This window comes from Notamacropus eugenii, chromosome 6 (assembly GCF_028372415.1).
Source record: "Notamacropus eugenii isolate mMacEug1 chromosome 6, mMacEug1.pri_v2, whole genome shotgun sequence".
Taxonomy (NCBI): Eukaryota; Metazoa; Chordata; class Mammalia; order Diprotodontia; family Macropodidae; genus Notamacropus; species Notamacropus eugenii.
The window spans coordinates 175,366,065-176,519,497 of record NC_092877.1 but is presented as its reverse complement, the minus strand read 5'-3'; the positions used below and the strand labels follow the sequence as shown (position 1 = coordinate 176,519,497).

General features: G+C 35.0%; 1 protein-coding gene and 2 pseudogenes across 15 annotated transcripts; 1 reads left to right on the top strand and 2 right to left on the bottom strand.

The window, feature by feature from the left end:
* Positions 1-117,215: 117,215 nt before the first annotated feature.
* LOC140511034 (uncharacterized) lies at positions 117,216-117,826 on the bottom strand (annotated as a pseudogene).
* Positions 117,827-220,721: 102,895 nt separating this feature from the next.
* On the top strand, positions 220,722-230,266 carry LOC140512191 (SAFB-like transcription modulator pseudogene; annotated as a pseudogene).
* A 63,939-nt stretch (positions 230,267-294,205) lies between these two features.
* On the bottom strand, positions 294,206-1,114,672 carry ROBO2 (roundabout guidance receptor 2). 15 transcript variants are annotated; one of them, XM_072621616.1, is made up of 31 exons: positions 1,113,302-1,114,672; positions 1,034,178-1,034,504; positions 601,583-601,740; positions 600,049-600,169; positions 571,465-571,603; positions 542,161-542,288; positions 538,306-538,317; positions 514,386-514,510; positions 510,521-510,692; positions 504,485-504,690; positions 491,539-491,620; positions 486,868-487,030; positions 484,937-485,103; positions 482,414-482,535; positions 472,237-472,468; positions 465,703-465,827; positions 462,108-462,279; positions 454,878-455,060; positions 453,458-453,484; positions 451,289-451,348; positions 446,856-446,898; positions 445,424-445,551; positions 440,221-440,502; positions 424,351-424,507; positions 417,027-417,287; positions 413,391-413,620; positions 405,114-405,296; positions 401,984-402,154; positions 396,124-396,396; positions 394,133-394,333; positions 294,206-295,756 (listed from the first exon to the last, which is right to left on the bottom strand). In XM_072621616.1, coding segments are annotated over exons 1-31 (4,713 nt in total). In that variant the 5' UTR covers positions 1,113,363-1,114,672; the 3' UTR covers positions 294,206-295,754. The 15 variants fall into 15 exon arrangements, with proteins under 15 accessions (XP_072477717.1, XP_072477714.1, XP_072477716.1 ...); XM_072621613.1 differs by lacking the exon at positions 294,206-295,756 and adding an exon at positions 384,989-388,938; XM_072621615.1 differs by lacking the exon at positions 294,206-295,756 and adding an exon at positions 384,989-388,943 and having other exon boundaries at positions 1,113,302-1,114,671.
* Positions 1,114,673-1,153,433: the final 38,761 nt, after the last annotated feature.

The following is a 1,153,433-nucleotide window of genomic DNA, read 5'->3' as shown; positions in this document are numbered from 1 at the left end:
CTTCCATTTTTTCATTCTTTTGGTTTTGTTTTGTGATTTCTTGGTTTCTCATAAAGCCATTAGCCTCCATCTCTTCCATTCTAATTTTTAAAGAACTATTTTCTTCAGTGAGCTTTTGAAACTCCTTTTCCATTTGGCTAATTCTGCTTTTGAAAGCATTCTTCTCCTCATGGGCTTTTTGAACCTCTTTTGCCAATTGAGTTAGCCTATTTTTCAAGGTGTTATTTTCTTCAGCATTTTTTTGGGTCTCCTTTAGCAAGGTGTTGACCTGCTTTTCATGATTTTCTAGCATCTCTCTCATTTCTCTTCCCAGTTTTCCCTCCATCTCTCTAACTTGATTTTCAAAATCCTTTTTGAGCTCTTCCATGGCCTAAGCCCACTGAATATTTATTTTGGGTGTTTGGGATATGGAAGCCTTGACTTTCGTGTCTTTCCCCGATGGTAAGCATTGTTCTTCTTCACCCAAAAGGATGGGAGGAGATATCTGTTCACCAAGAAAGTAGCCTTCTGTGGTCTTACTTTTTTTCCCTTTTTTGGGCATTTTGCCATCCAGTTAGTTGACTTTTGGGTCCTTTGTCAGGAGTAGAGTATACTCTGGGAATCTGTGAGATCTCAGTTCCTCCAAGGTGGCACAATCAAGCATGTACTGGTCTGGATGCAGAGAGGGATTTTGGTGCCCAGTATCTTAGCAGATACCTCTCCACAGCTGCTTGGCCTCCAGTTCTGCTAAGTCATCACTGGGGACTGATTTTCAGATAAGCTGGATGGGCAGGGCTGCCATTCAGTGTGAGACAAAGGCCAACTCCCCCAGGGCCTCCATAGAGGACTGAGGCAACAGCTCTTCAATGCCCCCAGGAGTTTTTACGCTCTAACAATGGAGCTTCCCATAATGGCTGCTGTGCTGGCTCTGTGGCCACTGCCTGATGCAGGAGCTATGGGAAAACCCTTCTCCCTTCCTGGACTGCTGATTAAACCCCTTCACTGACCTTTGGGGCCTGTGGGCCAAGGGATCCGAGGACCTGCTACTGCGACTGGAGATTTTATCCCTGAGGTGTCCTCCTCCCAGAGTCTCGTCAGCCATGCTGCCACTTGGCAAAGGCTGGGCTGGGTTCCGCACTCATCTCTGTGTCCAGCGCAATTGATGTTTCCATGGGCTTTTCAGGTCACTGTGGGCTGCACATCTCCTCCACTCCGTTGTTCTCCACTTCTGCTGCTCCAAAATTTGTTGAGAGTCCCTCTCTACAGGTATTTTCTGGGTTGTGGGGAGGACCCTGCCTAAGTGTGTCTTACTAGTCTGCCCTCTTAGCTCCACCCCCCCGCCAGACTGTTTTAAAGCTTTCTAAGCAGTTTTTGTCAAATAGCGTGTTTCTGTGTCAGATATTGTACTCTTAACTATTGTCTTGTGTACCTAATCTATTCTACTGATCTATCACTTTTAGTCAGTACCAAATATTTTTTTAATGATTGTTGTTTTATAATGCGATTTTTGACCTAGTATGACCAGGCCACCTTCTTGTGAATTTTTTTTCTTTAATCCCCCTGATATTTTAGACCTTTTGTTCTTACAGGTGAATTCTGTATTATTTTATGAGCTCTAAATTCTTTGGTAATTTAAATTTCAAAATTTAAAATAAAGTGATAAAATTGGTAATATAAATTTGGTATTGGTAATACCAAATAATTTTGGTAGTTTGACGTGGAAATGAACAAATAAATTAATTCATGTAGAATTGTTATTTTTGTTATATTAGCTCAACCCATCCTTGAACAACTGATATTTTCCTGATTATTTATATGTGATATTATTTGTGGGAAAAAGTGCTTTTGTTTGTTTTCCTTGGTTTGTCTTGACAGGTAGACTCCAAAATATTTTATATTCTCTACAGTTCAAAAGGAATTTCTCTTTTTATTTCTTGCTTCTGGGCTTTGTTAGTGATTATATCTATCTATCTATCTATCTATCTATCTATCTATCTATCTATCTATTTCAATTTGTGGGTTTATTTTATATCATTCAACTTTGCTGAAGTTGTTAATTATTTCAAGTGGTTTTTAGCTGATTATCTAGAATTCTATAAGTATACCATCATATCATCTCCAAAAAGTGATAGTTTTCATTTTTCATTGTCTATTACAATGCCTTCAGTTTCTTGTTCTTTTATTTCTGAAGCTAACATTTCCAGTACAAAATTGAATAACAGTTGTGACAACAATGACATCCTTCTTTCAGCCTTGATCCTACTGGAAATGCTTCTAGATCATCCCCATTAAATACAGTGCATGCTGAAGTTTCTAGAAAGATGCTACTTATCATTTTAAGGAAAGCTCCATTTGTTCCTATGCTCTCTAGTGTTTTTAATAGGAATGGGTGTTGTATTTTATCAAAAGATTTTTTGTTTATCTATTGAGACAATCATACGATTTTCTGTTCACCACTGGTTTTTTCATATGGATTATTTGAAAGTTCCCTACTTCATTGAATGTGTACCTTCCCTCTGAAAGATTCTGCTGAATTTGGCTGGGTAGTTGATTCTTGGTTGTAAATTCAAACTCATTTGTCTTCCAGAATATTCCAAGCCCTCCTATCCTTTAATGTAGACACTTTTAAGTTCTCATACTCCTGACCCTGGTTTCACAATATTTAAAGTGCTTCTTTCTGGCTACTTTCATGATTTTCTTTTTGACCTGATAGTTCTGGATTGTGGCTACAATATTCCTTGGCATTTTCAATTTGGGATCTCTGTCAGGGGGTGACCAGGTAGATTCTTTCAGTGACTATTTTACTAGCTGATTTTAGGATGTCAGAGTAGTTTTCCTTGATAATTTCTTGAAAGATACTGTTCAACCTTTTTTTTTTTATTTTTTTGGGGGAAGAGGAATGGCGTTCAGGTAGAAAAATAATTCTTAAATTATCTCTCCATGATCTATTTTCAGGTGAGTTGTTTTTCAAATGAGGCTATTTACACATTCTTCCCTTTTATTCATTCTTCATATTTTTTGACTGATTCTTAATGTCTCATAGAGTCAATAGCTTCCACATGCCCAATTCTACTTTTTAAGGAGTTGTTTTCTTCAGTAGATTTTTTCCATTTGATCAATTGTATTTTTTAAGGAATTGTTTTCTTTACTCAATTTTTGTCCTTCCATATCCAAGCTGTTGACTCTCTCTAGCATACCTCTTATTTCTTTTACTAATTTTTCATGTATTGATTTTCTAAACTTTTCTGTAAGTCTTCTAAAGACTTTTGGGGCTTGAGAGCAATTCGTAATCTCTTTTGAAGTTTTGAATGTAGGTGTATTGACGGTTTTGTCCTCTTTTGAGTTTAGGTTTCAATCTTCCCTGTCCCTATAGAAACTGTGTGAGCTAAGTGATTGTTTTTGCTCATTTGATTTGCCCATTTCCTGAGTTTTAAAGTTGAGTTCTCCTGTTGGATCACAGGGAGCACTGTTCAACACTTTTTATGCTGGGGGTGAGGAGTTTGGTAACTGACTTAGTATGCTAGGGCTTCAGATGCTGGCAACTTGCCTGGTGCTGAGCTAGAGTCCTGGTTGTGGTATCTGGCACATGCTGAGGCCAGGTTGAGTTTTTTCTGTGTTCCCCAGTGCTTTCCTTGAAGTATATGGAGATCTGGCCACTAGAGGACACCTACCCTACTTAGACAGCACCAGCAGATTGGGCACATTGTGAATGCCTACCTGCCTGTGGCTGCCCTGAATCACATAGAATTCAGACAACTGGAGAATGACTACTTGTTTGGGGCTGTGCTGAATCATGTGCAGGTTTCCCAAGCTGGATTCTTTTAGTTGCCCTGGCTATGCTAAGGCTTGTGAGGGAGTCCTGGTGTTGACATTTGCATGGTGTATCTCAGGGCTCACTATCTCCCTGTGATTTGCTCAGGTGGGACTTGCTGGGATACTTCCTTGTTCTGGAACGTTCTTCCCTTTTACCCAAGTGAGATGAACTATTTTTGCTAATCATCCAACTTTCCTGGGCTAAAAGACCTCTCCATTCCATCATACAACTGGCTGTACCGTTCCAAGCTTTTTCATGGGTTACAACTTTATTGTTACTTCAGAAGTCTCTATGGAAGAATGGCAACGTTTTATTGGTTATTCTATCATCTTGGCACCTGGAAGTTTTGCCCATCATTTCTTATAGTACAATAACATCCCATCAGAATCATATGCCACAATTTGTTCAGCCATTCTCCAATGGATGGACATTCCCTGAATTTCCAATTCTTTGCAGACAGAAAAAAAAGCTGATATATACAAATGCACACATACATACAGACATGCACATACATACACATAAATATTCATATATACATACATATATGCATATATGTATGTATATATACATATATATGAATATAAATACATACAAAAATGTGTATATATATATATATGTGTGTATATATATATATATACACACACACACACACACACACACACACACACACACACACACACACACACACACACATATATCCTCTTCATTTTTGTTTTTCTTTCTTTTGAGACACATACATAGTAGTGGTGTTGCTAAGTCAAAGGATATGTATGGTTATATAGCCCTTTGTGCATAGTTCCAAAATAGTTTACAAATGGTCGAATCAGTTTGCAATCCCATTGAGGGTGTACTGATCTCTCATTCTTTCACACATCCCTCCACCATTTTTCATTTTCCTTTTCTGTTCTGTTAGCCAATCTAATAGGTACAAGTTAGCACCTCAGAATTGCTTTAATTTTCATTTCTCCAATCAATAGAGTCAGAGCATTATTTTCATATGGCTATAGACAGGTTTGGTTACTTAATCTGAACACTTAATATCTTGTGGTCATTTAGGAACTGGGGAATGGCTCTTATTTTTATAAACTTAATTCAGTTCTCCATATGGCTAAGAAATGAGACCTTTATGAGAGAAACTTTTTTTCAAAACTTTTTCCCAGTTACAATTGCTAACTATACTTCCCTCCATCCTACTCCCCATTTACTCTATTCTCTCCTTCTTTTCAACTTATCCCTCCTTGAAATACTTGTGATTCTTTCCTTCACACTCAGCTCAAACCTGTGATCTCTGTCTATATATGCTCCTTCAAAGTACCTTAATAATTAAAAGCTCTTACGAGTTACAATTATCATGCTTCTATTATCCTCCTTCTCCTATTCCCTTTCCCCCACCTTCCTTCACGGTAAAATAGATTTCCATACCCAATTGAGTGTTTGTTATTTCTTTCTTAAGTCAAATCCAATGAGAGTAAGGCTCACTTGTTACCTCTCACCTGCTCCCTCTTCTCCTCCTTGTAAAAGCTCTATCGTGCCTCTTTTGTTTGAGGTGATCTACTATATTCTACATCTCCCTTGATTATTCTCCAAGTACATTTCACTCAACACAATTTAATTTTTAGGTATCCTCCCTTCATATTCAGCTCACCCTGTGTCCTCTGTCTGTCTGTCTGTGTCTGTCTGTCTGTCTGTTTCTCTCTCTCTCTCTCTCTCTCTCTCTCTCTCTCTCTCTCTCTCTCTCTCTCTCTCTCTCTCTCTCTCTATATATATATATATATATATATATATATATACACACACATATATATATATGTATATATAGATACACACTATGTTTGTATATATATACATGCATATTTGTGTATGTATACACACACACATATACACACACATTCCCATTAACTACTCTAAAACTGAGAAAGGTCTCATGAGTTAAAAATATCATCATTTCGTGTAGAAATATAAAAATTTCAACTTTGATGGGTACCTTATGTAGAACCTGCTAAATCCTGTGTTATCCTGATTGTGTTTCCTGAATAGTTAAATTATTTCTTTCTGAAGCCTTGTAATATTTTCTCCTTGATCCAGGAACTCTGGAATTTGACTACAATAATCCTAAGAGATCCTTTTACTCTTTCTCTAACAAAATTAACTGGAGATCTACTCTAACTCCTTATAAATTAGCAATCACCTTTAGCTTCTTTAAATAACCTTTTGAATGTCCTTCATAAACTAGAAACCTTACTCTACAGCTTTATTTTTCATATAAAAAAGGGAAAGTACCTAGGACAAATTTTTATTTCTAAGATTCAAGTTTTGAGGCAATAATCCTCATGTTTCTGAAGAGGAAACAAAAATTAGAGTGGATGTAGAGATGTCACCTTAAAATTCATTTTTTTCTTCTAAAGCTGACTTTTGTTTTCAGGTGCTTTTCAGTTCAAAGGCCAAAGAGAGAAACATTTAATCAAGCTCCTTCTGTGGTCATGAAGGTGACATAAGCATCATTGGAGAATTTCTTTCATATTAGCAAGTTTAATAAATTAAAATTTCTTTAAAAGTAGTGAGTTAATGTTATCCTGAATCAAAAATTAATTTGTTTGATAGGACAATAATAACAGATCTATGTCTTGTCAAGAAAAAACTAATTAATAGAATTATTTATTTTAATGACAGCCTTACCAAAAAATGGCAACCTGAAATCAAATTAATAATTAAAAAGAGCCACCATCACTTCTGCCTGAACTGAGCATTTTAGCTCAGCATTAAGTGAAACTTTGTTTTACCTTGATGACTATTTCTTGCTACAGATACACTACAGATACCCTAAGATACCTTAAAATGATTTTAAAGAAATCAGAAATAAATAAATTAATGAATAAGTACTTTATGCAAGGAACTATGAAGGAATAATAAGGAAGAGGAGACAAAATGGAGCAGAGGATGAAGTCCGATTCTTTATTAAGCACTATCCATATTTCTGTTGCTGACTTGCCATTTGATTTTGAGTCATTGCTTAGCCAGTTTTTGAGATTCATATATGACCTCTCCTCATTTCAAGATCAGCAATTTCTTTTTGTTATAATAAAAATGTTCAAGAAAAATATAACTTGTATTAGGGAACACTGAAGAATAGTGTTGTATAGTCTATGTTTAACCTAATAATGTTCTTTTAGTACCTGATCTTCTTCCAACTTATCTCCAGTGTTTTAAAGAATGGCATCTATTTCTTCTAATAAGAACTTCAAATGTGAAGATTAATGTTCAATTAGGGGATGAGCACTGAATGATCAACTGCTAATTAAATTTTGTTTTGTTTTGTATTTTTTTTTCATCTTACATCTCTTGGCCCCAGGCAAGAATGCCTAATACTTCTATGTTGTTCCATTCAACAAAAATTAATAGCACAAAATGAAAACATTTTCTAAGGACAGAAAGCTACTCTAATGCTTAGTGGATTCTCAGAAAAGTGACAATCTACAGTAGAAATAATGAGGCATAAATGGAGCAGAAAGCAGACATGTCAGAAGGGTTCAACCATTGATCCATCCACTCTGTTTTCGTCTTTTACTCTTCCTTTTCCTCCGCTTCCTCTTCCTCCTCCTCCATCTTCTCTTCTTCTTCTTCTTCTTCTTCTTCTTCTTCTTCTTCTTCTTCTTCTTCTCTCTATCTCTACCTTTCCTCACCCCCCTCTTATCTTCCCATCATCCCTAACTCTCTTTCTGTTGAGTTGAGTAACCTCACTCCCACTTGGCTATGATTTGGATAAATGAATTTCTTTACTATTTGCCATATATGTTCATTGAAGAACTGGCATTTGGTGGGAAAGTAGCAAAGTCTTGGATAGAGATATAAATTTTGTAGTATCCTTTTCCCTAATAAATTAAAAACAGTGATCAGAAGTTGATTAAACTTTATTATAACCCTTAGATTCATAATATTTAAGGGAATAGATGAAATAATTCTAACCCAGTACCCAGTACCTCCCTCTGTCTAGCTTCAACTTCCTGCTCATTCTGCTGGCAAGGCAGGAATCAAAGTCTTTCTTGGAGAAGATTGGAAGAAGACATCAGAAATCTTTATTCTACCTCCTTATGAGCTATAAAATGACAGCCTATGATCATAGGTTGGTTTCACCACACATGGTAGCTTTCCCACTTTCACCATATCTGTCCCATCACTCAGATGGGGAAGAGTATGCATTTCCACAAGTGAGGAGAAAGTTCTATACCAATTGACTTTGGGGCAGGGATTATACACATATAAAAACTGCCCAGATCTATTAGAACTTGAGTGTAAAGTGAATATAAAGGAATTTTGCTACCATCTCAAGAAAGAACATTCTCCCACCTAATCCAAAAAAGAAAAGTCTCAGAGATGCCTTTTAAAATTCCTAAAATACCACATTAAAGAAAAAAATACTGTAAAAAATCAGAAAGAAGTAGTTCAATTACCAAAGAACCACATACACTATAATTCAAGAGTTAGGAATTTATATCTTAATTGAGCACACCTTGGAATACAATATTACAAAGGCAAAAGATATGGGTTAAACCAAAGACAACTTATCATGAAAAAATGAATATAACCACATAAGGAAAAAACATATCTGAATGGAATAGAGTGCTTCAAGTATTCTTGATGGAAAAATTAGAGCTGATTAAGAACACTGAAACACAAACAAAAGAGTCAAGATTAGTTAAGAAATGCAAACTTCTTGAACAACTGAAAAGTATTGCAGGATGACATGGCACTAATATTTTAATGGGGGAGGGAAGTAACATGTGTTTCTTTCAAAACCAATGGCATATTTGCCCTGATTCTGGATAATGGACAAAGCTCTTGTGCCTTTCTAGTCACCAAGGGAGTGAAACAGGGCTGTGTGTTTGCTCCCATGCTTTTTAGCATGATGTTATCAGCCATGTTGTCAAATGCTTTCATTGAGGATGAACATGGCATCAAGGTCAACTACTGTGCAGATGGTAAGTTCTTCAATTTTAAAAGGTTACAAGCCAAGACCAAAGTGGAGGGAGGATTGGTGCATGATTTTCTGTTTGCAGATGATTGTGCGCTCAATGCAGCCTCTGAAGTTGAGAGCAACAAAGGATGTATCAATTCTCTGCTGCCTGTGCTAATTTTGGCCTAAGAATTAACACCAAGAAAACACAGGTGCTCCGTCAGTCACCATCACACCATCCACACATGGAAACATCAGTTACAACAAATGGAGAAGTTTTGAATGCTGTGGAGAAGTTCATTTACCTTCGTAGTGTACTTACCAGGGATGTACACATTGACAATGAGGTTGATGCACATATTGTCAGAGCTAGCTCAGTGTTTGAGAGGAGCCAAAGAAAGGTTTGGGAGAGAAGAGGTATTAGACTGACCAGCAAACTGAAGGTCTACAGAGCCATTGTACTGACCTCATTGTTACATGCTTGTGAAACATGAACAGTCTACCAGTACCATGCCAGACAACTGAATCACTTCCACTTACACTATCTTAGGAAGATTCTGAGGATCACCGGGGAGGATAAGGCACCAAACACTGCAGTCGTTGCTCGAGCTGAACTGCCAAGTATTCAAAGTATGCTTCAGAGAGAGCAACTCTGATGGACTGGCCACATTGTTTGAATGCAAAATATACCCTTGCCAAAAAGACTATTTTATGGAGAACTTTCATGGGGCAAGTGATCACATGGTGGTCAGAAGAAGTGATACAAGGACACTCTCAAGGTCTCTCTCAAGAACTTTGGATTTGACTGTGCAACATGGGAGACACTGGCACAGGACTGCTCAGCATGCTGTGGCCACGTAAGAATAGGTGCTGTGCTCTTTGAGCAAAGCAGAATTGTGACAGCACAAAGTAAATGTAGGATGCTCAAATTTAGGATATCAGCCTCAAATATTCACATGAGCTATCTGTGCCCAACTTGTGGTAGAGCAATGTGAGCTCACGTTGGTCTGATCACCCACAGTTGGACACACTGAAATTTCACCGTATCATGGTGATATCATTTTGGTCCTCTTCAAAGATGAAGGACAACAACTAACTCACCAATCTTCAAATAATATTGAGAGAATTAAATAAGAACAAGAGAGGAGCTGGAAGTAGATGGGTTGTTTTGAGTGTTTAAAGAGGGGACAGAAAAGAGAGGACAAAAGTATTACATTACTGTAGAAGAAGGAAGGAGGAATTTGCTAATTCTCATAAGTGGAATATGTGGGAAGAGTCATAGAAATGTCACCGAAAAGAGAATGGGAGAAGAGGGCATGAGATGAACTCATTCTTATCTGAACCTAACAAAGGAGGGACACACACACACATCATTTATATACACACAGCTTGGTATAGAAATACTTAAAAAATCAGCAGGTAAACAGGTGAGGAACAGGTAAGATTAAGATGAAAGGTTATGCAGAGGAAAAAACTGTTATGAAATAAATACATTCCCTATCCTGAAAGAGGAACAAAAAAGTAAAGAAGAAAAGTAAAGTAAACTTAGTTTATACTATGATAAGCTCTAATTGAACACATCACATAAACAGACACAACATAAATCATAAGCATAAAGAACAAATTGCTTTTCAGATCTAAGAATAGGATAAGAGTTTGCAACTTTAAAAGGATAGAGAAGACCACAGAAGATAAAAACAAATACAATATTGTTTGCTAGAATTTAAAAAGGCTTTGCACACACAAAAAAATCAAATGTAGCTAAAGGAAGTAGTTGATTGAGAAAAGTACATTTTCAGCAACTTTTTTGATGTCTCCTTTTATTTATACATATATGCATGCACATACATACACATAAGTGTACATATGTAACTATTCATATTTATATTAAGAAGAACCCATCACAAATTGATAAATGTTTAAAGGATATAAACTGTCAGTTCTCAAGGAAATAAATCCAACCTCCTTAGAGCCAGATGAAAAAAAAATTGTCCAAATAATCATAGTTAAAGAAATGCAAATTAAAGAAATTCTGAGTTTCCACTTCACATCTATATGATTAGCAAAGTTACCAAAAAAAGAAAATTTAAAAAAATATTTGAAGGATTATGGGAAGTCAGACTAACTAATGCACTGTTTTGCTTAACTATGAATTTGTACAGTATCCTATAAAATAATTTACAACTATTCCCCTAAAGGTGGCACTGCAATAGATAGAGCACTGTGAATGTTTCATTATAGAGAATGACAACAATGAAAAAACACATCAAACTATATAGGATGTAGCCAAAAGAGTATTTATAGGAAAATTTATATCTTAAATGCTTACATCAATAAAATGGAAAAAAGAGTAGATACATGAATTGGGCATGCAATTTTTTTAAAAATGTAAAAAGAGGACAAATTTAAAATCTCCAATTCAACACTAAATTGGAAATCTTAAAAGCCAAAGGAAATATTAACAAAACTGAAAGTAAGAAAACTATTGGACTAATAAATAAAACTAGAAGCTAGCTTTATTTTAAAAAATAAGAGAAACTATTGGTTGATTTGATTTTTAAAAAAAGAATGAAGAAAGCCAAATCATGAGTATCAAAATTCAGGAATGATTCGATATCAGGAAAACTATCAGAATAATTGACAATATTAATAGCAAAAGCAAGGAAAATTATGTCATTATGTCAATAAATTTGAAAATAGCTTTTCTGAATATATAGCACTCATTCCTATTAAGAATATTAGAAAGCAGATGAATAAATGGAGCTTTGCTTCAAGTGATAGGTAATATTTATTTAAAACCAAGAGTAAGCATTATCTGTAATGGAGATAAGCTAGAAGCATTTCCCATAAGATCAGGGGTGAAGCAAAGATTGTCATTAACACCACTCTTATTCAATATTGTTCTAGAAATGGTAGATATTGCAGTAAGAGAAAGGAAATACATGTTAGGAGTTAGAATAAACAAGAAGGAAACAAAATGATCACCCTTTACAGATGACATGATGATATACTTGGAGAATCATAGGGAATCAACTAAAAAGCAGTCAAAATAATTAACAACTTCAGCAAAGTTATAACATACCAAAAATATAACCCCAACCCCACAAAAATCATCAGCATTTCTATGTGTGTACTACCTACAAAACCTAGAAGGAAAGTAATAGAAAGAGAAAAAACATTTAAAATAACTGCAGATAATAAGAGTATAACTACCAAGACAAACTCACAAAGTATAGGAACAAAGTTTTTAAAAACTTTCACACCAATAAAGATTTTCAGTACTTCTTAAAATGTGTGTCAAATATTCCACCAAAATTTAATTCTTCATGTAAAAATAAACAAGCACATCTATCTCATTAGTTTATAAATTTGCTTTCATCTTTACAAATGGTAAAATTATATGTATACCAAAGAATTCCTTTGAAATAAATTGCATTGTGACTTATTACCAGTAAATTCTTGGTTTGTACATCCATTTCATATACCTATTACCTGGAGACATACAAAAACTTAACAGGTGAAAAGAGGTCATAAATGGAAAAAGTTTAACAAGTCCTAATCTAAACAACTGGGGAAAATTTAATTCCTCATGTGTACACCAAGCCAATATAATAAAATAAAAATGTCAATTCTACGATCAAATTGGGAAGTATGAAATAGTATACCTGTCAGATCTATGGAGAAGGGAAGAATGTATTATAAAACAAGATCAAGAGAGAATATTATGGGATGTAAAATGTATAATTTTGATTAAATTAAATTTAAAAGATTTTGCATGAACAAAACCAATGCAAGAAAGATTAGAAGGAGAGCAGAAAGCTGGGAAATAATTTTTACAGCAAATATCTCACATAAAGACTTCCTTTCTCAGATATATAGAGAACTGAGTCAAATATATAAGACTGTGAGTCATCCTTCAATTAATAAAAGGTCAAAGGGTATGAACAGGCAGTTTTCAATAGTTACAATAGCTGTGTTGAAAAATACTCTAAATCACTGTTGATTAGAGAAATGCAAACTAAACACCTCCAAGGTATTACCTCACACCTATCAAATTGGCTAATCTGACAGAAAAGCAAAATGACAAATTTTTTAAGTGATATGGAAAAATTGAGATACTAACACATTGTTTGTGGAGTTGTGAACTGATACAACCCTTCTGGAGAACAATTTGCAATTATCCTCAGAGAGCTATGAACATGTACATATTTTTTGACACAGCAATACCACTGCTAGTTCTGTATTCCAAAGAGATTTTTAAAAAAGGAAAAGGACTTATATGTACAAAAATATGTATAGCATCTCTTTTTCTGGTGAAAAAGGTATTTAAAATTGAGGGGATGCCCAGCACATGGAGAATGACTGGGCAAATTGTGATTCATTATTGTGATGGAATATTATTGTTCTATAATAAATGAAGAGCAGCATAGTTTTAAAAACATTTCAGAAGACTTTGAACTAATGCAAAGTGAAGAACTAGGAAAATAATTACATAGTCACAGCAAAACTGTGAATGTTACCTATTCTGAACAACAGTATGATCAAAGACAATTCTGAAGGACTTATGATGAAAAATAGTATCCATCTCAAGAGAAAGAACTAATGGAGGTCTTAATGCAAATCAAAACACACTTGTAAAATTTACTTTTCTTTTTTGATCTGTGTTTTCTTTTCAAACATGGCTAATATGAAAATGTGTTTTGCAGGGAAGAGAGTAATGGAGAGAATTTGGAACTTTAAATATTCTTAAACTAATGTTAAAAATAACTGCCTCTAAAAATAAAATAATGTTAAGGTGGGCTTAAAGATCCACAAGTTCTCTTATAGTTTTGAAATCATAGTCATAAAAAGTACAGGAAAAAGCTCAGCTAGCCAGAGATTTTAAAGAACATTCCTGACTTCTACTAGGGAATGATTGAGTACACTGATAAGTTACCTGGGAAATCACCTGAAATTATTTGTATCAATATCATCCAGTAAAAATGTACTTGAGTGTGTTAATGGGAGTGGAGGAGGGGAAAAAAAGTGAACAGTGAAATGAAAAAATTGAACATTCTTATTCAGATTTGTTTCTGTTCTTATAAATATTTCAGCCCACAGTATGTTAAACTGGGTCAGGAAGTAGTTTCAAGGACAAGCTCTGATTGAGCAAACAGAAGTTTCATCTTGACTTCAATTTAATTAGTTTAATAATTAAAGATGTTATGCTAAGGGAGGTTGTAAATCATCTAATTATTTATTTTGTTTACATTTCCTATCAAATTATGCATATCAGCTGCTGTAGTAAATACAGTCTTTTTATGTCTATATTAGTCATGTTGTGAAAAAAAATGCAGACCCCCTCCCAATAAAATCTTTAAAAAATTGTGCTTTAATCACCATTGAGGTTCCATCAGTTCTTTATAAGGAAGAGAATTGTATTTTTTGTCACTGATCCTTCACAATTGTCAGAGATTTTACTGCTGAGTATAGCTAAATCATTCACAGTTTATCATTGTATATTATTTCTGATGCTAAATGTTCCCACAGATCTGTTCACTCCAATTTGCATCAGTTCATATATATCTTCCAAGGTTTTTCTGAAAGCATCCTGACAATTACTTCTTAGAGCACAATAGTATTTCAGTTGATGGGCATCCCCTCAATTGTCAGTTCTTTGCCACCAGGAAAAGAGATAGTATACTTACTTTTTTTTTTTTTTTTTTTTTTTTACATTTTGGCCTTTTCCTTTTTTCCTTTTATCTCTTTAGGATATAGACCTACTAGTGGTATAGCTTGGTCACAAAAGTATGTGAAGGTATGTAACCCTTTGGACTTAGTTCTAAATTGCACTCTAGAATGGTTGGATCAGTTCACATCTCCACCAACAGTGCACAAATTTGACTAACTTCTCTATACATTTGAGAGATGAGACCTTTATCTGAGAAACTTTGTAAAAAAAAGAAATTCCCCAGTTTTTTGTTTTCTTTCTTATCTACTTTGGTTTTGTTTGTGCAAAACCTTTTAAATTTTAAGCTAAAATAAAATTTAAACTTAATGAAATAAAAGTATTTTTTTCTTCCCACGATGTTCTCTATCTCTTCTTGGTTATAAATTCTTCCCCTATCTATAGATAAATTATTTCTTATTCCCCTAATTTGCTTATGGTATCATATTTTATATCTAAATCATTTATCCATTTTGACCTTATCTTCATATACACTATGAAGTGTTTGTCAATATCTAGTTTCTGCCAATCTGCTTCCCATTTTTCCCAGCAGTTTTTGTCAAATAGTGAGTTGTTGTTCCAACGATCTCTATCTTTGTTTGTATCAGACACAAAATTGCTTTGATTTCCTATTGTGCATTGTACGACTAATCTATTCTATTACATTATTTCTTAGTCAGTTTCAGATTGTTCTGTTGGTTACTGCCTTGTGATAAAATTTGAGATCTGGAACAGCTAAGGCACCTTTCTTCACATTTTTTTTATTAATTCCCTAGATATTCTTGATGTTTTTTGTTCCAGATATACTTTGTTATTTATATGGCATTGAATAATTAAATTATTTTAACTAGAATTTTCATTATTATCATATTGCCTCATCCTATCCATGAGAAATCAATATTTCTCAATGGTTTAGATCTGACTTTATTTGTGAGAATTTCTTTTTTTTTTTTATAATTTTCTTTATATTGTTCCTGGGGTTGTCTTGGGGATATACTGCCAAGTATTTTATATTTTGAATGAAATTTAAATATAATTTTTATTTCTATATTTTGCTGCTAGTTTTGTTGGTGATATATAGAAATGCTGATAATTTATTTCAGGTTTATTTTATATCCTGTGGCTTTGCTAAAGTTGTTAATTATTTCAGCTTGCTTTTTAGTTGTTTCTCTAGGATTCTCCAAATATAACATTATATCATCTGCAGAGAGTGAATTCTTCAATGCCTAGTAAAAATTGTTTAAGTTCTTTTCTTTCTCTTATTGTCATAGCTAATATGTCTAGTACTATATTAAAAATAGTGATGATAATGGTTATCCTTACTTCACCCCCATCTTATTGGAAAGGCTTCTACCTTATCACCATTATAGATAATGTCTACTTGTGGTGTTAGATAAATTCTACTTATCATTTTAAGGAAAACTTCATTTATTCCTTTAATTTCTAGAGTTTTTCATCGGAATGAGTGTTGTTTTGTCAAAAGCTTTTTCTGTATCTTTTGAGATAATAATGATTTTTGTTTTTTTAATTACTGATATGATCAATTATGTTGATATATTTCCTAATATTGAACCAGCCCTATATTTGTGGTGTTAAGTATCACCTTGTCATAGTGTACGATTCTTGTGATATATTGCTGTAATCTCCTTTCTGATATTATTTTTAATATTTTTGCATCACTATTCATTAGGGAATTGGTCTATAGTTTTCTTTCTCCACTTTTGTTCTTCCTGCTTTAGGTATCAGCACCATGTTTGTGTCTGTAAGGTTCAGAATTACCTTGGATGAGGAATTTTGTACCTGCCCTGTAAACATGGGGTTAGTTTGATACCAAAGGAAGAGGCTAAGAGTCTCCAGATTGATTATAGAAGTTTAATTAATCATTGTAAATACTTACAAACAAGGGTAATCTGAGATGGCTGCCAAATGATGTAGTGGATCCCCATGAGGACTCACTCAAAATTTCTATGGTCATTACTGAAATCAGACAAAGTAAGGAGGAGTCATAGGATGCTTCACTGTGAATTGGTAGATATATTGTATGGGTTATTTTTCTGCAGAGTTAATGTTTTGACTCATATTTTACTATATACTAATTATGAAATCTCATTCCCAAACATCCAGGTGTTTACCCCCACATTGTTGTGCAAAGATACAGACAATCAAGACTAAGTAATAGTCGTGAACTAGCCTTGTACCAGTCACAGTATCTAAGTAATGACTCAGTATTCAAGTTATGATTCAGTATTTAAGTCATGATTTTTTTAAACAGGTCATTTTGTCTGGGTTTCCACCTTTCACAGAGTTTAAGTTAATGGCTTTTAACTTCTTAAAGTATATTTTTCCCCCAATCAGAACCCCACAGTGTCATGAAAGGAATTCAGTTGGAATCCTTCCTTGTCTATTTTCCCAGATAGTCTATATCTTATTGATATTCTTTAATTGTTTGATAGAATTCTCTTGTGACTCCACTGGATCCTAGGGAGTTTTTCTTAGGGAGCTCATTAATGTCATGCTCAAATTCTCTTTTTAAACCAGGATGAGTATTCTATTTCCTATTCTGTTAATCTGAGAAATGTATACTTTTGAAAATGTTCATCTATTTCACTTAGATTGTCAGATTCATTGGCATATAATTGGGCAAAATAGCTGCTATAATTGTTTTCATTTCCTCTACATTGGTGGTAAATTCACCCTTTTTTATTTTTGATACTGGTAATTTGCTTTTCTTCTCCTTTTCTTGCCAAATTAATCAATAATTGATCAATTTTATTTTTTTTCATTAAACAAGTTCCTAAATTTATTAGTTCAATGGTTTTCTTACTTTCACTTTTATTAATCTCTCCTTTGATTTTCAAGATTTCCAATTTGCTTCTTAATCAGGGATATCCAGTTTGTTCTTTTTTCTATTTGCTTTTAGTTATATGCCAAATTCATTAATCTGTTCTTTTCTATTTTATTGATGTAAGCATTTAGAAATATAAATTTCGCCCTAAGTACTACTTTAGCAGAAACCCATAAATTTTGCTAATTTGTCTCGTCATTCTCATTAATGAAAATGTTATATGATTTGTTCTTTGACACACTAATTCATTAGGACTAGATTAGTGAATATCCAATCAAATTTCAATTTATGTTTCCATAGCCCTTTTATTCAATGTTTTTATTGCATTATGATCTGAAAAGGACATTTTTAATATTTCTACTTCTCTGTCTTTCCTTGTGAGATATTTTTGCCCTAATACATGATCAATTTTTGAGTAGGTGCTATGCACCACTGAGAAAATGGTATATTCCTTTCTATTCCTTTTCAGTTTTTTCAAAGGTCTATCAGAGCTAACTTTTCTTCATTTTTATCTGTTTCCTAAACTTTTTTTTCCTTTTTTGTTAGATTTATTTAATTCAGGAGGGAAAAATTGAGGTCCCCTACCAGTAAAATGTGTTTTTTTAAATTTCCACCTATAATTCATTCAACTTTTCCTTTAAGAATTAGGATGCTAGAGTGGAATGGAGCCAACATGGCAGAGTAGAGAGGCAGATCTGCAGAAACTCCTCCCTCTCATAGTCCATAAAATACCTGTAAAAATGACTCTAAACAAATTCTATAAAAGAAGAAAAAACAAAATGACAAAACAAAAGAGATTTCCAGCACAAGACAGCCTGGAAGGCTGAAAGGAAAGGTCTATCACACCAGGCTCAGATCAGAGAGCAGCAAAGCCTGGGCCACATGGCGCAGCAAGGGCAGAATCAAGCAGACTTCAGGGTGCCACTAGCAGCAGGAGTTCCCAGATTGCTCAACCTACAAATATCAAATACAGCTTCAAGGTCAGAGAGAAAGCTTTCTCACCTGGGTGAGAAGGGAAGGCATTCTGGTCCCACTGGCAGCAGCAACTGCAGTGGTAGTGCAACTTTTTAGAGCCCTCGCCCTAAAGACCCTGGGAAAGTTGACTCATGGGTCTGGATCTCAGCTTTGAGTGGTCACCCTGGAATAAGGAGGAGGAGCCCTGGCCTGTTGGAGTTGACGGAGGCTCTGGAGAGGGAACCCTATGGGCAGATGCTGGGCACAACAGAGTGCTTATGGTTGCTCCCAGACCAGAGCGCAGGCCAGGAGATGAGTAACTCCTCTCCCCTAATAATGCGACTTTGGAGGAACTGAGAACTTATGGGTCCCCAGAATATACTCTCCTCTTGCCAAAGGATTCAAAAGTCAAGAAACTGACTGGGAAAATGCCCACAAAGGGGAAAGAATAATACTATAGAAGACTACTTTCTTGGTGAATAGGGAATTTCTTCCATCCTTTCAGATGAGGAAGAACAATGCATACCATCAGAGGAAGATCTAAAAGTCAAGGCTTCTGCATCCAAAACCTCCAAAATAAATATGCAATGGTCTGAGGCTATGGAAGAGCTCAAAAAGGATTTTGAAAACCAAGTAAGAGAGGTGGAGGAAAAATTGGGGAAAGAAATGAGAGTGATGCAAGAAAATCATGAAAAGTGAGTCAACAGTTTGCTAAAGGAGACCCCAAAATGCTGAAGAAAATAACACCATTAAAAATATGCTAACTCAATTGGCAAAAGAGGTCCAAAAAGCTAATGAGGGGAAGCATACTTAAAAAAAGCAGAATTAGCCAAATGAAAAAGGAGGTTCAAGGGCTTACTGAAGAAAATAGTTCTTTAAAAATTAGAACGGAGCAGATGGAAACTACTGACTTTCTGAGAAACTAAGAAATTACAAAAAGAATGAAAAAAATAGAAGACAGTGTGAAATATATCATTGGAAAAATAACTGACCTGGAAAATGGATCCAGGAGAGACAATTTTAAAACTATGGGACTACTTGAAAATCATTATCAAAAAGAAGAGCCTAGATATCATCTTTCATGAAATTAACGAAGAAAACTGCCTTGATGTTCTAGAACAGAGGACAAAATAAATATTGATTCTATCACCTCCAGAAAGGGATCTGAAAAGAAAACCTCCTAGGAATATTGTAGCCAAATTCCAGAGTTCCCAGGTCAAGGAGAAAATACAGCAAGTGGTGAGACAGAAACAATTCCAGTATTATGGAAATATAACCAGAATAACACAAGATCTAGCAGCTTCTATGTTAAGGGATTGAAGGGCTTGGAATATGATATTCCAGAAGTCAAATGAACAAGGATTAAAAACAAGGATCACCTACCTAGGAAAACTGAGTATAACACTTCAGGAGAAAAAATGGTCATTCAATGAAATAAAGGACTTTCAAGCATTCTTGATGAAAAGACCAGAGCTAAATAGAAAATTTGACTTCCAAACACAAAAATCAAGAGAAGCATGAAAAGGTAAACAGTAAAGAGAAATCATTATGGACTTACTAAAGTTGAACTGTTTACATTCCTGCATGGAAAGATAATATTTGTAACTCTTGAAACTTTTCTCAGTATTTGGATAGTTAGAAGGATTATATACATATAGACAGAGGGTATAGGGTGAGTTGAATAGGAAGGGATGGTACCTAAAAATTAAAATTAAGGGGTGAGAGAGGAATATATTGGGAGGACAAAGGGAGAAATGGAATGAGGTAAATTATCTCTCACAAAAAAGGCAAGAAAAGGCTTTTACAATGGAGGGGATAAGGGAGGAGAAGAAAGGGAGAAAGTGAAGCTTACTCTCATCACATTTGCTTTAAGGAGGGAATAACATGCACACTCAATTTGGTATGAAAATCTATCTTACACTACAGGAAAGTAGGGGAAAGAGGGATAAGTGGGGTGGGGGTATGATAGAAGGGAGGGGAAATGAGAAGAGGCAGTAATTAGAAGTAAAAAGTTTTAGGGTGGGACAAGGTCAAAAGAGAGAATAGAATAAATGGGTGGCAGGATAGGATGAAGGGAAATATAGCATTAGTCTTACACAGCATGACTATTATGGAGTCTTTTGCAAAACTACACATATATAGCCTATATTGAATTGTTTGCCTTCTCAGTGGTGAGAGAGGAAGGGAGAAAAGTTGGAACTCAAATTTTTGGAACGAATGTTGAGAATTGTTTTTGCATACAATTGGGAAATAAGAAATATGGGTAATGGGGTATAGAAATCTACCTTGCCGTACAAGAAAAGAGAGAAGATGAGGATGATGGAAGGGAGGGGTGTGATAGAAGGGAGGGCAGATTCGGGGAGGGTTAATAAGAATGCGTGGCTTTTTGGAGTGAAAGGAGGGGAGAGATGGGGAGAAAATTTGGAACTCAAAATTTTGTGGAAATGAATAAAAAATAAATATACAAAAAAACAACAAAAAAAAATACATAACTGTCAGTTTATTTGGTGTCACTATACTTTTTGTGATTCCATTTGAAAGTGTGACTTCACAAATTGATTCTATTTTTTGTACCAAATTCTAGACGCTTAACTATAAAAGAAAAAAACAATAGAAATTTTATCTTCACAAAAAGAATTTGGATGCTACACCATTTGTCATATATATATATATATATATATATATATATATATATATATATATATATATATATATATATATATATATATATATATATATATATACTTTAGTGTTGATATTAATTCATTGTCTATGGTATCTTTTAGAAAAAATGAAGTTTCTTTGCTTATCTCTTTTAATTAGATCTTTCTTTTCCTTTTGTTTTGTCGTATCATGATCACTACATCTTCTTTTTCTTTAAACTTCAGCTGAAGCATAATGAATTTTATTTTATCCCCTCACCTTCACTCATTGTTTGTCTCTCCTCTTCAGGTGTGCTTCTTGTAAAAAAAAAAAAACAAACAAACAAACAAACATAAAAAAAAACCCAACATATTTTAGGATTATGACTTTTAATCCACTCTGCTCTCTGCTTCCATTTTATGGGTGTTTGTCTCATCCATATTCTCAGTTTTAATGAGTAACTGTGTCTTTCCTTCCACATTGTTCCCCCCCATTTCTCTCTCTCTCTCCTCTCTCTCTCTCTCTCTCTCTCTCTCTCTCTCTCTCTCTCTCTCTCTCTCTCTCTCTCTCTCTTCTTTCCTCCCTTCACCTTGTCCCTCCTCAAAAGTATTTTCCTTCTGACCGTCAGCTCTCATATTATACGTTTTTTTCTATCAGCCCCCTTTCCTTTTATTGCCATCCCATTCCACTTATTTATAGGGTAAGATAGATATCTAGATCCAACTGAGTGTGTGTGTTATTCCCTTTTGCAGCCGATTTCAATGAGAGAAATCTTGTAGAATTACCTGCCACTATCTCCTATTTTCTCTTCCATTGTAAAAGTACTTTTGTATCTGTTTTATGTAAAATAATTTACATCATTCTACCTCTCTCTTCCTTCTCCTTCCAGTGCATCCCTCTTTCTCACTGTTTAATTTTTTATATCATCCCATCATAATCACCTTACACCCATGCTCTCTTTTTATGCATACTTCTTTTATCTGCCCTAGTAATTATAAAGTTCTTAACAGTTACATGCATCATCTTTCCAGTAAGAAATGTAAGCAGTTTTAATTACTGAATCTCTTACAATTTCTCTTTCATGTTTATCTTTTTATGCTTTTTTGATTACTGAATTTTTTAAATAAAAACTTCTGTTTGGCTCTTACATTTTCATCAAGAATGTCTGAAAGTTCTCACTTCTTTAAACAAATTTAATCTTTAGGAAGAAAATATAAGCATTGGGCCTGACCTCAGGAAGACCTGAGTTCAAATCTTACCTCAGGTACTTACAACCTATGTGAACCTGGGCAAGTCACTTAACCTCAGGTAATAATAAAAAAAGTAAAAAAAAAAAAAAACAAACCAAAAAACCTGCCTTCTAGGATTGTTCAAATGAGATAATTATAAAGCACAGCACAGTTCCTTGCACTTTGTAAGCACTGTATGTTGTTGTTCAGTCATTTTTTCAGCAATGTCCTGCTCTTCATGGTCCCATTTGGGATTTTTTTGGCAAAAATACTGATTTGGTTTGCCATTTCCTTTTCCAGTTCGTTTTACAAATGAGCAACTGGGGCAGACAGGGTTAAGTTACTTGCCCAGGGTCACATAGCTAGTAAATTTCTGGGTGTATATGTGTACTCAGGAAGGTGAATATTCCTGACTTTAGGCTAGACATTCTATCCAGTGTGCCACTAAGCTACCAAATACTATAAAATGTTAAGATTATCATTGTTGACTCATTAGTTCCCCTACTAAATGTCTATTACAAAAAGATCAAAGAATAAGGAAAAGTTCCCATACATGCAAAAATGTTTATAACACCTGTGTGCTGTCAGAAAAGGTAGAAACTAAGAATTTGCCCATTAATTGAGGAATGGCTGGTATAGAGTGATGTGAGTAGAAGCAATAAGTACTAAAACATAACTTACAAAAATAAATAATTTTGAAAAACTTTAAAAGTGATAAAGCATCAATTGTAATTACAGATGATGATGAATGCTTCTAGGACAGACATTTATGAATACATCTAATAAGGTAATTTCTTTTTCTTGACTGTGTTCATTTGTTAGAAGTTGAGTTTTTTCATTGTTTTACTGTGAGTGTGTGTGCACACACTTGTGCATGTATGTCCATATACATGCACAGCAGGTAGGAGAGAGAAAAAACTAAATGCCTTCCAAATGAAAAAAATAAAATTATTTTTAATTAGAAAGAAGTATTTATGATGTACAGCCATGAAGCATCTGAGTATTTTGGCCCCTTTCATCCTTGATGCATTACCAAACTTACAAGATAATTTTTCTGACTACTAATGTGTGCATATTTATGCTGAAGTTGATACCAAAGTAAACACTGAATTTGGATAATACCTCATGCTATTTTTTAAAATTGAGCTTATCTTCATCCTCTTCAACACATATTAGGGAATAAACTTGAATTTTATTTTTTTTAAACTTTTTGTTAATAATTTTTTAAATCATCATTTTAGTTTCCTATTGCATCCTCCCTCATAAGAAATAAGTATAGACAAAGAAAATAAATCATCAATATACTGTCTGTGAAAATATATGCTTACACTTCATTCTTCCCTTTTAGTACATACTCTCTCTGACAAAAGGTGGGAGGTTTGTTTCACCATTAGTATTAAAATGTTATTTACTTGTCATACCTAATACTGATCAAAGAATTTTAAACTGTACAAACCTTCACAAACAATATATTAGCAAGTCTGACTTCTCATTTCACCCCAAGCTTTTTCCATTTTTATCTTATGTCATCTTTGTCAATCTTATTCAGGGATATGCCATCAAATCTCTCTCTGCCAGAGTAATCAAAGTCCGATGGCAAAACAAAAGTCAAAAGGACAGGTGATGACCCAGGATGCAGTGTCTGACCAAACTCTAATAGTTCCACAGCACCTGCTTCAGTAGGCCATTAGAACAAATTATTCTCACCTACTTACTCTACTGGGAGAAATCTTCCCATGCTTGGGGTAGACATCCTCCTAACTCACCAATAGATTTGAGGTCCGTGGTTACCTTCAACCTGGTTTAGCCAATCTGCCAAGACAATATCCTGGGGTATGACCACTGCACATTCCAGCAGCTTCTTGGAGTCACAGGTGAGAGCTGAGATTGAGCGAAGGCACTATGATTATATTGAAGAGTAAGGTTGAAGAGGAAAGGTATAGATGCCTTATAAACATGTAGAGAGGTAAAAAAAAAAAACAAAAAACTAGAGGACAGGATCAGAGAGGGACTTTCAGAGAGATGTATACATTGGGATTTGGGAGGGTGGGAAGAGTGAAGGAGGGAGGATTTTCAGAGGGTTGTGTGCATTGGAATGGGAGAGTAGGGGGAGAGAATGGGATAAGGAGTGGAAGAGTGGGGAAAGAAGAAAATGTAACAAGGATGAGTGAAAAGAGAGACTAAAAAAATAACAAGTAAAAATAAAATGGAGGGAAATTTGCAAATAGTAATTATAACTTTGAATGTTAATGCAATGTTTATAGTAGCTCTCTTTGTGGTGGCAAAGAACTGGAAATTACAGAGATCTTCATCAATTGGGGAATGGCTGGATAAGTTATAGTCTATGGTTATGATGAAATACAATTGTGCTATAAGAAATGATGACTTCAATGATCTTAGAAAGGTGTAGACAGACTTGCATAAAATAGAAAGAGTGAAGCAAGCCAAACCAAGAAAACATTGTAGTAACAACAATATTGTTCTAAGAACGACTTTGAGCAACTAAGTCATTTTGACTTTTATAAATTGACAAATTAAAAATAAAGGACATGTGAAGAAAAGAATTACATATTCTAAATCACTTTCAGATTAGTGAGGAAGTAGTTTGAAGTCAAATTGCAAAGAGTTGCAGAGTTGAGTGAGAAAAAGGAAAGGGAGATAAGGGGGAAAAAAAAGCTCTCTTTCTCTTTCCTCTCCTGCCTTTTCCTCCCTCTCTGTCTGTCTGTCTGTCTCTCGGTTTTGCTGAAGAAAAAATGTGTAAATATAAGAAAAAGAGTTTGAGGGGATAATTCAGCTTAGTAAATGTATGTTAATAATTATTAGACTGATATTTTTGAAGATAACAGGGAAAGAACCAATAGAGAAAATTTCTGTAATATTAGTGAGGAAGGAAGAACAATTAAGTGAACTATCTAATGAAGAAGATAGGAGGGAAAGGATGAAGCATTAATGTAGAAAGGTTTTCTTTGAAAATAAATCCAGAGGATGTTGTGGTAGACCAATTCAAAAATATTTTATAAAGTTTGTAGTTATTTTGAACGGAATTTCCTTTTACTTTCTCCTCCTGATGAATTTTGTAAGTCATTTACAGAAATGCTGATTATATTTTATGGGTCTATTTTCGATCCTTATACTTCTTGTTGTTAAGTCTTTTTGATTTTATAAGTAAATGAATATGATGCCTCCTCTTCTCCATTTGTTTCTCTTTTCCAGTTGAATTAATTTTTTTTCTAATTGTGATAGCTAACATTTGTAGTCCTATCCAATACTCATGCCAATGAAAATCATTGTATTACCCCTAATCTTATTTGAAAGATTTTTTAGTATTTCTCTATTAAAATAGTAATAGTAGTTTTAGGTTTTAGATTTTTTTATTGAAGTAAGCAAATGTGCATTTTATTCTTATGATCTTTTAGTGATCTGTGAGTGCTATCTTTTATCAAAGGTTGTTTTTTTTTTTTTTCATTAAAGTCCATAGTTTTCTATTTTCCCCCTTTGGAGTAGTTATTTGTGATTATTCAATTTTTGCTCTTAGATAGAGTTGCTTTCATTCTCTGTTTCTTGTTCTGTCCTTTTGGGTATTAAGTATTTTTAAAAAATAAATATTGAACCATTTCATTTGTGCAGCCAGTTTTGATGATACATAATTGAGCTAAACAGTTTTGGGAAATGTCCTTTATTTTCTCTTTATTTATAGTTAGTCCCTCTCCCCTTTCTCAATTTTGATTTTGATAGTCAAGTTTTATTTCTTTTCTCAAAAAATATGGATAGCTAATTGATTAATCTCCTCCCCCAGTTTTTCTTAAGTTTATTTATAAATTCAATAGAGATATTCCCCAATTTCATTTATTTTTTTTCCTTTTTTCTCAAAACTTCTATTTGTGCTTATTTAAGTACTGCATTTTTAAAATTTTCTGTTTAAGGGCAATGCTCAATTCATTTATTTCTCCTTTTTTATACATTGTTGAATTCCCCCCCCCCCCCCCATGAATTACTTTAGCTGTATCTTATAATTGAGATTGTGTGCTTTTGTCTAATATCATCTCTTCTATCTCATATATGCTTACAGTTTTCTTTATCCCTTTGTTGTCACAACTAACTTAATTTGTTCTGTTTAAATACTTTATTATACATGAGGTTTCAGGACTCCATTGACTGGTGTCACAAGTGGTTAGAAACTCAAAATGTTCATCCTTAACTTCGAATCATCTTACTAACTCATGGTAAGAGATTCAAGCTGACAAAAGTCTTGCTAATTTCTGTTTCTACCTGTCATTCTTATATATAATACCTCATCTTTCTTTTCCTCAACTTACATATTTTGTTTAAATTCTAATATAGTTTTAATATATGCATACATTTGAATGAAACTTGCCTTGTCTTCTACTCTAGATAGAATAGTAGTTTTCTAAGTGGCTTTCTAGGGAGTTGAATAAAAGAAGCATAACCTCCTCTGAAAATTACCAATTTATTTTTTTACATTTATACAATGAAATAATTTGTTTGCATATTTTTTTTCTTTTCCATTCAATATCAAAAAATATAACTTCCCAGTTTGTTTCCAAATGCTTTCAAAAAGCTTGCTTCAATCAATGAAATTTCCCCTCCATTTCCCATTGTAAGATCTTCTCTGACCCTGAAATATGTAGTTAGAGCACATCCCTATTTTGGCATCCACGAATATACCAGATGGGACTCATTCCTTAATAGTCTGTTGAAAGATGGGAATCACTCCTTCCTCTCTAGGAACTGAGCAATCTGCCTCCACAGGAAACCCAAACACTGTTGGCCAAGGACGTGAGGGGCCAATATTGATACTTTATATCAACTATAAGCCTCATACCTGGCAATAGAGAACTAAACATGACTGCTGTGCCAGTGAGTCAGTTTTGGAAAATAGTTATGTTGCTGGAAACATTGTGTTTGACTTTTAATTGTAGCTATCTGTTAGGGGATTTGTGCTGGATGCCTCTGTATTGCTTACAGTGGAAACGAAGGAGGTTTTGGCAATGTTCCCTCAGGCAGTTCCAGGGTTGTGTCACTATCAACTGGATCATAAGGTGTAAGGGGAAATATTATTGGAGCTACTTCGCAGATGGAGCTGGCTGGCTTGCCAGTTTTCAAGGCCATCTGAAGACAGAAGGGGACTAGGAAACACTTATGTACTATTGAAGCCAAACCCATTTTTGAGGGGTCTACCATAATGGTAATGTTAATCATAGTGGATTCTGATTATCCCAACAAAATTATAATAATAGAGCACACCTAAGGAGATGTGTTCATACTCCATTAGTTACCAAATGATATTTTACATTCATTTTTGTCCCCGACTTGGAAAACAAGGTAGGATCTTGAAAACGTAGAATGTATTCAATAAGTTCAACCTTCCCAGTGATTTTATATAATTTTCTCTTATCACATGAAGCCTTAAGTAATGTCTTTTGCTCAATAAAGAACCAGGATTCGTTCTTCTGAGGTTCACTTTCACTTCTGGACATACATTGTGTGTGTGTGTGTGTGTGTGTGTGTGTGTGTGTGTGTGTGTGTGTGTAATTTCCAAATCACTTAAATTGTTTTTTTCACTCAGATAAAAATATTCATTTAAAAGTATATTAATTTCACATACTATATACTCATTTAATAATATATGCTTTTCAATTAGTTTTTTTCACAAATTTCCATTTCTATAAAATGTTTATTTTATAAGATACATGGCTACGTTTAAAAATGTGTGTATGTGTGTGTGTTTATTCACACACACATGCACACAAACACAAATATGCCACAATTTCATTTCCTCTTTCTCAGTATGAGAGGCTATATTTCTTTCACATACTCCAACCCCAAATACCATACCACACTTGTATGATCTCTCATATACTCTCATTTCAGAGCATGGGAATCCCCCATAGACATTCTTTTCCTTCTCATCGTTACTGAGTTTTCACAATGACACTCTCCACCTCATCTTACTCCAACTGATGTTCATCAAAGAATAGAGTATATCTAGATTTTTTTGAGATCTTTATTGTCCAATTGCATTTACAATTAAAACATAAACTCCTCTGTTTAGCTTTTGGAGCCCTTTACAACTTATATTTCCAGACCATTACTCCTCCCACACTATGATCCAGTCAAGTTGGCCTTCACTCTGACCCTCATGACGGACATTTCATGTGACTAGTTATCTACGTTACTGGAATGCACTCCTTCCTTACCTCTGCCTCACAGAATTATCTTCTTCCTTCAAAATGCAGCTTGAGCATCACTTTCTACAGCAAGCCTTTCCTCTCTTCCCCTAATATCTAACGCCTGTCCTGCCAACTTGTATTTCACTAGTTTGTATGATTTATCTTTATGTTTATTCTGTGTATACATACATAAGCACTTATTCCCCATTGCAGTGTAAGCTCCTACTTAAACACTACTGTGTCTATTTCATTCACTATTTTATATCCCCTGCACCTAGAACAGTGTGTAGCATACAGTAGGCATTTATTAAATACTTATGTGCTTGTGTAATTGATTAATTGGTCAAGCAAACTTCCTTGTAACCCCTCATTTTTCATATCCATTGAAAGGAAACAGTATCTGGCAAGCCTCCTTTGTTCTAATGCCACTCTAATAAATACATATAATAAAAAGTTGCATAAATATTAAAACATAAGCAGGATAATCATTTATTATATATTTCCTATATACCAGGAATTGTGTGCCTGGTGCTCAGTATACAAAGACAAAAATAAAATGATCCCTGTATTCAGGGAGCTTAAATTCTGGTGGGAGAGAGGAAAGAGAAAATAACACATGCATTGATAGATACTCAGTGTTGAGGATACTTTGATCACGTCTACCAAGGAGAAAATTATACCAAACTAGAGAGTTCTGGTCTCCTGGCAACATACTGTGGAATTACAGATGATCTTTCAAAGGACTAAGTCTCACTGATTGGGATGAAGACACTAAAGAAAAACTCTCTATCTCCTTAAAACTACTTCTTGATATCTCTAACAATTTCCCTGCTGCTTTGTATAAGGCACAATGCCTTCATAAATAATAAAAAGAAAATCCTGTTCCATTACTCCCTTTTTCCTGACATTCATATTTATGAAAAATAGACTTGCTCAGACTTAAGCAATTTACATTAAATAAAACTAATTTTAAATTCTGGATGACACAGTTATTTTACTCCATAGTAGTTTTTAGTGGTGAACTGAAGTAACTTGCTCTTGAGAGTCTTTGTCCACATACAAAATTTCATTGAAAGTTATTCAGAACTTCCTAAAACAAGCTATCTGAGATTGATTGCCTGTTATTCTGCTCTGACATTGTGAACCTAGCCACATATCAAATTTACGTTATAATTTGTGATAATTTAGCAGCCTAGAAAAATTATCTGTCAACCCCTTCAGAAATTATCATGAAATAGAGGATTACAACATTCCCTTAAAAGAGAATCTCTTGTTTCAATTGACCAATTATGCAAAATTCCTTAATTTTCTATTTTTTCTTTATAATTTCACATGCATCTCAATTTTTCATGCCTATTTTACAGATGTAAAATTCACATTTTCACAATGTGACATTAAGGATTACAGCAGGGGTCTCCCTGGCTCAAGTTTTTTCTCACTCTACGCTATCCTCTACTTAGTAATCAAATCACTCTTCCCAAAGCATATATGCTATTCAATAAATTCCAGGGACTTCCCCTCACTTCCAAGATTAAATATAAAATTGTCTTTTTGGCATTCAAAGCCCTTCCCAATCTGACACCATCCTAATTTTTCAGTCTTTTAATATCTTGCCTCCTCCACCCTAAATACTCTCTGATCCAGTGATGCTGGACGTCTTGCTTTTCCAATCACAAGACATTTACACGAGGCATTTTCACTGACTATTCCCAAGATCTGGAAGATTTTCCCTTTGCATCTCTACTTTCCAGCTTCCCCAGCTTCTTGAAAGTTGCAGATAAAATTTCACCTTCTATGAGTAGTCTCCTGATTGTCATTAATGCTAATGTCTTCCACGTACTGATTATCTCCAATTCATTATCTGTATATCTTGTTTGTACATAGTTGTTTTAGTTGTAGTTGTTGTACATAGTTTTCATTTTGTTTTATTTCTTGGCTTTGTGCTTTTATGCCATTCTTTGTATCCCCAGTGTTTGGCAAAGTTCCTGGCTTATAGTAGGAGTTTAATCAATGCTTATTGACTGACTAAATGATTGACTGACTAAGAGTTTCCTTGATTCTTTGTTTAAAGATTGCCATTTTCAAAAATCTAGAATATTTTGCATCTAGGATTTAACATTTTCTTATCCCTTATTGGTAATATTTTTTGAATCCTAGAAGTTGTATTTTTTCTTCTTCAGAAACTATTTTTTTGTGCTATGATTTTAAGAGGAATCAGTTCTGCTCATACATAAATGGTGCATGCAATCAAGGTATATTTGTACAATTCTCAGATAACTATACTATGCTTCTATCTTCATGATTTAAAATAGAAACCATGGAACTGATGAAAATGTAAATGAAACAGGAGCCAGCTTCTTTTGAAATACATGATGGAAGTGTCCTCGCTACTGAATAAGTATTAGCTTCTGCTTCAAAATGCTGTTCATGGAGGTAATCAATGGAATATTGGAGTTGACTGGGAAAACTTTTAAAATATAACAAATGGTGTATGTATATTTTGTGTGCATTATATATATGTATTATGTATGTATATTTGTGTGTAATATATATGTGTTACATACATATAGATGCAACACATATACATATATATTACACACATATATATCTACATACATACATATGTATGTATATGTGCATATTAATAGACAGACAGATAGATATAGATATAGATGGTAGGGTCAGAAACATGGAGTAAAAGCTCTGTAATAACTGAGTAGTTCGTAAGATTTATAGCACAATCTTGTAGTAACTTAATTTTATACATCAGAGTCCTTGGTTGTGATAAAAAGATGCTTTACCTTATTGGGAAATGATGAGTACAATCCAGATAGAACATACCAAAGTGATGGCTTTCTATATTTTTCTATAGTTCTCTTTTTAACTGAATGACCAAAGTAATCCCATAATAGAAATTTTTAAATTTTGTGCTTAGTGCCTTGCTAAGCAAAGCAGACATTTTTCACTTAACATTTTCTAAAAGATTCTATTAATATTTCTAATTATGAATATTTTTACCTTTCTTTTTTATTTTCTTACCTCCATATCGTTTCCTGCTCAGAAAAAATAATTTGTTTTATATTTTGTGAATTAACTGCTTAAATATTTTAATATTATCCATTTTTTCTTCTGCTTGGAACATTTCAAGTATGCTTTTCTTTGTTTCTTCCCTTCCCTCCCTCTTTCATTCCTCCCCTCCTTTCATTTTTTTATAGATTTATAATTTTAATAGTCTTTAGAATCAATGTGGATTTATAAATTCTTCTCACATAACTGTACAAATGATCTGATTTGAAATTCTTTTTCAATTACTTGTACATTACTTTCTTCTATTAATATTACTATTTCAATATACACATTTTTGGGAGAGGTAGAACAGTGTAGTAGTACAGTGGAAAGTCACAGGACAAAATGATACGAGTTGAGGATACGCCTGCACTATTTATGACCTGTGTTATCATAAGAAAATAACTTCATTTCTCATAATTGGTTTACTCATTTGAAAAATGGGAATTATAATAAGTCTACTACCAGCTATTGTGGAGAAGAGGAGAGATTTCCTCTATGATAACAGGAATTATAACTATAAGACATCTCAAAGGCTTAAGAGTAAAGGGTACCCAAGCTGGGTTATAGGAACATCCATGGGATATGAGAAATTTTCCCAGGTGGCACAGTAAATATTTGGTAAATAACTATATTTCCTATTAGAATCACATAACATTTCATTTTGTGTGTGTGTGTGTGTGTGTGTGTGTGTGCAAGACAAACTGGAGAATATATTTCTTTCCATATTCATTAGGTTACATTGTTTTAATAACTGTCTAAATATTTTTCCCACCATTAGTCTATCCCTTTACAATACACATAGATTTACTGACTTGCCAAGAATCAGCAAGTCAATAAGCATTTATTAAGTGTTTGCTATGTGTCAAACACTGTGCTAAGTGCTGGGGATACAAAGAAAGTGAAAAGACAGCTTTCTCTCAAGGAGCTTGCAGTGTAATAATAACACAAGGTCACGTAACTAGTAAATATTAGTATTTACCAGTATTAGGCAGTATTAGAAACCTCCAGTTCCAATGTTTTATCCATTATGCCATGCTATCTTACAGAAATAATAAAAATAATATTTAATAAACTAGGAGGAGGTCTCAGAGATTAACCAATGAGAAAGAGTTTGCAATTTTATTAATTAATTTGATAATATCAGAACATCATGCACTTTGTCTTAAAACCTGGGATGAGAATAAATAAGTTAAGTTGAGAAGCAAGGAAAGGGTGAAGTTTTGGTATTGTCATCAAGTAAAGCATGTATTTAACACTTAAGAAGGCTACACGTAGAATGGTTACTATGATCTCTATTAATTCTGTGTTGTATCCAATTATATGTTCCAGAGGTTATTTAGATTTTTTTTTAATAATCTCTGCATCCTGGGTAACTAATACAGTGTCTGACACTTGGAAGATACTTAATACATGTTTATTGAATCATGAGAATGTATTTTTTAATCCCTGAACTCTTTGAAGTTCCCAATATCTTTCAATGATCAGGGTATTTGGCAGGTTCAATAAAGTGTCATTGTTATGTTATGTTGAGATTTCTACGTGCATCTCAATTATTACTATTTTACATAAACCTTAATGTTTAAAAATTATGTTGAAGCTTATTTTTCTTAACCGTTTTGAGGGCAGGTCAATATTATGTTTGAACTTTTTGAAAATTACAAAAATCAGTAACTCAGAAAACACCAAACACAATGAAGTTAATGTCCTACCAAAGAGTAGTCTAACTTCCTTCTTTCCCGTTCTCTCTTAAGATTAAAAAAGGCATATGAAAAGAATGCAAAGTACTAGCATCTCTCCAGATCATCCCTATTCCAAAGGATTGCAGAAGAATAAATCTGTGTTCCCTTGAGTATTTGGAAGGGTCTTTCTTCTGTGACTATCAATGGTGACCCAGGGGAAAATCTTAGTACTTCAGAATTAGAAAATCCAATTATGTGTCTAAATCAGATTTAGAATTTTATTGTTGTTGTTCTAAAAGTAGGCAGTAGCATTAAACGCTCTTTAAAATCTGTCTCTCACCCATATTCTTCATGCTCTGAAGTCACTACGTTTCAGTCTGTCTTATTAGCTCCTCTCCAAATTCAACATTCCAGATCCCAACTTAAGACTTTGCCTAAGATGCTCTCAAGTCTAAAAGAAACTCTTTTCTCTTCTCCACTTCTTGGAATCCTTAAATTTCTTTAAGGCTCAGTTCCTTTAAGCCTTTTACAATTTCTCTGGTTTTTAGAGTTTTCTCCTCTCTAAAATTATTCTAACCTTATCTTTATCTAGGTTATTCCCTCTTTGAGAACAGTATCTATCTTCTTTATCTTTCTTTTTTGCAATCTGAGCTTCAGATTCAATGTTTTCTACAAAAGTGCATAATACATGTTTGACAAATTTATTCCCTGAATTGAGAATGGACACAAACAAAGCATATGACATTTTCCTTACAGTGGACCATCTGATTAACTGAGGAAAATGGATATATTAAATCACTTATTCAGCATCACACCAGACATTAGTCATAGTCAAGCTCAGAATGAAAATATTTTACCTTTATTCTCTGGTTTAACAAGCAAATTCATCTGTCTTTAATAAAATACCCATGGTTTACCATTTCTGTTCTCATGGCAGTTTTGATATCTTGTCCTATAAAAACAGGCTTTTTAAATTTCTAGTTCATGTAGAGAGAGGAGAATAATAAACCTGATGTGACAAATAAATTAATTCTTGGGAGTAGACTACCCACCCTTGGGAGGTGAATAAGTTCTTTTAGGGTGTCATTCAGTGAATAACCTTTTCCACTTCACTAAATGGTTTTTCTGGCATCCATGAAAAGTTATTCACTGAATATGGATGGGTTATTTATTCTCAAGGAGGAGTTTAGTCATGATAGGACTGGTGGATCCATAAGGTCCTCTTATTTTAAATGAGATCAAATATCTGTAACATGCTTCATATGAGACCCTTCTGTACTAAGTATATGTTTGAGATATTTATTAAGTGTTTCAGAACAGAAAAAAAAAAGACAGCAGCAATGATTACCGTAGTGTAGGCATTTAAAATCAAGAGGCAGGGAGTGGGATTTAGACAGATTGACTATTCAGTAGCTGCACTGATGATTTAAAATTTATAGTACTTGATAGGAGCCCTCATTAACCACTCTAAGCTATTGGTAATAAATAAACTCTGGTAATTTTTGTTCCTGTTATGCTTCATCATACTGCCTTAATTCCTGGAAAATCCTTCTTGATTGTTTTGCTTAGCAAAGTATTTTTATTAATGTCCCTTTTTAACATTCTTCATGACCCCAGTAATAACCTAGACATTAAAAAGATTACATTTCCACTTTGAGCTCTTTATGCAACTAAGTATTTGGATTCTAATCAGATGTCTCTGAATCTGAATGTGAAACATTGGCACCTTACTCTAATCTCTCTTGTTGAAAAAAAAGTTATTTGAATTAAATTCCTCCTTGCAAGAAAAAAAAAATATGGTGAGATACCATTGCGTTATAAGAAATAAAGTATTTGTAGAGACTTTGACACATGGCAAATGCAAACAAAAATATTCAAGTTTTCTAGACCACTTACAATTGATACATAATTTAGAAAAAAATAATAATAGCATAATCACTTCACATCCTCCCCCTAGAAAAAGAACCCTCTCATTCAAAGAAGTAGTTCACCAAAACCAAGAGACTACAACTGACATAATCATCACTCACCACTTTTCTACTGAGAGAAGTGAATGTGTTTCATCATCAGTTCCTGGAATCAAAATTAGACCTTATGTAATATCTAAATAATGACCTCTTTAGTATTTGCATTTACTTAATTGTCATTTTTGCATATATAATTGTAGTAGTTCTACTATCACCTTGCTATCAGTACATAAAGTTTTCCACATCTCTCTGAATGCCATATATTCATAATTTTTGTCTAGATATAATTTGACATTTATAACATACTGCTTTATATTACTTTTCATTTGTGTATACTTTATTCCACTTACCCCCAACAAATTTATGAATTTATTGGAAGAAAAGACAATGCCATACATCTTCATATGAACTGAATCAGCTCATTACCTGAAATGAACCTACATTAAAGTATACCTAAAAAAGTAATCATCTAGCCTTTCTTGAAGACCTTCAAGGAAGGAGACTCCATTGCTTATGAGGGCTACCCTTTGTACTTGTATATAGTTCTAGAAAGTTTTCTTTTCTGTCATCTCCAAATTCTCCTCTTCATTTTGCATTGCTATGATTCTGCCCTTTGGGGCAAAACAGAACACACTTAATTCCTATTGCACATGACAACCCTCAAATATTTTGGAAAAAAAGCCCCCATGTTTCTCCCCAAGTCTTCTCTTCCCTAGGGTAAATAACTGGAGATGTATTAGAATAAGAATTCTATGAAAGACAGACATGTTCATTTGTTAAACCAAGTAATGGAGTTAAAATCCACTTCTTTCAACTGATCTTCGTATGACTCAAGGACCTTCATCATTTTGATTTCCTACTCACAACACTATCCACTTAATTAATATTCTTCTTAACTTGTAGCATCCCAAACTGACAAGATTGCAGATGTGATTTGATCAGCAAAGAACACAGAGGAACTATTACATTTTATTCATGTAAGACAGACTTGTCCTAATGCAGGCAAGGAGCATAACATCTTTTTGGCTTCTATGTCAAACTGCTAACTTATATTGACTTTTCATTTCATTAGAATCCCCTTCTTTTCATTCAGACAAATTGCTATCTGATCATGCCTCCCCTATCTGTACTTGAAAGGTTTCTTTTTGAACCCAGGTATAAGACTTTACATTTATCCCTATTAAATTTAATCTTTTCATATTTAGCCTTCTGTTTGTTCTCCCCTCCGCTTTTGTTTGATTACTTCTTGGATATTGATTTTGTTTTCTGGCACCCTAACCATCTTGCCCAGCTAAATAACTTCTGAATGTCATCTATAAACACACTGTCTATGATTTTGCCCAATTCACTGAAAAATTTTAAATACCATAGAGCAAAGTATAGATCCCTGGAACACTCCACTGGAGACCTGTTCTCATTTACATGAAACTAATGAAGAATTATCTTTTAATTCAGCTATTCAATTAGTTTAGAATTCCATGCTGTCTAATATAAATCTCTTCATATTCCCCATAAGAATAGTTTGAGCTTCTTTGTCAAATATTTTACTAAATGCCAGGTAAACTATCACTACAGCACTCTACTAATCTAAGTCTCACGTTATCAAAAAAAGTAATAAGGAGAGTCTGAAATATGCAATTACCTGTTCTTGTAGCTAAGATATCTATACAAATACCACAATCACCACCTTCTGTTCTACATATTCACTTAGCCATCTCTTTAATTATTTGTTCTAAAATTTTCCTTAACATTAAAGTCGAGTTCACTGACCCAGAGTTTGCACATTCTAATTTCTTGTTATTATTCTCTGTCACTCATGGCAAGCTCTTCATGATCCCATTTGGAGTTTTCTTGGCAAAACTATTGAAGTGGCATGCCATTTCTTTCTCCAGCTCATTTTACAGATGAGAAAACTGAGACAAAAGGAGCTAAGTGACTAGCACACAGCTAGTAAGTGTCCTAGACCAGATTTGAACTCGTGAAGATGAGTCATTTAGACTTCAGACCTTGCACTCTCTCTACTGTGCCACCTAGCTACAGGTTCTAAATTATTATATTTTACGAAAATTGTGGAATTACTTTCCCTTCTTCAGACTTACTGTGCTTCTTTATTCTCTATAATTTTTCCAATATTGATAATGGCTCAGTAATCATTGAAAGAAATGCTAATTCTCTTATTAGAGCCTTATTTATTCTGAGTGCACCTTTCAATTTTTGTTCCCTTTTCAAGTGCAAAGATTATTCTCCCTGATGGTAAATTGAAATTCATGTCTGCCTAACCCATGCAATTGTCTATGTCTATGTCCTCTAATAAATTCACAAATAAATGAAGTCCCCCTAATGTACTTGAAACCTTCATTTTCTCCTGCATAGTATGAGGTTATTGGTAGAGGATTCTGGCTCTACAAATTTTCTCTTCTTATCATACACTTCTTTGTTGACGTTTTTATTCCTTATTTTCTTCAAAACTCTTTCATGGTTTTATATTTTAGGTTGCTCACAACCTCCAAGTGCCTTTCCATTGTTTTCTATCTAATATTCATTTTTAAGTCTTCAGAGACAATTATATAACATTTCTCACTGTCATACAACAACACTGGTAGAATGCTGATATTAAAAAGATGAGCTTTTACTTTCAAAGAAAGCTTGGAAGTCATTAAAAATCCTTTCTATTTCCTAAAAGCAATCCTACCTGTTCTCCTCCTTTTGTCAATTCTGGACCCAAATTGTTAACAGTCCGTCTTTGTAGTTTGCACCAAACATACATACAGATGAACAAGTTTTCTAGATTGCCTGTCCAAATGAATGTCAGAATTTGGGCAACATTTCTTTCTCATCAAATTTGTGCTCCTGATCTGAATGATCAAGCCAAATTCCTCTAACAAAAATAAGTTTCTTCCGGGAGTCTCTGAAATATTCCAGGCCACTTACAAGAATACTATCCACAAATAGGAGTATCTCACCACCCACTGGACTTCACTCTACTCAAATTAAAATTCACTGAATTTCTTCCATCAAGTGGTGCCACATTTGTTGAACATGTATTTCCCTGTTTTTTATTTCATTTGATTTATCATTAAAGGATCATTGCATAGGGATGCTTTGTTTTGGTGTGGGTTTGTTTTGTTTTGTTTGCTTATCATATCTTCCAAAAAATCGTGAATGATTTTAACTAGTGCATGCAAGACACCTTGTTGGGAAAGACCCAAAAGACATCACTTGTTCCCACTCAAGTGCTTCATTATAATGAAGAAACAATAAACTCACTGGAGTCTTGTGTTCTTTATACTTTTCAGTTAATTATTAAAATGAAATTCCATGTTCTATTACTTATTATGACTTTTTTCCTATTCATGCCCTCAATCCATCAATATATAACTTTCATAAGGAATTTGTTTATGTGGAAGAATAGACCTATAGGTCACAGAGTAGCATTGTTTTCTTGGTCACTTTATTTCAATTTTTGGTTTTACAATGTCAGGATTTTTTTTCATGCCTTTGTTATCTTTCTCTGCTTCAGATGCCCCATATATTGGTCTCACAATCCCATAACAATTTTGTTCCAGCACAGACCTCCTTTAGATACATTTGGCTCAATCTAGAGTTTTGGCTCCCTTTCTTGTCTTTAGAGTTATTATATCTCTTACATGAAGGAGATGTTCTGGAGCCAGCTTGTTAAATTTTCAATGTGAATATTTACACCTCAGAAATAAACAAATGCTACAGATCAGAGCTTGTTATACTGTTTTGTTGACTGCCTAGACTTAAAAGATGGAGAAAATGTTACTAATTTACATTAAATTTACAAGTGTGTCTTATAGTATTTAATTTAGAGTAAATTGTTAAACATTTTCCAGCATAATCATGCCTATGTGTGCATCTCGTACTATTATAGTAGGATCTAAGCATGGTGGTTTCATTGTCTTTCATAGAAAAACAACAGCAGATTGTATAATTATGTTTACGAAGCTTCTTACATTTTTTCTTCTGTTTGCTATCCTTCCATTTTTGTCCTAAAAGGCTCTTTGTATGATTTTGTTTTGTTAGATTTTTAGCAAAGTTTTCTCCATATTGGTTTAACCCTAAAATCTATTTCATACCCCATCTTCTTGACAGCCTTACCATGTGGACCAGAAACCATTCCTTAAAGGTTTTAACCCTAGAAGTTCAGATATAGGACTTCATGTCCTAATTGGTGATTGTCTTATCTGGCCCATTATTTCAAAAACCCCGAGCCATGCTTCACTTCCCACGCTATTTTGCAGCCATATTCTTAATAGCTTTACTAAAAAGAAACAAACAACTCTCTATCTAGACCAGAAGTCATACCTTGAAGATTTTAATACTTTCACCTCTTCAGCTTCCACTCTGGGAATTGTTTTACTGATTGCATGTGTGAAGATATCTATCTATCTATCTATCTATCTATCTATCTATCTATCTATCTATCTACATATAGATATATATAGATATATAGATATACACACATAGATATATAGATATACACACATAGATATATAGACATATAGATATGTTTATACTGATATACTGTGTCACCTGATCATTAAATTCCCTTTCTTTCTGCATCCCCTTCCTTATGGCCACAGTAACTATTTTTGCAATACTAAGGAACAAACTGTTCATCTAACTATTCCCTATGAGAGAGGGAGCTTTATTATTATTTATTTATTCTTTTATTATTTATATGACCTCCTTGAAGTCAGGGATTATTTTTGTTTTAGCATTTTTATCACCAGTGCTTAGTCCAATTCTTGGCATATGTAAATGCTCACTTATTTTCTGTTTTATGAGATAATACTGGTCATAATCATCCATCATCTTTCTGCATAAGATTTTGCAAAAAAGTTTGTATTCTAACTCGACATTACCTTTGGCAGCCATCTCTCTACTTTTGGCAAGTAAGTCAAATGTTTTCTTACTAATGCAATTTCTGGGGTCTTTTGGACTTCTTGTTCTGCAATTACTTTACATTCATTAAATTTCAGTCTGAAATTATTTTAATCAGTATTGATGTTACTTCTGTTGTTTGTTTTCCATTTTTGAACATCAGTTACTTGTTCAAATAATTAAGCATACATGTTTTGATATAGTCCATATCATTTCTTCATTTTCTTGTTTTCTTCCTTCCTTCCTTCCTCTCTCTCTCTCTCTCTCTTTCTTTCTTTCTTTCTTTCTTTCTTTCTTTCTTTCTTTCGTTCTTTCTTTCTTCCTTTCTTTCTTTCCTTCCTTCCTTCCTTTTTTCTTTTCTTCTAATTCTGATCTCAGCTCAAATAGTTTAATAATATCTCTATACTGACTACAAATTTAAGGATGACTCAGACATCTATAATGTCTTTTTCTGTCTGCTAAAAATTATTTTCTTGGCAATGTTATTTGGTGATCTATGTAATAAGTGCCTACCAATTCTTTTCTGGAAGAAGGTTCCATGATAAAGATGGCTGCATCTTTGTGCAATCTAAAAGTCTCTGGACTTTCACATTCCTTCTCCTTAAACCACGATTTTCTATATATTTCCTCACTTCCCTATCTTTCCATATATATTGATTGAATTTGTAGAATCTGACCAAGTACATGGTGGTCCTATTTTTAAATACTTGAGATGAATGAAAAAAATGTGAGACAGAGTTTCTGGGTAATTCATAATCTGTTTATTAATTGGGCTAGCTGAAAACCAATAAATACATGGTCAGTGGCTTCTCTTGGAAAGACAGAACCATGGAGATCCCTGAATGCTTAAATACCTTTAGAAATGGAGGTGTCCTGAGAGGAGAAAAATCAACCCTGACTGATGAACAATTAAGTTGGATCTGGACTTTCTAATGAAAAGGTGGGCAGAAAGCCATCTGCTCCTTTTGCTGAGAACTTGATCTGATCATGAGACTCCTCCATTTCCAGAAATTTGGACAAGAGAATCCATCTCTACTCAGTCCACTCTGGTTGCTTTTCTCCTTTATGAGCTGAATTACCTTAAGCTACAATGGGTTGCTTCAAGGGCATCAACTTAATGCTTTAGGGCTGGAATTCACCTAGATTAGATTCTGTTAACTCTCTAAACAGAATTGAGGTCTTTTAGTTTGCTGGGATCTTGCCCCAAATCAAAGAACATTTGGAGGATTTGGGCAATCTCATCTATAAGGAATGTTCTTCAGAGACTGACTGATTGACTTATAGGGGTCTATCCCTGAATGAAGAAATAGAGAGAAAAAACCTGTATCTTAATTTAATAATTGGTTATTAATATGATAGAAAATAATTTCTCTCATACTTATCATAGTACTGTTATATATGATGATCAAATATCTCATGAAATACTATTCCTTTTGCCTTTGTCATACAAGAAAGTCCAGGGCAGCTAGGTGGTGCAGTGGATAGAGCACCAGTGCTGGAGTCAGGACAACTTCAGTTCAAATCTCACCTCAGACACTTGACACTCACTGTGACCTTGAGCAAGTCATTTAACCCCAATTGCCTCATCCTGGATCATCTCCAATCATCCTGATGAATATTTGGTCACTGGATTAAGATGGCTCTGGAGGAAAAGTGAGGTTGGTGACCTGCACAGCCCTCCCTCACTCAAAACAAAGTCAAGTGCAAGTCATCTCATCATTTCTCTGATGGCATGGTCTTCAGCAATGAAGGACAAATGCTCACAAGCAGATTTTGTTGACAAGAGTTTTCATCCTTTGTATCTCAAAGGAGAACCTGTGAGTCATATTCCCACTTAGTTGCAATTTTCTTCTTTTGTCTATTTTTGTTTATCAGAAAAAAGTCAAAATTAATGTGACTTAGTATACTTAGTAATATGTCCTCTCATTGGTTGATGGACAAAGATCCCATATTTAGAATAAAGTCAATTTAAAACTCATAGGTCACTTAAAAACTACAAGATTCTTAGTTCCTTTACCTCCCTTTCCAGACCATCAATAGAAAAGTGGAAGAATTGAGAATGTTTTTAAATTTTCCGTCTCATCACCGAGTGGTCAATCTACTAATGATGTGCCTTTCTGAAGTTCTGTGGACTGGTCGCCCAAAAACAGACCCAATCTATTGCTGAGATCATACTCAAATCTTTCTGGAATAGTCTAAATAGTCAAGTTGAAGAAAATGTAGCAACACCAACTCAAGTCAGTGGCTAAATGTGGAAATTTACTACATCTATCCATCAAAGAATGAGTCCAAGAGATAGTAAATTGTCACCTGTCTAGCAAAAATGTGATGCCACAAGAAGAGCCCAGGCCAGGACAGCAGCAGTTGCTGCAACAGAGGATTTTTACTATGTGAAATAAACTTCCTTTATTTCATCCTGATGTTGAACATGAATGAGTATGGTTCTGGCCTGACCTAAGTTTGTGCTTAAAAATCTAAGTTGATTGATGAGTTTCCTTCGCATCTATATTAGTTTTCATCTTCTCTGGAGCTGTTTCCCTTGTGTCTTCAGACTTTCATTTCATTAGAGGGTTTCCAATTCCTCCTGGGCTCACCTGTACTATAAAATTTATTCTCTGGAATCCTATGTGTCCTTCCTCTAAAATATTTAAAAGTCTGATTTCCCAAGAGTTAAGGAGAATGTCAGACTATGCCTGAAAGTCTTTTCTTTCTACATCATGAACCCTAGAAGAAGTGCATGGTCACTTCTCCCAGTTTTGTCATTTACACCCCATCAACCAATCCCTCCTTTCTCACTGTATGTTATTAGGTTTAATGCTTTTGGTAGAAGGAAAACCCCAGGAGTTGCCTGCATAACTGAAATTCCTAATCACCACAACAGCATGTGTCTCTTCCAAATTTGTGATTCATTTCCTAAACTCCTTGTCTATTTATTCTTTCTTCCAGGTAGTCTGTTATATAATGTGATAACAAAACCATGTACACACACACGCATACATATATACACATAAACATATGATATACACATGCATACACATACATTTATACATCTGCATGTATGTGTATATATGTGTATATATGTATTTTTGTTTATCTATATATATACATGTATATGTGTGCTGTATATGTATTGTATGTGTATGTACAATTTCTGGAATAAAATAAGCTTTTCCATAACATAGTACAATAAAAAAGATGATTATAATATATAATATATACAACCTACAATGCTAGCTATATCTGACAGACTATTATCAAGTAATCTTAAAACAACAGCTTGATCATCATTGTCTTGACTGCCATTGTTGGCATACCACTTCTAAGAAGCTGTGTTGTTCATTCTTTCAGTCACGTCTAACTCTTTATGACACCATGAACCATAGCAAGCTTGGTCCTTCTACCCTGTGGTGAATGTTTACTTACCTATAATAAAAAGAATCCCTTAGCTGATTTGGTGTCAATTCTGAATCTCTAGTTGGATATGTCAAGGCCCACACATCCTAAAATGAGAGAGCAACATCTCAGCTAATACCTCTAAAGGGCCAAAGACTAGGTGTCACACCTCCATTGGTTCTCCAGGGAAAGGGAATTCTTGTGCTGGTAGGCCAAGGAAACCTTAGAGAGCATTGGTAGGCTATAAATCTTGCCGTTGGCCTTAGCACTGGAATATGCTATATGATAGAAAATAAGTACTTTAGTTATCTTACTACTAATGAACTTGACTCATGATGAAGAGTGATGATGAAGGGGTTGGGGGGAGGGGAGGGGCAGTGATATCAGCATCTACTCCCTGGCTTGAGTTTTCCTGAATATGTTTCCACTATTTATCAACACTTTGCATGGGAAACTAACTGCAAACTTCAAGCATTTGTCATCATCTGCTACTTGGACAAACTTATTCTGATCCCTTTCTGCAGTAGGAGAAGCAAAGCTTGTAACGGCTAATCTTCATTCTCTTGCATACTTGGGCTTTCCTTCAGGGATTACTTCTTGTCTTTGGGGGTATTTCTTTGGTGTGGACTTTTTTTTCACCTCCACTATACTGCTCATTCCAGATGATTTTGATTCCTAAAGTCAGTGTTCTTCAGCTATGATCCTAAGATCATTTGAGTGGTGGAAAGCCCTTTAGAATAGTGTTCTTCAAATATTTTTGTTTATACCCTCCATCAGTAAAAGTTTTACTGTACTTTCAATTTGTGTTTTTATTATTAATTATATTAATGCACTACTGTGCTATAATAGGCACATTATGAAATTTACACAAAATATAAAAAAGATGAAAGTAGCTCCTTTGACCCTAGAGTAAATAGGCATCTACTAAAGTTTATTAACTAAAGAAATGCATGGTCAGAACAGCGTTTTAGAAAAATCTTCATCCTATGTTTCTGTTTATTTGAAAATATTACCATTTCTCCTTCCACAGCATTTTTTGAAACTCTCCCTTTCTCTCTATTGATATAGCCTAACTGTGTTTTTCATCACCTTTTTCCTGGACTATTACAATAGCTTCTTAATTGGCCTCCTTGCCTCATCACCTCCTCATTCCAATCAATCTTCTGTCTAGGTGCAGAAGTAATTCTCCTAAAGCTCAACTCTGACCATGTCACCCCCACTACTAAGTAAACCACAGTGGCTCCTTATTGAATTTAGAATTAAGTATTGCAAGATTTTTGTTTTATCCTTTTAAAATTTTATTTCCATGTTTCATAATATACATAATCATTAGAACAGTAGCATATTTGCAGTTCACATGTAAAACAATTCCAGCAAAATAGTTGTACAACCAAAAATACGCAGGGACCACTGTGTAAATAGTCAGAATATTTCTAAATCTTGCTCTTTGTGGAGTTCTCACTCCTCAAATTTCTGTAATAAAGTTTTTGATAAATCTAAACTATGTATTTTGTTCTTTGTGTTATTTTGACTCCTGGATTTTGATTTTCATTTGAAAAATAAGGGACTCTAAATTTCCTGGTATGATTTCATTTTCCAAATTCCTTTCAATATGTCTCAATGCATTGTTTTGCACTGTTAACTCTTGAGTGCTTTTATTTAGGATGTTGCCTTTGCTAGGTAATAAAAAATTCAATTTCTACTGCATGATATTTAAGCAACCTCCCAGTGCTTCTCTGTGCTTTTTCAATACCCCTCTCAAATCATTTCTGCTACCTCTATGGTGTTTAACTCCTGTTCTTAGGGATAATCTCTGAAACCTCTACCTTTTCTTTCTATCATTGTAGACACAATTACTTACTGTATGTTCCTTTGTGTAAAAACATAGATAAGTATAACAATATGATACTAATTTGTGATTATTCTATCTCATGATTATATTTTGCTTTACAACTTACAAAGCCTTTTCCTCATAGTAACCTTTTGAATTAGGTAGAGCAACAACTACCTTCACTATATACACAAGGAAAGTGAGGCTTAGAGATATGGAGTGATGAGTATTACACTGCTGTTAAATGTAAGTTAAAAGAGAGATCTAGTAATAATAACATAGTTATGAATAAATAAGGTACTGCAACAGTTATTGTTAATGATTTAGCGGCCATTCATCTACATTTTCAGCCACCTAGAGTGATTGGGCAGTCTATTTTTTCCATAACTATCGTAATGCATTTATGCCCTCAAGTGAAAGGATGGATGTATTTGCATTGTATTTTGGAATGCATAAAGATTGTAAATCTGATTATTCATTAGCATGCTAAATATGGAACTGCCTGGAATATAGAAAAGTTTATTCAAATTTGATGATCTTTGTCGTTTTTCAAAAAAAGTTCAGAAATCATCTTATCCAAACCCTTTTTTACTGTTAAATAATATAGACCCAGAACAGGTAAGTGACTTGTTCATGGCCATGGCCATGCATTGACTAAATAGTGGAGTTAAAATTTGAATCAGAGTTCAGTATTATTTCCATCAAAAGTTTTCTCAACAAAGATTCTATGTTCTATATCTGCTTATACTCGACTTTGCATTTTACAAAGTGAAGGTTTTTTCCCAATTATATCAACAATCTTTTACAAATAGAGAGAAAAATACTGTAAAATTTAAAACTAAATTACATCTTATCTTTGGTGGTTTACTTTGTTTTTAATATGTTTTCCATTTATTAACATTACTATGACTAGTAACTTCCAACATAGGAAATGTCCTAAGCTTTTTTAAATCACTGAAAGCTTTCCTTAACTTCCTATAATTACTATTCTGAGCTTAATGTGGAGCTCTTATGGTTCTCCACTCATGATTTTTGTAATATTTAGGAGTTGAGCAAGCCACATGAGGTTCATGCACTAGCATCCCTTTGCCCCATTCCTGCAATATTATGTTGAAAATTTAAAGATTTGCAGCTACAACTTTAAATTATTTTGAATCTATTAGTACATATAGCCCACAGTCTATCTACACTAATGGTCATCTTTGATACTAAATGTGTATACATCACATGAAAAAAGAGACCCTCTTATAGGAACTTAATGCTGCAAATAAGATTATTCCTTAACAAATAGAATCCAAGAAGGAAGAATAGGGGAGAGATGAGTGGGTTCCTTCCCTAAAGACTCAGTACTCCTTACACCAAGTTGTAAGTGCTAAAGCAAGCACAATATGCATTTCTCAAATGCTTCAAAATTCATCACATAATTAATAAAAAGTGACCATGAACTTAAAGAGAATTATAGAAAGAAACTTGTTTATAAAATTAAAAGGGAAGACAAGCCATCATCCTGAAAGACCTATTGTGTGAGGCCTAAAGCTATGAAGACTGATTTATTTAAAAAAAAAAAAAGAGAAGAAATTTTGATCTAGAGGTACTTTTTAAAACTTTATTTTGTCAATACATTTTGTTTTTATATCATCTCTGACGCCCAGAGTTTTCCTTTCTACTAAAGATTTTAACAGAAAACAGAAAAAAAAAATGTTTTAACAAAACCAATGAAGATACCAACCATGTTTGCAATTTATAAAATACTCTATGCCAACAATTCCCAATCCCATGTGAAGAGGGGGGGGGGCGCATTTTTAAAAAATCTCTGGGAATGATAAAATAATGCTTGGGTTCATTTTTTGTTATGTTTTCTTTTTATTGTTGTGGTCCTTCTGTATTTCTTTTGGTTCTCTTTACTTCATTATGCATCAAGTAATATTAGCCTTATGTTTCTTTAAGCTTTTAATATTCATCATTTGTCATATAACATTCATGTACCAAAATTTGTTTAGTTATTCATTTATTGATGGATATCTGTATATTTTATTTTCAGTTCTTTCTAACCACAAACAGTTCTGCAATGTATATTTTGGTGTACATGGAACCTTGGAGATGTGTTTTTGAGCTATGAAAATAGGAAGAGTGTTCTTCCCCTAATGTCAACTGGAAAATGGTTCCCAAAGAAGTTATGAGTCATGTAACCAATGAGGAGGACTAAAAATTTTCTACTCTCCTCATAAATTATCATAAACTCACAAAAGAGGTTATACATGCAGTAAAGCAATCATAATCTTGGGGCCAAAACCTCAAAAAGTCTAACAAGGTTAAAATAATCTGATGAAATAACACTCATCACTACCTTCCCAACAGTCCTCACACTGTGGCTGGGTGGCTCAACATAACCCATAGGTTTATGCTCTCAAATCCTCTAGAAATTTTGTTACTGTACTGAAGTCTTCAACACAAACCCTGTCCCTTACCTCACTTGAAATTTCTGTGACAATAAGAAGCAAACTTCAACTCTATCCAACCCCTTGTGGAGGTGGGGAGATACAGGAAAGCAGAAGCATGCTCTAGTTAGCTGTAGTTTATACAAAGTACTAATAAAGTGAACTGGAGTGGAGCAAAAGCTGGTCTACACTGAACCTAAAGGAAAGTGGACAGAAATTTAGTTAGAATCCAACCCTAAAGGTTTCTCCATCAAAGGATTAGAAGATAGAAGATAGAAAGTGAGTTAGAATGAAAAAAAAATCCTGAAATTATTGGATATTTCAGGGGGAAAAGAAATCAGTTAAAAATGCAAAGCAAAAGCAGATAAATCAATGGGGGAAATACCAAAGAAAAAGGGAAGATGAACACCAAGATACCTAAGGAAGTTGTTGTTAGTCCTTTGTTTTCAAAGACCAAAGACATCACAGGCAGTTGTCTAGACATATTCAATTTGGATTTAAATGAGGCAGTTACATAAGTCATCAGCTTGCTCTCTCTTCCAGAGTCATCCACTTCCAATGACCAGATAAAAGTCAAGATGACTGGTCGTGGACTGGGATGCAGTGGGTGGCCTTTCCTTTCTTGGTGCATGACCAAGTGCCACAGTGTTTGCTTCAGTCATCTTCATGGCTAGGAACAAATTGTTCTCATATTGTCATTCCACCAGGGAAAGTCTTCTCATACTTAGGGCAGACATCCTCCTAACTTGTTACTGTGTTTGAAGACTAGCAGTTGCCCTCAGTCTCATTTAGCCAATCTCCTGAGATAGTTTTACTGGGGAGCATGCTACAGTTCATTAGAGCCATAGGTATCTATTTCAAGGCAAAGGTCACTGACCATCAGAGGACCTTGTACATTCCCAAGATATCATGGAAGGATAGCACACATTCCCAAAAGTTCCTCTTAGCAGGATATTCTCAAATGGTTCAAGAGAAAAATAAAAATCTTAAAAGAAGTTAAAAAGGAAGAAATGGCAGAATTTATGGTCTACACAATAGAAATAATTAGCAAAAAGAAGAACTTAGATCCAATAGGATGATAACTCTCTCCAAAGAAGTTAATGAGAGAACAACAAATTATAAATACTAGTATACTAAAATAAAAAACCATATAGAAGAAGAGAATGACAATGCGATAACATTTATCACCACATGAATTCAATTTAAGTGAAATATGTTGATCTGAAAGATAAGATGCATAGAAACAACTTAAGGATCACAGTACCACAAAAGGATACAAGTAATAAATAAGCCTGAATACCATAATATAAGAAAACTGTCCAGAACGTTTGCATACAGAAAATAAAAGTATCAGTCAAAAAGAATCCACAGATTGTCTAGAGAAATGGGTAAAACAAACTATTCTGAAAACTATAAGCAGAGTAGATAAATTTAATGATTCCAATGATAAATGATAAGAAGTAACCATAAGAAACAGCTTCAAATATTTTTAAAAGGAGTCTTAAATAATGAAAGGCAAGACTATTCACCCTTGAGAAACTGCAAGAAAAACGGAATTATATATTTCAAAATGTTTAAGAGCTCAGTGCAACCTAAAATGACATAATCTTCAAAATTGAGTCTAATTATCAAAGGAAGATGGGTAGCAATAAAGAAAACATTTTAAGCATTCAAAAAAGAGAAGAGAAAGAGTAGAAAATTAAGCATATTTTTCCATTTACTTTTTTTTTATCTTTTATTTTTTTTTTATTAAACTTTTAACATTTATTTTCACACAATTTTGGGTTACAAATTTTCTGCCCTTTTTTCCCCCTCCCCCCCCAGACCCAAGTTTTCTAATTGCCCCTGTGACCTATCTGCTCTCTCCTCTATCCTCCCTCCCTGCCCTTGCCTGCGTCTTCTCTTTTGTCCTGTAGGGCCAGATAGCTTTCTTGACCCCTTAACCTGTGTTTCTTGTTACCCAGTGGTAAGAACATTACATTTGGTCCTAACACTTTGAGTTCCAACTTCTTTAGCTCCCTCCCTCTCTACCCCTTCCCCTTGGAAGACAGGCAGTTCAATATAGGCCATATCTGTTTAGTTTTGCAAATGATTTCCATACTAGTTGTGTTGTATAAGACTAACTATATTTCCCTCCATCCTGTCCTGTCCCTCATTATTTCTATTTTCTTATGGTCCTTTCCCTCCCCATGAGTGTCGACCTCGTATTGCATTCTCCTCCCCATGCCCTCCCCTCTATCCTTCCCCCCTTCCTGCTTGTGCCCCTGTCCCCCACTCTCCTGTATTATGAGATAGGTTTTCCTATCAGAATGAGTGTGCATTATATTCTTTCCTTTAGTGGAATGTGATGAGAGTAGATCTCATGTTTTTCTCTTGCCTCCCCTCTTTATCCCACCACTAATAAGTCTTTTGCTTGCCTCTTTTATGAGAGATAATTTGCCCCATATAACTTATCCCTTTCTCCTCCCAATATTTCTCTCTCACTGCTTGATTTCATTTTTTTTTTTAGTATATGATCCCATCCTCTTCAATTCACTCTGTGCACTCTGTCTCTATGTATGTGTGCGTGTGTGCATGTGTGTGTGTGTGTGTGTACTCCCACCCAGTGCTCAGATACTGAAATGTTTCAAGAGTTATAAATATTGTCTTTCCATGTAGGAATGTAAACAGTTCAACTTTAGTAAGTCCCTTATGATTTCTCTTTGCTGTTCGCCTTTTTATGGTTCTCTTCATTCTTGTGTTAGAAAGTCAAATTTTCTTTCCAGCTCTGGTCTTTTCATAAGGAAAATTTGAAAGTCTTCTATTTCATTGAAAGACCATTTTTTCTCCTGAAGTATTATACTCAGTTTTGCTGGGTAGGTGATTCTTGGCTTCAGTCCTAGTTCCTTTGACTTCTGGAATATCCTATTCCATTCCCTTCTATCCCTCAATGTAGAAGGTGCCAGATCTTGTACTATCCTGATTGTATTTCCACAATACTTGAATTGTTTCTTTCTAGCTGCTTGCAATATTTTCTCCTTCACCTGGGAATTCTGGAATTTGGCCACAATGCTCCTAGGAGTTTCTCTTTTTGGATGTCTTTCATGTGGTGTTCTGCGCATTCCTTGAATATTTATTTTGCCTTCTGGTTCTAGAATCTCAGGGCAGTTTTCCTTGATAATTTCGTGGAGGATGATGTCTAGGCTCTTCTTTTGATCATAGTTTTCAGGTAGTCCCAGAATTTTTACATTGTCTCTTCTGATTCTATTTTCCAGGTCAGTTGTTTTTCTAATAAGATATTTCACGTTATCTTCCATTTTTCGAATCTGCATGGTATGTTCTGAGATATCTGTCTTTCTCGAAAAGTCCAAAGCTTCCATCTGTACCATTCCAGATTTGAGAGATCTATTTTCTTCAGTAAGCTTTTGAATCTCCTTTTCCATTTGGTTAATTCTGCTTCTGAAAGCATTCTTCTCCTCATTGGCCCCTTGCACCTCCCTTGCAAGCTGAGTTAGGCTAGTTCTCAAGGTGCCAATTTCTTCAAGATTTTTTTGGTTCTCCTTTAGCAGGGAGCTGATCTGTTTTTCATGCTTCTCCCTTATCCCTCTCATTTCCCTTCCCAGTCTTTCCTCCATCTCTCTAACTTGATTTTCAAAATTCCTCTTGAGCTCTTCCATGGCCCGAGCCCATTGGGTGGGCTGGGACACAGGATCCTCGATTTCTGTGTCTTTGCCTGATGGCAAGCATTGTTCCTCCCCATCAGAAAGGAAGAGAGGAAGTTTTTTTTCTCCAATAAAGTACCCTTCAATAGTTTTATTTCTTTTCCCTTTTCTTGGCATTGTCTCCACCTAGTGGCCTGACCTCTGAATGTTCTCCTCACACCCACCTTGCCTCCTGGTCCTCCCAGCCAGCGTTTGGGGACTGAGATTCAAATGCTGCTTCCCGCCTTAGGATTTTTGGTGGGGGCAGGGCTGCTATTCAGTGTGAGAATTAAGTTCAGGTGCTGAGGTCAGGGGCAGGGCCGCCTCTCTGGCTCAATTCCCTCAGGAGGTTTATGCACAGACCTTCCACAATGGATCCAGGCTCCCATCCGTTTGGGGAGGCCCCGTCCGCAGCCGCCTCTCAGCCCCCACCTCCAGGGGGGCCCGAGCTATGGGGGCACCTCACTCCCCTCTCAACCCGCCAAAGAGGCTCTCTCACCTACCCCTGTCAGTCACCTGTTGGTGGGGGGCCCGTGCAGCTGCTGAAGATCCCGCCTCCGGATCCTTCTCAGAACTTTGTCTCTCGGAGCCACAGCCGCCGTCGCCGCCCGCAGGTCCGGGCTGGGCACCGTGTCTGCAGCGTGACGGACCTTTTGCGAGAGGTTTGCAGGTCCCTCTGTGGGTGTGGGGACCCGCGTGGCCGCTGGAGACTCCGTTCTGCAGCCCTCTCGGATCTCTTTCCCACGGTGTCGCTGCCGCAGCAGGGCTGCTCTCCTCTTCCCGCCCCTGCAGCCAGTCCCCAGCGCGAAGGTCCCCCCGTGAGAGGTTTGCAGGTCTCTCCGGAACAGAAATCTCCCTTGCTCAAATATTCCGTGGTCTCTGGGTGCAGAATTCGCCCTGGGTTAGTCCCCTCTGCCGTTCTGTGGTTTGTGGGTTCGGAGCTATGTGTATGTGCGTCTTTCTACTTCGCCATCTATATTATTCCATTTACAAACATTGAAGAAAGCAGAAAAACAAGAAAGGAAATTTGTTCCATTAAAGATCTAGCTACCAGAGCTGAATGATGAACTATAGAGTTCCAAAGTTTGAGGAGAGCTGCAGGGAGCAGAATCACAGAAGAGAGATGTGGAGCAACAATACATAGAAGGATTGTTTATAACAAAGAGAAATGAAAGACAGGAATATGGAGAAATACTCACTGCTACATAAACTGAGAGAAGGTCTACAGAGGTGAGCATAGATATAGAAGAGTAAAGCTTGTCCAACTCTTGGGTGACCTGCAAATTCAACATTTTAAGTCACTGAGGATCTTTAATTTATATTCATTTTACAGATAAAGAATCTGAAATTGAGATAGGGTGCATGATTTTGCCCAGGATCACACAGTTAATTAGTATCTGAGGTAGGATCCAGAATGAGTTCTTCCTGATTACAAGTCTGCTGCACTATTTCCTGTACCACCTGGCAGGTAATCATTCTCGGACCTCAAATTTCATTTAAAAATATTAGTTAAATACAGACCAGTATACTAAGTGCTAAGGGAATATAAATGTTTAACCTCCTCTCATGGAGCTACTACTCTAGTAGTTAGATATTACTCACATAGGGTAACTGAAAAATCATTGCCTTATGATGTTTTTTAAAATTTCTCTTTATTAAAGGAAAGTTGACCTAGATCAGTCAACCAGAGGCTACATCATTAAATAAGATAATGAAGCATTAAAATGCAATAAGAAAGGAAATAGCTGAAGATTTTCTTCAAAATCTGAATACATTCAGAGCAAGCCAGCTGATCATGCCACAGAGAATATTTTTAAAACTAGCAGATGTTATAGTAGAAGAATTTTAGAGAACTAGAGAGTGAGTAAAAATTACAAAAGAATGGCTGTACTTACAATATTTTTTTTAAAAAAGATAAAAAATAGCTTCACTGGAAACAATAGATGAATAGTTTACCTTTCATAAACTATTAGATGCTGGGATAAAATACCTTCAGATTATGATCCCTCAAGTGCTTCAGAAGCACAGGTTAATATGGTTTTATGAAAAATTAATCACACTAAACCAATTTAATTTTCTCTATGACAGTGACATGTTAAGTAAAGGTAAAATATTTAATATATTTGGTTTTTAGTAAGGCTTTTTACATCTGCCCTACAAGTCATTTTCATCAAGAAGTTTAAAATCTTCCCATAGGTCAATGTATAATTCGTTATGTAGTGTAAGGGTATGGTGGTCAAAATCAAAGGTGAATATCCATGACTCTGTGTCAACCAAGGATGTTACATTAAGTAGTGTCCCACTGGGGCCAGCAGCATGTAATACTGTTTTATTTTTTTAGTGACTTGGATGATATCCTCTTTCACAAGCTTAATGAGTATACTCTGAGATCCAAGTCTTAAAAGTTACCAGGAGCACAAAACATAGGAGCAAAATTCAAGTGACTTTGAGATATAGTTCCTCAAAACTAGGACACAGTTCAGGAAAAAGCCCCAAAATTTCCATTAAAACCCAAAGCATACCTGTATGACAAGCAGAAAAACGGATGAAGTAGGCAATCAGAGCAATGATTTTATTGTGTTCTGTAGCCATTCCGCATGCAGATGGTAAGTCCAATGAACATTAAAAGATGATTTTTGGGAGTTGCTGCAGAATAAAATTTAACAGCAGGCAAGCAATATGTTCAATCTCTAGAAGGATAACTATAATAAAGATATCTAACAGACAATTAAGAATGTTATGTGGGGCTACTATGAAATGAGTTAACTTAGTAACTCAAGTTATCAATGTCAAGACAGTCACCATATCTTCATTGCTACATTTTTTCACCTTTGGTTTCTCATACTTTTTAGTATTTATATCTAAAAAGTTATGGGATCATAAATCTGGAAATAGATAGGTATTTGTGGGATTATCTAATTCAACCTTCTCATTTTACAGATGAAGATGATGAGGCCAACCAGAATGGTTAAGGGACTTACCCAAAATCAATAAATATTTTTTGGACATGTAGGTCCCTTTCTATTTTTTTAATCACTTTTGACATATGGACCTAATAGTGATATTGCCAGGTAAAAGGTTTAATGATCTTTTGGGTATGGTTCCAATTTGCTCTACAGAATGATTGAATAGTTCACAACTCCACCAGCCATGCATTAATATCTCATTTTTTCCCCACCATTTTTCATTTTCCTTTTCCATCTTATTAGTCAGCCTAACAGGTGTGAAGTATTACTTTATTTTTTATACAATTAGAGCAAATAGCCTTCAGTTATATGGAAATAATTCAGACATAAATAAGAGCTTCCTGACAAAGTGATAAAACCATTAAAATAGACTAATTAAAATCACGAAATAAACATTCCTAAAGATAATTACAATAGCATTGTCTTAGAAGCATTTGTATGTACTTGATAACTTTTAGAAGCTCTTTTCAAATTAGAAATCATATATATCCTTTCCTATATAAGGTGATTTGTTAAGAATGTGACATTTCAATACGTGAGCTCCTTCAAGACGAGGATTGTTTTAATTTTTGTGCTTGTATTCCAGTTTCTCACAGACAACAAGTATTTGATCAATACTTGATGAATTCAATTGAAATTTACACAGTGGAGAGGGACTACTGAACATGTAAAGTTAAAAAAATTCAGTATTTAAGGGTTTTGTTTTTAAAGAGCAAAAGGTTCATTAAATTTTTGAGATCTTTTGTAGTGAGGATTCCTTTTTTCTCTTAATTTAGTGTTTTATTTTCCCCAATTATATGGGAAAATTTTTAATATTTTTATTTAGTCATTGAAAATATTTCATTTTTAATTTCATTTTTAATATTCATTTTTAAAACTTTAAGTAACAAATTCTCTCCTTTTCTTCTTCCCCAAACCTCATCAAGAAGGTAGGCAATGTGATAAAGGTAATACATGTATAGTTATGGAAAATATTTCCATAATAGTAATGTTGTGAAAGAAAACAGATTAAAAAAAAACTCAAGAAAAATAAAGTAAAAAAGTATGCCTCAAACCATATTCAGACAGCATCAATTATTGCTCTGGGGATGGATAACATAAGTTGTTTTGAATCATTATATTGCTGAGAATAGCTAAGGCATTCATAGCTGATCATCTTACCTTGCTCTTACCTTGTACACCATATATTTCACTTTGCATCAGTTCATACAAGTTTTCCAGGCTTTGGGGAGAGTTTCATATCATCTTTTCCCATACTACAGTAGTATTCCATCACAATAATATATCATATCTTGTTCAGCCACTCTCCAATTAATGAGCATCTGCTCAATTTCAAATTATTTTTTTAATTTATTTATTTAACTTTTAACATTCATTTTCACAAAATTTTGGGTTCCAAATTGTCTCCCCATTTGTCACCTCTCCCCACCCCGAAACACCAAGCACTCTAATTGCTCCTATCACCAATCTGCCCTCTCTTCTATCATCCCTCCCTTCCCTTGTCCCTATCTTCTCTTTTGTTCTGTAGGGCCAGATAACTTTCTCTACCACATTGCCTGTATTACTTATTTCCTAGTAGAAAGAACAGCATTCAACAGTTGTTCCTAAAACTTTGAGTTCCAACTTCTCTTCATCCCTCCCTCCCCACCCATTCCCTTTGGGAAGGCAAGCAATTCAATATAGGCCATATTTGTGTAGTTTTGCAAATGACTTCCATAATAGTTTTGTTGTATAAGACTAACTATATTTCCCTCCATCCTATCCTGCCCCCCATTGCTTCTCTTCTCTCTTTTGATCTTGTCCCTCCCCAAGCGTTGACTTCAAATTGCTCCCTCCTCTCATTGCCCTGACTTCCATCATTCCCCCCCACCCTGCTTATCCCCTTCTCCCCCACTTTCTTGTATTGTAATAGGTTTTCATACCAAAATGAGTGTGCATTTTATTCCTTCCTTTAGTTGAATGTGATGAGAGTAAGCTTCATGCTTTTTCTCTCACCTTCTCCCTTTTTCCCTCCACTGAAAAGTCTTTTACTTGCCTCTTTTATGAGATAATTTGCCCCATTATGTTTTCCCCTTTCTTCTCCCAATATATTTCTCTCTCACCCCTTAATTTCATTTTTTAAGATATTATCCCATCCTATTCAATTCACTCTGTGCTCTTTGTCTCTGTGTGTGCGTGTGCGGGTGCGTGTGCGGGTGCGTGTGCATGTGCATGTGTGTGGGTGTAATCCTGTCAACTACCCTGACATTGAAAAGTTTCAAGAGTTACAAATATTGTCTTTCCATGTAGGAATGTAAACACTTCAACTTTACTAAGTCCCTTATGACTTCTCTTTGCTGTTTACCTTTTCATGCTTCTCTTCATTCTTGTGTTTGAAAGTCAAATTTTCTTTTCAGCTCTGGTCTTTTCATCAAGAATGCTTGAAAGTCCTCTTTTTCATTGAAAGACCATTTTTTTCCCCTGAAGTATTATACTAAGTTTTGCTGGGTAGGTGATTCTTGGTTTTAGTCCTAGTTCCTTTGACTTCTGGAATATCCTATTCCATGCCCTTCGATCCCTTAATGTAGAGGCTGCTAGATCTTGTGTTATCCTGACTGTATTTCCACAATACTTGAATTGTTTCTTCCTAGCTGCTTGCAATATTTTCTCCTTGATCTGGGAACTCTGGAATTTGGCCACAATGTTCCTAGGAATTTCTTTTTTTGGATTTCTTTCAGGTGGTGATCTGTGGATTCCTTGAATACTTATTTTGCCTTCTGTTTCTAGAATCTCAGGGCAGTTTTCCTTGATAATTTCATGAAAGATGATGTCTAGGCTCTTTTTTTAATCATGGCTTTCAGGTAGGCCCATAATTTTTAAATTGTCTCTCCTGGATCTATTTTCCAGGTCAATTGTTTTTCCAGTGAGATATTTCATATTCTCTTACATTTTTTCATTCTTATGGTTTTGTTTTGTGATTTCTTGGTTTCTCATAAAGCCATTAGCCTCCATTTGTTCCATTCTAATTTTGAAAGAACTGTTTTCTTCAGTGAGCTTTTGAACCTCCTTTTCCAATTTGCTAATTCTGCTTTTTAAAGCCTTCTTCTCCTCATTGGCTTTTTGACCCTTTTTTGCCAATTGAGTTAGCCTATTTTTCAAGGTGTTATGTTCTTCAGCATTTTTTTGGATGTCCTTTAGCAAGGTTTTTCATGCTTTTTTTGCATCTTTCTCTTTTCTCTTCCCAGTTTTTCCTCCACCTCTCTAACTTGATTTTCAAAATTCTTTTTGAGCTCTTCCATGGCCTGGGCCCATTGAATATTTATTCTGGATGTTTGGGATACAGAAGCCTTGACTTCTGTGTCTTTCCCTGATGGTAAGCCTTGTTCTTCCTCATCTGAAAGGAAGGGAGGAGATATCTGCTCACCAAGAAAGTAACCTTCTATGGTCTTACTTTTTTTCCCTTTTCTAGGCATTTTCCCAGCCAGTGACTTGACTTCTGAGTGTCCTCTCCATACCCATCTCACCTCCAGATCCACCCAGCCAGCACTTGGTGTCTGAGATTTAAATGCTGCTTCCCAACCTCAGGGCTTTCAGCAGGGGAGGGGCTGCTATTCAGTGTGAGATTAGGTTCTGGTGCACAGTCGGGGGCAGGGCTGCCACACGGGGCTCAGTTCCCTCAAGGGTTTCATGCAGAGACCTTCAACAATGGATCCGGTCTCCTGTTGGACCCTTGTCCACTGCTGCCTCCTCTGCTGCCTCCTGGGGAGGCCCTAGCCATGGAGACACCCCGCTCCCCTCCTGGCAAGCCAAAAAGACTCTTTCACTCACCCCCAGTGCCTGTGGTTGGAGGGACCTGTGTGGCTGCTGGAGATTTCATCCCTGAAGCCTGCTCGGATCCGCTCCTCTCCATGCCGAGTGGCCAAGGCAGGGCTGAGCTCCACTCTGGGTCCGGTGTGTGACCGACCTTTGGTGTCTGTTTTCAGGGCTCTCTGGAACAGAAATCTCCTCCACTCCATTGTTCTGTGGCTTCTGCTGCTCCAGAATTTGTTGGGAGGTCTTTACAGATATTTTATGGGCTGGGGGTTTGGAACTAGCATATATGTATCTTTCTACTCCACCATCTTGGCTCCTCCCTCAATTTCAAATTCTTTGCCCCTAGAAAAGAGATATTATAAATATTTTGTACATGCGGGTCCTTTTCCTTTTTGGTTTTTTTAATCTCTTTTGGGATATATACCTAGTACAGGTATTGCTAGGTTAAAGGGTATGCATGGTTTTGTAGTCTTTTGGGCATAGTTTCAAATTGCTCTAAAGAATGGTTGAATCAATTCACAACTCCACCAACGGTGCACTAATGTCTCATTTTTCCCATTTTCTACCATTCATCATTTTCCTTTTCTGTCCTATTAGTCAATTTCAAAAGTATAAGGTAGTAAGCATCTCAGAATTGTTTTAATTTGCATTTCTCCAATCAATAGTGTGTTAAGTCATTTTCATGTATCTGTACATAGCTTTAATTACTTCATGTGGAAACTGTTCATATCTTTTGATCATTTGTCAGTTGAGCAATGACTCTATAAGACTTTTCTTGAAGAGTAGAGAGGCAGCTATGTGACACAGTGAATAGAACACTGGGCCTGGAGTGAGGAAGACTTGAGTTCAAATCTAACCTCAGACACTTGATAGCTGTGCAAATCACTTAACATTTGTTTGCCATGATCCACTGGAGAAGGAAATGGCAAACCACTTCAGTTTATTTTCCAAGAAACTCCCATGGATGGCACTGGTGGGCTAAGGTCTATTGGATTACAAGATGTCAGAAACCACTGAATGACTAAACACCAACAAAAGAGACCTAAAATCTTTGAGGATACACCCTGCTTGTACTCTATGTGGTTTCATAGATGAGAGATGATCCTGTAAGTACCAGAGAAAGACAAGACAATAAGTGATAACTAGTAACTTCCTATCTGATGGTACTGCTGAAATCCTCTCCCTATGAGGAACAATGACCTTCCAAAGTCTTCCACCCTGGAGGCTGATTTACATCTTTAGGATTCACCCTGGGATGAAGCTGCTTGCTAAAAAGGGTGAGTGAATGAATGCCCTATATCTTAATGCCCTATATCTAACCTTGGAACAATAACCCATGTTTCATTCCATTATGTCATTTACTGGAGCACCAGTATTTAGATAAGAGCATCTCACATCTTCCTTGTGTGCGGCTTCCATATTTTCCTCTTCTCCTTCCCCCTCAAGAATATTTCACTTTTGTATCTGTATATCCTTCACATCTCACACAGCTCCTGGCATATTGTAGAAGTTCAATAAATATTTATTTGTTGATTCATTACTGAAGTAGATATTTATTGGTCTAACATTAACAATGGGGAGTTCTGCTTTCTTCCTGGGACATGTATCCAGGCCATGCTTGAGAAACTACCAAGACTTGTCAAGCTACCACATCTGGTTACTTTTATAGACCTTAAAGTTTTGCTAGAGATTATAAAATCTTGGACAAGAAAATGAAGACATTTGAGGTGATTTTTTCATCACTATTATAAATAAAATGCATGAGTATCAAAAAAGAGAGGCAGATTTGCCAAGTGAGCAGCTAATTAAGAAGACAGAATCTATAAACAGGTTGCATATGTCTGGATCACAGTTTAAACTCTAAAAGTAGGTTCTAATTCAAGCTAGAAGTGCATGTTAGGAAAGCTTGTTTAAAAAAAAGTCTTACAATTCTGATTCAAAAGGCCAAAATATCTGAGAAAAACAACTCCTGAAGGCAAGGAATGAGACTAACTACACTTATTCACCAACACAGATATCGTAGAGAGTATGTAAAGTGTAGGAAGAAGAGCAGCACAGATGTCCAGAAATTCACAGAAAACAGAGTCTGACCTGAGAAGTCTCCAGGCAAATGCATAGAGAATGGGCCATAAGCCAAGGAAATTAGAGATTTAGGTTCAAAGAAGAAAACCTGACATAAAATCTATCAATGAGCCTGGGAGCAATGTGTATTATTGTAACATGACCAATAGGATAGGCCTTATTTAAAAGGAAAAGGATAAGGAAAAAGAGTAGAGTCATGACACCATATATTTAGAAAATATACCAACTTCTTTGGAAATCAAAGGAAAAAATTATGGCAGAGAGAATTTACATGAATATCAATTGGTGGAGAAATAAAATCATTTTTTTTCTTTGTGGAAGTTACCTAGAACTTAGAAGGAAATAGATGAGTTCAGAAAATATATAATAAGGCTCCCACAGAGTCATGATAAAGTGTTACTACTCTTTCCCTACCATTCTGCATAAAAATACTACAAAAAACTTCCAAACCATCTACTCATTATACTCTACGACCCCTGATTATAAGTTGTGAGAGAGACGGATCATCTCCCCATATTAGAATATAAAAAATTATCTCTGCATTATGATTATTCATTCTTGAATACTTTTTTACGGTTCTCTTGACTCATGCATTTCAAAGTTTCTATACAGATATGTTGTTTTTCATCTGAAACAATTTAAAGTCTTCTATTTCACTAAAGATCCATTTTCCCCCCCTAGGGTTATACTCATTTTTAGTAAGTAAGTTATTCTTGGTTGTAAGTATAGAACTATTGTCATCTGGAATATCAAATACCAATCTCAGCATTCCTTTGTTATGGCTGCTAAATTTTGTGTGATCATGACTGTGTCTTCTTGGTGCTTAAATACTTTGTGACTCCTTGCATTATTTTTTGTGTACCTGGAAGATCTGAACTTGTACTATAATGTTACTGGGAGTTTTTGTTTTAGGGTATCTTTCAGGTGATGGATTCTTTCTATTTTTGCTTTTCCTCTCTTATTCTGAGAGATCTGGGGGCTTTTCTTTTATGATTTCTTGAAATATGATGTCTAGAATCATTTTCCTCATCATGACTTTCAGGTAGTCAAATAATTCTTAAATTATCTTTCTTTGATCTATTTTCCAAGTTCATGGCATTTTCTTCTGAATTAATACAAATATTTGATTTACTCCTATAAGATTTATGTTAAAGTCAGTGAGCAGAGGATAGCAAATTTTATTAAAGACAGCAAAAAGGGCTTTTGTGGTTGCTTTTTTGTAGGGTGGAGAGGTATATGAATACAGCTTTTCCTGAAGTAAAAGAAAAGAATCAATGAAAGGATACAACTACGTTTCATGTGGATAAGACACACTATTAATCAGTGACATAGAAAAGAAAGTACAGTTCAACTCAGTTAAGTTCTCTGCCAGGGAAAATATTCTTTATATCAGAAAAAAATATTAACAATTATCATTAGAGAATTGATACCAAATATAAATTAGCAGAAACTAAGAGAGAACTTAGAATGCCATTAATAAATTTAAGTAACCAAACTAGAGCAACAATACCCCAGAAAAATAAAAGCATAGGTGGAAAAATTTGATGGGAGAGGTACTATGTGCCTAGAGAAAAATAGCAAGTTCTCAATTTTTTTAAAAAAATAGCAGGATATGAAGATCCTGATCCAGTGAGTCTGACTTTAATTTCTGATGAAATTTTAGAAATAATGTTAGCAAATGAACATTCAGTGAACATTTAGAGAAAGGAGCAGTAATCACAAAAAGACAACATGGCTTTGTCAGGAGCAAGTCATATCAATCATTTCCTTTCTTCACAAAGTTATTAAACTGGTGAATGCTATGGATATTATTTACTTAGACATTATTTTTTAAAAAATTGACAGAACATTTCATATTGCCCAAGAAGGAGAGGTCTATGTTAGAGAAGAGTACAATTACAAGAATTAAAACTAGTTGAATAGCTGAAGTCAAATTTATCGATGACATTATATCAGTTTGCCTTTAGTGGATGTTTCTAGGGATCTTTTTGGTCCTCTGTTCTTTAACATTAACAAGAACTTGAATAAAGGCATAAGTGTTCTTTTTATCAAATTTATTGATGATATGGAGCTAAGAAGGAGAAATAACATGTTGGATAACAGAATCCATGTTTAAAAGGTAAAGAGCTCAGCAAGTTAAAACATTGGATCAAATCTAATGAGATGAAATTTAATACAGATAACTAGTTTTGCAGTTAGTTTAAAAATCAATTCCAAAAGTATATGAAGCATGCCTAGAGAGCAGTTGATCTAAAAACAACCAGATATTTTAGTGGAGTATCAGTTTAATAGGAATCAGCTATGGGATATAGCAATCCAAAAAAAAAAAAAAAAAGAAGAAGTTTATATAGTGTCCAGGACAATAGATGTGCTCTCCTATGCCCTGTGAGGAACACTTTTGGAACATCATATGTAGCCTGGCTTTCTTATTTTAGGAAGGACATTTAAGTTTGAGAGCATCCAAGGAGGACAATTAGAATGATAAAATTCCTCAAGATCTTTAAGTATATGATTGAATATAGGTTTGAGGGTAAAGTAGGGGAGATAATTTTATTCGTCTATTTTGTGAATATTTTTGTATATACTTACACATGCATATAACATCTCTATCAATGGACAGTAAGGACCTTGAGACTAGGGAATATTTAACTTTTTTATTGTTATCCCCAGTGCTTGCCACATAGCGGACCTTTAACTACTTGATGATTGATTGGTTGGCATGGCCATTGTTCAAAAGGTTGTCATGTGAGAAAGAGATCATACTTGGTCTACTTTGTCCCAGAGAGCAGAACTAGAGACAGTGAGTGGAAATTTCAAAGAGGCAGATTTAGTTTTTCATGCAAGAGAAAACTTTGCAACCATTATAGTAATCTCTAATGGGCTGCCGCAAGTACTATCCTTTCCCATGATACATTGTGAAGAAAATTGTAATGATCATTTGTGGGATCCTTTGTAAGTATATAATCAATTCTTTGTGTTACTTTCAAAACTATCCCTAGTGATTCTCCTTTCTGATCCTTCTGCTGTCTTCTGTAGATTTAAAAAAATATATATTACAATTCAAGGCAAAGGCAAGCAAGTGTAATAACAAATACTCCAGAAGACCTTGTGTAGACAACTGTTTACAATCAAACTAGTCATACACATCCAGTATTATATATGCAAATCAGGTCCTAAGCAACTTCCTCCAATTGTAAGGTCATGTCTATTTAGATTTTCCACTTTCACTCAGTGGAAGGAGTCAGTTTGGTACAAGAGAATTCTGACCCCTATTAAATGAATAGGAAGCTACCTCCCCCAAACCAGTCTGTCTAATTCACTGAGGACCATAATCTTAAATTAAGAGAAATCTATTCCCATTTTATAATCAATACACATCTCTTCAATGCCATGACCCATCTGAGATATATTATATACTGACAGCAGTTGTAGAAAAGAGGAATGCTTCTGCCCCATTAAAATATCTGGATGGTACCAGCTACCAAATCATCACCATGAAATCGATGTAGAGCCAAAAAAGGCTCACAGGAAGATAGTACTCACATTAATGAGATCACCAAACCTATTAAAATATAGAATTATAATTTTGTGTCGTTTATTTACATTTAATCTTTACTCTTTAAAAAAATTCAAGTAGGTAAAATAAAATTAATTTTATAAGTTAATGTGTTTTAATACCACATATTCAGACCATGTGATTTTAGGCAAGTTGCTACCTAATTCTCTGAGTGCCCAAGTGACCTCTCTAAGACTGCAAGATGCAAAGAGGGACATGCTCATCAAGTAGATGATATTTTTCACTGAATGTCCCCTAAATTGATGAAATCATATTGTAGTCCAAAATAAATTAAAGTGGATTGACCAAGAGTTTGTTTCTGAGTGTTGGGTAGTCATCAGCAAGTTTCTCTATTATATTAACAGTACTAGTACTTTTATTGTACTGTTAGATAGTTTGGATAGGTTTCTTTCACAGAGTGTGATGGTGATGGAGGTTGGGTGAAGGAGAAGGAATGAAATGTGAATGTGAGGGGAGGGTAGTACCTTGAATAGTACAGGCCCTTTGTAAATCATTATGTGTTCCCTGACATTAGAACTAGCACAATAATTCAGATAAAATTGGATGGATATGAACAGCAACTATCTTTTTGGAAAACAGAAGAAAGGCAGGTGATTCCCCAAAGAGGTATATAATGCCATTACTTTCACATGTTATAATCTTACCCTCTCCTAACATGTTTACAAACAGCTAGGTAGTACAGTTGATAAGGATGCAGACCTGGAGTCAGGAAGATGAGTCTTCCTGAGTTCCAATATGGACTCACATACTTACTAGCTATGTGACCCTAGGTAAGTCACTTAGGTTTGTTTGTCTCAGTTACTATTCTGTAAATGACTAAAACATAGGTCTTATGATTAAAAACAATAATATTGCTACTACCATAGGAAGGGAAATGTGCATTGTGGTAGGAAAGCTGACTTTATTTTACCATCATTGGGCATAAATGAGTGTTTGATATATACATGTATACCTCATTTCTTTTATTTTTTTTTAGTCTCAAATAAAAATAAAAGACTGAGCCAGCAATAGCCCCTACTTTTCTCCTGACAAATGACTCCTGTGTTTGTGGTAGATCAAGACTCAAATGGTCCCCCTGGAAGAATAGGATATAGTCAATGCACATGACCTGGGGTGATTACTTATACTTGCTATACCTTTGGAGTGGTCTTAAAGAAGTAAGAAGTAAAAAGTAGGAGAGTAAAAGAGAGAAAAGAAATGAGGAATGGAAAATCTCATTTTTGATGACTTTTGAGAACAGTTTGTAACAACGTCTCTCTGGATGTAACAGCTCTAGGCAGGAGATGATTGACAAGTGTTACTGGTTCCCGTAGGGCATGGCACTTCAGGGGTGGCTTTTGTTGGAGAGCTGTTTCTTTATACCTGCCCAATTAGAAATGCCTCACATCAAGCCCTGCTTCTTGGCAGCTAGGAAGCCAATACAATTCTTTAAGTACAATATTATAAAGGAAAGGGAGAGAAGAGAGTGTTACTGAACTTGACAAAATACAATCCTTATTTACATTCTGAGGTTCAAATAAAAATTTCAAAATGGCCTGCTTCACCCTCTGTAAACTGCAAAATACATTGATTTTTATTTAGTAACAAAACTTCATCATTATCTTTTGAATGCAGATTATCTAAACTTCTTGAACTTTCAGATAAACCTTTAAACTTGGTGAAGATAAATGTAAGCTAGATTGTCGAGTATAATATGAACAAGCAGCATTTGATAAAATTAGACAACACATTTTTTCTCTCTTTTCACAAACCTAGAGTGCCTCCTTAATTAGAGGAAGTTTTGCAGATTGATTTATTTTGTACCAAATGCTTATTTTGCACACTCTCTGAATTTTTGTATTTTAGGTTTCCAAGTCCCAAAGTTAACCTAATGACACTAGGTTAATGTCTTTATTCATTTAGGGGGTGTAAAATATATATCAAATAACTCCTCTCTTTGAAACAATATACCATAGTGTCAGCATGCACTAGTTGGGAAACACTGCCCTGGATGAAAAATGAGTATGACATCAACTTGAAGCTTGAAAGGAAAGGAAATACTATGTGCTCTGGATGGCACAGCTGAAGATATATGAATAATTTGGGAAAACAAGCTAAAAGAAACCCCCTTTGACTTAATTATCTAAGTAATTGTATCAGGGAGGACCTGACCTAAGAAGTAACATCATTCCAGGAGGTAAGAGATAAACTACTGCTTTGCATCCTGCCTCCCACTTAGGGTAACCCTAAATCTGCCTTTGTTGGCCTTTGGTGTTTATCTAAACCTCAGTTTCCTGATTTATGAATATATGGTATGGCAATAATGGTGACTCACTTGTCAGAACAATTGCCATGAACTAATATGTGTGCAGGAAGAAAACTTCATATGTATTCCCTCATTTTGAGAGACCTCATTATGCATGTTAGACATGTGTAGAAAATGAGCCTTTTGAAGTTGGGACAGATTGTCACCTTTTACATGTGCAAAGGAAGGCCAGAGACCTTCTCCCAGTATATTTCACCTCTAAAATGAGTCAAATCCAACTAGAAAGCTCCTATATTTCTTAGACTGATTTTAGGCAATGTCATAGGAAATTGAAAGGACTTTAGTTTATAATGAAATTGTCTAAATTTATCCAGTTATTAATTTCTGTTATTTATTATAGTGCCTGTCACTGGAATGTATTGATTTTTATGCCAACCTCTGCACTTGTCATGATTTTTTCACACTTATTAGCTTTTTCTAAATGCAGTATCTTGTATATATTTCACAAAATATATTCCCTGAGCCATTAAATTTTGACCTTTACTTATCTTTTGATGAGTCAGGTCAATGCAGACCTGAAAGGAGTATTTTGAACTTCATTTTATCCCACTTATTTTAGATTCCCAGAGTGATCTCAAGGAAATGTGGCATGTTTTATATAAAACTTTCTTTGAAGTTAATGACTGAATTGAGTTGTTTAAAGCTTAATGAGTAGTAATATGGACTTTATTTGTCCTGAAAAGATGACAAAATGATCAATGTGTTGACTAATCCAAGAATATTTATTTGGAATAAAAAAAATGAGCTAAATTAGGAAAGATATCAATACTAGACTACAAGTTAAGCAAGTTTTCTGAAGAGATAATTCAGCCACTATCTCCTGAGATATATTGAACATACACACACACACGTACACATATGTGTGTGTGTGCAGTACCCAGCTCAGATAGTTGTTTTGATAGATATTTGATATTTTTTCTATAGTCTAGCTTGGGATTCTTTATTTATCCTAAAGGAAGATGAAATCAATTAACCAACTACATTTACCCAATGGCCACTCAAGTTTTTCATCGTGGGGTTTAAAAAGAATTTCACTGTGAACCTGCATAGCTTCTCAACCACTTTTTCTGTTCTCCCAAACAAGCTCAGACCTAGCATTCAATAAGGAAAAGGTTAGACCAACTTTTACTGGTAAACCTCTCTGAAGTACCTCCTTCTATTCTAGGAAGGGTGACTGAAAATTCATGGAAAATGCCTTTCATTCATAGTGAGAAGGAATAGGAATCTATTTCTAAAAGGGTTTCATCAGGGCATGTTGGCATAATCCAGTATTCCCTGCTCCTGAGGGAGGGTCCCTTGATGTAGGGGAGCTCTGAATTTCAGTAGAACCAAAGTTAATCAAATATTCACATTAAGTCTAGCACTAATGTCTTGAACTCCCAGGAGGCACTGACCACCAGGATGCCTAAAGAGGCAAAAACAAACCCAGGTCTGAAAAACTGAGCTAGTTAAAGCTTCCCTACGAATCATTACAGGAATTGGCCTACAAATATAGGTTGTACTTCTAGCCCTAGGGAAATGAGGATCCTGTTTCATAAAATAAGAGAAACCAAATTAAATTTTTAAAAAGCAAGGGAGCAGTAAGCAGGTAATTTGGGGAAAAAAAGATATTTGTTTCTATAGTAAAACTTTCTGGAGACCAGAATTAGTAAAGTATACTAATCAAAAGCATTTTGAATTAGGTTTTGGGAGTTGAGTTTAGTGGTACAATGTAGAAAATGCATTAGATTTTGAGTGAGCAATTAGGTTAAAATTCCAGTTCTGTTCCAGGGCAGCTAGATGGCCAAGGCTAGAGGGTGCAGAACTCATCTTCCTGAGTTCAAATCAGGCCTCACACACTTACTAGCTTTGCTGTTCTACTCTAGTCACTTAACTCCTTATTGCTTCAGTTTTGCAAACTACAAAATGGAAATAATAATAACACCTCCTTCACAAGGTTATTGGGAACATCAAACGTGATGCTATTTGAAAAAAGTCCTTAGCATCATTCCTGGAAAATAGTAGATGCTATATAAACAAGAAGGCTCTTCCCTTTCCTCTGAGTCAAAAGATAGAACATGTCCAAGAAATTCACATTTCTTCAGGTCCTCTCTCTCTGTATTACCTTCATTGATCTTTATGCCCAATGCTGCCATATTATTCTGATCCTAGTGCAAGTCATGGAGAGAGAGTGATAATGAGTTGATAGGGCAGATACAGTAGCATTGCCTAGTAGCAGTAAAGATTCCCTTTGTAACATAATTTGTAATGAACCCAGTTAGAACAGTTACATGATTTTTTATGTCTTTGTTCAGCAGCACGTTCATAGGAGTAAAAGTAACAAAAATTGACAACATGAAAATAAAGCTCGAGATTCAAGAGAGAAGGGTAGAATGGAGCTAAATTGGTTTACCAAGGGGTCAATATGAGGAGAAAAGAAAAAAGTGACTAGTACAGACCAGATGGCCAGGGAGAGAATTGAGAGGGTAAAGGACTAGAGGTGAATGAATATAATGTACGGGCCACATAAAGAGAGACAGAGGGAAAGATAAAAAGTCAATAAATTACAGTCAGATAAGGAGATTTTAGAATTCTTGAACACAAAGATATTATATTTATAGGTGATGGCAATATCAGAGACAAGACCATCTTTTTGTGTGGCTGAAATTGGATGAAGGAATGGGAGGTGAGTAGATTGAGGGATTGAGTGGTTAGGTTATTTAAAGGAGAATCAATATGTATATTGAAGTCCCCTAGTATGAGGGTAAAGAGGTAAATAGTTAAAGGGAGAAAAATTGTAAGCCAGGTAGAAAACTCTTTGAGGAAGGAAGAAGAGGGACCTGGGTGTTTATAGATAACAACTACCAGGAATTTTATGTAGTGGCAAATATGAATAGTATGAACCTTAAAGGAAGACAGCTTACTGATGGATGGAGGAAGAGGGAAAACCTGGAAGTGACAAAGGGGAACAAGAAGTATTCTATCTCCCCCACCTCAGTCTTTGAGCCAAGTAGAATGATTGAAGGTAAAGTTAGTGGTCAGAGTTGTCAGAGAGACTATGTTATTATGAAAGAGCTAGGTTTCAGTAAAAGCTGGTAGATAGAAGATATGCAAAAGGGATAGATTTAAGATAATGGAAATTTCATCATCTATGGAGAAGCCATTCCAGATGGCACAGTGGAAAGTACCAGTAAATGACAAAATCTGTACAAAGCAAAAAAAAGCTTAACATCCAGGAAAAGAGAAAGAACTTTCTAGAAAACAACAGTGACAGGTATTTATTTAGCACTTGCTGTGTCAGGCACTATGCTAAGCTCTAAGTTTACAAAGCAAAGCTAGCACATGGTCCATGACCTCAAGGAACTTACATTCTAAAAGGGGAGATAATGTGTAAATGACTATGCGCATACAAAATATATAGTGGAAATGAGTATTATTTGCAGAGGCAGTAGCATCTTATGCAAGGGTAGAAATACAATCAAAAAAGTAACTTCAAAACTCTTAAAAACGCTAGTCTTTTTAGTGGTCATGTCTCCTGAGACAATCATCTTCAATGCTGAAGAATATTAGCTACCTCTTGATAGGTAGGTAATGGACACAAGATACAAAGACATGCATTTCCACATGTGGCGAGTCTGTGAGTTTACTTTGCTTGGCTATTATTTTTAGCAAGGATCTTTTCCCTCTTTCTTTCTCTCAGTCTTTTAATTGAATGAAGGACAGTTCTTAAGGAGTGTCAAAAATATTTTAAATACACAAAAAGCTGAATGAAGTTCTGAAGGAATCTCAGACGAGTAGGACATTTTTGAAAGTAGTGTGTAGGGGAAAAAGCAGTGTATGATTTTTAAAAAGAAAATGTTAGGAAATAGAAACACGATTTCATATAAATTTTGGTTTTACATTGTGTGATGTGTATGAAAATTCTCTTTTGGAGGCATTTAAGTTTCACATCTTTTTTTTCTAAAAAAGAGGGGAAATAGTAAGAAGATTTGGAATTCATTACTAGGGTAAAAATAATCCTGTAGAATAGGGAATTGGACCACTCATAAATGAAGCAAGTTTTTGTATTTTAAAGAGTAATGACTTCACTTCACAGATGCCATTAGGTACTGATGGCCAGAGAAGACACATTCTCTTGAATTGTAGTGAAGTTAAAATTTATTAATATAACATAAACCAAAGAGATGCTTCTGTCTTCCTAATGCACAATGTATATAGCCTCCTGAGAATCATCAGATATTGCAAGCACAGACTTCTTCTGGTGTTTCCCTTGGGTCTAAATGATACCACCAAATGGTACTTAAAAGCATTACTAATTATTATGAAGTTCTTGACAATTTACTGAAATCTCTGAGTCACAGGTAACTCTTTCATCAATATTACTGAATGAAAATGAGGAATTTCAATGAGAATGGAAGATTTGGAAAGTGAAAAACTGTCAAAATATATGATTTCTGAAACTACATAAGGTTCTCAACCGTCACATAAAATATAAGAATGATCAATTTTGGAAAAGCATGGAATACATGCACAAGGGATCAGAAAAACCAACAGAGAAAGCTAAAAAATGAGTGGGATAGAGGCAATGATCCAACATAATCCTAGTACCAACATAGTGATGCCATATTGCCTAACACAGTAAGTGCTAATGCCTCATCAAGAGTAAAAGACAACAATGAACTGACCAACCAAACACAGAAAGTACTAAGTGTAAACTATGAGAAGCAAGAAAAGAACTTACAGGAAAGCTCATGAGCACAAATGCCTACACATAATGTCATAAAGTATAAGTAATAAACAATGTAAACCTGAGTCTTTAATGAAAAGAGGAAAATTTGAACTTATAGGAATCACAGAGACTGATGAAATGGAACTCATGATTAGAATTTGAATCTGTAAGCACATAACATATTCAAAGGAAAAAAAAAGAGGTTTTGGAAAGGAATGTGTATTTTCAAACGAAGTTTCTGTGGTATTGTGACTGGTATATTCTTTCCATTTTTACTTTGGCCATTATTCAAAAAGAACTTAGCAGTTTTCTTTTATGATATCCTGAAATATGACATCAAGTATTTTTGAGTGGTCATGTATTTTTTAGTCCAGTGATCCTCAAATTATCTCCCCTTGACTTTTTGTTCATATCTATTGTGACTGTATATTCTTTACATACTTTTGACTTGGTTCTAGTATTTCTTTTTATTCTATGGAATTATTGAGTTCTCTTTGCATCACTTTTTTTGTCCCAAGGATTGGTCTTTTTCAAGGTACTTTGTCTTCAGCCTTCTGTTCTTAGATATTTATTCTCCTATTCCCCCAGCATATACTGGTCATGGAGTTACTATCCTTTTCAGAATTTACTTCTTTGGCTTCCTTTAGTCTATACATCTTCACTGGATTCCGAGTTCCTTTTAGAGTAAGGGCCAGACTCTGCTTTATCTTGTATTCTTCACTGTGTTGGGAAAAGCCTTTTCTTTTTCTCCCCTCTATGATCTATGATGTTGGCACTACTGTTCTGGATGGAGACACTTGTTCTTTTCCCCTCCCTAACTTGTGCCTCAATCCCTGGCTTTTGTCTGTTTTCTAGTTTCCCAATGAAAATGCTAGTTTCAATTCATCTCTATCATCTCCTTGCAGAATCTCAAAATTGGAATTGGTTCCATTCTATTGCTATGATTCTAAGCAGGTCCCAGTTGGAGACTAACCTGATCCCAGAACACTTGCCATGTTCTTCGGTATACATCCTAAGTCACTGAGCGGTACCACGGGTATGCTGGAGTGACTTGAACTGGCTTTTAAAAGTCAATTGTTAAATTCTCGACATGAAGATTTACACTTCAGAAATCAGTAAATATTACAAATAATTGGAGGTGGAGCCAAGATGGTGGAGTAACAACACAGACTTTATAGAGCACTCCAAAGCCCAGTTAAATACCTGTAAAAAAATGGCTCTAAACAAATTCTGGAGCTGCAGAACCAACAGAATGATGGAAAAGCAAATCTCTAGTCCAAGATGGCCTAGAAGTTCAACAGGAAGTGACTATTGTGCCATGCTGGGAGCAGAACACAGCTCAGTGTGGGCCGTGAGTGCACAGAGGGGACATCAGAAGACCTTGGGGAGACTGAATCTCTCACGCCTGTGGTGGTTTCCAGATTTCAGCACCCCAAAATGCTGAGGATAAATTGGAAGGTCAGTGGGAAAAGCCTGTGGGACCAGTGCAGGAGAGTGAAGTGGTCTGGTCGCAATCCCAGGGTGGCAGAGGAAGGAGAGGGTGGAGGAACCTGCAGCAGCCATAGCACCAGCAGGGGCAGCTGCAGCCACTGTTTCTGGAGCTCTAGGCATACATATTGTGGGAGGATCAAGTGGCTGACAGTACATCCACCCACTCCCACTGGAAGCAGAAAACTATCTTGGCAAAGAGTTCAAAAGTCAAGAAAATTGCTGAGGAAATGAGAAAAAAAAACAGAAAAAGAATGAGACTATAGAATCTTACTTTGGGGACAAGGAAGACCAAAACGTGCAAAAAGGAGAAAACAAAATCAAAGCTCCTTCATCCAAAGCCTCCGAGAAAAATATAAATTGGTCTTAGACCATAGAAGAGCTCAAAAAGGATTTTCAAAATCAATTAAGAAAGTAGAGCAAAAATTGGGAGAGAAATGAGAGTGATGCAAAAAAATCATGAAAAACAAATCAACACCTTGCTAAAGGAGATCCAAAAAAATGTTGAAGAAAATAACACTTTAAAAATAGACAAATCCACATGGCAAAAAAATATCCAAAAAGCCAATGAGGAGAAGAATGCCCTAAAAAGGAGAACTGGCCAGATGGAAAAGAAGGTCCAAAGGCTCACCGATGAAAGTAATTCCTTAAATATTAAATAGAGTAGATGGAAGCTAATGACTTTACGAAAAATTCAGAAATTATAAAACAAAATCAAAGGAATGAAAAATAGCAGACAATGTGAAATAACTAATTGGAAAACCAACTAGCCTGGAAAATAGATGCAAGAGAGACAGTTTAAAAATTATTGGACTACCTGAAAGTCATGATCAAAAAAAGAGCCTAGACATCACCTTTCATGAAATTATCAAGGAAAATTGCCCTGATATTTTAGAACCAGAGAGTAAAATAAATATTGAAAGAATCTACTGATCACCTCCTGAAAGAGATCTGAAAATAAAAATTCCTAGGAAATATTGTAGCCAGGTGCCAGAGTTCCCAGGTCAAGGATAAAATATTACAAACAGCCAGAAAGAAACAATTTGAGTATTGTGGAAATACAATTAAGATAACACAAGATCTAGCAGCTTCTACAGTAAGGGATTGAAGGGCTTGGAATATGATATTCCAGGAGTCAAAGGAGCTAGGATTAAAACCAACAATCACCTACCCAGCAAAACTGAGTATAATACTACAGGAGAGAAATGGTCATTCAATGAAATAGAGGACTTTCAAGCATTCTTGATGAAAAGATCAAAGCTGCATATCAAATTTGAGTTTCAAGCACAAGAATCAAAAGAAACATGAAAAAGTAAACAGGAAAGAGAAATCATAAGGGACTTACTAAGGTTGAACTGTTTACATTCTTATATGGAAATATATTTGTAAATCTTGAGACTTTTCTCAGTATTTGGGTAGTTGGAGGGATTATATATATATAGACAGAGGGCGCAGGTTGAGTTGAATAGGAAGTGATGAAATCTAAAAAATGATATTAAGGGGTGAGAGATGAATATATTGGGAGGAAAAAGGGAGAAATGAAATGGGGGCAAATTATCACTCATAAAAGAGGCAAAAAAAACCTTTTTCAATGGAGGGGGGAGAAAGGTGAGAGGAAAAAAGTGAAGCTTACTCTCATCACATTTGGTTAAAGAAGGGAATAACATGCACAATCAATTTAATATGAAAATCTATCTTACACTACAGGAAAGTAGGGGTGAAGGGTAAAAGTGGGGTGAGGGATGATAGAAGGGAGGGCAAACTGGATGAGGGGGCGGACTTTTGGGGATGGACAATGTCGAAAGAGATTGGGGGGCAGGATAGGGAAATATAGTTAGTCTTTCACAATATGATTTCTATGGAAGTCTTTTGCATAACCAAAGATGTGTAACCTATATTGAATTGTTTTCCTTCTCAGTGGGGATGGGTTGAGGAAGGAGCAAGGGAGAAAAGTTGGAACTCACAGTTTTAGAAACGAATGTTAAATATTGTTTTTACATGCTTTTTTTTTTACATGTTTTTACAAATGAGAAATCAGAAATACAGGTAATGGGGTGTAGAAATTTATCTTGAATGACAAGAAAATAGAAGAGATGGAATTAAGGAAAGGGAGGGCCGATTGTGGGAAGGGGTAGGGGAAGGGAGAGATCAAGAGAAAATTTGGAGCTCAAAATCTTGTGGAAATGAAAGCTGAAAACTAGAAAAAAAAATAAAACAAATAAATAAGAAAACAAATATAAATAAATAAATAAGCAAATAAATAGCCAAATATAAATAAAAACAAATCATGGCCAGATTTATTTTTTTTTATTGTCCATACTTATGAAAGTGATGGAGAATATGTTAACAATGCTGATTAAATTTAAAATGTGCCATGTATCCTTTTTTTTTTTTTGACTGGTTGTTAAACATTTATCTACTTACTGCTGACCATATCTGTCTCCTGCAGTGGATCCCAGTGCTCCAAGGAACATAAAGCTAGGTTTTTTCTCTTTTTTCAATATACTTTGTGCATTTTTGTTTCTTGTCTGAAAAGTCAGGGCTATGTACTCTCTGGATTTAGGTTTCAATCACCTGGATTCTGACCCTTCCAGGAAATTCAGTGTTCAGATTTACTGTAGGTTTCAGTATCATTTATACTACTTTGGATTAGTCTCTGATTCCCCGGCATGATTGCATTCTGAGTACCTACAGGCTTTGAATCTACTTATTGAAACTCATTGTAGTTTCTACCTTTCCTGGTGTGAACCTTCCCCTAGTGCCTGAGGGCTTCTAGTCCAATTCTTGTATAGTCCTGGACTATATAGAGGAGTTTACTGTTATTTATCTTTAACCTCTTGATCATTTTTCTAGCTGGTTTCCTTTTAAAGATTTTTGCTATAATGCATATGGTAGAGCTAGGTTCCTCTATGGTCTTTCACATTGTAGTCCTAATTCGATGTTCACATAATTATTTTAATCCCATATTTCTCTATCTTGCACAAACTGGAAGTGCAATAACCACTTATGGACCTGATCCCTATTAGTGAGTGTCTCAGGAACTCTGACATCCTCCATTTCTGGTCAGTTTACTCATGCATAAAAATCAGTTCACCCCTCCTCAGATAGCCTGGTAGTCCCCCATTCCCAAGGGTTCACAGTATTTGTGTTGAATTTGAGGCAGACATGCAATCCACTTAAAACAGAGAATTTCAGAATTCTTGAATTTAAACCATCCTCCAGACTCAGTCTTCCCAGTAGAAAGGATTACAGGCATGTACCACAATACCTGATTATAGAATTATTTCTTAAAAAGAGATGGTCAATAGATTCCTCTCCTGGACCTCCTTTGACTTTCCAGGTCAAGTTGTCCTCTACTTCTTTCTCAAGGGAGAAAAATGTTTTATATCAAGATAATCTTGCTCTTTTAATAACAGAAAAGTAGCCCATTCAATCTTCTCAACATTGATCTATTTACATAGATCATACATGTACATAAATGAGGGAAAGTGGAGGTACTACTATTATATTCTCTATTTTAAACAACTTGAAGGTAACTCTAACGTTCTCAGCTGTTAATTACAGCTCTGAAAGCAGGCGGGTTCCTAGCAAATGTTCTGGTTTTCAAAAGGAAGGGAAGGGAGTGGGAAAAGCATGCATAATTCTAGAACACATTAATAGGGCTATAGTTTGTAAGCCTTTAGAAAAAGGCAATAGTGATTACTAAAAGTCATCAAGGCTTCATCAAAAGCAGGTCATCCTAAACTATGAATTTTCTCCCACAAAATAAATAGATCAGAAAAATCCTGTTGACATAGTAAATTCACATTTTAGCAAACTACCTGATGAAGTCTGTCATTCTATGCTTGACAGATAAAAAAATTGACCAAATGACCTATCTCAAAAAGCAGTTATCAAATGTTAATTTGGAGAAATTTTTCTAGTGGAATAATATCCCAGGGCACTGTCTTCATCATTATTCTATTCAGAATGATAAGAAAATTTAATTATTGTATTTATTTTCCTAGCAATATCAACAGTTCAATGTATCTAGATATTATCTTATGCATTTTTGCTTCCAATAAATTTTTTTTTCTTTTTTTTTTCTTTTTTTAATGTTTAACAATCACTGCCATACAATTGCGATTTTATCCCTCCCCACCCACCCCCCACTACCTCCTTCCCTCCCCACGACTGCATACAATTCTGTATAGATTCTACATATACTTTCCTATTGAGTATATTTTCACTATAGTCATGCTATGTAGTCAGACTAAGATAAATGAAAGAATCCGTATAACAAATCAGAACATGATACACAAACAGATACACATACACAAACATGATATGCTACATTATGCGAGTGACTTCCATATTTCTCTCTCTGAGTGTAGAAGGCATTTTGCCTTGAGGTCCACCATTGGGATTTTTTTTTTTCAGAAGTTCTTGTGTTATTACAAAAATCTAAGTCTACCAGAAAAAACTCTCACACACTGTGGTTGTTGCTGTGCATAAAGTTCTCCTGGTTCTGCTCCTTTCACTCAGCATCAGGTCATATAAGTCCTTCCAGGCCTCTCTGAAGTCTTCTTCTTCATCATTTCTTATGGCACAATAGTACTCCATTACATTCATATACCATAATTTATTCAGCCATTCCCCAATTGATGGACATCCCCCTGACTTCCAGTTTTTGGCAACTACATAGAGTGCTGCTATAAATATTTTTGTACATGTGGGACCCTTTCCCATTTTTATGATCTCTTGGGGATATAGTCCTAGTAGCGATATTGCTGGGTCAAAGGGTATGCACATTTTTGTAGCCCTTTGGGCATAGTTCCAAATTGCTCTCCAGAATGGTTGGATGCGCTCGCAGCTCCACCAACAATGAATTAGTGTTCCAACTCTCCCACATCCTCTCCAGCATTTATCATTTTCTTGTTCTGTCATGTTTGCCAATCTTATAGGTGTGATGTGGTACCTCAGAGTTGTTTTGATTTGCATCTCTCTAACCAATAGTGATTTAGAGCATTTTTTCATATGATTATAGATAGCTTTAATTTCTTCCTCTGAAAATTGCCTGTTCATATCCTTTGACCATTTATCAATTCGGGAATGACTTGTATGATTGTACATTTGGGTCAGTTCTCTATATATTCTAGAAATGAGGCCTTTATCCCCGAGCTTAGCTGTAAAAATTCTTTCCCAATTTACTACATCCCTCCGGATTTTGGTTGCATTGGGTTTGGTTGTGCAAAAACTTCTCAGTTTAATGTAATCAAAGTTATCCATTTTGCATTTCATAATGCATTCTATCTCTCCTTTAGTAAAGAATTCTTCCCTTCTCCATAGATCTGATAAATACACTATTCCTTGCTTCTCCAGTTTATTCATGGTATCAATCTTTATACCTAAATCATGTACCCATTTGGACTTTATTCTTGTGTACGGTGTCAGGTATGGGTCTATGCCTAATTTCCGCCACACTGTTATCCAGTTTTCCCAGCAATTTTTATCAAACAATGAGTTCTTATCCCAGAAGCTGGGGTCCTTGGGTTTATCAAACAGAAGGTTGCTATATTCCTTGCCTACTGCATCTTGAGTGCCAAGTCTATTCCACTTGTCTACCTCTCTGTTTCTTAGCCAATACCAAGTGGTTTTGATAATTGCTGCTTTATAGTACAGTTTAAGGTCTGGTAGCGCTAGGCCACCCTCCCAGGCATTTTTTTTCATTAGTCCCTTTGATATTCTGGACCTTTTGTTTTTCCAAATGAATTTTGATATTATTTTATCCAGCTCTAGAAAGTAATTGTCTGATAGTTTAATTGGTATGGCACTAAATAAGTATATTAATTTGGGTAGAATTGTCATTTTTATTATATTAGCACGGCCTACCCATGAGCAACTAATGTTTTTCCACTTACTTAAATCTGAGTTTATTTGTGCAAAAAGTGTCTTGTAATTGTGTTCATATAGTCCCTGGGTTTGTTTTGGCAGGTAGACTCCTAAGTATTTTATACTGTCTACCCTAACTTTAAATGGGATTTCTCTTTCTATCTCTTGCTGTTGAACTTTGTTGCTAATATATAGGAATGCAGAAGATTTGTGTGGGTTTATTTTGTACCCTGCAACTTTGCCAAAGTTGTTTATTAATTCAAGTAATTTTTTACTTGAATCTCTGGGATTCTCTAGGTAAATCATCATATCATCTGCAAAGAGTGATAACTTAGTTTCTTCTTTGGCTATTCTAATTCCTTGAATATCTTTATCTTGTCTAATTGCTACAGCTAATATTTCTAGTACCATATTGAATAATAGTGGTGATAATGGACAAACTTGTTTCACCCCTGATCTTATTGGGAATGCATCTAGCTTATCCCCATTGCATATAATGCTTGCTGAAGGTTTTAGATAGATACTGCTTATTATTTTATGGAAACTTCCCTTTATTCCTACATTCTCCAATGTTTTTAGTAGGAATGGATGTTGTATTTTTTCAAAAGCTTTTTCTGCATCTATTGAGATAATCATGTGGTTTTTGTTAGCTTTGTTGTTGATGTGATCGATAATGCTAATAGTTTTCCTAATATTGAACCAGCCCTGTAGTCCTGGTATGAATCCTACCTGATCATAATGTATTAATCTCGTGATAAGATGCTGTATTCGTTTTGCTAAAATCTTATTTAAAATTTTTGCATCTATATTCATTAGGGAAATTGGTCTATAATTTTCTTTCTCTGTTTTGTCTCTTCCTGGTTTGGGTATCAAAACCATATTTGTATCATAGAAAGAATTTGGGAGGACTCCTTCTTCCCCAATTTTCAAGAATAGTGTATGTAGTATTGGAATTAACTGTTCTTTAAACGTTTGATAGAATTCACTTGTGAATCCATCTGGCCCTGGAGATTTTTTCCTAGGGAGTTCATTGATGGCTTGTTCAATTTCTTTTTCTGAGATGGGGTTGTTTAAGTATTCAACTTCCTCTTCTGTTAATCTGGGCAATTTGTATTTTTTAAAATATTCATCCATCTCATTTAGATTGTAGAATTTGTGGGCATAAAGTTGGGCAAAGTAGTTTCTAATTATTGTTTTAATTTCCTCCTCATTGGAGGTGAGTTCACCCCTTTCATTTTTAATGTTAGTAATTTGGTTTTCTTCTTTCTTTTTTTTGATCAGATTAACCAAAGGTTTATCAATTTTATTAGTTTTTTTATAAAACCAACTATTGGTTTTATTTATTAATTCAATAGTTTTCTTTATTTCAATTTTATTAATCTCTCCTTTGGTTTTCAGTATTTCTAATTTGGTATTTACTTGGGGATTTTCAATTTGTTCTTTTTCTAGCTTTTTCAACTGCAAGCCTAAGTCATTGATCTCCTCTTTCTCTATTTTATTTATGTAAGCATTCAGAGATATAAAACTTCCCCTAATAACTGCTTTTGCAGTGTCCCATAAGTTTTGGTATGTTGTCTCACTATTGTCATTCTCTTGAATGAAGTTGTTGATTGTTTCTATGATTTCTTCTTTAACCCAATCCTTCTTTAGAATTAGATTATTTAGTTTCCAATTGATTTTTGGTTTCTCTTTCCATGGCCTTTTATTACATGTAATTTTTAATGCATTATGATCTGAAAAGGATGCATTGATTATCTCTACCTTTCTGCACTGGATTGTGAGATTTTTATGTCCTAGTACATGGTCAATTTTTGTAAATGTTCCATGTACCGCTGAGAAAAAGGTATATTCCTTTCTATTCCCATTTAATTTTCTCCAAAGATCTATCATATCTACCTTATCCAGAGTTTTATTTACCTCCTTAACCTCTTTCTTGTTTATTTTGAGGTTGGATTTATCGAGTTCAGAGAGGGGGAGGTTGAGGTCCCCCACTAGTATAGTTTTGCTATCAATTTCTTCCTTCAACTCCCCCAACCTCTCCTCTAAGAATCTGGATGCTATACCACTTGGAGCATACATGTTTAGTAATGATATTGCTTCATTGTCTATGGTGCCTTTTAGTAGGATATAGTTTCCATCCTTATCCCTTTTGATTAGATCTATTTCTGCTTTTGCTTTGTCTGAGATTAGGATTGCTACTCCTGCCTTTCTTACATGAGCTGAGGCACAATATATTCTGCTCCATCCTTTGACCTTTATCCTATGTGTATCCCCCCGTTTCAAATGTGTTTCTTGTAAGCAGCATATTGTTGGATTATGGCTTTTAATCCATTCTGCTATCCGTCTCCGTTTTATGGGAGAGTTCATCCCATTCACATTCACAGTTATGATTACAATCTGTGTATTTCCCTCCACCCTCTTTCCCACCATTTGTGCTTTTAACTTTCCCGTCTCCCTTCCCCTCCTCAATAGTATTCACTTTTCTCCCCCTCCTCCTGCAGCCTTCCCCTCCTTCTTTTGACCCCCCTCCCTTTTAGTCCCCTTTACTCTTATTGCTTCTTTCCTCCCTTTTAGCCACCCTCCCCTTTCTTCCCCCTTCCCCTCCTACTACCTATAGAGCTAGTTAGGATTATCTGCTTAAGATTATTGTTCCCTCCTTTGAACAAATCAGATGAGAGTACTTCTCAAACAATGCTCATCTTCCTCTCCTCCTTCCCTCTACTATAGTTTTGTACTTCTTCCTGTGATATAATTTGCCATTTTCTGCTTCCCCCTTTCCACACCTCCTATTACATTCCCTTCTCATCCTTAAATCATATTTTTGACATGACATCATTTACTTTATTCCCGTTCCCTCTACATATATCCCTTTTATCATAATAGCTGCACAGTTCTCAAGATTAACAGGTATCATCTTCCCTTATAGGGAGGTAAACAGATTGCCCTAATTGAGTTGCAAGTTTTTGTTTTTGTTTTTTCCCCTCTGTTTACCTTTTTATGATTCTCTGGAGACCTGCATTTGAAGATCAAATTGTCTATTGAGTTCTGGTGTTTTGGTCAGGAAGCTCTGGAAATCCCTTATTTCGTTGAATGACTTTCTCCTTGCCTGAAATGTTATGCTGAACTTTGCTGGGTAGTTGATCCTTGGTTGGAGTCCCAACTCCTTTGCCTTACGGAATATTGGGTTCCAATTCTTTCGATATTTTAATGTAGAAGCTGCAAGGTCCTGTGTGATCCTGACTGTGTGACCTTGATATTTAAATTGTTTCTTTCTGGCTTCTTGTAGTATTTTCTCCTTCACTTGATAGTTCTGGAATTTGGCAACTATATTTCTTGGGGTTTTGAGTTTGGGATCCCTTTCCGGTGGGGAACGGTGGATTCTTTCGATGGTTATTTTGCCCTCTGAGTCTAGTACTTCTGGGCAGTTTTCCTTGATGATTTCCTGGAAGATATTGTCCAGACTCTTTTCTTCATCATGGGTTTCTGGCAGGCCAATAATTCTTAGATTTTCTCTCCTGGATATTTTCCAGGTCAGTTGTTTTTCCAATTAAATATTTTACATTTTCTTCTATCTTTTCATTCTTTAGATTTTGTTTGACTGATTCTTGTTGCCTCATTGAGTCATTAGTTTCTACTTGCCCAATTCTAATCTTGATCGTATTGTTTTATTCAGTTAGCTTTCGCATCTCCTTTTCCATCTGGCCAATTTTTCCCTTTAAGGAGCTATTTTCTCCATTTAATTTTTGTACTTCTTTTTCCATTCGACCAATTTTCCCAGTTAGGTTTTGGGTTTCCTTTTCCATCTGATCAGTTTTCCTTATTAGGTTTTGAGTTTCCTTTTCCGTTTGATTAACTCTTCCTTTTAGGGAATTATTCTCTCCAATTAATTTTTGAACTTCCTTTTCCATTTCTTCAATTTTTTTTTTCAGATTGATGTTCTCATCAGTGAATTCTTTTTTTATAGTTTTAAAATCATTGGCCAGTTTTTCTTTTATATCCTTCTTCAGACGTTCCAGGTAATCTAGTTGTGCTTGCGAGAAATTCATAGTCCCATCTGAGGTTTCAGATGGAAGTACAGTCTCAGCTCTGACCTCTTTGGTGTTTGTGTTTTGGTCCTTATCCCCATAGAAAGATTCTATGATTTTTTTTACTTTACGTCTGCTTTTTCCGATTCATGATGTTGGCTGAGTGTTGTAGCTTTTGGTTCTTTCAGTCAGAAGATACAGATCTTTTAAGTTGAGTTGATGTTTGTCTAGGCTAAAAGCAGGCTTTTGTTGTTGTTGTTGTTGTTGTTGTTGTTGTTGTTGTTGTTGTTGTTTCCCAGATCAACCCTGGGGTTAGCTTGATAGGTGTGTGGGAGGTGTGGTCTGGTCTCAGGATATCTCCTCAGCTGGCCTGAGGCAAAGGCAAGGTCCGGGGATGGTGATCCCAGCTTCCCTATTGTCTTCCCTTTCCCCTGGAGGGCTGGGGCACGCCTAGAGGCTAATGCGTATTCCCGCCCCTCCTGGGGCTCGTCTCCTGGCTCTGAGGCTTGACTGGGTCTCAGTGTGAATTTTCTCTGCCCTGGGTCGTCTGTCCCTCCAGATAGCCTCCACCACGGTGGGAAGAATCCCCCTTTGCCACTTTTCCAGCCTCTGGTGTTATGAGACCACCCGCCCCCTTCTGCTGTTCCCACTGATCCAGGATTAATCTGGGGAAGAATTTTATGGTTCCCTCACGGTCATCGGGGGGGAGGGGAGAGCACTTACTGATCACTCCGGCATCCCAGCTCCTGGATGTTCAAGTAGTGACCCACTGAAGTCCCGTCTTTAGGCTGAAGATTTCAAAGGCTGTTGCGCTGATATCGTTGGCTCGGCCTGGCTTATCTCCTGCTCCGCTGGTCTCGCCCGCCACTCTTGGGCCCCTCGGGTCGCCTCTGCCCTGCCGCGCCGACCGCGCTGCGCTGTGCGCCAGGGTCTTACCCCCGCGGAACAGATCCCTCCCGTGGACCTTCCAGTCCAGCCTGGGCTCCGGATCTGTCAAAGTCCGTCTCCCACTGGATTCTACACCTCCAAAGTCTGGTCAGACTCTCCCCCCAGAGATATCCAAAGGAGTTTTTCCAGGAGCTTAGGCGAGTCGTTGCTTTCACTCCACCATCTTGGCTCCGCCTCCTTCCAATAAATTTTTAAAAAAAGATTGGATAAATTGAGATGGTATTAAGGTATGAAGTTCATGCTCATTCTAGTTTGATCATGTATCTTTGATACCTATTATTATAGAATATAACCCTAAAACACTGCATTTATCAGTCTAACATTAACCTAAATCTGATTTTATCATAGCTCCAAAATGATCATCTCTAATCTGATTCTCCCTGCACCAATCCATCCTCCACACAACTGTGAAACAGATATTTTTAAAAAGTCATTCTTCTGCTCAAGGTCTAGGGACTTCCTTTTGTCTTTATGATAAAATTTAAAAAACAAAACAAAACAAAACTTCCCTACTTAGGATTTGTACTCATCATATGTAGTTTTGGCATGTCTTTCCACGCTTATTATGCATTACTCTCTCTCAATTCTATGCCGTATCCAAAGCAGACTACTTGCTTTGCTCTACACATGACATTCTATTGTAATGCTCTCCTCCCTCACCTTTGTCTTTTGGAACCTTTAGTTCCTTTCAAGGCTCAGTTAAAGCAGTGAAGCACCTTCTTCAAGAGTCCTTTCATGATCCTCCTCAGTTGTACCTCCCACACCAGTTCCTAAGCATTTGTTGATAAATATGGATTATAGATCATGTATTTCCTTTTCTGTGAAGCCATTGCATTGTCCCAAGAGAATATAAGTTATGTAAGCACATTAATTCTCTCATTTTGGTATTTGTATCTGCAGTGCCTAGTAGAGTTTTTATAAATAGTATTTAATAAATGACTGATTATTGATTGGTGAAAATATAGTTTTATTTATATAAATTTTGTGGTTTCTATTTTTTCGTATTTCTATTCATGCATATTTGAATGGGGAATTCTGAAAATGGCATGATAACTTTTGCCCTTGGTTTGCTTTTTTGCCGATACGCCTATTATAGGATGTGAGAAATTATTTGAAGAACAACGTTTTATACAGCTTACAAAAAGAAAGAAAAAGTTACTGCAATTAATTTAGGTTTCTGAAAAGAAAATCAGTATAAATTCATTTAAAAAGATTGGAGACTGCAGTAATGGGGTTAATGGGGAGAGTTCTTTCTTTAAAAACTTAAAAGAAACAAATTTCTCAAAAGGCTATCATGTGGACTCTGAAGTAGCTGGTTGTCTTTCCTATCAAAATGTCCCCCAGTCCTACCACTAGCCTCCCAAAAGTCACAAATTTTTTTTAAATCAGATGTTTAATTTATCCTTAAAGCTGATTGGTTCCAAATGAAGTAATTTAGCATTTCAAAGAACACTCAAGGCACCATGTTTTGTGTTTCTTTTTCCCCAGCTAAACCGAAAGCATGCCAGGTTGTTTTAGCTCCAAATAGAACCAAACCAACAGAGTTCTAAGAAAAAAATAGAAATAATTGCTCAATTACCAGTACAAACTATAGTTTCAAGTTCCTGCTAAGAAATGAATATTCAAAATAAACTGCAGGGAAGAAGAATGAATATGCAGCAAACATGGCTTTCATACAGAAGCCTAGATTTCCACACTTCAGCTGAAGAAAGGGAGTTTTTATTTCCTTTAGAGTTCAAATATTTGTTAATTATTTTTTTCTTTTTGCATAATTGACAGGAAGTAAGGAAACAAATAATCTTGAACTATTTCTCTGTTCATTCCAGCATTTCTCCTCTTTGTATTTTTGCATCAAAAAATAATTTGAATTCTAGATTCTGATTTAGAAATCAAAAATTCAAAACTGGACAGTATCGTGTAAATCGAGATAAACACATCTGACCTGATCACACATTTTCTGGATGACATTTTTACATCGCTCTTTTGTAGCTCAGAACTTGAATTCAAGAGCATCACTAGTCTTAGCCACCTCAGTAGCGAAGATTATAGACGTGAAACAGTCAATCACTTCTCATGAGCAAGTCAACATAAGGAATGAACTCCCACTTACTTATGCTTAATTTATCACATGTTTTGGCTCACCTGCAGTTTTAATTCTTTGGAAAGTATATTTTTACATTACTTGTAGTTATATAACAACATCTAGAGAATATTGATTCCAAAAGATTTGTATGTGTGTGTGTGTGTGTGTGTGTGTGTGTGTGTGTGTGTGTGTGAATGAGAGAAAATCTCAAGAGGTGTGAGGTCAGGGAAAGAAAGAAAAGTGGTCTGATTAGAGTAGTGACTGTACATTAAGATTTTGTGAGAAAAGTAAATTAAACTGAATAAATATAGTGAAGCTTTGAAAATCAGTTGTATAGAGGGATGGAATCTGATGTAATAGACAGTCCCGGAGAGTCATTCTTGATTGTTCAAAAGGAAAACGCATAGATAAAGTAAAGATTTAGGGAGATTAAACTATGGTAGAAGATGAATTAAAGAAGAGAATCTGAAGGGAGTATCCTACTTATTTCATGCTATTATTATTTTTCCTATCTAAAGAAACTACCAAGACCTTTATATGAGACCACTAAGCCATTCTAAAAAAAACAGAAAGGAAAGAAAATGGTTACTCTCTAAGACTCACCACAGAGAAATTTTTATTTGCACATTTACATTTTTATGTTTATTTTTCTTTCCCTCCTCTTTCAGATTTTCTTCAGTCTATGTGGTCCATCCTACTTATATAAGGAGCAATATTCTACTATATTGATTTTCTTATTTATGGTCTGTTTTTTCCTTCAACTACAGTGATGGCGTTGACATGTAGGCTTCATGTAAATAACATAACAGCATGGTCACCTTTCAATTTTCCTCAGTCCTTGAGACCTCTGAGGATTTAGGATTTTTAGAATTAGAATTATCAAAGATCTTAGAGATAATCTACACAGGGATGTGGAATCTGTGGCTTCAGGGCCACATGTAGCCTTTTAGGTCCTTGAGTGTGACCTTTAGACTGAGTCCAAGTTTTACAGAATAAGTCTTTTTATTAAGGTGATGTGTATATGCAATATGTGTGCATGTATGTAAGTATATATGAATGCATGTATGTATATGTGTGTATGTACATGTATGTATACATGTATGTATGTGTACTAGATTCTCATATAAGGGCTGTAAATGAGGCCTGTAGGCTAAATCTTGTCTGCCCATTTTTGTATGGCCTATAAACTATGAATGGTTTCATTTTTAAAATGTAAAAAGTGTTCGTATCTCTGCTAGTACAAGAGTAGACAGTGAACCAAATGAGTGAAGTTTAATGATCTTTGACCTAGCCCAATCCCTTCATTTTAAAGATTACTTATGATTCAGCTTTTCATCTATAATCTTGTTGCGTATCTTTTTCCCATTTCTTTGTATCCACTGAACCTACTCTTTGCCCACATTAGGATCTCCCATCACTCAATTATTATTCACAGTTCACCAGGCATGTGTACCTTTATAGATAATGGGATTCTTAATTTGCACTTGTACTAGTAAATTGAATCCCCAGAGTCTGGCTAGTTACATCTTACTATCAGGGTTCTGGGATTATCTCTGAGGGAGCAGTGACATTCTTCTGATGTTATCAACTCAACTACCTGTTCCAGTATGCTTTTCCCAATAACTGTGCCAATTATAATTAATATTACTAAAATGTCATTGATTTACCCAGTGATTACTAATTCAATGTTTTCTTCTAGATTTCCTCAATAAGCATCTAGTATCAATTAGTTTTTACAAAGATATATGCATTGATAAGATATAGCAAGAATCAAAGTATGCCAATCCCTTATTAGTTTGCACAGTCTCCCCTCTACAATCTTGGTCCTTAGTGAGAGTGAACACTAATTTAAGCAGTTGCAATAATGCCCCATCATATTCACTTCTGACTGTTGGCATAATTGCTTCTGCCATAATTACTACCCTGCTCCAGGACGTGGCATTTACCTGGCTGAATGAAACATTTGGTTGTTGGATCCTGCAGGTCAGTCCTCAGGGTTGCACTGGCACCTCACCTAGATTGAGCGACAACAGACTCTAGTATGAACTTTTAAATTCTTTTAAAAGATATTTTAAATTTTCACAAAGCCCCATACCAAAGGAAAAGAACATACACACACAAATAGGAGGTATTCTTCCCAGACACTTACTTGCCTAGCTAGCTTCATGGTAGCCCAATGCCTTGTTCCCCATACTGGGGCCCAAAATAGTTCAATCTTACATGAGGAACAGCTCTCGATCCAGGACTATTTGAATTCTTGTTCAAAATTAGGATGAAATTATGTACTGTCAAGTACTTGAGCATTTATTTAATGTTTACTTGTCTCTGATACAGCAGGCACATGTAATGTAGAAGTAGCAGCACTTCCCTTCTCTATCTGCAGCCTAACTCACCTCCACAGGAAACACATCTGGTCATTAGGTCATCCTGGTATTTTTTACTTACATGATCTTATACATCCACAAAATCTAAAAGGCAGAGCTTCCTTGTGCCTAGGATTTTTAATTTCCCTAGATGACAAGGAAATTACCTGAGTACCAATCAGGTGTTAGGACAGCTCTGTCCTCTCTAATGGAAGGAAACCATGCTAGGGAAATGTTAACCATATCACAATCCTTCTCATTCTAATGAAACCAGTAAGGAAAAAGTAAGAAGTAAAGCCATTAGAGATTTGTATGCACATTTAGTTCTAACTCAAAGCCAATCAAAAGGCTTCTCTTCACTACACAGTGAGTAGGAAGGAAACATTCATAAAATATTTGCTCACGATCTGAAGTAGAGAGAGTGGGATCCCCCATTATTCTTTCAGAATAGGTTTACTAAACATCTACAAAGAGATTACATCAGGCAGATTATATGTGAATGCTACTAAGGACTGGGATCTCATTACTTAATCTTTAAGTGCACATATAGTAAAAAATGGAATAACTCGTATTTATATAGTGCTCTAAAGTTTGCAAGGTACATTCCTAACAACAACCCTGCAAGGTAATTAGCATTAAGTGTTATTATTCTCATGTTGCATGAATAAAATAAAAGTCTAAGAAAGACTGTGACTTTCTCATGATTATATTGCTAGTATGTATCTGAAGTAGGAAGTGAACTTACATCTCCTGACTTCAGGTTCATGATTCTTTACACTTTACACAGTGAAACTTACTTTAAGTCATTCCTCACCCCTGTGTTGTAAGGTCAGTTCTTCTCAGGCCACCCATACCATGACCATAGACTCCTGTGCACTTTAAAGTTTCTACCATACCAAGTTTTGTTCTCAGAACAATGAAAATATCTGTTTTCTCTGCTGCTTCTTCTGGATGACAATGTGCTGCTGAAGAAAGATGAATCTTGAATAGCTCTGACTGTATCTGGAAGACCTCATTACTAGATATTTTGGAAATCTTATGAAGTTTGTAAAACACTGTCATTGTTTCCAGACTTTTAAATAATTTCAAATGCTTACAAATTAAAGTGTAGTATTAGTTTCTGATTGTCCCATCTTTTGATAAGTCAAGCACCATATATCACCAAAGCATAACAGACTCTCCCTATAGAAGGCAGAAGAAAAACAATTATTTAGATACCAGAAAGCAAGATCCCAACACCAGAAAGCCAAATCCATCATAGTAACCAAGAAATCATACATATTAGCACTGCAGGGGACAAAGCCATTTGCAAGTCCTCCATTCTCTGCTGGGGCCTTCCCACAAACACTCATTAGCCTAACTGTCTGCATGCCTTTGTCCTCTCCTCCTTTTGCTCTAACTGCTCTCACCAACTACCTCCCAGTTCTGCTCTACCCTTCCAGTTCCATCCATTCAGCAAGTATAATGGCAAGCAAAGTAGGATATTTTGATATTTTCTTTTGGAAATCAAGAGCTTCTGATTGAATCTTGCCTTTGAATAATCAAAACTCTTTAACTAGAAACAGTGTGTTATATTGTGGAGAGAGTTTTCAACAATCAGATATGTGCAAGTGGGCTCTAGTCAATCAGATGCTTAGTAGAACTGTATATAAAGAGAGCCACAGCTGAAAGAAACAGACATGAAGAGAGCAAGTATTGAAGAAGTGAGCCATCATTGAAAAGAGGAAAGCTGAGGGAACTCTGATAGCTGAGAGGAAGACCTCTGATGGTGGAGAGGAAAACTTCTGATAGCTAGGAAAAAAGCCTTTTCTCTTGATCTGTGTTGATTTCTCAGACAGAAGTCCTGTCTGTTGCCCTTTATGAGTGAATTGATGCTAGTGGTGTGTGTTAGTATTGTTGTTGTCCTGCTGAGCTTTATTTTCTCAGAGACAGAAGCTTTGGAGTGGAGCAGTCCCCACTTCATAGCTGAGACATGGAACAGGAGCAGAGAACTGCCTAAGAGTCTAAAGTGGTCAAGTCACAGAGGAAGAGCCATGGCACTTGGAAGTCAACCTCCAGTTAAGATGAAAAAGGACTTTACTTGGACACTTAACATTGATTAATAAGATTGTTCTTACAGGGATTCAGAGGTAGATGGTGTGGTACTTTGGAAAAGGACTTTACTTGGACACTTGATATTGATTGAATGATATGTTTTAACATAAGCACATTGCTGTTGATATGAGATATATACTGATTGAATGATGTGTTTTACTTAAAGATGTTGCTATAAATGTCATGCTTTACTTTATTTAACAATGCTTAATTTGTTGCTGAATAGAGAGTTTATTATACTTTGTGATTAGACCCTTGAAATCATTCACAGCATCAGTCTTCAGATATTCTGCCTGTAATTAGTTTTAGAGCAAGGTCCTCCTACCACATGTGACTTAGGCTTTCATGTGATTTAAGCAGGTCACATGGGCCTATTAATGAATGTGAAAGATCTTCTCATTTAAATTACCATTACATTTGTCCCCAAGATCTTTTGTATTCATTACATAGGTCTGTGGGGCAACTAGCATCAACAGAATTATAACAGGGATAACAAAATACCAGCATATAAAACAACATCTTAGGCAACTGGTATCAACAGGATTTTACAGCAACATAACAAGGATCACACAAAATAAGTACATAAAACAATATTTTAGGGTGGGACTTGAGCACAACCACCCCAAAATTCCCCCCCTTGAATGAATGCAGCTTAAAATCTTGAGGTAAGAAACAGAAGTCTATTCTTCTATAGCTACTTCCTGCTTAATCTGGATGTAGAACTGTCCTTGCCCCAAGAAGTCCCATTCAAGAGGTTACTTCTTCAGTTAACATCTGGAGCTTAGTTGACACCAGGTTCAGGGGTGACACATCACCATTCAAGCACTCAAGTGTCTGCAGGTAGAGGGTACTAAACCTGCAGAAAACACATTTAGCAAACAAGTCTAACAGACAAAAAGCCAAAAAGAAACAAGGAGATAATAACTAGAAGCAGGGTATGTAGGGTCAGCCATAGTTCCAGAATCCATGAACCCACTATAATAGTGTCATTCACAGTAGAATATATGAGCTAAGATTACAATTTGATAATCATCTTCTCCTGAAAAAAACCCACAATAATTATGGTATTATATTTCCCATGTGATATAATTTCAACAGCCTTCAGAACATTGTCTGGCTTGTGTTTTACCCGTTCTTTAACTGCCAATTTCATCAGTAGAACCCAACCTTTCAGTTCATCTGCTAGTTATTACAGAAGGAAGGTCAATTTACCCTAGGGGTATTGTTTCACAAGGAATAGTAATCACTTATTCTATCATTTTTACAAAACTGTATGTTTCTTCATCTAAATTTTGAAATGCCATAAAAATTTCTCTTTATAATTAGAATCTATCACTCCAACCAATATTTATATTTCTTGAAGTACTAATCCTGATTTAGGTAATATCCATCCAAATTAATTTTTTAGGTATTCTAATTCTGGTAGAGACTTTTCTTATTTCTTTTCTGTCCAACCAAATATTCTCCAAACAATGCAAATCATGTACTGCTGAACCAGGTATCAGAAACTAGATACGATGTAGGGACATCTGGTCTCACAGTCCGATACTCAATATTTGGGATCTTATGTGTTTGTTGTTTTCTAATTTGCAGATTTGGAGTCATCATTCTGGCTAGAAGTGTACTTTCTTTAATCTTAGCTGGGGTCTGGCCAATTTCCTATTCTCCCTGCAGGTGTGATGAACTTGGATGCAATGTTTTAGGACGACCTATAAGGACAGAACTTATTTCCCTGACCAGTCTAATATCAAGCCCCTTTTCTCAGTACATTTTGTATAGTTCATTAGTTGGAACGCTATGTTTTTTTTCCAAAATCTACTCTTGCTCTCAATAGAGCACTAAACAATCTGTTTCTTGTCAACCTATCCTGACTTTGAATCCACTGATTATTTACTCTTCTCCCTAGAGGAAATTTATCTGTTTTACTGATTCACACTATCAAAGATACCCATGATTCTTCTATCCTTTCTGTAAACCAACTCAAAATATCTGTGACTTCCTCCTGAGTAACATCTTAAATTACCTCCCCCAAAATGGGGGATTCTCCTGCTTTCTTCTTAGTATTGGATGAACTGCAACTTCCTCATTTAACTTTTTTTTTGGTCTCCTCCCAGGCATACTGCTGACAGGATTTTGGGACCCAGTCAAGCTCAGCCTGTGTAAGGGCAGCATGCACCTTGTTCTTGTTACTTTTTTTGCTTCTTTTTATGAGCTAAACTAACAACAGCCTTTTCTCCTACCACCTGAAACTTTCTAGCTTACTCTTCTAAAGGATATTTTGAACATTACAGCATAAAAAGTTTCTCATGCAAACCAGTCAATGCCCTTTCCATCTGAGCTTTCTCTTCCAGCAGCTTGTCTCTGCTTTTACACGTAAGGTGATAACCTGATAATAAAATCAAGCCTCTCCTACACACCCCTGTCAGTTCTTTCCCTGGTTTTATTGGTATTCGTTGAAACATTTTTCCAAATCTCTAGGTTCCCCCTCCTGTAACCTAGCTTCCCAGTTTTAAGAGGGTACAGTTGTTTTAGCCCATTTTCTTGCTAGGGAGGAATATAGTAAATCCTCCCATCATGAGATATCCATTTCTTCCTCTAAAGTCTTTCTGCCTCCAAACAGAGATTTTATACCCTGTGATCCTGTGCATGATGCCAAATGTATATCCAAGCTAGTGTTCACAGCACCAAGGGCAACTATGAATAGACCAGTGTAGTTCAGAATCACAAAGTAGGCTCTCCATGTAGAAGGTAGAAGTAAAACAATTATTCAGGTATGGGAAAGCCAGATTCCAACACCAGAAATCCAAATCTATCACAGCAACCAAGAAATCAATATACTGCAGGGGACAAAGCCATTTCCAAATCTTCCTCTCCATGCAGGGGCCTTCCCACAATCACTGAGGAGCCTAGCAGTTTGCATGCCTGTGTCCTCTCCTCCCTCAGCTCTAACTGCTCTCATCAATTTCCTCTTAATTCTTCTCCTACCTTCCTATTCCACCCATTCAGTAAGCTCCTGCCACCACATGTAACTTAGACTTCCAGGTGACTTAAGCAGGTCACATGGGTCTATTAATGAATGGGAAAGATCTTCCCATTTAAATTACCATTACACACTGACACTGATTATACTGCTATGTTTTTGTTGCTTGGTCATTTTCAGTTATGTCTTACTCTGTGATTCTATTTGGGATTTTTTTGGCAGATATAGTGAAGTGGTTTGTCTTTACTTCTCCAGCTTATTTTACAGATAAGGGAACTGAGGAAAACAAGGTTAAAAGGCTTGTTAGCGTTACAAGAGTCTGAGGCCAGATTTAAATTCATAAAAATGAATTAAATGAAAATTTACATTCCTGACTTCAAGACTGGCATTCTATCCTTCGTGCCACCCAGCTGCCAAAACTGGTAAGCAGTTTTTATTGGGCTATCTCAGAAAATATTCCTCAGAGCCTCAACAGGTTAATCTCAGAGCCCTAAGTAATGTGCAGAACAGGTAATTCATAGTTGGTTATTTTTTAAAGTTAATTTGTTTATTTTTAGTTTTCAATATTCACTTCTGTAAGTTTTAATTATTTCTACTTCCTTCCCTTTCACCCCCCATCCCCATGATGTCATGCAATCTGATAAAGGCTCTACATATACATTCTTATTAAACATATTTTCACATGAACCATGTTGTATAGAAGAACTAGAACAAATAGTAGGAACCACAACAAAGAAAAAAAAACAAAAAAGAGAGAGCAAATACTATGCTTCAATCTGCATTCAGACTCCATAGTTCTTGCTATGGATATGGAAGGGATTTTCTGTCATGAGTCTTTTGGAGTTGTCTTGGTCCTTGCATTGCTGAGAAAAGCTAATCCTATCAAAGTCAGTCACTACACAATCTAGCTCTTACTGTGTACAATGTTCTCCTTTTTCTACTCACTTCACTCAGCATCAGTTCATATATGTCTTTCTAGGTTTTTCTGAAATTCATTTGCTCATCATTTCTTATAGCATAAGACCATTACATTCATATATCACAATTTGTTCAGCCATTCCCCAACTGATAGGCATCCCCTCAATTTCCAAATCTTGGCCACTACAAAAAGACGTGCTATAAATATTTTTGTACATGTGGATACTTTTCCAATGTTTATGATCCCTTTGGGATACAGCTGGGTCAAAAAGTATGCACATTTTTATAGGTCTTTGGGCATAGTTTCAAATTGTTCTCCAGTATGTTTGTATCAGTTCACAATTCCACCAACAATGCATTTGTGTTCCAATTTTCCTACATCTTCTCTAGCATTAATCATTTTCCTGTTTTTTTTTCCTATTACCCAATCTGATAGGTATATTGTGGTACCTTAGAGTTGTTTTGATTTGCATTTCTCTAATCACTAGAAATTTAGATGATTTTTTTTCATATTATTATAGACAGCTTTAATTTCTCCCTCTGAAAACTACTGGCTCATATCCTTTGACAGTTTATCAATTGGGGGAATAACTTGTATTCTCATGAATTTGACTTAGTTCTCTACATATTTGAGAAATTAGGCCTTTATTAGAGAAAATGGTTGCAAAAATTCTTTCCCAGTTTTCTGCTTTCCGCCTAATCTTGGTTGCATTGTCTACTTTGTGCAAAAGCTAGTGCTTCTCTCTCTGATAATGATGTATGTATTGGCTGTGGTCAGACAGTTGGAAGCCCTGTCTGTTGGTCCTACCTATATTTTCTCTTTTGATATATGTAATTGTAGTAAGATTGTTTACCCCTCTTAAATTTGCTTTCCTTTTAGAAAAGCAGATCTAAGAACCTGTGAGGCAAGCCCTCCTGCATATCAGGGTGATTGTTCATACAGTTATACAGTCTCATATATTGGTCTATGCCTAGTATCTGCCAGACTATTTTCCAGTTTTCCAAGAAGTTTTTGTCAAATAGTGAGGTCTTATCCCAGAAGCTGGGGTCTTTTAATTTATCAAATAGTAGATTAGTATAGTCATTGACTGCTGTGTCTTTTCTTAGCCAATACCAAGTAGTTTTGATGATTGCTGTTTTATAATACAATTTAAGTTGTGTCATGACTAGACCATCTTCCCTAGCACTTCTTTTCATTAATTTCTTGGATGTTCTAGATCTTTTGTTCTTTCAGAAGAATTTTGTTATTTTATTCTAATTCCATGAAATAAGTTTTTTGGTAATTTTATTGGTATGACACTGAATAACTAAATTAATTTAAGCAGGACTGTCATTTTTATCACATATACATATTTATAGGATCAACCTACCTATAAGCAACATATTTTTCCAGTTATTGAGATTTGACTTTATTTGTGTAAAAATGTTTTGTAATTGTCTTCATGTAGTTTCTGGATTTAGTTTGGCATGCAGACTCACTGATATAGTATAATGTCCACAGCTACTTTAAATGGAATTTCTCTATTTCTTGCTGTTGTGCTTTATTAGTAATATATCAAAATGCAATGATTTGTGTGGGTTTATTTTATATTCTGTAACTCTGCTAAAGTTGTTTATTATTTCAAGTAGTTTTTTTATTTGATTCTCTAGGATTGTCTAAGTATATCAACTATATCATCTGCAAAGAGTGACTTAGCTTTTCTTTGCCCATTCTACCTCCTTCATTTTCTTTTTCCTCTCTTATTGCTAAAGCTAATATTTCTAGTATCTTATTGACTAACGGTGGTGATAATGACATCCTTGTTTTACCCCTGATCTTACTGGAAATTGTTTTAGCTTATCTCCATTACATATAACGCTTACTAGTGATTTTAGGTAGATACTACTTAATCATTTTAAGGAAGGCTCCATTTATTCCTGTGCTCCGCGGTGTTTTTAATAGAAATGGGTGTTGTATTTATATTATCAAAAGCATTTTCTGCATCTATTGAGATAATTATATGGCTTCTCTTAATTAGTTTTTGAAATGACCTATTTTTCTGATAGCTTTCTTAATATTGAATCAACTATGCATTCCTGATACAAATCCTACCTGATTACACTATATTATTATCATGATAATTTGCTGTACTCTTTTTTTGCTAATATATTATTTATATTTTTTGCATTCATTATAGAAATTGGTCTGTATTTTTCTTCCTCTGTTTGACTCTTCCCAGTACAGGTATTAGTACCATGTTTTTATCATTAAAAAAAAAAAATTTGGCAAGACTTCTTCTCCTATTTTCCCAAATAGTCTGTGTAGTATTGGAATTAATTGTTTTTTCAATGTTTGATAGAATTCTCTTATAAATACATCTGATCCTAGAGATTTTTTCCTAGGGAGTCCATTGATGGTGTGTTGAATTTCTTTCTCTGAGATGGGATTGTTTAAGTATTTTATTTCCACTTTTGTTGATCTGGGCAATTTGCATTTTTGTAAACATTTATCCATTTTTCTTAGATTGTCAGATTTATTGGCATAGAGTTGGGCAAAATAGTTTTTAATTATTGTTTTAATTTCCTCTTTATTGGTGGTGATTTTACTCTTTTTATTTTTGATACCAGTAATTTGATTTTCTTCTTTCTTTTTTTAATCAAACTAAGCATAGGTTTACATATTTTACTATTTTTTTCATAAAACCACCTGTTGGTTTTATTTATTAATTCGGTAGTTTTCTTAATTTCAGTTTTATTAATCTCTTCTTTGGTTTTTAGTATTTCTAATTTGGTATTTAATTGGGGGGGTTTAAATTTGTTCTTTTTCTAGCTTTTTTAGGTGCATGCCCAACTCATTAATCTCCTCTTTCTCTATTTTATTCATGCAAGCATTTGGAGATATAAAAATCCCTGAGAACCACTTCACTGCATCCCATAAGTTTTGGTATGTTTTCTTATTATTGCCATTCTCCTGGATGAAGTTTTTGATTGCTTCTATGATTTGCTGTTTGAACCACTCATTCTTTAAGATTAGATTATTTAGTTTACAATTATTTTTGTCTATCTTTTCATGGCCCTTTCTTACATTAATTTTTTTTTGCATCACTATCCGAAAAGGATGCATTTCATATTTCTCCTTTTCTGCACTGGGTTGTGGAGTTTTATGTCCTAGTACATGGTCAATATTTGTGTATGTATCACGTACTGCTAATCAAAATGCATATTCCTTTTCATCCCCATTGAATTTTCTCCAGAGGTCTACCATATCTACCTTTTCTACAATTCTCTTTGTCTCCTTAACTTCTTTATCGCTTATTTTGTGGTTAACTTTATCAAGTTCAGAGAGGGGGAGACTGAGATCTCCCACTAGTATAGTTTTGTTGTCTATTTCTTCCTATAAATCCCTTAACTTCTCCAAGAATTTGGATGCTATACCATTTGGTGAATATACGTTTAGTAGGGATATTACTTCATTGCCTATGGTGTCTTTTAGCAGGATATTATTTCCTTCCTTTTCTCTTTTAAATAGGTCTATTTTTTTTTTTACTTTTGCTTTGTATGAGATTAAAATTGCTAGCTCTGCTTTTTTTTTATACTTTAGCTGAAGTTTAATATATTTTACTCCAGTCTTTTATCTTTACACTGTGGGTATCCCTCTGTTTTAAATGTGTTTCTTATCAATAACATTTTGTTGGATTATGGTTTTAATCCATTCTACTATCCATTTCCATTTTATGGGAGAGTTCACCCCATTCATTTTCACAGTTATGTCTTTCTCTCATGTTCCCCCTTGCCCCATTTATGCTTTTGTTTCTCATTTCTCCCTTTCCCTCATTTGTTTGCAACCACCACTTCCCTCAATCTTCCCTCCCTTCTGTCAGTCCTCTTTCTTTTCATTCCCCTTCTGGTTGGTTACTAAACTGATCTTGAGTTCCAAAACAGATATTTCATATTCCTATTCAAATCCTTTATCTAATAAAAAAATGATTTGAGCCACTGGGACATGAATATTTCTTACATATATGTTACTTGGCTCAAATTTCAACCACTGAAAGAATGTAAGCTCACTTGTTTTATTTGATCAAATTGACTGACACATTCAGGTCACCTCAGATTGATACATTCAGGCCACATCAAGGCTGAACAATGCTAAGAAGCACTGTTTAAGTAAGTTTCTATTAATCGTCTCTTTATGTTCTTTGGAACTCCCTATAGAAACTCTTTTAGACCTACAGAAATTCTCAGTCCTTCCTCTCTGTCCATTATTTACAAGGTCAGTACTAAAATCATACAAATAAATAAGATAATCATAGTAACAATACATAATTATTTTAATAACTGTTTCAGTATAAATAGAATAGAGCAGAGGAAAAAGCATGTGATTACTGGGTGCTAAATGCTAGAATATTTTTACAGTTTTGTCAAGAAAGCAAAATGTATATTTCAAACCAGATGTCTGAGAAGATTAAAATGAGTACCTAAGGAAAAGTATTTCAGTAAATATACTGAAAGGTAACCAAATAATTGCTTTGGGGAGACATATGTATGTGCGTATATATATATATATATATATATATATATATATATATATATATTACACACATACATACATATATACACACATGCATGCATATACACATACATGTCTATATACACATATATGCATGCATGTGTATGTGTGTAAATGTATGTGTGTGCATGCACATGTATGCATATATATCTACATGTATACAGACATACACTTATATTCACACATGTATGTGTTTCCATGTGTTTATATAATATATGAACATGTATGTCTGATTATATATACATACATATTGTTAAATAGACAGACAGATGGACGGACGGACGGACGGACGGACGGACGGACGGATGGATGGATGGATGGATGGATGGATATCTTATACAATTTACTGCATTTCCTCTTCAAAAAATGCAACTGTATTCCAGTATCTCTATACAACAAAAATATAATTACCTCTAAAATTAACTGTTTGTTAGTGTTTTTCAAATAGCCTTTATTTCATACTCTTATGCATACACAGGCTTCTAAAGTGAAAATACTTGAGAAATTCTTCTTGGGAGGGGAAGTGAATTACAAAGAATAAAAAGACAATTTTCTCCAGCTTTGAACTACTGAAAATTAGTGTAAAGCATAGAAAGCTTTGGTGCTATTTTTCTCTTAAAATTCATGATTTTTCAAAAATCTTAGACCCTCTCTCTCTCTCTCACACACACACACACACACACACACACACACACTCATACATACCTTATTTTTTTACAAGTCTGAATTCTTATAAAGGATGAAGTAAATGAGTTGATTTGCACATCAACAATCTAAATACATTTGAAATTAAAAGCAAAAAGAAACCTCACTTCCCCCTCCCCAAAATATTTTGGGTCATGGACTATTTCAATGGGCTATAGGTTTTCTGAGTCAATGTTAATGGCTTTTGGAATGATGAAATAAACCCTAGATGGTTCCTTGTTCACTACCAGTCATGGAGACAGAGAAGGTAATGTTCCCATCTATCAGGTCTGACTCTGTACTTTACTCTTTTAACATAAACTTTTGAATGAAAGAAAAGAAATTGGGATTCAACAAACATTCATCGGAAATGCTGAAAATAAGTAGAAAGGGTCAGCAGAGAAAGCACTCAGTTGAGCCCTCCCAATATTCATCTCCAAACAACTATAAATAAAACCTCAAATCTAATCCTAGAGTTGCAGAGCCAAAAAAGATAAGAATCATCCAGCCCAAAATTATTTAAATTAAGATAAATGGTTTAAGTAAAATAAATTTAAAATAAAAGAAATAAAAATTTATCTGAGAAAGAGAGCTATGACACAGAGGTAGAGGCTTGCCTAGAGCCCATATGCATGAACCACTAGTGGTAGGACTATATGATGACAGAAAGAACAAGAACTTTATGAACTCTCAACAAGAGATGATCACATCCACTTGGAAGCATGGAAAACTTCCAGATAACCCGGACTAATTCTGAAAACAGTGGTGCAAAGGACTAACATGTATAAAAAATATTTATAACAGTCCCTTTTGTGGTGGCAAAAAAATTGATAATTGAAGAGAGCCCCATCAATTAGGGAACTGCTGAACAAGCTGTGGTATATGAATGTAATACTATTGTGCAATAAGAAATGAAGAACAAGCAGACCAGAAAAACCTGGAAGACTTACATAAACTGAAGTAAAGTAAAATAAGCAGAACCAGTAAAACACTGTACACAGTATCAGCAACATCGTATGACTATCAGCTAATGAATGACTCAGCTCTTCTCATCAATGCAATGATAAACAAGTACAAAGCACTCAAGAAGGAAAATATCTATATTACATATTAGATATCTATAGTATATATTATATATCTACCTATTACCATATTACCATATCTAGAGTAAGTGCTTATCAGAGCACATTTATCACTTACTTTACTCTTTCTCATGGTTTTATTTTTTCTTTGGATCTTTTTCTTCTTTCACAGCTGTGACTAATATGGAAATATTTTTGCATGATCACAGGTCTACATATCAAACTGCCTACCATTTTCAGAAGATGGGAGGGGAGGGGAAAAATATTGAACTCAAAATATTATGAAAATGTGTAAGGGGCCCAGAGGGTCCCAGGGGGTGCAAGTCAGAGGCAAAGCCTGTTCCCGTGGGAACAGTGCTGATGCATACCCTGGCAGAAGCTCTGTGTGACCCTGGAACCTAATTTTCTGTACAGTAAAATTACAAGTGAGCCTGGGAACCCAGGAACTAGCTGCAGGAACAAGATAAGCTTCCTTCCTTACTGCGGGTGTAAGGATGTGGAATAGTCATGAGATGGTGAAGTAATGGGATGAGCTCAGCATGTATGTGATTGGTGAATACAGCCTTTATAAACCCTAACCCTCAGCTGAATAAAGTTGTTGTTGCCTGGATCATTTTGTCTCTGGTCTCCTTCCTTCAGGGACCACAGATTAGAGGCCCATGGGTCAGGGGGATCCAGGGGGCTCAGGCACTGACCCCAAGCAAAAATGAATGCTAAAAATTTTTTGACATGTAACCAGGGGAAAGAATAAAATGATATTTAATTATTTGCCAAAAACAAATAAAAGAAAACAAAATAGAAGTGGATAACAGAATGGATGAGGAATCAGAATCCAGAAATATGGTTTTTTTAATGAGGAACATGGTTAAAACAGAGAGACACATATGGAGTTAAAATAGGGAGTTAGTGTAGAATCTATTACACCTAATCTAAAATGGGGGTAGCAATCATGATCTCAGACAAAACAAATACAAAAATAACCTAATTAAAAAGGATAATCAGGGAAACTATATTCTGCTAAAAGGAACCATAGACAATGATATATTGTCAATAATAAACATATGTTCAAATTACTACATATATTGGTATTGGTGCCTATATATGCACCAAATGGCAAAGTATCCATTTCTTAAAGAAAAAATGAATTTCAGGAAGAAATAGACAGTAAATCTACTAGTGGGAGATCTTGATGTTCCCCACTAAGATACAGATAAGTCCAAAAGTAAAATAAATAACAAAGAAGTTAAGGAGATGAATAGAATCTCAGAATATTTTTCACCTCTGACGAAAATTGAATGGGAATAGAAAGGAGCATACTTGTTTTCAGCTCTTCACTAAAACACTCTTCATGAAAACCTCATAACCAAAAGTAGAAATGAGAAGTGTTAAATGCATCCTTTCAGGTAATAAAGCAATAAAATTACATGCAATAATTGGCCATAGAAGCATAAATTAGACATTAGTTGGACATTAAATTATCTAATCCTAAAGAATGGGTGACTTAAAGAACACATCAAGGAAGCAATACATTATGTCATTAAAAGTAATCACAACAGTGAAATATCACTCCAAAATTTGTGAAATGCATCCCTCAAAATACTGAGAAATGATTAGGGAAAACAATTTATATCACTTTAAAATACATATATATGTGTGTTTGTGTGTGTGTGTGTGTGTGTGTGTGTATAAATATATATAATGGGAATATATATATATTCCCATTTACATGTAAAGAAAATTTTAAACATTCATTTTTCAAAAAAAATCTGAGTTTTAAATTTTCTTTGTTTCTCCCTCACATACCCTCATCCCTGAAACAGTAAGAAATTAGATATAAATTACATAAGTTCAATGATGCAAAATACATTACCATAGTAATCATATTTGAAAAATGGCATAAACCTTGAAGAAAAAACAGCATAAAAATACAAAAAGTTAAAAATAGTATTATTTGACCTAGACTAAGACTCTATCACTTATTTTCTGAAGGTGGGTAGAATTTTCTTTATGAGTTCTTTGGAATTGTCTTGGACCATTGTCCTGCTGAAAATAGCTGAGTCATTGTACAGAGTTATTGTTACTACGTACAATATTCTCCTGGTTCTGTTCACTTCACTTTACATCAGTTCATATAGGTTTTTCCAGATTTTTTAAATCATAATTTGATCATAATATTGCACATCACCATTATATGTAACAATTTGTTTAATCACTCCCCTATCAGTGGGCATCCTCTCAATTTCTAATTCATTGCCACTACAAAAAGAACTTCTATATATTTTTTTTTAGATATTGCTTTTCCCCTCTTTTCATTAAAACGTCTTTGGAAGACTTCTGGGAGCCAGGATGACAGAGTAAGCAGTAAGTCACTCTCATTTTCCATTACTGAACTTGAAAAACCAGGAAATACCACCCCAGGAAAATTCATGGAACAGTGTAGCCAGCAGAAAGGGGGATTAACAAGAAAGGTCCTTCTTGTTGTGGCATAAGGGAAACAGTACAGGACAGGAGGCATCAAGGCAAGCCACAACAAGCCCCACCTCAGCAAACCAACAGAACATCCTAAGCCCCAGAGTGGTGGAGCCAGAAAGTACAAACATTGGGACCCCCATATGCCTTTGGATAGCCAAGAGAATTGACAGACACCAGTGCAGAGAACCACCACTTGCATGGCAGATAGGTGTCCATTAGAGGATGAGCCTAATCATGCTCTAGCAGAGGTGGGGAGGAGACCTCCAGTAACCACACTGCCCCTTTCCCACATCTCACTCTTCAAGCCTCAATGTGACCACAGGGAAATGAGAAAAGACTTCACTGAACAGCACATGCCAGGAAGCTCCAGTTCAGCATCAGGTAAGCTACGACATTATACAATTTCCAGCTGAAGAACCTGAGGCCCCAGCACACCAGCCAATAAGAAGTCCCCTGGTCCCCAGCAGAAGATGCATGAGATAGAAATAGAGCTCCCTGGGCTAAAGAAGCAGAGATGTTTTTTAAAAGGCAAACACAGTGAGCAAAAAAACAACTTTAAAAAAGAAAGATGATAGATGTTTGCCATGTGGACAGGAAAGATCAAAATACAAAATCAGAAAAGGACAGCATTGTCACTATACCCACATCTGAAATCTCAAAGAGAATATGAACTGATCTCAAGCCCAGAAAACCTTCTTGTTAGAGTTCAAGAAGGATTTTTAAAGTCAAATTAGAGAGGTAGAAGAAAAATTGAAGAATTTCTTTAACAATGCAATTAACAAAATGAAAAAATATCACTGAAGAAAACAACTCCTTAAAATGTAAAATTGGTCAAATACAAAAGGAGGTAGAAGAGCTAACTGAAGAAAATAATTTGTTAAAAATTAGAAGTGGGCAAGTAGAAGTTAATGTTTCTAGGAGACATCAAAAATCAGTCAAACAAAATCAAACTAATGAAAAAATAGGAGAAAATGTAATATACCTCAATTGAAAAGAAAGACTGACTTGGAAAATAAATCCAGGAGTGATAATTCAAGAATTATTGGTTTACCAAAAAGCCACAATGAAAAAGAGAGCCTGGATAGTATTGTCCAAAAAATCATCAAGGAAAACTGTCATAAGATCCTAGAACCAGAGGGTAAAATAGTCATCAAAAGAATCCACTTATCACCTCCTGGAAGAGATCTCAGATTGAAAATGTCAAGGAATATTTTAGCCAAATTCCAGAATTATCAGATCAAGAAGAAAATACTACAAGCAGTCAGAAAGAAACAATTTAAATATCATGGAACTACAGTAAGGATTATGCATCACCTTGCAGCTTCTACCTTAAATATCTAAAGTCTTGGAATATAATATTCTGTAAGGCAAATGACCTTGGATTACAACCAAGCATCAACTCCTCAGGAAAACTGAGTGTAATCTTTCAGGCAAGATGGGCATTCAATGAAATAGGGGACTTCCAGAACTTCCTGATGAATAGAGCAGAGCTCAATGAATAATTTGATCTTTATACAAACGACTCAAGAGAGGCATAGAAAGGTAAACAGGAAAAAAAACAAAAATATGTTATGCAGTAAGGATAAAGTTTTACATCCCTGCATGGGAAGATGACACTTGTAAATCTTGAGAATTGTAACTTTATTTAAAAAGTACATACATAAACAGAGGATGTGTATATAAATTAACTGACATGATGATAGAAACCTAATTAAGGTCTGAAATGGGATTGAAATGGGAGAAGATAAAAGGAGGAGGAAGAAAAACGTAAATTACATTACAGGAAGAGGCACAAAAACATGTTATAGTCCATGGAAAGAAGGGAGGGAGATGAGCATTGTTTGAACCTTACTTTCATTGGATTTGGCTCAAGGAGGGAATAACATACTTAGGTATAGAAATCTAACTTTCCATACAGGCAGCAGCAAGGGAAAAGGGAAAGAAAAGCAAGGAGGGCTGAGAGAAGTTAGGGAAGATTGAGGGAAGCAGTGGTCAAAAGCAAAACTTTTAAGAAGGGAAACAGAGAAAGGAGAAATAAAAGCACAAATGGTAGGCAGTATAGAATGGAGAGAAAGACACAGATAGCAATCATAACTTGGAATGCAAATGGAATAAACTTGCCCACAAAGTGGAAGTAGATATCAGAATGGATTAAAAACCATAATCCTACAATATGTTGTTCACAACAAGCACATTTGAAACAGGGGGATACACAGAGTGTAAAGATAAAAGACTGGAATAGAATACATTGTGTTTCAGATGAAATTTAAAAAAAAGTAGGGGTAGAAATCCTAATCTCAGAAAAAGCAAAAGCAAAAATAGATCTAATTAAAAGAGATAAGGAAGGAAATAATATCCTCCTAAAAGGCACCAGAGACAATGAAGTAATATCATTACTTAACACATGTGCACCAAGTACTGTAGCATCCAAATTCAGAATGGAATGAGATCCTTTTGAGATATCAAAAAATGGGAATCTGAGAACATATTCCAAAATTAAGGACTATCTGAAAAATTATGGTATAAATATTGGGTTATTGTGTTATAAGAAATGGTAATGGAGGTAGCTTCAAAACAAACCCTGGGGAGGCTTATATGAACTGATGCAGAGTGAAGTGAACAGAACCAGGAGAATAAATTGTCACTTTTTAAGACTCTCAAATTTTCCTAATTGCTTCTCTCTCTAACAAACGGTTTGGTAGAAAGCAGTCAACCCCTCTTTATCCTACTCAAGTTGTATGTCTGTCTCTTAATTTTTGCATGTAGTGATGGGAGACACCTGGAAGATTCAACCTTGTGTAATTTAAAGACATATGGTTCATAGAAATGATTTCTGTTATGGTACTTTGTTGTGAGCATTATTTGAAATTCATTAACAATAAAGTTTTGTTTTTAAAATATACAAAAACTTTGAAAATATTAGAAACTCTAACCAGTGAAATCACCAGTCACAATTGCAGAGGAGAAAAAATTGAGCATACTATCTACCCCTAGAGAGAGGAGAGGTGTGTGTGTGTGTGTGTGTGTGTGTGTGTGTGTGTGTGCATGTGTTTATTTGTGTGTGTTGGACATGACCAATGTGGAAGATTGTTTTGCTTACATAAACATATATGTAGGAAGTACATAGGAATAGATGGATAGATAGATAGGTAGATAGAAGGAAAGGTAGATAGATTATGTTCCTGGAGATCAGATGCCTGACACTACATTTCAAATATTCCATTCAGCCAAGGAATTCCAAAACCCTACCTCCCATAATCTAATTCAGTTGAGAAGGCTCAAACCTGCTTAGAGCTGTGAATCTTAGAAATGAAAAATATTTGGCTAGGAAGTCGGTGTGATATGTAAGGATAGATTTCTTGCCATGCCCATCGACTAACATCCTACCTGGAAATCCTTTGAGAATCTGCATACATGTAAAAAGGATTCACCTATGGGCTGGAAGCATAATCTTACAGGATGTGTGCTACAAGGTTCCCATTGACCCGACAAATATGTGTAGTTTATAAGTATCTGTCAAGGACAGCAGTTAGTAATCTGACATACTTAAAAGCCACAAACAGTAATGGAAGTCACCTCTCTCAGATCACAGCCAAATTATGATGCCATCACTTAGAACATGTCTCTTACAAATATGTTGAATGTCAGGTCTCTCTATTAATGCATCTTTGGTAGTTGATCTTTTATAATTATTCTATTTTATAAAGCTAGTAAAGGTAATAATGTTTGCCTTTCCTCCTTCCACTTCCCAAATTGAAGTAAGATTGCTGAATTTTTCATAGCGATCAGAGTTGTTTGTCCTTTGATCCCAAAGACGACCATGCAATCAGGAAGATGACATGCATGTGAATTGGATTTAAGTGAGCAAAGCTGTGTGAAGTCACTAGACTCACTTTCTCCCCTAGAGATCTCTGGTTCCAGTGGAAAGATACAGATCAGGACAAGTAGACATGGTCCTCAGTGACAAGAATGATTGGAGCTCAAAGGGGTGATGAATATGAGTGTCTTCCAGAAACTGTGCTGATGTAATAATTATTGCAACTCTGCTAAGATGAATCCCCCTTGGGGGACTTAAATCATGAAATCTCCTATTAGCCTATTTGAATATTCTCCAGTTATACCCTTTCATAGACCATCTCTTCCATACAGAGTGAAAGGATTAGTGTTGATTGGTGTTTTGAGTAATGAGATCCCAGTTACCTTATTTCATTTTTCTTCTAACTATTCAGATTTGACCGCAACTGTGTACTACTTAAATTTGTCAAATGTGAAATATTTTCTGTGCTGCTTGATACCAACTACAAAGAATAACATTTCATGGTTGTTGTTTTTCCCCATTAAATGGCATCATTAAAATTTTAATCAGTTAATCATACGAGAAATTAATGAACAATTTTTTTCAGTTACACCAAACCTTATAAAACAGCCTATCTGTTAACAAAAATTATGACTATAACCTAGCAAACACCAATATGTCAGACAACATAGAGTCTGTCCATTCTATACTTATCCATCTTGAAAAAACACCAGTATTACCCCCCTCAAACAGTGTGCACATTGTCATAGGTTTTTATACTTGCCTTTGCCATAATTAAATATTTGAAAAAATATACACATCCATGTCTACCCAAATCAAAATAGAATAAAGTGTTGAACAAACAAAATTCAGAAGGAAATAAAATTTAACGCTTTATTTTCATGTATCCACTTTTCTATGCAGCTTCCCTTATTCATTAATTAGCTTAGAAGGATCATAGTAATGATATTCCAAAAATATTTTGAGATGGAATTCTATAGTACGTTTTACAATGAGCCTAATTCTCTTCTAAACTCCTGAGGACAAGAAGTAAAAACAGAAGGGATTAAGTTAAAGAACAGGGAGGCAGAGTTAAGATGGCAGAGCAAAGGAAGGGACTCGCCTGAACTCTTCCTCAAACCCCACAAAATACCTTTACAAATGACTCTAAATAGAGCAGTAGAACCTACAAGAAGACAGAGTGAAACTCATTTCTAACCCAAGACAACTTAGAAAGCCTGCAGGAATGGTCTTTTGCACCAGATGGAGAGAGGGACACAGTTCAATGCAGCAAAACCAGAACAAGCTTCAGGGTGAGCAAATCACTGGCATCGATGGCAGATTCCAGATCTCAGACACCAAAGACAACTTAGAACAGGCCTGCCCAACGTGTAGTCCACTAAAGAATTTCAGAAACTGAAGAATTTCAGCACATAAAATGAAGAATTGGCAATGCACATTCTTTTGTTTGTCACATGACCCACGGCAACCAACCACCATTTCTACTCTAACATATCTTTGAACCAAATGAGTTTACAAGTTCTGCAGGTCAGCACAAAAGATTAGTTGCACCAAAAAGAGGGACGAGGGCAGTCCAGTGCAAGCTGGGCACCAGCAAATGAGAAACAGGCCTTGGGAGTGACTGAATCAGCCATGACAGTAGCGGCTTCCAGAGTTCTCAGTCTACATGGGGTAAGGGGGTCAAATAATTGGGCAGAAGGAGATTACAGTGATCTTTTAGCTATCATTGGGGCAGAACTCTATTGCTTTGCCCATACTTGGATCCAAGTCACAGACTTGGCTGCTAGTCTCAGGGTGAGAGGTAGCACTAGTATTACAGAGCTTGAAACCACAGTGGAGTGGGGATGTTTCTCACAGTTCCAGGACAGAAAAAAGTACCTGTAGTGCCTCAGATACCAGACCACAGGCCAGAAGAGTAGCAAACACCTCTCCTTAGATCAAACTACCTTCTTGTTGAGATTGGAAGCTCAATTCCGTGTGGACGGTCTCGGGCGGGTAAAAGTGGGACTTCTAAATCTTAGAGTCTTACGAGGCCCTCCATGAACAGCGCGGATTCGAGAAGGTCAGACTGAGCTAGCTCGGCTAGCTCGGGTATTTCCGCCTCTCCCCGGGAGATACGTGATGGGTGGAGTCTCCCTGCCCTCGAGATTGTCCCGGATTGGAGCACACCTAGTTACCTAACAGCACGGTATTGAGATGCAAACTGTGTGGCTGAAGGTTAAGTAGGATTGAGGAAGCCTGAAAGCTCTCTCTTAGCACATGTGGAGCCAAGAGGACAGTAGGCTCCGCTCCTCTTCTTTCCTCTCTCCCCTCCCCCTCTCTCCCCGCTTGTACTTCTACTTCCAATCCCTTAAGCTTAGCCTCCTTAGGAAATCTCCCCCTCTTCCTCCTAAGGAAGAACTCCCTGCACTTGTAACTAGACCCTGTAATAAAGCTCAACCCTTGTTCGACTCTGGAACGTCCTTTCTCTCATATGTGCATCCGGCTTGGCCAGCCGAAGACCTGGGACAGGTAAGAAAGACTCGGGTAGCCCAATACAGGCCTCTAGGCCTGGCACCTTCTGAGAACTGAAATTTACAGGTCCCTAAAAGTATCTCTGAAAACAAATGTGTAAAGCCACTGAAGCTTAAGACAGTGCATCCTCCACCCTGGAAGCAGAATCCTACTTTAAGAGAGTTAAAAGTCAAGTAATAGGCTGGGGAAATGAACAAACAATGGGGGAAAAGTAAATCTCTGACTAGAGAAAGTTACTATAGTGACAAGGAAGGTAAATACACACACTCAGAAAACAAGAACATCAAAGCTCCCACATATGTGAAAGAGCTCAAAAAGGAGTTTGAAAACAAAGTAAAACAGGAAAAACTGGGAAGAGAAATGAGAGAGCTGCAAGAAAATCATGAAAAGAAGTCAAAAGCTTGGTAAAGGAGATACAAACAAACTAAAGAAAATAACACCTTAAAAATAGATTAGGATAGGTGGTAAAATACATCCAAAAAGTCACCAGGGAGAGGAATGCCTTAAAAAGCAGGACTGGCCAAATGGAAAAAGAAGTATAAAAACTCACTGAATAAAGTAACCCTTTTAAAGTCAGAATTGAACAAATGGAAGCTACTGACTTTATAAGAAATCAAGAAACAATAAGACAAAACCAAAAGAATGAGAAAAATAAAATGTGAAATATATCATTGGAAAAACAACTGACCTGGAAAATAGATCCAGGAGAGATAACTTAAAAATTATTGGACCACCTAAAGGCCACGATAAAGAAAAGAACCTAGATATCATCTTTCAAGAAATTATCAAAGTAAACTGCCTTGATATCCTAGATTGAAAGGGTAAAAATGTCATTGAAAGAATCCACCAATTACCTCCTGAAAGAGATCCCAAAATGAAAACTCCCAGGGATATTATAGCCAAACTCCAGGTATCTCAGACAAGCGAGAAAATACTGCAAGCAGCCCAAAAGAAACAATTCAAGTATGGTGGAGCCACAGTCAGGATAACACATGATTTAGCAGCTTCTACACCAAAGTATCCAAGAAGTTGGAATACGATATTCCAGAGGGCAAAGAGCTAGAATTACAACCAAGAATCACCTGCTTAGCAAAACTGAGTGTGATCCTTGGAGGTGAGGGAGGGATGAATGGATATTCAATGTATACCTAATGAGAAAACCAGAGCCAAATAGAAAACTTGCTTTCACGTACAAGACACGTTAGAAACATTAAAAAGTAAACAGAAAGGTGAAATCATAAGAGATTTAATAAGGTTAAACTGTGTAATATATATGGCAATATATATATGTATATATATGTATGTATGGATGTATTTATGTATGTATGTATACAGAAGGTACATGTCTGAATTGAATATGAAGAGATGTTATCTAAAAAATAAAATTAAGAGGTGAGACATGAATTTACTAGGAGAAAGTGAAATGGAGAGGTAGAATGGGGTGAATTATTTCACATAAAGGAGACAACAAAAAGTTTTATAGTATAAGGGTAGAGGGGAAAGGTGATGGGGAGATAATGAACCATACTCTCATCAGAATTGGCTTAAAGAGGGAAAACCTTAAGCACTCAATTGGCTATAGAAATCAAAACATATCTTACCCTACAGGAACATGAGAGGAAGGGGTTAAGAGAAAGGGATGATAGAAGGGAGGGTAAATTAGGGGAGGGGGTAGTCAGAAGCAAAACACGTTTGAGGAGGGACAGAGTGAAAGAAGACAGAGAGAGCAGACTAAACAAGGGAGGGATATAGGTTGGAGGAAAGTACTATTAGCAATACTGATTATGAAAAACAGTTTTGATGCAAGTTTTTCTGATAAAGTCCTCATTTCTCAAACATATCAAGAAATGAGTCAAATTTTTAGAAATAAGTGTCATTCACCAATTGACAAATAATGAAAAGATATGATCAGTTTTCAGATGAAGTAATCAAACTATCTAGAGGTACATGAAATAATACAATAACTCACTATTGATTAGAGAAATGTAACTTATTAGAATGGCTAAAAGGATAGAAAAGAAAAATGACAAATGGTGGAGCCATTGTTGGGAAAATGAGACATTAATGCCCTTTTGGTAAAGTTGTGAATTGATTCAACCATTCTGTAGAACAATTTGGAACCATGCCCAAAGGACTGTAGAATCAGCAATGAATTAGCAATATCACTACTAGGTCTGTATGCCAAAAGAGATAAAAAAAAAAAAAAAAAAAAAAAAAAAAAGGAAAATGGTATATGTATAAAAATATTTATAGTAGCTCTTTTCTGAGGGCAAAAAAACCATAGAAATTGAGGGGATGCCTCTTAATTGGGGAATGGCTAAACCAATAGTGGTGTATTGATTATGATGGGGGGAGGAGCCAAGATGGCAGAGTAGAAAGATACACATATGCTAGCTCCTAACCCACAGCCCATAAAATACCTGTAAAGAAGAACTCCCAACAAATTCTGGAGCAGCAGAAGCCACAGAACAACAGAGTGGAGGAGATTTCTGTTCCAGAGAGACCTGAAAAACTGACACCAAAGGTCTATCACTCATCGGACCAGAGCAGAGCCCAGCCATGCTTTGGCCACGGGGCACCTGAGGGGAGCATATCTGAACAGGCTTCATGGACAGAATCTCCAGCTGCAGCTTAGGTCCCTCCACCCACAGGTGGCAAAGGTCAGTGAGAGGGTCTTTTCAGAGGCCAAGAGGGGTGCGGGGTGTCCCCATAACTCAGGCCCCCTCTGGAGGCAGAAGAGGAGGCAGCAGCAGACAGGAGCTCCCAAAGCAGGCAGTGGCCTTCATCCATTGTTGAAGGTGTCCACGTAAACCCCCAGAGGGAACTGAGCCCATCTCACACTGAATAGCAGCCCCAACCCCACTGAAAGCCCTGAGGCTGGAAAGCAGCATTTGAACCTTACCCCTCAAGCAGTAGCTGGGCAGATCTGGAGACAAGGTGAATGTGGAGAGGAAACTCAGAAAACAAGTAACTGGCTGGGAAAATGCCCAGAAAAGAGAAAAAAAATAAGACCATAGAAGGTTACTTTCTTGGGGAACAGGTGTCTCCCCCCATCCCTTCAGATGAGGAAGAACAAGGCATACTGTCAGAGGAAGTCAAGGCCCCTCCTTCCAAAGGGGACTTAAACTTGGGTCAGGAAATAGAAGACCTTAAAAAACAAGTTAGCAGCTTACTAAAGGAGAACCAAAAAAACTTTGAGGAAAATAGTAACTTTAAAAAGAGGCTAACTCAGTTGGAAAAAGAGGTCCAAAAAGCCAATGAGGAGAAGGAGGTTTTAAAAAGCAGAATTAGCCAAATGGAGGAGAAGGTTCAAAAGCTCACTGAACAAAATAATTCATTGAAAGAAAGAATTGAGTCCAGGGAAAAGAATGACTATGAGTTAAACCAAGAAGTTAGTAAACAAAACCAAAAATTTAAATAAAATAAAAGACTAGGTGAAAGAATTCATTGGATTATGATGAAATACATTTGCACTAGAAGAAATGATGAACAGAATGCTCTCAGAAAAACCTGGAAAGACTTGCATAAGCTGATGTAAAGTGAAATGCATCCTGTATAAAGTAACAGTAGTATTGTAAAATGATCAACTCTGAATAACTTAGGTATTCTCAACAATACAGTGATCCCAGACAACTCTGCAAAATTTATGAGAAAAAAATGTCATTCATCCCTAAAGAAAGAGCTGATAATGTCTGAATACAGATTTTAGCGTATATTTTTTAAAATTTGTTTTTCTTGAATTTTTGTCTATATTTTCTTTCACAAGGTGACTGTTGCAGATATATTTTCCACGACTACGCATATATAACCTATATCAAATTGCTTATGTTCTCAATGGGGTGTGCAGTAAGGCAGGAGGAGGGAAAAGTGGAGCTCAAAGTTTTAAAAACGTTAAAATTTGTTTTTACATGTAACTTGTGAAAAATAAAATATTAAATAAAAATCGTATATTATTGTTATATTTTAAAAAAAGTTATGGGACAGAAAGAAAAAATGCTTGCTTACACCATCATGGCAGTATTTAAAGCAAATATTTGTTTATAGGGTTAGCTTCCAGCCTTAAAAATTGGCTAAAGATGAGTTCTGGATGGGCAAACATATATTATTCATCTAGGATACTTTGGAGCCCATTCACCTATTCTCCATGGCCATAGTGAGAAACATGAACCATGTCAGTAATCAGGAGTATGATTCTCCTAGCAACTACTAGCTGGTTGATTTTCTTTATTTTCCAGAATTTCCATGTGGTGTGTGACATGACATATGGCAGAGGACAAGGGGTAGAGGAATTAGCATCTCATGAACCTCTAATTCATCTGAACCAGACAAAGGAAGGTTGATCGCACTCTTACACATTCTCAATGAGAGAAAAATGAAGTTTTATTTTTAAACACATTAAATTTGATAGAAAAATAAGGAGAGGGAGAGATGAAAAGGAGATTAAGAGGGTGGATGAATAGGTAAGATAATAATTATAAGGAACACAAACCTACCTTGGAGGGTAGAGTGTGAAAGAGGAAGAAAAGAAGGAGAAAAGGAGAGAAAGAAGGAAGTATGAAAGGAAGGAAATATGAAAGGAAGGAAGGAAGGAAAGGAAGAAAAGAAGGAAGGAAGGAAAGAAGAGAAGGAGGAAGAGAGGAAGGGAGGGAGGGAGGGAAGGAGGAAGGAAGGAAGGAAGAAAGGAAGGAAGGAAGAAAGGAAGGAAGGAAGGAAGGAAGGAAGGAAGGAAGGAAGGAAGGAAGGAAGGAAGGAAGGAAGGAAGGAAGGAAGGAAGGAAGGAAAGAAAAGAGGCAGAGAGGGAGGGAGGAAAAAAAACCTGTGATGTGATCAAGGCAAAGAAGAGAGGAAGTGCACTGGAACCCAAAACTAAACAAATCCTTCTTTCATGCTACTCTTTTTTGTAAAGAGGGAGGTTGGGAAGAGGGCAAAGAGAGAAAAATATAAGAGAATAGAAAAGGACAAAAGGGTGTAATTATGATTATTTTTTAATTTACATGAGATAAACTCAACCATAAAATAGAAGAGAATAGCAGAATACATTAAAAAATGGAATCCAGAGATTTATTAACTTGTTTTTAATCTGCTGGTTAATGCAATAAAAAACAAACAAAATGAATTAATAAATAGAACTAAGAGCTATTTCATTAACTCATTTTAAAAAAAAAATGAACATTTAGCCATTCTGGTTTGAAGACAGAAGAAAACCAAATTATCTCAAAAATGGAGAATTCACAATTGAAGATGAATGGAAACTATCAGAAACTATTTTGCTCAATTGTATACCAACAAAAATTTTTACTTACATGAAACTGATGAATATTTATAAATGTATAAATTATCTAAATTAACAGAATAGGAAATAGATTATTTGATTAAGTTAAAGAAAAGAAATTAAACAAACCATAAACAAACTCTCAATGAAAAGAAGGAAAATACCTCATGACCAAATGGATTCACAAGTTAATTCTATCAAACATTCAATAGAAAATTAATTCCAGTATTACATAAAGTATTTACAAGAATAGAAATATAAGATATCCTTCCAAACTCTTTCTGTGATACAAGTAGTGTGATGTTTAAACTAGACAGAAAGCTGAGAAAGAAGGCCATGGACATGTGCACAAAATTATTCAACAAAATATTATCTCAGATGCTACAAGAATACATTAAGATGGGGGAGGAGGAAGAAAACAAGAATTTATTAAATTTCTATCATGTGCCAGGAACTGTGTAAGTCATTTTACAAATATTGTGTAATTTTATCCTTATAACAACCCTGTGAGATATGTACTATCTCCACTTCACAGTTGAGGAAATTGAGGCAGATAATTTACCTCTCCTATGTCTCTACACACAGGTAATTTAGTATCTGAGGCAGGATCTACCTCAAATTTTTCTGACTCTGTGTCAAGAACTTTATCCCCAGCTCCACATAACTGTCAGGTTTGGATTTATAAAAGAAATACACAGATGGTTCACTGTAAGGAAAAGCATAAATATAATAAATAACATTAGTAACAGACAAAAATCATATGAGCTTTTCCACAGATACCAGAAATAAAAAACTTTTGACAAAATCCTATACCCATTTCCATGGAAAACACTAGAAATCATATGACTGCACTTTTCTTTCTGGTAAATCCTATCTATCTAAAAGAAAGAGTCAACATATGTTAAGAGAAATACCTTTGCTGATGAGATCAGGAATAAGGCAAAAAATTCCATTATCACCACTGCCATTTAACATAGTATTAGAAATGCTACCTATATCACTAACACTAAAAAAGAAATTGAGTAAATGTGTACAAGTCCTTCTTACTATGGCAAAGAATTGGGAACTAATGACATGCCCATCAATTAGTTAATTGCTGGACAAATTATGATATATTAATGAATTAGGAGCAATTAAGGACACAATAGAGGAACATCTGAATTCAAATCTAGCCTCAAACACTTTGCTGGCTTTATGACCCTAAGCAAGTCACTTACCACTGTTTCACTCACTTTACTCAACTGTAAATGGCTGCAGGGTTGTTGTGAGGATGAAGTAAGATATTTGCTTGACACATAGTAAATGCCATATAAATGCATTCTTTTCCTTATTCCCATACCAAACTACCAATCACTTCTTTTGTAGATCTAGATAAAATGGTAACAAAATATGTTCAGAGCAGGAGTGGAGAACCTATGGCCTCAAGGCCACCTGTGATCTTCTACATTCTTGGGTACAGTCTTTTGCCTGAGTCCATGTTCTACAGAATAAATCCTTTTATTAAGGTTTTCTACCAGAATGCTTGCATTACCCCACAAACCAGAATGCCTACATTACCCTACAAAACCAATACCTTGGTTTTCTTTAAAAGGTGACAAAGATGACCCTTAGACTTAGCTATCTAGGAGCATAAAAAGTACAACCACCTTGGATTCAAAGCCTTTATGACTTGTAGGTGTCTGAAAACCATAAAATTCTCTCTTTCCTGCTGACCAGATGCATCTCCATATGTAGGAAATTAATATGGAAACATTATGAGAGGGTATGACCAATGTCATCCCAGTCATGTTTGATAAGGTTTAAGGATAAAGTTTTTGTTGATGTCTTCATATTTGACATCTAAATATCCCCATTAGCATCACATTTGGAACTCATGTACTGCAAAGTACCCTAGCTCTAGTTTACCACTAGCCCAATGATTCCACGTTAAGAATGATTTATTGAGTGAAGGCATTTGAAAAAATCAATGTAATCTTTGGAAAAAAATTCTAGATAAGATCAAGTGGTCCCAGGAGAAGAAAAATCTACCATAGCAACCCATAGATGCCGATAGCAGTGGTAGGTGCATAAGTAGGAATTCTTGACAAGCCTCTTGGAGTAAAACAGATCAAGCCTGCTGAATGGAAGAAGAAAAATCTTGATAATGCCAAGCATGCAAACCAAAGAGAAGCAGAAAACAGCACTAGATAAGGCCACAAAGAGGAACACTACTATTGTGAATTGCATGGACTATAGAGCTAGGGGAAGAGGGATCTAACTTCTCCCCAGGCTCCACTGCTGGACTTTCTCCACCATGCTGCAAAAAGAAAAAAATCTTTATCCTGGAATTTCACTCCACCCGTGGAATTCATACTTTAAAAGTACTCTCTATTCTTTTACTCTCTGTCTCTGTCACTGTCTCTGTCTCTGTCTCTGTCTCTCTCTGTCTCTCTCTCTTTCTCTGTGTCTCTCTCTCTCCATCTCTCTCTCTGTCTCTCTCTCTCTGTTTCTCTATGTATATATATATATATATATATACATATATATATATGTATGTATGTATGTATGTATGTATGTATGTATGTATGTATGTATGTATGTGTATCCTTCCCTCTTTCTCTCTGATTGTATGGCTCATCCCAGAATCTCTGTTTAGGAAAGTCATGGCCAGTTAGTCATATCTCACACCTCTCCAGGTGATACTCAAGGACTTTATTTACCATTCTCCCCAATAACTCAATTGTTATCGTTTTTCATTTTACGAAATGAAATTTCTGTTTCTTTCATGTGTTACTTTTCCCCATGAGTAGGAAATATAAGCTACGCAAAGACAGGAACTCATTTTTCTGCTTACTTTTGTTATTTCCTGACCATAGTAGAGTGCCCAGCATATAGTAAGGGCATAATAAAGGTTTGTTGCCAGCGGTACCATCTAGTAAAGCTAGTACTTTATTCTTCCATGTGAGTATCAGTCACAGGATAGTCCAACAACATTGGTGGAGGCCAGGCTCCTAAGAGTCGAAAGGAGGGCTCATTTGACAGAGGGCATTGCTACAAGTACTTTATGTGTCTACTTTTTGTTGAGTGAGAAAAGTAAAGCAATTAGTCTTATGTCTGACATATTGCAAGTCCAAACACTTACAAGTTGGCTGAGAGATCTTTTTCACTTTACTTCAGAGACTTAACTGTCAGACAAGAGGTAAGTCTAAAAATTCATATTTACAATCCCATAATTTCTTCAAATGGTCAGTTTCTTTTTATTTTTGACTCACCATTTCCTTTCTTTGTACAAAATAGTGAATAATCATACCCCAGTTGGGAAAAACCAGTGGTTTAGGGTTTAAATAAGTCCTTCTGTCTGGAAGCATCTATTTTGAAAGTTTGGGACTAGCAGCTTTAGCCCCAGCATCTTTGGGTTTGGACTCCACAGGCTTGGCAGTCTTAGAATCACTGGGCTTTGTGACCTTGGCTGCCTTAGGATTGGACCTGGCAGCCTTGGGGCAAGGTTTGGTAACTTTGGGATCAGATTTACTGACCTTGACTGTAGACTTGGTGACCTTGGGGTCAGTAGGCTTGGAGGCCTTGGGGTCAGTGGTTCTGGCAACCTTAGAGTCAGGCTTTGTGATCCTGGGGCCTGGACGTTTGATGCTGACCCCAGAGCCTGGATGCTTTGTGGCCATCTTGTGGCCTGCACGCCAGGCACTGCCCTTGGAGATCTTGGGCCTGAGGAGTCTGGCCTTGGAGGCCTTGGTGTTCAGGGCCTTGATGGCCTCTGCTCGAGCCTTGATGGCTTTGGCCTTGTTGGCCTGCGTCTTCTTCAGCCTTTCTTGTTGTATTTCTTGGCAAAATGCATGTTTCTAGGAAACCTGAGGTCAACCCCTTTCAGAGACTCATATCTCTGGGACCTAGGTTTCTTGATGCCATTTCTGTGCCATTTCCGTGACTAGTTGTGGGTGGTATGGTTCCTAGACTTGGCCATCTTCACACTGCAGCCTGCACTACCAGGAGCTCCACCCAAATCATCAGTTTCAAAAAGGAATTATTAATATCTATGTTACTTGGAAAGAGGTTTCAGGCCAAGTGCTCCAGGAATGTGTACTTGGCATATTTCTGTAAAAGATTTTAATAAATGACTTGGATAAAAGTGTACAGAACATGCTTATTAAATTTTCAGATAATATCAAGCTAAGAAGGAGTAACTAACAAGCTGAATATCAGGTCTCAAAAACTTGCAAACATTGTAGAGAGCTAAGTGAGATCCAGCAGCTTGAAATTAAGCAGATATAAATGTAAAATCTTAAATGGGCTCAAAAAATCAATTTCACTAGTACTGTCTATATTTTTCCATCAAGATAGATACCACAGAGAATAAGTATAATGCGAAATGTGAAAGAGCAGCAAAATTGTCATTACACTATGATACAAACTGTAGGAAAAATAGGATGAAATGTATGAAAATCAAGAAAGAAACTAAAAGCCCAGACAGAGGCATTACAATATAGGTGAGCACATCACTTATCCAGGTATCTGATGAAACTTTCTCTTTGTCAAATGACCAAAAACCAATAATTCTTTGACTTTATTCAATGATGCTTTCCTCTTCCTAAAGGGAACAAAGAGGAACAAACAAGGAGACTCTATTCCGATTGCTCTCCTAAAATCAAAGGTCAATGCAAAAGTGTGCCTTATTCTTCTCTAACATGAATTCTGAGATGGAATTTTCACTGCTTCCCAAGTTCCCATTACTTTGTCCAAGTAACCACTTCATGCTTGTTTCAAGTACATGTCTTGGAGGTGGAGTCAAGATGGTGAAGTAAAAACAGAAATTTGCTTGAGCTCACCCTTACACTCCCAAATACCTTTAAAAATGACCCTGAACAAATTCTAGAGCTACAAAACCTACAAAATGATGGAATGAAACAAATCTACAGCCCAAGACAACCTGGAAGGTCACCAGGAAAGGGAGCAGAGCACAGTCTGGAATGGGTTGCACAGGAACATACAAGGCTAGAATAGGCAGGCCTCAGTGCCCTGAATCACTGAGAGTTATGGTAGTTTACAGATGTCTCAACCCACAAACTCCACAGACAACATAGAAGGTCAGTGAGAAAATTCTTTGGGACCTGGGTGAAAGAGGAGGGCAATTGGGTCCCTGTTCAAGGACAGTGGAGATGACAAGGGTGGCAGCAGTAGCAGCAGCAGCAGTTGCTTCTGGAATTCTGGGTTGGTAGATAAATGGACAGACAGACAGACAGACAGATAGATAGATAGATAGAGAGATAGAGAGATAGATAGATAGATGGCACAAGGTGAGTTGAATATGAAAGTATGATATCTAAAAAATAAAATTAAGAAGTAAGAGAGAAATATAGAGGGAGAAGGAGAAAGGGAGAAATAGAATGAGGTAAATCATCTCATAAAAGAAGTAAGAAAAAGGTTTCACAAAGGAAGGGAAGAGGGGGGAGGTGAGAGGGAATGAGTGAACATTATTCTCATTGGGTTTGACTTAAAAAGGGAATAGCATACATACTCAATTAGGTATTTTACCCTATAGGAAAGTAAGGAAGGTGATAAGGGAGTGGGAGATGATACAAGGGAGGGAACATTGGAGGAGGGGAATAGTCAGACGGAAACATTTTTGAATAAGGAAAGGGTCAAAGGAAAAAATAGAATTATTTGTCTTTCACAACATGACTGTCATGAAAGTGTTTTGCATAACTACACATATATAACCTATATTGAATTACTTGCATTCTCAATAGGGTGGGTGGAACAGAAAAAAGGGAGAGCATTTGGAACTCAAAATTTTAGAAACAAACGTCAGAAATTGTTTTTACACACAACTGGGAAATAAATATACAGGCAATGGGGTATTAAAATCTATCTTGTCCTACAAGAAAGTAAGGGGGAAGGGGATAAGGGGGTATAGTAGAAGGGAAGGGGTAATCAGAATGCATGCCATCTTGGGTTAGGGGACAGGGGAGACATGGGAAAAATAGGAACTCAAAATCTTGTGGAAATGAATGCGGAAAACTAAAAATGAATAAAGTAATAAAGCACCTATCTTGGTAGGTAAACATAAAGTTTTCAGTCTTCTTTAAAGTCCTTGAAGTTAATTTTTCAAGACTCCAAGAAGGTACATTTTCATCAACACACTTTGTTAGATAATGGCTGGAAATCTGTTATTCTTTTATTTTAAACAGTGCTCCAAAAATTAATATCTTGGACACAGACACTATCTTCTTAATCAAATGTTAACTTTCCAAGTCTACCTTTCTTTTTATGATCTTTGCTTTAATGAATAGCAGCACTGAAAACAAAATCAATACTTCAAAGGTCTTAAGTGTTATGCCCAAGAAATTTGATCTAATACCAGGGCTCTTAAACCTTTGACATGTCATGGCTCTGGATCACTTCAAAAAATGGTATTTATTGGCTACATTCACAATTAAAGGAAATACTAAATTTAAATTGGGGGCTAGTGAAATATGTGTATGTGTATGTACATATACATGTACATATACATGTATGTACATATACATGAATGTGTGTATGTACCTAAGTTCACAGACCTCCTGAAATCCATCCACACACCCTAGAGCCAACAGGTTAAAAACTACTTATCTAGTACAAAGTATTGTTAGTGCAACTGTAGAGAAAGAAGAAAAACCTCTTAGTCCTAGTAAAGTGGTAAATTATTTGTTCCTTGATATATTTTACTAAAAAATAATGTTTAATAAAATTAAAGTTGAAATTGTTATGAGAGTTCCCTCTTTAAAATTCCACTTGAAAAAAATTTTGAAGACAGAGTTAGGCTTTTAACTCCTCTCTTTCTTGGTTACTAGAGCATCTGGATTCCATTATTCCCATTATTCTATTAGAAATAAGTCAAATAAAGGACAGACAATAGAAAAGGAAATGATGAGCTACTGATTACTCAATTAATTATGCTTTATTATAATAAATAATTAAGGATTCAAACTTTTGTTAGGAGATGGATAATCAGGAGAAAATATGCTAAATCATAGCATTTTGTTCTTTACAAGACATAAATTTACCAGACCTTTGTCAAATCGTTAACTCTCCCTTTAACTTCATACTCTATAGACATTATCACAAAGAAAAGGACAGATCCAAGGAGCACATGTAATCAATTTAATTATTTCAAAAGCATACAGATCTTTAAGACTCATATTTAAATTGAGTTAAGACTGATACAGCATAAAATCTTACATGACATTTGGAAAATGTCATGAAAAAACTCACTACTAAGTGCATTTTTGTTAACTGATTTTTAAAATTTCAGCACATATCCAAAGGGGGCAAAAAATACTTTGTAGTTTTTACTTTGTCATTATACCAAACAAGAAAGGAAACAGTATAAAGAGCAGTAACTCTAAAATAGCTGCTTCTGCAAAAAAGGATCGCCCTGCTCATAGGTTCATAATTTACTCCCAGTCCATAAGGTCCTTAGTTCCAATGATTGGGATGATGGATGATCCTACTTCAACTACAGCAGAAAGGGATGCTGCAATGTATCACTCCACAGGAAATACAATAGAACAAATGAACCAACAGGATGGAATGGTGAGCAAGGGAGCCAAGGGAATTCTCTTCACTGAAAAAGTAGACAGTCATTCCTTGGAATTATGCAAAATATAGCTTGTAAATGTTGCTCCCATTGTGGACATATGCATAAGAAACCTGGCTGAGATGGGATATCCTGTCACATAAGAATGCAAAAAATATATATTTTTCTGCTCTGGTACCCATATTTTCACTTACTCTGAGTTTGCATTAAACACAGTCGTTTCTCTGTGCTCAATGAAGTGTGTAGTACACAAATATAAATATTTGAGGAGAAATGGGAACAGGTCCTGGAATTAGGGAGGCCTTCATTCTATTATGAGATTTTTTTGAACATTGATGAAACTATAAACTTTTTTCAAAAAAAATCATATTCCCCATAAGTTAATATTGAATTTGGACTGACTGCATCAGTAATAAATTTGTGAAATCTAACTTGGGTCTCACAACAAACAATGTGGGAAAGAAGCAGTTATTCAAACTGTTCTACTCCCTGCAGGAAGAAGGACTTCTCAGTTCTAGACTATATGAAACCATATGCATACCACTAAAATGCATATGTAGGTATACATATATACATGAGTATATATGCATGAATCCTTATCTGCCTTGTTGTCTTTTGAAAAAGAAAAATCTTGAGGTCTTTTCTCAAGAGAAAATAGTAAGGAAAATGATATTTTCCTTAAATATTTCAAGGTATTGTTTTTTTCTTATGAATTCTGAGGACATTTTAATTTGAGACTGCCCCTCCTTGGGGCAGTTACATGGCACATCAGGCCTGGAGTCAGAGAGACCTGAGTTCAAATCCAGTTTCAGACTCTTACTAGCTGTGTGACCCTTAACAAGTCACTTAACACTGCTTCCATTCCCTTATCTGTAAAATAAGCTGGAGAAGTTAGTAGCAAACCACTTCAATGTCTTTGCCAAGAAAACTCGAAATGGTATCATGAAGAGCCAGGCAATTGAAATGACTGAATGACAAACCATCTCTATTTCTTCTTATAATGGGGAGAGATTTATTGTTCTCTCCTTTGCACAAAATATAATGCCATATCTCACTCTTACCTAACTTAAGCAGACACTCCTTACCAGTTATTATACCACCTGGACTAGAAACCAGCTCTGCAATATTTTCATGTCTCAGAGACTTGCTATCCCAATTGATGGCTGCTTTTGTCACCTACTAAATCTAGACTTTGGATTTAGCCATTCTTCACTTCACACAGTGATCTTCTCCTCTCTCCTCCTCCGAATCCTGCCCCACCCCCCTGCTTTTTTGTTCTAGAGCCATAATCAAATCATTTCTTGCATTGTTCCTCCAAAACTGATGTCAATCATAAAGGTTGTTTCACTTATCATCCCCATTATTTTCTGAGCCAAAATATCCTTCCCTGGCCTCTATTATCCTATATGTAGTGTCCCTTCCTATGAAAACGTAAGTTTCTTGCAGGCAAGAAATGTAATCACTTTGGTATTTTTATCCCAAGTGTCTAGCACAGTATTTGATGTGCAGTAAATACTTAATAAATATTTTTTGTTCATTCAAATATGTTATGAAAAATGCCACTCCAATGATTTGTTGTGACATAGAGCTGAGTCCTGAATTCTTGAAGTCTTTGTCAAAGATAATACCAATCAGAAAAGTTCATAGTCCAACCTACTTACAAAGATCTGTCAGGAAAACAAAGAACTAGTCTAGGTAAAACTAATCACTAGAAGATTAGACATCAGGTGATTGTTTTGAGTCATAGTAATTCAGAAAAGGTCAAAAATACGTAAAACCCTCAGTTCTATGCAATTCCATATTTTTTCTATTGTTATGGTCATAAAGTATTAGAAAAGGAAAAAATGTTAAGAATGACACAGCCATGCATAAATATCAATTTAGCTGTTTTACTACTCATGTACTTTCTTTGTCCAAAAATAATGAGCCAGTATAAGTAGGAGGAGTAATTTATCTCCATGTGAACTTTCTTGCAACACATTAAACCAGAAGAAACAAGGATGTTTCAGATTAATGACAGATCTCAGAAGAGTAAAGGAGTTGGGAGTTTTGTTTTACCATGCACCCAAAACAACAAGGACACCCATTCATTTATTCATACATTTCAAGAGATACTTAGTCATTCCCATAAGGAACATGAATAAACTGTCTACCATGAAAATAATGTCAGTTAATGGGCTGATGAGCAAGTGGAATTCTATGAAGAACCAGACAAAATCTTCCAAATTAAATCGAGAGAGAGAGAGAGAGAGAGAGAGAGAGAGAGAGAGAGAGAGAGAGAGAGACATATAGATATTTTCATGTGAACATGGACATGAGGAAGATAGCAAAATTGGTGGAAATAGGGTTTGGAAACAAGAAAGGATAAAAGGACAAAGGCTTATCGATGACTCAGAAGCTTCATAAACACTTTTTTGAATAAAGGAGTCACCAAAACTTCATAAAACTCAACTTAAATACACTGATAGAAAACAGCTGGTCACAGATGGAATAGTTATTACAGAATTAGCTCTGTATGTATGTGTGTAGTTGAATGACTGATGACAGATTTTTTAACAGAAAGTTCCCCAAACCATCATCATAACCATTAGAAATTTGAATGATGGAAATTAAAATAAATCTGCTTTATTTTTTTCTTATGACAATAATTTACACGTTTGGGTTATTTAAAATGACAACGTTTTCCAGTTTGACAAAGTGTTTTTTTTTTTAAATCTAGTTCTTCATATTCTTATCTGGTATTGCTTCTTTGGAAAAGAAATTTTGAAGCCACATACAAAGTCAATATTTAGAGTACAGGGTGTATAGATCAACTATTTATCAAAGGCTTCCAGCTCAAAATAGAGAAGATAAAGAACTCTCCAAATATCCCCCATCATTGAAAAGCTTCATTTGACTCTACTATTCCTTCAAGCTTCCTGTATCATTCTTTGTTTTCTTAGCTCAACTCCTTGAAAAAAATTTATCTGCACTTGCTATTTTCAGTTCTTCTTTTCTCACTCTTTTCAAACCTTCGTAGTCTGGCTTCTTACCTCACCACTCAACAGAAACCACTCTGTCAAGTTATCAAAAATTCTTTAATTGGCAAATCCTATGGACTTTTCTCAGTATTTATCCTTCTCAACCCATCTGCCATATTTGACAGTGGATCCTTCCCCTCTGGGTTTTATAGTGTTTCTTTCTTCTGATTCTACTCCTAATTATTTGAACTCTCTACATCTTTTATCCATACCACAGATGTCAATTGTGGGTGTTCCCCAAAGTTCTGTTGTGGGACAATCAATCTATTGGCAATCTTAATAGTTACTGTTGGTTTAACTATCACCCCTATTCAAAATCACAGATTATATATAAAATGTACAAACATACACAGAGAGAAAGAAAAAGAGAGAGACCTTGCATCTCTTCTGAGTTTCAATTTTATATCAACAATTCCTTATTGTATATTTCAAAGTAGATGTTCTAGACTCAAATGTCCAAAATTGAACTCATCATCAATATAAATCCTGCCTTCTTCCAAAATTCCCCATTGATGATGAAGGCCTTTCCATCCTTCTAGTGCTTCAGATTCACAAATCAGTAGCTGCCTTTCACTTTCTACCTCATTAACAATTTTTAATCCTGAGTCTTTTCTCCATTCACATAGTTCACAGAACCTAATTCAAGACTAATTGTTGTATCCTGGATTATTGTAACAGCCCTCTAACTTGTCACCCTGTCTCAAGTCTCTTGCTGTTCCAGTCAATCTTATACCTTGTTGCTAGGATAATTTTCATTAAAGGCAGATCTGACTTTGTGATTCTCCCTACTCAATCAACTCCAGTAACTATTTATTGTCTTTATAATGAAATATAAACTCGTATATTTCACTTTTAAAGTCCTATAAATCCTTGCACCTATCTATCTTTCCTGACTCATTTCACATTATTCCACTTCCAACATTCTGCAACTCAGTCAAATTGGTTGTCTAACTCTTCATCACAGTCAACACTGTAACTCCTATCTCTGTACTTTTGCATTGAAAGTCCTGATATACCTGAATCCCTTCTTTCCTCTGTTTTAGAGAGTGTCTTTCTGTCCTTAAGACAAATTTCAAAAGTGAAATGGATGAATATTTTTTAAAAATGGATTGCCCTGATTAACAGAAGAGGAAATAGAATACTTAGATATTTCTTAGGAGTGTTTAGAATATTTAAAATACTTTCTTAGAAAAAGGCATTGAACAAGCCATCAGCAAACTCCTAAGAAAAAATCTCCAGGGCTAGATGGATTCATAAGTGAATTCTAGCAAACCTTTAAAGAATAATTAATGTCAATATTTTATAAATTATGTGGGAAAATAGTCAAAGGACAAATCCTAAAAATTCCTTTTATGGCACACATATGGTGCTGATACCTAAAACAGGAAGATCCAAAAATACATAAAAAGAACTATAGACAAAATTTCCTAATGAATATCAATGCAAAAAATTTTAAATAAAATACTAGCAAGGAGATTATGGCAATGTATCACAAAGAACATATAATCAGATCGGAATTATACCAGGAATCGAGGACTAGTTCAAAATTAGGGAAACTAATCAACATAATTATCCATATCAATAATGAAAACAACAAAAAATATGATTATCTCAATAGATGCAGAAAATACTTTTGATAAAACATAGCACTCATTCCTATCAAAGATGCTAGAAGGCATAAGAATAAATGTAACTTTTCTTGATATGAGAAGTAGCATCTATCAAAAGCTATCAGCAAGCATTGCCTGTAATAGAGATAAGCTGCATGCATTCCCAATAAGGTCAGAGTTCACCCCTGAGCAAGGATGCCCATTATCATCATCATTACTTAATATTATACTAGAAATGTTAGCTACAGCAATTAGAAAAGAAAAAGAATTTGAAGGACTGTGCATATCCTTTTATCCAGAAGTATCACTCCTAGATCTTTATTTTAAAGAGATTTTAAGATAAGGAAAAGACTTAAACCTACAAAATATTTATAGACATTCTCTTTTTGGTGGCAAAGAATGGGAAATTGAGGGCCTGCCTGTCAATTAGGGAATAACTCAACAATTTATGGTATATAATTGTGATAGAATACTATTGTGTTACAAGAAATGATGAGCAGGATGGTTTCAGAAAAAACATGCAAAATATTATATGAACTGAAGCAAAGTGAGGTAAGCAGAATGAGGAAAGCACTGCACTCAGTAACAGCAATCGTGTATGATGATCAAGTGTGAATAATGTGGATATTCTCAGCAATATAATGATCCAAGAGAAGTCCAAAAGACTTGTGATGAAAAATTCTATCCCCTGTATCAGTAAACACCCTGACATACAAAGTGGGGGCCTGGTATCACAGGTTGTTTGATCTGATTTTCTAAAAGGAAAGGCAACTTTTGAGGAGTCAACAATCACTTGAATAAAGCATATATATCATTCACTTATTTCGGGGGAAAAAGTCAGCATTCTGAACTTCAGAGAAAATACAAAGAAATAAAAATCAACAGACGGGCTTCCAACTGTCTGACATACATCACAGATTTACAGACATCTGTCCAATCATACATACATAGTTATCAGAGAGGGAAGCACCAACATTTGGGTTTTCAAAGCTGGTGGAGGCTGCTTAGCAAGTTCTAGTCTGGCCAAACAAAACACCAAAGTAAAACCTCACCCTCAGAGTATTTATACATTTTAACCCTTGAGAACTAGTGCCTCATTAGAAACTTAACAAAACGTGTGGGCCTTCCTACAAATCTTCCCAAATCAAACTCCCGTTAATGGGCAGGGCAGGTAATGGGTGAGAAAGATATTTAATCACATTAAAATAATTAATATAAATACATATACTGTTTTTAGTTAAAGAAACTCTTGGTTCTCTATTTTACTCACAGAAAAGACTTGGTTAATAAAGGCAAAATTCAGTCAGAGGCACTTGATTATACTAATACAAAAATGGCAAAAGACCCTATTTTGCTTGCCTACATTCCCCTCCAAGGGAAAAAAAAAATGTTGAGACTCTGAATGAAAATCAAAATATCTTTTTTCTTTTCACTTTCCTTATTTTTCTTTTTTTGGGGGGTGTTTTCTTTTGAAACATGGCTAATATGGAAATGTTTTACATGACTGCACATGTATAATTTAAAAACTTACTTACCTTTTCAAGGTGGGGCCAGAGGAAGAAGATAATTTGAAACTCAATTTTTTAAATGAATGCTCAAGTTATTTTTATATGTATTTAGAAAGCATTAAAATATAAAATATTTCAAAAAAGAGAAATATACATAGCCTAAGTATCACTGTCTTCTGCATTGTCTTTTCTAAAACCATCTGATTGCCAATGCCCTGCCATCCAACATATTATTGGTTTAACTATTTTGTATTCATTTGTGTTTATTCCATATTTACATTTATACTATTGCATATGTATAGATTTGGATGGCCCAAAGATGCCCAGTTGACTTGGGTTTTACTGGCTAGTCTCCCTCTCCTCCTTTTCTCTCCCCTGCACTCTGCTCCCCTCCCTTTCCCTGAACGTTGAGCCTACTTCACTCTGAAACTCAGACAGACACCATAAGGCCCTTCCCCCCTGCTTAAAGGCTCTCTTCTGAACCCTCCTGGCTTCAGAGTGATTATTAGTAGTAACTGTTGCTGTTTCCCTCTCAGTCTGAGGTCTTTCTTTTCTTTGCCTCATTGAAGGGGCCGTGCCCTGGCTACTTCTTAAACAGTTCAATGAATGGGTGTTACCGTACCCTAAGTGAATACCTGTCCAAATCTGGCTTAAAGGGGCTAAGGTCTCCCAGTGCATCCTGGGCAATCTCCAGTCATCCTGACAAATATCCAGTCACTGAATTTAGATGCCTCTGAAGGAGAAGTGAGGCTGATGACCTTGCACAGTTCTCCCTTACTCAAAATAAAATCAAGTGCAAGTCATGTCATTATTTCTCTGATGGCATAGTCTTCTTTGGCAATGAAGTATGAAAACAACAACAATGTATGTGTGTGTGTATACACATGTATACATATATGCATTTATATTATTTTGAAATTTCAAATGTACTTGTGTAAACTTATTGTAAGAATAATTTCATTCTTTCCTATTATATGTCTTTATCTTAGTATAATGTCTGTTACATAGTAGGTACTAAATAAATACTTGTAGGTTGATTGGTTGATTTACTGATTGATTGGACTAGATGCCTCCTGAGTTTCCTTTCAATTCTGAAACTATGATCCTATATACTACAGTTTTCATGAAGTTTTGAATCATCTCACCGTGTTTTGCATTGCCTGAGACATTGCATGAAAGTCCATTTTCCCTCAAATTAAAGTCTTCTCAGTTTCTTTATTGTGGCATGGAGTTGATCTTGGATTTTCTTATTCTTTGCAAAAGAACATAATCTCCAGCAAATTCTATTTTACTTACTCAGTATATGATCCCAACTGCAGACAACTTTCCATCTATCTGAGATGGAGAGGCTTATAACATAAAGACTGGTGACTAAATGATAAAGTCTTTGACCACTGACCATGAAACAAAGAATAATACAAAAAAAAAAATCCTCATTTCTGTGTAGATTCCTTCTACTCCTGTAGTGATGATGACAAATTGTTGGAAAAGTGAACAAAGAATATCATGCAGCTCCTAAATTATCTATAAACATTAACTTAGTTCCTATTCTAAGTGTAAGATCATATCAATATTGACATTCTCACTACAAATGAAGTAAAAGACAACATCAGACACTGGAAAGAACATTCATTCTGGAATCAAGTGTTTGTTATATTTTTGTGTTCTTGAGCTAGTAAGTTAATGTTCTTGAGTCTCTGTTTCTTATTTTGTAAAGTGAGAAGGTTGAACTTGATGACCTCTAAGTTCTCTTCAAACTCTAGATATATGCTTTTATTATAGATGGTCATTTGATCAAAAGTTTCAAATAAATGTAAAAATGGTTCACAAGTTTCCTTTGATGGGCAATTGATTGGGAGAATTGATATTCTTTCACTTCCAAAGAAAAAAAGAACTATCACATCTTGGGAAACAGTCATCTTGCATTGTGAAGCTAATGAACATAATAAGAAAACAAATTCCTCCATTAAGATAATTGCTATTCATATTCCAAAATCATTTGAAGAAATGGGTAGAAAATCTCTACAATTAACTAAATAAAATAATTAAATAAGTTACCATGTACTGTACTTGAGTAGTCAGTTACTATTGTAAAAGTGAACATAGGGAAGATCTGCATAAAGTATATTTGAAAGTAAGTTTCAAGTCTAAACAATTGAAAGCTACCAAAGACTATACACACACACACACACACACACACACATATATGTATATATGTATGTATATATATATATATACACATATACATATATATATATATGTCCTGACACTTTCTTTAAGAGGAGATTAGGGAGGTGTTGTACATGGAAAGCATAGAATAGCATCACAGAACAAAAGGTATTGATGATGTTCTAGCAGACATGAAACTACTATTTAATAATGAGGAAGTCATTTATAAATCAGTTGTCTGCATAGTCAGCTTTTTAGAACAAACATTCAAATCACCAAATTAGGAGAAAAAATAAAGATGACTTTGCCTTGCTTTTGAAAATAGCCCTAATCTGACTTACTTTTTAAAAAAACGAAGAAAAAGCAGAAAATAGGTAATCAGATATTAGCACAACCACAATCTCTAGGAGGGATCTAAGTAACATTAGGTAATTATGACAAAAGAACCTAGAAACTTCCTGAACCAGCCAACTCATAATTACTTTGCCAAATGGATTTATACAGAAACCATGAGAAATGCCAATTCATGATATAAATTTGTTGGTAAAATCTTACAAAGATTAGTAGAAGATTATTGGCAGTACCACCTAATAAAATATTGAGAGATGAAAATAAATTTCTAGAGAATCTGTCAACAAAGTCAATTAAATGATATCATCCTGAGAGAATTTAAGGACAAAATTGGAGTTAAACAAACAAAAAATGGCTTGTCAAAAATTTTCAAACAACTGATTTTCTTCAACAGTGAGAGTGGAGACATCTTTCCAGAACTCTTTTCATGGAACACTTTATATTCTGTTTTTAGGAAGTAGAGATTGTACTAAAGAAAAAAAAGGTGGAAAGAGCAGCTATACAGGACCAACACACACAGAGGACCATAGAACTAGACCCATGATAAAGTGGACCCAATTAGAGAACATTGAAGAAATTATTTTCTATAGAACTGAAAGACAATAAACTCCAGCTACCAAAATTCTAGACCACTCAAAGAACAATTGAGAGACTCACAGTTGATGTAAGAAAGCTGCAACATATGAACAATGACTCATACATAAATTAGTCCAAAAGATGTTATCAAAAACATGATTAAAAAAAGAATTAGGTGAAACAGATAGCAAGAGTGAAATAAAACAGGTGGACAGTGGATGCTGGCTCCACTGATACCAATGTCAAGATCAATTGAGGGATGACTAAACGAATTGTGGTATGGTTGTGATCAAATACTGCTGTTGTGTGAGAAATGATGAGCTCACAAATCATAGAAAAAACATGGAAAGTCTTGGACAAAATAATGAGGAGTGGAATGAGCAGAACCAAGAAAATGTTGTATATAGTAACAGCAATATTCTTTTAAGAATGATTTTGAGTGAATTAGTCTTTTTGACTATTATGAAAACCTGAATTAACTATAGAGGACCTAGAAGGAAAAATGCTGTCTACATCCAATGACATAACTGATAAATAGAAGTATAGATAGAATAATCTTATACACATACACACATACCTCCTATTTATATCTAGTAGTGGGCAACTTGGGGATGGTTAGAAAGAAAAAAGGTAAATTTCTATATAATATAATATATATATATATAATATAATATAAATTTATATAACCTTGGTGCATATCTAAAAGGAATAGTAAGTTGAACACAGCAGGTTTGCAGTTTCATGTACAAGCATTGTTTTTATTATACTCTGTTATGGAGACACTTGTTTTATTCTATAAATTTTTGTGTGTGTATGTGTATATATATATGTATATATGTATATACATATATATATATATTAAAAGAGACATAGGCCTTATAACTCTAAATTGCATCTCTGTGGAGCATTCATAAGAAAACATAGACAAGAATTACAAAGAATGAAAAGACATAGACGGAAGGCAATATGTATCATTGTAGAGACATATTTCATCCCACATCAATGAGATGAAAAAAATCATTGATATATTTATCCAGGTAAATAAGTTATTTTCAGAGAAAAAATCTAGAACGACACATTTTTGACAAACATAAATCACATTATAATTATTAGAGAATGCCCTCTTTTATTTTCCTACAGTCTCATTTTAATTAAGTTAAGAGGCCTCAAAGACTAGAAGTAATCCTGACCTCTCCCTTGAGTCCTGGGATATTGCATTGGGCCTTAATCTTTGTTGCATATCATAGTTGCCTTTAGGGGAGCAGGGGGGGCTGGTCATATCTCCTATGAACCCCTTATCAAAACTATGTTTTAAATGCATATAATATAATATGTAGAATAATAAAGGAAACTAATTACATTGAAATATTCAGCATTCTTTTTAAATCAAAGAACTAGACTGAGCATCAACATACTGAAATCTCCCATTTGCTATGCCACTAGTCAGTTGTGTGAACCTCCATAAGCTTTTCAATATCTTGGAGCTCTGTTCTCCTCACTTATAAAATAAAAAGTTTCACCTAGGCAATGTCTAAGGTCCCTTTCAGCTCTAAAATTTTGTGATTCTTAGCATGGGAAAACAAAACTATTTATTATAACTCCCCAAAGAGTAGAAATTTGAAACCATAATTATATTTCTCATTAAAAATTTGAATAATAAAGAGGTAACATGACATAGGTTATAGAGAACTGGCCACAAAACTAGGAACACCTGAATTCAACACTGGTGGACATTGACTTTGTGACCCTGAGCAAATCTCTTCACTTCTCGGATCTCTAGGCTATGAAGTTGATAATTTGCAGGGGTGTCAACATTGCTTCGAAACAGACAGGTACCTCATCTGGGATTTCTCTATGCCAATAAGAGCACAGGTCCACTCTCAATCCTGAGGCCCAGTCATAATGTTACAATCAGAATCTGTGCTAGAAATGAACAAAATTATAGTGAAGTGAGGTTGAAAGCAAAAATGACTGCTCCTTGGTCATCTAATCATATTGCCACATCATTGGTGTGGCAAAGATAAAAGAGAAAATGAAGTGGAGGATGAACAAAATGAACTAAAACATCTGATTCATTATCAATTGGTCAAGAAGACCAGAGGTCTTTTTTTTCTCTCTTGTATAGTCTTTGATTTCTTCCTTCTCAGAGTGTCAGATGAAGAATTGAATTGTATATCTTTAAAAACATCAGTCTACCAGCACAATGATTTTGTAGTGCTTCTCTGTTTAAAGAAGAATGTCTACCTACTTGTTAGAAATCTTGGCACTATCATTCTTAAGTATATAGAAGATATAATAGCTTGACATTAAAAGAATCTTAGCTTCTGCAAAATATACCTATTAAGTGTCATGGCTAAATTCTTTTTTTTAGCAAAGAAAAATGTATAATAAAGAAGAGTGAGTTCATAAGAATATAGACTGAATAACAGGAGCCTTTTTACATTCTCATTCTACTTAATGGCATGTTCTATTCCCCTGTACATTTTTTCCCTTTAAAATTTCTTTATGATTTATTTCCATAATTTTTATTTAAATAAATGTCTACTTTATCCTACTAGACACTGTATTCTATAATACTTTATTCTCTAAGACTAGATGAGAAGTAGAAGAGGAAGTAATGACCTTGAATTTATTTTATAGCAAATGGGAATGTGAGAAGAAAGCACTATTGCAGCCTCTCCAATATGACAAAAATAAAATAAAATAAAATTCCCCTGGAAATTCCATGTGCTCCAGGATTGTAGACCTGTCCTGGGACCTTGTTTACCATTTCACTTCATCATCTTCAAAGCACATTTACTAGGATTAGAGGCTACAATAAGGCTTTTCCAAGATGATAGGTATTTAGTTGTTGCTTTAGGGCACACAGATGGACTCCCATGAGACCTAGGACACTAAGCCTTGTGCTACCTGCAGGCACCAAGCAGGTGTGTGCTGCTGATGGTGTGATTCCAAATGGAACATACCACAGGTGATGCTAATTAAGGAAGCTAAGGGAATATGAAAGAGCGTACACTTTATTGCTGATGGGAGAGTGCCAAAGGTTAGTGAAAAGCTGGATTGTCTGCTGGCCCAGAGAAGATAAGGACAGAAAGGGCACAGAAATGAATTTGAATACAGGCACTTATCAGCATGCCTTTTAAACTGCATTATTCTGTATATAATGGTGTGCTTTTAGAACTAAAATTGGGAGCCCGTTTTATGAATGTACTCATTTATTAACAAGAATTTATGTTACCATTTGAGTAGTGCCTCTCATTGCTTCTGTCAAGAGGAGAACTCTAAAGGACAACATTAGCCTACCTTAAATAAAAGCTAGTACTTAAAAAAAAAAACAATAAAAATTTGCTAATATTTAAATATATAGTGTTATATATCAGTACACAAAACTCTTCCCCAGCAGTTCAAAAATATTCATATGATTTCAGTGGCATGTAAATTTTAATAAATTACCACCTAACTATGATTTACAAGTCATTTTTTAAATACAATTATTCAGAGGAATGAACATTATTCATCAGTATCACTGTATCTTTACTGATATTATTATCAAGTAGTTAAAACTAATACATATATGTTGTGAATGTTTTAAATTTGATAGGTTTGTTCCTAGAACATTCATTGCTATTCTTTTTTAAATTAATTCTTTTAGCTAGCAAGAAAGAACAATATTTCTTAAAGTAAAGAGGAAAAATAATTGACACATGGCATTCTAATTTTGTGACCCAAAATTTTAATCCTACAGATTTCAGCTGACTTTGCCATGCAGCCTCTCTTGATAAGAGCATGATAAAGTCACTAGAATTCCAGAAGTATGGTGGTTAGTGTGTAGTTCATTGTGAACAATCAAAATAGCATACAATGAAAATTATTTACTCCCCAAAACATGCTAGATATGTTATAGACAATAGAGTACTTTCAAAGACACTATTGAGAACTAAATAAATTACCTACAATGAGAAGACAAAGTTATTTCTGAATGACCTTTGCCTAAAATATCAGCTGGCTACTACCCTGGGAAAATAATTAAATGAGAAGTTAGATTCTGTCCATAGCTGCCTTCTCATTGCCCTGAAGCAGTCTAAGTGTGGGATCTTTGAAAGTAAAGCATATGGTCACCATAGCAAATTAAAACCTCGCTAGACATCTGGGCTCTCAATGGAAATCTAAACTGGAATGGATAAGATTATCTCAACCTTTATTATAAGTTTCACAAAGCTCATAAGAGTTGCAGTTATTTGAAAACAAATCTCTATCTTCAGACTAGGTTATGTTGATCCAGATTTTCTGTGTGAGAATAAGCTACCCTCTTTGTGACACTTTGCAAGATGTATTCATTTCTGGTCTTGACTGAGATACCATTTAATTCACAAGAGATATAGTTTTCTTAAACAGCAACCTAGGGAATTGTTTCCACACCCAAGGGATGTGAACCATTGTTCTTTTAATGAGAGACAATATGTTTGCCCAGGATAAGTTTGAAATGATGATCAAGGACTCGAACACGAGCTACATTTCACTATTTCTGGTTATCCTACTTGGTCTTAAACGATAGAATCCTAGAATTTTAGTACTGAAAGGAAGTCCTTTCCAATCCACTCATTTTCACAAATGAAAAAAACAAAGGAACAGAAAAACTAACTTGCTCCAGGTCAGAGTGCTAATTAGTTGTAAAACCACGATTAAAATCTATTTATTCAATATGATTTCCAGTAATATCACTTGGTCTCTTGTGTCTATAGCTGAGCTTATCAAGTAGGATTTCTGTTTCTATGCTCCTTTTTTTCAGCTGTTATTTGTCCCACCATTTATAAGTTGCTTAGCCTCTACTTTTATATGACTCCTTTTCCATATCTGTTGTCTCACATTTTCAGAATTTTTAGCCCATACTAGTCATTTCTATACTAGCACATTTCTATGCTCTCCTCGTATTATAAAGCCAAATAAGCTCTATGACACATACAGATCACAGCGTCATTTGTTTTTCCATAAGCCTGTTGCATATTTCATTTATGTGAATGTACAGATTAGCCCTTACCTAGAGAAATGTGTAATAATTCATAATACCATAGCTCCCTTAAACATATAAGCTTGAAGGAACACTAGCAATTTTCTAGTACAAACCCTCTATCAAAGAATGAAACCCTGAAGTCAAGAACATTTTAATGATATGAAAGCTTATTTGTGTGGAAACAGATTAAAAAACTCCTTTTAAATATTAACAATTTTTCATTTAAGGATTGAATATTTGCTGCTTTGTTTTTGTTTAGTTGTTTCAGTCATTTATGATTCTTCGGGATCCCATTTTGAGGTTATCTTGGCAGAGATAAAGGGGTGTTCACCCTTTTCTTCTCCAGCTTATTTTACAGATGGGGAACTGAGACCAACAGAATTGGGACTTGCCCAGGGACATATAGCTAGTAAATGTCTGAGGTTGGATTTGAACTTGGATCTTCCTGACTCCAGACCTGGTGCTCTATTCACTGTACCACCTAGCTGCCCTAGATTTTAGTATAAGAATATTTTAATATGGTAATGATATGTCTCTGATCATAAAGCCCTTTTCAGACTTTCCTCTGTTTAATTATGTTTCTCACTAATGAAACTCATATAATTTGAAATTGATACAGTTCTGTAACTAAAAAATGGTTTAACATACATGATGCTAGGCATTTGTTATATATTAGAATGTATCTTCAGATACGGTTTATATTGAGACAGAAATAAGATGGTCATGGACACATTGATCCTTTCTAAAAAATAAGCATTTTAATATTTTGTAAGGCTTGTTTTCAGGAATCTGTGATCTCAACTATGTGAATATTCTTGAAAACAGTGCAGATATTAACATTTTTAATAAATCTTCCTTAGTGTATCCTAATGTTCTAGAACCCAGTGTTCTAGGCCCTTCCTCAAAGTGTCTTGACATGAAATTATTACATGACATGAAATATTTTAAAGTCTCCTCTGATATTGATTTCCACCAATTGATTTTATTGGCTATTGAAGTACTTTCAAATATCTCTAGATATCCAAAATTTTCCCAAAAAATCTAAATTACCCAAAATAATCCCTCAGTCCTCTGCTAATATTGAATGGCACAATGTTGTGTGTAATGAGGATGTGGGAGCTGTGGAAGGCTGTTCTAAAATGATTTGAGAAAAGATTACTTTCCCCAAGGACATAACTCCTACCTATAGCACCAATCCTGGTTGGAAACTTTGTTGTCGGATAACTAGGCATTTAACATGAGCTTACTAAACTATTACAGTATTTTTCCTCAGTATTACAGAGAAAAGTAAAATGGATAATGTCTCACTGTAGTACATTAGCTTCTTATCAGCTATGTCTTGTTCTCATTTACATGATCCTGTTTTATCATGTATTTCTTTGATAAAAAAATATTTAATAATTATGATGACTATTGATGGAAACCTGATGTTACTAAGAATAAGTTAGCATAGCACAGTAGATAAGTTATTGGACTTAGAGTAAGGAAGACCTGAATTCAAATCCTCAGATCCTTGCTAGCTAAACGCCTTTACACCAAATCCTGACTTGACCCTTAGCAGGACCAGAGAATACTGAACATCTGCTTTGCTATCATATCTACTCTATTTTCACAAACATATATACCCTCCACCTCTTTCTTACAGATGATAATTACATAATGATATTACTACAGCTAATATAAAGAAATAAAAGCAATCTAGTGTCCCTTGCCTCCACTCAGAATCCCTGGTATCTGAATTATGGGATAACTAACCAAAGTTTCCTTCTTAACCACTTCTTCCTACATTCTCATATATCCATCCATTCCTTTCTAGAACCTCTGCTATATTGTTAACAAATAAATATTGATATTAGACCTGTTCTTTCCTTCAAGAAATTTATTTCTATACATTTCACTTATTTATGTGTTACATTGTTCTCCCCCTACTAGAATATAATGTCCTTGAGGACAGGCATGATAAGATCAATATCTACCAAGGATCCTCTCCTTCCATAGGAAAAACAATGGTTTAGGCTAGTTTTTCCCTAAAAAAGACCAATCTTCCCTACCCCTCCAAAAATAACTGAGACTTTATTGATCCAGAGTTGTAAGATTCAAGCATTGCCCTCTTGACACAGTTTCTTTTAAGCTCTGATCATATTGATATGACTTCTTGGTTACCTAGTGACATAAAAGGCCCACCAAGTCACCATAGCCTTCTTTGCTGACCAGGTGTGTGTGTATATTGAGATAAAGGGAGGGACACATATACCTGAGCTAATGTTGTCATATCATTATTGAACATTCTTTTTGATGTTAGGACAAATTAAACCTTCTTTTGTTAATTATTCAATAACTTCCATTTGCCTCATTTGATTGCAACATCAAAATCGAACTAATAATATGCCAGTCTAAGTGAGGTCTACCCTTGACTACAGGAACTGCATTATCGTGTCTCTTAACCATCAATTCCCATCACAGACTCTGAAATATAGTAGATACTGAATGAATCCTTGTTGAAATTAATTGAATTGATATCTTTTATTCTGATTTTCCCCATTCAAGTCATTATTGCTAAAAAAAAAAAAATTGTTGAAGCCTATTAGCACCAATCACAGCCACCACTTCCTAAAGGTCACTCTCCTTTATATCACCTTGGCCACTAGAGAGTCATTCACTTGTTATTCATTCATTTACAATCATCTCCACGTCTTCATGACCCCATTTTCTTGGCAAAAATATTGGAGTAGTTTGACATTTCCTTCATCAGTTCATTTTACAGATGATGGAACTGAGGCAAATAAGATTAAGTGATTTGCTGTCAGTCACATAGCTAATAAGCGTCTGAGGCCAGATTTGATCTCAAGATGAGTTTTCCTGACTCCAGGCTCAGCATTCTATACAATGCATTCTACTTGCCTGTTAAGAGTTAACTCAACCTTAATACAGAGGCTAAAAAGCATTGGTGCCCAGGTAGTTTACTTCTGAATTCAATATAGCCAATAAATGAATCTTTCTCTCTCTCTGTTGTCTGTCTTTGATCTACTTTTATGCTGGGCAAGCACATCACTCAAGACTTTGCTCCTCACAGGACTTGACTATCTGCAAAATCTGTCAGAGACTCTAGCTTCTGTAACGCCAGCAACTTGCTTTCTTAACTTGAATGAAGGTTAGGAAACCTTCATAAGGATCCAACTGTACCCAATATTTCTTCACATAATAGCAGGAAAGAGCAGACATAACAGAGAGTAACAGACACACAGCCATGTGCCAGTGTCTGGGGTGGGGAAATAAAAGTCTGAGGTTTCTCTCCCAACCCAGAGGCTTACAGAGGCTCATTCAAATGAATCCAGGAAACAGAGAGGGAGACAGAATGCCTTGGCCATTACTTTCTGAATCAGCCCACCCAATTCCGGTTCAGCAGCCCATCAAAAAGTCTATTCCTTTATAAGCTAATTATCAGGCTGGAAACAATTATAAAATAGATGGCATTTTCGAAAGCCCACATATGGATTGCATCAGCCAAACAAGCTGCTTGTGCTTATTAGGGCTAGATTTGGTCATTCTCCCATTAGAGAAGAGAAAAAAATATACAGTTGCATTGTTTCAGTGATTCTTCTGAATGGAGAAAACATTTTAAAGTCATGTGGGCTTTAAGACAAACAAAGCTTTTAAGTCCTAAATTTCAAATACCTGTACCAAGATTTCATGTTGCACATTCTTTGAATGTCCATCCACTTTTATTACATCTTAATTTGTGCAACTCTTTGTGACCATTTAGGGCATTCACAAATGCAATTAGTCACCTCAGAATGTGAGGTGAATGAATGATTTCACATGTAATTAAACAGTTACCAAGACAGCACCATTTAAAGTGCTTGAGCCCATGTGTTTTTTAAATTGACTGTAAAGCATCCAAATCAGCTAATGCAAGATCAGATAGTATTTTGTAAGGCCTAGTCAATGGGTGCTATGGCTCTTTGGGCTCTTTAGTCAAGTACTACAATTTTATTTCTGGAATGGGACCTGAGAATAAAATGAAAGAAGCTGAAAGTGCAGAAAATGGAAGCTCCCCCAAAAATCTCCAAATGATATAAATCATATTTCTTTGTGGCAAGGAAGAGACATGTGACTTTCCATTTTATTTTTAATCTGTGCTTAACACATGAGTACAGAGTAGCATAGCAAATACCACTTTGGACTCGGTAAGAAATCTTTGTTTTCTAGATCATTTGCTGTAGTGATTCTACATAGCCAGGATATGTTAAGAAATGAGTAAGAATGCTACAATTTATCTGTCTAAACAATCCTATTATTTTAATTATACATGCTAATCTAAAGATTGATGGTAATTTTATTCATTTTTCATTCCAGATTGTAAATGCATTAAGGTAAGTATTGATGATGTCTTAATTTTCTAGACCCTTCAGTGCCTAGCATAGTGCCTTGGACCTAATAGGCACTACACAAACTTGTTGAATTAAATTTCCAGAGTTAAATTGTCACTCTACTTCTACAGCCAAGTCATTCCACTTTTAAAATGATAAGATACTTCAGTTTTGTGCCAGAGCACCACAATTTACATATGAATAGGAAAAGTATGATTTGGTACCTACTCCATATTCACCCTAATGTATCTTATCTCACCTCCATTAATGATTTTCAACTATTTTAGTCTATTGGATTAGTGTAAGGAGGAGTGGCTATATGATGTGATTTATTATAAGGAGAGACAGAGCACATTATTAAATTTTTCTAATGTCAGGCTAAGCACAAGCACATCTAGTATTTGGACTAGATGCTTGGTAATATGCTTGACCTTTGGCAACGCTTGCAACTACTTAAAAGTATTTTAAAGAAAACACCTGAGATCTCCAAATCTGTAACTCTCAGGAATGTGCTAGACTTTGCCTATTTGAAGGGAAATCTGGCCATCAACTGTGCGTAAACCTTTAAAGACTGGTTAAATCTCACATTCTATGAAAAAAAATTAAAACTTTCATCAGCACTTTAAAAAATACAACTTATTAAAGATTAAGTAAAAAAAAAACCTCTGAGTGATATTGACTCATTTTCATGTTGTTGTTGTTGTTGTTTTTTAACGTGGGTATAAGAAGTTACAGAGATATTGTAGAAATGACTGGGTTCAAATCCTTCCTCTGACAATGGCTCTGAGACTCAGTTTTAGCCAATATTCTAAGGCTCAGGACTAAGACAATAATCTAAATTAATTCCACCAAGTTTATGTGAAGTTTAACTCTATCACATTAAAGATTTCTACCAATATCATATATCCCATATGTATTGAAAAGTTCCTCTAGTAAATATCAGAAGATTTGAATTCTAGTCTTAATTTCACTTGAGGAGATTGTGATTTGGGGTATTTCATTAATTTAGTCTGAATTCCCTTATCTACAAAATAGGGAAGTTGAAATGTAGGTCTCTAAAATTTATCTAACTCTACTAGCTTATCACTATGAATCTGTAGCAAAGGAATTGTAAACAGTCAGGATCACTCAGTATTACTGAGTTTAATTACTAAATCTGATAACTTTTTTTTTTCCAGTCTTCATCCTTTTTGAACTTTCTGCAATATTTAACACTTTTCCATCTAGTACTCCTATGTACTCTTCTTCCTTGGCTCCCATGACAGTGCTTTATCCTAGCTTCCCTCTACATATCTGACTATTCCTTCTCATGATCCTTGACAGATTCAATGACCTGGTTTCCTCAACATGCACAAAAGTGAATTCATTATCTTTCTTTCAGAGTCTACCATTCCTCTCAACTTCTAAATTTCTGTTGATTGCACCATTATCTCCGAGTCATCTAGGCAAAATACCAGCAACAGCTTTCATGTATAATCAAAACCTCAAAGGAAAAATAAAACAACTTGCCCACAAAATCAATTAGACTTCCTAGAAGAATGTATGTCTATTTCCTCCTGCAACTCATTTAACTTTTCCTTCAAGAAATTGGATGTTATATCATTTGAGGTAAACATTTTCAGCCTTGCTATTAATTTATTGTCTATGCTGCCTTTTCAGAAATATGTAGTTTCCTTCATTATAACTTGTAATTAGGTTTACATATGATTTTACTTTGAGATCATGCTTACTAATCCCACCCTTTTGAACTTCAGCTGAAATATAATAGATTTTTCTCCAGTCCCTTATTTGAATCTGTGTGGACCTTTCTGTTTCAAGTGTGCTTCTTGTAAACAACATATTGTTGCCTTCTGGTTTCTAATTCATTATTGCTATCCTCCTCTGTTTTATGCATGAATTCATCACATTCACATTCATATTTAGGATTGCTATTTCCCTCCATCCTATTCTTTTCTGTATATCCTTCTCTTTTTTTGCACTATCCCCTCCATTCGAGTTTGCTTTTGACCACTTACATAATCTATGCTCCCTTTTATCTCCCTACTTTCTTTTAACTCTTTCACCTCCTATTTCTATGAGTTAGTTGAATATTTGTACCTAACTCTGTGTGTGTGGGTGTGGGTGTGTGGATGTGGAGACAGAGAGAGAGAGAGAGAGAGAGAGAGAGAGAGAGAGAGAGAGAGAGAGAGAGAGAGAGAGAGAGAGAGAAATTCTTTGCTCCTTGAACCAGTTCAGATAAGAGTGAGGTTCAACTTTTCACTCCCATTCCATTTTCTTTTCTATTGTGTAAACTCCTCCTTGAATGCCTGTTTCTTAGATAATTTTCACCATTCTTCCTCTCTCTTTACTCTTCCCCCAGTTCATCTATCCATTTTCAATTCAGTTTTGAGGATCATGCCAATGTAATAAATTCACACCCACAGCCTCTTTTTAAATAGACTCCTTAGGGGGCAGAGCCAAGATGGCAGAGTGAGAGCAACAACTCACCTAAGCACCTGGACAAACTTCTTTGGATACCTCTGAAAGGAGAATTTGACTAAATTTTGCAGGTGCAGAATCCAGTGGCAGACAGACGGTGATGGATTCGGAGCCCAGGTTAGACTGGAAGGTCCACGGGAAGGATCTGTTCCGCGGGGGTGGGCCCCCGGCACACAGCGCAGCATAGTCAGCACAGCAGAGCGGAAGGGACCCGAGAAGCCTGAGAGCAGCGGGAGGAACCAGCGGAGTGGGAGACAAGCCAAACCGAGCCAGTGAGAGCCGCTGAGTGCCAGATATCAGCGCAGCAGCTCCTGAGACCTTCAGCCTGAAGATTAAACTTCAGTAAACCACCTACTTGAACTTCCAGGAGCCAGGATGGCGGAGTGATCAGTAAACACTCTCTCCTCCTCTCCTGATGACTGTGAAAGAACCATAAAATATTTCCCCAGAAAACATCCTGGATCAGAGGGAACAGCTGAAGGGGCAAATAGTCTCATAACACCTGAGGCTAGGAAAATAGCAAAGGGGGATTCTTCCTACTGTGGCAGAGGTGAACCAAAAGGACAGAAGAACCAGGGCAGAGAAAACTCGCACTAAGACCCAGGCAAGCCTCAGTGCCAGGAGAGGAGCCCCAGGAGGGGTGGGAATATGCATTAGCATCTAGGTGTGCCTCAGCCCTCCAGGGGAAAAGGGAAGACAATAGAGAAGCTGGGATCACCATCCCCTGAGTTTCCCTTAGCCTCAGTGCAGCAGAGGAGATATCCTGTGACCAGACCACTCCTCCCACACACTTAACAAGCTAACCCCAGGGTTGATCTGGGAAAGTAAAAAAACAAAAAAACAAAAAACCTGCTTTTAGCTCTTTCACACATCAGCTCAACACAAAGTTCTGTAGCTTCTGACTGAAAGAACCAGAAGCTACAACACTCAGTCAACATCATGAACAGGAAAAGGCAGACGAAAGGTGAAAAAACCATAGAATCTTTCTATGGGGATAAGGACCAAAACACAAACACCAAAGAGGTCAGAGCTGAGGCTGTACTTCCATATGAAACTTCAGAAGGGACTATGAACTTCTCACAAGCACAAGCAGCTCTCCTGGAACAGCTGAAGAAGGAAATAGAAGAAAAACTGGCCAATGATTTTAAAATCATCAAAAAAGAATTCACTGATGAGAACATCACTCTGAAAAGGAAAATTGAGCAAATGGAAAAGGAAGTTCAAAAATTAACTGGAGAAAATAATTCCCTAAAAGGAAGAGTTGATCCAACGGAAAAGGAATCCCAAAACCTAACTGAGAAAATTGGTCAAATGGAAAAGGAAACACAAAACCTAACTGGGAAAATTGGTCGAATGGAAAAGGAAGTACAAAAATTAACTGGAGAAAATAGCTACTTAAAGGGAAAAACTGGTCAGATGGAAAAGGAGACGCAAAAGGTCACTGAAGAAAACAATATGATAAAGATTAGAATTGAGTAAGTAGAAACTAATGACTCAACGAGGCAGCAAGAATCAGTCAAACAAAATCTAAAGAATGAAAAGATAGAAGAAAATGTAAAATATTTAATTGGAAAAACAACTGACCTGGAAAGTAGATCCAGGAGAGAAAATTTAAGAATTATTGGCCTGCCAGAAACCCATGATGAAGAAAAGAGCCTGGACAATATCTTCCAGGAAATCAGCAAGGAAAACTGCCCAGAAGTGCTAGATTCAGAGGGCAAAACAGTCATCGAAAGAATCCATCGTTCCCCTCCGAAAAGGGATCCCAAACTCAAAACCCCAAGAAATATCGTTGCCAAATTCCAGAGCTATCAAGTGAAGGAGAAAAAACTACAGGCAGCCAGAAAGAAACAATTCAAATATCAAGGACATACAGTGAGGATCACACAGGACCTTGCAGCTTCTACATTAAAAGATCGAAAGAATTGGAACCCAATATTCCATAAGGCAAAGGAGTTGGGACTTCAACCAAGGATCAACTACCCAGCAAAGTACAGCATAACATTTCAGGCAAGGAGAAAGTCATTCAACGAAATAAGGGATTTCCAGAGCTTCCTGACAAAAATGCCAGAACTCAATAGACAATTCCATCTTCAAATGCAGGTCTCAGGAGAATCATAAAAAGGTAAACAGGGGGGGGGGGAAACAAAAACAAAAACTTGTTACTCAATTAGGGCAAACTGTTTACCTCCCTATAAGGGAAGATGATACCTGTTAATCTTGAGAATTGTGCAGCTATTATGATAAAAGGGATATACATAGAGGGAACGGGTATAAAGTAAATGATAACATGTCAAAAATATGATTTAAGGATGAGAAGGGATTGTATTAGGAGGTGTGAAAAGGAGGAAGCAGAAAATGGCAAATTACATCACAGGAAGAAGTACAAAATTATAGTAGAGGGAAGGAGGGGAGGGAGATGAGCATTGTTTGAGAGGTATTTTCATCTGATTTGTTTAAAGGAGGGATCAATAAACTTAAGTAGATAATCTTAACTAGCTCTACAGGTAGTAGGAGGGGAAGAAAGGGGAGGGAGGCTAAAAGGGAGGGAAGAAGCAACAAGAGTAAAGGGGAGTAAAAGGGAGGGGGGCTATAAGAAGGAGGGGAAGGCTGCAGGAGGAGGGGGAGAAAAGTGAATACTATTGAGGAGGGGAAGGGAGAAAGGAGAGCTAAAAGCACAAATGGTGGGAAAGAGGATGGAGGGAAATAACACAGATTGTAATCATAACTGTGAATGTGAATGGAATGAATTCTCTCATAAAACGGAGATGGATAGCAGAATGGATTAAAAGCCATAATCCAACAATATGCTGCTTACAAGAAACACATTTGAAATGGGGGGATACACATAGGATAAAGGTCAAAGGATGGAGCAGAATATATTGTGCCTCAGCTCATGTAAGAAAGGCAGGAGTAGCAATCCTAATCTCAGACAAAGCAAAAGCAGAAATAGATCTAATCAAAAGGTGTAAGGATGGAAACTATATCCTGCTAAAAGGCACCATAGACAATGAATCAATATCATTACTAAACATGTATGCTCCAAGTGGTATAGCATCCAGATTCTTAGAGGAGAGGTTGGGGGAGTTGAAGGAAGAAATTGACAGCAAAACTATACTAGTGGGGGACCTCAACCTCCCCCTCTCTGAACTCAATAAATCTAACCTCAAAATAAACAAGAAAGAGGTTAAGGAGGTAAATAAAACTCTGGATAAGGCAGATATGATAGATCTTTGGAGAAAACTGAATGGGAATAGAAAGGAATATACCTTTTTCTCAGAAGTACATGGAACATTTACAAAAATTGACCATGTACTAGGACATAAAAATCTCACAGTCCAGTGCAGAAAGGTAGAGATAATCAATGCATCATTCTCAGATCATAATGTAAAAAAAATTACATATAATAAAAGGCCATGGAAAGATAAACCAAAAATCAATTGGAAATTAAATAATGTAATCCTAAAGAAGGAATGGGTTAAAGAAGAAATCATAGAAACAATCAACAATTTCATTCAAGAGAATGACAATAATGAGACAACATACCAAATCTTATGGGATATTGCAAAAGCAGTTCTTAGGGGAAGTTTTATATCTTTGAATGCCTACATAAATAAAATAGAGAAAGAGGAGATCAATGACTTGGCCTTGCAGTTGAAAAAGCTAGAAAAAGAACAAATTGAAAATCCCCAAGTAAACACCAAATTAGAAATACTGAAAACCAAAGGAGAGATTAATAAAATTGAAATTAAGAAAACTATTGAATTAATAAATAAAACTAGTAGTTGGTTTTATGAAAAAACTAATAAAATTGATAAACCTTTGGTCAATTTGATTTAGAAAAAGAAAGAAGAAAATCAAATTACTAATATTAAAAATGAAAGAGGGGAACTCACCTCCAATAAGGAGGAAATTAAAACAATAATTAGAAACTACTTTGCCCAACTTTATGCCCACAAATTCGATAATCTAAACGAGATGGAGGAATATTTTAAAAAATAAAAATTGCCCAGATTAACAGAAGAGGATGTTGAATACTTAAACAACCCCATCTCAGAAAAAGAAATTGAACAAGCCATCAATGAACTCCCTAGGAAAAAATCTCCAGGGCCAGATGGATTCACAAGTGAATTCTATCAAACATTTAAAGAAGAGTTAATTCCAATACTATAGAGACTATTTTTGAAAATTGGTGAAGAAGGAGTCCTCCCAAATTCTTTCTATGATACAAATATGGTTTTGATACCCAAACCAGGAAGAAACAAAACAGAGAAAGAAAATTATAGACCAATTTCTCTAATGAATATAGATGCAAAAATTTTAAATAAGATTTTAGCAAAACGAATACAGCATCTTATCATGAGATTAATACATTATGATCAGGTAGGATTCATACCAGGAATGCAGGGCTGGTTGAATATTAGGAAAACTATTAGCATTATCGATCACATCAACAACAAATCTAACAAAAACCACACGATTATCTCAATAGATGTAGAAAAAGCTTTTGACAAAATACAACACCCATTCCTATTAAAAACACTGGAGAACATAGAAATAAGGGGAACTTTCCATAAAATAATAAGCAGTATCTATCTAAAACCTTCAGCAAGCATTATATGTAATGGGGATAAGCTAGATGCATTCCCAGTAAGATCAGGGGTGAAACAAGGATGTCCATTATCACCTCTATTATTCAATATGGTACTAGAAATGTTAGCTGTAGCAATTAGACAAGATAAAGATATTCAAGGAATAAGAATAGCCAAAGAAGAAACTAAGTTATCACCCTTTGCAGATGATATGATGATTTACTTAAAGAATCCAAGAGATTCAAGTAAAAAACTACTTGAAATAATAAACAACTTTGGCAAAGTTGCAGGTTACAAAACAAACCCACACAAATCTTCTGCATTCCTATATATAAGCAACAAAGTCCAACAGCAAGAGATAGAAAGAGAAATCCCATTTAAAGCTAGGGTAGGCAGTATAAAATACTTAGGAGTTTACCTGCCAAAACAAACCCAGGGTTTATATGAACACGATTACAAGACACTTTTTGCACAAATAAAGTCAGATTTAAGTAAGTGGAAAATCATCAGTTGCTCATGGGTAGGCTGTGCTAATATAATAAAAATGACAATTCTACCTAAATTAACTTACTTATTTAATGCCATACCAATTAAACTATCAGATAATTACTTTCTAGAGCTGGATAAAATAATATCAAAATTCATTTGGAAGAACAAAAGGCCCAGAATATCAAAAGGACTAATGAAAAGAAATGGTCGGGAAGGTGGCCTAGTGCTACCAGACCTCAAATTGTACTATAAAGCAGCAATTATCAAAACCACTTGGTATTGGCTAAGAAACAGAGAGGTAAACAAGTGGAATAGACTTGGCATCCAAGACACAGTAGGCAAGGAATATAGCAACCTCCTGTTTGATAAACCCAAGGACCCCAGCTTCTGGGATAAGAACTCACTGTTTGACAAAAATTGCTGGGAAAACTGGATAACAGTGTGGCAGAAATTAGGCATAGACCCATACCTGACACAGTTCACAAGAATAAAGTCCAAATGGGTACATGATTTAGGTATAAAGATTGATACCATGAATAAACTGGAGAAGCAAGGAATAGTGTATTTGTCAGATTTATGGAGAAGGGAAGAATTTTTTACTAAAGAAGAGAGAGAAAGCATTATGAAATACAAAATGGATAATTTTGATTACATTAAACTGAGAAGTTTTTGCACAACCAACCCCAATGAAACCAAAATCCGGAGGGATGTAGTAAATTGGGAAAGAATTTTTACAGCTAAGCTCAGGGATAAAGGCCTCATTTCTAGAATATATAGAGAACTGACTCAAATGTATAATCATACAAGTCATTCCCCAACTGATAAATGGTCAAAGGATGTGAACAGGCAATTTCTGGAAGAAGAAATTAAAGATATCTATAATCATATGAAAAAATGCTCTAAATCACTTTTGATTAGAGAGATGCAAATCAAAACAACTCTGAGGTACCACATCACACCTATAAGATTGGCAAACATGACAGAACAAGAAAATGATAAATGCTGGAGAGGATGTGGGAGAGTTGGAACACTAATTCATTGTTGGTGGAGCTGTGAGCTCATCCAACCATTCTGGGGAGCAATTTGGAACTATACCCAAAGGGCTACAAAAATGTGCATACCCTTTGACCCAGCAATATCGCTCCTAGGACTATATCCCCAAGAGATCATAAAAATGGGAAAGGGTCCCACATGTACAAAAATATTTATAGCAGCACTCTTTGTGGTGGCCAAAAACTGGAAACCAAGGGGATGCCCATCAATTGGGGAATGGCTGAATAAACTATGGTATATGAATGTAATGGAGTACTATTGCGCCATAAGAAATGATGAACAAGAAGACTTCAGAGAAGCCTGGAAGGACTTATATGATCTGATGCTGAGTGAAATGAACAGAACCAGGAGAACTTTGTGCACAGCAACAACCAGAGTGTGCGAGAGTTTTTTCTGGTAGAATTGGAATTTCATAATAATGCAAGAACTTATTAAAAAAAAAATCCCAATGGTGAATTTCTAAGGCAAAATACCTTCCACACTCAGAGAAAGAAATATGGAAGTCATTTGCAGAATGTAGTAAATCATGTTTGTGTGTATGCATGTTTTTGTGTGTCATGTTTTGATTTGTTATATGATTTCTTCCATTTATTTTAGTTCGACTACATAACATGACTATAATGAAAATATACTCAGTAGGAAAGTATATATAGAACCTATACCGAATTGTATGTGGTCGTGGTGGGGGGAGGGGGGTAGTAGGGGGTAGGTGTGGGGTAGATAAAATCTTAATTTTATGGCAGCAATTGTAAACCATTAAAAATAATAAAAAAGAAATAAATAGACTCCTTATAACTTCCCTTATGATCATAAAGTTCTTAAAGCATGCATGTCTCATTCCTATACAAGAATATTAATAGCTTAACCTTGTTAAATATCTTATGATTTCTCACTCATGTTTACCTTTTGATGCTTCTCTTATGCTTAGACTTTCAATTTCAGATTTTCTATTCAGCTCTGGACTTTTCTTTAGGAATCATTTTTTATGATCAGGTTGTTTTGTTTTTTGCTCATTTTTACAATCCACTTTATGACTTTGGACTTCATACTAGAATATAGATCTACTCACTTCTGAGTGGGGAATGACTAATATAGACTTCTATCTTTTAAGTTCTGCCGTTTTCATAGCTCAGAGGTCAACCTATACATTTTTGGTGCCTTCAATGTAAGGTGGTCCCAGCAGGTGGCTGTTCACTGTCCTTCAGGTATATTGATAGGAACCCTTCTCCCTCATAGCCACTACCACTCCCATTTGTCCTGGAACTATGACCTGGAATTGGGTAATGTGCAATATATCTGCCAAAATGGTGCCAGATCCTGCATCTACTGTTAATACAGCAGTCCCTTTGGATCATTTTCTGGGTTGGTTTTCAGGACCCTAAACATCCCTGAGTGCTAGGTTGCTCCATGCCACTTTTTTCTGTCTTTTATTTTACTTAAAAGTATTTGATTTTTTCCAAAGAGAGTTTTCAACATTCATCTTTGTAAGAGTTTGAGTTCCAATTTTTTCTTCCTCACTCTATCCCACAACAACAAGCATTCTGATACTGATTATACATGTATTATCATGTTAAACATATTTTCACATAAGTAGTGTTATAAAAGGTGAATCAGAACAAAAGGGAAAACCCATGATAAAGAAAAAAATGGAAAATAAAATTTTTTGTTTTGCATGCATACTGGACCATTATTTATACAGATGTGGTCAACATTTTCCATCATGAATCCTTTGGAATTGTCTTTGACCATTGCATTGCTGAGAAGAGTTAAATTTGGGATAGTTAGTCATCACATAATGTTGTTACTATGTGTAATGTTCTCTTGGTTCCACTCACTTCACTCAGCATCAGTTCATGTAAGTTTTTCCAGGTTTTTCTGAAATCTGCCTAACCATCATATATTATGAAATAATAGTATACATTCATATACTACAAATTTTTCAGCCATCCCCCAACTGATGGGCATTCCCTCAATTTCCTATTTTTTTTCCACCAGAAAAAGAATTGCTATAAGTATTTTTATACATGTGGTTCTTTTTCCCTCTTTTTTATCATCTCTTTGGGATATAGACCTAGTAGTAGTAGCATTGTTGGATCAAATGGTATGCATAGTTTTATAGATGTTTGAGCAGAGTTGCAAATTGCTCTCCATAATGGTTCAATCAGTTCACAGCTCCAGCAAAAATGCAATCATATTCCAATTTTCTTACATCTTCTCGAACATTTATCATTTTCCTTTTCTGTCACATTAACCAGTCTCATAGGTGTGAGGTGGTACCTCAGAGTTGCTTCAGTCTTCATTTCTTTAGTCAATAGTGATTTGGAGCATTTTTCATAAAACTATAGATAGCTTCAATTTCTTCATCTGAAAACTGCTTATTCATACCCTTTGACCATTTATCAATTGGGAGATGACTTGAATTCCTGTGTATTTGACTCAGTTCTCCATATATTTTAAGAAATGATACCTTTATCAGAGACCACAGCTACAAAAAAATTTCCTTCCAACTTTCTGCTTTCCTTCTGATCTTGGTTGCGTTGGTTTTGTTTGTGCAAAACATTTTAATTTAACATAATCAAAATTTCATAATGTTCTTTATCTCATTTGGTCATAAATTTTCCCCTTCTTTATAGATCTGACAGGTAAACTATTCCTTGCCCTTCTAGTTTGCTTAAGTATCACTCTTTATGACTGAATCATGTATCTATTTTGATCTCATCTTGATATGGGGTGTGACATACTGGTGTATGCCTCATTTCTGCCATACTACTTTCCAGTTTCTCCAACAGCTTTGCCAAATAGTGACTTTTTATCCCAAAAGCTGGAGCCCCGAGGTTTAATCAAGGAGTAGAGCACTATAGTCATTGCCTATTGTGTCTTTTGCACCCTACCTATTCAACTGATTCATCATTCTATTTCTTAACTAGTACCATATGGTTTTGATGATTGATGCTTTCTAATGTAGTTTCAGAAATGGTACAACTAGGCCACCTTTCTTTGTATTTTTTTTTTCCATTGTTCCTCTGGATATTCTTGACTTTTTGGTCTTCTAGATGAATTTTTTAATTATTTTTTCTGGCTCGATTAAATAATTTTTGATAGTTTGATTGATATGGAACTGGATAAGTAAATTAATTTAGGTAGACTTCCCATTTTTATTATAATAGCTCTGTTTGCCCATGAGCAATTGATATTTCTCCAATTGCTTAGAACTGACTTTATTTGTGTGAAAAATATTTTGTGGTTCCTGGTCTGTCTTGGAAGATAAGTTGCCAAATATTTTATGTTGTTTACAGTTATTTTAAATGGAATTTCTCTTTCTATCTCTTGTTGCTGAGCTTTGTGGGTAATATAGAAATGCTGATGTTTTATGTGGGTTTATTTTATATCCTACAATTTTGATAAAATTATTAGTTGTTTCAAGTAGGTTTTTTAAGTTAATTAGTTAATAGGATTCTCTTTGTATATCATATCACCTGCAAAGAGTAATAGTTTTACTTCTTATATTCTATTTTAATAACTTTTATTTCTTTTTCTTCTCTTACTGTTAAAGCTAACATTTCTAGTACAAAATTGGGTAATGATGAAGATAATGGCATCCTTGTTTCACCATTGATCTTCTTGGAATGCTTCTAGCTTATCCCCATTACATATAATGCTTGATGATGGTTTTCGGTAGATACTGATTGTCATTCTAAGGAAAACTCCATTTATGCCTATGTTCTCTTGTGTTTTTAATAGCAATTGGTGTTTTATTTTGTCAAAAGTATTTTTCTGCATCTAATGAAATAATCATGTGATTTTTGTTAGTTTTCTTATTGATATAGTAAATTATTCTGATAATTTTTCTAATAATGAACAAGGCCTGCATTCCTGGTATAAATCCCACCTGATCATAGTTTACTATCATGGTGATAAATTGCTATAATCTCTTTGTTAATATTTTATTTAAATTTTTTTGCATCAACATTCATTAAGGAAGTTGGTCTTTAATTTGCTTTCTCTGTTTTGACTCTTTCTGGTTTAGGTATCAGCAACATATTTTTGTCATAAAAGGAGTTTGGTAGAACACCTTCATCTATTTTTCCAAATGTTTTATATAGTATTGGAATTAATTGTTTTTTAAATGTTTGGTACAATTCACTTGTAAATCTATCTGGCTCTGGAGATTTTTTTTTAGGGAGTTCATTGATGAAATGATCAATTTCTTTTTTTTTTTTTCTAAAATGGCATTATTTAAGTATTTTATTTCATATTATCTAAATCTGGGCAATTTACCTTTTTAAAATGCATATCCATTTCACAGAGTTGGTAAAATAGTCCCTAATTATTCCTTTAATTTCCCCTTCACTGGTGGTGAATTCACACTTTTTGATTTTTATATTGGTAATTTCGTTTTCTTCTTTCTTTTTTTTGTCTAATCAAGTTAACTAAAAGTTTATTTTACTGTGGAGTTTTTTTTCTTCCATAAAACCAGCTCTGTTTAATTTATTATTTTAGTAGTTTTCTTATTTTCAATTTTATCAATCTCTCCTTTCATCTTAAAAATTTCTAATTTGATATTTCATTGTGGATTTTTCATTTGGTCTTTCTCTAGATTTTTTTAGTTTAGAATTTAATTTAGAAATTACCCAATTCATTGACCTCCACGTTTTCTGTACTATTTATCTAAGCATTTTGAGACACAAAATTATCTTTAAGAACTGCTTTGGCTGCATCCCATAAGTTTTAGTATGTTGTCTCACTATTGTCAATTTCTTTGATGAAATTACTGTTCCTATGATTTGTTGCTTTATCCACTCATTCTTTAGAATTAGATTATTTAGTTTCCAGTAAGTTTTTAATCCATATTTCCATGGACCTTTACTACATTAAATTTTTATTGCATCATAATCTGGAAAGGATACATTTCATATTTCTACTTTTCTGCATTTGATTATGAAGCTTTTACCTGATAGTATACAGTCAATTTTTGTATAGGTGTCATGTAACACTGAGAAAAAAGTATATTTCTCTCTGTCTCGATTCAATTTTCTCTAGAAATTCTCCATCATATCTGACTTTTAAAAAATCTATTCACTTGTTTAACTTCTTTCTTGTTTACTTTGTAGTCAGATTTATATTGCTATGAGAAGGGAACATTGTGGTCCCCCATTCATACAGTTTTGCTATCTATTTCTTCCAGTGACTCACTTAACTTCTCTTCTAAGTATTTGGTGTGTATATGTTTAGCACTGATATTACTTCACTGACTGTGGTAGCTTTTAGCAAGATGTAGTTTTCTTCCTTATCACTTTTAATTAGAGCTACTTTGCTCTTGCTTTGTCTCTGATAAGGATTGGTATCCTTGCTTTTTTTTTTTTTTACTTCAGCTGAAACATAATATATTCTGTTTCAGCCTTTAACTTTAATTTTGTGTGTATAACTCTGCTTCAAATGTGTTTCCTGTAAACAATATATTGTAGGTTCTAGTTTTTAATTTATTCTGCAATCAAGAGTTCAGTCTATTCACATTCATCATTATGATGACAAACTCTGTATTTTGAGCCATCTGATTTTTCTTCCTGTCACCTATTTCTGTCTCCTTTCACCCTGCACCTCCTCTCCAGACTTTTGTTTCTGATCACCATCTCCTTCAATATTCCCTCCTACCTACTAATCTCCCCTTTTCTTTCTCCTTTCCTCTCCTACTTCCCTATAGGGTAAGATAAATTTCTGTTTCCAACTGAATGTATATATTATTCCCTCTTTGAGCCAAATCTGATGAGAGTAAGGTTCAAACAATGCTCACTCCCTCTCTTCTTTCCCTCTACTGTAATAGATCTTGGTGTTTCTTCATGTGGTGTAATTTATGCTCTTTTGCCTCCCTCTTTCCTCTTCTCCCAGCACAATCCTTTATTAACCCTTCAATTGCTTTTTATGTAACCTCATCAAAGTCCTCTTATACCCAGACCCACACTATTTATATTCTTTCCAACTACCCTAAGAGAGATATATTTCTGAAGAGTTACAAATATCATCTTTCCACATAGAGATATAAATGATTCAATCTTATTGAATAATGTATTTTTTTCCTTCCCGTTTACCTTTTCAATTCTTCTCCTGAGTCTTGTATTTGAAGATCAAATTTTCTGGTCAGGTCAGGTCTTTTCATCAGGAATGTTTCACATTCCCCTATTTCATTGAATGTCCACCTTTTCCCCTGAAAGACTATGCTCCATTTTGCTGGGTAGCTTATTCATGATTGTAATTCTGCATAACTCTCATTTCTTTTCCCAATTTTTCTTCCATGTCCATTACTTGATTTTTCAAAAATCTTTCTGGAGCTCTTCCAAGAGGATGCTTTTGACTTGATACCAATTAATATTCATTTTAAGGCTTCACATATAGACATTTTGATAGTATTGTCTTCTTTTGAGTTATGTTTTGATCTTCACTATCACCATAGTAGCTTTCTATGTTTGGGACTCTTCTGTTTCTTACTCATTTTTTAATCTTTTTCATGTCTTATAAAATTGAGCTATGCTCCGGGGACACAGGGAGCAGAAGATTCCATTTTGGGGGAGTCCAAGGATCTGGTCCCTGACTATCCATACCAGTTTTCAGGTACTTGTGGCTTTTGTACTTGTAGTTTACCCACTGCACTGAGGTGGCCTAGTGTAGTTGTGACTTTTTTGCCAATATTTTGAGGCTTGCTGTTTGATTTCTAGACTAGGGCTGGAGGCCTCATAGTTGGTTTGTTGTTGGTCTGCCTGATGAACCAGGATTAAGGGGTCTTACTGGCTGATCAGTGCTGTAGTTAAGGGCATCCCTCTTGCTAGTCTGGACACTATCTGCTCTTGACCTTGCTCACCCTTTACCCAAGTGAGACTGACCTTTCCTGAAGTCATTCTAAATTATCTTAAGCTGGAAAATTTTTTCACTCCATCTTTTTGTAGGTTATGTCACTCCAAAATCTGTTTAGAGGCTTGACTTAACATTGTTTCTGAGTGAAACTGGGGAAAGCTCAGGCAACTTTCTGGCTTCTCTCTGCCACCTTGGTACCACTCTTCCTGCCACTCTTGGTGACATGTGCTAATCCTTCATCTATTGTGCTGTACTACTGGTCAGTTCCCACCATGGTATCCATAGACATCTTGCTGTCTTCTGGTTCTATTCTATTCTAAGTTGCCCTGCACTGGAAAAATCACTCACTATAAATTTTTCCTGATCCTCCTTCTCAGAATTTGGTTTGGTGGGTATGCTGTGGTCATTTTAAAAGAGGTTTTCTGGGAGTTTTGGTAGTTGTGACTTTTCATCTGCCATCTTGGCCCTATCCCTATAGAAGAAATTATGGGAAAGTTTTTTTAAGACTTTAAAAGAAATAAAAAGAGACTTGGAAAAAGAATTAACAGCTTAACACAAAAGGTGCAAAAAATTATTCTCATAATAGACTCTAAAATAGATTGGAACAAATAAAATTTAATTGCTCTAGAAGACATTGAGAAATATTAAAACTAAGTCAAAAAATGAAAAGTAGAAAAAATGTAAGGTATCTCTTATCAAAAACAACTGATCTCAAAACAGATCAAGGAGAAATATGTTTACCATCACTGAGCTGCTTGAGAACTATAAGCAAAAAATGAACCTGGATGTCATATTAGCAATAAGAGAGCATGCAATTCCAATGCACTGGTCACATTATTGAAATGGCAAATGAATGTACGTGTAAAAGAGTGCTTTACAGAGAACTCAGACAAGGCAAGCATTCATGTGGAAATGAGAAGAAGCAATACAACGACTCTCTCAAAGTCTCTCTGGAGAAAATTTGAATTGATTGCATGACATGAGAGACACTGACAAAGGACCACCCATTATGGTATGCCCACATCTAAGAAGGTGCTATGCTCTATGAACAAAGCAAAATTGCAATAGTTCAAAAGAAACTAGAGATGCACAAATTTAAAGACATCTCCATTCCAAATGTTCATATGGACTCTTTATGCCAAACCTGTGATCGAGCCTTCCAAGTTTGTCTGATCAGACACAGTTGGTCACACTGTACCTTGACTCCAATATCGTGAGGTTAATTTGGTCCTCTTCAAGAATGAAGGGCAATAACCAATGAACTATCAATTATATAGTGAGTCAAGTGTTGTAAAATATTTTACATATGTTAACTCATTTTATTATCAAAACAACCTTATGAGGTAAGTGTTATTATTATCTCAACTTTACAGATTAGAAAACTATGGCATAGAGAAGTTAAGTGACTTACCCCAAGTCACAGAGCTAGTTAAGTGTCTGATTCAGGATTTAAATTCGTCTTCCTGTTTCCAAGTTCTGAACTCTATTTCCTGCACCATATAACTACACCTAATGATTATTAAGAACACATTCAAGAAAGCTTCCTGAACAGATTAGAACATGAGCAAAATTGAAAATAAAATATATGGATCAACTCCTGAATGAAACTCTCCAAAGAAAATTGAACAAGTTGTCATATATGATTGTGATGGGATACAACTGTGGTATAAGAAATGATGAGCTCAATGATCTTAGAAAAACATGGATAGACTTGCATGAAATAATGAAGAATGAAATAAGCAGAACCAAGTGCACATTGTGTAGAACAACAATATTGTTTTAAAAACAACTCTGAGTGACTAAGTCATTTTGACTATTATAAATTCCCAAATTAACTGCAAAGAACACTTTAAGGAAGACTATCACCATCCAAAAAAACCTGATAAATAGAAGTATGTGTAGAATAGTTTTATACACACACACACACACACACATACACATGCACTCACACATATATATGTATAAATATATTCATATGTGTATTCACACATATTTGTGTCTAATGTTAGCCATCTTTAGGGCAGGAGGGAGGGAAGAGAAGGGGAAAAAGGCAAATATAAAACTATACGATAACTTTCTTATATATTAAAAACAATAGCAAGTAAAATATAATAGGTCTGCAGTTTAATGTACAATATTTTTTCCCTCTTCTACTATGTGATAGGAAAGCTTGTTTTATTCCTTAACTTCAAAATAAAATAAATAAATTTTAAAATTCCCACATATGCCATTGCAAATAAAACATTACAGGCAGCCAGAAGAGATCATCTGAAAACTAAGGAATCACAGTCAGGATCTCACAAGATTTAGCAGGCACCATTGTAAACGAGTGGGAAACATAGAATACTATACCATAATAAGCAAAAGACAGGTCTACAGTTAAGGATAGTTTACTCTGAGAATCTGGTATAATCCTGCATGGGAAAAAATAGATGATTTTGAATGGAATAGAAGGCTTTCAAACATTCCTGATATAAAGATGAATAGGAACATTGAAATGTTGCCTCTACATTCATATACTATAACATTTTGTTTTATTTTCAACCATTTCCAAAAAGATAGATACTCACTTTGTTTCCAATATTTTACTAACGTGAAGTGTACTGTCATTAGGTAAGTTAAGATGTCTTTAGAAGTCACACAAGAAGCCAGTTCTCCCACTTTCACTCTGACAGCAATCTAAAAATAACAATCAAATTGAATACTGGTCCAAAATCTCCAGAGAGAGACTTGAGTAATCTTCATTTAGGTCAGAAATTTATTCAGCCACAAAACTAAACCTAGAAGTTGTAAACAGTGGAGAAAGAATCCCTCTAGAGAAGCCAAGACAATTCAGAGCAACGGAACAGTGAGATCTTCAGTACTCACCCGAATCAGGGAAACCTCAGGGAGTACAGAGACCATTAAATACCCTGATGACTGAAATCCCAAGCACAGGAGAATGAAAGGAGTAGCACCCTGTTGGGAAATTCCAGGGGAGAATGGAAATTACAACACAACATTCTGATCATACAAGTCCCAAAGTGCACAGAAAACCACATAAGACTCTCACTGAGGCAACTCCAGAGAAAAATGAGAAGGCAACACCCCAACTAGGTACATCTATAGACTGGGAAAGCCCCAGAAGGAAGAGAATACCCACTCAGCACAATGATTATTCAAGCACGAAGGGGAAAGAGAAGACCACCCAGAGATCTAATAAGGAAAAATCCAAGAAGCACAGAAACCACCCAACTGACTGATTGAAGAAACCTCAGGAGGATAAACATAAATTTTTCTGTTAAATTCATAATTAAAAATATAATGCATTTGTAATGATTAGATTCTTACCCATCATCCCAGAGTCAGGCAGCTATATCTACTCCCACAGGGTCCTAGGAGTACCTTGAGAGGGTATGAAGATATCCTTTATTTGATTCTATCAACTTGAATCTTTCTACTGCCTCTGTTCCACACACAAACACACATATATGCCTATGTCAGTGCAGATGTCAATGACTAATTCCAGTCCCATTTAGCCACTTAACAGCAATTTTTCAAAGACATATGTAATTAAATGATTTTCAAAAACCAAAGTATAAGTATTTCCTACCAATGTGTTAGACCAAAGGACATCCTTTCCCCTTAATCTCTAGGGAGAGTGGTCTTGAGTACAGTTTCTACATAGCATTGAATCTAAATGCAAGTCATACCCACTAATGAGGGGAATCCCAAGGGGTTATATCATGGACCATCTTTTTGATCCTTCTATATTATCTCACTCACCAGCTCCCATGGATTTAGTTATTTCTGTGTTGATGACTCTCAAACCTACTTATCTACCCCTAACTTCTCCAGTCTCACACTTCTAACTGCTTTTTAGACATGTTGAACTGGATATTTTATAGACATCATAAATTCAGTGTGTCCAAAACTAAGTTCACCATCTTTCCCCCAAAGGACCTTCCTTTTTATTATAGTAGAGGGCACCATCATCCTTCCAACACTGCAATTTTGCAACCTAGGAACCTTGACCTCTTGTTCTCCTTCATCCCCATAGCCAATAAGTTCACAGTCTATGAATTTCACCTTTGCTATATGTTGTAAGTACATTTTCTTCTCTTCTCTTACACTGTAGGCCCTCATCACTTAGACTATTGCAATAGCCTGGTTATGGGTCTGCCCGCCTCAAGTCTCTCCTCACGCTAGTCCATTTTCTACTCTGCTATCACAATGATCTTGTGAAGGTCTCATAATATCACACCCATCCATCCACCCACCCACCCATACACACACACACACACACACACACACACACACACACACACACACACTAAACTCTAGAGGTTCCTGGTTTCCTTCAGGATGAAATATAAAGTTCTCCATTTAATGTTCCAAGCCTGTCATAATTTCACTTCCACCAAATACACCTTTCCAGTCTTTTTACAGTTTACACCGACTCTTCCCTCCCCCACATACTCTGTAATGTGGCCAGCCTATTTTCTGTCATTCTCATAAGAACCCCCATCTTTTAATTCCAAGCATTTTCAGTGACTGTTCCCCATGCCTGGGATGCTCTCAACCTCCTGGCTTCTTTCGAGTCCAAAATAAAATCTCATCTTCTACAGGACACATTTTGTAGTCCTCAATTCTACTACCTTCCTTCTGTTTATTATTTTCTGTGTATCTTGTACATAGCTTGCTTGCACTTAGTTGTTTGCATTTTTCCTCCCCCATTAGACTGTGAAGTCCTTGAGAGTAGGGGTGTCTTTTGCCTTTCTTTGTATAGAGGGCACTTAGCAAGTGCAACAAGACACATAGTAAATAATAAATGCTTTTGACTGACTGAAAAGGGAGTCAAAGAATATCACCAGAATTGAGCAGTCAAAAAGAATAGCAGACAGAGAGATGACAAAAGACAGTTAAGGTCTTTTAATGTTCTGTTTATGTAGACAATCAAAAAGGCTTCTCTTAGCTACCTGCTTAGCAGACTGGAACTAGTTATAGAGTACTTATACTCCAATCTCTCTCCCTAAAGCACTTGCATTATATATCATCACAACTCTCCCAAAAGCTGATTCTCTATACTCTCCTACTTGAGTAACTTGTATCACTTCCCACCTTAATGTACTCTTTGTGCCTTCCCCTCAAATTATTTTTAAGTGTAAATTTAGAATTTAAATCTTCAGAAGGTCTAGAGTCTAAATTAACATCTTCTGGGTTACTAAGTCTTTTAATCACTAAAGTCTCTACTTAATTAGGGTATCTCCCCTCATCACATGATTTTACATACGATTAAAAGCAAACTTCCAAAAGTTTATCTTCATTTTAAAGGTTACCATTTTTTTCTTTTACTATGTTTGACAAAAAACAATTACCACAATCACTGAAGGAAGGTAAGATTTATAATAAATCATTAATTTTCATTTAAAGCAGCCTCAATTAAAAGAAATTGCTTCATTTCACAAGTAAAGATTCTATATTCTATGTTTTACTCTCATAGTTTCTATGTTAGTCCTCTTACAGTCATTTGGGGTTTCAATGGGAGAAGCAACCTCCAATGCTTTTCCAGCTCCTAACTGCATTTGGCTAAACATTTAGGACAGCCAAAGTCTATTGCTTGCTGAAGTCAGTGTCACACTTTATGTTTTTGGTACAAAGTTTAGTTGAAAGAAGGCAATTACAAAAGATTTTTGTGGTGATAAAAAGAGAAGTAGTCAAGAAGAAGAAGAATTAAATTTGGAATAAGTAACTATTTCATAAGGTTATTTAGTATTATAAACTGTACAACAATAAATGAGAAGGAATCATGACAATGGGATAAAACATTGTCTTTTAGGGACATACTTGAGTAATTGAGGAAGAGAACCCAATCTACAAGAGAAATTAGGATAGCATCTGGCTACTAAATATAAGGGGCAACTTAAAAGCTGGAATAAAATATCAATTGACTAAGCATTTAGAAGAGAATGATCTTATTGAGGAAAGGAACAAAATACAAAACTTGCACACATATACTGAGAAGAGCGTTGAGAAAAATAAAAATATGTTGGCTAGAGAGATTCAATAGTGTTAAATCCTAAGAAGAGTCAGGAGACAACATGATTTTCCTCCTTCATTCACAAGAGGGTCCCAACAACATCCTTTCCACGGTATAGATGAAAAGAAAAAGGCCATTTTGCCTTTATTCCCCTAATAAAGCTTATTTAAGCACCAAACTTCTCCCGACTACCCTAAGCCTACACTACGCACTTCACATTTGTAAGGAAGCATGCAGAAAATTGACTCTAGAGAAAGAATGCTCATCATCTACATGTGCAAGTTGAATTAAACAATGTCCTTTTTTCTCTCCCTGGGAACACTTCCCTTTTTCCCTTCAGGGCTACATGCACTTGTATCACATGTACAACAGAACTGAATTTGGAATCAGAAGTCCAGGGTTCAAATCCTAACTCTGTTTCTTATTATCTGTGGGACTGTGTGCACGTTGTTTAAGCCCTTTTAGTGTTCTAAACCATAAAAAGAAAAATTTGAACTTCATGGCCTCTAGAGTTCCTTCTAGCTTTATAATCATGGTTCTATGATTGGTTAGTCAGAATTGCTATGACACAAAATGCTATGCTTAGTTTAAAAGTTTTAAATTTTAATTAGCACTATTACCCTGTTAGAAAAGTGGAAAAATCCATCTTTAAAAGAAAAATAACAACAGAACCCTCAGATCTGCAAGGATGTTGAACAAAGAGTAACATGGAAAGGTACTATAATTAATTTTACCCTGGCATCTTTATCTAATGTTAGCAATGAAAATACAAATATTCAGTCAGTCACAAGTTCTGCCATTACTCTTGTGTTATATGTCATGCCCATTTATTTCTCTTTATTCCAAATGCAGTCACTCTAATATAGGCCCTAGTGTTCTCACTATTGTTTGAACCATTTCCATGTCCTTTTAACTAGTCTTCTTGTCTCCATCTTCTGGATCTTCCAATTTGTACATCCCTTGCAGGACAAATGTTTCATTTGTGTTAATCTATTCTTATCATTTCATTATTCAGAATTGATCAGATGTGGAGTTAAGATGATAGAATAAAAGAAGGAACTTGCTTGAGGTCTCCCCAAACCCCTCCAAATACTTATAAAATGACTAAATAAATTCTAGAGCAGCTGAATCCACAAAATGACTGAGTGAAACAAGTTTACATCCCAAGACAACCTGGAAGGTTAACAGGAAAGACCTGTTGTCCAGGGCCAGGAGGGAAGCACAGTCCAGCATGGGCTGCATGGGCATAGATAGGACCTGAGCAAGCCTCATGGTACTGAACCACTGTGGTTTCTGGACTTCTCAACCCCAAATGGTCAAAGATAACTTGCAAGGTCAGTAAGAAAAGCCTGTTGGGCTTGTGTGAAAGAGCAATGCTTTCGTGCCCTAGCCTCAGGGTGGTGGAGGGGGTGTTGGAGGTGGCAACAATCACAGCAGCAGCAGCAGCTGTTTTCAAAACTCTAGGTCCACAGATTGGGGGGTGCTGCTGCTGATCAGAGGGGGATTGTAGGGGATCATCTTGCTACTAATGAGGTGGGATTCTTTTACTTTACCATGCTTGGATCAGGATTGAAGTACTACCTGGTGGTCCTGGGGCAAGGAGGAGTGCTGATGTGGTAGTGTGTGAAGCAGAAGTGGAGATGGAATCCTCCCCACAGTTCCAAGGCAGCACAAGTTACTCACAGACCAGGAGATGAGTGAACATCACTCCTTTGATCATACAACCGGAGAAGAGGTGAATATTTGTAGGTCCCAAGAAACATGTTGGAAAACAGCTGCACAAAACTCCTGAAGCTTGAGAGAGTACACACCCTAACCTTCACTTGAAGCAGCAATCTACCTTGACAGATCTAAAAATTCAAGTAATTGACTGGGAAAATGAGCAAACAGCAGGAAAAATCAGACTACAGAAACTTCCTTTGAAGGAAGTACAAGGAAGATCAAAGCATACAAACAGAAGACAACAAAGTCAAAGCTCTTATATCCAAAGTTTGCATGAAAAATGTGAATTGGTAGCAGGCCATGGAAGAGCTCAAAAAGGATATTGAAAATCAAGTTAAGAGAAATAGAGGAAAAACTTCAAAAGAGAAATAAGAGTGATGTAAGAAAATCATGAGAATCAAATCAATAGCTTGCCAAAGGACAGCCAGAAAAATATTGAACAAAATAACACCTTTAAAAAATAGGCTAACCCAAATTGCAAAAGAAGTCCAAAAAGTTAATGAGGAAAATAACGCTTTAAAAAGCAGAACTGGGAAAATAGAAAAGGAAATCCAAAATCTCACTGAAGAAAATACTTCCTTCAAAACTAGAATGAAGAAAATGGAAGCTAACCACTTTATAAGAAATTATAAAACAAAGCCAAAAGAACAAAAAAATAGAAAACAATGTTAAATATCTCATTGGAAAAACAAGTGACATGGAAAATAGATCCAGGAGAGAGAATTTAGAAATTATTGGACTACCTGGAAGTCATGATAAAAAAAAAAAGAGCCTAGACATCATCTTTTAAGAAATTATCAAGAAAAACTGCCCTGACATTCTAGAACCAGAGGGTAAACTACAAATGGAAAGAATTCACCAATCACCTCCCAAAGAAATCCCTAAAGGAAAACTCCTAGGAATATTGTAGCCAAATCACAGAGTTCCCAGGTCAAGGAGAAAATATTGCAAGTAGCCAGAAACAATTAGAGTATTGTGGAAAAACAGTCAGGATAACACAAGATTTAGCAGTTTCTACAATAAAGGATCAGATGGTTTGGAATATGATATTCCAGAAGTCAGAGGGCTAGGATTAAAACCAAGAATCACCTACCCAGCAAAACTGAGTATAATAATTATGAGGAAAAAAATGGATATTCACTGAAATAGAGGGATTTCAAGCATTCTTGATGAAAAGAGCAGAGCTTAATAGAACATTTGATTTTCAAATATAAGAATCAAGAGAAGCATGAAAAAGTAAACAGGAAAGAGAAATCATAAGGGACTTGCTAAAGTTGAATTGTTTACATTCCTACATGGAAAGAAAACATTTGTAACTCTTGAGACTTTTTTCAGTATTTGGGTAGTTGGAGGGACTCCATATGCATACACACATGTAATTATATATGCATGTATACAAACATGCACATATATAAATATAGAGAGAGAGACAGAGGGCATAGAGTAAGTTGAATATAAAGGGATGATATCTAAAAAATAAAATTAGAGAGTGAGAGAGGAGTATATTGGGAGAAGGGGAAAGAGAGAAATAGAATGGGGTAAATTATCTCCCATAAAAGAGGCAAGAGAAAGATTTCGCAATGGAGGGAAGAGTGAGGAGGTGAGAGGAAATGAGTGAATCTTACTCTCATTGGATTTGGCTTAAGGAGAGAATAACATATACACTCATTTGGGTATTAAAATCCATCTTGCTCTACAGGAAAGTGTAAGGGAAGAAGTTAAGGGGGAATTATAGAAGGGAGGGCAAATGGTAAGAGGGGGTGATAGGAAGTAAACACTTTTGAGAAGGGACAGGGTCAAAGGAGAGAATACAATAAATTTAGGGGCAGGATAGGATGGAGGGAAATAAAGTTAGTCTTTCACAACATGACTATTATGGAAGTACTTTGAATGACCACACATGTATAGCATATATCAAGTTTGTTGCCTTCTCAGTGGGGGTGAGTGTGGAGGGAGGAAAGGAAAGTATTTGCAACTCAAAGTTTCAGAAACAAGTGTTAAAAATTGCTTTTACATGCAACTGGGAATAAGACATACAGGCAATGGGGTATAGAAGTCTATCTTGCTCAACAAGAAAACAGAAAGGAAGGGGATAAGAAAGGGAGAGGTTGTGATACAAGGGAGGACAGATTGCGGGGAAGGGGAAATCAGATTGCATGCTCTCTTGGGCAAGGGAGACATGGTGAAAAAAATCAGAACTCAAAATCTTGTGGAAGTGATTGTTGAAAACTAAAAATGAATTAACAATAAAAAATTATCATGGTTCTCTAACTGAAAAATTCAGTAATTTTTTTTTCACTGGAATTACCCTGTATTTGTAGCTCTAACTCATATTACTCTTCTCTATATAAAAATATAGATTACTCACAGTCTCTAAACATGCTCTTACTTTCATGTTGCCTTTTTCACACCTGTGCCTGGTATGTTTTTCCCCCTTCATCTCTTGTTCACTCAAATTAAACTTGCTTCATGAAGACTTCTTTAATGAGCCTTTAATGAGTAACAAATTTGTATTTTTTTTTCCCTCTGAAAATCATGTAAGATTTTGCCATTGAACTTTTCTACCCCTAGTATACCAGTAAAGTGTTAGATTTGGAGTCAGGAAGACCTAGATTCAAATCCTGCTTCAGATATTTGTTAGTTGTATCAAATCTGGACAAATTGCTTAACCTTTCATGGTCTCAATTTCCTCAAAGATAAAATGAAGGAACTGGATTTGATGGGCCCCTAGACCATTTCTATATCTAAATGTATGTTTCCATTAACATTAAAATATTACTGTGTTGTGCTATCTGTGTATACAGAATATCCTCCTTCCAAGAGGGAAGGAAATATATTTTATCTACACTTTATAGTTTTTCTGACCCTCAGAACAGTGCACCATTGACTTAAAAAATATTATCAGACATGACCACTTTTTGAAGATAATGATTCCACAATGCTTCAGGAAGGCTTTTCTATAGAGGACTGGGATTTAGCCATTTCCAAGTCTAAGTTTTATGATTCATTGCTCTTTCTCTCAATTGGAAATGAGACTCCTATATGTTCTACTCATAGCTGCTCTCATACATGCTGGGCCACCACCAGTTATCTTGACATATCTTGCCACTGGACTCTGATGATTCTGGAGGAAATAGTGAGGTTAATAACCTTGCACATCTCTGCCTCACTAAAATTCAAGAATGAAGCAATAACAACAATCTCTGAACAGTAGCAGCTGTCCCTGGGGATCCAATCAACCAGTTTGAGTTGGGCAATGCTGCAATTTCTTCTTCTCCTCCTCCTCCTCCTCCTCCTCCTCCTCCTCCTCCTCCTCCTCCTCCTCCTCCTCCTCCTCCTCCTTCTTCTTCTTCTTCTTCTTCTTCTTCTTCTTCTTCTTCTTCTTCTTCTTCTTCTTCTTCTTCTTCTTCTTCTTCTTCTTCATCTTCTTTCTTCTCCTTCTATTCTACTTCTGTTTATGTGCAGAATTATACCCTTACATGTGGGTGTTCTGTTCAAAGAAATATAAGCTTTGATTGCTTATACTTTGCAAGGTATCTCAGGGTTTGGGGCAGATTTTTTTCATGCTATTTATTTATTCAATTTTTCTTCAAAAACTTGGGACAATTAGCTATTTTGTGGAGTTTTCATTTATGATTTCTTGAAATAAAGCTGTCAAAAACAGGCCACCATAATTCAAGTGGAGCTACTTGACTATGCCTTTAAGGTTAAAGCATCCTGGCTTTCACTGATTGGCTAATAATAGGTCCCAGCTCAAGTCTCACTTGCTCATTGTTTGGATTTTGATGACTCAGAGTGAGGATAAATGGCAATTGTTTCTGTTCTGGGCAGAAATTCTAAGGATCTTCCCCTCCCATATTGATCATTTTAGAAAAGGTAAATTAGACTATCTTTTGTCTCAATTCTTACCTAGCCTTAATCACTGAATGAGTATTGCCTCAGACAAACTGAGACCTGGGAAAGAACTTAGCTTAAAAAGATTGAAGTCTCCCATTTCATCCTGGACCATAACTAATCATCTTGATTTATGTCTCGCCAACGATGACTCTGAAGGAAAGAGTGAAGTGATGACTTTACAAAGCTCTGCCTCACTTACACCAAAATCATTTGCAAGTCAAGATATCACCCTCCTGATATCATTGGCTCTCTTCAAGAATGAAGGGTATCCAAAAAAAAAAAAAGTTAACCTATGTAACACATTGGCAATATTTTCAATGTAAGTGAGTCTCTTCTATTTAAATATCTTTCACTATAACTTTCAGAAGTTTATCAGCTCTCCTCAAGCACTTTGCATGTTAATACAGAGACATCTCAGTTTCTTTCAGTAATTGCAGATCTTTCCCCAGAGTATTCAGCTAAAAGTTCTAAATCACAGAAATCTCGCCATCATAAAACCACCAACCATATAAATTGACCTTAACCAGCATATTTTAGGTTATTTCATGGAAGTATATACATCTCTCCTTTGAAGCTCCTTTTTTCCCTGACTTGATTGCCCATATGCCACTAACTAAATATTCAAATTGACTTATGCCTCACCTGATTTGAATGTTTTCAAATGCTTTTTAGAAGATAGTGCATTTCTGGGAGAAGAGTCAATATGGCAGAGTAGAGGAAGCACTCAGTCAAGTTCTCTTGATATAGATCTCCAAACAATTTTAAAATAATACCTGAAAACCATTTCTGGAGTTTCAGAGGCACCCAAAGATCACAGTGAGATATTCTTTCAGCCCAACACAACTTAGGAGATAAGAAAGACACGTTTTGACCAATACCTCCCATTATATTAACCAATGAACTTGTGTTCACTGTCATCCTTAAGAACATCTATTCTCTGAAGGGAATATAAACTGTGATTCCATGTCATTAGGGCTCTTTGGTCTAAGAAAGATGGTCAAATGTTTATACTTTTATTAACAACCTGCTCGTCAATAAAATGATTAAATTACCCAGGAAAAAAGAGAGATCTGTGACACAGGAGTAGAGACTGGTTTGGAAACCACATGGATGAAAAACTGGTAGTATTAGCTGGTGGTGCAAAAGCAGCAGCTTTTGGAACTCTTAAGCCAGAAATGATACTGTGGCCTAGCAACTGATCGGAAAGAGATTACAGGGGATCCTTGTGCTGGCACTGGAAACTGGACCAGATGTTATTTAGCAGCACCATTACTTTTAAACACTTCTGGGTTATAGTTCAAGGGCTAAGAGGAGCAATTTTCATCAAGAAGAAATGGAAGACACATGGAAAAATATCACTTTTAATCATAAAGGATCATAGACCCTGAGGAAGAGGATCCTTTCTGGTCACAAAGGAATAGGGGCTCTGAGGAACATTATCAATTGCAATCCCAAGGGATCAGGTTTCCTTCGATGGTAAGGACCAGAGTGCAAATGAGGATAGCAGAGACCACACCTGTCTCCAGATCACACCACCTCAGAAGCACTAAGAATTCCCAGACCCCCAAAACTAAGTCTAAAAACAAATGAGCAAAAGAGTCAAAAACTTGAGACATTCCCTCTTTTACCACCACACCTAGAACTGAGCCCAACTTTAACATAAGACTCAATATCAAGAGAAAGGGTGGAAAGGGGGAGTAAATGACAAAAAAAGAAAATAGCCATACTAAGTGCCAATGCAATACCCACAGCAGCTGCCATGGATATGTAGGCTTGTTTTCAGGGTAAATTCTCAAAATATAAATTCTATTTCTTAAAGATGAAACCAAAGGGCAGAGCCAAGACAGTGGAGCAAAAGCACTGACTTCCTAGAGATCTCCCCCAAAGCCCAATCAAATACCTGTGAAAAATTACTCTAAACAAATTCTGGAGTTGCCAAACTCACAGAATGATGGAATTAAGCAAATCTTCAGCCCAAGGCAGCCTGGAAGGTTAATGGGAATTGTCAATTGCACTGAGCTAGCATCAGAGCACAGTGCAGCATAGTCTGTGCCAGCACAGACAGGACCTGAGCAGGTCTCAGCAAACTGAATCTCTGTCACTTGTGGCAGTTTCTAGACTTCACAATCCCCAAAGGCAAAAGACAAATTGGAAGGTTATTGGAAAAACTCTGTCAGAGCTGTGTGAGAGAGTAGAGTGGTCCAGCTCCACACCCAGGGTGGTGGAGGGAGTGGAGAAGCCCATGATAGCTGCAGCAGCTGCAGTAATAGTAGAGTTAGTGACAGTTTCTGGAGCTCTACCCAGCCTGGAGTTAGAAAGACTCTCCCTGTTTTCAAATCTAGCCTCAGATTAGCTGTGTGACCCTGGGTAAGTCACTTAACCCTGTTTGCCTCAGTTTCTTCATCTGTAAAAATGAGCTAGAGAAGAAAATAGCACAGGATTTCAGTATCTTTGTGAAGAAAACCCCAAATGGAGTCACAGAGACAGACACAATTGAAATGGCTGAATAACAACAGAAAAAATAGACAACAAAAATCAAGGAAGAAAGTAGCACCTTAAAAAAAAAATGACCAAATGGAAAAAGAGGTACAAAAACTCATTGAAGAAAATAATTGCTTGAAAGTAAGAATTTGGCAAATGGAAGCTAAGGACTACATGAAATATTAAGAAACAATGAAACAAACCTAAAAGAATGGGGGAAACAGAAGAAAATAAGAACTATGCCATTAGAAAAAACTGACCTTTTTTAAGGTTGATAGATTGAGGAGAAATAATATAAGAATTATTGGATTATCTGAAAACTATGATAAATTAAAGAGCTCAAACATCATATTTCAAGAAATTATCAAGAGAAACTGCACCTATATGCTAGAACCATGGAGTCAATGAAAAATTAAAAGAATCCACTGATCACCAACTAAAAGAAATCTGAAAATAAAAATTCCCAGTTACAGTACAGGTAAAGCTCAAAGGTCAAAGAGAAAATATTCCAAGGAGATGGAATGAAATCATTTTAATACGATGGTGCCACAGTCAGGATCATATAAGATTTAGCAGCTGCTATGTTAAAATAGCAGAGGGCTTCAAATGTGATATTGCAGGACACAAAGAAACCAGGATTAAAACGAAGAATAAGCTACCCAGTAAAACTGAATATAACTCATCAAAGGAAAAAATAGATATTTAATCAAATAGAGCATTTTCAAGCATTCCCAATGAGCTGCATAGAAAATTTGACAAGTATAAGAGTCAAAAGAAACATAAAAAGATAAAAATGAAAGAGAAATGATTAAGAGACTCCATAAGATTATATTTCTATATTGGAAGGTGCTATAGGTAACTTCCAAAAACTTTATAATTATTATTGCAATTAGAAGTATTACACATAGAAAGAGAATATGGAAGTAAGTCAATTCTGTTGGGATGATGTTAAAAACATGAATAGAAAAGAATATGAGAAATGGGAGTACACTGGGAAAAGGAGGAAATAAGAGGAAGAATGGGTAAAATTATTTTACATTAAAAAGAGGCATGCAAAGAAGAGTTTTTTATCATGGAAAGGGAAATGCTGGAAGAAGACAGGCATTGCATGAACCTCACTCACTCACATCCAAATTAGTTCAAAGAGAGAAAAATGTTTATATATACTCACCTGTTATTAGAATATCTTACCAACAGGGAAGAGGGGAAGAAAGACAAGAAGGATAAAGGGAGCAATAAAACGGAAAGGTGAATTTAAAAAAAGAAAGGGTCAAAATAAAAAAAAATAGAATTTGGACAAGATTAAAAAGAGAAAGAGAGAAGGAAGACGATAGGAGGGAGGGAAATGTAAAGATAGTGATCATAACCATGAATGTGAATGGGTTGAATACACTCATAAAATGGAAGAGGAAAGCAAAATGGATTAGAAACCAATATTTTATTTACAAGATGTTATTCATTAGCATTATGTTATTTACATAAAAAATGTTTGAAATAGATACAGAAATATAGTTAAAAGTGGGATAACACTGCAGCTGAATTTGTCATGCCTTACCTGATGTAAAAAAATAAATGTGTGGACAGAAATCTTGATCTCAAAGCAAAAGCAAAAGACAAACCTAATTAAAAGGAATAAGTAGGGAAACTACATCTTATTAAAAGGAACCATAAAAAATGCAATAATATCATGCTAAACATATAGTCATAAAATGGCATAGCTTCCTAATTCTTAAAAGAAAAGTTAAATGAATTATAGAGGAAAATAGTAAAACTATACAAATGGAGGACTTCAACTTTCTAAATTTAACCAAAAAATAAATAAGAAAGAAGTTAAGGTGATGAATAGAGCCTTAGAAAAGTAAGATGTCCTGGACCACTGGAGAAAATTGAATATATAGGATAGAATATATATAATAGAATAGAAAATAGTATAACTTTTTCTCAGTTATATATGACACCTTTACAAGTGTTAACCACTTAATAGCACATAAGAAACTCACAATCAGAGGCAGAAAAGCAGAAATGTTAAACTATCATTTTCAAATGATAACTCAGTAAAAATTGCATTAAATGCATGGCCACTGAAGTATAGATTAAAAATTTACTGGAAAGTAAATCATCTAATCCTAAAAAATAGTGAGTGAAAGAATAAACCACAGAAACAAATGACAATTTCATTAAAGAAAATAACAACAATGAGACAATACAGCAGAATTTATAGGATGCAGCCAAAGCAGTACATATTTAAATGCTTACATTATATCTCTAAATGTATCCATAAGAGAGAAAAAGAGTAGATCAATGAATTAGGCACACAACTAAAAAAAAAAAAAAAACTAGAAAAAGAACAAATTAAAAAAACCCTATTTAAGCACCAAAATGGAAATCCTGAAACATCAATGGAGACATTAATGATATCGAAAATTTTAAAAATGAATGTAATAAATAAAATTAGGAGTTGATTTTATGAAAGATTCAATAGAATAGATAAACCAGTGATTAATTTAATTTATTTTTAAAAAGAAACAAACCAAATTACCACTATCAAAAACAGAAAGAGTGAATGTACCACAATGACGATGAAACTAAGGCAGCTATTAGGAGATATTTTACCCAATTACATGTCCATTAAACTAACAATCTAAGTGAAATAGATGATGTTTACAAAATATAAACTGCCCAGATTAACATAAGAGGAAATAGAATGCTTAACTCTCTTGTTAAAAAAGAAATCTAGCAACCTATCAATGAGTATAAATTGTAACAAACATTAAAGGAACACTAAATCCCAGTAGTATATAAACTATTCGGAAAAAAACAATTCACAAATAAGACCTACAAAATTACTTTTATGACACAGATATGGTTTTGATACTTAGGCCGCAAAGACAAAAGAGAAAGAAAGAAAATTATAGCCCAATTTCCTTAATGAATACTGATTCACAAATTGCTAATTATATACTAACAAGAAGATTTCAGCAATATATCGAAAGATATATACAATGACCAGGTGGGATTTAAACCAGGAAAGCAGGAATGGTTTAATATTAGAAAAAAAATGCCAATAAAATTGACCATATTAATAACAAAAGCAGCAAAAATTGTGTAATTATATTAACACTCACTGAAAAACCTTTTGACAAAATACAATGCTCATTCAAATTAAAAACACCAGGGGGGGGGGGGTGGAGCCAAGATGGCGGAGTGAAAGCAACGACTCACCTAAGCTCCTGGAAAAACTCCTCTGGATATATCTGGGGGGAGAGTCTGACCAGACTTTGGAAGTGTAGAATCCAGTGGGAGACGGACTTTGACAGATTCAGAGCCCAGGCTGGACTGGAAGGTCCACGGGAGGGATCTGTTCCGCGGGGGTAAGACCCCGGCGCACAGCTCAGCGCGGTCGGCGCGGCAGGGCGGAGGCGACCCGAGGGGCCCGAGAGTGGCGGGCGAGACCAGCGGAGCAGGAGATAAGCCAGGCCGAGCCAACGATATCAGCGCAACAGCCTTTGAAATCTTCAGCCTAAAGACGGGACTTCAGTGGGTCACTACTTGAACATCCAGGAGCTGGGATGCCGGAGTGATCAGTAAGTGCTCTCCCCTCCCCCCCGATGACCATGAGGGAACCATAAAATTCTTCCCCAGATTGATCCTGGATCAGTGGGAGCAGCAGAAGGGGGCGGGTGGTCTCATAACACCAGAGGCTGGAGAGGTGGCAAAGGGGGATTTTTCCTACCGTGGTGGAGGCTATCTGGAGGGACAGACGACCCAGGGCAGAGAAAAATTCGCACTGAGACCCAAGCAAGCCTCAGCCCGGGAGACGAGCCCCAGGAGGGGCGGGAACACGCATTAGCCTCTAGGCATGCCCCAGCCCTCCAGGGGAAAGGGAAGACAATAGGGAAGCTGGGATCACCATCCCCGGACCTTGCCTTTGCCTCAGGACAGCTGAGGAGATATCCTGAGACCAGACCACACCTCCCACACACCTATCAAGCTAAACCCAGGGTTGATCTGGGAAACAACAACAACAACAACAACAACAACAACAAAAAGCCTGCTTTTAGCCTAGACAAACATCAACTCAACTTAAAAGATCTGTATCTTCTGACTGAAAGAACCATAAGCTACAACACTCAGCCAACATCATGAATCGGAAAAAGCAGACGAAAAGTGAAAAAACCATAGAATCTTTCTATGGGGATAAGGACCAAAACACAAACACCAAAGAGGTCAGAGCTGAGACTGTACTTCCATCTGAAACCTCAGATGGGACTATGAATTTCTCGCAAGCACAACTAGATTACCTGGAACGTCTGAAGAAGGATATAAAAGAAAAACTGGCCAATGATTTTAAAACCATAAAAAAAGAATTCACTGATGAGAACATCAATCTGAAAAAGAAAATTGAAGAAATGGAAAAGGAAGTTCAAAAATTAACTGGAGAGAATAATTCCCTAAAAGGAAGAGTTAATCAAACGGAAAAGGAAACTCAAAACCTAATAGGGAAAATTGATCAGATGGAAAAGGAAACCCAAAACCTAACTGGGAAAATTGGTCGAATGGAAAAAGAAGTACAAAAATTAAATGGAGAAAATTGCTCCTTAAAGGGAAAAATTGGCCAGATGGAAAAGGAGATGCGAAAGCTAACTGAAGAAAACAATACGATCAAGATTAGAATTGGGCAAGAAGAAACTAATGACTCAATGAGGCAACAAGAATCAGTCAAACAAAATCTAAAGAATGAAAAGATAGAAGAAAATGTAAAATATTTAATTGGAAAAACAACTGACCTGGAAAATAGATCCAGGAGAGAAAATCTAAGAATTATTGGCCTGCCAGAAACCCATGATGAAGAAAAGAGTCTGGACAATATCTTCCAGGAAATCATCAAGGAAAACTGCTCAGAAGTACTAGACTCAGAGGGCAAAATAGTCATCGAAAGAATCCATCGTTCCCCACCAGAAAGGGATCCCAAACTCAAAACCCCAAGAAATATAGTTGCCAAATTCCAGAGCTATCAAGTGAAGGAGAAAATACTACAAGCAGCCAGAAAGAAACAATTTAAATATCAAGGTCACACAGTCAGGATCACACAGGACCTTGCAGCTTCTACATTAAAAGATCGAAAGAATTGGAACCCAATATTCCGTAAGGCAAAGGAGTTGGGACTTCAACCGAGGATCAACTACCCAGCAAAGTTCAGCATAACATTTCAGGCAAGGAGAAAGTCATTCAACGAAATAAGGGATTTCCAGAGCTTCCTGACCAAAACACCAGAACTCAATAGACAATTTGATCTTCAAATGCAGGTCTCCAGAGAATCATAAAAAGGTAAACAGAGGGGAAAAACCAAAAACAAAAACTTGCTACTCAATTAGGGCAAACTGTTTACCTCCCTATAAGGGAAGATGATACCTGTTAATCTTGAGAACTGTGCAGCTATTATGATAAAAGGGATATATGTAGAGGGAACGGGCATAAAGTAAATGATGTCATGTCAAAAATATGATTTAAGTATGAGAAGGGAATGTAATAGGAGGTGTGGAAAGGGGGAAGCAGAAAATGGCAAATTATATCACAGGAAGAAGTACAAAACTATAGTAGAGAGAAGGAGGGGAGGGAGATGAGCATTGTTTGAGAGGTACTCTCATCTGATTTGTTCAAAGGAGGGAACAATAATCTTAAGCAGATAATCCTAACTAGCTCTATAGGTAGTAGGAGGGGAAGGGGGAAGAAAGGGGAGGGTGGCTAAAAGGGAGGAAAGAAGCAATAAGAGTAAAGGGGACTAAAAGGGAGGGGGGCTAAAAGAAGGAGGGGAAGGCTGCAGGAGGAGGGGGAGAAAAGTGAATACTATTGAGGAGGGGAAGGGAGACGGGAGAGTTAAAAGCACAAATGGTGGGAAAGAGGGTGGAGGGAAATACACAGATTGTAATCATAACTGTGAATGTGAATGGGATGAACTCTCCCATAAAACGGAGACGGATAGCAGAATGGATTAAAAGCCATAATCCAACAATATGCTGCTTACAAGAAACACATTTGAAACGGGGGGATACACATAGGATAAAGGTCAAAGGATGGAGCAGAATATATTGTGCCTCAGCTCATGTAAGAAAGGCAGGAGTAGCAATCCTAATCTCAGACAAAGCAAAAGCAGAAATAGATCTAATCAAAAGGGATAAGGATGGAAACTATATTCTACTAAAAGGCACCATAGACAATGAAGCAATATCATTACTAAACATGTATGCTCCAAGTGGTATAGCATCCAGATTCTTAGAGGAGAGGTTAGGGGAGTTGAAGGAAGAAATTGACAGCAAAACTATACTAGTGGGGGACCTCAACCTCCCCCTCTCTGAACTCAATAAATCTAACCTCAAAATAAACAAGAAAGAGGTTAAGGAGGTAAATAAAACTCTGGATAAGGCAGATATGATAGATCTTTGGAGAAAACTGAATGGGAATAGAAAGGAATATACCTTTTTCTCAGAAGTACATGGAACATTTACAAAAATTGACCATGTACTAGGACATAAAAATCTCACAATCCAGTGCAGAAAGGTAGAGATAATCAATGCATCCTTTTCAGATCATAATGCATTAAAAATCACATGTAATAAAAGGCCATGGAAAGAGAAACCAAAAATCAATTGGAAACTAAATAATCTAATTCTAAAGAAGGATTGGGTTAAAGAAGAAATCATAGAAACAATCAACAACTTCATTCAAGAGAATGACAATAGTGAGACAACATACCAAAACTTATGGGACACTGCAAAAGCAGTTATTAGGGGAAGTTTTATATCTCTGAATGCTTACATAAATAAAATAGAGAAAGAGGAGATCAATGACTTAGGCTTGCAGTTGAAAAAGCTAGAAAAAGAACAAATTGAAAATCCCCAAGTAAATACCAAATTAGAAATACTGAAAACCAAAGGAGAGATTAATAAAATTGAAATAAAGAAAACTATTGAATTAATAAATAAAACCAATAGTTGGTTTTATGAAAAAACTAATAAAATTGATAAACCTTTGGTTAATCTGATCAAAAAAAAGAAAGAAGAAAACCAAATTACTAACATTAAAAATGAAAGGGGTGAACTCACCTCCAATGAGGAGGAAATTAAAACAATAATTAGAAACTACTTTGCCCAACTTTATGCCCACAAATTCGACAATCTAAATGAGATGGATGAATATTTTAAAAAATACAAATTGCCCAGATTAACAGAAGAGGAAGTTGAATACTTAAACAACCCCATCTCAGAAAAAGAAATTGAACAAGCCATCAATGAACTCCCTAGGAAAAAATCTCCAGGGCCAGATGGATTCACAAGTGAATTCTATCAAACATTTAAAGAACAGTTAATTCCAATACTACATACACTATTCTTGAAAATTGGGGAAGAAGGAGTCCTCCCAAATTCTTTCTATGATACAAATATGGTTTTGATACCCAAACCAGGAAGAGACAAAACAGAGAAAGAAAATTATAGACCAATTTCTCTAATGAATATAGATGCAAAAATTTTAAATAAGATTTTAGCAAAACGAATACAGCATCTTATCACGAGATTAATACATTATGATCATGTAGGATTCATACCAGGACTACAGGGCTGGTTCAATATTAGGAAAACTATTAGCATTATCGATCACATCAACAACAAAGCTAACAAAAACCACATGATTATCTCAATAGATGCAGAAAAAGCTTTTGACAAAATACAACATCCATTCCTACTAAAAACATTGGAGAACGTAGGAATAAAGGGAACTCTCCATAAAATAATAAGCAGTATCTATCTAAAACCTTCAGCAAGCATTATATGCAATGGGGATAAGCTAGATGCATTCCCAATAAGATCAGGGGTGAAACAAGGTTGTCCATTATCACCACTATTATTCAATATGGTACTAGAAATGTTAGCTGTAGCAATTAGACAAGATAAAGATATTCAAGGAATTAGAATAGCCAAAGAAGAAACTAAGTTATCACTCTTTGCAGATGATATGATGATTTACCTAGAGAATCCCAGAGATTCAAGTAAAAAATTACTTGAATTAATAAACAACTTTGGCAAAGTTGCAGGGTACAAAATAAACCCACACAAATCTTCTGCATTCCTATATATTAGCAACAAAGTTCAACAGCAAGAGATAGAAAGAGAAATCCCATTTAAAGTTAGGGTAGACAGTCTAAAATACTTAGGAGTCTACCTGCCAAAACAAACCCAGGGACTATATGAACACAATTACAAGACACTTTTTGCACAAATAAAGTCAGATTTAAGTAAGTGGAAAAACATTAGTTGCTCATGGGTAGGCCGTGCTAATATAATAAAAATGACAATTCTACCCAAATTAATATACTTATTTAGTGCCATACCAATTAAACTATCAGACAATTACTTTCTAGAGCTGGATAAAATAATATCAAAATTCATTTGGAAAAACAAAAGGTCCAGAATATCAAAGGGACTAATGAAAAGAAATGCCTGGGAAGGTGGCCTAGCGCTACCAGACCTTAAACTGTACTATAAAGCAGCAATTATCAAAACCACTTGGTATTGGCTAAGAAACAGAGAGGTAGAGAAATGGAATAGACTTGGCACTCAAGATGCAGTAGGCAAGGAATATAGCAACCTTCTGTTTGATAAACCCAAGGACCCCAGCTTCTGGGATAAGAACTCATTGTTTGATAAAAATTGCTGGGAAAACTGGATAACAGTGTGGCGGAAATTAGGCATAGACCCATACCTGACACCGTACACAAGAATAAAGTCCAAATGGGTACATGATTTAGGTATAAAGATTGATACCATGAATAAACTGGAGAAGCAAGGAATAGTGTATTTATCAGATCTATGGAGAAGGGAAGAATTCTTTACTAAAGGAGAGATAGAATGCATTATGAAATGCAAAATAGATAACTTTGAATACATTAAACTGAGAAGTTTTTGCACAACCAAACCCAATGCAACCAAAATCCGGAGGGATGTAGTAAATTGGGAAAAAATTTTTACAGCTAAGCTCGGGGATAAAGGCCTCATTTCTAGAATATATAGAGAACTGACCCAAATGTATAATCATACAAGTCATTCCCCAATTGATAAATGGTCAAAGGATATGAACAGGCAATTTTCAGAGGAAGAAATTAAAGCTATCTATAATCATATGAAAAAATGCTCTAAATCACTATTGGTTAGAGAGATGCAAATCAAAACAACTCTGAGGTACCACATCACACCTATAAGATTGGCAAACATGACAGAACAAGAAAATGATAAATGCTGGAGAGGATGTGGGAGAGTTGGAACACTAATTCATTGTTGGTGGAGCTGTGAGGGCATCCAACCATTCTGGAGAGCAATTTGGAACTATGCCCAAAGGGCTACAAAAATGTGCATACCTTTTGACCCAGCAATATCGCTACTAGGACTATATCCCCAAGAGATCATAAAAATGGGAAAGGGTCCCACATGTACAAAAATATTTATAGCAGCACTCTATGTAGTTGCCAAAAACTGGAAGTCAGGGGGATGTCCATCAATTGGGGAATGGCTGAATAAATTATGGTATATGAATGTAATGGAGTACTATTGTGCCATAAGAAATGATGAACAAGAAGACTTCAGAGAGGCCTGGAAGGACTTATATGACCTGATGCTGAGTGAAAGGAGCAGAACCAGGAGAACTTTATGCACAGCAACAACCACAGTGTGTGAGAGTTTTTTCTGGTAGACTTAGATTTTTGTAATAACACAAGAACTTCTGAAAAAAAAAAAAATCCCAATGGTGGACCTCAAGGCAAAATGCCTTCCACACTCAGAGAGAGAAATATGGAAGTCACTCACATAATGTAGCAGATCATGTTTGTGTATGTGTATCTGTTTGTGTATCATGTTCTGATTTGTTATACGGATTCTTTCATTTATCTTAGTCTGACTACATAGCATGACTATAGTGAAAATATACTCAATAGGAAAGTATATGTAGAATCTATACAGAATTGTATGCAGTCGTGGGGAGGGAGGGAGGTAGTGGGGGGGGTGGGGAGGGATAAAATCGCAATTGTATGGCAGTGATTGTTAAACATTAAAAAAATAAAAAAATTAATAAAAAAAAAACACTAGGGTTCACAGGAATAGATGGAATGTTTCTTAAAATGATAAGTAGTATTTATTTAAAATGAAGAGCAAACATTTTCTATAATATGAATAAACTTAAAGCCTTCCAAACAAGATCAGGGGTTAAGATGGTGGTCTAGTGTCACAACAATTATTTATTAATGTGCTAAAAAATGCTAGCTGTAGTAATAAGAATAAAAGAAACTGAAGTAATAAAAATTAGCAATGAGATAAAAGCTATCACTCTATGAGAACTCTTGAGAATCAACTAAAACACGAATTGAAACAATTAACAACTTTAGTAAAGTTGCAGGATGTAAAATAAGGTCAACCCAACAGCAAAGGATAGACAAATTCCAATTAAAGTAACTACAGACAATTAAAATACCTAGAAGTCTACCTGCTATGACAAACTGAGGGATTATAAGAATATGATTAGACAGCACTTTTCCAATAAATAAAGAGAAATCTAGATAATTGGAGAAATAATAATGCTCATGGGAAGGCCAAGCCAATATAATAAAAATACCAATTCTACCTGTGTCAATTTACTTATTCAGTGACATACCAAAGAAATTACCAAAGAATTATTTTATAGAGCTAGAAAAAAATAACAAAATTCATCTGGAAGAAAAAAAAAGATCAAGAATAATCAAGGCAGCCTCAAAGAGTATCAAAAAGAAGTAATCATCAAAATAATCTGGTACTGACTAAGAAATCAAATAGTGGGTCAGTGGAATGTATTACACAATATACAACAGTGAATAACCATAGAAATACAATGTTCAATAAATCCAAAGATCCAAACTTTAATGACAAAAGCTCATTTGACAAAAAATGCTGGGAAACTGAAAAATAGTTCAGCAGAAACTAGGTATAGACCAACATCTCATACTGTATACAGGGTCAAAATGGGCACATGTTTTAGATATAAAGGATTATATCATAAGTAACCTAGAGAATCATGGAAAACTATGCCTGTCAGATCTATGGACAAAAGAAGAGTTTGACCAAATAAAAAAGAAGACAATGTGTATTTAAATGGATAATTGTGATACCATAAAATTTTAAAAAAGCAACTTGTCAGAACAAAATTAATATAACCAAAATTAGAAGGAAAAAAGAAAACTGGGGAAGGGGGAGATTTTTTTACACCAAATTTATGACAAAAGCCTCTTTTCACAATTGTATAGAAAACTGAGTCAAATTTATTTAAAAAAAATAATAAAACAAGAGCCATTCCCCAATTGGCAAATCGTCAAGACATTTAAATATGTATTTTTCAGAAGAAGAAACCAAAAGTATCAACAGTCATGAAAAATAATCTAAATTACTACTGATTAGAGAAATACAAATTAAAGCAATTCTGAAGTATCATCTCATACCGATCAAATTGTCTAACAGGACAGAAATGGAAAATGACAAATATTGAAGGAGATATGCAATAATCAGGATGCTAAAGCAATATTGGTAGAGTTGTGAATTAGTTCAGCTATTTGGAAAAATTTGAAACAATGCCTAAATCAAATTTGGCATAGGTTTTTTTTTGTTTGTTTTTTTTAGTATTTTTGTTAGTTCTTTGGGCATACCATTTGACCTCCAACACCATTTATTACAAAGAGATCAAAGAAAAAGAATAAAAGGATCTAATAGGACAAAAATATTTATAGCAGCTCTATTTGTAATGGCAAAGATTTGGAAATTAAAGAGATGCACATCAACTCACGAATGGCTGAACAAATTTTGGTATATGACTGTGATGGGATATTATTCTTTCATAAAACACGATGAGCAGGATGATGTCAGAAAAACCTGAGGAGATGTAAGAAGAACTGATGCAAAAAGAAGTGAACAGAACAAGGAGAACATTGTACATAATAAAAGCAATATTGTACAATGAAAAATCCATTTGCTCCTGATCAAAACAATGATACAATTCAAAAGAATGCATGAAGAAACAACTAGAGAGAGAACTGGTGAACTCAGAATGCAGACTGAAACATACTTTTTTATTTATCTTACTTATTGTTCTGTTTTTTTCTTTTCCAACATGGCTAATATGGAAACATTTTGCATGACTTCACATATATAATTGATATCAAATTACTTGCCTCCTCAAGGAGAGGGGAAGGTGGGATGAATGAAAAGAAATTGGAAATCAAAAAAATTCAAATTAATGTTTAAAAAGTTTACATATAATTGGAAAAAATTTAATAAAAAAATATAAAAAGTAAAGAAAAATAAAGTGGGACCTTAAAAAAAGAATGCAGAGGAAACAATAGCCACCCCCAAATGACAATATAGTAGCTGTCCAGCAGCTACCTGCTCAAGCCAAGCATTCCTCACCTTATTCAGATTGAGCAAAGAAACAAATAAAAATTGCTTCTGTTACATGAATAATGCACAGGACAAATGATAACAAAGTTCAGGACAGAAAACCTTATTGGTTTTTTATGATGCTGAGTAATTAAAAAAATGATAGGTCATCCTTTATAAAAGAGATTTTAGACTATAGGAGAGAAAACATGACATAGGCACTCATTTGCTATCATTTTTCCTGCTCCTAATCAATGTTTGTGTGTGTGTGTGTGTGATATTTGTTTAAACTCAGAACTGATCTGCTCAAGCATCACACATCATCCTCTAGCCCAAAGCCTTTAAATCAAACACACATGCCTTGTAGGTTTGTAGGTCTGACCTCCCATAACAGGAGATTCCATCAGAACACTTTTATAGCCTCCTTTGCACAACTTTTGAAGAGAACCAAGACAACCTCTTTTCTGATAGTTCTATACGTGGGGGTCCTTCTAGGTCTAGAAAGAGAAAGAATCAGAAAGTTCTTCTGCTGTCCTTTGTTCTCTCTCTGAATCTACAGGGAAACTTACTAGCACTATTCTGGAAGGCAGTAGGCAGCCAAGCGGGTAGAATACTGGGTCTGGTATCAGGAAAACCAGAGTTCAAATGTGGCCTCAGCTGTGTGACCCTGGGCAAGTCACTTAACCTCTGTTTGCCTTAATCCACTGGAGAAGGGAATGAGAAACCTCTGCAGCTTCTTTGCCAAGAAAATCCCATAAATCACTAAGAGTCCAATATAATTGAAAAACTAACAATCCTGGAAGGAAGAGGGGAAATTACCAAGAAAATCACATATTCACTTTTAAAAATTAACTAATACTCAAAATATCATCGATGTTATTGAGGCCCTAAGATACCACTGATACACAGATTTCTTTTTTACATAATAAAAAGTGTTTTTCATTGCAAGGTCACCTATTCCATGTTTAGATTATTTATTCCATGTTTAGATATTTGTAATGGTGAATGACTTTTATAGACTCAATATAACATTAGCCATATGAATAAAATGCACCTGCCAAATATAAATACATATATTGTTACAGTGCCTAACATTTGGTAGGATCTAAAAATTGGATATGGTCTAAATTAAAATGGTGGGGAATCTCTTTTTTTTTCTTTTTTTTTAAATTTATTTATTTGACATTCATTTTAACAAAATGGGAATCTCTTAAAGAGTAAGAAAATAACTTAAGGGTATCAAAATTTGTTCTCTGGCCTAGAGATATTAAATACTAAAAAAACCCAAACAAACAAATCATAAGCAAGGGAATGCTATGAGATAGGAAAATGGTAGATTCATTTGATATAGTAGTTTAAAGATCATTGTAGCGAACTCAAGGGGTCTACCTAAATTAAACTATCAAACTAAAAGTTTATTGCATCAAATATTACTTGAAATAAATGAGATACTGACTGATTCAAATGTGGAACTTTTGTTATACTGAATTTGAAAATGGTTGAATTTAACATGTACTTTTGGCAGTGTCCCTACTTCTCTCCCCTCCAGAGAAAGAAATTTGAAAAACATAATCTGAAGTGATTGAAATTAAATAATTTGGTCACTTTAAAAAATAATCACCAGTGTAAACTTGCCAAGTTTGAACTGAAGGCTTATTTTCAAAATAATCCTGTTTGACAGAATTCCATTTTTTTTTTTTAAAATAAGTCTATATGCTTGTTAAGTGCTGTTGTGTAGGAAGCAACTCATAACATCTGAAAATCATATGCAAAAAGACCTATGATTACCAATTAATCTGCATGGAGAATTGAAAAGTATATATTACGTGTATCCAAATTTCTCTGGAATACTCATTCCCAGAGTACAAAAATAATACAATACAAATATACCAAATATTCTGAATTTTTCCAGTTTGGAAAAGTCAGAACTATTTCATGGCAGATGATCTGCTGAGTCTAAATCAATAAAAATAAGTGTTTGATTCTTTTGGTAATGCAATCATAAAGATGATATTTAATGTTTATATATAACTTCATCTCCAAATATTAATTCACCTTCGATTTCACAACATATGTATTACATATACTTCCATTTCACCACAACTCTAATCCTTTTAATTCATAAATAATGAAGACAGAGGAATGGGGGTACATATGGAATTAGTTGACTTTAAAACTCCTTTAAAAATATTTGGAAGTTTTCTAAAATCTAAAGCACATTTTGCCAAATGATGTTTTCCCTTAATTTTAAATTCATATGTATCTTAAAAGAAACAGTTCATATGCTACTTCATATGCACTTATATCAAAAAAAAAAATATATATATATATATATGCTTAAAAGCTACTTGACCTGTTAGAATCCTTTTTGATAAATCCCTTTAAATTTTTATAATTTAAAAGAAGTCATATTTCTTAGATGACTAAAATGGTCTGTCACTTAACAAAAAATTTGGTTTAACTTTGAAACTTTCATTATGACCAGGTATTAAATCAAGCAAAAAAAATTCTCTGCTTTTATGAGTTCATGAGATTTTAATCCTTAGAATTGATTTCTAGTATATATGCATGTGAAGTTAAGCAGAGTGTAACAAGTCCTGTGAGTAACAGAAATGAATGATCTACTATTCCCCATAAAGAAGCTAGCAGCTAATGAGGAAACTTTTTCCCCCTCAAGACTAAGGAGAAGATTCAGTGTTTCTAAGGTTGTATCTTAACCTATTCAATGTAGAAAGAGGGAGAGAAATCGGTTGTTTATTTTAAAATGTTATAGGATTTGTAGTGGGACACTAGATTTGGAGGCTGAGATCTTGAGTCAATTCTTGACACTGCTATCATGACTTTAAGAAAAGAATTGTCAAGATTTCCATTAACACTATTCTTCATTAGTGAAAATTGAACCAATAGATTTGGGCACTAAAATCGATCTCCCTTTTGTTGCATGAATGGGAACAGGACTGAACCTATACCCACCATGCAATAGCTACTAGGTGAGGAAACCCTCTCTGCCAATGTTGATCAACACATTCTCTTCAAATTACAGACATAGAAAGTTACCTAGAGTACTAAAAGATTAAATGATTTATTTGCCCAGGATTACACAACCAAAAAGTGTTAGAGGTGGGAACTGAGCGCAAGTCTTCCTGACTACATCATGCATACTTTTGATAATAGCAATGTTGAGAGGGAGGGGAATATGAGTACCTATAAATTCAATTTCCATTTATTATGACATTCAATGAAAATAATTTACACATACAATTAACATATTTTTAAATAATATTTAATTTTTCCCCCAATTGTATGTAAAAACATTTTTAACATTTATTTTTAAAAAATAGCTCCAAATTCTCTCTTCTCTCCTCTCAACCTTCCTGAGACAGTAAATAGTTTGATATAGGTTATACCTGTGTAATCATGTAAAACCTGTTACCATGATGTGAAAGAAAATGCAAACCTCCCCCAAAACTCACAAAAGACAAAGTGATAAATAATATGCTTCCATCTTCATTCAGTTCTTTCTTTGAAGCTATATAGCATTTTTTAACATGGGTCTTTTAAACTGTCTTAGTATTGCAGAGAATAGATAAGTCATTGGCAGGTGATCATTGTACAACATTGCTGTTACTATGTACTTCTCCTATTCTGCTCATTTCATTTTGCATCAGTTCATATAATATTTCCTAGGTTTTTCCTGAAACCATTTCATTAATCATTTCTTAAACATATTCCATCACAATCATATAACACTAGTTGTTCAACCCAGTTGATGGACATCCCCTCAACTTCCAGTTCTTTGCCACCACAAAAAGAGAGCTATAAATATTTTCTATACAAATAAGACCCATTCCCTTTCAAAAAACAATATCTTTGGGATACACAACTAGTACTGGTATTGTGATGTTAAAGGGTAAGCACAGTTTGATATCTCTTTGGGCATGGTTCCAGATTATTCTCCAGAATGGCCTGATGTAGGTCAAATTCAGCCAATAGCACATTAGTGTCCCAATTTTCACACCTTCTTCAATATCTGTTATTTTCTCTTTTTTGTGACATTAGCAAATCTGACAGGTATAAGACAATACCTCAGAATTGTTTTAGTTTTTATTTCTCTATTATATAGTGATTTAGGGCATTTTTCATATAACTATACATAATTTTAATTTCTTCATCTGAAAATTGGCTATTCATATCCTTCAATCACTTATCAATTAGGGAGTGACTTGTATTTTTATAAATTTGATTGAATTTTTTATATACTTGAGAATTAAGGCCTTTGTAAGAGATAGCTGATGTAAAATATTTCCCTCCCTCAAACTTTCTTCATTCCTTCTAATCCTAGCTGTACTGGTTTTATTCTTGCAAAAACTTTTTAATTTTATGTAATCAAAATTATCCATGTAACATATAGTACTGAAATCTATCTCTTGTTTGGTCATAAGTTCTTCTGCTCTCTATAGCTCTTACAGCTAAACCATTCCATGCTTGCCAAATTTGCTTATGGTATCACTTTATGTCTAAATCAGGAATGCATTTAGACCTTATCTTCGTTTGTGGTGTGAGATGCTGATCTATATATCTAGTTTCTGTCAAACTGCTTTCCAGTTTTCCCAGCAGTTTTTGTCAAATAGTGAGTTCTTATTCCAAAATTTTGGATTTTGGGATTTATCAAGCACAATATTATTATGGTTATTTACTACTGTGTACCTATCTATTCCTCTGCCATTCTGTTTCTTAGCCATTACCAGATTGTTTTGATAATTGTCACTTTACAATATATTTTGAGATCTAGTATGGAAGGAAACCTTCCTTTTGTCATTAATTCTCTTGAATTTTTAACCTATTGTTTCTCCAGATGAATTTTTTTTTGTTATTTTTCTAGATGCACAGTTTTTTGATACTTTGATTGGTATGGCACTAAAAAGTAAATTAATTAAGGTAGAATTTTCATTTTTATTATATTGTCTTGACCTATCCATGAGTAATTAATGTTTTTCTAGTTGTTTACATCTGACTCTACTTGTGTGAAAAGTGTTTTTTAATTGTCTTCATATGGCATCTGGGTGTGTCTTGGAAGATATGCTCCCAACCATCACTTTAAATGGAATTTCTCCTATCTCTTACTGCTGGGCTTTATTGATTATATATAGAAGTGATAATGATTTGTGATCTTTTGTTTATCTTGTATCCTGCAACTTTGTTAAAGTTGTTTATTTTTCTCCTCCTTTTACTTATTTATTTTCTTTTATGATTCCATTTATGATTTCTTGAAATATATCTCTAGAAAAAAACAGCTTTGTAAAAGACCACTGTATTCAAATGGAGCTCCTAGACTGTACCTTTAAGTCCAAATCACTCTGGCTTTCATTGAATGGCCAATAATAAGTCCCAGTAAATGCCCTTCTTCTTCATTATTTGAGTTTTGTTGGTTCTGAGTGTAAATAACAATTCTTTTCTGTTCTGTCCAGAAAATCTGAGGGTCTTCCCCTCCCAGACTGATTCTTTTGTGATGGTTATCTAGGCTTTTTTTTGCTCATTTATTACCAAGACCTTAATTATTGAATGCATGTTGCCTCAGACAACCTGACACCTGGGAAAAACCTTACTTTAAAAAGACCAAGGTCATCCATTGCATCCTGCGACACTGACAATACTCTTGGCTTTATCTTGCCACAGACTTCAATAGCTTTGAAGGAGAGAGTGAGTCAATGACTTTGCATAGTTCTGCCTCACTTAAATCCAATTCACTAGCAAGTTAAGACATCATTCTGGAGATGACATTGGTCCTATTTGAGAAGGAAAGACGAAAAACAGCAACATTGGGAAGGTTTCAAGGTTATCACTCTTATAAATAATGCTTGCTGATGGGTTTAGATAGATTCTCCTTCTAATTTTAAGGCAAGTTCCATTTATTCCTATGTTCTCTGGTTTGTTTGTGGGTTTAATAGGAATAGATGTCATGTTTCAACAAAAAATTTATCTTCATCTACTGAGATAATAATATGATCTCTGCTGCTTTTGTTAAGATGTGATCAATTACCTCGGTAGTTTTACTAATTGTGAATCTAAAATTTATTAGTATTGAAAAGTCTTGAATTCCTAGTATAAATCTTGCCTAGTCATAGTTCCTTATAATACATTGCTCTAATCTTCCTAGACTTTTAAGATTTTAACAATATTTACTAGGGAAGGTGGTCTATGACTTACTCTGTTTTTGCTCTTATTTATTTAGGTAGAGGACCATATTTGTGTCATAAAAGGTATTTGGCAGAACTCATTCTTTGCCTATTTTACCAAACAGTTCATATAGTATTGGAATTAATTGTTCTTTAAATTTTACGTAGAATTCTTTTGTCAATCCATCTGACACTGGGGACTTCTTGTAAAGAGTTAATTGACTGCTTTTTCAATTACTTTTTTTAAGATTTATTTTTTGGTTAAGCATCCTATTTTCCCTTCTATTAATTTGGCAATTTATATATTTGTCTCCATTCTCCCATTTTGCTTAGATTGTCTGATTTACTGGTATGTATTTAAGCAAAATAGCTCCCAATAATAGTCCTAATTAACTTTACATTTGTGATTCATTCATCTCTTTCATTTTTGATACTAGTATTTGGCTTCCTTCTTTATTTTTTAAAACAAATTAACTATTTTTTCTACTTTATTGGGGTTTTCCCCATGAAACCAGCTCTGAGGTTTTTTTATTTTTATTAAGGATTTTCTTACTTTTAATTTTTTTTAAAACCTCTCCATTGATTTTCAGAATTTCCAGTTCAATGTTTATTTTGGAATTTTTAATTTGTTCATTTTCTGTTTTGCTGTTTTGTGTGCTCAATTCATTCATCTGCTTTTTCTCTTATTTATTGCTGTTCTTTCTCTATTTTATTTTTGTTTTCTTCTGTGAATTTTAGTGAAATATCTCATTGGATCTGTAAAATAGATCAATGAGAGGTAATTTAACAATTATTGGACTACCTGAAAGCCCTGATTTAAAAACATCATAGACATCATATTTAAAGAAATTATCAAGGAAAACTCCACTGACATTCTAGGACTAGAGGAAAAAATAAAAATTGAAAAAAATTATGTCCTGAAGGAGATACCCAAGAATATTATGTCAAAATTCCAGAACTCTGACATCAAGGAGAAAATGCTTCATGCAGTCAGAAAGAAACAGTTTAAGTATTGTACAGCCATCGTCAGAATGACACAAGATCTATCTGCTTTTATATTAAAGGACTGGAGATCTTGGAATGCCATATTCTGGAAAGTAAAGGAGCTAAAATTACAATCAAGAATACCCTACCTAGTGAAGCTTTAGGAAAAAAATAGATTTTTGATGAGGTAGAGGACTTTAAATCATTCCTGATAAAAAGACAAAAGTTAAAAGAAAATTTGGTTTTTAAATACAAGACTGAAGAGAGACATGAAAAACTGAACAGAACAGAGAAAATATAAGGGACTCAATAAGTTTAAACTGTTTACATCCCTAAATGGAAAATTATAATTGAAATTCTTGAGAACTATATCCTTATTATGACAGTTTAAAGGAGTATACATAAAGAAAACAGATGTGAGTTGACTGTAATGGGATGTTTCCCAAAAATCAATACTAAGGGGTGAGGAAGAGGAAAGCATTGGAAAAAAAAGGGAAGAGAGAGGTAGAATGGCATATATTATCTCACATAAAAGAGGTATTAAAGATCTATTATAGTGGAGAAGATGTGGGAAAGGGGGGCAATTCTTGAACTTTACTCTCATTGGAATTGACTCAAAGAGGAAATAATAAAGACACTCAGTTGGGTAAACCCAAAGTAATTTTTTTTTCCTCAATCATGTCTGACTCTTTGTGAACCCATTTGGGGTTTTATTGGCAAAGATGCTGGTGCGGTTTGTCATTTCCTTCTCCAGATAATTTTACATATGAAGAAACTGGGGCAAGCAGAGTTAAGTGACTTGCCAGGGTCACACAGTTAGTGTGCTTTTGTAGACAAATTTGAACTCAGGAGCATGAGTCTGTCTGAATCCAGGTCAGGGAATCTAACTCATTTCACCACCAAGCTGCCATTGTGTTAATACAGTCATGAAATGCAAGTTCATGAAGAATTTAATTTGTGGTTTACCCAAGAGGGAGTGGAGAGGGTCATGTTAGAGTTGAGGAAGCTGTAACAAATTACTCCTGAATAATTTTCCAGAAATATGCTTTCATCAGAGATGCATATCCTAAAAAGGACCTGAAAAAACCATGTAGCAAGGTGATATAGTTAACTAACACAGCATCACTATACTGGGTTTTAGTCCTAACCAGGCAATGACAAGAAATTAAAAACAAAAAATCCTACTAAATCATACTCTATAGATCTCTAGATAAGATTTACGTAAAGAGATGAACAAGATATGCACAGGAAGAAAAGAAGTACATAACTTGTGATCTTCAACTGAAGATCTCAGTTTCAGAATTTATAAAATAAAAATGTTGGATTAGATGAACTCTTAAGTTCCTTTCCAGTTCCTTATCCCATAATCTTAGGCTGAAACCTTCAAATAATTGATTCTTTTGCTGTGTAATTAACATAAGAACGGGAGGCAAATCTAAGAGGGAAGACAGTCAACAATGAGCACTGTCTATATTTGTGCCTACTGAAATTTAAAAATGTAGGACACTTTCCCTTTCCTATATAAGTAGTTTGCTTGTTGAAAGGAGCCCAAAAATTTTTTAATGAATAAAAATAATTAAATCAAAATAAAATTTATGAAGGATGTGAAATGTTTCCCTTTTTATATGTAAACAGTTTGGTTGTGAAAGAGAGCAGAAAAAAAAAACTATTGTGTAAAGAAATAGCTTATTATTAAAATATGAAAGAATGAGATTATGAAAGGGACTGAATAGAGAACTGAAAAGATTTCTTTGAGGACAGAGAGATGAATGACCTTGCAAAGCACTGCATTCTTATAGCTCATTTGTACCTAACTGTTTTTAGAGGATGAGAATTTAAAATTCACAAAGCGGTTAATCAAATGGTTATTTGGAGACAATGGGATAGCTAAGCACTGATTGTTTAATATTTTTAAATAGATTTTTATGGGATTTAACATTACACCAGGGGAAGATGAGTCACTGAGAACTAGGAGGTTTTAATTTGAGCCAATGAGAGTCTCGCAGAATCCAGTAGGAGAAGAGTTAAGAAGAGAACATAGTAGTTATGAAGGCAGAAGGAGGTGATTGAGATGAACCAGTGGTAACAATCATCTTATGGGAAGTCTTCAGCTACTTTATTTGAAAGGGTGCTAATTATCAAAGAAGGGTCATTTAGTGAAGTGGCTGAAGTCTGAACATGTTACTACTGAAAGATTTATGTTCAACTATTTCTCATTTCAGTTATAGCTTAAAAGAGAGTAAATCTCTCAAAGGTGGTGCAGTGGATAAAGTGCTGAGCCTGGATTCAGGAAGAACTGAGTTTAAATTCACCCTCAGACACTAACTATATGAACCTGGGCAAGTCACCCTCTGTTGCCTCAGTTTCCCCAGCTGCAAAATTGGGAAAATAACAGCACCTACATCACAGAGCTGTCAGGATTAAATAAAATAATATGTATAAAGTGCTCAGAACAGAGTAAGTACTTCCCTCTATTTCTATCTAATTACCATTCTTAGCTTTATAGGCAGATTGTTGTTGTGTTTATCTTTCCTTTTCAAAGGGGACCATGACATCAGAGATATGATGATGTGACTTGCACTTGACTTTGTTCAGCCTCACTTTCTCCTCCTGAGTCATCTGGATCCAGTGACCAGATATTCATCGGGATGACTGGAAACAGCCCAGGATGCAATGAGAGATCGTGGTCTTTTAGACTAAGGCCTTTTCAGGTACTGAGGTGATGCCCATTCAGTGAAAAAGTCTCTTTAAAAGGTAGTCAGGGGGATGGCCCCTTTAATAGAAAAGAAAAAATAAATAGATAAATCACTAAGGTAGGGCAAGAGACTCAGGGTTGTTGTTTAGAAGAGAAACTGTTACTATTGACATTCACTCTAAGCCAGAAGGGTTGGGCTTTATAGGGAGAAACAAAAGGGGAGAAGCAGGCTTTGCAGCTACATTGCAAATCCTGAAACAAATAGATTGGATAATGCAGCATTCTGTTGAGTGAAGAGTCTCTGTATTGCCCAGACACAACCTTAAGGAGCTGTGCTATGGGTGCTCCTTTGGTGAAACAAAATATTAAAGACTGATTGGATGTCACAGAATCTATACAAATGAAGAATTAATTGAGGTTAACTTAATTGCCTTGAGGGTCAACATGAGGAAATTTACAGTTCCATCAGTTAGGAGAACTTTTTCATTACAATAGCAAAATATTTTTTGAGTATGCTTTTAAGGGAAAAAATACAAAACAAAACAAAACTTTCCACTTCCCTTTCAGAGTATAATAGAAGCAGATCAACTTTTGATACTCAACACCTCCCTCAGTTGCCTCTCGCCTCTGATAAGAAGGCTAGAGGGTGGAGCAATAAACTCCTCCCAAAGCCTTCCTTTGTAGATGACTTAGAATTTTTTCATACAAGTTTCTATTTTCTGAGTGCCTCTGCCAGATTTGTTCTTCATAGAACATCTTACCACCACTCAAGTTATCTGCTGCCCCACCCCAGTCTATATTTGTCAGTTTCTTTTTCTATACTGTCCTTCCCCCATAAGATTGTAAGTTCCTTCAAGGGGGAAACTGTCTTTCTTTTCTCATTTATATCCCCAGTGCTCAGCACAGTGCCTGGAATATAGCTGTCACTTAACAGAAGCTTAATGAATTGAAAACACCAAGGATATCAAGACCTTTAGTGTCAATAAACATCAGTTAAGTGCCTCTCTGTGTCAGGACTGCATTAAATGCTGGGGATGCAAATATGAAAAAGACAGAAAGTCTCTGTCCTCAAGCATCTTACACTCCATTGGAAGAAGACAATACCAAATAAAAAGCTGAAAAAAACAGGGGGGAAGTGGGTACCCAGCATGGAGACATGATAGAATCCAATCCAAGGAGTGGAAAACGTGAGATCCCTTGATCGTGTTTGCCTCACCTTTGTGTCTCCCTGCTACCATGTGTTCACTTGTTCCTGCTTTGCCTTATATTGAGTAATTGTGAAACACTGATTATTTTTACTTTTGTTTTTTCCTTCAGTAAATGTTTTGTGTTTGAGTTAATACTGTATGATTGTAACCAGCTGATTTTGTTCAGAAGGAATCACAAGAATCAAGACTCACTCCAATGGTGAGTACAGGGAGCATATTCCACACACAGCAAGATTATCGCTAGGACTTTAAGAAAATTTGGGTTCTTGCTGTGTGATGGTAGTCCTTTTCTGAGAACCAAATCTGACAATGTGAAGGCAGACCCTGTGGTCCATATGATTTATGGGGTTTTCTTGGCAAAGATAATGGAGTGGTTTGCCCTTTCCTTCTCCATTGGATAAAGCAAACAAAGGTTTGAAAGAACTATTTTCTTCAGTGAGCTTTTGAACCTCCTTTCCCATTTGGCTAATTCAAAGCATTCTTCTCCTCATTGGCTTTTTGAACCTCTTTTGCCAATTGAGTTAGCCTATTTTTCAAGGTGTTATTTTCTTCAGCATTTTTTGGGGTCTCCTTTAGCAGGGTGTTTACTTGTTTTTCATGCTTTACTTGCATGTCTCTCATTTCTCTTCCCAGTTTTTCCTCCACCTCTCTAGCTTGATTTTCAAAATCCTTTTTGAGCTCTTCCATGGCCTGAGCCCATTGCAGGGGTTGGGATACAGAAGGCTTGACTTCTGTGTCTTTCCCTGATGGTAAGCATTGTTCTTTCTCATCAGAAAGGAAGGGAGGAAATACCTGTTCACCAAGAAAGTAACCTTCTATAGTCTTATATTTTTTTCCCTTTTCTGGGCATTTTCCCGGTCAGTGACTTGACTTCTGAATATTCTCTTCACACCCACTTCGCCTCCAGATCTGCCCAGCCAGTGCTTGGGGCCTGAGATTCAAATGCTGCTTCCCAGCCTCAGGGCTTGGGCAGGGGTGGGGCTGCTATTCAGTGTGAGATTAAGTTCAGGTGCTCAGGTAGGGGCAGGGCCACCTCAGGGGCTCAGTTCCCTCAGGGGGTTTATGCAGAGACCTTCAACAATGGATCCAAACTCCTGTGTGCTTGGGGAGCCCCTGTCTGCTGCTGCCCCTGCTGCTGCCTCCCGAGGGGGCCTGAGTTATGGGGGCACACCACTCCCCTCTCAGCAAGCTGAGAAGACCCTCTCACCAACCTTTGGGGCCCGTGGGTGGAGGGACTGCGGCTGCTGGAGATTCTGTCCCTGAAGCCTGCTGGGATCTGCTCCTCTCGGTGTCACTCAGCCAAGGCAGGGCTGGGCTTGGCTCTGGGTCCAGGGCGCGACAGACCTTTCCTCAGTTTTTCAGGGCTCTCTGAAACAGAAATCTCATCTGATCCATTGTTCTGTGGCTTCTGCTGCTCCAGAATTTGTTGGGAGTTCTTTTTTACAGATATTTTATGGGCTGTGGGTTCGGAGCTAGCGTATGTGGGTCTTTCTACTCCGCCATCTTGGCTCCACCTCCCTAAAGCAAACAAAGGTTAAGTGACTTACCCAGGGTTACACAGCTAGTTAGTGTCTGAATTTAAATTTGAACTCAGGTCTTATATATCAGGTCTTCCCTCTGAACTTATTCTAGTAAGACTAATGTTCAAAAACTGCTTTCCACTCCATCACCCATTTCCCTCTCCACTGTAAAATTTCTTCCCTGTGTACCTGTTTTTATGTGAGATAATTTTCCCCATCCTACTGCTCCCTTCCTTTTTTCTGAGATCATTTAAACATAATTGACTCACACCTGTGCCCTCTTTCTATGTAGACTGTTTCTATTTACTCTAATAATTGTAAAGTTTTTATGAGTTACATGTACTACATTATGAGTTACATGTATTATATTCCCATAAAAGAATGTAAATAGTTTATTTAACTTTGATTCTCATGATTACTCTTTCATATTTATGTTTTTATGCTTCGCTTGAGTCTTATGTTTGTCAAACCTTCCATTCAGTTCTGGTCTTTTCATCAGGAATGCCTGAAAATCCTCTATTTCATTAAATTTCCATTTTCCCTTAAATATTATGCTTAGTTTTGCTGGATGTATTGTCCTTGGTTATTATCCAATTTCCTTTGCCTTTAGGAATATCATATTCCAAGCTCTCTACTCTTTTAATTTATAAACTGCTAAATATTGTATAAACCTCACTGTGGCTATATGGAATTTGAATTGCTTCTTTCTGGATGCTTGCAATATCTTCTCTTTGACACAGAGACTCTGGAACTTGACTATAATATTTCTGGGAGTTTTCATTTTCAAATCTCTTTCAGAAGGTAATTGGTGGATTCTTTCAATTTCTATTTTACTTTAAGATCTAAAATATCAGAGCAGTTTCCTTCATGATTTCCTGAAATATGTCTAGTCTTTTTTTTTTTTTTTTTGGATCATGGCTTTCAGGTAGTCTAGTAATTGTGAATTATCTCTCCTTGATCTATTTTCCAGGACAGTTAGTTTTCTGATGAGATAGTTCACATTTTCTTCTATTTTTTTATTGTTTTGGTTTTGTTTTATTATTTCTTGGTGTCTCATGTAGTCATTAGCTCCCACATGTCCAATTCCAATTTTTAATAAATTATTTTCTTCAGTGAGATTTTGTACCTCCTTTTCTATTTGACACACTTTGTTTTTTAAGCAGTCTTTTTCTTCAATAAATTTTTGACCTCTTTTATCTTTAAGGCAAATCTGTTTTTAAAGGTATTATTTACTTCAATATTTTTGTGCTTCTTTTCCCAAACTCTTAATTCTCTTTTTATAATTTTCTTGCATCAATTTCATTTCTTTTTCCAACTGTACCTCTACTACCTATCTCTTTCTTTAGTTCTTTCAAGAATTATTGTTGGACTTTTGTCCAATTAGTATTTTTTCTCTGAGGCTTTACTTGTAGCTCTTTTCACATTGTTTTCTTCTTCTGAATTTGTATCCTAATCTCCCCTGTAATCATAGCCTTTCTTCATCAAGTTCATTTTTGTTTGATTGCTCATTTTTCCAGTCTGTTTTTTGAGTTTGAACTTAATGTTAAAGTTCAACTCTGCTTACATGGGATTGAATAGGAATTGTCCCATGCTTAAGGACTGCCTTCAGAGATTCCAAGTTTTAGAGTTTTCAGAATTTCCATGCGTCCAAAGTAGTACAGTCTGAGGAGAGGTGTAGTCTCTACTCTCCTGGTCTTTGCTCTGATGTTTACCCAGGAAGGACCCTGGTTGTCCCGTACCTGCAAATGTTAACTGTATTCCTTATCCTGGAATTGCAAACAGGGTTCTTGTGAGCAACCACAAGCATTCCTTTCTATCCTAAAATTGTAACCTAGAACTGTTTATGGGCATTAAAGTTTCCAAACAGTGCCAGCCAATGGTCTTCTTTAATCTGTTTCTGAACAGATGTCTTACCCCCTTACCATCTCTTGGCTGAGAGCTTTTGAAAGTGCTGCTGATGTCACTGTTGCAGCTAACTCCAATGTCTGCAGCTGGTATTATCATTTTCTGAGCTCTAGCCTGGCCCCCACTCCAATGTCACAGACCTCTCCTGCCTACCTCCTAAGTTGTTTTAGGCTGGAAAACTGTCTCATCCCAATCTTTTGTTGGTTCTGTCACTCAAAAATTTGATTCAAAGTATTATTTTGAAGTTATTTGGAGAATGTTTGGAGAGTTCAGCTGAGTATATATACACATACACACACACACACACACACACACACACACACACACACACACACACCCCTGTTGAATAGCTTTTCCATGCTAGGACTAAGTAAACTTCTTTAGTTAACTGTTAGATAGCTTACAAGTGTGGCCTTTTATTTAAATCTCATATCTGAATGACTCAATTTGACCTACAGTACTTCCCTCATCCTAATTACTAGTCCTCAAATAGACTGAGATGGCCTTAGCTTTCTTGGCTGCCATATAACACTGTTGACTCATAATGAGCTTGTAGTCCAGGAAACTTCCCAGATCTTTTCTGGGTGAATACCTCTGGATTTTTTCATAAGAATTTACCATTACTCGAATTAAATGTCATCTTGTAAGACTTGCCTAATGTGGTAGCATAGCAAGGTTTTTATTTTAATCTAATCTCTATCATCAAATATGGTAGGTATTCCTCTCAGCTCTGTGTCATCTGACACAGACATTTCCTAGTTGTATTATTTTGCATATGTCATGAAGCTTCTCAACTTCAGTTTCCTAATCTGTAAAAAGGGGATAAAAATGAAAGTACATATATAAAAGTTTGTGCAAAATAAAAAGTTCAATGTAAATACTGGCTATTATTTTTCTGAGCTCAAAAATCATCCAGATTTTTTTCTTCTTTCAAGTTCTAACTCTTCTCTTTTTTCTCTAACATGAACATTAAATTGTGTATATTTTGTCATGACTAAAACAAGGTATAAATAAACATCTTTGTCTGAGACAAAAGTACAATCAGAACTCAACTTCAACTTTTTTCTTTGATGTAGATATTTGTAAATTGCTTGAACAAATTCTCTTGCAATATAGAAACAAAATAGATTCACACATTACTGAAGATCTTCTACAGAGAATACTTTTCTATTTTTCTCAGAGCTTTTAAAACTCTAAACATTTTTGAAATGGGGCCAGTAAAAGAAAACAGTGGTATGCAAGTTCAGTAATAAAGATATTTAAAAGATGTTTTCTGTCAAAATATAGTAGCTATATTTTAAAAAAAATAGACAAAGAAACTTAAAGTGTCTCTACTGCTTCCTACTCTCATGTTGCTAAGTAGACTTCAACGATAGTAAACCAAATGAACCTGAGTCACTTACGTGCTAAGAACATGGGTGGCAGCATCTGTAAAAGGAACTGATGGCAACTTAACTCACAGTGCTTAATGTGAGGCATCCTTGTTGCTGCTGTGTTTGTCCTTCGTTGTCAAAGAAGACCATGACATCAAGATGATGACATGACTTGCAGTTGACTTTCATTTGAGTGAGGGAGGTCTGTGCAAGGTCACCAACCTCACTTTCTCCTCCTGAGCCATGTGGGTCCAGTGGTCTCGTGTTCATCAGGATGACTGGAGATTGCCCAGGTTGCAAGGGAGATATTGGCCCTTTCAGGGTAAGGTCTTATCACATTCTCACTTTGAGTGAGATACACTCATTCAATGAACAGGCTTCTTGGAGTTATTCAAGCATCTGCAGCATCCCTAAGAAATGTCTGAAACCCATAAGTATCCACCATCTAACTCCCTCAGACTTTTTCCCAGGTACTACATTTTACTCCAAGTCTCAAAAGATAAAACCACCAATACTATATGAGTTTTCATTTTTTACCAAAATGTGTGTTATTGTTTCTGCAGTTTTTCCATAAACAAACATTAAAACAATGTTGCAGCTCAACTGTTAGATGATATATAAAAATAGCTCATTAGTACTTAGTTCAAATCTGTTCACACTACATTTCCTTACAATTATGCTTGGTTTCAAGAAACATTCCACTACTTTTCTTACATCAAGGGAAGAGAGGTAGACTTTAAATAATATTCCAAACAAGAAATTCCTGAAGGGAAAAAAAAAAAGCTTATAAATCTCTACATTTATGACTCCATCACCTAGATAGCACAATATCTCATGTCAAAAGCAGGGAACTGAAGCAGACTGTTCCTGTTCTCAGGGCCATGAATTTCCTGAGGCTAAACAGACATTATCATACCAAGCCTCATATGATTTTTTAAATGTCCTAAATTCTCTCCTCCAGGATTCCCAAGTTTTCTCAATGGACTTTCAATTGTTATGCAAAACAACTTAAAATATCTCAACCCTTTTGCACCTGCAGCCCCTCTCCCTCTGCTCATATACTTCAAATAAGATCCCTTGTTACCAGTCCCTTCTTATGCTACACAGAACTTGCTACTGTGTGCAACCTGAGTTGTTTCTTTTTCCTGACTAAAGATCATTATTTTTTGCTATATTGACTGCTTTCTCATTCATTCAGGTTGATATTTGCATATAGTAGGTATTTAATAAAATGTCTATTGATTGAGCAATTGTTTAATTATTTTGAATAGACACTGATCAAGTCACTTCACTCTGTCTGAGCTTCAGATTCCTCATCTAAAAAAGTAGTAATGAAATTTGCACTTATTAGGAAGAAAAGGAATATTGTACAAAGCACTTTTTTCCTAAAAATTATGTGTTCTTAATTTAGGAGCCAAACATTTCCACTTCTGAATACCTTAAAATTTTTAATTAATGAAAAATAAGGCACAAATGGGACAACAGAAAGCTTATAATGTTTGTAGAAATTTATTTAGGAAATTATCAGTCTATGGAAATGTGAACATATTTTAATTAGCTTTAAAGTGGTAGGGTGGGTATGTATTTCAAAGAGAAAATTTTCTAGTTTCAGGAATTAAGATCTTAATTCATAAACCTGAATGGAAATGAATATAAAATAGAGGTATTAAGAGGAAATGTGAGAAATACTGAGATAAGGGGAATATTTCATGAAAATATATAATAGCACAAATTCAAAGGAAAATCAGTTTACTGCTTGCAGGTGAAAATGTGTTCTGAGGTAAGAACATGGCATTTAAATCAATTTAAAATAAAATCAGTTTTTTCCACAATTATTATAGTAGACTGGTTGAATTAAAAGAGTTCGAAATGCAATATTCAATACTGAAACACAATCTACTTCATTAAAATGTATTCTGGAAAAGGAATTGGAAAGATTCTGTGTAGAAAGTTTTACTGTCTACTAATAAATAACAAAGTCTTTTCTTACAAACTAATTTGAAACCTATTTTTAAGGCCTATTAGGAAATACTAGAAATTTTAGTTTAAGTGGTATATATCTGACTACACAAAGCCTAACCATATGATCTCAAATATAAATGAAAATTAAAACATGGGTAACAAAGGATAAGAAGTTCATAGATTTAGAGAAAATACTTTTCTTCTACCCTCCCCCTATGTAGAATATATACACTTACTCTTCAGTTTATAATTAGTTGAAGTAACTAATAGTGGAATGCTAAATGGCCAATGAGATTGTTGTGTCTATGGGTGCTGGGAACACCAAACTTCAATGTCAAAAGTTACAGGTCTGCCTCAAAAAAGTTTGACTCCAACTTTCTTTCAGCCAGAGACAAGGTTTATTGTATTGTTAAAAGAAACAGGAAGATTTGAAGAATATGAGCATTTCGTAGACAATACTGAGCTTTTTTGTTGGCAAAAAAGAACATGTGAAGATTTGGATGAGATCCAGGAGTGGCTGATGTTCTGGGGTGACCCAGACATAGCAGAGAAGGAGTCTCAATGGAAGTAAGGATGGGAAATATCCTTGGGTATTCTGGAGGTAACAGACAATGTTGAGCTGGAGAATTGAAAGTTAGGCTGGGTCAGAATGGGAATGAAAGGACAGTTCAAAGGATTACTCTGGAAAGAGCCAAAGCTTCTGGTGAAGGCCAGGGGCTGGGCCCATGTGGGGCTATGTTGAAAGTTCCAAAAGGATGGGATTCCAGAGCCCATATCCCATCAGCATGGGCACAGAGCTCTCAAACTTCTAAGTCACTCCTTCAATTCTGAAATCACAAACAATACAGTAAGAAAACATTGCCATATTGTTGCCATGACTATTAGGTGACTTTTGTAGAATACTTTCAGTGGAACAGAGACAGCTGTCTCTATCATATTACCCACCATTATCAGTGCCTTTACTGATAATCTGAGCAATGAAAAGGGGAAAAGAAAACAATTCAAAAGAGGAAAATTCTGTTTTTCCAGAAGCTATTGAGAATAGATTTTGAATGAGTAGACATAAAAATATTCATTATTAAAACAATTAATACACAAATAAGAAAATACATGGATGCTTATATGTTTCAAAATTGGAAAGAAAACTTTGCAAAATTGCTTCTGGCATTGCACATTTTGCAACTTCATGGATTTCTGGACATTTTGAGGCACAGATGAACTGTGATGTAGTGTACAGAAAACTGACCTAGAAGTCAGGAATAGCTGTATTCAAAGTTACTTTTAACCTGCATTGACTGTGTGAGCCATTTTATTTCTCAGTACTTTAGACAACTCTGTAAGACTGGTTTCAGAGAAAGTGTCAACCTGCAGTGAGTAGACGAGAATTTTCTCATCCTGAATTTCCCTGTATTAATAAAATCATAGGTCCAGCTTCTATCCCTCTGAACTATTAATTAAAACATCTTCCTTTAAGAAGAAATAAATATTCAATAATAAATCTTTACGCTTGTTATCAAGAAGTAACATTGAAAAATTCACTTGGTAGAATTTGAAAAGGAGAAAATAACTTTTATGCCTCTCTACACACCTGGAAACTGACACTGTTTTTTGCTCATTTTGTTTGGGCCATAATCAATATGGAGACATAATGCCTTGAAGTCAATAATCTCTTTATCAAGTACAGCATTGATGATGCATGGAGAGGTTCCTTCCTCCTACCCACCCACCTCCAACATTTTAGAACAAAGGCAGATTAGGATTCTTTAAACTGGACTCTGTGTATATGCTTAAGTGTAATCTCAAATGCTCAGGCTTCTTCTTCCAGCTAACTTCAAGGTGTAATAACAATTGTTGAGATGTGAAGGTTAGAAGGTCAATGTCCTTTCTTCCATGAGACTGGGTCCCATGATCACATGCCTTCCTAAGCAAGGCTCTGTTTGGGATACAACTGCCTCCTGCTTGTGTCTTCTTTCCTTTACTAAAGGACCATTTGGAATATTGAAAAGCAGTTGGCATTTCCCCTACTCCTTAGCACCTTAGCATTAGGAAATCAGCTTCTGGAGCAGTTGCAGTAGAGACAACAGAGGCACACGTACTGAGAAGAAATATCATACTAGGGAGAGAGAAACTACCAAAAGAAAAACCCTTATTAATACTAATTGGATTGTACTTAATGGATGGGCAATTTATAACAGTGAATGAGTCCCTGTTGTAAATATCCCAGATGAGATTTGAATGCTAGATTATCAGCTGATTTTTATCTTCATGTTCTCCTTTCTATGAGAAAATAAAACTGCCACTTCATTACTTTACTTCTGTTTTTATTCTGGTACCTGTTTATTCTCTTTCCTCCTACTTGGGGACCCTTTAGACTATAGAGAAAAAATAAAATTGTTCTTCAAGAATCTGTAACGGGCATGAAATTCAGACACTGGAAAGCCTAGTTCCCCTGTGGAGGAGACAGGGAACCCCAGAGCAATGAATCCAGGGCAAATAAGTGAAGGACCAGAATTAGTGGAGGTCTCCAGCTCCTATGACTTCAGCCTACTGGTGTTTGACTAGCCTACATGCTAGACTAACATACTAATTTTAGCTGAGCTCTTCTTTGAAGAATATGCTTTAAAAAATAAAATCCTAACATATATATATATATATATATATATATATATACACACACACACACACACACACACACACATACATATGTGCATACACATGTACATCTTTTACATATATGTGTGTGCATACATATGGAGAAAAGGGGAGACTGTGGTTGATGGAAATGCAAATGAGGTTTTGCTCAGACAGCTGGCCGCTTTGGGATGACATGGGTGATAAATGGCTCTTAAAACATGAGCAGGCATCAGGCCCCAGATTCAGTGTCAGCCTGGCAAAAACAGCAGCATTACTAGATGCTTCCTTTAATTAATGCAACACTTCTGCATTAGTCCGGACACTGCCGATAAATGGGAAAGAACTGATATCAGCAGTAATATCAGAAATCTTTCAACCTTGAAGCTGGGACGTGTTGGCCAAAAGCTGCAGTATCGTAAAAGGTTTAATTGTATTTGTAATGTACCAGTGCACTATGACAAAAACTGGGAGATAGTGTAGAGTCAAAAACAGGAAAGCCTGTGATAAATGAGAGAGAGTGAGTGATTATACAGCCAGGAGGAGTGTGAGAACAGACAAAGGACAAGCACATGGAAAGACGATACCAGCAACTGCTGTAATATGAACAGTAAATACTAAGGGGCAACTGGATGTGGATTAATATAGGGAAATGGTGTAACATTGGATTCTTCTAGTTTACCAGGAGCAGAACACCCTCTAAGCACACTAAACAAAATAAATAGGAGATAAATCATTCATTTGGTTAAACGAAAAATAGCTGTGAAGCTATATACATGTAACCCACAAAAAACTATAAATTTAGAGTAATTTCTCATAAATTGATTTACATATAACATCTATTGTGGTTTTATTTTTTGGGGTGGTATTGTTGAATAGAAGAGGTAGATTAGCACACTTCCAGGGCGCTGTTTGGCTCCATGGGAAGAGTACTAATACAATTTCCCAAACAAGGTTTTGTTTTTTTAATAATCAACAAAATAACAGTGTTTAGCATTAGTTCTACATCTTCTAGTTAATTCACTCTCTTAAAAGCCATATCAGCTTGCTGGCATTTTCTGTCTCTGGAAAGTGCCAGACCCTGTAAAGAAAGTGATATTAGAGTCTGCAGGGCTGGGTTTCAAACCCAGTTCTACAATTTTCTACCCTCATGTCCTTCAGTAAGTCATTTAGTTTATCTGGGCCTCAGTTTCCTCATTTATAAAATGAAGAAATTGGCCTAAATAGTGCACTATGGGTACAGCTGTATTTGAGGATCTCACTGGGACACACATTTTGAATGACAACTGGACATGTGAGGAATTGTGATCCCACCCCACACCCCTTTTGCTTGAAAGATTATGGAAGGAATGTCACAAAAGTCTGGGGACAGAGGCATAAAATGTTGAAGTCCCCAAGTTGGAAGTGCAGGAGCTTAGAGCATGGCATAGTCTCTGGTAGCTGAGCCATTGTCCACAACAGGCCAACAGGATGGTAACAGCTAGAGGAACAGAGCAATACCCAGGGCAGCAGTGGACTTTCTGCCCCTCAGCTGTAAAGCCAAGTGTCTGAGTGCCATCTTCTTTCTATTCCTCTCACTAAAACTTCCAGACAGAGACTGATTTATGCTGATTTTTCACTGTTGCAATGGTTGTTCTTCATTAAACTCGATTCATTTAGAGAAAATGACTTCATTCTCCATTATTTTTGCTGAGTAGGATCTTAAATGTGATCAGAGCCCATACAGGGAGGGGAGAGAGGATTCTATTTCACAGACTGTGCTAGGACCTTCAGTTCTGACTTGGGACCTAAAAATATCTCCCTAGGGACTATAGAAATACAATTTAGATTTTAGATGATACAATAATGCTCTCAAGAAGAATTTTAAAATTTGAACTTGACATTCATTTAGATTTACTTTAGAAAAGTAACAGTCAGTTGGAACAAGGATGCTAGAGTGAGAACATCAGTCTGGAGGCTAACTTCTGCCCCTTTTACCTGAATGGGGGAGGGGAAGGAGGGACTACAGAAGAATCCCCACCTCCAAGGCAGTTCCCAAGAGTGGAGACAGTTTTCAGTTCTTCCTCTTTTTAGATGGGAAGGGGAAGTGAAGAGAGCACAAATCTGTCCTTCCAAACCAACACCAAGTGTTGCATCTAGAATCTAGACATTCTCCAAGGTTTCTTCCAGACTTCAACCTATGACCATCTAAGTCTGGAGTAAGGTGGTATAGGTTGAAGTTCTGAAGACTTAAGCTATCTTGCCATTTGGGAGAATGCTGTATTTCTCCTCATGTAATACAGAAATGCACATATAGAAGATGCCAGTGCAGGGGTAAAAGTGTGATGGTGGTGAGTACATCAAGTTACAAATATCCTCACTTGTAGGGAAGTAGTTATAGATGAGCAATATTTGTACACTGAAAAAAAGATTGTGTGTGTTTGTCCTTTTTTGCCAAAGAAGACCATGCCATCAGAGAAATGACGACATGATTTGCACTTGACTTTGTTTTGAGTGAGGGAGGGCTGTGCAGGTCACCAGCCTCACTTTTCCTCCAGAGCCATCTGAATTCAGTGACCAGATATTCATTAGGATGACTGAAGATGAGCCAGGATGAGGCAATTGGAGTTAAGTGACTTGCCCAAGGTCACACAGCTAGTGAATGTCAAGTGTCTGAGGTGAGATTTGAACTCAGATCCTCCTGACTCCTGCACTGGTGCTCTATCCACTACACTGACTAGCTGCCCCCTACTTGTATACTGAAAAAAAGATTAATGTGGCACACTCAGAATGAAGCCCCTTCTTCCCCCTATTGTTTCAGTGGTGGTAGAAGTGGTTGTGTGTGTGTGTGTGTGTGTGTGTGCGCGCGCGCGTGCATGCACGTGTGTGGGGGTGGGGGTGGGGGTGTCTGCCTCAAGGACTTATCTGCTCTAGTCAAGGGTATTTTTAAAATTATCTTTGGCTTTTTCATTTCTCTTTGTTCTCTCTCCTATAAAACAACTTGGATTGGGCTATTGAGGAGGACTGCAGTGTCTAGATAGCTACATGATGTCCTAGAAGGAGAAATCATTGTACTCCCATCTCCATGACTGTCAGCTTTCCTCAATGTCTATCAATGGTTCTAGTATTCATTATGCAATAGGGATTAGTGGCTGCAAATTCCCTTCACTAAAAGCTTGTTGTTGTATTTGTCCTCCAAAAAAGACCACAACCTCAAGATGATGACATGATTTGTAGTTGACTTTGAATTGAGGGAGGGAGGGCTGTGCAAGGTCACCAGCCTCACTTTCTTCTCCTGAGCCATCTGAGTCCAGTGGCCTGATATTCATCAGGATGACTGGAAGGGGCCCTGGGTGCAATGTGAGACCCTGGCCCTTTCAGACTAAGGTCTTATCACATTTTCACTTTAAGTGAGATACACCCATTCAATGAATATTCAATGAATTCAATGAATATTCAATGTAATTATTCAAGGGATGGCTCCTTTAATAAAAAAAAAAAAAATCAAACTGGGAGGGGAAGACCCTCAGGGTTCCTGGGTTAAAGAGAAACAATTACTGTTTAGTAATTGCAATCACTCTGTGCCATGTAGGTAGGGACTTGTTGTCTAGTCTATGGGTAAATTGAGTTTAAGGCTTGATCTTTGAGCAAGAAATGTAGCCAGTAAACCCAGAGGAAAAAAGGCAGCTTTTGGGCACGAAGTATACCTTCCCCTGGGTAGGATATGAGAGGAGAGGAGAAGAAGAAGGAAGAAGAGGAGAAGGAGGAGGAGGAGGAGGAGGAGAGGAGCTGCCATCACTCACAGGTTGTGTTTGTCCTTCCTTCTCAACGAGGACCATGACAAAGGCACTGGACAGCAGAATGGGGGAGGAGATGTGTGCCAAAAGGCTTAAGAAGCACAACACAGTGACAATTACCTGGACCAGGAACTTCTGACTGCAAGAGCACAAAGTTACTATTTTGCTTATTTTGCAAGTCCCTCACAGGAATGAAAGATAGAATTTAAAAGTTAATCAATTAACTGAGTAGCATGATTCCCATAATCAGAGGAAGAGATGAAAGATAATATCTATGAGGGCTCTGGGGTTAGTTTAGGAGTCATTGCCCTCACAGCACAGAAAAACATTCTCCTAAGCCTCAGTCATGGCAGTGTACCTGGTAATCATAGTGTCTTTGAATGGAAGGGTTTGAGGGAGAAGAGGAGAGAATACCCAGGTGTCCCACATCTTGTCACAGGACAGCAAACTAGAGGATAGCACATGAACTCCAAATTTGTTCTTCTTTCTGGTTGTTTTCTCCCAGAATTCATGGTAAAAACTCTTCCCACACTCTCCCAGTTTCAGAGTTTAGGTGAGAGTGAATTCCCCTGAAGGCAAGTGCATGACAATGCTGATCTCCTTGGACATGGTTAGACTAATTTTCACAAATTCACCTCAGTCAATAATTCCCCAGAGTTGATCCACTTCTTGTTTTCAGATCAGTCTCTAACTTTCTGTGAATCCAGAACCCAGAAGGATCTATTGGAGGGGGAGGGGTTAGATTTGGATTAGAATTGGGGAAGGAGAGAGGTAAGCAGGAGGTGGTATTGAAGGAAGGGTGTTAGAAAACCAAGACAGATACATGCAGCTACTTCATATGAAGAATTTTTTTTTTAAGAAGATGCCACAGACAAAAAGACAACATTTCAGATTTTCTTAGAGCTTTAAGGATTGCAAAGCACTTTGCTTAAAAAAATCCTGTGAAGGAAGTAGTATAAGTCTTGGTTTTGTTATCATCTTGGGGAAAGCGGAGTGAGAACTGTGACTGGAATTGTGATTTCTTCAGATCAGGGAACTCCTGGTATGGAAACTCTCCCCACGCATGCTGATGGACATCAGCAGCTCACCTACAATGAATAATCTTGGAGCATCTCCTATATGGTCTTGTAATCCTTTTGAGAGATGAGGAAATTGAAGTTATTTCTTGCCTACAGAGAGACAAAAAAATCATCAGAGGTAGTATTGGAACACAATACTTCAGAATGCACGAACGAACAGAGAAAAATCATAAGAACAACAAAAGGTGCCTTTTAATTGTTGTCTGGGTGAAAAGAATGTCAAAAAGGAATAAGACCACTGCTTTGGTATAGGATATAGGGCAATAATGAAAAGATTTCTTCCTTCAATTTTCTCTATCAAGGAGAAATGTCTTTGGATTGTGAGGGATAAAACCCAAATTTAAGTGAAGAGATGGTACAAAATAATATAGTTGCACCCAAAGAATTCAAGGTTTTCCCAGGCTAACTATTTTGTAGGATACTTAAAGAACTGACAGATGGGATTGCTGAATGTCATGGTCTTTGAAAAATTGTGGAGAAATACTAGAGAAGAGCAAATGGCTTTTGTTTTTAAGGAGAATAGTAGTATAGTTTTTACACTACAGACCAGTTAGTTTGACATCTGGAAAAGTCTAGAATATATATATTTTTAAAAGATGGAAAATAATGATCACTAAGGACCAATATGACCTTATGAAGAACAAGTTAGGTGAGATAAATTTAGTCCTTTCTTTGACAGTGATGGTTGGAATATCAGGGTAATTCTATGCCTACAGAATTCATTTGTCAAAGTCTCTCAACACATCCCTATGAATAGGATGGAGAGGAATGAGTGATCTAGATGATGATATAATTAAGAGGAGCCACAATTACATGAACACTAAGATCCAAAGAGTAGAAGTTATCAAATTGGAGAGAAGATACTGTGGAAACTTTTATTATGTTGCAGAAAAATTTATTAGTTATTATACTGTTTAACTAACTTTATGTGACTAGAGATTGTATCAACCCAGGACGTCTCTCTGACCTCAATAACTCCCAAAGAATGGCAGAGATGGCTACAAGGAATTTTGCATTTTCTCAGATCCTGGATCTACCCAAAATATTGGTGTTTGGGGTCTACATGCTCAGGTCTCATTTTACATCCACCCAAGCTTGTGTTTTGGGTTCCCAAAATGTACTGAATATTCATATGTACTGATTTCCATATCAATCTAGTTAAAATAAGTAAGATTCCAGTATGATGGAATTCAGTAATAGTGAAAATAAACTTTTACAATAGGGTTTAATAAAATATCTTTGCAAATACAGGATAGGGGAGGTTTGGTTGCATAATATTTCTTATGAAAAAGACATGGGAGTTTAGTGGCATTCTGGCTCTTTACAAGTCAATAGTATGGAGAGAGAGAGAGAGAGAGAGAGAGAGAGAGAGAGAGAGAGAGACAGAGACAGAGACAGAGACAGAGACAGAGACAGAGAGACAGAGAGAGACAGAGAGAGACAGAGAGAGACAGAGAGAGAGAGAGCAGCTCTCCCAAAGACCAATACTCCCATTAACTGAATTGAAAAAGGCCTGGTATCTTCCGGTTACTATATTTTAAGGATATAGGCAAGACAAAGGTTCCCAAATTTTCTTAACCTACCACCCCCTTTTCAAAAACAAATTACTCAGAGGCCCCCCCAAAATCTACTTTCTTCAACCCTTTAGCATTTTTTGAAATTTTTGTCATTTCAAAAAATATAAAATGTTTTTTAAAATGGCACCTCTTAGAGTTAATAGCTTATTGTAAAGCTGCAGGGATTTTTCTACATTGAAATTTTGATGATGCAATATTGTGTCATGAAACCATATAGCATCATATTATAAATAAGTCATTATGCATGTTCATGCATGCTGGACTTCCCGATCATGTGCAACATGCTTGCCAGCCAACACTTGCTTGTTAAGACCTGTCAGCAGACTTGACACCTGATTGATTATAACCTGCATTTTGCATGCAAATTTTGAACATAATGTAATCACTATGATTCTAACTCTGTTCTACAACAGATGAATATACCCCAATTGTTTTTCAAAATTTTTGTATCTTCTCTTCTTTCCTTATGCTTTCAGTGCCCCCTTATTTTTATTCAATGCTCCCCCTCAATTGGCCCCAAGGCCACTATACCCCAATTATTCCAGCACCCCCTGGGGGCAGTGTCATCTATTTTGGGAACCTTTGAACCACACCCAGAAGAAGGCAACTTAAATGTGGTTGGCAAAACTGATTACAGTTTATTGATTAATAAATAGGAAGCATGAAGTGATCAAGAGATCTATGTTCCAGTATTGTCTTAGACATTCCTTGTTGTGACTTTCCTCCTCTACTTGTGGCTGTGGTAAAGTAAGGTTGTAAAGGCAGATCTTTTCAGTCACTGGTATTCATCCTCACCCTTTTACTTTCTTTGCCTACTTGGGTTTGCCAATATAATCATTCTTTCTCTGCCTTGGAAAGTTGTGCCAACTGAATATGTAATTACCTTTTTCCAGTTATAAGAGTGCTCTTACCTTCATTATAGCTTTAAATTTCTCCCTTACTCCTCTCTCTGGAAGCTCTCCTTAATTCCTCCTAAATCATTCACCATTGGTTTGCATATCCAGAAAAGCAAACATCTGGAGAACACTATTTATATGAAATTGCCAGTTTATTGACAAAATAAATTTTAAAACATTGAAATTTAGGTCAACAGACTCTTAAGAAACAGACATCCATATTACAAGGAAAAGACTTTAAGATTTTTCTTTCTCTTTGGGATCTGAAGGGGGAAGAGAAAAGCATTTGATGATATAGAAATCATTCTGATGTGCCATGTGCCTCATAAGTTCACATGGACTCCTTTCTATCACTTGCTCCTAGTGATGGCTGCTCCTGTTTTTCTTTTTCCATCTCCATGTGGTTTTTCATGCTTTCTTCCAGCTCTCAGCATCTTCTATTCATGTCATCCACAGATGGGTTCCTCTTCAATTGAAATACAGGACTGGCAAGCTTGCTTTATTAATGTAACTTGGATCCAGGCCTAAGCAAGTCATACTTCCTTTCCAATTCAGTCAACAACATTTTTGTACACTTCATTAAAACAATAATAAAGTATAAATGCATCTTTTTCAGTTACTTTAACTGGAACATTTCTTTACTTTGATTATCCTCTTATATTTTGTAACTGCATAAATAACTGGGGTTAGGGTGGGGAGAGCAAATGTGAAAAAGGGATAATTTTTCAAGAACTGTTCTGAACAATTGTTTTCACTAGATACAAATTAAATTTATCGGGATAGGTTATCTGTAAGATCCCTTAAATCTCTAAAAAAAAATATAGTAGGGAAAAAGAATAATAATGAAAGAATAAATCTTTCTTTACAAAGGACTTAGAGAATTAAGGAATACTAAATAGAGTAGTCCCATATGGCATACAGTGTCTGAATCATGTTTTGATATAGATTAGATATTATTGATTCATTTTTTAGTATAGACATTATAGTGTAAGAATAGTGTAGTATTTTAACAAGGGAGGTAATAGATCTATTGTATTTTTTCTTGGTCAGTTCTGGATGTCATATTTTAGATAGGACACAGATAACCCTGAGAGAGAGAGAGAGACAGAGAGAGACAGAGAGAGAGAGAGAGAGACAGAGAGAGACAGAGAGAGACAAAGAGACAGGGAGAGAGAGAGAGAGACAGGGAGAGAGATAGAGAGGGCAAGTAAGTTGGGTTCACATCTTATCTCTGATACTTACTAGCTTTTTGATCATGGACAAGCCTCTAAACCCTCTCTGAGACTAAATTTCTTTATTTATAAGAAGCATCTCCATAGTATCTACCATATAGTAGTACTGTGGTTCTTAAATGAGATAATACATTAAAATTCTTTGCAAATATTAAAAGAATACATACATGACAACAAATCTGGGATAAAGTTCTAATTCTAGTTATTATTTATTGTGTGACTAAGGGAAAGCATAGCATTCAGTTTTACCATCAATCTTAGAAAATAGTAATACAGTATCTGTAAGACTGTTTTGTTTTTTTTTTACAATTGTATATACATGAAATAAAGTATTATTCAGCCTTGTGGTATTAAAATATTGTTACTAAACATAAACAAAACAAAGCATAGAATACATAATTTATATGTGTATATATGTATGTGTATGGATGTATATATTATATATATTTATACACACACACACACACACACACACACACACACACATATATATATATGTGTGTGTGTGTGTGTGTGTGATCTTTAGGGAATTAATTCTAGTGTTTCTGTTCAGGAAGGATTCTGTGATTTTTGTACTCTCAGGAAAAGGCTTAAAATGTTCATATACATTCAATGAAGGTAAAAGAGTTCATTAATTTTCTAGGCAGGTAATGGATTACCCTTAATTCTTTATACTTTTCTGTCACTTTCATTATTATTTATTAAATATATGAAAGAATTTCATTTACTTCTGTAGGATTGTCTCTTTTTTATCCACCAATGTCCCTTATTTTGAAATTTGCTGCATTAGTCTAGATATGTACATCATATGTAGATATTTCTCAAACAGCTTTCAATAAAGAAATAAGAGACTACACTTTTCCTTGAGAACTTCCCATCTGTCAATTTAAAATTTGTTTCAAGGAATTTGAGTGACTAAGAAATTCTTTCTATAAATGGGTCCTTAGCAGGATGGATTGGGCTGGCATGGGTTATAATTCTTTTTGCTACAATGTTCATGACATGCACTAATGAAAGTGTTCACCTTTATGCTAGCCTTTATTATAACTAAGGGATTTTTGGTGCTACATAGAAATAAATTTTTGTTTCTTGATTAGAATGGGACAAGATAATTGAGATTTCTAATTGCCAAAAGACAAAATCTAATAACTGAGGTAATATTGAAGCTATAATTCTAACTTAAAGACAAAGAAGCAAAATTCCATTTTGTAAAATTGGGGATAAGATTATTTTCTGGGATAGTATTCTGCACCGCTATTTTCAGAGCTATCCACCCACATGGAAAATGAGTGATGACTATTAGTAATAACATTAGTAGCAGGACGATGATATGCATAAACCGTAATTAAAGAACATTTGCTAATGTCTGTGGTCATGGATGATCAATTAGAAAAGTCATTGTTCAGGGGCTGGTCTGATTCAAGTCAGCCTGGTATTTCAGGCTTAGGACAGGAATAAAATAAGACATTCATAGACCATATAACATTTACCGAAAGAAATCTGTTTAACAAAAGCATGGAAAGAATATTCAACAGCACTACTGTATTTGAGCACTTCTCCTTTCACCTCCACATTGGCCACTGGGCCATTCCCATTCAGAAGGCTATGTCAAGCCTGAGGCATGAAAACTAGTTATTAACTGAAATTTTTACACCTCAGGTGACCAGAAAGATATATCAGCTTTTCCAGAACTAGTTTATTGAATCAGCTAAATCTCAAGGATAGTATTACTTCCTACCTTTAAGGGGGAGATAGCCAACATCTTAGAGACTTTCCAGGCATAATCAATATTGCCCCTGCCATATGCCATACTTTTTATCAATACTTTTTCATATTGATAACCATAAGAAAGATCTTCTATGCAACTTTACTAGACTTAATTGATCTTAGGGGCATTCTAGAAAATACTGACCTACCAGGGAAGTATAGAGGAAGAAGAAAAAAAACAGAAAAATATCAAAAAAAAAAAACCTAAGAATAACAGGTTTCTGATATAATCCAGCCTATGTGGTGAGGGCATTGTCAGTGGTGACTTATAATAGATCTCAGTGATGATGAGGACAGAGGAGCAACAGGAGCATCAGAGTCATAGTATATATGATGATAATTTCACTATTCTTACCAGTTCTCAGGATGAGTCAATGTTTTCCTCAATAAAGCTACTGAGAAGTCATTACCCTTTTTCATGAAACCTTTCCTAGGTTCTGAGCCAACAATGAAAGTACCCATACCATATTCTGTTGAGTGCTTCCTAGATGACCAGCCAGTATCTCCCCATCCCTGGGAGTCCCAAGATAGTGTGTGGGGATGTGTGACACCAAAGCATTTTTTTTAGAAGTTTCTCCTGAAACAAACACTTGTTTCTTCCATGTAGTCTAGATAGTTAATCGAAGATAAGTTCATCTTTTCTCTGTTGTTAGAATGCAAGACACCTCCAAACAAGTCTACCAATTGGTCCTTTGGTAGAGGACAATCATCAGGTTGACTACTAGCTACTGAAATGACAGCAATATAGAAACAACTTAGCTTCAGATTATAGAAAATAAAGGGCTGTGATGAACCTTCTTACACTGCTGCACTTACTGCTTGCCTAAATTGCTATTTCTCTTCGTACCCGAGAAGCTTATTGTTTTATCTGTGTGCCTGAACCACAATCTGCTGTTGTAGCACACTTCATAATGCTGCCCATTCTACTGGGTCTATACCTGAACTATTGATGGAACTCACACATCTACCCCTCTATACTGGAACCCAAGCTTCCATTCCCTTTCATGGCACAAATAACATTCACATTTGTTTCTACTTGTTGAATGGGAATAGATAGTTTATTTTCATTTTTCTCGTGCTAGCTGTAGGTCGTTGTTGTTGATGTTTTGTTTTTGTATTTTTAGGACAATCAAGTAGCTGACAAAAAATGCTAGAAGTGTCTTTCTTCCCTTTGAGAGGAGTCATGGTATTTAGAGAGTAGCATGGCCAGAAGCACAGTGACCATAGGATTCCAGTGTCAGTTTAGAACAACAATTGCTCCCTCTCCAACCCCTGTCAGCAGTCACTTGGGTATCCCCCTCTCTGAATCATCTAGATAAATCTAAGTGGACACATAACCCACATGGACAAAATATCAATAGTACCTCCACGTACCCTGGCGTATACTCTGGACTAATAAGTATATTTTATAAAAGGAGTATTAATATAATGCATTCAAAGTATGGATCATTGCTGCTTGTGTTAATTTTGGCCCAACAATTCACACCGAGAAAACACAAGTACTCTGTCAGCCAGCACCACACAACCCATACATGAAACCATGGGTTAGATGAAATGGAGAAGTTTTGAATGCTGTGGATAAGTTCACTTATCTTGGCAGTATACTTTTTAGGGATGTACACGATGATAATGAGGTTGACATATGCGTTGCCAGAGCTAGCTCAGTGTTTGATAGGCTCTGAAAAAAAGTGTGGAAAAAAGAGGTTTTAGACTGACTACCAAACTGAAGGTCTACAGAACCATTGTGCTGACCTCATTTTTATATGCCTGCAAAGTCTGGACAGTATACCAGCACCATGCCAGGAAACTGAATCACTTGCATTTGAATTGCCTTAGGAAGATTCTGAAGGTCACCTGGCAGGATAAGATACAAGACACTAAGATATTTTCTTAAACTAAACTGCCAAGCATTCAAACTCCATTGCAGAGAGCAAAATTATGATGGACTGGTCATGCTGTTCAAATGCCAAACATATGCTTGTCTAACATATTCTTTTATGCAGAACTAACACAGATCAAGTACTCACATGATGGTCAGAAGAAGTGATACAAGGGCACTCTAAAAGTCCCTCTTAAGAACTTTGGAATTGATTGTGTGACATGGCAGACAGAGTGTGGTGTGCCCTCATCAGATAAGTTACTGTGCTTCATGAACAAAGCAGAATTGAAACAGCTCAAAAGAAACACAAGATGAACAAGTTTAGAGAATTGACCCCAAATGTTCAGATAGACCATTGGTGGCTGTCCTGTGGTAGAGTATTCTGAGCTCATTTTGGTCTGACTGGTCACAGAGGGACACATTGTGACTTGACTCTAGTAGAGTGATGTCATTCTGATCCTCTTTGAGAATAAAAGACAACAACCACCGCATGTAAGGAATGCTCAAAAATATCACTTTCCTTTTACTTTACTTTCTCAAGGTAAAAATTGAATGCATTTCTTTAGAATCATTGTTATCATATGAAAGAGCTAGGCCCAGGTATAATAATTTATATTATTTTAAACAAAAAAAATATTAATTCTTTGTAAATTTGAATTGGTCATTGTCCACAATATTACTGTGAGAATAATAATTATTTTTTAAATTTTAGATGTGGAAATGAGAAAGAAAAGAATCAAATGACTTCTATAATTGAAGAGAATTAGCACATCTGAAAGCAAAATGTATTTTCTGACTCCCAGAACACCTAGAACTTTGATTGCCATTTTGACTTTTATTAAGGTAAGTTTATTCTAAAGTGCTATAATTTAAATTCAATCACACAATCAAGTTAGGAGGGACAGTCAGTCTATAGCTGAACAAGAATTCCTATTATAAGACCTTCAACAAATGGTCACTGCTTAAAGATCACAAGGAATAGTAAACTCTCTTCCATTCAAATCATTTCATTTCACTTTGGGGCAGCTCTAATTTTACAGCATTTTCTTTAAATTGAATTAATTATTAAAAAGAAGATTTTGTTCCAGGTGCACAAATCATTGAAGGAAGAAGGAAATTGTTCTGAAAACTGACTTGTACTAGTTCCAGAGTTGGAGCAATTTGGAGTTGACTTCAAATTCTGCTTCTAAACGTATCTGTGTCACTTTAGGCAAGTCTTACCTTCCTCAGCTCTCTCAATTTTTTTCAGTCATAAAATGAAGAAGTTGAACTAAATGGTCTCTCAAGTTCCTTCTAGGTATATATCTGTGATCATATGATCTGATCAATTGCATTGACCAAGAAAGAAAAGAAGAAATACATATATGGTATGAATTTCAAAGAAGAGACTGTTGAGTAGTGGTTGCAGAACAAAGGTCAAAAAGCATATATTGACTTTCCTGGTTGTTAGTGAGAGAGAATGATGGCATTGTCTTAACAACTAAAAAGGGTGGCAAAAGATATGATGTCATCAGGAAAGGGTTAAAAAAATAAACTTACCTTACTTGTCTTTTATTTTATTCCTTATATTGGAAACAAACCTTTACTAGTTGTTTACTTCGTAATCATAGAACTTTAGAGATAGAGGAGAAATTGAAGATAATCTAGCTCAGTGTCTTCATTTTGCAGATGTGATAACTGCATTACTATGTCCAAAAAACAAAACAAAACTTCAAATCTGTCTTCTGGTATCCATTTTTTTGCTAGGTCACTAACATCTCTTCACTGGAACACTGAAACACAGGTATTGTTATAATAAAACATTTTATAAGCACCATATTAGCATTTAGAACAATGCTTTTCATTCTTACTCTAACGTTTATTTTACTGTAATATGCCATTATCAGTCTCCTACTATGTGCAGAATGCTGTGCTAGCCATTGGATAAGATGCAAAGTTCAGACAACAGATTGCCTTCTCTTTTGAAACTTAGAATTTAGTAGTAAAACACATATAAATAAATTGAACACATAGCAATAAACGATAGTCATATGACTGATTTAGTTGTAAAATCTCATGTGAGAATCTTAGGAAGAAAGCTGATGAGGGAGGAAGAAGACTTTCTGGCAATGAAGAGTAAGAAGGATAGACTGTAGAAAATGGAAAGGTGTAGGGGAAGGGTAGGAAAAGATGATGAAACAAAAAAGGAGAGGAAAGGAGAAGCGGGGGGGAAAGAAAGAGTAGAGATGGGGAAGAGGAAAAGAGAAGGCAAAAAGTAGAACCTGGGGAACACTATAAAGAGGAAAGAGCAAGACATCAGCAAAGGAAACAAATGAGGGGAGGCTTAAAAGGGCAGTAAAGAGCTGTCCAAAAATATGGCCCTGGATAATGAGGTGTGTGTATGTGTATATATACAGCCTATTTTACCCCCCTGAAAGCTTTTTGTACTTGATAACAGATCAATGTCACATATAATTTCCCTTTATTTGTTTGGAGAGTTAATTTAGCTACCGAACTGGATTTTAAGTACACAATGACAGGAACTATATCTTATCTTTCTTTTGTATATTTTGAATTGATTATACAAAACTCCAAAATAAAATGTGGCTTGTGGAGGCAATAGATTATCACTATCATGAGAACTCAGACTCTGCTTATGGGACTTTGGATTCAAATAGATGAGTTTACACTTTGTCTTGCCCAAAACAAGGCACTATCCACTATCTGAACATTTCGAACCACTAACCTCTCTGTTCCCAGCCATTTTCAAAACCACTTCCCTTTTATGTGCTGTCTTTCCCTAGCAGAAGGTAAACTCCTTGCCACTAAAAACTATCTTGAAGGTTATTGCATCTCTAGAAACTAGCACACGATCAGGAACATAGTGTGCTATTATTAAATGATTTTTCATTCATTCATTCATTCATTCATTCATTCATTCATTTTTATCTTCCTACCATAGGAAGATAAATTAGGAGAAATGTTGACTGCTTCTATGTTGCATTGTGGATTTTTTATTATGAACTACAGTTTTAATCCATTCTTACCAATGAAGATTGAACATGATTTTTTAAAAATATCAATTTTAACAAAACCACAGTTTTAATAAAACCATAGAAATTCTTTTAAAAAATCATTAAAGAAAGCCTACATTAAGAACCTAATATAAGAAAGGTCTTTATGGGAGATACAAATGTAGAGACTATACAGATCTTCCACATTGCAATTTTCCTCATTGTGGTTTCGATATATCACAGATTGGCATAAGAAATTAAATGGTAAATTTGAGGGAGCTTTATTGAAGCCACAGACAATATGCAAAGGCCAGAAGATGACACAGGAAAAGTTTAGAAACTCAGAGAGGCATAAAATGTATATAGAATATTGAATAATATCATATATTTAACTTTTGATATCATAATAATTCACACTTCTTCTCTGGTATGAAGAGAAGGCCAAAAATTTTTTGTGTGAACTTTCCAGATTGTAAGGGCACAGTGTCCCTAACCCCCATGATGTGGAAAGGATAACTATACAGATCATGGTTTCAAAATCATTCAGCAAAGAAGAGTACACAAATAATTATACTACAAAATAGGAGTAAGATAAATAAAAAGAGAGACGTAGGAAAAGATAATAAATGTGGAAACTGGAGATGGGCTACATATGTATATAGAATATGTATTCAGTTTGTCTAGTTGTCTATGTATATGTACGTATATATGTGTTGTATATTATGTATTCGATTTGTTGACATATATATTATGCATATAGTTGGTGTGTATATATGTGTGCACACATGTATATGCATACATACATATAGGTATACCTCATTTTGTTCTTCTTCCCTTTATAATGCTTCATATATGTGTATGTGTGTATACACACACACACACACACACACACACATATATATATACATATATATGCTCATATGGTATTTTTTTTATTAATTGAAAGTTTTTGGCAACCCTGCATCAAGAAAGTCTATTGGCACCATTTTTCCAACAGCAGGTGCTCACATTATGCCTCACATTATGTCACGTTTTGGTAATTCTTGCAATATTTTAACTTTTCATTGTTATTAAAATATCTGTTATGGTGTTCTGTGTTCAGTGATGTTTGATGTTATTTACTGTAATTGTTGTAGGTCAACATGAACTAAGCACATGTAAGATGGAGAGCTTAATCAATAGATGTGTATTCTGATTTCTCCACTGACCAACCATTCCCCATCTCTCTCCCTCTCCCCAGGTCTCCTTGTTCACTGAGAAATGACTATATTAAAAATATTATCCAAACTTCATTGACAAAGCCTCAGAAGGGTTTCTGAGGATTGACTCCAATTTTGAAAGAAGTTCTACTGTGGGTAAAATTCTGTCAAACAGCATTGCGTGCTACAGAAATATCTTCCATGAAAGGAAAAGTCAATTGATTCAGGAAGCTTCATGCTTGTCTTATTTTAAGAAATCTCCATAGCTACCCCAGCTTTCATCAACCACCACCATGATTGATCAGCTTCCATCGACATTGGAAGAAGACTCTCCACTAACAATAGGATTATGACTTGTTGAAGTCTTAGGTGATGGTTAGTATTTTTAGTAATAAAGCATTTAATTAAGGTATATTCATTGGTTTTTAGAAATAATGCTACTGAACATTTAATGGGCTACAGTAGTATAAATATAACTTTTATATGCATTGGGAAATCGAAAAATTTGTGGGACTCACTTTCTTGTCATAGTTCCTTTATTTAATACTCTTAAACCAAACCTACAATATCTCTGAGATATGCCTGCATTCTTCAAGGACAAACTGAAAAGAAATCTTAACTGTTCCCCTATTCCTTTAAATATTTTTGTCCCTTAGATAAATGTTTTAACCACAATTAATAACTCACATTTTTATACTTCTTGAGTAAACAAAGCATTTCCCAAATGTAACAGGACATTGGAGACCACTCCAATGATCTTTAAGTCTCTTGAATCTCAGTGGAGCCATTAGCATCCTGAAACTGATGTCCTAGTTCCTCCTATTCCTAGACAATGAGGGAATTGAGGGGATTAGGACAACAAGTGGTTAACTGTGGGAATGCAGTGAACCACACTGACTCCATCTTATGACTCAGTTCTGGAGCTAGATTAGTTTCTATTCATTTATGAGTTTAGCCAATTTATGTCTTGTCAGAAAACTTTATTCAGTTAATGAAACTGAGAGAAAATCTTATTGTTTGAATCCAGATGTTAAAAAAAAGTGATGAATGAATTAAATGGTTAAATGACTGAGGAAACAAAAGTTTGAACTTCTGAGTACTTATTAGTCAATGCATGTCAATTACCTAATGAATCAGGAGCAGACCCCTTCCTCATCTTAAATCTAGACCCCAAATACAGGTAATCTATTTCTAATTAGAGGAAAGATTAGAGACTTTCCAAGTTGGAAGGGGCAAAGTTAACAGATACATTCTCCTGAAACCAGGGGGAAAAAGGTGTCTATCTCATTCTCTCCCACCCAAGTATTTATAAACAACCAAAAGAACATGGAAACAGGAACTGATTTATCAGTATGAGGCCAATTTTCAGATAAGACAAAAAGGTTTCTTAGGATATATAATTTTGAGAAAACTCCTTGCATCAGTCTTTCAATATGATTGCATTTTTGGTCAACATAACCTAGGTCCTTGGTTAAGGGTCTCTAAATGTCAGGGAGAGGTGGTCCACTTTCCCAGCCATGCAGGGCTGAGTTCAGATGATGTAATTAAATTTTCTCCCAGTTCCCACAACTGAATGAAGTTTTCTTACAAGACAGAAATTCCACTAGACCAATAATTGAATAGAAACTAAGCTACCTCCAGAATTGAGTCACAAGATGGAGTCTGTGTGGTTCATTCAATTTTCACAAATAATCATTTGCTGTCGTCAGCTCCACAGTTCCCACAGGAGAGTTTAGAGAAATAGAAGTCATGTGAATGGGTGTGGGAGAAGGGAGGTTAGGAGCCTGAAAGCGAAAATGTCACCAATGTCACTAGCATCAGGGCCCAAACTAGAAAAATATGTTGGGCGTCCAGGAACAGACAAGCAGACAGAGGTGGAATTAAAGCTGAAACACCAAGATAAAGACTATGAGTAGTCTAAGAAGGATCCACACGGAGTCAACTCAGAGTTACTAGAATTTTTCAGATTGATGAGAACAGAACTGACAGTCTCTTACTTCTTCACCCTTCACAGCACTCCCACTCCCTATGTTTAAAAGTCAATCTACTTTTCTAATTGTGGTTGTTAAGAATTTGATTTGTCTTCTTTTCTGCTTTTTTTTTGTTTTTGTAGTTTCACTAAGACAAAGCAATTAACCTTTGGACTACTGAACTATGCTGAGAGAAAAGCACACAGGTGATGAAGCAAACAGTAGAGAAAGGTTTTACAACTGCTGATATGTTTCCTGACACAGGAGCTCAGAGTTGAACAACAAAAGACATTGTCACCAATAATTTTATTGGGGTGTGTGTGTATGTGTGTGTGTGTGTGTGTGTGTGTGTGTGTGTGTGTGTGTGTGTGTATAACTAAGGGGGAAGAAAAGCATGAATCTAGATTATTCTTAGGCAAATGTGTTTAGCAGTCTTTGTTTCAGGGAAGGCTGTGAGAGAGTTGAGGTAGTAATATTAATGAGATGACTGTTTTGAGCTCTTTCTCTTTCACTTTTTTCCTACCATGAGATTGACAAGAAGACTATAACAACTAAAGGGAAAAGCCAAGAGAATGATTGGAGTTGTCCCTATAAAGACATTCTGTGTCTGTGACCAAATGCACTCATGTAAAGGTGAGGATTACATCTTAGCTTTGTATTACCCAATGTTCTCTTGGGAATTACATCCATCAGAATTTTGTGAAAATTCAGCAGGTGATGACATTACCCTGAAAGTTTCACAGAACGATGAGAATCAGGAGAGAGTCAAAGGATGAAAGGAAGAAAAAAGGAGAAGAAATGGTCGTAGATTCAGAGGTTTCTTTCACTTGTAGCTTTTCCTATTAAGGTGAACAGACACTGAAGCCTCCCCAGCTCATAGGCATGTTGGACTTTAGGACACTGAGCACTATAGTAGCTCCTTGAGGGATATTTCCCTCCTCTGGCCATGTAGACTTAGAATTTAGGATCTGTTGTAGTAGAATTTAGCAACCTTCTGAGTCTTGCCCCATTCATGCTAGAAAAAAACAACAGCTATAGAATCCTAAAGATTCACTGGTTCAGTGTCCTCAGGAATACTGGGAGAGGTGACAGAATTATGGGTGTTGAAGTTTAGTACCTTCAGTGTTCATTCATTCCAATATACCTTGTTATTTTTCCTCTAGACTTACTGATTTAAGATTACAGGGTTGGGACCATCTGAATTCATAGATATTTTTTTGTTCCTGGAAGTAGGGGAAAGGTATTGCTTGCTGATTATGATAATATTTGCATTACAAAGACTCTGCCCAGTACCATGAACACTTAGGAAAATGCAAGGCATGGGGGACGAGGAGGGCAAGACACAATAAATGCTTTATGAAATGTGTCCAACACAGTGGTACACTCTATCATTCTCAAAGAAATAATTACTGATATGATATGTAGAGACTGATTTTTTATACTTTTCACTGTGGTCTATGGATGAATAAAATGGCCATGATAAAAGAGAGGTGGTCCAAAAATAAAGTACAGAATATGCAGAGAGCAGTTAATGCCATGATACAACATATCAGTAGTTTACAATGTGGTGAAATCATCAATCAGCAATGCAGGAGACTGTAGTTATAATTAGGGGCAAAGTTCAGACTGTCATCCTGCCAAGAGACTAATCACTAAAAATAGAGTCCTTATCATGAGATTGCTCCTAGCCACCAAAGGAGAAATTCTTTGATTCCTACTGCAGACATATTCTGGGGCAAGTTCAATGTAGACTGGTTCAGTAGTTTAGGTTTGCAAGTGAAATTAAATAAGATAACCATCTAACATTTAATTAGAGAGGATTTTATTTGATAATACCATGAAAAGGATATTCAGCAATTATATATCATTAGTTCACATGGAAGCAGCCCCCCTCACCTATAAGTTCGCCATGTCATTTCATATAGTGTATAGAGTGTGTTGACTTGCAGAGTATCAGGGAATATGTCAAGGAGTTATCTTTCTTTGTTCAGATTTTTATGGCATAGGCATTTGGGAAAGTACATCAGTGGTTCAAGTTTTTGTCTCAATGAATTCTTAACAACAACCTTATTGTCTTTTTAGCAGGAAAAAAAATTAGGTAGACTATTTGGAGTATATATTAACAATCTCCTGGGGCAGCTAGGTGATGCAGTGGATAGAGCACCAGTGCAAGAGTCAGGAGGACCTGAGTTCAAATGTCACCTCAGACACTTGACACTCACCTACTGTGTGACCTTGGGCAAGTCACTTAACCCCAATTACCTCATCCTGGGTCATCTGCAGTGATCCCAATGAATATCTGATCACTGGATTCAGATGGCTCTGGAGGAGAAGTGAGACTGTTGACCTGCACAGCCCTCCCTCACTCAAAACAAAGTCACGTGCAAGTCATGTCATTATTTCACTGATGGCATGGTCTTCTTTGGCTGCAAAGGACGAACACACAACAAAGTCCTGTAGTAATAAATGGAGTGCCAAGGAACCAATGTGGAAAAATTTAGGATGCCAATGAAAATACAGATGGGATGCCTTTATTAGGTAATATGCTCTTGCTGATTAAAAAGTGAATCTATCCAGTCTTAAGTCTTAGATTATATACTCATGGCAATCTTTGCTTGAGGCAAGATCAACAGGCAGAGCAAAGTGCTGGCCACGAGAGAAATTGCTCCCAATTGGCTACAGAATGTTTCCTCAAGTATGAACCACCAAGACAAAATGAGAGTGGCAGTGCTGAAAGTTAAGAAAAATATTCCCTAGAATATTCAGTGCATTGGGCAGTTACTCATCCAAGATCATCTCCCAACTGTAGAAGGCCTAAATGCTTTAACTGCAAGTATCAGACTCCTATTTGTACCCACATTCATGAGATCTCATTTTCTTTCCAAAATTTAATCAACCAACTTCACAAAACATACATAATGCTTATTCACCCACACACATATCTTAGTAATGCAAAAAAAAATCATCAAAATGGAAATGCAAATTAATTAACAGGAAAATGATAGAAAAAATACTGTGATCATATAGTTCCCATAAAAATTTCACAAGCAATAAAGATGACATAATTAGTCCTATTGACCCCTACGCTACAACTTAAATCAGTTGGACTGAGAGAACAGCAAAATGTACATTAGCATACCTGGAGTCTTTTGTATTGAATCAATCCTGAGGGCTCAGAATTTCATAGTAGTTATTTTCTGGAATCAGAGGGTTAAAACCATCTAAGGAATGTCAAAGTGCTATCACACTAAAATTCTTAAGTCTGACTTTCCATGAGCTAAGGGGACTCCTCAATGAATCATCCGAATACCTGACAGTCCATCAACATGATCCAGGAACCACCTCCATGACTACCAGTACCAACAGGAGATGGAGCCCACAGTCTACCCCTCCTCCTAAGTCATTTCTAGTCCACTCACTTCAGAAAATCCCTATCACTAATTGGCTACCTGAGAGGGGGAACCTGTAGCTTTGAAGCCACATATAGCTCTCTAGGTCCTCAAGGGCAGCCTTTCAACTGAATACAAACTTCACAGAACAAATCCTCTTAATAAAAAGGATTTGTTCTATAAAATTCGGACTCAGTCAAAAAGCTATACCCAAGGACCTAAAAGGTATCATGTGGCATCAGGGTCACAGGTTTCCCACCCCTGTACCTAAGCCCTTGTGTGATTTCCTTTATTATCTGCTGAGCTTTTTTGCAGTATTCTATGGGATATAGTTCAAAAGAGAACATAGTTTCATCCCTATCCAAAGATATCCCTCCACCTTACACATAGAGAGGGAGCCAAGATGATACAAGAATGTGGGTGCCCTCAAGGAATTTATATAACATTGTAAATATATATATATATATATATATATATATATATATATATATATATATATATATATATATATATATATATATATATATATACAGAAAGGCACATAAAAAGGAAAATTTATGAAAAAAATACTATTTCCACTCTGACTTGCCCTAACTTTGCCCCTAATGCCTTTGGGTTTCTCACATCAAAGATATGGCACACTTGTATCACATACACACGGACCTCAGCCAAGAGTAGAGATAAGCCAGTTCCTCCACCATGTTCTCAATAGTAATTAATACTACTGTTGATGTTCAAAGATAAACCCAAATAATGATAATTATAAGCATTCTCTTAGGTGAGGTGGAAGGGCAAAGACACCATGCATATGAAGGATGGCAGCGAGCAAAGTCAATCCCTCCTCCCTCATCCTGCTCCATCTCTCTTCATTGAAAAACTTTTTATAGCAATACCAATCTCTCTCCTCTTCCCTCTTCTTGTTTTTAAAGAATGATACTAGAGGAGGTAGAGAGAGCCTCTCCAAGTTAAAAAAAGAAAAAAAACAGCCTCCCAATGCATTTCCTTGTCTAGTGCTTCTAGTACCCTCTTCACACTCTCAGGCTACACTTCTCAGAACTAAATGAATTAACATATGTAAAGTGCTTTACAAATGTTAGAGTACCATATAAATTCTAGGTATGATTAGCTATAATTAATTCCATGGCAGGGAGCAGGCCTCCATAGTCTTAAAGATCAGTACCAAGGTGGCAGCAGTTAGATATGCCTGTGACATGGATCTCATAGACCAAACAGCTTACATTGGTGTACTATCTGATTAAAATGCTTTCTCCTCAGCTCACTAGAAGGCAAATCAACAATGGCAGCTAGATGTTAATGTAGTGACCTGCTTAATTAAAAATATGAGCTATTCTGAAAAAAATCTTTATAATATATATGATCATTTATCAAATGAATAAAGTGATTCTATTGAAAATCTAAAACTGTTCAAGTTTACAATCCCTTTCTAACTGTGATAGGCGATGTATGATCATCATAATAATACCATGCATTTATTTGCATAGCAATTTACAATTTATAAAGCACTATAAATGTATGGAGCTTTATAAATTATAGATCACTATACAAATGTAAGCACTTTATAAGAGCACTCTGACTGAATGAATGAAAGCACTTTCACATACATTATCTCCTTTTATCATAATAACTTTGAGAGAGAGCTAGGGTAGGTATTATTATCCTCCTTTTACAGAGTTATTTCCCCTCTCTGAAGCTCAGAGATTGAGATTTGTTCAAGGTCATATAGTTAGTAAATCACTGAGCCAGAACTTAATGTCTAAAATAAAATTATCTCATAGAAATTCATAGATTGCTAGAGCTGGAAGGGACTTTAGGGATAATCTCATCTAACTACTTGATTTCAGAGATGAAGAAACTGAAGCCTAATGTGGATGATGTGTGGCACACATCATTATTACCAAGTGTGTGGCACAGCTAGTTTGTGGAACAGCTGGCACTTGAAGCCATGCCTGGTTCAATTAAGAATGAAGAGAGGATTCTGGGAAGATGCTGGAGTAGGTCAGAAAATCCCAACTTCTCCAGATTTCCCCCATAAATTAGACAAAATAGCACCTCAGGGCAAATGTAGAGCTGTGAAAATAGAGTTGGGGCAAAACAATGAGCCTCCTAAGAAAACCAGAGAAGATTCAAAGAAAAATTCCAGGACTGAGGTCTTATTACTATGAAGTCTAAACACTTTCAGGCTAGTTCATCTGAAACAGCAAGAGGCGAGCCTATCTCAGTTAAGAAGTAGCCTCAGCCCCAGTCACAGGAATTTTCACTTCCTAGACAGCATGGGCAGTTGGGTTTCTGAGCAGGGGAAAATTGAGGGAATCTCTGCTGATAAGGGCCTCCAGGACCAGCTGTACTGCTGAGGTGTGTCTCTGGGAGAAAAGGAACCAGCACACACCTGGGCAGTGCAGAAGCACTGGCCAGGGATGCTCTTGGCTGGGAACACTTACTGGAAAGTGAAGTTCCTGGTTTCAGTTCCAGATCAGAGGAGAGAACTGAAGGTGTATCTAAGCCTGAGTCACCATCTCCCATCCCCCATCCCCCAGGTGATTACAAGTTGCTACATATAAATATTTAATAAGCATGCAAAGGAGAAAAAACAACAACTGTAGAAAGTTATTATGGAAGTAGAGAAGACCAGAGTTCCTCTTCAGAGGAGGATGCTGAAGCAAAAAAATCCTCTCCTACCAAAGAATGATGTCAAGTGGCAATGTCAAAAAAGACTTTAGTTGGTTAAGTCGCAGAAGCCGCCCTCACCCAGCAGCAACTCCGCTGCCTTCTCCCTCTCTAAAACAGCTGCCACTGCCTCTGGTTCCTCCTCTGGCACCTCTGCAGCCTCGGGGCAGTCAGAGAGTAAGAAGATCAGCAACCTGTGGGTGATCGATCTCAAACTGGAGTTGAAGTGGAGGAACTTGGACATTAACGGGGTGAAAAATGTGCTCGTTTCTGGCTCAAGCAGGCAATTGAAGAGGAAGGAGGTGATCCGGATAACACTGACCTGTCTTCTTTGGGTGATACTTCCAATAAGAAAGGAGCAGCAAAAAGCAAAGGTGAAAAACAAGAAACAGACAAACTGAGTGGAGATGCTTCAGTGAAAGATGATACATTTGTCAAGGAAAGTGAATCAGAGAATCAAAACATCAGTGATCCAGATGGAAATGATGAATTGAAGGACTGAAGAATTTACTGAAAATGACAAAGAAAATAATAATTCCAAGGACTTGTCTGCTGCTGAATAGCATAAAAAAGATCAGGAATTAAAACAAGCAGAAGCAGCAAAAGGCAAAGAAAAAGACCTTGAAAATTAGGAAAATGAAGGCCAAGAAGATGAAGATGACCCCTTTCTTATAGTCCCAGATAGTGAAGAAGAAGAAAGGGAAAAAGATATAGCAGGTTCTGGTGATGGTACACAAGAAGTATCTAAACCTCTTCCTTCAGAAGAGAACCTAGCTGAGGCTGATCAGACAGCTCACAAAGAGATGGAAGGTAACATGTCTATGAAAGAAGCTGAGGATGACAACATTTTGGTCACAGTCCAGGCTGAAGATGCCACCCCTCTGGATTTTGATGGTGATGACGTCCTTAAAATAGGTAAAAATGTGAAAATTACCTATTCTGAAGCAAGTAAGCCAAAAGATGGGCAGGAAGCCATTGCACAGATCCTGGAGAAGGAAAGCAAAGATTATGAGATGAAGAAGAGCCATAAAGATAGTAAGAAGGAAGACAGTGTGAAGGGTGATACTGTTGAGAAGGAAGCCAGAGAAATTTCTAAGAAAGCAGAATCTGGAGACAAAGAAAAGGATATTTTGAAGAAAGGGCCCTCGTCTACTGAGGTCTCTGGTCAAGCAAAGAGTTCTTCAAAGGAATCTAAAGAAAGGATGACAAAGGAAGTACCAGTAGCACTAGTGGCAGCAGTGGAAGCTCAAATAGAAATCTCTGGGTTAGTAGACTTTCTTCTAATACCAAAGCAGCTGATTTGAAGAATCTCTTTGGTAAATATGGAAAGGTATTCAGTGCAAAAGTGGTTAAAAATGCCTGAAGTCATGGAGCAAAATGCTATGGTATTGTAACTATGTCTTCAAGTACTGAGGTAGCTAGATATATTGCACACCTTCATCTCACTGAACTTCATGGACAACAGATTTCTGTTGAGAAAGTAAAAGGAGATCCTTCTAAGAAAGAATTAAAGAAAGAAAGTGATGAAAAATCAAGTTCAGGCAGAAGTACAAGAGATAAAAAATCTACAACTGATAAAACTAGCAAGACTCAAGCATCTACCAAAAAAGAAGAAAAAAGTCTGAAAAATCTGAGAAAAAAGAAAGTAAGGATACTAAGAAAGCAGAAGGTAAAGATGAGAAAGGTGATAATGGATCAAGTGACCGAACTTCAGAGTCAATTTAAAAAAGCGAAGAAAGGAAACGAATAAGTGCAAAGAGTCCGGGTCATATGGTAATATCAGATCAAACAAAAGGAGATCACTCTAGATCCTCAAGAAGGGGGAGATATGATAAAGTGGCACAGAACAGGGAGAGAGTTAGCCAAGATAAGAAGAAGGATAAAGACTACAGAAGTCGCAAAGACATACTGCCTTTTGAGAAGATGAAAGAGCAGAGAATGCAAGAACATCTAGTACACCTAGAAAGAATATGACGAGCAGTGGAGCTTAGAAGACGAAGAGAATTTGCAGAAGAGAGAGCTTCGAGAACGGGAATGCATTAGAATGATTCGTGAACGGGAGGAACAGGAGCGCTTGCAGAGAGAAAGAGAGCGACTAGAAATTGAAAGGCAAAAACTAGAGAGAGAATGGAGAGTGAACGCTTGGAAAGGGAGCGCATTCGAATTGAACAGGAACGTTGAAAAGAAGCTGAACGTATTGCTCGGGAACGAGGACTGCGAAGGCAACAGCAACAGCTTCGTTATGAACAAGGAAAAAGGAATTCTTTGAAACGTCTACGTGATGTGGATCATAGGGGAGATGATCCTTACGAGAATGAGACTAAAAATCTGTCTCTAGACACAGATGCACGTTTCAGTCACGGATCTGAATACAATCGCCAACAGAACAGATTTAATGACTTTGATTATAGAGAGAGGACCCGATTTCCTGAGGGTACAGCAGTACAATCTTCATCTTTTGAAAGGCAGGAGCGCTTTGTTAGTCAAGGAGAAGGGAAAAACACACACACACACACACACACACACACACACACACATCCAACTGCAGGGAGAGAAGATCCAGGGTTTGCAAGGTATCCCAAAAATTTCAGTGATTCCAGAAGAAATGATCCACCACCACCAAGAAATGAACTTAGAGACACTTAATAGACGACAAGTGCATGGAGATAGAGATGAGAAGAGGACAGTGATCATTCACAACAGGCCTGATATAACACATGGTAGTCACCCAAGAGAGGGTGGTCCAAATCCTCCTAGGCAAACTAGTTGGAAGAATGAAGATAGCATGAGTACCAAAAAAAGGGACACAAGGGGTGAAAGACCAGAAAGATCAGGAAGAGAAGTGGCTGGACACAATGTGAGAGGTGCTCCCCCAGGGAATCAAAGCAGTGCTTTTGGTTATGGTAGCAGAGAGGGAGAAAGAGGAGTATTAGGAGAAAGAGGAAGAGGTGGACAGCATTATTCTGAAGATCAACATGTGGTTGAACGCCATGGTCGTGAAACAGGTGGACCAAGAAAAGAATGGCATGGTCCAAGTTCTCAAAGAAGTGGGTATCATGACACAAGGAGAATGGGTGATGGCTAGGGAAGAGCAGGCATGATACCCCAGAATACAAGTAACTCATCACCAATAAATAGAATTGTACTGATCACAGGCAATTCTATGCAAAGAGGAAGTGGCTCTGGATTTAAGCCATTTAAGGACAGATGTCCAAGAAGATTCTGAAATCAGCTACTTAACATGATTTCAAGATAATTTATTGAAATCTCTTGTAAATCTTTAACAGACAAGTCAGAGGACAGACGACTTATCCAGGAGTTTGTTGAAACTCCTTTTCCCCCCTTTTCTTTCTTTTTTAAAAACATGATTGCTTTCCTCAATTTGAGAAGGTATTTTAATAGTTTTGTTGTAATTTTAAATAGTTTTATGTATCTTTTGAACACTTTTTTCCTTGCAGCACTAGAGTCCCATTCAAGAAGCAAAGAATATTGGAATGAAACTGTTTTGTTTTAACACTGTGTGAACACGAAGAGTAGTTTGCAATTGTGTAATAGTCATTTAAGTTATCAGCATTAGCTCTGTGCTGTCAGGCTTTAGGGTTAGCTACTTTGTCACAAGATACATATTTATGAGCTCCATTTTGGAGGTTATACGAGCCAAGAAAAACATCTGCTGTCTAATTTGTAGAAAATAAAATTGTTTCTTCCATTTTTGAGTATTACATAACATTTTTGCAGAAGGTACTGTTACATTAAGTGCATCTGTGTATCCTGGCAAATAATATTCTTTTTTGAAATAAACCTTTATATTCTGTAAAAAAAAAAAAAAAAAAGACTTTAAAAATCAAATGAGAGAGATTGAGGAATTTTTTTTTAATTTTAATTTTTTTTAAAAGAAAGAACAATCCAAGAAAAACAAGTTCATGAAAAGAAAGTTAACCAACAGGAAAAGGAGATCCAGAATCTTAAGGAAAAAATGATAATTTGACAATTAGAATTGGACAAGGGGAAGCCACTGAAGTTATAAGATACCAAGAAATATATATATATATATATATATATATATATATATATATATATATATATATATATATATATATATATATATATACATATATATATATACATATATAAAGAATGAAAAAAATAGAAGAGAATATGAAACATCTCATAAGAAAAAGAACTGATCTGGGGAACAGATCAAGAATAGGAAACATAAAAATAATCAGATTACCTGAAAACTACAATAAAAAAAGAGAATCTTGATACAATATATAATACAGAATTAAAGAAAATTGTCCTGAAGTGTGTTAGAGCAAAAAGGGAAAGTAGAAGTAAAAAAAATCCATTGATCACGACCTGAAAGAGATCCTACATGGAAAACTTATAGCTATATTTCAAGCCCCCAGTTCAAGGAGAAAATATATAAAACAAGAAAAAAATTCAAATATAGTGGAGCCACAATTAGAATGACACAAGGCCTAGCAGTGAATACATTAAAAGACCACAGGTCTTGGAACATTAAGTATCAAAGAACTGTGGTTGGAGCTGAAAATATTCCCAGAAAATTAAGCATAATCCTGAACAAAAATAGATATTCAATAAATTGTCAGATTTTCAGGAATTTGTTGCAAAAAGACCTTTAGAAAGTCTGACATACAAGTTCCAAGAGAAATATAAGAAAAACAAAGATTAATTACAGGGGACTCAGCAAGGACAGCTTACTTTTTATACAAGGAAATGTAGACTGTATGTCTAAGATTGTAATTAGTAACTGGGTAGTTTGAGAGAAAAGTTGGGTTAGAGCTGAGTATGATGTGATTCTAAAACGTAATACCATCTAGGGAAAGGTAAAAAGAATAATTACCTAAATGAGGAAACAAGAAGAACTGACACATAATTAGATGAGGGAGAAGGGCTGATAGTTCTGGAGCCCTACTTTCATCAGGAATGGATTAAAGAGGGAACAGTACATAAATATCTAGAAAGATATAAAGATATTTTAAATTCAGAAAGAAACAAAAGGCTAAGAGGATAGGGAGAGGGGAGGGATTTTAGAGGGAACCCTACATAAATCATACCTGGGTTAAAGAGAGAATGTATACATTTAGGAGGGAATAAAAGTCTTCTCAACTTATAAAGAAACAAAAAGGTGAGGAAATAGGGTAAAGGAGGTATAGAAGGATGTCTAGACTAATGGGAATGTGATAAAGAGGGAACAACATATACATTTGGAAGTCTATAAAAGCCTTCAAAATTCAGATAGAAACAAGAGGACAGTGCGGAAAAGACGGGAGGGGGAGATGATAAGGGAGGGATCCTTGGAGGGGGGTAGGTTAAGTTTTAGGAGGGCAAGGTAGTAGGGAGAAGTACAATAGAGGATTCAGAAAGGATAGGAAATAAGAAATACATGCAAACAAATTAAAGTTCAAGAGTAGAGTTTACTAGGAGAAAAAAGCAGGGATAGCAATGATCTCAAAGAAAGTTAAAACTGAAATAGATTTAATCATATGAGAAAAATAGCGAAACTATACTATGTGCCAGCATATTAATCAGTATTGATTTAGACTCTTTAAAATAACTAGACAGTATCAGGTGATAGAAAATATTGATAATAATAATAATATTAATATTATAATTTCCTATATTGAGGTATAGTAAATGATGAATTGGTAGATTTAGAAAAATACGGGAAGACTTAGACTTATAAAGGAAGATGGCATCCACCTTCAGAGAAACAGAGCAAAACAAGTATAATACAGTCTTACATAGATGCATATGAATGTATCTGTGTATACATGTGTATGATTATAGATATCTATGTATACGTATTTATGCATTTCTATATATGGTGTTTGTACATATATTTTTGTGTGTATATGTATATATATATGGATGTGTGTGTGTGTGTGTGTGTGTGTGTGTGTGTGATGTGTACTTAATTGTAGCCTCCAGCTTAATTGTAGCCTTCTTGGGGGAGGGGAAGAGAAAGGGGGATAAAATAAAGAAAAAGGTACACAGCAGAGAACAAAAGAAAACTCACAAGAAAACAAAGGTGGAAAGCTCTAAACACATGAGGTAATATTTATTATACAGGCTTTCCTGAAATGGAAATTTATTGCTGTATATTTTGAATCCTCTCTTATGTTCTGCTGTGCATGCAGCAATTCTTTCTTTCCTTTTCTTATTTTGTATTTTTCTTAGTATTTAAGCTTACAATATGTTTATTTTTCTTTCTTATTGCATATTTAAGTTTAAAGTCATTTTATAAAAGAAAAAATAAGAATAGGAGCTATTCTTTAAGAAAAAATGGAAACAAAATCAAAATCCAGCAAACTGCATAATGCCTAATATATTTCTACTTCACTATGCTGCTCTTCTGTGCCCAAGGTTTCCACAATTGTTATTTTATTTACCAATTTATCCTTATTTGTAAGAATAAGCATTAGGGCCACATTTGGCAGAATATTGCTATGATGTCTTCCACTTGGGACGCTGAAGCTGTTGGATTGATGGAGCTAGAGAGTTCTGAGTAAGGCTAAAGGTAAAGGAATGACTATGCTGAATTTAGAAACAACAAGGTAATTCCCAGAAGCAGAGGACAGTCAATCTGAGGGAGGGGAAGGGAATAGGAGTGGAAATGGTGAATCAGCCCAGGTCAGAATTACGGAGCAAGTTAAAGCTTCTATGCCTATCAGTTTAGAAGACTGGGTCCAGGAGTGGTCATTGTACCTCTAACTTAATGAGGTAAGGGAACCCAGTCTTAAAAAAAATTGATCCAAAATGTCAGTTCCTGAATTCCCAAATCCAGTTCTAATTACTGTATGCATGACATTGCTCAGACTACATTCGGCTGTTATAATAAGTGCGAACACTTTAAGATTTGCAGAATCCTTTGCATACATCATGTAACCTGATCGTCACAGCCACTCAGGAAAGCAGGTGCCATTATTATCTTCATTTTATAGAATGAGAAACGTCTGTACCCTAGCCTTGCAGAACAATTCAGTTTTGCAGAGCCCTAACTTGTAGAAACCATTATGGGCTCAAATACTTAGTGTACAAAGAATTAAATATGGTACTTGCTTTCAAGAAAGTTAAAGTCAAGTAAGGGAAGGAAGATATACATAAATAATTACAATTCAAATCTGAATATGCTAAATGTATAAGAAAGTCTAAAAAAAACAAAGCTAGAGGTCCCTTCTCTTCCCCTTACTCACTTCTGTCTTCCATCCCTCAATTTTTTTTACTTTTCTTCTTCCCACTACTGTTTTTTCACCAAAACAGCGGGCATATGGAATGTCTGTCTGTTCTTCCTTCATTTACGAAGATCATGACATCAGATAAATGATGACATGACTTGTACTTGACTTTGTTTTGAGTGAGGGAGGGCTGTGCAAGGTCACCAGCCTCACTTTCCCCTCCTAAGTAATCTGGATGTAGTAATCAGATAATTCAGCAGGATGACTGGAGAAGGCCCAGGATGCACCAGGAGATCTTGGCTTATTCAGGTGCTCACTTAGAGTGAAGTAATGCCCATTCCATGAATAGGCCTCTTTAAGAAGCAATCAGGGAATGGCCCTTTTAATGAGGAAAAAAACAAACAAACAAAACCCCAAGTAAATCAAACTGAGAGGGAAAGAGCAACAGTTACTATTGATAATCATTCTGAAGCCAGGAGGGTCCAGAAAACAGCCATTAAGTGCGGTTTGGGCAGGGACCTATTGGTGTAGAAAGAAAGAAAGAGAAAAAAATCTAGCCAGTAAACCCCAAGTTAACTGGGCATCCTATAGCCATCCAAATTTACCTTCCTTTGGAGAGGAGAAAGAAGAGGGGGACAGAAGGGAGTGGATAAACTGAGTTACTCAGCTAGCTGGATCCCGCTTCAGGCAGCTCTGTTTACTCACAAATCTGTGTTCAGCCCTCGTTTTTGAAGAACACCATGACGTCAGAGAAATGATGACTTGCACTTGACTTTGTTTTGAGTGAGGGCAGGTTGTGTAGGGTCACCAGCCTCACTTTCACCTATGTGGGATATGGCAAGGAAGAGCCGGCAGAGAGTTTAGTTAGGATTTACACCCAAAGAACACTCTTGCTTCTTTATCTTTTCTTAGGACAAACTTTGAATGACAAACCTGAAAGGAACCTCACAAAACAATTAGTCTATCTCATCACTGTACAAAATCTTCTTTAATATATAGTCCCACTAGCTAAGCAGCTTACATTTGAAACAAGGGAGAACTCACCTCCTCTCAATGCAGCCCATTGTACTTTGGAATATATTTAATCATTATGAAGTGGGTTTTGTTTGTTTATTAGTAATAAAACTGTTGGGAAAACAGGAAAGCAGTCTGGGAGAAACTAGAGACAGATCAGCTTCTCAAGCTGTATACCAAGATAAGTTCCAAAACCAAAGATTATTTAGACATTAAGGATGATGTCATTAACGAATTAGATAATCAGGGAAGAAATTACCTGTCAGATCTATCAAAAGACGAATTTAGTTTCAGGATAAAAAAGTTAATACAGAGGGTCCCAAAAGGTAAAATGGACAATATTTATTACCTTATATAGTCAATTTAAAAGATTTTACACAAAAAAGTCAAAGCAGCTAAAATTAGAAGAAACATAGCTAAATGGGAAGATAAAGGAAATCTTTGCAGCAAGTTTCTCTGATAAAGGTCTGATTTATAAAATATGTAGGGAATTTATTGAAATTTTTAAGAATAAGTGCCATTCCTCGTTGGTAAGTCATCAAAGAATGTAAACAGATACTTTTTAGAGGAAGAAATCTAAACTCTTATTATTCATATAAAAATGTTTTAAGCTATGAATAGGAAAACAAAAATTAAAATGACTTCAAGCTGCCATCTCATACATTCAGATGTGATAAAAACAAAAAAAAGTAAATGACAAATTTTGGATGGGCTGTGGGAAAATAGGTATATTAAGGTACTGGTGGGAGAACAGTGATCTAAGCTTCCTAGAAAGCAATTTGTAACTGTAACCCCCAAATTATTAAACTTTGCTTAGCTTTTGACCCAGTGATACTCCTACTCAGTCTATACTCCAGAGTTGTGTTGTTGTTGTTGTTGTTGTTGTTGTTTTTAACAGAGGAAAGGAATCATTCATACAAAAAAATATTTATAGCAGCTTTTTTACCATAGCAAAGAATTAACAATTGAAAGGTGTAACAGATCAACCCATCAGTTAGGCAATGGCTGAACAAGTGAGTCTGTTATTTTTAAACTTTTTTCTGGGGTATTTGTTTTTTTTCTTTTAAATAAATGATCCTTGTCCATGGTGACAGCAATGAAATCTGATCTTCATCTGTTTTCCTTCAGAATTCATTCCTTTGGGGACATATTAATATTGACTTCTTAGGCAGTGATTTGTCCAAATAGAAAAATACATTCTATCAAGTATGAGTTCACACACATGTACACATACATACATATGTGTACATGTATATATGTATGTGTACATATGTATGTATATGTGTATAAATATACATATATTATTTAAATGCATGTGTATATATGTGCATTTATATATGTATATATGTGATTTTATTCCTTTAAATACTTTATCCTAGTAGAATGAAGCTCTTTATTGATAGTTCAGTTAGCATATCATAACCTCTGTTTTGTTTTGTTCTGTTTCATTGTCCATAGCACTATGATAAGATAATGTCCACTGTATCTATTCTCTTCATGACATTAAATGTTAGTTTTGCAAGTAGATTTGAAAAATGTAGATGTGATCCCTTTATATGGATGCAAGACTGGATATATTGAGCCAGCAGGAGGAAGATGTTATGGATAATTTTCAATATTTAATGAAGCACTTTGTCATCTGAGAATATGAGCCAAGAAATCTATAATCCAATTGCTTTAAAGTCCAAATTTTGTTGTGGCAGAATGAATTAACTTAATAATACCCAGAAGCTAAATTTGCTTCCATAAGAAATAATGATGAGAATGGAAGTTGTTATTGTGTCTTCTTTCTGCCTCAAGGTTTCTTTCAACAAGGATCTAAGAATTTTATTAATCAACAGCTCTTTAATATGTCTTTGAGAGAAACAACATCAACTTGTTCTCTGTCACTACAAAACATACATTTCCACTTTGAAATAACTGTGCTTCATCATAGATTATGACAGAGAAAAAAGATGAGCCCAAGCTCAATGATGCAGAATGGGTCATTGGATCATTTTGTAAAAGTTCAGATAACAATTTCAGACCAATTGTGTGGAACACCGTCCCTCCTCTTCTCTGACTCCACTCTGACTTAAGTCCCAGCTACAATACTACAGTTCAAACACAATTCCAACCACAAACCTTCTACAGAAAGCCTTCCCCCAAGCCTCTTAATTCCAGTGTTTTGCTTCCCTCTCTATACAGCTCTCTTTGCATATACTTGTTTGTATGCTGTTTCCCCCATGAGATTATAAGCTCCTTGAGGGCATGAACATTCTTTTGGCTGCTTTTTTGTATCTTTAGCGCTTAGCACAGTGTCTGGCTGTAGTGCCAATGTGATATTCACAATGTCTGTGGCAGCCATGAATATCTCATGCAATTCTGAATTGCAAAATGTAACAGACTCTCCAGACAGAATCAAAACATTTCTTCAGACACCAAAAAGTCAAAGCCATCATAATAACAGATACCTATACACAATAACAATGCAAAGCAAAGGGCAACACCAGCTCCAAGCCTTCCGTTTGTTAGGCTTCCCACAAGCCAGTTCCCTTAAACAAATCACAGATTCCATTAAATAAAATACCCTTCTCTGACTCACAACAAGCTGTCAGCTTGCCTGCATCCTTCAGTTCTAACTACACTCTCACTAATTTTCCCTCATGTCTGGTATACCTCTGCCTCTCCCTGCTCCACCCATTCAGCAAGCTGCTCCCACCACAGGCTCCATGTGACTCAGACTTCCATGTGACCCAGGCAGGTCACATGGGCCTATTCATGAATGAGAAAGATCTTGTCATTTAAATTACCATTACATGCAGCCTCAAGATCTTTCATATTCATTACATAGGTGGGTGGAGCAATTGGTGTCCACTGAACTGTAGCAGGGATAATAGAAAATAAGTACATAAACCAATAACTTAGGGTGGGGCTTGAGTACAAGCACCCCAGGATTCCCCCCACAAATGAATGGAGCCTAAAATCTTGGGGTAAGGGATGAAGGCCTCTTCTTCCATAGCTACTTCTTGCTGAGATCAGACATAGAGCTGTGCCTCCACAAAGACGTCCCATTTGAGGGGTCAGTTCTTTAGCTGGCATCCAGAGCTTGGTTGATGCCATGCCACACCATCACAGTCATGGACAGGGGGTGACATCTGGCTTAAATGATCAGGCATTTGCAAGTACAAGTCATATCATCATTTCTCTGATGTCATGGTCTTCTTTGAAAACAGGATGAACACAACCTGTGAGTAGACCCAGTTGCCTGAATGGGGTCCCTGCTAGCGGGGTAACTCAGCTCATCTTCTCTCTTCTGTCTTCCTCTCCCCTTCCTTCTCCTCTTCAAAGGAAGGTAAATTTGAATGGCCAGAGGCTGTAATTAACTTGGGGTTTAGTGGCTAGATTTCTTTCCTTCTTTTTTTCCTTCTTTCTTTCTTCCTTTCTTTTTTCTCTTTCTTTCTCTTTCTTTTTCTCTCCTTCATCCTTTCTCTTTTTCCTTTCTTTCTCTTTTCTTCCTTTACTTCTTCCTTCCTTTCTTTTTTTCTTCCTTTCTTCCTTGTCTTTCCTAAGATCTTAAACCCGGTGTACTCTGAAACCCATAGATTGGAAAACAGCAGGTCCTTTCCCAAGTTCCACTTAATGTCTGTTTTCTGGACCCTCCTGGTTTAGAGTAGTTATCAAGTGTAACTGTTTCTCTTTCCCTCCCAGCTTGATTGAGATGTTTTTTTTTTTTCTTTTTCTCATTAAAGGGGCCATTCCCTGACCACTTCTAACAGAGGTCTATTTACTGAATAGACATTATCTCACTCTAAGTGAGTACCTGCAAAGACATTAGCCTAAAAAGACCAAGGTCTCCCATTGCATCCTGGGCCATCTCCTCTTGGTCTGATTGATATCTGGTCACTGGATCCAGATGGCTCAGGTGGAGAAAGTGAGGCTAGTGATTTTGCACATCCCTCTCTCATGCAAAATAAAGTCAAGTGCAAGTCATGTCATTATTTCTCTGATGTCATGGTCTCCTTCAAAAATGAAGGACAAACACAAGCCTGCAGAAAACAAATCTTACAAACAAGGTGAATGGACAAAAAATCAAAAAGAAACAAAGAGACAATAACTAGAAGCAGAGTAGATATAGGGTCAGCCATGCTTCAGGAGTCCATATAAGCACTATCATAGCCTCATTCATTGTTGTGTACTGTCTTCTAATTTGCAGTTTGGGGTTCATTATTCTGGCTATAGGCATACTTTATTTAATCTGAGCTGGATCCCAGCCAATTCTTCATTCTCCCTGTGGGTGTGATCAACTTGGACACAATATTTCAAGAGGATTTGCAGGGGCAATTCTCACTGCCCCTCTCAGTCTCATATCAAGCATCTTTTCTTAATACATTTTATATAGTTCATTTGTTGGAATACTATCTATTCTTCCAAATTCTGCCCCTGCTTTCAATAAAGCAATAAACAATTATTACCTTTTCAATTTATTCTGACTTTGAATCTGCTAGATATTTACTCTTCTCTCAAGGAAATGTATGTTTTTCACTGATTCTCACCATGCAAGATACCAATGATTCTCTCATCCTTTTGGTGAACTGACTCAAAATATGTGATCCCCTGCTGAACCCCTAATCTTCCTAAGCACTCTGTTTCCTTCTTGGTTCTCTTGTTTTCACTTTAGTATGGGGCAAGCTTCTGCCTGAGAAGTCTCCCTCTGTAACGTTGTTTCATTTTCCAATTCACTCTCCTCACAGTCATTGTCATGGCACCTAGGCTGGATCTGTACGAAGGTTTATACACACTTCTTTTGCCAGATGTCTGCTTCTTCTTAGCTAAATGAACAGGCTTTTCTCCCACCTGGGGCCTCTCAGCTTGCTCTTTTAAAGAGAGCCCAAATGCTGAGAATTTCCATACAAACTAGCTAACTCTTTTTCCATCTTGAAGTTTTTCTTTAGCAGCTTACCTCTGCTTTCACACATAATGTGGTGTAAGGGGCGCTGACTGCCACATCATCTGGGACGCCACATTGACGGACATCAGGTAAACTGAGTCCAGAGCAAGAAAGGGTGAATAAGATGGTGCTGGGACGGCCCCCACCCCTGGTTTGTGTTCGTTACTATAGTTTCGGGTTTGTTTGTGTGTGTTACCATGGTTCATTTGGCTGACTGGCAGAGACTATATAATCAGAATGCTTGCTTGAATAAATCGGAGTTGCTCCATGACCCACTCTCAAGCCTCATTCTTTTACTTGCAAGCTCCACAGGAGGACGAGCAGCCTGCTGGCCAGACATAAGACTTGCTCCTTTCGGTGTGCTATGCCATTACCATAGCAATGTGGTAACCTGTTAATAAAATCCAGCCTTTACTACATGCCCCTGCTGGCTATATTCCTGGTCTTATTGGTATTCCTTGCAAACTCCTTTCCAAGTCTCTAGATTCCCTCTCCTGCAGCTTCAGTTCCCAGTTCTCACAGAGTCTGATACTTTTAGGGAGGAATGTGGTAAATCCTGCCATCCTGGGACATCCAAATCTTTTCTGCTTCCAAATAGAGATTTTATACCCTGTGATCCTGTTTGTGAAACCAAATGTATCTCCCAGGTAGTATTCAAAGCACCAAGGGCAACTATGAATATACTGGCATAGTTTTAATTGCCAAGCAGAACAGACTCTCCACGTAGAAGGCAGAAGGAAAGCATTTATTCAGACACCAGAAAGCCAAATCCATCATGATAGTCAAGGTCAATACCCATTATCACTGCAGGGGACAAAGTCCTCCAAGCCTCCACCTCGACACACACCTACTGCTGGGGCCTTCCCAGAAACAAGCATCCGTAAGCCTATCTGTTCCTGCTTGCCTGTGTCCTCTCTCTCCCTCTGCCTTCACTGCTCTCAATAACTTCCTCTAAGTTCTGCCCCATCCTTTCTGTTCCACCCATTCAGTAAGCTCCTCCCACCATATGTGACTTAGTCTTCCATATGATTTAAGTAGGTCACACAGGGCTATTAATAAATGGGAAAGATCTTTCCATTTAAATTATCATTACACTGGCACATAGTAGGCACCTAGTAAATATTAATTGATTTATTTGTTGATAGAGAGAGTTATGAATTCCTCTTTTGGGTGTATTTTATTTCCAAATAAATATATCATGAATATTCTTTGTCTTGTTGCTCAGTCATTTTTCAGTCATATCTGATTGTCTGAGACCCCATTTAAGGTTTCCTTGGTAAAGATACTAGAGTGGTTTGCCATTTCTTTCTCCAGTTCATTTTGCTATTGAAGAAACTAAGACAAACAGGGTCCCACAACTAGGAAGTTTATGAGATCAGATTTGAATTCAGGAATATGAGTTTTCAGCATTTCATCCACTGTGACACCTACTTGATCTATTAAAAATACAGAAATAGTCATAGTCCAACTTATATATCTTTTGCATTTGGAGGTGATATTTATCTCCAGGACCACTAACCTCCTCATTCACTAAAGGTTTGTATTTGGGCATTGTCTAAGAATTGTATTAAATGAGCTGCTTGGAAATTTTTATATAGTAGTCTATTAAGAACTGTGTTCTGTGGACTTTATTGGGACTGATACAAAGTATAGGAGGAGGCAGTTCAAAAGACAGTGACTGATCCTTTTCATGAGCACAGGTACATGTTCAGAATTGGAATGTGCTGGAGCCAGATCATGAAAGTTGATTGCTAAATTTTCAGTGTGAGTATTTATACCTCAGAAATCAGCAAAGACAACAAATCAGTTTTTGATTGATTTGTTGATTGTGTAGACTTAAGAAAGTGATGGAGAAATGTTAATCATGCAGTTTAAAGTTAAAATGGCATACATTTCTTTCCCCATGTAACTGCTTCTTAAACATTCATGAGTTACCTCTGGATATGGGCAAAGGTACTCAATGAATTCTAGTTGATTTGATGAAGACAGAGTGGAGCCATATCAATTTAAAAAGAGGAACAACTTCTACTCTCCCTTTTGAAAATTGCAATTCTCAATAAAAATCCACTCAGGGGAACCAAGATGGCAGAGTAGAAGCAGGAATCTGTTGAGCTCTCTCTCTCTCCCCCCACCAAGCCCCACCAAATACCTGTTAAAAATGACTCTAAACAAATTCTGGAGCTTCAGAACCCATGGAATGACAGTGTGAAACAAAATTTCCAGCCTAAGACAACCAGGAAGTCTATCATGCTGGTCTGGAGGCAGAACACAGTTCAGTACAGGCAGAGCCAGCACAGATGGGGCCTGACCAGGTCTGAGGGGGATTGAATCACTGGCAGCTGTGATGGTTTTCAGACATCTCAACCCCAAATTGCCAAGGACAACTTGAAAGGTCAGTGGAAAAAAGCCTGTCAGACGTGTGACAGAGTAGTGCATGAGGCTCCAATCCCAGGGTGGTGAAGGGGAGAGAGGAACAAATCACATCCACAGCAGTAGTACCAGGGGCTATTTCTGGAGCTCTAATCCTGCAGAATGTGGGTGGACTGACAGCACATCCCACCATCTTCACTGGAAACAGAGAACTATCTTGACAAACAGCTCAAAAGTCAAGTAAATGACTGGGGAAATAAGCAAAAATCAGAAAAAAATCAGACTATAGGATCCTACTTTGGTGACAAGATATAAAACCAGTATCAACACATAATCAACACATAAAACCAGAAGACAACAAAATCAAAGTTCCTATATCCAAAGCCTCCAAGAAAAATATGAATTGGTCACAGACCATGGACGAGCTCCAAAATGATTTTGAAAATCAAGTAAGAGTAGAGGAAAAATTGGGGGAAAAAAATGGAAGTGGGACAAGAAAATCATGAAAAATGAGTTAATTGTTTGCTAAAGGGGACCCCCAAAAATGCTGAAGAAAATAACACCTTAAAATGAATTGAATAACTCAAATGGCAAAAGAGCTCCAAAAAGCCAATGAGGGGAAGAATGCCTTAAAAAGCAGAATTGGTCAAATGGAAAAGAAGGTCCAAAAGTTCAATGAAGAAAATAATTCCTTAAAAATTAGAATGGAGTAGATGGAAGCTAATGACTTTATGAGAAATCAAGAAATTATAAAACAAAACCAAAAGGATGAAAAAATAGAAAACAATGTGAAATCTCATTAGAAAAAAACTGACCTGAAAAATAGATTGAGGAGAGATAATTTAAAACTTATTGGACTATCTGAAAACCATGACGAAGAAAAAAGAGCCTAGACATCATCTTTCAAGAAATTATCAAGGAAAACTGCACAGATATTCTAGAACCAAAGGGTAAAATACACATTGAAAGAATCCACTGATTGCCTCCTGAAAGAGATTCCAAAAGGAAAACTCCTAGGAGTATTGCAGCCAAATTCCACAGTTCCCAGGTCAAGGAGATAATATTACAAGCATCCTGAAAGAAATAATTCAAGTTTTGTGGAAATACAATCACAATGACATAAGATCTAGCAGCTTCTATATTAAAGTATCAGAGGGCTTGTAATATGATATTCCAGAGATCAAAGGAGCTAGAATTAAATCAAACAATCACCTACTCAGTAAAACTGAGTATAATATTTCAGGGGGAAAATGGTCATTCAATAAAATAAAGGATTTTTGAGCATTCTTGATGAAAAGAACAAAGCTGAACAGATAATGGTACTTACAAATACAAGAATCAAGAGAAGCTTGAAAAGGTAAATAGGAAAGACAAATTGTAAGGAACTTACTAAAGTTGAACTGTCTACATTCTTACATGTAAAGATAATATTTGTAGTCTTTGAGAGTTTTCTCAGTATTGGGGTAGTTGGAGGGATTATTTGTATATAGACAGAGTGCAGAGGATGAGTTGAATATGAAGGAAGATATCTAAAAAAACAGAATTAAAGGGTGAGACAAGAATATAGTGGGAGAATAAGAAAGAGTGAAACAGAATGGGACAAATTATCTCTCGTGTAAAAGAAGCAAGAAAAAGCTTTTACAGTGAAGAGGGGAAGGGGTAGGTGAGAAGGAAAGAGTGAATCTTACTCTCATCAAATTTGGCTTAAGGAGGGAATAATATGCTTACTCAACTGGGTATGAAAATCTATCAGAAAAGCAGAAGGAATAAGTGGAGGGGATGATAGAAGCATAGGCAAATGGGAGGAAGGGTTAATTAGAAGTAAACACTATTGAGGAGGGACAGGATTAAAAGAGAGAACAGAATAAATGGGGGGGCAGGATAAGATAGAGGGAAATATAGTTGGTCTTTCACAATATGACTGCTATGACTACACAATTATGACCTATATCAAATTGTTTACCTTCTTGGTGAGGTTGGGTGGGGAGGAAGAAAGGAAGAGAAGTTGAAACTCAAAGTTTTAAAAATGAATGTTAAAAATAGTTTTTACTTGCAACTGGGAAATAAGACATACAGGCAATGGTGTATAGAAATCTATCTTGTCCTACAAGAAAATAGAAAGGATGGGGATAAGAGAAGGGAGTGTGTTACAACAAAGAGGGCAGATTGGGGGAAGGGGTAATTAGAATGCAGTGGAGGGGAAGGATAGGGAGAAAATTTGGCACTCAAACTCTTGTGGAAGTGAATGCTGCAAATTAAAAGTTAATTATTTAATCTGTTTATTTGTTAGGGAAAAAAAAGAAAATTGTAATTCTCTTTCTCCCTGAACTTCTAGTGAGAGGTGAGGAGTCCACATTGATTGGGACTTAGTGTAGGGTCCTGTAGGTCCTCAAGTTCAGTCCTTTGACTTTCAGTCAAGTGAAGACCTATTGGGCCACATGTGGACTCAAGGCTGCAGGTTCCCCACCCCTAGGAGGGCCTGGGCACCATTTCCCACTGTAGCAGAAATGATGGAGATTTTTCCTAGCCTAGGGGAATGTGGCTGATTCTTTCTTTTGTCTTTTTCTATCACATAAGTGAACAATCCTTAATGGATATTTCTGGCCTTGGTAGCAGTCTTCAGAGTTTTAGATGTCAGGAATTCCTGAGAGCTTCAGTCAGAGATTACTGGCAGTGGAAAGATTTTTTTTTCCATCAGAGACAATGACCACTGACAAGACAGTAAGCCCTGTCCTGATGGTCTAGGAATCCCTGGAGTGGCCTGAACTATCTCATATGGCCTATAACCTCATCAACATAGGAGAAAATCCAGTACAAGAGGCAGTACTCAGATCAACCCAAGGGAACATTGCTAGGCCCTGGTCTGGGGAACAGCTTTCAAACAACCGTTCATCTGCCCCTTTGTGCTAGACTGAGTGCTTCCATTGCTAGGCCAGGATAGATGCGGAAATCCTCAGCTCTGGTAAGGTTAGGGAGAGGCCAGGTCCTACCATAATGGAACATCGCTAGGAACTGGTAGAGGGTTCTAGTCCCCATTATAGCACCTGAGGCAATTTCTCAGGGGGACAGAGCATGGTACTGACATAAAGGGAACACTATTTTGGCACTAAAATGTGATCAGGTCCTAGGTTCAGGGGGCAGTATTCCAGTGTAATCCCCAGGCCCTGACATAGCAGCAGCTCCCACAGAAAATTTTGTACAACAGAGCAACAATTAGCTCTGAATGTAGTGTCATGGGGAGCAATAGGCAACAGACTGGACAATGGCTGTGGTCCCATTAGCTGCTGAGTGAGCAACATCAACTAGCTACAGTAGGAGCAGATTGAGAAGCTATGCTGGCACTAAAAGCCTGGGCACTGCCATAGCTAGGCACATCAGAGCCCTTTGCTTGCTACAGAGGTCCTTCTACTTTGCAGCTGGTATCTCTGTGATCAACAAACAATTTATTTTGAGGAAACGTTTAGAGGACTGAGAGATAGTTGTTAGGACATTTCTTGCTTTCTGAAGAGCATAGTGGGCAGGGGGAGGATGGGAGGAGGCAGTCAAACTGTTTACCTAGGCCCCAGAGAAGAAGTAGGGCAACAGTTTTAAATATAGGCTCCTGGACTCCCAGGGTGAGGGAGGTCCTGGCTGATAGGCTGGGGAATGTTGAATATGAGAGAGTAGTATACAGAGAAGTTAAGTGCTGAATCTTTTGACAAGACTGTACAACAGGGCAATAACTCCTTAGCTTCCTTATTGTCAATGACCTTGGCCTGTGATGAGTTTATGGCTTTGAAATTTCTAGTCTAGTTTATACTCATTTTTAACCAATTTTCTTTGGAATACCTTTGTGAAATGCAAAGTTTCATCCATCATACAGTTCATAATGGGACTTGGTCCTTCCAAAAGGATCACAGCATTATAGAATCAAAACTGAATGGAAACTTAGAGGATATTTATTCTACCTTCCCCATTTTACAGATGAAGAAATTAAGGCTAAGTGATTTGCCCAGGGTCACGCAGCTAGCAAGAATCTGAGGATGGATTTAAATTTAGGTGTTCTTGACTCTAACCCTAGTGGGAGTTGAAATCTGGGAGTTATTGACCTACATAAGCAAATGACTACAGTCTTTTTCCCTTTTTCAAAGACACATAAGATGATCAGGAAGGATTAAAATCTCAAAAAAATATTCTTTGAGGTAAAGAAGGATTACTTCAATATTCTGTCATTTGTGACACACAATGGAGAAAATCTGCCCTGAGTTCTTATGTTTCCATCTCCTAGCAACTATCCGTATCCCTTCTCTGTTTCCTGAGGTTTTTTCATGGCCCAGAAGCTCCTTTGCCACTGGCTACTCTGACTCTATAACTAAAGCTTCACCTTTTGCCATGGCTCTCTGCCCATCAAGGTATGGTCTTTTATTCTTTGCTCTATTACTGATTTTTTAACCTCCACACTTCTCCCATCCTGTGAGACTATCCAGGACACATGCCTGCAGCTAGTCACACAACTTTGGTTCAATTTTTAAACCACCTAACAGCTGCAGCCTAATTGGTCACTTAAGCATTTGCTCCTCAGATAGTTGTAAGGTTTCTCTCACTTGCTCTTCTTATAAAAAGTTCCTCTATTCTTACTGTTAGCTGTTAGAGTTACTATATACTATTTGTGTCTTCCCTATTCCAGGACATGAGTAGTGAGACTCTGTCCATATTCAATACCTCCCTCTGGTAATAAATACTTTTTGTTTACCTTTTTAACTCTTGGAATTCCATGTTCTTCTCTCCTTTAGCAGCCAGTTCTGCAAATTGACTCTAAACTCTGGCAAGCTTTAAGAAAGTGTGAGAAACACTAAATATCTGAGCTAATGACCTCTTTCCAAAATTCCTACAACCATGGCAAAAACAAACAAAAAGTGCTGTATTTTCCTTTCATGTAAGTTCTGAAATTTTGCTCATTAGCCTCTAGTTTCCAGGTTTTATTCACTCATTTTTTTTGAAAACTGGATAATATTTGTCCTCTACCAGGCCTGTGGCACATGTCCTAGACTCCATGATGTCTCAGATATCATTCAAAGTGATGCAATATCAAGATTCTCAGATGCTCTGGGAGTATAAGTGGTATGACTGGGACAAGACGAAAAGAAAAAAGGATGTTATGCTAGGAGGGCACCTTAGGTGTCAAGTCAAGGTGTTTTTATTGAAGTATTTGGGCAATATTGAGCCAATGAAGGATTTTGAGCAGGGGAGAGACAAACAAGCCCCTATGCACTGGGAAGACTATGTGAGGGGAGAGATGAGGCACAGGGTACTTTGGAACACGACATATTTATGTGAGGCATTGAAAATCTAAAGAACATCCAAAGGAGGGTGACAAGAATAGTGAAGGGTCTAGAGATTGTGTCATATGATTAGATGGTTGAAGTAGGGTAGAGAAAAGACTATTTAATTGGATGGAGTTGGGGGTGAGGCAGTCATCTTCAAATATCTGCAGGCTTTGTTTTCAGAAGATAGAGCTAGGAACAATGGGTGCAAGTTAAAAAGAAGCCAATTTAGATTTAATGTTTTTTTAAAAAAAACTTTCTAAGAATTAGAACTATCCCCAAAAGTGGAATAAGTTGCTTTCAGGTGATAATAGGGTTTTTGGGTTTTTTACTGTTAATTTTCAAGGAAAGACTTACTGAAGTGATTGTTGGAAGTGATTATTGTTCAACCAAATGTCCTCAGAAGTTCCTAAAATTCTGAGTTTTAGTGATACTAGAACAGTTAGGAGCTATAAAATTAGTTAGGAAAATATCCAAGATGAGTAGTAATGATTACCTGAGCTAAGAAGACAGAGATTAAATTATTTGCCCAGGGTCATACATCTAGAAAATGTCAACCTGGATTTGACTGCATGTCTCCAAATCCAGGACTCTATCCATTGTACCACCTTGCTTCCTCAATAACCACAGAAGGGAATGGATACTATATTTAAAAAAACAAAACAGAACAAAGGAGTTTAAAATGAAACACAAAATTAAATGGCCTGATAGCACAAGTCTAATAATCAATGAGGGATAAAAAAGAATATTCAACAAGAGAGAGGAACCTTTGACATTATTGAAGACAAAAACAAAAAGAAATAAAGATAAGCACAAAAGAGGAAATCTTGAATTTTAGAGGAGAAATAAGGAGCTAAGATGGCAGAGTAGAAGCAAGGATCAGCCTGAGCTTTCCCCCAAGTGCCTCAAAATATCTGTAAAAAATGATGTTAAACAAATTCTAGAGCAGCAGGAGCCAGAATATGACTGAGTGAAACATATTGTCAGCCCAAGATAACCTGGAAGGCAGACACAAAAGGTCTATTCCACGGGGCTCCAAGCAGAGTACAGCCTATCATGAGCCACATTGGCATAGACCCAACTGGAGAAGGCCTCAGGGTGCTGAATCACTGGCAGCTGTAGTGGTTTACGTACTTCTCCACCCATAAACATCAAAGATAGCTTCAAAGGTCAGTGGGAAATCTCTCTCACCTGGGTGAGAGAGGAACTTGGCCTGGCCCCAGCCTCAGCCCTGGTCCCAAGGCAGCAGCAGCCACTGCATCAGTGGTAGCTGCTTCTGGAGCTCTCGGCCTATAGACCCCATGGGAACTGAGCTGGTGATTTGTGTCTCAGTCCTGAGAAGCAATCCTGAGGTGAGGAGAAGTGATAGCTGGGCAGAGCTAGTGGCAGCTGTGGAGAGAGAATCCTACCCAGAGTTTCACAACAGAAAAGAGTGCATGTGGTTGCTCACAGACCAGAGTCTAGGCCAGGAGAGGAGTAAATACCTCTCCTTTGACCACAGCAATTTGGAGGATCTGGGCAGCTAGGTGGTGCAGTGGATAGAGCACCAGTGCAGGAGTCAGGAGGACCTGAGTTCAAATTTCACCTCAAATTTGATACTCTCTAGTTCTGTGACCTTGGGCAAGTCATTTAACCCCAATTGCTTCATCCTGGGTCATCTCCAGTCATCCTGATGAATATGTCGTCAGTGGATTCAGATGGCTCTGGAGGAAAAGTGAAGCTGGTGACCTGCACAGCCCTCCTTCACTCAAAACAAAGTCAAGTGCAAGTCATGTCATTATTTCTCTGATAGCATAGTCTTCTTTGGTAACAAAGGATGAATACACACCTTGGAGGACCTGAGAATTTACAGATTCCTAGAGATATCTCTGAAATAGCTGCACAAAACCTCTAAAACTTGGGGCAAGACTTAACAAACAGCTCAAAACTCAAATGATTGACTGAGAAAATGACCAAAATGGGGGAAAATAAGACTATAGAAGGTGAAATTTTTCTTGGTGAAAAATATTTTCTTACAGTGAAGAAGAACAAAGCATACAACTAGAGGAAGACAGGAAGGTCAAGACTCCCACATCCAAAGCCTCCAATAAAAATATGAAATGGTCTCAGTTCATGGAAAAACTCAAAACAGATTTTGAAAATCAAGTAAGAGAAGAAGAAAAAAATTGGGAAAAGAAATGAGAATGATGCAAGAAAATCATGAAAAATAAGTCTACAGCTTGCTAAAGGAGATCACCAAAATGTATGAAGAAAATAGCATCTTTAAAAATAGACTACCCCAAAGGACAAAAGAGATCCAAAAAGCCAATGAGGATAAGAATGCCTTAAAGAGCAGAATTGTCCAAATGGAAAAGGAGATCCAGAAGTTCACTGAGGAAAATAATTCCTGAAAAATTTGAATGGAACAAATGGAAGCTAATGACTTTATGAGAAATGAAGAAACTTTAAAATAAAACCAAAAGGATGAAAAAAATAGATGACATTATGAAACATCTCATTTGGAAAACAACTGACCTGGAAAATAGATCCAAGAGAAATAATGCCAGCAACTGGCAGATCAGAGGGGCAACTGTTACAGAAAAAAAGGGATAACAGCAGCGAGGGCTAGGTGAGTCTGTACCATCTGTACATGACTGGTACATGACTGGTTTATGGATCTGAAGGTCAAGTTTATATGCTCTCTTAAGCAAGCAAGTAAGGTTATTCCCATGAGAACATTTTTACTTTACATCTTTTACTTACATATCTTAGTTTCTTCTGAATAACAACCTCAGAGTACACAATCAGGTCAGGCCGATCTCATCCTTGCTTATCAAGAGTAAAATGGTGACCTAATTTCCTGAGAACGTCAGCCTCTACGCTAGTACAAGTCCCAAGTACATCCCTTTCCAGACTCCATCAGTGCTGTCTCTCTACAAGATAATCTAAAAATTATTGGTCTACCTGAAAACCATGATCAATAAGAGAACCTAGATATCTTTCAAGATATTATCAAGGAAAACTGCTCTCATATTCTAGAACCAGAGAGTAAAATACAAATGAAAGAAAGTACCAATCACCTCCTGAAAGTGATTCCCGAAGAAAAACTCCTAGGAATATTGTACCCAAATTCCAAAGTTCCCAGTGAAAATATTAAAAGCAGCCAGAAAGGAACAATTCAAATATTGTAAACACAAACAGGATAACACAAGATTTAGCAGCTTCTACACTAAGACATCTGAAGGTTTGAAATACAATATTCTAGAGTTCAAAGGAGCTAGAATGAAAACCAAAAATCAACTGCCCAGGAAAACTGAGTATCATACTTCAAGCAGGGAAATGAAATTTCAATGAAATAGAGGACTTCCAAGCATTCTTGTTGAAAAGACCAGAACTGAATAGAAAATTTGGCATTCAAATACAAGAATCACGAGAAGCCTGAAAATGTAAACAGGAAAGAGAAACTACAAGGGAATTATAAAAGTTGAACTGTTTATATTCCTACATGGGAAAATAACATTTGTAACTCATGATACCTTTCTCAATATTAGGATAGTTAGAGAGAATGTGTGTGTATGTGTGCATGTGTATGTACATACACACAAATACATATGCACGTATATATGTATATGTATGTATATATATTATATACATAATGTGTGTGTGTTTACATGTACGTGCATGTGTATGTATATGTACTTGTGCATGTATATGTGTATGCATGTATGTGTATATTATATATGTGTGGGTATATGTGTGTTTTATGCATGTGTACATATGTACATATATGTGTGTATATGTGTAGATAGAGGGCACAGGGTGAGCTGAATGTGAAGCAAAGATACTTAAAAAATAAAATTAAGAGTTGAGAGGAATGTACTGGGAGAAAGAGAAAGGGGAAGGTAGAATGTACTAAATCATCTCACATAAAAGAAACAAGAAAGCGCTTTTATAGTGGAGGGAAAGGGGGAGGGAGTTGTGAGGGAATAAGTAAGCTTTACTCTCATTGGATTTGACTTAAGGAGAAAATAACATACATTTAATTGATTATGGAAATCTGTCTTACCCTGCAGGAAGATATAGAGGAAGGGGATAGGAAAGAGAGGATAATAGAAGGGATGGCATATTGGGGTAAGGGGTAATCAAAAGCAAGCACTATTGTTGGGGGAAAAGTCAAGGGAGAGAATGGAATAAATGAAGGGCAAGAACAAATAGAGGGAAATGTGGTTAGTCTTTTCCAACATGGTTATTATGGAAGTGTTTTGCATGGCTACATATATATGACCTATGTCAAATTGCTTACTTTCTCAATGAGAGTGGGTGGGGAGAGAGGAAGGGAGAGAATGTGAGGCTCAAAACTTTAATAATTAATGTTAAAAAGTGTTTTTGCATGCAACTGGAAAATAAGATATACAGGCAATGGAGTATAGAAATCTATCTTACCCTACAGGAAAATAGCAGGAAGGGCAATGGGAGAAAGAAGGTGATAGAAGGGAGAGCAGATTGGGGGAAGAAGTAATCAGAATGCACACTGTCTTGGGGTGAGGGAGGAAAGAGATGGGGTGAAAATTTGGAATTCAAAATCTTGAGTCATGTATTAATGTGATTTTAAAAAATCTAGAACCAAAGAAAAGCAACATACGTAAAAATACAGCACTAAAATCTTTCCCAAGAATTGCATATTTAACTAAGTATATCCCCTTTCCCCACTATTAATAATAATAATATCATTTATATACTCCCTTAGGGTTTGAAAATGGGTGACTAGGAGAGAGTAGAAGCAGGGACCTGCTAGAGCTCTCCCCCCACACTTTTCAAAAAACCTTTAAAAATGACTTTAAACAATTCTATAGCAGCAGACACCACAAAAGGACAAATGAAGCAAATTTCCAGCCCAAGACAGTCTGGAAGATTGATAGAAAGGGTCTATCACACTGGACTTGGAGCAGAGTATCATTTAGTGTGGGTCATGCCAGGTATGGACAGAGCTAGAGAAGGCATTAGGAGACTGAATTGATGACAGCCTCTGAACCCACAAATGCCAAAGACAGGTTCGAAGGTTAGTGGGAAGGGTATTTCACCTGGCTGAGAGGGGAGTGTGGTCTGACCGTAGCTCCAGCCCTATCCACAACCACAGCTCTAGGACAGTGGTAGCCACTACTAAAACAAAGGCTGCTTCTGGAGCCCTTCACTTACCAAAGAACTCAAAAGCTGAGAAAATGATCAAAAAGGGGGAAAAAAGAAACAGACTGTAGAGTCTTACTTTCTTGGTGAAGAGGTATTTTCTTACATCATTGGTGATAAGGAAGATCAGTACAAACAAAAGACAACAAAGCCTAATCGCCTGCATCCAAAACCACCGAGAAAAATATGAAATGTCCATGGAAGAGCTCAAAAACATTTTGATTAAGTAAGAGAAGTAGAAGAAACATTGGGAAGAGAAATGAGAGTGATATAAGAAAATCATGAATAAAATGAATCTATAGCTTTATGGGAAAACCTCCAAAAATGCTGAAGAAAATAACAGCTTTAAAATTAGACTAAGTCAAATGGCAAAAGAGGTTCAAAAATCCAGTGAGGGGAAGAATGCCTTAAAAAGCAGAGTAGTCCTAATGGAAAAGGAGGTCCAGAAGCTCACTGAAGATAATTAGACTGAAGTGAGTGGAAGCTAATAACTTTATGATAAATCAAGAAATTATAAAATAACACCAAAAGAATGAAAAAAAAATAGAAGACACTGTGAAATATATCGTTGGGAAAACAAGTGACCTGGAAAATAGATCCAAGGAGAGATAATCTAAAAATTATTGGTCTACCTGAAAACCATGATCAATAAGAGCCTAGACATCTTTGAAGATATTATCAAGGAAAACTGTCCTGATATTCTAGAATCATAGGGTAAAATAGAAATGGAAATAATCCACCAATCACCTCCTGAAAGAGATCCCTAAAGGAAAACTCCTAGGAATATTGTAGCCAAATTCCAGAGTTCTCAGGTCAAGGAGAAAACATTACAAGCAGCCAGAAAGAAACAATTCAAGTATTTTGGAAACACAATTAGGATAACACAAGATTTAGCATCTTCTACACTAAGAGATCTGAGAGCTTGAAATATGATATTCCAGACATCAAAAGAGTTAGGATGAAAACCAAGAACCATCTACCCAGCAAAACTGAGTATCATACTTCAGGGGAGAAAAAAGAACTCCAATGAAATAGAGAACTTCAAAGCATTCTTGTTGAAAAGATCAGAGCTGAGTAGAAAATTTGACTTTCAAATACAAGAATCAAGAGAAGCATGAAAATGTAAACAGGAAAGAGAAACCCTAAGAGATTTATTAAAGTTGAACTGTTTACATTCGTACATGGAAAAATTATATTTATAACTCATGAGACCTTTCTCAGTATTAGGATAGTTGGAGAGAGAGAGACTCAGAGAGGGCACAGGGTAAGCTAAATATGAAGGGAGTATATCTAAAAGATAAAATGAAGTGTTGAGAGGAATGTATTAGCAGAGAGAAAGAGTGAGAAGTAGAATGTAGTAAATCATTTTGCATAAGAGGCAAGAAAGAGTTTTTACAATGGAAAGGAATAAAAGGATGATGAGAGGGAATAAGTGAGCCTTCCTTTCATCAGAATTGACTTCAGAAGGGAATAATACACACACACACACACACACACACACACACACACACACACACACTCAGTTGGGTATGGAAGTTTATCTTATTCTATAGGAAAGCAGGGGGGAAGGGGTTTAGATAATAGGAAGAATGGCAGATTGAGTGAAAGGGCAATTGGAAGCAAATACTTTGGTAAAAGGACAAGTCAAAGGAGAGAATAGTATAAATAAAGGGTGGGACAGGATAGAGGGAAATCTAGTTAGTCTTTCACAACATGACTGTTATGTAAGAGTTTTGCCTGTTTCCCATGTATAGCATATATAGAATTGCTTGCCTTCTCAATGAAAGTGAACGAAGAGGGGTGAAGGGAGAGAATGCAGAACTCAAAGCTTTAAAAATGAATGTTAAAAGCTGTTTTTATATTCAGTTAGGAAATAAGATATATAGGCAATGGGGTATAGAAATCTATCTTACCCTATGGGAAAATAGAAGGGAAGGAGATGGGAGGGGGGAATGATAGTAGGGAGGGCAGATTGGAGGAAAGGGTAATCAGTATATACACTATCCCAGTGTGGTGGGATGAGAGAGATGGGGAGAAATTTTGAAATTCAAAATTTTGTGCAAGTAAATGTTGAAAACTAGAAACAAATATATTTTTTAAAATGGGTGGTTAGGTGGCATAGTGGATGGAGTACTGGACCTGGAGTCAGGAACACTCACCTTTCTGAGTTCAAATATGGCCTCAGACCCTATGTTACCCTGGGCTAGTAACTTAACCCTGTTTGCCCTATTTCTCTCATCTTTAAAATCAGCTGGAGAAGGAAATAACAAACCACTCCAGTACCTAAATGCGGTCACAAAAAGTCAGACACAGCTGAAAAATGACTGAACAATGGTTTGAAAAGCACTTTAAAAATATTGTCTCATTTTATCTGCACAACAGCTCTGGGAGGTAGAAGCTATTATTATTCCCATTTCTTGCCCAGGGTCACACAACCAGAAAGTATCTGAAGCTAAATTTAAGCCCAGGTCTTCTTGACTTCAGGTCCAGAGTTCTATCACTGTGACACCTAGATGCCTCTATTATTGACCCAGTGCTAGAAATTCTTGCAATAACAATAAGAGAAAGAAATTAAAGATTTTTTTTTAATAAAAAGAAGAGACAGAATTATTCTTATTTGTTGACTGCATTAAAATTTACTTAGAAAATCAGCCAAGAAATTGAGACAATAACCCCAGCAAAGTTCCAGGTCACAAAGTTATTTCAAAAACATCAACGTTTCTCTACAATAATAACAAAATTTAAGCTGCAATAATAGAAAAGGAAGTGCATTTTGAAATAGCTACAAAATGCATAAAATATTTGGGAGTCAATCTACCAGATCACACTTAATTTTTGTATGGATTCAATTAACAAACCTTCCTTAAAGAAATATAGAACAACTTAAATTGCTGGAACAGTAGTCAGTGTTCAAGGTTGGGCTATGCCCTTATAATAAAAATAGCAATATTTCCAAAGTTAATTTACAGATGTAGTGGTAAGTCAAATAAATTTTAAAAAGAATATTTTGCAGTCTTAGGGGAAATAATAATAGAATTCATTCCGAGTAATGTAAGATCTAGAATATAAAGGTGGAAATGAAGAAAAAAAAATAAGACTGAACAGCTCCAGACACTGTAACATGTTATAAAATGCTACTAGTTAATAGAGTGGGTAGAGTGCTACACCTAGAATTAAAAAGACCTGAGTCAATCATAGTCTCAGACACTATTTGTGTCTCCTTGGACAAGTTATTTAACCTTTGTCTCATTTCCTCATTTATGAAATTTAGAGAAAAAATAATAGCTAACTCCCAGAGTTAGGAAGATAAAATGAAACAATATTTACAAAGTGCTTAGCATAGTGCCAGACACATAGTAGTTACTGTATAAATGCTAACTACTACTACTACTACTACTACTACTACTATTAGTACTACTACTTCTACTACTATAGTGACTATCATCATAAACCAATGCATACTAATTTTAAAAATAGGTAAACTAAAGAGACTAGGCAAAGAAGAATCAGAAATATTGGAACCATTAAGTAGCGCTTGTGCTGGGACCTATTGTTGTCGAATACATGAGATCTGGAGTGAATTGGAATTAAGGTTAGATCTTTGAGAAAGAAACCTAGCCAGTAAGCCCCAAGTTACCTAGGCGGCTTTCAGCCATCAAAATTTAAGGAGAAGAGAAGAAAGGAGAGAGGAGGAGCTAAGGAGAGGAGGAGCTGAGGAAGGGATGAATTGAGTTTCCTAACTGGATCTGACCAGCTAGTATTGGAGATATACAAAAAATTTGGGGGTGGAAACTTGGATTTGGAATATATCTGCATAGAAGTGATCATTAAAGACATAAGAATTAATGAGCTTAAGGAGAGAGTAGGGCTAAGAAGAAAATGTTCAATGACAAAACTTTAAAAGCTATCCACATTTAGAAGGCAAAAGGAATAAAAGAAACCTGTGATAGATACTGAAGGAAAGCAGTAAGGCAGGGAGAATCAGCAGAACCAAAGGAGGTTTTGATTATGTAAAATGCTACAGAAAGATTATGGAGTTTAAAAACTGCAAAGGGGTTATTGCATTTAGCTTATCTTTTGTCAATTATTACTACTGAGAAAGCAGTTTCAGTTAGGTTTGGAGGAAAGAAATTAGAGTACAAAGAGTTGAGGAATGGGATGTGAATAAAAGTTGGTCAGGCTACTCTTTCCAGAAGTTCAGTAGTAAAGGTAAGATGACAAAAAAAGGTGTGATTGTGTGTGTGTGTGTGTGTGTGTGTGTGTGTGTGTTTCATTAGGAGACACTTGTGCATGTTTGTAGGTAAAGAGGAAGAAATCAATGGAAGATAGGAGTTGATTGAAGGTGTGGAGATCAGGGCAGAAGAGACAGATGATCAGTCACACAAGCACCCATAAGTGACAGATTATGAAATCAAAGGTGCAAATATTAGGTTTAGTCTTCATTAGGAACAAAGAAGAGTAAAGGATGGAATACTTTAATGAGTATACATGTGAGTTTAGGCAGCTACCTGAAACCCTTTACTATACCAATTGAATGTTTGGCAGGACTTTTTGGTAAAGTTTAAAACATATTGATTAACCGGAAGCCCAATGACATGGTTGACATTAATAAGAGATAAATAAAAACCTGCCAGGGAAGAAATAACTACAGCAATATATAATACCTCTGTCCAAAAGTCACAGGAGCTCAGCAAGTAAGCTGAGAATGGAAGCACTGGAAGACAGCGATGGCGAAAAGGGAAACTTCAGTAGACTGGAGGAAATCAGATCACCAGCAGCAGCCCCAGGCTTAGGTCTAGAACCTCTCCAAAAGAACGTGTGAAGTGTGGAGTTAAGCAGGAAGACACTCCCTGAGGGAATCTTTTGATAAGAGATGGACACCTAAGACGCCTTTCAGGCCTTGGAAGGTTCGTTTTCTAGCCAATTAACGCTTCTCCTTATGCCATAGGCATCTGTTATTGTGTCCCTTCACAGCACGAGGTACAAAGGGCTGACTTTCTTCTGCTATTTGATCTTGTTATCCAAGTTCAATTAATACTTTATCAATGATTTGTGGTTCTTACCTGGTCTATCCTTAGTAAAAACACACAATGGAGGCAATGCTTAAAGTGAAATAAGCAATGAATTTGGAGTCAAAGGACACAAGTTCAAATTCGTCCACTGCCATTTATTAATCTGTGATGTTTAGCATGTCTCTTAGCCTCTCTGAGCCTTAGAGTCATCATCTCAAAAGTGGGGGAGGGGGAAATGTGAAGGAAACTAGATGGCTTTTGTGGTTTCTTCCAGCCTTAAATCAATAATCCTATGAGGTTACACAGTCATAACCACCCCATAGTAGTAAAAGGTTGAAGAGACTAAATTGCAGTCAGGACCAGAACACACTATTCATTTCCCAGTGCTCTTTCTTACATACCACCCATGTAATTAATTTATGTGTTAACACGCATTCAAGTCTTCCTATAATCTACAGTCAAGAAACAAATTCTGCAATAATGTTGTAGCCTCTAAAATTCCTTTTGACTTTGTAAATATCTACTTTCTTTCTTCATAAGCACTTGCATCTCCTGTATATGGGAGATATATTGTATCTCCTAAAAAAAGCTTCTGTATCGGTTAAATTAGCAGAAAATCTAGCTGGGATAAAAATGGGCTGGTCTTTTTTTTTTTTTTCAGCTGTAATGGGGTTTTAGTGCATGCCAAACAAGCTAAAATGGCATCGTTTATATATGAGTATTAGAGATTGCCTGGGCATTCTTTATCGACCTACCATTCTGCATTCACCTACTTTGGGAAGCAGCTTTTTTTCCATTGTCTTACCTGAACTATGTTTGTTTTTAAAGTGGCATAACTAAGCAATGGGCAGGGCTTTTGTTCCTTTTAAAGGTTGAAGAATTCTTTCACTTATATCTTGATTTAAGGTGGGAGAGTCTGAAGGCTGCCACCTCTCCTTGAAAGGACTTTTGTCTTTGACCTTTGGGTTCATTCTTTTCCATTCTAGGTTCAAGGAGTGGATTTTCCTGTGAGGAGGATTTGGGGAAGGATGAGGTATAGTTGGGATTTGTGATAATCATTATTAGAAACCTCCTTTCACACAAACAAACCAATAATGAGTCTTAGGAAGTTGCCAAGGGTGCAGAGAGGTTAAGTGACTTGCCCATGATGGGCATAATTAACATAAAAAGATAAATAACTAAATAGGTAAAGATAATATTTTCAGACTAATTTTTTTTCTTCTTTTCAACGAAGTATTATTTCTGATAGGTAATACTTTCAAAGGAAATATGTAAATCATCTTTAAAATAATGTTTTCATATGTTCCCCATCATAAAACACTATGTTAACATAATATTATATCATCCTTTTAAAACTGTGTCCACCTGCATTGTATTATCATCACATTTTATGCTTCATTACATAGCAATGGTAAAAGAAAATTATGGAATTAATTGTACTAGGGACAAAAAAGGAAGATAGAAACAAAGGATAGAAAAGACCAACCAAAAGGAATATTTTTGTGTTTTAACAATTTTCATGATTATTTTGCTCAAATTTTTTGACTTCATAATTGTTTTATGGATTTTAATTTTATAGATTTTTATTTTAATGGGGGAAAGGAGGCTGTCAATATCTTTCTGAGTTGCTCTTTTTTTCCTACACAGTTCAATGAAAGAACTTGGTCATGACATATCATGTATTAGTTAATTCATTCATTGATTAAACACATTTATTATTTACTTGTATTACTGTAGTACACTGTGCTAGACATTGGAAAGATTGACATTGCTAATTCCTTGTTATTGCTGTGTTTTAAAAACATTTTACTCTAACCTAGCAGTCTTTAGGAAAATAGCATGATTGACATCAGGGGAGAACAGAAGAAGGTCATTTGTTTAGATATAAACCTTACTGATTTGTTTCTGCCAGTTCTATTTATAGACCTCTCAAAATTATTTTAAAATATGACATAAATTCTCTTCTAAATTTTATTTTATTCTAAATTTAAGAAATAAAACAAGAATTTCCATAACATAGTAGAATAAGGAAAAAAACATAACTGTATATGAAACCGAAAATCTTTTATGTACAACTAGCCCTTCCTTTTAGATATATAATAAAACTATCATGTAATTGTCTTTGTTTTCCCTTTTTTCTTTCCTTTTTCTCCCCATTCCTGCCCTAAAGATGACTATCAGAGTTAAAATTACTTTATTTTGTGTGGTTTTGAATAATTATGACTATAATTGCCAATGTATTTCGCCTTAAGAAAACCCTGTATATAAACTGCCAAATATGCAAAACATATTAGGGAGATCTCATTCACTTACAAAATAAATCACTACAGGATTCCTAGCCTACAATACCACAGGATTATAAGATTAAAAATTAATGTATCTGCATTTTATATTTTAAATAACCCTATAGTATTAAGGGATATTCTTGAGAAGCAAAATATATTAACATACATACACATTTTTGTTGATTTAAAAATACTTACATCATGTACACACTGCTGTATTTAGCTTTTACTGAATATTCACAAGAACATGTGATAACAATTTTAGAGTTGTTTGATTTTACAGTTCTTAAGCTTTTTCTATTAGGGACTTTAAAATGCAAATGTATTTTGGCAGAATGTTTCCCTTCAAAAAAAAAAACTGCATTTCATTTTTTTTTTAGAAAGTATTGAGTATTTAGTAGGAATCAAAGGATTACTTTGTGTCTTTTTCTTAATAAGATACTTATTCAAGTATCTTACTGTAAAGCAATTTTTCTCTAGTACCATCAGATCCATAAAACCATTTGAATTCTAAAAAGTATCACCAATGTCAAAGTTTTCAGAAGCAAATATGTTGCTTCATGTGCTCAATCCTTTTTCTAAAATGTTTTGAACTTCTTAACAATGAAATCAAGTGGTAGCCTGACAGAGTGAACCAAAAGTTGGCCTTGGACCTGGATGCAGAAAGAACTGGATACAAACTCCACCTCTCACACATGTTGAATTGTGTAACCCTGAGCAAGTCAATGAACCTCTCACTGCCTACTGCCAACTCACTAAAATTATGCTACTGAGAAGGTGCTAATCTGCATTTGTAGAAGGGATTTCCTCACAAGGAATTCCCTATATCAATTAAATCACAGATCTAGTACAAAACAAACAAACAAACAAAAGAAAAGAGATAAAAAACAAGAACAATGATTACCTAAAAGAAAATCAGAGTTTAGATTCCTAAAACTCAGCCACCCCTTGATTTTAGTTTATTTATAAAATCACAATTTAATGTGTTCTCATCCTAACCATTTCAGGCCTTCATCTGTGTTTGATTAATGAAATGGACTCTCATCAGCTACCAACTGGAATTTCAGATTTTTAACCTTAAGTCACCCCAGCCAAAAATAACTACTGGAGCTAATAAATCTTTCAACCATCATGAACATCTCTGCAAAAATAATCTTCTTCCCAAGTTTATGGAGTCCATGGAGCCCATCACTTCAAATTAAGCATAGAACCACTTAAAATTCTCATGGAAAACCACTATAAGCCCATTGACAGTATGGTCAACTCAATTTTATTTTATTTTTCCTGCCTAGAAGTCCCTTTATACCCTCCCAATCCCCCACAAAGAAGTGATTGTTAACAGCTAATGAAGTTCTTCCTAATTTATTTCAGAACTAGCTTAACACCAGAGTGATCTTTGTCATGCAATTGAGACAACTTCAGCGTGTGTATGAGTGACAAAGACAAATCCAAGAGAAGTAGGGAGGGAGAGAGAAAGAGGAAGGAAGGAAACTATGGAGAGAGAGAAAGAGAGAGAGAGAGAGAGAGAGAGAGAGAGAGAGAGAGAGAGAGAGAGAGAGAGAGAGAGAGAGAGAGAATTAAAGAGAAGTAGAAATTTATTTGGTCTTTTTGAGAAGATATAATGATGTGAATCAATAAAATCTCTTTTATTTGAGTCAGATTGCCAACTAGGGAAAATCCTGGCTGTTACAAAATATGTGTGTATATGGGATGAGATGAAAATGGGTCCCATTCAACTGCTTTTAATGGCCCTTAAAACACACAAGGACCACATTCACACACGCGCACACACACACACACACACACACACACACACACACACAGAATCTCAGAGAAACCAGTTTCTCCGAGAACACAGAACAAATGTAAAAAGTTAACAGCCTTATAAAGAAATGAAGGTCAATATGAGAAGCCAACCAAGTAAGAGATGGGAAGATTGGAGTTTTCACCAGTTTCATTCTTGTCATAGTGATAGTCACCACTGTCAAACTCAGTTGACTGCATCTGATACTGTCCCTATTACCAGAACCAAGAATTGCCTGTATTAGGCAATATCACTCCCAGCCTAGGAGTAATTGCGTAAATGTGCCAAACTCTCCCCTCCAGAGATTCCTAAGCTTCTCTAAGGACTTTTGCTTATTATGCAAAACAACTTACTTTGGGAAATTGTGCAACACCCCAACCCTCCCACCTACAGTATGGCCATTCCCTCTGCATAAAGCTCTCCCACTTGAAGCTTAGTACCCTATATAAATCCAGTTCCCAGTCCCTTTCTGTGGTACCCAGCACTCACTGTGTGGCTCCTCAAACTGCAACTCCATTTCCCTAATTAAGACTTCAGTTTTTCTATACTGATTGTTTTCTCTTGAATTCCAGTTGATGCCACCATTATCTATTAGTCCTGGTTGTCCCAGGATAATTCAGCTGTGTCTTTTCCTTAGCCTCAGTGTCTCACTCCTGACTGGGGCAGTGGGAGAAGTAACAGTAACGCTGGCCGTGGTGACCCTGAATAACCATCCAGCATATTGATCTCCCATCATTTCTTTCTGTTTACATCACTTTCAAACTCCTAGACTGATTTCAGTCTGTGAGATTGTTCACCTTTCTCTTATGAAATATCGTCTACCTTTTCCCTTAGGAAGAGAGAAGAATATTATCCTTTCAAGCATGGTCTAGCCCGTAGCGTGGGGATCAGAATTATGAGGGTTTCAGTTCTATCTTTTCTAGCCACTCATATCAAAGACACTGCAACTCCTTGGATAAGAGGGCACTACATAATCACTATTCCAACATTTTATGTAACAGGTATTTTTAAACTCACATTTACATTTGGATTTCCATGTATAGTCTTTTCTAGAAATCAAATGTTTCACCAAAATGTTTTAAGTTAGGTTGTAATAGGGCTTAAGACACATTCAAACTATTGATCCATTTAATATCATAAAAACCTATAGAAAATACATCTTAGAAAATTGAAAAGATTAAGGAATTTTGAATATAAGTTCCATAGGATGCATCATTAGGATTCCCAAGGCAGTGGAATAGGATGTGCTAGATAAAGATCATCAAAAAATGGACTTCTCTCTGCTTTTCCTGAGTATCTGTCCTCTTGGTTAATTCTCCTAAACTATTCCCATTCTAAAACTTTTTTTCTTCCCTTATTCTGCTACTAACAAAATAGAAAATTGCCTTTAAACCTCCACCTTCTCCTTCCCTACTTCCCATTTCTGGTAAACATGTGAGAGGGAAAGAGGTTCCATCCACATTTTCAAAGTCTTATTTTCACTAGAAAAAAAAAAGCATGCCTTAGCTACCACAATGACAGTTCATTTCTCCTGAAATGGTGAAAATTACCAATCCACAGTTACTTGAAGAAATGAGGAGCTGTTACCTTTAGAGTAGAATAAAAAAAAATGAATATTTGGCTTATTAGTTAATGTCACCAACCTTTTTTCTATGTGGCAGAGGTTTTTTATGATCAGATTATACCCACTCTGATTTATTAGTTTCTCTTATTTTCATTAGGTCTTTATAAGACAAAAGTAATTAACCTGGGATATTTGAAATTGTATTCAATATTTTGTTAACTGTGTTTCAATATAGTTGATTTCCTTTATAATTCTAAATGTTTGTTTTTATGAATTTAAAAAACTTATTTTAAGAAAGGTTCCACAGGCTTCCCCAGACTGCCAAAGAGGTTCATGACAAAAAAAGAGAACACTTTATTGATTTACTCTGTCACCTTATCTCATGAGCTCCCTGTAAGAAGACCAAAAGAAACATTAAGAATTATTAGGAAAATTAACTAACTTATATAAAGTGAAAAGGAAAAAAAATGACTAATTTTCCTGGATATTTCCAGAATCACAGTCTCCAGTGATTGCCTAAACTACTATAACACACCAAACCAATGGTTATCCAGTATCCATTTTGAAGATCTCTCTAAACTGGTACTGCCCAGATATTCTATTCTAAGTTCATCAAGTATCATTATCTTAGAAAAATATTCTTGCTCAAGGGAGTTCTCTGGTTCTTTAATTATGAAAATTACTTTTCCCCAATGGTGTTAATTCTCAGGCTTTGCCAAAATATATTTTGCAAAAAAATAAGAAAATACAGGATAAAATTTTCACATCCAAAGAAAATGTGCTTTCACTCTATCATTTTAATTCCTCCCTTAGATCGAGCTTTATACAAAAACATACAATGGAAAAAGAGAGAAAACATATATTACATGTACATTGACATGTAATCAAATTTTCTACAACATAAATTATCTGTTTATCTTTACTTCTTATATGCTCACTTTTGAGCTTTATAATTCATTATCATCAAATGAAATAGAAGCCTCATATTGTTTTAAACAGAACTGGTTTGTGTTTTCTCTAAGAAACTTGTCACATCATTAACTTGGCCCACAACATGGGAGAGATGCTTTATCATCTGAAGAGACTGTCATTAAACCATTGATTCTCAGAAAAACCATGATAAAATAAATAAACACCATTTTTCCTCTATATCCCATGAAGTGAAGACAGTAGGTGAGGGCATTGTGGGTGTATCTTTCTGGCAATGGAGTGAGGAAATAGCAAGTTTTTCCTCTGTAGGTCTCTTAATGTCAGAGGCTGATGGGAACTTTTTCACATTTGGAAGGAGTGAATAAAGTATAATTAAGGTAGAGGAGAAGAATAAAACAGAGATTGGGGACTCCTAAGAGAAGAATAAAGAGGTGAGAGAAGAGGATTTCAGGAATACCAGCTGATTATAAATCAGAGTGAAACTGCCTACTATGCTTGCTGACCCACTTACAGAGTGAGCTGCCAAGACAGAATTCTGTGATTTCCCTGTCACCATAACTCATTAATTTATCTCTTTTTCTTTCCTTATCACTGTCATATCACATACACTTAATTTTTATTTATTTGATGCCTGTATTTTTGTAATGTGTTTTGTTTCCAGATAATAGCTAATGTTTATATAGTGTGCTTTATGGTTTTACAAAGTACTTCGTAATTGCTATCTCATTTTATCTTCACAACAACCCTAGGAAGTAGGTGTTATTATTATTCCCATTTTTACAGATGAAGCAACTGAGGCACCCAAAGGTTAATTGATTTGCCCAGAGTCATTCAACTAGGAAGAATCAAACAGTATTTGAACTCTGGTCTCCCTGAAGGACAAGTACTCCATGTACAGTGCCACCTAGCTGACTAAGGAAAGACTTTTTACAGCATTCTGAGTTTTTATTGTAGAGGTGTTAGATGCATAGCCCTAAACTTAACAGAAAGTCTATATTGAAGTTTTCTTTTTTCTCTATCTCTATCTTCTGTCTTTCTGTTTCTCTCCGTAAATGAGGGAAGAAATGATCATTTATTGAGCACCTGCTTTAAGCTTTTGTGTTCATCCTTCGTTGCCAAAGAAGACCATGCCATCAAAGAAATGATGACATGACTTGAACTTGACTTTATTTTGAGTGAAGGAAGGTTGTGCAAGGTCACCAGCTTCACTTCTCTGGATCCATGTGAATCCAGTGACCAGATATTAAAACATTCATCAAATGACTGGTGATGTAAATAGAAAAGTAAAATAGTCTCTACTTTCAAGGAGCTCACATTCTAATGTGTGAATTAACACATATGGAAAGTTTCAAAAGGAAAGGTTCCATCGTTCTTCTGGTGCAGCAGCAAAGATATTCACTTTTCTTCTTTCATGTCATTTCCACAGGTAAAATTATGTTTCTCATGGTAACATATTTGACAATGCAAAAGCTTTTTATTTTCTGGGTCTTCAGTAATTATTGCTAGTGTAGGAGCATTTGCCAGGCTGCATCTCCACAAGGGTTGCTTCCCTGGGTCCTGTTTGGGAGAAGTGGGCTAGAAGTAGGAATGGTGATCTAGGAGGTTCTGCCACTCCCAGGGCTTCTGTGACTATCTGATTGTTGGTGGCAGTTGTCACTGGTGGTAATGAGGAAGGTGACCTCTCTACATATATCCACTGGATGATAACTGGGGAGGGGAGGGATTGATGACTTTGGGAATATTGCTAGTCCCAAGACTCTTGGGCTTATGGTCCAGGGCTGCCTCCATCAGGGTCTGAGGGAAAATGGCTGCATTGATGATGGTGGTTTGAATTGACTCTGGTCTTTCATGCTGCCTTTTCTTTCCTCCAGTGTGCCTTGGTGCATTGTCTAGTCTGACTTTCCTGCCTAGTCAATTCCCTTGGCACTTAGTCAGTCTGTCCATTCTCTCTGTCTCTCTCTGTATCACACCACACACACACACACACACACACACACACACACACACACACACACAGAGAGAGAAAGAGAGAGAGAGAGAGAGAGAGAGTACACACCCCAACACCCCATATATACAAAGAGGGGCTTCATTTCTGAACCTTCCCAGTATCCATGGGAGGAGAAACCTGTGAGGTTTTTAAATTCACCTAAATAAAACTTGGCGTCCTGAAGAGATTAACTATTTAATGTCTAATGTCTTTAAACTGTAATGTCAGTGATCTCTCACAACAGAGACCTTTATAAGCTAACACTGAATTCTCTTGATTAAATCATTCTAATGCTGTACATACCAACTCATTTCAATTGTTAACCAGAGAACATTTTTGAGAAGTGAAACATTGTTATTCAGGTGCAGTTGTAAGGGACCATGAATCAGAAGAAAGAAGAGTTACAGGGAAGAATTGCATTTATGAAAACTCTCTAGTTTAGGCAGTGAAATAATAAATGGCAGTGGTATGCAAATGCAGGATGTCTTACATCTAGTGGTAGAATCCTGGCTGTTAAAATGATCTGTCAATAGAACTAAGGAAAGTTTAGGTGATGAATAGCTAGCAGCTGCACCTTTGCTGCATAGTCAGGAATTTATAATGAGACTGTAGGTAATTCTGGTTTGCTTGCTTCCCATCCTCTTTGCCCCCTCCTTTTTTGGCAAATAAGCAGTCTTAGGGAAATCTTGTAGACTACATTCTATAGGTAGATTCCTTATATTCTAGTTCTCATTTGTGCTTCATAATGAAATTTTTTGGGTAAAGCAATGTATCATTTTAGTTTGGCCTGTCTGCAAACAGCTTTGCAAATTCTATTTTTAAAAAATAAGATAAAAAAGATATACTGAACAAGAATACTCAAAAAAGCATAAATACTTTGAACTGATGATAAAATGAAATGAACTTTATTCCCTTAAATAATATTACTTTTCCAAAACATCGTTAGTAAGAAAAAAGAGTGGGATGTTTTCCAGTATACTTGTCACAAAAATTGACAATTAGGTTAAACTAATCATACCACAATATATCTATTGTTTAGCTTCAAAATATGCCTGAAATACCACCCCAGACCAAGAATCTCAGTTATATCCCAAGATAAGCAGAATGTGGCTAAGTGATTTTATAGAAAAGTATTTATAGTTTCTTGACCTCTAACTATATCTATTCAATGTCAAATATCAAAATGAAAGCTAAAAGTTCTAGCTACTTGTTCTATTGTCAAAAATTTCTTGATGTGTGTAATGTATATGTGTATGTACATACGTACATACACAAACACAAATTCAGTCTCTCAAATAAAGGACTAAGGCAAGCTATAGCACGGAAGACCTATATTTGTAAGTACAAAACTTCTTTCACTTCAAAGTGATAATAGGAAAGAAGATGTTTCTTTTTGTTTGAAACGATCAAATGTTTCCCTAAATCTCTGCTTCATTTTATATATGTAACAGAGGTAATGAGAAGAAGTTCCCCCTACCCTCTTCTTTCTGTTGGATTGGAGAACTTACCCTAGACTACCTTCTCTCTTCTGGTGAGCAGGCTGCATTCCTAAAGGACATGCCTAACCAGATGTTTCACTGTATGCCAAACCTGCCTCACCCACCTCCAGTGAGAGGCTATGTTGATGATTGAGTCCTAATCAGGAAAACCACTGGTAGACTTTAAAAGGAGAGTCAACTTCTACTATCACTTTCTCTTCCTGAGTATATCAGAACTCATTATCTTCTATTCTAGAATTCCATGAAGGGGGAAGGGAGAGAGGGAAACTTTCTTTTCTATTTCCAGAAGATGTGGTACAAATAAGCACATGGAAGCAAGTTCATGTTTGTCTAGGTGAGCCTGTGACTTAGTTTCAATTGCTTGGCTCACCCTTCTGTGTTGGGATTGGAAGCTCAATTCCGTGTGGACGGTCTCGGGCGGGTAAAAGTGGGACTTCTAAATCTTAGAGTCTTACGAGGCCCTCCATGAACAGCGCGGATTCGAGAAGGTCAGACTGAGCTAGCTCGGCTAGCTCGGGTATTTCCGCCTCTCCCCGGGAGATAAGTGATGGGTGGAGTCTCCCTGCCCTCGAGATTGTCCCGGATTGGAGCACACCTAGTTACCTAACAGCACGGTATTGAGATGCAAACTGTGCGGCTGAAGGTTAAGTAGGATTGAGGAAGCCTGAAAGCTCTCTCTTAGCACGTGTGGAGCCAAAGAGGACAGTAGGGCTCCGCTTCTTTTCTTTCCTCTCTCCCCTCCCCCTCTCTCCCCGCTTGTACTTCTACTTCCAATCCCTTAAGCTTAGCCTCCTTAGGAAATCTCCCCCTCTTCCTCCTAAGGAAGACCACCCTGCACTTGTAACCGAAACCCTGTAATAAAGCTCAACCCCTGTTCGACTCTGGAACGTCCTTTCTCTCATACGTTTATCCGGTTTGGCCAACCGAAGACCTGGGACAGGTAAGAAAGACTCGGGTAGCCCAATACAGGCCTCTAGGCCTGGCACTTCTGCTTTGTGTTTCATTCTCTGAACACTAGTGACTGAGAAGAATATCTTTAGCCTTAATGACAACTTCCCAAGCTTGAGAGAGTGGGGGCTAAGTTGAAATACTAGCTGTCTAGGAGGTGATCTCTATAACCATTTCTCAGAGGAGATGATGATCACCAGCAGACAGAAAAGGAGTCCTGTCTCCCTGACTGACCCTATATGGACCTTAAATGAACTCTTCACACTGAACTCTGAGATGAAAATGTAAAGTAAAAGACCTCTTCAACAGTTCCACAAAATTTTACTTGGTTTCATATTTTAATGCTTGACCTCTCCTCTATAATAGGAATGGTGAATAATTTGGCATGTTTTAAGTTTATACCAATGGGGCTCTAGAATATGGAATTTATGAGGCTCAGGGGCTCTAGAATATGGAGTTTATGAAAGCCCAGAGATCATCTTGATTAAAGGAATACTAATAGCCTTGTGTTTTTCACATAATACAATCTAATATTAAATGATCATAGTTGATAACTTTCAAATAAAAAGAACATGTATTTACTATTGGGGTTTTCTTTTTATTTTGTTTTTTTTTTTTGCTTTTTAATAACCTTCTAGTTTAATGGTATATCTCCTTAATGTAGCAGATGTGTGTGTGTGTGTGTGTGTGTGTGTGAGAGAGAGAGAGAGAGAGAGAGAGAGAGACAGAGACAGAGACAGAGAGAGACAGAGAGAGAGAGAGAGAGAGAGAGAGAGAGAGAGAGAGAGAGAGAGAGAGTGAGAGAGAGAATTCCTGTATTTGGGAATCCAATAACTTATGATTTCAAAAACCTTGTGTTTACAGGAGAATGATAGTATATGTGCTCAAAATATTGGGGTGAAGGGCACTGGCATGTAAAGCATGACATGAATGTAATTACATGAATTCAGTGAGCCCCATTTAACCAATTCTCAGCATGACTGAAGTGCTTCATCATTCCCTCCATGTGTACATCATTCCCTTTTCTTATCAAACAAGTCAGTACAGCCATAGTACCACAGTAGTTGAACAGAAGCATTCTAGAAGCATTATCTTGTACTCCTTACCTTTATCAAACTCCCACAAGCATTCTTTATGAAAACAATCTTTAAAACTCACTTGCAGTCTTTGCCAGAGGGGATTTTTTCCCACCTTCCAATTTTCCACTTCTGTACCCTTCTCTTTGCTTCAACATTTCTGAAACGTGTGCAGTTGATAGGAACATATTTTCAAAAGTGAAACGAAGGAGCCCATCTCTCCTCGGCTTTTCCAGGTGGTTGCCCTAGTTTCATACAATGTGTGGTCTGTGGCTGTAGAGTTTGCCTAACAAAGAGGTTTCAGCTGCCTAATTTTTTTGGTATCTTAGTTCAATCATCTTGTACCTTCATTTGTATGTGTGTGTGTGTGTGTGTGTGTTTGTGTGTGTGTGCGTGTGCTTTAACTGCACAGACAGATTGTCAGGGAAATGAAATTTAAAAAACAGTCACAAAAACTCTCCAATATAGATAACATAAAAGGCACTTACTGAAGTAAATCATACTCTGGCAACTTAATGTCTTGCAGTAATGAGAAAATTTGAAGTCATTCCTAGCAACAATAGATCATATTGCTCCATCAATAAGAGCACGAGATAAAATGAAAAGAAAAATGCAATGCTCATTAATAGAGGAAACAGCTATGAGCATTTTTTAAAATACAGGAAGATATTACCTTTAAAATAGTGGAGTTAGAGAACAAGGGAAAATCTAATTTAAACAGATCAGAAATATTTTAGAACTGCACTTCACATTTAGCTTCTATAGTTCCCACAGCATAATTGGTCAGGGCCTGTGAGATTGAAAAAACATATATAATTGCTTCTAAGAATCATGAGGCTAGAAATACAATAATAGCTTTTGAGAATTCTTAGAGTCAGGATGGCTAGGAAGGGCCAGCTGTTTCATGCTGGGTCTCTAACCTCAGAGGGGAGTGTTCAGTCTGATGTTCAACCCTGCTGTTCAGAAATTTGTTTTTTTTCTGCTTAAGCAGAGGAGGTCTAGATCTCAGAGACTGATTTGTGCAAACTGGTACCAGGAAATCAATTTGAAAGCAAAATGCCAGTATTAAGTACGCCATGGGAGATATCTGCCCTGAGATTTTGAACCAATCATGTTATACTCCCTCTTGGTACATAGTATCACTTAAGAGATCAAATTAGAGAATGTTATTTCAGAATATTTTTTTCCTATGAATAGAATTAAAACATTGGAAAGTGTGTGTTAATGGACATTTTCAGCAAATTTTAGTGTTTTAGTGAGTTGCTTTTCTCTAGTCTTGTAAAAAGGAGAGCCAGTTATCTAGCACCCAAATATCCTAGTGCCTAAGTAGTTTTAGAAATATTGGCAAATCTTTTATAAATCAAATTCTTTTTTTAAAATATCCCTTATCAGTCACCAATAGCTTCTTCATTACAATATTGCCTCATAAAAGAAATGCTTCAATTAATTAGAAGACAGCTTAATTTATATTCCTTACATTTTAAACTGGTGAGCTATTTCTGTCTACTCAGTTCAGTTCAATCATTTTTCAGTTGTGTCTGACTCTGCATGACTCCATTTGGGGTTTTCTTGGCAAATATGCTGGAGTAGTTTGCCATTTCCTTCTCCACTCGTTTTACAGATGAAAAACTGAGGCAAAAGGAGTTCAATGACTTGCCCAGGGTCACACAGCTAGTAAAAATCTGAGGCCAGGTTTGAACTTATGAAGATGAGTCTTCCTAATTTGAGACCCAGCACAATTTGCACTGCACTTCTAGGGTGCTAGCTGCCTTCTATCTTCGAGATTCCTTAATAAATTTAGAAAACAGAAAACATGTTTGTGTCATACACAGAAAACAGCACAAATCAGCACCTCAATTCCTCTGTAGCCTAAAGTCCTGGACAGTTGCAAAGAACACCAAGAAATGTCTTGTCCATGACTGGTATGTTTCAGATGTAGAACTTCATCAAGTTTTCCTCATCCTAAATCTGGCTCTCTAATCATATGCAATGCTACCTTTCTGAGTCAGGTTATGCTTTAAAAATATTTTCATAGATTAATAATATTTTTCACTTACTGAATATTGAATTTAAAGAATTTGACAGTGTTTTGTATTGTAACTGTGCTTGCCATGTCAACACTTGGCTCATTAATACAGGAAGAAGCATGGAACAATGGAAATAACAGTGGATTAGGAGTCAGAGAATCTAGGTGTGAATTCTAGTTCTGCCACTAGCTACTTATGTGGCCTCCGGAAGATCACTTCATCTCTTTGGGCCTCAGTTTCCTTTCCTGTAAAATGAAGGGGTTGTTCTAGATGACTTCTAAGTAACTTCCATCCCTAACTCTACAATTCTATGAATATATACTGACTTCATCCAGATTTTAAGGTTTGAATACAAATACTTCAGCCTGGAAAAATCAGACTCACAAAATCTCATGGTTGGACAGACCCCAGAGACTATTTAGTCAAACTCCTAATCAAACACGGATCTTTTTTTTTTTTTAACAAAGAAGACAAGCAAAATGTTTCCAAGTCTTTTGTTTGATAATTGTATTAATTCAGAACGTTATTTCTGTGACATCTTGTTCTACTTTAGGATATCTCTAATTGTTAGAGACTTTTCCTTTGCATCAACCTAAAGCTGCCCTTTCATAATGTCTAATCTTCCTTGAGGAGTCAAACAGAATAAGGTTTATCCTTCTTCCAAATAACAGTGATGAAGATACATAAAGATACCTATCATACCTATCATTTACCCCACAGAGCTACCTTCCTTCAATCCAAATATCTACTACACATCCTGTTTAAGAGCCCCATCACTGCCTTGGCTGCTCTTTTCTGAACACTTCAGTTCATCAATGTCCTTATAAAGTGGTGTCTAGAGCTAAACACAATATTCTATTTATGGCATGGCCACAGAAATGTCTAGATGAAATATCATCTGCCTAGATATTATCTCCAGAGATACCATGTCTCTCAATGCAATCTAAATTTGCATTATTTCTTTTTAGCTATAGTATTGTATTGTTAAATTGTTGATTCAAATTGAGCCTGTAGTTCATTAAAATGTAAAACTTTTTCTTCCAAAATGGACTACTATTTATCTACACCTTAACCATCCTATGGCATTTTTCTATAAGTTGCCAAAAAGGCTGTTTTATAGAGAACTCACATGGGACAGGTGATCACATGGTGATCAGAAGAAGCGATACAAGGACATTCTCAAAGTCTCTCTCATGAACTTTGGATTTGATTGTGCAACATGGGAGACCCTGGCACAGGACCACTCAGCATGGTGTGCCAACATCAGAAGAGGTGCTGTGCTGTATGAGCAAAGCAGAATTGAGACAGCACAAAGGAATCATAGGATGCACAAATTTGAAGTAGCCACACCAAATGTTCACATGAACTATCTGTGCCCAACTTGGGCAGAGCATTCTGAGCTCATATTGGTCTGATCAGCCACAGTGGGACACACTGAAACTTTACTTTATCATGATGATGTCATTTTGGTCCTCTTCGATGATGAAGGACAACAACCAAGCAATGAACCATCCTATACTTACAAAGTTGATGTTTTAACTCAAGCTTCACATAACGTTATTAAATTTCCTCCTTTATGTGTGCGTGTGTGTGTGTGTGTGTGTGTGTGTGTTATAGAAGGTGAGAAGGGAGAAACAGAGAGATATACCCATTGTTCTAGCCTGTAATGTGGCAACTATGGCATGTGGGGTCCTCAGAACAGTACTCTTTTTGAACATACTCTTTTGTCCTATATTCACTCAAAATGACAGCTGAAGATTCTTCTTCTCCTCCTCCTTTCTTTTCATCTGTCACTTAAAATGCACAATTACTTCAAAACAAACACATTTAAAGAAAAAGTAAGAAGTTTGAAATGGAAAATATTCCCCATCCTACCACCACCAGGTTATGGACTACTCTTCAACAGCAACAAAAATACATACCATATAGGAGGGAAGAGGGAGAATACACATGACAACTGTGTATGGAGAATAACTGGTTATACTGCTCCTCTGATCTGTGACTATGAGAATACTATCCAAAAGAAGAAACCAGGTTAGTCTGGTATGTGTGTTTTGATGAAGTCATGTTGACATTTCACAATCACTGACTTTTTCATTAGCCATTCCTTTAATAATATAAATAAGAAGTTTTTCAGGAATCAGCAGTAATCTCACTGGACTATTATTTGCAAACTCTACTTTTTTTATCTTTAGATTTGGTGATTAGGTTGTCATTGGTGATCTTTTAGAGGATATTTTCACTAGTTTCTGTTAAAAATATTTTATAAAGTATAGGAAGCAATGGATTTTTCCTTTCTATGATAAATAATATTTCCCAAAATCCAAAAATCAGAATTGTCAGTAATGGAAAATACTAATGGACCTTATGAAAAGATTAGGGGCAAAGCAAGGATTTCTAATATCATTGTTTATTTGATAGTTCTAGAAATATTACCAATAATATTAATATTAACAATGATAATTAGCAATAAGACAAGAAGAAGTGATTGAAGAAATAAGTACAAAGAGGAAACAAAATTATAACTTTTCAATTTCTCTTTTTTTACCCTCCTCAATACTAAATTTCTTGAATTGCTTTTGGCATTTTCTTTTTTCTACTTTCCTTTCCCAGCTTAGATAAACTTAGAATTCTCTTTGTACCCCTACTATCTCATCCATTCTTCTGGATCAGTGATGTCAAATTAGAACGCCCTTTTGCACAAAATGTTTTAATCTCCCACTAAACATTTTCTTCTCCTTTCCTTGTGGAAGATATTCTAGAATCTATTCATAGGAATGTTAATTCTTAGTGGAGGCAGTGGGGTACATTGCTCTATAATTCAAGCGTTTATAGGTCTAGACCTATTTTTACCTTTTCTCTTATGATATACCTTCTTGGTCTTTGAAATTTCATAGCCCTTCTCCCCCTTTCTGAGCTGTGTCCCTCTCTCCCCAAATTCCCAACAATTTCCTCCTCTGAACCTCTGCAATGGATTTGGCACTAAGGTGTATGATTCTTTTTCAAGAAGCTGATATCCCAAAATCCCTAATTCTCATGTGGAATTTGTTGACACCCCTTGCTCATGCCCTACCTTTTCTGTGTCATTATTTCACAACACAGCCAGCGTATTTTGTTTCCCTTAGTAGGAGTTAATAATCATGCCTTTCTCTGTCATCCATCATCCCAATTTTCTGTACTTACTTTCACTCCACCTAAGAAGGAGAACTTGAAATACTCTCATTTCTATTTCTTCTTCCAGTCTTCACCAAACTTTTCCTGTACCATTCTCTCTTTTCCCCATCCATTGATAATTCTGATTCTATAATTTTATAAATGACATTTTCCTCTGATATATTAAATCACTTCTTCTTTCTAGTCTCTTCCTGTATATATTTTGCTCCTAATCTAAATTACTTATCTTTGCTTTCTTAATATGTTTCAAACAATGTTGGATTTTTCAAAAGGAAATAAAATAAAATGACTCTTACCCCAATTTTATGATCTTGCCTAACTTTGGTCTCATGAAAACAAGCATTTCCTTTCTTAGGCATAAGATCACAGATTTAGAAGTGGACAGGATCTTAAAGGCCATTTAGAAGCAACTAAGTGACAGAATGGATAAAGCAATGGGTCTAGAATCAGGAAGACTTGAGTCCAAATCAAACCCCTCAAGATACTTACTAGCTGTGTGACCATAGGCCAATCATTTAACCTCTGTTTGCCTCAATTTCCTTAACTATAAAATGAGGATTGTAATAGCACCTACCTCATAGAGCTGTTGTGAGGAGATAATAATTTTATGAGATAATAATTTTAAAGAGCTTAGCACAATGCCTGGCATGAGGTATTTAATAAATGCTTATTGCCAATCTAGTCAAATCTCATCATTTTACAAATGATGAAGCTAAGAACCAAGGAAATTAACCAAGGACAGATTTATGTTTCTAAGTTCCTTCAAAGAGCAAAGCAGGAAGAGGAAGAATTTACTCATAAAGCAAAAAAGAAGTAGAATCTAGGTTGTCTTCCTTTGAATCCTGTGCTTTTTCCAATTCCTCACCCATGCCTCCTTAGTACTCTTGAAATATTGATTTTTTTTTTATTGTGGTCAATTTTCTTGTTAAATGTAGTATTCACTTTTGGGTTCTGTAAAAGGAATAAGCTTCTATTTTTTTCCTTTGATCCATAGGTCTAGTTTTGTAAGATATATTATTTTTAGATATCAACTAATCTTTCCTTTTTTAGAATATTATATTATAATTTTCCTTTAATATCTTATAAATATAGAATAATCCTATGTTATTCTGTCTGATTCTCTTTGAAATTTAAAGGAACCCTTTTTTTCCCCTTCTGTAAAGTTTTATTCTTTAATGTTGTAATTCTAATGTGTGGTACATATAACTGAACAAAATAAAAATCTAACTGTAATCATAAGTATTAATATATTAAGTTCCTCAAATTAAAAGAAAGGAGGAATTGTTTTTTTAAGCCCATACTTCCCTCTAAACAAGAAACATACCAAATACCAAGTACTATAAATTCAAAACCGGAAGGGAACTTAAAAGGCCCTCTGGGACAGTCCCATCATTTTACAAATGAAGAAACTGAGCCTGAGAGAGTTTAAGAAACTCACTATATAGCTGACAAGTGTCTGAGGCAGGATTCGAACTCAATACTTCTTGACTCCAAATCCAGTATTCTATCTGTTGTATCAAGTAACTGTAATAAAAAAAAATAATATATAAACCATAGTCCAACAAATTAGGAATCTCTGAAACAAACAAAAAAAAATGCAAGAGTTGCAAATATAATCTAATATAATGACAGCAATTAAGATTAATGTCAGGAGGAAAAGTACATTAAGCTTAAACAGTGAAACATAAAGAGTGAAAAAATAACATTATTATGTATATACACAACAAATGGGATAACATCTTAATTCCTTAAATAATTTATGTGAATTGCAAAAAGACATGAACACTACCGCAATAATTGGATACTTTAATATTTCTCCCTCAGACCTGGATAAATCCAATAAGAAGATAAATAAAATGGAAAATATACATTTGAAGAGATGGTTGGAAAAAATAAATTGACTGATACAGCAGCTTCTGAATAGGATTATAAAATATACAATTTTTTTTAGCATTGTATGATACCTTACCTAAAAATAGTCATGTGCTAGTGAATGAAGTGAATAAATAAATGCAAAATGCCTGAAATAATAAATGCATACATTATATGCCTAGCACATTAAAATAGAAAGTAACAAATGAATGAGCAAAAGAGATAGATAAGAATGGATATTAAATAATGACATTCTAAATCATGAGGAAGGCAAAGATGAAATTACAGATGTAGTATATAACAAAGCATTCATTTAGCATTGTGCTAAGAACTAGAAAAAACACATGTATCCAATGATTATGGAGATGACTAAAAAAACTGTGATATATTAATTTAATGGGATATTATTGTACAATAAGTGATATATATGAGGAATTCAGAGAAACATAGGATGGTCTGCAGAAGCAAATGCAGAGTAAATAAAAACAAAAGACCAATGTATTCAGTGACTGCTATACATTGAAATTACGATGATCTGTTAACACAAATGTGAAATCTAAATAATTTTTTAAAAATTAGAAAAAAAAAATGGAGAACTGATAATGAAACTTATCTTTCTCTTCATGGCAGAGAAATCAGCAAAGTGTTGAATAAATTGTCATGTGTGATAACTGTATCCTATGTTTTTGCTTTATTGTTTTTCTTTGCCACAAGGAAAGTTCAACCTGATTGGGTTGACAGGCATGGTTTGCTTGTTTTTCTCAAGAAGTGACTATGATGTAAAGAAAAAATAAATAAAACTTTAATTGATACTATGTTTATATATTTTGGAAAATTTCATACTGGAAGTGATTAGAGAAAGCTTTTAAATTATGTGCATACTCTGTGCCCAGCTGGTACCATTTTGAGATGTGGAAGAACAAAGGTTCTTTTTATTCTCAGGGGCACTTTGGAATCCCCAACTTTCTTTCCCACAGACCCCACGGATTTCACCAAACTGCTTACTCCTGCAGCTACCACTTGACCTTCAACTTAGATGCCTTCTTGTTTAGATCCCCTCTAGAAGTGGTTATAGATTCATAGCTTCTCTATAAAACTATTGTCTCTGAAACAGATACACAATCCTTTGGGTTTTTCTGGATTTCAAATATGAGTAGCTACTGGGAAAGGGGCTACGAGTTCAAAATAAAAAAAAGCATAAAGGTGAAGTTTCTTTTAAAGTTAAATAAATGGAGCTGGACCTAACAATTCCGTTAGTCATCTCCTGGTTCTTGTCCTAGGAGTCAACTTAGCATGGCAGTTTCCATTCATCTGATTTTCTCCACCCTTGTATTCATTAATTTTTGCCTTTGTACTTGGTAAAGGTAGGAATCTTCTAGTTTTAAAATTTGACTCCAAAGTCAAAGTATCTACCACAAAACGTAAGGTAAGATGCATTATCAAAATCTCAGTGTTTTTTAAATTTAAGTTTAGGTCATTCCCTGACAATTTCCTACTTCAATTTCAAAATAAAACAAGAATATTACCTTTCCCCCAAGAACCAAGAAGCAAAGATTTTTTTAATAGGAGATCACCTACAAATCATATTAGGGATACTAAATTCTCATTAGGAAGTAGATGACTTAAGTAGGCAGTTAGCAAGAGAAATCTTAACATAGTTCAGTTAAACAGCTTGTGCATGAGAGTAACTCCAAACATTGGTGTTTCAGGCTAACTAGTAATATTATATAGAAAAGGTAAAACAGTAAGGGTAGTGTTAAAAAAGTTTTGGAAAAATACTGCAAAGAATTTCCTCTCTAGGAATAAGCTTTATGGGAACAATTAGAAGTATGGACTGATTACTTATTAAGAATAGGAATTTGTTATTTTTTTTTAAAGTTCAATTCAATTTATCAAATCAATTTGATAAGCATTTATGAAGACAGGTACTTTGTGGTAGGCCTTGGTGACATAATGACAAATTGAGATTAATATTATCTGTTGAAGCCCTTGTTGTACCTTCAGAGTCCATGTCCTTTTCTCTCTTGCCCCTCCCAACTAGAAAGAGGCAGAGTCAAAAAAAAAAAAAAAAAAAAGAACCTCACCAACTGCCCAGTCTCTGACTACAGTGGGATAAGACTTTCTCTAGTTCTTGCCCCTTTGTTTCTAGGCTCTGTGTCTCCTAAAGACCCCTACTGGAGGAATACAACCAACAGATTGAGAGGTTCATGAGCTGAAGTTCAAAGAAAAAGAAAGCCCCAAGTTCAGTTTCAATTTTGCCCTGTTGAGTTTAGTTATGAAATATAGGATAAATGGTTCATAAAACATTCCCTTTGGTAGTCCTCAGCAAACTAGGAGATGAATCCTTTCTTAAATGTTCTATGAAGCTACCCTGTCCTTCTCCCGTTTGGCATTTGAGTGGCATTTATAATCATACTCAGTACAACAATGGAGAACTAACTTTTTATCTAAGTGAAATAAGCTTAACAAAAAAAGAACAAAACCCACCTATGTTTAGTGAAAGATTCAAGTAAAGAGAGTAGAAAGCTGGGTGGGGGAAGAGAATCCTTTCAGTCTTAGCAGATGAAGGGGAGATTAACAGAGAAAAGAGAAGAGACCCTCAACTTCTTGCCTTCATTGTCAATGAGGGATAAGTCCACTATGAGTTGGACTTGGCTTTGAGGTGTCCTATTTGCATTCTGTGGACATCTTGTCTCATTCAGCAAGTCCTTGTCCCTCCTCTCCCCCATATCTTAGTGATCTCAAACTTCATGTACCCACAAGTTTCATGATCTTTTATTCTAAAACTCCATGAAGCCACCATCACTAATTCCTTTTCCCCATGAAATGATGTCTTTAGTCCCTAGAAGCTTGGGAGAGGAGCTGTAGCGTTAACAAATAACACTATCATTTTAAAAATAAATGAGCGTCTTCAAACGTCAAAAAACAGACACTTAAAAATGTTTGCTCAGCTGAATTGAATTGAATTGCACAGGACAGGAATAAACCTCAAAACTCGTATAGTCCACTGCAGAAATAGAAACTGGGTTCCAAAGACAAGGAGAGATTTGTTCGACATCACTACCACCACCCCATTCAATTGCCAAGAGATTTAAACCTATGTCTACTGTAATTCACACCCACATGTTTCTAGCGTTTTAATGTAATTCACTGATTTTCAGTTTTCAACATTCACTTCCACAAAATTTTGAATTTCAAATTTTCCCCCATTTCCCCTCCTCCCATCCCAGGACAGCATGCACCCCAACCACCCCTTTCCCCAATCTTCTCTCCCTTCTACCACCCCCTCTTCTCCCAATCCCGTCCCCTCTATTTTCCTGTAGGGTGAGATAGATTTCTATACTCTTTTGCCTATAAACTTACTTCCAAGTTGCATGCAAAAACAATTTTTAAGCTTCATTTTTAAAGCTGTGAATTCCACATTCTCTCCCTTCCTCCCTCCCCACCCACCTTTACTGAGAAAGCAAGCAATTCTATATGGATCATGCATGTGCAGCCATTCAAAACACTTCCATAACAGTCACATTGCAAAAGACTAACCACATTTCCCTCTATCCTTTCCTGCCCTCCATTTATTCCACTCTCTCCCTTGACCTGTTCCCCCACTATAGTGTTTGCTTCTCATTATCCCTTCTCTCAATCTGCCATCCTACTATCCTCCCTCTCCCAACCTGTTCCCCCTCTGCCTTCCTGCAGGTTAAGATAGATTTCCATACTCAATTGAATGTGCATTATTCCCTCCTTAAGCTAAGTCCAATGAGAGTAAGGCTTATTTATTCCCTCTCACCTTCCCCCTCTTTTACCACTGTAAAAGCTCTTTCTTGCCCCTTTTATGTAGGATAATTTACTAGATTCTACCTCTCCTTTTCTTTTTCTCTCACTATATTCCTTTTAATACTTAATTTTATTTTTTAGGTATCCTACCTTCATATTGAGGTCACTCTGCGCCCTCTGTCTATATATGTATATGTGTATGCATGTATATTTGTATGCATATATATATACACATATATATCAGTACAAGTGTGTATGTGTATATATGTGTATGTGTATATATTTATGTTTATATATATTCATGTATATATGTATATGTATTTGAATACAAATATAGTCATGTACATAACTACAGATACTTAATATACACATATACACATATATTTGTGTGTATGTATGCATGCATGCATACATATATACACACACATGCATATATACATCATTATATATATATATGTATGTGTGTGTTTGTGGTCCTATCTATGAGCTCCAGGTGAAATGAGTTTAAGGTTTGATCTTGGAAAAAAAGAGAAAGAAAGGAAGGGAGGAAGGAAGGAAGGAAGGAAGGAAGGAAGGAAGGAAGGAAGGAAGGAAGGAAGGAAGGAAGAAATCTAGCCAGGAAACCCAAAGTTAACTGCGCAGCTTCTAATCACCAAATTTACCTTTCTTTGGAGAGAAAAGAGAGAGGGAGAGGGCAAGCTGAGTTACTCATCTGGCTAGGTCCTCATTCAGACAACTCAGACTATTCCCAGGTTGTTTTTCCTTCATATTCAGAAAGGACCATGGGAAATAATGACATGACTTGCAATTGACTTTTTCTTTCTCTCTCTCTTTCTTTGTCTCCGTTTTTTCTCTCCCTTTCTTTCATTCTTTTTCCTTCCTTCTTTCCTTCCTTCCTTCCTTCCTTCCTTCCCTCCTTCCTTCCTTCCTTCCTTCCTTCCTTCCTTCCTTCCTTCCTTCCTTCCTTCCTTCCTTCCTTCCTTCCTTCCTTCCTTCCAGGTCACCAGTGAGGCTGATGATGCTTGTATGACCCTCCCTCACTCAAATAAATGTCTTTTGTTGCAGTTATAAAATGAAAGCACTATAGGTTGAGTCTCAAAAAACTCAACATTTTTTATTCTGTCAATTTCACAAAAGTGTTGCAGTTAGTAATAGATCATAGTAAATTGTTTCACTGTTAATAACAAGTTAACTGAAATGTGCTTTGCTTTCATAACACACACACATATATACATATACATACATATACATGTATACATATACATATATATGAAATATATATTGTGTATATACATACATGTATACACTTATATGTACATACATATACATATATACATATGCAGTATTTAATCATATCTATGGATAGATGGGATATCAAATCAGATATTTTTAAATATTTGTTGATATATTTATTTTTACATGCACATTTGCTTCTCACCCTCAGAACATATGTTGAATACTTTGATTTGTCTTCCCTGTCACTGCTACAGCCCTGTGCAGGCCCTCATCACCTCACACATGTACTATTGCATTAGCCTGCTGGTTGTACTCCTTGCCTCATCTCTCCCAACTCTAGTCTTTCTTCCATTCAGCTATTAAAGTGATCTTCCTAAGGTACAGATCTAACAATAACAGATACACATGTACACACTGAAACACACAGAGACATCCACACACACATTGTAGTGTCAACACTCTGTTCACAGCATCTACGGCAGCCATGGATATACCAGTGCACTGAATTGCAAAATATAACAGACTCTCCACATGGAACACAGAACCAAAAATCTATTTAAATACCAGAAAGCCAAATATCATCACTGGAAAGCAAATTCATCATAGAAACAAATAAATCTATACAGAATAGCAATTCAGGGGGCACCACCATCTCCAAGCCTACCCCCTGCTAGGACCTTCCCTTAAACAACATTAACAGCTCTCTGCCTGCTTCCTTTTTCTCCCTCAGGTCTAACTTTCTCTCAGCTCTGCTCCACCCTTCCTGCTGCACCCATTCAGCCAGCTGCTCCCACCACAGACTCCAGTAACTCAGGCTTCCATTTGACTCAAGTAGATCACATGGTCCTATTAATGGATAGGAGAGATCTTCTCATTATGCAAAAATACGTGCAAAAACACATTAACAGTGCACACACACATTCATACACACACATGCACACCATATTCAAGCATTATTATATAGAATGTCCCAAAAGTCCTAGTGTAGTTTTCAAATTTTAGTATCTTAAAACTTCATTATGACTTTTAAAATACCCTGTATAGTTAAGGGGTTATAGAATCTGATTTTCTGTTGGAAAGGAGTTCCAGTGGTTCTCTATTTCCTTTAGATCTCTAAGGTCAAATATAAAGACCTCTATATGTTATTTAATGTTCTTCATAATATGACTTTCATATATTTCTAGTTTTCTTATATCCTCTCCATACAAATGCTTGAAAATCCAACAAAACTGACCTTTTATTCCTCACACATAACATTCTATCTCCTGGCTGCCTGCATTTTCATTGGTGTATTTCACATGCTTATAATGTTCTTTGCCCCTCATCTCTGCCTTATGTTTTTTCCTGGCTTCCTTTAAGATTCGCTTCAAATTTTACTTTCTTGAACCACCCTCTCCATGACTATCTCCTCTCCCTCTCAAGTTGGATTTAGTGTCTATGCATCCTATGTTCACCTTGTTATTGACCTTTCATCTTTCCAATTAGAATTGGAGCTCCTTGAGGTCAAGAACTATTTTTGCCTTTTTTTAATTTCTAACTCCAAGCTACTGAAATGTAGTAAGTACTTAATGAATTCTAACTTAATAAATTTATGATAGAACTTTTAATTCATTTTAATTAATAGAATACTTTTAATTAATCTTTGTTTTAATTATTTAATTATATTCTTTTTTAATTAATAAATTTATTGTGAAATTGCAGAGATGTTATACCTATGTTATGTATTTAGTATAATCTAGTTGATCTTTGCTTTGCGCATAATGACTGGTTTGATACTGAAATCTAAGTTGATTTTGGCACACAATGAGAACTGAGCTTAAAGTTGCACAAAAACAAAGTATTTGCATGTATTTTTTGCATGGTTGAAAATTTAAAAAGAAATCATTCTATAGACAATTTTCACACAAAGCCTACCTACTTATAGATATGAAAAGAGCACTGAATTGGGTATACTTCCTATTCTGGCACCAACTAACTCTGTGACTTTGAACAAGTCACAATGTCTCCGTACCTCAATTTCCTCATCTTTAAAATAAGAGATTGAGGAATGCCTCAGATAGCCTCTAAGATCTCTTCTAGCTCTGTGTGTTGCTATGATCTAGTTATCCTAAGTCATTTTCATCTGGTAAGGTAGGTAGCATCATCACTTGTCTTCTAAGGCGGTGTCTTGAGAAACCAATCTGTATTCAAGCCTTTCCTTTTACAAAAACTGTTCGAATAGCTCAGGGCTCTTGGCAATTCTCTAAGAGTATATACAAATTGAGCACCAAGTACAGAACTGCATTATTAAGTTAGTTGCCTTATAAGTTTCCCATGCCAATGAAATCACAGTTATGGACTAAATTTTAAAAAATCATTTCTCTATACTATTCACAGCACAATGAATGAAGCCTAGTAGCAGAAAGCTGAAAACATCTTTAGTTATCATACGTCTTAACTCCTCACTCACAAGGAAATTCAGACCAAAAGTGCCTGAATATCTGAGTTCCTGTGTTAGAGGCAATGAGGATTAGAACAGGGGTCTATTAACTCTTAAACAAGTGCTTTTCATGCTATATTACCACTTCCTCTGATGAGAATGAAGAGGATAATGTATATGAGTTCTCTTCAATAAGCTACTGCATATTGGCTGAGTGTACAACACTAGACCATAAACCAAGAGCACTACTTGGCACCAGTCGTAAGTATTCATTTGCTCCTTCAGCATCTGATTTCTACATGCTTGCTTTTTCTGCCCCACCCTTCTCTAAGAATGCCAGCATATTATTATCAAGTGTTTCTAGTTCATTGTCAGTTGGACAAAATTATCCTTGCTAGTCATTATTTTGTTTTCATTTTTTAAGATTGGATGTATTTACGTAGCTGGTGTACTTGAAAATAGAAAAAAATAAAGTTAGACATTGCTTTGGAACTTTCACTCCAACCCTCTCAACTTCTCAAAGTCCTCTGGCTTAAGATGATCCCAGAACTGAGTGGAATGGGTTTGAGGGTTGTTAACATTCTTTTATTTAATATTATTAATGATATCAAATATCTTGACAGGGAAGGTGGATTAGATTTTTTTAAGAACTAAGTTTTTAAGGTTCAAATTTACTAAAAGAAGTACTGGACAAGGGGGTAACTAAAATATGTGAAAAAATATGTTGTAAGGAAAATAATAAAACTGATTTTCTTGTGTCTCCACCCACTTCTGAAAGGACAAAATTTTAGCATTGAAAAAAGGTCCTCACAGGGAACCTAGTCTAGTCTGTGCATGAAAAGAGTTTTGAAATTTTTTGAGTAATCGCAATATTGTTGCAATAAAGTTGCCTCTTCCCAGGATGGTGGCTTGTAATAAACAGAGGAGTGGATCTGGAATCAAAGAATTTGAGTTCAAATCATTCTGTAATGATGGGTAAACTACATAAGCTTTCTGAGTCTCAGTTAATTCATTTTTTATTATATTCAAGTTTTTGGATATACAAGTCATCTAAAGTGGAGAGTCTACATTTTTAGTTATATTAAATTGGCGTAGTTTGGTTGGAGGAATATCCTACCCCAGGCAATTCAACTTAGGTTTTCCTTAAAAGATATTTAATTCCATCCCATCCCACTCCCAAAGAAGTCATTGAAAATAAGAAAGTCTCCATTTACACCAAAATACTTGTAGTACACTTTTTTCATTGCAAAGAATTGGAAACAAAGTAGATGCCCATCAACCAGGGAATGGCTAAACAAAATATGTACATGAATGTAATGGCATTATTATTGTATGGTAAGAAATGGTAAATGTGATACCAACCATATATAAAATGACTGGAATGTAAATGGAAAAAAACAAATGTACACATAAAATACCAAAAATGTAGTAAAATTAAAAAGATCAAGCATGACTCAAAGAGATTTGATGGCATACTCCCAACCTACCCCTTTACTAAGATGAGAAATCTACAGATATTTCCCATTGCATGTTTTTGGATTTTTTTTCAATGTTTTAGTCAATTGTGTCCATATTTTCTTCCTTTTCTTGTCTTTAAAAAATATTATTGGGGGGTGGGGTTTGTAGCTAAGATAGTGGAGCAAAAGCAGGGATTTCCCTGAGCTCTCCCTCAAAGCCCTCAAAATACCTGTAAAAATGACTCTAAACAAATTCTAGAGCTACAGAATCCACAAAATAACAAAGTGAAAGCAGTCCCCAGGCCAAGAAAACCTGAAGAGTTGACAGGAAGGATCTTTCACACCAGGTAGAAAACAGAGAGCAGGGAACAGAGTGCTGTCTGACATAGGACACACCAGCATAGACAAGCTGGAGCAAGCCTCAGGAGACAGAATCATTGGCAGCTGTGGTACTTTCCAGACTTCTCAACCCACAAATACCATAATAGTTAGTGGGAAAACTCTGTGGGACCTAGATAACAGAGGAGTTCTCAGTCTGTCCAGTCAGGCCCTAGCCCTAGGGTAGTAGGGGTGGTGGACATGGCAGCAGCAGTAGCAGCAGTAGTAGTAGCTGCAGCAGTGGCAGAGACTGCTTCCAGGGATCTGGGCCCACAGACAGTGGGGGATCAAGCAGCTAATATAAAATCCCTGAAGCCTGGGACAGTATACCCACCCCCAACACCACTCTAACTGGAAGCAGAGTCTTATCTTGGCAAAGAGTTAGAAAGTCAAGTATTTGATGGAGAACTCAGATTATAGAATTTTACTTTGGTGACAAAGAACATTAAAACATGCGGCTAGAAAATAAGAAAGTCAAAGCTCCTACATCAAAAGCCTCCAAGAAAAAAAAATTGAAATGGTTGCAGGCCATGGAAGAGCTCAAAAAGGATTTTGAAAATCAAGTAAGAGAAGTAGAAGAAAAATTGAGAGGAGAAATGAGAGTGATGCAAGAAAATCATGACAAGCAAGGCAACAACTTGTTAAAGGAGACCCAAAAAATACTGAAGAAAATAACACCTTGAAAAATAGATTAATCCAAATGGCAAAAGAAATCCAAAAAGTCTATGAGAAGAAGAATTCCTTAAAAAGCAGAATTGGTTAAAGGAAAAAGGATGTCCAGAAGCACATTGAAGAAAATAATTTCTTCAAAATTAGAATGGAGCAAATGGAAGTTAATGACTTCATGAGAAATCAAGGAATTACAAAACAGAACCAAAAGAATGAAAAAAAAAATACAAGACAATGTGATATATTTCATTGCAAAAACAACTGAACTGGAAAATACATCCAGAAGAGAACATTTAAAAATTATTGGACTACCTGAAAGCCATGATAAAAAAGAAGAGCCTAGACATCACCTTTCCAGAAATTAACAAGGAAAACAGCACTAGTGTTCTAGAAACAGAGGATAAAATAGAAATGAAAAGAATCTCCCAAGTATCTCTGGATAGAGATCCCTGAAGGAAAATTCTTAGGAATATTGGAGCCAAATTCCAGAGTTCCTAGGTGAAAGAGAAAATATTGCAAGCAGGCAGAAAGAAACAATTCAATTATTGTGGAAATACAATCAGAATAACACAAGATCTGGCAACTTCCACATTAAGGGATCGAAGGGCTTAGAATATGATATTCTGTAGGTCAGAGGATCTAGGATTAAAACCAAGGATCACCTTGTAATGGCAATTTAAATGGAAAGATCTTTTCCATCATTAATAGGCCCATGTGACCTGCTTAGATCAAATGGAAGCTTAAGTTATATATTGTGGGAGGAACTTGCTTAATAGATGTAACAGGAAGGGTGGAGCAGAACTGAGAGGAAGTTATTGAGATGAGTTAGAGCAGTGGAAGAAAGAGGACACAGACAAGTAGGTGCAACTACGCTCATGAGGGTTTGCTCATGGGAAGGCCCCAGAACTGGGAGAAGGCTTGGGAATTTCTTTGTACCCTGTACTGATAATACATATTGACTTCTTTGGCTACTGTGATAGATTTGACTTTCTGGTTGGGGATTTGGCTTTCTTGTGTCTGAATAAATGTTTTTCTTCTGCCTTTCATATGGAGAGTCGATATACTTTGAGATTCCAAACTACACCAGCATATTCATAGTTAACCTCAGGACTGTGACTATTGCCTGAGCGATATATTTGGTGTCTCAAAGAGATTTGCAGGGTATGAAATCTCTGTTTGTAGGAAGAAAGGATTTAGAGGAAGAAATAGATATCCCAGGATGAGAGGATTTACCACATTCCTCCCTAGCAAATGAATGGGCTAAAAGCACTGGACCCTGTGAAAACTGGGAACTGAAGTTACAAGAGGGAAAACCTAGAGACTAGGAAATTAATTGTAAGGAATACCAATAAAACCAGGGAAAGAGCTGGCAGGGGTAAAAGAGGCTGAATTTTATTAACAGCTAAGCTTTTATGTGTGAAAGCAGAGACAAGCTGCTGAAGGAAAAAAATCAGGTAGAAAAAGAATTAGCTAGATTGCATGAGAATTCTCAGTGCAAGGGCTTTCCTTTAAAGGAAAGAGAAAGAGAAAGCTGGGGGGTCTCAGGTAGAAGAAAAGGCTATTCATTTAGCTAAGAAGAAGCAGAAGCTAGCAAAAGAAGTGTGCATATGACCTTTGTATAGACACAGACTAGTTTTCATGGTGATAACTACTAAAAGAGTGCACAGGCAGAAAATGTATTGAAGTCAGAGTTGGAAAATGAAACAATGTTGCAGGGGGAGACTTTGAAGGCTGAAGGTCACCCCATGCTAAGGCAAAGAAGAGAGTTAAGCAGAGTTGGTGTCTGTAATGATGTTTGGGGAGATTACTGAGGATTTTACTCAGCAGGAGGTCACAGATATTTTGAGTCAGTTCACCCAAAGGATGGCAGAATTGTTAATGCCTTAGATGGTGAGAATCAGTGATAACGGAGCTGAAGGAGTATTGATAGATGTTTCATATTGCTAGAATTTACAAGTCTCAGTCAGAATCCTTTTGTATAGCAAGCCTTTGGAGATTACAATATGACTAATCTGTTAACTTTGGCTGCAGAAGGATGCAGTAAACAGTATCCTACTGACTCTATGTGGCCTACTGGGAATGGGCCCTGGTATTCACTTGAGGGACCATATGAGAAAGTTAAAGAAGGAGGTGATGAAAACTGCCATGATGAACAGAAATGCATAAGCATACTATAATAACACCTTAACGTTTCTCATAGGAATATAATAGTGAAGATGTCTCCTTCTGCTTACAAACATGTAGTTTTGATTCTACTAATTGAGGAAATAGAGCACCCATTTTTGAAGGTATTGGACAATATTTCACAGTTAGGCGATTTAGGGGGACAGGGGAAAAGATAAATTTCCTCAAGAGAGAAGAGTAAATAGCCAGAGGATTCAAAGTCAGAATAGATTGTCAAGGAAAGAATTGTTTGTTGCTTTATTGAGAACAAGGGTAGATTTTGGAAGCATAGATGGTATTCCAACTAATGAACTATATAGAATGAGACAAGAAAAGGGGCTTGATAGTAGACAGAATAGAGAAGAACTGCCCCTACAGATCCTTCTGAAATATTGTGTCCAAGTTCATGGTAACTTCAGGGAGAATAGGAAATTAGTTGAACCCCAGCTCAGATTAAAGAAATACACAGAGGGATTACAGACCCCATATCAATTCGACCATATATTGAAAAAATGGATCAAATATTGTAACTAGGGCATCAACAGACACTCTGTCAGAGATCTTCCTCATAAATGGAAACGCTGATAATTTATTCATGGAACTCCTATCACCATCACAGGACTGGGAGGGGCTGAAATATCAGCCAGACATGTGAAACTCATGACAAAAATAGGACCGTAAACTAAGAAAGAATATACCGTGATAATTGTACCCATTCCTGAATACATCAGTCACACAGATACATTGAGAGGAATGACATTAAATTTACCTGAGGGGAGATGCCAATTTGCAGTAAGGAACATAGGAATTAATGTAGTTTTAGTGGGTTAAATAAAAATTAACCCAATCACTTTACTTGAATCTTCCAAACTATTTACTTTAACACAGTATCTTTCAAAGGTGTCATGATGAAATTACCAATACTATAAAGGAATATGTTTAGGCAAGAGTTTTAGTCCCTACAACCATTCAATGAAATAACCCTGTTTGGCCAATATGGAAGTCAGATGGGACATGAAGGACGACACAATTGAATAAGGTGACTCCTCATTTATATGCTACTTTCTTTGATACCAATACTTTAATAGAATCCAGAAATATAATGGGACTTGGTACATGCTACTGATTTAGCCAATGCTTTTTTTTACTACCCCAATAGATTCTAAACAATGGGACCAATTTGCTTTCCCTTGGCAGGGCCAATTATATACTTTTACACACTTACCTAAAGGATACCTGCCACTCTTTGTCATATGATAGGGGTTGAATATTTAGATTAATTAGAACTCCTGGGGTACAGTTTATCCAGTACATACATGACATTATGATACAGGGAAAAAATGTAAAAGAAGAGGACAAGAGTTTGACACTTTTAATTGAATACATGAAAAGCAAAGGGTGGGAAATTAACCCTGCAAAGATTCAAGGGCCAGTTCAAACCACAAAATTTGGGGGTATGTAATGGAATAAGGGACTACACAAGATTCTCCTGCAAGCCCAACAAAAGATGAAGGATTTTCCTATCCCCACCAATAAGAAAGGAGCCCCAAAGGTTATAGGATTATTTAGATATTGGTGACATCACATATCATATCTAGAACAAATTTTGAAACTCATATAAAATTACTATGAAAAAGTATGAATTTGATTAAGGACTTGAGCAGAGTATAGCTTTCGAAGAAGCAAAGGCAGCTATACAATTGGCCTTATATTTATGGTCTATGCAAAGTTTCCCAGTGGAATTTCAAGTGAATGTACAAGATGAATATGCAAAGTGGAGTTTATGGCTAAAACAACAAAGCCAAAATGTACCATTAGGATTTTAGTCTAGGAAACTCTCTTCATCTGGAACTCAGTATACCCCCTTTTGAAAAGCAGTTGTTAGCTGCATATTGGCCTTTGGCAGAGACTGAACAACTGACTTTGAACCATGAGATAATATTGAGACCTGGAATCTGATTATGACCTCTGTAATGAGTACCCCAGCTTCTCACAGAATTGGACATGCCCGAGAGGCTAACATAATTAAATGGAAATGATAGATTCAAAGGATCCAAAGCAGGCAAAGGTGGAGGGTCTCCTTTACACAAATTTATAGCAAGTGTAGATATTGAGGGAAGTAATACACTCCTTGAACCAAAGCAACAGTTGGTACAATGGAATGAGGGATATGATGGATCAACGGAAGAACAAAAGAGACATGTATGGTTTACCGATGGGACAGCAAAAGGGACAGTTTACTGATGGGGCCACAAAAGACACTAGAAAGCAATAGCCTATAACCCATGTACTAGGAATACTTTGGAAAGTACTGGGATAGGTGGAAGTAGTCAATATGGTGAACTTAAGGCAGTACATCAAACCAGAACAAGGAGGACAATGTCATGTATTTATTGATTCAAGGGCAGTAGCTAACCCTAGCTACATGGATGCTCATGTGGAAAAATCAAAATTGGAAAATTCATGACAAACAAGTCTGGGGCAAAGAATTATGGGAAGATATATGAGACATGACATTGCTTACTAATTTTTTCAGTTTTTCATGTAGATGTTCATCTGACCTTCACCATGCTAGAACATGAGTATAATGCACATGCTGGTCAACTAACAAACATTGCTACACAACATATTGCTCCTACTCTTGTATCAACTGATTATATGGTACTAGCCAAAATGGGAACATCAAACGGCCAGCCATTTAGGGGTCTAGGCCACACAAAAAGGTATTAGTATCTCTCATTTGTTGTTAAAACAAGTAGCAGAGGAGTGTTATATATGTCATTTCAAAAAGGAGCAAACTATTCCTCAGGTAGTAACTGGAGAGATAGCAAGGGGGAAAGTCCTAGCCCAAATTTGGCAGATAGGTTATATTAGACCCCTACCCCAAGATAAAGGAAGTAAATTTATATGTATGTGTGTTGATACCTATTCAAATGTACTAGTGGTTTGTCCCTATAAGAATGTGACCCAGAAAAAACACCTGTGAAGTTCTAGATAATATAAGTCTATATTATGGAAATCCAATGCAGATTCAAAGTGACAGTGCATCACATTTCATAGGTAATGAAGTGAAGAGATATCATGTCAAACAGTATGGAATGGATATATCATATTCCTTATTACCCACAAATGTCTGGGTTAATTGAAAGAATGAATGGATTATTGAAGTAACAGTTAAGGAAGTTAAGTTTTAATAATTCTCATCAACACTGGAAAGATAATTTGTTCACCACTTTACACAATTTGAATAATAGACCAATGTGAGGAAGTACACTTCTAACCAGAATGATGACCCCTAATCTGCAAATTGGAAAGCAGTAAACACATTAAGATCCCAAATATTGAATATTGGGCTGTGAGGCCAGAACTGTATCCAGAGACACTTGGTTCAGCACGATATAATTTACATTGTTTAGAGGATTTTAGGTTGGACAGAAAAGAAATAAGAAAAATATCTACTGGAATATGTATGAGAATCCCTAAAATTTCTTTTGGACTGATATTGTCCAAATCAGGATTAGTAGTTTGAAGAATACATGCTGTAGTGATAGATTTTAATTATCAAGGAGAAATTATTGTGACATTCCAAAATTCAAGTGAAGTACACATACAATTTTGTAAAAATGATAGAAAATTTTAAGTGATTATTATTCCTTGTGAAACAATACCTCATGTGGAAACTGACCCTCCTTCCAAAATAACCAGCAGAGGAGGTAAAGTTTTGGATTCTACTGACAGAATAAAATTGGGAGCTAGTGTATGGGTAAAACAGAAGGCAGATGATATTCCCAAGGCTGTGGAAATTATAGCACATGGGAAAGATAATAAGGTAACTGTTGTTCATTCAGGAGAAGATGATTATCAAATTGTACCCTTAACTCATATACTCTACCATGAATGAAGCTAGTATAGTAGATTTGTGGACTCTAGAAGCACACCTGACTCTATATCTATGCAGCTTCTCGTTATTGTCTACTTGTTTCTTTTTGGCTTTTTGTCTGTTAAACTTGTTTGTTAGATTTGTTTTCTGCAGACTTAGTACACTCCAACTATAGATGCATGATTTCTTAACCCAAATGCCACCCTTTGTCCATAACTATGATGTGTCAAACAAGAACCTGGTTCCTACCAAGCTCTGGATGTCAGATAAATAAGTGACCTCTCAAATGGGACCTTTTAGGTCAGAGATAACTGTACGTTCAATTTCAGCAAGAAGCAGCTATAGAAGAAGAGTCCTTCGCTCCTTACCCTAAGTTTTAGACCTCATTCTTTCAAAAGGAAAATGATGGGGTGCTTTTGTTCAAGACTTACCCCAAAATATTGTTTTATGTGCCTATTGTGTGTGATCCCTGTTATATTGTTGTAAAGTTCCATTGACATCAGTTACCTTAGATATTTTTATATGCTTATTTTCTATGATCCTTGTTACAATTCTTTTGCTAACAGTTGCCCCACAGACCTATGTAATGCATATGAAAGATTTTGGGACCAAATGTAATGATAATTTAAATGGGAAGGTCTTTTCCATCATTAATAGGCCCAGGTGATCTGCTTAAATCACCTGCAAGCTTAAGTCATGTGTGGTGGGATGAGCTTGCTGAAGGGGTGGAGCAGAAGTGAGAATAAGCTATTGAGACTAGTTAGGGTGGAGATAGACAGAGGACACAGGCAAGCAGGCACAGCTGGGCTGGTGAGTGTTTGTTTATGGGAACGCCCCAGGAGTAGGGGGAGGATTGGAAATGGCTTTGTACCCTCCAATGATAATGCATCTTGATTTCTTGGTTACTATGACAGATTTGGCTTGCTGGTTTGGGAATTTGGCTCTCTGGTAACCAAATGAATGTTTTTCTTCTGCGTTCTATATGCAGAGTCTGTTATATTTTGCAATTTCAAACTATACCAGAATATTCATAGTTGCCCATAATGCTATGCACATTGCCTGGGTGATGCACACCTACCCAACAAAACTGAATATAATCCTTCAGGTGAAAAAATGTACATTTAATGAAACAGATGACTTTCAAGCATTCTTGATAAAAAAAAAAACAACCCAGATTTGAATAGAAAATTTGACTTTCAAATACAAAAATCAAGAAAAGCATGAAAAGAACACTGCAGAAATTGCTGTACAAGAGGATGGAGCCTTGTTTGGGTATTTGAGCTTGGTGACCTGGTACCTGGCAACCCTGACCAAATTGCATTGGAAAAAAAAAAAGTGAAAATATATTCTAAGAGAAAATAGTCCATCTTGTTCTATCATTATACAGTCAAAAAAAAATGTAGAAAACTTTAAAGGCAAAAAACTTCAATCAAAAAGACTGTATGGCTTTTATTGGACTTAGACACTTAAATCTTTTATTGCTCTTTTCTCTTAGAACATATTTGACTCAAGTTTCCTGAAGGAAGCTTAGTTTAGAAGAGCACTGGACACTAAATGGGTCAAATTCAGCATGGTCCAAATGAGAGAAAGTATTTGATACAGTCTCTAGGCTGGTTGCCAGGCCTCATTGGTGGGAGGAAAGGGTTTTGTAAATTTGAAAGTACTATACAAATGTGAACTGCTTTTACTTTCCTTCTGCAGGACCAAAAAGCCAGTGAATTCAATGAAATAGATTAAACAATTATCTTTGGGTGAAATTCTTTATGGTACAGAGAAAGCCAAAATTCTTTCTCTTGAAATTACATTATATACATGTACACCAGGCCTAACCCCCACCTCTCTCGCAATCTTCTGGGAATAGATTCCCCAAAAGTTTTATAACCCTAGTGAAGAATTTACTAAGCCCTAAAAATTCATTACCAGAAAGAAATCTCAGATTTGCAATGAATGTGGAAAGGGCTTTCACAATAGTTCAGGACTTTCTTAGTACCAAAGAATTCATCCTGGAAATAATTCATCTGGAACTGTAGAGGGGTAACTTTTCTTTCTTTCTTTCTTTTTTTTTATGAAAGAAGAGATGCTTTATTTCCTTTCTTTTTTAAAACATATTTTAGTTTACAAGCATTTGCTTTTGCTCTCTCCCACTATGCCACCCACTTGAAAAAAAAGAAAATCCAGACCTTTATGACTAACATATAAAGACAAGCAAATAAATTCCCGCATTGAGCATGTCCAAAAACATATTACCTTCTTCATGTTAAGTCTATCACTTCTCTGTAAGGAAGGGGGTAATACTCTTCCTCATCAATCTTGGCAGAGGTGTCTTAAAGTAATGATTTATCAATATTTAAGAGATGACTAAGGTCCTTCCTAGCTGTAAGAGTCTATGATTTTATGAACCTTTCAAATTAGAGTTGGAAGTTGAACATTGACAACAATTAACTTATGTGTCTCTCTATAACCAGATGTTACCATGCCTTACCTGAGTATAATTTAGTGTACTATTATAATGGAACATTACAGAATTTAAAAAATATATTTTTCATCTTTGAGACCTTAAAACAATCAGAGGAAGGACTCCATTTTTTCTGGCTGAATCCTGTATGGAGGATTGATGGAAAGACATGGAAAGGAACAGCATTCTTCTTTTCCTTAGAAGAGAAAAGAGAAAAAAACATAAGAGTTTTCAGGCTGCCTGTATCATTAAGCACTCCAACATATATAGAGGGGCCTGCTATCACAGGTTCTTAGACCTGTATTCATGAAAGGAAAGCACCTTTCAAGGAGTTAACAATCATTTTAATTAAGCACATATATCATTCCTTTAACCAAGAACATATATCATTCACCAAGTTCAGGGGAGTCAGCACCCTGAACTTCAAAGAAAATACAGAGAAAGCAAAAATCAACAGACTTGGCTTCCTCTGCCTGAATTCAACAGACAGGTCCAACTGTCTGACCATAGTTACCAGAGAGGGAAGTACCAACATCTGGATTTTCAAAGCCAGAAGGCTACTTTAGCAGCTTCCCAGAGTCCTTGTTGGGCCAAACAAATACTTCCAGTCAGTAAGCCCTAAGGTAAAACCTCAACTCAGAGTATTTATACCTTTTTTAGAGTCAGAAGGCATCATAAACCTTGAGAACTAGTGCCTCACTGACAAAAGGCATAGGCCTTCCCACAAATCATCTCTAACCAAACTCCCCCTAATGGGCATGGCCACTAATGGGTGGGCAAGATCTTTAATCACACTGAAATAATTAACAATACAAACACATATAATGTTTCTGGTTAAAGAAACTGTGATTTCTGCACTTTACTCCTAATAAAGACTCTGGCTGATAAAGCAAGATTCAGTCAGAGTGACTTGATTATACTAAAACAAACAAAAAAAAAACAGCAAAAGATCCTATTTTGCTTGCCATCACATTGCCTTAGTTCTTTGTTGTCCTTTATCATGAACGACAAAAGTGGTTTTGCCCCATTAAAGAATTACCATTACCATTACCATTACCATTAAAGAATCCTCTCCTTTCTGCCCTTAAAAAGCAAGGGGTAACTTTTCTCAGAATCACTACTTCCAAATGGTCTGCTTACATCCCCATTCAAAGTCTTTTTAATTAAAATAATAAATATACTTATTCAATAAATATTATTTATTCCAAAATAAAATACTATTTGGAATATAGGGTAGCTTTCCAGGAAGGCAAAAGGTTGAGATACTGGTAAAACTATAATTCTATAAAAAAAAAAAAATGACAGGGGGCAGAGCCAAGATGGTGGAGTAGAAAGACGCACTACACATAGCTCCGAACCCACAACCCACAGAACGGCTAGAGGGGACCAACCCAAGGTGAATTCTGCACCCAGAGGCCACGGAATATTGGAGCGAGGGAGATTTCTGTTCCGGAGAGACCTGCAAACCCTCGCGGGGGGTCCTTCACACTGTGGACTGGGCACTGGGACTGGGAGCTGAGTGCAGCCCTGCAGCGGCCTCGACACTGTGAGGAGGAGATCCGAACGGGCTACGGGGACGAGATATCCTGCGGCCACGAGGGTCTCTCCACCCGCAGAGGGACCTGCAAACCTCTCGCAAAAGGTCCATCGCGCTGCAGACGCGGAGCTCAGCCCGGACCTGTGGCAGCCGCGGCTCCGAGGGGTACAGATCCGAGCAGGCTTTAGGGACGGGATCTCCAGCGGTGGCACAAGCCCCCCCACCCACAGGTGACGAGAGTCGGTGAGAGAGTCTCTTTGGTGGGTCGAGAGGGGAGTGGGGTGCCCCCATGGCTCGGGCCCCCCGGGAGATAGAAGCTGAGAGGTGGCTGCAGACAGGGGCTCCCCAAGTGGGCGGGAGCTTGGATCCATTGTGGAAGGTCTGTGCATAAACCCCCTGAGGGAACTGTGCCTGAGAGGCAGCCCTGCCCCGACCTGACCATCTGAATTTAATTCTCACACTGAATAGCAGCCCTGCCCCCGCCAAAAGCCCTAAGGCGGGAAGCAGCATTTGAATCTCAGTCCCCAAATGCTGGCTGGGAGGACCAGGAGGCGAGGTGGGTGTGAGGAGAATATTCAGAGGTCAAGTCACTGGCTGGGGAGAATGCCCAGAAAAGGGAAAAGAAATAAAACTATTGAAGGGTACTTTCTCGGAGAAAAGACACCTCCTCCCTTCCTTTCTGACGAGGAAGAACAATGCTTACCATCAGGCAAAGACACAGAAATCAAGGATTCTGTGTCCCAGCCCACCCAATGGGCTCACGCCATGGAAGAACTCAAAAAGAATTTTGAAAGTCAAGTTGGAGAGGTGGAGGAAAAACTGGGAAGAGAAATGAGAGGGATGAAAGAGAAGCATGAAAAGCAGATCAGCTCCCTGCTAAAGGAGAACCACAAAAATGTTGAAGAAATTAACACCTTGAAAACTAGCCTAACTCAATTGGCAAAAGAGGTTCAAAAGGCCAATGAGGAGAAGAATGCTTTCAAAAGCAGAATTAGCCAAATGGAAAAGGAGATTCAAAAGCTCACTGAAGAAAATAGATCTTTCAAAAAAAAAATGACATCTATCTCTCTCTCTCTCTCTGTCTCTCTCTCTCTGTCTCTGTCTCTCTGTCTCTGTCTCTCTCTCTCTCTCTCTCTCTCTCTCTATATATATATATATATATATATATATACATATATATGTATATATATATATATATATGTATATATATGTATAATAGGACAATATAGTGAAACCATCCTTGAGTCTTGGTTGGTTGAGGGAACTAAAAATTCAACCTCTTGACATAACTTCTGAGATTTTTGAGTACAAAGTAACTGTGAGGAATTCCAGGAGCTCTTTGATTCTTGACTAATGGATGACAATGGGCAATGCAGGCAAGGAATCTGAATCACCTTAAGAGGTTCCCAATGTTTATTCCTGTTGAAAGCCTCATCCCATAGCAAGTAAAGCACCTCTCCCATTGCATCCTGGGTCATCTCTATTCATTCTGATGAATGTCTGGTCACTGGATCCATATGGCACAGAAGGAGAAAATGAGGCTGGCGACCTTGTACAGCCCTCCCTCCCTCAAAACAAAGTCAAATGCAAGTCATGTCATCATTTCTCTGATGTCATCGTTTTCTATGGCAATGAAGGATGAGCACAAAGCACTTTTTTAAACTGTTAAATAAGCCACAAAGGTCTCATTTTTCTTTCCAAAACCTAAAGTTCCAAAAGGACTAGTGAGACACTCCCAGATTAGAACAAGCAGCTATTTTCAGTTCTCACTCTTAGAACTCTATGATTTCGAAATTGAACAGCAGTTCATCAGAAAGCAGAATCCAAAAATTTACTGCTTTCAGGATTTTGGTTGTTTGTTTTCGTTTTGCTTTGTTTTGGATATTTGTGAAAGTTCTAGAAACAGGAATAAGCACTAGATCAATGATTTCATTATCAAAAGACTTCCCAGAAGAGGTAACTTCCTCTACTGATGTAGGTCAGCATTTTTTTTTTTTTTACATTTTTGTAGTATCCTATTTATTTGCATATAGGTCAAAATCATTAATTCCCCAGGATGGCTAAAGGACTTCATCATTTAACTGGCACTCTCATGTTTCTCTCCCTCCTCATTTTTTTAAATTTAAATTTACTTATTTAAGTTTTCAACATTCATTTCCACAAAATTTTGGATTCCAAATTTTCTCCCCATTTCTTCCCTTCACCCACCCTTAAAGCCAAACATTTTAATTATCACTAGTCTGTCCTCCCTTCTAACATCCCTCCCTTCCCTTATCCCCATCTTCTCTTTTGTCTTGTAGGGCAAGATAAATTTCTATACCCCATTACCTGTATTTCTTATTTCCTAGTCGCAAAAACAATACTCAAGAGTTGTTCCTAAAACTTTTGAGTTCCAACTTCTCTTCATCCCTCCCTCCTCACCCATTCCCTTTGGGAAGGCAAGAAATTCAATATAGGCCATATCTGTGTAATTTTGTAAATGACTTCCATAATAGTCATGTTCTGTAAGACTAACTATATTTCGCTCCATCTTATCCTGCCCCCTGTTTCTTCTATTCTCTCTTTTGATCCTGTCCCTCCCAAAGAGTGCTCCCTCCTCCCACTGCCCTCCCTTCCATTATCCCCCCACCCTGCTTATCCCTTTCTCCCCCGCTATCCTGTATTATAAGATAGGTTTTCATGCCAAAATGAGTGTGCATTTTCCTCCTTCCTTTAGTTGATTGTGATGAGAGTAAGCTTCATGGTTTTTCTCTCACCTCCTCCCTTTTTCCCTCCACTGAAAAGTCTTTTACTTGCTTCTTTTATAAGAGATAATTTGCCCCATTCCATTTCTCCCTTTCTCCTCCCAGTATATTTCTCTCTCACTGCTTAATTTCATTATTTAAAGATACGATCCCATCCTATTCAATTCACCCTGTGCTCTGTGTGTGTGTGTGCGTGTGTGTGTGTGTGTAATCCCACCAACTACCCAGATACTGAAAAAAGTTTCAAGAGTTACAAATATTGTCTTTTCCTGTAGAAATGTAAAAAGTTCAACTTTAGTAAGTCCCTTATGACTTCTCTTTGCTGTTTACCTTTTCACGTTTCTCTTCATTCTTGTGTTTGAAAGTCAAATTTTCTTTTCAACTCTGGTCTTTTCATCAAGAATGCTTGAAAGTCCTCTATTTAATTAAAAAACCATTTTTTCCCCTGAAGTATTCTACTCAGTTTTGCTGGGAAGGTGATTCTTGGTTTTATTCCTAGTTTCTTTGACTTCTGGAATATCATATTCCATGCCCTTTGATCCCTTCATGTAGAAGCTGCTAGATCTTGTGTTATCCTGATTGTATTTCCACAATACTTGAATTGTTTCTTTCTAACTGCTTGTAATATTTTCTCCTTGACCTGGGAACTCTGGAATTTGGCCACAATGTTCCTAGGAGTCTCTCTTTTTGGATCTCTTTCAGGAGGTGATTGGTGAATTCTTTCAATATTTATTTTGCCCCCTTGTTCTAGAATATCAGGGCAGTTTTTCTTGATAATTTCATGAAAGATGATGCCTAGGCTCTTTTTTTGATCAAGGCTTTCAGGTAGTCCTATAATTTTTAAATTGTCTCTCCTGGATCTATTTTCCAGGTCAGTTGTTTTTCCAATGGGATATTTCACATTATCTTCCATTTTTTCATTCTTTTGGTTTTGTTTTGTGATTTCTTGTTTTCTCACAAAGCCATTAGCCTCCATCTGTTCCATTCTAATTTTGAAAGAACTATTTTCTTCAGTGAGCTTTTGAAACTCCTTTTCCATTTGGCTAATTCTGCTTTTGAAAGCATTCTTCTCCTCATGGGCTTTTTGAACCTCTTTTGTCAATTGAGTTAGCCTATTTTTCAAGGTGTTATTTTCTTCAGCATTTTTTTTGGTCCCCTTTAGCAAGGTGTTGACCTGCTTTTCATGCTTTTCTTGCATCTCTCTCATTTCTCTTCCCAATTTTTCCTCCACCTCTCTTACTTGATTTTCAAAATCCTTTTTTAGCTCTTCCATGGCCTGAGCTCATTAAATATTTATTTTTGATGTTTGGGATACAGAAGCCTTGACTTTTGTGTCTTTCCCTGACGGTAAGCATCATTCTTCCTCATCTGAAAGGATGGAAGAAGATATCTGTTCACCAAGAGAGTAACCTTCAATAGTCTTATTTTTTTTCCCCTTTTGTGGGCATTTTTCCCAGCCAGTTACTTGACTTTTTGGTCCTTTAGGGTATACTCTGGGAATCTGTAAGATCTCAGTTCCTCCAAGATGGCACAATCAAGTGTGTACTGGTCTGGGTGCAGAGAGGAATTTTTGTGCCCAGAATCTTAGCAGAGTTTTCTCTCCAGAGCCATCTGGCCTCCAGTTCAGCCAAGTCAGCTGTGGGGGCTGATTTTCAGATAAGCTGGATGGACAGGGTTGCCATTCAGTGTGAGACAAAGACCAGCTGTCTTAGGGCTTCTACTCAGGGCTGAGGTAAGACTCAGCTTCTCAGTGCCCCGAGGGGTTTTTATGCTCCAACAATGGAACGGGTCATACAGGCTGCTATGCAGTCTCTGTGGCTGCTGCCTGCTGCTGAAGCTATGGGAAGGCCCTTCTCCCTTTCTGGCCAGCTGAAATAACCCCATCGCTGACCTTTGGCTCCTGTGGGTTTGAGGGATCTGGGAACCGCTGCTACTGGGACTGAGGATTCCGCAACTGGAGATTCTGCCTCCAAGGGCTGTTCAGGAGTCACTTGGTCAAAGCTGGGCTGGGCTCCGCTACATGTTCTGTGTAACAGACGCTTCCTGTGGGCCTTTCAGGTCACCCTGGGCTGGAAATCTCCACTCTGTTGTTCTCCACTTCTGCTGCTCCACAATTTGTTGAGAGTCCCTCTCTACAGGTTTTTTACGGGCTGTGTGGGGAGAGCCTCCATATCTATGTCTTTCTACTCTACCATTTTGGCTCCCCAGATCAGCAATTTTTATATATTATTGAGAAATATATTCCAATTCATTAGTTTATTTTTTCAATTAATAGGCCTTTCTTTTTCTCTCCCTCACTTCATCTCCCCATTGGAAAAAAAAAAAAAAAGAACAAACATGCATAGATAGGCAAAACAAATCCTCACATTCACCTTGTCCAAAAATGTATGTTTCCTTCTGCATCTTGAATCTACTTCTACTCTGCCAGCGGGGTAGGTAATAAGCTTCATCATCAGTGCTCTAGAATTGTGGTTGGTCACTACATTGAGGAGAGGTCTTACTAATGAAATGTTTAGAAAGATAATAATAAATTCTTAAATAAATATAAAACAAAATAATTGTTATTGTGTAAGAATATTAAAAAGATGTGCTTATGGGTTAAATCAAGAGTTTGTCTGATTAACATCCTGGTAATCTTTATATTTACATTTTGTTGGTTGTTTTTGCTACTTCTGGGAAACCTTCATTAAAAATTTCCTGAAATTAAGCATTCAAATTCTTTTGTGTTTTTCTAAATTCTCTGGGATATCTGCACCCCTCTGGTTGCTTTACCCAGCCACTAACCAGATTCTACTGATGACATTCAGCTTTCCTTAGCTCATTATCAAGCACCTTGATCCATCAACAAAATATTTCAATGGTATGTTACCTTTCCTCTCCACCCTACCCCAAAATGGCAAACAGTGCATGCAGAAGCATCAAGGTGTTTAGATTTTTTTCTCATTCATTCACTACTAGTGCCTAAATTTCCAATCTAATTCTTAAAGGCAATATTTTAACATATGTAAGTAAATAACCAAAACAGAAGTTCACATTTACCAAAAGTGACCTATGATGTGCTGAAGATAAGCCACCTTTGCTATTACATGGTATGTATTCATAGTATGTATCTGCAGATTTATCAGCATGCCACTCAAAGAGGTCAAAATCTTGTTACCATCTTTATTAGTGTCTCAAAATTAATCTTCTTTCTCTCTGAGCTCTCAACTCAGTATTCCTTAAAACTTCCTAGCTAACTGCAACACTGCTTTCCACCAGTTTATATACATTCTAATGCCATATCTGGACATCTAGAAATGCTAGAAGTCTATCATCAATCTTTTCATGATCATGCAATTTATTACCACCAGTACTGCCAATTTCTACACTCTGAACTGAGGCTAAATTATACTATGTTATTAGTATAAGAACTCTATTATTCTCCATTGATGATAGAGTTGCTCTGGATCTTCTCCTTGGTTTACACCCTAATCAATATTTTATGTTGTGCCTACACATACAGACTCTTCTGGTACTATAAAGATCAATATTGACACCATGTGAATCTCCTCTACTCTTTATGTAGTAAGTGCACTCTGAGGCTAGTATCTCAGAGTCAGGAATATACAACTACCCCTCCATATTTAGGGATACCCTGAAAGGAGGGTTAGTTTCTCTTCACTAATATCATTAGAGAAGCTCTCATTGGTTTTGTTTGCCTTGCTATTAGTCACTACTGAAGAATTTCAATTCCATTTGACCACTGAGAGAGATAAAACTTTATATGAGAAAATTGTGGCCTTCATAGAAATTATGCTCTACTAAGGGGACAAACCCCTTACGATCTGCAATAGTAAGTGGTACCTATTAAAAAGGCTTCTTGTGATTTATCATAAGTAGGTGTGAAAGGCTATGAGGGTTATGGTCTTTTTTCTGTTAGCCTCTCTAAACACACACAGCAGATTTCAATTTGTTTCACAGAGAAGAAAAATGAAAGGTAGAAGAAGGAAACAATTCTTCTCCTACTTTGTTTCCTACAAATCTATCTTTTGTCCTCTAATTTGACTTCCAATGTATATGTATGTAGTTTAAACATAATGTAGATAGCGGCAGTTTGATTTTCAAATAATGTTTATTTTTTTAAAAAAACAACTTTTGACTATCTCAGCATTCCCAAATTTTGGTTTCAGAAGTTTAGAACTGGAGACCATTGAGCCCAATACCTTGATTTTACAAATGATAAAATGAGATTACGTGACTTTTCTAATGGAAAATATTGAATAACCAATATAGAAGGCAGGACAATCAGTAATCAGAAACACTTCTGTGTGAGATGGCTCCTTGCACAATGGCAGACCTCCTACCTTTCACATATCTACTACAGCACCAACCAGAAATTCACTGTAGACTGAATAAAGTTCAACATGTGAGATGCAAAAAAAGTTAGTCAGAAGTCCAAAGACAATAAGAAATAAGACCACCAGTGAAGCCAAAGTCAACATGGACAAACAAGTTAGTAGTCTTCTGTTATGATGAGTCAGGCTAGAGAAGCATGTAGACTGCAGGGTTCTGTGTCTTGACATAGAAGAGTAAAGGTCTCTCTTGAGAAAACTCCAGCAGAAACAAATACTGGAATACAGAAGCACTAGAGAGTAGCAGTGACTGATGGAAATGTTCAGTATTAAGACAAGGACAGACCCAAAGACTGGGTGATCCTTACCTACCCGTCCTGAGATGGTATAGATGACCTTGAAGATCTAGTTATTTCAATTTCCAAAATAAGGGGAGGGGCACTATTGGAAAGAAGCAGATGTTAACACAAAAACCCAAGTGACCTATCCCAAGAGTAAATGGGAACAACTACCACAATCAAGGGCACAGTAGGAGATAGAATCTAGTCCTGACAAAAAACCTCAATTCAGAAGTTAAAGCTGGAGAGGTACATTAATCAAACAAGCCACTGGATCAATAAATAAATAAATTAATAAATTGTAGGCTTAAAGATGACAAAATCCACCCCCAAAGCAGAAGGTAAATTCAGAACAATTATAAGCAATCTTGAAGGGAAAAGAGACTTTTCCACAATGTGTCATAAAAGAAATAAAGCAAAAAAGACATTATTCTCAAATAAAGAGAATAAAAAATGAAATCAATACTTTGGAGAAAAGAAATGAAAGGAGAATAAACTTAGAACAGAAAGTGGTAAAACTTAGCTAAATAATGAAATCTCAGAAAGTAGAATAGACCAAGTAGAAATTAATTACTCCAAAAGAGAGCAATAAATATTAGAAAAAATAATTGAAAAAATAGAAACTGTCATATTACTCATATCAAAAACAACTAACATAAAATTGCTCAAGGAGAAATAATTTAAACATCATTGGACTTCTTTAAAACTATAATTAAGAAAACACTTAGACACTTTATTCAAGAAATTATAAATTAAAACTGCTTAGATCCATTAGAGCCAGAGAGCTAAGTGAAGAAAGAATTCACTGACCCTCTGGAAAACAAAAAACAAAACTCCAAAAGGGAAAGTTTTACAAATAGCATGGTCAAAAATAAATTTATCAACAAACAGCTTTCATAGGAAAAGATACTCTAAGCATCCAATAAGATGTAATCCAAGTCTTAGAGAACCATAGTCAGGATCACAGAAGACCTGGTGGCTTTTACAATAAAAGAGAGAAGATCTTGGAATGCAGAATTCCAAAAAAGAAAAAAAAGAGGGAGTGGTGATGGTGGTAATGAATACTAACTTACACTGGAATGAATGATCTTCAAGCATTTCTGAAGAAAAGACTGGAGCTGAGTTGGAATTATGAAAGATAAACACCAGAGAAACCTGGAATGGTTAATTTATTTGAGGGATTAGAAAGAGATATGTGAAGGTTAATGCTAACATTCTAATAAAAGAAGAGAAACAAGTTACCCTTCAGAATTTTAATGTTTTCAAAGTGTATAAGAAAAAATAGAAGCCCAGGAGGCAGAATGATTTTCTTCTGAGGTTTGCTTGTTTGTTTGTTTGTTTTTGAGGGGAAAGAGAAGGGATGAGGGAAAAAAATGCACTAATGTAGAAAGGAGGGATAAAGGAGTGGAATTTGCTATATATCATATTGGGATATACAAAAAGGAGGTGTACAAATAGGAAGGAAGGGGTAGGGAAAGCACACATCAGATGAACCTTATTAATCTGAAATCAAGGAAGAATAATTGAACATTTACACACAGTTTGGTTTAGAAACCTCAAATTCAACAGGGAAACAAGAGGGACTATGGAAAGCAATGGTAAGAAGAATCAAATAGTTGCAAGCAAAACAAATTTCCTTATGAAGGGAAAGAAAGGAAGGATAATTATGGCGTGATTTATTGGTGGAAAGACTGAACAAATTCTGGTTATAGGAATAAAATGAAATATTTCGGGGCCATCAGAAATGATGAAAGATAAGATTGCAGAGAATCCTGGGTATTATGAACTGATGCAGAATGAAAGGCTTAAGTCTTAAGAGCTTAACTACTTAAGTACTCTGGTCATTCAGTGACAACTCATGTCTCCTTCTTGACAGAGAGTTAACGGACTCAAAATGAAGAAAGAGACATACAACTTTGGCCATTAAAATTGTGAGGATTCGTTTTTGCTTGACTATACTTATAGGTTACAAGTTTTTTTTTCCCATCATTTTGTAATTTGGGATGGGTTTTGAAGGGGAGAAGAATGAGCAATGATGTCACCAAAAGACGATCATTACTTTAAAAAAATGCATAAAATAAAACAAGAAAATTCAGAAAGAAGTCTAGTAAAGCAGCCCAGTTTTAAAAGAGATGTGTTTCATATATACACACATAGGTGGATATACACACATATGTATAGTATGTATATATATGCATATACATGCAGGAATACCTAAATACATACCTGTATATTTTAATACAAATAGTATAAAATGAAGATTTATAATTTCATACAGAATCCACTTTTTTTTCATTCGGTTACATATGTGGAAATGCTTTTTGGTATTTTAGTTCAGAATAAAACTTTTGCATTAAAAAAAACAAACAAACAAACAGAGAATTTGAGTCAGTCTAGGCCAGAATACTTTGTGGAGACCTCTAGAGACTGTGGAGGAAAGAATATCTTTCTCTCCACTCTGAACCCCACTGGCCTTAGCATTTAGTAGCAAGGTTTCTAGACCAGCAAGAGACATAAATCTGTCAAGAAGTAGAGACATTCTCCAGACAAACATGTACATAGGAAAGCACGTTTGATTTGAGCAGTTTCTAAGAGCAGGATCTTTGACAGCAAAGGCTTTGTACAGTAGAATACTGCATTTGAAGGCAGAGGACCTGAACTCAAACCTTGGTTCTACTATTGACTACCTGAGTGATCTTTAGGCAACTCATTTAACTTCACTGGACTTAAATTTTCTCATCTGCAAAACACAGTGACTAATCCAGATGATTTGTAAGTTCCCTTTCAACTCAAAATATATGAAAAAAACTCATGGTAATAAATATTTTCTGTAATAGTAATTGAATTTGCAGTGGAGAGGGATAAAAATTTCTCCTGAAAAATTTCCACCCCTACCTCCCATCAAACGACTTAGAGTCATCTTTGGCAAGTCCATAGATGGCACATGTGAAATCTTTTTCAGTTAACCAACTAAGATATAGCTGCCATTTGTGGAGCACACTAATAGATGTACTTAAAATCCATCTTTCCCTCTATCTTCTTTATGCTTAAGTATGTGTCTTCAAATAAGCCTTGTTTCTTCTTGCTCTGTTTCCCTTGAACTTTGTGCTACATAAAAATGACATGTCTTTGACAATTTCTGAGTATACTAGGGAACAACTTTAATAGCTAAATGCATAATAATTAAAGGAATGAGCTAATAGCCCTGCAGTTATTAATAGTACTTGAAGATCATTTGCAGACTATGTCAGTTTCTGGAGGAAAGAAGCATATTTTTGTAGGAATCTAATTCAGATGACATATTTCCATTGCTGACCTATTCCAAAGCTGTGCAAAATTAATTTTTATCTTTTTGATTTTACATTTGCAGTTTTCCAAAGAAGATTGCAAGGTCACCACCACTATGTAAATGGAAATTGCTTCCAATATTATTAGTGCAGTCTAGAGTTTAAGATGAGAAAGAGCTGAGATAATGACTAAAAGTCCTTACTTAAAAAAAATGAGCATATTAAATAATTAGTATTCTAGTCCTAAAGTAGTTATAGAATATCTTTAATCTAGATATTGGTCCTGCCACCTTGATAGAAAGAAAATGCCACATGAAAGAATAATCTTGAATAAACCATTTCACAAGCTGTCAATTCAATAAATGTTTGTTGAATTAAATTGAATTGAAGCTGCCAATTAAGTGAGAGATGGAGAATCTGAGTTTTTCTATGCAAATTAGTTAGCACTTACATGAATAAGTGGGGACAGCCAGGTCACAATCAGATGTTTCAATTAAATTCTCCAATAAAAAAGAAAACTTCCTTTCAATTAGGACAGACAACACTCTTTATATTTACATACATACAAATATACATATGTATATACATACATATATGTGTATACACACATATATACCTATGTGTGTAAAATAATATATATATACAAACACACATACATATATCCCAAATATATTCAGCTACAGTCATCAGAAGATTAACTGATGTTCAAGTGGACTAATATCACCTGGCACTAGTACTTGACTTCTGAGTGCAACAAGTTGATCATTGCAGACATTCAGAGAGAGAAACAGACCTTGGACTGCTTAACTACAAATGGTGGTATTTGGAGGCCAGGGGGAAAGCTGAGAGCAATGACATTCTAGTTATGTAGCTGTCAGTAAAATGCTAAGACTGTCTGCATCTATCTATTTATTAAATAAGGATATTGGTTTTAGCTGATAATGCCTGACATGAATTGTTGCACCATTTTACGTGTCAATATTTCTGTTTCTATTTTACTTAAATTTGATTGAAAACAACTAAACCTTTAACAATGGATCTACACAGCATGTGAAAGTTTTAGGGTGGTGGTTGTTTTCATTTTGAGCCTGGACAAGTTAGATCACTTAGGATGTACCTATTTTACATGGCCATGTATTCAATTCTGTAATTACCTTTATGTGTGAGATAATCAAGCAGGAAAGTATAATGCAATTTTTCTTTTATGTTTCAAAGGTTTTCGAAGGGTTGTTTTATTTTTTATTCTTTACTCTTTCAACAATGCAGCTGGCAGCATGTTCTTAAATGGTATATTAGAGCACTAGAACACTTGATATCTATCTTACCTCAGCTGACTGACACTGTGTCAAAGAATGCAAAAATACTAATGGGAGGGAACATATGGGTTCAAGGAAAAGCTCTAAAAATGAATTTGAGCCTTCACTGAAAGACTGTACTGGAAAAATGCATTGATCTACAAAGGCATCTAAAAGGCAACCTTTTAGCTTTGTCTAACTGTGTTGATCCGTATAGCTTTACTATTGACTACATTAACACATGCCCATATACAAAATGCGATTGAAATCCCCTTAAGCTATGCAATCCACTTCATATTTTTCCTTCATATTAAGCAGTGTGCTTTGATTGAAGAAAACTATTCTCCAAATGAGTTTTTTGTTGTCAATTATAACATTGAATATCAATAATATTGCCTATATCAAACTAGCATAGGTGATAAATTTTAAAGATGAGAGATATTTTCTTCAACCCTCATATTTTACAGATCCAGCATTACCCATAAGTTATTTACTGCCCAGACACACATGACAAAAAGTGATGTCTCCAAATATATTTTGCTGGCTATTTGAGCTGAACCTGTAACTATACATAGGCTTGTAACAATGAATTCTTTCCAGGCTCCCATCCTTTTTTTTTTTTTTTCTTTCCTGCCTTCACAAAAGAAGGTGAGTTCTCTAGAGATTGGTAGACAACAATCACTAGAATTTTGATTATGTGATAAGTATGGATTGGATGAACCACAAAGGAGAAGGTTACTACTGAGTGAAGGTGGTCGATGGAGATCCTGGAAGCAGCAATGGAAAGTAAGGAGTATTCCAACTCCTCTTGCACAGTCAGAGATTCTGAAGGTATTAAAGGAAGTGAAACTAGTAGTAAAAAGTATTGGAAGGGAAATTGTGTCATCTGGAGGGAGTGAGGTCTCTGAATAGAAGTAAATGAAAGAATTAGAAAAGGAAAATGCATAACAAGAAAGTTAATTTGCTACCTATGGAGCAGGCTGACTGAAAGGGATTTGTGCCTTTAGAGTGGAATATTTGTGGGGTTGTGTTAAGGGAGTAAGGAATAAGGGAGTAGTCAATAAGGAACAGAAAACAGGCTTTGAACTATGGTGTTCTAGGGTTCAGAATCGCTATAGTGGGTAGGGAATAACAGATGGGGCATGTTAAACACTGAGGAATTGATTCAGTTAGGTTATCATTTCTGACAGCTGAAAATCATTTTTATTATATTTCCTAGGAGTTTGACTTTAGGGTATAATTGAAAGGAAAGGTGGAATTTGCGCTTGAGAGCAGGGTGACATGTGGAGTTGTAGGGAGCCAGACAGGGGACCAGAGTTTGATTATAAAATGGATGCTCAGGGAAGTTGGGAAGTCTTTCTGGGCAGGAAACAGCGATAACAAAGAGTCAACGTTCTTCATTAAGAACAGGTCATGCCAAACTTTATTCCTGTTAGTCACAAACATCAGGGAAATGCTATCTAGAGCATTACTGAGATTTTTTTTAGAAGTTTGAAAAACTCTCATGTTTAGTCTTGTTTAAAAAAAAACAAAAAACTATGCCACTGTGGTGGTTCATAGTTTTTACTAAGTCTGGCCTCCACTTGTCAGGAAGATAAAGAAAGCCTTAGCTAAGAGGGTAGAGTATTTCATCATCATGACTGGCAAGTGTTTTACTTTTAAGTCTTTTGATGCATTTTCTATTATCTCAAAGACCTCTGCATTTCAGGGTGGTTATTTTTATATGGCAGCAGTTGCTCATATGTCTGTAGCAGGTTGTAGATTTCAGAGGTCAAGACATAGTCAACTGGGAATGATAAACCAGTTTTCTATAAGGGGAAAACCACCTTTGTCTTTCTTCAAGTCTCAGCTAAAATCTCACCTTCTAGAAGAAGCTTTTCCAGGTCCCCCTTAGTGTAAATACCTTCCATCTGCAATTATAAGCCAGCTATATTGTATGTATTGTTAACAAATGGCCTCCAGACCTATGAATGGACCTGAAATGAAAGCCCAGTGCATTTTACTGTCTGAGAAAAGGCTTGAAGGGGGAGAGAAGATCCTACAAGGGAGTAGAGAATGAGAGAGTGTTGTTCAGCTGCTCAAAGAGGAGAGAAAAGGGTGAGATAGTAGAATTTCTTGAGGCTTTCAGAAGAGGGATGCTTGTCAGGGGTTAAGAGAAAAGACATCTTTAGATATGATAAGTCAGGAAGTAAGTTGTTTGGAAAGTCTCAAGTGTAGCTCCTGCTGAAGGCCTTCTTGAGACATTCAAGTTTGTTGTGGTCTCTGCAGCCATCTCCAAGTTCACCTAGAGTTCATTTTGCAAAGGATCAATGGTATATCAAGCAGCTCTGAGCCTCAGAAATCCTTCTAATTGTCTGGTTGGTGTGTAACTCCATTGTCCTGCTACCCTGTGAAGAAGGGAAGTTCTAGCATGGAGCACAGTCATTACTGAGCACATGTCCACAGTATTTTGTTTGCATATATTTCTTTGCCTGTTATCTCTTGCATTAAACTGTGAACTCCTTGAAAACAGACTATTTGTCATTTTTTATGCTTATTGACTTAATTTGACTTTGTCTTTTGAAGAGTCTTTTCAAACCTTACCAAAATGATCATTTTAAGTTGTTCATGAAGCCTTCTCTCACACATGCTCATAGCAGGGTAAGGCCAAGCAAGTAGTATCACTACAGTGCCTTGCCATAATGGAATTCAAATTATATAAATATATATATATGTATATACATACGTATATATATATATATATATATATACACATATTATTTATCATATATAAATAAATGTGTATTATTTATTTATATATGAATATAGATTATATATGTATATATATATAATATACGATTATACATATATTATAATATAGTGTTTCATATGTCTTACTTTCACCATATGTATTTATACTCACCAAGTAGAAGTAAGCTCCTGGAAGGCAGAGATGCAGTTCTAAAATGTATTTTTATCCTCTTTTGTACCAGAGTTGTAAATAATAATTTTGGCACATGGATTAGGAAACATAAAACATACCCTCAAACTGACTTGGTAATCTATAATGTGAGGATAAGATATAATTAAGACAATTCATTTGAGAAGCTTTATGCTTTAATTGTTTCTGCTTTTGCTAAACTTGTTTTCACACTGCTGAGGGAAAATATAAAATATGTGTACCCTCTCTATTTCAATGTCTTGAAGTAAAGCCTCAGTTACCTTCCCTTCATTGCAGTTCTGCCTATTAGCTTGGATGGTAAGATGGAAAACACTTTATAAATAATGACTACATGAATTAATAAATTGAATGACTACATTTACAGCTAGAAAATTGGAATAGGTCTGCTGTTAGCCCCATTGCTCCCCAACATCAAAGCGTTTCACTTTTCCTCACTGTCCTTACTAAGAACTATAAAAACACATTCAACCTGGCTTTAGTGTCATCTGGAGTTTGGCTGACACTTACTTTTTTTCCCATTATTACTTCAATATAATCATCTTTTTTCATGCAAAGATAAAGGAAACATTGATCATGTTTTAGATGACAAATACCTGGGAGGGTCTATGAGAAGAGAATTTTTTTTTAATACCCAAAAGTTCATACAAATTTTTCTAGGTACCACTATTACAATCTTGGAAAGCTTTAATAAAAATCATGCTTAAATTACTTGAAAATGAGAACATCAGTTATGTGGTAATTGTGAACAAAGCTCGTTCTCCAAATGGAAGGTCAGATTCCCCAAAGTTTGGAAGACAGTATCTATAACATCAACAAAGGGGGTCAGGTGGGTGGAGGAAGGGCCAGAGAAGTGAATTTTTATGAAGTAGTCAAGAAAATAGAAGGAAAAGCTTCAAATATGAGCACAGTGGGTAGCATAGCATCTGCGGGGTCCAGGCTTTTCTGAGAACCAAAATTTGGGCATTGTGGTTACTGAAGCAAAGGAGAATGACCAGGTAGCTTCTGAGGCAAGAACATTCACTTACGGTTCATTTATGGATCAGCAGCTGGTGTGTGTGTGTGTGTGTGTGTGTGTGTGTGTGTGTGTGTGTGTGTGTTTTAATGGAAGCTTGTTTCTACAGTCTCCCTCCTTTAGGACAATAACATAACTACCTCATTCCAGGGAATTAGTAAAGAATTTGAAATGGCCTTCTAAAGAGGAGAGTAGCTTTATCTAAAGAGACAGAACTGTGTTGTACGGTTTCTTTGCTAATAGGGCAGTTCTTGGGGAGAGATAGACACTGTTTTCTACCACACGAGGCTCAGTGAAGGAGTTCCTACTGTGGGGGTTCCCAAACTTACTTCTGGTCAGCAATTCATGGGCTAAAGAAAGAATTCCTTGATTCTGCAACAAAGGGTTGTGACTCACTGAACTTCCATTCATGACCTGAATCATAGTACCATGCTCATACTGGGGTAGTTGCCAAGAGTCCTATTCCTACCTCTGGATTGAAACTCATATTCTGGGAGAACTTCTCACCATTAGCCCAGACCTGGTTCTTTGGATGCCAGAAGCAAGAGAATTTGCAGATGGTTTTACTAACTACCTCCACTTGCTTGAACTCCCCAATTATCTAGGTAACCTTGAAGAGTTGTATGAGGATTGGTTGTATTAGCTAAAATACAGAATGGCTTCACATACCAATAATCCTTTGAGCTGACCTAAAGTAAACTCAGATGGAAATGCAGAAAATCAGCAACTTAGAAGCCAATTAAGCTCATATCAGCCTAGAAGCAGACTCTGAGACATTTGGTGGTTTATAGACCTTCAAGAGACATCTTTACCTTCAGAGATTTCCGTAACTGTTGGTTATGGGGTTCTCAGACACATCTTATTTTAGAGATTTGGGAGACATGCCCTTATCTCATTGTTTATGCAAAAACTTTGTACTGTCAGGACTGCTTATTACCAAGAATGTTTTCTGATTTGTCTATCAAAGGGCAACAAATCCAACACCTGTAATTCCTCATTACCCCTGTTTCCTGAATCTCTCCCTCCCCTTGGGAAAGGACCTTCTCAATTCCCAAATTTCTCTCCATTTCCCTTCCTTCCTTTGTTTGAAAAGTATGTATGTATTTATATATATATATATATATATATATATATATATACATATATATATACATATATATATGAGTGTATGCGTATATATGTATACATACACATATATGTATACATATACACACACACACACACACATATATATCCTCCATATCCATTACTGAGCTGAGGTGTGTAGCATTACGCTAACAGCTCCCAAGCTAAGTCTGACTCCAAGGCCACATGCATATTTTTCACTCTTGGCACATGGCAGAGGAAATTATCCCTCTTTCTATAGGTATTGCCTAGAGCTTTGCTGAGATGGGCCCCCAGATTCTCAAGCTCTTTTCCTCCCCTCCCTGACCCTTGCAGAGTTTGCCTCTGGACTTTGATGTCCCCACTGCTAAATGACAGCTGTGGTAAGTGTCAATGGGTTACCAATAAATCTCTCCTTGAGTGATTGAGGTGTTATAAACTGAGGCAGATGCTCTCTTTAGGGAATTTGGATCTCCTTATCCTCCAAAGGAGAAGAAATCTAGAGAACTTCACAGTGTCTATAAGATTTTTTTTTTTTTATTATACAGAGAAATAAAATGGAAGGAGACTGCAGGAGGATTTAAAAGGTTTACTATGGGTGGAGGTCAAGTCCTATTAGAAGTAACCGTTTAGGGTGTGGGATTGCAGTGGATAGTTACTGGGCTGATTAGACCAAGTGTTTTTTAACTGGGCCAGAGAGTGAGGTACTTTTCTGTACCCATTTTCCTCAACATCAGGTAGGTAAAGCACCTTCACCTTGCTGTCCACCAGAAAGGCTTATTACAGTCTCCCAAGAGAGCATAGTGGGAGTAGGACATTCCCCATCAGCTGCAAGAACAGACAAGCTACAGACTGAGTAAAAGGGAAAGTACAAGGAGACTGGGGATTTCCTGTGTCTTTGCGGATTCACACAATTCACAGAGTACTAGTATCAAAGGATCACAAAGCATTACATATACATGGACACACACACGTCTTTGTGTATGTAACATATCTCCATCACTCTCGTAGTTCAAGGACAATATTGTGACAATGAGGCACTCACAAATCATTGAACATTTAACAAAAGATTTACTTTTCCCTAACAAATTAAGAATAGTCAACAAGGATACAGAGATACTTAGCCTCTCTGGCAAGGCACCCATCTCCTTTCTATCCATAAACATGTCTGGACAGTAGGTCATCTGGGTAAGATTCATCTTATGCTCCTTGACATCTGCCAAGTCTGAGAGACATACACTCCATATGGCTTCAACTTTTTATGACCTTGACCAAGAAGTTGATAAGTGATTGTTTGCTTCTATTATTTTCAAAGCTGTTTAGCAGTCTTTCAATTTAAAAGTATAATTAAAGCATCTTAAATACAATATTCAAGATTTTTCCTCAAAGCCACATGTACATTTTGCAGTTTATTTTAAGAGAAATGAACTTTAGACAACAAAAGAAAAAAATTCCAAACCCCAGACATATCATAATCCAAAGGAAGGGGTTAACAGCTTCCAGTACCAGTAATAAATCATTTGGGGCATATTTTGCCTTCTAAAACAATAAGTACAGAAGAGTAAACCATAAACCCTTTCCAAAAATTCTGACAGTTTAAAATTTACTTTTTCCACTTAACTGAGAACATCACATGTATAGATATTTTTAAAGACACTAAACCCAACATTTTTTCTCTCAAAATAAGTCACTCAAAAAAACTTTTCTCTTTCTGAGTTCCATGCCAGGTTTTGAGATATTCCTTTTGGCTCTCTGAACTCTAGTCTGATTCTGGCATTTTTTTTCCCCTTTTGTCACAGAAAAGTCTCATTCCATTTATACTGGTTGGAGAAAATCTCCTTACTTTGGAGTCACAGATTATTTTAATTACCTCTGGAGAGTTAAAAGCTTCACATTAATTTGGAGGAGTAGACAAGTAGACAAAGAATTCAGTTTTACTTTTAGAAAGTTCTACATTAGGACATAAGGTTTTCCTTAAGGGAGACAGGAGCTTACATAAATACAGAGACACTAAGATTCTAGAATTTACTAAATCAGCAAAAGTTTTCTTTAAAAAAAAATTCTAAGGTATCTCTGTGGCAAATAATTTTATTCAGATTCAAAGTTTCTTACGTAACATCCTAGGAGTAAATTATATTTATCTCAAAACCTGAAGATTAATATAAACTTGAAAAAATGTACAATATTCTTAAGATATAAGGACAGATAAATAAGAAAAAACAACTTTCTTCTCATATTTATCATTTACCTAGGCCCTAATTTCTGAGTCTACTCTTCCCTGAAATCCTCTTGATTCCTCCTTAATACCAATTTTAGACCCAGATCAAATTACTAAGACTTCTTCAAGTCCTAAATTTATTTGGTCCTCTTGGTCAGCAAGGGTTTTTTAGCCATTTGCTTGCCCACAGAGCAATTGCGTGGGTTCAGTACCAAGTTGCTATGCCAGCTTTGGTTATCTTTTCTAGTCTAGCAATTAACCCTTAAAATTGTCAATTACAGAGACAATAAAGAGTTCCTACTTTCTAGGACACAAGATTCACTGAACACTCCTTATGGTTAGTCCATAACAATTATTCTGAGGGCTAATGTCGACAGTTATTTCAACTGTTCAGTGTAATGAAGGGTATAGGTGTAATGGGGCAACCAGTCTGTGGTCTAAGCTCCATGGTCCCATGACTTGATTACAACTAAATGATTGTGATCTAAGATCAATGAGAAAATCAGGTCAAGTGAGAAATCTACTAACCAAATTACCCAAATTCCTCAGAATAGTTTATTCATAAATCTGGGCAACCAATAACCAAGCGATTTTTAAAAGATCTAAATCATTTTAAATGATATAAATAAAGACTATTTAATGGCTTCATAACTCTAAGAGATATTTATACATCAATAAGGACCCCATAAAGCCTTCAGAAAAGGATGTGTGCGTGTGTGTGTGTGTGTTTGGGATGGGATAGGAGAGTGAGTGGCCTGCTCTTTTGAACAAAATAAGTAGAACTTCCAAACATTGCCATGGTATAGAAACAACTCTCAAGTTTAGCAGGTCAGATTGATCAAAGTTTTTAGTAGCAACCAATCAGTTGGGAACCAGTCTCTGAAAGACTGTCTTATGGAAACTATAGTGAGGGTGGATGGGAAGGGAGAATTAAATTGTTATAAAGCAACTAAAAAGTAGGAAAAAAAATTCTTTTATATATATACATACATGCATATATATATATATATATATATATATATATATATATATATATATATATATATATATATATATATATATCCAAGACCAGTGGACTTCCAGATACCAGCTGGAGTATAAGCTTTTTTAAGTGCCAAAACTGGGGGGAATTTGACTGTAAAGGGGAAAAAAATGTACATTTGCTGAGGCAAAGATAAGCATTTGAGGGTCACTTCTCACTTACAGGTCAACAGCAGTTTAATAAACATTTAAGCTTGCTCCTGCAATGATATCTGAGTTTTTATTTATTTTTGCTAAACCTGTGATTTGGCACTGAAGTTAAATGAATTGCCCTTATTTGTCAGAGGCAAGTCTTGAACTGACATCTATAACTCTAAGGCCATCTCTCTATCCACTTTACTACCTCTCCTGAGATCTCTAAAGTTATGGTAAAGCTTCAGACACTTTGTTTCTTTAAAATACTGTTACACTGATGTAATGGTAAGGAAATCTGAAGATCTTCCTTGCCCCTTAATAAGCTCACGTGACCTGCTTTGAGTTTCAGCCCAGACTACAGTCTGAGTCGCATGGAGCTGATGGTGGGAGGAGCTTGTTGAATGGGTGAAGCAGGAAGAATGGAGCTGAAAGAGAGAGTGAAGTGGAGCCGGGAAAAAGAGGAGGCAGAGCAGAGCAGGTAGCATGAGTGAGAGACGGAATGATTTTGTCTAAGGGAGCTTGTATGTGGGGAGGCCTATAGAGAAAAAGCTTGGGGATGGTCATGTTCCCTTTATTGGTAATGTGTACAAACTTTATTGTTATCATGGTGGAATTGGCTTTCTGGTGTCTAGATAAATATCTTGGTTTTGTCTTTGAGGAAGAAAGTTTACATTTTGTGAATTTACCCTGGAAATGCACATGCATATCTATAGCAGTTGCTGTGGGTATCATGTTGGTGCTACAACTGAACTCCCAGGCACTGTCCTATGCTTTGGGCTTGCAAAAACAGAAATGAAGCAGTTCTTGCTCTCCAAGATCTTACATTCTATCAGGGGGAAATGTAGATATGTAAAAACTTTAAAAAGAGTTATACAATACACGTACAAAGTAATGTGTTTGAGCAGCATAGCAGCTGGAATGATGAAGGAAGGTTTTGTATAGAATGTGACACATGTAGAAGGTGGAACCTAAGCCAGGCTTTGAAAGAAACTAGGAATCCTGAGATGTCAGGAGGGAATACAATTGAGGTATGGGGAATAACCAGGGTAATCACTTGAAGATGAACAATGGAATGTCAAAGGAAAGAATAGAAAGGAAGCCAATTTGGCTAGTCTATTGTGAATGCCAAGGAAATATATAGTTAATGAAGGATTTAAATGCTAAATAGCAGACTTTGTTTTATCAGGATGTGGCTACTGTTCATGCCACAGCTGCTTAGATGCACAGGTGATCATTGGGTAAAAGGTGGTCATCAAAGTTTAGATTAGCAGCCTTGAAAGAGGGTCAGCAAGCCCTCACAACAGAGATGTTAGTCCTCCCTGAACAGAAAAAAAAATTCTTTTGCTAACAGAAAATTCAGTTTCCCTTATTCTTTGTGGTATGTGCAGTGGCCACACCCTGGTTAAACTATCTCAGCAGGTGGGTTAAATTAAAGTAAAGGTAACAAGCAGGCCTCAAAGCCATCAGTGAGTCTCCCTCAGACATATGAAGACTTTCCCTAGAGGAATGGGTGGATGAGAACAAGTTGTTCCAACTGCCATAAAGATGGCTGAAGTAGGTGCTGTATAGCATGTAGAGTGGGTCAGACATTGAGGACACCAAGGTCATCTCCTGCTTCCCAGGCCACCATCAGTCATTCTGACTTTTGTCTTGCCACTGGACTTCAGTGAGAGAGAGAGTGAGGCTGATAACTTTGTACAACTGTCCCACTCAAATACAATTCATGCATAAGCCAAGACATTACCCAATAATGTCATTGGTCCTCTTCAAAAACAAAGGAGAAGCAACAACAATCAGAGATAATCTTAGATTCTAGGGTAAGAAGGTTCTCTGGAGTTCAAGGAGGAGAGTAACAAAGTTAAATATATGCCCTAGGAAAATCACTTCTGGAGCTGTCTGCAAGATGGATTTTCAAGAGGCAAGGAGACCAATAAAGGTGAACTTCAAAAGTTTAGATGAGAAATTATAAGGAGCTAACCAGGTCTGTTTTTAAATTACATATTTCTCCTTCTTTATTTGAAATTGCTGTTGTGTATGAATGATTGAAATTCAAGCCTCAGTTTCATTAACTGTCTCAACTCTGTCCTCCATCGAATGATTAACCTTTATTTTTACTCTTTAAGCCAACTGCCATTACACCTTGGAAGGTCTGGGCATTCTTTCATTATTTTGAGAAAATTGATTATTTCTCTCTTGTATTAATAGCTAATTATTTGATTAGGACCAATGTTTTCCCCCTTTTCTACTCTTTCATTCAGAAATCAACCAGTGTGGGAAACCTTGGACAAAGATTTACCCAGACTAAGATCTAATCAAAAACAGCAAAATATATTCTAAGTTTAGGTGAATGATGGGTAGATTCCTGCTCATTGTGATGGTTCATTGTGATGGTCAGGCAAGTCTGAGGTAGAAATGTAGAAATGGGTTCTCTGTCTGTCTGTCTGTCTGTCTCTCTTTCTCTCTCTCTCTCTGTCTCTCTCCCTCCCTCCCTCTGTCTGTCTCTCTCTCTGTCTCTTATATATTGATAAGTCTCTTTGACCAAGATTTAGATAACTAGATGATGCAAGCAATGTGCCCATAACACCCTCATTGGAATGAAATCGACAGTTCATTATAATATTCATTCTTTCATTAATTGTTAATCAATACAGTTGATTGTCACCCTCAGGAACACCCACTTTTCCAAGCACATATAAATTATGACCCTACCACCATGGGGCATCTTTGACATTCAAGAGGGTCACTGAGTTCTTTTACCAATAACATTCTAACATTATTAATAAAATGGTAAATTACCCAGAAACTATGTCTCTTGAACTTTTTAAACCTCACAATTTTGTATAAAATATAGCAGTCCTTCTGGGAAGTCTTGGACATTGTAAAGGAGATTAAATTGCTAAACATTCCGGAGTTGCAGTTCTCAACTTCCCAAATCAGGAAGAGAAAGAGCTAATAAAAATAAGGCTTGGAAGATGGAATTTCATTCTAGAAGAAGTAGAAACACTTCCTCCAGTGACTTCGAATAGCAGTTGTAGTGACATCAGCAGTTCTCCTTCTCAAACCCATACCTTCCCCTGAAAGATTGGAGAAAGAAACTTCAAGGTAGTAAATTGACTATGGTTTTAATAGCAGGTGCATATTCTACGAATCTTTAAGAAAAAGAAAAAAGCTATCTGGAAGGGATTGTGAAAGAACTGGCAATTTTTATCTCTTTCTTGTGCCTCACTTCAGCTAGGTGTACTTGGCACTCATTTCTAAGCATGTTCTTTTATTCTGCTAAAGACTTTATCTGGGGGGTGGAGTGGAGCCAAGATAGTGGAGTAGAAAGATGAATCTATTCTAACTCTCCCCACACAGCCCATAAAATACCTGTAAAAAATGGCTCTAAACAAATTCTAGAGCAGCAGAAACCACAAAACAACAGAGTGAAAGAGATTTCCAGCCCAAGGTAACTTGGAAGGCTGACAGGAAAGGTCTATTGCACTGGGTGCAGAGTGGAGCACAGTCCACAGAGTCCAGCCCAGCCTTGGCCTCAGGTCACAGGCAGAGACAGAACCTTAGCAGGCCTCAGGGGGTGGAATCCCTGGCAGCAGCTGCAATTGCCAGATTGCCCAACCCACAAATGCCAAAGACTGCTTCAAAGGTCACTGAGAAAGCTCTTTCACCTGGATAAGAAAGAAACGTGGTCTGGCCCCAGCAGTGGCAGCATCCATTATTGAAGCCCTCCACCTAAAGACCATGGGGGAATTGAGCCACTGTTCTGATTCTGAGCCCTGAGTGGTGATCCTGGGGTGAGGAAGAGTACTGATGTGGTGCAGCTGGAGGAGGCTCTGGACAGGGAATTTTATTCACAGATCCTGGGCAGAAAAGCTTGCAGTAACTCCCAGAGCAGAGCACAGGTTAGGAGAGGAGTAAACTCCCCTCCCTTCATTGTGTCACCTCAGAGGAACTGAGAACCTACAGGTCCCTAGAGTATACCCTCCTCTTGACAAAGAACTCAAAAGAAAAGTAACTGGCTGGGGAAATGCCCCAAAAAGGGGAAAAAAAATAAGACTATAGAAGGTTACTTTCTTGATGAACAGGTATTTTCTTCCACCTGTTTGGATGCAGAAGAAGAATGCATGCTATTAGAAGAAGACCTAAAAAACAAGGCTTCTGCATCCAAAACCTTCAAAATAAATATGCGATGATCTCAGACCATGGAAGAGCTCAAAAGGATTTTGAAAATCAAATAAGAGACGTGGAGGAAAAATTGGGAAGAGAAATGAGAGAGATGCAAGAAAATCAGGAAAAGTGAGTTAACAGCTTGCTAAACAAGACTCAAAAAATACTGAAGAAAATAACACCCTTAAAAATAGACTGACTCAAATGCAAAAGAGGTCCAAAAAGCCAGTGAGGAGAAGAATGCTTTAAAAAGCAGAATTAGTCAAATGGAAACAGGATCAAAAGCTCACTGAAGAAAATAGTTCTTTAAAAATAAGAATGGAGCAGATGGAAGCTAATGACTTTATGAGAAACTAAGAAATTGTAAAATAAGAGCAAAAGAATGAAAAAATAGAAGACAATGTGAAATATCTCATTGGAAAAACAACTGACCTGGAAAATAGATCCAGGAGTGACAATTTAATAATTATGGGACTACCTGAAAGCCATAATCAAAAAAAAAGAGCCTAGACATCATCTTTCACGAAATTATCAAGGAAAATTGCCCTTATATTCTAGAAGCAGGGGGTAAAATAAATTTTGAAAGAATCCACCAATCATCTCCTGAAAGAGACCCAAAAAGAAAATCTCCTAGGAATATTGTAGCCAAATTCCAGAGTTCTCAGGTCAAGGAGAAAATATTACAAGCAGCTACTAAGAAACTATTTGAGTATTAGGGAAATACAATCAGGATAACACAAGATCTAGAAGCTTCTACATTAAGGGATCAAAGGACTTGAAATATGATATTCTGGAAGTCAGGGGAATTAGGATTAAAATTAAGAATCACCTACCCAGCAAAACTGAGTGTAATAATTCAGGGGAAAAAACTGTTCATTCAATGAAATAGATGACTTTTCACCTTTCCTCATGAAAAGACCAGAGCTGAATATAAAATTTGATTTTCAAACACAAGAGTCAAGAGAAGCATGACAAGGTAAACAGGAAAGAGAAATTCTAAGGGACTTATTAGTTGAACTGTTTATATTCCCTCATGGAAAGATCATATTTGTGACTCTTGAAACTTTTCTCAGTATTTGAGTAGTATCTATATCTATATCTATATCTATATCTGTATCTATAATCTATCTATCTATCTATATCTATATCTATATCTATATCTATATATCTATATATCTATATATCTATATCTATCTATATCTATATCTATATATCTATATCTATATCTATCTATCTATCTATATCTATATCTATATCTATATCTATATCTATATATATATATATATGAAGGGGGGGGCAGAGAAGGCCCAGGGTGAGTTGAATAGAAAAGGATAATATCTAAAAAAAATAAAATTAAGGGGTGAGAGAAGAATATATTGGGAGGAGAAAGGGAGAAATGGAATGGGACAAACTATCTCTCGTAAAAGAGACAATAAAAATCTTTTCATTGGAGGAGAAAAGGGGGAAGGTGAAAGGGAAAAAGTGAAGCTTAGTCTCATTATATTTAGCTTAAGGAGGGAATAACATGTACATTCTATTTGGTATGAAAATCTATCTTACACTACAGGAAAGTAGGGGAGAAGGGGATAAGTGGGACGATGATAAAAGAGAGGGAAAATCAGAGGAGGGAGTAGTTAGAAGGAAACATTTTTGGGAAGGGACAAGGTCAAAAGAGAGAATGGAATAAATAGGGGGCAAGATAGAATAGAGGAAAATATAGTTAGTTTTACGCAACATGACTATTATGGAAGTCTTTTGCAAAGCTACACATATATAGCCTATATTGAATTGCTTGCCTTCTCAGTGGGGATGGATGAGGAGAGTGGAAGGGATAGAAGTTGGAACTCAAAGTTTTGGAACAAATGTTGAGAATTGTTTTTGCGTACAACTGAGAAATAAGAAAAACAGGTAATGGGGTATGGAAATCTATCTAGTCCTACAAGAAAAAAGAGAAGATGCTGATAAGGGAAGGGAGGGGTGTGGTAGAAGGGAGGGCAGACTAGGGGAAGGGGTAATCAGAATGCACAGTATTTTGCCATGGGGGAAGGGGAGAGATGGGAAGAAAATTTGAAACTCAAAATTTTGTGGAAGTGAATATTGAAAACTAAAAATAATAAATAAACATTCAAAAAAGACTTCATCTGACAGATTTAATTTCACTTCTCATAAACACCTGGGGTTGATCCTAACCTATACATTTCTTGTGTCCTTTTGTTTATGAGGGCATTTAGAGTTAGAATAGGAGTGCAAAAATGAGGACATAGAACACTAGAAACCACGTGACGGAGAATGATTCTTCCTGGGCCAGAGATGAGATTCCATTCCTCTCTCCTTTGTAGAGTATTTCTCTGTAGATAAAGATGTAATCATATTTTTCACCATTGTATTTATCAGGGCAAAATTAATGGATACATACCCAAATATTTTGAATGGGGCCCAAGGTCTCATGAAACCAAGAGCCTAATGTTTTGATCTTTAGGATTGCCGTCGCCTCTCTATTGGTTGTCCTCTTTATACTATCAGTGAAGTACATTCACTGGCACTTTAGCCTCCTGAGCATACCATATACCCCAACCCCAACTGATTTTCATTCCTTGTTATTTAAAAGGGTTCATTTGACATATTACAAAGCAATGAGGCCATGAGTCTTTAAAGGACCTTACATATCCATATTTGTGGAAGATTGAAAAATGACTTTCTCTTATATTAAGAGAAAATATCTGATGGCTGGTTCACTGAATTCTCTTGTATGAGGTCAAATCTTCTAAGCTAAAGAACTGTCAACAACAGTGGGAGGTATATTAGTTAATATCACAGTAGATTTTCTCACTTGTCTTACTCATCATTCTCATCCATACAACAATAACTTTTTTAAAATATACCTTCTAAAACTATCGGAACTAGAGGAAGAATATTTATTGAGATTGAGAAAAGATATGCCAGAAGAAGACAAATAGAAAAGAGAGAAAAGCATCAGACTAAAGGAAAAAGGAAGTGAATAGTTTAAGGAAGGGGAATATGCAGAAATAATACATAAATCTTTTTCTTCTTGTGTAATCACAATCAGTATTAGTTCAAAGTGGGCTCATATTGGGCTCCTCCTTTCCTCCTTGCTCTCCAAACCCCATCTCAATCAAGAAGACAGTAAAAGGGTATGTTCTAGGTCTAATTTATGTCAATTCACTTGTAGTTTATGTCTCATTTTGGAATGAAATGAGGCATTCTTAGATTATTCAATAGGTAACAAAATAAGACTTATTTAACTATAGCAGCAGAAGGAAATTCAAAAGGATATCTTGTGCTGATTAAGCTGAAGAAAAATCTTGAGTTTTTCATCATTGACTTTAGCCAAATATCAGAATGTACCTGAAGCTCCTCAGGCTACCAAAAAGTGGCAAGAGTCAGTATATGTATATGTGTACACCCATAGCTTGATACTCTGAGTCTGTAGTATATACACATACACATGAATAGATAGATAGACAGACAGACAGATAGACAGACAGATAGGTAGATAAATATGCTTACATATATATATATATATATATATATATATATATATATATATATATATATATATATATATATGTGTGTGTGTGTGTGTGTGTGTGTGTGTGTGTGTGTGTATGTGTGTGTATACATAATTGATATGTGTGTGTTTACATACATATGTATGTATGAGTGTGTGTGCCAACCTCAAATGTTTCTAGTTCTTTTGTAAAGAGGTATGTTTCCAAGGCATTCAGTATAAAAGCAACTATAACTGATCACTCTGAAGATCAAAGATGCCCTCACCTTGCCCTTGCCACTTTGTTCTCTTCCCCCAAAATATTAGTTACATAAAACACCATCATGAACAGCTATAAATGATTTTATCAAAGAAAACAGCAAACAGAAATTGGAGAAGTTATACAGATTAAAATGCAGCAAGGAATACTTTAGAGTAAATTAGTTTTTCATCTGGGGGAACAATTAATATCTCAGCTCAATTAAGGAAAAATGGGACCAGCAGTGTCTAAACTCTAGAGTTACAAGCAGTGGAAATGGGGGATGTGATGAGGGAGACTGAGGAGTTGATCTATGAATCTCTCACTTTGGGAATTCAGCTATCCATTTAAAAGTACACATCCTTCATCTCACGATCTATCTCTCCCACAAAATCCTTCAATATGTGCTTCTAATAAACTGAAAGCCTTCATTCACACAGCTCAGTTTTCTACCATTCCCTCCCACAAAATCCTTCAATATGTGCTTCTAATAAACTGAAAGCCTGCATTCACACAGCTCAGTTTTCTACCATTCCATCCAGAATCATATGCCTTATGTGAAGGGAAGGCCACAGGGATGTCTCTCAGAGAAATGACTCAAGTTGAGGGTAGAAGCAAGTGCTTTTATTGCCCAGGCAAAATTCACAGGAATGAAGGTGACTATGAATATGTTACCATAATTCTGAATTGCAAAGTATAACAGACTCTCCATATAGAAAAGAAAAGAAAAACATTTATGCAGACACAAAAAAGCCAAATCCCAAGATCAGAAAGACAAATCCATCCTAGTAACCAAGAAATCAATACACATTTTTACTGCAAGGGACAAAGCCATTTCCAAGCCCCCTTGTACTTCTGGGACCTTACCACAAACAAACAAGCACTCACAAAGCCTAACTGACTGCTTGCCAGCCCGCATCCTCTCTCCTCTGCCCCCTACTTCTCTCAACAACTTCCTCCCAATTCTGCTCCACCCTTCCTGTTCTAACCATTCAGCAAGCTTCTCCCACCTCATGTGACCTAAGCTTCCAGGTGATTTAAACAGGTCACATAGCTCTGTTAATGATGGGAAAGATCCTCTCATTTAAATCACCATTACATTTGGCCCAAAGAACTTTCATATTCATTACACAGGTCTGTGGGGCAACTGGTATGAGCGTAATTGTAACAGGGATAACAGAAAACAAAACATAAAATAATATCTTCAGCAACTGGTGTCAACAGAACTTTGCAACAATATACCAAGGATCATACAAAATAAGCACATAAAGCAGTATCATAGGGTGAGACTCGAGTACAAGCACCACATCATTCCCTTCTCGAATGAACGGGGCCTAAAATCTTAGAGTAAGAGGCAAAAGTCTCTTCTTCTATAGTTACTTCCTGCTGAAATTAGATGTAGAGCTGTCCCTACCCCAACAGTTCTCATTCTAGAGGTCAATTCTTTTTTTTTTTTTTTTTTTTTAAAAAAAAAAAATAGAGGTCAATTCTTTAGCTGACATCTGGAGCTTGCTAGACACCAAGTCCAGGGGCAACACATGACAATTGTGGACAAGGGGTGACCTCAGGCTTAAGAAATCATGTATCTACAGATGGAGGTTAATAAGCCTCCAAATAATAAATCTAGCAAACAAGTTTAATAGGCAAAAAGTGAAAAAGGAACAAGTAGATAATAACCAGAAGCAGGGTAGATATAGGATCAGCCATGCTTCTGGAGCTCATGAACCCATGAACTATCATAACCTCATTCATGGTAGAATATATGAGCTAAAAGTACAATTTGGTAATCATCTTCTCCTGAATAAACAAAAGTTACAGTATTACCCTTCCCATGTGCTATAATTTCCACAGCCTTTGCGACATCATCTGGCTTCTGTTTTGCCCATATTTTATCTCCTGATTTTATTGCATTAGTAGTACCCAATTCTTTAGTTCCTCTCTTAGATATTTTGGAAGGAGAGTCAATTTCCACAAGAGGTATTGTTTCAAAAAGGCATAATAATCACTTGAACTATTCTGTCACTTTTACAAAGGTGTATGGGTTCTTTACCTAAAATTTGGAACGTCACAATAATGTCTCCTTGATAATTAGAATCTGTCCCTCCAAACAATTCATGTATTCCTCAATTTGTTAATCCTGATTTAGGTAATATTGATCCAAAATGATTTTTAGGGATTGTCATACATATTTCAGTACATATTTTTCTTATTTCTTTTCTATCCAACCTAAATTCCTCTAAATAATTTAAGTCATATCCTGTTAAACCATGTGTCTCTGGATATGATGTTGGGACATCTGGCCTCATAGTCCAATATTCAGTATTTGGGATTTTATGTATTTGTTGTTTTCTAATGTCCAGATTTGGAGTCATCTTTCTGTCTAGAAGTGTACTTCCTCCCGTTGGTGTATTATTCAAATTATACAAAGCAGTGAAGAAATTATTTTTCCAGTGATGAGAATAATTAGAACTTAATTTCCTTAACTGTTCTTTCAATAATATATTTATTTTTTTCAATTAACCCAGATACTTGTGGATAATATGGAGTATGATATGTGCATTCTATATTGTTTAATACACAATATCTCTTCATTTCATTAACTTTGAAATGTGACCCATTACCATTTTGAATCTGCATTGGAGTTCCATAATATAGATTTATGATATCTAGAGTTTTACAGTTGTTTTTCTGGGTTTTTCTGGCATTATTATAGAGATAAACCACTAATACAACTTGAATAGGTGTTAACATAAGTACACATAAATTTGTGTACTTTATCTTGGGGAAGGGATACAATGTAATCTACTTGCCAGATTTGGACTGGGACTTTTCCCCTTGCTATCTCTCCAGTTATTACCCAAGAAACAGTTCTTTCCTTTTCCAATTGACATAAATAACATTCCTCTGTCACTGGATTTAACAATAGATGAGAGATACTAATGCCTTGGTCTTGTGACTATTGGTGTGTGGTATGGACCCTTAAATGACTGGCCAATTGATGGATACATTTTGCTAGTACTGTATCATCAGTTGGTGTCAGAGTAAGTATAATATGTTGAGGAGCAATATTTGCTAGTTGATCAGCACGTGCATTGTGCTCATGTTCTAGCATGGTTCTAGTATCTACATGAAAAAGTCACAAATTAGTAAGCAAAGCCATGTCCCATATATCTCCCCATAATTCTCTGCCTAAAATTTGTTTGCCATGAACTTCCTAATTTTGATTTTTCCACATGGGCATCCATGTAACTAACCCATTAGGTAACGACAATGAATCAGTAAATATATGACACTGTCCTCCTTGTTCTGTTTTGATAGCTTGATGTACTGCCATAAGTTCAGCATACTTCAGCAGTACCTATGCCAGTACTTTCCAAAGTCCACATAGTATATGGATTTTAGTATACTGCTTTCCAGCGTCTTTTTTGCCCAAATATTTTGCTGTCCCATCAGTAAACAATGCATGTCTCTTTTGGTCTTCAGTTAAGGCATCATATCCTTCATTCCATTTTACCAAGGACTGTATTAACTGTTGCTTTGGTTCAGGGGGTGTATCATTTCCCTAGCTATCTATGTTTGCTATTGATTTGTGTAAAGCAGAAATTCCACTTTTACCTGTTTTAGATCTATTTTGAATATACTATTTCCATTTATTTATGCTAGCCTCTTGCACATGTCCAATTCTGTGAGCAACTGGGGTACTCACTACTCAGGTCATAATCAGGATTCCAGGCCTTAAATTACCTCATGGTGTAAAGTCAGCTGTTCAATCTCTTCCAAAGCCCAATATTCTGAGCTCCAGATGAAGGGAGTTTCCTAGACCAAAATCCTAAGGGTACATTTCGGCTTTGTTGCTTTTGCCATAAACTGCACTTTGCACATTTATCTTGTACAGTGACTTGCAATTCTACCAGGCCACTTTGCATGGGCCATAAATCTAGAGCCAAAGCAGCCTTTGCTTTCTAAAGTTTTACTCTGCTCAAGTCCCCAATCAAATTCATATTTTTTTCTTGCAATTTTATATAAGGGTTTCAAAATTTGCCCTCAATGCAGTATATGATGTCATCAATATCCAAATAATCATAACTTTTGTGGCCTCTTTTTTAGTGGGGATAGAAAAATCCTACATCTTTTCTTAGGCTTATAGGAGAATCTTATGTAGCTCCTTATTCCATTGCATACTCTAAAATTTTACATTTTGAGCTGGAATGTGAATCTCTGCAGGGTGAATTTCCTACCCTTTCTTTTTCATATAGTCAAGTAAAAGGGTCAAATTCTTCTCCATTTCTTTTACATTTCCCCCCTGTATCATAATATCATCTATGTAGTGGGTAAGTTGTACAGCAGGTAGCTCTAATTCATCTAAATGTTCAGTCACATCCTACAACAAATAGTGGAGCTATGCAGATATCCCTGTAGCAAGCATGTAAAGGTATACTGTCAACCCTGCCAAGTGAAATCAAATTGGTCCCATTGTTTATAATCTATTGAGATAGTAAAAAAAAAAAAAAAAAAAAAAGCTTTGGCTAAATCAGTAAATGTGTACCAAGCCCCATCATACTTCTGGATCCTTTCTATTAAGGTAACAGTATGTGGAGCAGCCACATACAAGGGAGGAGTAACATTATTCAGTTGTCTGTAATCCACTGTCATCCTCCATGTCTGTAGTGCCAACACAACATTCACAGTGTCTATGCTGGTGCAATTCTGAATCCGGAAATGCAACAGACTCCTCACATTAAAGAGTAAACCAAAACAATTATTCAGATACCAGAAAGCCACACCCCAATACCAGAAAGCCAAATCCATCACAGAAACAAGAAATCTATACACAATAATAATACAGAGGGCAACATCATCCCCAAGCTATACCCTGCTAGGCTTCCCACAAACTAGATCCCTTAAGAACATCACAAACAAGCCCTCTCACTCATGCTAGCCAGCTGCCTGCTTTTAAAGGAGAGCCCAAATGCTGAGAATTCTCATGAAAACTAGATAACTCTTTTTCCATCTGATTTTTTTTCTTTAGCAGCTCATCTCTGCTTTTATACATAATATGGTAACCTGTCAATAAAATCAAGCCTCTCCTATACACTCCTACTAATTCTTTTCCTGGTCTTATTGATTATTCATGCAAACTTCTTTCCAAATCTCTAGATTCCCCTTCCTGTAACCTCAGTTCCCAGTTCTCACATGGTCCAGTGCTTTTAGCCCATTCCCTTGCCAGGGATGAATGTAGTAAATCCTCCCATCCTGGGATATCTGTTTCTTCCTCTAAATCATTTCTGCCTCCAGATAGAGATTTTAATGCCCTGTGATCCTATTCAAGATGCCAAATGTGTTACCCGGCAATATTCACAGCATGGAGGGCAACTACAATATATGCCAGTGTAATTCTGAATTGCAAAGTATAACAGACTCTCCATATAGAAGACAGATAAAAAACATTTATTCAGATACCAGGAAGCCAGATTCATCATAGTAAGCAAGAAGCCACTATACATTAGCATGGCAGGGTTTAAAGTCATTCAAAGCTTCCCCTTGCTCCCTAATGGGCCTTCCCATAAACAAACACTCACAAACCTAGCTGTCTACTTGCCTGCCTGCATCCTCTCTCCTCTGCCCCCAACCACTGTCACCAACTTCCTCCCACTTCTGCTCTACCCTTCCTGCTCCATTGGTTTAGCAAACTCCTCAGGCTACATGAGATTTAAGCTTCCATGTGATTTAAGCAGGTCACATGGGCCTATAGATGAATGGAAAAATCTTCCCATTTAAATCACCATTACAGTACTCTGACCTGTGACTGACTTAGGTCAATCCTCAGTTATTTTAGGTTCAATGTTAAAATACAGTGAGATAATTGTAAGTCATTCAATAGATAACAAAAGAGATTTACTTAGTCACAGTAAGAGAAAGATATTAAATAGGGACAGGCATTCAGTTTAACTCAAGTAGATTCAGCTAAACAGTCTTTTCTTTAAAAGGTCCATAGTTTTCTACCTGTCAAGTATCAGAGATGGTGCCTGCAGTTCCTTGTGACTGATTTGTACTCAGGTGACTAGGCAGTAAGTAATGTCAACATCCTGAGCCTTTAGTCTCTTGAGGCAACCAAATCTCCAGGATGGTTTCAACATCTTTTAAGGAAAAAAAAAATAGCCTAAATTATATGAGGTGAAGGATTAGAATATTGCTGCTCCCACAGCAGGGTTACATATAATATGTCAGGAAATAATATTTGTAGAGAGGGACAGGAGCAGGAGACAATATTCAATCAGTATCTTCTCCAAAGAATATAGGTATTATGGAAACTGTTGCTCTTCCCAAAAGTCTCTACGTCCTATAGAGATGCTGTGAATGACCCAGAAGAAGTGTGTAGTCTGCAGTGGGATTGCTTATAGAATTCCTGCTGCCTCTTTCTTCCCTTTCTCACAGGAGATGGGCAGGTTGCCAGCATTTCATTTTCAAGTGCTATTGTTCACTTAGAGTGTTAGGGAAACCTCCTGCTTCTTTATTAATAATCCCAAGCCTAAGTAATGATGTTTTTGTTTCTTTTAAATCCTGTAACATTTTAAAACAAATTTATTAAATGCTAACATCAGATACTATGTCACAAATGACTCTGGCACTTTTTTTTTTTTTTACTTAACAAGTAATTTGGTAATTTATATATGCTCAGAATTACTTTATTGGTAAGGAAATCTATTTTTATGAGTAATCCATGAGGGAAAATATAAATCTAAATCTATTTCTGCAATATCTTTTCAACACAATTACATTAACTTCAGTTTTGACAACCAATCTGCACAGTAATGTTTGTTATACAATTTAATCCTATTTAATGTGTATCTTACATGATTTCTGCATACACTAGGAAGGAAACGTTCACTGGATCAGTTGTCAGACCTGGGTTCTAGTCTACTTTAAGCATTTAATTTTCCCATTTTAGTAATTTGTAAACAATGTGAGTAATAATACACTCTCTTCATATCATAAATTTTATGGAACCACAGTAAATTTGTTCACTGAGGTAATGATTAAGTGAATGTTATTTGTCATCAAATATGGAGAGATATATGATTACTGTGACTACCCTGCAGCATTACAAACAAGAATTTATAAAGAGATGCAGAAGATGTTATCAAAGAAACTTAGAATGGAATATAGGACATGAGCTAACCACATAACAAGAAAAAAGATAAATACAAAAAACCCTCGTGCTCCATTGTTGCCCTTCTTGTGCAGTTGTTTTAGTCATGTCTCTTCATTGCCCCATTTGGGGTTTTCATGGCATATGCACTAGAGTGGTTTGTCATTTCCTTCTCCAGCTGATTTTCAAGATAAAGAAACTGAGGCAAATGGGATTAAGTGATGAACCCTGGGTCATATTAAGTATCTGAGTACAAATTTGGATGCAGGTCTTTATTCCAGGTCCAATACTCTTTTGTGCCATCCAGCTGCCCTTATATTCCATTGGCATCCTCTTAATATCAAAAGAAAGTAAGAAAAGTGAGCTCCTCTTCTACCAGACTTACAAGATGCTAAAAATAAGAGCTTCATGAAATAAGTAGGAGTATCCATGCCTTCTAATCTGCATCATCAGAGGGAATATTCACATTGGTGATATCACTCTGAAGTATTTGATTATTGAGCATTCCTATAAGTTTCATTCATTTTATAAATATATCAAATGTCGAATATAGTACTATGTCAAGTGCTGTGGGTATACAAAGAAGAACACATATACTTCCTGCCCTCATGAAACTTGTACTGTTGTAGGGGAGATAACAGATATGTGATAATATCCACTGTGTACATTTGAAAAACAAAAACCAAACGAATTACTAACTGCCTAACAAGCAGTCCAAGGCTTCTTGAATTATTTTCTTTAAAGTCTAGTAGTCCACATGGGTGTGTGTGTGTGTGTGTGTGTGTGTGTGTTTGTGTGTGTGTTAATCCTGTTATTACTATGAACCAGTTAGGTAGTACAGTAAAGTGCTGGATTTTTAGTCAGGAAGACCTGAGTTCAATTCTGGCCCCAGATACCTACTAGCTATATGATCCTAGGCAAGGCATCTAATCTCTATTCTCTCTCAGTTTCTTCATCTGTAAAGCAGTGGTAATAAAAGCATTTACCTCTCAGAACTATATTAAGGATAAATTCAATGGGTAAAACATTTTACCCTCAGTCATACAGACAACTAGCTTTTTCAAGAAGGTATTTTAATAATAGGTGACTCAAAACATTCCCCTAAAATCTGATACCCACTCTTCCAAATATATACACAATTTCCATAGTCCAAAGTAGGCTCAAACACAAAGTACAGTGGTAGTAAGACATAAGTGGAAAGAACTAATTATCTCAGAGGCAATGGATTGCCTCCCATTCCTATCCCTGAAAATCCTTTTCTCCCTTCACAGAGTCCTCAAGAAAGTCTCTTCATGCAGCTCTCTGCTGGGCTCTGAAGAATGGTTTCTTTCTGGATCCCATAATCATGCAGGGTAAAACTTTTTTTTTTTTTTTTAGAACAACTCAGCAAAATAAAATTCTGGTTTATTTTTGGACAACATGTTTCATACATACCTCAACTAGGTCAAATTTTTTTAAAACAAAACAATATAAACACAACAAAAAACTCCAGAATCACAACTTCATAAACAAAGAAAAAAAGAAGAAAAAGAAATACCTTTTATCTTTGACCTTTTAACCATCTCATGCACATTAACTAATTATTGTACAGCTAGGTACAGGCACATGAAAAAAAGTTATTGGAATGCTCAGAATAAAATTGTGTTTTTTGTCATTGTTTTTTCCTTTATTTTTTTAAACAAGGTGTTTTTCCTCTCCTTTGAGATCGTTAGGAACATGGTCACACCACAAGGAACAGGACAGAGAACACGTCAAAGGCTGTTTGGTAGTCCAAGACCAGGAAAAATGGCTGACCTCCCACCCCCTAACAATATGTACAAAAATATAAAATGTAAATAGAAATACAAAAAATAATTAAGTACTTTTCAGAAAAAAAGCAGGGCTTTGGAAATTTTGCTCTGTTCCCACCCCCACCCCACCCCCCCCCCCCGCGTTGGAAATTCTCATTGGTGGTTGATGGGGGTCTGTCAGGAGCTTGTTGTCCACATGGGTGGTGGTGTGCCTGGTGGACCAGGACTCTCTACTCAAAGGTGACCACGTTTAAATTCTGAGACAGGAAGCCGAGGGTGAATAGGTCACTGTGGCCTTTTCTTTACTTTCTCTCTCTCTTTTAATTTAATTCTTTTTTTCTTTCTTCCTTTTTTTTTTTTTTTTTTTTTGCTGTCCAGTCATCCTCATCTGTCTTTTGCTTCTTGGCATTGACATCCTCCTTCTCTTCTAACTCCCTCCTCTTCCAATTCCCTCCTCTTCCTCCTCCTCCTCCTCCTCCTCCTCCTCAGGTGGTCTTTTGTCTGTAGCTGTCTTGGTTTCATCATGCTCATCTCCAACTTCTTCCTCATCATCGCCTTCGTCCTTATCCTCCTCTTCATCTCCTTCACTGTCTGCCTTCTGTTCTCCATTCTCTTCATTAACGTTGCCATTAGCTGGTGCCCACTACTTCCTTCTTCTCTTTACAATTCTTGGTGGAGATCTAGGAGCTGGTGTCTAAGGAGGTGTCTGACGTGGTGGGACAGGGACAGCTGCCAGAGGATCGAGGGATGTTCAAGGAGTCGGTGGAGGGAGATCCCACACACAAGGGGCAGCCCATGCAGGCACGTGTCTGCTGAGGGAGTGGGAGAGGAAGGCTCCCATCAGAGCATGGAGCAGCAGAGCCAGAGATGGGCCAAGGAAGGAGACCAAGAAGACAGCGGCTGCAGTGGGGGAAAGGATGCCAAGAGACGGCCTGAGAACAATGCAAAGATGGTTTTTGAGAGCAGCCAGTGAGGGAGAAAACTCCTTTAAGCTGCAGTTGGCCTCAGTTTTCTATATCCATCACTGCCATCAGTCACTACAATGCTGGTGGTCACTACTATCACCACAATCCAATTCCAACTACTGATAATACTTCTTATGGGACATCCTCAATTCCTTTTCAGAATTCCATCTCAGAATGTGCATCCACCTAAGAAAAGGAAACAATGTACACAAAGAAAAAGAGGTAGCCATGTTCTCACAGCCTCTGTGGTCCCAATGAGAGACAAATCTGCCACTTCTCCTCCATTCCAATCTTGAATAGCCAGCTAAAAGTTGTCCTGTCTTCTCTTGGCTTCAAAAGAAAGAAATTGGTTTAGGAGTGACTTACCCCTTTTATATACTCACTCAATTCTGACTTAACAAACCCTGGATGATCATGTCTTCTTGCTCCATGGCCCAGTAGTTGAATTGTTGTCACCATAGAGTGCAAGCCCCTTAGTCATGTTTGATGCCTGAAAATTCCACTTGGTAGACTGAAGCTAAGCAGGGAATATCAGTGCATGCTCTGTGTAACTCACCAACAAGGGCAAATCCAAGCATGCTCCCTCTGTTACTTTAACATTTTGAATGTGTTGGAGATGGCCCCAACTGAGGCTGACATCTCATGGATGTTCTCTTAGACCAGATATAACAAAACCAAGGTATTTACTTCCTTAAAAATAAGACTAACAACCTCATCCTCTCTGTAATGTAGTCAAAGTATGGATAATTTGTCATTCAGCCCATTGCCCTTTATAGACTGCAATAGCATTTTAAAATGTTTCAAGAAAGACTTGAATATGGTGGTCATTTCGGACCCACACCACTGTATTTCACACTTCCTATCTTTACTATCCCTTTTGTGTGAGCTCCTATGAGTCCAGGGAGAATGAGCCACATGCACCTGGTCCTGAGATAAAGCTTAGTGTCTTCTCATCTCCATTTCCCAGTACTGGGGTCCTAGGAATTCCATAGTTTACACAACAATTTTGCATTCCTCCCTTGGATGCACAGAACCCTCATGTTCATCTAGACCACAACCATAGCAACTCTGTCCCTTCTTCTGTTGGTATCCCAACAGGTGCTGGTGTCCAGATGCTAGTTGGTTCTGGTCTTTGGTCCTCTAATTCTTGGCTACTCCAAGTCTTGTATAAGTTTACATCTCTTAGTAGATTTACTATAGGTTCCTTCAGTTGAGTTCAAGTGATTATAGGTAGTCTGTTGCCTTGCTTCTGTGACCCACACAAGAGAAGATGACATGAGAATAGAGAAAGATGAATTTTCCTAAGTGTTTTGCATTCTAACACACACACACACACACACACACACACACACACACACACTTATACTTATATATGCATGTGTATATGGGGGACTTATGGGAAATCATGTTAAATTAATTTACTCTTTCTAGAATTATTCAAAATCGAGCAATTTTCATTTATACGATGTGATGCAGCCAGCTCAAACAAGTGCATGAGAACCAATTGTTGTTTTCAATGTGAGCAATAATATTTTGGAAATCACCAAATGTTTCAAATCAGAACTTGGTTTATGATTTTATTGATTGTCAAGATTTAAGCAAGTACTGGAGAAAATACTGATAAGGCAGAGTAAACTTAAAAGAATGCTTTGAATTTTCAAAGAGCTACTTGTTAAATATTTACCAACACACTCCTGCCCTTTCCACTTTCTACTGAATTAAAGAGAGAAATTAACTTGGTATACCCTTTCTGTGATTTCCCACCACAACCAAACTGCTTTTCAAGTCTCTGTAAGCATACTTACCATGTCTTTTCAATATTCATACTCTGTATAATTTAAATAACAGTGCTTTTAATACTTTCTAACAATAGACCTCTATCTGCCACTTCAGTTACCTTGGTTATGTATTTAACATAAATATCCCATAATTATTCTTCAGGGGATACATGAGTCCTTTCCTAAGAAAAGTTCTAGTCTCAGTCTTTGGTTGCACTGTTACGATATTGTAGACTGTGAAATGTGGAAGCATATCAGTACTTGAAATTCATCTTGATATTTCAGATGGTTTTTCCTTCTAGGCTAATCTTGATCTGTCTGCATATACTCTTTCACTGATGAATAGAGTTTTAATCCTATGCAGCACTGTCTCACTCTCTATTAGAGTTACAATCATGTTACAAATAATTACTGAAATTTCTGTCTTATGAAGAATTTAAGAAGGGTTCAGATTCTCAGGTTCATTTTTTCTTTCTTATATTACTAAATCACTACTTCACATTTGTTTCAAGTGTTAGTGGCATCTGCCAAAATTATGTCACTACTTTAGTCTCAAGCAGACATTTTCATGCTACTGGGACTCAGCACACTCCAGATTCCAAGAACAGGACCCCAGATCGGCATTAGGGAAACTGTCAGATCACTACAGTCATCAGCCATTTCTTTATATGACCAATAAAGCTAAGCAGCAAGAGACAGAAATAAAAATTTCACTTAAAATAACTGTAAACAATATAAAATACTTTGCAGTCTACCTGCCAAGACAAACCCAGGAACACAATTAAAAAACATTTTTCACACAGAACTAATCATTTGAAAGTTATCAGTTTCTCATGGATAGGCCAAGCCAATATAATAAAAATGAAAATTCTGCCTAAGCTCATCTCTTTATTCTGTGCCAAATCAATGAGTCTAGCAAAAAATTATTTTATAGAGCTAGAAATTTCGCAACAAAATTCACCTGAAGAGCAAAAGGTCAAGAAATCATGGCTAATAAGGCTTCATTCTTAGAAATACCATTTATCAAATTATATTCTTAGTCAGTACCACATAGATTTGATGATTACTGATTTAACATAAATATAGCACATGCATAAATTATATCAAACTTCCTATTGTTTAAGAAGAGGAGGGAGGATGGAGGGAAGGAGATAAAATTGGAATTCAAGATCTCATAAAAATAAATGGCTAAAATTTTCTTGACATTTAATTGGGGAAAAAATAAAACGGTGTAACTTTTAAAAAGGGGTAGTAGGCATAAACATAAAGGCAGTGGTGTATTCATAAACATTTAATAACTAGCTCTCCAAAGGAAAAAAAAAGTACCCATCACACTTTTAAGTTTAATCTATAGAATTCAGCAAGAGCCAGTACGAGCTGGCACTATCACACCTGTGCAAGTTAAAACACAATAATATGAAAGACAGTTCTTGACCTTACTCACACCTAAGTTAGTTCAAAAGGGAAAATATCTATACATACTTAATTAGTAATCAAAATCTATCTTACTCAATAGGAAATTAGGAGGGGAAGGGGATAAGAGATAAGGGAGGGGTGACAAAAGTGTTCGTCCTTCCTTGCCAAAGAAGAAGGCCATGCCATCAGAGAAATGATGATATGACTTGCACTTGACTTTGTTTTGAGTGAGGGAGGGCTGTGCAGGTCACCAGCCTCACTTCTCCTCCAGAGTCATCTGAATCCAGTGACCAGATATTCATCAGGATGACTGAATATGACCCAGGATGATGCAATTGGGGTTAAGGGACTTGCCCAAGGTCACACAGCTAGTGAGTGTCAAGTGTCTGAGGTGAGATTTGAACTCAGCTTCTCCTTACTCCTGCACTGGTGCTCTATCCACTGCATCACCTATCGGTCCTTGGTGACAAAAGAGAGGGCAGATAAAAGAAGGCAGTGTTCAGAACCAAAATAGGCTTAGAGGAGGAACTTGGATAAAAAGAGTGAAAGATAAACAGAAGAAAATAGTATGAAGGGAAATGCAGAGTTAGTAATTACAACTGTGAACATGAATCAGATGAGTTCAGCCAACACAATGGAAGTGGATAGCAGAATGAATTTGAAACTAGAATCCAACAATGTTGTTTACAAGAAGCACATCATAGAGAAACTCAGGCAGAATTAAAATAAATGGCTATAGCAGAATCTATTTTTCTTCAACTGAAACAAAAACAGGAAAAGCAATCATGATCTCAAAGATAAAGGAAACTAGACCCACTTAAAGCAGATAATCAGAGAAATTACATCATGACAAAGAAGTAATATCAATATTAAACATATATGCACCAAAAGGCAGAGTATCCAAATTCTTAAATGAAAAGTTAAATAAATTATAGGAGGAAATAGACAGTGAAAGTATTCATTTTTTTTAAAGTCTCTTCAGGACATAGATCTAGTAACGTATTGCAGTATTAAAGGGTCTGCAAGCTTGATTGACCGTTGGACATAGTTCCAAATTGCTCTCCAGAATGGTTGGACCAGTTCACAACTCCACAAACAGTGCTTTAGTATCCTGATTTTTCCACTTTCCTTTCAACATTTATACTTTTCCTTTACTGTCATATTAGTCAGTCTGGTAAGTGCCAGGTAGTACCTCAGAGTTTTTTTAATTTGCATTTCTCTAGTGTCTTGGAGCAGTATTTCATATCACTATAATAGAGAGTTTTGATTTCTTTTTTTGAAACTGTCTGTTCATATCCTTAGACCATTTATTATTTGGGAAATGACTTGTATTCTCATAAACAAGACTTAGCTATCTATATATTTGAGAAAGGAGGCCTTTATCAGAGATATTTGGTATGAAAAATTGTTTCCTAGCTTTCCACTTTACATCTAATCTTGGTGGCATCAGTTTGGTTTGTGAAAAAAACTTTTAATTTAATATAATTAAAATTATCCATTTTTCATTTCATTATGTTTTCTATTTCTAGTTTGGTCATAAATTCTTCCCTTCTCTGAAGATCTGATAGGTAAACTATCCCTTGCTCTCCTAATTTTCTTATGGTATTATCCTTTATGACTAAATTATGAATCCATTCTGACCTTCTCATGGTGAACAGTGTAAGATGTTTATCTATACTAGTTTCTGCCATACTGTTTTCCAGTTTTCCCAGAAGTTTTTCTCAAATAGTGAATTTTTATCCAAGAAGTTTGGGTCTTTGGATTTATTCATAACTAGATTACCATGGTTATAAATTATGTCTTATGTACTTAATCTATTCCACTGATTCACCACTGTATTTCTTAGCCAATACCAGATAGCTTTAATTGTTACTTCTTTATAATATAGTTTGGGATTGGGTACAGCTTGTCCTTTCTTTCACACTTTTTTTTTTATTAATTCCCTTGATATTCTTAATCTTTTGTTCTTCAAGATAAATTTTTTTTCTAGCTCTAAAAATAATTTTTGGTTGTTTGATTGATATGGCACTGAATGAGTAAATTCATTTAGGCAGAATTATCATGCTATAATAATACAATACAATGTAATGTAATACAATACAATACAAATCAATACAGCACAATATAGCATGGTACTAAACAATAATATACAATGCAACATATGATACAATATGATATATGATGTGATGTAATGTAATATGATGTGATATGATACAATATATGATAAGATGCAATATGGTATGATATGACAAATATTGACTTAATCTATCCATGAACAATTTGTATTTTTCCAATTATTTAGATTTGACTTTATTTGTGTGGAAAGTATTTTGTAATTGTGTTCATATACTTCCTGGATTTGTCTTGGCAGATAGATTCCCAAGTATTTTATATTGTCTGCAGTTATTTTAAATGGAATTTCTCTTACTTTCTCATGCTGTTAGGCTTTGTTGGTTATATAAAGAACTGCTAATGATGTATGTGGGTTCATTTTATATCCTATAACTTTGCTAAAGCTGTCAATTGCTTCAAGGAGCTTTTCAGTTGATTCTCTGGTGTTCTTTAAGTGTCATCACATCATATACAAAGAGTGATTGTTTTGTTTCAGCATTGCCTTTTTCTAATTCCTTCTATTTCTTTTTCTTCCCATTGCTATAGCTAACATTTTTAGTACAATATTGAATAATAGTGGTGATAATGGCTATCCTTGCTTCACCCTTGATATTACTGGGAAAGCTTTATTCACATTACAGATAATTCTGCTGATGGTTTTAGATAGATACTATTTATAATTGTAAAGAAAACTACATTTATTTCTACACTCTCTGGTTGTTTTTTTTTAATGAATGGGTGTTGTATTTTGTCAAAACATTTTTATCTGCACCTATTGAGCTACTCTTATGATTTCTATTGGTTTTGTTATGGATGTGGTCAATTATACTGACAATTTTTCTGATATTAACCCAGCTTTGCATATGTAGTATTAATCCCTTCTGTTCATGTTGTGTGATCTTTGTGATATATTGCTGTAATCTCCTTGCTATTATATTATCTGAAATTTGTGCATCAGTATTCATTGGAGAAAATGGTCTGGAGCTTATTTCCCTCTATTTTAGCTCTTACTGCATTAGGCATACGAACCATTTTGTGTCATAAAAGGAATGTGGTAGGACTCCTTTGTCTATTTTTCCAAATAATTTATATAGTATTGGAGTTAATTGCTCTTTAAATGTTTTGTAGAATTCACTTGTGAACCCATCTGGTTCTGGGAATTTTTTCTTAGGGAGGTTATTGATAGCTTGTTTAATTTGCTTTCTAAAATGGAGTTATTTACATATATGGTTTTATCTTTTTCTAATCTGGGTAGATTATATTTTTGTATGTATTCATAAATTTTGTGAAGATTGTCAGATTTATTGGCATATAATTGGACAAAATAGTTCCTAATAATTGCTTTTATTTCCCCTTCATTGATGGTATATTCTCTTTTTTCATTTTTGATACTATTCAATTGATTTTCTTTCTTTTTTTAAATCAAAATAACCAGTGGTTTATCTATCTTTTTTTTTTTATAAAGCCAGCTGCCAATTTTATTTATTTGCTCAATAGTTTTCTTACTTTCAATTTTATTAACTTCATCTTTGGTTTCAGGATTTTCAATTTGGTGATTACTTGGGAATTTTTAATTTTTTTTTCTAGTTTCTTTTAGTCACCTGCCCACTTCATTGATCTTTTCTTTATTTTGTTGATGCACGAATTTTGAGATACAATTTCATTAATTACTGCTTTGGCTACATCACCTGAATTTTGTTATGTTGTTGCATTGTTCTCATTCTCTTTAATGAAATTATTGACTGTTTCTATGATTTGTTCTTTGACACACTCATTCTTTAGGACTTCATCATTTAGTTTTCAATTAATTTTAATCTATCTTTCCATGGCACTTTATTACATCTAATTTTTATTGCATCATGATCTGAAAAGGGTGTATTTAATATTTCTGCCTTTCTGCATTTGGTTGTTAGATTTTTATGCCCTAAAACCTGACCAATTTTTGTGTTGGTGCCATGTACCATTGATGAAAAGGCACATTCTTTTCTATTCTCTTTCAATTATCTCTAGAGGTCTATGATATCTAAATTTTCTAAAATCCCATTTACCTTTTAATTTCTTTCTTGTTTGTTTTGTGGTGAGATTTATCTAGTTCTGAGAGGGAAAAATTGAGGACCCCCACTTCCATTGTTTTACTGTCTATTTCCTACTGTAATTCACTTAACTTCTTTACAAATTTGGATGACATACCATTTGGTGCATATATGTTTAATATTGACATCACTTTCTTTTCTATGGTATTTTTTTTTAAACAAGATGTAGTTTCCCTGCTTATCTGTTTTAATTAGGTCTAACTTTGCTTCTGTGTTAAGATCATGATTGGTACTCCTGATTTTTGTTTGTTTGTTTGTTTTCTCTGAAGCGTAATAGATTCTGCTGCAGCCCCCTATCTTTACTCTGCATGTGTCTCTCTGCTTCAAGTGTGTTTCTTGTAAACAAACTATTAAAGGATTCTGGTTTTTAATCCGTTCTGCTATCCATTTCTATTTCTATTTTATGAGTGAGTTCACCTTTTTCGCACTCACAGTTATGATTACTGTGCATTTCCCTCCATCCTAGTTTTCTTACTGTTTATCCTTTTCTCTCCCCTTCAAACCTTTCTCCCTCACCAGGATTTTGCTTCTGACCACTTCCTCCCCCAATTTGCCCTTCTTCTGTCAGTCCCCTACTCTTTTCTTAACCCCCTCCCCTCCTACTTCCCTATAGGGTGTGAGATTTCTATATCCAAATAATTGTGTGTCTTATTTCTTCTTTGAGCCAATTCTGATGAGACTAAAGTTTAACCAATATCCACTGTCCCGGCTTCATCTTCCCTTCTACTGTAATAGGTCTTTTGTGCCTCTTCATGTGACAATTTACCCCTTCCTATTTTTCCCTTCTCTTCCCAGTGTAATCTGCCTTCTCACCCTTTAATTTTTTTGCATGTCATCTCATTAAAATCACCTTATACCTTTATGTATACTTGTTGTAACTGCATCAACAGCGATACAGTTCTTTAAGAGTTATGAATATCATCTTCTTGTGTAAGGATGCCAACAGTTTAGCCTTATTGAATCCTTTATATTTTCTCTTTCCTTTTTATGCTTCTTTTGAGTCTTGTATTTGAAGATTATTTTTTTGTTGTTGTTCAGCTTTGGTGTTTTCATTAAGAACCTCGAAATTCCTTTATTTCATCCAGTGACACCTTTCTCCCTGAAGGATTATGCTCAATTTTCACTGATTAAGTGATTCTTGGTTGAAGTTCTACCTTCTTTGTCTTCCAGAATATCTATACCTTCTGATACTTTAAGATAGAAGCTACCTGTGAAATTCTTACTGTAGCTTTACAATATTTGAATCATTTCTTTCTGGCTGCTTGCAATATTTTCTCTTTGATCTAGAATTTGGCTATAATATTCCTGGGAGTTTTAATTTTGGAATCTCTTTCAGAAGGTGATCATGGGATTCCTTCAATGTCCATTTTAACCTCTGATAAATGCCCCTGGTATCAGGGCAGTTATCTTTGATCATTTCTTGAAATATGATATCCAGGTCCTTTTTCAAACCATGATTTTCAGGTAGTCCAATAATTCTTAAATTATCCCTTCTGGATCTATTTTCCAAGTCTGTTTTATTTTTTCCAAATGAAATATTTTAAAATTTTCTTCTATTTTTTCATTATTCTTATTTTGTTTGATCATTTCTTGATGCCTCATGGAATTATTAACTTCAACTTGTGTAATTTTAATTTCAATGAGTTATCTTCTTCAGTTAGTTTTTTTGCCTCCCTTTCCATTTTGGCAATTCTACTTTGGAAAGGATTGTTCTCTTCAGCAAATTTTTGTGTATTTTTTTCCCATTTTTTGTGCTTCCTTTATCAAGGAACTGACTCTTTTTTCATGATTCTCTCGCATCATTCAGTTTTCCCCAATTTTTATTCTAACTCTCTCCTTGGACTTTTAAAATCTTTTTTGAGCTCTTCTAGGAGTTCCCTTTGGGCATGAGGCCAATTCATATTTTTCTTTAAGGCTTTGAATACAGGTGATTTAACATTGTTGTCCTCTACTGCATTTGTGCTTTGATTTTCCCCATCACCATAATAACATTTTATGGTCAGATTCACTTTTGTTTTTATTGCTCATTTTTCACAGTCTATTATATTATTTTTAAAGTGGATCTCTCCCCCTGAGTTGGAGGGGGCCCCACCCCAAGCTTTTTTTGATGGGGACTGCAGGCCCAGGCTGCTAGACTGGTGTTGTGCTGGGATCATAGGGGGCTTGATTATACGTTGGTGCTCTGCTGGGCTGGGGTGGGGGAATGGCTCACTGCTTGCCTGGTGATGCACTTGGGCCCAGAAGGAGGCCTAGTAATGTACTGTGACTGGTAAAGGAGGTGAGAGGGGATCTGAAGTTGTGCTGGTGCCATTGGGGTTTGGCCATTCTCTTGGTGCTCTGCAGAGGTGCGTGGGAGAGCCTGGGGATGCACAGGGATGCATGGGGAAGGTTCTGATTCTATTGAGGAAGGTGATCCAGAGTAGTAGGTAGATGGAGCTGGCTACTCATCTGCTTCTGGTTGGGGCCACTGAGGTCAGTCTTTTCACCTGCTGGTATAACTGGTTACAAGACCTCAATAGGTTACTGAGCTGTGCTGGGGCTGACTTGCTGAGGCAGAGCCTGCTTCTAGCCTGTTGGCACATTGCCTACCCTGAACTGCACTCATCTTTTACCTGTGTAAGATAGACCTTTCCTGCCTACCTTCCAGGTTATCTTGGGTTGGAAAATTATTTCACCCTGTGTTCATTATGCATTTCTAGAATGTATTTTGAGGTGCCTTTTTATACTTGTTAGAGGTGAATTTGAGAGTTCAAGTGATTTTCTTTTCTTTTTTTATTAATTTATTTAACTTTTAACATTCATTTTCACAAATTTTGGGTTCCAAATTTTCTCCCCATTTGTCCCCTACCCCCACCCCAAAACACCAAGCATTCTAATTGCCCCTATTACCAATCTGCCCTCTCTTCTATCATCCCTCCCTTCCCCTGTCCCCATCTTCTCTTTTGTCCTGTAGGGCCAGATAACTTTCTATACCCCTTTACTTGTATTTCTTATTTCCTGGTAGCAAGAACAGTACTCGACAGTTGATCCTAAAACTTTGAGTTCCAACTTCTCTTCATCCCTCCCTCCCCACCCATTCCTTTTGGAAGGCAAGCAATTCAATATAGGCCATATCTGTGTAGTTTTGCAAATGACGTCCATAATAGTCGTGTTGTGTAAGACTAAATATATTTCCCTCCATCCTATCCTGCCCCCCATTGCTTCTATTCTCTTTTGATCTTGTCCCTTCCCAAGAGTGCTGACTTCAAATTGCTCCCTCCTCCCCATGCCCTCCCTTCCATCATCCCCCCCACTCTGCTTACCCCTTCTCTCCCACTTTCCTGTATTGTAAGATAGGTTTTCTTACCAAAATGAGTGTGCATTTTATTCCTTCCTTTAGTGGAATGTGATGAGAGTAAACTTCATGTTTTTCTCTCACCTCCCTTCTTTTTCCCTCCACTAAAAAGTCTTTTGCTTGCCTCTTTTATGAGAGATAATTTGCCCCATTCCATTTCTCCCTTTCTCCTCCCAATATATTGCTCTCACCACTTAATTTCATTTTTTTAAGATATGATTCCATCCTATTCAATTCACTCTGTGCTCTCTGTCTCTGTGTGTGTGTGCATGTGTGTGTATGTGTGTGTGTAATCCCACCCACTACCCAGATACTGAAAAGTTTCAAGAGTTACAAATATTGTCTTTCCACGTAGGAAAGTAAACAGTTCAACTTTAGTAAGTCCCTTGTGACTTCTCTTTGCTGTTTACCTTTTCATGTTTCTCTTCATTCTTGTGTTTGAAAGTCAAATTTTCTTTTCAGCTCTGGTCTTTTCATCAAGAGTGCTTGAAAGTCCCCAACTTCATTGAAAGACCATTTTTTCCCCTGAAGTATTATACTCAATTTTGCTGGGTAGGTGATTCTTGGTTTTAGTCCTAGTTCCTTTGACTTCTGGAATATCCTATTCCATGCCCTTCGATCCCTTAATATAGAAGCTGCTAGATCTTGTGTTATCCTGATTGTATTTCCACCATACTTGAATTATTTCTTTCTAGCTGCTTGCAATATTTTCTCCTTGTCCAGGGACCTCTGGAATTTGGCCACAATGTTCCTAGGAGTTTCTCTTTTTGGATCTCTTTCAGGCAGTGTTCTGTGGATTCCTTGAATACTTATTTTGCCCTCTGGTTCTAGAATATCAGGGTAGTATTCCTTGATAATTTCATGAAAGATGATGTCTAGGCTCTTTTTTGATCATGGCTTTCAGGTAGGCCCATAATTTTTAAATTGTCTCTCCTGGATCTATTTTCCAGGTCAATTGTTTTTCCAATGAGATATTTCACATTATCTTCCATTTTTTCATTCTTTTGGTTTTGTTTTGTGATTTCTTGTTTTCTCACAAAGCCATTAGCCTCCATCTGTTCCATTCTAATTTTGAAAGAACTATTTTCTTCAGTGAGCTTTTGAACCTCCTTTTCCATTTGGCTAATTCTGCTTTTGAAAGCATTCTTCTCCTCATTGGCTTTTTGAACCTCTTTTGCCAATTGAGTTAGCCTATCTTTCAAGGTGTTATTTTCTTCAGCATTTTTTTGGGTCTCCTTTAGCAAGGTGTTGAACTGCTTCTCATACTTTTCTTTCATCTCTCTCATTTCTCTTCCCAGTTTTTCCTCCACCTCTCTTACTTGATTTGCAAAATCCTTTTTCAGCTCTTTCATGGCCTGAGCCCATGGTATATTTATTTTGGATGTATGGGATGCAGAAGCCTTGACTTCTATGCCTTACCCTGATGGTAAACACTGTTCTTCCTCATCAGAAAGGAAGGGAGGAATTATCTGTTCACTAAGAAAGTAACCTTCTGTAGTCTTATTTTTTTCCCCTTTTCTGGGCATTTTCCCAACCAGTGACTTGCCTTCTGAATTTTCTTTCCACCCCCACCACGCCTCCAGATCTGCTCAGCCAGCACTTGGGGTCTGAGATTCAAATGTTGCTTCCCAGCCTTAGGGCTTTGGGCGGGGGTAGGGCTGCTATTCAGTGTGAGATAAAGTTCAGGTGCTCACGTGGGGGCAAGGTCACCACTCAAGGCTCCGTTCCCTCAGGAGGTTTATGTGGAGACCTTCAACAATGAATCCATGCTCCTGCCTGCTTGGGGAGCCCCTGTCCACCGCTGCTCCTGCTGCTGCCTCCCTAGTGGGCCTGAGTTATGGGGACACCCCACTCCTCTCTCGACCAGCCAAAGAGACCCTCTCACTGACCCTTGTCACCTGTGGGTGGAAGGACCTGCGTGGCCACTGGAGATTCTGTCCCTGAAGCCTGCTCGGATCTTCTCCCCTCAGCGCTGTGCAGCCAAGGCAGGGCTGGGCTCGGCTCCAGGTCCAGGGCACCAGGGACCTTTCGTGTCAGGTTTTCAGGGCTCTCTGGAACAGAAATCTCCTCCACTCCACTGTTCTGTGGCTTCTGCTACTCCAGAACTTGTTGGGAATTTTTCTTTACACATATTTTATGGGCTGTGGGTTCAGAGCTAGCATATGTGTGTCTTTCTACTCTGCCATCTTGGCTCCTCCCCCTGAGTTCAAGTGATTTTCTACTTACTCTACCATCTTGGCTCCTGGAAATCTTCTACCTTTTATCATTATTATTTGTATAAGATTAAAACAAAATAATATATTTGGACCATTTTATAAGCATATGAACTGGAGGTGGAGCTAAGATGGCAAAGCAAAAGCAAGGACTTTCCTGAGCTCTTCCCCAAAGCCCTCCAAATACCTATAAAAATGACTAAACAAATTCTAGAGCTACAGAACTCACAAAATGACAGAAACAAATCCCCACCCCATGAAAACCTGAAAAGTTGACAAAAAGCATCTTTTGCATGATCCAGGGAGCAGAGCATAATCCAGCATGGGCTGCCCTGGCACAGAACAGCCAAAGCAGGCCTCAGGGGACAGAATCATTGGCAGCTGTGGCAGTCTCCAGACTTCTCAACCCACAAACACCAAAAAGGTTAGTGGGAAACTCTGTGGGATCTGGGTGGAAGAGAAATTCAAGGTCTGGCCAGATCTGTCCCCAGCCCCAGGGCAGTGGGGATGGTGGTGGCAGCAACAGCAGCAACATCAGTAGAAAGCAGGAGGAGAAGAGGCTGATTCAAGAGCTATGGGCCCTCAGAGGGTGGGGGATCAAGTGACTGATACAAAATCCCTGAAGCCTGGGACAGTATATTCACCTGCATCCCCATCCTCCCCCCTTACTGGAAGCCGAGTACTACCTTGATATAGAGCTAAAAAGTCACATGTTTGCTGGGAAGATGAGTAAGCATCACAAAACAACTCAGACTATAGAATCTTACTTTGGTGACAAGGAAGGTCAAGGCAAACAACCAGAGGAGTACAGCAGAATCAAAACTCCTACATCAAAAGCCTCCAAGAGGAATATGAATTTGTCACAGGCCATGGAAGAGCTCAAAAAGAATTTTGAAAATCAAGTAAGAGAAATAGTGGAAATATTGAGAAGAGAAATAGGAATGAGGCAAGAAAATGATGAAAAATGAATCAACAGCTTGCTAAAGGAGAACCCCCAAAATATTGAAGAAAATAACACCTTAAAAAATACACTAACCCAAATGGCAAAAGATGTCCAAAAAGCCAATGAGGACAAGAATGTCTTAAAAAGCAGAACTGGCCAAATGGAAAAGTAAACCAAAACTCACTGAAGAAAATAATTCCTTCAGAGTTAGAATGGAAACTAATGATTTTATGAGAAAACGAGAAATTATAAAACAGAACCAAAATGGTGAAAAAAAATACAAGACAATATGAAACATTTAATTGGCAAAACCATTGGCCTGGAAAATGGATCCAGGAGAGATAACTTGAAAAATATTGGACTACTTGAAAGCCATGATCAAAAAAAGAAGAACCTAAATATCATCCTTCAAGAAATTATCAAGGAAAAGTGCCCTGATATCCTAGAACCACAGGGGCAAATAGAAATTGAAAGAAGTCACTGATCACCACTGGAGATATTAAAAGGAAAAATTCCAGAGTTCCCAGGTCAAGAAGAAAATATTGCAAGCAGTTAGAAAGAAACAAATCAAGTACTGTGGAAACGTAATTAAGATAACACAGGTTCTAGCAGCTTCTACATTAAGGAATCAGAGAGCTTGGAAAATGATATTCCAGAGGTCACTAGAGCTAGGAGAAAGGAAGGGAATAAATATTTGTATAGTATCTTCTGTCATTATTATCTTATTTCATTCTCACAATAATCCTGTAAGCTAGATGCAATCATTATTATGAACTCCACTTTACATTTGAGGAAATTGAGACAAACAGAGGTTGTGATTTGTCTCAAGTTACACAGCGAGTAAATGACTTCTCTGTAATTACTCCCAGAACTGAGCCCTCATTTGTCAGTCTCCAATTACATAAATTCAGTTGTTTCAATTCAATCATAAATTAATTTGAAGCTCATCGAGAAGACAAAAGGGTAGGATATTATGATGTATTATTATATTATACTTTCATACCAATTACTATTTTTTTTTGGTTAGTAACAACTAAGTTATTACTAAATAATAAAATATTTGCTTTCTTTTTCTATTCTTATAATTTAAACTAGGTTCAAGTCCTACTTTTTACTAGATGTGTGTCTAATAGAGAGAATCAGCATCCCAAGTCTCTGATTTGGGGAATACTTGACTTCAAGCCCCACCTCAGACTCATTTTAGTTGTGTGACTCTGGGCAATTCACTTATCTTTTCAGTCATATTAAGTTAACAGGTAATTATTAAGCACTTACTATGTGTCAGGCCCTGTGCTGAGAGTTGAAAATACAATTAAAAACAAAGATTGTTCCTGGCTTCAAGGAGCTTACATTCTAATGGGGAATGTAATATGTGAAAGGGAGCAGTAAAGATGCAGGGTATGGCATAGAAAAGGGCATATGGTAGAGAAATTTGGAAAGTTATGAGAAAAGCTGGGAGAGGAATGGAGGGAAAATAGGTGGCTTGGGTAGATCTTTAAAAAGAAGGTTTTGAAAGGAACTCATCAAGGAGAGAGGAGGGCCACAGGGGACAGAGGGATCTTCCAGGCCAAAAAGGCCATTAAGACATGGTAAAAAAAATTCCAGAGAGTCAGGAAGGGGGCTGGGAAGGGAGTGAATTTCTTAAGCAGTGCAACACAGCTGTTGATCTGCACAATTGTCTCTTCAACATCATGGGAGGGGTAAAGGTTAGGGCCATGGCACCCCAGGAAGCTGAAAAATCCAGGTAAAAAAAAATTTTGCCCTCCTTCTAACTAGAGAATAAGTCTTCTGGTTTTGCAGATTTCTTTCTCTTTTTTCTTGATTTTAAGCAATGATTTAAATATATTTTATACATTTCTGAATTTCTAAACCTTTTCTGTGTCATCTGTTGGCCTTTGCATGTCATGCACAGCTTCTGTAAAACTCCCCCAAAATTCCCATTTCATTTCTTATGTGAACCTACAATATATCAAAACCAGGCTAGGGAGGTCAAGATGAGGAAGGGATAACTGTACTTGTAAAGAGAATTTCCTCAATGGGAGTACTCTAAAACAATGAAATTACAGGTGGGGGTGTGAGGACACAAATACCCTAACTATATTTTGAGTTGCAAAGGAATTACACAAACGAAAGGAAATTGTTCTCTGAGTGTAAAATAAAGGAACAAAATGATAATTATTTTCTCTTTCTTCAGTTGTGTGGTACATAAAACCATTTTAAAGTTACCTTTGTTAAGATAATGATATTTTAGAGATTCAGGAATTCTTTATTTCAAGTTCTTTATTTCAACCTGTGAAAATTAACAAGCTACTTGTCCCCTTCACATACACCCCCCCCTTACTGATTAACCTGTCATTTTTTTCTGAATAATAAAAGTACATGCAAAGTACCTTTTACAGAGTAGGTGCTTACTACATATTTGTTAAGCTGAATCTCACTTTCAAACAAAATGTGCCAAATGAAAACCGGGAAAATAAGAGGGTGGGAAATGCAATTCTTTGAAGAACGTGGGGATGAAGGTAGAAAGACAGGCATTCAAGCAATGAAAAAGTAATATTCAGCAGATCATAGTACTAAACTTAAAAGCTTATTAGTTCTCAGAGTAAAATGATTGTCAGAATTAACTGCATAATCTTTATGGAGACTGACCATACGTGATAGTCAGACAGCCATGGGGGCCTGTTATAAGCTGTTTAAGATCCTAGCTTAAATTAGCCATGCAAAACCTGATCATTAGTCATAAACTTTGAAGAATTAGACGTTATAACATGGGCATCTACAACAAGGTTTTGTGCCCTCTGTGTCAGTACTGACAGGTGGAGGATGTAGAGCATCTCGTCTTCACCTTCCTCAAGCTCAGTTGTAGACCCAAGATAAGAAAAAGTGAGGAAGGCTTTGGCAAAAGAAACTAATTTTTAAAATGTAAATAACCAGAACCTTACTCTGCTGTAGGATATTATATCTGTAAGTTGTTTATCTCCAGAAAACATTTTGAAAATTTATCCCATCATGTAAGCTGTTAAATATTATAAACATCCTTTATCCAGGATTTTTATGAGAATTCTGGTGGTTTTAGGCCAAGACCAATTAATCAATGCCAGAATTGCAGTGATTTATTACTATGGCAAAAGCAGGTGTCTGCCTGCCTGATATGCCCTTTCTGTATTGACCATGGTTTGATTTGGTTTTCCCCCTACCTTGGCATGAATTCAAACATCTTGCTAGCAAGAATAATGTATTTTTTGAGATAACAAAGTTGTTTATTGAGTTCATTTACATCAGGAATTCTTGCAAGTACAAGGAAAACTAGAACAGAAAAGCTTTGTGTAAATCTTTCTGCGTGGAGGATTCTTCTTCTCTTTCAGTATGTCACAGAATAAGCCTTGACCTTAAAATATTTTACATATACTTTTTTCAAAATATATGAGGTCATCTTTAAGTAAGTAAGCACTTCCTTCTACTGCGACCTTTAGTAATTAGGTAGTTTGATAGTTTGGTACAGAAGCATTGGTAGTTTGAGCAGCCAGAGTTTTACTTTCATTTTCTTATATCTTTCAGGTTATCTAGATCAAATGTTTGGCCAATTTATCTCAACTATTGTTTGAAAACAAGAAATGTTTAATGGTATTTATATGTTTTTATTTTAAAAGTTCTATTGTAGAATGAACATTTCCTGAATGAGTCATTTGCAAGCTAAGTTACTATTTATTTTAGGATTTTCCTGCAAAAAAAAAAAAAAAGGTAGAGTCAGGAAGCTGAATGATATTATGTATGCCTACCATGGCAGGATCCCAAATCACAGTACCAACCTTTCTTTTCCTACACTCTTCCTCAGTGAACCTCATCAGCTCCAAAGGGTTTGTTGCATTTGATGCAAATAGCAAACTACTCTTTCTATATATCCAACCCTGTTCTCTTTCTTGATCACTCAGTCCCACACACTGAATTATTAGATATTTGAAACAGGATGTCTTGTAGGCATATCAAACTCAACATATCAAGAAATGGAAAACTCCCTCCCTGACCTCAAATCTGTCCTTTGTACTGAGGACACTACTATCATTTTACTCAGTCAAATCCAAAACTTTTAGTTGTCCTTGATTTCTCCCTCTCCTTCAACTACATTTCCAATCAGGTTCCAAGTCTTTAAATGATGTTAAAAGAAAAAAAAAAACCTACCTCTTCATCAGTGGATAGAGTTTGAAACCTGAGATACAGAAGGCCTGAGTTCAAATCTGGCCTCAAACACTAGCTGTGTGATACTAGGCAAGTCATCTGACCTTTGTTTGCTTAACACCTACCTCAATGGGTTTTGTGATGATCAAATAAAATAATGTTTATTCAAAAGCACTTGGCACAGTGCCTAGCACATGTTTATTCCCTTTGTCTTCCATCTGAGACTAGAATAGAGGAGGCAGAACTTCTGAGTGATATGATATGATAACTAAAATATGAAATTATGATTGAAACAAAAAATTGGAACTGCAATTTTGTATATGAAATGGAATTTTTTTTCTCTTTTTTTGTTCCAAAAATTCTCTCACAATCCTATTCACCACAGGGGAATTCCATTCTACTCTAAATTGTGAGACCATTAGTTATCATTATATTTCTTTTTTTTTTTTTTTTATTTTGTAATGTTTAACAATCACTGCCATACAATTGTGATTTATCCCCCCCACCTGCCCCCCACTCTCCTGCTCCCTCCCCACGACTGCATACAATTCTGTATAGATTCTACATATACTTTCCTATTGAGTATATTTTCACTATAGTCATGCTATGTAGTCAGACTAAGATAAATGAAAGAAATCGTATAACAAATCAGAACATGATACACAAACACATACACATACACAAACATGATCTGCTACAATATGTGAGTGACTTCCATATTTCTCTCTCTTGAGTGTGGCAGGCATTTTGCCTTGAGATCCTCCATTGGGATTTTTTTTTTGGTAGGAAGTTCTTGTGTTATTACAAAAATCTAAGTCTACCAGAAAAAACTCTCACACACTGTGGTTGTTGCTGTGCATAAAGTTCTCCTGGTTCTGCTCCTTTCACTCAGCATCAGGTCATATAAGTCCTTCCAGGCCTCTCTGAAGTCTTCTTGTTCATCATTTCTTATGGCACAATAGTACTCCATTACATTCATATACCATAATTTATTCAGCCATTCCCCAATTGATGGACATCCCCTTGACTTCCAGTTTTTGGCAACTACATAGAGTGCTGCTATAAATATTTTTGTACATGTGGGACCCTTTCCCATTTTTATGATCTCTTGGGGATATAGTCCTAGTAGCGATATTGCTGGGTCAAAGGGTATGCACATTTTTGTAGCCCTTTGGGCATAGTTCCAAATTGCTCTCCAGAATGGTTGGATGCGCTCGCAGCTCCACCAACAATGAATTAGTGTTCCAACTTTCCCACATCCTCTCCAGCATTTATCATTTTCTTGTTCTGTCATGTTTGCCAATCTTATAGGTGTGATGTGGTACCTCAGAGTTGTTTTGATTTGCATCTCTCTAACCAATAGTGATTTAGAGCATTTTTTCATATGATTATAGATAGCCTTAACCTCTTCCTCTGAAAATTGCCTATTCATATCCTTTGACCATTTATCAATTGGGGAATGACTTGTATGATTATATATTTGGATCAGTTCTCTATATATTCTAGAAATGAGGCCTTTATCCCCGAGCTTAGCTGTAAAAATTCTTTCCCAATTTACTACATCCCTCCGGATTTTGGTTGCATTGGGTTTGGTTGTGCAAAAACTTCTCAGTTTAATGTACTCAAAGTTATCCATTTTGCATTTCATAATGCATTCTATCTCTCCTTTAGTAAAGAATTCTTCCCTTCTCCATAGATCTGATAAATACACTATTCCTTGCTTCTCCAGTTTATTCATGGTATCAATCTTTACACCTAAATCATGTACCCATTTGGACTTTATTCTTGTGTCCGGTGTCAGGTATGGGTCTATGCCTAATTTCCGCCACACTGTTATCCATTTTTCCCAGCAATTTTTGTCAAACAATGAGTTCTTATCCCAGAAGCTGGGGTCCTTGGGTTTATCAAACAGAAGGTTGCTATATTCCTTGCCTACTGCATCTTGAGTGCCAAGTCTATTCCACTTGTCTACCTCTCTGTTTCTTAGCCAATACCAAGTGGTTTTGATAATTGCTGCTTTATAGTACAGTTTGAGGTCTGGTAGCGCTAGGCCACCTTCCCAAGCATTTCTTTTCATTAGTCCCTTTGATATTCTGGACCTTTTGTTTTTCCAAATGAATTTTGATATTATTTTGTCCAGCTCTAGAAAGTAATTGTCTGATAGTTTAATTGGTATGGCACTAAATAAGTATATTAATTTGGGTAGAATTGTCATTTTTATTATATTAGCACGGCCTACCCATGAGCAACTAATGTTTTTCCACTTACTTAAATCTGACTTTATTTGTGCAAAAAGTGTCTTGTAATTGTGTTCATATAATCCCTGGGTTTGTTTTGGCAGGTAGACTCCTAAGTATTTTATACTGTCTACCCTAACTTTAAATGGGATTTCTCTTTCTATCTCTTGCTGTTGGACTTTGTTGCTAATATATAGGAATGCAGAAGATTTGTGTGGGTTTATTTTGTACCCTGCAACTTTGCCAAAGTTGTTTATTAATTCTAGTAATTTTTTACTTGAATCTCTGGGATTCTCTAGGTAAATCATCATATCATCTGCAAAGAGTGATAACTTAGTTTCTTCTTTGGCTATTTTAATTCCGTGGATATCTTTATCTTGTCTAATTGCTACAGCTAACATTTCTAGTACCATATTAAATAATAGTGGTGATAATGGACAACCTTGTTTCACCCCTGATCTTATTGGGAATGCATCTAGCTTATCCCCATTGCATATAATGCTTGCTGAAGGTTTTAGATAGATACTGCTTATTATTTTATGGAAAGTTCCCTTTATTCCTACATTCTCCAATGTTTTTAGTAGGAATGGATGTTGTATTTTGTCAAAAGCTTTTTCTGCATCTATTGAGATAATCATGTGGTTTTTGTTAGCTTTGTTGTTGATGTGATCGATAATGCTAATAGTTTTCCTAATATTGAACCAGCCCTGTAGTCCTGGTATGAATCTTACCTGTTCATAATGTATTAATCTCGTGATAAGATGCTGTATTCGTTTTGCTAGAATCTTATTTAAAATTTTTGCATCTATATTCATTAGGGAAATTGGTCTATAATTTTCTTTCTCTGTTTTGTCTCTTCCTGGTTTGGGTATCAAAACCATATTTGTATCATAGAAAGAATTTGGGAGGACTCCTTCTTCCCCAATTTTCAAGAATAGTGTATGTAGTATTGGAATTAACTGTTCTTTAAATGTTTGATAGAATTCACTTGTGAATCCATCTTGCCCTGGAGATTTTTTCCTAGGGAGTTCATTGATGGCTTGTTCAATTTCTTTTTCTGAGATGGGGTTGTTTAGGTATTCAACTTCCTCTTCTGTTAATCTGGGCAATTTGTATTTTTTAAAATATTCATCCATCTAGTTTAGATTATCGAATTTGTGGGCATAAAGTTGGGCAAAGTAGTTTCTAATTATTGTTTCAATTTCCTCCTCATTGGAGGTGAGTTTACCCCTTTCATTTTTAATATTAGTAATTTGGTTTTCTTCTTTCTTTTTTTTAATCAGATTGACCAAAGGTTTATCAATTTTATTAGTTTTTTCATAAAACCAACTATTGGTTTTATTTATTAATTCAATAGTTTTCTTAATTTCAATTTTATTAATCTCTCCTTTAGTTTTCAGTATTTCTAATTTGGTATTTACTTGGGAATTTTCAATTTGTTCTTTTTCTAGCTTTTTCAACTGCAAGCCTAAGTCATTGATCTCCTCTTTCTCTATTTTATTTATGTAAGCATTCAGAGATATAAAACTTCCCCTAATAACTGCTTTTGCAGTATCCCATAAGTTTTGGTATGTTGTCTCACTATTGTCATTCTCTCTAATGAAATTGTTGATTGTTTCTGATTTCTTCTTTAACCCAACCCTTCTTTAGAATTAGATTATTTAGTTTCCGATTGATTTTTGGTTTCTCTTTCCATGGCCTTTTATTACATGTAATTTTTAATGCATTATGATCTGAAAAGGATGCATTGATTATCTCTACCTTTCTGCACTGGATTGTGAGATTTTTATGTCCTAGTACATGGTCAATTTTTGTAAATGTTCCATGTACCGCTGAGAAAAAAGTATATTCCTTTCTATTCCCATTTAATTTTCTCCAAAGATCTATCATATCTACCTTATCCAGAGTTTTATTTACCTCCTTAACCTCTTTCTTGTTTATTTTGAGGTTGGATTTATCGAGTTCAGAGAGGGGGAGGTTGAGGTCCCCCACTAGTATAGTTTTGCTATCAATTTCTTCCTTCAACTCCCCCAACCTCTCCTCTAAGAATCTGGATGCTATACCACTTGGAGCATACATGTTTAGTAATGATATTGCTTCATTGTCTATGGTGCCTTTTAGCAGGATATAGTTTCCATCCTTATCCCTTTTGATTAGATCTATTTCTGCTTTTGCTTTGTCTGAGATTAGGATTGCTACTCCTGCCTTTCTTACATGAGCTGAAGCACAATATATTCTGCTCCATCCTTTGACCTTTATCCTATGTGTATCCCCCCGTTTCAAATGTGTTTCTTGTAAGCAGCATATTGTTGGATTATGGCTTTTAATCCATTCTGCTATCCGTCTCCGTTTTATGGGAGAGTTCATTCCATTCACATTCACAGTTATGATTACAATCTGTGTATTTCCCTCCAACCTCTTTCCCACCATTTGTGCTTTTAGCTCTCCCGTCTCCCTTCCCTTCCTCAATAGTATTCACTTTTCTCCCCCTCCTCCTGCAGCCTTCCCCTCCTTCTTTTGACCCCCCTCCCTTTTGGTCTCCTTTACTCTTATTGCTTCTTTCCTCCCTTTTAGCCACCCTCCCCTTTCTTCCCCCTTCCCCTCCTACTACCTATAGAGCTAGTTAGGCTTATCTCCTTAAGATTATTGTTCCTTCCTTTGAACAAATCAGATGAGAGTACCTCTCAAACAATGCTCATCTCCCTCCCCTCCTTCCCTCTACTGTAGTTTTGTACTTCTTCCTGTGATATAATTTGCCATTTTCTGCTTCCCCCTTTCCACACCTCCTATTACATTCCCTTCTCATACTTAAATCATATTTTTGACATGACATCATTTACTTTATGCCCGTTCCCTCTACATATATCCCTTTTATCATAATAGCTGCACAGTTCTCAAGATTAACAGGTATCATCTTCCCTTATAGGGAGGTAAACAGTTTGCCCTAATTGAGTAGCAAGTTTTTGTTTTTGTTTTTTCCCCTCTGTTTACCTTTTTATGATTCTCTGGAGACCTGCATTTGAAGATCAAATTGTCTATTGAGTTCTGGTGTTTTGGTCAGGAAGCTCTGGAAATCCCTTATTTCGTTGAATGACTTTCTCCTTGCCTGAAATGTTATGCTGAACTTTGCTGGGTAGTTGATCCTTGGTTGAAGTCCCAACTCCTTTGCCTTACGGAATATTGGGTTCCAATTCTTTCGATCTTTTAATGTAGAAGCTGCAAGGTCCTGTGTGATCCTGACTCTGTGTCCTTGATATTTGAATTGTTTCTTTCTGGCTGCTTGTAGTATTTTCTCCTTCACTTGATAGCTCTGGAATTTGGCAACTATATTTCTTGGGGTTTTGAGTTTGGGATCCCTTTCGGGAGGGTAACGGTGGATTCTTTCGATGACTATTTTGCCCTCTGAGTCTAGTACTTCTGGACAGTTTTCCTTGATGATTTCCTGGAAGATATTGTCCAGACTCTTTTCTTCATCATGGGTTTCTGGCAGGCCAATAATTCTTAGATTTTCTCTCCTGGATCTATTTTCCAGGTCAGTTGTTTTTCCAATTAAATATTTTACATTTTCTTCTATCTTTTCATTCTTTAGATTTTGTTTGACTGATTCTTGTTGCCTCATTGAGTCATTAGTTTCTACTTGCCCAATTCTAATCTTCATCGTAGTGTTTTCTTCAGTTAGCTTTTCCATCTCCTTTTCCATCTGACCAATTTTTCCCTTTAAGGAGCTATTTTCTCCATTTAATTTTTGTACTTCTTTTTCCAATCGACCAATTTTCCCAGTTAGGTTTTGGGTTTCCTTTTCCATCTGATCAATTTTCCCAATTAGGTTTTGGGTTTCCTTTTCCATTTGATTAGCTCTTCCTTTTAGGGAATTATTCTCTCCAGTTAATTTTTGAACTTCCTTTTCCATTTCTTCAATTTTCTTTTTCAGGGTGATGTTCTCATCAGTGAATTCTTTTTTTATAGTTTTAAAATCATTGGCCAGTTTTTCTTTTATATCCTTCTTCAGACGTTCCAGGTAATCTAGTTGTGCTTGTGAGAAATTCATAGTCCCATCTGAGGTTTCAGATGGACGTACAGTCTCAGCTCTAACCTCTTTGGTGTTTGTGTTTTGGTCCTTATCCCCATAGAAAGATTCTATGGTTTTTTCACTTTTCGTCTGCTTTTTCCGATTCATGATGTTGGCTGAGTGTTGTAGCTTTTGGTTCTTTCAGTCAGAAGGTACAGATCTTTAAGTTGAGCTGATGTGTGTCTAGGCTAAAAGCAGGCTTTTGTTTTTTGTTTCCCAGATCAACCCTGGGGTTAGCTTGTTAGGTATGTGGGAGGGGTGGTCTGTCCTCAGGATATCTCCTCAGCTGACTTGAGGCAAAGGCAAGGTCAGGGGATGGGGATCCCAGCTTCCCTATTGTCTTCCCTTTTCCCCTGGAGGGGTGGGGCATGCCTAGAAGCTAACGCGTGTTCCCGCCCCTCCTTGGGCTCGTCTCCTGGCTCTGAGGCTTGACTGGGTCTCAGTGCGAATTTTCTCTGCCCTGGGTCATCTGTCCCTCCAGCCGTCTCCGCTACCGTAGGAAGAATTCCCCTTTGCCACTTTTCCAGCCTCTGGTGTTATGAGACCACCCGCCCCCTTCTGCTGTTCCTGCTGATCCAGGATTAATCTGGGGATGAATTTTATGGTTCCCTCACGGTCATCAGGGGGGAGGAGAGAGCACTTACTGATCACTCTGCCATCCCAGTTCCTGGAAGTTCAAGTAGTGACCCACCGAAGTCCGTCTTCAGGCTGAAGATTTCAAGGGCTGCTGCACTGATGTCTGGCACTCAGCGGCTCTCACCGGCTCGGCCTGGCTTATCTCCTGCTCCGCTGTTCTCACCCGCCACTCTCAGCCTCCTCTGGTCCCCTCCGCCCTGCCGCGCCGACCGCGCTGCGCTGTGCGCCGGGGTCTTACCCCCACGGAACAGATCCCTCCCGTGGACCCTCCAGTCCAGCCTGGGCTCCGAATCCGTCAAAGTCCATCACCCACTGGATTCTACACCTCCAAAGTCTGGTCAGACTCTCCCCCCTGAGATATCCAGAGGAGTTTTTCCAGGAGCTTAGGTGAGTCGTTGCTTTCACTCCGCCATCTTGGCTCCGCCCCCCTGGTTATCATTATATTTCAATCTCCAAAATGCTCATGGCCAAAATAACTTGGGAAATGCTGTTGTTACCATATTTATTTGGTAGTCCGTTAAAGTAAAATGACAGGTTTTAATATCAGTACTTCAATCACCAAAGTAGGTTTAATTGGATTAGTAAATCTTCTAAAGTGAAATCTAAATTCAAAGTAGTCAAACATACTGCAAAAATCTCAGGTTTCAGATATGAACTGTCTCCATAAGATTCTAATTGCTTCAACTCAGAAACACAGAAAATACCGGAATTTTGTAATAAGAATTCCACAGTTAATGTTTCTGACTGCAAATATAAACCTCTGAAAGAGATATTTATTAGGTAGAATGGGCTGCCTCATGAGGTAGTTTCTGTATTTAAATAAATGTTAAATAATCTTTTACAGGATGTTTGATGGAAGGGATCTTTCTGTTAATATGGTTTAAACTGAAGGGTCACTACTAGCCTTTCAATAGAAATTCTGTGATTTGTGTATCTCTTCTCCCAGTAGCATTCTGTCATATTGGGATTTAGTATATCTTTGTAAATTATTCTTAATAGCTTTCAACACATAGGCATAGAGTTTATTGTATTTTTCCTAATAATTCTTGCAGTACAAGGGGAATCTCTTGTACAGAGACACAAGTTTTAGCTTTTTAAAAATGACATGTTATATTTTGCATCTTAAAACAAAAGTACCATTGGTAACTTGACTAGTCAGAATGATGTTTTTTATTCACAGAAATCACATAACTGAAGCTCCTTCATTCAATTAAGATGCTTGCAAAGCATGGTAGTAGATTCTGGGAAATTATAAATTTAGAAAGGCATGGTTTCCAATGGAGCTAGAAGTATATTGGGCACAAATACGGATAGATATAAGAGAATAAGAACTAAACCTGTGATTTCATTGGTCCAGATGAGAAAACTTCTACCAATCAATTACTTCTATAAAGATTAAAGTTTTAGAGTTGTTTAACATAACAGGTTTGACATGCCCAGGGTCTTGCAACTGCCATATATCAGGCATGGGATTTGAATTCATGTCTCCTTAGCTCTGAAGCTCTCTATCTGCTATTCATATATATATATATATACATATATATCTATATATACATATATAGATATATATGTATATATATGTAGATATAGATATAGATATGTATATATGTCTATAGATATAGATATAGATAGATAGATAGATAGATAGATAGATAGATAGATAGATAGATAGATAGATAGATAGATATAATCCTGGAAAGGTAAATTGAAATCAGATTGTGAAGGGCCTTAAATACCAAACAAAAGAATTTATATCTAATCTTATAGCTACCCAAGAGCTGCTGGAACCTTGTAAGTAAAGGGAATAATGTAATTAGATCTGTGTTTCACGAATACCATTTTGGCAGTGGACTGGATTTAGAAAAGGGCAGAGGAGGCAAGGGTCACAATTAAGAAGTGATTGAGAGGTGATGCACGTCTGAACTAGGGCAGAACCTTTGCGAATAGAAAGAGATGAGATAAGGCAAACCATTACACCTGCCCTACTCTTCCCACACTACTTCTGGCTTTTCCAGCAAAATGACCCCATTTTCATGCCCATTTTCTTATCCTCAGTCATTCACTATGTACTGGCTCTTTCCATGCTGCCCATTAACATGCCAATGTCTTCCCACTTTTTAAAAAACCTTCACTTTATCCTACCATACCCCCTAGTTATCACTTTGTATCTTTCTTCTGTTTTACATCTATTTGATAAAGTTATCATTGCTTCCACTTCCTCTCTTCTCATTGTCTTCAATCTAAACCCTCTGTATTCTCTCCTCTGACTCCATCATTCAATGTAACTGCTGAATTTAATGACCTTTGGTAAATCCTGATCCATCTTGACCTCTCTCAATATTTTATATTGCTGAGTACCTTCTTGTTTTGGATATTCCCTCTTTTATTGGAGATTTGTGACACTACTCTTTCTCTGTCATGTGTCTGACTGCTCCTTTTCAGTCTTTGCTGGTTTCTCAGGCATGTTATGCTTACTATATATGAGTTGTCCCGAGGATTTATTCTTGGTTTTCTTCTTCTTTAACTCTATACGATGATATTTAGTGACATCATACCTGTTCATACAAGTTCTACTATTATCTCTACACAGTTGAGTCTCAGATCCATATACCCCAGTCTAATCTATTTGCTGAACTATCATCCTTTATCTTCAACTGCCTCTTGGACATCTCAAATTGGATATCTGGGCAATATTTCAAACTCAATATGTACAATTTATTGCCCCACCTCAAACTTTCCCCCTTAAGCATTCTCTCACTATTGTTGAAGTTACCACTATTCTCTCAGTCACTCAGGCCCACAACCTCTGTGTCATATTCAACTCCTCATTCTAACTCATTTCACATATCCAGTCTTATGCCTAATCCTATCATCTCTACCTTCCCAACAACTCTTATTGTCTACTCTCCCTTCTCCATTCATACAGTCAGAACCACAATTCAGGCCCTCACCACCTCTTGCCTGGACTACTGCAATAACCTAACTCAGAAGCTATTTGCTTAGGTTCTGCGTAATACTTCCTCTTTAATCCTACGTATTTTATGCATTTAAAACCTTATTCTGAGGAATCTGTAGACTTTTCCAAAGTGCCAAGGAGTTCATGGAGCACTGTTTTAACTGACCCCCTTACCTTGGGTGTCTCCCTACTGTAATCGATCCTCCTTGCAGCGTCTAAGTAATTTTTCTAAAATGTAGCTCTGACCATATCACCTGCTGATTAAATAACTTCATGGCTCCCTATTCCCTCCAGATCAAATATGAACTTTTTCTGTTTAACAGTTAACCTGTTCTCTTCTAATCTTTCAGTCTTCTCCTTTACATTCTATAAGAGACACAACAGACAGAATGCTGGGCCTGGAGTCAGGAAGACATCTTACTGAGTTATTTTCTGGCCTCATACATTTACTCAGAATCTGGGCAAGTCACTTAACCTTGTTTGCCTCAGTGTGCTCATATATAAAATAAAAAATGGCAAATATTTGTCGGTTAAATCCCAAATGGGGTTAGATATACACCCAACTAAACAATAAGCACACTCTTCAACTACTCAGCCTATTTGTAGTAATTTCAACACATCACTCTGTCTCCTGTCTCTGTGTCTTTGCTCTGCCTATCTCCTATGCCTGGAATGCTCCTACTTTGCCTAGCTTCCTTCAATACTCAGCTCAAATACCACCTTTTACAGTAGGTCTTTCTCATTGTCTGCAGCCACCAAGTCCTAGCCCTTTCTGATTATCTTCCTAATTTTATCTGTGTCTTGTATATATCTAGGTTTTTACATATAATCTCCCCGAAAAATGTATGTTCCTTGAGAGGAGGGAATGTGGGGAGATGAGGAGGGGTTGCTTTTGTTTTAATTATTCCTAATGGAAAATAATAAGAATTCAACAAATGCTTGTTAGCTAAGAGTTGCTACTTTATTCTGCAAACATTTCAGACTATAACATAATCTTGCAGACACAGGATATTAGATATATAAAGTATCTAACAATTAGCCAATGCAATCTCTTCATTTTACAGATGAAACTGAAGTCCAAGAAGGTTGTTTTACTAAAGGTCATACAGCTATTAAGGAACAGAACTGGGATATGAATCCAGAACCCAAATCTAGCACTTCCACTATATTACACTAACTCTTAAACTCCCAATTAGAAAAAATCTCTCTATTCATGCATATTGGCAAAAGTTCTGCAAGTTAAAGTCTTAGAGCATTGTCTGTTATTCTATTTTCCTCTACAAAGGTCACAGTTTACAAAATCAAGGTATATGCCTGAGTCAGGCTACTTTTTCTTTGACTCCTTAATCCTTTGTCATGCCACAGTTATCTCTCCAGTCATTCTGAAGCAGTTTTAAGTACATATATTAAAATGGAAAAGGTGTAGGGTGTGTTCAGGGAAGTTGAGCTGATGCACAGTTGGCAACAGTGGAGCAGAAAAGGAGTGGGCCATTTCTAGGAATTTGGTGTACAGCATTGTACTTGCTCATCTGGGTCAGAACACTAGCAAACACCAAGATAGGTTTGCTGAAAATGATGGGGAAATTCAGAAGCTGCTAAATGGAAAATGTGAACTCCACAGGATTTATCAGTAGGATAATTCATCCATCTCTAAGAAGGCAGAATTTAATTTCATAAAAAGTAAAGTACAAGCAAAGCTTAGAGAAATGCAGGATTCCCAGTTCAGTAAGAAGGCAGATGAAATTAAGTTTTATGCTGATAGCAACAATCCAAAGTGCTTTTATGATTCCCTGAAAGTTATTTATGGACCAGAATCCTATGGTGTATCACAACTATTCAGTGCTGATGGAGCCACATTGATTAGTGATAAGGACATGATCCTAGAGAGATGGGCTGAACACTTCCATTGTGTTCTCAACAGACCATCATCAATCAATGCTGAGGTCATTAACCTTTTACCTCAGGTTGAAGTCAATCCCTCCTTAGCTGAACTTCCAACTGAAGAAGAGGTTTTGAGGACCATTAGGCTCCCTTCTTGTGGCAAAGCACCTGGTGCTGATTCTATTCAAGCTGAGATTTACAAGGTAGGTGACCATTACACATACAAAAGCTGACTGAAATTTTCCAGGTTATATGGCAAGAGGTTATCCCCCAGAAGTTCAAGGGTGTCTCCAATGTCCATCTTTATAAAAGTAAAGGGAATAAGTTGTCCTGTGACAATCACAGGGGGATCTCTCTCTTAGTCATTGCTGGCAACATTTTTGCTAAAGTTATTTATAGGCTGATTCTTCACCTGGAAGATGTTCAGATGACCTGAGAACCAGTGTTGCTTCAAAAAGGGTCGAGGAGCAGTCGATATGGTGTTTGCTGCCCAACAGCTCTAGGAGAATGCCAGAAACAGAGAAGAGCAGAGGTCTGTACACAACATTTGCAGATCTGACCAAAGCCTTTGACACTGTTACTCATGAGGGCTTATGAAAAATTATGTCAAAATTTGGTTGCCCAGAGAAGTTCATCAATATTGTATATCAATTTCATGATAGCATGTTTGCCCAGGTTCTGGATAGTGCACAATGCTCTTGTGCCTTCCCAGTCACCAGTGGAGTGAAGCAGAGCTGTGTGCGCACTCTCATGCTTTTTAGCATGAGTCATATTGACAAATGCTTTCAATGAGGATAGTAAATTCTTCAATTTGAAAAAGCTACAAGCCAAGACCAAAATGGAGGGAATGTTGGTGCATGATTTTCTGTTTGCAGATGAGTGTGCTCTCAGTGCAGCCTCTGAAGCTGAGATGCAACAAAATATGGATCAATTCTTGTTACCTGGGCTAATTTTGGCCTAAAAATTGACATCAAGAAAACACAGTGCTCCATCAGCCACCACTACACCATTCTTATGTGGAACCATTGGTTACAACAAATGGAGAAGTTTAAAATGCTGTGGATAAGTTCACTTACCTTGGCAGTGCACTTTCCAGGCATGTACACTTTGACGATGAGGCTGTTGCACGCATTGCCAAAGCTAGCTCAGTGTTTGGGAGACTCAGAAGAAAAGTCTGGGAAACAAGAGGTATTTTACTGACTACCAAAGTGAAGGTATACAGAGCCATTGTGCTGACCTCACTGTTCTATGCCTATCAAATACGAACAGTCTACCAGTGCCATGCCAGGAAACTGAGTTACTTCCATTAGAACTGTCTTAGGAAGATTCTGAAGATCACCTGGCAGGATAAGGTACCAGACACTGAGGTCCTCATTTGAACTAAACTGCCAAGCATTCAAACTGTGCTTCAGAGAATACAACTCTAATGGACTGGCCATGTTGTTCTAATGCAAAATGTAAGCTTGCCAAAAAGACTATTTTATGGAGAACTCACATAGGGCAGGCGAGATGATACAAAGACACTCTCAAGGTCTCTCTCAAGAACTTAGGATTTGATTGTACAATATGGGAGACACTGGTACAAGACCACTCATCATGGCATGCCCACATTAGAAAGGGTGCTGTGCTGTATGAGCAAAGCAGAATTGATTTGGCACAAAAGAAACATAGGATACACAAATTTGGAGTATTCACCCCAAATGTTCATGTAGACTATCTCTGCCCAACCTGTGGTAGAGCCTTTCAAGTTCATATTGGTCTGTGCACTGAAATGAGTTTATCATAGTGATGTCATTTTGGTCCTCTTCAAGAATGAAGGACAACAACCATTAAAATGGAAGCTAGTCTGATAACTTAGTGTGTTATTCCTTTTCCACTTGCCCAGCCTTGATTTTTGTTGTACCACATTACAATGTCTTGGTCAGCTGTGAAGGATTTCTGAGCTTGTGCACAGTCAAAACCCAAATTAAATCTGACAGACAAATAGAATAGTTTGGGTTAATTTTTCCTCTATTGGTTCACATTATTGCACAAGGATCTATTCAGTTTTACAAAACACATATTTCTAAATTTATAGTTATTACTTCTTGATAGCTATCTTCAGTGACATACAACTGGCCTTGATATACCAATGTTGTTTATTTGTTGGTTTGGTTTGTTTTTTAAGTTGGGAAGCAAAGGCAATACATTTTTTGATACCAAAATGTGAAATATTATTCTAGCAACTTAACAAAAGTTCTAATAAAATACTATAGCTCTCTGGTCCCAAACCCTATTATCTTCAATGGTACTTTGCTTTACCAATCTTTAAGAAGTAAACTGGTAATCCAGTTAGGAAAACTCATCTTTCTTTTTCACAACATCATTCTTTAAATATACTACATCAAAAGGGGAAAGTTCTTGTTTTCCAATCCAAGTGTAGTTTATTTGTAAACTACTCTAATCTCATCTATTCTGTTTTAAAGAGTTTAGAGTGGATTTACTGGTGTGAATCTGTGGAACCCTTGGAGAGCCATGGGTCTGCCCCTTGAAGTTCAGTCCCTTTACTGCCTAAAGGAGAGGAAAAGTAAAGGCCCTCACACTGGAGTACTTGACATAAAAGAAAGTGAAAGCATGCTTTGAGTTAACCCTAAAAATGCCCTAAGAATGAGTTGCCACATCACTGGGGAGAGAGCACAGCCTTGATGGTAGAGTGCCTACAAGTTAATGAATAAAGAAATTGAAGAAGCAAGGTGCTGTCCATATGCTCAAGACTTCCACTGCAACTGCCCCAGTGATGACCAGTTTCTGGGAAAAGGATTATGAGCAGTACAAAACTACCTGGGCCTGTGGACAAAAAGACTATACATGCCCTTTGTTCATAAAAGCAATAATGACATGTATCCATTCCAAAGCTTATTTGGGTCTTTAAAGTTTATTTTGGCTCACCTAGTCTCTAGCTAATAATATGACAAAATAGTGATTAGCCCAATTCACTATTGATCTGTATGTATTATATATTTCATTTATTCAAAAGCAGCTAAACTTAGAAAGGGAGACTATTGAGAGAGGGACAGAGGGAGGCAAGAGACAGAGACTTAATTTTAATTTTCTGAGATTTTCAATAGCTGGAGAGCTTGGGATGAACCCAGGAAATGTTTATTATATTTATCAATAGCATGTTGTTCAATTTCCCAGAAGCAGAAATCAAAATTAATCTGGATCACCCTGGATTAATCTGGTTACAAAGCAACAAAATGGCCTTTGATAACTTCCTTCCCATTGTTCTTTCCAAAAAGGTTTAAGCACCTCATCTTCCTCCTCCACTGACAAAGAGGTAGAGAGGAGTGTGGTGACTAAGGGGAAAGTCCAGCCCAAAAGAGGCCAAATGGAAGAGTTGGGAAACAGCTGGCTCTGCTCACACAAGGGGTTGTGAGGGTACCACAAAGAGGATTCCTAAGCTAGTGTTCCTTTTCAGTCAAGCAACTCCATAGTATCATGACTGTTGAATATTCTTTAAGCTTAATAACTGCTCAATATGAGATAGCAGAAAACTTTGGAGAATAACTTTGAATAGGAATTCAAGGGACTTCTGCATGAATCTTCAGGGGGTGCACTAGACCTGTTGGATAAAGCCTAGCATACAATTCAATTGACTGTTATAGATAAGGAATGATTTTTTTGAAAGAAGGACCTATTACACTACTGGTCTCACTTTTCAAATCCACTTTATGAACATTTCCACTCTGTTTCCCTACTGCTAGAGTCTTTCCCTCTGAGAATATCCCCCACTTACACTGTCTATATCTTTCATGTACATGGCTTTTTTCTATGTAATCTTACTGACTAGAAAGTGAGCTCCTTGAAGGAAAGGATCATACTATTTCCTTTCTTTGCATCTCTAGCATTTAGCATAAAGTATGGTGACCAGGAAGTGCTTTATAATTGCTTCTTGACTGACATCTCCCTATATTTCTAGATAATGCTGTGCAGGTTGTCAGTCTCCCCTCTTCCAAGGTAAGTATAAGCACCTCAGATCTCCCAGACATCCAGAGCAGCAACTGTGCAAGTACAACTAGAAAAACTCCACCATCATTCTGAGCCCTCTAGATCACCTTGTAGCTGACACAATGGTAGTCTTTAGATTTTGGGCAATATTCATAGGAGGCAGGGATTATTGAATAACTGCCCTGCCTTCCCTCTTTTCATTTTGGGTGGGACAGAATATGAGAATTTTGGAAGAGAGGTAGAGTTGAGGAAAAGATATTGAAATGGTATTTGTGATCTGCAGCCTTCAGATCCACTTCTCTTCCAACCTTCACCGTTCTGTTGAGAGCAATGACAGTGCCACCATCCTTCTAGTTACCCAGGTTCTCATCACCTTACTTTCATCTTTAATTCATCACTTTCCTTTCATTCAAATATCCAGTCAGCTATTCATTATCGTCTTTTCTTTCTCCATATGTCTCATACTTACTCTCTTCTCTCTGTTTACCCAGTCATCAACAAAGTTCAGGCCCTTCTCACCTCTTCTAGATTACTGCAATAGCCTATTAATTAGTCTCCACCAATCACCCACCTTCTTTAATGTATCCTCTATACAGCTATCAAAGTAATTTTTCTGAAGTGCAGGAATGGCCATGCCATTCATATAAACTCAGTTAACAAAAGGGTTCCCTTTTGCCTCTAGGAAATAGTTGGTTACCTAGAACTAGTGGACCTACTGTAACCCTAGTTAGAAAGAACTGAGCTCCATTCTGGCCTCAAAGACGCTAGTTCTTCTGCCCTGGGCAAGTCACGTAACAGTGTCTACATTAGTATTCTCATCCGTAAAATGAAGACAATAATGGCACCTACCTTCCAGCGTTGTTGGGAGAATAAAATGGGAAACTATCTAAAACTTGTTTTACAAACCCTCCAGCACTATATAAATGCTAGCTATTATTATTATTATTATTATTATTATTATTATTATTATTATTATTATTATTATCAACTTCCCTAAACCATAAGCAACCCTATTTCACACTTTTACTCCATAAACTCCAATGTTTACCAATTGACTCTAGGATCACATATTTATTTCATTTTTAGCTCATCTTTTAAAATTTTATATTTTAGCATATATTTTATGATGCAAATAATAAGTAATACCATAGTATGTGTATATTATTTATAAGTGAATAAATATACACATATTGGGGTTTATGCTCCAATTTTCTATTGATGTGTGTGCAACCAAAACAAATTGGAGACTATCATTTTAGGTAACAGTTGATGACCCCATGTGCAACAAAGAAATGACATTTGCCATCTATTATATTTAGGTGAAAGTGAATGGTGATTTGAGTTTCTGGCTTAAAATACATTGCTGAGAAATTCTTGGGCAATGATGGTGTACACTGCCACAAGCTGGCAAAAGGGTATTTTCTAGGTGTCTGAAAACGTAATGAATAGGGGGCTTCCAATGAAAAACAATGTAGATCATTCAAATTAGATTCTATAGAGCACAATCAAAAAGAATAGTAGCTTAGAAACCCAGAAGTCCATGGGAAAAAAAAAAATCTGAGCCAGGGGTTCAGATGTCTGCATACAAATACTCAAAATTTAGGTTAAAAAATAAGCAGAACTAATGATCTTAACACAATGGAGCAATTCTAATTACCATAGGAATTGCAGATGTTTGATGGAACCATACCCAAAAGTAGACACTGGTTTCTTATGGGCATGTCTCATTTAGAAGAATTAGAACAGGTAAAGAGTTGAATATCATTATTTATTGAGAAAGTATACTCAAATGAAGAAATACAGAAATCAGAGGGGAGAAATATGACCAAGTTTATAAAATGGAGAATGTAAAAAGGATGTAGAAATAGAAGTCATTTTTTCATTGTAGTATTCTATAGGCTTGCTGGACATTATAAGGAAATAGATGACGATAATATAGTACTGAAGGGAAATTTCACTTATATAGATATTTGCAGGAGCTCTTTCTGCCAAAAGTAGAATAACTAATAACTTCTTGACATGTCTTAGTGAAAGTTTTATTAATCAAATGAGGAGGAACTAAGAAGGGAAAATATTATTCTAGATCTAATTCTCACTGAAAGGGAGGAATTAGTAGCAAGGATAGAAATGATGGGAACTCTGGGAGGAAGTGATCACTACATCCTAATGTTTGTGAAAAAGATGGAAAAGAAATCTGTGTATATGTTATGTATCTTCTAGGCTCAGGTAAAGCAAATTTCAAAGTGTTCAAAGGAAAGACAGATTGTATCCCATCCACTAAAATGCTTCATGAGGGAAGTCAGACCAAAGGGAATGGGAGATTCTTAAGGAAATACCATGGAAGTTCCAATAATGAGAAAGAAAAAGAGATTTGTCTGAAGAGACTGATGTCAATGTACAGAAAAATAATGAAACAACCTAGATTTTAAAAGAAAATACACAAAATATGGAAGCAAGGCCAGGTAAAAGCTGCTTTGAGAGAAAATTTGCTTTGAGACGTTATTAGTTTCCATTTTTGGAAGGTTTTAGCTATAGAATTGACAGTCACTTGGCTAGTATGTCTTGGGGGCAATTCCTTTGATGTATCATTTGGAATAGATGACTACTGAGATTGCTTCCAACTGTGAAAATATATATAGAGTAAATTAAAGTTTCTTTTTGAGAAGAACACTAGCAATTGGAAGAATCAAGAAAGAACTATGGAATCTGAATGCAGATTGAAACATACTACTTTCTTTTTTTCCCATATTTTTTATTTTTTCTTTTGCCAGGCCTAGAGGCCTGTGTGGGCTACCCGAGTCTTCTTACCTCACCTCCGAGGTCTTCGGTTGGCCAAAACCGGATGCTCATATGAGAGAAAGGACGTTCCAGAGTCGAACAAGGGTTGAGCTTTATTTCAGGGTCTAGTTACAAGTTCAGGGGAGTCTTCCTTAGGAGGAAGAGGGGGAGATTTCCTAAGGAGGCTAAGATCTTAAGGGATTGGAAGTAGAAGTACAAGCGGGGAGAGAGGGGGAGGGGAGAGAGAAGAGAAGAAAAGAGGAGCCTACTGTCCTCTTGGCTCCTCACGTGCTAAGAGAGCTTTCAGGCTTCCTCAATCCTACTTAACCTTCAGCCGCACAGTTTGCATCTGAATACCGTGCTGTTAGATAACAATAGTGTGCCCAGATCCGGGACGACCTCGAGGGCAGGGAGACTCCACCCATCACGTATCTCCCGGGGAGAGGCGGAAATACCCGAGCTAGCCGAGCTAGCTCAGTCTGACCTTCTTGAATCCCTGCTGTTCATGGAGGGCCTCGTAAGACTCTAAGATTTAGAAGTCCCACTTTTACCCGCCCGAGACCGTCCACATGGATTTGAACTTCCAATCCCAACATCCTTTCTCATGTTTTCTCTTTTGTTCTGATTCTTCTTTTACAACATGACTAAACTAGGGCAGTTGTCATAGGGAATGGAGACATGATGGAAGTAGATTCAACAGGAATTGGTCTTATTTACCAACTAGTCAGATTTAGAGGATAAGGGGGAATGAAAAAATCAAGGATATCACTGCATTTGTGACCCTAAGTGACTAGAAGTTTCTGTCCTCATTGAGAAGTAGAGGTTAGGAAAAGGAGCAGGTTGAGAAGGAGGGAGAGAGAAGATAATTAGTTCTATTTTAGACATGTGGAGTTTGAAATAGCTTTGGTTGTGGCCTTCTGATTAAGTTCAAGTTGTACAGAACAAATCCTAAGGTGATCTGTGCTGTGAGGTTTGGATTCAGTTAAACGGTTACACTTAAGGACCTAGAGGGCCACATGTCCTCAAGGTCACAGGTTCCCCACCACTGGAACTTGTAATTAGTGAGAGTTTAGAAACCTGTGGATAAAATACTGGGATACATCCATAACTAAAAAATATTACATGAATGATGATCTTGCAAAGGAAACCGTGCCTAATTTAGGCTTCACACTCAGATCTCTTAAAATCCTAATTCCCATTTCTATAGCGATTTACAATCATTAGCACTTCCTTTATAACTGCCCTCCTATTCCTCTACCTTTCTACCTAAATCAGGACCTCATTACCTCATCCTTGGATTGCTAATTCTTTCCCAATAGGCTTTTCCCTCTTTTGTTCATCCTAGTAAACTAAATGTTATCAAAGTAAACTTCTTAAAATATCAATTTAATACTATCACTTGCCTACTAAAAATACTCTGTGATTAACTGTTGCCTACAGGGAAGAAGATCAACTCCTAATTATAATATTGCTCATAACTACTCTTTCCAATTTTACCTGTTCTTTTATATGAACCTTCTTTTCCAACCAACTTTATTTGCCTAATGCTTTCCCAATGTACCTTGTTATTTCTCACCTTATATATCTTAGTTTTCACTTGTTTTTCCTACCTGTGATGCCCCTCTTGTATATTATAGACTCATGGATTTAGAGCAGTAAGAGAAGTTATGTGTCATCAAGTTCAATATCCTTGTTCTACAGATATGGAAACTGAGGATCCAAGGGACTAAGTGATTTGCCCAAAGGCATATTATTAGTAATTGACATTACTTAGATTAAGACCAGACCCTTTTATTCCAAACCTAGCACTTTTTCTACTTTTCTACTCTACAATTCCTCACTTTTAGAATCCTAGTCATTCTTTAAAACCTTACTCTTAGACTTGTAGAATTCTGAGGGATAATCTCATTTGATTTTTATTTAACCCCAAAGTAGTCACTAATTTGACCCAACTTAGCAGAAAGAGTAGTGCCTTTCCACTAAATTTCATGTAATCAAGGATTCCCCCTTCATAGCTCATGCAGTATGATGTTAGACCTTTCTCTTGAGCATTTGTCTTTGTCAGTTGCATCCAACTCTTTGTGACACCACTTAGGGTGTTCTTGGCAAAGACTGCAGTGGAAGTGCCACTTCCTTCTCTAGCTCATTTTACAGATGAGGAACATAGGCAAACAGAGTTAAGAGACTTATCCAGGGTCATACAACTAGTAAGTGTCTGAGGTCAGATTTCAACTCAGCTAAATGAGTCTTCTTGACTCCAGGACCAGCACTCTATCCACTGTGCCACCTAGCTATTCCTCTTGACCATCAGTTGTGTATAATCACAGCCTCTATCATTTGGAAGCAATAGGCTTTATGGAAATAGTAGTTGTAGTAACAATAATAATAATATTAATCTCAAATTTACATAGGGCTCTCTGATCGATAAAAATAATTTCCATGTGTTATTTTACTTTATCCTTACAACTACCTTGTAAGATTGGTGCTATTATTTATTATCTACATTTTTCAAATGAGGAAACTGAGGCAGAAGGAATGACTAGCCAGAGATCACAAAACAGTATCTGAAGCAAGATTAAAACTCAAGATTTTTTTTCATCAATCACCAAGTATTTATTAAGTAGCTTTCATCATCCAGGTCCTACGCTCAGTGCTGGGTATACAAAAAATAAACAACAAAAAAAGTATAAAACAAGGTCCTGGCCTTGAAGGATGGTTGCCAAATCTAATGGCCTTTGTTCAATGCCCTTCCTTCTTCACTTTCTGCAGCCATTGATGCTCTTGGATATTCTCCTCTCTCTTAAGTTTGATAACCTTGCTTTCTTATGGTTCTCCTCCTACTTGTTTGACAACTCTTCCAGTCTCAGGAAATGTCTGGATCTTTGTCCGGGTTATAGCCACTAACCATGACTATCTCCCAAGTCTCTCTTCTTAACCCTTTTTTTCCCTTTATACTATTTTATTGAGTGACTCCCAAAGCCCCCATGAAACTCAAGTCTTCTTGACCCCCAAGTTCAACACTATCTAACTTGAGATTGAATGTGTGAGTGCTCTCTCAAGGAAGAGTAAATACTGTTTTAACTGCTTCCTGACCAGTTTAGGCAGTTGTCCTGCCCAAACAATGAATGCATTAGTTGAACAACCACCCTCTCAATGGCACAAGCTGTTAGTCAGCTGGGAGGAAGGGTGAAGACATTCTAAATGAGTAAGGAGCAGAGGACTTATAAATAATGATTCAGCCAATATCCTTGCCTATCTCTGAATTACCTCCTCTTGTTTCATAGGATTTTTCCTAAAGTTGGAAACAAAAATTTGTTAGGGTTAGAGCGCATTTTAGGGTTGTGTCGGTACTCATTTTAATTCTCACATTTCCTGGCAAATGCCCCTACAAATGAGTGATTCTGTGGTAAATCAAAATATACATCATTACGTGCTAAGGAAGGAAGTTGAAAAAACTCATGAATAAAGCATATGTATGTAAATGAAATTTATTGAAATATTATTGTTTTACAATCTATCAAGGGATTCAGGAGGATTGGAGCTTAAGTAGGTCCATTCTTCAGAATTCATGCAGGAGTAGGCAGCAGCTCCAAAAATGGTATCCTAACTTTCTTTGGTATGTAAATATTCTCATTTCTCAGTTGTATAAATTTCCCTTGCTCTCCAGGAGCTTCATGTCAGTGATTGGGAGGTAGGGAAGAAAAGTATTATATGTTATGTTTATGCCCAAGCTATGGAATCTTTGAGCATTATAATTTGCTACATGGAATTGGAATGCTCATTTTTCCTATCATAGCCTCAAGTTCATTTTAACAAGGAAATGATGAAGTCTCTTGTTATAATCCTAAACATCATGGGGCCATTAGATTCAAATGGATACTTACCTATATAGGAGAGTTATAACTATAGATAAAGGTACCTACAGTTTTGGAATAGGAAAAAATACTTTTAGGACATAAAGTAAAAAATAAACAGTGGCAAGAAATAGCATAGAATAGTGAATAGTTTGTATAGGCATAAGAGTTCTCTCTTTCTTGAAAATACTAGGCTGTGTAGTGGTTAGACTGCTGATCTTGTAGTCAGGAAGATCTGAGTTCAAATTCTGTCTCAGACAATAGTTATGTTCCTGTGAGCAACTCATATAATCTCTCCAAGTCTTGGTTTCCCCAAAATAATAATAGTCCCTACTTCATAGGCTTGCTGAGAGGATCAAATTCAATAAAGTGTGAAGGACTTTGAAAACGCATTATAAAATATTAACTATTATTAACCATTATTTCATAACATGGAAAAACAAAGAACAAAGATTGCATTGTTTATTTATAGAATAAATTACTATTTTAAATGAAATCTCCTGAGCTAGTCTCCATATTTAAAAGTATGATAAAATTGTAATGAGTAGTCTAACATTCACTTAGCACTTTTAATTCACTACTACATATATTAAGGCATCTTGGACCTGTGAGATGGTCTATAGACAAATTTGAAGAAGCTAAAATAGTTCTTAATATAACCTGCATGCTAAAATGAGATCCAGAATTCATTGATACCCCTTTTGAGGGAGTGATAGAGCAGTAGGAATATATGTTTAGCAGAGGAGAAGAGGAAAGCCCAGAGAAATGCTGTCACATTGGTATAAAATGACAGATCACTGCCTTAGGGAGGTATCAAATGTAGAGTATGGAGTAAACTTAGTCTAGAAGTTCATGACATCATTGCCTTAGAAGAAGTCACTGACCCCAATATTGAGGGAGAGATTATAGTAATTCTACACAATATAGAGTATAATCCATTTGAGTTTCAGGCAGGATGCAAATCATTGAACTACTATGGCTATGATCCCCTTGAGTTTTGTCTTCCTGAGCAGGAAATCCTGAAAGCAGGTGGTAGAGACTATTGCATTTTTGCCTTCCACCTGGCATAGTGCTAAGAATACATATCAGTCCTCTAATAATATTTGCTGAATGGAAATTGAAAAAACTGGCCAAAAGGTCTACATTTCCTCTCTGGGACAAGACTCAGAGGTAGAGGAAATTGGGGGGAGGGCAGGCTCAGAACTGAATAATGGACAGAAAAAAACAAAGCAAAGAATTGCAGCCCATTTCCCACAACCATTATTTTAGAATAACGTTCTCCTCTGATACGTTGGAAAACTTGAGAGACTTCTAGTTTCTAAATTTTCTGTTATTAGACCATTCATCTTTACATTATGAAAATAGAAATATCTCTGCAACATATTTAATCACCTAGATGAAACATTCTTAATCATTTTTGTGTCATGTACCCTTTGAAGTCTATGGATCCTTTCTCAGGAAAATGTTCTTTTATGCATAAAATATAATACATATGATCAAAAGAAAGAAAGGGGAGGAAAGACAAAGAAATAAACATTTATATGGCACTCATTATGTACCAGGCACTGTGCTAAGTGCTTTACAAGTTATTTTCTCATTTCATCCTCACAATATTCCTTTAAGGTATGCTATTATCCCCATTTTATTGAAGAAGACAGATTAAGTGACTTGTTCAGGATCACATAGCTGGTAAATGATTGAGACTGAGGTCTATCCTGATTCCAGAATTAGTACTCTGTCAACTATGTCTTCCAGATGCCTGTAATCCAATTATATTGAAATAGTTACATAAATTTTTTTTCAATAAATTAATGGATCTTAGGTTAAGGACCCCTGCCCTACAAGAAAATATTATTTCTTTCTTGTTTTGGTTTCTTCTACTCCCTTTTCATTATCCCAGGACCCCACAGAAACATTTTGTGTTAATTAATTGAAATCTATGTATTGTTTTGCTCTTTCAGTATTTCTCTATAAACATACCAAAAAATCACTTCAGATAATTTTTTATTTAGATATAGCTTAGATATAGACTTAGATATAAATATAGCTTATTTAGATATAGACAAGCAATAGAAATTTGTGAGTTATAAGTAGCTTATTTCAATATATTCATAATTATATTTTTTTAAAGCATAAAATTCATGCAAAACTACTTCCAAAGATGGAATTTGGACCGGTGATTTGGTTGATATCAGGAACTCTAAGATAAGCAAGTTTTCTTTACCATGCAGGTCACCACCTTATTTGCAATTTGCAGTCTTAAAGAATTGCCTAGAGTGGAGAGATTAAATTACGTCTCATATTCACTATGTCAGAAGTGAAACTGGAACCCTTTTCCTGCCTGAGGCCACCTTTCTTTAAAAGAATATTTTCTTATGTACATCTCTTTGGATTTTAATAAAACCTGTATGTTACCTAAACAAGGGTAGGTGAAAATATGTTATTTTTAACCAGTGTTTTAGGGATGAGCATTTTTTTATGTTCTTTAATTGTTCATACCTTTCAGACTAAGAAACTGAATTTTTAATATTGAAAAAGTGAGTGGATTTAAGTAAACTTAAGAGAGCAAAAGAACAAAAGAGGGAAGGGAGAGACAGAGCCAAGATGGTGAAGTAGAGAAGCACTCAATTGAGCTTTCCCAACATTCCTCTCAAAATAACTTTAAAATAATGTCTCATATTCAATTATGGATTGATGGAGCTAACGAAATGTCAAAGTCAGACATTTTCCCAACCCAAGACAACATAGGAGGTCAAAAAGATAGATATGTGACATGAGGGAGGAGGCTTGCCCATATGGATAAAACACCAGTATTAGGTTATAGGGAAAATAGCAGCAGTTTCCGGAGTTGTCAAGCTAGGAATGGTAAGGGGATCTGAAAACTACTCTGAAGGAGATCATGGGGTATATCTGTGTATGCAGGATCAGATGCTGTTCGGCAAGTCCATTGCCTATACCCATTTCCTTGTCATAGTTCAAGGGCAGAGAGGATTACTTTCAGTCAAGAAAGAGTAAAAACCTTGAGGGACATCATCACTTCTGGCCCCAAGGGATTAGGGTCCCTGAGGAACAGTATAATTTCCTGAGAAGCAGTATCCATTGTAATCCCAAGGGTTCAGAGGCCCATCCTAGGTAAGAAACAGAATGCAGAACAAGAAAGTGACCACACTTCTCCCTAGATCAAATTCCTTTGGAATCACAGAAAGCTTCCAAATCCCCAGTACCAGCTCTGAAAACAGTAGTGTAAAAAACCCTGAAGTTTGAGACAGACCTTTCATCTCCAAATCACGATCAGGTATTAACATAAAATTCCAAATCAAGAAATAGGAAAGATGATCAAACAACAACAACAACAACAACAACAAAAACCTGACCATAAAAGGCCACTGTGATGACCAGGAAGAGCAAGACACAAACTCAGAAGAGGGCCATGAGATTAAAACAGCTACAAGGAATGCCTCAAAGGATAATTTGAATTGCACACAAACCCAACAAGAATTTCTGGAAGAGATTTTTAAAATTAGTTTCAAAATTTAGTAAGAGTAGTACAGGAAAAATTAGATAAAGAAATGAAAACAAAGAAGAAAATTATGAAAAAACAATTAATGGCTTGGGAAAAGAAGCAAAAGAATACTGAAGAAAATACCTTAAAAACAGAATTGGCCAAATAGAAAAAGGAGGCACAAAAATTCACTGATGAAAATAACTTCTTATAAAGCAGAATTTGCTAAATGGAAGAAAAGGTACAAAAGTTGACTGAAAAAAACAATTCCTTCAAAATTAGAATTGGGCAAGTGGAAGCTAGTAACTCCATGACATTCCAAGAAACAATAAAATTAAGAACAAAAGAATGGGAAAAATGGAAGGAAAATATGAAATTTATTTAATTTATCAGAAAAACAAATGACCTCAATAATAGACTGAGAGATAGTTTAAGAATGATTGTTCTATCTGAAAGCCATGATCAAAGAAAGAACCTAAACGTCACATTTTAAGAAATTATCAAGGAAAACTTCCTTGAAATCCTAGAACCAGAGGGTAAAATAGATCTTGAAAAAATTCACCAGTCACTTCCTGGAAGAGATCTCAAATAAAAGTTCCTAGGAATATTATAGCCAAATTTCAGAACTCCCAGGTCAAAGAGAAAATACTTCAAGCAATAAGAAAGAAACCATTCAAATACTATGGAGCCACAAACAGGATCACATAAGATTTAACAGCTACCACATCAAAGGAGTGAAAGTCTTAGAATAAGTTGTTCTAGAATGCAAATGATTTGGGATTACAACCAAGAATAACCAGCTCAGCAAAACTGAGTAAAATCATTCATGAATAGGGAAGGAGAGAATTTGAAACTCAAGCACTTTTTTAAATGATCGTTGAAACTGGAAGTTATTTAACAAAATAAATAAAATATTTTAAAAAGAGCGCAAAAGAACCGAAAAATTTAAAAAGGCAATTTTAATCCATAATCACTGGGAGGAAATGTAATTTAAGTCAGCCTTTAACATGAATAAAATTTCCTTTCTCTTTTAAAAAATAATATAAATTTATTTTTGACATTCATAACTTGGCAAATATCAACAATTATGAAGATTCCCATAAAGAATAGAAAAAGTGGACAATTCATGAAACTCCACATCTCTATTATATACACAATGCATTTCTTTTAATAATTATATAATAAATCACATAATTTCAAAGCATTATTGCTTGTCATTGTCTCTAACTTGATTTCCTTCTGTTTCTGTTCTTTTAGAAAAACAGTGCGACATGCTGAAGAAGGTTTTCTTTTTTTTTCTGGTATCGTTTCTATTCTTCCTGTCTCTCAACTACCCCTGCCCCAAATTAAAAGCAAACAAAACATCTCTTAATAAGCAAGCATGGTCAAACAAAACAAATTCACATATTGTCTAAGTCCAAAAAATATATGCTTCAGTTTATATTCAGTCTCCTACCTCTTTGTTAGGCAGTAGATATTTTATCATTGACTTTCTGGTGCTCTGGTAGGTCATCCCATTGATTAGAGTTCTTAAGAATTTCACATTTGTTTTACTACACAACGCTGTAATTGTTGTATTGTACAACTTCTATAGTTTCAAATTGTCTTCCAGATTGTCTGGATGAATATGTGCATTATTACACTTAGAATCCTCATCTAAGTAATCAGAATCTTTGATTTTCTCAATACTATGAAATGATGCATGCTTGCTTCTCTATGTTGCATTTGTTCTACTGCTTGACTTGTCTATTAAGTAGTACCAAATCATTTTACTTGATCCTTTGTAGTACAAGTCTGTCCATTTTTATTCCTTACTGTATTTCCTTTGAGATACTTAAACTTTTGTCCCTCTAAATGAATTCTATTTGTATTTTCCCCTGATTTTATAAAGTAATCTTTCACTAGTCTGATAGGTATGGTACTTAAAAGACAAATCAATATAGGTGACATGGTCATTATTATTCTGGTGAGGTTCAACTGTGAAAGTTAGCTTTTTTTCAATTATTAAATTCTTTTTCCCCCTAAAAAATAGTTTTATAATTATATTCATACAGCTGGTCTGTTTCTGGGTAGGTAGAATCTCAAATGCTATATGCATTGTGTAGTATTGTGTAAATGGATTTTTTTTCTATGTTCCTTCTGGATTTTGTGGATAATGTCATTACTGGCTAATACCACACCAACCATATGTGGAATAATCATTACAGCAGAGAGAAATTTTGAATGCTATGTAGAAGTTCACTTACCTCGACAATGTTTTTCCATGGATATATCCATAGATACTGAGGTTGATGCATACATTGCCAGAGCTGGTTCAGTGTTGGGGAGGCTCCCAAGGAAAGTGTGGGAGAGAAGATAAGCTAGGCTACCTACCAAACTGAAGGTCTATAGAGCTGCTGTGATGACCTTATTGTTGTATTCCTGTGATACCTGGGCAGTATAACATCACCATGCTAAGAAACTGAATAACTTCCATTTGAATTGTCTTAGGAAGACTCTGAAGACACTTGGCAAGAAAAGGTTCTAAACACTAAGGTACTCTCTCAAGCTGAACTGCCAAGCACTCATACTCTAATACAGAGTACAACTTGGCTGGGCTGGTCATGTTCCAATGCCAAACTTACATTTGCCTAAAGCAACATTTTATGGAGAATTCACATAAGGTAAGTGCTGACATGGAGGTCAGAAGAAGTGATACAAGGACACTTTCAAGGTACCTCTGAAGAACTTTGGAAGTCAGTCATAGGAGACACTGGTACAGGGCTACCTAGCATGGTGTGCCTGCAGCAAGGAAGGTGCTATGCTCTATAGGCAAAGCAGAATTATAGTAGCTCAAAAGAAACACAAAGTGAACAAATCTAAAGATATCTCTATTCCAAATTTCACGTGGACTATTTGTGCCTGATTTGTGGTGGGGCCTTCTGAGCATATATTCATCTGATTAGCCACAGTGGGACACACTGGACTCAACATAGTGAAGTCATTTTGAGTATGGGTAACAACCTCTGATGGTAGTATACAGAAGAGCTGGTGATATGTGTCGATTTATATTTTGCTACTCTTTTCGTTCCAATTAATTTTACTCAAATCTCAAGGGTTTCAAAAAGACCATCATATTGTTTGCAAAAAGCAATAATTTTGTTTCTTCTTCTTATTTTCTCAGTTACTCTTTTCTTATTTCAATAGCTCATATCTTAAAAATGCTATCAAATAATAGTGGTGATAATGGATTCCCTTGTTATACTTTTTATCTTATTGCAAAGCTTCCTAATTAATCCCCTTAAAATATACTGCTGGCTCTTTGCTTACAATAAATACTTAATCATATTAATGAAAAGACCATTTAAGAGAAATATGTGTAATAATTTTTCAAAAGATTTTTTTGGCATCTATTGATATTGGTATTTTTAATAATTTTTTTATGTAAGTGTATATTGTTTATAGTTTTCCTGATGCTTATTCAATCCTGCATTTCTGGTATAGTCTGAACATAGTGTATCATGTCTTGATATTTTGCTTTATCTTTTCTAATAATATTTTGTTTTTAAAATTTTGAGTTGAAACTCATTGGAGATATTATTTTGCCATTTTCTTCTCTGCCTAGTATCCCTTCTCTTCCTCATCTATGTATCAAGAACATATTTGATTCATGGAAGGAATTAGATGGAATATTTTTTTCTTATTTTTGTAAGCAATTTTAAAATTAATTTTTCTTTCAATGTTTCATAAAATTTGTTTGCAGTTGAATCTGTTTTTTTTTTCTTTGGGAATTAATTTTTGTCATATTTTCTTTTTCTAAAATTGAGTTATCTAAGCTATTTCTGTTTCTCTTAATTTGGTTGTTTTATATTTCTATAAATACTCAAAATTTCTTGTTTTATTGTCATGTCATCAGTCAAACTAGTTTTTAATTTCCTTTATTCATTTGTTATAAATTTTTCTTTTTTAATTTTTGTTACTGAAAATGAGTTCCTTCTTTTTCTTTCTTAGTCAGACTCACTAACAGTTTATCTATTTTTTTTATTATTTTTTTTCCCAAAAAACTAACTCCTAGTTTTATTTAGTTCAGTATATTTTTTTGCTTTCAATTTTATCTTTTTCTTAAATTTCAGAATTTCATTTTTGGTATTTCACTTTAAAAATCATGTGTGTGTGTGTGTGTGTGTGTGTGTGTGTGTGTGTGTGTGTATGTGTGTGTGTAATTATTTTTCCAGTTGTTTTAGATGCAATTTTACTTTGCTAATATCTTCTTTTTCACTTTTACTGATTAAAGTGCTTAGACATATACATTTTCCCTGAAAGGACTCTTTAATGTACCACCGAAGTCTGGTCATTTTGTGTATTATTGCAATATTCTTTGATGGAATTATCTATTGTTTCTAGAATTTGTCTTATCTATTAATTTTTCATTTTTTTATTTCTAATTAAGTTTGAATATTTCCTTGAAATTCTTTTTATTGGTTATACTTTTTTAATTCTTCATGGTCTGGAAAGTATGTCCTTAATATTTCAACTTTTCAATATTTATTTGTTAGGTTTTTGTGCCATAGTACATGACCAAGTGTTATAATGCTATCTTGTACAACTTAGAAATATGTGCGATCTTTTCAATTCCTATTTAGTAATCTCCATAGATCTATCAATTATTTTATTCTGAAATTCTCTACAGACACATTGTTTCTTTCTTGTTTATATTGCTTATATTTTTATTGATTCATCAGAGTCTTAAAGAGTATATAGAGAGGTACACAATGATCATGGTTTTGCATTATATTTAGCTGATAACTCTGTCTTCCTATTTCCTTTACATCATGATTGTTACCTCTGCTTTATTTTAAATTCACTGGAGGCTTAATCAGTTCCATTATAGCTCCCATTTTATCTCTGAAACTTTATATTTCAAGTGTACTTCTTATAAATACCATTACTAGATTCTAATTGCTAATGCATTCTGCTATCCTCTTCAGTTTCATGGGTGAGTTCAGGACATTTGTCTTCATGATTAGGATTACTAATTGTGTGTTGATCTCCATCTTATCCTCTTGTACTTTTTCCTCTCATTGCCCTGCTCTTGTTCCCTTCTTTAAAAAACTGAAGTTAATAGCAGGAAGATCATGTTAGACATTAGCGAGCTATAAACAGAGTAATCTGCTTGTTTTACTTTTCTCTCTTCTCCCTGGTCAGACTTTGATCACTAGTTCTTATATTTTCTTCTCTCCCTCCCCCCATTTATAATTCCTTACTTATGTCAATTCACTTCCCGAAACTATATTTCACTCAAATCCCCTTCTCTAATGTCCTTTCTGGCTATTTTCCTATTGAGTTTAAATATATCTAAACCAAACTCCTCCTCCTCCTCCTCCTCCTTCTCATCTTCTTCCTCTTGTTACAGTCAATGAGAGTTGTTATTATCATATTACATAATTTCATAGATAATTTGTTCTCAGTTGTATACGATAGTTGTTCTTTCTTCACAAATACTTCTCATCTAATTTCTACCACTAACAAAACTAATAATGAATCTAAATATTTGACAGAGCTTATGGCCTTTTGTTTACAAGTGGCAATATAGTAGTAGTCTCAAAGTGAAAGTACTCACACTGTGTTTATGATTGTGAATAGTTAAGATTATTTCACAGATTGCTTTTGACAGATTTGAAATGTGAATGTTTTATTTTTCCCCAGTAAATATACAATACACAATTTTTTGACAGTACTAGTAACCAACTTCTTATGCCAATTTAACTTTGCTGTACTAACAATACCAATGTAACACAGTAATAGTTGGAATCTTTTTGGTGACTTGAACAAACTACAGACAAAAATAAATCTAGAAAAACAAATATAAAAAAGTCTAAGTGCTGCCACAACATCCCCCATTTTAAAACATGATAAATTCACAATCAATGGCTTGGATCAAAATGAAATTTCCAAAAAAAAGAAATATTAAATCAAACCATATTGGAACTGTACTATGGTTTGTTTTAAGTACAAGTATTAGAAAATAAAATAGTACACTTCATGTAATGTTGTTATAACATGTTTCTATATATACCAAATTCTTGTCGTAATTTCAGAAGCAAAATACAGAGGCAGATGAACAAGTTAGTGAATACCATGGTCCTGTACAACTTCAATACCGACACACACAATCACTTCCCATTGGAGCAGATACATCACATCTGAAATTAACTGGGATGGTTATGATCATGTTGTCAAGGGAAATTAGCATAAATTTTTGACAGAAATTGTGAGTAAGGTGTTCCACCAAAGCTAAACATAAACTTTAACTCAACACCCATTGGAGACTAATTAAATTTCTCAATAATAAAATATGAAGACATATATTAATAAATTTCATAGCATCATACAGTTGGGAGGGACTGTAGAGGTCAACTGATCCAACTTCCCCCATACCAGAAGATTATTATAACATCTCTATGGGTGGATCTTAACCATATAATATGAAAGTGAATGAAAAGTCTAATGTTTTTATTTTTCCTGATCTGTTATTTAACATTTATCACACCAGTGTTGAACTCAATTACCTTTCTATGCTTTTTACTTTCATTCTCTTCTTGAGTTGGACTCATAACCAATGATTTCACATAGTTTATTGCGTTGGCACACAATGCTATTCTCTCTTTACTTTAAAATGGAATACAAAAGATTTAGAAGTACTGTATCTATAACATAAATACAGAGCCAGAGATGAGCATTTGCTCTGACAGTCACAGGCATTTAATAAAAAATAAAAGGAATTCTTCAAACTAAATAGTCTTGTGCTTATGCAGAAGTGGCCATGAGGTAGCATTATCCTTGACTGCAAAGTGGGATGATACTCCCTACATCCACATAAACCTGTGGAGGCCTTCAATTTATAGATTTACATGGACTTGCTCTGTGACTTATTGAATAGACAACTGGATAAAATGAAATTAAAACTATATTAATACAGTCAACAAACAAAAGTAGACTTTGCAGTTAGTAACGAATGTTTATACATTTGATTTGATGTCTTGGCTTACATCCTATTTGACTTCTTATAGTTAGCAAGATGAATAATGGTTTTTGATATTATTGCTGAATTGCATTAGATAGCTATATTATTATCGTATGTCAGTATGTAGGCCTTATCTTGGTAAAATGCACTCTTCATTTTGTAAGGAATTTAAGACCAATTAACCTAGATGTGGGGATAAGAAGGAACATAGACCATTCTGATAAGGTATTCAGCTAAGTATACTGTATAAACTTATACATCCAGTCATAATAGCCACTTCTTTCCTGCCCAAATCCTTAAATTTATTTCAGCTGAGCAGTTAAGAGTGTATTAGCAGCTACTGTCAAAAGGTTACATGCATTTGACTAAAATAACACACTACTCAGAGATATGAAGCAAACTCTGGGGCTGAAAAATTTCGAATTGAGTGATTGAAGACACTCACATTTGGCATTGCAAATGTCATGGTCTGAAATCCCTCTGCCTTAAGGTTTTTGGATGTTCTTATCATCATTTCCAACATAGTGCTCATGCTTTCATCAGATACTCTTTTATATCTGAAGGAAAACAAAGGTCATTAAAGTTGCAGACACTGATGTTAGAAAACAATCTGAGTCGGGTGATGTAGGCATGGCCAAAAGTGAGCCTGAACTCTATTATCCATTGTGGAATCACTGGTATGGAGTGAAGAACAGATATTTCTTCGACCCCCAAAACACAGCTTGGCTCCTAATGTTTGCCTCTATTGGTATGGGTTTAGGAAAAGTAAATGGAAGAAATAAATTTGACAATGCCAACTACTCTACTAATACAAGGAGAATCAGAAGTGGGGAATTCAAGCCAATAATATATTTAAATGTAGACTTAAAAGGCTCTCTTGTTGCAGATCTGGTGCCACACTGTTTATTGCAAGGAACAATAAATCCTCCTGGAGAGTAATGAGAAAGGCTAGACATAAGCATACTCTAAAAATGTGAATGTGCCATGTGGTCAAACTTTAAAACTAGGTATTTCAAGAGAGTTTTGCTTTGAATGTTTTTTAATATACGTATGACAACTAGTAGATATTTCAAAATTTTAATAATTTTCTTCATATTGAGTTGCAGAAAAATATTATTTTGAGTCATGAAAACAAATGATGAAGCAGAATGATGTTATTAATGTCCACTTGCAAGGCTTGGTTTTATTCAAAAAGCATATAAACATGCACACTTTTCTTGTTAATCTCTTTTTTTCAATTTATTCATGAAAGTGGATCAACTATATTTTTTGGTCAAAGCCAATTTTTGAAAATCTTTAGCTTTATTTCAACACATTTACCATGAAATGAACATACTCTTAGCACTGCTTTTCAAGCACTTGTAATTTAACTTCAAGTTTGGTGGAATAAATTTTACTTCTTAATTAAATGAAACATATTTTTATGTAAATTGCATTGTAAAAAAGTTATGAATCTCAGTGATGCAGCTCTATCCTCTAGTGTACTGTGCATGTACTATAAAGATGAAACAAGATATTATAACATATTTCATATTTGGAAGAAGCCTGAGTATGATCTAGTGGTAAATTATATCTACTTGTTAGATATTCTAGAGTTTATATTATTTGTATCCTTGGGGAATTTCATGTCATATTTTGACTTAATGGGTTGGAGAGATTAATTATGGCAATTCATAAAATGCTTTAAAAACTGTAATATAAATACAGCTTTAGTGAAACACCTTAATTTATTTTGATTATATTAAACCATATATTGTTCAATCATATTTGGGCAAGTTAAAGACGTATACTCCAGATAACCTTATTTTTTCATCAATTTTAGTATATCATAGATATTTGCATATTTTTACATATTCCTTTCTTTTTGAACACCTTTCTTTTGAACCCATACACTTTTTAAAACAATAAAAGCAGCCATCTTGCTTTTTTTAAAAAATTGAATTAGTCCCTGATGTTCAAATAAGCCTTTGTCAACATCAATTTTCCTTTTCATCTTCTACATATTCCTAAACCCCAATGGAAAACCATAAAACATAATCAGTTACATCCTGCATTACTCAACATAGCTTACAGTACAATAAACTCCCTTCACATTCAGTCTTTTTTCTTCATGTCATGAGGAGTAGAGATTTGTGCTTATCACCAAATAAAATTGCAGTGCAAACTTTAAACATAAAAGTTACACAATTAAAAGTTAATATATGGCACCACAGCCTATTAATTCACATATAGTACAACAGACTAATAGGAACAGACAGTAATATGAACATAGCTAAAAAGAGAGTGAACTTGCATAGCAATGCAAAAAAAGAAATTATGTACAGAGGAAAATCCTTTTCATCCTGGAGGGTGATTTTTTTTCTTTCTTTTCTATATACTCCTGACGAGAAATAGTTAAGGTGGATGGTGTCTTTAAGAGAATACAAGTAAAATATCTGTGGGATATGTGTGGCTGTGTGTCTTTACATTGCATTTACAGTTCTTTAATAGTACATAAATAAAGAAATTGTTCATTGCACTGTTTAGTGTCATCACTTCCATGAGTTCAGACCTGATGGTCCTTCAGAGCAGCTTTGCATTCCTCTTCTCAACTACTCTAATATGAGAGAGAGAGAGAGAGAGAGAGAGAGAGAGAGAGAGAGAGAGAGAGAGAGAGACAGAGACAGAGACAGAGAGACAGAGAGAGACAGAGACAGAGAGAGACAGAGACAGAGAGAGACAGAGACAGAGATAAAAAATTCATAAAAACATACAATTGCAAGAATTATGCTAAGCATATCACTTAAGCGGTCACTTCAATAACATAAGCTAGACACATTTTACAGTTAATGTTGGTTTCATGAAGGCAATTTCTTAAAATACACTTATTATGCCCCTATTTCCAGTACCATTCTTAGAAAGAAAGAAGAAAATCAGTTGAAAGCATGTTGATCATTAAGATGAAGAAACATTATAATCATTTAGTAATCATTTATAATCATTTCAATAAGAGTAGTCTCAAATCAGGTTTAGAGACATTTATGGATGACAACAGATTACTAAAAGCATTCCTTGACTTCTTTCTTAAACATCACCATGTTCTCCAAACAATGTTCCTCAGTGGAACATACAGAAAATATGGGTTGCTCCATAGAATCTGACAGTACAGACTTTTTAAAAAAGTTAGACAATACATTTTTCAATGTTTCAAGAAGTCAGATTGATACAGCTAGACTCACTAAAAATGTGAGATGGTGGGGAAATGGCATGAATCAGGTTAGGACAAGAGATTCACATAAAACTGGATCCCACATGTGAATCCTGTCCTCATTTTGAAATCATATTGGCCATTTAACAGTTTTCTAGTATGTAGAATGCCTTTAAGGCTGTGCCAGGCCCCATAGGATCAAAATTTGTATTTTGTATTGTAAAATTTGTAATATTTGTATTAGTACAATGTCCTGCACATAGTATTTAATAAACTTTTATTCTCTTTCTTTCCCATGATCTGCATGAACCATGATACTTTTTCCTTACATTAATCACCTCTTCCTGTGTTTTCTGTTCTGATTTAAAAGGTTCTGTAGTTTCAAAACAAGAAAAACCTATTCTCTCTCTCTCTCTCTCTCTCTCTCTCTCTCTCTCTCTCTCTCTCTGTATATATATATATACACATGTGAAACTGCACATGTCACATTGACTTGTCTCAGAGCATCTGTTTACTCATCTGTAAAACAGGTATAACAATATTTGCCTGGGTTCTTTTGAATATCAAAAATAATGATATTTCTCCTTAGACTTTGAGGATCTTTGAGGGAAGAGAGTGAGGTGTTTTATATCTGCACATTCCCTGCAATTAGCACAGTACCTTCAACATAGGAAGTATTCACTAAAGGTTTGTTAACTTGAATTGAAGCGTTAAATGTAAGGCTTCATTCACCTGAACAAAGTTTGGTATAGCAGACAGAGGACTGGTCTTCAAGTCAGGAAGAACTGGGTTCAATTATTGTCACTGATACATATTATATGTACAGTCAAGGATACACCACTTAACTTCTCAGTGTCCCAGGCAACATTCTGAGAATATGAACTGGAGATGTATTGCTAATATGCATTGGTGGAGAGAATTTTCACAGGGAAATTCCATCACTAATAAAATCACAAGTTTGAAAAATAAACATTTGCACTTTATTAAGAAAACAGATGCTTAGAGTTATGTATCCTATGGACACCAAATGTAGGACTAACTTTATGTTGAAGGAAGAAGAAACATTTTTAAACATTTTTAAGATCTCATAGAAGCTGGGAAATGAACCCTCTCTTAAGTTGTGATGAATTTCACTGCAGACTGTTGCCTATGAGAACAAATCAGGCAAGAATTTGGCTGAATTCTGCTTTGTCTTCTTGCCATCTTTGAGGTGGCTTTCTAGAAATAGTTTATCAGGCAGCATACATTGTATAATGGCTGCAAATTGGCAAGGAAAAAAACACAATACATAAAAAATACCCAACAAAATAAAACAAACAAAAAACCCCCCACCAAGACTATCCTTATATTTTTGTATGCTTTCAATAAACTCTAGTGGCTCACTAAGACTTCCAGAAACAAATACATAATCTTATTTTTAAAGTCCTTCATAACCTTGATTTCTTCCTACCTTTGTGGTATCCCTATCTCACATCCCCTAAGTAATCTGAGACTCAATGACATTGGCCTCCTTGTAGTTCCCAGAACAAGAAACTCTTACCTCCTAACTCAATGCATCTTCAAGGGCTATCCTCCATGCCTGAAACTCTGTCCTTTATCTATTGCTCCTGGTTTCCTTCAGCTCACTACTGAAACCATACTTTGCAAGAAGCCTTTCCTGATCCTCCTTAATGCTTCCTATATAAGATTATCTCCAATTTATTTTGTATATACTTGTCTGTATAGTTCTATTTGCATGTGACTTCCTCCTTTAGATTGTGAGCTCCTTGAGGAGAGAGAAAATGTTTATCTTTATCAAAGACTGAAAATTTCCTTGGTTTCTTTAAAGTAACCACTTCTTCTTTCTAAACCCCACTTGTTTTGCCAACAACCAATGACATTTAACCTATAACAGAAAAAAGGCAAAAACAGATTTGGCCATCACAACAGTCTCTTTGTAAAATAGTAATCTGCTCTATCAATATGGTGTTTTTCCCTCTTTACCAAATACTACAACCTGAGGTATAAATACTGTAAATGCTATAAATTCAGTAATTTTGAGACATTATGTCAGATAGGGTTTTTATATTTTAAACGAAGTTGAATAGAGTGTTCGAAAGCTGGGGATGGGGAGACAAATTCCTATTATCTGTATCACCAGTGGTTAACATTATGCTCAGAACAAAGTAAACATTTAATATTTTTTATGCATTTCTTTAGGCATCAAAGTAAATATGAAAATTAATCTAAAATAAATTTGAAACTGTAATATTTAACATTTATATAGCACTGTAAGTACTAAAAACACTTTAATGCACAGTAACTGTGCAAATAATTCTTTTATTTCCCTTTTACAAATGAAAAAATTAAGGTCATGACAGTTTAAATGATATTTCCATGATACATATCCAGCTAGTATATGAAGTCGGATTTAAACCCAGGTCTTCTGACTCCAAATTTGACACTTTTTTTTCTCTCTGAAGCAAACAAGTAAATTCTCAGAGAACTGAGTTTAATTAAATAAGAGAAGAATTGAGTCAAAATATTGCTTATATAAATATGCCCTAGGTTTCTACCCTTTCTACTAAGACTTTCTTCAATGTCTTGGTCCCAATGACAAGGTGCCCAATGTTTATGGAATTAGATTAGCTTTATCTATCATAAAGTCTGAGTCTGAAAATGATAAAAACTGCAAATCAACTGTTTCGAGGATAATTAAATATTTAATAAGTTCTACAGAAGCACATGAAACCAACACTCTTCTTCCTGCTCAACTTCTTCCCTCTTTAGATATAGATACAGATATATAAACACATATATAGTCATATGTGTGTGTTTATATATATAGATACAGATATATAAACACATACATAGTCATATGTGTGTGTTTACATATATTTGGTTTATATGTATGTATTGCTAATTATGTAATCTATATGAATAATACTTTAAAATTCTTGTTTTAATTAATATGAATGAGAATATTTAGTAGTATTTCTTTAACTGGGAATTATGAAACAATGTCCTACACTGAAATCTTTTGATATTATTCTTAACAAATAATTAATTTCTAAAGGGAAAAGTCAAATCAGCCCAGGAAAAGATCCTCCCTGAAATGTGGATAATAAGATGGAATTAGATCTTTGAGTAATTCAATCAATAGAAGTGTCTCATTTGTTGCTGTGTTGCTTCAGTTGTGTCTGATTCTTTGTGACCCCATTTGAGGTTCTCTTGGCAGAGATAATAGCATGGATTGCCATTTCTTTCTTCAGCTCATTTTACAAATGAGGAAAGTGAAACAAAGGGTTACAGTGACTTGCTCAGGGTCACACAGCTAGTATGCATCTGAGGTAGGATTTGAACTCTATCCATTGTGCCACCTAGCTGAGATGGAATTAGGTCTTTGATTAATTCAATTAATAGAAGTATCTCTTAACTTGACCTTTAGTCAGATAGAGAAAGTGGCTAAAGAGGGATCAAATGGTTTTAGGAAAATACTTCTCTGGGGAAAGTGGTGACTATTTTTCTTTTGATAAATGTAAACTGTTACCTAGACTTTCTTTAATCTTGATTATGGAATTGTGTCTTTTGTTTTGTGAAACACTATAAATGGTGAATGGACATTATGATGCCAAAAAGATTGTTTTAAAGAAGGTTTGGGTTTGTATTTCTTGAATTTTGTCCTTCTAATCTTTAGGAGAAATGCTTAGATTTGTTTATTTTGTATGTTTATCTCTGCCAGATATGTATTCTAATACACATGATACTAAGCATTTTTTTTCCCAGTACTAAAACCTCCAGGTTTTAATTTACAGGACTTATGACAATTAGTATTAGCTAGTTCAAAGTTGGCCTTAGACACTAGCTATGTTGGCCCTAGGCAAGTCACTTAACCCTGTTTACCTCAGTTTCTTCATCTATAAAATGAGCTAAAGGAGGAAATGGCAAACCACTCCAGTATCTGCCAAGAGAACCACAAACAGGGTCACAAAGATTTGGATATGACTGAAAAAAATGATTGAACAACAAAAAATGAAGAGCTGGTCATTTCTAAAACTCCTTTAAAGAAATCCAATTCTTTATAATTCAGTTGTAAAATGGGAAAAAAATTAAAAAGTAAATTATAATTTTTGCAGACTTCAAAGGATTCTTTTGGTTTGTTCCAGGAGGTGGTGGACCTTTAATTTCATCAATCCTGGAAACTCCTGGTGAGGAAAACTCTCTCTTTAAATGCAAATTGGTAGCTGTTTTATAATTTGAGTCTCTATTCACCGTGACTTGCCTACAGTCATAAGACCAGGAAGTGTCTGAAGCTGAACTTGAGCTCAGTTTGAACAGACACCATACTGTCTCTCATGCTTATAAAGAATAAGATTTTCTAAATCAAAACTGGCTTTTTTTGGAATTAATAAAAGTGGTAAAAATGTACATTTCATTTAGTGCTCTAAACAGCAATGATCTCGATTACTACCAGGACTCAATTCAAAAATAATAATCTGAATTTTCTCTGACAATCAAGATGAGTTTCTTCCATTCTCTAATACCATTCATATAAATTGTTACCTCTTTATTATTTGTCAACTATAACCACTTCAAAGCTGTAATTAGAAACTACTTACATAATTCACCTGTAAACTGTCCTTGACTATTGGATCCCATATAGCCTATGTCAAGAAGGTCGCTGGCATTGCGCTGGTGACTTCCTCGCAAGATCTCGCCTTTTCTAGGTCCAGTTGATCCTTTAGAAGAAGCTGTTCCTGATGAACTGTGTCCACCTGGTGATGGAAAGCTTGGCTTACTATAGGGTACCAGTGCCTCCTCTGAAAAAGAAGTAAAAGAAAAGGCTAAAAACACAGTTGCCAGAGGGTGGAAGAGGTATTTATTAACACTCTAAAATTAAAGTTTAGAATGATTTGCTTGATGGCTCAATATCTAGTAAAATTAACAAATAGATCCCCAATATTTCAGAAATTTCTACCCGTAAACAGAGGTCCTAGTGGTGTAAAAATGTTTTATATTACTTATGGAATTTGGATTTATTATAAAAGAAAATTGTACATAATGAATTATAATTTGCTTATCAAAAGTAGATCTTAAAATAACTCTGAGAGTTAAATAAAATTGATTAGATTTTCCATTAAGAATGGAGTCTTTTTTTTTAATTTAAATTATGAGAATTATTCTATAGATTCTAGTATTACCCTTTTGTTGTCACTACACTTATATTTTAAACATTCTTTAACTTGGAATTTTATTTTAAAAAAAAGATTCCAAAATTGAACCTGGATTCTGCTCTAGAAAAGGTGGGTTCCATTTGCATAAGAGGAATATATATTTTTAAAAAGATTACCTGAACTTCATGATTTCTGATTTCAGAAGAGTTGTTCCAGAAAGTGCATCCATATTTATGATATATTATTTTTGTAAGATGCTGAAGAAGTTAAATTGTACCCACAAAGATAAAGGTAACTTGGTCACTTTTCCAGATAACTTAAGGACTAAAGAGGTGGTCCAGTGGATAGTGTACTACACTAGAGACAGGAAGATCTGAGTTTAAGTCCTACTTCAAATACTTACTAGCTGTGTGACGCTGGAGAAGTTTCCTTATGAATAAAATAATGATAAAAATAGCACCTCCCTCCCAGAGTTGTCAGGATAAAATGAAATCTTATTTATAAAGCTCTTTCCAAACCTTAAATTAGAATATAAATGCTACCTATTAAACAAAAGGTGGTGCAAATTGGATGGTAGGCTAGGCCAGGAGTCAGGAGTAGTCAACTTTTTTAGTTCAAATTGGACCTCAGAGTCTGACTATATAACCCATGGCAAGTCACTTAACCCTGGTTGCCTCAATTTCCTCATCTGTAAAATGAGTTGGAGAAGGAAATATCAAACCACTTCAGAATCTTTGCCAAGAAAACCCTAGATGAGGTCAGAGTCAGACATGAAAAATAACTCAACAATCAAACCAAACTTTGCATTCTAGTAAAGATTTCAAATTCACTCATTAATTTAGATAACATTAAAAAGAACACTAAATTAGGAGTCAGAGAACCTGGGCTCAAATGCTGGCTCTGCTATTTTCTATGTGACCTTGAACAACTGACAATCACTTGGGCCCTCAATTTTCTCATCTATAAAATGAGAAAATAGGAAGAGCTGATCTCTAAGGTCTCTTCTAGGCTTAGATCCATTATTCCTGTTATAGGGCAAGTCCCAAGTAATGATGATTCTGAACCTTGTTTGTCTGAACCAATCAATTATTAAAATTATTATTATTATCAATTCAGTGAAAGTGGTTACAGTAATTGTAAATCTTTCCGTACACTTTGATTTATTTTCTGAGCTAAATATTACAGGCAAAATTTTATGAAATAAGTAGGTTGAGTAGGGTGTACAATGGCAGATAGTGGATGCAGGTAGCCTATGCTTAATTTCCCTTTTGGAGAGATGAGAAAAACAGCAAGATAATTTTCCTGATCTGCTTTGTAAAAGTATTCCAACCCATCAATTGTCTTGTACATGTCCTAATATAATTTTCATATTAAAACACCTGATAAAAAAAAAAATTAAATGTCTAAACTTTGTTTTGGACTATCTCACCACACACCTGATCCAAATGCTTGTTTGTGTGGGACTCTCCTTAAATCTTCTTGATGTTCTGTGGAGCTTATCCATTCCTGGGTTTCCCGCTGCCAGTCTAGTGAGGTTCTAGCTTGTAGATCCAATGAATTCTTTGTTTCATCTATGGGGGATGCATGTTGCCTCTCCAGAGAGCTTCCTTTTCTCTCTGTGAAATTTTCCATGTTACCACCATGTTGGCCAGGGCCTATTTGGTGCCTTAAACCCTGAACTGGTGGGGGATCTGGTGGTGGTGGAAGATCTAAAAATGTTGAATAGGGTTTAGAGTGAACTAAAGTGTAATGGAATAATAATTTTGCTTCAAGCTGAAGATAAACAATGACTCCATACAGGTAGAACTGGTACAAAATTAATTAGTGGAAAATAAAATCAATCATTAGAGTAATAAATGCATAATGTTAAGATTATTTATTGTTTTCTACCAGTATTCTGGCAATAGATTCTTTGAAATGGAAAAAATAAGAAGTGTTTCTTAGCAAATTCTGTTGCAAATTCTGTACCTACCAAAAATACAGATTCAGTTTGCTCACAAATCAGATTTATCTTCTACTACTTGCCCACACCTCAGATTATCTTCCAAAGCAGACATGCCATGACATACAAGAGCATTAACAAAATTGCAAAAGATGTGGGTTTCCAGCATCTCTTTATCAGAGGCCCAAGAAAGAACTAAAACTCCTCTGATGATCTCCACAGGAAATGATGCCCTTGGGATATTAAGAACTGTATGCTCAAGCCATATGTGGCAGTTGACTGTCTGCACCCATGTAGGTGGCACATTTAACAACAGTCCAGGGGTTAAGCTAACATTCATTAGAAGCAATTAACATTCTGCCTGACAAGCAATTCTGGCTATCTGTTTCATGAATTAGCTAATGAGCTACAACTAATACATTATATTTTTTCAATGTAGTTATATTTATAAGTAGTAACTTATTCTCTGAGTACATATTGGATGTTTCATAGGGTTATAATAAGACCATACATTTTGTGCAAAATATTACTGAATGCTACCTGGGATACATTATCTAATCTTGCCTCTACTGCCCTACTCTAATTTGATTCTCTATCACTTTCCCCATTGTACTTCTTCCAAACTTTCTCTTCTCCCTTCTGGCCTCCAACATCATCTCCTATCCCCTCCTTCTCAAGTGAAGTAACTCACTTCATATTCTACCAAGAAAATAGGAGGCCATGGGTCATGCTCCCTCTTCTCTCCTATTCTACATTTCAAATTATCTTGAAATAATTTTCCATCTTCTTCTTTACTGGGAGGTAGATATGGTACTTCTCCTAACTAAAATTAACCCCTTTCCTCACGATCCTATACCTCATGTCTCTAGTGGCAGTCTGTTCCTGTAACGGTGCCAACTCTAGTCTCCTAACCACAACTCATCTCTCTTCTTCAAACTCTTCAATATCTGCTGGCTTCTTCCTTGCTCAGGAAACCTCAACTATGTCCTCTTGTCCTCCTACACTATCAGACTATATCTTTTCTCCTTGAAAAAGCTGCATATCCCAGTTGTCTCCATTTCCTCTTTCCTTATTCTCTTCTTAACTTGCAACCCAGCTTCTATCCTCATCAATCAAATAAGCTGTTAATTTGAAAGTTTCCAATGATCTCTGAATAGATAAATCCAATGGTCCTTTCTCAGTTTTCATCCTTCTTAATGACCCATTTGACACCATAGACCCCCTGCTTTTCCTGGATACTCTCTCCTCTCTGGATTTGCATGACACAAATTTTCTCTATCTCCTCATATTTGCCAGCTTCTTCTGAAGTCTCTTCTTCTTGCTCATCAACCAAAGACTCCTTCTAAATTCTCTGTCTGTAATATAATCAGTTTCCATAGGTTAAACTGTCATCTCTATACAAATCAATCTCAAATCTATAGAATTTCTTTCTCTCCTAAGTTCTACTTCTGCATTACCAGTTACTTATTGGAAAGTTTCAACTGGAAGCTTCCACAAGCATCTCAAATCCGACATATCTAAAACAGATTTTTCTATCCCAAAATCACTCATCTTCTTAATCTCTCTTTTTCTATCAAGGATAACACCAATTTTCTATTCACCCAAGTTCATAATCTCTGATTAATTTTTGACTCTTCACTATCATTCACCATTACTCTCCACACTAACCATCTGCAAAATCTTGCTGATTCTATCTCTGTGACAACTCTGATATCTTCCCACTTCTCTCTATCATATGGTCCTCCTCCCCCCACCCCTAGTTCAGTTCCTTAGCATCTTTCATCTTGATTATTGTAAAAGCTTCTTAATTGGTTTCTCAGCCTCCAATTATCCTCCTCTCCAATCTATTCTTCACAGAGCTGCCGACAATATACTATACTTGTAAAGCACCATTCTGATGATACCATTCTCTTGCTCTATAAGCTCAATCTCCCTGTTGTCTTTAGGATCAAATATAGGTTCCTCTGTCTGACGTTTAAAACCCTTGACAATCTGAAACCAGTCTACTTTTCTGGATTTATTATGCATTGCTCTTTTTCATGAACTCTAATGCCTAGACAAACTTACTTGCTGTTTTTCACACAATACATTACATCTCCTGTGTCTCATTTCTGAAATTTACTCCCTCCTTTCTGCCACCTTTTGAAATTCCTAGCTTGCTTCTAGGCTAGGTTCAAGTGTCATTGCCTATATGAGATCTTTCCTTATCTACCCAGATACTCATCTCTCTCTCAATCCCCTTCCAAAATTACCTTTCCTGTATTACTTTCAATATATTTTGTGTTTACTTTTCTATATACAAATTATTTCCCTCAAAAGAATGCAAATTCGGAGAGAAGGGGCCATTTTTTTCTTCATATCTCTAGGTATGTATCTCTATGTATCTGGCACATAATAGAAATTTAAAAATAAAAAAAAAAACGTTTGCTACTTTTTCCAGATAGCATATTTATAATTCTAATAAAACATGGAGATGAAAACAGCAGTACTTAGTTCTAACATTCTTTCTTATTTTTTCCCCCTCTTAATGATTCTTGAAATGTGTAGATTCTTTATTAACTACACATTCATTCATGATGAAATCCTACTTTCCTTCCTTGGTGTTCATTCCATTAATTATTGTGTGGTTTTTCAATTTGTCCATATCAAAATATGTGATAGGCTCCTTTTTTTAAACTGATTCTGCTAGCATTAAAAATTCACTCAGGTCAAAATTTTACTTTTTATTTTGAAAACTTTTAAAGTTTATCTCAGAGTTTTTCCTCCATTTCCCCTTTTGCTCATTTTGTTATATCTTCTCTAGATTAATCTACAGAGCTTTTTATTAAAGTTGTGGAGACAGACCACTTCCAAAAGTTTCTAATATTTTGTACAGTGTACATTTTATGCAATGTACTTATTTTTCCCTTTTCTCTATATGTGTGTATGTGCATTTTTTATACTAATTTCTTCTTTTTGGAACTCATATGGTTATTTAAAAAATTTCAAATTTATTCAGCAAAACATATTTTCCTTAAGGTTCTGTAAGGAGTTTCTTTCAAATGACTTTTTAAAGAAAATTTATAGTTCTTTTAATTTATAGAGGAAGTATTAGGTCATGTTTATTTGGATGTGATATTATCCTTTAATTGAAGTGATGATAATTATACCTCCTGAGGATCTGTTTGGGGAGCTCCCTAAGCTGCAATGTTATTCCCACTTATCATGTAAGTCCTCTAGTTAAATTAGGAGTTACTAATTATTCAAGATAACAGGGTCAGTGTCTGGGGGAGGAAAGTTGCATCTGGAACATTTCTTTCAGAATAAAATGCTATTTCCAAATTGAGATGTCTGCTATACTACATGATTCAATTCATGCTGTACTACATGAATTTAGTGACTTTTTTTCTTGTTATTCAGTGCTGTCTTCAGTGATCTATTACAAATACAGATGTAATCTTTCCTGAGCATCTGAGTTGCTGAGAACTGAAGGAAGACCTAGAAATCTGACAAATAAAATTGTATTTCATAGTACTAGCTTTCTATTGGGAGGTTTTCCCTCCCACCACCCAAATACCCACTCCCCAGTAAAAATGCTTAACTGTTAGATGGACAATAATGGCAGCTGCTTAAGCCTGATGAGATCAGGATTGCAGATATTCTAACTTAACAATTAAGTTACATTATTTAGGCACTTAATATCTGCCAAAAAAGAATTCCATCACATACTTTGATATAACAAATTAAAAACCACACCATAATGAATGGGATGAAGAATGAGTGAATGGAGCAAAGATAAAAGTATAAAGTTATTGATTAAATTCATTTGAGTTAGCGGGTAAAAGGATGCTATATTTCAATTAAATCATTATTCCATTTGATGTTGATTTCATCTCACCATTTCACTGTATTTTCTTCTGATGAAGTCAATGTAGGAAGTACTCCACTATTGACATGGAAGTGTGAATAAGATCAATTATATGACCTGGATATGAGTAGTAGGAGAAAGCTTACAATTTAGGGGATGAGGGGGTAATAGAATTAGGTTTCCAATTCCCCATTTATAAGGTGTTGCAACTTCTAGAACTGGAGCATCTAATATTCTATTTAAGGTTGATTTATACTCTTGGAGAATACAACCAAATGAGTTTATTGATTTCTGTATATGTGTACATTATTTTGTGACTTGCCCTGTGATTTTATTGGTGAAGTGGAATTCCCAATGAAAATCTATCTCAAACCAATACGTATTGGCACCTGTAGTTGCCTACAACACTAAGAGGTAAAGTAATTTGCTCAGGGTACCACAACCAGTATGAATCAGAGGCCTTCCTTACTCTAACGTCAAATATTCCCTATCCGCTATGCCATGCTGCCTCTCACCTCATAAAATATTAATGCTAAATCCATAATGCCAGATTTATTGTGACACATTTTTTATCATTCAAAACTCAATGAAGCAAAATAATATCTATCTATTAAGTTTCATTACCGTGCAGCTAAACTCCACCAAAGGGAAAAATATTTTCCAAGTGGATGTTATGAAATGGGTTCTGATTGGCATATTTCAGCATACTACAGTTCTTACTGATGAATTTTCTTAACATTATTCTTTTGAATATTGGGTATCATTTTGTAAAATGAATGAAGTACAAAATTTTGTACTTGATTGAGAATGATAATAAATAGCATTCTTTATTTTGGGTTTCCTTGAATGTCACTGAATTACAATTAATACTTTCCTTTACAGCATACCTCAGGTAAAGTCTAAAATAACACTTGTCAGGAATTTAAGATGGACTAGAGAGACTGAACAAAGAATATCTATCTACTCTTGGGACACACAATTAATCTCTTTAACCTCTCCTAAAAGGCTTGAGAAGGTAATTAAATCCATTGGGTAAGTTAGCAATGTATACCTTCTTACTCCTTTGCTTAATTGTTATTTCAACGGTGAATTCCAAATGAGTGTAAGCAGGGAGTGAAGAGGGGCAAGTGTCCTAACAGTCTTGTTAGATAACTTCTGTTCTTCCTGGCTCATATTTACATACGGTATTTTACTGAAATAAGATTCAGAAACAGAATTTTTCTACGTAAATAGCACTTTGTCTGAATCCTTCTACTCCTAGCACATTTTAGGTTCTAAGATCCTTTTTTGTATTTACATTTTTTTATTTAGTAGTTATTGCAGTAGTTAACTACAAACTCTCTGAGGGCAAGGTCTGAGTCATCTTTTATCTTTGTGCTTAAGAAAGTGCCTTGAATTAATGGAGTATGATTTCTACCAACTTATCACATTCACTTATACTATTTGTTCTCATGTCCCAAAAAGGAGATAGCAATGAGGTAAAAGGAAATAAAACCAAAAAACCTACCATCTGTCATTCCCTCCCTGCGATGAGGCAATGGGGGTTGATCCAATTTGCCTCCCTTGTGTTTTTTAGTGGGCCTAGGCCTCTGACTCTGATTCAATGCTGTACTGGTGTTACTGTCAGTAGAAAAAGGACTGGTTGGTCGAGGTCTTTGAGAAGAAGAGAATGCTTTGCCTGAAAGGAAAGACAAAGGGAATGGAAAATGCAAAACATTATTATAACAAAGAGGACACTCCCTTTATACATCTATTCAGATTAAAGATGAACTAACAAGATTGTCTTTCAGGGACAATGTTTAGGTTTCTTTGTACTCTCCTGCTCAAACATAGCAAAAAATAATATGCTACACCCCCAAAAAAGGAGAAGAAAAAAACTGATTGTCCAAAACTTGGGCTCAATATGTTTAAGATTTTGAACAAACTAGGTCAATTATATTCATAAAGTATAGTTCACTACATTCAATTTTTTCTTCCTGACATTAAAGGAGAAAGTTCCAAAATTAATTAGATGTTAAGTTAATCAAATTATACCACTGAATTCTTAGAAAAAATGGAGAGCCTTTATATTCCATCAAAAGAAAACAAACTTCCCAGAAATCCTTACTCGGATATGTTCATTGGACTAGACCACAACACAATCATTTTGTTTCAGTTGTTTTTTGGTTGTGTCTGAATCTTTGTGACCTATTGGGGTTTTCTTGGCAAAGATACCAGAGTGGTTTGCCATTTCCTTTTCTAGCTCCTTTTACAGATAAAGTAAACAGGGTTAAATGACTTGCTCAGACTTAACATAGCCAGTTAAGTGTCTGAAGCTGGATTTGATCTTGCTTAAGATAAATCTTCTTGACTCCAGGCCTGGCACCTTTTGCATTACACCATCTAGCTGTCCCCTTCCCCCACAAATATACAACTTGTTTATCAGTCAGTTGTTTTCTACCTTTTCTCCATAGAATCTTTCACTTCTGTAATATGCTACACAACAGTTTAAAATTACATTATGTATCAGAATAGAGAACATAATGTACATTTACTCAAGAATTTCCACTTCTAACTTTTCAAACAATTGTATGCCTCTTTCTTTTGGCTTAATATATTATATTTATTCCAGGAAAGAGGGTAGGATTATGCTGACAGAAAAAAATGATGGCTAATATTTTTAACACTGTATGAATCTAGCATGCATACATTCTACATGACAGCATTTAGTATAGTGGAAAGAAAAATGGATTTAGAGTCTGAAGACCTGAGTTTCACCACTGACTCTGATATTCCAAGTTTTGTGAATGTGGATAAGTTACCAGGAATTTTATTTATAACATGGAGATAATACACTATCTATCTCATAGGATTCTTATTAAAAAAATGATGTAAATGACAGCTATCATTTACTGTCATAAAATATATTACTATGAGGAAAGTACTTTATAAAGCTGAAAGCACTACCCAAAATTCAGCTACCATTGTTATTATTGCTACAAATAGGTAATATTTATTCTAAACACATTTCTCTAGCTGCTTATCCTTAGGGCCATCTTATATGTTGCTTAATGTTTTATTAGTATTAGCACACATGAAACAAGTGAATTTATGCTACCTAATTGATTAATTTCTTTGACTTTTCAAATTGTTTCTGCATGTTGTATATACCACATAAATGGTATGAACATTCAATGTCTGACCTAAACTTTATCAAATAAAAAAAAAATTCAATTAGCCATTATCTTACATCACAAATATTGTTTAAATAAAAACAAACCTCTGCAATTCCTAGATACAGGAGTAAATTTGAAATTTCAGCGCTACAGTTTTTTCTTCTGTGAATGTAAATTTGACATATATAGGGCTTTCATTTCTGTCCCTTCCTTCCTTCCTTCCTTTCTTTTTTCTTTTTCTTTCTTTCTTTCTTTCTTTTCTTTCTTCTTTCCTTTTTTTTCCTTCCTTCCTTTTTCTCTCCTCTCTTCTCTGTATCTATCTATCTATCTATCTATCTAACTATCTGTCTGTCTGTCTGTCTGTCTATCTATTTCTTCTGCCCTTTCAGATCAGAAATTGTTCTGCAACTTATACTTTGATAGAGATACCTGGAACACTGAGAGTATAAATGACTTGCCTCAAGCCATAATCTATAAGTCACAGGTGGGACAAAGAACTCAGGTCTTCCTGATTATATATAAGAGGAACCTAGATGGTAAAGAGTCAATCTCTTCATCCTGGATTCAAGTTCTAGTTCTGAAACATAATGGCTATGTAATCCTGAGGAAGTTACTTAAACGTTCAGGGACCTAGCCAAATCTCTTAAGACTATAAGTAGCATAGCATTACTAATCTGCTTTGGTAGAGAGCATTTTCTCACTGGAAGTGAAGTTATATTGAGCACACACATACACAAAAGTGGGTAAGTGAAGCTATTTTGTTTCAAGAAAGATAAAAATGAAACTTAATGATAACTTCAAGCAAAAGACAAAGTGCTTTCTGGTGCAGTGAAAAATAAGTTACTTATTACGTTCAGAAGCAAAAACTGAGTTCTTAAATAATAGCAATTATGTATAAGCACCATTAAATTTAACTTGCAAATACAGTATCTTTTTAATTAGCATCCTGTAAAATAAAATTAAAAAATTGTATTAAATAACACATCCCAAACAATTAATAAGACTGTCTGACATATGCTTACACTGACAAACTTATATGCACTCACCCCATGCTTAGAAAGTCTTCCCAGAAAATGCATTTGCAAAAAAGATGGGCTAGAAGCACAGTAATAAAGATAAAAGATAAAAGCTGAGTGCTTTCTATCACTAGAAACTTGACTGATTGTGTGAAGTTTTTGCAAAGTATATATTATCAAACAATAGTGGCAAAGTTAGTAGTAGCTTTGCTGCAATATGAAAAAGAAGCATGTATTAATTAATTTCTCAAGTAGTGGAGAATAAAGGGAAAATTAGAAGACCAAATGATAGTCTGCATCACTTAAATTAGCTAGTTATGGTAAGTATTCATCCAAACTCATATTCATGCATGTTAATGCCTTACAACCAGATTCATTGAGGAGAAAGATTAAGAGGTTGAAAAAGCTCAGTGTGAATAGCATAAGGTTTCCTCATGCACAAATTGGCAACGTCAAATCTACCAACCTGTTTTTGTAAGGCTGGTTCCATCCAGCCTAAAACCAGCTTTATCTGCTGCTGCAACCAGTGCTTGTGCAAAACTGCTGCTGGTCAAGATGGAGTCATCTGAGGAGCTACCTACACTAGATCTATGACTAGAAAAGTTACGATCCTCATCAGATGCAGAACCCCATCCATTTATCATTGAACCTAAAAACAAATGTAGTTATCTAGTGAGTTGTAGATATTTCATATATGACCTGTTTCTATATTGTATAACATCTGTAAGGTGCAGAGAAGATGCCACATAAAACACTTTAGGGAAGGGAATCAATCATTGCTCTTGTGGCTTGATTTATATAAAGAACTCCAAAAGAGGAAAAACCCAATGCATGTTGGCATCTTCTCTGCAACTCACAGTCTTAGAGAATTGCCTACAAGACAACTGAGAAGTTAAGTGACTTGACCAGGGTCACAAAGTTGTTTATGTCAGAGGTGGGACCGGAACCCAAACCTTCCTTTCTCCATGCCAGCTCCTGATCCCGTGTTATGTTGCTTTATCAAAGCAAAATGGGCTCTTAAACTAAACCTAACAATATTAATTTCAAAGATTTTAAGTAATTTCAGTGATAAGGTGTCAATGAGACATGATAAAGACATAACACCATATTCGCCAAGTAAAAGAAATACTTGCCATGAAATAGTTCTAAATTCTAAAATTACTTGGAATTCCAGGAACACGCATAGATACATAAAGATAAAATGAAGCACTTTATTTTTCACTTTTTCCTCTCTACTATGTAGTACATAAGAATATCTTTGAGACTGTTATTCTAACCTAACCATAAGTTTCTTTCAATTGGCAGGCTTCCATAATATAGCTTCCAAGATTTAAAAAGAAAAGCTAAAAAAAAATTAATAAAAACAACAAACAGAAACTGAAGGAGTGAGAAGGATCTGTTAGCCTGAAAATATATTAAGTGTAGCAGAGTGCTGGTTTTGTTCGCCAAAATCACGCTTTTTTTTTGAACTTTCCAAACACAGTTCACTTGACAAACAGCTGCAAGGAAGCTAACAAAAAAAAATAGCTTCCTGAGAAAGAACAATATTTGATCCAATTATTGCAAGTCAAGGACCATCAGACAAAAATAAAAAAGGAAATAATGCAATGAACTTTGCCACATGACATTATAGTAGATAGGAGAAAATGAAATGTAGCATTTAGTGGTCATAAAAGATTTTAGAAGTGAATATACTTCTTGAAATACTGAAAGGATGTTAAAGCTTCTCCAAGATTTTTATTGTTCATTCATAAAACCTATGCTTTAAGAAAAATGTGAGTCCTTTAATACTTTCTACTTCCCTTTTATTTAAGCAATGACAAATTTTCATGATATAAAATATTTTATAAATAGAGAATGAAAATTACAGACAATTCTTTATTACCTGGATAGTTGAAGCAATTATGTAGGTGATAGAAAATGGTCAAGAATAAAATAATTATTTTGCCTGTATATAGAAAACAAGTAGCCTCCACCTGGCGCCATTAATTAGCTCCATAAAAACATTGTCTTAGTTGAAACTATATTACAAGGGACTGGGGAATCAAAATGATGGAAGTTTAAGCACTAGATCAGAATATCATATCCATCTGATTTTACGTTTGATAACATTTCTTCCAGAAACATCTTTTAAGTTTATACTCAGGTTGATATTAATGTCTTAATGACAATGTGAAAAAAACATAATTCAAGGAAACATACTTAAGAATTTTATTATGAATATGTCAATCTTTTGATAATTCACAGTATTTTAACCAAATCAATGATGCCATACTGCAAATAAGATTCCTGGTTAAACAAGAGGAGGAAAACTTCTAGCTTCCACATCCTCTTTTTTGCTTCTCAGGTTCAAACAAAATGAACTTCTTTTTTGCTTACCATCTAGTTCACATTTTTAGGGTAGAGAAAGGCATAGAGTTCAAAAAGGAAGAGTCAAAAATGTCTTTCTCTGCCAATCTGCCTTTTTCACTGATTCTCACACATGACACTCTATGCCATCCCCTCCTACAATACAGACTCAGCTACTGTTTTTTGTATGAAGCCATCCTTCTACCTTGAAAAACTGGGGACATTGTTCTAAACCCAGATAAAGGAATGGTACAAATCACTGGAACACAAGCAATAGGTATACAAGAAACATGGTTTGTAAGAAAACAATTTTCAAACGTGGGGGAAGGATACATGCAGTGTAGAATCTAACAAGTTGTCTGAATTCCTTCTCCTCTCCAGTCATGGCTAGTATATCCTCTGGAAGGGTAATCCTATAAGGTTCATGGAGGCTAATGTCATCTCCCTTGCCTAACCCCACTCCCAACTGTTTTTCTGTTTTTTGCTTTTTTTTAATGTTTGGTGGGATGCCAGGGGCTACATCACTGGTGCAAAAAAAGAAAAAAAAAACTTTTGGTTATGCATTTTTATGTTTTCATTCAGTTCTATGTATAACATAGCCAAAGGACTTAACTGCATTTTAGGGTCTACTCCATCCATTATGGTCTACCACAAACACCTCTTTCTCTCTCTACACACCATTACATTTGCTTAGTAATTATCTGATATATAGTTGTACTTGTATGTGTTACTTCCCTTAAAAGAATAAAAACTCGTAGAGAGCAGGGACACTTTTGTCTTTGTATCCTAAGGACCTAACACTGTTCTTGGGGCTATAGTGTTTGACAAATTCTTTTTGATTTTTTGATGGTGGTGCTAACTCTTAATGAACTTTAAATAGAGATTATGACAATAACAAAGAAACATGATTTAGCTAAAATAAAAGAATATGTGTATATACATAAATACGTATATGCATATTATATATGCCTACATAAATACATGTTCTTTCTACCATTAAAATGTAAGCTCCTTGAGGACAGGGCATATTTCACTATGATTTTTGTTTCCACTGTGCTTAGTGCAGTGTTTGGCAAATAATAAACATTGAACAAATATTTAGAGATAGATTAATTAATAAGGTTTACATAGATAAACAAAGAAAGCAGGAGAAATCAGAAGTCAATATCAAGCTGTAGTGTGTACTTTTCCCCAAAGGCATATAATAATATGAGCTCCTTAGTTATTCTAGAATTTCTAGTGTATCCCTCCCTTAAAGTCAGAGAGAAATTCATGGCTAAGAGACAAGAAAAGGAGAAAGCAACCTATAAATATAAGGTAGGGGGCATGCATACATTTTGGGACAAATGCTTTTAAATATCACTTTTGACAGGAAATGTGGCATAGTGAATAAACAGCGAATCTTGGAGTCAGGAAAGTTAGGTTTCGGGCCCTGCCTCTGGTGCACTGTGGTTTTGTTAAACTGCAAAAGTGATTTAAGCTCTCAGGATCACAGACAACTCCCTAAGATTACAAGTTAGAACAGTTATTGATGTGCATTGGTAGAGGGAATTTTGTCAATGGGAGTTCTCTAAACCAATGAAATTAAAGGTCTAGGGCCTTTAGAAACAAGGGAGGAAGAAAAAATTAGAAAAAGTTATGAATAAAACATTTCCCACAATATTATGATTTTTCCATACTGCAATGGCTTCAAGTACTGGCCCAGCAGCAGATATTATTCATCAACCTAGAATGGGACTTATAAGGAGTGGAAAAGGCTCATCACCAGAGGGTTGGTCAGTGGGCTGGCTTTTGGCAAAAGTACCTCACTACAAGGAAAGAAGTATTTCTGCCTCCATAAATGGAGAGGGTTTAGCCCTTTTGATGTAATAAAAAAAAGTCTTTAAAGTGCAATACCTTTCTTCTTTTCTGTTAAAAAGTTCATTTCCTTGTGGTTGCCTGTTTTCATTATGACTTTCCATCTTTCTCCTTTAAATCTTACATCCTAAGATCTTATATAAACTGTTAAAGGGCTTGGGAAGAGCAAATAATTGATTTATTAGAAGTATTTTTGCATGAAAATTTTGAATAAAAGTGTATGTGTGGTAAAAAAAAATGCACTACTAGAAAATAAAATATAGCAAGCAATATATGGGTGGTAAAATCTGCTCTATTAGAAAATATGAAATAAAAGATGGTAAGCAATCCATACCATTTTGACACTTTATAGCTGAATACATTATCAATATATACTTAAACATATAATGAAAATGAATTTATGTCACTTAGTCAAATTTATTTCTGTTTACATATTTAACCTTTCCAGATTTTTCAGTTTTCAAATTGCTGAAAAGCCAAAAATTTCTTAAATTTATTCTAACTGCTAAAGAAAAAAAATGCACATAGAACATTAAGTAGTTGCTCAAATGCTACTGAGCAGTAAAATACTATGATAAAGTGGCATCTTGCTGTGTCTCTATTACATCTTCAGCACTAAAATTAATTTATGATCAGTCATCAATTCATTTACATGTCATTTTATGCTAAATCCTTCCTTGCTGATGAATGCGTATCCCTAGATCCATTAAGCTTGAGTAAAGTCTGTGCTTTATAATATGACCTTGTTAATTGTGACATTACCATTTTTATGAGATACAAAAACTAGCAGGTCCCCATTTTCTGAGCATATATTTAATCTACAAACCACACTTACTATTAAATGCAATGTGCCTAACTGTCTGTAAAATAAAATCTAAGCAATATGTATCTCTGAGCAAATCAATCCAAATGTTGACCTCTGTCTTGGCAACAGATTACTTAGGTAACTGATCTTTTTCTAATCTATAGTTGTTCTATTCTCTTCAGCTACATTGCATAAGATCTCATTCTCTAATTATTATATGCAGAGGAAGGAATATATGTAGAATTAAAGATAAGCAAATTTTTTAAACTTTATTTACATAGGTAAAAACATATTCTAGATAGCCTTTATCTTTCTTTTAACTATGAAAATTAAAAATAAATGTACATAGAGTATTTAAAGCATTTCAAAACTACTGTCTCTTTGGAAAATTATTTAACTGATTTTGGCAATGATAGTAATAACATGGAATTTTTGGTATTTGAATTTTTCCCTAATCATTTTTGGTAGCAACTTCTGTTCTTTGGGTCTCAGCTTTTAGTAGCTAAGGCTCTAAGTACTTTAGCTTTAAAGAAAACTTCCAGATTTTATAAAAAAAATTTTTTGTGATTCATTTGGTAAAGCAGTTTTTACCTCTCAAAGTATTAAAACAAGGGCCAGTATCTCTTCAACTGTTATATTCATATGAACTCTAACACTTCAGTAAGAGAGTTTCTTTATCAATGGGTATTTCGAGTCTCCAGACCGCATTGCTCTAGTAAAATCCAATGGGATTTGAATTATGATGTAATAGTTTTAAGGAAAAAATCCAACTACTGAGAAGGGCTTAAGAAATGCTCATCAAAGTGTATTTCTTGAACTTGGGTCCCTATTGTTGAACCTGGGACTGAATCTGAGATCAGCAAAACTTCCTTTTGCCAGGGCAAGTAAAAACTATTATTGAAATAATTCTTTTTTGTTTCATAGATGAATGAGGTAGAGGTAAAATTATATACTTGATAATTTGAGGATATAAATTTGTGAGTTTTTTGGCTTTTCAATATTTGAAAATTGAAAAACCTGGAATGATAAAAAATGCAAAGAAAGAAATGTGACTAAGTGGCATAAATTCATTTTCATTATATGTTTAAATATATTTGATTAAGTAGCAAACTGGGTTTGATAATCTTGCAAATAAATGTGAAAGAATGATAACTGGAGGAAAGCACAAATGAGGAATCAGTAATTATTTGTTCAGTGGCATCACTTTAAAATGTAGTTTTTAAATGATTTCTGTGGCTACCATTCTCTCTTAGTGAGTTCATTAGAAATGGGACAGCTGACACTTTTCCCCATGATTTGCCTTTCTCTTGCTTCATGAACCACCATTTCAAAAAAGTGTCATTCTTGAATTACTTGTTTAAGAGACAAAAAACATTTATAATGACATGTGATTTTTGTGAAAACAGCCTAGATATCATGGATTTTCCCTAATATGGAAACTGTCTGAAAGCAATAAAAGCAAGCAAATCTTAACCTGACTGTCCTGTTTTAATAGTTACTCATTAAGTTAATAATAACTAAAATACAAAGGTAGCATACAATTTTAACTGAAATAAATTACTCAATTACCCCAAACCGTAAGCAAATTCAGAATCAAAGCAATCTTAGACTGAGATAAAAATCTTCCTTGTGGGCACTTAACATCTTAAAAGAACTAGAAAGCAAATGGAAATGGTGTGTTTTTATTGCCCAACTCATTTAGCACTGTCAAACCAAGCCCTAAGTGTCTAAAGGAAACAGGCAATTTAGCACATTACTCATTAGCACCTACTCTTTCTAACATTCAGATTTTATAGAATCTATGCACCCAGAAGCTCTGTTTCCTTTGTGAGAGGATACATTTACTAGCAAGGTTAATTCTAGGCTCAGCAATTAAGACTTTAAGCAGACCTTCCCCATAAACCTATTGTAGAAAAGGGTGGGAGGGGGTGTTTTATGTGAATACTTGAAATTGCAAAGCTCATTCCATTTTTCTAGCAAGACATAGCCTTACTTATAAGATTAAACAGATCACACTCTATTATACCAGAATGCCCCAATATTTATAAAGATGACAGTAATTAAGTTAAATTCATGTAGGAAAGCAGGTTTTGTTTTCTTAGCTATAAAAACTTCATTTGGATGAATACTAAGACAAATTAACTGTAGTAAAAGTACCATTTTTTTCCTTACCCTAGTCATATCTTGCATGATACTAATAAATGAACATGTAAATGTTCAAAATGACAGCACCCTGATGTATAGATATATCTATCATTTCCACCATTAATAATACGCCACAAAAGAGGGATATGGGCTAAGCTGATTTTTAAAATTTATTTATTCCTGTATTATCATTGTAAAAGCCTTTGCTACATTTCTAGTGGAAAGGCTTCAGAGCTATTAGTGAGATATGCAAAAATATGCAAAAATATAACCTGAAGGAGATTAGGCTAGACATTCAAAGTAGCTTAGCTGACTAGTGCACTAATAAGTCACCTTTCTGAATTCTAAGATTTAAACTTTAACTCTGCAACCTTCAGTTGGAGCTGGTTTTCAAATCACAGCAGTTGAGCTGCAGTTCTTAAATCTTAATTAGCTTGGCAAGCAGACTGGCCTGAGGGCAAGGAGACAAACGGAAAAGTGGAATAGTGCATTGCACACTGTTTAATTCAACAAGAGATGCCGAGGAAAATTATAGGTGCTGATGCTCCATCACTGTCACGTTCCAGCTTCCATCACTGGGAGCTTCAATGTATTTCCGGAGCTGCAATGCCCAGATAAGGGTGCAAAATCTTTAGAACTGAAAAATCATGTGACAGTAAAATAAAATTATGTGGGAGAACATTTAAATGCCCTCTTAGAGTAAAGACATACTAAAAGTAAATACAGAAATTAGTGGACTCTCATGAAGATTGAGTATTTGGAATGAATATTTGTTTCTTTCAGGGAACTAAATCATCACAGATATGCAGAGGGTATTTTTTGATACTAAATAGAGGATTCATTATTTAAGGTCAAAAGCAGTGTTTACTCACACATGTTCTCTATCTTTACCATATGCTCATCTGACTTAAAATCTGTTTCAAAAGTAACTTTAAATGCATAGCCTTTATGGCATTTAATTCTGGGTTCATATTTTGATGAAGTCTGTTGCACCCTCTTGCACTGTGGCTAGGATAAGATGCTAAGGAGATAATGGAATAAATAATTATCTTTCTCCAAGTATAAAATTATCGAATCCATGAATATCAAATGTATAAAAATATACTTTATATAATCACACATTTTTCTCCATTCTAAATATGTTGTGCAGTCCTTTAGAAGCTTATTCTGAAGTATTTTTTTCATTTTTATCAGTGAATACTTTTACAGAATAAAATATCAAGAGGCATTTTAAGATTCCATTCATTTTGTATGTTGCTCCTGATATACAAAATGTATCATTTCCAAAAGTCAATTTTTAAAAAACGTAATAGACTTGCTTCTTTGGTAGACTGAACTTTTCAAAAGCTCTGAATATAATTGAGTTTTCTTTCATGTCCTTAAAGCTTTTTAAAATTCATGAATTTTCTTATCATTTTCACAGCAAAGCAAAAATATTTCCAAATCCCTTTTTAACTTTGTGTTTAGTATTAACATATTTAGAATGTCATAGAAATAGAATGAAATAAACCTTGCTAAAACATATATGATTTGTGATATATTTAAATACATAAACAGGTCAGTTATTTCTGATAAATCAGTTGTTACCTGTCACAGAACTGTCTAGATTGTCCATACTGGATCCTGGAGTCTGCTCTTGACCTCTCAAGGGTCTAGTAATTTCTAATGCTTCTTCTTCCTCTTCTTCCTCCTCCTCCTCATCGTCATCATCATCATCATCTGGAATATCAGTCTCCAAATCTGAAATCAGGGTTCCAGAAACATAACCTAATGGTGGAACTGGGGGCTGAGGAGGTTGGGTATTGCTTTGCATGTGCCTAGAAGAGGAAAAAGAAGGCATCTTTTACATAGTACATATTTTAAATGGAAAAAAAAACCCCACAAAACGTTAGCCTTTCTAATTATCACAGCTTAGTTACAAAAGTGACTTATGTGTAAAGTCTCAATAACTATTTCTTCCATTTCCATTCAAACCCAAGTATTTTAAAAACTTTTGCTCCAATCATCAAAAAGTTAAGAACTCAGGTCTAGAACTTGTTTCCTTTGAATTTATTTACATCTTACCTTGTGCCATACTTATTTATGCATATAATTTACCCCCTCGCCATTAAGTTAGCTCACTGAGTCATGTTGCTAAGCATTTATAAAGCACCTACTATGCTCATGTTCTAAGAACTGGGGATACAAATAAAGGCAAAAAATAATAACAGCAAAAATACAGAACCTGCTTTCAAGAGGATCACATTCAAGTGGGAGAGGTACACTGTTTTTTACCTTCATATCTTCAGTGCCTAGTGAAGTACCCTGTGCATTATAGGCACTTAATAATTATTTGCTGAATTGAATGTAGATTTTAAAAAAGCCTATTTCCTTATATTGTGATGATAGATATAGAGTAAGAAAAGAAGCATTTCAGTTCAGTTTATTTGAACATAATTCACCTAAATGACAAATTGTGATTCATTCTAACCTGTTAAGAAGTTGATAACATCTATTTTTTCAACTAGACTGCAGTGTATTGGTCAGAGAAGAGAGCAAGTTATTTTCTTATTTTATACTATTTTGTAATGACATATTAGGTTTTGGTTTTTTTTTGGTAGAGATTGCTAATAAAAATTTGTTTTGTAAGTATTTGGAGTAGTTATCAAAACATCCTGCTTCTCTTTGGTAAGGAACTCCCAAATTGTTTAGCTAAAGATAGTTTACTACCAAAATCCTTAGCCATAGCTTAGTGAAAATTCTATCTTTTGTGACATGCAATTCAAAGTCTTGATGAATTTTGTCCTTTGATATCTGAAGCCTTTCTTTTCAAATCTTGACAGGATAGGGTCACCTGTTACTTAGGTGAGTTCCAAAAGAAATTGGCCTTTGCTTTTGCTCCTAGTCTTTTTAATTAGAATCAATATCCTTTTGTTTAATTAGGCTGATAATGTTACATTAGTTACTTCTTTGTACACTGGTTTCATATTTCTTTTCTAAATTTCAGTTTTAGTGTGCATGTAAGGTCATCTCTTGGATAAGTGGACAGGGGCATTTCAAATGTGGTTTCCAATGATTAATAGTTGATTTCATGCTGAGAAATGGCAAACTGAAGAATTGCATTCCTCAACAAATTATGGAAAGTTGAATTTTTCCTCAGGCACTGAGAATGGTTGATATTAGCAGTTTAAAAATTTTGAGACATATTTTCTCACATAATATGTTCACCTACTATCCAGTTCTTTTTCTGATTTTCCTGACATTTTAAGTGAAAAGGTAAGGAAATATTATTCAAGAATTTGGGTCTTGGTTTCCTATGATCTTTGACAGCCTTTGTTAATCTTTGATAGGATAACCCCAATTAACTAAATAATGATGCACTTAGAATAAAATAGCAATCAGTGATGATAATTGCATTGAAAATCTCTTAATTTGTTTTTCATTTTATCAGTCAAGAGTATTGGGAGTCAGAAGAAAAGAAAAGTTGATTCACCAGTGATTTAAATATCTCTCTCTCTTTCTCCCTCTCCCCCAAAAGATATGAAGATATTTTTCTATCTATTTCTCTCTATATGAACATATAGACATTTATATACATAAAGAGTTTTTCCTTTCTAGGTGTTTTTCTTTCAAGCATATTTTTTAAGTTTTATGCTATATTTGGTGTTGTGGGATAGGGAAAATATTCTTATTACGTTCTCAGGTCATAGTTTGTTTCTTCTAACAAGACTGGACATACAGTAAACAACATATAGTCTATAAAGAATAAACTCTTAGGTAAACAAGGGATTCTGCTAACTCTATGACATTGGAGAAGTGACTTTGTCCCTGTGGGCCTCAGTTTACTTATATGTAAAATAAAGGGGTCAATCCGTAAGGTCATTTCTAGCTTAAAATCCTATAAACAGAGGCAAGGGGGAATAGTAGAGAACTAAATGAAAAGTAGATTTTTACCTTCCTCAACTCCAGATCCAGACAATGAGAGGAAGTCAACTACTTTAATGGATTCATTATAGTTAGAGAATCCCCTACTGTCCTTATGATTTTCATTTTAAAGTATAATTATGAAAATAAAAATGATTTTCATTGTTTTCTTTCCAAAATGAAGGAAAATGGTGATGGAAATAGGGTTAGAGTGTGCAAAGGAGGAACATATAGGAATGTATATATACATATAGACATTTAACATATGTGATAGATCCATATCTATTTGCTTATTCACTTCCCTACCTTGATTTTTAAATTATATTTAAGAATTAAATTGTTCGTGAGTCATATATTCTTATGCTTGTTTTTGTACTCATCACACTAAATAATATTTAAATTTTGGTAATACCTGAGAAACCAATAATACAGCTATATTTTTGTAGTTTATTTCCTATGGCAATCTGGCTTTTGCCAGATTTGTTATTTGCAATTTGTTATGGTCTTTGGAGAAGCTGGACCTATAGCCCCAAAAGACACAAGATCACCATATAGTGGTATTTCTCTGAAACTGCAAGTGCCTGATCCCTAAAATCAAGAGATAATATGGGGATACACTTTATTAATATAAGATTTATCCAAAACAATACTGTCAAGGGTTTAAGTGTTGTCAGTTGGAAATGGAAAGATAGTATAGGAAGAAAACAATAAGAAATATGTATGAAGTGTCTGTAGCTATCATGATAAATTTAGTATTATTAAACATTACATTTTTCCTGCACAATATACATATATGCAGGTGTAAATGTACATGTGTAAGTTTGTGTGTGTGTGTGTAAATTAAACAAGCTTCTGTGGAAGAAACTATAGTTGAATGTCAATAATAGAAGCTAACCATACACACAAACTATCATAAACCTAATTTTGTGTGTGTATGCACACATACACATAATTTCAATTCAACGGGGAGCAGGGAAGTGGAAGGGAATAAATATGTATATAGCACCTATTGTAGGCCAGGTACTGTATTATGTTTTTACAAATGTTATCTCATTTTATCAGGCTTCTGAACACCAACTACATGTAAAAAAAATGTAAACTACAGTTTAATGGAACTGTCAGAAAAATTTGTGCTCTAATCCCATTTTAGAAATGAACTGTTAGTCAATCTGCTAATTAATTTATTATCTATGAAACGTGGAAGTTTGACTATATGAACTCTAAGGTACATTGTTGTTTTATTTTTTTATGTCCTTGAACTCAATATTGTATATACATGCTGATCTCTCTAGACATCTATTTGTTTTGCTTGATATTTACCATGCTTGTTTTGTTATATCAAACTGATAGGCTCTGGTCAGCTCATCAAGGTGAGCCTGCAGCATTGGTTGCATCTCTTCACGAGGAGAGGGTGTCAGAGTGGCAGTAGACTGTTGCCCAAATGAAATGGCAGGTGATGAGGCCACTCCTCGAACAGGAGGTGTTGGGACTCGGTCATCATCTTCCTCTAGCTCATCCTCCATGCCTTGATGTAAATATGTTTGAACTGGTAATGGTGGACACCAGCCATCACTGTCATAGCTGAAATTTTAAAATAAAACAAAAAAAAATTATCTTGACAGTTAAGCAATAACAAAACTTCATACCACCATGTCTAATTAATCTGTTGGCTCTTTATCATTGTGTTTAGGAAAACTAATATTCTAAAGTTCTAATGTTTTAATGCTGTAATGTGCTAATCTTCAATTGTTTAAGAAGTATAAGGAAAAGAAGAGAAACTGACTTTGGAGGTAGAAAGATCTCAGTTCAAAGACAGAAAGACCTAGTTTAAGTTTTGCCTCTAGTATAGACTGATTGCAGTACCCTAGGCAAGTCATTTAATTTCTAATTGCTCTGGACAACTTTCCAAGACTTTAAGTTTCAGAAAAGATGCTGATCTCTACTATGAGATGGAATGGCCACACTGGGAGAAGGCTATACCAAAGAAATCACAGGTCAGGTAAAAACAAATAAACCACTGATATATTTGGTATTGGATATAATAACTCTTCCGTGTGTTACTTTAATTGTCTATAATAATCATATTGTTTGTCTTATTGTATTAATCCACTTTTATAACACATTTTATAATACAACATGATGTTGTCTTACTGTATTAATCCATTTTTATAATACATTTTAATGTTTTCTCTCTAAAGACTTATTCATGACTTGTTGTGGGTACTAGTTGAATGTAAAATCCCTCAGCCTGGCAATCTTGTTTTTAAATCTTAGCATTACAACTATTTTGAAGTATTTCCTCACCAAATCAAAAAATCTAAAGGGAGAAATTCCTGAAGAGCTAATAAAATTATGGGGAAAGTTATTGTAATTTAACATTGGCTCTTCCAAACTAGAGATCATCTAGGAATTCTATAACATGATTTTTAGAATCTTGCACATTCTTAGAAAACACCTCAATTGATACCCTCAGACCTGGACTCCATCAATGTGTTAATTCTTCAGATATTTCCTCTGGAATCTCTTGCCTCAAACTTTATTTATAAAACATATTTTTTAATCAATTCCCATACAAAATCAGTTCTTTCTTCTTAATTACATTTTGCAAAATATTCATAAGAAAACTAAATACCAATAAACACAATTGTTATTTATCCCAACTTTCCAGTGTTTATATATTTAATATTATAATCCATTAATCTTCCTTTTTATGTTTAAAAATATATAATAATGAGTTCAATAAAGTAATTTTCTTTAATGTAATAAAACAAATCAGTTATCTCTTATGTAATTTTTTTAAAAGAGAGATTGAGTCATTCTGGTCATAAGGTTACCATGGTGGGAGCTTAGTATTTAGTATTTAGAGGGAAAGCTTACAATATCATTCATAAGGGTTTTTTTTTTTTTACTGTCATGATAATTTGATACCTTATAGAAAGTGTAATTAAATGAATATTGTTGTACTGTTTATTGATGTCACCTGTCTCTGAATTATAGACATGTCTGTGTGACATGATCGATTCACTTTGGTCAATCAATGTTGATTACACTGAATAATCAAAAGAAAAAATTTGTAATTAGTTATTTTGGAAAGGTTGAATCACTTGTCCAAACTAATTTATTTAAGTTTCCATTTTAAAAAATGGTGCAGGGTTTACCAAGCTCTAAATTCAACGAATCAATATGTCAACAATCCCCGGATGTATCTGGAACTCCATAGAATGCCACCTATAGCAATGAGCTAATTGGAATAACCTAAATCATAAGATTTTTTAATTGCAATGAACCAATAAGACCAATAAAAACAATAAGTTTTAGATAAATTAAATGACTTGGTGTGGCAGAAGCAAGATTTAAAACCAAACCTTCTCAGTTGTAGTCTAGCCCAACCTTATGTTGCCTTTTTATCTGATTATTGAAGGAAGACAGGAATATAAGACAACTCTTCTCAATATTAAATGCCTTGTAGCTCTTTTTCTTTAACTTCTTTTTAATTTTAATTTTTTATTTCTCTTTAATTTTAAATATTTTTCTTCTGGAATATATTCCTCCCCATCTCATCTACTCTAGTAGGGCCATGGACAGTCTTACCATGAAATAAGAGAGGGATAATCCCATGGCACAGAGAGAATTTCAAAAGGGAAAGGTCCCTAGGTTGTAGTCTAGCAAAAATTCTAATCATATGAGAACTAGGGAATTGCTGGATAGTTTTCTACCCTATTGGCACTCAAAATACAGAAGATTCTTTATCCAGATATGATGATGGTTCTGAATCAGTGATTTGGTTAACTGTCTACGCTACAGCCTCCAGCTGGCAAATTTCTGTTCTCAGGTACTCCTCACCTCTAAAGAGGCCACAAACATCACCAGACTTGGGCCTGTCTCCTTAAGGAAAAAAAAGAGGAAACTGTGCTTGACAGCACAAGCATCACATATTTCTGATCTGTGTTTGACAGCTATATACTTTGATGCTAAGTAACTAGCTTTTTAAAAGAACTTAATTGTGTGCCATCAGTCATTCAGATCATTCCATTAACAAATTTGGGGAGGGCTTTTAGCCTCTTAATACATTGCCTAGTTAACCTTTTCTGGTATCAAAAATTGTGGCCATTTCTTTTCAGAATTGTCTCCACTTTTAAAAGATTACACATTTTGAATGACAGAATTTTGTGTGTGTTTTTTTTCTTTTTGTTTACAAAAAGAAAAAAGTGACTATAAAAGTGCTCTTAGGTCAAAGAAAAGTTCTCTTGGCCCATCTTTGAAAATATTCTGTAGTTTAACCTGTTTGTCAGTTAAATAAGATGCATCATAGTATCTATCTTGTCTAGAGAATAATGAGGATGACAAGAAATCAATGTTGCATGTGAACTAACTTGTTAAAGGTCAAACATAAAGATCAAATTAGAAATAACAATACAATGAAGTGCAATAGTAGCCAAGGCATGTCAGTTTACATTTGCAGCAGAATGAAGGACTGCTTTTCAATTTAATTGCTACTGAGCTGTTCCTAGTGTCATATGGACATTCTAAAAATGCTCAGCATTATGAATGCTGGGAAATAAGAGTTTGGCATAGTTTTGCCAAGTGGCATGTTATCCAGAAAGATGTCTTAATGAGAACAATTATCACCCTGGGGTGCTGTGGGTTCAGAACAACCATCAAGTAATTTCCAATGGATCCATAATACAATAACAGATATTTTTGAACCGTGAAAAGTTTCACACGAATGGATTCTTAGGGATATCAATAATGATAGTTAGGTTCTTAGCAATTAAAGATCAATATGCAGCATTATAATTAAAAATTGAGTAGAAAAATCAGTAATTTAGAGTTCTGAGCAAGAAAGGTCTTATATTCTATATTATTACATATGTTAAGAGAGTGGCAAATAGTGATACTATCCTTAATGACATAAATATGTCACAACTAAAAAATGCTGATAAGGGAAATAAGTAGAGAATATAAAAATTTTGTGATTTGTGTCCATGTATTTTTGTATCTATGCATGTGTACGTATGTATTATATATATATATATATATATATGCACATGTATGTAAAGCTTTTTTAAAAGATTCAGTCCAATGTTGTTGTTTTTTTTTTTTAATGATGAAGACAAATATAAACCAGTTCTGTCACCTATGAAGTAACATTGTGACAAATATTAGGTCATTCCAAAATATAAGTGGTAATGGTATTTCTATCATCTATAACAATTTCCTTTTTATCTCCCTCCAGTAGTTTCTTCCATTTTAATCTATTCATGACTTTCTGGTGCATTCATTTTCTGTTTTGCCACAGACTATTAACTTTTTGTATTTAAAAATAAAACTCAATCCTGAGATTGAGAGATTCAAATTCTGTATTCTTCTATCATTTCAGGAATTTTTTTTGAGTGAAGGGGTACAGGGCTTTGCATATAATAGTGTTAAAATATTTATATAGTTTCAACTAACACAAATAAATGTACTTTACTGTTGAAGGATGTTTTCATGATGAAGGATGTTACAATGATAAAGACAAAACCTACTTCTATTTTTCACTTTGTTAGTCATGTTTACTTCTAGGACATGATTCTGAAAATTTGGTAACAATTCCTATCAACATGGCATGGACAAATACTGAAATGAGTAATATTTTAAAATATGGAAAAATCAGACATAGAATACTATGAAACTTCAAAGTCTCTTGAAAGTATCATTGATTGTATATATTCTAGAATGCATACACTGCCATATACTCATGTTCGTGTGTCTTCTGGAAGGAAATATATTATTCAAAGAGTTTTATCTATCCTTCCACCCATGCATATATATGAAGAAGTCAAGATCATGTCACAAGAACTACATCAATTTACTGTTCTTATATATTAAGTGGAATATAGAAAATGCAGGCTATAGGATAACCTATATTGCTTTAGCTATACTCTAGCTAAGTAACAGTGCAAGTAAAATGTTTTATATTTCCAGAATATACAGATAATATATCTTTAGACCTTAAATTCAATACTTTGCTTTATGTCAAAAAATACTATGCTAATGTGTTTTTTATATATAGGAAATACATTCATACATATAGGAAAACTCTCTAATTCTTTTAAATGTGACAAAGTCAAGTGAACAGATATCTTGAAGGAATTAGCTTTGATTTCAAAAAACCAAATACAATATTTTGCAAATATTAGTATATTCTATTGAATTTTCTGTGTTGACTAAAGTTGTGAGGAGAGTGACAAGAGAAAGAAATGAAAAACTTCAAACATTTCCACATTTCCCTGAACATGTTTAGTTTTATTTGGGTAACCGTTACCTTTTTTCCCTTTGTAAATCTGCATTTTCTAAATGTCCTATCTAATATATTTAAGATAAATTCTAGCTGACTCTAATCATTCTTACATTCAGAAATGTTCAAATTTTCTTTGCCAAAAAAACTGGATCACTGTCTCTGGCATTCTCCTCTCTAAGGACCTATCTAATACCTGACATTATTTATATCTTTAACATTTATCACAGAAGGTCACCCACTGTATTTTATCACAAAAAGAGAAGGATAGTCCTCTTAGCATCCAATTACAGATGTGAAACGTCTGGGGGAAATTACATCAATTAATTTAATATCTAGGCATTGGGGTATCTATGGTAGGTGACCTGAGAGGGAGGCAGTAGAGGCCATTTGTAAGAAGGAAAGGTCAACTTGGCATTGTACATAAATTTCTGGATTGGAAGGTTAATCTGCAGAACTCAGAGTAGGCATGCTATAGAGAAAGTGAGGAAGTTCTTTGTTTATTGAGATGAGTAGAAAGGGGAATGTAGGGTCAGGACTAGGCTATAAAACACTATAGGAAGTACAAAAACCACTTTTGCATTTATGAAGAAAACTAAAGCAATTACTCAAATAATTGGGGGCAATTTGAATTTTGGCAAAATAATTGGAATGCATATTTGTTGTCAATAAATTCTCTGTTTTATACACAGGGGAATTGGTGATTTGGAAATCATGAGAAGGGTTGACTCAGGCAACGAGATGGTGTAGCTAATAAAGTGATTAACTTGGAGTCAGGAAAACCTAAGCCAAAATCCTGCTTCATAACTTACTGGTTGTGTGAGCATGGCTATGTTACTTACATTTTCTCAGCCTCAGTTTCCTCATTTGAAAAATGAAGATAACAAAAGCATGTACCTCCTAGAGTTGTTGTGAGGATTAAATGGGATGGCATACGTAAAAAGTTTTGTAAACCTTAAAGCTCTTTATAAGTGTGAGCTATTATTATGATGATGGTTATTATTTAGTTTTGCAAACATTTTGGAATATGCAATGTGCTGTACAAACCTAGCAACATTTCATTGTATTGTGATGAAAACAAGTACAAATGTACTGTGTGCAGATGATTAAAATGAGTACAATTTTACTATTCTAAATAGAAATACATGTACATAAATATACATATGTAATCCAAGTCTCAAAGCCCACTGGTATGAGATGCCGTCCTCACACAATGCCCTGTCCCTGTGTGAGGGGTGGGACAGAATACATGTGTGTATGTATGTGTGCATATATATATATGCACACATATATGCACACACACACACACACACATATATATGGATGTATATTTGGCTTTTTTGGTAATTCATTAAAATATACCCCTCATTTTTTTAAGCGTTCTGGCTAAAACAAAAGATGATCAAAGAGAAATTTCTAATTTAAAAACTGTTTTTAACTTTTCTTACTGTTCCCGGATAAACAATGTATGATTACCTTACCCCATTGATCAAGTGAGGTTATTGGGTCAATTATCCTAATGTGATGATAGTTTGTGTCATTTCTAGATACCAAATCATTAGAAAATTACATGGGATGATGAAAGGAATTTATTCTCTTTTTGGCCTTTCTTAGGAGTGGCTTCTTAATGACAAATTCATAATTGATACTCGTGTGTGAAACCTTACATTTGTCAGATGAATAATATATAGTAAATATTTTTGAAAGTTTAAAAAGAGCCTAGACTAGCAGATAAAAAAATAAATATCTGAGTTGGAAAGATGTAACTTCAAGTACCAACTCTGACACGTAAAGGCTCTGTGACCCTAGATAAATCATCAACCTGTCATTGTTCCAGGTAGCTCTAAAATTATATGTTACAGAACAGCTTCCATTCAAGTCAACAAGAATTCACTGATGTGTCAGTCACTGTGATGAGAATTGAGTGTACAAAAAATAGCAAAATCAGACAGTTGTTAATCAATCAATATACATTTATTACTGTACCTATGAAGTGATCTTCATTGGTAGAGGGAATTTACTTTCTGAGAATTCCCTTCAATGATGAAATTATAGGTCTGAGCCAAATTAAACAAATAGGCTACCCAAAGCATAAATGGAGGATGGGGAAGGAACATGCAGGATAAGGACAAAATGCACAAGATGGTAGGTATAATGGTAGCTATTTCTAACAAGGAGTAGGGAAGGACAAAAAAGAAATTTATAAGATAACTTTATTATATTTTTAAAAGGAGTAGGAAGCTGTACATAATACATTTATAGCTTCATGTGCAACAGTATTTGCACTATGTATAGTATTTTATGAAAATGCTTGTTTTATTTCATAAATCAAAAATAAAATAAATATATAAAAGAGAATATTACCCAGCTTCTTGCTGATCTGCTGCATAGTGTTCTAGCTCTGTGCCAGGAAGGGGTTGGACTGGAGGGGGAGGTAGTGGGATATTAGCCCAGTTTGATCCATTGTTCTTCTGGGGTTTAGAAGAGTTTTTATTTTTCTTCTTTTTTCCACCTTTCCCACCTGGAAACAATAAATGTTTCAGAAATATTGAATATTAGTACATTAAAACAAAACATTATCTGACCCAATAAATTATGTGATTTACTCATGTATTCAAAACACCCTGGCTCATTGTGATACTGTTGTTAGTAGTATAAGCAATAAAAATAAGAGAAAAATAATTTATAAAATCACTCAAAATGATGCTTTTCTTTTCACAGTCATTACATCACTTCAACACTGAATAAGTTAAAATGTTTGCACTATCAAAGTACATTTATTGATATATTCATGTCTATATGTTCATATATTCATGACACATTCATTGTTCAAAGAAATAATGAGCCATAACAAATTCTTTCAAATGTCAGATTTTAGTGCATTTATGATGCTCTTTTGCATAAGCCCTCTGTGGAAAATGGAATGTCTAAGGACACAACCCCATGCTTTACCATCAAAGGCATGTTGATAAAATTAATCCAGAGTAGCAATACTTTTTAATCTTCAAAATGTTTTTACTTTTAGTAAACCTATGGTTTGAAAGGACTTGAGAAAATTTTAAGGTGCTATTTCAAAAAGTTTAAAAATTAATAATTTTTTTACAAATAATATGAACTGCTCACTGTTTGAGTAACATGATGTAGAAATGTAATAGGGCAAACATTTTGTATACTTTGGAATGCAAAATTTGCACATGCACAAAAGCACAAATTAAAAGTAATTCAGCAGCAGCTTAGCTCAAGTTAACAACTTAGGTTGGCTTTATTAATATAGACAATAGAGTATCTTAAATTATGAAGCATCATCCTTTTTGAACATCAAAATCAAGGTCAATGGAGGTAGAGAGCTTGGGATCACCATTTTTTTAATAGTGGGAACATTCATTCCATTTTAATATAGATAGTTATTCTCACAACAGACAAAAATGGCAGCGGCCATAATTAGTTCATGAACAGAATGACAGAGTATTATATGAGAACATCTATAGTCACCACCCAGTTTGCCTGGATTTCTGTTACCATTAAAAACAATATTGATCTTTGGTATCTTAGAAAAAGAAGTTCTAAGGATCAGGATAAAAAAAAAGTATCAGTATAATTTGGTAGGAAAGAGAACCTTTGTAGGGATCACAGAATGGTGGATAAAATCTTGCCTGACCTCTTTTCTACTCTCCAAGAAATTTTTACTTGACAGAGTAAGACATTACAATACGTTTTAGGAGATATCTTATTTGATTGATAGTGATATAATTATGACACTCAGTAATTTCTATTACCTGTCTATAGACATTTCATTAAACTAAAAGAAATCTAGAGCTATGGCCTTTAATGTTGATCGAATAGCTAGTTTCCATCTTGATAAAACTTTTAACTATGTACTAATACATATGTACTTATTCTTCTACTCTAAATGCTGACATGTTATGGAGATTCATGAAAATACTGATACAATTATAACAAAATATGAGTTATGAATGTAATCTTCCCTCCTAAGTATAATTTTCCTTTGAGACGTTCCCTTGAAAAATGGATATACTCAATTTGGCTACTGTTCATGTTTGTATGCTAGTTACAAGGACAGACCCCTCTGACCTTTCATGTTGCATATAATAATAGCCCTTATTTATAAAGCACTTTCCTTATTTTTGTGAGATAGGTAGTATAAGTAATTTTTTTTTTAGAAATCTCCATTTTAGAAATGATTAAAATCAGATTCCTAAGAACTGTGTTGACTTGCCTATGGCTAATCAGTGTCTGTGGCAGGAGTCAAACCTAGACTCCTTGATTCCAGGTTCAACATAATGTTCATATTCCATTGTGCATCTGTTATGGAAATATGTACAGGCCAAGAGCCTCTGGTGTTTCCTCTAGTTTGCACATAGTATTTTCTTTTACCCAGGAACCCTGAGGGTCTTCCCCTCCCACTTTAATTTTTTTTTTTTTTTATTCAAAGGGCCATCCCCTGAGTAACTACTTAAAGAAACCTATTCATTGAATAGGTGTGTCTCTCTCAAAGTGAGAATGTGATAAGACCTTAGCCTGAAAGGGTCAGGGTCTAACATTGCATACTGGGCCATCTCCAGTCCTCCAGATGAATATCAGGTCACTGGACCCAGATGGCTCAGGAGAAGAAAGTGAGATTGGTGACCTTGCACAGCCCTCCCTCACTCAAAGTCAACTACAAGTCATGTCATCATTTTGATGTCATGATCCTCTTTAAGAATTAAGGACAAACATAAGTATTTGAACCTAGAAACATTCCTATAATTGAATTTAGGGGTTGGAGGAGTGGGTTCTGAAACACTCTGATCCTTAAATACCACATAGAGGAGATCACGTATCAACCTGTAATGGTTAAAAAGAAGCCCTGAATCCTTACCCAGAGGAGTTCAAGCCAAGTTTCCTTTTCTCAAAATCTTTTGGCTAGAGGCCCTATTTAACCAGAAGGCCCCCAAAGAGGCTATATTCCTTAGTTCTAATTGGTAATTCAATCTGTATGGAGCAAATAGCTGGTACTGGGCATCACATTCTTGGGACTCAAAACACTCTAGGGTTGGGAGAGGGAGGAAATGTGGAAAGCATATACTGGTCACGGCTACTGTGGGACTGCTGACTTTCATAAATACTTAAATAAGGACAAGAAGATCCAGACCTGTCACAGGAAGGTAGCAGCAGGCCCCAGCAGAGGTAGTACCATAGCCCTCAGTCCCAGCATAAAGTAGAAGAGCTCTGGAATTAGAAGTAGTTGCCCACCACCGGAATATGGCTGGGACAAGGGGTGGGTGGGAGAAGCAGGTGACTGTGGCAGAGGAAGCAGTAAGTAGATATGCAAGGGCCAGCAGGCAAAACCATGGGCTCCAAGGGCAACAGAAGGCAGAAGACAACAAGTCAACAGATTGGGATGTGGGCCTCAGAGAAAACAGAAATAGATTTCCTAGGGTAGAGGACAACAGTAATCAGTAGGCAGAGATGTAAGTTCCAGAGGCAACACTATAGCAGAATAGTTCTCAGAGGTATTGGCAGCCCAGTAGCAGAAAAGTTGTTAATGGCATGTGCAAGGGCAACAGGCACTTCCATCACAGCTTTATAGTATAAACCACACTTTGCAGGCAGGACAACACCTGGTGATCATTGTTTAACTCCTTCTTAGGAAAGGCTTAGAGGAACAATGTGTAGTGTTGGGAAGGGGCTTGCTTTCTAGCAATAAGGGGAATGTTAAAGTGTCTAACTAGACCCAACAGAAGGGAACAGTCCCTCAGAGACCTCCCTCCACCAGCACTGTCTCTTAGAAAGGGGAAGGTCCTGAGGTCCTGGATAGTGGGAAAGGAAACATTAAGTGCATCATGGTTCAGGTCATTCTCCCTAACATCATGAGGATTGCAATTCACTGCTGATCTCTCAATATAAAAAGGTAGGAGCAGAATCACCAAAACCAACAAAATTACTATAGCAGAGATGATGAATGACACTTCCTACATAGTCACTTTTCATTAAAAAAAATCATGAAGAGAAAACATTATGTACCAACTTTCCTCCATTTGACTCTTGGTTAGTAGCCTTTTCAAGTTAAATAATTTACCATCACAGTGGTGGGTGACCTTGATGCCATTTTCATCCTCATTGAAGGTATCTGACAACTGACATCATGCAAAGAAAGCATGATGCTTCGCTTCACTTCATTGGTGACTAGAAGAGTTTGAGAGTGCCATCTATCACCCAGAAGCTAGGCAAGCATGCCATAGTGAAATTCACAGTCAATACTGATGAACTTTTCCAGGCAAGCACATTTTGACATCATTTTCCACAACATCTCAAAACTGTATCAAAGACCTTGGTCAGATTAAGAAATGTTGTGCATAGATTTCTGTTCTGGTCCTGGAATTTTTCCTGGAGTTGTCAGACAGCGAATACCATATTGAACCATATTCTCAGGTAGATGGCTCTCTCACGTAAAGGATCAGCTTATTAGGGAAGACTGACAAAAATCTTGCCAACAATGACTGAGAGATATTTCACAGGGCAATCTATTGCATTTATAGAGACAGACAATGGAGGCATCCCTTGACTCCTGGGGAATAATCTCCTTTTGCCATATAACCCAGAAAATTCCATCAGCTTTTATATGAGCAGTGTATGAGTCTTTTGTATGAGCCTGCCTTGCAAATCTCAGTTGGAATAGCATCAGTACTAGGTGCTCTGCCACATGAGTGGAGCCTAATGGCATTGTAAACCTCTTTTTCAGTTGGAAATTTGGCAAGAGAGGGATTGACTTCAACCTGAGGTATACAGTCAATGACTGCATCATTGATTAATGACAGTCTGTTGAGAACAGTATGGAAGTGTTCAGACTATCTCTCCAGGATCAGGTCCTTATCACTAATTCATGTGAGTATCAGCACTGAGTAGCTGAGATGCACCATATATCTTTGGCCCATAAATAGACTTCAGGGCATCATAAAAGCACTTTGGATTGTTACTATCAGCATAAAACTTAGTTCCACCTGCTTTCTTACTGAACCAAGAATCCTTCATTCCTCCAAGTTTCACTTGTGCTTTACTTTTGATGGAGTTAAATGCTGCCTTTGAAGATTATCTGGCAAGATAAGGTACTGGACACTGTAGTTCTTTCTACAGTTGACCTGTAAACCATTCAAATTCTGCTGCAGAGAGTGCAACTCCTATGGGCTGGCCATGTTTAAATACCAAACATACAATTGCCTAAAAGATTATTTTATGGAGAACTCACACAAGACAAGTACTCAAATAGAGGTCAGAAGATGTGACACAAGGATTCTCTCAAAGTCTCTCTGAAGAACTATGGAATCAACTGCATGATATGGGAGACATTGACAAAGGACTGCCTGGTAATGGTATGTCCACATCAAAGAAGGAGCTGTGCTCTAGTAGCAAAGCAGATTGTGGTAACTCAAAAGAAATATGAGATGCTCAAATTTAGAGACATCTCCACTCTAAAAGTTCATATGGACTATGTGTGCCCAACCCGTGGTAGAGCCTTTTGGGCTTGTATTGGTCTGATTAGCTAGTCGGACACACCGTACCTTGACCCCCATGTAGTGATATCATTTTGGTCCTCTTTGAGAATGAAGGACTACGACCATCGGGGTATGTTTCCATAAAAGGTACTGAGACCATCCTTGAGGCTTGGTTGATTCAGGAAACTAAAAGTTCAGGCTGGTGTCATGATTTTCTGGTCACATGAATACAGAAGAGTCAATAGGAGCTCCAGGCATTCCCTTGGATTCTTGGATGAATCACAAGGGACAATTAAGGTAAGGAATCCTTGCTCAGCTAAATCAGCTTAAGGTGTCCTTAAGGCCTATCCTTGCTGAGTATCATTCACTTGCTAAAGCTAAGGAGGTCTCCTTTTTCTAAATATTAAATGATTTATAATGTTCTTTTTTTTTGTTCCAATATTGAAACTAAACTACCAGTAAACTAGCCTGAGTCAGATTTAGTTCATGGGGGCACGGGGGCTATCTGATGATTCTAAGATCCAAGTCCATACCAAGACTCATAACTTATATTCTTGAATTTTTAAAAAATCTTTCATTGATTTGTATTAAGCTTCTTCTACAGTTTTGCCTATGCTAGGCTTTTTCTAGAGATTGGTTATTAGTAAAATCCCCAACACTGTTTAGGAAGTATAACTACCCCTCTAGGCATTTTGGGGATCTTGCTCCCAGGAAGTTATATGTTGTGGAATAACGTTTATTTTACATAGGTTTCCCTTAAAAGAGGCAAGAAGGCCAGTTTTAGAGACATAAACACACCCCAAACCCAAACCAAAAAACAAATAAGCAAACAAATGAAAAATAACCTATGGAGACTTGGTATTCCTGAAGTTTTGCAAAGTTTCTACTTTCCTTTAGAGAGTCTTTCTGATCCAGCATTTTCTCCTGGTGATAGAGTGTTAGAGGGGAACAGTATTTAATGTTAGTGAATTGTATTATTATTTTAATTCTATGGTAAATAAACTTATTTTTTTTGTTGCATTTTATGGTACATGAGTGTTACTCAAATCCAAAGCCTGCATCATTGGGCTGATCTGACATAGACCTGGCCCAAACTGATCCAGAAGGACTCCATATTGTCAGGCCATTCCTGTTTGACCCATGAGTCCTCTAATGCAATATGTTGTGCAAAGCATTTAAGAGTTAGTGAAAAAACAATATGAGACTTTTTTCTAAATATACTCTTGCCCAAATATGTTCTTTGTAAAACCATATTCATGTGCCTTGTTGTTTAAACATGTTCTTTATGCCTCCTGCTACATGATTGTTACAATAACTATGAAACTTCCTTATGTTCCCCTTGCCCTTCATTCCATATCTTCCTTCAGAATGTAAGCCTGTTATACACCAAAGCATCTTGTATGCTACCAATGGGACAAAGAGCCTGGGAACCTGATGAACCTTAATTCTGCAAGCCTAATAAATCCATTTCTTGCTGTGATTCTAGTAATACTGGCATTGGTTGTTCTGAAACCCTTCTGGTTCTTGGTTGTTTGTCAAGCGGGGTGTGAAAGACCAACATGTCACTGTGGGGAAAGCAAACAACCAAGATTCCCACCATGGATGGGGGAGTTCTGATTAGGAAGAGTTCCTGTGGCCCCCCAGTGGTTGCAGGATATTATCTTCTGGACCCTTTGTGATCTTAAGCCCTGGAAAAGGCAAGAAATCAAAACCCACCAGAAAGACGCAAAGCATTCACTCCTGTGGCTTTCTGTGCAACTTAGATGAAATTATTAAGGTGAGTAGAACATAAACAAAGTGAATGACTGAGGCCTGTGCCAGTGATGTGAATGTGTGTTGGGAGGAAGTTACAGTGAAAAGGAAATTGACAATATCCACCAGAGACATGTCATAGATGGATTGAACTCCTCCAGGGAGTACTTTGTGTCTGTTTGGTTGGTTTTGACTTCTTGCCTTACTCAGTGAGTGAGATCACTGAGGGGTCCAGAGGTTAGTGTCCTGTAACCACTAAGCTCAGAGGGGGAGGACCAAAGGCCAGAGAAATTCCTGACATTGCTCCAGGACAGACAATCAGAGTCAGTTTGACCTTTGCCTCTCATGTGCAGACCACAGGAGCCCTTTACCTTGACTGAATTCTTTACAAAGACTTGATTCCTGACTAGAAAGTTTATGGATGGGACCCTGAGGATCTCTTACCCTTTGACTGCTGACCTTATGCACCAGCAACTATGCTGGCCTAATGGGGAGACCCAGAACTATTTAGGCCTCCTGGAAACTGGGGTTCAAGTTATAGTAATTCCTGGAATGAAAATCCCTTAGTGAAAAAATACAGTACCTTTATACAGGTTCTATTACAGTACCCTTGTATGGGGAACACAAGACAAAGCCCATGTGACAATAGGGACTCTTTGCATTTCATGGATAATCATAACAACTCCTACTGATAAACATTAATACTGCCATTGACCTGTTATTCTAGGGGTTGTACTATGACTAAGAGTGGACACAAGGAGAGAACATACCTTCCCACAATCTGCATTAAGTTGTTGCTGTTGTGTTTGTCTTTTGTTGTCAGAGGACCATGACATCAAGATGATGACATGACTTGCAGTTGACTTTGTTTGAGTGAGGGAGGGCTGTGCAAGGTTACCAGTCTCACTTTCTTTTCCTGAGTCATCTGGGTCCAGTGGTCCGATATTCATCAGGACGACTGGAGATGGCCCAGGATGCAACGGGAGACCCTGGACTTTTCAGGCTAAGGTCTTATCACATTCTCACTTTGAGACAGATACACCCATTCAATGAATAGACTTCTTTAAGTTACTTAAGGGATGGCCCCTTTAATAAAAATAAAATCAAACTGGGAAGGGAAGACCCTCAGAGTTCCTGGGTAAAAGAAAAAAAATTGCTATTTAGTTATTAGTTATGTGTGTGTGTGTATGTGCACCTAAGAAGGGATCTGCAGGTTTTATCAGCCTGCCAAAGGAGTCTATTACATATTCACAAAGTTAAGAACTCCTACCATAGGGTGATTGTTTCCTCTAATTGGGGCTACGCATAGAGCCTTGGCAAATCAACTGCTTTCTTAATAATGGAGTGGCCATATACCACTCTGGGAATGTGATTTCCCTCCCCTCTGTCTTCCTCTGACCAACAGCATAACCTTTACCCCTGTGTCCCATGATCCACCCTGCTAACCAAAATAAACTGTGGAGGACACAAGACTAAGGGTTGTAAGAAATCATGGCAATGGGAGTCTCAACATAGAAGCAGAACTCATTTTATTGAAGACTTACAAAAGATAAGATAAGCCCCTCTTCCTTTAACAAGATGTTCAAGTGCCCACCATCTTCAGCACGATGAACTTTCTATTCCTCTCAACTCTTAAATAAACTTGAAGTACTCTGCATATATACATATATTTGTATTTTTTTTATATTTATGCTTATGTATTTATTTGTGTACTCAATTAAAAGGTGAGTTCACAGAAAGTGGGACACACTTCATTCTTTGAAATGACATTCCCAGTGCCTAGAGCAAAGTCCTTAGTAAATATTTGTTGATAGATTTTTAATGGAGTGAGAGGAATCTTACATTCTAAGAGACAGGGGAGATTTTGATCATATTCCTGGCAAGCAGAAGAGCTTGAAGGTGAGCTCACTAGGTTTGATGTGTTTGTAGAAAGGACTCCTTGACCTAGGCTGGAGCAGCACTTCTCATATGAATTTCAATTCTTTATCTAGGAACCAGCTCTTTGGGCATCACATAATGGCATTTTTCAATGGTTTAACATATGGGCTCATAAGACATAAAAGACAAATAATTGAGTTCAAATATCTGGGTTCAGGCAAAGCTCACTAGATATCTGAAACCATGACAGAGATTTTGTTTAACATAAATTAGGTTTTCTGGAGAATTCCTTATGTGGAATGTTTCTGCCAATAATCTAAGTAAGTGGTGATGAGGATCCATCTATACCAGGGGTGAGTGAGTGGAGAGAACAGGTTAGGTGGGTATAATAAGAAAGTAGAATTGATAGCATTCAGCTGCATTAAGTAGCCCTTTTCTGGTTGTTCAAACCAGGCAGTACCAATAACAGGAAGGACAGTGTATCATAGCCTTGAGCAAAAGTACAAGAAGCAGGAATTTTGAAACCCATGATCTCGTGAAATAATATTGTTGTGTGACTATTGGAAAAGATGAATGATAAATGATACTTGGAGACTGACAAGAGATTATAGAGAACTTAACAAGGCAGCGTCCGCTATAACTCCAACTGACATGGTCACTTTAACAAAATGATAGTCACCATCAAGAGGGACTAGTGTGCAGTCACTGACTTAGCCAAAGTCTTCTTCTCCATGCTCCATCAATAAGAAGGATCAAGAACAGTTTGCCTTCAAGACCTGGCAGGGCCTCCAGTATACCTTAACTGTCTTGCCTAAAGGATACCTTAATATCCCTTCAATATGACATAAGTTAGTGGGCTGGACATTAGCCAAGGCTACATACCTCCTTCCCATGGGTGTTGATCCTACATTATATAGATGACACAAGGATTATTAGTCCAAGAGGCTGCCAAAAAATGCTTTAGATCAGGTACTAAAAGCCCTCATGGCAGATGAGTTGACTAATGGTACATCCAATCTCACGCTAAGTCTGGTGCTATTGGCATGTCAAAATTTCATGAGAAGGCTATCACTATCTAGCCCAAATTCAGTCCAATTGTTAACTGAAAACTTTGATATACAGAGCTTTCAGAGGGTGCAGACTTCCTGGTTCACAGGCAGCATTCTCCTCCCCCCCACCTTGAGACTAGGCATATAAAATGGGCATTAGTGGCAATATGTAATGCCACTACTGTTAAGAGCCACACTTTACACAGAAATATACAATGTATACAATAGGTCGACCTACAATCATGCTCCTAGAATTAGAACTCTAAGATGCATATTCACTGATTCCTGTACCCATCACCAAAGACCTTGCTGGATGATTGAACCTAGGGAAGCAAATGAAAGCAAATCAAATGAAATCTGTTGTGGGGTACCAACATATGGAATAAAATAATATCCCTGGTGCTATACCACCAAATATTCATAACTCTTATCTCAGTGCACCAGAAAGACCCATGGAATTTCAGAAGAGACAAGGCATACAATCAAGCTATCTCTTCTTTTGCTACATAGGTTCACATTTTAACTGGATATTAAAGCACACCAACAATGACCAATTGGTCAGCCAACTGGGGCATCTCTCTAACCTCAGAAAAGGCTAATGATGCTGGTCACCAGTGTCCCCTATGCCGGAAACATGAAGGCTCCCAGCCCAGACTCTAAGGTAGATTCCAAGAGAGGTGAAACCAGCACATTTCTGGCAAGTGGTTTATGTTGTTCCCTTACTGTCCACAAAGCATTATTTCTTTATTCTGATTGTCATGGATACCAATAATGGATACAAGACAGTTGTCCCAGCTGTGCACCCCAACACAAAACTGACCATCTCAGCACCAGAGAAATATGTATGCTGGAAGTTTGAGTAATCTGATTATATCTTGGCTGATTTCTGCAAAATTAACCTAAGGATTTACAAGATGAAGGTATCAAGGTATATATATATATATCTCAAGGTATTCACATGTACTCTATTCCCCACAAGGATCTGACTTCACTGAAAGATGAAGATAAGTTAGCCTTTCATTCCCTGGCATGGATAGGCCTAAACTGTTTTCACCTTGGACTCTGCCTTTCCAAGAAAGGAACAATATTCGTTGGACTGAGTAATGGGACACAGCTTAGCAAGGGGTGGAGATGGAGGTAAAGGCCTGTGACCATAAAGCAAACATAAATTCAAAATCAAATAGTTTTTGTTCCTCTCATCTTCTCCCTGAAGACCTGTTCAAGGGGGAGGGGGGGATGGTTCGTATACTCATACTTATTCACCCTCTTAAGTCATCAATATGAGGCTGGTATGACCTTCAATGCCCACATACTACCTGCTACGAACTAGTCTTTATCACTAGTTGGAAACTAAAACAAGTAATTTTGTTTTCCTATGTTGTTATGTACCAGAAAATGAGAAAGCTATGCCAGGAGAGGTAGTGGGTTGCACAAAGCTGATACCCACTAAACAACCTTTCATAACCCAAGCATGTATTTGTAACAGATGCTGTTTCCCTCCCAGCCTGATGTCTTTTTTTTTTCTTGGACTTATTAAAGGGGCCATGCCCTGGCTACTTCGTAAACAGGCCTATTCAATGAATGGGCATTACCTTACCCTAAGTTAGTACCTGCAAAGACCTTGGCCTAAAGGGCCCAAGGTCTCCCACTGCATTATGGCGCATCTCCGGTCATCCTGAGGAATATCTGGTCACTGGATTCAGATGGTTCTGGAGAATTGAGGTTTGTGACCTTGCACAGCCCTCCCTCACTCCAAACAAAGTCAAGTGCAAGTTATGTTATCGTTTCTCTGATGGAGTGGTGTTTTTCAACAACAGACAAATACAATTCTGTGAGTAGATGCAGCAGGCTGAATGGGGACCCAGCTAGCTGGGTAACTCAGTTCCTCCTCTCCTGTCTGCCTCCCCCACTCCTTCCTTCTCCACTCCAAAGGAAGGTAAATTTGGATGGCCAAAAAATGCCCAGTTGACTTGGGTTTTACTGACTTCTTTCCTTTCCCTTTCCCTTTCCCTTTCCCTTTCCCTTTCCCTTTCCCTTTCCCTTTCCCTTTCCCTTTCCCTTTCCCTTCCCCTCCCCTCTCCTCCCCTCCCCTCCCCTCCTCTCCTCTCCTTCCCTTTCCTTTCCCCAAACCTTAAACTTACTGCACTCTGAAGCTAGGACACCAATGGGCCCCTGCCTAAGGGCTCTTAGGGACCATCCTGGCTTTAGAGTGATTTTCAATAGTAACTGTTGCTGTTTTCCACCTAGCCTGATGTCTTTGTTTTTCTTGACGTCATTAAAGGGGCCATGCCCTGGCTACCTCTTAAACAGGCCTTTTCAATGAATGGTCATTGCCTCACCCTAAGTGAGTACCTGCCTTATTCAATTTGCTGCTTCCATGGTGTTATGGATGCTGGGAGACTGAGAAATCTTAAATCTTGTACCATGTGACATTACAACTTAATGTATGTACTATGTGATGATGACCCCAGGTGTTATTTATACTTGTGGGAGCAGGGCTCTCCCTGCCCTGTGAGGATCCTTTTTTGGTGCATATATCACCCATTCTGGTTTATACTGTTCTTGACCCTCAGTATATAGGATTACAAAAGTAAAAAGGGGACTCCCTCAGACATGCCTAATACTTTGTAAATAGGCTTGCTAGAGCTCTTCTTCCCAGGGGCTCAGGTGCCTCACTATACATAAACTGTAAGACACCCTTGAAATCATTGTTAATGAGACAGAAGAGGCCATTGACTAGCAAAATATTAACTCATTAGCCTCCAAAGTCCCCGTCAGCTAGCTAGTGCTCGACTCTTTCTTGGCTAACCAAGACAGAGTGTGTGCCCTTGTCAATACCTTATGCTATTATTTGATTAACACTACAAGACAGGTAGAGCAATGAATAGACTGAATTAGAGAAGAGGCCACCTAGCTGTCTAAAGTGCATCAGAAGGAAACATTTTTTGACTTTTCTTCTAGACAGATCTAGGCTCTAGCAAACCCTATTAGTAAAACCATTAGATTGATAGAGACTATTGATCTGGAAGAAAATCCTACAGAATTCCCACAAGCAAACAATTTTAAGTGCTCTCAGGTGTTAATTGTAGAGGCTGAGCTATTATGCCTGAGCAGGACAGATTCAATATTGTGAGGTGGCCTATATTTGCCCCCTGAGGGCCCTGAAGCAACACATTATGCAAGTTATGCAGAACTTAGCGTGAAATATAACATGTTTCTCAAACTTGTTCTTAATAAAGTCATATTCCCAAACCTGGTTCCTCAAACATCTTTGTTACTTCTGTTACTTGGTAAACTTGCTGAGAAGTCCACATATTCTCCCCAATAAATGAATTACGGTATAAGCTCCCTCCACCCACTTGGGATTCTCCTTCTGGGTATAAGCCTGCTATAGGCCAGCTGCTTCATATGCTTTCAATGAGACAGAAATAATACCAGAAGTCACATGACCCCTAAACCCAAAGCATAATAAAGGATTGGCCGCTCTGGGCCTAGCAAGTGTTCATTTTTCCAAAATTCTTCTGGCTTTTTGATGCTTGTCAGGAGGTCAAACCAGAAAGATGCCTCAAGTTCCTCTTTGATCCCTATAAGATGATCTCTACCTTCCTCCTAAAAGACCCCATCAATATGTTTTCATTCCTCCTGGGACTTGAAGCCTGTGAATATCCTAGTTGCTATTGTTAAGGTCATTTTATGGGGGTATACATTAGGCCTTTAATAGAAACTTATTGATTGGTTACATACAATTTTTGTGTGTGTGAGCTGACTTGAGAGTGTTCCTCCAATTCCCTCTCTTTCATGACTCCCTGTGCCTCTGTTTTGGCTCCTTCTCTCTTTTCATAGATAAGAAAGAAATAGCTAGCATCTTTTGCTGAAAAGAATTTCTGTTTGCTTAATTCTGTTCTCTTCCATCTCTCTTATGATTTTGTTCTCTCTGAAGATATCGTATTCTATTTTTCCTCTTTACTGCCAAGACATTCAGATAAGTAATTTGGTGCCTTCATTTTCTCTCAAGTTTAAATTCTTGTAGTCTAATTTCTGTATCCACCATTCAATAAAACAGCTCTTTTAAGATCACTAATGACTTCAACCCTGATTTAAGATATTTTTGGTTATTACTGTTGATCATTTTCCTTGCCCTCTCTATTTTATACTGAGGATCACTATGTCTTTTTTATATACTTTTATATATTCCTCTGGCTTCTTTCATTACCTTCCCAGACTTATTCCTGACTTTCTCTGGACTTCAAAACCATGCCTGGAACTTCCCCCGGAGTTTGGAAGTTTTTTACCCTGGAACAGCTTACTATCCACATTACGTGTTCACCTTGTTGTATACCTCATAAGTCCTGCTCCCCTTTTCCCATTAGTGATTTCTGCCTGGAACCTTCACTCTGTGGAGCGGCCCGGGTCAGTTACCCTCCCTTCTTATAACGATATATTTGAGGTTTTCTTTCAACCCCTCTCTGCCTTCTTTCTCTTTCGCTAATTTCTAGTCATCTCCTCACTTAAATGTGGATCTATCCCAAGATTCTGTCTTTCTTGGAGCTTTTTTTATCTACACTTTCTTCCTACATGATCTCATCATCTATTCCAAAGGTTTCAATTATCACCTCTATATGAATGACTTAAATTTCTACATCTTGCCCATTTATATTCTCAGAACTTTAATACAAAATGTTAGACCAGTACGCCTTGCCAGCAGTGCAAACTTAGGTGCCTCTCTTTTCCTGGTCTACTGGAGAATGAAACACAGTCTTATAGATTATGAACTTTCTTTCTCTTTCTGAAACAAAAACTGTCCAAGTCTTTTGAAATTTTAATGGGTTTTAAAAATCCATAAAACACTTAAAAATGGAATGAATTTGAATAAGTATCTGTATTTAAGTAAAGAAGGACTGGTAGTATAAAAATAGTTGCCCATCAGTTATTTGTAGATATTGCATTTCAATTAAAAAAATAACAAATATCAACCACCTTGTGAGGCTGAGCACAAGAACTTAAATTAAATCATAAAAGTGAACAGAAAATAAATGCAACCATTTCAGAATTACTAGATACAGGAATTACAGCAATTCTGAAATCTAATTCACAGCAGTCTTGCTGTAAGGCTGTCTTTGGGAGCCATGCCAAGCTACTGTGACAGGATCTTATAACAATGTCCTCTTGATCTCTTGGTCATCAAAATCCTTCGGATAGGGTCAAAAATCAAAACGAATATATTCTGAAAAGTGTTGAAGTCAGAGCACACTGTTTTGGTTTGTTTTTTTTAAGATAATCTTGTACAGCTTGGATACAAATGAGGATAGTGTGGGATTTTAAAAAAACCAAAACCACAATGCATGTTACTGAGTTACAATGTTATTATCACAGTAGTTTAAAAGGATAAATGCCTGAATATGGTAATGGTATTAACTGTAGCTATGGTATTAACCATATTAAACAATTTAACTTCTTCACTGTTATTAGCAACATAGGTTACAAGCTGCTGACAAACACGCATTTCTCCTTATGTAAGGGAACCAACCTGAGAGACTGCCACTCCTCTCTGAGCTGTTGTGGGAGCTGGTAGTGCTGAAATCCTGTGACTGGTTGTGTGGCATTCTATTAGACAATCCCTCAGCCATTCGGTAGTCAGGGATGTAAAGTAAGGCTAAGGGTTAAAGGGCAAAGGTCATAGTGGCATCATGTGATTAGTTCATAGCACAAGCCCATGCAGATCATGCAGTTAGCAAATTAGAAGCAGATGTCGTGAGACGGTGGAGAAATGGTGTTTTTGGTTGGGTTTTTTTTTTTTTCCACCTATTCTGTCCTAATGAAAATACAGATGGTTCGCTGATTACATGAGAAAGAACTAAAAACATGGAAAGACTGGGTTTAAGTGATGTGTGGTTGTGGTGGCGGTGGTTAGGCAAAGTACTGTACACATGCCGGTTTAATTTTTTTTTTAGGTAGTAAACCTGATAATGAATCACTGAGTCAAAGCACAAATGACTAGTTTCTAACTCATGCACAAATGATATGATTCTTGATCCTGGGGAATTAATAAGAACCTGACTCACCATTGTTACCTTTGTTTTGATCCGGGAGAGAATAACCAAATCCAATTAAGTCTGTTTTCTGCTGAATTGAACTTTTCCACTGAGGATCAGGGAGATCAACAGCCAATTCATGAATGCTGTTGGAGTGTAGGATCTGTGTGGTAGCATATGGTGTAGCTTGGGTTATTTGGCTTGAACTATTGTAAGTCGTTTTGGTGGTGAAGTCAATGCTGCTATAAATGGCTCCATCAGAAAGCATAGTAGCGGTTTTATCTCCTTGGCCTGGCACTGGTGGCAGCACATCTGTGGTGAACATGGGGGAATGAAACAAATCAATGATGCACAAGGAGTCTAAAACTATGAGGATTTAAGATGAAAAATAAATGTGTCATTCTGCACGTTTGCATTTCAGCTGAGATGGCATGAGCCAATGAAGGGAAAATGATAAACAACCATCACCAAGCTATCAACATCTGTGACAGGGCTACCCCCTGTCCTTCACATCTCACTGCTTAAAACCATCTCCTATCTCCCACCCATACGGTTCTCTCACTCCCTGCTAGGACCTTCAACCATGAAAACGAACTTCGGAATATTTCACAATTGAAGAATGCTTTCAATTGTTCATTCTGTGTCAGATCCAAGGGAACTGTCGGAACCTTATGGAAATGATGAAAGGAGTGAATGTACAAATCATAGAATAAAACATCTCCTTTTACTTCCTCTCCAAAGATATGGAAGAATGTCAAAAATATGTCCAATATTTCAAAATTTATACTTTTCAGGTACATTTTTTTGTTTTTGCTTCCAATTATCTAATTTTCATCCAAAGCTGGGAAGCTGGATGTAGCAGTACTATGGTTGATAAATAAAACAAAGGAAAACTTACATGGATAAGTTATTTTAAAGCAGGACTTAACTAGAGTAAGCAATCTCACTGATCAGGCAGTTAATTTATACTACTGACTCACAGCTAGAGAATTACAGTTTCAAGTTATAATAAAGTTGGAGTAAAATCAAGCCACAGAAACAACACTGAATATCAATCACTGCCTTTGATAATTTTCTGTACGCTGAATCATTTTTACAACGTATTTGTAATTCAGATAAGCCACCTCTTTCCAGTAACTCTTCTTCTTCAAAGGAAAGTCATTTAAAGAAATAAGCACATGGCATGCTATATCTGGAATTCTATAATATTGGTATCAGTGAGAGAGTAATTATGACTAACTTTCAATAATTTGTGGTCATCAAGTTTTATAGGACTTGCTTCCCAAAGTAATGTAGTCTCAGATTTCAAAATGCCTCAAAATTGTTAACATTTTAATTGATCATGTTAATAAAATACATTGAAAGAAAGTAGATCTTCCCTGTTCCTAGTTAAATACAGCTGCTTATTAGTGACTAAACCCCTAGAAAGAGTTTAAAGCAGCTTTGAAAAGTACTTGGGTCCAAGAAGCAACCACTAAACATTGGGACTCATTACCATAAAAATCAGTTCAAGGTAATTTAAAAAATTCTCCCTTGTTTAGAGTCTATCATCTCCAATTTTTTTGGTGCGGGAGGGAAAGGAGAAGAAATTCCTATCTCACTCAGGCTGGAAATATAGTAATTACACCTGGACCTAATCTCAACAACTAGTAACAATGAAACTTTAATCTGCTCCATTTTCAGGTAGGCTGGTGGGCCCTTACTTTTGGGACCTTGTCATATTGGTTCCAGACTTAACGAACATATGAGATTAACATTAGCCCTACTTAGCTCACAACTCCCAAACTCAAGTATTCCACCAGTCTCTGCCTCCTCAGTACCAGTAACTACAGGTCTATGCCATCAGATACCTCAGTCATGCCAACTCCTCTGTTTTACAATGGTATGTGCTGAGCTGATGGGACCAAGAAAACATTAAAATAAAGTTTAGAACTCTGATACTATGATTTTAAATTAAACTGGGGTTCTATATATTAAGAAAGTCCCACCATATTCTTGGCCACGTGGTGAGAGCTAACAAGATGTAATGGTCAGAAAGCCAGTCTCAGACCAATTAAAAACTAGGTTGAAATCCACCTCTGACAAATACAAGCTGTGTGACCCCGAGCAACTTCCTTAACCTTTGAGGCACCTAGGTAAAAAATCTGTAAGTTGCTGACTTCCTTATAACAATGAAACTATAGGATCAGCCCTTATCCCTATTTTTTTTAAAGTAAAATAATTTCAATTCTTATCAATATTATATTTAAACAATCAGAATAAGGTTTCCAATAATATGAAATCCAAATAAAGCAAAGATGTAAAATGTATATCAATATATCATTTTCATAAGCAGTGTAAAATTACTTTCTTAGCATGGGAACTCTAAAGTGAATTTTTGTTTTTCTGTATTTTAAACATATATAAATGAAGATATTTTCCAGGGAAGAAATGTATCCAAACATAACACAGAAATTAAATCTTAGTATCCTGGAACACAATTTGTATTACATCTATAGTATCAACAAACAAATATTTACTAAGAACCTGCAATATTCCAGGTCCTGGGGATTCAAACAATAAACATTAAATAGTGCAGTTCCTCTTCCAAAGGGAACTCCTTTCTATTTGGGAAACAATATGCACATATATAAGCATATTCATATACATACCATATGCATATGTGGTAAATATGAGAATATTTTTTGGGGAGGCACTATTAGGTGGAAAAATTAGGATCACTTAGAAATATACACATGCTCTATATAATCATCTACATAAAACAAACTTTGGGACTGATTTACACTTCTCTGATCCAAATTGTTGTTTTCATCTCATTCTGTTTTGTTGTACTGGCATTCCAGTTCAATGAACAAACAAAATTCATTATATACATGCCTTCAAGACAACATAATTTATGCAGTCATGCACGTAAGTCCTATCACTGCTCCCCTTGCTGAATAATTTGTGGGGATAGATTGTCCTTAGCTGCTGGGCTGACAATGAGTACTAGTTATATAGTTGAGAACCCCCTTCCTCTGCCTAATGGACTTGACTCTTCCAGTACAAAATAAAGCACTAAACAAGTAATGTGTATTTCTTACTCAAATTGTTAGCAAATTTGTTCAAGTCAAAAGACAGGAGAGGAATTAGTCAAGCTCTTTTCTTCAAACTCTGGGCAATTTTTGTCCTCCAGTGCTGGTAAGATTTAAATTGAATATCAGTTTTCTTGTTGATAAAATTGAAAGAATTCTTTTCCAATTCTTTCTATCATACTCATTCACAGATTCATATTTATGAGGAGGAAGTAGAAGTAGTAGTATGGGTGTCAATTGGCTTCTTGTGAGTTTCACTTGGCGCAAATAACAGAATTAGAGAATTCTGAGCTGCTCTTTTGGCAGATGGGGAAATGGATAGATTCTGGAGACTGTTGAGAAAGCTAGGACTCATGACTTTGATGACTTACTTATATGAGCCTTGAACATGATTTTTACTTAATAAATACTTATTGAATTGAACTGACCTTTTAACATATCAGTAATGGTCATTCAGGCTACAAGTTTTTAGAAAGGGTACACAGTAGATGCAGGAAAAACATTTTTATAGTCTTAATTATTACTAATGAAATACTTTCCAATAAGAAAAGAATGGCTAACAGTTTCTCAAGGTAGCTTCTCAGTGCTTTAATCTTCAGGCATTTATCATTGTTGTGAAGCAAACTTCAAGTATTATGTAAATGTAAGTTATTCTTATTGCTTATGAGGATGGTAATGAAACTCTAGTGTAATACAAAGCTAGTAACATAAAAGTGGAAATATCTCAGTTAATAAGTTTTCTGTGACCAGTTTTCTTCCTTTCCTTCCTTTCTTCTTTATTTCCTTCCTTCCTTCCTTCCTTCCTTTTTTATTTCCTTCCTTCCTTCCTTCCTTCCTTCCTTTCTTCTTTATTTCCTTCCTTCCTTCCTTCCTTTCTTCTTTATTTCCTTCCTTCCTTCCTTCCTTCCTTCCTTCCTTTCTTCTTTATTTCCTTCCTTCCTTCCTTCCTTCCTTCTTTATTTCCTTCCTTCCTTTCTTCTTTATTTCCTTCCTTCCTTCCTTCCTTCCTTCCTTCCTTCCTTTCTTCTTTATTTCCTTCCTTCCTTCCTTCCTTCCTTCCTTTCTTCTTTATTTCCTTCCTTCCTTCCTTCCTTCCTTCCTTCCTTTCTTCTTTATTTCCTTCCTTCCTTCCTTCCTTCCTTCCTTCCTTCCTTCCTTCCTTCCTTCCTTTCTTCTTTATTTCCTTCCTTCCTTCCTTCCTTCCTTCTTTATTTCCTTCCTTCCTTTCTTCTTTATTTCCTTCCTTCCTTCCTTCCTTCCTTCCTTCCTTCATCTCTCCCCCACTCATTCTTTCTTTCTTTCACAACTCAGTTTAGCACTGCAAAAAGGTGAAGGAAGTTCCAGTATGGTGGTGGAAGAACGTAAGGAAAAAGAGACAGTGTCATTACGGTGCTTCTCTCAAGGAAGGACTAGCAGTGTCCAGGATCAGATAAGGTTAGAACTACACAGATGAGAGAATAGCCTGGTACTCAAGTTGAGAAGGCCAAGAGTTCAGCCAATTAGTCAACTAGCCTTTATTAAGTGCCGGGGATATCTAAAGCACCATGCTAAGGGAAGGGGATACAAAGAAAGCCAACAGACACTTCCTGTCCTTGGGGAGATTATAGTCTAATGAGCCATGGCTCCACCTTTTTTTCTAGGTAAAGAGAAAGAAAGAGTTCCCTGTCAGTGTCCTATGAGCAAAAAATGCACTATTTGAAAGTAATTAATAACAATAATAATATATAAAGCACCTACTATATGTGCTGTGCTCAGTGCTTTAGAAATGTTATCTGATTTGATTCTCACAACTCAACCTGGTAGGTAGGTGCCATTATTGTCCCCAATTTACAGTTGAGGAAACTGAAGCAAATAGGCCCCAAGTAACTTGTCTAAGGTCATATAGCTAGTAAGCGTCTGAGGTAGGATTTAAACTCAAGTCTTCACTGTAGGCCCAGAACTCTTTGCACTGTATCACCTGTCTCCTAACCTCCTACAAGATTTGTAGCAAAGGTAGTTATGGTATTAGTTAAGTGGATGAACATTCTATATACAGCATTGTGAAAACATCATCAATAAGTGAGGAATATTTCTTAATAATGGGAAAAATGATTGCAAAAATCCTTAGAAAGCCACAATTTAAAATAAAAGAAAATTTAACTTTGAAAAACAGAACTCACCTCCACGACCAAAATTTCCAATGTCATTTGGCCCACTGCTACTATTGGTCACAGGCAAACTGGTAGCTGGCCAGGAGTCTGCGAGCCAAGGATAACTGGGGTCGCTGGCATCTAGTAACCCTGGGCGGCTGCAATGTGATGGAGAAAAAGAAAATAACCCAAATTCAATAAGACAATTTGAAAGTGAGTAATAACTGAAAAGACATTTTATCACTTCTTTCCTATGCTAAGAAATGTTTAAAAACAGCATTTTATTTTCTTTCAAATTAAAGTTGTGTAGATTTTCAGTAATTAGAGATCTTATATAGTTCATTAGAAGTATATACAAATCACCATTTTTTTTACAAGTGGAAGCATCATGTGATCCTGATAGCATTCAAACAAATGATATTTCCTGCCTTGAAACAGGTGTAGAGACAAACAAGTTGTAGCAGAATTCATAGAAATTACTTATAGTTATAAAAATAGCAGTAAACTTTTAAGTTTTACAAATTGCAAAATATCAAATAAAATACCAAAATATCCAATTACAAAATACCAAAATGAAGATGCTGATATTTTAAATGGACAAATATAATGACTTCAAAATACCTCTTCCAAAATTTGAGTATAAATTATGAGGTAGCTTATTTGTCTGACAGAGTTAACAATGAAAATCCTGTCTTTAATATAAAAATAGGACCCTGGTTGTTTTCCACTTTAGTAGCATTCTTCTAAAGAAATAGCAACATCCATAATTGTTGTACTTTTTTTCCCTGATAGACCTCTTCTGGCACAATCCCTAAGAGAAACATGTGTTTCTATGGAAACTGTAATAAGACAATCCAAAAGCTTTTTTGCTGCATCCACTAGCTCTCATTAGGCCTAATCTCTTTTTGCTAAAATATTGATTAAATGGGAGATTGGAAGTTATTACCAGGGCCTAATTACAATCTCCATATTGAAAAAAAGAAAATAGATAAGGATATATGAGTTTATCAGGTTTTATCAATTTCAATTGAGTAACAAAAGTTGTGGAATCCAGACCTATCAATCTATAACCATTCATCATCCATGAATCATTTATTTTGTGATCGATTATGTGTAATTGTTCACTCACAGCAATTTAGTGAGAGCCAATAAGGAGTCTTAAACAACAGCAACTTCATTTGCTAATGTCTAATTAATGCAATAAACATCCTGCTAACAAATGAACACATTCCTTGTGATATTTACTCCTAATTTCTTCTTGGGCATCTGGGAAATATGAAACATCTGGACTTGATTCCTCTAAAGTGCACAACAGATACAGCATTAAACCTTGTGGTAAGTCATTTAATTCCTTCTAGAATTCTCAGGCTTATAAGTGATCATTTATTACAATAATAGCCTTTTCTACAGTTTCTCTGTTTCTGACTAAAAATAAAATAGAATTAAAACATTTTTAACATACCTTCCATTGCTCATTAGTCCTGCATCGCCTCTTTGAAAAGTAACTGTTAAAACAAGAAACCAATAATAAAAATTACTATCAGTAAGAAGTGCATTTTGACCCCTAGTTTTAAAATTTCTGGAAACTAACAAAATGTAATAAACATTATTAAATATAGAGTAACAAAGAAGAGTATGAATGAGGTCATCATTTGCTCCAATTAGTAAGTCATTTGTTTATGATATATATTACTTTAAAATATATTTATTAACATAACAATATATTCAATAATATGTCTCCCTGCAGGAGGTGAAATGAATTTAGATGTCAAAATTCATCATTCTTATATTGCTGTGCTCATAAAAGTAGGATACCATTATATCATGATAAGTAATAATGATGAAAAAATAATAATGCATCATAGCAATGCAACAAGAATTGTAACAGACCATTTCAAATTGGCAATAAAATAAAGTTAACAACTATACTTTTCATCATCAAAGTGAATGTTGAGGGAGTCTAGAACTGAGGTTTCATTAGTTTGAAGAACTCTCAATGTGACAACTGCCTGTGCTGATGCAGATTAGTGACTAGAGATTTGTTCAGGAATACTTAAAGCTAAATTACATAACTAGTCTCTGTCAGAACCAGGATTTGAACTCAGGTCTCTCTGATTCCTAGTTTTCTATCTAGGCTAGTTTTCTATCTACCAAACCGCACTCATTATTGGCCAAGCACAAATATTCAAAAATCATGAGGAAGTATGCTCTCTTTTCAGTCTTTGTCTGAAAGTTTTTTTGTTGATACTAAATGTCCAGTTTAATACCTTTAGAAAAGAAGGGGTAGGTTCTCAAATGTGATTTGTTTCAACAATAAATTACTGTGAATTGTAGACCATACTGATATTTCAATAAATCTAGCTGTGGTGGAATAAAAGTCCTTTCTAATTATGATCTTTTGGAACAATAAAGCAACATGGTAGTGCATTCCATGGAATTTACAGGTTTTAGAGACTATTCAGGTTAATGGATAAGTTAGTAGGATATAAAGCCATCAGTCTATAAGTGATTTTTATACATTTGTCCAAAGTAAACACATCATTGTTTAAAGGAGAGATCCTACTGAGAGAAAATGATTATTTCAGAGGTAGAGGAAATGTCATTTTACATATGTGGAATTATATATCCATTCTTTCTTAAATTGTAACATTAGAGCCAAATTAACTACAAGTGCATATTAATTAATATGCAATCATGTTGGAGACAAATGAAACTTTTGTGAATAGAATAATTTTGAATGAATGGAAGATTTTAGCTATTTAAAGGACCCATACTTTTTGCAACCAAATCATCACTTTTTTTTCTTATTTAGAATGAGATACTTTTACCTACTTCGAGTTGCTAGAATCACAATTTAATTTTTTTAAAGTTACATTTTCTTCACATTGAAGTTCTTTTTATTTGTATCATCAACTGGCTCATAGTAGTCATTTAATTAATTCTCGCTGATTAATTGGTTAATCTTCAAAAATAATTGTCACCTCTCTTGACAATGAGGTTAGGCAATACAAGAAAAAAGACCTGTCAAGACCATATAAGGCAATGGAATTCATGTATCAAGTAGGTCTTTTAGAAACACATTTTTTTAATACCTCAAATCATGCTGCCTTATCAATTTGTTAAGTAGCTTCAGGGACTCTCTATAAAATAATACTAATCAAAATCAGTTCTAACAGGACTGCTGATGATCTGCTTCCTGGGAAGATGCAATCCCTTATTCCCTATTGGACTTGTAACTGAATTTGCTTCCAAATCATGAGTCAGCATCATGGCTGGATCACATTTCATTGTATCTTTAAAAATAATTAATCTGAAAAATTAATGAAAAAAAAATTGAGCAGTGAAGATATTAAACCTCTGATTAGAAAAAACACAATGTGTGAATGCTCTATAGTTAATTTTCTATCTAATGCATACTTTTTACTTCTTGCTTTTTAAAGGAATATCAAGTAATTGCTTCACTGATAAAAGTGAATAAACTAATGCCTGGGTATTGTTGTGAATATATAAATAGATAGATGTTGACTGACTATGTCTGAAAACATAGTGTTAGGAAATGCATGAGTAGAAGGTAACTTTTACTAATTTGGAAGCTCTTTTTTTTTTAACCAAACATTCTGTCACTGTCAAAGCAACAAATGGTACAAATGATACTACGGTAAAGAAGTAAATGTGGATTTGAATCACAAATGGCTAATGGTTAATTATTTACATTTACATTTTAAAAACTAATCAACAGCAAAGTTCATCTTTTCTATTTGTGGTGACTAAGATTATAAAACTTCAGCGAAGAGAAAATATCGTACATAAACACTTAGCTCAACTGGTTCTTGGATAACAGACAGAAAACTTGCTGCCATCTCTTTCTTCAAATCCTTTCCAAATAGGAAGGACCTGAAAGAGTATGTGTTTTTCTGCCATAGACTTCAAAACTACGTTTATCTACGTTTGCCTCTGCGTAACAATGGGCATCTGAGCCTGGCTAAATGAAGACAAGGTTCATCATCCAGCTGGCAAGAGGGGGATAAATATTTTGACTATAACAATTCATGAAGATGGACTCATAAGGTATATAGAGATCTGCATATGTTGAGGGAGTATAAGAACTGATGGAATGTATATATATGTTTAGAACATAGACTTCTACATTCAGTTGTGTGGCAAGAACATTTGAATCCAATCTTCTCTACTTGTTTTCTGTTCTGACTAAAGGGTTAGAGCTAAGAATATGTTACAGACTAAGCCTCACAGATAGACTTCAAAGAAACTCATGTTGATTTAATATTAACTGCTTTAATTCTATACATAACCATACAAAGTGGAAGAAAACAATATAAAAGAACTTGAATAGTCTCGTTGAGAAGAAACTGATTTGTACATCTGGGAACCATTCTGTGTAAGTACTTTTCAGTTCAATTATGTGCTTGAGAGTTATGGTGCTAAAAGAACAGACCATAAGGAGGGAGAAGGGAATGATTCTGATCATTTTGTAGCAACCATGAATTTGATATGGAAAGCTCAGAATAATCAGTAAGTGTTTTATGGCATTCTTAAATATTTATATCTATCTTAGCATGATATCCTCTTACATGAAGGAGTCCTAAAATGTTAGTATTTTGTCCCATTGAAAGTAGTTTGTGTTACTTTATATATACTTTGTATGTTTTAGTGGTGTGCAATTTATAAATCCCCAATAGAATGCAACTTCTTTGAGGGCAGGATTTGTTTTATTTCTATATTTGTTTCTCCAGTACTAACCCAATATCATGCATCTGATAGGCATTTAATAAACATTTGTTTAATTGGTGTGAAGAAAAATGAATTTTTGAAGTGAATACTTAAAAACTTTAGAGAAAAAAGTTTATAAAATACCAAATGATGAGGATTAGATAGAACCCTATGTTATTATAGTCTAAAATGTTTTAAATGCACTAAATTTGAAGAAATTACTACATTTTTTCCTGAGGCATTTAGGTCAAAGAGCTTTTGCAAGTTTACATCATATATGAAGTACCCACACTATTATCTGACAGGGTTAATCCTAATCACATGCCCACTAGAACTGAAAAAAACACAAATATATTGTAAATTGACATTTTGAGGCCAGGAAGCTCTCTGTGTGCCTATCTCTAGTAAACCACATTTTCCTACCACAAATGAAAACTTTAATGTTGCCAGCCAGTCCTCATTCCTTTTTCTGATAAGCTGTTTTTCAAATATGAATGTAGATTAATCCTCTTTTAATAAGCATTAACTCAGACTAGATAATCAGTGTATAAAAATTCCATCAAATCTTTTGGCTGCTTTTGGATGATTCTGTCGAATAATTTATACTTCAGCAGTTTTAAGACCTGTGCATGAAATTGCTTAGAATTTTATAATTTCCTCTCTAATTTTAATTTGTTTATATTGACTCAGTTTCACAAAATCCATAATCCCTAAGAGTAATACACACTAAGTAAACTTTCACCTACTCACAGGTGGAAATATAATTACTTTCAATATTCAGTTGATGTCCTATGCCTGTGCTTTTATAAAGTGGTGACAGTTTAGTAAATATCAGAATCCACATGAAAGATACATGTATTCAAGTGTCTCCTCCCCTTCATACACTTATGCTGCATTAATCTATTCAATGGGTTTATTTATGTATTTATTTATTATATATAATGAAATTTTTTCCTTTGCTTCAAGTCACATCAAACTTTTTTTTTAAAGTCTCTTTTCACATTTCCATGTCTCTAAGAATTACTAAGGTTATTAATTTCTGCACAGGTCCGAAAACTAATATGTAGTACTTAAATTTTCAATAAAGAAACAGCAGCAAGACCCCATCCCCTAGTGGTCTTGGGAAAATGGAAAGAGCCCCCATATTGTATGGGAAGGCAGCGATACCTGTTTTGTTCGAGCTCCCCTTCTCTGTGCCACGTGCAAACCTGCCGTGTATATTTGTATCTGAGGAATTTGAGTAGAGGGTGAACATGAAAAAACAGGATGTTAGTGTATAATGCAGCCTTCAGGTAATCTCTTATCTTTGGGTGGTTATAAAGGATAACATTTTTGGGCCAAATTCTCCTCTCAAGTGATTAAAATGCATAATCATGCACAAGAAACTTGATAGTTGCCTGTGTACCAAAGTTTTAATCAGCTGTCATTCTGCCATATATGGTGCATGTATATGTATCTTTAAAAATAACCACTTTCAAATTTTTATTCAAGTGCTATCTAAAACTGTGTAATTACTATTAAATATGGCAAGATTTTAATCAGCTCCCATTCCACCACATGTGTGCACTTAGATGCATCTTTTCATATACCTGATGTCCAAAAGGAAAATCTCAAAACTAATTTTTAATTTTCATTCAAGTGCAATTAAAAACAATGTATTTTTAAATATAGCTAGGGTTGGGAGGCTAAGTTAAGGAACTTCTGAAGTCTAGTCATCTGACAGGTAGTTACCAGGAAGGTACTGTCATCCCACACATATTTCACTTCTGATTCTAAAAGTGAGAGACAAGAAAGAGAAATGCGTCTGGGTTTCTGAAGACCAAATGAACCCATTTAATTTATTTCCTTACTTAAAACTGTGCTTATCATCATTTACTATAAAAGGAACAAAAATTATAAGTCTTCAGGTGAGCATATAGTGTGAGATATTTTAACCCAATGCCAATAAAAATTTTAATCTATATCTTGTAGAACAAATTGATGTACAAAATAGAGCTTTGAATTCAAATTAAAAAAACAAAAACAAAACTTTAATTAATTAATGTACTGGTCCCACAGTAAAGTTGTTTTCCATCACTAAATTGTGTAATCAGTATAGTAGCAAGATTATATATAGACACACATTCATAAAAGTTCAAAAACTTTAAGTGTTTTTTTCTGAGAAGAGTAATGTCTAAATCTCTTCATAGTACATACTATGGAGAAATGGAAATGTTCACTTAGTTCTGCTCCGTCTAATATTTGGAAGTGATGTACATGTAATTGACTTTGCTTTGATTTCTAAGGCATTTTGTTCCTTAAAAAAATATCTAAAAATAGGACTAGCATTATCAGTTCTGATTTTCTCTATTTGTTGCATACTATGGAAGACAAATCTTTCAGTGTCCCTAGGGTGTATAAATCCTTCAAAGTGAATGGAAGAGTAACATTATATCTAGGACATTGTGAAAAACTTTTTGTTCCTTTGAAAACTACTTTATCTGAATTATATAATGGAAGAAATATGAAAATGTGTGCAAAGAGGAGATGAGTATTTGAGGAGATCATTCTTTTGTGCAAAATAGTTAAAGATCAAAAGTGGATATATATTCCTTACTTTCAAAAAATAGGACTTAGGGAAGTGAATGTGTCTTATGGAAAATTTGAATCCTCCTAAGCAATATGCAAAACTTTTTGGAGAAGGATTAGGATAGAGGAAATAAACTATCCATGAAGCAAGATTTTTTGGGGGGGGAAGGGGAATTTGCCTTTTAAAGTTCTAGGTCTCAAATATTGGAAGAAGTGTCTGAAACTTATTGATCAAGGAAGTTCCTCTTGATTTAGAATTCTTATTTCTAGAATATTTAATCCTGTATTCAGGCATACTATCTTTAAGACAGAAAAAGATTCACAAATACATCCAAGTTAACTCTACAGTTTATCACAAGAGAGGAATTTGACCCTTTTTAAAACAAAACAAAAAAATCCCCTTCCCAAAACAAAGCAAAATTAAAATGGAATAAAATAAACCACCCTATCTGCTATGGTCTCTAGCTTACCAAAAGCATTGGTCTAATAACTGTCAAACTATTTTGATTAAAAGAATTTGAGTTAATGAATGAGTCAACAGATGAATGATATGCCAGTTAAAGATGATGTGAGTCTAAATAACAGCACATTTAAACTTTTCCTTAAATAACTGGTGTATGTTTCATTATTAGTATCACCAGTGAAGATGAGTAAAAGTAAATCTTCCTCAATTTAGTGTTTCTTATTATTAAGTAATTTATAGGAATGTAAAGTCAAATGGATGAAATGGAATATGACTGAAGAAACACATGGATTGATGGACAGTACCTGCAGGGGTGAAGGTGAAGGACTGAACTGCAAAACAAGAAGGCAAACATCATGAGTTACAGATTCTGTCACCAATCACTAACTGGTGGGCACCTCTTTCTTTAAGAATCCCCCATTTCTGATGTGTTACTATAACCAATTTAAACAACAGAGCTTTGTGAGCTAGTCCTTCAGCAGCCAAGGAGAAACAAAATGGCAGGATGATAGTTACACTTTATGGTGTTTGGCTCTAAGTTTAAATGGGTGTTCTATGATACTTATTTTAAATGTCAGAACAAATTCAAACCTAGTAACTATGATCTTTCATTAAATATTTGCTCTTTACAAATGGATATTTGCAATATTTTGTGAATTATTGTGTTGTCAGTGGTGTCATAAAGAATATATTCAACAATGAACCTGTTCCTGAATCTTAATGAATGTTACTGTCTACTCACAAAAAATATGCTATGCCAGTTTACTCACAGATAATAAAATATCTTACTAACATAGTAAAATATTTAGCCTATATTATCAAAAGTTAGAACAGTGAGCTGTGGTGGAAATCCTGGATTCATGAACTCTAATAATAACTTTATCACTTTCTGGGTAACTTTGAACACGTTGTGGATAAAGTTCTGTTTAGTTCTAAAATTTTATAACTTTTTGAATTCATACTAAATCAAATGCACCTATTAAATGTGATCAAATATTTATCTGTCCTGTCAATTGTCATGTGTATATAAATCTATTTTTTCTTCTGCATTTTTAATTGATTATGATGTTCTCAAGGTCCTACAGAAAATAACAGTGGGTATTTTAATAAAAATTTTAATGACCAAGATTATCTGATAACAGCACATTATCTTGAATCCTTCTATACATTTTTACTTTAGGAATCATTTTTAAACAGCCATTTGAATTCCTTCAAAATCCCTCACTCTCCATTTTTAAAGAGGAAAGTAGTTTTACAAATAGATATTTTGGAGGCATTTGGATTAAGTTCGTATTCTCAAATAGGAAATATTTCAGTGATTTATATAACATTTTGAAAACTTTCTTTTAAAGAGAGAAATATGTGTTTCAGGAATTCTCTTTCAAATGTCACCCTCAGAACAAGAGCTCAGGAACATGTTAATGGGTTGTTATCCATGATCTAGTTATTGCTCTGAACAAATGAATCAAAGTAATAGTTAAGCATTCTGTGGTGATGTTTATGATCTGTTTCCAATCTGAGAAAAGTTGTAGTCTCATGATAATGATTTTATGTATGCTGAGTAATGCAATACAACACTATCTGAAGATAGCTTTCCAATAACAGAACAGACAAACCAAGACTATTCATTAATTCTATTCCTAAATAATTCTCTTTTTCATACCTTTATGTTTGGGTATTCTCTGCCAGCATACCATCAATTTGTAATGAGAAATAGCTCCTTACCAGCATAATTGCTGAGTCCCTTTCTCTTCTTTCTGCGCCAGTACAACCAGATGCTGAAACCCATCAGAATTACCCAGCATGCACCTCCAATACCAGCTATAAATGCTGGCTGCTTCACAACATCTGTTATTTGCTCAGTTATGCTGTTATTATTTTCAGTGATGACAACTTCATTACGCCCCCCTTAATGGGAAAAAGAAGAATTAAAGACAAACATTAAAACACCGAATAGATATGTGCAACCATATCCAAGACGATATAGACAATCTCCTAAGATAATTCTTGTTTCTTGTTATGTTAATTTTTTGCTTAAGGCCATAGCAATTTGATAATTGGTACATTTTATGTAATTGACAGCAATATACAATTAAACACATATCAAAATATGTATTAGAACCTTAAAAAAATTAGTAACCTTCAGTGAGGGCACATTATTTCTAAAAGTTTTGAAGGTAAGAAAGAAATACTGAAGAATAAAATTCATCACAGATTAATAATTGTGTAGATATTTCCTCTGTTTCTTTGGTCTGGCACTTTGTGCACATTCACATTTAAAATCTATAGTTATACTTGATATCTTCCTTTTGCATCTGTAGCAGATGCTGAAAAAATGTGAAATCAGACATATTTTGTCTGAAATCAGTCATAGGACAAGCAGTGAAAAGGCAAGAAGTAACAGAGGATCCTATGAGTGGAAGAGGAAGAAGGCTAGTGTCACTAGATCATAAAGCTGAGGGGAATAAAGTACAAAAAGATTGGAAATGTAGAAAACGTTTAGGTTGCAAAAGACTTTAAATGCCAAACAAAAGATTTTATATTTGATCCTGGAGGTTAGAAGCCACTGGAGAATAAAGAGTGTGTGTGTGTGTGTGTGTGTGTGTATGTGTGTGTGTGTGTGTGTGTGTGTGTGTGTGTGTGTGACATAGACTAACATTTTAGGAAAATCTCTTTGGCAGCTGAGTGAAGTCTAGATTGGAGGAAGTCAAATATAGTCAAAGTCTATATTTAAGGTATATAAAGAGATTCTACTTCTCACCACACATTTAAGGCAAGAGCAGACCAATTGATGTTCTGCATTACTCACCAAGGTCAATTTTAGACTTCTCTACCATGCCCTTGCACTGGGGACCTTCATTCTGTACACCCCTTCCCACTTCCTTTTGTGTGTCTTAACATAAGTACCTTGAGGCTGAGGACAAACTTTTTTTGTTGTTTTACTTGAATTCCCAGGGCTTAGCGCAATGATTATTGAGTGAGTAACTGGCAAAGATTTCAAATGAACATGATGATTTCTGAATTAATGAAACCGCTTCAAAGATTCGAATTACTTCATGTTCAAAGGTATTAATAGTAGTTAATATTATATAATGCTTTAAGGTTTGTCAAGCACTTTACGAATATCTCATTTTATCTTCACTACAACCCTGAGAAGTATGTGTCATAAGCATCTCTGAAATAAATATATTCTTTTCCTAGAAACTCTTCACTTACAAACTAAGAAGACAAAATCAGGGTCCCTTAGAATAGATGATGTTAACAGTCAGCCTGTTTTATCTATTTATCTGCAATTATCAAATGTATATGTATCATTAACCCATTATGTATGTACTACAAGAATCATACATACCTAATGCTTTAATTAGATAAACTTTGCATTAGTAGCAAGAATAAAAAACTTACCCCCAAAAGAAACACAATTGTTTGTGAGAAATTACCAGCAAAAGGTACATTTCATATGTATTTAATCTGAGATATATATGTATACATATGTATAACTCAAAGTGTATTCCTGTTTCATATATTTCAGGTGCTTCTGTAACAATGCTGTCAGTTCAACTAATTAGAGCACAGACAAGGGTTGCGTGTGACCTGTAACGCTCCATTGTTCCAGCAGACAAAAATGTAATGAAATAGATTGTCTCCCTCCCATTGGAGCCTAATGGAGAACAAAACTAATTTGTTGAACTCCAAATTAATTAGGTACATTAGATTTGATAATACCTATTACTGTGAAAGTTTGCAGCTGTTCTGTATATTATACCAACTAGATAACATAAGCATGAAAGAACCAAATGATTAGAGAAAAATAACTATATTATTAACCAATATGATTGCAAATATACTTTCTTTTAGTATTCCACCTGAATTCTATTGTCTAGAATCTCTTTATCTTTCTTGTATTCATGTATACAAATGTGCATGATCAAATTTTTGTCTCTATGGAACAAAGAACTATTAAAATATCTTCATATTCTTATGCAAAAATCACTATGAGAAAGCATGACTGGGACCTAAAAGCTTTTCATTGCTTGTAATAACAAGTAACTAGTTATATATTGAAGTATATAATAGTTCAATCAAGGGATTCACTGGTGGCAATGATCAATAAGGAATCTAATTAAAGGAAAAGGGAACATATGGTATGTGAAGTGAAAATTAAAAAGAAAATGAGGATTAGATCTGACTAAATTACTCTTCATCTATTAAATAAAACTTCCAGACAAGTTTATTATAGTAGAAATTTGGGGATTATTAAGGAGATGAATTCTTCCTTCAATAAAACACTGCATCTTTAGAAAAAAAGAAAGAAATTTCCAAAAAACAAGAAGTTTTTATTATCAAAACAGGATCATATTTTTTTCTTTATTTCAAATGTCATAATACTATTTTCTCCACTAATATCTTTGGTAAGACATACCACCATTTTAGTTCATAATGAGAATAAAATTTATGAGACACTTCCAGTTTCTCAGGGAAAAAAAATTAATAAATTCAAAGTCACATTTCCAATACAATGTTAACTTTCTTTAACAGAAATGCCCATTCAAATGAATTTTAGTACTCATAGGTGTGAGTAGAACCTAGTTAAAACATGTCATATAATAATAAGCACTGATAAGGATGCTGCTATAGGAAATTTTATTAGCATACTTATGAAGTGAAAAATTTAAAATGAAAACAAGGGTAAATTACCTCTCATGTACCAGGAACATGGTACAAACTTAAATATACTCCTTAAAGCTAAACTAATTGTCCAACAATATAATAATTCCGTACACTCAAATTCACTGGAACCAGACGTAATTTAGATACATAACATTCTGAATTGTTCAGAGAAATGTCTCAGAGTCAAACTGTTGTGAAAATTGGAAGAAGTAATCCTCTCATGAGACAGGAGCCAAGAAGTCAAGTTGATACAGCATGGCATTGGACAATTGTCCCTCAAGAAATTGAGAAGTGTAAAGTAGAAACTTATGTAAAAAAATGACCAGATAAAAATAGGAAGTTATGTTATAACTGTTTCCAAAGGGAAGCCATCAGTTTCATAGTTCATATTTTATTTAGAAGTAGGACCTTTTGGGGAATTCATTATTTTGAACTCCGTTTTTTAATTACTTAGAAGACTTAGGAAAAAATACACATAAGAAGCTTAATGATATCCAACATTACTAACAAAGATTGACTTGTTATTCATTTGAATTGGCTGTCATCTTTGCCCAAATTCTTTATATGCCTGCTTTATTATGAGTGCTATGAACTAGATTTAATTTTATTGTATAAACATAAATTTCTCTTTGTTTACAAGCATCAAATATCCTGAAATTCTTTAGACTCACGTAGTAGAATACTGAAAGGCCTCCACATGTTTGATAAGTCCACCTATTACTAGGGGATGATAGAATAGAATTTATATGATGTTAAAGACATTAGACAATCATTTTACAATCAGATATTTTCTGCATAATGTCATAAGAGTCAAGATTAGAAGTATCTATGATATATATGCATGTGTAGATATACATATATTTAAATTGTATCAACCTTAGCTAAATAACTTATTTCAGGTAAATTATTTGACATATGCCAGTATTCCTCTCTCTGTCTAATTTATGTTTTAAAAAATCTCAAAATGGTAAAATTATAGAGTTTTCCCTTGGATTAAGAAATTAATTCCATCTGAGAATAGTTAATTAATAACAGGCAAACATGTCAAAGAAAAGTTTTATCATCAACTTTTCTCTTGTTTAAAATCAGGAAATTATTATTTGAAAGAAAGGATTCCATTTCCTGAGAGTATGCAAGCAACACAGTTCCACCTGTTTAACAAATCTTTAGATCTGGAATTAGCAGTAGCAGTAACAGATTTAATTAAACAATAACAGATTAATATTACAATATTAATGTCATAATATTAATATTATAATTACCTTAACAAGACAAAAGGGGAGACAATTTGTAGTTCTAAAAATCTGTCAACATATTCATATTCTAATAGAGAGGTACAGAATGAAGACAGGCCTCCAGAACTCTCACTCAAGGCAATAGGGTTGTGCAATGGGTAGAGCTGAAGTTAGGAAGTTCTGAGTTCAAATGGCACTGCAGGATCTTAATAGCTGTGTAACCTTGAGCAAGTCCCTTAACTTCTATCTGCCTAAATTCCTTCATCTGTAAAATGGGAATAGTAATAGCACCTATTTCCCAGAGTTATTGTGAGAATGAAAATAGTATTGAAGTGCCTTGTAAATCTGAAAGCACTATATAAATCCTAGGCATTGTTATCATTATTAATAACAACAATAGTAAAATTGAGAAGTAATTCCCTCATGGGAAATCCTACTGTTGTTACTGCTGATAATGTTTTTATTAAAATGAATAACTATTTAAATATCATTATTTTAATTATAAAAATATATATTAATATTATCTTTACTTTATTTCACTTTATTATTACTATTATTATGATAATAAAGTTCCCAATGTTTCATTATTTTATGAAAGCTATGCCAGTGGAATGTAGGATGATCTGAGTTCCAAAACTGTTGGAAAGTCTTCAAAACTGTGTCTTCTTTTGTGAAGATCAACTTAGTTAAGTAAAATGAGTTCCTTCACCAGAGGCTAGCCTCTTGGTGATAGACTCTTCAAGTACAGCAAACCATGAAACAAAGAAAAATACACAAAAGGCATTGCAACTGTGTGGCCTCCAATGGTTTCTTGGTGATTGTAACAGTATGGCAGAAATGGGACACCTTGTGCCAAAAACATTAATATAACTGTGGTAGTTTAAATGTGAGATGTTTTTTCTAATTACCAATACCTAATATTATTAGAAGAAATTGGCTCACAACTTAGGTGTCCTCCTAGACTCATCACTATCTCTCACACCCTCCACATCCAATTTGTTGTCAAGGCCTGTTGATTTTACCTTTGCAGTATCTCTCAAATATGTCCCCTTCTATCCTCTCACAATCTTCTAGCATCATCATTTCATACCTGGACTATTGTAATAACTTTCTATGAGTCTGCCTGCCTCAAATCTCTCCTCCTCCAAATCTTAATCCATTTAACCATCAAAGTGATTAACCTAAAACACAGACCTCATTATGTCAGCCCTCTACTCAATAAGCTCCAGTGGCTCTTTATTCTCTCCACAATTATATTTAAAAAATCCTCTCTTTGGCTCCAAAGCCCTTTGTAACCTAGCTGCTTCCTATCTTGCCAGACATACTTTACTTCCTGCCATATAGTCTTTAATCGAGTGACTGGCCTCCTTGCTGTTCTGTGAACAAGGCACTCCATTTCTTATCTCAGGGCACTTTCTCTGGCTATCTCCCATGCCTTGAACATTCTCCATCTTCATCTTCACTTGCTGGTTTTCCTGGCTTCCTTTAAGAGCCACTAAAATTCCATCTTCTTCAGAAAGTCTTTCCTAATGTCTCTTAATTCTAGTGCCTTCTTATCAATTGTGTCCTATTTATCCTGTATATGGCTTGTTTCTACATATTTGTTTGCCTATTGTCTACCTCATTAGATTGTAAACTTCTTGAGGCAGAGACTATCTTTTGCCTGTTTTTGTATACCCAGAGTTTAGTACAGTGCCTGGAACATAGTAGGTACTTAATAAATGTTTATTGATATTACTGTACAACATTCAATCAATTTGGCTACATAATCTGTGTATCTGATATGTTTTAGAAAATAAAACTCATCAAATTAGTTTTGAAAGGAAGTTCCAGCAGATAGTTGGATGAAATTTGAATTTTGGGGTTGTTACTTTAATCATATCCTAAATAATTTCTTGGATAAATCTCATACAAAAGACGCTAGGAGAGGGAAGAGGACTTATTCTATCCAACTAACCAGTTCTATTTCCATATGAAGACCACAGGATGGGTGGGATATTTTCATCCAAGTTAAACTATGGTGTTGACAAGGAAACCTGCTTTTGTTAATTATTGATGACCTCATTTCATTGAATTGATTCAATTTCCTCCAAAGCTCAATCTGAAGTAACAGTGCCAGGAAGTTGGATGCTGATTCTATACTATTTGAATAATAGCCAGTAAGGACATGCTATCTGGCTTTAAATATTTGAAGGACCATCATAAGGGGAAAGTATTAGACATATCTAGTGGAAGTTACAAGTCAGCATACTTGGGATCATTAGACAAAAGGAAGAACTTAATGACTTACATTAATGGTTTGGAATGGCCTGTCCTTTGAGGTAGTGAGCTCACAGGAAGTGATTAAGTTGCATTATTGTAATGGTAATTTAAGGGTTAATGATGGGTGTGGCTGTAGAGGGAAAGAGTTAAAGATCTTTCCTGCCCATTAATAGGCCTCAATACCTTTTGTTACTTTCTGTTGAGACACTGGGTCAGAGGGTCCCACCCTCTTACCTCTGAAAAGTGTAGAAAACCTCTGAGGTGAGGTTTTGTTATGAGACTTACTCACTGAAGTGTTTGTTTGGCCAGATGTCTGTTTCAGCCAGATGGGTAGCTGCTAAGGAGCCCCTAGCTTTGAAAACTCAGATAGTGGTGCTTCTCTTTCTGGTAACTGTGTACGTATGGTCAGATAGTTGGATCTGTCTGTTGATCTGGGGTGTATGTATTGCATATGGTCAGACAGCTGGAAGCCCAGTCTGTTGGTTTTTATTTCTCTGCATTTTCCCTCAAGTTTAGGGTGATGACATTTTCCCCTGAACTAAGTGAATGATATATGTGCTTGATTAAAGTAGATTGTTTTCCCTAAAAAGCTGTTTTCCTTTTAGAAAAGCAGATCTAAAAACCTGTACAGCAGGTTTGCCTGTGTATAGAGTCCTTGCTGTTAGTTAGAATCATCTCTTAAGAGATTATGGGGAGAAAATATTAATTTTGTAGGTTAGGGTGCAGGATGGCCTATAGGGCCTCATCTATTATTTTGAGATAGAGATGACATAGAACATGTACTCACCAATAATGATGGGCTGTGGATCACTTTTCACACCAATTCCTGCACTGGTGCTTGCTGCAACCTCTACCTGATACTGAATACCTGGGAATAATCCACCAATCACCACAGATCGAATAGATGCATCCACAGTTTTGTTGATATGAAAACGAGTTTCATTTCCCAAACACCAGATCTAGAGTGGGTAGAAGAAAAAGAAGAAACCATAATGAAAAGTGCTGCCTTATAAATGAAGACTATTAGGATAGATATTACTTCTTTAAAGTAATAACATACTATTTAATGTTTAAAGATATTTTTGTAATATAAAATAAAAATATAGAAATGTTTTTGTAAATATAAATTTATCCTCTAAAGGAAAATAAAATGAATGCACAAAATAGAAAATAAACTTTATATGTATGTACATGTGTGTGTGTGTGTGTGTGTGTGTGTGTGATATATGTGTAAATATCACAGTGTAGTTTGATCCTAATGGGTAATACCTGGAGTCAGGAAGACTCATTTTCCTGAGTTCAAATCTGGCCACTGACACTTACTAACTGTTTGACCCTGGGCAAGTCACTTAAACCTGTTTATCTCAGGTTCCTTAGCTTTAAAAAATGATTTGGAGAAGAAAATAGCAAACCACTTTAGTAACTTTGCCAAACAAACCAAAAATGGAATCACAAAGTGCCAGATATGACTAAAAAAAATTAAATAACAACCACAACTAAGAGGCACAATGTTATCTTTTTCCTCTGGATATCTTACTACTCACCCACCCCAATAGAAAATGGAATATTATAGTGTAAAATGTGTACAGGTGAAAGATATTTCTTGATTTTTTCTTACTTTAAGCAGAATTTATGGTATCACTCATTATAAATGATAAGATATTCACTTCATCTAAAACTCAACATGTACAAATAAACATCTCTACTGTATTTCATTCAAGAAAATATTTACTTAAATTGTGTAAATATCAAAATTAAAGTTGACTAACAGATATATGCATTTTACATATTTACATATTATAGTATGCATATATATATACATATATATGTCTTTATGGGGATTTATTCACATGAAATTTCTTATATCATGGAAGACAAAGTAACTGTTGAAGATTAACATCATAGTAAAATGAAACTGTCACATCTCAAGGAACATGTTTTAAATTGTGTAATAGCTGATTCTGCGTAATAGTAAATTGTATTAGACAAGTTTCATGATATTTGTGTTTACCTTATGAAGTTATGACCTTAAGAAGCTAACAAAGGGCATAGGTTACCGAAAAATTCAATATAAGGCTGATATTAAGATGATTCACCTTTTCTGGCTTACTTAAAATATAATATCAGAAATGTGTTTTGGGGAATAATTGTGTTTCCAGAAAAATATGAATACAATCTATTACCAAAATATAGTAGGTCCTTAAAAGGAAGCAAGAAACCTCACAATTAGAATGGGTATTCATGAAAGTAATATGTTGATAAGGCTCTATTAAAAATTATAATTTATTGATAGATAATTTAGAGCATATATCTTTATAGGAATATGATAAGCATAAAATCAAAGCAATTAAAAATAGGACTGTCTCAAAAGGGTAAATTGGTTTGAGTTATCTTAAATAAAGGGTTAAGTCTCCTTTGAAAAAGCTAAGCCCTAAGAACTAAGATAAACCTACATAAGCATTACTGTTGCCCTACATAATAACTATAGATTACGTGAATAGATAGATCGATAAGAACTGTGTTTTTCTTTATCATATAATAATAGACAAGATAATTTAGATTGAGACATATATCCTTCTTTAGCATTTAATAATAAATAAGACATATAACTTTGCAGAAATTAAATAATTATAGAACAATAAGACTTTTTATTAAAGAGGCTAAATTCCTGACCAGCCAGAATAAAAGGGGTTCATAAAAAGTTATGCAAGTTCCCCATTCCAGTAAATGTAAGTTAAATAATCTAACATCACTTTCTCCCTGACAGCTGGGAGGATTGGGGTTGACCACTAGTTTAACAAGTCTCAAGCCCGTTCCTTTTCCCAGACCCAGTTACCTTATTTTCTGGGAACCTCTGCAAGCAAGGACTTCTGAGATAGGATTACAAAATTCTAACTAGTCAAGTAACTTGCCTTATCTTAATAGAACTATGTTAAAAAGACGTTTTTGTAACTTTCCATTACTCTTTTTTTAATTATAAAAATCATCTCTGTAAATCACTCTGGATCTCTGACATCTGAGGAATCAGCTGACTTGGTTTAATATGCAAATGCAGGCCTTGCCAATTACATCATACTGTATTCAGACTTTTTTTTGTCTCAGTTTCTTTTTTTATTCAGATAATTAATCTTACAATGTGGGGTGAAATCTGACATAATCCAAAGATCAGATCTTGGTGTTTCAATCCTCACCACTATTTTCTCTTGAGAGACTGTCATGTAAAGTTACACACCACCATGACAAAAAGTGAAATGTAAAGTTTTTACTCTTGAGTCATTTGGATCCAAAGATACTGGAGTGTTTTGTCATTTCTTTCTCCAGCTCATTTTACAGATGAGGAAACTAAAGCAATTAAGGTTCAGTGACTTGCCCAGGATCACATAGGTAGCAAGTATCAGAGGCCAGATCAGATTTGAACTCAGGAAAATGAGTCTTCCTGACTCTAGGTCTGGCACTCTATCCATTGTGCCACCTTGTTGACCCAATGTAAAGTAGTAGGAGTAATAATGGGTTTTCAAATACCAATGTTTATATTTCTTTCTCCTGAATGCATCTTCGCTACATGGAGACAGTGATATTCTTAATGAAATTGGGCATTATCAAAATAAGGAATTCCCTTATTATGAAAATGTTACTTGAAAAGGTATTTCTCCATGTATAACAAAAATAATAATGTAACATTTTGAATTAAATTTCAGTTTTCATCTTAAATTATAAATCCCTGAGCAGAAAATGTCATTAATTCTGCTAAATGTTCTGTGTTAAGCATAATAATGTTGCCACTCCATAAATATTTATTAATAGCTAAAATTATAAGTTTTCAATCATAGGCTTTCAATTTTCACAAGTATTAGTGATATTTGAAACACTCATTTTGTTGTACTCTAATCATGGTACATTTAGAATTTTATTTTTCCCAATTAGCCATATTCACTATACCAAATACAAAAAGCAGTAAAACATGGGGCAAAAACTTTCCACACAAAATCAAAGAAATTCATTGGAAAAATCAGTCAATTGTTTTTTTTTTCCTTTCCAAGCAATATCATTATTGTTTAATATTTTTTCCACTAACAACTGAAATGGCTAATTGAATCTCGATTATGTACCTCTGCAGAGTAAGAAGACCTATGTTCTAATTCCAGCTTTGTCATATTAGTCGGGCAACTTTAGGTCACAATTTCTCTGTTCTGTTTGTCAGGAATATCTTCCTTTACTACTGTATCCCACAAGGATATTCTGAGAATGAATCAAATAAAAACTTGAAGCGGTATTTTATAGGAAAAATATGTAATTACCAAACTGTACAATTTCTGTATCTATATAGAATTTTCTGGAATAAAGTTATCAGTAATTTTTTTTCTTTTGTACTTTGACCATACCTTATATTCCTGGATAATTCCATTTTGATGATCTGGAGGAGGAGGGTCCCAGGAAACACTGATACTTGTACTGTTGTGGTTTCCAACTGTTAGCACTGTGACAGATTGGGGAGGAGCGCTTGGAGCTGCAAAGGAAAAAGAAAAAAAATAAACAACTATCATGAATCCAGCTGTCAAAGCATTACTTTTGCTCAGATAGTGTTAGTGCAAGAAGAAGATCACACACAAAGTTCTGAATATGCACATAGTGCTCAGCAATGGTGATTTTGGAAAATGCAATGATAGCCCTAAAATAAAAGTGGTGGACATGGAAATGTTGAATAAAGGAAACTTTACTATACCTTTCACAGAACTGAGTCATGTGAAAAAGATATTTTCTCCTAGTACTGATGTTAGAAATTAATATTGGAAAAAGTAATTAAAGTTGGTTGATCATTTTTCCCAATTACATATATATAAAGAGAGATTGCCACCTTTGATCTAAAAAGCATGGTGAACTAATGTAGAAAAAATCCTGGATGGAACTAACATGTAAGAAAGGAAGACCTGAATTATATAAAAACAATTTCTTTATAGCTCCCATAAGGTTAGTCATTCCACAAGACAGAGAAAACCTTAAAATCAAATGGCATGCTGAAAACTTCAGGATTTAGACCAGGGGTGGGCAGCCTTGAGGTCACATGTGGCCCTTCAGGTCCTTAAATGTTGCGCTTTGGCCAGTGAAAGGTTTAAGTCATATAGTTAAACCAATGAACAAACATTTGTTAGCAGTATATATTTAGGTATGTTAGGACTGGGATATGGCGTTGGACAAGAGGTGGGAGGTCACCCTTTAGTTGGCAAATGCTCTTTAATGATAGGCATCTTCTAAAGCAAATATACAAATGACACAAAATGCAATATAAACTACTTTGTCATTTAAAAAACACAACAATCCTAAACAAAACAGAAAGCTTCCTAGTGCTTTAAGAACTTTTTTTTAATATAAAAGACATCTGATATATTTATTAGGATAGTAGCTTGATGAATTTATAAACTTTCATGTCTAGTAAGGCAATAGGTCCAAACATTTGAAAAATATAATATGATAGTATATTACATGACAGATATAGCCATACATTCACAGACATATGAGTTAATAGGGTCACAAAACATGCTTTCTGCTTTTCTCCTAGTGAGAATCTCAGAAATTTGGTACCATGTTATAAATTTAACCACTTATTTGGCAGTCCTATAGTTATTAAATACATAACCCTGAAAAATAACATTTTTAAAAGGTATTCTCATTTCCCTTGACACTTGTTTGTAGAGAACACCATATCTGCCTCATGACAGGTCAATTATTACAATGTTCAAGCTTCTTTTTAGGGGTGAGAAGGAACTCAAATCACTACTCATTTTTTCCAAATAAAACCCCACTAGATTCTATTTGCTACCTTCCAAAGGTGAAAGAGGTAGGAGTTGAACAGATACTGAATTGTGATAAATACCTCATCTAGAGGAGAAGTCCAACTAAGGAAAAATCAATTTTTGGAGTAGCCCTCAAATGTAGCATTCCATATTAAATTAAAACTGGATAAAGGATTAGTTTTGTTTCCCCCACCCCAACCTACTTCCCAACCCAGAAAGATTCCTCTTCTTCAAAGGCTAAATGAATCAATGGTTGCTAAAGGTTATCTTATCATTATTCAGGAATATTTATTTTAATTGGATTTCCAAATATTAAAAAAAAAAGACAGCTAATGATTCTTTAAGAGGATGGGGCTCTGGAAATAGTTATACATACATCAATATACTTCAAATCACATATAAAATAATACTATTTCTAAAATTTCTGTCTAACTCATTAAAATTCATTTAAAAAATCTTTTTAAATGTTGGATGAACTATAAGCTATTTAATTAAGAAAGGGGGGATAATCCAGTGATTATTTATTTACAGAAAATCATCTCATTTTATAACAAAATGGCTTACAGAATATTTTCCTATGTGTCATATTCAGGAAGGATAAATGATATGAAAGAAAAATATTTGACTGCCAACCTTGTGTTAGCTGAGGCAACACCAGTTAAAATGTACCTTAATTTATACCAAAATCAATGTCTGCTGTTTCCTTCTGAGTCAGGGGATGTTGGGGAACATATTCCAGAAAGAATTTCTGTAGCTTTGAGGGTGCTTAACCTAGGATCAGGACTCAGTAAAATGGCAGATTGTAGATGGGCACATCTCTCTTTGAGGGATGGAAAGAGGGTAGAGATGATTCTGGCAGAGTCTCTGTAGCAGTAGCAAGAACCTCATTATGGATGCCTGCATGTGCTTTGGAGTTAGCTTTGGCTCCCACTGAGAGCATGAGGGTATGCCAGGAAAACAATGGGGGAGGATTACCTAATGAGCACCTTAAGGATGAACTTCCAAGGAGTTATTCCATAAGGATTTTTACCTTGTGGGAGATATCTGCTCCTGTGGTTTAGGCAGTAAATATATTTGGCATATTTGAAGTGTTGGAGAATTGCATGATTTGGAGAAAATGATTAATCCTTAGTTGCATTTTAACATTCAAATAATAATATAATTCAAGAATCAAAGAGGCAGAGCCAAGATGGCAGAGAAAAGGCAAGGACTTGTCTGAGCTCTCCCCCAAACACCTTTAAATAGTGTCCCAAAACAAATTTTAAAGTGGCCAAACCCCAAAAAGGATGGATGCAGTTTAATAATTTTCCAGTCCAAGACAAGTTAGAAGGTAGGTAGGACAGGTCTGTTACACTAGGGTGGGAGTAGAGCACAGTCTAGTGCAGACTGCACCAGCACAGCACAGAACTTGCCCTAGCAAACCAGGAGCAGGCTTTGGGGGCTATTGAATCAATGGTGGCAGTGGTGGTTTCTGGACCTCTCAGACAACAGATGGACAGGGGATCAGAAAACTAGTAAGAAGGAAATGAAGACAGGACTCTGATACTTTGTCTATAGTGGGACCTGGGTCATGGTGCTAGGTCTCAGTCTCAGGGTGTGGAGGAGCACTAGCACACCAGAACTTGCAGTATCAGGGAAATGTAGACTATGGTCACAATCCCAGGATGGGAAAGAGTGCTTGTAGTAAGTCATAGCCCATTGCACAGTCCAGGAGATCTCTCTAGATCATACCATCTAGGAAGAATTGAAAACTTACAGATCCTCAGAATTATCTTTGAAAACAGCTGCAAAAAAGACCCTGAAGCTGGGACAGTGCCTCCTCCTCTCTGGAAGAATAGCCTCATTTTAGCACAGAGTTAAAAGTTAAGAAATAGGGTGGAAAATGAGCAAACAGCAGAAAAAGATCCTGACTCTAGAAAGTTACTATGGTGACAAGGAAGATCAAAACGCAAGCTCAGAAGAAAACAACAAGGTCAAAATTCCTACATCCAAGGTCTTAAAGAAAAATATGAATTTGTTGCAAATCATGGAAGAGGTCAAGAAGGATATTAAACATTTTACAAAGGTGTTTCTCATTTCCCTTGACACTTTTTTTTTGTAGCATGCCTGTCTCATGACAGGACAGCTATTACAATGCTCAAGCTTCTTTTTAGGGGGTGAGAAGGAGCTCAAATTGCTGCTCATTTTTCCCAGATATAATTCCACTGGATTCTGTTACCTACAAAAGGAAAAAGATTTACATGGACATGTGTTTTGCATGACTACACATGTATAACCTATGCCAAACTGCGTGCCTTCTCAATGGAGGGAGGGAGGTGAAAGAGGGTAGGAAAGAATTTGGATCTCAAAATTTGAAAGAAACAGAATATTAAAATTGCTTTTACATGTAGATTGGGAGAAAATAAAACATCAATGTTTTAAAACATTTTTTAAAATTATTAAAAAATCATTCATAGGTATAACCACAGACATAACTCTGATCGGTGATGCTGTGTCAGTCTCAAATGAGGTATAAAAAAGGATCACTTAAGCCAGCCCAGGGTGTTTGCCTCTGTCATGGAGGATGTTTAACACTTCACAAATGGAAGATGGTATTCCTAGAGATGGTGAAGTTTTCCAGATGTTCCTATTTGTGAATGAAATTTGTGGATTACAAGCTTCAGATTGCTACAAGTACTCCTTAATGAAATGCATAACCAAATAATAAATACAAGGAAATCCAAATGGATGAAGACTGTGCTATGACATATGGCTGGATATCAGTTGGCTGAGTTAGTTCATTAGTCCATTTAGAATGGATAGGCGCTCCAGTTCTTCAGAGAATCAAAGAATTGAAAAGGAAGAAGAGAGTGGGTAGAGTTGCATTTGAGAAATTAAAATGATCCAGAATTCCTCTTCAGCAAAATATCCCCTCTTAAAGCACCTATATTCTTTCAGGAGTGATATAAGGATGTGAATAGGAGTTCACCACAGTCTCTTAAGAATCAAAACTATAGATGAATCAAAGGGTATTGGTACTGCATGTTACCATTGATACCTTGGTAAGCAAGAAATCCCATAAAAGATATGTCCAGGGAATGTGTGATTGGATAAGGAAAACAACAAGGGATGACAAGTATACAAACTGGGCACTGCTCTGTTTCCCCACAAGATTTAGAGGAAAGCCTCTAATACATTTGGAAGATCTTGTATGGTGGATGTATAGAGAAACAACATAAAAGAAGACTTCACTAGATCCAAGAGCTACAATAAGATGACAGACCCATTTACGCATTAAAGTATTAAGTGAGACACTGTATTGGGAGAGGTAAAAAACTAAGTGAGGATAAGTGGACAAACTACTCTCAGACCAAGTTAGAAAAATGTGCCAAAGGCTAGTCGAATAGAAAAACAAGGAAGAGAGGACAGTGTGGTTATTTCTAGTTGAGGAATTCTGGAGCCTTCATGGAAGAGTTGGCACCTAAGTTGGCCCCTAGCTTAGCAGCAGGACTGGATGGATCAATGGATTAATATGGACCAACCATAAGACCAGAAAAAATTGCAGGAATTGCGAATGATGTGTTCATACCTGTGACTAGGAGGATTATTTTGGCAATCCTATGGAGGATGGATTAGAAAGGGGAGAGAAAGGAGAAAGAAAATCAGTTTGGAACTGTAAGGGAAAATAAAGGAAGTAAAAAGAAGGAGACAGATTTAAGACATTTTGTGGAAATAAGATATGGGAGTGAGGAAGATGGAAGGGACAAAAATGACATGGAGAGATAAAAATGACTGGGAGAATAAATAGTAGTGCCAGGCATTAAATGAAGAAATCCAGAAGATGATACAGGTTTTGATGGGAAGATGAGCTGTTTTTAGCATAATAAATCTGAGGCTGCCACTGTAGATTTGGGAGTGTTTTGCATAGAAGTAATAATTGAAGCTATGGAAGTCTGAAATTGGAGAGAGAGAGACAGACAGACAGACAGACAGACAGAGACAGAGATGCTTGAGGACAGAACCTTACTAGATTCCCGTAATTAGCAATGGTGATTGAGAAAGATCAGTTAGGAGAATATAAAGAGTGATCATAAAAGTCAAGAAATAAGAAAGGATAAAATTGAGAATTGTCAACAGATTTAAGTGCTATAGAGGATTGTCAATAAGGACAGTGGATAAAAGGTCACTGGATTTGGCAACTAAGACTTTATGATATCTTTGGAGCAAACAATTTGTGAGTGATAAGGCTAGAAATCATATAGCAGATTGAGGAGAAAGTAAATGTAAGAAAATGTGTGGGTGTGTTTGTCCTTCATTGCAGAAGAAGACCATGCCATCAGAGAAATAATAACATGACTTGCATTTGACTTTGTTCTGAGTGAGGGAGGGCTGTGCAGATCACCAGCCTCAGTTCTCCTCCAGAGCCCTCTGAATCCAGTGACTAGATATTCATCAGGATGACTGGAGATAACCCAGGATGAGGCAATTTTGGTTAAGTGACTTGCCCAAGGTCACACAGCTAGTGAGTGTCAAGTGTCTGAGGTGAGATTTGAACTCAGATCTTCCTGACTCCTACACTGGTGCTTTATCCACTGCACCACTTATCTGCCCCTAAATGTAAGGAAATAGAGGCAGCGAGCAGGGCATATTCTTTATGTTTAAATTTAAGGAATACAGAAATAGAATGACGAGGTAGTATCAGGGTCAACATTTTTCTCAAAGTCTTATGTCCTCTTTAAAATAAAATGAGTAAATGATCACATCAAAAATTAATTTATAACAGAAGTGGAAAAAATCATTCAGTGGGAGAAAACAAGGCTAATACTAAATTCCAGCTAAATAACTTCAGCCTAACAAGCTTGTAACGAATGCTTAATTTCTAAGAACAAGAAAAAAAAATCAAACTTCCGGAAAACTAACCTTTACTGAGCAAATTTTTCACAGGTTATTATTACAACGTGATCTTCATTTCCCAAAGCAAATGAAGGACAGAGGAATTTAAATATTCTTTCTTTTAAGTTGACATTTTCTGCTTTGGCAACCATAGCCTAGCCCTAAGTATAGATGACTAAAAAGTAATTTAAAAAACAAAAATTGACTTTATTATGATCTTAGTAAGATTTTACAGCAAATTTCAATACTGACCTTCCTCAGTAGTACGGGCTGACTTTGATTCACTGTCCATTCCTTGAAACTCATTAAAATACGGCCGAACTTTAATTTCATAAGTCACTCCTTTTTTTAGATTAACTAGAACAGCACTGCGTTCTGTAGGCACTTTAGCATCTAAGTTTTGCCATGTTGATGGAGACTGGAGGCCTGATGTCTGGCGATACAAGACTCGATAGCCTTGTATAAATTGTGGCTGACGATCAACCTAAATATACAGAAAACAGCATTAAATGGAAATCAGTTATATCTGTGTGACCTAGGAAAGAAATTTAACCTATTTCTGTGACTTAGTTTCCTCCCTGGAAAAATGAAAGGGTTGAACTTTATGTCTTTTCCAGTTGTGAATCTATTTGTAGCAGTGAGGTTGGCTATCCCATGCATCATAAGTAATGTGCAATAATGAGCAATTTTGTTATTTGAAATTGAAGAGGAAAAGAAAAAAGCCGGATTTTATAGTTGTTTGGTTTCTTCCTCCGACACACATTTATTTATTTTATTTTTAAATTATGGAATAAAAGATTTGTTTTCAATGAAGGCATAAAGAACACTCTCCACATACGAGGAATTTAACATGGTTACTGAATTGATTGTGTATTCTATATTTATTTTTTTAAAAAAAAGTTCTCCTGACTTTCAGCACCATGCCACCATGGATATCTTTCTTCCTTTCCCACCCTCCTTCACCTTTCTTTTAAATGCTGCCCATACCCTATTAGGATATAAGCAACTTGAGGACAGAGCCTATGCTTTTGTTTGCATTTGTTTGTATCCTCTGTTTGTTTGGATTCCCAGCAGAGCACAGTGCCTGAGGCATAGTAAACACTTAATAAATGCTTGTTTACTTGTCCTGAAAAACAATTTTATGGAACTTTGATTAACCATACTAATTAAATGTTACTGTGACACAGATAATTGAATGTAACACATTCATACAATTGAAGTATCCTGGATGATTTTTCTCCTCCAGCAGATTTAGTTTTCTAATGGCAAATTTGGTCATCTTTAAATAGACCCAGAGAAAGTGAGATAAAAAGTATGAAAGTGAAAAACTTTTGCAGTTTTAAAAATATATGAGACAAACAATGTGCAGAGAGTAAATTCAATCTGTTTAATTAAGTTTAATAAACATTTCTTTTATCTAATATATTCAAGGCAATTATTACATGGGAAGAATGATGTATTTGTCATCAGATGAACCAGGTTCATGCTACTTATAAGTGTGACCTTAGCAAGACTTCTAATTTTTTCTGTGCCTAAATTTTCTCCCTGATAAAATGCAAGGGTAGAACTTTAAGACCTCTTCTAGTTCTGAATCAAGGAGGTTGAATATCCCATGCAGCATGTATTAGGATGGGCCTGTGTGAGACAGCCCATTGAATATACATGAAGATTAAACTTGTGCCCTAAATACATAGGTTGACTGTGGTACTTTCTGTGAATGGACTCTGCCCACACCTGCTCAACATATGCTCTAGCCTTTAACTAAAGTCTTGAAGGCACACAGACTCTGGGGGCCCCCTGGAACTTTCCTAGAATTTTCCCACTTGATCTGGCATTCACTTGAGACTATAAGCCTTTCATTATCACTATGCTCAATTCTCTGCCACCCTTAACCTAGCCTAGCCCTCCATTGTCTGTTACTTCCTGATTGCCTCCAATTATTTCCTACCGTTGATCACATCAAAATCCCACATCAAATTTCTGACCTCTAGTCATCCCAATTTCATCAAGATCCTCCCTAAAGCCCTCCTCCCATCACCCCAGACTACTAGACCACAGCCAGATCCCTCCCACTGTTTTCCTGTATATAAGGTCCTTCTTGTCTCCATGAAGGTGCTTAGATTCTGTCTAGCTGAGATTCAATCTGGTCCTCTTGTCAATACAAGTGTCAGAAATGCTTTGGCTCCTTTAAGAGTCTACCCGATATGACAAATCCTTAATAAACATTTTTTTCTTTGACTAGAAGAAGGCTTGAGTTGAATTTATTCAGGCAGGACTCAGGGTGTCAGTATTTTGGGGTCCCAAGCACCCCAGACCTCAACAGAGCCAAGGAGTTTTGCCAAAGGTCGCTGAACCAAGAGCAGCCACCTGTTCATTAATCTTTAAAAGTACAAGTAATCTCTACAATTATTCACTCTTTTATCCTCTTTGGAGTCTTTTTGTCTATATTCCTGAAATAGAGGATAAGCAGGATTCCTTCCCTAACCCCCTTCTGGCCCTGCCTGGCCCAGCAGCCTGAACATGGCCGCTGTGGGAAACAAAAAGAAGGAACTCTAGCTTTAAGTGACAGCAGTTAAGCAGAGCTTGTGACCTAGCATGAACAGGTAAAAAAAGGTCAGAAACTTGTGTGCAGGCTTGAGGAGCTGTTTGAGGGGAAGCTTATCAGAGAGGAGAACGAGAAGTGAGGTGGGCTCCTTCTAGCCAATAGATAGGAAGCGGGGAGATTTGAATTTGGGAACTGTATAAAGGGACTTGAATTGGCTTGAACAAACTGTAGTCCTCCCCTAGGAGGTACATTCTACTACATTCATTCATTCATACTACGTTCAGGGGGAATGAATGTAAAACTTAGAGAAAGCTTTCTGATTTCCCCAGTATTGTTCTTCCTTTACGGTAAGCACTTCTCTCCTAGGAGGGAACGTGCCCTCTTCTTGCTAGAGACATAATTAAAGATTCTTCTTTCACTCTGGACTTCAGTTTTGTTTTCAGGCCTGGGAGTGAGCCTTGCTCTAGATGGGGAAGGGTCAGAGGGGGCACTATTTATAACAGCAGCATAAGTATATCCCTATCTAAATAAGCCTGAAAGTGAATTACAGGGCCCTATTTGCCATGTGCATGTGTGTGTGTGTGTGTGTGTGTGTGTGTGTGTGTGTGTGTGTGTGTTTTTCTTTTTCCAGAGCACAGCTGACCATATGACAACTGTGTGGTGCTTCTGGACTCCAGAGCAAACTTGTGAATCCAAGGTATCAGGAGCTCCTCGTTTCAAGTTTGAGATATCAACCTTCTTACCATACATAGATTTAGAACTGGAAAAGAACTGAAAATTCAAACTTTTCATTTCACCAATTGAATGCTAAGTAAAACAAAGTCAGAGTATGGCTCCGTAGAAGATCAGGACTTTGAGCAAGTTATTTAAATAGTACAGATCTGACAAGAAACTGAAATATGCATTTAACAGTATCATGTTTTAATATTTTAAGTGTGAGTCCCCAAGGAGAGTAAAATAAGAATTAGGGATAATTGTTTCATATGGCAAATATTTGCCCAAGCATGCATATGAATTTTATTTTGTTTAGTTTTTTTCTGTTTTGAGGAATTTGCCTGTGTGTGAGGGGACTAGGGGAAGAAAATGAATAGCTGTCATGGACCTGATCAATTTTGCGTATCTACCACCTTTCTAGAAATCACCCTGTAAATCTCTTTTGGGGAGATCTGGCACAGGAATCATACCAAATTTTGTTGAATAGATTTTCCCGACTTTTACTCTGAGGTAGAGAACTGATGAGCCAGAGTGGAGGGGGTGGGATAGAAGGGGAGAGAGAAAAAGATGTTTTCCAAAGGTCAGGCTTCTTCAGGACTGGACCTGATCTATTTGAGGTGTAGAGCTTAAACTTCTTTGTGGGAGAAAACACCACCTTCTCTACCTCCACCTGGCTGTGACCTCAAATACATTCTATGATCCTGTGTCAAACTGTAGGGCAGTTTACCTTCACAGTGAACTTTTTCCTACTTATTCCCTTTTAACTAATGGTATGATGAAGTTTATGTTTCCTTATTCCGTTATAACTTCCACCCACCAAAAACTAATTTCTATCCTCCAAAATAAAGCAAACTACTATACCTCATGTTATTCTGAAATGTTCTCACAGGTGACCTTTCACCTTATCTTTCCCAGAACTACTTTGGTGGCACAATTGAGAGAATGTTGGACTTAGAGTCAGAAAGCTATGGGTTCAAATCTTACCTCAGGCACTTAGTGCATATGAGGCTGAGCTTTTCACAGTCTTTTTCAGCTTTGGTTTTTCTGCTATATGAAATGGTTATGACCCAGTATGATCCAGGATTCCCCATCATTTCCCAGCTACTTCCACACTACATTACCTTCACTCCAGCAATCATTGTTACCACTACCTGCCCTACCTCTATTAGCCAGGACTCTTTCCACTTTGGTTACCCCAGAAATGGGCCTCTATGATGTTCCCTAACTATCTTTTTTTCCATTAGAAAGCCCTCTGGGGAGTGAAACTGTGTATCTGGTCATATTTGTTTCTTCAATACTTAGCACAGTGCCTGGCATACAGTAAATACTTAATAAATTATTAATAACCTTTCTTCCTCTCTCTTGCTCTCTTACTCTCTCTGTGTCTCTCTGTCTCTGTCTCTCTTATCCCTCCCTCCCTTTCTCTGTTTAAAGAATGGTATGATAATCCAGCTAACTTTTCTTTCCTGAAGACTAAAATATAGCAGTTCCTTTAAGTGATCTTTGAATGGTAGTGTTTCCAGTCATTACTGGTCACAACTGATTCAACACAAGTAGAGGAGAATATCAGGGTCTCTTTGAAGAACTCTCATATCAGTTGTGAAACATGGATCTGTTAGAACAGGGCGGTTATACTCCATGAGCAAAGCAGAATAGCAGTAGCTAAAAAAGAAATATGAGATGTGCAAATCTAGAAACATCTCCATCTAAAATCTTTAAATGGACTATTTATGTTTGAACTGTGGTACAGCCTTCTGAGATCATATTGGTCTGATTAGCCAGTCATGATGTCATTTTGGTCCTCTTCAAGGACAAGTCACAATAATCTGGACAAGCTCTGTGCCAGGCAGAACTAGTCACAGTACTCAAGATGTAGTCTGATTAAGGCAGAATATATCAAGATAATCTCCTTACTTGCTCTGAACAATGTGCTTCAGTTAATGTAGGTTAAGATCAAATTATTCAGTGCTACCAAAATGCTCTTGAAATATTCTAATACCAAAGGACATTTGACCTAGGTTTCCAGGGATTCAAGAATAGTGTCCCATTAACTATCTATGTGACCTTGGGTGAGACTTAAATTCAAGCAATGTTTTGATGGAGTTAATAATATATGCTTTGCCCTCAACCTATAATTGTATCCTTGTCATGTCCTTGATGCATATCTTAGCCATGATTAAATAAATTGTTTTTTATGTTAACTGCTGAATGACCTACATGTATCTCACTCCATTCCATTCATTCTGCCTTCACATGCTTGTACATGTGTGGGTGAAAGCATGCATACCTATGTGTCCCCTGAGCCTGTCTTCACCCTGAGTAACAAAGGACTAATCTATGTTAGTCTCAGCTAAGAAAGCAGTAGACAGCTAGGTGGTGGGATGAGAAAGATAGCTGATTCAAGTAGAGTTCAAAGAAGTAGGAAGTGAAATCAGTCCATTCCAAAGTTTAAGAGCTATAGTTCTTAAACTTTAGTCTTTCCTTTCAGGTTGTCTGCTAGGTCAAAACCATTTATACAACAGTACTAAGACATAATTTGCTTATTGAAATATTTGCGCCTTTTCCAACTAGATATCTGCGTGAGGCTGGATTTTCTTCATATATAACAAAAACCTATCACAACAGGTTGAATATAGTTGCAGATATGAGAACCTTTGGCTGTCAAGTGATGCATGAAAGAGAGTTTGCAAAGATACACAAAACAATACAACTCCTCACTTTTTTTTTTGTTTTGGAAAATATTTTTCATAAAACTTACTTATATTAACATGCAATCATGTATTATTTTTAAATAAATTGATACATATTTTCCAAATTTATCTTCAGAGATTATTAGAGTTGGAACCTCTATTAAAGTTATTCTCTTTTGCTTCTTCATGGCATGAGTTTTCAAAGATTATGACAACGAAAAGAAATAGTTAGCTTGGAAACTCTTAAAGTATGGGTCTGAAAAAGAACTGTTATGTTTATTTGCCAAGAACCAGTCTAGTCAAGTTTTAAGAGTCTCATTACCTAATGATAAAATTTCCAGTACAGAAGTCAATGCCTAGAATATAGAAACATCTAAATAGCTTTTGATACTTTACCAGCTTCAAGAGCTTCTCGGTACTCGAGACTAAAATTGACAGATTTTTACTACTTTTTCTTGCTAACTAATAAGCTTCAGAGTATGGAAGGACAGCATACTTTATAAATAAAAGACTATGGTTTCGAACATGGAATATTATTCCAGATAGCACTTTTTATGCCCCCTCAGCACACTTTCTCTTGAGAATTGTGAGAAAATGAAATAATCAATCATCACTGTAAAATAAGAGAGTATAACCCAAGTTACTACCTATGTTTACAGAATAAAGTTTGTGTTAGGGTCATGTTGTTGTAACTTAAGAACAAAAATGGGGCCCTTGGCTATTTAACATCTATTTTTATGTACTCAGTGATTTGAAGAATAAGATTATTTTATGTACTGCTACTTTATAAAAATAATCAACCATTAAAAGAACATTGTAGTTTTCTCTATCTAAAATTATAAAATTGCATGTCATGTTCCATGAAATACTTGAATTTTAATTAGCATCATGACCCACCCACTCCTTCACCCCCATAAAGATTAAATCACAAGGCATGGATTTACTTCTGGGGGTTAGGGTTGAAACTAGGGATATATTTTTATTATTTCAGCTTTATTTGGATAGTTTTAATACAGTTATAATTCTTAAATCTTTCCACAGATTGTGACTGGAAATTTTTCTTAATTTACCTTCTTTTGGCACTTTTTCTTTAGTCGTAGCATTGTTCTTATGATAAGAGATGAAAAAGTAACAATAACAAATACTATTTGCTTAAACTTTTAATATCTAAACTTTGGTTGAAATACTTCTGTCTAAGAATTCGGTACTTTTAGAACTCCATAACTATCAAACCCATAGAGATAGATATGTGATCCTTTCCATTTAGTTATCTAGGTGATTGATTCCACTTTCACAGCTGAGCCTGAACAAGTAGAATTTCCGTCACCCTCTTGACAGTTCTCTAACTCATCAGAGATTTTCTAGAATTAGTGCAACACTTCCTTGGGGATATAGCAAGAATAGGAGAGACTGAGTACATTGTTTTTTTGGTGTTTATCAGATTAACTACTTTATATCTTTAATATGTATATATACATATATGTTATAGAATAATACATACATATACATTTATATATTCCTAACAGTTTGTTGTTATAACATTAAAACATGTCAAACAAGAAGCAAAAAGTTAAATTTATGAAGCCAAATAGAGATCTTCCATCAAAATTGTCACTGTTAAGAAACCTTGCAACATATGTTACAACAACATTATGTTTGCATTTTATAAACTTCTCTACATTTACTTTAAGTGAATTTATGCAGTGAAAGAGAAGCATAACTCACAATAATAGCTTGTTAATACTGAAAGAAGCAAGCTGTGTTTTTAAGAAGAACATTAAGCAGCTGTTTCCAGATGAAGGGAGTCTGTAAATCAGGGTAAATTGGTTTTATCCATGTTTTATTTTCATTAATTAAATGTTTTACAGACTTTATGAACCTCATGTTTATGACAAAATGTTGCTTTGCCCATTTTCCTGTAATCCTTAAACCATGGCATAATGGTGACCTACTTAATAACTAATTGAGTGTCAAGTGTTTTAACTTGAATTTATGTGGTTGCTATAGCTTTTTTCCAGGGGGATAAAAACAAAAAAGTTGGTACAGGAGGAAGAAAAAGTAAAATGTTTGAACACATTCTGTTAAAGAGAACATACTATTTGCAGACCATGCTGTGGATTTTAAGAGTTAATTTTGACAGATGAACATTTTAAAGTTATAAACATAACATTTAGGCTTTAATGTATGTGTTTCAAAATGATATATTCATGAACATTCATATTATGAAGAACTTGATCTTTTGTAAACCAGTTGCCTAAGGTTGAATTACTGTTATACATCAACTCAATAATAATTTAAGAGAAAGAGATAATTATTGACATTAATTTCCAGATATATCTTTAGATCACATCCCAGCTATACTTTCTCATCCTATGTAACTTTTTTCTTCCTACTACTATAGTAGTTATCAAAAACCAAAATGTAAACTCATAAGTTTCTCTAATAAAATCTTTTATTTAACTTTTTAATTATATATATATGTATATATGCTTATATATGTATATATCTGTATGTATAATTTCTTTCTTTGTTTTTAATACCCTACAGTCAACTTCCAGGACCTTTTCTTGTTGTTTACTCCTTTTCAACTCTTCCTGACCCATTGAGATTTTCTTGGCAGAGATACTGGAGTACTTTTCCATTTCCTTCTACTTATTTTAGAAATGAGGAACTGAGGCAAACAGGGCTGAGAGACTTGCCCAGGGTTGCAAAGCTAGTAAACACCTGAGGTCAGACTTAAACATTGGAAGATGAGTCTTTCTGACTCCAAGCCCAGCACTCTTTCCACTGGGCCACTTCCAGGCACTCTGCATCTCCCCATTCCTCTTTTTATACTTGTACCTTTACTTTTCCATGCTTTTTAGCCATATTAACTCTACTGGAAAATATTGTCAAAAGAAAGGGCCTTGGTTTCAGGAAGAAGTCTGTGGTCATTGGACTGAACAATTTTCCATTTATAATCCAGCCTATTTTCCTTTTTCTATTCAATTTTGGGGTCAGTTCATTGCCAATGTGTGGTATATCTGTCAGAGATTTATGGGCTGATGGACTACTTAAGAGTTGTCATACAATGGTACAGCATACTTTAGAAAAAAGATATTCTTCTTTCACTTTTTTCCCCTTGTGCGCTTATTAGACAAAACTGTTTTGGATGATTATAAATCTCATTTTGGAAGCTCTGAACTTGATGAAGATAGCACTCTGCCATAGAAATCAAATGCATCTAGAAGTCCTCATCTTGTATACTGAATTTCATATTCTCTATGTCACTGTCAAACACCTTTGGAAAACGCATCCCCTTGGTTTTTGTTTCACTAATAAATCAGGTGGCCACTGAAAAAAGTTTTCTGCTCTTCTAACTTTCAAATAATCTTCCATGACTCTGAGGTACATGAGAGATATGAATCCAATGTACAATATGGCAGAAGAATGTCTTTAAGGCAGGATTTTGCATTAATTATGGGCTGTTCTTAAAATGAACAACAATTAATCTGCAGAGTGGGATGCACTATATACCCTTCAGTCAATTATGAAACTATGTAGAAGGAATCAGCCGAAGAATAGCTTGTACAAATCTGCTTCTTCATACCTTTAACAAGGATACTCTTCATAAAGGCTGTGTGGATTATTCTTATAAATATATTAGAGTTATCAGGAAATAGGCTTATGCGTAAGCAGATATTAATGCTTTCCTTTTTTTTTTTTTTTCCAGGAGTTAGAAAAGGGAGTAGAGCGACATAAGGCTGGGAAAGCACATCACTTTTCCTGGTGTCTAAATCACAAAGCACCTTATAAAATTAGCACTCAAAAACATTTTTTGACGCAGTGCATTGGGACAGCTAGATGTAGACAAAATACTGGTTCAGGAGTCAGGAATACTCAAGCTCACATCTAGCCTCAGACACATACTAGCTGGGTAATCCTGCTTGCCCCAGTTTCCTCGTTTGTAAAATGAGCTGGAGAAGGAAACATCTTTACCAAAGTATCTTTGCCAAGAAAACTCCATAAGGAAGGTTGAAAATGAAGAGTCAGACACAACTGAAATGAACGAATAACAATGAAACAGGGACAGATCTTGGAAACAAATATTTAATTGGCATTAGCTTTACAAGAAACCATTTCATATTATCTTGTTAAATTATTTTGCTAGCATTTTTGTTGTGTTGCTGTCATATCTACTACCTCAGAAAAGCATCATTTTCTACTTTAAAAAATTTGCTAATGCATTTTGTTCACACACAAGAAAACAAAAATATGGATATTTACTATATATTTACCATATAATTCCAAGAAACCTCCACATATTGGATATAATATGCAATGGATTCAAAATATTTTTTCACCAAAATTAATACTTTCATTCCATTTACATAGTTTTCTTTCATATATTAAATAACTTATCTTTTGTGAGGTGCTTCAATTAAATTAAGACAAAGAATACAATAAAGAAGAATGATCTATGTAGTTACAAATCACTTACTGTCCATGTGACTTGAATTGTGGTAGGGGTCAACACAACAGGGTTATGAAGACGGACGATGACATCCCCCAGTTCTTTCTGCACTTGTCTGTGATCTACTCCTTGAGCTGGTGGGCTTATATCTGTTGGCATACAATCATTTCCAAAGAGTATATTTTTTGTTGTTTTAAAGTATATAATCAATTTTACAGCACTATATTAGCTTACGGGTATTGTATAACCTGGCCTTATAAAATGGATCATCAAATAAATTTACAACAGTTATACAATAGAAATTGAGGTTGAAATTCCCTTCTGATATGCTTTTACATATTTAAGCATTATACTTTTGGAAATACAATGTATTTAAAAAGAAAATAAAATTATTTTCTTTGATAGTATTATTATTTTATATTACAAAAGTTATATACTTCATAATATAATTAGAATATTGTTATTGCATTAAAATAAATTTGCACTTAACTATGGAGTCAGTGTAGCAGATTTTTTCTGATTTTAATTTCCTTATGCTTGCATGAATAATAAAGCTTTCTAATTGTATTTGATACTGTGGGAGAAAAATGCACTTTTCTTTTAATTGATCAAAATTAATTTTTAGTTGTGTGCATCATCCTATACTCCAATGATGACTTTAAGTGGTCCAGGTATTTGCTCATCATTGATATAAATATAAGAGGTATTTAGTTAGATGTTGTTGTCATGGATAACTTTTGAAAATTGAACTAACTGAAAAGGTCATTTATTTTTTTTTTAAAAAGGTTTTCTATGCTCAAATCAAATCTCTTGTCACTTGTAGAGGTGACTTTATTGACCTACAGAGGCTGTTCACTATACAATGTTAACTCAAAGTAATCCTGGAATTCAGACAAAAAATATTGGTTTTCCTCTTAGAGATCTGTTAAAAGTATATTTCTTTTGTATCTTTCCTGTATTAATACAAGCAAAATCGAAAACAACTTTTGGTGGCTCTGTTTTACCTTTTTTCCCTGAAAAACTATTCTAGTTTAACAGGATTTGGTAAATAGCATAGTTCATACAGGACTTGACAGATGCTTCTGAATCTATTACATTTAATCACATGATATAAAATTTCCAATCTTCCATGATCCATGTTGATGAGCTCTATATTATATGATCTACAAAATTGTCATCTCTTCTACTCAGATAAATTAAGTACCATAATGCACTGTAATTGTTAAAGTTACAATTTTAATTTGTTATCTATCTTACATTATAAGTTCAATGATTTAATTTGCTCCTTAAATAGAGCAACATGGAATTAGATTTGTATCCTGGTAAAGATGAAATATTATCATTATTCACTTCTTCACATTTCTCATTGTACTTTTTCTTTCTACCTGCACAGTCTCTTAATCATAGAAAATTAATCACATGACTGTTCAGTGAACAATAGCAAAGTGATTTTTCCCTCCTTTGACTGTCATGTCAGTAACTTTAAAAAGTCACATGATGATTTTATTTCACTTGAATACTTTAGGAAACCATTCTCCATTACAATAGCATGCTAGTTACTATCACTGAAACACACTATAATTATAAGAATATTTTATGCCTGTGTGGTGCTTTTCAGAGCATAAAAATACCATTTTGTATTATCTTCTGTTAAAAAAACCTTTTACAAACAGAAAATAATTAACCCCTTGTTAACAACTCTGATATATGAAATAAAAAAGTGACACTCAGACCACAAGCTTCTCAGTTAAGGGAAAAATCCCTGGCTAACATGGGAGACTCTATTAGCATAACCTTTTATATCAAAATTCAGTCCATTGAGGAACAAAAAACTTCATTTTTTCCACTATATATAGGTGGCTTCAGCAGTTTTCATTTTCCTCTCAGCTCATCTTCTCACAATTGACCCTCCCTCTGCTGCCACACACACATACCCTTGCTAGTAGAGCAGGTGTATAATTTTACTACTCTATGGCTTTCCTCACCATCTCTGTAACTTTGCAGACAAAAATATTCCTCTTTAGCTACCATTTCCTTATAAGTGTAGTCTCCATCATTAGAATGTATAACGCTGATGGGGAGGGACTTTCCCCACTATTATATATTGTATCCTCAGTATTTAGGGTTAGCATGTAATAAGTTGTTCATAAGTGCTTTTCCATCGTTCCATCTGGACAACTTTGGGAATAAAAAATTTCCTTTATTATAATCATGTACAAATGAGGGGTAAATGGCATGTAATAAACACCTCCTCTCCCTGAATGCCCTGAAGTCTTCATCTTTGGCTTTTCTTTTCCTATGAAATCCTGGCCAAAGAATGTAAAGTGGAACTTTATGAAACTTAAACTTCTAGGACTGAGAGAGGTAAAATACCTTTCCAAAGTGAACAGGATGTTTCTTAATCACAGAGTCAAGGCTAAAGAATAAATATTAAAAATCATAATGAGATATTCATTTATCCTTGGTTCACATTTAGCTAATGTATTCATAAATCCATGCTAAATTTATCTTCCTAAGTATTATGAATAAAATCGCAGTTTCCAAAATTACCTTGTGTGCGCACAGGATCAGACATGGGGCTAGGATCACTAAGACCCTGAGAGTTGATAGCCCTCACCATGAACAAGTAGATAGTATTAGGTCGCAGTCCTCTTACAGTGTACACTGTCGTCTTGACATGGTTTGCCACAGTTTGCCAGCTATTGCTCACTGATTGGCTGAAATGAGATTGAAGATTTACAATTCAAGCATGGGGAAAAATAGGCACGAAGAATGGGGTTGGATTTCAATGACAAAGTTTAATGGTTGGAAATTAAAAGAAAATGGGACAAATAATAAAACACAAAACACTTGGAGTTTTCAGCTCAGTAAATGAAACAGTCTGATGAATTGAGATAATTCCACAACAAAGCAGAGCCCACCTAACAAAAGTGCCATGCACAAATAAATTAAACTCAGCCCAAGAGATGGGACAGCCTTTGCTAAATGCACTGCAGCCACTAAATGAACACCTGTAAAAGGAAAGGGGTGGGGGTGGGGAACCAAGAATCACAACATCAAATCTGAACAAGAAATATGATCCTCTTAAATATATGCAAATATATGTGTGTATTATATATAATACATATATACCTTGGAAAGAATTAACCTGTAGAAAGAATAAATGGGCTACAGAGTAAATTATGCCAACAAATTTTCCTGTTACAAGATGTGTTCGCTTTGCATCAAATCCACATGCAACATTACAACAGAGCCTTCTAAAACTACACATCTGTAAAAGAAGAAAGGGAGCGTGGAGTAAATATTGCTTTCTATGCTTACATTCTTAATAAAATTGTACATTATACAGTATATTGTGATCCCTCTGAATGATGAAATATCTTTAAATTTATGAGCAAAGAGCCATCCCACAATAGTCACAGAATGTCATTTTAACACTATATTTAAGGTTAAAAGTTTCTTCTAGTAAGAATGAGGAAGGAATCCAACTTTTTAAAAATAGCTTCCAAGTGTTTATTTTACGAAGAACTGGCACATCAGAATGTTAAAATTATCAAAAAGCAATTGCTATTTTTCACAAGTACTTTAACTATCTATTGCTAAAGAAAACCAAATAAAGGAAATAGAGAAATAAAGTTATATTTAGCAAAATTTATAAAATTCTAGGTGTATTCAACTTGCCTTTTATATTTCATAATCTTATAAAATAAGTATTTGGGATAAGAAAATGAGAATTTCATTTATTTTCTAATTTGTCCTAGAACACAATCAAATTAGCATATATTTGTATTTATACATAGACATATCTCACCATGCATGAAGATACAGAATGGAAACATTAATTTTGTACATTTGAAAAATGTTTATCCATTCCCCAAAAGCATATATAATCTAACCACAGTTTTTAAATTTTCTCTCAGGCATTCAACAAATATACTTTTGAATATATACATTTCAAATGTTTTAGTTATTTTAGTTTACTATCCATTTATTAAGAAAAGAGATTTCACTGTAACCTGTTCATATATATACTATATATGCATATATGTGTGTATCTATTTTTATCTATCTATCTATCTGTCTATCTATCTGGAAAGTGTCTGATCTTCAGCTAGTCTATCCCAATTAACTGGTTCTAATGCTATCTTAATGCTCTAGAAAGATCAGAATAAAGAAGAAAGTACCATTTGCATTGCTGGGCAGTCAAGTATATCCCTGCAAACCTGAAGGCATTGGCAAATGCCATTTATGATGTTCAATTCATAAACAATTTGTTAATGGAAACAAGAATGAAGTCTCATCTTTGGCTTCTACAGCATCAGAAATGAGGTACCTAAATGAGTTTGTTAAGTTGTCACTTAACTATATGACATCACTAATATGACTCTAATATACTCTAAGAATGTATACTACATTACAACAGTCTTTAGCACTTAAAAGTTAGAAAAGAAAGACATTAAGAAGTAAAATTTTTCACATACCTAAAAGCCTCAATGATATATGCACTAGCTGGTAGGCTTCCAGGCCTGCCTGGTTGCCAGGACAAGGTGACACTGTTCTTACTGACATCAGTGACCTGAGGTTTGGATGGTGATCCAGGCAGATCATTTAAATCATAATTTTTACTGATTGTTGCTCCAGATTCTGTAGGGGGGGTCAAACATAAAATAGTTAACTTTTGTTGCTTATTAGATAGTGATGTTAAAGACATCGATTTACCCTCCCCACTCTTCTACCTTGCTTATGTCACTCTGCTTTACCCCTGACCTAAAATGTATTTTACACAGTGGTCAGACTGTACTATGTGCTACCCCTTACACACATTCCATGCATTCCTACCTCCATACCTTTGCTCACACCACAACCTCAGCTTGACTTTTAAGACATTTGCTCAAACGTTAGCTCCTCCATGAAGTATTTCCTGTTCGCTGAAGTGGGAAATGATCTTTTCTTCCTCTGAACTCTGTACTTCTTAGGATGAGAGGATCATAGATCTAGAGCTGGATGGTACCTCAGAAGGCATGTACCCTAAACCTGCCATTTTACAAATGAGGCAATTGATGTACAGGTAGTAAAAATGAGAGGTGGTATTTTAACTCAGGTCCTCAGGCTCCAGGGCAGGGAATCTTTCCATGTACCATGCTATTACCTCCTCCCATGTTCTTTTTTGTATTATAATTATTTGTATTATATCCTCCCACCCACATTAGAGTATAAGCTCATAGAGGGCAGGGATAACATCTTTAAAGAAAATAAACATAACAGCTATTAACAAAACAAGTAATTGTATACAAGTTATAATTATTTTAATTTACAAAAGCTTTAACTTTTAACGAGAAAGAAATAGAAGTAACTGTATATGTGCGTGTGTGTATGTGTGTGCGTGTGTGTGTGTGTGTGCGCATGTGTTTTTCTGTCTTGGGCTGCCACCTTCGACACATTCATATCTCTTTCTCTTTCTCTCTCTCTCTCTCTCTCTGTCTCTCTCTGTCTCTCTCTCTCTGTCTCTCTCTCTCTGTCTCTGTCTCTCTGTCTCTGTCTCTCTCTCTCTGTCTCTCTGTCTCTATCTCTCTGTCTCTCTCTGTCTCTGTCTCTCTGTCTCTGTCTCTCTGTCTCTCTGTCTCTCTCTGTCTCTCTCTGTCTCTGTCTCTCTGTCTCTCTGTCTTTCTCTTTCTCTTTCTGTCAGTTAGTATGCTGACAATTCTGGCTTCACTTATTTCACTCTATACTGCCTCATATAGTTGTTCCCTTATTTCCTTGTAAATTGAACATTTGACTTTTCTACTAATGTATCATAATTTATTCATATATTTTCACTAGTTAGACATGTTGGATTGGCTTTTGTCTGCTTGTTCGCACTATTACAAATAGAACAGCTAGGTCATTTTTTTCTCTTTTTAATTTTTTGGGGGGGATAATGAACTACTAATGTAATCATTGAGTGAATTGTTAAAATTAGCTCTGTGACTTTTTATAGTCTTGATTTCAAACATTTATCTGGTCCTTTGTTGCAAGTATTTTTTCCCACTTCTGATTTTGAGAATTTGAGAAATGGAAAGACCCTCAATGGTAACTTATTCCAATCCATATGGGAAAGGAAGTCCCATTATATCCTACCTACCAAGAGATGTCAAGACTGTGAGAAAACCTTCAAGAATAGAAGAACTGCCACCTCTAGAAGAAGCAAATTCCAATTTTTGGATAATTCCAAATGTTACAAAGGTTTTTGTTTTTTGTTTTTGTTTTGTTTTATTTCTGCCAACAAAGCTAAATTGGTTTCTTTGGTCCTGGTTCTACTCTCTGGAACCCAAAATAAGTCTAATTACTGTTCTATATGATAGTCCTTAAAATAATTAAAAATCACTGTCATGTGTCCTCTAAATCTTTTTCAAAAGCTAAACATACACTATTCCTTTGATTGATTCTCATAGCATATGAACTCAATGTGTATTAAATATTGTATCAATTGTTCTCTTGGATCTATCACTTCACTTTGTATCAGTTCGTATAAATCTCTCTTGGTTTTTCTGAAAGAATCTCAGTAGTATTTCATTGCATATATATGCCATTAATTTATTCAAACATTCCCGAACTGAAGGACACTGTCTTAGTTGTCAGGTCAGCTGCCTTTGTCACCACTAAAAGAGATTCTAATAAATATTGATCCTTTACTTCTTTTGGAGGACTCATGCCATCCTACCACAAAGTCCTATAGTTCCAAAGAAGGCAGAAAGGCCTCGAGTGTGAGCTTGATCACATATTGCATACCCGTTATCGACTGACCTAGATAAGTTCAGAAAGCTCATCATCATCTTTCCAACTTATCAATGTCCCTCTTAGATTGTGCTGCCAAGAATTGAGCACAGTGCTTCAGAAGGGTTTTGATGAGGACAGAGTACAGTGGATGACAGAGTATACCTCTTTATTGCTATACCTCTTCTGATATAGCCCATAACAGCCTTAGTTGTGTTTTTTTGACTCACACAATGTACTATTTATTCATATTAAGCTTGCAATTTACTAAAACCCCACACCTTTTTTTTTTTTTTTTTCAGATCAGTCACTATATAATCATACCTCTCCTAGCTTGGTGAGGTTGAGTTTTTGTTTAAGTGAAACACTTTGTTTTATCCCTTCTGAGTTTTATTAGATTCAGAACAGCGCTCTCCACTGTTTTGTTTTATACATATATATTGATTCTGTCATCTAATATGTTAGCTATCTCTCATAGCTTTGGGTTATCTGTAAATTTTATAAACATAATATCTGTGCCTTAATACAAGGCACTGATAAAAATTGTAAACAACATAGGGTCAAGCAGATTCCTGAGGTACTTCACTGGAAACCTCCTATGATCCTGATACTGAATCGTTAACAACTACAGGACTCCTGGAATCTGGCCATAGAATCATTTGTGAATACATCTAATGTTATAATCATCTAGTACTCATCTTTCTGTCTTCTCCACAAGAATAGTACTTTATTAAAAAAGTTTATGAAAATCCAGGTTAAACTATATCCATAGCATTCCACCATCTACTAGTTAAATGTTCCTGTCAAGAAGGAAATGAATTTACTCTGACATGTTATTGATAAAGTTACGATAGCTCATTCTAAACAGCATTCTCCATTATAAATTTTTAATAACTATCTCTTTAATGATCCATTCTAGAATTTCCCCAGTCAAGCTAACAAATTAATTTATATTTACTAAAAAATAAAGACCATTATTTTTTAGTAAATTGGGGGATTTCTTTTCTTTTTTTGCTATTACTACCATTTTTCATAATCTCTCAAATGTGAGTGTCATATCAAATATGATGATGTTTAAGTCAAATCTTCCCATTCTTTTAGGACCAGAAGATGTTTCCTGGGGTTGAAAGATCTAATTTAATCAAGGGCAGCAAGGTTCTCTTTTACTATATCTCCTTACTTATTCTGGGTGTCAACTCCCTATTACTCATTTTTTGTGCCATCATTTCCAGTGTAAAGGTGATTCTCCTTGGCAAAGAAAACAGAAAAAAATAAGAATTAAGCAGCTCTTAAATCTCTCTTTTGTCAGTTGTCATTGTTATGCTCACTCCAATAAAAGGTCTTATCTACCCGCCCCCCATATCCCTTTTTCTTGTCCATGGATTCCCCTGCCAAATTCAGCTCATTCTGAGCTTGAGCACTACTGATACCATTTTTATAGGACCATGTCATGCTCTTATTACCTTTTTAGTTATCTATTTTCTTCTATCTTCAGTAAATTTCTTTTTAAAATTTTAATTGCTTGTTCTGTCCCCTTTGTATTCATATCACTCCCTTCATAAAATGTCATTTTTCCTCCCATTGGAATCACTGCCCTTTCTGTCTTCAGAATTTCTTAAGCATCTCCCTTCCCTTCTTGACTGAATTCTCTGTAGCATTCCAGACCATGAGGCACTACTACCTACTGGATCATCTCACGGTGACACCTTAGATTAGCTTGAGGTCTACACCTTTTGGATTTAAAAAATATTAACTTGATATCTTCCAGTGCCTAAGACAGTGTTCTGCACTCAGTCAGATGTAAGTACTGTCTTTCAAATGGCTACATGCAGATACTTATTTTAAATCATATTTATCATTTAAATTATTTATCTTACATTGTTAGACATTGTGATGGGAACTGTGATAATACAAAAAAAGAGTTGTGATATGTCCTTGGCATAAATGCACTTATAATACCTACTACTGATTTGTTTTTCATTAATACTTAGAGCTTTGATACAATCACTTTTGGTACTCCCTTCATAACCACAGACCTCTCTACACTTTCTCATAGATATAATTCATGTTTCTAATGATTTCAGAAGTTATGGCCAATCCTCTTCTGTGCCCTTCCTTCTAAAAGGTGATCACATCAGTGTTGGTCTTCTGGTATTTAGGCCTTCTAAGGGTGGAATTTAGACAACAAATCATAATCTGCACCTGGTCTTATCTAGTGAAAAATGCTGCTAGAGCTTAGGTACAGTTTGGTAGAACCGTAAAAATGTTTAAGTTCTTGATACATTAGATCAGTTCTTTAGTGGAGGCTCTATTTAATTGAAGTTATTTAATCAGGCAACTTTTTTTATTCCTAAAAACAATTGAGCCTGCTACTGTCAAGGCATTCACTAGGAACTCACCAGTAACATCCAACACAGCACTCCAGGATGTCTCTCCACTTGAACTTGTAGCCACACATGTGTAAGTGCCAGTATCAGAAACCTATGGCACAAAAAAAAGAAAAAAAAAAAAAGGGTAGTACAAAATATTTCGAAGTAACTTTTCTTGATAACTGTTACACTTCAACTGAGGCAATTTTTAATTCTTTCAAGTAAAAAACAAATTTTTGACAGCTTGTTATAAGGTAAATAATATGAAAGAAATGCAAATAAATTTTCAGTTACCAAATTTTTAAGTTTGTTTTGATTGATTTGATTACAATTGATTTTTTTAAAATAAGATGGCAAAAATCGCATCATGGTTCACCTTACCACACCACTTATTCTGTTATTCTATGACATAACAACAGCTACTTATATAGTAATTCCAAGTGTTTGCCTGTATGTCTATATGCCTGTATTTAACTACATGTGTATTTCTTTCCTTTCTTCTTTCTAATGAAGTATGGCTATTATCCTCATCTCCTAACATCAATTTGCAAGGAGAATTCATAGTATCACATTAAAATTCAGAAAAATATTTTCTCAGAACACTCAGAAACATGACCTGATACCAGAAATTATTTCAAAAACCTGTAAATGAAAGGATATGCCTCAAACAAATTATAATTGAGAAACTATGTCATAGGCTTGGCCATATGAGCAATAAATGAGTAGATATATCATTTCTTTCTCTTCTTTTATTTGTTACTTTCTATTTTCTCTAGACACATGGAAATATGTGAAGAATGAGTTAAAGAAATTAGGCTTGGGAAGAAGAGTAAACTTTTTTTGCTTTAAAACCCCCTAGTTCTCTTAAGAATTTAAACTCCTTAGACCTCCTTAGACCCAGAAAATCAGACTGTGGCCTGGGTCTTCCTCCCAGGGGTTCCTAGACTGAATTCAGGGCAATCATCTCAGGTCTGTTTGCTCCAGAAATTTCTCCAGCTTTTCGGAAGTCTTTTCTGAAACTGGCTCAAAACTTGTCTCTTGATTGTACTTCTTCAGGTCATACTGTTGGCTGATCCTGCCTATTGTGAGAAAGATCTCCTGAATCTTTTGGGACACAGGGTGGATCCTGAGGAATGGCTTTGAACTTAGTTCTCTTAAAAGATCTTTCTCACGACACTAATATTTGCCTGTACTCATTCCTCAATGGTTAGCACATTTCTTTCGCATCATACTCTATCCCATTGATTCTGAATCTTTGGCTGGTCAAGTATAAATTTGATTATCCCCAACTGCACGCTCCTTCACTCCCAATATCTTACAAACAACTCCTCCCTCCAAATTTCTCAATACAGATCTAACTATTTCTTCCACTATATTCTCTGGAATCCCTGCTCAATAATTTAATAACTTGTTTTATCTCTAATTGTTTCCTTTCTTACTTCTTCTTTCTTAATGAGACATTGTAACATGGGCTGACCTTTCTAATACTGGTTAACTTTCATTTATATCTTTAATTCCCTGGCTGAGGTCAGGGTAGTCAGAATTTCTTGCTACTACCAGACACTCAACCACCATCACCACTACTCAGTAATCTCTACTCAATAAATTAAAAAAACACACACATAAGTAACTGCTATATGCCAGTTAAGTGCTGGGAATACAATGTTCACTACCAGGCTGATAGTCTTTTTCTACTCTCTGGTTTCTACTCTCATATTTAGAAATTAATCTTCAAAACCTCTTGACTCCTCTTCAAGTTTACTAGATCTATTTCTCCCTCCATCCTCTCAGAAGACAACCTTGGCTTACACTTTATAGAAAAATTAAGGCTTTTGGATGAGATCTTTCTCTCCTCCCCTCCTCATCTTCCCCTACTATTTCTTCTCCATTGTCTCTCAGGAAGAAAGACTTTCTCCTTGACAAGGCAAATCCCTCTACATCCATCCCTGACTCAGTTCCCTTCTCATCTTGTACAGCAGATTATTCCCTCTATTATCCCTATTCTCTCTAATGTTTTGTCTTTTCTTATGTACTAACTTATTCTGTGTTACTTACAAAATATCCATAGCTCCCTCCTTTAAAAAAAAAAAAAGATATCACCATTTTCTCCCACCCTCCCTGCTAGTGATCATCCCGTCCTCAAGTCTAAACCCATTAACAAACATTTGCTTGATTAATTTGATTGAGGAACATTGACAAACATTATTTACAATCAATGCCTCCATCAGTTTTAAACAATGGACATTTTGATTTTTGACCTCATCATTTGATGAAATCAATTTCTTCAAAGTCACCAATGATTTCTTTGATGAGTAAATTTAATATTATTTTCTCAATCTCATCTTCCTTGATCTCTCTGCTGTCTTTAACATTGATAACTACCCTCTTCTCTTTTTATGGCACTGATGAATCCCAGTTTTCCTCCCACCTGTCTGACTGTTCTTTCCTGTCTTCTTTGATAGATCTTCATCCAGATCACACCTACTAATGCTAGATGTCCCCCAAGGCTCCATCCTAGTCCATCTTCTTCCTCTCTTATCTTGCTTAATGGTTTCAGGTTCTATGGGCTCAGTTATCATTTTATGCATCTAATTTTCATACCTATGTAACTTACTCTAATCTCCTAGGCCGCAGTCCTATATCATCAATGGCCTCTTAACACATTTTATATTGGGTATCCTTTAAGAATCTCTGACTCGACATGTCCAAAGAAGACCTCACTTTCTTTTCCTCTAATCTTTCTTCTCTTCTGTTACTACTTGAAGACATTATGATCCTCTCTGTCATCCAGATTCAAAATTTGGATGCCATATGTGATTCCTTTCTCATATTTATAATATATATTTAATCTGTTTCTAAGGCTTGTCATTTCAACATTCACAACATCCTTCTCTGTGCCTCCTCTTCATCCATAAGCCACCACATTCACTATGGTAATAATCTTCAGGTGGGTCTCTCTGCCTCATCTCTCTCTACTCCACTCATTATTCCACTTGGCTATCAAAATTTTCTTCCTAAAATTCAGACTGATCATGACATTCCACTCTTATTCAATAAACTCTAGTAGCTTCTCATTAACTCCAGGAAAATCCTTTGTTTGACTACTAAAGTTCTTCAAAACCTGGCCTCTTCCTGCCTTTCCAGTTTTTTTCCATCTTCCTTACTCATGCATTCTGCAATTCAAAGTCTATGCAATACTATATCTCATAATGCTGGACACTTTTACTTGTTGTCCTCTAGGCCTAGAACTCTTTCTGTCTCTGTCTCTGTCTCTGTCTCTGTCTCTCTCTTCTCATAACTCCCTCCTGGCTTCCTTTCATTATAAGGTAAGATACCTCTTTCTATCAGAATACTTACCCAGTTCTCCTAAATCTTAGTGCCTTCCTTCTAAAACTCTCTCCAATTTACCTTGTATACATTTTTGTACACAGTTGTTTACATGTTATCTGTCTCAATAGACTGTAAACTACTTGAAGGTAGGAAATGTTTTTTGCTTTTCTTTGTGTCCTTAGCACTCAGCACAGTGCCTAGCAATAGGAGGTGGTTAATGAACGTTTGTTCTTGATGAACAACAATAGCTGAGCAACCTAGATAGCTCATTCAGCCATGAAGTTGCTCTATATGTCAGGGAGTAGACTGATGACTACAAAAGTAGAAATGTATTGTATAACCATGTATGTATGCCCACATATGTAATGTGCATATATGTATATATGTAGATATATGTGTACACACATGCACATGAGAGTGTACAAGTACCAGTGACTTCTGGCTCCCCAAATCACAACCTGTGAGTCAAGAATACACATACACGAACACCTATGAATTATATTTCATATATATATCTGTGTGTGTGTATGATAACTATATATACGCAAAGATACATACACACAGATATTTTATCATATACCCAAATATATGTATATCTGATACATAGATGTAATTAATTTCTGCCAAATATTTAGATATATATGCATACATATATGACATGCAAATTTTTACTAATTTCTTCTATATAGTTTGAGACATATGAATAGGTAAGATTTATATTTCTATTTAAAATTCTATGGAAGAAATGAATAAAATCTGTGTATCAGATAGATATATTATTTTTCAAATCATTCAGATAATTTTTCAGTTAAAAGAAACCTTAGATGCTATCTAGGGTAAATTCTTCAATATATTGTGCTTTTAAACCTTAAAAAAAATTCTCATTTTCCATTGATAATTTAAACATAATTTTAACCATATTTCATTTAAGAGATTTCCTGCACAATTTGTTACTTATGAGTTTTGCTATTTTGTACTCCAAAGAGAACAAAGATGAGGAAAGAAGGAGAGGGAAAGGGAAGGAAGAAAGAGAAAGCTATACCCACTTGAATGCAGAATTCCAGAGAATATCAAGGGGATAAAAAGGTTTTCTCAAATGAACAATACAAAGAAAATAGCAGAATGGGATAAACGAGATCTCTTCAAGAAAGGAATATCAAGGGAACATTGCATACAAGAATGGGCAGGAGAAAAGGCAAAAATAGTGGGGACTTGGTGGAAGCAGAAGAAATTAAGAAGAGCTAGCAAGAATATACAGAAGAATTGTGTAAGAAATATTTTGACATCTCTGATAACCATGATGGTCTAGAGAAAGCAGTGTGAATAATGTCTAGTGGAGGTAGATGAAATTCCAGTTGACCTATTTAAAAATCATAAAAGATGATGCCTTTAAGGTGCTGCACTCAGCATGCCAGCAAATTTGGGAAACTAACAATGGTCACTGAATTGGAAAAGATAAATTTATATTCTAATCCTAAAGAAGACCAATGCTGAAAAATATTCAAATTAAAGAGCAATTGCACTCATTTCATACATCAACAAGGCTATGATTAAAATTCTACAAGCTAGGCTTCAGCAATTACATGAACCAAGAATTATTCGAAAAGCAGACAGAATTTCAAAGAGGGAGAGGAACTAGAGACCAAATTGTCAAGATTCATTCACTATGAAATTAAGCAAGATAGTTACAAAAAAAAATCTACTTCTGCTTCATTGACTACTCTAAAGCCTTTAACTGTGTGGATCACAACAAATGTGGCTAGTTCTCAAAGAGTTGGGAGTACTAGTTTATATGTCTTGTCTTCTGGGGAAACTGTACATAGGCAAAGAATCAACAGTTCAAAGAGAACATGGAACAATTGATTGGTTTAAGATCTGAAAAGGAGTATAAGGCTTTATGTTGTCACCTTAATTAACTTATATGCAGAGCATCTCATGTGAAATGCCAGGCTGGACGAAACAAAATCCAGAATTAAGGTTACCAGGAGAAAGTTCAACAACCACAACTATGCAGAAAATATCACTCTGAAGACAGAAAGTGATAAGGAACTAAGAAACGTCTTGATGAGGGTGAAATAGGTGAGTGTAAAAACTGGCTTGAAATTTAACATTAAAAAAACTCTGAGATTATAGCTACTGGTCGAATCACTTTCTGGCAAACAGAAGAAAAATTGGAAGCAGTATCAGTTTTTATATTCTTGGTCTCAAAGATCACTGCAGATGATGACTACATCCATGAAATTAAAAGACACTCCTTGGAAGGAAAATTATGCCAAATCTGGACAGCGTACCCAAAATCTGAGACATCACCTTGTGGACAAAGGTTGTGCAGTCATAGCTATGGTTCTTCTAGTAGCAATGTATGGCTATGAGAGATGAACTATAAGAAAAGCTGAGCATCCTGGAAGTGACATTTTAGAATTGTGACACAAGAGAAGACTTTTGAGAGTCTCTTGATCACAAGGGATCAAATAAATCAATACTGAAATAAATTAATTCAGACCAGTCATTGGAAGGTCAAATAAACTAAAGCTGAAGCTTAAATACCTTGACCACATAATGAGTAGAGAGGACTCATCAGAAAACACCACAATTTGGGGAAAATTGAAGGCAAAAGGAGAAGGGGACAGTAGAGGATGAGATGCATTGATAGTGTCATGGAAGTAGTGAACATGAACTTGGACAAACTAGTAGAAAGTGGAGGAATGAAGGGCTGATGTGCTGGGGTCACAAAGAGTAAGATGCAACTGAAGAATTGCACAACAGCAAAAATTAAAAACAAAGACTTTGTGATTAAGTCACCAATGAATGCACTGGGATCAAAGGAAGGTGTTTTAAAAAATTCCTAATTTCCTTTTAAATTCTATAAAAACTTTAGTGAAGCCACATATACAGTACTAAAGGTTTGAACCAAAAGAAATATGAAGGAAATACTGGGGGCTGGACAGATGCAGCTCCCTCCCCTCCCAAAAGTGCTATAATTTACTTGGATATATTAAATTCTATTTCTATTGGCTATTGTTGGCCAGAATAGATAATCAAGAGGTTCCAAGGGCTAATAATAATAGCAGCAACTAAATAAGAAAATATTATGGGGCAAAGCCAAGATGGCAGAGTAAAAGGATGGTCCTGTAGAAGCTCCCCCTCATAGCCCATAAAAATACCTGCAAAAATAACTCTAAACAAGCTCTAGGGCAGAAGAAGCCACAAAACAACAGAGTAAAAGATATTTGCAGCCCAAGGCAGCCTGGAAGGCTGACAGGAAAGGTCTATCATACCGGGAGTGGAGTGGAGCCCAACCTTGACTGCATGGCAGGGACTGGACCATAGCAGGGAGGGGCATAGAATTCCAGGTAACAGTTGTGGTTCTTATATTATTCAACCCACAAATGCCAAAGACAGCTTCAAAGGTCAGTGAGAAAGCTCTTTCACCTGGGGAAGAAAGGAACACAGTTGGGCCCTGCTGGCAGCAGCAACTGCAATGTCAGTATCCACTTTTGGAGCCCTCAGCTTGAAGATCCTGGGAGAAATTGAGCTGCTGATCTGGATTACAGCCCTGAGTGGTGGCAACAGGGTGAAGAAGAGAGCTGGTGGTGGAGCTGGTGGACTCTGGAGAGGGAATTGTACTCAGATTCTGGGCAGAAAAGTTTGCAGTAGCTCCCAGATCAGAGTGCAGACCAGGAGAAGAGTAAACTCCTCTCCCTTGACTGTGCCACCTTGGAGGAACTGAGAACTTACAGGTCCCCAGAGCATACCCTCCTCTTTAAAAAGGACTCAGAAGTCAAGTAACTGGCTGGGAAAATGCCCATAAATGGGAAAAAAGTAAGAATATAGACGGTTACTTTCTTAGTGAACAGATAATTTCTTCCATCCTTTTAGATGAGGAAGAACAATGCATACCATCAGAGGAAGACATAAAAGTCAAGGCCTCTGCATCCAAAACCTCAAAAATAAATATGCAATGGTCTTGTGTTATGGAAAAGCTCAAAAAGGATTTTGAAACTCAACTAAGAGGGGTAGAGGAAAAATTAGGAAGAGAAATGAGAGAATGCAAGAAAATCATAAAAAACAAGTCAACAACTTGCTAAAGGAGACCCAAGAAATACTGAAGAAAATAACACCTTTAAAAATAGGTTAACTCAATTGACAAAAGAGGTCCAAAAAACCAATGAGGAGAAGAATGCTTTAAAAAGCAGAATTAGCCAAATGGAAAAGGAGGTTCAAAAGCTCTCTGAAGAAAATTGTTCTTTAAAAATTAGAATGAAGCAGATGGAAACTAATGACTTCATGAGAAACCAAGAAATTACAAAACAAAACCCAAAGAATGAAAAATAGAAGATAATGTGAAATATCTCATTGGTAAAATAATTGATCTGGAAAATAGATCCAGGAGAGACAATTTAAAAATTATGGGACTACATGAAAGCCATGACTGAAAAAAAAAATCTGGACATCATCTTTCATGAAATTATCAAGGAAAACTGTTTTGATATTCTAGAACCAGAGAGCAAAATAAATATTGAAAGAATCCACTGATCACCTCCTGAAAGAGATCCAAAAAGAGAAACTCATAGGAATATCGTAATCAAATTCCAGAATTCCCAGGTCACAGAGAAAATATTGCAAGCAGCTGAAAAGAAACAATTTGAGTATTGTGGAAATACAATCAGGATAACACAAGATCTAGCAGCTTCTACGTTAAGGGTTTGAAGGGTGTGGAATATGATATTCCAGAAGTCAAAGGAACTAGGATTAAAACCAAGAATCACCTAGCTAGAAAAACTGAGTACAATATTTCAGGGGAAAAATAGTCATTCAATGAAATAGAGAACTTTCAAGTGTTCTTGATGAAAAGACCAGAACTGAATAGAAAATCTGACTTTCAAATTCAAGAATCAAAAGAAGCATGAAAAGGTAAACAGGAAAGAAAAATCATAAGGGACTCACTAAAGTTGAATTGTTTACATTCCTACATGGAAAGATAGCATTTGCAAATGTTGAAAGTTTTCTCAGTATTTAGTTAGTCTGAGAGATTATACATGCACACAAACACACACACACACACACATACACACACACATATAGACAGAGGGTATAGGGTGAGCTGGATAGGAAGGGATGATATCTAAAGATATAAAATTAAGAGGTGAGAGAGAAATATATTGGGAGGAGAAAGGGAGAAATGGAATGGGGTAAATTATCTCTCATAAAAGAGGCAAGAAAAAAGCTTTTACAAAGGAGGGGAAAAGCAGGGAGGTGAAAGGAAAAAACGTGAAGCTTACTCTCATCACATTTGACTTAAGGAGTGAATAACATGCACACTCAATTTAGTATGAAAATCTATCTTACACTAAAAAAAAGTAGGGGAGAAGGGAATAAGTGGGGTGAGGGAGATGATAGAAGGGAGGGCAAATGGGAGGAAGGAGAAATTAGAAGTAAACACTTTTGAGGAGGGACAAGGTCAAAAGAGAGAATAGAATAAATGGGGGGGGGGGCAGGATAGTACCATGGAAATCTTTTGCAAAACTACACATATATAACCCATATTGAATTGCTTACCTTCTATGTTGGGATGGGCGGGGAGGGAAGAAGGGAGAGAAGCTGGAAATCAAAGTTTTAAAAATGAAAGTGGAGAATTGTTTTTTCATGCAACTGGGAAATAAGAAATATGGGTAATGGGGCATAGAAATCTATCTAGCTCTAAAGAAAAGAGAGAAGATGGGGATAAGGGAAGGGAGTGGTATGATAGAAGGGAGTGCAGATTTGGGGAAGGGGTAATCAGCATGCACAGTGTTTTGGGATGGGGGAGGGGAGAGATGGGGATAAAATTTGGAACTCAAAATTTTGTGGAAATGAATGTTGAAAACTAAAAACAAATGAATAAATAGAAAAAAGTGATAAAAAAAAGAAAACATTAAAGCTTGACAGAGTATATTATTTGTAGCAGTAGATTTATTCTAATTCAAATAAACTAACTAAAAAGTTCATAATAAAATAAATAATCTTAAAACCTAAAACAAATGTCTTTACTAGAGAAGTCTTTACAAAAGTCATAAAATGAAGGAAAAATAAAGAAACAGCAAATCATTCCACTGTTCTTGTCAAGAAAATTCCAAATGATGTCACACAGAGTAAGCTATGACTGAAAAGATGACTGAATAGCAAAACAAAACAAAGGAAGCCTTAAGATGAATGTAAATTTTAATATTGCCTCATGGTATGCACTACATTTGCGTATTTCTTGATTATGCATTATTTCAAAATGAAATGTTATTCACACAAATATATTTTGTTGAAGTATAAAGTAAACAGTGCCAAATTGGGAATTAAAAAAAATTCTATTTTAAATCTCTTAAAGTGGCAAAAGACACCAAATGTATATAAAATAATAAGTATCCACATATGATAGAGAACTAGGATATAGCAAACATCTTCTCTTTCAGGAATTACTTCAGATAGCTTTAATGAAATAGTGAATTTATGTTATGTTAAAATATTAATGTTTTAAAATGAATAGATATTTAAAAGTTAAAATCTTCAGTACAAAAGAATTGCTTCCAGCAAGTTAATACTGAAATGAATATTTAGGAAAATGCCTACTACAGTCTTCTCTCCTTTAAAATTTGTTTAAATTTAAATATCCATCAAAATACTATACCAAAAACAGGTTGGTAGAGAAAGAGACTACTACTGAAAATTAAACTGCTAAACAGTCTGAAGAATGAAATCCTAAATGCTGGAACAAGAGGAGTCAGTAAGGAAAAAAATATTTTGGTGGATATGAGTGTAATTCAAGATGAAATACCAGAGTCTATGGAATACTGTGTATAATTTATTCATATGGTAAGTGTGCCAAGGCTGAAGGTACTAGAATTGATTCTTCGGTAAATCCTTAAGTGTTTGATTTTTATGAGGGTTTTTACAACAGTCATTTTAATTTGTTTCTACTTTCATGCATTTTTAACTTGTTTTTAAATTGCATGGACACAATGTTCTTTACCGTATTATTTCTTTGCAATATTCTTATTTGAAGGAGAATCATTAAATGACATGAATTTCACCATATCATTAATATATTTTATTTCATAACAAAAATGGTGCTGTGAAAAGAAGGAAAATTAATCAAACAATAATGAAGGTATAGAGTGATGTGTATATAATAGAAATACAGCATCTTTGATAAATGAAAATTCATCTTACTGCTTTTCCTTCATATTATTAAAGGAATGATAGGGGAATCACTGTAGCCACAATCCTTTTTTTTTTCAATTGTAGTTTTTCAAGCATTACAGTTATTAGAAACAGAAGATTCTTGGAAGCATTACTGACAACCAAATTTAAAGAGTAGATTTTAATAGGTTATGAATAGCACATATAAAGCTGTAAAATATACTATGCAAAGCAAAAATCAATCAAAAACACACAAAAAACTAGCCCTCTTCTGTTAATATTGTTATAATAAGCAAACACTTTGCATTTTATCATAGCTGTTGAAGAGAAACATACAACTTTTAATAAGTGCAAATGCCATGAGATATGAGGAATGCTTAGGTACCATTTTTTCTCCTTGTCATTGTGGTGAGATGTAAGTATGAGATTAACCACCTGAAGATGGTTTGCTTTAAATTGCATCTATTTTAACTCTCAAAAACAAGTCACTCATTCAGATATCAATTAACAAAAAAGACAAACATACTTCATCCTCCAGTTGGTTACACTTGTGTTTTTGTACTAATATCATTATGGGAAATAAATTAAAAGAAAAAGTATAAAGAGGACTGTGTATAGAAACTTGCATCAGTAAAAATAAATGCCTTTAAAGATGGTCTTTGAAGAGAATGACTTTCTCCATTTTGAGTTTTCCCAAGAAAAATACTATAAATGCTTCTTGTATTTTCATAACTTATTTTACATCATCATCACCCTCACCTTAATTTAGTTTAATTTTTATATTTTTACTTTAATTCTAATTAATGTCTTTGTTGGCCACTAGTACTTCACATTTCTTTCCCCTCTGCCCTTTCATCTTTACATGTGTATGGACCAGGTGCTTTAAACAAAGAGATTAATGTGCTGGCACACTCCATCACCTATTCTTATGTTTGCAGAGTTGGCTGCAGAGAAGCCCCTAAGAGCCTGTGTCTCAGAGAGACTACTCAGAAATCTGTCAATGTGCAGAAGGTTTGTTTGAGATCATCAAGCTCCCACCTTTAATTGCTGCTTTCCAACACTACTGGGGATCTTGACTATTCAAGCGCACCCTTTAATCCAGCTGTACAGGAAAAATGCATTAACCTTCATGGCCCAAACCTGCCTTTAGCCCAGAGAGAAAAGCTAAATTGTTTACTCAAGTAGAGCTAGCATTAATTTTTTAATAAATTCCATTTCATTGAAAGAAGTTTAACAATTTATGATCAGTGATGAGACAATGAAAGAAAAATGTTATAAATTTATATTTTCCTTGAGCTACAGTATCACAACATTATTATTATTCAAGGAAAAACCTCATTTTATTCTATTTTATAAACATAAAACATATAAAATCATTTCAGATCTGTAGTTAATCTCAAAGCACTCCCTTTCAAAATATAACCCTATATACTAGAATTAAACAACAAAAATTTAGGTTTTGATACATGCAACTAACATGCACCTACTTTAGGAAAATCTATCAACTAAATAGTCCAAATTATGAATATATAAAATATCTACAAATGAAAATGTAAGAAATATAAGAAATTGCATAGTTTCCAGGTCTGACCTCTTCCCATCTCTATGGTCCTATGTCTCCAACTGTCTATGAGATGTTAACCCTTATATAGCCTGCCAGAAGCTGATATTTAGCACACTGAAATATTAATCTATCTTTAAATTGACTGTTTCCTGTACTTCCTCTGTATAATTAATTGATATCACTATCATCTTATTTCTTCATGTTCAATAACTTAACTGCTTTTGATTACTCTATTTCCTTTGTCCCCATTTATAGTCATAAAGTTTTCCCATATAACATCTTTGAGACTCATCCTTTCTCTGCTCTTCTACAATTGGCTCCCAGAATTCAGATCCATATCACCTACTACTAAACGACTGCCTCCAAATACATCTTCATTTTGTCTCTTCATTTCTGACTACTTCTATGTATTACAAGATAATATTTTCAAAACATTCTTTGCATTATTTCATTCTTCTGTTAAAGGATCAGTAACTCTTCATCTTGCCTATTTGTTCTGATTCAAATTTCTCAGCCTCTCTTTGTGGTTTTCTAGCAACTTATATAACTTCCAAACCTATTTATACATCTAACCTTATTTACCATTATTCTTCAACACACACATTTTTCAGATTGGTCTACATAAAATTGTTTTTCAAAGTCAGTGGAAGACATTTGATATTTCCAAATTATTATTGATTTTGAAGTTGTAAATCTTTGTTTTAAAGAACTTTAGTTCCTTATTTGTAAAATTAGTAATATTGTAAGTTACAAGTAAGATGTATAGAAATCTTGTGTAGACATAAATGAATTGTTCATAAGATGAAAAAATTATCATTATTAATTATAGCATGAATAGTAGATATTAAAACGTAAAATATCACTTAAATAAATACTTTTGAAGAATCTGGCCATGCCAAGAATATGACTTACACGTAAATTCTTAATCTGTAGCGTTCCTTGTTCTTGTAAAGATGTTCTTGGATCTCTACCCAGAAAAGTGAATCCTTCCTTTAACCAGCTAATGACAGGAAGAGGATCACCTGTAGTTTTACATTTCAGCAGGGCGGTACCATCTACTGCTAATGTCTGGTTGGCCGGGCCTTGTAGAATTATAGGTGGAGGCCTATCTGTCAAAACTAAATGAGAAAGAAGATTTCAGGATATTTTACTTAACATACATTCATATAAGGTCATCCAATCTATAATGTGAGATTAAAAAAAAGCATATGTACTGAACTTATAAAATAGTTAGTTGTTTGATCTTAATAATTAAGACAATTTACTGTGTTCATAATTCTTTAGAAAGACAATGATTTGTCGATATTGAAACAACAATGTGAACTGTTTTTAGAAGTTACTTATAAACTACTCATTTATTTAAAACTACTTAAAGGAAAATAATTTCTCCCTTAATTTCATTTTATGATTGTTGACAATATGCAGTTGAATCATCTCCTACATATCCTCCTCAATTTGAGATAGGGATGTTTGTCACTGTGTTTAATACATCCAATTCAAGAAGACAGATTATTTAATACATCATTCATAATTAAATAATTTTGTCATATTTAAAATGAAAAATGTATTTTCTATACATATTTTACATTTGATTGCTTGAAGTATTTCACCAAAGGCTCTAGGTCAGTGCTTAGAAAGAATATTCCATTGTCCCATGATTTATACTCACAATAAATTTCCATGTCCTTAAAAATATTAATTCACTAAATAATTCCATTATTTGCTACATCATAGATTAAATACTATTTTATATTACTTTTTTATTTGGCTTCATTGTTACTTGACATGATGCAAGTACAGTACTAGATGCTTCTATATTGGTTCTAGTAGGTTTCTACAGAGGTATATGTATCCTAAAACCGCACATTAATGGTAAAGTTCTGTAACGCTTCCATAATTCTGATGTGGGGGTACACATCTGATGGCTGCACATCTCAGCTCCTCCAAGCCTTTGCAAACTCTGATGTTCTTATCTACTACATAAATTTTAAAGAGGCAATCTACCCAGCAGGGTGGAAGCTGTTCTCTGATATTGTCACTATCTCAGATATGCCAACGTACTATATGGGTTCTCTGTTGTTTGTCATGATTGCCCCCATCTTGTGTTTCATGACTGATATACCTCTTTTTCTAATAATAGATATTCTCAATATCTTTTATGCCACTTCTCTAGCAAGAGTCATATTACTCCTAAGCTCCAATCTATTTATGCTTACTATGTCTTTTCATTACCACTTAGTTATTTGTAATTTTAATTCTTCTAAGAGTATTGTTCCATGGTTGGATATCACTGGAAAAATAACAGGACTTGAAGTCAACAAATTTGGGTTTTTGCTGTGGCAATTAACTTAGGGTGAATGAAAACACTGCATAATTTTCCAACTGGGATCTACTCAATTCTGTGCTCAGCTTATTTTTAAACATTATATAAACAAAATATTTTATTTTCATGAGTTGTGGTTTGGGATGTTCAAGAAAAAGTACCTTGTTTCCCAGATATATTTTAAAATGGTTATTTACCCATCCCCCCACACACATATCAGAGTTATTGTTTCTTCCTTCAAATAGAATATTTCTAATTAAATAAGTAAATATTCTTTGCTCTAACATAGCCCAAGTATGCTTGTTTTAATGAAAAATATCATTTTTTCTAGTGATTAGTTGTCATTTTAAGATAAGTTCATTATCCCTAGATAAGCTTATCTTCATTTGTAGTCAGAATATAGAATAGCATTGATATAAATCTGATGCAGAACTATTTTGCTATATGTTAAATTTAGGAGATAAAAGTACATTAAACATTTATTCCATTTTGAAGTACTTATAGTTGCATAATAATTGGGCTATAATAGACATTTTTCTATTTCTTGAAATAATATTCCAAATTGAAAAGTAGAATCATGAAGATACTTAGAACCATGCTTTCTTTTTCAGGACACATTTATTGAAAGCATGGGAAATACTGGAAACTTTTTATATAGCATTCAGTTCAAAATTGAGTAGAAGGAGATCAGAGTGGAGGAATGAATCTAAAAGCACAGTACAAAGTTATGTAAAGATTTGTGTAGGTCCTCTGTGGATAAGTGGGAAAACACAGATAAGAATTGTACAAAATGAGAAGATGTAGAAGGATGGTGATCCCCATCTGGAGAGTGACTATATACATTGATGAAATCACATATACATCAAAGTACCAAAATAATTCTTATGAGAGTTTTTCAAACCTTAATCTTGGAGTACCCATTAATAATCAAGTGGAAATATTTATTGGGCATAAATCATTAACAATATGTTTCTTGCAGAGTAAGACTTTCTTCCAAAGAAAAAGAGTGCAGGGGAATTTAAAGTATCATTCTTCTAAACAGACCCCTAAAGAAGGCAAATGTTTTTATTTTAATTATCCCCAATCTTCCTATCTAGTTCTGGGGCTTGCCTTTAAGAAGGGATTTTGTATAATATGTTATGATAATAATGATTTTGATTATCTTCCTGGTCTCTTCATTTTTTAAAAAATTTCAAACTAGGACTGCCACAAGCTTACATGATACACCAACTCCTAACCTGAATGTATTATCCTTATTACTCAAGAATACAGTTTTAGAAATTGACTTGAAAATATAGTAATCTATTTTTTTAAGATAGCTACTAGAATACTTTGAAATTTCATTTTAAATTCAGGAACTATGACCAAAATTATCAAAAGTAAAGAATGCAAACATTAGGTCTTCTATTCTGACAACCTTAGGATTCTAATTAATTTGAGGTTTTTTTTTTTTTTTTTTTTACTGTGATATTGATCACAAAAACACATGTTAAGTGTCAGATATATTTCACAGAACTTGATCAGCAAGACAACTCTTTTTTTGTTGTTGTTAATATGTTAGCAACAAACTAGAAGCATTACACCTTAATATAGCCTTATTAGCTTGTGACAAATCTGTTAGTTAAAATAGAAAATATAACATATTCAAAAAGTAATTAAAACTGGACTAAATTTTACAGAAGGATAATATAACAAGAAGACGAACCTTGAGTAATGATGGTTAGGTTTTAGAACACCAATCTGAAAGCTTAGTAGAATCTATTTTCTTTTATTATATATCCATTTATACAAACTGAGGATGGCATTTGTCCAAAGACAATCACTTTACACTCAGTCTGAAAAAGTGACCTGTATTTTAGATTTACAAGTTTAATTTTACTCACGCAATATTTTTCATATTTAGGAATACCTTGGAATAGAAACACAAATTCAGATATTTTGTAGCAATATGTCTTTCAAGATGTATGAATTCTTTACATTAAGTCAAAGGGCATCTGATTATTTTTTTTCCTCTCTGTTCAAATGGATATCTTATAGCACTTTAAAACCGAATGATCAATAAAGTAATTGAAAATCTCCTGGCCAGAAGGAATTTTCAGTTTCAAGGATGTTATGGATGAAATACTACTACAGGTTTCCATGACACTAAAGTCAAAGGTTAAATGAACACTTAGGGTTTCCAGTGATCTATGAACAGATCTATGGTATTCACTATATGTTATAAATTCTCAATAATTTATTGTTATATTTTGCATTGTAAAATTCATTATCGATATACAACATAGGTTTCTTCTATGTCCTCAGAATATGAGTCACTATTTAAAAATGTGTCATTCTATGCTTTCCTTTCCTGCTAATACACACATATGCCTACATCAGTAAGAATGAGTTTGGAAGTCCTTTTAGGGAATATGTTAATCTAAAATCAGCAAAATCGTCACTTAACTCTGTACATTTTATCACACTAATTCTATCATAGTAATCTCTTCTCATGTGAAAACTTAAACTGAAAATATACTAGAAAAGAATTATATGTGCGAAAATGTAACAACAGAAACAGTACTTATGGACATAATCAGTTGGCATGCTTAACATTTTGCATCTTAATGTCAATTGGATCTTAATAGCAAAAAATGTGTAAAAATAAAAACTGTGAACTACTCATTGTTAAATTGTTAATCAAAATAAAAAACTCTGCTCTATAATTTTTAATAAAAAATTTACATTAGTATGTGAAGTTATATATCATATTATTTCTAAAATCTTTAAATTAGATTTCTCCACTTTCAAAATCAATAACTTTCATAACGTCTACTCAGTGTTGACTGCCAAAAGATTTTTGACTCTGATTGCTTTCTTAAGTAAAAATCAATGTAAGAATTAATATCTAATCCAGTGGCACCTAAATGTATTGAATCATCTCAATCATAAACCTATACACTTAAGGTCATTTTTCATTGCTTTCTCCTTTTCAGTGTAAGAAACAATGAAAATGAGACCTATAGTTCCATAGAATGGTGACTAAAATTCAGAATGGCAGTTTTAAAATAAATTAAACATGCTGCATTCATTCCTTGAGATATAATAGTGAAAAATCACCTGATTCACAAGTCATATAAGTCATTTTAATGTGAATTTCCCTTCTTAAACCATTTTTCTACTTTAAATTGCTAGGTTGTTATTCTGGCACTTTGTTTTGTTTCATTAACTTAGTTTATCTTTTTAAATTAAAAAAATAATAGTATGTCAAACTACAATAGTATTTAGCTATGCATTTACAATATTATGCAGGGGGGAAGAAAAACAGTTCCTACATGCAAGTATCTCTAACTAGTTTTATTTTCCAAGTACACATATCTGGGCATTTTTGATTACTGATTACAGAAAAAAAGACAAGAACTTTAAAAGGTTAATCATTAGCTTTCCATCCTATAAAGAAATAAAAAAAGGTATAGTAGACCAAAAAGCCTTGACTGACTAAAAGAAAAATGTCTCATCACTGTTATCCTTGAACCTGACTTCTCCTTTTGGCTCTACAGCAGTAAATCTCTAAAACATCAGCAGGTGCAACCATTAACATCTCAATGTCCTCTCAGTCATGTTTGTCTGTTCTATTTATTCCAATCACAGACAGCATTGAATCAGGGAGCACCATGGACAGATATTAAAAAATACTGCTTTCTATTAATTCTAAATGACCTTTTAATCTACATGTAAATTTAAATTGTATGAAAATGCATGATTTTGTCAGTGAGAGTGAGAGGGGGGGGGGGGGAGAGAGAGAGAGAGAGAGAGAGAGAGAGAGAGAGAGAGAGAGAGAGAGAGAGAGAGACAGAGACAGAGAGAGAGAGAGACAGAGACAGAGACAGAGAGAGAGACAGACAGAGAGAGAGACAGACAGACAGAGAGACAGAGAGACAGAGAGAGACAGAGAGAAACAGAGAGAGACAGAGAGACAGAGAGAGAGAGAGAGAGAGAGAGAGAGAGAGAGAGAGAGAGAGAGAGAGAGAGAGGTGTCACAGACCAGAGATTGCTCTCAGCAGCCAGTGTGAAAAAACACAGGGCTCATAAAAATTTGAGGAAAAGGTAGAATTACCTCTCCTTGTTATAAAGATAAGGACATCATTTAGGAAACACAGTATAATCACTACATTTATGCTCAAACTTTTTATTATGTTTCTGAGTTTCTATTTTCTTGGGAAAAAGCAGATTATTTAGTGTCCAACATCTTTTCCAAATTTTATTGTGAATACAAGCAACATTACATTTATAGTTAATCTGTCTATCTAGTAAAAGCATCAAATGAAGCTGATTATAAAGGTCAAATCTCAGTAGGGGAAATTGTAATGTCATTTCCTAACAGTCACCCATTATGTTCTAAAAATAACACCCCTCTTTATTTATCCATTTAGCATTTTGCATTCATTTTTTCCCATTGGAAGAAGAAATGGTGCTAATAGCACTTGGATACCATTCAAACAATATATTCATTATAACAGGATTTTTAAAATAAACACATAATGACTTCTATGGAATATTTGATCAGTAAAAAAACAACACATTTATAATTTAATTTCTAGGAAACAATCACCATCATATAAAGGGAATCAAATACTGGTTCTCACCATCAGTAACTTCCAGCTGGGCCTTTGCTAAAATACTTCCTGCAACAGTTAAGGCCTGACAAATATAGTAGCCTGCATCAGACCTCTGAATGTTTGTAATAGTAAGATCTCCAGTAGGTGACACTGAACATCTGCTGCTGGGTTGTAGAGGCTGATTTGGAAAAAGCAGGTTCTGTGGAAGCAAATAAAATGTCATCAGAATTCTTTTCAATCCTCAAATAGAAAGAATAGATTAATTTGCTTGGGAAAATAGTAGCAAAGAAGAAAAAATCATTAATTTTCAATAGAATGAAGTGAATCCATAAAAGTAGAGTGAATTTTGCGGAAATTTTGATGACCTGAATTTTGTAAACGTTTCCAGAGATTCTAAAAATGAGATAGCATGAGAATAACAGAATTTCCTTTCATGATTTAAAAATGCTAGGTGAAATATAATAATGATAACAATAATATTAATCAATAGAGTAATGATAACAACAATATTAATAAAATTTTATTTAGGACTTTAAGGTTTACAGAACACCTTACAGAAACTTTTTTGTTGCTTACAAAACCTAGTGAAATAGGTGATATTCTTATTCCCATTTACAGATGGCTAAATTGAGCTTAAGTGATTTGCCAAAGGTGTAAATAGTAAGTGTAGTGAGTGAGACTGTGACAAGATTTGAAGTCAGGCTTTCCTGATTCCATCTTGGACATTCTATATTTATTGTACTGCCTCAAGACAGAAAAAAAGTATTGAAACAATTCAAAATGAAGTATGAACATTTAAACCAAATAATTGCACAGTAGCAATGATAGTATGTCAGCAATGATATGCAATTAAAATTGCAAAATGAATATAACTTAGTCATTTAAAAATTTTAAAAATCTGAGAATGTGTATGGCAAGCTTAAAGAAACCCTTAATACTGAAAACTTGATTTTCAATTTGGTAGAAGTAAGAATAGGGCCTGAGTAACTGATTTTAGGAGGGAGTGAAATAAAATAATGAGGGAAATGTATGACTACAAAAGTTCTTTTTTTAGGAAAGTAACATTAGCCTGGTTAGCTAGTGTTACCATAGCTCAAATAAAGAAAAAATTTGTTTCTAATCATTCTGAAATAAATTCTAGATTGGATTATAAATAAAAGTATATCAGTTTTTATGGTGTATTTACTTATACAAAAGAACATTCTAACCCTCTGGGATCAGTTTCTTAATATAGTAATTCATTTTTCCAGGTTAGTAATTAAACAGTTCAAAACCAGTATAATCAAGTAATAACATTCACTTAAAGATACAAGATGCATTTTCACCTTAAATGTTTTTACCCTTGAAATAAGACCAATAGAGGAAGATAAAATAGGGTATTAGCACTTTTCAATTACGCTAAATGACTTTAATCCAGCAAATGATGTCCTACTTTAATTAGAAGCTTTACTCTTTATTACTACATGATGAATGTCCACTTTATTAGATTCAAGTGTGTCTCTATAAGCCCACTTTACATAAACATTACCATATTATTAAAAGCCTTCTAAAAGCAATGATGGTTCCTAACATGTAAGTTCCACTTGTTAAAACTGAAAACAGTATTTCCCTCCTAGAGAAATTTTGTTACTTTAAAAGGCTACAAATCTTTCATACAAATGGATGCTATTTTTGGAATAAAATAATTATTCTATAGACTCTAAATATGTTGCTGAACTAAACCAATCTCAAAGATTGGAGGCTAAAGTCACTTGGAAATGATGCAATAATTCAAAGCCTGCATTTTCAATCAATTAGACGTTAGAATACTAATTTATGTAATACTAATATGTCATATGAGCTGGATACTCTTTGAGATGCCTCCTTCTACAACATGATATCAACTCGTCCAGTAGATTAGTTGGCGGGGAAAATCCCAAATGATTCAAGCTAACCCATCATTATGATTATGCGCTACTATGATTAGTAAAAGTGGATTACAGGAAAACAGCAACATGGCATCTGAGAGCCTTTGCTTACCTGAAAGTGTCTGGGTGTCTATTACTGCTAGGGAGCATCAGTAGCACATGTGAATGACATGATAGAGCACTAAGTTCATGATGCTACCATTTGTATGGATGTGTGGCCGTATGTTACTATAAACGTTGGATGTCATAGACAGATCTTTTTTTGATAGCTTCACAGTTCATGAATTGATACTATTAAACTTTACCAAACCCCTTTCCAGTGAGTGAGTCGTACATTTGTATGTGGTGAAGGAAAGAATAGGGAAAGAACTAAAATGAGGTTAAAAGTCCAACTATGCTGAAGTCAAATAGCTAAATATCTTCTTAATGCTAAATATGCAAAGCACAAACAAATAACCAGGCTAAATGTTCCTTAAATTGCAACCTTAGTTTGTCAAATGATGAAAGGCGGCTGACTTGATATGAATGTCTAAAACAGAATTTGGCAGGCGCAAAATATACAGGTCTTAGGCATCTTGCAGACAAAGTATGGGGGATAAGGGATTAAACAAGCTAAATTATGAAATGATCTAGGCCTAGGAAACACCTGGTTTAAAGGTCAAAGGACATACAAGTCTGATAATAATTCACCAGTAGTTTAATGGCTATTCTTTCATTTTCTCCCTAGTCCTTGTTTGGAGGAAATGTGACTATAATTAAGACATTGATGACTATTTGGATTTGACTAGAGAAAAGAGGGGGTGAAGAAAAAATCATAAGGAAGAATTGCATGAATGAAATGATATTAGGGTTTCTCCATGAATCCAAGAATGAAAGCATCTGAGTGAAACTAAGTTTTAACCAATGACTAGGGAGAAATTTATACTGTCACTGTATAATGAGAAATGGTTGAGGAAAAACAACTGTTGCTACTCTATGAACCACTATAAATCAGGCAGATATTCCCAATTTGACAAGCTCTTTTAGGAGAGTTTATTCTTAACCAACACCACAAACTCATGATTGGCTTCAAAATGTCCAATCTAAGTTCTTCCAGGGTATTTATTGGTACTCAGATGATTCTTATTAGAGGAGGGGGGAGACAATTCTTTGGGCTGGACTTGAAGAATCCCAAACACCTTCCTCTAGAACATCTTCTCTCAGAATTTTGAGATTCCTGAGTATCCATGAGGCATTCTATGGAATTTTAGGTTCAGCCCAAAGTTTAAATGAACTGAAATCCTGAAAGCCCAAAGTAACTATATGATTTGTGCTAGAGACTGTAGAAAAGCATAATGCTTAGAAACCTGGGGCAATAAGCTATCTAGGATCCAAACCTGGATCCAACAAGTAGGAAAAGAACAATTGAAACAAGACAAGATTTGGGACCTTTTGGCATATGATAGTCTTCCATTAATTCTTCTTGTTACTAGTACTCAATGTGAGATAGAAAAAAATAATTTTCCCTTGGATAGAACTTATACTTAAATTAATAAAAAGGATGCTATATTCAATACCTCAAAGTATGAATAAGGACTCAATCTATTTTTTTACTCTGGTAAAATGGGCTCTCACATGTCTGAATACACAAAAAGAAACTTACCCAAACATGATGCTTTCTTTGGTTTGAATGAATACATAGTTAACTTTCTATATCTTATATGGTTTTGTTTTACTTGGAATAACCTCGGCTTTCAAAAATTAATATATGCATATGATCAGGATAAGCTACATACAATTCATAAAGTTAACACTTTAACACAGTGCCTACATTGTGCTCAATCACATTTGTTGACAGAAAACCATTCTTTCTATGTATATGAATTTTCTCCTATCATATTTTAAATGTGAAATGAGAAAAAAAGAGAAAGTATTCAACTAATTTTGAAGAACACTAGAGGTTAGGGTTCAGAGGTCTGAAAGAAGCATTCAAGTCTTATACTCACCTGGCTGCCTTCTTTCTGCCAAAAAACAGCTGGCTGAGGGTTTCCTTTAGTTTCACAGGGAAATGTAACTGTCCGACCTTGGGCTACAATCTGATCTCTTGGCCTAACCACAAACTGAGGAGGAGCTACAATTTAAGAGGAGAGAAACTAAGTAAATATTAAACAGAAGATATAGAAATTACACCAAAGAGAAAACTTAGTTCTCTAATATTTGTTTTAGTGCCAAGAAGATGTAGCTAAAAAAAATTCTTATGTATTTATCAAAGTACACAGAACTAAATCACTCTCTATCACATGTAAGGTGGATACAATTGCTACAGCATTTACATTTTGTATCAATTCTTGCTACTCACATTTTAAAAGCTTTATATAATGGATTCCTGAGGCCCATGGATTTTTATGGACAAACTTTAAAATAAAGGTTTTTCACATATGTGTTTTTAGGATGAATTAATTTTCTAATTGGCCAGACTTACTTATAATATATTGAACATACCTCTAGAGGGTTCTTCTGAAGCTAGTAATAGTATCCAAATACAATTTAGGGAAGGGAAAAAATCACCCCCTCACACAGATTCTGAAATTCTATGAAGCCACTTTGGACAATGGTCTCCAAATTTCTTTGATTACATATCCCTATCAATTAAAAATAGATGCACCCTCAAAATAATCATTTTTAACTATATAACTTTACATTCATGCAGTATATGCATATGCAATGTAAAACACAAAAAAAGGATGGGCTAAAGATGACATAGTATTTTGATTCTAGAGTCAAAATCAATAAGGAAGCAGGTTTATGGAATGAGAGAAGGGTGTAGATAGATCTGTTCTTGTGCCCAGTCAGATCTGTACTTTAGTAAAGTCACTTTGGCAGCTGTACGTGTGGACAATGGATTGGAGAAAAGAGACATTGCAGTTAGGGAGACCGAATTATTCGTTAAGTTGAGATGTCATGAGGGTCTGAATTTGGTGGCTATGTAGACTGAGAGAAGGGAACAAATGTGAGAGATATGAAGGTAGAAAAGATGAGATTTGGTATCTGAATTCATAGTGGGGTGAGGAAAAAGGAAGAATCAAAAAAAAAACTTAGGTTGTGGGAATATAGGTGACTGAAAGGACAGTGGCACCCTTGGAAGTAACAGGAAAGTTTTAAAGAGGAGTGGGAGGTTTGGGGGAAAGATAACATGTGTTCTATGAAAGATAATATGTGATGGAGATCTCATTTTATCCATTCCTGATCAACCCATGTGACATATTATTAAAAAGGAGGTGACAATGATCTTACTAGTCACTACCCTCAAGCATAGAGCCCACTCTTCCAGGGAGCCTGCCACAGACAGCTGTTCTAGAGGGAGGGCTAGTGAGAGAATTTTCCCAATGACACCTGAGCAGCTGCTACCATGAATGCTAGATTCTCTAAAGGAACAATCTTCCCCAGGTTCAATGTGGGGAAGTTTGGGAGTCTGCAAGAAAAAAAGTCAATGGGGAGTGAGGTAGTCTTTGGAGATGGAGTACATTAGGGTTGTGTTGGAGATAAGCCTAGGACTGGCTATCACTGGGGAATGGGCTACAAGGGGCTGGGGTGATACAACCCCTTTTCATACTCAGTTCAAGAGCCTCCTGGGAGGTAAGGGCACAGTCATACTCCTTGGACTACCTTCTAAAGGAAATACGGAAAAAAGAACACCTTCCTATAATAGAAGCTCAAATACTCTATATATGGCTTCAAATACATGGCTTCATGGTGGCTCCAAGATTTTTCTCATGTAAGTCCTAGCTCAGTCCAAGTTCCTGACTATAGAAGAACTATAAGACTTGACTTGCCTTTGACATTTTTTGACAATAAAAATACATCTTTTATTCAGGAGATAGATAGCAAGGTATCATGGAAAAAGTTAGGTCTAAGAGTCAAAAGCCTTGGATTTGGGTACCATTTGGGTTCTGTTCTTTGATCAAGGTGTGGGAACTGGCACAATTCAGTCAACTGCTACAAATCTGTTTCCTCATATGTACCAAAATGGGACAGGAATCATGAAATCTTTAAGGTTTCTTCAAGCTCTTTCCCCTAAGAAACTTCTATTGATATCAATTAGTGAAACAGAAAAACAAACATTTCTGTTTCTGTGTCACTCTTATTGACTTTACAGTAACCTAAAACACTAGAGCTTCCTCTCCACCATCCTTTGAAGTTGATCTTTTGGAACTGAAGAGTAGGCCAGTAGAGTTACCCTTACTAAATTTCATCTTATGCAAAAGTCCAGCATTCTTCTTAATCAGGTCTCCTGGGATCCTGATCTGTAATTCAAAGTAGGAACTACTGTTTTCAGTTCATATTGCTTATGCCTCCAACTAAGTCTCTGATAAAATTGGTGAACAATATAACTTCAAGACAGATTTCTGATATCCCTCAGTAAAACTGTTACACAAAATTGACACATACTAGTTCATTTAAATACACTTGTGTATTGTCATCTAGCATATACTTTTCTATTTCATCAACAGAGTAGAATGGGGACAGATTAGTTCATTTTTGTCATTGTTTTTTGTCTACTTCATTTCAGTCATAAATATTTACTAAACACCTACTATGTTCAAAATGTAGCACAATGCTTGGATAAGAGTAAGTACACAGCCATTGTTTATTGAACTGAAATGGATTGATAGCACAAAATAATTTAGTAAATGCTTTGCTGCCTTCTAATTACATCTCATAGCATTTACATAATCTATAAGTCTTATTTTTAATACTTTTATTGACATTCTTTGCTTTATATCACTTTTATTTTCACATATATCCTAGCTCTTTCCTCTACCCAGTGAGCCATCCCTTGCAATAAAGATGAAAAATGAAAAAAAATCAGCAAAACCCGTTAATCATGTCAGGCAATATATGCAACATTGCACAGCTATAGCCTCCTATATGTGAAAAGAATTAAGGAAGTATACCAGTATTTTTACTGTTAAAAATAGGGAGGCAGATCAATCTGGAATAAACTATTTTTAATTAATCTAGGATGGTTTTAAATGATCACTAATATCCTTTCTAAGAGATCTCAAACCATTCTTTTAATAATATATTCTAGAATTTTGTCAGGGAGAGAAATCAAGGTCACTGTTCTGAAGTTTGCTAAAGGACTACCTCCATTCATCTTTGTAAAATTGATATAAACATTCTTCTGCCTTCCTGTATCACCTTTCCCATTCTCCAAGATGACTAAGTCAATGATTATCTCTACCAGTTCTTTAAGTAGCCTGAGATATAGCTGGTACATAGTAAGTATTTAATATAAATGTTCATAAAATGAAAGAATATTAAGTGCCTTCTTTAGAACAGTATTTAGTATCTAAATTACAGTGGAAGAAGGTTTGAATTCCTTTACAAGAAAAGCAAACCTTACTTTGGAGGAGCAAATATTTTAAATTTTTTTTATTTAAAAAATAATTTAAAAAGAGAACTGAATTTGGAGCTCATAGAATCATAGATTTAGAGCTGGAAGGGACCTTAGAGTTTGCTTAGTCCAGTCCCCTCAGGTAGATGAATTGAATGCTAGACTTGGAGTCAAGAGGACCTGTGTTAAAATCCTGCTTCAGATATTCACTATGTGACCCTGGGCAAGTCACTTAAACTCTTTGTGCCTCAGTTTACTCATCAGTAAATTGGAGTTAATAAAGTATCCATCTTCCAGGGCTGTTGTAGGGATTAAAAAATATAAAATATATTAAGTATTTTGTAAAGCTTAAAGCTCTATATAAATGTTAGATCTTATTCCAGTTAGTCCAGATACAGAACTCAGGCTCAGAAATGTTAAGAGTCTTGCCTATTATAAAACAGGTAGTAAATAATCGAGTTGGAATTCAAACCCAGAGCCACTTACTCCAAATCTAGTGCACTGTTGACTGTACCATGAATGAAAGACCTGAATTCAAATTTTGGTGAAACAGTTCCTTGCTATCTGTGTAACGGTGGTTAAGTCATTAAAATCTCCTGGGCTGCATGCAGAAAATAAGAGGGGTACAGCAAAAGATTTCTTGCAGTCTCCCTTCCAAAACTGAGTGCAAATCTATTATTCTTATATCTTTATCTGTAATATAAGCACAAGTTATAAAAGTGTTTTGAAGTTAAACTTCTGAAAAAAAATGGAATTGGATAGAAAAAGCAATGACTCTCAGAGCATTCGGAGTAACTAAAGCTTCAAATTCAACTAATGGTTTGTGACACAGATCTCTGTCATTTAGTCATTGATTTGTATAGGCCCAGATACAACATAAATGTAGCACAGGTCCAAAAATATACCCCGTAGGTATTCACTGTTTCAGTGTTAATGCAGAAAGAGAATCAGCATCTATTTTAAATAGCCTGATGAGATTTCTAGATTCTGTGGACTATCTCTTAAATCAAGGCATTAACCTAACCAGAAAGGATAAATCTACTTTGTAATATTTTCCTTTATTAGCCTCTGTTAACAAAAGACTTGTTCCTACAGTATGAAGGAAGTGGATTTATGGATCTATTTGGACAGAGTCTAGTACAGGTTGCCTTGTGTCTTCAGGAGATTACTTGCTTTTTCACAGTCTGTGTTATCCTTGCACAATTCTAAACCATCAGATACATTGATTTTTCATGTTTTTTAATAAAATAGTTTAAATCAATGTCATACAATTATTTCATAGTAATCAAAAGAACTCTCATAGAACTCTGCAATTTTTAAGTGAAATGAGTTGGCAACTTTTTGTTTAAGATCGTACTGAACATGTTGATCCAAAGCACAGAGAGATACTTGGCCCTTTCTTTATTTAGTATCCATTATTTAAAACTAGAATTCAAATGTAGCAAAGAAGATGCTATGCTATCTGTATGTAAGACTCTGCTTTATTCCTCTTAGCACTATTGTGCACATGTCATTATGGTGCTCTCTTAGACAATAAGAGAGTTAAATGTCATGTGATTTACATTGTAGTTAGATGTTAGCATATGTTACATGTAGTTAGATGATGCCTAAAACTTCAATTTGCTAATAGTGGTTGTTTCAATAGTTATGTGTACACAAGGTCAGAGGGCAAGATTCACATTTTTAAAGTTAATTTATTGAGGAGTTTATTGCCAGCAAAACTTATATCAGACTGCTCTCAGTAGGTCCCAATTCTAGAGTCTCAATAAATTAAAAAATGAAATTAAAGATGAAAAGTACTGAAGCACAGATCAAAAGACAGAAAGAAAGTTAAGAGAGAAGTGTCCCTCTCTTTTATAACCCAGATTTGGGGCTCTAAAACAAATTGCATGCATTGCCTCCAATTCCATAAGCCCTATCTCCCTGACCACCTGCATGGGAATCATCTTTGGAAAGGTATCAGACAAAGGAATTCATTTCTGAAGGCTAAAAGATGAAAAAAATGCATCAATAACCACCTCCAATTCCCTCTGTACTATATGAGTACTTCAAACTGCCAGGCAGGAATGAAATGTTTTATGAAGAAATGACTTTCTTGATAGCACCAATGGGAGGAAGAAAGCAGTAAAGCAGCAGTTCATCAGTAGCACATACAGCACAAAGACATGAAGAAATTAAGCATATAGAATTAATGTTCTATGCCAGATTTTTTTAATATAAGGAAAAAGTCATGACAATTCAAAATACTTTTTAAAAAATTCAATAGGAGCTAAAATGAGTAAGGTATAAATTTGGGAATATGGTTAGGGATTGTGCCAGTGATTTCATCAGTATAGTGAAAAATCTTCCTCTATCAATACAGGATATCACCTACTCTGCAATTAATACTCTAGAGTTGCCTAGAGCAGGGGAAGCAAGCACTGGGATAGATGCATCACTGTCCACAAAACCTCTGCATTCAATCAAACTAGATTAAAATGCAATTAAGAAATATTTAGCAAAATTTAAAAAGAAATACTATAAAATATAGTCAATAATAATATGTATGTTTCTAAGTCAATACATGGTCCTCAGGAATCCTTATTTAGGGCTTAATGGGACCCATTTCTATTTGAGTTTGATATCTGAATTAAATAACATACCTAGAGCCATATAGCAAATAATGCATTAGAAAAAATAATTGATCCCAAGTCTTCCTGGCTTTACTTTATCCACTGTACTAGACTGCCTTTTATGGTAGCTGAGAAAATGAAAATAGTCCCTTAAAAATTTGAAGGGGGCAAGTCTATATAAACATGAATTTAAATATCAACCAAAAGGAGAATATTAGACAGACCTATTATAGACATAGAATGGACCCTATTTACTTTGTATTATAAGATGATTTTGTTCATGAATTAATCTATAATATATGATCATGGGATCACCAATTTAGAGCTGGAATGACACGAAAGGCAACATAGCATAATGAAGAGAGAGCTAGGATCACAATTATTGTGTGATCATGAGCAAGTGACTTAATCCTTCTCTCCCTCAGTTTCCTCATTTGTAAAATGGAGATAACAAAACCTGTAGTACCCACCTCACAAGATTGTTGGGAAAACTGAATGAGATGCTGTATATAATGAGTTTTTTGAAACTTGAAATATGCTCTATAAATGACAGCCATGAAATGAGCTGGAATAAACAGTGTCTGGAAAATCTCTATGTTTAATAAGTGTTTGCAAGTGAAAGACATCTGGGCTAGAAGAAAAATATGATCCTATATAGTATGAATTCTGGAGAACTACAAGAGAATATAAAAAAGGACAATTGAGATCAGAAGTCTGGAACACTTCCCTTGAAACACTGTTATGAGAATTTTAATACAATACACAGTAAATTAGGTTTGATATGTGCTAAATTATGCTTTGATACTGCATTCAGTCAGCACTGGCTTCAATCAATGTCATGCTAAAGCTCTGTTATGCTAATAATAACTTGTGAAGGTGAGTAGGACAATATGGAAATCAGAAAGTTGAACATGAAGAGAAAGCATAGGCCTAAAACAAGGTAGGCTTTGAGAGGAGGAGAAGTGAGACCCCAAAGGTTAATCACATCATGTTCAGAGCAGTTTTACAGGTGAGTATGGCTTTCTCTGGCAGGAATTAACATGAAGATAGTGATGTTTCTGTTAGGAATATTAGTATATTGTACAAGATGGTTACAGTGGCATACAATGGCTGTATTTCTGTGGTTGCGCCTGAATGAATACACTTTTCATGTTACGTGAAGAAAACTATTCTGAAATTATGTACTCAAAAATTTCAAGTTGAAAATAAAGCAGATATTTTATAGAGGATTTTTATGAATCGTCTTTTTTTTATTTTCATGAAGCACCTTTAAAATTCTAATATTTAGCTCTGCTAATCTATATGTCTATTATAGAAGAATCACTTTCCTCACTATGATGAGCAGTAAAGATTTTGCAACTGGTCGAATAGTTTGATTAACTCATTTCATTTCAAAACATAGTCTTAGAGAACACCTTGTATAATGCTAGAAATTTGGATACGTACCATGATATTATAAGTGTGGTAAAATATGAAAAAGGCATTATTTTTTACTTGTCTCTTTCCTTATTCCTACATAGTTATTCAGTCTTACAATATGTCAGTTCTTCCTCCACAGCGTCTATATCATTTATTCATGGCCTCCATCCTAACTGGATTTCTGAATTGCTGCAATAGCTTCAGATATGGCATCACTTCTCTACTCCATCACAAAAGAAACAAGTTTTTCTAAGATCATTTGCTTGCCTTTGACTGTATTCTTGTGTATAAGCTAAGAGAAAGTGGAATTCTCTATAATACTGGTGACCAATTATTAAATTAGGATTAAAGTTTTTTTTTTTTCTATTTCTTCACTCAGGGACCAGCTCCTTTAGGTCAATTAGTTTTTGAAGGACATTGTTGATAGATGAGACTGACCAAATCTTCTAGGTACATACATTGTCATCTTGGACAGGGTCCCACCCAATTCTTCTTGCCCTTAGGAAATAGGCCCAAATCTTTGTACCCCACCCATTTGGAGTTTAAGAGTAATCCAGTTCATAAAGGAGACAACTGAGTGGTCTGGGTAGAGGTGGATTCTTTTGTCCAGATTGCTAGAGACAGCTAAGTCTCATAATGAAGCAATATTATCAGCAGGAGGAACTGAAGAGTGTTAGCTCACCTCCTCATTATTATGGCCTTTCTCATTAATTTTAATCTGTCAGGGGAACCCCTTTTCTAAAGGTATTTAAGCATTCAGGGATCTACATGGTTTTGTCCTTGGATGCCAAGATAAAGCTTTGACCATTAATTTATTCTCAACTAGCCTAATTAATAAATTGATTATTAATTATCCAGAAACTTTGCCTCAGACTTTTCCTTTGTCTCAGTACACACTGGAAATAGGAGTGTTTGGGGATTAAATACTATAGCAAAGGGGACTAAGAACACAAATAGAGAAGCTAAAGACTCTCCTTTTCATATGTTTGTGCTACCAACTGTGCCTTTGAGAAGAATGTAAGAGATCTTATTGATATGTATTATTATAGCTTTCCGAAAGCAAGGAAAAGATTAAATGAATCTCTGCCCGGGATTGTCCTGAACAAAGTAAGTTAGCAGTGTGCTGGGAGGTATTGGTAAATAGAAGCTGGAGAAAAGCCTCTCCAGGTAATTCCCTTCTATTTTCTCCCAATCCTTTCGTGTTTCTCCCCTCCCCCCATCACTGTCAAAACAGATTGGAAAGTGAATATGGTGCATAAAGGAAAAGTAACACCTACAGGGACAGCTGAAGTAAGAAACTGGGAAAGAGTTCTGTCTATACAAGTATGGGGGAAAGAGAGAAAGAGAAAGAGAGAGAGAGAGAGAGAGAGAGGGAGATGCTAGCTCTTTGCTCTTCAACCAAACAATCAGTCACAGTTAGACATGATCAAATTTAGTCTCATACACTTATTAGCTGTGTGATCCTGAGCAAGTCACTTACCCTTTATTTGCCTCAGGTTCCTCAACTGTAAAATGAAGATAAATATCATCTCCCTTGTTTTTTGTAAAGATAAAATTAGAATAATTGTAAAGTCACTTAGCACAGTAATTGGTACATAGTAAATGCTATGTAAATAATAGTTGCTATTTTTAAACATGGTAAATGCATATACAATGGAAGGGGGGGGTAGGTGAATTCCTTTTGCATAAGTCTGTCCTCATTAGTGGAAAATGATTACTTGAGGCTTCTTGCCTGTGAGAGGTGAAGTTGACAAGAACTTGGGTGAGGAGATATTCTAGATCTTCTGGCTTCTAACTTTGACAAGGGCACAGGCTCACGTCAGGGAAAGGTTCCTGGAAGAAGAGAACGACTTTGGTGCCTCAATTTTGTCACTTTGCTTTTATAGCAGATACTGCAGGGGATTTCCCTGTGGGTAAGGTTGGGTAATATCTTCCCACATTTGACCTGAGACATCTCACTCTAAGTGGGAGAGCTCATTCACTCTATGTATTGTCTGGTATATTCTCATCTCTGTTACTTCTCTGATTGCTTTCAAGAATAAACATGCTGTATGCTCTTGGCAAGGATAAATGGGTTTATTCTTCTTTATTATGTTCTGTGTAACTACAATGATCTTTGTGTAACTAGCACTTGGTAGGAAAAATTTAAGCTTTACAATATGTCTTGGGGCACTCCTTACCCTCTTAAAAGACAGCAATCAGGAAAGTGGTTTGAATCTTAAAATGATTTCCTCTCAACTAACAATATAGGAATGAGGGGTAAATAGATATAATTCTAAACTGGTACTCTTTGTCTGAGGAGTGCAGAATGGCTAGCCTAATGACCCCACTCTGCTCTTCTCAGAATTGCAGGAATCAGAATTTTCCTCAGAGAAGAGTAGGCCGATAAGACTCTAAAGTTAACCCATAATATTTTATGTATTGACCCAAATGAACACATATATATAACCTACATGAACAACACATGTACCACACACATACAAAAAGTGTTAAGTTGAGAAGGGAAATGATTATGATTGATTGGGGAGATAAAGAAAAGACAAATAGAGTAGGTAGCATTTTAAGCTAAGTTTTAAATATTAGACAGGATTTCAATAAATGGAAGGTGAAGAGATTTCCAAGAATAGTAAAGAAATATGAGCAAAGCATGAAGCATGTATCACATTCAACAAGTATTCCTATTTAACTGGAGTAGAATATCAAACAGATAATGTATTGAAAGAAAGTATATGCAATAAGTCTGGAAATTTAGAGGGGGCATCATACTGTGAAGGACCAGTCACAATGGTTAAAACCCTTTTTCAACAGTTTCAAATATATTTATTAAGCAATAGGGGGGTCACTGAAATTTTGTGTGTGTATATATGTATATATATATGTTTATAAATACATACATGCACATACATACATAAAGGTAATATATGTATTCATATACACATACTAATATACAAGCACACATATATTTAAAATAGATATATGTACATTTTTATATATACACACATATGCAGATATATATATTACATATTGAATATAATATGCAATATATATTACATACATTTCATGTACATATAAAGACATATGTTACACACATACTATAACATATATACACACATATATATGTATTCTTTTGAATTCTATGAATAATATAAGATGTAGTTGTTCAGTTGTTTCCATTGGAGTCACTAAAATTTTGAAGAGAGAGGTGATATTATCTATGCATTGAAGAGACTGGAACGGGAAGAAGTGGAGAAAGACCAATTATATCTCTATTCCAATATTCCAGACAGTTGATAATAAGAAAAAAAGTACTGGCAGTAGCAAAAAAGGAGTCAAGAAGAGATGCTAGAGATATTGAAGAAGTAGATGCTAAAGGGATCACTGAGGGAGAGGGAAGAAACAAAGATTCTAAAATCATGGATTTGGATTTGGGATACTTGGCGCCAGTAATTGAAATAGTCATAAGGAAGGAACATGTAGTAGTGACAAATAATAAGTTTAACCTACAACACCTTAATCTGAAGTTCCTAGGGAGATAATGAATATAGAGATTCTTTATAAACTATAGAAGATGTGAACCCCATCTCACTGAGTGGCTTATAACTAACTGTGAATATAATTCCAGGGTAGAGGGTCTCTAACATTCTAAATAAAGATATAACCTCCTAAAGTTATAACTTTAAAAAGCAATATTTATTTAGATATCTAGATTCTACGATATATACTTTTTAACTCTAGTCTTGTTACTTTGTAGTTACAGCTTACATCTCTTCCCAGAAAGGGATGTAAAAGCCCCAGGAAATTACTTGGATCCACTGCTATGCAAACATGACTAAAGGGGCTAAAAAAATGAGTTTACGTGGCTCAGCATGATTGGGGGAGGGGTTCTTTATCTGACTGGCATTTGCAGAACAAAAGCCTGGAATCAAAGAGGCATCGCTCTGTGTATAGTTTGTATTTAACACAATTATCTCCAAACATGTCTACACCCACCTATCTACAAAATACAATTCTTAGAGTTACAAAACAAAACAAAACACAAATATTCTTCCTCCCGAAGGGAAAAACATCCCCAATACTACATAGGTAAGTTTATGTCAGTTCAGCAGATATCAGGCATTTTAATTTTTCAACAGAGAATGAAATATATTATAGGATTTTAGACCTAGGGATGGAAGGACTCTCAGAAATCATGTAATCTGTCCTCATTTCACAAATCAGAAAACCGGGTGATTCAGTGATTTGCTCAAATTCACTCATATTGTAGATGCCAGAGGTGCAGTTCAAACTCGGATTCTCTGACTCTAAGACACATGATTTTTCTACACACTACCATAAGTTGCTAGTTGTGGTGTATCCATTTGATAAAGATATGTTATAAAGATTTTGTTGTCTAATTCAGAACAAAATAGATACAGTAGAATTGTTTAATTTGAGATTGTTGATGTGAAAAATTGTTCTGTGGAAGGAATGACAAATCTGGAGTCAAAGGACTTGATTTTGCATTGTACCTGACACTAATTTTGCCATGTGTCCTTTAACATTATTTCTGGAAATTAGATTCATCACATGTAAAATCAAGTGGTAGATTTAATGACCTCTAAGGTCCCCTTCCACCTATGATACTAACTTACTAACATCTCATTGATAATGTATTATTGCAAGAAGTGTAGCCAAATTCACCTTGTTCATATATTACCAGTCAATCAAAAGTTGGGGAAAGGTAACATTGAAGATTAGAGTGATAACTAGGCATGCTCATGTGATAACAGGTTCCCTTAGGGAAATGGGGAGTGTCTTAAGTACAGGAATAAAAAGAAATAGTCACACTGATAGATTTACTGGGATGTGAAGGTCCTAGATAGATGCAGAATATCCTGATCTTATTACCTTTGAAATAGAAAAAGTAGAAAAGAGTACTTTTGAAAAGTATAGTATTTCAGCTATATTGTGATTTAACTAGTCTATTGTCAGCCTCTTTGGGAATCTAAACACCATTTACAAAATTATTTCTATGGGAAAATACATTGAATTCCAAAAGTTTACTTATAAATGGAAGACTACCTGTATTTTTAAGATGAAAAATTTTGTCATTGTTCTGCACAAATTCTAACCCACTAAATTAAATTACTTTCAAGTTAACCAGTCCATCTTGTGTCAAACAATTTTGACTTTTTACTTTGTCTCTTAGTGGGAACTAGGAAATGGAATAATTTTTTTAAACTTATGAGTTCTACAGATAATTTTACTTTCATGGAATATACTATGAATTTAGGATGTGACAAATCATTAAATGTGGTTATTTTAAAACATCTAATCTTGACTACAGAACCTCTCAGTTTTCATCATCAGAATGTGAACATCTTGAAGGAGCATCTAAATAATCCTAAGATAATAGTAAAAAGAGAAAACGGAACATTTATATCTAAGAAAAACAAAAAATAGGGAGACCATAATGGGGAAAAATGGTTCTTCAAATAAATGCTGAGACAAGACATACACTCACTTAACCTGTCAAGATGCCATGACTATAATGTCAGCACTTTAGCTAAATTCAGTAGGCCCATCATACTCCATTATCTCATTTTTAAAAGATATCAGGAAGATGCCATTCTTCCTCTCCAATGCCAATCCGGCAAGACAGAAACCCAGAAATGTGGTAATGCTGGAGAGTTCTTTATTTATCTGAGTCTTCAATAAGTAATTCCAATATTTCTTATTAACACTAATTATGTTTTATATGGAGGTTTTATTTCATTGGTAAGTTTTTTCTTAGATTTTATGTGCCTACTATCAGTATGCTGGAAGGAAGTGGGTGTTTGTAGATGTAGACATTAACAATGCTATTTAAAATAAAAGAACAGTGGATTTTGGTATCAGAGGATTTGTACTTGAATACCTGGCTCTTCTCCTTCATTTCGACAAATCACTTTTCTGTGGGCTTCTATTTTCATTTTTGTTTGATACCCCTGGTCTAGATGATTTCTAAAGTCACTTGTCATTCCAAATCTTATAATCTTGATAACATAAATGTTTAGGGGAAGAATATAACCTATGGATGTATTTAGATGTGCCTTTACGTAGATCACACAGTGGATAAAGCATTATCCTGGAATCAGGAAGAACTGAGTTCATATCTGGTCATCTTGGGCAAGTCACTTAACCTGTTTGCCTATTTAACCTCATCTATAAAATGGGAGTAGCATTTACCTTCCAGACTGGTTGTAAAGATATAATGAGGTAGTATTTGTTAAGCACATAATAGACATTATACATAGGCATTCTAATAGGCTAGCTATCACAGTCAATGTTGGTAATATTCCTATGGTAGTGTTGACATTTTTACTAGATTTAAGTTATTTATTATTTTTTCTGCTACAGTAGATATGCACAGATAATATTCACATTCAATTTATTTGTAATATGGATCCAACTCGTGGGCAGAGTCTCTAGAAGGAAAGTTTCCCACATGGAGAAAGAAGTTAAGAAAGCCTGCTTCTAGGAGAGCTGTGATGAAATGGAATGGATGTAAGTTGAAGAGTCTGTAGAGCATGTGGAGACATTTGGGTTTTGGTCTGTTAATCACACAGTTAGGAGGAACTCTTTTGGATTTTCTCTGTAGCCAGAACTGGGAAAATCTTCAAATGACCCAACAGAGCCTTGGTCTCTTTTAAAAATCAGTCTTTTTGTCTGTTTTGTTTGTGGTTAACAGCATCTAGTGAGAGGTCATACTGTAAGGAGAGAAGCCTTGGAATTTTCTCCACATTGAGGCCATGTCCATTTTAGATGAAAGGATTAAAGCCTCTGGCCTTATGAGAGTAGGAGCGTCCTCTAGTGTCCCATGTTTTGGAGTCTGAATTTTGCAGCCAGCATGACTTTGATTCCCCAAGTAACAAGGAGTAACCTTAGAGAGTCACCTTCTGAACCCAGGTTATGAGTAGCTATGATAAGGATTCTTCCTGGAGCCAAGTTATACTTGGACATGAACTCGTAAGGATCAATGTTATGCAGAAACTGAACAAAGTGTGTTTCCCTGAGGTACTGGGGGAAAATATATGTACGTTTATTTTTGCTGTGTCATTGAAGCAAAAGTTCTTTTGTAATAGTGAATTAATGTTAAGTGATTAAATGAAACTGAGGTGCTTTTTATAGGTGCCTAAGATTTGGAGGTAGGGTTAGGGGTGGAGGAAGTCATAGTTGGTAAGAGCTCAGGACTAGGCCAAAAGAAAGAAAAGTTGGTCAAACCCCTCAGGGTATCCTAGAACCCTGAGGGCAGATGAAGTAGTCTGTCTAGCTCTGGTGAGGCAGAGCATATTCACCGCACATGATATAAGGACAACATAGAAATATCACACACACACATACACACACACACATACACAAATATATACATACACATATACACTATACACATACACACACACACACATATATATATAAATATATAAACAAAAATGTTGAGAAATCATTGCATAGTAGATAGTGTACAGGAATTAGACTCAGGAAGACTTGGACTGAAATGCACCCACTGACAATTATAACTTCTTTCTCTATGGGTAAATTATGTAGTCTCCTTAGGCCTTAGGCAACACACTAAGTTACTGAGTATAATGGTCACCAGAGGTAGAATGAGTTCCCATACTTCAATCAGTTTTAATATATACACAATACAGAGGCACAATCCCTAAAAAGTCAATACAGTTTTAAGCTATTAAATCTTAAACAATATATAAAATGTATATACATTCTATTTTAAAAATTATAGGAACTTTATATTATGAAGATTTTTACCTGATTGCAATTTTAAATGGACTTCATCATATGATGTCTGGAGTTGGAAATGGATTTCCACGAAGAATTCTCAGACATGATCATTTGGGGATGTAATGGTAATTTAAATGGGAAGAACTTTCAGATTCATTAATGGGCCCATGTGACCTGCTTAAATCACATGGAAACTTAAGTCACATGCGGTAGAAGGAGCTTGCTGAACATATAGAACAGGAAAGGTGGAGCAGAACTGAGAAGAAGTTGGTCAGGCTAGTCAGAGCTGGGAAGGACATAGGTAAACAGGTACAGCTAGGCTTGTGAGTGCTTGTTTGTGGGAAGACTCCAGTGGGGAGGTGTCACGGGGAGGTTTGGGAATGACTTTATCCCCTGCCCTGCTAATGCATATTGACTTCTTGCTTACTGTGATGGATTTGGCTTTCTGGTGTTCAGATTTGGATTTCTGGTATGTGAATAAATGTTTTTTTCTTCTGACTTCTATATGGAGAGTCTGTTATACTTTGCAATTCAGAATTATGCTGGCACATTCATAGTTTCCCTCGTTGCTGTGAATATTGCCTGGGTGATACAGAGGAGATAGTCTTATGCTTTTATCTTTCATTATAATTATATTTTTAAGGACAGGTTTAAGTTTAGAATGTTACATAATTTGAAGTAGAAATGAAAACTCCACTACTTCTTCTTTAGAGTTAAGACTTAGAAAAAATAATAATTTTTTCATGATGTTTACATTTTTCTAGTTTTATCTTTAATCATAGAATAAGAATAGTGTTGGTAATAATAACATTGATAATAATAATAATATTTACATAGCATGTTATGGTGAAAAAGTGCTTAACAAAGATTTCATCTTCCCGATAACTTGGTTATATGAGTAATGTTATTATTCTTGTTTTACAGATGACAAAATTGAGGCTGAGAGAGGATAAATGACTAAAGTCAAACAGCTAGTAAGTTACTGAAGCAAGATGCATACTCAGGTCTTCCTGATTCCCAGTCTAATGCCCATCTACTAGCTGAAGGAAAGGAAAGGGAAAGGGAAAGAACTTCCCACCTCAAGTGATGCATACATCCCTGTCTGTCAGTATGTGTGTATGCATGTATATACATATATATGTATATATGTACATGCATGTGTGTATATATATATATATAATATACATATATATTCAAAAAAAGAGGAATTTTGGAAAGAATTTGTTCTGAAAATTTGTTCTGAAAAGTGACATTTTAAAAGTAGATCAATTGATTCTTTTTATTTATCATCCCCTTCTTTATATTTTTCAAAAGTATTTTGGGGGCAGTAGTTCTACTGCGTGTGTGTGTGTGTGTGTGTGTGTGTGTGTGTGTGTGTGTGTGTGTATGGAGAGAGAGAGAAGAGAGAGAGAGAACTAATATATTGCTGTTGAAAGAAAAAATGAGCATGTTAATGAAAATGATGGTCTCATCTCTATGATTAGAGTGACAAAATTAGCAAGGACAATAAAGCAAACAAGAGTGGAAGATCACTTCTTAGATTCTCTTTTTGAAAAATTGGGATATTAAAAAAAGAAGTTTGAGTTCCTGTTACCTTTGCTTAAAATACTGGACCGAATCAGATTGAAATTAGTCAACCTCACCTATCACCTGATCAAAACATATGGTGCAATGAAAAATGAATTGTTAATAATTACTGAATGAGAATTTACATAAAGTAGCTAATTAGTGCCAGGTGCCATAAAACATTAAACACATATAGAAAAGTGATGATCATGACTTGTTATGTGGTGACAGGTTTTATAGAGACAGATTCATTGTGAAGAATGAGATTTGAAATCTCCAAACTTAAAAAGTGATATACAATATTTATGAAACCTCTGAGAAATGTGATATATTTAATGTAAACTTTCTTACACAATGGCTACATGCCATATTTGCCTATGTTAAGGGGAAAAATAAATATAATAGTGCCCCTGGTGATGGAACTAGTATACTGAATACAACATTATCCAATGTTTTGTTTTGTTTTTTAAGAAGCCCTCTGTTTTTCTGCTGTACAGCCAATGCATTATTAATGTTCATCCATCACTTTCATTCCCAAAATAAATTGCACAAAAAATCCTTAGAAACATTTTGAAATGTGAGTATATAAATAAAATTGAGAAGTTGCTGCATCTGAGTCAAGAAGGTATCTCCTTGTGCACTACACATATTTAAATGTACATGTAATAGCCTAGATTAACGGAGTGTTTTTCTAATTTTTCTCTCAGAATACACAAGCATAAAGGAAAAGAAAGAGATGGGAAGGATATTTTCCAGAATGCAATATAATCTAGGAAGTCCAGAATAGCTTGAACAAAGTAGAGAGGAAGTCTACTTTGATGGCTAAAAAGGTAGCATAATGTAATAGAAAGAACTGAACTTGGAGACACAAGATCTGAGTTCAAATTCTAGTTCTGCTTGTGTGACCTTTGGCAACTATCTAAAGTTATCTAAATTTCAATTTTCTCATCTGTAAAATGAGGATATTGAACTAGATGATCTCTGAGTTCTTTCCCAGCTTTAGATCGGTGAATGGCTTCTTTCACATGAATTTCTGACATTTTGATATTATATGTACATATGTGTATATATATATATATATATATATATATGCATACACACACACTTATATATGTGTATATGTGTGAGGTGTGCACACACACATATATAGCCTCATTGTTGCTGTTACTTTCAATCAATCAATAAACATTGACTGAGTGTCTACTGTATGTCAAGCAGTGTTGTAAGCACTGGGGATGCAAAAAGACACAGAAAACAGTCTCTACCTTCAAGAAGCTTACAGTCAAATAGAGGAGACAGCAAAGACACTATCTATCTATCTAAACAAGTTGTTAGAATAATTAAAAGAGGGAAGGCACTAAAGTCAAGATAGGTTGGGAAAGGGTTCTTTTAGAAAGTTGGATTTATGTTGGGAATGAAAGTAAGTCATGGAAACCAGTAGGCAGAGATGAGGAGAGAAAGCATTCCAGGAATGGGGAACAGGTAGAAAAAATGCTCTGAGACAAAAGATGTAGTGTTCTCTTTGTGAAACAGCAAGGAAGTTGGTGTCACTAGATTAAGGTTAGGTTATTGTGGACTTTGATTGCCTAACAGAGGATTTTGTATTTTATCCTGGAGGCAACAGGGAGTCCTCAAAGTTTATTGAGTTGGAGGATGATGTGATTAGACCTGCACTTTAGGAAAATCACTTTAATCACTGAATGGAGGATGAATTGAAATGGAAAGAGCCTCAGGGCAGGCAGACTCTGTCAAAAGAAGGGGATATATTTGAGAGATGTTGTAAAGGTGGTATTGGCAGGCCTTGGCAACAGTCTGGATATGGAGAATAAGAAATAGAGATTTATCCAGGATGATGCCTAGGTTGCAAATCTGAGGGACTGGGAGGATGGTGCTGCCTTCTATAGTACTAAGGAATGTTTAAGGAGAAAGATAATGAGTTCAGTTTTAGTCATATTGAATTTAAGATGCCTACTGCACATCGACTTCAAGGAGTCTGAAAGGCAATAGGAGATCCAGAATTGGAGATGATCAGAGATATTGGGGCAAGACAGGTAGATTTGAAAATCATCAGCATAGAAATTTTATCCATGGGAGCTGATGAGATCACCAAGTGAAGTAGTATAGAGGGGGAAGAGTCCTCAGGACAATCCCTGAGGGACACCTACATTAGAAGATGTGACATGAGGGAGGACTCAGCAAAGGAGGCAGAGAAGGAATCCTCAAAGAGATATGTGGCAAACCAGGAGAATGGCAACTGTATTCTCTCTGCGTATTACAGTTAAATGTATGGAGTACATTTGTTTCCTGTTGCTTGTCACTAAACTGGAATCTCTATATGGCACCTCACTACAAATGAAATTTAATAAAACTAGGTTCTTTGAAACTAACATCAAACATTTATTAAACAAAGAGCTTCAAGGGCCTCTAACTCAACAATAAAATGGATACACAAAATAAAGTAGCTCCACTTCTCCAAGATCCTATTTGTGAATATAAACTAGAACTTTTAATGGAGTTATAATTCATACATGGTGTATTAAAAATATGTTCATGTAGATAAGAGATAAAAGTAATCACAATATATTTTAAAGGGATGTTGTTCCTTAATTATAGACAAGTTAAGGTTTGAAATTTTATGTGTCAAATTTATTTATTGTGTATTCATGGAAAAAAATTGAAAGTTTCCACGAAGTCATGCATCACTGGTTTGCCTTTGATGGTTTAGTTAATTTTCATCTGATATGCTCAGGTTTTATTTGTGATATTTGATGCAGTTGGTGCCTAGCATATGGTATGCAAGATGCAAAATACAACAGGCCTCAGCTTTAGGAGCAAGGCAGCTGGTGGATTTGACAGTTCTGTTCCAAATTACTCATTGTGTTTTGAGTTGCTGCTAGGAAAAAAATGTGTTGCCCATTTCCAAAATAGATGTTCTTTTTTATTTATAAGCTGATGAAATACTTCCAATAGAAAATAAGACAGATGGGTTTAGGAAGAAAGATATTTATCCCTATACTGTTTACTTCTGCTTTTTCCCTTATCAAATGACTTTTCCAAATGAACAAATTGATATTCCAATAGTTTCAATTAACTACATTGCATTTTTTGTTTTGATTTTTGCACAAATAATGTTTACAGAACAGTAAAAAGCCTCAACATTGAGGCAGTGCTGGAGAGGTTGTATTCTTGGACTAAAGTAACAATAAGTTTTTGCAATGCCTGAAGTCCATATGGAATTTAGATCAAAATGTTCTCAGAAGAATGTGAAAGGAAAAGAAAGGGATTCCAGAGAAGAGCTTCCTAAAATAGAAGAGATGACTTTGCCTGTTACCATTAAAATTTACAACATTGACATTCTCAAATCAAAAATGTTTCTTACAATCTCAGGTGAGACCTCTGGCTAGGAGGGCATGATTGAATCTACAGTTTGCACAGAGAACAGACATAGTTTTCTTAAATATAGTTTAAATGAGAGTCATCTACATTGATAAAACTCCTGATTAGACTAATGACTCTAAATGAGATTCCACTAAAGACAAGTTGGTTCAAAATGTAGTAATTTGTCTCCTAAGAGTAACACAACAGAAGACTTTGGAATAGTCCTATAGAATGCGCATTATTTTCCAATTTTATCTTAAATTGTATTAAAGATATTGGCATTGGTATATAAAGCTCTGGAAACAGATTTTCTTAGAAATAGACTATCCTATTTCCTAACCTGCCCCCATCAGCAATGATCTAGTTGATGAATAGGTGAATCAGAGTAATTTTGTTTTCCTTGAAGAAGACTCATTGTGTCATGAGCCCTGTGACCTACTCTGAATGCAAGATGAAGTTATCATTTTACACTCTATAACATGAGAAATGTATCTTCTGCTTTAGCTTTAATTTTATAATTTATATAGATACTTCTAAGTGCTATGACTTAGCAACACAATAGCAAAATGAATCCAATAGGTAGGAACCTGTGATTTAAGGAGTAGTTGTATTGTACAACTGAAAATTCAAATTCTCATAATAATTTCTGTTGGAAGCACTGACAACATATCCCTGGAGTACTCTAACAATCCCTCTTTGCTTTGGTCAAGTATACTTTCCTAAAGATCTGTTTGTGTACTTTGTAAATCTAAAACCAACTAATTACAAAAAGTTGCATTTTTTTTCCGTAAGAGGCATTTGTCCTTAATTACACAATGTGTAAATTTATTTTGTTTGTATTGGCAGGCTGAAAAGGTTTGAAACAATTTTAACTACAAAAAGAGAGTGGAGTGACCAGACACTGATGGAAAAAGCTGTTCCAATGCAAGAAAGAAAATGTAAAATATTATCTCATTAGCTGTACCTCCTTTGATCATATTATAAAAAATATCTCCAAATTACAAGTAGAACTCAATTTTAAAGTTGTACACATAAAGTGATTTAAAGTTAGAAGCACATTTTTTTCATATTTTTGTTGCACTATCATAAGCCATGTGAGATAGATTTATGAAATGTTTGGATTTCCCAGAAAGAAGTATAATGCTTCAAAGTAGTCCTCTTTAATTTTGGTCAATTAGCAATTTAGGAATGAATTTCAAATTTAAGGAATAAAAAATAAAATGAATTTAGAAATGCCGAGCAGATTGTGGATCCTAAGTCTACATTAGATTTTTTAAATTGCTGTGCACACATATATTTACTACGTTTTAACTCTAATGGAAATTGGTGACACAATTGTCTATGTTCTGAGAACTTATGTTACACTATAAATCAGTCTGGCATGACAATAACTTATCAGCACAACACATCTGCTGTATAGAGAAGTACACTTCAGACAGGATTTCTACTGTCATTTGAAAATTGGAGTTCTCATAATGAGTTTTGACAGATGCTGAATCAGCATGTACTTGAGAGCATTATCTTTGCTTTAGACAAGTTTGCCTATTTCATTATATATCTTTTTAAAGCAGTATTTTGTTTTTTCCAATTACATATAAAGATAATTTAAACATTCTTTTTAATAAGATTTTGAGTTCCAAATTTTTCTTGCTCCCATATATGTAAGACTATATTATACTTATTTCTACTTGTCATCTGTTTCTCTGTAGTTGAATATCATCTTCCTTCATAAGTCCCAAGTGTTTCCATATTTTTCTAAATCCAACACAACTAAGAATGGAGTGGTTTTTCCTGTTTTAGGTGCTTAAGTATTTAATGATAATTTTAAAAGTTCCCAATTCCAAAAGGAAGCTCTTCTGATGTTTATAAAGATTTTTTTTTACAACTTTTATCATTCAATTAAGAAATTTCATTTTAAAATCACCCCCAATTTATAGCAAAAATAAGCTATTTAAAAAAAAAAGTTTATTACATAAGAAAAAAAATAAATTGAAGAGGAGTAGTTCTAACTCATAGATCCAGAGATGGCTGTTGGAATCATTTTCACGTGTGATATAAAATAAAGTAGCATAATACTCTCACATTCTCTCCCAGTTTATATCATTTAACTGTTTACATTCTTTCTTAGATTTTCTCATCTGGTCAGAATTTCCTGATGGAAATGTGAAAGATTACTTAAAATGTCCATCAGTATGAGCTTGTATGGCACTTTTCTTCTCTTCTTTCAAGATCCAGTGTAGCTGCTAGTTCCTCCATTTAACCCTCCTTTATTTCCTTAGATGAATATGATTCCTTTCTCTTTAGATTTTCTTAGTCAACAATATTCTACCTTATATCATTCTTAATTTTGCAGATATCTTATTAAATTATAAGCCCCTAAAGGACAGAGACTGTACTGTATTGTTTTTCATCTTTCTATCCTTGGTAACTTGTATATACTAGGTGTTTAATAAATAGATGCTGAACTGAATTTACTACATTACATCTTGAGTATGGAGAGGGCTCAAGTTTTCTCACTTACAAAATGAGCAAAGTGAAGTAGAGGATAGACAGTATAGTTTACATATCTAACACTCTAGTACTCTGTGCAATTTGAAAAGATCAATCTTCATGAATATTGTCTGGAAAATAAAACTGATTGACCCAAATGCTGTGGTAACATACATGAATAACTTGGAAAAGTAACAGGTACATTTCAAAAATACTAGGTCAATGTCTAAGAGATGTGTGTGGGAGAAAAGTAAATACCAGTAAAGGTGACATTAACTTTTGCAGGTAACTGACGGGTCATTTGTTTTACTGCAGCAGTAATTTCATATGTAGCTCTCTGGAGTATACATTTACTTAAATAAATTCATGTATTTCTTTGTATTATTTTTATTTCAACCTACTTTTAATGGATTGGCTATAAGTATTCCAAAAGATTAAATATAGATGGGCAAAGAGTGCAAAATAAATACATTATCAAATTATTTTTTTATCTTTATTATTCTCTGAGTTTTTATTTAATTAGTATTTATAAAGGATAATTAAAATATTATGTAATAGATTTAACCTTTCAAATTCCATATTGTTATTAACAAACTATCAAATAAATGTTGACTAGTATACATGCTTTTGCTCTTAGTAGTGTGAACCATTTTTTTGATGAGTAATTTGAAAAACACAAATCATGAATTTTTTTGTGTGTATAAAATGTTATAGTTGTTCCAACTCTCCTGCCGCATCTTTTAATAACGAAGTAACTATCTACAATATCAGGAAGGTAATATTAATTTGATGACTAAAGCATTTAACATACATTTATTTTAAAGCATGCAGATAATAATCAAATAGCACTAAAATTGACTCCCTCCCCTCCATCAAAAAAAAAAAAAAGCTGTGACTGAAAATAGTTAAAAATGAAGAGAGGAAGATAATTAATAAATTCCTTTATAAACCTTGAGTGTAGGTATTCTTTTAGCAGGCTCCTCTGATCATTGGGTTTTAGAGATACTTCACAGATGAAAAGGGAAATTTATTGTCCATCTCTTTAAGAAAATTCAGTCACATACTTTTTTTTGGTACCCAGATAATTGCCTCTATGTGAAAAGCCACTACATATAGTTTATCCAAAATGATAAAGTGATGAAACAATTAAAATAACTTTCTTGATGGTCAAGCCCTCACCTAGTATATTAATATTACATGGCATAGGTGAACTAATATACTTCATTCAATAAAATGTTGCTTGCATGAATTATGAAGCATTGCATAAAGCCATGCTAAATGGATAGAAGGATGGTTACTTACCAACAGGACGAGCTGTTGACATTACAATGGTGTGGTGAGAACATAAAAAAGAAATCAAAAAAAAAAAAAGAAAATTGTCAGAATGCATGATGAGTAATGTTACATTAAAGAATGGACAGTAGAGTGAAATTGAAATTAGAAATTTAAATGTGACCAGAGCTTTAGGTTATTTCCTTAAAAACAAAAAAAATAAAGCAACCTTTTTTCTTTAAAAGAATAAATACACAAGGTATCTTAGAAATGTTTACAGCGAATCAATTGATAGATATTTTGGATAAACTTATATGTCAATTACCACAATGAATGCCTTTTCTGAATGAAACTACATTGTCCTACCAAAATATTATGGTATTTGATGATAATATCTATTCTTGTTAATAAAGGAAGTTATCATTATCTAATTTAAATACCAATTGAATTTTAGTTCAGGCTAGTCAGAAATATTACAAGGGCTATAGAAAAGCCCATGACACTACTTTCACTTACTGATAACAGCATATCATTTTTCATCCACCAAAAGAATTGATAAAAATATAACACAGGTTGAAATGACCTTAGAGATTTCAATTTAGTACCTTCCAGATTATTGTTTACTTAAATTCCATTTGAGGGAGGTGTGACAAAAGAAAGATTGAAAAGCTGATTTTTTTTTCTGTTAAGAATGACTATAAAATGACACTGCAACAAATGATCTCATGATTATGCAATAATCTGCTTGAGAATATTATTACTAGAACACTGTAACTAATGTGAAAATACAAGGATGTTATGAGAATCTCAATCTCAAGAAGTTTTACAAAATTTAAATAAAACTTAATACACTAATCAATGAATCATCAGTTATAATTCTAGACAAATATTCCAAATATGAACCTGCATTATTTTTCTCTTCTGAAGAGAAAATAGATGTACTTAGCAACATTTATACTTTAAAAGTATATTTTATAAAAATGTGAAAAAAAGCTAGCATACTATTAATGGTACAATGCAGAAGCTGAATCTACCTCAACATGCAACCAAAATGAATGATCTATTTACAGTATTGATATTGCTATAGTAAAATTTGGGGAGAGTTTTGTTTCTGCTTCTGTTTTCTTTCTTTTTTTTTATGTTAGGCATTTATATAAACGTACAATATCTTACTTCATAGCATTTGCTATGAGTGGTATGGATTTCCAAATCACATGATAATCTTTCCTGTTTCTTCAGTGTTGATAACTAAAGTCAATTCCTGCATCAGAGGTATAAATTCTGTGTTTCAAAATGTATTTTGAAACACTGTTATAAATATATTCATATGGACTGGGGTGGGTTGATTGATTTTAACAGAAGGGAAAAAAATACATGGAGGAGAAAAGACAGTTCTCACTCAATGCCCTTTTATTTACCTTTTCACTTCTTCTAAATACAACTGAAAATGACTACTATTGTGATATAAATAGTTGGTGTAGGGTTACAAGATTTAGCAATGAGATTTCTCCATCTCTTTGCCAATGTATAGTATGAATGTCAGTTTATGTCAGTTTGGATCTATTTATTTCCATAGTCATTTCATTTTCGTTTCACTCTAAATTTCAAACATTTTTGGTTCTGACTTGTATGCTCTGAAATCCAGTACTTCATCCGTCTGAAGGCAAAAAGTAACAATGAAAAATAATCTAATGAATTCTTTTTCACTTGAATTTAGATGAGCTTTGAAGGGACAAGCTTGATTCTTATGTTTGTCAAGGTAATAAACTAATTTTAAGAGAAATGAATGTAGATACTGAAATGAGTAAATGGAAGCAGCATTCACTCTGGAATCAAAAGATATGTATTTGAATCCCACTTTCGATACTACCCTTGTGGCCTTGCATGAGTCATCTAACTCTCTGGGTCTCATTTTCCTCATTGTCAAAATGAGGAGGCTGAACTAGATGATCACTGGTATTCCTTCTAAGTCAGGCTCTATGACTCAATGATCCAACAAAATTCGTAAGGAATTCAGTCAAACTGTGTATATTCACTACCAAATAATAACCAGTTTGACTGAATTATTTAATTATTCGTTTTGAAGTTAGAGAAAAACAGCCATATTGGGAAAACTATAATTGCATAAGAATGCTCTCACTCATGGATGAATTCTTAGGAACAAAAGGAGCATTCCACTCATATAGAGCTTTGCAACACAGAAATGGGACAGGAATATTTGGAGAGGTAATTTAATGAGAATAGCTAGCACTAAAATAATTAAAACCAAAACAAATTTTTTTCTCCTCTGATAACATTCCCTTTTCAGTAGTTTAATAGTGTAGGGCAAAATTTAGCTAAAACAGATCAAAATTTTTGTAAAATGTATTACTAATTCAAAAATTTTATAATAGAAAACAAAAAGTGATTAAAAACTGTGAAAAGTAGTCTCCAGGATTTCATCATAAGCATTTTATATATTAAATGATTATTTAAATAAATAAGCAACTCATATTTTCATACCATTTGTTTCACTGGCAAACATTTTCCAAATGGGAAGATAGTTATCTTTATATTTTCCAAAAATTTAAAGAAGGAAAAATTACTTTGTGTATGATTAGGACATCCACATTGTTTTGTCAAGCCTTTGAACAAAGACTTTTATGGCTAACTAGAAAAAAAAATCCTCAGATCACTTGAGCAGTAAACATTGACTAGACATTTTAAAGAAAAAAGAGGAGTATTAGAAGGAGTCCTAGGATTCAGACGGTCTGAATTCTAGTCTTCTATGTGTCACTAACTAGTCTTGTATGAAAATCACTTTACTTTTAGAATCTCAGTTTCCTTACCTTTGAAGGGAAAAATATTGACTGTATAGTCTCTAAAAGTTATCTTCTAGATATTCTGATACCCATGACATTTTAATACCAAAAGAAAAGCACTGCCAAGTAGGATGTACCTCTTCACTTACTTTTCATAGGTATGTTCATTCTAACAAAAAATTTTCTAGGTAAATAATTTATTCATTTTTTTCTAGATCAACTACCACATTTAAGTTTTAACAGGGTAAGTGAGAAAGTTAATTAAATGAATGAAAATAGGAGTACTGATTAATATGGCCTGACATTATTTAACATATTTAAAAAGGAAGTGTTTCTCAGCATCCAAGAGGAAAAAGAGAAGGTCTTTTCTGTTCTAGAGAAAAAGATGGAAGTAGCAGCACTCAGTTCTTTGAACAACCCAGAGTGCTAGTACCAGAGCTACCACTACATTCCTTGTGGGAAAAAAAAAAAATGTAACCTCCAAATTCTCTTCATCTTTCAAGGGGGCTTTGATCTTTCAAATATGCACCACTATGAAGAAAATGGTCAAAGATATATAATTGGGATTCAGTAGATGAGGAAGAAGTACAACTTAGGTCAACAGAATGAAGCCATTTGACTTTTCAGATGGCCCCTTTACTTAAACAAAGTAATATGATCGGAGAATGCATCAATCAGTAAAGCTCAAGGACTGATTATGAGATAAAAATACATTTGCAATTTTGTGTGAAGTTATATGAAGTTAAATGTGTCTATTACAACTGCCTAAATGATGGTACTGTCATTGTGTACCTTGGAATATTTATTTTTTTCTTATATGGGTCAAATGGTTATACCTAAGGGCCAGTTAATTGATTCTGGTTTACTCTGAGGTCAAGCATTTATGATAATGCTTTTTCTCCTTCATAAGTGTTTTCACTGACTTGATAAATATATTCTTTGGCAGGGATAATGCATGACTTTTGAGAAGTGAAAGTCATCTTAAGACAGTCTACTTCAGTTTTTAAAGTTTTATGATATTAAAAAACCAATTAACTATCTAATATCCCAATTAAAGTTGTTTTCGAAATGCTAAGTCACTTACCTCTAACAGTGAGGGTAGCAGAGGCTTCCACTCTTCCAACCCGATTCTCAGCAACACATGTATAGGTGCCCTCATCTGAACTCATGGCCTTTTTAATCCTCAATGTGTAATCATCTTTGATGTCGAATCTAAAGCAGAATAATAATTCTATGTGATTAAGGAACTGTTTGAGGAAACAAAAGTTTCTCATTTGAAAACTATAATGGGATTGCACCTAGTGCATATATTTGTATGATTAATTATTTAAAATTGGATGACAGGACTCAGCAATTGTCATGAGATTTTCACTGCAACATGGAGTAGTCAAAAAATCTTTTAAGCAGTTTCAGCATATTTATGCCATGTTAGGATATTATCAATTAATTAATAAATCAGCAAGAATTTAATATGTATGGCTATGTACCAGGTACTGAACTAATCACTCAGAATACAAAGTAAAAATTGAAAACGTTCCCTGCTTTTAATAAGGTTTGCAATCTAATGTGGGAGACAATATGTTTGATACAAGGGTGAGTAGTGTGTATAAATAAAACAAGATGTTCAAAATATATTAATACAGTTTTAAGCTATTAATATTACTTATGTGTTCAAATATAATATAATACATTAATATCATCTGTATATAAAAATACTGGTAAATATTGAAAGCCAGCACTATGGAAAAGAAAACAATATAAGACATACTTTTAGTTTATCTCTTTTTTAAGTCTAGATAATCAACAACAGCAAAAAATAAAGTCCTGATTTATAGTATTTGCTGATTTCTAAAGTGCATATGAATATATGTATTTGCTGAAAATTGAACAATCACTTTTCTTAAGACAGTATAAGCTGGCTATGGTATGGTTCTACGTATTCTCTCTCTCTCTCTCTCTCTCTCTCTCTCTCTCTCTCTCTCTCTCTCTCTCTCTCTTTCTCTCTGTCTCTGTCTCTCTCCATCTCTCTGTCTCTCTGTCTCTGTCTCTCTTTATCTATGTCTTTCTCTCACAAACATTTTTAAAATTACTGACATCATGCTATATAACTGAAAAAAAATTGTGTGGTCAATTCTTAAGTATATATTAACTATAAGAGTACTATTGTTTATCTCCCAGTAATAGCAAAAGTAAGTGCAACATGCTGCTAACAATGTTTCATACATTACAGTTGTACACAAACATTATGTCTCTATCTCTATCTATCTATCTATCTATCTATCTATCTATCTATCTATCTATCTATCTTTACAGGTTTCTAGAGCTGTTAACTTTGTTTGTTGAAGAGTCTGAGACACATAACCTTACACTCTAAATTGCTTTCCAATCTCCTTACTGAATTGGGAAATACAGTTAAAAACTAGAGGACACTGAGATATAAAACAGTCACTTTCAAGTATGGTATAATATTACTCATGGTGTACATGCAATGGCTAGAGTCTGCATTTAATTAAGCACAACAAAATAAGATAGAACAGATGAGAAAACATTACTAGTGAGGAAATTTTAATAAAATATTGGGTGATTTTGATTGTGAAATTTGGCAGTCTATTTTCTATGAATGCATTCATTGTTGCCAGTTTTGATTAATGACAGTTGTACAATCGTGTGCTGACAGTCCCTGCCATACAGACACATATTATTCTGATATGAAACACTGCTGAAAAATGCAACCCAATCATATTTGGCCCCTGGACAACATGTGCTATCATCACTGTACCGTGAATTGAGATTGATTGGTAACCAGCTGTGACAAAGTGGGAAAAGGAGCTTTGTCATTTTCAAGGGAAAAAAAACAAAACAAAACAAAACAAAATCGTGTAAAAACCATTATCATCTGTTTGGCCAAATAGAAATAAAACAAAATAATTAATATCTCAAATTTTAAGCAAAATTATATTTAAAGTTCAATTTATATAGATATTAACTTTATTCAATTATCTTTTTATTTTTAAAGATAAAAAAGAATTTTTGTTTAATCATGTTATACTCTAAAACAACTTCCTTATTCATTTCTTCTGTAAGACTGTTTTATTTATTTTATGAAGATTGCTCAATGACAGCTAACAGGAAAACTTTTTATATTTAGTGGCAAAAGTATTAATTTTATTTGAAGTATCTTGGACAATTTAGGTCAAACAATGTCAAGATCTATTTGTGCTTTTTGATTCCTTCTGTAGAGCGAATGCCTCACTATGAAGTATAATCACCATTATCAATACTATTGTCTTAGTTCACATTTATATAGAGCTAGATGGTTTAAAAAGTACTTTCATTAAAAACAATTTGGTAGGGAGACGGAGCCAAGATGTTAGAGAAAAGCCAGGAAGCTGCCTCAGCTCTCCCTGGTTTCCCTCTAAATAACATTACATCAAGCCTCTAACCAAATTCTGGACTGACAGAACTCACAAAAAGACAGAGTGAAACAATTTTCCAGCCCAAAATAACTTAGAAATCCAGGAAAGATCTGTCTCACTTGAGCAAAAGGGGAGTGTAGCCCAGGACAGACGATGTCCAGGCAAGCACATGTGAGGATCTTATACAGCACGAATCAGTAAACAAGGTCCTGTGGTCCTGACTAAGCAGGCCAGTGGCACAACAGGACAGTTGTGAGGCCTCCAGCATCAGTACAAAAGGCAAACTGCAGCAGTGGAACTACTTACACAACCAGTATGAATAGGCCTGGCCATCTCATCATAGTAGGCAAGCTGATAGTGCTATAGACCTTGGGCAGAAAACCAGTGTCCAGGTCCCTGGCTTCCAACACAGGAAGCTTGGGACAGTGCCTCCTGTACCCCTGGAGCAGAGATCAGCTTTAAAAGTCCAAAATAGGCTAGAAAATGAGCATTAAAGCAAGAAAAGCCCTGATCATAGAGAGCTACTATGGTAACAAGGAAGATCAAACCACAAGCTCAGAAGAGGACAATAATGTCAAAACACTGACATCTGAAGCTTCAAGGAGGAACATGAATTGATCTCAAGCCCAAGAATTCCTCTTCAAAGAGCTGAAAAAGGATTTTAAAAATCAAATAAAAGAGGCAGAAGAAAAAATGAGAAGAGAAATGAGAGTGTTTGCAAGAGAATCACAAAATATTCAACAGCTCAGAAAAAGAAAACAAGTCCTTAAAAAGTAGAATTAGCAAATGGAAAGTGGGTATAACAATCCACTGGAGAAAAAAATTCCTCAAAAAGTTCAATAGGTCAAAAGGAAAAGGAGACAGAAAAGGTTACTGGAGAAAATAATTTTTTTTAATTAGATAATTTATCTTTAGCTTTCCACCTTCACTTCCATAAGTTTTAAATTTTCTGCCCCTCCCAAAACAGCATGCAATCTGATATAGGCTCCACACATACATTCCTATTAAACACATTTTAACACTAATAATGTTGCATAGAAGAATTATAAAGAATGGGAGATCTGGATTCATGTTCAGAGGAAGACAATGGAGTTAAAAAAAAAACACTCCTTTATCAATGTCACATGATCCCTAGGGGAAAAAAAGAATTCTTGGAAGAACTTGAAAAGAACTTTAAAAATCAAATAAGAGAGCATGAGGAAAACTAGAAAAACAATAAGAACAATTCAAGAAAATCAAGAAAATTATGAAGAGTCAACCAACTGCAAATAGAAAATCAAAAATTTAAGAAAAGAAATAATTCCTTGAAAACTAAAATTGAGCAAGGGAGAGCTAATAATATTTTAAGATACCAAGAAATAATAAAACAAAATCAAAAGAATTTTTAAAAAATAGAAGAGAATATAAAACTTCATCAGAAAATAATGGATCTGGAGAACAGACCAAGGAGAAATGACATGAGAATAATTAGACCATCTGAAAATTATGATTAAAAAATCTGATACAATATTACAAGAAATTATCAAGCAAAATTGCCCTGAATTTCTAGAACAAGTAGGCAAAGCAGAAATAATTCCACCAATCAGCACTTGAAAGAAATCCCAGGCAGAAACCTTGCAGAATATATAGTCAAGCTTCAAAACTTCCTCCTCAATTAAGGACAAAATATTTGAAGCAACAAGGAAAAATAATTTAAATATAATGGAGCTACAATGAAGATTATACAAGATCTAGCAGCTACTACCTTGAAGAACAGTAGGTCTTGGAATACAACACTTTGTAAAGCAAAAGATCTGAGGTTACAACCAAGGGTAACTTATCCAGCAAAATTAAGTATAATCCTGAATGAAAAAGTAAATGGACATTTAACAAGCTGAAAGTTTTTTAAATATTTGTGACAAAAACAGCAGAATTTAAGGAAAAATTTGACATTTAACATCCAGGGGAAATATAAGGTAAACATTAAAAACCAATTATAAGGAATTCATTAAGGTCAAATTGTTTACTTCTTATGTGAAAATGTTATCACCACTCTTATGATTGTCATCATTATGTAGGTAGTTTGAAAGAAAGGCTTCAGTTGAGCTGTACATGATATGTTGATTCTAAAAAATAAAATACTGTAGGGAGAGATAAAAAGGAGTAATTGTCTCATACAAATGAGGCATAAAAGGAAAAAACTGATAAAGAAGAAACTAGTAGCAAGGAGGGAAGGTAGTGCTGGGACCTTATTCTCATTGGCAATAGGTTAAAGAGGGAACAACATATGTATCTAGAAGGGTATAAAAATCTTCTAAATCCATAAAGAAATAAGAGGGCAAGCAGGCAGGGTGAAAGAAAAGAGAAGAGAGTGACTCTTGGAGGGATGGTTGGGTTAAGGAATAGGAGGACAAGGAAGTGGATAGAAGTAAAGCAGAGGAGTGAGGAGGGATAAAATAAATAGTGAGAGGATAGTGAGGAAAAACAGAAAAGAAGAAAAATACACATGTAATCTGAATTCAATACCATGTTTGTTTTTTTTTTTAGGAAACACTATAAAATGAAAGAGACACAAAGATAAAACAGAGGGCAGAAATAAAATTTATTATATAAAAAGCAGGAATAATGATCATTACCTCAAACAAAATTAAAGTTAAAATATATTTAATCAAAACAGAAAAATAGGGGAAAATACATTATATGTCAGCAATATTATTAAACACTGTTTTAGACCATATAAAATCACCACATAGTATACAGTTCTTGAGAGTATACCTGCCAAAACAGATACAGAAGCTATATAAACATACACATAAACTTTTTATACAAATAAAGTGAGATCTAAATAATTGAAATAATATTTATTATCCACGAATAGGTAAAGCCAATAAAATAAAAAATGAAAATTTTATCTAACCTATCAATTTAATCAATTCTATCCCAATTAAATTGCTAAAAAATATCTTATTGAGTTAGAAAAATTAATGACAAAGTTCATTTGGAAGGGAAAAAGGTCAGGTATTTCCAAGAAGCCAGGGAAAAAGAAGATGCAAAGGAAGCAGCTTTAGCAATGTTGAACTTGAAACTATGTTATAAAGTGAGAACATTGTTGAAGTGCAAGATGGATAATTTTGATTATTGTTTGATTAAGATTTTCTGGCAAAATAAAATCAATGTAGCCCAGAGTAGAAGGTTTGTGGAAAACTGGGGGAAGAAAAATCTCTCATAGATTATGTCTCAAATAGTATGTGACTGGGTTGGAATATTGCTGTGATATAGAAAATGATGAACTGGTTGATTTAAAAGAAAACATGGAAAGACTCAGACTTATGAAGGAAGATGGAATCCACTTTCAGAAAAAGAGATGACAAGTGGAAATATGCTTAGTATGGTCTTACATATGTATAGATGTGTGTATGTGTATGTGTATGTGTATAGATATCTATATATTCATATCTATACCTATATCTGTATGGATAATAGCTCTATCTATCTATCTATCTATCTATCTATCTATCTATCTATCTATCTATCTGTCTGTCTATCTAACTATATCTTCACATTTAATTATAGCTTTCTTTAGGACTAGGGGGAGTAAGATATAAAGTGCACAGCAGAGAACAAAAGAAAACCTATAAAGAAGCAAAGAAAAGGTAAGTAACTTAGAAAATAATGTGCAGTATTTATTATATAGGTTTTCTTGAAATGGAAATTTGTTGTTTTGTACTGAATCTTCTCTTATGTGCTGCTGTGTACCTGGCAATGTTTTTTATTTCTTTTCTCATTTTGAGTTCAAGTTTAAAATGAATCTTAAAAATGACCAAAAAAAAAAAAGAGAAATCATGGAAACAATCAATAATTTCATCATAGAGAATGACAATAATGAGACAATATGGCACAATTTGTGGTATGCAGCCAAAGCGGTACTTATGGGAAAATTTTTATCTTTAAATCCTTACATTAATAAAACATAGAAAGAATACATCAATGAGTTGGGCATTCAGCTTAAAAAGCTAGGAGAAAAAATTAAAATTCCCAATTAAATATCAAATTAGAAATCATGGAAATCAAAGAAGAGATTAATGAAATTGAAAATAAGGAACTAATAAATAAAACTAGGATCTGGTTTTATGAAAAAAATTGGTGAGCCTGTGGTTAATTTGATTCAAAAAAGTAAGAAGAAAACCAAATTACTAGTATAAAAATTAAAATAGTCAATTCAACATTAATGAAGAGGAAATTAAAACAATAATCTGGAATTATTTTGCCCAATCACAAGCCAATAAATCTGACAATCTAACTGAAATAGATTAATGTTTACAAAAATGTAGATTTCCCAGATTAACAGAAAAGGAAATAGAATACTTAAATAACCATATTTTAGAGGAAAAAAAATTGAACAATTGAATATCAATGAACTCCCTAAGAAAAAATAAAGGGGCCAGACTTAGATTCACAAGTGAATTCTACCAAATATTTCAAGAACAAGAAATTCCTATACTATGTAAGCTAGTTTGGAAAAGAGGCAGAAAAGAAATCCTTCCAAATTAATTTTATGACACATATATTATGCTCATACCTAAACCAGGAAGAGTCAATACAGACAATGAAAATTATAGACCAATTTGCCTGATGGATATTGATGCAAAATTTATAAATATTTATAAATATTTAAAATGTTAAGTGACATATCACCGGAATAATACACTATTACCAGGTGAAATTTATATCAGGAATGTAAGTTTGATTCAGTATTATGAAAACTATCAGCATAGTTAACCATATCAATAACAAAATAAACAGAAGTTACGTGATTATCTCAATAGATGCAGATAAAGTTTTTGACAAAATGCAACACACATTTTAGAGAACATAGGAAAAAACTGAGTTTTCCTTGAAATAACTACTACCTATCTCAAACCATCAGTAAGTATTATCTACAATGGGGATAATGTAGAAGTTTTCCCAGTAAGATTAAGGGTGAAGCAAGGATGCCCATTACCATCACCATTGTTCAATATTGTATTAGAAATGTTAGCTTCAGCAATAAGAGAAAAAAAAATTAAGGCATTAGAATAGGCAATGAGGACATAAAACTATCACTCTTTGCCTATGATATGAATGTATACTTAGAGAATCCTAGAGAATAAGCTAAAAAAAAATCAAGTAACAACTTTGGCAAAATTGCAGGTTATAAAATTCCATGCAAATTTACTGCATTTCTATATATTACCAACAAAGCCCAGCAGCGTAAGACAGAAAGAAAAATTCCATTTTAAGTTATCATTGGCAATATATGTTTGGGAGTCTGGCTGTCAAGACAAACCAAGGAATTATATAAATACAGTTACAAAACACTTTTCACACAAACAAAAAAATCAGATCTAAACAACTGGAAAAATATAAATTGCTCATGGGTAGCCTGAGCTAATATAATAAAATGTCAGTTCTACCTAAATTAATTTACTTATTCAGTGCCATACCAAAGTACCAAAAAAGTGTTTTATAGCACTAGAAAAATAATAATAAAATATATCTGGAAGAACAAAAGATCAAGAACATCAAGGGAATTAATGAAAAAATGCAAATGAAAGCAACCTATCCCTACCAAATCTAAAACTGTATTACAAAACTGCTATCATGAAAATTATTTGGTACTGTCTAAGAAATAGAATGATGGGCAAGTGGAATACACTAGATACACAGGAGAAAAATGGAAAATGATAAATGTTGGAGAGGATGGGTGAAAACTGGAACACTAATGCATTGTTGGTAGAGTTGTGAACTGATCCAGCCATTCTGGAGAACAATTTGGAACTATGCCCAAAGGGCAATCAAACTGTGCATACCTGTTAATCCAGCAATATATCTACTAGATCTTTATTCCAAAGAGATAACAAATAATAGAAAAGGACCCACTTGTTACAAAAATTTGTAACAGCTCTTTTGGTAGGGGCGAAGAATTTGAAATTGAGGGGAGGCCCATCAGTTGGAGAATGGCTAAACAAGCTATGGCATATGAATGCAAAGGAATACTATTGTGTTACAAGAAATGATGAGCAGGTAGGGTTCAGGAAAACCTGGACTTACATGAACTGTTGTTGAGTGAAGTGAGCAGAAGAAGGAGAAGATTGTACATAGTAACAATAACATTCTGTGATGATCGAGTATGATTGACTTAGCTATTCCCAGCAACACAATGATCTAAGACAATTCTAAAACATTCATGATGGAAAATACTATCCACATCCAGAGAAAGAATGGATGGAGTCTGAATGTATTTTCTCTTTGTGTGTGTTAGTGTTGTGTGTATGTGTGTGTGTTTTTCTTTTGCTCTGTTTCTTCTTTCACAATGTGATGTGGAAATGTTTTACATTACTCCATATGTAAAACCCAAGATTGCTTGCTGTCTTGTGGACAGTGAGGGAAAGGAGAGTGTGGAGAGGGAGGGAGGGAGGGAGAATTTGGAACTCAAAAGCTTTAAAGAAAGAATGCTGAAAATTATCTTTTCATGTAATTGGAAAAATAAAATAGTATAAAAAACAATTTTGTAATGTTTTGGTTTCTCCATAAAAACACTTCCCTTGGGAGCAATGTTCAAACTTTTTTGCTTGCTATCCAAGACTGCCCACAATCTCAGACTACCTTTACCTGAACTTAACAAGCACTGCTGAAGTGTAAAAAGGATAATTCTGATTATTTTAAATTAAAATCTTCTTACATAAAAATAACCTATATAGCCAAGAAGAGAAGGAATGCAGAAAATTGGGGAGAAAACTTTTCTCAGAGATTATTGTGATTGCATTGGAAGATTACTGTGCTGTAAGAAATGAAGAGTTGGTTGATTTAGAAAGAAAAAAAAGAAAAAGAAAAACTTAAGCCTATGAAGGAAGATGTTGTTCATTTTCAGAGAAATAAATGACAGGTGGAAATAAGTATAGTACAGTCTTACATAATGAATGTATATGTGCATATCTCTGCATACTTATATGTGTGTATATGTATATATCCACAAATTGTAGCCTTCTTTATGGTGGAACGGAGAAGAGTGAAAAAATAAAGTAAAACGTGCATAGCAGAGAACAAAAGAAAACCAACAAGGAGGCAATTTTGAAAATGATATGTAGCATTTATTTTACAGGTTTTCTTGAAACAAAAATTTATTGTTTTAAATTAAATCCTCTCTTATGGTCTGCTGCATACATGGCAATGGTTTTTTGTTTGTTTTCTCATTTTGTTTTTAAGTTTAAAATAAAAAATTAAATATGAAATATGGTGTAAAATGTTGGTCTAAACCTAATTTCTGCCTGACATTTCCAGTTTTCCCAGAATTTTTTTCCCTTTTCCCAAATAAGGAGTTTTTTCCTTAGGTCATTGTTTTTCACATTGTAAAATACTTGGTTATTGTGTTTGATTATGATCTCCTTTGTCCAGTCTTTGTACAGCTCTCTGTTTTTTAACTAATACCAAATAGTTTTGATGAGTGTTGCTTTATAATATAGTTTGAGGTCTGAAAGTACTAGCCCTCCTTTCAGTTTATTTATTTTCATCATCTCCCTTGATATTCTAGATCTTTTGTTTTTCTAAATGAATTTTGTTATTATTTTATCATTTCTATAAATTATACTCTTGGCAATTAAGCTGAGATAGCTTTAAAAGTGTAAATTAACTTTGGTAGCATTGTCATTTTTACTATGTAGGCATGGACTGGAAATGAGCAACTGATATTTTTAAAGCTCTTTAAATTGATCTTTATTTCTTCAAAGAACACTTTATAATTTAATTAATACTGTTTTGTTGCTATGATGAATATGGCTTTATGGTATCTGAATAAATGTTTTGGTTCTGTCTTCCATGTGGAGAATCTGTGGTATTTCAGGATTCTGAATTGATCCAGGATATTCATGGCCGCAGTAGGCTATTTGAATATCTCATTGGTGCTATACCTTGTTGAGTATTTTTCACCTTCTATGGCTAACTAAATATCCTTTTGTTAATTGTTGAATGATATATGAGTGTATCTTTTTGCTGTAGTATCAAATCAAAACTACAAGTCTAGTCTTAATCAGGTATAGCCCAGGGCAATTAGCATGTGTAGAGTATTGAAACATAATGAGCCCATTAAAAGGGAATGGCAGTGCAGAAGAAGGATATCCTGGATTGTTTTTGACTGCACTGCTACTGATTTCTGCTTCTCCACTCCCCCATTAGGTCTGATAGTTCCTATTTGCAGTAGGTGTCCAGGGGCTTATACTGTCAGTTCCCTCTTGAGATTGGTGGGAACACTGTGATGCTGCTAATCCTAGGGACTGATTCTATCTTCCTCTCTTAGGGATGGCTTCTATAGATCACACTGATCACAGCTGATAAGGTGAGGATATGCACAGTGGAAGAATTAAGCAAAATCCAAATAGGAATTTTGGGTGATCATGCTAGGGCTTTGGTTCTCCTTCCTGTCCATGGTCATCCTCTCCAGAGAAGGAAATTCTTCTTGCTGCCAGCTGGACACCACTGAGGAACCCAAAAGCTCCTGACATCTTAGACTCAAAAGGTTGTCACAACTTGACTAAGAATTTCTAGTTTAGGATTGCCCATCTATGCTTAGGGAAAGACATAAAACAAAACAAAAAGGAACAAAGATGGAGACTTCTCTAAGGCATTACATGTATGCTGCTTTCATGTTCAGACAGTAGCCATTTATTCCATAGTGCAGGAAAAGTCTGGGACCTGAGCTTTGCAGGAGTGCCCCACTGGAAATTCTAGAAAGAGATAATTGGTTTACAATTGCCAGTTTGGCATTAAAGTAGAATCTTTTTAAGGTGATCTAGCATCCCTTCCTGTCTTCACCAAATTTATTGGGATACAATTGGCACATTTGTCCAAAAAAGGTCTTCGAGTTCCTGGGGGGAAATTAAGTATTGTCTTTTCAAATGCCTCTTCCAATGATTTACAGAAAAGAATTACAAAAAAGTCCATGCATTGAAATTCTGTACAGCTTCTCAAATGCTGGGGTTCCTCATGTTGCCTCTCAACTTTCTGGTTATGTCCATATATGTGTGTTTGTGTATGTATGTATAGCTATATGTATATGTGCATATTTCCATTATAGGATACCTCTTTTGTAACACCTGCATATGAGGCTAGTAGTATGACATTGGACAAGTCACATAAACTCCCTCAGCCTCAATTTTCTCATCTGGGAAAAGGAAATGAGGATAATAATGCCCCTTATCGAAATATACTGACATTACAGAATCATATGAGAATCAAATGATACATTACATGTAAAGCACACTGAAAATCTTAAAGTGCTACATAAAATGTCAGCTATTATATGCTGTTTTGAATAGTATAAAAACAAGCATAATATTCTTTTTTTGCTCTCTTGGAACAAAAGGTGAGAGGCCTGTTTAACTTTTTTCTGTTAGCAAAGTACATATTTAAGAAATTTTTTAGATATTTTTTGTTAATAGTTGAGATATTTATGATTGCTTCCAAAACCATTTTTGTAGCAAATGCCATTTTTTGTCTTAATTAAAGCAATATAAAAATACTGGATCTCACTTTAAAAAAATGCTTTAAATATCTACTTATCTGACCAAAGATATTGAAATCAAAATGATAATATACATAAAGCATTTGGTAAATCTTAAACTGCCATATAAACAGTAGCTATTTTGTTGTTATTAGTATTTTAGAAAAAAATAGTTTAATACATTTAAGAATCATACTATGAAAAATTATTCTAGTTTCTATACTGCAGTCTCATCTTAAATCTGTCCTTTCAGATAGCTTCTGAAAGCTAAATTGTTAAATTGATTCACATTAATTTTTGCTTTATGCTTAGTAGTGTTATAGTAAGTTCCTACAAATTCATTTTATGTGCAAGGAAACCAGATTTGCCTAGTAAATTTAAATTCCTGTGTAAGGAGTTTCTTCTTAACATAACCTTTGCCATCAACCACTAATATTATCAGACCAATTTGATGGGAAGAAACCTGATGAGATTTGTTGAAGCCTCAGATGCCTTGGCTATATGCATTTCCTATGTGATTGTCTTTCTACTTCTGGCTTTATTTTTGCCTACTCTTCCTGTTAATGCTGGATCTATGTGTGGGAGAGATTATTCCAGGTTTATTGTAAAGACATTTGTGTTTCTTGCCATGCCATTTCAGTAAATAATTTTTCTTTGAGTTCGTTGCAACCTCTGACTGACTGTTGAAAGGCCAACACATTGGTAGGGCTTGTGAGCTGGAGTTTGAGGAGTATGGACCCACAGAATACCTTGAGTCAGGAGCAGCTACCTCTCAGGGGATTCAAACTGTGTACATGAGTTGGGGGGGGGGGGCAGTTGCTCAAAGTTGCCCAAAGAATACTGCACAGACTTTATAAATAAGCTTCTGTATTTTTATCACATTGCTTAACTTTTTAGGTACTCAATTAAGGAGAAGAAAACATGGTACAATAGAATTTAAAAAATCAGTAATAAATATAACATTGCTCTCTCATGAGTTTTCTCCTAACTTCTAAATCTCCTTTGTTTTATTATGCTCCACTCAGATTCCCTAAGCACAAGTGACTCCAAAAGCTGTATCCTCGGCCTTTTAAAGTTTCCTGTTCTAGATATTCTTTCCCAGAAATTTCATTCTTTCTTACGATTTCAATTGTCACTTCTATGTAGATGATTTTCAGATCTATACATGTATCCCCAGTTTTTCCCCTGAGCTTCAATTCTCCATCTCAGATTTTCTGCACATACTTAAATGTTCACTAACACCTCAAACTAAATATATCCTAAACCAAACTCGTTATTATATTCCCCACTAAATCCATCCTTCCTTTGGTTTCCAGGCTTGAAATCTCACAGTCACTTTTAACTCTTCCTTCACTCAGCTCTCATGAAAAATTGTTTACCAGTCAGTTATACTTCTATACCTCTTTCCTCCTTCCTCTTCTCTCTGCTGCCATCATTCTAGTTTAGGGATTCATCACCACTTCTTTGGATTTTGTAAAAACATTCTTAACTGTTTTCCAAGTACTATTCTCTCTAACTCATCTTTTACAAAGCTGCCAAAATAGCATAAAGATCTGCCAATGTGATTGTCCTACTTAAAAGATATTTAGCGGCTTCTTATTTTCAAAATGATAAAGTGCAAAATCGTTATTGTGACACTTTCCTCTTACTGGTTGCCACCAACCTTATTTTACACTAACTCACTTCACATACTTTATTCTAGCAAAAATGGACTATTAGCTCTTTCCCTGATTCAACTTGACATTTTCTGCCTCTGTGGATCCATGAGGGCTGCCCTCCTGCCCCTATTCCTGGAATTAACTCACTACTCATTTCTGCCTATTGAAAGCTTTCTCAGTTAAAAGTGATCTGTCACCAAATTTTTTAACACACTTTGTATTGATCTCTCCTTTGCCCCTAAAACATTCTTATGTTGCATCATGCTCGTTTGTATGCATCTCTTGTTCTTTCTATTAGAATATAAACTCAAGAAAAGGTACCATTTTAAATCTTTATATCCCTTGTGTATCAACAAATTTTAACCCACCTATCATTTAGTATATAAAGTTTAGAGAGTTTCCTGAGGCAAAAATAGGTTAACTGGCTTGCTCAGGCTCAGAGGTGGGATCTGAACATGTCTTTCTGGCTCTAAACTCTGCACTCTACCCACTATATAACTCTAGCTCTATAGCACAGTGCCTTGTTAAATGTTCAATAAATGTTTTCAGAATTAAGTTTTGTTGAATTATTACTACCAGAATTCTAAAGGTATGTCACTTAGGAAAAAGGCACTGGGTTATTGATTATGTATAAGATGCAAAAGAACAATGATAAATAAATACTGCATGTAGAAGTTGAATCACTTAAAATATGTTTTTTTTTTTTATTTTCAAATAAATATTGAGATTGTTCAAAGGGAAGATTTGCTAAGCTTTATTTCTCCTGAACTCTGTATCTAAAACAGAATTGCATAGCTGCATGTCATCTGTGTTGGAAGTCAGGATGTGGGGATGAAAACTTTGAAGGACAAGAGTTCTCAACACGGAAATATCACTTCCATTATTATTAAGGTCTGAAATATCATAGACAATCATTGTCGCCATCTATACTGGACATATCTAAATGGTAGGAAGAATAGAAAATATGAAAACCATATTGCCCAATTAAAGTCAATTAAAAAAAAAAACAGAATAGAATCCAGAAAACAAAAACACACCAAAAAAAAAAAATCTAGATTTCTTTGATCAGCAGCTACAAGCAAAAGTCAAAAATTTAAGGGCATATGAGTTAAAGTAGCAAAAAAACCCAACATTAATCAAAAATTTACTTCGGGAGTTTGAGAATTAAAGGTTGCAAAGGTGGGATTAGAGTAGAACTCAATGTATGGGAGTTGATCTACGTGAACCATCCCATGAGACTTCTGGCTTACATAACCAACAAGATGGAGGACTAATTTTTCTGATATTTATTACTTTCAGAATTGAAATTATTTACCAAAAATAAAGAAATTTCAGTTATATCAATGTCTAAGACACAAAGAGTGAAAGAAGGTAAGAAATTCCATGAACTAATGTTTAACTCACTACACTCTCCAACAAAACACCATTCTCCTTGTAGCAAGGTTGTACTAGCTAACAAGGGGCAGCTAGGTTGTGCAGTGGATGAATACCAGTGCAAGTGTCGGGAGGACCTGAGTTCAAATCTCACCTCAGACACTTGACACTCACTAGCTGTGTGACCTTGGGCAAGTCACTTAACCACAACTGTGTCATCCTGGGTCATCTCCAGTCATTCTTATGAATATTAGGTCACTGGATTCAGATGGCTCTGGAGGAGAAGACTGGTGACCTGCACAGCCCTCCCTCACTCAAAATAAAGTCAAGTGCAAATCATGTCATCATTTCTCTGATGGCATGGTCTTCTTTGGCAATGAAGGATGAACACACACACTAGCTAACACAACCCATGGGTTTGCAATAAAACACAATCCCACATGCTCATCTTGCATTTGCAATGCAAGAGTGGGAGATTTGAGAAAAAAGAGACAGACCTCCTTGTTACAAGATAGTTTCCTCCAAGATTGAATCTAGACTGTACATACACACAGGACCAGAATTAAGAGGGTTCTGATTAAAAGAACACAAGGGCTCAAGCCTCACTCATTGCAGTAGTGGTTCTATATGTGCTGTTATATAAAGAAATTATGGGAGAGAGAAGGAGGTTGTGTAAAATTTCAGGTTGTCCATATGGTCTCAAGTACTCCAACATAATGAAAATGCTACTTGAATCAAAATGGAAAATGGAAAGATTATGAACTAGTAATATAATGAATAACAGGAGTTGCTTCAAGTGAAATGACTGAAACCAGCTTTTCTGCAAATAAACAAAGCTGTCACTACTTGTATCACATACACATAAATTTACAAACGTATAAAAGAATATATTGCCTGAAGATTAAAAATGATGTGCCAAAAAAGTCCCAAAGTTATAACACACAACTTAATATTGATTTAATGATAATTTTCCAAGTCTCCCAGAAGTTCTGTAATGCTTATTGATTACCAAAAAGTCTTTGACTAAGTTCTTCATTCATGGTTTGTTCATGTGCTACAAATATACAAAACATATTGATGTAAAAGTGAGAATGCTAGAGTATTTGAAATTCACATGGACAATTGTGCTCTTTTAAAAATACAACCCAAATGGCAACAGCAAGAATAAGTGATACAAAATGTGGATTATTCAGAGAGAGGGTTTAAGCTAAGGCTTAAATCCATTGTCATTTCTCATAAAAAGAAATAACTCTGTTTTCCAAGTTAGAAAGGGCACTGAAACAGAACATCTAGTCACTTGGTACACACCAAGCTATGTGGTTCTATCAGAAAATAAATTAAAGGACCCTTTCATTATACAGAATTTTTCTCCAATGATTTTAAATTGATATTTGGATTGTACTGTGAGAACACCAGAAGGTCCATATCAGCCCTCTTGTCTTTTCCAAGTTATAAGAAGGATGCTTTGAGTGTGTTTATAAAATATGAGCATGTAGCCTACTATTTTTATTCACCTACAAAATTAATGACTTTAATAATCTGTACAATTTAATGCTAATAAATAAACAGGATAGTCTGTTCTAGAGCCATTTTATCTGAACTTCATTGAAAGAGGTGGATAAGAAAGTAATAAAGATAACTGCCATGGCAATTAGATCATTGATTTATAAAAGCTTGATGACATTTTTAATAGATGTCACCATAGAAAATACTCATAATCTTCAAGTCACATTATTATTCCCATTCTACAGAGTCTCACAGCTAGTAAGTGTTTGAGGCTGAATTTGAACTCAGGTATTCATGACTTCAGGCCCAGCACTCTATCCATTATGCCACCAGCTGCCTACTAATGGGAGGCATGAGACAAAAAGTTTTCTAACCATGGAGACAAAATTATGTGGGAAAAATGATAAAATATCATCCCTGTCATTCTCTTTGCTATTATACTAAGGATGCTTCCAGTAAGCATAAAGATAATAAGCAACAATCTAATATTTTAAATTAACTACAAAAATAGTTTTTATACACACCAACATACAGGAATAATAGGATAGTTGTTTATATTGGAACTTTGTGGAACAAGATGAAAAAATTATTTTCTGCAATAATTATAATTATCATCATAGCTCATGCTGTCTCCTCTTTTTAAAAACAGACTACTAAAAAAGATTTAAAGTAATTCAGAAGCTAAGTAGCTAATTGAATATTCCTCCTGAAAGCATTCTTGTAAGTAATTTTGGATAAACAAATTAGAAGTTTAATTTTCTCTGTTAAATGAAATATTCCCTGTCCCAATCTCCCCTCTTCCTAGTGAAAAGTCATAAAATAACAGATTTAGTGATAGAAAGGATCTCAAAGATTAGCTCTTCCAAATCCTTAATTATACAGATGAGGAAGCTAAGGCACAGATACATAAAAGTACATAAATAATAAGAAACAGACCTGGGATTTGAACCCAGTGTTATAGCCCAAATTCAGTACTTTCCCCATTGTATTATACTGTTTTGATATCTTTCACCTCCAAATGGCAATTGTATTTGTTTATCCCTCTACAACTGCACATACATACTGTACATCATATTACGTGTGTATATAATAGGGATGAGATATGATCTGTTGAACTGGGGCACTTCTCTTGAAGCTATGCTTAGGTACTTTGATTCCATGAGGATAAAAAAGTACTCTAGGTCAGTGCTGAAACACCTGTACAGAACAATTCCTTATTCGTCCCTACCATTGAGCACTATGTACAAAACCAGAAGAAAAAGAAATGAGGCAGGACAAATTCTTTTGTATTGTGAAGTTTGGATTCAGTCAAAGGGCCATACTTGAGGCCACAGGTTTCCCACTCCTATATCAGATCACTCCTTCTCAGTCTCCTTTGCTGGCTCCTTACCTAGGTCATGCCATCTAACCATTGAATTTCCTCACATTTCTGTCATAGGCCCTCTTGTCTTGTCCCTCTATAGTGTTTTATTTGATGACTTCATCAACTTCCATGGATATCTTTTACTATCTCTACATTTATAATTAGGGCTGGATCCAGCCCGAACATCTCTAGGAATCTCCCTCCTTTTGCCTCCAACTGCCTTTCAGATATCTTGAACTGAATGCCCTGTAGACATTTTAAAATCAATATGTCCAAAGTTCAACATATCATTTCCACCCCTCAAACCCTCCTCCTTCAAAACATTCAAATTAATACCACTATCCTCCCAGTCCCCAGGTTGATAATCTAGGCATCAACCTCAACTCCTCACTATCTCTCCCTTCTCATATCCAATGTGCTGCCATATACTATTGATTTCACCTGTGCCAAACCTCTCAAATACCTCTAATAAGGAACTGAGACACAGAGAAGAGAGGTTATGATTTGTCTAAAGTCATATATTTATAACACACAATTACTCCTCCAGAGGTGTTCCTTCGATTCCAAATCCAACACACTATTCACTATACAAGCTGTGTATTCTGAATAAATCTTGAGAGAATTGTTCTCACATCTCTACCTACATATTGTACATCTCAGACTGGATGTTCCAGAGATATCTGGAATTCACTAGGTCCAAAACTTCCTTTGCTAGATGTTCTCTAATCATCTCTTTAAAGTTCTGGTGATTAGGACAAGCAAAGGATTGGTGGAGAAAAGAAGAGCTTTTTGTGGGGAGAGAAGTAGAGATCAACTTTGGTTGTCAGGAAACAGATTAAAATGTCAGTATAGGAAGGGATAAAGAAAAGGAAGAGAACAGATAGTCTTCACATTTTAAGGTGTGGGAAAGAAGTTGTGGAAAGAGATTCTGTCTAGGCCAGGGGTGGGAAACTTACAGCTTTGAGGCCACATGTGGCCCTGAATGTCCTCAGATGCAGCCCTTTGACAGAATCCAAACTTCACAGAACAAATCCCCTTAATAAAAGGATTTGTTCTGAAAACTTGGACTTAGTAAAAAAGCCACACCCAAGAACCTAGAAGGTCACATATGGCCTCAAGGCAGTAGGTTCTCCACCCCCGTCTAAGTTATCAGTAAGCAAGATACAGGAAGAGTCAGAAAGGTGTGTTTCTGCTCCAACTATCTTTGTTGTTTCTTTTTTAATGGTGTAGCTATGTATATTTCCTGCTCTGGTCATAAACTAGGTAAATGTCAAAGACTTGGTGCATTGCATACTCTCATACTTCAGCAGCTTCAGTAAGTCCATTAAGCCCAGAAATATTTCCAAGTCAGAATTCACTTATTGGATGTGAAGTTTTGAGAGAGGTCAGAGTCAAGGATAACACAGATTATGAACCCAAGTGGTTGTAGGGATGGAGGTGCTATCAAGATAAATAGAAAATTACAGAAAGACAAATTTTAGAGGGGAGATAATGAGACTGATTGTGTACATGTTGCACTTGAAATGCTAGAAGGATTTTTAGGGAGAGATATCCAGAAAGAGATGGAAATATGGCACTGGGACCTTGGGAAAATATTGAGGGTAGAGGTTTAGATTGAGGAGTCAGCTGAGGAAAAGACCAGTTGTCTATGGGAATGGATGAAATCTCTAAGTAAAGTATAAAAACAGAAGAGGACTAAAGACAGTTATTTGGGGGACACTTACATTAAAGAGAGTTAAGACTGGTGGTGCACTGTGTTTTGCAAATATCAGGAACTTACTATTCATTTGAAGTACCAACAAGGGAGACAGAGAGGGTGGAATCTGAGAGACTGGAGAAGAAATCAAGAGAATAGATTGAGTGACATAATTTGAGACCAAAAGAGAGATTTTAAACAGATGCTGTGCAGAATGTGGTAAAATATAAGAGATGAATAAAAAGATTTCCCTATAACAGAATGGGCTGATTGACACCCAAGTATAACAACTTCATGATCTGGTCTCACAGCATTATTTGGTTTTATAACCAAATACTTGGGAGTAGGGTAGAGCAGCTAAATGATAGGATTTACCTGGGCTTGAAGAAGAAGAGCAGGGATGGCTGAAGGTTACTATTATCTGAACTCCACTCTTTTTGATTCCATGTCCAGTGTCCTACTATCAGTCACTAGCTTGTACAGTGGGAAAAGTGCTGGACCTGGAGTCAGGAGGACCTGAACTCAAATTTGACTTCAGACATTTACCCCATGTGTGATTGTGGGCAAATCACTTAAAACTCTGTCTGTCTCAGTTTCCTCAAATGTAATTTTTTTTAATAGCACCTACCCTGAAAGGTTATAGGGGGCATCAAATGAGTTAATATTTGTAAAGTGCTTAGCACAGTTGCTGAAACACAGCAGATACTAAAGAAATGTTTATTCCCTTCTATTACTCCTCTTCCTTTCTACTCATTATGCTGCTCCCAATGACACACTCCTCAAATTGATAAAGAGCCAAGGAACAGGGAGAGGCAGGTTTTAGAAGAAATCAAAGCTATCTATAACCACATAAAAATTTTCTAAATCACTAATAATTACAGAAATGCAAATTAAAACAACTCTGAAGTATTGTCTCATACTAGGATGTGAGGAAATATGTACATTAATGTACTATTGGTGGAGTTATGAACTAGTCCAAACATTCTGGAAAATAATTTGGAATTATGTCCAAAGGACTTAGCAAGACTACTATGAAGTTTGTACCCCAAAAGATCAAAGAAAAAGGAAAATGACTCATAAGTACAAAAATATTTAAACCAGCTCTTTTAAAGCTGGCAAAAAAATGGAAACTGAAGAGATTCCCATCAACTGGGGAATGATTTAAAAACTGAAAGAAATGATGAAGGATATAATTTCAGAAAAAGCCTAGGAAGACCTAAAGGAACTGATGCAAAGTGAAGTGAGCAGAACCAGAAAAATAATGTAAACAGTGACACTAATATTGTAACAATACTGATCAATACAATGATCCATAAAATTTCCAAAGAATTCTTGAAAAATGCTCCAGATAGAAAACTTTGGTCTCTAAGAGAGGAGTCAAGCATATTTTTTCTCTTTACTTTTCTTGTTTTCCCCTCTATAACATGAACTTTGGGGAATATTTTCTATGGCTTTATATGTACAATGGGCACCATGTGTCTTGCTTCCTCAATAGGTGTGGAGAGAGGGAAAGAATTTCCAACCAAAAATTTAAAAGAAAATCACCATAGGGAAGTGAGGAAGGAAAGGGAAAACCATTTATTAAGTACTGTCTATTTTCCCAGCACTGTGCTTTACAAATGTTATCTTATTTGATTCTCACCACTCTTTGAGGTCAGTGTCACTATTATCTCTATTTTATAATCAAGGAAACTGAAATACAGAGTTTAAGTGATTTACCCAGGGTCACAGTCGTGGTAAGGTTCTAGGACTGGATTTGAAGTTTCTGACTTCAGGCCCAGGGCCCTTTACAAACCTTACTACTTCTAAACTAATATCTTTTTTCCTAAAGGAATAGTAATCATTTTTATTTTCTCAGTATAATGTTCTTCTAATCAGAAATAATATGTAACATAGAAAACAATGTGGAATAAGGGGGCTGGGAAAGTGCACAGTCCAAAGAGTGCCATTGGAGAGAAATGAACAGATGCTGGCCTCCGAGCCCTCTTTAAATTGATGAGTTCCTTTCTCCATCTTGTAGCCCTCCACTCAAAAAGAAGGATGGACACAACCTGTGAGTAGATCAAGCTGCCTAAGTAGGGACATAGCTAGCTGGGTAATGCAGCTCATCCTTTCCCTTCTGTCTGCCTCTCCCCTTTCTTTTTTGCTGGCTAGATATCCTTCCTTCCTTCCTTCCCTCCTTCCTTTCTTCTTTCCTTGTCATTACCCAACCCTGAAGTCCATAGATTAGACAACAATAGGTCCCTGCCCAAACGCCACTTAATGTCTGGCATAGAGTGTTTATCAATGCTATCAGTTTCTCTTTCCCTCCCAGTTTGATTTAGTTATTTTTTCTTTTACTCATTAAAAGAGCCATCCCCTGACTACTTCTTAAAGAGATCTATTCACTCAATGGGTGTTACCTCCCTATAAGTGAGTACATGAAAAAGCCTAGCCTAAAAAGGCCAAGTTCTCCCATTGCATCTTGGGCCAACTCCAGTCGTCCTGGTGAATATCTGGTCACTGGATTCAGATGGCTTTGGAGGAGAAGTGAGGCTGGTGACCTGCACAGCCCTCCCTGACTCAAAACAAAGTCAAGTGTAACTCATGTCATCACTTCTCTAATATCATGGTCTTCTTAGAAAATGAAGGACAAGCATAACAAGTTGGTAACAATTTCTCTGTAGTGTGTAGAAATAGCTCCTCCCAGGGAATCATTGCCATGGGAGGATGTGTTGGAAATTTAGGTGTACTGGAGAGCACACCTCACTCAGAGTTCCCCAAATTTCCAGGCTTCTGATTTTCTGGGAACTTCTTTCTGTTGGAGAAACCACTAAGATTATGGAAGAAGAAAGAAGTATGTTTGAATCCCTTTTTATGTTTCTTTTGCCAAGCCTGTCAAAGGAATTTGGGAATAGGAATGAGGTCCATGTGTTTCCAAAGGAAGATATCAGCAGAAATAATAACCTATGAAGTAGAAATCAAGTGTTGACCAGACCACAGTAAGAGATGAGAGAAACAAATGAGCCAACTTGAGGATAAGGAAAGGTAAGAGTGAGAGCAGACCATGCCAGGACCCACAACAGAGGCCAAATCATCAGACAAAGTTGGTGAGATAAAGTCTGGTTCACAGTTCCTTTCTCTTGCCCTACCCTTCTCTTTCCTTCACCCCCTGACCCTCTTTTTTTTTCCCTTGGTGCAGATTGAGGCAGGTATTTTTAACTGCCCAACCATTTAACTTCCAGTTACCCTTCCCAACAGTATGAAGGTATGGGGGATGAAGAAGAAAGGGAGAGATTTCATTTTGCTATTTGTGTTTTCTATGCTACTGCTAATAAATAGCCTATAACAGTGATTTTTCAACAAAGCTTGTGAGCTCTCTGACTTAAGAATAAAAGAGGTAACCAATAAAGTGATCAGACAATTTCCACAATTTTGATAATTTCTTACATTATAGAACATACCATGAATTCCCTTTGTATCTAGAAAAAGAATTAACAAGAAATAAGTCTGGCAGTTTCTTTCTAAAAGGAAATTTGGGGGTAACTACATGTGAGTGCACCCCCTGTGAGCACTGCTGTAGTCACCCAGTCTTGCTTGGCATTAGATGATTTTTACACCCATGCACAACTAGCTCCACAAGGGTAATTCGCTCCTCCTTACATTTTACTGAAGACATGTTCATTGAACAAAGCCAGGTTCTCAGAATCTATCAGGGGAAAAATAGAGACATAAATGCTTGAAGGCAAGTAAAAAATATTCTAAACTACTCTCTGAATAGTGAAAGCTTGGAAAAAATCTTTTACATATGAGACAGTTTAAAATGTTACTAGAATGTTTTACAAATGCTAACTTTTCATGGAAAATCTATCCTTTTATCCAAGAGAAGGAGGGAAACCATATATTACAGACTAAATAATTTTAGATGATGCAGTTGACTTCCAAAGTTTCCCTAGAAATTTGGTAAAAAATGAACTGCAATACAAATCTTATTCAAATTTAAGTCAGTGGTAAGCCAAAGAAATATCATGGTCTGTACAACCTCCCATCACACAATAGCTTACATTAGAACAATAGCCCTCTCTCCTTATTTCAAGGGTTAAATGTTATAGCAAAGTCAATGTTGTTGATTCAGGCCACATTCAGTTAAAAAACTACCACTGGCATTCATGAAAGGCTTTATTTTCATCTCACTATGAATGAGTAACTTTTATGTGCTTATTTCAAGAAAGAAAAATAAACTCTTTAAAATATCATTAGAGAAGGGAAAATATTCTGATAAAAGTATTCATTTTTTCTCATACTTCTCTGATTCAGGTGGCAGGATAGTAATAATGACAACAAAATTTACAATCCTTAAATTCCAATGTTGTGTTCAGGACATAGATTTCTTTATCTTTTAACCTCATAGTTTCAGCACGATTTTGTTGAATGTTTTTGTATTAATTTAACCTGTGAAGCACGTTTATTTTGGTGAAATAGGGCCTACTATTTCAGTCAAATGCATTCACATTGTGAATGAATGGTTTCCTATTCATCTTTAGTTGTCTGGAATAAGGCACATTACACTCAATTATACTTTTTTTTTTTACTTTAGCCACAGAATTTAATGGACTTTTTAGACTCATTGACATACATATAAAAAAGGAACTCTTTATCCTATAGTCATTGTCTCTAAAACATACATTTTTAGAATGAATTTTTGTATGCTTTAGTCTTAACGTTTGATAAAAATGTTCTTCCATTAATCTAATATTCAAGTATTCTATTAATTCAACAGCATTTATTATAAAAAATGTACCATATACTCTGTTAACAATAAATAGTATACTGTCCACAGGAAGATATAACAATGACATACTGTTTAGATACAGAAGAACCTCTCTTCCCATAATTGGAGAGATGTCAATGTACTGTAGAAGATCGTATCAAGGAGTTTAAAATATCTACAGGAGAGATATGTGATGATAATTAGTGAAGACTGATGGATCAAATGAAATTTTTTAGGGTAAGGGAAATCTAGTGTATTTATAGACAGCAAAGAAGGCGCTATGTGATAGGGAGATATTGAAGATAAGTAAGAATGTGGGGATGATAGAGGGGACAGTCTGCTGAAGAAGTGGGTGAGCTTTGGCAAGGAGAAGGGACTCCTTTCTATGAAACAGGAGTGAAAGCAGAGATAGTGGCAGAAGGCATCTGGGTGATACGAGATGAGGAGGTGAGATAAGAGGGAACTCAAGGCAAATGACCCCAATTTTATCATTAAAATATGAGACAAGGTCCTAATCTGAGAGGATGAGGGCAAAAAGTAGCCCTGGGAGATTTGGGGAGGGTTGGAAAGGTTTGGAAGAGCTGCTGTGGTAATTGGATAGTTACTGTGGGCTTTTTAATCAGCTCCTTTAGGCTTTCACAGACTAACAGGTCCATCTTTATTCTAGTCGTGAATTCTCTGATGACTTTTTTTTTTTCTAATTTGTAAATCCTCTTGCATAACAACTCTTTTGAGTTGTTAGGCAACTTATTCATGCTCACCATGCACTTCTCATTGCTATTTGGCAGGCTTGAACTTCAATTAGTATTCCATGTATATAGGAAGTAGGTGGTTGTTAAAAATATAAGGACTTCTGTTTCTGGAAGAAGCTTGGTTTTACTGGAAAAAATTGTGCTATTTCTTTTCCTCCTCTCTTGCTTAGTTCTAGACCCTCTTCACTACCACTCTCCATTCAAGTAAAACATTCAAAAGATCACCTTTTGAATAATAATGAATTTCATTTTATACTGCTTAACAATTTTCAAAATATTTTTCACATATATCTTTTGAAACTCAAAATGCACCTAAACATGGAGATTGTTGCAAGAACCACTTCACAAATGAAAAACTGAATTTCACAGGGGTTGGAACTATGCAAAGGTCACCAATGTAGGAAAATCTAAACATATATTATTGTTTTTTTTTAAATTTTAGATTTTTATTCTGAATTGAATATTCAAAAAATCATTCCAAATTCAAAATATAAAAAAAAATATGTATTAAGTATACTTGACTTTTTTTTAAAAAACAAGTATATAATGCAACATTTTACATTCAAAGCTTCTTCCTTGTGTTTCCTCAGACACACTTTTTAAAAAGGAAAAATAAAAAACATGTGAAAGTTTTAACTTCTCACCATGACTGGTTTCTGTGGTAACTGAAATCAATAAAAGGAACCCAAACTTAGCAGTTCCAAATAATTTTATCAAAATCCATATGTAATGTCTGAACTAAAATGTAATTATTTAAAATAATTAAATCAATTATTTAAAATGAGAAACCTACATGGGACAAAAAACTGTTATACAATAATTTTATACATGTTTATTATGATGGTTATTATAAATCAATACTTTTTAGAGAAGTCAAATATTGGATATAAATACAACACTGAATTAAGTGTTTTACTCAGAAGACATCTATATAGCCAAACTTTGTCTCTGTCCTAAGCACATCTGACTATTGAACATTTCAAAATGTTTGTTTCCTATGCAACACAAGCTCAACATGTCCAAAATAGGATCATTATCTTTTCTCCTAGGCTTTTCCACCCTTCTGTAATTCCATATATCTATCAAAAGCATCATAATACTTTCAGTCATCCACATTAGCAGTGCCAATCTCAAAACTTCCATTTCCATCATGTCCCATATTGTCAACTCTTTCAAGTTCTCCTACCACATCTCACTCTCCCCTTACACAGTCCTTGCCTACAGAGAGGTCTGCATCTTCTCTTATGTGGACTTTTGCACCTCTAATTGTTCTCTCTTACTGAGGTTTCTCCATTCTCCAATCCATCCTCCACACAGGTGCCAGATTGATATTCTGGTCTGACCATGCGAATGCCTTGATTCATGAAGTTTCAAGTGCTCCCTCGTGCTACTAGAATCAAATATAAAATCTTCTTTTTTGGCATTTAAAACTTTCCATCTGGATCCAACCTAATGATATTTATGTTTATAACATTTTGTTTCCCTTCAAATGTTCTATGTACCTGTCAAACTAGAGACTACTTGCTGTTCTCTGTATTCCCTTTGACATTTAATCTCTTATTTCCATGCCATTGCTTTTGCTGTCTCTCACACTTTGGACTGTAGTCCCTCCTCACCACCACCTCATAGAACATCAAGCTCCAGTACTGTGTTCAATAGTAAGATAGTTGTGTCAAATGGTTTAGTAGTTTATTAACATTCCTCACATTGTTCAAAATTTTTGTCCAGAAAAGATGGATCAATTATAGTTCTAAGAACAATGTATTGCTAACTTCTTTTTCTTGCAATTCTTCCAACATTTCTAGTTTGAGCTTTTACTATCTTTTCCAATTTGGTGGACATGAAACGTCAGAATTGTCATAATTTCCAGTTCTCTATTTGTGATTTGTGGAATTTTTGTATGATTGTTGGTAGTTTGCAATTCCTTTGAAAACTCTTTATTCTTGTCCTTTGACCGCTCATCTATTATGGAATAGTTCATTTTTGGTATAAGTCTGCAAATATATTTTGAATGTTTGACTTGTAAAAAAGCTGTTTGCGGTAAAAAAAAAATTTTCTTCCAATTAGGAGCTTCTATTTTGATTTAAAAAAAAATGCTGGTTTTATTTGGACAAATTTTATCTAATAGAAATTATTTTTGGTCTTTTGTAGCTATCTCTTGACTTCATATGAATTTTCCTATAAATCAGAGTTGCTCAAGATATAAGTTTCCATTCACTTCCTTTTATTGTTCAATGATAATGGCCTTTTTATATTTACATTGCTAATTCACTTGTAGCTTCCTGTTGTATACAAGGCAAGATTGTGATCTAACTCTAATATCCACTATCCTGCTTTCCAGTTTTCTCAGATTCTTTTGTTGAAAAAATAACATTTCTCTAATAGTTTTGTGTTCTAGGATACATCTAATGCTAAGATAGATGATTTGCTTTTAGGTCATATCCTAGTTATTCCAAAGTTGTATATATCTGTTTTTAACTAGTACCAAATGATTTTTACCATTACTGTTATGTAATCAAATTTGAGACTTTTAAACATTAAGCTCCCTCGATTCTTCGGTATTGTTGATCATTCATGTCTGACTCTTCATGACTCCATTTGGAGTTTTCTTGGCAAAGATATTGGAGTGGTTTGCCATTTCCTATTCCAGCTTATTTTACAGATGAGGAAACTAAGGCAAACTGAGTTAAGTGATTTGTCCAGGATCACACATCTAGAAGTGTTTGAGGCTGGATTTGAACTCAGATCTTCCTGACTCCAGGCTTGGAACTCTGTACATTGAGCCACCTATTTGCCATCCCTTCATTCCTATTTTATGAATATTGTTATTATTGGTGTTACACACTTGAGAGATCTGACAGCTTCTAAACATATTTTGCCTGATTCTATAAACAAAACCCTTTGTTACATGTTTAGCAAAACATTAAACTTATTTATTATTGTTTTTGCTATGTTGACATAACATAGTTATGAACAATGAACATTTCTCCAAATATTTTGGGAAGGAGTCTTCCCTTATTTCTATAACTGTTTTTATAGAGTGTGTGTGTATGTATGTGTGTGTTTTGTGTGTTTGTGGGGGAGGGGGTTAACTTCCAGATATTATATTCATTCTGCAGTTGTTCTTAATGAATTTCCTATCCTTTTTCTGATTTTTTTTTTGTAGTGAACAGAAAGGTCAATGATTTTTTGTAAATTTATTTTCCATCTTCATAATATTCTCTAGTCAATAATAGTTTTGATTACTTTCTTTCTTGATCCTCTGGGATTTTTCATACAAACCATTTTACCAACTGCAAAGAGGGACAAATGCTTCTCCTCTTGTTCAATTTTTATTTCTTCTTCTGATCTTATTACTATGATTAAGATGTTCAGAATTGTCAAATAATAACAGGAGGAGGGGGCATTCTTCCTTTATCACTAAGCTTACTGGGAAAGCTTTCAGTATATCATCATTACAAATAACACCAGCTCTTTTGCCTGCACAAATATAAATCTACATCTAAATGTGTATATGTGTTTGCACACACACACACACACGTGAATGTATATACACCCATATAAGTGTATATGTATGTGCATATATGTGTATATAACTTTCTCCCTCTGTCTTTATATGAAATTCTGTATACATATAATTACATACATATATATATATATATACACAGACACATATAGACATACACACATGTTAACACATTAATGATGGGGCTTTCAAGGCCTAGGGTTTTTTTTCCCAAATAAGTGGGTATCATATCAAAAGTTTTTCTTTATATATTGATCTATGCTAACTACATCACAATCTCTCAATGGGTTAGTCTCCATAGCTGCAATGCACTGCCTTATCACCTCTACCTGGAGAAGTCATCACTTTATGCAAATGCAACTCAAGTACTACCCTGTACATGAAGCCTTTCTTGATGCCTTCAAGTGTTAGGACACACTCTTTCTAGCAACTTTTATGTAAATATTTTCTATTTATTTTATACTTATTCCGTTATTTTATATATATATATACATATACATATATACATATATATACGTGTATATATATATATATATATATATATATATATATATGCATGTTATTTGCACTTGGAAGGTAAGTTCTTTGACAGTAAGGATTATTTCATTTTTTTGTCTTTGTATCCCCAGTTCCCATCACAATACTTGAAATATAATAGGCATCGGTTAATGATTGTTGATTGGTTGATAATTTCCTCTTGTTATCCTCAGTTTGTTCATCTATGAAATGATGTTACTATCCTTAATGATCTAATATTCTGGGATTCTACCTTTCTATAATCATAGACACACAGCTATCGTAGTTAAACCAATTTCACTTTGGAGTTCTCTTACCTTCCTCTTGGTAAGTCTGTATCATCCTTCTTCCATCTAACAGTTGGCTGAGGATCTCCCTGGACCTGACATCGAAATTCAACAGCTTCTTCTTCCAGTATCACTTGGTTAATCGGCCGTCTGAGGAAAGTAGGTCGCTCTTGGGAGGAAAAAAGGTTTCAAAGTGAAGTATTGAGTTTTGTGTAAATAGCTTATTATATTTCTCCTGTTCTCTGAACACTTTTTTCTAGGCCCTCTTCACTTCTCTATATTTTCCTTGATAATCTCATTCACTCACTTCCTTCAATAAACATCTCCAGGCAGTTGATTTAAAAATCCCTATCGATGTCCCCAGGCTCTTCCTGGAATAGGGAACCTGAATTTCTATATGCCTGCTATGTTTCCTTCTGGATATCCTGAAAACATCACCACACTTCCAGTCACCAAGCTTTAAAATCTTACTGTTATTTTTGAAAACGTTTTCCCCTTTTTCTCAGAGAGGAATTCAATCTGATACAAAATCTCATTGATTTTATGTCTAATATTTCTCTTGTCCTTCTTCTCTTGCACAGCCCATTTTGATCTCTTGCCTGCACTATTTTCATAATCTCTTAACTGTTCTCTTGTTTCCTCTTTTAAATTCATGCTTCATATAGTTGTCAAAATAATCCCCTCAATACACAGGTCTCACCATTCTGCTTCCCCTAGAGAGGCTGTGTAGTGCGCTATTCTTGAATTAAGGGGATGTGTTTGCAAATCTCTTCTGAGACACTATTAGCTACATGATCCTGGGCAAGTCATTTAACTTCTCCGAGGCTCTGTTTTATTACCTAGTAAAATAGGGATAACACTATAATAATAGTAACAAAGAGTTTTTTTAAGAGTCAAACAAGATGACAAATTTATGGAACTTAGCAAACCACAAACTAATATATAAATGACAGCCATTATTACAACTCTTCAGCCTGGCATTCAAGTCCCTCTGCAAGCACATCATTACCCCACCTTTTCAGCTTCATTTCACATTATCTCCCTTTACACACTATTACAGCCAAATTAAAGAAAAAAGTTTCTCCTTTAACATGATTTGTTTTCTCTGGCTTCCATGCTTTTGTATAGCCTGTGTTCCCTCCTCATTTTTCCTAGTCAAAATTTATTTAATTTCAGATTAGATGCCACCTCTTTCATATTCATATTCAATATTCTCTGAATATTGTGGCTGATAGTGCTGTCTCCATCAACATTTCTTAGAGCAGCTTGTGAAAGTCCTTCCTATAATTCCGTCTCACTTTACCTTATAATATCTGTATCCTGCCCTCCCTATCTCCACTTCTAGAAAGATGCAGGAGCTTCCTGAAGACAAGAGCTGTGTCATTTTTCATATTTATCTCTTTAGCACATAGTAAGTTCTTAATGTCAATTAAATTAAATTAAAATGGTAAACTATTACTGCCTTTAAGTTGATTAATTTTCCTTATATTTCAAATAGTCTTAGACTGACATGAGACTATGTAAGTTTGGTTTAACTGGACAGGACCAAAAAATGTAATCCTTTTGGCATGTAATTTGCATGTCTACTTACATATGTCACATGATCAGACATTTAACACACTGAGTTTATGCATCCTGGGTAAACTGAGCTAAATTAGATGGAAGAAGGCTTTTAATTTCCATCATGAATATCAAATAGAATTATGGTTATTAAATACATAGATAAATGGTAGGAGATAACAATATTCCCTTTTCCCTGACCCTCCAAATACCTATGGTGGCTCAGTAACAACAGATGGTTAAACTGCTTGGATGGCAAAGAAAGGAAATAGAAGTGCATATCTAAAGTTGTGTTTCAGTAGAGTCTAATGTTGAAAAATAAGTAAATGATTTGGCATGAACACAACATTTCTTAGAACAATTTATAACAGACTATCACTTTCCACATTATTGCTAGCTGCTAACTTTGCTGAATGTTTTCAAAGATTCTGCCTCTCCCCCCCATCACCAAACTACTAAGAGTATTCCTCCTTTTTTAACTTAGTTTTTATTTTGCTTCATTTTCTTCCACTATTCTTTTCCATGGTTGTCTCTTTAAACTTCTTGCATTTTTCCATGAACTTCATCTTTTCATAGTTCTGTGCAGTTTTTACACATATAAGAATTCCTGATTGTATTCTCCAAAATTCAATAATTCTTTGATTAAGTTAATATTTCCTGCAACAGCAATCTGAAATTTTGTGTGTGATTCATTATTATAGGTGCGTATTTATTTTCATTTATCTCCAAGTCATGGAGATATGTGGACACCTAAGATTTCATTGAAATAGAAAAAAAAATATCTAGAAGAAAGAGGTGGCCTTAATAACTTTCATAAGATGTTAGATTCAGAGCCGGAAGGAAGAGACTTGAAATGTCTTCTTGACTTGGAAGTCCTTCAGTATACTAACCACTACATCATGCAGCCTCATCTTTGGCCATGTGTCTCTTTTTATGAACATACTTACAACTGCATCCACATATCCTGTTGTTTTCCCTGACTTACTGGGATGTTAGCAGAAAATCTGTACTATTTTTTCTCAGCATTTAAGAAGACATTTTGAATTAGTTTAACTATGCTTTAAGACTCTATTATTCTTTAAAAACTTGGAGTCTCAATTATGAGTAATGCCTAGAATATTATATCTTTACTTCTGCTCCTGAGTTGTTAAACATAGTCACGACATTGAAATTACTCTACCCACTACAAATTTACAGTTCATAACCTGAGTAAGATCCTCTTTATTACCACCTATCAAATCTCAGAAGTTTTATTTATCTCTCATTGACTATTTATTTCACTGCCCACAAGAGTCTGTACTAAGCCTTTTTAATCTTTTTTCAAGTCTCCAATGTCACTTCATTTCTCCTGTACGCGATCACTACTGGACCAAGATTATAACCCCACAATGCACCATGCGTACACACAAATGTCAGACTAGAAAACTGATTTACAGGAAAGATTGAGGCCAGTTGGTAAGAGATCCTTTCTATACTCTTCAAACTTCCTCAGAGGAAAAGGTATTCCTATCCTATCCCTCACTAACAATAATTTTGCATTTCTAATTCCACTCTTTGTCTCCTCTTCCAGAACTTTGTTCAAATAACTATCTTGTTTATTTCATGGATCTCTGTGATGGCAATCAAATTAGTATCTTTTGCTGTTTTTGTTTTACTATAATCAAGAAGCATAATGCCTCCATTTGAATGTGATTAAAGAAGATCTTTCCCACCCATTGATGGGCCTGCCCATTGAGGAAAGCTTGACTAGGGAAGTTGTTTTGTAGGAGGGTCCCAAGTACCTTTTTTATTTTATATTGAGACACTGGGTCAGAGGGTTTCACTGCCAGAGGGCAGTGAAAAGTGTATAAATACTCTGAGGGTGAGGTTTTACTTTGGGGCTTACTGACATAAGTGTTTGTCCAGAAGAGGACTCTGGGAAGCCAATAAGGAGCCACATGCCTACATTTCTTCCTTCCTCCCCCCCCACCCCCTTGAGAAACTCAGATGTTCCCTCTCTTGTAAAGATGTATGCGTGTTAAGAGTCTATTGACTTTTGATTTCTCTGTATTTTCTATGAAATTTTGATTTTGATTTTCTCTCATACCTGTGTTTCAAAGGTTGCCTTTTCTTTTAGAGAAGCAGATCAAAGAACCTGTGGTAGCATGTTGGGGTGCTTACTGATATAGTCTCCCATTTCTTTTTCTCCATTCATTCCTATCTGCCTACAAATATGATTACATCTTCATGTTCTTTTTTTTTTAAAAGTGGCTTTCCCCAATCCATTCTATCTATCCATTCTGTTATGATCCTAAATCTTATTCTTTCACCAAATTTCTTCTAACCATAGTCTACACTTGATACCTTCTTATAAGAAATGTCTGATCTGAAATTTCTTCATGCATATTACCATGACCAATGTGAGAATTTGCTTTGCTCAACTAAAATATTTTTGTTATAGGGTTTTTTTCTAATTGGAGTGGAGAGAAATGAGTGAAAAAATAGATTTTTTTCATTTTTTTAAAGAAATAAACAACATGTCTAATATTAAACTTTTTCTATGACTTCCCTATTCTTTTAAATTCATTCTTTCTTTTAGATGAAAAACTATTCTCAATGGTCTAATATCTGAATAGTTGCAAAATCCTGCATCTTCTTTATCTATGAAATCTCTTTGAACTGTCTGCTCTTTTCTCACTGCCCTAATCCTAGTGTAAGCCCTTACAATTCTCCCTTGCATTAATTTTTCACTTCTTCAGAATTAAATATTCTTTTACTGATCTTTTATTATGTATGTATACATATGTATGTGTGTGTGTTCATGTGTGTGTATGTATGTAGTTTGTTGGTTCTTCATTATGCAATAGTTTGAACTTATTTTCTTACGTTTCCTGAATTCTTTATATACCTCATTTATTACTGCACCATTACATTTGTAGTCTAATTTTTGTTTGTTTTGGGTATCCTTCCCACAAAGAATGCTGCTATAAATACTCAGATATTTTTTGACATTTTTACCTATGAATATATTCCTAGTAGTGGAATCACTTGAATACAGAATATAGACAGTTTAATTACTTCTATTTATTCCACACAAATCCAGAATTGTTGAATCACTTTATAGCTTAGTCAACAGTGTATTTTTTTCTCACAGTTTCTATAACATTAACTCTTTCCATTTTTGTTCAGCTTTGTCAATTTGCATAATGTAAGGCAAAAAGTCAGATGTACTAATTTGCATTTGACTTCCTATTAGTGATTTAAAATGTTTTAATAATTTAATTTATAATTTGAATTTCTTCTTTGGAAATTTTTTTCATTTCATCTGACCAGTTTTTAACTGTGAAATGATTCTTAGTGTGATAGGTTTGTCTAGTCTCTGTATATTTTGGATACAAGACTTTCATCAATGACAATGATACACACACATCTTTTTACCTTACAAATTCTCTTCTAATTCTGTATTCATGTGTAAAGTTTTCCTGTTTTTTACAGTCAATGTTGCATGTTTTCTATATTTTGTATTGTAGAAACTATTCTGTGTTCTATTTAAGCATTCTTATTCTGCTTCCCATTGTGAAAAGTACTTAATCTTATTCTCTTTTCTTTTATGGTTCAACTTTTAAAACATTAATATCTGAGTTTTGACCTTATTAGGATATATCATGTATAACCATTAACCTACACTTAATTTCTACCCAACTGCATTATACTTTTTTTTTTCCAATTGTTATTATCAAAAAGGGAACATATGACCAAATAATTTATGTTACTGGACTTATGAAACATTTGGCAATTGTTCTGTTTATTTTCATTTCTTGATAATATAGGTAGCCTTTTCCAAAGATATACTTTTCTATTTCTTATTAGTATCAAATTCTTTTTATAATTACTGCTTTATAACATAATTTGACACTTAGTAATGGTATGCTTCATTTGTACTTTTTACTCTAGAAACTTCATTATTGAGTTATATAAAGTAGCTAAAAAGGAGTTTGACTGATATAACATTGAATCTGTAATTTAAATCCCAACTCCTCTTTACAATATTTGTATAACTCAAACATAAGTAATTATATTATATTACAATACAAAATTTACAATAATGGGATCCCAGTTCTTCCATATAAACCCCACCAAATACCTCAAAAGGAAGAAAAATAAATGAAAACAAATGATAAGAAAAAACAAAAATAAAATTCCTCCATCAAGTCCAAAATTGCACAAAGAAGGCCAAAACTTTGCAGACAGGGTCTCATCAGAGAAGTCATCAGAAATGGGGGGTGAGGATTGGGGAATATATCTACAAAAGGTAAGCCTAATCAATTTCTAACTAACTAATCAATCAAAATTCTTAACAGAGGAAGCACAAGGCAGCTCCAGTACTGAAGGACCTGGAACCAAAATATAACATGATCTGTCAAGATAATGTAACAACAGTCCCAAAATCCATTGGTATGGGACTCTTTCCAAATTGGTTGAGATCAATTTCCCACACATTCACTGGGGTGTATGGTAGATTTAGGAAAAGTGAGAGGGGATCTCTTTAATTTTTTATTATTCTTCAAGTTCTCCAGTTGTTGAGTTTTTTCAAGTTGCAGGCAATTTTCAGCTTTGAGAGGAAAGATGAATGAGGACAACTCTACAGGATGCTATAAGGAAAAGACTCTGAGAAGACATGAGAAGAGCCTCCATTCTATCTCCATCTTTAGCTTGCACCACTAGAGACTTTGGGGAAATATCTTTTGGATAAAATCTAGGTCTTTTTCTCTATCTCTCTCCCTGTCTTTCTGTGTCTCCATCTCTCTGTGTCTTCCTGTCTCGCTATCTCTGTCTCTTTCTATCTGTCTGTCTCTGTTTAGGTGTGTGTGTGTTGCTTAGTTACCTCAATTCAAATGAAAAAAGTTCATTCTATATTGTTACCAATTTGGATAAAAAAGTTTATTGGATAAATACTATGTGTGTTCAATGTGGAATTGATATTTAGTAGAAAAGCAGTCAAACTTTGGATATAGAGATTGGGGTCCCCCCTTCTTCCCAATACTGAAACAACAGTCACAAGTTAGCTTCAACTTGAAACTCATATCCCCTAGAATCTAGGACCAAGACTGATAGTGTTAAGGGAAAAGATAGGAATAATTCTATCCAGACAAATACCTACTGTCCTTTCTGTTGAGAATTAAAAGACTTTTTGGAAAAGGTGCAGGGAAAAGACAAGATGTCTAATCCTCCTCCTTTTGAGCCACAAAACACTTCCATCCCATAAGTAGGGAGCATCTCTTCACAACATGTGAGGACTCACCATAATAGAAACAGGGAAGATATTTAGTCCTAATAGGTCACTGTGAAGGGAGACAAAGATGAACATCATCTCACAGTACCACTATCAACAAATAGCAGGAGATCAACTCAGTGCCTGGGTACCTGTTCCGTAGGGACTGTTTGGATGGTTCAGACTAGCTTAACCTGTAATATAATTCTAGGGCCTGTCAAAGCCATGACAGGAAAAGGACTCAATTCCCAGCTAGATAGTAGGCCAGGAGAAGATGATAATGACTATCTGAGGCCAAAATCTGTGTTATATCACCTCTATACTGAATAAGAAAGAGGGTGGGGACATTAGGAACCTGAAGGAGAGTGGTCTAAGCACAAAACCCCAACCTAAAAGAGGACACTTAAATATGAATAAACAAAATTTTCTGGAAAAAACAGGAAGATAGTGTGGCAGATATTAGACTTAGACCAACATTTCATATTATATTCTACAATGAGCTCCAAAAAGATACATGACCTAGAAACAAACAAACAAACAAAACTCATGTCATAAATAAATTAGAGGAGCCAAGAGATATTATTAACTAGAGAAATTTTTATTTAACAATTTTGCCTAATGAAAACCTAATATCCAAGCTAAATAGAGAATTGATAAGAGCATATAAGAGCAAGAGCCTTTATTGATAAAAGATCAGAGCTATCAATAGACAGTTCACAAAAGGAATAAGGCAAGGTATTAGCAACAACGTGGAAAATAATTCCAAATCATTAGTATAATTGCAAATTAATATAACTCTAAAGATCCATTTCATACTTGTCAACTTGACAAAGGTAACAAATAAGGAAAATGACAATTGTAAGAGGGACTAGCATAGGACAGGCATATAACTGCAGTGCTGGTGGAGCTATATAGTGATGCAGCCCTTCCAGAAAATAATTTCAAACTATACCTCTTCTCAAATCACTATACTGTGAATTTAAAAGAAGGAATGGACTAGAGGATGTGTGTGTGTGTGTGTGTGTGTGTATTCCAATTGTTAAACACTTATTTTTTCCTCCCTGACATCTCCATTATCTAACCCTAGAGGCAAAAAATGAAAGAAAAAGATGAAACATATTGTACAAAATATATTTATAAAAACACTTTTGTTCTAGTCATGAATTGGAAAAAAAGTTAGTACTCATGATAGTGAGTTATAATGCCTAAATAAATTATGGTATATGAAAGGAAGGAAACATTCTTGCATCATAAGAAATGATAGATTCTGATAAACATGAAAGGTCTTAAATCGAAGCAGAATGAAGCGAGTAGAAAATATAATGACTTCAATACTGTTAAACAAAACAGCTATAAACTACGATCAATGCAATTCAACACAATTAACAGCCACAACTCCAGAAGGCAGACTTGTCAGAAAAGAAATGGGTTAGAAGTGTAGAATGAGAAAAAGGTTTTCAGAGACAGAAAAGTGTAGATTTGCTTTGTGTAACTGTACTTATTTGTTACAAGGAAGGGCTCTCTTTTTAAAGGAAAGGGCTTAGGGGATATTGATTGTGATACTCAAAAAGGAATAAAAAATACATGAGAATCATCAAATAATAAATGAAAGAGCAGAAGTAACTTCAGAAGGGGACACAAACAGGGAAATTATGTTAAATTTGAATTACTCAAAGAAAAAAGACCATACTATATGTAATGAAGAGACACACTTTCATATGCAAGCTTTCTTTTTTTTTACATCAGGAAATGTTCATGTTTATTGAAATATGTAAAGTTCTTAAAAAAAAGGAAAACTTTAAAAACTGCTCCTTATTTTTGTAATGACTATTTTTTAGTTATATTTAGATATATCTTAATCTTGGTAGAATTAATCTAAGAGCTTGCTCAGATTTTGTCCTTTTAAAGAATTCCTCTTCTCTTTTTTTGCTTTTTTTTGGTTAGCATTGCAAATAAATGCTGATGATTCTAGTGTATTTATTTTGTATCATGCTATTTTGTTGCAGCTCTTAATAGTGCTAACTAATGTATTCATTGATTACTAACTAGAGTTTTCTCAGTATGTCATGATGTAATGTACAAATAGTGATAATCATATTCTCATTTCCTAGGTTACCTGTAAATATACCCTTTCATTTTGGATAGATATTTTCTTTATTTTTTAATTTTTTTTTTGTTTTTAAATGACTGTCTCATTGTTACAATTATATATATTTATTCTAGACATTATTCATCCACTTCATCTTTCCCATGTTGACAGATAAACCAAACTCTTGAAAGATGGTGGATTTGTTCCAGGAGGCTCCGCAGTGTTCTGGGTCTTTGGTGGAATTTGACAGTACAATGTCATCTGCAAATTGGAGCATCTTCCGTACCTCACTATCCACCCCAAACCCTTTCTGTCCTGAACTCTGTGCTAGATTTTCATCATTACAATGACAAATGAAGTTGGTTAGCATACATCTGCCTGTTCTCTTGATATTGGTAATCTCAGGGTATTTTTTTCAAGATTATTTCTGTTGTTATAATTTCTGAGAAATCTTGAATGATTTTGATGCATTGAGAGTCTCCTGGAAGAGATCCATAAACACTTAAAAGATGGAGCCGATTTTGAGGCAAGTTCAAGAGAAAGAAGATGGGCAAATATGAATGGAGGCAGTATTTCAAATGATCAGACTATATATTCATTTTAGCATTCATGTATTATTTCTATGATATGTTCTTTGACCCATTTGTTATTTAAGATTTCATCATTTAGTCTCCATTTAGGCCTGTACTTTTTGCTTTCATTATTATTTTTATTACATACTTTGTAAAGGATGCATTTATTTCCCTTTTCATATTTACTTATTCAGAGGTTCCCAAAGTGGACAATACTGCCCCTGGGGATGCTGTAATTATCCAAGGGGGATATAGTAGTGCAACTGAGGGACACTGAAAAAAATAGGGGGGCGATGGAAGCATAAAGAAATAAAATAAAATTGTGAAAAACCATTATTCCATATTTCATCTGTTTTATAACAGAGGAGTCATAGAGACTACATTATTTTCCAAATAAACACACAAAATGTAAGATTAGTGGTCAAGTCCACAGAAAGGACTTAACAAGTTAGTGTTAGCAAGGAAGCTTGTTGCACATTATGGGGATGTCCAGCATGCATAGGCATATTCCTGCTGTGTAATGACTTGTTTACAATATAGTACTATATGGTTATATGACATAATGTTGCATCATCAAAATTTCAATACAGGAAAACTCCCAGAAATTTACAATAAATTATTAAAGAAGCATCATTTTAAAATATTTATATTTCATAATTTTTTAATGATGAAATTTCAAACATAAACTGTTAAAGGGTTAAAGAAAGTAGATTTCTGGGGTGGGGGAGGTAAGTAATTTTTTGTTTAAAGAGGTTGATAGGCCAAATAAGTGTGGGAACCTCTGATCTAATGTATGATCAATTTTCATAATGGTGGGATGACAACAAATGTTGACGTCTTGGTGGGCAGGTAAAATCAAGTTTTTCCAATAATTCTTTTACTTCTATAATTTTCTTCTTGTTATTTCTTTTGCATTTAACCATCTCTAAAAGAAATCCACAAAGCTCCTTAAAGTGCCATTTTATAGTTAGTGGCTTATTAAATTGAACTAGCTTTTCCTTTAAGACTATAGCTCCTGTGCCACTTGGTTTAGATATTTTGAGCACTGTTACTTTTTTTGTAGATATTGAATTTTATTTTTAAAAATTTATTTTAGTTTTCAACATTTACTTCTCCACAAGATTTTTAGTTCCAGATTTTATCCCCATCTCTTTCACCCTCCAATCCATGACAACTTGCATTCCTCTAATCTGTCCTCTCTTCTATCACCACCACCCCTCTTCTCTTATCCCCTTCCCCTTCTATTTTCCATAGGTAAGCTACATTTCTATACTCCAGTGCCTGTATATCTTATTTCCCAGTTGCATGTAAAAACAATTTTAATATTTGTTTTTTAAAGCTTTGAGTTCCAAATTCTCTCCTTTCCTCCCCCCATCCCACCTCTTATGAGAGTGCAAGCAATTTGATATAGGTTGAACATGTCTAGTCATACAAAACAATTCCATAACAGACATTTTGTGAAAGATTAATCATATTTCCCTCCCTTCTAACCCATTCTCTCTTTACTCTAGTTTCTCCTTTGACCCTGTCTCTCCTCAAAAATCTTTGCTCCTGTTTACTCTCTCCCTCAATCTGCTCTCCCTTCTATTACCGCCTTTTATTCCCTTCCCTCCTACTTTCCTGTAGGTTAAGAAAGATTTCCATATCCGATTGAGTATATATGTTATTTCCTCCTTTTGCCACATCTGACTACAGTAAGGCTCCCTCATTCCCTTTTACCACCTCTTTCTTCCCCTCCACTGTATAAACTTTTTCTTGCCTCTTTTATGAAAGAAAGTTTACCCCATTCTACCTCTTCCTTTCTTCTTCTTCCAGTACATTCCTCTCTCTCACCCCTTAATTTTATTTTTTAGATATCATCCCTTCATTCAACTCACATCTGTGCCCTCAGTCTAATCATAAAGGTCTCATGAATTACAAATATCTCCATATAGGAATGTAAGTCCCTTATGATTTCTCTTTCCTATTTATGTCTCCATGCTTCTCTTGATTCTTGCATTTGAAAGTCAGTTTTCCTACTTATCTCTGGCTTCCTAAGAATATTTTTAAATTCCTTTACATCATGAATGTCAATTTTCCCTCCTCATTGATTACATTCAGTTTTGCTATGTAGGTGATTCTTGGTTTTAATTCTAGCTCTTGTGACCTCTGGAATATCACATCCTAAGTCCTTTGATCACTTAATGTGTAGAAATTTCGAAATCTTTTGTTATCCTGATTGTGTTTCCACCATTCTTGAATTGTTTTTTTCTAGCTGCTTGTAATATTTTCTCCTTGACTTGGCTATACTATTCCTGGGAGTTTTCCCTTTGGGATCTCTTTCAGGAGGTGACTGATGAATCTTTCAATTTCTATTTTACCCTCTGGTTCTAAAATATCAAGGCAGTTTTCTTTGATAATTTCTTGGAAGAAGGTATCTAAGATCTTTTTTGATCATGGCTTTCAGGTAGTACAATAATTTTTAAATTATCCTACCTGGATCTATTTTCCAGATCAGTTGTTTGCCCAATGAGATATTTCACATTGTCTTCTATTTTTCATTCTTTTGGTTTTGTTTTATAATTTCTTGATTTCTCATAAAGTCATTAGCTTCCACGTGCTCCACTCTAATTTTTAAGGTACTATTTTCTTCAGTGTGCTTTTGGACCTTCTTTTCCATTTGGCCAGGTCTGCTTTTAAGGCATTGTTCTCTCCATTGGCTTTTTGGACTTTTTTGCCATTTGGTCTAGTCTATTTTTAAGGTGGTATTTTCTTCATCATTTTTTTTAGGGGGGGAGGGCATCTTCTTTACCAAGCTGTTGACTTGTTTTTTTATGATTTTCTTGCATCACTCTCATTTGTCTTCCCAATTCTTCCTCTATTTCTCTTACTTGAATTTTAAAACCCTTTTTGAGCACTTTCATGGTCTGAGACCAATTCATATTTTTCTAGAAGTCTTTGGATATAAGAGTTTTGACTTTGTTATCTTCTGAGTGTATGTTTTGATTTTTCTTGTCATCAAAATAAGATTCTATAGTCTAAGGTATTTTTTTCCTCCTTTTACTCATTTTCCCTAGCCTGTTACATGACGTAAATCTTTGATAAGGTAGGAGTCTACTTCCAGTGTAAAGGGTATATTTTCCCAAGTTTCAGTGATTTTGTGCAGCTGTTTTCAGAGATACTTCTAGGGACCTGTAAGTTTTCAGTTCTTCTAAGGTAGTATGGTCAAGGTGGGGTGGTTACTTTTTTCCTGGCCTGTGTTATGGTCAGTGACTGACCACAAGTGCTCTTTTCTATTCTGGAACTGTGAGGTTAGTTCCTTCTCCACTGCTGCCACAAGCTGTACTATACCAGTGCTCCTCCTCACCCCAGAACTGACACCTAGGAGTGCCACCCAGATCCATGTAAAGGAAATGACAGAATCATGACTCAATGCCAGCAAAGAGATCCTTGTAATCTCCTTCTGATTAGTTCTATGATTCCTTTACTTTTTCATGGTGAGAATTCTGGGAGCAGCCGATGTCTCTACTGGCACCACTGCCACCATCCTAGGGCTACACTGAGTCTGGGACTGGTCTGAACTCTTCTTTCACCAAGGTCAGACAGACCTTTCCCACTGAACTTTTAAGTTGTCTTTGGTGTTTGTTGGTTGATAAATCTGGAAATCCCCTCAGCTGCCAGTGATTCAGTTACCCAAGGTCTGCTCTGGGTTTGCTGAGTCCAGTCTGTGTTGGCAAGACCCATGCTCAACTGGGCTCCTTTCCCAGACCTGCACAACAGACTTTTTTCATTGATCACCCAGGTTGTTGGGCTGGAAATTTGCTTCTATGTTGTCTTATTGCAGGTTATGCTGCCTATAATGTGTTTTTACAAGTATTTGGAGAGTTTTGGGAGAGACCTCAAGTGAGTCCTTGGTTTTACTACAACATCCTAGCTCCATCCCTCTCAATGTTTCTTTTTTTTTTTTATTGTCCATTTTGTCTTTGAAAATAATATAGTTTTCCTTTCATGTGTTTATTATTGCCTTATTTCAGATCATGATTATAATTCTTTCTTTTTTATTTACCTAAAGCATAACATTTTATTCCATACCATACCCGCACATATTAAGCTTTTCATTATTCATTCCATTTTTCTTTTATTATTTTGGGGGGGGAGAAGTTAGTCCACTGATATTTTATTATATTCATAATAATTTCAGGATTTTGATCCACTAAATATTTTTTTTAAATCTCATGAATTTGTAACCTTTTAAAAACAAACCCTTTGTCTCTGCAACTTGTTTGGTTTATAAAAATTTGTACCCATTCTCTTCTCTTTCCTCCCACTTATTATTCCTCTCAATTCCAAGTTCCTTGACTTTCTTTTTATTATTATTTTTCTTTTTTCTTTGATTTAGCTCAGATAAAAGTGTGGTACCTAATTCTTCCTGCCCCTTACCAACATCAATTATACTTTTTTATTGATACTAATTTGTAATGCCCCCCGACCAAGGGATCATATTTTATTTTGCTCCCTTAATTACTTTTTTCTCATTCTAGCAGTCTCTAAAATTTATGTGTAGGAATGTTGTGTCTTGAGGGAGGCTATGAAATGCAGATGGAAATATTGTGTAACAGTGTGCCCAATTTTATTTGTTTTTCTTTGCTCTCATCATTTATTCCTTCTGATGCCTCTCCTTTTTTTCTCTCCTTACTTGAAGTTCCTATGAATTTTACTTTCCTGGTTTCCCAACTATTTCCTCCTCACTAGTGAGAATTGTACTAAGATGTACAATTCTTTTCAAAGACACCGATTTCCTGAGATTACCTAATAGCACGGAATTTTGTTGCAAGAACATAGTTTAACCATCATCTTGCTTCTGTAGGCTCACTTTATATTATGTCCAATTTTTCTACAATACCAAAAATGGAGGAAGAATTGGAAAAACTAGTGTCTACTTTTCCTATTCCATGATTTCCTTGATACTTTTTTCTTAGTACACTTTATCATTAGAGGTATAGAGGGATATTATTAAGCACTACCAGTTTTATATTGATTTACTTGTGACAGAATGTTTCATTTTTTTACTTTGACATAGTAATTTGTTTCTTATATTAATTCTTCTCCTGATTTTACCCATTATACCTTTTACTGTATTTTTTTGCTTTCCTTTATTTCTTCAGTGACTTATCGGACTTTTAAAAAAATAAATAAATACTTCCCCACCCAACATTCATGAACTTATTTATGTCTAGCCATTAGAAAAGAACTATCTCATTTCTTAGTATTTCATTACTATCTGAAAGTACCTATTTTTTATTTTGTCTATTTTTTATCTAAAATGTCCCATCCATCTATCATTTCTTTGAAAGATTGATTGAAATCTTTCCCTTTACTGAACATTCTTTCCTTTGATGAGTAGTTTCAACTTTGCAAGTTGTGCTTTTCTGGTGTCAAATAACCTTTTTTCCGTTACAGAATGTCACATTCCTCCTTTTTTTCCTTTCATATAACCACAAAGGAATGCTATGGTATTCTAATTAGCTGTCTTTTGAAATAGAAGGTTGTTTTCTCTTGCTGCTTTCAAAATATAGTAGCTCTCCAATTTGACTATTATATTTCTTGGTGAGTTAAAGATCAGGCTTATTTCTGTTGGTATTCTGTGCATTTTCTCAATCTGAACTTTATCTCCTTGCAATATTTCTGGGCATTTTTTTTTTTAATGTTTAGTGGTATGCTACTAGGGCTTCTTTTTTATTATTTCTTTTTTGTATGAAAGACCCAAACTCTTTCAATTATTTCTTCATATCTTATCTACATAAAACAATTCTTATCCCTTTTTACAAATTTCTTTCCTATTTCTACTTCTTCTGCTACATATTTGCATTCCAATTATGTCCTCTTTTTTCTGATATTTAACTATTATTGAGAGTATCTTTTGTTCTAAATTTTCTACCCTATGTATATGCTCCATGATTTGTTCCTTAAGTATTCTAATTTCTATCCTTATTTCTTTGATATTTTTATCTAATTCTTTGTTACATTCTAGAGGTTGCTGGAGGGTTATTTTTCTGGTGACATATCAAATAGTTGTAAACAATTTTGTGCTCCTCATACTCCTGGTATCCTATCCCCATGACTTTATTATCCAACAGATTCCATAGGCCTCTACTCTTTTTTCCATCCTTGGTTTTGAAGTTAGTCTTATTTACAAGTTTCAGCCTATCCTGGATATTGTCAAGGACTTAACTCTAAAAGTAAATTGTTTAAAATTCTTCTTCCATGGGATTGGAAGCTTTAACCCTGTTCGATGAGTGGCTAAGTGGAAAAGAGATTTAGGAAGGAAACAAACTTGACACCTGTTTTAAGAGACTGCCATGGGGTTAAAACCAAAAATCACTTCTTTAAATTGCTGCAGTCAAAGTTACAGAATTTCCTCAGACCAGCATATATACAGAGGATAAGTTGGAGGACACTCAGAGCAATGATAGAATGAGAATGGTGATTTGCTCTTTATTTTTTCCCCCAAAAGAATTCTTATGGTAGGTTCTTTCGCTTTTCATCTTTAATACCTGAGTTTTTTGCATTTTGAAGTGCTTTGTACTGCTTGATATGCAGAGCAGCGTGCTATCCTTGTCTATCTGTTTCTTTCTAAACTGTACTGTAGTAGTACAATATTTTATAGGTATTAAGAGTTTAATTATTGTTTGATAAATTATCTAATTGAACTGAGCATCCAAAGGAGGATTCAGGATTGAGTGGGATTTTCTGGTAAGGTGAACAAAGTGCTGGACTTTGAATAAGAAGACCTAGCGCTGGGACCTGGATGTGCTATTTACAGCTGTGTAATTATGGACTGGTAACTTCATCTCCCTAAGCTTGTTTACTCATTCATAAAAGGGTGATAATTATACTGTTTCTCAAGGTTGTAGTAAGGTAGGAAAGCACATAATGAACAGTAATATCCTACATATATATGAGCTCTTACCTTATTTTCCTAAATAACTGGGCATTATATTTCCTGAACTAATGGAAACCTCATAAATTTATTGGAAATTTTTATATTTATTTTACCCAAACCAGCTTTTTAGGCACCATTTTAAATGCCGAACAAATAAATATGTTCCACAAAATAGAATGTTTTCTTTTTTTAGTTTGTGATAAATTAAACAGTAATTAATTATTCTTCTTTTAAAAAGTACAGTACAATTTCTATAAATTTTTATAGTACCTTTTGGCAATTTCAGACATCCATTTAAGGTTTTTTTTTTTTTTTATTGAACTGTTGTCTTAGTATTCATCATCCACCTTGAAAGCTGCCTTTATACAAAGATTTGCTATATCATACATGTCAAATATTCAGCTATCCCAATGCTATTCTTTCAGGGACTGCTAAAACAGAAAGGTATTTGCATTATTTTTTTTCTTTTTTTAAGAAATAGATGTATAAAAATGAAAACAAACCGACTAAAAAGACCAAAGGAAGATTATTTACAGGAAAACATGCACATCAACTATGATAGAACACAGAATTAATGTACTATGAAAATGAATATGGGAAGGATTGTGCACATGTAGCGTTAAAGATGGTGTATTTTTTGGTAATATATTTAGCCAATAGTCAAGGACTATTCAAGAGAGTTGGAGGTGCTAAAGTTTTGCTAAGTAGTCCTTGACTCAAGAAAATATAAATGTTTGACAAATACTCACAGAGCCATGGATGGTAAAAATAATGACTCAAATGAAAATCACTTGATATTTTAAAATGAGATTTGAGAACATTACTGTATTTTAATTTTTGTGACTTATTATAGTAAATAAGAAATTTCTATAGTAAAGTGATTCACTGAAGCATCTAAGGTTTGTTTTAAAAAGTATGATGAGGAAATGTCAATTTTTCAGGGACAAAATGTTCATGTTTTCCTCAAGTGCTACTGTTTCTGTGATACATTATCTATATAAAGTTTTTGAACCCTTTCTTCCAGATGAAAAAGGTTAAATATATGCAAATGTATTTTTATTTAAAATGTTCTGCCTATGCCACCACATGAACAAATACAAAGCCTGGCAAAGTTAAGGAAAAGTATAAAAAAAAAAAAAGACTGCACATTGGCTATAAAACAGGTGGTAATTCAGTGGCTGCCTATAGGTGTAAACAAAGAAGAACCTAGAAAATACTTTTGTTTCACTTGAATAGAACCTCCCTGATAACTGCCTAATAATTATACCAGTCAAATCAATGAAGGATAAATGTCCTTTAAAAGTCAATCCGATATTACTTAGTATCTAATTTTGCAAACTACTAGAAGTGAAAGGGAAAAATAATGAATTGATAAAGTTCAGACACATTATCAGGCATGTGAAAATTATGATAACATTTTTTCATGTCACTTTTTAAGAAGCATGCTTTAGATAAATTGAGGAGCAAAATATCTCACGCAGTTTTGTAGTTTTCTGCTTGTGTATCTCCATTAAAAGAATCCTCTGACTAGTCCAATCTCTAATTGTACAACAAAGGAGTGATTAGAGAGAATGCCATCACCAATTCAATTAAAATTCCTTATGTGAGATTAACTGGATTTGAATCACCTGCATAACTTACTTACACAGTTAATCACTCTGGAGACAATTTGTGCTGCAGCAAACAGCTTTCCAGCAGTCAAATCTGTCCAGTTCCAAATAGGGACTTTGGAAAATACAACTTTATTTGAGGCTAAAATTTTCAAGTACCTAATATGGCGGCATAATAAAACCTTACAATTTTCTCAACAATGTGCAAAATGCAAAATTTATTTAAAATGAAGACTCTTTCATAAACTAAAAATGTAGTCACCTAGAACACTTCAAAGTTACTCAGATATATATATATATAAATGAAGCAGTGACTAAACTTTAGTTCAAGGGCTATAAAATTGGTAGTGTCATGCCAACCATTTTCAAAATGACTTAAATTCTTAAATTGCTATTGCTTGCCACTGTAAAAGTAGCTGGTTCTTATAGGCACAGTGCTCAGTAATAAAATAAAAAGACACTTGAGAAAACCAGAGCTAGTATTAAAAGCTAAAGACTGTTAGACATGAATTTGTCAAGAAGGCACTGCTATTCAATGGGATAATTTCATCTGGGAAAGACCAAGATCTAGACATGGTACTAGTTCCTTTCTTTAAATTAATTGTCCATATACTATAGTCAATTTGGGAGGCTGTGATAGCTTTTAATTGTGAATTATTGACCTCTGTGTGCCCCTCTGAAAAGATGAGATGATCATATATTAAGTCTAACTGTGATTAAGTTTTCATTATCTTAACATATGCCAGTTCTAAGAATTTTGTCCAGTTGAGGTAAAATACACTAAATAATGAAGATTAAATTCTATTTAAATGTTCTTTAACAGTCTCTTTTAATATTTTTTTTATTAGGTACTTTTTATGTTATTGACAAAATAGTCAACATTTTAAAACTTACCAGCAGATAATCTGTTAATTATATGTCTGAATGTAGTTTAAAAATAATAATACTTTGCATTTCATAACAGTTTTTGTTAAAAAGCACTTCATATATATTTTATTATTTTATCTGATTCTCACAACAACTGAATTAAGTTGAAAGGATAGATATATCATTTTCTCTAATTTGCAAAAGATCAGGGAGGTTATGTGATTTAAAACTGAGAATCATAAATTCTCACTCCCAGTCTCTTTTGGTAAAACAGCTTTTCCTCTATACCATATAAATGCATAGGTTCTAATTATGAAGTATATAAGACAAAGAAATTATTTTTAAAATGATATCAAAATATACCTAGAGGTGCAGATAAGTACTTTTTTCACTTTAATATGTGCCTTCCAAAAAAGTAGAACAAAAGTAATTTCTATATTCCTAAACATTTCAGAAAATTTTCAGACAAGAATCTTAAAATCATAGCAACTCTGACCTACAGTGCAAGGGACCCCAGAAATCATCTTGTCCAATGCTATTATTTTTACAGTTGAGGAACCTGAGGACCAGAGAGGTAAATCAACTTTTGGCATGTTGTTTTAACCTGAGATAGAATTTCTAAATCTAAAAATGACAGAGTGGAACTGGGAGGCTTTTAATGTCCCTCCTACCTACAGTTCTATGATCCCAGAATATTCTATATTTAGAAAGAATTTCTTCAGTGAACCAGAATGATTGGGAAGCAGGGGTGTTTTAGTTACATTTGTAATGTCGCAAAATTAAATACTTGAGGCAAAGAAACCCTTGTGAATGACATAGGTAATTACATTCTGGAACTCTCTCTTATGTGTACACAGTTGTGTTAGATGATTTCTCAAGTACGTATTTTTGGAAATGTATTCTTTACGCACCACAAGTCTTCAATGTAGAAACCACAATGTTAACACACTTTGAAAGAGGCATCCTAAAAATGCAATGGTTGTATGCATTCTGATGACTTTGGCTAAACATAAAATCCTAGAGGGGGAAATATACATATATTCATATACATATATGTGTGTGTATATATGTGTGTATACATATACATGTATATACATATTCTCACATATATACATACACATACATATGCTTATATGTATGTATATTTCCCCAAAAAAGGTATTTTGAATATATGATTTAAATAGAAAGACAAGAAATTTGAAGTTAAAAAAATAACTGAGCCATTAGAAATGTTGAAGTAAACAGTTTTAAAGGAGGAGTGATAAAAACATAAATCTCAAGATGCCTGGGGTCTTCAATTTGGAGAATAAATTTAAAATTAGAGGCTCAGTGAAATATTTCCCTAAGATCAAAACTGCAGTTAGCAATAAAATCATAGCATTAGGAAACAAAGCACCATAACTTCCTAAAAATGACAGATAAATAGGTTCAGAAGTCATTCCATCCTTACTGATGATAAGAATTGCAGTATTCTTTTAAAGATGCAAAATTTTAATGACAGTAATTTTCCCAAGTCAGCTTTATGTCCCCTAATGATTACGACTGGCATAAGTAAAATTTTTTAAGATGACTTGGAAAAATCTCCCTGCTCTCCCCTCCCCATCTTTTTCTTCAAAAGCTTTAATTAGGTGACCAAGGAATGTGGGTAATTTTTTTTAACTTTTTTTTTTTGTTACAATTTTTTGGTTCACAAAGGTGCCCTCTGCTTGAGGTTCTAATATGTTGATTAGTCATGCTCTGATCTATCTGAATCTATCATTTCTTTAGCAATAGCTTTATTTATGACACATATATGTATATATATATACTATACAGCTTATACATTTTAAAACTACATACCTTTTTAACTGAATTAGAGTCTTAGAATCTTAAATATCCTAAGACAGCCCTAAAACAGGGAATATTACTTAAAGATCCATGGAAAGTGGAAAACAGCCACACTAATGTCCTTCATAATATGACTAAGTAAAGAAATGTAGGAAATTGTAGGAGAAAAAATACACTGATTATTTGTCATTATCATTACTATTCAGAATACTTACATAAGTATTTCTTATTCATCATCAGCTTCCTAGCTCAGGTCATATTTCTGGTAATAAATCTGAGACACAAAAGATATTAAGAAACCTGCTGGATCTAACAAAAAAGTTGCTTGCAAAAACAGGGTTCAGGATATTGGAATTCCTGATTTATGGGAGTTAAATTAAAATGGATAAAGTACTTTTTAGTTTTAATTTTTCAAAAAACTTATCTTAAATGGCAAAATTTCACTTTCATTTGAACAAAAAGACAAAAACAACCCTACAGGAATACACACACATACATGTGCACACAGTACTCATACCTCCAATTAATTTGCTTTCTGAAATTACAAATGATCTTTTAAGTGTCAAATCTAATGGTCTTGACCTCTTTGATACTATTGATCACCCTAAAGGAAAAATTCATTATACTTGTATATTTATCATTTTGATATATTATGTTGTTTGGGAAAAAACAAACAAACAAACAATATTACCTTCTTTAAATCCAACCCTAGGTAAATAAAGGTTTTCTGCATCCAGAATGTCACCTAACACCAGTAACTCTCTTAGGAATGCTGGAGAAGGCTACAATGAATTTTGGTTTCCCCCAGGTCATGGTGTCACCCATGCATTTTTGTTTTGGGTTACCACACCCAGGACTTGTTTTGGGTCCACCCAAGTTTGTATTTTGGCTTAGCTCAAATTTTTTTGAATACCCATCTCAATCTACCTCTTTTTCAAGTTGCCTTCTGGGGAAAATTGCTTTACTCTGTAAGGGTGGTTCTGTGGTTTGGTTTGACTTGTCTAAATCCTATATACCATAAATCTTCTAAAGCCTAGAGGAGAGGGAGCCCCACCCCCTTTCAGGCTTGTTCTTCTCTACCAAATAACCTTATACATTTCTTTCTAAAATTGTTTCAGACTTTGGGGCTTCTTTTTGTGAACAATGCTCTTATTGATACTTCTTTTTTCTAGGTTTTTCAAGAACTCTCCTGGTTCTTTTCTTCTTCATCTATTACTTCTTGTATTCTTATTCATCAGATCACATCTGCTAACCATAGAGATCCCCCAAAGTTCTTTCCTAGGTACCTTCTCTCTTCTACCTCAATATTATTTCACTTTGTGATCTCATCAGCTCCCTTGGATTCAATTAACATTTCTAGTTAGTTCTCAAATCCATTTGTCCTACCCCAATCATTGTCCTGACCTCCGGGCTCACATAGCTTATTGGACATCTTAAACTCATTGTGTCCAAAACTGAAATTACTGTATTTCCCCCAAATCCTAACCTCTTCCTAACTTCCTTATTATTGTTAAGGACACCATCATACTAACACTCACTCAGGCTCCCAAATGAGGTGTAATCCTCAATTTCTCTCTCTCTCTCTCTCTCTCTCTCTCTCTCTCTCTCTCTCTCTCTCTGTGTGTGTCTCTGTCTCTGTCTCACTCTCTTTCTGTGTCTTTCTCTCTCTCTGTTTCTGTCTCTGTCTCTCCCCCTCCCCACTATACTATATCTAATCAGTTGCCAATTCTTTTTGTTTGTGCCTCCATAATAACTCCTGCATGTATTCCCTTATCTCTTCTGATACCATCATCATCTCAGTTGTAGGCTCACATCTCTTCATGCCTGATCATAATGCGATAACCAGCCTCAAGCATCTCCACCCTCCAGTCCTTCCTCCACTCAGCTGTTAAAGTAATCTTCCTTCTCACCATGTAAACTCTATCACCTTATTCAGTAAATTCTAGGAGCTCTGCATTATCTTCAAACAAATATAAAATATTTTGTCCTCTTCTTATATTTCCAGTCTTTTTAGCACTTACTCCCCTTTCCCTCCACCTACTCTGAGATCCAATGTCACTAGACTCCCTGCTGTTTCTTTTGCATGACATGCCAACTCAAAACTCTCTGCATTTTCTCTTGCTGTCCCCCATCCCTAGAACTCCCTCCTTCCTCATCTCTGCCTACCAGCTTCCCTGAATTCCTTTGAGTTTCAGCTAAAGTCCAACTTACTTTTTGTAATTGTCCTTTATCTTAGTGTCTTCCCTTTGAGATTATTTCCATTTAATCTTGCATATATCTTGTGGTACATAGACATTTGCACACTCCATTAGAGTGCAATCTCCCTGAGAATTGCTCCCTGAGTGATTGGATATTTTAGTTTGATCTGTTTTTGGCCTTTCTTTTTATCTCCAGCCCTTAACACGGTGCCTGGAACAGAGGGCACATTTAATGAATTGCTGCTAACTTGACTTGTTGACAATATCATCATTCTCAAAATTATTTTCTCAAAAAGTCATGCTAGTGAAATGCAAGGTTTGGAATTACCTCCTTGAAGAGTGAGGTGGAAAATCAGGGGAAATGTAAATGACTTCATGCAGTCAGGTGAGAGAATATAAATTTTTGGTGGACTCAGTTGTATGACCCATCAGCTCCATTCAGTAGGATGTGAAGTGGAGCACAGACTTAGTGTGGCACACATAATTAATAACTCAATAGGTTTACGTGTTAAGAAACATAGGTAATAATGGGAGAGATAAGCAAGGGATTTGAGAATAAGGAACATGGTAGAAGATAGTTGAACTAGTTTGATGCCCAAATATGCTAAATGGATAAAAAGCACAAGCCTGGAATATTTTAAATTCCTAGGGAAATTTAACTGAATATAAAGCACTGGCCACCACAAAGGTGCCAAAAGAACCTTGAAACCCCCTGAACCAGAAAAGGCATCAAATGGAGAGAAATAGAATTCAAATGCAATACTATTTTAGAATAAATTTAAAATTCTTTGGAAAAATATTTCAGAGAAGAATGAGAGGAGATTATTAACCACATCACTTGATATTATAGTGAGAAATACATGAAAAAACAGGTTTAAAGAAACTATGGCATGAGACTAAAGCTAAATAATCAAAAAATATTTAAGGATGAACCTAGAAGGAAGACAACAGATAGGTAAAAATGCAAATGATCTCTCAAAATTTTTACAACCAATTATTTTCTCCACCAATGACAATGAACATTTAAACTCTAATAAGAGTATTAAATTTATGAGAAATGAGAATCTCAGATATTATTCTTACTGAAAAAAGTGAACAGGAAATGTTAATAACTGTCAACTCACAAGCCTACCTTATGATTTCCACTATTTCAGGAGGAGAATAATTTCCAGAATGAAGAAAATAATTAATGAAGAAGTTTACAAACAGTTCTCCATGGTGAAACACATCTTTTGAACAGTACAATTGACTAAGAAATATAGAGAATTTAAGGTCCCAATAAACTTAGTGCACTTAAAATAAATGGACTTCATAGAGCATATTTGATATTAAAAGTTCTATTATAATGTGCCTTTCATGCATGTAGTGTGTTAAGGTAATATGAATTCTCTTAATAGAAAATATTTGAGAATATTTTGATTATTAATTTAACTGAGGCCTAAAAGGGTTGTGATCACAAAAATTATATATATATATATGTATATATACACACACACACACACATATGTATGTATGTGTGTTTGTATTTATATGTATGTTATTGATTATAACCATCTGGGAGTATTTTCAGTGCACTGTCAAACTGAAAGAGGTACTTTTTGTAAATAGTGAGGTCCTTCATTTGTATATAACTTATATTTGGCTGATTTTCTTAAACCATGGAATGTTACAGAACCTTTTAAACTAATTCCATAAATAACCAATTAAAAATTACTAAGCATTTACAAGTACTGTGCAAGCATTGTGATAAATGCTGGGTATACCAGGAAAGATAAAAATAGTCCTTTTCCTCAAAGATCTCATATTCTAAATAGAAAAGATAATATAGAAATACTTAGGTACATAAAAGATATATAAAGAATAAACTGGAGGCATTTTCATAGGAGAAGAAACTAGCAACTAGGGGAACTAGAATGATCCAGGCCAGGGGATGGGGAACTTGTGGCCTCAAGGCCACTTGGACTGATTCCAAGTTGTACAGAACAAATCCTTTTATTAAAGGGTTTTATTCTGTGAAGTTTGTATTCAATCAAAGGGCTCCACTTGAAGATCTCGAGTTCCATATGTGGCCTCAAGTCCACAGGTTCCCCACCCCTATTCTAGGCAAAGATGAAGGAGGACAGACTTGCACGCATAAACAACAGTCACCACAAAGAGATGAAAACAAGGAATGACGTGTACAAGGAACAAAGAGGAGGCATAAGTAGCTGAATCACAGTCTTATAGCATAGTTTAAAATCTGGTACTGCTAAGCTTCCAGTGTATGGAGATGAATAAAAAATATAAGAAGATTTCAGATTGTGAAGTTTTAAGTGACAAACAGAGGATTTTATCTTTAATGTTTGAGATATTTATGGGTCACTATAACTCTGTAAGAGGAGATATGGTCAGATATATACTGCAAGAAAATAGCTTCAGTATCATTTGAGTGAAGGATAAATTGGAGTAAGAAGGGACTTGAGGCAGAAAGTTGAACCAGAAGGCTATTGAAAAAGCAAAAATCAAAGTACCCTAGAGTCTGAACTAAGGTGGTAGCTATGTGACTGTAGAGAAAGAAATGTATGCAAAGCATTGTGAAGGTAGAAACAACAATATTATTAGTTGATTAAATGTTTGGGATGGGTGAGAGTGAGGAGTAGAAGTTGCAAGATTATGTAACTAGGATGATGGTAGTACCACTGACACTAATTAGGAAATTTGGAAGAGGTGAGGGATTTTGGGGAAAGATAATGAATTCTGTTTGGATATATTCAGTTTGAGATGCCAATGAGACACCCATTGATGTTCAAATGGGAGTTAGTGATATGGAACTAGGGATCCAGAGAGACAGTAAGGTTATAAATAAACATATCTGTATATACATATGTACATATTTACAAACACACACACGTGGGTGTACATGGGAGTGTGTGAGTATGACTTGTCTGAACAGAGATGATAACTGAACCCATGAAAATCAATGAGATAACTCAAGGGAGATCCTATAAAAGACTATGATAATAGGGTTGGAACTTTGAATGGAACATTGTGAAGGATTTATAGTGAACACAGAAAAGAATTACAGAAGATGAGAAGGCATGAGTGGGCTGTGACTTGAACTGTTGGACAGAGTACTCATACCTATAAGATTACAAAACCCTAGAAGTATTGAAATATTGCTGCATATAATTACTTCAAAATAAAAATAAAACCCAATCAATAATAAGAAAAATCCTGTCTTATCTTCTATAAGAATATCAGATGGAAAGTAAGAGTACTGCCATAATTATCACTTTGCTTTCCTGAAAATTATGACCTTAGAAACTTTGTTTCCTTATTTTGCATTTTGTTTGTTTTTATTATATATAAATGTTTTACTTTCTTTTTAAAATATTTTATTAAAATTATTTTAATTATTTTAAAATTTTTAATGACATCCTTATGCAAGATATTGCTAGTCAGTCCAATCAATTCATTAATTTCTATCATATTATTTTAAAATTGAAAAATTTTTATTATAGTTATATATAGTTACACAATTTTCTACAAGCATTTCTTCCAAAAAGATTCAGGGCCTTATGATCTCTAATTCAGTCTACAATTTCTGTGGGAATTTGACTTAAATCCATCATAAAAAAAAAAAAAATTCCTTGGAGAATAGCTGCACACCAGTGAATTTCTACATTCCTTCTGTATACTAGAAATAAAAGTATGGTGAAGTATTTCTTAACCACTGGTAGAGAAGAAGATACAGGAAAATTATTCCATTTATGCCACATTTCTTAAAATTATTATTGTCCAAACATTATATTAAATCTCTTCAATTTTCTACTCAAGGCAATTTTATTCCCATTCTTTTATTCACATTTTAGCACTAAATGATACTCCTACACTGCAGCATTCCTAACAAACCCAAATATTTGGTTGGCTAGAATAATATACTAAGTACAAATTCCTCTAAAGAGAAGACATGTAATATGTGGTCTCACAAAGTCAGCTTTCAAAGACCACTAATTTTACATAGTACTAGACAAAGCTATACTTTACTAGTTATAGACTAAAGCCTATTTTTAGGATATTATAGCTGACTAAAGAAATTTAAGGCCAAACTAATAGTTCTCAGAGCTCTCAGGGATGGAAATTTGCACATAGACTTTAAATAACTATATTTTTGCTATTCAGATTTCTTTAAAAATTATTGGTTATCCCAGTGTTTTGTCATTTTGAACTTCAAACTGCTATGCATTCATAGAGAATATTACCACGTATTACTCAGTTTTAAAAGGACTGAAAAGAAGGGCTTGCTCTCTTGTATATATTCAGAAAATATAACTTTAACCTTATTTATGTAACAGGAATAATAAAGCAACTTTTAAATATTTCTGCCATATCCTTAAGTCATACAATGTCATAATCCTTTGGAGCAGGAGGATCCTCCTTAGGGATCTATACAGACCTTTACAGTCTCTCTTCTCCCTAACATTTTACTTCCATTTCTCCACATTTTCCCCCTTCTCAAAATTTAACCTCCTTCTACAGTAACAACTGTAGAATTTGAGAGTTGCAAGAGACCTCAGAAGCAACTGAGTTCAATTCATTCATAGAAGGAATATCCACCAGAGCATATCCAACAAGTGGTTATCTAGCTTTTGCTTGACAACCTACAGGGACAGAAGGGAGGGAGGGAGACTCTATCCCCTCTTTAAGCACCCCATTCCCATTTTTCTTGGCACAAAGCCTAAATTAGCCTCTTTGAATCTGCTACCTAATTTCTAAACTTTGGTGCTCAAATTCAAATCTTTCCACATGGTGATTTCAAAATCCCTGAAACTGAATTACAACAATTACAACTCAAGACTCAACTAGGAAAATTCAAAAGGTATACCCACTTTCATAGCATTTCTTCCCCTGATTCATATCTGTTTGCTTATGAGCAGGCACAAATGTCTGATCATAAATGAGAAGCATTGCCTGGTTTCTGATCACCCAACTAAGCCATAACAAATTTAAAATTAAAATGTGTTTTTTGAGAACAAATAAATTTCTTTTTAACTCTAGTATGTAAAATATTAAATAGTTATAAGAAGTTCACATTGTACATAAATATAAAAAGAAAAATTTTAAATTTTGTTTTCTTAAAGTTGAACAGCATATGCAAGTCCCTTAGATTTTCCATCACTATATTCTCCCTGGAAAAGACATGAAATTTATTTTTAAAAAGATATGGTAGCCAAAATGGCCACCCCAAACCCAAATATAAAATCGTAAAATTTTAGACCAAAAAGGAACCTAAGAAATCAACTAATCCAACTCTCTTATTTTAGAAATGAGGAAAATAAACATGTAAGATTGTGTAGCTTGTCCATAGTTATACAGGAAGAGCTTGAATTGCTTAATCTGACTTTAAATTTATTTCTCTTTCCACCTAACCAAATAGCTCTCTCAAATATTTGGTAAATATGTAGACCATGAATGATAAATGCACAAATTACAGAATATAAAGCAGGTTATTAAAATTTCAGTTTCTTTTAATCAGGGATGTCAGATTAAATCTGGAACATAATGCCAGCTAAACAAAATAACCATTGTCTAATTTATCAGTCTACTTGGCATTCAAATTGCAGAGAAGCCATAAAAAATATTTTCTACAGTTTGTAAACTAACCTTAGCATTTCTTATCAGATTAAATGTTTACAATCTATGACAAAAATAATTAATAATTTAAAAAGATGTCTTTACCAAAGACGGTCAGTTCTGCTGGATCGCTGTCTCTTTCTCCCACCATGTTTGTGCCAACACAGGTATACATGCCTGCATCACTCTTTCTAGTGTTTGAAATCATCAGTTTCCCACCACGAATCTGTTTCAAATAAAATATTCATGTTTATAGAAATATATTAAAATACTGATGTCATAATCAAATTATTAGAATACATGTATGTATATACATATGTATATACATATGTATATATATATATATATACATACACACACACATATATATTTATCTTACTTGTGTATTCAAGTGCTTTGGAATAGACCCTCTATAGATAGACCTCAGATCCTAAACTTAACTTGATGCCTAATTAAACCCCTATCAATTATCCTAATTGCTCTTCTTTTCTCTATATCCACTATTTCCTCCAGAGCCTCTCTACATCATACTCTGTAATTTCCCAAGAAATATTATTGATTAATATTTTAGTAAGCACTCAATGCATGAACAAAAACTGTTTTTCTCTACATTCCACACTTATTGGTGACCAAACCTGCTTTAGCAATGATGATTCCAACAACGTAGACAGCCAGGGTAGGAATAATAAGTTCTATTTTCTTAATGCTTCCTAGATCTGATTAAGTTATATGGTCACAGTCTATGTATAAGAAAAATTCACCAATAAAAAAATTAAAGAAGATCATGGATAGACCCAGTAACAGATCTGACTGCTTACATTTGTTACCAAAATTCAATCAAAGGGAGAAGATAAGTTAAATGAAATTCGACTTTAAAGAATGAGAATTATGCAAAATAGTGCTTCAAACAACAGCATTTCTAAGAAATCTTCAGGTGAGTCAACTCAATAAAATGCAATAAATGATTTGGACCTGGTTAATTTTTTTTTTCACTTTAAAAACATGGATTTTTCTCATGCACAAAAATAACTAAGTAGTTAAAACATAATTTTTTTCAAATGAAACATTTTATTTCAATGTATGCACTTAAAAATTCCACAAAAATTTATCTGGGAAAGTTAATTTAAGAAAAACATTAAATGAAATTCTCTTCACCATAAGTGATTACATTTTCTAAGATACAAAGTAGTTTAATGGAAAGAAGGTCAACTTTGGAGTTAGGAAGACCTGGGTACAAATATTGTTACTGTTGCATGGAAGCTGTATGACTCTGTGTAGGTCACTAATTTCTCAGTGCCCCTGTAATTCATTAAGACTATAAAGATGAGTTGTTATTCTGTACCAGAAGGTAAAGTTTACAGATCAAGTACTCCTTACTCTGATAAAATAACAGGTCCAACCTAAAACAAATAATTTTCTAATTTTTTTTTCCAGTTTATGTACTTTTTAAATATCTTATATTTTAGTTGGTTTTGAATGATTTGTCATTGAAATTTTAGAAGAAATATGAGGAGTCATGTTGACTTTATATAGATAATAATGTGATTAACTTGTTAGAGATAAGTTCAGGAATAAAATATTCATCTTTATACAGTCTTGATATACATTGGCTGTAAACTGTCATTTCAGTTTGACTCACACTTATTCTCTCTTCTCTATCATCAATTCGAACTTTATCCTTCTTCCAATATATAGTGGGCTCCGGATGTCCTCGGGGAGGTTGGCACTCCAAGATGGCAGGCTCTCCGGTTGCCACAACAACATCTGTGGGATTTTGCCGGAAGTCGTCTCTTAACACTGAGAAAAGAAAATGATGGTTTTTTTTGCAAAAATCTCATTGACAGTGATTTTTCACATTCTGAAGTATAAGCAAAATGTATTTATTGAGGTCATTTACAGTAAAAGCTTCCAGGTGATTATCATTGGCAAACCATTGTTTTGTCTGTTAACATTAGAAAACACTCCAGAAAGCAACTGATTTTCTTTCTCAGTAAAAAAGAGAAAGTTTGTTTTAAAACTCAAAGAGGAGGCAAGCATCGAGAAAACTCTATGAGGAACCTTTTTTTATGACATGAATACAGGAAGTATGCATATTGTTTTCATTAAATTTCTGAAGGTAGATCATTGTTCACCAATTTAACATACTAGCACCCATATACACAGGCCTTCATTTTCATCCATTCTGTAATTCCACCTGCCAAGTGACATCTGGACAGCGTGACATGCAGAGGAGGGATATCCCTTATAGCAGTTTTGTCAGGCTGACATTTCCCTCTTTTCATTAAGGAGAACAGCAGGTTGCACCTCAGTTGTAATCTCTGAAAATCTGGCATGCCTGACTCTCCAACTGTCACCTACTATATCGTTTCAGGTTCCTTTTTTTTTTCTTTTTTTTCTTCTGGGTAGGTGAATTGGCTGGAGAAGTGATTCATTCCTTCTGGATTGAATATTTGAAATTTTATTAGGCAAGTACTAATTTTTATAAAAAAGGATCTAAATTTTAAAATGAATAGTTTTGAAAGGCAGTCAGACTGACGTGTCTAATGTCATGACTGTAACTTTTTCCCTATTTGTTAATATTCTTCTACTTCTGAGAAGTTTGACATTCCAATGAATAAAGAAGAAAAAAAAAGACTCATGACTTGTAAAAGCAGTCTGAAAACAAAATTAAGCAAAGAACTGGTTTCTTAAGTAAATTACATTCTAGTAAATTGGGATAAGGCAAATTAATGGGCTTCAGCTTCCTATAATGATGTCTACTTCCCCATGATCCCTATTCATTGGTCTCTGGGTTAATTGATATTGTTCAAATAAATAAATATTCATCTCCTGAAAGTAGCTCTGCAGGGACAACTGAGAATTTTATGGCCTTCCCCTTCTTTTCTTTCTACTACATGTCCTTTAACTGATTTTTCCACCTTAATGAAGTCATAACCCTTTTAAAGATTACAAGTTCTCCCTTTGAAGGAACAATCAAGAAAACTTCATCACAAATTGGTCTTTCTCATCCAGTAGAGTTAAATTACTGCTTTTGCAGCTAAAAAATATCTTAAATTTTAACACTTAGAAGTATTTATTTTCTATCCTTTCAACTTGCAGGTAAAAATGTGTGACTGATATGCATAAAAGTTTGTTTCTGAATGGGCTGACCCATGTGTACATTTAAATATGATATTCCATTGTAGGGTTATAATGTTTTTCTTTCTATCAGGTAAATCCTCTATGCTTTGGTGAAAAATTTGTATCCTATACGTAAACAGCTGCCTATTTATACAATGCTAAAAAGTGCAAAAACATGGTAATAGAGTGATGAGTATTCCTACAATATCTGAGACTGACAACAAATGGTGTTTTGGCAGGGACCCAAATTGTTCCAAAATGGCACATCTGGCAAGTTGAAACTATCTTCAGAATTGGTTTCCTAACAAAAACATGCCAAAAAGCAACTCAAAAGCTACTCATAATTAATGGAAATCATTCTTATGTTCAATTCCATTTTGACCACAACAATACAAATTACTGAAAATAGCATCCTTTGACTTAGGAAACAAAGATAAAAACAAATAACATGGAAAACTATAGCAGCACAACAAGATGGAAGGCATGGGTTGCTGCTGTTTAGCAATAGAACATATGTTTGTGGCAATCACAGAAAAAAAGATTCCCATTTGCAAATGAAGCCAAGAAACCCAAAATCCATTGTAATTTCATGCTTCTAGACCACTTATCCTTGAAAGAGAGGGTAGATAATGAAATAACTAAGCACTACATACTTTTACAATTTATAAAATACTCTAGTGCTTAAATGGGTTTTAGAAATTTACTTTTATTTATCTCTTTATATCATTTTCTTTATTTCAGGTCATCTAGAGAACTAAAACTCAAAATAAATACATAGATAAATGAAAAACATCATTAAAGTTGCTATAAGAATGATAAAATTTTCTAGAAAAAGTTAATATAAAAATACATGTACACTGGTCAAACTAAGATATCAGTCATGACTGTTATAGCTCAACTAACTTTGAACTTCTTCAGTACTTTTTATAATGTCTGGTCTCAGCAGTTTTATACCCCTTTTTCTTATGTGTATGCAAACGTGATTTTACTTCTTAAAGTTTTGTAACCACAACTTCTATTCTTTACTCTGAAAAATATAAATAAATCAATAGGGCTTACTATAGAATATATACATGTGTAGACACATTTATATACAAGCATATTAATAAATAAAAGCTATACTCCCTTTCAAGGATCTTTGTGTATGCCAATTTTCTCTCTCTTCGCCTATGGAATCAGTGTTAGTTTTTCACAGGTATTAACCCAAAAGAAAAGCATTTTGTAAGGCCTTTGATTCCCACTTAAAAGAACAAACCAGGGTTATTCTCCTGACACTATCCAGTTAACTGGCATATATCATATAAGTGTTAATTGTGCCTTGCTTTTTGCTTTTATACCTGACACCAACCAAGAATATCTCCCCATCTATTCTCCCAAGGCCCTATATCTCTGAAATTATAGATAAAATCCTTCACCTCTCCCTTGCTAGCTAACATTGAGTAAATTTAGAGAACATCATGTGAGTTTTGCCTTATCTAACTGGGAAGCAGTATTCCACGTCACTTTTTAGACATTTCAAATTCATGTCACCTGAAGTCTCATCATCTTCCTCTTACTCCTTATTCTCACTCCATCAGAAACTTAGACTTCATTCCTGGAACCCTGAACACTGATAGTTAGATTTTGCTGTGTCTGCCCTTGAATCAGGACTCTAAGTCACTTTTCAGTCGCTACATGTAGCTACATGCTGCTACAGTAGTGCCTCTTCCTTCCTTCCCTAACTCCCCCTCCCCCAATCTTAATCATCTCTAATTAGTCATCTTAAACTCCTTGAGACCAGGGATTGTCTTCTTTACTTTTACCAGTATCTCCATTATTTAGCACAGTGCCTGGCATATAACACATGCTTCATAAATGCTTTAACATTTCTTTATTTATTCATTCATCCCAATTTGATACTCTCATGTCCCTCAATCATTTACTAGTGGTAGATGACATCTTGTTTTCCACAAATACCATCCTGGAACCACTAAAAAGTAGATATCATTTCTAGCACAGGGCAAAGATGCATGCTTAGGCACATTTAACACACATGTGCACGCATACATACACACGTGTGTATGCATGCACATGCACAATGAATGGTTCTCTTGCCTATTAATACCTTGGGGGCAGAAGCTATTTCATTATTTATCTTGATATCACTAGTAACTAGTGTAGCACTTTCGGCACAATGAGCACTTACTAAATACTTGTTGAATGGAAATACATTGAATATATTTGAACTGAAATAGGAACAAATGCACCCATTGAAATTATGTGTCATCTTTCACTCCCTGTTATGAGAAATATTTAAAGAACTTGGTGAGGGTAAGCACCAAAAATAGTATCAAAAGAAGTGCTCTTCTTAGCCTATCAGTGAGTATCAACTTCCTTGAGTCTTTTCTCTGATTTTCATTGTTTTCCTTCTTTTCCCTATTCTTATTCTTATATCTCTTTTCTTTACTGAATAATAACTGGATAATAATATCACTGAATAATAACCAAAAAAACAAAGTTATTACTAACAAAGTCAGAGAAAACATAAAGATCACAGAACTAGTTGTGCAATATAATCCAGGACAGGCAGAAGGAAAAACCTTGCTCTTGCTATGGTGGTATTACACTCAGTGTTTTTGGAAGCTTCTACTGCATAAGAGTGCTATGATAACATGAAATTACAGTAATCTAGATGATAGAAAACTTCAAAGTCTTCCAGAAGCTCGTGTTTGTAGATGGCATTACAATGATTTAATCAAGCCCCAGACCACTTAAGTGTTCTTATCTGTGATATCCACAGCCACTTGAAAGAGATCAGCCCTGTAATTCATGAAGAAAAAAAAATGAAAGATGCATATTTTCTGGATTCTGAAATGCAGTTGGAAAGGAAATAATTAGAAGTTAGTTTATTTAGTGGGTATCTTAGACAAGCCATGCAGATGGAAAAGGATCGAAGTTCAAAAAGTAATCAGTAAAGTATAGTCATTTCTTCTTTCTCTCTGATAGCTTTAGTATCCTGGCAGAAATACTGGGCAAATCAGCTTGCTCCTCACTCCAGCTCTTTGCACTGGACACATGACCATCTGTGGTTCACAGTACCCCAGTCTCTCAATATTTAGAAAGATTAACATAAAGCTGTTATACAGAAGCATTGGAAAGGGATGGGATGAAAGGAATGGAAGTGAATAAGAAGGCAATTGCAGTAATCTTGATGTAAATTGATGAAGGCCAGAAGTAGAATGGTGGTAATGCTGTAATGAGAAAACTTTGAAGTGTTTTCAGTGATCCTAGGATTGATTCCTGCTGCATAAATTCATCTTTTAAACAACAATATTGTGCTAGTGAACTTTATTACTGTGAATCATGGAAAGTTATGATTTTTTCAGAATCAAAATTACAGGTTCCAAAGGGGCAATAGATAGATCTATGGTGGATAAAATTAGTTTGCAATGTGTTACCAATTATGAGCTGTGATCAAACATGAAAAGCAATGTGAGGATATATAGAACAGAAAAAGGAGGAAGGCCAGTCATGTGACCAGAAATGGATGGCCAAGCATTAAATTTCAATAACCATGAAATATAAATCACCCAAAGAAAGGATTTCACCCTATTGGCTAGATAATCTATAGAAGATTTACCATGAAATGATGAACATGAGAGTAGCAAAGGATGAGAAGGCACAGACACATTATGACTTCCATTAAGTTAGAGATAGCCACCTTGATGAGATCACATATCCAAGTGAGTATCTAAGTAACCTATTCCCTTGCAACAAATGGATTATAAATATAAAGACACCATCAAAGAAGGCAGATAGGAAAGACTGTTCTTGAAACTGAATTGATAACAATCATTTATATCATCTTTTTGATGCATTACAAAAGTAGCAACCCTAGAAATATATCCAAAGGAGTGGCTTAAAATTCAACTAGAGCCTCATGAAAATACTTGCCTTTGTGTATCATTTCTATTATTTTGAAAGTGCTTTCAGAAACTTCACATAAATGATTGTGAGTTAAATTTGATGTCTTTTTGTATTTAACATCCAATAACAACATAGAATCAATTCCAGATATACAAAGCAGAGTGCTATACAGGAAAAAGCATTGGAATGAGTCAGAAGATTTAAATTAAAATGATATTTGGATTTTAAATCAGGTTTTTTGACTCAGCCCAATTCCTTTTTTGGAGTGACTTAGGAGAGCAATTAATCATTATAGGCCTTTGTTTTAACATCTATAAAATGAACATGTTGTACTAAAAATTTTCCAAAGTCCCTTCAGGCTCTGAAATGTGTTGTTTTGCATTATCTAAGAAAATAATATTATATCCTGAATAACTTAAGTCAGGAAAATTTGTGCCCTTAACCTGAATGTATTAGTTTAAAAAAGAAGATAATATCTCAATGGTCATGCATAAGATATTTCCTGTGGCTTTTTGTGTGTCAATGCATAGAGAAAGTTATGCTAGAACCAGATGATTTGTGAAGACCCTTCTTGTTTTATGAGTCTGTGTTCATGTTCAGAGAATTCTGTTCTGTCTCGAATAGAGCAAAAGGAAAATGAGTCACTGGGACCCAAAGGTAAGATCCAATGATTAATTGCCTTCTTGTATTTTGTCCTCTCTTTCAGATGAACAGCAATAAATAGTGTCTCCAGATTAGGAAAGACTCATGTGTATTAGATAAAAGGAATCAGAATGGTCTTTCTTTAATTGTAGGGAAATGAGAGAAAAAGAACATGGTCAGCCTTATTCTTAGCCTCCTTACTTTAAGAATAAAAATAAAAGCTTGCTTATTTTTAAACTTGATCTATGATAAATGTGGTATCAAAGAATTTTTTTTTCTCAAACAAGTTAGGTGGATCCAGGAACAGTTTAAGTTTGTACATTGACATGATAAATATGTTCTAAATGGTCAATTCCCCTACCTCTCCCATATATTAAGTTAGTTTCAAGAAAAAAAAGTGATACACCTATTATGTGCAAGAAATTTTGTAGCTACTAACATAGAGAGAATACAAATTCCTTGCAGGATTTAGAATATAGTAGGTAGAATAACACATAAAAATAACTATTGCAAGTTAAAATATGTCTCTGGCTTAGAAGAGATTTCACGTCACAAAATCACATGAGATTTGAGAATAGAGGACTCACTTCTAACTAAAGGATCAGTGAAAATTATACAAAGGGAGTTGAACTCAGTGAAAAGGGAAAGTAGACTTTTCTTAAACTCTGTAATATACTTTCCCATCCTATAGCAACTCATTACTATTAAATCTTATTAGACTGCAAGCTGGATTCTGCTTGACATCCATATCTTACCAGTACCCTCCCTTCTGCCTCTCTGATTTGACCCTATGACTAGAAGGCAAGGGCATGGATTCCAAGGCTTCTAATTAAAGAGGCAGCTCAGCACAATTTTGATTCACATTTCCAATTATCTACTTTGCTTTTGGACTTCTTGAACTTTCCAATACACCCAAGTATTTTCTCCCCTCTTGCCCCACTCATGGCTTTTCAGTTTCCTTTTATGTATTGTGTTCTCTTATGAGACTGTAAGCTCCTTGAGGGGAAAAATTGTCTTTGCTTTTTATTTGCATTTAGCACAGTATCTGAAATATAATAGCAACTTAATAAATATTTACTAACTGGAAAATAATAAAAAGCAGAGACATGTGAGAGTATGCTTTTGGCGTAGAAGATCGTGTGTGTGTGTGTGTGTGTGTGTGTGTGTGTGTGTGTGTGTGTGTGTGTACCAGAATGGGAGGAAGCAGGATAAGATTAGGGGAATGACAACTAGCCTAGTTTTACAGGAATGAGGATTGCTGGAATGGATCAGTACAAAACAAATTTGGAAACATTGATTTGAGTCACATTGTAGAGGGCTTTGAAAGTCACCTAAGGAGGTCCTGTTTATGTTCTTGCAATGGGGAGCCACTAGAGATTGCTGTTTGACTGAGTTGAAATAAAACACATATATGAGAGGAAGTTTACTTTGATAAATTTAAATCAATTCAACCACCATTTATTATAATGAATTCATCAGATGGAATAGACAGATGAGTGAGAAAAGAAACTATAGGAAGGAAAATCAGTCAGGAAGCCATTACCCAGGCAAGAGGTAAAGAGGGCCTCAATAAAGTGATGACAATAAGAATCAAAAAGAAAGGAAAATTGTGAAAGTGATTTCAAGAATTGACATATTTTAGTAATTGATTTATTTTTCAGAGAAGGGGAAGAGTCAGGCATGATCATAAGGTTGCCTAGGGGAACTGTGATGACAGAAATAGCTACAGATAAAGATTTGAGAATCATATGAATAGAGGCAACAACTGAAGCTATGGAGGTTGGGAAGATTGACATTAGAGGGGGTGGAGCCAAGATGGTGAAGTGAAAGCATGTAGTCACCTAAGCTCTAAGAGAAATTCCTTCAGATACCTCTAAAAAGAGAATCTGAACAAATTTTAGAGTGGCAGAATCCACTAGGAGAGAAAGTGTGGCAGATTTCCAGCCCAGGACAGCTTGGAATGTTGATGGGAAGGATCTGTTGCATGGGGCTGGAGGAGCACACAGAGCACAGGCTGCACCAGTGCAGACTGCACCATAGAAGAGCATGGGGCAGACTGATCAAGAAGCAGCAGGGTGGATTCTCAGACATATCAGCCCAGAACTTGAGTCCAGCGGAACTGAGTGAGTGAGAAACTGATAACAACAGCAGCCACTCCTGAGACTATCAACCTGCAGATTAAATGTCTGTAAGTTACCCACTTGAACTTCCAGAAGCCAAGATGGTGGAGTGATCTGTAAATACTCTCTCCCTCCCCTTGTTGACCTTGAAAAACCTAGAGAACATTTCCCCAGGAAAAATCCTGAAATATTGGGATCAGTTGAAGGGGTAAACAATCTCTTAGCTAGAGGCTAGAAAAAATAACAAAGGGGAGCTGTGGCTGAAGGGGACCAGCACAGGACCAGAGCTGTCACAGGAAGCCCCACTTTAGTAAACTAGGAAAGATCCTGAGCCCCAGAAGGGTGGAGTTTGACACTAGGACCACAGGCACCTTAGCACAGTCAGGGAAATCAAGGAGACACTGTGGCAGAAGGGTTGGTTTTTTACCAACTGCTGAGCCTGCCTGTGTTCTAACTTAGGTGAGAAGACCTCTTGCGGCCAGACAACCCTCCCTCACACCTCACACAGCAAGCTCCAGGGTAACTCTGGGGAAACTCAACGAGAATTCACCTGGCCTCTGCTTTGGCATACCAGCCAGCTGAGCCTCAGGTAAGTTGCAAAATTCTAGCTTCTAGCTGAAAGAATCAGAGGCCACAATACACAAAAACTCAAGTTCTAAACACAAGAATCGTGGGACAGAGCCCCTTGTGCCTGAGATGCAGAGATCCACTTTACAAACCAGGAGAAAGGCAATCATCATGAGTGGGAAGCAAGCCAGAAAAGTAAAGAACATAGAATCTTGCTATGTGGACAAGGACCAAAACACAAATACTGAAAAGGTCAGCATTGAGATGATACTCCCATCTGAAACTTCAGAAGGGCACATGAACTGGTCCCAAGCCAAAAGAGCATTTTTGGAAGAGCTCAAGAAGGATTTTAAAAGCCAAATGAGAGGGGTAGAAGAAAAAATGGGCAATGATTTTAAAAATATGAAAAAAGAATTCACGGAAGAATCTGAAAGGAAAATTGGGCAAATGGAAAAAGAAGTATAAAACCTAACTAGAGAAAATAACTCCTTCAAAGGAACAATTGGATGAATGGAAAAGGAGATGCAAAAGTTAACTGAAGAAACCAATCTATTAAAAATTAGGATTGGAAAAGTCATTAAGAAGAAGTTAATGAATTTATAAGACATCAAGAATCAGTAAAACAGAATCTAAAGAATGAAAAAAATAGAAGAAAATGTAAAATATCTCATTGGAAAAACAACTGACCTGGAAAATAGATCCAAGTGAGAAAATCTAACAATTATTGGTCTACCAGAAAGCCATGATGAAAAAAAAGAGCCTAGAAAATATCTTCCAAGAAATCATCAAGGAAAACTGCCCAGATATCCTAGATCTAGGATCCATTGAAAGAATCCACCGTGCACCTCCTGAAAGGGATCCCAAACTAAAAACACCAAGGAATATTGTTGCCAAATTCCAGAACTATTAAGTTGAGGAGAAAATACTGCAAAGAGCCAGAAAGAAACAATTCAGATATTGAGGAGCTACAGTCAGGATCACATAGGACCTTGCAGCTTCTACACAAAAAGATTGGAGGGATTGGAATATGATATTTTGTAAGGTAAAGGAGCTTGAACTACAACCAAGGATCAATTACCCAGAAAAACTGAACATAGTGTTTCAGGTAAGGAGAGGGACATTCAGTGAGATAAGGGATTTCTAGACCTTCCTGATGAAAAGGCCAGAGCTCAATAGAAAATTTGATCTTCAAATACAAGTCTCAAGGGAGGCATAAAAAAGGTAAACAGGGGATTAAATCTTGTTATTCAATATGGGCAAACTGTTTACATCCTTATAAGGGAAGATGATACTTGTTAATGTTGAGAATTGTATATTTGTTATGATATTTCAAAGGGATATACATAGATAGAGGAAGTGGGTATAAATTAAATGATATGATGATAAAAATATGACTTAAGGGTGAGAAGGGATTGTAATGGGAAATGTGAAGAGGAGGAGGCAGAAAAGGCTAAATTACATCACAGGAAAAGGTACAAAAAAGATATTAAAGTAGAGGGAAAGAAGGAAAGGAGATGAACACTGTTTGAGATTTACTCTCATGTGATTTGGTTTAAGGAAGGAACAACAAACTCAAACAACAAATTATAGAAATCTACCTTGCCCTATAGGCAGTAGGAGGGGAAAGGTAAAAGAAAAGGGAGAGGGGCTGATAAAAGAGAGGGAAGACTGAGGGAGGTGGTAGTCAAAAATTAAAACTAATGTGAAAAGGAAGGGAGAAGGGAGAACTAAAAGCAAAAATGGGAGGAAATAGGGTGGAGGGAAAAACACAAATAGTAATCATAACTGTTAATGTGAATGGGATGAACTCTCACATAAAAAAGAGGTGGATAGCAGGATGGATTAAAAATTATAATCCAACAATATGTTGTTTACAAGAGATGCATTTGAAACAGGGGGATACACACAGGGTAAAGGTAAAAGGTTGGAGCAGAATATATTATGCTTCTGGTGATATAAAAAGAGCAGGGGTAGAAATTCTAATCTCAGATAAAGCGAAAGTAGAAATAGACCTAATCAAAAGAGATAAGGAAGGAAACTATTTCTTGCTAAAAGGCATCATAGCCAATGAAATAATATCGTTACTAATTATATATACATCAAATAGCATAGCATCCATATTCTTAGAGGAGAAGTTAAGGGAGTTATAGGAAGAAATAGAAAGCAAAACTATACTAGTGGGGGACCTCAACCTCCCCCCTCTGAACTTGATAAATCTAATATCAAAATAAACAAGAAAGAACTTGAGGAGGTGAAAAAAACTCTGAATAGGATAGACATTATAGAGCTCTGGAGAAAACTGAATTAAGAGAATGACAATAATGAGACAACCCACTAAAATTTATGGAATGCTGCAAAAGTAGATCTTAGCAGAAATTTTATATCATTGAATGCCTACATGAATAAAATATAGAAAGAGGAGATCAATGAATTGGGCATGCAGCTGAAAAAGTTAGAAAAAGAACAAATTGAAAATCCCCAAGTAAATACCAAATTAGAAATACTGAAAACCAAAGGAGAGCTTAATAAAATTAAATTACGAAAACTTTTGAAGCAATAAATAAAACTAAGAGTTGGTTTTATGAAAAAAACTAATAAAATTGATAAACCTTCAGTTAATTTGATTTAAAAGATGACATTGGAAAGAGAATCAAGACAGAAGAGAAGGCTAGTGATAAAACCTCATGGAATATCCAGGAATCCTAAAGAGCAAAGGAGACAAGAAAAGGAGTCATGATACACTTAAAAGAAAAGGCAAGATATCATGGCGTTTCAGAAATAAAAGAGGGAAACTTTAGAAGGAAGAATATTCAATAGTCTAAATATATCCAAGAGATAAAAAATGAGAGCTGTTGAAAATTATATATTTGCTTTGACAACTAATCATCAAATATAAGATGTGTGTATTTTCGAAAAACGACCTGGCAAAGTGGATATTACACTTAGAGGTAGGAGATTGGAAGACCTACTTCAGAGACTGATTAGCTGCATGATCATGAAAAGTTGCTTTAACTTGAGAGAAACTCTCTATCCTCATTTAAGAAAGCTTACACTACTTATCTAATAGGGATGTTGGGAAAAGGGGTGGGAGTTGAAAAACTTACTGCTACAGTGATGTGTGAATTACTTAGTGCAATCAATAATTTTCATATGGTTAATTTTGTGGTACAAATGGGTATTCTGTGTTCTTCTCCTTCTCTTAGCAGGCTAACACAGAAATCTGACCTTGAGCTGCTTTTCATATCTTTACTTAATTTTCCATGAGTTTTCATGCCATCCACACATGTTTAATTGCTCCTTTGATTTTGTTTTTAATTCTCTGGTTTTTAAGAATAAGTATTGATCCAAGGAAATGTGCAATGCTTCTATCACGTAAGGAGCATATTTCAATGACTGTTAGAGATATTCCTGGTGTGATTAAGTCAAGCATTTCAAACCATCAAATCTACAATGAAACAATCAGTCATTTTGAAGCACAAAGGAAAATGCAGTAAAAAAAAAAATAGAAGAATGCCAAGAACTGGCAAATGCTTGGGAAGAAACAGCCTAATCAGATCTCAGAAAACAGTTAAAGAGCTTCAGAAGGACCTGACAGATGGAAGGGTTCCTCTAGAGTGAGCATAGTCTTTTTGAAGTGGGAAGAACAGTGAGAACAATAAAAACCAGCAAAGTTATTCACCATCACCATGAAGAAAAGTGGTTATGATGGGCAAGATAATGCAAAACTTAAAGTATTTAAGACTGGGAAAAGCTTGTTTTTTTAACTGATGAAAATTTTCTTTTTCATTTAAGGTTACAAAAAATGGAGAATAATTTCAGGTGAGCTTATAAGACTGGTAAAGTATTGTGATGAGTGTTTTTAACTTCTGGGTTGGGTAGTCTTAACAACTTAAATATGCAATGTGATAAAAAGAGTTGATCATGATGAAGAATTAAAGAATGTCAAAATCTTATTAAATGACTGACAAATGAAGTAAAAAAATTACTAACAAAAGGAGGACATACATCATATTAAAAGTTTTTTAAACATGTAAAAATGTGAAGTTTACATTATATACCATAAACTTGGCATCATTCTCAACTCCTCAATCTCTTTCACTCCACATATATAATCAGTTGCCAAACTGACACTACACCCTCTCATGCATCCAATCTTTTCTCACCACTTATACAGCTACCACCTTAGTTCAGTAAGGGACAGCTTCAACTAGACTGTCCTTTGCACACATTCACTTACTCCGAGAAAGTCAAATGTCTCTAACCAAATGTTCTCTTATCACCAAGAACAGAATATTGACATATCACTCTGACATTCTTAAATACTCTGGCATAAATGCTCATGCAATCATTCCAACTCTTTACACTGGATACAGGATCAGCTATATTCTATTTTTTTATCCCAGTCCAACAGTATTCCCATTTTCCAATATACAAGAAAGTATGAAGTACTTATATGAAGTAGTATATAGTTGCTACACAGATGGATTGCAATGGGAAAAGACTGAAAGGCATAGAAGCAAAAGAGACTACTAAAGTAATAAGCTTGTTCTACTCTGATAAGGGCTGGGAGCAGAGAAATGTTGATGTATTTTATGACAGAAGAAATAAGTCTGAGCGACATTTTGGAGGAAGAGTAAATGACACTTGATGAGAATGAAGAAGGTTTTATGGTTTTGAGCATAGGTGACTGAGGAAATGGTGATTTCACTGAGTAAAAAGCTGAATTTAGGATGAGACACAGATTTGGAAGGGTGAAATGGTAAAAGCTGTTTGGGAAATGTTGATTAATTGAAGTGGTTGATGGAGTTGGTGAAACTTCTATAAGGTTAATTAATAATCATGTGAACATATCATAAATATTCTAAAATTTATTTTGAAGAAAAAATGAAATGTTTAATGCCTTTTAAAGCTTTTGTTGTTTTGGGTACTCATTTTTTGATCTTAAATCACAAATACGTAAGACTAAGAAATTCAGAAATCTGTAGACAAAGACAATAAGTTATGTGAGTTTATACTTAATTGGAAAAAAATGCAGCATCATTAGTTCATGGACCATAACTAATCTTAAAGATTGAAAGAATTAGAAGAATAGAATATTCCTGAAACTTTTATTTAATATTATATGAAAGAATTATTTAAGAAAACACTTCCACTCTCTAGAAACCAATACATTACAAGTCAATATGAGCTTGTACAGTGTATCCAGAACAATTAGGACCAACTAGTTACAAGGTGAATGCCTACAAATCATCATCAGAAAATAAATCTCTGGAGATTTCTCCTGCACAGGAGGGTGATTGGAGTGTTCTGACATAGTGAGTAGACATCCTTCTCCTGCTGTGTAAGCTGATATTCTGGAACATCTCCAACATGAAAGAATTTCAAAGTGAGACATGCTCAGCACTGATTAAGGAGGTGAAAAGATCCACTTGTACAAGCTAATTTACATGGCAAATTATCCAGATAGATCAGAAAAAGGCAGAATAAGCAATACTGTAATGCCTTGTTCAAACTCAATCCCTGGAATTATAAGAAGCTTGTTTTACTAAAGTAGAAAAAAAATCCTGGTAAGGGAATGTTAAAATCCAAAATGATTCATTGATTCTTTATTTCAGGATCTTTTATGGTCTTGCTCTCCCTTCTTCCACATCATAATGTCAAATCCCACAAAGAGAAAAACCTTTATGTGTTCAATTAACATTTAAAACTTGATAAGGAATGCACTGAAAAAGTGTGGAAATTATAATATACTCTGTATAAAGTTTTTCATGTCTCCATCCCTTTGAGGGTGAGATTTTGGGGATGATTCAGAAGCTCATGTGTCATATGTGGTACAAAGAAACAGTGACATCTGACCATGACAGGTCTGATTGCTCTCTCTAGCAAACATTCCCTTTGGGTCATGGTTAAAAAGCCAGCATTTGGCATGTTGCTTTAACATTTGGAAGACACATTCCCTGTGAAGCCAGGGTCTAACATTTGACAGTAATATGCATTCCATAACCAAGAGTTTATGAGAAGGTTGTGGATTGAGATTAATTAAAGTTTTATCAGTGTCATTTTCACCCTTAAATGAACTGCTGTCCTTGAAACTGTTCAAATGAGATAGATATCTTTGAAGTGTCGTAGAGATACTGATGTACTGGAAGAAAATTTAGTAAGGGTGCCCAAGTGCATCAATTGACGGTGATTGTGTATAAAAATGTCAGTATTAAGATAAACATTTTCAAGGCAATGCACCTGCTCTACTGCAGAACAAAACTGTTAAAAAAAAAAAAAAAAAGAGATTTGGCTACTAAGACAACTTGTTTCGTAGCACCTGCCAGTTTAGGCCTGATTCCAGCCCTGGACAAACTGAAACCCATTAACTATAGGTATTATAAAGAAAGGAAATCAATTCTTTCATATGCTTATTGTAAAGAACTCTAATAGTGCTTCATATGTTGGTGGGAAAAACAAAATTATTCCAAACTTCATAACATAACTAGTCACATTTTTCCCCTACATCAGCTTTTGGCCTCTAAACATACCCATCCACACCCCAAAATCCCACAACATTTTTACAGGATTTACATTTACATGATTATTGCAAATAACCATCTGTCTGCTTCTAATTTTTCAATCTGGTCTGTATCCCATGAGTCCCTAGTCTATGGTCAAAGCATCAGAGCTGTATGGTAGAAGTAGGTCTGTCAGGAGATACGAAATAATTATATTCTAGTTGCCTCATTGTGTTTCTGTGTTGTTCTAACCATTACCTTTCAGGTCTCTTTACCCTAAAGACAATGAATTGCTTGAAACTGGAAGGGAAAGAGGGAAAATGAAGTTACACACATACATATTATTATTTTTAATTATTCAGACTTTAGGAAATGATATAATCTATTTTGATATTTATTGACTATCTACATCTATCAGACTCAATTATGGGTATATAAATAGATATGAAATGAATATTAATGTGGCACTATCATTTGACTCAAATGGATTACTATTTTTTTCCTGTTTTATTAACCTCTATCTGAACATATTAGCTTTGTGAAAAATTTCATAAGGGTAACAACCAGTCTCATGAGCGTCTTCCAGTTATTCCACACTTCCCTAATATCTTTGGTTATTGCTCCAATATTTCTCTCATATGAGGAATGGGGATCAACATGAATTACAATGCTCAATAACTGCCAGATGTCATGAGTTATAAACTCAATAGTCTAAGGATTATTACACATTAGGGCACCCTACAGTGCAAGGGTATACTGGAATTTATGTGTTATTTATTACCTATTGGCAGGGTCTCAAGTAATTTTACCCCTGCTGATGAAATGAGGGTTGGTAGGGGAAAAAGGCCAAGGACAACCTTTCTTATCAAAAAAGTCCGTTAGTTTGAAAGTACTATTGCTTTACCTTTTTACTTCTGCATTGCAATCCAACAAATCTTGGAAAGAGGAAAGACATACATAACCTACTCTAGGTCCAGCTAATTCTTCACCATCCTTCCAAATGCAGGTACAATGAGAAATTTCAACTGGCCTATTTTTCTACAAGAAGATAAATTTTAGCACTGACCACTAGAGGTCAGACTTATATGTCTACTGTCGATACCACCATATTCCATTAACGTCAATATTCCTATGGACGTAAACCAAAGCTTAACTTTCTTTAACATGCTTGAATTTTTCTTAATGTGAATATATTAACATTTTTTAAAGTACCTGTCACATGTTTGTGGAGCTTCAATCAAATTTATTCATTATAATTTTGATTTGTATATGTCTACACTAGAGAAAATTTACATTGTTTTTACCATGTTGAGATGAGTGCTGCTAAAGTAGATGTCTCCTAAAAACCAGTACTCCTCACGCAATTTTCTACTTGATTATTATAAGAAAAGGTGCAGATAAATGTTTTCAAATTATTAAAAAAGCATCTGTTTTTACAAAAGATGATAGGAGAAAAAGTTAATCAACTATCTATAGTGCACCAAAGACCCAATAATCTTCTTTCTTTTTCCTACCTAATGAATTCTGAATAGTGCAATTATCGTTCAGCAATATCATTGCCCATTACAGCACAAATCTTCAACATCATCACTGTACTTTGACAGTCAAGAAAGAGAAGAGAAAACAGATCCAAGCAAATTTTTATGAAAGCAAAACTCCAAAGGACAAATGAATGCTAATGATTTCAAGACCTGACATTAGAGATTCAGTGTGATATACTGGGTTAAAAGCCAGCTTCTGATTTAGAAAGACTTGGGTTCATGTACTGTCTCTTAAGCCCTGGGAAAGTCATTTAAACTTTCAATGACCTTGGCAACCCTCTAAAACCATAAGGACCAAAGCAATGACATATCCATAATGGTAGACTAAGTTTCTTCTCCAGAAGTTTCCTATTTTGGAAGAGTCAAACACATTCAGGTCACATGTGCCCACATCAATCTGGATTATAAGTCAAAATAGGAAGGAACATAGTTCCTATCTGATTTTAATGTTTTCATATAGTTTTATGTATACATATATATATGTATTTATATATTATATAATATACATGCATTTATATTATATTATATTATACATATACATTTACATGTATATAAATGTATATGTACATATACATTTATATACAAAAACATGTGCTGTTTCCTACATCTATATGTAGCCCACAGGGATCCTTATATACCATGTAGTGGATCTCATTTCTATTTAAGTTTGACACCACTGTCTTATATTACTGAAATCATAGTCTGAACAAAACAAGGAAGCTAAGAAAACTATATTAGCGGCATTACATAAAAGACAATGTAGAGGAAAATTATGTATAACCTTGGTAAATGCAATCATTACATTTTATCTCATGTTGAGTATATTATTTTTTGATATATGTAATATAAAAATAGCTTACAAATGAAGAATTACTACTAAGTGTTTTTAGGACAACAGATCTTAATAACTTGATTAAAAAGCCTAAGGGATGTTTTATGAAAGGTTATTTAAAAACTTTAAAATCTCAATGGGTTTGAATCTCACTGTTGCATCTGTAGACAATACTAGCAATCATATGCTTATGGATAGAGAGTACAATAATTTTCCTCCATCGCTCCCCCATACTCTCCAAGACATTTGAAGTCATCTTGGGTCACCACTAAGGAATACACCCAGCAGTGTTAGGAAAAAATAGTATTTTTTATTATTATATAATGTGATACCTACTCTGCTGCTTCTGTTTTGTGGCCGTGCTACCTTGTCATGGTCAGGGACATCCAAAGATAAATGAGTCATGCACAGAGCCACTCCCTCTCTGCTTAAATAGAAAGCAAATCCCCACATAAACGTAATCAGGCCCTGAATGCACGTAATTATATTAGTTTGCTTCCAGCTACCAAGGGAAGAGACCTAAGTTCATTAACTACAAGGAATTTAATGATGTACTGGAATTCTGCCAACCTTCTATTACCTATGCAAATGAAAATGTACATATATGTATGCATATGTATTCACATGTCTCTATGTGTCTGTGTATGGCAAACACTCAAGAGTCAGTAGCAGTTATCTTGTCACACTTCTTTTTTTCTTCCTAGTACCAAAACCCTGTAAAAGAGGGAGTCAGGAAAAAAAAAAAAAGTGCTAATGGAAAGGACCCTCATTCTCATATTATGAACCAGAGCATATGCCCAGAAAGAATCCAAGGGGAATAGAGTAGGGACAGAGAGAGAGAAGAGAAAAAAAGAGGGAGGGACAGAGAGACAGAGACTAACACAGAGAAAGACAGGGAGAGACAGACAGAAAAAGAGAGAAAGAAAGAGAGAGTAATAAAGGATAGTTGAAAACTGAGCAATCAGAAGTGGTTGAACCAACCAGAAACTTCAAAACAGGGCAGAGCAAAATGCAAGGAAGCTACAGAACAGGTCTAGGAGCTAGGATAAAGACAGCCCAAAATGCATCAGCAAGTGCCCACCTTAGAGAAATGAGAGTGAAGTTCATATTGAAGGACCCCAAGAAACCTCAACAGCACTGCAATTAAGCTGCTAGAACTTCACATGTCGATATCATGAGTCTTTAAAAATAGTAATATGATCGCTTCTAGGCCTGTATCCCAAACAGATCATAAAAATGGGAAAGGGTTCCACATGTACAAAAATACTTATGGCAGTTCTCTTTGTGGTGGCCAAGAACTGGAAATCAAGGGGGTGTCCATAAATTGGAGAATGGCTGAACAAGTTGTGGTATATGAATGTAATGGAATACTATTATGCTATAAGAAATGATGAAACTATTATGCTATAAGAAATGATGAACAGGAAGACTTCAGAGAGGCCTGAAGGGACTTATATGAACTGGTGCTGAGTGAAAGGAGCAGAACCAGGAGAACTTTGTACCAGCAGCAACCACAGTATGTGAGAAACTTTTCTGATAGACTTAGTCCTTCACAGCAATGCAAGGACCTAAAAAATTCCCAATGGACTCGAGGCAAAATGCCTTCCACATCCATAGAAAGAACTATGGAACTGGATTGCAGAATGAAGCATACCATTTTCTCTTGTGTTATGTATTGTTTTGTTTTATGGTTTCCGCCATTCATTTTAATTCTTCTAGGCAACATGACTAAGCTGAAAATGTATTAATAGGAATGTATGGGTAAAACATATAAGATTGCATGCCATCTAGGGAGGGAGTGGGGGGAGGAGGGTGGAAGGAGAGGGAGGTAGGGGAAAAGTCTAAGATATATGAAAGTGATTGTAGAAAACTGGAAACAAATAAAATAATTTAAAATAAAAATAAAAAATGGTATGAACTATGATAAGGCTGGGAATAAAGCAGCTCAGAATTATATGCAGTGTCTAAAATCACTTCTTTTTCTATTCCTTACATGTTCTCCAATAAAAACTACTTTAAGTTCAAATGTCATAGTATCTTGGCTCTTTGCAGGAAAGACACCAACAAATAGTAATATGGTGAAAAAAGGAGAGGTATTAAGAGAAAGTGAAATCTTATAGAATGTGCATGCATTTCATTTGGAAACATAATTATTAAGGGACTTAGAAGAAGGATTTATAATGGGCTGTGAATGAGAATTTGTGGATGGTTGAGATCTAAACCAGTATAGATTGTACCTCCATCAATGAAATCACAGATCCATCGAAGTTTCTAAATAGCACTATAAACATATGTATCAATATATATGTATATATGTGTGTGTGTACTTAAAATGTATTTTAATAACAAAATACAGAAGTAATACAGAATCCTCATTTTAGATCTGATGTCTTTATAAAATTTTATTAAGAAACTTCAGACAAGTAGCAGAACTGACATGATTCTAACTCTTTTTATCATTTCATTAATAGTTGGAACTTCTGAAAAATAGTCTTAAAAAGCAGCAATGGATGGGAAAATGGCTAATTCTTGAAGTGGGAAATCATACTGTATTTCACTTAAAACAAGCGATTAAGAAAGGGAAAAGAGCCAGGGCAATAGCACTATATATTGAAAATTTGTGAGTTTGGAAAAAATCTAGGAACCAGAGGGAGTAAGCTTGGTGAATTTTATTTGGATAAAAGCTGAGAAGGAGTACTGTCAATGAAACTTACTGTAGAGCATTTGAACAGAAAGAGGAAATAGCTGAGGAATCTGTAAAAAAAAGAACACCAAAATATTAAACCAGAAAACAATCCTGGTACAGAGCCATTATATAATACTGATAGTACGATAAAGCAGATATTTAAATGGTTGTTTGTGAGGATTGGAAGCTCAATTCCGTGTGCACGGTCTCGGGCGGGTAAAAGTGGGACTTCTAAATCTTAGAGTCTTACGAGGCCCTCCATGAACAGCGGGGATTCGAGAAGGTCAGACTGAGCTAGCTCGGCTAGCTCGGGTATTTCCGCCTCTCCCCGGGAGATACGTGATGGGTGGAGTCTCCCTGCCCTCGAGATTGTCCCGGATTGGAGCACACCTAGTTACCTAACAGCACGGTATTGAGATGCAAACTGTGCGGCTGAAGGTTAAGTAGGATTGAGGAAGCCTGAAAGCTCTCTTAGCACGTGAGGAGCCAAGAGGACAGTAGGCTCCGCTTCTCTTCTTTCCTCTCTCCCCTACCCCTCTCTCCCCGCTTGTACTTCTACTTCCAATCCCTTAAGCTTAGCCTCCTTAGGAAATCTCCCCCTCTTCCTCCTAAGGAAGAGCCCCCTGCACTTGTAACTAGACCCTGAAATAAAGCTCAACCCTTGTTCGACTCTGGAACGTCCTTTCTCTCATATGTGCATCCGGTTTTGGCCAACCGAAGACCTCGGAGGTGAGGTAAGAAAGACTCGGGTAGCCCACACAGGTCTCTAGGCCTGGCAGTTGGTGCCCCAACAGGGATTGGGAGTACAGATAATCCTGGGTGCTTTTGGGGTACACCCGGAAGGGGCTGTGAAAGAAGCAAGTCCCGAATCCTAGATTCGGAAGGAGAGAAAGTGGAGAGAAGCTTCCCAAACCCCTGGGAAAAGGGCGGAGATGGGGAATCTATTGCCAGTAATAAAGCCAGAGGAACAGGAGGTCTGGGCTGAGAAACTTCACAGGGAATGCAGGAAGGCGGGGGTCACAATAGAGTTAGATGACCTCCGAGAATTTTGTAAAAGGATTTGGAAAGTTTCTCCTTGGCTCAAGCAGGCAGGAATATCAAGAGAAAAATGGGGAGCGGTCGGAGAGCAAATGACTGCTTATGAGCAACAATACCCTGGGGAGCTGGAGGATTTAGATTTCCTGATATTCGATGTAATTAAAAGCCTGCTGGAAGGGCCGGAGAGACCAGGGTGGGATTGGAATGAGAGTGGAAGCGGAGAGAGGGGAGGGGAGGACCTTGGCGAGCAGAAAGTTAAGGAGCATAAAGAAAAAATAGGTTCGGAGCTCCATGATGGGAAAGGCGAGCCAGGGGAGAATGTACCGTGTCTTCCCTCTGCGCCTCCTTATAGCACGCTCCATACTGGAGCGGATAGGACCTGCCTTAGCGGTTGCTCAGTACCCCGGCACTGGAAGCTCAAAGAAAGCCAGAGACCAGTGTGGGGAATAGGAGGGTGCCAAAATACCTTAGAGACAATGCACCCAGTAAAGTGGGAGGCAGAGGATCGCCAAGGGACCGTATGGCCGTTGGTGATTCCAGGACTTAGTTTTAACATCTGGGGCAGAGACATTATGAGCCGCCTCGGGATGAGGTTATCAAATTTTTAGTAAGGGCCATTGCTGTTGCTCTGGAGTCCCCACCCTTGAATTGGAAGTCAAACACCCCGATTTGGGTGGAGCAATGGCCCCTGACTCCAGAAAAACTCCAGGCACTACAACTATTGGTTAAGGAGCAATTAGAAAAAGGAAATATAGAGCCATCAAAGTCACCCTGGAATGCTCCTGTGTTTGTTATAAAGAAAAAATCCGGGAAATTCAGGTTCCTTACAGATCTAAGGAAGGTAAATCAGTCTCTCATGCCTATGGGAGCCCTGCAACCAGGTCTCCCTTCTCCTAATGCCATCCCGGAGGGTTGGTCACTTATAATCATTGACATTCAGGATTGTTTTTTTTTTTTCCATTCCTTTAAACAAAGTAGATTGTCCTCGGTTTGCTTTTACAATACCTCACCCCAATAACGAAGGACCTGCAAAGAGGTATCAGTGGAAGGTATTGCCCCAAGGTATGAGTTGCAGCCCCACCATCTGCCAGTGGTATGTTAATCAAGCCTTAGAAAGCCCCAGACAGCAATACCAATGCAAAATCATCCATTATATGGATGACATCCTTATAGCTGCACCTCAGCTCAAGGAACTGGAGAAGTGTTTCCAAGCAGTGGAAAGGAACCTTTTAGGACTAGGATTAGTTATTGCTCCTGAAAAGATACAGAGAGGACCCAATTACAAATATTTGGGATATCAGATACAGGGCACCATCATTCGGCCGGAACCCCCAAAATGGGATATAAAGGTCCAAACACTCAATGATGCTCAGAAACTAGTAGGAGCTATCCAATGGATAAGATCAAAGGTGCCTATACCTTTACCTCTCATGCAACCTTTATATTCACTATTGACAGGAGACTCTGCTTTAAATTCCCCATGAACATTGACTCCTGAAGCAGCCAAGGCCATAGAGGCAATAAAAAAACAATTTTTAGAGTCCACCACATTTCGGTGGGATCCAGGAGGAGATCTGGAGGTATCTATTATCTCCACCACACCTCCCTATGCCATCATACACCAAAAAGAGAAGCCCCTAGAGTGGGTATATTTAAGTAAAACAGGAAGCAGCTTACTAAACAAGTGGGAATTTCTAGGACGGTTAGCACTAGAGGCAGTAAGAAGAGCCACCCACATATACCAAAAACAGCCAATTCTTTATGCTACACTCACCACTAAGGATGTAGAAGAGTTAGCTCAGAATCATGTTTCTTGGGCCACTATACTCCACTGGGCCCAGATGAAACCAAATTCGACTTTCCTATTCAAAGAATTATTACAGTGGGCCCCAGCACCAGTGAAAAGGTACTCACCAAACCCAGTAGAAGGGCCTAACATTTTTACAGATGCCACGAAACATCACAAGGCATCTATTTATAATTCGGCCTCCCAAGAGATATATATAGTTAACACACCCTACACCTCTACTCAACAGAACTAATTGGAAGCTATAATCCAAGCTCTCCAAATAGTAGTGACATACCCATTAATATTATCACTGATAGTCAGTATGCATCTTTATTAATTTCACGGATTGAGGACTCTATTGTAGATTATCGGTCCAATATTTTTTCACAGTGTGAGCGGCTATTGACCACCATTAATAACAGAACACACCCTTTTTATGTTTTACATGTGCGCTCACATACAAATGGCACAGGACCAATTTTTGAAGGAAATCAAATAGCAGACAATTCACTATACCTGGTAGGGCACACTGTGGAACCACAAGAAAGGGCCCAAAAGGCTCATGATAGGTTCCACCTAGCCACAGAAGCCCTCTGCAAATTATATGGGATAACTCAGGAACAGGCCAGAAAAATTGTTAAGAGCTGTCTCCAATGTATCCCATTCCACCCATCTCTAGACCAGGGTGTCAATCCTCGTGGCTTGGCACCCAATGAAATTTGGCAAATGGATGTCACCCATCTTAAGGGCCAGTGCATACATGTGACAGTTGACACATGGTCCGGATTCCTTATGGTGACTTTATAGCCAGGTGAATCAAGTGCTAAAGTAATTCAACATCTTTGGCACTGTTTTTCTGTTTCAGGCTTACCCTTAGAAATAAAGACAGATAACGGCCCTGCCTATACTTCTCAAACCCTTACACACTTCCTCCGTGATCTAGGGATTTGACATGTTACAGGAATCCCCTACAATCCACAAGGCCAGGCCATAGTGGAAAGGGCCAATCACACCTTGAAGGCGATCCTCGCTAAACAAAGAAGGGGAAAAGGTCGCCTAACACAATCAGAGCTTGATACAGCTGTATATACACACAATTTTTTGCATATCTCAAGAAACTCACATACTACTCCAGCTATGAGACATTTTGTGACTTTTCCAAGACAACCCCGCAAGGAAAGTAATACCCAGGCTGGATATAAAGACACATGGGCCATGGTAAAGGATATGGCCTCAGGGAAATGGAAAGGTCCGTATAAGATACTAATATGGGGTCCAGGGTATGTTTGTGTCTCCATAGGAAAAGGTCATGCATGGATTCCCATTAGAAGGATCTGTAGGTGGGAACCGAGGTCGGAGACGGCGGAGATGCAGGAGGCGGAGAGCCCAGAGACCCCGGAGAAGGATCATGCACCACCTGAGTCTGCTGCTGACAGCTTTAACCTTGCTGCCCAGAGAGGAGGCAGCACTCATCACAACCGCAGACACTGCTGCTGACAGCTTCCCATCTAGGCATCTCTATCCACCGGCTGAAGGAGGACTTTGATATCACAGACTCAGACAATTGGGGGGGGGAGGAGGTGACCAATTTTCCACCTGTATAGATCCATTTGCAAGATTAAGGGGAGTGGTGACGTGTAAGGCGCCTACACCAGCTGCTCCTCTTAAAATATGCTTTGGGATTAGTTGATTGCACTTCCCCTGTTGTAACTCAGCCATTTAGTTTCATCTTTGTTTTATTTGATGCCTCCCTTTGTCAGTTGTGCTAGCTGCAGATTTCTGTGTGAATGAAGTCTTGTTGTAGGGTACTCATATGCTAAAGGCCTTCCTAATCCACTCAGCCTCCAGCCACTGTTTGCTCTAGAGTCAGGTGCGCTCCGCGCAAAACAAAGAAGGGGAATGTGAGGATTGGAAGCTCAATTCCGTGTGCACGGTCTTGGGCGGGTAAAAGTGGGACTTCTAAATCTTAGAGTCTTACGAGGCCCTCCATGAACAGCGGGGATTCGAGAAGGTCAGACTGAGCTAGCTCGGCTAGCTCGGGTATTTCCGCCTCTCCCCGGGAGATACGTGATGGGTGGAGTCTCCCTGCCCTCGAGATTGTCCCGGATTGGAGCACACCTAGTTACCTAACAGCATGGTATTGAGATGCAAACTGTGCGGCTGAAGGTTAAGTAGGATTGAGGAAGCCTGAAAGCTCTCTTAGCACGTGAGGAGCCAAGAGGACAGTAGGCTCCGCTTCTCTTCTTTCCTCTCTCCCCTACCCCTCTCTCCCCGCTTGTACTTCTACTTCCAATCCCTTAAGCTTAGCCTCCTTAGGAAATCTCCCCCTCTTCTTCCTAAGGAAGAGCCCCCTGCACTTGTAACTAGACCCTGAAATAAAGCTCAACCCTTGTTCGACTCTGGAACGTCCTTTCTCTCATATGTGCATCCGGTTTTGGCCAACCGAAGACCTCGGAGGTGAGGTAAGAAAGACTCGGGTAGCCCACACAGGCCTCTAGGCCTGGCAGTTGTTTGTTGTTTTTTTTTGTTTATGAAGAGGACCAAAATGACATCACTACCTTGGGGTCAACGTATAGTGGCTGATCAGACCAATATGAGCTGGGAAGGCTCTACTACAGGTAGGGCAGAAATTCTCAATGTGAACATTTGGAGTTAACATATGTTTAAATTTGCACATCTCACATTTCTTTTCAGCCATTGCAATTCTGTTTTGCTCATAAAATACAGCAACTTCTATGATGTAGGCATGCCATGATGTGGCCCTCTGCCAGTGTCTTCCATATCGCACAACAGATTCCAAAGTTCTTCAGGGAGACCTTGAGAATGTCATTGTACTACTTATTTTGACCTTCATGTGAACACTTGCTTTGTGTGAATTCTCCATAAGATAGTCTTTTAGGCAAATGTACTTTTGGTTTCCTAACAATGTGACAAGCCCATGAGAACCACACTCTCTTCAGTAGGGTACGAATGCCTGACAATTCAGCTCACAAAAACCACAGCGTCCAGCACCTTATCTTGTCAGGTGATCTTCAAAATCTTCCTACAATTCAAAAGGAAGTGCTTCAGTTTTCTGGAATGGCACTGAACACCATTCATGTCTCACATACAACAATAAGTCAAGTCAACAGCTCTGTAGATCTTTGGTTTGGTAAACATTCTAATACTTCTCTCACACACTTTCCTGTGGAGCCTCTCAAACACTGACCTAGCTCTGGCAATATGTACATCAACTTCATCATCTATATGGACATCCTAGAAGGCGTGTTTCCTTACCAAGGAAAGTGAATTCATCTGCATCATTTAAAATTTCTCTATTTGTTGTATCTGAGAGTTCCAATTATGAATAGTGTGGGTACTGTCTAGTGGAGAATCTGTGTTTTCTTGGTGTTACTTGTTAGGCCAAAATTAGCACAAGTAGCAGAAAATGTATCCATAATCTGTTCCATCTTCATCTCAGAGGCTGCATCAAGTGCACAATCATATGTGAACAAAAATTCACACACCAACTCTCCTTCCACTCTACTCTCAGCTTATAGTTTTTTCAAGTTACACAATTTACTGTTATTGTGGTAGCTGACCTTGATGCTGTTTTCATCCTCATTGAAGGCATCTGACAACATCAAGGAATAGAAAAACCTACTAAGAGCAAAGGACCAAGCACATAGCCCTGGTAATATCCACTGGTGACTGGAAAAGCATGACAGCATTGTCCACTCTCCAGGACCTGGGAAAGCATGCCATTATGAAATGGACACAAAACTGATAAATTTTTTTGGACAACCAAATTTCACCATCTCTTCCACAGGCCCTCAAAACTGAGAGTATCAAAGGCCTTTTACAGATCAATGAACATTGTGTATAGATCTCTATTCTGCTCCTGGCATTTCTCCTGGTGTCAAGGAGAAATCACCATATTGACTGTTACTCAGCCTTTTCTGAAGCTCCATTAGCTCTCAGGTAGATGACCATCTTCTAAGTTAATGATCAGTCTACTTAGGACGCCTCTGGAAAGAAATGACTAAGAGAGATTAGTCACGGGACAACTTATTTCTCTTTTCTTTACAGAGATGGACTGTGGAGGCATCCTAGAACTCCTGGGGGATAACCTCCTTTTGCCATACAACCTGGAAGATTTCAGTTTCTGTATGAAAAGTGAACCCCCTGCCTTGTAAATCTCAGCTGGAATAAAATCAACACCAGGTGCTTCCACACAGCAGAGGAGCCTAATGATATTTAAAACTTCAGTTGTAAATTCTGCTAGAAAGGGATACAGCTATGTGGTTAATAACTTCAGCACTGATTGATGACAGCTGAGAACAGTAGAGAAGTGTTGAGCCCATCTCTCCAGGATCATATCCTTATCACTAATCAATGTGACTTCATCAGCTCTGAGTAGTTGAGATGTACCATAGATGAACTTCAGAGCATCATAAAATCACTTTGGATTGTTACTGTGAGTATAAAACTGAATTTCTTCTGCCTTCTTACTGAGCCAAGTATCCTGCATCTCTTTAAGTTTCACTTGTATTTTATTTTTGATGAACTTATACACTTCCTTTATTAGGACAGATGAACTATCCTTCTGGTCAACTGTTTTTTTCTTGTTCTTCATTTAGCAGCTTCTGAAATTCTCCATCCTTTTTGTCAAACCAGTTTTGATGTTTGCACGATGAGTAAATGTGGTACATGAAATCTCTGAAAACTGCCCTGTCTTTTTCTGTTCCACTGTTGCCAATAGCAATGAACTCTTCAGATTTGGAGAAGTGTTCTAGTCTGTTGATGTCTCCTCTTTCTCATAGTCATCTTGCCTTGGGGCTGCTGCTTTTGTTAAACAGGAACGTTTAGCTTGGAGTAGTAAGTCTATGATTGGTTTAACACTTTATGCCAAACATCACTTCCATCACTCTCAATTCTGTTTATCTCTTCTCTATACAATGACATTACCTATTAAATGTCAATGTTTGCTGCGAGGATGCATCCAATAAATGTTACTTTATTTAGGTAAATGGTATAAAGAGCTGGTAATGAGAAGGTCATGATACTCACAGGTCTTCAGCAGTAAATGATCACTGCTGTTTTTGTTCTCATTTTGTTTCCATTCCTCCCAATGACTTCTTTGCCATGTCCCACTTCTTTGGATTTACTCTGGCATTAAAGTTACCTGAAATTATACACTTCTCCTCTTTTGACACAATCACCATGTTTTCACTCTCTCTCACAGAGTCATCAAAGTCCAATGGCAAGACAAAAATGAAGATAATTGGTGATTACTCAAGATGGAGTGGATGACCTTGATATCTTTGATGTCTAACCAAGTTCTAAGTACTCTACAATGCCTGCATCACAACAAGTTGCTCTCATTTCTTATCTGCCAGTTCCCCTAGGGAAAGTCTTCACATGCTTGGGGTCAATCCCCCACAACTCATCAAGCAGTTTGTAACGCTTTGATTACCCTCAACTTGATTTATCCCATATGCCGAAACGGTTTATCAAGGTGTGGTCACTGTGCCTGCTACAGCTTCTTGGAGCCACAGGTAAGAGGTGGGTGAATCAGGTAGACACCAAAGGCAGATAGCAGCCCCAAAAAGGGCTCGACAGCCCTCATACCAGAGATACTAGTCTTCCCTGAAAACCCTGCACCTAATATTTAAATAGTATACATTGACACTTTTTCACTGGGCAAAGCTAATAGTTTCTTGACTTGAATAAACAAAAGATAATTCTATCTTAGATCACATTAACTCCAAAAGGAAAGAATTGGGTGCTGGATAGAAATGATAATAAATTTTCACCTATCATTCTACCTTAGAGTTGTTGATAAAGAAGAAAAAAATACAACTGAATTAGATTTTTTTTTAAAAATGTAAAGAAGAAGGAAATAAGATGTATTCAAATGTGTGGCATGATATTGTAACATTAATATCATACATATTCATAATGTGCAAAGACTAGAGAGGAACATTAAGGATATGAAAATTTCAGAGAATTTTTTTAACACAGAGAAAAGAGGAAGAAGAAAGAAGAGATAACATAATTTTTGAGGGCTGAAGGAAAGGGAATGATAAGGGACAAAAGAGAAAAAGTGGACCAGATTGCCTCTTACCTTCACTAGAAACGAAATAACAAGCTAAAAGAGAGTTTTAGAACTCCTAGATGTTCTTGATAAATTCAGGTCACTGGCAGTAAATGAACTGCATCTCAAGGTACCTAAAAAAATTGATTTCTAAGGCAACATCAAGGATCTTTGAAAAACTGTAAAGAATAAGAAATGTACTGTTACTAGTATAGAAAAAATGTCCAATTTCAAAAATGGATAGAAAATCAAATCTTCACACTACAGGCCAATGAGCTTGACGTCAAAAAAGAAGCAGTGAACATGAATATTGAGAACGATATCGTAAAAATCCTGACAGATTAACCTTATTTCCTTTTGTTTGATAGGGTATTTAGCATTTTGGCTCATGGGACTGCTCTGTATGTATGCATATGTAGAAGTATGTATATATAAATATGCATTCATATATATGTACACAGATACATGTATTTGCCTAAAATCTTAAAAAGCATTTAAAAACATTCTCTCAAAAATATGAAAAAATTTGGGCATATTGATGTGAATTTGGAAATAACTGAACAGTCGGATTGAAAATGCAGCTTAATGTCACCTTGTAATATGGTCTCCCATGGAGTTCCACAAGGGCCTGTGCTTTACCTTCTATTGTTCAATGATTTTATCAGTGACATGTGCCTAAAAGAATATATGGCATACTTGTCAAATTAAGAGGAAAATTTGTATGGACAAATTTAAATTCTCATACTTGATTTCGGGGAAAAATCTTCAGAAATACAAGACAGGAAAATGAAATGTTAGGACTAAGTGTTTTAATGATTTCCATGTTCAGTTTTGATCACTAGCAAAATATGTCAGTTAAGAAAACTAATACAATCTTGGACTGAATTAAGAAAGACAGTGTCTAGGACTAGGGAAATAATAGCACACTATACCCTGCCCCTATCAGACTGGAATTGGGGCATATTTTGTTCAGTTTGGAATGAACATTACGAACTAGAGAGTATGCAGAGGAGGGCTCTCAAAATAGTGATCCTGGATTAGCCCTTAGAAAAAGTCTAATTTTTTATTAGAGGTGTGGTAAGGAAAATAATAATATTTAAAAGGCTATCACATGGATGAGAAACTTGTTGCACTTGACTGTACAGAACTGAACTGTAAGTATTCAGCAGGCAGATGTTTTGGACAGATATATTTAGGTTTGATATAAGAAAAAACCCTAAATAATTACAGCTTTCTGAAAGTTCAAAATACTTCTAGTGAATTCCCCCTTAATCATGAAGCAAGGCAATTAATTATTATTATATCATGTGAAGGACAATTTACCAACTTTTGAGGGCAATTTATCTACCTCACTTGTTTACCCAATTCAAAAAGTGGGAATTTCTGAAGTCAGCTGAGGACAAAGTAAATTCAGTTGTTTATTTTGCTACCCAACCTCGTCAAAGAATAAGAATATATATATATATATATATATATATATATATATATATATATATATATATAATATATATATATATGTACATATATATACATATATAATATATATATATATATATATATATATATATATATATATATATATATATATATATACATATATAACTGGAACAGAAATATATAATATGGCAATGAACACAATCTAAGAAGATATTCCTAGATGAATATAGCATTCCTTTCTCCAAAGAATAGTTTGACAACAATTCTCTCAAGGACTCATTCTCTCCTGGGACCAAACATAAGAAAGGTCCCTATAGTTAGGTTAAGAGGTGGAAACATCAGGGAGAATGACGTCCAGGCAAAAGGACAGGTTTGGGTCAAGTTACACATAGGCTCTTGATCATTTAGCAGATTATCAACACATTCTTTTCTTTTAAGTTTATCTTCTTTTAAGTTTTAAATTTATTTACAAATATGTATATTTTTTTTTATTTAACTTTTAACATTTATTTTCACAACATTTTGGGTTACAAATTTTCTCCCCTTTTATCCCCTCCCCCCCCAAACCCGAGCATTCTAATTGCCCCTGTGACCAATCTGCTCTCTCTTCTATCCTCCCTCTCTGCCCTTGTCTCCGTCTTCTCTTTTGTCCTGTAGGGCCAGATAGCTTTCTTGACCCCTTAACCTGTATTTCTTATTTCCCAGTGGTAAGAACATTACATTTGATCCTAACACTTTGAGTTCCAACTTCTTTAGCTCCCTCCCTCCCCACCCCTTCCCTTTGGAAGGCAAGCAATTCAATATAGGCCAAATCTGTGTAGTTTTGCAAAAGATTTCCATACTAGTTGTGTTGTATAGGACTAATTATATTTCCCTCCATCCTATCCTGACCCCCATTACTTCTATTCTCTTATGATCCTTTCCCTCCCCATGAGTGTTGACCTCGGATTGCATTCTCCTCCCCATGCCATCCCCTCCATCCTCCCCCCCACCCTGCTTGTGCCCCTGTCCCCCACTCTCCTGTATTATGAGATAGGTTTTCCTATCAAAATGAGTGTGCATTTTATTCTTTCCTTTAGTGGAATGTGATGAGAGTAGACCTCATGTTTTTCTCTTGCCTCCCCTCTTTATCCCTCCACTAATAAGTCTTTTGCTTGCCTCTTTTATGAGAGATAATTTGCCCCATTCAACTTCTCCCTTTCTCCTCCCAATATTTCTCTCTCGCTGCTTGATTTCATTTTTTTTTTAAGATATGATCCCATCCTATTCAATTCACTCTGTGCACTCTGTTTCTATGTATGTGTGCATGTGTGCATGTGTGTGTGTGTGTACTCCCACCCAGTACCCAGATACTGAAATGTTTCAAGAGTTACAAATATTGTCTTTCCATGTAGTAATGTAAACAGTTCAACTTTAGTAAGTCCCTTATGACTTCTCTTTGCTGTTCACCTTTTCATGGTTCTCTTCATTCTTGTGTTAGAAAGTCGAATTTTCTTTTCAGCTCTGGTCTTTTCATCAAGAAAATTTGAAAATCCTCTATTTCATTGAAAGACCATTTTTTCTCCTGAAGTATTATACTCAGTTTTGCTGGGTAGGTGATTCTTGGTTTTAGTCCTAGTTCCTTTGACTTCTGGAATATCCTATTCCATGCCCTTCGATCCCTTAATGTAGAGGCTGCTAGATCTTGTGTTATCCTGATTGTATTTCCACAATACTTGAATTGTTTCTTTCTAGCTGCTTGCAATATTTTCTCTTTTACCTGGGAGTTCTGGAATTTGGCCACAATGTTCCTAGGAGTTTCTCTTTTTGGATCTCTTTCTTGCGGTGTTCTGTGGATTCCTTGAATATTTATTTTGCCTTCTGGTTCTAGAATCTCAGGGCAGTTTTCCTTGATAATTTCATGGAAGATGATGTCTAGGCTCTTCTCTTGATCATGGTTTTCAGGTAGTCCCAGAATTTTTACATTGTCTCTCCTGATTCTATTTTCCAGGTCAGTTGCTTTTCCAATAAGATATTTCACATTATCTTCCATTTTTCGAATCTTCACACTATGTTCTGTGATATCTGTCTTTCTCATAAAGTCCTTAGCGTCCATCTGTACCATTCCAGTTTCAAAAGATCTATTTTCTTCAGTGAGCTTTTGAATCTCCTTTTCCATTTGGCTAATTCTGCTTTTGAAAGCATTCTTCTCCTCATTGGCCTTTTGAACCTCTTTTGCCAATTGAGTTAGGCTAGTTTTCAAGGTGTTAATTTCTTCAACATTTTTTTGGTTCTCCTTTAGCAGGGAGCTGATCTGCCTTTTATGCTTCTCTTTCATCCCTCTCATTTCTCTTCCCAGTTTTTCCTACACCTCTCCAACTTGACTTTCAAAATTCTTTTTGAGTTCTTCCATGGCCTGAGCCCATTGGGTGGGCTGGGACACAGAATCCTTGATTTCTGTGTCTTTGCCTGATGGTAAGCATTGTTCTTCCTTGTCAGAAAGGAAGGGAGGAGGTGTGTTTTCTCCGAGAAAGTACCCTTCAATAGTTTTATTTCTTTTCCCTTTTCTGGACATTCTCCCCATCCAGTGGCTTGACCTCTGAATATTCTCCTCACACCCACCTTGCCTCCTGGTCCTCCCAGCCAGCATTTGGGGACTGAGATTCAAATGCTGCTTCTTGCCTTAGGGCTTTTGGAGGGGGCAGGGCTGCTATTCAGTGTGAGAATTAAGTTCAGATGGTCAGGTCGGGGTAGGGCCGCCTCTCAGGCCCAGTTCCCTCAGGGGGTTTATGCACAGACCTTCCACAATGGATCCAGGCTCCCGCCCGCTTGGGGAGCCCCTGTCTGCAGCTGCCTCTCAGCTTCTATCTCCTGGGGGGGCCCAAGCCATGGGTTCACCCTACTCCCCTCTCGACCCGCCAAAGAGACTCTCTCACTGACCCTTGTCACCTGTGGGTGGGGGGGCTTGTGCCGCCGCTAGAGATCCTGTCCCTAAAGCCTGCTCGGATCTGTACCTCTTGGAGCCGCAGCAGCCGCAGGTGTGGGCTGGGCTCCGCGTCTGCAGCGCGACGGACCTTTTGCGAGAGGTTTGCAGGTCCCTCTGCGGGTGGAGGGACCCTCGTGGCCACAGGATATCTCATCCCCGTAGCCCGTTCGGATCTTTTCCTCACGGTGTTGTGGCGCTGCAGGGCTGCACTCAGCTCCCAGTCCTGGTGCCCCGTCCACAGCGCGAAGGACCCCCGCGAGAGGTTTGCAGGTCTCTCCGGAACAGAAATCTCCCTCACTCCAATATTCCGTGGCGTCTGGGTGCAGAATTCACCGTGGGTTGGTCCCCTCTAGCCGTTCTGTGGGTTGTAGGTTCGGAGCTATGTGTATGTGCGTCTTTCTACTCCGCCATTTTGGCTCCGCCCCCTACAAATATGTATATATATATATATATATATATATATATATATATATATATACAAAACTGGTTTTCAATCTTTCCCCATGTGGTCATCCCTCTTCTTTAAAGCACTACTCATTCATTTCCTTATTAATTTTAATCTCTAGTTTCTAGGTCAACCAAAAGGCATGTTTAAATATTTTTTCATAAGTTAATGCATAATACCTCGAATTAAATAATCAATTAAGTCTCAGACCCTAACTCAGTTTACAAAATAAACTACAGAAACATTTTTCCCATAAGCTTTCTTTTTTCTTCCTCAATCCTCCTCGAGTCCCAAAAGCTTAAATAAACATCAATATTGCCTGCAATAGTATTTATTAACATTGTATTGTAATTGTAAATACCATACAAAAGTATTTCAACAATGTATCAACTATCAGAAAAATTATAGCCAGAGTACCTTTTAACCGTCAACTACAACTGCTAACTTTTCCATAGGTAAAAATGTGTTCAAACTCTCACAGAATGGAAACTAAAAGTTCTGTCAAAAATTCTCTTACTGTTTCTTCATAAGACACAACATATACTAACTTCTCTCATAATGTATCTCCAGGCTCTCTTAAAGAATATAACTAACTCAGTCACTCAAGAAAGAAATCTCTTATTTTTTTGTTGTTGTTATTTCCCCAGTCTCTTTTAGTCATGTCATTTAACTCTCCCAATAGTAGTTTAACTTCTACTTTCTTTAGATTCTATCCTTTTTTTAAAAGATATAGTAACAGTACTGCACAGTACAGTGATCTCTGTGAGAGGGGCTGTAGAAGCTGTAGGTACATTTATATAATGAAGAGTCTACTTGGTTCCATGCAACAGTAGGCTCTATTTCAGTTAGTTTCTTTGATTTAACAAGAAACTACACAACTAAATCACACTGCGTGATAGAATTTGACTTGGAAGGGGCATCAAAATACCATCTATTGCCATCTATTCCACCCTAGAGTAAAAAGATAAAAAAAAAATAATCCTCACATTAGATGAATAGTCATTTAGCCTCTGTGTGAAAACCTCTGATATGGGAGAAACCATTCCTTCCCAAGGTAGTTCATTTTGGTATTGGATAGTTTTAATAAATGTGAAGTTTTTCCTTATATCAAGCATAAATCTGTCTCTCTGCAACTTGCAAACACTGCTCTTACAGTTCCGCTTTCTGGTAGTAAAGAGAACAAATCTTATCTCAGTTCCTTAATGTTCCTTCAAATTCTTTAACATAGAAATAATGTCTCATCTGAGTCTTCTAAAGACTAACCATTCCTCCACTATCTTCACACGGCCCTTCATCATTTTGGCTGCTTTCAATATTTTCCAGTTAACAATGTCTTTTCTAGACTGTGGTACCTTGAATTGAACAGAATACTCTAGATTTAATCTGACAGAACAAAGTACAGCAAAACTAACACCTTCTTTTCCTTGGAAACTGTTGTACTTTTTCTTAATGTGGTCCAGGAACAAGTAAGAATTTATGACTGGTCCATCAAAATGTTGACTGATAGTGAACCTACATTTCAAAATTCTAAGTGATCAAGACAATATTACATTTAAAAGATAAATAGATTGAAAACACCATGATAATAGAAACCATGTCTTACTTTTCCTTCTCTCTCCCCTAATTCCTAGCATAATTCTCTACCACAGATACTTAATAAGTGTTTGCTGAATTGAATTGACAAATGCTTAGAATTACAAATTATAATTTACAAATACTGTATATTCCCATGCAGATGATTCTAAGGTCTGGTTATCCAGCCTTACCTCTTAGCTCATTCCTTCATACCACCAACTATCCCCTGGATATCTCAATCAGGATTTCTTATAGTTATTTCCAACTCAACATTTACAAAATATAATTCATTATTTTCTCCTGTGTTCACAACCTTAAAGTTATCCTTGACTTCCACTTAATGCATATATACCATATATTGTCAGGTCTTATTCTGTTTTTACTTTCGAAACACTTTTCACATATGTCTCCTTGACTGCACTCATACAGCAACCACCCTAGTACATCATCACTTCATGCCTAGATTATAGCAATAGCCTGCTGCTTGGTTTCTCTGTCTCAAGACTCAGCACTCAAATTCACCTTTCATGCAGCCAGAGTGATCTCCCTAAAGCAAGGCCTGGTCAGATTGCTCCACTATTTAAAGAACTCCATAATTTCCAAATCAAATTGTCTCCAGGAAAGAAAAAAAACATAAACGAATTTGTTTGACATTTAAAACTCTTCACAATCTTGCCTTTTTCTACTTTTTCATTCTTCATATTGTGTTTTTCTGAAATGCCCAATGAAAACACAATGGAAGTTGTCTGAATTCAGGAAATTGCAGTTCAAGATCATTCTGTGAACCACCCTGTACTCTTAGCCAAAAGAAATTTTCCCTCTTTACAGTTCTAGAGGGATGAAAAGATTTGAGATCATGGAATTAAATCTCTTCATTGCCCTTAGGGATTAAATGACTAGCTCAAAAACACATACGTAGTGCACAGTTAAGCCAACATTCAAATCTAGATTATCTGACATCAAATCCAGTGAACTTTCCACTATATATCAGTCTGTTTCCCCAAAGTATAAAAGTTTTATTAAATTAAAAACACATTAAATAATCCTAAAAATCTAATGAATGGTCTTCTGCTATGCTTTCATTTATAAAACAGCAAATTTCAGTGATTGTAAAATGTGTTACATGCAAGTAAATAAGAGTGGGGACAAGCTAAATATTACCAAATATATAAAATGTTATCAGAAAGAATGGTGTGAATTTTCCTTTTCTTTACCTATTCATTTTTGTAAGTATTGTCTTTAATTTTTTTGTACTAATTTCCAGCAGGAACTCTACTGTTATTTTCAACTTTTAAACATTAGAAAAGTAGAAGTAACTAAAAAGACCTACAATTTATACAGTGTTAAATAAAGATAATTAAGCACATTAGGGAATAGGAGATAAAAATGATCCCACGTAACATCTATTATTTACCCTATATTTTTATAGAGTATTTTAGCTCTGTTCAGACAGATCTATATTTTCTTGGCTATGAGTCATTGCACTGATTCAGGTAAAACATGTCTGTACCTTAACCTGTCTAATCCTTGGCCATATTTTCCTCCTATATATTTTCCATCAAGGAGTCACCTAAAATGCTAGAAGCTTCCATCTGGTTTGCTTAGTTTCCCAGGGGTGCCGATATATCTTTTGAACCATCTGTTCTGGTGCACAACCGGTCCATCACATTTTCCACACTGATCATAGAACTTTAGATCATCAGAGATTAGGTTAAAGGTTATATGATATAATCCCCAGTCTTCATTTTATATATAAGAAAAAAAACAATGGTGGCTTGAGGGTAAAGGCAATTGGTAATAAGTAATAAATTTGGTAATAACCAAAATTGTGTTCTTTGAAATCCACAACAGTATGCTGAGTCCTATCATTCTGAAGAATAGAGAGGCTACATAAGGAAACATGGAAATCTAAATTCAGAATCTTTTGTATAAAGCTTTTCATGAATGAAATAATTTGTTTGAAGCCTGAAATTACTTTTAAAAATGGTAATTTAGAATTTTGGACCAGGAAGGAAATTTAAAGATTACCTAGTCATTGGATCATGGTCCTAGAAACTAAAGATCTCTCTAGTCATCTTGCCCGATCTTTTATTTTGCAAGTGAAGAAACTGGAATTGGAGAAGATAAATTATGTGCCCAAATTTCCACAGATAGGATCAGAGGACTTTCTTTTCTTTTTTTTACTTCTTTTTCTGATAAACTTAACAAACATCAAAATTTCTATAACCAGAGAACACAGGAATAATATCTAAGAAACTGTAAACTTAATTATTGTAACCTTCTATTGTAATCATAGCAGAAATTATCTGTAGTTACCTACGGCTCTGCGACAGAACCAGCTTCTAATCTAGATGAAATCTTCCTTAATGATTAACTTTCAACCCATGAAACCAACCCATCTCAGCGATTCTGAACCCCTAACATTACATTGTTCAAACTACATTTCTCATTATCCACAGACTGAACCTTCATTCCACTTAGTCTTACCTCCTTTCCCCAACCCTGAATTCAAGCTTTCTAAGCCTTTCACTGTGCTCTCTGGAAGGTCTGTCCTACAGGTAAGAAAATGGATTTCATCTTAAACATTTCCATTCTCATTTCCTTCATCTTCTTGAACTCAATGAGACTTGGTTATCTCCTGATAATACAACTTCCCTGACTCCACTTTTCACCACTGGCTGCCCTTTCAATCATACTCTGCTGACTAAATGATGGGAAAATTTCTTGTATCTTATGGACACTTTTTCCTCATCTTTCAACACACAGATGTCTTCTGTCAATTGCTCCTCCTTCACTCCTGTTTCACATGAAGATGTGGCCTTTCTCCATGACAAGGACAAGTCCTCTGCATGCACAGGTGATCCCATTCCATGCCATTTTCTTCAGCAATTGCACCCTTTGTCATTGCCACTCTCTCATTAGTCTTTAATTACTTCCTGTCTATTGGTTGTTCCCCTATTGCCTCCAAACATCTCCAAGTGTCCCTTATACTCATTTGATATATCCACTTACTTATTGTCCTGTATCACTTCTTTTTCTGACTAAACTTCTTGAGGTCATCTAAAAGCAATGCCTCTACTTCCTTTCCCAGCATTCTCTTCTTAATTCTTTGTATTCTGGCTTCCTTTATTGAATGAAAATTGCTCTTTACAAAGTTACTAGTGATCTCTTAATTGTCAAATATAATAGCTGCTTTCCCTTCAATCTTCATCCCTTTTGACCCCTCTCCATCCTTTGATATCTTGACTTCTCTGCATCTAGGTTTGTGTAACATTGATCTTCTTTGGTTCAGCTCCTACCTGTCTGACCACTCCATTCTGTTTTCTTGGCTTGCTTTTTGTCAGATCACATATGCTAGCATTGGGGATCCCCTAAGGCTCTGTCCTAGCCCTTCTTTTCTCCCTCTATTCTATTTCTCTTGGTAACCTCATCAACTCCCACTGTTTCAGGTATCTTCTATAAGTAGGTGACTCTCAGATATACACGACCAGTCCTCTCCCAAACTCCAGTCTCACATTTTCATCTGTAGTTTAGATATCTGAAGAGGATGACCCATAAAAATCTTAAACTCAACATGTCTAAAACTGAACATTTTATCTTTCCTCCCAAGCCATTTCCTCTTCTTAAATTCTCTACTGTTTTTGATTGTGCCACCATCCTTCCAGTTGCCCAGACTCAAAACTTAGGCATTATACTGAACTTACAACTCTTACCTCTCACTCCCCCATATTCAATCATTTGACAGTTCTCTAAAACTACAAACATTATTGTGCAGGAACTCATCACTTCATGTCCGAACTATTGCAAGAGGCTCCTGGTTGGTCTCCTTGACTCAGTTTTCTCTCCAATCTATCCCCTACTTTACTTGTCAAGTTGACCTTCATAAAATACAAGTCTAACCATATCAACTCCCTATTCAATCAACTCCACTGACTGCCTGAATAAACACTCTTCATAACCTTGCCTTTTCCTGAGTTTCTAGTCCTTTTATACCTGAATGCCTTCAAGTTTTCTGATTCAGTGATGCTAGTCTCCTTGGCTGTCTTGCACAGGGTACTTTTTCACAACTCTGAGAATTTTTACTTCAGAACTACAACTGTCTCCCTACTCATCTATATGCCAAAACATCCCAGGATTCCTTCAGACCTCAGTTGAAGTTCCACCTGTTCTCCTAAACTTTAGTGTCTTCCCTCTGAGATTATTCCCAATTTATCCTGCATATATCTTTATTTTATTTACCTGTGTAACTTGGCTTTGAGTTCACTGAGTTTACCTAAGATTGTCCCTATTTCATGCTCTACTGTGTTGGGTACATGGAGCAGCCTCCTTGGATCAGTTGACTATTATCTTTAAATTTGGTGAACTGAGCTAGTACTCATTTTCAGCCATCTTTTTGTCTGCGATCCTAGCTGCTACACCCACCAAGATTGTCTAACTGCATGATCGAAAAGGAAAGGACTTGTTCTTCCTCTTTTACACTAGCTCCAAGAAATGGGATTGGGGATGTTTGTTCCTGCTTTGGGTTATTTGTCCTCAGTGTCATGTGCCAGAGGTAACCCTCACTGGAACAAGAATCCAAGCCATGGTAATCTTGGAGCCAAGATGACACTTAGCGTTGGTGCAGGCAGTCAATTAGGATAGAAATCCTACAGAGTCAGCATTACCCAAAAGGATTTGGAGTTAGAAGAATCCAGAAGACTAATGAGAGTGAAGCTCTTTCCAATTCTACCTCACCCCTCTTGCAGGACCAGGCATTCATCTCCAACTCTCTGCCAATGCAGGGAAAGACCCATATCAATGGGCTGTGGGATTGGGATCGGATTTATTCTGCTTCTGTCATTACTAACTGTATCACAGTGAATAAGACACTTTATTGCTTTCAATTTTAGGCAGTACTCTAAGGCTACTGGCTATGGACTAACCTGCTTGTGATTTGCCTCAGTACAGGGAGTTTCCATGTCCTATAGGGCTTTGATATTTTGACAATAATGAAATTTGCAGATTTCTGTGTGAAGCTTCCTGAACTAAGTTTATTTTGAGGTTTTACTAAAAGCTCACAATGCGTTGTCTATGGAATGGATACACTAAATAAAATCTCAGAAAATTTTTAACATTTCAAATGACTTTAAAATGAGCAAAGCTAACACATCTTTTAAATAAGGGGAAAAAAGAATTTATAGGTGTCTATGTTCAACAGAATGACATTATTAAATGTGTTAATATTAAGTCTTTTGATAGGGACCCTATCTGATGGCACATCACAAAATGAATTATATTTCATCTTAAACAATATAATTAACTCTTAATGAACCCTCCCCTTTAATGTTAAATTCAATTTTGTCTAATCCTTGGGTTTATGGTAATGTCAAGCTCATTAAAATGTTAGTTAAAACTCATTAAAATGCATACTGAGAGGTAACAGCTTCATTAGTGCAATATGATATAAAAGAAAAAAGAATGTTTTATTATCATTTAATTGTTTCTAAAACATAATACATTTGCATAATAATGAGGCTCCTGTATATTTTCATTGGTTTGGAATGATCAAGTAGTTCAGAAATTAAAAATGCCTTTTCTAAAAATAAATTTGCTATTACAAAATCTTGACTATTTTTCTTTATACTTATGAAAAAATCCATATCTATATCTTGGTAGGACAATACTGATAAACTAAACTAAGATGCTAAATATTATTCATATACACATTTTTAAATATTGCATTCCCTAATACAGGACATTACACCCACCCCTGTGCCTTACTAATAATGGCTAGCATGTACATAGTTCTTCAAGGTTTGTAAATACCTTTGACTCATAAAGTCCCTAGTTTCTTTCAAAACTCAAGTGTTACCTTCTATAAGAAACATTTTTTCTGATCTTTTTTTTTTCTCTCCTCCAGCTGCTATGTCAAGGAGAATTGATTTGCCCAAGGTCACACTGACAGTTTGAAACAGAGACAAGACTTGTGCCCATGTATTTCCTTCCTTCCAAGTCTACAATCTATCCAATATGTCACAGTGCTTCTCTAACACCACATTATAAAATAGAAAAGAGTCAGGTGACAAATGAAAATCATTTTGGCAACAAAAGTAGTAGTAACTAATATATCTATTAACCTTGGTGAAAGTATTAAACATAGTAGGTTTTCAGAAATATCTTTGAATGAATACATTTCTTGAAAACAAACTATTACAAATTGCTTCTTCCCTCAGTCTCATGAGTTGAAGATCTCATATCCTTTCTATAACATTCTAAATCTAATTCAAATTCCAATTTGACCATCAACCAAAAAGATTTAATAAATCATCACATTGGTCCTTCAAAATAATTTAAGGAGGATCTCCATTCCAAATATAATTATTGCTTCTATTTTGGGGAAATCAGATATATGTTGCCATTTTCTTCATATTGAATAAAGAACAACTTGCTTAATAGAACATAAAAATCTTAAGTTATCAGGAGGACAGACTTAGTATATACATTTTAAAAATAAATAAAAGTGACTAGCCATGGTATATCATGCCATGAAACTGTCACATTACACAAACATGAAAAAATCCCACAGCCTTTAATTGGCAAATTTAAGACATACACCTTTAGTAACATTTCAGTTGTCCAGAATAGTTGGGGAATATGATGGTCAAGATAACACAATTTTGATTTTAAGTTAATAGATAATAGACTTATCATCTGAATTTTTTCAAAATTATTTCACTAAAACTCATTTTAACTGTTTTTCAACAACAGACATTAATGGAGTTTTGTATTCTTTGTAATTTACCACCTTCTGGATTCTCACTGTTGAACTAGAAAGATTTCCAAGTGTCAAACAAGAGTGAACTGTTTAATTCTAATAGCTTCTCTTTAAAAACATAATCTAATTTTATTGTAAATTCTATATGATGAATTATTTTTTGGTCCTCAATGTAGGGAATTAAATAATCCAGATGAAAGACAAAATTAAACGGAAAGGGTTTTTATATAGATTTCATGGCTACTAGATTAATTTGATAAAGAAGTCAGCCAAACCAAATCATTAATTTTGGGAACTGGATGATCCAGGTTGTCTATACTAATTAATTTAACAGTTGTGACATCTCTTCACTTTGCATTCAGAAGATATTCTTGGAGTTATGTTTCAAATTTCAGTATTAAAATTCTGCATATTTCTACATATCTAGAATAGGAATATCTAACATCACATTGAAAATCACATCAAACATCATGGAGTATACTTGACAAAAATGATGCATTATGCTTTCTAGATAGTTTTGATCTCAATAAAATACTTGACAACCATAGTATTGGACAGACAAACCTGTTCTCGTGAAGGGGTCACATGCAAACTTAAATGAGTTTAGTTGAGGGGCACTCACACACAAAAGGAAAAAAAACTACCAAAATTTAAGATGTTTTTCATTTTTAAACAAAAATTTAACCTTCTATTTAAATGTGGCTATTTGTAAAAAGAAAACATCTCCCTTATGATTCATGTTTATCTGTTAACTTTGTATCTTCAAGTTTGTAAATTTTTTTATTCCTATGTGTATTTGTAGAAGAAATGTAGAAGAAGAAATTGGACAACATGTTTTCAAAGAAAGAAAGAGCAAAGTCTCTACTGAAAAAGTAAAGCAAACAAACAAACCAACATAAATCTGGAGGGACCCATACTTTAGATTTCTCCTTTGATCTTAATGACAAAAAACAAAACAAAACAAAACAAAAAAGCCTATTCCTGCGGGTTCATTTTCCACTTTCCAAATGGTTGTTAGTCAAAGAAAGCAGTCCACCTCACCTCCTGACATCTTTAATTGACTTCATATAGAGTGTGATCAAGAGCTACTCAAGCAGTTCTAATTGTGCCTGCCTATTGTTCACATATGGCATTGCTCGTAAGTATTGTACTTTAAGAGGGCTAATAGGAGAGAGCAATCTTAACTCAGTGTGTGAACAAGAACCAGGTCATAGCTAGAGAAAAAAATATATATTATCCAACAATATTCTCAGAGAGAAGGAATGCATGTAATGAAGTTAAAAGAAAAATCAAAGTCCAAGTATTCAGTATTCAACACTGATTGATATAGTTGCATTTAGATTGAAAAACTGAGCTATGTCAGAAAATGTGACATTTAGTGGCTAAGGAAAGACAGTAATTGGTAAGGCTGTGTTATCTTTGTAAAATTAATGGTTATTCTTCCAGAAAGCATTTACTAAACTGAAAGTTTTACACTTAAGCCCCGGAAATTGTGTATATTTTCAGTTTTTATTTAAAAATAACACTGGGATCTTTATATGAAAGGTTTCAATCTACTTCCCTCTAAAAACACTGTCTCCCTAGTATGTCCATTTCCTCTTCCTTATTTAAATGTGAGTCTTAGTTAATTGCCATTTATTAAGAACTTAGAATGTGCTGAGAAGTTTGCTAAGAAGTAGGGAAACTGAAGACAATGGGAAAAGAACAAACAAAAATATAGTCCCTGTTTCAAGGAGCTCAATCCACATCTTTAGGTGTTTCCCTGAGCTGTCATGGCTAAACAAAACAGAACATCGTAAATAATCTTCAGAGGATATAGACAGTCCTTTTAGCACTTGTGTCCAAAACATTTCTAATTTGGTAGGACATCCCAAAGCTTATACTCTACTGATAGTTTGACATTAATTAGAAAGTTGATAGGAAGAGAGGTTTTGGAGGAGAAGATAATGAGTTTCATATTTTTTCAACATGTGGTGTTAGAAATGGCTAGAGATCTTTCAATTCAATATATTCAAGAGGCATTTGGTGAGGATCTCAGGAAAGAGATAAGGGATGGATATCTTTATCTGTGAATATCTGATCAAAATGATATTTGAGAATCAACTTAAAAAACAACTTGAAATAATTAACAAGTTTAGCAATATTGCAGAATATAAAATAAACCCACACAAATCATTGGCATTTCTGTATATTACTAACAAAGCTCAACAGCATGAGATAGAAAGACAAATTCCATTTAAAGTAACTGTAGATAATATAAAATATTTGAGAGTCTACTTGTCAAGACAAACCTAGGAACTATACAAACACAATTACAAAAAAAATTTCACACGAATAAAGTCAGATCTAATTAATTACAAAATATCAGTTGCTTATGCGTAGACCAAGGTAATACAATAAAAATGACAATTCTATCAAAAATAATTTACTTATTTAGTGTCATACCAATCAAACTACCAAAAACATGATTTTATAGAGCTAGAAGAAAATAAGAACAAAATTCATCTGGAAGAACAAAAGGTCCAAAATATCAAAGGAGTTAATGAAAACAAATACAAAGGAAGGTGGCCTCACCACACCAGATCTAGAACTATTTTATAAAGCAACAATCCAAAACTACTTGGTACTGGCTAAGAAATAGCATGATGGATCAGTGGTATAGATTAGGTAAACAAGACTATGTAATAGTCAATAACTTTAGTAGTCTACTGTTTGATAAACCCAAAGCCTAAAGTTCTGAGGATAAGAACTCATTATTTAACAATAACTGTTGGAAGAACTGGAAAATAGTATGGTAGAAACTATGCATAGATCAATATCTTACACCATATGCCAAGCAAGATAAGGTCAAAATGGGTACATTGTTTAGATATAAAATGTGATACAATAAGCCAACCAGGAGAGCAAGGAGTAGTTTACTTGTCAGATGTACGGGAATGGAAGAATTTATGACCAAACCAGTGATAGGGAACATTATGGAATGCCAAATGGATAGTTTTGATTACATTAAATTAAAACTTTTTGCACACAAAAGGCAAAGGAATCAAGATTGGAAGGGAAGAAGAAAACTGGGAAACAATTTTTATAGCTAGTGTCTCTGATAAAGTCCTCCTTTCTCAGATATATAGAGAACTGAATGAAGTTTATAATACAAGTCACACTCCAATTGATATCTGGTCAAAGGATATGAACAGGCAGTTTTCAGATGAAGAAACTAAAGCTATTTATACTCATATGAAAAAATAGTCTAAATAACTATTGATTAGATGAAATGTAAATTAAAACAATACCTCACACCTATCAGACTGGCTAACATGACAAAACAGGAAAATGATAAATGTTGGAGAAGATGTGGGAAAATTAGAAAACTAATACATTTTTGTTGAAGTTGTGAACTGATCCAACCATTTTGGAGAGCGATATGCCCAAAGGTCTAAAAAATCTTGCATATCCTTTGACTCAGCAATACCATTATTAGGCCCATATCCCAAAGAAATCATAAAAAGGGGGAGAAGACACACCTGCACAAAAATATTTACAGAAGTTCTTTTTCTGGTGGCAAAGAACTGAAATTTGAGGGGATGCCTATCAATTGGAGAATGGCTGAAGAAGTTATGATATATGAATGCAATGAAATGTGATAGTTCCATAAAAATTATGAGCAGGCAGATTTCAGCAAAACCTGTAAAGACTTTTATGAACTATCTGAGTGAGCAGAACCAGGAGAACACTGTACACAGTAACAACATTTGATAGACTTACCTCTTCTCAACAAAGAGAAGACAATCCCAAAAGACTCATGATGGAAAATGTTATTCACATCCAGAGAAAGAATGATAGAGTCTGAATACAGAATGAAGAATACTATTTTCTTTTTTCTTTTTCTCATGTCTTTTCTTTTTTTATCATTATTTATCTTATTTTATTCTTTTTTACATTTTTAATTTTATTTAATTTTTAATTTTTTAATTCAATTTTAAGGCATTTAATTAATAATAATAAATTAAAGTAAATTTACTTTAACATTAAATTGAAATTTTTATTTTTAGTAAACTTTTGTCTTTTTTACTTTTCTCTTTTACTATTTCTATGTTAGTCATGTTGTGAAAGATGAGTAATGTGGAAAAATGTTTAATATGATTATACATGTATAACCTATATCAGATTGCATGCTATCTTGAGGAATGCATAGGGGAAAGGGGGGGGTAATTTTAGAATGAAAAATCCTATAAAAGTGAATTTTGAAAACTGAAAAATATATAAATTTAGTTCAAAACTAAGAAATGATAGTTGAACCCACAAGAGTTGATAAGTTAACTGAGCAGAACAGAAGAGGGAAAAGAGAAGATAGCAAAAGAGAGCATGATAGGACACCTCCAGTTAAGGATTATGAGTTGGGTGAAGAACCAACAAACAATATTGAGAAAGAGTAGCTAAATGAGTAGGAAGAAAATCAAGATAGAACAGAGTTATGAAAAGTTAAAGAAGAAACAGTATTCAGTAGAACAATCATCAAACATGAGAAAGAAGACAGAGGTCAAGAAGTATGCAGATTGGGGAAAAGCTGTTAGATTTGGAATTTAGGAGATTATTAGTAACTTTGGAGAGAGAAGCTTTGATTGAATTATCAGGTTTTGAAGTCAGATTGTAAAGAGATAAGTAAAGACTGAGAGAATAGGAAAGGAAGGCAGGCTGTGTAGACAGTTTTGTCCAGGAATATAGCTGAGAAGGGGAGAGGGTGGTTACTAGGATGGTTGGATCAAGTGAAGGCTTTTTTGAGGATGGGGAGAAATGTTTGGGGATTCAGGTAGCAGAGAAGGAACCAATAGACAATGTGCTAAAGAGTGGGAGCTAGGGTAGATGCAGAAGGCTTGTCTTGGGAAAAAGAAGAGCAGACTCTTTATTAGATTTAGGGGTGAAAGATGAGATAAAAGGGGAAGACATGAAGGTGATATGAGAAGGGTAGGAAGTAAGAGGGAGCTCTGAAATGAGGTCCTCATCTGAGGAGATAGGAAGAACTACATGACACGGCTTGTTCTTGGAATAGCCATTTGGTGAGTAAAAGAGTGATGAGTAGAGTAGTACAACAGTTAATATAAAAAGGATTGCTGGAAATGATTTTCTTTAATCATAGAATTACTGCTAATCATAGAATGATGCTGCTCTTCCCACTTAATAAACTATAGTCATTTCTTTTTACCTTTAAACTTAAATATAGACTGTGTTGTCATCTAAACCTCTTCACAATCTGGCCTTTTTCTACCTTTCTAATCATAATACTTTCCTCTACATCTACTACCCAGCCACAGTAGCCTACTTACTATTTCTTTCATATGATGCTCCATCTCCCATCTCCATGTCTTTGCACCTGCTGTCTATCACATCTAGAATGTTCTCCTTCCTTACCCTCTGCCTCTTAAACTTCATGACTTTCTTTAAAATTGAACTCAAATTTCACATTCTGCAGGAAATCTTCCATTTTCTCCCTGTTAATGCCTTTCCTTCTAAGACTGCCTTCCATCTACTCTCTCTGTCTCTGTCTCTCTCTGTCTGTCTGTCTCTCTGTCTGTGTTTGTGTGCGTGTGTATAACATATACCTTATATTTACCTAGTTATTTCCATATCACCTTCCTCATTAAAATGTGAATTCTTCATTGCCAAGAAATAACTTTACCTTTCTTCATGTTCCCCAAGTTTAGTTTCGTATCTGTCATATAGTTAATGCTTACAAAATGCTTGCTGGCTGACAATGCTGGTTGTACTCCAGGATGACTCGCCTATGAAGAACTCAATAAGAATGATATTTATGAGGTGGTTTGTTTATAAAGCATATTTATCATAATGCAAGCATTATTATCCCATTTTGGAGAAGAGAAAATTGAGGATCCAAGAGGTTAAATAATTTGCCTAAATCACAAAGACCAAGAGTAACTAAGTCAAGATTCAGGTTTTATGACTTTATATCTGCCCTAGTGTTCTTTCCAAGAAACTATTGGATAGCTAAAAGAGTTTCACTTCACAAATGAAATAACATATACTAATAGTGCTATTTGGAATCTATTAGGATATTTTCTGTATCCCAAGCTTGGTAAAGAAAGGGAAGAGGGCAAGGAAATAGGACTTATTTTTGCCATGCTTTAGAACATTTTTTTCTAGAAATCCTTTTGGAATTCTGCTCCAATCTATGGAGGAAACCCTTGTAAGAATACTATTTTTAATGCATGGTCCCAAGAACCCTTGCTTTAAACTCTGAAATATCTGCAAATTCCTGTGTAATCATATTAAAGACTTCTACTACAGGACACATTTAATTAAATGGGGACTGGGACAGGGCAAGACCTATTATTTTTATAGGAAACTGGGTTGAGAACAATTCCTTTAACAATCCAGCTTAGCACATTCTATATGGCGTACTGTCTTTAGAAAATTGCTTAGAATACTGAGAGGTTGTGGTTTTCTCAGGGTCATCTAGCCAGTGTGAGTCAGAGGAAGGATTTGAACTTAGTTCATACTCATTCCAAGGTCAGCCCTCTAAACAATATTGACTACTCTGCCTTTTATCAACATAGGGTATGTTAAATTCAGTTTCTGCGTATTTTCACTTAGGAGAATGAAAGGTCTTTTTTTCAATGACTATTTTTGTTTGAATGTCACTTAGGTTCAATATTTGGTTCTAAGTTATTAAAAAAAAAAACTCATTTTTCAAAGGATTTGTAAACTTTCCAAATCAGGTGATTATCTCCTTTCATTTTGGTTATTCAGATTGCTATCCCATGGTATTTTTATTTTTTTGAAGGCATAGACTAGATGATAATGCATCTATACAATGGATTTTTAATACCAATTTTCAACTCTGTTATACATGTCTGAGAAACTAGGTAATTATTTCTCTGCTGCCAAAGGATATCATTTTAATGGGAGTCAGACACACAGAGCAACTGCTCTTGGTTCTTCACCACTTACCAATATTATACATCATCTATACATCCATCTGCTATTTTATTATTCTATTATCTTAGAACTTTGGGGATTTTTGAAAGCAGAATGGTGATTTTTTTTATCAAGTACAAAGATGACTTTACAAGCCCTATGAGGAAACTATGTTCATTGTGCTGTTTTTACAAGGGTAATACTGGATTTGTACTTTTCTGGGTACTTGTACTTAGTCCCCTCAAGCATCTAATATATGTTTTTGTGAGACAGTAAGCCAAGGTTGTGTGTGTAGGTTGTGTCCATGGGATTACTAAAATGCAGAAGAAAGCTAATTGCTCACATAAACAACCTGTTTCATTCAGATAGGCAAATGAGCCCTGGGAATGTCGAGACACCCGTACATTACTGAGGTCTCACAGTCATCATCTAGGAAAGCAATAACTGTGAAAAAGATGCCAGACATTTCCATCAACTGCCAAACAACTGCCACACGCAGAACAAGCAAGCTTGAAGAGAGTAAGACCGAAGAGGTTGTATGTGCCAGGAAAGTCAAAGCACTAGCAAAGCCTTGACCATCCTCTACCTTCAGAATCTGATGGAAATATTCCATGACCCTGCTCCTAAGAGCCTTGAAAATAGCAATGATTCCTGGCCAGTTCCCCACTCCAAGTTGTCATCCTGGGAAGTAGCTTTTGTGGCAATACATCCTTATAGCTACCCTTGCATGATCTACAGCCATAGCTACAGAAGATTCAGGGAAAGTGTTCTTGCTACCAAAGTTCTTGTAGCCATCAAATCATTCACAGACAATTATGTGTGTGTGTGTGTGTGCGCGCGCGTGCGTGCGTGCGTGTGTGTATCAATGGAAATATCATTAAAGAAGAGGGATTACCATATGCTTTGTGGCCATACCCTAAGGGCCATGAGACTTTTTCATTCAATGTGAAACCAAAACTTCCAGGTATTTTGTCTCCCCTATGAGAATGTGAACTCCTCGAGAACAAGGGCTGTTTTGCTTTTCTATTCATATCCCCAGGACTTAGGATTTAATGTCTTGGATTTACTAAATACTTAATAAATGCTGTATTCATTCATTCACATTACTTTCCATGCACCTTATCAAGCAAAATACTGTGACTTAAGGTCACTACCCCATATGGGTTCATGACCCACAGTTTAAGAACTGCTGAAGTCACAAGTAGAAAAAGCTTAAGAAACCCTGACTTAGGGTCACCTCTCAATTTACATTAAATATAGACACATCTACCAAGGACAGCAAAGACCAACAACCCATTATACATTTACCTTACTTAAAGGAAATTTACAGTTCAAGAAACCACAGTAATGACACTAAAATATTATGCAAATGGTAAATGGTTCTTTTGAGAATATCTAATGCCCAGATACCAGCAAGAAATTATGAAGAAGAGAACAGTAGCAGGTCATAATTTTTTAAGTTGGGTCCTATTTAATCTAGTAAATTTTGTGGTTCCTATAAACAAAAAGTATATTCCATTTTATGGCTTGTAAATGTCATGAGTCAGAATTGAGGATAAAGGGACATTGCTAAAAAGTCTATACACAAAATAATTTTCATTGCATATATGTGTATATCTTTGTATATCTATATATGTATGGTTAAATATATTATTTTGCATGTTATATGTAATTATATACACATGTAATATATAATTATATGTAATATATTTATTAATACAATTATATCCTATATAATTATTAATATATTATAATTGTTAATATTATTTTATGTTATATATGTAAATAATTTAGCTTATATACTGATGGAGAAAAATGGTGACATGAACAATCAAAAACAATAGAGGGAGCATGGTTTAGTGAACAGAGTGAGAGGATCAGAATTTTGTTACTGAGATTTAAGAGGGTATTGAACCTAACCTGATGACAGCTAGGTGGCGCAGCTGATAGAGTGCTGGGTCTAGAGGAAGGGAGATTCATCTTCCTGAGTTCAAATCTGACCTCAGTCACTTACTAGCTGTGTATACCTGGGGAAATCACTTAACCCTGTTTTCCTTAGTTTCCTTATCTGTAAAATGAGCTGGAGAAGGAAATGGCAAAGTACTCTAATATCTTTGCCAAGAAAGCCCTAAATGGGGTCATGAAGAATAAGACAACTGAAAAACAACTGAACTGAAATCTAACTTGCATCTGAATAGGAGTGCTCTTCATTACCCAGATCTCTAAGTTTCAGTCTCTGACACTCAGTATGTATATAATAAATGCACTATCTTCTCACTTTCTAGGGCTGAAAATATTATAGTGCTCTATAAGTGCATATTATCACAATCATACTACATAATGAAGTCGGACTTTTGAATTGGAGTTTGATTTCTTTTTTTTTGGTATCTTCTTTTCTAACTACAAGTTAAAAGGTCAAAAATAGGCATCATAAGGCATGTGGGGGAAGGGGAAGAAAAGGGAGATGCAGGGTAAAAATGACCCCAAATTAAGAAAGTGTGGCAAATAATCAAGAGTTGATTCTGTAAAGAGAATAGGAGGTAGGATCCTTGTTAAAGCTAACCATAAAAATATAGTAATAATAGAGGTAAAGAAGAGCATACCTTTGGATCAAAAACAGTGGATTGTTCTCATTCCAAAGAAAAGACCGAAATTCAAATGATTCTTTAAAATTTTAAAATATAATTTAGTAACTACATTATACATGTAAGGAAATTAAAAGGTACCTGCAATCATTCTCTTGCAGTATGGTATAGATTACAAAAGAAGTTTGAACCAGATTGTCAAAATACCATTAGGGAACATAATTCAAGAGCAACAGAGGGAGAAAACTTCTTATTCTAATAAAAAAGCAGAAGGAGAGAAAATGTAAGGAAAAAGAAGACATTAAAGACTTTCTCTTTAAAAAAATGAATCCATTGTAAAATTGAGTTTGAAATTTATGCCACATTTAAAAATAATCATAATTCAGCATAATTAAGGAGACCAAATGAGAAATTAGACATAATAAGGACAATTGTTTATTCAAAATTTCAAGGAACTGGGAATTTTCAGCAGAAAATTTATGTGGACAAAAAACAACTTACCCAACATCTCTTGTGATTAATCTCTGAGAGCCAGGAAATGGGGAGTGAGGAGAACAACTTTTCAATTTTAATGAATGAAGTTGAGGTAAAGAAGAGTAAGTTGCTCTCACTGATAAATTAATCAATATGGTAAAAGAAACTGTGAGGCCTATGGAATTCAAGAGAGCTTCTAGTAAGTTTGGTAATAAATATATTTCACTAAATGCTTTAATTTCTAAAAATACCCTCTATCTTCATCTACCTTTTATTTTTCCAGTTTAGAATTCCATATATTCCCCCCCCCAAAAAAAAAATTTACACAGCTTTAATGGCTAATGTTTCTTTACAGCACTTTAAAGTTAGCAAATCACTTACATTAGCTCATTTCATTTGGTCATCACAGTAATCCTATGAGATAAGTACTGCAAGCATTTTTAAACCTATTATAAAGATAAAGAAACAAGCTCAAAGGTTAAATGACTTCTCCAAACCCAGGAAAAATACCAACAAAGGTTCTGAATTCAAGTCCTCCTAACTCCAAGTCCAGTGCTCTTTCCATTCTATTAGGCTGCCTCATAGTTAAATAAAAGATATTCTTCTCTTCCTTTAATGACATGAAGGCTATAAGGGCAAAATGGGATCTGATCAAGTAGAAAAGAGAGAAATTCAATTAATTCTTTAAAATTTTAAAATATAATTTAATAACTACATTTTATATACATATATAATATATGTAATAACTACATTTTATATACATATATAAATATATATATAGCCAAATTGCAAGATGCCAGATAGCAAAAAATGTATACTAAAATATATAGACATAATTCAAAAAGTGAATTATCTCTCACTGATTCCCACAATCTGCTCTCAAAGGGCAAAGCTACTCATTATAAATTTAGTTTCATTTGTTTATGTGACCCATATTCTGTAACGTGAAAAATAATAAAGTGGCACCAAATTAGGTAAATGTCTATAGATTAGAAAACAATAATAATTTAAAGTCAAGAAACATTTGAAGAAAACTGTATCTACAGATATTAATTAATAACTTAAAATAAAAATGTTTACTTTCTACTTATAGAACTTCTAAAAATTTCTATTAGAGGATTATATTACAAGCTGAAAATTATTTTAGTGAAATGATCCTTGGGTTCATTAGCTTTCTTATTTGAGCAATAAGAAAAAACTATTATGCATATCAAGAAGGATTTTTCCAGCTTGTGTTGGACTAGAACACAAAACAAAAGCTAATACCCTAGAGGTCTTTTCACAGTCCAAATCTGCTTGCTATGAGAGACACCATTTCTTTTTTTTTACTTGAATAACTTTGTTTAAATAAATTCATATTTGCTAGCTAAGCATATGGAAGCCAAATAAAGCATACTTAGTCACTTAGTATAAGTATTCGAAATCTATCACATCACAGAATCTGCAGAACTATTACTGTCAAAACCTTTCATCCTGTGCATAAAAGCATGGTTTTGAGTCATTTTCAGTTAAATGTAATGGAAAGATGGCTATGGGGCTACTCTAAAGAAAGATATAGATTTCTAGCTTTTATAAAAATAACTAACCTGAACCTGTCCTCAAAACAAGAAAGAGGAGAAGGAAGAGGAGAGAAAAGTAAACAAAGGAGAAGGTAGGAAAGGGAGAAGGAGCAGAAGGAAAAAAAGAGGAAGGTTCAAGTTGATTCAATTTGAATACCTGGAGAAAAGAAGTTGGAATTGATGTGATAGAATTATAGTCCTAAATCATAGCTCTATAGCTAGAATGCATTTCTTTTCTCTCCTATATACTGCAAAACTTCTATTTTGGGAGGAGGAGGCTAGATCTGAACCTTTGATTTAATCTCTAAAAGGAACCACTAAGGAAGAAACTTTTTTCCACCAATGACAATTAGCAACTCATCCGTAAGTTTAGCTGTGAAGAGTTTTGTGAGATTGTGATAACCATGCTATAGAGATAATATATGTCTTGGTAAAATAGAATATATTTAATATCATTTTTCCCTTCCAAAATATTTTACAAGATATTTTACCCAATGAAATCACTTTTACAAAAAAGTATCTTGTAGTAGACAGTATATTCATCTCAGCAAAATGGAATATATTTAATATTATTTTTTTCTTACCAAATATTTTACAATTATTTTAAACAATTAAATAGCTTTTTCAACAAGTCAAAACTTCTTGGAATGGCTATGAATAAATTAGTATCACAAGTCTTTTTTCTCAAATTTTAATTGGTAATTGAAATGTCTACATTGTTTCTCTTAGCATATACTTTTATGTCAACAACTCTGACAACTTCCCAATAAATAAAAATTAGTTTCATGTTATCCAGTTTAAGTCCACAACTTTTAAAAATTATTAATAGTATTTAAAATTATTTAAATAAGATGTTGAATATTGTTATATCACATTTTTATTCCAAAGAATATTCAAGTTACGTTGTAGTTTCTCTTTCCTACACTTCCATCTTTCCATTCATGAGCTGATGTTATTGATTAAGGTTTAAGCATTTTTAAGAAACATCTGTCTTTTTTTTTTGGTTACTATCACACTGTTCTTCCCTCTCTAATGTAAGAACTGTTTTACTTTTTACACAAGTTGGCCATACTCAAAGAAATAGTTTGTCTGCTAATACTGATTTCCTCCCGTATGAAATACATGAATTTGTTCTATGCACCCTTCAAGGTCATTGTATATTATCCTTAAGACCAGTTGTGAGTTGTTTTGTGCTTCTGATATACAGATGACAAAATGAAAGAGTAGCTGTGCATCCTCTTCACCATTTCACCATCAGTAGAGTATGAGATGGAATCGCAGAAAGATGGTTGAATTCAAGATTATTTTGAAGTCAAATAGCACTAAAATCAAGATACAGTGAAAAGAGAACTAAATCTGAATTCAGATGACTTGGCTTTAATCCCAATTTGGCCACATTTTTTCTGTGTGACACTAGCCAAGTCATGTGCTCTCTTTAGGTCTTTATTTCCACTTCTGAAAAAAGAGAAGGTTGAACTAGATGACCTCTAAGTTCTCTACTACATCTAAATCTGTAATCCTGTGATTACAGTGGGATTCAGTGGGAACTAAAAGTAGTGAGAAATACACATAATTGAATGAATGATAAAAGTCAAAAAGAACAGAAAAAGAGGGAACTAATGGTAAGAAGCATTACAGAGAAAGCTATCAAAATGACTAAGGGAGAAAATGAACAAAGAAGCAAGAAAATAATCTAAAAATGTGTAAATACTATGAAGTATTGATACAAAAGTCCAGGGCAAAGGGAAAAAATTACAATAAATTCTATGAGTCTCTCTTCTGACTCTCCTCCTTATGATAATGAGACAACTGAACTAACTTCCAGAAATATGCAGAAAAGTAACAGAATTATTAAAAGACTAAATAAGAATGAAAAACAAGATAAGAATTATAACTCTCAAAAAAAGAATCAAACATATAAGATTTAAAGAAAATGATAATCTTCTAAAGGAGTATATTATTACCAAAAAAGAATGGCAGATGTGGAATTAAAAAATACAGAAAAGGAAGAAAAATTGAAAAAAAAATCAAAATACAAGATTAGAACATAGGAGGTCTAAAAGCTAAGTAAATTAAGAGAGAATGTAAAAAAGTCATCTGAGGATTATGGGCTTTATAAGGGGGAAAAATGAAATAAAAATTTGAAGTTCCATGATTCAGAAAGCAATATAGGAAAGTTGCCCCAGAGTCCTAGATGAGATAGAGAAAGCCCAAGTTCAATTTACAAAGAAAGGCCAATTCAAATGGGAAGTCAATGTCAAATGTTAAGAGTCCATGTGTCAGAAAGCTGGGCTTAAAATCAGGAAGATTTGGATTTAAGTAATATCTATCGATAATCTTATGTGATCATTAGACCATTTACCTGTCAGAAAATAGGCTCTTGATCTTACATATTTTTATTCAGTCCTGTATATTAGATTCTTATTAACAATATTCATGTCAAATAACCACTTTTTTTTTGGTGTACTTACCTTGATTTTGTTCGTTCAAGCACCTTTTAATTTCATGCAATAAAAATTAGTTTTTGTGATTATTCACTATCCTTTGTTTAAAATCCTAGCATATACTCTGAGATTACTTTATAGAATTTGATGAGATAGCAATATTCATTCAGAGGAAAAGGAAGTCAAGAGCTTTGGAAAGGAAAGAGAAAAAGTGAAAAAATAATTGCAATGAAAGGGGCCTAGAATTATCATTTGTCAAGTTATAATTTGACAATAAAAGAAATGTGACACTATGCTTACTTCTTTTCTTTAAAGAGGTAGGGTAATGTAACTGTGAAACATTGCATATATTGTCAGATTTGGTTAATATATGTGTGTTTAGTGGAAATACATTTTTCCCTTCTTTTGTTTTTTATTTTTCATTATCAGGGCTGGATCTCTATGAGAGCGTATGAAGAATATATTGGGAAATGGAGAGTGTTTAAAAACAACAGTTATAAATTTAGAAGTTCCAGTATGAAACATCAAAACATTCTATTAGTCAACATAAGTCCTGTCAAAAACCAACATTTTTTTTGGTAGACATAAAAAGAGTATTTCAGGCACTATTTGATAAATAGCGGTAAAGGACTTTGCATTGATTGTTATAAAATGTTTCTGAGTTTGATATCCTATTTTAATCTTAATACGCTTGGAACATTTAAGAATTTCCCTAAAAGTATAGGTGGATTTCAATTATCTTGCTCTTTATTGTAGCCTGATCTTTGCCTTGAAAAATTCAAATCGAGTAAATTAAATGGCATCTGAATAGTTTGTTTACACAGTCTCATCTCCCTATATAATTTTGCTTCATTTGCTGTACTTTGCCACCATTAAAGTGTTTTGGGGATTTTAAATGAGCCCATTTTACTCAAACATATGTCAAGGAAGAGGAACATTGCTTTTAACAACTATCTGGGGCTTGTGGGAATTTTTTTTTCTATGCAAAAGTCTATTGTAAGTGTCTAGTGGAATTTCAGTTATTATGCAAAGTTATATCTCCTTAAATTTGCTAAAATTTATTGAGATTTCTATTTGCTAATATATAAACACTTACAAATTTCTATAGTATAAATTCCATAATAATCACACTCCCAGAATTAATGAATCAAACATCAAGATTAAGAAAAGCAATTTGTGTCAGAGATCATCAACTTGTGACAAAATGGAAGAATGTTTTAAATGTAACAAAATTTATAAATTATTAGACACATTTTGAAAAAAATACTATTTATGTAAGATCTATTATAAGAAGCATAAAATCTTAATGATCTTTTTTAAACAATAGTGGTGATAGTCTCAGTCAAAAAGAATTGTATGGGTAGAAGGCAGGGAGGTGGCCCAATGGAAAGATACCAGGACTGGATTCATAAAGGCTTATGTCAAATCTTGCTGCAGAAGCTTCCTAACTCCGTGACCTTGGATCAGTCACTTCATGTCTTCATGCCTTAATTTCTACATATGTTAAATGATTGTCTGGATGTCTTCTAAATAAAACCATGAGCCACTAATCTGTGCATAAGTTTCTCTGAAGGTTGCATATTAGCTTAGTTTTAAAATGAAATATTACCTCTATTTTGTAGTATTTTTATGTTCTCTTAAATATTTTCCGATTAAATTTTAATTTTGTTTTGGATTTCGTCAGGAATGTTGTGGATCACCTGCCTGATACCTTTGATCTAGTCCAACTCTGTCATTTTACAAATGAGGAACTAGAGTTCTAGAAAGTTTAATGACTAGGACAGCTTGATCGTACAATGAAATTTGACCTCTGACAAGTACTAGCTAGCCCTGCGAAAGAGTCATTATTGAGAATGTGAAAAAAAAAAGGAAAAAAAAAGAATGTTTAATGACTTATCCAAGGTTTTAAAGAAATTAAGTGGCAGGGATAGAAATTGAAGTAAAATCCTCTGATTTCTAATCTAATGCTATCCCCCCTATACTGCCGCCTTCTGAACAATATAACAGCATTTAGGAGAAGTGAGGCTGGTGACCTGCACAGCCCTCCCTCACTCAAAACAAAGTCAAGTGCAAGTCATGCCATCACTTCCTCTGATGGCATTGTCTTCTTTGGCAATGAAGGATGAACACAGTCCTGTTGGTAGATGCGGCTGGCTGAATGGGAACCCAGCTAGCTGGGCAACTCAACTCCTCCTCTCCTGTCTGCCACCCTCTCCCCTTCCTTCTCCTCTCCAAAGGAAGGTAAATTTGGATGGCCCAAAGATGCCTGGTTGACTTGGGTTTTACTGGCTCCTGTCCTGTCCTGTCCTGTGCTAAAATTTTAAACCTACTGCACTCTGAAACTGGGACTCCAATGTGCCCCTGTCTAAGGGCTCCTAGCTTTAGAGCAATTATCAGTAGTAATTGTTGCTGGTTCCTACCCAGCCTGATGTCTTTCTTTTTCTTGACCTCATTAAAGGAGCCATGCCCTGGCTATCTCTTAAATGAATGGGCGTTGCATCACCCTAAGTGAGTACCTGAAAAGACCTTGGCCTAAAGGGCCCAAGGTCTCCCACTGCATCATGGGTCATCTCCAGTTATCCTGATGAATATCTGGTCACTGGATTCAGATGGCTCTGGAGGAGAAGTGAGGCTGGTGACCTGCACAGCCCTCCCTCAGTCAAAACAAAGTCAAGTGCAAGTCATGTCGTCATTTCTCCACTGGCATGGCCTTCTTTGGCAAGGAACGATGAGCATAATGACGATAACAGAATCTACTCTTCTTGTTATTAATTACAAAACAATACAGATAACAGATCTTTTATGAATGTTTACATTATCCAAAAGTTCATGTACAGATTAAAACACAGAATTTACTTTCTTCAACAACTCTCTTGCTATCAAAATGAAACAAAAACAGGGAGATTGTTTGATAAAGATGTTAGCTGCAATTAAAAAGGATATCCCACCAGACAGAAAAATGATTCTCTGGAGATAGCAAGGTCCTTCAGTTCCTCTCATTTGTAAATGATGGCGTTATGCTAATTTCGCTGACTCTAGAACATTAAAGCAGATCTTGAATGAGGCTCAGAATCTTAGCGTCATTTTCAATTAACTCTTCAACTCCCAGTCTCACCATATTTCATATATCTGATCAGTATACACACATATATACATACCTATATGTGCAGGTATTTCCAGTTGTTTCTGACTATGACTCTTTCTGGGGTTTTCTCAGTAGAGATATTGAAGTGGTTTGACATTTTCTTCTCTAGCTCATGTTACTGATGAGAAAATTAAGGCAAACGGTGTTGACTGACCTGCTCAGGGTCACATAGCTAGTAAGTGTCTGAAACAATATGTGAATTCAGGAAGAGTACTCTTCCTGACTCTAGACCCACCACTCTATCCACTGTGCTACCTAGCTGTCCCAATACCCAACAGATATATATCGTATATATGTGTATGTATAGACACATAAATACATACATACACGTAAACACCACATACACATATGTATGGATATACAAACACACATATACATGTGTACACACATATGTATATATATACATACACATATATATGTATATACAAATACACACACATATATATGTATATATACACACACACACACACATACACCCTGATTAGATACATGAAATAGGACTGAAAGGAATGGATTCAAGATGCAAAGTAAGATCTATCTTTCTTTTCTTTCTATTTTCCTTCCTTTTTTCTTTCTCTTTCACTCATTTTAATGAAATGGTAGTTTAAAACACACACACACACACACACACACACACTACCTCTCTGGATAAAGGATCTATTTTTCTCTTAACAATTTAAGAATGCATAGCTAATAGCAACTAATGAACCAGGGTCTCACAATTCTACTGTCATAGAAGACAGATTTCCCCCTAACATGCTGAATTATTTCAGAGAACCATCAGACAACAACATTGCTGGAAATGTCTTTATTTGAGAAAGAGGCAGCTGAAGTGATTGTCAGTAATCTGACTGGAGCTGTCACTAAACTTGTGAAATACATCAGTTCCAAAATGACTCTGAATTATTGTAAAAAGATTAGTAAAGGGTAGTCTGCCATTTTAAGGATAAGAAAACTAGTTTTCTCAGGTTTGGGCAATGATTGTATTTTTGTCACCTGCACTACCTTTGATTCAGTCACAAACTTATGAAAAGAGAATTCTGACATTCTTATTAGTAACAACTTTTAGGTCTCTTTTGAAACTGTTTTTTAGTTCTCAGTTTTTAAGTAGAAAAATGAATGGGAGAGAAAAGAAAAAAAGAACATTTATTTGTAAACTATATTATTCAGAACACTGATAGATTGGTGATTTCATTGAATTGAATACTCCCTCCAATAGTTCTGATAATTACTAGTCTAGGCTAGCCTAACCTTTGCAGCTCTTGTCCATTTTCTCCATAATTTTAGCACAGGGTGTCTACTTAACCCTTTGGAAACCTTTCTTACTTTCTCTGTGACATCTAAAGAATACCAGTATACTATCTCGCCTTTCCATGTAATCAGTTCATCTTTTTATCTCTGATAAAACAAAGGTCATATAGTGGATAACCCTGGACATGAGAAGACTTGAGTTCAAATCTGGCCTCTGATATTTACTAGCTAGGTGATCCTTGGAAAGTCATTTAATTTTTGCTTGCCTCAGTCTCCCATTTGTGAAATGAAGATAATAGCACCTAACTTCCAGGGTTTTTGTGAGGATGAAAATTTGATTAATATCTGTAAATTGTTTTGTGGATGTTAAAGTGCTACATAGGTGTTAAATGCTAATTATTACTATTGTACTTATTATTATCTGATGATATTTTTATTATTTTTTGTAATTCCTAATCTGTTACATTTATTACAGCCTATTCAAATCTATTCAAAATGAAACAGAAGCAGGGAGATATGTTTGACAAAGATGTTAGGTGCTATTGAAGAGGGTATCCTACACAAAAGTCAGATGGAAAAATGATTCTCTCGAGATAGTAAGGTCCTTCAGTTTAGGATTGATTGATACAAATTTATGAAGGGTTTACCAAGTGCCAAGTCCTATGCTACGAGCTGGGGATGCAAAAACAAAAATGAGATATCCTTTGCCCTCAAAGAATTTACCTACACATGTACATGATATGATTTTTCAGTAATTGCCAATCATTTTCCATATTGTCTTATCTTTGATTTGTCCAATGAGCTTACCTAAACTAGTAACAATTGCTTTATGTTCCTACCTAAGAACCCTCACATTTTAATTTCTTTCTCCTTAAAGTTCCAAGAGGTAGTGAAATGTTAGTTTCAGACAGATAGAAAGCACTATGGTCTATTTTTCAAAAGACATACTAATGAATATCAAAAGGAAGAAACAAGTATGATATTGACTAGAAAGAGACTAAGTGTAGGAACTGTTTAAAATTGTCTTTTTGTCTATACTTTGCAGTTTCAAGTACACTCATTAATACTGATTTTGGAAGTTTAGAAACTAAAAATTATTCTGTATATAGACATCTGAACAAGGTAAGTCACTTAGAAAATCCTGACACTTATTTCTGCAACTTTTTCTTGGGGTAGTCTGAAAAGCTGAAAGCTCTCTCTGTCTCAGTCTCTCTCACCACATATCTTCTGTAGAATACTGATCTGCAACATTACACAACTGATTTTGTAAAGATTTCATTTTTTCTCATCTGAATGCAAGCTCAAAGATGCACACATTTTTAGTAACTCCCCTAATGGCAATGGAAACTTGATGGATACTCAAAAGACATGGGTTCAAGTTCCAATTCTAACTCTAACTACAGCTAGTAATAGCTTCTCAGAAACTATTTTCTCATTTAAAAAATATGAATCATATATATTTGTATTATTTATCTTCTAAAACTGTTTTGAATAAAGACAGTTTGTAAACCATAAAGAACTCTCTAAATATTAGCAATTAGTATTTTTGTAAAGAAAGGATTTCCTTTATAATATTTTATAAAAAATACAAAATTCTGGTACTTTCTTCTAATTCTGTGATTTCTGTGATCTGTGATTTCATCATATAGGATCACAGGATCACAGATATAAACTTTGAAGGGATCTTCTCTTCTGGTTCTGCTCTTGACTCTACATACTCTCCCATGTCCTTACTAGTAGTCTACTTCCCCTGTAGATGCCTCTGTCCCTGAGGGCTCTTCTTCCAATTTGTGAGTTTTTGCCCAGAGATAGTGTCCAGGTCATCCATGCTCAAATCTCTCCTTGTTCAGCCTGACTCAGCAGACTCTTCCTTCTTTGCCCCATCACCTAATTCTATTGTACCACCCTAAAACAGGAATTCCCAACATGTGTTGCTCCTTATGTGACTCCTTATCATATGTGTTATCTACATGTATTCCCATTTTGTATATACTAGCATTCAATGGTATGCTGGTAAATATTTAACAACCAGATCTCCAAAAGTGCATATGATACTGTTTTAACTTATGTGTGATCCTCAACTCCTCTCCCCCATGCCCCTTTATCCAATCAATGGTTAATTTGTACCTTTGTAACATTCTCTCCTCTGACACTGTCATCACTCTGGTGCAGAAACTCACTATATTACATTTCTACTGTTGCAACAGTCTGCTCTTTAGTCTCTCTGATTCAAGCATTTCCACTCTCAAATTGATACTCTACTCAGCTGTCAAATTGATCTTCCTAAAATGAAGACCTGACTATCTCACTCCCCTATGAATAGGGAAAAATAAATAACAAATATTTTAAACAAACACTCATAGCTACCTATTACTGGTTCTCAAGGGTTGTGATGGCCCCTGTCTCTAAAAAGTGTATAAAGACTCTGAGGTGAGGTTTTTGGGGGAGGCTTACTCTTTGGAAGTGTTAGTTTGGCCAGATGAGACTCTGGGAAGCTGTTAAACAGTACCACCACCACCCCTCTGGCTTTGAAAACCCAGATGTTTGTGTTTCTCTCTCTGGTAACTATGTATGTATTGTCAGACAGTTTGATCTGTCTGTTGATCTGTCAGACTGCTGGAAGCACTGTCTGTTGATTTTGATTTCTCTGTATTTTCGCTGAAGTTCAGGGTTCTGACTTTTCCCCTTGAACTAAGTAAATGATATAAGTGCTTGATTAAAATGATTGTTGAGCCCTCAAAAGTTCCCTTTTTTGAGGAAAGAAGATCAAAGAACCTGTGATAGCAGGCCCTCCTGTGCATGTCAGGGTGCTTACTGCTACAAATGCAAAGTACAATGGAAAATCATATTACTTTTGAAAATGCCATATTCTTTATATTATCTTTCATAAAAAATGTCATAGAGAGCCAGATAAAATTCAGTGGGTGTTTCAACAAACTGATGACTTTAGATTCTTGAGATTTTAGGGAAAATGTTAATTGCTTTTTAATGACTTACAAGATGTTATTCATTTGCCACTATTAATTTAATGGTTTGGGGGTAACAGTAAATAAGGAGTTCTCTTCCTTTTAATTAACAAGAAGAAAATTACCTGCCAAAACCTATGGTAATTGTAAGCCTTGTTATTTTATTTCAAAATGTATTTTTGAGCTTTCTGTATTTTCTGGATCTTTCCAGATATCATTGTCATGAATTTTTTATTTATTTTTGAATTTTCTCCAAAAATATAAAAGGCCAGTCCTTAAAAAATGGACCATCAAATTGATAGATACCTCACAATCTTGCAAATTAACATAATTTTCTTACCAGCAGCATTTCTGAATATTTGCCGGGGAAATTGTGACTACAAGAATTAGTGTGATACAGTTGTTAAGCATGCTTTTCTTGCCATTGTTAAGTATTTTTTTTTTCTTAAATAAAGGGTTGATCTGTCAAGGTTTCATTGCATTCCAATTCCAAACTGGAACCACTGGATCTTCCTGAGTCAGTCCTGGTTTAGAACACAGCATTTAAGGTCTCTAAAAGTAAAAATACATTATGAAGCTAATTTTTCTTTCTTAAAAAGTCAATATAAATATTAATTTTTTTTCTATGTAAGTTTAAGTATCTTCCTTAGAATAATTCACATTTCACTAATTATAAGACCTCTTCAATAATTCTCAGGATAGCTATATTTGATATCGGTATGTAAATATTACTTGCACATCCAAAGAATATAGAATACTATGGGGAATAGGAGCAAAAATATGTAAATAGAGATATTACTATAAATATTGTTTCTAACTTGACACATTTTAGTGATTGTTTAGACAATTCCACACTGAATATTCTGGGTTCTACACCACGAAAATTGCTGGATATAACTCAGAAAATAGTAGGAAGGTAAAATATGCTTTCTGTGACTGACAGACAAAATCACCAAAATGCTTACAACTTTGACTATGAAGAAGCTTTAAAGGTATCTTTCTCTCTTTTAGAAAGGGTTCTGATTAGTTAACAAATCACCACAATGGAAAATAGTAATTTTCCATTAATGAAGTTATGAACACAGTGAAAAATTCTTCTACTTGTCTAGAAGGTTGTGATGGAGGTGGAAAACAAAGTTTGATTTTTGCCTTTTGAAAGGAGAGAAATATGTTCTCTTAGGATACATTCTATGGGTTTTCCAAGTATACCAGAATCCTCCACTTCACCTGGCACATCAAAATTTCATTTTTTTATATATATATATTATATATAATTATATATAATATATAATTAATAAAACAACATAAGGCATAATCTGTAAAAAAAAGATGTTATAGTTTGAGGTACATTCAGTATAAATTTCACATAAATTCTTTATATATTAAACACTAAACTGTAAACCCTTAATGTTCTAGAGTTATGTTAATATTATACCTTAATAATTATTTTTCTAGGTTATAGCCCAATTGGATGCACCTTTGAATAGTGACATGCTATTATTATGTCCATGAATAATTTTGGATTCTCCTAACATAATCAATAATGTTATGTTAATTTAAAAATTCATGTTTAACAGGAGGGTATGTGTAAAACCCATATAAGATTGCATGCTGTTTTGGGGAGGGAATAAAAAGGAGGGAAAAAAAATTTGAAACTTATGGAAGTGATTGTTGAAAACTGAAAATAAACTAATAAATTTGGGGAAAAATTAAAAATTCATGAGTCTTTAGAACTTAACTTCCCTGTATATAAAGCAGACAATATGAGTATACAATTAGATGAGAGGTGTTTTTTTAAGAGGGAAAAATTTTCCTTTTATGGCAAAGCTAAGTCTGTAAAGGAAATAAATGTATATTAATGATGGTTGGTTCTACATACTGCCTAGACTTTAACACTGGCCAATATCTGCTTGGATGAATGTCATTAAATTTTCTTCACTCTTCCTTATGTTCACAGATTTTGAATAAAAAATAGTGAAGGGTATATTTATGAAGTCAAATCAGTATAAATCAGGATGTAAAATAGGAATGAAAATTGCTTATATATCTTTAGGAAAATAAGATTGTGATTATTACATGCTCTATAGTAGTCAGTGGGACCAATGATCCCAATGTTAGTGTCTATACATTCAGTTTCAAAAGTCTCTGGGATAATAACCTTTAACTATTAAAGTATGTTCTATTTTTTCAGACCTCCCTTATGTATCTGTTACTCTTCTTTAATTATGAGATTAATTTTATTGTGACTTTTTTTATGCAGTAAAAGCTGTGACTACCAAATTCCTTTACAAATATCAATCAGGTCTACTTTATGATATGTTCATTTCATTGTCTCCAATAATCTGAGATGCCCTGTTCCTTTCCTGCTCTTTGGTGACCCTGTTTCATGCTTAACTGGTCTATACTGCATATTTACATTGATTTGTAGACAAAGCACTGTCAGATGGAATCAATACATCATTCCTTTAGTAGCAAGACTGGCTCTTATTTAGCTTATTTTTATTTTTTTTAAAGATCAATACCACTAAAGTGATGCATTTCAAATTGGGGCTATAATTACTATCATCTTTGTGCTTGGTAAAATGGCAATACAATTTTATGAATGTAGTTTTAGATTAAAGATATTCGGAAACTGTTCAATCTGCATATATCTAATAATAGCTAAATTCACAAATACCTTAGGAGTATAATTTCTGAAAAGTTCAAAGAAATTTCAAATTCCCAAATAACTGCTTCTCAATCTATGAAACATGTAGTCAGGATGAAAAGACATTGCCTCTTGATTTAAGTAGATATTATTAAAATCAAATGAATGAATCTGAATTTTAAATTTCTAATGTTCTATAATGTATCTTTTCTCCATCAAAGTCTAAAAATTGTCCATTTAATTCAATTTCCAAATAGAAACAAAGAAAAGTAGAAATAATGATATATTGAAGTCAGTCATATTTTTCTAGAAAATAGATGAGTATTAAGAATATTTGACTTAGTTATAACAATTTCCTTGAGAAATTATATAGCTTCTGCTATTTCATTAATACATTCCAAAATGACTTCTAAATACAAAATGCTCTGGCTTATCTTGTTGATGATAAGAAACCATTTAGATCCTTTTCCTTCAATCTCATCAATACATTTCATTAACTGGACTTCATCAATCTTACTACACCATGAAAATATTAAATCTTTCAAGCATGGTATAATTGATTTCATGATTTTAGATTAAATATTCATTCGTATTGGGTCATTTGATAACATTTCATGGATGCAAGCATTAAAATAATAATCTGAATCTTTATTAAAATAAAAAGATATCCCAAAAGTCATTATTTATGTAAGAGTAATAAGGTAGACAATTTTCTCAATTTGACACTAAATACCACTCACTGCCTTATATTGATTCACTATTGATTCACCTAGGATTAACTAACAGGAAAACAGGCATATTTGGATTATTCGTGGTTGCAAAGAATAGGGGTGGAAGTATAAACACATGACATTTCCAACTGTCATTTTAGTTAAAAGCAGAGCATTCCACATATAACAGTTCATTTCGTACATTGAAAATTCCCATAACTTGAAAACTTATTCTTCTTGTTTTATTTTGTTTTAGAGTCCCATGTTTAAAGGTGCAATTCAATAACTTGCAGACATAATGACTAAAAAAAGATGATGTTTGGATTAAAATACATATGCATATATGAACACACACCTATATGTATATACATATATACATGTGTATAAGTCTACACTTGTATGCAGGTATGTATGTATGTCTGTATGTATGTATGTACGTATATATAACATTTGTGTGATAGAGAACAAAACTTTTTTTCTTTGTGATAAACTTTTTTGGCTACATCTAACATGAAATAAGGAAAGAATGAATATTCATTCACTTCCAACCTTTAAAAAGTCAATATCCTATAGTTTAGTTCTGCCTTTCTCTTAAAAACTGCATGGTTTTGAACAAACATCATTTTTCTTCTGCTACCAAATCCTACAACAGAATACAAGCTCCAATACGTCCTACTTAGCTGGGAGGGCTGTGAGCACAGGCCTTAGAACAGATTAAATGTTTCCTGTTAGTCTTACTAAATTCAAACAGGTTCCACCACTTCAGAATTTCAGGCTCCAATCTGATTCAATTCAACCAACATTTATGAATTGCCTATTATGAGCATGAAAGAAAGATTGGAGTGCTAGATAGCAGATTGGCCTCAGAGGTAAGAAAAGCTGAACTCAAGTTCCACCTTTGACAATCCTATACAGGTCATTAAACTAATTCTCTGAGACTATAAACTAACGAGCAGTTGGCCATCTCTATTGGGGTAAGGATGGGGAAGATTTCATTCCAAGTTCCATATGCCAGGAAAATCAAAGATTCTCCAATAGCAAATGTTCAGGCCATTATGCTAGAACTGAGGATATAAGGCCAAGATGGAAAGAGACCTTAATATGAAATAGCTTTTGCTGTACTAGGAAATTGCAGCAAATACCCTCACATAATTTTTTTAAGACAACACCAACTTCAAAAAATCCTGAAAGGAACAGTTGAATTGTGAGTGAGTGATCTAATTACAAGGTCAAAGTAGTGTTGAAGGATAGTTTGCCTTATGAAACTTTAGCATGAAAATGTCGACTACAGCTTATTTAACATCATTTCAACATAATGCAATGTTATCTTGGCATATCAAAAAGAGTCTTAACATAGCATCATGACATTAATAAATAGTTGCTTCAACATGATTTTTTCAGACAGTGGGAAAAAAACTAAAAGCCTACAAATAAATATTATTCTGAGAAAACTTGGATAGATGTTCATTTTATACTATTACTATATATTTAAATACAACATCCCAAGCAGAAATAAAACATTTCAATTGCTATATGATAAAGTCCAGAAAATGGTCAATATGTTGCTGTTAATTCTCTGCAACAAAGTAATCACATTTTTTATAGAGCTAAATGTGTTGGGGTTGGTAGAAGAGATCAAACCTTCAAATTAAGAAGGAAAAGAAAACAAGTTTAGGTACCTAAAAAAGTAATAGAATATAGAAAATCACTACCACGTGCATTTTAAGGAGATGCTACTATGAATTTCATTTAAAAATTAAAGTCTATCAGGTTGTTTTTATGGCATGTCAACAGTATTTCTTTTTCTAAAATGATGTGCCACAGTAAACATTTGGTGATAAATTAATGCCAGGTTGTTTTTAAATGAAAATCAGGTGAATGCTAGCAAAAAAGTGGCAATCATTACTGTCTCAATTAAAAATAGACTTTTAAAAACTCCTTAGATTTAGAATAAGTGAGAACTGAAAAGCCAATACTTATCCTCCTTAACTATTACCTTTAATGATTTATTGCATTCTTTATTGATAGCTTAGACTGGCTTTATGAGTTAATTAGTAATCCCTGCAAACACAATTAAGTATATTAAATGATTCAGGTGAGATGAATCAGCAAAATTCCAGGTGCAGAAATTGCAAACCTGACAGGTCATAGTGTTTTATGGATTCACTTCTTGGTGTGCTTTTTCTTCTTTCTCTATTTGCCAGTGAGAATCATCAGGTATTCAATTCCAAGCAGTGGGACCAAGTGTTTTCAGGGATGGAAAGTTTTCTCATTCAAAATTGCCAAATCTCTCTTTCTAGTAGGGAAATTTTTCTATTCACCATTCATAAAAGCTGATGATAATTTGTGTTTCCCTTAATGAAATAAATGAATAAACAGCTACTTCTTAACATCCAGTCCATTTTACTCAGTTCCTGAATGTCTTGTTTAACTCATTAGGTCAGCTCAATTTATTTTCCTTCCATGCTCTGAAGACAGAAATCCACTTCTTACGCGGTCACTCACTCTTCTCATGTCTAGCATCTTCCCTTTTCCCCTTATGCCTGGATTGTTCTCCCTCCTCAACAATACTTCCTAGCTTCTTTGGCTTCCTTCAGGTCTCATCTGAAGTCTTACATTTTGCAAGAAACCTTTCCTAGTACACTTTTATCTTAATACCTTCCCTCTGAAACTACTTTGAATTTATATTGTTTCTACATAGTTATTTGCACTTTATCTATCCAAACAGACTGTGAGCTCCACGAAAAGAGGGACTTCTATTTATTTATCTATCTATCTGTCTGTCTGTCAGTTTATTTTTGTCTTGCTTTGTATTCCTAGCTGTTAGCATAGGTCCTGGCACATAGTAGATATTTAATAAATATTAGTTGGTTGAGCAATCTGGAGACTTTCTCTAATGTACACACACACACACACACACACACACACACACACACACACACACACACACACACACACACACCAGACTCTTAAAGATCTAAACTGTATCTTTTTTTCATAAATTGTAATATTTTAGAAATATTGCATAATTGAGCCTGTCAAAATGAATTATAGTGGAAAATTCCTTCTAAAACACTGACTCTCAACATTCTAACTTCTGATACCCAACCTATATATAATTTTTCTAACTTCAATGGATCATCAGTTAAGAAAGTCTCTTGACCAATGCAGGTTGACACACTTCCTTCTTTCTGAAAACAAAATAATTCTTATCTTTGTTTTTCTGTAAATATTTCAAACTGGAAATACCCAAAGCTTGAAGACCTTCCTCTGGCTCTTTTGATATCAATATGCCAATTGATGCCTCTCTACTATACCCCATACCTCAAATTTGACATACCTTCCTCTTTTTCTAGTCATTTTGTCTTTAGCACTTCTCACACTATGATAAATCCTCTGAAAAGTGCTATATGGCACAGCTATTGTGACAAAGAAGATCTATAAAAATGAAAATAATTTTTTCTGGTAACTTTTTCAGTATCATTGAGACAAGAGATACTCAGAAGTGTTTCAAAACCTTTATGTCTTTATGTTTGTCTAGGATTTTACATTTTACAAATTACTTCACACATCTTTTTTTAAAATATATCTTCATAACAATCACATAGGTAGATTAATGTAGGTATTACTACATCAATTTTCCATAGTAAGAAAATAAGAGATTGTTACTCACCCAAGGTCATACAGCTAAAAATAAGTAGAAGAGCTACATTTGAACTCAAGTTTTCTGACTAAATCATATGCTTTTTATATTGCACGTCAAAACAAAACAAGGTTTGATAATCAGTGCTTTAGAGCAAAAGGAAAATAGTTACAGTAGTGCTTTAAAGATATTTCTCAAATATTCTTAATTTTTATGTGAATAGTACTTATTTTATTAACCTTTGAGTCCTTTTTCAAACCTACTTCTATTCCGTGTAAGTGCATATATAGTATAAAATGCAGGTGTAAAAAAAGGGCTGCAAACTGAATTATCTTATGATAGATATCATTCTCTTTCTCCTGTCACAAACCATATATTTATAATATTTTTCCATGTTTCATTTCTCAAAGCTTCCCTTACCCCTACTAGTTTCCCATTGTTCAGAGATCAAAATACCCTTCAATAAAAAAAAAAAAAAAACTTCTTTAGAGGCATTCATTTTTCTTTTTCTGAAAGAAGTCTAGATTTTTTTATATTGCTAATATGCTCTTAAGTTCATATTTTCTTGAAATATTTACATGCCATTATTATGCAAATATGATTTTTAAAAGTGAAAAGCTGTCTGTGCTCAGTGCCTGATGGTAACATCTGAGTTTGCACTTACTCTGGATACTTTTGAAATCCTATATGTTTACTCTCTATGATATGATCTTTACTACGTTATTTTCTCTTTTTCAAGAAAGACAGCTTTTTGGGAGTCATTATAGCCAGTGGCTCCTTGTAGCACCCTTACAATCAGTGTGTAGCTCCTCTCTTGCTCTCCATAAGGTTCCCCTTATACAAGGAGACAGAGGAAATTGCCTTTTCTCCAAAGCAGTTGAGGAGGAATGAACATAATTACTTAGTTCCTGACTGTATGGAGAAGAGCAAGGAGATGGAAAATAACTAGTGTGGCAAAACTCATAAAAAAGAATTACAAAGTGATGGCACAGATGAGTAGGAGTAGTTGTGGTCCAGTTGTTTTAGTTGTGTCCAATTCTTTGTGACCCCATTTGGGGTTTTCTTGGGTAATACTGGAATGAATTGCTATTTCCTTCTCCAAACCATTTTATAGATGAGGAAACTAAGGAAAACAGGGTTAAGAGACTTGTCCTAGGTCACAGATCTAATAAGTGTCTAAGGTCAGGTTTGAACTAGAGTCTTCCTGACTCCAGGCACCACAAAATTCTATAGCCTGTACCACTTACCTGCTCTGGATGGGAGGCAGGTCAAGCTATTGAAAAATTTCATCTAAACATGGGAAACTCCAACATGAAAAGCTGGAGAATAATGCTTATAATCTAGTGGCTATATGAAAAACAAAATGGGAGAGGATTTTGGGAAGATGGTGATGTAGGTCAGAAAAATCCAAGCTCTCAAGATTTTCCCTTACAAGAAAAGTTAAAATAGCACCTTAGGACGAACAAAGTGTAGGTAAAGATAAAGAAGAAGAGGGGCACAACTGGGGTCTTCCTGGGACAATTTGATAAGATTGGGAGAAAAATTCCAGATCCAGGTTTGGTCCCCGTGAAGAGTAGACACCTCCATGCTAGATTCCATTTTAATAACCAGGCACAAGTTCTGGGGTTAGTTGGTTTGAGAGGCTGCCTCGGCCACAGCTACAGGAACTTCTCCCTCTACCTATCATAGTGAGGAGAATTGGGTGTTTGAGCCTGGGAAGACTGAGGAAAAACTCTGCTGATAAAGGAGCACCAGACCCTGGTTTGCTGAGAAGAGGGGCAGGGGTGACAAGGAACTAGCATATGTCCAGGGAGTGCAAAAACAGTGGAGCAGAAAGCCTCTGGCTGGGGGTACTTAAAGGAGGGTATCTGGTTGGCTTTGGTTCCAGGATAGGGGAGGGGAGAACTGAAGTACCATTTCCCATACCCCAGGGCTAGAGGCAATTGCAAAAATCAAACTATTACCACAAAAAGTGCACAGGCAAAGGAGAAAGAATCCAACCATAGAAAGCTATTATGGGAAGAGAGATGAGTGGGGTTCATCTTCAAAGGAAGCATTGAAATAAAGAAAGCCCCAAAGAGTAATGTCAAATGGTCACCTGCCCAAAAAGATTTTGTAGAAGATCTTAAAAAAAGACTTTAAAAATAAAATGATAGAAATGGAGGAAAAACAAAAAAAAATAAGAATATTCCAAGAAAAAGAAGAAGGTTATGAAAGGAAAGTCAATACATTAGAAAAAGAAATCCAGAATCTTAAGGAATAAAATTACACCTTAAAAATTAGAACTGGGCAAAGTGAAGGGAGCAAACTTACAAGACATCAAGAAATAATTAAACAAAATATGAATAATGAAAAATAAAAGAGAAAGTAAAACATCTTATAAGAAAACCAACAGATTTGAAGAATATATCAAGAAGAGAAAATATAAAATTAACTGGACTAATGGATAGTTAAGATAAAAAAGAAATAATTAAAGAAAATTGTCCTGAAACATTACAAGAGGGGAAAGTAGAAATAGAAAAAAATCCATTGATCATCACTTAAAAGAGAACCTCTGAGGAAAACTAATAAGATTATCACAGTCAAATTCTGAAACCCCCAGTTCAAGGATAAAATATTGAAAGTACCAAGATTAAAACCATTTAAATATGATGGTGCCCCAGTTAAAATCACACAAGACCTAGCAGCAGAGATATTAAAGGACCTCAGGTCTTATAATATATTTAAAGAGCAAAAATACTGGGGCTCTGGCCAAAAACATGCAAAGTTAAGTATTATTCTGAATGAAAAAGAAAATGGGCATTTGATAAACTCACAGACTTTCAAGACTTTGTTAAAAAAAATCCTGAACTTAAGATTCAACATGTAAGAACCAAGAGAAATACAAGATACACACCAAAGACTGATTATAAGGGATTCATAAGGACAAAATGTTTACCTTTTATGCAAAATGTATGTCTAAGATTCTTATTAATATTTGTGTAGCTCATAAGAAAGATTGAGGTAAACATGATTATGATATGAATTTGAAAAGCAAAATCATTTAGAAACAGCAAAAAAGTAATTATTTTACACAAATGAGGTGCAAAAGGAACAACAGATACACAGGAAGTGGAGGGGGGTGCTGGTAGTTCTGGTAACCTACTTTCATTGGGAATAGATTTAAGAGGGAATAATACATCTATTTAGAAGAGTATAAAAGTCTTCTAAATTCAGGGGAAATGAAATGTTAGGGGCATAGGGAGTGGGGAAAGGACAAGGGAGGGATCTTTAGATGAGAGAATGAGGAAAAGTTAAAAGGGGGTTATAGAAGTGTGTTTAGATTTATAGAAATGGGATGATAAGGAAGGGGTCCTTGAGGGGTATAGGTAAATAATAGGAGGGCAAGGGAGTGGGGACAAGTAGAGGACACAGGAGGGATAGGAAACAAGGAATATGTACAAAGATGAAAACAAAGATCAGGAGTAGAATATGTTTGGGAAAGTGTATGTCTGTATATGCATGTATATATGTATATGTCTATGTAAATATCTATAACTATTGAGAAACATATCTAAACTTTATTGTAGCATTCTGGGGAATGGGGGGGAGGGAAAAAAGAACAAAGAAAAAAGTGCACAGCAGAGAACAAAAGAAACTCACAAGGAAGCAAAGAAAAGATGTGCAATTCTCAACACAAAGTGTAATATTTATCATGCAGGTTTTCTTGAAATGAAAATTGATTGTCACATATTTTGAATCCTCTCTTATGTTCTGCTATGCACATGTATGCTTTTTTCCTTTTTTATTTTACATTTAAGTTCCAATATTTAAGTTTATGATAAAAAAGTGATGACCAAGTCATCAAGGGTATTCAGGTGAGAATCTAAATCTAAATAAACCTAGAGAACCTTTGTTCTCAATGAATTCTTTAACTTCACCATTTAAGAATACATACTGCCTGCAGGTAGAGAAACTGCTCAAGTCCGTCTACAGAAGCTGTGAATTCAAAAGATCTTTAATCCCAGTGTTTTCTCTAAAGAAAGGTAATTAAGCTATACTTTTTTCAGAAGCTTAGTTGTAATTGTTTTATTTTAATTTTACGGACCATACATGTCTCAAATATATGTTTTACTCTTTCAATGCTATTCAATGCCAAAGATTACTAGAATGGTACACAACTAAATTCTTAGGCCAAATTAACTTCAAAAGTTCCATTTTCAAATTCTGTCTGGGCAAGCAAGGAGCAGATAAGTAAATTATCATTCAAACTCATGCAATTAATTTTTGATTATAAGACATTTTAAAGTTTTCCTATAAATAAAAAACTAATGCAGCCAAAATTAATAGAAAAGCAGGAAACTGAGGGGAGAATTATAGAAAGTTTCTCTGATAGAGTTCTCCTTTCTCAGATCTATAGGGAACTGGGACAAATTTATAAAAATAAGAGTCATTTCCCAACTGATTTTAAAAAAATGTGTGGTTTTTTAGAAGAAGAAATCAAAGTTATCAATAATTATGAAAATGTTCTAAATGACTATCAATTAGAGACACACAAATTAAAAGAACTCTGAGGTACAACCTCACACCTATCACACAACCTCACAGCTAACATGACAGAGATGGAAAATGGAAAATCCTAGAACATTGTGAAGAACAATTTGGAACCATGCCAATGGACTATAAAACAGTGCAACCGGGGGGGGGGGGGGCGGAGCCAAGATGGCGGAGTGAAAGCAACGACTCACCTAAGCTCCTGGAAAAACTCCTCTGGATATATCTGAGGGGAGAGTCTGACCAGACTTTGGAGGTGTAGAATCCAGTGGGAGACGGACTTTGACAGATTCGGAGCCCAAGCTGGACTGGAAGGTCCATGGGAGGGATCTGTTCCGCAGGGGTAAGACCCCGGCGCACAGCGCAGCGCGGTTGGCACGGCAGGGCGGAGGCGACCCGAGGGGCCCGAGAGTGGCGGGCGAGACCAGCGGAGCAGGAGATAAGCCAGGCCGAGCCAACGATATCAGCGCAACAGCCTTTGAAATCTTCAGCCTAAAGACGGGACTTCAGTGGGTCACTACTTGAACATCCAGGAGCTGGGATGCCGGAGTGATCAGTAAGTGCTCTCCCCTCCCCCCCGATGACCGTGAGGGAACCATAAAATTCTTCCCCAGATTGATCCTGGATCAGTGGGAGCAGCAGAAGGGGGCGGGTGGTCTCGTAACACCAGAGGCTGGAGAGGTGGCAAAGGGGGATTCTTCCTACCGTGGTGGAGGCTATCTGGAGGGACAGACGACCCAGGGCAGAGAAAATTCGCACTGAGACCCAAGCAAGCCTCAGCCCGGGAGACGAGCCCCAGGAGGGGCGGGAACACGCATTAGCCTCTAGGCGTGCCCCAGCCCTCCAGGGGAAAGGGAAGACAATAGGGAAGCTGGGATCACCATCCCCGGACCTTGCCTTTGCCTCAGGCCAGCTGAGGAGATATCCTGAGACCAGACCACACCTCCCACACACCTATCAAGCTAAACCCAGGGTTGATCTGGGAAACAACAACAACAACAACAACAAAAAAGCCTGCTTTTAGCTTAGACACACATCAGCTCAACTTAAAAGATCTGTACCTTCTGACTGAAAGAACCAAAAGCTACAACACTCAGCCAACATCATAAATCGGAAAAAGCAGACGAAAAGTGAAAAAACCATAGAATCTTTCTATGGGGATAAGGACCAAAACACAAACACCAAAGAGGTCAGAGCTGAGACTGTACTTCCATCTGAAACCTCAGATGGGACTATGAATTTCTCGCAAGCACAACTAGATTACCTGGAATGTCTGAAGAAGGATATAAAAGAAAAACTGGCCAATGATTTTAAAACCATAAAAAAAGAATTCACTGATGAGAACATCAATCTGAAAAAGAAAATTGAAGAAATGGAAAAGGAAGTTCAAAAATTAACTGGAGAGAATAATTCCCTAAAAGGAAGAGTTAATCAAACGGAAAAGGAAACTCAAAACCTAATAGGGAAAATTGATCAGATGGAAAAGGAAACCCAAAACCTAACTGGGAAAATTGGTCGAATGGAAAAAGAAGTACAAAAATTAAATGGAGAAAATAGCTCCTTAAAGGGAAAAATTGGCCAGATGGAAAAGGAGATGCGAAAGCTAACTGAAGAAAACAATACGATCAAGATTAGAATTGGGCAAGTAGAAACTAATGACTCAATGAGGCAACAAGAATCAGTCAAACAAAATCTAAAGAATGAAAAGATAGAAGAAAATCTAAAATATTTAATTGGAAAAACAACTGACCTGGAAAATAGATCCAGGAGAGAAAATCTAAGAATTATTGGCCTGCCAGAAACCCATGATGAAGAAAAGAGTCTGGACAATATCTTCCAGGAAATCATCAAGGAAAACCGCCCAGAAGTACTAGACTCAGAGGGCAAAATAGTCATCGAAAGAATCCACCGTTCCCCACCGGAAAGGGATCCCAAACTCAAAACCCCAAGAAATATAGTTGCCAAATTCCAGAGCTATCAAGTGAAGGAGAAAATACTACAAGCAGCCAGAAAGAAACAATTTAAATATCAAGGTCACACAGTCAGGATCACACAGGACCTTGCAGCTTCTACATTAAAAGATCGAAAGAATTGGAACCCAATATTCCGTAAGGCAAAGGAGTTGGGACTCCAACCGAGGATCAACTACCCAGCAAAGTTCAGCATAACATTTCAGGCAAGGAGAAAGTCATTCAACGAAATAAGGGATTTCCAGAGCTTCCTGACCAAAACACCAGAACTCAATAGACAATTTGATCTTCAAATGCAGGTCTCCAGAGAATCATAAAAAGGTAAACAGAGGGGAAAAAACAAAAACAAAAACTTGCAACTCAATTAGGGCAATCTGTTTACCTCCCTGTAAGGGAAGATGATACCTGTTAATCTTGAGAACTGTGCAGCTATTATGATAAAAGGGATATATGTAGAGGGAACGGGCATAAAGTAAATGATGTCATGGCAAAAATATGATTTAAGTATGAGAAGGGAATGTAATAGGAGGTGTGGAAAGGGGGAAGCAGAAAATGGTAAATTATATCACAGGAAGAAGTACAAAACTATAGTAGAGGGAAGGAGGGGAGGGAGATGAGCATTGTTTGAGAGGTACTCTCATCTGATTTGTTCAAAGGAGGGAACAATAATCTTAAGTAGATAAGCCTAACTAGCTCTATAGGTAGTAGGAGGGGAAGGGGGAAGAAAGGGGAGTGTGGCTAAAAGGGAGGAAAGAAGCAATAAGAGTAAAGGGGACTAAAAGGGAGAGAGGCTAAAAGAAGGAGGGGAAGGCTGCAGGAGGAGGGGGAGAAAAGTGAATACTATTGAGGAGGGGAAGGGAGACGGGAGAGTTAAAAGCACAAATGGTGGGAAAGAGGGTGGAGGGAAATACACAGATTGTAATCATAACTGTGAATGTGAATGGGATGAACTCTCCCATAAAACGGAGACGGATAGCAGAATGGATTAAAAGCCATAATCCAACAATATGCTGCTTACAAGAAACACATTTGAAACGGGGGGATACACATAGGATAAAGGTCAAAGGATGGAGCAGAATATATTGTGCTTCAGCTCATGTAAGAAAGGCAGGAGTAGCAATCCTAATCTCAGACAAAGCAAAAGCAGAAATAGATCTAATCAAAAGGGATAAGGATGGAAACTATATCCTACTAAAAGGCACCATAGACAATGAAGCAATATCATTACTAAACATGTATGCTCCAAGTGGTATAGCATCCAGATTCTTAGAGGAGAGGTTGGGGGAGTTGAAGGAAGAAATTGATAGCAAAACTATACTAGTGGGGGACCTCAACCTCCCCCTCTCTGAACTAGATAAATCCAACCTTAAAATAAACAAGAAAGAGGTTAAGGAGGTAAATAAAACTCTGGATAAGGTAGATATGATAGATCTTTGGAGAAAATTAAATGGGAATAGAAAGGAATATACCTTTTTCTCAGCGGTACATGGAACATTTACAAAAACTGACCATGTACTAGGACATAAAAATCTCACAATCCAGTGCAGAAAGGTAGAGATAATCAATGCATCCTTTTCAGATCATAATGCATTAAAAATTACATGTAATAAAAGGCCATGGAAAGAGAAACCAAAAATCAATTGGAAACTAAATAATCTAATTCTAAAGAAGGATTGGGTTAAAGAAGAAATCATAGAAACAATCAACAACTTCATTCAAGAGAATGACAATAGTGAGACAACGTACCAAAACTTATGGGACACTGCAAAAGCAGTTATTAGGGGAAGTTTTATATCTCTGAATGCTTACATAAATAAAATAGAGAAAGAGGAGATCAATGACTTAGGCTTGCAGTTGAAAAAGCTAGAAAAAGAACAAATTGAAAATCCCCAAGTAAATACCAAATTAGAAATACTGAAAACCAAAGGAGAGATTAATAAAATTGAAATAAAGAAAACTATTGAATTAATAAATAAAACCAATAGTTGGTTTTATGAAAAAACTAATAAAATTGATAAACCTTTGGTTAATCTGATCAAAAAAAAGAAAGAAGAAAACCAAATTACTAACATTAAAAATGAAAGGGGTGAACTCACCTCCAATGAGGAGGAAATTAAAACAATAATTAGAAACTACTTTGCCCAACTTTATGCCCACAAATTCGACAATCTAAACGAGATGGATGAATATTTTAAAAAATACAAATTGCCCAGATTAACAGAAGAGGAAGTTGAATACTTAAACAACCCCATCTCAGAAAAAGAAATTGAACAAGCCATCAATGAACTCCCTAGGAAAAAATCTCCAGGGCCAGATGGATTCACAAGTGAATTCTATCAAACATTTAAAGAACAGTTAATTCCAATACTACATACACTATTCTTGAAAATTGGGGAAGAAGGAGTCCTCCCAAATTCTTTCTGTGATACAAATATGGTTTTGATACCCAAACCAGGAAGAGACAAAACAGAGAAAGAAAATTATAGACCAATTTCCCTAATGAATATAGATGCAAAAATTTTAAATAAGATTTTAGCAAAACGAATACAGCATCTTATCACGAGATTAATACATTATGATCAGGTAGGATTCATACCAGGACTACAGGGCTGGTTCAATATTAGGAAAACTATTAGCATTATCGATCACATCAACAACAAAGCTAACAAAAACCACATGATTATCTCAATAGATGCAGAAAAAGCTTTTGACAAAATACAACATCCATTCCTACTAAAAACATTGGAGAATGTAGGAATAAAGGGAACTTTCCATAAAATAATAAGCAGTATCTATCTAAAACCTTCAGCAAGCATTATATGCAATGGGGATAAGCTAGATGCATTCCCAATAAGATCAGGGGTGAAACAAGGTTGTCCATTATCACCACTATTATTCAATATGGTACTAGAAATGTTAGCTGTAGCAATTAGACAAGATAAAGATATTCAAGGAATTAGAATAGCCAAAGAAGAAACTAAGTTATCACTCTTTGCAGATGATATGATGATTTACCTAGAGAATCCCAGAGATTCAAGTAAAAAATTACTTGAATTAATAAACAACTTTGGCAAAGTTGCAGGGTACAAAATAAACCCACACAAATCCTCTGCATTCCTATATATTAGCAACAAAGTCCAACAGCAAGAGATAGAAAGAGAAATCCCATTTAAAGCTAGGGTAGACAGTATAAAATACTTAGGAGTCTACCTGCCAAAACAAACCCAGGGACTATATGAACACAATTACAAGACACTTTTTGCACAAATAAAGTCAGATTTAAGTAAGTGGAAAAACATTAGTTGCTCATGGGTAGGCCGTGCTAATATAATAAAAATGACAATTCTACCCAAATTAATATACTTATTTAGTGCCATACCAATTAAACTATCAGACAATTACTTTCTAGAGCTGGATAAAATAATATCAAAATTCATTTGGAAAAACAAAAGGTCCAGAATATCAAAGGGACTAATGAAAAGAAATGCTTGGGAAGGTGGCCTAGCGCTACCAGACCTTAAACTGTACTATAAAGCAGCAATTATCAAAACCACTTGGTATTGGCTAAGAAACAGAGAGGTAGACAAGTGGAATAGACTTGGCACTCAAGATGCAGTAGGCAAGGAATATAGCAACCTTCTGTTTGATAAACCCAAGGACCCCAGCTTCTGGGATAAGAACTCATTGTTTGACAAAAATTGCTGGGAAAACTGGATAACAGTGTGGCGGAAATTAGGCATAGACCCATACCTGACACCGTACACAAGAATAAAGTCCAAATGGGTACATGATTTAGGTATAAAGATTGATACCATGAATAAACTGGAGAAGCAAGGAATAGTGTATTTATCAGATCTATGGAGAAGGGAAGAATTCTTTACTAAAGGAGAGATAGAATGCATTATGAAATGCAAAATGGATAACTTTGAGTACATTAAACTGAGAAGTTTTTGCACAACCAAACCCAATGCAACCAAAATCCGGAGGGATGTAGTAAATTGGGAAAAAATTTTTACAGCTAAGCTCGGGGATAAAGGCCTCATTTCTAGAATATATAGAGAACTGACCCAAATGTATAATCATACAAGTCATTCCCCAATTGATAAATGGTCAAAGGATATGAACAGGCAATTTTCAGAGGAAGAAATTAAAGCTATCTATAATCATATGAAAAAATGCTCTAAATCACTATTGGTTAGAGAGATGCAAATCAAAACAACTCTGAGGTACCACATCACACCTATAAGATTGGCAAACATGACAGAACAAGAAAATGATAAATGCTGGAGAGGATGTGGGAGAGTTGGAACACTAATTCATTGTTGGTGGAGCTGTGAGCGCATCCAACCATTCTGGAGAGCAATTTGGAACTATGCCCAAAGGGCTACAAAAATGTGCATACCCTTTGACCCAGCAATATCGCTACTAGGACTATATCCCCAAGAGATCATAAACATGGGAAAGGGTCCCACATGTACAAAAATATTTATAGCAGCACTCTATGTAGTTGCCAAAAACTGGAAGTCAAGGGGATGTCCATCAATTGGGGAATGGCTGAATAAATTATGGTATATGAATGTAATGGAGTACTATTGTGCCATAAGAAATGATGAACAAGAAGACTTCAGAGAGGCCTGGAAGGACTTATATGACCTGATGCTGAGTGAAAGGAGCAGAACCAGGAGAACTTTATGCACAGCAACAACCACAGTGTGTGAGAGTTTTTTCTGGTAGACTTAGATTTTTGTAATAACACAAGAACGTCTGAAAAAAAAAAAAAATCCCAATGGTGGACCTCAAGGCAAAATGCCTTCCACACTCAGAGAGAGAAATATGGAAGTCACTCACATAATGTAGCAGATCATGTTTGTGTATGTGTATCTGTTTGTGTATCATGTTCTGATTTGTTATACGGATTCTTTCATTTATCTTAGTCTGACTACATAGCATGACTATAGTGAAAATATACTCAATAGGAAAGTATATGTAGAATCTATACAGAATTGTATGCAGTCGTGGGGAGGGAGGGAGGTAGTGGGGGGTGGGTGGGGAGGGATAAAATCGCAATTGTATGGCAGTGATTGTTAAACATTAAAAAAATAAAAAAATTAATTAAAAAAAAAACAGTGAGTAAAAGAAGAAAAAAAAAAACAAAAAAAAAACAGTGCAACCTTTTGACCTCCAACTAGTAGTAGGAATACTACTAGTAGGTCCATATCCCTAAGAGAGCAAAGAAAAAAGAAAAGGACCACTTAGAGCACAAATATTTACTGCAGCTCTTTTTGTGGCATCAAGGAATTGGAAAGTGAGGGTTAGGATTCATTAATTAGGAAAGGCTGAAGAAGCTGTGGTATACAACTGTGATAGAATACTACTGTGCTATAAGAAACAATGAGGGTTATAAGTTTAGAAAAACAATATGAATTCATGCAAAGTGAAGTGAGCATAACCCGGGAAACATTGTAGACAGTAGCAGCAATATTGTAAAGAGAGTAAACTCTGAAAGACTTAGCTACTCTTATCCATACAATGATCTAAGACAATTCCGAAGAACTCATGATGAAAAAACCCTATCCACCTCCAAAGAAAGAATGGATCTAATCTGAGTACAATTTGAAATGTATTGTTTTTCTCTTTATTTTATTTTTGTAACATGGCTGACATGGAAAAATATTTTATATGATTTCACATGCATAATGGATATCATATTATTTGCCTCCTCAATGTGTGGTGGAAGAGCAGGAGAGGGGAATATAGTTTCAAACTCAAATTTAAAAAAAAAAAAAGAATGTTGAAATGAAAGAGATATATCAAACTTTTAAAATGGAGGGAGGGAGCCAAGATGGTGGTGTAATAGCTGGGACTTGCTAACCTCTCCCTCTGAACCCAGCCAAATACCTGTAAAAAATGACTCTAACAAATTCTGGAGCTACAGAACACCAGAATATTTGCAGAATAAAGCAAATCTCCAGCCCAAGGCATCTTGGATGGTTGAAGGGAAGCATCTATCATGCCAGGGAGGGAGGAGAGCACAGTCTATTGTGGATTGTGTCACCACAGAAGGGACCTGAGCAGGCCTTGAGGGGACTAAATCAGAGGTACCTGTGGTGGTTTCCAGACCTTATGACCCCCAAGTGGAGAAGACAAGTTGGAAGGTCACTGGAAAAAAAAAAAAAAACCTGTCTGATCTGTGTGAGAGAATAGAATGGTCTGGAAGTGGAGGCAGCAGAGGAGCCAGAGGAGCTAGCTATAGCCTCGGCAGCAGCAGGGGTAGCAAGAGCCACTGTTTCTGGAATTCTAGGACAATAGATTATGGGAGGATTGAGAGTGGCTGACAATACACCCCAGCCCCCCACTGGAAACACATAACTACCTTGACAAAGAGCTCAAAAGTCAAGTAATTGCCTGGAGAAATAAGCAAAAACAGGGAAAAATTTCAGACTATAGGATCTTACTTTGGTGACTAGGAAGATCAAAACATACAAACAGAAAGAGACAACAAAGTCAAAGTTCCTACATCCAAAACCTCCAAAAAAAAATATGAATTGGTCTCAGGCCATGGAAGAGTTCAAAAAGAATTTTGAAAATCAAGTAAGAGAAGTAAAGGAAAAACTGAGAAGAGAAATGAGAGTGATGCAAAAAAATGAGGTAACTGCTTGCTAAAGGGTACCCCCAAAATGCTGAAGAAAATAACACCTCAAAAAATACCTACCCAAATGATAAAAGAGATCCAAAAAGCCAATGAGGGGACACTATATTAGAGTCAAGTTACAGCGTATCTGACTATGACTGATCAGACCAAAAGGAGCTCACAATGTCCTGTCACAGCATCTTACCTTTCTTTTGAGCTACTTCAATTGTGCTTTGCTCATAGAGCACAGCACCTTCTCTAATGAGGGCATGGTATACCAGGTAAGCCTGTGCAAGTGTTCCCCATGTCAGGCAATTAATTCCAAAGTTCTTAAGAGAGACTTTGAGAATGTCCTTATATATTTTTTGTGACCACCGTGTGAGTGTTTGCCATGTGTGAGCTCTCCATACGTGAAAAAATGAATTTTCTTAGTATTTATTGTCTTGAAAACTCAGAGATTCTCCCATTCCCCTCTGTTCCAAAGTTCAATTCCTTCTTCAGAAGGAATTTAAGATCTAGTCTAAATGGGTGGGATTCCTGCTCCTAATGTTCACAGGTCTGTGAAAATGTTAATTGCTTCCTATTGCCAAGATAGGTGATACGTAAATTGATGTTTCTTTGACCAGGATTAAGTGACCTAAGTCATAAGACTCTCATTTTAATATATCCCACCTTCAGTGTGTTGACCAATAAGGGTTGATTGACACTCCTTGGGAAGACCTCCTCTTCAAAGGGTATATAACCCTGTACCCCCAAGCTCAAATCATGCCAATTCTTAGAGGGTCCCAGTTTTGGACTGAGCTCCTGTGCAATACATGTTAAGCCAACTTGAAAGAAATTAAAATAGTGACACACACACCCCAAATTGGGATTCTTAGCTTTCAACACATAAAATAGGCTTTAATGTAAGCATATGTTTGGCTTGTACTTGTGCTAATTTTGGCCTAATAATTAACACCAAGAAAGCACAGGTACTCCATCAGCCACCACCACATCATCCACATGTGGAATCATCAGTTACAGCAAATGCAGAAGTTTTGAATGCTGTGGATAAGTTCACTTCCCTTAACAGTGTACTTTCCAGGGATGTACACATTGAGAATGAGATTGATGCACATATTGCCAGAGCTAGTGTTTGGGAGGCTCTGAAGGAAAGTATGGGAGAGAAGAGGTATGAGACTGACTACCAAAATGAAAGTCTATGAGGGCCATTGTGCTGACCTTCATTGTTGTTTGCCTGTGAAATCTAGGCAATGTACCAGCACCATGACAGAAAACTGAATCACTTCCATTTCAGTAGTCTTAGGAAGATTCTGATGATCACTTGGCACAATAAGGTACTAGACATTGAGGTCCTTACTTGAACTACACTGCCAAGCATTCAAACTCTGCTCCAGAGAACACAGTTCAGATTGGCTGGTCACATTGTTCGAAGGCAAAACATATGCTTGCCAAAAAAGATTATTTTGTGGAGAACTCACACAAGGCAAGTGTTCACATGGTGATCAGAAGAAGCAATTCAAGGACATTCTCAAGCTCTTGCTTAAAAACTTTGGAATTAATTGTGTGACATGGGAGTCACTGGCACAGGACCACTCAGTATGGTGTCCACATCAGAGAAGGTGCTGTACTCTGTGAGCAAAGCAGAATTGAAACAACTCAAAGGAAAAATAGGAGGTACAAATTTACAAATGTTCACTCAGTCTATTTGTGCCTGACCTGTGGTAAAGCATTCTGAGCTCATATTGGTCTTACCAGCCTCAAGCAGACACGCTGAAACTGGACTCTTGGACAGTGATGTCATTTTGGTCCTCTTCAATAACAAAGGATAGCCACCACCACCATGTTTAGCTTTCAAACAACATGGCTGGAAAGCAAAGAATAAAGGAAAGAGTATTCTAGTTTGTAAAATTGCTTGGATGGGGGAAGTAGAGAGACATAGCCATTCTGATCCTAATGATGGTATAGATTTGGCTATGCTTTCAGATCTAGAAAAGGATGGAGTATTGGGCATGAACTTAGGTAGTGGTTCTCAAAGTGTAGTCTGAGGACCTATTGGGGTTCCAGAGACCCTTTCAGGAGGACAGAAGGCCAAAATTGTTTTAATGAGGAGAAGAATTAATTTCAAATATAGTAAGTATCAATAGCTATAATCTACAGGAATGGAATCTCTTTGGGTAGGTCTTGAATAATTTTTAAAAGTGCTAAAGGATTCAGAGAACAAAACAATTTGAGACTAGGGCATCAGAAATGTAAGGTCTTGCAGAATGTGTTCCAGAGATGGAAGGGTTAAGTCCTTTAGAGTATGAGTGGCAAGACTACAGATTTTATTTGGAAGAATTTATACAGGCTAAGACACAGAAAGGAAGACTACATAACCTCATTGTTGGCATCCAAGAAAGCAAGAAGTAGATACAACAAAGGGAGCTGTAGTAAGGTGATATTGGAGTTCAACTGGAAAATTTCCTGAGTTTGAACTCATTAGATGATTTGGAGGTAACATTTTTGGTAAGATATATTTGAATAAAGTCTAGGGACTGAAATAGAAACTAAACTGATCTACACAGGTATAATTCATGCAATACTTTGCCTCTGAGCAGTATAAAATCCCATGCTGAGTCAGAGGGGTAAGATCTTCAGACTTCATGAGAACCACCTGGAATAGTAATTTAAATGGGAAGATCTTTCCCATCTGTTAATAAGCGCATGTGACCTGCCTGGGTAATATGCAAGTGTGATTCATATGGAGCCTGTGGTGGGAGGAATTTGCTGAACGGGTGGAGCAGGAAGTGAGTCAGAGCAGTTAGAGCTGGGAAACAGAGAGCAGGCAGCAGCTAGCATGAGTGGGAGAGGTTGTTTGTGATTTTTAAGGGAGCCTGTTTGCAATTTGTTTAAGAGAGCTGGTTTGTGGGAAGACCAACAGAGTGAAGGCTTAGGAATGATATTGCCCCCTGCATTGTTATTGTGCCTATATTTCTTTGTTGCTATGATAGATTTGGTTTTCTGGTGTTTGAATAAATGTTTTGGTTCTGACTTTCATATGGAGAGTCTGTTTTATTTTGCAATTCAGAACTGTGCTGGCATATTCATATCCTCCACAGGTGATGTGAATATCACATTGGTGCTATACCACCTCATGAGAGCCTGATACATCTTTGTGTTGATAGTGTCCATGTGGCACAATGAAGAGCAGAGGAGATGAATACTAGAAAATACTGCCAACCAATATGAACACCTCTTCTAGTTGAATTTCACAGAGAGTATCTATGATTTAAGTGTTCTTTGCTTAGATTACAACTTTGTAAATACAATTGATTGTGTTGAGTGCTCATTGTTCAGGATCTTATACATTGCCTAAGTCATATAGGTAGCAGTAGCAAAAGGCAACTAATGACCTGTGGGAAAATAGTGAAATTTTGGAAAAGGAATAAGAAAGCCACTGCTACTGGCCACCAAGGAATTAAGACTGTTCCTGTGCATGTCTGCTCAAATGAAAAGGGACAAATTCCCATGGACCCTAGACAGTTTAATGAGGGGAATCTGGACAAAGTTTAGAGGACAGCAAATAACCTCCTAAAAACACAATGCCTTGGTTGTTAATAACTGGGATTGAACAGCATGCTAAATCTGTGTAGTCTTCTCATACTGAGGTAAAACAGGTTCAACATTGAAATGATGTCTGTAGAATCAAAAATCCTTCCTGAATAATATACAATAAGAATTAAAACAGCTTACCACCACATATAGTACACAATACGCTATCATGGTGCTTATGAAAGCTTATATGTGAAAAATAATGAGGCAGGTCACAGATAAGAAAGATTGGGAAGGAAGCAACTGGTTTGATGAGGATGATCAGCAAGTGAACAATCTGACTGGTTTGCTCAGAAGATTAAAACTAGAATGGAGACTATCAAGAGTTGTTTGGTTGCCAGGCTGTTATAACAAATTTAGAAGTCAGAAAATCTGAGGTACTACATTGCCCAGAAATCAGGTGGAAATCTATTTGCTTGAGGACTGTGAAACAAAAACATGATGAAAACACATAAGAATGGGAAGACTTTCAGGAACTTATGCAAAGTGAAGTAAGCAGACCAAAGAAAAAAACAGTGTAAATGGAAAGAAACATTATGGAAATTGAAATTAAGAAATTAAAAGATTGGCATCAAAAAAGAGATATGAGCTTTCTCTCTCCATTTCTTTGGAAAAATGGTTAGGTTCCACAGGTAAGAAACACTGAATATAATTTCAATTTTTAGTGTATTCACTAGTTTGTTTATTTTTTTCCTCTTATTTAGAAAATTATCACAATGGATGGATCTCTGGAAGTGGGAAGGTAAAGGACTATATGGGAAATCTAGGGAATATAAAATACATCAATAAAATTTGCTTTTAAAAAAGAAATGATATGTCACAAATTTAGCAATTATATATTATATATATATATATAAATTTGATGGAATTAAAAAATAACAACCTCAGTTGAATTATCAATTGATTGTAGTATGAATATTCACTAATCCTCTGTTTTGATAAAATGACTTTTTGAAATATGTTAAACAAATTTTGACCACTAAAAATTGAGACATCTCATTATAGATTGGTCCAGGCTGAAAGTACTGTTGAAAAAGAAGGAAATGGATGAACTAAAATTGAAATTATTTAGCTCCCCTAATCCTTTTTTATGAGTTAGGGCAAAATGATAGAAAAACATGTTTGATTCTTCATCAAGTATCTGTTTTTGTTTTTGTTTTTTGTTTTTTTTGTCATTGTTAAAAGACTGAAAACCTTTAATAGACTAATGTAATTTGGCAAAGGAACAGATTCTTTGATAGCTGTTAAATGAAGAGGCTTGGCTATCTATAAAAGAAGTGTGTGCCTTTCTTTGAATAGAGAACAGCTTAATGAGGATGGGAAACCCTTCTACCTTTCCTTTTTAAATAAAATAACCTCAGTATTACAAGGAGGTATCCAGAGGAAATGTTTGTTCCAAAGAGAGTAGATCTGTTACTCCCCAGCAGGTCTGTTTACTGGTTCAAGGCCAAACTTTTCCCCAAGAATAACACCTATGATGTTCAATAGGAGTTTTTTTCAAGGCCTGTTACACACTTTTCATTTATATTTCATTGTCAGATTTGTGTAAAAAAATCTAATTTTCCAGGGGTATGAATCTCTTTTCTGCATCATCAAATCTAAAGAATTAGAATAATAAAAGCTTTTGTACAATCTTTTGTTAACAAGTGCACAGATCAAATTTAATCCCATAATCCCTCATCTGTAGCAAAGGGGTGTGTTAGTGTAAAATTTTATCCGTATTATCTCTCTCTCTCTCTCTCTCTCTCTCATCTATAAAAACTGAAAAACTATCTTTTCCAATTCTTCTTTGGAGAAGGATTTTTTTTTTTAATGTCTACTACATATGTAGTAATCACTTTTTCTAAAGTTTCTGTTCCACCTGATCATAGAAATACATCTTAAATTAAGAAATTGGTTTGGTGTGAGAGATAGCCTAGATAAAGGCAAAAAGCCAGCTGGAGAACCCTAGGCTTAGCCCTAATTACCTCATGTTTCACCTTAATTAACTAACTGATACAGAAGGCAAACTCTGCAGGATCTATGGAGAGACCTTAGGTCAGTAGGCAAGATATGTAAACCCTCTTTGTTTACACATGATAATCTCTCTTTTGAGTTTCCCTTAATTCCTCCAAAAGCTCAGCTGAAGGACACACACTGCATAGTAATTAACTATACTAAAGAGAAGTAACGACATTTTTCATCTTTCTTTTTGGAACAGAAGCCACATTCTTCACAATTTCCATAGCAATTTAGTTATATAAAAGTTCTTTTTTCCCAAAGAAAACAATATCTAGTAAAATATGTCTCACTAGGACCCGAATGACAAACAAGGCAGTATCCAGTTTGCCTTCACTGCAGACAACACATGGGTACATAATATATTCCATGTGGCAAAAAACAAAATTCATGATTTTTAATACTCTTGCGTCCATCTATTTTATTTTACACAGGCCTTGTGAATAAGGTAGTGTACACTTATCTTCCCACAAAAATAACCACCTAAAAGAAGATGGGAAACAATGACTACAAAACAAAATAGTTTTTCTCATAAAGGAATATAATTACTGACCATTCATCACAATGCAACATGAAACACAAGTTCAAACATTTTTCTAGACTTGGAATGTAAACTTTCAGAAATACATATGCTCAGCATTTTCCTCAGAAGTTCCAAGTTGATGTAAAAAGCATAAAATAAACTAAACAATAAAAATAGTTACAAACTGTTGCTTGGCCTTGGAGACTGAGAAAGAATTCCAAGGAAGATTTGTGTCAAAAACAAGTCAATGTTTGTAAATCAAATAAACCAGCTGCACACGAAGTTTTTAACCAGCTTGCACCTTTTATCTCATTGTAAATATCTCCTGAGCAATTGATAAGTTTAAATAAAAAAATGGCTACATTTGAGATATTAATTATTCTTTCCAATAAAACCTATTAACTCAAAAATGATGTTGAAAACATCGATAATCATAAAAATCCAATAGATGTCATGTAGCACTGGTTTCATGAAACTGGTGTGTCTCAGTCTTTGGATCATGCTCTTCTAAGGAGTCACATAATTTCTGGAACAAGTCTGGGAATCCATATTTTTTTCAATCAATATATATAAACAGTGCTCTTAATATCATTTAAGAGCTTTTGAAATTTTTCATTGTTATGAAGGATGTTCATACTTGAAAAGTTTGGGAATCACTACTGTGATAGTGGAAAGAATATTAGGCTAGTTGGAGATGTTGATTCCTGGCTCTAGCATATATTATTCTTCTAACCAATGGCAAATTGTTTTGAATCTTAGGTACGTATATTCATTTTTTAATCTTTTTTTTGCATAGAATTAGACTTAACATTAGAAATTAGAATCCCAGTTTTAAATAATTCCTTTTATTTAGATAACATCTTCCCATTTATAAAGTATTTCCTTCACTATAATCCTGAGGTACAATTAATTTCTGTTTACTTTGACTTACTTCATTTTGATGTTTTGTTTTTTATTTATTTTGCTTATATAAATGGGTAGAACTCCATGAATGTAAAATAATCACGAGTAAAAACATTTTAATCATCATATTTTCACACACCCCTTACTTTGTCCCAGACAAACCAATACCCCTCCCAGTGGAATAGAGTGATATCCACAAATAGTCTATAAAATGTAAAGCACATTACTTGAAAGACATTGCCCATTTCAAATGGACATTTTACACAAAAAATGGCATATACTTTGAACTGAAACAATTTTTTTTTGAGTTATAATAGAATACTGTGATTCTAAATGTTTGTGTTGTACTATACTGTTGACCTGTATGATGACCCATTACTGCTATATTTATTTCTGGTATAATTGCTAAGTTTAACTATGATACCTGTATATTCTTAAAATGTCAAAGCTTATTTTTTAACAATTGTTAGAAGAGATGTTATAAGTGCCATGAAGAATAAGAAATGTAATCATGAAATTATGCTTTATGCAGACAGAACAAATAACAAATTTTACCTTCTTGCAAATATACTGTTTACAGTCAAGTAAGTTTATATATATGAAACATATGTGGCGATACATTTCTTGTCTTTGCTTTTATTTAATTTCTTCATGTGTAACACTTAAAAAAAATTAAAGTGAAGGCATGATCTTATCTGGAGGTTATCAGATAAAAAAATTTACAATTTCAATTGATTGAAAACTTTTTTTTTCATTTTTCCTTTATCTGGAAGTAACATTTTAACATTTTAACATTTCATTAAAAACAGTGAATTCTGCTGGTATTGCTATTTTTCATTTGAATCAATAACGAAAATAGCAAAAACTAGACTGGAAGGCATTACAATTAGATTGGAAAGTCTATGCCTATTCTAAAGCAATTTAGGCATAATTTGATGGGAGATCCATTCTATGGTCCTGGGGAAAAATGATATCCCTTACATCAAATCCATCTCCTCTGAATGATACCCAGTGCTCTAGGAATCTCTGTGGGATGCGTTATATTCTAGCCAATTACATTTTTAGCAGTTAAACAACAATTAAATAACAAATGACCTTCACAATATATAGGTACACATAGAGAAACACAAACAGAGGATCCATTATTTCATAACTATGGGTACTTACTTGTTCTCTCTACCTAGATGGTAGATCGATTCTGTCTTACCAAATAGTCTTTAGGGGATGCTGTAGCCAGAATAATTTGTCACGCTACCATTGACTATCTAGTGATGAGCCTTTCTTTTAAGTACCTAAATTGTTACTCATGAAACAGATCATATTAGGCTTATAATCAGGCCCTTTATAGTGTGGAAAGACAAAAGACATGCCAGTGGTTTTAGTACACTTGTACAACTTTCAAGAATAATTAGGCATAGGAACAGAAATTTAGTGGAGGTATAAACATGAACTTGATAGGTTTTACATATTTTAGAAAAAAAAATCTTCCTTCTTCCCCTCCTACTTGCATATCCTTTTTATAGCATACCACAACCCAGAATTAAATTTACTAAACATTTGTTGAGTTCCTTTTAAAAGTATAACCCTATGCTAAGGTCATGAGGGATACAGATAAGTTGCCAGTTTTCCTTTTGAGGCACTTTCTCTGTTAGGAAGAAGATCGGCAAAATATTAAATAATAATGCAGAGTAGGATATGACTCTGAAGAGTTAATGAGTTCTCAAGGAGTATTAATGATATCCTCATTTCCTGTCAATCAACTCAATGAACATTTATTAAGTACCTTTTGAGTAGATATTGGGCACTGGGGGAAATATAAAACTTAAATAAAGCACCATTCTTACCCTCATGGGTATTATAGTATAGTAGTGGTGGTGATGGGGGGCACATTCTGACTTCTGCCTCCCTTCTCATAGAAAGCAAGGCAAAAGTCTTGTTTTACTAATTGCAGGGAACGTCTAAGAAACAATATAGCAAATTGTTGGTATATCTTTGACTTTTTTTGGCAACAGGGCAGCCAAATATTTGGCACATTTTTTTTTTCTGTAAGAACATCTGCTGGGGAGAATAAGTAAGAATGTAAGCCCAGCCTAACAAGCTCAACCAGAAAAGAAATTTTGTAGCATTTAATGGTATCTCCTAGATACCAATGTATAGCTGGTAAGAGAGTTGAAAGGATACGATGTAAAAATCTGTATTGTCCTTAACACCTGACACACTATCATATGTCCTTAACAGGTATTGATGATGATATTTTAAAAGAGAGCTATTATAAAGAAGTTTTAACATGGAAAGATATTCTAAAGCTTGGTGTTTTAGGATGGTATGTTATAGTGAAGGAGCACTGCAATAGGAAGTGAACGATTGTAATGACAAACAAAGTAGGATCTTTTGCTATTTTTGTTTTGGTATAATCAAGTGCCTCTGACTGAATAACGTGATTAAAGATCTTCCCCATCCATTAAGGGGCCTGGGAAGACTTGGTAATGAGGCACTGGTTCTCAAGGGTTGTGATGCCCTCTGGCTCTGAAAAGTGTGTAAAGATTCTGAGGTGCTGTTTTACCTTGGGGTTTAGTTTTTGGAAGAAGGTTTGGGTGCCAGATGACTCTGGGAAGCTGATAAGCAGCTCCCTGGCTTTGAAAACCCAAATGTTGGTGCTTCCCCTCTGGTAACTACGTGTGCATATAATGGTGAGACAACTGGATCTGTTTGTTGATCTATGATGTATCTATTGCTATGTCAGACAATTGGAAGCCTGCTGTTGATTTTCATTTCTTTGTATTTTCTCTAAAGCTCAGGGTGCTGACTTTTTCCCCCTGAACTAAGTGAATGTTACATGTGCTTGATTAAAGTGATTTTTGACCCCTTGAAAGTTGCTTTCCTTTTAGAAATTCAGATCCAAGAACCTGTTATAGCAAGCCCTCCTGTGTATGTCGGGGTTCTTGCTTTTACAGTGATCTGAACTATACAATAGTGCTGTTGTTAATAGACAGCTTTGTGATATTAGACAAGCAGTTTCACCTCTTTTGGCCTGTTTCCTTCATAAAATGAGGGAGAAAATACAGAGATTCTTTCAAACTATAGCATTTTGTTATAACTCTAGTATATGGTTGAAAAACAAAAGCATTTAGAACAAATAAAGTAATCATTTTGTAGTCATTAATCCTTAGTATTATTAGGTTATTAAAGATTTTACTACCAAAGCACAACCCTGGGGAGGGTGTTGATTATAGGCACTGCAAAAGAATACACACACACACACACACACACACACACACAAACATCACATCACATTATATGGTATCAATTTTATTAGCTCACATATCATATATATTATACATACATATGTATGTCATGCAAGCCACTCTAGTTTATATCTGAACGTTTCATAGGCAAAAGATTGACTATTGAGTAATTAATTATACAGGTCACATGGGTTTATGAAGCTATCTATTAAGTCATGGATGCACATAATCAATGCTTCTCCTGTCCTTGTGTCCATTCTTTCCTGATTTTAGATAATTAAGTATTGGAGATGGAGAGGATCACATTATAAGCTAAACAGGATAGCCAAATAATATTGCTACCTGACAAACTGGTTATCTTTTATAAACTGTGTCTATAAGACGTATGGCATTGTGCAAGGCACAGATGAATATTAAAAAGCAAGTATCATGGGGAAAAAATAAGAGCTTAGAGAAAAAAATTCTGGCTTATACTATAAAGCAGTAAGCTTATGGTTATATAATATATAAGTGGACTATAATAGTGATTATCTTCAGAGATTCAGAAAATCTCAGGACTGAAAGGGACCTAAAAGGCTGTGTAACCAAAGTGGCATCTAAATAGAAATCCTTTCTTACAACATCCTTGGAAAGTGGTTATCTATTTTCTTCTTAAGGAGCTCCAGAGATCAGTGATTCATTGTCAGGGAACTCACACCAAAGGCAACCTATTTCATTTATAGAGAGTCCAAAATCTAGAGAAGTATTTTTGCTTTATTTTGTTTTGTTTTTTACTGATGTTGAACTGAAAGGAAATCTGCCTTTCTGCAGTTTTCACCCACTGCTTTTGGTCTTGTCCCATGGATCCTAGCAGAACAAGTCATATACTTGAATATCATGACTCTTCAAAGGCTTGAAGATCATTGTTATATCCTTCTTGCTTTCTTCCCCATCACAAAAGTATTCTTTTCTTTTTTCCCCACAATGTGAAAGAGAAATTGAATGCTGATGTCTTGATTTATTGTCTTTTATTTTTCTACTGTTAATTAATTCTCTAATTCACCATTTGAAAGTGAGGGAAAATCCAAATATTTATTGAAGAATTAAACAGTAGGGAAAAAAACACATATAACTAATATTAGAATAATCGCACATTTCTTAATGTCAACAGTTTTTAAAGAAAAATGGTATAAGCAGTATTTTTCGTGTTTTTTTTCTTTAATATGACTCTATAACTTCCTCTGAAAATACTTTTAAGGAATTTAAATTAAATGCTGACCAGATAATACAGTCTGTTTGATTTTGAAACTGACTCAGATTTGTGATCTTTGTAAATTTGCTTCTCCCCACTGCACTGATCATCTAAAGTGTAAGCCTCCTTCAATTCTCTCCAAAGTGTTCAATTTTTAATAAAGTAACATCTGGCTTGGGGATGAGGCTATGCTACCTGCTGATTCTCCCACTCCACTGGGATATAGAAAAAAATAAGCAGTTATTCACCATGATCCTTGTTATTTTTCTAACAGATGTAGTTTTCAAAGAAACAAAGCAGGAGAAATTAAGACGAGGGTATTTGAATATTATGATCACAATCTATTGTTATATAGTATCAAAATTACTTTAAAATTAAGCTATCCTAATAGAAACCTTAACTGTCATAAATCTCATTTTATTTGTGGTATATTGTTATAGAATTATAGGATTCTAATTATATAATTTATTATAAATAAACTAAAGATAGACAACTGGAGTACCTATAAAATGAATCCAATATATACATGGCTTGATTATGTCTGAGCATCTTAAAAAACAGAAAGCCAATATCTTGAAAACATATCCTTATCAAGAAAATCCTTTGACTTAGTAAATGAAAGTAAAACAATTTTCTAACCAAATGATTATATAATTATGAAATTAATTATTAATATTACTACTAGATTTAAAATACTATATTCATTTAATTTTTAAACTGTTGATTAAAAAGTATTAAGGCCAACAAACAAAGGACTTCAGTATAAGAAGACCTATAAAATTAGAAAGACAAATATTTAAGAGAAAGAAAACTAAGCTGCAGTATATTTGGAAGTTAATAATATTCATTTGAAAATAAAAATCAAGAAGACAAACAGGGATATCTTTAGGCAAAATACCCTCCAGTTTTATTTAAACCTGTTTCTTGACACTTGAGTTTCTAACACACACATACACACACACACACACACACATGTATGTATGAAAAAGAAATTGGAAATGAAGAATCATTTTCAATTATAAAAATGACAGAGAAATTATTTCATTGAACCCAAGACCTCTTTTATTCACGAATCAAGTAACCTGTTATTTTTTTTTTTAAATAGAAATCCTAAACTTAACCCATCTTTCACCTGGATCTTCTTTACCTTTTTATTATCCCTAATATATTCCACTGAGAGTTTTCTTTTACTTCAGAAACAGCGAGATGATCAGCCAATGGCAGCCCCCCTCTCAAAAGCTATGGCCTTGTAAACCTGAACACTGACCAGAAGTGTGTCAAATGCTCTGCACATGAAAGCATCTAACAAGGTCCCAAAGGACTCTACTTTTAAGTGGAAGCCCAGAAAAGCATTATTGCTTTTTATGGGTGGTAGCTACTATCTTCCACTGGGCTAGCCAAGTCTCTGATATGTTTCTTTGAACCTATATAAATTACAGTTTCTTCTGAAAGGCTGTTATACAATTGTAAACTAAGTCTCTAGATCCATAAACTATAAGCAGTTATGAAAAGATTCTGATTCATTAAAAGATTGAATATGTAAGAAAAAATAGTTGATTTATCACTGCTTAGTCAAATAGAATAAACAAAAAGACATATCTTAGCTTTCATAAATAAATATTCACATCAGCTCTGAATATAATGAGCCCTGTTGAAGAATTTAAAGTGTAATCTACTCAGATGCTTAGAATACACTGATCCAATTTGCTAGCCCTGTAAGAAAATTTTCCTGCCATTGTGCCTCTATGAGTTTACCAAAATGGCTTTTCATCCCCAATTATTATATTGTAGTTTTCAGTATCTGAGAAAAAAAACAGTATTTTCAATAATAAGTAGAAAGAACACAAATCTTTGTATTTCCATACAGATTGACAAGATCAAAATGTGCCCTGTGTCTTTGTGAACGTATCACCTTCCATGACAGAGTAAACGTTCGTTTGAGCAGTGAATGATTTTTGTTATGCTCAGTTTGGCATGGAATCTCAGCTTAGACATCAGTACTGCGCTTCAGCAGATATTTCACTGATGTATTTTAAAATTCCCAAAAATCACTGTCACAGAATAAATTATGGATTATCTTTAGAATTTTAAGCTTACTGTTAGCCATTTAGAAGTTTTGGTTCATGTTCCTCACATGTCTCAAAAGGTCATAAATGGTGTTGTACCAATAGGACATAATAATGAGAAATTGCCAGTTCCAATTCTAACCTGTAGTCCTATGCAGACACAGTTTAAGTGAGTACTAAGATTTGATTAAACATGCAATGAAAGGAAAGAGTCATTTTTTCCATTGGATTACTACTAGAAGATTCTAAAAATATGACTAATATGAAAATGTTTTATATGATTGCACATGTATAATCTATATCTGACTGCTTACAATCTCAGAGAGGGAGGATGAGAATGGGAAGGGATGAATTTAGAACTCAAAACATTAAAAACAGTTTAAAATTGTTTTAACATAAAATAAATTTTAAAAAATTATATGTGTATATATGTATATATATGTATATATGTATATATGTATATATGTGTATATGTATATATATATATATATATACATATATATATATATATATATATATATATGAACTGGTGTTATATAGAAAGAAACAAGATCAGACCAAAAATTCAAAGTATTTTATTAATCATACATATAAACTAGATATCATGATGAAAATTGTCTGGCCTGCACAAGCTAGTTTCTTTTATAACATAATAAACATTCAGTGCAAATAGATAATACTTCTGTTAGATTTAAATGTCATTTTGGAATCTCCTGAAGCAGTAGTTTTATCAACATTATTGCCAGTCTTTGAAATATGGGCATAAACCATGGGGGTACATGAGGAAGAAAAGGGTTAAGCAGATTTTACTTGCATTCCAAAATTTATTTTAATCCATGATGGTTGCTTTGCATTGTTAAATGACAGCCCTCAAAAATTCATAATACTTCCACAAAAGTAAAAGGAAAAAGACAAAAGAATATTCTCCTTTAGGAATAAAAAAAATTGCTAACTTTAAATCCCACAAAATTAATGTTTAGCCCATGGATTTGCTGTTCATCTCAGAGCCTTTTCAAGCCTGAGGCAGGATTAGGTCAGGCGCATGTTCCAACAACTAGAGGAAATCAATGGATTTCATTTTATTAATAATTAAAAAGCTAATGCAGACTAGCAAATGATTAAAATGTGTATAATGTACTCATTATTACAATTTTTAAAATCACATATCATTTTAAATCAGGCACAAGAAGAAAGAAAAAATGTATGTTCAAGAATAAATAAGACGGAAAAAGGAAGGATGAAAACTATGTCAGTTGCAGAATTCGGTAAGTTTCTGCTTACAGCAGGAAAAGTAATACTCCTAAACAATGAGATCCATGACGGCATTTTGGACTTACGTTGCAACAGATTCTGTCACCCTGAGTGATGTTAATCCCTATGAGTATTCCTCTTGATGACATAAACAAACTTGGCACAATGGAAGAAGGTGTATTTATGTGTATGTGTATGTAGGGAGGGATGGGAGGATGGATGGGAGGCAGCAAGCTAGATATTCAAATACAATGAATTTTGGTAATTCAGGAACAGTCCACTTAAGAGAAAATTCAAATATTGCTGAAAAAAAATCATATTTGTATAACCAGTGACTTCTACTAACCTACTCGTTAATTTAAGACCAAAAAAAAAATCTGTTTGGGGTTTAATCAGAGTAGGGAGCTGCAAACTAGGAAGTGAGGAACTTCTACAAATAGAATGGAACTAGCTCTATTTTTTTTAAGGAGGTATGTAGGGTCTTACCTTGCCTAGAAGTATAGTGACTACTAATGGGCCTGATCCTTCCACTAATTAGGATGGAAGCTTTAACTTGTTCCATTTCTAACCTGGGCTTGGGCCTAAACAGCCTCAGGAGGCCTGGCAGTCCCTGGCTTCTGAGGGCTCATAATATTGATTCCAGACTCACTGTGGTCACCCACTTGGCTTTAGCCCTACCTTAACACAGAACTCCTAAATTCAAAGGATCCACCAACCTCAGCCTTCTCCGGTATAAAGGATCATTACAGATGTGTGCCACCATGAATTGAGACATGGAGAGAATAAGTGACTGGCCAAAGGTGACACAGAAAGTATGTGTCAAAGGAAGATGTTGAACCCAAATTTTCCTGTCTCCAAGGCTGGCTGTCTAGTCACTCTGCTATACCATAATGACTCACTGACACACTCTTTCTCTTCTCCTTTCCTCTCCTTACCTCTCCTCTCTTCTCTCTAATGGCACATACACAACTTAATGTAAAATGATATAAACTGGTATAAATACAGTTCCGAACAGAAATGTCTCTATGCAAAAATGTAATTAATTTTTGTTCTGACAGTTATTCTTTTTCTCAAATCCTAATTTCTTTCCATAGAACCTTTGTTATTTTTCTCCTAATCAAAATTAACTCTTATAAATAGTGAATCTCAAAGAGTGAGAAGACATAGAGTCAACAGAATGCATATAGAGAATATGTATATGTATATTTATATACATATTCACACAAAATACATATACATGTAAATCATTTATCCAATAGTCATCCAATAGTCATATCAAGTCATGAGCTGATATTGAATCCTATACCCTAAAATTTTCAATTCCTTTTGAATCAAAAAGCTAATTTTAGGAAACTGAAGGTATGTTTCAGATTTCACAGTCCTTTAAAGTTTTCTTTTTGATTTATAATCAATTTGTCGTGGTTTCAAAAGACTATAAATTGAAGAGTTGTGATAAAATACTAAGAAAGCCTCATGCCACAGCACTCTCTAGGATTTATCAATTATCCAGAATACAGGGCATGGAAAGGATGGGAAGTGGTTTTCTATGCTCTGAAAAAAAAGACATATGAAATCATACCTGCTATGAACTTAAATATACATATGTATATACACATGTACATATAAGTATATGTATATGTGTATCTATATATGCGTATGTATGAGTGTCTGTGTGTATGTGTATGTTCTGCCAATATATCATAGTTCTTGCCTAGTTTCCCTTTATAAGTACATCCAATGTATACATAACCTAAGTTGCAAAAGTATGGAAGTGGTTATGTAAATATTGTTCAATTGGACTAGCTGAATTTTGATTATATCTACTTATGATTCTCTGAGTAATGAAACAACAAAGAAAAATAAAATTTAAAAAAGAAATTAAAATTAAGCTAACATATTACACAATGTCATGAAATTAATCTGACTACAATAAATGCTATATTGAATTGCCCAAATGCTAACATATGAAAGTAGTCTAAGAAAAAAATATTAAATATGTTGCTATTCATTTCCAAATGCTACTGTAGCTGTACCTAGCTAACTACAATATAGATGTCCTGTAAGTAGCACGTAATTGAACTTTCATAATTTGAATGTTGTTTAAAATGCACTAGAGGTTGCACATTGCATCCTTTAATAAAGCACAGCTAACAAAAAAATGAAACAGTAATGGGGGTGAGGGGAATAAAAGAACTTCACCAAAACTATCATACTCACTCACATAACCCCCCCACTCCTAACAAAGAGGACAGAGAAGTGCATTTTGCATTTCTTCTTTCAGGCTAATCTTGATCATTATAATGATTCAGTGTTTACTTTAACTTTTCCTTCTCTCCATTTGCATTACTGTACAATGATATTGTATTCAATTAAAGTACCATAACATTTTTAATCATTCCCCAATTGATGAGCTTTTACTTTGTTTCTAATTCTTTGAACAGATATCCTTTTTAAATCAGTGGAAATGCAATCTGATTTTGGCAGTTTAGAGGAATATTACCCACTACTCTTACATTTCATGGTCTCTCAAATACCTTGTTTTCTCAAGATCATGTGAAATTATAAATATTTAAATAAAGTTAAAATGGATATTCTGAGGTAAAAATAAAGCCACGTTGATGATCAGTAGTCCAACCTATTTATTTGATATAGCACCTTGGTATAAAAAAATAGTCTAAAGAGATGATTAATGAAAATGAAGCTTCTGAAAACAAAACAAGTCAAGTCCTGTGTATACTGCCAGAGTGGAACAGAATAGAGTGTTGGACACCATCCTGACCCCCACATAAAATGAGTTTATATGTTTAAAAAAAGAGAGGGAAATAGCAGGAAAAAAGGAGTAAGAGAGTGGAGAGAGACTGCAACAGGAAAAGGAGATGGGGTAAGATATATGTGAAGAGGTGAGGAAAGGAAAGAGGGTCAGTGGGGAAATATATAGAAGATAAATGAGAAAATCAGAGAAGGGAGGAAGATGGAAAGGTAAGGGAAAGGAGGAGAATAAATAGTAAGAACTAACTAGAAGAGGATTATAAGGAAGAGAGAGATAGGAGGCAAAGAATGTCTTTTATTAAGCTCTACCACCTAAAACATAGCTCTAGAACTAACTATTTCTTACAATATTATCAATCAATAATAAATAATAAGTACCTACCATGTATAGAGTATAGTGTGAGGTACCAGGAGAAATACAAAGCTCAGAGAAAAGCATACTCCCTTTCTTCAAAAAGCTTATATTTAAAGTGGATGATACCAAAACAAACAGCTAAGATACACAATATTTCGTGGTAAGTGTAATATATTTACAAAATCATAGACTCCAAAATGAGAAGGGACCTTAGATTTTATGTAATCAAACTTGTTCATTTTCCTTGTGAAGAAACTGTGTCCCAGAGAGATTGTTGCTTGCTGAATGGTATGTAGGTTATAAGAAGCAGAGGGAAAATAAAGATTTGATTCAACATCTTCTATTACTAACCCCTGCAGGTAGGTGGTATAGTGTATAGAACACCTGGCCTGAGTTCACACCTAGCCTCAGATACTTACTAGCTGAGGGACCTTGAGTAAGTCATTTAACCTTGTTTGTCTCAGTTTCCTCATTTGAAAAACAAGCTGGAGAAGGAAATGACAAGCCACTTCCATGTCATTGCCACGAAAACCCCAAATAGGATCATGAAGAGTCATACACAACTGACATGATTGAACAAAAAACCTTGTAGTAATTTGTTTTGCTTCCCCATGTTATCTGGTTTAGAAAAAGTTTTAATATGCTTTTAAGAAGTAAACTCAGATAGATAGAGTGCTTGAAGTAATACAAACTTCCTTGAACTACACAAAGTTTAATTTGACATGTCCATGATTTGCCACTATCCCAGTTTCTGGAATAGATTTCATTTTACACGCTGTTCCTTCAACAAGCTCAGTACTTGTTTTCATTTGAACATAATATAAAGACATTTATTTGTGTTTATTGAATGTTTATACTTACTTTGCATGTTTCTAACTTGTCTGCCTACACCAGTGTGACTGAGCTCTTTATTTGTATCACTTTATAAAATGAAACCACTTCAATTAGGTTAAGTGCATGAATGACTGGACACTTAAAATCACTCCCTTCTCCAGAAACAAAGTCCATATCATCAAATTTCGTCAAAAAAGAGAACATTTTTGGGAGAAGAATTTTCTTTTTGCTTTTTTTCTTCTTTGTTTTTTGGCTTGAAAAAATATTCATAGAAAAGAAAAAAAAAAGTTACAACCAAAGGGTTATTGAACTGCCTATACCCTTTGATCCAGTAATACCGCACCTAGGTCTATTTCCAAAGATGATTAGGGGAGAAGGAAAAGAACCTGTATGTTCTAAAATATTTATAGCAGCTCTTTTTGTGGTGGCAAAGAATTGGAAATTATGAGGATGCTCACCAGTTGTGGAATGGCTGAACAAGTTGTGGCATATGATTGTGATGAAATACAACTGCCCTCTAAGAAATAATGAGCTCAATGATATTTTTAAAAAATCATGGATAAACTTGCCTGAAATAATGAAGAGACAAATGAGCAGAACCAGGAGAAAGTTGTATATAGTAACAGTGATACTGTTTCAAGAACAACTTTGAGTGAATGTCATTTTATTGTCATAAATATTCAAATTTACTGCAAAGGACATATGAAGGGAGATGCTATCTGTACTCAGAGAAAGAACTGATAAATAGAGGTTATGTACAGAATGATTTCACATATATACATACATACATATATACACATATTTGTATCTAATGGCAAATATGTCTAAGGTGGGAAGGAAGGGCTAAAAAAGGAAAACAGAAATATAAATAATGACTTTTTTATATATTCAGAAGGAAAAACATGTTGTGTATAATAGATTTGAAGTTTCATTGCAATCATCTTTTTTATTGTATTATGTTGTGCAAATGCTTTTTATTCCATAAAATAAAAAAAATATTTTTAAAAGTAAGAAAATTCTATCAAAGACTTGGCTTGTTTGGTATTTTGGAAATAAAGCTTACCTCAGGTATTTTATAATATACTGGCAAAGATCCTTCCCCTGCAAATGTTGGGTTTCCCCCCCTTTCTCAGATTCTAAAAATTCACAGGTATACAAACTTGTGATTATCTAACAAATGGGTAGTGAGTGCAACACTTCATATCTCAAGGGAATTGCAAGTGTCAGAAAAATGCAAAAATAGTCAGAGTGTGAAATCATCAAAGGGATGCTGGAAGTCTAGAAGCTATCATTTAAGAACCTTCACGCAGAGTTTCTCAGTTGAAAACTGCTCTGCATTATACCTAGAAAGATCTAAGTGAGATACAAGAGACTGAAAGTCTGATCACGGTTTTATGGGCTACCAGGGTATTCTGAATACTTTAAACCTTATTGAGATTCCATGGGAACAGCGATATGTAAGAACATGGTCATAAGGAATATAAATGTTTGAGTTAAGAAGAATTCAAGTGGAAAATACTGCTGTCATTGGGAGTCAGAAGGAGATAGGCAGGGTAGTGGTAGGAAGAATCCTGTGATTTCACATACTTTTAGTCAGGGGGAAAAAGGTTAAAAAAAAGTCAGGATTTATCAAACTTGCCACTTGGAATAGCTCTAATCATTAGCGAGAGAGACAAATTTATTTGCATGCAGACTTGCAATTGAAAAATTAAAAAAAAATTACTTTAGCTCTTTTTTTCCGATTTTATGGGAAAACAAAACTTTTTTTTTTTCCGTTAGGTCTAAGATCTGACAAATACTCCTTTACAAAATTTTATTTGTCACTTGTTCTCATGATTTTTGATAAAATGTTTATTTTCTTTTTTTTTTTTAAAGCTCTGAGAGGTAATCAGATTTCAATCCACTTTTTTCTCTTTTGCATATGTTAGATTATTAGCAGGAATGTCTGAAACAAATACAAAATGAGAAAAACAATGAAGGTCAAAATGAATTTATAGAAAACTTGACAAGATATGGACATAAGACGAGACTATTGTGGATCAAGATGGGGGAAGAAGAAAAATGGAAAAAATTCACAAAGATGTAACTTTAAAAAAAAAAATCAGCAGGAATAGTACAACTATCCCATTAAGATTCAACATCACAGTCTCAGCTAGAACCAGGGTCAAGCCATACTAGATTGCTAAAGAGAAAAAGAAAAAATATGCAGAAAAGCTGCTGGATAAGGTAAGTGCACCTACAGGAGTTCTAGCTAAGTGCTGCATTGGATAGATTGCTGAGCCTGGAATCAGGAAGACCAGGAATTCGGTCTCAGATACTTACAGCTGAGTAAGTCACTTGACCCTGTTTGCCTCAGTTTCCTCATCTACAAAATTAGCTGGAGAAAGAAAGGGCAAAGCACTCCAGCACTGTCAAGAAAACCCCAAAGAGGAGGCATATGCAGGATATGACTGAAACAACTGAACAATAACAATAAGAGACAAGATCCATAGTGGAGGCAACATAATTATGAGGACACTTAGATCAATTCATAAGGTATCTGAAGGGAGTGGAAGACATCAAAGGCACAGAAAAAAATAATACTATATAAATACTGAAAGAGTATCAAGAAAATATCAATCAACACCAACTTATATGCCTATTTTCCCACCTACATTTATGAAAATGATAAACATATATACAGACATGCTTTTAGTCCATCTTTGAAGAGAACAGGGAGGATTTGATGTGCCATTTCACAGCAGATGTATCACATCTTTAACATCACAAAACTCACTGAAAGAAATGACTAACGCAACATTCTACTATACAACTATTTGTTGAAGACATTTTTAATAGTCCCCTCCCACAGTAAATTTTTCTGCGAAGCTAGGAAAAAAACATTTTTTATTACCATTTTTGTTGTCAACTTTTAAAAGATTTCTTTCTTCTGTATTCTGATGAACAAATTTTTAAACACTTCATCTACTTAGTAAATGCTCCTAAGTTCCCTGAAATGGATTATCTATTCAGTTGCAATTTGGTTGCAACTAAAAGTACTTTCAGCAGTGCTGCCACGCACTATACATCTCATCGAAGTGTTATTCAGGCAACAAATATTTATTAAGTGTTTGGTATATGCCAAGTTTTGGAGGAACCAAGAAAGACCAAAAAAAAAAAAGCCCAAAACACCAGTTGCTACTCTCAAGAAGACTGCATTCTAATAAGGGAGACAACATTTAAGTCAAGATTTGAAGGAAGCAAGGAGGAAAAGGTGAAGAGGGAGAGAATTCTAGGCCTGGGGATCAACCAGTGCAAAAACAAAGTGATTAAAAAAATAGGGTCCTTTGTGAGGAACATCAAGTAGGTCACAGTAACTGGAAGGTAGAATGTGTGGAGAGGAGTAAATGAATTGAGACTAGAAAACTAGGAAGAGGGCAGGAGAAAAGTCAGATGTATAAATTAGAAAAATCACTTTGACACCTGAGGTGAGAAACTTAAAGCAGAGACACCAGTCAGAGGCCTATTGTAATAATAAAATTGAGAGGGAATAATAACCTGAACCAGCAATGTGGTAGCTTATGTGATCAGATAAAAGGGGATGTGTCACAGAGATATGGTAACAAGTCAAAGAAATAGACTGGATATACAAGGTGAATGAGAGTGAAATGATGACACAGAAATGAGGCCTATGATTTTACCCTCAAAAGTAATAGCATAATTTGGAAAAAGAGGAGAGCTTGGAGAAATGAATGATTTACATTTTGCTGATTCTGAGATACCTAAGAGATCTTTTATAGATGTTTAGGATGTCAGTTTAAAATGTCCAAAAAACATTTGGTGATGAAGGATAAGAACTCAGGAGAGATATTAGATCTAGATATACAGATCTGGAAATTATTTGGGCAGAAATAGCACTTGAACTCACAGGGGCTGCCAAAAATCATAAAATAAGAGAGAATATATGAAAGGAACAAAAGGGCCTGGACAGAACCTTGGGTGAGAGTCTTAGTGAGTATGACAAGAAATAAAGAAGAGGTGATCCATGCTGCAAAGAGGTCAAGAAGGATCAAGTTCAAGAAAAGGTCATTAAATCTGACAATTAAAAGATTTTTGGTAACTTTTGAGGACAATGTCAGGTGAACTGATTACAAAGAAAGCCAAATTTCAGAGGATTTAGAAGTGAGTGAGAAAAGAGGAAGCAAAGACACTTAGTAGACAGTTTTCTCAAGTTTAGCCTAAAAGAAGGGGAAAAAAGGACAACAGTTAGGGGAGATAGAGGCATTCAGATCAAATGAGGGATACAGTTTTTTTTTTCTTCTTATGATGGAGATATTTGTACAAAGCAGGAAAGAAGTCAGTAGAGGGGGAAAGACTGGTGAGGAGAGTAGGGATAATGTGCTAGAAAAAAAGATAGTTTATTCTACTCTAAATTTGGCAACAAAATATTAATTACTTGATATGATAGAAATTGAGGTGCTTGTTGAGATTCAGTGAGGGTTTCTACGAATATTGTTTCAATAATCTTAAGCTAAAGAGGAAGGGTGAGTCTTAGTTGCACTGATTGAAGTATAAGATTTATTAATTTTGCACAGTTATGGTATTATTAACATGATTTAGTTGGCACCACCATTTGAAGAATGTTGTGGATTTAAGTTTTGTCTCAGTAAATGCAGACTTGACCTAAATTATTCCCCAGGGAGGGCTTTGCAGACAGGAATTGGAAAATAAAACATCCCTCAACTTACAGAAAAAGAGTCATACTATGTGATTGTAATTAGTTCGGTGCTATTCTTTTAAGTGATAAGGCTATGCAACTTCTGCTATCAGATACTTATATATTCTTTAAAACTTTACTAATCAGAAAGGATTAACAAAGGGTACATCTGAAATTAAAGACTAAAATCTGGAGTTATCTTTTTTTGCAATGGATATGCATAGCACACCCAGTTACCTAATTCCTGCTACAGTAACTCATTGATTTCTTGTTATTTTACTATCACACAACTGTATGGCAATGACTTTACACACTTTCTATGGATCATAATCTCCTATCCTTTTATTTTTTTCTACCACATTTTTTCCACCACAGGGTTTATTCCAGAAATAAAGTGCAAAAATGTTATTCAGGATAGAAAAACAATTGGTTTCTAGTGAAAGTAAGTCTGACCCCCAATATGTCACACATGAAATGGAAAAAAACATGATTTAATGATTATTAGTGAATCATTATGATTTCAAAGCTGGAAAGAACCTGAGATAAAATGAGGTATACTTTCCCCCATCCCTCATTATATAAATAAAGAAACTAAACCCCAGAATAGCTGTTACTTGTCCTGGGCTATAGAGCTAGTCAGGATTGGAACCCATTAGCATTCCTTTTTCTAGAGGAAATTAAAATAGACCAATGAGTTGCTAAAGAATCAATTAGGACCAAATTTCACTGTGTCAAGATTGTTCTGGCCCCACCCTCTCAAGGGCCAGTCTAGTTACATTTAAATACCATTCCTACCCCACCCTATCACAGGTTTATCTAGCAACCTGCATAGGTTGAGGGATCTCCCTTCTCTTTCATTAGCTAGGAAACCACCAGTTATATTTTATCCCTTTTAGGGTTCAGTGACCAGCACTCCATATCTGTTTAACCTTCTAATAGCAGATTAACATTTACAAAGGGATATTTAGTTTAAAGACATATCAAAAACAAATATTTTCCCCAACAGGCCAAGGACAGAATCCTCTCCCACACAACAGCTGGGGGAAGAGGCTATTAGGCTCACTCAGTTTAGCTTAGTTTCTGTGTAGCAGCTGTCCCACTTGATTAAAACTGGCAGCTCTATCTGTTCTGCTGAACTGTCCACAGCATCCAAGCCTGGATTCCTGGATTTCTAGATCTCTGTGGCTCATGACTCAGATCAGATGGGAGACTATACTTACTTTGTGAACATAGAATGGAAAGAAATAAGCAAAAAGGCCAATGACCATCAACCCATTCCTTAGGCCTACATGGTCTACATAGTGAGGATAGAAAGAAGTGGCCCTTTCCCCTTACAGCATGGTTGATTTCACTGTGAGAGTCACATTCACTCTCAGTTGTTCAGTTGCAAATTGCAGAAGAACAAAAGAATGAAACCAGATATAAGACAGGTAAACACATTGGAGGGCTGCTGGCAGGTGTTCTACAGCCTCTAGCACATAATTCATCCTAGCTGTCAAATGTTTCACAAATAACACATGGGAGGCATATAGAGTTTTTGCACTCCAGCCTTTAACAGGATCACTCTTGATCTGGTCAGACAGAAGGACAGGAAGACAGCTTCAGAAGGGTTAATAATCTTACTTTATTTCAGTTTAATCTTCTCAAAGGGAGTTAGCTAATAATGGGAGCACCAACTCCTACAGCATTCTCTAACCACCCTTCTTTCAGGGGCTGGTGCTACTCCTACATCTTGATGGGGTCAGTGGAGACAGGCACAACTTGTACACTACCCTAAATCCCTTCAAGCCTCAATGGTGGCCATTTAAGGCAAACATAGACTCTCCCCAAACCTTGATGGGGGCCAATAAAGGCATGCCCAGCATTCCAGCTTGTGCATTCAACCTTAAGGGCTCCCCACTCATTGACTATGCCCACCTTCTTTATAGGGCAATAGATAAAGAAGGCATATTGCCAGCAATAACCTCACAGGTTAACTTTAGCAATATTGTCATTCAGCACAAGCACAGGAAGTATCACATTATTTCACTCCATATCTCACTGTGAAATCTCATTAGGACCATTTATCACTATGATTCTAGAAATTGCTATCCAGGATCCTTGGAGCTGTTCTGGGAGTTATTATTTAACACCTAGAAACTAGAGATTGCCAGGACAATGAATCCTGGGAAACTAAAGTCTAAGAAGGATAAGAAAATCCTTCTTACTTATATACCCAGGACCACTGGTAAGGCAGCTCATCTTACTCTTCTGTCCACACAGTCAATTAAGAACGGCTGCCTCCAACTATGTGGTAGGTCAAAATTCATTAAATCTCCAGTCCTTCAGTCTTTTGGAAGCAATTTTTCAAGATCTTCTATGTGAGTGACTCCTTAGGTAGTATATGCATACAGTAAACCTCAATTACATAAATAATGTAGAGAGGATAAACTTAGTTTACTAGATATGATATGAGGACTATGTTTAAGAAATTATATTAGACCCTTAATATGGCGAAACTTTCTTACTTTTTGTTATTTTACTAGATTAGCTTATGAAAGACTATAAAACCGTATAAGAATGTACCTAAATGGAATAACTGGCTAATTCTGATGACAAATGAATGCTTTTAGAACACAGAAAAGAATATTGCTTTACATCTAAAATATATTAAGTAAGATAAATCAAGTCAATCAAGTCTAGGAGTACCTATTCTTTTTCTCATGAGAAGCTACTATGAAAGCCACCAAAATATTATAAGCATCAGAGACTCCCAAACCTTGACAGGCTCCCTATTACTATAAAACAAAATTCACTTTTTAAGACTGATATTCAAAGCTCTCCACAATCTGCCCCAAATCTTATCTTCTACTGTGTGCCACACAAAACCTCTACTCCAGTTAGACTGTTTTCTGTATTATCACTCAAATTTACATTGGTGTCAAACTGTAGTACTTCACTAATACTTTCAATTAGAATTCCCTCTTTACCTTATTTATAACTACCTTTTAAAGCCCATAAAGACAAAGAAGCCTTCTTTGACTACCCTAGTTGTTTTCTTTAGTCAGGGAAGCATAGACATCTGGCGGATAGAGCACAGAATAAATGCAACAGTTATGGCTTGCCACAGAGGAGTATGTAATCAACCAATTGGAAGGCAGAAAGATGGGTCAAAATCCATCTTTCTCTGAGAGCCAGTCATGGGCATACTTTCAACACAATTGTCCCCACCTCTTTCACCTGTTTTTCTCTGTGCCTTCCCACTATGTTGTCCTTCAAGTGGATTGTGCTCTGCTCTGAAGGTTTCCAACATCCCCAAACACATCTCTAGTCATGGCAGCTTCACGTTTTATGCTCCCAGATATTAAGTAACTGGTGAATAATACCTCTCTCTTCCCCTTGTTTTTGTAATTGGGAAAGAGGGGAAAGAGGGAAGGATTAACTACAATTATTAACTTTCCCTTGATAAATTCCATTGCCAAATTTTCATACTTCTATTAAGGATACCCAGTTCTGATTTCTTAGCTTCTCAATCTCCTTTTTATCACTGACATCCCACCCAACTGAAACTTCTCTCTTTCAAGACACCAAAGATCTCATGATTGTATAATTTGATAGCCTTCATTTTACCAATTTTGATAATTCTTTTTCTCTCAGCAGTATTTGACATTGCTGACTACCCTCTCCTCTCTGGTGTTTTATGAGAGTGTTTTTACTCTCTCTCTCAGTTCTCTTCCTACTTATCACACAGCTGCTTTTCAGTTTCCTTTGCTGTATGTCATACTCCAAAATTATAGGTATAACTCAAGGCTCAATCCAGAGTCCTGTAATGGTAAGGGGATTTGAACTTATTCCTTGTCACTTAATAGGCCCATGTGACCTGTTTTGAGCTCTGGCCCACTCCACAGCTTGAGTCACATGGAGTTGGTGGTAGTTGGAGCCTTGCTGAAGGAGCAAAGCAGGAAGGGTGCAACTGAGAGAGAGCAAGGCAGAGCTGAGAGAGAGAGAGCAGGCAGAGTGGAGCAGCTCGAGTGAGAGAGGGAGTTTGTGGGGAGACTTGATGGATGGAAGGCTTGGGGATGGCTCTGCTTTCTTTAGTGGAAATGAGTACAGACTCTACGGTTACCGCGGTGAAATCAGCTTTCTGGTATCTGAATAAATATCTTGGTTTTGTCTTTGAGGAAGAGAATTTATATTTGATGAATTTGCCCTGGAAATACACATGCATATCCATAGTGGCTGCTGTGAGTATCGCATTGATGTTACAAGAATTGTCTTCCCACCCCTCCTCTCCCTCCCCTCCCCTCCCCTCCCCTCTCCTCTCCTCTCCTCGCCTCTCCTCTCTTCTCTTCATGCATTCTCATAATATGTGAGTTCCCACAGGAATAATCATCATCTCTGTAGTCTAACTACTTACACGAGTTAAAAAAAAGTGGATGTGCATTTTACAGAACAGTCAGTGGTAAAGTTGGGGTGAAATAGCATTCATGGACTATCCTCCAAGCAATGCATGATCAGCCAATGAAAAGATGAGAAGACATGTCATATATCTCTTTTCTTCCTTATAGTCAATTGTGAGATTATTATCAACACAGCTACACAACCCCCTTAAACAACACTACTGTTAATCTTCCAAGATTTTATAGGGCTTGGTGGTTATAAATACAGAACTAGGCCCTCTTAGCAAACACATTTCCAGCATTGAGAAAATATCAGGACACAGCTGCGTCCTCACTAACCAGAGATCTCCAAACAAAGGGGAGGTGTAGTGCATTACGTGGTGCTTTAAGGACTCTGAAAGTTGGGATTCTCTGTTTTACTTCTGGTAGGTATAGGGTTCACAATGATGAGCATACATAGCCAAAGAAATATCAAAATACTGGAGCACTGTGGAGCAACAGACTGACCAAATTATTCATCTGCAATAGCTAAACAAATTTAGTAACATTAAATATGATACATTGAGGAATGAAGAAATTGGGTTTTGTTAGAGAGTTATTGCAATAGTCCAGCCAGATAGTCCAACCTCTCAGATGGTTACAGTAAATTAGGAAATAATTCCAATATCAGAATTCCCTTTTCTTAGGCCGGAATATACTCTCATCTACTGTCTCAGGATTTTCTTTCTATACGATATAATTTTTTTGTGAAAGTACATATTTATATTAAATGTCAACTTGAAATAGAATTTGTTTTCATTTATTCCATCATTGTAAAACAAATTTTACAGTCTATGGATATTAAAAATTGTGTTACATGATAAAAATAAAATTATTGTAGAATCAGAAATATACTACAATAAGACAAAAGGGAATGTGGTGAGAAAAAAAGAATAAAGAAGCTAGATAATAAGGAGTTATTAATTGTAACATGATTACCACATTCTGACCTTGTGGTGCTACCACCCACTTTGATGATGTACCAAGAATTATGCATGTATATGTGTATGTATATATGTGGTTCTTAATATATTATATGAAAACATCACACACATACGTATAGCTATTATTCATATATAGAATATACAGACATATGTACATATATATATGAATTTGTTCTTGAGAACAAAAAAGATTCAGAAAAGAACAGTTAACACTAAAATATTTATCCACATAAAACACAATTCTATTTCAAGAAAAACAAATCTGTCTAAATTATATAGACTATAGAAGCAAAATGATATTTTCATACAAAATAAATTAATATGCTTTTGATTTTTCATCAAATGCCTCCATAACTTTTAGATGTATAGCACCAGTGATAGCAAATCTATACAAAGAAATTGAATCATATATATTTTAAGTGTCAGATACTAATATTTGTTAGCACTCTAAGAGTTAATAAAAGGGAAGAATTCCTTTGAGAGGATAAATAGAATATTGTTCTGCAAGGTAAAGTGATACTTCAACCACAGAGTTTATTAATACAGTTTCCTTACTAAGCATAGTGTTTCCCAAGGAACCACAGAAAATTGCTATCGCCTGTTCTCAGTCTAGAATCCTTCATGTCTTCCTGACAATACCTTATTAAGGTGCAAAAAACTACTCTCAACATTTTTAGAATGCCTTTAATTTTTTCATGTTGAATGTCATTTGTTATATTACTCATCCAAGAAAGGTGACAAGACATTTCACCACTTATTAGCCATAGGTGATTTACTAATATTTTAAAGTAATGGAGGTAATTTGGGGAAGCCTGTCATGATCTACATAACTGAGGAAGAGATTGAAGGAGATTACTTCTGCTGGACCCATGGTCAAGCTGGAGATCTGACCTCAAATCCCTGGCTGCCTCTTTTTGCTTACCTCCATTGAATACAGGTGACTGAATAGTGGTCTAAAACATCAATATTGATGAACCTCTATGACTACTTTATGGATTCCAGACATCCAAAGTAATTTTGAGAACTCACTGACTGTCAGATGGAGGTACTTTTCTCAACTACATGATTTTCAAGGGAGGTGAGCAGAAAGATTAGCCCAAACCATGTGTAGGAACTTGAGCAAATTGATCAGAAAGTATAGAGCTAAAGTGAAAAAACAAGTGCCTGTGTAATGTCCTGTATAATGTTTCATGTCTCAGTATTTTAAGCATAAATCTCCACCAACAGTGTTACAGGGATTTTGAATTACAATTTCATGTTTTAAGCAATATATCATTGTGAGTCTTTTTTGCATTTTAAGTCTTTAAATCTTTCTTTTGAATCCTTAGAATTCCAATGGGGGCAGAAGGAAATAACTAGAAGCCACAAGGCTCAGACTTCAGTGCTGATTAGAAGTGAGGTCCAGCCTCTGGAACCTGTCAGCTGCAAGATCCCACATCCAGGGCTGCCTAGCAGGGAGACCACCCTCCCACAGAGGCCCTCTTTCCATAACAACCCAGAAGCAGGGCCAGGACCCTAGGGTAGATCAGTAACAAGGTCCCTTCCCCAGGGCCAGTCAGCAGAAAGACTCATCTCAAGCTAGTAGCAAGGCCCTGACCTGGGGCAGGCCAGCAGTGAAACCACAGCCCCAGGGGAGGCGAAGAGGGTTGTGCCACTTCATAGTACAAGCCAGAAGGCAACTAGAAGCTCTAGTGCAATCAGGCAGGTAGGTTCTAAAGTCCAATGAATGCCAGCAGCAAGACCTTGAAACCCAGCACAAATCCTTCAGATAGTACAGTACCAGAGCTCAATCTTCACATAAAATCACTAAGTCCAAAAATAAGCAGAGATAATGAGCAAAATTAACAGCAACAACAACAACAAAAATAACTTGAATACAGAAAGTTATTATGGTGACAAGGAGGATCAAGTCACAAACTTAGAAAACAACAGCCAAAGCAACTACATGTGAAGCCTCAAAACAAAATGTAATTTGGTCTCTGGTCCAAAAAGAACTCTTAGAAATGCATATTAAAAGAAACCATGAGATACCATGTAACACCTATCAGATCAGCTAACATGCTAAAAAAGGAAAATGATAAATGTTGAAGAGTTGTGGGAAAATTGGGACACTGATGCACTTTTGGTGGAGTTGTGAACTGATCCAACCATTCTGGAGAGCAATTTGGAACTATGAGCAAAGGGCAACCAAACTGTGCATACTTTTTAATCTAACAACACCACTACTTGGTACACATCCCAAAGAGATCATAAAAAAGGGGAAAGAACCTACATGTGCAAAAATATTTATAGTAGTCATTTTTATGGTGGCAAAATATTGGAAAATGAGAGGATGTCCATCAAGTGGGGAATGGTTGAATAAACTGTGATGTATGAATGAAATGAAATATTGATGTGCAATAAGAAATGATAAACAGGCAGATTTCGGAAAATCCTGAAAAGACTCGTGAGCTGATGCAAAATGAAATGAGCAGAGCTAGGAAAACACTGTATACAATATCAGCAACATTGTGTGATGATCAGCTATGAATGACTCAGCTTTTCTTAGAAACACAATGATCTAAGAAAAATACTCATGAATGAAAATGGTATCTATATCAAGAATTCTGAATATAGGTCAAAGTGTATTTTTCATTTACTTATTTCTTTATGTTTTTTTCTTTTGATATATTTACTTCTTTCACAACTATGACTAATATGGACATTTTTACATGAAAGCACATGCGCAAACTATATCAAACTGCCTATCACTTTAAGAAAGGGAAGAGGATGGAGGGAAGAAGAAAATTTGGAACTCAAAATTTTGTAAAAATGAGTGTTTAAACTTTCCTGGACATGTAACTGACAGAAAATGCTATTAAACTTAAAAATAAAAAAAAATCAAGGACTCCTAGAAGAGCTCAAAGAATATTTTAAAAAAGCAAATTAGAGAAGTAGGAGAAAAATGGGGAAAGGGATAAGAATAATGCAAGAGAATCATGAAAAAAGTATCAACAGCATTGAAAAAGTTATATAAAAATTTACTGAATAATGACCTAAAAAACCTGAGCTGGCCAAATGGAAAAAGAAGCACAAGAGCTCACTGCAGAAAATAATTCCTTAAAACTTAGAATGGAACAAGTACAAGCTAATGACTCCATAAGATATCAAGATATAACATAGTAAAATCAAAAGCAGTGAAAGAAAATGGAAATTTTGAAATTTTTCATAGGAAAATCTGATCTAGAAAATAGATCAGGAGAGATCACTTAAGAATTACTGGACTACCTCAAAGTCATGATAAAAACAAATTAAGATAAAAAAAAAAAGCCTGGACAACATTATTCAAGAAATTATCAAAAAAACTGCCCTGATGCCCTAGAATCAGAGAATTTCAAATTCAAAGAATTCACTGATGACCACTTGAGAGAGATCCCAAAGTGAAAACTCCCAGGAACATCATAGCCAAATGACACAGCTCACAGATAAAGGAGAAAGTACTACAAGCAGCCAAAGAAAAATTCAAATATTGCAGAATTACAGTCAGGAGATTACACAAGATGTGTCAGCTTCCACCTTAAATAACTGGAGAGCTTGGAATATAATATACTAAAAGGCAAAAGAGTTAAGATTACAACCAAGAATGACCTACCCAGAAAAACTGAACATAATCTTCCAGGTGAAAAAAAAATGACATTTAACAAAATATAAACCTTCCCAATTAAAAGACCAGAACTGAATAAAAAATTTGCTCTCCAAATACAAGACTCAAGGGAAACATAAAAAGGCAAAATAAGAAAGAGAAAATATAAATGATTCAATAAGAGTAAACTATATATTTTTCTATATGGCAAGATATATGTAATTCTTAAGAACATTATTAATATAAGGGCAATAAGAAGGAGTATATGTAGACAGAAGGTGAGGACGTAATATTATTTTGATGGCATGATACCTCCAAAAAGTAATAAAAGGAGGAGAAAGAAGATTTAAATGGAAGAAGGAGAAGGGAGACAGAATGAAGCAAATTATCTCACATAAAAGAGGTATGAAACAGTTCTTATAATAGAAGAAAAATTGGGGGAAGGATGGGAGAGTAGGCAGTTGAAAGGCAAACCTTAAACCTTCCTGTCATCAAAATTGCCTCAAAGAGGCAGTAACATACACACTCAATTGAATACAGATATGTATTTTATCTTATAAGGAAGTAAAAAGGGATAGAGATAATAAAGGAAAAGGAGAACTTCAGAGAGGCAGTGATCAGAAATAAAAAAACTTGTGAGAAGAGAAAGAATAGTGCATAGAGAGTGAGAGTAATAAACAAGGGAAAAATAGCATGGAGGGAAACACACAGTTAATTATTATAACTATAAATATGAATGGGATGAACTCACCCATAAAATAGATGTGAGTAGTAGAATAGATTAAAAAAAACAGAATGTTAAGGGCAGAACCAAGATGGTGGAGTAGCAGTACCCACTTTCTAGAGTGCTGTCAAAGCCCAGTCAAATACCTGTAAAAAATATCTCTAAACAAATTCTGGAGCTGCAGAACCCACAGAGTGACAAAATGAAACAAATCTTTAGTCTAAGACAGCCTGGAAGGTTGCTGAGAACTGTCTATGGCATCACACTGGGGGTAGGGTGCAGTCCAGTGTTGGCTGCACTAGCAGAGACAGGACCTGAGCAAGACTTGGTGAGACTGAATCTCTCACACCTGTGGCAATTTCCAGACATCAGGACCCCAAAACTTCAAGGACAAATTAGAAGGTCAGTGGAAAAAGCCTATGGGACTAGTGTGGGAGACTGGAGTGGTCCAGTCCCAGGGCAGCAAAGGGGAAAGGACTTGGAGGAACCTGCAGCAGCCACAGGAGCAGCAGGGTTAGAGACAGTGACTGTTTCTGGAGCTCTAGGCCCACAGATTGTGGGGGAATTGAGAGGCTGACAGTACACTCCCACTCCACCAAGTAGGGGTGAAAAAGAGCTCAAAAGTCAAGTAAATGGATGGGGAAATGAACAAAAACCAAAAAAAAAAAAAAAAGAATCATAGAATCTTACTTTGGTGACAAAGAACACCAAAGCACACAAACAGAAGACAACAAAGTCAAAGCTCCTCCCTCCAAAATCTCCAAGAAAAATATGAATTGGTTTCAGGCCATGGAAGAGCTCAAAATGAATTTTGAAAAGTAGAGCAAAAATTGGGAAGAGAACTAAGAGTAATGCAAGAAAATTATGAAAAACAAGTCAACAGCTTGCTAAAGAAGATCTTTCTGAAGAAAATAACACTGTAAAAATTAGACTAACCCAAATGACAAATAAAAAGATAAGCCAGCTAGGGGCAGCATTGGTGGTATGTAAACTCATTTGGAATATCTTGCTAAGATGATAGATGATGATGAACAGTCCCATCTCATCAAGAAGAGAAAAACAAGGAAACCAACCTAAAGAAACTTTATTCTGAAGGAAAAGGCAAAGACATGCTAAGGCACTTAAGGTAAAAAAAATGGAGAGACAATAAATAAATGAAAAATAGAAAACTGCAGCAAGAGAACCACAATTTTTATACCTAATATAACCAGCAAATGACATTAAAAAGAATAATAGGAAAACCTGCTAGGTCAGTTGTACATAGAAGAGATCTACTCTGGAGAATCATTATTATGAAAGCGATAGTGAATCACTGTGCAAGGTTTAAAGCATGAGAAAGCAAAATGTATAGGAAAAATTTCTAATCTTATTAACATTAAGAAAGGACAACAGAAAAAATGAACTACAGATCTACATAGACATTTTCCCTCTTAAGTTCTATAGAAAAGTAGCACTCCTCCATATAGAAGAGGGCATCATCAATGAGGGTATCAGGAAGTAAAAAAGAGACTCTCACAAGTGATACATAAGAATGAACATCTTTCCCATTTCAATAATTGATTGAAAAAGTTAGAAAATATAAGATCTCACAGTATTCATTATTTGTTGACTAACAAAAAGCATTTGATTCAGCAGAGAAAAATGCTGCTATATGGATGAGGTTTCCCAATCATGTGGCAGAATATTCTTTGAAAGATCATTCTTTTAAGTGGTCTTTTGATTATAAAATCAAGTAAGGTATAATACTGGAAAATGTATATTCACAAAAAATATTACATTATCAGTGTAATAGAGTAGATCCAGCATGTATTCTAAGTAAAAGTGGGTTTCCCTTTGAATAGTGAGGTCTTCCAGAACATTTGCAGATGACATTGTGTTCATTCCAGCGGGTCCTAAAATCACCAAACAGCCTCTGGAGGAAAGTCATCAGTTGCTTTTGGTTCTCTATGACTACAACAATTTTGTTGTTATGGGAACTATATTTACCCTTCCTCTTCAGACTACAACTTCTGGCTGTACTTCAAATTGATTTCCCCTGAACAGCATGACAAGGAAGTAGAAGAAAAGCAATAGCTTTTAATAACAAAAACACTCATTTTAATTTTCAACCATGCTTTACTTTTACTCAGTAAATATCATAGAATTCAAATGTTTTCAAGTACTATTGCTAAGTAAATCTTTATAAAAATATTTTATCTATTGCAGAGAAGTTCAAAAATTTTAAAGACAAAAGGTCATTGTATTTGGCAATCATTTGAAACATTGAAGAAGATCATTTTAGTTGAATGATAAAGTCTGAAAATAAATTGAAAATGACTTAGAAGAGAATGACAAGCCAGAAAATGGATTCCCCTAGTAGGTTCAATAACTGAGTTGGTTACTATAGGTATAGTAAAAAAAACAAAAACAAAAACAAAAAGCAACTTACGGTAACTTACCATTTAGTGGTAGAAACAAGGAATTAACTTAAAGAATACAAAACAAGACAATCAGCACAAAGTGTTATATAAATACTATAGATAAAAGTGTTGCAGGAATTCAGATGAAAAAAACTGTCTAAGAAGCTAGTAACTCAAGTCTACTAATCTATTCTATGCGTAAGCCACTCCTATCCCAGCAGAAAGAGTGAGGCAGATCATCTATATTCTTCCTCATGCAAATCAGCTTAGAATGTGTAGAGGACAGGGACGACACAAAGGCCAGGTCACTGAAGAAAATAACCACCATCAAGACAAAAAGGAAATCTTTTTGTATTTCATATGTGTCCATTTTGTTTGACATATGAAACATAAAAACAAAATTCCTTTCTCTTGGTTATTTTGATTTGTCATTTTAAAAAAATTAAATGTTTATAGTTTCCCAAGTACAGAATGCATCTTGCATTCATAATATAAATCCAGTCTAATCATAGATAATAATATCCCATCCTTGGGTAGTGTGTCCTGAATGACAGCTCTATTCTGTATGTTGCATAGAGGGCTGTGACTGTTGATTAGTAAACACAATGGTGAACATGACAATTGTGTACTTGCCATAAGGACTTAAATGAAATGTATGAGGATGTTGAAAGACAGCAATCTTACTCAAAAGAGGTCCCCTATGAGCACTCCTTAGAGTTGCAAGTCCTAGAGATCAAGTAACATGATGAGACCAGTTTCCCATAGAAATCTGTGTCTTCATAGTCTACCACCCAAAAGGACAGTGTCATTCAAGCCTTTCTCAACCACTTCTCTTGAAGGTTCTCTCTTGAAGCGTATCCCTGCCAATTTAGTCCAATTATGAGACGCATGCAGTACCATATTCAGCATTCTCTCATTTCATTTTTTGGGGTGTGTGTGTGTATGTGTGTGTGTATGTGTGTGTGAGTGTGTGTGTGTAGGGGAAGTAAGGGGGTGGGTATCATATGTGATTTGTTTTTTTTCTAGTTTATATATCAGGATAATACTTGTTTCACAGAATGACCTTGAGGGACTCTTTCTTCCTCTATTTTTTTTTTTTTTTTGGTAAATCACATATATTTGAATTGTTTATTATTGGAATGCTTGATAAAATTCATTTGGAAATACATTTGGTGCTAAGACTTTTATTTCACTTCCTTTAAGACTTTCTTAATGGCTTTTATGAGATTTTTAAAATTTCTTTTTTTTGTCAACTTGAATATTTTATATTATTGTAAGTATTCATTGCATTTACCTTCTTTGTTGAAATCTAATTGTATAAAATATGCTTCATAATTTCCTTTATATATATGTACATATATATATATATATATATATATATATATATATATATATATATATATATATATATATACATATAATTTCCTTTATAATGAAGAGGACTTCATTACTTGGGAACTCTTTTCATTTTTTGATATTGCAGAATAGTTTACCTCTCATTTTGTTACATTAGCTAATCATTAATCCATTTTAATAGGCTTTTTAAAAAATGGTCAGTTTTATTTTTTCATTAAGTTGTTTTTCCAATTTTGTTCATATGTTCTTAACTGTTAGAAATTCTATTTTTTGTATTTGTGACTTTTCTAGTTCATTTATTTGATTTTAGCTACATGTACAAATCATCAATCTATTGTTTTTTTTGCTGATCAAAGTGCTTAGAGATATAAATTTTCCCCTAAGAACTGCTTTAGCAGCATCTTGAAAATTCTGCTGTATTTTCTCAGTCCCTTAAATTACTTTGATAAAATTATCTATTGTTTCATATAAGCTATCAGTTTATATTACTGTCACTATTCAAATCTGAATTTCTTCTTCAAATTCTCTTTATTAATTATAAATTTTATTGTATTGTGTTCAACAAAAATGTATTTGATATGTATGCATTTCTATATTCATATGTGATGTATGTTTGCCTTAACATATAGTCAATTTTTTAAAATCTGCAATGGAAATGGAAAAATACAGATAATCCTTTCTATTCCCATTTTATGACTTTAAAACTCTATCAGGTTTTAAATTTTTTTTACCTTTTTCTTTTTTGTTAGATTTGTCTAGGTCTAAAAAAGCCTCATGGAGCTCCACCCCCAAAAAAATTGCAACTAGCATAGTTTTGATATTTTTCCCTGTATTTTGATTGACTTTTCCTTTATGTTCTTAGATGATATGTGATTTGATATATTTACCATATATATATATATATATATATATATATATATACATATATATATATATCCTCAATGTTATTTCACAATCTATGGTGCCTATAGGCATAGTTTCCATGCTTATTATTTTAATAATTTATATTTGCATTATTATTTTGTTTGAAATCATAATTGCTATTCTCATTTCTTAATTCTATTCCAACCCCTCTTTTTAATTTCTAAATCTTTACATTTCAAATACTTTGTTTAATTAACAACATATTGTTACTTCCAATTAACCCTTTGCAACTGCTAGTTCCTATGTCATGTTTCAAAACTCAAAAACCTCTTCTTTTTCTTCCTATTGGAACTGAATCTGAAGTATACATAATCAAGGGAAAAGCTCACTCAATTCCCAATGAAACCATTCAAGTGTCAGGGCATGGAGCTCTGGCATCATAAGAAAAGACTCTCCAACTCTATTTCAGCTTCCTAAGACAACAGTATCTGAGTATTAGTTTTAATTGCATTATAGTTCATTGAAAAATGTACATTCTTATTGGGGATATACTGCAGTTCCCACACAACTAACATACTAAAGCTAACCATAGTATGAGATAAATAACACTCCATTCTTCAGACATGTTGGACAATGATGTATTGGCTGTATATTATCCTTTAAAAGCCATTAAGAACAGGATTAAAGTGTTGACATTTATTTCTGTTTGATGGTCACCATGTTGGGATGAATTCTATGCCTCAGTTCATGAAATTATCAAATATAATTCCTAATTGCCACTTTGTGAAGTTAGGATACATTTTTTTAATCTTTGCTGAGCTAACATTATAAATACGCATCTCTTACCTAAGAACCGGTCAGCTTCTTTTATGTACACTACCATGTTAAAATGACTAGGCTGTTATAAAACACATGTTAACTTTATACTTATAATTGCTGTGTTCTTTAGAGAGGTAACATGTGAGATCTCAAAATCACTCCATAAAAGTTTATTTTCCTATGCAAAGGCTTTCTAACTGAATGTACACACAAATGTACATGAGTGCACATGAACTTATCAGGTCTCTTCATTATATTTTGATGGTATAAGCCTCTGAAGCAATCTTTCTCTTTTAAGTCTCACTTGATCAGATTGCATCAATAATAGGATGGTTTCTAGCTTTGTGAACAGACAACAAAATATATTTTTCTATTACATTTGCTATCTTTATTAAGTAAGATTCTTCCAAGTGCTTCAGCTGTTTCAGATGAATGAACTAGCTTGTTCATAAAAAGAAATTAGTGGCTTTTCTCCCTCTTCTGCATCCTCTTCCTTGAACATTTGATTCTTATTTAGATACCAATGCTTTTCTTTTTATGGGTGATAGACAAGAAAAAATAATCTTTTTATATTAGGAAAACATCTTGCAAAACCAAGAAATTAAAAACAATAACAAAATAGCTTTTCACAAAGCAATGATTTTTCTAAAGACTCAAGTCTCTAATGACAATTCAGGTAATTTAAGTATCAATGTGATTGAAAGAAGAAAAATATATTATTCAGTTAAATATTTTAAAATTTTAAATACACATAGGCAATTAATTTTACTATTGGTTTCAAATTTAAGATGAAAGGAACTGTTTATTTTTTTACATAGATCATTGTCATCCAAATATTATATATCCTAAGCACATAATTATAAATACTGAGAAAAGCATATACAGATATACATACAAATGCATGGAAAACAGTCTTGTTTCTGGAACATAATGACTTGATCTTGTGTAAGCCACTTAATTTCTCAGTGACCTAATTAAGTCTGAGACTATAAAATGTTGCAAAAGTTCTTGCCTGGATGGAAAAAAGGAATTTTCTTCCTGCAGTTTTCTACATCAATGAAATAACTGGTCCATTCACCTCCCACACATTGAACACATACAAATATATATACACACGTTCGTGTGTGTATGCATGCATGTGTGTATTTAGTATACATGTGCACACATACGAAAGTATAAAGACATAAAATAAAGACAACTAAAAAACAGAAATGAAGACTGATGGATAGATATTTTGATGTTAAGTAACTAGATATAGTCTAGTCTTTTCCCTTTTATTGATTTATGTCTCCTGTTTTGAAGGAAAACAGTTGAGACTGAAAGGAATTTTTCCTCTTCTATTTGGAGCCCATTGAGGAAAAAATATAATTGTCTTTGGAAAAGGGGAAGACATGGCTTAAATATAGAAAGTTCATATAATTACATTTATTAATTACCTACTATGTGTTAGGTATTATCCTGGATTCTGAGGATACAAAGACAAAAATTAAACAGTTCTTGTCATCAACAATTTACATTCTACTAGAACAAAGAATTTCAAATTTCCAAAATTAAAAATGAAGAAAAACTGGAAGGGAGATCAAACTCAATATACTTCTAATGATATTTTTATTTTGTATTTAAACGTGCTATCCTAAGATTCTATTGCCTATTTTTTTAAAACTGCAGAAGAAATACCTATTGCCATTTTGCATTCATATTGAATTGTTTTTTGAGGTGGCCCAAATGCATAAAAGGGTTATATCAACATGTCTAATTTATTTTTCTGGAAATTTGAAAAACTAGCGAATATTATCTTTCTATAGCACTGACTAAAAAGATGGAGAAGCTTAAATCCAGTGACAGGAAAAGAAGTTAGAATATAAGAATTTCTAAATCACAGTTCAAAATTCAATAGGTCATATTCAATGTACTACTTCTGCACCATGACCCCAACCCACAAAGTACACAATAATTGTTCAATAAGTATTTAATGACAATAAGTAAAGGGACCACCGATGAAGTTTTCTAATTTTTCAGGATTCTTTATTGAGTTAGAATTGGGAAATGTAGTTTTTCATTAAACTTTTCTATGTTATCCTTCACCTCATCTTGTCTTGGTCCTAGGCACTTTCTTCAGGGAAGATGGTTAGTCTGTTCCTAAGGTGAAACATACAAGGCCAGAGGAGGGGTATGTGTCACTGTGCTTTGTTTTGTTGGGAAAAGGCAAACAAAGCCTATGAGTCCTTAAATGAGAGGCCTTCTGAATCAGTTATCAATCAATAAGTTGAACAGGAAGAGTCCCTGCCCAATCTCCACTCTGAGTTTGGACCCTCCTGGCTTGGAGTGAATGTCAATAATGACAGTTTCTCTTCTAAAACATCAATGCTGAGGCTTCTGCACCTTCCAGAGTGATTTACCTATTTATTTTTTCTTTTCTATTAAAGGGGTCATCTCCCTAACTACCTTTTAAAGAGATTTGTTCACTGAATGGGCATTACCTCATTTTAAGTGAGTCCCGATAAAGGCCTAAAAGGCTAAGGTCTCCCATTGCACCCTGGGCCAACTCCAGTCATCCTGATGAATATCTGGTCACTGGATCCAGATGGCTCAGGAGGAGAAAGTGAGGCTGGTGATATTGCACAGCCCTCCCTCATTCAAAACAAAGTCAAGTTCAAGTCATGTCATCATTTCTCTGATGGCATGATCCCCTTGAAAACAAAGGACGAACACAATAAGATTAATACCAGTCACTGTTCTAACAGGTAGACATAGAAAACAAAAATAAAACAGACCATGTTCTCAAGGAACTTCAAGTCCAGTTGAGAAAATCACAAATGCATAAGTAAATATACAGAGAATATATTTTAAAAATTAGTAAAAGGTAGCTTGAGGAAAGAAGTGCTCTCAGCTGGATGAATCAGGAAAGGTTTGGATCTTAAAGGATGTTGTGGATCTTAAAGGATGTTGTGCATTCTATGAAGTAGACATGAGGAGGATGAATTCTAGTTTGGAGGGCATGGAGAGGAAAGAGAAAAGGAATGGAATAAGCATTTACATAGTACATACTCTGTGCTAAGAATATTACTTAGGAAAGAAATTATTTAATTTGGAAAGAATTAAAAGATGGCCTTGCCGACATGAGGGCTCATAAAAGAAAAACAGTCATTCCCTTTATCCCTTTGACCTAGAAAAGACAGAACTCTAAAGGAAATTGTGGGTAGAAATTTTCCAGGCTAATTTGACAAGCCTCGTAAAATTAGTGGTTCCTCTATGTTTATTAAATCAAAGAAAATCCTTTTAGACCTTTCATAGTCTGAACATTATTTAACTGATCATGTGGATCCACCCTTCATAGAATTCGATTCTTTACTTACTGTCCGTTGTAACGTGCTCTGACCATCCTTCTCTGAGACTTAGTTCAATGGATAGACCTGATCTAATCCTTCATTGTCCAAACAGCACTTCAAAAACATCACTTCCGTAATCTGTCCCTTATTCCTCCAGTTTCTTGACCTCTCGCTCCTTGAATTTCTCAAACCATATCATTTTGTTTGGGCATTTCATTTGCATTATCACATTAAACCTTGGATCAAAAATATGTGTGTATTTGTCTTGATCCTCCCTATGAGACTATAAACTCCTATTAAAGGCACATACTGATTCATTTCACATGTGTGTCTCCTGAACCCAGCAGAGTACCTTAGAACCAAGGCATTTCCATTCAGATCAACATGTGCTTATCCCATCATCATTATTGCAGCAGTAACAGTAACAATAAAAATAATGTTCTCAAATGATAAGACTGTAGGACTACTTTTCCCAAAAGCAGTTCTTTCTCTAGTTTTTATAAATTAGTGACTAAAATTAATCACAGTTTTATATGAAAGAATTTTAAGATTCAATAATATAGCATAAATATTTTTAAAGATAAATGCAGGTTTAAAACAAAAAAAGTTGCCTTGTACTTTTCCAGATAAATAAGACAAAATAATGAAATCACAATTGTCTGCTTTCTGGAAGAAATAGCATAAGACTGATTGATTTTCTGTAGCAATTTAGAATTTTGTTGGTGGTGCTAAAATTAATGCAAGAAAGGAAATCCACTCGATCATTAATATTTATTATAACATGCCTATCAAAGAATAAGTAAAATGGCAAATTTAGAATATATTGCTTTACCTGTTGAGAATATCATACTCCCATACACAAATATAAATATAATAAATAATGGTAGTACAGTTTTAATAGGAGTCAATTTTATCTGACTACTACATATCAAGAGTAAATTTATGTTGAAAAATAGTTAACATCATATAATGATATTGTTGTTTTAAGATTTACAAAGCATATTATGAATATTAACTCATTTGATCCTCAGAACAATCTTGTGAGATAACTATAAAAGATTTACAGATGAAGAAATGGACTCATGTAGGTTAAAAATGCTGCTGACAGATACAAAACCATTAAGTGCATAGAAGAAGATTTTGAACACAAAGTCTCTCTTGATTTAAATCCCATGCACTTTATATCACACTGTGCTATGTCTCCCATGTCATACATCCTCTCCTTATGACCGACTATAAATACTTTATGACCAATTAGGTAGATACGCCAATATTTGATTAACATAACTTACTGACCTAATGCTTTCAATAATTAGAATTTTCCTAATTATATATATTGAAAAGACAAATTAATAAAGTATATTTGTTGGAAAAAGGTAAAAGAAATTATAGGCAATCGCTGAAAAGTCATTTACATTAGCTAAAAATGTCAAAAGGGATGTAACTTCATTAAATGGTATGGCATTCACACTGGAAGAGATTAAGACGTGTCACATACTCAATATGTGTTTTTATTTTTAAAAAATGATCATAGAGTACTTATATGGTGCCTAAATTATTTATTTTGTTATGAGATGAATATATTTTTGCCCATTATAGTTAAGTGACACATTAATTTTGCTTTGCAAACATTACTAAAAATGTTTAAAATAAAATATAGAAAAAATGATGTTTTTAATTGAAATCTATTTAGATCATAGAAAGGAAACAAAAGAGATTAATTCCACAAATATGAAAGTCTCAAAAATTATCCCCATATTTGCTATCAAAATAGATTTACTACCAGCATATGTCAGAAATCATTAAACTCTATGAAGTAGACATGGGGGTGGCATAAAACTGGAGTGGAGCCCTTAGAGGATTTAGCTGAAAAGTAAAAAATCAGTTTTTTTCCTCTGAAGGAACTGTAGATAGAATTTTCTCACTTATGTGCGTTCCAGAGCATGGTGTTGCATTATCTGGTAGAGGACAGTAGCCCATCAAGTTTAAAAATTAAAACAAAACAAAACAAAACAAAAACTAAGCTTAGGGACACATATTTTTGGAACATGCTACTATCTAGTTACTAAAGAATGCTTTTCTATAATTACAGATTTATTTTAAAAAATCAAAACATAAATTTGCCTACCTAAGATCTTCAGTTTTTGTTTTGCACTGACCTCTCACTGAGTTTTCAATCCAGGTGGTGAGAGGGCAGGGCTGACACATCCTAGGCTTTCATGACTTTAATGATGCCCAGGGCTTTCATTTTCTTTTACACTCTGACAATGGAAAACATGGCCTCCTTATGTACAACATAAAACCTAATAAAGTATCCAGCTGTTCTTTCCCTGGTGATTCCTGCTGCTTCTATCTGAGGTACAGTAATGTCAAATTTTCATGAAAAGGGTTAGGGAACATGCTCTATAACTGCACTATGCCATAGCATCCACAATACATTTGCCTTTTTTTCCGTTTGCTTGTCTTTATATATCAAATACACAGACAGAAGCTTTATTTCCCAGTGGTCTAAACCTGAAAGATAATGCATCTACTTAACATCGAGCTGCTTTTACATAGCTCTGTGAGAGCTTTCTTGTCACAATATTCCAGAGACTATCTTTTGTCTCCTTCCAACACTTCTTCCGCTCAGTTGTTAACACCAAAATCACAAAGATTGCAGTTTGTGATTAAAAGAAGAAAATGAAAAACTCATAGAGTTTTCTTTACATAATGGCTTTCTAAAAACCTGTTTAATTTGAATATATGCTCATTTATATTCTACAAGACTAGAAAATATTTAAGTATATGATTCACAAAAGAACTTAAGAAATGCTTACTTATGTTTGTCATATTTTATTCTAGTACTAAATCTGAGGAAAAATTTCCAAGAGTAGAACCAGAAGTACATCATATACTTTGTGGAAGGACCATTATCTGTTGTGACACTCTTTCCCCTCAGGATTCTGAGAGTTATTTAAAATGTTAGGAAATTATTATTGTTTTTATTTAATGTGCTTTTTCATAAATAATTCATGAACATGACATACCTTATGCATTGAACAACCACTACATGACCAAGAACAATTCACTGGCACTGGCATTCAATTATACACAAATATGTGAAAAAACTTAGGGCTTAAAGTGAAAATCAAAACATCATATTCAAGAAGCTGGATAAGTTGGTAGAGTTTCTTGGAATTCAAAACAGAAAGACAAACTTAATTGTATCACTTTTTATTCGATCTAGGTATTAAATTCCAAGCACCCTCAAGATTGAAGGGAAGACTATGTACATGATGATATTATCTGCGGGCTCATAAAAACCCCCAAGTGGGATTTTCAAATGCTTGACCAATTGATAGATTTATGTTCAAAATATAAAGATGGCTTTGTTTTTGGTTAATTATTCCTTTGAGTACAGATGTCTCTGGGATCACCAAAAAAATTACAGTATCACGTTTTATAACTGTTATTCACATACAGAACCATTATATTTATGACCTACACTAAGAAGAGGCCTAAAATTTTGCTCTCTCATAACTAGGTTATATAACTAGTATTACATCAACAGCTATTACCTGCTACTAATACGAAGCACTGTTGATATAACCTCATAAAACATTTTGAAACTAAAGCTAAAACAAATAAAACCAAAACATAAGGAAAAAAACCTAGTTGACCACTTGTGTGACATTCTTTCTGATTTCTCAAGGAACACTAATCTCATTAAATATAATATTTATTCCCCTGGAAAGGGCTACTTGTTCATATGAATTGTTTTTATTTTTTTCACTGTTCTCCAAGACTCAAATTATAAAGGTAAAAATGCCCTAAATTCACAATTAAGACCTCTTAGTGATTACCCATCCCCAAAGAATTATAATCACTTACCTAATGGAGATACAACATGACCAAATAATTTATGATCAAAGAGTAATAATGTTTTCCCAAATCCATGTGAGATGACATAAAAAAAGAGAAACAATAAATTAGCATAATATTTTTGGATGAATTCACTTTTATAAAATCAGAATTAAATTCATTCTGTTGTTAACATGGATGAACTAACTGGAAACATTTTGTACCAGTCCTTATGTAGGAATAACTATAGAAACATCTGATAAATATATGTGCTGTTATTATAATAAAATACGAATTGAGTGATTTTGCCACTTATGATAACAGCTTGCAAAGGGCATTTGTGTAAGTGACTTGAATCAAATCTTTATCTGAACATGAGCAGGCAATAGGCAGGAGTGGAAATTATACAATGAAAAGGAAATTGAACAATTCAGTTATATTTATGGAAAGCTTAAAAACGGGGGTATCTCATTTGCCACCAAAGCAAGCTATTATTCACGATGTGTAGCAACAACAGGGATTGTAGTTGTCTGGTATAAAATTTTTGCCAGCAGGGTGAACTGAGGCAAATAAGCAATTTTCAAATAAATGACTGTATGTGGAAAGATAGGGGGGAGGAGGAAGAACAGCCACCTAATATGTACTCATATTTGTTGCTGCTTCCCCAACTACTTTAATACATATTATGATGCCTTAAGCCAGCAATTCATTCATAGGTCATCATTCCTGATAAATATATGTTTTAGTCCCCATGAAAACACATACTGAAAAGGGCATAGTATTAATGGCTCTCTTCTACAGAAGTAGAAATGACATTCTTTTAAAAAGCATCTAAAAATATAAAACTACTGAGGGTTTTCTTTTTTTTTCATTTTAATACACTTCTTTGATGATATATTGACTGAAATTATGTTTTGTGCTTTGAACTTCTCTAATGTTTTTCACATATGGGAGGTGCAATATGCTGTAATCAACTAAAATTTCATTTTTAATGTATAAGTACTGCAAAAGTTACATTCTGAAGAAAATTTAGGATTATATTACTCAAGTTGTGTCTATACCAGCTTGTGTCTACACAAGCTGGAAGCTATCTGGACAAGTCAGGCTTGGGGAGACACTTCTCAGTTGCATAAGTAGCATGAAATTTCCTAAAGTATTGGAATAATTGCTTAAGTTCACATTTGTTTTTGCTCAGTCAATCATATTTAGAAATATCTGGCCACTTTCTAAAAACCCAATTTAACCATAGAAAGTGGTAACTCAAGAATATATCCTATTTCCTTCATTCAAACAACTTTAAAAATAAAGATGGAAATTAGAATTTTACCATCTATTTTACGAATAATAAAATGAAGAGATAATTATTTAAATATAACTTTAATAAAAAAGCAGCTGTCTATAAGTATAAAACAAACAAACAAAAAAGGTTTACTGGGAATTGGCTGGATTACTTTAAAATCAAACATCAAACCAAACAAAACATTCTACATGTAATAATCTAGATGCCTCTTAATAAAAAAAAAAAAAACTCAGTTTATCTCAGTTCTCTGCTTTATATTATCTGTGTAGACAAAGTCAAAAGTAATAGCAATAAGTTCTTGGGCTGCCAATATTTGCTATTAACCTCAAAGATATACTGAAATTATGCGAAGTCCTTTGTAGAACTAGCTATGTCTCCTCTGAGTTCCATTAGACAAAATGAATTCATGAGAAGAGTAATGTTCCAGAGAGATTTCAGCTACTAATTCTTCCTCCCAATAAGAAAACTGATCAAGCATTTAAAAATATTATAAGGGCCCCCCACATGTAAGCCTCCCTGTCTTGGGAAGAACGTACAGGTTCAATTCTAGGCATACGAGGCAAGAAAAAGAGTGGAGGGATGAATAAAGCTGCTTCTGTACATTTCCATCATGTCTAAAAATGATAACCAATAGCTACCAAACTCTCAATCTCTTTTCTTTTACCAATTCCTGTGATACTGAATCCCCAGAAGACCAAGACTAAATGATCCCCTATTCTACCCCCGTGTCCTCTTCCCTCATTCCAATCTACCTTAATGTCACTCTCTTAGTGTTCTACTCCAAATCTCTTTAGTCCTTTCTACATTGCCGTGTAGAATGTTCATTTTATAAGTAACAAACCCCTTCATTTTAGTTTTCTTCTTACTATGTTCCTTTCATCTTTTGGCCCTCTTAAATGACGCCACAGCTTTGGCAGCCCTTTCCATTATCGGTTTTGACCTCTCCTCATCCCCAATCCCACATACATTTACTGGTTCAGAAGAGAAAATTGGAATACTCCAAGCTCCTCACTGCCAGTTCCAGGATCTCCTCTTCTACCATCATTCAGCAATTTCTCTTCCTTTGAGCTTCACTCTATCTAAATTTATTATCCAATACAACTTCTGGTAGCAGTTATCTACCAGATTCTATCTCATCTTCCCTCCTTTCTCAAGGAGTTCAATATGTGACTTCCAATTTTTCACTCCCAATTCCTCTCCTCATTTTAGGATGAAAGGAATGCATGGTGATATTCCTTCAAATACCCTAACCTTTCAATTCTTTATTTCCTGAAGTTTCATAAACTATTCATTTCTCCATTCCACCTCATCCAAACATAAGGATTGTCATACCCTTGAATAAGGGGTGGGAAATCTATGGCCTGGAGGCAAAATGTGACCTTCTAGGTCCTTGGGTGTGGCTTTTTGACTGAGTCCAAAGTTTACAGAATAAGTACTTTTATTAAGGGAATTTGTTCTATAAAGTTTGGAATCAGTCAAAAGTCACACTTGAGGACTTAAATGCTCACTTGTGGCTTCATGACCACAGGTTCCCCATCCCTGAATTTTTCCACTACCTGCAAGTGTATTCCTTCATTTGATTATAACTACTTAAAATTGCCTTTCCCTAGGCTTTGCAACTAAAAACATATACTTCAACTTTACCATATTCTCCAATGCTTTTGAATTCCCCTGTTTGTCTTTGTTCTGGTTGCACTTTGTTTCCTTCCCATTTTTCTTCCCTTGACCCTTTAGTTAACCATTTTCGCTATATACTTTACTCTCAGATATCCTATTCTCTTTTTCTCAGGTCCAACCAATCTACAACTCTGAATTACTTCCACGGTCTACCTACTCTATTCCTATTCAGAAGTTGCTACATGAAGAAGGAAGTAACACAAATCTGACGAGTCAATCCACTACAATTTACATTATCTGATTCCAGCTGGATCGTCATGATAGCAAAGCAATATGGAGTCTCTATCTGTTGAAAAATCTGTTGCAAAACTTTTCTCTTTAGGTCTCCATATGCCACACATCCCCCATATAAACGTCTGAGACCTTTGCCTCATACTTTACGAAGAAACAGAAGTCATTCACTATGAAACTGATCAACATTTTCTTATCTTTTACTGTAGTCTCTGACGAGCAAGTGACTCTTCCTTTTCCTAAGGACAATGCTTCTACATATTTCTTAGATTACATCCCCTCCTGTCTTCTTTAGTAGAAAGCCCATTCTGTCCTCATTTTTAATCCTGAATCTCTCCCTCTCCACTGATTCCTTCTCTTCCATCTACAGTCATGTCAAAATTTCTCTCATCCTTAATAAGCCTTTATGAGTCTCTACTATCTCTTCTCAGTCTCCTTCGCTGGATCAAAATTTACATCAAGGCCTCTAATTGTGAGTATACCACAATGATGCTCTGTCTTGGATTTCATACTAATCTCTCTCTACAGTGTCTTCTTTGGTGAACTCAGCAGGGCCCCCTATGATAAACTTAACTAATATTTCTATGCAAATAATTCTTCTACATATTCAGCTCTAGTCTCTCTACTGAGCTCTAGTGCCCCACAACTACATGCCCACTGGGAATTTTTCAATGAATGTACTGCAGGAATTCATTATCTTTTTTTTCCCATTCTGAAATCCATGTTTCTTCCAAACTTCTCTGTCTCTATGGAAACATCACTGCATTTCTCTTCACTCAGGCTCATAATATAGACATTACTCAACTCCTCACTTTTCATCATCCCTCATACTCAATAAATTTCAAAATTTTGTGATTTCTATCTCCACAACATCTCTCACATCTATCCCCTTCACTCATGTGCAAAACCATCACCCTAGTTCAGGTCCTTGTCACATTTTGCCTGGATTACTGTCTGGCCTTGGCTTCCCTGCTCCACATCTTTTCAATATTTCATTTTTCAAACAGAAATCAATATGATTTCCCTAAAAAAATAAGACTGGTCACATAGACTTTCTTAGTAAATTTCAGTGGTTTCCTATTGCCTCCAGGATCAAATGTAAACTCTTCTATTTGACACCAAAAGTCCTTCACAGCCTGGTCTCCACCTACCTTTTTATAAATAACCAATTATTCATCTCATATATTACTTACTTCATTACATTTAGATTACAATAAATTACAAAATCATTTTTGGTGGGAAGGACTGGACCTACAATTTAATTGCTATAGGGAGCTTTTGGAACTAACAATGCAGATGTTCTAAAACTTATGTTCTTAGAGAACTGACTAGAGACAGTCATAGGTTAAATGGCTTGCCCATAACACAGCCAGTATGTCCGAAACAGGACTTGAAGCTGAGTGCCTCTGTAAACACTGAAACTCTGCTCATTCAATTTACCCTTCTGTTTCTCATAGCAATACACAGAATAATACAAGGGAAATAGTATGGCAAAAAATAAAACAGACTTGAAATTTATTTAAATTAAAATTTCTAAAATGAAGATAAAATTAACATGATTAAATAGCAAGAAAATCATTTGTCTGTTTACAGAAGAACTTCTTAAAGTCCATCATATATTTAGACATATATACTCACAGTAGAATTCTCAAAAATACAGTTATTTTACTTTATTATTTTAAATATGTCCAAACTAAAAATGTTTCTTGTAAGGTTTTTTCATTTCCTAACATAAATAAGACAAAAATGATCATTGTGACATCGCCTCATTGTTCTGCATCCGCAGAAACTCCCATGTTTTCCATCTCATTCTTACATTTCTTCAGTCTAGTTATTTTAAAAATCTTACTTTTTTATGAAATTCATCTGTTCCCTATTTTTTCTGTTCTAAATTTATACTCATGTCTGAGATTTCATTGCCATCTCCATAGCAATCAGATGTAATATCAAAGCCAAAACATAAAAGATTCAAGTTAGAACTAAGCAGAGGAAACAAATACATGGCAAAGTGTAATAGTCTTCCTAGTGTCTCAAATAATTCAATGCAACAACAATTTATTAAGCACCTACTATGTAGCCTAGAAGTGTTTAATATTTTTGCCATAATCACCCATGATGGAAATAATGACTGGTCCTGTGATTCATAGTGAGGAAATTCTACCATTGATGTTTGGAATCTTCTTTTCAACTTAGGATCTTGGGGCTTTAGACACTGAGATATTAATTGATTTGCCCAAGGTTACACAGACAGCATAGAGTCAGAAGCAGAGATAGAATTTGAATTATTGTCTCTAATAAGAGGGGAGTAAAAATCCAAAATCATCATTGACAGCCTTGTGCAATTCCACCATGAGAATGAGAAAACAGGAGCAGATTAAGTCACTAGAATCACCATGTCCTGATACTTTCTGTCAATATCAATTTAATTGTCTACCTTTTTCAATGATCAATGACTTGATCCACCTTTGGAGGACCTTGATCATATCTTATATTATTATCCTTGAAAAATATTAAAACAGAAGGTAATCCTTTAAATCCTTTACACATTAGAATCTTGAATTTTCTTCAAAGTTTATTTTAGGTATCACATTCTTGGAAAGTCCATTCTGATTCCATTTAATTATTGATACTTCAGTTGTTCATTATGTTACTATGCTTCTTATCTGCTCAAATGTTACATCCTCCAGTAGAATGTATATTCCTTGAAGAGAGTGATGATCTTTCATTTTTATATCCTTATGGTATAGCACAGTGACTTGTACATCTTAAGCATGTAATAATTCTTTGAGGAATAGCTGAAATATTTGAAGTTAATTGGAAGAATAGCTTACACATCCTCAGAAACATGAATGATGAAGATGAGAGAATTGGTTTCATCATGACACAAAAGTTAGCCCCCCAAAATCATTCTGTTATCTTGTCTTTCAATATTTAGGATATACAGAAGCAAAGGGATGTTTAGACAGCAGCTTGTTTTCTCCATCTTCAGTAAATGATGAAAAAATTAATTACAAAGAACATATCTAAAGAAAGAGATAGCTAGATTGATGGACCTGGATCAGAGGGCTTGAATTAAAATCCCTCAACCCTTCCCTGTCTCACCTTACAAATTATGTAATCACAGGAAAACAATTTGAACTTTCAGAGCCTCTGAAACATTATAGGAAGCAACCTATGGGCATTACCTACTTTATAAGGTACTTTTTGGAAAAGTGCATTCTAAAATATGAAAGTGCTACATAAAAGACTTTCCATGATATTTGTTCACTATAACCTCACCAAAGAATGAACAAGCACCCAAGAGCTTAATCTAGTTTAGCAAACATCAATGAAATCAAACATAAATGGCAAGAGAAACAAGATGCCAAGATCTGATTTTCTCCCTCTCTCTTTAAAAAACAAGCTACATTAATGTCTTCTCATAATATCAAAATAATTTCCCATCTCCCTTGCAAATTGATCACTCCCTTATGACAAAGCAAAAGAATTAATAAGTAATTGATTATGATAGGGCACATGATAGTCTGTTGTACTAGTCCCTTACCTCTTTACCATGAAGGAAGAGTCATGCATCAGTATCTCTTCTCTAGAACATTCACTGTTTTTTCTTTCTGTTACTCAGAGTTCAATTACCTTTTGAAAATCTGTTCATTTATCTTATATGTATTTTATTCATTGTTCTCACAGTTTTACTTATTTTGATCTGCATCAGTTTAGACAAATCTTCCTACAATACTCTAAATACCTTACTAAACAGTAACATTGCACTGTATTGTTAGATTATCAGTCAACTCCCAGTTGGTGGGCACCCACCTCATTTCCAGTTTTTATAAACATAATGAAGTGATAAAAAAATATTTTGGCATATATATAATCTCTCTCTCTCTCTCTCTCTCTCTCTCTCTCTCTCTCTCTCTCTCTCTCTCTCTCTCTCTTTTTCTCTTTCCTTATAGGTATATTTTCATTAGTAGAGTTCTTAGAGTATAGGCAGTTGGTTCATTTTTCTTATATAATTCTAAATTGAAATCCAGACCATTTGGAGATTATGTGTGGCACTTATGAACTTTACAATTCCATCATTACTGTATAATGTTTATCACAGAGACTGGAAGAATGTAGATGCTTAATAAATTATAGATAGATCACTGATTGCAGCAGTTTGTCTGTCTTCCAACAAACCTTCCAATGTGACATATTCCAATTTATTATCATTACTCCCAAAATGAATCATATGAGGGTTGGAAACCTCATGTTATTTTGATTTGTACTTTTCTTTTTTATCATTAATGATTTTGAGCATGGTTTCATGTTATAATTTACATTTTTCAAATCTTGTTTTGAAAATTGTTCATGTCTATGTATTGGAGGATGATTCTTCACTTTATAAATTTATAGAAATTCTTGTACATTTTTTGTGTATCAGACTTATCAGTGATATTTGAGGCAAATATTTTTCTCTCTTCTTTTTTATCGCCTTGTTCTTTATTCATTGAGTTTATTTCTATAAAAACATTTTAATTTTATAAGGCAAAATTATATACATTATCTTTTAGGTTCTTTGTTTTCCTTTGGTTAAGAATTTTCACCTTGGTCATAGTTGGGAAAGATACCTGATGTTCTTCTCTTCTACTTTTTTTTAATGGGATGATATATACTATTAAAGTCATGAATTCATTTTGAGCCTATTATGGAAGAGAGCACATGATTTTGATTTTAACCCAATTTCTACCAAACTACTTTTCAGTTTTCCCAAGTTCTTGTCAAGTAAAGATTTTTCCCTCAAGTTTCTGAGAGCTAAGTCATAGCCCATTACCTTTTACAATCTAATGTTGCTCAGAATAGTTAAAATACTGATCCTGGAGAGTAATTTGGATCTATGCCAAAAGGGCTATAAAACTGTGCATAGACTTTGATCCAGTAATACCACTGCAAGGTCTTTATCCTAAAGACATCCAAAAAAAAGAACTACTTGTACAAAAATATTTAAAGCAGTTCTTTTTGTGGTGGATAAGAATTGGAAATCATAGGGATACCCATCAATTGGGGAATGATTAACCAGCTGTGATATACGACTATAATGAAATATTATTGTGCAATATGAAATGACAGTCTGGATGAGTTCAGAAAAACAAAACTGTACTTAGATGAACTGATGATGTGAACAGAACTGGGAGAACATTGCACACAGTAAGAAAAATATTGTTGATGAAGATCTGTGGATAACTTAGGTATTCTCAGAAATAAAATGATCCAACACAATCCCAAAGGACTAATGCTGAAGCATATTGTCCACCTCCAGAGAAAGAACTTCTATTGATTGAATACATCCTAGAGCAGGCTATTTTTCACTTTCTTTTATTTTTTTTAATTTCAGTCTTCTTTTACAAAATGAATAATCTGGCAATGTTTCACATAATCGCACATGAATCACCTCTATATGATGGTTTACCATATTGGAGAAGGGGGTGGGATAGGAAGGAATAGAATGTGAAACCAAAACTTTAAATAAAAATGTCAAAAATGGTCGAAAAAGAAATAGTAAAAATGCGAAAGTTCAGGGCAATGCTACAAGATGCTAGAAAGAGATGTCAATAATTACTTACAGAATATTACTCTATAAAATCCAGTTGATAGGATTGATTAGTGTATATAAGCTCAAGATCTACTGCCAAGCAAACCACAGCACAATTACTTGACCATGACAGAGTACCTTCTTTGAGTTATATTTATACATGAAAGATGTCCGCAGTCTCATCTATGAGACAGTAAGTCAGTCAGAAAACATTTATTTTGAGTACTTATAGAGTCTCAGGCACTGTACTGAATGTTGGAGGTGCAAACAAACACTAGGCATTCACATAACCAGTGGGGGTTACAACGTTTAAATAATTATGTACAAGTGAGATATATGCAAAGTAGAAAGTAATCTCAGGGAGGAAGGTATTAGCAGCTAGGAGGTGCTCAAAAAGCCTCCTGCAGAGAGGATTCTGGGATGATGGTGAAGTAGATTAGAAAATTCCATGCTCTGAAGATTTTCCCCTACAAAAGAGATGATGTCGTGTCTCAGGGCAAATATTGAGGTGGGTGTTTTAAAAATAAATCAGAATAAGGGCAGAACAGTGACAATCAGAAATCTGAAGAAAAGACCTAGGACAAGGTTCAGTCACTGTGAAGAGTAAATACCTCCAAGGTAGAACCTAGGTCTGCTTAAACAACAAATGGCAAGCTCAGCCACAGGAACTTTTATCCCTGAACCAGTGAAGGGTGGTGGGTATCTGAGCTAGGAAAGATGGAGGGAACCTCTGCTGACAAGGATTGACAAACATTGCTATGCTATTTAGACATGGTGGGGATGAGAAGGAACCAGCACATGCCTGGTGAGTGTAGATGCAATAGAGCTGGGATGCCTCTGGCAGTGGGCACTTACAGAAGACTGAAGGTACTGATTCCAATTCCAGGTCAAAGGGGATGATGGAAAGAGGATCTGAGACCAAAGATACAGTCTGTCATACTTCAGCACTAGAGATGAGTATAAAAACTAAAAAATAGACAGGTAATGGAGAAAAAAATTCAGCCATGGAGAGTAACTATGGGAATAGAGGAGACTGTGGTTTAGCTTCAGAGGAGGATGCTGAAGCAAACAAACCCTCTTCTACTTCAAAGAGTATATCAAATTGTCACCTGCTCAAAAAGAAGTCATAGAAGATATTTAAAAAGACTTCAAAAATCAAAAGAGAGAGATTGTGAGAAAACTTTTTAAAATTCCAAGAGAAACAAGAAGATTATGAAAAGAAAGCCAAACAACTAGAAAAAGGGAAATCCAGAATTTTAAGTAAGAAAAAGACTCCTTGAAAATCAGAATTGGGCAAGGGAAAGCCAGTGAAGTTATCAGAGATAAAGAAATAATAAAACAAAATATGAAGAATGAAAAAATAGAAGAGAATGTAAAACACTTCATAAGAAACACAAATGATCTGGAGACCAGATCAAGAAGAGAAAAACTGAGAATAATTTATTTTCTGAAAGCTATGATCAAAAAACGAATCTTGATACACTAATACATTAATAAAGAAAATAAAGAAAATTGTACTGAAGCATTAGAAAAAGAAAACAAAGTAGAAATAGAAAAAAAAATCCTCCAATCACCACCTAAGAGAGAAACCTACAGGAATACTATGGTCAAATCCTGAAACCCCAAGTTCAAGGATAAAATGTTATGAGCAAGAAGAAAAAAAAATATGGCAGCCCCACAATGAGAATCACATAAGATCTAGAAGGGGTGACAGTAAAAGACTACAGGTCTTGGAATAATATATATTGAGGAGCAAAAGAACTGGAGTTCTGGCTGAAAACAGAATACACAGCAAAGTTAAGCATAATCCTGAATGAATAAAAAGGACATTTAATGAAATGTCAGACTTTCAGGACTTTGTTAAAAATCACAATAAACCTGAACTTAACAGAAGATTTGACACACAAGAGCCAAGAGAAATATAAGGTATATATCAAAGAATAATTACAAGGGACTCAATAAGGATGGACTGCTTAGTTTTTATGTAAGTAATATATAAAATGTAAGTAATATATAAAATAATAATTACTATTATTAGGAATTGGTTAGTTCATGAGAAAGACTGGGGTAGATCTGAGTATGACATGACTTTGAAAAGTAAAGCTGGTTCCAGTTGAAAGAGTAATTATTTTAAGCAGAAGAGGTGCAAGAGGAAGAGCTGAAACAGAAGAATTAGATGGGGTAGGAAGGTGTTAGTTCTGGAATCCTACTTTTGTCAGCAATTGGTTCAAGAGGGTGCAATGCATATATTTAGTAATGTATAAAAGTCTTCTAAATTCAGAAAGAAAATGCGAAAGTGATAGGGAGGGAGGAGCATAAGGGAGGGATCTCTACAGGGGAAGAGAGTAAGTTAAAAGGTGATAGAAGAGTGTTTAGATTAATGGAGATACGAGGAAAAGAGAGGGATGTATAGAGGGGAAGGTGAGGGAATAGGGGGGTATAGAATGATGTTTAGATTTATAGGAATAGGAGGATAAGGGAGTGATCCTTGTGGGAGGAATAAGTTAAATAATAGGAGGGCAAGGTAGTGGGGAGAAGTAAAGAAGAGGAGTTAGGAGATAAGAGATACACACAAACATAAAAATAAAGATCAGAAGTAGAATTTGTTAGGGAAAGTATATGTCCATAATATGTATTATGTGTATGTATGCATAGGTGTATCCATATGTAGAGAGATATCCATGCATAACTGTAGCCTTCGAGTGGGGGAACAAGGGAGGAAAAAGAACAAAGTAAAAAATGCACAGCAGAGAATAAAAGAAAACTAACAAGGAAGCAAAGAAAAGGTGGACAGCTCTCAACAAAACACATAGTACTTATTATATGGACTTGATTGAAACTGAAATTTATTGCTACATATTTCTAATCCTCTCTTACATTCTGCTGTGTTCATGATACACTTTTTCATTTCTTATTTTGTATTTATTTCAGTATTTAAATTTATAATGTATCTTTTTCTTTTCTTATTGTGTATTTAAGTTTCAGTAATAAAAATAAAACAAAACAAAAAGTCTCCTGTAGATCACATTTAACGTGACTCTTAAAGGAAGCTAGGGAAACCAAGTGGCATTGCAAACATGGAGATCAGCCAGTACAACACCATGGAAATGGAAGATAGTAGGGTGATGTTCAAGTACAGTACAGTAGATCAGAGTGGCTCACTGGTACATGAGTAGAGGGGAGTAAAACTATAAGAACACTAAACAATCAGGAAGGAGCCAGATCATGAAGAACTTTAAATGCTAAGTAGAGGAGTTTATGTTTGGCAAAAGAGGTAAGAGTAAGCCATAGCAGTTCATTAGGTAGGAGGATTAAATAACTGAACCCCACTTTAAAGAAAATTATTTTGGCAGTCGAGTAGAGGAATTGATAAGAGTAGGAAAAGACTTGAGAAAGGGATAGAAATTAGGAGACTATTATCTCCAAGAGATAGATGATGAAGGTCTGAACTAAGGTAGTTTCTGTGAGTGCGGGGAAGGGAACACAATATGAGAAACACTGTGAAAGCCACTTATTTGATATATGGGGTGAGTGAAAGTAGTTGAGAATAAAAATGAAATTCAGAGCTAGAGTGATTAAGAGAGAAGTTTTCAAAAAGGAGCAAAGCTTGGGGTGGGGGGAAGATAAGTTTTGGCAATATTGAGTTTGAGATGATTACAAGGCAACCAACCAGTTTAACATGAGGGAAGGTGGTTGGGAATAAGAGGCTGGACCTCTGGTGAAAAACTAGGTCTGCGTTCATAGATCTGCAAATAATCAGCATAGAAATAACTGAACCCAGAGAACTGAATAAGATAACAATGTAAGGAGGGAAAAAGATATCCAGAATAGACCCCGAGTGTTACACATGTGGTTAATGGGCATACAATGGGTGAAGAAACAGCATAGACTGCTTTACAATCACTCCACCATCTTAAGAATAGATCCCACTTGCTAGAATTAATGATAAAATACTTTATTAATACAGAGACGCTTTTGCAAAGCAATGTTAGTAGCTTCTTCAAGCATGGTTGTTGTCCTTCGTCTTCGAAGAGGACCAAAATGACATTGCCATTGTAAAGTGACATTTCAGTGTGGCTGATCAGACCAATACGAGCTCAGAATGCTCTACCACAAGTTGGTCACAGATAGTCTGTTTGAATATTTGGGGTGGATATCCCAAATTTGTGCTTCCTGATTTTACTTTGTGCTGTCTCAATTCTGCTTTGCTCAAAGAGCACAGCATCTTTTCTCATGTGGCCACACCATGCTGAGTGGTCCTGTGCCAGTGTCTCCCATGTTGCACAGTCAAATCCAAAGTTTTTGAGAGAGACCTTGACAGTGTCCTTGTATCATTTCTTCTGGCCACCATGCCCAAACATAAGGCTTTGTTGGGTTTTAGAAGAAAAAAAAAAGAGTAAATTGTTCACTTTATTTAAGATACACACACATACTTACTGGTTTTTTTTTTTATTTGTATATTATTGTTTTTAAAAAGACTAATTGGCATTTTAGTGGCTAAAAAGTGTTGTACCTTCAAAATAGTGAACAATTTCTTTCCTATCTCATTCATAAAATTAACCTTATTACATTATTTAGCCCACATAGACCAGTAATTAGCAAAGTTACAAATCGGTTAAAGAGTGACATTTCTTCAATAATTGAAGCAAGCTGAACAGAAAACCTAGAGAATGATGAAATAGTGCTCTAAATGTGCCAGTTTATCACATTATTACTGATAAAGGTTACCTAAGCTAAGCAGAAATGCTGCTACGTATGAAACCATTATATAGCATTTTCTACTCTTTTTTTTTTTTATTAATTAAGAAAGAAAATAAAAAGTGAGCTTCGGCCAAGAGTTACCATCTTTTCCCAGATCACAAAGATACTGAAAACTTACATTATCTGCCACAATACAAAATACAAGATAAGTCAACAAGCTACCTCAGTTTCAACAATCTTCTCAGCAAATATGAATTTGTAACTTCAATTTTAAGACATTTACTTTGTGTCGGTATGATTAGTATCTCCATTAAGGTCTCTCCCCCAGTTTTGTACAATAAACTTGTAGTCTTCTGATTTAGGCTTTAAAATGTCAAATGTAATGAAAAAAAGAACCTCAAAAAATAGAAATCTAGCCAATACATATTGCCCTATGGGGATTTTTTTGTATGGGTTATAAAATTCTTTCTGGTCCATCAAGTAAACCTGAGTTATAGGGGCAAGTAACTGCCACCTCTGCCGCTGTTGCTGTGTCTCACTAGGGCATGATCCATCAAAAAACAGTTCCTGAAAAATTGCTTATGTCAATGCTTTCTGCCACACTTAAGAATAACTGTCACTCCTCTGAACACCACCAACGACCTAATATCCTGTATTTCACCAGGAAACCTGTTATATTACAAAAAGCTATCAAACAACTGGAAGAGAGCAGGATGAACAAAATGAATCTATGGGGCTTCTTTTTTTATATTTATAATTTTACATTTAAATAGAAAATAAGAAAAGAAAAACAGGTATTTCCATGTACACAGTAGACCATAAGAGAGGATTCACTATAAAACAATACATTTCCATTTCAAGAAAACCTATATAATAAATATACATTATTTTCAAAGCTGCCCAGATTTTCTTTGCTTCCTTGTTGGTTTTCTTTTGTTCTCTGCTGTGCACTTTTTACTTTATTTTTCCCCTGCCTCTCCACCACCACTCTAATAAGCATCAATTTATATACGTATACATAGATATGCATAAACATACACATATATGTGCACATATATATTCAAACAAATATATATGGTATATATATGCTTATGTCCTCCTATCATCTGTTTCTCTGAAGGTGAATAGCATCTTACTTCAAAAGTCCAAGTCTTTCCACATTTCTCTAAATCAATCAGCTTGTCATTTCTTATACCAGTACAATATTCCAACCCATTCACATCCTATCTGAGAGATTGTCTGTAAGAGATTTTTTCCCCAGTTTTCTGCATTTTTTCTATTCTTGGTTACATATTTCTTATTTATACGAAAATTTAATTTGAAAAAATCAAAATTATCCTTTTTATTCTTCAACAATGCTCTCATCTTATAATATAGTTTAAAGTCTGATACTCCTGAATCTACCTCCTTTACATCTTTTTCCCCTGGTTTCTCTGAAGTTCTTGACCTTTTGTTCTTCCAAATGAACTTTGTTATTTTTTTCTCAGTAAAATAATTCTTTATTAATTTAATTGGGATAACATTGAATATATTAGGTAAAATTATCATTTTAAAAATTATATTGGCTTTACCTACCCACGAATAATAAATATTACTTCAGTTACTTAGATCAAAGTTTTTACATAAAAAGAGTTTTGCGTTTATATTTATATAGTTTATGTTCTGGTTTTGACACGTATAAATTCAGATATTTTTTACTGTCTAGGTATTTAAAGGGTCTAAAATATTGAATAAAATTGCTGACACATAATGTAGTTTTTCTAGTTTTCACTTAAATCAATTTTAACTATTAACTTTGTCTGAGATCATAATTACAATCCCTGCTTTTTTAACATACTAAATTCTACTTCTGCCCTTTGTTTTATTTTTGTGTGTATCTCTCAAATTTATTACAGTGTTTCTTGAAAGCAACATCTTATTGAATTAAAATGTTTAATCTACTGTCCATTTCTGTTTTATGAATAAATTTATCCCATTCACATTCTAAGCTACCACTACTTGTATAGTTTCCTCCTTCCTATTTTTCCTCACTATACTTTTCAACCTGTTTATCATATCCCTTCTTACTTCTTCGCTTTACTTCTAACCACTACCTTGGTGTCCTATTCCTTAACCTTCCCAACCCTCTAAGAGTTCATACTTTATGCTCTCCCCTTCCACCCCATCCCCTTTCTCTCATTTCTTTCTTAATTTAGAAGAATAGATTATATAGGCTGTTTTCTTTTTAACCAATTCTGGATGAGAGTTAGGTTTCAGCACTACCTACCCCCCTCCATCCAAGTTTCTTCTGTATCAATTTTCTCCTATTTTCCTTCATTTGTATGAGATAGTTTCTTCTTTTTATCTCTTCTTACAGAGTTTTATTTTTTTTTAGAGTTACTCCATCATACTCAGTTCATTCCAAGCCTTTCTTTCAAACTGCCCAAATAAAAGTGACAGTAAAAAAAAGAACTAATAATGTTTTCACATATGAGAAGCATACAATTTTGACTTTATTGATTCCCTCATAATTGGTCCTTAATGTTTGCTTCATATTTCAGCAGGATATTAAATGCCAAAATTTCCCTTAAATTCTGCTGTTTTTGTCACAAGTACCTGAAAGTCTTTCAGTTCATTAAACATTCTTATTTTTCCATTCAGCATTATACTTACCTTTGCTGGGTAAGTTATCCTTGGTAGTAACTCCAGCTCTTTTCCTCTATGAAATACAGTATTCCAAGAACTATGGTCCTTCAATGTGATAACTGCTTTGTATTGTGTAATCCTTGTAGTTCCATGAAATTTAAACTTTTTTTTTCTTGTTGTTTCTAATATTTTCTCCTTAACCAAGGAACTTTGAAACTTGGCTTTAGTATTCCTGTAAGCTTTACCCTAGAATCTCTTTCAGGTTGTGATTAATGAATTTTTTTCTATTTTTTTCTTTGGCTTCTTGTTCTAGAACTTCATAGCAATTTTCCTTGATAATTTCTTGTAATACTATACGAAGATTTTTTTCTTAATCATAATTTTCAAGCAGTCCTAATATTCTTATATTATTTCTCCTTCATCTGTTCTCCAGATCAAGTGTTTTTCTGATGAGATGTTTCACATTTTCTTCCATTTGTTCATTCTTTTGATTTTATTACTGCTTTGTGTTTTAGAATGTCATTAGCACCCCTTTGCCCAACTCTAATTTTCAAGGAATTATTTTTTTAATTAATTTTTAACATTTATTTTCACACAATTTTGGGTTACAAATTTTCTCCCCTTTTATCCCCTCCCCCCCCCAAACCCGAGCTTTCTAATTGCCCGTGTGACCTATCTGCTCTCTCCTCTATCCTCCCTCCCTGCCCTTGTCTCCGTCTTCTCTTTTGTCCTGTAGGACCAGATAGCTTTCTTGACCCCTTAACCTGTATTTCTTGTTACCCAGTGGTAAGAACATTACATTTGGTCCTAACACTTTGAGTTCTAACCTCCTTAGCTCCCTCCCTCTCCACCCCTTCCCCTTGAAAGACAGGCAATTCAATATAGGCCATATCTGTTTAGTTTTGCAAATGATTTCCATACTAGTTGTGTTGTATAGGACTAATTATATTTCCCTCCATCCTATCCTGTCCCCCTTTACTTCTATTTTCTTATGGTCCTTTCCCTCCCCATGAGTGTCGACCTTGGATTGCATTCTCCTCCCCATGCCCTCCCCTCCATCCTCCCCCCCACCCTGCTTGTGCCCCTGTCCCCCACTCTCCTGTATTATGAGATAGGTTTTCCTATCAAAATGAGTGTGCATTATATTCTTTCCTTTAGTGGAATGTGATGAGAGTAGACCTCATGTTTTTCTCTTGCCTCCCCTCTTTATCCCACCACTAATAAGTCTTTTGCTTGCCTCTTTTATGAGAGATAATTTGCCCCATATAACTTATCCCTTTCTCCTCCCAATATTTCTCTCTCACTGCTTGATTTCATTTTTTTTTAATATATGATCCCATCCTCTTCAATTCACTCTGTGCACTCTGTCTCTATGTATGTGTGCGTGTGTGCATGTGTGTGTGTGTGTACTCCCACCCAGTGCCCAGATACTGAAATGTTTCAAGAGTTATAAATATTATCTTTCCATGTAGTAATGTAAACAGTTCGACTTTAGTAATTCCCTTATGATTTCTCTTTGCTGTTCACCTTTTCATGGTTCTCTTCATTCTTGTGTTAGAAAGTCAAATTTTCTTTCCAGCTCTGGTCTTTTCATCAGGAAAATTTGAAAGTCTTCTATTTCATTGAAAGACCATTTTTTCTCCTGAAGTATTATACTCAGTTTTGCTGGGTAGGTGATTCTTGGCTTCAGTCCTAGTTCCTTTGACTTCTGGAATATCCTATTCCATTCCCTTCTATCCCTCAATGTAGAGGGTGCCAGATCTTGTGCTATCCTGATTGTATTTCCACAATACTTGAATTGTTTCTTTCTAGCTGCTTGCAATATTTTCTCTTTCACCTGGGAATTCTGGAATTTGGCCACAATGCTCCTAGGAGTTTCTCTTTTTGGATCTCTTTCATGCGGTGTTCTGCGGATTCCTTGAATATTTATTTTGCCTTCTGGTTCTAGAATCTCAGGGCAGTTTTCCTTGATAATTTCATGGAAGATGATGTCTAGGCTCTTCTTTTGATCATGGTTTTCAGGTAGTCCCAGAATTTTTACATTGTCTCTCCTGATTCTATTTTCCAGGTCAGTTGTTTTTCCAATAAGATATTTCACATTATCTTCCATTTTTCGAATCTGCGCGGTATGTTCTGAGATATCTGTCTTTCTCAAAAAGTCCTTAGCGTCCATCCGTACCATTCCAGTTTTGAAAGATCTATTTTCTTCAGTGAGCTTTTGAATCTCCTTTTCCATTTGGTTAATTCTGCTTTTGAAAGCATTCTTCTCCTCATTGGCCCCTTGCACCTCCCTTGCAAGCTGAGTTAGGCTAGTTCTCAAGGTGCCAATTTCTTCAAGATTTTTTTGGTTCTCCTTTAGCAGGGAGCTGATCTGCTTTTCATGCTTCTCCCTCATCCCTCTCATTTCCCTTCCCAGTCTTTCCTCCACCTCTCTAACTTGATTTTCAAAATTCCTCTTGAGCTCTTCCATGGCCCGAGCCCATTGGGTGGGCTGGGACACAGAATCCTCAATTTCTGTGTCTTTGCCTGATGGCAAGCATTGTTCCTCCCCATCAGAAAGGACGGGAGGAAGTGTCTTTTCTCCGGTAAAGTACCCTTCAATAGTTTTATTTCTTTTCCGTTTTCTTGGCATTTTCTCCAACCAGTGGCCTGACCTCTGAATGTTCTCCTCACACCCACCTCGCCTCCTGGTCCTCCCAGCCAGCATTTGGGGACTGAGATTCAAATGCTGCTTCCGCCTTAGGATTTTTGGCGGGGGCAGGGCTGCTATTCAGTGTGAGAATTAAGTTCAGGTGGTCAGGGGCAGGGCTGCCTCTCAAGCATAGTTCCCTCTGGGGGTTTATGCACAGACCTTCCACAATGGATCCAGGCTCCTGCCCGTTTGGGGAGCCCCCGTCTGCAGCCGCCTCTCAGCCCCCACCTCCCGGGGGGGCCCGAGCCTTGGGGGCACCCCACTCCCCTCTCAACCTGCCAAAGAGACTCTCTCACCCACCCCTGTCAGTCACCTGTTGGTGGGGGGGCCCGTGCCGCTGCTGAAGATCCCGCCTCCAGAGCCCTCTCAGATCTGTGCCTCTCAGAGCCGTGGCCGCCGCAGGTCCAGGCTGGGCTCCGAGTCTGCAGCGCGACGGACCTTTTGCGAGAGGTTTGCAGGTCCCTCTGTGGGTGGGGGGACCCGCGTGGCCGCTGGAGATCCCGTCCCCCTAGCCCTCTCAGATCTCCTCCCCTCAGTGTCGCGGCCGCGGCAGGGCCGCACTCTGCTCCCCATCCCGGCGTCCAGTCCGCAGTGCGAAGGACCCCCCGCGAGAGGTCTGCAGGTCTCTCCGGAGCAGGAATCTCCCTCGCTCCAATACTCCGTGGTCTCTGGGTGCAGAATTCGCCCTGGCTTGGTCCCCTCTAGCCTTTCTGTGGTTTGTGTGTTCGGAGCTATGTGTATGTGCGTCTTTCTACTTCGCCATCTTGGCTCCGCCCCCGAATTATTTTCTTTCCTAAGTTTTTGATTTTCTATTTCAAGTTGGTCGAGTAGTTTCATATTTTTTTTAAAAATTTTCTTGGATTCCTCTTTTTTTTCCTAATTTTTTCTCCCTCTTTCATTTGATTTTTAAAGTACTTTTTAAGGTCTTCTAAGAAATCTTTTCTTGTGTGTGCTTGAGATTATTTGAAATTTTCATCTAAAAAGGAGTGACTTTTTTAACTCCATTATCTTCCTCTGAATACTAACTCAGATCGTCCCTATATCCATAGTAATTATCTATGGTTGGGGACTTTTCTCTTTTGCTTGTTTTTTTGGTTTGTTTGTTTTTGGCAGCCATTAATGTGATCAAGCTCTAGTTCCAAGGTATGAGAAATAGTGCCCAAACCTCAGGTCCTACTTACTGTTATTTTTTGAGTTCTTTTCCAGGGCTCATCCTTGGACTTTCCTCTCCACTCCTGATTCATGACTAGGGCCCTCAGCCATGCCATCCCACAAATGATCTTGCTTCCTATAGTCATTCTGGTGGCTGCCAACTTCAGCTGTCCTCTTTTCTCTGCTCTCCTGCAAGTGCCCACAGGCAGGAGGCTCCCTACTCCTCAGGAACTGCGCTAGCCAGGTATATGCTAGCTCCTTCTCCCAGGTAGCAAAAGCCCAGCTCAGTATGTGCCTGATCAGCACAGCTGTACTTGGTGTCCCTTGACAGTGGGAGGTCCTTCAATCTCTACTCAGTTATCATACCCCAACACTGTCTTTGAGATGAAACTTTCTAAGGCTGAGGCTACATCCCAACCCCAGCTGCCCTCAGGACTTGTTTGTTGATTCCTCAGAGTTGGCTTTTGGTGTCTGCACTTTAGTCAGGCTGAAACTCTGCCCTAGTGGATCAGGTCCTTCTTGGGGTCTTAGGTTGTCTTAGGAGAACAACTACTTTACCTTGACTTTTGTTTATTTCAGCTGCTGTATAGCCTGAGTCAATATTCTGTCTTTTTCTGTGGAGGAAATTTGGAGAGGCAAATGCTTTCTAATCTACTCCACCATCTTCCCAGAATCTTCTCTCTGTGGAGTTTCTCTGATGGCTTCTTGGTTGGATATATCATTTCCCCAGTGGAGGCAACTCCTGGATGGAGACAGAACTACTACTGATGGAAATGAGAAACATTTCTGCAACATACTGTCTATGAAAGTTGCCTAGGATCCTGAGAGATTAAATGACTTGCACTTACAGAGACATACCTGGAATTAGACTTGAAGTTCCTGTCTCACAGGCTAGCTCTCTCTCTATTATGATATGATGCCGGTCTTTGCGTATATGAAATGCCAAAAAAATCATCCAGTAGAATTCTAGCTAAGAAAAAGAATCACTTTTTCCCTTAAAAATGGAAATTGAATCACAATGGCTCAGATTACACGAAGGAAAACCAATAACTGAAGCTAGGTACCAGGACATGAGAATATTTCCAGTTTAATACAGGAAAAATACTGTCTCCATCTCCCCTTCCTCAACCTGGGATACACCATACTTAATTTACACTGCAGGTGGCTTTTCTTTAGCATCCTCCCATCTCTTTTCCTGCATCCCTCTCTCCAATCAAGAAGTCAATGGCATTGATATCCATTTGCCCACCAGATCCTGTTCTCCCCTGAGAGTCCCCAACACTGGGGAACATGGGAAGGAAGCAAATGTTTATTTAGTGCCTACCATTTGCTAGTCACTGTAGCTAAGTATTTTTCTTTTACAAATATTATTTCATTTGGGGAAAATTCCCAATCAGCCCTCCCTCAGGTATTTTCTTTACCCACAATCAAAACTGTTTAATTTTTTATTTGATAACTCTTTTTATTCTGGTTCTTCGTTAAAGTTCTCTGTGTGTTATGAGTTATAATCTGCTCAAATCCATCACAGCCTATTCCTTTGCCTATGAATAGTCAATTTTAATTTTTCAGAGACCATAATATTTCACAACTCACATTATTGTTGTATGCAATTCTGTTAGAATATTATTGTTAAAAAGACAAACTTTAGTTCCATTTCAGGAAGCAGTCTGGGGTGATTAAAAAACCATTGCCATTTCCCAAATGAAATTTGGCATGCACTCCTCTTCTTGTTTAACTTTTGACCTAACTCATGGTCTAGCTATATCATTCAAGCATCTGCTCAAGATATTTCCCTGCTATTGTCTGCATTATGAATGATATATACATGCACACATATGCACAAATATAATTCTTATGAAATGAATATAGATAGGAAGGAAAGTATGACACATATATATATGCATATGTGTCTATGTCAGAAGATGGATATATTTTCCTGATCGTCTCTTTTTAGAATTAATAATGAGTTGTTTTGTTGTTTTTTTCCTGAACTTTTGGCATCTTCTACCAATTTAGTTATCTTATGATTTGAAGCTTTCCACACTACCATAATTATGTCTCCTCCTGCCAAGATTCCCTCTAGATACACGGAGCCTAATCCAGCTATTTTTCATATTTTTGTTCTTTAGTGCCATTTCTATCTCCTCTAAAAATACATTCAAATCTATGGCTAATGTCATAGTATAATTATAGAAAGATTTTGATTTCATCTTCTCCATTGATGGAAGGAGCTTGTTATCAAACTCTTTGAGTTCTTTTGCACCTTTCTTCTTCTGCTTCATCCTTTAATGTTCTTAATGTGATTTTGATTAGTTGAGTCTCTCACCAAGCTTTTTTTTCCCCAATATTTCCTATTCTGTGTGGTCATAATGCTCATAATCTTCTATCACCCTTTTGTATAAGATTTTATAAACAAAGTGTGCAGTATAAGTTGGCGTTTCCATATTCCTCTCCACTTGAAAAATACAGTAAATGTTTGCAGAATAAGTCAATTTTTTGGCACTTATGGACTCTTTTTGGCAAATTTCTTTACATCAGTTGAATTACCATGTGAAATGATTATAATCCATATCTATGCAACTTGTAAAATCCATATCCTATTTCTTCATCACAAATAAGACATTTAAATAGGTCAAGTTGAAGTCATTTAATTTCATGCCACATCTCTTTTCTCATTTTTATTTGGAAACTTTAAATAAAAAGTGGGACTAGATGAAGAAGAGACATGTGCACTCATGTACACACACATATACAAATGCCTACATATATGTGTATATGGATGAAGAACTGGATCAGACATAAGGAATGAGAAACCAAATTTAGAGGTGACATAGAAGTCTTATTATAAATCTTTTATTTTAGAAAAGAATCAGGAGGTGTTAGATATGCTAGAGAAAGAAATCCTGTTGAAAGTAATAAAATTGATAATATTTTAACAAACTGAAAATAATTCATTATTAATTTGGAAATCATGTATGAATCAGCAATATGAAGGCAAACTACCAATGCCATGGGAGTTTTTTTTTTCCTAAATAAGAAGGTAATGAAGAAAACAAATTAATGGTCCATATACCTACTTTCCCATTTAACTTTTTAAAAATTACCATGTCTATAAAATGACTCACACACATATATTTATATGTAATATATGCATGTTTGTGTGTGTGTGTATAGATGGCTACTATAGATACAGACAGAGTTAGAGATATATGTATGTGAAAGAGTGAGAGAGGGAGAGGAAGAGTGAAAGACAGAGAGAGATAGTGACAGAGACAGAGAAAGCTATCCATCCAGTCAACAACTCCTTTCAGTTTTAATCTTCCATCATTAACTGCCGATGGAACATTTCAAACTGGATGTCTAAGAAATATTCTAAACTGATCATGACCAAAACTAAATTCATTGTCTTTGACACAAAACTCATCACTCTTCCAAATAAATGCCTGCCCAGAATTTTTGTACTCTTTCATTTCCCCAGATTTTTACTTTGAAATTACCCTCAACTTCTCATTCTCCCTCATCCCATATATAAAATGTTACCAAATATTGCTGTTTCAAGCTTCCTAACAACTGCTGTGTCTAATTCCTTCTCTGTGCTAATACAGCTAATGCAGCTGAGGCAAGTAGAACATTGTACCACTGTCCTAAATGATCTCCTTGCTTCAAGTCTTTCTATATAGCAGTCTACATTCCAAAATGAAGGTGCCAAAATCATTTTCCTGAAGTGTAAAACTGACAGGTCAGTCTCTACTCAAAACCTTTCAGTATCTCCCTATTGCTTCTAGGATCAAATATAAAACTACTTCTACTTAGTTTTAGAGACCTTCAAAGCTTATCCCTAATGTATTTTCCCACTATTTCTGTATATTACTCCTCTCCATATACACTGTAATCCTTTCAAATATCTCACGCATCATCAGTCCATTTCTCATCTTCATGCTTGCTCTATCTCCCATATCTGGAATGTATTTGTTGCTCCACTCTGCCTCATACCATTGCTCTCTCCCTTAAAGACACAGATCAAACACAACTTTCTAAATGAAATGTTTCCTGATCCCCCAAACTTCTAATGACTCTCATATAACTACTCTATATTTACCTACTTTTAATTTATTTCTAAGTATTTTATATTTAATAGGTACAAACACATTTACATATATATTTATGTGTCTGCATGCATGTGCGTCAATGTATGTGTATGTGTGTGTTTGCATCTCATATTAGAATGTAAGCTCCTTATGAATATGCATTATTTCATTCTTCATATTGCATCTCTAGTGACTGTAAATAGTAGGTACTCAATTAAACACTTGTGGATTGACACACATCTCATTTCCTTGCTAATTTTCTACTTAATATCAGAGAAGTTTTCATGAGAAAGTTAAGATAAAAAATTACAAACTGAGTAACTGAACCATATATAAAGATAAGGTAATTTCCATTTTTCTGTACCATTTTTTCCATTTCTTGAATATAGCACAATAGATATAGAAATATATTATATCTATAATCACAAGATAAATTACTTTATCCCAAAGAAAATTTATGTGTGAATAGCAGTGGCAATTTCTCATCTGATGTGGGAATATCTTAAATAAAATATTTAATTTTCATTATTTATATTTTCCTCGGGGGGGGGGGAAACTTTGTATAATTATTGAAACAGTTCTACATATGTCACTTGAAATTACAAGTTTAATTTCTTAAAATGGAGGTAATTATACTTTATTTCAATATGATTTAGATGTCTCTGAAACTAAGAAAATTCTGATTGTAAATTGGTACATTTATTTAATTTTCCTTTCTTTAAATATCTGAAATTTAAGCATCTCTAACTCCCAAACAAGCACATTTGCTACCACCCCATCAAGAAAAACAAGTTTAAAAGGACTCTTATTGTAAATTAATTTTTGATACAATGTCATCTGGTATACAAACCACAGCTAGGAAAACACCCAGTTTTATTGTTCTCCACATTCTACCAACTGCAAGTGTCCTCAAAATGTCACCACTAATAAACTGCAAAAGGTTTCACATCAACTCATTAAATAGGCTCCCTAAGGCAATAGACTACAAACTAAAATCGACTAGCTCCTAGAATATTATTTACACATTTAGACATACCTAGCATCTTTTCTATTAAATAAAAAAAGTTTATAAGTTGGGATATATTGATATAGCATTTAGGTGGGGTGGGATTGGCACAGAGAAGCTAAAATTAATCTGAAAAAAAACATTTTTCCATTCCTATCTCAAACATCTACTGAATCTGAAAAATGATTTAAAGATAAATCCCTGAAGCCCCCAGGCAGTTCACCTGTCAGTTTCAACTGCTTCTCTGAGCATGATAGAAAATACAGCTTACTTTCTTGACATTGAGTGACACAGACTGAACTATATAGAATATTAGCCTTTTGATTCACCCTTTCTTTAAAAATAGATGAATTTAGTTTCACTCAGATATTGAGAAACACAATTGCATATGACTCTTGTTGGAATTTTCAATGTTTTTTTAAAAAAAATATAACTATTTGCTCAGGAAATGATATTATTGCCAAAAGCATATTTCTGCTTTGAAACATCCTTTTTCCTGCACATTCATCAAAACATGCAATGTAGTTAATCTGTCTATAGTACAATCATTTTGGTTCATCATCCAAGGCAATCAACAATCTGACCCTTACTTACTTAGGTATTCTTAGCTCCCGTTAGTACACAAGAACACTAAATAAATGTTCCACTCCAGTTGCACGCATGTCTCTTGCTACTTCCCAATAATCACTTTCTAACCTTCACTTATATCAGCAGCATGGCATATTGGATTGAATTCTGGTCTTAGAATCAGAAGAAATCTGGATTCAAAATCTGCCTCTGACACTTAATAACTGTGTGACCATGGGACACTAGATGATTTATAGCTTGGTCATGATGACCAATGGAAGAGAAAAAATTACAAACTAGTACTCAGTCCATCTTATTTCTTCAAGTGATATTGATAATGAATAATGAAGAGGAAAGAATAAACTAAGAAACATGCCTTTATTAGACTATCTAAAAAGTTAAATTAATCATTTTTATGATATCTTTAATGAAAAAAATGAGTTTTAAATGTGGTGTAACCACAATAGCTACCACAGGCTCAAGGCTCTTTTTAAGTGAATATTCACTCAAAATGATAGCTCATGGGCCCAAAATGATTTACTTTTTGCTCTAGCTAGTAAGATAACACAATTAGTTCAAAGTAAAGGCATTTAATGAAATAAAATATTAATATAATTTGCAATAAAATGTATAACATGTAGGGCATATCATTCCACAAAATAATTTGCCCCAAAAGTGAGATGGGTAAGGATTTATAGGGATTATACATAAAGAGCTTCAAATGCAGACTACAAGGGAATCAAATTACAAATGAAAAACACATAATGATTATAATTAGGAGGAAAAAGAGGATTAAATAAAGGAGAGAATCTTTACTTGGATGGATGGAATAATGATAACAATAGAGAAAAGGACAGCAGCTAACTCATTTCTAATTTTCTTTCCCACCCTCCATTGCTTATATAGGACATTGACTTTTATACTAGAAATGAAAGAACAGACATTTTAATGGTGATTTTCATACCTCAAAAAGGAGAAAGTAAGAGAGCAACACGTTGTCTTTAATAAGTTTAAGTCATCTGGGCCAGACAAAATACACCTTGGCGAACTGAAAACCCTGGCACACATAGTTGTGGAGTGAAAGTCAGTAATGTCTGTGAGATCATGGAAAAAAGAATTACCAAAAGATGGGACAAAGGCAAATGCTGTCTGAATTATATTTTTAATGGGGAAGAATAGTTGTAATGTTAATTTAAATGAGAAGATATTTACCATGCATTAATAGGCTCATGTAACCTTCCTGGGTCCCATGGAAGTCTGAGTCACATGGAGCCTGTGATGGGAGCAGTTTGCTGAAGGTGTGGAGCAGGAAATGAGTTAGATCAATCACAGTTGTGAAAGGGAGAACAGGTAACAACTAGCCTGAGTGGGAAAGCCTGTGTGTGATTTGTTTAAGGGAGCTGGTTTGTGGAAAGCCTAACAGAGGGAAGGCTTGGAGATGGTAGTGCCCCCTGCATTGTTATTGTGTATAGATTTCTTTGTCACTATGATGGATTTGGTTTTCTGGTGCTTGAATAAATGTTTTGGTTCTGTCTTCCACAAGGAGTCTATTATATTTTGTGATTCAGAACTGTGCTGGCATATTCATAGCCACCTAGATGCTGTGAATATCCCATTGATGCTACACTAGTGGATATAAAATATGGCCTAGTTGGCTTGACAGTAACTCCTAGGAAAATTCTTGAGTGGATCAGTGAAGAAATTGTTCATATCTAGAAAAGAAGGTAGCGATAACAATGAGCCAACATGCTTCCACTGAGAATTTTTGACACTCCTCTCCCCCTTTTTGACAGCATTACTAAACAAGAAGACTAAGGGAATGATGTGGGTATGACAAATTTTAGCAAAGTTTTTGTTAATATATCTCAAAATGTTCTTGTGGAGAAGATAGAGATCTGTAAAATAGAGATATGTAATTAGATTCAGAATTTTAGGGATTAAGAAGAGTAGCTGTTAATTATTCTGTGTTGACATGCCATTTGGTATACAGTCTCCATTGGAGATTTTAAAACCAATTTTCAAACATTTATTGCAATGACTTAGATAAATTTGTTGATGGCATGATCATCAAATTTTTACGTTACAAAAGTTCGGTGGAATGCCTAACTCACTGCAAAGCAAGGGTAGCTAAGTGGCAAAGTAAACAGAGCAAAGGTTCTGGTCTCAGGAAGACCTGAGTTCAAATTTAGTCTCAAACACATACTAGCTAAATGACACTAGGCAGTCATTTAACTGTCATTTTTACTCAGTTTCCTCAAAAGTAAAATGAAAATAATATCTACCTCCCAGCATTGTTATGAGGATCAAAGGAGATAAAATTTGTAAAGCACTTAGCACTAATGACGATGACTGCCTGGCACATAGGAGGTGCTTAATAAATGCTTACTCCCTTTTCTTTCTCTTGTCTCTTTCCTCCCTTAACCCAAAAACATAAACAGGTAAGTTCAATACTAAACCCTTATCCCAACTACACTACAAGGATCTGCTATGTGCCTAGATCTTAATACCATAGCCTACAAAGAGGCGACTTTCAATAAATGTTTGTTGACTAAGACAGATAATCCACACTCATTAGCGTACTTCATATATGTAATGAAGGTGGTGTGGAACTGAGAAATATGGGTGACATTTATGTTAAATGAAAGAGCACAAAATGGCTGAATAAAGGAAAAAAACATAAATCATTGATTTACTTACATTTCCAACTATATGTGTGTTTTAAGTAAGATGTACTGCATTGGTTACAATGATTGCTTTCTGTGAGTAATGCATTTTAATTTCAACATGCTGTCTTCAAACAAGGAAGGGTACTCAGCTAATACTTTCCTATGTGGATGCAACTAACAAATGCAACTGATGTTTAAATGAAGAATAATATATAGTGATAGCTACAGAATGTAATGGCTAGGGAATGTTTTGAAAAAAGTCTAATGTGAAATTCCAATTATTTCTTACTACAGTAATCTCACTTTATATAGTAAAAAATAAAGCATAGTTCTGGTAAAAAATTGATCAACTGTATCCATATAAAATGACAAGTTAAATAAAGTTGTAAGGGTTATGTGGTTTTCTAGATTTAGAGTTACATCCAAACAACCACATTTTTTCCTCTTCCTTTTGTATCACACTTACATACCCAGTCATCTGAGGATAAGAGATCATAATTGGGGTAGATACTAGTGGAAAATAGTTGTGCCAAGAATAGTCATTGTAATATAATGATTTATACTTTTTTCTACTTCTGCTTTCATGGCATTTATTTCTTCATAATTAAGCATCAGATAGAAAACTATATTTTGGTGAGATAGGAAAGGTTCACTATACATGTGAACAGTGCTTTGGGTTAATACGAGTTAAGTGAAATACAATAAGCTAATAAAATTTAATGAAGATTTACATATTTTTTATAAAGGTGGTGATAAACGAGTATTTCGTATAGAGTATGAAAAGATCTCTTTTAAAAATATAAAGAAATTATAGCTATTTTCTCTTGACTTATCACTCACTTTTTCAGTCCTGAAGAGATCATGTTTTGCATGCAATAGCCTGAAAAATCTCACATACGGGGCTTAAATACAATTCCTCACTCAATTTAAAAGATGAAAGCTTTGTTTTGGATTTACTCAGTACAAAAATGACTTTTAAGTATTTTTATCTTTAAAAGAAGCACTACATCAACATCAGATAATTAATTAATTGAGGAAAATCCAACAGGCAACTGTTTTTAGTCATCCACATGTGTGTCCCAGGGCTTGCTAGCTTTGTACATCAGAAGGCAAGGCCAAACAGGACATCTCAATAGACCTAACGGAAGTTTGTAAAAATAAAATAAAATATTCATTTCTAACATTGTTACTGCTTTTCTTGCCAAACAATTATTGACAAGCAGTTTAGGAAAAGAATATTTTTTTGTTTGCCAATATGTTCTTTATTTTTTCACAAGATACTGCAGATGGGATGCATTTTCATCATTTTTGAAAATTGTAGAGAAAACAGGCATGACACAGACCAAGAACAGTATGTGAGTAAAATATTTAGAAGCTACTTTTATGGCACATTTTCCTTCAATGTGTTACTGTTACAAAATATAAGTGGAGACAATGCAATGATAAAAGGTTTTAAACTATATAAAGGCCTTTTTTATTGCCTTAAGGTGCTGTTATATTTTGAAAATCTGGCTTTTATTATTAGTGCCAGCCCATCATCATTATTATAAATTAAAGAGAAGATCAATTGAAACTTAATGGTACAGCACGGGATATAACAGCTAGAACAATGAGGATATGCTGGCAGGTCATATTTCAAATGAACAAAATTAATACTTCAGATTTGGCTAGGTCTTGGCAGTTAAATCTCATTTTGCCTAACAATCATTAAAGCTCTGTAGAATAACATTTTGTAAAGTGCTGCTCTGGATATTTGTTACCAGACCCTGTTGGTGTTAACTTTGTAACATTTCTTGTACAGGCCTCCTTTGCTCTTCTGACACTACCACCACTCTAATGTAAGCCCCTCATCATCTTCAGCCTGGATTAATTCAGTTACCTTGCTCATGTACCTGCCTGCCTTTCCCTACTCCTATCCATCTTTTATTGAACCACTAAAGTGATTTTCCTAAAGCACAGGTCCAATCATGTCACCTCTCTACTCAGTAAATTTCAGTGGCTCCCTATTTGCTCCAGGATAAAATGCAAAATCTTTTAGAAATTCAAAGCCTTTCAGAACCTACTCACCTCATACCATTCTAGTCTTCTTATATCTGACACCTTACTATGTGCTCTTTGAACCAGTGACACTATTTTCCTGGCTGTTCCATTCACATATTGGCTCCAGGCATTTTTTCTGCTGGTCCAGCTCCCCCACCTCAACTCTACCTCCTACCTTCCCTTTAATTTGAAAACAAATCATAGGCTTCTACAGGAAGGCTTTCCTGATCCCTCGGAATTTGAGTGTTTTTCTTCTACTAAATATTTCTATTTATCCTCTGTAGAATATGTTGTATATGTGCTGTACATATTTGTTTACATGTTGTTGTCCCTCATTGGAATGTGAGCTTTTTGAAGGTAAGGACTGACTTTTGCCATTTTTTGTATGCTCAGCATTTAGCTCAGTGTGTGATGCACAGATGTGCTTAATAAAAGTTTTATTGCATGACTGATTTGCTAAGTGGTAATTTATTAAATTGCGTTTAATGTCCTGAAAGTGTTAGTATCCCTCTAAATACACGCCAAACTTTAGTGGAGAGGTCGTTGGAAAGATCTAGAAAATCATTCATTTTTTGTATATTTACCCCTTCCTACTCCCTGCAAGGTATGTTAGGTCAGATGAGAAGGAACAAAGAGAAAAGCAGAGGAAAGAACATTTATTTAATGCTTTCAATGGAGATAAGGTATAATTTATATCTATCTAACCTATCAGTCTATCTATAGAACATCCATGTATATTTGTGTGTGACATACACATATACATATACACCTGTTCAAAGATATTGTGGCATGCAGACAGACATCTGGCTTTGGAGCCAAGGCCTAGCATCAAGTCTTGTCTTTGACACAAACTGGCTGTGTGACAATTGGCAAGCACAATCATCTCAGTGCTCTAGGAAACTCTTGGTAGGTGCCAACTGGTATCTGAAGGCAGAGTTCTTTTCATCTGGGTATTCTTGATATCACTGACACTACAGGTCTGGTCCCTATCCATATCCATGCATGTATGTTTATGTTCATGTATGAGTATGCAGTACATTTGTGTGTGCGTGTGAGAGAGACAGAGACAGAGAGAGACAGAGAGAGACAGAAAGAGATAGAGACAGAGAAAGATGAATAGAGAAAGCGCTTGAGGGAGAAAAAAGACTTAATGGCAAGCCCTTTACTTCTTTACAAGAACAAATAAAAGATAATCAGTCTACCCTGCTTCAGATCTCCAAGGCCAACAACAAATCAGTGGCATTTGCCTTCCCTTAAACTCAAACATTTCCCTCCCTGAGGCCAGTGTAAACTTACAATACCAATGCATTTTCTGTATGCTACCAGTGCCTACAGGAAATAGTTCATCTTTACAAGTCTACTTGTCAAATAAACATACTTCTCTATGTGCCAAGTAATACTCCTTCCTTTCTAGGGTAGTAACAAAGGCATGGGGGAAAAGATTTTGTTTTGTTTCCTGTTTTTTACTGACTTGTATTCTAAATTCTAATGAAGTTAATTTTTCTTACCACAACCAGTGCTAGGTTGCTGTGATACTTATCAAATTCAACCTGGTGCCTAATATTTTTTCCTGAACCTATATAAGTACTTTATTCTTCCTGCTCATGTTCAGCTCTACTATCACAATAACCTGAGAGGAAGAATCCTGAAATGTAGGGCAATTCCATTCATGTGGGGCTGAGTAAGGGAGACTTATCTGAGGAGGCTCCTCACACTTCTCAGGAGCTATAGAGTTCAGCACCTGTTCAAACCTCAGGTGAGGACTACACTTCTGCTTAAACTAAAGATGAAGAGAAGGAGAGGGCATTGACTTGAAAAGTAATCAGGAAATGCCTTGGCGAGGAATAAACAGATTCTCTGAGACATTCCAGAGAATCTTTAGATACCTTTCAGGAAAACTGCAATCTGAACATATGGAGAACAATGTCATTTGAAAAATTCTGCCTTTTCTGCGTTCCCCCAACCTTATATTTTTCCTTGAAGACCAAACATTTTATATGGGCAACACTTTTTGAGTATGGTTTTCAGAGCTAGACAAATTTGTTACAGGCTGGATTAAATAGGACGATTTTTTCTGGGTTGACCTAGGAACTTAACCATAATTTCTAACATCTTCCATTGGGAAAATGCATTCCAAGTTCCAAACAATTTAAAAGTAAGCTTTGAAACAAAATTCATTTGGAAATTTCCATCTCCATAGTATCCCTTACCTTTCTTTTCCTTTCCTTTCCTTTCCTTCTACTCTCTGAAGTTCCTACACTGGACAACACTGGGTTGCTCTCTACAGGCTCTCTTCTGGACCCTCCTGCCTGAAGAGTGATTATCAATAGTAACTGTTGCTGTTTCCCTCCTACTCTGATGTCATGATGTCGTTATTTTTTTTTGCCTCATTAAAGGGGCCATGCCCTGGCTATTTCTTAACAGGCATATTCACTGAATGGGTGTCACCTCACCCTAAGTGAGTACTTGCATAGATTTTGGCCTAAAGGGGCCAAGGTCTCCCAGTGCATCCTGGGTCATTTCCAGTCATCCTGATGAATATCTGGTCACTGGATTCAGATGGCCCTGAGGGAGAAGTGAGGCTAGTGACCTGAACAGCCCTCCCTCACTCAAAACAAAGTCAAATGCAAGTCATGTCATCATTTCTCTGATGGCATGGTCTTCTTCAGCAATGAAAGAGGATCATAATGATTTAAACACGCTAGGTGGAACAGAGCACTCAACTTTAAGTTAAGAAACCTGTATGTTAATCCAGCCTCAGGCATTTATTTATTTTGCAATAAATCTAAATTTTCACTAAATCAATTTCAATTCAACAAACATTCATTGGGTTCCCACTATGTGCTAGGCATTGGGCTGAGAATACAAAGACAAATGAAATAGTCTCTGCTCAAAAGAAATTTATTGTTCTATCTAATATCTCAAAGACTCAGTTTCTCTATCAGTTAATAATAACACATAAAAAAATCTATCTCCCAGTGGTAAAAAGAAAACAATTTGTAAACCTCAAAGTGCTATATAATAATTATTTTTGTACTCACTGTCATTATATTGTTTAGTGAACAATGTTAATCATGCATTCTTGGACAACACAATGGATAGTTATCCTCAAAATCTAATTCGCATTTAAAACAAATTCTAAAACACCCATTAAGAAAAAGGGAAAAAAGGTTGTATATATAAAATGCCACAAGGGAGTTGTTACAGGAATTAAGTTGCATTGAGTTAGTTCATGTCCCTGAAGAGCTACATCTAAGCTATTTGAAGCTCCTCACTCAGACAGATAATCTCATTCAATCTTTAATTATAATAAAATATATGCTACTGGTATATACTAAGAGAGAATTATAGAATCACTAAACCTCAGGTTTTTTGAGAGATGCTTTGAAATAAGAAGACACTGAAAATTTTAAACTATGAACATCTCAGTTTCACAAAATAAAAAATTTTCTGCCATATTTTAACTGTAAACTTCATACTTTTTTATACTCATCTTGTTCATTCTTTAAATTGGTTATGATGGGCTCTCTCTCTCCCTTTCTATCTACACACACACACACACACACACACACACACACACACACATCATAATTAAAGAATCAACAGCTCAGAACAATTACCAGATTTGTGAATTGTAATTCCATTTGGTCATCTATTCCCAGGGCTAGTTTCTTAACTATGTGTTTTAATTAAGGGCATTTGTCTTAACTACAATAATAAATGAAAGAGTTTGTATTTTACAACTAAATTACTAAAATCTCACATTTCACACTGTGATCTAACTTCACTAAATAAACTTTTATCAGTTAATAGCTCTGATCAGGTGAAAAATTTGAGTAAAATAAACACTAAGGTTTAAGAATACAAGAATAAACAATCCCCAAATACATTTAAAAAATTGTTTATTATCCTTCTTTTACTACACATTCACATATATTCTCCTTGGTTGTCTTTTTAATTATTTCATGTAAAGAAAGTACATCTTCTTAGATCACATAATATGACTATAGCTGGTGTAACTATTTGTGATTTGACTCATTCCATTAGCATTACTTTTATTTCAAAAAGGCATCACTTTTTCAAAAAGCAGTGCTAAATTTTCCAAAGACTACTTGGATAATAAAGTATTTTAAATATCACATCTGCTTCCATAATTAGCATTAAGTAAATTAATTTAAAATGGTGGATTTTGTTTCTATGTTGTAATACCAGCATAAGTAGCACTGAAACTATCCAACCATACATGATTCCATGATTTAGAAATTTCAAGGCAAACTAATGCTTTATTTGCTGGTTTCTATTTTTTCCACTGTATTCTTTGTTTTTCTTCTAATTTCAAGGATTCAATGGGACAATTTACTGCTTCAAAGATATTATTTGTTTCCAACTTTCCTCAAAATTTGGAGTTAACATATACTTTTTATTTCTCTCATCAGCAACATTTTTGACAGCTCTAATATACAAAATAACAAGCAGCCAGTGTCAGTACTTGTAAATCAAGTCCAAGGGTCCCCATGGCATCATGCTATGGCAGCTTATTACTGATAAGAGAATGTCAGTTTAGTCAATGTGTACAGAATATTGTTAGCTCCCTAGTTATACGTGTCTAGATAATCTTAGTTATGAATTCTTAGAATTCACAAGGATGCAGGCATATTGCCAGAATTTTGGATGAAATAGCCATCAAGTCCTTCAAGGTTAAAGAAAGATTTACCTGATTTTTAGATCAATTGCACACCAACCTCCATTAGAAAGACTAATTTCCCACTATCAATAATCCCAATTGTAGATGTTGCTGATTAATGGTAATTTAGGTAAAGAAGCCATTCATTCTTCTTCCAAACATTTATCATCATTGAACAAGATAACGACTCAAAAGTTCTATCTAATCTTTATGACAACTTTTCCTGTTTACTGTTACTGTCATTTAATATTCTCACAGTTATACTCCAAGAGGTTCATGGACTTTGGGAGCTAAATGCTGCCTTAGAGATAATTTAGTATAACACTCCTATAGTTCGTCAGGCAGAGACAGAATTTCAAAAGGGCAAGTTCCTAGGATTCCTTGTGGAGTAAAAACAAATATTTGAAGATAGACAGTGCTCACCAAAATTGCCAGCACGTATCGTCAACTGTTGTCTGACAACAAAGGAGAGTAATGCAAGCTTTCTTTATGACATTTATTTATGTCAGTTCAGTCATTTAGGCCACTTTCACTCCCTGGTTCAACCCTTCTCATTGATATATAAGATAACTGAGTCCCAATGAGGTACTATGGTTTGTTCAAGGTCAGAGAGCCATATGTGCTCCCCCAGACATTGCAGAAGGATGGTTAGAAGGTCTATCACATTAATGTTGTCCAGCTGCTTGAATTTAAAGGGCTAGGCAGTGATATCATTTTTGAATTTCTGTAAAACATGACTTAAAGGCAACAATGATGCAACTATTCAGAAAGTTGTGCTGACAAAAAAAAAGAATCTAAAAACTATAAGCTTGGCCCAAGAGAAGGAGTTAAAAAATTTGCCAAAGCAAGGACTACAAGAGTGGAATATTGAATATACTGTCAGACATAATTAATATGTTGATTGGGCTTTTTTCCTCTTTAAAAAAAAATATTTGTTCCAAGACATAGTTCACTGGGTAGCAGAAAACTTTAAAATGCAGGTGACATTTGAAAAAAAGATAACAGTAAAATAATATTAAAACATTTGTAATGATGTTTTACTTTTTTATATTTTTTTATATTTGTCAGTATCTCTGAAAGATAATTTTGATGTAACAATAATAATACTAATAGCCATAATTCACATTTCTATGGCATTTGAAAGTTAGCAAAATGCTTTGCCTACATTATTTTATCTGATTCTTACAAGAATCATGGGAGATAAGAGCTCTTACTCTCTTTTCTCAGGAGAAGAAACTGGACTTATGAGAGATTAAAGGGGATGTCTGTGGGAAATGTCTAAGGCAGAATTAGAAGCTGTGTTTTTTTCCTGAAGTGATCTGAAGCACTCTATTCATTATATCATGTTTTTTCACAAGTCTGCTTTTCTATCAGTGAATGTACTTCAATGGCATCTTTAACTTGTTTACTTCCAGTCTCTGCCAATAATTCTGCTTTTCCTGAATAGGTTGACCTTAATTAATACTGACAGTTAACAGTTTATGCTTACAAAATAAATAAAAAAAAAAAAACTTGCCTATTCATGGCTTGAGGCTAGGGGCAGTACCCATGGCCAAAAACATATTATATTTCTTAGATATATGTCTGACTTTTTCTGAATACTTGCAGACAGTACTTGTAAGCAGTTTCTGGCACTAAAGGTGAGATGGATTTAGGAATACAGCAGATGGTTGTGAACCTTCCTTACCAGCAAACAGCTATTTTATCCCACCTTTCCATACCCAGTTTTTGAGTAAAGTACTTACATTTGTTATAAAAATCAATCTAAATTTATTCTAAGCAAAACAGACATATGGTTTGAATTTCCTTAAAATTGCACATGGCTATAAAAATTGATGAAAAATGTCCTTGGAAAAAATGTTTGGGATTCTACTCAACAAAAAATTTAAAAATAGCTCACAATGTTTGGAAAACCTCACACACATCCAAGTTTTCCAGTTTTTTCACAAGACACAACTGAACTTAAATCCTTTCAAGCATTAAGAAATTGCAACTAATTATTAACCGTAAGTCATATAAAATGATCTGGAGAAATGCATTTACAAATCAAACTAAAGAAACAGATAATTATCTCGTAAATTCAGATCTATCCACAAATCGGTCATCAGTTTTAACTGGTTACAGATCTAGCCCTAGGGATAAGGAAAATGGGAAATTTACATTTCCAGAGTGACTAAGCGTCCTCAATAATGTCGCATTTCTCCCTGATATTAATGCTTCCCAAGGTCAAGCTCCAGCCTATCTTTTTACTTTTATCTCTCACATATTCTCTACATCTTTTCTCTGTTTTTTAGGTTTCTAATTCTTTTCAGAAATGCCTTAATTTACTACAGAGAGGAAGGGAAAGGAAATTATAGAAAGTATAAAATCAGGAGTGTGCTCTTAGTTGGCCCTGTGGAATGAATTCATCATATGTCATTCACTACCTGTAGACCAATGTGTGCCAAGACCTTGAGCCAAGAGGAAGAAAAAACCTTCCCCACAAATTATTGTGCTCACAACTTCCTATGAAAACTTAGAACACTTTTTTTCTCGAATGGAATTTACCATGGTTTGCCTCATGTTATAAATGACTTTATCCTTGCTTATTTCCACTACTAGGAAAATAACTCTATGAAAGTAGGATCTGCATCACACTCATCTTTGTTTCCCTCACAATGTGCATGATATTGTTTGGATCAGAGTAGGTTGTTTCATAGGTGGCTGTAACACCCAAGATTCTGCATTACCTGTCATGGTAATATCAGGTTTCTTAGATAAACCATATGACTTTCTTCTGTTCAATGTTATATAACAAAAAATGATGCAGTTTGAGAATGGTAATAGACTGAATTTTATGTTATAGAAGATTATAAAATATCAGATTCCTAGTATAGTCATTAACACTTGGCTTCAGTTTTTCATAAATTTATATAGGACATGCCTAAATTCAACATAAATATTTTTTAAATAGCAGCACAAATAATGTATACATTGCAGAATAAGGAAAATTATTTTTATAGCTTTGAAACCTTTCCTAATGACTCTGCCAAAGGTTGAAAGAGTTTTTCTTTTTATTCCTCTTGTCCTTAAAAACATCTTCTCTTATGTATCTATTGCATTATATACTATAGTATGGTTATTTTTATGCCTCTTATATCCTCTATTATAGTTTTAAGAGAAGGTTTTAGTCTAAGTCAGATTTGTGTAACCTATATTTCCCAGCAAAATACAATGCACATCAGAAACCCTCAATAAATACAGAATGAATGAAATCTATAAATATTAAGTGTAGTTAGTTGTTGACCAAATTGAGAAAGTCCAGAGAAAATGTCTCAGTGGTATTATCACAATGGATATTAAAGAGTGTTTTGTTCTCATTCATTTGAACAAATGCATAGACATTAGATTGATTCATATAATCACCAATGCTTGTCTTAAGGGCTATTACTCTGGTTCATTTCCATAGACTTCAAATCTTATATGTGATCATATTCCCTCATTTATCTCTTTAATATCTACCAACTATGCCCTTTATATATATAAAATATATATAAAATTATATATTTAATTAAATTCATATTATTAGCATAAATTGAGTAGCATAAAACTACAAATTTATATTTTTTAGGTATTCTGCCTTTTCCCACAAACTATTTTAATTAAAACTATTTTAATACTTCAATTTAAAATAAAAAGGATTTTTTTCCTGCAAAAGACCAAAGAAAAAGGAGAAAGAGCTCTATGAACAAAATATTTATAGCTCTTTTTGGGATGACAAAGAACTGGAAATTGAGGGGATGCTCTTCAAATGGGGAATGATTGAACAACTTCTGGTATATGACTGTGATGGAATACTGTTGTGCTATAAGAAATACTGTGCAGGATGATTTCAGAAAAACTGGGGAAGGCTTATCTGAACGGATGCAAAGTAAAGTCAGAAAAACAAGGAAAACATTGTACAAAGTAACAGCAATATTGTGCAATCATTAACTTTTAATACCTTAGCAATTCTGAGCAATATAATAGTTCAGGACAAAAAGGACTTATGATGAAAACTACTGTCCACATCCAGAAATCTGAGTGCAGATTGAGTAACTTTTATTGCATTTTTCTTTTTTTTTTTTTGTTTTGCAGCATGGCTCAAATGGCAATATATTTTATATGACTACATATATATGTGTGTGTGTATGTAAGTGTGTATAGATGTTTGGAGGAGGAAAGAAACTTCTTTTAACCAAAAAACTTCCCCCATCTTGTACATCTTCTTAAAACTCTTTCCTCTGCCAACCCTGTGCCAAGAATTATATTTTGCTACAAGGGAGTAAAATGAAATCTAATCATTTATTCAATAATCAATTGTTGACATGCAACATACTGTTTTAGGTACGAGAAACTGAGGAAGAATAAAGAAATGAAGTGTTATTTGAGGATAATACAAAAAAAACCCCCAAGAAATAGACACAGTTTGAATCATTCAGAGAAGGGTAAGAGAATATATTCCTTAAGGTAGATCATGAGAATGAAACAGGATCTATTGATCTAAGGTGGTTGGGAAGATACTGATCCCCTAACAGAATTTTTCCTACGTATGTCTACCTCCTGAAAGGGAACAGGGTAGAAGTTGTGACAAATTAAAGGACTTTTGAATCTTACTATGTAAAAAGGAGACACTCAATTAGCAGAAAAAGGGGAACAATAATGGAAGTATGTCTTAAAAACTTTTTATGATAAATGCAATAAAAATAATATTGACTTACATTTGCTTAATATTTTAAGATTACAATGAAGTTTATTTCATTCATTTCTTATAGTAACATTGTGTGCTAAGTCTTGAGCAGTACCTATATTTGGTGCAGATAAAGAAAATAAAGTTAGGCAACTTTTCGAAGGTCACACTGATACTCCAAAACAATGCTGGAATCTAAACCAAGCTCTTTTAACTAAAGTCTAGTGTTCTTTCATATAAAACACTGAAAGTCATCATTAAAAAAATTATTTAAATTAAAATAAAATTTTTTGTTTACTTTAGTATGCATGTGTATTTTTCTACAAAAATATTTAATTGTAACTCTTCTAATGACTTGCTTGTACTAATTAATAAACATTTATTGAGTATCTTCTATGTGTAAAGTACTATAGTAAGAGCTGATGATTCAAAGACGGGCAAGACAGTCTTTGCCCTTTTTTATTAAAAAAGCAAATTTGTATGAACAATGATATGTCCTGCTAGTGAAATCTTTTAAAAATAAAATTGTACAATAATTTAAACTTTTAGACCACATTAAGTTTCTTGTATTTTTTTCTTACCCCAAATATTAGTTTTCTACATTTTTAAATTATTGTGTACTCTAGCTTTGAATTAAATGCAATTAAATATATGAATTTATTAATACATGTGGAATGTAAAGTTCTAAGAACAAATCATAAGGAGCATTAGGAACATTTCCAAACTCTCATAGGGGTGAGAGGGTATGTTTTTTCGCGTATCCTGAAGTCTGAAACTGAAATTCCATCTTTAACCACTAGAGAGCAGCTATTTTCAAACTTCAAAAAGTAGTATGCCAGTGGTGTAGCCATATTTTCTTTTCCTAGAGGCTAAATCCTGAGTCAACACTTGTTAACAGCCTTTTATGTACAGTAAATAAAAGGGGTTATTCCGGTTGGAAACTGAGATGCTTCTTAAAAGTATCCTGAGATGAAAGATAAAACAAGCAAGTCTAATTTGCTTTCTACTAGGATCAAAAACAAAGATCACAATTGTCTGAAGAAAGGGGAAGAAAGCTGAGACAAAAGCTTAAAAGGACCTTTGTCAGTGAGACTTTTCTCCATCCATCATAGTTACCGCCATTGTCCAAAGATCAGGTGAAGAAAAGCAATGACCCAGTCAATATTTTCTACCTATTCAAGGAGTCTCTTACATAAAACTGAAAATGAAAACTTAACCAAATAGAGCTAGAAATCATCAGCAATTACTGAAAATCAGGGGAAGAAAAAAGTCCTAATGCTCTTAAGGCCATACAAATATGAAAAGGAGCACATATGGAGCTAAAAGACACGTGAGACAACAAGACAAAATGAAAACATTAGGATATCTGTTTCATAAAAAAGGTATATTTTCCATCCTGAAACACATCAACTTATTATTGTGTTACATAGAACTACAAAGTCATGCTTTCACAAATCGTCATACTACTATAGTTTGAAAAAGATATATGTGTTACATCTAATAACTTTTAAATTGTTCAATTGCAGTATAAAATAAGCCATTCAACCTCACAAGTGCTGTATTAAGTCAACAAATGACTATGTTGATAAGATATCTTCACGTTTCTTGTGCATAACTAAAGTACTAGGAACAGTTTGAGAGGGAATGGGGAGTGAAGGATGAATAACATTCTGACCATTTTCTCTAGGCGATGTGGAAAAATAAATGAATAATGAATAACAGATGTAGAATTTATTTCCTTTAAATCTACTTAATATCTACTGCAAGATACCCAGATTGTTTTATGGATACATTCATAACAGAGTTTGAGCAATTTCATAAGAAATTTATTTTGAAAGATAAAGTAAGTTCAGTCCTTTCATTTGTTCTTATTAAGTATTTATATTACACTATAAACAGTGGATGATGCTAAATATCTTATCTGTTTTCATCTTTAGAAATTGTATGGTGCAACTGACAGCAACTGTAACCACTGCATGGTTAGTGTCAATGCGAGTGTCCATACTGACATATTTGTGAATGGACTAAATCTAATCATCACAGAATAGACCATTCAATATTTCTTTGTCTACCTTCATAGACACTGGGGGAGCAAAAATCCAAATTTCCCTTTACTAAATTATTCTAAGAAATATTTCATTCCTGCTTGGATTTTGTAAGGAAACCTCATTTATCAGTGCATCTTTTTTTTTTCTTTCTGATGAAGGCATATATTAATTATATTCTTAGCAAAGCATTTTAACAACAGATACAGTAAAGAAAGTTATTTCACTAAAGTCCTTTGCACTAACAAATGATTTAACAGCAGAATTTGATTTTAATTTATCAATAGAAATGACATTAAGGAAAATGCATTATCATCTGCTTTGTTGCTGCCCCCTAAGCACAATAGTACATTTCTACCTGACTTGTGGTTGAAGCTTTCTACATGCATCATCTCTCTTATTAGAAACATAACTATCATACTGAGTTCTCTCTTCTCCAAGTTAAACATCTCTAGTAGTAAAGGTATGAATGAATCAAACAGCAAAGGATTACCTCTATCCTTTGTAGAGACTTCATTTATACAAAAGAGAAAGATTTCATTTTAAACCTCCATTTCAAAATGACATTTTTCTGAATACACTAAAGACAAAATTAAGCTAATAATGTATTTGACTGTGACCGATATAGTTAATATGTTAATAACGGATTAATATAAACAATAAATACATACCTATGCCAAGATATTATAATCTTTGTTAAGGAGAAAAAGCTAATAAAATGATGATATGCTTGTATCTAAAGAAGTTAGATTCCCATGTATGTATATGGAGGGAAATAAAATTTGATAGGGGTATATGAATTTTGCAAATATTTTAGCAAATTGAGGTAATCTGAACCTTACAGTAAATTTAGTGATATGGTCTGTATTTGTTTTCTCTCTAATTAAAGTTATTTCTAAGAGTCCAAGCACAATTATACTGAAAAAACATATATTTTTGGCTAAATATACTTCCTGTAATCTCTACCCACCCATGTTCATAATATTATTTTAAGAGACAACATATATGAAAGAAAAAACTCCATATATTGATGATGATAAAGATGATGATGCCTGACATACAGTATTTAATCAATTGGTGTTGCTGGTGGTGACAATGATGATAAATTACTATTAAATTAGAATTCACATAGATTAGAAAATGCAAGTTCAGTTTACAAGTCTAGTAGCACTTTTCCAATTTGGTAAACTGTAAACCTGACAATTGTGGAAATATATCACATTAAACAGTTTATTACCAATATCCGCAATTCAAATATAATCACAATCATGATCTTTATAATGATATGAATAAAAATAGACTTACAAATGACAAAAGACTGAAATACAGATAAGGACTTCCAAATACTCTGGATATCTCAACATAAAAAAAAAAAAAAACAACATCAAAACTGTATCATCCTCACAACCTATTTCTCATTGTTCCCCAATCATAACACTAATCCATGAAAACTTAAGAATGACACTTGTTAGTAGATGTTTCCATAGTAGATACTCATAATTTCCAAGTTACCTGTAACAAAAAGCTTTATTGAGACCTACTATAAAACAACAACAACAACAACAAACCATTTAGCAACAAGAGAATGTACAAATCATTTCTGTTATATTCTTCTCCTCATTGGCTTTTTAGACCTCTTTTACCATTTGACCTATCCTGTTTGTTAAGGTATTATTTTCTTCCTTATTTTTTGGGTATCCTTTACCAAGTTGTTGACTCATTTTTCATGATTTTTTTTGCATCACTCTCTTTTCTCTTCACAATTTTTCCTTTATCCATCTTTCCTGATTTTCAAAATCCTTTTGGAGCTCTTCCATGACCTGAGACCAATTCATATTTTTCTTGGAGGCTTTGGATGTAGGAGCTTGACTTTGGAATCTTCTTCTGAGTGTATATTCTGATTTTCCTTGTCATGATATTAATGTTTTATGGTCAAAATTTTTTTCTAATGTTTGTTTTTTTCTCAGCCCATTACTTGACATTTAAGTCTTTGTTAAAGTGACACTCTGATTCCAGGGTGAAGGGCACACTGTTCCAAGATTCAGGGGTTTTGTACTGCTGTTTTCAGAGGTATTTCTAGGGACCTACAAGTTTTTGGTTCTTCCAAGGCGTTATGAACTAAGGAGAAGTGTTTTCTATTCTCTTAGCCTGTGTTCTGGTCTGTGAGTGACCACAAACACTCCTTTCTGGAACTGTAAGGAGGGTCCCTGCTCCATTGTGGTCACAAATTCTGGTGTACTAGTGCTCCTCCTGGTCCTGGGAATGCCACCTAGGAATGCCATCCAGAACTAAGTACGGCCAAAGTAACAGATACATATGTGTGTGTGTGTGTGTGTGTGTGTGTGTGTATGTGCGTGTGTGTGAGGCAATACTGCCATAGTGCTAGCAAAGAGACTCTTGTAATCTCCTTCCAACCAGTGCAACCCTTTTACCATTTATAGGCTGAATGCTCCAGAAGGTGCTGCTGCCACTGCTGATTCAGTCAACCCCAAGGACTCTTCTTGGTTTGCTGGGGCCAGGGCTGTGCTGGCACAGCTGTGTTGGACTCTGCTTCACTCTCACCTAGGTCTGACAGACCTTTCCTGCTCACCTTCTAAGTTGTTTTTGGTTTCTTTGGGCTGAGAGGTCTGGAAACTACCACTGCTGCCACTGATTCAGTCACCTTGAGGCCTGCTCCTGATTTGCTGCAGCCAAGTCTGGGCTCCTTTGGCCTGTGGTGGATTGCACTCCTCTATCAACCTGGTGCAACAGACCTTTCCTGCTGACCTTCTAAGTTGTCTTCGACTAGAACAGTTTCATTCCTGTACTTTTTAGGGTTCTGTTGCTATAGAACCAGTCAGGCCCAACGTATCTTCACACCTCTTCACCATGTATTTCAATAATTCAACATTGCTTAAAATCATTATCTCTAGTAGACAAAGAATGCAAAATGCTAGGCAGAGTACACCAAGGAAATAAGAAATGGGGAATGAATATACACACTGTGAATAATGTCTCTTATCATAATCAGTATTTTCATATAAATAAATTCAACGAGTCACAACATGAATTTAAGGCCACAATACAATAAGGAAGTATATGGTGCATTACTTCCTATACCACATGTCTGTTCATTCATTAGAATTAGTCATGAGTATTTATGTTACATCAGCCTCTTTAGTCAGCAGAAAAAATGCTGTCTCAAATCTAATCCATTATGTTTTGTTCTTTCATATTCTGTCTCCCACTTACTCTGGCTACATTTTCCAGAGGAATAGCACACATTTGAATGGGAAAGCCTTGACTACATAATATAAGATCATTTTGATTAATTGTTCAAGTATGAGAATAATAAATTACAATTCCAAAGACACATCACGAGCTCTTTATGGATACTTAGTAATGCAGAAAGTCCTTTTTGTACCACTTAATTCAAAAACATCTTCCCTATGGAATAAATGTAAAGTTACTTTGAACTATGTTATCTTTCTCCTTTAACCATCTAAGTCGTTTATTTCCTTGAGACTGAACAACCAGAATTACAGATCTTTGTTTCTTTCTAGTATCTGTTTCAATGCTTCAAAATTAATTTAAAGATTTAGTGCTATACTAATTATACTACTTAGGAGATACTTTGCAAAATAAAAGCATAACAAAATTCGTTGGAAGAAATATAACTTCTGAAATAGCAAGGGAAACAATGAGAAAAAAAGAAGATTGAAGGGGCAAAAGCACTTCTAGACATCAAGCTATACTATAAAAGAGCAATCATCAAAACTATTTGTTCAAAGAGGCAGCTAGGTGGTACAGCAGATAGAGCACAAGACATGATAGCTCAGAAAATTGAAATATTTTCTGAAGAATTGTTGAAAACAATCACTGAAAGACCAATATAAACATTCTACTCAACATTTTTCTTGTTCTCTACTTTCTGAGCCATGACTCTTTATTCCATACTCCATACTTGGCATAGACTGCTCATTACCTATTCTCCATGCATTAAAGCTCCTTCTACATGAAGAGCCATAAAGCATTTCTTCATCTGTCAAAGGGAAAGTATTCTCTCCCTTCTCAAATTTCTCATTGTATCTTTCATACCTTTATTGTACTCATCTTTCTATCTGTTGTGTAGTATGATTTTCCCCATTGCACTATGCTGCCATCCTGTTATGTTTGTTATTATTTACTACCATTTCAAATCTCCATCATTATTCAAATTTCAACATAGCCTTTTTGTGAACTAAGAATTGCAGCTATTTTGTCATGTAAAATACTATGTGTAATGAAGGTTAATAGTTGTGTTTTTATTCATATTGAAATGGAGTTTTCAAGAATGTTTTAGCTGTATATTTTAATTTAAACTTAATATGCATGTGAATCTGGTTGAATATGGAGCCTTGAGTTAATGGTTCAGAGTTGAAAAAATAATGAGAAAAAAGTAACAACACTACTGTCTACCCTAGTGTACCTTTATAGCTCATGAGAAGACTCAAATTAAAAAAAATGTGTATGTATAAACATATACATATATATGTTTGTGTCAATGTATATATACATATATATATAATATTCATATATGTACATATATATATAATTCTCATATAATGACACATGCTAGACCTTGTAGAATTCAGACTATGGAATTTTTTCTATTTAAGCTTATGTTTAAATAGAAAAAATTCTATTATTTGTCACAAATGGCACCAAAAGGACAGCTCCAATGTTAGGCAGCAGTTTAAGTTGTTTTTTAAGTCTTTTTTTCACTAATACAATCCTTTTAAATGAAGGAGACAGGAAATATATTTGATACATGTATATCATAATCATTTTAGTGTCCAAAGTTTAAATGAATGAAATCACAGTAGTTGAAATTTTAAAATCAATGAACAATTTGTGTTTTGATTGGGAGGAGATGCTGAAAAACAAGAGTAAGCTTTTATTAGAAATAGGAAAAATATAGTTACTACTCATTTTGAAGTGACTTTCAGGATCTTACTTAAATTAATGAATGGCTATAGGATGAAATTAGCGTAATTCCCTGTAAACATCCTTATTGAGCACATAAAAATTACCAAAAAAAAGGGCAAGGAGCTGGCAAAATAAATTTTGTTGAAAATCTGTCATAGTATTACATAAAAAGAAATCTTCTATAAATAAAATGAAAAGAAATGCTGGCCATTCTAGTTTGTGAAGTAGATATAGGTCTAGACATTCATCCAAAAGGAGAGACACACTATTTTGTGTGGATATAGTGCCCTTCTAGCAAGCACATTACTATTAGATGTACTCTGTTCATAAGAACAATACCAAGATATGTATACAATATTTATCACAATGTTATCTGAAGGAAAGAGATTAAATTTTCTAGTTCAAATAAAGTGAAAATGGTTCTTCCAATTTGAGATCCATGAAATACTTATTAAAGATAAAAACAGGTTATTTAGCTATATTGGACACAAGGAGTTGCAATACCATGCAACAACAAAATAGAAATTTTAGTGATGGAAAATCATCCTCTTTCCCTCTTCATAGTATAATAACCTTTTAAATCATATTTGACATTTGTAAGTTGAGTGAGCTGGCAGGCCTATAAAATCCATGTGGTAATATATGTGGTAAACCCTTTCTAGGGCAGTAATCTCACTGCTTTTTCTAATAGCTCACACTTCATGTGGCCTACTTGATCCCAAGAGACTTATTTGACTGCCTTTGCTGAGTCACTGATTGCTATTGTTCCTTATTATGAGAAAAGCAGAAAAGTGCCTTGAGGCAAATGATACTGAGCTAGAGGTGCAACCACCAGCCAACCTTCTGTGTCTTTCCTTTTTTTTCTTTTTTTTGGAGACTATAAAATATGCACATTTGTTATATAAAAGGGGTTCTTTGTGCTTCAAAAACAATATGACTGAGATTTACTCTGCTCCAATTGCTAATCTGACAAGCTCCATCTGGTAAGCAGATCCTTTATGTCATCATCACCCTAAATCTCTGAAAGAAAGTGGATCCTAGTGGAATATGTCCATAGCAAGTCCTTATGCCTAATGAGGTAGCATATTTATGGATTTAACTTTAAGAACACTAAAGAGAATGTTGAGTGGAAAGTGAATTTGAAGAAATAAGTGATTCGTTAGTTCATTTTCCTTCAGTTCACATTTCAATTTCACTTGGACAGAAATCCCCACCACCAAAATCTGCTGTGTATGTGAAACTCCACTCTAAATATGAAACACTAGAAAAATAATGTGTTATTTTTATACTAACTATTCCCCACAATAAATCATAAATTTTTAACTATTAATAAGTCACATTCAGTGGCAACCTAAAATCTCCCAATTATGTCTCTGAACTATCCATTTGAAATGGTCATAAAGGACATAAATAGTGAGAATGTCCAACTTCTTTTATATTTATATTCATTCAACATATGTTTATTGACCTCCAGAAGTATTTAGAAAATGCCTACCTTAAATTTTTGTTATTGCTCACATGTTTTCATCATGTCTAACTCTTCATGATCCCATCTGGGGTTTTCTTGGCCATGATACCAAAGTGGTTTGCCATTTCATTTTTCATATCATTTTATAAATGAGGGAACACATACAAATAGGGTAAAGTGACTGGCCCAGGGTCACATAACTAGTAAGTAACTGAGGCCAGATTTAAACTCAGGTATTCTTGACTCCAGGCCCAAAGCTCTATCTACCATATCAACACCATGACTGGGCAATTACTTATGTTCAATCTCTACTTTCATTTGGAACCTTTTATATATCAACTTTCTTCATTTATTTATTTTTTTGCATAAATAATACTCTAGGTATTATAGAACTTTGACAATGGAAGGGACTATATTGATTATCTGCATTCTTCATTTTACAGATGAAGAAAAAACTTGAGCCCAAGGCTTAAGAAATGGCTTATCCAAACATCTTGCCATATCTGACATCATAACCAAGACTACAGCCCAGGTTCATTATTCTGTTTCCCATATCAGCTTCCACGTATGAGAGCACTCATCAAACACTAACAAAACTAGTCTTAACTGAGTAAGTTGGATTCTTGCATAGATTCAATCTATTCAAGGCTTATGATATGAGTTAGTTTTTCTTTTAATTTCTATTGTTTATTTTTATTCATTCATTCATTTATTTATTTATTTAAATTTTAACATTTATTTTCACAACATTTTGGGTTACAAATTTTCTCCCCTTTTATCCCCTCCCCCCCAAACCCAAGCATTCTAATTGCCCCTGTGATCAATCTGCTCTCTCTTCTATCATCCCTCTTTGCCCTTGTCTCCATCTTCTCTTTTGTCCTGTAGGGCCAGCTAGCTTTCTTTACCCCTTAACCTGTATTTCTTATTTCCTAGTGGTAAGAACATTACAGTTGATCCTAACACTTTGAGTTCCAACTTCTTTAGCTCCCTCCCTCTCCACCCCTTCCCTTTGGAAGGCAAGCAATTCAATGTAGGCCAAATCTGTGTAGCTTTGCAAATGATTTCCATAATAGTTGTGTTGTATAGGACTAACTATATTTCCCTCCATCCTATCCTGTCCCCCATTACTTCTATTCTCTTATGATCCTTTCCCTCCCCATGAGTGTCGACCTCGGATTGCATTCTCCTCCCCATGCCCTCCCCTCTATCCCCCCCCCCCACCCTGCTTGTGGCCTTGTCCCCCACTCTCCTGTATTGTGAGATAGGTTTTCCTATCAAAATGAGTGTGCATTTTATTCTTTCCTTTAGTGGAATGTGATGAGAGTAGATCTCATGTTTTTCTCTCGCCTCCCCTCTTTATCCCTCCACTAATGAGTCTTTTGCTTGCCTCTTTTATGAGAGATAATTTGCCCCATTCAATTTCTCCCTTTCTCCTCCCAATATTTCTCTCTCACTGCTTGATTTCATTTTTTTTTAAGATATGATCCCATCCTCTTCAATTCACTCTGTGCACTCTGTCTCTATGTATGTGTGCATGTGTGCATGTGTGTGTGCGTACTCCCACCCAGTACCCAGATACTGAAATGTTTCAAGAGTTACAAATATTGTCTTTCCATGTAGGAATGTAAACAGTTCAACTTTAGTAAGTCCTTTATGACTTCTCTTTGCTGTTCACCTTTTCATGGTTCTCTTCATTCTTGTGTTTGAAAGTCAAATTTTCTTTTCAGCTCTGGTCTTTTCATCAAGAAAATTTGAAAATCCTCTATTTCGTTGAAAGACCATTTTTTCTCCTGAAGTATTATACTCAGTTTTGCTCCGTAGGTGATTCTTGGTTTTAGTCCTAGTTCCTTTGACTTCTAGAATATCCTATTCCATGCCCTTTGATCTCTTAATGTAGAAGCTGCTAGATCTTGTGTTATCCTGATTGTATTTCCACAATACTTGAATTGTTTCTTTTTAGCTGCTTGCAATATTCTCTCCTTCACCTGGGAATTCTGGAATTTGACCACAATGTTCCTAGGAGTTTCTCTTTTTGGATCTCTTTCATGCGGTGTTCTGCGGATTCCTTGAATATTTATTTTGCCCTCTGGTTCTAGAATTTCAGGGCAGATTTCCTTGATAATTTCATGGAAGATGATGTCTAGGCTCTTCTTTTGATCATGGCTTTCAGGTAGTCCCAAAATTTTTACATTGTCTCTCCTGAATCTATTTTCCAGGTCAGTTGTTTTTCCAATGAGATATTTCACATTATCTTCCATTTTTCCAATCTTCTCGCTATGTTCTGTGATATCTTGCTTTCTCACAAAGTCCTTAGCGTCCATCTGTGCCATTCTAGTTTTGAAAGAATTATTTTCTTCAGTGAGCTTTTGAATCTCCTTTTCCATTTGGCTAATTCTGCTTTTGAAAGCATTCTTCTCCTCATTGGCTTTTTGAACCTCTTTTGCCAATTGAGTTAGGCTAGTTTTCAAGGTGTTAATTTCTTCAACATTTTTTTGGTTCTCCTTTAGCAGGGAGCTGATCTGCTTTTAATGCTTTTCTTTCATCTCTCTCATTTCTCTTCCCAGTTTTTCCTCCACCTCTCTAACTTGATTTTCAAAATTCTTTTTGAGCTCTTCCATGGCCTGAGCCCATTGGGTGGGCTGGGACACAGAAGCCTTGATTTCTGTGTCTTTGCCTGATGGTAAGCATTGTTCTTCCTCATCAGAAAGGAAGGGAGGAAATGTCTCTTCTCCAAGAAAGTAGCCTTCAATAGTCTTATTTCTTTCCTTTTTCTGGGCATTTTCCCCAGCCAGTGACTTGACCTCTGAATATTCTCCTCACACCCACCTCGCCTCCTGGTCCTCCCCTCTATTGTTTATTTTTAACATTTTTTAAAATTTTGAATTCCAAATTCTTTCCCTCTATTGAAACCCTACCACACCCATTGGGGAAGGAAAGCAATGTGGTATCAATTATACATATAAAATCATGCAAACATAGTTTCCTGTGGTCCGTGTTGCAAAAAACCCCCAACAAAATAAAATAAAAATATCTTTCAATTTGCACTCAGAGTTCATCATTTCACTTTCTGAAGGTGGATAGAATTTTTTATCATGAGTCCTTTGTAATGTCTTGGATCACTGTCTTGATCAAAGTAGCTGTCTTTCATGGTTGGTCATTTTTATAAGATTGCTATATACGATGATTTTCTGGTTTTGCTCACTTCACTCTACATCAAATCTGGTAGGTCTTCCCAGGTTTTTCTGAACCCATCTCCTCATTATTTCATACAACACAACAGTATTCCACCACAATCACATACTGCAACTTATTCAGTCATTCCTCAATTGCTAGGCAGCCCCTCAATGTCCAATTATTTGCCACCATAAAAAGAACTGCTAAAAATATCTTTTTACATATAAGTCCTTTTCCTTTTTTTAAATTTCTTTGGAATGCAATTATAGTGGTATTTTTGGGTCAAAGGATATATACATTTGGTTGGATTAGTTCACAAATTAGTTCAGAAATCCAGTACATTAGTGTTGAAAATTTTCCACATCCCCTCCATCATTTGTCATTTTCCTTTTCTTTCATGTTAGCCAATCTCAAAAGTATGAGCTGGTAACTCAGAGCTATTTTAATTTGCATTTTTCTAAGCAACAATGATAATTTCAATTTCTTCTTCTGAAAACTTCCTATTAACATCATTGACTACCAATTGGGCAGTGATTCTAATTTCCATAAATTTGACTCAGTTCCCTATACATTTGAGAAATGAGGTTTTCATCATAGAAACTTCTCTAGAAATTTTTTCCCCAGTGTCCTGCTTTCTTTCTAATTTTGCCTCTATTGGTTTGTTTGTATAAAAATGCTTAAATTTCATGTAATCAAATTTCCCATTGTAATTCCCATGCTCCCTTCTATCTTTTGCTTGGTTAAAAACTATTCCTTTATCCATAGATCTGACAGGTGAATTTTCCCATGGTTCTTTAATTTCTTTATGATTTTTTTTTGTTTATAATTTTAAATTGTGTCCAACTCTCCATGACCCATTTGGGTTTTTCTTGGCAAAGATCCTGGAGTAGTTTGCCATTTACTTCTCCAACTCATTTAATAGTTGAGGAATCTGAGGCAAACAGAACTAAGTGAACTGCTCGATTTCACACCTCTAGTAAGTGTCTGAGGCCAGATTTGAATTCAGAATGATGTCTTCCTGACCACAGGTCCAGTACTCTATCTACTGTACCACCTAGCTCCCTTTGATTATGATATTATACCTTATGTCTAAATTACATACCCATTTTAAACTCATCTGGGGATACAGTGTGAGATGTCGATCTATGCCTAATTTCTGCCAAATTGCTTTCAAGTTTTCCTAATAATTTTTGTCAAATTGTAAGCTCTTTCCCAAAACACTTGGATCTTTGGATTTATCAAAACACTTCATCACTACGACCATCTAATACCATTTATTGTGTACCTATAAACTGTAATCTATTCCAATGATCTACTATTCTTTTTCTTAGCCAGAACCAGATTGTTTTAACAGTTATCACTTTGTAATATAGTTTGAAATCTGGTGCTTCCAGGCTGCCTTCCATTTCAGTTACTCTTGCAGAACTGTTTTCCCTTTCCTTTTTTATTTTTTGTTATAAAAGTTTTCTTCAGGAAATGTAGGTGGTAGAAAAGCTAAAAATCAATTTGTTGTTTAAAATGAAAGCAATTTTCAAAACTTTAGAGTATAATTGTTCTAGGTTTAAGGCAGAAATCAAGTCTGAATAAAAAGGGCAAAGCTATTTATTTCCTACTCCAAATTATACATGTAACACCAACTTCAAGACTGTCTCCCAGTAAGTATAAGGATAATTTTGCTATATCTTTAAGAGGAAATGGAATGTTGAGAAATGGTAGTTTACATTTGTTTTGGAGTTTATTAGTTGTAATGGTTGGATAGAGACTGATTAGTATTGAGAAAAAGAACTAAGGGAATTTTTAGTGAGATAACTGCTTTGACTTCTCACAAAGAAAAATTTGAAGAGAGATTTTGACACGTAATTTTATTTGGTTTCTGAGAAAGCTGACTGGCAAGGCAATATTCCTAGTATTGAGAAGTCACCAACAGCAAAGATGGTTAGAAGTCACTCTGACTGTTATCTTTCCCACAGTTGATATATTATATATACTTATTTATGTCTATGCTTTATTTTTGGTTCCATGTTAATAAATTGTATGACTTTGTCACAATAAATCATATATACCTTGATATGTATTTAAACCTAGAGAATTGAGGGTGTCAATGTAGAAATAAAAATAGATGAAGGTTTGTGGAAGGGAAGTTACTTTAGCTTATTTAATATTTAATTTTAATAATATTTACTTAGTTGGGTGAGATTGAGAGCTAACTGATTAATCAATGAGAGATGTTGCAATGTTAGTCATTAATGAGGAAATATAAAAATATATTCCTAGAGTGCCTTAGAAAACATGAACAAGATGAGTAAGAGAGTGATCCAAAGCACTGATTAATCATTAGGGTGTATGGCTTAAAACTGCTATGTGTATAACATCTAAAGCTAATTTCATCCCTTGAAGAATTTAAAGGCATCTTAAACCTTTAAGAACAGAAAAATAAGTGTTGAAACTTTGTTGGGCATATTCTATGCCATTTTCTGTATAAGACTTTAACTACCTGCTGATAAAGACTTCAATGAAACTATGTCTGTAATTCATATGCAAATTGTTTTAGAAAGTGAAGACATTTAACATATTTTTCAGTAGATACACAAAAAACTACAATTAATTTTCAACTACTAGGGTAGACCTGCTGTAAAGTTTATGGAAACATTATTTATTTCATATTTCCTTTTCCCTTAATATGGCATCTGAATCACCATAAGGTTGGAAAGTTCCAAAATAACCTTGGGACCAGTGCTAAGACTTTATCTGTGTGTTTATGTGTGTGTATGTGTGTGTGTGTGGGGGGGGGGGGGGTCCTAGATGGAATCAGATGACAACTTTGGTCCTTTATAAATTTACTACCTGAAGAGAGAAGAGGTTAAGTTATGGAAGTTCTAATAAATAACAATTAAACAGAGGCAACAAAAAGATAACAGATTTGGAATAAGAAAATGTAGTTTCAAATCGCAGGTCTGCCCTTACAAGCATACTATATTGGATAAGTCACCTAAAAACCCATTTAGACCTTAGTTTCCTTCATGGTGATGGAGCAGAGGTTATCTAGGTCTGATCTAACTTTAAAATTCTAGGAAATTCCTGAATCATTGATGTAGGAAATATGTTATTAAAATAACTAATATTCCAATTTGGGCATTGAAAAATTGAAATGGAGGCAGTGTGGTAACATGGGGAAAGAGCACATGTACACAGACACATATATTTACCTGTAAATTAGATATAACCACATCTGAACAGCTTGTTTGACAGAGTTGTGGAGAATGTACTCTGTAAACTAAGAAATGCCATGGATAATAATGATGAAGATGATTATGACATTGATGATAATGATGATGATGATGTCAGAAGTTTTTGTTATGTGTTGGACTAGATAATTCATTAGTGTGGAGAATCTACAGTACAGAATTTCCCTCCACTAATACAGATGCCTAACTTATCTATAACAATTGATATTCTTAGAAAGTTACCTAAGGTACTTGTTTATGGTCACACAGCAAATATGGGTGAAAAGCAGAACTTGAGGTAAAGTCTTCCTGACTAGCAAGCTGATTCTCCAGTCTAGGCACTAAACCATACCACCATGCACTGATGGTTAAACAGTGACAAAATTGAGAAATCATATCTGAATTATTAATATATTAATTTTAATATCTGGAAAGTCATAATTCTTTGTCTTCTATCAAACTGAATACATAAGAATGTTCTATTTGTCATACCTAACGTTATTTTATTCCACACTACAAGCCACAGTGTTTTTATAGCTTAGGAAATACAGAAAAAAAAATTCCAAAAACTGTTATAAAAATAACCTCTTTAAAATTAGAAAGAACAGATGGAGAAGGCTGCTAAACTCATCTTCCCTACATTTTACTTAATTAAGTTAGAAGAAATAGTTGTCATTTTGGGACCTTGCCTAGATTTTCACTTGCAGCCTTTATTAGAATATTGTATTGTTTAGCTCAAATTCTAGGTGGCTCATCTGAAGTAGAGCTCAACTCTCTTTATTGCTTATATCCACGTGCTGATCTTAGGCAGCTTTATATAAAATGCATCTGTAGTCTAAATATAGGAGTAATACAGAAATTTTATTCCCAAGGACTCCTTTCCCTTTCACTAAGAATATAATTCATTAAAGGTAAGGTCTAATTTATTTTTGGCTCAGGTTCTATATTACACTGAGGAGGTAATCAAAACTGTTTATAGCATGTATATATTTATGTATTATGTATATGAACATATCTTTTAAAAATGAAAAAAAAAAACATACTAGCTGATTTCCTATGTTAGAAAACCTCATTAGTGTATGAACTAATTAGGGTTCTGTTTACATTTTGGATGCTTACTGAAATTATTTGTATAGTTGACCTAAACTCTTCTACCTTCATTATGGTAACAGTATTTCATCAGTGAATTGTGAATGCAAATTTGGCTAAAATTGACATTTGGTCAATATTTCCATATACATACACTTGTAATGAAATGGGTTTTCTGTACATCAACATGAGTAGAGGGTGTGGTCTTTGGAAAGAAAAGGGTCCCTTCTTCCTCAAAGGTATGAGGAAAAATGGAAACAATGACATAATTCAAAATCCTTTTGAAGTACAAAATTAAGAAAGACATATGAGAGTATGATGGAGGGTCTGTTTTCTGAGCAAAGTAGTAAAAAAATCTTGTTACTGTGTGTTCTAAGAGTCCTGAGGAGAAAAGAGATATAGAATTGCTCCTAGTGAGTTACTTCAGTAAGGGAGGAATAAAAGTTTTGCTGAGCAGCCATGAGAATACCAATGAAGATTTTATAACATAAATTTGCAGTGGACCAATTGACTGAGTTCCTCTTTTGAGCACCTATTAGTGACATGTATGGAATAGTAGAGAAAGCAGAGCAAGTCATGTTTGGGAATCTAAGTCAACAATGGTGATAGCACAAAGGGGTAAGGGATTTGAGGGTGAAGAATAATGAATAGTTGTATTGCAATGATAATACTGATAATGTAATGTCAGTATTGTAAAAGGAGAAAAGTCAAACCAGAGAAGGGCTGATGAGTGAAGAAAATGGTAAAGGGATTAAAGGTTGAAGTGGGAAAAAAAAATTGTTTTTAATAAATAAGCCAGAATGAGATATTTTTATTCATAATATTATGATCAGAGATGTGAATTATAGAGTTCAAGATTTTTGAGGCATAACAGAATTATGTGTGATAGTGAAGATGTTGACTATTCCTGTGAAGAAACTACAGAAGAGTGAACATGGAGGTTAGCTAATGAGCAAGGAAGCCAGGGAGTGTGAAAAGGACACTGAGGTGTATAGAGCGTGTATGTGTGATCAAGGGATCATCTCCACGTATGTTGAAGTGTCTGAGAACGAGGGGAGGACGTCATATAGAAAGAAAGCCAAGGACTCAATAACTGAACTATTAACTAAAACAGTGCCAATGACCTGATGGCCAGATCAGGCCTAGGCTATATAAAATAAATCTAAAAGAGTAAAGTCAGCTGAGTGATGGTGAAAAAGAGATTGTCTAAAAGTTGCAGTGAGTTGCCCAACCTTCAGCCATGGCACTGGGAGCACATGTGCGAAGGAGCACACAACAGAGAAAGGAGACAAAAATTCAATGTCTTCTAGTGAGAGCCAGCTATTTTTAAAGCTGAAAAGATTTGGGGATAAAGAGTTCCTCATTCCGTTCCTAAATACAACACAGCATCTCACTTTTTTACTTTCAAACACAGTTGGAAAAATCACTTGATTTGGCAATAAGTTTGCTAGACATGGTAAATACCTTGAAGTGAAGGAGATATGTAAGATTTCTTTCACTCCACTTTTTGGTATGGATAGTTTGTGACATAATGAATATCCTTTTTGCTCAGGTTTTCTTATGGCAATAGTATACGAAGTGAGATTTTTAGAAAATAGAGCTTGAAATTCCTGCCTACTGAAACTAAAAACTTCATAATATCATTTGAACATCACTGTTAAATCTAGTCCTCAATTTTTTTTATAGCAGAAAAATCACAAAAATCTAGGAAAGCACAAATGTAGTGCAAATATAACTAAAAGTTGCTTGCTCCCATTGAACTGTATGACTTCAGTCAAATCGGTTGCTTTATCTGAGTTTCAGTTTCCTATATATGAAGTTTATTACTACATGATATATGTAGTATATACAATACTACTTTTGCAATTCAAAAATTCCATGAATAGCAGGGAAAAATGGAGCCCAACCATCTTCCAGAGGATAGGAAGCCTTCTTCTAGTTTCTTTCTGCCTCATCAAAAAGAAAGATACATACTTTTTTTTTTTTTTTTTTTTTTTAGTAAAAGAGTGGTTTACCATTTCTTAACTGTTTTCAAAGAAACCTATATCCTGATATGGAAGAAAGAGAACTTCAGGGAAGGTCACTACTGATGAATCTAGACTATAGATTTGATTCCAAAACCAAAGAGTTAGACAATTAGTACAGCAGAAAAAGTTGATATATCTGTCTTCCACAGCAACACTATATAATGATCAACTGTGAATTACTTAGTTAATCTCAGCAGTGTGAAAAATGCCATTCACCTCCAAAGTAAGAACTGATGGAGTCTGCACATAGATGAAAGGATACTTTTTTAACTTTATTTTTCTTGTTCTTTTGTTTTAAAAGTTTGGTCTGTGTTCTCCTTCACAACATGAATAATATGGAAATATGTTTTGCAACACTGCATATGTATAATTTATATCAAATTGCTTGCCTTCTAAAGGAGTGGCAGGGAAGGGAGACAGAGGGAAATGAGAAGTTAACAATTTTAAAAATGAATGTTATAATTTTTACATATAATTGGGAATTGTTAGCAAAATAAAGAAAAAAATATTTTAAAAATAGCTGGCCTTTGACTCTCTCTCTCTCTCTCTCTCTCTGTCTGTCTCTCTGTCTGTCTCTCTCTCTCTCTCATACATACACACACACACTTAAGAAAACCTTTGATTTATAGTTGAGATTCTTAGGTATTTAGTTCTTTCTGTTTCTGTATAAGTTCTTCCAACTTTTTTTCTAAATTTTAATTTTACAGACCTTCTATTATTTGTGTTGCTTTTTATCACTCCTTTCTGATGATTTTCCACATCTGTGTTATGAATGTTCTGACATTCTCTGGAATTCTTTCCCCTCAAAATGTTTCATTTTGCTTTCAATGGGCTGTAAGCATGAATGGCCTTTGAAAGTTCTAAAATCATTCATAATCTGATCAGAGAAGTGTTTGCTGAGCAACCACGTATCCTGCCTACATTATTATCCAATCCACTGACAAAGTCACTGATGTACTTATTTGTTTCTCACACTTCCTGGTTAGCATTTTCCCAAACTCTTTGTTTCTGCTTTCCAGTATCCCTAATATGCCCAGACATATCAGGGTTCCCTCCTTTTTCAACTTGGTATAATTTTACTTTCTGAGTACATTCAGTCCAAGAATATTGTCTTCAGATCTTTTATTTGATTACTCTTTGTTTCTTCTTAACACACACACACACACACACACACACACACACACACACACATGCACATGGTTTTTTTTTTTTTTGGTCTCAAAAGCAGAAGAAAAGTAAAACCTGTTTATTTTCTCATAAATGAAGAAAAGTCTGAAGTATAAGTAGGGTTGTCTCTTCAACGTATACCAAGATGAAATTTCAAAAGCCAAGTCCTGTTCCAACTTTCTATCTCACTGACAATTTTACCATATACTTTAGTGTGGTCCTTTATTTTTCAGGGACCCAAAACTATGGCAAGAATTGTAGGTGAATATGTCCAGGCAAATTTAAGGATGTATTCAAGCAAAATAAACATTCATTAAGCACCTACTATGTGTCAAGCATTGTGCTAAATTCTGGGGACAGAAAAGAGGCAAAAGATCTTGTCCTCAAGGAGCATACTTTCTAGTAGGGAGATAATATGCAAACAAATATATACAAAGCGAATTGCATATGGGATAAATAGAAAATAATTTTAAAAAGGAAGGCACTGAAATTAGAAGAGGTTGGGGAAGGCTTCTAAAAGGTAGGATTTTAGTTGGAACTTAAACTGTTCACCCCAGAAACAGAAGAGGGTAGACCCTGGGATTTTGCTATAATACAGATGTACCTGCGGTAGATTATGTGATATAATGAAAAAGTATATGCTCTTAGAATGAAAATATTTGCCTTGAAGTCCAGTTCTGATGCGTCATGGTATATACTTTAGACTAGAGGTATCAAATATGCAGCTCGTAGGAAATACACAGTGCAATACTTCCCGGTGGTCGTGAATCAGACTAAAATGCAATTGGGAAATACTTAACAAAATAAACAAAAATAGATTATAATTAGTACGTGGTTTTCTAAGTCAATACATGACCTGGAGGGATCATCATGTATTGTTTAATGTATTCCATTTCTATTTGATTTTGACACTACTGTCATAGACAAGTCATTTAATATCTCCAGACCTCAATTTCCTTATGTAAGAAATGATGATGATAAACCTTCTACCACTTGATTAGCAAACGTATTAGGAAATCTTTTTTGTAATTGACAAAGTACTGTATTAAGCCGATCTATTATTATTATCATTAATGTTTTTTTAATAAACCCTGTGGTCATCCTACTCATAGCATTGGCTCTGCCCTCAAAGAAGTCAGAAGAGTTTTAGAGGATTGACAAATAAATTTGCTTTTCTTCAGAATTGTTTTAGCTACCCCAAGTTTCTTCCAGATATCAATGGTAGATTATAATGGTAATGTCTCTCTTGACCTGAGCAGACCCCTGACAATTTTGAGTCAACATAAGGGGACAGGAAAATGTGTCAAAATAAATCTATTCAAATTGTGACAGAACATATGAAGTACCAATGGAAAGTAGAATGTTATTCATGTTTTGGTAAAGACATGAGAATGAGTCTTGCCATAAAGAGGATGGGATGGGGTATGAAAGTAGAAAGTAAAGGGGAAACAGCCTATTTTTTAAAGACAACAAAGTGACTAAAAATATTTTGTACCCCCATACAGTACGTCTAAGAACCTAAAAAATTAGCTATCTAAATTAATTTAACATTTATTAAGCATGGAATAGTGGAAAGATGACTTTGTACTTAGGGAGACCTACTTTAAAGTCCTATTTGACTCCTACTAGTGTTGTCACCATGGACAAACTGCTGAATTTTTTACTGTAGTAACCATCTCTCAGACATTACATACTGCAAATGTGTTTGAGATATTCCTCCATGGAAAGGATTTATACATCAGATATTTTTACACTGATGAAATCACAGTTTGAATGTTTTTTCCATTTCTTTCCCTCATCCTCTCTCCAAAACAAAATAAACAAAAAACAATAGCAAAAAAGAGCAAAACATGTACTTGACATTCAGAACATAAAAGATAAATAAGACAAAATTACTGCTTTCAATGAGAAGAAAAACCAAACTTACATACTCTGTCATTAAAAGTGTGAAACTGTTGTGACTGATAAGAATTAAGACTTGTCACCATTAAAATTGTTTAGGCCTTATTTCATACAGAAGGTAGTAGGCATAATATCAGCATCCGCAACTCCATGAAAATATAACCGTGCTGCTCCCCTACTTATCTTTCGTATTCTGCCCATGCAGCATTTATGTATCTTAATGTATTACTACTACACTGAATGGTAGTCTCTGGTTGTCAAGGATCTCTAACACATTCAATTAATGGCAGTTGTTCTGGAAAAGTGCAATGACATTTTGTTTGGGTGTATTTTGTATAAAATCTGTCATGCTGAGCTGGTCCTCAGCTGTTGGTTCACAGAGGGTGTCAGACCTTTGAGCTGTCACATGGTCAAACAATGAAAAACAGCTCAATAGGCATGTTAATTATGATAGTAGAGGAACAGCCATAATGAACCCTAATTGCTTGCTAGTGGCAGTTACCATAAGGCAAAAACTCCATACCAATCTTCCACCTGTGGTTATATCCAGAAGAAATGATATAAATGATATGGAGGCCTTAGACAACTAGTCAATACTCAAATACCAGAGAAGTCTAATTATTAGTACAATGATTTTTGTTGTTGTCTTCATTTATAATATACTATTTCCTTAACACATTTATTCAATCTTTACATTACCCCAGGATCCAGTTTTACCTGATTCTAGCCATCTGAATTCATTCTCACAATTTATGGAAACAATTTCATGGTTGGTCAGTTTTACAATCTGTGTTTGAACTTAGTGTAACAAGAGAAAGGGAAAAAACCCCAAAGTCATAGCTATACATATACCACCAAAAACGTTTTTCAATGAAAGAAAGATCCTAAGTGCTTTTGTGAATCTTAATTATTGCACTCTGAAATATCTACGTTGATCAAGTTCTGAGTGGTAAACCCAAGAAAAAATAAACAATAAAATCTTGTTACATTCATTTTTATCTTCATTCATCCCAGATTGGTCTAGAGTCAATGACTATCAATTACACTTTTCAACTTGCAAAGTAGTATATATCACTATCCCTGAGATAAACTAAGCCTATTCAGGGTATCTGATTTTTCATCATCCTTTGCAAGTAAAAGCAAGTTGTAGAATCTATGAAGGCTTCAATTACCAGCAAGTTCCTTTCCTGCTAAAATGTCATCACCTATTAGAATAGGAAATCTCACAGAAGCAAATGGAATGAGAGTTCTCTGAGTTCAAGAAGTTTAAAAATAGGATTGGATCAGTTTCTCCCATGTATTTAATTTTCTTCATTTAGCTCTAAATGCCTCTCCAAATGACTTTAATGTCATTAAAATGGCATCAAGTTCCCAACTCTGTAATGTTAGAAATATGGTATTAGAACCTTCTATTGTGGGTTCCAGAATGTTGTCTTATGAAGATCAGTATGTTTGTTGCTTCCAGATATACACTTGGGGTTCTTAGAGCTCATTAATATGGGATATGGGAGTTGTATAATTTTTGATTGACTCAAAATTGCTTGAAAAGTAGAGTGTGGTATGTCTTAGCTAGGAAGACAGTTATTACAAGGTGGAGACCATCTCATATGATGAAAATCAGGGAACATTTCACTTAACAAACAAATGCTGGTAAGGGCTAAGAGAATGACCTTGGTCTATCAAGTGATGAATTAAAGACTTCATAGAGGTGCTGAACAAACTCTCCTAATCTGCCCCCACTCCCTTTTGGATTCTATGCATGAAATGCTAACTCAGATTCTGCAGAGGAGGGGGAATAAAATTCGGGTACTCAAAGGTCCCAGAAAGGGAGAAAGACTTTACTCATTAATATAGCTATGTACAAATATGGGCATATTATGTATGTATATGCACATATGTACATATATGAAATTACATATGCATATAATGTCAGTCTGTCCACAAACTACTGTCCCTTTAAAACACTACCCTTTCATATGAAGCAATTTAGTGAGGAAAGGGGCAGGAAAAGAATTTATAGATAAAGAAAAGTAATTAAATCAGCTACATATGAGATACTGCATTTTTGATAGATGATCAGTTTGGTGCTTAAATTACTAGGGAAAGAATTTTGGCTTAATAAAAACTTCTAAAAGTTCTATGTAAAGAAACACAATTTAAAAATGGGATATAAGGAAAGTGGGGCAGAAAATGAGCTGTGATATAAATAAAAAAAGGTTAAATCACCTTGTAAGTTATGTAGGGTCATGCCTTTTGTATGTAAAGAGTTTGATGGTTTAAAGAGGAAGAGAAAACATTTTTTACTAAAAACTGAAAAATGTAATCATAAAGAAATGAAGTTTTCAAAGGCAGAGATTGAGAGAGGAAGGTTTTTAGAACTGATAAATGTTTGGAAGTACAAGTTATGGTCCCTGAGAAACAGATTGCTAAAGAAGTCCATGACCCAAAAAATTCAAGAACTCCTGCCTCAGAAGTATCCTTCAATTATGAAATCTGTAAATACTTTTTATGGGAATTTGGAAGCTTGCTGTCCTCAAGAGATGAATCTATGGTCTCTGTAGAGGCAGCCAGAAAAACAAAGACAGCAAAACATTGTTGCTAGTCTTTGAAATAATGACAAAAAAAAAGGAAATTGAAATGAGGCATGTTCGCATCCTCTCTCCTACATTCTCCTTCTTTTCCATCTTCCCCTTCAACCTCAACTCCCTCCAGTGCAAGGATGTTGGATCTGTCTGGTCCTCATCTAATGTGGCTCATTCAGCAGGTGTCCAGTTTCTGAAAGTGGTATTCTTTAGTACTGTCCAAGGCCTAAAAGGTCCAATCAAAGTCAGCCTCACTGGTGAAGAAATATGTAATTTGGAAGTAGTCAACCTTGATTCTGACCCCCATGGTAACCCTTACAGTTAATTCTGAGACACAAATTGACTCTCTGGTAATCAAAATTGTATGACACTCCTAGAAAAGTTTCTGACCAGGAATTATCTCACAAATTCAGGATTTTCTTTAATTGTACACCTATTTTCAAAGAGATGGTATCACCTTACTATAAGTTCCCTGGTCAATTTTTTCTATTAACAACTAGTTTAAAAAATCTTTTCTAAATTGTAGAAAAGTTCAGGTGAATTCAGAAACCATTCAGGGCAAATTTCACAGTATACTGACATAAGATATATCATTATATAAGATAAAAGCCAACTATTATCAGGCCTGCTGCCAAGCTGAACAATGCTCAGCCCTCTGCATGCTTTCAAAGTGGCCAAATGATACTAATTCTACAGGTTTTCCAAGATTCATGTCAATGATGCCAATGTCTCCTTAACATAATTCAAAGGGCATCCATTGCTCAAAATGATTGGGTCCACATAACAGCATGTAAAAACAAAAACCCAATAAACATCCCATCTACAAAAAGAGCAGATTATTAGAGGATTTTGGAAAGCAACTGACTCAGCAGAACCAAGAAAAGTGTATACACAGTAACAAAAATATTTTTTAAGAATGCGTTTGTGTGTTCATCCTTTGTTGCCGAAGAAGACCATGCCATCAGAGAAATAATGACATAACTTGCTCTTGACTTTGTTTTGAGTGAGGGAGGGCTGTGCAGGTCACCAGCCTCACTTCTTCTCCAGAGCCGTCTGAATCCTGTGACCAGATATTCATCAGGATGACTGGAGATGACTCAGGGTGAGGCAATTGGGGTTAAGCGACTTGCCCAAGATCACACAGCTAGTGAGTGTCAAGTATCTAAGGTGAGATTTGAACTCAGGTCCTCCTGACTCCTGCACTGGTGCTCTATCCACTGCACCAGCTAGCTGCCACTGTTTTAAGAATCTTGTTTTTTTATGAATAGTTATTATGACTATTATAAATACCAAAATAAGCAATAAATGACCTGTGAAGGAAGATACTATCTGCATCTAAAGAAAAACTGATAAACAGAGGCATGTATAGAATAATCTTACACATACACATAAACACACACACACATTTGTGTCTAATGGTAGTCAGCTCTAGAGTGAGGGGGAAAGAAAAAAGGAAAAAGAAAGTTACACGATAACTTTGTTATATATTTAAAAGGAATAGCAAATTGTACAACATAGATTTGCAATTTCATAAGTAATCATCCTTCCTCCCCCACTCCCACCTCCATTCTACAGTGTTCTGGAAATGCTTGCAGTTTCTAAAGGGAAAAAAAAGAAAGCAAATGGCAAACCATACCCTGAATTTTTAATACTGACAATGTTGTTCTAGGTCTTTTTTGTGGAATTTTACTATTTCTCAAGAGATACAAAATGTTCCTGTAGCCTGAGAAACTATACTTGCAGTCCATACTCTTAGTGCAGCAACCCATTCAAATGAAAAGCAAGAAGTAGAGAAGCCTTTCACCAATGCTAAGCTAATGACCCTACAAATTCAAAATGAAACATCTTGAATTCCTGCACCTAAGAATGTAGTATTTACCATAATTGAAAAAAATTGACCTATGGAATTATGAATTTTCTTCCTGTTCACAATAGCAAATCTGGAAGAATTAGTTTATTGTTTTATATGTACTATTTTTGTTGCATGAATTGAATGAATGATGTCATAAATGTTGTCTTTCGCCTGTGTTTGTGATTTGTCAATATGTTGAAATCTAGATGGGTAAAGGGACAGCCCCTAATTAAAATGGAGCCATTTTAATAATTAATTTAGATTTTTTTTCAGTAACGAAACTACCCTGAAGGACCTTATTGATCTATGATTACCCAACTTTTATTTTTACTTCTTGATCTGAGCAGTTGCGGATAAAAATTGAAAAACTGAAAAAAATATAATGTAAAAAATGTTATGAGGAAGATTCATTTTCTAATTCCTAAAATTTGTTTCATCGGAGAGAAAAGGAATAATCTGTTACACAAGTGCAACACAAATAAAACTCTTTTGACGTAAATGTTCACATTGTGATGGAAATTAATTTTCTCTGGTGCTGAAATACAGACCCATCTGTCCTTTGGTCTTTTTCTATCAGCACCCCTTTATGAGCCCCATGTGTCTACCTTGTATTTGGTATGGCAGGAAATTTTTCAATTCCTAATGGGGGAAATCATTTCATGAATTCTTCAGATTTCTGCTTACAAGTTTTCACCATATCAGAAAAGGTATGAGCTATGAGTATTGAAGGAAAGACAATTAAATGTTTTTTTTTTTCCCTCTTGTTTCAGTGAAAATGCATTTCTCTTTTTTTTGAAAATCCTGGTATGACTTTACTTGGAAGGGGCTTCTCAGAAAATTTTATACTACAATAACATCTAACTCTGCTTTTCCTACCTTGATAGCTACCTTACTTCTAATACTCAACTATAGCTCTTCACTGAAACAGAAATAGCCACTTCATATCTCAGAGTTGTGCAATCAAAAAGACCTTGCAGATTCAACTCTATGAAGTAACCTTCTTACTTTCAAGGTAAAAACTGGGAATGGCTGCTCTTTCTATTAGTTAATACTCTCTTTCAAGACAAGATAAAGAAGACATTCCATCAATTATCAACAATTTTATCTGAAAACATCCTTATACCAATTAAATCATCATGTAAAATTAATATTTAGTCTACGGTAAAATTGACAAAATTTATACATCTTCAATAATCATTTTATTCAGTCACCTGATCAAACTTAATCCAGTCTATCACTGCTAATATTACTACAATTGAGAAATATTATATATTCCTTGCCTTCTAATGAGTTTTTCTCTTTCCTTGTTTACTCCAATTTCCAATATTTGTTTGATTTCCCATCTGCTTTTACTCAGTTGCCTTGGACCAGACTTCCTCAGGATTTCTATATGAGCTTTACTCTTAAGTAGTCAAGCCAATTCTATCAGGATCTATAAGGTTTTACTGGTCTCAGGAAGTCTGTCCCTATGCAGTATCTCTCCCTATGTAGTATATGTATATATATGTATATATATATATATGTATATATATATACATATATATATATATATATATATTAGAAAAAACTTGGTGCAAGCTGAAATTCAAGCTATTGTTCATTTATCCAGTGTTTGCATCTGAGTCAAAGCAAACAAACACTAGAGAATTCTGGTCATTGTTAAAAAATGACCAAGCTACTTGGGGATTCCCTCAGGTGACTATTTTACAGACTCTTAGAACTGGATAGCTAAAATACTCTCCTTAGTCTCAGGAAGCATCTGCTCTTGCCCTGCTTGTTGAAGGGACAGCTGAACTACTTATCTCTTATGTAAGAATGAGGCTAGTATCTCTTTCTCCTCCCTACTGCTCTACAATATTGCACCTGAGAGAGAAAAGAAGACAAGATGGACAATAACCCTGCATTATCATTCCCTTTGGAAATCCTCTGTTGTCCCTCTTTCTCTGTTGCACACTTGCACAGGAGAAATATTTAATCATATCTCAGTAAATGTAATCCTGGGAAATCTGCTCCTTTTAGAATGGATATCTGGACATTCCCTCTTATGCAAACAGAGGGTATTCATTTTCTTCTAATGGTGTTACACATGCCACTCAAGGAATATTGATATAGCCAAATTTACCCCCCCCCCCCAGAAATAACCAAATAGGTTAAAGAAACCTCTTATGTATTACCAAAAAGCATGCACTCATAACCTCTAGCTACTGTATTGGATTCGTGCTTCATGCTGCAAATTTCCTGTTATGCCTCCAACATGTCTAAGCTTTTCATGTCAAGCCCCTTAAAACTGAAATGGCCTTAAAACTTGTTGAGGAAAAGCTCTCCTCAAAGACACTATAATCCAAAGGTCCCAGTTAAAAAAAAATTGTTCTTAACAGTTGCCCAGGATAATTGTTAACTAGTATCTATCTAATCTTGAATGAGCTATCATACATTTACTTTCTGTATAAAAAACACAATGTGTAGGTTTTTTTTTTTAACTTGTAATGATTGAAATGGAAAGCAAACAAGAGTTATACGTTTGGGGGGAAATTTTTTGATTGAGCTTAATGGGTATAAAAAAGAGACATTTTCAATAACCAATATGTTATGCAACAACTGTAAACTTGCTGGTATTAATATTAAATTAAAAGGAAAATAAAACAAAAACTACACTGTTTTAAGTTTGCAGTTTACCATACACACTCTAATATAGAGTAGTATTTATTGCATGAAGTGCAAACATCTAGGGCTAAAATTTGATCTGTTTGAATCTAGTTAAAAATGTTTACAGGGCTGCAGTCAGTAGTCCTACATGAAGAAGAAAACATCAAGAGCTGCACAAAGGGAGGGCTGTCTTTTGTGCCTTCAAATGCTCCCGTCATCACATGGACTTAGATGGCTAGCAAAGTGGAAAGGATGATGTTATGAACGAGGAAAAATGCTCTTGACTTACTTTTCTTTTAGTACTGTTTTCCTTTGAGAAGGAAAAGTTTTTATCCTGGGAAAGTAATACTCCCAAGTAGCATGAAGTTCTATTGTATGGTTTTGCTATTCCAAAAATTATTTATGACCTTACCTGGAATGAAATGGAGCTGAGGGAATTTTTTCCCCATTATATCTATCATAGTTATAATATGTCAGTCTTTGTCTAGGCTCAGGGCTAATAGAACAAATTACTTCCTATTACTCTAATAGCAAACTACTCTGGGGATCAGAGAAAAATTTTAAATGTTTTGTTATACATCTTACTATTAGGATCATCAGACACCTCTGAGCTCACAATGATGCAGTAGTAAAAGACTACTGTCTTTTACTTTAGTAAAAGTAAAATAAATATTGATAATCCAGGGAAAATGATTTTATGCCCTAAATTGATTCCACAGTAAAAATCCCTTAAAGAGAAGTAAGTATAGGTTACATATCAGGCCAGACTCCTTCCCAACAAATGTTATTTATTTAAAAGACCAATACAAATAATAAATACATCCATTTATCTAAGCAATTGGGACACAGAAATCAAAGAAGCTAGAAATTAGAATATACCAGAAATACACAGAGTGGATGAGCTCTCTCACTGAGAGGAAGATATCTCAGTTCAACGAAGAGTCATCAATCTCTCCGAAGCGGAAATTTCTCAAAGTCTTTAGAGGAAGACTCTTTCTCTTTAAGGAATTTTTACTATGGGATCAGTTTAGGTCATAAAATCATTTCCCCTGGATTATCAATATTTAAAATGAACCAAGAGATATAATACTAGTCTGGTGCTCCCTGCTCCAGAGATCATAGGGATCAGTTTTATGCTCTAAATTTCATTTCCCTTCAGGCAGGAATCAAAGCCTCCCTTGGAGTGGGATGGGTGAGATTCCATAGATAGCTATTTTGACCTCCTTGTGAGCTCCGTTTATACAACTCTATGTGGACAAGCATATAACCTACATAGGAAACACAAATGTTACATCTGTTGAAGGTATGAAGATTCAAATCATCAAAAGAGGAAAATGGCAGTTGTAAAATGTTCTAATTATTAAGGGAGGAGTCAGCTTTAACTTGCGGAGTTAGTATATGCCTTCAGAAACCAAAATATTATGTTAAACTTAAGAGTCTCTTTGTCCTAACTCTGAAAAATTATAAAACCGCTATAGGAAGTAAGTATAGCAGCACTGTCTTTGCTGTTTCTTGCCTTTGGAGATATACTGTCTTGGTTCTTCTACATCTATAAATTGTTTTAACTGGTAAAAAAAAGCCCTTTTTATGTATTTTTCATGAGGATGTATTTTTTAAATTTCTGTATGAAATTTTTACTTTTGCTTTTTCCCTGAAATTAATAAAAGAGAATCGTTCCTTAACTTTATTCTTTAGGATATTGGATTATTTCCTTAAGAAAAAGTACAGAAAAGACTGAAAGTGGCTGGCTGAAATGGTCAAAAGGAATAAAGAAATGAAAGAATTGCAAGCAGCTCTGTAGGAGCTGTATGAAGAAACCAAAAGGGGAAGAGTCACGTGGCAAGACGGTTTTCACTACTTGTTCCAGGTTAACGGAATAAGGACTGGCCTCACTAGAAGAGAGCCAAAATCCAGTTATTGGATTTCAATGTTATATAGCCTCTGCTAGAGGTGATTTTTGCCCTCTCTGGCGTTAAAGGAAAAAAAAAAAACGGAAGGGGAAAGACAGATTACACCCTTGTTTTGCTATGTTGGAAGAGATGCTGAGATCTCATTGGACCATGTAGAATGCAGATACTGGACAATGTGGAATCATTTGATTGATCAGGAAATTGACTTTTTTGTATGCTCTGTTACATGAATTCTGTAGTTTTCTGATTTTAAGAGACTGCTAGCCAATTCAACCAAGTAAAATTTTCCAATGTTTTTTTAAGGATGATCATGACTTAAGAGAGTTATCAATGATTCATTGGTTTAAGAAGATTAACCAAGTTGCTCTTTAGTGTTTAATAATGGCAGATGCTGCCTTTCCTTTCCTTATTCTAAGGAATGAAAAAAAATATGTCTTAGCAGGAGTAAGACAGCTACCCACCCACACTATAGTACCACACATTCTTCATACATTCTGCACATTTTAATACTCTCATAATATTAAATGTTATGATCATTGAATACATGGGGAAGCATGTGAAGTCAGGCCACCACTTCATTCTAGGAACAACTGGCAAAATTAATACAGGGCTTTTAGAGTCCTCAAAATTAGTTCATGGAAAAAGATAACACTCACAGCTTTTTTTTGTTTCCTTGTACTTTAAAACACCAGGGGAAAATCACTGATTTTCTAGAAGTGATTTCCCACCATTTGATCTTATCACTGTAGACTGAGACCATCACTCAATGTTCATCATAACATTCAACATAAAGCATTTGTCTCCCTCAATGGTTAGAGAAATTTACTGTTAAAAAGAGAAATATGATTCTGACATCAAAATGTTTTACCAGGCATATATCTGACTCTCATAGAGTGAGTTACCATAGGTATGTTGGAAAAAAAGATTATCTCAGTTCTGTTTGCTCCCATGCATATCATACATATATCTTTGGAACAGATATTTTGAATATCTCAAAATACCATATTCAAGGTTTATCTTAATCAGATTTATGATGTAATAAGTGGGAAAATTTCCTGCACAGAGGGAAAACAATTTAATGAGGAAATGTGATCAAGAAGATTCTTCATTATCTTCACCATTCCAGTAATACACATCTACCTGGATAAGTGCAATTTATGGAGATGGTAAGCAGTACTACTGCAGGTGAGCTATTGGAATCTTATCCTGTACAGTGGATTGTTTACCCAAATTTAAACCGAGATCATATTATATCAATATTACAGTCCAAGAAGCTTCATATCACCGAAGAAATTCATTGCTTGAAACTTAAGGTAATCTTGGCAATGCAAGGGTCTAAAACAACTTCAAATGACCCATGATGAAAAATGCCATTTACATCCAGAGAAAGAAATCTGGAGTCTGAATGCAGATCGAGGCATACTATTTGCTTTCTTTTTTTTGTTTTACTCTGTTTTGTTTTATTTGTCTTTCTCATGGATCCTCCTGTCCATTCTGATTCTTCCATACAGCACGACTAATGTGAAAATATATTTAATAATAATGTCTACGTTGAGGCTATTGAAATTGCACACCATCTTGGGGAGGGAGGTGGAGAAAATTTAAAACTTAAAGACATGAATGTTGAGAACTAAAAATAAATAAATGTATATAAAAACTATAATAATTGTATGAGAAAAAACTTAAAGCAACACGCAATTATTTTTAAGGTAAATTTTATACCAGGGTCTTTTCAAAAAATTTCCCACTCTCTTTTCTTTTTCTCTCATTTATATAATGAATGTCACTCTTTTATAATGCATTTTAAACTAAAACATCAATGATAAAATAATAATGATCTCTCTCTCTCTTTCTCTCTCTCTCACACACATACACACACACACACACACACACACACACACACACACACACACACACACACACCACAAAGTTGAACAGGCTATAGTAATAGGGGTTTAGATTTTTTTTCAGGAGACATTGCAAAATAATTATTTTCAGTATAAACTGCAAGCAGTTTTTTCCCCCAAAGGGAGACAGTTTTTATCAAAACTTAAATCTAACAAGAAAAAGATGAAGATTTGTGTAGAGTTTATAAGGGAAATGGGAATCAAGAATGTTTGTCCTTTGTTGCCAAAGAAGACCATGCCATCAGAGAAATGATGACGTGACTTGCACTTGACTTTGTTTTGAAAGAAGAAGGACTGTGCAGGTCACCAACCTCACTTTTCCTCTAGAGCCATCTGAATCCAGCAACCAGATATTAATTAGGATGATTGGAGGTGACCCAGGATGCACTAGGAGATCTTGGTCCCTTTAGGCCAAAGTCTATGCAGGTACTCACTTAGGGTGAGGTAACTCCCATTCATTGAATGGGCCTGTTTAAGAAAGTGATGGCCCCTTTAATGAGGCAAAAAAAAGAAAGACATCAGGCTGGAAGGGAAACAGCAACAGTTACTGTGTATCACTCTGAAGTCAGAAGGGTCCAGAAGAGAGTCTTTAGGCAGGGGGCAGAGGATTCATAGTGTCTGAGCTTTACGGTGCAGTAGGCTCAAGACTCAGGGAACGGAAGGGAAGGGAAGGGAAGGGAAGGGAAGGAAAGGGAAGGAAGACTAGCCAGTAAAACTCAAGTCAACTGGGAATCTTTTGGCCATCCAAATTTACCTTCTTTTGGAGAGGAGAAGGAAGGGGAGGGGGAGACAGACAGGAGAGGAGAAACTGAGTCTGCTGAGAGGGTTGTGTTCATCCTTCATTGCCTAAGAGGACCACGTCATCAGAAAAAAAAAATAGAGCGCTATAAAATTGCAAACAAGTATGGGATGGATTAAAGGTATAAAATCCTCAACCCCTTATGGCTTTCTTTTCATTTTGTCTGCCCCTCTAGGCTTGGGAGATAGGTTTATAGGTCATCTGAGTCTTCACTTAACACTGAGAGCAATACATAATCCCAAAAGGAAGACACTTGATACTTAACAACAATGGTGCTAAAACAAGCATCGAGTTCATTAAACATTTCACCAAGTTCAGAATTCCCATATCTCCTAGAGCGCTGATATTTTCTTGGACTTTGAAATGGGAAAGAGCATCATTGATGAAAGGGAAAGGCCGTGGACTATGGCTTTGCAATTTATTTTGTTATTGTATAAATATTAGCTCTGGCTCAGATGCCATGGCAGTGCTACTGCCAAAATAATATTAAATTTTCCAAGTGGAGTAAGCCCAAAAGCCTTAGTTGCTTGGATGGTAGAAAACCCTTCCCACTACTTGGAGAAGGAAGAGTTGGAAAAAGGTTGCACTCAGTGCCAGTTTGAGAGGAAAAGGAGAATCAGATTGTACTATCACTGCTTTAATGCCTTGTTTTATAATGTCTGGGTCATTTGCCAGAGTTATAAACACACCTCATTGTACTCTAAGGCAGGAGTTTCTTTCTTTCTTTCTTTCTTTCTTTCTTTCTTTCTTTCTTTCTTTCTTTCTTTCTTTCTTTCTTTCTTTCTTTCTTTCTTTCTTTCTTTCTTTCTTTCATTCTTTTTTTTTGTGGGTCATTGACTTCTTTGACCATCTGGTGAAGTCTGTTGTCCTTGGAATAATGTTTTTAAACACATAAAATGTAATGTCTACAAAGGAAACAAAATTAGTGAAAATAATGTGTTTCCTTTTGTTTTCTTTTCTTTTCTAAGTCTTTGTCAGGTTAAGAATCCCTGCTCTAGAATCTTAATAACAGTGATTGAACACCCAGGAGTGTTATCTGTATGAGAGGACTCAGAGAAGGCAATTATTATCAAAAATTCTGCCAATGACTTCTTTCATAACCTTCCCATGCGACCTTTAGATTACATCTAAATAATCAAACCATGCTCTTTGTGTTCTTAGGCACTTGTTTAAGTTTTTGCTTCCAAAGAAGACAGTGCCCACTGATTAGTACAAAAACTGCTAGCCAATTACCATCCTCCCATAAGTAAAGCAGGCAGGGGAAGATCTGGGAGATAGTCAAGATATGTTTGTTTTCTCTGTATAGAAAAATCCTACTCAAAAAGTCAAACTCATAACTAGCTGTAATTAATATAAAAATTAACATAGCATTTTAGTTATAATTCCTCTGAAACTTTAAAACCCAGAAAATCACATTTTAATCATAATATTTGTAGGACGCCAATACAACATTCAATAAAAAAATTAAAAACAAAACTATAATCTTATGTCCATAACAATGAGTAAAAGGAGACTAAAACTATGGACATATGTCATTATAGAATGCACGGCAATGGCGGAAGTTTAATTGTCCTCCCAATAATTATGGAACCTTTCATTAAATATTCAAATGGCACTTTGAAAAAAGTTAACTTTAAATTCTGGAAAAAGTGAAGTAGATCTGCAAATATTCTATAAACAGATGGCTGAGAAATATTAATTTAGTATGTTCTTTCTTTACTTAACATTTCAATTTTACTACTACTACTACTTATTACAACTATGGCTCTGACTGCCAGCATTACTACTGCTTCTTCTGTTACTACAGTTAACAAGTTACCTGCCAAGTTACCTAGCCCACTAGCATGTATGTTTCAAATTTGGGAACTAGTTTACAAATATTATCTCTTATTTTCCTTATAAGATATTATATAGGTTCTTGCTATTATCATTCCAATTATTCATGAGAGCACTCAGGTTAAGTAACTTGCCCAATATCACATAGCTAGTATGTGTCAGGATGGACTTGAACATGGGATTCTTCAGCCTTGATCCAGTGTTCTGTTCAGTGTATCAGCTGGCTACTACTATCTATCTGCTTTATGCTTCAAAAAGGGTCCATGTATTTGTGCTCAGAAACATATTAGAATAAGAGTTCTTAACTTTTTTTGTTTTGCTTTTGGACTCCACTAGCAGGTGTGTGTGTCTATTGATCCCTTCTCAGAATGTTTTAAATGCACAAAATAAAATGCATATATATATATATATATATATATATATATATATATATATATATATATATATATATATATATGATTAGAGAAGAAAACAAGATAGTTATTAAGTGACTCTAAGACAGCACAGTAGATAGAGTCTGGAGTCAGGACGACCTGAGTTCAAATCTGAACTCAGACACTTATTGGGCAAGTCCTTTAACCTTATTTGGTTAAATTTCCTCATCTGTAAATAAATCAATAAGCTGGAGAAGGAAGTGGAAAACTTTTTCAGTGTCTTTGCCCAGAAAACACCAAAAGGGATAACAGAGTCAGACAGGACGGAAATTACTAAACAATAGCTATAAAAAAAATAAGTTCATAAACCTTATAACAGAAGATTTAAAAAGTCATCATCAATGGTAACCAAAAGCATGATAATTCTGCATCATTTTTTGAAAGATCAATTTTTTTCATGGGCTATGTATACATCTGAGAATCATATAATTTGAGAGTAGGGAGAAACTTCAGTATCCATATTGTCCATTCTACCTCTGAAAGAAATTCCCACTATAATTTCCCAAATAAATATTCCTCCAGTCAGAGAATAGGGAACTTGTGGCCTTGAGGCCACATGAAGCCTTCTAAGTCCTTGGGAATGGCCTTTTGACTGTGTTCAAGTTTTACAGAACAAATCCTTTTATTAAGGGGATTTGTTCCGTGAAGCTTGGATTCATTCACAGTGCCACACTTGAGGACCTAGAGGGTCACAAGTAACCTCAAGGCCGCGGGATCCCCAACCTTTGCTTGAGCCTGTGATTTAAAATTTACAGTGAGGAATAACCCACTGCTTCCCAAGACAATCCATTCCCCTTTTGGACAGCTAAAACTATTAGAAAGTTTTCCTGACATCAAACCTAAATTTGTCTCTTTGCAGCTTATACCCATTGCTCCTGTCTGTGCCTTCTGTGGACACAGAATAAGCCAAACCTCTATTCCATATGAGAGTCCTTGAAGACAGGTATCATGTCCTTCACACTTCTTTTATCTAGACTAAGCATTTCCATTTACCTGGACATAAGTGTTTATGTCTTTGTGCATATTAATCACAAATTTGTCATGTTAGAAACCGTTAGATAAAAATTACTTGTTATACAACCATACCTGACTGAGGTAGAGTTCCCTGCAAGTCAGATTTGTGATGTTGGGTACTGTATATGCAGAGAGACATGTGATTCTTAACGAGCTGAGAAATCCCTGAGCATGAGGCTACCTAGGAGTGGTGAAACTGGAAGTGGAGAGAGAAAAGAGGAGAGAGAGAGAGGAGGCAGGAACTGATGAACTAATTTCTGATAAGAACTCCTGAAGTCACAGTGAGGTGTGAAAGCTTATTCTGCAACATGTGCCCTGATTCCCATGACCTGCAGCCCTAAGAACAGACTTCCCCAGTGACAAGGTTCTTTTCTTGATCGAGCTGAGGCTTCACCATGTTCTCAAATCAAAGGATGCATTTTTGCTGTCGTCTTTTACTGTCTTCTCTCATTTGCATATCTCTCCTGATTTTTGTTTAATGTTTGTTTGGATAAGTGGGTTCATTCAGTATTGAAGACTGGTGGGAAGAGGAGCCTGTCTGCGTTCATCCTTCATTTTCGAAGAAGACCATGACATCAGAGAAAAGGTGACATGACTTGCACTTGACTTTGTTTTGAGTGAGGGAGGGCTGTGCAAGGTCATCAGCCTCATTTTCTGCTCTGGAGCCATCTGGGTCCAGTGACTAGATATTCATCCAGATGACTGGAGATAGTCGAGGATGCAATGGGAGGTCTTGGCCTTTTTGGCTGGCCTTTTCAGGTACTTAGTTAGAGGAAGGAAAAGACCATAGAGTGAATAAGTCGGGAAGAGGAGCTATACTGGTCAAGAGTAAGTAGGCTGTTTTTCACTCTCCTATTTTGAGAGATGCTGAAAAGTAGCTACTATTATGAAAATTGTATTTATATAAATGTTTATTAAATTTTTGAAAGAACATTGTACCTCTATAATAACAATATTTTAAGTATAACCGATAATATTCTAGCCCCCTCTAGATGAAGTAAAGATTAGCTTTGTCTCTCCTGGCTCCTACTACCCTTCCTCCTTCCTCTGCTAAGCTATTGTTGATACGGCCAGAACCTTCATGATACTCTCTACAATGGTAGAAATTAAAGTTTCCCTGTATGAGAAAGATCCCAACTCATACATATGTGTACACACACACACACACACACACACACATACAGGCACACGCAGGTTAGCGAATCTATGTTAGAAAGAAATCTACTACACGGGACTGATTTTATTCATTTTATAATTAGGATTTCAAGCATAATAGACTAAAGATTTATTCAACAAATATCCAAGAGGTATTCATAAGTACAAAAGACATATTTCAAAAGAAATATAAACTTGATATTTTTTTCCAAAGAGGTAAACAAATGAATGATAGAACAATTTGATCAATTAACATAAAAATTAATTCGGGAATGCTTCTGTTAAGGCTGTCTGGTGAATAAAGAACAAATGAAATGCAAAATTTAATGTTCCCAAGCACTCTATGACTTTTTTAAAAAATCGCTTTCATTAAAAAGCATGTAGTAAGGGTCTATTTCCAATGCAAAGCTCAGTGGAGCATGAAAATAGCCCATATAGTCTCTGTCTTCAAGGAGGTTTTAATTTCACTGCTGGAATAGGATTGACATAAAACATGAAAGAAAGGACATGGGAAGCTGAGGTATAATAGAAAGAGCAATGATGGTGGAATCAGAAAATCCAAGTCTGATGCCAAGATAAATTACATATTGACTGTGTGACTCTGAATAGTCTACAGCTTTGCGGAACCTTCCTCATTTTTTAAGGATAGAAATGATTGTCCAGCCTGGCCTACTTCAATGAGTTGTTGCAAGAAACAAATAATATATATTTCATAAAATAAAGCACATTGCAATGACGAGAACATTGTATTTAGTGTCACAAGCCTGAGCTGAAGTTATTTGATGCCTGTGAGACATTGGGCAAGTGCTTTTAAAAAGAAAAGGTTTGGACCCAATGACTTCTAATGTATATTTCAGCTCTAATTCTATTATTTTAGAACTGAATAATCTGCAAAGTACCTTTCAGCTTTGGCATTCTATGTTTCTATGATTTAAGTTATTAAAGATTTTACTCCATATGCTGTCCATTCCAGATGAAACAAGTGAGGTGGACAGTAAATAGTTATGGTTCAAATAGTCCAGATTTAAATTAGACAAATAAAACAAACATTTATTAAACTCTACTTAGTACAGGTAGGAAATGGGTGAGATAGGAAGATGAAAAATAGTATTATCGCTTCTCTTTGAGTGTCATCCAGTCATTTGAGGGGTAAAATAAGCAAATAGCATGCACATAAATTAGTATGATATAATTTACAATGTGATAAGAGCAAAGGAGAGTTTTAAGTACTAAAAGGAGAGAGGTGAATCACTCTGAGCTGTGAAAAAGTGGCACCATAGTTGAGCCTTGAAGAAAAAGAATTAAATAGCTTAAGTTGTAAATACATACATATGTATATATACATATATACATGCATATATGCATGCACATATATATTTGTGTATATGTATATACACATATATAGATGTACACATAGACACTTCAAGAATACTGGACACGTTTGTATTATTAATACAATTTCATTGAAAAATAGAGAATTACCACTAAGCAGCTATTTGGCCTTGAACATAGTCTGTGATGGGAAATAGCATCAAATGTATCTAGAAAAGTAGGTTCAATTCAGACTGCAGAGGGCCTTAAATACCAGACTTGGAAGTTTTGTTGTTGCTTTGAAGGTAAAGAAACACAGGGTGTTTTTGAGTAGGGGAGTTGTGTGGGTCACAATTGTACATTAGGAAAATTAATTTTGTATCTGCATAAAATACTGTCTGAGCTCAGAGACTGGAGATTGGGAGAACCGCAATGGAAAATATGAGACTGGTCAGGAAAATTGATCCACAGGGGAATGGGAACAAAAGGAAGGAGGCTATTGGCATCTTCCTAAGGGAATTGAAAGTCAGAGAATGGAAATTAAGACAGAAACCTCTAAGGAAATGAAACAACAGGTCAGGGATCTTTCCAGAGGAAAATAAGAGCTGATTTAGAGAATAAGTAGCATATTACCATTTTAGGTAAAGGGCATCTGTCCTTAAAGAAGCCAAGAAGACTGTACACAGATTCAGGGTGACTGTCCCAAAATGGAAAAGCATGCTCTTATCTCTCCTACAGACAGGAATTTGCCCTTATACACATAAATGTTTGTGGATAATAAGAGCAATGTCAACTTTGTAAATTGCATGCTTTAATTTTTCTTGCCTTAGAATGCAGTTTATTTTTAAAACAAACATTCTGAAAATCTTTGATGGTGTATTCATCAATCCATCTGCTCTAATGTAAATTCTTTGAAGTGCAGGTGGCTTGTTACATGGTGTTAGAGCAATTAATGAAGTTTCTGAATGTCTTTTCCTCTTTCATGCTTTGCTGAATGGTGAAAAGGGGTTATCATCTTTAATTCTCTAGCCTAACAGTGTACCCAATTAGATATTTTCATGCATTTTCATTTTCCTTTCAGAGAAGTATATTATACATGTTTTTTTTTCTATTTTTATTGAATACAGACCAAATAAACTCTACAAAGATCACCAGGAGGGATCAAAACAACAAACTGTGGTTGCAAAAGTGAACTACAGTCTGCATACACTGTAGGAGATTAATAAATATTTCATGGATTAAACTAACCTGAAGTTAAAAGTGTAAAGTTAAAAAGAAAAGTATTTCAACCAAATATCATTTTAAAAACTTATTTAATAAGCAAGTGATTCAAGAATTAAACAAATTTATATCTTAGGGCACAATAAGAAATGAAAACAGACAAAAGAGATATTTTTTTTAAAATTTAATTATCAGGTACCCTATAGACGAGGGAGCAGATAAGAAAAAAGTAAATCAAATACATCAGGAAATCAATTTCTTCAGTGGGGAGGAAAGTTATTGGAATTCCTGAAAGACTAAGAAAGTATTAATCTGGGTGGGGTCCATAGATTCGATTGAGAAGAAAGTGCCAACGAAAGGCTAACAATGTAAGAATTAAAAAGAAATCCACAATCACCCTTACACTTCCCAAAGAAACTTGCAGCCATATTTCTAAGACTAGGTTCTATAGAATCTTATAATTATTGAGGGGAATTAATGGGTGGGGAGTAAGGGAGTAGGGTTAAATGACAATAACACTTCTTGGAAATGGCTACCAGAAATTAGTATCACAGAAATAAATAAGTGGATGGATCAGTGCCCAAGGTAGATTAATACATACATATATATATACACACATACACACACATATATACATTATATATGTATATATACACACATCATATATATATTTTGTTTATTGGTAGGATCTAATTCCCTCCAAAAGAATTTTTACCTGATTTTTTAAACCTAAAAAGGCAAAACAGGAAAACTAAAGCATATCCAAGATAGTAAAGATTTTCAAGATCATGAGTTCAGACAGACAGACGGACGGACGGACGGACGGACGGACAGACAGACAGACAGACAGACAGATAGACAGATAGACAGATAGACAGATAGACAGATAGATAGATAGATAGATAGATAGATAGATAGATAGATAGATAGATAGATAGATAGATAGATAGATAGATTTAGGAAACTGGGGATGATTAGTTTGGAAAAGACATGCTTTAGGTGGAACGTGATGATGATCTTCATGTATTCTCAAATTTTCACACAGAAAATGGAGGAGGCATGTTTTGCTTTATCTCAAATAAGATTAATGCATTAAAGTTGGAGAGAATCTGATTCTGACTCAATATAAATTTTAAAAATCTAACAAAGTTATTCAAAGATAAATTGGGCTGCCTTGGCTCTAGGTAAATCCTCATTAGAAGTCATTGTGAAGAGACAAGACTTAGAATGTTGCAAGAGGGGATTCTTGGCTAGGTTTGGGTTGGATAAAAGAATTTGTTAGATCATTTCCCATTTTTTTTGTGATTCTTTGAAAAAAGATGCAGTACTATATGGAAAGATTGTTTTTGGAAATTTTCTATGAACCACCTTGTTATACCTAAAAACCACAGAACAGGACATGGTCTTTTTATTTCATTGTTACTGACAGCTCCCTTTTTATGAAACTTGGAGTCTGAGAGAATTGCCTAAAAAGAGGTGGGTCTTGAATTCATCTTCCTGACTCCAAAGGCCAGATCATTATTCACTACAAAATGATCTATTTCCTATTTCCATTATTATATACTTTAAAGAAAATGTTAAGATGAAATTTTAGGTAACTTTTGTGTGCTAAAATCATGCCATATTTAAATCAGATAATATTTTCCATAATTATTCAACAAGAAATGCATTAAATATTGGACATTATAAATGTTTAAAAGATAAAGTTCTAATTTATCTAAATTTAACTAATTTATCAAATCTAAAATTTCTGGATATAAACATAGATTATAATTCAAGAAATACATACACACATACACAGAAAATCTGGATATAGCTCTGAACTAGATATTTTAGACTGAGTCATGTGGTTTCACTACCTGTACTGATTGTATTATCAGGATAACAGAACAAAAGCCACTTGTCCATTTCAATCAGTGTTATATAAATATATATATATATATATATATATATATATATATATATATATATATATATATATATATATATCAATAGACATATCATTAGAGGAAAGACATGGTGTGCAAATGCATTAGATATTTGTTACATTGTAGTAAAGTGATAGGTTAATTTGTGCAAAGGTTGGAGGTGGGGATGAAGAAGGGAGGGGATTGAGAAATAATGCTAAATCCGCAAAATTGAAAAGGCAAGTAGAAAGCCTTAAATGTCAGGTGGAATAGCAAAGATTTTATGTGACAAATAATATGTCACTGTAAGTCTTAAGATATTTTGCTTAACTGTTTATTTAAATATTGTCAAGCAAGCATTTAAGAATCATGCTGTAAAATTAATGAATTTAACAATTAAATGATGGCATTCACATTTCACTTTCTTCTCTCTACAGCAATATTATTAACAGAAAACTAGAATATACCTAAAACACCTACTCTATTAATGAATAGCCACAAAAGTAAGCTTTCCCCACAGGTTTCCAAAACACTTCATGCTTAGTACATGCCTAGTCTGACTGATTCTGATAATATTCTATTTCTTAATTTTGATATGTCATTCTTTGTCATATTTACCTTTATACTGCATTCCAGAAGACACTTAATTTTATTTCTACAGTATTTTTAAGAAAGAGAAATTTTAAAAATGCACTGCCATTTTATAAAAATTAACATTGATGCTTCAAAGGTCTTACTTGTGAAGCAAGTGATCCTCTGAGAATGAAGGACAAAAATCACCACCAACAGCAGAGAGTGTTGACAATTTTTCCAGGGAATTTTAGATAAGAAAATGTGCAAGGTTTACAGGACAACAGCGAGAGGGGATGGTAAGACTTAATAAGAATTTTTTTTTTAAGATAGAAGCAACTTGGAAGTATTTTTAGGAAGCAAGAAAAGTGCATCAAAGGGGATGGATTTAAGTTAGAGAGAAAACAAGGGTTATAGCTTCCTTATCTATGAAATCGAAATAATAACGTCTGTAGTACCTAACTCATAGGATTGTCATAAAATGCAAATGAGACAATAAATGTCAAATACTTTGTAAAAGTTAAGGTTTATAAGTGGTAGAAGTGATGTTTAATTTTGAAAATTCATTTTTCTTATATTCTGTTTAGAATTATTCATAAGAAAGTTATGTTCAAAGACATAACCTCATTTTTAAAGGGGCAGTAATTTTGATTTTTCTGTTATAGAATTTGCAGTTCAGATATAACTGAAAACAACTCAGTAATTAAAGTAAGTTGGTGATAACTCCTAGATGCTAGGACTCAATTTGTCTGAGGAAATGCCCATTTAATGACTGAGGGGTAGGTAAGAATTGAGACAAAAGATGGCTTAAATGATCATTACAAAATATCAGTATAGGAGAGGAAGACCCTCAAAGTTTCTGGCCAGAACAAAAGACAACTGCAATTTACATATGTTGTCACCCTGGCAACATTCATTACCTTGTTCTTTAGTCTCTATTTCCTAAACTTAACCCAGCTTCCAAACTCAGTACTCAACTGAAACTACTCTTTCCAAAGTCATTAATGATATTTATTGTCAAATCTAAAGGTCTTCTCTTAAGTCTCATCCTTCTTGATTACTCTGCAGTTTTTGACAGTGTAGATAACTCTCTTCTAATATATGGGTGGATTCTATCCTAACTTGATTTTTGTGATGCTGCACTTTCCCAGTTCTCCTCCTATCTCTTAGTCTATTGGGCATTGCATACTAAGTATGTCCAAAATAAAACTCATTATATTCTCTCAAAACCTACCCTGCTTCTGAAATTTCCTTTATTCTGTGAAGACCACCATCATTTTTTCTAGACTTCCTTCATGCACTTGACTCCTCATTCTTAATATGCATATCTACTCAACTGTCATATCTTACCATTTCTCTCTCCAATTCATATTTCACATTTTTGTCTTTCCACACACACATAGCCACCACTCTGATTCCAGTTATTTATTACCTCCAGATCCTACTGAAGTAGAATCCTAGTTGTATTCCTGCCTAAAGTCTATGCCCAATTGAATCTGATCTTTATAAAGTCAAAAAGAAGTTTCTAAAGCAGAAATCTGGTCAAATCTCTCTGCTAGTTCTTCAGTAAACCATTACTTCCAAGATAATATCTTAAATCTTAACTTGGCAATTCAAGCTCCTTATAACCTTTTGGATCTTTCTGCACATTATTACATAGGTTTTGATGCTAATTCATCTTCTTGCTACTTCTCATATATAGGGTTTCCTCCTGTCTCTGTCCTTTTACACTGGCTGTTTCCTATGCCTAAAATGTATTTCCTATTACCATTTCTAATTTCCTTTAACTAACCATTTAGCTAACTATTGACTGCAAGTTCCATTTTGCCAGTACGTTTTCCATCTGATAGCTTTCCTTTACTTGTCTTTCCTCTCTCAAAACCTTAAGCCTATTGCACTCTGAAGCTCATACATTGGAAGGCACTAAGCCCCTGCCTAAGGGCTGACTTTTTGGACCCTCCTGGCTTAAGAGTGATTATCAATAGTAACTGTTGCTGTTTCCTTCCCAGCCTGAAGTCATTTTTTCCCTTATGCTTCACTAAAGGGACCATTCCTTGGCTACTTCTTAAAGAGGCCTATTCACTGAATGGCCGTTACCTAATCCTAAAGGAGTTCTTGAATAGATCTTGGTCTAAAGGGGTCAAGGTCTCCCAGTGCATCCTGGGTCATCTTCAGTCATCCTGATGTATATCTGGTCAGTGAATTCTGATGGCTATGGAGGAAAAGTGAGACTGGTGACCTTGCACAGCCCTTCCTCCTTCAAAACAAAGTCAAGTGCAAGTCATGTCATCATTTCTCTGATGGCATGGTCTTCTTCAGCAATGAAGGATGAACACAACAACATGTTAGAGCAAATATCAGATTGCATGCCATCTTAAGAAAGAAAGGGGCAATGAGGAGAAGAAAATGCAAAACTTATGGAAGTGAATGTTGAAAGTGAAAAATAAATAAATTGAAAAAAAAACAAAGTGGGAGAATCAAGTGACCTGCCTTGTCCATTTTTTTGTTGTAAAAACCATTTCTGTAAATCATTCTTTGTCTTTGAAATCTGAGGAGTCAGGTGACTTGTTTGATATGCAAATAGCAGTTTTGTAGATTAAATCACAGATGACTTGGTAACTTTGTCCTTGTTTTCCTTTGTATTTCAGATATTCCATTTTAATAAGTCTCAAATTGAATGGCAATTCCATGACCAGTACACAAGGAAGATCATCAGCTGAGTTTGAAACATGGTTTGTTCTGAATCTAAGTGCTGTGTTCATTGAATGCCCTAGTTAGACCAGGTTTATTTCTTTGGTTTTGTTTCACGACTCCTTGCACATGTACTTATTACATATTGGAGGTTCTCTGTGTATCTTTAAATTTTAGAGTGGTCTGACATTAACATCATTCCAAATTCATTGGTTTTCTTTGGACAGGTTCATTATAGACAAGTTTGGGATGTCAAGAAGTTTGAATTTAACATACAGTTTACCCCAATTGTCCATAGTCATAGATAGTGAATGTATATATGTTTTGGTTTCAAAACTAACCCTGAACTAAAAAGTAATTATATGTTTTCTTTTGAATCTCTTGCTGTATGTTCATCTGTTTCAAATAGCTGATGAAATGTTTCTAGATTTTTCCAATCTGAATGGTTTCAAATAATTTCCGTGGGTAGGTGTCACATGTATAATTACATGAAGAGATGGTACCCATAACCTAAAAAATTTTTTTTTGCAAACTACATAGATCTATGTAGGAATAAATTGTAATTTTCAAAAGAATAAAAGTGTTTTCTCCCCCTTGCAAAATAGAAGTTTTCTCTTTATCTTATACTGATGATACGATAGCGAACTGGCCTCAAGGACAAGAAAAGCTGAGTTCAGGTTCTTCCTCTCACAATTTCTGATTGTGTGATTTTGGACAAGCCACTAATTCATCAGTGTTCTAACATTAAACCTTACAACCTCTATTGATAGAGAGTTTTCTCATCTGGAAGTTAAAGAAGCCAATGAAATCAAAGGTACAGGCCCATTCCTTATTTTGTTCTGCTTGAGCAATCTATATGGGCCACAAAGAAACAAACAGCTATATCAACTCTCTAATGCTCTTACCATCTTAAAGTTTGGCCTGGTTTTAAATTTAGATGTTATATAGTGAATATGATAAGCTAATATTTTTAATATTGTAAAAATCACCTATTAAGTTAGTTTTTTTTTTTTCTCTCTTGAATGTTGTCAATTCTTAACCATTCAAAATAATGGAGTTTGGATCCTCTATTACGTTTCATTCTGGTGCTTCATCATTATATGCAGGTTATCCTATATTATTAAGGGTGAAATCAAGTCTTACTGAGTCAACAAGACTTTAAGTGTAACCAGTGGTAGGCTATGGATCTATTCCTCAAGGGCTAGCCCAGTAAATTTCAGAAAGACTCTCAACCAATTGACTGGCCACCAGGCAATCAACTATTTTGTCTATAGCAATTAATGAAACCATATCCTAAACCATAGGGTGTTTTTGGTTTGCAACAGTTCTAAGAATAAGCATATTGATAAAATCTGATCTTTTAAAGAAGAAATACTGACTTTGTATAGTATGATTTTTCTATTTGAGTATTCATTTAAAATGAATTTTAAGTTATGTTGTGAATTATTACTGAGAAAAATCTTTCCAGTCCAAATGTTCATAGTACCCATTGGTTAATTCTACATGAAGAAAAGACTAATTTAAAAATTCCATCTTTGGGCTTTTCCCAAAGTCAAGAAAATGGTCAAGTGTTTGGTCCACTTTGAAATTTTCTCCATGGGCAAATATAACAAAGGTAATTAATTAGGTAGAATGACTGTTAAAAATAAGAAGAAATAAAAATAATCAACCTATGAATAATTCAAAGTTCACTAAATTACATGAAAAGATAGCTGAAGAAAAGAAATACTACAGACTCTACTATATTCCATCATTGCTTTCCAACATTCCAAAATACATAGATAATTATATTTTGTTGTCTTCCTCTATGTCATATATATTTTGATTTTCAGAAATTTCAGATACCCTGGAACAAGAAAAATTAATATCAAGAGGTTTAAAGCATGATTCAGTCAATTTCCCATCTACTGGTTGAACAGTGGCATTACATCATGGTTGAAAAGGAGGTAAAGAGAAGATTTTCACTCACATGGTGTAAAATTATAGCCACCTGCCCTGTGTTTGCAGTGCTACTAACCAAAATGAAAAGCTCAAAATTAAGTGCTTCCTTCTACACACTGCAGGGAAGTATATTTATACAGCAGGAAAAAAAAAATTACCAACCACACTCCAGCACTGACTGAAGCAGAACAAAAATAGCACAGAAGATCTTATACTATAAGAACATGCTTGGAAGAAGAAAAATTTGTAACCATAAGGAGGAATTTGTAAATATGATGAAACTATCAGAAAATGGCAGTCAGAGCCCAAGGAGTCAAACAGTACAGCTGTAAATTCTCTGATCATAAAGAAATTTCTTAGCCCTCAAACAGTAAAATGTTACCTAGCATTCGTATGAGGAAAAAAAATGTATTTAATCACCCATTGTTTGATTTTAGCATTTCCATTATATTAGCACCTTCAGTACAAATGCAATAAAAGAGGATACTAAAAACAATTAATTGACGTGTTTTGCAGCAAGGAATTAGCACAGTGCAGTTTGATAGATATTTTTGTGTTATTATATAATACTATAATTCCCTTGTTCCTTTAGCTGTGACTTTTAGCTACTCTTTGGATAACACTCAGCTCATACAGTTCTATCTGGAGATGTTATGATATTTTGAAAATGTCACACATACACACAAAAATTCTTAGGAGATCTACTTAATTGATTGATTAATTATCCTACAATGCATTTATTTTATCACTTGATGCAGCACTGCACCATATCTTTCAGAGCTGTACAATAAAAATAGTGGTAAATATTAGAAAATTTGCCTTTATGGTACATATAACATGGAAAAGATACAAATCAACTGTCATAGTACATATTATACAGGCATATTCCTAAAAAGGCAATTTCTGAACACTGAAAGAAATTAAAACCTTTGATATTTATTATAATATACTGAAATTTGCTATTTAAAATATTTTCATGCAGTACAGTTTTAGGTATTGCCACCAATAGAAATGTAACATGGGACAGAGTAGAGATTTGGACACATGATGACACTGACAAGGAAAATTCCAAGTGAGCAAAATTCCCCTATCAGTACAGATTAGTAACCGCAAATTAATCCTTGAGAGCTACCTGGAGGACCAAGAGGTTAAGGAATTTTTCCAGTGTCACATATTCAGAATATAATGGGATAGGAAATGAATCCAGTCTCACCTGGATTTTCTATCCACTCTAGCATGTTATATAAAGGCATAATTTGAAAAATCAAACAAATTCTAAAATTTTCCTTTATTTCCTATCTTAAACATCTCAAAAGCTTTTAAGCTTCTTTAAGAAATGAGAGTCAAGATCTAACTTTTTTATCAAGTTTATGAAATTTTTGACAACTGGAAAATATAGTCACAACTCATTTCTATGTAGATTTACATTTATGGAGTAAAGAAGAAAAGTTTGTTACTGAGAGATGTAACTGTAGATCTATTAAGAGTATAACCTTCTCATTTGACAAATAAGAAAATTAAGGTAAAGAAAGGGAATCATTACATTCAAGTTATACATGTAGTAGTAAGTAGGAAAATAGAAATTATGACTAACTCTAGAGCTCTTTTCCTTCTAAAACATTTCAGTTCTTTTTCAAGTTTGTAAGACAGTGTAAATAAAAGATTATTAATAGATCTATACTTTTGTCTCAATTATGCTCTTGACATGCATTTCTGTATCATGTTCAAGCCCTCTTCTCACTCTAAAATATTCCTCTTCCCCTATAGTTTATCACACATTGGGGAACTTCCATTTTGAGAAAGAGTCAAGCCAGCCCTGGTCATTGGTTTACTACTCTACTGACTACACTCCTGACTCTGTAGTTTTGTCTAATTTTCCTCCTGCTCTCTGATTTTTCAGCTCCCTTTTACATTTCGTCTTTCATAATTCAAAGTTAATCTCCTTGAAGTCAAGGACTGCCTTAATTTTTGCTTATAATAGTTGTACTTAATAAAATGACTAGCATATAATAAGCAGTAAATAAATGTTCTATCAATGAATCCATTGTCAAATAATTCTAGTTTTAAATATTTTTGTCCATAAAATTCCATAGAACTATAAGAAAATTAAAGGACACCACAAGTATTTAACAGAGTCAAATGAAGTCTTAAAATTAGAAAAGCAAGTAAGGGATTCTTTATCAAAAATATTTGTTCTGGAAAACATGTCAGGAGAGATCATCTGAAAATCATCCAACTCCATGGTACATATGACTGAACAAAAACCTGGATCTTATGTTTAAAGAACCAGAGAACAAAGCAAAAACAGAAATGTCACATACTAAAAGAAACCCCAGATACATTTTTAAAAATATCGTAACTAAGAGCCATAACTTCTAGGAAAGAGAAGAATCAAGTAGTCAGAAAATGTACCAAGGAATTACTTCTGATTACATAATACTATACTGTAACTATCATAAATGGAACAAAATCTTGGAATATCATAATTGGAAAGTCACAAGATAAAGATTTACAAATAAAATTAAACTATCGGACAAAACTAAATACAATTTTAAAATGGGAGGGAGGATAAATAGACCTTGCATAGAATAGAAGACTTTTGAGCATTATGGAGAAAATATATGAACTAGGTAGAATTTTTGAAATGCAAATGCTGGAAACAAGAGAAACATACAAAGGTAAATATATTTAGTCAATATATATTTGGAATCAATATAATTAATATATAAGTACTGTATATAAATTATATATGTATATAATATATATATAAATATTATATATAATTTAATATAAATAATATGTTTAGAATCAATATAATGATTTTAAAATCTAATTCAAGGAGAACAGATAAGTATGCCTTGTAAATACCAAGAATGCCAATCTCTCTGAGAGGAGATAGGTAAATAAGAAATAAGAAAAACAAATGTAGGCCTGAGTACAGTTTCCTCCAGTTCTTATATAATAGGAGTAAAAAAAGGGAGGGTTGGTTATAATAGAAGTAAAAAAGGGAGGGACAAAGCAGTAAAGTAGGAAAGAAAGGAAGAAGAAAAATCTACTACTTTTCATAACTGGAGTGAATGAAAAGTATATAAACATTGAGGAATGGTGTGGTGAAATGAGGACCTTTTAAACCTACATTTTATCTGAATCTGCTAAAGGAACAATAAATACATGTTCAATAATAATCATTAGTAATTATGTACTAGTGTTTTAAGAATTTCACATCCTTTTCATTTAACTCCTTTGATGCTCAAAACATTGTAAAATATGTGATATTATTACTTATTTGAAGGTCATACAGCCCACAGCCACTAAAGCAGAATTCAAACATCAATCTTTCTTATTTCAAGTGCAACACTCTGCTATGCTACATAATTCCCTATTTATATATACATACAAACACACCCTAACACACATATGAGTTTGATGTGGAAAATCAAGGAAATAGAGACAGGAAGAAGAGGGGAAAGATACTATTGAGAAAGAAGATAAATTTGAGAAGTGATAAATTACAAGCAAAGGAAATTTCAACTTTGTAGTATGGATTATAAAGCGAGGATTAAAAGGAAAGAAAGCACAATAATTATTGGATAGGTCTGGAGCAGTAAAAAAAAATGAAGAGAAATGCAGTAGAAGCAGACAAGTGTAATTATGGAGAAGTGGTACTGAACACAGTCCTTTATCTTTTATGATCTCCTTCCATGGAAAGATCAAGATTGGTGGCAAAGAGATGAAGGAGAAATGAAAAGAGCGTATGCTATGTGAAGCATGCAAAAAAAATTCAACTAATGATGAAGACTATGGGTGAATGGGATGAACTCATCCACGAACAGAGAAAGGTTAAAAAATAAAATCCAAAACTGAAGCATATTTTAAATATTAATAAACTATCAAATTGACAAAATAACTAGCAGTTTAAAAGAACTAATAAAATAACCAAGTTATTATCTCTGAAGAAACAGAAAAACAAAATGGTCAGTATACACAAACCACAGAAAAATTCTAAAATAAACCTATGGAAGACCACATGAAATTATAAGTGAAACCCATCAAACTTTTGAATAATAAGTCAAAATATTTTATATTTGTTCCTGGAAGCAATGGGGTACTATTGGAGTTTACTACATAGGAGAAGATGATGATTAGGTCTGTTTTTTAGGAAAATCAATTTAGTAGCCAAATGAAGAATGGATTGGAATAGGGAGAGACATTAGGCAGGTATCAGTCTACTGAAATAATCAAGGCATGAGGTGATAAGGGTGTACATTGGTGTGGTGGCAGCATAGAGGACAGAAGGGGGTATATTTAAAAGATTTTGCAACATTGAAATCAACAGGCCATGGCAAAAGATGTATCCAATACCTTGGGTATAAGGGAGACAGTTAGGAACACAGGAGAACTCCTAGGTTGCAAACCTGAGGGACTCAAAGCACGTTATTATCTTTTGGCGAATAAAGAAGGTAAAAGGGAGAAGCTTCAGGCTAAGATGGGGAAGGGATGGTTTAGGGGAAAAATAATGACTTCAATTTTGGTTACATTTGAGATGACTGGAAAGATAGTTGGAGATGCAAAAAGATTGCAGATCAGGAGAAAGACTGGATGGAGAAAAGGTAGATTTGAGAATCATCAGCATAGAGATAATAATTAAAGATATGGGAGCTGATGGGATCATCAAGTGAAGAAGTATAAAGATCAAAGAGGAAAAGGACTCATATGTACAACAATTTTTATAGCTGCATATTTTGTTATTGCAAAGAACTGAAAAAAAGTTGATATCCAGCAAATCTGAACAAATTATTCGGTGCTAATGTAATAGAATATCATTGTGCCCTAATAAATGACCTTTTAAGATTTGTATGAACTGATGCAGAGTGAAGTTAGCAGAACCAGGAAAACATGCATGTAGCATTGTAAAGAGAAACTTAGAAAGATTTAACTCTGACCACTGCAATGACTAAGTATGTCTCCAAAAGTCTGATAAGGCAGAAATTCTTGGTTCTTGGCAGAAATATCACAGACTAGAAATGTGGAATCAGACATACATTTTTAGTTTGAACATCTACTTTGCCTGACTGTATTTATTTCTTACAAAGGAAAAGGAGAACATAGAGTTAATGATAATCTTTTCAATGAAGAAAAGAAAAGAACAGAAAAAAAATTATTATGTCATACAGAACCCTCTTTTTCTTTGCTTCATTACAGAAATAAATTATTAATATTTGTGTAGCCCATAATTTTAATGACTTTTAAAAGAAAAATAAACTTCTAAGAAGGATGGTAGGAAATTGTGATCAGTAATGCTACATAAACAAGCCAGAAGCTTTATAGAAGAAAAATAATTTAAAGAAAGTTTGGTAAAAGACCCAAATAAAAGTTATCCCATGAAGGTTTGATATTTAAGCCTTGAATCTGATATTTACTAATTGTGTGACCCTGGACCAGTTACCTAACATCTCTGAGCATCAGTTTTCTCATTTGTAAAGTAGAGATTATTATAATGTCTACCTTACAGAGTTACTGTGATCAAAGTGCTTCATAAGTCAAAAAAGAAAAAAACCTGTAAAAAAAAAAAAGGCAATACAATTAAAGAAGGAAGGGTTCTAAGTGGTCATGTAACCTAACTCCTTGATTTTATAGCTCAAAATATTGAGGCCCAGAAAGGATAAGTGAATTGACTGGTTTTCCAAATTCAGGTCCTTTGACTCCAAATCACACATGTTTTCCAAAATATAACTTGGCTTCATCATGTATTCCTATGTTGATAATGATACTCAATTGAAGCAACAGCTTGTATTGTTTGCTGTAATGTTTTGTAGATTATTTAGTGCTGTTTTAATTAGTTAAAAATTATTTAAATAATAAAGCAATTCATAACTTTCCTATTTTGTTATTGTAAGTTCAAGAAGAATCCAGAAAAATAACACATACATAAAAATAACAAATACAAACATCAATTCCAAACTGAAGCAACTAATAATCCATATGCCAAAATATTTTCAACTAAATTCCAGCAATGAAATTAACGTGTGATACTTGGCTACTTTTTTCAATTTTGACTTTTTGAATGCCTTGTTTTGTTTTGAATTGAGAGACCTAGGCAAAAAAAAAAAAACAATTTCCATTTATGTTTCCTCTGTAATATCTTTTAGCATTTATAAGTATTTTGGGGGTACTCTATATATTTTGACCCACAGATAAATTCTAAATACGTACGAAGGGGTCTAAAATCCAAAAGAAAACATTTGTGAGGAACAAAAAAATCAAAACCTAAGTAATTTATGCTAAATTATTGAAATAAAACTGTGAATACATGGCTTATTAATATTTTTTCATTTCCTGGCTTTCCTATATGCTCTACACATACTGTGTTTTGGATAAGAAACGATTCCCTCTTTTCTATATATTTTAGCATTTTGTTATATCATTTGTGCATGCAAATAAGACTAAAGAATCAAACTGAGAGATCTGTATTTATATAAAAATCTACTTTTCTATAATCTTTCCTCCAACTTTGTTCAGAAAGATAAATTTCCAGGTTAAAGTAAATTAAAAGACATAGTCATGAATTTGTTGAAGAAAATGCAAAAGCATTATTTTGTTTGATGTATACAACAAATTGAATCTGGATAAAATTCAAATATCATATCTAATAACACTTTTCTCCACATATATGTATATACATAGATTTATGTATATAATATGCATATACTGAATATAATATACTATATTACAGAGAGATAAATATCCCTCACCTTTTCTCTCAATACTGATCGGCAACTAATCTGCAATTTACAGTTTTAGAGAGCAGCTTACAGATTAAGTGATTTGCCCAGGATCACTGTGCCTGCAGGTAGTAAAGTTAGAAATGATACACAAATCTTCCTGATTTGGAGATTAGCACTCTATCCACAATACTCAAACCACATTGCCTCTATCTACGCTATTCAGCATTAATATTTTAATTGCATATGAAAAACCTAGAATAACATAGCTGATCCTATTCATTTTTCACTGCCATCTATACATGTGTCCCATATCTTAAAGAGATTCAGTGATCCATTTAAGGAAACAGTTCCCAAGAACTTTCTTTGATGCCCATTACTTTCTGTTGTCCAATATGCCATTTTTCTTTTTATGCATACAGGAGAAGATGGAGAAAGGCAGTGAGTGTGGTCTTTGGTGGCTTGACACTATAAATAAAGTATGTGTAAATTAATGGCTAACTTTTGTTTTTTCCTCTACTATTATTAGTGGTATTCTTCCTTTTTTTTTTTTCTGATTGTAGGATGTTAGGGAGGCCCCTTTTCCCCTCTGATCAAGGTGAGAAGGATATCCCTGGCTCTGGTGAAACTGGACTGATCTGAGAAATTCATCTATTACAATAATAGTTTTGTTTCTTCTCACATATACTCTATTCTCCTAGAGATATAACGCTAATCAAGTATATACACTATGATCATCTACTTCAGTTACAATATGAAAATGCAGTTCTAAGGATTCAAAATGACTACTGGATGCTGGAGAGAACTACTGTCATGAAAGATTTCTACATGCTATCATTGAACTCTAGAGACTACGGGAGAGGAAAAAACTGAATAGATTTGTAATTATTAAAATATATTATTCTACATGCTATCTATAATTTTGAAAACTCTTGTGTGGTAGCTATCATATTTTTATTCGTGAATTATATGCTTTGAATTCCATTGGAATTAAAAAAACAAATGTGAAAGAAAGGATGCTAATTAAAATATTAAATGCTCTGCAACTGTAGCTCACTAATGGTGTTTAAGAATTATGCTATTGTGTTGTAACAGTATACTGTAATTATAACATAGCAAATAATAAAAATATAATTCAAGGAGTTCAAACCAATTTCATTGTGTTCAAATACTATGAATACCCAGCAGGGAATGGTATTTTACAGCTTGCTCTTTTTTTATTCTAGGCAGGTCATATAATATTTATCATTTATTTCATTGAATGTGATCATGATGCAAAATAATGTGCTCTTTTGTATAGAAAGGGTTAAGTTATGGCCTTTGTGAGCCATTAGTTCAAGATTTATTGAGGGAGTTAGTAAGTCTATAGTTCAATATGTGGTGACTGAACAAGGACCATAGGTGCAGAGACAGAGAGAGGAAGAGAGCTCAGTCAAATGATGCCTCTGGGGCTTTACAACATATGGCCCATCAGTCAAGGGTCAAGCCCCCTCACAAATTGCATGCACTTTACATAGCCATCTGCATCAATAAATTACTACTCTTCTATAGCACAAGCTCTAGTGCATGAGAAAGAGGGATCACTCCCACTTATGGACCACTATTATTTTTTATTCTTGTTCATTTCTATCTTGTACATTGGTCAATCTTTTCCACACAAGGATATACAATAATCATCAGGCAGAAGCATTAATAAACACTTTAATGCATTTAAACATGCATCTGTCTTTTTTTCAATCTGAAGACATGTATCTTGGATTGTTACTGACATGCAGAGGAGATTCGTAAGAAATTGAACTATAAGAAGATGAACCATGTCATTGCCCGACTTTATCTCGTTTCTCTCAGCAGTTTTTTCCCCTCCTTTTGCTCTAATTAGAATAATGGCTTGCTAATGAACAGTTATTGGAATTCTGCAGCATTAAATGTTTAACCATTTTCCTGTTACACACTAAAACTGTCAACTTTACAACTAACTGCTCTTACTGCCTTCACGAAATTGGTCAAGGCCAGAACTCCTTGAAAAAGCAAACTAAAACATGTGGAATATGAAAAATTAGTTTATTTAAATTTGAACAAGCTAACTGGTACAAATATGTCTGACATTTTTGCCCTTTTAGAACATTCAAATCATGTATGCAGGCTCATCTACCTTCACAACAATCTTCCAGAATAAAATAAAACAAAATAAACAAATGCCCCCTAAACATATGCACAGCTACATAAATACAACTATCCAAATTATAATATTTGTATTTGATTATTAATTTCCACACCTAAAGGAAATAAAGGAATACTAGTAGTACGTAATGATATCTTTAAAAGTCCTGTCTTTTCACCACCAACAACAAAAAAATCGAGAAGCTTGGGAGAAAGGACAAGAGACAGAAGAAAGTAAAGGGTATGAAGGATCAACAAATATCAGTCAATATTGTATATAAGTATGCTATACTGGAAAAAATAATGGAGGATTGAGGTACAAATCCTGTGTTTACTACTTCATGCATGTTAATTTTGTGTAAACCACTTAACTTCTCTCTCTCTTTCTCTCTCTCTCTCTCCCTCTCTCTCTGTCTCTCTCTCTCTGTGTCTCTGTCTCTCCGTCTGTCTGTCTGTCTGTGTCTGTGTCTGTGTCTATGTCTGTGTCTGTCTGTATCTGTGTCTCTGTTTCTCTCTCTCTGTCTCTGTCTCTCTGTCTCTCTCTCTCTCCACCTGTTCCCTGAACAGTAATATGAGAGTTGAACTAGATAATATCCATGATCTCTCCTAGTTCTATGATGCTAATGATACTCCAAAAACTGTCTAAGAAACTGATTATGCAATTTGAAGAGATCAGTAACAAATACACTGTGCTTCTCCTCAAGAAACATATTCAAATGAATTAAATAACATGAAAATTACTAGGTATTTCATAATATATATGGAGCAGATCAAAGTCTGAGGGGAGAAGGCATTAATACCTTGTAGGGATAGAAGAGTTTGGAGTTGGGGGAGGACAGAGAAAGGTTTCCTAAAGAAAGAGAAATCTAAACTGGTTCTTACGGAATGCCAGAACAAGTAACAGAGACAGAGGAGAAAAGGGGGACATTCCAGGATGGGACAAAGAGGTTGGTGGTGGTGACTTTTTGTTTTTGAAGAGGACCAATGAAATCACTAGGGATATTTGGACTTGTACATGAATTGAATAAGTGTGACAGAGCTGGACAGTTATCAGCTTCACTCTGTCTCCCAGAATCATCAAAGTCCAGTGGAAAGAAAAAAGTCAGAATCACTGGTAATGACTCAGGATGCAGTGGATGAACTTGGCATCTTCAAAGTCTGATAAAGCTCTGCTCTAGCCATTTTCATGGCTATTGGAATAAATTGTTCTCTTCCACCCATTCCTCCAGTGGAAATCTTCACATGCTTGGGGTAGACATTACAGATGGGTTGGTGGTCCTGTCAGTTACCCTCAAGTTGCTTTAGCTTGTCTGCCAAGATGGTTTTAGGTGTGATTTCATGCATGCTGCAGTTTCTTGGAAGTACAGATAAAGGTGGGAAGAAAGGTAAATATCAAAGGTGGATAAGCATCCCTGAGAAAAGGGCATTGCAGGAGGTGCTAATCATCCCTGCATACCTCTGTCACCTCCAGTACAAAGGTTGTTGTTGTCATTTGAGTTGTATTTGACTCTTCATGAACACTTTTGGAGTTTTCTTGGCAAAGACACTGGAATGGTTTGTCATCTCCATCTCATTTTAGGGATGAATCTTCCTGACTCCAGACCTGGTGCTCTATGCACTGCACCACCTACCTACCCTAGTATAAAGGTACAGAGGTAACAAAATGGATTTTTTTATAAGAGGAACAGCAGGCAGGTAAAGGTTCCTGAAACATAGTAGTAGTAGTAGTAGTAGTAGTAGTAGTAGTAGTAGTAGTAGTAGTAGTAGTAGTAGTAGTAGTAGTAGAAGTAGTAGTAGTAGTACTAGTAGTAGTAGTAGTAGTAGTGGTAGTAGTAGTGGTAGTAATAGTGGTAGTAACAGTAGTCATAGCAGTGGTAGTAGTAGTAGTAGTAATAGTAATAGTAGTAGTAGTAAATCATGGAGGGGAGTAATGTGTCAGGTAAAAATGATTCCAACTAGTGGTTGTGTTTGTCCTTTGTTGCCAAGGAAGACCATGCCATCAGAGAAATAAGGACATGACTTGCACTTGAACAATCAGTGCAAAGGCAAAGAAATGGGAGATGGAGTGTCATTCTTGAGGAACTGCCAGTAAGACAACATAGCTCATTCACAGCAGGTGTAGAAGGGGAGTAGAGTGTATGGAAAAGTGGAAGGGTATGAAAAGTTTTAGACAAAGAGAGGAGCTTATATTTGGTCATAGAGGTGAGAGTGCACCACTGCAGTAGTCACACACAGGTTTTAGAAAATTAAGTTGTCAATTGTCACTTGTACTTTAATATGTCAGACATTAACTACTCTAACATAGATATCATCTAGTATGAGGGTAAAGGGAGAGAATAAGGTACTTGTACTTCAAAGACCATAAAACTGATGATGATGACAATATTTACCATTTACAGATCTTTGTTAAGATTTTCAAAGAAAATATTTTCCTCATAACAACAACATTAAGATAGTTTATCACCACTTTACCAAAGAAGAAACGGAGGTTCAATATTTCAACCTTAAGTTATATTAACAAGTATAGTTTAAAGGACAACAGTTGACAAAATTGATTTGATTGTGATCCTAAAGAATCATGAAGAAATGGGATAAAGTCCTCTTGTTTTGTACAGCTTGTTGTGAGCCTAATTAAAAAAGCCATTGTGATAATAACTACCACTTATATGCCAATATCTGTTACAGAAAATCAAATGGTAGAGATGTTCTAAAAATATGTTAAGATTCTCTAAACCAATTCAATTAATATATTAACACTTAGTAATTTCAAATGACCATTAAAGAGTAGTGTGGTGGAAAATACTTTTGAAAATGGGCACAAGTTTCACAAAGAAAAAATAAAGTTAAAGACCTTTTTAGGTTCCAAATACTCAACAGTCTCACATCAACATGCCATGGACACTTTTTAAAAATAAAGACTTAAAAGGCACTCAAATAAAGTTCCAAACAGCACTCTCCACCAACACCAAAAAAAGAAAGAAATAGAATATATCCAAACAGACAAGAAATGACTAGGTACTAGTCATATAATATAAAAATTAAGAACCTGTGTACAATTACAACATTGACGAGAGCATATCAAAAACATCACTAAATTAGAAGGCTAAAGATGTGAAGAGGACCCTGCCAACAATTGCAACATTTTCAACTTAATCTAGTTAAATGAGCTACTGATCTGGAAAGATGGCAAGTATACATACTAAAAAGACAAAATTATTGACCTTTACTGTGGCTATTTTTGGAAGAAGCTGAAACAATATAAAATGGTCACCAAAATGAGAAGGCTAAAAGGGTTATAGTTGTCTCCTCAACTGGAATATATACTTCTTGTAAGGATGTATTATTCTTTGTATATTTTTTTCTAATGTCTAGGATAGGTCCTGGCATGTAGTAGAGACTATTAAAGTGAAATAATTCATAATGACCTTCTATTTATTCCTTATATATTTTCTATTATAATCATCTAGATTTGAAAAGGGTTCTTTGAGTCCCCAAAGAATAAATATTGTCTATTTATCCATTCAATTTGCTAAAATGTTCTTCCAGAGCTTAGATGTGATGACGCTGAACAGTAATGGATAAATTTTAACTATCAATGTTATTTTTATTATATTATGCTTGAAAGCATAGAATATTTACCAAAAAGTATCTCTTTTAATCGTGCATATTTTTATCATTTTTAATTGTAGCATTGTTTAGATAATGGTTGCCAACCATGCTTTAAAAAGAAAAAAGACCTAAAGCATAATAATTCTATTTAAGTCCTTCATTTTAATTCTTTGTAAAACTATGTTTTCAAGTATGATATACATCACATATTGTTGGAGTTTTATTTCTAGTACATTCTACTACTCTCCTTTCTAGTAATTTATAATTTAACTGGTCTTTTCCTGCTCCACCTCCCCTTGATTTCCCTGATCCAAGACTCTGCTCCTTGTTTCTTGGACATTCCCTCTTTTTAACACTATTATCTTTATGATCAGCTCTCTGAAGTTGAAATGTGATTTGTTGTGTGTGTATGTGTATATGAGTGAAAGCAGGACAGAGATACTATAAGATAGAGAGGGACAAAAGAATAGAAAATAAGAGAGGAGAAGAGAGAAGTGAATAAAAGAGTGCATGTCTGTATGAGTTGTCTGGTTCACAAAAGAGTGATGGCATGAGATTCATGCCTCCCAACTTTTCTTTCTACATTTTTGTACTCTTATTCTCATACACATCTAACCCCTCCTTATTTTTCATTTGTTTGTTAGCAAATTCTTTTCCCCTTCCTTTCCTTTCTTAAAACAAATAGACTCAAGTCTTTTATTAATCTCTGACTTCCTTTGTGAACAGAGTAATCATTAAGATTTTGAAGATAATCACATGTGGTGAACCATGGTTATAATTACTGGTTAGGAGGTTGAGAATGACAGAGTTCTTGAGCTTAGCAATGGGCTATGCAAATTGATTATGCACACTATAGTGAACCTACAGAGTGAGGGTCCACTAAGTTGCCAAAGGAGGGAAAATCTAGCCTAGGTCAGAAAGAAAGGTTAACACATCCCAAGCACCCGAACCCTAACCCTAACCCTAATTCTAATCCATGAATAGTTCTTGTACTTCATCACTTAATAAGGTTTGAAAGCCTACATATAATCTATATATCTACATATCTATACATATTATATGTATATATATATAATATAGATGTATTCTGAAAGACTTTTTTCTTATATGTATTAAGCACTTTGTCATGTAGCCATTTTTAACTGCTCAACTGCATTTACTTTTCTTTACTACTCTAGAACCTCGTGTTTGTTTTTCAACCTTTCTAATACACTCTGTTCTTTTCATTAGGAACATTTGCAAATGAAAAGTTCATCTTCTTTTTCCTATGTAGAATTAAACTCAATTTTGGAGGATTTCTTTCTCTTTTTTTCAATGTATTGATTTATTTTTTTTAATTTTCAACTTTTATTTCCACAAGATTTTGAGTTTCAAATTTTCTACTCATCTATCCCCTCCATCCATCCCAAAACACTATGCATTCTGATTACCACTTCTTCCAATCTATCCTCCATTCTATCACACTCATCCCTTCCCTTATCCCCATCTTCTCTCTTTTCTTGTAGGGCAAGATAGATTTCTATACTCCATTATCTGTATTTCTTTTTTCCCTGTTACATGCAAAAACAATTATCAATATTTGTTCCCAAAACTTTGAGCTCCAACTTCTCTCCCTCCCTCCCTATTTCCACTGAGAAGGCAAGCAATTTAATATAGGCTATACACATATGTATATGTATATATATGTATATGTCTGTATGTATATATGTATATGTAGTTGTGCTAAAGACACCCATAATAGCCATGCCATGTAAGACTAACTATATTTCCCTCTATCCTATCCTGCCTCTCATTTATTCTATTTTCTTTTGACCTTATCCCTCCACAAAAATGTTTACTTCTAATTACTTACCCCCTCCTCTCATTCTCTCCTTTCTATCATCCCCCTACTTATCTCCTTTTCCCCTACTTTCCTGTAGTGTAAGAGATTTTCATACCAAATTGAGTGTGCATGTTATTCCCTCCTTGAGCCAAATGTGATGGGGGTAGCCTTCACTTTTTCACTCTCACCTTCCTCCTTTCCCCTCCATTGAAAAAGCTTTTTTGTGCCTTTTTTATGAGACATAATTTGCCCCATTCCATTTCTCCCTTTCTCCTCCCAATATATTCCTCTCTCATCCCTTGGTCTTATTTTTTTAGATATCAATCCTTCATATTCAACTCACTCTCTGCCCTATGTGTGTGTGTGTGTGTGTGTGTGTGTGTGTGTGTGTGTCCAAATACTGAGAAAAATTTCAAGAGTTAAAAATGTTATCTTTCCATGTAGGAATATAAACAGTTCAGCTTTAGTAAGTCCTTTATGATTTTTCTTTCCTGTTTACCTTTTCATGCATCTCTTTATTCCTGTGTTTCAAAGTCAAATTTTTTATTCAGCTTTGGTCTTTTCATTAAGAATACTTAAAAGTCCTCTATTTCCTTGAATGACCATTCTTTTCCTTTGAAGTATTATACTCAATTTTGCTGTGTAGGTGATTGATTCTTGGTTTTAATCCTAGTTCCTTTGACTTCCAGAATATCATATTCCAAGCCCTTCAATTCCTTAATGTAGAAGTTGCCAGATCTTGTATTATCCTGATTGTATTTTCACAATACTCAAATTACTTCTTTCTGGCTGCTTGCAATATTTTCTCCTTGACCTGGGAACTCAGGAATTTGGCTGAAATATTCCTAGGAACTTTTTTTTTTTGGATCTGTTGCAGAAGGTAATCAGTGAATTCTTTCAATATTTATTTTACCCTCTGGTTCCAGAATATCAAGGAAGTTTTCCATGATAATTTCATGAAAGATGATGTCTAGGCTCTTTTTTTGATCATGGAATTCAGGTAGTCCCATAATTTTTAAATTGTCTCTCTTGGATCTATTTTCCAGGTCAGCTGTTTTTCCAATGAGATATTTCACATTGTCTTCTATTTTTTTTCATCCTTTTCATTTTGTTTTGTAATTTCTTGGTTTCTCATGAAATCATTACCTTCCATCTGTTCTATTCTAATTTTTAAACAACTGTTTTCTTCAGTGAGCTTTTGAATCTCATTTTCCATTTGACTAATTCTGCTTTTTAAAGCATTCTTCTCCTCATTGGCTTTTTGGGCCTCTTTTGCCATGTGAGTTAGTCTGTTTTTAAAGGTGCTAGTTTCCCCAGCATTTTGGGGTCTACTTTAGTAAGCTGTTGACTTGCTTTTCCTGATTTTCTTGCATTCCTTTCATTTTTCTTCCCCATTTTTTCTCCACCTATCTTACTTGACTTTCTAAATCTTTTTTGAGCTTTTCCATGGCTTGAAATCATTGCATATTTATTTGGAGGACTCAGATTCAGAAAGCTTAACTTTTACACTCTGATGGTATGGATTGTTCTTTCTCATCTAAAAGGGTGGAAAAAAAATACCTGCTCACCAAGAAAGTCACCTTCTATTGTCTTATTGTTTTTTTTCCCTTTTTTGGGCATTTTCCCAGCCAGTTACTTGACTTTTGAGTTCTTTGTCAAGAGGAGGGTATACTCAGGGAACTTGTAAGTTTTCAGTTCCTCCAAGGTGGCACAATCAAGGGAGACGGTTTTACTCCTCTCCTGACCTGTGCTGTGCTCTGGGAGCACCTACAAGCACTTTTTTCTGAAAGTAGATTCTTCTCCAAAACCTTCACCAGCTCTACCCACCAGTGTTCCTTCTCACTTGAGGGTGGCCACTCAGGACTGAGATCCAGATCTACAGCTCAATTCCCCCAAGGTCTTTAGGCCAGGCATCCAACAACAGAAGCTGCTGTACCTGAGGCAGCGGCTAGACTGCTGAATTTCCTTCTCTCTCAGGTGAAAAAAACTTTCTCACTGACTTTTGCTGTTGCGTTTGGCTCTTGTGAGTTGAGGAGTTGGTGACTGGCAGCTGCTGCTGGTCACACCTTGAAGCCTGCTACAGTCCTGTCCTTGACATGGCATGGCCAAAGCCAGGTTGTGCCCTGCTCCATGCCTGGTGTGATAGACCATTCCTGTCAGCCTTCCAGGCTGCCTTGGGCTGGAAATCTCTTTCACTTTGTCATTTTGTGGCTTCTTCTGCTCTAGAATTTGTTTAGAGTAATTTTTTTATAGGTATTTTATGAGCTCTGGGAGGGGAACTTCTAGAGATGCAGCCTTCTACTCCACCATCTTGGCTCAATCTCTCTCTTGTTTTTCAGGCAAAAGAAGGTTAACCGTTAATCTTTTGTTTTCTTTTGGAAAATTGTATTCTATGATTTTCTCTCCTTTCTGATATATACATGATAATTTTGTGTGAGTTTGACTATGCTTCTTTGTTATTTCAACTTTTTTTTTTCATTTTGGATAGTTTTCATTATTTTTATTCTATGAATTGGAAGCTCTGTATTTTGTCCATGATATTCCTCAGATTTTCTTTTTCTAGTCTCAGGTTATTTTCACTGGTAATTGGTAGATTTTTTTTCTATTTCCCCTCGTCTTTTTAGTTCCAATAGATGTGGGAATTTTTATTTTATGATTTTTTTGAAATAAGGTACTCAGAATTTTTGCTAGCCATGGCTTTAGAAAGTCCTATGACTGTTAAGTTATTTCTTCTCAATATGGTTTCACAAATAGTTTGCTTTGCAAATAAGTTGTTTTAGATAGAAGAGATCTTACATTTTCTTGATTTTTTCTTTGTTTTTTTTTTTTTTGATATTGAGTTCATATTCTATCATCGCTTATGTGAGGATTGTTGCCTTTTGTTCCAAACTAAAATGTTTTTATTTAGGCATTTTCCTTTGAATTTTCTTTCCTTTTCTATTCTAAAATCTGTTAATTTTCTTTTTCCTTGGCAACTCTCATAGTCTTTGTGGCTGTCATTTTTTCCCCTCTGAGGCTTTACCTGTAGTTGTAGTGGAGTTACTCTTATGTTTGATTTACTTCTTGGGCTTATCATGCTCCATGGTATTTTTTTTTCATTTACTTTGTTATCTTTGATCAACTCCCATTTTCAGCATCAAATTTAGATAGATTCAGATTTGTGATTTCACAAGTGTGAGGAATTCTCTATTTTGGAAACTTTGCTTACATATGTAAATTATAATACATAAATATTATTTATCTGCAATTCATACTCAAAAAGAGTTTTCCAGGAGTACTAAGGGGCTAAGTGACTTGCTAGTTGTCATACACCTGGTAGGTGTCAAAGACAAATCCATGTGAAGTGACAGGTATTAATATGTATTTTACTAAAAATAGAAGACTGCAGTGATTTTGAAAAACAATAGGGTATGTGAAAGATATATAAAAATCCAGGTATGATAAATGCAAATCTCAGGTTATCTTTGTGAATCTTAGCTTCTAGGAGGATCGAAAAGGCCTTACACATTCTGTCACAACAGACCTGAATTTTAATCCCAGCTCTGACATTTAGTAACTTAGGCAAGTAACTAGAACTTAGTTCTCAAATGTGTAAAACTGAATAATAATGATCTCACTATCACATACTGTTTGCAAAGAATCTGTTATAAACTTAAAGGTTTATATAAATGTGAGGTGTTTCATCATGATCATCATTACTGCAATTATTAAAAATTATACTTGATTAGGATTAAATGCAGTTTCCACTTAGATTAAGAACTTCTGCCTTAACATTTAAATTGAAAATTGCTACTTTAGGAGATTGAAAGTCCTGAGGCAGAAAGATCCAGAATTTAATGTAGTGATGGGTAAATGCTTTATATGTTTATTTTTGTTAATTCCCAATCTCCATCTTTGACCCTCTTACCTCAAACCTTAATTTAGATTGGACTCTGTATTCCTATTTAAAGGCCAAGAAATAATTCATATTTGTTTATCTAATTTAATTATTCTATGAATCATTTTCCAATTGACCCCAAGGTTATCTGTATATTGTTTACTGATATGATTCTCAGTTTTCTAACACCCTGACCAAAGATATTATTGTAGTCTCCATTGACTTAACTACTCTCTACATGGATTCCGCATCCCTAATTAAGAACCCTTGTGGTTATAATGATAATGTGTGCTAAACTTTCAAAATTATGTCATGTATTAGAATACATGAAAAAAGCTAAGTTTTTGTGCATAAATGGGGGCTGTCTTGTTGAAATAATACACTTTTCATTTTCTGCTTTCAATTTCCTAGTTAATTCTGATGTTAGTTGGTTAAAAGGTTGCTACATTAGTAATATATTATACAAAGCCTGTATTAGCTAGTATCTACTCAAGGATTTTTATGAAGTCAGTGCTATCTAATCCTGAATGAGCAACTCCCAGTACAGCTATAAGGACAAGTCCTCTTTAGTGAGTAGTGTTTCTGATAAAAACAAGTTCTGTGTAACCATTTAACAAACTGTCCTAGTGGCTTGCCTAGGTATTATTAATTAGTTGGAAGCTATTGTTTTATTTGTTGCATCAAAAAAAAATTTGCATTTGTGAGCTGTATTTTGACAATATTTTGCAGTTGTTTGATGAAGTGGAGGAGGTGGTGATGCATTTGCTTTGGACTATAATGGGGTTTGTTTTGTTGGATTTTTTTATATATATTTATTTTCTGGCAAGAGACAGACTACACAAAATTGGAGCAGTGAAAATTACTATGTGGGCAACCCCAAGCCATTATTTTCACAGGACCTGAGCCTTTACCAATCAGTATAAAAATATATCAGAGAACTAGAAATCATTCTCATATATTCTTGCAAAAATAAAATTTAAAATATATTTTTAGCATCAGAACAAATGGAGATGCTGCTATCATTTTTACAGAGTTTCTTCCAGCAGAAGAAAATAACACATTCTTTTTAAGAAAAATTATTTCCCTGCAAATGTATAAGTAGCAAAATATGATTTCTAGTTAAATAATATAATTGAATGTAGAAGCACAGTCTTTTTGGAATAAAAGAATAAGCTATAACAAAAATGCCCTTTCATGAAATTTCCTTGGAGGGCTAAAAAAATGATGAAGTAAGCTGTATTCAAATTCTATAGAATTACCTAGCTCCTTTCTGGGTAAAGTGGGTTAGAGGGTTTAGCATTCTTATTTGGAATCTTATTGGAGGCTGCAATCATTTTTGTATCCCTACCTGATTTTTGAGAGTGGTTCCATGAAACCCTTATACATTTGATAAGTACTCAGTTACTATTTTGGTACTAGCATGCATTGCCCTTTGGTATAAGTCTTCTTCATTACCTTTGACCAAAAGACAGACTACAACGTGAATGTCAATACACATAAACTGAGACAGATATGTGCACATATTCTTGTACACAAAATTGAAAAGCACTGATAAACCTGCCCAGTTATATGGCCCATCAGAAGACATTAAAAAGGCAGGCTGGAAACACAGTAGCAAGGAATTTTCTGCCAAGAAATTAGCATGATAATTGCTAGACACATTTTTAGGGATGTAAATCTACTATATCTCATTTTATCCATAGGGACAATCACATTGCAGTAGAAATGGAGGGCAGAGTTTTACAATGACCAAGTCATTTCCCACATTCAAAGATCAGGACCATGTCTGATGGCAGTCGCCCTATACATCGGGTATTTTTGAAATTCTCTTCTTTATTTAACTTCATATCAATGGCTGGGTGATGATCTGATTTCTACTTATCACATATACCATATTAAATTAATACTTGAGTTCAATTTTCATGTGTGTGTTGTTACATAAAAATGTGAGTTTCTTGTCTAGCCAAAATGAAAAGTTCGCCCTTCTTTCTAAAATGTAAATTTTCTTAAGAAATTTCTTGAGAAATTGCTGGCTCTTCTAAGGTGAAAGTTTAAGTTCAATCAAATCCTTAAATTGCTTGAAAGTTGCTTCCTTTCTTTCCTGCCCATTATGAGTAGTGAAAAATTATACTCAACATTGTATTTAAACCATTATCTCTTCAATTATCTTTCCATATGTTATATCAATGAGTTAGATGCAGTGACACATTCTGAAGATAAATAAGATATCTCCTATTAAGTTATGAATTTGTTAATTGACTTATCCAATAAGTGGAAAATACACTTCTTAATTCTTTTCCTAAATCCACTTAATGTCTGCTCGTAATAAAGGAAATGTTTCATATTTCCTCAATATAAAAAATCTGCTATTTTTGAACTCAAGGACCACTTGTTTTATTACTTCTGAATGGTATTGCAGATACATTGAAGGAAATAAGTTGCTTACACTTGAGAGTAATTCAAAGGAAAATTGCAACTGCAATGGCAAAAAGATCTCATAAATGGCTTGACCCCCTGAATGTCCCACAGGTAGTATCACAACCGAGCAAAGCTATTAGTGTAAACATCCAAGACACAATAAAATAAACTAGCCAGAGACCCAGATGGCTCCAATGTAAGAATACATTCCAAAGCTTGGCATCTGGATGTTGCAGCTGCCATGAATAGCCCATATGTGACCATAAATATTGGTACAGAGGTTGGACCATTTAAAGGCTGAGGTCAAACAGAAGCATCTGAACCACTGCTGTAGCAACCAAAAACAGCACTCAGTTGTGAAATTGTATATAATTCTCGGTATATTTTCCTATTATCATTTCAATAACTAACACTATTGCTATATAATTTATTTGTTGCGATGATACAGTGATTTTTTGAGATTTTGAAGTTGTGTTGGTTTAAAGAAGCAGTCTGTATTCAATGTTTTACATATTTTCTTATATCCACTTCCAAAATATTAAGTTCTCCATATTTTCTTCAAAATTCTTTGTAAAATAATTCACTTTATTTAGACACTACTTCATGTATAATTCTTAATTACTGGTACTGTCTTCTTGTATTAAGTTTTTTTGTTTGTTTGTTTTTATATTTCTACTTCAAAATAAAAACACGTTTATTTAGTTTATACTGTTTGGAATTTGAAAACACGTTATTCAACCATGGAAAAGGGGTAGCATTTCCCTAATTTTAAGATAACAAAACTAAAGGAATAAAAGCAGAGTCTTCATTGTCACATAGCAAGTTACATGATGGAAACAAATTATTTTGACCATATTTATCTATTATATTCCATATTTTTTCAGCAGGTTTCATTATAACTAAACAACGAGAATCATTTGTAACATTATATAATCTTAAATTCCTATTTTTCTCCTTTTAGATTTTGCTTACACCTTAAATTCTCCATGTTAAAAAACCCCTGCTTATTTTGTTTAGCCCTAAACAAATACTTTATTTTCTGCAACATGATTTCACAACTTTATATTCTATTGACTTTTTCTTTACAATAGAATATGATTCATCAACAGGCTACATAATATATTAATTATACACTATTCTTTACTCAAGAGTAGAATTTATCTCAGGTTTCCATTTCTTAGACTTCAAATTAAAGAAATTATTTATATCAGTGGCAAAAGAATTTCAAGAAAAAACAGTTATTCATTTAGCTATTCTATTTAATGACCAGTTTTCAAGATAGTATTAGAGTCATACTTCAGAATATTAGTTGTTATCACTATAGACTAGACTTCCTGAGTATTGCTTTCTCAATACATAATATATTCCAAAAATGCTGCCAGCAACATCATGTTCTGTTATAAGATGTATCTGTAATCTCTAATTTGCCACATGAAATATAGTACATATATTTTATATATATGCACACATATATACACATATACATATGCATGTGGCTATGTATATACTCGTGTATGTATATACACTCACATGTGTCCATACAAAATAGCTACTTTTTAATAGGGTGGAATTAAGAAGCAATACATGTGGAATTAACTCGATTAGCCATACAGTCTTTCTGATTCATGGTTAATATTATTGAAAATGTTAAACATTTCTCAACTCAGCACCTTACATCTTCTCCCTTTAATTCTTCCATTAAGATAATTCATCTTCATAAAAGCAATATTTTCTTTGATTTCTGGATGTAACAAGTTTTCTTCATCAATGTTCCCTTTTCTAATTCCTCTCTATTTTGCTACTAACATCTAAGATATTCTCATGCCCGAATACCCCAATTCTGCCTACAGCAACTTGCCATGTAAATCTTGTCAGACAGGTCCCTTCATTTCACTGTTTGAAAGAGCTTCTAAAAGCCCACCTGTTCTGTGAAGCAACTAAGCAATAAAGACTATTCACCAAGCTATGTTTGTTCTGCCTCATTCTGTCCTTGCTCATGACCTTTGTGCCTTATCCTCCTCATTGAAAGGACTGTTATTTTCCTAACAAGACTCACTTAGTGCATAGTGACTAGTCTGCTTATAGCACGATATGCATTTACATAATAAAACAGATGTTAGCTGGTCACGAGAACAATTTCGGATTATCAAGTGTGTATTAGTCAAGTGTTTTGATAGCTCCTAATTACTGACAACAGTCTCATAGCGTATTTGCCATATGCAGTACAGTCCAAGTAATATGAAACCTCACTATGCTCTTCTGAAATTACATCTTTGCTGAAATGTGAAGTGTGACTACCAGGTGTCTGGTAGGAATGATAGACTTGTGGATTAGCAAAGTGAGAGCTAATGAGGTTGTATTTATAAGAACAGTCATTAGTAAAGAGGTAAGAGTGCATAATAGGCACATATTTTTTTTTTCAAATAAGCTCTAAAATGTACATGAGAAGACCACTTAGTGAACAAACAGTACTGAAAATAGAGATCTTCAAGAGGAGTATATTTTTAGAGGTTCTCAGTTTTTGTTAAAAAAATGATTTTCTGAAAAAAACCACATTTTTTACTTGTTTAAATTATTTCCTGCCTTCCCCCTTTTACTTCCAACCCAATAGAGTGCCCTAGAAATACTATGCAATAATACCCAAGCTTTTTTTTTAATCCTGGAGGGAGAATTTTCAATAAAGGTAAAAGCAGAAATGATCTAAAAGAAAAAAGCTCATAATGTGATTCGACATATTTGAAATGTTGGAAGTACACATTTTTAATGTGACATCAAGTGAAAACTAGTGTACTTTATATTCACTGATGGATCCTTTTAGGGACTGGAATATCACATACATCTTTTTAATCATTTATGTTTTATAATTAGTAAAGTACACTTAATATGTTGGTAGCTGAAATGTCCTTGATGCCTTTTTTTGTTTGCTAGTTTTTTGTTAATAATTCTGAGTGTATAAAAGGATAAATTATAACAAAAAACCCTAATATTTATTTAGCCCATTAAGCTTTGTAGAGTGCTTTACACAAATTATCTTAGCTGAACCTCAAAACAACCCATGAAGTACATAATACATATATTAATACCCCAATTTTTACAGATGAGGAAATGTTTGGAGAAATTATGGTATTTTCCCCACCCACATGGTTAGTTTTATATTCAATATCTGAACACAAATCCTTTCTGATTGCAAGTTCAGAGACTTTACATTGCATCAGACTTCTCTGTCAATGTGACTTTAAGTACTATCAATAATACACTAATTTCATTTTATCCATTGATGAAACATGGGAAGGTAAAAATATTACATTTAGGATTTTAAGATTAGACAGCTTTGGCCATGAATAAAGTAGTATATGCACATAGCCAGAGACCTATGGGCTTTATAAAATCTATGCTCAAAGCCTACATCTATATCAACTAAGCTGCAGAGTGAGCTAATTACCTGAATATCTATTCAGTAGAGACTCAATCAGATCTTGGGATAGAGCTAAATATAAATCACTTAATGAAAGCTTTCTATTTAAAAAAAAAACAAAAAAAACCTCTCTTAACTCTCTTCTCAAGAAGATGAAATTTATCTGAAACATTTTCTACTGTTTGAGAGCTTCCAGTTTTCATAATATTAAATTCTGACTTCTCATCTTAGATTGCAGATAAACATTCCAATATCTCTCTAACTATTCCCCCACTTTCCATCCACTCCCCCAAACAAAACCAAGGTATAATCATTTAAACATTTCTAATGCTGATGTTGTGAAACTGATAGTGAAGAATTCCATATTCTAAGAATCATCTCTTTAAATAACTATTCTTAAGATATTCATATACTAGGGGGGCAGAACCATGATGGCAGAATGAAAACAGGGATGAAGCTGAGTTCATCCACAAACTCCTTCAGACACCTCTAAAAAGTGAATCTGAACAAATTTTAGAGAAGCAGAATCCACTAGGACACAGAGTATGGCAGAGTTCAAGCCCAGAAGAGTCGAGAAGGTCAATCTATTACAGTGGAGCTGGAGCAAGAAGCAAATTAGAAAAACCAAAGGTGATAGAATCTTATTAGAGAGACAGAGAAGATCAAAATAAGCATTCAGAAGAGGACAGCACTGACTATATATCCACATCCAAAACCTCAAAAGGGAATATGAACTTGTCTCAAGCCCAAAAAACATTTTTGGAAGAGCTCATGAAGGATTTTAGAAGTCAAATTAGAGAAGTAGAATAAAAATTGACCAAAGATTTTGAAATACATTTTGACAAAATGAAAAAAAAAAAAGAATTAACTGAAGAGGACAGCTCCTTAAAAAGTAAAATTGGCCAAATGTATAAGGAGATAAAAACCTAAGTGGGAAAATTGGCCAAATGGACAAAGAGACACAAAAACTAACTGAGGAAAATGATTTGTTAATAATTAGAATCAGGAAAGTAAAAGCCAATGACTCTATGTGGCATCAAGAATCATCAAGAATTTCTAAAGAATGAAAAAAATAAAATAAAATGTAAAGCATCTCATTGGAAAAACAACTGACCTGGAAAATAGACCCAGGAGAGAAAAATCTAACAATTATTGGTCTACCAGAAAGTTATGATGAAAAAAATAAAGAATCTGAATAGGATCTTCCAAGAAATGATTAAGGAAAATCTCTCTGAAGTCCTAGATCCAGAAGGCAATTTACTCATTGGAAGAATCCACCTATCCTGAAAGAGATCCCAAATTGAAAATCCCAAGGAATATTCTTGCCAAATTCCAGAACTATCAGGTCAAAGAGAAAATGCGGCAAGTAGCCAGAAAGAAAAAAAAAATCAAATATCAAGGAACTACAGTCAGGAACACACAGGACCTTGTAACGTCTACATTAAAAGATCAGAGAGATTGGAATATAATATTCTGTAAGATAAAGGAGCCTGGACTATAAGCAAGAATCAATTGTCCCCCCAAAATTGAGCATAATCTTTTAGGCAAGGACATATAAATTTGATGAAAAAAAGAGATTCCCAGACATTCCTAATGAAAAGGCCAAAGCTCAAAAGAAAATTTGATCTTCAAGTACAAAACTCAAGAGAGGCATAAAAAGTTAAATGGGGGGGGAATGCAAAAAAAAAATTGTTATTATTCATTATGGGTAAACTGTTTGCATCTCTATGTGGGAAGATGATACTTGTTAATCTTGAAAACTGTATATTTATCATGATATTTAAAAGGAGTATACATGCAGAGAGTGAGTATAAATTAACTTATGTGATGATAAAAACATAATTAAAGGGTGTGAGGGGATTGTAATGGGAGAAGAGGAAAGGAGGAGGGATGAAAAGGTAAATTACACCACACAGAGAGACACAAAAACATACTAGAGCTGAGGGAAAGAAAGGAGGGAGATGAGTATTGTTTGAACTTTATTCTCATTAGTTTTGATTCAAGGAGGGAAAACATATACTCAGTAAATGATAAAAATCTAACTTGCACTAAAGGTAGTAGGAAGGGAAAGAGGGGAAGGTAGGGGAAGGGAAGGGAGGAAAGAAGTAGTATAGGAAAAGGGAGGGGGGCTGATAGAAGTGAGGGAAAAATGAGGGAGGTGGTGGACAAAAGTAAAAGCCTTTTGAGGTGGGGAAGAGAGAAGGGAGAAACAAAAGCATAAATGGGGAAAGGGAATACTATGGAGAGAAAGACGCAGATAATATTCATAATGGTGAATGTGAATGAAATGAACTCTCCCATAAAATGGAGGTGGATAGAAGAATGGATTAAAAACCATAATCTTATAATATGTTGTTTACAAGAAAGACATCTGAAACAAGGGAATGCACACAGAATAAAGGTAAAAGGTTGGAGTTGAATGATTTATGCTTCAGCAGATGTAAAAAAAGCGGGTATACAGATCCTAATCTCAGACAAAGCAAAAGCAAAAATAGATCTAATCAAAAGAGATAAAGAAGGAAACTATATCCCACTAAAAGGCAACATAGACAATGAAATAATATCAGTAGTAAACATATATGCACAAAGTGGTAGAGCATTCAGATTCTTAGAGGAGAAGTTAAAGGAGTTACAGGAAGAAATAGACAAGAAAACTATACTAGTGGGGGATCTCAATCACCTCCTCTCTGAATTTGAAAAAGATAACCTCAAAATTAACAAGAAAAAAGTTAAAGAGGTGAATAGAATTCTGCATAAGGTAGATATGATAGACCTCTGGAGAAAATTGAATGAGGATAGAAAGTAATATACATTTTTCTTAGTGGTACATGGAACATGCACAAAAATTAACCATTTTTGATGAAACACAAAATCCTCACAATTCAGTGTAGAAAGGCAGAGATCTTCAATGCATCCTTCTCAGATCATAGTGCAATAAAAATTTTATGTGATAAAAGGCCATGGAAAGATAGACCAAAAATTAATTGGAAACTAAATAATAAAGAATAAGTGGGTCAAACAACAAATCATAGAAATAATTAATAACTTCATTTAAGAGAATGACAATAATGAGACAACCTACAAAACATTGGATGCAGAGAAAGCAGTTCTCAGGGGAAGTTTAATATGCTTGAATGCTTACATGAATAAAATTGAGAAAGGGAAGGTCAGTGAGTTAGACAGGAAACTGAAAAAAAAAAAAACCTAGGAAAAGAAGAAATTGAAAATTCACAAGTATATACCAAATTAGAAATACTGAAAACCAAAGGAGAGATTAAGAAAATTGAAATTAAAAAATTATCAAATTAATAAATAAAACTAAGAGCTTGTTTTATGAAAAAAAAACAATAAAATTGATAAACCTTTGGTCAAATTGATTTAAAAAAAGCAAACCAAATTTCCAGTATCAAAATTAAAAGGGTGAGCTCACCTCCAATGAAAAGCAAATTAAAGCAATAATTGGAAATTACTTTGCCCAACTGTATGCCCATAAATTTGACAATCTAAGGGAAATGGATGAATATTTTTAAAAAATATAAATTGCCCCTAATAACAGTAGAAGAAGTAAAACCCTTAAATAACCCCATCTCACAAAAAAGAAATTGAAGAAACCATCAATAAACTCCTTAGGGAAAAAATCTCCAGGACCAGATGGATTCACAATCAAATTCTATCAAACATTTCAAGAACAATTAATTCTAAAACTATACAGAATATATTTGGAAAATTAAGTTCCCAGATCCGGGACTATCTCGAGGGCGGGGAGAGCTCTCTCCCATCACGTTTCTCATGGGAAGAGGCGGAAATACACGAGATAGCTCGGTTCACCTCGATTCCCAGTCGTTTCCTGGGGGGCCTCGTGAGAACTCTAAGATTTAGAAGTTCTCACCTTTACCCGCCTGAGACTGTCCACATGGAATTGAGCTTCCATCCCCAGCAATTAAGGAAGAAGGAATCCTACCAAATTCTTTTTATAATACAAACATAGTTCTGATACCTAAACCAGAAGCAGACAAAACAGAGAAAGAAAATTATAGACCAATTTTTCCAATGAACATAGATGCAAAAATTTTATATAAGATATTATCAAAAAGATTATGCAACTTATGAGAATAATACACTATGATCATGTAGGATTTATATCAGGAATGCAGAGGTGGTTCAATATTAGGACAACTAGCAAGATTACTGATTATATCAACAACAAAACTAACAGAAACCATGTAATTATCTCAAAAGATTCTGAAAAAGCTTTTGACAAAATACAATATCCATTCCTACTGAAAACACTGGAGAACACAGGAATAAATGGAGCCTTTCTTAAAAAAATAAGTAGTATCTAACTAAAACCATCATTGAGCTTTATATGTAATGCGGATAAGCTAGATGTATTTCCAATAAGATTGGGGGGGGAGGGGTGAAAGAAGGATGTCCATTATCACCATTCTTATTCAATATAATACTAGAAATGTTAACTTTAGCAACAAGAGAAGAAAAAGAAATGAAAGGAATAAGAATAGACAAAGAAGAAACTAAGTTCTGACTCTTTACAGATGGTATGTTGATATACTTAGAGAATCCTAGAGAAAAAAGCACAAAACTACTTGAACTAATAAACAACTTTGAAAAAGTTGCAGAATACAAAATAAACTCCCATAAATCAACTGTCTTTCTATATATTACTAACAAGTTAGCCTGATCACAAGAGATAGAAAGAGAAATTCCATTTAAAATTATGGTAGACACTGTAAAATATTTGAGAGTCTACCTGCCAAAACAAACCCAGGGAATATATGAACACAATTACAAAACACTTTGCACAAGTAAAGTCATATCTAAATAGGTGGAAAAACATCAGTTGCTCATGGGGCATCCAAGTTAATATAATAAAAATAACAATTCCACCTAAATTAATTTACTTATTCAGTGCCCTATAAAATTACCAAAAATTATTTTCCAGAGCTAGAAAAAATAATATCAAAAATTATCTGGAAGAACAAAAGGTCCAGAATATCAAGGGAATTAATGAAAAGAAATGCTAGGAAAGGTGGCATAGCCATATCAGATCTCAAATTGTATTATAAAACAGCAATCATCAAAACCACTTGGTACTGGCTAAGAAATAGAGAGGGATAGATCAGTGGGATAAATCAGGTACACAAGTCATGGTAATCAGTGATTATAGCAGTCTACTCTTTGACAAACCCAAGGACCCCGGCTTCTGGGATAAGAACTCACTGTTTGACAAAAACTGCTGGGAAAACTGGAAAATAGTGTGGCAGAAACTGGGCATAGACATTGTATACCAGAGTAAAGTCCTAATGGCACACGATCTGGATGTGAAGGCTGACACTATAACCAAATTATGGGAGCAAGGAAGAGTTTATTTGTCACATTGTTGGAGAATGGAGTAATTTATGACCAAATAAGAGAAAGAGTTATACAATGCGAAATGTATAATTTTAATTACATTAAATTAAAAAGTTTTTGCACAAACAAAACCAATGCAACCAAGATTAGGAGGGAAGCAGAAAACAGGAAAAGATTCTTTACAACTAGTATCTGCAATAAAAGCCTCTTTTCTAAAATAGAGAACTGAGCCAAATTCATAACAATACAAGTCATTTCTCAATTAATAAATGGTCAAAGGATATGAACAAGCAGTTTTCAGAGGAAGAAATTAAAGCTATCTATAGTCATATGAAAAAATGCTCTAAACCACTATTAATTGGAGAGACACAATTCAAAACAACTCTGAGGTACCACATCACATGTATTAGGTTGGCTAACATGACAAAAGAAGAAAATGATACATGTTGGAGAAGATGTGGGACAGTTGGAACACTAATTCATTTTTGGTGGAGCTGTGAGCTGAACCAATGATTCTGGACAGCAATTTGGAATTATGCTATAATACATGATATTATACATGCTATAAAAATGTGCATATCCTTTCACCCTGCAATATTACTTCTAGGCCTGTATTCCAAAGAGATCATACAATGGGAAAGGGTCTCACATGTAAGAAAGCTTTTATAGCAGTTCTTTTTATGGTGGCCAAAAACTAGAAATCAAAAGGATGCCCATCAATTGGGGAATGACTGAACAAGTTGTGGTATATGAATGTAATGGAATACTATTTTGCTATAAGAAATGACTAACAGGGGTACCTTAGAAAGACCTTGATAGACTTATATGAACTGATGAAGTGAGCAGAACCAGGAGGACATTACACACAGTAACAGCCACAGTATGTAAGGACTGTTTGGTAGACTTAGTCTTTCACAGCAAAGCAAGGACCTAAAACATTTCCAAAGGACTCATGATGCAAAATGCCACCCACATCCACAGAAAGAATTATGGAATTGGAATGTCGAATGAAGCAGACTATTTTTTCTTTTGTCATGTTTGGTTTTGTTTAGTTTTACCCACACTTCTTCCCATTCGTTATAATTCTTCTATGCAACATGGTTAACATGAAAATGTGTTTAATAAGAATGTATGTGTAGAGTTGATCCAAGATTGCATGCCATCTCCCCAACTAATAAATGGTCAAATGGTATGAACAGGCAGTTTTCAGAGGAAGAAATTAAAGCTATCTATAGTCATATGAAAAAAAAATGCTCTAAATTACTATTGATTAGAGAGATGCAAATCAAAATAATTCTGAGGTACCATATCACACCTATCAGATTGGTTAACATGACAAAACAGGAACACGATAAATGTTGGAGACAATATGGGACAGTTGGAACACCAATTCAGTGTTGGTGGAGCTGTGAGCTGATCCAATCATTCTGGAGAGCAATTTGGAATTATGCCCAAAGGGCTATAAAAATGTGCGTACCCTTTCACCCTGCAATACCACTTCTGGGCCTGTATTCCAAAGAGATCATAAACATGGAAAAGGGACCCACATGTACCAAAACATGTACAGCTGCTTTCTTTGTGGTGGTCAAAAATTGGAAATCAAGGGGATGTTCTTCAATTGGGGAATGGCTGAACAAGTCATGGTATATGAATGTAGTGGAATACTATTGTGTTTTAAGAACAGGTGGACTTCAGAAGAACCTGGGAAGACTTAGATGAACTGATGCTGAGTGAAATTAGCAAAACCAGGAGAACATTATACACAGTAAGAGTCACAGTGTGTGAGGACTGTGTCTGGTAAATGCAGCCCTTCACAGCAATGCAAAGACCTAATACATTTCCAAAGGATTCTTGATGCAAAATGCCATTGACATCCAGAGTATGAACTATAGAGCTACAACAAGGAATAAAGCAGACTGTTTTCTATTTTACTCTGCTCTGTTGTGTTTGTTTTTTCTAATGGTTTCTCCAATTCATTTTAATTCTTCTATGACATATAACTAATGTGAAAATGTGTTTAATAAGAATGTATGTAGGAGGGGCAGAGCAAAGATGACAGAGCAGAAAGACACACATACACTAGCTCTTCCCCCACAGCTCATAAAATACCTGTAAAGAATGACTCTCAACAAATTCTACAGCAGCAAAAGCCACAAAATGATGGAATGGAAGAGATTTCCAGCCCAGGTAAACTGAAAGGTGGATGGGAAAGGTTTATTGCACCAGACATGGAGTGGAGCACAGCCCAGCCTTGGCCACACACCACGAGGTGCAGGACTGGAGCAGGCATCAGGGACAGAATCCCCAGCAACAGTGGAGGTTCCTAGACCCCTGAACCCACAATCACCAAATAAAGCTTCAAAGGTCAGTGAGAAGGCTTTTCATCTCAGTGAAAAAAGAACAGGGTCCTCCTTGAGCCCTGGCCCTAGGGGGTGGCAGTGGAGAAACTGAAGAGCTGATCTTAATCTCCATCACTAAATCCCTTGGGTGAACCGAGCAGTTGATCTGAAACTCTGCCATGAGCACCATCCTGGGGCATGGCTGAACTGGAGGCCCCTGAGGGGTAAACTCTCCCCTGATTGTGTCACCTTGAAGGAACTGAGAACTTACATGTCCTCAGAGTACATCCTACTCTTGACAAAGGACCCAAAAATCAAGTAACTGACAGGGGAAAATGCCCCAAAAGGGGGAAAAATATAAGACTATAGAAGAAAACATTCTCGGTGAGCAGGTAGTTCATTCCATCCTTGTGGATAAGGAAGAACAATGCTTACCATCAGGGAAAGACCTAATAGTCAAGGCTTCTGCTTCCTCAACATCCAAAATAAATATGCAATGGGCTCAGACCATGGAAGAACTCAAAAAGGATTTTGAAAATCAAATAAGAGAGGTGGAGAAAAAATTGGGAAGAGAAACGAGAGAAATGCAAGAAAAGCATGAAAAGTGGGTCAACACCTTGCTAAGGGAGAACCAAAAAAATGCAGAAGAAAATAACACCTTTAAAAATAGGCTAACTCAATTGGCAAAAGAGGTTCAAAAAGGCAATGAGGGGAAGAATGCTTTAAAAAACAGAATTAGCCCAATGGAAAAGGAGGTTCAAAAGTTCACTGAAGAAATGAGTTCTTTTAAAATTAGAATGGAACAGATGGAAGCTAATGACTTTATGAGAAACCAAGAAATCACAAAACAAAACCAAAAGAATGAAAAAATGGAAGATAATGGGGAATATCTCATTGGAAAAACAACTGACCTGGAAAACAGATCCAGGAGAGACAATTTAAAAATTATGGGACTACCTGAAAGCCTTGATCAAAAAAAAAGAGCCCAGACATCATCTTTCATGAAATTATCAAAGAAAACTGCCCTGATATTCTAGAACCAGGGGGCAAAATAAATATTGAAAGAATCCACCAATCACCTCCTGAAAGAGATCCAAAAAGAGAAACTCCAAGGAACACTGTGGCCAAATTCCAGAGTTCCCAGGTCAAGGAGAAAATATTGCAAGCAGCTAGAAAGAAACAATTCAAGTATTGTGGAAATACAATAGGCATAACACAAAATCTAAGAGCTTCTACATTAAGGAATCTAAGGACTTGGAATATGACATTCCAGAAGTGAAAGGAACTAGGATTAAAATCAAGAATCATGTATCCAGTAAAACTGAGTATAATACTTCAGGGGAAAAATGGTCATTCAATGATATAGAGGACTTTCAAGCATTCTTGAAGAAAAGACCAGAACTGAATAGAAAATTTGACTTTGAAACACAGGAATCAAGAATAACATGAAGTGGTAAACAGGAAAGAGAAATCATAAAAGACTTACTAAAGTTGAACTATTTATATTCCTACATGGAAAGATAATATTTGTAACTCTTGAAACTTTTCTCAGTATCTGGGTAGTTGGAGAGATTATACACACACACATACACACACACACACACACACATATATATATAAAGAGAGAATGCACAGGTGAGTTGAATAGGAAGGGATCATATCTAAAAAATAAAATTAAGGGGTGAGAGAGGAATATATTGGGAGGAGAAAGGGAGAAATGGAATGGGGCAAATTATCTCTCATAAAAGAGGCAGGAAATAGATTTTTTCAATGGAGGAGAAAGGGGGGAGGTGAGAGGGAAAAAGTGAAGCTCACTCTCATCACATTTCGCTCGGGAAGAAATAACATGCACATTCAATTTGGTATGAAAACCTATCTTACAGTACAGAAAAGTAGGGAAGAAGGGGATAAGCAGGATGGGGAAGATGAGGGAAACAAGGACAAATGGGAGGAGGAAGAAATTAGAAGTAAACACTGTTGGGGAGGGAAAAGGTGAAAAGAGAGAATAGAAGAAATGGGGGTCAGGATAGGATTGAGGGAAATATAGTTAGTCTTACACAACATGACATTATGGAAGTCATTTACAAAACTACACATATATAGCTTATATTGAATTGCTTGCCTTCTCAGTGGGGAAGGGTAGAGACAGAGGAAGGAAGAGAAGTTGGAACTCAAAGTTTTACTAACAGATGTTGAGAATTGTTTTTACATGCAACTGGGAAATAAGAAATACAGGTATAGAAATAGAAATAGAGTATAGAAATTCATCTTGCCCTAAAGGACAAGAGAGAAGATGGAAATAAGGGAAGGGAGGAGTGTTAGAAGGGAGGGCAGATTGGTGGAAGGGGTAATCAGAATGCAAGGTGTTTTTGGGTGGGGAGAGGAGAGAAATGGGGAGAAAAATTGGAACTCAAAATTTTGTGGAAATGAATGTTGACAACTTAAAATAAATTAATAAAAAGAATGTATACATAAAACCCATCTAAGATTGCATGCAGTCTTGGGAAGGGAGAGGGAAAGAAGGAGTAGAAATTTTAAATTTATGGAAGTTATTGCTGAAAACTGAAAATAAACAAATTAATTCATAAAAAAGAAAAAAAAATTCATGTAGTAGGTGGAAAGAACTGTGATCTCAGAAAACTGAACTCCAGGTTTCTGGGGAGATAGTCACAGATGGCAAAAATAACAAAGAATATTAAAATAAAAGGGATGGCAAATACTAAATAATCCAATTTCTTCACTTTACACATGAAAAATGAAAAGTGACTTTCCTAATGTCATGTAGCTGGTTCATATAAAATATAATCACAATTTCCAAAGTTACTGCTTCTTTTAATTTTTTTATATCTTTCCCTCCATCCAACTCCTCACCTAGTCATTGAGAAGGAAAGCAATAAATCAAGTACACATGTGAAAACATGATAAATGTATTTCCATATTAGCCATGATGCAAAAAATAAGAAAAATAAAGTGATAAAATTGAATTTCAAATTTGCACTCAGAGGTCATTGGTTCTCTCTGGAGGTAGATACCATTTTAAAATCATAAATTCTGCAGAATTGTCTTGAATCATCGTATTGAGCATACTAGCTCAGTCTTTCAAGGTTGATCATCATTACAATACTGTTATAATTGTACATAGGTACAATGAACTGATTTTTCTTATTTCACATGGCATCAATTTATGTATGTCTTGAAAGGTTTTTTCTGAACCCATCCCACTTAGTATTCTATCACAAATATATATCACAACTTATTCAGTCATTTCTGAACTAATAAGTATCCCCTCCTTTTCCAATTCCTCACCACCACAAAAAATGGTGTTATAAATACTTTTGTACAATATGCTTTTTTCCTTTTTCTTTGATGCCTTTGGCATACAGACTCAGTTGTGGTATTCCTGGGTCAAAGAGCATTTATAGTCATATCCCTTTGGGAAAAGTGTTCTCCAGAATGGCTAGAACAATTCACAATTCTGCCCCACAGCACATCAGCATCCCTATTTTTCCACATCTTCTACCACATTTAGCATTATCCTTTCTTTGTCAGGTTAGCCAATCTTGTAGGTATCAGATGGCAGTTCCAAGTTTTTTAAATATATATTTCTGTAATCAACATGATTTTATACATTTTTTCACATGATTATAGATAGCTATGATTTCTCCTAAAAACTTTCTGTTTATGTTCTTTGACCATTTATCAATTAGGGAATTTTTCTTATTTTTATAAATTTGACTCAGTTCCCTATGTATTAGAGAAATGAGGACTTTATCAGAGAATGCTGCTTCTTTAAAAAAAATTCTTCAAAATAAAATTCAACCGTATTTTACCAGATAAAGGGAATGAGTGTGAATTTCTTTAGAAAAGTCTGATACATTTTAGTATTACATTTAGACTACATATATAATTTATGTTATCGTATTCCCTCCCATTAGAATGAAGCATAATTTTAGATAGAGGTGGCTTTTTTCTCTCTATTTGTATCTCCAACCTCTGTCACATAATAGGTGCTTAATAAACATTGATTATCTCATTGATTCATCTCCACATCTCAGTTCTACCACCAACCACCGTGGTTCAAATTCTTAATACTACTGGCCTGAAAAATTGCAATAGCCTTCTAAAAGATATTGTCACATTCAATTTCTCTCCAAAACAATTTATTCTTCACATTGTATTAAATCAATTTTATTAAATTAAATTAAAATTCTTTAATTATATTAAATTTTTTAATTACATTAAAATTCTTTAATTTGTGATAGCAAGGTGGTAAAGCAAATAGATATCTGGGAATGGAGGGGGAAACAACTTAAACTTAAATTTTACCTCCTTTACTAGCTGTGTTTACCTGAGCAAATTACGTGGTAACAACTGAAAAACTGGAATCATAAAAGCACCTATGATGACTGCTGTAAAGATCAAATGAGGTACTTGTAAAATGAATAGTGGAGTGCATGGCACATAGTAAGTACTTAACTAACACTTGCTTCCTTCCTCTATTCTTTATAGATTGTTAAGGCCACGTGACTACTGTAATCAAAACTTTCACTGGTTCCTCACCACCTAGTGAATAGAGTTCAAAATCCTTAGACTAGTATTTGACACTGATTTCAGTCTCATAATGGAGGGGAATCTACTGGAAAGAAAGCTCCAATAAAATATTCAATTCACATTTATTAAATATTGAGTGTATACAGGCTTCTCTGCTTGACCATTGTATTTTATCTAAATATTAATGCTGACATTTGTATCTGGCATCACAAGTAGGCATCTCAAAAGAGCTGCCTTTAAAAAAAAATGACAAGAGAAACAAGTTACTGCAGTTTGTCTGTTAACATAGACAAAGCACATGAAAATCATAAAATGAGTGTAAGATATATGTCAAACTAAATGAAGTTAATTTCAAGATTCTGTGATCTTGAGAGATAATCATACTATAAACACACTCCAAAATCAGCAAAATACTTTGATAATGACATCATGGCTAAGGAGGCTAGAGATACAGACATGAAAAACAAGTAAGATCTGTCTTTGTGTAATGATTCTCTATTGCTGATGAATGGGCCAATGCCAAGAAGCAAGTACAGCTGGGGCCAGGCCAACCTCTGAATTTCTCATTGGATGGATTGTTATGCCATTGGTGGTAAATGTAATAACTGAGTCATTGTCAGAATGTTTTTCTATTTCTTTTCCAATCAGAAAATCTTAACCTCTCAATATGTTTCCACATCTCCTTCTCTAAGTTTTGTAAATAATTATGACAATCTACATCCCTTACTTCAGAAACAAACAAAACTAAAGAAAAACCTACCTTGCCTAACCTTCCACTTGAATGGAGATTGGCCTTAGTACTTTACCATTTCTTTTACTCTAGGACAAGAAGAGAATCCTGCCTTTTTGTCTGTGTCACTTCTGTACTACAGAATAAAAGCCATCCTAGTATTTGCAGGAACGTTCTTACTAGTTTCAGATCAACCAAACTCTTTTCTCCTAACCATCCTACTCCAACATTCTAATTAGTCCTGGAGCTTTAAAAATTACTCGTTTAGTTTAGTCTAACCTCCTCTTTGTAGAAAATACACACCATATTAGACAAGGTAAACTTTATACTGATTCAATATAAAAAATCATACCAAGGCATATGCTTCTTAATTTTGCTTAATCTTGAAACTCTTTATCATTACAATAGCAGAAACAAACATCTTTGAAAAACAACAAAACATGTATTTTCCAACTTAAAGCAAAGGAAATCATGTAACAAAATTCTTCTTGAATAACGTGATAAAGTGTGTTATAATAAATTCTATACCTACATGATAAAAAAGTCAAATTTTAACCAATGTGTGCCTTCTTTCTCTTTTCACCAAGTAATGCATTTCAATATGTGACTTAATTTGAAAAAAAAATGAATACAAATGTTTATGAATATTTCAGATTCCTTTCCCACTGCTTAAAATAAATACTAAATATACTGATATACTGAATTTGTCATTTTGCTCTATATTTAACAAAGCATTACCTCTTAAAAATCTAAACATTTGGAGTAGAAGAATCAAGCATAGCTACTCTATTAATATACAATATAATTTGTTAAGACCAAAGATATTATCTTCTATTCCAAGTCCCAAAGACTCTTGATCATAATGCGTTTTTCCACTATCTAACCAGTTAGATTCCTCAGAAAGAATAATCTGGAATCTCTCTTAGAATTTGTCATATATCCTAATATATTTGCACATTATGAGACTGAAACAAGCCACAAAAACCCAAATATGTTTTCCAGTTCACATTGTTTCTTACAGGTTTTCTTTTATAGTTTAATAAATCCAATGAATTTAAAATATTTTATCCAGCTCATCAATATACACACAACTCTGTGCAAGATATTATAGGTATATTTTCCCACCAATTTACTGTAACATATCTCAGAATAATTATAAGAATAATTGACCCAAATCTAATTTTAAATGTAATAAAAGAGACATAGAGGTTGCTTACTACACTTTACTCAACTTTTAATACTATTTTATTTTTCACCAAAGCCCCACTGGTTTGTTTAATGTGCTACTAAACACTACTTCTGTTTGGTCTACTGTATGCAACAGATTCTTCTGAATCTGTATCTAACTGGAAACACCTATGATCAATGCAGAAAAAGAGCCATACCAACTAACAGCTCCCTATCTCCTTCCCTGTCAGAATATAGTTTGTGACACTTCCTGTTTCTCCATTAGTTAAAGTTTTAAAGTACCATTTACACATTTGCAGAAACAAATACATTTTACGGATTACCTTCTCCCACAATAGACTAAAGATTAACAACTAAATAAACAAAATTAGTTTTGGTTGGTCATTTTTACAAATTGGGAATTCATTTTTTAAAATTATATTACTTATTTCTAGGACCAAATCATGAATTAATTTCTGTTTTCCATTGGAAAGAAACAAATTTCATTTTAATTCAATGAAATTATTTCATGAAAGAGCCATGCACATATAAATGGCTCTAGGGATATGTCAGATGATATAAATTAAATTGTTATTGGTTTAAGGAAGAATAGTTTCTGCTTATAGAGAACAAATTCAAAATATCATAGAGACAAAATTGATAATAATTTTAATAACAGAGAATTGCATGTTTTAAGGTTCAAAACATGCTTTATGCAATTATGTCTCACTCCTTAGTTAAAAGTATGAAATAATCATATGCTTTCTAACACCTGCATATGTTTCTAACTTTTCTTTTTCTACTAAGGACTTCATTATCTTCCAAGAAGCACATGCTGGACACCTCAGTCTTCTTTAGCTATTCCCTTTGTCTTGTTACAATGTGTAATCAGTTCTGTCATCTGTACCTCTGCTCTGTTTTTCACGTTTTATTTTTTTTCACTTTCATTTCTACTACCCTAGTTTAGGTTTTCTCACCTGGATTCTCAACCATGTAATTCCCCTAGATTAATCTTCTTCATGCAAAGCTCAAAGTTTTCTTTAATAGATTTGAAAATATTTCCTCTGATGTCAGAGTCAGTGATCTTCCCAATGTACAAAACATCTAAAAAGGGGGCTAACTTGTTATAATAAGAGCTGTTTGATTACTTAAGAGGTGGTGGGCATTTCCTCCTTTCAGGTCTTCAAGAACCTATTGTCAAAGTCAAATGGCCAACCATTTGGTAAATTAATGTATGGATTTCTTTTACGTATGGACTGACTACTTGGTTACTAAGGTCACTTTGAACCCTCAAGTTCTGTGATTTTATTATTTGTAATTATAGACCAATCAAAAGAATTAGCATTAAGTGGAGACCAGATAACAAAATCCTAAATAATAAATAGCTCAGCAAATAAAGCACTAAAACAATCAATAATTATATTAAAAGTAATGATAATAAAATATTCAAGTATAGCTATGCTATCACTATGATATGATTTATGGCATGTATTACTTTTTATTCAATACTCTCCACAATAGAGCTTATATTGATGTAGCATTTTTAATGTTATAACTATTATGAATCTGTGAAATCCTACTATATCCTACTATACATGGTGGATGCCATATGATGTAACTTGTAACACTGTAACATTGTATAGCTATAACTTTATTAAGAACTGTTGTAATGACATCTTAAAGTCAAGCAATTTCCATGTGAGCTCTGTGATAGATGCTAGAGATACAAAAAAAGGCAGAAAATAGACCTTATCTGCAAGGTACTTACATGCCAGTCAAGGCAATGACACATGAATAACTGGAGATATTTAAGATACATAAAGAGAGATGAAGATAATATGGAAGGGGAAGACATTAGAGGCTGGGGAAACCAGGAAAAGCCTCATGGGGGAGAAGTGTACTTTGAACTGAATTGTGAAGAGTTCCAAAGAAGGTAGAGATAGAAGTGAAGGGACAAAGCATTACAGGCATAGAGGAAGCCAATGTGAAGGCATGGAAAAGGGAGATGAAATGTCATGTTTGAGTAACTTTAAATAGGCCATTTTAGCTAGTCTGTAGACTGTGGAGTTTAGTATGGTATAAGAGGGTCAAGAAGATAAGAAGGAAGAAGGTCATGAAGAATTTTTCAAATTCCAAACATAAGAGTTTATACAGTTCACTGGAGGCTGATATGGTGAGACCTGTGTCTTTGGAAAATCATTATAACAGCTGAATGGAAGACAGATTGGAGTAGGGAGAGGGAAAGGAAGTAGATCAACCAAAAGACTATTTAATACTTAAACATGTCAAACATGCTAAATGTGCTCACAGCACTAAATGTGATGTAAACCAGATTAAAATTAATTGGAAATATAAAAAAAAATAAATAAAAGTGCAATAGACCATAAATAACGTAAATATACAGTTTTCTTAGGTAATATGTATGGGCAACTAGGTGGTGGAATGGTAGAGTACTCAGCTGGAGTCAGGAAGGTTCGCCTTCCTGAGTTTAAATCTGATCTCAGACACTTGCTAGCTGTGTGACTCTTGGCAAGTCACTTAACTATGTTTGTCTCAGTTACCTCATCTGTAAAATGAACTAAAGAAGGAAATGGCAAAATATTCCCGCATCTTTCCCAAGAAAATCCCAAAAGAGGTCTTGAAGAGTTGGACATAACTGAAAGCCATTTTAGTGCTCTCCCTTCCCTTTATATATTGAGATTTATTTGACACCAGTTGTCAAGGTGAGAAGTGATGATGCTTTGAACCACATGTATCAGAGATATATTGCCAATGAGGATGTTTATCTTGTTTGATTATGCATATTGGTTAAAGGGGTTTTATTTTTCTTTCCTGTTTTTTTAAGTGAGGAAAGGAAGTGGGAAGAAAAGAAAAAGATCTATGTTAATTGAAAAAAATAAATTATAAAAAAGAATAATCATTGGCAACTTTGAAGAAGATGGTTTCAGGTGAATGATAAGGTAGAAAGCCATAATGTGGAAAATTTAGAAGAGGGTGAGAGGGAGAAAGTTGAGGCAGCAAGTACTGCTTTCTCAAAAAAACTTAGCTATGACAAGACAGAAAAGAAAAAGATGATCATTATTGGAGATCTTCAGATCCAGTGAGAGTTTTCTTTGGCTTTTTTCCCCCTGTTTTGTTGTTGTTGTTGTTGTTTGTCTGAAGAAGGTATATTTGTAAGAAATGAGGAAGAAGCCAGCAGATAAGAGAAACCGAAGATGAGTGGAACAATTTCCTGGAGTCATTTTCAGGGTATGGAATCAAGGGTAAAAGTAGAAGACTTTATGTTGTCAAGAAGTGCCACCTCTTCATCTGAGACCCCAGTCCAGGAGAAAATGGTGGATAGAGAAAACTGAGAGATATAAAATGAGAGAAAGGGACACAAGACAACTCTAGAAAATGGCCTCAGTTCTTTTCAGGTAATTATGAATCTAGGTCCTGTGCTGAGAGGGGAAGAAAGAGCGTGTTATAGAGGTGAGGAGAAAGCTTAAAAGAGTCAATACAGAGAGTTGAATTATGAAGAAAGTGGAGATCAACAGCATGTTATAATAAGATTTTAGTCCTTCTATAAAGAAAAATTTTCTTTGGAACTGTTATTATGGAAGGATTCCTTAATGGATTATATCTGTGAATAGGTGGTCAAAAGTCTCATGCCCATTTGTATCACTTATAAGGTTTATAGGCAACTCTTGAATTTGAGTGGTAATAAGGAGAGAAAACACTTGAAAAATGATAATGCAAAGAAAATCTCACAAAATGTAATAGATATGTTTACATTTTCCCTATCAGCCTTGTAAACTTGTCTGGTAAATAGTAGCACAATTGATTAATTTGCATTTTATAGTTTGAAAATGTAATTAACACATGGAAAGAAATCAATGGTAGAAATACAAAGGAATAGTTATGAAAGACCAGAGTCAGAAAAAAGAAAAGCATCAGAACGCAGATCATCTGCATGGATGTCTACAATCATTAACAAACGCCTATCATCTTATTCAGGGACAGCGGTGGTGCAGTGAATAAAGTGTAATCCCTGAAGTCAGGAAGACTCATGTTCCTGAATACTAATTCACCTACAGATGTTCACTAACCGTGTGACCCTGGGCAAGTCACTTAACCTTCTTTGCTTCAGTTCCTCATATATAAAATTAGCTGGAGAAAGAAATGGCAAATCATTTTAGTATCCTTGTCAAGAAAACACCAAATTGGGATAGTGGAAAGTTGGCAACAACTGAAATGATTCAACAATAGCACGGTCATATTCACTTAGTTCTCCGTATCTCAATACCCTCACACTTAAATTTGGAATTTTTGTCCCTACCTACTATGTGGGAATATTATCAAAGGAAAGTAGAAAATGAGTCTTCTTCTTGCCTTTGAGTTAGGTATGCTAGCAATATGAGTCCCGACAGAAAGAGAAATTCACTCTTTGTTATAAAGGAACATTTTCAATATATTTAAAATGTAGGCTCGCTATTTTTCTTAGGGAGTAAATTACAGGAAATAACCAATGAGATAGTTACTGTCTGCATATACTCTCCATGGCTTATTTTGGTGTTGTATAAAGGGAATTATAATCATCAATAGCAGTAAACATTTACTGAGTGTATTACATTTTGGGGATTCTGTTGGGCAAATTATCCTTACATATCATCATGGTCCTCAAATCTTGGTCAAATGAAAGCTCTGATTCTTTTCTCCTTGCTCAAAGCTATGAAAGTATGTAAAAGGTATCCCATAAAACTTTATCCCAGCTCACTTTTCCACCTGTATGTACAGATATTGGACTCAGTCTTTATGAAGTTTTCTGAGTGTTCTTAGCAAATGCATGATACAGTTTCATATTTGTGTTATTACGTTAAATGAAAAAGACAGCACTTTGTAACTGTTTACCACAGACACTATAACTATTTCAAAAGAATATAGCTTTGGCAACCTAGCAAAAGAATGATAAATATTGCCAGGTAGTTTCACATAAAGTGAAAGCTTCCAAATTATGTTCTTCTTGCTTTCCATGTGATATAATATTAAATTTTCCATCAATACCTGTTTTTATTTTTCTATGTAAGACAGAGCACCAAGTGTCAGCTATCACTGTTCAATAATAAATTTTTTAGAGAGCCAAATAAACATTTAAATCAATTAGCCAATAAATCTTTCTGTGGCCTTGAGTATAAAATTATACCCCTCAAGAGAAAACCTGTATAAAGTAAGTCAAAGTTGAGTCAAAATCAAGAGGCACATTTTCTCTAAAAAGTCTTTATTTAAATTGATTTTTTTCCTGGAAAAAAATTTTACTCTTTCTTCTGAGAAAGTCAGTTATTTATCAAGGCAAAAGCTATGAAGTCTTCCTGTCCTGAACCAATAATATGTCATGCACAAGATAATGTTAATGGAATTAACTCAAAGCAAGAATACAGTTTAGTTTTCATGATTTGTATTTCATCTATGTTCACCAAGAAAGAAGGGCAGTTAGGTGGTGCAGTGGAAAGAGCACCAGTGCAGGAGTCAGGAGGACCTGAGTTCAAATCTCACCTCAGACTCTTGACGCTCACTAGCTGTGTGACCTTGGGCAAGTCACTTAACCCCGTTTGCCTCATCTTGGGTCATCTCCAGTCATCCTGATGAATATCTGGTCACTGGATCCAAATGACTTTGAAGGAGAGGTGAGGCTGGGGACCTGCACATTCCTCCCTCACTCAAAACAAAGTCCAGTGTAAGTCATGTCATCATTTCTCTAATGGCATGGTTTTCTTCAGTAAGGAAGGATGAATACACACCAATAAAGAAACAGGCCTATAGTTCATTTTTCTATCTTAAATTTTATAATTATAACCTGAAGAAAAATAATTAATACATAGTGATTTAGGTCTATTAATCTCATCGCTAAGTAATCTATAAAGTTTGGCTCCACCCTATACATTACAGTCAAAGGACCCCAGGTACATAATCCTCTGATAAAAACAAAATCAATCCAGTCCAGTATAACAACAACATAAATAATGTTTTCTTGGGGGGGATGAGATTTGTGACCTCATTGCTGGTCTTTTCAAATGGTGCAGAGCACAACTCATCCACACATCTTTGTCCTTCAAGATTCTTACCAATGTGGTCACACAACAGTCCACAAGGGGTCCACCCAACCTACTGAGGAATCTCCCTTGATGCCTCCTCATATTGTGTGGATACCTGTGGGGTTATGGTCATCACTCTTGCTGACTGACTGGGTCATCTCATTTTCTGTAATTCTGTTGATATACCTTATACTACTTCTTCAGTACAATTAATTCTTAATTTATAACAAGCTATAGGTTACTTATGCCTACTATTTGATTTCCCAGCTTGCCAGTCCTAGAGGCCTGTGGGCTACCCGAGTCTTACCTTACCTCTATCGGAGGTCTTCGGCTGGCCAAACCAGATGCTCGTATGAGAGAAAGGACGTTCCAGAGTCGAACAAGGGTTGAGCTTTATTCAGGGTTCTGGTTACAAGTGCAGGGGAATTCTTCCTTAGGAGGGAGAGAGAAAGATCTCCCAAGGAGGCAAAGATCTTACAGTAAGAGATTGGAAGTAGAAGTGTAAGTGGGGAGAGAGGGGGAGGGGAGAGAGGAGAGAGGAAAAGCGGAGCCTTCTGTCCTCACACGTGGCCCCTCTGCCCAAGAGAGCTTTCAGGCTTTCCTGACCCTCCTTAAGCTCTCCCGTTGCGTAGTTTGCACGTTAATACCGAGCCTGTTAGGTAACAACAGGTGTGCTCCAATCCAGGACAATCTCGAGGGCGGGGAGAGCTCTCTCCCATCACGTTTCTCACGGGAAGAGGCGGAAATACACGAGATAGCTTGGTTCACCTCGATTCCCAGTCGTTTCCTGGGGGGCCTCGTGAGAACTCTAAGATTTAGAAGTTCCCACCTTTACCCGCCCGAGACCATCCACATGGAATTGAGCTTCCAACCCCAGCACCAGCTCCTCTTTGGTTTATCTACATTCTTTAGAGTCTGTGATAGTCTATGAATACAGCCATAGAGCATTACTGGAAGAATACTGATGTTAATGGTAATTCATTTCTGCAATGCATGGCAGTAATATAAACACTCACAAAAGCAAATTTCATTTTACATAGTCATTACTAGAAAGCCTGAAATCAATATGGTGTAATAAATAAATAAATAAAATAGTTTCCTTGAAGAGTATTCTCATTTTGAATTAATACCATTAAAATTATACAGCACATCACTTATTATTGGTAAAAGAAAAACTGCACAGCTTTTACCTTGATAAATAAAGCACTTTCTGGGTGGGTTTTCATAAGTACCAAATTGAACTGAATTTGAAATATTGAATGAAGTGTAGTACTTGGAGTCTGGAGCATACGAGCTCGAATCTGATCTCCAATAATTGTCATCTTCTATGTGACCACAGGAAAATCATTTAACTTCTCATACTCTCAGTCACTTCATATAAAAAATAGATATAGTTTGCAATATGAAAGGTTCGGGGCACACTCAGCTTGGTTGCAGAACACCTATTAACAATAAACAGCGTGAAGTAAAATTGCATAACCAAAGCTAACTAGCATTGGGTTTTTTTTTTTCACTCTTATCGGATAAACCATGGCAAGTACCACTCTAAGGACAGAGATCTCCCTGAAGGTGATGGTACAAGGGAAGCAGGCTAAGAATAGCACACTTGAGGAATTTGGATGGGCCTTGTATTAGAGGGAGCATTTGATGTGTGAATTGAAGAAAGATGGGGATTTGACAATACAAAGCTGAGGAGAGCGTTCATTCCAGAGATGGGGCGCAGACTTCTTAAAGGCTAACAGAGGCAACTAAGGATTTCAGAAGTTGACACTTGCCCATCATCACCTGACTAATAATAAAGTATCTGAGGAATCATTCAAACCCAGGTTTCTGAGACTACTGAGACCAGCAATGAAGTCACAAATCACCCACCCAAGAAAATACAGGTCCAGCATTTATCCATTCATTGTTTCTTAATTCCTCTTGGGGATATCTAGTTTATGACCCAAGATTATCTCCACGGTCTAGGAGATTTCTAAACTGGAGTTTCCTAAAACTGTAACTATAACAGTACACAGTATCATCTTTCCATAGTATTTCCTGACATCCTTAAATGAATGCTAACATGGTGAATTCCTCCCATACAAATCCAATGAGTCACGCTAAAAAAAGAATAGAAAAAATATGCTGAATATAAATTCAAAAGGAAAAGAACAAAAAACGTAGAAGAAAATGCTAGAGCTCCTCCTTAACCTGGTCTTACAATGATATAGGCAATGCTTTCTTTTCCCCCTCCAATGTCTCTGAAGACTCCATTCTATTCACACATACCTCATCCTATAAAGATTTGAACTAAATGAGTCAGTATGTTAATTGTGTGATCTGGGAGCACGAAGAAGAAATACAGAAGTTTATTACCTTCCCAAGTTTCTCAGGTAATGAGAGCAGCTTTGGGAGATATGTGGCGCTGTACCAAAATCTATCATGAGAATGAGCTTTGCTGTAAAATGCAGAGAATTAATTCTAATTGAAAATTCTCTACTGATTTTCTGGGACAAATCTACCTGACAAATGTCACTGGGTAGCATCATTACCAGTTCATCAGCACAGGGCATTTAAAGGGTATTTAAAGGGTAGCAATGAATCTTCTGAGCTGGCTCAATAATTTAACTTATCTACTGTGAAGAATAAAATAATAAAATAAAATAAAATAAAATTGCCCTGTGTCAGTCAAACATGACAGTATGTTGGATTTCTCCCCCATGATGTTTTTAGCCTCAAGGTAGATATGACAGGCGCCTTATTAAATTCCAAAAATAAAAATGCAGCACAAGAAGGCAACGCATTCCAATGAGATAGCTAACTTGTTAAAATTCAATATGCATAAAACTTGATTCATTTTATTTTTAGTTTCTTAATTCCTATCATTTTAATCAAAATGATATTTATTAGTACAAACCCAATACAAAATCACTACAAATTAGTGTGCTGCTTATAGGATTTTATCAACATCAGCTAAGGAAAAGATATGGATAGAAAGTAGGTTTATTGAAGTTGAATAAAAAATGGGTTTATTAAAGTTGAAGAGTTATAAAGATAAGTCAATGACGCAGGCCTTGTACCCTCAACACTGCATTGTAGCTGAGGCCTCTAGTGGTCCAAAAAACATGAAACTGCATTCATATTTTCAGAAAAGTACCATGAAAGAGGAAAGACAGCCGATAAAACAAGAAATATATACTGAGCACTCAAAATGTATCCATCACTGTGCTGTGAAATACATGAAAGGCAAGGAACAAGAAAGGCACCCTGTTTTAAAGATGTTAATATCTAGTTAGAGAATATCTTTTCCTTAAAACCCTATTAAAGAGGTGAGAATCTTGCTCGCCCTCTTTTCTACCATGGGATATAATGACTTTCCTTTGGATTTAGGTACAAGTAATAGGTAATATGCCTATGCCCCTGCTTACCTTTTCATTCCCCAGAAAAAACAATAACTCTCTAACAATTACACACTCTACTGATTCTAGCTAAAGTCCATAGGAAAGGGATTGTCTTGAATACCTCCCTCTAGGGGACTCTGGAAGGAGGGGCAATATATATATATATATATATTTTTTTTTTTTCTGAACCAGAGTGTTAAAATCTTTTCATGCATAGAAAGAGTGCTCTAATCAAATAGTTCTTTTACATCCTCAGAGCTTCCAATTCTATTATAATTCAAGGAGAATTCTAGAAAAATATAGGTTGGTTTCAAATATATTGGTCTACTTTTAATTCATCATTTATTCTGTTTTTCATACAAGAGATAAAATATCTGCTAGGTATGTGTGCCTTTAAATGCTGTAACCTAAAATGGATTTCTACCAACCATATTAGATTTAATATATAATTAAAGAATTAAATGAGCCTTCAAAAGATCCCAAATAGTGCTTTCAAAGAAATAACTTTATTGGGTCTCTAGGATTAATTATTGTCATTGGATCTTTTACATTTAATTTTTATTCGTTGAAATTCTATAAGAAAGATGTTCAAAAATGAATTGTAGGACAAAGTATCTTTTTACAAGAAGTGCGTGGAGGAGTAGAAAAGTACCTGATTATGGTAAATTGTAAACTGTTTTTTAAAATAATATGAAAATACTTATATACGGGGCATCAAATAACTTTTTCAAAGGAAGGCCAATTGGTATGTGAAATCCCATCTTTGTACATGAAAACTAAAGACTAATAAATTATTCAGCCAAGGACAAACAGAAAAATATGCAAACACCACTAAAATATCTAACTTTCTGAGCTACTGTCTTCCTTTGCTTTGATTTCACTCCATCTTAAATATTATCCTCTACTACATTCCTTCTCTTTTTTACTGTTGAAATTCAATAAGAAAGCTGTTTTAAGCAAGAACATTTGCTGTTTACACCACTTTCTTGTAAATAAGTCGTGTCACTGTTGATGTAATGTCATATCAATTGCAAAGCTCAAATCAAAGTTTGAACACTTTGCAAGAGTTATACCCCAAACTTCTAAATAGATGACTATTTTTTGCAATAATAATACAGAGGAAATAGATACTGCTCTAGTAAATACATACATACAAATGTCTAAATTTTCCTAGGCTGAATTTCAATTCTCTAATCTGTAGCAGTCTTATTTTCCCAGGAATAGGAAACGAGTATTATGTAGGACACAAAGTGATATTTTCCTTTGCCAAAACTTTTGTTAGAAAGCAAAATAGCAGGAAGAAAAGATATCTACGGGGTGTAGATGATGTTATCCCCTTTTCACCAATATCTGAGCCCCTTTTAGTTCAAGTTTTAAATTCTTTAACTATGAAACTTATTTTTTTTCCTGTTACAAATATAAATATATCTAAATCTTACTTCAAATGTGTGAATTTTCAACACTTACAGTTCTTGCCAATTGCAATCCATAAGGCACTACATATTTTGATATGAATTTATGTTCCTTTTTTTTGAGATGGAAAAACTGAAGAAAATTAAAGAAAGTTGAAAAATGAAAGCTTGTTTTCATTATAAAGTAGTTTGAACTAAAAATTTCAGCTTGGTTTCTGTTTGCCTTCCCATCTCCTAATTGCAAAATGACTATTCAAAAATAAGTGATAAAGTCACATTTCTCTGTATAGTTTTATATTCCATTCATACAAAAGGCAGAATTAATGATATAAATGGATATTCTTTTCTTGTTGTTCAACCTTGTAGATAATTCCTTGATTAAGGAATGACAAAACAGGAATTTTCATCCTGGCTTTGTTGCTATTTTATTCTGTGAATCTGAATAAATAACAATAGTTAGGTTTCCTACATTGACTCCTTTATCAGTCAAGAAGAGATTCTACATCTCAGAGATCATTTATAGGTTTCTCTCTAGTTCATTTCTACCTCAACCCACTAACTTTGCAAATTATAAAACACGTTGTTCCTTTCATATATCACATATAATGATCTCTCCGAGAGGCACCAAAGAGTAGTAGCAAAAAAACTGACATCAAAGCCAAGAAGGCCTGAGTTCAAGTGCTACCTTGGCCACATTCTAGATGTGTAACTCTGCATAAGTTTGTTTAAAACCTCAGTATTCCAGGAAAAAATTCAAAGTCTATATATTGCAGAAAAGCTGCTGCCCTGAATTGCTAGATAGAATTCATCACAGGGAGATCACCGTAACCAAATACTAATGAAATCAAAAGTCTACTTCAGGGGTGGGAAATGTATATCCTCAAGGCCACCTGTGGCTCTCTAGGTCCTTGGGTGTGACCATTTGACTGAGTCTAATTTTTACAGAACAAATTCTTTTATTAAGGGGATTTGTTCTGTAAAATTTGGATTCAATCAAAGGGCTACACTTGAAAATTTAGAAGATCACATGTGGCTTTGAGATCTCAGGTTCCACACTTCTGGTCTAGTCACTATCCCTTTCCTATCTTGCTTTATCTTATGTCTTACCTTGCCTGGTCTCAAGTTCAACAGTTTACATGACTTGCTAATCAGTCTATTTCTCTGTCATAGACTCAAGCTTCTACCCTGTGACCTGGAACTTGGATTCCATTTGATAAGCATTCACCTTATATTAGGAGGTCTCAGACCCAACATGCTTCTCCTTACCATCTCCATCTACAGTAGTTTCTTCTCTTACCTTCCCACCCCACCTTCCTCTACTTTTCCAAATATAGTCTGAAGAACCAAAATTAGATCAGTACTACTATTCTTAGGAAGGACTTGTCAAATCATTTGTTCTGTGTTTCCAGTTGCCATTTCTTATTATTTCTCTGTCCAAAATATTCCCTTCTTAGCCAATATTCCTTCAGATATGGTTTCTTCTCCTAATATAATAAAAGTTCCTTGAGGACAGGATTGTTTGACTTACTCTTATTTGTATTTGTAGCACTTAGCACTGTGCTTGACACAGAGTAAATAGCAAATAAATATATTCATTTATTTCTTCATTCAGTTATTCATTCATTCATCATTTTTGTCTCAGGCTTTCTGTCTCCTTGAAAAATGGGTTACATCAGCTATCATGAAGCTCTCCTAACAAATATTGTAAAATAATTGGTTAAATAATATATTCTCTAAAAATTATAGAAAAGAATGTCATTCTTATTTTCAATAAATATCCCTTGATATTGTGATTATTTTTTATGTCTTTGTTCCTTTTATTTAATCACAAAGTGAAAAGTGCTTATCCCTACATATTTTTTTCTAAATCAAATTAGTTGCACATAATGTGTCCCTTGTGAAAGTATAGTTTAAAAACAATGTCTTCTAAATATGATGCAATCACCAGAAAACATCAGGTTTAAGGGAATAGTGCAGCTCTACTTGATTCTAACACCATCACTGGAGTATCTGTTAACTAAGCCAAAATTTCTTCACAAGAAACTGCAAAACCTTTGAAAGTGCAATGGTAAGCTCTAAATAAAAAGGATTTGAACTCTCCTTTTGATATATAAAAGCCTGTCTCTTTTATAATAAATATATTGATTTTGATTACTTCCAGGGAAGGGATGGTATATGTTAAAATCATTTACATAGGTACACATAGATATTATAAAGTGGGGGGAGGGGAAGAAGCATATCACACAATGTAATTTAAACATATTAATACAAATTAATTTTTCAGTAGGTCATCTCCTTAGGGTTATACTCCTAAGCTCTACAGCCCCTTCATATATTGGATAACCTTTATTCATACTGCATTTTAAAGAATATCTAAAAGGTGGATTTTCTCAGAATCTATTCTGTTGTTCACATAGTGGTTTCCTTTTCTAATTAACATAATAACCATGAATTCACCAGAAATTATCATTTAGGCAAGAATCATATTGCTAGAAAAGTAATAAAAGAGATCTAAGCTTCCTACACTCCCTATAATGTTAAATTGCCTTCTATTAGAACCCTAATTTCACTTCATTTTAACATGAATGACTCTGGGGGCTGCTGAAAAGCCAATGATATCATAGCCCCTTGAGAAAAAAATGGGGAAGGGGAGGTCAGGTTTGATTTCAGTAGACAATATTAGATATTGCTTTCCTATGAATTTTGACATTACACCCAAATGAAGGAAGAGTGCTGTTCAGAGTAAGGGAACACAAAGCCACATTAAATATTTAATTTCCAAAGTCAAAGGGGTGAGGTCCCAAAGCTCCAAAAAGGCTAATGGCTCTCAAACCTGCCAGTTAGGAAAGAACAAATGCTAAACTAAAACCTAATTTGACAGCGAAATAGTGTGACTGCTAAAAGAAAGACTTTTTATAAACATGAAGGATCTTTTCATCAGAAGGCAAATAAACTATGTACATTATTTTTGAAATTATTTCACAAATATGGATGTATAAAAATAATAAAATTAGCTAAGAAATTCCATTAATAAATCATTTCTACAACGATCATTTCTGAAAAATGAAGGCTTTATAGGTTCCTTTTCTTCAGGAATATATTGTTTCAGATGAAATAGCAGTTAAGTGCTTTAAATAGTTCAGCTAAAATCCCTAAATGTTTATATTTGACAATCCTCATTTTCCTTCAAAATAATTAAACACATATAGCACTAGTACTGAATAGTGATCTAGAGAAATTATGATACTTTTAGAGTAGTATCATAAAATCAAAAATGCTCTCAATCATAAAAATTCTCTCTATTGGTGTAGAAAGGTCTGTAGAGAGTTAAATCATGTATATGTTAAATTATATTTTGTACATACTTAATAGGGTATGGGGGTAAGCAATATCATTATGACATAACCACAAAAATGCAAATAGCTTTGTTCCCTGAAACCAGCATTAATTTTATACTCTGTTGAATGAATGAATGAGTTAGTTATTATACACTTACTGTGTGAAAATCTGTTGGGATTGGAAGCTCAATTCCGTGTGGACAGTCTCGGGCGGGTAAAGGTGGGAGCTTCTAAATCTTAGAGCTCTCACGAGACCCCCCCAGGAAACGGCAGGGGATCGAGGTGAACCGAGCTATCTCGAGTAATTCCGCCTCTTCCCATGAGAAACGTGATGGGGGAGAGATCTCCCCACTCTCAAGATGGTCCCGGATCTGGGCACACTATTGTTATCTAACAGCACGGTATTGAGATGCAAACTGTGTGGCTGAAGGTTAAGTAGGATTGAGGAAGCCTGAAAGCTCTCTTAGCACGTGAGGAGCCAAGAGGACAGTAGGCTCCGCTTCTCTTCTCTTCTCTCTCTCCTCCCCCTCTCTCCCCGCTTGTACTTCTACTTCCAATCCCTTAAGATCCTAGCCTCCTTAGGAAATCTCCCCCTCTTCCTCCTAAGGAAGACCCCCCTGCACTTGTAACTAGACCCTGAAATAAAGCTCAACCCTTGTTCGACTCTGGAACGTCCTTTCTCTCATATGAGCATCCGGTTTTGGCCAACCGAAGACCTCGGAGGTGAGGTAAGAAGACTCGGGTAGCCCACACAGGCCTCTAGGCCTGGCAAAAATCACTATACTAAGCTTTGGGAATGTTAACAGAAAAATGACACAGTCCCTGTTCTCAAGGAGCTCACATTCTAATGGGTAAGAACACATATGGAAATTTTCAGCTTCAAATTAGATAAATGGAATGTATCTAGGTCCTTAGGGTACAGTTGCAAAGGAAACAGTGATGCCCCTTCTTCAAAGTAATTTCCATCAATATAAAACAAATCATTTTCTGATAGGAACTATTTGACTATGTCAAGAATTTCGGTGGAAAAACTCCCGCCACTCCCCACACTCCCCCACCCCTGAATTTTAAGTAGCTATATTCATACCACCTGCAGGAGCAGCTGCCAGGATGAATCTTTATTAAAGTTTCCTAGGATGATGGCTGAAACCACTGGCCTGGAGGCATTGTTATTCCTGAAACTTGTGGATTCAGAATCCAGAGAAGATTTTATCAAAGTCTAAGGGGAGATGATGTTCAAGGTGGTGATGGGCATACTTGCCTGATGCATGATGCCTCCTCTGTCTTCATCAGATGCCTTGCTGCTTCAGCTACTGGCTTGCCTGCCCTGTGGGTGGCAGCTGGTGGGTAGTTCATGGGAAGGACTGACCCTTTCTTCATAGCAGTTTATTCCTAAGGATGATAGCTGTGAAGGCTGAGCTGGAAGCTAGACCTGCAGTCTTGATGGCAGCAGAGGTGGTGCTACACCCAGAGCTCCTGGAGCCTTTTGATGGCAGTTGGTCAGCAATTACTGCTGGTGGTGATGAGAAGATGAGCTCCTTTTCCACACTGATTTCCTTCCTTAATGGTGGCTGTAGGACTAGGCTGGAAACAGGTCTAGTGTTTTGGAAGATACCGTTATTCCTCAGCCTCCAGGGGTCAGGACCAATTTATATAAGAGTATGTATATATACATACATATTTTCATATATGTATACGTGTGCATGTATAGACTCTAACATTCATTACAGTTTGAAATCTATAAACCTATTTCACATATTAGAATACCTTATTGAAGCATTCACATTTTTAAACAGCAATATATTGTTTCTCTCAACCTAGATTCCTGACTTTTCTAACAATCTTTTTTACTTCTGTCCATTTAGGAATAGAGCCTTTATACTAGGTTCATTTTCTCACCTCCTTTCAAAGACACTACATTTTCCCTAAGCTACAATATATAACAGATCTCTATTTTTACCATTTAACTCTTTGGCCACCTCCCCAGGGTTCCTGTTTGCTACTGAAGAGATAAATGATTCTTTGACCTCACTGAACTTGTCTCTTGGAGTGATTCCCCTAGTGACTTTGGTGAAACTCATTTGACCGACCTGGTCCCAAACAAGTTACCATAACATACATTTCACAATGGATACATAGTAAGGTAACTTGGAGAAGGGTCTTGACTCTAGTAGAATGCTCTATGGGTCTGCCCATGGCCTTCTTCTGTTCAAAAGAACAACACATAACCTGGATGATGGCACAGATGGTACACTTACAAAATGTGCACATGACAAGCTTGCACAGCAGAAATAGAAATAGAGTCAAGCAAAAAGACAGACATGGTAATGGTAGTAATGGGTCTCTTGGAGAAATAAGAAAAGCACTGGAGAAACTAGGAGAAAGCAGAGACTATGGAAGGGGGGAACATAAAAGGAAAAAGAAGGGGAGGCAAAGTGTCTAAAAAGCATAAATACCTGATTGCCATTTTCTGTTATCCTTCAGAGGATCATTATTTTATATTATTATCAATTTTTTCCCAGAAATAGTCTTCCTTTGAGAATCTTGTCCACTATCTGACCAGTTTCTTAAAATTTTATTTTTTCTCCTCCCTGTCAGTAATTCCCAGAAATCTGGTCTCTGCTCTATTTCTTTTTAACAAAATTTCCATCAGACTGTTCCCATTAGAATTTACTAAATCAACACAACCAAATAATCCCACTAAGTCTTTATACTACCTAAAAGACTATGAATTAGCCCATCCTCTCAACAGAGAGAATTCAACATACTGAGACTTTCACAACCAAATTTACATGAATAAGTATCACAGTACCAAAGTTTAATTATAAATTGCAATTAATGCACATGATTATGATGGAGTGGAAAGAAAACTGATTTGGAGTAAGAATACTTGAGTTGAAAGCTCTGCTCTATCATTTACTAAAGGTATTATTCTTACAAATTACATTACCCTTTGATTTTATTTCCTTATCTACAAAATGAGAAAGATAATCAATCTAGATGCTCTCTAAGATTCTTTCCAGTTCTCTTAATCCTTTGACTTCATAATTACTAAAATGAAAAGAGGAAACATTGTCCAAATTATGATACATTTAATTTGAAAATTATTTATATTGCTGAATTGACCTTGGCACTACTGAGTTACATTTCTTAGGTATTTTCATTGATTCAGTAGCTTTCAATTTTATCAGATGTTTAGAAATCAAAATTGAACGTGAAGATGACTGAATATTAGTCTAAACTTGCTCTGACTTTCTCATTCTTCACCTCCAACTTTCTGCATAGATAGATCTTTACATGGCATTGCTTATATTTCCATCCCCAAATTGGGAAGGACCCATATTTCTACACTCTGTAGTTAAGTGGAAAGACTACTGGCACTAAAGTAAGAAAACTGGAGCACAAATCCTGACATTTAAACTTGTGTGATATTAGTAAAGTCAATTATTCTCCTTAGGGCTCAATTGCATCATAACTAAAACTAAGAGTTTTGATTAAATGCCCACTATGTCCCTAGGTCTAGATCTTTGATCCTCTGTTCTCATCATAACCCTAGAGTAATGTATTTAGCAATAAAAGTTAATAACTATATGTAGATAATTTAAATATTGTCTATTATAAGAAAAATGATGCATGTATTCACAAAGATTCAATCAATAAAACATTATTCTATATCTATATGTGATTCATATTACATTGCATAATTTGTAGTATAAATATAAATGTAATTATATAAAATATATAATATGGTAATTATGTTCTACAATTTCTGTATTATTCTATAATCTTAATTTAAACATAAATAAACACAAGTTAATTTGAGAAGACTGAGAGAACTAACAAATAGAGGAAAGCCAGGAATACCAGGAAAACATTTCCAATGAAGGTGGCATATAAACTGAACAATGAAGAAAGGTCAAGATTCTAAGAAGTGGGAGAAAAAGGGAGTACATTCCAAGCACAGGGACAATCTATGTAAGGACAAGAAGTAGAGCATCATGTATGACAAACCACAAAAAATATCAATTTGACTAGAACCACAGAGTACATGAAGGGGAGTAATATAGAATATTAAGCCTGAAGTGGTAATTTACAGCTCGATTGTTAAGGACTTCCAATCCAAGCAGAGGACTTTATATTATGACTTTAGATATTTTAGGAATTCTCAGGAAGATATTATGTAGGATAGTGATATGGCTCTTCAGAGGCATTTGCATTTCATGTCTTGCTTCAATGGAGAAACCCGGCAAAAATGATAGTACTAAAAAGATAGGTTTTTCCTTTATCTGGAATTTTGTAGTTAGTCAATGAGACATAATTTCCTGAAAGTAATCTAGCCTTATTCACTTTCCATTCATAATAACTATTCCAGAAATACATACTGACATACAAAGCTACATCCTATTTGTGTAAAGGCATGCTAAAATCTGGGCAATAAACATTTTTCATACATTTGGTCCTTCCTATATTGATAATCAGGTCAAATTTCTTAATTACAGATATTTTCCAGGCCACTCTGAAAAGGTCTGGGTTTGGGACTTGAAGCAATCAGCATAGTGGCTACTACAGACAAGAATATCTGAAAAACATCACCATCTACAAAGAAATCCTCTTTGACGAGAATTTCTTCATGGGATTATCTCCTTCACAGAACTGTATATCTTTGACAAGCATACATCTCCATGTTTTACACATTGCCTAAACATTATGGTTGTTGAATGTGTTTGGTGTATTGTTATATCTTATAAGGAAGCTTAAATAATTTTAATGTATAGATGCAAGCCACCTTGTTGCAAAAGTGTCAAAAATGTGACACTTTGTTCTAGATGAACAAATACTTTTTAAAATCAATAAAAATAAGCACATCTGGATCAACTATAACTGTGTATATTTTTCAGTTAAATATGAAAGAATAAAGACATGGCCTATTGCTTAATGCTTACAAAAACTTGCTAGTTCCCTACTAACATCTTCAAAGATTCCTTTTCTTAATGACTCTCATAGAATTTTTGTAAGAATGGGAGAAGCATTATGTAAGTAGTTAATGATTTTTTTCTCACTTATCTTTTTTGTCATTAATAAGGTTCACATCTCTGATATTTTCTCTTCTTTCAGATAACTTGTAACAGAGTGGATAGAGCGCTAGACTTGGAGTCTCATGGAGAATTATCTTGTCTCTGACACTTGTTAACTGTGTACCCTTAGACAAATTGCTTGTTTCCTTTCAACCACAGTTTCCTCCTCTGTAAAGGGGGTGGGGTGGGTGGGTAGTAATATATCTGAACTCACAGAGTTGTTTTAAGGATCAAAAATGTATTAAAGTATTATATAATTGTTAGTTACTCATCCTCATCCATTTGATCCCATCCCCATCTTTAGACTTTTTAGCACCATTTCTAGCTCTTCTGTAAGTATTGGGATGCCTAGGTTCAATTGGGAACTTTCCACTATACTTGAACGGCAACCTATCTATTGTAATGACTTTAACAAAACTTTTCCTTTATTATGTTTATAGCCCTTCCATTTTTATCTTTAAATTCCCTTGGGTGATTTTGTTTACAGTTTGTTTAAACTGATTTTACCCTTGACTATTTCTCTCTGCTTTATGAAATGATTCTACTCACAGTCATACATCATTTTTCATTGTAAAGTTTTATAAATAAGTTAATATTATAACCCAGTGTTTTCTTTGGCAACCATCTCTCTCTGACTGAATAAACTACTTTGTTCTTGTTGTAACAATCAATTTACTATTTTTAATTGATGGGTGAAATTGTTCACCCATTAACATTCACCATTTTTCAATTACCTATTTAAGTAGTTCAGAGTTGATTCAGTTGTACAATGTGTTTTTTCTATCAGTATTATTGTTTTTTGGTTTGTTTCTCAGTCATTCTTTATCTCTTAGGAGTCAATAGACTAACTATACATAGCTAATTCAGAGATGACTCCCACATCGATAACAATTTTTTTTCTATCAAATATAAGCAATTTTGTGACTTGTAGTGTTATTTGGTAATCATTTTGTATGGTGTCTAATTATTGCCTCCTCTAATTCTGACATTGAGATCCCGCACCAATACCATCATTGTTGGTAAAAGATGAATAAAATTTACTATAAATATAAATTTACTTTCTTTTATTGGGGCAGTGGCATTACTTGAGAATTATCAAAACAAGCACCTTTTTATCCACATGAATAGTGACCGTTCATTTCAGTACTGCTCAAAGATTTTCTGTCTCTTAAAACAGAATGATAACTCCATAGCATCAACTCTAAAAAGAACATGGAAATACATTCTGGAAAGCAATTGTATTTTAATCTACTATGACTAGTACAGAATACAAAATAAATTAAAATCATTTTTCCCTAATGTTTTTACAATATTTAGTCAATGAAGTATGTAAGTTTATGTTTTAATTCCTTCTTTGCTCTCAGTTTTCATTCCTTTTTAGATGATATAATAGGATTCATTATCACATGCAACAAGGAAATATGCAAGGGAGTTATAACCAAACTGACAAGTTGCAAAAGTTTATAATCCTCACTCCACAAGCACAATTACAGTTAACCATGATTTGGTTTTGTCAGTATTTCCTGTCTTTGTTCTTCTTGCATTCTACTTCTACTACATCTGTTTTTGTAGTCATTGGACTCCTTAACTATTTTCCTATGATTGTTTTAAGAGCCTGACAAATGGATCTGGACATGGAAGCCTTACTATTTTCTCAAAATCACAAATATTTCCTTAGGTTAAAAGACAGATAATGAGGCAATACAGTGATGACTAACCTGAGAGTCATGAGATGTAGGTAAGTTAAAATCTCTTTGAGTCCTGATTCATGTAAAAATGAAAGAACTAAACTTAACAATACTTAAGTGTTTAACATTATATGGTTCTGAAACATCTTAAAATATATTCTTCATGTAGCCAGAGAGATTACTTGCATATGAAGAAAAGTAATCTTTTTTCGTGAAAAGTAAACTAACAAATATCTTTACATGAACTGAACTAAAATAATACAACATGAGAGGGACTCTGGAGGATCTGAGTTTCAATTCTACCTCAGATATTTACTAGTTGTGTGAACCTGAGATTATCATTTAACCTCTTATGGCCTCAGTTTCTCATTCACAAAATATAGAGGTGGAATTAGATTTCCCCTAAGATCAACAATCAATAAAAATGTATTAGGTGCCTCCTATATGCCAGACACTTTTCTAAGCACTAGAGATACAGAAAGAGAAAAAAAGTACCTGCCCTCAAGGCATTTAGAGTCTAATTGGGGAGACAACTTGTGAACAAATATATACTAAATAATATATAGGACAAGGAATGTAAATATAAGCAAGATGAGATTTTTGTTGTTTTCTTTTGGAAGTTCCGTTTCCTAGATTCATGATAAATTGTAAGTATCTGAAGTATTAATCACCTTTGAACCTCAGTAATTCACAGCTCTGCTGAGTCATGTAGGTTTTTGTGACTTCTGGCTCTGATCCTGTTAGTTGAAAGTGAATACATAGGCTTAGGTGAGATACTGCCTTAGGGGCTCACTCATGGATTGGCTTTTAGCCTTTATTAAATCCCCCTCCCCCATTCCAGCTTTGAATGTGAATCAAGGCTTGGAGAGGAGGCTTCTCGTAGAGTGAGGAAACCTCTGATACCAACCCATGCAAAAATACTGGAACACTGGACTGGAATAAAATACCAAAGGAGAGTATGGGGCTAAGTGAGACTGGGATAGTTATCTGTTATTTTCTGGTTATTGTATTGTTTTGTTGTGCCCAAATCCTGGACCTGAGCAGTCCCCTACCCCCCATCCCCACCATGTAAGGCTGGGGTAAGACTAGCTGCCCCAGAGTTGGGCTGGTATAGGCCAAAGATAGACATTGAGAGTAGGGGACCTTGGGACCCACTCTACCTGGACTCAGGCAGGAGCAGGGAGAGCTTAGAATGGAGCAGTCCCTTCCCCCCATGAAGTGGGACATGGAGCAGGAGGGAAGGGTTGCTTATGTATGAACCCAGGGAGGAGCCAGGAATGGTCAGCCCCTTGACATGCAGGAGGAAGAATCCCAGAACTCAGAATTCAGTCCCAAGTCAAGATAGAAGCTTTGCAGCAGGGCAGGAACTGTGAGCACGCTTTCCTGCCATTCCCCTAGGATGAGTTGAGATCCACTGAGTTGGAGCTGTCTATAGTGGGATGGCAGAAATGTCGTGGTCCCCAGGGACCCACCCTGTTGGCCTTGTCATGCAACTGCCCCTCCTGAGGGGGGGACAGAAGTAGTGTTAAGAATTTGGACTCTGGTTCATTTGATCATGAGTGCACCTGAGGGTACCAGGTGGGAGCGTGTAATAACAATGTGGGGAGAAATACACAATTCCAAGAGGAATATATCTGAACACTTGCTTTTGTAACCTAGTGTGACCTGGGGGTGGAATGTGTTGTGTTCTCTGCTCCCCCTGTGTTAGGGAAGACCCTGGCCTGGGACTACCTGATTGTATAAACAAGTATAAAGTGGGATGTGTGCTATGTTATTTTATCTACTTTTGTGTCTGTTTAAAGCCATGTGACTGCTCCAATAATAAGTTTGTTATGTTGTTATGGATTTTAATGTTATATTGTGAGTGTTTATGTTGTTATACTTGAATAAGATTTAGTTTTGGGAAAATAGAGGGTGTGTACTGTGCAATTCAACTCTAAATATATATATGTGTGTATGTGTGGGTATGTGTCTATGTATGTATGTATGTATGTACGTATGTATGTATGTATACCACAGCAGAAGTCCTCAGGTGTGCTGTATTGATTGGTGTTGCAAAAGATGATTAAATGAGGAAAGGGACTGAAATTCAGAGGAGTTAGAAAAGTCTTCCTCTGGACAGTGGGATTTTTGTTAGGATTTAAAGGAAACATTAGTCAGAATGAAGAAGAGCGTTCCATGCATGAAGGGCAGTATCAAAAATGGCTGGTGTCAAAAGATGGAGTGTTTTGTTGGTGTGATTAGCCAGGAAGGTAGTATTGTTGGATCAAGCATGTATTGGAGAATAAGGAGAATGAAGAAAATTAGGAAGAGGTAAGGTTATGGAGGGCTTCGAATGCCAAGCAAACATGTTATATTTTCTCATTGAGGCAACAGGCAGTCACTGGAGCTTATTAGATAGGGGAATACCATGATTGGACCTGTGTTTTAGGTCCCTTTCAATCTTAAACTATTAACCTTATCACCAAAAAAACTTTAAGACAACCACAAGCACCACAACAAAGGTTATTTTAAATATCCCCACTAAAAAAAGGAAAGAAATTAAAAGGTTACATTAATACTTTTCTTTCTAAAAGGACCACACCTAAATGCCTTATTATAATAGAAAGAACTATATTCAAGAAGACATCTTGTGCAAAGTGTTGTCCACTACCAGAGAGAGAACTGATGAATTCTGATTTCAGATTGAAACATATTTTTTTTTTCACTTTATTTTTCTTACTTTTTTTAGGGGAGGGGAAGAACACAACTAATATGGAAATAGGTGAAGTCATGCAAAACCTAAATCAGTCATCCCCAACTCCCCATTATTCCATTTGGGTTTTTCTTGGCAGAGATAGTGGAGTGGTTTGACATTTCCTTCACCTGCTCATTTTATGGATGAGGTAACTGAGGTAAATAGAGTTAAGTAATTTTTCCAGGGTCACACAACTAGTAAGTGATTGAGGGCACATTGAACACATGGAAGATGTGTCTTCCTGCCTACAAGACTAGTACTCTTATCTACTGTGCTACATAGCTGCCCCATGTATACTGGATAGCATAATGCTTGCTTTCTTAATGGGTTGAGGGAAGGGTTGTAGAGAGAATTTGGAATTCAAAATTTTGAAAATGAATGTTTAAAATTTACAAAGAATACATATAATTGATACCTCTGGAATTTTTCCTACAAATATACTTTACCAATATATTCACTTTAGAATTCTGCATCTTTTTAAATCTTATAATGCATAGATTTACCTTTCATTTTTTCCTCTTCCACTGTAGTTTTAAACATTCATTCTTCTCATTTCAAAAAAAATCAGTATTTTTTCTTTGAAAATAATAGCAAAATTTATTCCTGTTCTCAAATAAATCTTTTATATTTTGCCTTAAGGATTGCAATAGATATGTAAATTAGCATAAAATCTATACAAACCAATTAGCAGGTATGGATTCGGTACAGCATCATGTATCCAATGTTGGCCAAAACTAGTATTATTTCAGTGCCATTTCTATTGCTGCCTTTGGAGGACTCTATGGCAGCCACCACTGTTTTCAGAAGAATCTAGTAAATATTATATTTATGTGGAAGATTATACTCTTTTAAGAAACACTAAAGAAAAAAAACACCCTTGTGTGAAAGCGTGTAGGTAAAACCTTAGAATTATCTGTACTTGATTAGAAGAATATTTCCAATTTCTGGGGGTAAAAAGAATCACTTTATAGTGTTCAGTCTTCTTACAAGGATACTTAGTTGCCAGGAAAAATAATTATGAGTATATCTGTGTGTGTGTATATATATATATATATATATATATATATATATATATATATATATATATGTATATATATATATACATATGTGTGTGTGTATGTGTGTGTGTATGTATATACAATTCCACAGATGATTAAGTAAGTAGCACTAAGCATTTATATTGTACTGAAAAATTTACAAAGTGCTTTACATGTACTATGTCATTTCATCCTCATATCAACCCAATGAAATAGGTACATTTATTATCTGCCTCTTACACATGAGGAAACTGAGTTTAAGCAACATGTGCAAGGTCACATAGCTATCTAGGACAGAATTTGAAATTGAGTCTTCCTGACTCAAATTACAGTAGTCAATCTACTGTCACATAACTAAATATAGAAGATAACTAGGTTAAACAATTTTTCACTACTCTGCAATAATCTTCAGATCCTGAAGGTGCCAGAGCAAGCACTACTAAAGACTTAGAAAAGAAAGTACTTGCTACCAAAGAGCTTGACACCATTAAATGGCTCAACATCAGAAAATGATAGAATTTTATCAGTGGAAATGATATTAAAGGAAAGGTATTAAAATAGGAATCACTGGCCCTTTCCATCTGACTTGCAGCTGATATCCTTTCCTGAGTATTGTCTCTCATATTAAAATGTGAGTTCCTTAAAGGAATTGACTGTCATACTCTTCCATTTATATCTCCAGTGCTTTGCACATATAAAGCACTTAATAAATGCTTCATTCATTGAAATACAAAAAATAATTGTGTGAACTTTTCCATATAGGAAAAATTCACCAGTTAAGTAATAGGAAATCTAAATGACACTTTAATTTTTAGTAACAGGTTTAATTAAAGAATTAAAAAAAATAAAAGTATTTTTTGGCAATAATGTACTGAGCTACATGATGGGGGAAAGGAAAAGCTTTTATGTTATTATTTTTCAATATTAAGAAAATGTCAAACCACAAAAATCATGTGTATTGACTTGGAAACTGAAATTAGTTCTCAATTATTAGAATGGCTCTAGCAGAATTTTTAAAATTATTTTCTTCATTGATATCTTTGTTGTAGTGGGTTTTGGTACTTTTAAGCATCTTTTAAAATATGTATATATGTGTGTGTGTGTGTGTGTGTGTGTGTGTGTGTGTGTGTGTAGGTTTTGCTTTTATACATTACAAACATTAAACCTCCTATAAAATATATTCCCCAGAAAAATTGTATGCTTCAATATTTTAAGAAAAGGTACAACAAATATCCATATCTACGCACATATAGATATAGATATATGACATATCAGATAGAGGGAATTCTGAGTCTTAATCCTAACTAATGTGAGGATTAAAAGTTATAAGTCCAATCACTTTTATGTCTCTTTTCTTTCATTTGATTTGTCAACAGAAAATGCTGAACAGGAAACTCAACAGATTATTTCGTTAAGAGTAGATCTCTTCCAATGATGAACAATAATTTAGTCTTCTAATTTAGTCCAAAAAACAATTTATTCTTGGCAAAGTTAATTCTTAGTTTATTTTGTTTCTCTTGAAACTTTTAGTTTTATAATTATTTTCTTTTTTAATTTTACTTTTTATTTTCCTCAGTTACATGTCAAGAAAAATTTTAACATTCATTTTAACAAGATTTTGATTTCCAAAATTTTCTCCCTCTTTCTCTCCCCTCTCCTCTTCTGGAATCAGTGGACAGTTTGATATAGTTTATAAATGAGCTATCATGTGAAAATATTTCCATATCAGTCACAGTTGCAAAAGAAGAAACAGATCAAAAGGGAAAAAAAAAAACATGAGAAAGAATAAAATGTAAAAAAAAATATGCTTCAATATGCATTAAGAGATCATCAGTTCTTTATCCAAATATGGATAGCATTTTCCTTCCTAAGTCTCATATCAGAGTGCTGCTGAGATTAGCTGAGTCATTCATCACTGATCCTCACATTATGTTGCTACAACTGTGTACAACGGTCTATATCCACATATGTCATATTGTATTTCCCTCTACATCACATCCTGAGCAGCTATAAAATTCACATACTTTTATTCCTAGTTCTGATGTTTGTGTTGGTTATATGAAGTAATGAGTGGCTAAAATAATGTAATGATATGCTACTTTATTTGAACCTTTTGACTGACTTAACAGATCATCTCCAGGAAAAAAAAGCTCAAAAGATATTAGGGAGAACAAAGTCAGTTACTGAAGTTTACAGGCTTTACCAGGGCGGAAGCAGATTATTCTGAGGGAAGTAAGAGATCCCCAAAGTGTTCAGTGTCTCATATTAGCAGTGACTCAGGCAACTTGACTCCTTAAAGATCTCTAAATCTAAATAGTCTTTATAACTGAAATACCATTTTCTCTCTCCCCACAGTGCCCCACCCTCCCTGGGGAAAAGCAGTGAGGGATTTGCTCCCACATTGCTCTCCATAACTGTTATAGTCCCACAGTAGCACACTCCAGTGCATCCAAGATTGGTTCAAGTATAAATGTCTTTAGAGTTGATCAGTTTTGCTATTTTTTCTCCAAAGAATTGGCTACATTTACAATGTTGTTTTGTGAAGCCCCTTATTGGGAAGGAGGGTGATGAGAAGTATAATTTTTCTTAGCTGGAATAAGGGATTAAAAGATCATGGGAAACAGGAAAAGCCTGGGGATTTTGGAGCTTCATTATGGATGTATAAAGTCAAATGAAACCAACAGCAAATTGCAAGGGGAAGGTACTGCTACCCCACAATGAACATAATCATGTGCATTTGAAACCTTGTCTGGTTCAATGATTCACTGAATGAGTGATTTTCCTGGCCAGAATTTGCTACTGTACTGGGCCTGAGTGAATTAAGCAACTCTATACTTCCTTCCTTTCCCTGATTTACTGTTAAGTCTTACTTGTTAACTTGTTAACTTTCTGTGCTTTTAAAATGACTTCTGTCTCCAGATAAAGATAAACGTATTTTCACTGTATTCTGAATAAGTGCTGATTATAAATGAGTAGAGAGGACAAAATACAAGCCTGTGTAGATGTAGCTCTAGACTTAAATTAGACAATATCTCTAATTCTCTTCCCTAGTTCTCTTTCCTTTCTCGCGCATCTCAAAAAGGGGTTCATTGGGATTTGGTGGTAATATTAACAGTGTTTTGTGGAAGTGACAGAATTTTAAATATTAATCTTTGACAGGTCTATGACCAGAAATTAATGAATATGATCAATCAAAAATGATCCAAATATGTCAATATGATCCAAAAAGAAAAGCACGGGATAGGCTCAGATTTGAAGTAACATTATCCCTGCAAACATCATATAACAGCAACATTCTAAAATCATAGATCTTAAGTTAGAATCTCCTTGAGGGTTTCTAATTTTACCCCTATATCTGAGCAACTGGCAAAATGCCTTGCACATAGTAGGGACTGATCAAATGTTTATTAAATTGAAAAGAATTTTAAGTGAAGCTCTTTGCTTTCATCTGCAGAGTACTATGGCTATTTGGGCAGATTTTAAAAGAAAAACTAAGATTCTAGTTTTATGGTACTTAAGAATAAAGTTTAGTGATAATTTTACTTAAAAATCTGTAGCTCCTATAAAAGAATGTCCACATATCTCCTAGAAAATGCTATTTTTGCCATGATACCATAAAAGAAAGTGTAAGGATAAGTGGATATAGTCACCAATGACTTGGAGATAAGAGACGATTTTAAATCCTCCTTCAGATATTTACTAGTTGTATCATCACAGAGAAGTCACCTAACTCCTCAGGGTCTCAGTTTCCACATTTGTAAATAAGAATAATAATACATGAACTAGCTACCTTTAAGGGTTTTTGAAAATCTATAGTTACATGATTTTGGTTATTATTACGAAGAAGATACCTAAATTCCTCACTACCTTCAAATGCATTTTATCCTTCTATTTTGAACAATAAGCTCAAGAATTTGCTGAGTGAAGTTATTTTCACTTGTATAATCTAATTCAATGTCTACAATCTATTTAGCTATTTTTTAATAAAATGGATAAACAATTTGATATTTCAACCTACTTTAATCTTTATGTCAAATTACTCAAAGAGGTCAAACTAATTTTTATATGCAATTAATATAATGAAAGTTATTATGCACCTATTGTGTGCAGAGAACTTTGCTAGGCACAATGGGAGATACAAAACCAATTAAAACATCCTGGACTCCTGTTCTTATAGAGAGAAAAAAGACATACCCATATGTGATTTAATAATACATCATAAGTGTCATAGAACAGAAATAAGCTATACTATGAGAGAAATGAGATGGATGGTCATTACTGAGAGCAAGGCTCAGTAAAGATATGTAGAAAAATGTTTTTTCTATGATCTTCCACATTACGGAATATACTTCAGCACATAAAACTAAAATTCTAGGTTTTGAGTACATGCAGCTATGGCATAGGGAGAAGGGTAAGTCAGGGTATAAGTCTGAGTGTAGGAAGGGGAGAGGAAGCAGAGAGTAGAGAAACTATTACACAATTACATGTATTTTATGTTTCCAATAATAAAGACAAAATTAAATGTTTTGCAAAATACTAAAATGCACTTTTATGGAAATCTTTTAATGAACAATTTGCAACCCCATCCTACAGAATGATGCAGATAAATTAATCTCCAGAAATTCACAATAGTTACTAGAACACAGAGCCAGTATATAGGTGATCTATCACACAATTAAATGAGCTGTATGCTTATTTATTTTTTTAAATTGTTTTTAGTTCCTTCTCCCTAAAATAATAGTATTACAGAAAAAATGTGGCATAATTTTAATAAAATGCATATCATGATAAAAACGAGTATAGTCTAAAGATATATCTAAAAATTACAATTCTGTCCATATACTCGGCTAGAAATGAGGAATTGAATTTAAATGTTTATAGCCTCTCAAGCACTATTATGTTCTTGTGAATGTTAATTCAGTTTCAATGAGTCATTTAAATATATGTACATATATATGTAAAGTGCATTTTAATACACTATTATACACAACAGATTGATAGGGAATGTACTCATAATTGATTTAGAGGCAGGTACTTCTTTCCCTATCTCTTTAGTAAATCATTTTGAATAGGCCTAGTCTGAAATAACCATATACATTAATTTAATTTATTATAAAATTTATATAAAAGGTTGCCAAGTAAAGCATGGCTGAAGGAGATTAAACAAATTTTACATTGAATAAAATTAGAAGAAAAAAAATTCATATACACAGAGTGCATAGTAGACACTACATTCCCAATGAATAACAGAATTCAAAAATGCTCCTAAGGAAAGAAAAGAAATAGGGAAAAGAGGAGATTTGACAACATTAGAGTATATTTAAAATTAAATGAGCTCAAACCAATTAATAATAAAAAGTGATTAAGGGGAGAAAAATCTTACCAAAAGTGCATTTGCTGTCTACTGTTGCACTCAATGTATGGAGAATATGTGTCTATGTATTTGACAGGTTGTTCTCAAGGAAAAAAAAACAAGAACCAGCAATTATGACTTAAAATGCCTATGTAAAATAAAATAAAAAATATCAGACCTCCTACATCTTATGCAAATATTTAGTCTCCTGCCTTTGTTCCTTGATAGTCATGGTTTCCATTTCTGAAATACTTTCCCATTTTACCTCTACTTCTTTAGAATATTTTCCTACAAGGCTCAGCTCAAGAGCTATCACCTAACGGAAGCCTGATCCGAATAGATAGAGCTCACTTCCTCCTTAAACTCTTCATTTACTCAACTATTTCAAGTAGTATTCCTCAGTAGAATGTAAGTTCATTGAGGTCAGGAATATTTAATTTCTATCTTGATACACAACTGAACTATATACTACATTGAATTAGAGTATTTGTGCTAATGTACAAAACATTAGCCAATCAATTTATGATCCAAATATATCATGCAACTCTATTGGTCAGAGCCAATTAAGTGCTAAGTGCTGAGGATACAAAGAAAACGAATAAGACAGTCCTTGTGCTCAAAAAAATTCATGATCTAATGGGGGAAGACAACATAGAAAGAGTACCCTTCACAGAGGCTATATGAAATATATCAAGTCCAGTAGGAAATCAAGAGGTGAATATCCAGGCTGCCTTATTTAAATGGAAGAGTATCTCAAAAAAGGGGTTGCTTGCTGATGTTTATTTTCTACCCTGTTCCAGTGAGAGGGAGGGAGAGGTCTCAATGTCAGAGGCACATGACACACATGTGTAATAGTCTATACTCCAGCTTATCTGGAATTCTTTCTACTTCATGGGAAAGAAATAAATGCTAAGTAAACTTTAATTCAACAAACTTTCATAAAATTTTAATCATAAGCAAAAAAAGGTATCATGGCATTAAGAATTTTTAAAATATTAATTTTCAGTGTCAGGTGTAGTTCACGTAAGCAAATCTGTTAAAACACTTGCAATACGTGGAGCAAAAGAGATGAGAAAAGACAAAATATTTGACCTCAAAGAATTTCTCATCTAATGAGGGTAGGGATTGAGGTTAGGTCTGTGGTTTCCTCAATGTGGGAGACTTCTAGAACAGGAAAGTCCTTCTCAAAATGGTCAGCATCTTTCTGGAAACATATATAGTCTTAAAGAATTAACTACCTAGAATGCGAAGAGTTTAAGTGACCTGCTAAGCCTCACATAGCCAGGATACTTCAAAGACTGAACTGGAACTTGCAGTCTTCCTGGTTCTGGTACTAGCTCTCTATCAAGTACAACATATTGTCTCTTAACACCTGCTAAGGGTAAAAAATTAAGTGCACTGTTACAAAAAATAATACAAATTGCCATATGATACATGTCTATGAGATACTCAAGGAGAGAGATCTATTATATCTAGAAGCACCAGGGAAAGCTTCAAAGAGGAGCTGGCACCAGAACAGAACCTTGAGTAACCAATGAAAAAGTATTTCTTAAGCATTTGCTGTACATTCTAATCGCCATGCTAGGGATGGAAATATGAAAGCAAAGATAATACTGGCTGTTAGCTAGTTCATATACAACATGTTTACAGATAAGTAAATAAGAGTAATAGATAGATGAATGTGTGTCTATATGCATGCATGTATGTATATGTATATATATACACATTGTATATACATATATACACACATATGCATATATAAAACTATTGCGCTGGAGAAGACTTTTGAAATTCCTTTGGACAGCAAAAAGATCTAATAGATCAATACTTAAAGAAATTAACTCTTTCTATTTACTGGAAGGACAAATACTGCAATTGAAGCTTAAATACTTTGGCAATACAATGAGAAGCCAAGACTCTGAAAAGGCTCTGAAGCTGGGAAAGATGAAGTCAAAAGGAGAAGGGAACAGCAGAGGATGAAATAGTTAGTGTCAAGGAAGCAACGAATAGGAACTTGGAAAGACTTTGGGAGATTCTGAAGGACTGAAGAGTCTGGAGCACTATGGCACATGGGATCACAAAGAGTCAAACATGACTGAATGACTGAACAGCAACAATGTATGTAATGTATGCATAAAACAATTTGATGCAGGGGAGCCAGAGTAGAAAAGACTAACATTTGGGGAAATTGCCAAAGGCCTCTTAAATGAAGAAAAAGACCTTTAGCCAAGGCAAGTCATGAATTAGTGAAAGCAATATTCCCCAAGTTTTTAGAGTTATCTATATTCTATCAAACTCTAATTATCTAAAAATTTTAATTGACAAACACCTGCATAGTTAATAATTTGTAGGAAATGATAATATTCAATTAATAAGAATGCATTTTTCAATGATGACTCTGAATAAGTTGGAATTTTACATGCTAAGCATTTAATTAACACTAAGCATTTCACAGAAAATGATTTCTATTTCATTTAGACTTAACTTTAACTTAACTTTACATAAAACAATTAAAGTTCCATGTCCATATAATGTCCATATAATCAACAGGAATCCTTATACATTATTTTACCACCTATTTAGATATACTGGTAAGGCAATGTTAGAGACTTTGATTATTGTTTTAGTAGACAATTTGAACTTTGACTAAAAATTTGACAAAAATGATAGAAAGCATTATATTTCAGTAATAATAGTATAATTTAATATAGTACTTTCAGGTGTCCAACTCACTCTATATTTATATTGAATGTTTATCCCTAAAGTACACAAGTAGTAACAATTCTTGAAAACCCAAAGTTTGAATGCTCAAACTTGGCTTGACTTAAGTTTGAAGCAGGCTACATTATCACCAAAAAGGATGTGAAAAAAGATTTTGCTATATGTGGAAACTACAAGCGTTGATGAGAAGAAAACAGTAGGATTCTAACCAACACAAATAGTTATGATTTACTCACTTAGAAACTAGAGGATCTCTTTCTTTCCACCAATGCCAGAAAAGGACTTCATTTGAACCTTCATATTATGAGTAGATTTTTGGACACTATAATGTTAAGCGACAGTTCAAAAAGTTAAGTTGAAATTAAAGATGTTCTGTTAGTAATTAGTTAAATCAAATAATGTAAATTAGAAATCATATGTTCGGTTCCCCAATCCATTCTTAGTCTTTTCTTAATATTTTGATGTCCCTGAGCTTCACGGTCCACCAAATATGAATAAATTATTTTTGATTTTGCTAAGTTGTTACACAAATAGATTTTACTTTTTCAGCTTAATTAATGGATAATGCATAATCATCCTGAATCACTTTCTATTGAAAGATGAGGTGTATACTTCATAATTAATATATCAAAAACACTTGAACTTTTATTTGTGAGAGTACAGCTTGTTATATTAAAGAAAGATTCTGTAGTAGCTAATTTTATAACATAAAAATAAAGCAATGATCATTCATACAATTCATACAGTGATCATTTATACAATTTCCAACAGTGGAAGAAGAGGTCACGTACATATTCTACTTGATGCTATTTCTGACAGAGTGAAGTGGATTACCTAAACAACATTTCATGCATATTTAAAGAGGAAGTAAAGTGCTTTCTGGGACCTGAAACTTTAAGTGCCTAGTATACCAGATGTCTGTAGTTTAATGGGTTTTCTTATTTAAAAATGAAAGAAAATAAATTTGGGATTAAATCATATTTTCCCATGGAATAAATATAAATTACACCACTAACATTAAAGCTTTGTCAATTTATCACTCTACTTCCTTCATTAGAATGATATATTTCTTCAAGATTAAACAGATACATGTAAATTTTGAAAATAGTAATAGGAAGGTTTTTAATTGCATAGCTACTCTGATATATTTTAGAAAACATATATATGACATGATTCTTAGAAAAATTGTTTTACCCTAAAATTATTGAGATTTTTGCTTTCATGTACCAAAAAAACCTTTATGACAAAATAAATAAACATATGGCCTGATGACAGTTTTTTATAATACAATTCATCAAAACAGTGACTCGAGGTCCTTGTATTAGACTATAAATTGAAATATTTATGTCCTACTTTATTCCTCTTACTAACTCCCTCACTATATTTCCTAAAGGCCTATTTCAGTTCCTTTCACAAAGAAGTGGTTTAATACTTTTTAATTTAATCAAAACACTCTTTGTCTTCCTATTTCATTATTCTTTGCAAGAACACTATTGATATTCTTCATTTCTTCCAAAAACATTATTTTGGTCACTGAAAAAAGATCCCATCTCACCTTTATTGTACCAAGAATTATTAAAACAACGTTTACTTTCTAAAGGTATATGAATGGGTCAAGTACTGTGCTAGGAGATGGGGATAAAGAAAATATTAGTTTCTATGTTTGATGTAATTACATTATGTTTCATTCACTTTTATTATCCCCACTATTCACTGGAGAAGAGAAAGAATCCACACAAGACTGGGTGTTATTTTATTTTTATTTATTTCATGAGTCATCATGACTAAAGTACTCATTATCTAATAGACAACACATTACTGATGAACCTCTCCATACATTTTTCATAAAGCAGACATAGTCTGCAGGAACACACTTCAAACCTTCCATGCATGTAGAATCTGCCAGATTTATGCTTTGTTGGCATAGTACTAAGTCAAAATTTCATTGTTTTTGTAAATGCAGTATCCACACATCAATGAAATACATACACATAACCAATTAGCTTCGTAATGGACTGCATTCCTGTATAGAAGCAGTATAATGAGAGGATTCTGGAACATGACAGAGTAAAAAAAGTTGAAGGTCTCAAGGTTTTCACCCACAAAACAGATAAAATAGTGCCTCAGGGCTAACATAGAGCAATAAAAAATAAACAATAGTAGGGACAGAAAAGGGGGTCCTCCTGGGATAATCTGAGGATGTCTGAAAAAAATCCCAGGACAAGGTTTAGTCCCTGTGAAGAGCAAACCTCTCCAGTCTAGGAACACTTAAACAATAAGCGGCAAGGTCTGGGGTTAGGTGGGATGGAGGCTGCCTTGGCCCCAGTCACACGAACTTTTATCCCTAGGACAGTGAAGGGAGTTGGACATCTGATCCAGGGAAGATCGAGGGGACCTCTGCTGTCAAGGAACACCAGACCCAGATGTGCTGGAGAGACACAGTGGGAGTGAGAAGGAACCAGCACACACCTGGTGAATGTAGAAGCAGTGGAGCAAGGACACTTACAGGAGGCTGGAGATCTTGCTTTCCATTCCAGAAGAGAGGGGAGAACTGAAGAAGGATCTGAGGCCAGAGTCACCATCCCCCCCTACACCAGGACTAGAAGTAATTACAAAAACTAAACTGCTACAAATTAAAAAAAAAAAACTAGGCATAAGAGAAAGAATACAAACATAGAGAGCTACTATGGAAATAGAGAAGATCAGAGCTCATCCTCAGAGTAGGATACTGAAACAAAAAACATTCTTCTATCCTAAAGAGCAACATTAAATGATCATCTGCCCAAAAAGGATTCATAGAACTTAAAAAAGACTTCAAAAATGAAATGAGAGAGGTTGAGGAAAAACTAAAAAAAAAAACCAAAAAAAAAAAAAAACATGAAGATTATGGAAAGAAAGACAACCAATTAGAAAAGGTGATCCAGAATCTTAAGGAAGAAATCAACTCCTTGAAAATCAAAATCAGGCAAGAGGAATCCAATGAAGTTATCAGAGATGAAGAAATAATAAAACAAAATATAAAGAACAAAAAAAATAGAGGAGAATGTGAAATATCTCATAAGAAAAACAACTGATCTGGAGAAGAGATTAAGAAGAGAAAACATTATAATAATTAGACTACCTGACAGCAATGAAAAAAATGAATCTTGATACAATAATATAAGAAATAATTAATGAAAATTGTCCTGAAGCATTAGAACAATAGGAAGAAGCAAAAATAGAAAAAAAAATCCACAAATCAACATTTGAAAGGGATCCTAAAAGGAAAATGCTTAGGAATATCATAATTAAACTTCAAAACAACTAGCTCAAAGAGAAAATATTATGAGCTACTAGAAAGAAAAAACATTTAAATATGGCAGTTACAAAATTACAGTAACACAAGACCTAGCAGTGGCAACTTGAAAAGACTTCAAGTCTTACAATACCATACATTGAAGAGAAAGACAGTTGGAGTTCAGGCTGAAAATATCAAACCATATCAAAATATCATACATAATCCTGGATAAAAAATACAAATGTAATGAATTTTCATATGAGCAGGACTTTGTTTAAAAAAAGAAACTGAATGTAATAAAAGATTTGACGTACAAGAACCAAGAGAAATTTAAGGTTCATGCCAAAGATGAATTGAAAGGAACTCAAAAAGTACAAGGTTTATCTTTTATGTACACAAAATGTAATAGGTCTAAGATTGCTATTAGTAACTGGGCAGTTCATAAGAATGATTAGGGTAGAGTTGGGTATGATTTGACTTTAAAAAGTAAAACCATTTAGGAACAGCTAAAAAAGTAATTATCATAAAAATCACCTATTTGAATTTCAGGGATACAAGATGATGGAGTAAACTGTAAATGCGCTCACCATCTCTTGTTGACCTTGAAAAACCCAGAAGATATTTCCCCAGGAAAAATCCTGGAATAGTGGAGCTAGTAGAAAGGGTACATCAGTCTTTAAGCTGAGGAGGTTAGGGAGATTGACAGGAAGGATATCTTTTGCTTTGGCTGAAGGGGACCAGCACAGGACCAAAAGTGTCCCAGAAAGCCCGATTTAAGCAGACCAACAGGAGATCCTGAGCCCCAAAGGGGTAGAACCAGTAAGCATCAACACCAGACCCCCAGACATGGCTTAGCAAAGCTAAGGGAATTATGCAGGCACCAGGACAGAAAGGGAACCGACTTCTAAACCTGCTCATGCTCTAGTGCAGTCCTACCAGAGGAGTAGACCTCCAGCAGCCAGACCACCCCTTGCCCACACCTCATGCCATAAATTTCAGTGTAACCCAGGGAAATTCAGACTTCACTTGACCTCGACCTCAGCACACACCATCCAGCTTAGCACTAGGCGAGCTGTAACATTATGTACCTTCTAGTTGAAAGAATCAGATGCCACAGCATACTAGTAACCAGTCCCCTACCTCCCAGTACATGAAACATGGGACAAAGCCCCATGTCCCACAATCAGAGATCCACTTTAAAAGTCAAGAAAAAGGCAATTACTATTAGTAAGAAGCAAATTACAAAAGCAAAGACCATATAATCTTATTATGGGAACAGGGAAGATCAAAAGAAGAATTCAGAACAGGACCACATTCATACTATATTCACGTCTGAAACCTCAAAAGGGAATATGAACTGGTCTCACGTCTAAAAAGCATTCTTAGAAGAGTTCAAGAGGGATATTAAAATCCAAGTTAGAGAGGTAAAAATAAAATTTGACTAATGATTTAAAAAATACAATCACCTCTTTAAAAAGTAAAATTTGCCAAATGGATATAGAGGTACAAAACCTAACTGAAGAAAATAACTCCTTAAAAGAAACAGTTGGACAAATGGAAAAGGAGGTACAAAAGCTAACTGAAGAAAAAACTTTGTTAAAAATTAGACTTGGGCAAGTAGAAGCTAATGACTCTATGATGCATCAAGAATCAGTCAAACAAAACCTAAAGAATGAAAAACTAGAAGAAAATGTAAAATATCTCATTGGAAAAGCAATTGATGTGCAAAATAGACCCAGGAGAAAAATCTAAGAACTACTGGTCGAAAAAAAGCCATGATGGAAAAAGAACCTGGACAATTTCTTCCAAGATTTCATCAAGAAAAGTTGCCCTGAGGTCCTAGATCCAGAGGGCAAAATAGTGATCAAAAGAATCTACCAATCCCATCCTGAAAGAGATCCCAAATTGAAAAAAAACAGGGAATATTGTTGCCAAATCCCATAACTGTCAGGTCAAGGAGAAAACAGTAGAAGCAGCCAGAAAGAAACAATTCAAATACTGAGGAACTACAGTTCAGATCACACAGGACCTTACAGCTTCTAGATTAAAAGACTGGAGAGTTTGGAATATGATATTTCATAACACAAAGGAGCTTGAACTACAACCAAGGATAAACTACCAAGCAAAACTGAGCATAATCTTTCAGGCAATGAAGTAGACATTCAATGAAAAAAGGGATTTCCAGACCTTCCTGTTGAATAGGCCAGTACTCAACAGAAAATTTGATCTTCAAATATGAGATTCAAGAGAGGCATATAGTAAACCCAAGGGCCCCAGTTTCTGGGATAAGAACTCACTGTTCAACAAAAACTGCTGGGAAAACTGGATAACAGTGTGGTGGAAACTAGGCATAGACTCATGCCAGACACCCTATACAATAATAAAATCCAAGTGGGTACACAATCTATTAATAAAGATTGATACTATGGGCAAATTGGTGGAGCAAGGAATAATGGATTTATCAGATTTATGGAGAAGGGAAGAATTTTTGACTAAAGAAGAAACAGAAAGCATTATGAAGTGCAAGATGGACAATTTTGATTACATTAAACTGAAAAGTTTTTTCACAATCAAACACAATGCAATCAAAATTAGGTGGGTTGTAGAAAACTGGGGAAGAATTCTTACAGCTAATATTGGGGATAAAGGCCTCATTTCTAGAATATATAGAGAACTGAGTCAAATGTACAAAAATACAAGTCATTCCTCAATTGATAAATGGTCAAAGGGCATGAACAGGCAATTTTCAGAGGAAGAAAGTAAAGATACTTACAATCATATGAAAAAATACTCTAAATCACTACTGATTAGAGAAATGCAAATCAAACTAATTCTGAGATACCACATCATACCTATCAGATTGGCTAACATGACAAAACAGGAACACGATAAATGTTGGAGAAGATGTGGGACAGTTGGAACACCAATTCCTTGTTGGTGGAGCTGTGAGCTGATCAAACCATTCTGGAGAGCAATTTGGAACTATGTCCAAAGGTCAAAAAAATATGAATATCCATTGATCCAGTAATATCGCTTCTAGGCTTGTATCCCTTAGAGATCATAAAAAGGGGAAAGGGTCCAACATGTACAAAACTATTTATAGCAGCACTCCTTTTGGTGGCCCAAAACTGGAAATCAAGGGGATGCCCATCAATTGGGGAATGACTGAATAAATGATTGTATATGAATGTAATGGAATACTATTGTGCTATAAGAAATGATGAACAGGAAGACTTCAGAGAGGCCTGGAAAGACTTACATGATCTGCTGCTGAGTGAAAGAAGTGGAACCAGAAGAACTTTGTGCACAGCAACAGCCACAGTGTGTGAGAGTTTTGTCTGGTAGACTTGGAACTTCCTAGCAATGCAAGGACTTTAAAAAAAATTCCCAATAGTCTTCTAAGGCAAAATGTCTTCCACATGCAGAGAAAGAATTATGGAATTCATTCGCAGAAATATAACAGATCATTTTTTTCTGTGTGTATTATGCTTTGGTTTGTTATATGATTTTTCCCATTCATTATAATTCTTCTACACAGCATGACTACAGTGAAAATGTATTTAATAGGAATGTATGTGTAGATCCTATATAAAATTGTATGCCATCTCGGGGAGTGAGGGGGGAGTTAGGGAAAAAAAAATCTAAGCTATATGGTAATGATTGTAGAACACTAAAAATAAACAAAATTAATATAAAAAAGAGAGGCATATAAAGGTAAGCAGGAAGAGAATAGTGGTTATTTAATATGGGCAAACAGTTTACATCCCTGTACAGGAGGATGATACTTGTTAACATTGAGAATTGTATATTTATAACATTTAAAAGGGATATGCATAGATAAAGGGTATGGGTATAAATTAATTGATGTGATGATAAAAAAATGTCTAATGAAGGGGTTTGAAGGGAGAAGAGGAAAGGGTAAATTACATCACATGAGGAGGCACAAAAACATATTAATAGAGGGAAAGAAGGGTGGGAGGTGATCATTGTTCAAGTTTTGCTCTTATCTGATTTGGTTCAAAGAGACAATAACATATTCAGTAAAGTATAGAAATCTAACTAGCCCTACAGGGAGTAGGAGACAAGAGGGGAAAGAAAAGGGAGGAATTGGTTTGAAGAGAGGGAAGACTGAGGGAGGATTTCATCAAAAGTAAAACTCTTTTCAGGAGGGGAGGGAAGAAGGGAGAAATAAAAGAATACATGTGGTGGGGAGGATAGGATGGAGAGAAAGACACAGACAGTAATCATAACTGTGAATGTGAATCGGATGAACTCTCCCATAAAATGAAGGATAGCAAACTGGATTAAAAACAATAATCTAACAATATGTTCTTTACAAGAAACACATTTCAAACATGGTGATACAGACTGGACAAAGGTAAAAGGCTGGAGCAGAAAATATTATGCTTCAGCTGAAGTTAAAAAACAAGGGTAACAATCCAAATTTCAGACAAAGCAAAAACAAAAATAGATCGAATCAAACGTGATGAGGAAGGAAACTATATCCTGCTAAAAGGTATCATAGACAATGAAGTAATATCATTATTAAACATATATGCACCAATTCACATACCATCCAAATTCTTAGAGAAATTGAGGAAGAGAATTAGAGAATTAGAGAAATATAGGAAGAAATAGACAGCAAAACTATACCTGTAAAGGAGTTCAACCTCCCCCTCTCTGAATTTGGATTTATCTAAATTCAAAATAAACAAGAAAGAAGTTAAGGAGGTGAACAGAATTCTGGAAAAGGTAGATATGATGGACCTCTGGAGAAAACTGAATGGTGCTAGAAAGGAATATACATTTTTCTTAGTGCTACATGGCACATGCATGAAAATTGATCATGTACTAGGGCATAAGACCCTCACAATCCTCCAGAAAGGCAGAAGGAGTCAATGCATCCTTTTCAGATTATGATAGAAAAAAAAATCCTCTTAATAAAGGGCAATGGAAAATTAGACCAAAAATTAATTGGAAACTAAACAATCTAATTCTAAAGAATGCGTGGGTTAAACAACAAATCATAGAAACAATCAATAACCTCATTCAAGAGAATGACAACAAATAGTAAATCTACCAAAACTTATGGGATGCAGAGAAAGCAGCTCTTAGGTGAAGATATATATCTCTGAATGATTACATGAATAAAACAGAGAAAGGGGAGATCAATGAATTGGACATGCAACTGAAAAATAGAGAAAAAGAAAAAAATTGAAAATTCCCAAATAAATACCAAATTAGAAATACTTAAAACCAAAGGACAGATTAGTAAAATTGAAATTAAGAAAGCCATCAAACTAATGAATAAAACTAAGAGCTGGTTTTATGAAAAAACAAACAAACAAAATTGATAAGCTTTTCATCAATTTGATTTAAAAAAAGAAGAAAGCCAGATTACCAGTATTAAAAATGAAATGAGTGAACTCACCTCCAATGAAGAAATTAAAACAATAATTAGAAATTACTTTGTCCAACTGCAAGCCCATAAATGTGACAATCTAAGTGAAATGGATGAATATTTAAAAAAATACATAAACTGCCGACATTAACAGAAAAGGAAGCAAAATACTTAAATAACTCCATCTCAAAAAAAAAAAAGATATTGAACAAGCCATCAGTGAACTTCCTAGAAAAAAATCTCTAGGGTCAGATGGATTGACAAGCAAATTCAACACTATATAGACTATTGGGAAAAATTGGCAAAGAAGGAGTCCTACTAAATTCTATTTATGATAAAAAATATGGTACAGATACCTAAACCAGGAAGAGCTAAAACAGAACCAGAAAATTATAGAGCAATTTCCCTAATGAATATAGATCAATTTTTTTCATTGTCACAACTATTTTCCAAAACTATCTGCATAATTATGCTTTGTCTACACAATTATGCATTTCGACTTATGTCCAACACGTGAATTATATTAAGCCAATAATATGAACAAGACATTGTACAGAGATACAAGGAAATCTCCTCTTAGGAGATAAAGCAATGTATAAGACATAAGATTTTTGTATCTGATTATAATGGAAATACATGTAATATAAAATAGTACATGCTAAATATCTAGAAAATATAAAGTTATAGGAGAGATCTAAAGAAGGAGAAAAATCATCAAGTTCAGTCAAAGTGGAGGTAAATCAGATCATGGCATACAAAAAGGGGTAACATTTCAACACAAACGAAGGAAAGATAGGATTTCAACACGTGACAGTGCAGGACAAAAGCAGTACATAGAGCATTTTATGTGCAGGGAATAGTATAAACAAAGCTTGAGAAAAATCACAAGGATACTTTTATCAATTTTAAAATGTTTATATCCATAATGATAATGAATGAATGAAAAAGCACTTATTAAACATTTACTATGTGCAAGCCCAAGGATATATAAATACAGTAAGCTAGACAGTCAATGTCCTCCAGAAATTTACATTCTAATAGGAAAAGTGACTCAATATGGGGAAGTGATGGACAGAGTGGAAAGTTTTTGTTTGGGAAGTGACAAGGATGACAAGAAGAGTCATAGAATAATTGCTATCTACTTTCCAAATCCCTAGTATCAAAGTATTTACTAAATGTTAACTTGCCTATGATATTTCTCTCATTACTTTTCTATAGGAAATGCATCATTCTTCCCATTTTCCAATGTAATACCACTTGAAATACAAGTTAAACAATAATTTATCTTTCAGCTCATGATAAATGGATAGCTTTCTTGTACAAGATTGCAAATTCATTAATGTCTAAATTATGAAAGAGATACTAATCTTTCTTCATTAGTCAAGTGAAATTAGTCAAGCCTAGTATTAAAATATACTCAGTACCTACCTGATATCAAGTGCAAGTAATTTTAAAATCCTAAGCTTCTACAGTAATATGGAAAACATTTTGATATTGTCTTCAACCAAATTTTAAATACTTTCAAATATATAGCCATAAAATATATTAATCTAACAACTTCGGACTTATTAATCTATCAACTTAAGAATTCCATATGCTTTTTGGTAGGGAATTAGGTAATAAGAGTAAAACTGAAATGTCTATGTAAATATCACCATCTTTCTGAACTAAATCTGATGTACATACTTTTTTTTCTGTTTTCATCCTTCCATCACTATAGCTATTAGATTACTAGACCATTAAAATATCTAGTCTCAGAATAATTAAAATGTTGAGCAAGAGAACTAGGAAATTTTAATAAAAATATATTTTACTAAGTATATATTAAATTTAGCAAAATATATTTTGCAATATAATTAAGAATTATGCTTAAACCAACTATTAGAGCTAAATTAAGAACATGCAATCGACCAAATTTGCACAAGACATTTAAATTTCTTCTCAAAGCCATTTGTATCTATATCTATATCCATATCTCTCTCTCTCTCTCTCTCTCTCTCTCTCTCTCTCTCTCTCTCTCTCTCTCTCTCTATCTATCTATCTATCTATCTATCTATATCTACAAAACGTACCCCAAGACTACAAATACAAAGAAAGAAGAAGGAGCATTCTGTGACATTAAAAGATTTAAAATGTTTAAAGTTTTAAATGTTTAAACCTATAATGAAAAAATGTTTAAACAGCAATTAATGTCTGAAACAATTTCAGCTTTTTTTAAAATTATCTGGAAAAGAATGAAAGCAAAGCAGAATGTTAATGATATGCACAGTTATCAAATCTCCTATCCTTTTAAAAAAGCAATTAAAACAATTAAATATATTAAAAATACAGTTAAGTATTAAGCATTCAAAAGTGATCTTTCTTTCCCTAGACCACACAGAATTGTTTTACTTCTTTCATGCTCCTATAGAATATTGCCTGTTATAAATCCTGAATATTTGTTTTATCAGTGAATAAGTACAGAGGTACTATATAGCACTTAGAAAAATTATTTGCAATTAATAATCCATTGTTGAATAAGTAAGTGAATGAATGACTGTCCAGACTAACAGAACAGTGAGGAAACACGCTTAGTTTTTTTGTTGGAAATGTCATAAAATATAATTAACCACTCAAAATATGGTTCAGTAAGAAAAGGATCCATCTATGCAACAACTAGTTTAAAAGACATTTTATATTCTTAATCTATGTTCTGCTTGAATTATCTTGATAATTTATGAAAATATTTTTAATAAAATTGGATTCAGTTTGGGGGAATAAAAAGAATATATCTTCTCAGAGTAAATGTTTTGACAGGATGATTAAACTATTTGATTAGAGAAATGCTAAAGACAGAATTTACCTAATTTTAAGGGGGAACATTTGATAATTATAATAAGAAAAATAACTGTGAGCCATGTTTTACATTTTTATTTCTTTTTTTAAATTTTTAAACAAGAAATTTACTTAAAGAACAAGATATTTGACTTGAAGGGAAAACTATCCAGGATCAATTTTTTATAGTAATTTATTCCTACTGACAGACAGAGATTGCCCTACATGTAACGGTTATGTACAAAAAAAGTTATAAAATCTTCCTTGGTTTTACAATGATAAAAGAAAAACATTGAAATTAACCAATCAAACAAAGTATGCAAGGATTTTTGTGGGTTTTTGTTGTTTTTGTGGCTGTGGTTGAACAGTGAGAGCAAAATAACATGCTGGAATATAAAGATAAAAGTTGAACGAGCGCACCACTACTGGAGAAAAGGGATATTTTCACAGAACCAGTTTGCTGTTTTCCCCTCCCCTTCTCCATTTAATGTTGATCAAAACATACCATCACTCATTTCATTTAAAAAATATGTATTATGCCTGTGTACACAGGCCAATTACTTTGTGTAAAAAAAAGAAATGAGGGAAGGGGATCAAAGAAGACAGAAAACTGTACTGTAGGAGTCAGGATGTGGATCAGTCAAATCTTGGTTTTCTAATTGTGAATGCAAATTTTTTCTTTTCTAAAAGCATTTCAACAAACTGTTTTCTCCAAATAAAAAGTCCCCATATATGAACCCTAACGAGACAGTTCCTCAGATATTTATTGGGGAAATCAAAATGTCACTCAAGAGAACAAAGACTGGAAAGGAAGCTAGATTGGAACACATATATAGAGAGAGGAGTGCAATGCTGGAACCAATAAAATTGATAGCACTTAGGGACTAATATGCAAGCTGTTTGGAAGAAAGGATGACATCAAAGATGTAGGGAAAACATCTCAGACCTTGTACACATCAAAAAAGAAGACTAAGAGAACATCAACTACTGACTCGTATGCCTACTTACTTATCTATTACAGATGGTAAAACAATATTCAATTTAATACTTGTGGATGAAATGGCATACCATCTAATGACATAAAAGAACAGTTAATCAAATTACAAGGGAAAAAGCAAAGCTATATTAGTTAAGTATCTCAATATTCCTAGTTTTATAAATAGACAAATCTAAAGAATTTTATTTTAAAAAATTATATATGATAACTGAATGGAGACAGAAAGGAATATAATTATTTCATATTCCTAATTATAAAGTAACCACGTGCAAGTTTTACAAAAACTAAATCTCTCTAAGGCATAAAATCATAAATAAATATAGAAAAGCAGAAATACTAAGAACATCTGTAACTGCTTATTGCACAAAGAAAACATGAAGTGATTCAACGTAAATGAAGACTAAAGAATTTAATCCTAAAAAACTGATAGGTCAAGGACCCATCATTTTATTAAAGAAAATTGCAGAAACTACGAATAATATAATCAAAGAAAATGACAAAAATGAGACAAGATAGCAAGACTATTGGCAGGTAGCCAAATAGTACTTAAGGGAAAAGTTATATCCCTAAACACTTATAAATAAAAAAAAAAAAACATTAAATTTACATGCAAATTTTTTTTAAAAAAAGGCACAAATAAAAAGAACTACCAACAAACACAAAAAAATTAATTCTAAAAATTAAGAGATAATATTGAAAGCAAGAATAAACTTACATAAGACATATGAACTAGTTTTTTTATAAAGACTAACATAATAAACAAGTAGCTATGTAATCCAATAAAAAGAGGAGACAGAATTGACAACATAAAAAAATCAGCAATTGTAGCATGCAACAAATGAAGAGGAAGCAAATTATTAGAAATTATTTTATAACATTCAGTAATATAATAATTAAATGAAATGGATAGATATTTGCAAAATGAAAGTACCCCTGATTTTACTTGAGTTGTACTTCTATGACACAAACATAATTAAATACGAAAATTCAAGAAAAATATGTTTTTCTTTTTAATTTGTATTCAACTGCAAATTGAAATCATGACACAATGTAGCAGAGTAACTGCTGGACTTGCAACGGGGAATCCATGATTCAGTTTCTCCTTTAATTTAGCATTGTAATCATTTTAAAGCCCCCTATGTAAGCAAAAACAAGGTGGAATTTTGTTGTTTATTTTTTGGAGTTCAATGTCCCAAGCTCAGGATAAATTGTAAACATCTGAAGGATTACTAGCCTTTGAACCTTGATAATTCACAGCTGCGCTGAGTCACATAGGTTTCATGCCTTCTGGCTCTGAGTCAATCAGAAGTTGTCTTTATTTTATGTTATGGGAGATTGGCATTTTGCTTTGAGAAGGACCTTGTGATTCCCTGGAACAGACTCTGGGTAACTGTTTGTTAAGAACCCCATGACTATTGAGATGTTGGTGCTCTCCTGGTCTGGTGGTATAGGTAGGTAGTTTTATTATTCTCAGTAGAGCCCTGTCTATTGGATTCTTTTTTGGATATCTACTTCTCTCTACTTGATAATGTCTTTGTCTTTCTGCATTGTTTAATTAAAGTAAGAGTGTTGACCCTTTTGAAGCTGTCTTTCCTTTAGAAAATGAGATCAAAGAACTTGTGATAGCAACCCACCCCGTGAGCTAGTACGCTTGCTAAAACACACTGAGACAACCTTTTTACTGCCTTACTTCTTTGGAATGTTTTTGTTGATGTTGTTGCTTCCTGTACAATAATGTGAACTTATGAATATAGTTCTTCAAGCACTCTTATCTGCCCTATCTAATCACTTAAATCATCTTGACAAAACTCTATTAATGTCTGCCTTTTTGTATTTGATTTGATTCATTTGATACATCAAAGTCAAACTTGCCTGTTTTTCCAATTATCTTTTTATTTCCTACTCATTTCTATAAGATATTGCAGGTTTTCATATAACTGATCACCTTTGACCTCTTTGGCATCAGTGGTTGAAAAACAGACTTGTATTACTGTGATGTTTAACAGTTTGCCTTGGATTTGAATGGACATAAATCTACTACTTTTGAGGAAATAGAAAGGAAATAAGAAAAGGAAAGATATACCCAAATGAATGTAAAATTCCAGCAAATAGCAAGGAGAAATAAAAAGATTGTCTTAAATAAGAAATGCAAAGAAGAAGAAAACAATAAAATGAGATAGACAAGAGATACTTTCCAGAAAATTAGAAATAGGAGAATGTTTCTTACAAAAACGGGCATGTAAAAAACAAAAATGGTAGTGACAACAGAATATGGCAAAAATATACAGAACTGTACAAGACAGAACTTAACATCACCAATAAAGTTACTGATCTAGAGTCAGATATCTGACAAGTGGACCTTAGGAAACATTTCTAAGAGTAAAGCTAGTGAAGGTGATGGAATTCCAAATGATCTATTTAAAATACTAAAAGATGGACCCACTATTTCTGGCAGACCCTAGTGTTGGGAATGGAAGCTCAATTCCGTGTGGACAGTCTCGGGCGGGTAAAGGTGGGAGCTTCTAAATCTTAGAGCTCTCACGAGACCCCCCCCCAGGAAACGGCAGGGAATCGAGGTGAACCAAGCTATCTCGAGTAATTCCGCCTCTTCCCATGAGAAACGTGATGGGAGAGAGATCTCCCCGCCCTCGAGATTGTCCCGGATCTGGGCACACCTAGTTACCTAACAGCAAGGTATTCAGATGCAAACTATGCGGCTGAAGGTTAAGTAGGATTGAGGAAGCCTGAAAGCTCTCTTAGCACGTGAGGAGCCAAGAGGACAGTAGGCTCGGCTTCTCTTCTTTCCTCTCTCCCCTCCCCCTCTCTCCCCGCTTGTACTTCTACTTCCAATCCCTTAAGATCTTAGCCTCCTTAGGAAATCTCCCCCTCTTCCTCCTAAGGAAGAGCTCCCTGCACTTGTAACCGAGACCCTGAAATAAAGCTCAACCCTTGTTCGACTCTGGAATGTCCTTTCTCTCATATGAGCATCCGGTTTTGGCCAACCGAAGACCTCGGAGGTGAGGTAAGAAGACTTGGGTAGCCCACACAGGCCTCTAGCCCTGGCACCCTAGACCCAGGGAAATGAAAATATCTCCTCTTTTGGATCTGTAACATAATACTTTGAGCAGATTTGGCACATAATAAACAAGTTTTTTCTGTTTGTTCAGCCATTTATTCTAATAGTTTCTGCCTATATCAAGACTATTCAATGTAGTGGATTGCCTTGATTTCAAGGTGTAACCTGTCTCAATTCAATTTGTTGATTTTGTTTGTATCTAGCGAAAACTAGAGATAAGAAACAAAAGAATTCATTACCATTGGTTACTTGAGTTCTCATAAACAAAAAGAAAATCTGATGAACCATTTTAAAATACAAGTATTTGTAGAATGTCAGATTTCCCCTTAAAAATATTATTAGTTTGTTATAGGAAAAGGAATACTGTCACATTCTGAATGCTTAGGAAATATTGAACTCCATGTGTAATATTTTCTTTTAAGAGAGATAAATGAGTGGACAGTGGCAGAGAAATGAATACATTTCTTGTTCTTTTCATACTAGGCATAACTTTGTGTAGGGTTCAAGAACGCAAAGTATATGGGGAAGCAAAATCAGTATAATCTAGTTCTAATATACGATGCTCAATATTGCAGATGAGAGTTTATGGTGGATTCTTTCTCAGGGCCAGTTCTATCCTCTGATAATCATGAACAACTCCCATTGGGGAGAGAATCCATCATAAGCTCCAGTTGTGTATGAAATCAATTTTTAAGAGTAGAAAAAATACTTTAGCTTCTGACATTTTCTGAAATGTTCAAAGTCTCCAAATATGTCAGCAGCATGTGCTACATATCATTAGTACACTTCCTTCTGAATACTTTGGAATTTAAAAGCAAATTTCATGAATTTGTTGATGTCTCATATTAACTAAGAACAAAACTACACAAAAAAAGCTACAATATTCACAATTAGGATTGCAGGGCGGGAGAAAAAATTTTAGTTCAATTTCTTTAAGAGAATTGCGTTAAAAAACAAAGAAAAATGTAGTATTTATACTTATATAAGGAACAAATAATATGCTAGATGTGAAAGTGGACCCAAATGCTGCCTAAGAATTAAGACAAAACCACCTCAAAGCCTACCTGTGACTTATGGCATTCCTTCATCTTCAAAGTCTATTAAATTCTATGGGGAAAAAATCACCAGTGTTCTCTTCCCACACTCAAGTATTAAAACTAAAATATTTAATTACCCTACTTCTCTTATTAATGCTATATTAAGGAATTGTTGACTGATTAAGCATGACATGGCTCTCCCCAATCTCCACTTTTTATTCTTTTATCTCCATTCATTGTTAACCATACTACTTCACCACATGTTCCATTCCAGTCTGCCTGTTCCACCATCTTTCATATTTGCGCTATTCCACAATTGGCAAACTTTCCTGTGACTCAGAATACTTTTCATATTCTTTCTATCTACTCAAAATCAAAGACTTCCTTCTAGTCTAGCTACTTTCTTCAGCATCAAAATTTTTTTCTCTCCTAATCTCTATAAATTCAAACTTGAGGGAGAATAGGAATGAATAATCATTGCCACTTCCACTTTTGTCTACCTTACTCTAGAACTGCTCTCTTTAAGGTTCAATTCATTTAAATTTACTACTCAACTGACATCTTCATATCCACTCTCTATTAGCCCATAGGATATTCTCCACACATTTTTAAGGCATTTAATATCAAATCACTATCTTCTCTCCATCACAATTGCTGGATTTTTACTAGGGGACTTCAGCATAATTTAAGTTGTGATAATGCCTCTCAAACATCCAGTCCTTTCAAATTCTTAATCTCAACTCTGATAACCTACTACTCTTCCATTCTATCTCAGTCATACAAAGAGATAGTCATAACCTCCCTGATCAAAAGCTGACATTTCATAGTTTCCTCACATATTATCTCTCAAAATCATCTATCCTTCCTGAATATTTGTTTGATTTCCTCATCATATATCTCCTGAATTGGGTATAACAAAAATCTCTTTCTTGGTTCTCTTTTCTTTTTCTTCTCCACTGTTTTACTTGGTGACATCAATAGTTTCTATCACTTTTTTATCTTTTTTTTTTTTACTATCACTCCTATACAACTGGTTGCAAACTATATGTATTCTATCCTCATCATCCTCCAGAGCCCCCAGTCACTGAGCAACAACTGCATTTTAAATATCTAAATCTATATATGCCATAAGCATCTCAAACTCAACATGTCTCAAACTTCCCTCAAAACACACTTCCCTTTCAAATTCCCTATTTCTCTCAAGGCCATCACTACCATTCCATACATAAAGATTTGTAGCCTTGTCATTATTTTTGTCCAAACAGTTGCCAAATCATTTTGATTCTACTTCCATGCTATCACTTGCATTTGTGTTCTAGATATTTACCTGGCTACCATCTTAGTTCATATTCTCATCATCTCTCACCTAGACTATGGTAAAAACTTCCTAATTGGTTTTTTTATCTCAAATCTCTTTCCTCTTTTATCCATCCTCCAAATGGCTGCCAAAGAGAGCTTGTAGTTCCCTTCTGACTACCTAGCACAGAAGACCAATATAGATGCACAGGACATATTGCAGTGACTCAGTGACAACAAAACTGGTGTAGTCTAAAGAAGTCTAAAGAAGAAGTGAAGACTATAAGTGATACCCAGGGAGCAGGGTCCTAATCAAGCAGAAGTACTGCTGAGAACTGTAACTGTAACTGTAGCATGCCATTACTACAAATGAACCTTGTTTTATTAAATTAACTGTCTTTGCTTTAGGTATCCATGGCGAACTGTCAGCAAAAGCTAATGGCTGATTTAAAACTGTGAGTAGCAATGCAGTTCTAGATGCAGAGGGACTCAAGTTCCATTCATAGAAGGTACATCATTGTAGAGAACATAGCAGGAGTTGGAGTTAAAGGAGCACTGTCAAGGACTGTAGGATGATCACAAGCATGGTACCTGAAAGCAGTCAGTATTACCCAATACATGGTTTATGGTCATGTACATAGCCACTCTATGGCCATGAAAGTACTATATGATATTCCAGCTAGGTCAAGAAAGAACCCTAGAGCTAATAAGAAGTAGCTCTTATTACCCCAAGATAAAAGCAAATGTCACTAAGGAGTGTGAGACTTCTGTCTGATATTCAGAGGATTTCAAAGGAAATTAATGCTGCATATTTTGAAAACATGACACTTGCCTACCTTGGCTTTTTAATCTCTGGAAAGAAATATAATAATAAGCTTTAATTAAGAATATAATGAATAAGTCTTATATTATTTACGACATATTATTTTGCACAGGCATACCCAAACAAGAGTCAGAAAGCATCCATATTTGCTGAAGTGTTGTGGGAGAAGTGTTTTTTTTTAATATATGGATTCCCTGCCAGGTTCTGGTCTGAAAATCAGAGAACAAGTGAATTACACAAATTTCAACTACCATAATGTCTAGAAATATGCCTTACTACCCCCCAGAAAGGTCCCTCTCCTGAGCACTTCAGTCACAATTGAGGCATATGTTAGGAACATTGAGACAGAAACAAAAATCCCAGTGGAAACAAGATGTGGCATAATTCCATAGGATTTATTACAAACTTGCTTATGTCTATGCAAAAGTCACTATGTGCTTTGATACTTCAGAAGATAGAGAGGAGGCAAATAATAACAACCATTACATATCATCTTCGAGAAAGAGTTAAGAAAGTCTATCATATAACCATGAACACGAGGTTGAAAAAAAATAAGGTTTATAATCATATATGACTTTTTAAAAGGCTAAAATAAATGGAATCTCTCTAGAATCTCATTTACGGATTAAAAATTGAAGACCACATTTTAAATGTCAATACTGTCATCCCTAGAATCTTGTTAGTTACATATTAATCTTTTCACTTTTTTCAAGGAGATGTGAAAATTGATTTCTATTCACGTAATAAATGTGCTGAGGAAATTAAATTCTTAACTTAAAATTATTCTCAAACTCTCAAATGGCCATAAACCATCCATTGCCTTTTTTTCTGAAATGGTGTGTGATCAATCATTTACATGACGTATCTGCACCACACGTTCCCTAATCCTCTTAATCACAGCAAACAGGAAAATAGGAGAAGTGACCTTCTAGCACAAACTATTCTACAAAATGCATAAACAATCCCCCATCAGGGTAAATCCTTCATATGAAACCTTTTCATTTTTGCATATTTGGAACAAGAGATAAGTAACAAGTAACAAGCTGAAATCTATCACCTGGGTGTGGTACAGTATAACAATATGTCCTCTATTGCCATGGAGATAAGGGAGATATCCCTTGCATCTTCTTCCTCCTGATTTTGCAACATAGGTTGGGTTGAAGAATCATACAGGTGTCAACCATTACAGTCGTGCTCTCAGTACTGACTGAGGGAAATGTCTTTCTACGTGCTAAAAAGCAGAGTTTTCCAAGGACAACTCTAGCATGCTGGGAAAAGAAAGTGGATCATTAATTCCTCCATTTTTTCTCTTCATATCACCATTGGGTCATAGAACTATTTGGTTAAGGTTGATATGCAACAGAGTTTCACAATCACCTAGAATCACAGAATATTCTGGATATCATATTTTCATAGCTTGTCAATACACTTTATATTAGAGAAACTGAAACTACCTTGTGAAAAGGGTTGAGAAAGGAAAGAAGGAGAGGAAGGAAAAGAAAAGTTGTGTAAACAAGAAAAAAAATCTTAAACAACATTTACCCCAACTCCTACGCTGAAGCAGATAAAGAATATTATTAGTACATGACAAGTAGTAGGAGTTATTGCTGTATTATCCCTTATGAAATGCCACTTTTAAAAAAGCCATTCAATATCTCTCTAGAATTCTAGCAAGATGGACATATAATCAACAAGAGCAAATTGGAATAAAGTACTGTGAGAGAGAAGTGCTGTACAGGGGAGAAAATGTTCCTATTCACTTTGCAATATGCAATGAAAACACCACAAAGTCCTAGTGATCAGTAATTTCACAGTTGGGCAAGTTCTTTTATCTGATATTATTTCTATACTCTCTTTAGCTTCTAAATTTCTCACTACTTACTTTTGCATAAAAATTTAAAAAAACTACTTTTCTTGAAAATGTAATTTAAGCAGGAAATATGCATCCTAAATTGAATCTCTTACTTCTTTGCATAAAAATGTAGTATGACAGCAGAATAAACATAGAATTTGAAGATAGAAAACTAGAGTTGAGTCAAGCTGTATGATCATAGGCAAATCTTTTTAACTTTTCAGAGATCCAAATTTTATATCTCTTATATAGGAATAATAAAACCTGTTCTACTTCCCTCATAAGGCTGTCTTGCGGATCAGACATTTTAATTAACATGCTATATAAATGTCACCAGTCATAGATAAATCAGAAAGGCAGTGTGGCAGAGAGGATACAGTAAGGAAGCCTTTCATTCAAAACTTGCCAATAATGCTTTTCAGCCTCGTTGACTAGATCATCAACTTAGGGTGCCCCTCAAAGCTTCGTCCTCTACCACTGGCAACCCACTCTCAGTGAACACATTACCTCCTTGTGTTAATTAGAATGTTAATGGATGTTAACACTGATGCCAAAACTTAGGCTTAATTCTATTCACTGGGTATGTCATTAGCAGTAACAATTTGTTTCTGATTTTTAGATGATTATGCTTTTGAACTTTATTATCATTTCAATGTTAATTACTTTTAGATCCACGGATGCCTATGGCATTGAGAGATTAGTTGTCCAGAGTCACAGGTCCAATAGGTATTAAAATCAAGATTTTTATTTGGATTTTCCTTATTCTAAGGTCAATTATCTACCTACCATTCAACAGAATGGACGTTGAAGGATCATCATAACATGACAGAAGCTCATATTTCCAAACTAATTTCATGTTATTGAGTTTATTCACTCTGGGCTCCAACCAAATTAACCTCTTAGCTTTCCACACATTACCCTTCTGTCCTTCTGCCTTTACAGAGACTACTACCTATACTGTGATGCATTACCTCCTCAACACTACCTTTTGGAAATGCTACCTGCCTCCAAGGATCAGAGTAGGTGGAACTCTTCTATGAGGCTTCCATGAGACTTCTTTTCTTGATTTTTCAGAGTTGGTAGTTTCTCTTTACTTTGTGTGTATAAGTATAAATATTGATATAATTTCATAACACACATATATCTGTGCATTCTTTACCACACATATAACATAAGCTTACCCTAAGAGCTGAGAACTCCATTGGATTATCAACTCCTTTAGAGAAAGGATTTTCTTTTGTCTTTTCTTTGTATCTCCAACACTTAGCACAATGCCTGCAGATAGTAAGAACTTAATAAATGTTTATTGATTCTGATTTCTTGAGGGTACTGACTTCTGTTTGTTTGGGTTTTTTTTCATGCTTGTTGATAAATAAGAAGTATTACAAGCCACTGAAGCTTTCAGTGCCCCTGGACAACTCCCTAGTACTCTAATTTACTGAGCGTTCCCATTCTGCATCATAAAGGAAATTTCCCTAGTTAGGAGTTTCCCTTGCCAATGATGAAGATATTAGCCTCCAGTCCAGGACAAATGATTAGAACTTAAGCTCTACTAACTTACTAACCATGTGATCATAGGCATATTACCACTTTGGACTTAAATTACCTCATTTCTAAATGAGGTCCATTGAACTGCAAATCTGTGATCACAAGAGCTGACATTACATAATGCTTTGAGTTTACAGAAGACTTTTCTTACTTTGAATTTTTATTCATATCATTTTTATATTATCAATATCTTCCCATATATTTGTTTCCCCTCCAAAAAAGCCATCCCTTGTAACAAGGAATTTTTTTAAAGAATAGAGGAAAAATTACAGCAAATCAATCAGCAAAACTAATCAATACATTAAATAAATCTATAGTGTGCAACATTTCTCATCTGTAGTCCCCCACTTCTGTAAAAAAGGGAGAGAGAGTTGGAATTTTTATATTTCTTCTTTGGAGTCAAAATTAATAATTATAATTTTACATCATGAAATTTTAGGGTTTTTATTGTTATTCCTTTGTTCATCATACGTTTTATTTTCTTGGTTCTGTTTACTTCATTTTGCACACATTTGTCTAAGTCTTCTCTGTGTTCCTCAGTCTCCCTAAATCAATTATATTCATTATTTTCCATACCACAGTAAAATTCTTATTACATTCATGCAAATCAATGCAAAGTACTTTTCATGTACATAAGCCTCATTACAAGTCAGTGAGGTAGCTTCTACAGGAAGTGTTATTCCCTACTATTCAGCCATATAGAATGACTGAATCTTAGATATTACATAATAATCTATTAATATGAATAAATTAAACTTAAAGAGGTCACATAAATGTTGCTGCTGTTTTGAAGATCACAACAGAACACAAGTATTAGCAATATTTTTGAGCATATAAAGAGCAATCAAATTTTAACACAGTTTCAACATTTATTTTTACATATATCCTACTACTAGAACATATGAAACTTGTCCCAGCAAGTTCACAAAAAGTTTATTGGGTCTTTTTTTGTTTCTTAATTGAATACTGCTCAGAAGTGAACAAAAGCATTTTTGTTTCTGGCTCCAGGTGGAATGAGGCAAACAGATATGTTTGTTTGTCAACTTTTCTCTTCAGTCAAACTTATTTCACAAGCAACCTTAAAATTATTCATTTCAAATTCTGAATCTAAATATATAATCATCTCCTACAAGTGAGAAATAAATTGTTACTGTCATTGACATTCTCAGTGCATATCTAAACTCAGGGTGTGTGTGTATTTTTTTGTCTGAATTAAAGTTCTACCCTCCATTGAAGTTCTATTCTTATGCCTTATTATGGAATAAAGGTAGACTTTGGAATGACTATCCACTGGCTATTCACTGATACTGGGCCCAGAGTCAGGAATGCCTGAGTTCAATCCAACCTTAGATACTTACTAGTTTGTGAATCTGGAAAAGCACTTAACCTCTGTTTTCCTGGAGAGTCTCATCACCCAAAGGTTAATGAATAATATTTTTATGTCCAAAATAACTCAGACCATATGACTACGAAAGATTGTAATCTATGTCAATCTAAGGTAGTACTCATAATGATCTTCGATATATTCAGTTATTAAAGTTATGCATTTATGTATGTTATCCTGCTGCTAGAAAACAAACTACAGGAATACCTCATTTTATTATGCTTCACTTTATTGTACTTCACAGATATTGAGGTGTTTTTTTTTAAAACAAATTGAAGGGTTGTAGTAACCCTGTATTGGGCAAGTCTATCAACATCATTTTTTTCCAACATCATGAGCTTACATTGTGCCTCTGGGTCACATTTTTGGTAATTCCTGCAATATTTCAGACTTTTTCACTATTATTATATCTATTATCATGGTTTTTATGTTAATTGAGAATATTGCTATCACATTTTTTTAAATCTTTGCATCCTAACACCCTGCTTTGTACATCATGTGCCCCTAATATATATATATATATATTTTGAATTGCTGAAATACAAATTGGGTAGTTAGATGATGGAATGGATGGAGTGCTATAATTGGCATGAGGAAAATCTGAATTCCAATCCTGCTTCATGTTTTCCAGATGTGTGAGACTCTGGAAATTTCACTCCAGTCTGTTCCTAATCTATGAAATGGGTACAATAATAGCACCTGCCTCACAGATTGCTGTAATGATCAAATGATATTACAAGTGTAAAATATTTTGCAAACCTTTAAAGTGACAGATAAATGCTTTATATGGGATCTTTTCCAATTTTTTGCCAAGGACATAATTGGAAATGGATGACATAAATATGGTATAGCAGAAAAACCATTAAGTTTGGATTAAAAGGAACTTGAATAATATTGTGCCTCTGTGTGGAATTGAACTTCTCTGAATCAGTTTCCTAATCTCTAAAATGAGATCCATCATTTCAAAACCCCTTGTCTTGAGGACAGCCCATTTGTAAACCTTGAAGTACTATCATTAAGGTGAATTATTATTATTCTAGTTAGAAAAAAATATTCTTTAAATTATGTGTTTAAAGAAAGTACTCAGACTTTTAGCAACAAAGGATGGCACACTGCTTGATAAGATTTAGGACAAATTATCTTTGAGGTCTCTTCCAACAGTGAAATTCTGTGAATCCATGGTCACATGATATGATGAAGAGATTTGACCAATGGCTATATAGATAAGGAAAGCAGGGATGAAATATGGTTTGGATGACTCCCAATCTTCTTCATTTCTCTTTCATTTTCTCTCTTATTGCTTCAGATGTGATCAAGTACTTGCTTCATTGGCATTAGGTATTCTTACTTGTATCCCATTCCTTTGGCCTGATCTTGGCCAACCTTATTTTATATCCTTGTTTTCTAGAAATCTTTATATACCAGCATAAGTTTAAATAACAAAATAATAATACTTAGTCCACATTTATTTAAAGAATAATTTCAACAAATATGAAAATAAAATTTTGCAAACAATTCACTGGATTCATATTAAAATATATCTCATATATCAAATAATAAAATGGCAAAATATCTCTCATAAGTTCAAATAACCCAAAGCAAAAAAAAATATTATAATGGTAGCCAAGAAATCAGAATAGGTTTGAATATTAGTAGTGTATTTCAAAGATATTCCTATAAAATTATTTAAATATCGACTATAAAACTTTAGACACCCACACATAAATCCAAAAATAGCAAGCCAAAAAAAATCATATTTTTAGAATTGTTGATTATTTGGAAATGAGTAATTTCTTACATTTTTTTAGCTAATTATATTATTTACAATTTTTATTTTTTATAAAAGCCATAAAACATGTAATTAAAAGAGAATCTGGTTCTGTTACCATTTGCATTTCACCTTTGAATAGCTACAATCACACAAAGGACTTTTGAAGGGATTCTCTACATTCCCATACAGAAATGAGTGCCTCTGGACAAACCTGGTGCTTTCCTTTTAATAGCCTGCACCTATAAAAGGAAGGTACCAGGAAAGGCTCTAACTATATTTGATTAGTTTCAGGCCTTCATTTTTAGCGAGTCATCACCCTTTTAACAACAGATGATGCCCCCTACTTTGAATCAATGTGAGTGGACCAGTTCACAAATGGGCTAGATTAATGATGAAAAATGTGTAGTCAGCCTGGAAGCCCTTGGACATTTATCACCCAATGGGACTGCCAATTGGTGGTCTGTCCCCTGATTCAACAGGACAATACTTACTCTGCCTTAAAGAGAAAGTATTCTTTTTAAGATTAATTTAATGAAGCCTAGTAGATGGCACATATAAGATGTTCTTACTATATATTTCAACACCTAGCATAAAAAACACCTTTCCTTATTTTTAGAAGACAATAAAATATGAAGTTATGGAAAAACGCTAGAAGTATATAATGTCAATGTTAAATTAAAAATGTTTAATTTGTAAACTCCACCACTGTAAAGCAGAGAAAATATATGAAAGGTTATAATTAATTAACAATTCTCTCTAAATGTTAAAAGACTTATAATTTAAATAATAAAAAACTGTTTCAAAAAATTTAAAGACTTTATTAGTGTGTATTATTTACTTTTATTAAATTTATTTCCTATAGAAGACTTTTTAAAAGTTTAAGATAAAATACGGAATAGTGATGATGTTAAAGGAAACCTCTTAAAAAAATCAAACTCACTTTTAAAAGTTATCGATTTTTTTTAAACTATCTGACTACAATGTGATAAATGTGCAACACTATGTTCTATTTACAGATATAGCTATTTCATCTTTCCTGAGTTAGCTTTCTCAGCCTTCCTTTGGGAGAATCATGTTTTGAATATCCAAAAACAAGCAAAATTGTCAAAGAAAGATATCATGATATATTAATGGTACAAAATTTATTTTTTGAGAGGAGAGTCCATATTGGAATTTCTCATTAAAATATCCTGTGTCAATGGACAAAGCATCTATAACCTATAATTTCATAAAATTAGCTGAGGCACTAAAAGGTTGAATGAGCTGCCTAAAATCATACAAAATTAGTATATCAGGAACAATCAACAAGTAGCCATTAATTGGCTTCTATGCACCAGGCATGGTGCGAAGCACCAAGGATATAAAAGGAAGCAAAAGACAGTTTCTATAATCAAAAAGCTTACACTTGAACAGGGGAAATGACCTCAAAACAGATATACAGAAAGCAATATATATCTAAGACAAATAGAAGATAATTAACAGAGAAAAGGCATTAGAATTAAGAGGGATTAGCAAAGGTTTCTTGCAGCAGGTAAGATTGTAGTTTGAACTTAAAGGAAATGAGGAAGGTCAGTACTAATGAACAAAGTAAGACTTAAAGACAACTTTGTTAGATTCCAAGGTCCATTCTTTGACCATTTGTTGTGTTAATGTATTTTTGCAGAACAGGAAGATATTTCCCATCCATTATTAGAACCATATGACCTGCTTGAGTCACATAGAAACCTGAGTCACATGACTCTATGGGAGGAAGAGATTTTTGAATGGGTGAAGGAGGAAGAGGTGGAGCAGGAATGGTGGAGTAGAGCTGAGAGGAAGTTGGACACAACAGTTAGAGCTGAGGGAGAGAGAGGAAGTAGGCAGCAAGCTGTGAGTGTTCGTTTGTGGGAAGGCCCTAGCAGGGAGAAGGCTTGAGAATGGTGGTGGCCCCTGCATTGTCATTATATGTAGATTTCTTTGTTGCTATGATGCATTTGGTTTCCTGGTGTTTAAATAAGTGTTTTAGTTCTTGTTCCATGTGGAGAGTCTGTTATATTTTGCAATTCAGAATTGTGCTGGCATATTCATAGCCACTGTAGGCATTGTGAATATTGCATTGGCACTACACCAATACACCAGGTGAGTTATTTTTTCCAAATACAACCAAAGGTTTTTGGAGTCCCTGTCCATCATCCCACTCCTATCACTTGCTGGAGGGATCCCCAAATTCCCCAATCCATTCCAATCTTCAGACTTACTCCTCCATTTCCCAAGGGTGGTGATCTATTTCCTCCTAAACCTACTACTCTGTGAGACATCTTGATATATGCTAAGGATTTCTGTATCTTGCCATCTTCATTTTCATAGTACCTACAGTTAGAATCTCAAGGCACTGCCATGTACTTTGTAACTAAATCCCCCTATACTCTGTCTTTCCCAAGAAGAAGGTGAGTTCCAGGAGAACAAAAACTGACTCTTCCTCCATTTGTATTCTCAGTCCTTAACAGAATATGTGACACAAAGTGACCACTTAATAATTTATTTTTCATTTATTTGTCACTGCAATGACTAAAAGAGCACAGAGAAGTCTGTGCCTGGGAAAGTGATAAGAAAAATTGATAAGAGGAAATATAGTGAGATGTGTCTTAGGTTTTAGATTATTTTGAAAAAGAAGAAACTTTGACTTCTGGAATATCATATTCTAAGCCCTTCAATCCTTTAATGTGGAAGCTGCTAGATCTTGTGTTATCCTGATTTTATTTCCACAATACTTGAATTGTTTCTTTCTAGCTGCTTCCAATAATTTTTTCTTGACCTGGGAACTCTGTAATTTTGCTCCATTTGACTCAGTTCCCAATATATTTTAGAAATGAGGTCTTTATCATGGACACTAGTTGAAAAAATTCTTTTGCAGTTTTCTGTTTCTCTCCTAATCTTGGTGGCATTGGGTTTGGTTGTACAAAAACTTTTCAGTTTAATGTAATGAAAATTATCCATTTTGCACTTCATAGTGCTTTATATCTCTTGTTTTGTCAAAAACTCTTCCCTTCTCCATAAATCTGATAAATACTCTATTCCTTGCTCTATTAATTTGTTTGTCATATCATTCTTTATACCTATATCATGTACTGATTTAGACTATATTGCTGTGTACAATGTCAGGCATTGGTCTATGCCTAGTTTCTGCCACACTCTTATTCAGTTTTCCCAGCAATTTTTTTCAAACAGTGAGTGCTTGTCCCAGAAGCTGGGGGCCTTGGGTTTATCAAACAGTGGATTGCTACATTCATTGACTACTGTGTCATGAGTACCTAACCTATTCCACTGATCTACCCTTCTGTTTCTTTGCTATTCACCTCCTGAAAGAGATCCAAAAAGAGAAACGCCTAGAAATATTGTAGCCAAATTCCAAAGTTTCCAGGTCAAGGAGAAAATATTATAAGCAACTAGAAAGAAACAATTCCAGTACTGTGGAAATACAATCAGAATAACACCAGATCTGGCAGCTTCTACATTAAGGGATCAAAGGGCTTGGAATATAATATTCCAGAAATCAGAGGAACTAGGATTAAAGCCAAGAATCACCTACCTAGAAAAACTGAGCATAATACTTCAGGGGAAAAATGGTCATTCAACGAAATAGAGGAATTTCAATGATTCTTGACAAAAAGACCAGAACTGAATAGAAAATTTTACTTTCAAACACAAGAATCAAGAGAAACATGAACAGGTAAACAGGAAAGAAAAATCATAAGGGATTTTCTAAAGTTGAATTGTTTTTATTCCTACATGGAAAGATAATATTTGTAACTCTTGAGACTTTTCTCAATATTTGTATAGTTAGAGGGATTTTACACACATACACACACACATACATATATATGTGTGTGTGTATATATATACATATATATGTGTGCATGTGTATATATATATATGTATATATATACATATATATGTATATATATATATATATGAATATATATATATATATACAGAGAGTGCAGAGTGAGTTGAATTAGAAGGGAAGATATCTAAGAAAACAAAATTAAGGGGTGAGAGAGGAATATATTTGGAACAGAAAGGTAGAAATGGAATGGGACAAATTATCTCTCATAAAAGAGTAAAGAAAAAGCTTTTTCAATTCAGAAGAAAGGGGAGGAGGTGAGAGGGAAAAAGTGAAGCATACTCTCATCATATTTGCCTTAAGGACAGAGTAACATGCTCAGTTTGGTATGAAAATCTATCTTACACTACAGGAATTTAGGGGAGAAGGGGACAAGTGGGATAGGGGAGATGACAGAAGGGATGGCAAATGGGAGAAGGGAGTAATTAAAAGCAAACACTGTTGAGGAGGGACAAGGTCAAGGGAGAATAGAATAAATGGGGGGCAGGATAGGATGGAAGGAAATATAGTTAGTCTTACACAATATGACTCTTATGGAAGTTTTTTGCAAAACTACACATATGTAACCTGTATTGAATTGCTTGCCTTCTCAGTGGGGATGGGTGGGGAGGGAGGGAGGGAGAGAAGTTGGAATTCAAAGTTTTAGGAACGAATGTTGAGAATTGTTTTTGCATACAAGAGGGAAATAAGAAATACACGTAATGGGGTATAGAAATCTATCTTACCCTGCAAGAAAAGAGAGAAGACAGTGGTAAGGGAAGTGGTAATCAGATTGCAAGTTGTTATGGGGTGGAGGGAGGGGAGAAATGGGGAGAAAATTTGGAACTCAAAATTTTGTGGAAATGACTGTTGAAAACTACAAATAAATAAACATCAGGCTTCTGAAGACAAGAAAAAAAAGAACAAACTTGAAGACTCAGGTCAGAATTGTTCCTAAGTTCCAGCTCATGTTGAAGTTCTACCAATCACTACTGGAGAAATAAGTGTAATTATTAAATAAAATATCTGATTCTAAGCCTTGCATACTATCATCTTCTTTCATTCACACCATCATTTTCCACTGATATTATTATTAAAATATAAGGATTAATAATTATGATAAATAGGATATAAATTCTAAGTGATTTAAAAAGATACTTTTTATGAGGCAAGGCAGGTAGTGTAAAAATTTATTATAATTTTTCAGATGATAAAACTGGTGTTTACAATCTGTAGAACAGCCCACAGTAAGTGAGTGGTGATGCTAGAATTTGAATCCGGGTCATCTGATTCCAAACCAGTGGTCTTTGCACTATATCTTGGTCTTTCACTGCCTTATGAATTAACTGAATACCAGAAGTCAAATCATTATGTGTAGTTGGCTTCTCTATGATCACATAGCTATTTGTGTCCATAAAAAAAATGCCTACACCTAATTTAATATTGAAAGATTTATATACCTGACTTAGAAAAAAAAAGCTTGAGTATATAAATATAATAAACAATCCCCTCTGATCAGGTAAAATACTCAGGAATAAATTTAAATTTTCTTCAACAACTTGGATTTCAATAATGCCCTTGTATTCTCTCACAATTTTTTTTCTAATTGTTTTCTTCTATTTTTCATTTGTTCAGTTAAAAAAACAACTGCAGGAAACAGAATGCCTATATAACCCCACTGTAGAAAAAGACATTGTATAAGTCATTAATTAAACCCCTAGGAAAAATAAAACCCAGGCCCAGAACGGTAAATAAGTGAATTCTATTGAACATTTAAAGAACAATTAATTCCAATATTATATAGGCAATATGGGAAAATGGGCAAATATCATTTATGATGTAAATAAGGTGCTGATAACTAAACCAGAAAGAGCTAAAACAGAGAAAGAAAATTATCTATTTCCCTAGGGCATATTGATGCACAAATTTTGATTAAAACCACCAAGGCAATTACAGCCATGTGTCACCAGGATAATACATTATATCCAGGTGGGAGTCATAACAGGAATGCAGTTTTTTTCAGTAGTGTCTCTGATGAAGGTCTCCTGTCTTAAATATATAGAGAACTGAGTCAAATTTATAAGAATACAAGCCATTCCACGATCGAAAAATGATCAACTGATATGAACAAGCAAATTTCACATAAAGAAACCAAAGCTATCTATAGCATATGAAGAAGTGTTCTAAAACACTTTTGATTAGAGAAACCCAAATTAAAACAACTCTTAGGTACCACTTCACATCTATCAGATTCACTAAAATGAGAAAAAGAGAAAATAAATGTTGAAGGAGAGGTGGGAAATTTGGGACACTGATGCACTGCTAGTAGAGTTGTGAATTGCTTCAACCATTCTGGAGAGCAATTTACAATTATGCCCAAAGGGAAACAAAACTACATACCCTTTGACCCTGCAATACCCATTCTAAGTCTATATCCCAAAGAGATCAGAAAAAAAGGAAAAAGACCTACATGTACAAATTTTTTTTTCTAACAGTCCTTTTGTAGTAGTAAAATACTGGCTGCCCATCAGTTGGGGATTGGCTGAACAAGCTGTGGTATATTAATGTAATGAAATACTATTGTGCATTAAGAAGTAATGAACAGGCAGATTTAAGAAAAACCTGGAAAGACTTGTACAAACGGATGGAAAGTAAAATGAGCAGAAGCAGTAAAAAATTGTACACAATATCAGCAACATTGTATGATAACCAAGTATGAATGACACAGCTTTTCTCAGCAACACAACAATCCAAGTCAAGTACAAAGAACTCATGAAAAAAATGCTATTGGAATACAGATAAAGACCTGATGAACTCTAAATATGGATGAAAACATATTTTTTTCACTTACTTTATTCTTTCTCTTTTTTTTATTTTGATTTGTTTCTTCTTTCACAACTGTGACTAATATACAAATGTGTTTTACATGATACCACATGTACAACCTATATCAAATTGTCTACCATTTTAAAAAGAGAGGAAGGCAGGAAGGAGGATAGGAAGAAAAATGTGGATCTCAAAATCTTGTAAAATGAATGTTAAAAATTGTCTTTACATATAATTGGGGGAGAAATAAAATGCAATTTTAAAAATTAATTTCCTTTACATGTGTTCTAAAGGAAACCCCTGGAAAATCCAAATAAATTCAGTATCTCCTATTGATTAGATAGGCCATGATCCACATCTTACCTCTTTTTACTCCTCAGGTTACAGTTCAATTAGCAAGGAAGAAATTAATTTGTCTCTCTATTAATTTTGTTCTTATAACAATGCAAAGACTCTCAGAGTGTGCACACATAACATTCTTTCTAAAACTATACATCTACAATTAACTTAGCCTTAGCTCTTGTAGGTTCTCCCATATTTTAAAATGAGGGATTTCTTAAGGAAAGAAATGTGGGGAGGGAGGCTGTTCTGTTGTGGAAAGTTAAAAAAAGAAAACAGTTACCATGGGACTGAAATGAGGAGGAAGAGAAGAATTTAAATATACTTTAGAAAGAAGGAAATGGACTGAGGTTACAGACACAAAAAGAAATGAAAATGTGATGTTTTATCTATCCTTTTAGGCAATAAGGTCAATCTTTATGTAGAACCAAGATTAATAAACCTTAGTTCTACCTTTTCTTGTGTATCTAAGTGTTGATTGGGTCTGATGTTGATAAGTATGTGCTAAGGGCTGTTCCTCACTCCACCATCCCATCTCCTCTGTTTCTGCTAACTTTATCATACTGAAATAAAAAAAAAAAATCTCACCACAAACATACACACATGCATACACAAAACCACCCTAAATTTACTTTTAATAAATTCCCAGATCGTTTTCCTTAAGATTCTTTTCTTTTTTAGATTATTTTCCATTTTAGATACTCTAAACATCTTTTTACAATTTTCCTAATGACTCACAGACATTTTCCTTTATATGACCCCTTTAAAATTTGAATTGTGACATAAGGTATTTACTATCTTCAAGCTGAATCCTAAGCAAGATTGATACTTCAAAGAATCAAATAATTTCAGAGTTAGTACTGTCCAACCTATACTTTCAACAGAAATCCCCACACTAAGAATTCAACCAAACTTTGCTTGAAGATCTCAAGTGACAAGGAATCTACCGCCCATAAAAGCAATTCATTCCACATTTATACAGCTCTAATGGTTAGGAACTTTTCTGAGCCTAACTTTGCAACTTTTTCCAACTTTCATGCTTTTGCTCCTACTTTCTTCATCATTAGGCCATGATCTATTCAGCAACTAACTATCTTTTCAGCAACTAAGGCTACCGCAGAATCAACAGGGAAGACATTAATTTGTCTATCCAATCATTTTGTTTTCATGAAAACACAATGCCTCCCATGGTTTCCACACCCATGAGGTCTATTCCAAGTTTATATAGACATTGCTACATCTAGACAAAGGTCTATTAAGTTGTCTCATATTTTTAAGGGAGGTGTTCTGTGAGACCAAGTGGAATAAGTCTAATTCCTCTTTTACATGACAGTTCTTCAAAAACTTGGAAAAAAACAAGACAAACTTCCTCTCCCCAAGTCTTATTTATTTTGGAATACACCTCATCCCAGTTCTCTCAACAAATTCATATGGTGTGAACTCAAGTTCATTCCCCTCCTCCTCCAGCTTAGGAAAGTTATTACTCACCTGTTCTGTAATAAAAAGAAAAGAAAATTTTTTATATTCAAAATTAGGCAAAACTACAAGAAGGCTTTTCTATATTTTCAGATAATCATTTTAACCTTGAATCTTGTTTAAAATGATTAGCCTCCATCTGTTATGGCACCATGGCTGGCAGAAAACTATAGCTGTCTTTTCAATTAGACCAAGGCTGACCACTGCAATAAATTAAAGATCTTCCTAGTAAGAGTTTTCCTGATATGTGAATAGTCTATTAATTTTTAGTAAGAGTTCATCAGATATGTAGATAAAACCTTCATTTAGCAGAGAATGATGAGGAGCCTCAGGTGGGCAGAGGTCAAGTGTTTTCACACCCTATCATACCCACATAACTTATAAGAAAAATGTTTAGGCCTGGTAGTGATCATGCTAGTTTGAGATCACAGATCAAAATGATGTCAATATTTCATTGAATGACAAAAAATCCAATCCACAATTCTTGGTATCCCATGTGTTTTTTTGGAGTATGTCTACTGCACTAAGATGTATGCACCATAACATGGAATTTGTTTTAAATACTGAAGTATTACAATAAAATAAATATTTATTGAGCATCTATTGTATGTGATACATTATAAGGAAATATGTGGTAAAATAATTTCAGTGTTTAGATAAAATTAGGTCTTTATCCTTAAATAGGCTTAATATTAATGAAAAGCATATTAGAAACTCAGGAAACAAACTGCTACGTAAGGTTTGAAGTATCAAGTAATTTTCAAAGGCAGGAAGAGGATGAGACAAGATCATGAACAAGCTTTGTGTAAGTGGTAACATTTGAACTTGACTTTAAAAGATAAGAAGCAATTCAGGAGGCAAAGAGAGGTATGGAGTTTCCCAGGTTTAGGAAATAACCAGAACTTTACTCAAGAAACAAAAGGGAACAACGCAAGACATCAGAAAAGAGGGGCATAAACAGATCTATATATCTGATAATGCTATGACTGGAGGAGAGACAAGAAGCTGTGTAATACAATACACTAAACCAGGCAACTGCTAGGTAGAACTTGTAGTAGGATTATGATATCTGAACTAGAAAGGAAGGACCATATACAGGAATATTATAGCAATGCAATCGAGAGAAATCATGCCTATATCCGAATGCATGTTGATATATAAAATATACTCCTAAAAGTCTTAATATAAATAAAAGGAAACATTCTCAATTCTCAACTTCACACAACAAATAATTAATTTTCTAAATAATGCTAACTTGATTATTTTTGGAATGCAGAGTTCATTCACTGTCATTACAGTGTTTTGATATTGTGGTTCATTTAGCAAAGGACATCCTAAAAGAGGAGCCTACTAATTTTCTGATCATGGTTCCTATCATGTTACATTTAAAGAAAAATGTTATTTGTAATATGCATAATGTTAATTAAAGTATTTTTACAAGTCTTGTCATGTCAATGTGAAAAATGTATAGCTATACAATAAAGCTTCACTGTAAGGTGTTCAAATATACTAAGGTACATTTTGTATTTGTCTAAAAGGTTTAGTAATGAAACTCAAGGGACTTGTTTATACACAGTGTTTTCCCAGCATGAGAACCAATATTGGTCAATGCTACGGTCCTGAGAGGCCTTTTACACTAAATGGAACATTAGCTTTGTTGTTTAAGTCTAATTAACAACTAAATCATAAATTTTAGTCTTTGACTAACTAGATTAGAATTTCGACAGTGTGTGTGAAAAGCCACTCCTTTAACATTTTACTGGGTAAAAAGAAAATACCAAAGGCAAAATGGCAAATATCAAGGAAAAGAAGGCACAGTGGTTTCATGCATTATCCTTTTATTCCTGGAGACCAGGGTTCATATCTTTCTTTGGTCATGATTTTAAAGGATTTGAGGATATAGCTGAATCTCAAATGGCTGTTTAACCACACCACAAAGTCCCAGAATAATTAGGAGTTTCTGCTCAATTTGTGAGTCTCAACTATAATATCAGGTGGGATAACAAGTGAAAATTAAGGTCCTTCTTTGAGCTACAAGTAAACATATTATAAATTTCTCATTTTTATTGGTGCTGTATGACATATAATTCAATATTATGAAGGTTTACTACTTTCCTAGTTATAGGGAAGAGACAATTAAAAATTCAAGTTAAAGATTTATTTCTGTCACTAAAAGTGAACTTCTCTATCACCTTTATCACTGCATGATGTATAGGCACTGTAGGGTTGTGGTAGTAAGTTCCCTTTTCTCTGAAATACAGGGGGAAAGCTCAGAAGAAATGTGCAAACTGTTTTGTAGTCAAATTAATGCACAAGTGCTTTATTTTAAAATAAATTACTGTGTTTGACAAACTTCCCCAAAAAAGTCCATTTTCTTCAGAATCAGCATGTTTGGGGGCAAACTCTTTTGGGCCAGTGTGAAAAGAAAAACAGAATGATTTTGAAACAAAGTCAAATGTGGTTTGGATAAAGAAAACTCTTTAAGTTAAAAATAAGCAAGGATGCAAATTTAATGTCCCCAACTGCAATCTACCAATGTTTTTCAAGAATTTAAAAAAGTAATAAATATCCTAGAAATTTCCCTCTTTTTTTACACTAAAATTATGCGCACAAATTTTGTACAAATCATAGTTACAGATTATTGATTACAGTAACTTTACCACATAAAAACTTCCAATGAGTAGATAAATTATTGTTGCTCTCTTTTCACTTAACTCCTCTCTGCTACATGTGATTTGATAATTAAAACATAACAGTTTGCATTCCTCCAAGAAGGGACCTTTTTTAATAAGAGAAAGTATCAGAAATGGGAGGCTATTTCCTGCATCAGAGACAACGCGAAAGGAATTGTGCAAATAGAAAAGGGCAAAGCAAATTATTAGAATTGTCACATCATACATACTTTGAACATACATGAACTGAAAGAAGGGAGGAAGAAAAGAAAAGAAGAGAGGGAAGGAGTGGGACAGAAGAAGCATTGGAGCAAGGGGGGTTATAGAAAGAGAGATTTAAATAATTCCAGCAATATATTCAATGACTGTACTCACCAACGTAAATGTGAAATGTGAGGCATAAATCCAATGTTCCTTCACTGGGTCTCAATTTTGACCTTTCGTCATACTATAAACTATTATATATGTGATTCCAAAATCTCCATCTAATCTTTCTGCTTGGTTTGGTGTGTATTTGTCCTTTGTTGCCGAAGAAGATCATGCCATCAGAGAAATGATGACATGACTTGCCCTTGACTATGTTTTGAGTGAGTGAGGGCTGTGCAGGTCACCAGCCTCACTTCTCCTCCAGAGCCATCTGAATCCAATGACCAGATATTCATCAGGATGACTGGAGATGACCCAGGATGAGGCAACTGGGGTTAAGTGACTTGCCCAAGGTTACACAGCTAGTGAGTGACAAGTCTCTGAGGTGAGATTTCAACTCAGATCCTCCTGACTCCTGCAGTGGTGCTCTATACACTACACCACAAGAGCTCACAAGAAGAAAGGCCTTCATTGACCTTTCTACCATTCTCATTCATCTAGAAAGCCCCAGATGGATTTGCTTTGACTTCCTTATGTCTTGTTTTACAACATAATCAAGTAATAAGAATAGACCACTTTCACACATCTGTGTGTTTGTGATTCAGGAAAGTTTTTTGAGTGAGGTAAGGGAAATAAGCAAAGAGTCTATAAAAGTATATAGTAGAGAGAGATGATATCATTCTATTAGTCAGAAGTAAAGCAGCATATAAGAGCAGCTGCAAAATGAAATAGAGAAAATGCAATGATTCAGTTCAATCTGATTTAATTCCGTTTAACATCAAAGAAGTACTTGCCATTATGGCAGAAACTTCTGCAAAGGTAAAATTATGTATATCTAAAATATTTGGCTTCAGGGTAAAGATAGAAACTAGAATCTAGCACTGATTCTGATATCATAAAATTGTGTATGGTTTATATGTGTGCTTTTTTGTTTTATGAAATACAGCCTAAATAGAAAGACAATAGAGAAACAGTTAGGTTGCCTTTTCCATTTATGATCCTCTTAAATTCATCATATTTCTAACTAATAAAATGCTTTCTACCATGGATAAATCAATCAATAGGTATTCAAAAGCAAAGACAGAAATTGTCCCTGCCCTCAAAAAGCTAATGTTCTTTGAGGAGATACATATGTATACAAATAAGTATATATAAATTAATTTCAAGAGAGCCAGTAATTGAAGCTTAGGAAAAGCTGTGTACATTAGTGTGCAGTAACATAATGATTCATACTTTTATGCTACTTCAGTACTTGAAAAGTTTATAAATTATTCCATTTGAGCTTTACAACCACTCTGTGAGGTGGGTGGTAAAAGTATTACTATCACCTTTTCACAAAGAGAAAACAAGTGCAGAAAGCCTAAGTGTTTACATTTGCCTTACATGGTTCTGTGTCAGGGGCAGGAACTGGAGCCACCTTGAGTGCAAGTCAGTCATCTAACCACTATGTTATCACTGAATCTCACAAAGTTATATATTTACGTACAGATATACATACAAATGTGTATAGGTATATCTGTGCATATGTGTGTATATGTAAATGTGTGAGTATATGTGTGTCTGTGTGTGTGTGTGTGTGTGTGTGTGTGTGTATCCTTTTAGCCTCAAATAGGTACAAATCAAGCTCATGGAACAGATTCCAAGCAAAAGAAATTTTTTTGAAAAAGATATTGCTCACCCAAAGTGCAATGGGTTATCTGTGGTCATCATTACTAAAGGTGTTCAAGCAAAGGCCAAGTGCCTGCTGGCTAGGTATATGGTAAAAAAGATTACTGATCAAGCATGTGACCCCTGAGGACCTTTCTAGCTCTGAAATGCAGTGATCATGCGAGCATCAAATAAAGAAAAGAAAAAGCCTTTCTACCTAATTTCTTACCCATATAGCCTTTGCCCATAAGTACAAATCAATAAGACATTATTATGTCTTATTTGTGTATATGTGGAATAATAAATAAAAGTTAATCGTAATTAAAACTAAAATTTGTAGAGCATTTTTTATTCTTTAGAAGTGTTATTCATTTTTATACTTAACACAAAATGAGAAAAAAAGAACATCTCTACGTAAACAGCAGAACACAGAGGACTGAATGTAAAACTCTGAAGTTCAATTTCATACTGCTTACTTTTTTTAAACTATGTAACAAAAATCTAAGCTTTTTTGATTCTCTGCTGTACACTTTTTTCTCCCTCCCTCCCCATCCCACTCTAGAGAAGACTACAATTAAATATGGATATATATGAATATATATATATATACACACACACACATATATACATACATACATATGCACATGTACACATATTGCCATATACATAAAACCATACTAGCCATATTCTATTTATGAACTCTTTCTCTGGAGGTGGATAACATCTTCCTTCAAATGTCGAAGTTTTTCCATATTTTTCTAAAATGAACCAGTTCCAATTGCATTCTGGCAATGTGGGCAAATTAGGTCAGAAATTCCCAGACTCAACATATTTCCTCCAAAAACAGACAGAAAATCTCCACAAAATGAAAATGGAGAAGCAAAAAAAGGGGTTGAACTCCTAAGACAATTTGAGAGAGCCTCAGAAAAGACAGGACCCTTCAAAGGCTGAGTTTTGGCCAAAGCGAAGTGCAGAGAGCTCCAGGCTGACTGTGCTGAATCAACAAACAGGCCCTGAGGGAACTAAGCCTAAAGAAATTTCACCTCAGAAAAACAGAACCCTGAGTCAGGAAGGATTGAGGGACCTCTTGCAGTTTCCTGAGGCCAGGCCTAGCAGTGCTGACTTGACATGATCCCAGGCTGTGGTTCTGGGTAAGGAAGAGTAAACATAAGACTTGGTGAGGGGAGCTCGGTACCACAGGGAACAAGAATATTCTTCAGGATAGCATAGCTTGGTCCCTAACTGAGGCTCAGGTGAGGAGAAGAATCCCTGAGGCTGAGTCCCTGGAGGGAATTCAGAAAACAACAGTGCCCAGGGAAACATTACCCACAACTTGCGATTAAAACTTAAAAACAATAATAATAATTTGCTAAAAATAAAACAAGATGAAAATGAGTAAGCAAAGGAAAAAGAACCTGATCAAAGATAACTAACTTGCTGTTAAAGAAGATCTGGGTTCATATTCAGAGGAAAGTTTTTAGTCAGGTTAAAAAAAGCTATTCCAACTCTAAAGGGGGATGTCAAATGGTCACAGTGCGAAAAAGAGTTTCTGGAAGGATTTAATAAGAAATTCAAAAATCAAATGTGAGAAATCAAGGAAAAAAAAATAAAAGAAATCTAAGAAAATTATGAAAAGAAAGTTAACCAATTAGGGGAAAAAGGTACAAAATCTTAAAGAAGAAAATAATTCCTTGAAAATTAGATTTGGGCAAATGAAATCAAATGACATTATAAGTCACCCAGAAATAATAAAACTAGAAAAGAAAAAGAATCTGAAATCACCTCATTAGAAAAGCAACTTATCTGGAGAACAGATCAAGAAGAGGTAATAGAAGAATTTTCCAACTGCTTGAGAGTTATGATTGAAAAAAAAGAATGTGGATATTACAACACATTATTAAGGAAAATTGCCCTGAAGTTTTAGAACAAGAGGGTAAAATAGAAATAGAAAAATATTACTGTTCACCACCTGAAAGAGATCCTGAGAAGAATACATACAGGAATATCATAGGCAAATTTCAAAATTCCACAGCTAAGGAGAAAATATTCCAAGTAATAAGCAAAAATAAATAAATACTGCAGACAAACAGTCAGGATTTCACAAGAAAATTAGAACATTTCTTAGAAAATATTCCAAGTAACAAGAAAAAAACATACTACAGACAAACAGTCAGGATTTCACAAGAACATTTCTTAGAACATTATATGTTAAAGAGCAAAGGAACTAGTGCTGTATCTAAAAATAATTTACTCAGAAAAAAGGGATATAATCCAGAATGGAAAAAAATGACATTTGCTGAACTGATTTTCTGGTATTTATAGCAAAAAGATGAGAACTCAATGAAAAATTTCATATGAATGATCCAGAAGGAATATAAGGAAATCATTAAAGATTAATTATAAGGTACTGATTAAGATGAAAATGTTTTCTTATGATATATGAAAACTTAATCAGTATTTAAATAATTAGAAAAATATTAATTTTTCATTGGTAGGCAGAATCAACATAATAAAAATGACAATTTTACCCAAACTAATTTATATTTTAATGCCATTCCAATTAAATTACCAAAAACTTACTTTATTGAATTAGAAAAAATAAAATTCATTTGGAAAAGAAAAAATCCAAGAATGCCAAAGGAAATAATGGAAAATAATGTAAAGGAAGGAGGACTAGCAGTACCAAACCTTAAACTATACTATAAGGAAGTAATTATCAAAACTATCTGATGCTAGCTAAGAAATAAAAAAGGTGGTCCAATGGAAGAGTATAGACGTTAAATTTACAGAAGCAAATAAACATAATGATCTTGTATCTGAGAAGTCAAAAGACTTAAGATTTTGGGATAAAAATTCATTATTTGATAAAATTGTTGGGAAAACTGGAAAGCAGTATGGCAGAAAGTAAGCATAGAACACTATCTTCTACCACTTACCAAGTAAGGTCAAAATGGATACATGACTCAGATATACAGAGAGATTTTGCAAGAATATCAGAACATGGAACATATTCTTTATCAGATTTATGAAAAAGCAAGCAATTTATGAATGGCCAAGAGACAGAAAACAAAGTTAGGTATGAAATTGATAATTTTGATCAAATTTAAAAGTTTTTCTTCAGATAAAACAAATATTTCCAATATTGGATTGAAAGTAAAAAATGTGTGTGGGGGAATTTATAGATGGTTTCTCAGATAAAGGTCTCATATCTAAAATATACAAAGAACTTTATAAAATCGATAAGAATGCAAGTCATTCCCCAATTGATAAATGGTCAGATCATATGAATAGACAGTTTTCCGATGATATTGTCATATAAAAGTGCTCTAAATCATTACTAATTAGAGAAATACAAATTAAAATAATTTGAGATAAAATGAGATATAATTTTACACTTACCAGATTAGCTAATATGATAAAAGGAGAATTTGACAAATGTTGGAGGGGATGCGGAAAAATTGAAAGACTAAGTTACTGTTGGAGGAATTGTAAATTGACCCAACAATTTTGGAGAGCTATCTGGAATTATGCCCAAAGGGATATTAACCTACCTATAACTTTTGACTAAGCAATGCCACTACTAGGTCTATTTCCAAAAATGATTAAGGGGAAATGAACAGAACCTATGTGTTCTCAAATGTTTTTAGCAGCTCTCTTTGTGATGGCAAAAACTGCAAACTGAAGGATGCCTATCAATTGAGGAATGTCTGGACAAGTTGTGATATATGATTGTGATGGAATATTACTGTGCTATAAGAAATGATGAGCTCAATGATTTTAGAAAAACATAGAAAGACTTGCACAAAATAATAAAGAATGAAATAAACAGAACTAAGAAAATATTGTATATTGTAACAGCAACAGTTTTAAGATTGATTTTGATTGATTAAATCATCTTGATTATAAAAATTCAAATTGACTATAAAGGATATATGAAGAAAGAAGCTATGTGCATCCAGAGAAAGAACTGATAAGTCAAGGAATGCTAGAATAATTTTCCATACACATACCTATTTGTGTCTAATGTTAGCCATCTCTAGGGTGGGGGGAAGGAAGGGGAAAAAGAGGGAAAAATAAATTAACGTAATAATTTTGTTGCACATTTGAAAGAAATAGCACGTTTTATATAGTAGATTTGCAGTTTCATGCAATCATCTTTTTTGTACTGTTACAGAAATGTTTATTTTTTCCCATTAATTAAAAATTAAGTAAGATTAAAAAAAATACAAAATCAACCAGCTCATCCTTCTCATAGTGCAGAAGTATTCCATTACAATCATATACCAAAATTTATTTAGCCATTCCCCAAATTGAAGGAAAGCTACCATTTTAATCAGTCTAATAGGTATACCATCATATCACAAAGTTGTTTTCATTTTCATTTTAAACAACATTTTAAAGATTACAAGAAGTCTGTTCAGTAAATAAAGACAATAATCCTAATTCAAGATTTCTGGAAACTACTTTCTTGACTCTGATTTCACCTTTTCAATATCTTGACTTCCTCATTTAAAGGAAAATAACGTTTTCAATAATTGTGAATGAAAGAGGCATTGTTGAAATCTATTTTTAAAGCCATCTTTCCCCAGGTATAACTACATTTTTGTTAAGATTCACAAATGTTTCTTGCCAATGGTGTCTTCTACCTCTTCTCTATGGTGACTGCAGAAGTTTCTTCAAATATTTCTATTGTCTAAGGAATATTTTAAAAAAAAATTACATAGGTTTCATATTTATTTAATAATCACCTAAAATTCTTTCATAATATCTTTATTTATTCATAATATCTTATTTATTGAATAGTCTAACCTAATAAAAAACAAAACAAAATGAAAATATAAGAAAGCAGAAATGTCCTTCTCTAAGTCCTTTCAATGGACAAGATAAAAATCCAAGGGATTTTCAGCCACAACATGGTGTTTCCTTTCCAGACACTGCCTATCAAGATCCTGTGTGTTTTAGAAAATGTGATATTTCATGTCAGTGTTTTTTCAGAAAAGAATTATGATGGTTTTCCTGAAAAGAAAATAGGATTCATTCTTTATCTAAGATAACAGTATCATGTTAGGTTTTATTTATAGAGCTCTTAAAGATATCATCCTTGTCTTCAGCAATTTCTAACTGAATGAAGTACAGAGTAGAAATCAATTCTTTGTTGTTGACAGTACCATGGAAAAAATTCCCGATTCTGCCTTACATATAGTAAAGTTTATTTACTTGAATTTTATTTTTAAAACAGTCATAATAGTTTTTCATCATAGTTTTCATCATTATTTTTCATCATTTTTCATCAACTTTTCTAAGATTCCTTAATATGATTTCAAATTTTGTTATATTTGATGAATTATAAGGATTTAAAATAGATTTTAGAAAAACGTTATAGGTTAGATAACAGGAAAATAGTTAGCTATTTCATGATGGCAGCAAAGATGATCACTATTATGAGTAATATACCAAATCTCTCCATTATAACTTTGTACCATTTCACAAAGAAATAGAGTGTATCTTTTATTCTAATCAAGCGACAGATGTATGAGAAAGGTAAACAGGTAAACCAATAATATCAGTCTTTTAGGCTGTCTTTTAGACAATTGGGAATACCTTTTTGAAGTTTCACTTTATCTACAATTATACAAGTTTGTACATATATGTGTATAATAATATTACATGCAATTATATAATGTAATATATTTTATAATATACATATATGCATACATAATACAAACAACATTTTAATTGCACAGGAATAATTTGTGCTAAGATTATATTCAGTTGTGATCCATACACAAAATGACATTTCTCAAATTGTCTCAGTGTTCATGGGTACCAGGAATTTGTAAGTTTGGGGGGAAAAAAGCCGAGAAGAAGAATCTTTTGACAAAGGATTAGAGAAGGTGTATAGCAATTATTGTTTATATAAAGAAATGCAGCTTCAATTGTTATTATTTTGACATCTGAAGTATTTGGTATTCCAATACGTTGCTTAATAATCACTCATTCTTAATAAAGCATTACAGTGTCTGATTAGGAAACATCTTAGCAATGTAGTTACCATGAAACTTCGGGCAAATTGTGTATAGTGTAATCTTACGGAAACTTCCCCAGCATAGTGACAGCCAGAAAGTTGTTAGAACAATACCTGCACATCAGCACAATTGACGTGTGTAAGGTTTCTTACAGTGGCTGGGTCAATACTGTCTCCTTAAAACAGGACATACTTACATTTTACTTGGACATTTTACTTAAAGATAAACAAAAAAATGAACATCAGAGACAGGAAAACTAAAATTGACTAAAATAAAATATTTTTATTTTAGTTGTTGCTCCAGTCAATTAACTCCAGTAGAACCCTAATGCCTCCATTACCAAATATAAAATCCTGACCTGTTCTGTTCTATTGCTCTTATACTTTGAAGCTCCAAAAGTATTCTGTCATCTAGTGACACTGGTCTCCTTTCCATTGTTCAAATACTAAATTCCATCGTAAGACTGTGAATTTATACTGATTGTGCACTAACTCTTGAATCTCTCCTTCTTCATCTTCACCTCTATAACTTCCCTGTTTTGCTTGAAGTCTCAGATAAAGGTGTATCTTGTACAAGAGGCCCTTCTCAGTTTTCCTTAGTTTTAGTTTCTTTCCCCTGAAATTATCTACAATTTACCCTATGATCTGCTTGAACATAGTTATTTGCTTGTTGTCTGTCCCTTGACACTGTGTATTACTTAAAAGCAAGGACTATCTTTTGTTTTTCTTTGTATCCCCATTGCTTGGCATAGTGTCCAGCATATAGTAGGCTCTTAATAAATGCTATTTGAGTGAATCACTAAGTTAACTATTAGTTTATATCAAAGAAAGAGTATGCACTCTATTTTTTCAGCAGTAAGTTTAAAACAACCACTATTCAGTCCTTTGCCTCTTTGATGTTGTAGCTCAGTAAAACTTTTATGTTCTATGGGGTGCTAGCCACATACTTAATAGCACTCATACTGCCAGCCTTCCATTCCATTCATTAACTCTGAAGTCCACTTCAGTCCAATAAACACTGAAAAGTTTTCTGACCAGCTTCAAAACATAAATGCAAACATGCTAATCTATGTATACATAGTTTCATAAATGCATTCTAACCACATAATTAAATGGTTGCTGACATTTCTCTTTACAAAAACTATCCAAACTCATTGAGCTATTTTATTTAGTTTTCTTTAAAAAATATCTGATATATTTTAGCACATTTGTTGTTTGACTACTTTCATTTCAACTTCTTTCTTTAGAAAAACAAAGTAATAAAAGTACACTACAACAAATCCAGTAAGGCATGCAATCACATGATCAGAAACCCATTTCTTCACCTTTGCTGTAAGGGGCATGGATGAGAAGTCAGGTGTCAGATTTTTTTTCTATAACCTTGACAGATCTTTTCATATATAAAATACAAACCAGATCGTACATTAATCCTCCAAAGTTAAGCTACATGTGTTTACAAATATTGAGGTCTTCCCTATATATATTTAATCCCATGGTTGGAAAAAACATCATATACAGGACTCATTGCAAGTATATTTCATTTGTCTTTTGGGTTTCAGAGCAAAGAATATGAATAAATAAGACAAAAATTTCAAATCTATTTTTGTAAAACAGTACATTTTGAAAGCTTTTCCTATTTTTAACAAATGGATTATGACCTGACAAAATTTTAAAAGAAGTTAATGTGAATATTGATGAAGAATTAACATATAAATCATGTCATATCTTGATCTTCTTATGCATATCCAGTATCTGGATGCAGAGATTGTTACCCTGTATAAAATAAATCCTCAAACTCGAGTAAAAATAAACACCTATCACTGACTGATGATCCAAAAAGGAAAAAATGCCTCAATACATAGATTGAATTTTTCCACTGAAATAATTTATTTTTACTGCTTTTTTTTACTATTGGAAAATAATGTGTGTGTTTTTTTCTAGGAAAGAAAGAAAAAAAAATTCCATCTGTATAAACCAAAGAAAAGCTAATAGGTCTTATGCAATAGAAAAAATTTCCTGTAAAAGTCCAGAATCAGTGAATTACAAAACCCTTGAACTCACAAGAACTTTAAAGGTCATCTAATCCAATCTGTACTCGAACCAGATTCCTTCAACATCTGAAAATAGTCAAGTCTTTGCTCGAAGACCTCTAGCCTTCAAGGAAGGAAATCTATGTCTCACAAAATAACTAATCCCACTTTTGAATAACCTTTAGGAAAGTGCTCCTTAAATCAAAATGGCTTCTAGCTTCCATATATTTCTCCTCTTTCTGTCTTCTGAAGAGATAATAGAGCAGAATAAGTTTAATTACCCTTACACATACTTGCCAGGCCTAGAAGCCTGTGTGGGCTACCTGAGTCTTCTTACCTCACCTCCGAGGTCTTCAGTTGGCCAAAACCGGATGCTCATATGAGAGAAAGGACGTTCCAGAGTCGAACAAGGGTTGAGCTTTATTTCAGGGTCTCGGTTACAAGTGCAGGGAGATCTTCCTTAGGAGGAAGAGGGGGAGATTTCCTAAGGAGGCTAAGATCTTAAGGGATTGGAAGTAGAAGTACAAGCGGGGAGAGAGGGGGAGGGGGGAGAAAGAGAGAGGAAAGTGAGGAGCCTAGTAAGCTCACACGTGGCCCCTCAGCCCAAGAGGCTTTTCCGGCTTTCCTGAACCTACTTAAGCCCTCCGCCACGTAGTTTACATGTCAATACCGAGCCTGTTAGGAGACAACAGGTGTGTCCAATCCGGGACAACCTCGAGAGCAGGGAGGCTCCACCCATCACGTATCTCCCGGGAAGAGGCGGAAATACCCGAGCTAGCCAAGCTAGCTCGGTCTGACCTTCTCGATTCCCACTGTTTTTGGAGGGCCTCGTAAGAACTCTAAGATTTAGAAGTCCCACTTTTACCTGCCCGAGACCGTCCACACGGAATTGAACTTCCAATCCCAACACATACTAATAGCCCTACAAATATTAGAAGATAGTATTTATGAACTTACTAAGTTGTCTCTTCTCTAAGATAAATATCCCCAATTCTTTCAACCAATTATAGTATTATATCCTGTACCAGGCTTGACTACTGCCAATCTAGTATTGAAATGAAAGGAGACACTGATAGAACCTAAAACAATGAACAAAAGAAGTTTACTAAACATCTTGACTCTATAATGAATTAATTAGTTCAAGTTTATACTGTCCATTTCCCTCAAGCCCCTTCCCCTCTTATCTTCTCTCTGATCTTGCCCTGCCAAGACTCAGCCTTCCGTTACTCCCATGAACCATATGCTTCCCTTCATTCCTACTCACTTGATAATAAATAAAGCTAAAGGAAATCATTAAACCTTGTTAGGTCAGGAATATTCTGGAACCAGCACAAATCACTTTATGAGGGTCAATTGTTAAAATTTCATTGTAAGCACTTCAGAAATAGGCAAAAGCTACAAATAAGTATTTGAAGCATTGTTTTCTTTGAATCTCTAGACTTAATAAAGAAACAGGAAAATGTTAATTTAATAAAGATAAAACTTTAAAATATGTCAGATGCAATTTGGGGGTTTTTTGGGGGGAGAGTCAGTTGTTTAACATTCACCTTTCCCTGAGCAAATGATCTCAATCCTACCCTTCATCAGCAGATTGTTCCCTCTATCACCCCCACTCTCACTAATTTTCAGTCTCTCCATCTGCCATCTACTTCTCTGTAAATATGCTCTTGTCTTCCTTCCAAAACTAAACCAAACTCTAACTTGATCTTGATAACTACTGACAAATCTCTTCTCTACTCTGTTTTCATAACAAAGTTATCTATATTTGATGCCACCACCTCCTTTTCTGACACTCTCTTCTGAGCTCTCTGCAGCTGGGCTTCTGATCTCATCATTTCAATGAAATGTTCTCTCCAAAGTTACCAATGATCTGCTAATTGCAAACTCTAATGGCTTTTCTTAATTCTTTATCCTTACTGACATCCCAATAGCTTTTAATTGTTTTTAAAAGTCTCTTCTTAATACTATCTGTGATCTTGCTCACTTCTGATTCTCTTCCTATTTTCAGATCAATCTTCATTCTCTTCTGCTGCATTTTATTCAGGTCCATCTAAATGTGGATGTTCCCCAGGGCTCTCTCCTGGGCTCTCTTCTCTTCTCCTTCTATACTATTTCACTCAATTATCTCATCAGTTCCAATGGATTCAATTATCCTCCTAATGCAGATGATTCACAGATCCATTTATCCAGTCCCTAAATTCTCTCTCAACCTCCAGACTCACAATCATCTATTAGACATCTAAAAACTGGATATCCCAAAGACAAATTAAGCTTAGCAAGTCCAAAACTGAACTCATTATCTTCCCTCTTGCTGAATTTAGTACTATGGTCAAGGTCATATGGTAAAAGCAACATTTTTTTATTAATATGATTTGGATATATTATGGCAGTAAGGCTAGAAGACATGTCACACAGGTTAGTTTCCTCCCAAATAACAATGAAACCAGAACAGTAAGGTATAAATACTTCAAGGAGCCTAAGGCATGAAACCTCAGTGCCTCAGTGTTCAGACCTCCTCAGAGCCCCAAGGCTCTGTCAATCAACATGTTTTTCCCTCCTGCTAAATTTAGTACTATTGCCAAGAGCACCACCATCTTCCCAGTTACCTGGGCTCACAAATTAAGTGTCATCTTTGAGTCCTCACTCTCTCTATCACAACCCATATCTAATCAATTAACAAATACTGTCAATTCTATATCTATAACATGTCTTGTTTATGACTGTTCTCTTCTAACATTGCAACCGCACTGATATAGGACCTTACCACTTCATACTTGAACTATTATAATCACTACATAGTTAGGCTTTCTATGTTAAGTCCCTACAACTCTGGTCCATCTTTCACTTAGCTGTCAAAATATTCTTCTTAAATCACAGCTCTGTCCATCTCAACCCACTCTACCCCATTAAGTGTACTCCAGTGACCCACTATTACCTTGAGGATGATGCAGAAATATTTTGTTTGGATTTAAAGCCCTTATAACCTCAACCTCCTACCTTTTCAGGGTTCTTAAACCATATCTTTTGTTGTTGTTCAGTTGAATCAGTTCAGATCACTCTGAGTGATCCCATTTGGGGGATTTCTTGACAAAGATACTGGAGTGATTTGCCATTTCCTTCAGCAGCTCATTTGACAGATGAGAAACTGAGGCAACCAGGGTTGTGACTTGTCCAGAGTCACACAGCTAATAAGTTTCTGAGACTGGTTATGAAGTCAGGTCTTCCTGACTCCAGGCCTGCATTCTCTCAACTGGCCACCCAGTTGTCTTAAACTTTGCTTTCCTCCATGCTGTTCCTTGCTCATGGCACATCATTTGCTGACTGCACACATCTTGATTGATTGTCCCCCATGCCTCAAGTTTTATCCCTTTTCATGTCTATCACTTACCTTTCTTCAAAATCCTATCATGTACAAGAAGCCTTTCCTAATTCCTTTGTACCTGTATATATATATATGTTTTCTATCTCGTTGTTTACATGTTATTTTCCCATTAGACTATGAACTCCTTTGAGAGTAGGAGTTGTTTTACTTGTTTCTCTATTTCTAATTTGATTTTTTTCTCACTTTTATGTGGATCTCTAGGAACAACATAGTCTCTGGTATAACAGAAGGCTTAATAAATGTTTGTTTATTGCTAAGAACTAAAAACTGAACTAAGCTCAGTTGGGAAGAACATTAAGCCTGAGGAGGTCCGAACACTCAGGCACTGAGACTTCAGGCCTTAGGCAACCAGGAGGCTATTTGTACTATATATACCTTAGTTCTCTGGTCCAGTTAGTCTCAAGAATGGTTTCATTGTCATTTGGGATGAAATTATCCCATGTGGCATTCCCTCTAGCCTCACTGCCATAATAAGTCCAGATAATATTAATAATAAATTTTTTTTTCACTATATATTCTATGTTCTCCAATCATCTCATCATCTTCTTCACAATCTTTTGGATAGAAGTTGCCAAAATAAATATAGCCAATCCTCAACATCCATGTGTTTAACTCTCACAACTGTAAGCATTCTTATTTTATTAGTAACATCATTTTCAATCTTGCATCACAATCACACAAATTCATGACAAAGCAGAGAAAAAAAAATGAAAGGCAAGATGCTTCCAAGTGTGTGGAGTATCTGGTGTTCTACTAGGTGCTTCGCTCGTCTTGTTTACCCTTCCGTTATAAAGAACACCCCATGCATTCCTTCATATTTTGATTGTTTGCCATTAAAAGTCATTCTGTGTTGCAATTATGCCCCCCTTAAGCTACAGCACAAGACTTTGGGGATCTAACCCCAAGCAAGCAAAGTAACTGATGCAGCTTAGTGAGAAAATAAAGGTATTAGATACACTTAGTGTCAGAATGTGTGCAGCTGTTGTCCACAGTGAGTTTGGTGTTAATGAATCTGTGGTTAATCATGTCTGCAAAAAGGAGAAAAATACCCATGACACTATAGATTTCACATGTTTAAAAAAGTGAATGTTGTCTGAAATCAGTGGTTCCTTGGTTTTGAGAAGTTACCACAAACGGTCACAAAATTCTAGGGAATTGCTAGCAAAGAAAAATGTTTTATGGGTTACCAATTTTATTTTGTGCACTGAATTTTATGGGTTATTTCATGGTTATGGTGTTAGGAAAAGTATATGTTATCAGAATTAGTGTTTTGTTTTAAAAATTGTGTGCAGAAAAGTGTATTTTCAGCAATGTCTAGTAAAAGATTAGTTTTTGGTAGTTGTAGGAACCTAACCCCTTATTTCCCATAATTTTCACTATTATCAATATAAAATGTTTTTTACTTTTGTGCCATTTTCTAGGAATGTTACCCCACAAAATTTGAGGATTAACTGGATAGTGCTCCAAATAGAAAATAACTAGAAAACATGAAAAACCTATTTCTCAGGCAGCTAAGTGGCACCGTGGATAGTGGCAGACTGAGTTCTAATTCAGGCTCATACAATTATTGTGTGAATCTGGACAAGCCATTTAATCCCTGTTTGGGACCCAGTTTCCTCAACTATACAATGGGGGTTATAACAGCACCCACTTCACAGGTTTATTGTAAAAATGAAGAAGGTTAACATTTATAAAACACAACACAGTTCTGGCACATAGTAGGTGCAATACAAATGCTCATTTTCTCTTCTTCCTTTACTCTCCCTCATTATGAACACAGCTTTTTTATAATGAAGTTCATGTCAATGTAAGCTTTTTTGACTGCTATGTCACATTATTTATTCATTTTGAGCTTACAGTCTCCATATCTTTTTCACAACTATATGCCTTTCCTATGCTATATTGTGAAATCAATTTATCTAAGTCTATAAAACTGTATTTATCCCTCTTTTTCTTTCAATTATTTCCTTTCAATTATTATTTAAGGCCCAGTTTAGTTAAATTCCAAAATTGGTCACCAGATGATTTTTTTAAGCACACCAAGTCATGAAGATTACATATTAAAGTATAGAATGGTGCTTTTAGTGCAGCAGATGGTATATTCATAATTAAGAAATCAAAGAATCTTACAATATTAGAATAAACATTAATCATTCTAAAGGTAGTTTTGAAAGCATTTGTCTGTTTGCTAAAATAGTAATAAGTTATACTGAGACAGTATTTTTCTCTTTAATATCTAACATTTTTGTTTATTTAATTTTTCATTCAGTGGACCAAATTCCTGGTCATAATGAGTCTATTTTTCTTATCTTAAAATACACTTGTAAAGTTCAGAAAAAGTATGCTGTCATTCTATTTCCTCTTTGGGGTACTATGTCCTTTTTACAAGTTGTTTTTTTTTTTTTAAACTAGTAAATAGAAGATTAAGTGTAACTATTAGACCCCTTCAACACTAAATATGGGGCAGAAATGTCTGTGGCTTTTTTCCAGGAGGCAATTTAAAGCTTAGTTGGCAGTGTTATTCCAAACAAGTCCTGATGCTTTTATCGACTCTCACACTATCTCATGCAAAACCCAATATTCAATCAATAGCTGTCATTAAGTGGGAACCATTAACTCACTGCTGTTGTCAGTATTCCTGATCTAACTACAAATGAGATCCAGTTAAAGAAACTATCTCTTTAACACCTTGCAACCACAACTTTTAGTGGATTTGCCTTTCTATATTATTTGGAGAGTTTCTTACTTGATAATAAATTACTTTGATTCTATTTTTTTTCATAAAAGTATGCGAGGGTCACAAAGAATTTTAGAGCTAAAATTGACCTAACACAATAGTTTAATCCAACCCCCTTACATTACTGATGAGTAAAATGAGACATAGAAAGAAAACTTGTCAAAGGTCATAAAACTAACTAAAGTCAGGATAGAAACTAGAATCCAGCTATCCTAATGGTCCAGTATTCTTTAGTACACCAGACTGTCATCAAATGAGAAAATGTATCTAAAATACTTTGTAGCTCTTAAAATGATACTTAAATATATTTATATTTTTTCTTAGATATGTAGGCAACCATTTGGCCATGTGAACCTCTTTGTTCTACCTTTCAATGAAGTTAATTTCCTTGATTGCATGCAAATGTCTAAAGAAATAGATATTTCCACATCTCCGTGACTCAGCCTTGCCATAAATCTGCCTGAATACTCTCCCTTTGCCTTTGCTTAAGAAGAGTCTTTCCATCCTTGAAAGTCAAACTCCAGTGTTACCTCTGCTATGATGCCATCCATAATCACTTCAGCAAGGAATAATCCTTTTGTATGGTTCCAAAGCACTTAGCTTTTTCACACATAACACTAATCATAATCATGTGACAAATATAATGTGATGATTTGTATGCATATCTTACCCTATATCCTTAGCTTCCTGAGGACAGTCATCAGATTTTATCAATCATTTCAAAATAGCATGTAACACAATGGTCCCCAATAAATATCTGTTGAATGAAGTAGAAATACCAAAATGATGTGGAACACATTAATGTTCAACAAAACATCTGCAAAATATTCACAGCAGTCTTATTTAATAAATTGAAAATGGTAGGTGCACCAAAGCCAGGTTCTCTGACAGTACTTGTAAGTCTAGATGGAAAAATCTAGATTTTCAAAATGTCAGTTCCATTCAGTTTAACATCTCTGCACATTGCAACTAGGGGAGTTAAATAAATAAAGATATAAAACTGCTCTCAGCTAATTTAATTAGGGACAGCATATACACAGAGATGACTAGCATGCAATACTATATGTTAAGTAATTTTGCCTCTTGTGAAACAAGAGTTACAAAACATCTGAAAATTGACTGAGGAGAATTGAAAAAGAATTCCTAATTCCTTATTGCTGCAAAGAAATTCAAGCCTAGACCTCAAGATCCTTGAATTAATTGGTACTAGAAAACTCTCAGGTAATTAATTCTCCTAATATAGGTTAGCACCATTTCTGCAACTGAGAACTAACACATAAAGTGACTTCTCCAAGGTCAAAAAGTATGCCTATATCAGAGGCAAAACTTAAATCTAGGTCTTCCTAGGTTTGAACTCAGGACTCTATCCATTACTTTTTGCAATGGCATAAAGGGTTGGTTAGAGACCACAAAGTAATCTAGATTGACAAAAGTTTAGAGTTAGAATAATAGAGTTAAATGAAGCTGGAATTGGGCCAGATTGCCAAAGGAGTTTTATGAAAATTATAAAAATTAGCGGTATAATGAGAAAATAATGGAAAGTGGAGTGTTCTAAGGGAAGCTCTATACTTACCGCATTAAAATTCACCATAATCCTGAAGCAGAAAACTTAACAGTGACATGAAAAAAAATACCATAAGGCAATCTTTCTAGCAAAATAATAAAACAAGAGAGTCAAAGTCTAGGTAAAAACATATTCAAAGAGGACAAATTATCCCTATTTTCAGATGGCCTGATCAACTTAGAAAACATCATAGACTTGGTGAAGAAATTAAGCACAATGATTAATAACTTTTAGAGAACAGTTAGAGTTTAGTTTAGTTTAGAGAACAGTTTAACAGTTTAGAAAACAGTTAAGACACAAAATCAATTCACAAAAATCTATATTTTATTAATAGAAACATGGAAAGAATAATAATATGTTACTTTAAAAATAAGCACAAAATACATAAAATACCTGCTGGTTATTGTTTTCTACCAAGACTCAGGCAAGATTTTTTAAAATACAACTATTCTTTAAAACAATGAAGAAAAGTCTTAAATAAGAAAGAATATTCATGCCTCTTGGCTGTGCCAACATAACAAAATGGCAATAATATCTAAATTATTCATTTGCAATTTTAATGGTATGCAAAACTACTAAGAGAACACTACAAATAATGACAAAATAACAACATTCATATAGAAAAAAGGGTCTAAAATTTCAAGTGAAATAATGAAAAAAGAGTACAAATTAGAGGCTAAAGAATTGCTCAACCTGAAATTATATTAGAAAGTTTAGGCATCAAAACTATTTTGGATCGGCAAAAAAAACAAAACCAAACAAAAAACAGCCACATATCCAGAAAAAATAGAGCCCTTGAAGAGTCTAGAAGTGCAACAAATGAATAATTGAAAACAATGGCTCTATCTTTGATAAACATAAACAAATTACTGGGGGCAGGGAAATGACCGTTTTGACAAGATCTACTGAAAAACTGGAAAGCAGTTTGGGAAAAAATAAATTTATACTGATACACTATGTACCATAAACTCAAGATGGACATACAACCTAAATACAAAATACCATACCATATGTTCTAAGCTGAAAGATGTCATATAGAGACTATTTAGTTCAGCCAAGTTCTTTTAAGAATGAAGTCCAGAGAATTTAAATATAAACTCCTTTTGAGAAGGGCCTACTTGTTTAATTCTGGGGCAGCTAGGTGGTGCAGTGGATAGAGCACCTGTGCAGGAGTCAGGACAACCTGAGTTCAAATCTCACCTCAGAGACTTAGCACTCACTAGCTGTGTGACCTTGGGAAAGTCACTTAACCCCAATTGGCTCATCCTGCATCATCTCCAGTCATCCTGGTTTCAGATGGCTCCGGAGGAGAAGTGAGGATAGTGACCTGCACAGCTCCCCCTCACTCAAAACAAAGTCAAGTGAAAGTCATTTCATTATTTCTCTGATGGCATGGTCTTCTTCGGCAATGAAGGATAAACACACATTTGTTTAATTCTATTTACATCCTCAAGGCTTGCCACCGAGTTTGGTACATAGCAGGTGGTGCTTCATAAACTGTTGATTAATTGGCTTATCCAAATTCACTCCAGTTAGTAAGCAACAAAAAGAGTCAGTGTTCTGATTCCATACATAGTCTGTGTTCTTTCCACTAAAAAAGAACAAAATTTTCCAAAGAAAAATTTCTAACTTACAAATGATCATATGACAAGATGCTCCAAATCATTAACAAATTATAAGAAAAAGGAAATTAAAATAACTCTAATGTTCTACTTTACATTCAATAAATTAGTAATAAAAACAGGCATACTAAGTATAGCAGGGACTAGGAGAAAATGCACAATTGGCAGAGATGTAAGTTGTATAATCATTATGGAAATAAGTTTGGAATTTTGCAAGAAAAATAATGAAGTCTTATTTTTGACCCACAAATTCCATTACAGGGCATATATCCCCCAAAGAAGACAAAGGCTAAAAATTCCTAGATATGCCTAAATGTTACTAGTAGCATTTTTATTTTTGTGAATTGGATGGCAATCAATTAGAGAACAGGTTGTTTTGCTTTCTTTTGTTTTGTTTTCTGGGGGATTTATGGGGGGTGAGCTTTTCCATATGCAGACAATTGAGCAACACTGTCTAGTAAGAAATGATGAATATAACAAATTCAAAGAAAATATGAGAAGATTTATAGGAAGTAAATAAGACTGAAATAAGCAAAACAAAGAGAACAATATACATGATGACTACAGCAATGAAATGAAAAGTATGTTGAATTCTTTAGTTAATAAACCAGTGAATAGATAACGACATATACTACCTCAATCACCATAAAGGTGAGGGATGATTAGGACAGAATTATTGGACACATTATCAGATGTGGTCACTTCATTTAGTGTTTTTATTTTTCTTTGTCAAAGGGTTCAATCTGAAATGGGATTTGGAATAACTTTTATGAAGGTAAAAGATATAAATCAAAATATTTTTATTAACCATATAAGAAGAAATGAAGGTGGTGGGGAGTCAGAATAAAAGAATTGCAGAACAGAACCAGGTATATATTTCCCATTAACCTTACTCAAGCTTCACTTAATTATTAAGCAAATGATCCTACTAATATTATTCAATCTGTCTCACAGTTCCTAAGAAGTATATATTTATTAGCAAGTGTTCCAATGCTATAAAGTAAACTGATATGGGTAGAAAGGCTATTGTCAAATTTATACCTGCAAGCAGTCACCACTATTATTTTTCATTATACAAAAGTAGGCTGTTTGCAAAGTTTTTTTTCCAGACTTCTTAAGGAATCAAATTCCCTGGAACAGAATTTGCTCATTTAGTAATAAAAGCCAGAATTAATTCATTTAGAAATAAAAGCATTAGAGCGATAGGTAAATTGTGCACATCATATTAAATGGCAATGTGCATCTAAGACATACAAGATGGCATTAGAGTCCATCATTCATTACTTGCATTTCTTTCAGTTTTCAAGTCCATGTTGCAACAATACATTTGAAAAAATGGGATATATGTGTGTATAGGTGTGTATACATTCAAATTTATATGTATATATGTGTGTATATCTATAGAGTAAAGCAATATCCCTAACCATTAAAACAATAATTCAATATGCTGACTTTCTAGGACATTCCCAAAAGAGAAGAATTAATGTCTATTTTTTTTACCAAAGCTTTTTCTTTCTTAAAAAACTCTTCTATTTTTTTCAACTCTTCTGTTTCTGCTAATCACACTTGGTCCCTGACACGAAACTTCATTGTTCTCTTTGTTCTTTCTCCTTCACTTCTCACCTACAATCACTATGAAGTATTATATATTATGTCTCTGCAATAGGCTTTCCATCAAGCTCCTCTTTTTCTGTTATTCTCAATGCTTCCTTGCCAGTCTAGTTCTTCATTCCTATTCTCCTCAACTATTGCAAAAGTCTTCTAACCATTTTCCCCTTGATTAATCCAGTCTTCAGACTAGCACATGATTGTCTTTATGTATAGATCTGATCACTTTACTCCCCTTTTCAAAACACAGCAATGGCTCCCTCATGCCAACTGAATAATGTCTAATTTTCATATTGTATTCGTGAGGCTCTAAAATCATGCCAGTCTCACTTCAATTTACTCTCCATGTAATGCTCTGTTCTCCTGTCAAAATGTGCTGTTGAATACTCCATGCTTTCTTGCTTTCATGCTGTTGCTCAGATCATTCACTAAATTTAGAATCATCACTATTCTATTAATATGTTTCAAGAGTCAATTTAAATGGCACTTCTTTCACAAAGCTTTCCTAAAGCCTTCAGTCAATATTACCACTTCCAGTTTTCAAACAGGATGTTGTCTGTATATATCTCATGTAGTCCTTCATGTCTCATTTTAAATTAGTGATTAAAAAAGTGTGTCATTTGCCCTTACTAGATGGTAAGTTCTGTCATACCTCTTACCAAGACTATTTCAAACTTCTTACCTCCTCCAGTTCCCAGCACACAACAGGCTTTTAATGAACATTTCTTGAATTTGAAATCAATAGCTAAAAAATCTCAGATGAAGCAATTATGCATGATTTATATTCCAACAAGTATCCAACAAGCTTCTAAGTACTGTTTTCTAAAATAATTGTTTGTCTTGCTGACAACAAAATAGTTTCAATACTTTCTTTTTTTTTCAGAAAATATAGCATAATATAATGCCCCTTGATCTAACTAGGGGTCTGTTAAAATGTTTAGTTTTTGTGTCCAGGTATTAAAATTCTAAACGTAAAACTAAACATTTAAAATTTACAATATTACCATGTTTTAGTGTTATCTAAATTTTAACTTTGTCAAAAGTACCCATAAATACTGAGTTATGTGACTTTTTAAGGTCATTTTTCTGAGATAGTTTATAGTAGTTCTAAAAGGAATTTAATAAGATCAAAGATCTTACAATTTTCTTAATCCACATAAATTAAAGAGAAAATATTCCTCTTAGGCAGGAATAGAAGGGAATAAAAAAAGTGATTTTAGTATATTCTACAGCCATAAGAACACACTGGAAGCACTGTCATATAATTGAAGAGAACTGAGGAGAATGATCACATATTTTTATTTTTAATAGTAATTATGCTAAGCCTTTTGAAGGTGAATATTAAATCCCTCATACCCCAGAACACTACAAAGACTTTGTTCAATCTATCCATACTTAAAAACCAAAGTGGATGAAAAATAATTACCACATGATAACTAGATAGCCATCTCATTGAATTATTCCATCAATATGACTCTCAGACAATTACCACAGAGATAATGAAACCAAGAATGGAGTAAGGGGAAGAAATAAAGATGAATTTCCTTTGGAAAGCTGTCACAAAAATTCTGATCATGTGAATTATGGAATATAATTAAAGAATAAGAAAAAAATTAAACTCAAAGAAAATGTAAAAACAAAGAACAATTGTAAATAGCAATATGTTATCATCATTGACTCAAGTATAAATAGTGGAATAAAGTCATTATTGAATAGAATATCTGAACATGTAGGAAGAATAGAAGACAAGAGTGAGAAAACCTGGCATGTTTTATCCCTTAGAAACAAGAAAAGAAGGGAAAGAAGAAGGCTATTGGCGTATTGTATAGATCCTCCAGAGAAGATCTGTGTTAAAAGTTAGATAATAGCCACACGAGGTGAAAAACCAAGGAAAGGAAATGTGATATTGTGAAGAAAGATAAGGGAGCTGAAGTCAGAGGATCTAGGTTCAGATCTTCAATCTGCTACTTATTGGCTATGTGACTTAAAGGCAAGAAACTTACATTTGATAGATCCCAGTCTCATTATTTGTATGGACCACTGGACTAGATGATCTTTAAGGTCCATTCCACTTCTAAATATATGATCCTAAGGGTTATGAGCTATATCAGAGAGTAGAAACACTGAAAAATCAAGATCACATATTTTGTTCAAAATTGTTATGCATGTAGAAATTAAAATTTCAAAATACGTGCTTTTATACCAATATTTTCTTATGATGTGTGCTGTTGATTTAATGATAATCTATAAAATAAGAATATTATAAGAAAGCCTAATTTCAAGATTCCTTACAAATATTTGTTCTAAATTTATTTCCATATTTTCCAAAGAAATCTGTTTAAAATTCTCCATCATACTTTCCTTCAAAGTAGATGTCATTTTTTCCATTACAGTCTAAAAATAGAGACTGTATATAATATAACAATAACTTGGCTTAATACATAAAGCAACTGTTTATTTCAGTAAGAGAGGAATGAAGGTATGTGTATCTGTATGGCATGTGTATGAATATATCATCCTCCACACCTCAGCTGTCACATACAATATCTTTCAAGTATCATCTATTATACTTCTATGATATATCTAATATATGCTCTGCTTTCTGCTTACACAACAATCATCCTAGTTTAGCCACTAATAATATTTCAGTTGGATTGAAATATTCTCCTAACCATTCTCTTTGTTTTCTCTCTTCTAGATCATCTTCCATATAGTTGCCAAATTGGCATTACTAAAGCAAATATCTGAGTTAGTTCGCTGTTCTGTTCAAATCCTTCTACTCTAGACTTCTGTGACTTTTGCTTTCTTTTTCCGTTTTAAATTCTCGTCCCATTGGTTAACTTCTCCCATGAATGTTTATTTATACTCAGTGATACGATTATTAGATAATTGCATTCTCTTTTTGGCTTTTCCCATGTCCCCTGTAACACCCATCACAACTCCCATATAGTTAAATATCTAAAATATTTAACCAAGATTTCTTTGGTTAAACTATTAAAGAATTTTTTTTTCTAACAAACTAATATCTCTGCTGTCTAACTATATTTTGGTTTGTTTGGCCTTCTCTTTTTTCTTTAACCTTTGACTATCTATTGAAACAATAGTTCAAAGCTTTCACAATTACACGACTAGATTCCCCATATCAGTTTTACTCTATCTCTTAACCTGATGTCTCTATTCTATTTTGTGTTCATCAAATGTGTCCACTCTTCTGATTAATGGTTGATTTATTATGTACCTTTCAAATATTTAGCTAAGAGATGAGGTAAATATACTTAAGTTCTGACAAAGTGGATGGTCACTACACTAGAACTGCTGGAATGATTAGTCAATGGTATCCCAATGGGATTAAGCCTTGCCTTAGGTTTCTGAGACTATATTTTGAAAAGCAAAATATTTATTTTTAATGAGTACAATATAAAATCAGTTAAGGTATAATTTGTAGGAATAAATTAATAATCACCTTTGGTTGTCAATTTGTGGGTCCTATCAGAAATGACTAACAATGCTAATTATCTGGAATTTTTGTGTTCCAATGATTTATATTAAAATACAAAATCATAGGTTTCTATTAAACTTAAAAATGTAAATACAGAATCACAGAAAAAAATTTAACTTTAAAAATTTAAATGAAAATTTTTATTTTTTTAATTAAAAAAAAGAATCCCCTCAAATAAGTAATGTACTTAATGTAATTCTTTAAGATTATTCAATTGGAATACAGCCAGCATCTTATGGTGTCTTATTTTTATCTGTGATTCTTCCTAATATTTGGCAGTTGTATGCAAACTTGAAAAAATTAGCTACGTATACAAGGATGAATGTGTGTACCCAATTGTGATGTTATGAAGAACAGTTGGAAGATCATGAAGATTGTGATCTGGGCCATATTCATATTTTCTATATTATAGCAATAGTAGTATAACCTCTGTGAGGGGGAAAGTATTGATACTACAGGACTCTGCTATTCCAAATTGTCTATGAGATTGAAATATTAGTTCATACATGAAATAGTGTATTTTGTACAAACACTGTTCATTTGTTTTTTCTTCCTTTCTACTTGTACAAAATTATCATGCGCTAGACTGGAAAAAAAACTGACAAGAATGATTCTACCAGGAGGCATCACCAATAATCAGAGTTACCACATGGTTTATGCACAATATACTGTGTTGTTTTAATAATAGTCATAAGAAAATGCCTCGATTTATGTGACACTCTCTCAACTCTTGCTTAATACTAATTTTAGTGCCAAAGTGATGGAGTACTCTCTCATTCTGGTATTTTACTGAAATTCAAGGGATTATGCATTCTTTTTTCTCCTACTGACATAAATCCAGAAATAAGTTTGTGAAAATTGTCTGTATCTTTAGAAAAATTGTGTCAAGAATATAGATTTTTCACTCAGTACATATTTATTTTCATGTACTGACAGACAAAAAATCCTGGAAATTGTAGATCTGGATGGTATTTTAGTGCTCATTTAGTTGAATTCCATTTTAGAGATGAAAACTGAGACCTAGTTGTCCATTTTATGTAGACATTTTAATGACATTTTAAATTGTGATTTTAAAAAATGATGAAAAAAGACAAAGAAAGAAGAAAAGAGAGAAGATTCCAGAAAAATTTTTAGCTCTGAAGATTAATTCTCTATTAGGACTCTCACTAATTGGTGGTTATAGCAGGACTACCCTTTAAATAAGATAAGTCAGACAGTATACTATGTCAGTGATCAAGGAAGTATGCTACAACTATGTTATTCAGACATCATATATGTAACCAATCTGGACAACTATCTATTAATATCTCCGTAGTTCTTGTCTGCCTGTTACATCCTCTGGTGTATATACCAATGTAGACAATGTCCCATAACCATAAATGTCATTCAACTATCTGTTAGTGATGAGAAGAAAAAGGTGAAAGCCTTGACATCCCACCGATCATCCCTCTGGAAAATTGATATTGTCCTTCCTAGTAAACAACAGCTAAAAAATCGACCAGTCTTGCTGGCACATCCCAGAACAATCAGCTTCCATTAAGGGCAAAAGCCACACATTTATCCCACCATGCACTGATCAATAAGGAACCTACTTGCTCTTGTACTTTTAAGTGTACTTTTGCTTGTTGTCGGCATTATAAAAAAATTACTTCTGATTTTCATTTGATTTAATATGATCATGAAAATTATTCCCATGTGATGAAAACTCTACTGTGTGAATTATTTCAGTTATATGCAAAAGTTTTGAGTTAAAGTATCAGTAAGTCTGAAAGCTAAATATCAAATTCTGCTCATGTACATTTGAGTTTCCAAATCTTCCTTATGAATCAATAATCCCTCTTAGTCAAAACAACTATTAACTCTTCTATGTTTTACAAAGCCAAATACATTTGGATTTTAATTAGACTATTCTAAGAGCATAATGAAGGTGATATATATACCTGGAGAGAGAGGATTTCTTTTTCTTAAGGTAGCAAAGACAAAGAAACACAGTTTCTACTTTACTTTTCTCTAGAATTTTAAGCCCTTGCATATGAAGACCTAGGGTACCTTTGTTGCTAAGAGGAAGAATTTATGCAAAAGTAATGTATAACTAAAAACTGCGATATTTATTTTCTATTATAATTCATGTTCACATGAATATAAAAATTCCATGTGTTGTTTAAGCTAAATTTTTGCTTCACTATTAACTCTAGTGGATGTCTGCATAAAGAATTGTCAATTTTTAGCAACAGCCTTCACATTAGTTATTCAGTCAGAGTAGTATCTAAACGCATGGGCAATCACCCAGTCTGATAATATCACAACTATATACTACAAGGGACCAAGAAGAATTAGTGTCAGAATAGAAAATCAAGAATTATAGTTTAGTGAAAAACAAAGTATATGTCTAAAAGGTGACCTGATAAACTGATTTATGAAGCTTCCTTGGTGTCAGTCACAGTGAGTGCAATCCTGCTCTACTGGCAAACCAGTTAGGTGACAAAGCAAAAGACACTCAGGGGAAGTACATAACCTCACATCACACTGCCACTCCCAGACCTCTGGGGAGGCAGAGTTGGAAGACTATTATTGAACTTAGATCCCCTGCCTGGAGAAAAGTTTGTATGCATTGTAACACTAGCCTTTTGAAATACTTCTAACAGACACACTACCCTCCCAGGAATGACCTTTATACCATTTATTTCATTTTATTTCATTTAAAATGAAAAAATGGAAGCAAAGGATGTAAAGAAAAGAAAATCCAGATGTCTGTAAAAAAAAGCATATTCTAAGTGATAAATTCCTGTTGGTAAAATTACTGGGAAAGTGGGGGAGGAAGCTGTTGGGGATTTTCAAGTAGACAAGCAAAAAGTCTAAGTAACATAATTCATGTAATATACCTCTTCTTATGTCACCATGCATTCATCATACATTTGCTAACAGAAATGGAAACATCATCATAGGAGTATGATTTCAAAATTTCTCAGTGCTAAGATTCTGTCAATTTTATTTTTAAATCATTTTACACTTCTGAAACACGTTATATTGTCTGAACAAATAATCACTGTAACATGACTGATTTAAAGAAAAATAAACTGAGAAAAACAAATTAAAACTGTACCTATACATGCCAGAAAGGCCAGTGGAGAAAGGAGAAGTGGGCTACAAAATCGCTTAAGTAATCAGCTTTTGAGGAGAAAGACAAAAAATTGGTCAATAACCTCCTAAAGTGATTTTATTTTTAAAATTTTACTGAGCTGACTAATCAATTTAGAATCATCAATACATAGTCTAATTTACTCATTCATAAAGAAGAAGCAGTTTTTAGCAATGGAAAAAACATTAGATTTGGAGTCTAAGGACATGAGTTCATATATAGTTCTACTGCAAGCTATGCATGTGACTTTGAATAAGTTGCTTCATCTCTCTGAATTTCAGTTTCCTCATTTGTAAAGTGAAGGGACTGGATGTCTGAGGTAGCTTATAGCGAGAGATATATAATCATCTTCCTTAAGTAAGAAATAGAACAAAAACAGAAAACATTTATCATTTATTATTATTATTGCTATGATTCTTAAAAGACTAGAATTTATTTTCTTATTAATGTCTTTATTGGCATTGTCAATGCCTTGGAGGAGAGGAAAATGTTCTCCACCTCCATCTAATCACTCATAGTGTCTCCAATGGATCCTAAAGAAAGGGAGAATTTAAAGAGAATCATTAGGTCAATAATCCTGCCAGGTATGTGGACAGCCCATGATTAGGAGAAATATCCCTAGGTTCCAACCTTAAGTTTAGCACATTGACTCTGTGATGGAACTATGTATGAGTCACAGAAGCAGAAAGTATCCATCTATATTTTCTGACAATACAATTCCTAAATAGTCTTGAAGATTTAATAGTTAAAATAAGGTCCTATATTTTGTATTGCACAAATAAGTAAATACTTTTAGGAAGAAGACTTTGAAAATTATGTGTTAGTAAAAATCAATTCTGCATATCCCTAAAAAATAAACCAAAGTTTATCCAATTGAATTACAAATATTTATAATGACTTCCAAAAACTGAAGCAAGAGTAATATTGATAATACCCTTATACAATTAGTCATTACTCTTACAGTCAAATATTTTAGGGGGCTCAGTAGTATATTTAGAGGTTTTGTTTGTTTTAAAGTCTTGGTGCTATTTAAGAAATGTAACTGGGGGAAGGAGCCAAGGATGGCACAGTAGAAAGACACACATATGCTAGCTCCAAACCCACAGCCCATAAAATATCTGTAAAGAAGAACTCCCAACAAATTCTGGAGAAGCAGAAGCCACAGAACAATGGAGCAGACGAGATTTCTGTTCCAGAGAGACCTGAAAACCTGACTCGAAAGGTCCGTTGCGTCCCGGACCCAGGGCAGAGCCTAGCCCTGCCTTGGCCTCGCAGCACTGAGAGGAGCAGATCTGAGCAGGCTGCAGGGACAGAATGTCCAGCCACAGCAGAGGTCCCTCCACCCACAGGTGACAAGGGTCGGTGAGAGGGTCTCTTTGGCTCGTCAAGAGGGGAGTGGGGTGTCCCCATAACTCAGGCCCCCGCGGGAGGCAGCAGTGGGGGTGGCGGCAGATAGGGGCTCCCCAAGCAGGCAGGAGTCTGGATCCATTGTTGAAGATCTCTGCATAAACCCCTGAGGGAACTAAGCTCTGTGAGTCGGCCCTGCCCCCACCTGAGCATCTGAACTTAATCTCACACTGAATAGCAGCCCCACCCCCACCCAAAGCCCTGAGGCTGGCAAGCAGCATTTGAATCTCAGACCCCAAGCAATGGCTGGGCGGATCTGGAGGCGTGGTGGGTGTGGAAAGAAAACTCAGAAGTCAAGTTACTGGCTGGGAAAATGCCCAGAAAAGGGAAAAAAATAAGACTATAGAAGGTTACTTTCTTGGTGAACAGATAATTCTTCCCTTCCTTTCTGATGAGGAAGAACAATGCTTACCATCAGGGAAAGACATAAAAGTCAAGGCTTCTGTATCCCACACATCCAAAATAAATATACCATGGACTCAGGTACGGAAGAGCTCAAAAAGGATTTTGAAAATCAAGTAAGAGAGGTGGAGGAAAAACTGGGAAGAGAAATGAGAGAGATGTAAGAAAAGCATGAAATGCAAGTCAACACCTTGCTAAAGGAGACCCAAAAAAATGCTGAAGAAAATAACACCTTGAAAAATAGGCTAACTCAATTGGCAAAAGAGGTTCAAAAAGCCAATGAGGAGAAGAATGCTTTCAAAAGCAGAATTAACCAAATGGAAAAGGAGGTTCAAAAGCTCACTGAAGAAAATAGTTCTTTCAAAATTAGAATGGAACAGATGGAGGCTAATGACTTTATGAGAAACCAAGAAATCACAAAAAAAACCAAAAGAATGAAAAAATGGGAGATAATGTGAAATATCTCATTGGAAAAACAACTGACCTGGAAAATAGATCCAGGAGAGACAATTTAAAAATTATTGGCCTACCTGGAAGCCATGATCAAAAAAAGAGCCTAGACATCATCTTTCATGAAATTATCAAGGAAAACTGCCCTGAGATTTTAGAACCAGAAGGCAAAATAAGTATTCAAGAAATCTCTGATCCCCTCCTGAAAGAGATCCAAAAAGAGAAACTCCAAGGAACATTGTGGCCAAATTCCACACTTCCCTGATCAAGGAGAAAATATTGCAAGCAGCTAGAAAGAAACAATTCAAGTATTGTGGGAATAAAATCAGGATAACAAAAGATCTAGCAGCTTCTACATTAAGGGATTGAAGGGCATGGAATAGGATATTCCAGAAGTCAAAGGAACTAGGATTAAAGCCAAGAATCACCTACCCAGAAAAACTGAGTATAATACTTCAGGGGGAAAATTGGTCTTTCAGTGAAATTGGGGACTTTCAAGCATTCTTGATGAAAAGACCAGAGGTGAAAAGAAAATTTGACTTTCAAACACAAGAATGAAGAGAAGCATGAAAAGATAAACAGCAAAGAGAAGTCATAAGGGATTTACTAAAGTTGAACTGTTTACATTCCCACATGGAAAGAAAATATTTGTAACTCTTGAAACTTTTCAGTATCTGGGTAGTAGGTGGGAATGATAATAACTTAATGGGAATGTTTGGAATTAGCCTTATAAAAACTAAATAGGCATATTACCACACTTTTTTTCAGGCTATGCATTAAGTTCATTAACTTTACTCATTTGAATTACAAATTTCATTTCTCTGACCAGGATGAAGACAGACTTCTCATTTACAAGCTCAGATTTTTGCTGTGTTAAGATTTTACAGGGAACAATAAAGTTAATGCAGCAAAGAGACACCATTCCGTCCTTTGGTAGGCAATTATAGATAAGCTTTGAAATTTCAATAACACTTATGATTGTCATTTAAGACCTTCTATAAAAGAATGACAAAAGAGTTAAAAGGGTAAAAGGTCAATAAAGGACATTAGAAAATATTTACTCTGGCCATAATACTAACTTGGTCTGAAAAATACAGTGTTATTTAACTTAATCCAAAGAATACATATGCGTTTTTATCTGTTTGAAATTTATTAATTAAAGATATTACAAAGTGTTGGAGAGGCATGCTACATTGAAAGTTGGCCTCTGACCAGAAAGACTTAGGTTCAAGTCCTTCCTCTACTTACATCCTAGCTGAATGTTCCTGGGCAAATCACCTAATTTCTCTGTTCTCTTAGAAAGTCACCTATTCTATAAGTGGCAGCAAAGGTAACTAATTTGTATTGGTGAAAGGTGTTTCCTTATCCAATAGCCTCTATATCAATCACAGATTCAGTTCATATCCTTTAATGGTTCAAAGTTCAAAGAATATTTTTTACATATACGTGTAATGTGGTCTGTATTAAGTATGCATATTTCTGCTTCATTAACCCATTGAGCTCTCTTTGCTCCATTCTAATTTTCAGGATGTCTACTGTGTAAGTAAGGTTTTTATTCTAAAATGTATGTGTTCCTTTCATTTTTCCTCCAATTTCTAATTTCATTTTTTTGAATCTTTTCCTTCATTGCTTCTATCCATTACTGAAGCTCAGTTGTGTTGTAGAGTTTTATTTGAAAGTTCCTTTTATCTTCTAGATTTATTTCTTGGGCTTTTGTTAACCCCAAATATTTTTTTTTATTATATTAGGAGTATCTTTCAGTTTTTTGTTTCCAAACTCATTATTTGAATTGCTACTTTGTTCCATGGCTATGTCCTATCCCCCTTCTTAACTCCTGACTGAGAAGTCTGTGATCCAAGTCCTATCCCTCTCGTAGTCTAGAAGAACCTGCTACTGCTCCTGTTCTGTCACAGTTCTGAATGGGATGACTGAATTTTCCTTAGCTGATTTCTTCCTCAATTCTGGCCTGGGAAAGGAACTGGGTCAATGGAAGGAAATGACCCAAACCTTTGCCTCAATCTCTGGTTTCTATCATTTTCTCCTTCATGCTGACTTTTTCCTCATCTCTATCTCTTTATGTTATTACCTACCAGGATACGGTTTTATTTTCTGGTACAATCCCAAGAAACCCAAGCAAAGATAGATCAAACTTGCTTTTAGGACTGCTGGAGAATATGAAGGCATGAAACTGTGTAGGTGCTGGTTTTGCCCTTGCTGTGGTTCCATTAAACCTGGACCTAAGAACCCAATGAGTTCAGGCCTCATATATTTGATATCATAATACCTTCAAACTGCCCTAAAGATCCCCAACCTGTGTCTTTAACCTATTCTCTGTTGTTATCTTAGAAGAGAGATGCTGGTATTTCTCAATTTTTTTAATTTAATCTTTACTTTATCTAGCACTCTGTTATCTTTGATATAATATTTCTCAGGCATATAGACTTGATTGGAACCTGTCATATCACCATCTTTTTTAGAAGTCCCACAGCCAAGTATATGAAGATAAAAAGGGGAGAGGTATACCATTCTGGAAAAGGAAATATCTGTAATTGTAATTATGTCTTTTTTTAAAAGAAATAGCTCTACCTGTATGATCTCATTGTCCTAAACATTTCCATCTTTTCTCTCAACTTAATTCATCAGTTTCCATGGATTCAATTATCATCTCTATTTAGATGACTCTCAAATCTAAATATTCAGATCTCATCTCTTCATGAGTTTCACTACCCATTCCAACTACTGGACAGTATGTCCCATATATGTCACAAAGTCAATGTGTCCAGATGAACTCATTATTTTCTTCCAAAACCCACTCATCTTCAAACTTTTCTGTTGAAGACACTTTCCTTCTTCCAGTCACCTATGTTTACAACCTAGGATTTAGTCTCAATTCTTCATTCGCACTTACTCCCTTTTACACCATAAGCTGTCAAGGCTTGCTATTTCTTCATCTTCAACACTTCTGGCATCTGAGATCTTGAATCCTGCATTACAGAACAACTAGGCTAGTTCAGGTCTTCATCATTTGTCACCTTCATTTGCAATAACTTTCTAATTGGTCTGTGTCTCTCCAGTCTCTCTCCAATCCATCCTCCACATAGCTGTCAAATTGATATTCCTAAGTCAGACCATGTCACTCTCTTGCTTAAGCCGTAAAGATAAAATGATAAAATATAAATACCTCTGTGTAGCATTTAAAATCTTTCACAATCTGATTTAAAACTACCTTTGTAGCCTTATTTTGCAACACTCTACCTTTCTATTTTTCTGTCAAATGGAATTACATATTGTTTTCTGTATAAGACATTTCATCTCTTCTACCCATTAATTTTTCAAGGCTGTCTCCCATGCCCATAATGCTCTCTCTTTTCTGGAAACCACTTACTCCTTTCAAGACTAAGGCTTATGTCACCTCCTTTAAGAGATTTTCTCTGATTTCCCTAAGTTATTCTCTGTATCCCCCAACCTACATAACATCAAGAATTGCTTCATTTTTGTTGCTTTGTCCCTAGCACCTAGTACAGTGCCTGGCACAGACAAGGTATAAGAGGCGTTGAATAAAATGTCTGTTGCCTGATTTATTGATATATAACTTATTCACCATTTTATTCTGCATTTAATATAATAAAGTATTGTTAAAATGTATACTAATTTGTTTAATCTATCAATCAGAAACCCACACAACTAGAAAAATCACCTGTAACTTCATCAGTGTGAAAAATTTTCTCTGCTAGTATACAGTACAATTCATTTATGGCTTAAGTGATAAGAAGTTGAGTCCATCACATAAAAAAAAGCAACTTTAACCAAGTCATATTTCTATTTAAGTGTTAGCAACTGGACTTGAATATGGGTCATTCTGACAATCTCAGGATTGTAGCCACAGTGCCAAACCACTCTAGGTCAAAACAGGTCTTTAAGAAAATGATAAGATTAGTACATTATGTGTATTTTTACTATTAGCAGCATTGAATTCAGGCATAGGAATAGCATTCAATAAAATATATAAATACATAATTTAAAAATATTTGTCTTCCTTCCTCTACCCACCCTAGAGATGGCTACCATTAGACACAAATAGGCAAATACATATAATATATATATGCACACATACATATACACGTGTGTATATATTTATTTGTATATATATGTATGCATATGTCTATGTATATGCATACTCATACACATATAAAATTCTATCCATACTTCTGTTTATCAGTTCTTTCTCTAGATGCAGATAGTATCTTTCTTTATATGTCCCCTACAGTCAATTTGGATTTCTATAAAAGTCAAAATGACTTAATCACTCAAAGTCAATCTTAAAACTCTTGCTATTACTACATACAATGTTCATTTCACTCTTCATTATTTTGGGCAAGGCTTTCCATGTTTTTTCTAAGTTCATTGAGCTCATCATTTCCTTCAGCATAGTAGTATTCCATCACAATCATATACCACAATTTATTCAGCCATTTCCCAATTGATGGACATCCTTGAAATTTTTAGCTTTTTGCCACCACAAAGAAAGTTGTTCTAAACATTTTTGTATATATAGATTCTTTTCCTTTTTCCTAATCATCTTCAGAAATAGACCTAGTAGTGATATTGCTGAGTCAAAGGGTATAGGCAAATATTAATGTATCAACTGACATTCAACTATCAATAAAATATCTAAACATTATTTATTTCAAATATAAGAATTAGCATTTTTTAGATATGGGTGTATGTGAAATGGGATTTAGGAAACTACGATTGCACAGGAGTCTCAGGTCTCTCTTAAAATAGCTGATAAAGAAGTTAAAGTACACAACAACTATGCTCCCTAGTACTTTTAATATTCTCCAGTTTTCTGTCTAAAATAATAATCCTTAAGTAGATGCAGTACTTTAAATTCCAATATTTTCCTCACAACAACCCTATGGAGCAGATAAGTTGAGTATTAATACCATGATTTTAGAAATAAGGAAGCTAGATTCAGAGTCGAAGTTACTTGCTTTCAGTTACGTAGCTAGAAATCTCCAAAGCTGAATCCACGCCTGCTTATCTAACTCTAAAACTGTACTGTACCACATGAAGTTGTGGATCCCCTTGAACATCACTCTCATTTTACAAATTAGAGAATAGTAAAGCAATTTTCCCAAAGTCACAGTTAGTGGAAGAACTGGGTTCAAAGTTCAAGTATTCAAACTCTCAAGTGAGTGTATTTTTCTTTATACTACATTTATTACTTTATGGTATATGTATAATGATTTTTATTATTAAAATATTAATTATAATGACTGTATTGTTATTATTATTATTCACTTTAGAATTTATTTGATGAGACCTAAAAATATCTGAAGCAGACCTAGGCGACTAACAGGTTTTGTGATGACAAACCTAAGTGGCAGCTTCATAATAGAAAGCAATGATGAAACTTACAATGTCTGCTTTGGAAAATAGAAATATCCCCTCAAAGAACTCACAATCTAGTTAATAAAACATTATACATGAAACTCACTCAAATCTGCAAAAAAACCATTCAGAATCTACATTTCTTACAGGAAAGATAAATTGACAATGTAGCATTTAAAAAAAGAGAAGAAATAATAAAAATTTAAATATATGAAGACATAGTTTAGAAATTTCATATATATGAGACAGCAAAATTAACTCACCAAATGAGTTTTCCCAGTACGATATTCATTTGTGATTGTGACATAGATACATTGAAGCTACCAAATACAATTCACATTACTTATGGCAAAACATATTATAAATTGCCTGAAAGCTGATTTGGAAGGGATCACTCAGCCATTTGAATTTACAAATGGTCATACAAACTAGAAATGGGCAAATACTCAAGTAATAAAACTGAAGGATTTTTTTGTATGGAGAATAAGAGTGGAGATTTTATATATTACTAAGCAGGCACAGTTCTTATATCATTCAAACTTGGGAAAACTAATCCCATATTTACAAATGATCTAACAATGTCATTGATATTTTGTATCCAAACCAATTTAATTTTCACTTTACTTGATTACCTGACTATGAACAGAGATTCTAAGTCTAAGCAGTAAATAGTTTATTTATTAAGGTTAAAGGATTTGCTCCACAATATAAAAAGGAAAAGAAAAGAAATGAAATGAAAATTAAAACAACTGTAATGTTCAGCCCCATACACTTCAAATTGGCAAAAATTAGAAAGGACAAGAGAAAGTCAGTGTTGAAGAGGCAATAGGAATTCAGGCGCACAAATACACTATTGATAAAGCTGTAAATTGGTCCAATTGTCCTGAAAAACAATTTGAAATTATGTGGGAAAAATTAATGAACTGTTCATATCCTTTGACCTAGTAATCCCACTACTGGGAAAGTGTCCCAAAGAAGTCCAAGACTGAAAGGTCTCATGTAAAACAAAATAATCACAGCAGGACTTTTGCATGGCAAAAAAGGAAATAAGACTGGTATGGATCAGAATAGATAGGTGCTTGAAGAAATTGTAGAAAATGGAAGGGGTTATTTTTGCTCTGTAATAAATTACAAATAAGTAATAAAGAAAAATCAGGGAGACTTTTGTGAACTGAAGAAAGTAGAAAACAATAAAAAAAACTCTAGAGAATAATCTCAACACTATAGATGAAAACACACCAAAGAGTCAGCTAAACTTAGATTAAATGTTGTGTTCAATGTTCAATATTGATTTTTGAGGAAAATGCAAAAACAGTTCCTCTCCTCAAGGAGTCCCTGATCTACTAAGAGACAATACACAAACAACTTCATACAAACAAGATATATACAGGAAAAATTGGAGACCATGTCAGAAGGCAATATCATTAAGGGAAACTTGAAAAGGCTTCTTGCAGAATGTGGGACCTGAGCTAAGACTTAAAGAAATCTTAAGATTTTGAATCATACTGCCACCTCTTGCTGCAGTTTCATGCCCTCCTAGAAATACATAGGATTCCATGTTTCATCAGATTTTGACTCAGTTTGCTTTATCTTGTAATATTTAGAGAAGTTTTCAATCTTCGGGGTATTTTATCACTCATTGTCTCTGTTTTTATTATCATTTCTGATTTATCTGCATATATTTCTAGGTTTTTAATTGAATTTATTTCTTATTGAAATCTAAAATAGGAATTATCCTTACAAAATTACACACACAGACACACACACAGACACACACAGACACACACACACACACACACACACACACACACACACATATACCCCAGATGGTCATCTAGCCTTTGTTTATAGATTTCTCAAGATGAAAAACCCATTGTCTTCAAAAAAAATCTGAGACCTTGCAACATCTACCCATTGCTTCTTGTATTACCTTCTGGGTCAACCATAGAAAGCTAATCCTTTTTTGCAACTATTCAACTTATTGCAACTGTTCAAATACCTGGAGAAAACTAGTATATATCCATCCCTATTCATCTCCCTCCTCCCAATATTACCTTCTCCGGGATAAATATATTCAGTTCCTTCAAAGGATTCTTTATGATATGATTCTGAGGACCTTCTCCATTCTGGCAGTCCTCCTTTGAGCATTTTCTTTCCAGTTTGTCTATGTTCTTCTCAAGATTTAGTGCATAAAACTGAGAACAACACTCTACACAGTCTAGCCAAGGTCCCTAACCCTAAATACTAGCCACTGCTTTTCAACATACTCTAAAATAACAATAGCTTTATTGATTCACACAGTTCGCTGTTGATTCATCAAACATTTATAGACCCTAAAATTCAAAGAAGTGTTTCAAACTGATATGTAGCCATACATTCCCCATCTCATTTCTGTAAGGTAATTTGTTGAACTCTCAAACATGAGATTTTACATTTATTTCCTTTAAATTTCATCTTATTAGATTCATCCCAATAATCTAACCTATAAAACTCTTAAAATTCAGAGCCAGGAATACAATGGGTTAGATTTGCTAAGTACACAATTAATGCCTTTCATTGATAAATGTGTCATTGATAAAAATGTTTAACATTACAGGACAGAGAATAATCCCAGGGCACTCCACTGAAGATCTCATCACAAGATGTCACCTTAATTACTTTCCAGAATGTCTTAGCTAATAGATCTCTCTCTTTCTTTCTCTCTCTTCCTCTCTCCCTGTCTCTCTCCCTCTCTCCCTCTCTGTTGTTGTCTTTTTTGTAATTCAAGAATTCTAATTTATAGAGAATTTGTAGTATTTCACTTTTAACAAAGATTTAAATTTACAGCACAGGTTCCACATCACCAGAGAGGATACGATATGTCCAGATAAATTACAGACAACTAAGGACCAAGATAACATTTTACAAGAGACTTCAAAACCATGTCTTTTCTATTGTTGGCTTTTCTTGGAATTTCTTTCAGCACCTGAGACCTCCTACTCTTAAAAGAACTACTCTTCCTATATCCTGCTCTACTTGGAATATTTCTCAGCAGTGATTCAATACACTACCTGTTATTTACTGTGTGAATTACTTCCTCTTAATTTTTAAAATATACTAAAATAATCATTGAGCTATAAAAAATGAAAAGAGTGGAAAACCTTTATAACACCAATATAGTAGGAAAGAGCTGACAGTTACTTTTTAGTTTAACAATATAGAATTAAGCTTTGATTGTACATTTCAAAGGTCAAAATTAGACATAAAATGTGTCTAAATTTTTATAATGGTGAACTGTGAGATAGTAGACTTTTTAGAAGTCGCAAATATGCTGAACATGTAGTTATACTGAATATAAAAGAATTGAAATTTAATATTAAGTAGTGAGTGAATTTTTTAAGCTCATTGTGTGGTGAAAAAGTAAACTTGGTAGTAAAGGAGTGTTTCAAAATGTCTATTTTCTTCTGGTTTTTAAATTGGATAGAAGTGATAGTGACAACTATACTGGATATTCTTTTTATATGCAGAGTACTATGGGTTTCAGATAAGGCAGAGAGAGGAGAAGGAAAAAAAATTTAGATTATTACCAATCATACTTCAATAAAGAAAGAAAAGGAAGGAAAGGCATGCAGAAGAAAATAAAACACTACATTTTCAGAAAACACAGGTAGGAGAATAGTAGATTTTTTTCCTATGTTTTCTCAATTTTGAAAACAGTTTTCTAATTTTATAGTTACATTCTTAGAGTAATGAAAAAATATAAACTGAATTTTAGAAAATGAAAATAAACCATTGTGCTACACATGGTAAAAAAAAAGTTCATAGAAAAAGTTCAATTATGGTTTTTCTACTATGTCAATAGAACCACGTGAAGGGGAAAAAGTTGTTGCTAATAACTTCAAAATTATTTGCACTTGACTTTAATCACAAAAAAGTAACTGTATGTCTATCTGAAAAGTGACTTGAGAACATTTCTTGAAGGGAAATCACCTTTGGAAACATAGTATCATATTACTTTAATTATGGTATCATGCTCTGGCATATTTTAAATGTTTTTGTACTGCTCTGAATGCAAATGAAGGAGAGTAAAATTATGCTGAGGTTGCCTTCAAAGCAGGAAAGAATTTTGAGTTGCAGATATAAAAATCCAATTTGAAATATATAATTATTATTACAGTCATAATGTGTTTTCCTGGGAACTTAAACAAACAAATGAAATCCCAAAGGAGTGAGATGCCCTAGGCAGTCATGCTTCACTAGTTGTGTCTTCCAAAGGAGTACATACTATAAAGCTTCCTGAAGGAGAGTTGTAATTATCAGCCTCTTCCAATCCACCAGAGTACTCCTCCTTTTACCTACTTGTGTAACCATTAACCATTCAGTCATAAAAGATGCTTTAATAACATTTTGCATATTTCATAATTCCACCAAAAATCAGGGAAGCCATGGTTATAAATTACTCTTCTGAAAAGAGAACATAATGCAGCAGTTTAAAACCAACATACAATTTCACTTCCAAGCTAGACTTTTAATTTGAAATTACAGTATAACTATTTCACAAGGCCAATATAAACTCTGACTACTGGGTAATCACATGCCAAATATGTAGTAATTATATGCTTTATATGCAAGCTGAAGTTATAGGACTTGCTCCACAACTTACAATTTTTAGATTTTTGTTCTATAGGAGCACTCACCAGACAATACTAAACCATTTATGATTACATCATAGACCCTGCATACTTTTGATCTTACGTGAATTGTATAGTTGCTCCATATGACAAAAATATCTTATCTGAGACCTTCAATCTCCAAGTAAAATGATTGTGAAATAACCTGCAAAGTGGCGACTGTATTAAATACCAATTCTATACTTTTTATATAGACTTTTTTATGCACACTTTTCTTCATGGGAGAGAAATGACTTATACTTTTCATTTACAAAGAACCCAAAGGCTTTTCATTATTATTTTAATTATCATTATCATGGAATGTTTATATGATTAAGAATAATTTAATTTCAATTGGTAGATAAGGTAGCAGTATTTTTATATTAAACATTAGGCTGAAATATTACTGGTGAATATAGCAGAAAGTAATTTGTGGAAGTTCTAAAGTCTAGCATGATTAGATAAAATATATTAGATGGCATATATTGTATATATCAATAAAAGGAGGAAAACATCCAATAGCACAGGAACTGGAAAATTCATTACTAAAAAGTAGTAATCATCTTTAAAAAAATTTGCACACTTTACTGCCTGTAGATTGAAGTGAGAATAAGAGTGGAAAAAGCTAATGATGGTTGGGGAAAATTCGATTTTCATTTTCTATGTTACTCTATTTGCATAGGAACAATGCTAGCAGCAGACATTACATGACCCGAATGAAAGCAAGGGATTCCTCCCATAAGTTGAAAGCAGAGGGGGTGTTGATGAAACCAATCTATCAATGTGGATTCAAAAGGAGCAGTACTAGCCTCTACATCTTATACCAGTGTCTGTATGTGGGTGGGCCTTGTATCTACTAGAGAAAAAAATAATAATGATGACTGACGACTTCAAAGCATACTCTTTACCCTGTCAGCTATCCCTTAATGATAACATGCTACTTCTTTCCTTAAAGAATTTCATGTCTTATTTAGTGTAAATGGGGAAAATGTGGCATTTTAGAACCCATAATGTGTTTTTCTATTGATGCTATCACTGTGACCAACTACTAAAGGAAAACTTGTTTGTCAGTTTCCATTTTTTTCGTGATTCATCAAATGTTTGCAATATTTGGAGTGGAAGAAGTAACTTCCAACCCTACAGAGAAGAATTAGATATTTTAGTAACCTTTCATGAACTCCAGGGTATTAAATGAAAGCTTTCCATTAGCATTTTCAAGTTATAAACTAATAGTTGCTGCAAGGACTTATTGTGTGTTTAAAAAAAATCACCTAAGTAGCAACACAGTCAAAAAATCTGTTATTATGTTTAACATTGCCTTCACAATGTAAAGAAACTTGAATGAATCTACAGTACTAATTATTCATTCACATAGAACTTTCTCTTCAAATAGTTCACATATCTGTTAAAGTATCTCCAGTATTACCTACCTCATATGGTGAGCCTTCTGTTTCTCACATGGGAAGCTACATTAGTACTCAAACAGCGGTACTTTAAATCACAGTTAAATTGAAGGCAAGAATTGGAGTTCAGATTTCAACAGATGATTCTCTTAGACTTTACTGTCCAACATCTCCACTATCATGTGTCCAAGAAGTGCTTCACTAGCCACTTCCAATCATCAAAGATCCCACATACCATGTTGCAATAGATAAGGAATTAACACACATCCTGGCAACTGTCCAAATCAAACCATCAAATACTGCCGACCTAAATCTCTCCCAAATTTTTTATTCTTTACCACTGCTTTCAAAAAGCTTTGGTGATTACATATATCTTATGGAAGGGTTGAGTCTGTCCTGATTTTTAAGAGTATGGGAAGTTTAATTAATATTTGTGCCTTCTATTTTATGGAGAAGAAAAATAATCAAAATAATTAGGATTGTAGATTTAGAACTGGAATGGACTTCAGATCCAATCAGTTTTTACAGTTTTTTTTTCTTTTTTAAGTAGTCATCAATTTTATTTGTATTACTGGTGTGGCTAGCATATGCATTAATTACATTTTGATAAGTGATTTTGTTTTTTTCTGTTTTGATTTCACTTTGGTCAGTTTTATTTTGGCAATTTGATTTTCTTCAGTCTTTTGAAAATTAAAGTAGGCAAATGTTTGTTAATTGTTTCTGTCTTTTCAGATGATCCACTTTTATTTTGATCATTTCTATAGTACTTTTCTATTCCTCATCTAATTTTAATATTCCCTCTTTTCTATTAATTTTGAATTTATTGACTATTTTAAAGGCATAACTATTTTATTAATTTTTTTGTTTTTTTTCAGAGTTTAATATTTATTCTAAGGACTGTTTGTACTTGTATTCCTACAAATGTAGTATATTATTTCATTATTGCTATTCCTATGTTCATTAATGAACTCATTATTAAGAATTACATTAGTCTCTATTTAGCTCTGAATCACTTATTGTTGTTACCTTTTCCTTTAGAATTTTTACTTGTGCTTTAAAAAGGATGCTTATATTTCTTTCTTTTCCATTTATTATATTTTTATTTGTTATTTAAAATTTCTCTGTGCCATAGGACAGGGTGTTTTTTTTTATAGAAGTACATTGTGGTGATGAGAAATATGGTATTTGATGTTTCCATTCATAAGTTTCAGTAAATCTTGTTGAAAGACTGCAAAACTACTGTTTCTAACAAGTTTAGTCACCTCTGGACAAAAATGGAGGGTGCCTCTTCAACTCCTCTCTATCTCTTACCTTCTCTCTTGTACTGATTGAGCCCCCCCACAAAAAAATAATGATTTACTTAGATAGGTGTAGCCTTCTATGCCTTTCTGAGCTTAGAGATAGAAGATGATGGAATACCAGGGGAAAAGTATTTACTTCTTTGCACCTTTGGATGTCAGAATCCTCAGCTAAGTACTCCTTAATTCCTACTACTTAACAATCCCTACTCACTAATCATAACCTTCAACTCCCTGAAGAGGGTTTTCATTCTCCTTGTTGGAGGAGATGGGATGAGGGAGTAAGAGTCCATCTGTCATGATACTTTTGTCACAGACATCCAAAAAAATGACTCTCTGACTTATTTTTAAACTAAGGTAAAAGAAGAAAAAAGTCTTGGTTCCATTTTGGTTCTTTCATTAAAATACCAATGATAATAAAAATCATAATATTCACTCTCATTTTCAACATAAAGCCACTAAAATAAAATCCCTAGTGTTTTATTCAGAGAAGTGGGACTTCTGTCCTTCTCTATGTATGATAATTTAAATACTTTCACTTTCCTTTGTGGTCCCACCATTTACAATTAAAGACATACATGCAAACAAAAGCAGTTATGGTCAATTGTATTTTTATATAGCAAAAGCCAGATTGGTACTAATTAAAATGGAAAGTATAAACATATTTAAAGAATAGTAAACTTTTAGAATAGAAACTTGGTCTCCTCAAAAATGTCTTATAATGAAAAGGACAGGAAACTGAAGACACTTAAATTTCATTATCAAATTGCCTATGATCTGTGTGACCTCTAACAAATCATAGTTTCACCTCTGGAATCATCCTGCAGTTTAATAGGATAGCTTTTGCTTTATCTTGCTGGCCCCAGACCTCTGTCCACACTTGCTACTAATTTCCAGCTATATTGTCTCCTATATACCCTCTCCTTTTAATTTCCCTTCATGGTTGTGTTCCTCCTTTAAAATACAAACTCCTTGATTGTAGACTCCTTTGCCTGCTTCTATTCATCTCTCTAGAACTTAGAACAATACTTTGCACAGAGTAAGCATTTAATAATTTTTCTTTCTGTCTATCAATCTTTCTATTAACCTATCTATGTACCTCCTACACCAGTTTCATCCTCTGTAAATTAAGGATATTAAATTAAATGATCTTTTCCATTCCTAACATTCTTAGATTAAAATATTATTGGAAAGCCTCTCCCTTTTTGTGTCTCATGTTACTCCAAGGTACATGATCCTACCTGAACAATATCCGTGATTATGATGCCAATGCAGCAAAAAGTTGTTATCAGAGCAAAGGCAGTTAAAGGGACATTGTGGTGAAATGGCAAAAGTATTGTAAAGTTATAAGACCTGTTACATCCCAGCTCTTTTGTTGCATTATCTTTGTGACAACGCAGGAGTCAATCTTTCTGAACCTCACTTTTCATAATGATAAAACAAGGGGTGCCTTTCTTCAGACTGCTCAAAAATGATATTTTGTTTTTGCATTATAACTAATTGTGTCTTGATTATCTCCTCTTCTGTTTCTTAAGGTCTATGGGAACAGAAAAGTAACTGATGTAAACTTTATCCTCTCCCTACTCCAAAACCCCAGTGCTTAGGACAGTAAACATTGTGTTGAATAAATGTTTGTTGAACTGGAATCAATCACTGGAAATAATGTTGATTTTGTTGTACTTTTTCAGCATTTCTCAGTCTGATTGTATCATAGTGGGAATTTAATAATTGTGAACAGCTTCTAGCAGATTTGCATTATGTTAACAAGTTTCAGTATATAATAATTCTCAAAGAACAACTTTTACAAGATACAATAAACTTCAGCTTTCTAAATAAGCAGTCGGTCATAACAACTGTCTTAAAAATGTCATCTTGGATGACTTTTTGATGATTGGTTAAGTAATATTTCTTTTCATGAAAACTGTCTAAATGTATTTGTCAGTATGATTATATCATTTGGTATATATATTATATACATATAATGTATATATGTATATAAACATTAAACAAAGAAGAGAGAATTCCATTGTTTCCTTTGTAAGAAAGTTGGTCGGCAGTTTGTCAACAAGCCATTCTCAGGTAATTTGTAGATTTTTAAAATGATATTTACAATCCAAATCACATCAAAAACTCCCCAAAGCTTCCAAAATACAATGATATTTAAAGGATTAACTATTCCCATTTATCAACTGAAAGAAAAGACATAAATACACAAGTGAAGAGAATAATTTGTCTATGAATTCTTAGAAATACCATCCTTGAAATATTCCCAAATATTGCACACATTTATGGCAACCCTATGACTTCCTTAATTTAGTTCATCCTTCATTGATGAAAAAATATAACTGTTAAACATGTGAGAAAATAAAATCAAAATAGATAAAAACAGAATTTTCTGCAGGATCACATATAAAATATTTCTCTAGCTCAAATATTACATAAGAATATCAAATAAATAAGAATCGGTAAATTTGAGGATTAAGTAGGGGAAAGCTTTAAAAAAGTCACATAAAAAAGTGTCATTAAGCTAAGAAATTCATGATCCTGCCAACTTAAAGCAATCCTAAAGGGCTTTTAGTAGTCAAATTTTCCCAGAATCCTGCTTTTATGACATGATTTGTATCACATGCCATGTAAATGGCTCTCAAAGTGTGATATGCCATGACAAAAACCTTTTCATCAATAGGATATATTAGGTTGTGCATAAAAGACAGAGGAAATGAATGCTTCAGGTTAGAGACCATGACTAGGAATCTATGGTGCTATCAGTCCAAGACATATATGATTATACTTGCAGATTCAACTTTGTGTATTTGAGGTTCATTTATTTATACAGACATGCTTCACAAAATCAATATGTCTTCTTGCCTGAAATAAATTATAGTTTTAAAATTGTTAGTTTAAAAATCATTTTAGATAGATTGTGCTTCTTATTATTTCCTTACATTTGTGCTGGAAACTTTTGATATTCTCTATTAACAGAGTAAATCTTAAAAATTCATAGTAAAATTTTGGGAAAAAAACTGGTAAAATATTTATTTTAGGGGTTGGTATATGATTTCATTGGTACAGATCAGGAGTAAGAACATCTTCTCTTGACAAACAAAATCAACAGCTATTCTGTAACTTACATTATTAGAGAATTCCCTGAGAGTTTAAGTCTTTAGTCCAAGGTGACATAATTAATATGCATCAGAGGTGGGACTTAGACCCAGAAGTGGCTGCAAAGCCACTTAGTCACTTTGTTTCTCTAAGAGGTTTTGTTCTTCTGTAATTGTGTCTTTTTCACCTTTAAAAAACTATTATGGTATGACTCAGGGTCAATTCACTCTTTTCCTGAATACAGGCTTATATTTATTCTTTCTTCATGTAGAATTTAAGATATCAGTACATCAAAAATTTCATTAAAAAGTCAATTCAGAAATAGGAGAATTTCGAAGAAAACAGCCAAAAAGTTGTTTTAGTCCAAATTTATCTTATGTGTTCAAGAAGTGGAAATAGAAAAATCATTCAGGAAATGTATAAATAGAAAAGGAGGCAGGCTGCTCATCTAACAAGGTTAAAATGGACAGTGCAAATAATGTACTGATACTGATGTAAGCTTTAAAAAAAACCTAATCCTCCTTCAGTAGGGGGTCTATTGAAAATCTGTGGGAGAATATGGATAACACTTACACAGAACAAGGAGGCATGGAAAGATTGTACTGATGAAAGAAATTCCCACAAGGATGAATTTGCAAATCCACTGAGGTATAAGTCAGTCCCCCACCACATACCATGACCTGCTTCCCCCAGAAGACAACAGAAACAGGAATACCTTCTTAGAAGTGCAAATTCATTGATTTTAAGTTTAGCTGACTTTTAGAGAGGTGACTCCCTACAGTCTCCAAGTATTTTTAGCTGACATTGCCACCTACCTTTATTTTCTACAAATGTTAGAGAAGGTAAGCATCTGGGTAAAGAAAAGTTCTAATATGTTTCTGTATCACACTAACAAAAATTCTCATACAAAGATTAATTTGTAAAGGGTCCCATTCCCCAAGTAGAGCTTATTTCAAGAATCAGTCAAAAGAAGCATTAGAATCATGAAACTACAAGACATTTATGTAGCTTTAACTTTCTTACTTCCCAAACATCTTTCATGTCTCTCAGCATCCCTGTACTCATTCAGACACCATTTTAAGTCTGAGCCTTGATCATCTAAACCTGCACTATTGCAATAGACTATTAAATGGTGTCTCCCCATTTTGATCTATCCTCCACACAGCCAGCAAAGTTATTTTCCTAAAGTATAGGTATGACTGTCATTCTTCTATTCCATAAACTTCATTGATTCCTTATTGATTCTAGGATCAAATATTCCATCTTTAGTTCACCCGTTTTTAACTCCTACTTTAGTTTAATTTTATAATGAACATTATTGTTACTACAAAAGCATATTTATAAAATGTATAAGTAGTATTAGTATAATATAATATATTACTATAATAGTGAATATATATAATAAGTTAATAAACACATATAGTGGATGCATGTGAAAAATTTTTACTCATAGGTGTGCATAATCAAAAGAATTACTGCTCTAGAGTATACAAAAGAAAACGAAGAAAAGAAATCTTGTCCTCAAGAAAATAATAATCTGTATCCATTTCCTGAGAAAACCATAGTACTGCTTCTTACTGAAAGTTTGAATGTTACAAAGAAACAAACAGGTGGGACTTATTCAATAGGATCCAAAAAGAGTCCTCAGTACTTAAACTATGTCTCCAGCATATGCTTATTTTTTTATTATGATAAGCTGAGGTACACACTGAACTTATCATTTAAGGAAACAGAGTCCTAGGCATCTGGTGCACTGCTTAGTAGATAGAAAACACAACTTATTTGGTCAGTGGTGGAACAAACAGTAGAAATGAAATGAAATAATATCCAGTATGTCTTCACAACTCAATCAGTAACACAAAAAAATCAATGAAGCAAAAACAGTCTTCAGGAAAATCAATAAAGTAAAAGTGGCTCAACCAAGGCAATCTATCCCTTCCTATCATTAATTGACAGGAGCTACCTTCTCATAGAACATACTTCCCATGATGGATCCCTAACATTGTTCCAAACTCCTGAATATCAACCCCATGTAAGAGACAACAGAGGTAACACATGATGGAATGAGTGCTCAATTTGTTGTAAAAGAGTCTCAGTTCAAATCCTGGCTTTGCCACTTGCTGTGCCATCTTGGATTAGATACTTAAAGATTTTGCACCTTGATTTCCTGATGTCAAAAATATAGAGATTGGACTTGATGACCTCTAACGTCCTTAGAAGAACTAAATGTCTAAGACAGTGATGATATGAATTGTTGAAACTAGGCTTTATACCATACTTACTATTTCATCTATCTTTTCTCAGACTGACTGCCAAACCAAAGGAGGTTCCCCTTCCACCAACTTAAAATGAAAAAAATATATATGTCCTGCAATATTTTGAAATGTCTAAGCAAACTCTTGCAGGAGATACCACAGAAACATAAAATAATTAGTGAAGTGTATCCTTGGACTTCTAGATCAAATGCATCCTAACAATGGCAAATGAGAACAGTTTATTTAACCTTAGAAAACTGAAGAAATGTGGGCAAAGCAAAGCTTCTGTATTGAGGGATCAGGGCATGAGATCATGTTTGAGGACAGAGTCTAGTTCCAGAATGATCAGCAACTTAAGTTTTCAGGGGTTATTTGTATATATAAATCCAAAGGTAACATATTTTCCCTATAAATGTACACAAACACACACAGAGCCACACATGTGTGCGTGCCCATATGTGAACACATGCATGTATACACATACATATAAAGACAGAGAAAAATAGAGAGAACTATATTTAGATTATTTTTAACATCAGTTTAATGAAGAGATAAATTTTTGTTTTTAGCAGATTGTTCCATTTAGCATTACAGGTGATAAACCACTGGTTTATGAACATTGTCTTGTAATTTCATGGAAAAAATATTTAAATTTTAAATTGTTGAAAGCTTAAATTAATTTCAAAAGAGGGAATAAATATCATTAACTAGGAATAAATAGATGTCATTAACTAGAGTTGTTTGCTGAAACACTTGTGAAGTGATGACAGGGGTTTCTTCTATATCCTTAATAGGTCACCATTTGGCATTCAGCAGTAATGATGATGACTGTACCAACAGGAGCTGCTCATGTTATGGTGGCCCTGCTCCAGGTCATTCTAAAGGGATATACACTCTGTGGACCTTCTTGGAAGCTTTGTGAATGGTTCCTAAGTGACCTCATATAAAAAACATTTAAAATGTGTTCCTGAAGTGGGCCCTCTAGGACTCTGTTGGTGGTGGCACAGATGGTGCCTGTTGACTTGGGCATGCAATGAACATCAGCACGCTCTCTCATCAGTCAATCCACTTTAATATTTCCTGCCTTCAGGGATTTGTTCTTACTTTCTGCCATTTTTTAGCACACATATTACTCAAAATTTAAAAGTCTGTTTAGGTATGGTTTCAGAAAACCCTGGGAAAACTTATGAACTTAAGCAAAATGAGGTAAGCAGAATTAGGAAAACACTCTACACAGATGATGCAATATTGTATCATAATCAACTGTAAAAGACATTTTAAAGTCTAATCTATAATACAAGGATGCTCCACAATTCCACTGGATTCATAATGTAAAGTGACGGACTCAGAGTTCAAATTGAAGCTTGTGTTTTCCTTTATTTTTCTTACTTTTTTCAGAATTTGTCTAATTCAGAAATGTTTTACATGAATTTACATGTATAATGGGTACCGTATGTCTTGCCCTTTCAATGATAAAGGTAGAGTGAGGGAGAGAATTTGGAACTAAAAGTAAAAATAAAATTTGAAAACATTCTAAACACTGTTCATATTTTCCATTTTAGCTCATTAGCTAATTTTATCCTCATGTAAATGAATTATAATTGCTAAGAACTGGATATTGCAGGAATGACCATCAGCTGGGGAATGGCTGAACAAATTGTGGTACATGACCGTGATGGAGTACTATAAGAATGCTATAGGAAATGAAGAGCTCACTGATTTTACACAAAATAATGAAGAGGAAAATGAGCGGAAGTAAGAGAACATTGTTTACAGTTACAACAATATTATTTTAACACCAACTTTAAGGCAATAAGTTATTTTAGCTACTATAAATATTCAAATTGAACTATAAAGGTCATATGAAGAAAGATGGTATCTACATCCAGACAAAGAAGAAATAAACAGAAGTATATATATATATAATAATTTTACATAACTTGTATAATTAATATATGTTTATACGTGTGTGTGTGTGTGTGTGTGTGTGTGTGTGTGTAATGATAGCTTTATCTCTAGGGCAAGGAGGAGTGAAGAAAAAATAAACGTATATGTTAATTTTGTTGCATATTTCAAAGGAATACCAAGTTGTACATATAAGTTGTGCATATTTACAGTTTCATATGCAATCATTTTTTTTATTTTACTATGTTATGGTAATGCTTATTTTATTCAATAATTTAAAAAGAAAATTAAAACAAAAAAATTTTGTTATAAAATAATAATGATAATGAAGAAGAGGGAATGGGAGGGGAAAGAGAAGAAAGAAGATAAAGGAAGAGCAGGAAGAAGGTATAGGAGGAAGAAAAAGAAGAAAAAAGAAAAGGAGGGCATGGTAGATAAAGAACTGGTTTTGGATGCAAGAAGCCCTAACCTGAAGGCTAGTCTCTTCCATATCGTAGCTCTGCAACCCTAGGCAAGTCATTTAACCTCTTGGTACCCACATATAACTCTATAAACTGCAGAGAAGTTGTCAATCTACCTTGGAAGACGACATTCCTCAAAAGGAACTCCTTATATCAATGAAATTACAGATCTGTTAATATTAAAAAATAATTATCTTAATTGTATTTTCTGACAATAATCTCTTGCCCACAATTGTCCAGATATAATACTAATCCACAAAAAATTAAAGACAATGTTTTAATAGATGGTCACAAAATACTAATAATTTCCAAGGTATATGGAATAAAAAATCTTTCAAAATAGAGAGATCTACCAGAGGAAATCAAAATCACGTTGAAAAATGGAAGAGATGCATATAATCCCTGTTCTATTTGGCAGTAGAATTGTACTAAGGATGGTTGTATTAAGCCTACAGAGGATAAGTTTACATCCTAATACTTTTATTAAACTAAATAAGTAATTTTATTAACCTGTACAATAATCTATAGAATATTAAGTGTAAAAAAATTTATCTCTCTCTCTCTCTCTCTCTCTCTCTCTATATATATATATATATATATATGTATATATATATATACATATATATACACACACACACATATATGTGTGTGTACTTGTATTTATAGATACATAGATATATACTCTATACACTGTGCCACCTAGCTGCCCTGTATGTGCATGTGTGAGTGTGTGTGTCTGTGAATGTCTGTGTGAGCAGACTTTATACATACATACACACACACACACACACACACACATACACGGCAGGTAGGTGGCACAATGGATAGAGTGCCTATACAGTGTATGTATATGTGTATCTCTACATGTCTATATGCACACACATGGGGCAGTTAAGTTGCACAGTGGATAGAGAGTCAGAATTGGAGGCTTCCTGCATTCAAATATGGCCTCAGATACTTGCTACCTGGGTGATCCTGGGTCAGTGACTTAACCCTGTCAACCTCAGTTTCTCATCTGTAAAAAGAACTGGAGAAGGAAATGGCAAAACCTTCTAGTATCCCTGCCAAGAAAACCCCAAATGGGATCAAGAAGAGTTGTACATGACTGAAAAGTCATTCAGCAACAATAATATATATCTGCATCTAGATATACATGCCAAAGTTGATAATGAGGTGATCATTATCATCATCATTATGATTCATATTTGACACCATTTTAGAGCTTACAAAAATATGACTACTGGCATTTTTGCTCAGCATTATTAAACTTTTCTCTTCTCTAGTACAATAAACATCTTCATGGTTCACAAAGAACTTCCAAATATCCATGCAAACATTCATATGTGGGGCCCCAGAACCGGCTCATGAGAGCTAATTATTAAGCTTTTAGAACAAAAAATTTATACATCAGAAATCTGCAAACCTTACAAATCAGGACTTGATTTATTGTTTTGTTAGTAGTGTAGAATTGAAAAAAATGATAGGGAAAATGTTAATAAGGCAGATTAAATTTAAAAATACATCCTGCAAACATTTTTTTCAGACAATTAAATAACTGCATCATGCCCATACATACATAGTCAAATGACCCTAAGAAATCCAGTGTAGTAGGAGCTATAATCAACTTCAGTTTAAAGATTAGGAAACTCAGGATCACAAGGGTTAAGTAATTTACCCATGATGTGTGAATGAGGAATTGGAAACCAGCTCCCCAATCCCGAATTATCTCCAAGAATTACCATGTACCATACTTCTATTTGTGGAGCAATTCACAAAGAAAGTCATGAGTATACTTAGTAACAAAAAGAGTAAAAAAGAAACTCTAGAGCCAATGAACATAGAGTGTATTATTCAGTGATTAAGAGTCAGTTGATTGGCACTGTATGCAGAAGTCAAAGAATAATTTGAATGTATTGCATTTCTTTAACATCATTAAAATTGAATGTATTCGTTATTTATTATATTGGCAAGTGAAGTCAAGCAGTTTACTGTCAATATTCAAAATCAATTAGATTTATTAAAAATCAAGATGAAATTGTTTAAATGATGTTCTTGTAATCTGAATTCTAAGACACTTAGCATTTCTTAGATCAAGAGGAATAGAGAGCACCTTCAGGGATATCAAGGTGTAATTGACTGCATAATGGTTAATGTTTTATTTGTGCTAATATTCAGTAATTAATTAAGCATACTGATGTTTAAGAGCATGACCTAGACATTTACTCATAAAAATGATAGAGGAAAAATATGATGCTATACCACTTTGAGAAAGGACAAGAGGTTGAAATTAATAAAGAAGACCAAATTAAAAGCAGAAAAGAAAAGAAGAGGAAAGAGGACCATCAGAGAAACAGGAACGAGAGAGAAACACAAATGTCAGTTTCAAAACTTTTCCTACCTTTCCTCTTTTTCTTCTTCCATTTCAGCATGGAGACAGGAAAATAAAATACAGCCACAAATATAAAGAAGACTAAAGTCTTTTCTATATTTTCTTGTCTACTCTATTTTTCCCCATCTACATGAGGCAAAGCAAGGAATAGAACAAGTAATTAATCATCCTCAAGGGCAGCCTCTGTATCTCAAAGGAATTCCTTCTAGGAATTCCTACTATTTATGGAAGGCCCTTGGGAGAGAGTAAGCTAATATTCTGAGTTGATGCATGAGTGTGTGAGCTACCTAAAATGTGCATAAGAGTACAACAGATTAAAAGATTCCTGCCCCATTCTTTAGTATTGAAGAAATGATAGCTAGGTCCAATTTGTCTTTTATGTTATCCCTTAGACCTGTGTACATAGAACCAGTGGCTTTTAGTATCTCAAATGAGCAACAAAGGTCATCAAGCTCCACTGCTTTATTTACAGACAAGGAAAATAAGGATTAGAGAGATAAAGTGGCCATCTTAAAGTTCAAAGAAAGAAAAAGAAGAAAATATACAACTGAATGAACTATCAGAAAAAACAACTAAATTTAACTGATCAAGAGAGACTTCTGAATGAGAATATTAAAAATATATACATATTGGTATTTCATAACGGCTTTACCAAACAAGTTACATGTTAAGACATAAAAGAATAGTAAACATTGAAAAAGTCACATGTAATAAATGTATTTTATAAAGTATATTGCTATAAGTAATCAAAAAACCAGTAAAGTTTCTAGAAACCAGACAGTGAAATCAACATCTCTCTTTGTGACAGAGAAGGGAACTAGTAGGATAGAATACTGTATATATTGTCAGATACAATCACTTTATTGGGTATTTTTACTTAGTTACAATTGTGGTTGCTGTTGAATATGAAGGGTGATTAAATAACTGTGATATAAAGAAAAAAGTCATTGTTAAAGAAAGGGACATTTCTAGCAGCTGGACCTTAAAATAATGAAGTTGCTTGGTCAGGTAGTAAATTCCCAATAATGAGATCATCTAAGGATGTTATAAAAGAGCATCCCTGAGGGAGGTTTCTCTAGATGACTCCCATACTCCCTTCCAAACCTTAAGGTACAGGATTTTTCTCCCCTCAGTTGTACATTATTAAGACTAGTAGAATTTAAAAGAAAAGCCAAAAAGATTGATTCTTTCATTGTTCCATTAGGTCCTCAAACATAATGACATTAAGAAGGCATACTTTGGAAATTTTTAACCTTTATATCATTAGGAAAAAATAGCTATCTTGCCTAATCACTGGGTAGTTTTAATTCCAGTAGTATCTGCCAGAACTACATTATCACTAGCAAGGCTCATTGTATTAATCAAGAATTATATAAGCCAAGAAGATCTATGGTGTTGTGTTATGATACTTGTTTATATGAAGTTCAAAGTTAGGAGTCAAGCATATTTAACTCCTTTTTAAATAACTACTTTGACATTTGGTTGTCTTTCATCTTTGTCCTCAAATTAAGCAAACTAATTGAGTAAAAGACCATGACAGCTTTCTGGTTTTCTGTAGCAGCTAAATGGGGCAGTGGGTGGATTGTTGGGTCTGGAGTTGTGGAGAATTCTGTTCAAATCCAGACATGGACATTTACTAGCTGGGTGACCTAGGGCAAGGCATTTAATCTGTTTGTCTCAGTTTCCTCATTTGTAAAATGGGGATAATAATAGCAATGCCCTCCCAGGGCTGTTGTGAGGATCAAATAAGAAAATAATCATTAATCACTTAGCATGATGCCTAACACATAATAGGCATTATATAAAAGTAACTGAATTATTATTATTATTTCTCTCCACTGCTTGAAATTTATGAGTTGGTATACTTCCAAATTGTCTAATAAATACTGTAATTGAGTGAGAGCAAAAACCCAGCTTGGATTTGGTCTACGGTGTGGTATAAAATCCAGTCATCTCCACATATCCAAAAAGAGAAAGTGAGTGGGGAAACAACATGCAGAACTCTCGATTGTATTTAACACTCACAATAGATCTAGATTCATCTAATTCTTTAAGAATCCTTAGTTCCCTAAAGATTTTGTTATTACAGTTTAGGGGTAAATATAATTCTCTGTTACACAGACTTTCTATCATCAATGGGAGAAAGTCAGGGTAGGGAATAAGGAGAGTGTTACTCTACAGAATTGGCATACTAATGTATCTACAAATTGGTGTCAAAATGTTTGCAGAGAGTTGAAAAAAATCTCTCAACTCTTCAGATAAATAGAACCGTAGGCTCTAGAGCACTGGTGTCCATTTTTTTTTAATTGTGTACCCTGTCAGTAAAATTTTAAAAAAAGTATAAGTATGCACCAAAGATATATGCATATTATTAGATCATTTACATATATGTTCCACTATACATTATAAAGCATGCCAAAAACAAATTTTAAAGAATGACATAGGCTAAATATCTTCATAATTTTTGTATGAGCAGAAAAAATTGGCTTCACTACAATTATTTTTATCTTTCTACAATTAATAATATTTTAGTAAGAACAATGTACTTGAATGTTGAAAAATACCTCTGCACCCTGAATATCTAGTAACTGCTTCATTACATGCAGGAGATGCAAGTGAGGAATTAAGGATAACATTCCATGAGATGTGGAGTCCAGATGGCAGAATAAAAGCAGGAACTCATCTGAGGTCTCCCCCGGACCCTTCCAAATACCTTTCAATAATGACTGTAAAAAGTTCTAGGGCAGCAAAACCCACAGAAAGTTGGAGTGAAGCATTTTTTTCAGCATAAGACAACTTTAAAGGTTGGCAGAAATTCTATTGCACCAGGGTGAGAGAGGCATGTAGTCCAATGCAGGCTGCAGGAGGGCAGACTGGGCCCTAACCAATCAGAAGCTGGCCTCAGGGCAACTGAATCAATGTGGCAGCAGTGGAGGTTTCCAGACTTCTCAGCCCACAGACACCAAAGACAAATTAGAAGGGCAGCAGGAAAGATCTGTCACATCAGGGTAAGAGTGGAGTCCATTCCAGCAAAAGGCCAGGCCAGCACAGATCTGGCCCCAGCAAACCAGGAGCAGGCATTGAGAGTGACTGAATCATCAGCAGGCAGCACCTGCTTTGGAAGCTCTCAGCTCACAGAGGGTAATGGGATCAAAAAACTGGTCAGAAGGAGATTGCAGGTGTCTCTTTGCTAGCGCTAAGGCAGAACTCAGATGCTTTGCCAGAACTCATATTTGAGTCACAGTCCTAGAGGGCAGTCCCAGGGACAGGAGGAGCACTAATACACAGAGCTTGAGGCTACAGCGAAGAAGGAATCCTTGTCACAGTTCCAGGGCAGAAAAGTGTGCTTCTGGCCACTCATAGACCAAAGTACAGGGCAGGAGAGGAGTAAATCCTTCTCTTTAGAGCATAACACCTTGAAAGAACTGAAAATTTACAAGTTACTAGAAATATCTCTGAAAACAACTGTACAAAACACCTGAAGCTTGGGAGAGTGTACCCTCCACCCTGGAAGAAGAATCCTACTTTAACAAAGAGTTAAAAGTAAAGTAGTAAGTTGGGAAAATATTCTGACCACAGAAAGGCACTATTGTGACAGAAAGATCAAACCATGCTCAGGAAAAGACAGCAAAGTCAAACTCCTGTATCCAAAGCCTCCAAAATATATGAATTGATCTCAGGTCATGTAAGAGCTCAAAAAAGATTCTGAAAATCAAGTAAGAGAGTTAAAGGAAAAATTTGGAAGAGAAATGAGAGTGATGCATGAAAATCATGAAAAATGTGTCAACTATTTGGTAAAGGAGATACACACACACACAAAATACTGAAGGAAATAAATAAAACTTTAAAAAATAGACTAGGTCAAATGGTAAAATAGGTCCAAAAATCAGATGAGTTATACTTTGAAATGCAGAACTGGAAAAAAGAGGCACAAAAACTCACTGAAAAAAATGGAAAAGGAGCTACAAAAGTTCATAATTTCTTAAAATTTAGAATTGAACAAATGGAAGGTAATCAATTTGTGAGGAATCCAGAAAGATCAAACAAAAGAAAAAGCATTAAAAAAATAGAAGATAATGTGAAATATCTCACTGGAAAACAACTGACCTGAAAAAAGATCCAGGAGAAATCATTTAAAAATTATTGGTCTAGCTAAAAGCCATGATCAAAAAAACAAGAGGCTAGACATCATCTTTCAAGAAATTATCAAGGAAAACTGCACTGATAGTCTAGAACCAGAAGGCAAAATAGAAATGGAAAGAATCCATTCAATGAGATAAAGGACTTTCGATTATTCTTGATGAAACAACCAGAGCTGAATAGAAAATCTGACTTTCAAATAGAAGACTCAAGAAATGTATAAAAAGGTAAACAGGAAAGAGAGATCATAAGGGACATAATAATTTTAAACTGTTTACATTCCTACGTGGGAGTTCTCAAAGACAGTTATAACAGCAGGGAGATGATGACATGGTTTGCAATTGACTTTCATTTGAGTGAGGGAGGACTGTGTAAAGGCAATAGCCTCACTTTGTCCTCCAGAGCCATCTGGGACCAGTGGCCAGATGTCAGTCAGTCCTGGAGAAGGCCCAGGATGCAGTGGGAGACCTTGGCCCTTTTAAGGTAAGGTCTTTTCAAGTTCTCACTTTGAGTGAGGCAATGTGCACTTCATGAATAGGCCTCATTAAGAAGTGAATCAAGGGATGGTCCCTTTAATAAATAAAAAAAAAAAATCAAACTGAGAGGTGAAGACCTTCAGGGTTGCTGACCAAAAGAGAAGCAGTTACTATTTACATTCACTCGGAGCCTGAAGGGTCCAAAGATAACCATAGGGGGTGCTAGGGCTGTGACCTAATATTGTCTAATCCCTGAGATCCAGAGTGAATCGGTTCTTGTCTTTGAGAAAGAAATCTAGCTGGTAAATCCCAAGTAAAATAGGTTCTGATTCTCCAGACAGAAGTGGCTGGAAAGGAGGAAGAGTGGTAGAGGGGAAGAGTTTAGAAGCTTGAATATCAAAAGGAAGTATATGGTGCTGAAGGTTGAGGAGAGGAGTGTAATAAGTGAGACTGTATTGTCCCATGACTGGCTACAGTGGGGAAGTTGGCATGTAACCCCCTAGTTGGCTGATCCCATACCACCTTGAAGTAGTTATTTTATGGTTCCCTAGGAAGCCATCACTTCCACTTTGGAGACTCCTGTTCTAGGGAATCTCAACTAAATGATACTAAATGCTAACAATATGTATATTTTAAAAGGACATGCAGATTACCCTTAAGTTACCAAGTAAAAGGCACACTGTTTTGGACTACCTACATGTTCAATAAAAAAGGAGGATCGTATGTTAACTTCCAACAAGTAAACCTTGTGAATGAGTAGAAATATATAGCTCATACACACAAATGTGATACACACACACACACACACACACACACACACGCACAGAGCTATCCAGGCCTGAGACAGGTATTCAAACTATACAACATGCTTCTCAGTGGTATCCAAATCAACAAAGAAGAAAAAAACCTAACAAACCTAGCATGGTATTGAAAACACTGGAAGACCAAGAACTTTATCACTGAATCACCATGCCCCAGAATAAACTGAAAGTACATAGGGTGATGGCAGTGTCTAGATCTTTCTATGATTGAGACTAAACATATAGGCAGGTTCTTGAGCATTTCCATCAGTACCACCTATAGACTTAATGAATATTACATTATCAAACATCAGCAACAGTGGCATCCCCAGTTATCATCAGTCTATGATCAATGGTTATAAGTGGTGCATACTGAGTACATTAAGCACCAGAACATTTCCAAACAACTTTGCAAGGAAATAATCAGAAGCAGAAAGTAGAACAATATATAAATATATCCAGAAAAACAGCTTAAATGAATGTGGCATAGCTGAGGAATGTGGGAAGATGATGGTGAAAAGCAGTTCAACCGTACATAAAACAACACTAAATGACCTGAGTCAGGATAGTACATAAAAATCATATAAAATCATAAAACTGCAAAGGACCTTGGAAATCATCTAAACTAATACTCTCATTTTACAGATTGGAAATTAAGGCTCAGAAAGGTGAAATAGCTTGTCCAGGATAGTTAAAACCCCCTCACTTGTCAAATGATGACATATATGTCCTTTCCACACCAGAGGCTGGAGAGACAGGCAAACAACAGGGATATTATTATAATGGGAATACCACTGCAGTCAGAAGTCTTAGATTCTAATTCCATCAATCACTATTTTATTGGTGCCAGCAAGTGTTTCATTTTTGTATCAGTATCACCAGCACCTCATATAATATCTATCCCATAGTAGGTGTTTGAGAAATGCTTGCTGAATGGTTATTGTATGTTTCCGATCACGTCACTCACATCTCTTCATTTTCTTTTCTGATTTAAATACCAACAACAATAGACTAAATTTAGTTTTAGAATTTGATTTTATGTTTAGGTTTTTTCAGTCATCTACATATTCATAGAAGTAATCATTGCCATCATCTTAAAATGTTGATGTGCGTATAGTATATATTTAGTAATCATGCACCAATACAATGTTGGGCTTGAAATTGAACTAGTATTTGGCACACTCACTGACCTGTAAATATTTATAAATTAATACTTTAAATGGATCTGGAAATAAACTATCAGATACAGTTTGATGTCTTAAAATAGGCAGAGCAACAGATTTACCTTAGTTTTAATTATAAACTAAAATGCAAATATCTTGAGTGACAAAAGAAGGATAAAGTTTTGTAAAGTTCACATCCCTTTTGGACAAGAGATTTCACCTTTCTGGGGCCCAGTTTTCTCATGTGTGGACTCTAAAGTCCCCTTCAGCTCTGATGATCTGTGACTTAATGATCATTGCATGCTGAGAAATGTCATAGAGATAGAGGCTTTTTTCATGGTAAGGAAGGGGTTCCATTTCATATCTAAAATTCTATGATTCCCTGTAAAATTTCTTACTGTTCTCTTCTGTCCTGCTGCTGAATAAAGGAGTTTTGAATGGTTTATTATTTAGAAGATTGAAAGTTCTTTACAAAGATGTTTTGTTTCTTTATTAAAAAGCTAAGAAAAAAATCAAGGTGAATGAAGATATAACTAGTATCCTTCATGTCTTCATAGATCCACACAACGGAAAATTTTGATTGAATCAGCTCATTCCATCAAATAATCGATTCAACTGAGCACCTAATTTGACTGACTTCTAAGCTTTTCATTTTAATCAATTTTATTGATAGCTTTTGTTCTTATGTTACTCATTCCCCAAACACCTTCTCTTCCCATTCCCAAAGAACTTTCAAAAAATAAGAGAGAAGGAAGAGAAAAAAATCGGCAAAATCAAAGACTATATTGAAAAAGAAATCTGATAACGTGTAATTTTTAAAACAATCTAAATGATGTAAAATTATAAAAAAATCAAAACAAGCAAATCACATGTAAATATAAATGCTATGCATATGATGTAACACATATAAATAGTTGTCCACGTAAAAATTGTTTATGTTTTTTCTTGACAAACTATATCATTGCAATCAAATAATACTGAAAAATTAAATGCTACAAGCCTATCTTAAAATGTATTTAAATTCATTTTCATATCAATGAGTCCAAATTTCCTAGTGTTATAAAATTTATTTTTAACCTATTAACCATGCAAAGGTAAGACTAAAATTTCTCAAAGAATGGATGCAGTTTAAGTAATATCAAACATTAGTGAAAATGTTTTAAGAACATAATCTTAATTCAACAGCATAATTTGCTATTGGATTATTATTTATTATTTTAATGTCTCCTATTTCTGGTAGACATTTTTTCATAGTTGAAAATTGTCAAGATTGCTTAAATAAGCTTATACTTCTTTTAGTTTAAAAGCTTTATGAGTTCGCTATATCCATGGAAAAAGTATCACTGGATATAAAGTGAAAAGGGATCCCCGTTTTGATATTAGGTATGTGATTACAGTCAAGTCATTTAACCTCTCTGAGTTTCTGGATGTGATTCTGTAAAATAGGGATTATATTATCCAAAGTGCCTCTTCCCCTATATGGTTACTGTGAGACTTACAAGAGATAATGTACATAAAGTATTTTGCAAACCTCAACAAGTTATAAAAATGTCAGTTTTTATTTCAACCTTAAAAATTACCTAGTCTAATTCCCTCATTTTATAGGTGAGGAAAGAGATTTCAAAAGATTAAGACACAGGGTCACACAGGTAGCAATACAGCAGGAATTCATTGTGTTCAAATTATTGTAAGTTATTTTCAAATTTAGAAACCCATGCTGGTGTGTCAATTTTAATTGAAAAAAAATTTTCAATGTCATGTAAACCTATTTTATGGATGAGTATTAAGTCACAACATATGGTGATATGGTGAAGAATCTGAGAAATAGTAACCACTACTACTTGTGATATATTTGAAACAAAAATAGTATTGTATATACATAATATTTATATATACATATATAATGGAAGGAAATTTAAATTGTAAATTCACAGTTGTTCCTCCAATATTAAAACACTTTAGTCTCAGCTGTAAATAAGAGTCTATAACTCTTTTTTAGTTTCTACTCATGAAGAAACACCTATGATATGAAGCTCTGAAATGACTTCTTGAGTGTTATTTGAAAACTTGGGAAGATGAGTATCTGAATAACAAAATTATGAAAATATGATTTGATTATAATAGGGAAAGTAAACAGAATATTATGGAAAATTCAATTAAACTGGCAGACTTAACTAGGAAATACTATGCCTTGGAAACAGCAGCTATTAAAGCTAATGAAAAATTAGTTACTTTTACGTGGAAAAATTAATCCCCCTACTGTGCATAGCATCAAAAATCTTTTCATGTAATATCCAATAAAAATGCACAAAGCCTTTTCTTGGTCATTTTTTTCATAATAAATGAAGCTGGTTCAGCTTTTAGGTAAAGAAAATTCAAGTCCTTCTGTCATTAAAAGACTAATGTATCTCATTCTGAGAAGGCATTTATATAGTCAACTTCACATGTAACAAAGACATACAGGTATTCTTTTGTTATTTTGTGCCCAAGGAAAAAATGTGAACATGTACGTGTCATTTCATCAGTCTTCTTCTTCTTTTTTTTTTTTTTTGAATGGGGAGACAAAAAGAAAAGATCTAGCTTTCAGGTAGCTTCTTATTGCTTTAAGAAAAAAGCCTCTTAGGGAAAAAGAACAGAAAAAAATTATTTCTAACATGAAACAACATATGTGGAATCCCAAGTTATCTTTCTTCCTTTCTCCATATTTTATTCTAAAGAATTTTCTTTTGTTCTCAATGCAAATGGTCACTGGTTCATTTTCTCTCACCCGGGACAGTTATGTCACATCACTTGACTAATACACACGCATTTGCGACTAAGAGACATTTTAACTGAGAGCTGTCACATCCGTCATCTCTACTCAGGCTGGTTAAAATTTTTATCTGCCTTCTTGAATTAATTTCAGCTTCCTTGAACCCAGCAGGGGACTTTAGAGTGGCTTAGTTAAATTCTTCATTATAAAAGAGCATTACATTACCTTTTTTCCCCCTTTTTTCCTTATTTTATTATTTGTTTCATATTAAAAAAAAAACAATGACATAAATATACACACATTGAAGAACTGAAGGAAAAAAACAGTAAAGAAAATATAATCACCCACTTCTAAAAACTTCTTGAGAACCCATCTTCTTTTCCTTTGGTATTTTTCAAAAAGTTCAGTTAATTCAGTTGAGAAGCAAATATACAGACTATAAAGAAAATGAGATTTTTAATGAGAAAAAATAACAGTATAATCACAAAATCAAAGAAAATGAGGAGAATGAGTTATGTGATATCTAGTCACTAAAATATTTAATACAGATCACATCAGTGACAAGCCAGAATGTAACCAAGTCAATAATAATAATCGCTCTTCCTTAAGCAATCCTTCAGCAGTTTGTTTTTTAAGCAATCAACAAATATATTGATATGTGAGGAAGTTCAAGCTATGAACTGGATGAGAAGGATATCTGAGGCTGTCTAATGCTAGTAAAATAATCTAAATCTCCCCGAAAAGATATATAAACCATTAGCAAAACATCTTCCCCCCCATCTCATGATTACTATCAATCTCTTGATAAATTTGTTATACAGATTGGAGACACAACATTTCTGAGTATTCTTAGTATATGGATACATATTTAAAAGTTCCATAAAGGATATGGAGACAAAACTCAAAGGTATTTGAATTAATACATACTGAATAATATTGAATACAAAAAAGTTTCTTATATGACATTAAAATAAACTGAAGTTTCAAACATTTGATTAATGAATGTGACTATTAATGACTTAGCATTAAAATAAAAATGAAACAGAAATCCATTGTGTAACAAACCTGTAATTATTATTAAAGTGTTGACACTTCTAAAACAGTAAGGTACAAAATTTATCATAAAAGAAAACACATTTTTCATTCATGTATTCAGTGTGAACAAATTCAAGCGAAAGAAAATATGGATTTTTATTAAAATAGTAAAGATCCTTTTTAGTAAATAATAAAGATTCTTTTTAAAAGGAATTCCCAGATGAGGAAACTCTCTCTACAAATATAGGTCAATACCTTCTCTGCAAATGTATGTTTCAGAGAGTTATCTGTGATACTGAAAAATTAAACGAATACTAAGGATCCCATACCTAGCTTATGTTAGAGGCAGAACTTGAACTCAGCTCTTCTTGGTTTTTAGTCTGGCTGTGTTGCTTTATTAAATTGCATGATGCAAATTCATTCATAGAATTTGTTTAATTCCATAGAAAATTATCACAGGTGATTAATGTGGTTAATTTTAAACTATATCAGAAAAAGTTATTTTTTTCCTAATGTGTGCTGTTTTTCCTAGATCTGATGTGGGAAACTTCTATATGGAAACTATAGATGTTAGCACTAGAATTACTAGGAAATAAAGAGACACATAATAGAAACTCATATGTGATGGCAAGTTTTGGAGAGCTGTTTAGGGCAATGAGAGATTAAGTGACCACAGTCACACAAAATGAGTAGTATTCTTGAGAAACGATATAAGGGGAATTACTTTTTGTTTTCTTTAACTTTTCTGGCCTTTAAGGGCTAAGGATACCACAAACATGGAGGTAAAAGATTGGAAAAATATAAAGGCTACATTATCCTTAGCCACATCAATGCCTGAATTTGTTCCTTGGATTGAAAGTTGCTTGCCTTCCTTATTAAAGAAATGCTATGACATGTACAGTGACCATCATGATTTATCTTTTAATAAAGCAGAAAAGCAGTAAGGAAGAAAGTGTTATATCTACTATTCATATCTATTAAAGATCTCTTTCAGGAATCTGAGATAGTCTCAAACCTTTATAAATTATTATTTACACTTATGTTTATGTAAAAATTTTAATAATTTTCTGGTTAAAAATAAAATTTAAGATATGTTTCTTTAAAATCTTTTAAAAGTCAGTTTCAACCTCAACAGAAATCTGAGCAAATCTTAAAATATTCTTTCGGGAGCAGTAACACTGGCTAGGTAATAATCAAATGGCACTGGAAAAGTAATATTCATAATTATGGTTACCAGTCTCACAATGTAAACAACTATCAATTTAAAATATGAATTAAAGCATGTGCTCTAGAAAACACATTCAAAAGAGCATTCTACTATTAAAATCCCTTTAATTATGAGGAATGATTAAAGTAGTTATACAAAAGTAGCTATAATGCAGTTTACTGGGAGGTGGAATTGAGGCAAACAGGCGTTTTAAGCTTATATGCTTTAAAATTTACTAATTCATAGCCATCTGGCAAGTTTGCTCCTATTATTATAAATTCTTATTTAAATGATAATAAAATCAGTTGCTGACAGGAAATTAGTCATGCAAGGAGTTGCAGATGTACTGCCTTCTGCCCAGGCACTGGAACTCTTATATACAAAGTTCAAGACTGCTCATTTGCTCAAACTGCATGGGGTAGAAAAAGAGAAACAGCTTTAAGTTTTGTGAAAAGTCACCTGAATTCATAGACTCATCAATTTCAATGGTTATTTATTCTAACTATTGAGAATCAGAATATATTCAATACACACAAAGAGATACTATCTGAATATTGTTCATCTCTTCCTTTAGTCTTTCATTAGACTAGCAATTAAAAAGAAAGAAAAAAAAAACATTCTGAATCTTTTTTGTTATGAGTGTTGTACAATTTGCCATATACACTGAATTAACTATTCAACAATAATATTGTATGTAAGAATCCATTTTAATACAGAAGGATTCTTTGAAAATGTCACTTGATGATGTGAAAATACTTAATGAAAGAATTTTAACATGAGGAAAGGGGTTTATATTATAGGAATTTCTCCGAACCTATTAGTATTATTAATACAAATTTGCCTTTAAAAATCATTTAATAATATTTATTTCATAACACAAAACCTTAAAACCCCTTATCTTATGATATCTTTAATTAAAGATGCAAATTTCCAAAAAGTTCATGTGAGACCATCAGGACTTAAAATAAATACTGTCATATTAGCCTGTAGGTGAATTTCTATTAAAGATAAAGGACACAAATTCATACCGCAATCTGTGTTCCCAGTTACCAAATTTGGAATTTTTTTCATATATCTATATAAATATATATATGTATATATATATATATATATATATATGTGTGTGTGTGTGTGTGTGTGTGTGTGTGTGTGTGTGTGTGTGTGTGTGTGTGTATGACTAGAATTCAAGGACATATTTTCATTGACTTGTTTAAAGTAATAAATCACAATAATAATTATTTATTATGATTAAATTAAAATACTTTTAGTAGGCATATGTTACAAAAATATTATGCAACAGACACGTAGAATTCATTTTTAATATTGCAGGCATCTTTTATATGCAATGGCAAAATTGTAACTATTAATACTAAAGAAATATAAAAAGTTAGATTCACCCAACTAGAAGGGAAGTTTCTTGAGGGAAGGGCTCTATGATCTCAACATAATTCCTTAAACCTGGTAAGTACTTATTAAATTCCTGGTGAATTGAACTGAAATAGAGATACTATACTCAAATATTTTGTTCTTTATCAATGAATATACTCCCACATATATTCTCATTTTACAACATTTGTGGTCTCTGTCAAGGTTTCAATTAACATCTACAATGTTAGTCCATGTTGGGTTCTTTGATACCAGTTCTGTCCCAAAGCTCTTTTTATCATTCCCATTAGATATCTGGATTCAAACATGAGTAGCTCATGCATAATCAAACAGGTGCAAGGAACAAGAGTCTGCCAAATCCCAAGAAAACAGGCGGTACACATGTATCTGGCCGATTGGGACACACTACTAATAGAAGATGACACACTCAGACAATAAGTAGGTTCAGTAGGTGGTTCTGTGATTTCTTTGGCTTGATGACAAAAATGTGGAAGTTTGCATACTGGGAAAGAGCTGATAATAATTACCCCAAACATTCATGTCCATTTCGAGATGAGTATAGGAAATAACAACTGTGATATTAAATCACAAATGCAAACATATTTCAACTAAGAGAATTATGTAGAAGGATTTGAAGCATTGGTATGCAATGAATATATGTAATTCAAACATATATATATAAAATCAACATCTATAAATCTTTTGTGATTCTGATGAATTATGTAAGAAAAGTAGCTAATGTGTTATGATGTCACTTATAAGATTCTTGAAAAAAGATGGTCTGATCAAGTAAGAAATGGGTGTACTTCAATGATATCCTGGTAACGGACTTGGTATGCAGAAGAATAAGAACTACAGATGATGAATAGGCATGGATGGGTTATGATCTGCATCATTATAGACAATAATCACAGCAATGAGATGGCAGATTCATTTGAGTATTTTCATACTTAAAAATTCTACTACTTTACATTTTATCATACATAGAACTTACCCATGTCTTCATTTTAAAATGAATTAAATAAATATTCATAATTTTCTTTTACTATTTGGGAAGGATAGTAAACCACTCTCAGATGTGATTAGCCTGAATCCATTGGCTCCTGAAGTGATATTTCAGGATATTATATGTTATTTATATGTTCTTTGTATTACATGCAAGTGTGTTGAATCTGTGGCATACAAACATATCTTCCATTGTCTGTTTAGAGTTTGGAAACTCCAATGAAATTTTTCTATTCATTTTAAAATTATATTTAAATATTTTCACTTTCAATTACCTCTCCCCTATGATTTGAGAGCTGGAAAGTAGAACAAGAAATTCCTCCCAAAGCCTTCCTTTGTAGAGGACTCACAAGCTTCCTCAGTAACTCCATTTTCCATCAGCAGCTTTGTTTGGTTGAAATCCACATAATCACGTGGCTCCTGGAGATCTCCTCCCCACTCTGTGCTTCTCAGCTTCCTTCTATGGGTTCTTTTCACCCATTAGACTGCAAACTGCCTGAGGGCAAGGATGGTCTCTTTTTCTTACGTTACAATACTTACTTACATTCTGTACTTACTTACATTAGCTCCACAGCTAATGGCTGGAAGATGTAGTTGCTTAATAAATGTTCATTATATTGTGTTGTTATTATTTTTAGGACCTGTACTGGGCTCTCTTTTCTTCCCTCTTTTTATTCCATCTTTTTATGATTTCATCTATTTCTATTGGTTCAATTAATATCTTAATAGTACCAGAGGTGTCCTCTAAGATCTCTTTTAGATCTAAATCTATGATCCTGTGGTTCTATGTGTGTAGATGTTTAGGGTAATACTATATATAAACTAATTATGATGAAAATATAACCTTCATTTACTTGGATAATTTTGGATTTCCTATACTATTATTGGCAGCATTTGGGTATCTATTTCCCATGCATTCAGCTACTTTGAAATCAGCAGAATCATAAAATCCAATGTTGGGCTGCAATCAGGACTAGTTTAAAATTATTTTTATATTCATCTGATCTTTTTAATTTTGTTTCCCTAATTTCTCTCCTGTTCTCTTTTTTCTATTTCCAAAAATAAAGAAGGAAAAGAAAAAATGATCTAAATTTTCAAGCAAAATAAAGAAAAAGAGAAATGTCTATAACAAAAGACTATGAGTATGTGTCAACATAGAAGCATATTTAATGAGGTGTCTTGGTTTGAAAATAAAAATTTTAGATTTCAGTTCTTTCATTTTAATCACTAGTTATAATATGAAATGGATTCTAAATCTTTTGATGTCAAAAGCAGAATCATTGTACATATGTTTTATCTCTTCTACATGAGTGTTTGGAAAAAAACAAATACTTCCTATACAGTTAGCATCCAAGAGATATAGAAGAATGCAGAAGAAAAATAAAACATGGAATCTACCTTCAAGAACTTAAAAAAGAATTAAAAGACAGAAGATTCATATGTGGTAGGTAACTAAAAAGAAAATAATAGATAAGTGGATACAAGAAAGTAAATAGATTATCATAATAAAGATCTGGTGATCTCTAAGGCCCTTTCCGACTCTGAAACAATAACCCTATGATCCTATGATCTAGAAGTGCTAAATTATTCAATAACAATTATAAATTTCATAAAAATTTACAAAAGGAAAAGACAAAATTGTAGAGAATAATTGAGAAAGGTTTAGTTTAAAAAATGAAACTTTCAACTTTTACTTTTTTTAAACTTTTTAAGTAACGATGAAAGGTTACAATTAAGCCAAGCTCCTGTGAGAAATTTCCCTGCAAAGACTTAAAATGTTGCTGGATAAAGCAATGATTAATGAACACTAAAATAAATATTAATAAGGTTTTCTGTTTGGTTCAGCATTATGCAACTAGATAGACAGAAATCTATAATTATTATAGGGTTTGAAGCAAGCTCAAAGTCCAGTAAACTGGGCCTAAAACATGATAGGTCACTGAACAGGAAACATAGTTCTGCATTGTACAGCTTATAAATATCTTATAGTTCCTCAGGAAGCCTGAACCAGCCTAGCTAAGGGCAGGAGAGTACATTGGAAAACAAAGAGGGAAAGTATCCAGGCAGAGCAAAACCGGGGGCCTTCCAAGAGTCCTGCAAGTAATACAACCAACCTCTGATATTTAGTGATTGTATCACTGAATAATGAAACAGATAAGGTATAGGATTTAGATTCTTCCTAATGACCTTAAGACACTATGACTTGTGATATCTAATGAAGGACAGTCAGGGTTTCAACAGGAAATGAAGTCAACTCCCGTTTAGCAATTACGCAAGATGGAGGAGATGGAAATAAGGCAGAAGACAGCAGTAAATTTGGGCTACCCAAAAAAAAAATGGAAGCAGAGAGACTGAGGGGAAAGTTAGTGTCTATTCTTAGGCCCAGAACTCCATCTGAAGGTTGCTATAAGGAAATAAGGAACCAGCTAACCTTTCAAAATTAAAACAAGGCAGTGGCAGGGCTATCCAGATAGAAACAGGAAAAAGACCCTGGCCTGCTATTTCATCCAAGAGAACATGAGACAGGAGTGTATCATAATTTTAGCAAAAAATACTAATCTGGGAACTAAGGCTTGAGAAATGAATTGGCAGAAGAAAACTGCATAGATAGATAGATAGATAGATAGATAGATAGATAGATAGATAGATAGATAGATAGATAAATAGATAGATAGATATAGATATAGATATGTATATGTATATATACATATATATATATATATATATACATTATAATGCTAAGAGCTATTCAATCAGTCACCTTCTACTGCTTAAACTAACCACCTTATTCAGGTGAGACTATTCCTTGAACCAATCTACCTGTCTATTCATCAAAGGGACTTAAAGAGATGGGAAAAATAATCGATAGATTTGGAATGAAGCAAAGCCATAAAATGAAACAAAGTAACGTCACCCAGGTAACATATCTGGATTGGAGGCCAGTCTTGTGATGGAAAAAATTTCAGCGAAGATCATTTCATATACAAATCTATTTTTTCCCAAAGTTTATATTGAAATGTTCATGCTTGTGGATTTTGACATTTATTTTTTTAAGCAGAACTGAAAAAAAGTTAGGCTGTGACTTAAAGACTGGAGATGCAATAGACAGATGGATGCAAGATGGATAAATAACATGCACAGTAAGCATGATGCATGTGAAAGATATGGCAGTAAAGACTACTACCTCATCTGAGTGTCTCAGAGGTCAGGCTGACTTTGACTTCTCAGATTCTCAGAGGTCCTACTAAGCAATAAAGGCTTCACATTCTAGAAGACCAGAAGAGGATGAGTGTGTCATACTAGGTCTAGCCCAGTCAACTGTAGAGAAATCCTCTAACAAAATAATGAGATTAATTTTATTAGTCATAGCAACTCATAAAAAACTTACTTATGTCTTGAGACATAAGTCTTCACAGGTTTTATGAAATCAAGGGTCACTATGAGCTCCTTCATTAGACTCAGTCCTTGAAAGCAGAGACTCACTTTTTTGTTTTTCTTTGTATTCCCAGAACTTAGCACAGTGCCTGGTACAAAGCAGGTGCTTAACAAATGCTTTGATAGTGAAGGTCTGTAATAATTAAGCTCACACTAGGAATATGGCAATGGAAATAAAGTAAATATAAGAACTCAAAGAAACTTTCTTTTTAGCAAAAATTGCAGCACATAGCAAGTTGAGAAATCAAGTATCCTGGAGAGGAAAAGAAAAACTTCTTACTCTTCTCTCCCTTCTCCCTATACTTTCTTCTCTTGTGTATATAAAAACCTACCTTAGGAATGTGTAACAGTTCATCTGTTACATCTGAACAGTAACATCTCTATGTAGATGATAAAACATCTGCTCTTTTGCCTTTAGTGTGCCCCTATGATACTCCTTTCCAAGGCAATTCAAATTCCATAATACAAAATAATGTGTCCTTTGATAGCACTCATATATAAAGACAGCAGTATTCATATATTTCATCTCAGTCTTATGATAGTATCCAAAGTTTTTACTACAATTAATACAAATAACTTTGTATAAAATATAAGAATATAGTATTATCAAATAAGTTAAAATATATTACTAAATCAATTTCTAATTCCATTATTTTAGTTTTGTCTTTTCTGCTTGGTATAAAAAAAAAACAAAAATATTGTTTCAGTTTGTTCACCACCTAATATTTTCAGCTATTTGCAAAAAAATATATATTTATCATATATTATTCTTTGAGTTTCTTATATAAAATATTATTTGGAAAATATCAAATTTGTTGCTATCCTCCTCATGAAAAGACCTACAAGGATATAACTATGTACACCTTTTCTTCTCCTGGGTGAAGAGGTGAAAGAGAAAAACTCACATTTATGTAGCACTGTGGAGTATACAACATACTTTCCTCACTAAAATCCCATGATGTAAGCAGTAAAGTATTACCACCAGCAATTAAAAGTCAAAGACATTATTTGCTGAATATCACAAAACTAAGAATCTTCATAATCAGAATGTTAGCCAAGATCTCTTGCCCAATCCTCTTTTGCAACACGAAAATATGTTACTAGACCAAGAATTTATCAAATACTTAGACATTTATTTCAAAGTATCACAGTTTTAACCTTTTATTTTTGCTAAATTATTGAAGAATTTATAGGAATCATTTTCAAGCGTGTCAAACAAAGAATTAAACTGTTCTGCCTGTCCATATGTATTTACAAAAATTCCCTCCTGAACATATGCAATATACACACACATACCCACGGAGTAATAGGGACAGGGAAAATAGGGAGCATCTATAATCAACAGTAGTTCTCTTCCTATTAATGACCTAGGTGTTAAATAGTTTACTCAGTACTCAAACAGACTTCTTTGCTCTAGGTACCAGTACTCCTAATAGGAGATTCCATCCGCAGTCAATAGAGAAATGGCATTAATTATAAAAATTGCCAGCATATATAGTAAGAAAACATGCTACGCTCTGCAAAGGGAAATTTTGATCATGCTGGCACTACTCATGCAAGAGATTTTTTAATCTAAGGATGTAGCAGAAATGAACAATCATTCAGCAAGCCTACTTGGTCTGCGTCTAATTTATCATGGCTTACATCTCTTGCCTGCCAGCACAGAGGAATTCATATGTTATTGTCCCAAACCTGTCACTTTCTGGACTGCTTTTTAATCTTTCTCTGTGAATTACATTCAGAAAGGTCACTACTACCCAATTAGAACCTTATCAAAGATGCACATGCAGGCTGGATTCACGCTTATCAAGAACGGGTCATAAATCCAAAAATTGCACATCACCAAGTACCATTACCATAATGAATAAGTGAGAAGAAAAAAAAGGGGGAAATGACAAAATACCTGTGTATTTGCCACAGTCTTTGACTCTGTTTTGTGGGTATCATGGCAGGTGAACAAGTGAATGGTTTGTAGGGAACAGAGAATTGGAGAACTGAAAGATAAACATACCAATAGTCATTATGGCTTTTCCTCCATGATGAGCTAATAATTATATCTCCAGACACCCTTTTCTTCAAAGACAAGGATAAATGGTATAACAAGTACACCTATTTGTAAGAGGGATATAAATTTTACTCAGCCCATGTGTATTTGAATAAATAAAGGAAATGTGACATATTGGCTACAATGCTACATTAAATACAATGAGATTCACCAGTTTTCAGTTCAGTGAAGACTCATTCCTAAATACTTGAGCTGAAACATCTCCTTGAATAATGAAATGGCTATTATCTCAGCATCTTTCAAAAAATCCCACATTCATTGAGAAAAAAAGTGTCATTACCCTGATAAAAACTTCATTTAATTATTTTTCCCCTTATACTTAATATATACAATTCCGTACTTTGAGCAAACCCAAAATCTAAAAATACTAATTTACACAAATGACCAATTTGGAGGCAATTCTTCACTTTACATCCTATGACCTTTAAACAGCAAAGCCACCTTAGTGTATTTAAAATATTTACCTCCTCCCCAAAAGGATTCACAAATAGTTAACTACATTGATTTCAACCCAATCAATGAGAACATGAGGGTTAACCTCCTATCATATTTTTTTCTGAGGAAAACTACTACATGTTATTAAACTAGTTCCTGCCCTCTGTAACAACAGTGATGAGAACAATGGTCTTAACTTGGGTTGTAAAAAAGTTCCAAATATTGAGACTGTGTATAGTCATTTACTGCATCTGTTATCAGGATCTAGTCAGAAATGTACGCAGAATAACATAGTCAACCTCCTATAACAAGAGGAAGAACTAGGAGTCACATAAGTAAATGTAAAGCAGTGTCAGGATTTATCTGGATAACTCAAAACAAGGTATGTAAGTTCTTTTAATAAACATAAAGCACTCTCATCCATCCCATTTTTTAGTTTTCTGTTAACTGAACTGAATAATATCTCTTTAATCTTCTAACATTATATTCAGGACTTTAGTCCACACGAAATCCAACTACTGCAATAATAGCATCACTTGGCAAAACCATACAGCAGTTCTTCCTGGTTTTAAAAGTGATTAATAAGTATATAAGAATATTTTATCATCATCTTCAAACTAAACAAAATCTAGAAAATGCTATGATAAAACTAAACATTTTATTGAAAGGTAGTAAAAGATCACATTTTTCACTGAAGCAGTTGCATTCAATTAGAATGTTCATATGCCATGTTTAACAAGCAGAATGTAATTGACCATTTGTAGAACTTAAAATGCGAATTTCTCTCAAATACTATGCATATATCTTCACCTGAAAAGGCCAGGACAAGAGAAGACCCTTCCCCCTCTCTACTCTTTCTTTTTGTTTTTAGTGGGGTTTTGACTTTCAGCTGGTCTTGAGGAAGTAAAGATACACTCTAGGTTTTTTGATGTTGACAAGCATGTCACCTATCTGACATGTGAGGCTGTCAGGATCTGACTGAATGGGAAAATGATTGACCTTTGCTCATAACTATAAAAACAAGTGAAATAAATGTGACCAGCAAGCAGCAGCTGCTTCTCTTGCTACTGCTTCAGTTTTTCAGCGGAAGTGGGAAGAGGGTGTTTTTAAGTTCTGAATACACTGGGAGCTGATTGCTCAGACAAACATACAGCTTTGCTTTCATTCAGAATATGGAAACTAGTCATGCATATAAATTCTTTAATACATTGCAAAAATGTTCTTACTTCTATAGCTGTGAATTTTTAAATTTGTTGAATCTGACATTTATCTAAATCATTCAAAAATGGAGCTTTTGAAAATTAATTCTAGTTATTAATGTGTTTTACTATATATAAAAATTGTGAAAAATTTTAAAAGTTACTAACTATGCTGTGTCAAATGAGAGTCATTATGTTAAAGAGTTGTTTATTCTTGAAGAAAATTTGAATTGTTGATTTGATGTCTACTGCCTACTGCAATATACAATAAGATTATTTAACATGGCTAGATTTTATGGAATATATTACATAGAAACAGTGTCATAATTCTATGGAGGAAAAGAATCTTAAAGACTATCTGCTCCAATTCCCCTTTTTTAATATCAATTAATTATTTTTATACTTAAATTCTTCATGACAACTTTTTCTGTTCTTGGTGGTACAAGCAACAGGTAGTTAATCTGAACATAATTATCAGATTAACTACAAATATTTTCATCTTTTCCTAATTCTTTGAGATATTCCTATGAGTTTTTTTGACTTTATTCATTAAAATTCTTCTAACATTTTAGAATCTGAAGAGTTGGGGGAAAAATGTTTAGACTTGTTTTTCTTGCCCTCAGAAGGCAATATTAGAATTAATGGAAAGAATGTATAAGAGGCAAATTTAAGCTTGACACAAGTTAGAAATCCCAAACAGTTATCCAAAAGTGAAATGGGTTGCCCATTCTTCACTTCTCTAAAGTCTTTGATGCTGCTGATCACCATCTTCCTGAATACTCTTTCTTATTCTTATTCTTTCTTTATTTCTAAGACACAAGTTGTTTCTCTGTTCTCCTACCTGACTTCTCCTTCTCGATCTCCTTTGCTCTATCTTCATCCAAGTTACTCCTAATAACTATGAATCTCTCCCAAATCTGTTCTCGGACATCTTCTCTTCTGCTTCTATAGGCTCCTACTTGGTGATTTCATCAACTTCCACGAGTTACCAGGAGGTAGATTCTTCTCAGCTCCATAGATCCAGCCCTATTAGTCATCCCCAATATCATCAACTGTCGTTTGGACATCTTGAACAAGATGCATCTTAAACTTAGCATGTCCAAAACAGAAGTCATCACCTAGTCCTTCCCTGCTCCCTTCTTCTCCACTTCTCTATTATTATTGAGGGCAATACCATCTTTCCAGTCACCCAGACTCATGACTTCAGTGACATCCTTTACTCATTAGTTACACTTGCTCCACACAACCAATGTGTCATCAAATCTAATCTAATTTCAAAATGTCTCATATATATTCCCTTCTCTTCACTCATACAACCAATATATTTGTGTAAGCCTTCATCATCTCTCACCTACACTATTGCCATAACTATCTGGTTGGTTTTCCTGACTCAATTCTATCACCACTATGATCCATTCTGTACTTTATTTCCAAAGTTGAACTGGAGATCTGACCATATGATCCTCTTACTAAATAAAATTTAATGATACTCTATTAACTCTAGGACCAAATGCAGTCTTCTGAGGGAGGGAGGGAGGGAAAGAAAGAAAGAGAGAGAGAGAGAGAGAGAGAGAGAGAGAGAGAGAGAGAGAGAGAGAGAGAGAGAGAGAGAGAATGTATATACAATTTTACAGTTGCAAGCTGGTCCCTTCCTACTTTTTTAGTCTTATACTTAACATCTTCCTTAATCTACAATCCACCTACACTATCGTACTTGATGGTCCTCACAAATAAAATTATACCTTTCATCTCTATGCCTATGTACTTACTGTCTTCTATAACCAGAAATCTCTGCCATCATTCCTTCACCCCTTGTCTTCCCTGAATTCATTCAAGACTTGCCTCAAATGCTGCCTTTTGCAGGAAACATTTTGCCTCAAACCCAACCCCTACTAGTACCTTTCCTCTAAGATTACCTTTCAGCTATTTTGCATATATTCTTGTATCTCCACAATTACTTCTTGCATGTTGTCTCCTTCATTAGAATATAATCCTTGAAGACTTTGATAGTGGTTTTCATTTTTTTTTTATCCCCAGTGTTTGGCACACAGTTTTCTGACTGACTGACAAGCTAAATGACCATCATTTGGCATGTTACATGTTCAGGTTCAGGTTATAATATTCAGGTCAAAATTAATCTAATCGTCCCCTGAGGTCCCAGGTTGTATTAGTTTATTTATGTTATATTAGGAAATTTTCTTAGATATAATGCAAGTGATTATATCTGTTCATATAAAGCTAATATTTAAGATATATAGGTAGATGCTTTCTGAACAATAGTTCTTCATCACTCATACAGAATATAATCTAGAACTGCTGATTCTTTTCCTAACACACAGCCAGACATCCCCAATCTTACATCTTATGCAAGTATTTTTTCCTAAGTAGAGGATACTCTATAATTGGCCTATCTCCCTAAGACCAGCAATTGTTTCTATTATTTTTGCTTCTAGCTGCCTTAAATTATGATAGAGAAGGCAGTAACACAGAGACAAGGATACTAAATTATTGCTGATTATATTGCTGACATGACTAAATACAAGTGTTAAATGAGGAGACTCCTCAAAAAAAAAAAAAGAACAATAAATCCTTTCATCTTGCTTTACAAATCTATTTCTTAGACTTTGGATTTAGTAACTATTTTCAAACTAGAACACATACCAAAAAAATCTTTAAAACATTTCTGTTGCATCTGTTCATTCAATGCTGATTTGCAAATTTCCATGCCACTCAATTTCCTTTATGGCTTAAATACAGGTAAGCAAGATAACAGAAAGGATAGAGTATAGCACTATATTTGAACAAACTAGTTTGATATATTCTTTGAAGAGAGAAATTCTGATTACTTCAAGGTTCAATAGTTTACTGTTTTGACTTTAGATCAAAATATGAGAGGGTTAATTAAGAATCTCAAAAGTCAGAAAAGTTAAGATATGGTCTTAATAACAAAGTTAATAAATGTCACAATGAAGATTCAATCTCTCATTACCTGACTTCAAGTTACACTGCTTCTCCCTTAGTCACTTACTATATCTTAAGGTACATGATATTCTTTGTCTCTGTTTAGCTGGAATATATAATGTCTGTGCAAGATATCTACTTACAAAGGAGGAGCCTCTTCTGAAGCTTGTAATATGGCCAACATCACACATGCAAGCATTTCAAGGAAAGGCAAGAACTACAACTGCACTTTTGTTATTATTTCCTGCTATTTCTCTTTAGAGATGGGAAAATACAAAAACAAATAAACCACAGCTTTTCTTGAGCCACCAAATTCAAAATTTCATTTTTCAAACGTATTATTAAATGTTTTAGTAATTATATTAATCAATTACAAAAGCAGGGAAAACTCATTCTACATTTTGCTGCTGGTAAATATGTTAAATTTAAGTTGTTGAGTACAGGACAGAGAAAACAGGATCAAAGAAGAATCAAAAAAGTTCTGCTAAAAAGAATTGGTATTTGAAGATCTTTCAAGCATTGGTTCAAAACAGTTCAAAACAATTACATTAAATTAAGTTGCATAAGATGTAAGGTACCTTCATCATAAGGTTCGGGTATCATTTATACTGAATCCCACCCCAAATGATGGCTTTGCTAAAGAAACACTACTTCCTATTTGAATACTACTTTGACCTTTTCTCCTTTTAAAACTTGTGTTTAAACCATATCTATATTTCTTAGCAATTCTGGTCCATTCATCTAGTAGTTGCAATTGCAAATTATAACCTTGTAGTTTCACATCTTTAAGGCTGTCAGTACAGTTGTCAGAAGTGTGTAATTGCTGTGTGAGCCCCTTGTCATTGGCTTCTGTGCTCATCTATGGAACTACTCAATTCCACAGCTGTCAAAGTGCTGACACTGACTGCAGTTAATGACACTGCGTCATCTCTCTAGCTCGTTTACCTGCCGTCCCTACAAACAAATGGATCCTGGCAGGGATGGTGGGTGGGAGTGGTAAGCAGCAGATACCATATTTATCATAATCACTATGATCCACAGTAGAGGAAAATCAATTTCTTTTAATCGAGTAGAGTGACTTATTAAGGGTTATGAGTCCTGGCTGGATAGCTGTACTGATTTGATTATGTTGGGAGAGAAATTAGCAGCAGCCTCCTATGCTGTCCTTTCCTTTGTCTTCTAGTTCTGGGTTTGTTATTCAATTATTATCTTAGTAAGCAGGTCATGCTTTGATCAAGAAGAGCTCTGAGATACAGGGTGGTGAAAAGGCTTTAGAAGGGGTGACAGTTACAGATATGAACATTCATAATATTCCCAATGCTGTCTCTTTAGTTTAAATTTTAAAGTGCTTAGAAATAGTAAAATGGGCTGCCAATACTTAAACCTTCTTGAAAGAATTAACTTTTGCCTGGCAGTTGTATTCTTGACTTTTGGGCCAGCAATCATAGGCCACATAAAAGGTTTATAAAGATTGTAAGTGCTTTACACTATAATTTGGCCCCATAGCCAAAGTTTCGCATTTTTTGTTTCTTTTCTGAAAAGATGGGGAGTTGTAGAGAGAGCAGGTTCTATTCTTTAAAGAAATCTTACACTGAAGTCTACAGAATTAAATAAGCAGATAAAATGATAATTTTTAAAATATTTTCATTGGTTATAAACTTAGAAAATTTCATTGAGAAGTATATGACAGCATTTTTAAATGATATTTATATAAGGCTTTAAAATAACAAAATATTTTTTAACAGATATGTCAGTTGAGCCTAATAAAAACCATGAGGTAAGTACTACAAATATTAATATTCCCATTTTACAGATGAAATTGAGGATCAGAGAGGTCAAGTGACTTGCCCACGGTCATATATCGAGTAGCTAATGAGTGACTAAAACCGAAGTCTGAGACCCTTTTCCATCTTCTACTCTCATGATGTTACCCTAAAAAGGTAACAAGCTGAGGCATAGTCTTTGTCCTTTAAAAAAGAAAAAGAATCAACTGAAAGGAACATTACTTTATCTGATATTGACCATCTTTATATATAAACAAAAATGCATATGTATACATAAATAAAAAGAAAAATCCTCTACATGTACATTTTCCCCTTCCCAACTTCAAATCATGATTTAGTAAGGCTTTCTTCAAGTTAACCTTTCATCCATTAGCTTTGGTGGCATCAGCATCCAAAATATATTAGAATTATTCTGCAATCATGATTATAACAGTGGCCACTGCTATGCTTATGATGTGAAGCAGGATCTAAACTTTGATGCATTTAGAATACATCAGAAGATTTATAAGAAATAAGGATGTTCTTCTTCTCATGCTTTCAATATTTGCTCTTTTACACATTTCAAAATTAATGTTTTTTCTACCTTGCTTCTTATATACATATATGTATTATGTATGATATATATATATGCAAGGGGAAGACATGTATATACTGAGGCTTATATGAATTATATTCTCTCGTGTCTAATTATTGTATCATACAGTCCTAATTTAATCTACCCTAAGCCATTTTCATATTCTAGACTAGAGAATAAAGAGAGCAAAACTTTAAAATGTCAATAGGCAATAATTATTTAATGACTAGCATTTTAGAAACAAATGGAAAACCTATCATTATCCTAATGAAAAGATAGTAAAATTTCTATATTGTAGGTTTAATCTTAAGAGGTAGGTTGGCTTAAGAATTACTTTCTTCAGGCATCTGCAAAAATATTTTTGAAGAAACAACCATTAAGAAGGGACCATATTTTATAAGGCATATTCTGGTAGTAGAAGTCATTTAATTTTCAGCACAATCATAGCTCAACTAAACGGGTCTTCTGTGACAGCTATATCTACAGCAGCTGGGTTAATGATAAATTTGAATCTGATACAAATTGACATCGCACCAACAGGGCCCATATTAATCAGGTGGTATTAGAACAATGTTTGCCATTGAGCCCTGTGTCGAATCACTTTATTGTTTATCAGTCAATAATCACCAAAAAGCATTCAAGTATTCTATCTGCTGGCTCAAATAAATTAAAACTATAATACATTTTTGATATACTGTATTATGGTGTTATTAAACACCATCATTCAATCCTAGGGCTTTTGAAAATCATGTCTCTCCAATAAATCATATGTACTGTTAGTAAATTAACAAAGAACATCACATAGCTTTTAAAACTCAATTATTTTAGTAATGTTCAGTGGCAATACATCCATATTGGTTATCTTGTTCTAGGATAACAGGAATTTTTATTATTGAATTTCAAATTTCGTTTTTGATTTAAAAAATGAATTCATGTAAATTCAATACTGTGGATGTATTCCTTCATCTCTAATAGCCATGGAACAAGGTATTATATTTTTTGCAAAATGACATTCACATCCAATGATTTATCAAAAAAAATTAGAAATTATCAGTTGTAATATCTATTTCAAATAGCAAAGTACCTCTTTTCAAAGATTAATGTCTTATATAAACAATTATATTTCATTTTTATTCCTTTCATCAAATTCCATTCCTCCAAAAGAAAATGTATTATGGCAGAAAAAGTACTAGAATGGAAGTCTGGGGATCTAGATTCTGTTCCATTTAACTACCTTATCTCAAACAAATAATTTCTCTGGGTTTCAGTTTTCCTATTCCAAAATTAGTAGATTAAACTAGATGTTCTCTATTTTTTTTTCTGACAATATTCTACGAACACTGAAACATAACTACATTAATGTATGGCTTCTAAAAGCATTGTCTATAGAACTTAACAATCACAGAGAATTTACATCACCTCCTTTATTTTTCTGAGAGTTCTCTAATCAAAAAACTGAAGGTCCATCATAACCACAGACCAGTCACATATATGGATAAGACTGTGGACTTGTACCAATGTTATTTCTACATTTCATTTACACAAACATAAATCTGGCAATTTTTAAGGAGATTGATTAGAGATATAAAATATGATAACTTTATTGCTTCTAATAAAGCTGCTACTTAACCAATTCAAACTTATGTTTAATGGTCATATATTTTGTTTTAAATCATCTTCTGAATGCATTTTGGAAATGGATCACAAAAATGGCTTAAAGTTTTATTTCCCTCTTCAGCTACAAGTCATCACAATAGAGGCTATAATGAGTTTACTCTGCATGTCTGTCACAAATAACCTAGTAACAGCTACATGGATTGCCATAAATCTTTCAATTAGGATGCATAACTTTATTACCACAATATTTTTTGAACTGATTGTATTACTTTGAAAAAGAGCTTTCATTTACTTTGTCACTTGAGGTCAAATGTGCGCAATAGCTGGGAGCTAAATCATTACCACCACCACCACCACCATCACTACCACCACCATCACCATCATCATCATCATCATCATCATCATCATCATCATCATCATCATCATCATCATCACCATCGTCGTCATCATCATCATCATCATGTTTGTAAAAGTGTTAACATTTTCCGTCTTAGGCAATAATTAAGAAACCCAACACTCAGAAAACAAAAATAAACTAAATGTAAATTTATTTCTTCATTTTCCTAATGTTAAAAACTGAAAATTAATCCATACAGAACTTGTAACTAACCATGTTAATTAAGAAAACATTGTGTAGCTTTTCCCAGTATCATCTCACTTTCCCATTTTTTTCTTCTCACATTCTTAGAACTGTTACTCAAATACTTTTCTGATGTGACATGATGAATGACAGTCACGAAGGTAGTAGTGACAGAGTCCCCAAACACAGTAGAATGTGACAAACAGCATAAATCACCCAGAAAAAACTGTATGGAGAGGCAGTATGAGTAGCTGACTCTTGACACATGACCCAAGTGGATAGATCCACCCTCCATGAGCTAGTTCAGAAGGGGCATGTCATTTCAAATACTGTGCACACCAAAATAAAATTTAAAGTTATAGAATAACTGTCCTATAATAAAATTGTGTACATACATATGTGTGTAAATATATGTGTATGTATGTGTTAAAATTATTTCATTAAGTCAACATGTCTAAGAATAAGTACAATAGTACAAAACTACATGAAATGCCAGTTTCTCTCTCGCTCTCTGTCTCTTTCTCTTTCACTCTCTCTCTGTCTCTCTCTCACAGATTACAGCAGAAGCCCTAAATTAGGTAATTTTAATGTGATGTTAAAAAACTTTGCATCCTTGAGATAAAACTGCTATTGAAATTCTAAGATCATAATTCTCACTTGAACTTAATCATTTGCAGTATACAGAAAACACTGGCAGAAACACTGATATCAGTTACTATGGCAGCAGTTATAGATATAATACGTACATGTATACATGCATATATCAGTGATAAACTACATATAATCAGTTACTACTTATCTAATCATTCTTCCTCTAAATGTCTTGAAATACGTAATGTTTTGGTTATTGCCCTCAACTTTTAAATAAAACTGAAAATGAGTCAAATCAATAAACATTCCTTAAGTACCTGCTGCGTTCCAGGAACTGTGCAGTGTTAGGGATACAAAATAGAGGCAAAAGATGGTCCCTGCTCTCAAGGAGCTCACAAACTACAAAAGGATACAACAAATAAATATGTATTAACAAATTATTATCAGGATAATTAGGAAATAATTAAAAGAGGGAAAGCTCTAGAATCATGAGGTTCTAGGAAAACTTCCTATAGAAACTGGGATTTTAGTTGGGACTTAAAGGATGGCAGTGAAGCCAGTAGGTGGAGATGAAGAAAGAGAGTATTCTAGACATGGGAGACAGAAAAGAAAATGTCCAGAGTCAAAAGATAGGGGGTCTAGTTCATCAAAGTAAAGCATTTTGCAAAGCTTAAAACCCTTTACTCCTAGTTATTGCTACCATCTTCATTTGCTTAGCATCATTCAAACAAAAATAATTTAATTCATCAATTTTGAAAACCTACTGTATGAAAGAGAGGTGTTGTTATTGATACAGAATTTAAAAAACAACTAATGAGTGTTGAATAGATGGCTGCTTTTTGAACTAGTTGTTTGGGGATCACAGTAACAAACTTTCACCTGTAAGATAAACAACAACAAAAGAAGAACAAGAACAAGAACAAAAAACCAAAACCATAAAGAATATAAAGAACCTATTGAACTTTAAAATATATGACAATATTCAATACTTTCAGAAATAAGGTTCAATGCCCTAAATAGATTAACATACACAAATATTGTTGTAAGTAATGCAATTCTATTCAATACAAGTCATATTCTTTTCTTTTTGAGAACATTAAACACATACATTCATTGAATAAGCCACTCTTGTATATCATATTTTTTTATTTTCTTTTCTGTATTACATGTATAAGTTCCTATTTGTCCAACCTCTATACCACTACCAAGTTAATCTTCCTATATGATAGAAGATACCCTCATGTCTCTTCTCTATCAAAAAAACAAACACCATCTATTGAGTGCTTTACCTACTTATAGAACAAAATTCAAACTCCTTAACCTGAATTTCGTAGCTCTCTAACCCATCTCTTACTTTTTCAGCTTTACTTCTCTCTCATATCACGAGGCAGCTATGAGGCCTAATTGATACAATACTGAACTTGGAGTCAGAAAGATCTGAGTTCAAATCCTGCATCCAATACTTATTTGCTATCTGACTCTGAGAAAGCCTCTCAAACTCACCCTTAGTTTCTTCAAAAATGGGGGTAATACCAATAACTACTTACCCTATTGTTGTTATCAAATGAGATAGTATATGCAAAATGTTTTGCAATCCCTGAACTACTCCCTTTTGTTCTTATAATCTGAAATGCAAGCCCTCTGCTGCATTGGGTAACCAAGCTCCTCTTGCCACTAGATAGTGCAATGAATAGAACGCAAGACCTGGAGTCAGGAAGACAGGAGTGCAAATCCAGCTTCAGACTCTTGCTAGCTGTACATGACCTGGGCAAATCATTTAAACTCTTGTCTGACTCAGTTTCCTTAAGTCTAAAATGGGGATAATAGCATGTGTCTCACAGAATTATTGTGAGGAACAAATGAGATAATATTTGTAAAGGGCTTAGCACAATGCCTGGCACATAACACTTAATAAATATGTATTCCCTTCGCCATCCCTCTCCCCACCAAAAAAGTCATGCTTAGTCTTTACTCGAAGCCTTTGTTCATACCTTTCCATCAACCTAGAATTCTCTTTGTCTTTCTAAATCATGACAACGCTTTAACATTTAGTTCATCGCCTCTGAAATTCTGATTTCTCTAACATTGAGTGACCATTCTTCTGAACTTCTGTAGCATCACTTGTTAATATCATTTTTAATCATACACTTCCTTGCTATGTTAATTTTTTATAAGCATGTCTTATCTTCTCCCACTGAATTATGAGTCCCAGAGAACTCATAGCTCTTATATATCTTCTCTCACCATTTTAAAATGATATGTGAAATTTAATTCAAGTCAATTCATCAAATATTTATTAAGTACATTTGATATGTAAAGTACTGTGTTAGGCACTGGGGATATAAACATACAAATAAATAGTCAGGGAGCTTACATTCTAAGGTGGTGATCCAATGTGTACACAAGTAATAAAATTTAGGGTACTTTGAGAAGCAAGAGATCATTACCAAATGCGGGGGTCAGAAAAGGCAATTTCTGAGCTAAGCCTCCAAAGAGAGTTAAGGATTAGAGGCCATAAATAGTAAGTTTGCAATAAATTCTCAGTGAATTAAGAAATGCCAAACATATGTAACACTATAGAAATGACTCTTTACACACAGTCTCTGTAACAGCAATGACTGTCATATGACAGGAAATTGTCATAAATTAATTGGGTAGCCAGAAATTAATTAAATTTTTGATGTGGTATAAAAATGCAGCAGCAAAATACTTTTGATAGTCACATAAATGTTTCTGTTGCATGCACTATTTGTCATTTTCTGCAACAAAGTCACATAATCAATATAAAATAATACTTATTCCACATCTTGAAGTTTCATTTTTTCCCCAAAAGTAATATAGGCATTCATAAACATTAATTAGTTAAAACTATCATGAAACTATTCAATTATATACAAACAGACTCATTGTTGCCTGTATTAAATTGTTGAAGGTTAGAATTTTAGGAGAGATAGCCCTTGATTTTCTATTTTTGATTCCTCTCCAATCCTTTTTAATGATAAAGTCACACTATTCTTTGAAAAATATTTCACTCTAAAGTTTGTAGCAGACCAGCAGAGGTGGATACAGAGTTGCTTGCCAAAGTTATATGTACTACAAAAAGTAGAACCTCATGTTGGCTTGGAAACCCTTAGGTAGAAGAAAGGCTATTCACTGTAATCTTAAATTTATCAGACATGGCTTGTTGACATTATGTCATTGGACTGTCAGAATGAAAGAATATATGACAAAACTGGTTTAATAGTTCAGTGCTTGCAATATTACTACAATGCCACATGTGGAATAGATCTAGGGGAATATCCTTGGCTGAGGCATTCATTATATGTTCATTTTTTATTCTGTCATCATTGTAAGATAGATGTAATAAAGTCTAGACCTTAGGTTTGTGAGTGTGCTATTTGTACTTGCAAGAATCTTAGTGGATCTTTATAAAAAAACTGAAAACCAATGAAATAGTGATAGACCCTATTACAATCAACATTTATTTAGTTACATAAAATCATGGCTAAATGAAAAGAAAGACAGATAGGGATAAACAAAACAGGTAGATAATGCAAAAAGCATTTATGTTTGCCTTTGAAATTTTTTCTATGAATTTAGGAGCTTCAGATTTACTTCTATATAGGATTTGCTTAGGTCTATAATAACATTGGTTCATTCCTTCCTCCACCCCCCAAAAAGAGGCAATCTAGAAAAACTGTTGTATGGGCATAAGCCAGTTAAGATTTTAAAATATTTGGTGAATAACCACAAAATCAATGATCCACAAAATAAATAATCATATGGAGACAGTTAAAATTTTACTGGAGAAACTAAGTCATATAATCCAAGAGCAACAGATTTGGAAAACAGAACTCATATTAACACTAGTAAGGAAAACCATTTCACCTCTGAGCCTCATTTTCTGCACCTACAAAATTGCACTTCCGCCCCCATGTGTTTATTAAAAAAAATCTTTGTAGACTTTCAGTTTGACAGATTTAATAAATGTTTATGAAATACCTGATAGTTGCTAAGTACTGTGCTAGACAATTGGGGAAATCCCAAGTTTACAAAATGTGGATGGACACAGAAACGAAATGCCTATATTGCATGGTACCTTCACCAGAAAAGGAAATAACAAAATTTAGAGAATATTAAAGCATTTTATTCATACCAGTAGTCATACTGTGGTAGTTATGCTTTTTGTCACCTTGCAAAAGCCCCACATTGTAGTATAAGGTGAACCTCAGCTTTGAAACTTCATACCTGCAAAGTATAAATTTTGCTAGGTCTCACTAAGCTTGGAAAAACTTCCAGTGTAGATCCTAGGATGAACTGACTACATTTATCATCTAAGAACCATCTAAGCAAAGTTCACAGAGGCTCATCACCAGGAGGTTGGCCACCTCATGGGGAGGGTTTTTTTGTTTTCACACAAAATCATGAAGCTCTATAATGAAGACATAAAGGAGACGATGGTAGGTCAGTAAAGGAACAACCATGCTAATGAAATAAGGATCCTTTAAGTATTAGTATGTATATACTATACGCATGTATATAGTCTTCATGTATATATAGCATTCACACCTGTGTATAAACATCTGCATATATGTATGTATTTATGCTATATGCATGCATGTATACATACATACCCACATGTGTCTATATGCACCTACTGAGGGGCTAAGTGGTCACAAAGGCCTTAGATGATAGAGACTAAACTTGCACTTGAATCTTACTAACTGCAATGCCAGGTATCTTTTCACTATACCATGTTATCTATATGGAATACATCTATGCCGTGTGTATGAAGTGATTTTAAGATATATATGCATATATGTGTATACACACATACATATATATCAGCCCTCTCTCAAAACAAAGTCAAGTACAAGTCATGTCATCATTTCTCTGATGGCATAGTCTTCTTTGGCAATGAAGGACAAACACACACACACATATACACATATACATACATATATTCTGGACTCTCTCCCTTCCATGTGTGTGTGTATACATACATGTACATATATCACAGAAACATACACATATATCCATTATGTATGCATACATATATGCATATGCATACACATGTACACAGGTATATATTCTGGATTATCTAAGATAATGATTACCTGACTATTTGTATTTCCAGTTTATGGACACACGTGTCCATAAACGAAGATACTGATTACTTGATTATTTGTATACAATCAGGATCTTAGATAATCCAGAATATTTGCTGCTTTTTATTTTAAATTTTTAGAAAAAAATCATATGGAAAGCAATTAAAAATGCATCTGCCTCTCATTTCTACATCAGGAATTTTTAACTTGGGGCACAAAAACTTCTATGTATGATTTGCTTATTGTATTTCAATATAATTTACCTCTCATGTCATTTTTATATTTATAAAATTGTATATGTATAAAATATGTATTTATATGTATAAAATAATATTCTGAGAAGGCATGCATAGGTTTCACCTCACTGCAAGAGAAGTACAAGGTATCAATAATATTAAAATCCCTGCTTTTATATTCAAGACACTCTAAGATGGCACAATGAAAAACAATGCTTAGTTTTGTAACCCTGTGTCACTGCAGGATCTTCAATTATCAAAAGCATCCAGTTACATAAAAATTAAAACACATATTAAGAACATCAATTCACATGATTTATTATACTTTTCAAAAATGGATGTGAATTTTCATTTCAGAGAGATTTTCCAAAAGTGAGGCTAAACGATGCCAACTACAAGAACAATGTTAAATGTTGCTTGATCAGAAATTTCCATCAAGTATCATACACTATACCCTATTCTCTTGCTGTACTATATTGTATACTATGTAAGTACTATACTGTATACTAAAGCTCTACATAAACAATTCAGATTTTAAATATATACATGTACATGAATTGTGCATTCATCAAAATTACTACATGAACACCTTGAAATAAGAAAACTTCCATTTATAACTGAATGAGAACAACAGCATTACAAATTTCCTTTTATTTTTCAATTGAGTTGCTTAAAACTAACCTATGTGAAGTATGTGTGTATGTGAGTATATGTGTGTGTGTTTGTGTGTATATATACATATATGTATAAAATTCAAGGGATATATACATACATCGTTTGATTAATACCTTTTTGATGTCAGAAAAAAATTGTGGAAGAGTAATACTAAATTCACAATTTAAATGTACAACCTCTTACACTGCATTAGACAGATAAGTACTTGTCATTTACACCTTCATAACAAACATAAGATATAGACTAATATAATGGTTAGAGAGCTGGTCTTCCTGTCTAGAAAGTTGAGATCAAGTGTTCATTTGATTTCATACATATTATCTGTATGACTGGGCAGCTAAGTGTCACAGTTGATGCTGCATCTGGCATCTAGAAGACCTGAGTTCAAATTCAACTTCAGACACTTACTAGATGTGACCCTGGGCAAGTCACTTAGTTCTGCTTGCCTCAGTTTTCTCATCTGTAAAATGAGCAAGAAAAGGAAATGGCAAATCACTCCAGCATCTCTGCCAAGAAAACCCAAAATGGAATCCCAGAGAGTCAGACATGACTGAAAAACAACTGACCAAAAACAACAGATCTATATGACTAAGTTTCGAGACAGTTCAACTTTCAGCGCATCTCAGTTTCTAAGTCAGTGTATCTAAGACATACACTATTAACTGTGGGTGTTGAGCAAGACTCTGGAGTGGACTCTTTTTTCCTCTCCCTCTACACTATTCCACTTGATGACTCATGAGATCGAATGGATTCAGTTTTCATATTCAGTTCCTCCCTCTTTTCTCAAGTCCAGACTCACTTTTCCAACTGGAAGTCCCATCAGAAATTTAATATATCCAAAAATGAACACATTCCCCTTCCTCCCCCCCCAAACACCTCTCTTTCTCCCAACCTTCTCTATTAGTGCTAATGACATCAACATCCTCCTAATCAACCCAGTTAGCAACCTAAGGGTCATCTTTGATTCTTCACATTCATTCTCATCCCTTCTCACCACAACTCCTTTATCCAATCTTTCACTAGTTTCTCTTGGTTTTACCTTAATAACATCTCTCACATATTTCCCTTTCTCTCTTCTGATGCTACCACCACCCTGGCACAGGTTCTCATAACCACACATATAGATGATCTCAATAGCCTTTTGGTTGCTCTCCCAGTCTCAAGTCTGTTCCCCATTCCAATCCATTCTCGACTCAGATGTCAAACTGATCTTCCTAAAACACAAATCTGACCATGTTACGCCACCCCATTCCTAGTTCAATAAACTCCAGTGGCTACCTATCATCTCCAGAATCAAATATAAAAATCATTTGGCTTCCAAATCCCTTCATAACTTTGACCCACTCCCATGTCTAAAATATTATTGCATCTTACTTGTACCCACATACTCTATAAAGCAGTGACATAGGACTGACTCCTTACTACTCCTCACACAAGACATTTTATCTCCTGTTGCCATACATTTTAACTGGCTAGCACCCCATGACTAGAATTCTTTCCTTCATCATCTTCATCTTGAAAACCTTTCCCAAGCGCCTATAATATTAGTTCCTTCTATCAGGTTAGTATCTTCAGTTTATCCTGTATATGGCTTACTTACACACAGTTGTTTTCATGTTGTTTTACCCTTTTGAATGTGAACTTCTTGAAAATAAGAACTGTATTCTTCCTTTCTTTTCATCCATAGAACTTAGTACAGGACTTGGCACATAGTAGAAACTTAATGAAAGCTTGTTAACTACCCTAAGCAACTCTTCAAGTTGATCATTTTTAGAAAAAGTGAATATTTATATTTGGAATTTACCAATGAAATCACAAGTTTGCTTCCCTAGCACACCCCCAAAATGTAAATAATAATTCAATACAAATATTTTTAGCAACTTTGCTGAAACATAATAATTATAATGTAAAAGTATCAGACTGAAGCAGAATATTGTTTAGCCTAAATTTCTCTGGAACATATGCAATCATTTTGTAATTGGACAGATTCTGCAAGTACTTAAATTTTCTTGTCATTAGGGTTTTACTTAGTATACTTCATACTTTGAAGCATTCCAATAAAATCTTATAACTGATGCTTCCTTTTCAAAAAAATTCAAGTTACAAACTAGCCTTAGAAGAATATAGCAACTCAGAATAACTAGAGTCAAGCTATGTTTTGAATAAAGAGTGAGATAATACATTCCTTGCATCTTAGATAGAAATTGGTTAGAAATCTTCTATTCTATAGCAGAATTTGGTGAACAATGGAAAATGTAGAAAAATACTGTGATTAACTTTTTAAAAGCTTTTATAAAGGTTACTGTGATTCAAACCACTAGAATAAGTCTATTGCATATGTATAACATATATATATGAAATACATAAACGTTAATTCTATTACAATATTATTTCTGTAAACAAAGACCTCAAAAACATAGTTCTTAAAATATACATTATACAGATCTTATCACTGCTAATGATTTCTTTTGTCCTATCACGTTATTTAAAATGCTTAAAAGTGCAATTTAATACATCTGAGTTGTCTGTTTAAAGCACTGCTTAGATCCCACTCCAACCTTAACACACTAAACTTATGGTTGCTTTCAGGTTTGCAAGCACTGATTCAGAACATTTCCAATTTCTATGACATCTGTCCTATTAATTCTGAACAAGATGTTTCCACTACCCAGAACCATGATCACACAGGTAGCTAAGCATGTGATTGCTCAAACAAATATGTTATGAATCCTCAAATGATGGACTACACTTAGGCCAGATGTCAGAGGTGCTGAAACTGATAATCCATCAGTAATTTTCCATCTGTCACAATAGCTCTGACCCATTGAACTAAATAAATATGTTTAATCACTGACTGGCCAACTTATCAAATAGTGCCCTGGGCCAAGGGGAAGGTCTCGTCAAGCAAAGGACAGAAATTTCCAAAACCAGAGAGATGAAAGTAACAATATATTTATCTGATCTCTAAATCTTACTTTGGATAAATGACTTGAAGTGAAATCGTATCAGGGAAGAAAATTTTAGTTTAAAAAAAGAACATACACCACTTTTCAAGTTGTATCACACATTTGTTATTTTCTATGCTTTTTAGCAAATGAATTTTTTCTATTTCTACCTGACTATTAATGTTTAGCAATAAGTCAAAATGAATGCTATATCTCATTCTAATCATAGATACATAGTGGTGCTGAACCAATAAAGCTGGTGTCCATGTATCTGCAACAGTATGGGTGCTATGAACTTGTATGGGAAGAAAAATCTTTATTTTCATTGACTATGAATTTTATTATACACATTTTAAAACATTATTATAAGAAGGCATCCATAAACTTTACTAGGTTGTCCACTAGACTGTTCAAAGACCAAAAAATAGTTAAGAACTTCTGTGTTATATCTCTAAGAAGAATATACCTTATCTCATGGTAAGGACAGATAACCTTTTACTTTTTAAATAAACTAAAAAAATTCCAGATCAACCAGTATGAAGAATAACATGACAAAGTTATGCTACATAAACATTAATCATATTTAATGAGATAAAAGCTTTGCTAATGGGTAATATCAACTAAGTGACAAATCAGTCATCCCTGGATTGACTCTGTCACTAGCTGCAAGATAATAAAGGCTAATCCCTATAACTGTTCAAGAGCTGTGCAGGCTGAGAAGATTAGATATAATGTTGACCACAAATACAGGAGCTTTCTCAAGCAGAGTTCATGGCGGTTAAACAAAGGATTTCATCAGCATTGTTATTGATATCTTACTTTACCATTTCACTGTGTTGGCAGCCATGGCAGAAAGCACTTGAACTTGTTTATTCACACATGTTTAATCCTGTTTCTACAGAGTGACTCACAGGCTGTGAGGTTAAGAAGATGGATGCGAAAAGTCAGAGCGATGAGAGGGTTGGGGTCATGGTGTCACAGGATCTCATTAACGACATCACTCAAGACACCAGTCACCCTAGAGGTCACCCAAACTGAGAACTCTAATATAGGTGATAGAGGAATAGCTGGGTGGTAAATTGATATTTTTCTTATTATAGTACAGATAAAATAAAGTGATTCATTCATGTCTGCTTTCTAGATCCAAATTTATCTATTTGGGGATAGAAACAATTCCAGCAGAAAAGCAAGAAAATATGAACTATTTTTTTTTGTCTTTTCCATGCTTTCCTACCAAACAACAACCCATTAAAGTGTTAGTTCAAAAATTATAATTAATTTTGCATGTCAAAGACTTGAAGACTATCTTAGGAATGTTTTTATAATTATAAACAGAAAATTAGTGGGGAAAATCTGAAGCTTTAGGATAATTTATATAAATTTATAAATTATATAAATTAGGATCATTTATATAAATCTAAAACAGAACTTTATATAACATTTGTATAAATCTAAAACAGAACTTAGAAACCATCTAGTCCAACCACCTCATTAATAGATTAAGAAATAGAAGAATACAGAAGTTAAGTGATTGGCCCAAGTCACAAAGACAGTAAGTATGTTAATTATTGATTTTTATGGGGAGTTCAGGGGTAACAAAAAAGATTTCTGCAGTAATCATTTCAACCTAATCAGAATTTATTGAGCACCTACTATCTACTATGGACATAGCACAATGGATAGAATGCTGGGCCTGGAGTAAAGAAGATTCATCTTGAGTTCAAATCTGGCCTCAGACACTTTCCAGTTGTGTGACCATGGGCAAGTAACTTAATCCTGTTTGACTCAGTTTCCTCAAAACACTCCAATATCTTTGCCAAGAAAACTTCAAATGGGATCACAGAGCCAGATACAAACAGAGACAACTCAACAACCACTGCTTCTTTATAAACAACTAACCAATTATATTTAGTGACATCTCTCTCAGTATAGTGAAAACATCATGAAAGGTCTTTTACATTGACTTGATACACAGGTTCCAAGTGACCAAAAACAAACAAACAAACATAAGAGTACACATGTACATAGTAGTTTTAAAGATATGGCTGACACATTTTAAATTTTTTATTTGCTGTATTTTTAATTTATGGGATAAAAATGCATTTCCAACTAATGAGGGCAACCTTGGGCTAATCACTTTATCTATTTAGTTTTTTAGTGACTTTTTAGTAAAATAAGTTGCTCAAACTATACCATCTACAAATTCCTGATTAAATCCATTTCTTCCATGAATCCGTCTGTGACTATAGTGAGAGATTATTTTTCCTTCCTCAAAATTTATGTATTAATTCAGTTAAGTACAAAAAAATTTTTATTAAGTGCCTATTTATAGGGACCAGGAGAGGAAAGATATAAAGTTTAGATAAAGATGACTTTTATGTATAACTAATCTATGAAAATGCAAATGTAATTTATTTCTCCTCTGCCATGCTCAGTTTTTAAGATTTAATATCCTTTTCTGTTATTTGGTTCTTTTTTGTTTTCTTTCCCCACTCATAAGTCCCTGCTCCTCACCACACTGACAGGCACAGTGATATAATAATAATAAAGGAGCCAAAGATCTGAATAAAAGACCTACATCTTGGATACATACGTGCTCTGTAACTACTGGCAAGTCACTAAACCTCTGAGAACCCCTAATTAATCTGTAAAGCTACAAGTTATAAATGAAGCTGAGTCACGATGGCTGAGCAAAAGCAAACATTTTTGCCTAGTCTACCAGTACATCTCCTCCACAAGAACCTGGAAAATGTATCAGATAAAATTCTGATCAGAAATGACAAGAAAAGGGCCCAAAGTCACTTAGGAAGACAAAACAGAAAGCTCTGGATACCGAGGTGAGACCGAGTCAAGAGTGCAGTGCAGTGGCAGTGATGGCTGCAGCAGATGAGCCAGGAACATTCCAGAGCCCTGGGACAGAAAGGGAACTGAGGTAGAGAACCAGGGCAGGAATCACAGGAACAGAAAGAGTTCCCAGGGGATCCCTGAATTTGTTCTAGGATTAAGAATGGATGCATATCTGGCAGCTCTGTCACCTCATACTCAGTTCTGGGTCACATATCCAGGATGGAAAGAGTCCAAAGACCAAGAATGGGGCCCTAGTCAAGTCCTAAGCACAACATTCCAAAAACATAACTGTATGTATGACTCTGGGCACAGAAGCAGGTAACACATGTATAACCTTTAAGCCTGTGGTGGAAAAAACAGGAGATTAAGACCAGAGGGGAGCCAGCAGATCAGTCACCTGTAGAACCTCCTAGCAGACTAATAGTGCCTGAGTCCAACAACTGTCTATGGAAACAACTATCCCCAGGCCAGCAGAACCAAACCTGGGTCAGGAATTTGCAGAACTCAGACCAGAAGGGCAGTGAATAGATCTCTCCCAGGAGAACAACACGTTGGAAGCACAAAAGAACTTGCAAGCCAAAAGATTGAGCTGTGAAAGCAACAGAAACTCAGGCCAGACATTCACTCTAGAGGTGAGCAGAACTTCAAATTTAACCTAAAATACTAAGTCATTAAGTAGACTGGAAAAATGAGCAAACAAACAAAGAACTCAATCAAAGGAACTACTATAATGACAGGGAAGTTCAAGATACAAGAATAGAAGAAATTTATTTGAAAACATTTACAAGCAAAGCCTAAAATAAAAATGTATGTAAGCCCAAAAAGAGTCTTAGAAGAATTAAAAGAGGAAATAAAGAAATATCAAATATTTTAAAATAAATATAACATCAATGAAGGAAAACTGGGAAAAGAAATGAGAGGTGTATAAGAAAGCTGTAAAAGGAAAATTATGACCTTGGTAAAAGAGATATAAAATCTTACTGAAGAATATTGCCACTCAAAAAATAGAATTGACCAAATGGAAGGTGACTCCATGAGACAAAATTAAATAATGAAACAAAGTAAAAAAATCCTGGAAAAAAAAGAAAATGTTAACTATCAGATAGGAAAAATAACCAATGTAAATCAAGGATAAATGATTTAAGAATTTTTGATCTACCTGAAAGTCATAACCAAAAAGAATCCTAGAAATCATATTTCAAAAAAATTATAAAAGACTACTGAGGAGATACTTTAGAATTGAAGGGCAAAGTAGAGATTGAAAAAATCTAACAAATTGATGGAATTACAAGTTAATAAAAAAAAATAATGGACTTCAGTCATCATTAGCAGTACAACTGTGAAGGTTTGGTAGAAGCAACCAAATAATCTTGCTTCCTTCAAGTAAAAGGAAGTTTATTTAAGCAGAATTCAAACTTTTATGATACATAATGGTATATAATATCATGATTAATACTGGTAAAATAACTGTCAGAAAAGGAGGAAGATATGAGAATAAATATGGAAACAGGTGTAAGTGAGATTTTTCTGTATGTTAAACTGGTAGTATGCTTTAATCCATAATCCATATATTATAATCTTCATTTCCTTCTTACAGATAGGATATTTGGACTATATATATGTGTATATATACATATATATATATATATATATATATATAATAGGTTAAAGCATACTGCCAGTATATATATATATAGTCCAAATATCCTATCTGTAAGAAGGAAATGAAGATTATTTTAAACAGAGGTAGCACAGAACAAAAATTTAATCCTTATAATAATATTGGGAGGTAGGTGATAGTATTTTCTTCATTTTATATTTGATTAAACTGTAGCAAAAAGAGGTTAAATGACTTGCCAAAAGCTACACAAAGCTAGTAAGCATCTGAGGTCACATTTGGACAGCCCCACCACATATATACCACATATGTGTCTCTAAAGAAACTGAAGCAAAGATTATAAATATGCTGTTCAAATTCATTCAACTTATTAGTTCAAGGGATGGCATGAGAATACAAGAATCTTGATTTCCATTACAGCTATCTTTGTTCAGTGGTACCTCTGCTTAAAATAGTCTGCATGCCCTTCTACGTGTGGGATTTCCAAAGCCACATAATAATTTAATCATTTATTTCCAGATTAGAAAAACTCCACCTGTATATATGTATGTATGTATGTATGCATGCATGTGTGTGTAATTCAATCAATATAAACTTCCAAAGGAACACTGAGGAAAAAGTTAGGGCAATCAAATAATAAACAATTAAATTTCATAATTTCTATCACATTAAAGAGAATTCTTATTATATATATATGTACATATGAAAAATGTACATGTATATACTCACACATATATACACTTCTAATCCCTCAGTATTTCATATACAGTACTTTTAAGAACAGTTGTTTTCAAGATAAGCTATGAAACAGTTATTCTCATGTTATTAGGGCATGTTTGTAAGTATGCCCTATTAATAATAGGCATGAAGCTTCCTAAATAAGTTTTCCTCATTTTATACCTAGTTTTATTTTAATACATGTAATACACTATTTTAAAAGAGACCTTTAACAAATAGAAAAAGTTCAATTATTTAAAATATGCAAACAGATCAAAGGTTAGCAATTAAACCTTTATTTTAATTATGCCCTTAATTATTATTTTTATATTTAAAAAAAGAATTAAATCTTCATCGTTGAGAGCAGATGTACATAGTTCTGTTTTGTTCCCAACTTAGGAAAACTGAAATTAAATCGCAAAACTGTAATTGCCTCCAGTATTTTGGGAGAAATGACATTTACCTCACAGTTCCCTATTAAACATCAACTGGGCTCAAAAGAATCAAGGAGTGGCAAGCACTGAGAGGCATGATAATCTTAGTTTGGATCATGGCTCTGCCACTACCTAGCTCTGTGAACATGGGCAAGTGAGATTTTTATCTTTCCAGATGGTTTATTTATCTATAAAAGAGGGAGTTTTATCAGGTTATTTCCAATATCTTTTCTTTCTTTCTGATTTCATTATAATTGTAGCATTTGGTGTTAATATACTAACTAACCTTGTATTTCTGACAAGCATTTATTAGTGTCCGTGAAATTGATGTTGAATCCGACTGGAATATACTGAATACTTTCTTGTGAAAGTGTTAAGAACCTTAATACAGTAAATGAAGAGTAATAATATTTCCCAGAAAGCAACTATAGAAAAATTCTAAATATGATTAATTAGACCACTACATTTTTTCTTTTACAAAAAGAGATAATGGTGCACTTGCATGTCATCCTATAAAAGGAGAGATTCTAGAATATAATTGTCTATTACTAGTGGGCACTTCATCTGTAAATCTTCCCCTTTTAATGTGACAGCAAAAGACATAATGCATATCACACTCTAGCATCTCTATTACTGACATAAACTTTTGAAGAACAGAATGACATTTTTTTCCATTTGACCTAAAGAAAAGAGTAAGTACTTAAGAAGGATTTTTCAGAATGATCTGTTAAAGGTAGTCTAATTGAACAGATAAGGCTGCTTTATGTGGAAATCCTATATGAATATTAAACACAAGCATTTTCCCTGAAGAAAATGCAAAGTAGATCTAGAAAGAAAACATTCATCTAATACATCTTCTCTTTCAGGCTTCACTGCAGTCAGGATAAATGTTTCAGTGAAGTACATATGAGAAATAAAGAGTTGGTCAGTTGGTCCAGAAAATGCAATTAATTCAATTATTTGTTAACTCAGAGGTTTAGAAATTTTATATATCGGAAATTTTCAGGTACAATTTATCAGAGGACTCTTCATAGTCCACTCAAATAGTGATTTAAAATAACAGAGTCATACAAATTTAAGGGACCTATCTACTTCAGCAATGAGGAAACTGAAATCTAAAGTGTAAAACAACTTACCACAGGTTACAGAACTAATAAAAGCTACAAGGCACAAACTCACATCTAGAGTTTTTAATCATGAACCCAAAGCTTTTTATAATATACCATGCTTGGTCTTCAATCCTTTTTTTTTACTTTTTTTAAATCCTTAACTACCTAAAAAGGAAAGCAAAGCAACTACATTCTTATTATCAGTCTGTCCTATTATGCAAACTGTTTCTTGCTTTAACAAGAAAATGTGTCATGGCAAGCAATGTTGAATACACCCTTCTCCCATTTATGACACCCAATGTACATGCAATAACTTGGTCCATCAGCAAGGAGCTTATACCCTAATGCTGGAGACACAAGTACATATAAGTACAAGTACTCATTTACAAAATGAGTAAACATAAATAATTACATGGTAGTTAAAAAGAAGTTAGTTTGGGAGGGATGATACCAGAAGAAACAGCACTGACTCTGGAAGCAAAAGACCTGAGTTAAATTCTATCTTTGATGCTTTCAGTCTGTGCGACACTGGGTAAGGCTTTTAACCCTGGTCCTACATTTACAATCTGTAAAATGTGAGGCCTGGAAAACACCTGGAATTATTAACTCTTTATGTCATGTATCCCTTTGGCAGTCTGATGAAGTCTATGGAATTCTCAGAATAATGTTTTTAAGTTCATAAAATGAAATACATAAGATTACAAAGTGAAGCAATTATATTGAAATACAGTTATCAAACGGGTGGCTAGGTGGCGCCATAGTGCATAGAGTGCCAAGTCTGGAGTCAGGCAGTCTCATCTTCCAGAGTTCAACCCTGGCCTCAGGGACTTACTAGCTATTGACCCTGGGCAAGTCACTTAACCCTGTTTGCCTCAGTTTCCTCATCTGCAAAATGAGCTAGAGAAGGAAATATACATCACTCCTTTATCTTTGCCAAGAAAACCTTAAATGGGGTCCCAAAGTCAGACACAGCTGAAACAACTGAACAAAATAGTTTTATAAAACAAGTTCATAGATCCCAGGTTAAGAACTCTTGATACACTATCTAAGATACTTCTATCTCATCTTTATATCATCTATATCTACAGACATATATATTGCTGCATCTTCTATTGATAGCCCAGCTCTATGGACTGTCCATCCAACTGTATATGGTTTAGACAGCAGTCTTCGTTGATGTAGTTTTTTGTACTGTATATAGTTCAGATGAATTTTTGACTAATAAATACTAAGGAGTCTTTACAGTGTTCTGAAAATTAATCTAATCAGCTTATCTGCTTGGACATCAATATTAATGTATTAATAGGAATGTGAGAAGTCCCAAATCCTCCTAAATCTTAGAAGTTTGCAATGTCTTACTCTGGCCAAAATTGGATGGGGTGAAGGAAGTCCCCAGCAACTGAGGCCTAGCTGTTCTCCCACTCTCAAAGGGTTCTCTTCTGGCTTAAAAGTAACTTAGTATTCTAGCTACCAAAGAACCATGATAAAATCCTTGGACAATGGGAACAAATTTCCTGTTTGGTATTATTTAAACTTATTTGGTGACTTTCAAAGACTTTTCACACCTAGTGTAAGATCTTGGAATTAAGTGAATGATTGAAGGATTTCTCTACAATACTATTATCAATACATTGTGATCACCTGAAGGCAAAAGATGGTCATGTGCCTTTCTTTGCATCTTCAGTGCTTAACACAGTGCCTGGAATATAGTAGGCACTTAAAAATGATGAATTTTTGATTTACTGCCCTGAGGTTAGATATTTTCTATATTAGGAGGAAACAGGGATCACAGCATGGAATATGCATGTCTGAAAGCGGTGAAAAAGAAAAGGCAAGATAAAGTTTTAAAATCTTAAGAAGTATTAGAAATTTCCTTTAAATATAAGTTAATGAGTTTCTCATCACAAAATATACATTCAGTGGAGGTCAGAGATTTTGTAGATCAGTGGTGTCAAATACACATGTGATCCACAGTACTCCTAAGTACAGTAAAACCAGATTAAAATGCAATTGGGAAATATTTAACACAATAAATAAAAACTTAATAAAATGTACATAATGTTACATTTGAAATCTAAGTCACTACGTAGACTCACAGGGATTCTTATGTACAGATTAGTGATTCCCATTCCTATTTGAGTTTGAAACCCCTGTAGTAAATGGTGAACGGTCATGAACTTCTATAGTTCATATAGATGACTTCTATAGTCACTTTCAAGTTTTTTGTACAATTTTACAACTGCAGGTAATAATTCAAATGATCATTTGGATTCTATTTTCAATTCAAAAATTCAACTAACACTGTACTGTATATAGTCCCCTATATTGTATCTCTATTTTAATTTAAAACTATAACAATATCTCAATTAACATTTAAAAATTGATCATATGTCATATCATAAAATCTAATAATCCTCATTGAGGAATCAAATCCTTCCTCTCTTATATTGAGTCAGGCATAAATCACCAAGTTCCTTCAAAAATTCTATTCATGACTGCTCTTGAACTCTTCCTTTCCATTGTCTTGTATCTGTTACAACTCTAGGCTTGGCTCTTATCAGCTTGTATCTAGACAGCAGATAGAAAATGCATTACTGCCTTCAGGATCTCTTCCCCCTCTAATCCATCTTATGTCCCAGTGGATGGTTACATTTTCTAAAACAACTTTTTTGTCATGTCCCTCTTCCCATCCTTTCTTTACTCAAAAACTCTTAGTGAGTCCCTCATTATCTAATAAGTATAATCTAAACTCCTTAGATAACTATATAGAATAACTTTCCAGAATTGGACAAAAATGCCATAATAAATACATTAAAGTAAAATCACTGAACTTTTCAGAGCTTCTCATAAAATGGAAAGATGGAAATCTGGATTATAGAAAATTATTTCATTTTAAGTAACTGAAATTGTAGAACTGTCTTCCTGTTAAAATGTATAGCCTAGAGGAATGTATGTGGGTATGGACATTTAAAAAATACTACTATGTGAGGATTTAAAGGTAATTGATAAGACATTCAGAACTGGAGAGATCACTCAGTACTCTGTGAATTACCACAGGATCATACAAAAATATCAGTTATACAGACATCTAGTAACAAATTTATATACTAGCTTCTGAGGAGGACTATGGAGAGCTGATAGAAAAGATACTCAAGGGAGTTCTTAAGTCAAACAGAGGCAACTTCCCCTGTGTGGAGAGAGGCAGGAAGAAACCCCATGGTAGAAAGAAATCGCTAACCTTGGGTAAAGCAAAGGTGCTTCCTATGTGCCAGGTACAGTTCTGAGAAATGAATATACAGAAAAAAGCAAAAAAGAAAAGTCCGCTGCCCCTAAGGAGATTACTGTCTAATGCAGTTGAACAAGAGGTAGATATATCATTGCAAAGGGACATACTAAGCTAAGGTTCAGAAGCTTTTGTATCAACAAGGTAACAGAATCAATACAAAATTAGATGGAATTCATTGTTGAGTTATATGTAGTGTTACATTCTACTATGTAACGTGATAAGTAGTGTTATGCATGTATTGCTCATTTTAATTTATTGGTAAATAATCATTAGTATTGCTAAATTTGTATTGGTTTTTCTTCTTATTTGAAGCACTCTATCAAATGGTACTCCGTACCATATATGCATTATATATAATATTAATGTATTTAATGAACTCCCAAATGATTTTCCAGGACTAAAAAAAATTAACACCAGTTTCAATATCCTTCCCCACAGAGACTAGATAGCACATCTTTATATACTATATATTTAAGTGGCAATAGAATCATGAACACTTCCAGTTTGTTAACTCTTTTGAATTCAGTGAGGAAATGAAGCACTTAATTCTCATTCTGGAGAGACTGTTACCTGTTATGGCTAAAGAAAGGACAGAGAACCTAATTCCTGAGAGAACAGGGAACTAACACCTATCTTGTGAAGAAACAAGAAGAAAATTCTCTGGAAGACACTTTAATTGGTATCTTGAGAAAACTGAATGGTAGAACTCTTGTTTTCAGAATTTAGAAGTCAACAGTTAGAGTAAAGTTTAGAGTGGATTTTTGCTCTACTCTGTCTCATAACTCATATAGTGTAAATGACAATTTTGTCTTTAATTATTTATCATTATGTCAGTAAATTGTATAGCCAGTTACCTTGGTATTTATTTAAGCCTAGGAAATTAGACAGTTTGTTATGAAGAAAATGATGAGCAAAAGCTTATGGTGAAAAAAATTCCTCTAATTCATGAAATAAAAGATATTTAATAAACTAAGATAGCAGTTCCGAATTAATTGTTTTATGAAAAAGATGTTGCAATATTAGCAATTAATGTGAAAAAATCACAACATACCCTTTTGGTTATCTTAGACCTTGGATAAAATTTATAAGGAAAAAAATTAGTAACAGAGTGTGATCACCCCACCTAGAAACGGTAATGTGAAGGAGAAGATGTCATTCCCTAATCCTAGCAATATAACATTGAGGAAAAGCAGGATGTTATAGCTGAAAGATCAGTGTCTAGGAGTCAAAAGATCAGTCTTCAAAACTGTTTTCTGATGTTTCTTGTGACCTTGGAAAAGACATTTCACCATCCTGGCCCTCAATTTCCTCATTAATAAAAATAAGATGTTGACTTGGATGCCCCCTGAGTCCCTTTCAGCTCTAACTCTATGATCCTATAATTGTTACTGTAGATATTATCTTACAGTTTTCATATGAAAATTGTGAATTATTTCATAATAAACATCTATTTTTATGTTGTTATATCATATGTTTAAGATTGATTTATGTTCTGTTATAAAATTATGATAAATTATGATGTCATTTGAATAAAACATGAGTTGAGAAAATTATTTACTTTGATGTTTTCTTGAAAAGTATAGAGATACAACTTTTTAAAAATAAAAGTGATGTACAATATGTTTGAAAATTTCCATTCTAAAGAATCTAAGTTTAAAAAAAAATATGACTCAGGCAGAATGAAAACATGAAGAGTCATCAACAATCATTTATTAAGCTAGAAATTATTCCCTCCCCTCTGTCTATTTCTCCATCATTTTTTATACAGACCTGTGATTTTATCCTGATTCATATCAGAAACTCTACTGTAACACAGAAAGTTACAATCATAGAGAATTTGATAAGACAAGACCTTGTAACTGACTTGTAACTCATCTGCCCCAGTCATATCCCTGATTATATGTATGTGTATATATATATATATATATGTATAAAATCTGTGTGTTGAACCTATATTCAAGTCTTCTTGAGACTGATCTCTGATCACTATCAGAGTAACAGGTTCCACCCATTCTCAATTAATATATTAAAAATCACTCAGATAAAACAAAAACTTTAAAAGGACTATGCACTTCCTTCAGAAGCAGAAGGAAAGAGGAATAAGCTATGAAATTCCACCATGGTCTTAGAAAGGATGACACATAAGAACAAATAAAGCACGGTGGGAAGGAAATGCTTTGGGGTATAGTGTTCATTCGTTATTACTGATAATTGCTTAGGACAACTTGTGCATTTCAAATTTACAGGAAAAGCAAACTGATTGTTAGAATATAGATGAATTATTTTACCCTTAGCTCAATTTGAATAACACCTGTGACCTCCCCTACTAAATTTAGTCTTCTACTGTAACCTCTTTTACTGGTAAAGATAAAACATCAATTTAGTTTGGGATTTAAAGTAAACAAGATCATTATGTTTGTGGAGCGTTCCAAAGCTTTGTTGCTCCAGCAATCTGTGACCTATAAATAATGCAGGACCCTTTCTTTGTATAAGTGACTTTAGTTCAGCCATGAGCCCAGAAATATGGAGGTGAAAAAAAAAATCACCCCGCAGTCATGGAATTCAATCTATTCTTAGTACTCCAATTGAATTATGAACCAGAAGCTGTTCACTCTTTTGTAGTAGCACCAAAAATCTACTTTTAACATTTATGCTTTTTATTTTGATATCAAAGTCATGGCAAATCCCAGCTAATCTGAAAAGCCCTTGTGTTTTGCTTTAGAAGTAAGAAAAGTAGGGAAAAAAAGATCCATTTCTGCATGCCCCCTTGACCTCTGAACCACAACCTTCTTGCCACTAAAGCATTCAACACCTCATTTAATCTCTCCTCAGTGCACTGGCACAGTGCTGAGAAAAGGAAAAGGGAAAAAAAATAATCTGGGGACTTCATCAATTTTTCATGAATTTTCATTTAGGCCATAGCCCCCTCTTAGAGTGGTCGATAGATCAAGCTGCTGTCACATATTTAACACCTGGGGCTATGGCTGCTATCTCTGGGGGCTGCCACTGATTCAGCCTAGATCAGAGTCAGCCTCAGTCTGTGTGAGGATCCCCCATATGCTTTCTGTTCCTTACATGTGACACCCTGGTGCTAGAAACTGAAATCCTATCCATATTAGTGACTTGAACTCTTTCTTTTGATATTCTCATTGGAAAAGCATCCAGTGAGTTCAGCAATGTCCAGTACTGTTTGGCAAAAATGGTGATTCTATTTGCTAAATGTTTAAAAATTGTTTTGGCTTTGAGGATGATTGAGAAAAGTTAGATGCTGAAATAAAACTTTGGTTAATGAATCAGGCTCAACAGAAAGCAAGTGAGTCTAATTTCAAGTTACTGATTTGGTCCTGAGTACTTTTCCTCCACTGAATATGCAGTCTTCATAAACCTAAATTGTTTATTAAAGGGGTGGTTGAGTACTGTTTGCCCTGGCAAAACAAGGACCTAGAGAAATGGATTTTTAAATAGAAAACTGTCCTTACCATAGCAGAAAAAAGCACTTTGAAACACTCTAAAACCAAGATGAAGCAACTGGTGGAATGAAAGACCCTGTGAATTATCTTCTCTTATTGATCTCCTTAATGTGATTATCCCTTAAAATGAGGCAGAATAATAGAACCTACCTGATGAAGTTGTTAGAAGGATTAAATGAGATAATTAAGTGTAAAATGTTTTGCAAATAGAAAAACATAGATTGACATTGTTTATGGTTTATTCTATTTTTATTTATTTGATAAATATTTTCCAATTATATTTTAATCTGGATTCAGGCAGCAATCACACTACAGGATTACATATTATGATATTTCTGCTTTATACCATTTATCTAGTATAATTAATTCCTCATTTGTAATGTCTTAGAGGCTGTGCATGCTAACCACATGACCCTAAACTTCAGTCCTTCAAAGGCTGTAATACTGTATGAATTTTTCCTATATAACATTACTATTTCACCATCAGATACCTAATGTATATAAGAATGTGACACAAAAATAAAAATAAAGTTAGAAAGAGTGTGTGTATGTATCCAAGAGTCCTTCTCTCCAAGTGGATTACAATCTACTGAGAAAATATGGTACAACATGTTCACAGATAAGCAAATACAAAGTATATACAGAATAAATACACTTTTTTTGGAGTGAAGATAATCATTAACAACTGGGGAAATAAGTTATTTGAATTGTGACTAAGCCTATTAAAGGAGGTAGTCTTTAAGTTCAGCTAATAGATGAGGTGAGGGAAGAGAGTATTCCAGACATTTGGGAGATAGTCTGTACCAAGGCTGGAACCAAACTATGAAGGGTTTTAAATGTCACCTGAAGAACTTTCTATTTTGCTCTTAAGGCAATAAGAGGCTGCTGAAAATTCTTGAGGAAGGAAGCCGACACTTTACATTGTGCACTTCAGAAATATCAATTGGACACAATGAATTAGAGAAAGGAAAGACTTCAGATAGAACAACAGAGACACTACTGTAACAGTCTAGGGAGGAGGAAATGAGGGTATGTACTGGGGTGACTGTGGTATGAGGAGAAAGAAGAGGATGGATGTGAGAGGGGTTGGGAACTTGCCAATTAATTAAGAGTGAAAGGTTAAGAATGATTCCAAGGCTGTAAATATAAATGACTTTTTGAATATTGGTACCCTTGACCAAAACAAGGAAGTTAGGAGGAGGGATGGATTTAGGGGGAAAGATAATAAACTTTGTCTGGGACATGTTGAGTTTTAAATGACTATCATACATTCAGTTAAAGATTTCTTGGAGGAAGGGGAAGATGTGACACTAGAAATCAAAGGAGAGATGAGAGCTAGATAATTATCTTAGGCTTTGATCCTCTTTACATAGGACTATCCTAAACTATCCTCCATTTTTATCATTTCCCATATCACTAAGCAGACATCAATGGATGTATGATCTCATTGATGTAGGTAGCAACTCCATCGTTACAAGACATAACACATTCCCACTTTCTTATGCTTTTCTAATCTTGTCTAAATTCTCTAAAAAAAAAATCAGAGGGGATCTACCCAACCACAGAAAACCCAAAGAGCAATTTCAAGTCTAAGTGAACTGCAGATTACTACCAATGATGATTTGTGAGAAATAAATTAAATGATATCTTTTAGGAGATGTATGACGAAAAAACGAGGTGCCATCATAATGTACCAAGACAAAGGGATAGACAGATAATTAATAGTACAAGTAACTCAATTATGTGCACAAAATGTTTCAAGACCCAGAAGGCCTCCAATGACTTAGGTAGTTCTCTAAATAAAAGGATAAAAATTATATGTCCTTAGATTATATACTCATAAGTCTATGAAAAATATCATTTTCCAAGAAGTGTATACTCTTAGGAACATAAGCTTTTCAGGATAATTTCAGAAAAACCTAGAAAGACTTAAATGAACTGATGCAAAGTAAAGTGAACAGAATCAGGAGAATGTTGTACACAGTAACAACAATATTGTACAATGAAGACCTGTGGATGACTTAGTTATGTAATAGACAATATATAACAATCACAAAGAACTAATGATGAAGCACACTATCCACCTCCAGAGAAAGAACTAATATTGTTCGAATATGGACTGAAACATGCTATTTTTCATTTTCTTTCTTTTGTTTTCTTTTATTTGAGACTTCTTACTGAAAATGTCTAACATGGAAATGTTTTACATGACTGTATATGTATAACCTATATCTGATTACTTACCATCTCAGGGATGGAAGAGGAGACAGAAGGAGGGATAAAATTTGGAACTCAGAACTTTAAAAAAAAATGAATGTTAAATGATTGTTTTAACATGTAATTGGGGGAAAATAAAATATATTAAATTTTAAAAATATATAAACTTCTATTATACTTATTATTTTGAAGGTACTTTTACATTGTTAGAAAAAGAACTGAACTAAAGGGGCCAGAAAATAGTTTACTATAGATGCCAAGATAATAGAGAAACAATGTTCTGAATAGTGAAAACATATTCCCGTTCAATTAAAGTACAAGTTCTGATTGGAATAAATTTTACTTTGAACAAAATCTCTATCTGGTAATTACTATAATTAAAAATTCTAGTTAGAGAAAATGAGTCAAAGACATAAGCTATTAGGTCATGTAACTGACCAGTAGCAAAATTAATCAATAAGCAATAATGCAGAATTAGGACTAAAACTTAATAACTATTTTCCATCTCTAAGTTTTAATTATAGTAACTTCCCAATAAGGATTTTATTCAAAGTAAAATTAGTTCCCATCAGCATTTGTATTTTAATTGCATGGGAATGGATGATAAAAATATTTTTAATTTAAATAATTCTCAAATAATATTTAATCTCCAAAGGAATTAACATCAATGATTAAATTTAACAAATATAAAACAATAAAAGAACTTCATGTCAGATGCTTGATTGACTGTCAAAAACTTATTTTTATTTCTATAGCAAAGAAAGGCAAAGGACCAAGTCTTTGATTTCACTGCTAGAGGAAACTCACCAAAGAGGAAAATTCCTCTACCAATTCAAGTAGTACAAGATCTGTAATACTTCCCTGAAATACTTAAAATAGTGTCATGTTATCTAATATTTTCTTAAAGTATTAAAAAAAACAATTCTAGCATTATTATTGCAATAATATAACATTTAATCAAAGACCTAACTAGCATCAGTGTAACGGAAATGGAAATCAGTAGAAAATGCATAATATTGCAAAAGCTCTCTGTGGATAACAATAATATGTATGTTTCAGTGTACCAAAATTATGTTTTTATTTGTTAAGAAAATGAGAAAAACTGCAAAAATGAAATGTAGTTATTCTCTTAGACAAGTTAAACAAATTTGCTTAACTGTTTTGAAAAAAAAAACCAACATATTGTAAAGTGGTTTGTCTTGGTATATGTTGGATAGTGTTTATTGTACCAAAAGACCAGCAATATTTAAAACCTTAAATAAGTAAAAATAGAATATTAAGAGAAAAATTATGATACTAGCACAAATTCTCAAAATACTCTTATTGATTCCAAAAAGTTCACTTCTGCCAAAACTATCTTCTTAATATTAATATTCTCCCTAAAATACAGGATGATTGCAAATCACAGAAAATCATGAACTCAGAAGAACAAAAATTACAGATGGCCCATGAGCAATGAAAATGGATATTCATAATAGATCTATCTATCTATCTATCTATCTATCTATCTATCTATCTATCTATCTATCTATCTACCATCTATCATCTATCTATCATCTATCTATTTAAGATATTACCAACATCTCTTGCATATAAGAAATAAAATATGAAAGACATCAGTATGGACTTTTATTACCAGAAAAGTATTTAGGCAGGTCATATAGTAAAATAAGGACTAACAGCTACACAGCTTGTTCAATGTACAGATATCCCTCAAGTATTAAAAGAATGAGAGATAAGCCTCAGTGTCATTACATAAAGTATTTTCAGAGTATTTTTAGAAAAGAAATAGATTAAAATTACAAAAAGAAAGTAAGAATGCAGGTAGAGTCTGCAATCTAATAAGAGGATACCCCAAGTTAAAAGATTTATCTAATATATTGAAGTCTAATTTGGGAGTCTCTTGTGCGAGAGCAGTTTTGGTTTTGGTAATGCTCAAGGGTTCATTTTCATTTCCAACCTGGTTGACAAGGAGACTCTATTCCGGAGAGCAAAGTCTATATTAAGATCTTTATTTCGATGATTACTAGAGAAAAAAAAATGCCAGCTCACCACTTCAGTACGAGTAGTTAAAAAAAACCAGTATTTTGAACAGTGTGAAAAGCTTTGCATTTTCATAAATCCAACTTCATATCCTCAACCATATTTTTCCATAAGAATAAATTATATTTTGAATGTTACTGTTATTCCCACAACTTGCTCATTGTTTTAACAAAGATAAATGTTTTTATTGCACTAGCGATTTTTCATTATACTGAAACAACTTCTGTGAAAGAGACAAGGGCAATTAAAAATTTAAGTCATACAATATATTGATTTTTTAAATGGCTAAGTAAAACTTTACTTAAGAAATAAATGCATATGTGTTTCAAATACTTTAATTGCTTTTACTTACATGCCACTTCCAGAGATGCATTGCGACTCATTGCCTCACCAAGATAGTTCCTTGCCACACAAACATAGTTTCCTTCATCAGGCTTGCTTCTACGTCCATGCACTATACGCAAGAAAAATAATGATCCACTAGGCAGCAGCATGCGGTGGGATCGGGGATCATCTTTGTCAGTTTCCACTCTCTCACCGTCTTTATACCACTCTATAGTAGGAATTGGCCTGCCCTCAGCTTTGCAGTTCAAAGTTGTTGGCTCTCCTTTAGAGACAATAACATCTGAAGGATGTTCAACAATCCTGGGAGGAAAATCTTCCTGGCGAAGGCGTGATCCTAAAAGCACAAAATAGAAAAATTCTAACATGCTTGCATTTTTTTAGTATGTCATTCTGGGTTTTTTTTTCTTCTTTAACTACAATGTACTGAGTCTAAACCATTCATTCATTTATTCATTCTTTCAACAAAACACACTGAATCTGGATATAAAATTTGTTTTATCATACAAAATTAAATACATGGAAAAAATTGATCTAATACAAATTTATTCATTTTAATTCTTCAATAAATTACCTATTATTCTTGATAAAAATAACTGTTAAGCTTCCTATCAAGATATAAATGTTCCAGACATGTATCTTTGTTTCATATCTTTGATATTCCCCCTGGGACCTGCCCCAAACGACTTTCAGTCGTTTCAGTTACACTACACAGGTAGTGTAACCTGTCTGGATAGCAGGCATAAAGCTCATCCTCTCTATATTCATAGTAAAGGCCTGAATGCCTACTGCCTCCTGAATATTGCAAGACCCATATGGACTGTCTTCTTATACACATTTTTTCCTACTTTACTAATTCACAATTCATACCAAGTCATTCAATCTTCTTCAGGTAGAGAAAAGTCATGTTATTCATCTTCAGTGTATCCTCATTATTTACCAAATAAATTTGCCACAGAAGAGCCTCTAACCTCTGTCATCCTATTTCCAATTCTATCTTCTACTCACTCCTCTTCACTTATTTTATAGAAATTTTAGTACTTTCCCACCTCTCTTCACCCTAGTTTCCACAGCTGGAATGTTCTGTATTTAAATCTCTTGTACCATTTAAAGCTCAACTTAACTACATAACTCACATAAAAATTTCCTTGATCCTCCACTTAGAATAATAGTTTTCTCCTTTTTTGAGAATTCAAACAATTATTTCTTCTGTACCTCTTTTATTTGTTTTACATTGTTGTTATATACTTAATCATGTTTTATTTTGTAAAAGCTATTTGAGCTCAGATATGATGACCCATGAAATTAGAAATGGTGTTTTCTTTGATATTTTGCATCTCTTCTAGCTTCTAATATGCACATTAAATATATTTAAAGAATATCTCTTGAAATGAGATTTCTGATCATGGTCTGCATATTCAAAAATAGAGACTACCACTACTTAGATATAGCTCAATTTAAACGAAATAATCTTTGTAGAGATGGGAATCAAGTTAGTGATGTCATATGTATCATGGATACCTAAAGTCTATGACTTTTTCCACCAACAAAATGCTAAAATTATCTATAACTTAGGAGATAAGTTTTAGAGAGATGGTCAAGGTTATTTAAGGTACCCATGATCACACAGGCAGTATGTGTCAGAAGCAGAATTTTCACATACATGCAGCATTCTTATCCAATGTACCATTAAGCCTGCTTCTCTCTCCTCTCCTCCTCCTCCTCCTCCTCCTCCTCCTCCTCCTCCTCCTCCTCCTCCTCCGTCTCTCTCTCTCTCTGTCTCTCTCTCTCTCTCTCTCTCTCTCTCTCTCTCTCTCTCTCTCTCTCTCACCAAATCTCACTGATCTCATATGATTAGTATTTATGTAGTATCTATGACCAAGGTAGCAGACAGGTGGATATCTGAATAACATATAGCAACTTGGAAAGTTGAATATTTGGAAATAAAGTTCCTCTAACAGGAGGGGAATTATTTAATAAAAATCAAATATATGATTCTGCTCAATAAATATGGAAGGATATTAAACATTTTTAATCTTCAAAAGTGAATATTATATTTAAAGTAATCTGAGTGATTTATCTTTTTTCTTCTAAATTTGAAAAGGTTCCAATCCTTCATTTGAAAATATAAACAGACACAATTTAAGAAATTTTATTTTATATTTCCCATTGTAATATTCTAGAAACATGCCCTCTAAGAATTTACTTCTAAAAATCATTATTGTTTCAAAGATGCCGACGTAAAGGCAGAGAACTGCCTGAACTCTCCCAAACTTTCCTCCAAACAACTTTAAGATAATGTCTGAAAAGAAATTCTGGATTGGTAAAAATCAACAAAAAGATGGGGTGAAACAATTTTCAAACCCAAGATAACTCAGAAAGTCTGAAGGAAAGGTCATTCTCACTGAGATGAAAATGAAGCACAGTTAAGCAGTTAAGCACAAATCACACCCAGGAAAGATAGCAGCAGCAGGTCTTGTGAACAACTGAATCATCATTGTAGGTTTCTGAAGGTACCAGCCCACAGACAGTAAAGGGATCAGTCAACTTGTTAGAAAGAGATTACTTTGTTGGCACTAAGTACAATACTCTATTGCACTAACCATACATGGTTCTGGTGGCAGTCCCAGAGCAAGGAGCAGCACTCCAGCACTGGAGAGTATGGCCATAGGTGATTGAGGATGCTGATCACAGATACAGAGTGGAAAAGAATCCTTATGGTCACTAACAGACCAGAGCACAGGCCAGGACAACAATGACCATAGCACTCCTTAGATCATACCATCATGGAAGACATGGAAACTTACAGATCCCCAGAACTAACTCTGAAAACAGCAGAATGAAAGACCTGAAGATTGAGATAGTGCTCCCTCCAGCCCAGAAGCAGAACCCAACTTTAACATAAACTTTAAAGTCAAGAAATATGCTAGAAAAATGAACAAATCACTAAAAAAGAACCTGACCATAGGTAGTTAGTTACTATAGTTAAAAGGAAGATCAAAACAGAAACTCAGACAAAGAAAACAAAGTCAAAATGTCTCCATCCAAAGTCTCAAAGAAAAATGTAAATTGCTCTCAGGCCCCTCCCCAAAAGCAGAATTCCTAGAACAGCTCAAAAAGATTTTAAAAATCAAACAAGTGAGATGGAGGAAAAATTGGGAAAAGAAATAAAAGTGATGCAAGCAAGTCATGAAAAAAGAAAAAAATATGATAAAGCTTGGTAAAAGGGACAGAAATATGGAGGAAATACCACCCTAAAAACAGAACAGGCTAAATGGTAAAAGAGGCACAAAAATCCAATGAAGAGAACTCCTTAAAAATAGAACTGGCCAAATGGAAAAACAGATACAAAAGTTCACTAAAGAAAATAAGAACCTAAAAATTAAAATCAAGTAAGTGGAAGCAGTGCACCGTGGTGCATCTCCAGTCATCTTGAGGAATATCAGGTCACTGAATTCAGATGGCTCTGGAGGAGAAGTGAGGTTGGTGACCTGCACAGCCCTCCCTCCCTCAAATCAAAGTCAAGTTCAAGTCATGTCATCATTTCTCTGATGGCATGGTCTTCTTCGGCAATGAAGGACTAACACAATCCTGTGAGTAGACTCAGCTCCTCCTCTCCTGTCCCTCTCCCCCTCCCTTTCCTTCTCCTCTGCAAAGGAGGGTAAATTTGAATGGCCAAAAGATGCCCAATGGACTTGGGTTTTACTGGCTAGCCTCCCCTCCCCTCCCTTACTCTCCCCTCATTTCCCCTCCCCTCATATTCCCTTCCCTTCCTTTCCCTTCCCTTCCCTGAGTCTTGAGCCTACTATACTCTGAAACTCAGACACTATGGGGCTCCTGTCCAGTCCTAAAGGCTCTCTTCTGGACCCTCCTGGCTTCAGAGTGATTCTCAATAGTAATTGTTGTTATTTCCATCCCAGCCTGATGTCTTTCTTTCCTTTGCCTCATTAAAGGTGCAGAGAAACCCTGGCTACTTCTTAAAAAGGCCTATTCAGTGAAGGGGCGCTACCTCACCACCTGCAAAATCCTTGGACTAAAGGGGCCAAGGTCTCCCATTGCTTCCTGGGACATCTGCAGTCATCCTGATGAATATCTGGTCACTGGATTCAGATGGCTCTGGAGAAGTGAGGCTGGTGACCTTGCACAGCCCTCCCTCAACAAAGTCAAGTGCAAATCATGTCATCATTTCTTTGATGTCATGGTCTTCTTCAGCAACAAAGGACAAACACAAGAAACAATAAAACCAAAAGAATGAAAAAAATAGAAAATGTGAAAGATCTCAGTTGGAAAAAAACTGACCTAGAAAATAGATCTAGGAGAGAAAATTTAAGATTACCCAAAGCCATAATCTAAAAAAAAAATAAGCACCTAGACATCATATTCCAAGAAATTATTAAGAAAAACTATTCTGCTATCTTAGACACAGAGGGTAAAATAGAAATCAAAAGATCCCACCAACCATCTTCTGAAAAATATCCCAAAATGAAAACTTCTAGGAATATTCTAACCAAATTCCAGAACTCCCAAGTCAAAGAGAAAATACTGGAAGCGTGGAAAAAAGACATGATTCAAATACTGCAGAATCACAGTCAGAATAACACAAGGTTTAGCAGCTTCTTCATTAAGGATTAAGGTTCTTATAATGTGATATTCAAAAGAATATCCGATGAAATAGAGGGCTTTCAAGGATTCTTGATGAAAAGACCAGAGCTGAAAAGAAAATGTGACTTTGAAATATAAAACAAGAGAAGGTAGACAGGAAAGAGAAATCATGAGGGATTCAATAAGGTTAAACTGTTAACATTCCTATGTAGGAAGACAGTACTTGGAACTCCTAAGAATTTTATCATTATTTAGGCAGTTAGAAGTATACATAGATAGAGAATGAGTGTGAGTGGAATACGATGGGACCATATCTAAAAAAAAACAAAACTTAAAATTAAGGGGTAAGTAAGAAGAATGTACTAGGAGAAGGAGACAGAAAGAGATAAAATGGGGTAAATTATTTCACATAAAAAAAGGTTTGAAAGAGCTTTTGCAATGGAAAGGAAGATGGGGTAGGTGGGGAGTAGTACTTGAACTTTATTCTCATCAGAATTGACACAGAGAGAATAAATAACATACATATATTTTGGTATAAAAATCTCTTACCCTATAGAAAAGTAGAAGGGGAAAGGGATAAGAGAAGGGGAGAGACTGATAGAAAGGAGGGCAGATTGGAGGAAGCAGCAGTCAGAAGCAAACACTTTTGAGGATGAATAGAGTGAAAGGAGAGAGCAAATGGAATAAACAGGAGAGAAATAGGATGAAGGGAAATTCATAGTAATCATAATTGTGAAAAAACTTTTACAGCAAATTTTTCTGATAAAAGCCCCATTTCTCAAATATATAGAAAACTGAGTCAAATTTATAAGAATATAAGTCATACTCAAATTGATAAATGGTCAGAGGATATGAACAGGCAGTTCTCAGAAGAAGAAATCAAAGCTATCTAGAGTCATGTGAAAAAAAGTGCTCTAAATCACTACTGATTAGAGAAATACAAATTAAAACTCTGAGGTACCACATTACACCTATCAGATCTGCTAATCTGACAGAAAAGTAAAATGACAAATGTTGAAAATTGGGACACTGTGCTATTGGTAGAGTTCTGAACTGATCCAGTCATTCCAGAGAGCATTTTGGAACTCTGTTCAAGAACACAAAACTCTGCACAGCCTTTGACCTAGAAAGGTAACTACTAGTTCTATATCCCAAAGATAATTTTTTTAAAAAGGACCTATATGTAGAAAATATTTATATCAGCTCTTTTTGTGGTGACCAAGAATTAGAAATCATGGAGATGTCCATCAATTAGGGAATGGTTGAATTAGTAGTATATGGTTTATGACTACGATGGAATACTATTGGGCTGTAAAAAATGACGACCAGCAGCATACCCTGAAACTTACATTAACTGATGCAAAATGAAGCAAGCAGAACAAAGAGAGCAATGTACATAGTAATGACAATACTGTAAACTGATCAACTGTGAATTACCTAGCTATTCTCAGTAATCAATGATCCAAGACAGTTCCAAATGACTTATAATGAAAAATGCCATCCATTTCCAGGGAAAGAATTGATGGAGTCTGAATGCAGATTGAAGCATACTCCTTTTTAACTTTCTCTATTTTTCTTGGGGCTTAGCGGGAGTCTGAATTTTCTTTTCATAATATGACTAATATGGAGATATGTTTTGTATGACTGCACAAATAAAATCTACATAAAATTACTTGCCTTCTTAACAAGGGGGGAGAAAAGGAAAAGAGGGAGAGAATTTGGAAATCACTTTTTTAATGAATGATAAAAAAATTTACATGTAATGGGAAATAATATTAAAAAATAAAAACTGTATAGATTTGGAGTATTTTTCATTACAAGTATAAATTATTTCAGGGAACAAGGTTGGTTATTAAAGTTGACTACAAAGTTTAGCTGCCATTCAATTTGCTCAAGTTTTCTCTTCTCTACTTTTTAAATAAAATACAGTTCTTCCTCAAGGTAAAGGTATTCTAATTTAAAACAACTTTCTTCAGGACACTTGATAACATTTAATACACATATTTCCCTCTTTACTAGGTGCAAATAGAAATCAATATATACCAAGAAATTAGAGGAAAAAATCCAACATTGGACATGTGAATAAAATAAAGTATAAAAAAGAACTTTTCAGAAATCTTCTGAAAAGTGATTTTCTCCAAATACTTCCACATATAATTCCAAAAATCCCTGATCAATCAATCAAGAAGCACTTATTAAGTGTTTACTTAATGTGCCAGGCATTGTGTTAAATACAAAGGATGTACAGGCAAGAGTGAAACACTGTACTTAATGAGCTTACATACTAAATGAGAAAATTCTAAGTCCCCAAGATACTATGTTTGGCAGTAATGCATACCGACTATGCAGGAACATGGAAAGATGAGAAAATACTTTTCAAAAATCTACAGAAATTAACTGTGGTATCAGAGGTATCAAACTGCAGAACTCAGTCTGGTCCTAAGATGTTTGGGGGAAACATTTTAACAAAATGGTTAACAAAATAAATAAAAGTACAAGAAGGTCAATGTTAATTTGTGGTTTTCTAAGTCAATATGCCCACAGGTATCCGTTTGTACTTGAGTTTAACAACGCTTGTTAGAAAAATAGAAATAATAGGAATATTACAGCAATTCTACAACTGAGTTTAGCAAGTCCTCCCCACTGTCCTGTATCCTCTATCTTAAAACAAAGAATAGACAGTCCATGTTGAATGAATTTACTGAATGGTTTAGAAACATCTGCTTATGGATCAATACCACCTTTTCTCCCCTTCAACAAAAGGCCTACATGAAATACAAGCAGTGGTTGTATATATGGAAATCTTTTTAAATCAGTGTATAAACAATATAGTCTAAAAACCAATCATGGTTATATACAAAAACATCAAGGTATACGACTAGCACAGAGTAGGTGTTTAATAGTTGCTACTTAATAAAGTAAGTGGGGCAGCTAGATGGCCCAGAGGATAGAGCACCAGACTTGGCATTAGGAGGACCTGAGTTCAAATCCTGCCTCAAACGCTTACTATCAGCATAACCCTGGGCAAGTCACTTAACCCTGATTACCTAAAAAAACAAACAAAAAAAAAGGTGTGTGTGTGTGTGTGTGTGTGTGTGTGTATGTGTGTGTGTGTGCATAAGTAACAGAGTAAGTATCTACCATTTTATCAAGAAATACAGTCCTAATACTTGCAAATAATACATTTATTTTAAAAATATAATGTTAATATTTAGATTTTGAAATATGGCATTATGTTCCTATCAAGGTAAACATAACTTCAAATTCAATTCAATTCAGCAAACATTTATTAAGTGCATAAGAAAATAACCAAACAGTCCATGTCTGCCCATATTCTACTGGAGAGGGAAGGGAAGCAACACGTCTTCTGCATCTCATCTTAAGAGAGTCCACAATGTAACAGAACAATTCCGTGACTTATTCTTAATAGCATAGAACTGAATTAGATGTGAGAACTACTTGGAATCAGGAATTCAAACCATGAAGGAGTATATTGTTTAAAAGTGTCCTAGAAAAATGGCTCCCCTAAAATACCAGACTTTTTAAAAAAACATTATAAAAAAGCATGTTTAATTCATATTTTCATTTTAAAATGGCAAAGCCTTTAGTAGTTCAAGATGCAATGTAGTTACACTGATTACATTTAGGCATTGTTTATGGGAGAGTAGAAGGAAATCAAGATCATTCAACAAATATCAAAGTTACCATCCCACCCTCACCACGGCTTTAGTGATAATCTAATCCAACCTCCTCAATTTCTCAGAAGCTGAGGTTGAGAGAGGTTAAGTGATTTGCTCAAAGTCACCTAGTTTGTAAGTGATGGAGTTAAGATTTATACTCAGGACATATGCCTCTAAGGTCAGTGTTTTTTCCATTTTTGTACCATATTTCTGTTGAGAATTAAAATTTTAATATACTAATGCCTAAAAGCAATTAAACCTTTCTCTTTAGAACTCTCTTCCACTATGTTAACCACAGATTCACAATATTTTATCCCTGCGAAGGATCTTAGAAATATTGTGGCCTAAAATAATGATTTTTATAGATGAGCCAAGTGAATTAAGTTTCAGCAAATTTCTCAGTCACACAGGCAAGGTCTTCTGACAGCCATGCTGCTTTAACTATGCCTAACTATCTGCCTTATAATTAAGTCATTTTAAAATATGAATTGTCTGTGTATATAGGTTTGCACATTTTTCCTATGTTCTTGAATTATTTAAAAGGAAATCAATTAATCAATAAGCATATATTCAGTACCTATAGCAAAAGTTGAAGTGGCCTGTAGTGTGTTCATCCTTCGTGGCCAAAGAAGACAATGCCATCAGAGAAATAATGACATGACTTGCACTTGACTTTATTTTGAGTGAGGGAAGGCTGTGCAGGTCACCACCCTCACTTCTCATCCAGAGCCATCTGAATCCAGTGACCAGATATTCATCAGGATGACTGGAGATGACCCAGGATGAGGCAATTGGGGTTAAGTGACTTGTCCAAGGTCACACAACTAGTGAGCGTTAAGTGTCTGAGGTGAGATTTGAACTCAGATCCTCCTGACTCCTGCACCGGTGGTCTATCCACCGCACCTGAAAGGATATGCCCAGACTTCCCCTGAAAATTGCTGGAGTCTCCAAAATCATGGTGACTACTGAGTGCTTGGGCCTTTTGGAGATAATAAATTTCCTTACTGTTTTCAGTTATATAGTGGCCCAGGGCTGAAAGGATCGAGCACTTTGGCATGATGCAAAAAATCAGAGTGCTGTGTGGTTTCTTCTTCACCCTTTAATAGTAGCATTGGGATGGGGAATGCTGGTGATTTTGAAGGACAGAGAGCTTCTGGCTGGCTGGATTTACCTTTGACTTTCCAGGTGGTATCATCTAACTTCTATATTGCCCTGGAGCAAAAGGGTCAATTCCTTTTCATTCCTCAACCCTAAAATCACGACAATCTTGCCCATGTCATTTCAGTGCAAGGAGACAAAAGTGGCAATCTTGCTTCTGCTTCCCTCGATACATTTTATATTTTTGTGTTTGTTGCTTACTGATATTAAGTAAACAAGTGTCTATCTTGAAATGGACGTTCTAGGCTTGGATAAAATTCTATGCCTTTAAGACATGCAAAGGTCCTAACCCTACCAGATCTCAAATTATATTATAAAGCAGCAATCATCAAAACCACTTGGTACTGGCTAAGAAACAGAGAGGTAGACCAGTGGAATAGGTTAGGTACTCAAGACACAGTAGTCAATGAATATAACAATCTACTGTTTGATAAACCCAAGGATCCCAGCTTCTGGAATAAAGAGCTCACTGTTTGACAAAAATTGCTGGGAGAACTGGATAACAGTGTCACAGAAACTGGGCAACAGTGTGATGGAAACTGGGCATAGATCAATGCCTGACATCGTACACAAGAATAAAGTCCAAATGGACATATGATCTAAATATAAAGATTAGTACTATGAAAAAAATCAGGGAGCAAGGAATAGTGTATTTGCCAGATTTATAGAAAATGGAGAAATTTTTGATCAAATATGAGATAGAGAACATTATGAAGTGCAAAATGCATAATTTTGATTACGTTAAATTAAAAAGTTTTTGTACAAACAACCCCAGTACAACCAAGATTAGGAGGGAAGTAGAATACTGGGAAAGAATTTTTGCAACTAGTGTCTGTGATAAATGCCTCATTTCTAAAATATATAGCAACTAAGTCAAATGTAGAAGAATACAAGTCATTCCCCAATTGATAAATAGTCAAAGGATGTGAACAGGCAGTTTTCAGAGGAAGAAATTAAAGCTATTTATAGTCATATGAAAAAATGTTCTAAATCCCTAAATCAAAACAACTCTGAGGTATCACATCACACCTATCAGACTGGTAACATGGCAAAACAGGAAGATGATAAATGTTGGAGAAGACATGGGAGAGTTGAAACACTAATTTATTGTTGGTAGAGATGTGAGTTTATCCAACCATTCTGGAGAGCAACTTGGAACCAAGCCCAAAGGACACACAAATATGCATGCCCTTTCACCCAGCTAAATGGCTTCTGGGACTCTATCTCACAGAGATGATAGAAATGGAAAAGGTTCCCATATGTACATCAATGTCTGTAGCAGCTCTCTTTGTGGTGGCCAAATACTGGAAAACAAGGGGATGCCCATCAATTGGGGAATGGCTGAACAAATTGTGGTATATAAACGTAATAGAATACTATTATGTTATAAGAAATGACGAACAGGAAGACTTCAGAGAGGCTTGGAAGGACTTATATGATGCAAGGAGCAGAACCAGGAGAATTTTGTACAGAGCAACAACCACAGTGTGTGAGGAATTTTTCTGGTAGACTTAGTACTTCACTACAATGCAAGGACTTCAAAAGTTCCCAAAGGACTCTTGAGGCCAATTGCCTTCCATATCTTGAGAAAGAACTATGGAATTGGATCCCAGAATGAAGCAGATCATTTTCTTTTGTATTATGTTTTATTTTCTTTTGTTTTATGGTTTCTCCCATTCATTTTAATTCTTCTATGCAACATGACTAAGGAGAAAACATATTTAATAGGAATGTATGTGTAGAACCTATATAAGATTGTATACCATCTCAGGGAGGGAGTGGTGAGGGAAGAGGAAAAATCTAACATATATGGAAGTGATTGTAGAACACTAAAAGCAAATAAAATAATTTAATAATCATAAAAAAAGAAACCCAAAGGTCCTGAAGGTCCTGGTTCTTTTGGTTCAGAATAGCTAATCAGCAGGAAGATGAGGAGTCCCCTAAAACTATTGTGCTTTAGTACTCTAAGGGAAAATAACCACCAAGAGAACTGACTCATCAGTCCCTTTCTACCAAAAAAAATATCCTAAGATTTAATATATCCAGATATAATCAGAGCTCAGCTAGTGCAGAACTAGGATAGAAAGCAAAATTACCAGCAGTATCACCAAACGGGTTTTATGTTGAGATGGTTTTAAGCAGTAATCTCCCAGTCAAATATAAGTGTTTAGCATTGCTGCTATCAATAGATATGCGACAGTCTTTTTGCATTTTTTGTGTACAGGAAATTATGTATGTGTGCATTTAGAACACTGTGTATTCTCTCCCTTTCATGCAAACCATAGACAAGAGCTCAAACTTAACCTGTAAGTAAAACAGAGCAGAGTTTTAATTAGGTAAAAACCAGAATCAAAGAGAGCAGAGCCATTTTCTCATTTGAGGCCAGGTTTCCCCAAGAACCGAACCTTGTTTAGACTGTATAATTGAGTCCTGAACAAAAGAGGGACTTGGTAGACATGAGAGTGAGGGTAATACTTTAGCCACTGTGGTCCCTACTATGACACCTACTATTTCCTAGGCATTTTCTAGGTGCTAGGTATACAAAGACAGACCTTCAATAGTGCCTGCTTCCAAATAGTTTGCAGTCTATTAAGGGAGAAAAATGCTTGCATGTAAGTATATACAAAATAAATAAAATTTAATTTGAGGCCCGAGAGGCAGCAGTAGCTGAGGGTTAGGGCTGGAGAGGAGGTTAGCAAAGGCTTCATGTAGCAGGTAGTATCAGAGCTAGGCTTTGAAGGGAACTACAGATTCTAAAAGGCACAGGAAAGAGTATGTCAGGCTCACAGTACAACCTGTTTGACCAAATAAAAAAGGCAACATATGTGAAATACCAACCTATCTTCACAAAGTAATTTTCAATAAAATCTGCCTAATATCTTTCACTTTCACCACATTGGTTTTATATGACCCTAGAAATAACATTTAGGTTTGAGAACTATAAATAGTCACTGACAAGATGGACAGCAGTGATTTCACATTAGCTGTCATAATCCCATTGTACCTTTTCACAATAAAGGAGAACATTAATGTGCATAACAGATCACAGCAGCATAACCAAAGATTTCTTTAGATAATGTGAAATATTACAAATAATTTATACGAAGCAGTTGTTGTTTTACTTGGTCACTCTTTTAAGAATATTATAGGTCACTGATCTGAGAACAATGATTTTAAATTACACCCTATAACCAAGTAAATTTGTTAAATTATAAAATAACTTGTAGGACAATTGATTCCTTCATTCATATGCATCCCTTTAAAGGACAAGACTAGGCTAGTTTTGTGTGTGTGTGTGTGTGTGTGTGTGTGTGTGTGTGTGTGTGTGTGTGTGTGTGCGCGCGTGCGTGTGTGTGTGTGTATGAGAGAGAGAGAGAGAGAGAGAGAGAGAGAGAGAGAGAGAGAGAGAGAGAATCTGTTGGTCAACACATACTGTGTCTCCTATACTTATGAAACAAACTACAGTTTTCATTCCCACAAAGTCAAGCCTCAAGTGATAGGAAAGAAATATATTATGTAGTACACTATAATGTTTTCTGGTAAATAGTAACTTTAATTTTAAAACAAAATCTAACAAAAGTTATTCTTTTATAATGTTCAAATAGCACTATTGTTTTCTATTTTCCATGGGTCATTTTCACATTTGTCTTACTAAGATTACTAAGATAAATTAAGTTTTGCCAGACTGACATGCATTTATATTACATTTCAAAGGCTCCAAAATACTTCTGCATGCTATTTTGCCTCAAATATTCTAAGCTGAAATAAATGTATTTCATTCAGTATGACCACAAGGACTGTGTACACTTTGATCAATGGACTATGCTTAATTTAGAATGAAGCAATATGCAATCTTGTGCATACATCTTTTCAACTCCTGAATTCTTGGTGATTACTGGGTTTCAAAATACTTCCCCTACTTGGGGAAGAGGAAGAAAAAAGATAAAAAGAAAATTGTCTCTAAAATGCCACTTGGAGTTTCTGGATGTGATAGGTAAGGCAAGAAGGCCAACATTTGGAAGATAAAGTACTTGTTTTATCTCCTCAAGACAACTTTAGTTCAATGAGTACTACTAAAGCATTCCCAGGAAATACGCACTGCAATTTACAAAAAACCTAAAGGAATTTACAAGACTGTCATCCCACCACAGTACACAGCATTGGCAGCTTCCTCCTTTCTAATGAAAATAAATTTAAATCAGAAACAACACAGAAAAAAAGTGCTAAAACCACTACTTATGTGTTTGACCAATTCCACGTGGTAGTTTATTTTCCCTTCAAGTGAATTGAAGATTAGTTCTCCATTGTTATAAAAACAAAAGATCTAGCACATGTTTCCAATTATTTGATAGAGAACCAATGAGAAAGAAAATTATTTCTGTTTTAAAGTAAACAGGAAGCCTTGCTTAAAAAAAAAAGTTTCCAGCTTTGTAACATGATCTTCAGCTTTTCAGGCCAGTCTTGGAAATACACTATGGTTATGGTTGTAGACATATTCAAAGTCAATATCCCATCCCATTTTTTATCTTACTTTTACTTAGCTTAGTCCTGTAGAATTAGAAATGGAATGATCTTGAAGTGTAGAATGGGCAGTGCAGAGGAAGGTGAACTGGCTTGGACTTCATGATTCTTCATGGTGCATTTGGTTATTTTTTAGAGATGATAGTTGTTTTCTAAAAACATCTCAAGCTCAATACCCTGGGAGATTAAACAGTATAACTGCTGGTGGCCATTCAATAAGAAAAGACCAATGTAAACATGTTCTGTGTATCAGCCTTACCATGGGGGAACAGTCAGGCCCAAGCAATGGCAGTGATATAGCTCTCAGGCTTTCCAAAATATTCTGTCCCCAAAACAGAGAAGTTTAGGTCAAGACAGTGGAAGTTGTCCTGTTCTATCACTGTTGAGTAACAATTGACTTTGGCAGAGTGGGCAGCAGGCAGACACATGGGGCTCAAGCAGTGGTGTGTGTGTGTGTGTGTGTGTGTGTGTGTGTGTGTGTGTGTGTGTGTGTGTGTGTAAGCAAGAGGTGAAAGCGAAAGACATGAGCACCAAAGGGAGTGGTGGCCGTCAGGCAGAGACATTTTCCAGTGGCAATAGCATCTCAGCGGCAACAGAATAGGCAGTGGCAAAAGTTAAGCCAAAAGTAGCCCAATGCTTAATGTAATCCAGAACTAATTGGTGTCTCCTAATTGCCACTCAACTAATTGCTGCCAGTAAAGCACAGAGTGGTTATTGTACAACTCCTCCCCAGAGAGAGCTAGGAGGAATAAAGGGGTAGTATTGTTGGGAAATGGTTTGCTTTCTGACAACAAGAGAAAGATGAAAGTGTCTGCCTAGTGCCCACACAAGAGGGGACAGTCCCTCTAAGCCATCTAATGGTGTGAATATTTTGTATTTCCAACTCTTATGGGGCTCCCAAGAAGGTAAGGGGATGTTGTAGTTTGTGAACCAGAGAGCACTAATTGGGTGCTGATACAGGGGAATTCTCCTTAACCCATATAAGGATAGATGAATATGATGGATGTATCATCATCTCTGCTATGACCCAGATGTTCCTGGCACTGTTTCTCCTCAATGTGTACTTTTTATATCAAGACCCACTTTGAACTGCAAAAATTTAGCATCACCTACCCCATGGGGGAACCAAGTGAGCACTTAGATTCAGGACATGGTCCTTCCAAAGGTTTGAGGGAGGGGGAAGATTAAGCCTAGTCTTTATTCTCCCATATTCAGTGAGGTGAGGGTGATTGGGGAGAGTTCCATTTTTCCATTTTATTTCTGCCATATTTCTGTTTTATTTTTTTTTCTTTTCTTCCCTTACTTCTGCCTGTATCAGGCTTCTTAAGTCCTAGACATCATATTTGACCAAGAAATAGCCCTAAAGTCCTTCTAAAGTCAGTTTAAATGAAATTGCTTTAGGACTGTTACTCCTATGTAAATTTGTATGCATGTATGTACATATGTGGATGTGTGACTACATTGAAATCTAGGATGCAGAAGGGGAAACATGATAGAGAGTATTGGGTGAAGTTATAAGGAAAGGTTAAGGAAGAGAAGTAACTTTTGTCATTTGGAGTATGCCATCTGGCCAATAAAAGAAGAAATACATGAGGATTTGGGGAAAGCCAAGCATGACACAGTGGCATGATATTGTACTGATGGATTCAGTTATCCAGACATCTGCTGAGGCATTCTTTCTTGGACAAAATCAGAACACTCAATAACTTCTTGACTTGACTAAGCAATTATTAGATGCTTCAAAAGGTAGATGAACCAACAAGAGGAAGTTCTATTTTGAATCTGATTCTTACTAGCAGGGAGGAAATAGTTGTTGGAGTAGAAAAGATAGGAATCTTGGGAGGAAATGACTACTCCATAGTCTGATAAGTACCTTAGACTTGTAAAGGAGATTTTAATAGCTTGACAGGAAAGACAGATAGGATGTGATTGACAAAAATGTTTCAGGGGAAGTCAGACTAGGAGGGTTGAGAGATACTCAAGAATGAAATTCTAAAGAACTTGAGGATGGGCTCAGGACATGGAAGAGCTCAAAAAGAATTTTGAAAATCAAGTTAGAGAGGTGGAGGAAAAACTGCGAAGAGAAATGAGAGAGATGAAAGAAAAGTATGAAAAGCAGATCAGCTCCCTGCTAAAGGAGACCCAAAAAATGTTGAAGAAATTAACACCTTGAAAACTAGCCTAACTCAATTGGCAAAAGAGGCTCAAAAAGCCAATGAGGAGAAGAATGCTTTCAAAAGCAGAATTAGCCAAATGGAAAAGGAGATTCAAAAGCTCACTGAAGAAAATAGTTCTTTCAAAACTAGAATGGCACAGATGGAGGCTAAGGACTTTGTGAGAAAGCATGATATCACAGAACAAAGAGAGAAGAATGGAAAAACGGAAGATAATGTGAAATATCTCATTGGAAAAACAACTGACCTGGAAAATAGATTCAGGAGAGACAATTTAAAAATTTTGGGACTACCTGAAAGCCATGATCAAAAGAAGAGCCTAGACATCATCTTCCATGAAATTATCAAGGAAAACTGCCCTGAGATTCTAGAACCAGAGGGCAAAATAAATATTCAAGGAATCCACAGAACACCACCTGAAAGAGATCCAAAAAGAGAAACTCCTAGGAACATTGTGGCCAAATTCCAGAACTCCCAGGTGAAAGAGAAAATATTGCAAGCAGCTAGAAAGAAACAATTCAAGTATTGTGGAAATACAATCAGGATAACACAAGATCTAGCAGCCTCTACATTAAGGGATCGAAGGGCATGGAATAGGATATTCCAGAAGTCAAAGGAACTAGGACTAAAACCAAGAATCACCTAACCAGCAAAACTGAGTATAATACTTCAGGGGAAAAAAATGGTCTTTCAATGAAATAGAGGATTTTCAAGTATTCTTGATGAAAAGACCAGAGCTGAAAAGAAAATTTGACTTTCAAACACAAGAATGAAGAGAACCATGAAAAGGTTAACAGCAAAGAGAAGTCATAAGGGACTTACTAAAGTTGAACTGTTTACATTCCTACATGGAAAGACAATATTTGTAACTCTTGAAACATTTCAGTATCTGGGTACTGGGTGGGAGTACACACACACACACATGCACACATGCACACATACATAGAGGCCGAGTGCACAGAGTGAATTGAAGAGGATGGGATCATATCTTAAAAAAAAATGAAATCAAGCAGAGAGAAAAAATATATTGGGAGGAGAAAGGGAGAAATTGAATGGGGCAAATTATCTCTCATAAAAGAGGCAAGCAAAAGACTCATTAGTGGAGGGATAAAGAGGGGAGGTGAGAGAAAAACATGAAGTCAACTCTCATCACATTCCACTAAAGGAAAGAATAAAATGCACACTCATTTTGGTAGGAAAACCTATCTCACAATACAGGAAAGTGGGGGACAAGGGGACAAGCAGGGTGGGGGGGATGACAGAAGGGAGGGCATGGGGAGGAGAATGCAATTCGAGGTCGACACACATGGGGAGGGATAGGATCAAAAGAGAATAGAAGTAATGCGGGACAGGATAGGATGGAGGGAAATATAGTTAGTCCTATACAACACAACTATTATGGAAGTCATTTGCAAAACTACACAGATTTGGCCTATATTGAATTGCTTGCCTTCCAAAAGAAAGGGGTGGAGAGGGAGGGAGCTAAAGAAGTTGGAACTCAAAGTGTTAGGATCAACTGTAATGTTCTTACCACTAGGAAATAAGAAATACAGGTTAAGGGGTATAGAAAGCTATCTGGCCCTACAGGACAAAAGAGAAGATGGAGACAAGGGCAGAGAGGGATGATAGAAGAGAGAGTAGATTGGTCACAGGGGCAATTAGAATGCTTGGTGTTTGGGGGGGGGGAGGGGATAAAAGGGGAGAAAATTTGTAACCCAAAATTTTGTGAAAATGAATGTTAAAAGTTAAATAAAAAAAAATTGTGTTTGACTCACAAAAAAAAAAAAAGAACTTGAGGGAAATAGTCTCAATTGGGATTGGGGGGAGAGAGAGAATTGTATTATCTAGAGATCAATTTGAATTTAAAGGGAACTCAACAATCTGTTTAGATTTAGAAAGAGAAATGCAGAGGAAAAAAAGGAACTATGAAGATGGCATGGTCCAGTAAAAAATCTTCAGAATTTCCTAAGCTCAAAATGAGATGAAGCTGAGAAGAGACAATAAAAACCTTTTTATTTATACTGGGATTTTTAAAAAAAGAGCAGCAAAGAAAATATAGGAATTTTGCTTAGCATGAAGAGGAATAACTGACAACAGAGAGAAGGTAAAAGCTCTATTCTGAATTTGTTTGTTTTCCCTACAAAGGAGAATGAGTTTTACACAGAAAATGATAGGATGAAAAACAGTAACAAGTTGACATCCCATATTAGTCAAAAGGAAAGACAACACTTCACTGCCTTTGAGAATTATCCCCTGGCCCAAAGGAACCATATCTTCAGTATTTGAAAGAAATGGAAGATGTTGTTGATGACATACTATCAATGATACCTGGAGACAAAAAAAAAATACCAACTCCATAAGCATAAGATGTAGGGTTCATAGATAAAAAGCATTTGATGCAAAAATGATCTGTGAGTATCGATGGACTGCAAGCTTAATGCTAGTGTGCAATGAGATGTGGAAGCCCCAAAACACAAGCAATCTAGGGACATAGCTTCCAAAAGTAGAGAGATAATAATCTCTCCTTGTCAGATCTCATTCAGAGTATTATAAACAGTTTTATGATCCATGGTTAAAAGACAGTATCCAGAGAAGAGCAATCAACATGATACAGAACTTTGAGGTAATGGCATGTTTTCTCCTGGAGAAATGGATACTCCAAGGAGCTATGATAGCTTTGTCAGGAATCTAAAAGAATTGTCAAGTGGAGAAGGGATTAGGAAAAAATCTGTTACCAGAAGGCAGAACCAGGAGCAATGGGTAGAAGTTGCAAAGAGGACAGCTTTTGCGTAATGAAACAAAAAACTTCCTAACAATTAGAGTTCTACAAAAGTTGCAATTTTCCCTTCAGGGGGAGCTTGAGTTACTCTCCTTTGGAAATCTTCAAGCAGAAGCCAGATGATCATACATGCTACACTGAGGAGTCCAGCATGTATAGACTATACTAGATTCCCACTGTAGACCCTTACAACTTTCAAATTAAGTGATTGTAAGACAGGGGACATAGGAGTTTTGGGGTTCCAGCCTTTAGCAGGTTCACTCTGGATCCAGGCAGGCAGAAGGGACAGAAATGGAGACATGATGAGTTAATTGATTTATTCTTCTCAAGAGGTTGTTAGTAATGGGAGCACCAACTCCTATAGCATCCCCTAATTACTCTTCTCCCAAGGGTGGGTAAGAGTAAAGGAAACAGCACCAACTCCTACAACATCTCCTAAATCTTGATGGGGGTCAGTTGAGACACGCACAGTATTCATACTACAGCTTCTGCATTCCCCACTTACTGAACAGTGCTGAATTGATTTATGTAGGAGCATAAAAAGAAAGCAATTTGCCAGCAACAGCCTCACAAGTTTACATTAACTTTAGCCATATCATGGTGACTTAGCATAGAGCATATACAATATATGTTTACAACTTAAGCACAAATGTATTTCTTTAAGGTGATAATAAAATGTGCAAGTGTGGTAAGATTGGTTACAAACCATGAGCCTGGGTACAAGTAAACTGTTTATGGCCATGGATCCTCTGAACTAATATCTTAAAATAAAAATATTCCGCCTTACAGGGACTCTGAGATTTTCCCAAATTTTAATCATGCTCTTTACATTTTACATGAATCACTTTGCAATAAAAAGGCACTGTGGTTCAACAGCTTGCCCCCAGGACTAAGATTGTTTTGAATCTGATATTAACTGACATTTAATGTTGTTTTCTTTACATTATTGTGGTTAGTCTACACATTGTTCTCCTAGATTTTCTTTCATGAGTGTGTATCACTTCCTAGAACTTTCTCATGTTTTTATTGGAATTTCTCATAGTTGATGGTTCTTAATAAAACAACAATATTCCATTAGATTCATAAGCCAAAATCTGTTTAGTCATTTCATGATCAATGTGTTGATACTTACAAACCATTCTTTTGCTACTATAAAGATTACTGCTTTAGACATTTTGGTTATATAGGATATTTTTATTCTTTTACTCTTTAGAGTATATAACCAAGAATGTCATCATAGGGTCAGTGTATGAACAATTTAATTATCGTTCTCCTATAATTCCAAATTCTTTTTTAAAAAAAATGATCAGACCAGTTAATATCTCTACCAGTGTCAACAGGTCTGTCTTCTCACAGCTTCTCCAATATTGACTATTAAATATTTTTATCTTTATTGCCAATTTTTCCTCAGAGTCATTTCAATCTTGAATTCTCACATTAATAATTTTGAGTGTTTTATATGATTCTTCATTAGTTTTCATTCTCTGGCACTTATTTATTGAAATTTATCTTTGTCTCATATATTTATATAAATTCTTTATATATCATAGATATCAGACATTTGGAGATACTTAATGCAATGGTTTTAGATAAAATTAAAAAGAAAAGATTTTTTCTAGATTTTTAAAGAATTTTTAAATGTTTTTAAAGAATTTTTAAATATTTATTTGTTTTAAATTTTAAATCAATTTTTAAAGAATTGATTACAGAAATGGCAAATAAAAATTTTAAAGAGAATTAGAAAATCAATAAGCTATTAGTTATCTTGATGATCCCCTAAAATTAATCATATACATTCATAATACATGAAATAAAGACAGAAACACATGTATACATATACATATAAATGCATATATGTATATATATGTATATATTTATATACACACATACACATAATTATATGCAAACAGAAGTGAGATCTTAAAGGGAATGAATGATTACATGGAAATATATACATTTTTAAATTAGTAAAATGAGAGATATAGATCTTAATCATATAAAAACATTAAATAAACTACAAATCAACTATCAAAAGAGTGAGGGTAATGGAACTTGATCCGGGTAGGTTTGTGAATAAATTCTAGCAAATACTTACAGAGAAATAATATATGAATATTTATGCTATGGAATTATTCCTTATGAAAATATTCCTCTTACTTCAGAAAAAGGGGATTTTATCAAAACTATCTTTAAAATAGTAAAAATAGTTCTAGTTGTGGTTGTTTATCCTTCATTCTCAAATAAGGGAATGTTTTTATTCTCAAATAAAGCATAAAAAACTATAATTCATTTTTTGTTACCAAACATTGATTTTAAATAAAAAACTTAGCAAAGAAACTTGTGTAACTTTTTTTAAACAATTTGATAGGACAAAAAATAATCATACCATTTGACTCAATTTCATTCTTACAAATTTAATTTTCATGACCATAGCAAATGTAATTTAGAAAATCTGGAAATGACCAAAAAGCCCACTAATGGGGAATAGTAGATAAACAAATTACAGTACATTAATGAACTGGAATACTATAATGCAATTAAGATGGAAAATAATAAGGAGTAGAAAGAGATCCAGAAAGACCTTTGTAAAACACTGTAAACAAAAGCAATCAGAACCAGGGGAAAAGCAGCACACATGAACTGTAGACATACAAGCAACAATAAACGGGAAGAAAAGATCTTGATGTGGACAGAGGAATGACATAATATCACAACAATTTGTATGTGTAATGGTAAATTAAAAGTGAAGATTTTTCCCATTCATTAATAGACCCATGTGACATACTTAAATCACACGGATGCCTAAGTGACATGTGGTAGGAACAGCTTGCTGAACCAGTGGAACAGGAAGGCTCGAGCATAGCTTGAGAGGAAGTTCATGAGGCTAAACAGAGTTGGGAAGGACACAGGCAAGCTAGGCTCCTGAGTTTTTGTCAGTGGGAAGGCCCCAGTGGGGTGAGGGAAGAAGGTAAAAAAGGGTGAAGGGGGAATGGAAGAATGGAAGGGGGGGTGGGGTTGAAAATGCCTATGTACCCTGCACTGCTAATGTGTATTAACTTCTTAGCTACTATGATAGATTTGGCTTTCTGGTATTGGGATTTGGGCTTTCTAGTATTTGATTAAATGTACTTTGCAATTCAGAATTATGCTGGCATATTCATAGCTGCCCTTGGTGCTGTAAATATTGCTGGGCAATACATTTGGCATCCCAAACATGATCACAGGGTATTAATATCTCTAATTGGAGGCAGAAAGGATTTAGAGGATGAATTGGATATTTCTGGATGGGAGGATTTACCACACACCTCCCTGGAAAGGGCTGAAAGCACTGGACACTGTGAGAACTGAAGTTAAGAAGGGGGAACCTAGAGACTTGGAAAGATGTTTTCAAGGAATACCAATAATACCAGGGAAAGAACTGGCAGGAGTGTGTAGGAGAGGCAGGATTTTATTAACAGGTTACTGTATTAGGTGTAAAAGCAGAGATGAGCTACTGAAGGGAAAACTTCAGATAGAAAAAAGAGTTAGTTAGTTTGCATGGGAAATCTCAATATTAGGACTCTCTGTTAAAAGAGCAGGTTGGGGAGGAGGGTATCTCTGATGGAAGAAAAGGCTGCTCATTTAGCTAAGAAGAAGCAGAAGGCTGGCAAAAGAAGTGTGCATACAACGTTTGTACTGACCCAGCCTAGTTGCCACAACGACTGCCAGGAGAGTGAATTAGAAAATGAAACAACTTTACAATGGAAGGACTTCTCAGGCAGAAGCTCACCCCATACTAAGGTAAAAACAGGAGAACCAAGCAGGGAACACAGAGTTTAGGGAGATAATTGAGAATTTCACTGAGCAGCAGGTCACAGATATTTTGAACCAGTTCATGCAAAGGATGGGAGAATACCTTGGGTGGTGAAGGGGCCAGAGGATTATCTATAGATGGCGTGGATTGTTTGAAATTTACAGGTATGTCAGAACCCTTTTGTACAGCAAGCTTTTAGAGATTACAATATGCAGAGATAACAATACAAGTAATCTGTTAGCTTTGGCTGCAGAAGGATGCAGTAAGTAGTATCCCACTGACTCTATGTGGCCTAGTGGAGAGAGGCCCTGGTATTCACCTAGAGACGGTATAAGAAAGTTAAAGGAGGAGGTAATGAAGACTGTCATAATGATAGGAAATGCCGATGTATACTATGATACCCTGCTAGCAGTTTGTCATAAAAATATAATAGTGAAGACAGCTCCTCCTACTTATAAGAACCTAATTTTGGCTCCTAATTGGAGAAATAAGGCACCCTCCTTTGGAGGTGCTGGACAAGATTGCACATTTAACTGACTTAGGGAACTGGGGAAAAGATAAATTTGCTCACCCTAAAAATATCATTATTTGAAGATAAGATAATGGTTTCCTTAGAAAATCTCAGAGAGTCAGGGGAAAACAGTCCAGTTGATTGTGTTCATCCTTCGTTGCCAATAAAGACCATACCATCAGAAAAATAATGTAATCTTTCCAGATTATATCAATTTTACCTTTAAATTCGAAATAAATATGGATAAGAAATACACTTTTAAGGTTAACCATGATAAACCATTCTCTGAGGTGTATAGTAAAGATATTCTAGTGGAAATTTGTTTCAAAGTAATTTAAAAGATAATTTGGTTTATATTTGAAAGGAATAGCAAGTTGTGCATAGCAGATTTGCAGTTCCATGTACAATCTTATGTTTTAGTGTACTATGTTATGAAATGCTTGTCTTGTTCCATAAATTAAAAAGAAAATTTAAAAACAAAAGGAATATGCTATTCATTTTGGGTCTTCTGAGAAGATGGCAGAGTAGGTCTGAAATTTGCAAGTTCTCCCAATTTTCTTCATAGACAGAAAGTCATCCCAAAATGAACGCATAGTAGCAAAAATAAAGAGGTAAAGCAGTTGTCCTCTTAAGACAATTTGAAACGATCTCAGAAAAGGCAGGACTTCTGGGGGCTGGAGTTTGGCCTAAGTAAAGTGTAGACACCTGTAGACTGACTCCATTGAATTAATAAATAGCGGGCACTGAGGGCAGCTGGGAAGCTGACTAGACCTCAAGACATTGCACCTAAACTTTCACCTCACAGTCTCAAAAAATGTCACTCCACAGCCTCAGGAACTTTCAGCTCACAACCTTTCATCTAAGGAACAGCAGCTGGCTGGGTGGGGGATGAAAGACCCCTGATGTTTCTAGAAGCCAAGCCTAGCAGTGCTGACCAGACATGATCCCAGACTGTGGCTGTGGGCAAAGAGGAGCTAGCACACACCCAACCTAGTAAATGTGGTACCACAGGGAGCAAGAACATTTTGGGGACAGTGGGACTGGGGTCCCTGTCTTCAGCATAGTGAAGGAGAGGAATCCCTGAAGTTGATCCCCTAGACAGAATTCAGAAAATCACAATAAGAAAGACCTGAGGCTTAGGATAGTGTTCCCCTAATGTTGCAACATTAACCACTACTTGGCATTAAAACTGATTAAAATAATAAGCTACTAAAAATAAAATAAAAATGAGTAATCAAAGGAAAAATAACAACCATAGATGGCTACTTTGGTATAAAAGAAGATCTGGGTTCATGTCAAGAGGATGATAGTGAGGTAAAAAATAAAGCCACTCCTACCTCAGCATTCCATCAAATGGTCACAAGCTTAAAAAGAGTTCTGGGAAGAACTTTAAAAAGAATTTAAATATCAAACAAAAGAGATCAAGAAAAAAATAAAACAAATGAAACCAATCCAAGAAAATTGTGGGAAAAAAGTTAACCAACTGGAAAAAGATATCTTGAGAAAGATAATAACTTCCTTAAAACTAGAATTAGGCAAGAGGGGTCAAAAGACATTATAAGACACCAAGAAATAATAAAACTAGAAAAAACAGAATAGAATGTAAGACATCTCATTAGAAAAAAAAAAAAACTGAGAAAAAAATCCACTGATCATTACCCCAAAGACATCGTCTGAGGAAAACCTAGAGGAGTATCATGGTAAAATATTTATATATATATGGATATATGTGTATGTATGTGAGCAAAAGAACTGTGATTGAGACTGAAAATATCATACCCAGCAAAGATAGCATAACCCTGAATGAAAAAAAGAACATTCAACAAATTGCCAGACTTTCAGGATTTTGTTGCAAAAAGACCTGAACTTAATACAAAATTTGGTATATAGTATCTAAGAGAAATACAAGGTACATCAGACTAATTACAAGGGACTCAGTAAGGACAGATTCTACTTTTTACATGAGAAAATGTAAAATATATGTCTAAGATTGTTATAAGTAATTGAGTAGTTTGAAAAAAAAGATTGGGGTAGACATGAGTATGATGTGATTCTCAAAAGTAAAACCATTTAGGAAAAGGTAAAAAGCGTAATTATCCCATACACATGAGGTATAAGAGGAAGACCTGACACAGGGGAATTAGATGGAGGAGGAGGGTTGGTAGTTCTGGAACCCTACTCTTATTGTGAATGGGTTAAAGAGGGAACAATAGACATACACACACACACACACACACACATATATATACACATTTATATTCATATATTTATTTATAGAAGAGCATAAAAGACTGCTAAATTCATTAAAAAATACAAGGCTAAGTATTGGAGGAGGTGGGAGAAAATAAGAGAGGGATTTTTAGAGGGAATCCTACTCACATCAAATTAGTGTTAAAAAGAGACAATATAAACTTTTAGAAAGGAATAAAAGTCTTCTAAATTTATGAAGAACTAAGAGCATGAGGGAATAGGATAAGGGGGATATAGAAAGGTGTCAACATTAACAGGAATAGGATAAAGAGGAAATAACATATGTATGTAGAAGGCTATAAATATCTTCTAAATTCAGATGGAAACTAGAGGGTTAGGGGAAAGGGTAGGGGACAGAGGATGGGGGGGCAGTCTTTGAAATGCTGGTAGATTAAGTTATAGAAAGGTAAGGTAGTGGCTAGAAATAGAGGAGGACAGGAAAGAAGACATAAACATAAAATAAATATCAGGAGTAGAATTTATAGGAAAAAATGAGCAGGGGTAGTAACCATGATCTCAGACAAATTTAATGCTAAAAAAACAAAAGAGAAAAAATAGGGAGATTATGCTATATGTCACCCATATTAATCATTTTTGTTTTAAGACTATTTAAAATAACTAGGCAGTAAAATGTTGGAATATCCCTGTGGTGCAGGAAATGATGAGTTGGTGGACTTAGACTGGATTTATGAAGGAAGCTGATTTCCACCCTCAGAGAAACCAAGGATAACCAAGTATAGCATGGTCTTACATAGATGCATATGGATCTATATGTCTATATATGAGGATAAGTATAGATATCTAAGCATATGTATGTGTATATATGTATGTGTACATATATGTATGTATATATTTGTGTGTATTGTCTGTGTGTTCATGTCTCTGTGCTTAATTGGAGCCTTCTTGGGGGAATGGAGCAAGGAAAAGAAAAAAAAGAACAAAGTAAAATATACACAGCAGAAAACAAAAAAAACTTACACAGAAGCAAAGATGGACAGTTCTGAATATAATGTGTAGTATTTATTTTATAGGCTTTCCTTAAATGGAAATTTATTGCTGTATATTTTGACTTCTCTCATGTTTTGCTGTGCAGTGGCAATGTTTTTCTTTTCTTATTTTGTATTTGTTTTAATACTTAAGTTTATAAAATGTTCATTTTTCTTTTCTTATTGTGCATTTAAGTTTAAAATAAGTTAATGAAAATGTTAACAAAAGAAAAGAAAAGCAACTCATCTGGAGAACAGATTAAGAGACAAGAATTGTTGGACAACCTAAAAGTAATGATAAAAAAAGAATGTGGATACAGTATTACAAGAAATTATTAAGGAAAATTGCTCTGAATTCTAAATATAAGTAAGGTAGAAATACAAAAAAAAAAAAAAATCTACCATTCACCACCTAAAAGAAGTTCTAGGAGGGAAACTTACAAAAATGTCAGTCAAGTTTTAAAACTCTCAGGTTAAGGAGAAAGTATTGCAAGCAATAAGAAAAAAAATGAAAATGTTATCAGTATTCATAAAACTGTCATCATTACTAAGGTAGTTTGAAAGAAATATTGGGGGTAAGTTGTGTAAGTCAGGGTGATTCTAAAAAACAAAATTGGGTAGGAAAAGTTAAAAGGGAGCAATTATATTATAAAAATGGGGCAAGAATGGAAGAACCAGAGGAAGCAGGTGGCAGTACGGAGCTGGTAACGTTAGAACCTTACTCTCATCTGTGTTGAAGAGGAAACAAGTGTATATCTGGAAGGTTGTAGAAATCTGAACATTTAGAGGTGAGAAAACTGGGGCACAGGGTGTAAGAGGGACTTTGAAAGGTGTGTGTGTGTTGGGATTTGGGAGAGTGAGGGAGAGGATGGGCAAAAGACCTTGTGGAAGCATAGGTGGAATGGGAAGTAGGAGGGGAGGAGGTGAAGAAAAGGTAACAAGGATAGGGTAAAAAGAGTCTGAGAAAGAAAATAGTGAAAAAAAAATAAGGTGAAAGGAAATTCACAAGTAGCAACCATAACTGAATGTGAAGAGGATGTTTATAACATCTCTCTTTGTGGTGGCAAAGAACCTGAATTGCAGGAATCCCCATCAAGTGGGGAATGACTGAACAAGTATGGTTGTGAAGGAGTACTACTCTGCTCTAAATGATCTTATAAAGCATGGAAAGACTTGCATGAAATGATAAAGAACAAAATGAGCCAAACCCAGGGAACATTATATACAGCAACAGCAACATTGTTTTAAGAACAACTGTGCAAGGAATTTTAACTATTATAAATACACAAATTAAAAATAAAGGATATGTGAAAAAATGTTATTTGCATCTGGAGAAGAAACTGATAGATAGAAATTTGGACAGAATAATTTTACATATAAATATTTATATACATATATATGTATAAATAAATAATATATATGCATATACCTATTTGTGTCTAATGGTAGCCATCTCTAGGGTGGAGAAGGGAAAGAAAAGAGGGAAAAAAAGAAATTTACATGATAACTTTATATTTAAAAGGAATAGAAAGTTGTACACAATAGATTTTCAGTTTCATGTGCAATTATCTTTATCTTTTTTATTACACTACATTATGAAAATGCTTTTTTTATTCCTTAAATTAAAAATAAATTTTTTTTAAAAAATTCTATTTTGTTCTAATGGGTTATGAGTTTATAAGCTTATTAATACCATAGATGTTGCTTCCATTTAGTTTTGGTTTAGTCAGCCATGTATACTGGTTAATGAAACTACTTTCATTAGATCATGGTTTGCAAAAATTTTTAATTTACTCTTAAAAGGTGATTTCTGTTTCTGAACAAAAGTGATAACTAAGAAATTCACTGCAACAAAACTACTGAGTGTTTTGTCTAGTTAAAAGTTTCTAAATAAATAGTTATTTTTCTGATGAACTGAGAACTACAAAGTGGAGATGTGATGTGTTTCAAATGATGAAATGTGCCATAATTATCAATCTCTTTGTCTTTCAAAAATCTGTGAAATTTAGTGATTTAAAAATTCAAAATTTTTACTATAATACCTTGAGGATTAAATGAAAATAATAATTTTTAGATTTTCCTGGATTAATATCCTGTTGACATGGAATTAACCTCCATATATCTGAGATGAAATACAAGCATCCTGTTAGAGTAAAAAGTATTTATTGTAATTTGATGGTTTAAATTAAGTTGGGAAAAATAATTCAGAAATCAGTGTTAGAAAATTTAAAGCTACATGCACATTCATATATATTCATAATATAAGATTTTTATTATCTTTAGAATTTTGAGTCTATCCTTAGTAAGTATCAAATTGATAATACACAAGAAGATATAGCAATTAATTCATGTGGTATTGGACTTGAATAATTTTTTTTAAAAAAAAAGAAAACTATAAGAATTAAAGTAATGTAAAGTGACCTAAAATTCCATGCAGTCTTACAATTTTCAAATGCACAAATAATAGCCATTTAGAAAATGATTTTAGATATTGTAAGTTATTTGGTATGGTGTGTTAATATTTCTCCCAGAGTGATTTTTTGAAAGAGAAAACAAAAGAATTCATAACAGAGCAGCATCATGTCATAGAAAAAGCAATAATAGAGGCAATTCCCATTAATTTTCTAAAGAAAATATCAAAGATTTTAAATAATTTTGTATGTATTGCTTCATTAGACTGCATACTAATGCACACAGAACAGGTATACTATCTATTAGGTACTGTGTAGGTATAATTGACCACTCTATCTACTAACATCTTGAGTTTTCCATCTCCTGCTGGGTACAACATGACTCCTGAATAAAGGCTGCTAGGGGTCAGGCCTGCAGGGTTCCATCTATGCAGAGTTCACTACTTTCTGTTGCCTTTTCAAAGTCAGCCTCCTTAGGTGAGAAGACATCCACACCCTAATGCCCTGAGGCTTCTGTCTCCTGCTGAGTACAGTGTGTCCCTTGAGAAAAGGCTGCTAGGAGATAGGCCAGGCGTCTTCCATCTGCCTTAAACAAACACTTCCATCTGTAGCAGCACAATATCATGTCCACCTCCTGTTGCCAGCTCAGTCTTCCATTTCTGATGTTTAACACCTCCCATGCAAAGAAGAACAACTGTCCTTCACATCTGGCCTCCCCATCTTCTGCTATATTTGTTCTTTGAGAGTAGAGGGGTGGTACCCTCTACTCAATGAACATTCTCACATCTGGTCATATTCTTCACATTGCAGTGACTTTGAACTCCTACAGATCATCATCCGAACCCCATTCCAAATACACTACTGTTCATTTCCTCACATACATTCCACTCCTTCCATCTACTAGCTCTTACTAAAACAAGGCTTCTCTCTGAGGACACAACCTCCCTAAACGTTTTTAAATCAACTATTGCAAGTATTTTGTATACAAGTATGCATACCTATCAATTTCCTTCTAAAAGAATGCTTTTTCAACAATGAGAAGCCAAAATTCCAGTCCAGTGAACTCTATGGACTCAGTACTGAAGTGTTGCAGCAGCTTTTTTTGTGATCACTCGGAAGTCACCTAAAGTAGTAGGGTCACTCCAATTGGCAGTCCCATGCATTTTAACTGGCTATTGCTCCATTTTTGGAATGCTCTCCCTTCTCACCTATACATTCTAGCGTCTTTGGCTTTCTTTAAGGCCTAGTGCTAGTCCAACCTTCTGTAAGAGGCCTTTTCTAATCCTTCCCAACACACACACACAGAGACACAGAGACACACAGACACACACACCATTGCTCTGAAATTGCTTCCCATTTACACTGTATATATTTTGTGTGTACATGGTTATTTATGCTCCTTAAGGGCATGAGCCATGGTTTTGCATTTCTTTGTCCCCTCAATTTTTGGGAATTGGTAAGAAGCACTCAACTGAATGGTTGAGTTTGGGGAGGATGAATAACCAATCGCATGAAGTTTCTCCTGTTAACTTTTAAGGAGGTCTCTACTGGTTTAGCCCTGCCTTTTGAGTATTTTTACAATGATTATGTGAAGACAAAAAATATATACTAATCAGATTTATGTTATTTAGAACTTAGTGGGATGGTTACCATGTTTGAAAAATAAATTAGTATTCAAAAGCATATACATATAGATTAGAAAAAAATACCCAAATTTTTAAAAACTAATATGAATAAATATAACATTTTAAGTCTGGGAGCTAATTTAATAGTATTGAGAAAACCTAGGCATTTAAGTGACTTAAGTTTTACTTTGAATAAAAAGTACAATATGGCTACCTAGAAAAGCTAGTACAACCTTTATGTGCATGATTATGGAAATATAGTGTCATAACAATGTAAAAACAATTAGATTTCTTTATACTATGAGGTGGGGGCGGAGCCAAGTTGGCGGAGTAGAAAGATGCAAATACACACAGCTCTGAACCCACAACCCATACAACATCTGTATAAAGTAACTCACGGTGAATTCTGGAGCAGTAAGGCCATAGAACAGTGGAGCGAAGGAGATTTCTGTTCCAGAGGCACCTGCAAACCTCTCGCAAAAGGTCTGTCGCGCTGCAGACGCGGAGCCCAGCCCAGACCTGCTGCGGCCCCGGCACCGAGAGGAACAGATCCGAGCAGGCTTCAGGAACGGGATCTCCAGCGGACACACAAGTCCCTCCACCCACAGGTGATGGGGGTCGGTGAGAAAGTCTCTTTGGTGGGTCGAGAGGGGAGTGGGGTGCCCCCATAACTCAGGCCCCCTCAGGAGGCAGAAGCTGAGAGGCAGCGGCAGACCAGGGTTCCCCAAGCAGGCAGGAGCCTGGATCCATTGTGGAAGGTCTGTGCATAAACCCCCTGAGGGAACTGAGCCTGAGAGGAGGCCCTGCCCCCACCTGAGCACCTGAACTTAATCTCACACTGAATAGCAGCCCTGCCCCCACCAAAAGCCCTAAGGCTGGAAGCAGCATTTGAATCTCAGACCCCAAACGCTGGCTGGGAGGATCAGGAGGCGAGGTGGGTGTGAGGAGAATATTCAGAGGTCAAGTCACTGTCTGGGAAAATGCCCAGAAAAGGGAAAAGAAATAAGACTATAGGAGGTTACTTTCTTGGTGAACAGGCATTTCCTCCCTTCCTTTCTGATGAGGAAGAACAATGCTTACCATCAGGCAAAGACACAGAAGTCAAGGCTTCTATATCCCAGCCCACTCAATGGGCTCAGGCCATGGAAGAGCTCAAAAAGAACTTTGAAAATCAAGTGAGAAAGGTGGAGGAAAAGCTGGGAAGAGAAATGAGAGACATGAAGTCAAAGCATGAACAGCAGGTCAGCACCTTGCTAAAGGAGACCCAAAAAAATGTTGAAGAAAATAACACCTTGAAAAATAGGCTAACTCAATTGGCAAAAGAGGTTCAAGAAGCCAATGAGGAGAAGAATGCTATCAAAAGCAGAATTAGCCAGATGGAAAAGGAGATTCAAAAGCTCACTGAAGAAAATAGTTCTTTAAAAATTAGAATGGCACAGATGGAGGCTAATGACTTTATGAGAAAGCAAGAAATCACAAAACAAAACCAAAAGAATGGAAAAATGGAAGATAATGTGAAATATCTCATTGGAAAAACAACTGACCTGGAAAATAGATCCAGGAGAGACAATTTAAAAATTATGGGACTACCTGAAAGCCATGATCAAAAGAAGAGCCTAGACATCATCTTTCATGAAATTATCAAGGAAAACTGCCCTGAGATTCTAGAATCAGAGGGCAAAATAAATATTCAAGGAACCCACAGAACACCGCCTGAAAGAGATCCAAAAAGAGAAACTCTTAGGAACATTGTGGCCAAATTCCAGAGTTCCCAGGTCAAGGAGAAAATATTGCAAGCAGCTAGAAAGAAACAATTCAAGTATTGTGGAAATACAATCAGGATAACACAAGATCTAGCAGCCTCTACATTAAGGGATCGAAGGGCATGGAATAGGATATTCCAGAAGTCAAAGGAACTAGGACTAAAACCAAGAATCACCTACCCAGCAAAACTGAGTATAATACTTCAGGGGAAAAATTGGTCTTTCAATGAAATAGAGGATTTTCAAGCATTCTTGATGAAAAGACCAGAGCTGAAAAGAAAATTTGACTTTCAAACACAAGAATGAAGAGAACCATGAAAAGGTGAACAGCAAAGAGAAATCATAAGGGACTTACTAAAGTTGAACTGTTTACATTCCTACATGGAAAGATAATATTTGTAACTATGAGGTAGACAGAACATACCTGGAAGATCTTGTTCATTTCATATTTTTAAGAGGACTTTTGACAAACTTAATCATGTCCAGATGAAAACAATGAGGATAGTGAGGGAACTGAAAAACATATATTGTAAGGGTGGTTGAAAGAACTAGATAGAGTTAGGCTCAATAAGGGAAAATTCAAGTGATGGACTCTTGCATAGCTGTCTTTATATATTTGATGGGCTGTCATCTGGAAAAGATATTAGATCTATTCTTTATAGGTCTAAAGGGCTTAATCAGAGGCAATGGGTAGAAATTAATGGGAAAAGAATATTACATAAAAGTTAAGAATTTCTTGTAAATCAGAATTGTCCAAAATGGCAATCGCTATCTTATACTCAGTTCTCCACCACTGGAAGTGTTTAAACAGAGGTAAGAGGATCATCTGTTAGGAAACTCGGTGGCATAGTAGGAAGAGTGCTGAACAGAAAGACCTGTGTTTGAATCCTGCCTCAGTATTTTACCTATTGTGTGACCCTGGGAAAGTAACAACCACTCTTAGACTTGGTTTTCTCACCTGTAACATGAGGATAAGAATAGTACTTATGTCACAGGATTGTTGTGAGGATCAAATGAGATAATATATGTAAACTACTTTGTTAACTTTAAGCACGATTAAAATGTTCATTCTTCTTATCATATATTATAGGGAATTTCTACATTGTGCGAGAAGGGTGCACTAAGATAAACTACAATGGTTATACAATTCTATGATGGTTAAGCCAACTTAGATCAATAAGCAAGAAGTCTGTATGCCATCCCAAGTTTTCTTTTAACATTAAAAACATAATAATCATCTATACCAGCCCTCTCTCCTCCATGGCTGGTCATGAAGATAAGACTATTTTTTTTCCTGAAAGGCAAAGAAGCTGTCCCCAAGACTTGATTGTACCCAGATACTAAGGTACAAATGGCATCTGCAATGATAGTTTCTTGATGGCCTCAGCCCTCACAGCATGGTTTCTTGATCATGTAATAGTATTAAAAGATTTTCCAACAAGGAGTCAAGACTGTGGAGATTTGTCATCTACCCAAGCTAATTGTTACATCCTTGTTGAATATCTTTTGCATGTTACAATTAAGTAAAGCTCCTTTTGTGAACTACTGAGTGATCTATGAGTCTAATTTCATTCTAATATCAGATCTAAACTACCAGAGGACTGTTTGTTGTCAGTATAAGTCTACTATACCCTTCAATAAGCTGTGAAGACAAAAATTATATATACTATTGCTTTTCACTCTATTCATATACACACATATATGTGTGTGTATATGTGTGTGCATATATACATATATATACATATATCTGTATATGTGTATGTTATATATACAGTGATTACTCACTGTGGAAATACATTCAATTACTAAGACATAAATCAGATGTTTGCTTTTTGTAAAATTACCTTGTAATAGAGAAATCTTCAGCATTTCATTAAGAATTCTCTTAGAGCTTACTCAATAGAAATCCATTTAATTGGTCAGTTAAATTACAAATTGAAATCTTCTAAATCAAGCTTATGTAGCCAGGATTAAGCAGCTTTTCCCCTTGAGCCCAGAGATGAATCAAAGCCCTCCATGGAAAGTCTTGGAATGTGTCTAGGCAATATTTACTGATTTTGCCAGGGCTTTTTTGAAGGAAAGCTTCTTGTGTGCAGAGTAGGATGTCACTTACACCATTTGAGCCTGAATGCAATTTTTCTGTATCTCCTAAACCTAAACTTTCTATGAAAATGTAAATATAATTTTTTAAGCTTATCTCAAAGTTACTTTAATTTCCAAAATTAGGTAAAATCTAAAATGAGGTACAAGAGTTCCTAACTTTGGAGAAATTTTTGGTTTTATAATTATGAGATATCAGGTAGTAATTTATATAAAAACCTGATAACATCACCAAGCATTCTATATACATGTCCATGTACAATATATTCCAGAATTAAAGTCCATCAATACTCTTCAATAATATGTAAATTAACTGACTCAGTCTCAGCATATTCACAAATCAACTGTTAATATTTTAAAACAATTCTCATATTAGAGGTATTTAAAACATAATGATTATTCTTACTTTAGTTTTATATAGTATTATTTTGGTCTTATCGTGTATTCTATTCCTCAAATGAAAGAGAGTGAAATTAAAGGAATACATGTATTTTGGCAACTAAGGGTTGCAAGAACTAAAATGGGTGGTAGAAGAGGTGAAAAAAGCAAGGCTAGGGGCTCCTGTAGCAATATGGAACTTTTGATTCTGCGATTTTCTTATTATTCCAATTACCTATTCATTATTTATCCAATATCTAATAATTTCTAATTTTTCCCCTCAGATCTGGTATAAGGAGATAGAAGTAGATAGAACAAGAAGAACAAGATGGAGGTAGGAAGGAGAGAGTGCCTCTGAGACTATAACTCCCAATGAGGAAGGAGCAGGTCAAAAAAGAGTTTTGATAACTCTTGAAGGAACAGTGCTAGCCATGTCCACCAAGGACTAATTCCAGAATTCATTTGGAAGGGAGAAGCAGAAACATTATAGTGGGGGAGTAATAGTGATTATCACATGTACTGTTGGTTCTTAGGCCAAGTTTTTTGTTTTTTTGTTTTGTTTAGTTTTTTTTTAATTTAGAAACAATACATGAATACTCCCTTAGAGTAGTGGTCCTAGAGTAGATAGTTTGCAGTCTTTATCTTTCAAAATTCCTCAGGACAATTCTCCCTCACACACTCAAATCTAAAGTACCAATGTGCCAGAATGGGAACAAACACACTTTTTGGAAAAAAAAAAAGAAAGAAAGGAACTTCAGACAAAGATTAAAATAACAGACCAAGTTGGCATTTTTTTTTTAGCTCTGCCAAAACAGAAGGAAAAAGAAGAAGGCCCTCAGACTCTTAGCTTTTTCATAGCTAAGGGGCAGGAGGTAGAAAATCGATGAATTCCCCAGGTCCCAGCAGCACCCCCAGAGTAGCCTTATTCAGGCAAATAGCAATTCCTAACCAAGCAAATCACTCCGTAAGTGGATCACCACTATTGCTCATGATTTCACGAAGTCCTGTGTCCCAGGATTATATGAAGTCCTACGTCCCAGGACTTCTCATTTGCAGACAGCTCTAACTATGTTTCTTCAACCACATGTACACCTCCAGAATTCCTAACTTTGCTGATCTTTCAGCCTCCCCTTCAGAAATTCCTACTGCTGATACGGGACAACATCTAAATCAAGTGTTTTTAACTGAGAGAGAACTTGCTTAACTTTACTCAGCATAAAAACAAAACACTTCCTTCACATGTCATAAAAGTAATGTTTTCCATGTTTGTGCATTGGCATGAAGTCCTTGTTTGCAAGTGCTCTCCAGTCTTTAATGGTTGGTTTTTTGCATGTGTTATTTGCATTTGTCATCTAATCTTCTGCAGCTACATTTGTCCAAATTATTATTAACATGCCATAGTTTCTCCATAGCACTGTCCTTAAAGACCTGGATGTAGTGCTGCTTTATACATGAGGTGGCTTCATAATGGGTCCTTTGGATCCTGAAACACCTTTATTACTTTGGATTGTACCTAAGACAGACCAAACTTAAATGTACAGAATTGCGTTTTTGTCATGAACAAAATGTATTTTTGCTTCTTTTTTTATTTTTGCAGTAAACAATTCTCTAAATGAGTTGATAGACATAGGTTGGGGCATTTTAATTTCTATACAACTCTGTTAATAATACAAATGTTCAAACATAGTAGCCAAAAGTTGATGGCAGTGCCAGCAACTTGTAGATTTCACCATATCTAATGTATACAAAATAGCAGGATGCACATAATTATTCTTATTTTCTCTCCTCCAAGGAATACTCTGCCACTCATCATTAACACCATAGCTTCATGTTAACCACATAGTAAATTGCTCAACTCTTTCCGTTCCTATTTTTCACAAACCAATAGTTGCTTCCCTGGCACCCACTGTCCTATATATGTTGACTCTTCTATTAGGATGTACACTCATGGAAGGTAGGGACTGTCTTACTTTCATATTTATATGGCCAGCATTTAGCATAGTGCTTGGCCTTTAGTAAATATTTAATAAGTACCTTTCATTCATTAATCATATAGATAATATAACAAAATCACACACACACACACACACACACACACACACAAATGAGATGATTTTACCTAAGGATCAAGAAAAGCCTTTAAATAACCTTGCAACTAGATGTAGAGTTTGTGTCAAAGAATGGGGAAAAAATATTTTACTAGTGTCAAAAGTAATTGCCTGCTTGAGGAAAATGACAGAAATCTACCATAAGAGTCAACTGTAGCTAGCTCAACTAAAGAGGGATTTCCATTTCTTGGCAGAATAACAATTTCTCAAGCAGAGAGGGTTTAGGGGTGAGATTTTTTCTTCTGTAAGTAACTTAATGAATGAAGTACTAATTAACATTATGGCATTGATAAATGGAGAGAGAGATTAGGGATGTACTCGATATTCAGACCTTCCCAGATGGACTGTCAAAGCCACATTAATTCCTATCTCATTGGAGCATCTGCTTCTCCCATAATCCACTGCCCCTTGGTACAAACAACACAAACTGTTGTGACTCAATTCGATTTATATCAATCTAATTTCTTTTAATCCAATTTGTATTCCAATCTACTACCTTCTAATCACTTAAATCTTCAGCCTCCATCTGGTAAATTTTCTCTCAAAATTAACGGAGCAGATGCCTCTGCAATTGTCTTCCACAGTCAAGCTAATCATGCCCTAGCTGTGGCCTATAGAATGCACTGAATAGGGATGTGACTTACAGTGTTGCCCTTCTACTTACAAACATGGTGAAGCAGGAAGGCCATTTTATCTGTCATTAATTGGTTAATTTGCATAACACTGCTAGGGAAGAAACTGTAAGAAACAAAAACAGAGAGGAAATCTACAAGAAGACAACAGAATGTATTCACTTGTCAGAGTAGTTCATATACTCTAAACTAGTTGCTGATTAGGGCAACAAACAAGTTTAGAATATAAATAAATATGGCAAGGTCTCAAAAGTTAATTCTTGCATTCTACTGAATTGGAGGAATTTTCAATTTTCAGCTTATCAAAACAAATATATACTGAGATATAACTTTGATTTCCAGTTTCAATTTTTTAGAACAAATTTATAAATATATCTGAATAGTGGTTTATTTGGAATAGTTTAGGTAATACAAATAATATAGCTCCTGTCTAGCACTTATTTTTACTACTGTGCAAGTTCTATCATGAGCCATAATTAATGTCACAAATTAAATATTTCCTGATGAGCAAACTGGACGATACCACCTGTGGAATAAGTATCATTCCAGAATCTCAGCAATTATTGGGGAAAAAAAAACAAACCAAAAGTATGAGTCATATAAGGAATAGCAATAATTGTCTAATACGGTGTGACAACTAAGAAGAAAAATTAGTTTTCATATGACTTGAGTAACCAGTCTCATTATTTCATATTCATGAAAGAAGAATGCAAAGAATGAAAGAAGACATGTCTATGCACAAATCAATATTATATTTACAAGGTGAATGAATTAAAAAAAAAAATAAAAAGCCATGTTTTGCCCAAGTAGTGTAGTGTGATCCACAAAAGGTGCAAAAAATAATAAATAATATATGTTTTTGAGCACTTTCAGATTTATTAAATACTTTCCTCACATTAGGCTGGAAAATTCAGTCATTTATTATTAACTCATTTTATAGATGGGAGAAAATGAGGTTCAGAGAAACTTAATTGACTTTTCCTGTCTAGTAGATATAAAAGCCAGGATTCAACTGTAGGACTCCTTATTTTAAATCCACTAGTCTCCTATAACATAACAGTAACAATTAAATGAGTTACTTTAAGTAAAATGGACCTAAACATAATCTGATTAATACTTCAAAAGTGGAAAACATCCATTATAAAATAACTGTTGAGTTGTTTTCAGTCATGTACAACTCTTCATGACCTATTTGGGGTTTTCTTGGTAAAGATACTGGAATGTTTTGCCATTTCCTTCTCCATCTGATTTTACAGATGAAGAAACTCAGGCAAACAGAGTTAAATGACTTGCTCAGGGCCACATTGCTAAGAAGTGTCTGAGACCAGATTTGAACTCAGGAAGATCAGTCCTCCTGACTCCAGGCTTGGCATACTATTCACTGGGCCAGCTAGCTTAAATGGATATGTTTCCAAACGGAAAATGTTTCCAAAGGCAAAATGGGAATAAGGGGAGGGAATACACCTTTATTAAGTGCCTACTATGTGCTAGGCATTTTGCTAAGTGCTGTGCAAATATTAACTCTTTTGATTTCAATCTCCACAATAACACTTATGAAGTAGGTAACATTTTATCTCCATTTTACATCTGAGGAAACTGAGGCAGACAGAGACTAAAGAAATATATATACATATATAATTATTCATAAACATATGTACACATATAGTTGTCCATATTTGGATTACCTATGCACATATGTATCATTATTTCTAAAAATAAGTATCTAAGCAAATATTTTAACACAATATTAAATATTACTAACATGGAAAATTAAATATCTTTTCCTGAGGAAATGGCAAAAATTTTTATATACTGATAAACATTTTGTGTATGTGTGTATATATGTGTGTGTGTGTCTGTATTTTAATTAGGAAGCTAAACAGAAAGAAAGATGTAGCTTTGATAATCTAAAATGTATTGAACACCAGTTATACTGAAAAGAAATGATTAAGAGATCTTCCTTATCAGTTAATGCTTATGTTGTATAGAAATTTAAATACTACTTTGTGCTTGAATCTGTTAATAATGATTCTAGTTCTATCCACTGAAAAAGTTATATATCATAGTTGTTTTTTCTTCCTATATTCAATACATTTTTTCCGGTCACCTCTAAAATCCTCTGCATATATGGGAGGGAAAGCACACTAAGTAAGGTTTACCAAGAAAAGTTATTACTCCTACTAAAGATGCCAGATCAGATGGTAATTATAATCAAGTAAGCAGGTAATAGGCTGACTTGCAACAATCTGATATTATTTTTATATTTATGGCTTATATTCTATAAAATGGTAATGGTACGTTAAGATTTTATGCATAAAAATACCACTATTATTATTAAGATCTTAAAAGAATATTAAAGCATTAAGGAAAAAGGTAATAAAGCAGGAAAAAAAAGAGACCAGCAGTTTTAGATCTCATACAACAAAGCAGTACTTGATACTTGTTTAAAAATAGAAAAGTGAATAAATAGAACATGTTATTTACACAAAACCCAGAAGCAATTCATCATAGTAACAATGTCTGATAAAACTATTGGACTGCTGAAAAATGTTTAAACCAATATGGCAAAAATTAGGTTTTGAATAATATCATACCATGTACTATAATTAGCTGCAAATGATACATAATAGAAATATAAAGGCTTTTCCTTAATACAAGGAAAGGAAAGGAAATACATGGGTGCAGAACCAAGATGGTGGAATAGAAGGACACACCTCTAGAAGCTCTCCTCCCACAGCCCATAAAAAACCTGTAAAAAATGATGCTAAACAAATTCTAGAGCAGTAGAAGTCATCAAACGACAGAGTAAAAGAGATGTCCAGCCCAAGGCAGCCTGGAAGGCCAACAGGAAAGGTATATCATGCTGGGCAAGGAGTGGAGCGGAGTACAGCACAGTGTGGGCCACAATGCGGCAAGGACAGGACTGGAGTGGTCTTCAAGGTGCCACTAGCCGCAGCTGCAGGTTCCATATTCCTCAATTCACAAACACCAAAGACAGTTTCAAAAGTCAGTGAGAAAGCTCTTTCACTTTGGGGGAGAAAGGAACACAGGAGTCTAGCCCCAGCCCCAGGCAGTAGCAGCTTCCATTGTTGGAGCTCTGGCCTAAAGCCCTGGGGGAATTGAGCAGCTGGTCTGGATCTCAGCACTAAGTGGCCACAGTGGGGTGAGGAGGAGTGCTGGCTGGCATGGTGGAGCTGGTGGAGGCTGGAGAGGGAATCCTGATCACAGATGAGTGCAGGCCAGGAGAGGAATAAACTCCTCTCCCTTGATTGTGCCACCTTGGAGGAACTGAGTACTCACACATGTCCCCAGAGCATATCCTCCCCTTGACAAAGAACTCAAAAGTCAAGTAACTGACTGGGAAAATGCCCAAAAAAGAGAAAAAGAATAAGACAACAGAAGGTTACTTTCTTGGTGAACAGGTATTTTCTTCCATTGTTTCAGACAAGGAGGAACAATTCATACCATCAGATGAAGAACTAAAAGTCATGGCTTCTGAATCTGAAACCTCCAAAATAAATATGCAATGGTCTCAGGCCACTGAAGGGTTCAAAAAGGATTTTGAAAATCAAGTAAGAGAAGTGGAGTAAAAATTGGGAAGAAAAATGAGAGGGATGCAAGAAAATCATGAAAAACAAGTCAACAACTTACTAAAGGAGATCCAAAAAAAATGCTGAAGAAAATAACACCCTTAAAAATAGACTAACACAAATGGCAAAAGAGGCCCAAAAAGCCAATGAAGAGAAAAATGCTTTAAGGAGCAGAATTAACCAAATGGAAAAGGAGGTTCAACAACTCACTAAAGAAAATAGTTCTTAAAAAGTAGAATGGAGCAGGTGGAAGCTAATGACTTTAAAAGAAACCAAGAAATTACAAAACAAAACCAATAGAATGAAAAAATAGAAGATGATTTGAAATATCTCATTGGAAAAACAACTGACCTGGAAAATAGATCCAGGGGAGACAATTTAAAAATTATGGGACTGTCATGATCAAAAAAGAGCCTAGACATCATCTTTCATGAAATTATCAAGGAAAACTACCCTGATATTCTGGAGCCAAAGGGCAGAATAAATATTTGAAATAATTCATTGATCACCTCCTGAAAGAGATCTGGAAAGAAAAACTCATAGGAATATTGTAGCCAAATTCTAGAGTTCTCAGATCAAGGAGAAAATATTGCAAGCAGCCAGAAAGAAACAATTGTAGTATTGTGGAAATACAATCTTGATAACACAGGATCCGGCAGCTTCTACATTAAGGGATTGAAGGGCTTGGAGTAAGATATTCCAGAAGTCAAAGGAACTAGGACTAAAACCAAGAATCACCTACCCAGCAAAACTGAGCTTAATACTTCAAAGGAAAAGTAATAATTCAATGAAGTAGAGAATTTTCAAGTATTCTTGATGAAAAGGCCAGAGCTGAATAGAAAATTTTACTTTCAAACACAAAAAAATTAAGAGAAGCATGAAAAAATAAACAGGAAAGAGAAATCATAAGGGACTTACTAAAGCTGAACTATTTAAATTCCTACATGGAAAGACAATATTTGTAACTCTTGAAACTTTTCTCAGTATTTGGTTAGTTAAAGGGATTATACACACACAAATACATACATATATATATATATATATACACATATATATATGTATATATATATATATAGAGAGAGAGAGAGACAGAGAGACAGAGAGAGACAGAGAGACAGAGAGAGACAGAGACAGAGACAGAGAGACAGACAGAGAGAGAGACAAAGAGAGAGACAGAGAGACAGAGAGACAGAGACAGAGACAGAGACAGAGGGCACAGGGTAAGTTGAATAAGAAGGGATGATGTCTAAATAAATAAACTAAAGGGGTGAGAGATGAATATATTAGGAGGCGAAAAGGAGAAATGGAATGGGGCAAATTATCTCATAAAAAAGGCAAGAAAAAACTTTTTTCAATGGAGGGAAAAAAGTGAAGCTTACTCTCATCACATTTGACTTAAGGAGAGAATAACATGCACACTCAATTTGGTAGGAAAATCTGTCTTACACTACAGGAAAGTATGGGAGAATGGGATAAGTGGGGTGTGGGGGGATGAGAGAAGGGAAGGCAAATAAGAGGAGGGGGGTAATTAGAAGTAAACACTTTTGTGGAGGGATAAGGTCAAAAGAGAGAATAGAATAAATGGGGGACAGGATAGGGTGGAGGGAAATATAGGTAGTCTTTCTCAACATGGCTATTGTGGAAGTCTTTTGCAAAACTGCATATATATACATATGTATATATATATATATACATATATATACACATATATACATATATATATACATATATATATACATATATACGTATATATATACATATATATACATATATATATACATATATACGTATATATATATATACATATATATATACATATATATATACATATATGTATATATATATATATATATATATATATATCCTATATTGAATTGCTTGCCTTCTCAGTGGGGAGGGTGGGGAGGGAGGAAGGAAGAGAAATTGAAACTCAAAGTTTTAGGAACAAATGTTGAGAATTGTTTTTGCATGTAACTGGGAAATAAGAAATACAGGTAATAGGGTATAGAAATTTATCTTGCCCTACAAGGAAAGAGAGAAGATGGGGATAAGGGAAGGGAGGGGTGTGATAGAAGGGAGGGTAGATTGGGGGAAGGGTAATCAGAATACACGATATTTTGAGGTAGGGAGAGGGGAGAGATGGGTAGAGAATTTGAAATTCAAAATCTTGTGGAAATGAATGTTGAAAACTAAAAATAAACAAACTAGAATAAAGTAAAAAGAAATGATAAAAAATAATAATATCTGAAAAAAGGAGATACATTTCACAGTTATGGAGAGGAAAATAATTTTCTTGATATAATGAGGGATAATCACAGGAGTTCTAGCAGACAGTTTGATTACCATAAAATTTAAAAGTCTTTGCACAAACAAAATCAATGCAGTTAGAATTAGAAAGAAAAGAGTGGATGTAAAAAGCTTTGCAACAAAATTTAATATCTGATAACAGCATCAGTGATAAATGTAAGAACAAATATTATTCACCAATAGACATATGGTTAAAGGATTTCATGAGACATGGTTCAAATGACAAAATTCTTCATATTAGTACAAATGCAAAATAAAGTTAATTTCATATTCTTATTTCATTTTCTGCCTCATGCCTGTCAGAATGCCAAAGATGACAAAAAAGGAAAATGAAAATTGTTGTAAAAACTGAGATGATAGGCATACTAAATTGATGATCAGAGTGTCAATTAGTCCAACTATTCTGGAAGATAATTTGAAACTATACCCCCAAATCATTAAACAGTGATTACCCTAGACCCAAAGATATCACTTCTAGGCAAGTATCTTTAAATAGGTTGACAGCAAATGGAAAGGACACATTAATACTAACACTTTTTTTGCAGGAAAAACTAAAAAAAAACTGTGTTCCCATCAGTTGAGGAAAGACTGAAAAAAATAAGGTACATAACAAATAATAAAATATTATTATACTCTAAGAAAAGATGAAAGAGAAAGATTCAGAGAAATCAGAAAATCTTTGCAATGAAAATTGAAATGAGTCAAACTAGGATAAACAATATTTATAATCACTACCACATTCTAAAGACAAAGAACCTGGAAAGATTTAAGAACTTTGTTAAATGAAACAGGAATGACTTCAAATGACTAATAGAGAGAAGCATGCTTCCCCCATTTTGAGAGAGTGGTAATGGACTATGGATGCAGAATATGTGTTCAGAAGTGACCAATGTGCATATCTGTCTTTTTGACTACTCATTTATTACAAGGGAGAGCTTTTAGTTGCAGGGTGATTAGGGGTGAATTGGTAGGTAGTGATAATAATGCAGAAAAATAAAAGAAAAGAGTCAGCGAAACACTGAACACTGCAGATAACAAATGGGTACACAAACCAGCAGGGAAGTTTTGTTAGGATTGCATTAAGTTTAATATTCACTTTTCAAAATCATTCCCCTAGAGATTCTGTTTCTAAACAATTCTCTTGTTTGGTTCTTCTTTGTATATTGAAATGTTGGTGTTTGTTAATGCTTAAATTTATAATAGGAAAGAAAATTTAAATTTGTTAAAGCAAATAAAAAAATAGAGGAATGAGATAAGCAGTCTAAGAGAGGAAAACTTCTAATAACTATCACAAGAATGGAGAAAACAAAAAATAGTGGATATCTATACTATATTACATTTAAAAATTAAAATATATTATTAAAAATATAAGCTATTATATTTCTACCATTTCATTTTAGCCTTTAATAGTTATAGTATATTGACAAATTACAGGATTTCTTCTCTAGATTTGTAGTAAGTATTCATTATTTGTATAAATCATTTAAGCTGGTAACATGCATTACACTTTAGAAGGAAAAATTAAGCACTGAGACACTAATTCTGGTAGGTAGGTAGGTAGGTATTGACTCCCAAAGAAGACCCATTGGTAAAAGCTGAACTCAATAAAGAAAATATTTTATTCTGCTGCCATCTGTTTTGTTTACATAATCAAGGAAACATAACTGTCAACTGACCAACAGAATGAAGATTCTACTAAACATGAATTGACATAAAAACATAAAAAAGTTCTATTTACTTTTTAAAAAAATTTAAACTTGTATGCTTAAACAATATAAAGGAAAAACATAAATCTCACCTCAGATTTTGACTTTGAAGTTTATTAAATTTGAAGATTAATTCAAAATTTTCTGCTCAAAAATAATTGTATTATTTGTGTTGGTTTTTCAGTTGTGTCTGACTCTTCCTGATCCTGTTTGGGGTTTTCTTGGTAATGATGCTGAAATGATTTGCCATTTCCTTCTCCAGCACATTTTACAGGTGAGGAAATGAGGTAAACAGGGTTAAGTGACTTGCCAAGGGTCACACAACTAGTAAGTGTCTGAGGCCAAATTTGAACACGTGAAGATGAATCTTCCTGACTCCAGGGGTGAGGAACCTGTAGTTTGTGCTGTGAAGTTTGGATTCAGTCAAAGGGCCACACTTGAGGACCCAAAGAGCCATATGTGGCCTCAAGGCCATAGGTTCCACACCCCAGCATCTAGGTCCAACACGCTATTCACTGCATCACCTAGCAGCTGAATTATGCGGTATAGGTAATGAGTAAAGGTTAAACTGTTTCCTAAGGCAAACCTTAGGTAATGGATATACATTTGAGACATATTGCAACCCTCGTGAGGTAGCTTTCATGGTTTTGGAAAGCACAAAGTTCACAGTTCTAAAGATTATTATGCCATGTATTTCAATATATCTATAATAGCTATATCTAAAGAGAAAAAGCTGTATTTCATAATTAATTTCAAATATGGTATTTATTTCAAATGCATAAACACAATTTTAATACATATTTAATTTTGTGTTACTTACAGAACTATGTTCTACTATAGAAGAAATATTCTGTACTCCGCAATTTCATAATTAATTTATATTAAACTAATTCTAAACATTTTGTTTAAGATGGAGGACCAAGACTGGTAAGAATTACACCATCTTGAATGCAATCCATTTTGGGTTTACAATTTAAAGTGCTTCTGAATAAAGAAAAGTTCACATGCCTCTAAGTTCAGTTAGCCATAATCATTCTCCAAACATTCGCTTCCACCACTCTGGTACAGGCTGTCATGACCTCACATCTGGACTACTGCAAAGACTTTCTTTCTGGTGGGTCTGTCTGCTTCAATCCATCCTCTCCATTCAGCCACCAGCGTGATTTTCCTAAGGCACATGTCCAACCATGTCCCCATACTACTCGATACTCTCTGGGGGCTCCTTACCACCAGCAGGATCAAACATAAAATCCTCTATTTGGCATTCAAAGCCCTTCATAACCTACTAGTTTTCTCACCCTTTCTATTCAGGGACACTGGCCTCCTGGCTATTCTACAAATAAGACATTCCATCTCCAGGTTCCGGGCATTTTCTCTGGCTGTTTCCCATACCCAAACAGCTCTCCTTTATCTCTATCTAATGCCGTCCTGATTTCTTTTAAGTCCCAACTAAAATCCCATTTCCTATAAAAGTCTTTCCCAATTCCTCTAATTCTAGTTTCTATTCATTTTAGTATCTTCCTCCCTCCCTTAATTATTTATTTATCTTGAAAATACAGATTTTTCGTTTGCCTATTGTCTCCCCAATTAGACTATGAGTTCTTTGAGGCAGAAACTTTATTTTGCTTCTTCCTGCATCCCCAGAGTTTAGCAAAGTGCCTGACAAACAGTAGATGTTTAGTTTATTTTTTTAAATATTTATTGACTAACAATGACAGACTTTTGGTGGGCTGATAAAAACTATAGGATCCTCGGAATAATGTTTTTATATGCATAAAAGTAAACTAAATAAAATGAAAAGTAGTTAGAAAAAAAAATTTCTAAGGTCAGAGACTCCAGGTCTAGAACCCTTAATTCAGTGTGATTGTTACCCTAATCTGATTCAGTCTTAGGGAAGAAGAATACAGCTCCTCAGCACATCAATCACGGGCCCTTTGCCCTTTATCCAGAAACCACATCAATTCTACCAAAACGAATAAAATTCCTATTAGAACTTTTTTTCCCCAAGTTGCCTCAATGAAAGTGGTTAGATCTTTGGTGAGGGTGGGGAAAAGATTTCATTCAGGGCACAGATACACAATGGATAAAGAAGAACTGAAAAACACTTCTCTTTTAGATTAGTCCAAATACTTTAATATAAGCATTAGGATACTGAGAAAAATGTCTTCTTAGTATTTCTAAAAGAAGGAGAAGGGGATCAGTAGTGGTGTTTAGCATGCTCCATGGGAGTATTACATATAATGCTAACTAATTTTAAGGAATGAAAAATCATATCATTTATGTTCATCCTATCACTGCCTAGTCCTATCAGCAAAAGGGCAGGTTTTTCTGTATATTCCAAAGAAAGTAGAATTAAATAAGAGAAGTTTATAGTGTCCTAAAGAAAATGTCACTTAAAATTCTTGACTGAAAATGTTAAATATATTAGTCGTATATGATTGTGATGATTTGTTTGGGTTTCTGCATTCCAGTTTAGGGTGACTGTGATTGTTTTAAGATACAGCAGTAGTTTGCTGGCATTAAATGATGAATAAAATACCTTCTTTACTTTGACTTAATATTTGTCATATGGTTCCTTTGATATTTGTTTTTCTGTAATGTGCTTGCTTTTCATAACCTCTTATATTTTCCCTAATGTAAATTTTGTTCAAATACAGTTCAATTGGGGGAAGCGGGGCAGATATGAGAGGGGAAGAGGATGTGTGTGTGTGTGTGTATAGAGATTACCATAAAAGTACGCTACCCAACCTAAATCACTAACTTAAACTCATGTCAGCATGTCTTCTACTCATTTTAAGAAGTTTCAATCATATATGCTCATTCTTTGTAACAAAAAAAGGTATGACAAGAAAATAACGAATCATATTTATCTGATATTCAGAAGACAGTTAAAAGCATGTAGCCCATTTAGACTATCTTTAATGATAGTGATTAAATATAATTACAATCCATTTCCCATAGGCAATTTATTAACCCTCTTCGGATTATAAAGCTCTTTGTGGTAATTTTTAGCAACACTTGTTTTCCCTTCTATTAAACATTTTCAACTTATATTTTCTGTAATACTTACCTAGTAGAAGTTGTAGAGATGACAAAACGTTTTCTTAAATTATTAACTTTCTACTTGTGTTTCATAATTTACTTCTATTTCAATTTACTGAATATCACAAATAATTATGAGTGCCTATCAGTTAGTGAAGAGGAGCCTCATTATACAAAAATGAACAAGCTAAGAAATATATTTAAAATAATCCTTAGCTAGAATAATATATTAAATATGAATTCTTATCATGGCATGCTACTTCCAACAACTTAACTCTAGAATCACAAGGCATCAGTAAAAAAAAAAAAAAAACCCATTTGAAAATAGAGTATTTTTTTTCAGGCCTCTCATGTTTTTTCTTCCAAAAAAGCTTACAATTATGAAATTTTTCCTGCACTAGTACATTAAAAATTATATAGACACTATACTAAAGACACCATGGTAACATAAGAATAGACACATTCCAACTACCACCCTTGTCATTAACTTTAAATGGGTTACCTACAAAGAGTTAATTGTATGACTTTGGATAAGGCCTTAATGTCACTTGGCCTCAATTTTCAATTTAATCTGGTAAATATTTATTAAGTGCCTACTATGTGCAATAGATGATTTGCTTATGAAACCAGTAACCCAATGGACCCCAACCATTATATAAGTAAATGTCAGTATGCTGTCAGTAGCTACAACAGTCTAATGGAATTGTAGTTTTAACACTTTGAGCTACATCCTGCAGAAAGTTCTGCTTCCAAATTCTTTAGTGAAACAAAATAGCTTTCACTTTTAACAGTGTTAAGAAAAAAATTATAGCACTTTTCCCTACTCTTTTGGGGGAAAATCTGTAATTATCTTCTGATTCTGTCTATCCTTTTATATCAGGGATAACAAGTTCATAAAGGTGAAAATGATGTGAGAGATCATTTAGGCAGAAGGAGCTCTTTACACAAATTCTACCAAATTCACAGAATCACAAAAACTGAAGTAATGGTAGTAGCCATCTCTTCCATGCATTTTACCTTTAAAATGTGGAAATTAAGTCCTAGAAAGGTTGACTTCCTCAAGATCACATAGGTAGCAAGAGAGGTAGGTAGGATTTGAACCCAGACCACCAGAAATTCAATGCTCTTTCTACTATACCATTCTTCCTTTTCTATAGTTTTGGTCTTTGGTTTCTTATGTTAGTAATCAATGATTACCAAGGTTTTCGTTATTAACCTAAGAGAACTGTATATTAATCACACGTTAATGTTAATTTGATATATTTATATTTACCTAAAGGATAAACTATTTTTTATTCTGTTTAACACTTAATAAATCAAATGAGTATTTACTCATATGTAGTTTAAAAAAGAGGGTTGTACTTATAACAGGATATCTCTTAGATACAGCTTTCTTTTTAAATGTAAAACAAATTCAATATGTAACTTTCAAAGCTACTCTGCATGTCTGTGATTCTTTCTAGATTTCCTTCTCTTTGACGCAATTTTTTTTAAAAAGATGCTTCAACAATTTTTTTCCTTACTTGTTTTTTTAACCACATCCTATTCTTCCTTCTCCCTCCAACCCATTAGGGAGAAAAGAAAAAGAAAACTAATAGATTTATTATTAAATAGCACTTGTAAGGGTGAGAAAAATAATTTTCTCTCTTACTTACATGCCCTTGAAGACTTTACTCCTACTATATCAAGTGAGGGGAAACCTACTATCACGTGAGTGAACCTATTCTTATGGGATACCATTGACTGTTGGGAATGTTTTCCTTCTCTGTAGCCTGCATCTGCCTCTCTCTGTCTTCTAACAATCATTCTTAGTTCTTCCCTCTGTGGTCAAGCAGAACAAGTCTAATCTTTTTTGCTTCGTAATAGCCCACATTGGAGATCACCATCATGGTAGCTACATCTTCTTTTTTCCAAGTAAAATATCACCAGTTCCTTTCATCTATCTTTATATAATATGCTCTTGAAGTCACTACTGTCGCAAAGATGTCCATGTCCCTAGAGCCTCAAGAAAATTAATAAATCTTTGGAGTATATAGTAGCTATTTTCTTCTGCACAGGAGTTTACATAAATGTTATCTATTCATTAAGGATCCTTCCCCTCATCTAGACATAACTGGAGAGCTCTAGAACCCCAAGAAGAAGACTGCATGAGAAGAAAAATGAAGAAACATTTATCTTTTAGGTACAATGTGTCAGGCACTGAGCTAAGCACTTTTACAAATATGATTCCATATGATCTTCACAGCAACCCTGTGAGATGGGTGCTATCATTGTCCCCATTTTACAGTTGAGAAAAATGAGGCAAACAGAGTCTGAATGATTTGACTAGGGTCATATAGCTATGAATTGAACTCAGGGTTTCTGGACTCCAAGCCCAGGACTCTATGCTCTACACCACCATTTGCCCAATAAGAATCATGTGATTCTTGTGATATTTTCCTTAAGTCTAATATATTACTGTTCTAGATCTTCGAGATGATTCTGGAACCTTTAGCAAACAAGTTAAAGATGATCAGTAATTTTCTGCTTTTAAACTGAGTCAATTATACCCTGCAACAGAAGAAAAATGAAAAAATCCTTCAAGAGTTAGAGGGAAAATGCTCCCTTTTGTAAATCTTCTGGAAGTCCTGGGTTCATAGGCTCTTTATTCAGCCCAGAATCCAAAATGCTTCCACTTTCTGACACACACAGAACCACTCTGTGGTGGCAGTAAGGATCACAATAAGGGATACACTTAAGAAAAATTACCTGGGACAGTCTATTAGACGTAAATGAAAGATATTTTCCATGAAAGGTTTCATTTTATCTGATATTTACCTACTTAAATATTTCATTTTGAGTCAGTATTTTCTTGAACCATTCCCTCCCCAGACCTACTCCAGTGCTCCACTGTGTTTTTGGGGTAACCTCCTGCTTTGCTAGTGGGACCCAAATTCTGGCAGATCCAAACAACAGTAGAATGGTAGAGTGTAGAGCCAATGACAGAAAGTGTATCTTTTATTCAAAGAGCAGCCACCTAAATTCACAGGAGCCCAGCACAAAATTTCATGCAAGATAATGAATTTTTCAGCTACTGTCATTTTCAAAAACTATTAATTAAGCTATGGAAGAATTATGAGCCAAGTCAGTAGAGCAAGTACTTACACAGGTAACATTGCAAATACTTAAAGCATTAAAATTGTAAGGACGCATCCTTTAATGAAACAAGCCAGAATACAGACTTATTGATTCTGAATGTGACTTTAACCTTCTCAAAAAATATTCCAAAAACATCACTTTGATTTTAAGAAAAAAAATATTCAATTAGAAAAAAGGGTTCTTTGGCCACAGCAATTCCACATTCTTTTGTCATATAACACACTAAATAATCTACTTACACATTCTTGAGTTTTCTTTTCCAAGCCAAATATCTTTTCTATTGTCTCTAACCTATTTTTTTTAACAAACTAAATAATTACATGATAAAATCAGGAGTACCCTTCACATGGACCAAGCTGGTTAAAGAAAAGATAAATAGAATCTACTGTCAACAAAGATAAACAATTTACAGCAAATGTTATTCACTAAAAAGATAATGTTCTTAATCATTACTTTCCCCTAATCATTACTATATAATAAATATCTCTTTAAAAGTGAAGTGCTTCTCTCTGAGTCACTGTATCTCAGGAGATTATAAGTAACCCATACATTTTCAAGCATGCACAGTTTTTGCACTCAGCCTCTCCATTTCTTTTTTTTACACACTGTCTTACAATTTGTCAAGAAAGCTTAAAAATAATGCCTTGCTTATATGAAAATCAATTATTGACAGTTTAAACGCAGAGGACAACACATACATTAATTTCATGGGAAAAAAAGACAAAGGTTTTATTACTGATTTTACTGATATTTAAATCATTGATACACATGATAATTTTTGGGTAATAATTGTATGGTGTTTATATTCCTGTAAAGCAAATCTATGTGGAAATATGAGTTTTAAAAATTTTATTAATATCAATGATATCAATTTTTTAGGAATAAAGTGTCTTACTTATTATTACTGACCAAAATATTACTACAAGTCTACTAAGTACCCAAAAAGTTTATTTTAGAAATTACCAGTAAAGTAGAATATACTCTACATTTTTGCAGCTTTATTTTGATATGACCTATATAAAAAGTCTCAGTAGCCTGAGTGATTTCCAATGACCAGCTCAGGTAAGTGCAGAAAGCCCCATCACCATGAGGCTAGCTATTTGGTGATGAATTGTTTGGCCATGGAAAGTCATGAAATGACCATCCAGATCTGTATTAACAATGGCAGAGTGAGAAAAAAGGTTTCAAAGGATGCTAAGAATCACATTTATTTGAAGATCATCTATAAACTTTAATTCACCTGTTGTACAGCAATGTGAGATCTATTCCCAATGTTTGATAAATAATGTACTGTTGCAATAACTGAATCATGTCAAGCTTGGTATTCTTGCTATAAATGAAATTCCAAGTCCAGAATCTTTACACTCAATGGAGAAGTGAGAGGTGTACTGGGTGGGGGTAGGCCATAAAAAGAAAAGAACTATGAAAACAAAAACAAATAAATTAAAGACTGTCATTAGAGAAATTTATGACAAAAATATGGACTGCTCAAATGATGAGAAAATGACAGGCAGTCAACATGCTCTACTAGTATCCATCTAACTGCAAGAGAAATCAGGGAAGGCCTCAAGCACATAAGCAACCCTCCTCCTCTCATATCAATCTCATAAGAGAATATAGAAAAAATAAATAAAATGAGATAAAACAGAGAACATGGACAAGTATTGCACTAATTTCCACAGTAGTGAGATCACAGATCCAACTGAGTACTGAATAATCCTTTCTGAATAGACAATAAACACAGAAGTTGAAATCTGAGAAACTCAACACACTTTCAGAGTTGTTGAGCTGTGTACTGTTTACCAATATATTAATAAGATATATTTTATATAAGTATAGGTAACAAAGGTAGCATGGTCTAATGTGCCAAAAAGGCCAAGTTTAGGGTCAGCAAGACATAGGTTAAAGTTCTGCCTTTGCCACATATTTATAAGATGGATGACAGAAGTAAATCCCTTAACCTCCCACTGTCCCTGATAAACCTCTAAGATAATAAATATCCAAAGGGTGCCAAATCCCATTGGTGAGGGGAGTTTCCACACTGGAAAAACTAGGAACTTTTCACACTGATGAAAAAATAAATCTCACCCATATAAAAATGCATTAGAGACAATTTTTAATGACTAAAATTTCTCTTTAGAAAAGCAAATCCACACACAAACACACACACACTTTTATATAACAGCTATAGAAGAGAAAAAGAAAAAACTCTAATAGAATTTAATGTAGATGTCCTTAGAAATTACAAAATGTATTTAATTTCTTAGAGCTATTAATAAGTTTGAGAGTTGGGGACATGGGAATTTTTTGTTACTATTAAAGACCTAAAAATTGACAAAATGTTTTAGCTACTGGGATTACATGTTTTAAGAATTAAACTTTATAAAAGTACTTCACCTATGAATAATTATAGGATAATCATAAATGCATCTGTGGTGTAGAAATGTCAGTACTAGGAATTAAAAATTAGTCTACTCATTTGTATGTAAACAGAAATTTAGATGACAACACCTGATTATTCTATTGCCCATAATTTCTTCAGAATTAACGCTGGCAAATGTAATTTGACATTTGACCATATTTAAATAAACTAAGCTCTGAGATATTTATGAATAAACCACATACAGTACATTATTATTTCATCTCATTTAGGGAAAGACTGATTTTCCATTTCCTGAATTCAATTGCAAGCTTCCAAAAAAATAGAAACATCTATGGAGCTTTTTTCAGGTAATTTAAATTTCTCATGTGAAAAAAATTACAAATTCAAGTTGAAATTAGAGCATTTTCTTAAAAAGACTGACTAGGATTTATGAGTATAGGATGCATAAAGAAAACAACCACCTCCTCAATATGGTCCTGAGAGGGGGGTTGGTGAAATGAATGAGCTTCAGCACTAATCACTTAGTCTTCTTTTGACCATTAGTTTCTCCAAATGACCTCTTCCTCTAACCTTTCCACACCTTTCTTCCAATCTCTCTCCCAAGTCTCCTTCCCAATTTATACACCTGTGTCAGGCCAAAATTTTTAGATATTAATGTTTTTTTTTCTGTTTCCTTGTTGTGTACATATACATACTGATATATCAGTTTCATAGAAAAAATAAGTTTAACCTTATACTATAGAAAGATATTCCTTTGCAATAAGAATTAACTCTAGGAATGCAAACTCAATACTAAGAAAATGCCCATTATGTAAATTTTCAAATATGGACATATGGGTACTTTGTAATACAGTCTATTTTACCCAAGGGGCCAAGGCCCTATCATTCATCTCAATTTACTTAGGACTTAAGGCTTAATTTGTTCTGTGAACTCAAAGTTGAAAGGTCATCAGTATATTCAATGATACTATCTAAGTGCTATTTTCCAATGAAACTTGTTTTTTTAATCTTCAAATTATATCATTTTCTGTACTATAAAGTGAACTCTTATTAAGGGCTTGTTAGATTTTTAAAAATCTATTACTTCTATAGTTTCTTCAAATAATTAGATTTCAAATAATATATCAAAATAAACTTAGGAAGATAAAAAATAAATCAATAGCAGGCATGTAATTGATTGAAACTTTTAAAATACTCTCAATCCTAATTTACCAGTTGTCTAATGACTCCTGACTAAAAATATGTAGAAACCATCTTGCTGTTTACTGCCTGTAATGGAATCTTTAAACTAAGAAGTAGAAATGACAGGTAGTTGGATTTTGGAAAGAGTTGGGACAAGAAAGGATAAGCTGCATCCATTAATAATCAGTTGAAGAATGTTTTGCAATTCATTTCTCAGAATAACAGTGAGCTTATTTCCTTATTTTGTTAGCCTTTTTAACCTTTTTTGCTATTAAACTTTTGAAGAACCTATACATCAATGGTTAAGAATACAAATTAATACCTTAAAATACATTCTTGACAGTATTTGATTTACACTCCCATGACCTTCCAGGAACGTCCTAAAGATTAATGAGATGACAACTGTCACATGCTTTGACCCCAGGAAAAAGGTAATATAAAATCTATAAGGTACACATACATGCATACATATGAACACATACATGCAAACTTAGGTGTGCATATATTAGCATATATGAGTAAACTATTTTGCATAACTTCTAAATGAATGCATTCTTCATGTCCAAGCTAGATCTACCTTGACCGTTAAGTATTGCAGAAAATTAAAGTACTCCCCTGAAAACAGTGGAAATAATCCATTCACAGTTACTTTCAAGATGCTTATTTTTGCTGTTGAAGAGTAACAACATGAGGGTTTGCTATTAATTGCCTACAAATTGCTATAATGTTCATCAGGATTATGTACAGTAAGTATAAACATGAAATAACATATCCAATTTCCTACAATATTTAACCTGACTTTCCTTTTCCTACTTTTACTCAGAAAATCACTAAATAATTAACAGAATTTATATCGTCACCATGGCATGGTTTCACTCTGGATTTGTGTTAAACTGTGCCAATTTATTCAGAGATTTCATGAATCTCTCTTTTACCTTTTTTTTTCTCACTCTGTTGTTGTTGCTACTATTTCATCAGTATGGGTATTTTCTGGAGAGAAAACTCTAAGGTAGTGGATAGAGAGTTGTCTTAAATTAGGAAAATCTGTGTTCAAGTCCTACATCTAATATATATATCATGCCTGTGTGACCCTGGACAAGTTATTTGTGACCTTGGGCAAGTCACTTAATCCCAATTGCCTCATCCTGGGTCATCTCCAGTCATCCTGACGAATATCTGGTCACTGGATTCAGATGGCTCTGGAGGAGAAGTGAGGCTAGTGATCTGCACAGCCCTCCCTCACTCAAAACAAAGTCAAGTGCAAGTCATGTCAGTTTCAGACAACTTTTTAAGACTATAAACTACAAAAAAAGGTTCACTTTAATACAAATAAATCTTTTTTTTCCAAAACTAAATTGAATTTAAATAGAAAGTTACATGAATATTATTTTTTTCAAATTAGCATTAAATTATTATTTCTCAATCTTTGAAAATAAACAAATAACAATACACAACTTTAACATTAGTTGCCTATGTAGACATTTCTGTATGTATGTGTATATTGTATATATGTGTGTGTAAGTGTGTTAGTGTATGTATATATATATATATGTGTGTATGTATCAAAATCAAAGAATATATGAGCTTTGTTGCCTTTCCAATAAAAATGAAGGCATTGGAGTTGAATGGAGTTGCATACTGGATAGAGCAGTCAGGAAGAATGAGAATTCAAATCTTGTTTAAGATGCTTTATAGCACTACAATATTGAACAATTAATTTATTTTCCTCAGCCTCAATTTCCTCCTCTGTAAAATAATAATAACATCTACTTGGATGGATTTTTGTGAGAATCAAATTAGACATATGCAAAGCATTATGAAACTCTTAAAAGTACCATATAAATGCAAATTGCTATTGTTATGATTCTTTCTCAGAGTTTTGCTAGTCTAAGTAATATTCAGGAACCAGCACAGGGTTCAAAATGTAGAGGGATGAATCCAGTTAAATAAACTAAAAAGAGTGGTCCTTGCTAAGCTGAGAGAAAATGGGAACAAATGTATATATATGTATATGTATATGTATATATATGTGATAATTGGACAGCATATGAATATAGATAACAAAAAGGAGAAAATAAGATGGGAAAAGTGGCAACAGCAAAGATGGGAGATCATTGGTAGGTAATTTGAGTGTATCAAACCATGTGAGAAACATACTTAAAGGTAAGAGTTTGAAGAATGAAGAATTGATGATATTGGTAAGATGGTAAAGAAAGGATAGAGCCACAAACAAATAGAAGATGAGAGCAGGAAGAAAACAGATATGGGAGAAGGTGAGGAGCATTTTAACAAGCACTAAGGCAATGGATGAAATACAAAAAACAATAATCAAAAGCAGGTCTAGAATGCCAATAACAAAACAGATAAATTAATGGAAGTGTAAATGGAGCAAGAGACAAAGATGACAGAAACGTAGAAGTAACAGGTCATCTGGAATATAGGGAAACCAAAAGGGATAACTAGGGTTAATAAGAAGAAAAGAGGAGAGAAGGGAAGAGGAAAAAAAGGAGGAGAAAGAACATTTTAAATGAGACAAGAATACACACAACAGAAAGGGAGAGAGAGAGAAAGAGAAAGTCAGAGAGAAACAGAGAGAATGTAATTAAAGGCCAGAGGTGAATGAAAGTGAAATTCAAGGAAGTTTATATAGAGACAGTAGAAAATAATACCTTTACATCAACTCTGAGTGATCCCTTCTGCTTCTATAAACTGAGAATGAGATGAAGAGAAAAGATCACGTGTCTAGAAAACACCCTCCAAAATTAGAAAAGAGTAAGATCACATATTATTTGGCAAGACAGGCAGACAAAGGTGAAGGCAGAAAGAAAAGATAAAAAGCCAAAAGATAAGAGGGGAGAAAAATAGATATAAGGTTGAATATCCATTCCAGGACAACAAATTATTTTTTTACAGAGACTGTTTTATTGGGTTTACTAGCATACTATAATAACGTAGCCTAATTTCTAAATATTTTTACTTGACAACTCTTTTTTCTTTTACCATTTAGCCAAGAGGATTTTCGTTGAATAATCAAATCTTCAGAACAAGAAGGGATCAGGGTTGTCTGGTCATAGGATCACACACAGAGATAGAGGTACAAGGGATGTCAGAGGTATTCTAGGCCAACCACTCTCATTGTGCATATGAGAAATGGGAGATCCGTGAAAGTTAAGTGACTTGTAGAATACAAAGCCAATGCTCTTTCCATGGTTCCACATAAGCAACTGCTTCATCTTGCAAATGTGAAAACAAAGATCAAATGATTTGTACAAAAGCACCCAGCTAGATTGTCCCAGAGAAAGAATCAGAACACAGTTCTCCTTGGTTCCTTGTCTTAGTGTTTGCCACTATGCTAATTTAAATCAACTGAGTAAACAAAAATTCTTATTAATTTTTCTCTAAATTTACTACTTAGTGGGAGATCTTATCATCACAGTTATAAAACAAAATGCTTTACAGTAAATGATATCATGAGATTTTACACCATTTAACCATACATTGATTTGCAAATATTAACTAGCCAATTTCTCTAGTAGTATAATTTGTGCAAAAAGAACTACTTTATCTGCACTTTCAGTAGGGGTGACTCAATAATTTTACACTATTAAAGAAGTTCTTTATCACTGAGTTGAAATGAGTTGTTTCATGCTTATCAATTTTTGTAAAGAGTTAACAAGTAGCACTCTAATCTATTTTAGAAATAATTAAAAATCTTAACCTTTAAAAAAAAGGTATTGAAATCCACTGAGATTCATTTTTCTAAGTCAACATTAAAGAAATTCAGCTTTTAATTTCCACATGGATCTTGCCTCAAGGTAATGAACTAAACCAGCTTGCTATCAAGTTAAAAGCATCTAAGCTCAAAGATTATTTACTCACTTCCTATTCAATGTCCAGGTGCGATTTGAGAGACTGGTAAAAAGTCTTTTGAAAATCTCACAATAAAGAACTCAGTATCCTGGAAGAATAGTTCTTTTCTAGGTAAATCAACTATAAGGAAATGAGAGTAGTATCCCTTTTAATGTAAGAGGGAAGGGCTGTGGGGGTGGAGGGTAAGGAGGAATGCAGAAATATTGTGTAAAGCTAAGACCAAATTCAACTTGAACAATTTAAATTTTAAAAGGAAGGGGTGGAGTAGTTTTTAATGACTAAAATCATGAAATGCACAGACTAATAGCTGTAAGGTAAAATCTTTCAACCAATGAGAATTACCTACCAAATTCTCTTTTAAGAAATGTGTCCAGTTCTGATTCCAAAAATCTTTGAGCCTTAATACTTGCCAACAACTTGGATACCTTGTATTTTAGATTTCATGACACTTGACCCAAATAAGGCAATCCTAAAAAGTTCCGTCATTAGTAGGAAATTCAGAGTTTGAGAATTATCTCCACCAAACCTGCTAGACTCCTGTTTATAATCTATGTAGTCCTTTGATTTGCACAGTGGCACTCAGCTGTCAATTAACAGAAGTAAAATTTAAATCCAAGTTCTCCCTTCTTTAAGCACACTACTCTAGCCATTAATCCATACCTTTTCATAATAACTTGAAAGCATAATATAAATGTGAGTTATTTAATATTACATAGGTCACAGACCAGGGCTATAATTAACCTTATCGGCCATTTATTCCAACACACTCATTTTAAAGATTAGCAAAGAGAGGTTGAATGATTTATTTCATTTTGAGTTTTGAATTTTTTGTTTGCTTTGGGAGCATTTTTTAGAGGGAATCAGCGTTAAGTGACTTGCCCAGGGTCACACAGCTAGTAAGTGTCTGAGGCTATATGTGAACTCAGGTTCTCCTGATTCTACAGAGCCACTTAGCTGCCCTTTTTTTTCAAGGCAGGAAAAGGGGGAGACAACTGGAGTTAAGTGACTTGCCTTGGGCCACACCGCTATTATGTATCAGAGGTCATATTTGAACTTATCTTCCTGATTCTAGGACCAGTGCTTCATTCACTGTGCCACCTAACTGTCCCATGCTCTCCCCTTTTTCACATTTAAGTTTTGTTCAGTGGAAGTGACCAAAGAAGAAACTACTGAAGAAACCCCTATTAATTCAATATTTAAATACATCCCAGATAGAAGGAAAAATTTATCAGGGGTACCTCATCCACCAGCCTATTCTCAACAGGTTGGAAACATGAGTAAGAAGAAAGGTATGCTTTTCTCTCCAGCTGCATGCCATGCCTTGGAGCTCTAAAAGGAGGGTATCTACTGGTGAAATGGCCCTGAGAGAGTGAAGGAGCAGTCAGGTCCTGGAGATTGCTGGCAAGGTACAGGTTAGGTTCTAACTTAGGAATCTCAGCTTGGGTACAGAAGGAGGAGACATTACAAGGTCCTGGGGGGAACATTTGGAGTAAGGTTATGTATTAGATAGCAAATTTAGCATTCTTAACACCCCCCCACCAAATGAAATATATCAAGTGTGTATGTCTGTGTGTGTGTGTGTGTGTGTGTGTGTGCCTCAACCCTACCTGAAATAATATACAGTAGGTAGGTCTTCCCATGAGCAAAAGCACAGCTGGGATTAAAATATAAACTTTATATAAAGGATACTCAGGTATAGACACATCTTTTTTTGTCTAATCCAAGTGACTCATAAACCAAAAGTAAATTCCTTACAAAACTTAAAAGTTCTTTAAAAAAACCTTTCTTCACGGAAATGTAGAATTGAAAAAAAAACAAACATATGGATTAAGGAAGGGTTATACTATAAATAAAATAGTTTTGAATCATTTGTAACTACATTAGAGAAGAAAGAAAAGATGACTATAATCAAAAGTGATTGATCTTTTTGGTGGAAATGTTTTGATATTTTAATCTAAGGTTTGTGCCTTGTTGGAGCTTGTTTGGGCTAAAGCTGGCTTACCAAAGTTGCTGTTCAAATATTTCTTTATTTCTTTAGATCGCTTTTTCTCATAAAGGAAAACCTCTCTATTTATTATCTCCTATGAGTAAAATACCTACAAAGCATTCCTTATAATCCCTCCCCAAAGGCACAAGTCATACTTCATGGTTGTTTGTACAGTCAATTCAACTTTTATACTTCTTTCAATCTAGAACTTCTACTTATAGGGATTGTTCATTTTATGACCATCAGCTTTTCCTGCCATCTTCCTATTTCAGCATTTTCTGATGATCCTAACAACTCATAGTTTAAAGGGAAAAAGTGAAGCAATAAATGGGCTACTGTTTTACAATTTGACTGACAGATCCCTTAGAAATTACTTGTAACAAAGTTACAATATAGTTCTGATTTGTATTTCAAGGGGCAAAGTGACACAAATGATGGTCCAAGACAATTTATATCAGTTTATGTAAGGCAGCACCACATTTAAATTAATTCTTCAAATAAATAAATACGTACATATTTATAATATATTATTCACTTCAGTTGTCTTTCTAGTAAATTGAATTCATCACAACTTTCTACCAAGTTATAATAATTCATTATGCTAGGCTACAAAATTATTTGAAAAAGGATCTTTTATACCAAATGAAAATTTAAGATATATGAACTTATGGGGTGGTATAATAAAGTCAAAGAATAGAACAGAGTGGAAATTTTGTCTTTTGAAATAGACTTTATAGTGGATTTTTTAAACAAAATAGTGTGCTTGCTGAATTTATGCCATTCATTTCACATTATCATGCATCATCAACAAATCATCCATAAATTTATGCTGAGTCCTGATGAGATGATAAGAATAGAGGCATCTGATAGAACAGTGGAGTGAGAACTGGGCCTGGAGTTATGAAGACCTGAGTTCAAATCAGACCTCAGACACTTACTTGCTAAATGACACTAGTCAAGTCACTTAACCACTGTCTCAGTTTCCTCAATTGTAAAATGGGAACAATAATTGTACCTACCTCAAAGGACTATTGTGAAGATAGAATGAGATATTTGCAAAAAAAATAATACTTAGCACAGTGTCTGACACGTAGAAGATGCGATATAAATGTTTATTTCCTTCCCTTCTCTTTCCTTAACAGCATATATGGTACTTTAAGATTTCAGAATATATTATCTCATTTGTAGTATTTTCACACATATTCAGTGTCCTATTTACTTGCATAATAATTTAATGGCCTAAGTATCCATTTAATGTAATTTTAAATCACAAATTAGAAGTATGTATCCTGGGCAGGTACCCTTTATATCAAGCTAGTCTTTTCTGTGACCAGATCCTTTAACGGGAAAAGGCAGAAACTGGTAAAAGGAGGGAATTGGTCAGGTAACATGGTAAGTGGGTGAGGTAGTGTGTTTATACTAGATTTGGGACCAAACTACTCTTCCACTTACGTAGTCATCTGATGTTCAAGTCATTTAACCTCTAGATCTCAGTTTTCTGATCTCTATCTATCACCACGACAGAAGGTTTGGAGGCCATCTAGCTTCAGCTAGATTCCACCAGTTTACAGTTGAGGAAATTAGGGATGAAGGAGGTTAAATAATTTGCCAAAGGCCACACAGTTGAAAAGTGAAACAACTACACAATCTGGAGACAGGAAAATGTGACATTTCCCTTTTCCTGTCCTTTCCTCTCCATTAAATTAAACTCTTAAGAGTGAAGAGCTCACTCTGGCAAAGGTAAGAATATTTTTTTACAGTTTTGCTAAGCCACCTAAATAGGCATAAGTAATAGCAGCTAGCTATGTACAATCTTATTATATTTCTTTAGGTACAAATACATACATCCTTGAAGAAAATACTAGAAGACACTGCTGTATGTAAGTTGTGTTTTTTTTATGTACTTGGCTTATTAGTACTAATATAATTCTATATATATATGTGTGTGTGTGTGTGTGTGTGTGTGTGTGTGTGTGTGTGTGTGTGTGTGTGTGTGTGTAAGATATCTAGAACATTTTGAGAATTATTTTTAATTGAGAAAAATGATTATACTTGAACTTGGATAATAACAGGAAGGGGTGAAGCCAAGATATCAGAGTCCAATACAGCCTAAACCTCCTCCAAGCAAACCTATGAAGTGTACCAAACTGAATCCTGATTAGAAAAATCCAGAAAAAAAAGGTTCTGCCAAAGTCAGCATAGACACACAGAACAAAACACAGATACTAGAGATAGGATTATACCAGGAACAGGCCACATGAAGCACTCCAGAGCCCAGGACAAAGCTGTGCACCAGGGAAAGAGGTTTCAGATTTATAGCGGAGCACCCCCATAACTATCATGGGGCACTGGGACAAGTGCAAACTGGTAGTTTTGTCCCCCACCAGGCAGTTCTGGGTTACAGATCAGGACAGACTTATGAGCTCTTAGGGGAAGAGTCCTTACTCCTTAGAGAGACCTGGGCAGTGTACCAAGAAAAAAGGAAGTTCAAAAGCCAGGAGCAGAGCAGCCCAAAGACTACTACAAAGGAGTAAAAAGGGTAGGAATGCCAGACCAAAGGGGGAGTCTACAGTTTCCTAAAAGAACCAAAAGACCTTTCCAGCAGGCTACTAGGGGCTGAGTTCAACAGCATTCTATTGTTACTAAGACTGAAACCAAAGTCAGGAATTTTCAGAGATGTGGGGAGGAGATAGAGAGGTTAGTGACCAGACTTTGCAACTTTACCTTGCATTAGGCCACTTTGGTCCTGAAAGTTCAGAGGTCCCAAACTTGTGCCTGAAATCCTAGACTAAAATAATACCCAAGGCTGCAAGCAAGTAACAAAAGAACCAGTTCAAACCAAACATCAAATCTGAAGTAGACTAAGAGCAAGCTAAAAAAGGATAAAGGAAATATGTCTCCTCTAAACTCTATCGTCAGGGGTCAAAGAAATCTGTTCAGACAAGTTATATCATAATGATCTTACAGCAAAAATGGGAAGAGAGGACACCAGGAATTCACTGATAGAAGGGAAAGAAAATGAAAGTGAGAGGAAATTATCTCATAACAGGGGTGCACAAGAAGATATCTATGCAAACAAGGCAAAGGGGGCAGAGAGGGAAATGCAAAGGAGAGGTCTCATTTTCACCTGAACTACTTAAAGCCAGAATGTATGTGTACACACTCACACACACACAAACACAACAGGAAAATAAGAGGGAAAGGAGAGAGGAAGGAAGGTAGGGGTGTTAGAGGATGAGTGGATTAAAGCAGGCATTACTTTTAAGCAAAACAAACTCTAACTAAGGATGTACAAAAATATTGACAGATCTTTTTGAAGTAACAAAAATGGGAATCTCAGGAGTGTTCATAAGCAGGGGAATAAATGAACAAGTTGTGGTATATAAATGTGATGGAATGCTGTTGAGCTCTAAGAAACAATTCAGTAAAAACAAACAACTTTGGAAGAATTAGGAACTGTTGTCCATGTTATGATAAACCATAAGCCCAGAGGGCTAATGATAAAACATTCTACTGGTCTCCTGATAGAGACAAAGAATTCAGAGTATAGAAGAGATGATGGCCATGTGGAGATTTGTTTGGTTTGACTATATGTGTGTGCGTATCTATATATATGCATGTGCATGTATATGTGTATACGTGTGTGTATAGAGATACATCGATATGTATATGCATACATATACATGTATGCATATATATATATTTGCAATAGGTTCTGTTTTTCTTTAGTTATCAGTGAGGTGGGTAAGAGAAGTTTTGAGGTCAAAGGGCAAGAAGACAGAATTTTTGATACTTAAAAAATTTTTTTAAAAAAGAATCACAAGATTTTGATCTACCACTTATCTACTAATTCATTCAGAATCTGAGACTGGATGTTTCCAATACAGTATTGTTTCCAGCCCTATAATTCTGATACTATCCTATCAGTTTTGTTCACATTTTACAAAAATCTTATAGCCCCAGGGAGGGTATACCTATTTAATAAGATCTTTATTAACACTGAAGGTAAGAAAAGGGTTATATTTTGGATTATTCTCAAATGTACTTACTTATTATCAGGCTTCTCTTTTAACAAATGAATATAGTTTACTATCACTCTAAGCACACTTGAAATACTGCTGGTCTAAATTTATCTGAAGCAATTTCTTCTTCCAACCTCTCTGGAAAGATTATTTTGTAATCAAATGCATCTCACTGTAGCCAAGATTTTCAGACAAACAGGCATTTATAAGGAACTCTAAATGAGAAATATCACATGACTACAACACAAGAAAAAGGTGTAATTAGGGAAACCAAGTCTTTGGTTTTGGAAATCTTCGTATTCTAAACCACAAATGACTTCAGTTACTTTAAATACTTTGGAGAAACAAACCGGAGAGAGAAGTGATTGATCTTTTTAGTGGCTATTTCTTCTTGTTTTATGCTAAGATTTTTGCCTTATTGGAGCTTGTTTAGACTAAGCCTAGCACTTCTGTCACATATTTTCCCAATATGAAATTGAGCTTTTTTAAATACTTTAAAGTTCTTAAATTCCCTCTTCTTAGTAATTGTTTGCACATTTAAGTAGGCAACAATTCACATGTAGCTCTCCTTTATGTCATCCCCCATCTAGAGATAAACGTACACTTCTCCAATAAATTATTTCATCTTGTTTCTACTCTTTAAACTATCTCTTTAGATTCTTTTTCTTGTCTAGCAATTAAGTTCAAAGTGAAAATGTTATTTCAGCCATACCTATGTAACATTCGTTGGGACACAGTTTCCCTTTTCAATCATTAACTAATCACTAAATACACATTATAACAACACTGGCCATTCTAACGTAACATAACACTGGAAATCCGAATCTAATTTTGCTGCACACTCATCATTACTTGTTTTTCTCCTTTGCTCACCCTCGATCCTTCCTATTTGTCCCCAAGGTCCTTTCTGTATTACTGCTTTCCAGGTTTCTCCTACTTAAAAATCTGGATTTCTGATTATTTCCCTAAAGACAATTTTCATATATGTTTCAAGTAAACTAGTAGTTTTCTTCCTGTGTAAATTTTTACTTTGATTTTTGTTATTATTTTTAAACTCTTTTGTAGTTATGACATGTTCTGCATTTACATTATACCATGTCTTTATTCCTCTGTTTCCCATTAACAAAGATGTTAAATCATGGTGTACTTAAAAGTGATCTCTAGACATCTCTCGCAAAATTGTTACATTTCCATCTATGATTGCCCACGGGTATTACAACTTCTTAACAAGATATTTCACTTCAGCAGTGTGAAAATAGAAAACAGCAAACCTCAGATTGTCTTTTAAATGCTATATGTTCTCTTCTATCCAGGATAAATCTTAAGAGCTTGAAATGCATGTAAAAACTTAAATGAAGGAAGCAAACTTATGACATCACAGATCTGTAAAATAAGTATTGATATAGAATATATACAACATATATAAATATATTCAGAAAAGGAAAACAAGAATAAAAGCTCATGGTTTATCAAGGATTTGTAAATGTCACTGCTTTACAGTAATTGGCTACTATATTTAAAATACCATTACATATAATTATACTGCATTTTAGTTATTTTTTATAAGGAAACAAAATGCCATTAAATACTCTGCATACACTTTAAAACATATATGTAATGTGCATACGTAATTAGCATTTTAGATAACTGACAAAAATTAAATCAAAATAGAGCTACTAATTCATACTTAGAGAAAGCTAATCAAAAGATACTATGATTTCGACCATATCTATATCTGCCATGGATAATCACTGTTAAATTAGGATCTCTCTGCTGAAGCACATATGTAGATATATGTATGTATATATAAAATAGCCACTTCTTTGTAAGTCACAAATATTTCTTATTTTGAAGTGCTCATGGGAAACTCACACCTGCCACCTTTAAAACTTTCTCATTAGAGACCTCGCTGAAATCTCAAGAGTGCTGCAATTAGTTTCTTTATCAAACAAACAAAAATACTGAATAAATGTTGTAAAATATATTTGCCTAGATAGAACCCTGAATATGATCTGGAAATCTATTAATCTGATTGATGGATTTCTCAAAATCTAGACAAATTATGTCAAGTATTTATTGAGATTTTAGTAAATTTTATACCTTTTTTCCATTTCATTTTTACCTGGCAGATGCAACAATTAAAATTTACTACTTCACTATAAAAAGGTAGGAATCGATTAAACAATTCTTTCTTAAAAAGGCCTGACATGCATAGATCAAATCTGCAAACTAGTGAAACTAACCTGAAGACCTTTTTTGTCTACCTTTTCCCCTTTTCCATTAAAAACAAAAGCTATTAATCACCAGATTTCAAAGGCAGCTGACTGATGCTATTCTCTCTGTTTTGCATTCTCACTAATGCATAGCTCCATGAATAACTCTCAAGTCTTATTATTTCTCTGAGTGGACAGACTCTTGCAATCTCCCTTCAACATCCCTCCTCCCCTTAATCCTTGCAAAGACTTTTAGAGGATGGCTGAAAGAACACATCATTGATTAAAACAAAAGTTTGGGTTTTCCTAAGAAAAATGGGAACAAAGTGGACATATTAAAGACAAGTCATGATTCACAGCCTGCACTGTGCTTTGTCCCTTATGCCTTATCTCAATGAACTCTTTAGTTTGACTGTTGGATAAGAAAAGACTAAACCACTGAATTTCTCCTAGCAACCAATGTCAGTCAAGGAAAAAGGCGTGTCTGCTCCAAGACAGAATGGAAAAATTGGGAGTCATACAAAGCTAAACACATGTTCTTTTGTATCTGATTCCAAATTGATTATTTGTCAAGAAAAAAAGGGCTCAATGTTAAACAAATATGCTTCATGTAACCGTCTATAATCCCTAAATATTGGTTTGTCAACTTTGATATTTTGTTTTTCACAATCATTCCAATCTCCCTTCAAACACTGACAGTTTTTTCCCAATATTTTTCAGTTTCTTACTTTCCTGAGTCTCTCTCTTTCAACCTTGTTATGCCTCAGTTTACTCAATTGTAAAATAAGAGGTTTGGATTAGATAACTTCCAATTCTAGAGCAAAGGTTCTAATGATCCTTGCACTCACCTCACTCTACATTCAATTTCAAAATTTAGAGATAGTCAGATTTTGCATTTTGTATGTTATCCTTTCATGACTCACATTCCAAAGTCTGGGAACTTTATCCTTTTGGAAGCTAAACTGAAAAAGAAGTTACTTATATCATCTTAGGTGTATTCCAGGTTTAGAAGGTTAAGAAAATGAAAACAAGCTCATAGAAGGAAAAGCTAAACAAATTTATTGTTCAGACTTTCACACAGATACATCTATTGTCTGGCTCTAAAATTTTTGTTGATTGTTTCCTAAAAGCTGTCTTATGAGCACTGCAGGCATTGTAAATCAAAAAGCAAATATAAAGACAAAGAGTAAATACTTACATGTGTCTCTTTTTTTATAAAAACTACATTTCATAAAAATAGAAGTTATCAATTGTGACAAGTGGGAAGGCAACTTAGAAATTCATTCCTCTTCTGCAGCCACATGTAGGCAAAAAATAGCCACATGCTCAAAAACTGTCCCTACATGTCATATATATTCATCTTCTCTTTCAGAATTGAAGATTATTTTATACAGACATTCAACTAATACCGACTTAACTGAAACATTTAAAAACGTATTTAACCACAAAATCATCCATATGTATTTTCAGAGTCAATACACATCAAAGTTTTTCATAAGTCTTTCCAGACAATATTACACAGTTCCCATTGTAATATGAAGTTCTTCAAAAACTACATTGAATGTTACCCCGATGTTCCATACACTAGCAAAATACTTTGTATTCCTTAATTCTTATCATTTTCATAACAATTTTTAAAACTAATTCTGGGACTCTTAAATGAACTCTCATATCCGGTTTACATGAATAAAACGCCAATGGATATAGTAGCTATCTGACATTACCTTTTTAAAAGATTACAATCTTTCTACTCAGTTTTTTCAACAATCAATGCCCATGATTAACAGAAGTAAACTTTAGAGATTTCTATATTTACCAACCTACTGTTATCATTTTCATTTCTGTGGTAGGTTTTATTTATTTCCATGATGTTCTGATTCATGACAGAAATATTACTGAAAAGCTGTACTTGTGTTATTAATGCAGATATAACTGAGTGCAAATTGTATAACTCTGTATAAGTCCAAAGTAAAAGAAGATTCTCTCAAACTAAGAATTCCTTTCTGTCTCTCAGAAAAAATATTGCATTTAAATCAGTTGGTCAGAATTGGACAGCATTCTTCAGGGTAGATAATTTGTTGCATTTTAAAAGGGTGGGGTAAGATGATCTCTGAATAATATCGCAGCTACTTATGGACATGCTCTAGGTTGCTAGATTCATCCTGGGTTGATCGGCATTTAGTATTACTGTGAAAATTATGTTCTGCAACTATTGTAATTGAGAGCAAGAAATTGAAAGCAGGCCTCTGGGTCAGGAAGATATGGATTCAAGTTCCGCCTCGGACAAATATTAGTCATGTGATCCTGGGCAAGTCAGTGAATGCCAGATGGTACCAATATGCAGTGGTTCACAAAGTTCCTCAGAGGGAATTCCCCATAATGATGAAATCACTGATTGGATAAAGAAGCAGAGAGGGGAAAGGGGACAGACTGTTTACCTGGGATTATTACTTAATTCTTTTTGGGGGATTGGTTACTATTTGGTAATAAACATTTAGAAATATAACAGAGTGAAAATCTTATACTAAAGAAATCTCCTTTGCATAACTTTTTTTGTAAAATAAGCATGTCTATTCTACTCTCATCACTTTTATACATTTTAAATTATTACAAACAAGGCAAAGATTTTAGATAAATAACCACAAACTGAACCTGGCTTTAAGTGTGTGTTCTGATTTCAACTTGAAAATTGGATAATTAAAAAACCTGAATTCCACTCTCAAGCTGAATTGTCAAGCTTATTTCCAAAAATCCTGGGAATGTAAGCTAGGCAATAAGGTCCCACATGAACCAGAACCAATGAGAAGAAAAAAAGAATTGTTCTCTAAACCTTGATGAATCAAAACGTTTGTTTTGCATAACGTTCTAGTTACACTAGCAATAAAGCAATCACTCCAGGCTGTAAGGCAGCTGAGCAATTCTGCCCAAACCTGTTGCTTTTTCAGCATTAAATTTTAAAATATTCCATTTATCCTACAAAGAAAACAAAAGCACAGTTGATTATTAATTAATGAAAATGGGCTCAGGTCACATGTTAATGTTAGGCAGCCCACACCATGGGTTTTGTATATGCAAATTCCCAAAAGACTATAATTTCTACCAAACTATAGTTTTAAGTAATTTCTCTAACACCAACATTCTTCTCCCTTATATTTTATTGGGAAAAAAAGATATGGCAAGGTGGGAAATTTAAACTGACCTATGTATTTTAGGAAACTTTCCTCCCACCATTCTCAAATCTCAAAATACCACACTACCTTAAGATCTTTTACAATCAAACAAACCAAAGATTATTTGTTCCCTCTCTTAAAAATCCATCACAAATAAAAAACAAATCAGACAAGATTGTGAAAATACAAAAAAGAGAGGTTGAACCAAAGTAAAGAAAGATTGATTAGACCAATAGTGGCTAAAGGTTAATAAAAACACTTTCTTCTTTATAATACATGAAGTCTACTAACTATAGTACTGTAGACATATACAACATAGTACTATAGTGTATATATATATAAATATACATATATATGTATATATGTGACAGCAATATATGTCATATACTTTCTATACTACAGTATATATACATATAGTATATATGCCACATGGTGTGTACGTAGAAACTATATATACCATGATATATACCATATATATAACACATATTGTATACATTTAGCATAGTACGTGCTATATATACTATGTAAAGTATGTACTATAGTATATACTATATATGGTGCTACAGTATATCTACTACACTCTACACTATATATAGTACTATAGTGTATGTTTATATATATGAATATATATATATACATGTATACACACCCATATACATACATACATATATACTATAGGACCATGATGTATATATATATATAGTACTATAGTATTATAGTAGACTTTATATATTGTAAAGGATAAAGGATTTTCATATAGTACTATATGTAGCACATATGATAGTATAGTACATACCGTATACTGAAGTACTTTGCCAATAAGAACTATTTTTTTATGTAAAATTGACACAAAAAATTGAGTTTATTTGAGCATGTTTCAATGGCTAATACAGTGTATCTTTTATGTCGCACATTTAATCCTTTCTATCCTGATACCAATAATTTGGGAACATATTTGTCCTGTAATTACTATCTGAATCATCAAGAATCAAAAGAATCTAAATCAGTAACATTAAGAATTCATCATGCTTAAACACCAAATGGCAAACTATGTTCTGCATAGAATGAAGAATATCATAGAAGAAAGTCCGAGTTCCCTCATCTGGCATTCAGGACTTCAATAGCTTCAACCCACCTTTCCAGTTTTATCTTCTCCACTTTTCATTGGTTGCCCCCTTGCTTTGAAAATCCTGCTTGCTCACTCTACTTCTTAGAATTTCTTTATTCTTTCAAAATTGCTTAAGTGCAACAGGAAACTTTTCCTCATACTCACAGGTGCTTGTGCCCTAACTCCTCAAATTATCTCCCATCACATATTAAATAATATTAGAAATCACTAAAAATCAGGTCTCCTGCATGGCTCCTTCCATGGCACGAAGCTATTGGTTGCTCATTCTTCAATATCTGGAACAATGGGTTTATACAGAATCACATCCTTTAGAGTTAAAAGGAATCAGAGATTATTTGGCCCAGCCCATATCCAAAAAGAATTATCAATATAACATGTCTGATAAGTGTTTATCCAATCTCTGACTGAAAACCTGCCATGTGGGGGAAGCTGACACCTGCTGAGGCAGTTCATTTCACTTTTGGACAACTTTTATATTTAGAAAAATTTTTCCCAACATCAAGACAAAAAATTGTTCTGGATTCTATGCTTTGAGGTCAAACAGAACAAGTCTAATTCTTTTTTCCAGGTGACACCCCTTTATCCACTTGGAGTCAGGTATCACATTCCAGTAGATCTCACTTCTCCAGACTAAATATTTGCATTTCCTTCAGCTAAATCATATGACACTAACTCAAGGCCTTTCTTCATCCTGAGAATCTGTTCTTCAGCTTATCAACATCTTTCCTAAAGTATAATTCCAAAACCTGAAAACAAAACTCTGGATATGGCCTGACTGAGAAAGAATACAGTTTGGATTATTAATACTTTATTCTTTGAAGGTATGCTTCTCACAGCAGCCCCAAAACACCCTAGGTTTTTTGGGTATTTAGCTAAGGAACTATTAATAACCATAGTGGTTTTCAGGCATCTGACCACACCTTCCCATCTTGTACCAAGTTTTCAGGTAAATCACTATCTACTCCCCATCTTGTACACAGTTACTTTTTAAAATAAAATTAAATTAAAATTCTTATTAGATTTCATCTTATTAGATTCAACACAGTATTCTAGTTTGTTGAGATCCTTTTGACCCTGACTCAGTTTATTCATTGCGTTGTCATCCTTCCCAGTTCTATGTGATGTGAAAATTTAATGATTATGCTTATTATTCCTTTAGACAAATCACTGATAAAAATGTTAAGCACTCACAGCCAAAAACAGACTCTTAAATACTCCAATAGAGACCTGCCAAGTTGAAATTAAATCTTAAATGACTATTCTTTATTTCAACCAGCCTCAAATTTATGAGATTATACTAATGTATACTCATACATTTCCATATTTTCCCCCCAAAATGAGATATTTCATGAAATACTTCACTAATATATAGGTAAACTACAACTACAACATTCCCCCAATTCTCTAGTTTATTAACACTGTCGAAAAAGTAAATAAGGTTAATTTCATGGGACCTGTTGTTAATGAAGCCATTGCTTCTTTTTTCCATATGTTTTTACTATCTCTCTCTGGGCTAATTTGTTCTAGAATTTCCCAAGGAATCAAAGTAAAGCCAAGCTCAATGACCTATTTTTTACAAACTTTCTTTTTTCCTTTTTTTTGAAAAATAGGACCTTTTCTTTTCCTTTTCTACCAACATTCTATGCTACATTAGCAGGTAGAAAAGAGCCTTTCAAAGTCAACATGGTACCAACTGGCTGGTGGAAAACTGAATCTTGAAAAAATCAAGGAAGTCATTTATTTCAAAAGATTCATATCTGACTCACTACTTGGCTACTTGCACCAAGTGGTAGATTTTTGGAGGAATGTGATAGGTAGGGGAAAATGGAACAATATTCATAACTATTATCCAAAGGATATGGTATAAGTTATCATCAGCTTTCTAGAGAAATGGAAAAATGATTGTCTGCAATGAAGAAATTAGTCTCATATATAGATTCTTTATCTTATGAAGATAACTCATTAAGGCAGAAAGAGTCTATTCCTTTGATCACAGTGAGGCAATGAAGGAGTTAGTACCTTTTTTTGCATACATCTTCTTATTGGTACTACAAATTGGAAACTTGTCTCTTTTATTCCATTTCCTTTGGCACTTTGATGTATTTGTGAGTTCATAAATGAGCTCTTCTTCAAATGACATAGATCACAAACCACTGACGCATGTTCATTCTTTGTGGCACTAGTCTTTGAGTTCCTAGCAGACTGTCTGCAATTATGGCAGACTTCTTGTAGTTTTCTTGACATGATGTGGATAATGCTAAAGCTTTTTAAATTATGGAAACACATAAAAAAGACTCCCTTCAATTTAATTTTTAAAGTTTATAGCCATGAAATATAACTCCGACCTGACACCAACTGGAATTATAAGTTACTTCTGCCCTCTACCTTTAACCTAGGGGTAAAGTGCAGAATATTAAAGAAAGATTAGCCAAGAGAAGGCTTAGGGAACCTTCTCCAGGTTATAACTATTGTACATAGTACTCTACTGATCTGTTCACTCAAGGGTTGACTTAGAAGCCAAACTATGGAATCTCCTGAAAAGGGCTTTAATTATCCATATGAAGACAAAATGGCCACCATAGCAGTTTGTCAGTCAACCAAATAGCATTTAAGCACTTAATAAGCGTAAGGCACTGTGTTAAGTGTTAGGGATACAAAAAAGGACAACAGTCAAGATACCTGCCCTGAAGGAGCTCACATTCTAATGGAGGAGGACAGGTCAGACTTGAGCTTTAAATAGTGTCCAATAATGCCAAGAAATAACTGGAAAAGTAAACAACACTCAGAGTATTCCTCAGCCATGACAAAATACCTCAAAGAAGGATTCTTCTCTATGAGGAGAGAGGAAGGGGTCGTGAGGGATTCCTGACTTTGATGATGATAGCAAAGAGTAATGAAGTGCTAGAACGGGGATTCAAGAATGAGGAAGAATAAGAAAAAATAATTTATGTCTTCAAAAGTAAGGAAAATGCAAATTTACTAAGGAATGTGAATAAGTAATTTTAGAGTAACCAGAAAACCTAGAGACCATGGCATGTTTTAATAGAAGTTAATAGCTTTCATTAGAAGTTGTTTTCCAAATATTAATATTCTGACTTCATTATTGAGACATAATTTTGAAAAAGTATACAGTACCTGTTATCCCAGAATAGGAACAGAAGTATCTACAACTTTCAGCATAAAAGGGAACCCAGTAAGTCAAATGGTTCATAAATAATGATCTGTTGTTAACCAGTGGTTGCAATATCTGCAGTGTGGTCTGTGCACTGGAATTGAACAGTAATCATGTTTGCAATATGAAAATACTTAACTTTTGAAAATCTAGGACAGATTCATTTATTCATAGTTATATATGATATCATCCAGTGTCTCATGAAAAATGTGTTATTATTTCCAGTGAGCAAATCAACCAACTGGGACAAGTAATGAAGGAGGTCTGTAAAACTTTTTGGCCCATTAAAAGGGCCAAAGATTGAAAATAATTAAGAACCACTGGACTAGTCCATCTGAATGTCTCTAGGCAAGCATAAATTCAAGTCATCTTATAATAATAGTTCACTGCTTTACTAATTTATCAATTTTGTAGAATGTCTATTTTTAGTCATATTTCTTTCTCTTTGCAAGAGGATGAGGCTAATGTAAATATATAAACATGTAAATTCTGGTCTTTAAGCTCCCTAAAAATGTTATTCCCTAAATTTCCTTAATTTTCACAAGCTCACACCAGAATTCTCTGTGCCCATACTCGTAAGTATAGCAAAAGGTAACAAAGGCCTTCTATTGCTGAAACAAATGATTGGCAAAATCTAATTTGGATTTTACTGAAGCTAGAGAATATACTCCTAAAGAAAGGATGCCTTTTTAAAAAAATCAAGAATGTACTAGGTTTTATATTTCCAGTTATTTCTCCCAGATTTCTTCCTTTTTTCAAGTGTTGCTCATGCTTCTAAGGACAAAACAACAGGGGTGTGGTAGAGGGAATAAAAAATGGAATTTTATATGCATATATGTATATGCCCTACTTTGAAGGCTGACAAAATAACTAATAAGTACATATTTATATACTACCCCATTTAAATAACAAGATATTTTAGGATAAGATCTATAATATTCCAGACATCATATCCAGTTCACTATGGATATTCACATTTGAGATTTTAAAATATTATATAATTAAATGCCTCAGAATTAGTGAGCAGAGTTTCCATATTTATGAGATAATTTTTTAATTAAAAAAAAAATTTGCTTAGTGCCTAAGAAAGTCTTCTAGATTACAGGATCTTTCTCCATTTTGCAAATTTGGCCAACTTTTGCATATTCCACATTAATTAAAGCTTAATAAAATACAGCATAGATCATTTCATTCTGTAAGAGTAACTTTCAATTTTACCTATTTGTAATCTGGGTTTTATAATGAGTAATACGTGTCTTATAGTCAATGAATAAAAGAAGTACTTTGGTTGGCAGGTCAGCAGGGCAAGATAGAGATCCTGCATTAGAGTCAAGAAGTCCAGAATTCAAGTTCACCTCTGACATATTCGAGCTATGTGACCCTGGGCAAACTACTTAATCTTTCAATGCCCCAGGCAACATTCTAAGATTATAAACTGCAAAACTTTCCAGTGGCTGATCTGCACTAATAGAGTGAGATTTCACAACTAGTATATCCCTACATCAATGAAATCAGAAGTGTGGAGCTAACAAAAAAAATAATAATAAAATAAAATTTAAAAGACTGTCAAAGGTGGGGGGAGCGGTTAGAGGAGAAATATGCATGATACCTTTCTACAGTAATCCAAGGATAACTAAGTATATAGGTGAAATGTGTTTATGTTCTCATTGAATTTATCGTAAAAGATAATAAAAATATAGCCTTATTTAATAAATATTCTGATCTTTTATAGTAGTCATATTTCATGTTATAGATGACAACATACAGAACACTACAATGTTACACAAATATTACTGGATATTTGTATCAATTCTCATTTTAAAAAAAAGGTTACAATGATCTATGCCTAAGTTTAAAAAAAATAGAAAATGTGAAAAGGGTAAACTAAAAAAGGTATTCTTATGAAATGGTAATGGAAATCCTGCTCAGGTCTTATTTTGTGAAGGGTTCATGTTCTATTTTTCCCTCCAGAGCAGCACCAAAAGTTGAAGGCAGAGTTGTTTTGTTTTGTTTTGTTTGTGCTTACTTCAGTTTTTTTTAAGGAAAATCATGCTTTCTTGCTTATTCTCAAGAGATGAAAAAAAGACTCTGAAAAATGTTTTTAAAAAGCACATATGTTCTATAGTTTGGCAAAGTTCTACCATTGTCATACAATAAAAATGCACATATGAATAACTGCTATAAAATTGCATATAAATCTATGTGTATCTGTGTGTATCTATGTATATAATCTGTCATTTAATAAGATTAATTTTAGCATATAATACCAACATGGCCAGTATATCTTTTAGGATGGTGTACACTTCTCTAAATTTGAAATTCATCAAGAAAATGTGTTAAAGATCATTCTTCAAAGAAAGATAATAAAGAAGTAGAAATAATAGAATCTTTGGGCTAGAAGGAAAATGAGATCAATGTGAAGAGAAAACTAAAACCCAAGGAGATGAAGAGCCAAAGCACCCATTTCCCCAGCTGAATTCTTCAAGGCCAAGACAATTTTATAATTCCTTGCCGAGAAGCAAGCAAATTGCTCTTTTTACCAAAAGCCATGGCTTTCAAGTCACTTCCCCTTAGTTTGCCTATTTTCCTGTTTGGACTTTTAGTTATAACTTCATCTTCTTAACTCAACCAATAGCATCATATTACCCCACAGTGACATGGATGCCAAGAGCCAGCATCAAACTTATGATTTGCATAGCATGGCTATAAATACTTTAAAAATACACTTCTTTGCTTTCTACACATTTGAACACTAAGGTTTTGAAAAGTATTTTGACAAAGTATTTTAAAACCTTTGAATTTCTGCTCCACACATCACAGCAGATTTTCACTGTTTCATTCTGAATCTGTTCTACAATAGTAGGCAGGCAAGGGATTTGTTATATCTGATTCTTCTGACCTCCTCCCTTGTCCTATAAATGCTAAATTGGAACAAAGGTTCTAGTTACGTTTCTCATGGAGAAAAAAAAAGAATAAATTATGTCTTGCTACTGTCGTTCCAGCAAGCTAGTTAATTGCATTTGTTTCATATATCTCCAAACAGCCTGGTACATTAATTATATTCTGTAACACCAAGCTCTTCTGATTCACTCTGTCACTTCCACTGAACACTTTAATTGTATTCCTTCTAGTAACACACTTTGTTTTCTGTTTTTTTTAAACATACTGATAATTGTGTAGTCTGTACAGTTTTTATATGTACATTTCTGGTGCTGCTAACTATAAGCTCATAATTCATATGGAGCCTAATTCCATTTTCCTAAAGGCTACATTAAATCCTTTTTGCTAGGCTTACATGGCAATAAAAAAACCCACAGGATGAATCTTTACATTTCTTCATTTCAACAAGTCAAACTTATTACTGCATAACCTATGTGGACTGAAGTAAACTTACCATACTCTAACTTTAAATGATTAGTTTCAAAGCATTTCTGCCTAGAAGAGGAAAAGTCAGAAGCAAATAAAGGGAACATGCATTTGCCTCCTCTGGATGGAGCAAAAGATAAGTTGCCCATGACTGCAGACACATTCTACAATAAGTAAACTAATCTGAATCACTTCATGTGTATAGAGAGGCCTCCTTTTGCTTCAAATGCATAGGATTCCCTCACGTTGCAGCTGCCTGGAACAAAGTTTGCTCCCGCAGACGCAAAAATGGCCAGTGTCCCAGAAAGTGAATGAAGTCAGAATATAAGAGGTATTGCAAAGTTAAAATGGAAACTTAAAAGAGAATATTAGGAATTTGGAGCCACAATAGGTCCCAGAGGCAGCTATTTTTCATGAATGTCAAAAGATGATATAAAACATTACAATGCACATTATACAACATTGATAATCATAGTACATAGAATTCAAGTTTTTATCACAGCATGCCATACTCCTGCTTCTTCATCCTTTTTTTGCCAATAAGAAACGTATAGCCTACTGGTTCTACTATGTCAATATCAACTTCTCTTTAGTCCCTTCATTTCAAAAAACTGCTCAGAAAATCAAATCTGAACAACAAAAGACATAAAAACCTAAGCAACACTATTAGCTCCTTGACAGATTGACTCAATCTAAAGAGAGACACCTACAGCACCTGTTCAAAATACCCATTGTCTTTGAACACTCCCAGCTAAGCTTTCCCTATTAGCTAGCCTATTTTCCTGCTAGCCCACTGCCCTCCTGTTTCACAGACACAGAAGACTCTCCCTACTTTTTACAGTTTTCTCCATAAACTAAATTCTAAAAGCTAATTCCATAGCGTATGTGCATTCTTCAAGACACAGGTGATATTGATCATCTAGATGTCTGTTCTCCAATTCCTAACTCATGTTTACCATCTTCTGAAATGGCAATTACCATATTTGATAAGCTGATTCTCTAAACAAAAGTTCAACCACTAAATCACAGAAAATAATGTTAAACCAAATGGCATCTGCTCATATCTGAAAGACTTACTCTGACATTTCTGTTTTCTAACCATACTAATTAATTACTATTTGGAGTCACTTAATCAAATTTTTGTAAACAGGAAAAAAAACCTTGTCACAAACATACTTTCAGCAGTTTCAGAAACAAAAGAAAAACCAAGTTCCCCTTCAAATCTCCCCCCAAAAGCTCTTGTACCCACACTACATGCTTTAATTGAAACAAATCTATTTAAGATGCTGTTACGTTATTTTACATATGTCTCCTATTAGGCTCAAAGAAGAACTACTCTACAAAAAAAATAAATAAATAAATTTTGGTTGAGGGTTTTAAACTTACCATAAACCTGAAAATATACAAATCCACAGAGGAGGAGTTGTGTAAACATTAGCAGACACATTCTGACATATTAAAAATGATCCAGTTTGCTTAAAATACCAATCCCAGAAAGCAAAAGTAGAAAAATGAGTATCCTGTTCAAAAAGAGGTAGGTCAACTTTAGACTTCCCTGGAAGCTAATTAAAGGGCAAATCTCAAGATCAAAAGATGTTGGAAAGGTCTTGAATAGGGCACATTTAGATGCATCCACATTAACAGAGGGAATTCCAAAGGCTGCTTCCTAAATTCCCACCAAGCCACCTCAGGTAGAGGAATTATCCAAGTGTGTCTAAAACCCAGTTCTTCGAATCCATTCAATCCAAAGCCAAGTTCTTTCTTCAGAAACCAAGAAGAAAATGGAAGAAAGGGACCTGATTACTAGAAATTTTTCCAAAAACTTGCCATCACATTGCCGAAAAACCTTGGGCTTGACCTCTTCTTTTCTTCCCACCCTCCTTCTTTCTCATCCACATGAGCTCCACGTCCAGTCTCGCTGCTGTGGTATGGTTTGGGGATTTTGTTTTGGTTTTGGTTTTTACTTAACTTCCATAATAAGAATGTGACAAGGCAACATTTTTGGCAGGAGGGCTTGACTTAGGTTTTTTTTTTGTTCCTAGGCAACCTTTCTCCCACCGTTTTGCCCTTTTCCAAAAGAAAGTGAACAAGATTCAGAGAAGAAAAATAAAAAAAAAAGAAAGAAAGAAACTGAGGTCTGTAACTCTCAATACGACGTTGCAGGAGGGAGGGAGGAAAAAGTGAGTGGCAAGGCTCGGGCTAATGCCGGCTCTGCCCCGCAGCCGCCGCCGCAGCCGCCGCCGCCGCCGCCGCCGCCGCCGCCGCCGCTGTGCGATTGTGAATGGGAAGGGCTCACTGGAAGGAGCTGCACTGGATGTGTGTGTGTGTGTGTGTGTGTGTATGTATGTCTGTGTGTGTGCCTGTATGTCTGTGTGTGTGTGTGTGTGTGTGTGTGTGTGTGTGTGTGTGTGTGTGTGTGTGACCGCGAGCGCCTCAGGAGGAGATGGAGAGCCCAGCGCAGCGCCGTCCAGCATCCGCCGCCGCTCCTGCAGCAGACCCAGCCCTGAGGCCCCGGGACCGGGCGCCCTTCTCCCTTCTCCCTTCGCCGCCGCCGCTACACCGGCTGGAGGAGGCAAAGGCGGGAGAGGAGCCGAGGAGTGACAGCAGCTTGGAGACCGTGGGCCGGGGGAGAGAGAAGAAGGGCGTGGACTCCCGGGGATCTCGGCTGGAGAGGGGGAGGGAAGAGAAGGATGGGAGTGGATAAGGGAGAAGGGGGGTAATCTAGGAGGCAGCTCGGCTGGGGTGACACCCAATGCCTTCCTTCCTCAGTCTCCTCCCTTCGCCAAACCTCGCCCCGCTTCTGCTGGGGAAAGGTAGAACTGACGTGGCTGCTCCGAGCTGCTCCTGCCAGGGGCAAGTCAATTTCTCGGGGAAGCGTCCCTCTCTACCTGTACATTTCACACACGCGCGCGCACATACACACATGCACACACACACACGCACATACATACACACATACACATGCACATACACACACGCAACCTTCGTCCCTTCCCCCATTAAAAAAAAAAATCTGTAAATATTCCAGCTTTGATTTTAGGTAAGATCCATTGGTCCTAGCCCGCATACTTAGGTGGGCGGGAAATGAAAGGGTTCTAGGTCCTCTCGTGTTTAGTATTTGCCTTACGACCCTTGAAGAGTGAGTTTAAGGGAGATCACTTCTGTGATCCAAAGGCTTATTTAAGAAAAAGAAAAATATTCCAGGAAAGAGGAAAATGCAGAAGTTGGAAGACACCTAAATGTTTCTTCATCTTGAGATATAAACCTCAAAATTCAATTTGTAAAAGGTCTGAAATCTGGGGGAATTAAGCTAAAAATCAGGTTGAGCCCTTAACTGCTACAACTAATGAAAACCAAAAATGGAAAGAGTGGGGGATGGGGAAGCTGTAATTAAAATAAGGTTAAAAAAAAAACCACACCAAATAAATCTACTGGAAGATCAAGGAAGGACACATTTAGATCAAAGAGATCGGAGCATACCCAGGGTCTTTAGTGTAAATAGCGTGGATGAGAACACGTGTGATCACAGGCTAGCTGGTAGCTGTTTGATGCTTGTGCTGGCGATTAGACAGTAGGTTACAAGAACACACACAGGTCTGTGAGCCAAGTGTATTAGAGAGTGAATCTTTAGTTCCCCCTACTGGAACACAGTAGGAAAAATATTTTATACGTGAGGAATAGCCTCTTGTTTGTGTATTTCTGGTACTATTTGAATTTCATTTTTAAGTTCCATATCACCTTATTTATGTAATTCATCTGCATTACCTACTATTTCTAAGGACAATAGCTTGTCAATTTCAGACTGACACAGTCTTTCTGGCATAAAATATTAACCAAACCATGAATTCCATAACCCACAGTTCTCTAAAAAGAAATACTATCTTCTTAAGCAATTCATATGTAATGGTTTTGGAATATGAATTCCTTGATTGTGTCTTATATAATGTGAGAGTGAGGTAGGAAAGACTGAAATGGTCTTAATTCTGGTCACAGGTGATAGTATACTCATCACAGAAAAACACCTGGAATGTAAACAGAACAGGAAGTGGTTGGTTGTCTTGGTAGACATTTGGTACATATCCCAGAACTGAGTATATAAACTGTACTTTCTGGGTGGTCTGGGTTGGCTTGATATACAGCAGAGTGTAATAGTGTAGACCAAGTTAAAAGACAATTGCTGTATTAAGATCTTTATCACAGAATAATGAATACAATAACATCAACAACACATACAATAAAAACATCGCGACCTCAACTTCTACTGAAGATTAAGGAAAACCCTTAAAACCAGGAAAGTTAGAAATATATCCTTACTCATGTATCTACCCTCAACTTCTTTTTGACTATACTAGGTGCCATCTTTGGTCACTATTAAGGAAGTAATTAAAAAAAAAAAGTCTTAGTAGACTGGAAAAATCTCCAAACTACAACTTAAAAATTAAATGTAGATTCGGTTCCAGCATACCAAATGTAAGTTTTCCCCCTTCCGCAAGCTTCTGGATAAAGAAATATGCATGGAACTCTAGGCTGTTTTATGTAAAACTTGGAATGGTATTATTATGTACTCAAAATGTGCCTAGTGGATAAATATATATTTTAATACATTTAAAGAATACTATGCATAAAAGGCTATAATTAAAAGTAATTTGGAGAAGGTGAACAAATGGTCTTCTTTGTCGCTGAGTTGGCATTAACAGAAACCATAAATCATTAATTTCATGGAAATATACACAATAGACTATAAAATTACAAACTTTTTTCCCATTCGGGGTATCTTAATTACTTAGAAGAGATGGAAAACTTAAATCTACTTTTTGCACATTTTTGATGTCAACCCCAAATTTAGTCAATTGCCAGTACCTAGAAACATGACAACATTTTAAACACAATAATTGTACTGATCAGCTGTGATAACTGTGATTTTTGAAACATATTGTTTGATGTTGTAGTTATAAATGGTAGGATTCCGGTATGGAGTCACTTAGGCTCAATGACCTTAATGATTGTAAACATACTAGTAATGAAGATAATGTATACTTTTCCACTGTCTTGATTCATCTTGACCCTGCAACAAACATGTAAATAGTCTCAGCTCCTACTTGGACAATACTCCTTGCCCACTCATTGACTATGAGCCATTTCTGGAATCCGCACTGATTTCTGGAATTCCTAATTATGGATTCAGATCTTCACTAAATTTCTGGTCCAGATTAGGAAATTTCCCCACCCAAGTCTGGTATCAATAAAGATCCAGAGAATTTCCTTACCACATCTGGGTCTGATTAGGAATGTTCCTTCCCCTGTCTGGCACTGATTACCTATTCTCAACCAAGTCCATCCACAAGGTAAAAAACTTCTCTGATCAGAGCCCACTCTGAGTATGTCCTGCCACTGAGATGTTTGCCATAGTACATATCTCCCTCACATGAGTGACTCTGGCATAGTGTGTGTGGCTGAATGTTTGTGTCAGCATATACCATGTATATGTGGGTGTGTATGCTTCTGTTTTTGCCTGCTTACTGCATCACATACTAATAAAACTCATACTTGTATTAGCTTTCTGAGTAACATTCTTAAATCCTCCGAAATGGCTCCTTAACCCAAGCCAAGGCCAAACAAAGCATCGACTGAAGGACAGGATGTCACTCCATGAAATGTATTACAAAACAATAAACATTTTTTAAAAAATTTCAGTGTTTTATATTACATTGTTGATATAAAAAACTAGAAAAAAATCTGTGCTCAATAATTGTGGAATTAGTCAATAAATGTCATACCATGAGCAATGATAAATACAGTTGTTATTCAATCATGATCTGACTTTTTGTGACCCCAGTTAGAGTTTGCTTGGCAAAGATAGTTTGACATTTCTTTCTCCCCCTCATTTGATAGATAAAGAAACTGAGGCAAACAGGGTTAAATGACGTAAGTGCTCAGAGTCACACAGCTACTAAGTATCTGCAGGTATATGTGAACTTATGAAGATGAGTCTTCCTAACTTCAGACCTGAACTTCTACTGTGCCACCTTGATGTCAATAATGACTATAAAGAATGCAAAGAAATGTAGCAAGACTTCTGTGAATTAATGTAGAGTGCAAAGAAAGGAAAACAAAAGGAACATGCATGGTACCTTTAAAAAATAAAAAAACTAGACCTGTGATTTTATCAAGGTAAGGAGCTTGTGGCAAAAAAATTTGTAGATGAATACTTTCTCCGCAACTTATTATAAAATTTTCTGGGGGGCTCCTAAGAGTTTGAGTGACTTAAGTAGGATTGCATAGCCAGTATATATCAGTAGGACTTGAATCTCTGTGTCCCTGATTTTCAGATCAGTTTCATCTATCTACTGCCTCATACCTTTCAAAATGACAAAAAATGACAAAAAAAGAAAATAGAAATCTTAAGGGTTATGAGAAAACATATATGAAAGCTCTGTTGGTGGAGCTGTGAATTGGTTACATCATGTTGGAAAACCTTTTGGAACTACCTGAAAATTACAAAACTATAGACTTAGTTTTTTTGATTTATAGTTCTTTGACTTGGTAACACTATCTGATTAAAGTTAATGCATATAGTTTTTGTTTCTTTCCATCAGTCAGTAAACAGAGTACAGTTATATGTACAATCATGTAAAAACTTTTCTGTTATTAACTTGTTTATGAAGTTTGAGGTTTTTAGGTTTTATTTTATTTTACTTATGTTATTTTATTCATCCTATAATCTGTTTAGTTAAGGGTGGAGGGTCTATTCTACTGTTGTTATTTTGCTCATAATTTTACTTGTACTCTTTCATTAGTTCCTCTTTATACAATTTGATCTGCCAATACGTTAGACATTTAAGGAATCTATTTTTTATTTGGATCATATTTTAAAGAACCAAAATTATTTAGTTAGTATTTACTATTTAGTTAGAAGAAGAGTGTAATGAATTTTTTGCGAAGTACTAATGTGGATATGTTAATGACCTAACTTCAGGTAGCATGGATAAGATTTAGTCTATTCCCAGACCAAACCCTATAAAAGAGACCCCAAATTCCTGACCCTCAAACACTCTGCATATTATAATAAAAAATAACATAAATGTAAATGGTCAGCCTATTAAATTTATATTTGACTAAAGTGATATTGTTGGGGTCCCCTAGACCATTACGGGGATCCCTAAACCCGACCCAAGGCTCTTGTCTGGCAAGAGGCCTTGATCTAGTGAGTAATGAAATGAGGCAGGAGATAAGGTGGTGAGGACTCTGTTTATTCCAGCTAGCTCACATGCATATATAGTCTTAATTATGTGAACATTTCTAAGTCTATACATTGAACCTATCACCTAACACCTTTCCTTATATGGGTGTCTTCTCCACTGGACATCCAGAGCTGGATAAAGAACTGCCATGTTGCAAACAAAGATGAGACCCTTCCTCCTGAAATCCATCTAGTTCCACCCCTACTGACAAGCCCCCAGGTTATCTAGACAAACTCTCAGTGTGGCATCCTGCAATGGACAGAGCTCAGCTCTAACTTGTCCTGTTACATGATATGACTATAAGGGAAAATAATACCTCAAACTGTAAAGAATGGGAGAGCATCCAAAAGAGTTATTTGCTACATATAGGTAAGCTGAGAGAAATTCAGTATGATCTCTTCACAAAAAAGCATTAAAACAAGTAGGATATAAAAAATTCAGATTGTATAAGAGTAGATAATTATCCAGGAATGATAGGCTTTAGAACAAAAAGAGATGTTTGATGTCATGTGGCCCAAAAAGAAAATGGAGTCTTAACACAGTGAAGCATCTTCCCCAAGTCACCTGACCAAGAAATGGAAGAATAGAGATTCCCAATACTTTGATGTCAGATCCCATGTAGATTCTCCTACAGTGCCTTTTAAAAACAATCACAGACATAAGGTTATAGATTTTTCTAGTATCTAAAAGCCTGTAGTTATAAAGTAGGATTCTTTGGAAGTTGAACTGTTTTTTTAGATAGTAAGGTAAATAAACTTAGTAAACTTTAAAAACCAAGCATATATGGTATCAAATAAAAACCAGTATTCTGCAAAATAAAATCATTTATTTTCTAAGTGTAGCAAATACTCCCTGATTCACTCTCCCAAAGTCAGGTAGGCTGATGTGGTCAGACCACATCTTCTTTAGGAAGATTACTTTGATAGCTAAGGGAATGATGACTAAAGGAAGAGGGACTTGTGTCCAGGGGACCAACCCTAGTTCTTGTAATAAATAATTCATGCATAAGGTAATGAAGGCCTGTATTAGCATGGTGGCAGTATCAAAGAGAAAAGTGTGTATTTTAAAGAAATAATGAAGGAAAAACTGACAGGCCCTGTGAATTACTAATTAATTTATGAAATTATGGAATGGATAGACCCACCTGATTCTTTAGGTACTCACCACAATGGCATCAGGAAGTGAAGTTTCAATCACATTTTAAAAAAGCACAGGGGTTTAGGGGTAAAAAGCACAGAAAGTACAGAGACAAGAGGCAAAGGGTGGGAATATACAGAAGCAGAAAGCATGGGTTTGGGGATGGGGTGGTGAAGGAAGGCAGGCAGTGTGAGGGAAAAAGGGGAGAGGGGAAATAGGCACTGAGAAAAGCTCAGGTAACCAAAGATTAAAGTTAGGAGTCCTTGGCATGGATTCAGAGGGAGATAGAATTAGTGTTAGGTCAGGAGTTTGGGGTCTCATCTTTAGAGGTTTTTAGTGGGGAATAGACTAACTCTAATACATATGACGGGAGGTTAGTTCATTAACATGTCTGCATCTTCTAAAAGTTTTTAGTAAAACATCAAATTTTAAAAATCCACCTCATCTCAAAGTTATCAGCAGCATTCAGTTTTCTTCTGGTCTTACTGTGAATGTCTGGAGTTTATCTGAGGTTTACATATCATAGGACCAAAGGCTCTAACAACAAGGCCTAAGGTAACAAGGAGGAAAATTTGTTATTCAATATGGGCAAGCTGTTTACATCTTTATAAGGGAAGATGATACTTACTAATCTTGAGAACTATGCTTATGAAATGTAAAAGGGAGATAGATAGATAGATAGATAGATAGATAGATAGATAGATAGATAGATAGATAGATAGATAGAGGGAGTGGACATAAATGAAATGATGTGATGATAAAAATATGATTTAAGTGTACAAAGGGATTTTAATGGGAGATGTGAAAAGGAAGAGGCAGAGAAAGATAAAATACGATACAGGAAGAGGCACAAAAACATATTACAGTGGAGGGAAAGAGGGGAGGGAGATGAGTACTGTTTGAGATTTACTCTCATCTGATTTGGTTCAAGGAGGGAACAACAAACTCAGTTAAGTATAGAAATCTAATGAGTTCTATAAAGGGGAAAGAAAAGGGAGGGGAGGCTAAAAAGGAGAGAAATAATAAAAGAAAAAGGGAGTAAAAGGGAGGGGGGCTGAAAGAAGGGAGGGAAGACTAAGGGAGATGGTAGTCAAAATTAAAACTGTTGTGGAGGGGAAGAAAGAAGGGAGAACTAAAAGCATAAACAGGGGGAAATAGGATGGAGGGAAAGACACAGATAGTAATCATAACTGTGAATGTGAATGGGATAGACTCTCCCATAAAACGGAGAGGGATAGCAGAATGGATTAAAAATTGTATTCCAATAATATGTTGTTTACAATATGTTGTTTACAAATACGTATTTGAAACAGGGGCATACACACAGGGTAAAGGTAAAAGGTTGGAGCAGAATATTTTGTGCTTCATATGATGCAAAAAGCAAGGGTAGCAATCCTAATCTCAGACAAAACAAAAGCAGAAATAGATCTAATCAAAAGATTTAAGAAAGGAAACTAGATCCTGCTAAAAATGTACCATAGACAATGAAGGAATATCATTAAAAAAAATATGTGCACCAAATGGTGTAGCATCCAGATTCTTAGAGGAGAAGTTAAGGGAGTGACAGGAAGAAAGAGATAGCAAAACTATGCTAGTGGGAGACTTCAACCTCCCCCTCTCTGAACTTGACAAGTCTAGCTTCAAAATAAACAAGAAAGAAGTTAAGGAGGTGAATAAAACAAATCATAAAAACAATCAACAACTTTATTCAAGAGAATGACAATAATGAGACAACCTACCAAAACTTATGGGATACCACAAAAGCAGTTCTTAGGGGAAGTTTATATCATTGAATGCCTGCATGAATAAAGTAGGGAGTGAGGGGATCAATGAATTGGGCATGTAGCTGAAAAAGTTAGAAAAAAAAACAACTTTAAAGTTCCCAAGTAAATATCAAATTAGAAATACTGAAAACCAAGAGACATTAATAAAATTGAAATTAAGAAAACTATTGAATTAATAAATAAAACTAAGAGTAAGTTTTATGAAAAAAAAACAATCAAATTGATGGGTCAATTTGATTTAAAAAAAAGGAAGAAGAAAATTACCAATATCAAAAATGAAAAGGGTGAATTCACCTCCAATGAGGAAGAAATTAAAATAGTAATTAGAAATTACTTTGCCCAACTGTATGCCCACAAATTTGACAATCTAAATGAGATAGATGAATATTTTAAAAATATATAAATTGCCCAGATTAACAGAAGAGAAAATTTAATACTTAAATAGCCCCATCTTAGAAAAAGAAATTGAACAAACCATCAAGGAACTCCCTAGAAAAAAAATTTCCAGGACTAGATGGATTTACAAGTTAATTCTATCAAACATTTACAGAAGAGTTAATGCCAATACTATATAGACTATTTGGGAAAATTGGGGAAGAAGGAGTGCTATCCAGTTCTTTTTATGATACAAATATGTTTCTGATACGTAAACAAGGAAGAACCAAAACAGAGAAAGAAAATTATAGACAATTTATCTAATGAATATAGAAGCAAAAAATTTACATAAGATATTAGCAAAAAGAAAAGAGCAACTTATCATGAGAATAATACATTATGATCAGGTAGGATTTGTACCAGGGACACAGGACTGGTTCAATATTAGGAAAACCATCAGCATTATTGATCATATCAACAACAAAACTAACAGAAACCAAATGATTATCTCAATAGATACAGAAAAAGCTTTTGACAAAATGCAAAACCCATTCCTATTGAAAACACTGGAGAGCACAGCAATAAATGGAGCCTTCCATAAAATAATAAGCAGTATCTACCTAAAACCATAAGTAAGCATTATATGTGATAGGGATAGACTAGATGCATTTCCAGTAAGATCAGGGGTGAAATAAGGATGTCCATTATCACCTCTGTTATTCAACTGTAATAACAATAAGAGAAGAAAAAGAAATTGAAGGAATTAGAACAGGCAAAGAAGGAACTGAGCTATCATTCTTTGTAGATGATATGATGATGTACTTAGAGAATCCCAGAGAATCAAGTAAAAAACTACTTGAAATAATAAACAACTTTGCCAAAGTTGCGGGTTACAAAATATACCCACTTAAATCATCTGCATTTCTACATATTACTAACAAAGTCCAACAGCAAGAGATAGAAAGAGAAATCCCATTTAAAGCTATGTTAGACACTGTAAAACACCTGGGAATTTACCTGCCAAAACAAATCTAGGGGCTATATGAATACAATTACAAAACACTTTTAGCACAAATAAAGTCAGATCTAAGTAAGTGGAAAAACTTCAGTTGCTCATGGGTAGCCCAAACTACTATCGTAAAAATGACAATTCTACCTAAATTAATTTACTTGTTTAGTGCCATGCCAATCAAACTACCAGGTAATTATTTTCTAGAGGTAGGAAAAATAATATCAAAATTCAGCTGGAAGAACAAAATGTTCAGAATATCAAGAGAATTAATGAAAAGAAATGCTAGGGAAGGTGACCTAGCCCTATATCTCAAATTGTATTATAAAGTAGAAATCATCAAAACCACTTGGTACTGGCTAAGACATAGAGGGGTAGACCAGTGGAATAGGTTAAGTACTCAAGACACAGTAGTCAATGAATAAAGCAATCTACTGTTTGATAAGCCCAAGGAACCAGCTTCTGGGATAAGAACAAACTGTTTGACAAAAACTACTAGGAAAACTGGATAACAGAGTGATAGAAACTGGGCATAGATCAATGCCTGACACTGCACAAGAATAAAGTCCAAATGGATATATGATCTAAGTGTAAAGATTAATACTATAAAAATTAGGGTGCAAGGAATAGTGTATTTGTCAGATTTATAGAGAAAAAAATTTTTTTTGACCAAACAAGAGATAGAGAACATTATGAAGTACAAAATGTATTATTTTGATTATATTAAATTGAAAAGTTTTTGCAGAACCAAACCCAATACAACCAAGATTAAGAGGGAAGCAGAATACTGGGAAAGAATTTTTATAACTAGTGTCTGTGATAAAGGGCTCATTTCTAAAATATATGGAGAACTGAGTCAAATGTACAAGAATACAAGTCATTCCCCAATTGATAAATGGTCAAGGGATATGAACAGGCAGTTTTCAGAGGAAGAAATTAAAGACATATGTGATCATATGAAAAAATGCTCTAAATTACTATTGACTAGAGAGATGCAAATCAAAACAACTCTGTGGTGCCACATCACATCTATCAGATTGGCTGACATGACAGAACAGGAAGATGATAAATGTTGGAGAAGATGTGGGAGAGTTGGAACACTAATTCACTGTTGGTGGAGCTGTGAGCTCCAAACATTCCAGAGAGTTATTTGTAACTATACCCAAAAGGCTACAAAAATGTGCATACCCTTTGACCCAGCAATATCACTTCTAAGACTGTATTCTGAAGAGATAATAAAAGGAAAATGTCCCACATGTACAAAAATATTTTTAGCAGTTCTCTTTGTGGTGGCCAAGAACTGGAAATCAAGGAGAAGTCCATCAGTTGAGAATGACTGAACAACTTGTAGTATATGAATGTAATGGAATACTATTGTGCTATAAGAAATGATTAACAGGAAGACTTCAGAGAGGTCTGGAAGGATTTATATGAACTCATGCTAAATGAAAGGAGCAGAACTAGAAACTAGAAGAACAGCAACAACCACAGTGTGCAAGGAATTTTTCTGAAAGACTTAGTCCTTCACAGCAATGCAAGGACCTAAAAAAATTCCCAATGGACTCTTGGGGCAAAATGCCTTCCGCATCTAGAGGAAGAACTATGGAATTGGATCGCAGAAAGAAGCAGACTATTTTCTCTTGTTTTATGTTTTGTTTTCTTTTGTTTTTCATGGTTTCTTACATTCATTTTAATTCTTCTATGCAACATGATGAAGGTGAAAATGTATTTAATAAGAATATATGTGTAGAACCCATATAAGTTTTCTTGCTGTCTCTGAGAGGGAGAGGGGAAGTACTAGGGAGGGAGGGGCAAAAATCTAACATTTATGGAAGTGATTGTAGAAAACTGAAAACAAATTAATTATATTTTTATAAAAAGTAAGGCCTAGATTGATTTCCCTTGTTTAGCATATACTCTCAGGATATGATTTTTGATTAATTAATATATAATACATTTTGCTAATTATGTTCCTTTGATCTTTGGAACAGTCTATACATGACTTTTAGGTTCCCCCTTGCAACCTTGCTTCCTACTATTATTATTTTATGCTGGCTACTTATAAACTTACTATACTGGCTAGAATGCAAAGGGAGTTGTCTGGGGAACCAGAACAAGATATATTCTTAACCTTGACAAAACATTGGACATGGGGTATGAGAATGAGTCAAAGATGGCACCTGGCTTGCAAGCCTGGGTAACTAGGCAGATTACAGCACTCTGAACTCTAATAAGAAAAAAGAAAAAGGGGGCATTTGGGAGGTGGAGGGAGATAACAAGGTCAGATATGGATATTCTGAGTTTAAGATGTCTATGGGATATCTAGTTTGTGATGTATAATAAGTAGTTGGAGATACAGCACCAGGGGTCAGCAGAGAGATTAGGGCTAGAGAAATAGCTCTGAGAATTGTCAGTATTAGAATGATCATTGAATTCATGGGAGCTAAAATAATCATTGAATGAAATAAACTGAAAGAAGGACAGTCCCCTGTGAGACACACATGATTAGAATATGTGACCTGGATGAAGTTCCAGCAAAGAAGAATAGAGGACCAGTCAAATGGGAGAAGGAATGGGAGAGAGTTCTAATCTCACGTAACTAAACGTCTGCTGCACTACATTTAGATTTCAGACTTCAATCTGTGTCAGCATCTCAGAGTTAACATGTCTAAAATGAAACTCAAAGTATGTCAAAGAAAATAATCCTGGACAGAGAAAGAAACAATAAAAATAGTTAATAAAGAGTGGAAATCTAAAATAGCATGAAACTACTAGCTGCCTTGATTATTTCAAGTTCATATGCATAGATATACTATTCTATCCCATAGTACTAAAAGAAGTGTTTGATATGGTTGCTGAGTAGTTGTCAGTAACCTCTGAAGCACTATTAAGAATGCCAGGAGAAGGCAAAGTCAAACATCCCAGTTTTAAAAGATGGGAAGATGGAGGAGTCTGGAAATTACAATCCAATGAATTTGACTTTGCTTCATAGTAAGAGTCTAGGATATAAATATAGAGCAAGAAAAAACAGTGATAACTGAAAGTTGGAATGGCTTTGTAGAGACCAGCTGGTCAATTCTACCTTTTTTTTTTTTTTTTTTTTTTTACTTTTAGAGAGGATGGAGAGGAAATCATCTTTTAAAATAATAGGACCCAGGGGGCGGAGCCAAGATGGTGGAGTAGAAATACACAAATACGCTAGCTCCAAACCCATAGCCCATGAAATATCCATAGTAAAGAGCCGCCAACAAATTTGGGAGCAGGAGAAACCACATAATAGTGGAGCGGATAAGATTTCTGTTCCAGAAGGACCTGCAAACCTCTTGCAAAAGGTCCCTTGCGCTGCGGACGCAGAGCTCAGCCCAGCCCTGCACCGGCCCCGGCACCGAGAGGAACAGATCCGAGCAGACTTCAGAGACGGGATCTCCAGAGGCCGTGTGGGTCCCTCCACCCACAGGTGATGGGGGTCGGTGAGAAAGTCTCTTTGGTGGGTTGAGAGGGGAGTGGGGTGCCCCCATAACTCAGGCCCCCTCAGGAGGTAGAAGCTGAGAGGCAGCGGCAGACCAGGGTTCCCCAAGCAGGCAGGAGCCTGGATCCATTGTTGAAGGTCTGTGCATAAACCCCCTGAGGGAACTGAGCCCTTGAGGTGGCCCTGCCCCAACCTGAACACCTGAACTTAATCTCACACTGAATAGCAGCCCTGCCCCCGCCCAAAGCCCTAAGGCTGGGAAGCAGCATTTGATTCTCAGACCCCAAGCGTGGGCTGGGAGGATCAGGAGGCGAGGTGGGTCTGAGGAGAATATTCAGAGCTCAAGTCACTGGCTGGGAAAATGCCCAGAAAAGGGAAAAAAACCAAGACTATTGAGGGTTACTTTCTTGGTGAGCAGGTTTCTCCTCCCCTCCCTTCTGATGAGGAAGAGCGGTGCTCACCATCAGCAGAAGACACGGAAGTCAGTGCTTCTACATCCCAGCCCACTCAATGGGGTCAGTTCTGGGAAAAGGTCTTAAAGAGCCTAAACAATTTTCAAAATCATGATAGAGAGGTGGAGGAAAAACTGGGAAGAGTAATAAAAGACTTGCATGCAAAGTATGAACAACAAATCAGCACCCTGCTAAAGGAGATCCAAAAAAATGTGGAAGAAAATAACACCCTGAAAAATAGGGTAACTCAATTGGCAAAGGAGATTCAAGAAGCCAATGAGGAGAAGAATGCTTTCAGAAGCAGAATTAGCCAAATGGAAAAGGAGATTCAAAAGCTCACTGAAGAAAATAGTTATTTCAAAATTAGAATGGAACAGATGGAGGCTAAGGACTTTGTGAGAAACCAAGAAATCACAAAACAAAACCAAAAGAATGAAAAAATGGAAGATAATGTGAAATATCTCATTGGAAAAACAGCTGACCTGGAAAATAGATCCAGGAGAGACAATTTAAAAATTATGGGCCTCCCTCAAAGCCATGATCAAAAACAGAGCCTAGACATCATCTTTCATGAAATTATCAAGGAAAACTGCCCTGAGATTCTAGAACCAGAAGGCAAAATAAATATTGAAAGAATACACCGATCACCACCTGAAAAAGATCCAAAAAGAGAAACTCCTAGGAATATTGTGGCCAAATTCCAGAATTCCCAGGTCAAGGAGAAAATATTGCAAGCAGCTAGAAAGAAACAATTCAAGTACCGGGGAAATACAATCAGGATAACACAAGATCTAACAGCTTCTACATTAAAGGATAGAAGGGCATGGAATAGGATATTTCAGAAGTCAAAGGAATTAGGACTAAAACCAAGAATCACCTACCCAGCAAAACTGAGTATAATACTTCAGGGGAAAAAAATGGTCTTTCAATGAAATAGAGGACTTTCAAGCATTCTTGATGAAAAGACCAGAGCTGAAAAGAAAATTTGACTTTCAAACACAAGAATGAAGAGAAGCATGAAAAGGTAAACAGCAAAGAGAAGTCATAAGGGACTTATAAAAGTTGAACAGTTTACATCCCTACATGTAAAGACAATATTTGTAACTCTTGAAACAATTCAGTATCTGGGTACTTGGTGGGATTACACACACATACATGCACACTCACACACTCATAGAGACAGAGTGCACAGAGTGAATTGAATAGGATGGGATCATATCTTAAAAAAAAATGAAATCAAGCAGTGAGAGAGAAATATATGGGAGGAGAAAGGGAGAAATGGAATGGGGCAAATTATCTCTCATAAAAGAGGCAAGCAAAAGATTTTTTTTTTAGTTTGGGGAAAAAGAGGGGAGGTGAGAGAAAAACATGAAGCTTACTCTCATCACATTCCACTAAAGGAAGGAATAAAATGCACACTCATTTTGGTATGAAAACCTATCTTACAATACAGGAAGGTGGGGGACAAGGGGATAAACAGGGTGGGGGGGATGATGGAAGGGAGGGCATGGGGAGGGGGTACAATTTGAGGTCAACACTCACAGGGAGGGACAGGATCAAAAGAGACAATAGAAGCAATTGGAAGCAGGATAGGATGGAGGGAAATATAGTTAGTCTTATATAACACGACTATTATGGAAGTCATTTGCAAAACTACATAGATTTGGCCGATATTGAATTGCTTGCCTTCCAAAGGGAGGGGGAGGGGAGGGAGGGAGGAAAAGAAGTTTTAGGAATAACTGTCAAGTACTGTTCTTGCTGCTAGGAAATAAGAAATACAGGTAAAGGGGTATAGAAAGTTATTTGGCCCAACAGGACAGAGGAGAGGATGGAAACAAGGGCAGAGAGGAATGATGGAGAAGAGAGCGGAGTGGAGATGGGGGCAATTAGAATGCTCGGTGTTTTGGGGTGGGGGGAGGGGACAAAGGGGGAGAAAATTTGGAGCCCAAAAATTCTGTGAAAATGAATGTTAAAAGTGAAATAAAAAAAATAAATAAAAAAAATAATAGGACCCAAAATATAAGGTGCTAATAGTGTGCTTCTACCTTTGAATAACATCAGCTACTGAAGCAAAAGACCTAATATAAAACCAGTTTGAACAGGGATTGACAGGAAATGACACCTATCATATGGCCCACAAGTTGGTAAAAGTCAATAAAATTGGATATAGATAGATAGATAGATAGATAGATAGATAGATAGATAGATAGATAGATAGATATAGATATAGATATATATAGATATATATATATATATATATATATGGGGGGAAGTGTGTGATTAACATTAATAACATTTCATTTAAATATGAAAATGATTAAAGTTAATGGCAGGCCTTCCATGCTTCAAGGTTGACTCTCTTCCTGTCTAGGGACAGATAAAGCTTTCAAAACTAATAGACAATATGGGGTCAAGATGTCATAAATTTGGCAACGACTACAAGAAGGATACTTCTTCTACATTTGTACCATGCAACTCCATGAAATTATACTTATGCCCCAACTGTCGATAAGAAGACACCACATTTCATTAAATTGAGTTTACTATTTTGTCAAATTCTTCATTTACACTCACATTTATATTTGTTAAGTCAATTACAATTAAACATTAATTTAAGGCTTTGGGGAGCATGGGAACTCAGGAAATTTTGCAGTTAGAATAATTTTATTATACTTATGTATTGCATTGAAAATATATTATCCAAAGAATTCAGGAAAGATTTTTACTAGATTTTTACTTTCTTCCTATGTAGCTGAGATTTGACTTGCAAGTTCATACCTATACTTATTATTCTAATGATCTTTAGGCTAATGTCCTTTTCAGTGGCATATTTACAAAATATTTCACATTGTGCTTCTGGACTTGAAATGATAATATCTTGCTTCTTTATATTAAGTACATTTTGTTTTTAAATGCTTTCACATTTGTTAAATTCAGCTTTTTAAGTCAATATTTATGAAGCCTTAATTTTTATATTCAGGGGAAAATGTTATATTAAACTCACATTTCCAAAGATTATCAGCATTTTGAAGTTAATGAAGAAGAATTCATTGTACTTTTAAAAAATCAAAACTTTTAAGCTTAATTATTATTTTAGAAATAGGAAGGAAATCAATTTCTAGAATTTGTAGTTTCAAAACAATTACTGAATAGTTTGATTACTTTAATACATCTAACTTTTGAATGGATTGATAAATAATATAATAACATTGCTATAGTTAATTTTATATCTCTATCTGTTTGGCCCCTCTTTATCAGTTTCCTCTGCTAGAACATTTTTCACCTGTCCCTTATGGTGACCATCGCTCAAAGGCTCTCCTGAAACCTATTCTCTTCTCTTTTTTATAATTCTCTTTCTCTTCATGTATGAATTTTTGGGTTCCATAGGTTCAGTTATCACTTCTATACAGATCAATCCCAGATCTAGTTGTACAGCCATAGTCTCTTTTGAAGTTCTGGTCCCACATCACCAGTTACCTAGTGAACATTTCCAACTGGATGTCCATTGGCACCCCAAACTTAAGATGTCCAAAATATAACTCATTATCTTTCCCAAAAGCCATTTCTCTTCTAAATTCCCCTTTTTCTATTGAGGGCATCCTCCTCAACTTACCTTCCACTTACCATAGTTTTTAATCTCAGTATTATCCTTAACTCGTTGTTTTGTATTATTCCTATGTATACTATGTTGTTTCACCAGAGAGAGTACCTTGAAGTTAGGCTCAATTTTTACTTTGTATTCCCAATACTTAGCATTGTCTTAGATAATAGTGGGGACTTAAAATATGATTGTTAATTAATTGATTGAGATTGAATCAATGATTCTTAGTTTACCATAAGATTCTATTAACTTAAAATGTTTTAATAACACTAGTGATAGAAAATCAATATTCTAAAGGTGTCTATTTATAATTTTATATATTGATAAAAAAACTTTATTTCTTAAATTTCTTAGAATTTCTCTACTATGTGAATACTTAAAACTTGATATGGTTTTCATCAGCCAAAAAATATCCACAAAACAATATGGCAAAACATATTTTCTTGAGTCTGTGTGTGTTGTAGAGTGATGGGAGGGGTGGGAGGAAAGACCCTGTAAGTTCTTTTCATAAAGAACTTCTGGCATAGAAATTCTCCACACTGTTGTAGATCTGTTGTTCTTGTATAACTTAAAATATTAGATTTATTTCTGAAAAGAAACTAAGACATCATTTCTAGGCTATCCTCCTCATTTTACAGATGAAGAAACCAAAGCCTGAAAGATGAAATGACTTGTCCAAGGTTTTTAAGTAAATTAGAGTCTCTCAGTATAGCAAAATTTGAATGAGGCCTACTCAAGTTTAAGGAGCTTTAAAATGAAGAAGGAACTCTATTAGTTCTCCTTATCCATTTCCCCTCCTTCATTTGGCAGCAAAAATGTTAGGGAGGAGGAGAGTAAACCAGTGCACAAGATTTATGAAACCTCAAAAGATTGATTAATATTCTAAATAGTAAATTAAGCCCTCAGGAGTGATAGAGATGAGAATGGGAAGCTGCAGTCTTTATTGCACATGAATTAGAAAGAATTTTTATTCAACTTCAATGATGGCTTCTCAGCTTTCCCTTTGCCATTGGAATGTCTCATCTCTTACATTATTAGAGATGCTTCCCTTCTTTTCAGGAGTTCAAGGACAATGACTAGTGGAACAAGCTGTGATTTATTATCTCTTCTTCCAAATATTCACTTTGGGATCTTTTGGCGCCCTACTTGAGGGGAATGGGAGTATAGGATTAGAATGCGAGCTATTTTATTCAAGCCTAGCAAACAAAGGGAATATGAAGGATTTTATCCATGATGCTGGATGCTATGGAACTCTCTGAACTCTTTGCTTGTGAAACTTTTAGGCAAAAAGAGAAAGACTTTCTCCAATGATTTTAAGATTGGAAGCAAAAAGCAAGAGACATAGACATAATTGCACCAAATCTCAAACTATGTTATAAAGTGGCAATTATCAAACTATCTAGGACTGACTAAGAAATAGAGTAATAGATCAGTGGAATAGATTAGGTACACAAGATACATTAGAAAAATAACCATTGTAATCTAATGTTTGATAAGCCCAGAAACCTCAGCTTCTGGAATAAGAACTCACTATTTGACAAAAACTGCTGGGAAAACTAGGAAACAATATGACAGAAAGTAAGTATAGGCCATATCTTACACTGTATACCAAGATAAAGTCAAAATGGGTACATGATCTAGACACAAAGAGTCATACCACAAGCAAATTAGGAAAACAAGGAATAGTTTATCCATCAGGTCTGTTGGAGAAGAGAAGAAATTTTTGCCAAACAGGAGATAGAAATCATTACTAGATGTAAAATACATAATTTTGATTATATTAAATTTTAAAGGTTTTTGCAGTAGCAAAACCACTTCAGCTAAGATAAGAAAAGTTGGAAAACAATCTTTATAGCAAGTGTCTCTGACGAAGGCTTCATTTCTCAAATATACAGAGAACTGAGTCCAAATTATAAGAATATAAGTCATTTCCAGTTAATAAATGGTCAAAATATATGAACAGGCTATTTTCAAATGAAGAAATCAAAGCTCTCTGTTAGTCATATGGAAAAATGCTCTGAATCACTATTGATTAGAGAAATACAAATTAAAACAACTATGAAGTATTACCTCACACCTATCAGACTGGCTAATATGACTAAAAAAGGAAAATAATAAATGTTGGAGAAGATGTGGGAAATTGGAACTAAAGCTCTGTTAGTGGAGTTGTGAATTGATCCAATTGTTCTGGAGAATAATTTGTCCAGAGGACAACCAAACTGTGCATATTCTTTGATCCAACAATACTAGGTATGTATCACAAAGAGATCGTTAAAAAGGGGAAAGGACCTACAAGTACAAAAAAAAATTTGTAGCAGGTGGTGAAAAAGAATTCGAAATTGAACTGATGCTCATCAGTTGGGGAATGGTTGATCAAGTTGTCACATATAAATGTAATGTAATACTATTGTGCTATAAGAAATGATAAGAGGCAGATGTCAGAAAAAAACCTGGAAAGCCTTACATTAACTGAGGCAAAGTGAAGTGAGCAGGACCAAGAGAATATTCTACATTATAACAACGATATCATGTAGTGATCAACAAGGAGTGACTTAAGTCTTCTCAACAGTACAATGAGCCAAGATAATTTTAAAGGACTCATGATGAAAGACGCTATCCACATCCCGAAGGAAAAAAAATGAAGGCATCTGAATGTAGATTAAAATATACCATTTTCACCTTTTAAAAATTATCTTGTTTCTTTTCTTTTTCTTCTGTTTCTTCTTTCACAACATTGCTAATATGGGAACATATTTTACATGATTGAACATATATAACCTACATCAAATCACTCACTGTTTCAGGGAGACAGAAGGGAGAGATGGATAAAAATTTGAAACTGAAAATTTAAAAAAAATTAAAAATCATATTTACATGTATTTGGAAAAACTAAAATACCATTACATAAGGAGAGAAGCAAGGGAGCACTAACACTGGGGATACTTGCCAATTATAAGTTCCAGGAGAATATTGTTGGTTTATTCTCTCAAGTGAGGAATCAAAGGCCTTACAGAGGTGGCATTGAGGTTTTTCCCTCTGGAATTATGTGTCTGAAATGTTAACTCAAATTCCACAGAAAAGAGAGAATAAATTTCTAATGCACAAAGATCCTAACAAAGGAATAAAGATCTTGTGTATTAATATGGCTATATATGAATGTGTATTTTTCTATAGCAAGAAATATCAATCCATTAATATTCCTCAAAGTCAGGAAGGATAGCACTTCTTATTATGAAATTCCAAGCAATAAAACTATGTTCTCACATATAGTAAGAAAGAGAATAAAAAAATGAATGTATAACTATAAGAGATAGGCCGTTATGGAAATCACTGCTATTTGATTTGCCCTGCCATATACTCTGTGACAGAGCTAATATTTAAACCCACTTCCTCTTCCTTTAAATACATCAATCTTTCTGCTTAAGTCTGAAAATTACCTGAGGCACTGACAGGTTGACTTGCACATAATCACACAGCTAATCTATGCCACAGGCAGGTTTTAATAAAGGTCTTCCAAAACCAAGGCTGGTGAATATGAAAAACAACATAACTCTCAACATTTCCACAGTACCAAGCAGGAAGATGTGAAGTAAACCTAGGGCAGCTTTTTGTGTGTTGATCTAAGATCAAGCTATGGATCCTTTAGGTAAGAAGAGTATAAAAATTACTTTTAGCACTTTGGTGAGGAGCTCAGAACATTCCCTGGGAATCTCCTTGCTGACTAACTTTTAATCTCCTAGGCAACAGCTTTTATCTGTCTTTCCTCTCTAATGCTTTTGACTGCATAGGAACTTATTTTACAGGGGATATTAAAATATATGCTTCTTAAGTGCGTTGTTTGTTTGAATTCTTGGGTTCTGGGTGATCAATTTCACTAGATATGGAGCTAAGACCAGGACAAACACTGTAGCCCCTACACTATGCTTCCTCTCAAAATGTAGCTTATTGACATTTTACCCTTATCTGCTAAGAGACTGTTCCTTTGCTCTCTCCCACCTCTCCACAGAAACCCTTACTGTATTATACAAACTCAATGCCTTGGCAAAAGTTCAAATGTAATTTTATTGCAGTAAAGATGATAACATGAAATTTGGCCTGTAAATCATTATCTAAAAGTGAATGAATTTAGAGAGAGAGACAGAGAGAGGGCAGAGAGAGAGGAGAGAGAGAGAGAGAAGAGAGAGAGAGAGAGAGAGAGAGAGAGAGAGAGAGAGAGAGAGAGAGAGAGAGAGAGAGAGAGAGAGAGATTCTTCACAAAACTGCTCAACACCTTTAAATACCATATTATCTTATACTTCAACAAGTCATGTAACCACTTTGGACAATTCCCAGTAACAATATGGTCTTTTCCTAGGTTTTTCCTGGATATTATTTCCATTATTTCATTACATATTTCATTTCAATGATATTGATTTCTTATTTTGTAATACAGTTGACATTCAATGAGGTAGAATAATATATCACCTAATGTACTTATACCAGAGAGGTATACTTTTTGAGCCCAAGAAATTCTCTTGATTCTCTGCCAAATCATCACCAAAGCCATCTGCTCAAATCTGAGCTTTTTGTAATTGAATCTTAGCAATACACAACTGTAATCTTAACAGGAATTTTAAAAATCAAAATATGCTTTTTACTTTTGAAAAAACATTAAAAGACAGTGGCTTATGATATTGATTAGGTAAAGACTTCATTGTACCAACAGGCCATTGATTCTATATCTTTAAATGTGTTCTTATCTATTCATCCAAAAGAAACAAGTTGCTTATTAGCACATACAATGACTTTATGGAATTAATCCAATGGTACATGCAATCCAATTGAACTGCATACTGTTTTATCACAGTGAAATGCTAATTTGTTTAGGAACATATTCCTGATTTTCTTTCAGTATCCAAATTACCTTTTTTCTGCCCAGTATGATAAATTTTGATTGCCTGTTGAGTACCTGAAGACCTTTGAGAAATATCTTTCAAATAACTATGAATTTTCCATGGTCAATTTTTAACTATGGTAGGAATAAGGAAAATTATAACTGTACTTCCACAGAAACTTTCTTAGATCATGCTGATGAGATATTTACAGCCATATTTTATACATGGCTATGTATATTATAATATTATTAAACTCAAGATGCATTACATAATGTTGTTAATTTAGAAAACTGTCATTTTTATTATATAGGTATTTTGTAGGGAAATTTTAAACTATACATGAAATAATAAGTAAAAGACAATGTAAGAAATATATGACTTTCTTGAAATCTGGGCAGATTACAATCTTCTATGCTTGCCTATCCTGTGTGATAACAAGTTTTCCAGAGGAGGGGTCTAGCCAACATACTGAAGGTATTCCTCACTTTATTCTAAGGAATCTTGAATAACCTTCATATATGGACTGGAGATATCTTATCCTAAAAGAGTCTATCAATATTTTGTTCTGACAAATAAATGTTTTTTGTTAATAAAAAAGTACAGTGGGATCTTGCATTTCATAAATCTTTTGATTAATTGTGAAATGATAAAGATATCATCTATTATGGAATATATTTTTCAAAAATCTACCTGTTCATTACAAATACCCTCATTGGGGATGACTGATTTGTGTATAGATTAGTTTCATAAAAAAAAATTGTATGAAGGAGAGACTATATTGATGTACTATGGGTCCGCTCATTTTGTTATTGGTAAGGTCTGTGATTTTTTTTTTTACATATTTTGTATCATTGCCTCCTACAGAGATCTTGTATATTGATTTCTTAATGCCTTTGTATCCCTTCCAATATGGATCTCTTCTCTACATGTGCAGTTTAATTTAGTTCCTTTTCTCATCTTTTTTTTTTTTTTCCTCTTTAGTGCCGTTTCTACCTTCCTTATAAGCACACTTGGGACCATGGTGTTAAGATCCATTCTGCAAATCTTTTCCAGTTTTCTTATTTACAGTCCTCTCATTTTAATCCTTGAATTACCTCAGAATGACTTTGTTTAATTGGCTGTCTTGCTAAACTTACTTAAAACTGATTTTATCCTGTGCTGTTTCTCTCTCCTTGAGTAAGAAGAGTATAAAAGTTATTTTCAATACCTTTTCTATAAGATTTTACAAACAAGTTCATACTAAAACCCAGTGTTTCTTTTGGCAGCTATCTCTGTTTAGAAAGATACATTGTTTTGCCTCCTTGTTGTGGTATTTAAATTACATTGGTTACACTTTCATCTGAAATTATTATTGTCAGTATAAATGTCATTTCTGTTGTCTGTTTCTCATTTTTTATTTTCAATTACTTGTCTGAATAATTTAGTTTTCTCTCAGTTTTATATTTTTCTCATTATTATTCTTCTTGATTATTTTTTCACACTCTTAACATAAAACTAATTTAATTTTAATTAGACTTTAATTAAAAATTAAATTAATCTTCTAATCCCTGTCTCATAGGAAAAAAATAACGAAGAACAAAGCACTTATAACAAACATGCAAAGTAAAACAAAGTAGTCTCCTACATTGATCATGTCCATAAATGTATGGACATTCTGCATTGTGAGTCCATTTCCTTTCTTTCAAGAAGTAGATAGCCAGCTTCATCATCAGTCCCCTGGATTTATGGTTGGTCATTGTGTGGATCACAGTTAATAAGTCTTTCCAAGTTGTTTATCTTTATAATTGTTGTTATTCTTGTACTATTTTTTTTTTCTGCCGGCTCTGCTCATTTCACTTTGCATTAGTTCACACAAGCCTTACCAGCTTTCTCTGAAACCAACCCTTTCATCATTTTGTAGTAAAATAATAATCCATTACATTCATATGCCAGTTCTTTTTCAAAGAAAGTTTTGCTAATATAGAAGCATTTAGACCTCTTATATTCCTCCTTTCTGAACCATTCTTTCCCATCCAATATATTTCTCTTCATATTCACTTTTTTCCCCACTTTTCTAATGAAATACCAAATATCAACATATGTTGATATGACTTCGGAGTATGTGATAGAATTTCTCATTTTTAACAAATAAAATTGGTTCATAAATTCCAGTTATTTTCATAGAGGTTTGTGCATGTATGAGTATATTGCACATGTGTGAGGGTGTACTATAACATGTGATGGTGCAATTCAGTTTACATGTCTGTAAATATATGATGACCCAAAACCATATAAAATAATATTTTTTGTCTCCATGTATGCAGCAAAGCTTACTATATCAACTTTCTTTGCTTCTCCAAGTAGTGCCTGTGAGACATCCTCCCATTTAGTTGCAATATCTTTCCTGAGGTTTGATTTATATCAAGAATATCATAATTGATATGATTCAGATTTTCTTCCAATCAGTCCACTCATTGGTGAATGAACAAGGAATCATGCATTTAGATGACTTCTAGCCAAATTAAAATTCCAAGCCTTTATGTGGCATTGACATAGGACATTGTATAACAAGAAATAAAGCATTTATATACCTCAATCTCAGAAAAAGAAACCAAATAAATCATCAATAAAATCTTAAGTGAAAACATTGTAGACAAATGTAGAAGTGAATTTTAACTTATAATCACATAGTTTTTGACAAAATACAGCATCCATTCCCATTAAAAAAAACACTAGAAAGCATAGGAATCAATGGAGCTTTTCTTAAAATGGTAAGTGATATCTATCTAAAACTAAGAGAAAGCATATCCACAATGACAAAAAACTAGAAGCCTTCTCAGTATGATCAGAGGTGAAGTAAGGATGTCCTTTATCACCATCATTATTTAATATTTTATTAGACATGCTAGCTATAGCAATAAGATAAGAAGATAACATTGAAGGAATACAAATAAACAATGAGGAAACAACTACCACTCTTGGCAGAAGATATGATAGTATAGAGAACGCTAGAGAATCAACTAAAACCTAATAGAAACAATTAACTTTAGCAAAGGTGCAGAATAAATAAATAAACTTACATAAATCACGAGAATTTCTACATATTACCAGCAAAACTCAGTAGAGATTGAAAAAAATCAGTTTAAAATAATTGTGGATGATGTAAAGTACTTGGGAGTTTACCTGTCAAGATAAACTTCAGGAATACATGAACACAATTACAAAAACACTTTTTACATAAGGACAGATTTAAATAATTGAAGAAAATTTAATATTCATGGGTTGTCCAATCAAATATAATAAAAAAGACCACTCTACCTAAGTTAATTTTCTTATTCAGTGCCATTCTAATTACACAACCACAAAATTATTTTACAGAGCTAGAAAAAAATACAAAATTGCTCTGGAAGAACAAAGGTCAAGAAAATCAAGGGAATTAATGAACAAATGTGAAGGAAGACTGTCTAACAATGCCAGATTTCAAATTATATTACAAACTGGTAATCATAAAAGCAATCTGATATTGATTAAGTGGTGGATCAGAAGAAAAGATTAGGTATGTAACATGCAGTAGTAGATGAACACAGTAATCTAGTGATAAACTCAAAGATTCAAGCTTTGAGGGCAAGAACTTATTATGTGACAAAGTTTTATGGGAAACTGGAAAGCGGTTTGGTACACACTAGGCATAGACCAAAATATCACATCATATACTAAAATAAAGGAGGGAATGGGTAAATGATTTAGAAATAAGGGTTATATCATAAGTAAATTAGGGGAATATGAAAAATGAATTTTGGATTTATAAAGGAAAAGTCTTTGAAAAAGCAAGAGATAGGAGGGATCATGGGAAATAAATGGATAATTTTGATTCTATGAAATTAAAAATGTTTCTCACAAACAAAGCTAATACAGTCAAAATTAGAAAGAAAGCAGGAAATGGGGAAATATTTTTCACAAGTTTCTTTGATAAAGGTCTCATTTCTAAAATACAGTCAATCTTCAACATTCATGCATTTAGCTTGACTTTAAGCATTCCCATGATTTTATTAGTAACCTTATTTTCACTCTTAAATTGGCAACCACACGTGATTGTATGCAGTTGGAACAGAAATATGTCAACAAGTTTGTGGAGTGACTGGAATCCTATTGGGGACCATACTGATCTTCTTCACCCTAACACTATAAGTAAAGAGGTCTTTGTGCATTCACTGTATATTTTCATTGTTTGACTTTATAACTCAAGTTCTGTATTGCAATTATGCCCCTGGATTGTGTTGCTTGGGCGCTAAGTCCTAGCAATGCAAAGTCATTGATGTGGCTTAATGAGAAAATAAAGATGACAGTAAACTTTGGGCCAGAATGTCTGCAACAACTGTTGACCTAATAGACAAGTTATCTAGAGACAATGAGGCTACCAAACCCATCATTAATCACAGCCTCTAGTTTACATGTCAGCTTATCTCTGCTCTGTTCCTTTACTCCAAGACACTTAAGAATCTCAAATGGTGAATAAAGTAAAGGTCACTGACAGATTATTTCAAACTGATGTATCATCCATAATCTCTAACAATATCTACCAGTCATGAAGGACAAAGTGTTAAAGGTGATGTTGAGATTGTGTCTTCTAACAGTAATGATTAAAGTTCTAGCTATCTCTCCCTTAATTTTCAGAGAGTGGCCAGGATAGAGAGGTTTATAGCAGTGTCATATGCAATATAAGCCCTCTCACTGCCAGCTGACACAGAGAAAGATAATATTAAGGTTGAAAAATGTTATCTGTTGTTCTGTTCAGTCATGTCCAACTTTTGGACATTTGGGGTTTTCTTGGCAAGAACATTGGAGTGGTTTACCATTTCCTTCTTCAGCTAATTTTACAGATAAGAAAACTGAACCAAAAGTTAAGTGACTTGCCCAGGGTTACACAGCTAATGAATGTTTGAGGCCAGATTTGAACTCATGAAGATGAGTTTGATTCCAGGTGCAGCAATCTGTCTGCTACACCAAAATGTTTTACTTTTAAGAATTTTATTTCTCAAGATGGTGGAGTAGAAAGACACACATATGCTGGCTCTCCCCCCCATAGCCCATAAAATACCTATAGAGAGGGACTCTTAACAAATTCTGGAGCAGCAGAAGTGGAGAACAACAGAGTGGAGGAGATTTCCAGCCTAGCGTGACCGAAAAGGCCAACGAGAAACGTCTGTTACACCAGACGCAGACCAGAGCTCTGCCAAGCCTTAGCCATGTGGCCAGGCTCTGGGAGGAGAATACCTTGGGGGCGGAATCTCCAGTCATAGTAACAGCAGTCTGCAGATCCCTCAACCCACAGGCACCAAAGGTCAGTGACAGGGTTTTTTCAGCTGGCTAGGAAAGGAGAAGGGCCTTCCCATAGCTCCAACCTCAGGCAATGGCCCACAGAGGCCACACTGGGCAGGCCGCAGCAGTTCTCACAGCAGCCTCTACAGCAGCCTGCATCCATTGTTGGATTGTAAAACCTCTGGAGGCACTGAGCAGCTGACTCTTACCTCAGCCCTGTGTAGAAGCCCCACGACAGCTGATCTTTATCTCACACTGAAAGGTGTCCCTGCCCCTGCAGCTTATCTGAATCTCAGCCCTCAGTGCTGGCTTGGAGGAACTGGAGGCCAGGTGACTGTGGAGAAGAAACTGCTAAGATTCTGGGCACAAAAATCTCTTCCTCCTCCCAGACCAGTGTACACATTTGATTATGCCACCTTGAAGGAACTGAGATCTTACAGATTCCCAGAGTATACCCTACTCTTGACAAAGGACACAAAAGTGAAGTAACTAGTTGGAAAAATGCCCAGAAAAGGGAAAAAAAATAAGACTATAGAAAGTTACTTTCTTGGTGAACAGATATCTTCTCCCATTCTTTCAGATGAGGAAGAACAATGATTACCATCAGGGAAAGACATAAAAGTCAAGGCTTCTGTATCCCAAACATCCAAAATAAATATTCAATGGTCTCAGGCCATGGAAGAGCTCAAAAACAATTGTGAAAATCAAGTAAGAAAGATGGAGGAAAAATTGGGAAAAGAAGTGAGAGAGATGCAAGAAAAGCATGAAAAGTGGGTCAACACCTTGCTTAAGGGCACCCAAAAAAATGCTGAAGAAAATAACACCTTTAAAAACAGGCTAACTCAATTGGCAAAAGAGGTTCATAAAGCCAATGAGGAGAAGAATGCTTTCAAAAATAGAATTATCCAAATGGAAAAGGAGTTTCAAAAGCTCACTGAAGAAAACAGTTCTTTAAAAATTAGAATGGAACAGGTGGAGGCTAATGACTTTATGAGAAACCAAGAAATTACAAAACAAAACCAAAAGAATGAAAAAGTGGAAAATAATGTGAAATATCTCATTGGAAAAACAACTGACCTGAAAAATAGATTCAGGAGGGACAATTTAAAAATTATGGGACTACCTGAAAGCCATGATAAAAAAAAAAAAGCCTAGACATCATCTTTCATGAAATTATCAAGGAAAACTGCCCTGAGATTCTAGAACCAGGGGGCAAAATCAATATTGAAAGAATCCACCAAGCATCTCCTGAAAGAGATCCAAAAAAAGAAACTCCTAGGAACATTGTGGCCAAATTCCAGAGTTCCCAGGTCAAGGAGAAAATATTGAAAGCAGCTAGAAAGAAACAATTCAAGTATTGTGGAAATACAATCAGGATAACACAAGATCTAGCATCTTCTACATTAAGGGATCGAAAGGTGTGGAATATCATATTCATCTAGAAGTCAAAGGAAGTAGGACTAAAACCAAGAATCACCTACCCAGCAAACTGAGTATAACACTTCAGGTGAAAAATGGTCTTTCAATGAAATAGAGGACTTTCAAACACTCTTGATAAAAAGACCAGAGCTGAAAAGAAAATTTGACTTTCAAACAGAAGAATGAAGAGAAGCACAAAAAGGTAAACAGCAAAGAGAAGTCATAAGGGACTTAGGAAAGATGAACTGTTTACATTCCTACACAGAAAGACTATATTTGTAATTCTTGAAACTTTTTCAGAATCTGGGTAGTTGGTGGGATTACATACACACACACAGACAGACAGAGAGAGACAGAGAGAGAGAGAGCACACAGGATGAATTGAATAGGATGGCATCATATCGTACAAAATGAAATTAAGAGGTGAGACAGAAATATGTTGGGAGGAGAAAGGGAGAAATGGAAGGGGCGAATTATCTCTCATGAAAGAGGCAAGTAAAAGACTTTTCAGTGGAGGGGAAAAGCAGAGAGGTGAGAGAAAAAAACATGAAGCTTACTCTCATCGCATTGGACTAAAGGAAGGAATGAAATACATACGCATTTTGGTATGAAAACCTATCTTACAATAGAGGAAAGTGGGGTAGAAGGGGATAAGCAGGGTGGGGGAGATGATGGAAGGGAGGGCAATGGGAGGAGGGAGGAATTAGAAGTCAACACTGTTGAGGAGGGACAGGATCAAAAGAGAGATTAGAAGAAATGGGGGGCAGGATAGGATGGAGGGAAATATAGTTAGTCTTACACAACACAACTATTTTGGAAATCATTTGCAAAACCACACAGATATGGCCTATATTGAACTGCTTGCCTTCCCCATGGGTATGTGTAGGGAGGGAGGGAGGAAGAAAAGTTGAAACTCAAAGTTTTGGGAACAACTATTGAGTTTTGTTCTTGCATACAACTAGGAAATAAGAAATACAGGTAACGGTGTATAGAAATTTATCTTGCGGCGGAGCCGAGATGGCGGAGTGAAAGCAACGACTCACCTAAGCTCCTAGAAAAATTCCTCTGGATACCTCTGAAAGGAGAATCTGACCAAACTTTGGAGGTGCGGAAACCAGTGGGTGACAGACTTTGACGGATTCAGAGCCCAGGTTAGACTGGAAGGTCCACGAGAAGGATCTGTTCCATGGGGGTGAGCCCCCAGCGCACAGCGCAGCACGGTCAGTGCAGCAGGGAGGAAGGGACCTGAGAAGCCCGAGAGCGGCGGGCGAAATCATCAGAGCAGGAGACAAGCCAAACCAAGCCAGTGAGAGCCGCTGAGCGCCAGATATCAGCGCTGCAGCCCTTGAAACCTTCAGCCTGAAGACTAAACTTCAGTAAGTCACCTACTGGAACTTCTGGGAGCCAGGATGGCGGAGTGATCAGTAAATGCTCTCTCCTCCCCGCTGATGACCGTGAAAGAACCATAAAATATTTCCCCAGAGAAATCCTGGATCAGCGGGAACAGCAGAAGGGGGCAAATAGTCTCATAACACCAGAGGCTAGGAAAACAGCAAAGGGGGATTCTTCCTACTGTGGCGGAGGCGATCTGGAAGGACAGAGGACCCAAGGCAGAGAAAATTCGCACTGAGACCCAGGCAAGCCTCAGCGCCAGGAGACGAGCCCCAGGAGGGGTGGGAACACGCATTAGCATCTAGGCGTGCCTTAGCCCTCCAGGGGAAAAGGCAAGACAATAGAGAAGCTGGGATTACCATCCCCTGAGTTTGCCTTTGCCTCAGGTCAGCTGAGGAGATCTCCTGAGACCAGACCACCCCTCCCACACACTTAACAAGCTAACCCCAGGGTTGATCTGGGAAACAAAAAACAAAAACCTGCTTTTAGCTTTTTCACACATCAGCTCAACACAAAGTTCTATACTTTCTGACTGAAAGAACCAGAAGCTACAACACTCAGCCAACATCATGAATAGGAAAAAGCAGAAGGGAGAAAAAACCATAGAATCTTTCTATGGGGATAAGGACCAAAACACAAACACGAAAGAGGTCAGAGCTGAGACTGTACTTCCATCTGAAACTTCAGAAGGGACTATGAACTTCTCACAAGCACAACTAGCTTTCCTGGAACAGCTGAAGAAGAAAATAGAAGAAAACCTGGCCAATGATTTTAAAATTATAAAAAAAGAATTCACTGATGAGAACATCACTTTGAAAAGGAAAATTGAACAAATGGAAAAGGAAGTTCAAAAGTTAACTGGAGAGAATAATTCCCTAAAAGGAAGAGTTAATCAAACGGAAAAGGAAACCCAAAACCTAATTGGGAAAATTGATCAAATGGAAAAGGAAACACAAAACATAACTGGGAAAATTGGTGGAATGGAAAAAGAAGTACAAAAATTAAATGGAGAAAATAGCTCCTTAAAGGGAAAAATTGGTCAGATGGAAAAGGAGATGCAAAAGTTAACTGAAGAAAACATTACGATGAAGATTAGAATTGGGCAAGTAGAAACTAATGACTCAATGAGGCAGCAAGAATCAGTCAAACAAAATCTAAAGAATGAAAAAATAGAAGAAAATGTAAAATATTTAATTGGAAAAACAACTGACCTGGAAAATAGATCCAGGAGAGAAAATTTAAGAATTATTGGCCTGCCAGAAACCCATGATGAAGAAAAGAGTCTGGACAATATCCTCCAGGAAATCATCAAGGAAAACTGCCCAGAAGTACTAGACTCAGAGGGCAAAATAGTCATCGAAAGAATCCACCGTTCCCCTCCCGAAAGGGATCCCAAACTCAAAACCTCAAGAAATATAGTTGCCAAATTCCAGAGCTATCAAGAGAAGGAGAAAATACTACAAGCAGCCAGAAAGAAACAATTCAAATATCAAGGACACACAGTCAGGATCACACAGGACCTTGCAGCTTCTACATTAAAAGATCGAAAGAATTGGAACCCAATATTCCGTAAGGCAAAGGAGTTGGGACTTCAACCAAGGATCAACTACCAGCAAAGTTCAGCATAACATTTCAGGCAAGGAGAAAGTCATTCAACGAAATAAGGGATTTCCAGAGCTTCCTGACCAAAACGCCGGAACTCAATAGACAATTTGATCTTCAAATGCAGGTCTCAATAGAATCATAAAAAGGTAAACAGAGGGGAAAAAACAAAAACAAAAACTTGCTACTCAATTAGGGCAAACTGTTTACCTCCCTATAAGGGAAGATGATACCTGTTAATCTTGAGAACTGTGCAGCTATTATGATAAAAGGGATATACATAAAGGGAACGGGTATAAAGTAAATGATGTCATGTCAAAAATATGATTTAAGTATGAGAAGGGATTGTAATAGGAGGTGTGGAAAGGGGGAAGCAGAAAATGGCAAATTATATCACAGGAAGAAGTAAAACTATAGTAGAGGGAAGGAGGGGAGGGAGATGAGCATTGTTTGAGAGGTACTCTCATCTGATTTGTTCAAAGGAGGGAACAATAATCTTAAGTAGATAATCCTAAGTAGCTCTATAGGTAGTAGGAGGGGAAGGGGGAAGAAAGGGGAGGGTGGCTAAAAGGGAGGGAAGAAGCAATAAGAGTAAAGGGGAGTAAAAGGGAGGGGGGCTAAAAGAAGGAGGGGAAGGCTGCAGGAGGAGGGGGAGAAAAGTGAATACTATTGAGGAGGGGAAGGGAGACAGGAGAGCTAAAAGCACAAATGGTGGGAAAGAGGATGGAGGGAAATACACAGATTATAATCATAACTGTGAATGTGAATGGAATGAATTCTCCCATAAAACAGAGACGAATAGCAGAATGGATTAAAAGCCATAATGCAACAATATGCTGCTTACAAGAAACACATATGAAACGGGGGAATACACATAGGATAAAGGTCAAAGGATGGAGCAGAATACATTGTGCTTCAGCTCATGTAAGAAAGGCAGGAGTAGCAATCCTAATCTCAGACAAAGCGAAAGCAGAAATAGATCTATCAAAAGGGATAAGGATGGAAACTATATCCTGCTAAAAGGCACCATAGACAATAAAGCAATATCATTACTAAACATGTATGCTCCAAGTGGGATAGCATCCAGATTCTTAGAGGAGAGGTTGGAGGAGTTGAAGGAAGAAATTGATAGCAAAACTATACTAGTGGGGGACCTCAACCTCCCCCTCTCTGAACTTGATAAATCTAATTATTGTTTTAATTTCCTCCTCATTGGAGGTGAGTTCACCCCTTTCATTTTTAATATTAGTAATTTGATATTCTTCTTTCTTTTGTTTAATCAGATTGACCAAAGGTTTATCAATTTTATTAGTTTTTTCATAAAACCAACTATTGGTTTTATTTATCAATTCAATAGTTTTCTTAATTTCAATTTTATTAATCTCTCCTTTGGTTTTCAGTATTTCTAATTTGGTATTTACTTGGGGATTTTCAATTTGTTCTTTTTCTAGCTTTTTCAACTGCAAGCCTAAGTCATTGATCTCCTCTTTCTCTATTTTATTTATGTAAGCATTCAAAGATATAAAACTTCCCCTAATAACTGCTTTTGCAGTATCCCATAAGTTTTGGTATGTTGTCTCACTATTGTCATTCTCTTGAATGAAATTGTTCATTGTTTCTATGATTTCTTCTTTAACCCAACCCTTCTTTAGGATTAGATTATTTAGTTTCCAATTGATTTTTGGTTTCTCTTTCCATCGCCTTTTATTACATGTAATTTTTAATGCATTATGATCTGAAAAGGATGCACTGATTATCTCTACGTTTCTGCACTGGATTGTGAGATTTTTATGTCCTAGTACATGGTCAATTTTTGTAAATGTTCCATGTACCACTGAGAAAAAGGTATATTCCTTTGTATTCCCATTTAATTTTCTCCAAAGATCTATCATATCTACCTTATCCAGAGTTTTATTTACCTCCTTAACCTCTTTCTTGTTTATTTTGAGGTTGGATTTATCTAGTTCAGAGAGGGGGAGGTTGAGGTCCCCCACTAGTATAGTTTTGCTATCAATTTCTTCCTTCAACTCCCCCAACCTCTCCTCTAAGAATCTGGATGCTATACCACTTGGAGCATACATGTTTAGTAATGATATTGCTTCATTGTCTATGGTGCCTTTTAGTAGGATATAGTTTCCATCCTTATCCCTTTTGATTAGATCTATTTCTGCTTTTGCTTTGTCTGAGATTAGGATTGCTACTCCTTCCTTTCTTACATGAGCTGAAGCACAATGTATTCTGCTCCATCCTTTGACCTTTATCCTAAGTGTATCCCCCCATTTCAAATGTGTTTCTTGTAAGCAGCATATTGTTGGATTATGGCTTTTAATCCATTCTGCTATCCGTCTCTGTTTTATGGGAGAGTTCATTCCATTCACATTCACAGTTATGATTATAATCTGTGTATTTCCCTCCAACCTCTTTCCCACCATTTGTGCTTTTAGCTCTCCTGTCTCCCTTCCCCTCCTCAATAGTATTCACTTTTCTCCCCCTCCTCCTGCAGCCTTCCCCTCCTTCTTTTAGCCCCCCTCCCTTTTACTCCCCTTTACTCTTATTGCTTCTTTCCTCCCTTTTAGCCACCCTCCCCTTTCTTCCCCCTTCCCCTCCTACTACCTATAGAGCTACTTAGGATTATCTACTTAAGATTATTGTTCCCTCCTTTGAACAAATCAGATGAGAGTACCTCTCAAACAATGCTCATCTCCCTCCCCTCCTTCCCTCTACTATAGTTTTGTACTTCTTCCTGTGATATAATTTGCCATTTTCTGCTTCCCCCTTTCCACACCTCCTATTACAATCCCTTCTCATACTTAAATCATATTTTTGACATGACATCATTTACTTTATACCCGTTCCCTTTATGTATATCCCTTTTATCATAATAGCTGCACAGTTCTCAAGATTAACAGGTATCATCTTCCCTTATAGGGAGGTAAACAGTTTGCCCTAATTGAGTAGCAAGTTTTTGTTTTTGTTTTTTCCCCTCTGTTTACCTTTTTATGATTCTATTGAGACCTGCATTTGAAGATCAAATAGTCTATTGAGTTCTGGCGTTTTGGTCAGGAAGCTCTGGAAATCCCTTATTTCATTGAATGACTTTCTCCTTGCCTGAAATGTTATGCTGAACTTTGCTGGTAGTTGATCCTTGGTTGAAGTCCCAACTCCTTTGCCTTACGGAATATTGGGTTCCAATTCTTTCGATCTTTTGATATGGAAGCTGCAAGGTCCTGTGTGATCCTGACTGTGTGTCCTTGATATTTGAATTGTTTCTTTCTGGCTGCGTGTAGTATTTTCTCCTTCACTTGATAGCTCTGGAATTTGGCAACTATATTTCTTGGGGTTTTGCGTTTGGGATCCCTTTCGGGAGGGGAACGGTGGATTCTTTCGATGACTATTTTGCCCTCTGAGTCTAGTACTTCTGGGCAGTTTTCCTTGATGATTTCCTGGAGGATATTGTCCAGACTCTTTTCTTCATCATGGGTTTCTGGCAGGCCAATAATTCTTAAATTTTCTCTCCTGGATCTATTTTCCAGGTCAGTTGTTTTTCCAATTAAATATTTTACATTTTCTTCTATGTTTTCATTTTTTAGATTTTGTTTGATTGATTCTTGTTGCCTCATTGAGTCATTAGTTTCTACTTGCCTAATTCTAATCTTCATCGTATTGTTTTCTTCAGTTAACTTTTGCATCTCCTTTTCCATCTGACCAATTTTTCCCTTTAAGGAGCTATTTTCTCCATTTAATTTTTGTACTTCTTTTTCCATTCGACCAATTTTCCCAGTTAGGTTTTGTGTTTTCTTTTCCATCTGATCAATTTTCCCAATTAGGTTTTGGGTTTCCTTTTCCGTTTGATTAACTCTTCCTTTTAGGGAATTATTCTCTCCAGTTAATTTTTGAACTTCCTTTTCCGTTTGTTCAATTTTCATTTTCAGAATGATGTTCTCATCAGTGAATTCTTTTTTTATAATTTTAAAATCATTGACCAGATTTTCTTTTATATCCTTCTTCAGATGTTCTAGGTAATCTAGTTGTGCTTGCGAGAAATTCATAGTCCCATCTGAGGTTTCACATGGAAGTACAGTCTCAGCTCTGACCTCTTTGGTGTTTGTGTTTTGGTCCTTATCCCCTAGAAAGATTCTATGGTTTTTTCACTTTTCGTCTGCTTTTTCCGATTCATGGTGTTGGCTGAGTGTTGTAGCTTCTGGTTCTTTCAGTCAGAAGGTACAGATCTTTAAGTTGAGCTGATGTGTGTCTAGGCTAAAAGCAGGCTTTTATTTTTTTGTTTCCCAGATCAACCCTGCGGTTAGCTTGTTAGGTGTGTGGGAGGGGTGGTCTGGTCTCAGGAGATCTCCTCAGCTGACCTGAGGCAAAGTCAAGGTCAGGGGATGGTGATCCCAGTTCCCCTATTGTCTTCCCTTTTCCCCTGGAGGGCTGGGGCACGCCTAGAAGCTAATGCATGTTCCCACCCCTCCTGGGGCTCGTCTCCTGGTGCTGAGGCTTGCCTGGGTCTCAGTGCGAATTTTCTCTGCCCTGGGTCCTCTGTCCTTCCAGATCGCCTCCGCCACAGTAATAAGAATCCCCCTTTGCTATTTTCCTAGTCTCTGGTGTTATGAGACTATTTGCCCCCTTCTGCTGTTCCCGCTGATCCAGGATTTCTCTGGGGAAATATTTTATTGTTTTTTCACAGTCATCAGGAGGGAGGAGAGAGCGTTTACTGATCACTCCACCATCCTAGCTCCCGGAAGTTCCAGTAGGTGACTTACCGAAGTTTAGTCTTCAAGCTGAAGGTTTCAAGGGCTGTAGCGCTGATATCTGGTGCTCAGCGGCTCTCACTGGCTCGGTTTGGCTTTTTTCCTGCTCTGCTGGTTTCGCCCGCCACTCTCGGGCTTCTCAGGTCCCTTCCGCCCTGCTGTGCTGACCGCGCTGCACTGTGCACTGGGGCTCACCCCCGCAGAACAGATCCTTCCCGTGGACCTTCCAGTCCAACCTGGGCTCTGAATCTGTCAAAGTCTGTCACCCACTGGATTCTACACCTCCAAAGTCTGGTTAGATTCTCCTTTCAGAGATATCCAGAGGAGTTTGTCCAGGAGCTTAGGTGAGTCGTTGCTTTCACTCCGCCATCTTGGCTCTGTCCCCCCTGAACTTGATAAATCTAACCTCAAAATAAGCAAGAAAGAGGTTAAGGAGGTAAATAAAACTCTGGATAAGGTAGATATGATAGATCTTTGGAGAAAATTGAATGGGAATACAAAGGAATATACCTTTTTCTCAGCGGTACATGGAACATTTACAAAAATTGACCATGTACTAGGACATAAAAATCTCACAATCCAGTGCAGAAAGATAGAGATAATCAATGCATCCTTCTCAGATCATAATGCATTAAAAATTACATATAATAAAAGGCGATGGAAAGAGAAACCAAAAATCAATTGGAAACTAAATAATCTAATCCTAAAGAAGGGTTGGGTTAAAGAAGAAATCATAGAAACAATGAACAATTTCATTCAAGAGAATGACAATAGTGAGACAACATACCAAAACTTATGGGATACTGCAAAAGCAGTTATTAGGGGAAGTTTTATATCTTTGAATGCTTACATAAATAAAATAGAGAAAGAGGAGATCAATGACTTAGGCTTGCAGTTGAAAAAGCTAGAAAAAGAACAAATTGAATATCCCCAAGTAAACACCAAATTAGAAATACTGAAAACCAAAGGAGAGATTAATAAAATTGAAATTAAGAAAACTATTGAATTGATAAATAAAACCAATAGTTGGTTTTATGAAAAAACTAACAAAATTGATAAACCTTTGGTCAATCTGATTAAAAAAAAGAAAGAAGAAAATCAAATTACTAATATTAAAAATGAAAGGGGTGAACGCATCTCCAATGAGGAGGAAATTAAAAGAATAATTAGAAACTATTTTGCCCAACTTTATGCTCACAAATTCGATAATCTAAACGAGGCGGATGAATATTTTAAAAAATACAAATTGCCCTGATTAACAGAAGAGGAAGTTGAATACCTAAACAACCCCATATCAGAAAAAGAAATAGAATCAATCAATCAGCTCCCTAGGAAAAAATCTCCAGGGCCAGATGGATTCACAAGTGAATTCTATCAAATATTTAAAGAACAGTTAATTCCAATACTATATAGACTATTTTTGAAAATTGGGGAAGAAGGAGTCCTCCCAAATTCTTTCTATGATACAAATATGGTTTTGATACCCAAACCAGGAAGAGACAAAACAGAGAAAGAAAATTATAGACCAATTTCCCTAATGAATATAGATGCAAAAATTTTAAATAAGATTTTAGCAAAACGAATACAGCATCTTATCACGAGATTAATACATTATGATCAGGTTGGATTCAGGCTGGTTCAATATTAGGAAAACTATTAGCATTATCGATCACATCAACAACAAAGCTAACAAAAACCACATGATTATCTCAATAGATGCAGAAAAAGCTTTTGACAAAATACAACACCCATTCCTACTAAAAACACTGGTGAATGTAGGAATAAAGGGAACTTTTCATAAAATAATAAGCAGTATCTATCTAAAACCTTCAGCAAGCATTATATGCAATGGGGATAAGCTAGATGCATTCCCAATAAGATCAGGGGTGAAACAAGGATGTCCATTATCACCACAATTATTCAATATGGTACTAGAAATGTTAGCTGTAGCAATTAGACAAGATAAAGATATTGAAGGAATAAGAATAGTCAAAGAAGAAACTAAGTTATCACTCTTTGCAGATGATATGATGATTTACTTAGAGAATCCAAGAGATTCAAGTAAAAAATTACTTGAAATAATAAACAACTTTGGCAAAGTTGCAGGTTACAAAATAAACCCACACAAATCTGCATTCCTATATATTAGCAACAAAGTCCAACAGCAAGAGATAGAAAGAGAAATCCCATTTAAAGCTAGGGTAGACAGTATAAAATACTTAGGAGTTTACCTGCTAAAACAAACCCAGGGATTATATGAACACAATTACAAGACACTTTTTGCACAAATAAAGTCAGATTTAAGTAAGTGGAAAAACATTAGTTGCTCATGGGTAGGCCGTGCTAATATAATAAAAATGACAATTCTACCCAAATTAATATACTTATTTAGTGCCATACCAATTAAACTATCAGACAATTACTTTCTAGAGCTGGACAAAATAATATCAAAATTCATTTGGAAAAACAAAAGGTCCAGAATATCAAAGGGACTAATGAAAAGAAATGCCTGGGAAAGTGGCCTAGCGCTACCAGACCTTAAACTGTACTATAAAGCAGCAATTATCAAAACCACTTGGTATTGGCTAAGAAACAGAGAGGTAGACAAGTGGAATAGACTTGGCACTCAAGATGCAGTAGGCAAGGAATATAGCAACCTTCTGTTTGATAAACCCAAGGACCCCAGCTTCTGGGATAAGAACTCACTGTTTGACAAAAATTGCTGGGAAAACTGGATAACAGTGTGGCAGAAATTAGGCATAGACCCATACCTGACACCGCACACAAGAATAAAGTCTAAATGGGTACATGATTTAGGTATAAAGATTGATACCATGAATAAACTGGAGAAGCAAGGAATAGTGTATTTATCAGATTTATGGAGAAGGGAAGAATTTTTTACTAAAGAAGAGATAGAAAGCATTATGAAATGCAAAATGGATAATTTTGATTACCTTAAACTGAGAAGTTTTTGCACAACCAAACCCAATGCAACCAAAATCCGGAGGGATGTAGTAAATTGGGAAAGAATTTTTACAGCTAAACTCGGGGATAAAGGCCTCATTTCTAGAATATATAGAGAACTGACTCAAATGTATAATCATACAAGTCATT

Coding starts and splice junctions, on each gene's coding strand:
- ROBO2 (XM_072621611.1), bottom strand. CDS start 1,113,362: ATGTGTCTGCTAATGTTTACACAACTCCTCCTCTGTGGATTTGTATAT. Junction 504,691..510,520: donor CCAGCTGGAAGTTACTGATG/GTGAGAACCAGT, acceptor TTTCTCATTTAG/TTTTGACAGATAGGCCTCCA. Junction 482,536..484,936: donor TGATCCTGTGCGCACACAAG/GTAATTTTGGAA, acceptor GTATGCCAACAG/ATATAAGCCCACCAGCTCAA.